Consider the following 1,153,433-nt stretch of genomic DNA (forward strand, 5'->3'; position numbering starts at 1 on the left):
GCCTATGTGGTCACCCCTGCCGAAGTCGTTGCTACCTCCAGAGGGCATCTCCTCGATGTTCCTGTCATCGTCACCACCCCCCTGCGGGATGGTGTGGACGGAAACTTTGTCCTCGTTGGAAGAAGAAATATCCATGCCCTGGAGCTCCATTCCCCCCTTCTTAGGGTCCCGAGGGGTCGGCTTCGGGCTAAGGTCCGACATCCTCTTTTCTGGAGTCTTCTCCACTGGCTTGGCCGAAGCCTCCCGCCTGGGAGGAAGAGCAACACTGACCACCACTGGGGTACCCTGGAACGTGTCAGCCCCTTTCACCTTTGAGAGGGCCGTAGCAACCATCTCGATCGAAGAGGATGACTTGGCCAGGATCACCTGGGCCATGTGGGATAGATTTGCCACTCAGCAGCACTTCCCCCACATCACCAAGCTGCACTTCAGCAGAACCAGCAAAATGGCTGCGCTGGCTCCTGTGAGCACCATTGCCTCACACCGAAACTGTGTTTTGCAATGACAAAAAGATGGCTGCACCACCTTGCCAAGCACATATTGGGCAGGATGGAACAAGAGGGCACACTGAAAAAGCTTGCCAGTGTGTTCTTAAATGTACAAAAGGGGAGTGAAAAATCAGCGCTGCTTTGCTGCAAAGACCAAAGTTCCCATTTGAAAAAGGGAATATTTCACATTGAAAAGGAGTCTGCTCTAACGCTATTTTCATCTGTGTTTCATCAAACTACTTTTATCAAAAAGACCATCATGCCCAGCCATATTCACATTGTGCTTCTTCAGAAAAGAGCATTATTCCTTAATGACAGGCTCTGTGCCAGCCAAATCTGAGAAAATCAACAAAAGCTTTACTCAGCTGCATGGAAAAATGCTTAAACTTTTGGTACAAAATGTCAAAAATCACCACTTGAAAAGATATTTTTGTTTGCTGTGCACATGTCAATTTCATGGAGACCTTTGCCTCTTACAGACTGCTGCCTACAAGAAACTAACTATGGCTGCAACACAATATTGGGAAGTCAGATGGAAAAACCAAACCGAATTTGAAAGGAAAATGCTAGCAGCTTGCACCACATGTGTCAAAATGGGCTTTTACAAACCAAAGGAGGAAATGCCTGTTTTAAAAGGACTATGTTGAACAAAAACTTTGTTGACTAGCAATGTGAAAGGGGATTGTGCTGTGGAATACATGTATGAGATGGTTTTATTCTGCAGGTTTTCTTCGAATTCAAAGCAAAAATAAATAAAATAAATTAAACTGCATTGGCAACCTGGGAGAAACCAGGTTTCTGCTTGGGGGGGGGATGCTAGCAACAGAAGGCCATTCATAGAAGATCCTAACACGCAGGTTATAGTGCTACCTTTACAGACTTTGGTCTGCGCTCCAGTCTCTTACAATGGAACTTCTGGGACACTAACCTGTGAAGTCTTAAACCTTCAATGAAACAGGTAAACCCCTTCCACAATGGGCTGAACTGACAGTTGGGGGCAGCTGAAGAGAAAATAAATGCTTCCAGTGAAGGACAAAGGATGCCCATTTGTTTCAAAGACTATTTTTTAAATAAAACTTAAGACTTATCTTTGCAACAGGACTTCGCAAAAATGTGAAAAGTTAACAGTTTAAATGTGATTTTATGGGTTTTAATTTAAGACGTCATAGACTTCACTGCCACATGGAGAATAGAAATGGCAGATAATTGGGTATTCCACGGAAAGTGTACAGGGTGCCACTGTAAAATTTAACACTGATATACCTAATAATAATCTATACACATGGTTAAAGTGATATAATTTTAAGTAACATAATTCTCACTGAAAAGCGCGAAAAACTAGTAGAAGGGCGAAACAAGTTCCCAAAAGCGTGAGGATTGGACTGCTATGCTCTACCTACAATATGTAATATGCCCATTCTAAGTGATTTCAACCCGGCACACACCCAAGCCAAGCCCGGCATATAGTGCACAATTGGAACCCTGATTTATTTTTGTCTTTAAGTTCAATATTCTGAACGATATACCACTCATATCACACCCTTCTCCTGAGACACCCCCCCGGTCACACTGAACCAGAAATCAGGCTGGTTTGCAAAGGTAAATATTTATGTATTTAAAATGTTATCACAATATATTTTCATAGGTGACCAACAATCACCAATGGGTTGATATTACACTGAATAGTATCTTTAATACACTAGGAATCAAAGAATGAGCATAAAACAAATGCAGCACAGAAAATACTTTTGTGTTGGTTGGGTATAGATGGCATTATGGTTAGAGGTTCCCCATGCAACACCCATCAACCCACCAATAGAAAATGTAAATATATGGGAGGAGAGAGCAGGTATTCAGGAATAGCACAAATCAAACAGAATATCAGTCCCATCTTGCCCCTTTAAACACAAGAAGAAAACGGAATTGACTTTTCAGCTATCAGTTTGCTTTAAAATTGTCTTTAGAATTGACAGAGCAAAAACACCAAATATGATCAAAAATGTTTAAATGATCATAAATTCCTATGGGAGACGCTTTGAACAGTTGCATACAAGCAATGATTTAGTCAGCAGAAAACATTTGAAATCTTAAAGTCCAAGTCGGAAACACAGTAGGAGTTGAAATTTCATTTCCATCATAAAAACTGAGGGAGTTATAGAGGTTTTAGTAATTTTTTTAAATAGGCACGAGGATGGAAAACAGAAATGCACTTTGAAAATTAAAGATGGGTTTGCTTACACTAGATCATGACTATGAAAAAGAGAATGTCACACGTGAATTTCCAAAGTTACGTGGCCAGCGTAACCCTTCACGTGTGATACTCTAGTTTCCGTTCTGGGATTTACTTTTCTTACTTAAAATCACCAATGACTTATAATTTTATAAAAACAAATGAGAAAAATCTGCGCAGGAAAGGTTCGGACAATACTACGATTCTGAATTATAGGATTGGTTGAATTTTGGGATAAGGCAATGCAATTATACTAGGTCACTTTTCTTCCTATTAATACTCACAAAATGAGTTATTAATTTGGACCGTCAGTTCTGGTCATGGATTGGATCTGGTCTAGGAAGAACAGCACAGGATTGGATCAGCTAGACCGGTCACCGGTTTTGCACAGGATATTTCCTTCTTGTTTGTGGATATTTCAATCAGCTGGATAGCAAGTTCCTCAGGCAAGCCTAGTGGTGGCAAGCCAGAGAATTATAGGATACTGGTTCAAAAGGCCTTCTCACACCACAGGGCTTCCTGGGTTGCAAGAATAAGTTTGAGGATTTGGGCTTTGCTGAAATCAATAGTTCTCTATTGCTGACAAGAATTTTAGCATCTGGATCTGGAAGGATGTGAAAGCTGGATGTAGAATGCTGGATCAGAGTGCTTCGCCGGAATCAGGAAAGTGAGAAGATCTGCGAGACCCTATGTGTTGTCAGCTGTCTCTATTTATGCCTTAAAATGACATCACAAAATGGGTGCATGGGCCGGCTTCACTAAGCCTGCTCCTATGAGCTGGGATTGAATCAAAACTTCATCTCCGCCTTGCATTTAAGTGATTGGATCAAGGCCGGATGATGTCACATTTTATGGTTTGCTTTACAGTCCTCAGAGACCTCCCTTTAGCTACTGGTCTCAAAATCGGATTTTATATTGAATACATATTTCTACATTGGTCACCTTTATACATATCACACAAAACATGCCATATTTTATGTAGCATCTGTTGCTCAAAATCCTGTAGCTGTGGGATCTTGTTTCAACTTTCTACAGAATTTTGTCCTTTTTGCTATGAACACAATTTCCAAACGTTATGCAACTTTCCACAAATGTGTGTGTTTAACATAGGGATGTGTGTGTACATTTTCACAATTCTAACATTAATACATTTCACATAAAATGACATATTGCCATTCCTGTCCAGAACATGTCACACGGTTTTGCCGCCTCTTTAGATTCACAACTCTGTCCTTGGTATATTTTTCACCCTTTTGGATGACATGAGTCTTTTAAGAATTGTTCTTTGTTCATGTTTAGCAACAGATGGTCCGCCCCTTTTTGTCTCCCTGCAGTCCTGGGGCATCCCCCTCCTTGTTTGTTCCTTCCAGGAGCCATTCCAGGAGCCATTTACGACCACCTTCCCACCTCCGTTTTCTGGGCTGAAGCTCTGTCATTGTTTCTTCTCTTTCTATAGACAAAAGTCTGGGCTTAAATCCGTGGGATAAAAAGCAACTGTGATCTATATTCCTTTTAGCAAAAATCCTTATGTTTGCTAATCCAGCAGACTTTTTAGTTTTAGATCACTTTTGAAGTTTCATCAGTAACTCATCTGACAGCTGTCATTCAGGTAGCCCAGGGTACTGCACCCAGATTTTGACAGAGGCTGTCAGTTTACAGACAATCCAGTTTGTCTGATGAATGTTTTACTCTTCACATTAGGACTTTGTATGTTCGCAATGCTTTATTTGATTACATGAATTTTAGCGCCAGGCAAGATTTTGAATGTCGAGAGTGTTGTGTTATAGGCATTTTGGAGTTTTAGCAACAAAGCAAATGTCATTTCTAGGTGCATTTTGGAGTTTCAATTGCAAAGTGCTGCTTCTCTCTCTGCACTCGGTTTGCTGGTCATGGAGCCCACTGGCACATTTTCTGCAGGGTGTGCTCCATTCCACCACACATGCACCATGGGTGGCTGGTTGGGCATCCACCTTTTTGTGGCCTTGAGAATGCAGTTTTTGTAGGTTTTTGGCGCACATAAGGGTTTTGCCACCATTGTTGCAGTTTCTTTATAACTGGCAGGGTGATGCCGCATAGCGGAGTGGCTCAATACATCCCACACCATGTGACTGGTTAAAGTGGCACAAATGTATAAATGTGTAAATTAAGGACTGTGTAAAAAGGACTGTGGGATGCCTTTTTACCTCATAAAATGCAACCTCATAAACTGGGACTCCTCTTCGAGGAGACAACCAACATTGATTGTCCTATGCACTTCTTGAAGGTAGGCGTAGCTCAGTCCTTCCCACCAATAATTCTGTGCTATCACCATGGTCTATAAATAAGAGTGGTTGACAGAGCTCCAGGACAGACTCTCTCCTGAATTTCCAGCACCTGCATTCCTGATCTTCCGCATTCATCCTGCCATACGCCAGATTCCACTACAAGGCCAAAGCAAAGGTGACCAGATTTCACTGCCAGGCCAAAGCATAGCTGACTCAGCAAAGGCCTAAATTAAGAAAATCCCACTAAAATCCCATTAAAAAGGGGAAAGGCTGTGGTACCTTAGCATCCTGAGACGAGACCGGCTTGTCCACTACCTGTGCCATCCAGTGACCCGAATTGCCCAGCTGCACTTGCCATCCAGTGACCAGACCTTTGCCCAGCTGTCTTGCCAGGAGAGTCTGCTACCTGGTGACCCGAACGGTGCAGTGACCAGAACCCCGTTGACTGTTCCAAAATTCCCAAAACCAAATGTGGACTGCGAGTATCCCACATCCCATAACACATAGTCTACCCCATCTTGACCCGTTTGTCTTTGTGCAACTCTCTTAAGCAATCCTATCCCTACGCTGGTAACTTGTTAAAACTGTTAGAATTCTCTGTGCACCCGGTCATTGAATTTCCCAATTTAGCGCCACTTTCCTATTTTGCTTTTGTTCTGCATAGATCATAAGTCATTAGTGATATTTTGATTAAATAAATTAATTTTCCCTAAAGAAAAGGGGTATACTGCTTTAAGGGATACAACTGCAGTGTAACTTTTATATTCACGGGCGGCGTTCTACTTTTCTTAGCCATTAAATCTAGTTTAAGTAAAATTTGTCTTTCATTTAAAAATCGATTCTCTTTTTCACTGCTATATTTTCCTAAAAACAAACCTCCCTCTACATTCCAAATCTCTCCCAATTCACCATTTCACCTCTATATTGTCCCTGTGATATATATCTATCCCCCAGCCCAAAAACCGCATTGAGAATTTAATGTTTTTCCACCTGTTTTTCCTCAAATTCCTTTGTGTCATTTTAAACAGGAATTGAGAAAATTGCAACTTTCCAACGTGTCATTCGGCTTCAGCATGTTGTAATCTTCCACTGTTTTTTGAATTGCATGCTTCTTGTTGATCCCTTGCCTTGTGATTGCTAGGATTTATGCATTACTGTTGTCGTGAGAAGTCATATTTGTCTCAAAGATTTAACTGCAGGGAAGGTCAGATTTTGATTCTGTTTGCTGCCTCTTTTCCGTGACTATCTGCTGCTTTTTTCTATCCACTCAGAATTTGGTTATTTGTGGGTTGAAGGAACATTGTATGGGGAAACCCTAACATGGGTGCTATCTATCCGAATTCAAAACGTGTTCCTATTAAATTGTGCTTTGGATATGTTCTACTAGAAGGTTAACCAAGTGCATTGCTTCCATTTGCATTGTAATTATCACCTCAATGGTGATTGCTGCCCAATATTAAAATGTGTGTGATTTTTGTGAATTCTAAGAATAAATAAATATTGTATTTCACCAACCGGCCTGGTTCATGGTCCATTGTGACCCGGGATATTTGTAAAAGGGGGTGTGAGACGGGTCGGGTATCGGCTCAATTTTAATTAATTGAAATTAAAGAAAAAGCATTCCTATTGAGCACTACATACCAGGCTAAAACCAAGTGTCCTGGTCCATTGTGTGATACCCGATTGGTAACTGGCAGGTTGGACACCTTGTCCTGCTTGGCCTTCGCCGGCGCCCCTCGCAGCTTCCCCAGGGTAGCTGACTCTCTTTGACGAACAACTGGAGCGATGGATGGAGAATGAGGCTGATGTAGACGAACGCGACCTGACCGTCACAGGACCTGCTTGCGCAGCGACCCCAACGGAAGCAGACTTGCGGTGCTTGGCCGCGTCTTGGGCCCCACAGATGGAACGCCCTCAAAGGACTTGGGTGCCCGCTCTGGCTGGCTGGATCCGGATGAGGCATGCCCCAGTGGACCACACGGGGTAGAGACCCTGGCTTTGAGCCACACCGCCAGACGGACGTGCTGATCCTTCATCGTGCGCTTGGAAAAGCCACGGCAGATCTTGCAATCTTCTTCCTTGTGTGTCAGGTGAAGACAATAAAGGTAGTGGGAATGCTTGTCAGTGAAAACATTCCGCAAAGCGCAGCTGGTGCAGCGCTTGAAGAGGGAAGCCCCATCATCATCCTCCTTCTCCGACATGATCCGGTGCGGTGTAGGCCTGATGGCCTTCTGGTAACTTCCAAGAAGAAACCACCCAGCGATTTTGCCCTTGAGGGGCGATGAGATGCCAAAAGAACTGATCCCCGTTAATCGGATGAATAAACGATGGAGCACACAGGCTCGATTGAACAAAAAGGGTTTTCCTAGCCAAAAAATTGCGAAAAATGCAGAAAGCTCTAAGAGCGAAACATAAGGACTCCCAACACTCGAACGTGCAGTAAAAATATGAAGATGGCTGCCGAAGGGGGGGGCTTCGGGAGATGGCAGTTATTGGCTAGGAGCAGTATGACCCAGAGCTCAGTGATTGGTTTATAGGAGAAAGACAGTTTATCAACAAAAGTAAAACTGTTTTTTGTTTTACCGGGGATTCCCAGCCAGACAGGGAATATTCATGAGCATGTGAATTAATGCCAGACCCCATGCTGGAGAAGCACTGTTAGACGATGGCAGCAAGATTTATTTTTTAGAGATCTATTTTATTGATTTTTACATGCCAACCAAACATTTGTTCTATAAAAACAGTCACAGAATATAGTCAAACTAATTTGTCTTGTTTCGCTCCCTCCTGCCGTCCTCCCTTCCCTCTCACAAGATCAATGTTTACAATTGTCGATTTTGCCATGCACCTTCAGGATTGGTCAGTTGCTAACCGCACATGCATACATTTCAGGGCAGATCTATGCGATTTAGCGTTCAGTCTAGCTTGGCAGGTCAGCTCATTAAAGTCTTTCCTCAGGCAGTCCAGGAAGGGGGACCAGATTGCTAGCCAAGCAAGTGTGTTATGTCTTATGTCGGGTGTTAATTACTCCATTGCCAGAATTGTCCAGGCTTTGTCCAGCCATTGTTCCAAAGTTGGACAGTCCAGCCGTTTCCTCAAAATACAGTTTGGCGGGGTAGAGCAAAAGCATCAGTAATTTGTAGCCTTTACCTTTACATTCCCCTCCAAGCTGGCTGTGCAGGTACAGTATACACACTTTGGCATCATCCGGCACCTCAAACCCCAGAATTGCCTTCAACCTCAATCGGATTTCCAACCAGAATCCCGGTTTCTTGGGGCATCCACATAGAATGTGTAATAAGTTACCTTCTTCCCCACATCCCTTCCAGCAGGCCTTGGATGCCCTGTGAATACTAGCATGCAGCCTGACTGGGTCTCATACCATATTGTCAGGACCTTGGTTTGGGTTTCAGCTGCCTGTATGCCCAGGGAGGATGTTAACGTATATATTTCTTCCAATGTTTCCAGAGATGGAGATTTGCCCCGCTCCCTGTCCCATCCGTCAGAATAGGATATGCGTTGTGGTGAGGTCACTAAATACTTTGTAAAGTTTGGAGATAAGACCCTTAGAATCCGCTGCTAGCTGGAAGGTGGTTTCCAACGCTGTTTAGTTGCAATGACTGTGCTCGGAGGGTACAAGACCCAATGTCTAGCTTGAAAATAGCAAAACCTTTCCCCTTCCCCAGGACCCATTTACACTCTTCAAAAGTGCAGATCTTGCCATTTGAAAACATCTCCCATCTTGCGTATCCCCTTTCATAACCAGCCTATGCACCCCATATCCTCATTCCCCAGCGAGAAGTCTATGTTGTGCACAATTGGTGTGAAGGGGGAGGGGAACGTGAAAGCGCACATTTTTGTTAGCCCATCCAAAAATTCTAGGGAAGCTTAGGTTTGGGGGTTGATGTAAAGGTTTGGGGCCCTTGCGTGGCGAGGTATCCATAGCAGCGTCCACAAGTGACGCCCTGCCTGCTCCATTTCAACCCATTTCTTATTAGAGTCTTCCTGTACCCAATCAATAAGCGGTTGTATCTGGGCAGCACTACAGTTATTCCAAAGCTCGGGAAATGCTAGCCTACACCGTGACCTTGGAGCATACAGTGTTCGTTGGTTTACTCTGGGAGTCCCACCCACCCACAGGAAGTTTATTATGAATATTGATTCCTATTTTTCTATGACCGGTTTGGGATTAGTAATATGCACTGTCTCAAAAATAGAAATCAGGGCAAAATATTAATTTTAATTACCGACATTTTCCCAAACCATGAGAGCCGAAACTGGTTACATTTGTGTAGGTCTTTCCTTATCTCCCGAACTAATGGGGGGATAATTGGCACTGAAAAGGTTGACTAATTGGGATGTGATATTTACTCCCAGATACTTTATCGTTTTAGTGCCCCAGCTGAGCTGTATGGGTATGTGTGCTCCAACTCATCTGAGTCTGGAGGGGGGATGGGGACATTGAGGCCAAGGATCTCTGACTTACCCTCGTTGATTTTAAAGCCAGATAGCCGGCCGAATGAGGCCAGCTCTCTCTATGGCAGGTAAGGATGACTGGGGGTCAGACACTGACAGAACTATATAATCTGAAAAGGTTTATTTTGTAAAGCGAGCCCCCAAACCCGATGCCGGAGATGTCAGACTTGTTACGTATGCGAGCGGCCACCGGCTCCATGGTCAGGGCAAAAGAAAACAGGGATAGCAGCCATCCTTGCCTCGTGCCCCTCGATAACTGAACTTAGTCTGTGAGGGCTCTGTTCAACATTATTCGCACAGATGGTACCACATAGTTTGCCAATATCATCTGTTGCACTTTGGGATCGAAATTAAACTTGCCAAGGACAGCCTTCAGAAATTGCCATCTCACCCTGTCAAAGGGCTTCTCCACATCCAAGGCCAATAGCAGGGACTGAGCTGGATTCCTATTCAATTTATTCACTAGATGCAGGACTCCCCGTATATTATGTACTGTTTACCCGTCCCAAAATAAAACGCGACAGGGTTGAGTCGGCCAGCAACAGCATACATTTCTCCATTCTGTGTGTCAAGATTTTTGTGAAGATCTTGGCATTGAGGTTCAGGAGAGCAATGGGCCAGTAGGACGCACATAGACTGTGAAACTTCCCCGGTTTGGGAATGAAGATCACTCGTGCCTCACACATCGAGGCTGGAAGAAAACCCACCTCCCTGATTGCATTGAAGACCCCTGCAAGTGGTTTCACCAGCAGTTGATCCAGTGCTATGTAGAAAGAAGCTGTCAAGCCACCCGGGCCTGGTGCCTTGTTCAATTTAAGGGTCTTGATGGCCCCATTTATTTGGCTCCAAGTATACTCTGTTTTCCGTGGAGAGGCTGGGCAATTGTATAGACTCTAGGTATGTCTTTAGGTTGCCTGGCTCAGGGGCTACATCCAAGTATAGAGGAGTAAAATTACAAAAACAGCTCCCACTTAAAGCCCTCGTCCCAGGACTCCCTACCTTGGTCGTCCAGCCAAGTGTGGAGAGAGGATTTATTCTCTTGCTCCCTCAACATTCTGGCCAACATCTTCCCTGGGATGTTCTGCGTATAGTAGTTTCTTTTCAGCCTTAGCAGCGTTCGTTCATTCGCCTGGCTTCAGAGTATTCTCAATTGACTATGGGCCATGGTCAGCTGTCTTAATGTACGCAGTGAAGGCTCGTTGTTGTACAATTTTACTTTCTCCTTCACCTTTTCCAGTAGCAGGGGCTTTGCTAGTCCTCTAGTACGCTGTTGCCCCAGCTACAAGACTCACCCCTAGCTACTGCTTTTAATGCGTCCCAATGGATGCCCACTGAGGTGTCGCCCACGGAGTAGGTCACCAAGTAATCTGGTCTGCTTGAGATCGTTCAGGGCAATCGTGTCTCAAAGGACCTCTGGAGTTATGCGCCCGAATCCTGGGCCCTCTCGCCTCCCCCATCCACCAAATGTCACGGTCACCATGCTATGGTAGGGGTGTCATTTGCTTTATTGCCGCTGATCTGGCCTGTTTCATGCAGGTGGAGGAGGCAAAAATGTAGTCAATTCGAGAAGAGGAATTATGAACATGAGAAGTGTGTGTAAAGCCGAAGTCTGTCGGATGCAGAGTTTTTAACAAGCTTTATACCGCAGACCAGTTTCTAAGCGCAAGACCGAGATTCAAATATGTTTTGCTATGTGTGGTCTTGCTTCCTACCCTTTTCACTGGCCATAACTAAGTATATGTACCCCATCACTATTGGGTCCTCTTCCGCCCATCTTCCGAGTAGGCGGAGCAAATTTAGTATAAAATTATTCTGGGCCGTTTTAGGAGCATAGAAGGAGACCAACGCAGTCTCCCTACCCTGTATCTGCCCTTTCAGCAAAATGCATCTCCCGGGATCCCTTTTATTAAGAACTTTAGTCAGTGTCCCATCATTCCTGATCAAAAGTGCTACCCCTGCCCTTTTGGTGGCTGCTGAGGAGAGAAACTGACAGGGGAACCCTTTATTGCGAAGCCAGCCTTGGTCTTTGCTAATTAAATGTGTCTCTTGCAGAGCCAATATATGTCGTGCTCAGTCGTGTGAGCTCTTCATATAGCGGACAGCGCTTGTTCAGGGAATTTAGGCCTCGGGCATTTAAAGACCCTTATGGCATTGCCATTTTAAGTCTGTTCACTATTACTCTCTGCCTGCTCCCTTCCAACCTCAGAAGGCTGAGCCGCCTGTCTAATAAGGTGGTTGATAACCCATGAAAACTCTTCTGCCACTTTAATGTTTGCGCTGTGCGTGTGCATAACCATGCTGATCCGTAAATTCTCTACGTCCCCAGTTGTGTCTTCCGCCTGGTCTAATCCCTTGGCTTGGAAGCATTTCCTGCTCCTTCCACTCAGCGTTGAAAACTATCAGGAGGCTTCCCTCTCCGTAACAACTGTCCCCCGGTAATACTACCCCAATTTAAGTTAAGTGAACAGCACCCCCCCCCTAAACACATTAAGAATGCAATAACTTTTCAGCCCTCTTGCTCTCATTACCACAACTGCTGCTATAGGTGCCAATTTTCCTGCGGCCAGGCAGCCACCTCTAACCTAGTCAGCAGTCCAGTCTTCTTTCCCGAGGGGACCGTGCACCATGACTCCCGTCCTGGGCCTTTCCCCCTTGCGGTCGGCTCACCTGCTGGGTTTCCCCAACTCCTCTGGAATGTTCAGCAGCTTACTTCTGGCTTTGAACGTGAAGAGTGTGCAAAGTACACCCTCCATTTGAAACTGAAGCCCAAACGGGTATGTCCATTTGTATTTAATGTTCCTTTTCCTCCGCTCCTCCACCACTGGCCTCATCATTCACTTCTTCGCTAGGGTGGGTTGGGAGATATCTTGATATATTTGGACCGCTAGTTGTGTAAGTCGATAAGCCCTGCCTTCCTCACCTCTCCTAAAATTAGCTTATTTACCTTATATTCATACATTAATGGTGTCCTGAGAATGATGCACCACCAGTCCTCCAAAGAGCTGCTGGATATAGGCGTCCTTCCGCCCCACTTCTCTTAAAAATATCGAACACAGAGATGGTCTCTTAGGGCCCTAGTTGTTACGCTCACCTGTATTCCACAGGGGTGTCGAACGAAGCTGGAGTGCTGCGGTCTCCACCAGTGTGACTCGTAGCGAAGTGATGATCGACTGCACTTGCCCACTCAGTTTCGTCTGCCTGGCCCGCAGGAATATTTTCCTAAAAGCAGTAAAGGGAATCAGCCACCCGTGGTAGAGAGGTTACAATAACACTATTTTCCCTGAAAACTTCCAGTATTCCCCTTCATAAAGTCTCACCTTATTGTTTGGAAGGATGAACTCTCCATCCTGCGTGGAGTGCAGGGGCGCGTAGAAGTTCAGTTACTTCACTGATCCGAAGGTATTTGGCAGAATTCCAGACACCAATGACTCCGAGGTAAGTAGTGTGTAAACTGAATGTATAGTTCTTTTAGAGTTCAAATGTCTGTTAATTCACTCTTGCTCCTTTCATACCTTTTCCCTTGCAGCGTGATCCAAGGAGCGAGTTCGCCTCGATGGATGAAGGTAGCGCTTAGGTAAGAGTAAGTTTGTACCAAGCACTGTCTAGCAAGTAATATTGTTCCAAATGTAATTAACCAATAGTTCTCCATCTTCTTTGCAGGTGCGGCGCCTTGCCAAAAATGTCTCACGTAGGATGGTGACCAGCGCTGCCTCGAGCGGTAAAATTCCAAGTAAGTATCTTGCGGTAAATAAAAGAATGTCTTTGGCAGAACCCCGCTCACCTTTTTTTTTGTTCTTGTATTTTCCGACGCTGATTTATCGGGCGGCGATTCAACAGGAGCTGCGCCGGGTCGTGGAGATGCTCCGAAGACAGGCGAGTATGGCGCTGCAGCTGGCAATACGATGCTGTTTATTTTTATGTCTTTTTCCTTTATCCACAGGTGCGGCTGCTCCAGGAAAATATGACCAAATGGAAATCTCCTTGTTCTAACCTTCTCTTCTTCTTTCCTTTTCTCTAGGATCGGCTCCGGACACAAGACGGGTGTGGCTGTAGACTGGATGCTGGACTGCAGACACTGAGCGTTCCGCTGCTAAGATGCAGAATAACGCGAAGCGTGTGCTGCTCTTCGGGCGTGGTTTAAATAGCATCAAAAAAGTAGTTCCCAGGCTTACCTGACCTAGTAGACCATGAAGGGACTACTTTCCTTTAGGAACTATTTTGCTTTAAATAGTTCCAGTACCACACCCAAGCAGCAAAATAGTTCCTAAAGGAAAGTAGTCCCTTCATGGCCTCATGATGGCCTGTACATGAGTTCTTTGCAGGATGACCTGCATAGTTTAAAGTTGGCAATATGAGCCTGGCGCCTACGGCGCCAGAACTGAACCCATTTAGCCCCTAGGCGGGGTTTTGGGAATTCCTGTGTCTTCTTGGGTGCCTGTTCCTTGGATAGATGGACCTGTTCTGGATGTCTGGGGGCAGGCATCGTGACACTAGTCAAGATCGTTGCACTTGGACTGCAGGTACTCAATGACCTCCCCTCAGCTCTGCTACCTTGTCCCCTGCTTCCACCATGCGCAACTCGAGCGCTGCCAGCGCTCTTTCGTTGTGGTACACTCGCTCGCACAATGATGCAATCTTTCTTATTTTTGCAGATGGCCGTCAGCAATTCTCTTAGCAGGTCTGCTATCGCCGAGTGGAGCGAGCTTAATATCCTGCTTTAGCCTATCAACGGATCTCAAAGAAGTGTGCTGTGAGTAGGGGAGCTTCAGGTGGTTCAGTCGATTCTCTCTTTAACTAGTCCCATGGCATGGCGGCAGCATTCATCAAGGTTTTTGAGGAACACCTGGATGCCCGCATCGTTTGGTTTACGTACGATTTTGTCTTTTGGTGTGCGTGGGGGTCTTGGCAGGACACATAACCCCTGCATTTGTCCATTAAGCCATCATTTGCTCATTCCTCCGTTTCCTTTTATTTCTTTCAAGAAAATGAATTGGAATGAGACAGTAGTTTCAAAATGGCAAACTTGGCTGCAGTTTTATTTCCACAACAAAAGAATCACTGCACACATTTAGTGAAATCCAGTCTGTAAGTGTGGCGCTTGCTCCGTGTCCAAAATCGCCTGCTTCCCCCTATTCCTTTGCATAGAGTCCATAGTAGGCCCAACTCTCCAAACCCTTTGTGCTTGATCCTACCCTGCCCCTGCAGGTGTCCGTGGGCGGGGAGAGCGCTGTTTCTTTTGGGGGAAGCTGACGCCCCTGCCATTAGGCTCCCAAGAGGCGCTGGTCCGAGAAGAGCGAAGACCCTTCCGGCTTCCTCCTGGCTCATTCAGAGTGTCTTTTGTGCTTGGTCCCCCAAACATCGCCTTATTCCAGCCTGACCGTCCTGCGACAGCGAAGTCCAGGTGTTATCCCCCTTCCATTCCTTTGTGGGGTGGGTGAGTGGAAAGCGAAATCCCCCTCAGTGGCGGCGTGGCGGGCGTCCTACTGCAGGTGCTGGATGTTCCCTGCTGTAGGACACCCGCTCATTATAAAGGACTTACCCTGCCCACTTCCTTTGTTTGCCCTTCGCTGGCTTTTGGGTTGTTTTGGCGCCGTTCTGCGCCTGGACCCTTCCCTTACCCAGGGGCAAGGGTGAAAGGTTAGGGGAGGCCCCTGCAGAGGTTACCGGGCCGCCTCCTCCGTTTTCATTCGGTTTCCTCAGTCAGCAGCTTCACTGTCAGCGTGGGCGGCAGTGACTGGACACCTCATGCACGTGAGCGGGTGTCTCCGGCCCCTCCTGTGCCTACCCCATCCCGACACTGTAGACTTATTGCTGCTTGTAGACCGTCAGATGGGGACGAAGCCTAAATCTGTCCTCTTCGGGTTTTGTTACTGTTTGGCTTCACTGCCTGGGACACTTTGCTGGAGCATGTCGCCCTTGCTCACTACTCCGACTGAGTGTGTCTCCTCCTCCTTCTCCGAGCCAGCTCCACTTGCAATTGCACCAGGATGCTTCATGACCTGGTGCCCACACCTACAGAGTTGGTGCTGCTCAGGGCGTCCTCCTTCCCCCTTGTCTGGGGAGTTCTGTGGCGCCTTACCTGAAACGGGGGGCAGGGGGGAAGGTCAAACCCAACCCACTGCATTCACCAGCCCGCCACGACCACCCGCTCCCTTCACCACAGGACCGGCCCAGTCTCTTGCAGCTCTTCCTGCCCGCCTGGCTAACCGCTTGGCTAAGGGCAGCCCCTGCACAGACTACTCAGGTCGCTGGAACTCACTTGGTGGGCCACATGGTCGAGTCAGCGACCCCACCGCGATTCCACCAGCTGGCAGCTCCGTTATTGGTCTGCCGGATAAAAGCTCAGGGTCTCCGCAGGGCCTCTGCGGCCCACCACAGTTCTTTGACAGGCAGCCCTCACCAAGACTCCTGTCAGCAGATTTTGCTGTCCGGTCGCCTGTGGGCCCCAGCACCATCTGCACTCTGTGCCTTAGTTAGAGGGGTGATGCAACTAGCAGGTGTTTAGTAACGGACAGCATTTGCCTGCTTTCAGGAGGTGGTCACAATCAGGTTGCCATCTTGACCACACACCCAGCAGCAAGATTATTGCCTCAATCATCCTGCGAGAACACGAAAAATGGGCAAAAGAGTGACCGCCTGCCTAGATTTCAAATTGTTTTAGGCGAGAATATTCTGTCTTGTTTACCACAAGTCTGGGATCATAAATCACCGGCATCTTTGTTGCTAGCAAAGATTTATCTGCTGCCTTGGATTTAGTAAATCATTCTGGTTTCTGGTCCAAACTGGCCTCTTGCGGTCTTCCGACAGGCTTTTAAAATATTATTCCCCTTCATTTACATATTAATATACAAGTCAGATGAAAACATTTGTCCACCTCCATACCAACATAACGAGGATTAAGGCAGGGTTGCGTTATCGCATCTTGCCTTTTTAATCTCTGTATTTCCAATCTTGTAACAGCCTTCCCTTTTGCAGGCTGCTCTCTTAGATTGTCATCACTTCGATTGGTCTTCAAAGAGCCTGGTCACAGAAAAAGTTCTTTATGTACCAACAAGCTGCAGTAAAATGTTTGAAAATCAAATAATATGCACATTTTCAATAAGAAAAAGCTCTCATTTGCCAGGTCCATGGAGGGGCCACACATTGACCACATACAGCTGCTTACTTAGGCATTCAGATTTATGACAAAACCTGTCCTCACCTGTTATTTGCGCCCTTGAAGAAAGCCCTCCTTTTTGTAGTACAAATAAAACTAATTTGCGACACGTACTGCCAATTTTCATTTATGCCATTAATTAAATGTTATACTGGTAAAGTCACCCCAAGTTTAATACATGCCTTAGACCTATGGCATGTATTTGGATTGTCATTTTCGAGTAAATTAGAAGGCTTAATATGGAGGTCAGTCCTTTGTTTTCCCAATGGTGTTCCTGTAATACTGTTTGAAGTTGGTCTAAACCCCTTAGCATCCCACGGCCAATGGAACTTGCTGATATTATACTCCAAAGTCTTGGTTCCATCTGAGAATACACTATGCTGATTTACACTCTTGTTGGAGGTCGAGAAAAAGTATGTAGCTGAATGCTCAAAGTGTTTCTAGCGAGGTTCTCTTAGCTGATCTAAATGTCGACTCCACAATACTTATAATTTACGTTTACCTTTGTTCGGGCGTTCAATGTTAGCAAAACTGGATGAATATACACAAGGCGCTTGCTAAATATAAGCTTTATGAACTTTTATAGGAATATAAAATACTGGGCTCCCTTCCACAATACTCGCACACATTTCCTAGTTTTCACCATAATAAAATGTTAAGATTACGCATGAATATTTCATTGTGTGGGTTAATTATACATTACTCACCGTAGTGACTAACGTATAAATCCATAGTTCCCTTTCCTCCATACTGTATGGGCGTTCCTCGCTAGGAACGGGAGACGGAACCTTTTTCACCAGAAAAAAAAAATCTTTACATTTAGAGGCACGCATAGCTGCATGTACTCCCCTGACTCCGCCCACCGGCGCCACTCCTCAGTCCCCTTTGACGCGTCGACAATAATACCATTGCCTAATGACACCAGTTTTATTAGGGGGAGGATGGTGGGACGTATGGAGGAAAGGGTACTATGGACTAGGAGTAAGTTAGTCACTTCGGTGAGTCACTTATTACTCTTATTGTTTGTCCCCTTTCCTCCATTCTGTACAGGTGATTACAACCGAATGCCACCCCAGGTTGGAGAGGTGAACCGCCTAGGAAAACAAGTTCCTTAACACTGCCTGCCCAAATGCTGCTTCTGATCTGGAACTGGTATCCAAACAGTAGTGCTTGCAGAAGGCCGAAGGCATAGCCCACGTAGCGAGCCTGCTGATGACCTGCCACAGAATATTTGCTCCTCATATGCCTCCCGGATAGCTGCTACCATCCATCTTGCTATGGAGGCTTGATAGCCTGGCCTTGACCCACCGAAGGAGACAAAGTGGGCCTCCGATTTGCAGAAGCTTTTAGTCCTGTCCAGGTAGAGTTTTAGAGCGGGCCCGATGTCTAGAAAGTGCAGAACCCTCTGAGCATCGTCCTTATGGTCCACGAAGAAGGTGGGTAACACTATCTCCTCATTCAGGTGAAAGGCGTATACCACCTTTGGTAAGAATGCGCGATGTGCTCTAAGCACCACCTGGTCTCTGTGAAAAGTAGTATAAGGCTCTGAAGCCACTAGTGTCTGGAATTCACTGACCCTGCATGCAAACGTTAGTCCCACCAGTTGGGCGGTCTTAGAAGTGACTAGCTTGAGGTCCGCGGATGCCATGGGCTTGAATGGTTTATGAGCCAGTGCGCCCAAGACCAGATTAAGGTCCCACACAAGGTGTGGTTTCTTGAGGGGCGGATAGAGCCTAGTGAGGCCTGCCAGATGTCTTAACCGGATTAGAGGAAAATACCCCCCCATCTCCGAGTTCCGGTAGGCTCTGATTGCCTCCAAATAGGTGTGACATGTGTCCACCTGTACGCCTGAGTGTGCATGGTGTGCCGAGAAGGATAGGACATGATCCAGTGTGCCGGTCAATGGATCAACCTCCTTTGATGAAGCCCAGTGGCAGAACCTAATGCACTAGCTATTGTACTGGCTCCTGGTAGCATTGCTCCTGGCGCCCTGTATAATGTCTAGGTTATGATTTGAGGTATGCTGTGGTAGAGGCGCTGGGAAAACAACTCTAGGGTGTAATAACTGAATAGTAGATCAAACAATAAAACAGAAAAACAACAGGGTTGCTGCACGTTTGGGTGAACTAGTGGTTACCTCAAAGCCACTGGATTGAAACACAAAGAAAAAGGTGAATGTCACCCCAACTTCGTTGCGCAAGTCTGACATATAGTTGAGGAAAACACCAATTAGCTGCCTCAATGCAGTTTAAGATAAAGAATGAATTTATGACAAATGAGTCATCTTGCAAATGCAATGTCCAAATGGTTTATAATGTGCAAAGACAACAGAAACTGCCGACATGTGTTTCGACCCGGAATAAAGGGTCCTTTTCAAGGCAAAACTTAATTTGAGAGAGCAGTAAATTGCCTTATGGCTGATACGAGATCACCGATCCGGCAATGCAGTAGGAGTAGTCGGGATAAGTTGCCTGCTTGGGAAGGATATCAATTAACTGCCGTATTGACATAGTACAATCTGATCGTGAAGGCACGATAATTAATTCATAGATTCGGCGTGGGTAATGTACCCCATCAGAGTCACAAGATATAGGGCGACACGTGTTTCGACCCGGAATAAAGGGTCCTTTTCAAGGCAAAACTGTTCATAGGTACATAGCAATCATAGGTTGCATGAAACAAAGTGTGTATCCAGGGTATAGAAACAAACATAATATTGATAACACAGCAACATTTAAAAATGAGTGAGGACAAATGCCACACAGGAAAAACGGAACCACAAGGGCAAACACCAATTAAACATAAAGGATACATAGAGCAATATGACGTTGTCATGTATGTAATGTTAGCATTGGTGTCATACCGTTTGGTTGCATTTGTCCATATGGGCATGATCCCAGGTTTTGAAGCATATAGAAAAAACAGAAAAACAACGAGGAATAAGCCCACAATGTGGTTAACAGATAGTGTACAAGCCAATTACATGATGTAGGTGACTGGGAGATGCTTTGGCAAATTACTAGTATCAAGGTGCTGACCAGAAAATATATGTATGGCAAATGTATATTGGGGAAAGATTAGAAAATGTGCCATGACCACCCATGTGATTGTCCACTAACCGAAATCCACCAAACATGCAGTGGTTAGAGGGTGAGGGAATAGAGGCAATTACCGTAATTTGAGAGAGCAGTAAATTGCCTTATGGCTGATACGAGATCACTGATCCGGCAATGCAGTAGGAGTAGTCGGGATAAGTTGCCTGCTTGGCAAGGATAGCAATTAACTGCCGTATTGGCATAGTACGATCTGTAGTAAATGACAAGGTATAATAGACACATGTCACGTCTGTTATGCAGACTAAGAAGATTATCACCTTCCATTATTAATAAAGTGCAAAGTGCCATACCTGATCGTGAAGGGATGATAATAAATTCATAGATTTGGCGTGGGTAATGTACACCGTCAGAGTCACAAGATATACGGCATCTAGGTAATAAAGATATAAATCATCTTTTTGATTAAGCTTTAACGTCCTTCTGCATCAGAATCCCCGTTCTAGCCGCAGGCGTAGAGTGAGGACCTCGGCCAGGACCCACGCCTCTGGTTGTTCAACCTTGGGTTGTGGTAGCCGCAAAAGGGGGGTGGTGTCAGACAAGCAGCCATTTTATCTGGCGGAGCGGCCATTTTGTCAGGCTGCAACCCACGTGTCTGCGACGTGGTGCTTGCTGCTGGGCCCGGCCACCTCCAGGACTCTCTGCGTTGGAGCTTGAGGCCTACCCGGCACCTCAGGAAGGGGCCTGGTAGGCATTGTGCCCTCGGCTGTGTTTCTGGTAGTGCTGCGCATAGGCACCCAGTCAGATGTTTTTCCGCTAGTACGGCGTAGTCCCTCTGGTGGACACCCGGTAAAAAAACCTTGTGCTCCCCTTAGCAACGTCACCGGCAGGATCTAGCGACCCCTTGGCCTGGCAGCCGGTAGCCGAAGCAGCTTTGGTACCAGCGCTGGTGTTAGAACCTGAATGGCCCCTCCCACTCTGACGTTTCCTCAGGAAGGAGTCGCCCTTGCGGGGTGCGGATGAAAAAAGTGGCCCTACCTTGGGCCTGGACTTGTGCTTGACAAAGTTCTTCAAGTCCCCTGGAGGCGATCGTTCGAAGAGCTCTCTCCATCGAGCTAACCTGTTCTTCAGAGCGCGCTGTGTAAGCGGTCACACGCGGTACAACCCTTGCAGCCATGATCGGGGCCAAGGCAGCAGAGGCAAAGCGCATGGGGGTTAGACGTAGGGAAGAGCCCTTCGCAAGCTTGACACCTGCTGAAGCCCAATGACATCAACATGCGCCGGGGAGGAGCGTGGCGTCAGAGGACCGAGCACCTGATTAAAGACCAAAAGACAGTATCTGCGGAGTGGAATTACAAAGCCGAAGAGTGCTGGTGAAAGCAGTCTGCTCCCGTAGACGCGGAAAAGAGGACTGAGGAGTGGCGCCGGTGGGCAGAGTCACGGGAGCGCATGCTTCCAGGGCCGCACCTCTAAATTTAAAGGGGAAGACTTTTTTCTGGTGAAAAAGGTTCAGTCTCCCGTCCCTAGCAAGGGACACCCATACAGTATGGGGGAACAGGAAGTAAGAGCCTCAACCGGAGCCGGTTTAAGTAATAGATGAATAATGTACATTTTGTAGGAATCCAGGCCTCTCGGAATCACAGACATCTTACATGCCATTGCACTGGCACTTTCAATAGTGGCTTGCTTTTATTTAGCCCTTTTATCAATTTTGCAGACTGAGTAGCGATGTTTAATACTGATATGCGATACATTTTACCCTTTTTTCTCTTGATGTACTGCTATATGACATTTTTAATTCTTGATATTCATTTTAATTGTGAAAGGTTTTTTTCTTTTTTAAACCAGAACACAATAAATAAGGTTTAAGTTACTTACCTGTAACTACTGTTCTCCAGCATGGGTCTGGCATGGATTCACATGCTCATGACTAGTCCCCTTCGACAGGCTGGGAATCCTTGGCAAAAGAAAAACAGTTTCACTTTCCCTTACAAACTGTATTTCTGCTCTAAACCAATCACTGTCCTCTGGGTCATACTGCCCCCATCCAATGATGATCCTCTCCCTAAGCCCCACCCCTGGTGGCCATCTTCAGATTTGTTAAGCATGTAAAGTGGCAGTATGAAACAAGAAGAGCTACAGAGGGGAAGGAGGGAGGGTTCACATGTGAATCCATGCCAGACCCATGATGGCGAAGTTACAGGTAAGCAACTTAAATCTTATCCAGCATGGATTCACTTGCTCAAGAATAACGATTACACAGCAGTACATATACACAACCACAGGAGGTGGCAAGGCTCAACAGAAGCAATAAACACTCACCCCTAGAACAGACTCAACTCAAACAGGTTGTGTAGCACTGCCTAGCTGACTCAGGACTACTCTGTAATCCCTGTCGACGCAGTAGAACTTCATGAAGGTGTGCGTGGACCTTCCACGTAGCAGCACTGCATATGTCGAGCAGGGGCACACCAGAGAGACATGCCATTGTGGCTGCAATGGCTCTGGTGGAATGGGCTCTCAGGTGTCCTGGCAGCGGCCTGCTAGCCAGTCGACCATGAAAGGTGCAGCCGGAGAGCTACCTGGAGATGGAAGCCTTCGACAAGGCCTTCCCCCGATTTACAGGTCCAAAGTTGACAAACAACTGAGAAGTCTTCAGAAAATCCTTCGTACGCGCCGCATAGAATTTCAGGGCACGAACACCATCCAGCGAATGCATAACCTCTGGGCTGTAGGAGCCATGCCCTCGGGTTCAGGGTCTCCGGGTCGTGATGCAGAATCACCCCCCCTTCTCTGGTGAGAAGGTCCGGAGACAGCGGTAGCTTGATGGACAGGGTCACTGACCGGCGTAGTAAGTCCAGATACCAGATCTGCCTCAGCCACTCCAGGGTGACTAGTATCATCCTGCAGTGGCACTGTCAGAGTGTGTTAATCACACGTAGGGGGAGTGGAAACAGGGGAAAGCGTATAGGAACTGTCCCTCCCATGGGAAAGAGAACGCAATCTGAAACAGAGCTCCCTGGATGAGGTTCCCACCGCACCCCCAACCACCATATCGCCCGTCAGAATTCTTTGTTGAGGGAGATCTGGGCAGTAAAGTTCCCAGACACTTGCATCCACCTCGCATATAGGTAGGAACTCCCAGAGAGGCCTAATGCGCAATCTGCAGAGGCAAACGAGGTTGATGCAGGACGACATGCCCAGAAGGGACTTGATTAATCGTACCGTTGCTGCATGGGTCGATGACAAGCATTGCAGCTTGCCCCGTATGGCTTCCACCCTCTCCTCTGAGGGGGACGCCATGCATGACACCATGCTGAGTCGTGCGCCCAGAAATGGAGCATTCCAAGATGGCTTCAAGCAAGACTTTGGATATTTTATAGAGAAACGCACCTGCATCAGCAGACGTACTGTCTTGGCCGTGTGCTTGATTGCCAGAGTGTGTGAGCAGGAACGCAACATCCAGTCGTCCAGGTAGGGGTATATGTGGATGCCTTGTAGACAAAGATGTGCCGCCACCGGGGTCAGACACTTGAGCCTGAAGTCAGCCCCAGGTTTTTTTTATGAAGGGCAGAGACTTGAACTGGTAACGCTGACCTTGAACTACGAATCATAGGAACTTGCAGTGTTTCTTGTGAATGGGGATGTGGAAGTAGGCGTCCTCCAGATCCAACGTCGTCAGAAAATCTCCTTGCTCTAGTTGGCCAAGCACAGGTTGCAACGTGTCCATCCAGGGACAGGTTCTCTTGCCCCTTTGTAACATGGTCAGCACCTCTTGCAGAAGCTGTGGTCCGTGTTGTCCTGACGCTGAATCAGCGGATACGAAGACACCTGCTTTGGAACTCCAAGGTGTGCCCGTGTCCGAGATCTCCCAGCACCCATCTGCCATGGTCATCTTTTCCCTTCGCCAGCCGGCCTCCCACTGGGGTGTGCAAATGGAGGACTGGAGCCACGGATGGATGAGGCATGCTTGTGGGGGGGGCGGTGTTCTGTCTTGCGGACTGCGCCACCAATGCCTTGAGAGTGCCCCCTGTATGCTTTGAGTGGAAGAGTGCAAGGGCGAGAGAACGTGCTGTCTCCATGTCGGTCTTTATCATCACCAAAGATTCGTTGGACACCTTTCCGAAGAGGTTTTCCCCGTTGAAGAGCATATCCAGCACCTTTGCCTGAACATCCTGGCAGAAGTTTGTAGCCTTCAACCAGCCTTGACGGCGCAGACACACCCAGTTTCCCATCTGGTGAAAACCAGTATCTGCGAGGTCTAGTGCTACTGTGATGGCATGATGCGAGGACACTTCCACTTCCTGAAAGAGTTCCAGTGCTTCGACCTTCTCGTCTTTGGGCAGGGGAAAACCAGGATAAAGCCCAGCTTGTACCAGAGTTCCTGATCATAATGGGACAAAATGGCTAGGGCGTTCACTTCCTTGATGGCAGAGGCTGCTGTGCAAATTATCCTCTTGCCTATCGCATCCAGCTTAGCTCTTTCCTCTCCTGGTCTGGAAGTACCATGGCTGCCGATGACTCGTTTGCCGAGAGTTTCTCAGCTGCGACCGAGACCACCGAATCCGGCGATAAAATAGTTGACCTCGTTGGTACCAGAAGCCATGGTAGCTGTGTCCGTATTAGGGAGAATTCTCTTTCTAGGGCTAATTTCCCTCACCTAGTGAATCCCCCAGCAGCTTTGCTGGATTTCTGGAGTTTATTTTTTCCACCTGGTAAGAGTGTACATCTTTTTCCACTCTTACCTGTGTTTTGGCTTATGTGTTTTACTAATTGTGTGATCTTGGGCACTGGAGCACACCACTTCAGGTGCCCCTGTTCTTGTGCGGGTTACACAGCACCTTTAGTGTAGTAACCCAGGGTCGTCTTTTAGACTTCCCTCTGACTCCATTTCGCTGGGGCTGACTACTGTCCCCCAGAGAAAGGTAAAGTTGCCATTTACTTTACATAGTCATTTTTACCACAGACCCAGTACACCCTATTTTACATGGAGTACTGGAAAGGGCTAATCGGTACCCCTTTTCTGTCTGTACCGCCCTCAGCATTGTTTTGCTCTTTTAACATTTAGACTTGGCTGGTGGCAGTGGTATCTACCCTAACTTTTCTAGGGTTCATTCGCCATTTCTTTTTGTTAAAGTCCTTCTTGTGTTTTACTTTGCGCGGCAAACTAGGTTAGCCTTTTTTGTTCACCGTCTTTTTGGCAGGCTTCTGCAGAGAAGACCTCCTCAAAGCACCTGGGTGTCTAGGTGGGTTGAATATGAGGGAGGGGTGTAGTCACCCGCTGCACAGGGTATCCTAGGAAACCCAAGTCGCACTTTGTCATGATTGGCTGAGGTGGTTGTCCCGGCTGGGCAACCCCCTGCTGCGTGATTGACAGCCAGGCTTTGTGAATGGGGGTTTGGCACATAAAAGGCAGGTCTCTTGGGCTAGAAGCAAGAGTCGACTCTGGAACTACAAGGAACCGAAGAGAAGCGGAGAGAACGACGGCTGCTGCAACTACCCCGTCCCGGTGAAGCCCTGCTGCAGTCCTGAGCTATCTACCCTTCGACGACTAAGAGGAGATCCAGTCTGGAGTCTTCTTCCCTTGAGCCTGGTGGGGATAACCAGCTCATCATCTTCAGCCAGAGATCTCCGCCATGGTCGAAATCGCTGCACACTGCTGTAGTGGTCCGGATATCCACCTGCTGAGCCTCCCTTGTTTTTAAGGAGCACACCTTTTCGTTGTCGCTGCTGCCGGCTTCATCCCTGTGTGGTGCAGACCCCCTTCAGACGTCCTCCTTCACAACGAAGCTCCAGGAATCGTGGGTCTGCAGGAAACCAACAGGAACAACTGCCAGGGCTCCAGCTGCATCGTGGAAATAAGGTATTGTGTTCTATTCGAGGAAACTGGGTAAACCCCTTTGCTTCATCTCCAAGGCTCGTCCTCGTCTTCCCTCCTTCTTATAACTTGCTTCTGAACATTGACAATATTCATGTACTCTTGGGCTATACGGAATCGAACTGTCTAACGGTGTGATCTTCAGCACAGGCCTCTGGTGTCATCTAAACCTGGCTCCGACCCTTTGACTTTTGAACTCCTGTTTCTGAGTTTTTCCCGATACTGTCTACCTAACCTAAATATTGCCTGTGATTTTTGCCTCCAACTCCCTCTGGGTATCTCAGGTGCTAAGTGTGTTTTTGCCCCGGTAGCATTTCATGTCATGGATATGCGTTTATTTAGTAGACCGAACTGTCAAAAAGTGATTGCGCCCGTATCCACGGCATCGTGTTTTGTTCATAACACCGGTTCATTCAAACACAGGGTACTTACCTTGAGACTTACTGTACAAAGTGAGTTGGTTAGTTGTAGTATATTTAACGTTTGGTTTTTGTTTACAGTTTAATAGAGGTGTTGTGTTTATAACTGATGGTTTAAAAATAAATGTACTTCTATTTTTTACCTGAAACCTTGAGTCAGTGTTTGCTCGAGTCACAGTAATTGTGGTCCCTTTGTGTAATCTCTGCTACTGCTCATATACTCTTGATAAGCCTGGCTGCTCTGCTAGCACTATAACTTAGTAGTACAGGCTTGTACCAAAGGTAAAACTTGTATTGCCACCTGTAGTCTTAATTGTGTGTAGTGGTCCCTAAGGACACTGCACAGGATTCTGCCTAAGAGTCCGTGCCCATGTGTGGACCCGGAGCTCTGGTAGGGGTCTTGTGGAGCTGAGGTGGCAGAGGGGTTAGTGATGCTGAGGACCCGTGCCGCCCTCTGACTCTCTTCCACGGGGCAGAGTTTATCCTCTGAAGTTCTGCAGGCGCCGGCCCCAATGGCGGCATCCTTTGCTGGATTATCAGTGACCAGTGTGTGCAGGGTGGATAGAATGTCCAGAGACATGTCCTTAGATCTAGGGGTAAACAGGGCCAACTGAGTAGGACCCGGACGAATGAGTCTCCTCTTCTGCACTAGGGATTAAAGTCCTCCCTCAGGACCACCCCGCCCGTGATCCGAGCAGCACTCCTTGTGAGGATCATTGTCCTCATTGGTACTAGAGTAGATCTGCTCCGGTCTATCCTCAGTAGCCTGCCGGTCCGCATACCTGGGAGGCGGCACAGGTGGAACTGCTTCCTTCTCAGGAGGCTGGTGGGCCCGAGCAGCCACCTGGTCTCTCCCTGGCACCGGTTCCTTCGCTGCTGCTTCCGCAGCTGTATCTCGCCTTGGGGGCAAGGACACTCACAGGGTGGCCACCACTTCCTTTCTGAACACGCTCTTTCAGAGCTGCGGTGGACGTCGTTGACTTAGACAAAGTGCTTGTGGCTGCCTTCATCGACGGGGCCGTCGACTCCGATGACTTGGCCTTGGTTGAAGCCTTAGCTGGCTTAGACGAGTAATCCCCAGACATTTCCCTCGTCGGACCATCCGCAGACAGTTTGGACCAGATGCAGGCATTACAAGCATTTATGGTGTTGATTTTCTATGAAGATGTTTCTTAAACCACACTTCTCGCAGAGTTTGAAGAGGCTGCGGCCTGCCTTCTTCTCAGCCATGCTGAAAGGGCGTGAAGTAGGTCCCAATGCGGGCCTTCCCGAAACTACGATGATCCGACGGTGGATGAAGAACTTCGCCGGTAGCGGAGCCCTGCTGCCGGTCTCTATCGCTATTGGATAGGGGCAGTAGGATCCAGAGGACAGTGATTGGTTTAGAGGACAAATACAGTTTTAAAGTGAAAGTGAACTGTTTTCTTTTACCGAGGATTCCCAGCCTGACGACTGGGAATATTCATAAGCATGTGAATCCATGCCAGACCCCATGCTCGAGAAAAATAAGTACATCTATCACATCCTAGAGGAGGCAACCAACATTGATTGTCCAATCCAGTTTAGAAGCATGCTTAGCTAAGCCTGCCCCACCATATAGTCTATGATGTCACTATGCATTATAAATAAGAGCCCCTAGCAGAACTCTACATACACTCTCTCCTGAATTCCTGCGCTGCGTTCCCGATATCCTACATTGATCTTCCCGATTCCAGATTTCACTGCAAAGCCAAAGCATAGCCAAGTCATACTCCAGCAAGGCCAAAGCATAGCTGATCTTCTCCCAGCAAGGCCATTGATCCAGAAAAACCCACTGAATCCCATAAAAAAAGGGGAAAGCTGTGGTACCTTAAGCATCCTGAAAACAGACCGGCTTCTTGCCACTACCTGCATGCCCGCTGACCCTTAGCATCTGGCGACCAGACCTTGCCCAGCTGTCTCTTGCCAGGAGAGTCTGCATCTAGTGACCAGAACCTGTTGACTGTCCAAAATCCCTAGACTTAAGCGTGGACTGGGAGTATAAATCCCCACCCCATAGAAAACACATAGCTTACCTTATCTTGACCCTTTTGTCTCTATCCTACTCTAAGCAATCCCATTTTACCCTGGTAACTTGTTAAAACTGTTAGAATTCTCTGTGCACCCTGTCCATAATTTCCAAGTGCAAGCGCCATCTCTTTATTAATTTTGTCTTGTGTAAATCCTAAGCCATTAGTCATATTTTGAGTGGTCAGGCTGGTTTCCGCATAAGGTTGAGCGCTGGAGTGACAAGGTTGATGTTGCGAATCAACCTTGGAGCTTACTGTGTCCCTCTTTGGTGGTCTAGTCTGAATACTCTAGTTTAAAAGTAAACCTGGTCTCGTCTCAACTGATTTTCTTTCCTATTTCACAGCTTCATTTTACTCCAATCAAACCTTTTTCTATCTTGCACATCTCATCCAATTTCATAGCTAGAGACGTCCTTTCACTTTGATATTGTCCCTGTGATATACACTTTTCCCCCAGACCAAAAACCGCATTGCGATTTTCAGTATTTCACCTGTTTTCATTAAAAGCCGTTTGGGTCATTTAAACGGAAATTGCAACTTTCCAACATGTCATTCGGCTGCAGCATATTTTAAGTTTCCACTTGGTTTCAAATTGTATGCTTCTTGTTGATCCCTTGCCTTGTGATTATTAGTGTTTATGCATTCATGCTAGTTTAAGAAATCAGACGTGCCTCAAGGATTTAAACGCACATTAATGATTTGTCAATTTTCGAATGTCATGTCATGCTATTGAAAAGGGTTTAAGATCCGCCTCTTATTTTGTGAGGGAAGGTCGGATTTTGAATATGTTTGCTGCCTATTATTCCTGACTACCTGCTGCTTCTTTCTATCCACTCAGAATTTGGTTATTTGTGGGTTGAAGGAGCCTTGCAGGAGGAAACCTTACCTTGGGTGCTATCTATCCTAATTCATAAAGTGCTCCTATTCAATTGTGCTTTGTATATGTTCTACTAGAAGGTTAACCAAGTGCATTGCTTACGTTTCCATTGTCATTATCACCCTATTGGTGATTGCTGCCCAATATTAAAATTTGTGTGATTTTTGTGAGCTTTAAAAATAAATATTGTATTTTCATCAACCGGCCTGGTTCATGGTGCATTGTGACCCGGGGTATTTGTAAAAGGGGGTGAGAGACGGGTCGGGTATCGGCTCAATTCGAATTCATTGAAATTAAAGAAAAAGCATTCCTATCGAGTGCCACATCACAGGATAAGACCAAGTGTCCTGGTCCGGTGTGTGACACCTGATTAGTATCCTTAACAGGCCAAAGGCTGTCCATGAGGATTGGACAGCCCCAGCCAGTTTGAATGTTGCAGATCCTTCCATTGGTGGAATACTGCATCTATTCAGACTGTTGGAGTCAAGACACCTACGAAGAAGCACAGATCACAGACTTCCCACGGACTATTGACTGCTGAAGCTGACCAGCATGGTCTCCAGCCAAGTCCAGGTGAAGCTGTACACCTATCTACAGGTCTCCGGAAGACCACTGTTGGTGCTTCGACCCAGTGACGGCTGGGAGCAAGCTGTCCCAACCACGGCTTGAAAGTCCAAGCCTGCTGTGCCTTCAGTGTCCCTGGACCATCTGGTGGACTGACCAGCAGTCTCCTGGGCTACCCAGCTGCAGCTGTTTCTGTTCTGAGTTCAGCCTTGGAACTCAGAGAAATTCATAGAACTTCATTTTGTGGAGCAAGAGCTATGTTTTTTGTGGGGGCCCCAGTTTACTTACCTGTCTCCAACCGGTTCTAAATTGCTATTTGTTCTGTTTCTCAGTCATTACCATACACAGGGGGTCATCAAAGGTTGGGCAGAGCTGCATAAATGCAGCGGTAACGCTATTACCACTCAATTAACGCTCCACCCAATGCAGAGTTTGGGTGGAAAGTGGGAGATTTACCTCCAGCTTTTTGCTGGAGGTAAATCTTAGCACTTCACGCCCATTTGTGGCGCTATTACCGCAGCGTTAACATCGCCCAGAATGTCCCATTGGAAACGGGGAATACCCCCTGCCCCTCTCAAGTCAGGATCCAGACTACTAGCGAGTTACAGTAACACAATTTGCATTGGGGTGGTATCCCAGTGGATTTGCCGCCGGGATACTGCCAAGGTCATGATAGACCCCCCAGTATGGTAAAGGGTTCATTCTGAAAATCCACCTCAACAGGTGTGTTCACTGATCTGTAGGCCAACTTACTCATTTTCTTCCTTGGTATGCTATGCTTGTGAGAAGTCTGCCTGACAGTGTATATGCTGTGTAGCACTAGACATGGCTCCCTTCAGGGAAAATTCAACTAACATTAGTTGGACATGACCTAGTCCGATCTGCTCTTCTTGCCATTTAGTGTTGCAAGGTGTTCAGTCTTCATTATTGGATTGTGTTTTCAAGTCTCATTGATAAAGTGGGTTGTGGCAGGGCAGAGGTTAAGTACACAATGGAGACATTTTTGTATTCTTGTGTGGCATCTTTGAGATGTTGCCCGTTTTCTTATACAAGTAAAAAATATGAATATTAAATCTTGTCAAACAGAGGAAGAAATTTCAACTCCGAGACAAGTGGCATTTAGCAAGCTTTAAGAAGACCAACACATTTTATTTTAGCAAACAGATTTTTTATTTGTTTACATCCCTAGATTAGCAACTGACACTTTCCACAGTTATAAAAGGCAAAAAAGGTGACAAACGGGGGTCTGTAAAACAACAGAATTTTGATAAATCACTTCAAATTAAAACCAGAGAATGTGTTCTCCGCAGCTATCCCTAACTTAACCACAGTTCTAGCAACACACTTATTGTCAACACATCTAAGCACTGTTCCAGAGCAGCTCTCCAGCAACTGTTCAGCACCAACGGGAAAAGGGGCAGTCATAGCTGGAAAAGCACCTTTGGAATTTGTCCAAACTCCAATTTTTTCCCAGCTTTGGTGTGGTTCAACTGGGTGGGAAGAGTGACTAGCATCTGACCTCATCTACTTACCAGAGGAGGAAAAAGATGGTGAAAAAGGAAGACCCTCAACAAATAGCACCTAGGAATTAAGGCTACTATTTCTGTTCCTTCTAAATATGGAAGTTCTGCAGGTGGCCACTCAAACAATACCTTAAAATAAACAATATAAAAACAATTCCGTATTTCTAAATTCCTCCAGTATTTTTGTATTGGTGTTTTGCAAGGCAATCCATGCTGCTTGACAACACCAAGAAAGTGGAAGGACATTACTTGTCATGTGTGGGTCCTTCACGGATAAAAAAAGGATAGGCTTAAAAGTCAAAAGAAGGTATACAGGATGACATGTGACTGAGGAACAAAGACAACCATACTAAAAATAGTCAATTCCTTGAACAGTTCTAGGTAAAACCAAAGCTTCCCTAAACTGTACAACACAGAACAAAGCTCATAAACTAGTATGCTCATCCAACAAGGAAGAAAAGACAATTCTTACCAGCAAGGGTTAAAAATGACAGTATAAAACTGAGACTGGCATACGTTTTTCTTAAAGAACTCCTCATAAGTTAAAATCCATGTAATTTCATCTGCTGCAGTATCAAATCGGGGCTAGAATATTTAAAAGCAAAATAATGTACAGAATACATATTCTAAGAAAGGGAACGAATAAGTCCCATCTTTTAGAGCTTTTGAGTACGCAAAGAACAAATTTTACGTCTAAACAAAATACCCATCATGTTTTACCCCTTTTCTTGCTTTAAAATTCATTTAAAAAAAAAAAAGAAAGGCAATGTAGGACGTCAAAACTAACAATTGACCTTTAAAAAACATTATTTCCTCCCTCACCCAACGCTTTTCTTTTTTCATGTACATAAACATTTGAATTTTACTTTCCCCTCTGGGATTTCCTCATATTGGATTTGCCCTTTGAAGGTGGTGTGGACTCTTTGTCCACATCAGTATGTTTCTTCTCAGAACTTCCCACAGGTTTCTTGGCAGGTGCTGGCCTTGCTTTTTTGGCAGGAGTACTGGTGGACTTTGTAATCTTTGCTGGTGAAGGTGCTGGCTTTGCTTTCTTTGTAGGTGTTGGTGGAGCTTTCGGTGGTGCTTTCTGTGGAACCTTTTTTGGGGCACTTTTAATATTTCCTCGTGGTTTTGGGGGGCCCCTTTTCGGTTTGGGTTTGGTCACCTGCCGTTTCAGTGGGGCAGTAGGGCGGCCTCGCGAGGAAATCTTTTTCTGCATCCTGTGATAGAGAACACAAAGTTAGAGTAATTGTGAATGCCACAATGCAGGTAGTGTTGATAGTATACCAAAAATAGTTGTAAAGCATTTGGATTGGTCTGGCAAGTTGTGTTAGGTTCCTGGGATTTAAAAATGCCCATTGCATGGGCTCCAGCCACTCTGGAGGTTCTGTAAGTGTGGTGAGAAGTAAAAGCAAGCTAACTTTGCTTTTGGGTTGATGCACACAGAAGGGAAATACTTGGGTACCATGTGCAAATCTGTCTCTAGGTTATCTGTATCTAGCACACACCAAAGGGTTACACAAAATTCTCTCACATGCAGAACATACGTATCAGGAACATCGCAAACTTTCATTGCAAAACTGGCACAGGATGGGCTGGACATTGCAAACGTGCTAACTTGCTTAACAGCTACAGTGCATGCAACCACAATGCAAGCATCTCTTCCAGGGCCATGTGCACAGCTCCTTTACCCCGTCAATCATTGTGGATAGGGTGGAATTAAGTTACATGGGGAATGTCACTGTTTACTTTGCTAGATAATAAAAAGGGTAGTGAAACGGTTTTCCTACCATTCTATAATGGCAGGGCACTCAATTTGTCCCATGTTGTGCGAGTAGATCTTCCAGGAAATAAATCCCACAAACCAGGAAACCGTACTCACCTTAGTGACAACTGTACCCCTAATTCTGAGTCATCTTTCCTTCATACAACCCTTTTTCTATCACCAATATATATAGTGCAGTTAGCAACATCAAGCAACCAATTTAAGGAATTCAATGTTCACCTCTGAAAAACAAGCACGCCCACTAGGCCCTGCCCTCTGGCATCTTACTTCAATCCCCTTTAGACACATCGGATGCGTGTAAACCAGGCTGTACTGATAACTTTTTAGCCCCTGGCCTAGTAGCGGAGGGAAGGTAGGTGGGACGGATGGAGGAAAGGGGACTAAGGACTATGAGTACTCTAGTCACTAGAGTGAGTAACGTATTACTCATACGTCCCGTCTCCTTTCCCCATCCTTATGGGCGATTCCACCGAAACAAATGAAGCGAGGTGGTGAACACGGGTCTAGCTAGAGGCAAAGAAGTTCTGGAGGACTGTCCAAACTCGGCGTCCTTCCTGGAGCTGTTGTCCAATGAGTAATGCTTGCAGAAAGCTGATGAGAAGCCCAAGAAGCCACCTTGCTAAAAAGTCTCCCAAGACACGTGCCCTTTCACACCACCGCTGTGGACTTGGCTCTTGCTGCAGGAGTGTGGATTTCCGCTGGCACCTTTCTACCAATGGCCATGCAAGATTCAGAAATGGCCATAGCCATCAAGCGGACAATGGATGCCTTCGGAGGCTCGAGTCCCAGGGACCGTGCCCCCAAACGTGACAGAGCTTCTGTCTTCCTTTGCTACTTTGTCCGTGAGAGAAAGAATTTCAGCACCCTCTGCAGATCCAGGGAATGCAGAGACCGTTTCACATTGAGCGCCATCAGCAGAGCAGTCATCAGTGTTACCCACCGAGGTCCACTGAAGCCAATGGTGCAAATGGCTTGCGCAGAGCGCCCCAATTCAGATCCCAAACAGGGTGCTGTCTATGGACCAGAGGGAACAGTTGCGACAAACCCACGAGGTGAGCATTGACATCCGAGTTTGCTGCTGAAAAAACACCATCATCCGAATTCTTGTAGGACCCCATTGCTGCCAAGTAGGTATGGCAGGTGTCAACCTGTACCCCAGAACGGTACAAGTGGGCTGAGAAGGAGATAATATCATACACTGAGCAAAGGAGAGGGTTCTACCCCATTCTCCCAGCCCAACGACAGAACCATGACCACATGCTTTTATGCTGTGCAAGGGTAGTGGGCTTTCTGACCTCCTGAATTATACCCCAATTGCCACCTGACAAGCGCGCCGGCGCGAGCCTCAGCTGAGCAGGAGGCAAGGTGCTAGGACCAGCCTGGCTGGATGTTTCACAGCCCCCCACCCCTCGTGTGCAAGGTGTTAGGCAGGATTGTATGCAGTAACGCTGTGGGAGACTACACCAGCCATGTCCTCTTGGTATTAGGTAATCCACCTATTGGTACTGGTCTGTACTACACAAGGTGGTAGAGTGACTGAGCAGCCAGATTTATAATGATGTGTTATTTATATAGGGCCTTAGTCCAAATCACTTTACAGAGTACATATTTACATACAATATCACCCAACCGAAATTGATACTCATTTACCGACCTCGGAAGGATGAAAGGCCGACTTGGCCGGGCCGGGATTCGAACCTGCGACCTGCAGATCACGCTCAGATCGCAGCGAGCGCTTAACCCGCTGAGCTATCTTACCGGCTTTATTTATCTCAAGAGGGGTAAATATGAGCTGTAGAGCATCGAAATCCACACATAAAAGTATCAAAATAACACTTAAATAATTATTTTACTAGAAAACCTTGTGTAACGGTCAGTTTTAAAGAAGCCTTCTTTAAAAAGGGCAATATGCAACCATTAAAATACACTTCATAACACTTTCTCAGATTTAGGATAAGCAAGTAGATACTCAGCGATGCTGGCAATACACTTCCAACACCCCGCGGTGAATTCAATTACTAGGTCAGTACTGACATTTAAATATCACTTTTCTATGCTTGGTAAAATTCTGAGGTTGTGGAAAAGGAAAAGGTTAGGAAAAAGGTTAACAGGTTCTCAGAGCATGTGAGCACTTTTCAATCTCCCAAATTAAGTCTAGATTAGATCTTTCCCAGCAATAAAAGTTAAACTTATGCACCACCTATGAGGGACAGTTAAGGTCAGAAGAGTCTGCAGCAAGCCAGGACAGCTAGAGTCAATGTGAACAAGGTCTATGGAGCTGAGGAACTTCTTTAGATAGCACAAAAGTCTCGCACAAAGTTAGAGAGTTTGTAGAAAATCACTGTTGGGCCAAAAGCGGTTAGTCTTGTTAAAGTCAGAGCTGAGATCAACTCTGCAAAAGCAGCCACTGAAAGTCTTAAGTGAGATAATGCAAGCTTCAGACAAAAGAGTTAAGTATCCCTTAGCACAGTATATTAGATTTGAAGAGGATCCGGCTGGCTTCTGTTCTGGTTGCAGATCCTGGGTTCCTGGGCTTCAGTGGTGGGGACCAGAGGAAGGACGTCTGGGGACTCCTGCACTGCAGTTTGAAGGTCGGCTGTGGCTACAGGCTCTTCAGTTCAGTGGCACTTTGCAATTTCAGCTACGAGCAAATAGCACCACTGCGGATGTTACGGCACTTGATGGGCTTCTCTTGCTTCTTGAGTCCAGCATTCTGGTGAGGTGGCTTGGGTAGTCCTGCTTCGGGAGGGTCCTCGGGATCTTCCTGGAGCTCTGGTCTGGCTTAAAGATGATGCACTAGACTATGGATTTATCGAACCCTGGCACTTGGTTCCAGAAGCAGTAAAGAAGTACAGCCAGTTAGGGGAAGGTCCTCCAGCAAAGATAATCTTGGGGTTAGTTGGTCCCAACAACCCAACGGAAGTCGTCCTTTCAGGGCCTTCGCTACTCGATTCAGAATTGGAGTTTCAGCACTGCAGCAGGGCTTCACCGGGAAGTTCAACGGTCCAGGAGGGTGCAGCAAGCTTCTCTTCAGGATTCCTTAGTCGGATGTTTCGTCCAGTGGTCAACTCAGCCTTCAGTCCAAGCAACCTCTTCTTTTATGCAGATTTCTCCCATTCATGCACAGCCTAGCTGTCAATCACACAGCAAAGTGGCTGTTCTGCAAAGACAGCCAGCCAGCCAGCCAATCAGCACTGGGTGCATTCAGATAACCAAGGAGACTAAGGACAGGGCGGGCACCTCCCTTGCTTCCTGTCCTGCCAGACACACTGCAGCCAGAGGTGGGTTTCAGTACTGAAGCCCACCAAAGGCAAAATGAACAAAAGAGTTAAACCTGGTTTGGCGCGCAGAGTATAAACCAAGAAAGACCTCACAAGCAAGAAATGGCGAAAAAATAAGACCGGGTTATTTTGACAAAATTGGCACACATAGGTGCACTACTGCAGCTGAGGATTCAGCCTGAGGTAGAAACGCACAATGGTAGGAAAATTAAACCACTGCCACCAGCCATAAAAAGTTGTGAGGCTAATTTAAGGGATACATTACTCACCGTAATCATATTTCTGATGCTTGTAGCTGCTTGGATTCACATGCTGTGCATAGCCCAACATCTAGTGGAAGCTGCAGAGTATTAAAATCACTGAGCTCCGGGTCATACTGCCCCCAGCCAATGACTGTCCTCTCTCTAAACCCCTCCTCTGGCAGCCATCTTCAGATTTGGTAGCACGTAAAGTGGCAATATGTGAATCCATGCCAGACCCATGCTGCAGAACAATTACAGGCAAGTAACTTGTTCCTTCGCCAGCATGGGTTCTGGCATGGATTCACAGGCTCATGAATAAAGAATACGGAGCAGAACATATATACACAACCACGGGAGGTGGCAAGGCTCAACAGAAAAGGACATATGTATACAGGACTAAGGCTACCCCTACCGTTTGACACTTGCAGGTGTTAGTTACCACACATTTAACGGGAAATAATGTTTGCGAAATGCAACTGTGGTGATCTGTTGTAATACATGTACAGATTAAATACCAATATCTGTTAAATGTGTGGTAACTAACACCTGGAAGTGTCAAAAGGGAGGGGTAGCCTTAGTCCTGTATACATATGTCCTGTTAAGTTCACCCTCATGACACTGGCCCCCTCTAACAAAAAAAAGAGGGTCCCAGTACACCCCAACATATACACAAAGCTCAACAGAAGCAATTACTCTCAACTCCTCACCAGGCTCACCTTCAAGCGAAAAGGTTGCGTAGCACTGCTTGGCCGACCCTGGAATCCCTGTCGACGCAGTAGAATTTCATGCAAGTGTGCCTAGACCTCCATGTAGCAGCCATGCTGATGTCCAGCAGGGGCACACCAGACAAGAGCGCAGTCGTTGCAGCAATCACTCTGGTAGAATGGGCTCTCGGACGGACAGGTAGAGTGTTAGGAGAATTCTCAGAAATGTGCTAATTCCCTCCACCTTAGAGACCCCCGGCAACTTTGCTGGATTTTGAGGACGTGACTTTTTTAACCTGGAGAGAGTGTGACCCTTTTTCCTACATTTTTAATGTGATTTTGTACACTTTTTCATTTGGTTACAGAGTCTGACAAACTCCATAGGCATCATCTTTAGATTGTGTCACACAGCACCTTCAGTGCAGTACAGGGAAGTCTTTCAGATTTCCTAAAGGTTTAACTACCTTCTCTGGGATAAACTACTGTTTCCCAGAGCAGTAAAGTGAAATTGACTTTACTTATTTTAACTTGCTAGACCCAGCACACATTATTTTAACATAGTGCTGGAGCGGTTACCTAGAATCCCCTTTGTCTAGCTTATCATGTAACATTTTTCATGTTACCCTTTCCTCACTGAATGGCTGGTGGCAGTGGCTTTATTTGAATTACCATAGTGTGCCTTTACCGCGAGCTGTGTTCACAGCTACAGTAAAGCGCACACGGGAGCCATCTTTGTCAAAATGGTGCACAGTCTTTTTTCGTCATTTCTTTGTGGAAAGGTCCTTCTAGACACGCCAAACCAGGTTTGGTCTCTTTGTTCATTTCGCCTTTGGTGGCGTTCAGGAGTGAAACCCGCCTCTGGCTACAGGGTGTCTGGGGTAGGCAGGAGGTGAGGGAGGTGCTCGAAACTCCCTGTGCTTAGTCTCATAGGATACCCAAATGCACTCTGTGGCGATTGGCCGGCTGACTGTCCGGCAAGGACAGCCACCCCGCTGGGTGACTGACAGCTAGGCTGGAATGAATGGGAGAGAACTGAATAAAAGGCGAGTCCACTGGTTTGGAAGGCAGAGTCGACCACTGGACGAAGGAACCGAAGAAGTACTTGAAGAGGACACCTGCTGCAACTCCTGGACCATTGGTTTGCCCGGTGAAGCCCTGCTGCAGTGCCGAAACGCCAAGTTCGCATCGACAGAGAAGTCCATGCAAGGACGACTTCTTCCCTTGAGTTGGTGTGACCAATCAACTCCAAAGTAAGCCCCCTGTACATCCATCTCAGAGATGGTTGAATTTCCACAGAGTTGCTGCTGGAAACAGTATAGCCAGGGAGAGGAACACCAGATTGTGTGCATTGCTTTTAAGCTGGCCTAGAACTTTTGGAAGATCCTCCGGACTCCCAGGAAGCAGGACTGACCAAGCCCGAGCCCCTCAACATAGTGCGGGACCACAGAAGCAAGGAAAGTCCATCTCGATAGCAAGGAATCGCAGTGTTGCTATTTGCGGTAGAGATGAGGAGCTGAAACACTGAACAGCCACTGAAAGTGAAGTTTGCCGGTTGCAAGTTTTGCCTGTCCCAGTGCATTGCAGGAGTCCCCCAACATCCTCCCTTTTGTCCCCACGACTGAGGCCCAGGACCAGTGAGAGCTGCAGAGCTGCACAGGAACAGAAGTCATCAGCTGCATCTTTTTCTTAATTTCTAAGGTACTGTAACAAAGTCTTAGAGTACTTACCTCTTACTTTAGAGAGCTTGTAACTACAACTCACAAGTCTAATCAGCTTGTGGCCCTACATTTGATTCTTCTTTTCAAAGACTCCTAAGAAGTGTTTAATCCTATCGAAGACTTTTGCCCATTAACTTTGGCTTGGCCTATTCAATTGTATGACTTCTTGAAGGATCCAAAAGTATTTTCCTGCTTAAGAATATTTGCGGTCTCTTGTGTTTTAATAAACTTGGCCTTTTACCAACCTCTAAAAGTACCCTAAATGCAAACAGTAAGATATTCATTTCTCCAGCACCCTTGTTATTGAAGTCACCTGTGGGTGTAGGTTGTGTCTGTGGGCCGTCCCAAAAGGGTATTTACTAATTTAGAAACTAAGACTGTACAGTATTGAAGTATATTTGTGTGTTACTATTATATTTGCTCCCTTGTAAATAATGCTTTATAACTGACTGACAAATTAATTATTGATATGCAAGAAACCTTAAGTATAAGAGTTAATTTGAATACCTGTAACTGTGAATCTTTGTCTAACTCCACTACAGCTCACATTTCCCCTTTTGAGATAAGCCTGGCTGCTCAAGATACCAAAACGGTGCCGTACAAGCTTATACCAAAGGTTGGTTTGCTTAGACCTGTAGGGAGAGTTGTTTGTAGTGTTCCCAGAGGGTACTGCATACAAACTTTGCCTAACACAGCAGTCGGTTTGTCACCAGTGACGATGAGTGATGCAGCCAGAGAGCCACCTGGAGATGGAAGTCTTGGACAAGGCCTTCCCATGGTTGACAGGACCAAATTTCACAAAAAGCTGAGAAATCTTATGGAAACTTTGTGCAGGCCACATAAAACGTCAGCACTCAAGCCACATCCAGCGAGAGCAAAGTCCCTACGACCAGCGACAAAGGCGTTGGAAAAAACACAGATTAACACCTGGAACCTTGGGCATGAAGGAGGGGTGCGTTTGCAGCACCACCCGCGCCGCGCTTGCAGGACAGGGCCTCGATCTCACCACCTCTTGCAGAGGTGATGTCCACGAGGAAAGCGGTTTTTCACGACAGAAACTTGAGCGGAGCTGAATGCATAGGTATGAATGGGACCCCCCCCCCCATGAGCCTAGTCCACACCACATTGAACTCCCACTTTGGGGACTGAGCCTTCACCAGCAGGAACGGACGAAACAGACCCTTGATGAACTCTTTGACTAGACGGTGCAACCACAAAGACCATCACAGAGACCTGGTATAGCAGGAAATGGCCGCCAGATGCATCTTGGAGGCATGCGCCAGCCCCAATTTAGCCAATGACAGTAAATACAGAAGTACTTGAGGGGCCGTGACCCTCAGAGGGTTGATCTTCAGTGACCAGCACCAAGTCTCCAAACGCTTCCATTTGTGTCCATAGCACTTCAAAGTCGACAACGCCCTGGCCTTGGCTAGTACCTCCCTGCAGTCCGCCGGAACTCGTAACCATCAAACTCCAATGCTGCAGGAGCCAGGCCTTCAAGTTCAGTGAACCTGGGTCGTGGTGCAGAATTTGCGTCCACTTCCCTGGCGAGGAGATCCGCAACCACCGGCAGCTTGACTGGAGAGGACATTGACATGCTGAAAAAGTCTGGGTGCCAGATCTGCTTCTTCCACGCCAGAGTAACAAGGATCATCCTGCACCAGAATGTCTGAGTTGACCGATGACTCGAAGTAGTAGTGGTAATGGAGGGAACGTGTACAGAAACAGGCCTTTCCAAGGGAAGGAGAACGTCCCCCATGCTCCCCGGCTGGGGGAACCTGCTGGTGAACCTCAGGCACTTGGTGTTCGTCGCAGTTGCAAACAGATCGATTTGGGGGCTACCCCACTTGAGGAAGAGGTTGTCCACTTGATTCTACCGAAGCTTCCACTCGTGGCAAGAGCGCAGCTCCCTGCTGAGAGAGTCGGTGATTGTGTGCTTTACTCCCGCCAGGTTGAATGGAATTAGGAACATCCCCTGGACGACGGCCCAGTGCCACAAGCCCTGTGCCTCCCTGGAGAGCGCTGGAGATCTGGTGCCCCCTTGATACTGGATGTGAAACATTGTGGTGGTATTGTCTATGAAGACCCTCACCACTTTGCCCTTGAGGGACGGCAGAAACAACTTGAGGGCCCAAAACACTGCCTGTAGTTCCAGTACGTTGATGTGTAGCGTCTTCTCTTCCGGCAGCCACAGGCCTCTGGCGTGAAGGCATCTGGTGTTGGCTCCCCATCCTTCCAGAGAAGTGTCCATCGGAATGGGGGCTCTGGAAGTCCGTGCATCCGGCGATGTTGGAGCACACGCCCCACCACCTTATCGCTCGATGGAGCTCCTCGTCGAGCGCGATCCTATCCTGAAGCCTCTGGACATCTGGACCCAACGGGCGTCGAACTCCTGGAGCGGACACATCCGCAACCTGCAGAGCCGAATCAGGTATATACAGAACGACATAAAGCCGAGCAGCGACTTGATGGTCTAGACTGTGGCGATCTTTAGTGCCAACAGCCTTTGCACCTTGCCCAAGATGGCCGCTATCCTCACCTCCGATGGAGACACCAGGCAGGACACCCTGTTGAGTCTGGATCCCAGGAATAGCGCGTACTGTGATGGAGTCAAGCAGGACTTTGCATAATTCACCGAGAACCCCAGGTCCAACAGCAGTCGGACGGTCCTCGCCGTGTGGTCGACAGATATCCTTTGACTTAGCCCGGATGAGCCAATCGTCCAGGTAAGGGTACACATGGATCCCATGTAGACGCAGATGGGCCGCCACTGGAGCCAGGCACTTGGTGAAGACTCTGGGCGCCGACTTCAGTCCAAAAGGAAGAGCCTTGAACTGGCAAAGCTACCCTTGGATGACGAAGCGCGTATGGGGACGTAGAAGAAAGCGTCTTCTACATCCAACGATGACAGAAAGTCTCCCTGCTCCAGCTGGCCAAGCATGTGCTGCAGCGTGACCATCCTGAACTTCTAGGACCTTATGTAGTTGAGTCGTCACAGGTCGAGAATTGGCCTCCAGGCCCGTTCGTCTTTCTTACGAGAAAGTATCATGACTAAATACGGGCGACCGGAGTCGCAGTGGAACCAGCTCTATCACCCTTTTTCTTAACATGGCCCGAACCTCCAGCAGTAGCTGAGGGATGTGATTTTCCTGTCTGGCCACCGGTGGTATTGGAAGACATTTTCATTGAAATTCTAAGGTGTGTCCGTGGGCGAGAGCATCCAGAACCCATCAATTGGTGGTGATGTCTTGCACACGCTGACGAAGATCTCCAGGCGGCCTCGCACCAGGTGTGCATCGGTAGGGGCCGACGTCCTGGCCGGTTGAATCTTGCTTGGCGGTAAATAAGTCCGCCTTGGGGCTCTTGACGACGACGGGCAGCACCGAAAGCCTTGGAGCGACCCCTGTTGGCTTCCTGGGTCAAAGAACGGGAGGGTTGGCAGTAAGAGGATGAGCCCCCGCCAAAACCCTTCAAAGACATGCTGGACTTCACTCCTGAGGAACGAAAGGACGGCCAGTGTTGCTGCAGGGTAGCCAAGGCATGGGCCATCTGTGTGTCGGTCTTGTTGGCCCGGAGGAATTCATTGACGGGCTTCCCGAACTGTCGAACAGCATATCCAGGACCCTCGTCTGGAGTTCTTGCCTGAAGTTGGTGGCCTTGAGCCAGCCGCAAAGGCAAATACTGGTGCCCATCTGGCAGAAACCCGTGTCCACGATGTCCAGTGCCACCATGATCTGGCGCCACCTCGCCGTTCGAGGATCTTCAAAGCCTCGAACAGTTTGTCATCGGGGAGAAATCCAGGCGAGGAGCCATTTTGTACCAAAGCTCCCGGTCGTACCTGGCCACGATCGCCAAGGCGTTGGCCGTATTGACGTGGTCACAGCTGACTAGATGACCTTTCTACCCATGGAATCCAATTTCATCCCCTCGTCCGAGGGGCTGTTAGGCAAAATTGCATGCAGTACCCTATGGGACCACCACATGCAAATAGGACTACAGGTTTAAGCCAAACCAACCTCTGGTATAAGTCACACACAGTTTTTGTAGCGATCTGAGTAGCCAGGCTTCTCTCAAGAGTGAATGTGAGCAGACAGGTTACAGGTTACACAGAGGTCTTTCAATCACAGTGGTTCAAGCAGACATTTATACTCAAGGTTTCTTGGTAAAACTTCTTATTAATTTATTACATAATAATTTAGAAAACATTTCACTAGAAGGAGGCAACTTAATATTATACACTAACACTTGAGTACTGAAACAATACGTTTCTGAACAAGTTAGGCTCCCCTGATATAGGAGCAAAATGGCACTTCAGTTACTTTCAATGGTAGTAAAAGGCACAAGTTAAGTATCACTTCTACTTTCTTAGGCAGTGTAAATAGTTTCAGTTCACTAGAGGACTCAATTCAGTTCAATAGGCATAGGCCAAAGTCAATGGACTAGTGTCTTGGATAGGAAAGAGCAGTTCTTGTAGTAAACGGTAAAGTCTTTGCAAAAGTTCTCAGAAGTAGTTTAGACGAAAAAGAATGATATGTTGGGTCATAAGCCGATCTAGGCCTGTAAGTTGGGAAAGTTCCACGAACTTTCACTGCGAGAGTGGCGTTCTCTCAATCGGGTTGGCACAGTATCTTAGTATGAAGCAAATGATGCAGCTGAAGACAAATTCCTGGCAGTTCCTGCAGATCTCACTGTTCCTGAGCCTCGGTCGTGGGGACAAGAGGGAGGACGTCGGGGGACTCCTGCACGGGATTGTCAGAAAACGCAGACAAAATGAAGTCACTTCAGTTCCAGTAGCTGTAATTCAAGCACACAAGCTGGTGTCCCTCTCCCTGGTTAATAATAACCAGCCTTGAGAATGATATCCAGGTGGTTAGAGTTGATTGGTCCCACCAACTCAAAGGAAGAAGTCGTCCTTGAAGGGGCTTCTCTGTCGAGATGAACTCGGCAATTCGGACCTGCAGCAGCCGTCCTCTTCCAGCTCTTCGGTTCTTTCGTTCCAGTGGTCGACTCTGCTTTCCAGTCCAAGAGACTCGCCTTTTCAACAGTTCTCGGCCTTTCATTCCAGCCTAGCTGTTACTCACCCAGCAGGGTGGCTGTCCTTGCCGGACAGTCAGACAGCCAATCACGCCAGAGTGCATTTGGGTCTCCTAGGAGACGAAGCACAGGGAGTTTCGGGCACCTCCCTCACTTCCTGCCCACACCAGACACTCAAGAGGTGGTCTTCAGTCCTGAAGCCCGCCAAAGTCACACGAACAAAGGGACCAAACCTGGTTTGGCATGCTGGGACAAACCCTAGAAGGACCTTTCTAAAAAGAAACGGTGAAAAAATACTACCGCAACCTGTTTAAACAAAGGGGCTTAAGGTGCCATCTTGAAAAACATGGCTCCCCTGATTTTTAGCTACTGGTGTTTGCGGTCGGGAAAAATCATGGTAGTTTGTTGTAAAACCACTGCCACCAGCCTTTTCAATGGGAAAGTGTAGCATTTGACCGCTACATGAGTATTTAGACACAGGGGAAACTATGTAACCCCTCCAGCACTCCATTGTAAGATGGTGTGCGCTGGGTCTAGGAATTTAGAAAGACTAGTAAAGACAATTTCACTTTTCATTCTGTGGGGAACAGTAGTTCATCCCACAGAAGGTATTTAAACCTTTGGGAATTCTAAAAGACATCCCTGTGTCACTGCACTGAAGGTGCTGTGTAACACACATGAAAAGTTGATGCCTATGCAGTTATCCAAAACTCCATAATCAAAGAACACAAGTGAAAAACACACATCAAAATACATGAAGGAGTTGGGGGGGGGGGGGGGGGGGGGGGGAGAGGGAGGCTCACGCTCATTCCGGTTTTCAAAATCCAGCAAAGTTGCTGGGGGTCTCTAAGGTGAAGGGAATTAGCACATTTATGAGAATTCTCCCTAATGGGGGCAGACTATGACACCAAACTCCAAACTCGACAATTTCTTCCTGTCGGCCACCGAGCCCACCCAGTCGGCGATGGTTGAGACCGCAGACACTTGGATGCAGACTCCGGCACCCTGTATTTATTTTCAAGCCGGTCTCTCTTCGCTGGGGCCGAGTTCTTCAGCAGTGCCAGCCCCTCATCCCAAACGTCATCCAGGAGCGGGACCAACAGAATGGCCTTCATCTTCGCCTCCCGCCGCTGATACAGGAAGCCCTCCTTCTCTTCCAGGGCGAGTTGGAAAAGCTCTGACGCACGGGCGATTGTGGAATGGAAGGATCCCACTTCTTCCGGTGGAGAAGCTCTCGGCTGTGGTGACGGAGGATCTCCCATCCCGCCGTCTGTTGTCAGCTTGTCCACCCCCCTCCTCCTAGGGGGAGGGAGGTTTTGAAGGGCAGCAACGGTCGGAATAGAGGTGTAGGATGCCTCGCCTTCTTCGCTGGTGGTTGCCCCGGTGTGAACAGGGTCACTGGTAATATCATCGGCATCCTCCTCTGAATCTCCAACACCAGCATGTGGAGGGTCGAGAGGATATCCTGCGAGACAGGGTCGCTGGGCCCAGCGCCCATTTAGTCACTCACGTCGATGGCGTTGCCGCCTCTGGGAGGCGTCGTCCCGGCGTTTCCATCGTCGTCGTCACCCTGAATGGTGTGGATGGAAAGTAGCTCCTTGTTGGACAAAGAAATGTCTGTTCCTTGCAGTTCTTCACTGCTCCCCTACCCCCCTTTCGGGTCTTGAGGTCTCAGGCAGTAGTCCATCCTTTTCTTCGGAGTCTTCTCAATCAGCTTGGCCGAAGCCTCCCTCCCTCCTGGGAGGAAGAGCCACTCTGATCGCCTTCGGGGCACCCTGGACCGGGTCCGCCACTTTCGCCTTCGAGAGGGAGGCCACCACCAACTCGATTGAGGACGACAATTTGGCCTGGAGCACCTGGGCCTTCCCGTGCAGGCCGGATCCCTTGTCCTGCTTGGCCTTCACGGGCAGGTCGGACACCGTACCCTACTTGGCCTTCTCCTGCATCACCCAAAGCTTTCCCTGGGTAGCGGACTTCCTTTTGGACGAAAAGCTTGAGCGGTGGCTGGCGATCGATGTTGATGGAGACTATGAACGTGCCCTAACCGTCACGGGACCGCAGGAGTGGCGACCCCAACGGAAGCAGACTCGCGGTGCTTGGCCTTGAGTTGGGGCCCCCACGGATGGCTGGATCCTGAAGAGGCATACCCCTGTGAATCACCAGGGGAGAGGCCCTGGTTTTGAGCCATGTCGCTAACAGGACATGCCGACCATTTATCGTGTGCTTAGTGAAGGCACGGCAGATCTCACAATCTACTTTATGCGTTGGGTGTAGGCAATACGGGCAATGGGAATGCTTGTCGTCCATGAACCCATTCCGCAAACCTCATCTGGAGCACAGCTTGAAGAGGCAAGCGCCATCCTTCTCGTCCGACATGATCTGAACGTGTAGGCCTGACAAACTTCTGGAAGCTTCCAAGAAGAACACACTAATATTTCTGCTTTTGAGGGGCGTGAAAGATGCCAAAATTGGGTCCCCATTAATTGAAAGCGTAATCGATAGAGTACTTGGGCTCGATTGACAGAAACATTTTATTTTCCTATCACAAACGCGAAAAACACAAAAGCTCAAAGAACGAACCACGAGGACTCCCAACACTTGAACGTGCAGTAAAAATCCAAAGATGGCTGCCTGATGAGGGGTTTAGGCAGAGGGCGGTATGACCCAGAGCTTAGTGACTGGTTTAAAGGACAAAGTTTAGAAATGAAACAGATTTTTCTTTTACCAAGGATTCCCAGCCTGACAGGGAATATTCATGAGCATGTGAATCCATGACAGACAATACTGGAGAACGTTGGATTCTGCGTAGGCTCCAGCTGTGACTTCTGGAGATTGATAGAAAATCTCAACTCGTGTAGCGTATGCATGGGGGTGGAAGAGGAGGTTTGGTGGAGTGCCTCCGGAGACCCTACCCTGACAAGCCAGCCGTCCAAGTATGGATAGATGTGGTGACCTTGGACCCTGTGAAAGGCTGCCACCACGTTCACCAGTCTTGTAAATACCCTGGGGGATGAATTGAGTCCAAAGGGTAGAACCTTGTGTTGGAAATGAAAGCCCATGATCCTGAACCTACGAAAGGACTGATGGGGCTGCCAGATCGGGACGTATAGGTACGCATTCTTCAGATCCAGGGAGCACATACAGTCTCCCATGCGCAGTTCTCCACTATAAGCGCTGGGCTAACCATCCGTAATTTTTGAAGAGGAAGGGAAAGATCCAACACTCTCAGGCCCACCTGGTTCTTGTGTATGGCGAAAATCCATCAATAGAAGCCCAGGCCGCGCTGGGAGGCTAGGACTTCCTCCACTGCCTGACTCTCTAAGAGCGAGCTAATTTCCGCCAACAGAGTTGCTGTCCCAATCTGTAGGGGCAGAGGGGAGGAGAGGGTCGAAGCAAAGATAGGTAGGCGGTAGCCCGTGGACACTACTGAGAGGATCCAGGGGTCCGCGAACCTCATGCGCCAGTATTGGCAGTGAAGGGCAAGCATGCCCCCCACCAGAGACAGGTCTACCCGGATGGACGTGTCCTGCCTTTTTTCCTTCTGAGGCTGAAGCGCGGTACTGAAAAAAGACCTTGTGCGCAGCCTTGTGTTTGCGCCGGTGTTGGCTTGGAGACTTGTCTGGTTGCCTGGACCGTCGTTCCCGGACACCCCGGAAACCACTGAAGGAACGACCCTTGTCTGATCGCTGGTGCGTCTGGCTGTATTAGGTGTGGCCTTCGTGAGGATGTATAAGAATTTGGCAGTCTTCGAACTGTTCTTTTTATCAAGTTCCTCGTCTATAGTGGAATGGAACAGGTCGCCACCCGCAAACGGAAGGTCCAGCATGCGTTCCTGGACATCCAGGTTGAACTTTGTCAACCGTAACCAGGCCGTCCCTCTTGTCCGTAGCGATGCTAATAGCACGGGCAGGAGGTGTCAATGTGCACCACCGTGGATTCCATAATGTCTTGCGCTACGATTTTGGCCTCCGCAAGCCCTGTCTTTAAGAGTACCTGGCCCTGTACCAGAAGGAAGTCAGCAATTTCCCACTAAAACCTCTGGTTGACAGAGGGAGCATAGTGTCTGCATTAATCTGACGAAGATGCAGGGAAGAATTGTAATACATTTTCTTCCCGGATCATCTCCTCCTTACCCAGGAGTGCAGAGATTGATTTAGCCGAAGACTATTTGGAGTAGAGTGAAGCAGCAGCGATCACCCAGGAGTGTGGCTGAAGGTGTGCCGACAGCAGGAGGGGGTCCCCCTCCATCTGCCTAAACTTGGCATCGAGGCGCCTGTTGGTAAGCCGCACCTAATGGGGTTTAAGTCATCCCTTTTCGGCAAGTCCCACCACGTGCTTTTGCATCGGGATTCCCGTTCTAGCCAAGGGGTGTAGAGTGAGGACCTCTGCTAGGACCGCCACCTCCGGGTGTTCCACCTCAGGCAGCCCCAAGTATTCGGCGAGCCGTTCATGGAAGGCCTTGGCTGACGATGGGTGTGTCTGGTTCCTCCTGCTCATCTGTGTCCACCAAGGTGTCTTGCTGGTCTGGTGCAGTTGGAGGAGTGCTGGGCGCCGGCGGCTATGGTGTACTGACAGGGGCCAGCAGCTGTTTCGGCAGCTGTGGGGCTACCAAGACGGTTGGAGGCGTCGGAGCCAGCGTGATGGGAACCGGCAAGGGCAGCTGGGGCTGCACCGTGGGCAGAGTCGCTGGAACCACTGGCGGAGTGGCCGTGGGTGCCGGAGGCAGAACTGGAGGGAGCATGTCCCTTATCACATCCTTGAGGATGACACCCATCTGCTGAGACCTCATGAGGTTCAGAAACGTTTTAAAAAAACCTGTCTTCACAGGCTGGTGGAGCGCTTGTAGGTGCGGGTATGGGCTGTGTGTTTGCCCACACAGTATAACATTGGTTCCTACCCCAAGATGATGACCATACCCAGTCTCACATCTATGGGGGATTTGACATTTTAGAACGGATTCGCTGCCACCTCCCTTCAGAACAATGATATGTTACACAATGCCTACTGCAATAGCTTATTTGTCCAAATACAGTGTTTGGCACAAGACTTATTAAATTGGGATTATGCATGTAATTTATCTTCATACCTTGCGTTTTCATTTGCAAGCCAACTTAAGCGACACACAGACGGGTTTGTCTTAGAATTATCTAGGCTTGCCTACAATAGAGGTATTTTACTAACTGGGTCAATATTTCCTTCAACTTTGCGCATACAACCACTTTAGAGTCCGCTATGCTGCCCTATTTACCCTTCAGCACTACTTTGACTGGCAAGTGGTGCACTCAGTGTCGCATTCGTGTTCGGCTATGGCGCTCAAACACTCAGCCCATTTCTGGAGCGTACTGTGGATTGGTGCTCCGGCACACACTCAACCACACGTCATATTAAAGCCAACACAGAATTGGCCGTCCCAGGCATTGATACCTGCGCCTGGAAACCGTGTAATAGTTTCGCCGACAAAAATCTCCATTCACCAAGGCTACGAACATTTTGTTTTCACTTTGAGAGGAGCAGCGTCCTTCTGCTCAACTGTGGAGCCCGCCCCATAACTTCAGCTGGTTTTACACAACGCCAACTGCATCGGCCTCATGTAAACGTGGAATTCAGCCTCCATACTCATAACGTCACAACAAGGTAATTCGAACGATGCTATTAATGTATGCATGTACACTCGCACGCACAGCACTGCATGCGACTCCAAGGATTCCTCTTTCTTCCCTCAGTTATTCCTTTGTGGCAATCAGCACAATCTGTGCAATACCGGTCCAGGGACCCCCACCAATGGGGCAGTGCACCCAGCACGACAGCTGATCACAAGTTTGGACTTCGAGCAAACCCAGTGATCGGCAATCGCCTTCTTCATTTTTGTAATCAATACTCAGGTTCATCACTGAACTAGTTGCGAGACCTGATTAGGTGAGCATTTCCTCTTATTAGTATTTCAATATCTCTACACAATAGGTTACATCCTATTCACATAAAACTTACCCATGTTCACCAATTGTTAAATTACAGCGCTCTCTCAACACCTTTAAACACGCAAAAAACAATACTGCCTTTCGCATTGGATATTTCTTGAATATCCAACTAAATGAGGACAGCTACAGCGGTCCCGGTGCTTTGTGGGACCCAGTAGTGAGGAAAAAGGGGATTCCACATTCTTGTGGTAAGCTTTTTTCTGTCTTCCGCTTTGAGCTATTTTTCTTGCCTTGAAACAATTGAACAAATAAACCATTTCGTCCCGATTTAGCAGACAGTTTCAGTTGCCAGAAAACACACACACAGACCCAAGATTTGTTCTCTGTCTACAGGGTCTACAATCCTGACGAAGGCGGCCATCATTAATTTTAACATCGCAGCCGAAAAGCAATATTGATATGGGGGTTCATGTGGCCTTTCCACCTGGCCCAATTCCAACAATTGGCACACAGACTTTGCTTTTCGTCACAACTGTTTGCCCCCCTCGGCAGATCCCCCCCCCACAGACTAGGAACTTGAAAAAATGTTGAGGACATAGAAATACAACAAAATGTATGTGTTGTATAGACTCACTTGATGAAAATGCTTCTTTATTGAATGTATCTACTTATGCTCGAGCGTAACCATTACTGTTTGCTGAACTTTAGGACATACAACGTCACCAAGGACAATAGTCGGGATCTTTGGCCACCCTGTTTCACATGTAATTTCATGCACCCGTTTTTATACATTTTCTCAGAAATTCTAAGACAAGCTTCTCTGAATAAGAATGAATGTCTACAGTCAGTCTCCTTCACAGAAATAGCGAATGCTTACGTGAAATACATACTTTGGATAAAATATTCTCTTTTCTTTTTTCTCTAACATTCTTTGGAGACCTATGTGGTCCTCACAGTCACTTTAATCACTGGGGTTTCTTCAAGTCTCTAAGTTTTATGACTAGTTTGGGTTTTACCAACATTTACTATGCTAATTTTGGGTTTTACCAACATTTCCCACGCTAATTGTGTTCCTTTGTGCGCTTCTGGCACAATGTTTTTGTAAAAAGTACAAATATATTTTTCTTGTTTAACCAAAATAATTGCTTGGTTGGTCTGTGCGTTTCTTCTGGCACCTAATACGAATGATTGGACTAATAGCCCTATGGTTGATCCAATTAGGCTTCAAACAATACAGGCTCCCTGGTGGTCAACCCTAAGGTAGCAGTAGACCCTTTCTTGTTCATATGGGCTGAGACCTGGACAAAGTCTGCCTTACTGTCTGTGGCGTGTATCTGCCCTGCGATAAAGGGTATGCCATATGCCACGTGCCCGGTGAAGACCAGCCCCACCAGTAAATTCGTTCCCCTACCTGTTCTCCAGAGGCGGATGGTGTCAGGCGAGCCGCCATTTTATATGGGCTGGCAGCCATCTTGTCGGGCTGCATGCCACGTGCCTTTTTCGTGGTGCTTGCTGTGCTGGGCCCGGCCTCTTCCAAGACTCATGGTGGTGGAGGTTGAGGCCTACCGTGCACCTGAAGACGAGGCCTGGTAGGCCGATTGCCCTTGGCTGTTAAAGATTTCTGAACTCTGACCTGGAGAAGCAGAGGTTCAGAAGGCCAACCTAGTTTCTTGGAACAGGGTAACCTCTGGACAAACCAGACCAATCAGGGTAGCTATGGCACGCGGTTAAGACTAAGTCTCAGGAGGGGTGAGGGTGACTGAAGGACCTCAATGAGCACGCAGAGCAAGAACACTTACAAATTACTCCAGACAGGTGTTATATCAATAATAGACACATTTATTACAAGGCCTTTGTAACATAGACCATATCAAAAGAATCACAATATCACTCAGTAAACCAATACATCACACTTAATACAATATATATACACAAGACCATTGCGGTCTAAAAGGGGTGCCTGCACGAAATATGTCGACAACCTGGAGGAGAAGGAAACAGGCAGTGCAGGTAATCTTTAGGCCCTGTTCAACATCAATAATACACTCTACTAAGAGGCAGTCCAAGCCCTACGAAGAGAGGACCATTGTGCTCAATAGTACATGCACGCGCTTGTGCCAATGAGCGGGATAGGGTCTCTTCAAGGGTCTCTAGTAGCTCAGGAAGGTGGATGAGGCGATGCAGGACAAGTTTATTCAAACTATTCCATTCAAAAAGGACCTCCACTTGAAGGCAGTGGCAGTTTGAGAGTACGGGATGGAGTTGCTATTTTGCAATAGCTGTGGAAAGGAGAGGGGCCCCCAGGGCCCACTCGTGTAAAAATGGGCTCTTGCGCTAGGGGCCACCGGTTGGTGTTAGGAGTACACACCGATCCCCGACGCAAGCAGACCCAAACTTCGCAAGTTCAGTCCACTTCGCTGGCAGGTTCAAATGCGGCAAAAAGGACGCCTCAGCACCTTTCGGTTCCTAAGATACAGCAATGATTCCCAAACAAGACAGTGGCGATTTCTCCGCTCTGGGTGTAGGAATCGGCCCAGTTTCACTGCAGCGGGCTTCAGGGGCAAGTGGGCCACAAATGCAGCGAACTTGCACAGGTCTTTGCCGCGGCAGGGCAACACGATAACCGCGTTTAGTCCAGTCCTGACGCACTCGTCTCACTTCAGACCTGGGAACGCCAAGTGTACGAAACTCGGTGTGAGGGTGCCGTGGACACAGAGCTAGCAGTTTACCAAGTTCCGAGGGCCTCCTCGAAACGGCGGTGGTGACAGAGCAAAGCAACTGGGTAAGCGGGTCAGTCCACTGGTTGGCCCAGGGACACTTCCGAAAAAGCTTACTTGCAGGGTTTGATGAAGGTGCTAAGTATAGTTGGTCCCACTATTCCAATGGGTCGAAGCGTCTTCGCAGACCTTCTAGGAAGACCAGATGCAGAGGGGTCCCACGGGACGACAGCGGGCTCAGGGTGCCAAACCTTCCAGCGGGTCACCAGCGGTTCCTCGACTCGGCTTCGTGTTGCAGGATACTTGGATCCTATCCTTTGTTCAGTAAGAACTCAGGAGATCGACCTGGCAGTGGTGTTTTCAGCCTCCTCTTATCCAAAGTTCCCTTCGCGCCAAAACAGAGAGGACCCAATGGGAGATCTGCTCACAAACACACACTCCATACGTGGACCAATCACGGACCACGGTGGTCCCAGGCATCCATGGCACCCAGGATGTGTATTGGAACCAGACGTTCCAGCCCACATCCTGGAGGCAGACACACAAGGCATGCAGAAGCCCACGATAGCATTGGGTTTCGCGGGAAAGTGCATGACTAAATAAGGACTGACCCGGGTCGACTCGACCTGGGGAAGGTGAAGGGGCAAGATGGCCAAAGACAGGACAAAGAACCTCGTGGCATGGTCATTTGAGCCAGGCCACCTATTTGTGCCAAACACGGTTAACATGGCAGGAAAGGGTTAAAAATAATGCGAAAAGATAGCTGCAACCAGTCCTGTCCATGACACATCTGCACAGTTCATAAAAAGTCCAGCGAGAGTATCTACGGCCTTTGGAAATGACTAGAAACCCAAGTGTGCTGTATGGTAAAATACAGTGCACACTTGTTACATGAGGAAAGGACTAAGGGAAACAAAGTCTCCCAGTACTGACTGTCTTAAGGGCATGTCAGTTGCCCCATAAAAAGTGAGCAAATGCCCAGAGGAGTGCAGCTGAAGGCTCTGCTTCTCTGGCAAAGTCAGTCAATGGTGTCTAAACAGCAGCAAAAAGTTTGGGGGTTGACACATGGAGGGATAAGTACACTCAACTATGAAATCTTTCCTAACAGCTGTGTCGCTGGTAGTGCTGCGTATAGGATCCCCCTCAGATATGTGTCTGGTATTAGGGCATAGCCCCGGTAATAGAACCTTACGGTTCCTCCATGTCGTCACCGGTAGGCTCTAGTGACCCCCTCCGCCTGGTGGCCGGCAGCTGTGGCAGCTTTTGTACCCACCCTGATACAATAACCTGAAAAGTCCCTCCCGCTTATGCGCTTCCTGGGAAAGGAGTCGCCTTAGCGGGGTGCGGATGAGAAAAGTGCCCCTACCTTGGGCCAGGACTTGTGCTTGACGAATTCCTTTTAAGTCCTCTGGAAGCAACCTTCCGAAGAGCTCCCTCCACCATGCTAGCCTGTTCGTCAGAGTGTGCAGTGTCAGCGTGTCGCATGCGGAGCAGCCTTCCCAGTCGTGGTAAGTGCCAAGGCAGCGGTTAGGCAGAATCCTGTGCAGTGGCCTTAGGGACCACTACACACAATTAAGACTACAAGTGGTAATACAAGTTCACCTTTGGTACAAGCCTGTACTACATTGTTAAAGTGGAAGCAGTAGCGGAGCAGCCAGACTTATCGCAAGAGTAAATGAGCAGTAGCAGAGACTACACAAAGGACCACAATTACTGCGACTCAAGCAAACACTGATTCAAGGTGTCAGGTAAAAAATATAAGTACATTTATTTTAAAACCATCTGTTATAAACACACTTCTATAAATTCGAAACCACATATAAAATACACTACACAACCAATTCCACTTGCTCCAGTAAATTCAAGGTAAGGACATTAGGATTTGACAGACCGGTGTTGCGATACTAACTCATACCCGCGGATAGAAATGCTCAAGAAGTTAAAAAAACACTTTGTACTTGAGAATTTCAAACAAGGGAAAAGTGAATAAAAATCATAGGCAATACTTTTTCAAGGCACGGCGACTCGAGGACTTATTCAAAGATACAGATTAAAGTCAATAGGCCTGCACCAGTGTCAATGGAGCAGATGCTCAGTTGCCGAGGATCACACGTTGAACAGTTCGAGATGCCAAGAGTTCGTAAAGATTGTCAAATGGAAGGAAAAGTTATAAGAAGGAGGGAAGAAAGAACAAATCTTTGTGGAGGAAAACGGTTCACCCCGATTCTGGTTGGTCAGACGGAGAGAATGACCAATTGTGTACAGTACCTTATTCCGTTGGAGAAAAGCTGGTGCCACGGCAGTTCCTGCAGACTCACGGTTCCTGCGGCTTCAGTCGTGGAGACAAGAAGGACGACGTCTGGAGCGATCTGCACTACTCAGGGATGAGGCCAGCAGCAGCGAAAAAGACAACGATGAATAAAAGGTGCGTTCCTTTAAATCAGGAGAGGGCTCTTATGGAATCTATCCGGACCACTACAGCACAGCAGTGATTTCGACCCAGGAGAGGATTCTGTCTGAAGAAAAGACGAGCTGGTTGATCCCACCAGGCTTAAGGGAAGAAGACTCCGGACTGGATCTTCTCTTAGTCGTTGAAGGGGTAGATAGCTCAGGACTGCAGCAGGGCTTCACCGGGACTCAGGGTTGCAGCAGTCGTCTTCTCCGCTTCTCTTCGGTTCCTTGTAGTTCCAGAGGCGACTGCCTTCTAGCTCAAGAGTCCTGCCTTTTATGCCAAAATCCCCCATTCACTCAGCAGGGGGGTTGTCCAGCCCAGACAACCACCTCAGCCAATCAACACCAAGTGCGACTTGGGTCTCCAAGGAGACCCTGTGCAGGGGGGGACTTCACCCCACCCTCACATTCAGCCCACCTAGACACCCAGATGCCAAAGGAGGGCTTCTGGTCAGAAGCCCGCCAAAGGTCAGCGAACAAAGGATGCAAACCTGGTTTGCCGCACAAAGAAAGTCCCAAGGTAGGATGTTAACAAAAAGAAATGGCGATTAAACCCACCGGAGCCGAATAAAAAGTATTTGGGCTAGGGGGTTTAAAATTCGAAGCTACTAAAATAGCCTAAAACAATACCACGTTATGTAATATAATGGCGGTAGGAAAATTAGGGTAGGTACCACTGCCACCAGCCAAGTCTTAATGTTAAGGGAGCGAAACAACGCTCCAAGAGGTACAGATAAAAAGGGCTAAGAATTAACCCTTTCCAATACTCCATGTAAGATGGGGTGTACTTGATCTGTGGTTAAATGACTATATAAAGTTAATGGCAACTTTACCTTTTTCTGGGGGACAGTAGTCGGCCCCAGAAATGCAGTCGGTGGGAAGTCTAAAAGACAACCCTGTGTCAATGCACTGAAGGTGCTGTGTAACACACAGAGTGGGGCTGCTGAAGTGGTGTACTCCAGCGTCCACAATCACAAAACAGATGAAATACACATGGCAAAACACAGGTAAGAGTGGGGGGAAAAGCTCACACTCTTACCCAGTGGAAAAAATAAACTCCAGAACTCCAGCAAAGCTGCTGAGGGACTCACTAGGTAAGGGAAATTAGCCATAGAATGAGAATTCTCCCTAACACTGGTCCCCCCAACCCCCAGACTAAGGGACAGGAGGATTTAATCCACTCCTGGATGGATCTCATACCTCTAGTCTGTTATAAACATCCTAGAGAGACCATCAGCATTTTGGTGGTGACTTCCTGCTCTGTGCTCAAAGGAAAAATCAAATCCTTGTAGGCAGATTGACCATCTGAGTAACTTTGGGTTTTCCCCTTTCATTTGAATCAGCCATCTCAAGGGTTGGTGGTCAGTCTGAATAAAGAAGGTAGAACCATACAAGTATGGCCTAAACCTCTTCAGTGACCACACAATAGCAAAACATTCACATTCTATTGTTGCCCACCTTGTCTCAGGATCCTTTAACTTCCTGCTGATGAAACAGATGGGGTGTTCCCTACCTTTCTCATCCAGTTGACTAAGAACTGCACCTATGCCTACATTAGAAGCATCAGTTTGTACAATGAAGGGTTGGTGATAGTCAGGAGCTCTTAGGACTGGATCTTGACAAAGGGCTTTCTTGAGACCTTCAAAGGCTTGATTGCACTCCTCATTCCACCTGACCTTTTTAGGAAATTTGGGAAAGGAGATGACATTCAAGGTAGAAGCTATGGTCCCTTCGTTCTCGAAGTTCCTGTACTACCCAGTGAGAGCTAGGAAAGCTCTCACTTGGGTTTGAGTAGTAGGGGTGGCCCAGTTTTGTACAGCTTGTACTTTGCTAGGCAATGGCCTTATTTAACCTCCTCCAACCTCATGTCCAAGGTAGACCACTGTACTCTGACCAATTTGACATTTACTTGCCTTTATGGTCAGATGGGCCTGTTCCACAGCCTGCAATACATAGTTTTTTTTTTCTTTATTGTATATTGGTTTAAAAAAACGTTTACAAATATTTCAATTTCAAAACATATAAAAATACTTTATCATTTTACACAAAAACAATCACAATTATATCCATAGATAAAAGATCATTTCAAACATTAAAAAAAACAATGACATTAAAATCTCAGACAATTCTTGAATTCCTCTAATTCAATTAAGATTCGTTAGAATTCAATTTCAATTACTGATATGCACTTGCCACAACCCTAAGTTTTCCTTCCTAGATGTAATTATTTCATATCACAACTATCATAACTCTTTTTAAGTCACTTTACAGACATTTGTCAAAAACGCTATGACCCTTAACTTCAGTTTGATATTATGTCCATGAAGCATTTCATACCATACTTGATCTCTAAATAGATAGGAAGTGTCATGTACAAAATCCAAAAAGTAAGCAAGTCTTTCTTTCATCAACATCGCGCAGCCCAATAACAAATGCGACAGTGTTTCTGGAAAATCCTTGTTCCTACAAAATCTACAGACCTTCATGGTCGCGGGAATCAACTTCCTTATCACTCTAATCTCATTAGTATTCATCACATTAAAGCGGAATCTCATAATACTCTGACATAGTTTCCGTGAAGGACATTTAACGAGATATAGTTCCGGCACAGGGAACCATTTCCATGCTGAAAAGACTTGAGCATACAATTTTGAATTCATTATTGCCGCATTATTCGCCACCCAATCGAATGCTTTAATCAATGTTTTAGTTTTGGTCGGTCTCTCCAAAAGGCATTTCAAAGTGACACCAATATTGCTTAGAGTGTTTTCCACCTCCGTTTTCAGGTTCAACATGCATTTCCCTGTGTCATTACAGCATACTTGATACAGAGAGTTATGCTTAGATAAGACACACTTTCGATATAGTATCGCTTTTTTACAATCCATACAGCATTTTAAGGAGTTCATGCCAAACTCATATCTTATTAATTCAAACGGTACACATTTTGGCAGAAAAAATAATAGCTTTTGCCAGATTTTGGATTCAATAGTTTTTAACTGCAATACTTCTTTCTCAGGATAGAATTCTAGACCATATGTCAATCTTGGAATCACCTTCATCAGGTAGAAGTCCCTGCACGCACTCATTGAAAATTTACCATACTTACTTTCGATTACTCTTATTTGTTTCGCAGCATCCATGGCTTTGAGTTCCAGACATTTCTTTACAAAACTATAGGACATATTGCTTGCAGAAGAATAGCCTAAATACTTAAATACTTTCTGTGATCGAATTGCTGTGCCTTCTACAAACCATACAGGATTAACACAGTTCTCATTAGTATCACCCAGATTAATCATAACTGTTTTCTGAGGATTAATTTTCAATTTCAAATCTCTGATAAAGCTGACAAAAGCGTCTAAGCCTTTGTAGCCCAATTTTAGTTTTATCAAAGAGCATAAAGTCATCCACATAGGCCACCCACTTGATCGCAATTCCTCCCACCTTGGGAGCTAACAAGCCTGAGGAATCCAATCTAGCATTTGCTCCCGAAACATACAGGTTAAATAAAATTGCTGCCAGGGCACATCCCTGTTTCAACCCATTCCTGGAAAAAATGTCCTTAGACATCAAGCTTTCTGAGTTAAGTCGAACCTTTAAAATGAGCAAAGAAAGCAGCCCCCCCATCTATGTTTAGTGTTACCAGTCTTTGCCATAAAAGCGGCCTGTCCACCATATTAAAAGCTGCCGAGAGATCCATTGACATAGCATAAATAGGTATATTCCCTGTTTTCGATGTTTGATTCTGAAGAATATTAACTAGTAAAGTCCCGGCATCAGTACCCAGTCCTTTCCGAAATCCGATCTGACGGAAATCAAGAATATCTTTGTCCTCTATCCATTTAAGCACATTTTCTAGAATTATGCCAGAAAATATTTTTGTCTCAATATTTATGAGAGATATAGGTCTATAAGTTTTTGGATTCTGGCAATTTCCTTTTTTATATATTACTACATATGATACTTTCCACGATTCTGGCATGGATTTTAGCTCAATTACATCTTTAAAAACCATATGTAGTAATTTTGCCCACAGCAGTTCGTTGTCTTTAATCAGAGCCATTGATAAATTATTGGGTCCCGGAGTACAGGAGGCTTTCATTTTCTTAATTATTGATAGTATTTTTCCCACAGATACATCAAGAATCCAATTGTATTGCACCTGTCCTATCGCAAAGTCATCACTATTAGAACGTGCATATAATTTCTCGAAGTGTTCGCACCAGACCTTTTCACTAATAGGATTTGCATTTAATTGAATTTGTGCACTCTCCGTACTATTAATCAGAGCCCAATAATTTCTCAAGTTAGATTCCCTCATAGGTTTAAGCATGGTTTCGCCATCCTTCTGTAATAAACAGGTATAATGATGGATCCTCCAATTCCTGTACGCCTGTCGCCAAACTCTAAACAGATTCTTGAGTTCCGCTTCAGGCATCATCTGTTTTTTTAAGGTACGCAGGTCCCCATTTAGCCTAGTTCTTTGCAGCTTAGTTTCAAGATCAAATGTGTGTTTATGACTTTTTTTCTGAGAGGCTCCCCCTCAATCGTGGATACTCAAGCTTAGCTAGCGTTGACCCCAATAGCTCACCAAATTTATCAACCGAGTACAACTTCTTTTTCTACTCTAAAGCAGTATTCTCGAAATCAAGCAACATTAGCATGTTGAATGGGGATGTTTTTTTTCTATTCCACTTTTTTCTGGATCCTCTAGTATTTACCACCATTTGAGCACAATATTCATTGTTGGAATTGGTTTGTTTCCTTACATTCATGTTCATGGATAACACAGCATGATCGCTTGCAGGATTTGTTTCCACAAGCATATTTGCCTCATTTCCAAATAGGTGCTCACTTGCTAAAATATAATCAATAGTAGAAGATATGCCTCGAGCTTTCCATGTGGGTTTATCATTATATAACCGTATCAAGCCCCAAGATTTTGCAAAATTACACCATAAAGCCCCTCTGTACAGTTTGTTATCTATACGCGTACCTTTATTACTAGGTCCAGATAGACTCCATGCATTCTCACTACTTGTTAGGGTACAGTCCGCATTCATATCGCCTGCCAAGATTGTTAAACCCTCTGGGGTAGATATCATGCATTCTTCTAATGCTAAATTCAGATCGCAAATCCATTTTTCAAGCACCGTAACATCATTGTCTGCATCATTCCAATAAACATTGATAATCATCAAATGGACAATATCCTTCACGGTTACGATTCTGAAAGTAGCAACAATACAGGACGCATGCAAGTGTAACTCGTTTACCAGTGAAATATCTTTGTTTTTGCGATATGCAAGGGCCAAGCCACCCTTGGGCCGCCCTCTTGGTCCTTTCGTACCAAACAGACCAAGGACAACAAAGCCGTTCCATAACAGCGGTCCACAAGCCCAAGTTTCCTGTATTAAAACAAAATCAAATTTCTCTAAGGACTTACAAACAATTTTGTTTTGGACCAAATGCGTATGTCCTCTGGAATTCCAGGACACCAATTTATAGGAATTATCGGAGGTAAAGGGATTTACGCATACATTTTAGTTGTTCCAAAGATTCCTTAAGTGAAACCGCCATTGATCTCCACTCTTTCATTTCACTCAGTGAAAAGTTATCCCCACCTACTTGATTCATGTCCTGTTGATTGTCTCTTAAGCTATTGTTTCGAGATAAGTGATCCTCATTTCTCATTGAAACATTATCACTATGATCCACAAACTCCTACGTATCGAAACCCCTCTTCTGCAGAGCCCCAGCTTCCTTCAGAATCATAGCACGCACAATTGGGGAGGTAATCACCAATCGTACAAAATCCATCCTAAATGGGTGGATATAGTCCACTAGTTGGATGTCACAGGATGATATGAGGGCTAGCTCTTGTATGTCACGAAATAGACTCAGAATGTATGGTCTGTTTAGGATTGGGGAATAACCATCCTCAAACACATAGTATAAAATCAAGCTTGGTTCATTAGGCCAGTGCGGCCTCCTGAGTTTTTCATTAGGGTTGCTAAACTGTTTATTCCCTTTCACATAACTCTCGTATGAAAGCTCTTGAGATCTGTGGGCATACGAGGTATCCTGAGGTGCCTCGCGATCTCTCACAACATCACCGAATTGAATGTTATCACTCGCCTGGACTCTAGGTTCGTATTTTGCATTTAGGCCAGAGCTTTTGCCGGGATCGCAGTGACTATTATCATTCGGCATGATGTTTCGAATAGTTGTGGTTTCTGTAAGAGGCGTCCTCCCTACATTATTCATCAATATTTCCTTTATTAATGCTCTTACATGTTCATCAGTCAAAGGACGGTCTCCCATCACGAGAATCATCCTATACATAGTTTAGGTGATCAATATGTTCTTTCCATGTAGGGCTGAACACTGCAATGTCATCCAGGTATGCCATGCAGAAGTCATCCATCCCATTCAGAACTTGATTGACCATCCTCTGAAATGTAGCAGGTGCATTCTTTAATCCAAAAGGCATTACCTTGAATTGGTAGAGGCCAGCTGGGGTGGAGAATGCAGTTTTATCCTTGGCATGGTCTGTCAGGGATATTTGCCAATAGCCTGACATTAGGTCAAATGTGCTGAGGTACTTGGCTGCACCAAGTTTGTCCACCAGATCATCGGTCCTGGGCAAAGGATGGGCATCAGTCTTTGTGACTGCATTTAGAGCTCTATAGTCCATGCTGAATCTCAACTCCTTGGATCCTGCCTTTGGTACAAGCACAGGTGGGCTAGACCATGGGCTAGTAGAGGGCTCAATAACCCCGCGATCAAGCATCTTGTTGACCTCATTCCTTATATGGGTTCTTACATTAAACAGATTTAACAGTAACTTGCACTCATCCTGCTGGTCAGATGTGAGACTGGAAGAGAGATTAACTCCTTCCACTTGCTCATCTAAAGGTAAGCCTCTGAGGAGGTCAGGCAGAGGTTCATTCTCCTCCTCCTCATGAGCTGCAGCTAGGAGCAAGGCCCCTATGTCAGGTTTAGAGACACAAGCCTTTAAACGGTTGGTGTGAAAGACTCTGGGAGCCTCCTTAGGATTGCCCAAGTCCACCAGATAGTTCACCTCTCCAAGTTTACTCACAACCTTGAAGGGTCCTATCCATTTGGGACCATAACAAGAACAAGCTGGTCTTGAGTAAACTCAACCAAGTTAGCCTTCTGGTCATGCCAATGTTTGACCAGAGCCTGACCAGCCTTCAAGTTATCACTTGCCTCTGCCATCATGTGTGACATTCTCCTCCGGAGATCTATCACATAGTCAATCACTCTGACTGGCTTGGGGGAAGGAGCACTCTCCAACCCCTCCTTAATCAGGGCCAATGGACCTCTTACTGGATGGCCACAGAGAAGTTCGAAGGGACTGTAACCTACTCCCTCCTGAGGGACTTCTCTATATGCAGAGAGAAGGCATGGCAGTAGAAGGTCCCACTTTCTTTTAAGGGGTTCTTCTAAAGCACCTCTCATGCTCTTCATAGTTCTGTTAAACCTCTCTACCAGTCCATTGGTTTGGGGGTGGTAGGCAGTAGAGAACGTGTAGGTGACTCCACAGGTTTTCCACATGGCTTGCATGTAGTGGGACTAAAATGTGATCCCCTGTCAGATATCACCTACTTAGGAAAACCTACTGTGGTAAAACTACCAAGTAGGGCCTTAGCCATAGCCGTAAAAGTCCTCATAGGTATTGCTTTAGGAAACCCAGTGGCATGATCCACTACAACCAGGATAAACCTGGTGCCTGAAGATGTGGGAGGGTCAAGAGGACCAACAATGTCAATCCGACCCTCTCAAAAGGAACTCCCACCACTGGGAGAGGCACCAAGGGTGCCACATTCTTGGCTCCACTCTGGCAAGTGTGGCAGCTCCTGCAGAATTTGTCTACTTCTGAACCCATCTTAGGCCAGTAGAAGTAAAGAGAGAGCCTTTCCTTGGTCTTCTTAGAACTTAAGTGACCAGCCAAAGGTATCTCGTGGGCTAACTGCAGAAACTGGAGTTGGTTCACTAGAGGTATTACAAGTCTTTTGCAGTCTCCAGGGGTTGACTCGGTTGGTTCACTGTAGAAGAGGCCATCTTCCCAGTGCAACCTATACTTTCCAGGCTCAGCCCCATTCAGCCGAGAAGCTGCCTGTAGGCAAAGACCTTCCAGAGTAGGACACTTTGTCCTCTGCTGAAATCTGCCCTGTTGGGTCCACCTTCTGCCAGTAAAGACTGCAGCTCAGGATGGTCAACAGGTTCAAGATCTCCAATCAGAGTTAGATCGCCTTCTAGATCCGATTCCTCAGTATCTAATTGAACCATACAGGGTTGAACCTCACACTCCGCCTCAGCTGGCGGAGGAGTCAATGATGTGACTTTGGACAGTCTTGGAGATGTCCTTCTGGGCACAAGAGTGCTTGCTGGTTTCTTGCCGGCAGACTTGGGTTTCCCCTTTGTCTCTTTCTGTCCTGCAATAGCAGTAAGTCAGTCCCGTGGAGGTTCTCTCCCTAGCAGACCTTGTGAGCTCCTGCTTCCTTTTACTGGGAGGCCTTGGGGTACTAGACGCAACGCCAAGAGTTTTAAGGTCATTACCCAACAGGACTCTCCCAGGTATGTTATTTTGCACACTTACAGGTATTCTGACAGTCATGTCATTGCACTGGATGAGAGCTGGTAACTGGGGAACCATTTGCACTGGGCCTCCAGCTAACTTGGTTAGGTGTTTGGGTGCCTTAGCAACATCCTCTACCTTGAAAAAACATGCATCAACCAGTTATGCTGGCTCCAGTGTCTCTGATGGCAGGGGTCTCCTGTCCATTCACAAGAACACTATCTTTGTAATACTCTTTAGTATTATCTGGGATTGAGTTATAGACATCTAAGCTCTGTTGTTCCCAAAGACCCAAGGACACTAAAGAAACACTAGCTGAGACTCATGGGTTCATTGTTAGGGAGAATTCTCTGTTAAGGCTAATTTCCCAAACCTAGTGAGTCCCCCAGCAGCTTTGCTGGATTTTTGGGGTTTATTTTTTTCTCCCACTCTTAGGCATGATTTGAGATATCTTTTGACTTTGGAATGTGTTTTATGGGCTATGGGATCTTTTACTACGTAGGGCTTCATGTGTTTTTGGTATGTGTTACACAGCACCCTCCGTGGCGTAACACAGGGGTGTCATAATGACCCCCAAACATAGACTCCGTACCCTGGGACGGACTACTGTCTCCCAGGGCATGTAAAGTCACCATTGGCTTTACTAGTCCTAAATGGTGAACAGAACCAGTACAAACCATCATATTGTGGGCGTACTGGTAGGGGCAATTCGATTGCCCATGGGTCTGTTCGAGGGGGCACTGTCCAGTCCCCCCTGAGCGGGAGCCCTGCTGAACCGACTCACCACTTCTTCCAACGACAGAGGAGATCTTCATCCCGAAGAGTCTTCTTCCTTTGACTGGTGGGGATAACCAGTTTGCCTGCCTCTTCGCCTTCCCGGATCATCTCGTGGCCGCCTTGCCTGTGCCAGGCACCCCGGCAACCGAGATACCACATTTTTCCACTACCGCAAATAAAAGGGTAGTACCTTTTTACCGGAGAACTCCGCGGCTGGTTTCTTCCCTGGCAGTGCAACGACCTTCAGCTTTCCTCCACGTCGAGATCATCTCTTCCTCTGGACGACGCCGCGACTGGCATCCACTGCTAGGAACAACTGCCTCCGCTGGAGGATTCTCTCCACTTTCAAGGTACTGTGTCCGCCTGGCCTCCCTTGCAACTGTCTGTGTGGGGTGTCTCGTAAATCCTCAATTTACCACTTGGGTCGGCCCTAGGCTGGCTAACTGAACTTTTCTGAGCTGAACAGATTCCTTTTTAAACTCTCTGCAAGACTTTCAAAGACTTTTAAACTGTGTGATCTTGGGCGCATTGGTGTTCTACTCTCTCCAAGAGGGAGCCTGGCCTCTGAACTTTTTGCTCACAAGTAGACTTTGACTTTCCTGCCTTGCTGAGTGCTTCTAAAGTATTGTGTTGTGTGCTGTTCCTAATTTCTGCCTTTTCCCTCCCTTTTTCTTAAACTTATTGGAGTGCCATCTTTAGTTAAGCGCTCCCCTCTGTCTGGAAATAAGTGGTATTAACTAAGACTTCTCTAATAAGGAATAAGGGATGTACATATATGAATAGTGACTGTTTTTGAACATGCTTATAATAATAGTGCTAGAGTGTTTCTAAGTGTGTCTTTAAATATATAAATATATACTTGATACCAAAGCTCTGGTCAGTGTTTGCTTGTGCTACTGTATTTTGGTACCCATCTTGTATACTCTATATACTGTCTAACTCTTCTTGAGAGAAATCTGACTGCTCAGCCACAGCTACCAGGTAAATCTGGGTGGTACAGACTGCTACCAATTGGGTTTACTGCCAACACCTGTAGTCTTAAGCCTTTTGCAGTGGTCCCTAAGGGAACTGCACAGGTTTCTGCCTAACATTCATCAGCCAGTAATTGAAATTTACCACTTGTCATAGGTACTTCTTCCACCTGGGATAAGGCTAAGGAGACAGTGTGGACCCCTGAAGGTTTACCCTTACATCTAGAATCCCCTTTCACATAGGCAATTGACCCACAAGTAAAACATTTTCCAAATGCTTTAATGAATGGGGGTTTGTTCTGACCTCCATCTGGTTTGGGACCAGATACACTAGCCTGATTTGGTTTCCCTTGTGGCTTACCCGGGTTCTGTTTGTGGCCCTTTTTTGGATGGGAATTATTGGAATTCTCCTTGTAATCTTTTTTTGGCTGCTTTCCCTCATCCTTCTTCTGAGTTGCCCCAGAATCTTTGTGAGTAGCCCTGTTGGCCACCCACAAGTCAGCAGCCGTAGCTAGCTTCTTAGGATCTATCCCCTTTGAATCAGCCAAGTGCTGTCTAAGCTCAGGAGAGCAGGCATCATAAATTGACTCCAACATAACACGATTCCTCAAACCTTCCTAAGTGTTCACTTTGTCATCCTTAACCCAACCATCTAAGTTTTTCAAACAGTCACACACCCAGGTAGCCCAAGGGGTACCATCATGCTTTTTGAGGGTCCAAAACCTCTTAAGGTACTGGGAAGGCGTCTTCCCAAATATAGCTATTAAAGCTAGGTTCACACACACAAATCCTGCTTATCCACCTCCCCCAATTCCATGACAGCATCACTTGCAACAGGGGGTAAGCCTAGAGAAAAGTCAAGGAATCAGCTGATTCCCCGACATACCCTGAATCCCATGATTGTATTCCAACATTGATAACCAATCCAAAACATCAAGTTTAGTCTCATACATACCAATAATTTCCTTTGGCATACTGGGTCTCTTAGGACTGGAAGACCTAGAAGATCCCGGGAGAGAAGCATTTTCTAAAGACAGTTTCTTCATCTCCAAAGCATGGGCCATCTCCATTTCTCTGAGCCTTAATTCTTGGTGTTTCATGGCAGTTTGTGCATCAATACGTTTCACTTCCAATTCAAGTCTCATTTTCTAAAGTGCAATAAATTTAGGAGTAAGTGTAGGACCTATTGGGGTCCCTGCGGACAGAGGTTGTGCTTTCTGAGCAGGTAAGGGAGTTGTAGGATTTCCTAACAAGGACTCATATACTTCTTCTAATCGAACCCTCTCATAATCAGAAAGATCAGTATCCACATTTGCTGGAGGGGTAGGCCCTTCTGACCCACTCCCCAGACTTTGTTTTCCCAATAATTTAGCAACCAGTTCACATTTTTTTCCTTTACCAGAGAGGTTCTCTTTTCTCTACACATGGTTCTCAAAACCTCAGCAGTATAGTTTAAGAGACTCTCTTCACTGTAGTTTTCCATATTTGACAATATTTTTCAGTTAATAGAATTCTGTGGTGTTTAGCCTTGTGGTTAGTTGACCCAAGGTAATAGCAGCACTCTCTAGGTGTAATCACTATACTTAAAAATCCCACCGCTGCCACCAGTGTTAGGCAGAATCCTGGGCAGTGCCCTTAGGGAACACTACACAAGATTAAGACTACAGGTGGTAGTACAATTTCACCTTTGGTACAAGCCCATACTACACAGAGTGGTAGCAGTAGCGGAGCAGCCAGAATTATCTCAAGAGAAAATGAGCAGTAGTATAGATTACACAAAGGACTACAATTACTGTGACTCTAGCAAACACTGACTCAAGGCTTTTGGTTAAAAAGTAAAAGTACATTTATTTTAAACCATCTGTTCACAAAACCCTTCACTTCTATTAAATTAAAACGACACGTAAAATACACTACACACAACCAATTCACTTTGTGCAGTACAATTCAAGGTAAGTACCTTTGGATTTGACAGACCGGTGTTGTGAAACAAAGACGTTACCGGGGTTATTACGCGAACACTTTTTGACAGTAATGACAGTTCACTCTTATGAAAGAGAAGCGTATCCCCGAGCAGAAATGTTACCGTAGTCAAACACACTTAGCACATGAATTTACACAAGAGCGTTGAGACAAAAATCATAGGCAATACTTTTGTCAAGGCAGATAGAATCAAGAGACACTTTCTAATACAAAGATAAAAGTCAATAGGCCTGCGTCAGTGTCAATGGGACAGGGGTCCTGTTGTCGAGGATCACAAGGTTAGCACAGTTCACGACTCGAGATTGCCAGGAGTACTTAGATATTGTCAAAAGGGAAGCAAAAGTTATAAGAGGGAAGGAAGATAAGGACAAGCCTTTGGTGAGGAGAAAAGGGGTTCACCCTAGTTCCTCCAAGTCGGACACATTACCTTATTCGTATGAAGAAAAGCTGGTGCCACAGCAGTTGTTCCTGGTAGTTTCCTGCAGACTCCCGGTTCCTGGAGCTTCAGTCGAGGGGACAAGGAGGACGCCTGGAGCGATCTGCAATACCCAGGGATGAAGCCAGCAGCAGCAAAGCAACGGTGAATAAAAGGTGCGCTCCTTTAAAACAGGAGAGGCTCTTCAGATTGCTATCCGGACCACTACAGCAGTGTGCAGTGATTGACCAAGAAAAGGATCCTCTGGCTGTAGAAGGTGAGCTGGTTGATCCCACCAGGCTCAAGGAAAGAAGACTCCGGACTGGATCTTCTCTTGTCGTTGAAGGGTAGATAGCTCAGAACTGCGGCAGGGCTTCACCGAGACTTGGTAGTTGCAGCAGCCGTCTTTTCCGCTTCTCTTCGGTTCTTGTAGTTCCAGTGGCGACTCTGACTTCCAGCTCAAGAGACCTGCCTTTTATGACAAAATGCCCCATTCACACAGCCTGGTTGTCAATCACTCAGGGAGGTTGTCCGGCCCGGACAACCACCTCAGCCAATCAAGACAAAGTGTGACCTGGGTCTCCAAGGAGACCCTGTGCAGGGGGTGCCAAAGCTCCTCCGTCACATTCAACCCACCTAGACACCCAAACGACAAAGGAGGGCTTCTGGACAGAAGCCTGCCAAAAGCCTGCGAACAAAGGAGGCAAACCTGGTTTGCCACGCAAAGTAAAACACAAGAAGGACTTTAACAAAAAGAAATGTCGACTAAACCCGACCGGAGCCAAAATAAAATATTTGGTCAAGCGGGTTTACGATCGAGGCTAATACAATAGCCTGGAACAGTACCACGTTTATATAGTATAATCGCGGTAGAAAAGTTAGGGTAGATACCACTGCAACCAGCCAAGTCTAAATGTTAAAAGAGCAAAACAAAGCTCAGAGAGGCACAGACGAAAAGGGGTAGGAATTAACCCTTCCCAGTACTCTTTGTAAGATGTGGTGTACTGGGTCTGCAGTTTGAAATGACTACATAAAGTAAATGGCAACTTTACCTGTTTCTGGGGGACAGTAGTCAGCCCCAGAAAAATTGAGTCAGGGGGAAGCCTCAAAGACAACCCTGTGTCACTGCACTGAAGGTGCTGTGTAACAGAGCCCAAGATCACACAAACAGTAGAAATACACATGGCAAAACACATGTAAGAGTGGGAAAAAGTGGGAAAAAGTCTCACAGGTGGAAAAAATAAACCCCCGAAATCCAGCATAGCTGCTGGGGAACTCACTAGGTGAGGGAGGTTAGCCATAAATGAGAATTCTCCCTAACAGGGACTCACCCAGAGCAGGGGCCTTGGCCTGCGCCACTCGCTGCATTGTCGTTCAGAGTGGGGGGAACCATGTCCTGACAAAACGCAGAGTCTTCCTCCATGTATGATGGGTCTGAGTGTAGGCAGTAGAGGCACAGGGAGTGCCCGTCATCCAAAAAGATGTTCCGCAGGCAACAACCCAGGGAAATCTGGAATAAAAGGCGCCACGTCCTATTTCTCCTCCGCCATGTCCACGTGGCATAGGGCTTGAGCCTCTGGAATCCTCCAAAAGCTGAACTCGACGAAATCCGCCCCTGAGGGGCGTTGAAGAATCCGAAAACAGGTCCCCGTAATTCGGAAGATGGATCGATGGTGCTTTAGGCTCAAAAGATAGAAAACATTTTTTTTTCCCTAAGAGTAAACTCTTAGAAAAAGCACAAAACGCAGCAAAAAGCTAAGAGCCAAGAACGAGGACTCCCACCACATGAACGTGCAGTAAAAATCTGAAGATGGATGCCAGGAGGAGGGGCTTGGGTAGAGGGCAGTCATTGGCTGGGGGCAGTATGACCCAGAGACCAGTGATTGGCTGTTAGGAGAAAGACAGTTCAGAAGTGAAACTGATTTTTTCTTTACAGAGGATTCCCAGCCTGACAACGGGTAATATTCATTAGCATGTGAATCCATGCCAGACCCCATGCTGGAAAACCTCACCTACACCAACAGAGTCGCTGCTAACATGTTGATTGTGATGTTGAGACTGGACTATGCCAACTCCTTATACCTGGGTGCACCAGCATTTCAACTTAAACTCCAAAGAGCCTAAAACGCTGCTGCAAGACTGCTCCTTGCTCTGGGACATAGGGACCACATCTGCCCCGCTCTCCGCACCCTTCACTGGCTCCCTGTTGGACAAAGGGCCACTTTCAAAATCCTGTGCATAACACTCCGAGCAGTGCACATGACCGGCCCAGCATACCTACAAGAGAAGATTACACCATACCACCCATCACACACCCCGATGTCAAGCAGTGCACCAACTAGTGATTTCAGGTTCCAATTCAGGCAGTATTGGAGGGTGAACCTTTGCAGACTTGGCTCCAAGTTTGTGGCACTTACTCCCTCCACACATTCGACACACCCAAGACTACATGACCTTCCGAAAAGCTGTAAAAACCTGGCTCTTTCCGTAAACCAGGATTAAAACCACTGAAACCCACCAACCCTATGGATGGATTACTTAAACGACATTACTCTGGAAAGTAATTACAGCCAGCCGACTAATGTCACAGCCTGCTGACAAATGTCCAGGCTGTCCCTTAGCATCACTATCTCCGTGTGACCACGTCAGTGCGAGATCTACTGTCCTATAGCCAAGTATCCTGCTTAGACCCACCCTACAACCCACCATAATCCAAAACATGAGACCTGGAAAATGGGCTCCAAAAAACAGTGCTGAGCCTAATGAATAATCATCCTATGACCGGGCAAAACATAACTTATAACGACTGACCCTGTGAATCCACCTCAGAATGACGCTACTACGATGCTAAACTGGAGGACGACCACTGCCAGATCGTCCAGATCCAGAATGTAATACAGGAACAGTGGGCTAAGAGTAAATCATCCACCCCAGACACTCCACTCTCCTATCGCTATGCTCACTCTCTGCTTTACACCAACACACAATAGAGCACAGCTATACTCCTCGACCAATCAATTTCGGCCTAGCTGCTCACATACAAACATTACTCCATGAACACCTCATCATCCTGCTAGAAGGCAGCTATACCTCATGCAAAAAAGTCTTGGTGCACACAAACATCCTACACAGGCCGAATGCCGCCGAAGGCTATCTCGGAGACCAACCACTTGACTGCACACATTCGACTGATCTATCACCATCACCACACCTAATGTTAGGTTGCAGCTTCCACCAGGCAATCACACTAGTGGCACACATATAGAAGCACCCTATTCTACTCTACTCTCTCGACTGAGCTGGACTACGGTCCCCAAGGGTGTTCAACCCACAAGCGCTTTGAGATCATACCAATGATATATAGGGCGCTATATAAATGCTTAATAACAATTTCAATTAAACACGCGGCATTTAAGCATATTCACTGCATCAATGATCATGCTGAACTGGTTAATGGTAACTAATCAGTATTGTGGGATTACCTTTTCTTACGAGGTGGTTCATCCTCCTCAGACTCTTCCTCGGACGAAGACTCTTCTTCCTCCGAAGACTCTGCTTCGGAATCTTCATCTTCCGATGATTCCTCTTCCTCCCTGCGCTTGTCTGGAAACAAGACATCTGGACTGCAAAGGGAAATTAAAATAAATAAGAATGGCAATTGTCTACTTTCAAGAAAGTGGCACCACTTAATGGTAGAATCAAATGTTATTTGCCTGTTATACAGGGGATATTTATTTTTTTACAGCTTTTGGTGAGGTCTGTGTAATCATCTAACCTAAAGGTGGAACAGCGTGCCGCCCAAAAGGAAAGGCTAGACTCACCCAATGGTAGGCATACTAGAGCAGCTGGCCTCCACTTGAGGAAGGCTGGCAGGGAGGTACAATTAAATCGCAACAGACTAACTAAATACACCATACTGGTAATACCGAACAATACAAATTATTTCTAAGGAAACAAAATATGTATGAGAAAATAAGAATGCAGTTTATACAGAGCAAACAGAAGATATGTGTAAATAAAAAAACAGTAACTGGCCATAAGGCTTAACTGACTGAACCCTAAGATCTAATCACCGTACACCTGGTGGCAGTCACAATACATACAGAGGTGAGGTTAAGGAAAAGACCCCTAGAAAATATTAAACAGTGTAATGATCATCAGTCAGGATCCAACAGTACCACACAGAACTTTTCAGTTTTCCTACTACATTCTAAATAGAGGGTTAAACATATTACAGAAGGTCTTTGTAGCAATTACATGTAGTGACCAGGGGAGCATAATGTCCATCACAGCAGGTAAGGCTACCATACTCCAGGATGCATTTTAGTTAGTCGTTAGGCACAGAAGGGCATATTACACACAGAGGGGAATGAGAAGCACCCCAGTAAAACAATTTATATCCCCATACAGGGGAACAACAGATTTGAAAAATACCCAACAAATTAAAGCAAGTGTCTAAAAATCCAGGGCTTGGAGAACTCCTCTCAGCGCCTAGAAAAATGGCACAGTACAGTACTTTCCAGCGTCACTTGCAGAAGTTCAAAGTTGAAGAAAGTGCCCTATAGGAAAAAGAACAAAGTCAGTAGGCTGGCCTGTGGGTATGCCGAAAAGCCATGAGTCCCAATTCTTTCCTACAGGTAGCCAGAAGAAAGCAGTCAGCCCTAAGGGGACCACAGTGGAGACACAGAATAAAAGATTCAGTGGAGGGTTTGAGACCCAGCAACATTAGCAGCAGAGCAGGATTTAGACCCCAATGTTACACAATGGATGGTGTGGGGAGGGCGAGTGGGGAGAAAAGATGCACAAGAGAATCAGTATTTTGAACAAGCTGTTCTAGGGCGGCTTTTTGGGGCACCTCAATTTTCTGCTCCTGCTCCAAATTTATTTTGGTTCCTTGGTCTATTTTCAGTGGCCAGGGGGAGTTCTCGTTAAGTCCCCAACGCCATTAGGTGCATGCGCTGCCCTGACTCCGCCCTCCGGCGCCACACCTCATTCCCCATTGACACATCGACAATAGATTTAACATTGCCTAAAAACACCAGTATTATTAGGGTGGAGGTTGGTGGGAGATATGGAGGAAAAGGGACTACGGACTAAGAGTACATTAGTCACTACAGTGAGTAACTTACAATTACTCTTACGTCCCATCCCCTTTCTTCCGTACTGCATGGGCGATTACAATCGAGTGTAGCCCCAGGGTGGAGAGGAAACCCTCCTTAATCAAATAGGTTCCCGAGAACCGCCTGTCCGAAAGCCGCATCCGATCTAGAGCCGGCATCCAAACAGTAATGCTTGCAGAAAGCTGAGGGAGTGGTCCACGTGGCCGCTCTGCTTATGACTTGCCAAGGGACATGGCGCTGGAATGCGATGGCCGTTGCCTTGGCCCTGAGAGCCTAGGCATGCATGTTGGCCGGGAGTGGCTTGTGCTGGCCCTCATACGCTTCGTGGGCAGAGACCATCCAGTGGGCTATGGAAACCTTAGAGGCCTGATAGCCTGGTCTTGATCCTCCGAAAGTGACAAACAGGGTGTCCGATTTCCGAAAGCCCTTGGTACTGTCCAAGTAAAATTTCAGGGCACGCCTGGCATCCAGGCAGTGCAGCACTCTGTGCTTCATCCTTGGGAATCGGTAAAACATTTAAGAAGGACTATTTCCTCGTTCAAGTGGAAAGCAGACGGCACCTTGCGTAGAAATCCTGGGTGTGTCCGCAGGACAACTTTGTCCCTGTGAAAGGTAGTATATGGTTTTGAGACGGCCAGCGCCTGGATTTCGCTGACTCTACGAGCCGAGGTGAGGCTGACTAGTAAGGCCGTCTTGATGGTGATCAGCCTGATGTCCACGGACGCCACTGTCTTGAACGGTTTCTGTGCCAGGGCGCCCAAGACTATGTTGAGGTCCCACACATGGTGCGGCCTCTTGACGGGTGGGTAGGGCCTTGCAAGCCCCGTCAGATGTTTGACTATGGGATTGGAGGAGAAGATATCTTCCTCCGAGTTCCTGTAAGCTCTGATGGTTGCAAGTTATGTACGGCAGGTGTCAACCTGTACGCCCGAGTGGGCAAAGTGTGCCGAGAAGGAGAGCACATTGTCCAAAGTGCATGCCACGGGATCGATTTCTTTGGAGTCTCCCCAGTGACAGAATCTGGTCCATTTGCTTTTGTACTGGGCCCTGGCAGCCTTGCTCCTAGCGCTGTGTAACATTTCCAGATTAGCCTGTGAGGATGAGGTTGCGCTGCATTTACCTGCTCCGGTACCACGCTGTGAGTGCTAGCTTCTGTGGCGTGGGTTGGATGACTGCCCCCCTGCTGTGCCAGAAGATGTGCTGGGCCCGTCGGGAGGTGAATCGGGGGCATCTCAGAGAGGCTGAGCTGCTCCGAAAAACATGGCCTGGCCGGCCACCATGGAGCTATTAGAATGAGGAGTTGGCGAGACTACTTGATTTTGCAAATTCCTCTGAATCAGCGGCATGGGCGGAAAGGCCATTCCACTGAAGGCAAACTGCATCAACCCGGTAGCCTGGGCCTTGTCCCTGCCAGGAGGCAAACTGAGGGCACTTCTTGTTGTGCCAGGTGGCAAAGATCTACCTGGGGATGACCCCACCTGTTGAAGATCTCCTGAATAACGAGGTCATTTAGCTGCCACTCGTAATTGTCTGCTCCCAGCCTGCTGAGCCTGTCCGCTTCCAGGTTGGATTCCCCCGGGAGGTGGACTGCCATGAGGTAGATGGCGTTGCCAGGGCCAACTTCCACATGTTGATTGCCAGTCTGCACAGAGGCGGGGATCTGGTGCCTCCCTGCTTGTTGAGCGAGTACATGCTGGTCTAGTTGCCCGCCTGGATGAGGACAACCTTGCCCCCAAGAAGTGGTAGGAATACCCTGAGCGCTAGCCAGATGGCGTTCAGCTCTAGCCAATTGATGTGGTATTCCTGCTCCTGTCGAGTCCAGGTGCCGTGGACAGAGATCGTCCAGGGTGGCTCCCCAGCCCTCAAGCAAGGATTCCGTCGTGATGGTGGACTGCGGAGTGGCGGCGGGAAGGGCTTGGCCGTCGGTAGGTTGCAGTCCCTGGACAACCATGTTATGTCTGGGTGGAGAGATGGAGGAACGTTGATCATCTCGGATTGAGAGCACCGCTCTTGGTTCCATGAGGCCGTGAAGGGTAGCCGAATCCTCCTCATCCTCGGTCTCACGTGCGGGACGGCCAATAGGACTGCTGCCAATAGACTAGAGATGTTGGTTCCACCATGCTGAGGTCACTTCTCTGCTGAGTAAGTGGGGGGTGGCCCTCTTGATGGCAGAGATTATGCCCTCCGACGGAAATACCTTCTCGGAGCACGTGTCCCAGATGAGGCCCAAGAAGGTCAGAGTCTGCGTGGGCAGCAGCTGCGACTTCTTGAGATTGAGCGAGAAGCCCAGATCGTGCAGTGTGTTTATAAGGGCATGGGAAGAGTGGTGAATTGCTTCCGGAGATGTAGCCCCGACGAGCCAGAAGTCGAGGTATGCGCTTTGAGGAGGACCGCCACCGCATTCATGAGCCTGGTAAAGACCCTGGGGGCCGAGTTTAGGCCAAAACGATGAACCTTGTATTGAAAATGGTAGCCCATGATCCTGAACCATAGGAAAGAACGATGTGGCTGCCAAATCGGGACATGTAGGTATGCGTCCTTCAGATTCAGGCAGAACATCCAGTCTCCCTTGCACAATGTCTCCGCTATAAAAGCTGGCATAACTATCTTGAATTTTTGCAGGGGTAATGAGAAGTTGAGGGTGGAAAGGACCAGCATACATCTCAGGTCCGCTTGGTTCTTCTGAATGGCGAAAATCCTGGAGTAAAAGCCTAAGCCTGGGAGGCTGGGACTTCCTCTACTGCCTGGCTCTCTACGAGCGACCGGATCTCCGCCAAAAGAGTTGCAGTCCCAACCTGTGGGAGTGAAGGGGAGGAGAGGCTGGGATAAGGAGGCGGTACTCCTTGGATACTACGGAGAGGATCCAGGGGTCCATGAAATTCTGGCGCCAGAAATGTGCGTGGAAAGCAAACCTGCCCCCCACCGGAGACACGTGCACCCAAAGGGGCGTGTCATGCCTTCTTGCTCTGAGGTGGTCGCGGAGGAGGGGGAATGGAAAAAGCCCTTGCCCCCCGCCCCCTTTTGTTGCTTGCGCCGTTTGAGACGGCGAGCTGTCTGGCTGCCTGGATCTCTGTTCCTGGAAGCCGCGGAACCCTCCGTACGTACGACCCCTGTCTGAGCGCTGCTGAGATTGGGTGTACGATTTGGGCGTGGTCTTTCTAAGAATGGCTAAAGACTTTGCTGTTTGTGAGCTGTTTTTTGTCCGCTCTTCGTCCATAGAGGAGTGGAAGAGGCCCCCCCCGACCCCCTCTAACGGTAGATCTAGAATGCATCCCTGGACATCCGGGTTGAATTTTCGTTGCCCGGAGCCAGGCGGTTTTCATGTCCGTGGCAATGCAGATGGTACGGCCTGAGGTATTGATATGTGCCACTGTGGATTCCATGAGGTTATGCGCCACGATCTTTGCTTCTGCTGGCCCACCTTGAGGCCTGATTGGCATTGGGTGGGGCGTTCCGGGAGGAAGTCCGCAATTTCCCGCCATAACCGTTGGTTGGCGGCAGCCAGCATGGCATCTGCGTTGGCCTGACGCAGGTGCAAGGAGGCGTTGGAGTAGATCTTCTTGCCATACGCCTCCCAGATTTTCTCCTCCTTCCCTAGCAGCACCGCAGAGGAGGCAGAGGACGACTGAGGCCTGGAGTATAGTAATGCTGCAGCGATCACTGAGGAATGTGGCTGAGGATGGGTCGAGAGCAAGAGTATCCCCTTCCATCTGCCTGTACTTGGCGTCCTGGCGTCGATTGACCGGCTGGACCGAGTGGGGCCTGAGCAGCCAACCCTTTTTGGCCAGGGAGACTACATCGGTTTGCAGTGGAATCCCCGTGTTGGCAGAGCGGCGTTTCGTGAGGACTTCAGCCAGAACCCTCTGCCGGCTGTTCGAACTCGGGCTGGGGGAGGCCAAGGAATCCCGCCAGGCCAGCTAGACGGTCATGGAAGGCTCTGGCTGAGGATGGCGTGTCTGGATCCTCCTCCTCGTTCGTATCCTGTGGCTCTTGTGGAGGAGGAGGGGTAGAAGGCGCCAGAGGCTGGGGAACCGGGACCAGAGACGGCAGAGGTTGCAGAGTTGGCTGTGGAGGCGGCTGCATCAGGGCCCCATGGAGGCATCTGTGGTGCCGTTAGCATGGAGGGAAGGACTTCCCTGACTGCGTCTTTGATGATAACCCCCATCTGAGGAGACCTCATGAGGCAGGGAAACTTCTCGAAGAGCACCTCCTCACTGGCCAAAGAGGTGGCAGGGGGGTACCGACAGTAGCGGGGGGCTGCTGGGGCCGCTGCATACCCAGACCATATGGACGCAAAGGAAAGTTGCCCCGTGCAAATGAGGGCTAGACTGCAGGCCACGTACCTGGTTGAAGCCAGTCACACCTTGACACTCGTTCTTTGCCGAATTCGTGGAATGGCGTCGGAAGGGTGGCCCTCTCTGGCGCGGCAGCCATTTTGTCGAGCTGCCTGCCACATGTGAGACGTGTTGCTCAGCCCGCTGGGCCCGGTCTCGTCCAAGACTCTTGCGTGTGGATCACGAGGCCTACCCTGCTCCTCGGGCCTGGGCCCGGTAGGTGCGACACCTTCGACCCCGGGGGTCAGTAGAGCTGCGTTTAGGTGCCCCCTCGGACGTATTGCTGGTATTAGGGCGCAGCCCCTTGGACGTATTGCCGGTGTTAGTGCGTAGCCCCTTGGCCATTGTGCCGGTAAAAGGACGTAATCCCTCGGGTGTAGAACCGGTACAAGAACCGTCCGGTCCCTCGACACTGCGCCCAGAAGGATCCGAGGACCCCTCGACCCGAAGGCCGGTAGCTGTAGCAGCCTAGGGGCACGTGCCGGTAGAAGGACCTGGCTGGTCCTTCCCGCGTGGGAGAGTCCCTGGGAAGCAGTCCCCTTGAGGGGTGCGCTGGAAAATATCGGCTGTACCTTGGGTCTGGTTCAATGCTTCACGAAGTTCTTGAGAACCTCTGGAGGCAACTCCCGGAAGAGCTCCTGCCACCTGGCGAGTCTGTTCTTCAGCGCCCTCAAGGACAGCAAGTCACACGCCGAACAGGATTGCCAACCGTGGTCTGAGCCAAGGCAATGTAGGCAGAGGGCATGGGGGTCTGAAGTTGGGAAGAGCCCGTTCGAGGCGTGTGCCAGTCCCGCCATGGCCAAGGATAGCAAGTATGGAAGAATCTGTGGGGCCACGGCCCTCAGAGGGGTAATCGGTGACAGACGCCACATAGCGAAACACTGACACTGTCAACCATGCCACCCTGCTCAACCGTCTACGTGAGAAACTGGGTATTATTGGTCAGGCTCTGGCGTGGCTGACTTCTTTCCTCTCCGACCGACCCTCCCAGGTCCAACTTAGGTCCTTCCTCTCTGCTATCTTTTTTCTGTGGTCTAACCTCTCTCCCTGGCCGTTCAACCAATACCTGGCACTCCTTGCCCACTGCATCGCCGCTCTCTGCCCCAACTTTCAGTGCTATGCGGATGACACCCAGCTCATTTCAGGCTACCCTCGGCCTCCTTCTCTACTTTCCTGATCTCGGACGGTCGGTTATCCAGGAGTGGTGTGCTGCCAATGACCTCTGCCTTAATGCCAGTAAGACTGAGATTCTCCTCATCGGCACACCCGCTCCCTCCTTTCCTGTAGCTCTCTGGCCGGCCTCTTGGCCCTCTGCCTGCTCATACCTGCAAGGCTAAAAACCTTGGGGTCATCTTCGACTCCACAGTCTCCTTCTCTCCTCAAATCTCTGACATCTCTAAGAAGTCACACTACCAGCTGCACCTCCTCAGAGGTATTCTTCGTTTCCTCTCCTTCCTCCAGAAGCTCACTGTCTCCAGAGCTCTGGTTCTCTCTAGGCTGGACTATTGCAACATCCTCTTTCTAAATCTGCCTGCTTCTACTCTCCGCCCACTGCAACTTATCCAGAACAGGACTGCGAGACTTGTCCTGGGCCTCAAGCCCAGGGATCATATCTCTCCAGGACTGAAATCTCTGCACTGGCTCTCAGTGGCTGCGAGGATTAAGTTCAAAACCCTCTGCAGCGCCCATAAGGCCTTCTGGAGCCTCAATACCTTCAACTCTCTCTTCCTAAATATCTTCCTTCTCAAGCTCTTCGCTCATCCGCCTCCAACTCCCTCAGGGTCAGTCGTTTCTCCAAGCAACGAGTTGGTGGTAGATCTCTTTCTTCGGCTGGTGCCTCCATCTGGAACAGCCTCCCTTAAACTTGAGAACCACCTCCGGTTCCGGAAGCACCTCAAAACCTTTCTCTTTGCCTTTGCTTTTTCTCCTCCTGTCCTCTGCTGACCTCCTAGCTGTAACCGGAACTGCACTGGCTACCTGGACACCCTCGGATCTAGGGCCCAGATCAGGCCCCCGCCAGCGTCACACACCTGCACTGCCTACCTGGCAACCCCTGCACTTGGGGACTGTTTATGTATCCCTACAGTCCCCTAGCAGCCCTTGACACCTGATGTCTGCACTTACCCATGCACTTGCCACATGCTGGGCGTTACTGATTATCTTTTCCCATGTACTGCACTGTCCCCGCCCCCTTCCCACGCACTTGCGCAATGTGAATGACACCTGGCCTAGTAGGATCGTTGTCTGTCCTCCCTTTGTGCACCTCCGTTGCCTCGTCGCGCCTTGAAACATGTATAGGCGCGTGATAAATGCCATACCGTATCATATTTCATATACAATCAGATCGGCATGAAGGAGTGTCACACGGTCAGAGGGGGGTGTCTCCACCACCATATGTGAGCAGGTTAAGGACATTGCCAGGTAGACGGCGATGCAGGAATATTACCGCTGCGGTAGACAGAAAAATGATGAGGAAAAAGAGTTTAATGTGTCGCAGTACCCTTTATTAGAAAAAAAAGTAGGAACAAGGCCACAATATATACCTTAGCCGCAGATGGACAGAAAACCTGTAAAATAAGCTCCCAACGTTGACATCTGGAGCCGGAAAATGGATACACGAGTTAGAAAAAGTGACGGGATCGCCATACTTGGTAATAGAGCTGACAATGTGTGGACACGTGCAGGTTACCCTGGGGTGGCTACAGTGTACTGTACACGACGGAGCGCTGTTTAACAATTGCAGAACCGCAGTATGGAAAGCGCTTTGAGTGCTATACCCAGACACTTCTGATATGGGAGCTATTAGGACAAGCAAGATGGAGGGAGATGATCCGTTGCTTTATATTCAGAATTTCCAAGACGCATGGGTATTGGAAACGCGGGAATCTTGGGGAAAACCATATATTATGCCAAGGGCTGCCAGAACAGGTACAAAAGCAACTCAAGAAATTGGTAGGGATTGAGGCTAAGCCATGGTCTGAAATACAGCTGACTATCACGCACTATTGCAGGCTGCTACAAGAAAAAAAAATAATATCGCAAAAAGGATGCTGCACGAAAGGGCGAAGAGGCTAAATTTGTGCAGAAAGAATTACCAAAATATGCCATTGAGGGGGAAATGATAACTAATACAGATGGATGAAACATGCAGCAGGCCAATAACCAAAGGCAGTTTGAGCAAAGCAATGATGGGTTTTACCCAAGAGGAAGAGGCTTTCGAGGAAAAGGATGGCATAGTAATCAGGGAGGTTTTCAAAGTAATCAGGATGGTTTTCAAAATAAGCAAAGCGGCAACCAGGATATGCAAAATGGGCAAGAATTCAGACCACTGCCAACATGTTGGACGTGTGGGATGACAGGACATCTAGCACACATGTGCATTAGTCAAGGAATGGTGCAAAAACCACCAATTCACAAGAGGAGGGTGTTGGGCAGAATTATATGCAGTACCCTTTGGGAACACTACACACAATTAAGACTACAAGTGACAGTACAATTTCACCTTTGATACAAGCCTGTACTACACAGTTATAGTGGTAGCAGTAGCGGAGCAGCCAGACTTATCTCAAGAGTAAGTGAGCAGTACAAATAGTTACACAAAGGACAGCAATTACTATGGTTCAGGCAAACACTGACTCAAGGTTTCTAAGTAAAAGAATATATATTTATTTACTCAACAGTTGTATAACATTTCACTATTATAAGCAAAAATAAGTTAAAAATCATATATATATATAAAATTCCAGACAAGTTAAGCTCACAAAATGAAGTGGGAGCAAAATGGCACTCCAGTAATTAAAAAGGGAGGGAAAGACAAAGTTATTAGAAATTAGGCAAAACCAACAGCTAAGTAATCAGGACAATGGAACGAGACAGTCTACAAGGTTAAAATCAGATCGAAAAGGCTTAGGGCCAAATTCAATGGTTCAAAAGTCTTTTGCTCAAGATAATATGGTTCAATGTAGTTCGCTGTAAAGTTTGTGGCACAGATTCCGGACGAGGTTGGTTGGTAGAAAAGTTAGTTCAAAGAGAAGGGAAGGACAAGCCCTCGGATTGGAGAAAGATTTCAAACACTTTCACTGCGGTTTAATGAAATGGACAACCGGATTTGCACAGTACCTTAAAACAGAGAGGGAGCTGTAGCTGAGGCAGACGTTCCTGGTGCTTCCTGCAGGCTCACGGTTCCTGAAGCGACTGTCGGACTGACACGAAATAGGAAGACTGGAGGGTCCTGCACCACCCAGGGGAGAAGCCAGCAGCAGAGCAAAACAACAAATGAAACGTGCGCTCTTTAAAACCCAAGCAGGGTCCGACCTTCCGCTCCTTAAAACCCAAGCAGGGTCCGACCTTCCTGGCTATCTGGCCCACTGTAGCTCTGTACAGTGAATTCGACCAGAGGAAGGGGTCCTGGCTTGTAGTTTGGCCGAACTGGTTGGTCCCACAAGCCCAAGGGAAGAAGTTTCCTGGAGGATCTTCTCTGTTGTCGGATTTGAGATTCAGACCTGTAGCAGGGCTTCACCAGGCGGTTCAGTCGTGGTAGGGGTCCACTTCTTCCAGTTCCTCGTTGGTTCTTTCGCTCCAGTGGCGACTCTGCCTTTCCAGTCCCAGAGACCTGCTTTTTATGCAGTTTTCCCCCAGTCATACAGCCTGGCTGCCAATCACACAGAAGGGTGGCTGGCCTGGCAAGGCCAGTCCCCTTAGCCAATCAGACAAGAGAGCGACTTGGGTTACTAAGGCAACCCATGGCAGGTGTCCGAAGATCCCTCCCTCACATCCTGCCTACCTAGACTATCAGGTGCCTTAAGGAGGGCTTCTGTGCAGAAGCCTGCGAAAAGACAGCGAACAAAGGAATCATCCCCGGTTTGGTGCGCAGAGAAAAAACACGAGAAAAACTAACAAAAGGAAATGGCGAATAAACCCAGCTGGAACCAAAATAAAATGTATTTGGTCAAGCGGGTTTATGTTCGAGGCTAATATAATAGCCTAAAACAATACCACATTTATAGAATATAAGTGCGGTAGAAAAGTTAGGGTAGATTACGGGATGGGGTGTACTGGGTCTGTAGTTTAAAGTGACTATATAAAGTTACTGGCAACTTTACCTGTTTCTTGGGGACAGTCAGCCCCAGAAAAATTGAGCCATTGGGAAGTCTCAAAGACAACCCTGTGTCACTGCACTGAAGGTGCTGTGTAACACAAAAAAGTGGTGCTCTGGAGTAGGTAATGCTCCAGTGCCCAAGATCACACAAACAGTGAAAATACACACAGCAAAACACATGTAAGAGTGGGAAAAAGGCTCACACTTACCAGGTGGAAAAATTAACCTTAGAAATCCAGCAAAGCTGCTGGGGGACTCTTTAGGTAAGGGAAATCAGCCATTTATGAGAATTCTCCCTAACAGAGGGATGGTGAATCCATCTGCATTCTCGCAGCAGGGTGGAAACGGATTTGTTTAGAATCAAACGGTGCAGCAGCAAGCGCCAAGAGCACAAGAGCACAGCAAAGCTTGCAACCACAGCAGAAGGTGATATTTTCGAGAGGGACAGTCTCAACAGTCTCCGATGCAATTGTCACAAACAGGTACAGCACAGGAACTGAATTCTGGAATAGGAGATGCCACTGGTGATGGAGGAAATCCATTCACTCAGTGTGGGACAAGCACTAGGACAGGTCACTGGGAGACCTGATGTGTTCTATTCTATCAGTGACACCGAACCCTCACGAGGAACCAAGGGTAGATGTCTTTATAGGGGCTATGGAATATTCTTTCTTAGTTGACACTCTTGTGTACATGTGAAGGCAAGTTTTCTTTGTCCGGCTACGCCATAAATACTCAGGGCTTTACAAGAGCAACAAGTCGTGTTCCATTTACAAAGAACTTCCAGTTTCCATAGGAGAATGTGACATGAAAGTGCCACTGTTATATTCGAGGCAGACTCCTGTAAATATATTGGGGCGAGATTTGATGACAAAGTTAAACATGACGATCTCGTTCACGGAGAAGGGCATAGTATGTTCAACTCCAGGAATGCATTATTTGAACGTATGCAAAATTATTAGAGGATACGCAGGACAAATGACTGAGAGCTATTCCATTGGAACCAGAAATATTTGCATATGGAGTGTGCATATTAATGTCATGGCTACTAGGCCTTGCAGACAAAACAATGAGAACCCCAGATGAGTTTCTGTTCAGACCAAGATTACCTATGCATGAGGAAAAGGGACGAGTGTTTCCCTAAACAATACAAGAAGCCATAGTGCGAGGAGAGATGGCTTTGCTTGATGGTTGTGATGATGAAGGCAGACAACGGTGCGTAGTAATCGCCATTGGGGAAGGTTACAGATTGACTGACGTCACTGATGACGACCTATTTGAAAAGCAAATAGGTGAAGATGAGATGACATTTGAAGTAAATCTCATTTATTGGGTGGAAATTATTAAAAGAGGTGCCTCAAACGATGTTGGCACAAAAACGTCCCGAATATTTTGATGACGACATGGCAAAGGTGCTTGTCTCAGTATGGAGAACAGGCTCCCATCACTGTTCATTAGAGAGCCGGAGACACCAGAGGATTTTGACAAATGATATTGATTTTTATAACACTTCAAGTTGTAAATAGGGAGGTTATGCAAAAAGTCTCAATTCGAAATTAAAGTGCCAACCAGGCTTCTCAGAATTCCTTTTTCAGAATGTGACCGTAATCATAGGTTCAGGTTTACCTCCAAGAAAAGTATATCATACCATCAAGAAATACAATGGATCGGTATGTTTAAACCAGCAGTTCGTCACGGCCATTCAACTATTTCCACTTCCCCCCCCCCCTCAGTTTATACCGTGACCTCACGGGTTAAAGACCTTCGTTAGTACCTTTGTTCGTGCCGTGCTGAGCGGTTTCCTTCACATGCTCATCTGAGCACCCGCGGTAGAGAGAGATCTAGCCTTTGATTGCGATCTGGCATGGAACAAGTTACTTACCTGTAACTGTTGTTCTCCAGCATGGGTCTGGCATGGATTCACATGCTCATGAATATAAGAATACATAGCAGTACACACATGCACAACCACGGGGGGTGGCAAAAGGCTCAACATTAAGCAATACAAAAACTCAACATTAAGCATCTCTTACCTCCTCACCAGGCTCACCTTAAGCGAACAGGTTGCGCAGCACTGCTTGGCCGACCCTGGACTCCTCCCTGGAATCCCGATTGACGCGGTAGAATCTCGTGAAGGTGTGCGTCGACCTCCACGTAGCAGCCCTGCAGATGTCCAGCAGGGGCACACCAGATAGGAACGCCGTAGTAGCACCGATCGCTCTGGTCGAATGGGCTCTCGGACGGCCTGGCAGCGGTCGGTTAGCCAACCGGTGGCAGTGCATATTGCAGCCGGAGAGCCATCTGGAAATAGAAGACTTCGAGAGAGCCTTCCCTTGATTCACAGGTCCAAAGTTCACGAATAGCTGTGACGTCTTCCGAAAACACTTTGTGCGGTCCACGTAGAACTTCAGCGCTCTAGCCACATCCAGCGAGTACAAAGTCCTCTCGGCCGAAGACGAAGGAGACGGGAAGAAAACAGGTAACACCAGGGGCTCGTTAAGATGGAAGTCTGACGGCACCTTGGGCATAAAGGAGGGGTGCGTCCTAAGCACCACCCTCGAGGCATGGAAAGTCAAGTACGGTGCTTTTCAGGATAGGGCCTGGATCTCTCCCACTCGTCGTGCGGAGGTAATGGCCACCAGGAATGCAGTCTTCCACGACACAAACCTCATCGGTGCGGAGTGCATCGGCTCGAATGGGGGCCCCCCCATGAGCCTGGTCAGCACCACGTTAAGTTCCCACGCCGGGGCCTTCACCGGCGAGAACGACCGGAACAGTCCTTTCATAAACTCTTACCAGTCGATGGGACCACAGGGACGTCCGCCCTGTGGTTCTGGTATATCGGGAGATCGCAGCAAGATGAATCTTGATGGACGCATGCGCCAGTCCAGCCTTGGCCAGCGTCAGTAGGTACGGCAGTACTTGGGGAGCCGTAATCCGTAGAGGGTCAATCTTCTGTGCGTGGCACCAGACAGAGAACCTCTTCCATTTGTGTCCGTAGCATTTAAGAGTTGAGGACGCCCGGGCCTTTGCAAGAACCTCTCTGCAGTCGGCCGGTATGTCGTATCCTCCAAAGTCTAACGCTGCAGGAGCCAGGCCTGCAAGTTCAGCGACTTCGGGTCGTGATGGAGGATGGCGCCTCCTTCCCTAGAGAGCAGATCTGCGTCCACTGGCAGCTTGATTGACGGGGACGCTGACAAGTCCAGAAGGTCCGGGAACCATATCTGCCTCGGCCACATAGGTGTGACGACGATCATCCTGCACCGGGACCTCTTGAGCTGGTTGATGAGCCGGATCAGCAATGTCAATGGAGGGAAAGCGTATAGGAACAGGCCCTCCCAGGGGAACGAGAAAGCATCGCCCATGCTCCTCGGCTGGGGAAACCTGCTGGCGAACCTCCGGCACTTGGAGTTCGTCGCTGTCGCGAACAGGTCGATCTGGGGAGTGCCCCACCGTCGGAAGAGGCGGTCCACTAGATCCTGACGTAGTTCCCACTCGTGGCACGAGTGCAGCTCCCTGCTGAGTGAGTCGGCGATGGTGTTTTTTATCCCTGCCAGATGAAACGGCACCAGAAACATCCTTTGGGCGACGGCCCAATGCCACAGATCCTGCGCCTCCCTGGACAGGGCTGGGGACCTGGTTCCGCCCTGTTTCCTGATGTAGAACATGGTGGTGGTGTTGTCGGTGAAGATCCTCACCACCTTGCCCTTGAGGGACGGAAGGACCCGAGAGCCCAAAACACAGCACGGAGCTCCAGGACGTTGATATGGAGGGCCTTCTCCGTCGGGAGCCAAAGGGCTCTCGCGTGCAGATTCTCGGTGTGCGCTCCCCACCTTTCCAGGGAGGCATCCGTGGTCACTGTCTCCTGGTGGCCGGGGGTCTGGAAGCCCATGCCCGCCGTCAGATGTGCGCGGAGGCCCCACCACCGGATCGCTCGTCGGAAACTCGTCGAGTGTGATCCTCTCCTCGAAGCTGCCCGTCTGGATCCAGCGCGCGTCCAGGAACTCCTGCAACGGGTGCATCCGGAGCCTGCACAAGGGGATGAGGTAGATGCAAGAAGACATCATTCCGAGGAGGGACTTGATGGACCTCACTCTGGCCGCGTCCGCAACCAGCATCCGCTGCACCTTTCCCAAAATGGCCCTCGTCCTTTCCTCCGACGGGGAGGCCAAAAGCGACACTGTGTCGAGCTTCGCTCCCAGAAACAGTGCGTCTTGCGCGGGCACCAGGTGGGACTTGGCGTAGTTTACGGAGAATCCCAGGTCCGTGAGAAGTTGGACGGTCCTTGCCGTGTGCTCCACGGCGAGCTCCCTCGTCTTGGCTCGGATGAGCCAGTCGTCCAGGTAGGGGCAGACGTGGATCCCCTCTCGGCGCAGCTGTGCCGCCACCGGTGCGAGGCACTTGGTGAACACCCTGGGTGCCGACCTTAGTCCGAAGGGAAGGGCTCTGAACTGATAGTGACGCCCTTGGACCACGAACCTGAGAAACCTTCGGTGTCCCTTTAGGATGGGAATATGGAAGTAGGCATCCTCCAAATCCAACGACGACAGGAAATCGCCCTCCTCCAGCTGACCCAGGACGTGTTGGAGGGTGACCATCCGGAACTTCTGAGCCTTGATGAATTTGTTCAGTCGTCGTAGGTCCAGGATGGGACGCCATCCTCCCGTCTTCTTCTCGAGGAAGTATCTTGAATAAACTCCGGAGCCCCAAAGCCCCTTTGGGACGAGCTCGATGGCGCCCTTCCTGAGCATCGCCTTTACCTCCAAGAGAAGTTGAGGGACGTGAAGTTCTTTCCTGGCCACAGGGGGGACGCGCGGGCACTTTCTTTGAAACTCGAGCGCGTGACCATGGGCTAGGGCGTCCAGCACCCAACGGTCGGTGGAGATGGACTCCCACACGCTGACAAAGCTTGCCAGCCGGCCTCCCACCGGGGTGCTTCGGTGGGGGCCCGACCCCACGGCCGGTTCAGTCCTGCTTCGACGAGGCTTTGCCGCCTTGACGACGACGGCGGGGTCCGCCTGACTTGCCTCGTCCCCTGTAAGCTTCCTGCTACGACGAACGGGCCGCTTGATGGTAGGTGGAAAATCCGCCGCCGGAACCTTTGGAGGCACCCTTGCCTCCGCCGCTCCGAAAGGGCGGACGCCGTTGCTGGAGAACCCCGAGAGCCTGGGCCGTCTCCGTGTCTGCTTTGATGGCTTGAAGGGAATCGTCCACTGTTTTCCCAAACAGGTTGTTTCCATCGAACGGCATGTCCAAGACTCTGGTCTGCACGTCTTGACGGAAGTCAGTAGCCTTGAGCCATCCACGCCGCCTAAGGCACACGCCGTTGCCCAACTGGCGAAATCCAGTGTCGGCGATGTCCGTCGCAATCGTAGTGGCGTGGTCCGACGCCACCTCACCTTCCTGCAAGATCTCTAGGGCACCCGCCCTCTTGTCGTCCGGTAGGAAGTCCAGCAGGGGGGCCAGTTTGTACCACAGCTCCCGGTCGTAGCGGGCTACGATAGCCAAGGCGTTGGCCGCCTTAATCGTCGTCGCTGCAGACGAGATGACCCTGTGTCCCATCGTATCCAATTTCTTTCCCTCGCCGTCCGGCGGGGAAGTCGATGTGGAGGCCGCACCCCCCCGCTTTCTTCCTGGCCGCCGCGGAGACGACAGAGTCCGGGGTCGGCAGTGCCCGGAGGCACAAGGGGGCCGCGTCCGGGACCCGGTACTTCTTCTCGTACCGATCCCTTCTAGCCGGCGTCGTGGATGGGTTCTTGAGGAGGGCGAGGCCCTCATCCCAAATATCGTCCAGTAGAGGTACGGAGAGGACCGTCTTCCTCTTGGCCTCGCGCCGTTGATAAAGGAAACCTTCCTTCTTCTCCTCCGGGCAGAGCTGGAAGAGCTCGGATGCCCTGGCGATCATGGAGTGAAATGATCCAATCTCGTCGGGCGGGGAAACCCGGGTGGGAGGTGACGACGGCAGATCCTCGTCGTAAACCTCGTCGTCCGTACCCATTGCAGCCGCGTCAGTCCCCGTATCATCCCCACGAGTCGTGGACGGGGAGGAGGGCTGGACAGGCGCGATGACTGAAAAGGAGGTGGAGGGTGAATCCTTCTTCTCTTAGGGGGAGGGCTCCCAGAAGGGCTTGGCTCCGGGTCCCCCATCGGGAGCGGTTCCTCCGCTGGTGGTAACGGCAGTCTCGTCCTTATCTCCGAGCATAAGGACTGTATAGCCAACAAAATGGCCGCCGAGTTGTCTTGCGTCGCAGGTTGAGGGGAGTCCGATGGGCGGTCAGGGGCCCCGTCGGCACCCTCGACGATATCGTCATCTCCTACGTCAGGATCCCTCCCGACGGGCTGGTCTTCTTCCACGCCAACGCTGTGGCTTAAGACCTCGATCAGCTCTTCCTCAGAGGTTGAGGCCGAATCCAAGACGACCTCCTGCCCCCCCTTTTTCTTCTCCGTCGGAGGTTTCACGGGGGTCCTGTCGATGGGCACAAAAGAGGACTCCCTCCGTGGTGGCAGGGAGACTCTGAGCCCCGAGGTCGCCACCACTGGTGTAGCCTCCACAGGCTGAGCCAGGGCTGCCGCGACTGTCTCGATAGAGGCCTTGGCCGGATGGATTAAGGCTTTCACCACCTTAGGTGCGCTCACCGCCTTCTCCTTGGGGGGGGGGGGGGGGGGGAACACTGCCTTGCTCTCCCTCCGATGGGGCCTTTGAGCTCGACCGGGGCCTCTCCAGGAGCTCCGCCGGGTGCTCGGCCTTCCTCTTACCCGAACCAGAGCGTTGGCTCGTGGTTGATGGTGCCGGGGAGGAGGCGCCCTGCCTGGCGCCCATAGAGCCCGACCGTTCGGCGCTCCCGGTGCCAGCGGACTCGCGGTGCTTGGCCTTGTGTTGGACCCCCGTTGCCAGGCGTCCTGAAAGGTCTTAGAAGACCGCTCGGATTTCTTCCTCTTCTTCTCGCCTGACGGGCTCTTCCCTTCCAGCCAGTTGGCGAGACGTTGATGGCGGTCCTTCATGGTCCGCTCCGACATATTGCCGCAAAACGCACAGTCCTTCTCCACGTGCGTCTTGTCCTCATGTAGGCAGTAAAGACAAGAGGCATCCAGGGCAGACCCTGAACAGCTTTCCGGGCGTCGAGCTTCCCTTCTCCTGGGCCATGTCCGAGATGGGCCTGAGAAACGTCTGGAGTCCTCCAAAAGCGTAGCTCGATGAAATCTTCACCCTTGAGGGGCGTAGACTAATCCGACACGGGTCCCCGTTGATCAGATGAAGAATCGGTGGAGCTTGAGGCTCTTTTTGACCGAAAAAAAAAATCGAAGTTTTTGAGAAAAAACGTGAAAAAATAGCATTAACGCTCGAGAGCAATATCACGAGGATCCCAACACTTGAACGTGCGGTAAAAATCTGAAGATGGCTGCCAGAGGCGGGGCTTAGGTAGAGGGCAGTCATTGGCTGTGGTCAGTATGACGCAGAGATCAGTGATTGGTTACTACTACGAAAGACAGATCAGAAATGAAACTGATACTGGTTTTTTCTTTACCGAGGATTCCCAGCCTGACGGGGAATATTCATGAGCATGTGAATTCATGCCAGACCCCATGCTGGAGAATCAAAGTGAATGCGTCAGAAGAATCTATAGGGAGCCAGGGCAGCCAAAGCCAATTTGAACAATGTCTATCCAGCTGAGGCACTTAGATAGCACAAACGTCTTGCACAAAGTTAGAGAGTTGTAGAAAATCACTGTTGGGCCACAGGCTATTACGCTTGTGAAAGGTCGAGCTGAGATCAACTCTGCAAAAAACACAGTTACTGCAAATCTCAAGTGAGACAATGCAAGCTACAGACAAGAGGTAAGTACCCCTTAGTCAGCACAGTACCTTAGGTTAGAAGAAGAGGATCCAGCTGGCTTCTATTCTGGTTGCAGTCTTGCAGATCCTTGGTTCCTGGGTCTCAGTCGTGGGGACAAGAGCGAGGACGTCTAGAGGACTCCTGCGCTGCAGTTTGAAGGTCGCAGCAGCTACAGGCTCTTTTCAGTTTAGCGGCACTTTGCGGTTTCAGCTATCGGTAAATAGCACCGCTGCAGATCTTTTCACACTTGGAATTTCTTCGCTCCTGGAGTCTAGCACTCTGGGGAGGTGACTAGCTTGGACCGTCCTGCTTCGGGAGGTTGCTCACGATCTTCCTGGAGCTTCGGTCCGGCTTAAAGACGATGCACTCGAATACCGATTACTTGACCCCTGGCACTCAGTTCCAGCAGCAGCAAAGTAGTACAGCCAGTTAGGGAAGGTCGTCCAGCAAAGTTTGTCTTGGGGTTATTTGGTCCCACTAACCCAAGGGAAGAAGTCGTCCTCGTCAAAGATTCTCTAGTCGATTCACAAAAGCAGTTTCAGCACAGCAGCAGGGCTTCACCGGGCAGTTCAATGGTCCATGAGAATGCAGCAAGCTTCTCTTCATGATTCCTTCGTCGGATGTTTTGTCTAGTGGTCCACTGTCTTCTGTTCAAGAAGCCTCGCCTTTAATGCAGGTTTCTCCCATTCATGCACAGCCTAGCTGCAATTCACACAGCAGGGTGGCTGTCCTAGGTAGCCCACAGCACTCCACATAAGATGGTGTGTGCTGGACCTACATAGGAAATCCAGGTAAGTAAAGTCAATTTCACTTTACTACTCTTGGAAACAGGAGTTCACCCAAGAAATGTTATTTAAACCTGATGAGAAATCCAAATAACTTCACTGTCACTGCACTGAGGTTGCTGTGTGTCACCATACAAAATGTAGATGCCTATAGAGGTTGTCAGATTCCAAAGACAAAAGAAATACAGAATCCATATTAGATCAAAATACATGGAGTGAGAAAAAGGCCACTCACTTCATGAAAAAATTAAAAAGTGCTTGTTAGGCAAGATTGTATGCAGTACCCTTTGGGCGCACTACAGTAACCTTGACCTCCTGGCAATAGGGGCCCAACCTTTGGTATAAGTCTGAACTACACAGGTTGGTAGTGTGGTCGAGCAGCCAGACTCATCTGAAGAGGGAGCAGTGAGGCTGTGACACAGTTTCACAATACAGTTATCCAAATAAACACTTACACGCAAGGTTCCTTGATAAAACAATTATCAATTTATTTCACAGTCCGTTATATAAGCCTTCTTCAGAAAGGAAGCAAAACATGTAACACTTAAATATACTTCAAAACACTAAATTTATCAAAATCAGATGACACCCATTGGGGATGGCACACAGACCCTTCCTGCACCCTCAGTTGACTTAAATAGCTAGGACGCTGTGCACATTTATTTTACCACTGGTACATTGAGAGCAACTATGAGTTAGGTGAAAAAGATAGAATAGAGGAATAAAACAAAGGTTAAACTCGAACAGGCAAGTACTTTTAAACACCTTCCAAAGCACAAAGTCAGGTAAAGAGTAGTCTCTCAGGTAGCCAGGACAGCCAATGTTAATTGCACAATGTCAAGGCGAGCAGATCTTCGCAGGTAGGTAAAAAGTCTTGCACAATGTTTGTAGAAAATAGAACACTTGAAGAGCCACAAGCTGGGAGGCTTGGGAAGGGCAAAGCATTAGCAACTCTGAGAGGTAACCAAGACAGGTCTCAACTTCTCAGTTTTGCAAGTAAGGCTACACAACAAGAGGTTAAGTACTTAGACTTTACAGTACCTCTGGTTAGAAGAAATTGTTCCAGCTGGCTTCTGTTCCTGTGCAGCTCTGCATATCCTGCTGTTCCTGGGCCTCAGCTGTGTGGATAAGAGGGAGGACATCTGGGGACTCCTACTCTGCAATGTAACCGTCAGCGGCAGCAATGGGCAAACTTCAATTCACTGGTCCTTCAGTGTTTCAGCTCCTTGCGTCTGACAGCAAATTGCAACACTGTGGTTCTCGGATACCACTTCAGACTTTCCTCGCATCTGGAGTCCAGCACTCTGTTGAGGTGGCTCCTGCTTCGTCTGTCCTGCATCAGGATAGTCCGGAGGATCTTCCTAGGGCTCCGGTCCGACTTAAAAGCAACGCACACAATCTGGTACTCCTCTCCCTGGCTCTTTGGTTCCAGCAACAACTGCTGTGGAAATGCAACCAGCTTCGAGAGGATGTCCAGACGGGCTTACTTCGTAGTTGATTGGTCCCACCAACTCAAGGGAGAAGTCGTCCTTGCGTGGCTTCTCTAGTCGAGGCGAGTTCACAGCTTCAGCACAGCAGCAGGGCTTCACCGGGCAAACCAACGGTCCGGTAGTTGCAGCAGTCGTCTCTTCCAAGTTGTTCTTAGGATTCCTTCGTCCAGTGGTTGACTGCTTTCAAAGACAAAAAGCCTTGCCTTTTATGCAGATTTCTCCCATTCATTCCAGCCTAGCTGTCAATCACACAGCAGGGTGACTGTCCTTAACGGACAGCCAGCCGGCCAATCAACTTTGGGTGCATTCCAATAACCAAGGGGATTAAGCACGGGGAGTTCCGGGGACCTCCCTCACTTCCTACCCTTGCCAGACATACTGGTGCCGTGAATCCCGCCAAAGACATAACGAACAAAGGGACCAAACCTGGTTTGGCACGCAGTGTAAATCTCAAGAAGGACCTCTCCAACAGAAAATGGGGCAGGATGGAAGACTGGTGCCATTTTGACGAAATGGGCACCCAAGGGGGCCTTACCATGGCTGCAAACGCAGCCCGCTGTAAAAACACACAATGGAAGTAAAGAGTAAACCACTGCCACCAGCCATTAACTGTAGAAAGGGTACTATAAAAAATGTTACATGAGAAACTAGACAAAGGCGATACTAAGTAACGCCTTGAGCACCCTATGGTAAGATACTGTGTGCTGGGTCGAGAAAGTTACACATTGTAAGTAAAGACAATTTCACTTCACTGCTCTTGGAAACAGCAGTTTCACCAAGAGAAGATATTTAAACCTTTGGGAAATCTAAGAGACTTCCCTGTGCCACTGCACTGAAAGTGCTGTGTGACAATGTAAAGATGATGCCTATGGAGTTTGTCTGACTCCAAAGTTAAAAAGAACACAGAAATTAAATCACATTAAAATTACGAGGGGATTCCAAGATGGCCGCTATCACTATCACTGAGGAGCGCGCTCCTCCCCGGCGGCTCTGTAAAGGAGCAATAAGCAGAACCGCAAATCGCCGTGACAGCGGGAAACTTCGTGTCATATAGCCATGACCCAAGCGGATCCGAAGAGATTTCTGGTCAGGGCTGGCAGAAGGGAGGGGCACGCCACGTAGGCACTGGCTAACTGAAAGCGGCTCCGGCCCGCCGATCGGAGCAGCATTGGTACACCTCCTGGCAGCAGACTCCACACTGAAGTGCCCAGGGTCCCTGCAGAGCTGTTCAAAGCCGTACGGGGCCGATAGCGTTGGGTCCCTCCCCCCCAGCACCAGACTCCCTAAACAGGAGAAATAAGGCGGGAGCGAGCGCCCAGTCGGGTGCCTACGGCTAAGGCAACAATGAGCTGCACTGGCAATCCTGCCGATCAAGTAAGGAGGGGCGGGCGGCTAAATCCAGACGGGATAGCCCCCGTAGTCAACTCTGCTCCAGGCGGGGGTGATCCCCGACCACCAGGGTACCCCCTCCGTGGACAAAAGGCTGCAGACACCACAAGGCGTGCATCATCAGGCAGCCGCCTCGCATAATCTGCCATTACCAGCACTGAGGGCTCAAAGACCCGGGGTATCGCAATGCGATTCTTGAAAACTCAGGTTGGGTGCACTAAGATCCAGAACTCTGCGGAGAGACTCAACCTCCACCCCCAGGAACAATCTCACAGCCCAGACATTTGAAGCTACTCACAATAGCGCCGGAGCACTCCACAGTGAGAAGGAAGCCTCCAGAGAGGCGCGGCTCCCAGTAGACAGTGCCCCAGCCCTTGGGGGATATGGGGGGGGGGGGGGAGGTCTCCTCCTGGAAGCTCATCCTCCAGCAGCAGGACCCTGCAGGGAAGCGACGCTGTGGGGACTACAGCCAACAGGCCATCCATTTTGTATTGAGGAAACGGCGGCCCTAACTCGGCAACAGCGCTGATTCAGGCGGGCACCACCTGGGCCTCAGTCACAGGAGGTGCGTGGGTGGAGCACCCCCCCCCCTTACCGAGGTGAGCCAACGACCTTGGCGCCAACAAGGACAGCCCCCATCTCTGCACCCGGAGGCGGGGGCACCGATCACCATTGCATGAGGGAGCCGCGCCCCCGTGGGAACAAGTGAGGCACATTAGCCCTGGAGCCGAAGGGCAGGTCCTGTAGCACAACAAGGGGCCTGGGCAACCCTGCAAGCTGGGCCAGTGAATCCTCGAACCAAACTGTGCCTTTACTGACTACATCAGCTTCCCAAGGGAGCATCTCTCCCGGCATCCAAAGGGCCCCGGAGCACTCCCGGATTCCCCCCCCCCACCCCCCCCACAGGTCAGCTGATTGGTGCCTGGGTTAGGGGGGGGGGGAGCACCCTCGAGGACGAAGGAACAGACCCATGCTAGTAGGATCAATCTAGAGTCCGGGCCCACCAGAAGATCTAGCACAATAGAACCAAGGAGCTTAAGGAAGGCACAGCAGGACCCAAAGGCACGAAAAAACAAGAAGGGACACTCCAAAACTTCTGGAGGAAAGAAGGGGCTAACCCAGAGGAAGAGGAAACGGCGGGGATGGAGAAGCAGGTGACTGAAGCATCCCCTACCACCAGGGCAGCAAGTTACTAGCGAGGTGCTGCAGCAGTGTTTCAAAGCTTTTTAGTGATCAGATGACCACCACTCTGCAGAATCAACTTGGTCTAATACGCACTGAATTCGCCCAGTCCTTGCAGGAGGTCAACAGTGACATCGCAGAATTGGGGGACAGAGTGGCCACGAACGAGAACACCATCCAGGAGCTATCCGAGGACACCCGGAAGATAGATGCCCTGGAGGAGCAACTGGTGGTAGCAACACATGATCTAGAACTCAAGGCCGAGGATTTGGAGAACCGCTCGAGGCAGTCGAATATCAGGGTGAAGGGGCTGCCCGAGTGTCCCTGACACCAAACTCAGGGAAACAATGCAGATGGTGTTCAAGGAACTCCTGGACATTGAGACTGGAGCGGATATCCTAATTGACAGAATCCATCGCTGGGCCCCGCACGAGAAGAGCTAGGGGCCAGGCCCAGGGAAGTGGTGATGGTCCTGCAGCGATACGATCAAAAGGAAAGGATATTACAAGCAGCAAGGAATGCCTCACCGATACAAGTGAATGGCGTTATCGAGCTGTTCCAAGACTTGCCCAAGGCTACACTCGTTAAAGGAGGCGTATGGGGCAGGTAACAAAGGCACAGAAGGAATCTCAGACAAGATACAGGTGGGCGTTCCCCTTCGGGTTGGTCTTCAAGTGGGAAGGGCGTCCATATTGAATCTTCAAGCTTGCTGGAGTAGGGTCTCAAGATCTTGAAAATCTAAGAGGAGGCGGATGCAGGGAAAGAGCAGGGCAGTGGCTCTGAGCGTGAGGGCCAGCGGGAGAGGTCATGGGAGTGGAGGAAGGTTGGGGACTCTAAATCAAGGCGTAAGCACCTGTGAGGCCCAAGGGGGCCCCGATCCAAGTCTACGGACTAAACCAGATATGCACCTTGAAAGGTCCTGCCGGCCCGCCGGCACAGCACCCAGGCAATGATGTGACGCACAAGCACAATCGGCTTGAGGGCCAGCCCGGGAGGTGGAGGGATGGTGTCGATTCTTGGAACCAGGGGAGGGCAAGTGGGGAGTCCTCCCTGCACAGTTAATCTCCGGAATTGGAATGAGATCCGGCAACCCGAGGCAGGGGGACGCCAAGGGGAGGAGATGCTGAGCCTAACCTGAGGGGGCAAGGGGAGATGGAGAGCGGGTCGGCGGGGGAGGGGTGGGAAATTGCAGCAACAGGCTAACTACAAGGGAAGGGAGGGGCATGGGTAATCCCAAAGGGGTCCACATTCTCTCACTTAATATAAGAGGACTAAATACACCTGCCAAAAGACAAACTGGAGAATCCTTCTCCAGCATGACAAACCCGAAGTGGTAACATTCCAGGGAACCCACATCCGCTTTCAGTACAGACACAGATTTAAGCTCGGAGGGTACCCACATGTCTTACAAGCCAACGACAAGAGTAAGGGCAGAGGGGTCCTGATAGCACTTCGACATTTACCGAACGCCTAAATCAAGGCCATTGAAGAGGACAAAGAGGGTAGGTTCCTATTTGTTCAGCTGCAATGGGGAGTCAAGCCCCTCCCAGTAGCCACAGTCTACACACCAAAAGCAGGTCAAGATTGATATCTGAGAGGAGTAATGGAGAAAGTAGATCAATTCACAAGGGGCCCTCTGATCCCGACTGGGGATTTTAATCTGGCGTGGTTTACGCACAGATAGAAGGAGGGATAGGACTCCATCACGGGGTACCCCATCCAATACGTTACAGGCTAGCATGGACAAGCGGACCATTATGGACACATGGCACAAATTAAAAGGGGAACCAGGGGGTTTACATACTATTCTCACGTTCACAGATCTTTTTCCAGGATCGATTACATCTGGGTGTCGGTGTCTCTACTCAGGCAGGTTTGGAATATAGAGGTGGGGCCGATTACACTGTCGGACCATGCCCCTCTGCAAATAGAAATAGATTAGATGAGGGAGTCGGGCTATGGCAGTTTCCCCGCCACTTCCTAAAGGACATGGTAATATGCAACGAGTGAAGCGATCCACAACTTCTTTGCGGAAAACAAGTCTACAGGGGTGCAAGAAGCGGTAGTATGGGATACCTTTAAGGCAATCATGCGCTGTGTTCCAATAGCAAAACAAGCAGCGTGGGACAAGCAGGAAAAGGCCCTCCAAACAGACCTAGAAGAGTGCCTGAAGAGGGTAATGGAGAGAATGGAAACTGACAAAGGGGCACAGATTAGGAAGGAATTCAGGCATATCAAGGGGCAGCTCAGCATACCACTCATGAAGCAAGTAGAAAAATCCCTTATACCTGAAGCATAAATATTATATCCAGGCCAACAAGACTGGCTGGCTTCTAGCCAGGCAGGTTAGGAAAAGGGAAGCGGCGGGTGTGATCCGACGCATCCAAAAGTCGGGCCGGCAGGAAGTCACTCAAAGTAGATTAAGGAGGCATTCACGCAGTTCTATTCCACACTGTACACTTCCGAACAACCAGATAGCGAACATCAAAGGGCCTTCTTAAAGTCCTGTCAGCTGAAATGCTTAAACCAGAGCCAGCAAGAAGCCCTGCCAAGGGCAATCACCGAGGATGAGGTACTAGTGGCGATCAAATCGCTACCCCCAAATAAAGCCCCGGGTCCGGATGGGTACCCTGCCATGTTTTACATGGCCTTCCAAACCACGCTGACCCCGCGGCTGACCTCTCTCGACGCTGGTTCCATCTTCCAAACTATGGAGGAAGCCAAGGTGGTCCTCTTCCCTAAACCCAATAAAAATCCAGCCCTTTGTAGCTCCAACCGCCCTATTGCACTAATAAAGTTGGATGCCAAAATCTTTACTGTTCCCTTAGGGACCACTACACACAATTAAGACTACAGGGGGTGATACAAGTTTTACCTTTGGTACAAGCCTGTACTACTATGTCATAGTGGTAGCAGTGGCGGAGCAGCTAGGCTTATCTCAAGAGTGTATGAGCAGTAGCAGAGATTACACAAAGGGACCCCAATTACTGTGACTCAAGCAAACACTGACTCAAGGTTTCAGGTAGAAAAATATAAGTACATTCATTTTTAAACCATTCGTTATAAACACAACACTTTTATTAAACTTCAATAAAAACCACATGTTAAATATACTACAACTAACCAATTCACTTTGTACAGTAGGTCTCAAGGTAAGTACCCTCTGTTGGCATGAACCGGTGTTAGGCACAAAAACACGTTACCGCGGATACGATTGCGATCACTTTTTGACAGTTCGGTCTACTAAACAAATGCGTATCCGTGACATGAAATGCTACCGGGGCAAAAACACACTTAGCACCTGAGATACCCAGAGGGAGTTGGAGGCAAAAATCACAGGCAATATTTTGGTTAGGCAGGCAGAATCAAGAAACACTCAGAGATAGGAGTTCAAAAGTCAAAGGGCCGGAGCCAGGGTCGAAAGACACAGGGGCCAGTTGCCGAAGATCACACGGTCTAATATTTCACGATTCAACTGAGCCAAAAGTACTTCGATATTGTCAATGTTCAGAAGCAAAAGTTATAAGAAGGAGTGAAGACAAGGGCAAGCCTTGGAAATGAAGAAAAAGGGATTCAGCCAGTTACCTCAACAGAACACAGTACCTTGCTCCAATGGTGCAGCTGGTTCACTGGCGGCAGTTCCTGTTGGTTTCCCGCAGACCCACGATTCCTGGAGCTTAGTCGAGAAGGGAGGACGGCTGAAGGGGGTATGCACCACACAAGGATGAGGCTGGCAGCAGCGACACAGAATAAAAGGTGCGCTCCTTAAAAACGGGAGAGGCTCTTCAGGTGGCTATCCGGACCACTACAGCAGTGTGCAGCGATTTTGACCACGGAAGAGGATCCTCTGGCTGTAGAAGATGAGCTGGTTATTCCCACCAAGCTCAAGTGAAGAAGACTCCGGACTGGATCTTCTCTGAGTTGTTGAAGGGCAGATAGCTCAGGACTGCAGAAGGGCTTCACCGGGACGGGGTAGTTGCAGCAGCCGTCGTTCTCTCCGCTTCTCTTCGGTTCCTTGTAGTTCCTGTGGCGACTCTCTGACTTCTAGCCCAAGAGACCTGCTTTTATGCGAAAACCCCCCATTCACGCAGCAGGGGGGGGGGTTGTTCAGCCCGGACAACTACCCTGGCCAATCATGACAAAGTGCGACTTGGGTTTCCTAGGATACCCTGTGCTCGGGGTGACTACACCCCCTCCCTCACATTCTGCCCACCTAGACACCCAGGCTCCTTGAGGAGAGCTTCTGGGTAGAAGCCCGCCAAAAGACAGTGAACAAATCAGGCCAACCTAGTTTGCCGCGCAAAGTAAAACACAAGAAGGACTTTAACAAAAAGAAATGGCGAATAAACCCAACCGGAGCCAAAAGAAAGACGATTTGGTCAAGCGGGTTTATGTTCGAGGCTAATATAATAGCCAAGAACAGTACCACGTTTATTTAATATAATTGTGGTAGAAAAGTTAGGGTAGATACCACTGCCACCAGCCAAGTCTAAATGTTAAAAGAGCAAAACAATGCTCTAGGAGGTACAGATAAAAAGGGATACAAGTTAACCCTTTCCAGTACTCCATGGAAGATGGTGTGTACTGGATCAGTGGTAGAGTAACTAAGTAAAGTTAATGGGAACTTTACCCTTTTCTGGGGGACAGTAGTCTCCTCAGAAATCGAGTCGAGGAATCCAACAAATTCTTTGAAATCAACACGGGTTCGGTAGAGGATCCGGTGACATTATGGGAAGCCCATAAGGCGGTTCTTAGAGGGGAAATAACGGCCTAGACGTGTAATAAAAGGAGGGAACACCATAGGAAAGATGTGGAAGCAGGGGAAGCCGTAAAGGAATGGGAGAACAGATATGTCGCTAACCCCACTCCTGACGCCCACCGCTCCCTCGTGAAGGCCAGAGCAACACTGCACAACACAGCATTAGACAACGCAAAGCAAGCGCACAGGGAGTCAAGGACCAGAATCTATGAACACGGCGATAAAGCCGGCAAACTACTGGCCTGGCTGGAACGTCTGGAGGAGGGCCACAGACATGTCAGGCAGATCATAGTAGACCCCAGTAGCCCAAACAAAAAAAAAAGCGGAGGCCTTCGCTAGTTTCTATGCCACACTTTACGCCGCCCCAACTTCACCGGTCGATCCGTCCCTTCTGGACAAGATCGTGCTCCCACACCTCTCGGAGCAGCAGACAACATATCTGGACAGGGAACTGGACGAGGCCGAAATCATGGAGGCCATGTCACAGCTACAATCCTGGAAGACACCAGGTCCAAACGGCTTCCCGGCCGAGACCTGGAGGAAACTGGGCAGCAACCAGATGGCAGCCCCCCTCCGGGACTTGTTCCTGGTGGCCAGAGGACAGGGCACCCTTCCACCGGACCTACGAAAGGCCAATATTGTGGTCACTCCCAAACAATGAAAGACCCCTGACCGGTGCACATCATACAGGCCTATATCGCTTATTAACAGCGAAGCAAAGATCTTGGCCAAGGTACTGGCCAACAGACTTCAACAGGTTATACCCTCACTGGTGCACCCGGACCAGTGCGGCTTTATGCCGCAAAGATCGACCAGAATGAACCTACGCAGGTTGCATTTACTCCTGGAAAAAGCCCCGAGCATCGACGCGCCACTTGCTCTCTTAGCAATTGATTTCGAGAAAGCGTTCGACTCGGTGGTGTGGGAAAGCCTGTGTGCAACAATAAGGCGCAAGGGCGAGAAACCTTCTCAGCTGGGTCCAACTGCTGTACGTGGCGCCAATGGCTGCGGTAATGGTAAACGGCTGGACCTCTAAGACCTTCCCACTGGGCAGAGGCACCCGACAGGGCTGTCCTCTATCCCCCCTTCTATTCGCCCTAGCGATTGAACCACTTGCCCAATGGCTCCGACAGGTCACCACATTCTCGGTCTTTTGCTGGCCAGACGGACGGGAGGACAGGGTATCCCTATATCCAGATGACCTGCTACCCTAGCTCAGCAACCCAGACCACGCATGCCCAATCATAACCCAAATGTTGACGACTTTTGGGGAATTCAGACAGAGTTAATTGGGGAAATCAGTCCTGTTCCCAGTGAAGGGTGACGACCTGGCAATCCCCCGGGGAATGCCATTTTGGGTGGAAAGAGGAGGCTTCCGTTATCTGGGCATATGGGTCTCAGGGACTCCATCGGAATACATAGCGCATAACCTGCACCCACTAATCGAGCGCTTTGCCGGGGATGTACAGCACTGGATGCTCCTTCCTCTCACTCTTATGGGCAGATCGGCTCTCTTCAAAATGATGGCGCTCCCACTCTTCCTTTATGTACTCCAGAATGCCCCACTAGCCATACCAAACGCGGAATTTAATCGGGAAGAACGCCTAGCCAGGAAACCGATATGGAAGGGCGGGCAGCCTCGAATAGCATTGACCACGTTGCAACGATTCATCTGGGAGGGGGGGCATAGGACTTCCACACCTCAGGTCCTACTACTGGGTCTGTCAACTAAACATAGTCAATGACCTCCATGGAGACCCCGAACGGCCACACATTAGAGCGGAGGAGCCCATAATCCAAGGCACCCCACCACTGGAAACGCCACACCAGACCCCCCCCCCCCCCGCACAAACGATGTCTACCCATATCGCAATGATCTGGAGGCAGGCACACACCCACATAGGCTGGGGGAACAGGAGCACTATGGCACAAACACTGGCATAACCATAGATTGAAGGAGGTACGGAAGCTGACTGCATGGACCCGGTGGGTGGAGGCTGGGATAACCACAATAGGAGACATTATTGCGGATGGTTCCATCCTTCCATTCGAAACCCTGCAGCAGAGGTTCGAATACCTGACACAGAACATTACCACTACCTGCAATTGACTCACGCCATTAATGCACATGGGCAAGAGCTCGACGACATACCAGATCACACCTCTGGAACGCAACTTACTACCACAACACATCCCCGAAAAAGTCACCACCATTCTATACAAGGCGATTAACGAGTTTGCCACTCCGGATCTGGTCAGTCTTAAAAATAAATGGGAGGGAGACGTGGGGCCCATTGAACCAGAGGATCCAAATATTGATGCACCCACGTGAAATCGCAATAAACTCCAGAATAAGACTGGTACAACTTAAAATTCTTCACAGGGTGTACTACCCCCGAGGGGCCCTTATCTGGCTGGGGGAGGGCGGAGGACCCTAATTGTCTGAAATGTCGGAGGGAGGAGGGCACTTTCGTCCACCTCCTTTGGGAATGTCCTAAAATCAAATCCTTCTGGGCGCAATGTTGCCAACTGTTAACGAGAACCCTGGGGCGCACAATAATCCCACAACCTGCTATAATGTTACTAGGTGCCCCAGACGATGATATTTCGGATAAATGGGAGGGTATCTTTCTCTCCAATGCAATGGGCCTGATAAAACGCGATATAGCACAGAAATGGGGGGCCCCGGAATGCCCATCTGTGTCCAAATGAAATGGACATATGTGCAGCGACAGAGCATAGAATTTATACAGCACGGGATGCCTGGCAAAAGCCAGCAAGATCTGGCGAAAGTGGGAAAATCAAGTGGTATAGACCTTGCCGGTAAAATATGAAAAGAAACGGACATAACTATATGGGACATGGTCAGGAATGCAGATTCCGAAAGTAAAGTGCAAAGCGGCAAGACAGGAATGGAGTGATGAACCAACCCGGGAGTTGAGGTAGGGGGGGATTTGTTGATATTCTGTATGTATGTTTAAAAAACCAATAAAATGTGTTATAAAAAAAAAAGAAATGGAGTCGAGGGAAGTCTCAAAGACAACCCTGTGCCAGAAGGGGGCTACTGAAGTGGTGTACTTCAGAGTTCACAATCACAAAAACAGATGGAAACATAGCAAAACACAGGTAAGAGTGGAGGAAAAGCTCTCACTCTTACCAGGTGGAAAAAAATAAACTCCAGAAGTCCAGCAAAGCTGCTGGGGGACTCACTAGGTGAGGGAAATTAGCCATAAATGAGAATTCTCCCTAACAGTTCCAAGCTGGACTTCTCGTTGATTGAGAATCCCAGACTGAAGCGGAGGTCTACTGTCTTCTGGGTAATTGATATGAATGTTCCGTACAAATCCCCTGTTATTAGCCAGTCGACGAGGTATGGGTAGAATGGGATGGATTGCCTGCGCAGGTGAGCTGCTACTACAGCCAGCACCTTTATAAATACCAAAGGCAAGAACCTTGAACTGATAGTACTTGTCCTCTATCATGAACCTTAGTTTCTGTGCGCTGGCAGCATTGAAATATGAAAGTATGCATCTTTTATGTCCTATGTTGCCATGTAATCCCCCTGTGTTAGCAGAGGGATTACTTCCTACAATGTTGTCATTCTGAACTTTTGAGGCTTGACAAACTTGTTCACTGGGCACAAGTCTAACACAGGGTGCATGGTGAGATCCATTTTGGGTACACAGAAGTACACTGAAAAAAATACCCTGTTACCTGTGGAAATTAATAGTTCCTCACCGTAGTGACTAATGTACTCTTAGTCCATAGTCCTCTTTTCTCCTTACTGTATGGGCGTGCCTCGCAATGGACGGGAGACAGAACCTTTTTCATCAGAAAAAATCTTCTTCCCCTTTAAATTTAGAGGGGAGCAGCCCTGGGAGCATGTGCTCGCCTGACTTCGCCCACCGGCGCCACTCCTCAGTCCCCGTTGACGTGTCAACAATGATCAGCATTGCTTAATGACACCAGTATTATTAAGGGTCGGGAGGGGGGTCGGGAGGATGGTGGGATGTATTGAGGAAACGGGACTATGGACTAAGTATGTTAGTCACTACTGTGAGTAACTATAAATTACTCTTACGTCCCGTCCCCTTTCCTCCATACTGTATGGGCGATTACAACTGAATGTAGCCTCAGGGTGGAGAGGAGCCCCTCCTTAAGAAAACAGGTTTCTTAGAACCCCCTGCCCGAACGCCTCGTCCAACCTAGAGGCGGCGTCCAAACAGTAGTGTTTACAGAAAGCCAAAGGGGTGGGCCAGGTAACCGCCCTGCTGATGACCTGCCCGGCACATGCCGTTGGAACGCGATGGCCGTGGCCTTGGCTCTGACCGCATGGGCATGTAAGTTAGCTGGCACTCATAGGCTTCCTTGATGGCCGAGACCATCCACCTTGCTATGGAGGCCTGATAACCGGCGCTGACCCCACCGAAAGTGACAAACAAGGTGTCCGACTTGCAGAAGTCCTCGGTCCTGTCCAGGTAGTATTTCAGCGCGCATCTAACATACAGACAGTGCAAGACCCTTTGAGGGTCGTCGAAGAAAGTGGTTAAGACTATTTCCTCATTCAGATGGAAGGAGGAGGTCGCCGTGGGTAGAAAAGCAGGGTGCGTCTGCAGGACAACCTTGTCCTTGTGAAAAGTGGTGTGGGGTTACAATGACACTAGAGCCTGGATCTCGATGACTCTGCGAGCTGAGGCCCACGAGCAGAGCTGTCTTCATGGTGATCAGCCCGATGTCGGTGGACGCCATAGGCTCAAAAGGTATGTGGCGCCAAGACGCCCAACACAACATTAAAGTCCCACACAGTGTGGCTTCTTCATAGGCAGTTAAAGCCTGTGGAGGCCCGCCAGATGTCGCTTGACCTCCGGGTTGGAAGAGAAGAGGACCTCCTCCAAATTCATGTAAGCCCCTATGGCTGCCAGATAGGTGCGGCATGTATCCACCTGCACAACGGAGTGGGCGAGGTGTGCTGAAAAGGAGAGTACGTCGTCCGAGGTGCACTTAAGAGGGTCGATCTCCCTAGTCTAGAGTCGGCCCAATGACAGAATGTGGACCATTTACTCTTATATTGGCTCCTAGTAGCCTTGCTTCTAGCGCCCTGGATGATCTCTAGGTTAGCCTGAGATAGGCTCAAGTGTTTAAGCGGGACCTGCTGAGGAACCACACTGCGAGGGCTAGTTTGCGAGGAGCAGGGTGGAGTACCCTGCCCCACTGTTGGGCTAGGAGGGGAGCTGGGCCCAGCGGTAGGTGAACGGGTGGTCTGAAAGGCTGAGAAGCTCGGAGAACCACAGTCTGGCCGGCCACCAGGGAGCTATTCAAATGATGCGGAGGTGCCGAGATTCCTTTTTTTGCAGATCACCCTGTGGACCAGGGGTGTGGACGGGAAGGCATATGCCGTCATGTCGTTCCATTGCATCTGGAATGTGCTGCCCGGGGAGCCAGAGCCCTGCTGCTGCCAGGAGGCAAACTGTTGGCATTTCCTGTTGTCCCGGGAGGCAAAAAGATCCACCTGTGGCTGGCTGTCGGTAGGGCTTGCCCTGCTGCAAGTTGAAGTCTGCGGACCACAATTGGAGGTCTGAGAAGAGCAAGGGATGAATGTTGACTGGCTCCTCTTGGGAGCCCTTCTCCTGATTCTATGAGGCTGCGAAGTCCAGCTGTAATCTCTGCATCCTGAGTCTTGTGTGGGGCACGGCCAAAAGGACTGTGTGCAGCTTTGTTTCAACTTGGGAGGGCTGGAGCCCATCCCTCTCCCCTACCGTCACGTCGGCTTCAGGAGAAGCAGGACAAACTTCCAGCAGGACTGAGCCGTATGAATTGAAAAGAGCATCAGCCCCTGCTAAAACAGTTGATTTGTGCATCTTTTTACATGCTAGATCCACAGTCGTGCCGTGAATTTTGCATGCGCTGAGAGAACATGGCCACTGCACCGTTGTCGGGTTGCTAAGCAACAGAATCAGACGAGCAGCCTGCGTATTTGGCTTCCACATTTCATTTGTTTAGGCTAGCCCCACCAGAAGGCGTGAGGCGGCCTCTATCCGAAGGGCCTCCTCAAAAGGACCAGGCCTGTCTGTGCCTGTCCGTGGCGGGCCGCATGAACCAGCCATGCTGCCTCTCATACCCCCGTCCGGCACCGCAAGTCCCCTTTGCGTTATTCCTTCTCACTATACCCATCTTTGCAGGGCGAGCTCTGCCTTCCCGCTCCCCTCTACATCATCTAACACAACGTATAACCGCTAGTCCCCCTAGACATGTACAATTGTCACATTCTACGTCTCGGCAGAAGACTCACTGGAGTCTGCCACCTAAGAAGCAGATCTCATCCTTCCTGTTCAGTGCACAGCCTGAGACCGGACTATCTACTAGGACTACCTTGAGTGCCCTCTCTAATTGTGCTGCCCCCCACGCACCATCGCTCCACATCATAGCATCGCTACACTGCTCCCAAGTGCTTTGTGAGCCCCAAACTGCCTTCTGTTCCCCACCGAACTGCATTTCGTGCCCCATATGATCTTGTGTGCCATCAATTGCATTTCGTGCCCCATATCATCTTGTGCCATCAATTGCATTTCGTGCCCCATATCATCTTGTGCCATCAACTGCATTTCGTGCCCCATATCATCTTGTGCCATCAATTGCATTTCGTGCCCTATATGATCTTGTGTGCTCCCAATTGCATTTAGTGCCCCATATGATCTTGTGTGCCCTAAATTGCATTTCGTGCCCCATATGATCTTGTGTGCTCCCAATTGCATTTAGTGCCCCATATGATCTTGTGTGCCCTAAATCGCATGTCGTGCCCCATATGATCTTGTGTGCCGCCTACGGCGCTGTCTGCCCCACCTAACATTTGTGTGCCTGCATTCATCGGCACTGTATGTTCTCGCCAGCCTCTTCGCATTGCATGCTTTTGATTCCAGGCTTTGACCCAAGCTCCTGGACTTGTTGCCCTGACCCTCTAGTACTCACCCAGTTCTCTGCCACAGTCCTTCCAATGTATTCCTCTATGGACCCGCTAGCTCCTCTTGCACAACAGAACGCACACCATACCACCCTCACTGAATACCTCCTGCTTGGGTTAGTGCTCACCACCTCCTCCCTCCTGAATCTCACCCATCTATCATGGTTACTACTCATTCAACCTCCCCATCTATCACCCCACCTCATCTCATCCCCAGATGACAGGTCCTCCCAATGGAGCGCCCCACCACACTCAGCCTCCAGGTTCCCTTAGCATCCAGATTCACCAGGCTCAGGCCTCACACTGCACTGTCTCTACCTCCATGCCTTCCCAGTCTCACGACCAGAAGGAACCTCAAGTTGGACTCTCGCACCCACCACGCGTATGCTACCAAGTACTCCTCAACAATCAAAGACCCTCACATCCCACCAAAAATATCATCACCGGCACCTCTCCAATGATCTCCCGCTCTCGCCCACAAGACTTCTCAATTATACGCAGCTCAACTCAACAAGCCCCCACTCCTGATAACCTCCCACACTCCATCCACTAATCTACCACCCTTTAAGACCAGCACCAAAAAGAACTGTCTCTCATCTGCCCTCAAATGTGCGCTTATATATGCACGCTCTTCCCGCTCATGCGCTGGAAATCAACGACCTTATCACTACTCATGACCTAGATCTACTCGCCATCACGGAGACATGGCTCCACGAGGCGTCCGGTACAGCCATTTCCCTAGCCCTCCCGGCCGTATACTGCATTCTCCGCCAAGAAAGACTTCTGTCTAAAGGAGGAGGAGTACCCCTCATTACCAAAGATGCACTGTATATCGGACTTTGCAACCACCCTCAAACTCAAAAAACTAGGACATGAATATTCCTCCTTCAGAATCGATGGCAACCTCATCAAAGTGCCCAACAAGGTAAAACCCCAAGGTTTTTACCTCGACTCAACCCTCTCCTTTACTAAACCAGTGAATGCCCTGGCCTCTGCGACCGCTTACACTTGTAAACTTATCAGAACCGACAAACCATTTCTGTCCAACAACAGTTGCATCACACTGGTCAGAGCCCTCATTCTGTCCAGGTTAGATTACCCAATTCCCTTTACATTGGCTCCAATAAAGGAATCATCATGAGAATCAAAACCCTCCAAAATAATGCCCTTATAGCGGCCCTCGGTGTAGCTCGGAGAGACCATATATCTGAGATTAGGCAACAAAACAACTGGCTCTCGACTAACGACAAAATCCAGTGAAAAACTGCGCCACTCATTCATAAATCGTTGAATAACGCTGCTCCTAGCTATCTCTCCGAGAGATTCCACAGAAGGACATCTACTAGACCCTCGACACTAGTCAACACTAATTGCCTCGCCATTCCTGGATTAAACTATCTAAGGTGGGAGGCAGCAGCTTTCCTGTCAAAGCGGCCCAGCTATGGAACTCCCTGCTACCCTCACTCCGAGAAGATCAATCATACCAGAACATCAGATCTAATTGAATTAACTGGCTTAAGTCAACAGATCGCCAAGTCCTGACTTCCCGCACCACTTTGTACTCAGTCTGCTATGTTGTTGCCACTATGTTCTAACGTAGCACATCCTGCTCGTGTGCCCATTTCTGCTTGGAAAGATTAGTCGTTTTTACCTATGCCTGACCTGTTCCTTGTTTATTTGCCATGTGTATCTGTGTGTAATTTATTTCTGTAACCTAAGCTGTGAATTTCCTTGTAACCTATGCGCCTGGATCCCCTTGGGTCTGGTGCGCAATACAAATAAATAAACCCATGGGAAGGCAATACTGACCTACTCTCAGTCAAACTATCCCTGTCCCCCAACTGCACCATCAATATCCACCTATTGTACTGGCCCCCTGCTCAGCACCAGAGTTCCAAGGACATCTCCTCCACGTACTTGGCAACAACCTTTAAAGCTCCACTAAATCCATCTTACTCGCCAACCTTAATCTAGGCTTCAATGATCCCAACGACAAAGCAGCCACAGCCCTAGCCAAAGAACTAAGATTTAGGGCGCTTATAAAAAAAATCACCTGCGCAACCCACTGCAAAGTTTGCACCATAGACTGGATAGCAGACCACAATTGCTCAACTTCCCTCATCTCCAACTCTGCCTACCCATGGACAGACAATAACTGTATCCAATTCAGCATTCCCACCACTAAAGCACTCACCTATGCCCCCCCCCCCAGCACAGGTCAGAAGTTCAAAAAACTATCCAAAGATAACCTTACTTTCCTGGAAGTCTCAGAATTTAAGCCCCCGCTCAAGTGACCCTAGCACACACAGACATCTACGCCAACACCCTCACCAGAGCTGTCAACACTACAGCCCCAATCAAATCCAAAAAAGAGAAAAAAAATCCATGCACACAAACTCATGGTTCACGGATTAACTACAACCCCTACGCACCTGTAAGCATAACGCTCCAACTAAATGGCAATCTAAGCCCAGCGACTCTACCAAAGAAGAATTAAAAAAAAATATCTTCACAATATAAAGAAGCCATATTCAAAGCAAAGTCAAAATCCCTCAACCTTAGGATTGCCAAGGCCAACACAATCCAAGGAAATGTTCTCCATCTTTTAAGACCTCATCACCCCTCCCGCTAGCCCCGATGAAATCATTAGGATGAAGCATGGTGCGGCAGCATACAGGCAGCTCTGCTCAACAATATTGAATTACTCTTAAGAAAAAATACAAGCTCAATTCAAAGCCCTACCCAAGATCGACCACTCTCCCCTGCCTAGCCTCCCTTCCCAAATTCCCCCCAACCCTCTTCTAATTTCGTGACGACTCAGAAATTGAAGTTCCTGAACTCCTCCAGCACCTCAGACCCTCGACATGCAAAGGAGACATTTGTCCCCCCCCCCAATTTCATCAAAGAATTTGCCGATTCCCTGGCTCCTCATCACAGCATTCATTAATGCTTCTTTCAAAACTTGTACTATGCCCTCCAGCCTCAAAGAAGCCTGGGAACGCCCTCTTCTAAAAGAATGTCCCTAGATCCCTCCTCCCTTAACAATTACCGCCCATTACCACTCTCCCATTTCTCCTCATAACACTTGACAAAGCAGCCCACAACCAGATCCAACATTTCTTAGAAACCAACACCATCCTCGGTATATACCGCAGTCCGGTTTCCGTAAAGGCCACGGCACAGAAACTGCCCTTCTGGACCTTAAAAATGAAATCACCACAATCATGGACAAAGGCAACCCTGCCCTCCTCCTACTCCTGGGCATAGTTTACACCAACTATGCTGATGATACGCGGTCCTCCTACCACTCTCAGCCATATATGACCAGGACGCCGCAGCCCTCCTCCAGATCTACACTACCATCCAAGCATGGATGGCAGCAAATAGGCTATCTCTCAACGGCAATAAAACCGAGATCATCATCATGGGCCCCAAAGAAACACTAGCCAAACTTATTCAACAATAACACAACTTTACTATCGATCCCTACATCATCCCAGTCTAATCAGCTGTCAAGACACTAGGGGTCTTCCTAAATTCCACGTTGTTCATGACTCGCCAGGTCAGTGCCATCGCTTCTGCATCTGCCCACATCACCAAGCTTATAAACACAGTCAAACCATTCACCTCCAACCAGAACTGCCTATAAATAGCGAGAGCTACCATTGAAGCTAAATTAGATTATTGCAATGCTCTCCTAGCTGGCACTTCCGCATAAAATCTGAATAGACTCCGAATAGTACAAAATAATGCTCTCGGAGCAGCCCTCAGGATCCCGAAAAGAGACCACATCACACGGGCGAGCTGCCCACTGGCTTCCCGTAAAGGAGAGAATCCCCTTCAAGACTCTCACCCCAAGAAACAAATGTTTAAGCCTCTCTGCCCCTCCCTACCTATCGGATACGTTATCCAGAGACACCTCATCACGTCCCAAAATAACCTGCCACGCCAATAAACTACACATCCCACCCATCAAAAGAGCTAAAGAAGGTTAGGTTGGATTGGCTTCCCACACTTGGCACCCAAACTTTGAAACCCCTTACCCAACTCACTCAGAGCCGAGACTTCCCTCACAGACTTCTGGAAAAATCTCAAAACACTTTAACACAGCTTCTCCTGACCCCCCCCCCCCCTCACTCTGCTTGCAACTAAGTATATACTGTTCCTTAATTTCTGTAACATGTGATTTTCCACGCTCTTGAGTGATGTCTAACAGCGCTACAATGCCCCCTGGCTGCTGCATGCTTTAAAAATGTTAATAAATGAATAAGACCCAGCAGGTGTTTGTACCACCAGGCCAAGGTCACAGGCCTGGAGAGGAAGTGCGCTGTAGCTCTCTTGATGGCCGCAATCTTGTCCTCCGAGGGAAAGGCTCTCACGGAGCTTGTGTCCCAGATAAGGCCCAATAGGGCGAGGCTATGCGCGAGATTGATAGTGAACCCCAGGTCGCGCAGAGGCAGAATGCTGAACCGCTTCCGGAGAGGTGGCCCGGACGAGCCAGTCCAGGTATGGATAGACGTGGTGGCCCTTGGCCCTGAGGAGGGCTGCCACTGCATTCATTAACCTGGTAAATACCTTGGACACAAGTTCAGGCCGAAGGGTAGCACATTGTATTGGAAATGGAAGCCCATGATCCTAAAGCGCAGTAAAGAACGATGTGGCTGCCAAATCGCGGCATGTAGACAGGCGTCCTTCAGATCCAGGGAGCGCATCCAGTCTCCCCTGTCCAGTGGTTCCACAATAAGGGCTGGCATAACCAGCTTTAATTTTTGCAGCAGGAGGAAGAGCTTGAGGGTGGTAATGTCCAACACAACTCAGACCAGCCTGGTTCTTCTGTATGGCGGAAATCCTGGAATAGAAGCCCAAGCTTCGCTGGGAGGCTGGGACTTCTTCCACTGCTGGCTCGCGACAAGCGACCGGATCTCCGACAGAGTTGTTGTCCCAATCTGTGGGAGAGGAGGGGAAGGTACCGGTAAGGCAGTACTCCGTGGAGACTACGGAGAGGATCCAGGGGTCCGAAAAATTCTGGTGCCAAAATTGCATGTGAAAGGCAAACCTGCCCCCCACCGGAGACACATGGACCCGAAGAGGCGTTTTATGCCTTCTTTCCCTCTGAGGCTGTTGCGGAGGAGGGGGATTGGAAGAAACCATTGGCCCCCCTTTTGTTGTTTCCTCAGAGGCTGACACAGAGAACAGACAGGTTGTCTGGACCTCCGTTCTTGGAAGCCTCAGAACCACCAAACGCCTGCCCCTGGTTGGAGCGTTGCTGCGACTGGGTGCAGGCCTTGGGCGTGGCCTTCGTAAGAATAGATAAGACTTTGCGGTTTGCGAGCTGAAGGGGCGTACCATGCCTTCTTTCCCTCAGAGGCTGCTGCGGAGAAGGGGGATTGGAAAAAACCCTTGCCCCCACCCCCCTTTGTTGTTTTGTCCGATGTTAACCCGGAGAACGGTCAGGTTGTCTGGACCTCCGTTCTTAGAAGCCTTGGAACCCGCCAAACTGGGTGTAGGCCTTGGGCACGGCCTTCGTGATAATAGATCGACTTCGCTGTTTGCGAGCTGTTCTATTTATCTAATTCTTCATCCATGGTGGAGTGGATGGAACAAGTTACTTACCTGTAAATGTTGTTCTCCAGCATGGGTCTGGCATGGATTCACATGCTCATGAATATTCCCCGTCGTCAGGCTGGGAATCCTCGGTAAAGAAAAAACCAGTATCAGTTTCGTTTCTGATCTGTCTTTCGTAGTAACAACCAATCACTGGTCTCTGCGTCATACTGACCACAGCCAATGACTGCCCTCTACCTAAGCACCACCTCTGGCAGCCATCTTCAGATTTGGAAGCACGTGAAGTGGCAGTATGACCAAGTGAAGAGCCGCAGAGGGGTAGGCGGGAGGGTTCGCATGTGAATCCATGCCAGACCCATGCTGGAAAACAACAGTTACAGGTAAGTAACTTGTTCCTTCTCCAGCATGGGGTCTGGCATGGATTCACATGCTCATGAATAAAGAATACCTAGCAGTACACACATGCACAACCACGGGAGGTGGCAAAGGCTCAACATTAAGCATTACATCAAACTCAACATCAAGCAATCTTACCTCCTCACCAGGCTCACCTCAGGCGAACAGGTTGCGCAGCACTGCTTGGCCGACCCTGGACTCCTCCCTGGAATCCCGATCGACGCAGTAGAATTTCGTGAAGGTGTGCCCTTGAGGGACGGAAGGACCTGAGGGCCCAGAACACTGCACGGAGCTCCAGGACGTTGATATGGAGGCACTTCTCCGTCGGGAGCCAAAGGCCTCTCGCGTGCAGTTTTTCGGTGTGCGCTCCCCACCCTTCCAGGGAGGCATCCGTGGTCACTGTCTCCTGGTGGTCTGCGGTCTGGAAGTCCATGCCCGCCGTCAGATGCGCGCGGTTGCCCCACCACCGGACCGCTCGGCGGAAACTCTCGTCGAGTGTGATCCTCTCCTCGAAGCCGCCCGTCGTTTGGATCCAGCGCGCGTCCAGGAACTCCTGCAACGGCGCATCCGGAGCATGCACATGGGAATGAGGTAGATGCAAGAAGACATCATTCCGAGGAGGGACTTGATGGACCTCACCTTGGCCGCGTCGGAAACCAACATCTGCTGTACCTTGCCCAGGATGGACCTGGTCCTTTCCTCCGACAGGGAGGCCAGAAGGGACACTGTGTCGAGCTTCGCTCCCAGAAACAGTGCGTTTTGCGCGGGTACCAGGTGGGACTTGGCGTAGTTCACGGAGAATCCCAGGTCCGAGAGAAGTTGGACGGTCCTTGCCGTGTGCTCCACGGCGAGCTCCCTCGTCTTGGCTCGGATGAGCCAGTCGTCCAGGTAGGGGTAGACGTGGATCCCCTCGCGGCGCAGCTGGGCCGCCACCGGTGCAAGGCACTTGGTGAATACCCTGGGTGCCGACCGTAGTCCGAAGGGGAGGGCTTTGAACTGGTAGTGACGCCCTTGGACCACAAACCTGAGGAATTTTCGGTGCCCCTTTAGGATGGGAATATGGAAGTAGGCATCCTCCAAATCCAACGACGACAGGAAGTCTCCTTCCTCCAGCTGCCCCAGGACGTGCTGGAGGGTGACCATCCGGAACTTCTGCGCCTTGATGAACTTGTTCAGCCGTCGCAGATCTAGGATGGGGCGCCATCCTCCCGTCTTCTTCTTCACGAGGAAGTATCTCGAGTAAACTCCGGAGCCCCGAAGCCTCTTTGGGACGAGTTCGATGACGCCCTTCCTGAGCATCGCCTTTACCTCCAGGAGAAGCTGAGGGACGTGAAGCTCTTTCCTGGCCACGGGGGGGGACGCGCGGGCACCTTCTTTGAAACTCGAGCGCGTGGCCCCGGGCTAAGGCGTCCAGCACCCAACGGTCGGTGGAGATGGACTCCCACACGCTGACGAAGCTCGCCAGCCGGCCTCCCACCGGGGTGCTTCGGTGGGGGCCCGACCCCGCGGCCGGTTCAATCCTGTTTCGACGAGGCTTTGCCGCCTTGACCTCCTTGGCGACGACGGCGGGGTCCGCCAGACTTGCCTCGTCCTCTGTAGGCCTCCTGAGACGACGAGCGGGCCGCTTGACGGTAGGTGGAGAAACCGCCGCCGGAACCTTTGGAGGCGCCCTTGCCTCCGCTGCTCCGAAAGGGCTTCCGTCGTTGCAGAACCCCAAGGGCCCGGGCCGTCTCAGTGTCCGCTTTAATGGCCTGGAGGGAATTGTCCACTGTTTTCCCAAACAGGTTGTTCCCATCGAACGGCATGTCCAGGACTCTGGTCTGTACGTCTTGACGGAAGTCCGTAGCCTTGAGCCATCCACGCCGCCTAAGGCATACGCCGTTGCCCAACTGGCGAAACCCAGTGTCGGCGATGTCCGTCGCAATAGTGATGGTGTGGTCCGACGCCACCTCGCCTTCCTGTAGGATCTCCAGGGCATCCGCCCCCTTGTCGTCCGGTAGGAAGTCCAGCAGGAAGTCGATGTGGAGGCCGCACCCCCCCCGCTTTCTTCCTGGCCGCCGCGGAGACGACGGAGTCCGGGGTAGGCTGCGCCCGGAGGCACAGGGGGGCCGCGTCCGGGACCCGGTACTTCTTATCGTACCGGTCTCTTCTAGCTGGCGTCGTGGAAGGGTTCTTGAGGAGGGCGAGGCCCTCATCCCAAATGTCGTCCAGTAAAGGCACCGCGAGGACCGTCTTCCTCTTGGCCTCGCGCCGTTGATAAAGGAATCCTTCCTTTTTCTTCTCCTCAGGGCAGAGTTGGAAAAGCTCGGATGCCCTGGCGATCATGGAGTGGAACGATCCAATCGCGTCGGGCGGAGAAGCCCTGGTGGGAGGTGACGACGGTAGATCCTCGTCGTATACCTCGTCGTCCGTACCTGTCGCTGCCGTGTCAGTCCCCGTATCATCTCCTCCGGTGGACGGGGAGGAGGGCTGGACGGGGCGCGACGGCTGAAAAGGAGGTGGAGGGTGAATCCTTCTTTTCTTGGGCGGGGGAGCACCCGAAGGTCCCGGTTCAGGATCCCCCGACGGGAGAGGTTCCTCCGTCGGCAACGGTAGTCTCGTCCTTATCTCTGAACATAAGGACTGTATAGCCAACAAAATGGCCGCCGAGTTGTCTTGCGGCACTGGCAGAGGGGAATCCGACGGGCGATCAGGGGCCCCGTCGGCACCCTCGACAATGTCGTCGTCGCCTGCGTCGGGATCCATCCCGACGGGCCGGTCTTCTTCCACGCCAAGGCCATGGCTCAAGACCTCAATCAGCTCTTCCTCTGAGGTTGAGGCCGAATCTACGACGACGCCCTGCCCCCCCTTTTTCTTCCCCGCCGGGGGTTTCACGGGGGTCCTATCGATGGGCACAAAAGAGGACTCCCTCCAAGGTGGCAGGGAGACTCTGAGCCCCGAGGTCGCCACCACTGGTGTAGCCTCCACAGGCTGAGCCAGGGCCGCCGCGACAGAATCGATAGAGGGCTTGGCCGGATGGATTAAGGCCTTCACCACCTTAGGTGCACTCACCGCCTTATCCTTGAGGGGGGGGGGACACTGCCTCGCTCCCCCTCCGATGGGGCCTTCGAGCTCGACCGGGGCCTCTCCAGGAGCTTCGCCGGGTGCTTGCCCTTCCTCTTACCCGACCCAGAGCGTTGGCTCGTGGCTGAAGGTGCCTGGGAGGGTGCGCACTGCCTGGTGACCGTAGAGCCCGACCGTTCGGCGCTCCCGGTGCCAGCGGACTCGCGGTGCTTGGCCTTGTGTTTGTAACGCTCACCAGATTCTCGCAGAGGTGCCGGTCTTGACTGGGCGACTACCGTATCTTCAAAGGTGATGTGTAGCACCGGGTTGGCTCTTTGGGCTGGACCTCTGTGCACTGTATGCCTGACGTGTAGAGTAAGATGTCAGCAGATAGAAAATATGGGGTTAATGAACTGGGGTTATTGGGGTGTCCCTATCTCTTTCCTCTTCTCCTCTCCTGTAGACCCCCAAAGGTTAACGCTCTCACCTTAGGTAAGTGAATGCCGAGCTCTCCATCTGCCTCGGGGCAGGGTGCTGTAACCAGTTTCTTCACTGGATAGGTAGCGCAGGCCTTTTGACTTCAGAGGACTGCTGTCCGTCGTTTACTGCACGAACGGTAAGTTTCGAGTCATTCAAATGTCTTTAAAGTCTTTAGTAATGATGTCTCTTGTTTTGCAGGGTTCCGGCGATGGCGGAAAGGAGTAATGGCACGTGAGTATTAAAGTTCCCCAATGTCTTTAAACGCACCTTGTTTTGTCTTTCAGATGCGGGATGCAGCGCCGAAGGCCTCCGGAGCGTGCAAAGAGTTGGTAAACATTTGTCTTTCAGATGCCGGAATGCAGTATGAAGACCTCCGGAGCGCACGAAGAGTAGGTAAGCCTTTGCCTTTCAGATGCCGGAATGCTAACCTGTTCTTTCTTGTCTTTATAGGTGTTGCTGAAGACTGGATTCAGGATGGTAAGCCTTTTTCCTTAGGCCCAGGACTGGATGCAGAAGACACGATGAGCGTTCTGCTGCAGAGGTTGCAGAATAACGCAAAGCAAGATTCATCCACCGGGTGTGGTTTAAATAGCCTCCTGTAGTGCTTAGGTGTCTCCTTCCACAGCCACGCCTAAGTAAGAAAAGAGTTCCTGGTAAGAAAAGAGTTCCTGCCTTCCAGAAGAGTTCCAGTTTTCTGAATCTAGGGAGTGGCTCCAGCCCCACCCAACAGGAAAAGTAGTTCCAAACAGAAGAGGATCAGAGGCTCAACTGGCAGGCAAGTAAGCAGCATGGTCTGCTGAAGGTAAGTCCACCCAAGCATTATGAGCCCGGCGCTTCCAGCGCTGGGACTGGGCAGATTTATGAGCCAGGTGCCACTGGCGCCAGGACTGGGTCCAAAAGGCCCCAATTGGGACTGGTTGGCACTCGGAACCTGGGTTATGGATCTGCTTCCAAGGGAGTTGGGAAAACCCTGACCTTTTGGAAGCAGAGATCATGACAGTGTTGGATCCCCGTCGCCGGGGCGTCCTCAAAGGTCTTAGAAGACCGCTCGGATTTCTTCCTCTTCTTCTCGCCTGACGGGCTCTTCCCTTCCAGCCAGTTGGCGAGACGTTGATGGCGGTCCTTCATGGTCCGCTCCGACATGTTGCCGCAAAACGCACAGTCCTTCTCCACGTGCGTCTTGTCCTCATGCAAGCAGTAGAGACAAAAGGAGTGTTCGTCCTCCTTAAAGACGTTCTGCAGCTAGCATCCAGGGCAGATCCTGAACAGCTTTCCGGGCGTCGAGCTTCCCTTCTCCTGGGCCATGTCCGGGCCTGAGAAACTTCTGGAGTCCTCCAAAAGCGTAGCTCGACGAAATCTTCACCCTTGAGGGGCGCAGACGAATCTGACACGGGTCCCCGTTGATCGGATGGAGAGTCGGTGGAGCTTGAGGCTCTTTTGACCGAAAAAAACTAAGTTTTTGAGAAAAAAAACGTGAACAAATAGCACTAAAGCTCGAGAGCAATAGTACGAGGATCCCAACACATGAACGTGCAGTAAAAATCTGAAGATGGCTGCCAGAGGCGGTGCTTAGGTAGAGGGCAGTCATTGGCTGTGGTCAGTATGACGCAGAGACCAGTGATTGGTTGTTACTACGAAAGACAGATCAGAAACGAAACTGATACTGGTTTTTTCTTTACCGAGGATTCCCAGCCTGACGACGGGGAATATTCATGAGCATGTGAATCCATGCCAGACCCCATGCTGGAGAAGAGGTCACTACCCTCGAAGGGAAGGTCCAATATGCTTTCCTGGACATCGGGATTAAATTTAGCATCATGGAGCCAGGCCGTCCTCATGTCCGTGGCAATGCAGATGGCTCAGGCAGAGGTACCGATGTGGGCCACGGTGGACTCCATTACGTCCTGCGCTACCAGCCTGGATTCTTAGTCCTTCCTTGAAGCGCGCTTGGCTCTGTGCCGGAAGTTCTGGGAGGAAGTCTGCAATTTCCGACCATAGCCTTTGGTTAGCGGCTGCCAGGATAGCATCTGCGTTGGCCTGACGCAGGTGCAAGGAGGCGTTTGAGTACAGCTTTTCTTGTATGCCTCCAAGAGCCTCTCCCCCTTGCCAAGCAGCATCGAGGACGAGGTGGCAGAGGACGGCTGAGGCTTCAAATAGAGTGATGCTGCAGCAAAGAATGCGGTTGAGGATGCGCCGAAAGCAAGAGTGACCCCTCCATCTGCCTGTACTTGATGTCTAGGCGCCCATTGACAGGCTGGGCCGAGTGCGGCTTGAGCCACCCCTTTCTGGCCAGTGCAACTCGTCTTTTTGCATCGGGATCCCCATTTTGGTAGGGGGTCTTAGGGTGAGGAGTTCTGCCAAGACCCCCTCCTCGGGCTGTTCTACCTCGGGCTGAGGAACGCAGAAATAATCTGGGGGTGGGGGTCTGGAGCTGGTGGAGGAGTGCTGGGCGCCGTGAGCTGCGGTTTGGAGACCGGATCCGTGGCTGCGGAGGAGGCTTGTGTGGAACCGCCTGTACTGTGGGAGGCAGGGGAGCCGGAATCGGAGGAGCCGGCAGGGTCAGCTGCGCTGGGGCCTTTGGCACTGGAGACATAGGAGGAATGACTACGGGTGCCGGTGGGTGACCTGGGGGAGCATGTCCCTGATGGCATCCCGGAGGATGGCCCTCAACTGGGGAGTACGCATCAGCCCTAGGAAGCTTTCGAAGAACCTGTCTTCAGAGGCTGTAAAAGTGGCAGGTGATATTGACGGAGTGGCTAAGGGCAACAGGGGCTGGGGCACACACTACCTGGAGTGCACAGGAAACCTGCCCTGTGCTGCTGATGGATAAACTGCAGGCCACGCCCCTGGTTGACACCAGTCCCACCTTGTGACTTTCCTCCACCTGCTCTGCAAGAGGGGGCATCAGACGAGCTGCCATCTCATCTGGCGCGGTGGCCATTTTGTCGTGCTACGCGTTGAAGTCGTGGTGCATGGCTCGCTGGAACCAGCCCCGTCCAAGACGCTTGGTGTTGGAACAAAAGGCCTATTCTGCACCTCAGGCCGTGACCTGGAAGGCGTATTGCCCTCGGCAGAGCTGCCGGTAGTGCTGCGTGAAGGTGCCCCCTCTGACATGATGCCGGTACCAGGGCGTTGCCCCTCGGGATTAACCCCAGTAAAAGAACCTTGCGTTCCCTCTGCACTGAACCTGGAAGGATCCGGAAACCCCTCAGCCGTGAGTCCGGTAGCTGGACTAGCCTCATTACGTGTGCTAGAAACCAACAGGTTCCTCCCGGTCAGGCGCTTCCTTGGGAAGGAGTCACCTTTACGGGGTGCGATGGTGAATAGAGGCCTTTCCTTCGGCCTCGAGCGATGTTTCACGAAGTCCTTTAGGTCCTCCGTAGGAGACTTTGGGATGAGCTACCTCCCCCCAGCTAGCATATTCTTCAGTGCCCATGGAGTCAGTGCGTCGCACGCGGAACAACCTTCCCAGCCGTGGTCAGGGCCAAGTCAGCGGAGGCAAAGGGCATGGGGGTCGGATGTAGGGAAGAGCCCCTCGCAGGCTTGGCACTCGCTGAAGTCAACATGCGCCGGGGAGGAGCGTGGCGTCGGAGGACTAAGTACCTAATTGAAAAGAAAAAGATAGAATATCCGGGGAAGAGCGCATGGTATTACATGGCCGGAGAAAAACCCAGGAGCGCTGGTGTATTCGGCTCGTTCCTGTCGACACGGAAAAGGGGACTGAGGAGTGGCCCACCGGTGGGCAGAGTCAGGCGAGCGCATGCTCCCAGGGCTGCGTACCTCTACATTTAAAGTGGAAGAAGATTTCTTCTGGTGAAAAAGGTTCCGTCTCTCGTGAGGGACGCTCATACAGTATGGAGGAAAGGGGACGGGATGTAAGAGTAAAGGTAACTAAAGTCAATTTCACTTTACTATTCTTGGGAACAGTAGTACTCAAAAGAAATGGTATTTAAACCATATGAGAAATGTAAAGGATTTCTCCGTGATACTGCACTGAAGCTGCTGTGCGTCACCATTCAAAAAGTATATGCCTATGATATGATTGGTTATAAAGCATGTTATAAATAACCTGAGGTTTCTAAGAGAGGACCCGGTGATCGAACCTGTAGTGTTCCGTGCCGTCTTGCTTCCAAGGCATGCCCGATGCCCCTGAGCTATCCTCCCGAGCTGAGTTTGCGACTACAAAAACAGAGGAAACACATAATCCAAATCAGGTCCAAACACATGAGAGCGTGAGCAAAAGTTCTCACTCCAGGGTGAACATTAAAAAAGTCCTAAAGTCCAGCAAAAGAGCTGGAGGTCTCGAAGGTTGAAGGGAATTAGCACAGAAATTCGAATTCTACTGAACACTAGTGTACAAATAAAAAAGCACAAACATCTTTTGGTGCTACAAAAAAGTGCTCCTGTCCTGTAGGAGTAGCTCATATTTTATGGACTCCCTTGCTTTTCATCCAATTTGTGCTGTAAAAATAACAGATTCACACCAGCCTGTCCTCTACACTGAATCCTAGATTGTTTCAGCCTTGCTCTCGTAAATTTGGGAAAATATTTACATCCCACCAGTTCATTAATTCACACACTGACAATGTGTATTAATAGATCAACTGTCAAAGTTGAAACTGTATGGCATGCTAGCAGTGAATTTTATGTTAAAATCATCTCTGTCCGATTGAGTTAGCCCCCTCCTGCTTTTCAACAGACTGATGTGATTCATGCACAATCCACAAGAGAAAGGCAGTGTCCTTCATTTGACACGCATGTGCGATCACCACATTCCTCATGTGGGCTGTGTTTTCCAGGGTATGGCTTCAAAGTGATGCAGTTTGACCTTGAATTTTATGAATTCACATAAACCCTGGCTGCTCTGCTATTCCTTCGGCCAAATGCATTCATCATGTTTAGTTCCACATCATACGACCAGGGCAAATGCACAATAATCAATTAGAACATGCTACATTAACCACGCTTACTTGGGGTAATAAGGAAAGCTGAGCATGTAGGTGCCACTGAAGCCTTTTCCAGAAATATGATCCAGCCAGCCATTCTTCTCACACTTCTGTAACGTCCTCTTTAGTAGGTGCACTGTGAGGAAAAATTTTGAAAAATTAAATAAAGCAATACCACAATTGCTATTCAACATTTCTGTACAGCAGTTACTGATCTGTAATTTGTGATTCAACTTCTTTATCCTTCATATAGTTTGACTTGCATTAAATATTTCCCAGTAGACAGGCAGGCTGTGAATGCCCGTTGCTTTAATACCACATCAATGTAAACAGAAAGTCAACTGAGCAGCCTATCCAACTCACTTTGGGTCATTTACTCTTGGGCCCTTAGTTATGGGTTGACTCGTTCTAAAGAGTTCCTAAAGTAATTGAATAGCTTTTTGTCACGCTTAGCCCCCTCACCACAACAGCCTGCCTTGGAGAAGAGCAGGTCATATGACATGTGAATCTATGAATGATACAAACTCTGGAGAACAGCAGTTACAAGTATGCTTTTCTAAGTAGGTTTTTCATTTCTATGCCAAATCTCCTTCACCTGCGAGACCCCCAGCACTTTTTGCTGGACTCGTGGATTTTTTTTTATCAGTCTGAGTGGGAGCCTTTTTCCCCCACTCACTCTTTAATTCTGTATATGGGAACCCTGGTTTATTACTTTCGTACTTTATTTTAGGGAGTCATGTTTTCTTCCATATTTTCTAAGGCATCAGTAATTTACTTTTGTAGCACAGCACCTTTTATGCAGTGCTGCTGAGAGCCCTTTGGGCTTACCTTTGTGTTTTCTTTTGTTCTCCTTGTGAGGATACTTGTTTTCAAGGGTAGAGGGATACTTTTTATCCTTTCTACATTTTATATTGTGAGATCAGCACACACCACCTTATGTGGAGTGCTAAGAGCTTACACTGTATCCCCTTTCTCACTGCTTCTGTTACAGTGACGAGCATACCTGAACAGCTGGTGGCAGTGGATGTGTTCTACCAAGTTGTGGGATTCGGGATCACAGCCCAGGTAACGCAGAAGGATCACCATTGACCCAAAATGGTGGCTGCATTCTTTAACCATTCCTTAAGTGCTTGTCCTTTCTTGGTCCTTCAACTGCATCAGTAGGCAGAGGTGGTCTTGGTTTGATTTTCGTCTTTGGCGGGAATCCATTGGGAAGTCCACCAATACTCCAGAGTCTGACGATAGGAAATTAGGGCGGAGTCAGAAACTCTGCAGTCGTTGGTCTTCTGGCATGCCTGTCTTGAACCAGTTCCAACTGGGAGGCTGGCTGTCCTGCACGGACTGCCACGCCCAAAGTTTGAATGTAGCATGAGTTTGGATTGGCTGGGTTTCTGGATAAATGGCCTGAAGACAAGTCGACAACTGGAACAGCAGAACCAGTGAAGCCTGCGGACGTGACTGCTGCTGTCCTGACCCTTTTCTCGAATCAACAGGGAACGTCCGAAGAGGAAAACTGAGTGGTGGGCATAATCAACCCTAAAACAACCTGCAATTTGAGCCATCCCACGATGACCAGTGACCTTCATTGGCTACAAACCACCAATACCTTGGGACCTGCGACCATCGTGCTGTGCATTGTCTTATGAAGGAACAAAACTTCCTGAAACTTTGGTGGTCCTCCTGAAGCAAGATTCCACTCCTCAAAGTCCCCTAACCAGAGTGCAGATTCGAGCATGCGAGGCGGATAGATCAGATGAGAACCGTTCTGCACTGGTGCCTCTGAAAAAGCGCCAAAACCACAGATATACGTTGGCACATGAAGAATACTTTGCTGGTGGTCCCCTCACTCGATTGTTGCTGCGAAATTCCATCCAGAGTCCCTCCTTTTGTACCAAGGAACAGTCGAACGGGTCTGCAGCTGCTATATGGTGAAGGCCTCCAGCCTCTTCTCCATCACTCCTAAGGTACAGTGAAATTCCAGGTAATACTTACCTAAAGCCATTCTGCCACTCCTATGTTGCTCAGGTGGTTATTTGTGCGTTTGGGAGTTCACCCATACACGTTCGCCCAGGCCGAACGCTGGTACACATTCAGGTAGCATTCTCTGAAGTCCCTGAAACCTTACACCCAGAACTCTCACTTTTCTACAGCTTGTGCCTGCATTTCTAACCTCCATTCTGACCCTGAAAGAGACTCAGAGCTAGATATGGAAGGACTCAAAGTCTAGGCTTTGTGAAAAGAGTGCCAACTGACTTAGCTTGTGCTGGTGTTTGTTTCCATCATAAGGATATGAAACAAAGTGTTACAAAGTTATAACTTAAATTCAAAGTGTGTCACTATTCTAAAAAGTAACTGCACAGTACTTACTTGCTACTGTTGGTAGGGTCACTGTATTATTCCTCACACTTGGTGCCAAGTACTTACTTTGATGTTCGTAGTATAACTATAATATTTCTGAAACAGAACAAATTACATAGCTTACTACACAGTTAATACTTAACTTTGAATTACATACTGTCATTCTGAAAAGTATTACAAAGTTATTACTTCGCTTTGAATTGTTCCCACTAGTCTAAAAATAACTACAAGCTTTGTAAAAGGTTTACCTGCTTGTGTTGATCTTTTACCTTTAGCTTATTCCTGAAACTGAATAACTGACAACGTTATCTATAACAGTGGATTTACTTACCTTGAGTTGCATACTGCTCAGAAGTCTTTTTAGACTGTGGTTTACTTACCAGGAGTATTGCATTGGTTTTATATTGTGTTTGCATATTGTGATAGTACTTACCTTTCTGTAGACTTTATCTGTATGTATGGGATACATTAATCACCGTAATCGTATTTCTGATGCTTGTATCTGCTTAGGTTCACATGTTGTGAATAGGCCGACATCTAGTGGAAGCTGCCGAGTATTGCACTTGTTTTCGAAAATCAAAGAGGGACGTTGACAGGGCGTGCCACTAATGCTATCCCCAGTGTGACGTCCACTGTACTCATGGTCCTTCATGCGTCGAGGTCCCTCAGATTATTTTTCGGACATGAGGTAGCATGAAGTGTAGGGTGAATACAGTTGTATCCAAGCGGATACCCATCAGGCAAGCTCATAAGCATCCATGCGCCTTCTCTCCGAGGGGAGGAAGGGTGGGCGCATGTGAATCTAAGCAGATACAAGCATCAGAAATGCGATTACGGTGAGTAATGTATCCCTTATGAAGCTTGTGGAATCTGCTTAGATCACATGCTGTGCCTAGATTAGCGAGCAGTGTTAGGAGAAGGTGGTGGGATGTGAGAAGGTTCATGGGCAAACAGATGTCTTGGAACCGCTTGCCCCACTTGAGTATCTGTCTTGGAATGAGTGTCAATGCAGTAATGCTGAGTGAAAATGTGTATAGAGCTACATGTAGCTAATTTGCAAATGCTGTCTAGAGGGACATTTGCAATGAATGAGTGGCTCGTGTGCTCCTTGTGGAGCTCTAGGCGTGAAAGGCAGTGTTTTGTTTGATAAATGAATAGCACAATTCTATACATCTCACTATCCATCTGGAGATGGCATTCTTGGAAATGCAGTCTCCTCTGCCTGCTGCTATAGAGATGAACAGTTGGTCTGTTTTTCTTGGCAAACTGGTCTGGTTTACATAGTAAAGGACCGCTCTCCTCACATCTAGTGTGCAGAGTTTTACCTCAGCTGAGCTGGTGGGGTTCTGAAAGAAAGCCAGTAGCTCAACCGACTGGTTTATGCGAAATTTAGAGATTAACTTAGACGAGAACCTAGGGGGAGTACGTAAAACCAGCTTGTCTTTATTTATGATAAAGAAGGGATCCTGCACTGACAGAGCTTGCCTTTCACTAACTCTTCTTATGGAAGTAATAGCCACTAAGAAGGCAGTCTTGCAAGTCAGGTGTTTAGGACTTTACTTGTGCATAGGCTCGAAAGGGGGTCCCATGAGCTTAACGAGTAAAACATTGAGATCCCAACCTGGCGGCGGGTTTGAAATGGGAGGGTGGAGTTGCTTTACTCCCTCCATAAAAGCCTTGATAGTGGGAGGTGGTGTATGCTGACAAGGCCACCAGATGGACCTTTAAAGAGTTGAATACTAACCCAGAGTCTAGCAAGTTGAGCAAATAATTTAAAATGTGGGATGGAGAACATTCTATGGGGTTAATTTGTTTAAACTGGCACCAAATCACACACTTTGCGTATGCTTAACTGGCGACCGACTTGATAATGGGGTATATGCAGTAACATGTTTTGGACTCCTCTGACAGAAAGACCAACACCTCTTCTGTGTTTATAACAGCTCCTAAGAACTGTTTGGTTGTGCTTGGCACTAGGCTGGATTATTTCTCGATGGAGAACCCCAACTGAAAGAGAAGGCTGATAGTTCTTTGGATGTTTAGCCTGCAAATTAGGCGAGACTCCCCTGTAATCAGTCATCCAGGGAAGGGTATACTGGGATTGCTTCCCTGGGCAGGTGTGCAGCCACCACCGCCAGTTCCTTCGTGAATACTGTGATGAGGCGGGTGACAAGGTGGAGAAAGATGAGGTACATCAGAGTCAATTGATCAGTAAACAGTCAATTCCTCAAATCCCTTTGTTTCCAGGAAGTGTGGCCTAATAGTATGATGTCATAAAGGGACTGGAGGGAGGGCCTTCCTGTTTGAAAGGCAGCTAAGAGGACAAATGAGAAACAGAGTGGTATGGTAGAGAAGGTGCTCTTCTTTAATACTGGACTTTTTGTTTGTTATTCTTCTTTGATAGTCCTTGGAGAAGAGGGAGGAAGAAAGATGTCCTTCCGAAGAGGAGACGCTGTATGAATGGGCCTATTAAGCAAGCGGCCCAGAGTTAAGATGAGATGTGCTCCCGTTGAGCGGCTCGTGAAGTTTTTCTGAAATTAGCATAAGAAGTGAAGAAGAGAGAGAGCTGGAGATTCGAAGAGAGGCTGGGACAGAAAACCGTTGGTTGTCCAGCCATCATCTGAAGAGCGGAGAGCGAAGAGGTGAGGAGTGCAGTATTAGCCCTGTGAGCCCTGAAGTCGCCTTACCCCTGCGCCAGGTAGGAGAAATTCTGCACGTCCGCTGAGTCGGGCCGATCAGCTGTGCCAGGCGGAGAAGAGTGATTCAAGCGCCCACCCTTGCGGAGGCGGGGCCTCGCAACCCTTGATGCTAGCTGTCATCGCAGCTACAGCTGAAGGCGGAAGATCAGCTGTGAGCTGCCGAGCGCTGCTCTGGCCCCACCGTTGTAGGGGCGGGACCTCGAGCGGAGCAAATAGCTCGGTCCCTTCGGAAGCCACGGCAGAGAGGAAACGAAGCTCTGTGTAATGCATGGACGCTGTGCATAGTGAAGGAGACGGCGCGGGAAGACGGAACCGCTGTCTCATGGACCACAAGGTGAGAAGCCTGTTCTAGTAGTGATTCAAAGAAACGTACGAACTATAAGGGAGAGGAGCGCCTGAACTGGGGAAAACGGAACAGAGGCTGTACCTCTATATGTTTACAGGGGATGTCCCCGTTCTATGTTATCTGGGGCAATTAAGTGACAAGAAGAGATGCCAGCTACCCATGAACTAGTAATCCGTTAAGGGAGAGACTTTTATTAAACCACATCTAAAGTCATCAGAACAAGGCAAAGAGAAAGTTCAGCTACTTAGTTGCCTATTCGTTATATAAAGCATGTAGTCTGCCCTGCCAAGTCAATAACACTGTCCGCGGCCTAAAAATATCCATAGCCAGACTTTACAAAGAAAAGGAGGCCTGCACATCCAAAGTTCTGATCCTGTGCAGACAGCATATTGTTTTATTCTGTATTATTCAAGTTAAAGAAGCACTTATTGAACACTGTTTAATCAAACCGACTTCTGTCTAATCTATCTCCATCTGCTCTATCACAAATACCCTTGGAGTAGATGCTATTCCGAAGGTCAGCACCTTGAATTGGTAGTGTTGGTTCGCTATCTTGAAACGCAAGAATCTTCTGTGCGCTGGGAACATTGAAATATGTAAATAGGCATCTTTCATATCCAGTGTTGCCATGTAATCCCCTTTTTTAGCAGAGGGATTACCCCTTGTAGCGTAGTCATGCAGAACTTTTGTGGCTTGACATACATGTTTGCAGGACGATGTTCTGGTCTTCTTTGGAGTGGGTGTTCTGGCATGGGGTGGGGCGATTCCGGGATCGCTCGACTAGCTCTATACAATATCCACCCGCTACGGTGGACAGCACCCATCTGTCTGAGGTGATTCTTTCCCATGACTGGGTGACGTTGGAAATGTGCCCTCCTACTGGAGAGGCATGGGAGGGCACCTGAAGCGGGATGTCACTGTTTCTGAGGTGGGGTATCACCTTTGGAGGAGGGACCCCTTCCCCGACCACGTGATCTGCGCGGTCCTCACTGGTAATTTTGAGAGGCTTGGCCTCGATTGTCCCCCCAGGACGTTGCCCGATTTTGATTATAGCTGGAACCCCTCTGGGAAAATTGACTGCGTGAGTGACGAAAATTGCTGTTTCCCTGTCTGGCCAGGAGGATTTTTGGTCAATTGGCCAAAAGATTTTAGTGCATCATATTCTTCCTTGACTGTCTTCAAGGCGTCCTCGACAGCCTTGCCAAAGAGTACATTGGGCTCGACTAGCATGTTAATGAAAGTGGCCTGCGTCTCTGGCTTAAACCCGGATGGGCGTAACCAAGCATGACACTTAATAATGGTTCCCTCAGCTATGATTCTGCCGGCATGGTCTGCGGCTTCAAGAATGCTTTTTAGCAAGCAGCTTGAAACTGCCCTAACTTCTGCAGTCACCAGTGATAGAGTCTTGAGTGGTTCCGGGGCTGAGGAGGGTAAAGCTGAGACCTCATCCCATTTATGGCAGTTATAACTAGCTAATAAAGTAGAGTTATTAGCTAGCCTGGTCTGGAATGCAGCGGAAGAGGCAACCTTCCTGCCCACTTTGTACAGCCTCTTACTTTCTTTGTCTGGAGGCGCCTCAGGAGGTGGCTATGGTAGTACCTGCTCTTTTCCTTGTAGTAACAACGAGCGAGTCAGCCTTTAGTTACACCCTGATGTACAGCGGGGTCTGATGGTGCAGGTCTGAAAAGTTTTTCTATGCAGGGGTTCACCGCTCACGCCCGATTGGGTCTCCCTAGCGAGGGTTGTACCTTTCGCTGGACAGACTTCAGTAGGGGAATAAACTGAGTTACAGCCTTTTTATCTGCCAAGATTTTGTCAACAAAATCCTTGTCCCGTGGATCCTCTTGGGTAGATATTTGGAAATGTTCAGCTGCTTTGATGAGTACCTCGTTCAGAAGAGGCTGATCATCTATGGGGGTGTCTAAAACAGGGGGGTCCTTATCAATTGGGGAGTCGATGTTGTACATGTTTGTATCTAGATCACCCTCATCGTCCTCATTATCCCCATAATAAGGGTCTGCAGCATCTTGGCTATAGAGGTCTTCATGATCAGTGGCCGGGTCATACAGGTCGATGACAGAGGGATCTTGTTCTAGCTTACCGGAGTGAGACCTCTTAGCAGGGGTTTGAACAGGGTTCTGAGACCCCGGAGGCTGCTGTTGTGGAGGGGGGGGGGGGGCGGGGGAATGGTGTAGTGAAATCTTGTGAAGTAAAAATTGGCCATGAAGGACGTTCTTGTCATTACCCTATCTATATCTTCAGCTGACCATTCGGCAGAACTAGGAATGACCATTGGGTGAGGTGTGAGACCCAAATCCTCTGGAGTAGGAGAAACTACAGTAGAAGGCGTAACCTTTTTCTTTAAGGTTGAAGACAGGGAATCCTGTACCTGAGGTTCCTTACTCTTGTGAGGGGACCTATCCTTCTGTGATTTATCTCTAGGGGGTCTATGAAGAACTCTTCTTAGACTCCCTTGATTTAATAAGGCCTTCTGGGACGTGCTTTTTACCTAAATGGGCTAGTCCCGCCAGAATATTTTTTTTTACCGATATCAACGCAGAACGTCGAATCTCGGCTACAGTCAGATCCGAAGTCTGGTCAGCCGACTCACAACCTTAGGGAATGTTTTTATCCATGACATCCGTTCTGTCTCGACAGTCGGGGCCTGTCATGTGGCGATCTGGAGTGCCCATACGAGAGATTCAACTGACCTCTCCCGAGACGTTGTGCACTGCCGTTTGCTGAGTGCGTGGCGTCTCAGCCGTGGGTTGTGCGTTTGGTAAGGGGGTAGTGAGAGCGCTTCCGCCGCCGAGTGCCGTCCCCATAACAAGACAGCCGGCCTGTCTGTTGGGGTCAGGTGTCTGTGCTTGGGAAACCGTAGTAACCCCGTCGCCTTCGGATCCTGCAGCGTTGCTGCAGTTGCAGAAGGTACCCTCCACTTACATGGCCTGGAGGTGCCTGGCGTGTTGGGCCTAGGGCTTAGTTAAGCGGTCTTTCAATGTCTTGGGTTTGAGGATTCTACATGCTCGAAAGGTACCCTTGACATGGTCCCGAGGGAGACAAATGTTACACACAAGGGGCCTCATAACAAGGTGGGCGGTAAGGGATTAACGGCACCGGTAAGGGCACCCGTGCTGGTAATCCCTTACCACCCTACTACGAGTTCCCTTTGCAGGTCCTTCCTTAACGGTTTTACCAGGCGTTAAGGACGGGACCCGCAAAGGGATACCGGGGTCAATAACGGTACCGCAATTTGAGGTACCGTTATTGCCGCCCTCCCCCTACCCATTGAGCCCTATGGGGGCTCAAATGGGAATGGCGAATGGCTCGGGTGAATGGGGAATTACCGGTCCCGCCGACCTCGGAATGGACTGTTAATTGCTCCATCCATCAGACCGGAGTCGGAATGATTTTGGAGGCAGCCATGGTGCTAATAACGCCATGGTTACCTCCAACCTCGTAATGAGGCCCAAGGTGTTTGATGACCCACAGGAACTTTTATTGCACTTAGCACACAATTTAAAAGGGGTCCTATCCATAACGGAAATACACGGCAGCTAGGCAAGTGTAGTATATGAAAAGGGGTCTAAGCATTCAAAAATGCCCCCCCCCCCCTACTGTGAGGGCCGAAGTCTGAAGAGGCCTTCCAAGGCCGGAACAGATCCGTTGATGGGAGTCTTCAACGTTAGTTTCTTTTCTTCACCGCTGTCGGATCGTCTTGATAGTTGGTGAATATAAAGGATAGTATTACTGGCACACCCTGTCGACGTCCCTTTTCGAACCCAGCTTCCACTAGATGCCGGCCTATGCACAGCATGTGAATCTAAGCAGATACAAGCATCAGATATATATGGGATACATTACTCACCGTAATCGTATTTCTGATGCTTGTATCTGCTTAGATTCACATGCTGTGCATAGGCCGACATCTAGTGGAAGCTGCGGAGTATTACAGTTTGTTTTTCGAAAGTCGAAAATGGGCGTCGACACAGGCGTGCCAGTAATACTATCCCTAGTGTGACGTCCACTGTACCCAAGATCCCTCACGCGTGTAGGATCCTCAGATTGTATTTTTTCTGACATGAGGAAGCATGAGGAGTAGCGTGAGTACAGATAATCCAAGCAGATAGACAGAAAAGGTAAGACTACAAGCAATCATGCGCCTTCTCTCGGAGGGGAGGAAGGGTGGGTCGCATGTGAATCTAAGCAGATACAAGCATCAGAAATACGATTACGGTGAGTAATGTATCCCTTCTGAGGCTTGTGGAATCTGCTTAGATCACATGCTGTGCATAGATTAGCGAGCAGTACCAGAAGAAGGAGGTGGGATGTGAGAAGGGTCATGAGCAAACAGGTGTCTTAGAACCGCTTGTCCCACTTGTGTATCTGTCTTGGAATGAGTGTCAATGCAGTAATGCTGAGTAAAAGTGTGAATAGAGCTCCAAGTAGCCGCTTTGCAAATGGTGTCGAGGGGAACATTTGCAATGAAAGCCAGAGTGGCACCAATGCCTCTAGTAGAGTGGGCCCTTGGCGTAAAAGGCAGAGTCTTGTCAGAAAGAGAGTAACACAGCTGTATACAGTTGATAATCCACTTCGAGATAGCGCCCTTAGAGACGCGATCCCCCTCTCTGCCTGTAGCTACGGAGACAAACAGTTGATCTGTTTTCCTTAGCGGTCTGGTTTTATTTACATAGTATAGGACCGCCCTACGCACATCTAGGGTGTGTAGTTTCACCTCAGCCGAGCTTTGCGGGTTCTGGAAGAAAGCCGGAAGCTCGATGGACTGGTTTACATGGAACTTGGATATGAATTTAGGTGAGAACCTAGGGTGTGTGCGTAAAACCAATTTGTCCTTGTGGATAGTAAAGAAAGGATCCTGCACTGACAGAGCCTGAATTTCACTGACCCTTCTTATGGAGGTAATGGCTACTAAGAAGGCCGTTTTATAAGTCAGGTGTTTGAGACTACTTTTATGCATGGGTTCGAATGGGGGTCCCATGAGCTTAGCTAGCACCACGTTGAGGTCCCATCCTGGCGGTGGGTTCGAAATAGGAGGGTGAAGTCTCTTTACTCCTTCCATGAAGGCTTTAACCACTGGTACTTTCCACCACGAGACCTTGTTATGGGATGTGGTGTAAGCCGAGAGGGCTGCCAGGTGTACTTTCAGCGAGTTAAAAACCAACCCTGCATCCAGCAGGTGGAGCATGTATAACAGTGCCTTGTATTTGGTTTCCTGGACTCCTTTAGAATGTCCATACACCTCTGTGGTAATTTGAGATGTCCAAACTCTATGACTTCAGGAGCCATGCTGCTAGGTTCATAGAGTTGGGTTCCTGATGCACTGTTTGACCCTGTTGCTGGGACAGTAGGTTGTACCAGGCTGGGAGTCTGATGGGTTCGCACACCGCCATCCTGCGTAGGTGTGGAAACCATGGTTGTCTCGCCCACATGGGAGCAACTAGGATGAGCGTCATAGATTCCTTGTTCATCTTGTACACCACCTTCCTGATGAGAGGAGTTGGTGGAAAAGCGTACGCAAACATCCCTGACCAGTTCATCCACAGGGCATTCCCTTGGGAGTCCGGCTGGGGGAACCTGGATGCAAATCCTGGGCATTGTTTGTTTTCGCTTGTGGCGAATAGGTCTATAGTGGGGAAACCCCACTGAGAGAAGAGATCTTCTACTACGTCTCTGTGAAGGACCCATTCGTGTTCTTCTGGGAGGGAGTTTCTGCTTAGAGCATCCGCTAGGGAATTGAGCTCCCCTGGAACATGTTGCGATGACAGGAAGATGTTCCGTCTGAGTGCCCATATCCATATTTTCTGGGCAAGCTTGGACAGATTTGGCGAACGAGTCCCCCCTTGCTTGTTCAGATAGAACATGGCTGTCGTGCTGTCCGTCCTGATCTGCACCGACAAGTTCAGTAGATGGGGCTCGAACGCCCTTAGCGCTCGGAATACTGCCAGAAGCTCTAGCAGATTGATGTGGTTCTTGGCTACTGAGTGAGACCAGAGACCCTGAGCTGTGTGGTGGAGATGGTGAGCTCCCCACCCAGTCAGGCATGCATCTGTAGTCACCACGGTTTGTACTTCGGGATCGTAAAAGGGTTTCCCCTTTGCGAGATTCTCTCTTGTCCACCAGTGTAGGCTCTGTACGAGTGTTGGCGAAACGACCACTAGATCGTCCCAATGACCACTTGCCTGAGACCACTGTTTCGCCAACCATTCCTGCATGGGACGCATGCGCAGACGCGCGTGGGGGACCAGGTAAATGCATGACGCCATCATGCCCAGTAACCGCATAGCTTTGCGTACTGTTATCTGTTGACCTGACTGATAATGCGGAATTTGCAGAAGTATATTCCGAATTCTCTCTTCCGAAGGGAAGGTCAATCCTTTCTGAGTATCTAGGATAGCTCCTAGAAACTGTTTTGAGGTGCCTGGCACCAGACTTGACTTTTTCTCGTTGATGGAGAAGCCTAATTCGTGGAGGAGGTCGATAGTCCTCTGAATGTTTGACCTGCAAATTCCTGGGGTTTCCCCCGTTATGAGCCAGTCGTCCAGATAAGGGTACACCGGGATTGCTTCCCTGCGTAGGTGTGCAGCCGCCACCGCCAGTACCTTGGTGAATACCCTTGGTGCTGAAGCTATCCCGAAGGGTAGTACCTTGAATTGGTAGTGGCGACTGTCCACCTTGAAGCGCAAGTACTTTTTGTGCGCTGGGAGCATGGAAATATGAAAATAAGCATCTTTCATATCCAAGGTTGCCATGTAATCCCCCTTTTTTAGGAGGGGGATTACCTTTGGTCATACGGAATTTTTGGGGCTTGACATATTTGTTGGCAGGCCGTAAGTCCAATACTGGGCGCATTGTCAAATCTTTCTTTGGCACAAGGAAGTAAGTTGAATAGATACCCTTGTTTACCTGGTGTCCTGGGACGAGTTCTATCGCGTCCTTTTCTAGCAGAATGGCGATCTCCTCGAGAAGGATCCTTTGATGCTCTAGGGAGTGCACTCTTTGTCGTGGAGGATGATTCCGGGGACGCTGCAGTAGTTCTATACAATATCCTGCGGATACTGTTGACAGCACCCATCTGTCTGAGGTGATCCCTTCCCAAGCCTGGGTGAAGGTGGAAATGCGTCCCCCTACTGGGGTTGCGTGGCAAGGGACCCTGAACTGAGCGTCACTGTTTTGGTGGAGGCGTGCCACCGCCCTTGTTGGGGCTGCCTCTGCCTCTTCCACGACCTCTCTTGTTACCCCTGCCGTAACTCTGGGTAGACTGCTGGTTGTTATTCCATTGTGTACCTTGTCCCTGGGCATAGTTGCCTCTTTGTGAATTTTGGCCGCGTGGGCGACGAAAATTATTGTTCCCCCTCTGGTTAGGGGGTTTGTTGGTAAGCTGGCCAAGGGATTTGAGAGTCTCATATTCATCTTTGGCATTTTTAAGTGCGTCTTCGACCGCTTTCCCAAACAATAGGTCGGGTTCCACTGGCTTGTCTATTAAAGAAGCCTGGGTTTCTGTCTTGAATCCCGACTGCCGTAACCACGCATGTCTCTTGATAACAGTACCTTCTGCTATCAATCTCCCTGCGTTGTCAGCGGCGTCGAAAGTTGCTTTTAAAATGCAACCAGACACGGCTCTCCCCTCTGCCGAGATCCGAGCCAGCTGGCCCTTTAACGGTTCTGGAGCAGAGGCAATGAGCGCCGCGACTTCTTCCCATTGATGGCAATTGTAACTAGCCAACAGGGTGGTGGAATTCGCAATCCTTGCTTGGTAGGCGGACGTTGAGGCTACCTTTCTGCCAAACCCGTAAAGTTTTTTGCTCTCCTTGTCGGGAGGAGCTTCTGATGAAGATAAGGGCGTGCCAGCCCTCTTTCTAGTGTTGGTCACCACTAGGGAATCTGGTTTAAGATGTCCCTTTATATACAGAGGGTCAGACTGGGCTGCCCGGAAAATCTTTTCAATTCTGGGGTTGACAGCTCTGGTGAGGTTAGGATTCACCAGGGAAGGATCTATTCTTCGTTGGATGGATTTGAGGATAGGGATGGTCTGAGCGACCGGTCTTCTCTCTCCTACAAACTCCTCCGCGAAGTCCCTTTCCTCCTGTACACCGTGGGTGTCGATGTGGAAGTGTTCCGCTGCTCGAGCGAGAACCTCGTTAAGGAGGGGCTGGTTATCAACTGGAGAGTCAGTAACTGGGGCTTCGCTTTGTACTGGGGAATCTACTCTGTAAATTTCCTGCTCATCTTCTCCCTCCTCCAGGTCCTCATCCTCTGCATAGTAATCTGTCCCGGTTTGTTCTTCCATAATTGCAAACTCCTGGTCCTCTTCAGGGAAAACTTGTCCCTGATAACTGGGGAGTGGAGTAGAATATGGAGTGGAGTAAGGCTGAACCTCGAAGGGTTCAGGTCTTTCGACCCGGGGCTTTTTACTTAGCGGGATAGGATCGGAGGAGCCTGAGGGTGTGGCCCCTTGAGGGTTATATGAAAGAAAGTGTTCTGGGTTCTTATCATAAAAATCAGCCAAGGAAGACATCCTAGACATAACCCTGTCTATGTCTTCACTGGACCATTCCCTGGAACAGGGTATTACTTTAGCAGGTGATTTATTTTCAAGGGTAGACTTGTGTTTGCTTGTCTGCTTAGGCTTTACAGGGGTGGAAGGCTGTGCTTTCCGCTGTTTCCCCCCTTCTCCGTGCGTGGAAAAATGTTTTCCCTGTCCCTTGGGGGCCCCAGAGACTTTCGACGCCTGGCGTCGAGGGTCTGGAAAGGTATCTGTGTGCTTCGGGCGTGGGGCCTCACTGGTGTTAACCGCGGTCTCGGTATCTTGGAGCGCGGCCTGGGGGTGGAAGTCGTCTTCGTCTCCCGACGATCGAACTTCCGTTAGTGTGTGTAGCGAGGCACTCTTGGCAAGAGTGGATGATTGCCTTGCGTCGTGAGGCGATCTCGATCGAGAGCGCCCAGAGGACACCGAGTCGGACCGTTCTTTTTGTGCCTCTTTCCGGGAAGTCGACGTCGTCGAGGTCCGGTTGGTCTTAGTGTGTTTAGTGTGTGTTAGGTGTGTAGCGCTTGCGTCGCCGGGGGTCTTCCCCATAGCCGCCTTGCCGGACGACCTTCCGAGGTCGGGGACCTGCGCTCGTCGGCTGTCTTTCGACGCCGTAATGCCCTCGCCGTCCGAAAGTACGGCGTCGCTGCCATCGCTGAAGGCGCCCTCCGCTGCCATGGCCTCCTGCCTGGCGTGGTGGGCCCAACGCTTTGTCGAACGGTCCTTAAGTGTCTTAGGTTTAAACCTACTACACGCTCTGCAGTTCGCTTCGGGGTGATCCCTCGGCAAGCAGAGATTGCACGTGGCGTGCCTGTCGACCCAAGGGTATTTGCGATTGCACTTGGGGCAGAATTGAAAAGGGGTACCCTCCATACGCACCTTAAGGCAGCGGGCTGCTAAGTGTAGGAATATATATAAATGTAACTATATATCAAGAGTGAAGAGTATGTACCACCCCCCACTCTCCCTACTTGTAAGGGCCGAGGCCAGCGGCCTACTAGGCCCGGGCCGAGGCCAGCGGCCTACCGAGGCCCAGATCCGTCGTGCAGCAGTCGACGGTTGATGACTTCTCCAGCCGTCGTCGAGGTTGAGGGTCGACGTTGGGGTGGGGAAGGGAATGAATAAGAATTAAAATTATAATAACAGCAAAAGTATGGCTAAGGCCAGGGAACTCCGCAAGATGCTTCCGACCAGTATGGCGGAAAAAAACAATCTGAGGATCCTACACGCGTGAGGGATCTTGGGTACAGTGGACGTCACACTAGGGATAGTATTACTGGCACGCCTGTGTCGACGCCCATTTTCGACTTTCGAAAAACAAACTGTAATACTCCGCAGCTTCCACTAGATGTCGGCCTATGCACAGCATGTGATCTAAGCAGATTCCACAAGCCTCAGAAATATATATATATATATATATATATATATATATATGATACATTACTCACCGTAATCGTATTTCTGATGCTTGTATCTGCTTAGATTCACATGGTGTGCATAGGCCGACATCTAGTGGAAGCTGGGGAGTATTACAGTTTGTTTTTCGAAACTCGAAAATGGGCGTCGACACAGGGCGTGCCAGTAATACTATCCCTAGTGTGACGTCCACTGTACCCAAGATCCCTCACGCATCTAGGATCCTCCGATTGAATTTTTTCGGACATGAGGTAGCATGAGGAGTAGCGCGAGTACAGATAATCCAAGCAGATAGACAGAAAGGTAAGACTACAAGCAATCATGCGCCTTCTCTCAGAGGGGAGGAAGGGTGGGTCGCATGTGAATCTAAGCAGATACAAGCATCAGAAATACGATTACGGTGAGTAATGCATCCCTTCTGAGGCTTGTGGAATCTGCTTAGATCACATGCTGTGCATAGATTAGCAAGCAGTACCTGAAGGAGGTGGGATGTGAGAAGGGTCATGAGCAAATAAGTATCTTAGAACAGCTTGTCCCACTTATGTATCTGCCTTGGAATGGGTGTCAATGCAGTAATGCCGAGTAAAAGTGTGAATAGAGCTCCAAGTAGCTGCTTTGCAAATAGTGTCAAGGGGTACATTTGCAATGAAAGCCAGAGTGGCCCCAATGCCTCTAGTAGAGTAGGCTCTTGGTGTGAAAGGCAGAGTTCTTTCAGAGAGTGAGTAACACAGCTGGATACAGTTAATAATCCACTTCGAGATGGCACCTTTGGAGACACGATCCCCCTCTCTGCCTGTAGCTACGGAGACAAACAGTTGATCTGTTTTCCTTAGCGGTCTGGTTTTATTTACATAGTAGAGGACCGCCCTACGCACATCTAGGGTGTGTAGTTTCACCTCAGCCGAGCTTTGTGGGTCCTGGAAGAAAGCCGGAAGCCCGATGGACTGGTTTACATGGAATTTAGATATAAACTTAGGTGAGAACCTAGGGTGTGTGCGTAAAACCAGTTTGTCTTTATGGACAGTAAAGAAGGGATCCTGCACTGACAGAGCCTGAATTTCACTGCCCCCTCTTATAGAAGTAATAGCTACTAAGAAGGCCGTTTTATAAGTCAGGTGTTTGAGACTGCTTTTATGCATGGGTTCGAAAGGGGGGCCCATGAGCTTGGCTAGCACCACATTAAGGTCCCACCCTGGTGGTGGGTTTGAAATAGGAGGGTGAAGTCTCTTTACTCCTTCCATGAAGGCTTTAACTACTGGTACTTTCCACCACGAAACCTTGCTATGGGAAGTGGTGTAAGCCGACAGGGCTGCCAGGTGTACTTTCAGTGAGTTAAAAAACAATCCTGCAACTAGCAGGTGGAGCATGTATGTAACAATAGTGGAAGGAGTGCAATCAACCGGGTTGATGTGTCTACTCTGGCACCAGATAACGAACCTCTTCCACTTGTCAAAGTAACAGTGTCTTGGTGTTTGGTTTTCTAGATTCCTTTAGGATGTCCATACACCTCTGTGGCAAATTGAGATGTCCAAACTCTATGACCTCAGGAGCCATGCTGCCAGGTTCATTGAGTTGGGTTGCTGGTGCACTGTTTGACCTTGGTGCTGGGACAGTAGGTTGTACCAGGCTGGAAGCTTGATGGGCTCGCACACCGCCATCCTGCGTAGGTGTGGGAACCACGGTTGTCTTGCCCACATGGGAGAAACTAGGACGAGCGTCATCGACTCTCTGTTCATCTTGTTCACCACTTTCCTGATGAGGAGTTGGTGGAAAAGCGTACGCAAACATCCCTGACCAGTTCATCCACAGGGCGTTCCCCTGGGAGTCTGGTTGGGGGAACCTGGATGCAAATCTTGGGCATTGTCTGTTTTCGCGTCTATAGTCTATAGTGGGGGAACCCCACTGAGAGAAGATATCTTCTACGACCTCTCTGTGTAGAACCCATTCGTGTTCCTCTGGGAGGGAGTCTCTGCTCAGAGCATCCGCTAGGGAATGGAGCTCCCCTGGAACATGTTGTGATGACAGGAAGATGTTCCGTCTGAGTGCCCATCTCCAGATTTTCCGGGCAAGCTTGGACAGATCTGGCAAGCGAGTCCCCCCTTGCTTGTTCAGGTAGAACATGGCTGTCGTGCTGTCCGTCCGGATTTGCACTGACAGGTTTAGTAGGTGGGGCTCGAACGCCTGAAGCGCTCTGAATACTGCCAGAAGCTCTAGCAGGTTGATGTGGTTCTTGGCCACTGGGTGAGACCAGAGACCCTGAGCTGTGTGGTGGAGATGGTGAGCTTCCCACCCAGTCAGACATGCATCTGTAGTGACTACTGCCTGTACTTCGGGATCGTAAAAGGGTTTCCCCTGTGCGAGATTCTCTCTTGTCCACCAGTGAAGGACTTGTACCAGTGTTGGCGAAACGACCACTAGATCGTCCCACTGACCACTTGCCTGAGACCACTGTTTAGCCAACCATTCCTGCATGGGACGCATGCGCAAGCGCGCGTGGGGGACCAGGTAAATACATGACGCCATCATGCCCAGTAAACGCATTGCTTTGCGTACCGTTATTTGTTGAATGGACTGATGATGCAGAATTTGCAGTAGTATATTCCGAATTCTTTCTTCTGAAGGGAAAGGTCAACCCCTCTTGAGTATCTAGGATTGCTCCTAGGAATTGTTTGGAGGTGCTTGGCACCAGGCTTGACTTTTTCTCGTTGATTGAGAAGCCTAACTCGTGGAGGAGGTCGATAGTCCTTTGAATGTTTATCCTGCAAATTCCTGGGGTTTCCCCCGTTATGAGGCAGTCGTCCAGATAAGGGTACACTGGGATTGCCTCCCTGCGTAGGTGTGCAGCCGCCACCGCCAGTACCTTGGTGAATACCCTTGGTGCCGAAGCTATCCCGAAGGGCAGTACCTTGAATTGGTAGTGTTGACTGTCCACCTTGAAGCGCAAATACTTTCTGTGCGCTGGGAACCTGGAAATATGAAAATAAGCATCTTTCATATCCAAGGTTGCCATGTAATCCCCCTTTTTTAGGAGGGGGATTTCCTCTTGTAGCGTGGTCATACAAAACTTTTGGGGCTTGACATACTTGTTGGCAGGCCGTAAGTCCAATACTGGGCGCATTGTCAAATCTTTCTTTGGCACAAGGAAGTAAGTTGAATAAATACCCTTGTTTACCTGGTGTCCCGGGACGAGTTCTATCGCGTCCTTTTCTAGCAGAATGGCGATCTCCTCGAGGAGAATCTTCTGATGTTCTAAAGAGTGTACGCTTTGTCGTGGAGGATGGTTCCGGGGACGCTGCAGTAGTTCTATACAATATCCTGTGGATACTGTTGACAGCACCCATCTGTCTGATGTGATCCCTTCCCAAGCATGGGTGAAGTTGGAAATGCGTCCCCCTACTGGGGTTGCGTGAGAAGGGACCCTGAACTGAGCATCACTGCTTTGGTGGAGGCGTGCCGCCTCCCTTGTTGGGGCTGCCTCTGCCTTTACCACGACCTCTCCTATTACCCCTGCCGTAACCCTGGGTAGACTGTTGGTTGTTCCACTGTGTACCCTGCCCCTGGGAATAGGTAGATCCTCTCTGGGAATTTTGGCTACGTGGGCGACGAAAATTACTATTCGCTCTCTGGTTAGGGGGTTTATTGGTTAATTGGCCAAGGGACTTGAGTGTTTCGTATTCGTCCTTGGCATTCTTCAGTGCGTCTTCGACCGCCTTACCAAACAGATCGGTTTCCACCGGTTTGTCCAACAATGATGCCCGGTTTTCTGCCTTAAAACCAGACTGCCGTAACCACACATGTCTTTTGATAACAGTGCCTTCCGCTATCAATCTGCCTGCGTTGTCCGCGGCGTCGAAGGTTGCTTTCAAAATGCAACCAGACACGGCTCTACCCTCTGCAGAAATCCGAGCTAACTGGCCCTTTAAAGGTTCAGGAGCAGAGGCTATGAGTGCCGCGACTTCTTCCCACTGATGGCAGTTGTAGCTGGCCAACAGGGCGGTGGAGTTTGCGATCCTTGCTTGATAGGCGGACGTTGAGGCTACTTTCCTGCCGAAACCGTATAGTTTTTTACTCTCCTTGTCGGGAGGAGCTTTGGATGATGACAAGGCTGTTCCAGCCCTCTTACGAGTGTTGGTGACAACTAGGGAGTCTGGCTTCAGATGTCCTCTTATATAGAGAGGGTCAGACTGGGCCGTCCTGAAAAGTTTTTCAACCCTGGGATTGACTGCTCTGGTGAGGTTCGGGTTCACCAGGGACGGATCTATTCTCCGCTGAATGGACTTAAGGATAGGGATGGTCTGGGCAACAGGCCTCCTTTCTCCCACCAACTCTTCTGCGAAGTCCGTTTCCTCCTGGACACCGTGGGTGTCAATGTGGAAATGTTCTGCTGCGCGTGCGAGAACCTCGTTTAGGAGGGGTTGGTTATCGACCGGTGAGTCGGTAACCGGGGCTTCGTTCTCTACGGGGGAATCTACTCTGTATGTTTCCGGGTCCTCCTCTTCCTCATCATCCCCATAGTAGCCCGTCCCGGTTTGCTCTTCTATCATACCAAATTCTTGGTCCTCACAAAAGGAAGCCTCTCCTTGATACAGTGAGTATGGTCTTGCGTACGGTTGTACCTCGAAAGGTTCTGACCTCATCGTAGTTTCAAACCGGGGCTTCTTACCCGGGGGGATAGGATCAGTAGAGCCTGAGGGAGTTGCCCCTTGTGGATCATACGAGAGGAAATGTTCTGGATTTTTATCATAAAAATCTGCCAAAGACGACATTCTTGACATGACCCTATCTATGTCTTCACTGGACCATTTTTTGGAACTGGGGATGACTCTCTCAGCAAGTCTATGGGATTTATCTTGAGTAGCTTTGCTGGTTTTAGCCAGATCAGCAGACCTGGTCTTGTCTGTTTGTTTAGGGGGAGTGGTGTGTTTCACAGGCGTGGAAGAGTGCAAAGGTTGTTTCTTTTGCCGTTTTCCCCCCTCCCCGTGAGTGGAACAATGTTTTCCCTGTCCTTTAGTGGCTCCGGAGGTTTTCGACGCCTGGCGTCGAGGATCGGGGGTGGTGTCCCTGTCTTTCGAGCGTGGGGCCTCGCTGGTTTTAACTGCGGGCTCCGACTCTTGGAGCGCGGCCTGGGGGTGGAAGTTGTCTTCGTCTTCCGACGATAGAACTTCTTTTAGCCTAGGGAGCGAGGCACTTTTGGCAAGAGTGGATGATTGCCTGGAGTCATGCGGCGATCTTGATCGAGAGCGCCCAGAGGATACCGAATCGGACCGTTCTGTTTGTGCCTCTTTCAGAGAACTCGACGTCGTCGAGTCTCGGTTGGACTTAGTGTGTTTAGTGTGTGTAGTATGTGAAGCGCTTGTGTCGCCGGGGGTCCTCCCCATAGCCGCCCTGTCGGACGACCTTCCGAGGTCGGGGACCTGCGCTCGGCTGTCTTTCGACGCCGTAATGCCCTCGCCGTCCGATAGTACGGCGTCGCTGAAGGCGCACTCCGCTGCCATGGCCGCCTGCCTGGCGTGGTGGGCCCAACGCTTCGTCGAACGGTCCTCAAGTGTCTTAGGTTTAAACCTACTACACGCTCTGCAGTTCGCTTCGGGTTGGTCCCTCGGCAAGCAGAGATTGCACGTGGCGTGCCTGTCGACCCAAGGGTATTTGCGATTGCACTTGGGGCAGAATTGAAAAGGGGTACCCTCCATACGCACCTTTGAGGCAGCGGGCTGTTAGGTGTAGGAAATGTATAAGGTGTACCTATATACCAAGAGTGTAGAGTATGTTCCACCCCCCACTCTCCCTACTTGCAGGGCCGAGGCCAGAGGCCTTCCAAGGCCCGGGCCGAGGCCAGCAGCCTTCCGAGGCACAAGTCCGTCGTGCACCAGCCGACGGTCGATTTCTTCTCCAGCCGGCGTCGAGTGTCGAAGTTCGACGTTGGGGTGGGGAAGGATGTCCATAGATTATTAGATTACATTTTTAGCAAAAGTATGGCTAAGGCCAGGGGACTCCGCAAAATGCTTCCGACCAGTATGGCGGAAAAAAACAATCTGAGGATCCTAGACGCGTGAGGGATCTTGGGTACAGTGGACGTCACACTAAGGATAGTATTACTGGCACGCCCTGTTTTGACGCCCATTTTCGAGTTTCGAAAAACAAACTGTAATACTCTGCAGCTTCCACTAGATGTCGACCTATGCACAGCATGTGATCTAAGCAGATTCCACAAGCCTCAGAAATATATATATATCCCCATTACATTTACATAATACTAGGGGTACAAGTGTTTATTTGGATCATATGTATGCTACAAGTTCTTTGTACCTTCCTACAGCCCTCTCTCTCTCTCTCTCTCTCTCTCTCTCTCCTGTGAAATGCCTGGCGGCTCTGCCATTGCTACCTTACCTTGAGTAGTACAGACTTATACTAAGAAGTGGAGCTCTGTATTTGCCCTGGGAATAGTTGTATACAGTCCTTTGGGTGGACTTCAGAAAAAAGGTCCCAACAGCCTTGTCCAGCACTAAGGACTTCTTAGAAACACAGGATTTAAAGGGATTCTTAAGTACTACATAATATAAAACAAACTGGCCGATATGAGAGGCAATAGCATAAAACAAAACCACACCTTGCGTAAAGAGATGCTGCTGCACCACTCCCTCCTGACTCAGTCTTTGCCACAGTGTATACAATATAAAATATTGCTCCCAAGTGGAAAGTTAACTTCAATCCGTTACCTTTAATGTGATCTGGTTGGTGATTCATTTTTATCTCGGACCAAATCTGTTGTACAATAACGGACATGAATCTAAAGATGAAGATATGTTAATACTAAAAGCATGTATAATGTATCATTACATATTGGTACAAGCAATTAAAGTAAAAGATTAAAATATCCATTATTTAATTCCTAACTCAATCAAATCTATTTACAATCACGCCATTATTAATTCCTTTATCGTACAGTCAAATGACATTTATGACCAGGTAGGAGTCCCACATAAAAGGTGTAACAAATGATTTATGAATCTACACTTCGATATTGCCCTTTTTATTGAAAGCACGTTCCAGACTTTCCCTTCAACTCAAATAGTCTGTTGCATTCTCTAATATGTTAGGTAGATGGTTAGGTTAAGTTTCAGGTTTTAGGATCACCTTTAACTGAATTCAGATCCGTTTTTTGGCATGTTTTCGAGTGCCATTTGGAGGGATTTAGGTTTATTTTGCAATTGTTTTCTGAGCTAGTACCTGGTTTTGTGAGGGATTTATTTGCTGTTCTCCTTTGACTCCCAACCCAATTTTTTTATCTGTTCGAACTTTGGAGTGGCTTGCCTTTCTGCTGTAGTCCTTCGTTTCTGGCTTTCTTTCCTTTCCCCATCAAACCCATCTTGGATCCAGCTCAGGGCCCGCCAGTGCTTTCGCCCATCGAATGGGCTTTGCAGGATGATCCCAGCCCCCTTCCCCTGGAAGCAGCAGCAGATCCTACGATGCAGGTTTTTGGTCCCCCCTCAGGGCTACATCTACCCATCACAGCCATCCGGCTACATGCACCAGGCACCTCAGTGATTTGACCAGGAGTAAAGGCCCAGCGTCAGAGGGCCGTGGCCCTAGGGACCCGGCGGCTTGTGAGGACCACTTGAGCGCTTCCATTTCCTCATGCGTTCCCCAGAGATGGAGGGGCCCCCGAGGGTCACTGCGAAGGAGTTCATCCCGCAGGTGGCGCCGCCTCTGCCCCTTCCTCTGGATACTACTACGGTTCCTCCTGCGCTCCCAGTGCCGCCCCTCCACCAGTTCAGGCCCTCCTGCGTACCAAGTGCCGGTTGCTCCACCGGTTCAGACCATACCAGTCGTTCGGACTGCTCCACCTCCTCCTGCATCACCAAAGCCTCTCCCTAAACAGCCGCTGGACCTATCAGGGAGTAGGGGCCCACCAGCACAAGTGTCCCAGGGCCCCCGGATTCCCCTTGGTCTATGAAAAAGGAGGAAGGGGATGGACGATGAGCCCTCAGCATTTGTTAAGGCCCTTCTTGACCGCCTTCAGGACCTAGTGGAATTCTTGGGGGTCCCTCTTCCCAAAGAAGAGGGCCCGCAGGAGTCGGGTGTGTTGGCGGAGGTCTTAAATGCACCACAATCTGATCTGGCATCCCCCTCCAGAAGGATGTCCTGAAAGAGCCGGGAAAGGTCTGGGAGAAGCCCAACGCCAACGCCCAGATGAACAAGAAGTTGGACAGCAGGTTTGGGCTGACAGACGTGGAGCCAATCCTTCTTGCCTCCCACCCGCAGCCCCATTCCTCTCTGGTGGCTGCGGCCTTCTTGTATTCTAAATCATCGCCTTCATCCAAAGGAGCCACCTCCAGTTGCCTCTCCAAGAGGACAAAATCCTGGAGTCCTTGGGAAAGTGCTGCTACTCATCACAGGACTGCATTTAGAGCAAGCCAAAGCAGACACCCTTTTGGCTGCGGCTAACCAGAAGCTTTGGCGGGAGCTCTGGGAATTTCTGCCTTCAAGGCCTGTCTGTCAGATGCCTGGGCCAATGCTCAGGACCTCATGGAGTCTACGGTCCCCCACATTGATACAGCCCGAAGAGGGCTGTGCCTCCTTAGGGTCAAGATGAGAAGGAAAACATGGATGTACACCCCAAATTTTTTATCCGACGTGCAGGATCGGATTCTGAATCTGCACTTTGAGGGTTTGTACCTTTTTTCATTCGTCGAACAATGATGAGTTGACAAAGAAGAAAACCTCCAATCAAACCGCCAAGTCCTTGGTCAGAAATCCACCCCTCAGTCCCAAGGCACGACCGAGTTCAAGCCCCGCTGTTTCTCCAGCTTCAAGGGGCTCTGGGGCCACAGTACACAGAGGCCTGAAAGGTCACCCAATGACAACAGGAGGAAGTGGCAGACGTTAAGGTTGGAGAACACCACTGCCCTGTGGGGGGGGGGGCGTATGACTCTGTTCCAGGACACCTGGAAGAGTCTTTTCAGCAACCGGTGCATCCTATCTGTAGTCTACACAGGCTTCAGTCCTTTCACTCTTGGAGATGCAGGCGATGGAACAGATTACTATTCCAGGATTCTTGCGGTACCCAAGTACAGGCTGGCCTGAGGGTAGTTCTGGACCTGTCATTTCTAAATCTGTCTTTATCACTTGAAGGCTTCAAGATGATTACTCCCTCGCACGTAGCCAAGTCTCTGTGTGCAGGGGACTGGATGTGCTTCCTGGACCTCAAGGATGCATACCTGCATGTACCCATCTATCAACCGCATCGGAAGTTCCAGCGGTTCACGTTTAGGTCGTACCACTTTCAGTACAGGCTGCTGCCCTTTAGCCTGAACTCAGCTGCTCAGTCTTCCAATAAGGGAATAGATGATGGGCCTCCAAGCAGAGAAGGCCTGCAACTGTGTTAATCAACTTTTTGGACGGCTGGCTAGTGAAGGCGGGGTCACCCGAAGGGGTGGTGCGGTCCTGCCAGAGACTGACAGATATCCTGCCCCCAGTTGAGGGAAACACCAGCTGTTGAATTCACAGTTATGCCCATATCAGGAACTGGTCATCGTAGGGGTGCGTTGGAACACTACCATTCAGCACGTGTTTCCGATGCCCAAGAGGCTTTTGACCCTCCGCAAGGCAGTGGGGCCCTTTCTGGCCAACACGACCACCTCAGCATTGTGGTTCCAGCATATTCTGGGCCAGATAGCCTCTGGAGTGCTCACTGCACAGCATGCCCGCCTCAAGATGAGGCACCTCCAGCTCCACCTGGCGGTCAATTGGGATCAGGGGAAAGGGTGTCGGACAGGATCCCTATTCTGCCCGATGTTCGCTGGTGGCTGATGGATGGCAATGTTTCAGTGAGAGTACCCTTCACTCTACTCAAGACTTCCCTGGTGGTGACGACTAACTACTCTTTTGGGCTGGGGGCTACGCAATTCATTGAGCATGGTCCAGGACAGAAGCCCTCCTACATATTCTGCTCGAGCTCAGGGCATTGGGCCTGGCCCTCAGTTTTTATTTTTACTCTCATCAGGGACACGTCGGATCTAGTCAGGACAGAATTTTACTACAATGTTTTACCTGAACAAGCAGGGTGGCACCCGTTCTCCCCCCTGCCCCCCTCTCCCTTGTCTGTATGGAGGCGGTTTTGAACTGGGAGTGGGCAATGGAGGGGATTGGGCAATGGAGGGGATTTGGATTATGGCTGTCCACCTCCCCATGGCACAGCAATGCAGAAGCGGATCAGCGGAGTCGCTTGGGGTTCAACACCTATGAGTGGGAGTTGCACGACGACTCCTTGTGGCCCCTGTTCCAGCGTTGGAGGGTTTGCGGACCTGGATTTTTTTGCATCTCCCCTGAATCCCAAGTGACCCCAGTTTGCCTCATGGGCAGGTTGGGGGTCAATGGGAGACGCCTTTCAGAGCTATTGGCATGGCCGCAGGTGTTATGCGTTCCCGCCCACCCCCGGTGCTCCAACGGACCCTTCACAAGTTCCAGGCCTACGTTGGCTGCAGCCTCTTCCTGGTTGCCCCCCACTGGCCTTCGAGACACTGGCTTTAGGATCGGCTGAAGTTAAGCTCCCGGGGTCCTGTCCATCTCCCGATCCCCAGCAGGGGTTTCCGGACATAGCAGGGTGGGGCAGTGGCGCATCAAGTGTGTATAAGTGTAGGTGTTGAGGTGACACGCTACACGGCTGGACTTTCTTTTCCTGAACGCAACGTTTTGCCAGCTGAACTCATAAGGACAAGAAGTTGTTCAAGCTTGCCAGTGTGGCAAAACGCTGCACAACGGACTGCAACAACCAAAGTAAATACTTGGACTTAGTCACGTAGCCTTTTTCTTGCATATGATATTGTGGGCTGGCTCTAATAGGTGGGCTGACTAGAGTGGTGTGGGCTGGATCCAATTCAACCGTCTGACCCTCGTCACTACGCTCACTTCATACGTCCTAGACAAGTCCTAATTGTCTTTTTTAAATTTAGATCCTATGCAAGCGAATGCCCTGCCCACAAACTCCCAGAAAGCAACATAACCCCTAGTGCACGCGCATCAAATGTGTACAAGTGTAGTCGTTAAAGTGTTTGGGGATGTGCGACTAGAGGAGTTACTTTCAAAACGCTTATTTATGGTATTCTATCGCTTTTCATGCATGTGTCGGTAGCAAATACTCATTGTTAGATTTTCATTGCATATTCACTTCAATGGCAAGTGGGCTAAGAAGTGGGAAGGGCGTATCCATAGAAGTTACGTCCAAGGTAGCCTCTAGCTCTAGTCCCATGTACAAAGCGCACAATGATGAGGTATCCGATGATAAGGTAGTAACTTTCCCTCCTGTTCAAGACAACAGTATGCCTACATTCAATGAAATCTTAACCTCAGAGTATTCACATTGATATGGACCAGATTATTCCATCTAGCCCGCCTTTTGACCATAATGGGGGTCAGAATGATAATAGTGAGCCGATTTCGAATAGCACAACTAATTCCGATTCCATGCTAAATGGTGATTTCGTACTCAATCACATGAAGGAATTAAATAAGCGTGTCCGACAATCAATCGGTCTGCTGACCCCGTTGGTTCCTAGGAATAGTAGTAATGCTATTTCGACACAGGTGGATGCAACATTGAAATTAAGTATACCAACAACGATGAATATTGACATTTCCGGGTCCGTCTCTCCATTACCACATGCAAATGAAGTAAGTAAAGAGCAGTTTGGTGAGAGTGGAGATCATAGATTGCATATTAGCAATAGAAATCATATGCCTAGGTCTACTCTGGACAATCAGGATCCATATATTTTCCCTGTAATAATTAGGATACTAGACCTACTCGATAAAGGCCATGATGTCACTCATTTAGAGCTATGCGACATCAAACATTCCATTATAGAAATCAAAACTAAATTGTTTAAATTCGAAGGATTTACAATTGCTAGGGAATCATGTATGAACTCTGCCTCTGTGCACCAAGAACTAAAATCTATAATCCGGCATGAGCAGGGTACACAGTTTAATGACGACTTCGGTGACAACCCTGGTGGTGACGAAAGAACAAGTTACTCTCTTACCTGGTAACATTCTTTCGATGAGATGGTCCGACGACGTATTCCATATCTATGACATGTAATCACCACAGCTGTGCTTCTTCGGAAAATCTTCAGCGTCTATGACGTCGATACGCTGCCCTCGAGGACCTCCTCAGATGGCCGACGTCACTGGATGTTATAAGTAGGACGCACGACGCCTGTAGCCTTAGTTATAGTTTTTTCCCCAGAACGTGTGGCACCAGTCTGCCAGTCTGACACACAAAGCCTTGCGGAAACGTAAGCTGCAATCGCATAAGAAATTCTGTAGCTGAGAAGGGAGGGAGCGATATGGAATACGTTGTTGGTCCATCCCATCGAAAGAACGTTACCAGGTAAGAGTAACTTGTTCTTCGAGGGGATTGGGTCCTCCGACGTATTCCATATCTATGACAGACTCCGAAAGCAGTACCAATGCAAGGGGGCGGGAAAAGAATTTAGAAAACAAAACTTTAGAATGCCCAATCAAATTTCAGAGTAAAGGACCGCCTTGCCAAAGGCCAGATCCTGCCCACGGATGGAATCGAGGGAGTAGCGACATACAAAAGTATGTACCGAAGCCCGGGTGGCTGCATCACAGATGTTATGAATAGGAACACCCCTCTGTAGGGCAGTAGAGGCAGCCATAACCCTGGTAGAATGGGCCCGCAAGCCGACCGGTGGGTCCTTACCCGCCAAGCGGTAACACTCAGATAGCCAAAATAATCCAGCGAGACAAAGTCTGTTTCGTCACAGCTTGTCCCAAACGCTTTCCAGCGTAACCAATGAAGAGTTGATCGTCCACTCTGACCCGGGACATGTGTGAAATATAAAAGTTTAACGCTCTCCTAGATCAAGCCTATAGAGCCTTTCCTCTTCCTTACCAGGATGTGGAGGAGGATAAAACGCCGGAAGGACAACCTTCTGGCCTAAATGAAATTCCGACACCACCTTCGGAAGAAAGGAAGGACGAACACCAAGGACAACCCTGTCCTTGTGAAACAGTGAAGGGTGGCTTACCTGAAAGTGCCTGCAACTCACTCACTCTGTGAGCGGAAGTGACTGCAACCAAAAATACAGTTTTAAGAGTTAACAGTCTCAACGGGCATGAATGCAAAGGCTCAAACGGAGCACCCATCAGAAACTTGAGAACAAGGTACAAATTTCAATCAGGCACCTGGAAGGTGACGGAGGGAACACAGTGAGCCCTTTCAGAAACTGAGAAATTAAAGGAATTTTAAAATAGGAACATTCTTCAGACGAGCGCTTAAATATGGACAGCGCCGCCAGGTAACCTTTAACGGTACCCAATTGCAAGCCCCTGTGGGCCAAAGAAAGCAAAAAAGACACAAACATGGGGACGTCACATGCAAAAGGATCCACATTCTTAAACCTGCACCAGTCGCAGAACTTACGGCAACGGTACAAGGACTTTGTTGCGGGCCGACTGGCCGAGATCAACATCTCCATCACGTCTCTGCAGGGAGGTCCCAATCCTTATACTTCAACCTTTCAGAAACCAAGCGTGAAGGTTGAGGGATCTGACCTCTGGATGAAGAACCTGACCCCCCCCTCCCGTGAGAGCAGACGACGTGGAGGGCAGATGGACAAGTCGAGAAGGTCCGGGTACCACGTCCTCTGGGCCCACGCCAGAGCAATGAGGATCATCCGGAAACTGAACCTCCGTAACCTCCGCAGTACTTGCGGGATGACGGGGACTGGAGGAAATGCGTACAGCAGTGGGAATGACCACTCTACCACGAACGCGTCTCCTAAGGCTCCTTTTGGAGCAAATTCCCACGAGCAGAACCTCGCACTTCCGGTTGACACTGGAGGCGAAGAGATCCACTTGAGGGGTCCCCCAAAGGGCTAAGATCTCTAGGAGAATCTCCTGAGCCAGCTCCCACTCGTGAGAGATCACGCTCTGCCTGCTCCGATCGTCCGCCTTCTCATGTTTGTCTCTGGCCAGATGAACTGCCGAGATCAAAACTTCCTGCTGGATTGCTCAGAACCAGAGCTGCATCGCCTCCCTGCACAGAGGAAGTGACCCTGCCCCCCCCTTTTTGTTGAGGTAGTGCATGGCCACTGTGTTGTGAAACAGGATCAGGACATTCTTCCCTTGCACAGTCGGCAGAAAAGCCTTCAAGGCTAGCCTGACGGCCCTCAGCTTCAACAGATTGATATGGAGTTTGGACTCCAGCGGAGACAAACGACTGTCAACTCATTGGCATGAGCTCCCCATCCCGTGAGGGATGCGTCCGTCACGATCGTCACCTCCAGCCAGGGTAGCCAAAATGGAGCTCCCTTCATCAGATTGTCTTGGACGGCCCACCACAGAAGGCCCTGGGCGACCGAGGACGGCACCTGAACAGGGTCCGACAACCTGCCAGAGGACTGCGACCACTGAAGCTTGAGTGCCCATTGCAAAGATCTCATCCGCAACCTGCCTCTGGCACCAGAAGAATGCAGGATGCCATGAGGCCGAGCAATCTCAAGAACTCAAACGCTAGGAGACTCTGGGCAAGCTGAAACATGTGCACCATCTGCTGAATGTGATGAGCCCTCACCTGGGGAGGAAAACACTGTCCCAGGGACGTGTCGAGCACAGCTCCGATGTACTGGAGCCTCTCAGTCGGTGTCAAATGGGACTTCTTTTGAGGGAGAAGCCCAGCTTGTGGAGGGAGTGGCAGGTGACTGAAGATGATCCAGGACTTGCTTGGGAGAGCGCGCCCTGATCAACCAATCGTCCAGGTAGGGGTAGACGTGAATCCCCACTTTACTGAGGTGCGCTGCCACCACTACCATGAGCTTGGTGAAGACCATCAGGGCGGAGGTCAATCCGAACGGCAGGCCCCGAAACTGAAAGTGCAAGCCGCCAACCGCGAACCTCAGGTACTTCTTGTGCTTGGGATGAATCGGCACATGAAAGTAATCGTCCTTGAGGTCGAGAGACACCAACCAGTCCTGAAGTTGAAGGGCCTGGAGGACTTGAGAGAGAGTAACCATCTTGAACTTGTCCTTCCTGAGGAGTTTGTTCAAACCGCGCAAGTCCATGATGGGTCTCAAACCCCCGTCTTTCTTGGAAATCAAAAAAATAAGGGGAATACCATCCCTTGTTCCTCTCCGCTACAGGCACCAGTTCTATGGCGCCTTTCTCCAGCAGGGACTGAATTTCCTGTGCAAGGAGTGGATCCGGACTCTTCAAAGAGATTCCCCGGTGGATTGTCTTGAGGCCTCTGCCGGAAAGGAAGACAGTAGCCGTGGGTTATGATCTCCAGAACCCATACATCTGAAGTAATGGTGCACCACTCTGTAAGATTCTGCGCCAACCTTCCCCCAACCGGCGAACCATGGGGCATGGCCTCATGACTGAGCTGAAGCGGCTGCAGCGTTGCCTGAGGGCAAAGAGGCAACAGCCCGAGCAGCCTTGGTACCTCGAGTATCTTGTTTTCCACCCCTGGCACTCCTACGGTGGCCCCTTTGACTGACAGCTCCTCTTGCTTTACCAAAGGATGAGTAATAACGAAAGGAACCTCCCCTCCATTGCTGTCCCCTAGGAAGAAAAGGCGGAGGTTGGCGAACTGCAGCACCCAATGACTTCGCTGCAGCTTTGGAGGTCTGCAACCTATCAAGGCTCTCGTCAGCCTTGCTGCCAAAAAGATGTTCCCCGTCAAAGGGCATGTTGAGGAGCCGGGCCTGCACATCAGAAGCAAACCTCGACTTCCGCAACCACGCAAACCTGCGTATCACGGTGCTCGCCGCCATGGACCGGCTGACGCAATCTGCCATGTCCAAACCCGACTGAACGGCCTCACACATGGCATCCTTGCCATCCTGGACCATAGCAAGTAAACCATCCCGTTCGTCCCCTTCGGGAATATGTTCAGCCGCTAAGGAAACAGTTCCACAGAGTGTGCGTGAAACGTGACAAGGCACATACGGAGTTGGCCGCCTGAAGCGCCAACCCCCCGAAGAAAACACCTTCGCCCAGCCGTCAAAACGCTTGTCGTCCCTATCAGGAGGGATGGTAGGATACGACGCCTGCTATGCCGGGGCCGTAGCCGCCTGCACCACCAAACTCTCCGGAGTGGGGTGCTTGGTAAAGTAGCATGGGTCGCTACTGGCTGGGCGGTATTTTTGCAGCAAAGACTTGCCCACTGCCGGGAGACTCTCCGGAGCAGTCCAAGCCGCTGCCACCCTCCTCTGTAGAGCCATATGGAACGGCAGCACCGGGTCAGTTGGTGGACCTTGGTCGAGGATATCCGTAAGGTCATCCTGAAGACCATCCCCTAGACATAAGGTGCCGGTACGAGGAGTCGGCATGAGTGCCAGGCTCAGGCCTGCAAAACTCCACCTGCGGAGAGGTGTCCAGCCCACTGGCATCGTGCAGGGACTGCCGCAAGTCCTCAATCTGGCTATGGCCCGAGAGAATCTCGTCTGGCACCGTATCAGGAACCATGCCATCATCAGAGCCCTCATCCACCTCTGAAATGAACTCAAGATGGCGGTAAGAAGGCACAGAATGTGGAACAAAGCCATGCTTGACCTTGGCTAGAGCCTTTCTAGGGGGTTCCACCGAGCCCTGGGGTAACCCCCGTCGAAACAGCCTCGAGCGAATCGGTGTCGATGCCGAATGCAGCGCCAACAGCATCGATGGCGTCAACACAGGCCTCGAGTCCGGAGCCCTGAGCGTGTCCCTCGACAGCCTGGACGCCGATGGCTTCGACTACTTCGGAGGCGGGGCCTCGAAAGAGTCCGTCGACGACCTCGGCGCCACTGTCTTCCTCGAAGACACCACAGGTGCACACGTTCTTGAGCGTGTCGAGGACCGGGACATGGATCGGGCATGACAAGAACGATTCCCCTTGTCCGAGCGGGACCTCTCCCGCGAATCGTGCCGACCACCCGAGTCCGAAGGCGTGCGAGTAGTGTCCCTCGACCGATCACGACCGACCCCACTCGGAGGCGCGGACGGACCAGTGCCTGCGATTCGAGAATCGCTAATATTTTCTTCCCGAAGGAAGCCCATTCCTCCGGCGTCGCATGCTTGGTGGGCTAAGCGACCCGCCGATGGGCGGAGTCCCCGGATGAAGACAGGGAAGGCGACCCATGCCGGCGCTTCTGGGAGTGCCTCGAAGAGGCAGAGGAGTGGCGGGACCGACTCTGGGACCGAGACCCACTGGACTTCCGACGATGCGGAGAGTCGCCCCTCGAAAGCCCCACAGACCTCGACTTCCCTGGCTTCGACACCTTACCTACCGACAACAACATCTTGCGCTCCCGCAAGGCTTTGGACGTGAGCGACTGGCAGTCAACACAGTCATCCGTGTCATGGGCCTCCCCGAGGCACCAGAGGCAGGCGTCGTGCGAGTCAGTCACCGACATCTTGGACCCACAGTCCCCGCACTTCTTAAAGCCCGGACGCGGGGTGGAAGACGAGGTAGACATCTTCACGAAGAATATACTTCACAATACCAACAGGTTCGAAGAACCGAGAAAGAACAGAAACTCCAAAGAGTCGAGGCGTGCCGAGAGCTCCGAAGCGAACACGTTTGCGGAAAAAACGGAACTGAGGCTACGGGTGTTGTGCGTCCTACTTATAACATCCAGTGACGTCGGCCGTCGGAGAAGGTCCTCGAGAGCGGCGTATCGACGTAGGACGCAGAAGATTTTCCGAAGCAGCACAGCTGTGGTGATTACATGTCATAGATATGGACTACGTCGGAGGACCCAATCCCCTCGAAATGTAATTAATCCAAACACGAATGGCATTCTTATCGAACTTATGAACAAGAAGGTTGTTATGGATCAGTCCAATAATAATGAATCATTACTCCAATGCTTTCTTTAAGCCCTTATCCTTTTAATATCAGTCCAACTGACTACCTTTACATTCCCCACATTCTAGATTACCCACAACCCGCTTCCCGTTCCACCAGCAACATTCTTTATACATCTACATGAGGCCTAACAATAACATCTAACATATAACAATCCCCCCTTACTTATCATATAACAGGATACTTACATATCATTAACTTTTCCATTACAGGTGTTCAAATATTATATAAATCAGTACTTACAATTTGATGAATTCATGACTACATTTGTTCTATTAATCGATCTGGCTTACGAACCACCCGGCAAGGGCGATTTATCAGGATCATGGCATTGGGATCAGGATTATCATGACCAGCTAAAACAACTGGATTTCAATTAACTAAAGTAGAACCTCCACCCTCAAGTTCAGTTTGTCCACCATGAATTTGAACTTCACTTGAATCCATAAAAACATTGTCCAAAACAGAATGACTCATTAGTTCTCTACTACCTCTTTCTTCATCTTCACAGTCACTAATGGAATCCTCTTGAAACATTCTCCTAAAAAATGAAGCATTTCTAGTGACCTCATGTTCATCTTCTCCAACAGCGGTGATCATTGGTCCTTTTACAGTTTTTACTTTCAGAACCATAGGTTTATATCTAGAATCCAACTTAGTACAACATCTTTGCCGCACCAATACAGATTCACCCATTCCAAATTGATCATCTTTGGCTTTCCTCTTTTGATCAGTCCATTCTTTAATCTTCATCCTTTTTATTCTGTCACGCTCTCCAATTTCATCATCTTCCTCTAGAGTATAATCCTCAAGTTGAGGAATGGCACAAGGTTTATATCGGATCATTAATTCTGATGGTGAATGTCCAGTTATCTCCAGTAATCTCATGCAGGGTATTCCGATAGCTCCGTAGCATTTGTGACACTGCTTGTGGCAGTGACATATTGTCCACAATTGCTCTTTGCCGAGCTCTTTTTCAGATTGAGCCTAAACCTTTCAACCATTCCATTTGCGTGAGGCCATAAAGGTGTAATTTCTTGATGTTTAAAACCCAGATGAGCTGCATACCTCCCAAACTGATGCCCTTAAAAAGGTGGCCCATTATCAGTTTTAACCACTCTGGGAACTCCAGATTCACTGAATAGTTCATCTAAAACTACAACCAGATGATGAAATGCAGTTGACAGTACATGTTTCACAAGCGGGAATCGCGAGTATTCATCCAGGGCCACTAACAGATATCCTCCCTCCTCCAGCAGCCAGTAGAAATCCAAAGCCACTCGATTACATGGACCATCAGGCAATGGCACAACCTGAAGAGGAGTTACTCGACTATTTTCAGCAGTTACTTGGCATGCAACACAGTTTTTAAGAATATCTTCAATAATCACATCCATGCATGGAAACCAGACTTGATTTCTTAACATTTCTTGGTATTTACTATACCCCGGTGACCTTAATGGGCCAACATCACAAGAGCTTTCCTTAAACGTTTGGGTGATACAAGTTAATTTACCCTCAAAATAATTCCATCATCCATTGCTGTCAATTCTTTACTTATTCTGGTTAATCTTTGCATGTCCTTCATGTCCATATCCACCCCTTCTTCTATACTTTTCCTTCCACCCAGCCATCTCCACTTGCCAATCTTGGTAAGGCGAACTGCTGCTTGAATTGTTGGATCATTCCTGCTCTTCTCTACTAACATCACCTTTGATAATGCAAGTGGCAAGGCATTGGTAATCCACAGGATTAGATTATTTTCCAGGTTTATGTACAATGACGTAATCATACTCCTGCAACCGCATTCCCTGTCTTTCAATGTGTGGAGGCATCTTGATTCTTGGATTTCCAAAAAGTGTTGTCAACGCTTGATGATCTGTAACCAGCGTGAATGGCCTACCAACCACAAAGTGATGGAATTTTTCACAAGCCCAGACAGCCGCTAAACTCTCCCTTTCCGCTTGTGAATAAGCCTGTTCAATCTTACTCAGGGCAAGACTAGCATGTCACAATATGCCTTGCCCATTCCATCTTTGGCTCTACTTGTGCTAGAATCGCCCCCAATCCTACAGGGCTGGCATCCACTAGGATTTCAGTTTCCCACTCTGGGTTAAAATAAGCCAACCGTCGACAAGTTCCCTTTTCATTGCTTCAAAACTTTCATTGCATCCTCTATCCCAAGTAAATGCCACTTCCTTTTTCAATAATTTTCTGAGAGAATCCGTCAGTGTTGCAAAATCAGGCACATATCGCGCGCAATACCCAGTCATTCCCAGAAATTATCTCAATTCAGTCACATCTTTTGGTGGCTTCAATCCAAGAATAATATTCACCTTTTCTGGGTCTGCTTTTATGCCTTGTTCTGAGAATATGTGTCCAAAGAACTTCAGACTTCGCTTGTTTATATCGCATTTCAAGCCATTCAAATTTAATCCACTACTTTGCAAACATTCACATACCTGCATTAAAGCGTCATGTTGTTTCTGATCAGTTCCATAGAAGAGTATGTTATCACTAGAATTGAATGCATTTCTCACCGGAGCTAACACTTTTCTTATTGATTCTTTAAATATTTCAGCGGCCGATGAAATGCCAAAACTGCTTACACCTATATAGACCATCATGAGTGGTAAATGTTATGGGTCTGGATTCCAGGACAATCTCTAATTGATATCCTTGATTCAAATCAAGTTTTGTAAATCTTGTTGCCTGATTTAATCTAATAATCAGGTCTTCAATGTTGGGACCTGGATGTGTCACCCTCTGTATCGCTCTGTTAGGAATTCTCATGTCTGCACATAAACAAAGACGTCCATGAGCTTTTGGAACCACCACCAACGGAGATACCCAAGGTTTGGGACCTCCTTACACTCTTTCAATGATGTAATTTTCGACAAGTTGTTTCAGCTCATGTGACACCTTTGCCTGAAGATGGAACCCTATTCTTCTTGGATGTTGAGGGACTGGGTTAACTTTAGGATCAATGTGCAGATGTATTGCATCTCCTTTTAATTTAACCACACCATCAAATAATTTAGGGAATTTCTCCTTCAACTTTTCCAAGTTTAATGTCTCCTCTGTCATGGCTTGTATATCATGACCCTGCAACGGCATTACTTTTATCATTTCAGACTGATCATATTTGACATCAACGATTCTTAGTCTTGTGGCAGTTTTGAAACTCGGGAGACATCTCCCTTCCACTGGACTGCTTATAACATTTACTTCCACTGGTATACAAATATCTTTATGAGCCAAATCACAATTGAATTTTCCTTTCGGGGTCAGAGGTTGATTTGCTCCCCATTGGAAAATATTCACTTTTGATGGTCTCAATGAATATAGGTCAGCTATTCCCTCATATGCTTTTTCGCTCATTACATTCATTGTAGCCCCAGCATCAACCAGAATGGTATTTCATGTTCACCAAGGTTCACTTTGACCTTTATGGCTATATTTCCTTTCGACGTCTCGTATATTAGTCCTACATATTCTTTGCTATATCTGTCATATTCCGGGTATTCTTTATTTACATGTAAGTTTAGGTCCTCTCCTACTGGTGGATTCTCAGATGGATCCCCGCCTGACATTCTTTCTGGATCCTGATTTTGGTATAACAATGAAGTTTGAGTTTGATCCAGATCCATTTGGTGTCTTATTTCTTCCATATTCATGCTATCCAGAGCTCTAACCAGACCCGGTTGTTGACTCTGCTGAATTGAATTCGGCCTTGGATTTGATTTATCCACTTCTTTCCCGGAATATGCTCTCTCATTGAAGCTCTCTTTTGGATATCATATCTTCGACTTGGGAATGATGATGTGTTTGGTTTATATGGAGGTGCTGATGTTGATATTCTCTCTCTGCACATTGTTCGAAAATGATTGTCTTGCCCACACCGTAGACATGTTTGACCTAAAGCAGGACACTGACATTTACGCGGAAACTCAAACCCGCATCTGTAGCACTGTCTCTCCATCGGGCTTCTGCGATTATTGTTCCATCCTTCTGAACGAGGTACAAATCCAGTTGACACATTATATATTCTTTGCCACTGTGCATTTGTACCTTGATTCATTGTAGCAATGCTGTCTAATCTTTTTGGACTTGCCATGTTAGCTGCTTGCGTGTCGACTCTCAAATCCTTGCCAATTCCAATACTTCTTTTAGTGGAAGAGATTTCTTTAGCAAATGTTTTCTAAACCGATGATATACAACCTTCAATAATTCTTAATCGGATTGCTTAATCATTGTTAAATTGTGTAAAGTCACAATATGTTGCCTTTCACTGAAGGCGCATTGCAAATTGCGCAATAGTCTCATGTGGGCTTTGTGTGCACTGGTTAAAAATACATCGGTCAAAGTCCCAATTTGGGGGAACTATGACCCGACTAATCATTGCTGTCACTAAGAGTTGATATGTTCCTTTTTGTTCTATAGGAATTGTTTTGATAATGGTTTTCAAAGTACAAAGATGCAATAATAATATTACAATTATAAGGCTGACATAACAAGGTTAACTAATGTAGCAGTGCAACATCTCAGTAATGATTTTTATTAATGCTAAAGATCAAATCTCAACTAATTCAACGCCATAATAGGTGAGCCACTTGATAGCCCCACTGCGTTGACTATTATTATTGAGAGGGATGCGCAAATGGAATCATCTGTTGAATTACTGTCAAACAAACCAGTGTTTTTGTCACGCCGACATCGTAAGCAACAGCAAAGATCCAATAAATGTGCGGAAAAGAAGAGGCGTTCTGCCAATGAAAAAAATAAAAAATGAAAATTACTACTCCAGAGCTAGAAAATGTAAATTCTGTTGAACTCCATTCGTGTATATGTGTTGAAGATGACAACATAGACCTAAAGCAATTATCCAAAGAGTCAATTACATCTGAACCCTATGTGAATAACGCAAAATTTGTGTTACTACCTCTGATAAACTCATGTAGATAAAGAATTAGGTATGGTAAATTGTAAACAGGTGCCTTTGAAGGATAGCGTGGAAACAATAGATTCCAAAATTTTATTAAAAAAAATATGAATGAATGTTGATGCAAAATCTCAAAGAACTCTTGTAACCCATTTCCCTAGTGATGGTAGAAAATGCACTACTAACTCCAACCAGTCCGATATGACTAATGTTCCAAGTGGGAGAGATAATAAGCCAATTTCATCTCAACCAGGTATTGTTCCAAATCAAATGGAACATAAAGTGTTGTACTCAGATATGTGCGCCAAGACTATGAAAGATGAAATTTGTGTAAATATTCCTTCTAACCACTCTGCTGTGGTTCGAATTGGGGTTGGTAAATTCTGGGAAATAAGTTTACCTGTGCAATCTGCTATAAACAACGAAAAATCTAAAGATATGGGTTCCACCATGCAGAGTATGAGCGAGATACCGTCCCCACTCATTGCTAATGACAATATCCATTCTATTGGGTACGATTTGGCCGATTTGGAGAAAGCTATTAAAAATGGCCATCTGTCATTAGAAACTGTTTACAAACTGGTAAATCCTACATCAAGTAACCTGAATGCTGAAACCCCGCAATTGCTTAATAGCGCGGGTAGTAGCCGTTTGGGATTGACAACTAATGGTACTTATATGGTTGGGAATTTAGCGGAGAGTGATGTCTACTAATGTTCACAAACTGAAAAGAATTTAGATATGCTATCTCATTCGAATAATGATAACAACCATGATGCACAAGGTGTTAATATGATGGAATTGGAGGGGAGAGCGGATATAGTGGGAAAATCTAGAATCAATCGTACCTACCTATTAAGCCTACTATGTTCAATACCTTCATTGAGAATACTCACTTCGAATGACATCAATAGGATTTCCCTTGCATTTCATAATAACTACCAAATTACTTGTCATTTATATTCTCAGCAAGTTTTACAACTGATATGGTCATTCAGACAAGAATGATCTGAATTAGGATTCACCTTGCATACATTTAACAATGTAAATATGGCAGAGGAATTTTTCTATTATGAAGCAGTGGCACAGAGGGCCATGACGTGCCCAGGTGCGACTATAACCAGTGAACCACAAGATGAAAAATCATGCATCTCACAATTACTTGCCATAGCAAGGAGTAATAGTGAGTTGGCGTGGATTGAACCCTTTTTAAAAACTGTTCTCGCTTCAAAATCACGATCATCTAACTCATAGAACTTATGTAAACTTGTTCTTTATTCATGGAATTCCTGTGGTTATCGTAACATTATGTTGGTTGTCCTCATTTACTTCTAATTCCTTACCAGATATTTTATTTATCCAAGAAACCATGAAACAGGATGACTTAGATCTTCCATATTATTGCACATTCTGTTTGTGTGCTGGAAAAGGTATTGAAGGTCGTCCGTTTGGGGGCCTTACTATTGGAATTAAAAATTCCCTTGATTATGTTGCTAAAATGGTCCATTCGTCCAATCACTTACTAGCTGTATTACTAACTTTAAAGTCCAGTCCTACTAAACCCATATTGCTGATATGTTTATACTGGAATCCGCTTAAATATAATATTTCTGAAATATTGGATGCTATGGACATGTGTTTGGAAAACATTTATGTAAAATACTCTGATGTAGAAGTTATTGGAGGAGACTTTAATTCAATGTGTAACATAGGTTTTATTGATAGCAAGTACCCTTGAAAAAAAGGTGGCAAAAGGTCCTTGTAGCAGAAGAAAAATGTGAAATTCCTATTGTAAAGACTGGGATATGTCATTTGTAAATTATGATGTAAATTCACCAGAATTCACTTTGAGACGTGGTGCATCATGCTCCTCGATTGATTATTTCTGTGTTTCCAACTCTGTTATCCTTTATTGAACCAGTTACTATAGATCAAATTGTTTACAGTGACCACGCACCAATCCATACGTGTCTATCTGTTATGTGTAATACTTTAAAAATGGATGAGTTCTTATCAGTGCTTGAGCCAAAACGGGATGTCTGTCATCTTAGATGGAACTACAGTTTATGTAAAATCCTTGCTGCAAGAGTTTCCCATGACTTAGTCTGTCAAGGCTATAATGCCCTTATGACATTTAGTCCCGCCTACCTGGACCAAATCATTTCAACGTTGGTTGCCAATGCTCTAGCATATTTTATGAAAATTCAGAAACCTCTTGTTCGTATAGACATCTTTTCAATTATGAAATTAAAAAGCTGAAACGACAAAAAAAGACATTCGTATGCTATACAATGCACACAAGTGTCGTTATCACAAAGGTTTTATCTTAAAAAATGTATTGTACAACGATGCACATTTCAAGTAAAGGGTATCCACCCATCTGTATATTCCAGAATTAACAGCGATACGATTAGATCTATCTGCTGCCATAACACAAGAGTCATCTGGTCCATTATTAAAAATGGTCAAACTGGGAGTGAACCAGTAGCAGCAAGTAGCATCCAAGCAGAAACTTGGAGATCGTTTATTAGCTCAAAATACCAACTACTTGCGAGATTTGCTCACATTGGTTATAATCCTTCTACAAACCAATTTAATTGGTCTATCGCTGATATAGAATGGGCCATAGCCAAACTCAAATTCTCGTGCTCCCGGTCCTGATCAGTTTCCTTCATGTGTATATAAAGCAGACAGATGCTTTTGGGCAGGAATTTAAAAAAATTTAATTTGATTATATACTGAACTCAGGAACTCTTCCAGAGACAAGGCTGACTTTGATTCTCATTCCAATTTTTAAGAAAGGCGACCCTGCAAAACTGGAAAATTACAGACCCATTTCTCTAACAGACACAGCAGCCAAAATATTTTCCATTCTTGTAATTGCCAACCTTGATGTATTCCTTGGTAAAAACGAATCTATTCCAAATATCAATTAGGATTCAGAAAATGCATGTCCACCACTCTTAACGCTACAATAATGGCTCCCCTACTAGACGGCACCAAGGCCAATGAACTCATAACTATATATTTAGCATCTATAGACATGACCTCTGGTTTTGTAAATAGGGCCTGCTAACAAACATACTAAGGAAGCTAAAACGGGAGACTGCAATACTTACATTCTAAGCTGCCTTTCCACTGCATTTTAAGAGGTTATTTTCCATGAGCCTAAGCAGGTTATGGTAATTTCGAAGTTTCTCTACCAACACTTTTCCTCATCTCCCAACTCAGAGATGTTTGTTTTGTTGCTTATGGGGTAAAATCTATCTTCTTGGCTCAGTGGGAGAAAGTGATTATTCTATGGTGTTGGTGCTTTAAATACAAAGGTACAGCCACTCAATCAAATGACTTTTTGATTAATATGTAGCCAATGCAGTGCACGCAAGCCAGGAGAGAAGTGATCATATTTCATAAGCCCAAGGAGAAGCCAAACAGTCAACTTTTGCACTCACTGAAATCTAGACGTGTTTGAAGATAGTCGTCGCATCTAGACAGGATTATGAATGTTAGCATGTGCTACACTTAAATGAAACTGTGATAACAAGTGCCACACTTGGATGGAATAGTGTATGATAGCAAGCATCACGCCTAAACAAAATTGCAAGGACAGCAATGGAGCTAACCAATCCACCAACAACTTCAGCACTCTGCATACACCTCTCAAACTCTAACCAAACACAACCACAAGCCTAAACACCGCAATCAGCACAAACTTCACTACACTGCAACAACAAAACAAACCATACAGACTTGCACAACCGCACACGACTACCGGCTGTAAAACACCCAAGCCCAGCCAACAGATTCACCGGGCTGAGGCTGCCAACAGCACATCACTGCTCTCTTGCACTTTTCCAGCTTATTCCCACCAACTAACCACCCCCTTCTCCCATTTTCAGAGCCACCAGGGGACCACTCCGGTGGGGATAGTGCGCAGTACAAATATCCTTTAACATTAACATCTTTTATGGACTAAAATGGTGCATTTGGGAATTCCAGACCATTTTATATACTGGATTGAGAAATTCCACTCTTAACACATCCGATAGAATTAGAATTACAAAAGGGGGAGCAGTTACTTAACCTATACACTTTGACCTCAAACAAGGGTGTAATTTTGCAGCAATATTATTTGATATTTACCTCTGTGATATGGATGAGATCTGGAAAAATAGAAAATACATATGCAGCAAGGCTGTGTTCATGAAGGCTTCATTCGATCGCATTCGCGGACGACATTTTGTTTGATCCTACTCCAACCGGCTTACAAATGAAATTACAGTTTTCGAAGTTTGCTTATAATCACAATCTAATGCCAAACTTCAAAACGAATATTATGATATTTGATGCAGGGAAGAAGCCAAGAAAGTATGTGTGGAATATAGACGGTGAGATAATATCCCAAGTCCATGAATTGATATACTTGGGATATCGTCTTGGTAATGTGTCCTCTATTAAATCTTGAATTGAATATATACATTTAAAAGTTAGACCTTTGTCTAGTCAGATGAAAATCATTTATTCCAAATATTGCACATTTTCTCTGTTAGCCTTATTAGACTTTATGACTTTAAAGGTTGAAACTGTGATGTTATATTCACTTGATTTTTGCATAATTAACTTGAATACTCAGCTTGATGTGAAACAAAGGCGCCTGTTCAAATCCGCACTTAAATTAGCTCTTTCCATTCCGAACTGTATCATACAGCATGAACTAGTTATCTCTCTATCATGTCGAAAGGATTGGAGAGACCTCACCAACTACTCCAGACTTCTTTCTCCATTGGAGAACTCGCTCTACTGTGATCTTAATGCCATGACAAAGGGGTGTAGTTCCAGTTCATTTATGATCTACAATAGAAGGATGATTGCAATTTTAGAGGACTTGGGAGTAGAACAATGGGACATGATAGCACGTCCTGGTTATGTAAAAAAAAATTAATTTCTTTTTTAAAAAAATGTACGTGATTGAATTAAAACCATTAGTAAATTGTCAAAATTCCGTACTTACAGTGAATATTCTAAATTTTCGAGAAAGCGAGTTGGTTGTTGTCCCTATTTGGCAAACTTTCCATGTAGGAATGCACATATGTATTTCATGAGGTTTAAATTGAATCAAATGTATACCATTGATCTTGGAATGTGAATATTTTAAAGAGGCTAGGTCAAAGTTTTTAATGAAGTTTGTTAATATTCGTTTTTGTGGATTGCATTGAATTATTATGGAATCGTTTAATGCTAGGCCAACGTAATGCATTCATCTTTGCATTAGTCTCACTTAAAATTGATTGAAAAAGAAATTGGCCTTTTATAAACTTGACAGAATTTGTTTTAGTACAAGTATAGTATGATCTTAATTTTTTAAAATTATGTATTAGTAACAATTATCGAAGCAAAATGAAATAGTGGGAAAGCTTTGAATATACTATGAGATATCAAGCCGACCATTGACAGGGTTTATATGTGTGTATTTAATTACAGAAAAGTTCTTTTTTTAGGTATACAGTAATTTTGCACATTGCGGATTTAGCACATTGCGGATTTAGCACATTGTCAATCTTGCACATTGCGGATATTGCACATTGCTGACTTTGTACATTTGCTGATTTTGCACATTTGTTAATTTTGTGCAATACCTTTGTCATGGTGGCTCTTTTATGATGCTGACATTATGTGATATTTTTTGTTGTAATACTGTGAGAATATATATTTGTAAAGGTTTTGTAAACCATAAATAAAAAATAAAATTAAAAAGAAGTGGCATTTCGGATTCGGCCAAACTGGCCCTGGCAGCCTGGTTCCTGATCTGCTGAGGCTTCAGCATGCTCAATTTTCAGGTGACAACTTGGATATTATTCAGCAGGCCCTCGACTCGGTCCCAGTATAAGAGAAGGTCAGGCAGTTCTGAACCTTTCTTCGTTTCATTCTAGATATGAGGCAGGTTGCCACAGATCCACCCTATGTCCTTGTTCAGTGGAATCACCCACAAGGATGGAAGAAAGGGGACCGGACATGAGTAATTAAAGTTACTCACTGTACTGACTAGAGCATGCATAGTCCATAATCCCCTTTCCTCCATACGTCCCAGCCACCTTCTCACGCTACTATGCCAAGGGTTATTATATACTAAGAGTAGCCAGGTATCTAAGCGTCCATTAAGTTCGAAGGGGACTGAGTTGAGGTGCCGGAGGGCGGGGCATTGGCAGGACGTTCCCATGCCCGAGGCCACACCCCCCACAGGCTATATTAACATTTAAAGGGGATGCTCCATTTTTCACTGCCAAAGGTTCTGGTACCGTCCCCATATTGGGGGACACCACACAAGGATGCAGCAAAGGGGACTACTAGTACTCTAGTCACTACGGTGAGCAACTTTAATTTTGAATTGTCATTGATTGCCTTTATGAGTTTGTGTGCATAGGTGTAAGGGACATATTCCTTTTTATTTAGTGTTTCCTTTGGTTATTTTGAGTGGCAGGTGGGTCCTTGATGGGGAGGTGTTTGTCGCACCCTTTGGGTTCGTGAAATGGCATCTTGTTGGGGGGCCTTTAGCAGGTTGTCCACCTCACATTTCTGACACCTCACATATGGTGTTCAGTAGTGGGATCCCAATCAGTTCATAAAATCTGGGGATCCATACTAGAACTACTGAGTAAGAAGATTGGGATGGACATACGACTCCCTTGTTTCGGTCATATGCCCCATAATTGGAAGCTAACTCTATAACCTCTACTACTGGGAAATACATGAATTTAGATCCCATAGTCATCAAGTGATCAGGAGTATTAAAAGAAATATAATGATCAATTCCCTCTACAAATTAATATAGGTCTAAAATGTCATAAAATATCAGGACAAGCCTGTAGAAGTTAACATTTACCATCTGTTCTTCCCTCATAAATACAGGATTACAAGGAAGGATAAACTTGTAGTTTCTCTATTGTTACAAATAGTGTCCCGTTTATACATCTTCCTACATTATGCCTCAGCAAGACAGGGTTAAAAATATATCCCTTGGTTTCAGGTGGTAAGGCGTTGAAGTTTATGGTTCTCAATACTCCAACCCATCCACAAGAGGAACACAGAGATGATAGAGTAGCGAGGTTGATATATGATGTTGCTTGAGAAACTTGGAATAAGAACAATCCTCAAAATAATATTTTTGACGGTACATCTTTTCCTTCTTGTTTGATGAATGAGGCTAAATGCGAGTTTAGTGCTCAAAAGATAGGAGAATCATAACATGATAACTTGTTTTGAGCCCGAATACATCTAGAATTTTTTTTCACTCCATTAGTAGAATACCAAAATGTGAGCAGATAAAATATTCATGGAGTTCAGTTGAGAATGATATCGCAGACAAAATATAAAACACCATGAACATACTCAAGAAAATGAGACCGAAGTTCAAAGAAATCTGAACACCTCATTTTAGAGATTTAGATTTTCGCAGAAAAGAATTCTCAGGAGTTGGGATGTTTTAGATGTGGGAGTTTTGAAAATCCTGTATATCAAAATGATTCGTAAAGTCTATCCATTTTAAAAAGAAGGAAGACAAATTTTCCTAGCCAAAGTACAATTTCTTAACTTTCTCCAAAAGTCCTGTCTAATGAAAAACCCAATGTGATGTTTTGTACAGTGGAGAAAAACAGTTTTAGAATCCCAGTGGTAACTCAGGGAGACGCAGTCTGGGCCCAATTTGACAGTAGTAAAAGATCTTCGGTGAAAACTGACATTCTTCCCACAAATTGGGCCCACTAGGACTTATACCCCGCTTTAGAAATGGACTAACAATTGCAGAATCATTAAGACACAGGGACGACCATAGACCTCCAAACCACTGAACCCAATAAAGAATAAGAACAGAGCAACTCAACAGCGATTACACTGCCCAGCAGGGCAAGACATCCCCAAGCCTGTTAATCAGAACAAACTCCACACTATACAGAATTTCTCTCAGAGATCCAATGCTCCGAACCTCTAGAATGGATACAGTTAGCTCAGCAGGCACTGGAATATAATCAGTAATAGGGGACGCCTGTTAGGGAGAATTCTCATTCTATGGCTAATTTCCCTCACCCAGTGAGTCCCCCAGCAGCTTTGCTGGACTATTGGAGTTTATTTTTTCCACTTTGTAACAGTGTGATCCTTTTTCCCACTCTTGCATGTGTTTTGCCATGTGTATTTTTACTTACTGTTTGTGTGATCTTGGGCTCTGGAGCACACCACTCCATGAGACCCACTTTTATGTTGTATGTTACACAGCACCATCAGTGCAGTAACACAGGGTTGTCTTTAAGACTTCCCTATGACGCCATTTTTCTGGGGCTGACTACTGTCCCCCAGAAATAGGTAAAGTTGCCATTTAGTTTATGTAGTCATTTAAAACTGCAGACCCAGTACACCCCATCTTCCATGGAGTACAGGAAAGGGTTAATTCCTATCCTTTTTGTCTGTACCTCTCTGAGCTTTGTTTTGCTATTTTAACATTTAAACTTGGCTGGTGGCAGTGGTATCTACCCTAACATTTCTACTGCGATTATACTATATAAACGTGGTATTGTTCCAGGCTATTATATTAGCCTCGAACATAAACCCGCTTGACCAAACACTCTTTCTTTTGGCTCCGGTTGGGTTTATTCGCCATTTCTTTTTGTTTTGTTAAAGTCCTTCTTGTGTTTCATTTTGCGCAGCAAACCAGGTTTGACTTCTTTGTTCACCGTCTTTTGGCGGGCTTCTGCAAAGAAGCCCTCCTCTTGGTGTCTAGGTAGGCTGAATGTGAAGGAGGGGTGTAGTCGACCCCAGCACAGGGTATCCTAGGAAACCCAAGTCGCACTTTGCTATGATTGGCTGAGGTGGTTGTCCGGGCCGGACAACCCTCTTGCTGTGTGATTGACAGCCAGGCTGTGTGAATGGGGGATTTTTGCATAAAAGGCAGGACTCTTGGGCTGGAAGTCAGAGTCGCCACTGGAACTGCAAGGAACCGAAGAGAAACGGAGAAGACGACAGCTGCTGCAGCCCCGAGCCACGGTGAAGCCCTGCTGCAGTCCTGAGCTATCTACCCTTCAACAACCAGAGAAGATCCAGTCTGGAGTCTTCTTCCCTTGAGCCTGGTGGCGTCAACCAGCTCATCTTCCACAGCCAGAGGATCCCCTTCGTGGTCGAAATCGCTGCATACTGCTGTAGTGGTCCGGATAGCCACCTGAAGAGCCTCTCCTGTTTTAAAGGAGCAAACCTTTTATTCACTGTCACTGGCCTCATCCCTGGATAGTGCAGATCACTCCAGACGTCATCCTTCTTGTCTCCACGATTGAAGCACCAGAAACCGTGAGTCTGTGGGAAACTGCCAGGAACAACTGCTGTGGCACCAGCTTCTTTAAAGAATAAGGTGCTGTGTCCATTTTCGAGGAACTAGGGTGAACCCCTTTTCTCCTCATCCAAGGCTTGCCCTCGTCTTCTTTCCTCTTATAACTTTGGCTTCCTCTGTTGACAATATCCCAGTACTCCTGGCAACCTTGAATCGTGAACTATCTGCCTGTGTGATCCTCGACAACAGGAACCCTGTTCCACTTGACACTGGCGCAGGCCTACTGACTTATCTTCTGGTTAGAACGTGCTCTCTGATTCTGTCTGCCTTGACAAAAGTATTGCCCATGATTTTTGTCCCCAACTCCCTCTGGGTACCTCAGGTGCTAAGTGTGGTTTTACTCCGGTAAAATCACTACCCGCGTGTACGCGTATCTTTAGTAAGACGGAACTGTCATTAATGTCAAAAGTGATTGCATATATATTCCCGGTAACGTCGTTTCAGAAAACCGGTCCGTCAAAACCAAAGGTACTTACCTTGAGTTGTGCTGCACAAAGTGAATTGGTTGTGTGTAGCATATTTTTCGTGTGGTTTTAATTTAATAGAAGTGAAGTGTTTTGTGAACAGATGGTTTACAATAAATGTCCTTTTACTTTTTCACCAAAAACCTTGAGTCAGTGTTTGCTTGAGTCACAGTAATTGTAGTCCTTTGTGTAATCTCTACTACTGCTCATTTGCTCTTGAGATAAGTCTGGCTGCTCCGCTACTGCTACCACATTAACAGTGAAGTACAGACTTGTACCAAAGGTGAACTTGTATTACCAATTGTGGTCTTAATTGTGTGTAGTGGTCCCGAAGGGCACTGCACAGGATTCTGCCTAACAACACCCACCAATCCGCACAGACACTCGCACATACTGATATGCTCACTTTCCCCCCTACACCAACCAACAATAGAATGCAGCTATACCCCTTGATAAATTTCAGCCTAGCTGCACACATACCTACACACCACCATGAACACCCCAACAGTCTTTAGAACGCAGCTATACCCCATGAAAATAATCGGCCTAGCTGCACACAATCTCTCACACACAGCTCCACCACTGCCAGAATGCAGACTCCGAGGTCAACAGCCTTGCTGCACGCATTCCACTGACCTCACACAGCCCACTGCACCACGCCCAGGATTAGAATGCATCTACACACCACGTAAAACGCACATATACTGGGTGCACTCAAGCACTATTTACTACCCTACTCTCACCACTTACCTGGACTACGGTCCCAGAAGGTTTTCAAACCATATCGCTTTGAGATCAGACCAATGGTATACAAGATGAAATACAAATGCACAATAACAAACAATTTGGCATCATCACGTTCTGATCCAATGACTCTGGAGGACGGTTGGAAAGGTGGTGGTGGTGACCCTGGGGTTTCATGGATTAAACATACAAATGTTGGAGGGGCATGGCTTGGTGGCCATGTAGAGGGATGTGGGTCTGCCGTGCCTCCTGCAATTCTACAATGATCCGGATAATAATAACTAAATGCAGCCATAGAGAGGAAAACCGCACACATGTGCTTATGAAACAAGTAGGCACAGGCAGAAGCTATCAAAACGGGCCCTGAAAGGTAACGCAGCGTGGGATCCCCAGGAGAAGAGAATATGAAAAATGAATCGGGCAATCCCAAAATGGCAACGTCTTGAACAAAGGGATCTGAAGCTTCAGCAACAAAAGACCGGAGAACGCGTTCGGCAGATGGCACAGAGAGCTGGTAGCACAAGAAAAAATGGTGCTGCACACTCGAGCAAGGGGCATGGGGTTGGGACACTACACTGTATACATGCCAGTACATGCAGCGAGAGGCAGGAGCTTTGATGTGCGCGGCTGCGGCACGGCCCACGGGGCAAGCACAATACCCGCATTGGATTGCCCTGAACCCATGAGACTGGCACTGTGGAGCTGCACCGCGCTGCAAGCGGAGGTTGCCTTCCCTCAGACACCAACGCCGCTGTACAGATACAATGTAGCAGGGCCACTGCTGCTTTGAAATTGATGCGGAACCCGCCGCAGCAGCTTGCCTCGAGCAGAGTTTCGTTTTTCATTAAAAACACTGACGAACAGCCAGGACCACGATAAGCGCACCGACACACAGGGCACTCCGTCTAACACACTGCCGAGCCAACTGGAGAGGATAAAGCAGCCCGCATAAAGACATGACGGACTAGTGCCCGACTGGAGGTGCTGCTGGAATCATTAAGTGCGGGCAACACAAAAGACTCACGGAGACTGCAAGATATTGACTGAGAACGCCCGCACTGGGATATGAAAACATCGCCTGAGGGCCAACACCCCACCCTACCCAGCGAAAGACCTGGGAGCCTGCCCTTGAGGGACATGCCCACAGCCACGGGATCCTGCGACCACTAGTGACAAGCAAATGCGCCATTTGCGAGATGCACGTGCCCTGCAGGGCGTGGAGAACTGCATAATCAAAGTGCCCTGCGAGCTTAGAAGCCAGGCCACGGCACACTGTCACACTGGGGTGTACCGGGTAAAGAACTTCTGCAGCCTGGACTGCCAGGGCGAAGAACTTAACATTGCGCTTAGAAGGGTGAGGCTGTCCCAAAACAACAGCAATGCATTGCCTGTAATCTTGTAAGAAGATACCTCCGTAGGACGTGGGGCGGAACACAACCTTTGCGGAACAGACAACCCGGGCATACATAAGCAGGCATTCGCTACGGGGGCAGTGACAGTACGGAGTACTGCAGCAGTGGCTCACGCACCACGCCCTGCATAAGCAGTGAATATAAAACACTTCAACCTTCCAGCACGGCCCCAATGCCAAGTAAACTGTCTATGCACAAATCCTCATGAGACACTATTAAGCACATAACAGATCTGGAGTGTTGCAGACAAGACCCGTGCCACCTGCAACTGGAGCACACGATAACACTGTGATGGCGTCCAAACAGGGCAAGACTAAAGGGAAGCAACCCACACTGGAGGAATTCACAAGGACGCTGCAACCAATGGAGGGAGCCAGAAGCAAGGAAAAGACCCCACAACCTGACAATACCCCAGCACGCAATGACCAGCAGATCCTGGAGGCGAATGCAGACCTGAAATTAGCATGGGAAACCAACAAACTGGAGTCAACCATGGTCGAACTTAAGGCAGCACTGGAACTCAAAGTTGGCGTAGTCCAAGAGGAAGTGAATCTACTTAGACAAGACATAAGAGCAATAGCGGAACGCACGGGCGAACTAGAAAAAGAAGCGACCCCCGAATACAGCTGCATGTGCGACTCACGCATCAGAGATTCACATACTGAAACATGCGAGTAACCTGAAAAATAGAGCGGAGGAGGCTGAAGGGCATGCTCGGAGAAATAATATAGGTATTGTGGGACTTCCGGAAGGCCAAGATGGATCTAACCCAACTGACTATGTTGAGACGCTGTTGCTACAAGAAATAGGGGGTGGGGTGCTCACCCAGGGGTTTGCAGTGGAGAGGGCACACAGAGCCCTGACGAGGAAACCACCGCTGGGAGCCCCTCCAAGACCAATAATAGCCAAAATCCTGAACTACTGTGACAGGGAGAAAATCCTGAACACTTCCGAAAAGGTGGGACAATACAAAGAGTGTCTGCAACCATCACAGCGTATCCAGACTACACGCTACTGGTATAGAGACGGCGACTGAATTATGGAACGGTTAAGAAAAGATTGCGGGAGGTGGGATACAAATACATGCTGATGTACCCGGCAAAACTGAAAGTGCTTCACAAGAACAGAGCTCTGTTCTTCGACACCCCTGAGGACGCAACAGAGTGGTTAGATGCCCAGAATTGCCCGCTTGGAACGGAAAATCAGAAGGAGGATGGAACGGACAAGTGAGACTGCGATCACAATACCTGAGGTGCTGTATAAATTGTGACATTGGGACTTGAATATAAGACAGGGCAACGATGAAGTAGATAAGTTAGGTATTGAATAAGTACATGTGAACCAATATGGCGCAACAATGATGGATGCGCCCTTATACCCCTTTAGGTAGTATAGTTAGGTTGCCGATAGAGCGGCAACCGCCTGCTGTGTTCCTAGTATCGGCACAGCCAAGAAAGGACTAAATGTGGGATAGCCTGAGATCAAGGGATGGAGCTGGGCAACAGTTGGGAACGGGAAGGGAGGGTGGCAAGAAGGGAGTTGGGGAGGGTGTGCAGTGAACTTAGTTAGGGGACGAGCCTATGTCCACGCGCCATGGCGCAAGATACAGAAAACAAAGGAGGACAGTGGTGGGTTTGGATATGGATAAATGATGGGAGACCTTAAAATAGCTACTTGGAATGTCAGAGGGCTGAATAGCTACCTGAAGAGAAATAAGGTCATGATGTACCTGAGAAGGCAGAAGGTGGACATCGCTCTGTTACAAGAAACCCATCTCACCAAAGAAAAACGAGGTGCTGAAAAAATAACTGAAAAAAAAAATGGAAGGGAACCACAGTGGGGGCAACATACTCAGCATATGCCAGAGGGGCAATTACCTGGGTAGCACCGCATGTCCCCTTTCAGCTACTGCAATCTACGGTGGAGTCGGATGGGAGGTTAGTAACGATACGGCGCCTGATAGAAAACAGAGAAGTGTGAATCAATAATACATGCGCCCCAAACCAAGACACGGTGACCTACTTTAAGACCCTATATAGCAAAATAAGCCCATTCCTCGGAGGTGCAGTCATATGCGGAGGCGATATCAACTGCACCCTGGATCCCAAGATAGACAGGTTAGATGCAAAACTAAATAAACCCGCCCCAGCAGCCAAAACCCTGAAGATCTTGTTGAGACCTTAAACTAGAAGACATGTGGAGATTACAACACCCGCATGAGAGACAGTACTCACATTACTCAGCCCCACACAACTTATACACACAGCTGGACTATCCGTTCGTCTCCCCGGAGATAGTGGGAGAAGTAGTGCGGACGGAATACAGAGCGAGAGTCCTCTCAGACTACTCACCGCTAATCTTAACATGGCAGTGCCAGCCCCCCAGGGCTAGAATCCCAACGTGGCGGCTGCGAGCCGAAGCACTAAAAGATACAGTGTTTAAAGAAGACCTAAGAGAAGCTATAGTAGAATATTTTGAGAATAATACGGGGAGTGTAAAATCGGCCGGCACCCTTCGGGAGGGGTTTAAAGTGGTGGGAAGGGGATCAGCAATAGCAAAATCCAAAGGGCTGCAAGGAGGCATAATGCAAAGGCTGCAGGAAGCAGAGGTGGAACTCGAAAAGGCCATGCTAAGAGGGGATAGCACTTTAGAGAAGGCGGACACCATAAACAAACTGAAACAGATATGTGAAGAGCACTGGGAGAGGCTATGTAACCTAAACTATAAAAGATGTGTAGAGCGACGACATGCTGGCGGAGACAAACCAGGGAGACTGCTGGCATGGTTATACAAAAGCGAGACACCTAGATCAATGATTAGAGCAATATACGGGGAGAAAGCACAGATACTCGACACCGAAGAGGGAGTGAATGAGGGATTCCTTGAATTCTACAAACATTTGTATGAAGACACAGAAGGAAACGACTGGGACGTGATAGTGGAAACACTTGAGACATTGGCCTGCCCAAATTAAATGTTGAGGAGAGAGGAAACCTAGACACCTCAGTCACACTGGAAGAACTAGAAGCAGTGATCAGGGCACTACCCATCTGCAAAGCCACGGGGGCGGACAGACTTCCTAGCGAGTTTTTTAAAACATAAAACGAAGTGCTACCCCCGTTGCTGGCTATGCTAAACGAAGCTCTTGAAATAGTAATGTTGCCAGAATCCCTATGGGAGGTGATAATCGTCCCGATCCTCAAACCAAATAAGCCGAGCATGGATCGCAGATCGTATAGACCACTGTGCATGCTGAACCAGGATAGCAAGATTCTCACAGCTGTGATGACGGGGAGATTGAGACAGGTCATAACCAAACTCATTCATCCCGACCAGACTGCATATGTCCCACACAGGAACATATCCGACAACCTTAGGAGACTTCATCAGGTCATGGAACAAACTTAAGGGGAAGGGCAAGAAGTTGCAATTGTTTCCCTCGATGCAGTGAAGTCCTTCGATTCTGTAAAATGGCTGTGGCTAATTGCAGCTTTACAGGAATATGGAATAGGGCCCGAATATCTGAAATGGGTTAAACGACTGTACAGCGCACCACTGGCCAGAATTAAGACAGGAGCGGTGATCTCAGAAAGATGGCAACTTAGTAGAGCCACCAGACAAGGATGCCCCTGGTCCCTGATACTATACAGTGTCACATTAGAACCCATAGCTATATACTTAAGACAACAGCATGAAGAGGTTGGGATATTCACTAAAGGAAGGCCACATCTAATATCTTTGTATGCGGACGATATATTGCTATATTTGAGATACCCGGAAAAAAACCTGCAATACATCCTGGAAGTAATGGAGCGATTCGCTTCGCTCTCGGGTATTGCAATCAATCCTAAAAAATCATGTATATTCCTCATAGGGAGATATAATGGGATTCCGCGAGATCATCTACCCACTTTACAAATACCCTGGGAGACTGATACCTTCAAATACCTGGGAATAGACATCTACCATGATGTTGAGAATGAACACAAATATAATACAGAGAAGGCAGTGACAAACAGAGCAGCATGGGGTTCTGGGTTAAGCTCCCACTGGCTATGGTGGGGAGGGCGGCTTTGCTGAAAATGGTGATATTACCTAGGCTGATGCACTTCTTCGGCAACATACCATATTTGATACCTAAGCGGTTCTTTATCAAATTCCAGAGCACATGCAGAAGTTTCATCTGGCACAACACTAGGAATAGAATAGCCCTGTGGAAACTACAGAATACATACGATAAGGGTGGCAAAAAACTCCCCAACTTCGAAATCTACTATTGGGCCAGCCAGCTACAATATGAGTGCAGATGGCTATCCGAGGAACCAACAGCTGAGTCTAGATTGCTGAGATCAGACTGTGCTCCATTTTTTCTGAAAGAATGGATATGGCTGCCCAAAGCTGAACTAAAAGTGTGCCCGAGAATGCTAGAACTTGGATGCAATATGCGGCGGGAGGCTTGTCAGCCCATGGAAAGCCCAACCCTGTGCTCCCCGCAGGTCACGCTAGTGGCACTGATCAATGGGGACGCAAAACTAAGACAGATGATACGCAGATATTGGGAACCGGTGGGGATAGCAACACTGGGAGATATATGGCAAAACGGGAACATGCTGGAATTTAACGTACTGGTAGAAGATACGGGCCTACACCCTGGGCAATATATCACATATACTAGACTGGTGCAACGGGTTAGAAAAACATGGTCTGAGATAATACTAGAAGACCAACCGGACATAGCCATAGATACAATATATGACATTGCAGAAGGAAAGCACAAGGTCTCCCGGATTATGAACTGCTGATGTCCAAGGTGGGGAAGGAGGTGTTCCAGTTACGACAGGATTGGGAGGAAGAAGTGGGAGAAAGTATGAATGATGGGCAGTGAGAGAGAGCTCAAAGATACAATAAAAAGCATCTAGAAACAAGGCCGCAACAAATCGAGCTATATGTAACTCAGAGCATATAGACCCCCCCAAAGGATAGCCAAAGTCAAAAACGCAGGAATACAAACATGTCCCAAGTGCGCAGAAGTAAATGCTGATATGACACATATGTTCTGGGCGTGCCCAGAAATTGGTGTATTCTGGAAAGAAGTAGCTCACCGCCTTGCACAGAAAGGCATTATGCTAGGGGTGGAAAAGGTATGGGCATGCATGCTGGGAGGGTTCCCTAGACCACGTAAACTAAAGCATGTGAGTAAACTCAAGGACCTTGGCTTACATACTAGCTAAGCGTAGAATTCCCATGGGCTGGAAAGCATGCAACAGACCCAAGATAGAGGTCTGGTGGAACAATCTTAAAAAATGGGCAGAAACCGAAACAGCAGTATGGCTTGAGGCAGCTAATAGAGGTGGGGAGGAAGAGGCAGACACATTGACAGCCTGGAGGCACTTAGTGGCCACATTATCAGGGTCTACCCAGGAAAATCCAAGCAGAGCCGACACCTCCCGAGACATGGAGGATGGTACATCCCTAGAGAATATGGCGGATGGTGAAACGGAATAGGCTCATGTTGTTGTGAGGGGAGGGCAAAGGTTTTTTTTGCCGGCTATGACTTAAACATGACACGTGCTCTGTAAAATGTACAACATATACTGCTAAGTTTGTAAATAAACATAAAAATGTTAAATACATTGCATCGTATCCTTGTCGCCAAAATTTAGCAATCAATCACCAGGCATCCAGCATATTGAAGGGTTGGGATGGCCAGAGAGGGGGTACCACACAATAGAGTTTGTGTCAAGGGTTTTGACAGATCCAGAGAAAAGGTAGGCAATCATTGAATGCAAAGCATTAGCAGAGTGGTGGGCCTCAAAGTATTTCAGCACTATCGTGTGGGATATACTATAACTGATCGTAAGCGCCTCACACATGTTTTCACTAAGAGTTTGGGGTCAGTGCTGCCTCGCATTGTTAAGGATTTCAATCAAGCGATACACACACCTTGGTCTCGGCCTAGTATGTAGCTCACAATTGAGATGCTTTTCTCCTTATTTTATGCAGATTACATTTTGAGATGGTACACCACTCATGTCACACCCCCCTTTTCAAATACCCCGGGTCACAATGGACCATGAACCAGGCTGGTTGGTAAAATGCAATATTTATGTATTTTAAAATTCAAAAGAAATCATACACTTTTTTTAATGGGGAAGCAATCACCAATGGGGTGATAATTACACTGAGAATGTGAACAATGCACTGGGCTTAACCTTCTAGTGGAACATATGCACAGTACAGCGGAATAGGAGCAGTTTTTGGTTTAGGAAAACTAGCACCCAAGTTAGGATTTCGCCCTGCAATGTTCCCTCAACCCACAAATAATTGAAAGCTGAATGGATAGAAAGACAGCAGGTGATCAGGAGTAAGTGACAGGAAACTGAATCCAAATTTGACCTCCCCCCTGCCCCCCAAATAAGAGAAAAACGGATTTTAAACCCCTTGCAATGTTATTTAATGACACTCAGAAATGGACAAATAAATAATTAATACGTCTTAAAAACCTTGAAGCAAATATAATTCCTCACTAAAGCAACAATGCAAAGACACTACCAATCACAAAGAATTGTTTAACAAAAGCATACAGTTCGAAAATGAGTGGGAAGTTTAAAATAGATTGCAGCAAAATGACACGTGTAAAAGTTGCATTTTTTCAATTCCTGCCTTAAATTACCCAAACGGTTTCTAATAAAACTGATTTGGATTGCAGATTGGGCTGGGGGATAGAGTTATATCACAGGGATATTCTGGAAGTGAAAGTAAGTCTCTAGCTGGTAAATTGGAGCAGTTATGCAAGATATAAAAAGGTGAGCTTTGAGTAAAGTGAAGCCGTGAAATAAGAAAGGAAATCGGTTGTGACAAGAACAGTTTTGCTTTACACTAAAGTATTCAGGATAGACCACCAAAGATGGACACAGTAAGATCCATGGTTGATTTGCGACTTCAACCCCGTCACCCTAGCACACAACCCTGGCGGAAATCAGTCTGATCACTCAAAATAGGACTAATGGCATAGGATTACACAAGAAAGAAATTGAAAAGAGAAATGGCACTAGCGCTAGAAATCAAGGGCAGGGTTCCACAGATAATTCTGACAGTTTAAACAAGTTATCAGGATAAGGATAGGATGACTTAGAGTTTGAGATAAGGACCAAGGCAAGACAAGGTATACTATGGGGTGGTGATTTATACTTACAGTCCACTTTTAGTTTTGGGATTTTTGGACCTTCAATGGTTCTGGTCACTACACGGCAGCGCGCCTGGCAAACAGCTGGGCAGTTCTGGTTACCGGATGGCAAGGACTGGAATGGCAATTCTGGTCACTGGATACTAAAGGTCAGCTGGATGGCAGCGGTCATGCAGTTAGTGGGCAGCAAGCCAGGCTGCTTCAGGATGCAAAAGGTATCACAGCTTTCCCCTTTTTTAATGGGAGATTAGTGGGTTTTCAGAATTGAGGCCTTGCTGGGAATGGGTTCAGCACTGCTTGGGTTATGCAGTGGGCCCTGGAGTAGGGTCAGCAATGCTTTGGCCTTGCAGTGGAGTCTGGTATCTGGATGAATGAAACAGGAACGCAGCGCAGGAACTTCAGGAAGTGTGTCTCCAGACTCTTGTCAGGGACTCTTATTTATAATGCATAGTGACATCATCGAAGTATATGGCTGGGCAGGGTCTGCTAAACACTCCTCTGCCAACTGGACTGGGCAATCAATGTTGGCTGTCTCCCCTAGGATGGGACTCAGTTTAGGGGTTGTACTTTTATGATGTGAAAAGACTTCCCACAGACCTTTTTACCAAAAATCTGTCATAACAGAATGTACACATTTGTACAGTTGTGGCATATTACCCAATGACATGAGCAGATTACATATTTTATGCAGACCATTCCACTCCAAATCTGAACTCTTGTTTCGCCCCTCTGATACATTTTGGTAATTTTGAGTATGAAAGATTTGGCCTAAAATTCCATAGCTTTATACACGTGTGGTTTAACATAAGGGAAGTATAAACATTTGAATTGGCAACATAGATGCTTTTCTTGTAATCCGCAATACTTTGCCATTTCTATTTCAAGGGTGTCAGTGACTTCTACAATGTCTCAAACTATAAAACACACTTTTAAACTGCGAGATGTTTACATTTTTACAAAGTTTTGCTGCAGAGATAAAAGTCTTTAAAGTTAATTTATAAAATAGTCTTTGGAAGCAAATGGCAGTCCTTTGTCCTGCACTGGACCATTTTTTTCTTTTTCAGCTACCACCAACTGTCACTTCCCCCAAAGGGAGGATGGGTTTTTCCAGCTGGATTGAAGGTTTATTGCCCATTATCCACTTCGCACTTTGATGTCCCAGAATTTCTATTGAAAGAGGCCCCTGCCCATACTGAAGTCTGATTAGTATGTGAAGTTTCTTTGTCCTGGTCAGTCACAGTTTTCCAACCTAGCAATTGTCACTTTCGTGTCCTGGAAGTTTATGGTGGCTCCCTTCCTTGGGGGAAGCTTTAGCTCTGCCAACTAGAATAACTTGCTTTGGAAGCTTGCAACATCTAGCCATGTCAGTTTAAAACATTTATTTTCTTTTATTTGGTCCCGAATAAAAAAAAAAACAAGCCTGTAGAATAAAAATAGCCCATATGTGTCTCCCAGCAGCCAACCCCTTCTCATTGCTAGGCACAGACAAGCTTTCATTCAACATATCACTTTTCCTTTAAATCGGGCATTTATTTTTCTTTGGTTTGTAAAGCCCATGTGGTGAAAACTGCTAGCATTTCCTTTCAAATTCGATTTTTGACATCTTACTTTCCAATACTGTCTTGCAGCCATAGTTAGTAAGGCAAAGGTCTCCTGGAATTGACATATGCACAAAGCTATGATTTGCTTTGCAGGGTTCATTCCTTTGACACTTTGTAGCACAAAATAAAGCGTTTCCCGTGCACGGCAGAAAGCAAAGTTTCTTGGGCCTTTTCTTTTCAGATTTGAAAAGAAATCATTCAGAAATCATGCCTGGTTTTGCTGAGGCACAGTGAGATATACTGGGCATGGCAGGGCCTTATTGATCACAGTGGTTTAAAAAAGAACCGATGGAATTCGTGTCAAAGCAGGATTTTTTAAAGGTTAAAGTTTCCTTTTCAATGGGGATTTTGGTGTTTGCAGCAAAGCAACGCTGCTTTTTCACTTTCTTCCTTTTGTATATGTCGGAACACACTGGCACGCTCTCCCAGTGTGTCCCCCGGTGTCATCCTGCCTGATGTGTGCTTGGTAGGACGGTGCAGCCATTCTTTTTGTTGCTGCAAAGCACAGTTTTGAGGCCATGGCGCTCACAGGAGCCAGCGCCGCCATTTTGCTGTATCTGCACAAATGCAGCTTGGTGATGTGGAGAAATACGGTTGAGTGGGTCAATGTATCCTAAGGCATGGCCAGGCAGATGGGTGATCTGCAGAATTTATTTGGACCGATATTCTATACACTGGCCTGGCGGACAGATATATAGCAGGCCAACCTATATTGTGACAGGAACAACTCTGGGAAGCTGTAGCCAAACCAGTTTAGGTAGCAGTGACAGGCGGTCTAGGCCAAGTTTTCCAGATGTAGCGAGCTTGTAAAGGGTCCACAATGAGGTCACACAGTGGAAATCACAGATTACACTTAGACAGGATGTATACAAATAGTTATTTATAACCAAACACACTATAGAAAAAGAACTACAAGCAGGTAGACTTACACACGACACTAACTAAATACATATATACATTCACTTTGGTTTAGGGCATAATACACATCAGAAACTCATGCAAAGGAAAGGTTAGACAGGTATTATGCACTTATGATCCACAGTGATGATTCCCAACTAAAATTGTCCAGCCCTAAACTGCCTGGGGCCTTTTGCCCAATAGTTTAGGTTACAGTACCACATAAGTTAACATGCAGGGAAAAAATGCAGGTAGTGTCTCTGGGGTCCCCAGTGAAGGGTTCAAGTTAGACTAATGCCCAAAAGTAGCCCCAACAGTCGGATGTCTTGCGCAAGCAAGCAACGGCAAAGCCAATATTGTTCTAAATAAGCTTTATCATAAGGCAATTGACTTATAATGGGAGTATAGGGGTAGGTTATAAACTCTAACTTACCGCCCCCCGTACGCTGATTCTTCCCCAGACCTGTCAGAACAAAGGAAGGATGACTGATGTTGCTTTTCCCGGTGAAAGCCGCAGTCCTCGATTCACAGGTGTTGCAGGATTGAGCTGATATCAGGTTGGTGTCAAACTGTTACAAGGACTCTTGATCGAACAATGCAGAAAAACTCAATGTAGCACCCCTCGCAGGACTGGACTCTGGTCAGGTAAGCAATTTTGGGACGGTGGTCAAAGTACACAGCGACGCACAAGGACTCGGCAGCTGCGGTCAGACTTTCCTTCTCATCTCACGCCTGCTCGATGCTAGGATGCTGAAATTTCCTAAAACCAAGTCTCGTAGGGTCAGCTGAGGTACGGTGACGCAGGCAGCATGGTAGCCCAAAGACAAAGCTGGCCAGCGACAGGACGATTCAAGGGCACTTGTGAAGGCTTCCTCTGGCAGCACACCAAGCAGACGTCTGGAATGGATGGTCCCTCCACGCCAAGGGTCGTAGCTACTTCGCAGGACTAAAGATCACAAGCAAGAAAGGGCTCCTCCAGGACAGCAGAAGAAGTTGGTTGCCAGGCCTCCTTCAGTCAGGTCTCAGGTTTCTTCGCGCGTCTCACAGCTGGACATGATACTTGGCTCCTTCAGGTTTCTCCAGGATATCTGAAGAATGGGTGCAGGGGTCCTCTCACTCTACAAGCCAGGTAAGAGCCGTTTCACTCACTTGCCAATAGTAGGATTAGCCCAGACACACCCCAGCAGTGGTCCAATCAGGACCACTAGTGGGAACATTCATGCATACCACTCAGACACACTGAAATCAGTTTGTGGACTGGGGTCAGACAGACCCAGCCCACATCCTGCCAGCAAACACACACAGCCCTCCAGTAGCCCGCCAAAAGATTCTGTTATTCCGGGCACTGGAAGTCCTTAGAAGCATTTTCCTGGTCTCAGGCAAGGAAGAAGGCTAAAGAACAAGCGGGCTAAAGAACAGGCAAAATATCTCGTGGCACAGCCATGTTTGATCAGTACCCACAGTTGGTAGCCAAATGTGGTAAACGCAGTAAAGCTAAAACAAAAATCCCCAAAAAGTGGGGAAAAGTCACTGCTGCCAACAGCCTATCCTTTTAGCACACCTAGAGTAAACAATCCACTGTGTTAGTCTAGGGCAAAACAAAAATGCACCCCATTGTACTGTAGTGTAGCATAAGCTGCTGTGCACAATGATAACAAGTTAACATAAGTGATACAATGGTAACCATAAGTAGTAACACAACTAATGGAAACAATGATTCGCAGTACTGACAGCCTGAAGGACATATCAGTTTCCCCATAACATATGATCAAAGTTCAGTGTAGTGAAGCTTAAGGCTTCACTGCACTTTTGAAAAGTACAGGTTAGATTATAAAATAAAGCAAAACGTTTGGGGGTTCCATAAAGATGGAAGGAAAGTTGCAGTAAAGAAAAATCTTTCCCAACACAGAATCATAGATTTTGTGGTAGAGAATATTCAAGGACACAAATGCTATGGCCGATTGCTCATCAAGGTGCCCTGACCAGTGCACGCCATGCTACATGTTAAGGGAGTTTTCCAAACGTCTACCAGCAGGTGAGACTCTATGAAACTATCCCTTGGCCTACAGGACCCAACTCTTAATAGAAGGCTGTACTACCCAAAGGTTTGGTAAAATGGCAGAGCGGCCAGGCTCATTTTATGAAGACAATGTGAGCTGTAGGTAGGTACAATTAATCCAGTCACTACATTAGCCCAGAGAAACGCACACTTGAAGTTCTAGTAAAAATTATAAGTTACTCACCATAATGACTAACGTACTCTTAGTCCATAGTCCCCTTTCCTCCATACTGTATGGGCGTCTCTGCCAAGGGACGGGAGACGGAACCTTTTTCGCCAGAAAAACCTTCTTCCCCTTTAAATTTAGAGGCGCTTGGGGGTGCAGCCCAGGGAGCATGTGCTGCCGTGACTCCGCCCTCCAGCGCCACACCTCAGTCCCCCTTGACGCGTCGACAATAGATTTAACATTGCCTAATGACATCAGTATTATTAGGGGGGAGGTTGGTGGGACGTAAGGAGGAAAGGTGACTATGGACTAAGAGTACGTTAGTCACTACAGTGAGTAACCTATAATTACTCTTACGTCCCGTCCCCTTTCCTCCATACTGTATGGGCGATTACAACGGATTGTAGCCCCAGGGTGGAGAGGAGACCGTCCTTAAGTAAATAGGTTCCTGAGACCCGCCTGTCCGAAAGCCGCATCAGATCTAGAGCCAGCATCCAAACAGTAATGCTTGCAGAAAGCCTAGGGAGAGGCCCAAGTGGCCGCCCTGCTTATGACTTGCCAAGGGACATGGCGCTAGAATGCGATGGCCGTTGCCTTGGCCCTGACTGCGTGGGCATGGATGTTGGCTGGGAGTGGCTTGTGCTGGCCCTCATACGCTTCCTTGAATGCAGAGACCATCCAGTGCGATATGGAAGCCTTAGAGGCCTGGTAGCCTGGCCTCGAGCCTCCGAATGTGACAAACAGGGCGTCCGACTTGCAGAAGCCCATGGTCCTGTCCAAGTAGAATTTTAGGGCACGCCTGACATCCAGGCAGTGCAGCACTCTGTGCTTCGTCCTTGGGAAAGAACGCAAGAAGGACTATTTTCCTTGTTCAAGTGAAATGCCGATGGAACCTTGGGCAGAAATGCCAGGTGTGTCCGCATGACTACCTTGTCCTTGTGAAAAGTGGTATATGGTTCAGAGGCGACCAGCGCCTGGATCTCGCTGACTGCCAGCCGGGGTAAGACCGACTAGTAAGGCTGTCTTGATGGTGACCAGCCTGATGTCCACGGACGCCATTGGGTCGAATGGTTTGTGCACCAGGCCCCCCAAGACTATGTTAAGGTCCCACACAGGGTGCGGTCTCCTGATGGGCGGGAAGAGCCTAGCAAGACCCGTCAGATGTTTGACGATAGGGTTGGAGGAGGAAAAAAATGCCTTCCTCCGAGTTACTGTAAGCACCAATGGCTTCAAAGTATGTGCAGCAGGTGTCCACCTGTACGCCCGAATGAGCGAGGTGTGCTGAAAGAGAGCACATCATCCAAATTGCAGGCCAGGGCGTCAATTCCCTTGGGTCTGCCCAGTGGCAGAATCTGGTCCATTTGCTTTTCTACTGGGCCCTGGCGGCTTTGCTCTTGGAGCCCGGTATGATATCCAGATTGGCCTGCGAGAGGCTAAGGTGCTGAGGCGTTAAATTCTCAGGTACCACGCTGTGAGGGCTAGTTTCCCTGGCACAGGGTGGATGATTCTGCCCCCCTGCTGCACCAGAAGATGTGCTGGGCCCGTCAGAAGGTATATAGGGGGCACCTGCGAGAGGCTGAGGAGCTCCGAAAACCATGGCCTGGCCGGCCACCATGGAGCCATCACAAAGATGAGTCGGTGAGACGCCATGATCTTGCAAATTACTCAGAGGAGTGGGTGGAAAGGCATAGGATTTCATGCCGGTCCACTGGAGGTGAAATGCGTCGCCCAGAGACACGGGTCCCTGACCTTGCTAGGATGCGAACTGGGGACACTTCTTGTTGTGCCAGGTGGCAAAGATATCCATGTGGGGGTGACCCCCACCACCCGTTGAAGATCTCCTGAATAATGAGGTTGTTTAGCTGCCACTCGTAATGGCCCACTCCCAGGTGGTATTCCCCCGGTAGGTGGACTGCCGAGAGGTAAATGTCGTTTTCCAGGGCCCATTCCCACATGCTGATCGCCAGTCTGCACAGAGGAGGGGATGGTGCCTCCCTGATTGTTGACGTAGTACATGGAGGTCGAGTTGTCTGTCTGGAGGACAACCTTCCCCTCGAGAAGTGGTAGGAATGCTATTCCCGTCGAGTCCATGTGCCGTGGACAGAGATCGTCCAGGGTGGCTCCCAGCCCTCGAGAAAGGTGTCTGTGGTGATGCGGGGAGGGCGGCCGAAAGGGCTTTCCCTTCCGTAGGTTGCAGTCCATGGACCACCAAGTTAGGTCCCGTTGGAGAGATGGAGTAACGTTGATTATCTCGGATTGCGAGGCACGCTCCTGATTCCATGAGGCCGCGAAGTGCAGCTGAACCCTTCTCATCCTTAGTCTTGTGTGCGGCACGGCTAACAGGACCGCTGTCAGTAGACCCAGGAGATGTTGGTACCACCATGCCGAGGTCGCCTCTCTGCTGAGGAAGTGGGCGGTGGCCCTCTTGATGGCCGAGATTTTGTCCTCCGATGGGAAGACCGTCTCGGAGAACATGTCCCAAATGAGTCCAGGAATTATCAGTCTGCGTAGGCTGCAGTTGCGACTTCTTGAGGTTGAGCGAAAAGCCCAGATTGTGCAGTGTGTTCATAAGGGCATGGGAAGAGTGGCGAACCGCTTCCGGAGAGGTAGCCCCAATGAGCCAGTCGTCGAGGTATGGGTAGATGTGGAGGCCCTGCGCTCTGAGGAGGGCCGCCACAGCGTTCATGAGTCTGGTAAAGACCCTGGGGGCCGAGTTGAGGGCAAATGGAAGGACCTTCTATTGAAAATGGTAGCCCATGATCCTGAACCGTAGGAAAGAACGATGGGGCTGCCAAATGGGGACGTGTAGATACGCGTCCTTCAGGTCCTGGGAACACATCCAGTCTCCCTTGTCCAATGTCTTCTCTATAAAAGCTGGCGTAACCATCTTGAAATTTTGCAGGGGTAGGGAGAGGTTGAGGATGGAAAGGTCCAGCACAACTCTCAGGCCCGCCTGGTTCTTCCTTCTGAATGGCGAAAATCCTGGAGTAAAAGCCAAAGCCTCGCTGGGAGGCTGGAACTTCCTACGCTGCCTGGCTCTCTACGAGTGACCGGATCTCCAAAAGAGTTGCTGTCCCAACCTGTGGGAGTGGAGGGGAAAAGGGAGGAGAGGCTGGGATCAGAAGGCAGTACCCCGTGGATACTACGGAGAGGATCCAGGGGTCCGCGAAATTCTGGTGCCAGAATTATGCATTGAGTGCAAGCCTGCCCCCAACCGGAGACACGTGGACCCAAAGGGGCGTACCATGGTTTCTTTCCCTCGGAGGCTGACGGGGAGGAGGGGCACTGGAAAAAGCCCTTACCTCCTCCCCTTTTACTGTTTGCGCCGGTTCTGAGACGGCGAGCGGTCCGGCTGCCTGGATCTGCGTACCTGGAAGCTGTGGAACCCTCCATAAGCACAACCTTTTTCCGAGCGCTGCTGAGAATAGGCGCACGATTTGGGTGTGGTCTTTAAGAATGGACAGAGACTTTGCCGTTTGTGAGCTGTTCTTTTTGTCCAGCTCTTCGTCCGCAGAGGAGTGGAAGAGGCCCCCGCCCTCCCTCGAACGGTAAATCTAGAATGCGCTCCTGGACATCCAGGTTGAATTTCGTTGCCCGGAGCCTGGCTGTTCTTCACTTGTCCATGGCAATGCAGATGGCACTGCCTGAGGTATCGATATGAGCCACTGTGGATTCCATGAGGTCATGGCGCCACGAGCTTGGCTTCAGCTAGCCCTGCCTTAAAGCGTGATTGGCACTGGGGAGTTGCTGGAGGAAGTCTGCAATTTCCCGCCATAACCTTTGGTTGGCAGCGGCCAGCATGGCATCTGCATTGGCCTGACAGAGATGCATGGATGCGTTGGAGTTGGTTTTCTTGCTGTACGCCTCCAAGATCTTCTTGCCAAGCAGCGCCGCAGAGGAGGAGGCTGAGGACGACCGAGGCTTGGAGTATAGTGATGCCGCAGCGATCACCGAGGAGTGCGGCCGAGGATGGGTTGAGAGCAAGAGTATCCCCCACCATCTGCCTGTTCTTGGCATCCAGGTGTCGATTGATCGGCTGGACCGAGTGGGGCTTGAGCCAACCCTTCTTGGCCAGCGAGACTACATCGGTTTGCAGTGGAAACCCTGTGTGGGAAAAGGGGCGTTGCGTGAGGACTTCTGCCAGAACCCCCTCTGCCAGCTGTTCGACCTCGGGTTGGGGGAGGCCTAGGTAGTCTGCCAGGCAAGCAAGACGTTCGTGGAAGGATCCTGCTCCTCATCCGTATCCTGTGGAGGAGTAGATGGCGCCGGAAGCTAGGGGACAGGGACCACAGCCGGAGGCTGAGGACGCGGTGGAGGTTGCAGAGTTGGCTGGGGAGGCGGCTGCACCAGGGCCTGGGGGCCCGATGGCGGCATCTGTAGTGCCGCTAGCATGGCAGGGAGAACTTCCCGGGTGGCGTCTTGGTAAACCCCATCTGAGGAGACCTCATGAGGCCGAGGAACTTCTCACTGGCCACAGAGGTGGCAGGGGGTACCGACTGGGTAGCGAGAGGCTGCTGGAGCTGCTCAGTACCCTGTCCATATGGATTCAAAGGAAAGCTGCCATGTGCAAATGAAGGGTAGACTGTAGGCCATGTACCTGGTTGAGGCCAGTCCCACTTTGACACTCGTTCTTCGCAAAATACCTGGAATGGCGTTGGACGGGTGCCTTTTTTTGGCGTGGTGGCCATTTTGTCGAGCTGCCTGCCACATGGTGCTCGGCCCTCTAGGCCCGGCCTCGTCCAAGACTCTTGCGTGTGGATCACGAGGACTACCATGCTCTTCGGACCGGTAGGTGTGACACCCTCGACCCCGGGGTCCGTAGAGCTGTGTTTAGGCATCCCCTCGAACGTATTGCCGGCATTTGGGCAAAGCCCCTCGGGCGTATTGCCAGTATTAGGGCGTAGCCCCTCGGGCATGATGCTGGTAAAAGGGCTGAGCCCCTCGGGTGAAGATCCGGTACAAGAACCTTCTGGTCCCTCGACTGTGTCCGGGAGGATCCGGCTGCAGCAGCCACGGTGCACGGGCCGGTAGAAGGACCTGACCGGTCCCTCCCTCGCGGGAGTGTCCCTGGGAAGGAGTCTCCCTTGCAGAGTGCGCTGGAAAATATCGGCCCTATCTTGGGCCTGGCTTGATGCTTGAAGTTCTTGAGATCCTCTGGAGGAGACCTCTGGAAGAGCTCCCTTCACCTGGCTAGTCTGTTCAGCTCCTTCGAGGACAGCGAGTTACACACAGAACAGGATTGCCAACCGTGGTCTAGGCCAAGGCAACGTAGGCAGAGGGCGTGGGGGTCTGAAGTTGGGAAGAGCCCTTTACAGGATGGACACCTGCTGAACCCTGTAGAAGTCGACATGTGCCGGGGAGGAGCATGACGCCTGAGGACAGAGTACCTGAATGATAGATAAGACAAAAAAGAAGAGAAATATTTGCACATGGAATTACATGGCTGAAGCCAAACCCAGGAGGGCTGGTGAATTCGGCCCGTTCCCGGTGACGCGGAAAAGGGGACTGAGGTGTGGTGCTGGAGGGCAGAGTCAGGGCAGCGCATGCTCCCAGGGCCACACCCCTGCACGCCTCTAAATTTAAAGGGGAATAAGGTTTTTTCTGGTGAAAAAGCTCACATCCATTGGAAGGGGTGCCCATGCAGCATGGAGGAAAGGGGACGGGACCGAAGAGTATGAGGATTGCCAAACAGGTAAGACAAAAAGTCCAAAATGTAATGGGCGGCCACCCGAAGAAGGGGGAGGCTAACAAAAAGAACCCAAGGCAAATGAACACAGCACAGACAAGTAGGCTCTTGGGAGAGCAGCCCCTGGCAGAGGACACTGGGAAACAAGGAGGGGGAGTCAAGGCGAGACCCGATAGCAGGGCGAGTACAAATGGAAAGCAGAGTGGTAAAGCTGCAGAGAGAAGGAGAGCAAAGGAGAAAGCAAGCTGGTACACAAAGAGCACAACCGCAACCGGGAAGGTGCTGCGGACAGCGAAATAGGGAGAGAGACCACGGGTGGGAGAGAGCCGCCGCGGAAGGCAGAGAGCAGCAAAAGTTGAGAAGCAAGGTCAGAGGACCAAATAAAGTAGCGCAGCACCACAATAGAGGACAAACTAGCGTGGCAACCTCAAAGGAAGATCAGAGTTGCAATGTGCCGGCCACCGGGAGGAGGTGGAACAAGAACCTCCCGGCAGTGGCCATATTGCAAACAACTAGACCGCATGAAGAAACGCGGCGAGAGACGTTACGGCAAGGTCAATGGATTTGACGCCTCCACCAATTCCATATGCGCCAGCCCCTGGGATTATGACACCTGCCCAGATGAAGGTCACCTCCCTATATGGAGCAAGACGGGGTGCAAGTTCCTTGAAGAACGTGGTCGCGTCGTGGTTCGGGCATAGGTGTTTATCAGACACTTCTTTATTTTCCAACATTCCATGCACTCTCACTATTCTACCCTCCGTGGCTTGTTCCTGCATTATCAACTGAAATGGGACATTGGGGGCAACCCACGTCAGCACTCCCCTGGCGTAGTTGGAATAGGTCGAACCAAACATTTGCCCGACCCATTTTCTAGCTATCCTGGACTGCTTTTCTTTCATCAAGTGGGTTTCTTGCAGCATTGCTATTTTCACTTTTGATCTGTTGAGTCAGGCGTATACTTTCAACCTCTTAACATAGTAATTCAGCCATAGGACATTCCAGGTGGCTACTGTTACTTCTTCTGGGCCCATTTTACAAACTTCAGTTACGGCCAGTCCATACCCATGAGCCTGCTTGTACTCCTGTACTGGTCTTCTGTCTTCTTGGCACCATGTTGTACAGTCTATCATCCTTTTTGGTGTGCTGCACCCAATAGTCTATACGGCCAGTTCTCAGCGCAGGTTCTGCCATGGTCCTTTGTCTTGAGGGTATGTCATGGAGTTCCTTTATCTCCTTGCCGTTTGCGCCTTCATGTCCTTTGCATGTAAAGTGTTCTCGCCTTCTTGTGCTACCTTCCAAACAACAAACATTAACTATTAACCAACGCCCAGACACCTTTCCCCCTACTCGGGCTCTGCCACTTCCCTAGCTCTGCTCCCGTTGCTTGGGGCAGGCTAGCGGCAGTGTGATGCTTTAGAACTGGCATCTTTAACTTGTCTGAATCCGTGGGGTTCCTGGTTGCGGCGTCCATCGGAGAAGCCCTCGCACTGCCTTAACTCCCATTTTGTACTTCATCTGGTCCATGTCACATCAGTGGTGTCTTCCGTTTTATTGTCCATTTAGTACTCTCTCGATATCTTACTGAGGTGCATCCCCATCATTGTTCTCATTCCTGGCTGTCAAATGGGGGATTCCTTGATGGGCCTCCTCCATAGCTTCAAAGAAGTATGATCTGCCATTGCGCAGCACCTTTAGTTTGGTGGGATACAGTAGCATGTACCTCACATTTGCTGTGCTGAGGAGTTCCTTGGTTGGTCAAAATCACGCTCTTTGTTTTTGCACCAGTGCTGTATAGTCCAGGTAAATTGCTATCTTGGAGGCATTTCTGGGGATCACCCCTCCTTCCCTTGAGACTGTTAGTATCTTCTTGCGGACTTTAAAGTTCATGATTTTAGTAATCGTGGGCCACAGAGGCGCTCCCAGCGGGGGTTTCCTGGTCAGGGCTCTGTGGGCCCTTTCCACTGTGAAGCCCTGAGAGAGCACCCCGGGCCCCACCTCTTGGAGCACTTTTTCCACATAATTCATGGGATCTCTGCCTTCCTCTCCCTCTGGCAGTCCGACAATCCGCACGTTGCTTTGTCAAGCTCTCGCTTCTGCATCTTCTGGCCTGTGTTCAAGGGTTCGTATTCGCTCAAGCACTTCCAACATCACGACTGCCCAATCTCAAATGTCGGTAGTATTGTTTAGTACCTGTTGCTCTGCCGTTCTCACTCGGTCAGCCAGGGACCGTATGTCTTGCCTTAGGAGGCCCACAGCGACTATGGCTGCATCCAATTTGTGCTCCAATGACGCTTTCAAAGCTGCTATGGCTAGAATATGGGGCCATCTTCCCGCCTTCCCTCTTATTGCTAGGGACTTGTGCTTGTGCCGGCCTCTGTTGAGGTGGACTGGTTTGTGTCATTTTTGCAGGCAAACGTGTCTATGCTGATCTGCTTGCCCTTCCCTCCTTTTTGTTTGGTATCTCTCCGCCTCTTGCTTATGGTGCGCGTGTTGCGTTTGTCTGACCCTCCCGTGCTCGGTTTGCTTTTTGTTGTTTCCATTACTACGCTTCTGATTGATATTCTGTGAGGTCTACAGGAGTTTATCTCTTGTTCTCGCCCCTCTTACGCAGGCCTTGCGCCCTGCTGTCTGCAGGGCGATGTGTGCCTGAGGACCGTGGCGGTTCACGCTTCGCTTACCTCGGTGGGCCCCGGGCCGACTTCTGCCTTGTTTTGTGCCATTGCGCTGACAGGCCTGTTTAATGGACTGTGCTCTCCCACATTATTTGACTGATCGTGGTTGCCGTCTGGGTCCAACTCCCCTCTTCGCGTGGACAATTTGCTGGCAGCTCTTCTGTCCCCCCCCCCCCCCAGGGCATATGTAACTCCAGTCGATGTGATCTCTGTTCTGACAATAGTGTAGGCTTCTCCCTTCTCAGCCTCCGGAGTTGTGCCCCCCTGGCCCAGCTTCCTGCGTCTATTATACGCCAGGGAATGGTACTGTTTCACCTCTGCGTATAAGCTGCGTCTCCAGTGACTGGTGCGTTCAGTGCTCCGGAGGCTACCCACTTTGGGTGCCTACAGCTTCCTCCCCTGCTCTGTTGCTTCTTGGTAGCGGGTAGTCGTATGTTCGCAGGGTGGCCCATAATGTTACCGGCCTGCGGTCTTGCCTGAGCTCCCTCCACTTCTGTCCAGGGGCCGTGATCAGGCTGCCATTCAGTTTCCTGTCTTCTCATCCACCGGCCGGTCTTGGATCGTCGCGCACGAGTGCCGAGACCCCACTTGCTAGTGCGCAGCTTGCTGGGTCTTGCCCGTCTCTGGCCTGCTCGCTTCGCCCAATCGCTGTGTCTCGGGCTGTACGGGTGGGCTCTTTGCCTGTTAGGAAGAATTGCATGCAGTACCCTCTGGGACCACCACACACAATTAGGACTACAGGTGTTAGCCAAACCAACCTTTGGTATATGTCTGTACCACACAGTTTTTGGTAGCGAACTGAACAGCCAGGCTTATCTCAAGAGTGAATGTGAGCAGTACAGGTTACACAGAGGTCTTTCAATCACAGTGGTTCAAGTAGACACTTATACTCAAGGTTTCCTGGTAAAAACACATAGTAATTTATTACATAATTATTTAGAAAACATTTCACTAGAAGGAGACAACTTAATATTATGTACCAATACGACATGCATTATTCACCTTACAGCATTTGATGATTGTATCTGGTTAGATTCACATGCTGTGCATAGGGTCCGACATCCATTGGTAACCGCGGAGTATTGCATCTTGTCTTTCGGGGACCAAAGGGGACATCGGCATAGGTGTGTCTGTAACACTAACCCTATTGTAACGTGTAGTGTATCTAAAATGCTGCACGCGTCGAGGTCCCTCCGATTGTATTTTTTCTGTCATGAGGTAGCCCAAGGCTATTGTGAGCGAGTACATAAAGAGAGAAAGTAGTAAGACTTCCATGTTCCTTACACCCGAGCAGGGAGGCAGGGTGGGCGAATGTGAATCTAAGCAGATACAATCATCAGAAATGCTATTACGGTGAGTAATGTACGTCTTCTGATGATTGATAATCTGCTTAGAATCACATGCTGTGCATAGACTAGCGAGCAGTACCCGGAGTTGGAGGTGGGGTATGAGAAGGAGCAGTAGAGAAAAGATGTCTTAATACTGCTTGTCCCACCTGAGAATCAGATCTAGAATGAGTGTCTAGGCAATAGTATTTTGTGAAGGTGTGTACAGAACTCCAGGTTCCCGCTTTGCAAATGGACTCAAGAGGAACATTTGCAATGAATGCTATGGAAGCCCCAGTGCCCGGAGTAGAGTGTGCTCTAGGCTTGAAGGGCAGTTCTCTCTTAGCAAGAGTATAACAGTGTGATGCATTTGACAATCCACCTTGAGGTAGCCGATTTAGAGACAGGATCACCTTCTCGACCAGCTGCCACTGAAACGAAAAACTGGGTTGTCTTCCTCAGTGGTTTTGTTTCTTTTTTTTATTTTATTAGTTTTTTTTACAAACTTTTAAAAAGAAAGCAAAGTCCCAAGAGAGAAAGAAATTGAGCAGATCAAAACACTGAAGTTAAGTCTGTTACTTCCTCTTCCTCTGTTCCTATTCTATCTCTCTTCTTTGTCCACTGTTTAGTCTTTTATATGCTCGACAACATCATACTTTAGATTCTTTCTCGTCCAGTTTTTTTGCTAACTCCCCTAAATATTTAGTTAACGCGACCATTATTTGTCGGTTTGATCCTTCATGCATTAGAACCTACACATCGCCCGTGTTTTGGCATGAGTTCGCTATTTTCGCTTTTTTTTTATGGATTTCTCTTAGCGGTTGCAAATGTGTGCAATTTAGGACCAAGTGTTTTAGGGTTTCTTTTTGTTGTCCACAGAATCGGCAGAGATAGTCTTTTATGTCTCCTCTTTTCCAGAGATGTATTACTTCTTTGGTCTTAAAGAGATTCAGACGAAACATAATGAAGCTTTTCCTTCTGATAGGGCATGGGAATCGATCGAGATATTTTGGCAATTTATTAAGCATCCTTCCCTCAGGAAGAGGGACTTTCATGCACCTGTAGGTCGTTCTCAAGTCTGCAGTTTCGCACCAATCGAATTCCCATAACTACTTCTTTACTTTGTTTGGGTTTGGGTTTTGTATTAAGGTTTCGGCATCTGTTCCAATTTGGCTTAGCATTTTTTCACAGTTTGCTTTCCACTGTGTGAAAATAGAGTCTGTTGTTCTCTTGTTTGGAGTACTTAATATTTTAAATTGTGGTAGATAGTCAGCCCCCAAGATTTTTCTGTACAGAGTTAGAGTGTTCCACTGGACCCTAGCCTTGATTGATAATATGCCCAGTTCGTAACGCAAACAAACAACTGGGGCTCCTTTCGGCAGTTGGAGGGTCCTAGACCAAAAGATGTTCTTCCACCACGTCCAGGTACTGAATGAACAACCTAGCATAGCTTCTGCACCAAATATCAATGCTGGAATTGTTTTGGCTCTATAAAATTCCATTGCTAGCTTTAAACTGAATTTTCCATATTTTCAGTTTATTACTGCCGCCTGTGTCCCCAACATCCTGCATTTTCTCTGCATTTTCAGTACCATTGGTTCGTCGGTTATATCGGAATTTATTGTTACTCCTAGCGCTTGGGTTACACATGCAATTTGGGCATCTCCAATTGACCATGTGTGCTTGTGCGCCTTTTTCTTTTTTGCTCCTCTGAGGTTTTGTAACACCAAAATCTTAGTTTTGTTGGTGTTCATCACCAAGCCATTTTTGTCTGTATATTTTTTCAGAGCAGTCAATTTCCTTTGCAACCCGATTGGTGTTTGGTCCAATATAGTACCATGCCCTCAGCATACGCCATGTGCCCCAGTTTTTGGCCATTTATCTTCAGAGGGAAATATCTCACCTCATTTAGGTCATATCTGACGTCAGCTGTTAACAGGTTGAATATAGTTGCTCCCAATGGGCAGCCCTGCTTTACACATCTTTCCATTTTTATTGGAGCGGATAAAGTGCCTGCAGCATTCAGCCTAATTTTGATAGTCGTTTCAGAATATAGTTCTTGTATTGGCCTCAATAAGTGAGGCGAGCAATTCATTTGTGCCATCTTAGTCCATAATAAATAATAAATGACGATCAACACTGTCAAAGGCATAAGCCAAATACACAAATGCCACATACGCTTCTGTTCTTTAAGGTTTCCATCTTTAACAGGTTGATCATTAGTAAATTCAAAGAGCACCCTACCCCGTTGACGAAACCGGTTTGTCGGATATCAAATTGTTCGGTTTCTTTGATCCATGCTCTTAGTTGTGCAAGTATTTGAGTGACAAAAACCTTCCCAATGACATCGAGCAATCCGATGGGTCTGAAGTTTTTCGGTTCAGCTCGGTCTCCTTTTTTGAACACTGGCACAATCACTGCCGTCTTCCAAGACTTAGCACTCTCTTCTCCACTTGGATGTTCGCAAAAAGAGTGACAGAAACTAGCCCAAGCTTTTGGGTGGTGCTTGAGTTGTACGTTTGTCAGGCCATCAGGGCCCGGGGCTCTTGAGGAGCTCAGATTTGTAAGGTTTATCAAAATGTCCTCCTTGGTGATGTTAAGGGGCCATTCGGTTAGGTCGTCAGCTGGAACATCTGGTGTTTTGTTATGTTTCTTGAACAGTTCTGTGAAGTGTTCGATCCACTTGTTCGGTAACATAACTCAAGAGGAGTGCTCTTTGTGGTGCTTCCATGTTATTTATTGCGGCCCAAAATCAGCTCACATCTCTTGATGATATCAAACTTAGCATTTCTTCAGCGTCTCGCGGTGTAGATTTTCTTGTATTTTGGGATTTTTAGCCGGCTGTCAAGTGCATCGGTTTTCTTTAGAGCACTGATCTTTTTACGTAGCTCTCGTTTTTTTTTTTTTTAAAACTAGTTTGACGTTATAGACATGCTGATGCTTGAATATCGGTTTTTGGTTTACACTTTGATTTTCATTGTACTTTTCAAGCAAAACACTATAGTCAATTTGCTGATGGATTGCATAATTTCTTACGTCAGAGACTAAGTCTTGTCATGTTGTACATTTTTTGCTTGTCAAGGCGAACCTTGCATCTCCCTGGGACGACTATTATCGGATTTTTCCAAGCGTCCAGTTTCTCTCTTTGGGCCATCTTTAGTGACACGGTCACTAGATTGTGGTCACTTTGTATCATCAATATGACTTTTAGTGTAGTTACTGCACTCAGTGTGTTCTCAGATGTATAAGTAGTCTAGTATGGATCTACTTTCACCTCTCCCAATTATGGTTTGCAGGAATATCGCCAAAAACGTTTCCATTCAGTAGCATGTTTTGTGCCTCCATCTCCTCGCACCAAGCCGAATTAATTTGAAATGGATTGTTTTTTCCTCTTGCCGATTTGTTTTTCTTCTTGTGATCTTTAGGAACACAAGCCATGTTCAGGTCTCCACATAAAATAATTGCAGCATTTTTTCTCTTTCATTGATTTTAATCGATTGTTTCACATACCAGATCTAAGAAGTCAGATTCATCCGAGGCTTTATGCTGCCAGTAAATATTGATTATGTATAGGCTGTTTGCTCTTTTTTTCCAGGGGATTCTATTGTTACCGGTGACACCTGGACATAAGGAGACGGATTTGTCGACAAAATTAGCTTTATGTTTCTCCCTGCTTTTATTAGTGTTATTAATCCTGCCTTTGGTCTTCGTTTACGTTGTTTAATTGCTGGGTTAAGCGCTAATTCGTAGTTTAGGGCCCCAGGTAGAGTTTGGACCCATGTCTCTTGTAAACAAATGTCCAGATCTAGGCGTTCCTTCGGTTTTGGGTTATATACATAAAAGAACCCTCAAGTGTTCCAAGATCCCAGTGTTGGATCTCCCATCGCTTGGTCGTTTCGGCAATAGCTTTTTCCATTGCAAGTTAAAGTTTCAGCCAGCCAGTTCCATCTGGCCAGCTCCGAATCTGTTTTCTCCAGTATGGTCGCCAGCCGTCTCATCTCCTAGTTTCCTAGATTGAATTATTTTAATTTAATCTTTTGTGGAACATTCAGGAAAGTTTTGCTCAGTCGCTTGGGCATTTATGTTATTTGTTCTTGCGTAGAGTCCCACGCTTGATCTTCTCTCATCTGTCCGTTCCTCATTTGAGTTGCTAGTCCGCTGTTTGCTTTCTGTCAGTTCTTTAGGTTTTAGTAGCTGTTTCTCATTCACTCTTAGTGGTGATTTGTCAGTTTTTTCACGGACGTCAAAACCTAGTGAATTTAGATCGATTTGCTGTTCAAAATCAGATCCCTCACTATCCTTGAGTGTATGTGCAGTAACACGATCAATTATACCTTCATTTAGGAATTCGACTGTTTTGATGTCTTCTGTGTCGATTGATCGAAGTTGCGGCATGTGTTTAAATAGCTGCATAAGATTGCGCCTGTTTAGTATCAATGTATCCTTCCCGCAGAATACTCTTTCTATCATCAAGCAATAGTTTGTGTTTATGTTCTTTTAGGTGGAGTCCTCGTTCTTGGTAATTGTAGTTGGTTTTGATCCCGTCTTTTTTCTCCTCCCAACACGTGTCAGCTATAATCTTGTTTCGGTTCATTCGGTCCTCCTCCTCTGTTTTGTTGTTCACAGTCTCTTCTTGTTGTATACATTTCATCCTCGCTTTTTTTGGGATTAAAACCGGAGTTGGAAATAGGTGGTTGTATTGTTTTCATGTGCTGTGCCCATCGTTCACCGAGCGTTGTAAATCTTCTCAGCGTTGTTTGCGGCGGGTCCGGCCTTGGTGCATCAGTAGGGCTCCTCTTTTCATGTTGAATTATCTTACAGATTCTCTTTGGTTGTTCTCCAATTGGGTGTTCGGCCCTTGGATCATTTGCTGGTGAATTGGGACTTTTTGATTCTTCGTCCTCAGATTCCTCATCTTCTGTGTAATCTAGATTGAGGTCTTCATTGACCACATCTAGATCGTGTGTTGATAAATTTACCAGCAGTTCAATCATAGCTGCGTCTTCTTTTTCTTGCTGCTCGGGGCTTATCGTTTCTTTCGCATTTTCTTTTGGTGACTCGCCCTCGGGTTTGTCAGCAGCACTTGTTCTTTCCTTAGGATTAAATCTCTTATTTTTCTGTGTTTGTAAGAGAGCATTTAGGTTTTTAACATTTCTGAAAAATGTATACAAACTCCTATGGTTATTTTTCCATTTAAGCATGTTTTTATGTCTTCTGTACCTGTTTTTATGGCTTTGTCCTCTCGTCTACAAATTCCTCTGGCCTTACTTCACTGTTTTTACTGAAGATTGGGAAATTCACAGTTGGTAGTTCTTTAATATGGTTTCCTAAGATGGCATCAGTTGAGGGCATTTTCGCCACACCCTCTACGATGGCTGAGGTTGAAGGTTCACTTTCAGGCTCTACTGCATGTTCGAAGTGTGTAACTTCAGGGGGCCTCTGCAAGGTTTCGGTTTTCTTGTTTCCGTGCGTCTTTGTGGTCTCAAGATATATTATTTCTTCAGGGATATTTTTCTCTCCTGTTTTCTTTCGGGTACGTTTCTTTATGTGTGATGCACCTTTGTTGGTCCCATCGGGCTCCTCTTGGTCAGGCAGTGAGCACATTCTTTCCTGATGGTTGTTTTCACTATGATTTATTGCAACTTCATTTCCGTCGCCAACGGTAACATGTTTCATAGACATTTGTGTCTGTTTTCTCTACGTTTCAACCACTTCTTTGGCCTATTCGGCTAGCAGTCTTTTGTCCTTGGCATTTGTTTTCATTTGTTCTTTAATCATCATGGTCATTAACTCGTAAGATTTGACATTGTATTTTGCTTGTTGCTTCATATCAACAATTTCCATTTCTAAATTCACTGTTTTTGAGTTCAGCAGTGCTATAAGTGTATTTTGGTCTTTGCTTGTTTCATTTAATTGCTCATATAATTTGATCAGCCGAGCCACTGTAATAGCCAAGGCAGAAGTTAAGTTTGGTCGTAGCTCGTTAATGATTTGTCCTATTAAATTCGCACACCACTTGCGTTCTTCTTCATGGTTAGGTGTTTTTCAATTGTTCACCGGGCTCTCCTCGTATCTTTGGGTAGTGTATTTCCATGATTGAGGAGTCCATAGATGACTCCGTGTCCGAGTTGGAGGAGTCAACTGGTTCTGCCAGAGCTTGCGAATTTTGCAAGTTTGGTAAGGCTTGCGCTTGCTGGTTCATTTGTTTTACTTTTCCACAGGTCGAGTTATAATTACTTTTTTGTGAGCACGAAAGTGTCTCTGTAGAGCTTTGGTCCATTTTTCGTCTCTAATGGTTGCACCTGGTTTCCTTGTGACATCGTATAGACCGGAAGCTGATAGATTGATCTATCGTTTCTTTGTATACTTTGTACTTTCATTATATTCAATGGATCATAGCAACTCAGTTTACTTTTAGTTGCTTGATTTGCTGTGAAGTTTTGATTTATGCCCATCAGATCTTTCAAAAGTTTGTCCGCCACTGCAATTGAATCTTGTCTATGTGGTGGTAGGTTGTGTTTGTTTGCAGAATCTGATGAGCTGTTGTATTCCTCATCCGTCCTGTTCAATAGGATTTGCTTGCCTGCATTCTCTGTTGTAAATACTTAATCGTTTATGGTGTTTAGAGTGTCCGTTTGGAATGCTTGAGTGGCAAGTAGTGCGACCTGTGTTTGTGGGCAACGGTAGATGCTTTTTGCTCCACATGACGGTAGGTCCGCGTTACTTAAGTACAATTGTATAATTGTGCTTAAGGTCGGTACTTGTTCACTGTTTCTCTGATTTGAATCACTATTTCCAAACCTCTCAGGCGAGGCTGCAGCAGGATTGACCTTCTTAAACAAGGATTCCTCAGTTGTGTTCTCTGCGCACTCATTGGTACTAATTTTCTCAGAGTCTCTGCTTCTGTCCGGATTACATCGATCACTCATTATTAGTTTTTGTGCCGGTGCAGAGGGTGCAATTTTAGCTGTGGTTGTTGACTGCCGATTGTTTACAAATTCGACTAGTTTTTCTGTTGGGGGAGACAGCTTAGATTCATGGTCACGTACGTTATTGTGTGTGTCTCGTCGCTCATGCTCGAGTTGATCACAATCTGGTGGGGTTCTCTGATAAACAACATGCTCGAAGTTCTTGATACTTCAGGGTAGCTCTTTCGCCTAGCACTATATAGCTCAGTTTCTAGTTGCTTTTCATTTTTCACAGGCATTTTTTTTTAAAAGTTCGGCACCGTTAAGAAAATTCATCGTGTTTGTGACATTCTTGGCACTTACTTGTGGTGTCCTGTAACCTTCCGCGACCTCCCTTAGCCCTGACTCCGATCGTCGTCACTGCAGCCTGCTTGGCCGCAACGAATAATTTCACTGTTGGCTGGGTCAGGCGTCTCTCACAAGTGTTAACTTTTCAGCTACCTGTGCTGCCGTGATGGCATGAAGCGTGAAGCCGCAAGCAGAAAACAGTGATTTCAACACCAATAATTTGCCCTTTGCGCGCACAGGTTTAGTGCCGAAAGGGTCTCTGGGGACTCCCTTTATCCTCACACTTCTGGGTCTGGGCGGAGCAAAAAGGGCGGAGCTACGGCGCACATCGGGCCGGAGCTGCGGCTGTCTTTTCTGCTGCTTGCAGCTATAGCCAAACAGCAGTGATTTCAACACCAATAATTCACCCTTTGAGGCACTGTTCTTTCCAGGTAAAACATGAAGGCCCTGCGCACATCTTGTGTGTATAGGCCTCTTTCGGCCATGCTAGTGGAATTCTGAAAGAAAGTGGATAGTTCAATTGATTGGTTCACATGGAACTTCAAAATGAATTTAGGTGCAAATCTGGTGCAAATCTAGGATGAGTGCGCAGAACCACCTTATCCCTGTGGACTAACAAACGGGTCTAGAACGTTTTCTAAGTAAGGTCTTTTAGACTTGCTTTATGCATTGGCTCAAAGGGAGACCCCATGAGTCTGGTTAAAACCACATTTAGATCCTTCTGGTGTGATGTAGTGTAGGCTGATAGAGCAGCTAGATGAACCTTAAGGGAATTAAAAACCAACCCTGAGTCTAACAAATGAGTTTGGTAGAACACAATGTGGGTAGGCGAGCAGTCAATGGGATTGACACCCTTGGTTTTACACCAGATGACAAAGCGTTTCCACTTACTGGAATAGCAATAACAAGTGTTAGGTTTTCTAGCCTCTTTGAGTATGTCCATGCATCTGAGGGAGTTGAAGGTGTCCAAACTATGACCTCAGGTGCCAGGCCACTAAGTTCAGAGTTTGTGGGCATGGGTGTAGTGTCTTCCCTCCGTCCTGAGACAACATGTTGTACGGGCAGAGTATTTTCACAGAGTGGGGGACATTTCCATTAGATGAGTGAACCAGGGTTGGCAGGCCCACATGGGGGCCACCAAGATCATTGTAACTGGTTCATGGTGCATCTTGTACACCATCTTGTTGAGTAGGGGAGTCGGGAGGGGGGCGAGGGGGAGCGTAGACATTTCCCTGACTGTTATCCAGAGTCTGTTCCCCTTGGAGCGGTTCTGGGGGTACCTGGAGGCATAGTCTTGGTATTGGGTGTTCTGAGTTGAGAACATGTCGATCTCTGGCAAGCCCCATTCTGCAAAGACGTTGGAGACGATGTCTTCGTGCAGATGCCATTCCTATTCTATGGGCAGTGGGAAATCTCTCCTGAGCACGTCCGCTAGAAGATTGAGTTCTCCTGGAACGTGTTTGGACAGTAGGAGCATCTTGTGTTTGAGAGCCCACATCCAAATGTTTTGGGGCAGCTTGGATAGCCCTGGAGAGTGTGTGCCCCCGTTCGTTTAGGTAATACATGGCTGTGGTGCTGTCTGCCAGGACCAGGACCGTTTTCCCCAGTAGCTGTGTTTCCCCAGTAGATGTGTTTGAAAGGCCTTCAGTGCTTTGAATACCGCTAGCAGCTCTAAAAGATTTATAAGGTTGGATGCTACTTATGGGGACCACACTCCATGCGCTGTCTGCTGAAGCAGGTGAGCCCCCCCCCACCCCATGAGAGTGGCTTCTACTGCAGGGTTGGTGAAGATGTTTCCCTTCAAGAGGTTTTCCCTCGACCACCACTGCAGAAAGAGAACGAGGGCTGGCACAACAACTACCAGATCTTCCCATTGTCTGTTGGCCTGGCACCACAGGCTGTTGAGCCACTCTTGCATGGGACACATGCGCAGCCGCACGAGGGGAACTAAGTAAATGCATGTCGCCATCATACCTAGCAAGCGCATGGCCTTGCATACAGTCACTTCCCGACTGGCTACATATTGAGGGATCCAAGAAAGCATGTTCTGAACCCTCCCGTTGGAAGGGACGACAAGGCCGTCTTTTGTCAGAATTAGAGCCCCTAGGAATTGCTCGACTTGACTGGGGTCCAAGCTGGATTTGTTCTTGATGGAGAATCCCAGATTGAACAGGAGGTCTATTGTCTTCTGAGTATTCAATAGGCATGTTTTGTAAGAGTCCCCCGTTATGAGCCAGTCGTCGAGGTAAGGTTAAACCGGGACGGATAGTCTGCGCAGGTGTGCTGCCGCTACTACTAGGACCTTTGTAAACACCATTGGCGCTGAGGCAATGCCAAAGGGGAGGGCTTTGAATTGATAGTCCTTGTCCTCTATCACAAACCTTCGATATTTTCTGTGCCCTGGCAACATTGAAATATGAAAGTATGCATCTTTCATGTCCGGTGTTCCCATGTAATCCCCGTTTCAACAGTGGGATTACTTCCTGCAGAGTTACCATACACAACTTTTGAGGTTTGACAAATGTGTTCGCTGGGCGCAAGTCTAGTACAGGGCGCATGTTGAGGTCCTTTTTGGGTACAAGGAAGTACACTGAATAAATACCCTTGTATACCTGAAAAATAGAGGCGGCTTCTATGGCGTCCTTTTCCAACAGTGCTTCCACCTCTTGTTTCAGGATTCGCAGATGGTCTGACGTAAGGCGTCTTGTCTTGGGCGGTCTGAATTGTGGGGGTTCGGGCAAATTCCACACAGTATCCATGGGTGACCATTTTTAGAACCCACTGGTCTGATGTAACTCCCTCCCATGACGAAAGGAAAGATGTTAAGCGCCCCCAAACTGGGGAGACATGGGAGGGGACCTGAATCCGTATGTCATTTCTGACCAGATGCTGTGGCTCCCCTGGAGTTGGGGCCTCTGCCTCTACCCTTCCTGCGCCGCTTACCCCTAGGTGGATATTTGGCGGGTTGCTGGATGCCTGCCCCAAGTTCCATTGTTTCCCGTATTGTACATGTTCTGTGAGGAACAGGATTGGCCTCGAAAGGACTGGCGGGAACCGCTTCCCCTCTGGGGCAGAGGGCTTCTGAGTGATTTGTTGAAGAGACTCAAGAGTCTCATGCTCTTTTTTGGCAGTCTCTAGAGCATCGTCGACTGCTTACCAAAGAGGTTTGATTCCACGATAGGTCTATTTAAGGGCTGCTTGGGTTTCCGGGTTGAAGCCTGAGTTTCGGAGCTAAGCGTGTCGTTTGAGCAGGGTGCCCTGAGCTAGGGACCTTCCTGCCGTCTCTGCAGTATCCAGGGTGTTTTCTAATAACTTTTGGTTGACCTGCCTGCCCTTGGCCACAATAGCGAGTTATTTGGTTCTTGCGGTTTCAGGCACTTCCTGGAGAACTTCTTGCATCAGGTTCCACTGTACATCGGCATAACTAGAGAGCAACATAGTGTTTGCTATGCGCGTGGTAAAAGCAGCTGCCATAGTAATTTGCTTACCCAAGGCGTACAGTCTTTTCGACTCCTTATCGGGAGGTGCCTCTCCTATAGCAAGGGGTACTCCTGCCCGTTTCCGAGTGATGGTAACCACCAGGGAATCGGGGGTGGCGTGGCTTTTAATATATTGAGGGTCGGTAGGCGATGGCCGAAATAATTTCTCAACCCTTGGATTCACTGCCCTGTTCTGAAGCTGGTGTGAACAGGGAAGGAGCCAATCTCCTTTTAATGGAATTTAGGAGAGGAATGGCTTGGCTCGAGGGGGGGGGGGGGTTTCTCTTTAAGAATGTCCTTGGCAATATCTTGTTCCAGAACAGAATGGCCTCTTGTTGGGTGGCGATCTGAAAATGATTGGCTGCCTTCCTTAAGATGGCATTGAAAGCCATCCGATCGTCTACTGGTGAAGCTTGGTGGGCCGGAGTGGAATCCAAAGATAGGACATCTGTGTCCTAATCGTGAGCCCATAGCTCCCTCTCAACCTGATGAGTGTCCTCCCAGTTTTCCATGGCGTCCGCCTGGTCATACGCAGTGTAGTCCTGTAGGAAGGTAGTATCCTCTTCCTCATCGGAAAAGTCTTGACGTGTCCATCTAGATTTCATCTTCAGGGTGGAAGGAAGTGAAATGTTCTTGAGAAGGTTCTAAATTTCCAGAAAACCTCAAAGTTGACACACAAGGGGGGTCCTCCAAAGGTCTCTTGGGGGTAGCCTGCTCAAAGCGAGAAAACCTTTCCAAACGGTACATGCACCCTTCAAATTTCCCCCTGGTCCATTTAGACGAACCACAAGGGTCAGTGGGTAGATAATCTTAATATCCCTCCCTATGGTGTCGAAATGTGTTACTAATAGCGCTAGACAAAGCCTCATGTCTGTCTTCATAGTCCTCGTGAGCATCAGGGTACTGTGGTGCATCTTTCGACGTGTCCGCGGCACGCTCTTGGCGCTTAGTCGACTCTTTAGGCATCAGCCCCACTGCCGAAGTAATTCTTGCAATACTTTTGGCGATGTCTGGCGAAGTGGGGCGTGCCGTACGACTAGGAGGCCTATCGGTAGATGTTTCGCCTACCGAGCAACTAGGAGGCCTAGCGGTAGATTTTTCTCCTACCGGGGCCTTAGAGGGCGTCGGACAGTCAGCTGAGCACGCACTGCTGGCCAAATAGGTTTTTGAGGTAGCGCCCTTAATTTCTGAAGGCCCAGTCGCAAGACGCTGCTGCGGATGCAGGGAAGGCTGTTGATCTCCAAGATCAGAGGATTCCGCTGAAATTTTCAGCGGTCCTGTTGGCGCATTCGTCCGTTTCGGCGGAACCGTCGAAATCGGGGTTGGGGTTGTGCGTTTAGTGTGGGTTTTTGTACACCCCCGTCGCCCGGTGTTGTCCCCTTAGCCTGACTCGCGTCAGGCCTAGTGGGGTCGGGGACGGGCATGGCAGACCTAGAGGTTTCCTTCGTAAGGTCGATGGCATCCGATACGGATGCTTGGTCATCACTAGTGCCCCCGTCACTTTCGGCGGTGGGGGGGGAAGAAGATCCAGCCTTCGACATGCCGTTGTCGCCCCACTGCTTAACGCAGCGCTCAGTGTTTTAGATCGAAGGAGTTTACAAGCCACGCACCATGCTTCGTCGTGGTCAAGGGGCAGACAGTTATTGCACTTATCGTACTCATCCTTCCACGAGTATCTGACCCTGCAAGAGGGGCAAAACCTGAATGGTGTCCTTTCCATAGCGAAAGGTAATGAAGGTGATGACCAGACCTAGAGGGTAAAGAGGGGGAAAGAAGAGACATAGCGGAAGATATGACCACCCCAACCCCACTCTCCCTACTGTGTAGGCCGGCTAGAGGGTCCGCCAACGTGGATGGCTCTGCCGCCGGCTCTTAGGCATCTAAGTCCACCGCCTTCGAAAGTTCCCGCAGTCTTCGTCGTAGTATCTGGATACCGTTGAATTGACTTTAGGGGAATTACCGACAAAGGTCTCTTATTAAGAGCTGCGCAATAGGGCGACCAGTTATCTGGGCGGAAAAAAACAATCTGTGGGACCTCGGTGTGTGAGGGATTTTGGGTACACAACACGTCACGATAGGGATAGTGTTACAGACACACCTATGCGATGTCCCCTTTCGGTCCCTGAAAGGCAGGATGTAATACTCCTCGGTTACCACTGGATGTCAGACCACATGCACAGAATGTGATTGTAAGCAGATTAACAAGCATCAGAAACTTCAATACAAAACTCTAAGGGCCTCATTACGAGTTTGGAGGCAGCCATGGTGCTAATGGCACCATGGCTGCCTCCAAACCGGGTTCCTGCAATGGGCACTTAACGGGTCATTCTGACATAGGAGGACCCGGTAATTCCTCCTTGCAGGAACCATTCCCCATTCCCATTTGAGCCCCTATAGGGCTCAATGGGAATGGGGAGGGAGGTAATAACGGGCAGATTACAACTGGCCCGTTATTACCTCCCTCTTCCCCTCGCAGGACCCAGAAAGGACGCCTGGTTTTACCAGGCGTCTGATCCGGGTCCCGCAAAGGGAACCTCGTAATCGGCGCTCCCGGAATGAAGGGGGCCGGTCCAGTACCGGCCCCCTTCATTACGAGAGCGCCAGTGTCATAATGCGGCCCTTAGACTTTGAGACAGTTTGAGCTCCCCTGAAATAGGAGCCAAATGGCAGTTCAGTTACTTAGAATTGAGCAAAAGGGACAAGGTAAGTAAAATAGATCACATATACTTGTTAGACAGTCCAAATAGTTTCAGTTAACCAGAAGAGTTCAATTCAAGTCAATAGGCCAGGCCAAAGTCAATTGGCTAGTGTTCTGGATAGGAAATATCAGTTCTGGTATCAAACGGTAAAGTCTGTGCAAAAGTTCTCCGAAGTAGTTTAGGCGAAAAAGAATCATGTTGGGTCACAAGCCGATTAGGCCTGCAAGTTGGGAAAGTTTTATGAACTTTCACCGCGAGAGTGGCGTTCTCTCAATCGGGTTGGCACAGTACCTTAGTATGAAGAAACACTTGCAGCTGAAGTCAGTTGTTCCTGGCAGTTCGTGCAGATCTCGCCGTTTCTGAGCCTCAGTCTTGGGGACAAGAGGGAGGACGTCGGGGGGACTCCTGCACTGCACGGAATCTTCGGAAAAAGCAAGCAAAATGGAGTCACCTTAGTAGCTGCAGATTCAAGCACACAAACTGGTGTCCCTCTCCCTGGTTAATCCTAACCATTCTTGAGAATGGTATCCAGGTGGCTTAGGAGTTGATTGGACCCACCAACTCAAAGGAACGAGCCGCCCGTGAAGGGGCTTCTCTGTCGAGATGACCTTGGCAATTTGGACCTGCAGCAGGGCTTCACCGGGCAAACCGACGGTCCAGGAGTTGCAGCAGCCTCTTCGGTTGTTTCGTTCCAGTGGTCGACTGCTTTCCAGTCCAAGAGACTCGCCTTTTAAACAGTTCCCTCCCTTTCATTCCAGCCTAGCTGTCACTCACCCAGCAGGGTGGCTGTCCTTGACGGACAGTCAGCCAGCCAATCACGCCAGAGTGCATTTGGGTCTCCTAGCAGACCAAGCACAGGGAGTTTCGGGCACCTCCCTCACTTCCTGCCCACCCTAGACACTCTGACGCCAGAGGAGGTCTTCAGTCCTGAAGCCTGACAAAGGCATACGAACAAAGGGATCAAACCTGGTTTGGCGCGCAGAGACTAACACTAGAAGGACCTTTCCAAAAAGAAATGGCGAAAGAAGACCGGGACCTGACTGCTACATGAGTATTTAGACACAGGGGATACTATGTAATCCCTCCAGCACTCCATTGCAAGATGGTGTGTGCTGGGTCTAGGAATTTGGAAAGTCTAGTAAAGTCAATTTCACTTTACTTTATCTGGGAAACAGTAGTTTATCCTAGAGAAGATATTTAAATCTTTGGGAAGTCTAAAAGACATCCCTGTGTCACTGAGGGTGCTGTGTAACACATGAAAAGATGATGCCTATGGAGTTATCTAAAACTCCATAATCAAAGAACACAAGTGTAAAACACACATCAAAATACATGAGTGGGGAAAAAAAGGCTCACTTTTTCCAGGTAAAAAAAATCAAGTCCTCAAAATCCAGCAAAGTTGCAGGGGATCTCTAAGGGGAAGGGAATTCACACATTTATGAGAATTCTCCCTAACACCTGTTAGCTTCCAGCTCGGTCGCGGGCTGGCTGAAGGTGTTCCCGGGCCTGAGGCGTTCTGACGCACCCCCCTTCCAATCCCCCTGGTTCGTGTGCCAACCTCTCTGCTGCACTGCTGTTTCCCCTTTCCCCCCTGCTGTTTCAAGTAGGTTATGTACTCCCTCGTATTCCGCGAGGGGCGGTTTGACTCCGGTGCTGTCTGGTCTGTATTGCGTTCTGCCGGACTCCCCGCTATGCCTGCATTGTCAGCTCTGAGTTTAGAGGGATCTGTGACCCTCCCTGTGCCGACTGGCTGGGGTTTCGGCGTGGGGAGGTCTCGCTTTTGTTGTGCGGTCTCACCTCCTTTGCCTTCGCCTCGGCCACCACATTCTTCGCCTGCTTGAAGGCTGGAGTTCAGTTTCTTTCCACGCCTCCACTCTCAGCGACGCTCCAGATTTGTTGCTTCCATACGCTGTATAGCGGTTTCTCTGCACTTCTCCGAAATTGGGCAGCCCTTCTCAACGGATGTTATCGGCTGGGCTTCGCCTGTCGTGCACTCTCCGGTTCTCTCCTCTGCCACACGTTACTGTCTTGGACTGCTGTGGGCATTCGCCCACTCACCCTCCACTTGTCTTCTCTTCAGCGGGTCCGTTGATTTGCATCCGCCATTTTAGTTGCGGCTTCGCGGATTTCTCAGCACTTTCATGCGTCTTCAACTCGCTTTGTTTCTGGACACAGCTCTTCCCGGTCGTTCCCGATTGCATCAGACACCTTTCTCTTGGGTTTTCAGCAGCTTTTATTTTAAAAATTGGCCAGTTAGATGCATATATCTTCAGGATCTCTCAGCAGCTCCACGGAGTTGCTGCTTATCGCATGGCCCCCAAGCCAGACCCCTCCGTCTCCACAGGTTGTTGTCCGTACCCCACCAGACGAGATTCTGGTGGAGCTGTTGTGGCATGCTGACCTGCTCCGCCTGCAAACCCTTCTCCTGGTTCCAGGAGGCTGAGAAATGTAGTTGCAGCCACCTCATTTTGAGCCTCATATGTGGCACTGCAAGAAGACATGAGGCCATAACTCTCAGCAGGTGTTGGTACCGCCACGCCGGTGCTCTGCTGAGAAAATGCCCTATGGCCCTCTTGATGGCCATGATCTTGTCCTCCGAGGAGAAGATCCTCTCAGAGCCTGTGCCCCAGATAAGTCCCAGGAAGGTCCAGCTCTGCGTGTGTTAGGGAGAATTCTCATTTATGGCTAATTTCCCTCACCTAGTGAGTCCCCCAGCAGCTTTGCTGGATCTCTGGAGTTTATTTTTTTCCACTTGGTAAGAGTGAGAGCTTTTCCCCCACTCTTCCCTATGTTTTGCTATGTGTTTCTGCCTGTTTTTGTGATTGTGGACTCTGAAGTACACCACATCAGTAGCCCCCTTCTTTTTGTGTGTCGCACAGCACCTTCAGTGCCGTGGCACAGAGTTGTCTTTGAGACTTCCCTCAACTCCATTTCTGAGGCGACTACGGTCTCCCAGAAAAGGGTAAAGTTACCATTAACTTTACTTAGTCATTCTACCACAGATCCAGTACACCCCATCTTCCATGGAGTACTGAAAAGGGTTAACACGTATCCCTTTTTTATCTGTACCTCCTAGAGCATCGTTTCGCTCTTTTAACATTTAGACTTGGCTGGTGGCAGTGGTATCTGCCCTAACTTTTCTACCGCGATTATATTAGATAAACGTGGTACTGTTCTTGCCTATTATATTAGCCTCGAATATAAACCCGCTTGACCAAATCGTCTTTCTTTTGGCTCCGGTTGGGTTTATTCATCATTTCTTTTTATTTAAGTCCTTCTTGTGTTTTACTTTGCGCGGCAAACTAGGTTTGCCTTCTTTGTTCACTGTCTTTTGGCGGGCTTCTTCCAAGAAGCCCTCCTCAAGGCGACTGGGGGTCTAAGTGGGCTGAATGTGAGGGAGCTTTGTAGTCACCCCCTGCACATGGTATCCTAGGAAACCCAAGTCACACTTTGCCATGATTGGCCAGGGTAATTGTCCGGGCTGGACAACCCCCCTGCTGGGTGATTGACAGCCAGGCAGTGTGAATGGTAGTTTTTCACATAAAAGGCAGGTCTCTTGGGGTAGAAGTCAGAGTTGCTACTGGAACTACAAGGAACAGAAGAGAAGTGGAGAGAACAACGGCTGCTGCAACCACCCCGTCCCGGTGAAGCCCTGCTGCAGTCCTGAGCCATCTGCCCTTCAACGACTCAGAAGATCCAGTCCCGAGTCTTCTTCCCTTGAGCTTGGTGGGGATAACCAGCTCATCTTCTACAGCCAGAGGATCCTCTTCCGGGGTTGAAATCGCTGCACACTGCTGTAGTGGTCCGGATAGCCACCTGAAGAGCCTCTCCTGTTTAAGGAGCGCACCTTTTATTCCGTGACGCTGCTGCCAGCTTCATCCATATGTGGTGCAGACCCCATTCAGACGTCCTTCTCGACGACGCTCCAGGAATCGTGGGTCTGCGGGAAACCAACAGGAACAACTGCCAGGGCACCAGCTGCACCATTGGAACAAGGTACTGTGTTCTGTTGAGGAAACTGGGTTAATCCCTTTTTTCTTCATTTCCAATGCTTGATCTTGTCTTCCCTCCTTCTTATAACTTTTGCTTCCGAACATTGACAATATCCAAGTACTTTTGGCTCTGTTGAATCGTGAACTGTTAGACCGTGTGATCTTCGGCAACTGGCCCCGGTGTCTTCGACCCTGACTCCGGCCCTTTGACTTTTGAACCCCTGTCTGAGTGTTTCTTGATTATGCCTGTCTAACCAAAATATTGCCTGTGATTTTTTGCCTCCAACTCCCTCTGGGTATCTCAGGTGCTAAGTGTGTTTTTGCCCCGGTAGCATTTCATGTCACGGATACGCGTTTGTTTAGTAGACCGAACTGTCAAAAAGTGATCGCATTCGTATTCGCGTTATCGTGTTTTTGTGCCTAAAACCGGTTCATTCCAACACAGGGAGACTTACTGTACAAAGTGAATTGGTTAGCTGTAGTATATTTAACGTGTGTTTTTTATTGAAGTTTAATAGAAGTGTTGTGTTTATAATGAATGGTTTAAAAATAAATGTACTTATATTTTTCTACCTGAAACCTTGAGTCAGTGTTTGCTTGAGTCACAGTAATTGTGGTCCCTTTGTGTAATCTCTGCTACTGCTCATATACTCTTGAGATAAGCCTGGCTGCTCCGCCACTGCTACCACTATGACATAGTAGGACAGGCTTGTACCAAAGGTAAAACTTGTATCACCACCTGTAGTCTTAATTGTGAGTAGTGGTCCCTAAGGGCACTGCACAGGATTCTGTCTAACAAAGTGGTCACCAACTGTGACTGAGATTGATCGAAAATCCCAGGTCGAATTGTCTATCCATGAGGGCGGAAGCTGTGTGCCGGACCCCCTCCGGAGATCTGGCTCCCCTCCGGAGATCTGGCTCCGACTAGCCAGTCTAGCTATGGGTAAATATGATGGCCTTGCGCCCAGAGTAGAGCTGTACTGTATTCATTAGCCTTGTAAAGACCATGGGGGCCCAATTGAGACTGAAGGGTAGAACCCTGTATTGAAAGTGAAAACACATGATCCTGAACCTCAGGAAGGACTGATGGGGTTCCCAAATCGGGACGTGCAAGTAGGCATCCTTACAATCCAGGGAGCACATCCAGTCTCCTGCACACAAGGTCTCTGCTATGAAGGCTGGGGTAACCATCTTGAACTTTGAGGGAAATTACAAGTTATTCACCGTTGTGACTTAGTTCCCTTACCTTCATACTGTATGAGCGTCCCTTCCTATGGAAGGAGACAGAGAACCTTTTTCACCAGAAAAACCTTCTGCCCCCTTTAAATTTAGAGGTGTGCAGGGGTGCGGCCCTGGGTGCATGCACTCCCTGACTCTGCCCACCGGCGCCACTCCTCAGTCCCCATTGACGTGTCGACAGTAGATCAATATTGCCTAATGACACCTGTATTATTAGGAAAGAGGACTCGTTAGTCACTACGGTGAGTAACTTGTAATTACTCTTACGTCCCGTCCCTTTTCCTCCATACTGTATGGGCGATTACAACTGAATGTAATACTAATAAATAATAATAACAATAATAATAGGGTGGAGAGGAGACCCTCCTTAAGCAAACAAGTTTCTTAGAACCTCCTGTCCGAAGGCCGTGTCTGACTTGGAGCCAGCGTCCAAACAGTAATGCTTACAGAAATGTGAAGGGGGTTGCCCAGGTAGTTGCCCTGCTTATGACCTGCCATGGAACCTGGCGATGTCCGTGGCCTTGGCTCCAACCTCATGAGCGTGCATGTTGGCTGGCAGCGGCTTGTGCTGCCCCTCATAGGCCTCCTTGATGGCCACAACCATCCACCTTGCGATGGACACCTTGGATGCCTGATAACTGGGTCTAGAGGCTGAATACGTCCGACTTGCGGAAGCCCCTGGTCCTATCCAGAAAGAATTTCAGAGCACGTCTGATATCCAGACAGTGTAAGACTCTGAGCCTCCTCCTTGGGGTCTACAAAGAAATTATATGTGACTCACCATAGTAACTAACGTACTCTTAGTCCATAGTCCCCTTTCCTCCATACTGTTTGGGCATCCCTTCCAAGGGACGGGAGACAGAACCATTTTCACCAGAAAAAACTTCCCTTTTAAATTTAGAGGAGCATGGGGGTGCGGCCCAGGGAGCATGCTCTGCCCTCCGGCGCCACACCTCAGCCCCCATTGACGCGTCGACAATAGATTAACATTGCCTAATGACAGCATTATTGTTAGGGGGGAGGTTGGTGGGATGTATGGAGGAAAGGGGACTATGGACTAAGAGTACATTAGTCACTACGCTGAGTAACTTATAATTACTCTTGCATCTCGTCCCCTTTCCTCCATACTGTATGGGTAATTACAACTGATTGTATCCCAGAGTGGAGCGGAGACCCTCCTTAAGCAGATAGGTTCGTGAGAACCGCCTGGCTGCATCAGATCTAAGATCTAGAGCCGGCATCCAAACAGTAATGCTTGCAGAAAGCAGAGGGAGAAGCCTAAGTGGCCGCCCTGCTTATGACTTGCCAAGGGACATGGCGCTGGAATGCGATGGCCGTTGCCTTGGCTCTAACTGCATGGGCATGCATGTTGGCCGGGAGCTGCTTGTGCTAGCCCTCATACGCTTCTTTGATGGCGGAGACCATCCAGCGGGATATGAAGCCTTAGAGGCCGGATAGCCTGGTCTTGGGCCTCCGAAAGTGACAAACAGGGCGCCCGATATGCGGAAGCCCTTGGTCCTGTCCAAGTAGAATTTCAGGGCACGCCTCACATCCAGGCAGTGCAGCACTTTGTGCTTCGTCCTAGGGGAAAAAACATAGGAAGGATTATGTCCTCGTTCAAGCGGAAAGCAGACAGAACCTTGGGCAGAAATGCCGGGTGTGTCCGCAGGACTACCATGTCTTTATGAAAGGTAGTTTATGGTTCCGAGGTGACCAGCGCCTGGATTTTGATGGCTCTAGGAGTCGCGGTGAGGCCGACTAGTAAGGCCGTCTTGATGGTGACCAGCAGGATGTCCACGGACGCCATTGGCTCGAATGGTTTGTGCGCGAGGACGCCCAAGACTATGTTAAGGTCCCACACCGGGTGCGGTCTCTTGACGGGCGGGTAGAGCCTTGCGAGTCCCGTCAGATGTTTGACGACAGAGGTGGAGGAGAAAATGCTTTCCTCCGAGTTCCTGAAAGCCCAAAACGCTGCGAGGTATGTGCGGCAGGTGTCCACCTGCACACCTGAGTGGACGAGGTGTGCCGAAAAGGAGAGCACATCGTCCAAGGTGCACACTAAGGGGTTGATTCCCTTGGATTCTGCCCAGAGGCTGAATCTGGTCCGTTTGCTTTTGTAATGGGACCTAGTAGCCTTGCTCCTTGCGCCCCCTGTATGATCTCCAGATTGGCCTGTGAGAGGCTGAGGTGCCAAAGCGGTACCTGCGGGGGTACCCCGCTGTGAGGGCTAGTTTCCCTGGCACAGGGTAGATGACTCTGCCCCCCTGCTGTGCCAGAAGATGTGCTAGGCCCATCGGGAGGTGAATCGGGGGCACTTCGAGACTGAGCAGCTCCGAAAACCATGGCCTGGCCGATTTTGTAAATTACCCTGTGAATCAGGGGAGTGGGCGGAAAGGCGTAGGCTTTCATGCCGGTCCACTGGAGGTGAAATGCGTCGCCCAGAGACGGGACCCTGGCCTTGCCAGGATGCAAACTGGGGGCACTTCTTGTTGTGCCAGGTGGCAAAGAGATCCACCTGGGGGTGACCCTACCTGTTGAAAATCTGTGACAGGGTCGTTCAGCTGCCACTTGTAATTGTCTCCTCCCAACCTGCTGAGCCTGTCTGCTTCCAGTTTGGATCCCCCCGTGAGGTGGACTGCCGTGAGGTAAATGTCGTTTTCCAGGGCCCACTTCCACATGCTGTTCGCCAGTCTGCACAGAGGAGGGGATATGGTGCCTCCCTGCTTGTTGACGTAGTACATGCTGGTCGAGTTGTCCGTCTGGATGAGGACAACCTTGCCCCTGAGAAGTGGTAGGAATGCCCTGAGCGCCAGCCAGATGGCGTTCAGCTCTAGCCAACTGATGTGGTATTCATGCTCCTGTCGAGTCCAGGTGTCGTGGACCATGCAATCATCCTGGGCAGCTCCCCAGCCCTCGAGCGAGGAATCTGTGGTGATGGTGGCCTGGGGAGTGGGCGGCCGGAAGGGCTGGTAGGGAGAATTCTCTTATAAGGCTAATTTTCTAAAACCTAGTGAGTTCCCCAGCAGCTTTGCTGGATTTATGAGGTTTGTTTTTTTCTCCTACTAAGAGTGAGACACTTTTACTCCCACTCTTAGGCATGATTTGAGGTATGTCTCTATGGGCTATGGGGTTTTTACTCCATAGGGTATCATCTATTTTTCATGTGTGTTACACAGCACACTCAGTGCAGTAACACAGGGGTGTCAGTGACCCCCAAACATAGACTCCATACCCTGGGACTGACTACTGTCTCCCAGGGCATGTAAATTCACCATTGACTTTACTAGTCCTAAATTGTGAACGGAACCAGTACAAACCATCATATTCTGAAAGTACTGGAAGGGGTTAATTATAGTGCCCCTGGGTCTGTTTTCAAGGGGGCACTGTCCAGTCCCCCCTTGTCGAGTTTCTGGCTGGTGGCAGTGGTTACCACGCAAAATATTCCACCAGAATATTTCCTATGGGATTTTCCCATTGATTTTAAACACACCACTTTTTGGTGCAATGTTATAGAAGTAGTACTCCCCTAAATGGATTTGAGATTATAGAGGATATCTTTGTCCTCTATAACAAGTGTGAGACATGTCCTCACTGACCGAGAGGAGGAGACTCTCGTTCCAGCCCAGACAGACGTAGCGAATAATACCCGGTCTAGGAAGTACATTAATAAGACAAAAAAAAGCAGTGGTGAAGAGTATTACAGTATGTAACACTACGATCTATATTGCCTAGATAGTTAAAAGCACACAGTGATCAATCTGACATCCATTTTTGTTTGTGCTTTTTCCAAAACTGCAGTGCCCAGTTATTGTAGTTGGGTGAGCGACAATTGGGACATATGAAGCCACCAACTTAAAGGAGGAATGACAACCCACAACCCGGTGATATGTAGAGAACATCATCAGCCCTGGGAATGTTTCCAAAGAAGGTAAGGCTAAATTTGTCCATAAGGTGACTGGTAATATCTAGAAGGCGAGTAAAAGTGAAAGACTGTTTTTAATGTATGGGGATGTAACTATTACTAGACTCTTAGCCTAAGTATTTTGATATTTGTCCTCTTTAGCCCCAAGAAGGCTGAAAAAGTGTAATAACTACAAGACGACGAGAACTCGTGAGAACTAAGATTTTCAAAAGTAGCCAAGCAGAAACCAATGAATGGAATATTGGTGATCTGGGTAAGAATTCTTGTGGGGTGATGAGGAAGAATGACTTCTTTGAAACTGAGCAGAAATTAATGAATGACTGCTTTTAATGTATAGGGATGTAACTATTCCTAGATTCTGAGCCCAAGTATTTTGATATTTGTCCTCTCTAGCCCCAAGAAGGCTTAAAAAGTGTAATAAGGCCGAACACTGGAATTGTATAGCCTCAAGGTGTTCACCTCGTAGCAACTGGGAGGAGGCCTAAGTAGAGAAAACGAAGTTGAATAACTATTAAAAAGAGAAAGGAATTGTAATGAGACTGAACCATGTGAAACCTGTTCCATGTACCAAGGGTGGATACGTCACTGATAGATATAGAGGAGGAGTATTATAGCTAGTAACTTCCTCCTGCTGTGATATTAGACACAGCTAGTTGTATGTAATAAAATATATAACATGGCTGTATCGAACATTAATAGTCGATTGTCCTCTACTTGTTTCCCACAGACATCCATTCGGTGTATTCACTTGATAAGAGGAACAAAGGAAGGGACTAAGTGTGGATCCCCCATTTGTCCCAAGAAGAAAACAGACTACTGTATATGACAATTTAATGTGGTTCTTTTACCCCTGATGAATTTCCGATGAAATTATTATCAATGCTAAAGGAAAGAAACATGTTGGGAGCATGGTTGAATGTAGTGTGAATGAGTGGAATGAGTGGAGTAAGCACTGATAGGTGAAAGTGGTATGGATTTAGGTGGACCGTCTCAATTGGAGAGGGTTACAAATTATTGATCCATGGTGTGAATTCATTGAATATGAAAATCATAAATATTGAGATATGAAGTGATCACAGAATATTGTTATAATAGTGTTATGATGTGAAAATGTATTGTCTGTTTTAGACTGATGTATGCAGTCTAGATAGAATAAGAGTGTATACATTGTTTAAGATTCTATGTTTTAGAGCAAAACTAATAAAAAGATATTTTTGATATATAACAAAGAGTATGTGATGATTCTATGTAAAATAAATATATACAAGTGAATAGACACGAATGGCACAAGGCAAACAGGTGACCCTGTGAATATATTGTATAGTACCATAGTGTAGAGGGCTGTTCACACGTGGTCTAGAGAAATATTTCCTCTAGTCTTTCGATTGTCAAAAGGGATGTTAAAGATTCCGCCAGTTTATTTATTTAATATTGAATCCACGGTTGGGTCTTTTTGCTAGAACTCTTTTCTAAAATGGCGTTCTTGTCAGTCTCTGTAACTCTAACCAAGGTCGAGCTCTTTGTTCCACTTTTTGGCGGGCTTCTCCACAGAAGCCTTCCAAATGGTGCCACTCTGTCTGGGTTCCACAGGATGTGTGGGGAGGGGAATTGGCACCCTGGACTGCATTGCCTTAGCAACTCAAGTCGCACTCTGTTCTGATTGGCCCAGTGGTGAGCCACCCGGCTCAACACTTAGCACGTGTGAGTGACAGCTAGGCTGTTGAATGGGGGTTTTTCTGCATAAAAGCAGGGCTTTTGGGACTGGAACTTCAGAAGTCGCCACAGGACCCAAGAAATCCGAAGAGGGAAGAAGCTGAGCCATCTGCAACAACGACACCACCGGTGGAGCCCTGCTGCAATGACCTCACCACTTTCCCGACAACAAGAGGAGATCTTCTGCTGGAGGAGTCTTCTCCCTCTGAGCTGGTGGGATCAACCAGTTCGCCACTTCGCCTTCCAAAGACGTCTCTTGGTCGGCTTGCCCGTGCCAAGCACCCCGGCGACCGGATAGCCAAGCTTCACCACTTTGACCACGAATAAAAGGAACGCCCCTTTAACGACTAACTCCGCGGCTGGTCTCTTCCCTGGGCAGTGCAACGACTACAAGGTTCCTCCTCGACGAGATCTTCTCTTCCCCTGGTCGTATCCACGACTTGCATCCACTGCCAGGAACTGCCGCCGCTGGAGCTTCCGCTCTCTTTAAAGGTACTGTGTTCCACCTGGCCTCCCTTTCTTCGGATTGCTAAAGGTGACCCTTAAATCCTTGGCTTTCCAACTGGGTTGACTCCAGACCTACCTTTACTTCTCAAATCACCCCATCCTCTTTTGAACACTCTGCAAAGACTTTTAGTGCATTTTAAACCGTGTGATCCTGGGCACATTTCGCTTTGCTCCATTTAAAGTGGGCCTGGCCTATGAACTTTGGCTCTACAGTGTATACTGCCTTCACTGACTTTCTTTGGACTTAGAAAAGCGTTGGGAACGGTTTTATTTTTATGCTCTGCCTTTTTCTCCCCCTTCAACCTAATTATTGGAGTGCTATCTAAGTTACACGCTCACCTCTGTTTTGACAAAAAGTGGTGTTTTAACTTAGACTTGTCTTGTAATTGCTAGGGGAGGTGTGAATACTTTTCTGATTGTGTTTTGAACTTGTTTTGACTTATAGCGCTAGTATGTTTCTAAAGTGTGTGTTAAATAATTATATACTTTTGATACAAAGCTCTGGTCAGTGTTTGCTTGTTCCACTGTGTTTTTAGCCCTATTGTGTATACTCTATATACTGCTTTACTCGTCTTGAGAGAAGTCTGACTGCTCAGCCACAGCTACCAGGTAAATCTGGGTGGTACAGACTGCTACCAATTGGGTTTACTGTTTACTCCTGTAGTCTTAATCTTTTTGCAGTGTTCCCCAAGGGAACTGCACAGGATTCTGCCTAACAAGGGCTTTCCCGTCCGTAGGTTGCAGTCTCTGCACCACCACCTCAGGTCCAGGCGGAGAGATGGAGGAACGTTGATGATCTCGGATTGAGAGCCCCGCTCCTGGTTCCATGAGGCCGCAAAGTGCAGCTGAATCCTCCTCATCCTTAGTCTTGTGCAGGGGTGTTGCTAGGTCTGGAATAGGTCCGGGCTATGCTAATGTTGAGACTGTCGGGACTCTGGGCTAGCTAGCCTTTTGATTGTAGCTCCTGGGCTTCTATCTGGGGCTACAACCAAAAGACCCAGGGCTATAGCTCCCTCTGCCCCACCACCACCTAGCAACGTCTCTGGTCTCGTGTGCGGAACGGCTAACAGGACCACTGTCAGTAGACCCAGGAGATGTTGGTACCACCATGCCGAGGTCACTTCTCTCCAAGTGGGTGGTGGCCTTCTTGATGGCCGAGATTTTGTCCTCCGACGGAAATACCGTTTCGATGCACGTGTCCCAGATGCCCAAAAATGTAAGAGTCTGCGTAGGCTGCAGCTCTGACTTCTTGAGATGGAGTGAGAAGCCCAGATCGTGCAGTGTGTTCATAAGGGCATGGGAAGAGTGGTGAATCGCTTCCAGAGATGTAGCCCTGACGAGCCAGTCGTGGCAGTATGGGTAGATGTGGAGGCCCTGCACTCTGAGGAGGGCCGCCACCACATTCATGAGTCTGGTGAAGGCCCTGGGGGCCGAGTTGAGGCCAAAACTAAGGACCTTGTATTGAAAATGGTAGCCCATGATCCTGAACCAGAGGAAATAATGATGGGGCTGCCAAATCGGGAACGTAGGTACGCATCCTTCAGATCCAGGGATAACATCCAGTCTCCTTTGTCCGATGTCTCTGCTATAAAAGCTGAATTTTGTTGCCCGGAACCAGGCTGTCGTCCTCATGTCCGTGGCGAAACAGATGGCACGGCCTGAGGTGTCAACATGGGCCACTGTGGAAACCATGAGGTAATGTGCCACCAGCTTGGCCTCAGCTAGCCCCGCCCTAAGGAGCGATTGGCTCTGGGTGGTAAGTTCCGGGAGGTAGTCCACAATTTTCCGCCATAATCTTGGGTTGGCGGCAGCTAGCATGGCATCGGCGTTGGCCTGACGCAGATGTAAAGAAGCGTTGGAATAGAGTTTCTTGCCATACGCCTCCAAGATCTTCTCCTCGTCTAGCAGCGCCACAGAGGAGGAGGCTGAGGACGACTAAGGCTTGGAGTATAGTGATGCCCAGCGATCACAGAGGCGTGTGGCTGAGGATGGGCCGAAGGCAAGAGCGTATCCCCCTCCATCTGCCTGTACTTGGCATCCAGGCGTTGATGACCGCCTGGGCTGAGTGGGGTTTGAGCCTGTGGATCTGGGGTATCCTGTGGAGGAGGAGTAGTTGGCGGCCGAGCCTGGGGTACAGGGACCGCGGCCGCAGGGTGGGGAGTTGGAGGAGGCGGCGGCGGCTGCGGCTGAGCCGGGGCCTGGGTCACCAATGGTGGGAGTCGGTGGTGCCGGTAGAATTGCGGGAATGACTTCCTTGATGGCATCTTTGAGGATAACAGCCATCCAAGGTGACTTCATGAGGCCGAGGAACCTCTCGAAGAAAACATCCTCACTGATTGAAGAGGTGGCAGGGGGTGCTGACAGGGTAGCGGGAGGCTGCTGGAGCCGCTGCTTATCCTGTCCATACCGACGCACAGGAAAGCTGCCCAGCGCAAATGAGGGGTAGACTATAGGCCACGTAGCTGGTTGAGGCCAGTCCCGCCTTGACACTCGCTCTTCGCCGAATTCCTGGAATGGCGTCGGACGGGTGCTTCTTTCTGGCGCGGCGGCCTGCCATGTGCCTGTGATGTGTTGCTCGGCCCGGCCTCCTCCAAGACTCTTGCGTGTGGACCATAACGCCTACCCTGCTCCTCGGCTTAGGCCCGGTAGGTGTAAACCCCTCGACCCGGGGGATCGGTGAGCTGCGTTTAGGCACCCCCTCAGACGTATTGCCGGTATTAGGGCGTAGCACCCTGGCCATGGTGCCGGTATAAGGGCAGAGCCCATTGGTTGAAGACCCAGTAAAATAACCTTTTGGTCCCTCAACATTGGCACCGGGAGGATCCAAGCATCCCTCGGCGCGGGGGCTGGAAGCTGCAGAAGCCTCGGTGCACGTGCCGGTAGAAGGCCTTGGGCCTGTTTCGATGTTTCACCAAGTTCTTGAAGTCCTATGGAGGAGACTTCTAGAAGAGCTCCCTCCACCTGGCTAGTCTGTTCTTCAGCGCTTTCGAGGACAGCGAGTCGCACGGTGAGCAAGATTGCCAACCGAGGTCTGGGCCAAGGCAACGTAGAGCGAGGGCGTCTGAAGTTGGGAAGAGCCTGTTGAAGGATAGGTACTTGCTGAACCCTGTAGAAGTCGACATGCGCCGGGGAGGAGCGTGATGCCTTAGGACCGAGTACCTGAATGATAAAAAGAAAAAAAAGAAAAGGAGAAGTATCCGCACGTGGAATTATATGGCCGGAGCCAAACCTAGGCGCATTGGTGAATTCGGCCCATTCCTGTCAATGTGGAAAAGGGGACTGGGTAGATCGCTAGTGGGCGGATTCAGGGGAGCGCATGCTCCCAGGGCCGCACCACTGCACGCCTTAAAATGTAAAGGGGAAGAATGTTTTTCTGGTGAAAAAGGTTCTGTCTCCCGTTCCTAGGAAGGGATGCCTATACAGTATGGAGGAAAGGGGACGGGACGTAAGAGTAGGAAAAGATTCAAGGTGGAAAGGTATACCAACTCTCAGGGCAGCCTGGTTCTTTTTGTGTGGTGGCGAAAATGTGTGAATAGAAGCCCATACCCTGCTGTGAGGCTCTGATTTCCTCCACGCAGCAAGCATATTTCCACCAAAGGAGTTGCTGTACCAATCTGCAGGAGCGGAGGAAGGAGGAAGAATAGGGAGCCGGAAGCCCCTTGATACTACCGAGAGGATCCATTGGTCCGTGACCCTTGCCTGCCAGCCGTGTGTGTGAAGGGCAAGCCCCCCCCCCCACCACCTGTAACGCTCACCTGATTCCCGCAGAGGCGCCGGTCTTGACTGGGTGAATGCCGTATCTTCAAAGGTGATGTGTAACACACGGTTGGCTCTTTGGGCTGGACCTCTGTGCACTGTATGTCTGACTCGAAGAGTAAGATGTCTGCAGATAGAAAATATGGGATTAATGAACTGGGGTTATTGGGTGCCTCTCTCCTCTTCCCTTTCTCTTCTCCTGTAGAACCCCAAAGGTTAACACCCTCACCTTAGGTAAGTGAACGCCGAGCTCTCCATCTGCCTCGGGGCAGGGTGCCGTAACCAGTTTCTTCACTGGATAAGGGTGCAGGCCTCTTGACCTCAGAGGACTGCTGTCCGTCGTTAACTGCACGAACGGTAAGTTCTGGGCACTTCAAATGTCTTAAAAGTCTTTTGTAATGATATCTCTTGTTTTGCAGGGTTCCGGCGATGGCGGGCTGATGAGAGTTGAGGATCGAACCTGCGTGAGGAATAGAAGCGCCTGGAAGCACGTAAGTAAGCGCTTGTAGCCTGCTTCACGATGCGCACTAAGGAACAAGTTACTCATGAATATTCCCCGTCGTCAGGCTGGGAATCCTCGGTAAAGAAAAAAAGAACCAGTATCAGTTTCTGATCTGTCTTTCGTAGTAATAACCAATCACTGGTCTCTGCGTCATACTGACCACAGCCAATGACTGCCCTCTATCTAAGCACCGCCTCTGGCAGCCATCTTCAGATTTGGAAGCACGTGAAGTGGCAGTATGACCAAGTGAAGAGCCGCAGAGGGGTAGGCGGGAGGGTTCGCATGTGAATCCATGCCAGACCCATGCTGGAGAACAACAGTTACAGGTAAGTAACGTGTTCCTTCTCCAGCATGGGGTCTGGCATGGATTCACATGCTCATGAATAAAGAATACTTAGCAGTACACACATGCACAACCACGGGAGGTGGTAAAGGCTCAACATTAAGCATTACATCAAACTCAACATCAAGCAATCTTACCTCCTCACCAGACTCACCTCAGGCGAACAGGTTGCGCAGCACTGCTTGGCCGACCCTGGACTCCTCCCTGGAATCCCGATCAACGCAGTAGAATTTCGTGAAGGTGTGCGTCGACCTCCACGTAGCAGCCCTGCATATGTCCAGCAGGGGCACACCAGAAAGGAACGCCGTGGTAGCTGCGATCGCTCTGGTGGAATGGGCTCTCGGACGGCCAGACAGCGGTCGGTTTGCCAACCGATGACAGTACATGATACAGCCGGAGAGCCATCTGGAAATGGAAGCCTTCGAGAGAGCCTTCCCCTGATTGACAGGTCCAAAGTTCAAAAAGAGTTGTGACGTCTTCCGAAAACACTTCGTGCGGTCCACGTAGAACTTCAGCGCTCTAGCCACATCCAGTGAGTGCAAAGTCCTCTCAGCCGGCGACGAAGGCGACGGGAAGAACACAGGCAACACCAAGGGTTCGTTGAGATGGAAGTCCGACGGAACCTTGGGCATGAAGGAGGGGTGCGTCCTGAGCACTACCCTTGTGTCGTGAAAAGTCAAGTACGGGGCCTTGCAGGAAAGGGCCTGGATCTCTCCCACCCGTCGTGCGGAGGTGATGGCCACAAGAAACGCTGTTTTCCACGACAGAAATTTCAACGGGGCCGAGTGCAGAGGCTCGAACGGAGGTCCCATGAGCTTGGTCAGCACCACGTTGAGCTCCCACGCCGGGGCCGGCGCCTTCACCGGCGGGAACGATCTGAACAGTCCCTTCATGAACTCTTTCACCAGACGATGAGACCACAAGGACGTCCGGCCGATGGTTCTGGTGTATCGGGAGATCGCAGCAAGATGAATCTTGATGGACGCGTGTGCCAGTCCAGCTTTGGCCAGCGTCAGCAGGTACGGCAGTACCTGGGGAGCCGTAATCCGTAGAGGGTTAAACTTCTGTGCGCGGCACCAGACAGAGAACCCCTTCCATTTGTGTCCGTAGCATTTAAGAGTCGAGGACGCCCTGGCCTTTGCAAGAACCTCTCTGCAGTCGGCCGGTATGTCGTATCCTCCAAACTCTAGCGCTGCAGGAGCCAGGCCTGCAAGTTCAGCGATTTCGGGTCGTGGTGGAGGATGGCGCCTCCTTCCCTGGAGAGTAGATCCGCGTCCACCGGCAGCTTGATTGGCGGGGACGCTGACAAGTCCAGAAGGTCCGGGAACCATATCTGCCTCGGCCACGCAGGTGCGACGAGGATCATCCTGCACCGTGACCTCTTGAGCTGGTTGACGAGCCGGATTAGCAGTGGCAAAGGAGGGAACGCGTAGAGGAACAGGCCCTCCCAGGGGAACGAGAAGGCATCGCCCATGCTCCTCGCCTGGGGAAACCTGCTGGCGAACCTCCGACACTTGGGAGTTCGTCGCCGTCGCGAACAGGTCGATCTGGGGTGTGCCCCACCGTCGGAAGAGGCGATCCACTAGATCCTGCTGTAGTTCCCACTCGTGGCACGAGCGCAGCTCCCTGCTGAGTGAGTCGGCGATGGTGTTTTTTATCCCTGTCAGATGAAACGACACCAGAAACATCCTTTGGGCGACGGCCCAATGCCACAGGTCCTGCGCCTCCTTGGACAGCGCTGGAGACCTGGTTCCGCCCTGTTTCCTGATGTAAAACATGGTGGTGGTGTGGTCGGTGAAGATCCTCACCACCTTGCCCTTGAGGGATGGAAGGAAGGACCTGAGGGCCCAGAACACTGCACGGAGCTCCAGGACGTTGATATGGAGGAACTTCTCCGTCGGGAGCCAAAGGCCTCTCGCGTGCAGATTTTCAGTGTGCGCTCCCCACCCTTCCAGGGAGGCATCCGTCGTCACTGTCTCCTGGTGGTCTGGGGTCTGGAAGTCCATGCCCGCCATCAGATGCGCGTGGTTGCCCCACCACCGGACCGCTCGGCGGAAACTCTCGTCGAGTGTGATCCTCTCCTCGAAGCCGCCCGTCGTTAGGATCCAGCGCGCGTCCAGGAACTCCTGCAACGCGCGCATCCGGAGCCTGCACATGGGAATGAGGTAGATGCAAGAAGACATCATTCCGAGGAGGGACTAGATGGACCTCACCTTGGCCGCGTCGGAAACCAACATCCGCTGTACCTTGCCCAGGATGGACCTGGTCCTTTCCTCCGACGGGGAGGCCAGAAGGGACACTGTGTCGAGCTTCGCTCCCAGAAACAGTGCGTTTTGCGCGGGTACCAGGTGGGACTTGGCATAGTTCACGGAGAATCCCAGGTCCGTGAGAAGTTGGACGGTCCTTGCCGTGTGCTCCACGGCGAGCTCCCTCGTCTTGGCTCGGATGAGCCAGTCGTCCAGGTAGGGGTAGACGTGGATCCCCTCGCGGCGCAGCTGCGCCGCCACCGGTGCAAGGCACTTGGTGAATACCCTGGGTGCCGACCGTAGTCCGAAGGGGAGGGCTTTGAACTGGTAGTGACGCCCTTGGACCACAAACCTGAGGAATTTTCGGTGCCCCTTTAGGATGGGAATATGGAAGTAGGCATTCTCCAAATCCAACGACGACAGGAAGTCTCCTTCCTCCAGCTGCCCCAGGACGTGCTGGAGGGTGACCATCCGGAACTTCTGCGCCTTGATGAACTTGTTCAGACGTCGCAGGTCTAGGATGGGGCGCCATCCTCCCGTCTTCTTCTTCACGAGGAAGTATCTCGAGTAAACTCCGGAGCCCCGAAGCCTCTTTGGGACGAGTTCGATGACGCCCTTCCTGAGCATCGCCTTTACCTCCAGGAGAAGCTGAGGGACGTGAAGCTCTTTCCTGGCCACGGGGGGGACGCGCGGGCACCTTCTTTGAAACTCGAGCGCGTGGCCCCGGGCTAAGGCGTCCAGCACCCAACGGTCGGTGGAGATGGACTCCCACGCGCTGACGAAGCTCGCCAGCCGGCCTCCCACTGGGGTGCTTCGGTGGGGGCCCGACCCCACGCCGGTTCAATCCTGTTTCAACGAGGCTTTGCCGCCTTGACCTCCTTGGCGACGACGGCAGGGTCCGCCAGACTTGCCTCGTCCTCTGTAGGCCTCCTGAGACGACGAGCGGGCCGCTTGACGGTAGGTGGAGAAACCGCCGCCGGAACCTTTGGAGGCGCCCTTGCCTCCGCTGCTCCGAAAGGGCGTCCGTCGTTGCTGCAGAACCCCAAGGGCCCGGGCCGTCTGTGTCCGCTTTAATGGCCGGGAGGGAATCGTCCACTGTTTTCCCAAACAGGTTGTTCCCATCGAACGGCATGTCCAGGACTCTGGTCTGCACCTCTTGACGGATGTCCGTAGCCTTGAGCCATCCACGCCGCCTAAGGCACACGCCGTTGCCCAACTGGCGAAACCCACTGTCGGCGATGTCCGTCGCAATAGTGATGGCGTGGTCCGACGCCACCTCGCCTTCCTGTAGGATCTCCAGGGCATCCGCCCTCTTGTCGTCCGGTAGGAAGTCCAGCAGGGGAGCCAGTTTGTACCATAGCTCCCTGTCGTAGCGGGCCACGATAGCCAAGGCGTTGGCCGCTTTAATCGTCGTCGCTGCCGACGAGATGACCCTGCGTCCCATAGCGTCCAATTTCTTTCCCTCGCCGTCCGGTGGGGAAGTCGATGTGGAGGCCGCACCCCCCCCGCTTTCTTCCTGGCCGCCGCGGAGACGACGGAGTCCGGGATAGGCTGCGCCCGGAGGCACAGGGGGGCCGCGTCCGGGACCCGGTACTTCTTCTCGTACCGGTCTCTTCTAGCTGGCGTCGTGGAAGGGTTCTTGAGGAGGGCGAGGCCCTCATCCCAAATGTCGTCCAGTAGAGGCACCGCGAGGACCGTCTTCCTCTTGGCCTCGCGCCGCTGATAAAGGAATCCTTCCTTTTTCTTTTCCTCAGGGCAGAGTTGGAAAAGCTCGGATGCCCTGGCGATCATGGAGTGGAACGATCCAATCTCGTCAGGCGGAGAAGCCCTGGTGGGAGGTGACGACGGTAGATCCTCTTCGTCCGTACCCGTCGCTGCCGTGTCAGTCCCCGTATCATCCCCTCGGGTGGACGGGGAGGAGGGCTGGACGGGGAGCGACGGCTGAAAAGGAGGTGGAGGGTGAATCCTTCTTTTCTTGGGCGGGGGAGCACCAGAAGGTCCCGGTTCAGGATCCCCCGACGGGAGAGGTTCCTCCGTCGGCAACGGTAGTCTCGTCCTTATCTCTGAACATAAGGACTGTATAGCCAACAAAATGCCGAGTTGTCTTGCGGCACTGGCAGAGGGGAATCCGACGGGCGATCAGGGGCCCCGTCGGCACCCTCGACGTTGTCGTTGTCACCTGCGTCGGGATCCATCCCGACGGGCCGGTCTTCTTCCACGCCAAGGCCGTGGCTTAAGACCTCAATCAGCTCTGCCTCTGAGGTTGAGGCCGAATCTACGACGACGCCCTGCCCCCCCTTTTTCTTCCCCGCCGGGGGTTTCACGGGGGTCCTATCGATGGGCACAAAAGAGGACTCCCTCCGAGGTGGCAGGGAGACTGAGCCCCGAGGTCGCCACCACTGGTGTAGCCTCCACAGGCTGAGCCAGGGCCGCCGCGACAGTATCGATACAGGGCTTGGCCGGATGGATTAAGGCCTTCACCACCTTAGGTGCACTCACCGCCTTATCCTTGAGGGGGGGGGGGACACTGCCTCGCTCCCCCTCCGATGGGGCCTTCGAGCTCGACCGGTGCCTCTCCAGGAGCTTCGCCGGGTGCTCGCCCTTCCTCTTACCCGACCCAGAGCGTTGGCTCGTGGCTGAAGGTGCCGGGGAGGGTGCACCCTGCCTGGCGCCCGTAGAGCCCGACCGTTCGGCGCTCCCGGTGCCAGCTGACTCGCGGTGCTTGGCCTTGTGTTGGACCCCCGTCGCCGGGGCGTCCTCAAAGGTCTTAGAAGACCGCTCGGATTTCTTCCTCTTCTTCTCGCCTGACGGGCTCTTCCCTTCCAGCCAGTTGGCGAGACGTTGATGGCGGTCCTTCATGGTCCGCTCCGACATGTTGCCGCAAAACGCACAGTCCTTCTCCACGTGCGTCTTGTCCTCATGTAAGCAGTAGAGACAAAAGATGTGTTCGTCCTCCTTAAAGACGTTCTGCAGCTGGCATCCAGGGCAGACCCTGAACAGCTTTCCGGGCGTCGAGCTTCCCTTCTCCTGGGCCATGTCCGGGCCTGAGAAACTTCTGGAGTCCTCCAAAAGCGTAGCTCGACGAAATCTTCACCCTTGAGGGGCGCAGACGAATCCGACACGGGTCCCCGTTGATCGGATGGAGAGTCGGTGGAGCTTGAGGCTCTTTTGACCGAAAAAAACAAAGTTTTTGAGAAAAAACGTGAAAAAATAGCACTAACGCTCGAGAGCAATAGCACGAGGATCCCAACACATGAACGTGCAGTAAAAATCTGAAGATGGCTGCCAGAGGCGGTGCTTAGGTAGAGGGCAGTCATTGGCTGTGGTCAGTATGACGCAGAGACCAGTGATTGGTTATTACTACGAAAGACAGATCAGAAACGAAACTGATACTGGTTCTTTTTTCTTTACCGAGGATTCCCAGCCTGACGACGGGGAATATTCATGAGCATGTGAATCCATGCCAGACCCCATGCTGGAGAACTGTCCCTTTTATCTTGCAGGTACAAGTTCGGAGCTTTAGAGAAGCTGAAGGGTGCTGGAATACCCACTGGATTCGGCGTGGGAAGGAGTAATGGCACGTGAGTAATAAAGTTGCCCAAGGTCTTTAAACGCACCTTCTTTTGTCTTTCAGATGCCGGAATGCAGCGCGAGACGTTGGTGACAGCCGATAGACCAGGTAAGAGATGCGCTGCCACTGAAGACCGTAGTGCTAACCTGTTCTTTCTTTGTCTTTACAGGTGCTGCTGAAGACTGGATTCCAGGATGGTAAGCCTTTGTTCCCTTAGGTCCAGGATCAGAAGCAGAAGACCCGATGAGCGTTCTGCTGCAGAGAATGCAGAATAACGCAAAGCAAGATTCATCCATCGGGTGTGGTTTAAATAGCCTCCTGTAGTGCTTAGGTGTCTCCTTCCACAGCCACGCCTAGGTAAGAAAAGAGTTCCTGCTTTCCAGAAGAGTTCCAGTGTGCTGAACCTAGGGAGTGGCTCCTGCCCCACCCAACAGGAAAAGTAGTCCCAAACAGAAGAGGATCAGGGGTTCAACTGGCAGGTAAGTAAGCAGCATGGTCTGCTGCAGGTAAGTCCACCCAAGCATTATGAGCCCGGCTCTTCCAGCGCTGGGACTGGGCATCTTTATGAGCCTGGTGCCACTGGCGCCAGGACAGGGTCCAAAAGGTCCCAATTGGGACTGGCTGGCACTCGGAACCGGGGTTATGGGTCTGCTTCCAAGGGAGTCGGGCAAGTCCTGATCTTTTGGAAGCAGAGATCATGACACCACCAGAGAATCATGGATCCGGAGGGGCCTGTTAGCATTTCTTCCCCTCCGAGGCTGGGGCAGAGGAGGGGGACTGGAAAAAACCCTTGTTAGCCGCCTTGTGCTGTTTGCACCTGTGCTGTAATAGGGGATCTGTCCGGTTCCCTGGACCGTCTCTCATGAAAACCTCTGAAGCCTTCGAAGGACTGACCCTTGTCAGAGGCTGGTGTGTTTGGCTGTAGGTCTTAGGAGCTGACTTGGTGAGGATCGATAAAGACATCGCTGTCTGCAAGCTATTCTTTTTCTTATCGGGTTTCTCGCGTCGTCAAATGGAACAGGCCATCGCCTCTCAAAAGGCAGGTCTAGTACGTGTTCCTGCACAGCTGGGTTGAATTTTGGCAGCCTTAGCCAAGCCATCCTTCTCATGTCGGTGGCAATGCAAATAGCCCGACCAGAAGTGTCAATGTGGGCCACCGTGGACTCCATTATGTCTTGTGTCACAATTTTGGGCTCAGCCAGGCCAGCCTTGAAGCAAGCCTGACTGTGGGTAGGGAGTGCAGGGAGGAATGGCATCTGCGTTGGGCTGGCGCAGGTGGAGTGAGGGTTGGAATTATTTTGTTCCCGAACACCTCAAATATCTTGTCCTCCTTGCCCAGGAGTGCTGAGGCCAAAGTCGCTGAAGAAGATTTCTCGGTGGTCGCGGCAGCATCACTGTAATCCAATCCACAATGTGGTTGGGGTTGCGCCGACAATCAAAGGGGGTTCCATTCCGTTTGCATGTATTTAGCGTCAAAACGCCTCTTGATAGGCTGCGTAGAGTGTGGCTTGAGCCACCCTTTTTTGGCAAGTACTACCACATCATTCTGAAGTGGGATTCCCATTCTAGCAGTAGGGCGTAGGGTAAGAACTTCAGCCAGTACCCCAGTCTCCGGTTGTTCCACCTGTGGCTGCAGGATTCTTAGGTAATCAGCGAGGCATGCGAGCCGCTCGCGAAAAGTCCAAGTCCTCCTCCTCAACTGTGTCCACTGTTGTGCCCTGCGGGTCCGGGGGAGACGGAGGAGTGCTGGGCGCAGGCAGCTGCGGTGTGCTGAGTATCAGTGCCAGAGGCTGCTGAGGTGGGAGAGCAAGGGCTGTTGTGACTATTACCGGCATGGGAGCTGGGGGTTGAGCTGGACACAGGGGCGGTGTGGCTGTGGGTGCTTGTGGCTATACGGGAGGGAGCATATCCCAGAGGATGGTACCCATCTGAGGAGAGCTCATGAGTGTGAGGAACTTCTCGAAGAACCTGTCTTCACAGGTCGTAGGGGTACCTGATGGTACAGGCATAGGGGCAGGGCCCTGAGGCTGCTGTGTCCTGGGTGTGCCCTATCTCGCTGTATAGTGTGAAGTATACCTCCCCGAGAAGTGGATGGATAGAATGTGGACCAAGTGACAGGAGTTGACCAATCCCACCTGGAATCTCTTTCCCCTGCCTGGTCTCCAAAGCGGTTATGCAAGATTGTGTGCAGTATCCTTTGGAAGACTACAGCAACCTTGACCTCCTGGCAATAGTTACCCACCCTTTGGCATAAGTCTGAACTACACAGGTTGGTAGTGTGGCTGAGCAGCCAGGCTCATCTCAAGAGGAGTCAATGTGAGCAGTAGGGTTGTAACAGTTTCACAATGACAGTTATTCAAATAAACACTTACACTCAAGGTTTCTTGATTAAACAATTATTAATTTATTTAACAGTCAGTTCTAGAAGCCTTCTTCAGAAGGGAGCAAGATATGACATGCATTACTTACCCGTAAAAGCATTTCAGATAATTGTATCTGCTTAGATTCACATGCTGTGCATATAGTCCGACATCCAGTGGTCACTGCAGAGTATTGCATCTTGTCTTTTGAGAATCGAAAGGGGGCGTCGACATTTGCGTGCCTGTAACACTATCCTTATGACGTGTAGTGTACCCAAAATCCCTCATGCGTCGAGGTCCCTCCGATTGTATTTTTTCTGCCGTGAGGGAGCCTTATGACCATTGTGAGCGAGTACAGAAAGAGAGAAGTAGCAAGACGTCTATGTTTCTTCCATCCGAGTGGGGAGGAAGGGTAGGCGCATGGGAATCTAAGCATATACAACCATCAGAAATGCTTTTACGGTAAGTAATGCATGTCTTCTGAAGCTTGTTAATCTGCTTAGAATCGCATGATGTGCATAGACTAGCGTGCAGTACCCGGAATTGGAGGTGGGTTGTGAGAAGGCACAGTAGTGAAAAGAAGTCTTAGTACTGCTTGTCCCAGCTGAGAATCAGACCTAGAATGATTGTCTAGGCAATAAGGTTTTGTAAAGGTGTGTACAGAACTCCAGGTTGCCGCTTTGCAAATGGACTCTAGGGGAACATTTGCAATGAATGCTATGTAAGCCCCAGTGCCTCGAGTAGAATGTGCTCTAGGCTTGAAGGGCAGTTCTCTCTTAACAAGAGAGAAACAGAGTGTGATGCATTTGACAATCCACCTAGAGATAGTGGATTTTGAGTCCGGGTCTCCTCTACCTGCTGCCACTGAAACGAAAAACTGATTGGTCTTTCTTAGTGGTCGAGTTCGTTCCATGTAAAACAGGACTGCTCTGCGTACATCAAGTGTGTCCAGGCTTCTTTCTCCCATGTTTGAAGGGTTTTGAAAGAACGTTGGTATTTTTATGGATTGGTTGACATGGAACTTTGAAATGAATTTAGGCGCAAACCTACGGGGAGTGCACAGAACCACCTCATCTCTGAACTGTTACAAAGGGATCTAAAACTGAGAGTGCTTGTAGTTCACTTACTCTCCTAATGGAAGTAATAGCTATTAAAAAGGCAGTCTTGTAAGCGAGATCTTTAAAGGGATGGTCTAGTAAAAAAATGTATTTAAAAAATAGATAGGCAACATAAAAAAAAGACTAGCATTCTCCGTTTTAAAACTTCCTATGTAAAATTCTGAGCTATTCAAGCTCAAAATTCGCAAAAGCAAGCACATGGGCGCATCCATTTTGTGAAATGGAGGCCCTCCTGTGCTGGCTTTTGCTTTTGCGGCACTAATGAAGGAAAAGCCAGCTAGCTGTAGTAAACAAAGGCTACCGCTGGATGGCTTTCCCTTCATTAGTGCTGTAGGCGGAGGACGGGGACCGGAGACCAGAGCAGGAAAGCTGCAGCTGAATCTCGGTAAGTGCTATTTATTTTTTTTAAAAAAAATAAGCACTAGCTGCGTTTTTTTCCCTAAGTTTTCCGGGCTGGAGGAGCCCTGAGAAACTTGGAAAGAAAAACCGCAGCGTTTTCCAACACAACCGCGTGTGTTTCTGCCTGCTGTGGCTATCACTTTCGGTCTCCGGTGCTCCCAGGGGAGCACCGGAGACCCAAAGTGAAAGCCCCAGCAGGCAGAAACACACGCGGTTATGTTTACATGCCGCGTAGTGTTTCTACCTGCAGCTGATTTCCCATTTGGGGCTCTCGGGCTCCCCGTGGGGAGCCCGAGAGCCCCAAATGGGAAAGCAGATTCAGGCAGAAACAACGCGGTTGTTTTCCGCAATGCTGCGTTGTTTCTGCCTGAATCTGCTTTACTATTTGGGGCTCTCGGGCTCCGAGGAGCCCGAGAGCCCCAAATCGTAAAGCAGATTCAGGCAGAAACAACGCGGTGGTGTTGGAAAACACTGCAGTTTTTCTTTCCGAGTTTCTCAGGCTCCTCAGAGCCGGAGGAGCCTGAGAAACTTGGAAAGAAAAAGGCCCACTGAGCATCCGCGTAGCTGGCTAACAAGGTGGTATTGTTAATGATGCGTGTAGAAAACTGCTGTGGCCGTGACCCTCTTTCCTAGGGCATAGAGCCTTTCACACTCTTTGTCAGGGGGTGCCACGCAGGTTGACAAGGGGAACCCCTGCCCTTTTCCTTGTAGTGGTCACCACCAGAGAATCTGGGGTGGAGTGACCTCTGATATAAGGGGGATCAGAAGGTCAAAAAAGCTTTTCTATCCTCGGATTAACTACTCTTGTGAGTGCAGGTGTTGCTAACGAGGGAGCCAGACGCTAATCAAGGAGAGGAATAGCCTGGCTGGCCGGTGGCTTCTCTCGAAGAATATCCCCCCACAAAGTCAGCTTCAGGAACAGCTTCATCAGTGGCGTTTTTGAAATGTTCTGCTGCTTTGCGCAACATGGCGTTAAACGTCATTTGATCGTCCACTGTAGAGGGCTGTCTAGTGGGATTAGTCTGGGGGTAATCCAAACACAGGGCATCAGGATCTGGTGAAGGGTTTGGAGACTGCCACGGCTGATGGACACCCATATCCAGGTTTTCCCCACACCCCTCTATGGGGTCATGCATATCCTCAGGATCGATGGAATTATCTTCATCCTGAGTGTCTGCAGGAACTTCCTCCTCAGTGAGGTCGTAAGTGTACACACCCTCCTCCCGAGAGGGGTCAAAGAGTCTTGAAAATTTAGCCACAGGGTCTAAAAGGCTTTCTTCCCGTGGTATTTTGGGGGCGGATTGCTCTGAGAAGGTAACGAACCTGTCAAGCCTCTTCATACAATTCTCAAATTTTTCCCTAGTCCAAACAGAAGACCCAGAGGGGTCGAGAGGTGGAAATGGCTTCTGTAAACTATCCTCTGCAGCCAAATGTCGAGATTTTTGTCTCAACACCGAAGAAATACCTTCTTCGCCTTCCGGTGGAAGGCGATGGAGGTGGCGTGTCCCTGTGCTTCTCCTTAGGCTTGGCGGAGGGTTCCGGTATTCCCCATAGGCCATCGTTGGATTTCGACGGATCCTTGGCCTTGTCCGTAGGCCTCCGCGAATCCTTTGACTGCAGCCTATGAGCGTCTGTCGAAACAATCCTTGCAATGCTTTCCGCAACGTCATCCGCAGACAGGAGAAGCGTAGCCTCGGCCTGCAGTTGTGTAGTTTTCAGCGGAGCCGGGGGCTCGTCTCTGGCTGACGCCTTCTTCGGCGGAGCCGGGGCAATGTCGTCGGCAGACGCCTTCTTACGATGCGTCTCGGCAAAACTTTGAATATTAGGAGTAGCGCCCTTTGTTTTCAAGTGCCCGGTCGCTAAGCGCATATGCGGCTGTGGGGAGGACTGCCGATCTTGACGGTCGGTGGGTACGGCCGGAACCTCTGTGGTGCCTGTTGGCGCTGTGGTGTTCCTTGACTTCATCGAAGACTGCCCGGGGATTGGGTGCCTAGTGATTTGCAAATGTTCATCTTTGTTGCCGGAGTGCATATTCCACATAGCCGTACCTGGCAGGGCCGGCGACAGACGGCACGGAGCGGGAGCACTTCGTCGAAAGGTCAACAACCTCCTGGTTGGAGGTGTGCTCATCACTATTGCCCTCGCCGTACTCGGCTGTCGCAGCAGCGGGAGATGACTCGGCCTTCGACATCCCTTAGACCGCCCACCGCGCTCCTTCAATGTTTTAGGACGGATGAGCTTGCAAGCCGTACAACCTTCTTCGTTGTGATCGAGGGGCAAGCAATGGTTAAACAGTCGATGCTTATCTCTCCAAGGAAATTTGCCCTCGCAAATGGGGCAAAACCTAAACTGAGCCCTCTCCATAGCGGAGGATAGGGAAAGTGACGAAGACCAAAGAGGAAAGAGGGAGGAAAGGAAAAGGCATTCTCAGATAGTACAAAAATGTCCACACCTACTGTGTAGGCCGGCTGGAAGGTCCAGCCACGTGGTCGGCAGCGCCGACTGGATCACCGTCCGTCGAAGGTCCGTTGGAGGTTTCAGCGGAGATCCGGAACAGCTGTCGAAGGAAGGTCGGTTAGGGTGATTTCAAATATTATAATTTATTCGACGAAAGGTCGATGGGACAATTCGCAATGTCTCTGAACGAGCTCCGCTTAAGGCGACCAGTATGCTGGGTGGAAAAAAGAAATCTGAGGGACTTCGAAGCGTGAGGGATTTTGGGTACACTACATGCCACAATAGGGATAGCGTTACAGGCACCCATGCCGACGTCCCCTTTCGATTCTTGAAAGACAAGATGGTATACTCTGCGGTGACCACTGGATGTCGGACTATATGAACAGCATGTGATTCTAAGGAGATTAACAAGCATCAGAAGTAACAATTATAATACACTTCAACACACACTCTTAGTTCCTCTAAATCAGATGATACCCATTGGGGATGGCACACAGTCACTTCCTACACCCTCAGGTGACTTAAATAGCTAGGGCACTGTGGACATTGACTTATCACTGGTACATCTAGAGCAATACAGAGTTTGGGTGAAAAGGGTTAGATAGGGTAATAGGACAAAGGTTAACAAATACTTCATGAACTGGTAAGTGCTTTTAAAACCCTCCAATGCAAAATAAATTAACCCTTTGCTGGGGGAAACGGAAAAGCACAAAGTCAGTGGTAGAAGAGTTTCTCAGGGAGCCAAGACAGCCAATGTTAGTTGAACAACGTCTAGGGGAGCTGAATATCTTCTTGGCACGTAAATAAAAGTCTTGCACAATGTTTTTAGAAAGGTTTGTAGAAATAAGATTCATTTGAAGGGCCACAAGCTGGGAGGATTGTGCGGGGCAAAGATGCAAGCAACTCTGCAAGATTAACCAAGACAAGTCTCAACTGAGAAGTAAGGCTACACCACATCAGTAAAGTTTTTAAACGTTACAGTACCTTAGTTTAGAAGACATGGTTCCAACTGGCTTCTGTTCCTGTACTTCTGTGCAGATCTTGTGCCTCAGTCGTGGGGACAAGAGGCAGAGGAGGTAGGGCTCCTTTTCGATGCATGAAAGTCCCTGGTAAACACTGCTCTCCACCGTTCTGATAAACCACCTTGAACTCCCACAAGTTAAAACAAATCTTATATTGTGCTGCACTATCAGTCCAGCTATCCCCTTGTGCAGTCCTGACGTTTATGGACTGCTCCCCTACTCTCGTTGCCAGGTCGTAGGAATAATTGCATTGTGCACTTTGTCAATATGCTAACGTAATTGGTTGTTTCTAGTTTAGTTCAGTTATTCTTTTGTTTGTAGTCCTCCGTATTATTTTAACTTACTGTCTTCAGGAAATGCACTACTCAACATGTCAATTTACCTTGTATTTGCAAATGCCAATAAAGAAAAGAGGGAGGACGTCTGGGGACTCCTGCACTGCAATGGGAAGGTCAGTGGCTGCAATGGCCAAACTTCAATTCAGTGGCACGTCAGTGTTTCAGCTCCTTGCGACTGACAGCAAATAGCACCACTGCGGTTCTCAGATCACACTTCTGACTTTCCTCCCCTCTGGGGTCCAGAAATAGCTCAGGCTTGGTCAGTCCTGCTTCAGGGAAGTCCGGAAGATCTTCCTGGCGCACGGGACAGACTTAAAATCCACTTGATTTGGTGTTCCTCTCCCTGGCACTTCGGTTCCAGCAGCAGCAGAAGTACAGCCAGCTTTGAGAGCATGTTCAAATGAGTTCACTTTGGAGTCGATAGATCCCACCAACTCAAGGGGAGAAGTTGTCCTTGCAGGGCTTCTCTAGACAAAACCAATTCGGAGCTTCAGCACAGCAGCAGGGCTTCACCGGGCAAACCAACAGACCAGGAGTTGCAGCAGGAGTCTCTTCCAACTTCTTCGGATTCCTTCGCCCAGTGGTCGACTCTACCTTCCAAGCCAAAAATCCTTGCATTTTATGCAGGTTTCTCCCATTCATTCCAGCCTAGCTGTCAATCACACAGCAGTGTGGCTGTCTTTGCCGCACAGCCAGCCGGCCAACCGCCTTTGGGTGCATTCCTGTAACCAAGGGGTTTAAGCACAGGGAGTTTCGGGCACCACCCTCACTTCCTGCCCCTGCCAGGCATACTGGAGCCTGAGGCGGCCTTCACTTGTGAATTCTGCCAAAGACCAAACTAACAAAGGCACCAAACCTGGTTTGGCGTGCAGAGTAAATCTCAAGAAGGACCTTTCCAGCAAGAAATGGCAAAAAAACAAGACCGGGTCCATTTTTACTGCAGCTGGAAACGTAGCCCGCAGTAGAAACAGACAAAGGTAGTAAAAAGTAAACCACTGACACCAGCCATTAATTGTAGAAAGTTTAACATACAATTGTTATATGAGAAACTAGACAAAGGGGATACTAAGTAACCCTTCTAGCACCCTATTGTAAGATAGTGTGTGCTAGGTCTAGAAAGTTACAACATTTAAGTAAAGTCAATTTCATTACACGGCTCTTGGAAACAGTAGTTTGACCAAGACAAGGTATTTAAACCTTGGGGAAATCTAAGACTTCCCTGTGTCACTGCACTGAAGGTGCTTTGTGTCGCACTGCAAAGATGCCTATGGAGTTTGTCAGACTCCAAAGTCAAAAAGAAACAGCCCAAATCACAGAAAAATACATGAGTGGGAAAAAGGTCCTCACTCTCTCCAGGTTAGAAATTAACAGTCCTAGCAAAAGAGCTGGGGGTCCCAAGGGTATAAGTACATTTCTGAGAATTCTCGTTGACAAAAGATAAAAGGCGTTGGGTGAGCTACCATTTTTTCGGGGCCGGTGGTCATTTTGATTTGCTCCGTGCCACATGCCTGCGTTATGGAACCTGCTGAGCTGGGACCAGCTTCCACCAGTACGCTGATCGGCGGTGGTTGTGGCCTACTCTGCACCTCGGGACGAGGCCTGGTAGGTGGAGTGCCCACGGCAGTGGTGCCCGTAGTGCTGCGTGCAGGCGCACCCTCAGACATGGGTCCGCTGTTAGGGCATAGCTCGTCGGGTTGGGACCCGGCAATAGAGCATTGCAACCTCTCAGCGGTAGCACCGCTAGGATCTTACAACCCCTCGGGCAGTAGCTGGGGCAGCCTAACTGTTATTGCTTGTCTTAAAACCGGTCTGGTCCCTCCAGCTTGGGTGCTTCCTTGGGAAGGAGTCACCCTTGCAGGGTGTGCCGGAGAACAAGGTAACTACCTTGGGCCTGGTCTTCTGCTTCAAAGGCTTTGAGGTCATCTGGAGGCGATCTTCTGATGAGCTCCCTCCACCTCACTTGTCGGTTCTTGAGCATGCGCGTGGTCTGGGCCAAGGCGGCCCAATACGTGGAAGGAACATCCAATCGAATAACGTTACCAGGGGTAAGGAACTTGTTCTTCGCATGGATTGTGTCATCCCATGTAGTCCTCATCTGGTGATCGACTACCAAAGCAGTAACAATTTGGAGGTGGGAGTAACAATCAAATCATGGACCTAATGTCTTCCGTGACTGGAGGAAAAAGTCCTCCTTGACTGGAGGAAGATCCCAGGTAGTGTTTGACAAATGTATGAATGGCCAACCAAGTGGCCGCTGAACACATGTCGTTTATTGGGACAGCCCTTTGAAGAGCCGCAGAGGTTGCCATGCCACTTATGGAATGAGCCCTTAGGGCTTCCAGCGGGTCCTTACCTGCAAGTCTATAACATTTGCCAATGGCCAGTATAATCCACCTAGATATGGTTTGTTTGGTGACTACAAGGCACAATTTGGGGCCAGTATATCCAATAAAAAGTTCATCAGCCTGTCAGAATTTAGCCATTCATGAAATGTAAAAGTTTAGAGCCCTTTTCTGGTCTAATCTATGTAATCTCTCCTCTTCTTTACCTGAATGAGGAGGAGGATATCTTTTGCGGCAAATGGAAGTCGTAGACGACCTTCGGTAGAAAAGATAGTTTTACCCAGAGGATGACTTATCTTTATAGAAAGTAGTATGAGGAGGCTTGCATGAAAGAGCCTGCAACTCACTTAACCTGCGGGCTGATGTTATTGCGATAAGTATTACGGTTTTCAATGTTAGGAGCCTTAAAGGACACGAATGTAAAGGCTCTAATGGGATACATGTCAAGAAATTTAATATAAGGTTTTGGTCCCAAAAAGGTAGATTAAATGTCACTGAAGGGTATACATTAGTAAATCCCTTTAGAAATTGTACAATGAAGGGTATTTTAAAATAGGAATACTCTTATGAGTAGCGGTTAAAAATGGAAACCACTCACTGGAATCCCTTTATGGTTTATGGAGCCCCAGATTGGCTAAATGCAATAGTAACGAAAGAACCGCAGGTGTGCCACATTGGAATGGATCCACATTCTTATCCCTGCACCAGTTGCTGAATTTATTCCAACGGCACTGGTAAAGGAACTTGGTTGCTGGCCTTCTGGCTGAAAGCAACATCTCCATTACGTCATCAGGGAGTTCCCAATCCTTGTATCTCAGCCTCTCAGAAGCCATGCGTGAAGGCCAAGTGTTTTGGCCTCTGGATGGAGAACCAGACCTTCCTCTTGCGAGAGAAGATCCTCTCTTTGTGGAAGACGTACTGGAGGGCAGATGAACATGTTAAGGGACTTCAATTCCACACTCCAACTAAGTCAATACCTGGTCTGGGATGCCCAAGGGAAGCCCTTATTTATATATTCTTATGATAAGTTATAATCTGGATGATAAACCCTTATATAACGCCCCTCTCTTTGAATCTCCCTGACCTCACCGAGCCAAGAAGTAGGTTTGTTTTGGAATTTACAAATTTATTGGAAAATTAAACAAGATATATATATATATATCACACTTTTATAAATAAATTAATATTTGATAACACACTTATGAAGATGACAGTGATCAACAATGGATAATATTACACTAGCACACTTTTGTAATCACTTAGGAGTTGGGATAGAAAGGATAAGGTAGCGGAGAATACTTTTATGGTTTCAAGGGAAAAACAATGATGGAAAGAATGCAGCACAGAAATAAACTGATATGGTTTCAACAAGAGAGAATCTAATCACTTTTCCCCCTGTGGCAATTCACTCCCCCTCTATGCAGTATAAAGAGATGGAAGGAGAGCACACAATTTTCAGGAATACCATCAAATGCAATACCAATTCAGTTCCCCCCTAGCACGCTTAGAGCACAGGGATGATTTTAAAACACAGGCAAAAATACTTTAAATGTGATTTGCAAAGAAGTGAAAATACGCTAAAAATGATTTCAATTCCCTATAGGCGATTCAGGGTAGGTGGCAGCTACTTTGAATTAGTTCAGGTCAACACTATCAGTGATTCATGAGGGATTATTAGGTTGAAAACGGATTTCAGCAATGCAAAGCAAAAGACAGCGATTTTTGAGAGGTGGTGAAATGAGCTAGTTGCAATTCGCTGCACTTTTTCCGAGTGTGTCGAGCGCGATTACAGAAAAACTATTAGTAGAAAGTCGGTTCTGGGTTCGTTGGAAAGCTCAGGATCTTAGTTTTTAAAATGAAAATGCAATTTTGTGGAGGTAGACTTTCAGAAATAAAGTGATTCAGAATAGCAAATGACACTTTCACAGGTTTAAAGTCAGAGAATGGACACGATTTCTATGATGCAGTTCTGGACAGGTTAAAAATGGTTTGAATCAGATTATTTTAGACTAAGATTGGTTCTGGCACAGTTTTCAGGATACTCACTCCGAGTCTTGGAAGGAATGGGCCTCGGTCACGGATCTGGTCAACAGGTTTAGCTGCGGTCCTCACGCCATGGACGGTCTCTGGTACCGGTTCCGCTCACAGCGATCTGGGTCAGCTCTGCTCTGCTGGTCTGGATCTCTGGTTCTGGTAAAAGTTCTTAGCACTGCACAGCGGTCTGGTCTGGATACAGTACAGCTTTCTGGGTTCTGCCACAGGGTTCTAGCCAGAATCAAACAGCTGAGCCCGGCTGTTGAGGTTGCAAAAGATTTTGAGGCCTGCTGAAAAAGGATTCAGCTGGTGGTTCAGGCCCCTCTGCTTAAAGTTATGGAGTCTAAGTTCTGGATCTGAAGTCTTCTGGATATGGTCTGGTCCGGCAAAATCCTTTGCAAGAAATCAGTTTGAAATGGAAAAGTGAATGTCCCTTCCTGGGTTTTAGTGGCTCTTTGGAAAGTGGGTGGGAAGGCTGACTTTCTATGCCCAACCCTCAGAGGATCCCGATAGGTGAGAGAAACTACCGTCCTCCGATTGGGGAAGAAATGAAGTGTCATCGTGATAAGAGCTTTATGGGTCAGAGGATCCTCCCCTTGTCAATTTGCACACAAATCTATTTTTGATCCAAATACATATTTATCTATGTACAACTTTTCTATTATATGTCCAGTTAACATTTTCTGCAGCACCAAACTATCCGATCCTTGTCTTAACACAACCTCTAAACTTTTCCAGAATTTACACAAACATGCGCAAGGAATATGGCCATCAGATGATAAAGTGTCAGATTTTTAACACAGACATCTGGAGTAATACCTTATTTTCCGCTACTACCCCCAGAACATACCACAGAGTCCTAACACCTCTTAAAATGTGAATAGAAAAATCACAAGAATAAATGATATTATATAATTTTGACAATTTTGTACTATGAATTATCCATCTTTTTAAAATTATGCTCTGGCCCAGATGGTGTGGTTTAGGTTCTAAAGCACATGGGGGGATTTCTGTCTGTCCACGCCTCCAGCTCAGGTGGCTCCCAGAAGCACTGCTACTCCCAGTTTCTTCCAAGAGGAAGCCGTTTACGACCCCCCTAATTTAACATTTGCCTGAGCCAAGGAAAGCTCATTGTTCTGTTTCCTGCAGCCCCAGGTACCCCACCCCTAATTCAATCAGAGAGGTGTAATCTCCTTTTGGTGGGAACAGCAGAAGGCAGCCAGGCCTGTGAATGCAGTTGCTGGGCAGAATTCAATCTCTTCAAGCCAGGCTTCAGCCAAATGTCACTTTTGTTCGAGTTTTTTTCATGCAAATCAAACTTATAATTTTGGCACATGCAGCTAGAACGCTGATTCGAAGTTCAAAACCATGACATTTAAACAGTTGCAACCTATGTGACACTCCAAAGTAAATCACTCATTTATTTTAAACATTTCGATTTTAGTGGCTTTAAGTCCAATTTCACTTGAGCTGCTGACATCCACAGATCAGCCAGTTTTGTTATCAACATTATTTTAGGCTCTTCATCTTTTCAGATTTTGTATGCCCACAAGACTACATTCTGCCAAATGTCTGCTGGTGTTCAGTGAGATTTTTGAAAATCTTGCAATGTTTGGAATAGGCATTTTGAGCTTGCATTACAGAGAAACAAAAGGTGATTTCAAAGCGCTTTTTGAGCTAACCGGCACTGCTGTTTTTCCTTTGGCACCACGTTTCACTCATGGCGCTTCTGGCCCATCACGCTCGCACTGGTGGGTGGCAGGTTAGGTGACCATTTTGGTGTGCGCCAAACTGCGCGGTTTTCCTGGATTCTGGCGCAAATGTTGGCTTTTCGGCCATCTTGAATTTCCTAAGCCCACAGCACCAAATGTTGTAGCATAATGATTCAAACGTGGGTCAAAACACCTGACAATGTTCAGAAGGTCCAGGTACCAGGACCTCCTGGCCCAATCCGGATTCCTGAACTTTCTCAACCTCCCGATCACGTGAGGAATGACAGGGACTGGAGGAAACAAATAAAGGAGTGGAAATTCCCAGCCCACTATGAACGAGTCTCCTAAAGCTCCCCTTGGTGGAAATTCCCTGGAGCAGAACAGTTTGTACTTCTGGTTGACACTGGTCACAAAACAGATCCACTTGATGGATTCCCCAAATGGTGAAGATCTTTTGAAGGACTTCCTGAGCTAGGTTCCATTTGTGGAAGACTGCTCTGCCTGCTCAGAGAATCCGCCGCCATGTTCTGCTCGCTGGCTAGATGAACTGCAGAGAGAGAGATTCCTTCTTGTACTGCCCAGAACCAGAGCTGCTGTTAGGCAGAAACCTGTGCAGTTCCCTTAGGGACCACTGCAAAAGGCTTAAGACTACAGGTGTTGGCAGTAAACCCAATTAGCAGTCTGTACCACCCAGATTTACCTGGTAGCTGTGGCTGAGCAGCCAGACTTCTCTCAAGAAGAGAGAGACAGTATATAGAGTATACAAGATAGGTAACAAAATACAGTAGCACAAGCAAACACTGACCAGAGCTTTGGTATCAAAGTATAAAATTATTTAAAGACACACTTATAGAAACACTCCAGCACTATTATTGTAAACAAGTTAAAAAAACAGTCACTATTAATATATATACATCCCTTATTCCTTATCAGACAAGTCTTAGTTAACACCACTTATTTTCAGACAGAGGTGAGCGCTTAACTGAAGATGGCACTCCAATAAGTTATCAAAGAAGGGAGGGAAAAGGCAGAAAATAGAAAAGCACACAACACTAATACTTTAGAAGCACCCAGCAAGGCAGGAAAGTCAAAGTCTACTTGTGAACAAAAAGTTCAGAGGCCAGGCTCCCTCTTAGAGAGAGCAGAGCACCAATGCGCCCAAGATCACACAATTTAAGAGGCTCGAAAAAGCCTTGCAGGGAGTTCAAAAAGGAATTAGTTCAGCTCAGAAAAGATCAGTTAGCCAGCCTAGGGTCAGCCCAGGTAGTAAGTCAAGGATTTAATAGACACCTTGTACAGACAGCTGCAAGGGAGGCTAGGCGGACACAGTACTTTTAAAGGGAGAGGATCCTCCAGCAGGGGCAGTTGTTCCTGGCAGCGGATGCAAGTCGCGGCGTCGTCCAGAGGAAGAGAAGAGCTCGACGTGGAGGAAAGCTGAAGGTCGTTGCACGGCAAGGGAAGAAACCAGCCGTGGAGTTCTCTGATTAAAAGTAACTACCCTTTTATTCGCGGTAGTGGTAAATCGTAGTATCCCGGTTGCCGGGGTGCTTGGCACAGGCAAGGCGGCCACGAGATGATCCGGGAAGACGAAAAGACGGGCAAACTGGTTATCCCCACCAGTCAAAGGAAGAAGACTCTTCGGATGAAGATCTTCTCTGTCGTCGGGAAAAGTGGTGAGACGGTTCAGTAGGGCTCCACCGGTGGTGTCGTCGTTGCAAGCCGGCTCAGCTTCTCCCTCCTTGGATTCTTTAGGTCCTGTGGCGACGTCTGAAGTTCCAGTCCCCAAAGCCCTGCTTTTATGCAGAAAACCCCCATTCATCAGTCCTAGCTGTCACTCAAACATGCTAAGTGGTGAGCCGGGCGGCTCACCACTGGGCCAATCATACAAGAGTGCGACTTGAGTTGCAGAGGCAACTCAATCCAGGGTGCCTAAACCCCCCCTCCCACACATCCTGTAGACCCAGACAGAGTGGCACCACTTTTGGAGGCTTCTGTGTAGAAGCCTGCCAAAAAGTGGAACAAAGGGCTCGACTTGGGTTGGAGTTACAGAGGTGAACACAAACGCCATTTTAAAACCGAGTACTGGCAAAAAGACCCAACCGGGGAATAAATAGTGGTGCATTTAAAATGAATGGGAAAATCCCATAGAAAATATTCCAGTGGAATATTTCGCGTGGTAACCACTGCCACCAGCCAGAAACGCAACGAGGGGGGACTGTACAGTGCCCCCTCGAAAAACAGACCCAGGGGCAATCTAATTACCCCTACCAGCACTTCCACAATATGATGTTTTGTACTGGTTATGTTCCCAATTTAAGACTAGTAAAGTCAATGGTGACTTTACATGCCCTGGGAGATGGTAGTCAGTCCCAGGGTATGGAGTCTATGTTTGGGGGTCACTGTGACACCCCTGTGTTACTGCACTGAGGGTGCTGTGTAACACTTACCAAAAACCACATGAAACCCTATGGAGTAAAAGACCCCATAGCCCATAAAACACATTACAAAGTCGGAGGATATCTCAAATCATGTCTAAGAGTGGGAGAAAAAGAGTCTCACTCTTAGCAGGAGAAAAAAATAAACCCCAAAAATCCAGCAAAGCTTCTGGGGGACTCACTAGGTTTGGGAAATTAGCCTTAACAGAGAATTCTCCCTAACAGCTGCCTTGCCTCTCTGCACAGTGGTAGTGACCCTACACCACCTCTCCTGTTGAGGTAGTACATGGCCACTATGTTGTCCGTCATTATCAGGACATCCTTTCCCTGTACAGAGGGCAGAAATGGCTTTAGCGCTAGTCCGATTGCCCTCATCTCCAAAAGGTTGATGTTTAGTTTGGACTCTGATGGAGACCAACGACCGCTGACTGTCAGAACCTTGGCGTAGGCTCCCCCACCCCCTATGAGTGAGGCGTCCGTCACTACTGTCATTTCTGGCCATGGCTGCCAAAAAGCTTCTATCAGAATGTTGTCCTTGCATGCCCACCACAGAAGATCTTGTGGGACTCTGCTCGGAACCTGAAGGTCTGACATCCTGCCTGAGAATTGGGACCATGGAGTTCTGAGGGCAGACTGAAGGGATCTCATTGTCAGGCGAGCCTCTGGCACCAGAAACATGCAGGATGCCATGGGGCTGAGCAACCTCAAAAAGTCAAAGGCCGGAACACGCTGGGCACTCAAACTTGGTGGCCATCTGCAAAATGTGTTCTGCCTTCACCTCGGGTGGCAAGGCTTTTCCCAAGGATGCATCCAGGACCGCTCCAATTAACTGGAATCTCTGAGACAGTATCATATGGGATATCTTGCAACTGAGGGAGAAGCCCAGTCTGTGGAGGGAGTGGCAAGTGACGAGATGTTCATGGGCCTGTTTGGGTGAACGTGATCTGATCAGCCGATCATCCAGGTAGGGGTAGACGTGAATCCCCTTGTCCTGAAACTCCCTGCCACCGCCGCTATCAAATTGGTGAAAATGCTCAGGTGGAATTTGAAACCGATAAGAACCGCTAACGACAAACCTTATGTACTTCCTATGCTTGTGATGGATAGGCACATGAAAGCAAGCATCCTGAAGGTCCATTTTAGCACTGCGAACTAGGCAATTTTTGAAGCCAGTCTTCGGAGTAGTCCGAGTTGAAGATGAGGCCATCTCGAAACAGTTTTCACAGAAAACTGAAGTGCGCGTAATTCTCAAAGCAATCGCATTAGCGGAAAAAACAAACTGAAGCCAACAGGCGCTGCGTGTGGTATATGCACGCGACGATGACGCCAGCCAAGATCGAAGCCCTCAAGGGACATCGAGTGAACCATCTCTATTCACAGTGCCCTCTGCCAAAAAAAAAGAAAAATCTGAAGCAGCTGAAGCTTGAAACAAAGATCATAAGATGAGGAATAAGTGGGACGACGGAATCCATTTGAAACAAAGTTTCTCAGTACTGAGAGTTTTGGGGACTAGCCAGTTTCCAAAAAACAATGAGCAAAAGGCTTTTTTTCCCTTCAAAAAGTCGCGACAGGTTAAAAAAACTAGCAAAAAGTAGGGTGTCCCATTGCAGTCAATGGAGGGAAGAGTCTTTTCGAGCACTCACGAGCGCTGTGGTGCCCTGCTGGTGGCCAAACAAAGGACATCAACTGATGCACAGACAGGACACTTTAATGAGCAGAGCATAAACCCATTAATCAGAGCGTGGCAAGATACATTGTAGCGTGGTGACCCTACTTGGGTAGGCGGGGCCTCGTTGGGGACACAAACATGCATCTTAGCAAGGTCTGCAAGAAGCAGGAAGACCTGATAAAGGAGAAACTGAGGCAGGAGAAGCCTCAAGCACAGAGGATTGCACCAGTCACGACAAAGGACCACTGAAACTTGGAATGCAAATATTTTTATGCAGAACGACTTGGAGTAAGGTGGGCATACCAATGCCCATGTGCGAACAATTATTGCAAAATGTAATGTTTGGAATTTTTTGGACTGTCAGTTTTGCACGAAGTAAGTGGCCAGACTTTAGCTATCTTCTAGTGGAGGTCGATATTGAAGCAGGGAGCCTGTGTCCTGCATACCCGTCCCAGTTGATTTATGCTTAATGTTCTGGACTTTTTTACTGGGAAAGGGTCTATGCCTTTTGAAGCAGGGATTAAGGGAGCATTCCTCACCCAGGTTCACCCTGTGCTCTCCCCAGAGTATGGCTATGGGCCAGAGTGGGGAAAGCATATTAGACAGGTACCCCCTGAGGATTGCGCCATTCGTTTGATAAACTGAGGCAAATGTAGGTGGTCCACGCTTCAGGATGTCAGCTTTGTAACCCAACAGAGATCCCCACTCAGGGTTTAAAAAGATAGTCAATGGTGATGTGTTTTATTTCCATATGTTTACTATATGCCAACCTTCCCGAGGGAGTTACGCAATCACAAACTTCTAAAACTCAGGAGTGTACATGTCTATTAACAGATTTCACTGCAGGTTGCCCTAATATAAATTTTCTCCTATTCAGCTGATCTGAGGGAGACTCTCTAGACCAGCTGTCTGGTTAATACTGAACAAGCCCTCAAAGCATTCAATCCAAAGAAGAAAAAAAACACAAAACATGTTAAGGACCAGTTTCAAATCGGAGGTCACAGGAATAAAGCAAGCAAACATCCCTCACATTAAATAAAACTATTGCTGCCTCAGAAGACTCACCCTGAAAGCTTGAGTTTGTACCGGGGTGGTTTTCCAAAACATACTTCTTTATAGCAGTGGTGGAGCACGTCTTAGGCTCATTCATGGCAGTGATTGCAGACAATATTGCATCTTCCAATAAACTTCCACCCAGCAATGGTTTGTCTCCAGACCGCTTCAGCTGTTATCAAGAAAGAGGGTTAAGACATGTAGCTCCAGAACGGACTTCTCCAAGAGAAATTAAAGTTACTCACTGTAGTGACTATAATACTCAGTCCATAGTTCCCTTTCCTCCATCCTTGTGGGTGTCCACCAATGTGGGGAAGGTACCAGAACCATTGGCAGTAAAAAATGTAGCTTCCCATTTAAATTTAGTACAGCATGTGGCCTCTGCGTGGAACGCCCTGCCGGGGCCCCACCCTGGGTGCCTCACCTCAGTCCCCTTTGAACACATCGGACGCTTAGATACCTGGCTAGATTTATTACATATTAGCTCCTGGCATACAAAAGGGGGGGAAGGTGGATGGGACATATCGAGGAAAGGAGACTATGGACTAGGAGTACTAAAGTAAGTAACTTTAATTACTCGTATGTCCCGTCCCCTTGCCTCCATCCTTGTGGGTGATTCTACTGGACAAGACTATAGGGTGGAGCCGTGACAGACTGCCACATATCTAGGAAGAAGCAAAAAGGTACGGCAGAACCGCCAGATAAAACTCAGCAGTGCGCTTGAAGCTGGTGCACAAGGAATAGTGCTTGCAGAAAGCCGAATGACTGGCCCAAGTAGCTGCCCTGCTGATGACATCCCAAGAAGCAGGTTTTTGAAACGCGGCTGCCGTGGCCTTCGCCCTAACCGCATGGGCATGAATCCCCTCCGGCACCAGCTTGCCCACGGCCGTATGAGCCCCTGAAATGGCCTGAACCAACCAACAGGCTTTCAAGGAAAGCCTTGAAAGCCTGAGAGCCGGGGGAAGCGCCCTCAAGCATGACAAAGCCTCAGACTGACCGAAGGATTACATCAGAGAAAGGTAAAACTTGAGGACTCTCTTGAGGTCCAATGAATTTAGGGCCATCTCTGCAGATTCGGGAAGAAAACTGGCAGGCAGATCTCTTGATTCAGATGAAATGGAGAGACCACATTGGGCAAGAAGTTGGGGTGGGTGCGCAAGATGACCAGGTCGTTACAAAACGTGGTGAAGGACTTGCACAAAGACGATGCTTGCAGCTGGCCAACACTGTGCACAGAGGTGAGAACAACCAGCAAAACTGTTTTTAGCATGTCCCCAGAGGCCATCAGCTTGAAAGGTTTGTGCTGCAGAGAAACAGGGACCACACTGAGGTCCCAGACCTTATGCGGCCTATGCACTGGGGGAAAACACCTCGACAACGTCTTGAGGTGGGCCTTAACCACCGGGTTGGCCGCCGAAAAAGCATGCCCAGGTGAATTCTTGTATGCCCCAATGTCTGCTAAATAAGTACAGCAAGTACTTCCTCAACTCCCAAACAAGCCAGGTGCGCTGAAAAAGCCAGTTGTCTTCCAGAGGACAGGTGAAACTATCCAGACCCCTGTCAAGAGCCCAATGGCAGAATCTAGTCCATTTGCTCTTATTCTGGGACCGAGTAGAGGGCATCGTGGCCTGCTGACTGATGCTGCAGTCGTCATCAGAAAAATGAGCATGCTGTAGCCTTAGCTGGTCAGGAACCAGGTCCTCCGTCTGGGCCCATTCCTGTATCACTACCACCGACATGCAGAAAAGGGGGTTGGAGTGAGAAATTCTGATGACAGTCCGTTTCTTCAGGTAAAACATTGAGGTAGAATGGTCTGTCATAACCAGAACAGACCTGTCACTGATGAGGGACAGAAATGCCTTGTGGGCCAGGCCCACTGCCCTGAGCTCAAGCAAATTGATATGCAGGCGGGCTTTCGCCCTGGACCATGCGCCAATAATCGCGTAGCCCTCCAGAGTACACCCCAAACACAAAAGAGCAGTCAGTCATTACCACCAGGGTAGGCTCTGGTCAAGTGAAGGGGGCTCCAACAGAAACATTGCCATTCGCCAACCACCAGCGAAGATCATGCAGGAGGAACGGGGGTATTGGAATCCTGTCCGACAGACCAGTTGGCAGTCAGGTGCAGCTGGAGGCAGCGCATCTTGAGGCGAGCGTGCTGCACAGTGAGCACGCCGGAGGCCATCAGGAGGTGCTGGATCCACCATGCTGAAGGGGTCTAGTTGGGCAGAAAGGAACAAGTTATTTACTTGTAACTATTGTCTTCCAGCATGGATTCACATGCTTGTGAATATTCGCTGTCAGGCCGGGAATCCTCAGTAAAAGAAAAAAACGGTTTCACTTTCACTTACAAACTGTATTTCTGTTTGCGAGGGATGTGGTCGGAATGGGGGTTGGATTGACCAGCAGAGTTTACATGGCGATTGTGTCACATTACAGAGGTAATGAAGTACTGAGGGCGGAATGGAGTAGACAAATTGGTTTGGATATCAGCAGATTTGTGGCATCGAATGTGTATGAAGGAACAAGTTACTTACCTGTAACTGTTGTTCTCCAGCATGGGTCTGGCATGGATTCACATGCTCATGAATATTCCCCGTCGTCAGGCTGGGAATCCTCGGTAAAGAAAAAATCAGTATCAGTTTAGTTTCTGATCGGTCTTTCTTAGTAGTAACCAATCACTGATCTCTGGGTCAAACTGCCCCCAGCCAATGACTGCCCTCTCCCTAAGCCCCCCCTCTGGCAGCCATCCTCAGATTTGGTAGCACGTCAAGTGGCAGTATGACCAAGAGAAGAGCCGCAGAGGGGTAGGCGGGAGGGTTCGCATGTGAATCCATGGCAGACCCATACTGGAGAGCAACAGTTACAGGTAAGTAACTTGTTCCTTCTCCAGCATGGGGTCTGGCATGGATTCACATGCTCATGAATAAAAGAATACATAGCAGTATACACATGCACAACCACGGGAGGTGGCAACAGGCTCAACATTAAGCAATACAACAACAACATTAAGCATCTCTTACCTCCTCACCAGGCTCACCTTAAGCGAACAGGTTGCGCAGCACTGCTTGGCCGACCCTGAACTCCTCCCTGGAGTCCCGATCGACCCAGTAGAATCTTGTGAAGGTGTGCGTCGACCTCCACATAGCAGCCCTGCAGATGTCCAGCAGAGGCACACCAGACAGGAACGCCGTAGTAGCAGCGATCGCTCTGGTCGAATGGGCTCTCGGACGGCCGGGCAGCGGTCGGTTTGCCAACCGGTGACCATGCATGATGCAGCCGGAGAGCCATCTGGAAATGGAAGTCTTCGAGAGAGCCTTCCCTTGATTCGCAGACCCAAAGTTCACAAACAGTTGTGACGTCTTCCGAAAACTCTTTGGGCCTCATTACACGGATGGCGGTAAGGATTTACCGGTAAAATACCGGTAAATCCTTATCGCCTTACTACGAGGTCCCTTTGCGGGTTGGGGGATTTAACACCTGCTTTTTGCAGGTGTTAAAATCCAACCCGCAAAGGGACCTCGCAGCTAATTACGGCACCACAAAATTGCGGTGCCGTAATTAGCACCTTCCCCATTCCCATAGAGCACCATGGGGCAGAAATGGGAATGGGGAAGGGCAATGGTGGAAGGGGTGTTTACCGCCCCTCCAACCTTGGAATGGGGCAGTAAATCCCCTTTCCACCAAGGCGGTGCCGGTATTTTACCGGCATGAGCCATGGCGCCAATAGCGCCATGGCTCACCGCCTACCGTGTAATGAGGCCCTTTGTGCGGTCCACATAGACCTTCAGCACTCTAGCTACATCCAGCGAGTGCAAAGTCCTCTCGGCCGGCGTCGAAGGCGACGGGAAGAAAACTGGTAACACCAAGGGCTCGTTGAGGTGGAAGTCAGACGGCGCCTTGGGCATGAAGGAGGGGTGCGTCCTCAGCACCAACCTCATGTCATGAAAAGTCAAGTATGGAGGCTTGCAAGATAGGGCCTGAATCTCTCCCAGTCGTCGTGCAGAGGTGATGGCCACGAGGAACGCAGTCTTCCCTGACGGGAACTTCAAAGGCGCCGAATGCATAGGCTCGAATGGGGCTCCCATGAGCCTGGTCAGCACTACATTAAGCTCCCACGCCGGGGCAGGAGCCTTCACCGGCGGGAATGATCGGAATAGTCCCTTCATGAATTCCTTTACCAGGCAATGAGACCACAAGGACACCCGTCCCGTAGTCCTGGTATATCGGGAGATGGCAGCCAGATGTTTTTTTATGGAGGCGTGAGCCAGTCCAGCTTTGGCCAGCGACAGTAGGTACGGCAGCACTTGAGGGGCCGTAATCCGCAGAGGGTTAATCTTTTGTGCACGGCACCAGACAGAGAACCTCTTCCATTTATGACATAACACTTGAGAGTTGACGACGCCCTGGCCTTTGCAAGAACCTCTCTGCAATCAACCGGGATATCGTACCCTCCAAACTCTAGTGCTGCAGGAGCCAGGCCTGCAAGTTCAGCGACTGTGGGTCATGATGGAGAATGGCGCCTCCTTCTCTGGAGAGAAGATCTGCGTCTGCCGGCAGCCTGACTGGCGGGGACATTGACAAGTCCAGAAGGTCCGGGAACCAGATCTGCCTCGGCCACGCCGGTGCGACGAGGATCATCCTGCACCTGGACCTCTTGAGCTGGTTGATGAGGCAGAGCAGCAACGGCAATGGAGGCAACGCGTATAGAAACAGGCCGTCCCAAGGGAACGAGAAAGCATCGCCCATGCTCCTCGGCTGTGGGAACCTGCTGGCGAACCTCTGGCACTTGGAGTTCGTCGCTGTCGCGAACAGGTCGATCTGGGGATTGCCCCATCGTTGGAAGAGTCGATCCACTTGACCCTGGCGCAGTTCCCACTCGTGGCACGAGCGCAGCTCCCTGCTGAGTGAGCCGGCGATGGTGTTTTTTATTCCTGCCAGATGGAAGGGAACCAGAAATATCCCCTGGGCGACAGCCCAGTGCCACAGATCCTGGGCCTCCTTGGATAGGGCTGGGGATCTGGTGCCTCCTTGCTTCCGTACACAGAACATCGTGGTGGTGTTGTCGGTGAAGATCCTCACCACTTTGCCCTTGAGGGACGGAAGGAAAGACTTGAGAGCCCAGAACACTGCTCGGAGCTCCAGAATGTTGATGTAGAGACCTCTCCTCCGGGAGCCAAAGGCCTCTTGCGTGGAGGTCTCCGGTGTGGGCCCCCCAACCCTCCAGAGAGGCGTCCGTCGTCACCGTCTCCTGAAACAGCGGGATTTGGAATTCCGTGCCTGTCGTGAGGTGAGCATGGATGCCCCACCATAAGATCGCCGGACGGAACTCCTCTTTGAGAGGGATCCTGTCCTCGAAACAGCCCCTCGCCTGAAGCCAGCGGGCGTCGAACTCCTGTAGCGGACGCATCCGAAGTCTGCAAAGGGGTACAAGATAGATAGATGAGGACATCATCCCGAGGAGGGACTTGATGGACCTCACCCTGGCCACGTCCGTGGCTAGCAGGCGCCGCACCTTGCCCAGGATGGTCTTGGTCCTCTCCTCTGAAGGGGAGGCCAATTGCCCAACTGCATCGAGCTTCGCTCCCAGAAACAGTGCTATCTGCGATGGCACTAGGTGGGATTTGGGGTAGTTGATGGCGAACCCCAGCTCCGTGAGCAACCGGAAGGTCCTCGCCATGTGTTCGACGGTGAGTTCCCTTGTCTTTGCCCAGATTAGCCAGTCGTTCAGGAAGGGGTAAACGTGTATCCCCTGCAGGCGCAGCCGTGCCGCCACTGGTGCCAGGCACTTGGTGAAAACCCTGGGTGCCGACTTTAATCCGAACGGTAGGGCTCTGAATTGGTAGTGGCGTCCCTGAACCACGAACCTGAGGAACTTCCTGTGCCTTTTTAGAATAGGGATGTGGAAGTAAGCATCCTCCAGGTCCAGAGACGACAGGAAGTCGCCTTCCTCCAGCTGTCCCAGCACGTGCTGGAGGGTTACCATCTTGAATTTCTGCGCCTTGATGTACTTTTTTTAAGCGACACAGGTCCAGGATGGGGCGCCAACCGCCCGTCTTCTTCCTGACGAGGAAGTACCTTGAGTACACTCCGGAGCCCCGGAGCCTTCTGGGGACGAGCTCGATGGCACCTTTGAGCATTGCCCTTACCTCCAACAGCAGTTGAGGGACGTGATTTTCCTTCCTGGCCATGGGAGGAATGCGAGTGCACTTCTTTTGGAATTCCAGCGAGTGCCCGTTGGCCAGGGTGTCCAGCACCCAAAGTTTGGTGGAGATGGACTCCCACATGCTGACAAACTTTGTCAGCCGGCCTCCCACCGGGGTGCTTCGGTGGGGGCCCGACAACACGGCCGGGTCATTCTTGCTTGGAGGCGGCCTTGACTCCGACGGCGGGATCCCCCTTGCTTGCCGCGACCTCTGAAGGCCTCCTGGGAAGAGGAGCGGGCCGCAGGCGGTAAGTGTTAGAGCCACCGCTGGAACCTTTGGAGGCACCCTCTCTGCCTCCGGAGCTCCGAAAGGGCAGTCGCTGTTGAAGCACCCCTAAGGCCCGGGCCGTCTCCGAGTCGGTCTTGATGGCCTGTAGAGACTCGTCCACCGCCTTACCAGGAAGTTGTTGCCGTCGAACGGCATATCCAACACCCTGGTCTGGACGTCCTGGCGAAAGTCTGTCGCCTAGTGCCATCCCCGTCGTCGGAGGCAAACTCCGTTGCCCAGTTGGCGAAATTATGTCCGTCGCCACCATTATGGTGTGATCCGACGCCACCTCGTCCTCCTGCAGAATTTCTAGGGCCTCCGCCCTTTTGTCATCAGGCAGGAAATCTAGCAGGGGAGCTATTTCGAACCAGAGCTCCCTGTCGCAGCGGGCCACGATCGCTAAGGCATTGGCCGTCTTAATCATCGTCGCTGCCGACGAGATGACTCGTCGTCCCATAGAGTCCAACTTCTTGCCCTCGCTGTCCGGCGGGGAAGTGGAAGTTGAAGCCGCCGTGCCCGCTGCCTTCTTCTTAGACACTGCCGAGACGACCGAGTCCGGCGCGGGCTGGTCCCTGAGGCACAAGGGAGAGGCATCGGGGACTCGGTACTTCTTCTCGTACCTGTCCCTCTTGACGGGTGTCGTGGCAGGGTTCTTGAGGACCGTCTTCCTCTTAGCCTCTCGTCATTGGTACAGAAACCCCTCCTTTTTCTGTTCTTCAGGGCAGAGCTGGAAGAGCTCAGATGCCCTGCTTATCATGGCGTGGAAAGAGCCAACCTCGTCGGCTGGGGACGCCCACTTTAGATGAAGACAGGATTTCTGCAGTGTCATCGCTGCCGTCATTGTCCGTCCCCGTCCCCATATCCTCTCCCGGCGAGGGGGATGAGGGGTCCACCGTTCTCGCCGGCACGAAGGGCGGAGCGGGGTGGACTCTCCTCCGCTTGTTTGGAGGGCTTCCTGACGGGCCTGGTTCTGGCTCCTCCGTCGGGGTGCGTGGTAGTCTCGTCCTTATCTCGGTACATAAGGATTGGATTGCCAACAAAATGGCCGCCAAGCTATACTGGGGCTCTGGCAATGGCTGCGACGGACGGGATGGCCGCTCCATTGGGCCCTGTTCGTCGTCGCTATCTTCGAGCACGTCAGCAGGGACCGTCCCCTGGGATCGAACCTCTCATTGATGTTTCTCGAACCTCTCATTGATGTTTCTCAACCTCTCGATGAGGCCTATGGACCTTTCGTTGAGGCCCTTCTCGGTCTCCACCAGTTCCTCCTCGGAGGCGGATTCCGAGTCTGTAATGGCCACCGCCCCCCCCTTTCAGCCGGGGGCTTCACGGGGGTTTTAGCGATGGGCTGGAAAGAGGATTCCCTCCGAGGTGGCAGGGATACTCTGGGCCCAGAGGCCGCTTCCATTGGCGTAGTCTCAGCCGGCTCCGCCAGGGTCGCAGCGACCACTTCGGTAGAGGCCTTAGCCAGGTGGATCAAAGCCCTCACCACCTTAGTTGTGTCCTGGGCCTTCGCCTTGGGGGGAGGGTCAGAGCCTCGCTCCCCCTTCGAGATCGACCGGGTCTGCTCCAGCGGCCTACCCGGGTTCTTGGACTTCCTCCTCCCCGAACCGGAGCGCTGGCTCGTGGTCGAACGTGCCAGGGAAGTAGCGCCCTGCTTGGCAACCGAAGAGCCCGACCTTTCGGCGCTCCCGGAGCCCGTGGACTTGCGGTGCTTGGCCTTCTGTTGGGCCCCCGTCGCCGGGGCACCCTCAAAGGACTTAAACCCGCTCAGACCTCTTCTTCGCCTTCCCACTTGCTGTGCCTTTCTCCAGCCAGGTGGTGAGGCAGGAACGACGATCTTGTTTGGTCCCTTCCGAAAGGTTCTTGCAGAACGCACAGTCCTTCTCCACGTGCGTCTTGTCGCCATGGAGGCAGTAGAGGCATCGCGAATGCTCGTCCTCCTTGAAAATGTTATATAATCCGCATCCAGGGGAGTTCCTGAACAGCTTGGATCCGGGCGTCAAGCTCCCCTTGTCCTGGGCCATGTCCGTTGAGGTAGGCCGCAGATCTTCCGGAATCCTCCAGGAAGTGTAAACTCGACGAAAACTTCACCCTTGAGGGGCGTAGAAGAATTCCGAAACGGGTCCCCGTTATCGGAAGTAGAAACGGTGGAGCTTGAGGCTCGATAAATGAGAAATCTCCTGAAAAAAGCGTGAAAACGCAGCAAAAAACTCGAGAGCTAAACACGAGGACTCCCAACACTTGAGCGTGCAGTAAAAATCTGAGGATGGCTGCCAGAGGCGGGGCTTAGGGAGAGGGCAGTCATTGGCTCGAGGCAGTATGACCCAGAGATCAGCGATTGGTTACTACTAAGAAAGACAGATCAGAAACGAAACCGATACTGATTTTTTCTTTACCGAGCATTCCCAGCCTGACGACGGGGAATATTCATGAGCATGTGAATCCGTGCCAGACCCCATATTGGAGAATATTAAGCTTTGTACTTTGAGTCTTGCGGAGAGATCGAGACAAATTAAAATCCTTAACAGGATTTATTGGTCACCAGAAAAAATTTGTAGAAGAGGGATGTTGGGAAGTTCAGATTGTTGGAGATGTGTGCACGAAGTGGGTACGTTGGAACATTTGTTGTGCGATTGTAGGTCTGTGAGACTGTTTTGGAATGAGGTTGGTCAAGTGTGTGACAAGATGATTGAAGGACTGCCAAACCTGGATTTCAGTATGGTGATTTTGGGAAGTCATGAATATCCAGATGATTTAACACAATCTCGGAAGAAGTGGTTGTTCAGGGGGACGATGATGGGAAAGAAGTTGATCTTGCGAAATTGGAAAACTACGTTGACATTGAATATTGAGTCATGGTTCAGTGAAATGAAGGACTTGGCAGAACTGGAAAGAGTACTGTACTGGAAGGAGGGGAAGAGGGGTTTGTTTGACAGAATATGGGGTAAATTCCTTTCACTTTTTGGTTGATGGGATTTGTTTAGGTGTGGGAATGGGGGTGTACATAGTTTCATGATTGTTGATTTTTGGTTATTATGTCTTATAGTTTGTATAATATGGTATATTGTGTATTAATATGTTAACTGAAAATAAAGATTAAAAAAACAAACAAAAAAACGATCTCATCTAACCAATCACTGAACTCTATCCTACTGCCCCCAAGCCCCTCCTCTGGCAGCCATCTTAAGATCTGGCAGCACGTAAAGTGGCAGTATGACCAAGAAGAGCTGTAGAGGGAGAGGAAGAAGGGTTCACATGGGAATTCATGCCAGACCCATGATGGATAACAATAGTTATAGGTAAGTAACTTGTTCCTTCTCCAGCATGGGGTCTGGCATGGATTCCCATGCTCATGAATAAAGAATACATAACAGTACAACATTACACAACCACGGGAGGTGGCAAGGCTCAGAAGCAATACTCTGATCTCTGGAACAGGCTCATCTTCAAGCGAACAGGTTGCGTAGCACTGCGTGACCGACCCTCGACTCCTCCCTGGAAGGCCCGTTGACGCAGAAGAATCATGCAAACGTGTGCGTAGACCTCCACGTAGCAGCCCTGCAGATGTCCAGAGGGGGAAACCAGACAGGAACGCTGTTGTCGCAGCGATTGCTCTGGTGGAATGGGCAGCGGTCGGTTTGACAACAGGTGGCAGTGCGTGACACAGCCAGAGAGCCACCTGGAGAAGAACGTCAAGGAAAAGGCCTTCCCATGATTCACAGGACCAAAGTACACGAATAGTTGAGACATCTTCCCGAAACTCTTTGTGCGTGCCACATAGAACTTCAGAGCACGAGCCACATCCAGCAAGTGCAAAGTCCTTTCAGCTGGCGACGAAGGGTTCGGGAAGAACACAGGAAACATCAAAGGCTTGTTGAGGTGGAATTCCGACTGAACCTTTGGTATGAAGGAGGGGTGTGTCCGCAGCACCACAAGGAATGCAGTCTTCCATGATAGAAACTTGAGAGGGAACTGTGTCATGGCCATTGGCCCGGAACCACAGACCCCGCACCATCAGGGGATGAAAGCAAGGGGTAACAACCTTTTATTGTCCCTTGGGGACACGTGTGCTTAGACCTCCACGTAGCAGCCCTGGGGGACAATACAGCATAGAGGGCCTAGCTGGACTCAGTCCTGGCGCCTTTGGCACCAGGCTCATGAATAAGTGCGCACTGGCACACTAATTTGGTGCAAGGTACTCATTTTCCCTGCAGGTGCCGCCACATGCATTTGTTCGGGCGTGGCTTATTGAGAGGGTTGGACTGCACGTGCAGCATCCTTTAGGAGTGGCAGGGTGGGGCAGGTGAGCCAAAACTAATGGGCGTGGCCAGGGGTAGACTATATAAGCCCGCCCAGTCTGCATGCAAGCGCTTCGCGTAATTCTGCTGATGGCAGCGTAACGCTCACCGCCACCTAAGCGCATCTTACTTTGTTTCCAGCTAGCAGCCTGAGCGCATCTTACCTTGTTTCCAGCTACCAGCCGCAGCACTTACCTTGGAATCTGTTTTCGGCAAACATAATCGTTGACTCTGGCATTCATCATCCATCTCCAGACCTCCGGAAAGCAGCGCTCCAGGCCGACATCGTGACACTACGAGCAATCCATCGGAAGACGGTGCCTGCAAGAGAGAAAGATAAAGACAAGGTTAGAATTCGTTAAGACATTACGTTCAAGTTCGTGCTTTTACAAATCCTCACGCTTAACCTTAAACCAACACACCTTTTGTCGGAGCATCACAGACTCCCCTCTCTTCCCATTTGGCCTCGCTCCATGCACCGCAACTACCGCTGGGTCACATTTCATCTGTTGGGAGAAGCAGAGGAAAGACATTAAAAGATACGGACAGTAATCAGGAATCAACATGACAATATTTTAAAGCCATAAAACACTCACCTTCAGGAGTGGTTAAGCCACAGCTGGTCTGGGCTGCCACGCACAATGGCGAAGTGAAGGATCTTCGTCCATCAAGAAGCGCCCCTGCAGTGACAAACAGGACGGAGAGCTTGTCATTATTAATCAACAGGTGAGACTATATGGGTCGGTGCATGCTCTTGCCCACCACATTTTGGGAAGAAGGGTTCGAGAGAGACAGCCGTCACATAGCAGCATTCTCACGATCTCCCGTATCCACGCAGGAGCAGTGTCAACAATTGTCGCAGCCCACAGCATATGAGCAGGGGAAGAAGCCTGACAAGGGGGATCCACTTCCAGGGAGAGCTGCAACTGTGCCCCTACGTCCCCGCAGATAACAGGTGAGTGCAACAGCCTGATGCATAGGCTTGAAGCCCACCCCCCCCCCCCCCAAGAGCCTTGTCAGTACCACGTTGAGTTCCCACGCCAGGGCAGGTGCCTTCACCGGTGGGAACGATCGAAACAGTACCTTGAGGAACTCATTGATGAGATGGTGGGACCAAAAAGAACACTGTCCTGAAGACCTGTGATAGTTGGAGATGGCCGCCAGATGCACCTTGATCGAGGCAGAATAATCTGCGGGGCTGTGACCCTCAGAGGATTGATCATCTGTGCCCGGCACCAAGTAGCGAAGTGCTTCCAATTATACCTTATCATTTAAGAGTCCATGACACTCTGGCCCTGGCAAGGACCTCCCTGCAGTCCACTGGCAGCTCGTACCCGCCAAACTCTAAGGCTGCAGGAGCCAAGCCTTCAGGTTCAGCGAACCTTGGTCTTGATGAAGGATTACGCCTCCTCCACCGGTGAGAAGATCCGTGACCACTGGCAGCTTGACTGGAGGTGTCGTTGCTGAGAAGGTCCGGGTACCAAATCTGCCTCGGCCACGCCAGGGCGACGACAATCATCCTGCATCAGCACCGTTTAAGTTGATTGATGACTCGCAGCAGTAGAGGGAATGGAGGGAACGCGTATGGGAACAGACCTTCCCACAGGAAGGAGAACGCATCCCTCATGCTCTTCGGCTAGTGGAACCAGCTGGCGAACTTCTGGCATGTGGAGGCTGCCGCAAACGGATCGATCTGGGGTCTGCCCCACTTGCGGTAGAGGCGGTCCACTTGGTCCTGTCGAAGTTCCCACTAGTGGCAGGAGCGCAGTTCCCTGCTGAAGGAGTTAGCGATTGTTTTCTTGACTCCGGCCAGGTGAAAGGGGATGAGGAACATCTCATGGGCGAGGGCCCAGTGCCACAAAACCTGCGACTCTAGACCGCTGGGGATCTGGTGCCCCCATGCTTCCCAATGTAGAACATTGTGGTGGTGTTGTCCGTGAAGACCATCACTGCTTTGCCCTTGAGGGATGGAAGGAACGACTTGAGGGCCCAAAACACTGCCCACAGCTCCAGGATATTGATGTGGGGATCCCTCTCGTCCAGCAGCCACAGGCCTCTGGCGTAGAGACATCCGGTGTGGGCTCCCCAGCTGTCCGGGGAAGCGTCCGTGTTGACAGTCTCCTGGTACGGGGGGCCTGAAAACCTGTGCCCCCGCGACATTGGAGCATACACCCCACCACCTTATTTTTCGACGGAACTCCTCGTAGAGAGCAATCTTGTCTGCAAAGATTCCAGACACCTGGAACCAGCCAGTGTCCCGGAACTCCTAGAGGTCGCATCTGCAACCTGCAGTGCCGATCAGGTAGATGCAAGATGATATCACGCCAAGCTGCGACTTGATGGTCCGCACCGCTATTATCTGCTGCACCTTTCCCAACAGGGCTGCTATCCCCTCCTCCGAGAGAGCCACAAAGCAGGAGACCATGCGCGTTTTGAGACGGTATAAAACCAGATTTTTGGATAGTTGACGGAGAACCCCAAATCCATCAGCAGCCCGACGGTCCTCTGCGTGTGTTTGACGGGCAGTTCCCTTGACTCGGCCCAGATGAGCCAGTCATCGAGGTACGGGTTCCAGTGTATCCTCTGCAAACTCAGATTTTCCACCACTGGTGCCATGCACTTCGTAAAGAACTTGGGCGCCGACTTCAGTCCGAAAGGGAGGGCCTTGAATTGATAGTGCTTTCCCTGCACTACGAAGCACAGGAACTTCTGATGCTTCTTGTGAATGGGGATGTGGAAGGAACAAGTTACTTACCTGTAACTGTTGTTCTCCAGCATGTGTCTGGCATGGATTCACATGCTCATGAATATTCCCTGTCAGGCTGGGAATCCTCGGTAAAGAAAAAATCAGTATCAGTTTCGTTTCTGATCTGTCTTTCTCAGTAGTAACCAATCACTGGTCTCTGGGTCATACTGCCCCCAGCCAATGACTGCCCTCTCCCTAAGCCCCGCCCCTGGCAGCCATCCTCAGATTTGGTAGCACGTAAAGTGGCAGTATGACCAAGTGAAGAGCCGCAGAGGGGTAGGCGGGAGGTTTCGCATGTGAATCCATGCCAGACCCATGCTGGAGAAAAACAGTTACAGGTAAGTAACTTGTTCCTTCTCCAGCATGGTGTCTGGCATGGATTCACATGCTCATGAATATAAGAATACATAGCAGTACACACATGCACAACCACGGGAGGTGGCAAAGGCTCTATATTAAGCATCACATAAACTCAACATTAAGCAAACCTCCTCACCAGGCCCACCTTCAGGCGAACAGGTTGCGCAGCATTACTTGGCCGACTCTGGACTCCTCCCTGTAATCCCGGTCGACGCAGTAGAATCTTGTGAAGGTGTGCGTCGACCTCCACGTAGCAGCCCTGCAGCTGTCCAGCAGGGGCATACCAGACAAGAACGCCGTGGTAGCAGCGATCGCTCTGGTCGAATGGGCTATCGGACGGCCGGGCAACGGTCTGTTTGCCAACCGGTGACAGTGCATGATGCAGCCGGAGAGCCATCTTGAAATGGAAGCCTTCGAGAGGGCCTTCCCTTGGTTCACAGGTCTAAAGTTCACAAACAGCTGTGACGTCTTCCGAAAACTCTTTGTGCAGTCCACGTAGAACTTCAGCGCTCTAGCTACATCCAGAGAGTGCAAAGTCCTCTCGGCCTGCGACGAAGGCGACGGGAAGAAAACTGTTAACACCAAGGGCTCGTTGAGATGGAAGTCCGACGGCACCTTGGGCATAAAGGAGGGGTGCGTCCTCAACACCACCCTCGTCTCGTGAAAAGTCTAGTATGGAGGCTTGCAGGATAGGGCCTGGATCTCTCCCACTCGGCGTGCGGAGGCGATTGCCACAAGAAATGCTGTCTTCCACGACAGGAACTTCAACTGTGCCGAATGCAGAGGCTCGAATGGCGCCCCCCATGAACCTGGTCAGCACCACGTTGAGCTCCCACTCCGGGGCTGGAGCCTTCACCGGCGGGAACGATCTGAACAGTCCTTTCATAAATTCCTTCACCAGGCGATGAGACCACAGGGATGGCCGTCCTGTAGTTCTGGTGTATCGGGAAATCGCTGCCAGGTGTATCTTGATGGAAGCGTGCGCTAGTCCCGCCTTGGCCAGCGACAGTAGGTACGGTAGCACTTGAGGGGCCGGGATCCATAGAGGGTTGATCTCCTGTGCACGGCACCAGACAGAGAACCTCTTCCACTTATGTCAGTAGCACTTGAGAGTTGAGGACGCCCTGGCCTTTGCAAGTACCCCTTTGCAGTCCGCTGGGATATTGTACCCTCCAAACTCTAGTGCTGCAGGAGCCAGGCCTGCAAGTTCAGCGACTCCGGGTCATGATAAAGAATGGTGCCTCCGTCTCTGGAGAGGAGATCTGCGTCCGTCGACAGTTTGACTGGTGGGGACGCTGACAAGTCCAGAAGGTCTGGGAAACAGATCTGTCTCGGCCACGCCGGTGCGACGAGGATCATCCTGCATCGGGACCTCTTGAGTTGGTTGATGAGTCGGAGCAGCAACGGAGGGAACGCATACAGGAACAGGCCGTCCCAGGGGAACGAGAAAGCATCGCCCATGCTCCTCGGCTGGGGAAACCCGCTGGCGAAGCTCTGGCACTTGGAGTTTGTCGCAGTCACGAACCGGTCGATCTGGGGGTTTGCCCCATCGCTGGAAGAGCTGATCCACTTGATCCTGGCGTAGTTCCCACTCGTGGCACGAGCGCAGCTCCCTGCTGAGTGAGTCGGCATTGTTTTTATCCCTGCTAGATTAAAGGGTACCAGAAACATCCCCTGGGCAACGGCCCAATGCCACAGCACCTGGGCTTCCTTGGATAGGGCTGGGGATCTGGTTCCTCCCTGCTTCCGGATGTAGAACATCGTGGTGGTGTTGTCGGTGAAGATCCTCACCACCTTGCCCTTGAGGGATGGGAGGAACGACCTGAGGGGCCAGAACACTGCTCGGAACTCCAGTATATTGATGTGGAGTGGCCTCTCCTCCGGGAGCCAAAGGCCTCTCGCGTGAAGATCTCCAGTGTGCGCTCCCCACCCCTCTAGGGAGGCATCAGTCATTGTCAGCTGGTGTGCTGGGGTATGAAAGTCCGTTCCCGCCACGAGATGCGCGCGGGTGCCACAGCACCGAATTAGTTGGCGGAAGACCTTGTTGAGCGAGATCTTGTCCTCGAAACTGCCCTCCGCTTGTATCCAACGGGGGCCGAGGAACTCCTGTAGAGGACGCATCCGAAACCTGCATAGGCGCACCAGATCGATGCACGAGGACATCATCCCGAGAAGGGACTTGATGGACCCCGTCCGTGGCCAGCAAACGCTGCACCTTGCCCAGGATGGCCTTCGTCCTTTCCTCCGACGGCGAGGACAATCGCGCTACTGTGTCGAGCTTGGCTCGCCGAAACAGTGCGACGGAACCAGGTGGGATTTGGGGAAGTTGATGGAGAATCCCAGGTCCGTGAGCAGCCGGACGGTCTTCGCTGTGTGTTTGACGGCGAGTTCCCATGTTCTTGCTCGGATGAGCCAATCGTCCAGGTAGGGGTAGACGTGGATCCCCTGTAGGCGCAGCGGCGCCACCACTGGTGCTAGGCACTTGGTGAATACCCTGGGTGCCAACTTCAATCCGAATGGGAGGGCCTTCAATTGGTAGTGCCGTCCCTGGACTACGAATCTGAGGAACTTTTGGTGTCCTTTTAGAATGGGGATGTGGAAGTAAGCATCCTCCAAGTCCAGCGACAATAGGAAGTCGCCCTCCTCCAGCTATCCCAGCACGTGCTGGAGGGTGACCATTCTGAACTTTTGCGCCTTGATGTATTCGTTTAACCGCCGCAGGTCCAGGATGGGGCGCCAACCGCCTGTCTTCTTTTTGATGAGCAAGTACCTTGAGTATACTCCAGAGCCTCTTCGGGACGAGCTTGATGGCACCTTTGAGCATCGCCCTTACTTCTAACAGCAGCTGAGTGACGTGATTTTCCTTCCTGGCCATTGGAGGAATGCAGGGGCACTTGCCGGCCCTCCCACTGGGGTGCTCAGGTGGGGGCCTGACGCTACAGCCGGTTCAGTCCTGCTTGGAGGCGGCCTTGCCACCCTGGTGACGACGACGAGACCCCCCCCTGACTTGCCGTGTCCTCTGTAGGCCTCCTGCGACGAGAAGCGTGCTGCCTGGCGGTACGTCGAGGAGCCGCCGCCAGATCCCTTGGAGGCACGCTGTCTGCCTCTGACGTTCCGAAAGGGCGGCCGTTGTTGCTGCAACACTCCCAAGGCCCGAGCCGTCTCCGTGTCGGTATTGATGGCCTGAAGTGATTCATCCACTATTTTCCCCAAACAGGTTGTTCCCGTCGAAGGGCATGCCCAAAATTCTGGTTTGAACATCCTGGTGGAAATCAGTTGCCTCGAGCCATCCCCGCCGACGAAGGCAAACCCTGTTGCCCAACTGGCGGAATCCGGTGTCAGCGATATCTGTGGCCACCGTTATGGCGTGTTCCGACACAAAACTCACCTTCCTGTAGGATCCCCAGGGCCTCCGACCTCTTGTTGTCCGGTAGGAAGTCCAGCAGGGGAGCGATCTTGTACCACAGCTCCCTGTCGTAGCAGACCACAATCGCTAGGGCGTTGGCCGCCTTAATTGTCGTCGCCGCAGACGAGATGACAAGTCGTCCATGGCGTCCAGCTTTTCCCTCGCCGTCCGTTGGGGAGGTCGAAGTTGAAGATGACGCTCCAGCCGCTTTCTTCTTTGCCGCCGCCGAGACGACCGAATCCGGGGTCGGCTGTGCCCTAAGGCACAAAGGGGCGGAATCGGGGACCCGGTACTACTTCTCGTACCGGTCCCTCTTGGCAGGCGTCGTGGACAGGTTCTTCAGGAGAGCAAGTCCCTCCTCCCAGATGTCAATCAGTGGCACCGCGAGGACAGTCTTCCTCTTGGCCTCACGCTGCTGATGGAGGAAACCTTCCTTCTGTCCCTCCGGGCAGAGCTGAAAAAGCTTGGATGCCCTAGCAATCATGGCGTGGAAGGAGCCAATTGCTTCGGACGGGGCGGCTCGAGGAAGTGGTGATGGAAGGTCCATCCCGTCGTCACCACCGGCGTCATCCGTCCCTGTCGTGGCCGTATCCGTTCCCGTGTCATCCCTAGGCTCAGGGGAAGGAGATTAAGGCTGAGCGGGCCGCGAGGGCTGGAACGGCAGGGGGGTGGGGGGGGGGGGGGAGGGATGAACAATCCTCCGCTTATTCGGAGGATTTCCCGACGGGCCCGGTTCTGCCGGGTCATCCGTTGGGGTGAGGGGCAATCTCGTCCTTATCTCCGTGCATAAGGTTTGGATTGCCATCAAAACGGCCACTGAGCTGTCCTGAGGCTCGGGCACTGGCTGCGACGGTCGCTCCTCCTCCACGGGTGTCTCGTCGGCGCCACCTTCGCTCTCTTTGTCCGCCTCCTCGGGGTTCCCCCTGTGGGACCGGACCTCCTCGAACCTCTTGAGGACCTTCACGACTTCTACCAGCTCCTCCTTAGAGGCAGAGTCTGTATCCGTGTCCGTGATGGCCACCACCCCCCTTCTTTTTCCACCAGGGTCTTCACAGGGGTCTTATCGATGGGCTGAAAAGAGTAGGCACTGTAGCAGCTCAGGAAGACGGGTGAAGTGATGCAGAATAGGTTCCCACTATTTGTGGGTGGTCTCCCCTGGAGGGGAGAGCAGGTTACAAGAGTTAGGAATAGTTTGTTAGTTCGCACTAGCAGTGGAAATGAGAGGGGACCTCAGGGGCCACTCGTGCATAGAAAATGGATGGGTGCCCTAGGGGCCACCGGTTAGGGTTGCAATTAATCACTGACCCTCAGCGCACTCCAGACCAAACTTCAGCAGTCGAGTCCACTTGGGTTGCTGGTTCAAATGCAGAAATCTCACGGCTCTGCAGCCTTCAGCAACAAAATTACAGTGTTGATTCCCAAACGGGACAGTGGCAATTTCTACGCTCCTGGTGGATGGATCAGGCCAGTTCCGCTGTAGCAAGCTTCAGGGCACAGAGGAGCACAGCTGCAATGAGTTTGTCACCATGGCTGGGCGACACAGTAAACGCGTACTCTCCGGTTCGGTCGCTCTCTCTTTACTCCAGACCTGGGAACGTCAAGTGTATGAAATTCGGAGGAATTCGGAGGGAGTGCTGTGAACACGTAGCTTGCAATGTACCAAGTTTCAAGGGCCTCCTCGAAACAGCGGCGGTATCAGGGCAAAGGTCCGGCGACGGCTGGTTAGCCCACTGGTTGGCCCAGGGACACTTGCAAGTTTTGATGAAGGTGCCGAGAATAGTTGGTCCCACTATTCCTATGGGTCGAAGCGTCTTCGCAGACCTTCTAGAATGACCAGATGCAGTGGGGCTCAGCGGGATGACAGTGGGCTCAGGGTGCCAAACATTCCAGCGGGTCACCAGCGGTTCCTCCACTCAGCTTCTTAGTTCCACGATACTTGGACCCTATCCTTTGTTCAGTGAGAACTCCAGAGATGGACTTGTTATGAGTGTTTGGAGCCCTCCCTTATCCAAAATCTCCTTCGCGCCAAAACAAAGAGGACCCAATGGGAGGTCTGCCCACATACAGGCATATCATATGTGGACCAATCATGGACCACAGTGGTCCCAGGCATTCACAGCACACCAGACTCTGGCACCCAGGATGTGTATTGGAACCAGACAGTCCAGCCCACATCCTGGAAGCACACACACAAGGCATGCAGAAGCCCGAGAAAGCTTAGCGTTCCGTGGAAGATTGCATGCCCAAATAAGGACTGACTCATGTCAGCTCGACCTGGGGAAGGTCAGGGGCAAGATGCACAAAAGACAGGACAAAGAAGCTCGTGGCATGGCCATTTTGGAGCCAGGCCACCTATTCGTGCCAAACGCGGTAACCGTGGTTTACCTGGCAGGAAAGGGTTCAAAATACAAGAAAAGATAAGCTGCCACCAGCCCTGACCAAGGCACATCTGCACTTCTCCTAAAAAATCCTTCAAGAGTATCTAGGGCCTATAGAAATGACAGGAAGAAACAAGTGCACCGTACTGTAAGGTACATTGTGCACTTGCTACATGTTGCAGAAAAGTTGCAACATTGACAAGGCAAGGACTAAGGGAAACAGTCTGCCAGTACTGACTATCTTTAAGGGCATGTCAGTTTCACCATAACAAAGTGAGCGAAAAACCCAAGGGAGTGCAGCAGAAGGTTGTTGCCCTTTGGTAAAGTCAGACTATGGTGTTAAAACAAAGCAAAAAGTTGGGTGGTACAACTGGAGGGAAAAATACACATAAAATGGAAATCATTAACAGCGACCCCAACGGAAACAGATTTGCGGTGCTTGGCCTTGTCTTGTAACCCCACGGATGGAGCACGCGCAAAGGACTTAGAAGCCTGCTGCTCAGACCGGCCGGTCCTGGGTGAGGTATGCCCCTGCTTGCCACACGGGGCAGAGGCCTTGGCATTGAGCCACACCGCCAGTCTACTGTGACGATCCTTGACGGTTCTTTTAAAGCACACAAGGCAGATTTCACAATCCGCTTCCCTGTGATCCAGACGGAGACAGTAGAGGCACTAGAGGTGTTTGTCCTCTACAAACACAGTTTGCAGTCCGCAGCTGGAGCAGTGCTTAATGAAGGAGCTTCCCTGCTTGTCGGTCAAAGGAGCGTAAGAGCACACAGGCTCTGGCAAAAATCGAACCTTTTAATCGAAAAAGTGCAAAAATGTAGAAAAGCTCACAGAGCAAAGCCTGAGGACTCCCAACAATTGAACTTGTGGTAAAAATCTGAAGATTGCTGCCAGAGGAGGGGCTTAGGGAGAGGACAGTCATTGGCTGGGGGCAGCATGACCCAGAGTTCAGTGATTGGTTAGAGGAGAAATACAGTTTGACACGGTTTCTTTTGCCGAGGATTCCCAGCCAGACTGGGAATATTCATGAGCAAGTGAATCCATGCTGGAGAAGTGCCCTATCACCGTGAATTGGGAGAGGAGCCTCTCGGGCATAGGAAACCCCAGCTGAAAGACTGTGGTCCAACGCATGCACCGCTAGGAAGACCAGACCCTGGGAGGGGCCCAACTGTGACTTCTTGTTGAGGGAGAACCGCAGCTGATGAACAATATCTGCCAATCTCAGCCAGGACTGTACCATCCCGTCGAGTGAACCGACCCTCACCAACCAATCATCCAGATAAGGGTATAGGTGATGGCCTTCCAAGTGGAGGAGACCCGCCACTGTGTTCATCAACTTCGTGAAGACACGAGGGTCAGAGTTCAGGCCGAAAGGCAGCACCCTGTACTGGAAGTGGTACGACAATCGTGAACCACAGAAACTTCTGATGCAGCTGGTAGATGGGGACACGCAGGTAAACATTCTTGAGGTCTAGGAAACACATCTAGTCCCCTGCACACAGACACTAATCTTAAAGCGTTTGAGCAGTAAAGAGATTGAGAAATGGTCCAGAGCTGCCCTCAGGCCGGCCTGTCTGTTCTTGGGAGTAGAAACCAGAGCCCGTATCTGACAGAGGAACCGGTTCGAGCACCTGCATCTCCAAGAGCAAAAGGACTTCCTGTAAAACAACTGGGGATCCGATTTGACGAAGAGGAGGATAGGATGATAGAGGAAAAGGAAGTGGAGGACAATCCCGTGGAGACTATGGATAGGATCGAAGGGTTCTTGAAAAGATGCTTCCAGCTGTTCTGGAAAAAAGCCAGTCAGCCCCCTACTGGGCAGCTGCGTTCCCAGACTGACGTCACTGTTTCTTGGGAGCAGAGGAGGGGGAGCAGAAAAACCTACAAAGTCCTCTGCTGCTTCCTCCTGTTGTTGCTGTGTGACCAGTCAGGCCTCTGCGTACCGTAGTCCCAAACCCCCTTGAAGCCAGAGATGCAGGGTTTGAATTCGGTCCTGCCCTGAGACTGAGGGAATGACTTCTGCCCTGGCTTTATCAGGATGGGCAAGGAATTGGCCATTTGAGTGGAGGTTCTCTTTGTCAACTCGTCATCAGTTGACTAATGAAAGAGGTCCACGCCCACAAACGGCAGCTCTAGGATCCGCTTGTGCACGTCGGACGACAACTTAGTGGCATGCATCCACACCCTTGTTATCGACAACCAGGCAGGATAGGCCTCTGTTGGCTGCGTCGATGTGGGAGACCGAAGACTCCAAGAGGTTCTGCGCAACGGCCCGGGCATCCGCCAGACCTGCCCTGAAGGCGGTTTGCCTCTCCAAAGGGAGGTCAGGCAGAAAGTCTGAGAGCTCCTGCCACAGCATCTGGTTAGCCGCGGATGCACTCCTGATATGGCATAGCAACGTTTGCCCAAAGAATCTTCCTTGGAAAGACAACTGGAGCTGGCCCCCAATGAGGAAGACAACAAAGACTATTGTTTAGAATAAAAGGGGGCCACAGACACCACAGAAGAAGCAGCTGAGGATGGGAGGCTAGGAGGATTGGCTCCCCATCTGTCAGCCTGAACCTGCTGTGCAACTTCTTGTTTATCTGGGCGTTTGGCCCCGGGCTTCTTCCAGACCCTTCTCGCCACCTGCGGGACATCCTTCTGGAGAGGGATGCCAGACCGAATCAAGGTGCGCTTGCCCCAAACCTCTACTAGAGCTCCCGACTCCTGGGAGACTCCCTCAGTGTGAGGGACCCCCAAAATCTCGCTAGGTCCTGAAGGCAGTCATGAAAGGCCTTAACCGATGCAGAGGGTTCACGGTCCTGGGCGTCATCCTCATCCCCACCCCCCTTTTTACAGCCAGAGAGGACTCTGGGTCCTGGGAGACAAGTGCCCGCAGGGTCCCCCTTAGGTCCGGGGCTGAAGATGGGTCCAACGGCTGTTGAGGGGGAAGCATTGGTGGTACAGGAGGATGTGGAGGGGTCAGAACCCCCACGGATGAACAGGCGAAGGACTCAGGAGGCCGCCACAGAGGCACCACCTGCAGGATCACCTCTACACTATCCTTCAGGATCCCCGTCTTCTGAGGGGAGCGCATGAGGAGGAAGCACTCTAAGAGATCCTCGCTAGATGCTGGATCCCTAGGGGCCACCACTCCTGGTCAAAGCACTGAGCCGCTTGAGGCGTGTAGCCGTAAGGCTGCGATTGGTAGATTTACACCGCCCCACCCCCCCACAAGACCACCAGGACTTTCTTGCAGTGCCCATTCAATAGGTAACAGCATTGGCATGCCCAGATTTCAATGCAAAATGGTCGCCGGCCTAACCGTCTCCTCCGCGTGCCTATCCAACATTTTGGGGCCACACCACGCCCTGGGCAGAAGGGAGCGAACGCCCTGAACCACGTGTACCGGAAACAGCAGTGTTGACCTCAGAGACCACTCAGGTAGGCGCTGAGCCCTCAGACAATTGGCCACTAGTTTAAATGCCCCGACACATGATGTTGGCGCAAACAACGGTCAGCTGTGCGCCATTGGCACCTGCGCCGGTAGTCGTGCCGAGGACTGACACTTGGCAGTAGCACCCGACGATCCTTTAACCCTTGGGGTCTAAGAAGAGGACGAACTTGATCGCCCTCGACATGGGAGCCGGTAGCCTTGACAGCCTCAGGTTGTCTCGGGAGGATAGCTCAGGGGCTACGTGCTTGCCTTGGAAACAAGATGGCACACAGCAACACAGGTTTGATTCCCGGGTCGAAGAGAAACCTTGGGGTATTAAGGGTGTTATAAATACCCAATCATATCAGGTCTGCACACAGAACGCCCGGAAGAGCCCCCCACGCCCCTCCGCTTGGGAGCCGGTACCCTTAGAGGACTCGGGCCTGCCAGAACCCAAATCAAGGAATCCCTTTGCTGTGGGAACCCCCGGCAAGGAGTCGTGCTGAACAGGGAGCCTACCTTGTCTTGATGAGTGGTCCTAGAGACAAGGTCCTTCAGGTACACCGAGAAGTGTGGAATATCTCCCTCCAACGCGAAAACAGATTCTTCAATGCCCAATGACAGAGCGCTGCAAGCAATGCATGCGTTCCAGCGATGGTCGGGCCCCAGGCATTCAATACAGAGTGCATGAGGGTCCGAGGACGGGACCGAGCAGTTGCATGAAACCCATTGCGTGAATCCTCCTGCAGCTGACATGCGCCGGGGAAGGCGAGGCACAGAAGGGAGCTTAAATAAGATTGAAAAACAAAGAATGCGGAGCAAGCGGAAAGTTAAAGTCCCTGCACTGGCTGCCAGACACATCACCGTTCGTGTGGAAAATGCGACTGTGGTGAGGTACCAGAGTGCTGTGCCTCGGCAGGAATTTCCCACGTTGAGGTCACGACCCACGCACGCTGTACTAAAATTTATTTAAGGAGGGGTGGGGGGAGAGCTCAAATTTTCACTGCCAAAGGTTCCGGCACCATCCCCATTTTAGGGGACACCCACAAGGAAGGAGGAAAGTGGCAGGGACGTACGAGTATACAACATCAAAGCAGAAAATGTTCCAACTCTGTACTAGCACAGTAAACATAAAACACAAATCAATCTCTATGTTAGGGACATAGAGATTGATCAGATTTCTAGGGCCCAGATGTATCAACCAACTTAGCTTTCAGTGCGTTCCTGAGGTATCACAACTTTCCAAGTAGTAGCATAGCTGAGCAGTGAAGAATCTCTTTTGAAGGGTCTGGATAACTCAACAGTAAACACTTCCATTAGGCATAAAAAGGGTAAATCCACACACTATAATTCTAAATATATATTCTAAATAATAAAAGAAGTTGTGCTAAGAAGGTACCTGTAAATGCAACTTATCAAATAAATCAGAGATGGCAGAAAGGGTGTCCCAACAAACAGTTTTCAAAAGTTTGATTAACTAGGAGGACCTTCACAGAGACTCACAGGACTCTTTAGTATTAAACCCTTCAACCAGGATATAGGTTTATTCACATAATCAAGCACAATTGCGAACCACTCAGCAGTTTGAAATATAGTACCTCCTCATGGAACTGCCTACACACTGGAGGAGCTTTAATGAGAATATCAAGAGGAGAAGACCGCACTGAAGAAGTCCTGTTACTGTAGAAGGGTAACAACCATGCCCACTCAAAGATAGAGTGGAGCTCTGATGTCAGCAGCCCAATGTATGTGCCATTCAAGGCTAGATGAGTCGTAAACATAGAAGGGGTTTGCACACCCCAAACATATACAATACTAATGGAACCAATAACCTATGTGGAGTCCAGGGATGGATCAAGATGAAGTGAAGAAGAAACTGTTAAGTCCGGTAGATCCACCAGCATGGTGTCTCAAATTCGCAGATAAAAGGGGGAGACAGGTTTAATTGTTGGAAGGGAAGGGGTCAGCAACAGAAGATCCCACACACAGAACAGAGCAAAGACCGTGGATGCAGTCAGGAGCCCTCACTAAAGCAGAAATTAAGAAATATGCCAGTCATTTCACTGGAGAGCTTGCATTGTAATGCTCCAACTTGACAGCTGGAAAGATAGCGCCAGATTTAAAGCGTCAGTCACATAAATGTTTTGCTTTTTCCACTGTCTTATTTGTTCCTTGGTTATTTTCTGGTGGGAAGAGGTCGTTAGTAAAGATTCCTCTTCACTGCACCTTTCCTTTCATTTCAATGGCCCCCGAAACGTTTTGCTTTTATTTTTGGATCTTTTCTTTTGCAGTGAAGCCTTAAGCTTCACTACACCAGCTTTGTGTTCATCTGTTATGAGGAAACTGACATGTCCGTCAGGCTCTCAGTACAAGGAAAATTATAAGTTACTCACTGTAGTGACGAACATACTCTTAGTCCCCTTTCCTCCATACTGCATGGGCGTCCCTTCCAAGGGATGGGAGACAGAACCTTTTTCGCCAGAAAAAACCTTCTTCCCCTTTAAATTTAGATGTGTTCGGCCCTGGGAGCATGCGCTGCCGTGAGTGCGCCCTCCGGCACCACACTATAGTCCACAGACGCATCGACAATAAATTAACATTGCCTAATGACACCAGTATAATTAGGGGGCGGGGGGAGATGGTGGGACATATGGTAGAAAGGGGACTAAGAGTATGTTAATCACTACGGTGAGTAATTTATAACTTTCACATCCTGTCCCCTTTCCTCCATACTGCATGGGCGATTACAACTGAATGTAGCCCCAGGGTGGAGAGGAGAACCTCCTTAAGCAAATAGGTTCCTGAGAACCGCTGGCCCGAAAGCCGCATCAGATCTAGAGCCGGCATCCAAACAATGTTTGCAGAAAGTCGAGGGAGAGGCCCATGTGGCCGCCCTGCTTATGACTTGCCAAGGGACATGGCGCTGGAATGTGATGGCCGTTGCCTTGGCCCTGACTGCGTGGGCATGCATGTTTGCCGGAAGAGGTTGGTGCTGACCCTCGTATGCTTCTTTGATGTCCGAGACCATCCAGCAGAATATGGAGGCCTTGGAGGCCTGATAGCCTAGTCTTGCACCTCCGAAAGTGACAAATAGGGCGTCTAATCTGCCGAATCCCCATGTCCTGTCCAGGTAGAATTTCAGGGCACGCCAGACATCCAGGCAATGCATAACTCTGTGACACATCCTTAGTATCGGCAAAAAACATAGGACTATTTCCTCGTTTAAATGGAAAGCAGACGGCACCTTAGGCAGAAATGCTGGGTGTGTCCGCAGGACTACTTTGTCCCTGTGATAGGTAGTATATAGTTTTGAGGCGACCAGCGCCTGGATTTCGCTGACTCTGCGAGCCGAGGTGAGGCCGACTAGTAAGGCAATCTTGATGGTGACCAGCCTGAAGTCTACATACGCCACTGGCTCGAATGGTTTGTGCGCCAGGGCGGCCAACACTATGGGCATCATTACAAGGAAGGAGGTAACCATGCCGTTTTTTGCGGCATGGCTACCTCCATTCCGGGTACCGGGTTCCCTGAATGGGGAAGTACCGGGCCATTCCAACCTTGGAGGGCCGGTAATTACCCATTCAGGGAACCCGGACCAGGTACATCCCCATTCCAGCCCCCATAGCAGACCTCGTAATGGGGTGGTAAGGGGTTAACGGCTCTGGCACCTATACCGGCGCCGTTAACCCCTTACCGCCCTCCTCGTAATGAGGCCCCATGTTCAGATCCCACACGGGGTGTGGCCTCTTGATGGGCGGGTAGAGTCTTGTGAGCCCCGTCAAATGTTAGAGAAGACCCCCTCCTCCGAGTTCCTGTACGCCCCAATGGCTGCGAGGTAAGTGCGACAGGTGTCCATCTGAAGGCCTGACTGGGCGAGGTGCGCCGTTAAGGAGAGAACGTCGTCCAGAATACATGCCAGGGGGTCGATTTCCTTGGAGGCTGCCAGTGGCAGAACCTGGTCCATTTACTTTTATACTGGACCCTGGTAGCCTTGCTCTTTGCACCCTGTATGATCTTCAGATTAGCCTGGGAGAGGCTGAAGCGTCACCTGTTCAGGTGCTAGCTTCGGTGGGGGGGTGTGGGGGTGACCCTACCCCCCTGCTGCACCAGAAGATGTGCTGGGTCCGTCAGAAGGTGAATCAGTGGCATTTCAGAGAGGCTGAGCAGCTCCGAAAACCATGGCCTGGCTGGCCAACATGGAGCCAATAGAATCATGTTGAGCTGGCGAGGCTCCTTGATCTTGCAAATCACTCTGTGAATCAGCAGAGTGGGCGGAAAGGCGTAAACTGTCACGCCGTTCGACTGAATTAGAAATGCTTCACCCAGGGAGTCGGGCCCTCTCCCTGCCAGGAGGCAAACTGAGGGCATATCTTGTTTTGCCAGGTGGTTAAAAAAAAATCCACCTGGGGACGACCCCATCTGCTGAAGATCTCCCGAGTAACTATCTTGTTTAGCTGCCACTCGTAGTTGTTCACTCCCAACCTGCTGAGCCTGTCCGCCTTCAGGTTTGATTCCGCTGGAAAGTGGACTGCCTTGAGGTAGATGTTTTCGAGGGCCCACTCCCACATACCGATTGCCAGTCTGCACAGTGGAGGGGATCTGGTGCCTCCCTGCTTGTTGACATAGCACATACTGGTCGAGTTGTCTGGATGAGGACAGCTTTGCCCCTGATAAGTGGGAGGAATGCTCTGAGCGCTAGCCAGATGGCATTCAGCTCCAGCCAGTTGACGTGGCACTCCTGCCGGGTCCAGGTGTGTGCCGTGGACCGAGAAATCGTCCAGCATGGCTCCCCATCCCTCGAGCGAGGAGTCTGTGGTGATGGTGACCTGCGGGGGTGGGAGGCCGAAAGGGCTTGACCATCCGTAGGTGGCAGTCCATGGACCACCATGTGAGGTCCTGGTGGAGAGATGGATGAACGTTGATCATCTTGGATTGAGAGCCCCGCTCTTAGTTCCATAAATCAGCGAAGTGCAGATGTATCCTCCTCATCCAGAGTCTCATGTGAGGGGACGGCTAATAGGAGTGCTGCCAAGAGACCCAGGAGGTGCTGTACCACCAGGCCGAGGTCATCTCTCTGCTGAGGAAGTGAGTACTGGCTCTCTTGATGGCTGTGATCTTGTCCTCCGACGGAAACACCTTCTCGGAGCAGGTGTCCCAGATGAGGCCCAAGAATGTCAGAGTCTGCGTCGGTTGCAGTTGCGACTTCTTGAGATCGAGCGAAAAGCCCTGATTGTGCACTGTGCTCATATGAGCCTTGGAAGTGTGGTGAACTGCTTCTGGCGATGTAGCCCTGATGAGCCAGTCGTCGAGGTATGGGTAGATGTGGAGGCCCTGAGGAGGGCAGCCACAATAGTCTGGTAAAGACCCTGGGGGCCGAGTTGAGGCCAAAAAGAAGGACCTTGTATTGGAAACGGTAGCCCATGATCCTGAACCGTAGGAAGGAACGATGGGGCTGCCAAATCGGGACGTGTAGATACGCGTCCTTCAGATCCAGGGAGCAAATCCAGTCTCTCTTGCACAATGTCTCTGCTATAAAAGCTAGCATAACCATCTTGAATTTGTTTTTAGAGGTAAAGAGAGGTTGAGGGTGGAAAGGTTCAGCACAACTCTCAGGCCCGCCTGGTTCTTTTTCTGAATGGCGAAAATCCTGGAGTAGAAGCCCAGGCCTCGCTGGGAGGCTGAGACTTCCTCCACGGCCTTTATTTTCACATATTTATTAACATTTATAAAGCGCGCTTCAGCCAGGGGGCATCGTGGCGCTGTTACAGACATCGTTATCACATGAGATACAGAGAAGTCACTGTACATACTTAGTTGCATACATAGTGCGTCAATGTTTTATGGACCATTTGTATTACAGTTTAATTTGAACTGAATCTACAGCCCTCACTCCCTCCTAAAATAAGCCTGGCTGCTCAATCTACGCTACCATGTACTCAGGTGGTACAGCCTTGTACGAAGAGTGGAGTCTTTTACTGCCTTGGTTGAATGGTTTTACTAAGCCCTTATTTGGATTTCAGAAAAACTTGTGAATACACAAGGGGCCAAGTTCAGGCGGAAGGGGAGCACTTCGTACATGAAGTGGTACGACAATCATGAACTGCAGAATCTTCCAATGCAGTTGATATATGGGTACTGTCAGGGATGGCACTCTATTAAGAGTGGCACAGGACGCCCAGAAAGGGTTTGGGTGGTTGTGCCAAATAAAGTGGACAGATAAGAACACACACAGCGGAAAGGAAAGAGAACGAAGAGTAGGCAAGAGTAGCAAGGGAAAAGATACAGAATGAATACCCTCTTGGGGTGTATGCAGATATAGGAAAAGAGTATTCCACGAACCTTGGAAATACTCTAGCCTTCTGCACAGTTTGCTATAACAGAGGCCCACGCTGTTTGCTCATGACTTGGAACAGCAGCTATGGGTGTCTGTAATGTAGAAACGAGACCAGGGAAGGGGCAGAGGTTGACTGATGGGAACCAACAGACAAGCTCTGTACAAAAGGGTCTACAAACAGTACAAGAGAATATACTACAGACAAATCCAGGAAAGGAGGTGATAGCAAACTAGCAGAAGGAAATGAAGGGAAAGTCGTGTAACAGGATAGGATAGCAGAGGACAGTAAGGAACAAGGTTGAGAGCTCAGAGGAGCAGGAAAGCAATGAGTAAGCCCACAGGAGTAGGAATGTAAGGTAGAAAGCCCAGAGGAAAAGGGCTTAGGGCAGCAGAGTAAAGCAGACTGCACGTCAAGGATCCCATAAGGGCCGGGCAGTAAGGAGTGAACCCTGAGGGACAGGGCCGCTGAACGTAGAAGGTAGCAGAGGACTGTAGAGGGCTGCTAGGCCGAGAACCCAGCGGAAAAGGTAGGTAGTAGGCAGCGGAGCGTGATAAGCTGCAAAGTAGGAAGGCCCAGAGGACAAGGGCTGTAGGTAGCCAGAGTGAGGTAGGCTGCAGAGCAGGGAGCCCAGAGGACAAGGGCTAAGGCAGCCGGAGTGAGGCAGGCTGCAGAGCAGGGAGCCCAGAGAACAAGGGCTGAGGCTGGAAAGCAGCAGAGCGTGATCGGCTGCAATGTGGAGAGCCCGGCAGGGCAAGGGCGGAGGCTGGAAGGCAGCAGAGCGTGATCGGCTGCAATGTGGAGAGCCCGGCAGGGCAAGGGCGGAGGCTGGAAGGCAGCAGAGCGTGATCGGCTGCAATGTGGAGAGCCCGGCAGGGCAAGGGCGGAGGCTGGAAGGCAGCAGAGCGTGATCGGCTGCAATGTGGAGAGCCCGGCAGGGCAAGGGCGGAGGCTGGAAGGCAGCAGAGCGTGATCGGCTGCAATGTGGAGAGCCCGGCAGGGAAAGGGCGGAGGCTGGAAGGCAGCAGAGCGTGATCAGCTGAAGTGTGGAGAGCCCAGAGGAGCAGGGCTGTGAGGCAGGGAGCCTGGAAGGCTATGGCTGGAGGCAGCAGGGTGGAGCAAGCAACAAGGCAGGGTCCCAGCAGGAGTGAAGGTAAACAGCATACAAGATCCGTAGGAAGACGCAAAAGTTGGAGGAAGGACTCTCAGATGCAAGAGGCTGAGCCACTGCAGGCAGCAGCCTTTATACTGCCTAGCCCAGCACAGAGGCAGGCTAATTGGTTGCACCTGGCAAATCACACCTGCAGGCAATCGGCCACCTCCCTTTCTGCTCCTGGGCTGGTGGAAGCAGGGCAAGTCCCTAGGGCTTCTGGGGGGTGTAGTTCCTTTGATAACCAATAGGAACAGCCAGGAATCGATGCTTGTAGCCAGGTGCATTGTGGTATACGTAGTTTGTTGGAAAAAATAATAAAGCACCAAAGTCTCGCAAATGGGAAATAAAGTTCCCAAAGTAAATATAGATGGATCCAAGAGTCTGTTGTAAATAAATGATAAACAAATAGTCCATATTGAGCGTAAATGGATGCGCCCGTGGCGCAGGCATGACAGGTACATGCAGAAATGAACGGTCCAGGACTACCCTCAGGCCAGCCTGGTTGTTCTTGGGTACCGCAAGAATCCTGGAATAGTAACCGGTTCTATCGCCTGCATCTCCAAGAGCGAAAGGACCTCCGGTAAAAAAGAGCCGGGGTCCGGAAGAGGCCAGAGGATGGTAGAGGCAGACTGAAGCTTGTGAATCCGCAGGTTGCTGAAAAGATGCTTCTAGATGTCCTGGAACATAGCCAAACAGCCCCCCCCCCCACAGGAGAGCCGTATTCCCAGACCCTGAAATCACTGCTTCTTGGCTTCAGTGGCGGGGGCAGAGGAGGTGGGGCGGGGGGGAGCAGAAAAACCTGTGCAACCTCCTCTGCTGCTTCCTTCTTCATCAGGCCTCAGAGTACCACAGTCTCTGAACCACTTGAAACTAGAAATGATAAGTTACTCACCGTAGTGACCAACGTACTCCTAGTCCATCGTCCCTTTTCCTCCATACTCGCTAGGGACAGGAGACAACCTTTTTCACGAAAAAAAAAATAATCTTCCCCTTTAAATTTACAGGCATGCAGGGGCACGGTTACGGGAGCATGCACCTCTACTCCGCCCACCAGCGCCACTCCTCAGTCCCTGTTGACGCGACAAGATTAGCATTGCCTAATGTCAACAGTTTTATTAGGGGGGAGGATGGTGGGACGCATGGATGAATGGGGACTATGGACTAGGATTATGTTAGTCACTACGGTGAGTAACTTATTACTCCTACGTCCCAGCCCCTTTCCTCCATACTGTATGGGTGATTACAACTGAATGTAGTCCCAAGGTGGAAAGGTGACCCTCCTAGGAAAACAAGTTCCTTAATATTGCCTGCCCAAATGCTGCATCTGACCTGGAGCCGGCATCCAAGCACTAGTGCTTGCAGAAGGCCGAAGGCATGGCCCACGTAGCCGCCTTGCTGATGACCTGCCATGGAACGTGCGCCTGGAACGCGACGGCCTTGGCCCGGATAGCCTGGGCATGCGTATTTGCCGGGAGTGCTTTGATGTGCCCCTTCTTGCTATGGAGGCCTTAGAAGCCCGATAGCCTGGCCTTGACCCAACGACAGTGACAAAGAGCCTCTGATTTGTGGAAGCTGTCTAGGTAGAAATTTAGAGCCCGCCTCACATCTAGACAGTGCAGTACCCTCCGAGCTTCATCCTTATGGTCTGCGAAGAAAGTAGATAGCACTACCTCTTAATTGAGGTGAAATGAGGAGACTACCTCAGGTAAATAAAGACTGGGTGAGTTCCAAGCACCACCTTTTCATCAAGAAGTGGTGTAAGGCTCTGAAGCCACCAATGCCTGGATTTCACTGACCCTGCGTGCAGAAGACAGACCCACCAAGAGGGCTGTCTTAACAGGGACTAACCGGATGTCTGCGGATGCCATTGGCTCAAATGGTTTATGAGCCAAAACGTCTAAGACTACGCTGAGGGCCCACACCGGGTGTGGCTTCTCGATAGGCGGGTAGAGCCTTGAGGCCCGCCAGATGTCTTAATAGGTTGGAGGATAAAAAGGCCTCTTCCTCCCGAGTTCTGTTATGCTCTTATGTCCGCATTATGGGTGCAGCATGTGTCTACTTGCACCCCAGAGTGCGCAAGGTGTGCTGAGAAGGATAGCACGTCGTCCAACCTGCAGGTCAGTGGATCAACCTCCTTTGATTCAGCCCAGTGACAAAAACCTAGTGCATTTGCTTTTGTATTGGCTCTTAGTAGCATCGCTCTGTAGGATGTCTAGGTTAGCATGTGACAGACACAGATGCTTTAGTGTGACCTGTTCAGGAACCACACTGCGAGGGCTAACTTCTAGGGGTCGGGTGGATGACTGTGCCTCCCTGCTGTGAGAGTAGGTGGGCTGGGCCCAGCAGAAGGGGCCACAGGGCCTGCCCCAACAGGCTGAGGGGTTCTGAGAACCATGGCCTTGCGGGCCACCACGGATCTATCGGGATGATACAGAGGTACCAGGACTCCCTGATCTTGCAGAGTACCCTGTGAACAAGGGGCGTGGGAGGAAAGGCATACGCGTTCATGTTGTTCCATTGTGTCTGATGGTGTCGCCCAGAGAGCCTCTGTCACTGCCAGGATGCAAATTGGGGGAACCTTGTTAGGCAGAATTATATGCGGTACCCTTTGGGAACACCACAAACAATTAAGACTACAAGTGACAATACAATTTCACCTTTGGTACAAGCCTGTACTACACAGTTAAGGTGGTAGCAGTAGCGGAGCAGCCAGACTTATCTCAAGAGTAAGTGAGCAGTATCAAATAGTTACCCAAAGGACAGCAATTACTATGATTCAGGCAAACACTGGCTCAAGGTTTTCAAGTAAAAGAATATGCATTTCACTCTTCAGTTGTGTAACATTACACTATAAGCAAATCAAAAATCACAACCTTAATAGCCCACACCACTTCCCTTAAATTCCAGACAAGTTAAGCTCACAAAATGAAGTGGAGGCAATAACTCAAACAATTTAAAAAGGGGGGGAGGGTAACAAAGGTTATTAGCAATTTGATCAAACCAACAGTTAAGTACTAAGGGCAGTTGAAGAGGAACTTCAATGAGGAGATCAGATAGAAAAGGCTTAGGGCCAAAGTCAATGGGTCAAAAGTCTTTTGCACAAGATCACACAGTTCAGTGTAGTTCGCGGTAAAGTTTGTGGCACAGATTCCGGACGAGGTTGGTTGATAGAAAAGTTAGTTCAAAGAGAAGAGAAGGACAAGCCCTCGGATTGGAGAAAGATTTCAAATACTTTCACCGCGGTTGAACGAAACGGCCAACCGGATTTGCACAGTACCTTAAAATGGAGAGGGAGCTGTAGCTGAGGCAGACGTTCCTGGTGGTTCCGGCGCCACCCAGGGAAGAAACCAGCAGCAGAGCAAAGCAACGAATAAAAGGTGCGCTCCTTAAATCCCAAGCTTGGTCCGACCTTCCTGGCTATCCAGCCCACTGTAGCGGTGTACAGCGAATTCGACCAGAGGAGGGGTCCTGGCTTGCAGTTTGGGCAAACTGGTTGGTCCCACCAACTCAAGGGAAGAAGTTTCCTGGAGGATCTTCTCTGTCATCGGATTCTGAAGATTCGGATCTGGAGCAGGGTTTCACCGGGCGGTTCAGTCGTTGTAGGGGTCCTCTTCTGTCAGCTCCTCGTTGGTTCTTGCGTTCCAGTGGCGACTCTGCCTTTCCAGTCCCAGAGACCTGCTTTTTATGCAGTTTTCCCCATTCATACAGCCTGGCTGTAAATCACACAGCAGGGTGGCTGTCCTTTCAAGGACAGTCTCCTCAGCCAATCAAACAGGAGTGCGACTTGGGTTACCAAGGGAACCCATGGCAGGGGTCCGAAGACCCCTCCCTCAGATCCTGCCTACCTACACTTTCAGGTGCCTTAAGGAGGGCTTCTGTGCAGTAGCCCGCAAAAAGACAGCGAACAAAGGAATCATCCCTGGTTTGGCGCGCAGAGAAAAACACGAGAAAGACTTTAACAAAAAGAAATGGCGAATAAACCCAGCCGTAGCCAAAATAAAATGTATTTGGTCAAGCGGGTTTATGTTTGAGGCTAATATAATAGCCTTCAACAATACCATGTTTATATAAGATAATCGCGGTAGAAAAGTAAGGGTAGATACCACTGCCACCAGCCAAGTCCTGATGTAAAGGGAGCAAAACAAGGCTCCAAGAGGCACAGCCAAAAAGGGATAAGAATTAACCCTTTGCAGTACTCCATGTAAAATGGGGTATACTGGGTCTGTGGTTTAAAGTGACTAACGTAAAGTTAATGGCAACTTTACCTTTTCTGGGGGACAGTAGTCATCCCCAGAAAAATAAGCCAGTGGGAAGTCTAAAAGACAACCCTGTGTCACTGCACTGAAGGTGCTGTGTAACACACATGAAAAATATGAGGCAATGGAGTAGCTGAGGTTCCAGTGCTCAAGATCACACAAAAGGAACAAGTTACTTACCTGTAACTGTTGTTCTCCAGCATGGGTCTGGCATGGATTCACATGCTCATGAATATTCCCCGTCGTCAGGCTTGGTATCCTCGATAAAGAAAAATCAGTATCAGTTTTGTTTCTGATCTGTCTTTCGTAGTAGTAACCAATCACTGATCTCTGCGTCATACTGACCACAGCCAATGACTGCCATCTCCCTAAGACCCGCCTCTGGCAGCCATCTTCAGATTTGGTAGCACGTGAAGTGGCAGTATGACCAAGTGAAGAGCCGCAGAGGGGTAGGCGGGAGGGATCGCATGTGAATCCATGCCAGAACCATGATGGAGAACAACAGTTAAAGGTAAGTAACTTGTTCCTTCTCCAGCATGGGGTCTGGCATGGATTCACATGCTCATGAATATAAGAATACATAGCAGTACACACATGCACAACCACGGGGGGTGGCAAAAGGCTCAAAATTAAGCAATACAAAAAACTCAACATTAAGCATCTCTTACCTCCTCACCAGGCTCACCTTAAGCGAACATGGTGCGCAGCACTGCTTGGCCGACCCTGGACTCCTCCTTGGAATCCCGATCGACGCAGTAGAATCTCGTGAAGGTGTGCGTCGACCTCCATGTAGCAGCGCTGCAGATGTCCAGCAGGGGCACACCAGATAGGAACGCCGTAGTAGCAGCGATCGCTCTGGTCGAATGGGCTCTCGGACGGCCTGGCAGCGGTCGGTTAGCCAACCGGTGGCAGTGCATGATGCAGCCGGAGAGCCATCTGGAAATAGAAGACTTCGAGAGAGCCTTCCCTTGATTCACAGGTCCAAAGTTCACAAATAGCTGTGATGTCCTCCGAAAACTCTTCGTGCGGTCCACGTAGAACTTCAGCGCTCTAGCCACATCCAGCGAGTGCAAAGTCCTCTCGGCCGGCGACGAAGGAGACGGGAAGAAAACAGGTAACACCAGGGGCTCGTTAAAATGGAAGTCCGACGGCACCTTGGGCATAAAGGAGGGGTGCGTCCTAAGCACCACCCTCGAGGCATGGACAGTCAAGTACGGTGCTTTGCAGGATAGGGCCTGGATCTCTCCCACTTGTCGTGCAGAGGTAATGGCCACCAGGAATGCAGTCTTCCACGACACAAACTTCATCAGTCCGGAGTGCATCGGCTCGAATGGGGGCCCCCATGAGCCTGGTCAGCACCACGTTAAGTTCCCACGCCGGGGCCTTCACCGGCGGGAACGACCGGAACAGTCCTTTCATAAACTCTTACCAGTCGATGGGACCACAGGGACGTCCGTCCTGTGGTTCTGGTATATCTGGAGATCGCCGCCAGATGACTCTTAATGGAGGCATGGGCTAGCCCAGCCTTTGCCAGCGATAGCAGGTACGGCAGCACTTGAGGGGCCGTAATCCGTAGGGGGTTGATCTTCTGTGCTCGGCACCAGATATAGAACCTCTTCCACTTGTGACCGTAGCATTGGAGAGTCGAGGACGCCGTGGCCTTTGCAAGAACCTCTCTGCAGTCGGCCGGTATATCGTACCCTCCAAACTCTAGCGCTGCAGGAGCCAAGCCTGCAGGTTCAGCGACGCCGGGTCGTGGAGGAAGATGGCGCCTCCTTCTCTGGAGAGAAGATCCGCGTCCGCCGACAGCTTGAAAGGAGGGGACGTTGACATGTGCAGAAGGTCCGGGAACCAGATCTGCCTCGGCCACGTCGGTGCGACGAGGATCATCCTGCACTGGGACCTCTTGAGCTGGTTGAGGAGTCGAAGCAGCAACGGCAACGGAGGGAACGCATACAGGTATAGGCCGTCCCAGGGGAACAAGAACGCATCGCCCATGCTTCTCGGCTGGGGAAACCTGCTGGCGAACCTCTGGCACTTCGAGTTCGTCGCTGTTGCGAACAGGTCGATTTGGGGTTTGCCCCATCGTCGGAAGAGTTGATCCACCTGATCCTGGCCAGTTCCCAATCGTGACACGCGCGCAGCTCCCTGCTGAGCGAGTCGGCGATGGTGTTTTTCTCCTGCCAGGTGGAAGGAAACCAGGAACATCCCCTGGGCGACCGCCCAGTGCCACAGATCCTGAGCCTCCTTGGATAGGTCTGGGGAACTGGTGCCTCCCTGCTTCCGTATGTAAAACATTGTCGTGGTGTTGTCCGTGAAGATCCGCACCACCTTGCCCTTGAGCGACGGGAGGAACGATTTGAGAGCCCAGAACACGGCTCGGAGTTCCAGGATGTTGATGTGCAGGAGCCTCTCCTCCGGGAGCCAGAGGCCTCTTGCGTGGAGATCTCCGGTGTGGGCGCCCCAACCTTCCAGGGAGGCGTCCGTCGTCACCGTCTCCTGGTACGCCGGCGTCTGAAAGTCCTTGCCCGCCGTGAGTTGCGCTCGAACCCCCCACCACTGAATCGCCCGCCGGAACACCTTGTTGAGGGGGACCCTGTCTTCGAAGGTGCCCGTCGCCTGCATCCAACGGGTGTCGAGAAATTCTTGAAGAGGGCGCATCCGTAGTCTGCAGAGGCGCACCAGGTAGATGCAAGAGGACATCATCCCCAGTAGGGACTTGATGGACCTCACCCTGGCCACGTCCGTGGCTAGCAGGCGCTGCACTTTGCCCAGAATGGTCTTCGTCCGTTCTTCCGATGGTGACGCCAGCCGCCTCACTGTATCGAGCTTCGCTCCCAGAAACAGGGTCACCTGCGACGGCACCAGGTGGGACTTTGGGTAATTTATGGCGAATCCCAGGTCTGTGAGTAGCTGGACGGTCCTCGCAGTGTGTTCGACGGCGAGCTCCCTCGTCCTTGAGCGGATGAGCCAGTCGTCCAGGTAGGGGGAGACGTGAATCCCCTGCAGGTGCCGCCACAGGTGCTAGGCACTTGGTAAAGACCCTGGGGGCCGATTTCTATCCGAACGGCAGTGCTCTGAATTGGTTGTGGCGTCCCTGGACGACGAACCTGAGGAACTTTCGGTGACTTTTGAGGATGGGAACGTGGAAGTATGCATCCTCCAGGTCCAACGACGATAGAAAGTCACCTTCCTCCAGCTGTCCCAGCACGTGCTGGAGGGTGACCATCCTGAACTTTTGTGACCTGATGTATTTGTTCAAACGACGAAAGTCCAGGATGGGGCGCCAGCCGCCAGTCTTCTTCCTGATGAGGAAATACCTTGAGTACACCCCGGAGCCTCTTCGGGACGATCTCGATGGCGCCTTTCCTGAGCATCGCCCGTACTTCCAACAGCAGTTGCGGGACGTGATTTTTCTTCCTGGCCGCATGTCCAACGTGAGGGCACTTCTTCAGGAATTCGATAGAGTGTCCTCTTGCCAGGGTATCCAGCACCCAACGGTCGGTGGAGATGGACTTCCACACGCCGACGAAATTAGTCAACCGGCCTCCCACCGGGGTGCTTCGGTGGGGGCCCGAGGCCACGGCCGGTTCAGTCCTGCTTGGAGGTGGTGGCCTTGCCGCCCTGGCCACCTTGCCGACGGCGGCGAGGCGCTCCCTGCTTGCCGCGACCCCTGTAGGCCTCCTGAGATGAGGAGCGTGCCGCCTGGCGGTAGGACGACGAGCCACCGCTGGATCCCTTGGAGGCCCCCTGTCTGCCTCCGGAGCTCCGAAAGGGCTGTCGTTGCTGAAGGGCTCCTAGGGCGCGGGCCGTCTCCGTCTTTATGGCTTGGAGGGATTCGTCCACCGCCTTCCCGAACAAGTTGTTGCCGTCGAAGGGCATGTCCAACACCCTGGTCTGGACGTCCTGACGGAAGTCGGTCGCCCGGAGCCAACCCGGTCGTCGTAGGCAAACTCCGTTGCCCACCTGGCGGAACCCGGTATCGGCAATATCAGTTGCCACCGTTATGGCGTGGTCCGACGCCACCTCGCCTTCTTGAAGTATTTCCAGGGCCTCGGACCTCTTGTCTTCCGGTAGGAAGTCCAATATGGGGGCCAGTTTAAACCAGAGCTCCCTGTCGTAACAGGCCACGATCGCCAGGGCGTTGGCCGCTTTGATCGTCGTCGCCACCGACGAGATGACCCGTCGCCCCATAGCGTTCAACTTCCTACCCTCGCCGTCCGGAGGGGAATTCGACGTTGAGGCTCCTGACCCCGCCGCTTTCTTCTTTGCCGCCGCTGAGACGACCGAGTCTGGCGTTGGCTGGGCCCTGAGGCACAGGGGAGGGGTCTCGGGGACCCGGTACTTCTTCTTGTACCGGTCCCGTTTGGCTGGTGCCGTGGAGGAGTTCTTGAGTACCGACAGGTCCTTCTCCCAGATGTCATCGATTAGAGGCACCGCAATGACAGTCTTCCTCTTGGCCTCCCGGCGCTGATAGAGGAAACCTTCCTTTTTCTGCTCCTCCGGGCAGAGCTGGAACAATTTGGACACCCTGGTGATCATGGCGTGGAATGAGCCAATCTTGTCGGGCGGAGAGGCCCGTGCGACGGGAGATGAGACCCGTTCCATCGTCGTCACCCTCAGAACCTGTCGTCGAGCCCACCGCACCGTCATCCCCCGTCAGTTCCCTAACTGTAGGCTTTACGGGGGCGAGTGGAGGAGAGGGTTGGGTCCTCCGTCGTTTGTTCTGAGGGCTTCCCGACGGGCCAGGTTGCGGGTCCTCCGGCCTGGGCCGTGGTAATCTCGTCCTTATCTCAGAGCATAAGGATTGGATGGCAGACAAAATGGCCGCCGAGCTATCCTGAGGCCTAGGTTCCGGCTGCACCGGAAGGGAAGGCTGCTCTTCCTCGCCATCGTCGTCTTCCTCGGTTATCTCCCGAGGATCTTCCTTACGGGATCGAACCTTCTCGAATTGGACTTCGAGATTCCTCACGGCCTCGGTCAGTTCCTCCTCCGAGGCTGACTCCGAGCTCGAGGAGGCTACCGTGCCCCCCCCTCGCTTCTTCCATCATGGTGGCCAGGACGATGGGCTGAAAAGAGGATTCCCTCCTTGGCGGCAGGGAAACTCTAGTCCCGGAGGCAGTCTCCGCTGGCGGGGTCTCTGCCGGCTTGGCCAGAGTCGCCGCGATCGCCTCGATAGAGGCCTTTGCCTGCTGGGTAGGGGCCTTCACCACCTTAGGTGCGTCCTGGGCCTTCTCCGTAGGGGGAGGGGAGACGCCTCGCTCCCCTCTCCCGAGATCGGACGGGGCTTCTCCCGAAGCTTAACCGGGGTCTCGGACTTCCTCTTCCCCGAACCGGAGCGTTGGCTCGTGGTTGACGGTGCCGGGGAAGGTGCGCCCTGCCTGGCGACCGAAGAGCCCGACCTTTCGGCGCTCCCGGAGCCCGCGGCGCTTGGCCTGGTGTTGGGCCCCCGTCGCCGGGGCGCCCGCACAGGACTTAAAAGCCCGCTCGGACCCTTTCTTCTTCTCACCCGTTGAGCCCTTCCCCAACCAGCTGGTGAGACGGGATCGACGGTCCCTCATGGTCCGCTCCGACAAGTTCTTGCAGAACTGGCAGTCCTTCTCTACATGAGTCTTGTCCCCATGAAGACAGTAGAGGCATCGCAAATGTTCGTCCTCCTTAAACACATTCTGCAGCCCGCATCCAGGGCAGCTGCGAAACAGCTTGGGCCCGGGTGACGAACTCGCGTCCTGGGCCATCTCCAAGTAGGCCGCAAATCTTCTGGAATCCTCCAAAAGGTTGATTCGACGAAATCTTCACCCTTGAGGGGTGTAGGAAAATCCTGCAACGGGTACCCGTTAACGGGAGTAGAAACGGTGGAGCTTGAGGCTCGATTAACAGGAAAAAATGTGAAAAATCACCGGAAAAAGTGCGAAAACGCAGCAAAAGCTCGAAAGCTAAGCACGAGGACTCCCAACACTTGAACGTGCGGTAAAAATCTGAAGATGGCTGCCAGAGGCGGGGCTGAGGGAGATGGCAGTCATTGGCTGTGGTCAGTATGACGCAGAGATCAGTGATTGGTTACTACTACAAAAGACAGATCAGAAACGAAACTGATACTGATTTTTCTTTACCAAGGATTCCCAGCCTGACGACGGGGAATATTCATGAGCCTGTGAATCCATGCCAGACCCCATGCTGGAGAAGCTGAAGACATCTGCAACGACAGAACCACTGGTGAAGCCCTTCTGCAGATCCTCACCACTTTTCTCCAATGACAAGCGAAGATATTCACCTGCAAGAGCCTTCTTCCCTTGAGCTGGTGGGGCCAACTAGTTTGCCAATCACCTTCCAGGACCTGCCTTGGTCGAATCGCCAGTGCCAAGCACTCGGAGACCGGATATCCAGGCACCCGTCCACCACGACCGTGATTTAAAGGAGCGTACCTTATATTCCGTTTTGGCATCACCGTACCTGGCTTCCTTCCCCGGGTAGTGCAGTGACTCGAACCTTCCTCCACCAGAGCCTCTCTTCCTCTGCTGGATCTCCTGGACTGCAGGAACTACCAGAAACTACTGCCAATGCAGGAGCCTCTTCCACTTTTTAAGGTACATTGTTCTGCCAGGCCTCCCGTTTCACTAGGTACTGCTAAAGGTGTTATAAAACCTTTACTTATCTTCTGGGTTGGCCTCTCCTATCGTCCAATATGGTCTTTTTACCTTCTGCAACCGTCTTTTCAATCGTTAAACAAAGACTTGACTGCAGCTACTAGAACAGTTTGATCCTGGGCACAGTGCCCTGTACCATTGACTCTGGCACAGGCCTATTGACTCTGGCTATTTCAGTTACAACTGCCTTCTCTGGATTGCTTTTCATAAAGAAATGTGTTGGTGCACCTAAACTCTTATAACCACATTTCCTTCTTTATATATTGTTGAAGTGCCATTTTCCTCGGGTTTCACCCAAGTATTGCTTATGCTAAAGTACTGTCTTGCCTAACTTGTTCACAATCCAATTGGTAAGTGTTGCTGGTGGGTTTAGGAGTCTAACCCTGTATAACTTGTCATTTCCCTCCATCTTAAAAAATTGTTTGAATGCTATTTCTACTTGGTTTACACTGTGCCATTTTGCTCAGTTTTCACTCTTGCTCAAACTGGTCTACAATTTAAATAGGGAGTTTTATATACTTTTCTTGACTGTTTTAACTTGCTTTAATGATAGTGATTTGTGTGTTGACTTAAGAGTGTGTAAAATAAATATATGGGATACATTACCGTAATCGTATTTCTGTTGCATCTGCTTAGATTCACATGCTGTGCATAGGCCGACATCTAGTGGAAGCTGCGGTGTATCAGTTTGTTTTTCGAAACTCGAAAATGGGCGTCGACATAGGGTGTGCCAGTAATACCATCCCTAGTGTGACGTCCACTGTACCCATGATCCCACACACGTGTAGGATCCTCAGATTGTATTTTTTCTGACATGAGGTAGCATGAGGAGTAGCGCGAGTACAGATTATCCAAGCAGATAGAAAGATAAGACTACAAGCATCCATGCGCCTTCTCTCAGAGGGGAGGAAGGGCGGGCGCATGTGAATCTAAGCAGATACAAGCATCAGAAATACGATTACGGACCATTCGGACACAGGGATCGCTGAGGCCTTCGCAGAGTTTTACGCGGACCTGTACCGAGCCCCGACCTCACCACTAAATCCCTCCCTCCTAGATGCGGTAACATTACCGACTCTCTCGGGACAACAGAGAGACCAGTTGGACTCTGCCTTGTCGGAGACTGAGATCTCGGAGGCGCTGTCTCAGCTCCAATCAGGGAAGGCCCCGGGCCCGAATGGATTCCCTGTCGAAACTTGGCAAAAGTTGGGAGCAGATAAAATGGCGCTCCTCTACGCAGACTGTTCCTTACTGCCCGGGATCAGGGGACCCTTCCACCAGATCTTTGTAAGGCGACTATCGTTGTCATTCCCAAACCTGGCAAACCTCCACATGATTGTGCCTCCTATAGGCCTATATCACTGATCAACGGGGAAGCTAAGATCCTCGCTAAGCTACTAGCGAACCGTTTGCAGTTAGTTGCACCCACCCTGATACACCCGGACCAATGTGGATTTATGCCGTGCAAATCGACTCGGATGAATCTACGCCGCCTCCATCTAGCGTTGGAGAGATCCCCGATCATAAACGAACCCTTGGCCCTGTTGGCAGTCGATTTTGAAAAGGCGTTTGATTCCATTCGATGGGACTGCCTCTGGGAGGTCATGCGCCGTATGGGGTTCGGAGAGGCCTTTCTGGGATGGGTACAGCTACTTTATACTAATATCAAAGCTGAAGTGAAGGTAAACGGCTGGTCCTCCAGGCCCTTCCCCCTGGGTCGGGGTACACGACAGGGATGCCCACTGTCCCCTCTTTTATTCGCCCTTGCTATTCAACCACTGGCTCTTTGGCTTTGCCAAAACACCACCTGGAAAGGATTCAGATGGCCGGAGGGTCACAAGGATCGTACGTCCCTGTACGCAGACGACCTCCTCGTATATCTGGGTGACCCACCAAGATCTTCCCCCATTGTAACAACTGCTCATCCGCTTTGGGGAACTTAGCGGACTTAGAATCAACTGGGAGAAATCAGTCTTCTTTCCGGTAAAGGGTGGAGACCAAGCAGTTCCCCAGGGGTGCCCGTATCGGGTGGAACGACAGGGCTTTCGATACCTAGGAATATGGATATCCGGGGACTTATCAAGTTATATACAACACAATCTCCGACCGATCACAGACCGCTTCATTATTGATGTCCGACACTGGAAACTCCTCCCCCTGACACTTATGGGAAGAGCGGCACTCTTTAAAATGATATCCCTCCCCAGATTCCTTTATGTTCTCCAGAATGCCCCACTTGGGATTCCCGATCTGGAGTTTCACCAGGTAGAGACACTCCTTAGAGATCTCATATGGGGGGGAGGCCAACCACGAATTGCGTTAACCACACTTCAGAGGTCGATCTGGGAGGGAGGAATAGGAGTCCCCCCATCTACAAACATACTACTGGGCATCACAACTGGTAGTGGTTAATGATCTTCTCCACGGAAACCGAGACTTGCCCCACATATGTGCAGAGATAGCTACTATGCAGAACACCGACCCGCTGTCCCTCCTTTATCAACCCCTCCCGAGAACCCCCCCACTCACAACTAAAACACACTTGATTACGGTGTGGAGACAAGCACACCGATTCATTGGGTGGGGAAACAAAATTACTACTGCACAACCCCTCTGGCAAAACTATAATCTAGCTGCGACTCAGAAGTTTAAGCCGTGGCCCAAATGGGTTAAGGCGGGGATTATTAGGGTTGAGAATGTGCTCACACAGGGTAGATTGACCTTGTTTGATGACCTACAATTGCAATTCCAGATTTCACATACGGAACGATACCATTATATACGCCTGGCCCATGCCCTAAGTCCCTACCTAACAGATGATACACAACTGCCAGACTATACCCCTATAGAGCGCAACATTCTCCCGGCGTACATCCCCACCAAATGCACTTCCATCCTCTATAATGCCATGTCCTCCTTTGCCACCCCTGACCTGAACGAGCTGAAGGCGAAATGGGAGGCGGATGTGGGAGAGATAGATCCAGAGGACTGGATACAAGTCCTCATGCACCCCCGAGAAATCGCCATTTCCTCTAGGCTTCGACTTGTGCAGTTGAAGATACTGCTTCGGGTTTATTACCCTAGAACGCGCTTATATGGCTGGAATCGGGCCCCAAACCCGAACTGTTTGCGATGCGGGGAGGAGGAGGCAACTTTCATTCATATTCTGTGGACATGTCCCCGGATACAAACTTTTTGGAACGCATGCTGTAGGGAACTCTCTCAAGTTCTGAACCGGACCCTGCCACAGGACCCAAAGACTCTGCTTCTGGGTGTGCCTGGCGAGTTGGAGGCTAATAAATGGGAGACATTACTCCTACACACGGCGATGGGACTGATCAAGCGCAACATAGCGCAGAAATGGGGAGCCCCTGACTCCCCAACACTGGACCAATGGAAATTAGATATGGACAGATGCGCAATGATGGAGCATAGGATCTACCTAGCGCGGGGCTGTCCCAACAAAGCCTTGAAAATATGGGGCAGATGGGAAGAAGGAGCGACCTGAGAACCCCCCACCCCTCGCCCCCCACAGCCTGAGGAATGTGTACTGGGTGTTTTGTTTTGTTTTGTATTGGACATGTATTTGTATTACATACTGCTGCACGTTCTGTGGAAGCCGTTCGACCTCTGATGCTAGGGTACTATCTCCATTGATTCTGAATGACCATGACAGTCTTTAAGTTGATTTGTTTGCTTGTTGCTTTATTGTGATTGTTTTATTATGTCTAAAACAATAAAATACTTTATAAAAAAAAAAGAAATACGATTACGGAGAGTAATGTATCCCTTCTGATGCTTGTGGAATCTGCTTAGATCACATGCTGTGCATATATTAGCAAGCAGTGTTAGAAAAAGGAGGTGGGATGTGAGAAGGGTCATGAGCGAACAGATGTCCTAGAACAAGATGTCTTAGAACTGCTTGCCCCTCTTGAGTATCTGTCTTGGAATGAGTGTCAATGCAGTAGTGCTGAGTAAAAGTGTGAATAGAGATCCATGTAGCTACTTTGCAAATGGTGTCTAGGGGGACATTTGCAATGAAAGCCAGAGTGGCTCCAGTGCCTCTTGTAGAGTGGGCTCTTGGCGTAAACGGCAGAGTTTTTTCAGAAAAGGAGTAGCACAACTGGATAAAGTTTACTATCCATTTTGAGATGGCACCTTTAGAAATGCAATCTCCCTCTCTGCCTGTAGCTACGGAGACGAACAGTTGGTCTGTCTTTCTCAGCGGTCTGGTCTGGTCTACATAGTAGAGGAATACTCTTCGCAAATCTAGCGTGTGTAGTTTCACCTCAGCAGAGCTTTTGGGTTCTTGGAAGAAGGCCGGTAGCTCAATGGACTGGTTAACGTGGAATTTTGAAATGAACTTAGGTGAGAACCTAGGATGAGTTCATAGAACCAGTTTATCCTTATGAACAGTAAAGAAAGGATCCTGCACTGACAGCCTGAATTTCACTGACCCTTCTAATGGATGTAATGGCTACTAAGAAGGCAGTTTTATAGGTCAGGTGTTTGAGACTAGCTTTATGCATGGTTATAAGGGGGGGGGGTTAGGGGGGCATGAGTTTAGCAAGCACCACATCAAGGTCCCATCCTGGTGGTGGGTTCGAAATTGGAGGGTGGAGTCTCTTTACCCCTTCCATGAATGCTTTAACCACTGGTACTTTCCACCACGACACCTTGTTATGGGAGGTGGTGTAGGCTGATAACGCGTCCAGCAGGTGGAGCATGTAGGTGACAATATTGGAAGGAGTACAATCAACTGGGTTGATGTGTCTATTCTGGCACCAAATAACAAATCTCTTCCATTTATCAAAGTAACAGTCTTGTGTTTGGTTTCCTGGATTCCTTTAGGATATCCATGCATCTCTGTGGTAGATTGAGATGGCCAAACACTGGGACTTCATGAGCCATGCAGCCAAGTTCATTGAACTTGGTTAAGGGTGCACCGTTTGTCCTTGGTGCTGGGATAGTAGGTTGTGCCAGCACGGGAGTTTGATGGGTTCGCACACTGCCAGTCTGCGCAAGTGCGGGAACCACGGTTGTCTCGTCCATATGGGAGCAACTAGGATGAGCGTTGTCGAATCCCTGTGCATCTTTTTGACCAACTTCCTCATCAGAGGAGTGGGTGGAAAAGCATAGGCAAACATCCCTGACCAGTTCATCCACAGGGCGTTCCCCTTGGAGCCTGGCTGGGGGAACCTGGATGCGAAGTCTGGGCATTGTCTGTTTTCGCTTGTGGCAAATAGTTCTATAGTGGGGAAACCCCATTGTGAGAAGAGGTCTCCTACGACTTCTTCGTGTAGACACCATTCGTGTTCTTCTGGGAGGAGATCTCTGCTCAAGGCGTTCGCTAGTGAATTGAGATCCCGTGGAACATGATGAGATAACAGGTAAATGTTCGGAGTGCCCACTTCCAAATTTTCTGGGCAAGCTTGGACAGATTTGGCGAACGAGTCCCTCCCTGTTTGTTTATGTAAAACATAGCTGTCGTGCTGTCTGTTAAGATCTGCACTGACAGTTTCAACAGGTGGGGTTCGAACGCTTGAAGCGCTCTGAAGACTGCTAGAAGCTCTAGCAGATTTATGTGATTCTTGGCCATTGTGTGAGACTAGAGATCCTGAGCTGTATGGTGAAGGAGGTGTGCTTCCCACCCCGACAGGGACACGTCTGTAGTGACTACGGCCTGTATCTCCGGGTCGTAAAAGGGTTTCCCTTTGACAGGTTCTCTCTTGTCCACCAGTGAAGACTCTGTACTAGTGTTGGCGAAACGACCACTAGATCGTCCCACTGACCACTTGCCTGAGACCACTGTTTCGAAGACCATTCCTGCATGGGTCGCAGGCGCGCGTGGGGAACAAGGTAAATACATGACGCCATCATGCCTAGCCACCATCGCTTTGCGCACCCTTATCTGGCGACCGGACTGATGGAGGAATTTGCAGTAGTAAATTACGAATTCTTTCCTCTGATGGAAAGGCCAACCCCTCTTGGGTGTTTCAGATAGCTCCTAGGAACTGTTTGGAGGTGCTTGGCACCAGACTAGATTTTTTCTTGTTGACTGAGAAACCCAATTCGAAGAGGAGGTCGATCGTTCTCTGGATGTTGGATCTGCAAATGACTGGTGTCTCCCCCGTGATGAGCCAGTCATCCAGGTAATGGTACACTGGGATTGCCGCCCTGCGTAGGTGTGCCGCCACCACCGCCAGTACCTTGGTGAATACCCTTGGAGCCGAGGCTATACTGAATGGCAGCTCCTTGAACTGGTAGTGCTGACTGTCCACCTTGAAGCGCAAGAATCTTCTGTGAGCTGGGAACATGGAAATATGAAAATAGGCATCTTTGATGTCCAATGTTGCCATGTAATCTCCCTCTTTTAGGAGGGGGATTACCTTATGGAGCGTAGTCATGTGACATTTTTGGGGCTTGACATACTTGTTTGCAGGGCGTAAATGTAATACTGGGCGCATTGTCAAATCTTTTTTTGGTACAAGGAAGTAAGTTGAATACCCTTGTTTACCTGGTTTCCAGGGACGAGTTATATCGCGTCCTTTGCTAGAAGATTGACGATTTCCTCGAGGAGGATCTTCTGGTGGTCCAGGGAGTGAATTTTTTGTCATGGAGGGTGGTTGTGGGGGCGCTCCAGAAGTTCGATGCAGTATCCTGCGGACACTGTGGACAGCACCCATCTGTCCGATGTGATCCCTTCCGATGCTTGGGTGAAGGAGGAAATGCACCCCCCTACTGGGGATGCATGGGAAGGTACCCTGACCGGAGCATCACTGTTTTCCAGCAGGCGTCCCGCCTCTGGCTGGGCTGCCTCTACCTCGGCTCCTTTCATTACCTCTGCGGTAACGCTGGGTAGTCTGTTGGTTGCCACCCCACAATGTACCCTGCCCCTGTGCGTAATTGGAGCCCCTCTGGGAATTTTGGCCGCGTGAGCGACGAAAATTACTATTGCCTCTTTGGTTCGTGGGCTTATTAGTCAATTGTCCCAGGGATTTAAGGCTATCGTACTCGTCTTTGGCAGTCTTGAGTGCTCCTCAACTGCTTTGCCAAACAAGACATTCGGTTCCACCGGCATGTCGATAAGGGTAGCTTGGGTCTCGGGCTTAAACCCAGATTGTCTAAGTCGAGCGTGCCTCTTAATGACGGTGCTCTCTGCTATGAGCCGGCCTGCATTATCTGCAGCATCAAAGGTCAGCTTTAGAATGCATCTGGACACGGCTCTACCCCCTGACGTGATCTGGGCTAATTGGCCCTTTAGTGGTTCCGGTGCGGAGTCAATGAGAGGAGCTACCTGCTCCCACTGGTGGCAATTATAGCTTGCCAGCAGAGTGGTGGTATTGGCGATTCTTGATTGGTAAGCGAAGTGGAGGCCACTTTTCTTCCTAACCCATACATTCTTTTGCTCTCCTTGCCTGGGGGAGCTTCAGATGCTGATAGAGGTGTACCCGCCCTTTTTCTGGGGTTAGTGACTACTAGCGAGTCGGGCTTAAGTTGACCCCTTATGTAAAGTGGGTCTGACTGGGCGCTTCTGAACATTTTCTCAATTCTGGGGTTGAGGAGGGAAGGATCAATTCTGCGTTGGATGGACTTCAGAATGGAATGGCTTGGGCAATGGGTTTCTTGTCCCCCATGGTCTCCTCTGCAAAGTCACTCTCTTCTTGTGCCCCTTGAGTATCTATGTGGAAGTGCTCTGCAGCTCTAGCGAAGACCTCATTTAGAAGGGGCTGGTTATCTACTGGGGAGTCAGTAACCTTTGGTTCTTTGCGAACAGGAGAGTCTATATTGTAGACTTCTGCCTCATCTTCCTCCTCCTCACCTTGGCCCTCGTATTCTCCATAATAATCGGCTCCTCTTTGGTCGTCCAATATTTCTATGTCTGGGTCCTCACCATACTGCTGGTAAGGATGGATGTAGTAAGGGTCTGAAATCAGGCCCCGAGTTGGAGTCTCAAACCAAGGTCTCTTATTAGGAGGCTGGGGGTCCCTGGATCCTGAAGGACTAGAGTTGTCAGGGGCACTTTGATAACTAAGAAAATGATCAGGGTTTTTTTTGTAGAAATCAGCCATTAAAGACATTCTTCTCATCACCCTGTCAATGTCCTCAGAACAACATTCCTTGGCGCTGGGGATGACCACCTCCTGCTGAGGTTTCTCTCCTATTCCCCTATCCGTTAGAGAGGGAGGGGTAACTTTAGCTTTAGTGACAGGAACAGGGGTCTTGGATGTATCCTTATCTGAAGACTTGTGAATGTCCTTGTGTACCTGGGGTGCAGAAGTAGAGTGTGATGACTTTCTGCTGTTTGTCCCCTTCCCCTAGAGTAGAAGAGCATTTCCCTGATGTTTTCACCTTCTCTGCACTTTGACGCCTGGGGTCGAGATTCAGGGGTGTGTAGGGTACTTTCTGAATCTTTCGAGTGTGCACATCAACTTTCGGAGGCAGGCGCCGAACGGGCTGCCGGAGCCGACTAAGCGTGCAGCTTCGGGGTGGAGGTCGGATTCGTCATCTGACGACCATACCTCTGTAACTTTGGGGAGCGAGGCACTTTTCGCAACTGTGGACGGTTGCCTTGTGTTTTGAGGCGATCTCGACCTGGAACGCCCAGAGGACACTGATTCCATGGACCGCTCTCTACGTGCCTTTTTTTTCCGAGAACTCTATACGCATTTGAGTCCCGGTTGGGATTAGTGTGTTTAGGTGTAGTAGTTAGGGTAGCGCTCGTGTCGCCGGGTGTGGTCCCCATAACTGCCCTGCCGGATAATCCTCCGAGGTCGGGGACTAGCGCTTGGGTGCCTTTCGATGCCCCTGTGCCCTCGCGGTCCGAAAGGGCGGCGTCGCTGCCATCATTGAAGGCACCCACCGCTTCCATGGCCTCCAGCCTCCTGGCGTGGTGGGCCCAACGTTTAGTGGAGCGGTCCTTTGGTGTTTTAGCCTTAAAAAGGCTACACGCTTAGCTTCGGGGTGGTCCCTAGACAAACAGATTACAGGTGGCGTGTTGGTCAACCCAAGGGTACATGCGGTTGCACTTGGGGTAAAATTTAAATGGAGTACTCTCCATATGTCACCTTATGGCAGCGGGCTAATGTATGTAGGAAATAATAGTGACTGCGAGTATATTTCCACCCCCCACTCTCCCTACTTGCAGGGCTGAGGCTAGAGGCCTTCCAAGGCCCAAAGTCCGTTGTGCAATCTCAACGGTTGTTTGTTCTACGGACCAGCGTCAATCTTCGTATCTCAACGTGGGAGTGAAAGAACGGGGAAATATATGTGATTTTTTGCAAAATGGCTGAAAGCCAGGGAACTCCGCACAATGCTTCCGACAAATATGGCGGAAAAAAACAATCTGAGGATCGTACACGCGTGAGGGATCATGGGTATAGTGGATGTCACACTAGGGATAGTATTACTGGCACGCTTTATGTCGACGCCCATTAAGTTCCGAAAAACAAACTAATACTCCGCAGCTTCCACTAGATGTCGGCCTATGCACAGCATGTGATCTACGCCGATTCCACAAGCCTCAGAAATATTCTTTTTGATACAAAGCTTTGGTCAATGTTTCCTTGCACCATAGTACTGTAGTCCTATTGTGTAAACCCTGAATACTGCTCATCTCCCTCTTGAGATAGGTCTGACTGCTCAGCCACAGCTACCAACTAAATCTTTGTGGTACAGACTGATACCAAAGAACAAGTTACTCTCTTACCTGGTAACTTTCTTTCGATGGGATGGTCAGACGACGTATTCCATATCTATGACATGTAATCACCACAGCTGTGCTGCTTCGGAAACTTTTTTCGGCGTCTGCGTCGATGACGTCGCCGAGGACCTCCTCTGACGTCATCCGATGTGATAAGTAGGACGCATAACGCCCGTAGCCTCAGTTGTAGTTTTTTCCCCCAGAACGTGTGACATTAGTCTACTGCCAGTCAGACACAAAGCCTTGCAGAACGTAAGCTGCAATCGCATAAGAAATTCTGCAGCGGGGAAGGTAGGGAGGGAGCGATATGGAATACGTCGTCGGACCATCCCGACGAAAGAACGTTACCAGGTAAGAGAGTAACTTGTTCTTCGAGGGGATTGGGTCCGCCGACGTATTCCATATCTATGACAGACTCCCAAAGCAGTACCAGAGCAAGGAAGAGGGAAAGAATTTAGAATTAAAATTTAGAATTGCCAATCAAATAGCAGAGCAAAGGACCGCCTTGCCAAAGGCCAGATCCTGTCCTCGGATGGAATCGAGGGAATAGTGACATACAAATGTATGTACTGAAGCCCAGGTGGCTGCATCACAGATGTTGCGAATATGAACACCCCTCTGCAGGGCAGTAGATGCAGCCATACCCCTGGTAGAATGGGCCCGCAAGCCAGCTGGTGGGTCCTTACCCGCCAAGCGGTAACACTCCGAGATGGCCAAAATAATCCAGCGAGACAAAGTCTGTTTCCTCACACCTGTCCCAAACGCTTTCCAGCGTAACCAATAAAGAGTTGATCGTCCACTCTGACCCGGGACATGCGTGAAACATAAAAGCTTAAAGCTCTCCTAGGATCAAACCTATGGAGCCTCTCCTCTTCCTTACCAGGATGCGGAGGAGGATAAAATGCCGGAAGAACAACCTTCTGGGCAAAATGAAATTCCGTCACTACCTTCGGAAGAAAAGAAGGGCGGACTCTAAGGACAACCCTGTCCTTATGGAAAACAGTGAAGGGTGGCTTAACTGAAAGTGCCTGTAACTCACTCACTCTGCGAGCGGAAGTGACCGCAACTAAAAATACAGTTTTAAGAGTCAACTGTCTCAAAGGACAAGAGTGCAAAGGCTCAAAGGGAGCACCCGTTAGAAACATGAGAACAAGGTTCAAATCCCAACCGGGCACCAGGAAAGGTGACGGAGGGAACACATTAGTGAGCCCTTTCAGAAACTGTGAAATTAAAGGGATTTTAAAGTAGGAACACTCTTCAGACGAGCGCTTAAAGATGGACAGCGCCGCAGGGTAACCTTTAATGGTACCCACTTGCAAGCCCCTGTGGGCCAAAGAAAGTAAAAAGGACAGAAGCATGGGGATGTCACATGCAAAAGGATCCACATTCTGAACTCTGCACCAGTTGCAGAACTTACGCCAACGGCAACGGTACAGAGACTTTGTTGCTGGCCGTCGGGCCGAGAGCAACACCTCCATCACGTCTTCAGGGAGGTCCCAATCCTTATACCTCAACCTTTCAGAAGCCAAGCGTGAAGGTTGAGGGATCTGACCTCTGGATGGAGAACCTGACCCCCCGTCCCGTGAGAGCAGATCGTCTCGGTAGGGAAGACGACGTGGAAGGCAGATGGACAAGTCGAGAAGGTCCGGGTACCACGTCCTCCGAGCCCACGCCAGAGCAATGAGGATCATCCTGGAACCGAACTTCCGTAACCTCCGCAGTACTTGCGGGATGACGGTGACTGAAGGAAACGCGTACAGCAGTGGGAATGACCACTCCACCACGAACGCGTCTCCTAAGCCTCCTTTTGGAGGAAATTCCGGCGAGCAAAACCTTTCGCACTTCCGGTTGACACTGGAGGCGAAGAGATCCACTTGAGGGGTCCCCCAAAGGGCGAAGATCTCCAGGAGAATCTCCTGAGCCAACTCCCACTCGTGGGAGATCGTGCTCTGCCTGCTCAGAGCGTCCGCCATCACGTTTTCGTCTCCGGCCAGATGAACTGCCGAGATTGAAACCTCCTGCTGGATGGCCCAGAAATCGAGCTGCATCGCCTCCCTGCACAGAGGAAGTGACCCTGCCCCCCCCTTTTTGTTGAGGTAGTGCATGGCCACTGTGTTGTCCGTCAGGATCAGGACATTCTTTCCTCGCACAGTCGGCAGAAAAGCCTTCAGGGCTAGCCTGACGGCCCTCAGCTCCAACAGATTGATATGGCGTCTGGACTCCGACGGAGACGAACGACCGCTGACTGTCAGCTCGTTGGCATGAGCTCCCCATCCCGTGAGGGATGCATCCGTCACGATCGTCACCTCCGGCCATGGAAGCCAAAACGGAGCCCCCTTCATCAAGTTGCCTTCGACGGCCCACCACAAAAGGTCCTGGGAGACCGAGGGCGGCACCTGAACCGGGTCCGACACCCTGCCGGAGGACTGCGACCACTGCATCTTGAGTGCCCACCGCAAAGATCTCATCTGCAGGCGAGCCTCTGGCACCAGAAGAATGCAGGATGCCATGAGGCCGAGCAACCTCAAGAACTCGAAATCTGGGAGCGTCTGGGCATGCTGAAACTTGTGCACCATCTGCTGAATGTGAAGAGCCCTCACCTGGGGAGGAAAACACTGCCCCAGGGAAGTGTCGAGCACTGCTCCGATGTACTGGAGCCGCTGTGTTGGCATCAAATGGGACTTCTTTAAATTGAGGGAGAAGCCCAGCCTGTGAAGAGAGTGGCAGGTGACTGACAGATGATCCAGGACCTGCTTGGGAGAGTGCGCCCTGATCAACCAATCGTCCAGGTAGGGGTAGACGTGAATCCCCCCTTGCCTGAGATGCGCTGCCACCACCACCATGAGCTTGGTGAAAACCCTCGGGGCGGAGGTCAATCCGAACGGCAGGACCCGAAACTGAAAGTGCAAGTCGCCAACTTCGAACCTCAGGTACTTCTTGTGCTTGGGATGGATCGGCGCATGGAAGTAAGCATCCTTGAGGTCGAGAGACACCAACCAGTCCTGAAGATGAAGGGCCTGGAGGACTTGAGAGAGAGTAACCATCTTGAACTTGTCCTTCCTGAGGAGTTTGTTCAAACTGCGCAAGTCCATGATGGGTCTCAATCCCCCGTCTTTCTTCGAAATCAAAACCTAAGGGGAATACCATCCCTTGTTCCTCTCCGCTACAGGCACCAGTTCTATGGCGCATTTCTCCAGCAGGGCTTGAATTTAATGCGCAAGGAGCGGATCCGGACTCTTCAAAGAGAGGTTCCCTGGTGGATTGTTGTGAGGCCTCTGCCGAAAGGGAAGACAGTAGCCGCGGGTTCTGATCTCCCGAACCCACACATCTGAAGTAATGGCACGACACTCTACAAGATGCTGCGCCAGCCTTCCCCCAACCGGCGAACCATGGGACATGACCTCATGACTTGGTGGTAGCGGCGTTACCTGAGGGCAAAGAGCCAATTGCCCGAGCGGCCTTGGCACCACGGGTACCCTGTCGTCCACCTCTGGTACCCCTGCGTTGGCCTCTGACTGCTAGCAACTTGCGCTTTACTGAAGGACGAGTAATAGCGAAAGGAACCACCCCTCCATTGCTGTCCCCTAGGACGAAAAGGCGGAGGTTGGCGAACTGCAGCTCCCAACGACTTCGCTGCAGCTTTGGAGGTCTGCAACCTCTCAAGGCTCTTGTCAGCCTTGCTGCCAAAAAGGTGTTCACCGTCAAAGGGCATATTGAGGAGCCGGGATTGCACATCAGGAGCAAACCCTGACTTCTGCAACCACGCAAACCTGCGTATCACGGTGCTCGCCGCAATGGACCTGCTGACGCATTCAGCCATGTCCAAACCCGACTGAACGGACTCACACATGGCATCCTTACCATCCTGGACCATAGTAAGGAAACCATCCCGTTTGTCCCCTTCGGGAATATGTTCAGCCGCTAACGCAACACAGTTCCACAGAGTGTGTGTGAAACGAGACAAGGCACATATGGAGTTGGCCGCCTCGAAGGGGATTTATTGCACATACATGTAGTCCTAATCTTCTGTGGTGCTCCCTAAGAGAACGGCATAGGATTCTGCCTAACAACGGCCATACAGTCTGAAGGAAAGGGGACGTAGGAGTAAAAGCACATGGATTGAACTCAATCCTACCATGGGATTGAGGGAAGGATTTCTGACCGGGTTGCGTCAGGATGGCCAAGGATTTGGCAGTTTGTGCGGATGTTCTCTTCTTTGTTAACTCGTCATCAGTGGACGAATTAAAGGTCCACGCCTTCAAAGGGTTTATCCAGGATTCGCACCTTCACATCAGATGACAACTTTGCAGCGTGCATCCACACCAGCCTCACAATATTGACACCTGGGCCCAAACCTCTGCTGGCTGTATGGATGCGACCGAAGATTCCATGAGATCCTGCACAATGGCCCGCCCATCCGCCAGACCGGCCTTGGAGGAGGCTTGCTTGTCCGAAACAAAGTCGGGCAGAAATTCCCTCAACTCCCACCAACCACTGGTTAGCTGCAGCCAAGAGGGCATCTGCGTTGTTCTGCCACAGATTCAGCCCTGAGGGGACCTTGAGGAGGCTACTAGAGGCTTCTGCAGAGGAAGCTTAAGATCCCCCACCCTCCCAAAAGAACTCTGCAAGGCCCTGAAGGGGGTCATGAAAGGCCTTGACAGACAGATGCAGAGGGTTCCTCACCCTGGCGTCAGTCATCAGCCCCCACCCCTTTTTGACAGACAGGGGAACACAGGTGCTGGCGGGGTGCCGCCCTCTCCCAGGTCTGGAATTGCAGACAGGTCCAATGGCTGTGGAGGGGAAGGTGTTGGCGGTACAGGAGGTTGGGGATCAGGGGCTCAGAACAACTGGTGGGGCCTGAACCGGAGGAGGGACCGGGAGCACAGGGGGAACAGGCAGAGTACCTAAAGGGGGGCAGAGGAGGCACTGCCTGCTGGATGACCTTTTTCACAATGTCCTTCAGGAGCCCCTTCATCTGAGAGGAATGCATGAGGAGGAGGAAGCGCTCAAAGAAGCGGTCCTCAAGCCGGCAGATCCCTAGTGGCCCGGCCCTCTGAGGCACTGGGCGCCTGCTCCTAGTCAAAGCACTGAGGCGGCTGGAGCCTTTAGCCATATGGCTGTGATGGGTAGATGTAGCCCTGAGGGGACCAACAATGTGCACCGTAGGATCCGCTGCCGTTTCCAGAGGGAAGGGGACTGGGATCATCCTGCAAAGCCCATTCGATGGGCGAAAACACTGGCAAGACTTGAGCTGGATCCAAGATGGTTGCCTACCTGGCAATGTCCGTCATGTGCCACTCAGCCATTTTTTAAAGGTATTTATTCACATGAATATTCCCAGTCGCCAGGCTGGGAATCCTCGGTAAAGAAAGAAATCAGTTTCACTTCTGAACTGTCTTTCTCCTAACAACCAATCACTGGTCTCTGGGACATACTGCCCCCAGCCAATGACTGCCCTCTACCTAAGCCCCTCCTCTGACAGCCATCTTCAGATTTGGTAGCATGTAAAGTGGCAGAAGGACCAAGAGAAGAGTCGTAGAGGGGTAGGCGGGAGAGTTTGCATGTGAATCCATGCCAGACCCATGCTGGAGAACAGTTATAGTTAAGTAACTTGTTCCTTCTCCAGCATGGTGTCTGACATGGAGCCACATGCTCATGAATAAAGAATACATAGCAGTACGCACATGCACAACCACAGGAGGTACCAAGGCTCAACATTAAGCATCTCTTATTTCCTCACCAGGCTCACCTTCAAGCAAACAGGTTGTGCAGCACAGCTTGGCCAACTCTTGACTCTTCCCTGGAATCCCTCTCGATGCAGTAGATCTTTGTGAAAGTGCGTCGACCTCCACGTAGCAGCCCTGCAGATGTCAAGCAGGGGCACACCAGACAGGAACGCCGCAGTTGCAGCAATAGCTCTGGTCGAATGAGATCTCGGACGGCCAGGAGTCGGTCAATTTGCCAACCGGTGACAATGGGTGATGCAGCCGGAGAGCCACCTTGAAATGGAAGCCTTGGAGAGAGCCTTCCAATGGTTCACAGGGCCAAAGTTCGCAAAAAGTTGCGACGTCTTCCGAAAACCCTCCGTGCGGTCCACATAGAACTTCAGCGCTCTAGCCACAGCCATCAAGTGCAGAGTCCTCTCAGTCGGCGACAAAGGCGTCGGGAAGAATACAGTTATCAAGGGCTCGTTTAGATTAAAGTCCAACGGCATCTTGGCCATGAAGGAGGGGTGTGTCCGTAGCACTATCCTCGTCTTGTGGAATGTCAAATAAGGTGGCTTACAAGAGAGGGCCTGGATCACTCCCACTCGTCGTGCGGAGTTGGCCACAAGAAAAGCGGTTTTCCACGACAAAAATATGTCCGTGACGCCGAATGCATAGGGTCGAACGGAGGACCCATGAGCCTAGTCAGCACCACATTGAGCTCCCACACCGGCGCCAGAGCCTTCACCGGCGGGAACAAGCAAAATAGTCCTTTCGCAAACTCCTTGACCAATCGATGCGACCACAAGGATGATTAGCCAGGAGATCTGGTGCAGCAGTAGATCACCACCAGATGGACTTTGATGGAAGAATGGGCCACTCCTGTCTTGGCCAACGACAACAAATACGAAAGTACCTGCAGAGCAGTGACTCGTAGAGGGTCGATATTCCAATTACAGCACCAAACGGCGAACCTCTTCCACTTGTGTCAGTAGCATTTGAGAGTAGACGGAGTACTGGCCCTGGCCAGCACCTCCTTACAATCCACTGGAAGATGGTAGCCCCCAAACTCTAGTGCTGCAGGAGCCAGGCCTTCAGGTACAGCGATACTGGGTCGTGGTGCAGAATTGCGCCTCCTTCCCTTGCAGGAAGAACTGCCACTGCCGGCAGCTTGATCAGGGGGGACGCCGACATGTCCAGAAGGTCCGGGTACCTTATCTGCCTCGGCCATGCCGGTTCGACGATGATCATCCTGCACCGGGACCGTCTGAGTTGATTGACTAATCAAAGAAGCAGCAGCAACGGAGGGAATGCATACAGAGACAGGCCATCCCAGGGGAAAGATATTGCATTCCACCATGCTCCGCGGCTGGGGAAACCTGCTGGCGAACCTCCGGCACTTGATGTTCATCGCCGTCGCAAACAGATCGATCTGGGGATTTCCCCCCATCATCGGAACAGGAGATCCACTTGATCCTGCCGAAGCTCCCACTCGTGGCAAGAGCACAGCTCCTGCCGAGTGAGTCAGCGATGGTGTTCTTTATTCCTGCTAGGTGGAAGGGTAACAGGAACATCCCGTGGGCAACGGCCCAGTGCCACAGATCATGCGCTTCCTTGGATAGGGCTGGGGATCTGGTGCCCCTCCCTGTTTCAGGATGTAGAACATCGTGGTGGTGTTGTCGGTGAAGTCCCTCACCACCTTGCCCTTGAGGGACGCTAGGCACGACCTGAGGGCCCAGAACACGGCTCGGTGCTCCAGGACGTTGGTGTAGTGACCTCTCCTCCGGGAGCCAAAGGCCTCTTGCGTGGAGATCTGAATGTGTGCGCTCCCCATCCCTCCATGGAGGCGTCCGCCGTCACCGGTTCCTTATGTGCCTGGATCTCGAAGTCCATACCTGCCGCCAGATGCGCGCGGTTGCCCCACCACCGGATCGCTTGGCGGAAAGTCTTGAGGGAGATCTTGTCTTCGAAGCTGCCCGCTGCTTGCATCCAACGGGTGTCGAGGAACTCCTGCAGTGGCTGCATCCACAACCTGCACAGATGCACGAGGTAGATGCACAATGACATCATGCCGAGCCGGGACTTGATGGACCTCACCCTGGCCACTTCCATGGTCAACAGCCGTTGCACCTTGCCCAGGATGGCTTTCGTCCTTTCCTCCAGTGAGGCCAACCTCGCCACTGTGTCGAGTCTGGCTCCCAGGAACAGGGCGTCCTGCAACGGTACCAAGTGGGACTTTGCAAAGTTGATCGAGAATCCCAGATCCGAGAGCAGGTGGACTGTCTTCGCTGTGTGATCGACAGGGAGTTCTTGACTTTGCTCAGATGAGCCAATCGTCCAGATAGGAGTATACGCGGATCCCCTGCAGGCGCAGCCGGGCCGCCACCAGTGCCAGGCACTTGGTGAAGACCCTTGGTGCTAGCTTCAACCTGAAGGGCAGGGCCTTGAACTGGTAGTGCCGCACTTGGACCACGAACCGTAGGAACTTTCGGTGTCCTTTTCGTATGGGGATGAGGAAGTAAGCGTCCTCCAAGTCCAGCGACGACAGGAAGTCTCCTTCCTCCAATTGTCCCAGCACGCCCTGAAGGGTGACCATCCGGAACTTCTGGGACTTGATGTATTTGTTGAGGTGGCGCAGGTCTAAGATGGGCCGCCGGTCTTCTTTCGGACAAGGAAGTACCGCGAGTATACTCGGAGCCCCGGATCCTCTTTGGGACGAGTTCTATCGTGACCTTTCTCAGCATTGCTCGTACCTCCAGAAGCAGCTGTGGCACGTGGTTTTCTTTCCTGGCCACAGGTAGGAAAAGGGGACACTTTCTTTGGAACTCCAGGGAGTGCCCGTTGGCCAGGGCGTCCAGCATCCAACGGTCGGTGGAGATGGACTCCCACACGCTGACGAATTTCGCCAGCCGGCCTCCCACCGTGATGCTCGGGTGGGGGCAAGACGTCACCGCCGGTTCAGTCTTGTTTCGCTGAGGCCTTGCCACCTTGGCCTCCTTGGCTACGACGATGTCCTCCTGCCTTGTTGGGGCCTCTGTAGGCTTCCTGCGACGAGGAGCAGGTTGCCTGGCGGTACGACGAGGCACTGCAGCCGAATCCTTTGGAGGCACCATGAGACTTGCCTCCGGTGGTCCGAAAGGACGGCCGTCGCTGATGGAGAACCCAGGGCCCGGGCCACCTCAGAGTCCGCCTTGATGGTCTGCAGTGACTCGTCCACTGACTTGCCGAAGAGGTTGTTCCTGTCAAAGGGCATGTCCAGTTCCCTGGTCTGCACGGCCTGACGGAAATCAGTGGCCCTGAGCCAACCGCACCGGCAAAGGCAAACGCCTTTGCCTATCTGGCGAAAGCCGGTTCAGCGATGTCCATGGCCACCGTGATGGCGTGGTCCAAAGCCACCTCACCTTCCTGCAGGATTTCAAGGGCTTCTACCCTCTTGTCATCTGGGAGGAAGTCCAGGATGGGAGCGATCTTTAACCACAGCTCCCTGTCGTAGCACGCCATGATCGTGAGGGCGTTGGCCGCCTTGATGGTGGTCGCTGCCGACGAGATTACCCGTCGTCCCATGGCATCCAGCTTCTTCCCGTCGGCGTCCTGCGGGGGAAGTGGAAATTGATGCAGTCCCCCCTGCCGATTTCTTCTTGGCCGCCGCAGAGACCACTGAATCCGGGGACGGCTGTGCCCTGCGGCACATAGGAGCAGAGTCCGGGACCCAGTACTTCTCGTACCAGTCCCTCTTCGCCGGGGCCGTGGACGGGTTCTTCAGAAGGGACAGTCCTTCGTCCGAGATGTCATCCAGTAAGCGGACTGAGAGGACGGTCTTCCTCTTGGCCTCCCGTCGTTGGTAGAGGAATCCTTCCTTCCTTCTGCTCTTTGAGGCATAGCTGGTAAAGCTCTGATGCCCTGGCGATCATGGTGTGAAAAGAGCCAATTTCGTCACGGGGGAGGAGTGATGAGGGGTGGGGGGTGGGGGACTAGGCAGGGGGTGATGGGAGATCCGTCCCATCATCACCACTGTCCCCGTCTCGTCCCTAGTAGGAGGAGATGGGGTGAAGGCTGGAAGGAAGGTGGAGGATGGACTCGCTGGTTCAGTGGGCTCTCCGACGGTCCAGGCGCTGCTGGATCGTCCGCTGGTGGTAAGGGCCACCATGTCTATCTCCGTACAGGGTCTGCAAAGCCATCAAGATTGCTCCTCAATTGTCTTGTGGCGTTGGTTGTGATACGGGAGTGAACGCTGGGGCACGGGTTCCTCCGCGTCGACGGTCCGCGGTTCCTCATCGGCCCCACCGTTGCTCTCTATGTCCACCTCGTTGTGATCCCTCCCGTAGGCTCTGGCCTCCTCAAACTTCTTGTCCAGGATCTTTTTGACAGCAGCTAGTTCATCCTTGGAGGTGGTATCTGTGTCAGTTAGGGCTACTGTGCCCCCTCCTCTTTCTCATCCTTGGGTTTCACCACCATCTTCTCGATAGGCTGGAAAGAGGTTTCCCTCCTGGGTGGCAGGGAAACTCTAGGCCCGGAGGTCATCACCACTGGGGTAGCCTCCGCAGGCTGTGCCAGGGCCGCCACGACTCCTTCAATCGAGGCCTTCACCGGGTGAATCTGGGCCTTCCCAACCTTCGAGGCCTTCACCGTGGGGGGAGGGTCATCGCCTCACTCCACCTTGGCTGTCTCAGTCGGGATCGACCGGGGCTTCTCCCGAAGCTTACCTGGGTTCTCCGACTCGTGGATGATGGCATTGGTGACGTTGCGCCCTGACTGGCAGCCGAGGAGCCCGAACCAACGGCGCTTCCGGTGCCTGCGGACTCGCGGTGCTTTGCCTTTTGTTGGGCCCCTGTCGCCGGAGCGCCCTCAAAGGTCTTAGAAGACCGCTGAGACTACTACTTCTCACCTGCTGCTGGGCTCTTCCCCTCTAGGCAGTTAGTGAGTCGAGTCAGATGGTCCTTCAATGTCAGGCCGGACATGTTATTACAGAACGGGCAGTCCTCTTCCACGTGACACTTGTCGTAGAGGCACCGGGAGTGACACTTGTCATAGAGGCAGCGGGAGTGCTCATCCTCCTTGAAGCTATTCTGTAATCCACATCCTGGGCAGATCCTAAATAGCTTGAATCCAACGGGCGTCGTGTCTCCTTTTGTCCTGTGCCATGTCCATGCGGGGTAGGCCTCAAAGATCTTTTGAAATCCTCCAAGAAGAGAAACTTGAAAAAAAAATCGCTTGAGGGCACAGAAAAATTCCGAAACGGGTCCCCGTTGATCGGAAGAGGAATTGGTGGAGATTGAGGCTCAAATTGACCGAAAAATAAGAGTAAACTCTTAGGAAAAAAGAGAAACGCAGTAAAAGCTCGAAAGCTATAGCACGAGGACTCCCAACACTTGAACGTGCAGTAAATATCTGAAGATGACTGCCAAGGGAGGGGCTTAGGTAGTGGGCAGTCATTGGCTGGGGTCAGTATGACCCAGAGACCAGTGATTGGTTACTAGTAGAAAGACCGTTCAGAAATGAAACTGATTTTTTTCTTTACCGAGGATTCCCAGCCTGTCGACAGGGAATATTCATGAGCATGTGAATCCATGCCAGACCCCATGCTGGAGAAACAGATTTGCAGTGTTTGGCCTGGTCTTGGGCCCCCACGGATGGGGCGCCCTCAAAGGACTTAGAAGGCCACACTTCGGACCGGCCGGTCCTGGGTGAGGCATGCCCCTGCTTGGGGCACAGGGCAGAGGGCTTGCTGCCAGCCTACTGTGACGATCCATCATGGTTCTCTTGGTGAACTCGAGGCAAATTTTGCAAACTCCTTCTCTGTGTTCTGGATGGGAACAGAGGCAGTGAAGGTGTTTCTCCTCCATAAATACCCTCTGCAGTCTACAGCTAGAGCAGAGCTTGAAAAGGGAGCTTCCCTCCTTCTCTTAAGACATGCTCCGGAGTGCAGAGTAGGCCTGATGGCCTTCAGGAACTTTGGCGAAAACTTGACGATCCTTGCCATTGAAGGGCATCGTAATTCACCGGCAAACAGATTCCCGCTTGTCGGGTGATGTAGAGAGAACACATGTTTTGTGACAGAAATTGGACTTTTTCTTCGAAAAAAGTGCAAATAACCATAGAAGAGCTCACAGAGCAAAAATCAGACTCCCAACACTTGAACTTGCAGAATAAATCTGAAGATTGCCGTCAGTCGGGGGTGGAGGCTCAGGGAGAGGGCAGTCATGGCTGGGGGCAGTATGGCCCAGAGTACAGTGATTTGTTTAAGGGAGATATACAGTTTGTAAGAGAAAGTAAAACATTCCAGGCCTGACAATGGGGAATATTCATGAGCATGTGAATCCATGCCAGACCCCATGCTGGAGAATAGATAATACTTTTTTTATACATATACTTGGAATCTTTTTAACACTGCATTAATGTTTAAAGTACATTTTTGAACTGAGTGTTGTGTGACTGTAATAAAGTATATATTATTCAGTACATCAGTGTGGTGTATTTGCTGGATGTGTGTGTGGACTACATTGTACCTCTGTGTTGAACTACTACCCCAACCAGAGAGTTAAGCCTGGTCCCTCTGCCCATGTGCAAGAGGTTTGGATTCCCAGGTGTTTTAGCCCCCCCCCCCTGTGTGTTAATTGTTGTAGCATCCTCAAACAGAACAGACCGACACCGCTATGTCAACCCAACACCTGACTCAAGATTGCTCGAGACCACTGCTGGTCTTGCAGAATACAGTGAGGACACGCTTTGTGCTTGGTCCCGCCTGGGAATGCCCAAGATTTGCAGGTGCAGAGGTCACTTTCGGTCGCAGAATTTAGTTTACTGGTCGCAGTGCTTAGGAATCTGTTGCGGGCGGTTTCTATTAGAGCTCACAAAGAAGAGAAGATTAAGATTTCTGCGGCTCAGACAACCTCGGAACACCTCCATGGATCGAAGAAGTTTAGCAAAAAGAATCACCACGGCAAGATTTTGATAGGCGATCTTCAATGGACTAACCAAGGAATAGGCCTAGCACCGCTTTCATTAATTCATGAAGGAAGATGTAAAGGCAGCTGAAAAATTAGGAGTTACCCACCGTAGTGACTAATGTACTCTTAGTCCATAGTCCCCTTTCCTCCATACTCCGACTTGCGGAAGCCCTTGTTAGGGAGAATTCTCATAAATGGCTGATTTCCCTTACCTAAGGAGTGCCTCAACAGCTTTGCTGGATTTCTAGGATTTATTTTTTCCCCTGGTTAGAGTGCGAGACGTTTTCCCACTTTTACATGTGTTCTGCTGTGTGTGTTTTCACTTTTTGTGAAATCTTGAGCACTGGAGCCTCACCTACTCCATGGCTTCAATAGTTTCATGCGCGTTACACAGCACCTTCAGTGCAGTGACACAGGGTTGTCTTTGAGACTTCCCACCGACTCATTTTTCTGGGGCTGACTACTGTCCCCCCCCCCCCCCGAAAAGGTAAAGTTGCAATTAACTTTAGTCATTTTAAACCACAGACCCAGTAAACCCCATCTTACATGGAGTATTGGGAAGGGTTAACTCTTATCCCTTTTTGTTTGTGTCTCTTGGAGCATTGTTTCTCTCCCTTTACAACAAGACTTGGCTGGTGGCAGTGGTAACTATCCTAACTTTTCTACCGCGGTTATCTTATATAACCATGGTATTGTTTCAGGTTATTATATTCGCCTCGAACATAAACCCGCTTCAAATACATTTTATTTTGGCACCGGCTTGGTTTATTCGCCATTTCTTTTTGTTGAAGTATTTCTCGTCTTTTTCTTTTTGCAGGCTTCTACACAGAAGCCCTCCTTAAGGCGCCTGAAAGTCTAGGTAGGCAGGATGTGAGGGTGGCATCTTCGGACCCCTGACATGGGTTCCCTTGGTAACCCAAGTCGCAATCCTGTTTGATTGGCAGAGGGGACTGTCCTTGCCAGGACAGCCACCTCGCTATGTGATTGACAGCCACCCTGCCGTGTGATTGACAGCCAGGCTGTATGAATGGGGGAAAACTGCATAAAAAGCAGGTCTCTGGGACTGGAAAGGCAAAGTCGCCACTAGAACGAAAGAACCAACGAGGAGGTGATGGAAGAGGACCCCCTACAACGACTGAACCGCCCGGTGAAGCCCTGCTGCCGGTCCGAATCTTCAGAATCCGACGACAGAGAAGATCCTCCAGGAAACTACTTCCCTTGAGCTGGTGGGACCAACCAGTTTACCCAAACTGCAAGCCAGGACCCCACCTCTGGTCGAATTCACTGTACAGAGCTACAGTGGGCCGGATAGCCAGGAAGGTCGGACCCTGCTTGGGTTTTAAGGAGCGCACCTTTCATTCGTTGCTTTGCTCTGCTGCTGGTTTCTTCCCTGGGTAGTGCAGGACCCTCCAGTCTTCCTACTTCTTGTAAGTCCGACAGTCGCTTAAGGAACCGTGAGCCTGCAGGAACTACCAGGAACGTCCGCCTCAGCTACAGCTTCCTCTCCATTTTTAAGGTACTGTACAAATCCGGTTGATCGTTTCGTTCAACCATGGTGAAAGTCTTCGAAATCTTTCTCCAATCCGAGGGCTTGTCCTTCTCTATGAACTAACTTTTCTATCAACCAACCTCGTCCGGAAACCGTGCCACAAACTTAAAAGCGAACTACCCTTAACTGTGTGATCTTGAGCAAAAGACTTTTGACCCATTGACTTTGGCCTTAAGCCTGTTCGACCTGATTCGATCACTGTAGTTCATCTTGTTCAATTGCACTGAGTACTTACCTGTTGGTTTGAAAAGGAGAGCACGTAGTCCAAATTGCAGGCCAAGGGGTCAATTTGCTTGGAGTCTGCCGAGCGGCAAAACCTGGTCCATTTGCTCTTGGCGCCGTGTATGAGGGTTAGTTTCCCTGGCGCGCAGTGGATGATCCTGCCCCCCTCCTGTGCCAGAAGATGTGCTGGGCCTGTCCGGAGGGGTATCGGAGGCACTTCCAAGAGGCAGGAGGATCTCCGAAAACCATGGCCTGGCCGGCCACCATGGAGCAGTCAGAATAATGAGGAGTCGGTGCGACTCCTCGATCTTGCAAATTACCCTATGGATCAAGGGAGTGGGTGGAAAAGCGTAGGACTTCATGCCGGTCCACTGGGGGTGAAATGCGTCGCCCAAAGAGCCGGGGCCCTGGCCCTGCCAGGATGTGAACTGTGGGCACTTCTCGCAGTGCCAGATGGCAAAGAGATCCACTTGGGGGAGACCCCACTTTTTGAAAATCTCCTGAATAACGAGGTTGTTTAGCTGCCACTCGTAATTTTCCGCTCCCAGCCTGCGTAGCCTGTCTGCCTCCTCGTTAGATTCCCCCGGCAGGTGGACTGGCGAGAGGAAAATGTCATTTTCCAAGGCCCATTCCCACATGCTGATCGCCAGTCTGCGCAGAGGAGGGGATCTGGTGCCTCCCTGCTTGATGACGTAGTACATGCTGGTCGAGTTGTCTGCCTAGATGAGGACATCCTTGCCCTTGAGAAGTGGTAGGAATGCTCCGAGCGCTAGCCAGAGGGCATTCAGCTCCAACCAATTAATGTGGTATTCCTGCTCCTGTCGAGTCCAGGTGCGTCTTTGATGATAACCCCCATCTGAGGAGACCTCATGAGGCCGAGAAACTTCTCGAAGAGCACCTCCTCACTGGTCAAAGAGGTGGTAGGGGGTACAGACTTGGTAGCGGGGGGCTGCTGGTGCCGCTGTGAACTCTGTCCATATGGATGCAAAGGAAAGTTGCCCTGCGCAATTGAAGGATAGACTGTAGGCCACGTACCTGGTTGAGGCCAGTCCCACCTTGACACTCGTTCTTCGCCGAATTTGTGGAATGTGTCGGACGGGTGCCCCTTTCTGACTTGGTGGCCATTTTGTCGAGCTGCCTGCCATGTGCCTGCGACATGTTGCTCGGCCCGCTGGGCCCAGCCTCGTTCAAGACTCTTGCGTGTGGATCACAAGGCCTAACCTGCTCCTCGGGCCTCAGCCCGGTAGGTGTAATACCCTCGACCCAGAGGTTGGTAGAGCTGCGTTTGGGCGCCCCCTCGGACGTATTGCCGGTATTAGGGCTTAGCCCCCTCAGTCATGGTGCCGGTAAACGGACGTAGCCGTTCGGGTGTAGACCCGGTACAAGAACCTTCCAGTCCCTCGACATGGCGCCCCGGGAGGATCCGAGGACCCCTCGACCCAAAGGCTGATGGCTGTGGCACTCTCTTGGTGTGTGCCGGTAGAAGGACCTGGCCGGTCCCTCCCGCGTGGGAGAGTCCCTGGGAAGAAGTCTCCCTGGGAAGAAGTCTCCCTTGTGTGGTGCGCTGGAAAATATTGGCCCCAACTTGGGCCTGGTTCGATGCTTCAGATCCTCTGGAGGCAACCTCTGAAAGAGCTCCTTCCACCTGGCTAGTCTGTTCTTCAGCACCTTACAGGACAGCGAGTCACACGCCGAACACGACTGTCAACCGTGGTCTGGGCCAAGCCAACCTAGGCAGAGGGCATGGGGGTCTGAAGTTGGGAAGAGCTTGTTGCAGGATGGACACCTGCTGAACCCTACAGAAGTCGCCATGTGCTGGGGGAGGAGTGAGACACCCGAGGACCGAGTACCTGAATGACAGAAAAGCCAAAGAAGAAGTATCCACGCGTGGAATTACATGGCTGAAGCCAAACCCAGGAACGCTGGTGAATTCGGCCCATTCCTGTCGACGCAGAAAAGGGGACTGGGGTGTGGCACCGGAGGGTGGAGTCAGGGCAGCGCATGCTCCTTAGGCCGCGCCACCGGACGCCTCTAAATTTAAAGGGGGAAGAAGGTTTTTCTTGTGAAAAAGGTTCCGTCTCCTGTCCCTTGGAGGGGACGTCCATACAGTATGGAGGAAAGGGGACGGGACGTAAGATTATGCAGGAGTCTAGCTCCAAAAGTTGAAGATCTTCCTCAAGTTCCAAGAATGCACTCGGAACGGAGATGGCTACAGTGAGGGAGCCCAGGAGAGAGCTTGTCTGTACACCAGTTGATCCAAGGAGTCTCACAAAGGCCCCAAAGACACGGATCCTCGAGTAGGGTCAATAGTGTTTTTTCCCCACCAATCCAGGGGTGGAAGCACTGATGAGGAACTTCTTGAGATCAGGCCAGAGGAGCAGGGTGTCTTTGCCGGTCAGCTTAGGTGTAGCCAGCAGGCTGCACTTTTACATGGAAGTCTTGGTGCCAACAATGATCTGCCGAAAGATGCAGAAGCCCTTTTGTCCAAGAGTTCGGCTGGGGATATATCCAAGCCTACCAGTAGTAAAGGATCTGTACCATTCAAAAAGGCAGTGGCTATCCAATCAATGATAGCCACTGGCCACAACATCTGCTCTGCAACCGACATCCGGCACCAGGGATGTGGATTGGGATTAAAGGCATTCAGATGAGGCATTTTCAGGACCCGAGAATGGAGGAACGGGGCTAAAGAACAATCTGTCCAAAGAATAAGGGCAAGCATTTGTGGTAGCCACCTTTAAAAGCTATTTGAGATAAATGCAAAAGTGCACATGTGGTTTTTCAAAAGCTAAGATTACCACTGCTGCCACTAGTTTGTTTTAGGTACATTGTCAAAGTAACCAACAATCCACTACATAAAAAATAGGATACACAGTATCCTAACTTCACAACACTGTAAGGCGATTTGTGTAATTATAACAATACAAGCAAATCACAAAGACAGTCTGTCAGTAATGGTAGTCTTAGGGACTAAACAGTTTGTGCATAAGAAGGAACCAACAGGCAAGGGAAGCAAAGCCGAAGGCTTTACTGAACTTCCAAAAAGGTAGGACAGGGTTAAACATAAGCAAAAAGAAAGGGTGCCCCATAGAAGTCTAGGGATAAAAGTAGCAAAAAGAAAATCTTTAGCAACAGTGACAATAACCCAATTGTTGAAAGCAAATTATGGTGGGCCAAGAGGAAATGACAACCTGCACTGAGGGTGTCAATGCTCACCTGGAAGGTTCCAGAAGCTCCTTTGCCGGTGATCTGCTCTAGTTGACCCTTTTCTACAGCTCGCTGAATGGCATTCTTCAACATATGGGGCCTGAAAGAAGCAACAACTGAATTATGACAAAAATGTAATAAAAAGGCAGTACATTACAATATAAAGTTAGTCACTTGGTGTTAGGAATACACTTTGGTTTCAAGGGGACAGAAAACATTTATGATGCAACAATTATGTACTATGGTTACACAGTATACAGAGCATATTGTGAGGAAAAAAATAGCAACTGGCCTGTTAGCGACCAACTCCCACTCTACCTTAAAATGTGGTTGGTCAGGGGGTAGGGAGGTGCGTTCTCTAGGGATAGGTGTGTGGACTAAGTGCACCTTTGTGTCAGCCTACTTCACCAACCTAGAAAAAAGCCTGACTGCACACCACTCTCATTTTCAGAGATGATGGCCTTCCAATTTGAGCCAAGTGCTCCACCCACCTGAGGGATAATGGGTGTGCTGTGTACAAGAATCGCCTTGAATAAGGTCATAAATGAGAGTTTATGAAGTTCTTCCCTACTTAACCATTACAGTAAAGAGTTGAAATGGTAATCATTGAGAGTCATGTACCTGAAAAGGGGATAAAAACAGTCATATTACCCAACCCTTTTGAAGGAATAAGTGGGCAAAGCCAGCAGTTATGTTCTTTACCAAATGTTAAACAAGTTAGTTAATATGGTTGATCCAAAAGGGATGGTGCAACGTCTAGTTCCAAATCATTGTGGGGTCCCAAGTGAGGATATCTACGCCAGAACTCTTTTAGGACTGTTTTTCTAAAGTCCACCCAAAGGGGCTTTATAAAACTATACCTTGGGGAATACAGTAACCCCAACTCTTGGTATAAGGCTGTAAAACCTTTAACGCAGGCATGATATCAAACAGTAAGACAGACACAAGTGATCACAGTTCAAGGTTGTTTATTGAACTTCAATTGGGTTTGAAAAATGCCTATCTAATTCTAAATCTAAAAATGGGAGAAAGCTACGACCCATTAAATAACGCAGTCCTAGTTGAGTCAAACAAAATAAAAAAGGCCTATACTTATAAACCTATTGTCAATCCTCATTTCTAAATACAAGTAAGGTGGGAAACTATGTTGAGCAAAAGAAAAGTTCACAAAAGGATATGTCAGAATCTTTGAACCGTTGGTTTCCCTTCCCCACGGGACAAGGGAGCACACTGAAGCTTAGCACACTCTCTGGCTTCTCTAGCATGAGGATGCAGTGCAACACTTCAACATCAGGGCCTTCTGTGCCCACGTCTCTTTGCCATTCAAAGTCTCTTATTTCAGGTAGGGCTGAGGCAGCAAGCCAAAACATTAAAGTTCCTTTCCTCTCAGGATTTTTACTTACACAACTTCTCTGGCGATATACTGTTCACCCCAGGTCCCCCACTGCCAGGCTCAGACCCACTTTAACACAAAACCTTCAATTGGTCTCCCTATACCAGGCTTGGACCAAATTCATGTATTTTTCAAAAAATTCTCTACTTCATCAAAATCAAAGACTTTCGATTGTGCGCAGTATTTAGCTTGACACGTCACAGGCCCACTTCGATTTACATGTATTAGTTCCCTTTCAATTGGTCTCCCTCTGCAGGTCTCAGAACAAATGTATCTACTTTTGGCATTTCTCAGATGGATACCTAACAGAGACCTTCGAATGAGCAGCCACACGGTGCTGGACCACTTTTTCAAGGGTATTTTAGCATGCTTTAAAGTTCAATCACTCAGAAGTTCAACTTCACTTGTGTCTCTTATCACAAATTATTAGAAAGTTTGTTCTTACGCTTGCCATACAATGTTGCTGCTTGGAAACTTGGCTTCAACACAGACCAGTCTTTTATCGGTCTCTCCAACTCACTGGCTGTTTTGATTTCACTGAAGCAGCTTTGTTCTTGCAACCAAGGACGTTATCCCAGTGGCTGGCGACTCTACCTGCCTTGATTGACACAGGAGTGCCCAGGGTATCTGACAATGGAGGATTCATTAGCCTGGTTCGCTGGTCTTACTTTCCAGAGACCTCAAGAAGAGAAAGCGTAACTGTTCCTTGTTGAAAAGGTCAAGGGAATTTCCCTCCTTCCTTTTTCCTTCGGTTTTGCATTCTTTCCTCTTGTTCAGTTGCCGTCTCGAAACTGCTGTTTCCTCGTGGGCTTTGCCTCGCTTTGAGTGTGCACTCGTGCTGCTTCTTTTATCCATGTGGGCAAGTGTAACGGAAGTCCGGTGTGTGTGATGAGTCAGTAAGTGCCCGACCTCGTCTGACCGTTGTATTGGGACACGTTAGGTCTACTGCTAGGGTGTTTGTCTGTTTTCCCTCATAAAGGCCGTGCATGAGAAAGTGTTTGTGTTGTAAAGGTGGGGGGGGGCAGAGTTCCTAAATATCCTACCTGGTAGGATGGGGTAAAGGTGGTTCAAGGAAAGGGATACCACGTCTCACCAACCAGTGTCCCACTCCCAGAAGACCCCTCACCCAAGGGATCCTCCTGCACTGGTCCACCCCCAGGAACTGGATACAAAAGTGATGGCCGTGTCCCGGCTACCTGAATGACAGATCCCCTGGGACTAGTGAGCGAGACTCCTGGTTTCTCACACACCTGAGATTATATTTGGTAGTAATGACAGCAGCCAGGCTTATCTAGGAGGGACCGAGGGCTGTAAATGGGTACAAATAACTTGAGCATACATATGGGCCAAAGAAACACTGATGTATCGTACAAATTACAATTTACTCACTGTAGTGACCAACGTACTCCTAGCCCATAGTCCCCTTTCACTATACTGTACGGCCATCTCTGGCTAGGGACAGGGGAGGGAACATTTTTCACCAGAAAAAATATTCCCCTTTAAACTGAGAGGTGTGCGGGGGCACAGCCCTGGGAGCATGTGCTAGCCCGACTCTGCCCACTGGAGCCACTCCTCAGCCATCTTTGACAAGTTAACAATATTACCATTGCCTAATGACACCAGTTTTATTAGGGGGGGGATGGTGGGACGTATGGAGGAAAGGGGACTATGGACTAGGTGTACTTTAGTCACAATGGTGAGTAACTTATAATTACTCCTACGTCCCTTCCCCTTTCCTCCATACTGTATTGGCGATAACAACTGAATGCAGGCCCAGAGTGGAGAGGTGAACCACCTAAGAAAACAAACAAGTTCTTTAATAGTGCCTGCCCAAATGCAGCGGACCTGGAGCTGGCATCCAAGCAGTAGTGCTTGCAGAAAGCCGAAGGCATAGCCCATGTAGCCACCTTGCTGATAACCTGCCATGTAACGTGCCTCTGGAAAGCATCCGCTGTGGCCTTGGCTTCGATAGCATGGGCATGCATATTTGCAGGGAGCGGTTTGTGCTGCCCCTCATAGGCCTCCTTTATGGCCGTAACCATCCATCTTGCTATGGAGGCCTTGGAAGCCAGATAGCCTGGCTTTTACCCACCGAAGGTGACAAAGAGACTTTGATTTACGGATGCTCTTGGTTCTGTCTAGGTAGAATTTTAGAGCGCGCCTTACGTCTAGACAGTGCAGTACCCTCTGAGCTTTGTCTGTAGGGTCTGCGAAGAAAGTAGGTAGCACAATCTCCACATTCAGGTACAACGAGGAGACTACCTTAGGTAAGAATGCGGGATTAGTTCTAAGCACCACCTTGTCCTTATGAAAAGGAGTGCCAGGCTCTGAAGCCACCAGTGCCTTGATTTCATTGACCCTGCATGCAAACGCGAGACCCACCAAGAGGGCTGTCTTAATGGTGACTAGCATGGTGTACGTGGACGCCATTGGCTCAAATGGTTTATGCACCAAGGCGCCCAAGACTACGTTGAGGACCCACACCGGGTGTGGCTTCTTGTTAGGCAGGTAGAGCCTGGTGAGGCCCGCCAGATGTATGAACCACCGGGTTGGAGGATGAGTAGACCTCCTCTGAGTTCCGGTAGGCTCCAATGGCCGCCAGATAGGGGCAGCATGTGTCTACTTGCAACCTTGAGTGTGCGAGGTGTGCTGTGAAGGATAGCACGTAATCCAACGTGCAGGTCAGCGGCTCAACCTCCTTCGATTCGCCCAGTAACAAAACCTAGTCCATTTGCTTTTGTACTAACTCCTAGTAGCATTGCTCCAGGCGCTCTGTGTGATGTCTAGGTTAGCCTGTGAGACGCAGATGCTTTAGTGTGACCTGTTCAGGAACCACACTGCGAGGACCAACTTCTGGGGGGCGGGGTGGATGACTGTGCCTCCCTGCTGTGAGAGTAGGTGATCTTGGCCCAGCGGAAGGTGCACCGGGGCCTGCTCTGACAGGCTGAGTAGTTCAGAGAAACATGGGTTCGAAGGAAGGTTCCATGAAGGCTGTCAAGACTGTGTTCAGGCTCCAGTTCGGGACTGGCGTGGGCGTAGGAGGATAAGTACGCATCAGCCCTTTCAGAAAGACTTTAACCGCCGGCAAAGAGAGCAAGGATTGCATCTCCGGAGTTGTTGTGTACGCCGCTATGGGCTGACGGATGGACCTTGATGGAGGACAATGAAAGCCCTGTTTTAGCTAAGCACAATAAGTAGGGTAGAACTTGGTCAACCGAAACAGTGAGAGGGTCGATAGCCGATCTCTCTCACCACTTGGAAAATCAAGTCTACTTCCTGGTGTAGGTGACTTGCGTCGACAGGGCTATCGCGGCCCTGATGGTATCGCAACATTCTGATGGTAGCTTAAGATTCATCAGTTTACGCTGCTCAGGAACCATGCCTCGAGAGATGGGCTCCTCTGGTCGTGGTGGAGGACCTTGCGGTTCTGTTGCTTCAACAGATATTGATGTGCCTTGAGGCGAATCGGGGGCCGTCGGGATAGATGCTTCAGAGTAGAGTACCAGACTTGTTGTGCCCAATCCGGTGCAATTAGGATCATTGGACAATTCTGTTCCTTCAGTCTGCGTAGTACCCTCGCAATGAGGGGAATGGGTGGGGGGGGGGGAATGCATAGAGGAACTTTCCCGTCCAAGCCACTGAGACTCCCATTGATTGATACTCCGGGTACCTCGAGGCGAACCATCGGCACTTCTTGTTGTCCTTGGTGGCAAAAAGGTTGATCTGCAGATGGCCCCATAAGGCAAAAAATCCTTTGGGTTTACTTTTCGTCCAGCTCCCACTCATGAGACGACGTGTATTCTCTGCTTAGTTTGTCCGCTAGGACATTGTCCACTCCCGGAAGATGCTCTGCTTTGATCTGCACTCCGTGGTGCAAAGCCCATGCCCATAGCTAATGGGCTTCTTGTGACAGGATCTCTGACCTTGTGCCTCCCTGCTTGTTTGTGTAGTGCATGGAGGTCGTGTTGTCTGTCTGGACTGTAAGTACCTGTCCAGCTACCACAGGCAGGAAAGCCTTCAGCGCCCACCTTATGGCCCTGAGCTCTAACACATTGATGTGGAGTTGGGACTCTTGTGCCAACCAAGTGACCTTAGTTTGGAGGTCCGCAAGGTAAGCGCCCCAGCCTGATAATGATACGTCCGTCCTCAGCAGAAGGGTCGATGTCGGTGCTTGAAATGGCATCCCTTGTAGAAGATTCCACGGAACATTCCACCATCGGAGAGCCTTGTGTAACATCAATGGAATCTGGACAATGTCCTCCCATCTTGTTTCCATTGGTGGTCCAGGGCCTCCTGAACCAGTCTCATGCAAAGCCTGCAATTTGGTATGAGGAATATGCACGAGGACATCATGCCCAGAAGGGATTCATAAGAGCGTACAAATGTCCCTCTCTCCAGGAAGCACGAGGTTGCGCGTAGAGTCGCTGCTACCCTTTCTGCCGATGGTCTCACCCTGGGAATGCTGGCATGGAACTCGGCTCCCAGGAACAGAGCAGTCTTACTGGGAACCGGGCAGGACTGTGTGTTGTTTATGGGAGAAACCTAACTCTTTTAGGAGGTTGATAGTCCTTAACACTGCTGAGCGAGCCCTCGCGGCGGAACATGATTTTATCAACCAGTCGTCCAAGTATGGGAAGACTTCCGTTCCTGTCCTGAGTCTTGCAGATACTGGTGCCAAGCATTTTGTGAACACTCTCGGTGCCAATTTCAGCCCGACCGGGAGCACTCGAAACTGAAAATGAAGCTCTCCCACCGTGAACCTGAGGAACTGTGCGAGCTGGATGGATCGGTACATGGAAGTATGTGTCCTCCAAGTCTAAAGTGGCCAAGAAGCCGTGCTTGTTTAACCAAGGAAGTGCTCCTTGTAATGCTACCCTCTTGAATGTTATGCGTTTGATATATTTGTTGAGTGCCCTCAGGTCCAAGATGGATCTCCATTGACCATTTTTTCTTTTTGATGAGGAAGAAGCGGGAGAAGAAACCCTTTCCCCTCAGGGGGTACGTCACCGGCTCTACCACTGCTTTCTGGAGTAGTTGTTGCACTTCAGACATAACCTGCCTTGACATATGCACCCTGCGTGAGGTTGGAGGCAGGGAAGGAGGTTGGTCTAGAAATTCTAAGGTGTGACCCTCTCGGATGACCTGCAACACCCATTTGTGTGATGTAATTGTTTGCCAGCATTGGAAGAACTGGCTTACACTTTTGTTTGCTTTGAGACTTCCCTTGGGAAGAGCCACGACTGCCTTTATGGGCGTATCTGTTGGAGGTCTGATACTGGTTCTCTTGGTACGTGCCACCTTGCGCCTTCTGACCATAAGGGGCTCGGCGGCCCTACCCTCTGTATTTCGAAGATGAGCCTCTAAAGGGGCGAGAAAAGATAGACGGTCCTTATCCTTGTCCTTGAGCGAACTGATGGCTCGGGCTGTGTCCGTGTCTGATTTGATTCCCTTCAGGTGTTCGTCTATTTTCTTTCCGAAGAGGTCGTGTCCATCAAAGGGCATGCCCAATATCTGTGCTTGGACTTCAGGCCTGAAATTAGTAGCCTTCAACCAGGCCTGTCTTCTGAGTACTGTGCCATGTGCCATTTGTCTGAAGCCTGATTCGGCCACATCAACCGCTGCCTCGATCATATGATCCAAGATTGCCTCACCATCGGCGATTATCGATCTAGCCTCATCCTGGAGCTCTGGTGGTAACTCTTTAGCCAATTTGGACATGCGGAGCCAAAGCTCGCGATCAAACCTTGCGGTCATGGCCAGCGCATTACCCGCTCTGATGGTAAGCAACGTCGAAGCCGATACCTTCCTGCCCATGGCTTCTAGCTTACGCCCGTCCTTGTCCGGTGGTGCCGACAGAGACGAAGCGGGATTGGCAAGCTTCTTCCTAGCTGCAACTGTGATAAGAGTCCGGTTTTGTATGACCTCTCAAACAAAGCGGTGCAGACTCGGGTGCTTTATATTTCTTCTCTGGTCTGGACGCCGGAGTAGACAAGGGCGTAGACAGGATCTTGGTTCCGGACTCCCAGGTGTCAAGGAGAGGAATGGTGGTCAGAGTTCTCCTGCGTTTGTCCCTGTGCTCATAAAGCCCCGATTTCTTTTCCTCTGATGTAACCTGAATTTTGAACAATTCAGCAGCCTTGCCTATTATCGTGTGGAAAGAAACCAGATTATGCTGAGGTGAGGCATTGCCCGAGGAATCGCTCTTCCTGGGTTTCTCGACTATGTAGTCATCCCACTCACTGGCTACGTCAGGCTCCTGTGTAATCTCGCCTTCTTCTGGATCAGAGAATTCTCTAAAAGGATCCTCCTGCCAATGTGAGACTGAAACGGTGGATGGCACCATTGTTGGATGCCTATCCGGAGAGCGAGGTCTATGAGATGACGGTGGTGATGGGACCCTTGTCAGTGAAGCACTGAGTCCTGCTCCTAGGCCTTCGAGCAGGCTCAGGTGTTTGTGCGCTCTTTTGAGGTCTACTCCTGTGATGTGAACTTCTTGACGTGCCTGGAATTGGAGATTTGTCTCTCCGATGGTTTTCCGGTTGTATGGGATCAGCAGGCAAGCTCTTCTCCCTTTGACGCCAGTAAAACTCATCCATGATCCTCTGTACGGATAACATCAGTATCGTGTCAGGAGGATAGTCGGCCTCCTCCATAGACGGCTGCCAAGGGGGACTGTGTTGCTTAGGGGAAGGACAAGGTCATTCTTCCACCACTTCTGCATCTGAATGTTTTTTCTGGAGAATCACATCAGGAAGCTCTGCCATGTCCCCCAAAGGAGAAACTCGTGGTACCATTGGTTCAGCAGCTTCAAGGAAACGGTCCTCAATGACAGGTGACACCCCGGCGTGAGCAGAAAGCGGCTTAGACTCCAATTCCTCCTTAGATGCAGGAACTCGCGGCATCGCCGACGGTGTTGTGGCCGATAATACCTTCGTCGACGAGCGTCCCGCCGACGGTAGTTCCGTCGACGAATGTGGTGTGGATGGTCGCTCTCCCGTTGACGAGTGCCTCGTTGACAAATGGTGTGTTGCCTTTGTCGACGACTGCTTCGTGGACGATAAATCTGATTAGAATCTTGCCGTAGAGACTGTTTTATGTGTAATCGTCGATGAGGGTTTCATCGACGGTCTGGCCGACGACGGGTCTTTATCTTTCCCTTCACTCGTGGACGGTTGCCCCGTTGACGACTACCCACCCCCCCTGGTTTTTTGCAAACTCCTCCTTACCTTTAGAGGTAGATTTTGCTGACAAATGTGACTTCTTCTGGCTGGAGGAGTCCAGTGGAGGCAGAAAGGGTATTAACTCCAGCTTCCTCTTGCTTTTGGCAATGGAGAGGAACTCCTTTCCACTGAAGAGGACCTTCTCTTCGAAGTTTGCCTCTCAGATGGAATGCTTGAGTGGACAGGAGCTGTTCTGACAGACTCCTTGTCCGAAGATTGATCCCTGGCTTCCAGGTATTAAAGTCTTCTGTGCCTGTCCTGAAGGGTCTTGTTAGAAAAAGTCTTGCAAATATCGCATTTCTGAACGTTGTGCGGATACAAGCAGTAAATTCAATGCTCATGGGGGTCCTTCATGTAAACTAACTTCTTGCACCTCGTGCAGTCCCTAAACAGGGAAGGCTTCTTGACAGCCCAAGATGCAGCCATTCTGAAGAGAAGGTTTACATGACGATTTTGTGTCAAAAACCACAAATATATATCCCCAAAATTCTCTGAGACTAAAGCCCTTGAGCAGGAAAACAAAGTTAAATATATTTGAAAAATATATTCCACACAAAAAGTAGAAAAAGAATTGAAGAGCTCAGAGAGTTTGAGGATTCCCTACATCTGTTAAACTGCGGTGAAAAATCTGAAGATGGCTGCCTGGGGCAGAGCTTAAGCCCTGCCACCTCATCGGTTGGGGCCATAAAGGTCCAAAGTGAGGTGGAGGGACTACACAATAGAATGGCTCATAGGGCATAATGTGCTATGTACATGCATTGCTAGTAGCAGTGTGTATATTAAAACATTTTGTAATAATTTTATCATGAGGATTCCCAGTCTGACGACGGGGAATATTCAAGCATCTGAATCTATGAAAGATCCAATGCTGGAGAAGCAGGGAGCACATCCAGTCTCCCATGCATAGGGTCTCTGCTATAAGTGCTGGGGTAACCATCTTGAACATTCGAAGAGGAATGGAAGAACTGGCTCTTCTTGTGTATGGCGAAAATCCGTGAATAGAAGCCCAGTCACCGCTGGCAGGCTGGGACTTCTTCCACTGCCCGACTCTAAGAACTAGTGAAATTCCGCCAACAGAGTTGCTGTCCCAATCTGTGGGAGTGGAGGGGAGGCGAGAGGGGAAGGAGAGATAGGTAGGTGGTAGCCCGTGGACACTACTGAGAGGATACAGGGGTCCGCAAATCTTGTGCGCCAACATTGGGAGTGTAGGGCAAGCCTGCCCCCCACCGGAGACATGTGAACACGGATGGGCGTGTCATGCCTTTTTTTCCGGCTGAGGCTCAGAACGGGGACTGGAAAAAGCCCTTGTGCCATGCCTTGTGTATGCGCCGTTGTTGGCTCGGAGACCTGACTGGACCGTTGTTCCTGGAAACCCCAGAAACCACTCAAGGACTGACCTTTGTCTGACCGCTGGTGCATCTGGATTTGGCAGTCTGAACTATTCTTATCCAGTTCCTCGTCCGTAGTGGAATCGAACAGGCCACCACCCTCAAAGGGAAGGTCCAGTGTGCGCTCCTGGACATTCGGGATGAACTTGGTCGCCTGTAGCCAGGCCGTCCTTCTCATGTCAATAGCGATGCAAATGGCACGGTCCGGGATGTCAATGTGCTCCACTGTGGACTCCATAACATCTTGCGCTACAATTTTAGGCCTCCGCAAGGCCTGCCTTGAAGCGTGCTTGGCTCTGTACCGACGACCAAAGCCTCTGGTTGACAGCGGCGAGCATAGCGTCCGCATTAGACTGATGAAGATTAGGGAACGCGTTGGCATAAACTTCCTTCCCGTATGCTTCCAGGATCGTCTCCATACACCGGAGTGCAGAGGCTGAAGACTATTGTGGCTTCGAGCAGAGCGAAGCTGCAGCCATCACTGAGGAGTGTGGCTGAGGCTGTGCCGACAGCAAGAAAGGGTCCCCCTCCATCTGCCTAAACTTGGCATTGAGGCGCCTGTTGGTAAGCTGCACTAGATGGGGTTGAAGCCATCCTTTTTGGCAAGTGCCACCAAGTCTTTTTGCATCGGAATCCCCGTTTTAACCACAGGGCATAGAGTGAGGACCTCTGCTGTGAGCCCCACCTGAGACTGAGGAAGACCCAAGTATTCGGCCAATCTGGGAAGCTGCTCATGGAAGGTCTTGACCGATGATGGTGTCAGGGTCCTCCTCGTCATCCGTGTCCACCAAGGTGTTCTGCTGGTCCGGTGCAGCTGGGGGAGTGCTGGGTACCAGTGGCTGTGGCGTACTGACCGGGGGCGGTGGCTGATGAGGCGGCTGTGGGGCTGCCAAGACGGTTGGAGGCATGGGAGCCGGCATGGTGGGAACTAGCAAGGGCAGCTGGGGCTGCACCATGGGCTGAGTCGCTGGAACCAAGGACAAAGCGGTCGTGAGTGCCAGCGGCAGGACTGGAGGAGCATGCCCCTAATCACATCCGTGGGGATGATGCCCATCTGTGAAGACCTCATGAGGGTGAGAAACAACCTGTCTTGACAGGCCGGTTGAGCGCTTAGAGGCGTGGACATGTGCTGAGAACTGGACACAATTTGCCTGTCTGTCGGTTATATCTGCCCTGTGATGAAGGGTATGCCTTAGGCCACGTGCCCGGTGAAGACCAGTCCCCACCTCGAAACTTGTTCCCAAAGGAGGATTGTGTCTGGCAAGCTGGCTGCCATCTTGTCGGGCTGCATGCCACGTGCCTGTGTCGAGGCCTACCCTGCACCTCAGACGGGGCCTGGTAGGCGGATTGCCCTCAGCTGTGTCACCGGTAGTGCTGCATAGAAGCACCCCCTCAGACATCTGTCCAGTACTAGGGCGTAGCTCCTGGGGTGTAGACCCGGTAATAGAACCTTGCGGTCCCTCAGTGACCGCACCAGTAGATCTAGCGATTCCTCAGCCTGGTGGCCGGTAGCTGTAGCAGTCTCGGTACCCGCCCTGGTACAAGAACGTGAAAAGTCCCTCCCGCTAGTGTGCTTCCTGGGAAAGGAGTCGCCTTTGCAGGGTGCAGATGAAAAACGTGCCCCTACCTTGGCACTGGAATTGTGCTTGATGAATTCCTTTAAGTCCTCCCAAGGCGACCTTTTCGAAGCGTTTCCTCCACCGAGCTAGCCTGTTCTTCAGAGCGCACTGTGTCAGCGTGTCACAAGCGGTGCATCCTCCCAGCACTGGTCGGGCCGAGGCAGAGAGAGTGGGGGTGGGACCTAGGGAAGAGCCCCTTGTAGGCTGGACACCTGCTGAAGCCGCTGATGTCCACATGCGCATGGGAAGGAGCATGGCATGGAAGGTCAGAGGTATCTGATTAAAGACAAAAAACACGACTAAAAACTTCTGTGGAAGAGCGTGTGGAATTACTAGGCTGGATGACTAACCCAGGAGTGCTGGTGAAAGTGGTCCGTTCGCGTCAACGCGGAAAAGAGGACTGGGGAGTGGCGCTGGTGAGCAGAGTGAGGGGAGCGAACGCTTACAGGGCTGCATCCCAGCGCGCCTCTAAAGTTGTAGGGGAAAAAGATTTCTTTCTGGCGAAAAAGGTTCCGTCTCCCGTCCCTAGCGCACACACACAATTACAATACTTATGGTATGTAAACCAAAGTATACACCTTATTTAGGATCGCCCTATGCTATTCAAGGGGATTAAAACCACATTAGTAGACTTTTGGAATGACAGTATGTAATTCAAGGTAAGCAGGCCCAATTGGTAGTAAACTAGGTTACTTATTCAGTTTCAATAATAATATAGTTATACCAACAATGTTACAAATAAGCACCTTTCAACTTGTGTAACTTATTGTTCTTTCAGGAATGATAGTTACACCCACATTACTTTTTAGAATAGTGAACACAATTCAAAGGTAAGCAATAACTTATTAATTACTTTTCATAATGGGAGTATGCACTTCAAAGATAAGTAAGAACTAAGTATTACACATTTAAAATGGCAGTATACTACGCAAGGCGAGTAAAACCCTATGGGTAATAAACTCTTACACTTATTCTATTTCAGGACTACGTAGTTATACCAATGTTACTTTTCAAAATAGTGGAAAACAATTATAAGGTAAGCAAGAACTCAAAGGGCCTCATTACGACCTTCGTGGAACGGGTTAACAGGCTCCCCTAATGTACTAATCTGTGTGGAATAAGCCTCTATTTTAGATGTTAAAACGGCATCTTGAAATCGAGGCCTAGCGACACAGCTATGCCAGTACGCTGAATTCCATCCGAAGTTTAGAAGGATGTGCAGAAGGAACAAGTTACTTACCTGTAACTGTTGTTCTCCAGCATGGGTCTGGCATGGATTCACATGCTCATGAATATTCCCCGTCGTCAGGCTGGGAATCCTCGGTAAAGAAAAAACCAGTATCAGTTTCGTTTCCGATCTGTCTTTCGTAGTAATAACCAATCACTGGTCTCTGCGTCATACTGACCACAGCAATGACTGCCCTCTACCTAAGCACCGCCTCTGGCAGCCATCTTCAGATTTGGAAGCACGTGAAGTGGCAGTATGACCAAGTGAAGAGCCGCAGAGGGGTAGGCGGGAGGGTTCGCATGTGAATCCATGCCAGACCCATGCTGGAGAACAACAGTTACAGGTAAGTAACTTGTTCCTTCTCCAGCATGGGGTCTGGCATGGATTCACATGCTCATGAATAAAGAATACATAGCAGTACACACATGCACAACCACGGGAGGTGGCAAAGGCTCAACATTAAGCATTACATCAAACTCAACATTAAGCATCTTACCTCCTCACCAGGCTCACCTCAGGCGAACAGGTTGCGCAGCACTGCTTGGCCGACCCTGGACTCCTCCCTGTAATCCCGGTCGACGCAGTAGAATTTCGTGAAGGTGTGCGTCGACCTCCACGTAGCAGCCCTGCATATGTCCAGCAGGGGCACACCAGATAGGAACGCCGTGGTAGCTGCGATCGCTCTGGTGGAATGGGCTCTCGGACGGCCAGGCAGCGGTCGGTTTGCCAACCGGTGACAGTACATGATACAGCCGGAGAGCCATCTGGAAATGGAAGCCTTCGAGAGAGCCTTCCCCTGATTGACAGGTCCAAAGTTCACAAAGAGTTGTGACGTCTTCCGAAAACACTTTGTGCGGTCTACGTAGAACTTCAGCGCTCTAGCCACATCCAGCGAGTGCAAAGTCCTCTCAGCCGGCGACGAAGGCGACGGGAAGAACACAGGCAACACCAAGGGTTCGTTGAGATGGAAGTCCGACAGTAACTTGGGCATGAAGGAGGGGTGCGTCCTGAGCACTACCCTCGTGTCGTGAAAAGTCAAGTACGGGGCCTTGCAGGAAAGGGCCTGGATCTCCCCCACTCGTCGTGCGGAGGTGATGGCCACAAGAAACGCTGTTTTCCACGACAGAAATTTCAACGGAGCCGAGTGCAGAGGCTCGAACGGAGGTCCCATGAGCTTGGTCAGCACCACGTTGAGCGCCCACGCCGGGGCCGGAGCCTTCACCGGCGGGAACGATCTGAACAGTCCCTTCATGAACTCTTTCACCAGACGATGAGACCACAAGGACGTTCACCCCGTGGTTCTGGTGTTTCGTGAGATCGCAGCAAGATGAATCTTGATGGACGCGTGTGCCAGTCCAGCTTTGGCCAGCGTCAGCAGGTACGGCAGTACTTGGGGAGCCGTAATCCGTAGAGGGTTAATCTTCTGTGCGTGGCACCAGACAGAGAACCTCTTCCATTTGTGTCCGTAGCATTTAAGAGTTGAGGACGCCCTGGCCTTTGCAAGAACCTCTCTGCAGTCAGCCGGTATGTCGTATCCTCCAAACTCTAGCGCTGCAGGAGCCAGGCCTGCAAGTTCAGCGATTTCGGGTCGTGGTGGAGGATGGCGCCTCCTTCCCTGGAGAGTAGATCCGCGTCCACCGGCAGCTTGATTGGCGGGGACGCTGACAAGTCCAGAAGGTCCGGGAACCATATCTGCCTCGGCCACGCAGGTGCGACGAGGATCATCCTGCACCGTGACCTCTTGAGCTGGTTGACGAGCCGGATTAGCAGCGGCAAAGGAGGGAACGCGTAGAGGAACAGGCCCTCCCAGGGGAACGAGAAAGCATCGCCCATGCTCCTCGCCTGGGGAAACCTGCTGGCGAACCTCAGGCACTTGGAGTTTGTCGCCGTCGCGAACAGGTCTATCTGGGGTGTGCCCCACCGTGGGAAGAGGCGATCCACTAGATCCTGCCGTAGCTCCCACTCGTGGCACGAGCGCAGCTCCCTGCTGAGCGAGTCGGCGATGGTGTTTTTTATCCCTGCCAGATGAAACGGCACCAGAAATATCCTTTGGGCGACAGCCCAATGCCACAGGTCCTGCGCCTCCTTGGACAGTGCTGGGGACCTGGTTCCGCCCTGTTTCCTGATGTAAAACATGGTGGTGGTGTTGTCGGTGAAGATCCTCACCACCTTGCCCTTGAGGGACGGAAGGAAGGACCTGAGGGCCCAAAACACTGCACGGAGCTCCAGGACGTTGATATGTAGGGATTTCTCCGTCGGGAGCCAAAGGCCTCTTGCGTGCAGATTTTCGGTGTGCGCTCCCCACCCTTCCAGGGAGGCATCCGTGGTCACTGTCTCCTGGTGGGCTGGGGCCTGGAAGTCCATGCCCGCCGTCAGATGCGCGCGGGTGCCCCACCACCGGATCGCTGGTCGGAAACTCTCGTCGAGTGTGATCCTTTCCTCGAAGCTGCCCGTCGTTTGGATCCAGCGCGCGTCCAGGAACTCCTGCAACGGGCGCATCCGGAGCCTGTACATGGGAATGAGGTAGATGCAGGAAGACATCATTCCGAGGAGGGACTTGATGGACCTCACCTTGGCCGCGTCGGCCACCAACATCCGCTGCACCTTGCCCAGGATGGTCCTGGACCTCTCCTCCGACGGGGAGGCCAGAAGGGACACTGTGTTGAGCCTCGCTCCCAGAAACAGAGCGTCTTGCGCGGGTACCGGGTGGGATTTGGTGTAGTTCACGGAGAATCCCAAGTCCGTGAGAAGTTGGACGGTCCTTGCCGTGTGAACCACGGCGAGCTCCCACGTCTTGGCTCGGATGAGCCAGTCGTCCAGGTAGGGGTAGACGTGGATCCCTTCGCGGCGCAGCTGCGCCGCCACCGGTGCGAGGTACTTGGTGAACACCCTGGGTGCCGACCGTAGTCCGAAGGGGAGGGCTTTGAACTGTTAATGACGCCCTTGGACCACAAACCTGAGGAATTTTCAGTGCCCCTTTAGGATGGGAATTTGGAAGTAGGCATCCTCCAAATCCAACGACGACAGGAAGTCTCCTTCCTCCAGCTGAAGTTGAGGGACGTGAAGTTCTTTCCTGGCCACGGGGGGGGGAGGGGACGCGCGGACACCTTCTTTGAAACTCGAGCGCGTGGCCCCGGGCCAAGGCGTCCAGCACCCAACAGTCGGTGGAGATGGACTCCCACACGCTGACGAAGCTCGCCAGCCGGCCTCCCACCGGGGTGCTTTGGTGGGGGCCCGACCCCACGGCCGGTTCAATCCTGCTTCGACGAGGCTTTGCCGCCTTGACCTCCTTGACGACGACGGCGGGGTCCGCCAGACTTGCCTCGTCCTCTGTAGGCCTCCTGAGACGACGAGCGGGCCGCTTGACGGTAGGTGGAGAAACCGCCGCCGGAACCTTTGGAGGCGCCCTTGCCTCCGCTGCTCCGAAAGGGCAGCCGTCGTCGTTGCAGAACTCCAAGGGCCCGGCCCGTCTCGGTGTCCGCTTTAATGGCCTGAAGGGAATCGTCCACTGTTTTCCCAAACAGGTTGTTCCCATCGAAGGGCATGTCCAGGACTCTGGTCTGAACGTCTTGACGGAAGTCCGTAGCCTTGAGCCATCAACGCCGCCTAAGGCAAACGCCGTTGCCCAACTGGCAGAACCCAGTGTCGGCGATGTCCGTCGCAACGGTAATGGCGTGGTCCGAAGCCACCTCACCTTCCTGCAGGATCTCCAGGGCCTCTGCCCTCTTGTCGTCCGGCAAGAAGTCCAGCAGGGGAGCCAGTTTGTACCAGAGCTCCCTGTCGTAGCGGGCCACGATAGCCAAGGCGTTGGCCGCTTTAATCGTCGTCGCTGCAGACGAGATGACTCTGCGTCCCATAGCGTCCAATTTCTTTTCCTCGCCGTCCGGTGGGGAAGTCGATGTGGAGGCCGCACCCCCCCGCCCCCTGCTTTTTTCCTGGCCGCCGCGGAGACGACGGAGTCCGGGGTAGGCTGCGCCCGGAGGCACCGGGGGGCCTTGTCCGGGACCCGGTACTTTTTCTCGTACCGGTCTCTTCCAGCTGGCGTCGTGGAAGGGTTCTTGAGGAGGGTGAGGCCCTCATCCCAAATGTCGTCCAATAGAGGCACTGCGAGGACCGTCTTCCTCTTGGCCTCGCGCCGCTGATAAAGGAAACCTTCCTCCTTCTTCTCCTCAGGGCAGAGTTGGAAAAGCTCGGATGCCCTGGTGATCATGGAGTGGAACGATCCAATCTCGTTGGGCGGAGAAGCCCTGGTGGGAGGCGACGACGGTACATCCTCGTCGTATACCTCGTCGTCCGTACCCGTCGCTGCCGTGTCAGTCCCCGTATCATCCCCTCGGGTGGACGGGGAGGAGGGCTGGAAGGGGCGCGACGGCTGAAAAGGAGGCGGAGGGTGGATCCTTCTTTTCTTGGTAGGGGGAACACCAGAAGGTCCCGGTTCTGGGTCCCCCGACGGGAGAGGTTCTGTCGGCAACGGTAGTCTTGTCCTTATCTCTGAGCATAAGGACTGTATAGCCAACAAAATGGCCGCCGAGTTGTCTCGCGGCGCTGGCAGAGGGGAATCCGACGCGCGATCAGGGGCCCCGTCGGTACCCTCGACGATGTCGTCGTCACCTGCGTCGGGATCCATCCCGACGGGCCGGTCTTCTTCCACGCCGAGGCCGTGGCTTAAGACCTCGACCAGCTCCTCCTCCGAGGTTGAGGCCGAATCTACGACGACGCCCTGCCCCCCCTTTTTCTTCCCCACGGGGGATTTCACGGGGGTCCTATCGATGGGCACAAAAGAGGACTCCCTCCGAGGTGGCAGGGAGACTCTGAGCCCCGAGGTCGCCACCACTGGTGTAGCCTCCACAGGCTAAGCCAGGGCCGCCGCGACAGTTTCGATAGAGGGCTTGGCCGGATGGATTTAGGCCTTCACCACCTTAGGTGCGCTCACCGCCTTATCCTTGAGGGGGGGACACTGCCTCGCTCACCCTCCGCCTTCGAGCTCGTCCGGGGCCTCTCCAGGAGCCTCGCCGGGTGCTCGGCCTTCCTCTTACCCGACCCAGAGCGTTGGCTCGTGGTTGATGGTGCCGGGGAGGGTGCGCCCAGCCTGGCGCCCGTAGAGCCCGACCGTTCGGCGCTCCCGGTGCCAGCGGACTCGCGGTGCTTGGCCTTATGTTGGACCCCCGTCGCCGGGGCGTGCTCAAAGGTCTTAGAAGACCGCTCGGATTTCTTCCTCTTCTTCTCGCCGGACGGGCTCTTCCCTTCCAGCCAGTTGGCGAGACGGTGATGGCGGTCCTTCATGGTCCGCTCCGACATGTTGCCGCAAAATGCACAGTCCTTCTCCACGTGCGTCTTGTCCTCATGTAGGCAGTAAAGACAAAAAGAGTGTTCGTCCTCCTTGAAGATGTTCTGCAGCTGGCATCCAGGGCAGACCCTGAACAGCTTTCCGGGCGTCGAGCTTCCCTTCTCCTGGGCCATGACGGGGCCTGAGAAACTTCTGGAGTCCTCCAAAAGCGTAGCTCGACGAAATCTTCACCCTTGAGGGACGCAGACGAATCCGACACGGGTCCCCGTTGATCGGATGGAGAGTCGGTGGAGCTTGAGGCTCTTTTGACCGGAAAAAACGAAGTTTTTGAGAAAAAAACGTGAAAAAAATAGCACTAACGCTCGAGAGCAATAGCACGAGGATCCCAACACATGAACGTGCGGTAAAAATCTGAAGATGGCTGCCAGAGGCGGTGCTTAGGTAGAGGGCAGTCATTGGCTGTGGTCAGTATGACGCAGAGACCAGTGATTGGTTATTACTACGAAAGACAGATCAGAAACGAAACTGATACTGGTTTTTTCTTTACCGAGGATTCCCAGCCTGACGACGGGGAATATTCATGAGCATGTGAATCCATGCCAGACCCCATGCTGGAGAAGGTCAATTAATTGAAACAGTTCTCCATTGTGTCTTATTTGTGCACGTAACCCAGAAGGAATGTGCCCTACAAGGCCAAGAGACCTGGAGTTGATCTTTGAAGAGTTATCCCATGAGAAGGGGGGGTTTAGGCCTTAACCAGTTCAGATCTTCAAGTTATAGCGGGCAGGAACCCCCTACACACAGGACAAGCATTTGAGTGCACTGACCAGCCTAAGACCCCTGGCCATAAAACTGTACATTGGCCAACCGATCAAGAAGATCAGAGAGCAGTGACGGGCTGCCCTACCATCGGTTCATGCGATGTTGTTAGGGAGAATTCTCATAAATGTGCCAATTTCCTACAATTTAGCGACCCCCAGCAACGTTGCTGGATTTTGAAGACTTGATTTTCTTTCCTGGAGAGAGTGTGAGCCTTTTTTCCCCCACTCATGTATTTTTATGTGTGTTTTACTCTTGTGTTCTTTGATTATTGTGTTTTAAGATAACGCCATAGGCATCATCTTTTCATGTGTCACACAGCTCCCTCAGTGCAGTGACACAGGGAAGCGTTTTAAGCTGTTGCAAGGTTTAAATACCTTCTCTGGGATAAACTACTGTTCACAGAGAATGTAAAGTTAAATTGACTTTACTAGTCTTTAAATTCCTAGACACAGCACACACTATCTTACAATAGAGTGCTGGAGGGGTTACCTAGTATCCCCTATGTCTAGAAACTCATGCAGCAGTCAAATGCTACCCTTTCCCATCGAAAGGGCTGGTGGCAGTGGTTTTACAACGAACTACCATGATTTTTCCCGACCGCGAACACTGGTAGGTAAAAATCGCGGGAGCCATGTTTTTCAAGATGGCGCCTGAGGCCCCTTTGTTTAAACAGGCCCCGGTCTTTTTTCTTTTTGGAAAGGTCTTTCTAGAGTTTGTCTCTGCACGCCAAACTAGGTTTGGTCCCTTTGCATCTATGCCCTTGGCGGGCATCAGTACTGAAGACGGCCTTTGGCGCCTGAGTGTCTGGGGTGGGCAGGAAGTGTGGGAGGTGCCGAAACTCCATGTGCTTAGTCTCCTAGGAGAACCAAATGCACTCTTGCGTGATTGGCTGGCTGACTGTCCGGCAAGGACAGCCACCCTGCTGGGTGAGCGGCAGCTAGGCTAGAATGAATGGGAGAAAACTGTTTAAAAGGTGAGTCTCTTGGCTTGGAAGGCAGAGTCGACCACTGGAACGAAAGAACCGAAGACGAGCTGGAAGAGGACGGCTGCTGCAACTACTGGACCGTTGGTTTACCCGGTGGAGCCGTGCTGCAGGTCTGAATCGCCAAGTTCACCTCGACAGAAAAGGAGGACTTCTTCCTTTGAGTTGGTGTGACCAATCAACTCGTAAGCCACCTGGATACCATTCTCGGAGCTGGTTAGGATTAACCAGTGTTAGGGAGAATTCCCATTTTATAGCTAAATTCCCTCACCTAGTGAGCCCCCCAAAAGTTTTGCTGGATTTCTGGAGTTTATTTTTCCACCTGATGAGCGTTTGAGCCTTTTTCCCCACTCTTACATGTGTTTTTCCATGTGTATTTCTACTGTTTGTGTGATCTTGGGCTCTGGAGTACACCACTCCATGGGCCCCACTTTTGTGTGCATTACATAGCACCTTCAGTGCAGTGACACAGGGTTGTCTGAGACTTCCCATTGACTCCATTTTTCTGGGGCTGACTACTGTCCCCCAGAAACAGGTAAAGTTACCATTTACTTTATGTAGTCATTTAAAATTGCAGACCCAGTACACCCCATCTTACATGGAGAACTGAAAAGGGTTAATTCCTACCCCTTTTTGTCTGTGCCTCTGAGCTTTGTTTTGCTCTTTTAACATTTAGACTTGGCTGGTGGCAGTGGTATCTACCCTAACTTTTCTACCGCGATTATACTATATATGCGTGGTACTCGAACAAAAACCCGTTTGACCAAATACACTTTCTTTTGGCTCTGGTCGGGTTTATTCGCCATTTCTTTTTGTTAAAGTCCTTCTTGTGTTTTACTTTGTGCGGCAAACCAGGTTTGCCTTCTTTGTTCACCGTATTTTGGAGGGCTTCTCTGAAGAAGCCCTCCTTTTGGTGCCTGGGTGTCTAGGTGGGCTGAATGTGAGGGAGGGGTGTAGTCACCCCTGCAAAGGGTCACCTTGGAAACCCAAGTTGTACTTTGCGTCCATTGGCTGGAGGGCTTGCCGGGCCGGACAACCCCCCTGCTGTGTGATTGACAGCCAGGATGTGTGAACGGGGGATTTTCGCATTAAAAGGCAGGACTCTTGGGCTGGAAGTCAGAGTCACCACTGGAACTGCAAGGAAGAGAAGCAGAGAAGACCGCTGCTGCAACTACCCTGTCCCGGTGAAGCCCTGCTGCAGTCCTGAGCTATCTACCCTTCAACGACAAGAGAAGATCCAGTCCAGAGTCTTCTTCCCTTGAGCATGGAGGGATCAACCAGCTCACCTTCCACAGTCAGAGGATCCTCTTCTTGGTCGAAATCGCTGCACACTGCTGTAGTGGTCCGGATAGCCATCTGAAGAGCCTCTCCTGTTTTAAAGGAGCGCACCTTTTATTCACTTCTGCTGTTGGCTTCATCCCTGGGTAGTGCAGATCGCTCAGATGTCCTTCTTGCCTCCACGACTGAAGCTCCAGGAACCGGGAGTCTGCAGAAACTACCAGGAACAACTGCCATGGCACCAGCCCTTCTTCACTTTGAATAAGGTACTGTGTCCAGCTCCGAGGAATTGGGGTGAACCCTTTTTCCTCACCCAAGGCTTGCCCTTGTCTTCCTTCCCTCTTATAACTTTTGATTCCTCTGTTGACAATATCTAAGTACTCTTGGCAATCTCGAATCGTGAACTATACTAACCGTGTGATCTTCGGCAAAAGGAACCCTGTTCCACTTGACACTGGCGCAGGCCTATTGACTTTTATTCACTTGTAGGGAAGTGTCCTTTGATTCTATCTGCCTTTACAAAAGTATTGCCTACGATTTTTATCCCCAACTCTCTTGTGTTGATTCATGTGCCAAGTGTGTTTTAACGCCGGTAACATTTCTTCCCGCGGGTACACTTATCTTTAGTAAGACCGAACTGTCATTACTGTCAAAAAGTGATTGCATCTGTACCCCCGGTAACGTCTATATTTCACAACACCGGTCTGTCAAAACCAAAGGTACTTACCTTGAAGTGTTCTGCACAAGGGGAATTGGTTGTGTGTAGTGCATTTGAAGTGTGGTTTTAATTTAATAGAATGGAAGTGTTTTGCGAACAGATGGTTTAAAATAAATGTACTTTTCAACCAAAAACCTTGAGTCAGTGTTAGCTTGAGTCACAGTAATTGTAGTCCTTTGTGTAATCTCTACTACTGCTCATTTGCTCTTGAGATAAGTCTGGCTGCTCCGCTACTGCTACCACTGTGTATTACAGGCTTGTACCAAAGGTGAACTTGTATTACCACTTGTAGTCTTAATTATGTGTAGTGGTTCCTAAGGGCACTGCACAGGATTCTGCCTAACAACCAGGGAGGGGAAGGACACCAGCTTGTGTGCTTGAAGAACAGCAACCGGAATCGAAGATTTGCCAATTTGCCAGCTTTGCGACCAGTCCCTGTGCAGTGCAGGAGTCCCCCGACGTCCTCCTTCTTGTCCCCACGACTGAGGCTCAGGAACAGTGAGATCTGCAGGAACAGAGTCTTCAGCTGCATCTTTTTCTTCAATATAAGGTACTGTGAAAACCCGAATGAGAGAACTTGCCTCTCACTTCGAAAGTTGGTGGAACTTTGGCAACTTGCAGGCCTAGTCAACTTGTGACCCGACATACAAACCTTTCTTCCGTTAACTACTTCTAAGAACCGTGGCAAAGACTTTTCCGTTTTAAATACCAGAACGGTTTTTATTTAAACAAGACACTAGCCCATTGACTTTGGCCTACCTATTGCATTGAATCACCCCCTCTGGTGTACTCAAACTATTTTAAAGTAACTAATATTCGTTTTATTAACCTATGCCTTTTTGCTCCTACTTCAATGCTATTTGGCACCTATTTCAAGGGAGCTCAACTGATTAGTAATCAGTATTGTAGTGTAATTTCTGTGCGATATTGATTGCCCTATTTAGTGAATGCTTTATAAATGATTGTGTAAGTAGTGGTGCAAGAGGGTACTGCATGCAAACTTTGCCTCACAGATTTGTGCTTTGAGGTGCCAGGAAAGAAGGTGCGGGTGGGAAAGTTGTGGAGGCGCCGGTATGTCTTAGATAGGAAAGGGGATTCACTTAGTTCTGAGAAGTTATCACGACTTCGAAATTATCTGCCTTGCTCATGTCCTTGGTACTAGCGGCACTGTAGAGTCATGGAATTAGAGTCTTTGTACTCGATGACGGAAACAGATCCCCACATGGAAGGTGATGAACAGAAGATGCTGGGACCAAATGCATGGAATCCCTGATGGAGCAGGCTATATGTGTATTGGGTCGCACCAACACGCTACATGTATTTATAACCTATGTGATGTGCCTCACTTCTGACGTTGTGCATCTTTAAATCCAATTGCTTATGCGTTTTTTGTCAGCGCGTTCCATGGCAGCAGAGGTTATCGTTGGCACGTACATGTCCTTTGTGCGATTAAACATAGTTCTCCTTGCAATAGGTGTGCTGGGCATTTCTTCCCTAGGGGGTTTTCTGGTGTGTGCGTTGAAGGGTTGCTCTACACATTTTGTGATTCCAGATTTTCCTCAGAGACGGAGGATTCCTGCCTGCACCTCTGGAGGGGCCCCACACACCTGCAGCGTCCAGTTCCATAAGTGCAACCAGTAGCGGTGTACAGGAGCAGTTTTTACAGAATTCCTGTCTGCTCTTTGGAGCGGGTGCAGGCCATTAATGGACGCCGTGACTGAGAAGCTCGGGTCAACATGCAGATGTAAGTACACCTCTTGTGGGTGAAAAAAACGGGGGAGGATGCGGAGGAAAGTAGGGGAATTTGGGAAATGTGTGTGGTTTCATGCGTATTGGAGAAGAGGGGGTGAGTGTTTGGTGGAATGGTGTGTGACTGAGTTGAGAAATGTGTAGAGACCACGCAGTGATTATATGGAGGTGATATATCGCACAGCCTCTGCATTTTTGTAATTTTTATCCATTTGTAGTGAACATTAAATGAATTTTTGAGTTTTTATATGAATTGTATGGCTTTTATGACTCTGGTTGAAATAAAGTTGTAACAAACAAGATGGGATACATTACTCACCATAATCGTATTTCTTGTGCTTGTATCTGCTTGCATCTGTCCGACATTTAGGAGAAGTCGCAGAGTATCACAAGATTTGTTTTCGAAACTCGAAAACTGGGGTTGACACAGTGTGATTAGTAATACTAACCCTAGTGTGACGTGTACTGTAAGCATGGTCCTTCACGCGTCGAGGTCCCTCACATTGTTGGTTTCTGACAGAGGTTGCATGAGTGTAGCTTGAGTATAGATATGATAAATCAGAATCAGTGATAACTCAGAAAACATCTATGCGCCTTCTACTCCAGTAGGAGAAGAAGGGTGGGCACATGTGAATCTAAGCAGATTCAAGCGCCAGAAATACGATTCTGATGAGTAATGTATTCCTTCTGGAGCTTGTGGATCTGCTTGGATCACATGCTCTGCATAGATTAGCAAGCACTATCTGGAGAAGGAGGTGGGAAGTCAAAGGTACAGCACAAAGATGTTTTAGGACCGCCTGTCCCACCTGTGAATCTGCTTTAGAATGGGTCAATGCAGTAATGTTGGGTGAACATATGGAAGGAACTCCATGTAGCAGCTTTGCAGATGGTGTCCACAGGGACGTTTGCAATGAAGCTAAAGTAGCTCCTGTACTTCTGGTAGAGTGTGCCCTTGGGGTGAAAGGTAGAACGTTCTTAGATAGGGAATAGCAGAGTTGAAAGCATTTGACTATCCATCTGGTTTTTGATATGCCATCGCCTTTTCTACAAGATGCTATGGAAACAAAGAGTTGGTCTGTTTTCCTTGGGGTTGTCTTGTGTACATAGTACAAGACCGCTGTTGGGGAGGATTCTCATTTTGGTGCCAATTCCCTTCAACCCTTTAGAGACCCCCCCAGGTCTTTTGCTGGACTTTAAGACTTTTTAAATTTAACCCTGGATTGAGTGAGCCTTTTACTCACGCTCATGTGTTTTGACATGATTTGGATTATGTGTTTTTAGATTTTGACAAACTCCATAGGCATCAACTTTTTGTACGGGGACACACAGCAACCTCAGTGCAGTGTCAGAAAAATCCTTTAGATTTCTCATAAGGTTTAGATACCCTTTCTTGAATGAACTACTGTTCCTAAGAATAGTAAAGTGAAATTGACTTTACCTCCTCTCTTTGTAGGTCCAGCAAACCCCATCTGTTGCGGCGGGGGGTGGGGAGAGGCTTGGATTTAGCTTGTAGCTCCTTATCCTACAGTCTCATGTAAAATACATTTTTAAACATCTTTTTACTGATTTTACAACAAGTTAAACAGACCCCCTCTACCGCTTCCCCCCATGGCAGCTTGCAGTCTTTTCTCGCTATAGTACCCTCCCCTACATTCAATGGCTGGTGGCAGTCGTTTAATGTTCCTACCATTGCGCTTTTCTACCGCAGGCTGAATCCTCAGCTGCAGTATATCTCCCATGGGTGACCATTTTGTTAAAAATGGCCCTGGTTTTCTTTTTTTTGCCCATTTGCTGTTTGCAAGGTCTTTCTTTGGTTTCACTCTGCTCGTTGAATCCGGTTTGGGCTCTTTGTTCATTTTGCCTTTGGCAGGCTTTTGCCTTTAAGCCCACCTCTGGCTCCAGTCTGTCTGGAAAGGCTTGATGTGAGGGAGGTTCCCGAAACTCCCCTGTACTTTGTCTCTAGGAATGCCTGAATGCAACCAGTCCGGATTGTCTTGCTGTCCTTTCAGGACAGTCACCCTGCTGTGTGATTGGCAGCCTATGTTGTGCATGAATGGGAGAAAACTGCTTAAAAAGCGAGGTTTTTGGGACTAGAGAGTCGACCACTGGGAGAAACACCCAACGAAGAAACCATGAACGAAGCTTGCTACATCCCCCTCCCCTGGACCTGTGAATTGCCCGCTGAAACCCTGCTGCTGTGCTGAAACTCCTTTTTCTCATCAAGAGAAGCTCCAGAAGGGACGACTTCTTTCCTTGGGTTAGTGGGAACAACTAACCCTGAGACGAACTTCACTGGACCATCTTGCCTGATTGGCTGTACTTCTTCGCTGCTGTAAGAAGTACCGAGTGCCAGGGGGTCGAGACATCCGTAGTAGAGTGCAACATCTGGAATCCGGCCAGAAGCTCTAAGATTCTCCTAAGGACCCCCCAAAAGCAGGACGACCAGAGCTCGAGTCCCCTCACCAGAGTGCAGGACCCAAGGAGTGAAGGAAGCCCAACTGGTATCCAGGACGGTTCGGTTTACTGAGCGCTGAAACCGTGACGTGCGCTGAACCAAAAAGAGACCCGTAGCTGGCAACAACTCCCCAAAGTGCTGCTGTAGGAGCCCTCCAGACGACCTCCCTCTTGTCCCCAGAACTGAGGCTCAGGAACCCATGGTCTGGATCGCTGCAGCAAGCCAGAATCCAGCTGGACCACACTTCTTCAAACCAGAGGTACTGTTTAGGCTTGGGGTACTTAACTCAGGGTCTTTGAGCAATGCTTTTTTCAGTTGAGACTTGGTGGTTTACCTTTAGAGTTGACTCCAACTCTGCTTTTCATAACAGTTTATGACCCTACAAGTGATTTTTCTACAAACTCTCTAACTTTGTGCAAGACAATCTACAAGCGTCTCGGCTCCATATACTGTGCTCCAATTGACTTTGGCTGTCCAGGTTCCCTGCAGACTCTTCTAGTCCATGGACTGATATTTCTGTCCCTTATAGGTGGTAACTTGTTTTACACTTATTGCTGGGAAAGGCTAGATTTCATTGGCCTATTTAGTTGTCCTCGCATGCACTGAGAACCTGTTTTAACATTTTCCTTCCTTAAACCTGTCCTTTCTGCAACCTCAGAATCTAAAACGTATAAGTAGTGGGATATATGAATGCCATTAATGTCCTTGGGAATAAAGTCACCTCAGGGTGTAGGAACTGTGTAAGAAGCATATCCAAAGAGTATCCACCAACTTGTTTAAAATAAAACTTTTCAAAATCAAAGTATATTTACAGTGGTACATATCTTGCCGTTTTTAATGAATGCTTATTTAAAAATTGATGTTATAAAAAAAAAATAACTATATAACTGAAACTTTGAGTTTGAGTGTTAGTTGGTTACTTATATTTACAAATGTCATTACTACCGCACTACAGCTCACAATTACCCCTCTTGAGCTAGGCCTGGCTGCTCAGTCACACTGCCAACATGTGTAGTACAGACCTATACCAAAGAACAAGTTACTTACCAACCAACGTTCTTTCGATTGGATGTTCCTCCCACGTATTACTCATCTTATGGTAATCGTATCCCAGCTTCCGCTGCTTCAGAAAAAATGTTCACCAGCGGGCGCTGTGTTCGAGACTGCAGAGTCGAAGTCCCTTGAGGGCCGCCGTCGGACGTCATCCGCTTTATAAAGGGCTCGAGCAGCGCCCGTTACCTCAGTTCTGTTTTTACGGTGTTCATGGTCGCATCAGTTGATCAGGCTTCAAGTCTTCAGGCTCTTAAGGAAGTCAGAGGGCAACTGGTGTAAACTGTATGGAGAGGTAGGATGGGAGGGTCGATGAGGAATACGTGGGAGTAACATCCAATCGAAAGAACGTTACAGTTAGTAAGTAACTTGTTCTTCAAATGGATTGTGTCCTCCCACGTATTCCTCATCTTATGATCCCATAGCAGTTGTAATTTTGGAGGTGGGAGTACTAGAAATGACTGAATGAAGGACAGCTTTTGCAAATAGTCCTTCTTGGTATGAAGTAGAGTCCAAGCGGTAATGCCGCAGCACAAATATCCTGCACCGGGACACCCCTCTGAAGGGCCGCGGAAGTTGCCATGCCTCTGGTTGAATGAGCCCTTAATCCATCTGGAGGCTCTTTCCAAGCTAGTTTATAGCATTCCGGGATTGCTAGAATTATCCATCTGGATAGAGTTAGTTTAGATACTGCAAGGCCCAATTTGTGCCCAGTATATCCAACTAATAGTTGGTCACATTGTCGGAGATTTGCCAATCTGGAACTATAGAAACTGAGAGCCCTTTTTGGGTCCAGTCTATGTAACCTTTCCTCTTCCTGTCTAGCGTGAGGTGGAGAATAAAAGGAAGGTAAGACTATCTTTTGTGACAGATGAAAATCAGACACTATTTTAGGCAAGAAAGATGGCTTGACTTTTAAAATAACCTTGTCCCTATGGAAAACAGTGTGAGGAGGCTTACAAGACAGTGCCTGCAACTCACTTACCCTGTGGGCTGATGTTATAGCCACTAATAAAATTGTTTTAAGAGTGACCAGTCTTAATGGACAAGAATGTAAAGGTTTGAAAAGAGCAAACATGAGAAAGTTTAAGACTAGATTTAAATCCCAGATGGGCACCTCAAAAGGTGTCAGAGGTTATACATTTGACAACCCTTTCAAGAACTGAATCACTAAAGGCATTTTAAAATAGAACACCTCTTCCAAGGAGCGCTGAAAGATAGTGCTGCCAATTAACCTTTTATCGTTCCAACTTGGAGCCCCAAATTGGCTAAGTGTAAGAGAAAAGAAAGTATTGTTGGAGTATTACAAAGAAATGGATCCACATTCTTATCCCTGCACCAGTTATTGAATTTGTTCCAACAACACCAACACAGGGATTTTATTGCTGGCCTTCTGGCCGAAGTCAAAATCTCCATTACATCATCCGAGAGGTCCTAATCCTTATATTTTAGCCTCTCAGAAACCATGCGTGAAGGCCGAGTATCTTGACCTCTGGATGGAGAACTTGACCTTCCCCTTGCTAGAGAAGATCCTCTCTTTGTGGAAGAATTATTGGAGGGCAGATGGGCATGTCCAGAAGGTCTGGGTACCACGTCCTCCTGGCCCAATCTGGGGCAATTAGGATCATGGGTTTCTTGAACTTTCTCAACCGCCTGATTACTTGAGGAATAACGGGGACTGGAGGAAAAGCGTAAAGAAGTGGAAATACCCAGTCCACTACGAACACGTCCCCTAGAGCTCCTCTTGGGGGAAATTCCCTTGAGCAATACAGTTCGCACTTCCGGTTGGCCTGGTCGTGAACAGGTTCACTTGAGGGGTTCCCCAAAGGATGAAGATCTCTTGAAGAACTTCCTGAGCCAATTCCCATTAGTGGGATACTGTGCTCTGCATGCACAGAGCGTCAGCCGCAATGTTTAGCTTTCAGGCTAGGTGAACTGCTGATGGAGAGATTCCTTCTTGCATTGCCCAGAACCAGAGCTGCATTGCCTCTCTGCACAGTGAAAGTGATCCTACATCTCTTTTGTTGAGGTAGTACATGGCCACTGTGTTGTCTGTCATTATCAGGACATTCTTTCCCTGTACAGAGGGCAGAAAAGCCTTCAGCGCTAGTCTGATTGCTCTCGGCTCCAAAACGTTGTGTAGTTTGGACTCCGGTGGAGACCAGCGACCGCAGATTGTCAGATCGTTGGTATGGGCTCCCCACCCCGTGAGTGAGGCATCCATCACTACCGTTATCCCCGGCCATGGTTGCCAAAAAGGTTCCCCCTTGAGGATATTCTCTTTGCAAGCCCACCATATGAGATCTTGAGCCACTTTGGTTGGGACTTATAGAAGATCTGACATCTTCCCTGAAAACTGGGACCATTGAGTCCTGAGATCCCACTGAAGGGATCTCATACTCAATCTGGCACCAGAAAAATGCACAATGCCATGAGGCCTAGCAACCTTAGGAAGTCGAATGCCGGTAGATGTTGGGCAGTTTGAAATGTCATTACCATCTGCAGAATGTGGTGAGCTCTCTCCTCGGGAGGCGAGGCTTTCCCTGAGCAAGTGTCCAGGATCGCTCCGATGAATTGGAGTTTTTAGCTTCGAATCATTTGTGACTTCTTGTAATTGAGAGAGAAGCCCACACTCTGTAAGAAGTGGCAGGTCAAGGCCAGATGTTACTAGGCTCGATCGGATGAACTCTCCCTGATTAACCAATCGTCCAGATAAGGGTAGACGTGAATCCCCCTTCTGATACTCGCTGCCACTACCGCCATCAGTTTGGTGAAAACCCTCGGGACGGAGGTTAGCCCAAATGGTAGAACCCAAAACTGATAATGAGAACCACCAATAGCGAACCTCTGGTACTTTGTGCTTGAGATGGATTGGCACATGAACGTAAGCATCCTGAAGGTCCAAAGAAACCAGCCAGTCCTAAAGCTGAAGAGCCTGAAGGATCTGAGAAAGGGTCACCATCTTGAACTTGTCCTTCCCAAGGAACTTGTTCAAGCTTCTCAAGTCCAAGATGGGTCTCAACCCTCCGTCCTTTTTGGGGATGAGAAAATAGGGGGCGTACCAGCCCTCGTTTCTCTCCGATACATTTACATGTTCTATTGCACCTTTCTCTGGCAGGGTGCAAATCTCCTGCACAAGGAGCGGGTCTGGAATTTTTACAGAGTTGGCTCCTGGGGGATGATCTTGAGGTCTTTGATGAAAAGGAAGACAGTAACCATGGGTCACTATCTCTAGTGCCCAGGCATCTGATGTAATACCCTGCCATTCGTCCAGATACTGAGTGATTCTGCCTCCCAGCAGGGTTTTGTGGGTTAAGACCTCAAAGTGGCTTTGCAGAGGCTGCAGCAGTGGCTGAGGAGTTAGTAGCCGCTGCTGTGGCTGATCTAGCACCTCTCCCTTTTCCAACACGAAAAGGTTTTCTTTGTTGGCCTCTGTGACTGACCTGCCCCCTCCCTTTTCCAAAAGAGGAATAAAAGCGAAAGGGGGGGAAGAAGGAAGTGTTGTTGAGGTTGCCTTATAGCAGCGCCGAGTGATTTTGCTGCCGCTTTCGAGGTCTGTAGCTTCTCCAGGCTTTCGTTTGCCTTGCTGCCAAACAACCTCAAGCCGTCAAAGGGCATATTAAGTAATCTAGACGGCACATGAGGTGCAAAACCAGATTTCCTTAGCCATGCGAATCTGCGCAAGAGCGTGCTAGATGCCATGGACCTGCTTATACTATCTGCAGTGTCCAATCCTGACTGAAGGCATTCCTCCATAGCCTCTACCATCCTTCACTATAGCCAGGAAACCATCCCGTTTGTCACCTTGCAGGATGCGTTCAGCCGCTGATAACATGCAGTCCCACAGGGTACAAGTAAACTTTGCTAATGTGCAAGTGACAGTCGATTTCAGGGCCATGCTGCCCGAAGTAAAAGCTTTGCGGGCCAAAGCATCACCTGTCTGGTGGTATTGATGGGTAAGCTGATTGCAGCTTGAACCACAAAACTTTCAGGAGATGGATGTTTGGATAAATATTCTGGATCTGATAAAGCTGGCCTATATTTTGGTACCAGTTTCTTATTTACTGCTGCAGTTGAATCAGGAGTATTCCAATCTATCATTACCCTTTTTTGCAGTGCTTTGTGAAATGGAAGAACAGGATCTTTTAAGGAACCCTCACTCAGGATGTCAGTCATGTCATCCTGGTCAAAATCCGGGGAAGCTGCTTTCCAACCCATAAAATAAATGACCCTTCCCATAATATTCATATAACTGGGATCAGCATGAGCTGTAGGAACTGGGCTTTCAAAAACTACTTCAGTTGAAGTGTCTAAGCCACTGGCAGTTTGTAGACAGTCATAAAGGTCTGTTATCTTAGACTGTGTGTCCACTAGTTCATCAGGAACCTCTCTGGTTCCAAATCTAACTCCAGTTTGAGTGACATCCTCTTCAGAGGAATATTCCTCATATAGATGACATGGATCTAAAAAATTCCCGTCTAGGTTGAGGGTGGAAAGTCTTTTCAGGCATAAAAGGTGGAATTTGCCTAGGCATAGACAATGGTGTCGACTTGGGTCTTGGTATCAAAGAAGGCCTCGATAAAGGCGTTGAAGGCTTCGATAGGGTAGACGCTGGCTTCGACGGTGTCGAAGGAGGCTTCGATACCGCTAAATGTGTCAACGTCATTTTCGTCAGTGGTCTCGACGCTATGGTCGTCGACGGTGTCGAGTCTTGGTTTCGACGTCGATGTCCATTCCACTAGCCCCGATTTATGCAGCGGGGGCTTAGACGTAGTGCAAGGCATCGAGGAACTTTCCCTTGAAGACAATCTTGACTCTTTCAACCCTTGCGTGTTTGGATCTTGATTTTCCTCTGTCACTTTTAGAGTGAGTAGAGGCATGATCAACACGCGGCAACTTCGAGGGGGTCTGGGCCACTTTCTCGAATATCTTAAGCACCGAAGCGCTGAAGGCCTCCCATTTTGTGGGGGAATTGTGCTTAGACGGGTAAGTTACTCTCCTCTCAGAAGAGGACAAGGAGGAAGAAGATCTATGATGTCGCTTTTTTTGACTTTTTAGACGAGGAAGATTTCCTCAAGCGACTTTCCGATCTCGACCTCCTCGACTCGTGATTAGATTTTCTACTGGATTCATCCGAATCCTTTCGTTTTTTTTGAAGACTTATATTTCTCCTCCCCCAACACCAGCTTACCCTGCGTTCCCTAAGAGCCTCATTTGGCATGGCCTGACAGGACCCGCACTCACCAACCCGATGGTCTGGGCTGAGGAACCAGAGGCAATTCCGATGGGGTCGGTTATAGACATATTCCTGCCACACTTCAGATTTTTTTTTTAACCCTGTCTTGGGTGTAGAGGGAGTTGAAGACTAGGACAGTCGAAGAAATTCTTGATGCGCCGTTCGTTACACGAAGCAGTTGCGTCGTAAAAACGGAAATGAGGTAACGGCGCTGCTCGAGCCCTTTATACAGCGGATGACGTTGATGTCCGATGGCGGCGCCCAATGGACTTTGACTCTGCGGTCTCGAACACAGCACCCACTGGTGACATTTTTTTCCGAAGCAGCTGAAGCTGGGATACGATTATCATAAGATAAGGAATACATGGAAGGACAATCCATTCGAAAGGTGGGTTACTTAATACCAAGCAAATAAGTTTTATTGTCTCACACAGTGTTACTACATCAATTCTTACCAAACAACCACCCTCCGTAGATCAATGTATGGAGGCTTCTTTATGCCGAGTTTGATGGATTCTGAAAGAAGGTGGGCAATTCTATGGATTGGTTTACATGGAACTTTGAAAAGAACTTAGGTGAGAACCTAGAATGTGTTCGGAGGACAACCTTGTACTTGTGTATAATGAAAAAGGGGTCTTGTACAGACAAAGCCTGTTGCTCACTAACTCATCTTATGGAGGGGATAGCTACCAGAAATGCAGTTTTAGGAACAAGTTACTTACCTGTAACTGTTGTTCTCCAGCATGGGTCTGGCATGGATTCACATGCTCATGAATATTCCCCGTCGTCAGGCTGGGAATCCTTGGTAAAGAAAAATCAGTATCAGTTTCGTTTCTGATCTGTCTTTCGTAGTAGTAACCAATCACGGATATCTGCGTCATACTGACCACAGCCGATGACTGCCCTCTACCTAAGCCCCGCCTCTGGCAGCCATCTTCAGATTTGGTAGCATGTGAAGTGGCAGTATGACCAAGTGAAGAGCCGCAGAGGGGTAGGCGGGAGGGTTCGCATGTGAATCCATGCCAGACCCATGCTGGAGAACAACAGTTACAGGTAAGTAACTTGTTCCTTCTCCAGCATGGGGTCTGGCATGGATTCACATGCTCATGAATAAAAGAATACATAGCAGTACACACATGCACAACCAGGGGAGGTGGCAAAGGCTCAACATTAAGCATTACATCCAAATCTCAACATTAAGCAAATCTTACCTCCTCACCAGGCTCACCTTAGGCGAACAGGTTGCGCAGCACTGCTTGGCCGACCCTGGACTCCTCCCTGGAATCCCGATTGACGCAGTAGAATTTCGTGAAGGTGTGCATAGACCTCCACGTAGCAGCCCTGCAGATGTCCAGCAAGGGCACACCAGATCGGAACGCCGTGGTAGCTGCGATCGCTGTGGTGGAATGTGCTCTCGGACGGCCAGGCAGCGGTCGGTTTGCCAACCGATGACAGTACATGATACAGCCAGAGAGCCATCTGGAAATGGAAGCCTTCGAGAGAGCCTTCCCCTGATTGACAGGTCCAAAGTTCACAAAAAGTTGTGACGTCTTCCGAAAACTCTTCGTGCGGTCCACGTAGAACTTCAGCGCTCTAGCCACATCCAGCGCGTGCAAAGTCCTTTCAGCCGGCGACGAAGGCGACGGGAAGAAAACAGGCAACACCAAGGGTTCGTTGAGGTGGAAGTCCGACGGCACCTTGGGCATGAAGGAGGGGTGCGTCCTGAGCACTACCCATGTGTCGTGAAAAGTCAAGTACGGGGGCTTGCAGGAAAGGGCCGGGGTGTCTCCCACCCGTCGTGCGGAGGTGATGGCCACAAGAAACGCTGTTTTCCACGACAAGAACTTCAACGGAGCCGAGTGCAGAGGCTCGAACGGAGGTCCCATGAGCTTGGTCAGCACCACGTTGAGCTCCAACGCTGGGGCCGGGGCCTTCACCGGCGGGAACGATCTGAACAGTCCCTTCATGAATTCTTTCACCAGACGATGAGACCACAAAGACGTCCGTCCCGTGGTTCTGGTGTATCGGGAGATCACAGCAAGATGAATCTTGATGGAAGCGTGCCCAAGTCCAGCCTTGGCCAGCGTCAGTAGGTACGGCAGTACTTGAGGAGCCGTAATCCGTAGAGGGTTAATCTTCTGTGCGTGGCACCAGACAGAGAACCTCTTCCATTTGTGTCCGTAGCATTTAAGCGTTGAGGACGCCCTGGCCTTTGCAGGAACCTCTCTGCAGTCGGCCGGTATGTCGTAACCTCCAAACTCTAACGCTGCAGGAGCCAGGCCTGCAAGTTCAGCGACTTCGGGTTGTGATGGAGGATGGCGCCTCCTTCCCTGGAGAGAAGATCTGCGTCCACTGTCAGTTTGAATGACGGGGACGCTGACAAGTCCAGAAGGTCCGGGAACCATATCTGCCTCGGCCACGCAGGTGCGATGAGGATCATCCTGCACCGTGACCTCTTGAGCTGGTTGATGAGCCGGATCAGCAGCGGCAATGGAGGGAACGCATATAGGAACAGGCTCTCCCAGGGGAACAAGAAAGCATCGCCCATGCTCCTCGGCTGGGGAAACCTGCTGGCGAACCTCCGGCACTTGGCGATGGTTTTTATTCCTGCCAGATGAAACGGCACCAGAAACATCCCTTGGGCGACGGCCCAATGCCACAGATCCTGCGCCTTCATGGACAGGGCTGGGGATCTGGTACCGCCCTGCTTCCTGATGTAGAACATGGTGGTGGTGTTGTCGGTGAAGACCCTCACCACCTTGCCCTTGAGGGACAGAAGAAAGGACCTGAGGGCCCAAAACACTGCACGGAGTTCCAGGACGTCGATATGGAGGGACTTCTCCGCCGGCAGCCAAAGACCCCTCGCATGCAGGTTTTCGGTGTGCGCTCCCCACCCTTCCAGGGAGGCATCCGTGGTCACAGTCTTCTGGTGGCCCGGGGTCTGGAAGTCCATGCCCACCGTCAGATGCGTGCGGGTGCCCCACCACCAGATCGCTCGTCGGAAGCTCTCGTCGAGTGTGATCCTGTCCTCGAAGCTGCCCGTCGTCTGGATCCAGCGAGCGTCCAGGAACTCCTTTAACGGGCGCATCCGAAGCCTGCACAGGCGGATGAGATAAATGCAAGACGACATCATTCCGAGGAGGGACTTGATGGACCTCACCCTGGCCGCGTCCGCAACCAGCATCCGCTGCACCTTGCCCAAGATGGCCCTCGTCCTTTCCTCCGACGGAGAGGCCAGAATCGACACTGTGTCGAGCTTCGCTCCCAGAAACAGTGAGTCTTGCGCAGGCACCAGGTGGGACTTGGCGTAGTTTATGGAGAACCCCAGGTCCGTGAGTAGTTGGACGGTCCTTGCCGTGTGCTCCGCGGCGAGCTCCTTCGTCTTTGCTCGGATGAGCCAGTCGTCCAGGTCTGGGTAGACGTGGATCCCCTCCAGGCGCAGCCGCGCCGGCATCGGTGTGAGGCACTTGGTGAATACCCTGGGTGCCGACCTCAATCCGAAGGGAAGGGCTCTGAACTGATAGTGACGCCCTTGGACCACAAATCTGAGAAACTTTCGGTGTCCCTTTAGGATGGGGATATGGAAGTAGGCATCCTCCAAATCCAACGACGACAGAAAATCGCCCTCCTCCAGTTGACCCAGGACGTGCTGGAGGGTGACCATCCGGAACTTCTGTGCCTTGATGAATTTGTTCAGTCATCGTAGATCCAGGATGGGACGCCATCCTCCCGTCTTCTTCACGAGGAAGTATCTTGAGTAAACTCTGGAGCCCCGAAGCCTCTTTGGGACAAGCTCGATGGCGCCTTTCTTGAGCATCGCCTTTACCTCCAAGAGAAGTTGAGGGACGTGATGTTCCTTCCTGGCCACGGGGTGGACGCGCGGGCACTTCTTTAGAAACTCGAGCGCGTGACCCTGGGCCAGGCCGTCCAGCACCCAACGGTCGGTGGAGATGGACTCCCACACGCTGATGAAGCTCGCCAGCCGGCCTCCCAACGGGGTGCTTCGGTGGGGGCCCGACCCCACGGCCGGTTCAGTCCTGCTTCGACGAGGTTTTGCCGCCTTGTCCTCCTTGGCGACGACGGCGGGGTCCGCCCGACTTGCCTCGTCCCCTGTAGGCTTCCTGCGACGAACGATAGGTGGAAAATCCGCCGCCGGAACCTTTGGAGGCACCCTGCTTGCCACCGCCGCTCCGAAAGGGCGGCTGTCGTTGCTGGAGAACACCAAGAGCCCGAGCCGTCTTGATGGCTTGTAGGGAATCGTCCACTGTTTTCCCAAACAGGTTGCTCCCGTCGAACAGCATGTCCAAGACTCTGGTCTGCACGTCCGGACGGAAGTCAGTTGCCTTGAGCCATCCACGCCGCCGAAGGCACACGCCGTTGCCCAACTGGCAAAATCCCGTGTCAGCGATGTCCGTCGCTATCATAATGGCATGGTCCAACGCCACTTCTCCTTCCTGCAGGATCTCTAGGGCCTCCGCCCTCTTGTCTGGTAGGAAGTCCAGCAGGGGGGCGATTTTGTACCACAACTCCCTGTCGTAGCGGGCTACGATAGCCAAGGCGTTGGCAGCCTTAATCGTCGTTGCTGCCGATGAGATGACTCTGCGTCCCATCGTGTCCAATTTCTTTCCCTCGCCGTCCAGCGGGGAGGTTGACGTAGAGGCCGAGGCCCCCACGCTTTCTTCCTGGCCGCCGCGGAGACGACCGAGTCCGGGGTCGGCTGTGCCCGAAGGCACAAGGGGGCCGCGTCCGGGACCCGGTACTTCTTCTCGTACCGATCCCTTCTCGCAGGCGTTGTGGATGGGTTCTTGAGGAGGGCGAGACCCTCATCCCAGATATCGTCCAGTAGAGGTACAGCGAGGACCGTCTTCCTCTTGGTCTCGCGCCGTTGATAAAGGAAACCTTCCTTCTTCTCTTCCGGGCAGAGCTGGAAAAGCTCGGATGCCCTGGCGATCATGGCGTGAAACGATCCAATCTCGTCGGGCGGGGAAGCCCGGGGAGGGGGTGACGACGGGAGATCCTCGTCGTAAACCTCGTCGTCTGTACCCGTCGCGGCCGTGTCAGTCCCTGTATCATCCCCACAGGTCGTCGGATAAAGAAACGGTGGAGCTTGAGGCTCTTTTGACCGAAAAAGAGCAATTTTTCCTAGGAAAAAGTGTGAAAAAAAAGCACTACAGCTCGAGAGCAATAGCACGAGGATCCCAACACTTGAACGTGCAGTAAAAATCTGAAGATGGCTGCCAGAGGCGGGGCTTAGGGAGATGGCAGTCATTGGCTGTGGTCAGTATGACGCAGAGATCAGTGATTGGTTACTACTACGAAAGATAGATCAGAAACGAAACTGATACTGATTTTTCTTTACCAAGGATTCCCAGCCTGATGGGGAATATTAATGAGCATGTGAATCCATGCCAGACCCCATGCTGGAGAATAGGTAAGATGTGTTAGGCTGGCCTTGTGCTTAGGCTCAAAGGGTGGCCCCATGAGCTTGGAGAGCACAACATTAAGATCCCAACCCAGGGGAGGGTTGGACATTGTACCCTTTCCATGAATGCCTTAATGTCCACCAGGATACCTTGTTTTGTGAAGTGGTGTAATCCGACAGGCCCGCCAGATGCACCTTTAAGGAATTAAAGACTAGGCCAGAGTCTAGTAAGTAAAAAGGGGGGAGGGGGGTAGGTGGGACGTATTGAGTAAAGGGGACTGTAGACTAAGAGTAGGTTAGTCACTATGGTGAGTAACTTATAATTACTCTTACGTCCCGTCCCTCCATACTGTATGGGCGATTACAACTGATTGAAGCCCCAGGGTGGAGAAGAGACCCTCCTTAAGCAAATAGGTTCCTGAGAACCATCTGTCCGAAAGCCGCATCGGATCTAGAGCCGCCATCCAAACAGTAATGCTTGCAGAAAGCCGAGGCAGAGGCCCAAGTGGCTGCCCTGCTTATGACTTGCCAAGGGACATGGCGCTGGAATGCGATGGCCGTTGCCTTGGCCCTGAGTGCATGGGCATGCATGTTGGCCGGGAGCGGCTTGTGCTGCCCTTGTACACTTCTTTGATGGCAGAGACCATCCAGCAGAATATATGGAGGCCTGATGGCCTGGCCTCGAGCCTCCGAAAGTGACAACAGAGCGTCGACTTGCGGAAGTCCTTGGTCCTGTCCAAGTAGAATTTTAGGGCACGCGTGACATCCAGGCAGTGCAGCACTCTGTGCTTCATCCTTGGGATCGGGAAAGAATGTAGGGCGGACTATTTATTAGTTCAAGTGAAATGCAAATGGAAACTTGGGCAGAAATGCCGGGTGCGTCCGCATGACTACCTTGTTTTTGTGAAAGGTGGTATATGATTCAGAGGCGACAAGCGCCTGGATCTCGCTGACTCTGCGAGCCGAGTTAAGACGGACTAGTAATGCCGTCTTGATGGTGACCAGCCTAATGTCAATGGACGCCACTGGCTCAAATGGTTTGTGCGCCTGGGCGCCCAAGACTATGCTAAGGTCCCACACAGGGTACGGTCTCTTGACGGGCGGGTAAAGCCTAGCAAGACCAGTCAGATTCTTGACTACAGGGTTGGAGGAGGAAAAGATACCTTCCTCAGAGTTCCTGTAAGCCCTGATGGCTGCAAGGTATGTGCGGCAGGTGTCCACCTGTACGCCCGAATAATCGAGGTGCACCGAAAAGGAGAGCACGTTGTCCAAACTGCAGGCCAAGGGGGCGATTCCCTTTGAGTCTGCCCAGTGGCAGAATCAGGTCCATTTGCTTTTGTACTGGGCCCTGGTGGCTTTGCTCCTGGCGCCCTGTATGATCTCCAGATTGGCCTGTGAAAGGCTAAGGTGCCGAAGCTTTACCTGCTCAGGTACCACGCTGTGAGGGCTAGTTTCCCTGGCGCGGGGTGGATGATTCTGCCCCCCTGCTGTGCCAGAAGAGGTGCTGCGCCCATCAGAAGGTGTTTAGGGGGTATCCCCGAGAGGCTGAGTAGTTTCGAAAACCATGGTCTGGCCGGCCACCATGGAGCAATCAGAATGAGGAGTCAGTGAGACTCCTTGATCTTGCAAATTACCCTGTGGATCAGGGGGGTAGGCGGAAAGGCGTAGGCTTTCATGCCGGTCCACTGGAGGTGAAATGCGTCACCCAGAGAGCCGGGGCCCTGACCCTGCCAGGGTCACTTCATGTTGTGCCAGGTGGCAAACAGATTCACTTGGGGGTGACCCCAAGTGTTGAAGATCTCCTGAACAACGAGGTGGTTTAGCTGCTTCTCGCAATTGTCCGCTCCCAGCCTGCTGAGCCTGTCCGCCTCCAGGTTGGATTCCCCCGGGAGGTGGACTGCCGAGAGATACCTTTTGTTTTCCAAGGCCCATTCCCACATGCTGATCGCCAGTCTGCTCAGAGGAGGAGATCTGGTGCCTCCCTGCTTGTTGACGTAGTACATGTTGGTCGAGTTATCTGTCTGGATGAGGACAACCTTGCCCTTGATAAGTGGTAGGAATGCCCTGCACGCTAGCCAGATGGCTAGCGTCTCCAACCAATTGATGTGGTATTCCTGCTCCTGTCGAGCCCAGGTGCTGTGCACCGAGAGATTGTCCAGGGTGGCTCCCCAGCCCTCGAGCGAGGAGTCTGTTGTGATGGTGGCCTGCAGAGAGGGCGGCCGAAAGGGCTTGCAAGTCCGTAGGTTGCAGTCCATGGACCACCAAGTTAGGTCCGGGTGGAGAGATGAAGGAACGCTGATCATCTCGGATTGCGAGCCCCGCTCCTGATTCCATGAGGCCGCAAAGTGCAGCTGAATCCTTCTCATCCTTAGTCTTGTGTGCGGCACGGCTAACAGAACCGCCGCTAGTAGACCCAGTAGATGTTGGTACCACCATGCCAAGGTCACCTCTCTGCTGAGGAAGTAGGCAGTGGCCCTCTTGATGGCCAAGATCATGTCTTCCGACGGGAAAACCCTCTCGGAGAACGTGTCCCAAATGAGTCCCAGGAATGTCAAGAGTCTGCGTAGGCTGCAGGATGGGTTGAGAGCAAGAGTGTATCTCACTCCATCTGCCTGTACTTGGCATCCAGGCGTCGACTGACCAGCTGGACCGAGTGGAGCTTAAGCCAAACCTTTTTGGCCGGGAAGATTACATCGGATTGCAGTGGAATCCCTGTGTTGGCAGAGGGGCATTTCGTAAGGACATCAGTCAGAACACCATCTGCCGGCTGCAAGACCGCGGGCTGGCGGAGGCCAAGGTATTCCGCCAGGCCAGTAAGACCTTCATGGAAGGCTCTGGCTGAGGATGGCATGTCTGGATCCTCCTCCTCGTCCGCATCCTGCGGATCTGGAGGATCTTGTGGAGGAGGGGTAGAAGGCGCCGGAGGCTGGGGTAAAGGGACCGCCGCCGAAAGCAGCAGAGTTGGCTGTGGAGGAGGAGGAGGCGGCTGCAGTGGGGCCTGGGGACCCGATGGAGGAGTCTGGTGTCGTTAGCATGGCGGGGAGGACTTCCCCGACTGCGTCTTTGATGATAACTCCCCCCCCCCCCGCCAACTGAGGAGAACTCCTGAGACTGAGAAACTTCTCGAAGAGCACCTCCTCACTGGCCACAGAGGTGGCAGGGGGTACCGACAGGGTAGCGGGGGCTGCTGGGGCCGCTGCATACCCTGTCCATATGGACGCAAAGGAAAGTTGCCCTGCGCACATGAAGCATAGACTGTAGGCCACATACCTGGTTGAAGCCAGTCCCACCTTGACACTCGCTCTGTGCCAAATTCGTGGAATGGCGTGGGACGGGTGCCTCTTTCTGGCACGGTGGTCATTTTGTCGAGCTGCCTGCCACGTGTCTGCGACGTGTTGCTCAGCCCGCTGGGCCCGGCCTCGTCCAAGACTTTGTGTTTGGATCACAAGGCCTACCTTGCTCCTCAGCCCGTTAGGTGTGACACCCTCGACCCGGGGGCCGTTGAGCTGGGTTTAGGCTCCACCTCTGACGTATTGCCGGTATTAGGGTGTAGCCTCCTCGGCCATTGTGCTGGTAAAATGACAGTCCCTCAGGAGTAGCCCCGCTATAAGAACCTTCCGGTCCCTCGACACTGCACCCGGGGGGATCCGAGGACCCCTCGACCCGAAGGCCGGTATCTGTAGCAGCCTCGGGGCATGTGTCGGTAGAAGGACCTGGCCGGTCCCTCCCAAGTAGGGGAGTTCCTGGGAAGGAGTCTCCCTTGCGGGGTGCGCTGGAAAATATCGGCCCTACCTTGGGCCTGGTTCGATGCTTCACCAAGTTCTTGAGATCCTCTGGAGGAGACTTCTGGAAGAGCTTCCTCCACCTGGCAAGTCTGTTCTTCAGTGCCTTCGAGGACAGCGAGTCACACGACGAACATGATTGCCAACCGTGGTCTGAGCCAAGGCAACGTAGGCAGAGGGCATGGGGGTCTGAAGTTGGGAAGAGCCCATTGCAGGATGGGCACCTGCTGAACCCTGTGAAAGTCTACATGCTTGGGGGAGGAGCGTGACGCCTGAGGACCGAGTAAATGAATGATAGATGAGACAAAAAGAAAAGACAAAGAAGAAGTATCCGCGCATGGAATTACATGGCCGAAGCCAAACCGAGGAGCGCTAGTAAATTCGGTCTGTTCCCGTCGAAGAGGAAAAGGGTACTGAGGTGTGCCGCTGGAGGGCGGAGTCAGGGCAATACATGCTCCGTGGGCTGCGCCCCCCGCACGCCTCTAAATTTAAAGGCGAAGGTTTTTTCTGGTGAAAAAGGTTCCGTCTCCCGGCCCTTGGAAGGGATGACCATACAGTATGGAGGAAAGGGGACGGGACGTAAGAGTACCTTTGTTTACCTGGTTTGCCGGGATGCTTTCTATTACGTCCTTCTCAAGCAGCGCCTTTATTTCCTCCATAAGTATGGACTTTTCTTCTGCTGTCAGTTTCTTTTGCCTTTGCGGGTGGTATGGTGGTTTCTGAAGCAACTCGATGCAGCACTAGCCCGTCACAGTGCACAACACCCACTTGTCCGATGTTATCCCTTTCCATAAGTGGGTGAATTGAGGGATTTCTCCTCCTACCGTAGTAGCATGGGTGGGGCCTTGAAACGGCGTGTCATTGTTTGTGAGGGGCTGGTCCTTTCCCAGGTGATGTTCTGCCTCTACCTCTTATTTCCTCTTTGAAAGCTGGACAAGGAACCTTGGCCTTGTGATTGGCCCCATGACGAGGACCATCTTCCTTAAGAGTTGCCCGAGGAACGTTGTGCACCCTGCCCTGAAATTGCTTAGAGTTTGGGGGAACCCTGTTAGGAATAAAGCCTGTATGTTAACTGCCCAACGGATTTGAGAGTGTCATACTCGTCCTTGGAACTCTTGACGGCGTCCTCTACAGCCTTCCAAAATAAAACTTTTAGCTCTATTGGCACGTTTAAGAGGGTTACTTGAATCTCTAGCTTAAACCCCGACTGCTTATAAGCTAAGCATGCAGCTTAATCAGCGTCCCCTCCACTACGATGCGTCCTGCATTATCTGCTGCATCACGATTGTTTTTCGGAATGCAGTTGGCAAATTTGTTTGCATTCTTAGACGTCGTTTAACCTTTAGTGGCTGTGGGACGGTTTCTATTTGTTGTTCCAGCTCATCCCATTTATGACAGCCATAACTAGCTAACAGTGTTGTTTTATTAGCTCTTGCCTGGTATGCTGCAGAGGAAGCAACCTTTCTCCCAAAAGTATACATCTTTTTTCTCTGCTTGTCTGGCGGGGCTTTGGCCGACACCAGGGGGGGGGTGCCTGCCCTTTTCTAGTGGTGGTGAATACTAGAGAATATAGTCCGAGCTGGCCCCAGTGGGTGGAGGTCTGAATAGCTTTTCTACCCTTGGATTGACCGCCCTTGTAAGATTAGGCTTTAGTAGGGACGGTTGGATATGCCACTGGACTGACTGCAGGAGAGGTATGAATTGGGTAGCAGACTTCTTGACCCCCAGGATATCCTCCACAAAGTCCTTGTCGACCTGTGTTTCCCCGAGTGTCGATATTGAAATGTTGGGCTGCCTTTATTAGCAGTTCGTAGTACTGGAGTTTGTCAACTGTAAATCTGATACCAGATGGTTCGGATGGTCTGGCGATTGCACCAAGTAAATGACGTCATCGTCGTAGAACTGGTCTTGGCCATAGAGGTCCCCCTGAGACCCTGCTTGGTCATCCTATTAGGAGTTTTGAGATGGGTGTTGATATTGATTGGGGTCTTGGAATGCCGGGCCCGAGTGTCTAGAGCAGATGTGCTTGGGTGTGGCTCAAGATGAGAATTGTTGGTGGGGGGGGGGGGGGTGGCTCTGCTGATGGCCTTTGCTGTGAGGCGTCTCTAAGAACAGTCAATTGGTCGGGGTGTTTGTCCATGAAGTCCACGAAATGAACAAGTTACTAACCTGCAACTGTTCTTCAGCATGGGTCTGGCATGGAATCCCATGCTCATGAACATTCCCTGTCAGGCTGGGAATCCTCGGTAAAGAAAAAATCTGTTTGTTTCAATTCTGAATGGTCTTTAATCTAACAACCAATCACTGGTCTCTGGGTCATACTGCCCCCAGCCAATGACTGCCCTCTACCTAAGCCCCTCCTCTGGTCGCCATGTTCAGATTTATACCGCACGTTCAAATGTTGGGCGTCCTCGTGCTATAGCTCTGGAGATTTTACTGCGTTTTGCGATTTTTCTAACAGTTTTGCTCTATTTTTTCGGTCCATCGATCCAAATTCTAATTAACGGGTACCCGTTTTTGGATTCTTCAGCGCCCCTCAAGGGCGAATTTCATCGAGTTTCTTTCTGGGAAGATTACAGAAGCTTCTTCAAGGCCTACGCCGCGTGGACATGGCAGATGAGAATGACTTGGCGCCAAGGTTTTGCCCTAGCTGTGACCTACACAATGTCTTTTCCGATGACGGACATTCCCTGTGCCTTTACTGCCTGCACTCGGACCCAACGCACGTGGAGGATGACTGCGTCTTGTCAGGCGATGGTACCACGCACGGTGAACGACCGACGCAGGTGTCTCAATGAGTGGCTGCAGGCCAAGGCCCCTGCTCTCGGCGAGTCCCGGCTGCATGCCTCCCCTGCCCAGAAGAAGAAAGTTGAGCAGTCTTCAATGACCTTTGAGGGCGCCCCTCCCGCGGGGGGTCCAACATAAGACTAAGCACCATGATCCACTGCCACCGGGAGTGATTGTTGCTACGGGCTCTGCGGCGGCCAGGGCGAATACAGCCTCTCCAGCACCTTCGACAACGAGCCAACGCTCAAGTTCTTCTAAGAGGAAGTCAGACCATTCGGGCAAGCTCTTGGAGAAGACCCAGACAGGCCCTACAGAGAAGGTCAAGGGGGAACGGGGCTCAGACTCCCCCCCCCCCAAGGTGAAGGCCTCATACCAGACCAAGGTAGTGAAGGCCCAGGTACATATGACAGAGGCCCAGCCTTCCATCGAAGCAGTCGGGGTGTCCCTCGCGGATCCACAGGGCACGACCCCGAAGGCAAGAGTATCCCTGCCTGCTAGGAGGGAGTCCTTTTCAGCCCATCGAAAAAAAGACACCAGAGAAGAAGCCTATCATTTCACCAAAGCTGCCTCCCTTGATCGCAGAGAAAGGGGGGGGGCATGATAGCCCACCAGGGCACGGATATCTCCTGAGAGGAGGAGCTTACCAACTGCCAGGAACGACGATGCGTCAAGAGCAGGCCCTACGGGAAGGATCCAGACGAAGGTGACAGGGGAGCTACAGGGCGTTGAGGGCTTGGAAGACAAGCCTAAGCCGCAAAAACCCTTGCCTCCGTCGCCGCAGCCACCTCAGTAACCACCTGGTGATATCTTGGTGGTCATTCTCACTGCTCTGCATACCCTATGCTCGGAGATCCTGACGAGGATGCCTCTTGTGCCGGTGGCCCCACCAGCAGCGTCGGGACCATCGGAGGAACTACCATCCAAGAAGAGGAGAGTTCACCCTCTGCCTCCTTTCCACCCTTTGCCTCCCTCTTCCCCCCCCCCTCCCCACGACGTGGAGAGAGGGGGGTTATGTACCACATGTGGTGGTCATGTCCTAAAGCAACTACCCACTGGAAAGAAGTACTAGGGCATATCAAAGACATAACTGTCAGGGAATTACCGCTATCGCCCAAAATAAACCTACTAGGAGCGGTGGCAGAGGGGTCTTATGCAGCATCAGGTCCCACTGCCTCCCTAATTACACACCTACTGTCAGCTGCAAGAATGATGCTGGCACACCGTTGGAAGACGAAAGAGGGGCCAACGACGCCATGGTGGTGGGTCAAAATTTGGGGGGTCATGGAAATGGCGAAAGTAAACGCCATAAAAACAGGGAAATACCAGAAATTCTTGTCCATTTGGTCCCCCTTCCAGGATTTTGTTGGGGAAAGAAGCCCATTTCGATAAACCACAGAACCTTAAGAACATTCATGTCTGTTGACAGCCAGGAATACAAAAGGAAGCAAGACTCCCATAAAGGGAAGGATTAGAGGAAGCAATAAAAGACTCTGGGGCTTAAGGGAAAGGGGTTGGGGGTGGGAGTAAAAGACCTAGCCTTCAATCCCGATACGAAGAAAGCCAAGCAGTTCATCACAGCCGGTGAGTCGAGGGGAGAATCGACCAAGAACCCGAACTGTATTGAATGAAAGTCGCAAAGTGGCATATTGAGGAAAGTTCAAAGAACTATAAATTGGTTTGGGAAGACCAGCTGCAGTGTGCTGGCACCACATGGGTGCTCACTCAAGAGACATTGGTCGATCCCAAGTTTGAAGGAAACTACTGATGCCAGAAGGCCACAGGAGAGCCACCAGTAAAGGTCAAAGTGGTCATACAGGGCTCTAGCAAAATTCCCATACAGTCTAAAGTCTTTGGCCGAAAAACCATTGAGAAACGCAAGGGAAGTGAATCCCCCAGCAAGAGAAAGAAATTGTGAAATGGCAGGAGTGAACCAGAGGGAGGGATGCCAATAAAGAAGGGCGAAGTCTCAAGTCCCAAGAAACATTTTGTTGACAAAAGTGAACCCGACAGAGGGATGTCCACAGAATTGTTTAAAAACACATTAAGATTTGTGAATGCCAAAGAGAAAAATATCTTTGCAAAAGCAAAAGTGAACCCCACAAAGGGAGGCCAATATTCAAGAAGGGTCTGAGCCCGGCAGAGGGAGATCCAGGGGATAGAAAACAATTTCCCCATCAACGCATGAAGGCAAGAATAATGGACCTTTAGGCTGATATTCAAGAGCGGTCTGCGCACAAAAGAGGGGGACCGAAGGGTGAAAAATCATCACCCCAAGTGCTATTCGAAATAACTTTTGGTTTGTTGTTTGAACCCATTAGATCCTCAGAAGCATGAGAAAACCTCTGAAGAACCTAATCTTGATAAGAACTGCTTGAGAGGTCTGCTCCCGGAAGAAGGGGACCCAGAGGTGAAGCCATCACCCAATGAACATTTGGAACAGAACTTTTGTTTATTTGTTTGCATTAGGTCCTTGAAGGAAAGGCTTTTAGGATAAAAGAGACTGGACCCTCAACAGTCCTGATAGCTGAGAACGGAGCTGCTGTCTCGTGCTAGGAAAGCTCGAGAGTGTGCTATGCTCAGAAGTCTCACCTTATCCTGTGCTCAAAACGTGGGGGAAGGGAGACCCCGGCTACTCATCCTGACTAATCATTTCTGAACACTTTTCTTTCTTCTGAATCTTATCCCACACTTCTTTTTGTATGTAGCGTACACACTGGCAAGATTTTTTTTTCATTTTCTTTTTAGTATAGCCACTTTGACAAGATGCAACAAGGACTGCCTTATTTTTCATTTGATGGTCGTAGCTTGCTCCCATCTTAGCTTTAGATTTAGATTAGGCATTATTCCAACCTGCATTTTCAGTTCAATGAACACCCTTGAACTGCGATCACTTGCGTCTGTCGTTATTATTGCCAACATGAGTTCCTTACAAGGTCCTCAGGGAGAAGGAACAAGTTACTTACCTGTAACTGTTGTTCTCCAGCATGGGTCTGGCATGGATTCACATGCTCATGAATATTCCCCGTCGTCAGGCTGGGAATCCTCGGTAAAGAAAAAAACCAGTATCAGTTTCGTTTCTGATCTGTCTTTCGTAGTAATAACCAATCACTGGTCTCTGCGTCATACTGACCACAGCCAATGACTGCCCTCTACCTAAGCACCTCCTCCGGCAGCCATCTTCAGATTTTTACCGCACGTTCATGTGTTGGGATCCTCGTGCTATTGCTCTCGAGCGTTAGTGCTATTTTTTCGCGCTTTTTCACAAAAACTTCGATTCTTCGGTCAAAAGAGCCTCAAGCTCCACCGATCCTACATCCGATCAACGGGGACCCGTGTCGGATTCGTCTGTGCCCCTCAAGGGTGAAGATTTCGTCGAGCTACACTTCGGAGGACTCCAGAAGCTTCTCAGGCCCGATCTCGGAGATGGCCCAGGAGAAGGGAAGCTCGACGCCCGGAAAGCTGTTCAGGGTCTGCCCTGGATGCCAGCTGCAGAACGTCTTTAAGGAGGACGAACACTCTTTCTGCCTTTATTGCCTTCATGAGGACAAAACGCACGTGGAGAAGGACTGTGCGTTTTGCGGCAACATGTCGGAACGGACCATGAAGGACCGTCATCAACGTCTCGCCAACTGGCTGGAGGGTAAGAGCCCGTCTGGCGAGAAGAAGAAGAAATCCGAGCGGTCTTCTAAGACCTTTGAGGGCGCCCCGGCGACGGGGGCCCAACATAAGGCCAAGCACCGCGAGTCCGCTAGCACCGGGAGCGCCGAACGGTCGGGCTCTACGGGCGCCAGGCAGGGCGCACCCTCCCCGGCACCATCATCCACGAGCCAACGCTATGGGTCAGGTAAGAGGAAGGCCGAGCACCCGGCGAAGCTCCTGGAAAGGCCCCGGTCGAGCTCTAAGGCAGAGGAGGAGCGTGGCAGTGCCCCCTCCCTCAAGGATAAGGCGGTGAGCGCACCTAAGGTGGTGAAGGCCTTGATCCATCCGACCAAGCCCTCTATCGAAACGGTCGCGGCGGCCCTGGCTCAGCCTGTGGAGGCTACACCAGTGGTGGCGACCTCAGGGCCCAGAATCTCCCTGCCTCCTCGGAGGGAGTCTTCTGGTTTTTTCTTTACCGAGGATTCCCAGCCTGACGACGGGGAATATTCATGAGCATGTGAATCCATGCCAGACCCCATGCTGGAGAAAGGAAGCAAATCAGGGTGTGGACTAGATAAATGGATGGCAGGAGACATTTTGTTTCGGTTGGATAGCAATGCGATAAAAGGATGTTCACATTGAGAAGGGGAAGGGTGATGACCGAGCGGCGGGAAGTGTAGACTATGGGACAGTGAGGTCAGATGGAGATACAAATAGGGAGTTGCGAGAGGAAGAGTGGACACACTGGATGAACTAGTGGCCAAAAATGAGACGGCAGCAATTACCCAGTGCTTGTGGGGTCTGCAGTTGAGCAACAGATTTGGGCGAGCAGGAGTGACAAGGAAAAAGGCAAATGACAGCAAGAAGGGGAGTGGGCACACAGTTGGCATTGTTACATAAAGGCCCCGGGAGGGCGCAGTATATACCCTGGGCTCAGATGGACATAACTGATTTTCCCGCCCCTTCACTGCAGGGGTTGGGAAATTGACATATGCCTTTGAGAAACAAATGGCCAGTGTCCCTTTAGCAGTGAGGCATAAACAGTTTGCTTGTAGCAATTGTGGGGGAATCATGCAGGAGATGTTTGCGTTAAGGCTGGTTACCCAGGAATAAAGTTAAGAGACGTACATGATGGGGCGCACTTCACACATCAGGGCACAGGTGTGGGCCGGACTTCAGCAGACGTCGCCAGACACATCGAATTTACAGTCCATAATACAGTGTACAATGGGGGATGAAGACCCAGCATAATATATTCTGAAGTTTACAGGAGATGTGGAGGGCAGAGATTTGGAGGGTTGGGAGGGAGGGGGGGTGCGTGGGACTGCTCCGCTTATTAAAAGAGGACTGCCAAAGGAAGTACAGAAAGCCCTCGATAAGACAGTGGGTATAGCAGCGAAGAGGGGGCCGAAATAAAAACCTTTAATTGTACATCATTGTAAGCGAATCAAAGAAAGAAGGAAATGACAGATGTTGCAGGCGGAGGAACATAACTAGTACAGAAGTTAGCAAAAATAGCAGTTAAGAGGCAGTCTCGGCAGTGAGTCAAAAGGACTCAGTGCAGCAGGGAGTGTGGCGTGAGCGGATGCAAGAATAGCAGCGTTTTGGCCGGGCAGAGGGCAATGGAACAGTGGGTCTCAGTCACAGTACCCAGAGTGGTACCAAATGGGTCAGCAAAGAAGGAGGGTTTCAAGGAGGCAGGGGGCAGAGGTGGATTCGGAGGAATGGGGCCGAGAGAGAGAGCAGGGCCAGTTCGGTGTTGGGGATGCAGAAAAATGGGTAATTTTGCAAGGGCGTGTAGGAGCAGGATAGGGGCGGGATGACATGAGTATTGCATCTCGTATTTTGGGGACCGAAGGGGGATGTCGGCAAAGGCTTGTCTGTAACACTATCCCCATCGTGACATGTAGTGTAGCCAAAATCCCTCACACACTGAGGTCCCTTCGATTGTATTTTTTCTGCCATGAGGGAGCCCAAGGCTACTGTGAGTGAGTACATGGAGAGAAAGTAGCAAGATGTCTATGTTCCTTCCACCACGAGCGGAGAGGTAGGGAGGGCGCATGTGAATCCAAGCAGATACAATCAGAAGAACAAGTTACTTACCAACTGGTAACGTTCTTTCGATTGGATGTTGCTCCAATGTATTCCTCATCTTAGATATATGCCATCCAGCTGTAGGTGCTTTGGAAATTTCTCGCAAGAGGGCGTTGTGTCGATGGTCCCTCGAAGGCCTCCGTTGAGGGTATCGTCATCGGGTATACAAGTAGCACGCGTGGTGTCCGTTGGCCTCAGTTCTGTTTTTCCCCCTTCTTGCTTTACTGTGTAGATTGTGCCGGTAGTCAGGTATCAGCCTTGCGAGAGTTGTAGTGGCAATAACCTGGAAAATCTACAGAGGGGTAGGATGGGAGGGCGATGAGGAATACGTTGGAGGAACATCCAGTCGAAAGAATGTTACCAGTTGGTAAGTAACTTGTTCTTAGAATGGATTGTGTCCTCCAATGTATCCCTCATCTTAGATAGACTCCCAAAGCAGTACAGAAAGTTCTCTGAGGAGGGAGTAGATTTTTGATACCATTATATGGCGGAATAGAGCACTGCTTTACCAAAAGCCAGTTCCTTAGACTGGGAAGCATTCAGACTATAGAATTTTGAAAAAGTGTGCAGCGATGACCAAGTTGCTGCTTCAGAAATGGATTTGATGGGAACACCTCTTTGAAGGGCTGTCGAAAAGGCAATGCCTCGGGTGGAATGGGCCCTTAAGCCTTCTGGTGGGTGTTTTCCCACCAATCTGTAGCATTCTGAAATGCAAAGAACAATCCAACGTGATATGGATTGTTTTGATACCGATTGACCCAATTTCCTTCCGGTGTAGCCAATGAAAAGTTGATTATCCACTCTAAGCTTGGAAAGCCTAGAAATGTAAAAGCTTAGAGCTCTTCTCGGGTCCAACCTGTGCAATCTTTCCTCCTCCTTACTAGGAGGAGGTGGAGGGTAGAATGCGGGTAGAACAATTTTCTGATTTAAATGAAAATCGGACACAACTTTAGGCAAAAATGAGGGTTTAACCCTTAATACCACTCTGTCCCTATGGAACACAGTATAGGATGGCCCATAAAACAGTGCCTGCAATTCGCTCACTCTTCTTGCAGATGTTAAAGAAACTAGGAAAGCAATTTTCAATGTTAGTAATCTTAATGGACAAGTGTTCAAAAGAGGCACACTAAGAATTTTCGAACAGATTAAGATCCCAAATTGGTACTTGGAATGAGTAAGGAGGAAACACATTGGTGCGTCCTTTTAAGAATTGTACTATTAAAGGAATTCTGAAATAAGAGCATTCTTCCGAAGAGCGCTTGAAAATGGAAAGCGCTGCAAGATAACCGTTAATGGTCCCAATATTTAGACCTCTATGTGCTAGGGACAAGAGGAAGGAAAATACTTCCAGAATGGAACTTAGAAAAGGCTCAACATTCTTTTCTCTGCACCAGTTGCAAAATTATTTCCAACGGCATAGAGATTTTGTTGCTGGCCTTCTTGCCGAAAGCAACACCTCCATGACGTCATCTGGAAGGTCCCAATCCTTGTATCTCAGCCTTTCAGATACCAAGCATGAAGGTTGAGAATCTTGACCTCTGGATGGAGAACCTTGCCCTTCATTTGTGAGAGAAGGTCCTCTCTCTGAGGAAGACATAACAGAGGACAGATGGACTGGTCTAGAAGGTCCAGGTACCACGTTCTCCTGGCCCAATCCGGGGCAATTAGGATCATGCGGTTTTCGAACCGTCTCAATCTCCTGATGACCTGAGGAATGACGGGAATCTGAGGGAACGCGTATAATAGTGGGAAGTTCCACTCCACCACGAACGTGTCCCCTAGGGCTTCTCTCGGGGGAAATTCCCTTGGGCAATACCTTTCGCACTTCCGGTTGCAAACAGGTCTACTTGAGGGGTTCCTCAAAGGGTGAAGATCCCTTGAATGACTTCCTGAGCCAGTTCCCACTCGTGGGACACTGTGCCCTGCCTGCTCAGAGCGTCTGCCGTCATATCCTCCTCCCCGGCTAGATGAACTGCCGTTAAGGAGATTCCTTCTTGAATTGCCCAATACCAGAGCCGCATTGCCTCTCTGCACAGAGGTAGTGACCCTACACCACCTCTTTTGTTTAGATAATGCATGGCCACTGTGTTCTCCATCATTATCAGGACATTTATTCCTCTGACAGATGGCAGAAAAGCTTTCAGCACTATTCCGATTGCTCTCAGCTCTAAAAGATTGATGTGTAGTTTGGACTACGATGGAGACCAACGACCGCTGATTGTCAGATCGTTGGCATGAGCCCCCCGAGTGAGACATCTGTCACCACTGTAATCTCCGGTCATGGTTGCCAAAACTGTTCCTTTTAGGATATTGTCTGTGCAAAAGTCCACCACAGAAGATCCTGCCGAACCTTGTTCGGAATTTGAATAAGATCCGTCATTTGACCTGAGAACTGGGACCATAGCGTCTTTAGAGCCATTGAAAGGATCTCATCCTCAGGCATGCCTCTGACACTAGGAAGATGCAGGATGCCATGAGACCGAGCAACCTTAAGAAGTCGTAGGCCTGGAGATTTTGGGTATTTTGGAATCCAGAAACCATCTGAAGAATGTTTCGAGCCCGCGACTTGGGAGGTGAGCTCTTTCCCAAGGCTGTGTCTAATATAGCCCCTATGTACTGGAGCTGTTGGGAAGGTGTCATTTGTGACTTCTTGAAATTAAGGGAAAAGCCCAGTCTGTGGAGGATGTGGTAGGTGACTTTCAGATCCGGTGATTGTTCGGCAAAACGTGCCCTTATCAACCAATCGTCCAGGTAGGGGTAGACGTGAATCCCCCTCTCCCGAGGTGCGCTGCCACCACTACCATTAACTTGGTGAAGATACTTGGGGCGGAGGTCAATCAGAAAAAAAGGACTCAAAATTGATATTGTGAGTCGCCAACTACGAACCTCAAGTATTTTCTGTGCTTGAGATGAATTGGCACATGAAAATAAGCATCCTGGAGGTCCAATGACACCAGCCAATCATGAAGTGTCAGGGCCTGAAGGATCTGAGAAAGAGTAACCATCTTAAACTTGTCCTTCCTGAGGAGCTTGTTCAAGCCTCTTAAGTCCAAGAGGGGTCTCAGTCCTCCATCCTTTTTGGGGATCAAAAAATAAGGGGAGTACCATCCCTTGTTCCTCTCCACTACAGGTACTGGCTCTATAGCATCTTTCTCCAGCAGGGTTAGAACTTCCTGCTGTATGAGCAGGTGTGAAAACTTCAAACGGTGGATTGCTTTGAGGTTGCGTTAGAAAAGGAAGGCAGTAACCTTGGGCTATTATTTCTAGAGCCCAAATATCTGACGTAATGTCTCGCCATTCTTGCAGATGCTGCGACAGCCTGCCTTCCCCACAGGTGTCTTGTGATGCAAGTCCTCAAAGGAGTTTTGTGGCGGTTGCTGCAGCCGCTGATGGCAAAGAGGCTGCAGCTGGCTTCGCACGTTTTCCTCGTCCACCACAAGTGGCCTTTCTCTGGCCCCTTTGACTGGCCATTCCTCTCGCGTTTCCATATGAGGAGTAGTAACGAAAGGATTGCCCTGATGCACGAAAAGGCTGAGGTTGTCTAGTAGCAGCTCCTAAAGACTTGGCAGCTGCTTTTGAGGTCTGCAACCTCAAGACTCTCGTCAGCCTTGTTGCCAAAAAAGTGAGACCTGTCAAAGGGCATGTTTAGAAGACTGTTTTGTACGGCTGGTGGGAAACCAGACTTCCGTAACCACGCAAATCTGCACATTACCGTTCTAGTGCCCATGGACCTGCTCACATTATCTGCAGTGTCCAATCCAGACTGAAGGGATTCCTGCATGGCCTCCTTTCCATCTTTAACAATGGCTAGGAATCCTTCCCTTTCATCCCCTTCTGGTATGTGCTCCGCTGCCATTGCGATGCACTCCCACAGAGTGTACGAAAATGTTGCCACGGCACATGTGGAATTGGCCGATTTTAACGCCATAGTCCCAGCTGAAAATACCTTGCGTGCCCAACCATCCACACGCTTGTCGTCCCTATCCAGAGGGATCGAAGGGTACGCCACCTTACTTGAAGCTGTGGCTGCCTGGACAACAAGACTCTCGGGAGTACGATGTTTAGACAGATAGCCGGGGTCGCTACTAGAAGGGCGGTATTCTGAAGTAAGGGATTTATTCACCGGAGGAATAGAATCCGGAGTCTCCCAATTTTTGGCCACCCTATTTTGCAAGGCTACATACATGGAAGGGTAACATCGAATATTCGGTGGGACCATGATCCAATATATCGGTCAGATCATCCTGGATGAATTGAGTTGGTGGTCTAGCCCATCCTAAATATTCAACCTCCTTTGTCATTAGTTGACGGTATGAGGAAATGGCATGTTCCCCTGGTTCTGGCCTGCCAAAATCTATTTCAGTGGAAGTATCAATAACACTTGCATTATGCAAGGTCCTGCTTCCCTCAAATCAGGCATTCTGGGACATTTGGGGTGCCATATTCCAGTCCAAAAGGAACATTCTCCTCATCAGACCTCTCCTGTTTCTCAAATATTGAAGTTAAGGATTTGAAAAATTCTTTCCTTGGAAGAGATTTAAAAACCTTTTCTGGGAAAGGTGGGAGAGGTGCACCGGTGGAGCCTGAAGGCATTACAGCCTTTGCAGCCTTCTCTTTTGCTGTTATTTTGACAGCTTCTGGCTGAGATGGAGCCTTTGGAATATTTGTCACCGAGGGCTTCGAGTCGACAAAGGAGCCGATGGCGTCGACGGAGCTGGCTTCGAGGGCGTTGAGGCGCTCTTCGAAGGCTTACCCTTTGAGGTGTGTCGGGTTTCAGATGGCATCAGTGACCTCGAACAGTCGACTCGACTGAAACGGTCTTTTTCGCTCGGCATCCTGGAGGGTTCCCGATCCTTACTCCTTCGATCACTCAGGCTTGAGAGCGCGCGAGCGTCGAAACGATAATGCTCCCGGCCGGCTTCCGAAGAAGGCGCGGACCGAGGCTTAGCTTTTTCAAACACCTCCATGATTTTTACCCTGAATGCTTCCCACTCTTCGGAGGAAGAATGTTTTGTGGGGCATTTCATTCGTTTTGGGGATTCGAAGACGAGTTGGAAGGGGACCAGTGGCGTCTTTTTTTGGACTTTTTCGTCGAAGATGAAGAGCAATGAGAATCGTTTCGGGACCTAGACCGATGCCTTTCGCATTGAGATTTCTCCTCACGGGACCTCGACTCGACGCTAGAGGCTTTTCGGTCGAATTTATGACCTACCTGCAGTTTTCCCTTCCTCTCTCGCAAGGCCTTTCCCGTCATCGCCGGACACCTTACAGGCCTCCATGTCGTGGCCTTTCCCGAGACACCAGACACATTCCCGGTGCGGGTCCATGATGGACATTTTCGAACCGCAGTATTTGTACTTTTTGAATCCCGATCACGGGGTCATAGTCGGGTTCGACGATGAGGACATATTCAAATATTTCTCCAGTTACTGCGTCATAGAACTACTCGAGGTGCACCGAGTCTCCGAAGCAACACGTACTGTGGAAAAACGGAACTGAGGCCAACGGGCGCCACGTGTGCTACTTTTATACTCGATGACGTCACCCTCGACAGAGGCCTTCGAGGAACCATCGACTCGACGACACCGATGCACGGCGTCCCCTGCTGAGAAAAGATTTCCGTAGAAGCTAAAGCTGGATGGAATACATCTAAGAGGAGGAATACGTTGGAGGACACAATCCATTCAAAATGCTATAATGGCGAGTTTTGTTTTTTTTATTCGTATTTATATAGCGCACAACAGCCCGAGGACATCGTGGCACTTGTTACAGTACAAAGCTTAGTTACTTAGGTACATGGTCATTAGCAATATATATATACAGGTTGCAATATAGTTACATAGTCAATAGCAGTATATATACAGGTTACATTATAGTTATATTAAATGTGTGTTATATTACAATATACATGGCAGAAGTGGAGGAGGCAGTCCTCCACTTGCTAGTCGAGGAGCGTGGCCTTGAAGTTGTTGCGGAAGATAGAGATGGAAGTTTCAGCTCTAAGGGTGGCAGGGAGTGAGTTCCAGAGTTTCAGTGCAATATAGGAGAAGCCTAGACCTCCCGCTGTTGCTCTCTTTATGCGTGGTATGTGTAGCTGGTTGGTGTACTGAGCTCTGGTGGGGCGAGTGGATGTGGTCCTTGATATTGCTTCAGATAGGTATGCTGGAGCGGTTTTGTTGATGCACCTGTGAGTGATGGTGAGGATTTTCAGAGTAATACAGTCTTTGACCTGGAGCCACCGTGCTTCACGTCTGGCGTGGGATATATGGTCTCTTCTAGGGATGCTCATGACGGCTCTGAGGGCATTGTTTTGTGTGGTTTGCAGTCTGTGAATGTTTTTGGCGGAGGTACCAGCTAGAAGGGCGTTGCAATAATCGAGTTTGGCTCCTATAGTTGCTCTAGCTATGGCCAAGCAGTTGGGGGTGGATAAGTAGGGTTTAATGGCATTGATGAGTTTGGTGCTGAACGCTGATGCAGAGGCTATGGCGCTGACTTGTTTGTTCACCGATAAATTTGCATCAATGTGAACACCTAGAGTCTTGACAGAGGATGATACGCTGATGGTTGAGTTGTCTATGTTGAAGTTGTTGTATTGGGGGCTTAGTTTCGATAATGTGTTTGACAGAGGCCATTGATTGCCATCCAAGCTTGGATAGTGGCATAGATGTTGTGAAGGGCCGTGGCGTCTTGGTGATAGAGTCCAGATAGGGGTAAAAGTACTTGAGTGTCGTCTGCATAGTTTGTATATGCAACACTCATGGAGTCAAGTAGGTCGAAGAGGGGTTTTGGATGGAATATATGGGAGGGCTATTTGTTTGAAGAGGCTCTTATTTAGATCACTCGGATCCATTTGCCAGTTTTTAAGCGACTGGCGCTTTTGAGCTCGGAGGGTTTGGAGTTCTTCTGAGAACCAAGAGTTGCAATGAAAGGATTTGTTTTCCTTCTTGCTTTCCAGTGGGGCTATAGAGTTTATGGCATTGGTGAGAATATCATTGAAGATAGCTGATAGTATATTTGGTTCCTGAGAGAAAGGTGGTGCTAGGCAGGGGCTTTTAAGGTGGGGACGCAAGTTGTCTGCGTTGAGTTTTTTTAGATCTTATTGTAGCAGGTGGTGCGTGGGTGAGAGTCTTAGGTTTAGGGTTGGTGGGGATGAGGAATTCGATGCATGTGTGGTCCGTCCAAGGAAGGGCAGTGTTTGAGGTTATGTTGGATGCACAGTTGTGATCCATGACCCCGTCAAGGGTGCAGCCTTTGGAGTGAGTAGGGGTGAGGACTCTTTGGGAGAAACCTAAGTCTGAGAGTTCTTTAGCTAGGGTTGCGGCGGATTTATCCTTAGGATCATTGTATCCTAAATTTAAGTCTCCCAATGGAAGGATTTTGGAGGACTTTTTTAATGTTGTTGCTGAGTCGATGGGAGAGGTGCTCTTGAAGTCAGCTGGGAGTCCGGGAGGTCTGTATAGGATGTGGATGTTGATTAGATTATTGGGGGAGAGCGTAAGCTTGGTTGATAGGATCTCATCAGTACCACCCCATGTACTATGGTCTGCTAATCTGATGGATAGTGAGTCTTTGTGGATAAGGGCGACTCCCCCTCCAATCTTATCACATCTATCTTGCCTAAGGATGGTGTAGCCTGTGGGTAGAGCTAGTGCGATGGCTGGGCAGGAGGCATCATTGAGCCAGGATTTGGTGATGCAAAGTAAGTCCAGATTAAGTGTGGATAGTAGGTCATTTATCTTGAGGGCATGTGCAGGTAGGGAGCGTCCGTTCAGTAGTGCACATTTAAGAGGTGGGTGTTGTGTGCCTTTGATGTTTTTGTTTGTACTAGTATGGGGTGAAGTGTGCTTGTTGTGGTGTGTGGTAGTGAGGAGCTTAATGTGAAGTAGTGTAGAGGCATGTTGGGGTGGTGGGGGGTGAGGGGCACTGCCTATGCTCATTTTAGAATGGGGTAGTGGTGTAGTGCGGGTGCCTAATCTGGTGTTTCTAGTTGTGATGGGTGTGGGTGAGCAGAGTAAATACCTAGGATTGCGGAGTCTGGTGGCTAGGCTAGGTGGCCGAGACTGATGTTGTAGTCTGGTGTTGCGGCATGTGAATTTAGTGCCGGGCGCTGGGTGAGGTGTGCTGGGAATATGTGGGGAGGCGTAGAGGCCATTATAGTGAGGGCTATAAGGCTGGCTGAGCAGAGTGTGGCAGGGAGAGTGCGGTAGAGTGAAACTATGCTATGATTGGAGAAAGAGAGAAAGAGAGAAAGAGAGAGTGTGTGTTGCTGCTGCTGGTATGTGACAGAAATGACAGGGGGATTGTGCGACTAGTGCTAGGTAGTTCAGAGGCAGGGCATAATAGGTGGCAGTTCAACAAAATACAATGCCTAAATTCGATTTTCTAAGTGGGCCAGGCAGAGGCTAAATGGTGGCAGGGCATAATAGGTAGCAGTTGGATGCACAAAAGGATACAGTACAAGCGGATAAGCAATACTGGTAAATGCGCTAAATAGTATAGTGAGATATTATATAACAATAAACGAGGTGACAGCAAGCAATTGTCCAAAGTCAGCGAAAAGCAGAGGCACCCATGAGGTGTACTGCATGAAGGGATTAGGTGGAAAGGTTAGGTTCTGGGGAGGTGTGGGCAAGCTGCAGGGTCAGGGCAGGCTTACCAGAAAATGGGCAGAGTCCTTAGCCCAGGCATCAGGTACCTCCTGACAGGCTCCAGACAGGAAAAGTTCCTTGCGATGAGGATCCTTTGGATGAGGGGGCTGGCGTTTGCCTGCCGGCGCCTGATTGGGCCTCTGTAGTTGCTGTTGGCCAATGGGGGGGGGGGGCGCTCTCCTGGATGTCATGTGGTCGCCTTCTTGGCAAGGAGGAAGTTGGCAGCCATGTTGAAGCAGGAACACCTCATGTGTTCCAATGGAGGCACCGAAAAAACACGCTCGAAATGCACTTTTTAGGTCGTTTTTTCAATAAAAATAATTTACACTGCTCATGTGTAATTATGGGGCTAGGAGGAGCACTTTTTAGTGGGTGGGATTTTCGAGCCCAGGGGGCTAAAAATAGGCAGGGAGCCTACCTTAGGGTGGATGCACTCTGGTGGAGGGCTAGCCCACTGCTCCTGCAGTGTTGAGGGCTCCTGCACCTCGGTGGTCCTCTGAAATAATGCTGGTACAGGCCAGGTCTTCTGATGCTTATTAATCTGCTTAGAATCACATGCTGTGCATAGATTAGAAAGCAGTACCAGGAGTTGGAGGTGGGTTGTGAGAAGGAACAGTAGAGAAAAGATGTCTTAGTACGTCTTGTCCCACCTAAGAATCAGATCTAGAATGAGTGTATAGGCAATAGTGTTTTGCAAAGGTGTGTACAGAACTCCAGGTTGCCACTTTGCAAATGGACTCTAGGGGAACATTTGCAATGATTTCTATGGAAGCCTCAGTGCCCCGAGTAGTGTGCTCTAGGCTTGAAGGGCAGTTTTCTCTTAGCAAGAGTAACACAGTGTGATGCATTTGACAATCCACCTTGAGATAGCTGATTTAGAGACAGGATCTCCTCCTCAACCAGCTGCCACTGAAACGAAAAATTGGTTCGTTTTTCTCAGTGGTTTCGTTTTTCCAGGTAAAACATGACTGCTCTGCGCACATCTAGTGTGTGTAGGCTTCTTTCGGCCATGCTAGTGGGATTCTGGAAAAAGGTAGGTAGTTCGATCCATTGGTTCACATGGAACGTCGAGATGAATTTAGGTGCAAATCTGGGATGAGTGCGTAGAACTAACTTATCCCTGTGGACTGTAACAAAAGGGTCTAGAACAGAAAGGGCCTGTAGCTCGCTAACCCTTCCAATAGAAGTGATAGCCACTAAGAAGGCCGTCTTGTAAGTAAGGTATTTTAGACTTGCTTTATGCATTGGCTCAAAGGGAGGTCCCATGAGTCTGGCTAAAACCACATTTAGCTCCCATCCAGGAGCTGGGTGAGAAATGGGAGGATGAATCCTCTTAACCCCTGCCATAAAAGCTTTATTCACTGGTATTTTCCACCACAACACCTTCTGTTGTGACGTGGTGTAGGCTGAAAGAGCAGCAAGATTAACTTTTAGGGAATTGAAGACCAACCCTGAGTCTAACAAATGGGTTGGTACAGCACAATATGTGTGGGTGAGCAATCGATGCGATTGACGCCCTTGGTATTACACCAGATGACAAACTGTTTCCATTTGCATTGGCAGGTGTTCGGTTTCCTAGCTTCCCTGAGAATGTCCGTGCCTCTCTGAGGGAGCTGAAGGTGTCCAAACTATGACCTCAGGAGCCAGGCTGCTAAGTTCAGAGTTTGTAGGCATGGGTGTAGGGTCTCCCCCCCACCTCCTCCTGTCCTGAGACAACATGATGTACGGGCAGGGTAGGGTAGTTTTGCTGGTGGGTAGAGGACCATTTCCATTAGATGAGCGAACCAAGGTTGGCGGGCCCACATGGGGGCTACCAATATCATGGTGACTGGTTCCTGGTGCAACTTGTGCACTATCTTGTTGATTAGGGGAGTCGGGGGGGGGGAGGGGGGGGTCGGGTCGATGGGGGGTGTTAGAGCATACACAAATTTCACTGACCATGTTATCCAGAGACCGTTTCCCTTGGAGCAGTTCTGGGGGTACCTGGAGGTGTAGTTTTGGCATTGGGCGTTCTCCTGAGTTGCGAACAGGTCGATCTCTGGGAAGCCTCATTCTGCGAAGAAGTTGGACACAAAGTCTTCGTGCAGACGCCATTCGTATTCTGTGGGAAATCTCTGCTGAGCACGTCTGCCAGAAGACTGAGTTCACCGGGAATGTGTTGGGACAACAGGAACATCCTGTGTTTGAGAGCCCACATCCAAATGTTTTCAGACAGCTTTGATAGCCCTGGAGTGTGTGTGCCCCCTTGTTTATTCAGGTAATTCATGGCTGTGGTGCTGTCTGTCAGGACCAGGACTGTCTTCCCCTGTAGTTGTGTTTGAAAGGCTTTCAGTGCTTTGAACACCACTAATGGCTCCAGTAGATTTATATGGCTGTATGCTACTTGTGGGGACCACACGCTGTCTGCTGAAGCAGGTGAGCCCCCTCACCCCGTGAGAGATGCGTCTGTCCTGAGAGTGGCTTCCACTGCAGGATTGGTGAAGGTTTTCCCCTTCAAGAGGTTTTCACTCAACCACCACTGAGAGAACGAGGGCTGGCGAGACAACTACCAGATCTTGCCATTGTCTGCTGGCCCGACACCACTGGCTGTTGAGCCAATCTTGCATGGGAAGCATTCGCAGCCGCGCGTGGGGAACCAAGTATATGCATAACGCCATCATAGCTAGGAAGCGCATGGCTTTGCGTACCATCAGCTCTCGACTGGCTACATATTGAGGGATCTGAAAAAGCACGTACTGAACCCTCTCTGAGAGGAAGATGAGGCAGTCCTTCGTCTGGATTAGAACCCCCAGTAATTGTTTTACTTGACTAAGGACTAGTCTCATTATAGGACTAATTTCTCTCTCCTAGTGAGTACCACAGCAGCTTTGCTGTATTTCTGGAGTTTATTTATTCACTTGGTAAGAGTGTGAGCTTTTCCCCCACTCTTACCCATCTTTTGCCATGTGTCTTTCACCTGTTTTTGTGATTCTGGACTCTGGAGTACACCACATCAGTAGCCCCCTTCTTTTGTGCGTTACACAGCACCTTCCGTGCAGTGACACAGGGTTGTCCTTTTAGACTTCGCCCCAACTCCATTTCTGAGGCTGACTACAGTCCCCGAGAAAAGGGTAAAGTTGTCATTAACTTTACTTAGTCATTTAACCACAGATCCAGTACACCCCATCTTACATGGAGTACTGGAAAGGGTTACTTTGTATCCCTTTTTATCTGTAGCTCCTACAGCATTGTTTCGCTCTTTTAACATTTAGACTTGGCTGGTGGCAGTGGTATCTACCCTATCTTTTCTACCGCGATTATAATATATAAACGTGGTATTTATATTAGCCTTGAACTTAAACACGCTTGACCAAATACTTTTTCTTTTGGCTCTGGTTCGGTTTATTAGCCATTTCCTTTTGTTAAAGTCCTTCTTGTGTTTTAATTTGCGCGGCAAACCAGGTTTGCCTTCTTTGTTCACCGCCATTTGGCGGCCTTCTGCTAAGAAGCCCTCTTCCAGGCGCCTGGGTGTCTAGGTGGGCTGAATGTGAGGGAGGGGTGTAGTCACCCCCTGCACAGGGTATCCTAGGAAACCCAAGTCACACTTCTCCATGATTTTCTGAGGTGGTTGTCCGGGCTGGACAACACCCCTGCTGCGTGATTGACAGCCAGGCTGTGTGAATGGGGGATGTTAGGGAGAATTCTCTCTTTAGGCTGAATTTCCTAACCTAGTGAGTCCCCCAGCAGCTTTGCTGGATTTCTGGAGTTTGTTTTTTTTCCTCCTGCCAAGAGTGAGACTCTTTCTCCCACTTTTGGACATGATTCATGGTATTCCTTTGATTGGTAATGTGTTTTATGGGCAATGGGGTCCTTTACTCCATAGGGTCTCACATGTTTTTCCTATGTCTGTTCCACAGCACCCTCCGTGCAGTAACACAGGGGTGTCATAGTGACACCCTACCATAGACTCCATACCCTGGGACTGACTACTGTCTCCCAGGGCATGTAAAGTCACCATTGGCTTTACTAGTCCCAAATTATTAACAGAAACCAGTACAAACCATCATATTGTGGACATACTGGTCGGGGCAATTCGATTGCCCCGGGGTCTGTTATTCGAGGGGGCACGTCTCCGTCCCCCCTGATCGAGTTTTGGCTGGTGGCAGTGGAAACTACTTTTTATATTCGACCGTGAATATTTTCCTATGGGATTTTCCCATTGTTCGAGGCTACCAACTTTCATTATTTAATTCTCATAGCCTCGAACATACCGCCGGTTTATTTAATTAATATTAATTCTCCGGTTGGTATTTTTTGCCAAAACTCGATTCTAAAATGGTGTTTGTGTTCTCTTCTGTGACTCCAACCCAAGTAGAGCCCTTTGTTCCACTTTTTGGCGGGCTTCTCCACAGACGCCTCCAAAAGTGGTGCCACTCTGGGTACACAGGGCTGTGGGAGGGGGTTTAGGCACCCTGGACCGAGTTACCTTGGTAACTCAGGTCGCACTGTTGCGCGAATGGCCAAAGTGGTGAGCCGGTAGGCTCACCACTTAGCATGTTTGAGTGACAGCTAGGCTGAGTGAATGGGGGTTTTCTATATAAAAGCAGGGCTTTGGGGACTGGAACTTCAGAAGTCGCCACAGGACCTGAGAATCCGACGAGGGAGAAGCTGAGCCGACCTACCACGACGACGCCACCGGTAGAGCCCTGCAGAACCGACTCACCACTTCCCGACGACAGAGAAGATCTCCTGGCTGGAGAGGCTTCTTCCCCTGACTGGTGGGCACAACCAGTTTTCTTTCTTCGCACCCCAGCCCGGTTTGTGGTCGAACTGCCCGTGCCAAGCACCCCGGCAGCCAGATAGCCACTCACCACTGAACCGCGAATCACCAGACCGCTCCTTGTACCTGAGAAACTCAGCGGCTGGTTTCTTCCCTGGCAGTGCAACGGACTCCTGTCTTCCTCCACGATGAGATCCTCTCTTCCCCCGGACGAAGCACCGACTTGCACCCGCTGCCAGGAACAACTGCCCCCGCTGGAGCGTTCTCACCACTTTAAGGAACCGTGTCCGCCAGGCCTCCCTTTCTAAAGATTGCTACAAGGTAATAATAACTCCTTAACCTTATGGACCGGGTTGGCTGCCTTGACCCTCTAACTGGTCCCTTTCTGTGGTCCAACTCCTTTTTGAACCTTTACAAGACCTTTGTGCACTGCAACCGTGTGACCTTGGACACATTTCGCTTGGATCCTCTAAAGGTGGATCCGACCTCTTGAACTCTAACTTCACGGTTTTACTTTGCCTTCCTTCCTTGTTGTGTTCTTGAAAAAGTGTTGGGGTCTGTTTCAATTTGTTCTCTGCTTTTCTCTCCCTTTTTAAAACGAACTATTAGAGTGCCATGTACGTTAAGCGCTCGCCCCTGTCTGAAAATAAGTGGGGCTTTACTTAAGACTGGTCTAATATTCTTTTAAGGGAGTGTACATCTTTTAGTGACCGTGTTTTTGAATTGCTTATTATTAGTGCCTGTGTTTTTCTAGATGTGGTTTTAAATAAATAATTATATCTCTTTTACACCAAGCCCTGCTCAGTGTTTACTTGTTGTATTGTGTGCTCTTGACCTATTGTGAATACTCTGTATATTGCTTAACTCTTCTTGAGGGAAGTCTGACTGCTCAGCCACAGCTACCAAGTGAATCTGTGGTGTACAGACTGCTACCAAGTGGGTTTACTGCCAAACACCTGTAGTCCTAAATCTTTTGCAGTGGTCCCAGAGGGAACTGCACAGGTTTCTGCCTAACAGGGGATTTTCGCATAAAAGGCAGGTCTCTTGGGCTAGAAGTCAGAGTCACCACTGGAACTACAAGGACCGAAGAGAAGCGGAGAAGAAGACGGCTGCTGCAACTACCCCGTCCCGGTCAAGCCCTGCTGCAGTCCTGAGCTATCTACCCTTCGATGACCAGAGAAGAGCCAGTCCGGAGTCTTCTTCCCTTGAGCCTGGTGGGGATAACCAGCTCATCTTCCACAACCAGAGGATCCTCTTGGTCAAAATCGCTGCACACTGCTGTAGTGGTCCAGATAGCCATCTGAAAAGCCTCTCCTGTTTTTAAGGAGCGCACCTTTTATTCACCGTCGCTGCTGCCGGCTTTATCCCTGTGTGGTGCAGACCCCTCCAGACGTCGTCCTTCACATCGAAGCTCCAGGAACCGAGGGTCTGCAGGAAACCAACAGGACCAGGTAAATACATGACGCCATCAAGCCCAGCAAATGCATTGCTTTGCGTACCGTTATCTGGTGACTGGTCTGATATTGCGGAATTTGCAGCAGTATATTCCAAATTCTTTCCTCTGATGGAAAGGTCAACCCCTCTTGCGTGTCTAGGATAGCTCCTAGGAACTGTTTGGAGGTGCTTGGCACCAGACTTGACTTTTTCGCATTTATTGAGAAACCTAATTCGAAGGAAGTCGATCGTTCTTTGAATGTTTGTTCTGCAAATTACTGGGGTCTCCCCCGTGATGAGCCAGTCGCCCACGTAAGGGTACACCGGGATTGCCTCCCTGCGTAGGTGTGCCGCCGCCACCGCCAGTACCTTGGTGAATACCCTTGGAGCCGAAGCTATCCCGAAGGGCAGTACCTTGAAATGGTAGAGCCGACTGTCCACCTTGAAGCGCAAGTACTTTTTGTGCGCTGGGAACATGGAAATATGAAAATAGACATCTTTCATGTCCAATGTTGCCATGTAATCCCCTTTTTTAGGAGGGGGATTACCTCTTGGAGAGTAGTCATGCAAAATTTTTGGGACTTAACATACTTGTTTGCAGGGCGCAAGTCCAATACTGGGCGCATTGTCAAATCTTTTTTTGGCACAAAGTAGTAAGTTGAATAGATACCCTTGTTTACCTGGTGTCCCGGGACGAGTTCCATCACGTCCTTTTCTAGAAGATTGACAATCTCCTCGAGGAGGATCTTCTGGTGGTCCAAAGTAAGTATTTTATGTTGTGAAGGGTGGTTTCGGGGACGCTTTAACAGTTCGATGCAGTATCCTGCGGACACTGTGGACAGCACCCATCTGTCTGATGTGATCCCTTCCCAAGCTTGGGTGAAGTTGGAAATGCGTCCCCCTACTGGGGATGCGTGAGAAGGGACCCTGAACGGAGCGTCACTGTTTCGGTGGAGGCGTGCCGCTGCCTCTACCTTTACCACGTCCTCTCTTATTACCCCTGCCATAACCCTGGGTAGACTGCTGGTTGTTATTGTTCCATGGTGTACCCTGCTCCTGGGAATAGTTTGATCCTCTGGGAATTTTGTCCGTGTGGGCGACGAAAATTGCCATTCCCCTTTGGTTTGGGGGTTTATTGGTTACTTGGCCTAGGGATTTGAGTGTCTCATACTCGTCCTTGGCATTTTTCAGCGCGTCCTCGACCGCCTTTCCAAACAATAGATCTGGCTCCACCGGTTTATCTATTAATGATCCTTGAGTTTCGGGTTTGAACCCAGATTGCAGCAACCAAGCATGCCTTTTGATAACAGTACTTTCTGCTATCAATCTGCCGGCGATATCCGCGGTATCAAAGGTTGCTTTTACAATGCAACCGGAAATGGCTCTTCCCTCCGCCGAAACTCGTGGCAATTGGCTTTTTAAGGGTTCTGGGGCGGAATCTAAGAGTGCCGCGACTTCTTCCCACTGGTGGCAGTTGTAACTCGCCTGCAGGGTGGTGGCGTTGGCAATCCTTGCCTGGTAGGCGGAAGTGGAGGCTACCTTCCTGCCCAAGCCATAAATCTTCTTGCTCTCCTTGTCGGGAGGAGCTTCGGACTATGACAAGGGTGTTCCCGCCCTCTTACGGGTGTAACTACCAGGGATTCCGTTTTCAGATGCCCCCTTATGTACAGTGGGTCCGATTGGGCTGCCCTGAAAAGCTTCTCAATTCTGGGGTTTACTGCCCTAGTGAGATTATGGTTAACAAGGGAAGGGTCTATTCTTTGGATTGATTTAAGGATAGGGATGGCCTATGCAACAGGTCTCCTTTCTCCCACTAACTCCTCAGCAAAGACTCTCTCTTTTTGAGCACCTTGGGTGTCAATGTGGAAGTGTTCTGCCGCTCTGGACAGAACTTCATTCAAGAGAGGCTGGTTGTCAACAGGGGAGTCGGTAACCAGGGGTTCTTTATCTACCAGGGAATCTACCCTGTAGGTTTCGGGGTCGTCGTCGTCCTCCTCCTCCTCCTCCTCCTCATCCCTATAGTAGCCCGTCCCAGTTTGTTCTTCCAACATGCCCAAATCTGGATCCTCGCCACAAAAGGATGGATCTCCCTGGTATTGAGAATAGGGCTGTATACAGAAAGGGTCTGAAGACTGGGTTGGTGCTTAAACCCGGGACTTTTTACTTGGGGGTATTGGCTCCTTAGAGCCTGAGGGTGCTGACCCGTCGGGGGTATAAGAGAGAAAGTGTTCAGGGTTCTTGGCGTAGAAATCTGCCAATGATGACATCCTTGACATGACTATGTCATCACTAGACCATTCTCTTGAACTGGGAATGACTCTTTCTTGGAGGGCTTTCCATGTTTTATCTTGACTAGACCTCCTGGTTTGAGCAGGGGTCTTTGGGATAACAGAAGACTGAGACTTGTCCGTCTGTGTATGCGGAGTAGAATGAGGCTGGGACTGCTTCCTGTTTTTCCCCTTCCCTGTGGGTGGAAGTGTTTACCCTGTTTTATCGCCCCTTCGGAGCCTTTCGACGCCTGGCGCCGAGGTTCGGGGGTAGAGTCCCTATTTCTAGAGCGTGGAGGTTGGGACTCGGGGACAGCCGTTGCGCGGTCTGCTGATGCCGACTCCTGGAGTGCGGTCTGGGGATAGAGGTTGGCTTCGTCTTCCGACGATCGAACCTCTGTTATCTTAGGGAGAGAGGCACTCTTGGCAACAGTGGATGGTTGCCTGGAGTCATGCGGCGATCTAGATCGAGAACGCCCAGAGGACACCGATTCGGACCGTTCTCTATGTGCCTCTTTCCGAGTACTCGACGTGTGCGTTTAGTCTCGGTTGGACTTCATGTGTTTTGTGGAAGTGCTGTGGGTAACGCTTGTGTCGCCGGGGGTTTTCCACATAGCCGCCTTGCCGGACGACCTTCCGAGGTCGGGGACTTGTGCTTGGCTGTCTCTTGACACCACGTTGCCCTCGCCGTCCGAAAGCACGGCGTCGCTGCCATCACTGAAGGCGCCCTCCGCTGCCAAGGCCTCTTGACGCCTGGCGTGGTGGGCCCAACGCTTGATCGAACGGTCCGTTAGTGTTTTCGGTTTGAACCTACTACACGCTCTGCAGTTCGCCTCGGGGTGGTCCCTCGGCAAGCAGAGATTGCACGTGGCGTGTCTGTCAACCCAAGGGTACTTGCGGTCGCACTTGGGGCAAAATTGGAAAGGGGTAACCTCCATACGCACCTTGTGGCAGCGGGCTAATAAGTGTAGGAATATATAAGAATGTACCTATATACCAAGTGTAGAGTATGTCCACCCCCCACTCTCCCTACTTGCAAGGCCAAGGCCAGAGGCCTTCCAAGGCCCGGGCCAAGGCTAGAGGCCTTCCGAGGCCCAAATCCGTCATGCAGCTCTCGATGGTCAATTCTTTCTCCGGTCCGGCATCAAGTGTGAAAGTTCGGTGACTCGACGTTGGGGTGGAGAAATGGGGAAATATAACAATATTTTTCCAAAAGTATGGCTAAGGCAGGGGAACTCCGCAGAATGCTTCCGACCAGTATGGCAGAAAAAAACAACCTGAGGGTCCTAGACGCGTGAGGGATCATGGGTACAGTGGACGTCACACTAGGGATAGTATTACTGGCACGCCCTGTGTCGAAGCCCATTTTCGAGTTTCGAAAAACAAACTAATACTCCGCAGCTTCCACTAGATGTCGGCCTATGCACAGCATGTGATCTAAGCAGATTCCACAAGCCTCAGAAATATATATATATGTACTAATAAATATAAGAGTTTAACCCCTCAGTTGCCCTGTGTTCATATATATTCCCTGGCCTATACACTACAAATTGGCAACGAGGACTGTACCCACCTGTGACGGTTCCGGGTGCCTTGCTGTCTGCCCTTAAGGCCGCTCCGCTCATGCCAGAGCGTTGCAGCGGCCCCATGCGTGGTGAAGCCTTTGAAGGTAATGTACTTTCTACTCCGGTCATTATCGCCGCTCCGCTCAATCAGAGCGTTGTAGCGGCCCTGGGTGTTATCGTTCCGAGAGTAGCAACGCTCCTACTGCCGCGGAGCTGCTACACACAGGTGGTGTTTCCTTCCGCCCCTTCAATCTTACATACGTGCATGCGCGTTTCGTTTTCTATATTTTGCAACCTAGTCCATGAACGCGACGAAGCACTGCTGTTAAAGCGGTACACACGTATTTATACTGCATATTGGTTGCGTGATTTAGCAACACACTATTGAATGTGAATGCTTCATGTCAAACAAGTACATTCATCTCCTCAAATCTCTTTTCAACTATAATAAAGCCAATGCATTATATGTTAGGAAGGAATCACATAAAAAGAATTACAGTGCCACATTATATTTGCACTGGAAGAATATCAAGAGGAAATAAATCAAACAAAGAGATAATACATTACAGTAATGATGGCATTCAGCAGTGTTCCTCCTCCCATGTTCTTCATGCATGATACTAATGAACCCAACATTCCATGGAAGAGGTAGATCATGTCTTTTGAACATTACGCAGGGGTGGTTTGTGGCCCGAACGGCAGTGCAGAGAAGAGGAATCATTGCTACTACACTGTTTGGGTCCAGCTGGCCAAGAAAAGTACGAAACCTTACCAAAACTCCCAGCTGATGAGGATGTAGATATTAATGAATATGCACGCACGGTCAAAAAGATTGATAAACATTACGAGAAGAAATTAAGTATCATATTGGAGGGATACAAGTTTGGCAAGAGAACACAAGAGGAGGGAGAAAGTGTCGCGAAATCTATTACTGCATTAAGGAAACTTGCCAAGACGTGCAATTTTAACCAACAACTGGATGAAAGACTGAGAGACCAGTTTATGTTGGAGTGCAGGAGTGCAAAAGTAAGAGAAAAACTTTGGTCAGAAAATGATCCTTCGTTGGATAAGGTGCTGCGAGTAGCAAAAGAAGTAAAACACACTGAAGAGTGTGTAAAAGAACTAGAGAACAAAATGAAATCTATTCAAGTTGAAACCAATAACATGATACCTGCAAAGATATCTTGCAATGTTGAGGAAAGGGAGTCGATATCCATTGTTAACAATACCTCTGTCAGACGGAAAACATTTGGTAGACCATATAAACCACCACAGATTGACAGGGGAAAGTACAGAATTAATCAGAAAGGAATTTCCAACAACTGTACCAGCAGAGACAGTCCAGATAGGCAAGCCGTAAATTCAAGAAAGAAATGTCAAGGAAAGTGTTATAGGTGTGATAGCACTTATTGGGCTGACAACCCAGATTGCCCGGCATTAAAAATGATATGCAGCAGATGCAAAGGGAAGGGCCATTATTCCAAGTGCTGCAGATTTCGCAATACGTCTACTAATTGGATAGGGGGCAACTCCGACAGTTGCCACAGCGATGGAGAGGAAGGTGAAAAATGTTTTAAAATGGACGATGATGAAGTCGTAGAGAGTCCCAAAGCCGCAGTTTCTGTTGGAGTAGAGATGAAGATGATGAGATTCTGGTGCGAAATACACATTGATACCGCAACAGCTGTGGAATAAAGAGAAACATGAATACCTACACGAAACAGATAAACCCCAGAGCATATAAGATTGATACAATAGGATGGTTTTGGGGCAAGTTGAAATTCAAAAATCGGAAAGCTAAAGGAAAAGTATACATTACCAGTGTAGGCAAAACGCCCCAATTAAGTTGGACTCAAAGTAAATTACAAGTAAAATTAGACTCTGCTGCGGAAGAATCTGTTTTTGCAATCAACAATGATATGAGCAAGTCCGAGGTTGCCTCTGATACAGTAAGGCGCGACACAAGTGATGTCATGGAAGCAGTGTTTCGTGAAGGTATCAGTTGTCTTTGTGGTTACGTGCATGAAATACAATTAAAATCTGATCATACTCCAATAGCCCAGAAGTTAACGAATATACCATTGTCCATGCGAGACGAAGTCAGGAAGGAAATCAAAATACTGGAAGATCAAGGAATTATTGAAAGTATTTATGCCAGCGAGTGGGTTTTGCTGTTAGTGGTTCTCAGGAAGAAGTCAGGCTAACTCTGGATATGTGTGGATATGCAGGAGCAAATCAAGTGTGTTTTCCCAGACAGACATCCACTCCCCAATATTCAAGAGTTGATTTCTACAATTGGGCCATCAAGCTTCTTTTCTACACTGGATTTAACATCGGCGTACCACCAAGTGAAATTACACAGGCACTCTGGGCATCTCACTGCTTTCATTACACCAGATGGCCTATGTCAATTCAAGAGGATGCCATTTGGACTGGTGTCTGCGGCATCAGTGTTTCAGAAGATAATGCACAAACTCTTTGAGAGTGTGCCTGGAGTGACATGTTTTCAAGATGATATCTTGATATATGCTGACAATCAAAAGTCCCCCGATGAGAAATTGAAATATGTTTGTGAGAAATTATATAAAGCAGGGATTACTCTGAGCAAGGACAAGTGCAAAATAATTGCTCAGAAATTGAATACCTAGGACACAAGATTTCTGCAGATATCACCTAAAGCACAATTAGTGGACACCATAAAAAGAATGCCTAAGCCATGTAATAAAGAAGAGGTGCGCATATTCATCGGAATGGCGGAATATTATTCTAAGTTTGTTTGTGACCTTGCTGTACACACCGTCCCTATGCGAGAATTGCTCAAGAAGAAAAATGTTGAATGGAATGATGAATGTGAAGAAGAAGAAGTTACTTTCTTACTTGCTAACGTTCTTTCGATGGGATGGTCCAATGACGTATTCCATATCTAGGACATGTAATCACCACAGCTGTGCCGCTTCGGAAACTTTTTTCGGCGTCTGCGTCGATGACGTCGATGCGCCGTCGAGGACCTCCTCCGACGTCATCCGATGTGATAAGTAGGACGCACGAAGCCCGTAGCCTCACTTGTAGTTTTTTCCCCCAGAACGTGTGACATTAGTCAACTGCCAGTCAGACACAAAGCCTTGCGGAACGTAAGCTGCATTCGCAAAAGAAATTCTGCAGCGGGGAAGGCAGGGAGGGAGCGATATGGAATACGTCGTCGGACCATCCCATCCAAAGAACGTTACCAGGTAAGAAAGTAACTTGTTCTTCGAGGGGATTGGGTCCTCCGACGTATTCCATATCTATGACAGACTCCCAAAGCAGTACCAGAGCAAGGAGGAGGGAAAGAATTTAGAAACAAAATTTAGAATTGCCAATCAAATAGCAGAGCAAAGGACCGCCTTGACAAAGGCCAGATCCTGCCCTCGGATGGAATCGAGGGAATAGTGACGTACAAATGTATGTACTGAAGCCCAGGTGGCTGCATCACAGATGTTGCGAATGGGAACACCCCTCTGCAGGGCAGTAGATGCAGCCATTCCCCTGGTAGAATGGGCCCGCAAGCCAGGCGGTGGGTCCTTACCCGCCAAGCGGTAACACTCCGAGATGGCCAAAATAATCCAGCGAGACAAAGTCTGTTTCGTCAGAGCCTGTCCCAAACGCTTTCCAGCGTAACCAATAAAGAGTTGATCGTCCACTCTGACCCGGGACATGCGTGAAACATAAAAGCTTAAAGCTCTCCTAGGATCAAGCCTATGGAGCCTCTCCTCTTCCTTACCAGGATGCGGAGGAGGATCGAATGCCGGAAGAACAACCTTCTGGGCCAAATGAAATTCCGAAACCACCTTCGGAAGAAAAGAAGGACGAACTCTAAGGACAACCCTGTCCTTGTGAAATACAGTGAAGGGTGGCTTAACTGAAAGTGCCTGCAACTCACTCACTCTGCGAGCGGAAGTAAGTGCAACTAAAAACACAGTTTTCAGAGTTAACAGCCTCAAAGGGCAAGAATGTAAAGGCTCAAACGGAGCACCCATAAGAAACTTAAGAACAAGGTTTAAATTCCAACCGGGCACCAGAAAAGGTGACGGAGGGAACACATTAGTGAGCCCTTTCAGAAACTGTGAAATTAAAGGGATTTTAAAGTCGGAACGCTCTTCAGACCAGCGCTTAAAGATGGACAGCGCCGCCAGGTAACCTTTAATGGTACCCACATGCAAGCCCCTGTGGGCCAAAGAAAGTAAAAAGGACAGAACCAAGGGGATGTCACATGCAAAAGGATCCACATTCTGAATTCTGCACCAGTCGCAGAACTTACGTCAACGGTACAGAGACTTTGTTGCTGGCCGTCGGGCCGAGAGCAACACCTCCATCACGTCTTCAGGGAGGTCCCAATCCTTATACCTCAACCTTTCAGAAGCCAAGCGTGAAGGTTGAGAGATCTGACCTCGGGATGGAGAACCTGACCCCCCCCCCCCTCCCGTGAGAGCAGATCGTCTCGGTAGGGAAGACGACGTGGAGGGCAGATGGACAAGTCGAGAAGGTCCGGGTACCACGTCCTGCAAGCCCACGCCGGAGCAATGAGGATCATCCGGGAACCGAACTTCCGTAACCTCCGCAGCACTTGCGGGATGATGGGGACTGGAGGAAACACGTACAGCAGCGGGAACGACCACTCCACCACGAACGCGTCTCCTAAGGCTCCTTTTGGAGGAAATTCCCGTGAGCAGAACCTCTTGCACTTCCAGTTGACACTAGAGGCGAAGAGATCCACTTGAGGGGTCCCCCCAAAGGGGTGAGGATCTCCAGGAGAATCTCCCGAGCCAACTCCCACTCGTGAGAGATCGAGCTCTGCCTGCTCAGAGCGTCCGTCACGTTTTCTTCTCCGGCCAGATAAACTGCCGAGATCGAAACTTCCTGCTGGATGGCCCAGAACTCGAGCTGCATCGCCTCCCTGCACAGAGGAAGTGACCCTTCGCCCCACCCCCTTTTTGTTGAGGTAGTGCATGGCCACTGTGTTGTCCGTCAGGATCAGGACATTCTTTCCCCGCACAGTCGGCAGAAAAGTCTCCAGGGCTAGCCTGACGGCCCTCAGCTCCAACAGATTGATATGGAGTCTGGACTCCGATGGAGACCAACGACCGCTGACTGTAAGCTCGTTGGCATGAGCTCCCCATCCCGTGAGGGATGCATCCGTCACGATCGTCACCTCCGGCCAGGGAAGCCAAATTGGAGCCCCCTTCATCAAGTTGCCTTCGACTGCCAACCACAGAAGGTCCTGGGCGACCAAGGGCGGCACCTGAACCGGGTCCTACATCCTGCCGGAGGACTGCAACCATTGCATCTTGAGTGCCCACTGCAAAGATCTCATCCGCAGGCGAGCCTCTGGCACCAGAAGAATGCAGGATGCCATGAGACCGAGCAACCTCAAGAACTCGAACGCTGGGAGCGTCTGGGCATGCTGAAACTTGTGCACCATCTGCTGAATGTGAAGAGCTCTCACCTGGGGAGGAAAACACTGCCCCAGGGAAGTGTCGAGCACTGCTCCGATGTACTGGAGCCGCTGTGTTGGCGTCAAATGGGACTTCTTTAAATTGAGGGAGAAGCCCAGCCTGTGAAGGGAGTGGCAGGTGACGGACAGATGATCCAGGACTTGCTCGGGAGAGCTCCCCCTGATCAACCAATCGTCCAGGTAGAGGTAGACGTGAATCCCCCCTTGCCTGAAATGCGCTGCCACCACCACCATGAGCTTGGTGAAAACCCTCGGGGCGGAGGTCAATCCGAACAGCAGGACCTGAAATTGAAAGTGCGAGTCGCCAACCGCGAACCTCAGGTACTTCTTTTGCTTGGGATGGATCGGCACATGGAAGTAAGCATCCTTGAGGTCGAGAGACACCAACCAGTCCTGAAGCTGAAGGGCCTGGAGGACTTGAGAGAGTAACCATCTTGAACTTGTCCTTCCTGAGGAGTTTGTTCAAACCGCGCAAGTCCACAATGGGTCTCAATCCCCCGTCTTTCTTCGAAATCAAAAAATAAGGGGAATACCATCCGCTACAGGCACCAGTTTTATGGCGCCCTTCTCCAGCAGGGCTTGAATTTCCTGCGCAAGGAGCGGATCCGGACTCTTCAAAGAGAGGTTCCCTGGTGGATTGTCGTGAGGCCTCTGCCGAAAGGGAAGTCAGTAGCCATGGGTTATGATCTCCAGAACCCACACATCTGAAGTAATGGCACGCCACTCTACAAGATGCTGCGCCAGCCTTCCCCCAACCGGCGAACCATGGGACATGGCCTCATGACTGAGTGGAAGCGGCTGCGGCGTTACCTGAGGGCAAAGAGGCAACTGCCCGAGCGGCTTTGGCACCACGGGTACCCTGTCGTCCACCTCTGGTACCCTTGCGTTGGCCTCTTTGACTGCCAGCCCCTCTCGCTTTACTGAAGGAGTAATAGCGAAAGGAACCACCCCTCCATTGCTGTCCCCTAGGACGAAAAGGCAGAGGTTGGCGAACTGCAGCGCCCAACGACTTCGCTGCAGCTTTGGAGGTCTGCAACCTCTCAATGTTCTCGTCAGCCTTGCTGCCAAAAAAGGTGTTCACCGTCAAAGGGCATGTTGAGGAGCCGGGACTGCACATCAGGAGCAAACCCCGACTTCTGCAACCACGCAAACCTGCGTATCACGGTGCTCGCCGCCATGGACCTGCTGACGCATTCAGCCATGTCCAAACCCGACTGAACGGACTCACACATGGCATCCTTACCATCCTGGACCATAGCAAGGAAACCATCCCGTTCGTCCCCTTCGGGAAGATGTTCAGCCGCTAACGCAACACAGTTCCACAGAGTGTGTGTAAACCGAGACAAGGCACAAATGGAGTTGGCCGCCTGAAGCGCCATACCACCAGAAGAAAACACTTTCTTCGCCCAGCCATCAAAACGTTTGTCCCTATTAGGAGGGATGGTACGGTACGACGCCTGCTTTGCCGGGGCCGTGGCCGCCTGCACCACCAAACTCTCCGGAGTGGGGTGCCTGGTCAAGTAGCAGGGGTCGCTACTGGCTGGAGGGTATTTTCGCAACAAGGACCTGCCCACCGCCGGGAGACTCTCCGGAGCAGTCCAAGCCACTGCCACCCTTCTCTGTAGAGCGATATGAAACAGCAGTACCAGGTCAGTTGGGGGACCAACATCAAGGATGTCCGTGAGATCATCCTGCACAAACTCCCCTGGGGGAGCAGACCATCCCAAGTACTCGGAAACCCTAGCCATAAGGCGCCGGTACAAGGGATCGGCATGAGAGCCAGGCTCAGGCCTACAAAACTACCTCCGGAGAGGTGTCCAGTCCACTGGCATCATGCAGTGACTGCCTCAAATCGTCAAATTGGCTATGGCCCGAGACCATCTCATCTGGAACCTGACTAGGAACCAGGCCATCAGAATCCGCATCCACCTCTGAAATATATTCCAGGTGGTGAAAAGAAGGCACCCGAGAGTGCTTGCTGTTAACCAGAGCCTTTCTAGGGGGTTCCCCTGTTCCACGGGGTACCTCCGACACCCCAGCCCCGAAAGGCGTTGTGTGAATCGGCGTCGAGAGAACAGGCATCGGTGCCGAGAGGATCGGCGTCGAGTAAATCATCGACGGCGTAGACATAGTCCTCGAAGCCGAAGCTCCGAGCGTGTCCTTCGACGACCTGAGCGTCGACGGCTTCGACGACTTCCTCAGAGCCGGAGCCTCAAGAAAGCCTGTCGACGCCCTCGACGCCTCAGGCGTCGATGTCTTCCTCGAAGACACCACAGGTGCACACGTTCTGGAACGCGTCGAGGACCGGGACCTGGAACGGGTACGTCGAGAACGAATCCCCTTGTCCGAACGGGACCTCTCCCGTGACTCGTGCCGACCACTCTTGCGAGCGGTGTCTCTTGACCCCTCACGGACGACCCCACTCGGGGGTGCGGACGGCTTAGTACCCTGCGACTCGAGAGTCGCCAGCATTTTCTTCCCGAAGGAAGCCCATTCCTCCGGCGTCGCATGGCTGGTGGGGTAAGCGACGTGACAGGCAGAGTCCTCAGAAGAGGACCTGGAAGACGACCGCTGTCGGCAATTCCGAGAATGCCTCGAAGAGGCCGAGGAGTGGCGAGACAGACACCTAGAAGGAGACCCACAAGACTTCTGACGAGTCCGTCACCGACATCTTGGACCCACACTCCCCGCAGTTCTTGAAGCCCGGACGCGGGGTCGAAGACGAAGTAGAAGACATCTTCTTACGAAGGATTTTCTCACAAAAACGAACAGGTTCAAAGAACAGAACTCCAAAGAGTCGAGGCGTAACCGAGATTCACGAAGCAACACGTTCGCGGAAAAAACGGAACTGAGGCTACGTGCGTCGTGCGTCCTACTTATCACATCGGATGACGTCGGAGGTGGTCCTCGACGACGGCGCATCGACGCAGAAAAAAGTTTCCGAAGCAGCACAGCTGTGGCGATTACATGTCATAGATATGGAATACGTCGGAGGACCCAATCCCATCGAATTTGAATTTATTAAATCTGCAATAGACAAGGCTCCAGCATTGAGAAATTTCAGATGTGACAAGAAAACCATCATTACTACTGATGCTTGTAATATAGGTCTAGGAGCTGTCATCACGCAAGAAAATGAAGGCCGAGAAGTATTAATTGCATTTGCATCAAGGTTACTTAAGTGGGCTGAAAGATTGTATGCCGCCATTGAGAAGGAGGCATTAGCGATAAAGTGGGCGGCGGAAAAGTTCAGGAGCTTCATCTGGGGTGGTGAAGGAACAAGTTACTTACCTGTAACTGTTGTTCTCCAGCATGGGTCTGGCATGGATTCACATGCTCATGAATATTCCCCGTCGTCAGGCTGGGAATCCTCGGTAAAGAAAAAACCAGTATCAGTTTCGTTTCTGATCTGTCTTTCGTAGTAATAACCAATCACTGGTCTCTGCGTCATACTGACCACAGCCAATGACTGCCCTCTACCTAAGCACCGCCTCTGGCAGCCATCTTCAGATTTGGAAGCACGTGAAGTGGCAGTATGACCAAGTGAAGAGCCGCAGAGGGGTAGGCGGGAGGGTTCGCATGTGAATCCATGCCAGACCCATGCTGGAGAACAACAGTTACAGGTAAGTAACTTGTTCCTTCTCCAGCATGGGGTCTGGCATGGATTCACATGCTCATGAATAAAGAATACATAGCAGTACACACATGCACAACCACGGGAGGTGGCAAAGGCTCAACATTAAGCATCACATCAACTCAACATTAAGCATCTTACCTCCTCACCAGGCTCACCTCAGGCGAACAGGTTGCGCAGCACTGCTTGGCTGACCCTGGACTCCTCCCTGGAATCCCGGTCGACGCAGTAGAATTTCGTGAAGGTGTGCGTCGACCTCCACGTAGCAGCCCTGCATATGTCCAGCAGGGGCACACCAGATAGGAACGCCGTGGTAGCTGCGATCGCTCTGGTGGAATGGGCTCTCGGACGGCCAGGCAGCGGTCGGTTTGCCAACCGGTGACAGTACATGATACAGCCGGAGAGCCATCTGGAGATGGAAGCCTTCGAGAGAGCCTTCCCCTGATTGACAGGTCCAAAGTTCACAAAGAGTTGTGACGTCTTCCGAAAACCCTTCGTGCGGTCCACGTAGAACTTCAGCGCTCTAGCTACATCCAGCGAGTGCAAAGTCCTCTCAGCCGGCGACGAAGGCGACGGGAAGAACACAGGTAACACCAAGGGTTCGTTGAGATGGAAGTCCGACGGTACCTTGGGCATGAAGGAGGGGTGCGTCCTGAGCACTACCCTCGTGTCGTGGAAAGTCAAGTACGGGGCCTTGCAGGAAAGGGCCTGGATCTCTCCCACTCGTCGTGCGGAGGTGATGGCCACAAGAAAAGCTGTTTTCCACGATAGAAACTTCAACGGGGCCGAGTGCAGAGGCTCGAACGGAGGTCCCATGAGCTTGGTCAGCACCACGTTGAGCTCCCACGCCGGGGCCGGAGCCTTCACCGGCGGGAACGATCTGAACAGTCCCTTCATGAACTCTTTCACCAGACGATGAGACCACAAGGACGTCCGCCCCGTGGTTCTGGTGTATCGGGAGATCGCAGCAAGATGAATCTTGATGGACGCGTGTGCCAGACCAGCCTTGGCTAGCGTCAGCAGGTACGGCAGTACTTGGGGAGCCGTAATCCGTAGAGGGTTAATCTTCTGTGCGTGGCACCAGACAGAGAACCTCTTCCATTTGTGTCCGTAGCATTTAAGAGTCGAGGACGCCCTGGCCTTTGCAAGAACCTCTCTGCAATCGGCCGGTATGTCGTATCCTCCAAACTCTAGCGCTGCAGGAGCCAGGCCTGCAAGTTCAGCGACTTCGGGTCGTGGTGGAGGACGGCGCCTCCTACCCTGGAGAGTAGATCCGCGTCCGCCGGCAGCTTGATCGGCGGGGACGCTGACAAGTCCAGAAGGTCCGGGAACCATATCTGCCTCGGCCACGCAGGTGCGACGAGGATCATCCTGCACCGTGACCTCTTGAGCTGGTTGACGAGCCGGATTAGCAGAGGCAATGGAGGGAACGCGTAGAGGAACAGGCCCTCCCAGGGGAACGAGAAAGCATCGCCCATGCTCCTCGTCTGGGGAAACCTGCTGGCGAACCTGCGGCACTTGGTGTTCGTCGCCGTCGCGAACAGGTCGATCTGGGGTGTGCCCCACCGTCGGAAGAGGCGATCCACCAGATCCTGCCGTAGTTCCCACTCGTGGCACGAGCGTAGCTCCCTGCTGAGTGAGTCGGCGATGGTGTTTTTTTATCCCTGCCAGATGAAACGGCACCAGAAAAATCCCTTGGGCGACGGCCCAATGCCACAGGTCCTGAGCCTCCTTGGACAGCGCTGGGGACCTGGTTCCGCCCTGTTTCCTGATGTAAAACATGGTGGTGGTGTTGTCGGTGAAGATCCTCACCACCTTGCCCTTGAGGGACGGAAGGAAGGACCTGAGGGCCCAAAACACTGCACGGAGCTCCAGGACGTTGATATGCAGGGACTTCTCCGTCGGGAGCCATAGTCCCCTTGCGTGCAAATTTTCGGTGTGCGCTCCCCACCCTTCCAGGGAGGCATCCGTGGTCACAGTCTCCTGGTGGGCTGGGGTCTGGAAGTCCATGCCCGCCGTCAGATGCGCGCGGGTGCCCCACCACCGTATCGCTCGTCGGAAACTCTCGTCGAGCTTGATCCTTTCCTCGAAGCTGCCCGTCGTCTGGATCCAGCGCGCATCCAGGAATTCTTGCAACGGGCGCATCCGGAGCCTGCACATGGGAATGAGGTAGATGCAGGAGGACATCATCCCGAGGAGGGACTTGATGGACCTCACTTTGGCCGCGTCGGCCACCAACATCCGTTGCACCTTGCCCAAGATGGTCCTGGTCCTCTCCTCCGACGGGGAGGCCAGAAGAGACACTGTGTCGAGCCTCGCTCCCAGAAACAGTGCGACTTGCGCGGGCACCAGGTGGGATTTGGCGTAGTTCACGGAGAATCCCAGGTCCGTGAGGAGTTGGACGGTCCTTGCCGTGTGGACCACGGCGAGCTCCCTCGTCTCGGCGCGGATGAGCCAGTCGTCCAGGTAGGGGTAGACGTGAATCCCCTCGCGGCGCAGCTGCGCCGCCACCGGTGCGAGGCACTTGGTGAATACCCTGGGTGCCGACCGTAGTCCGAAGGGAAGGGCTTTGAACTGGTAATGACGCCCTTGGACCACGAATCTGAGGAATTTTCGGTGCCCCTTTAGGATGGGAATGTGGAAGTAGGCATCCTCCAAATCCAACGACGATAGGAAGTCTCCTTCCTCCAGCTGACCCAGGACGTGCTGGAGGGTGACCATCCGGAACTTCTGCGCCTTGATGAACTTGTTCAGACGTCGCAGGTCTAGAATGGGGCGCCATCCTCCCGCCTTCTTCTTCACGAGGAAGTATCTCGAGTAGACTCCGGAGCCCCGAAGCCTCTTTGGGACGAGTTCGATGGCGCCCTTTCTGAGCATCGCCTTTACCTCCAGGAGAAGTTGAGGGACGTGAAGTTCTTTCCTGGCCACGGGGGGGACGCGCGGGCACCTTCTTTGAAACTCGAGCGCGTGGCCCCGGGCCAGGGCGTCCAGCACCCAACGGTCGGTGGAGATGGACTCCCACACGCTGACGAAGCCCGCCAGCCGGCCTCCCACCGGGGTGCTTCGGTGGGGGCCCGACCCCACGGCCGGTTCAATCCTGCTTGGACGCGGCCTTGCCGCCTTGACCTCCTTGGCGACGACGGCGGGGTCCGCCAGACTTGCCTCGTCCTCTGTAGGCCTCTTGCGACGACGAGCGGGCCGCTTGACGGTAGGAAGCGAAACCGCCGCCGGAACCTTTGGAGGCGCCCTTGCCTCCGCCGCTCCGAAAGGGCGTCCGTCGTTGCTGCAGGACTCCAAGGGCCCGGGCCGTCTCAGTATCCGCCTTGATGGCCTGAAGGGAATCGTCCACTGTCTTGCCAAACAGGTTGTTCCCGTCGAAGGGCATGTCCAGGACTCTGGTCTGGACGTCCTGCCGGAAGTCCGTAGCTTTGAGCCATCCACGACGTCGAAGGCAAACGCCGTTGCCCAGCTGGCGGAACCCAGTGTCGGCGATGTCCGTCGCCACGGTGATGGCGTGGTCCGAGGCCACCTCACCTTCCTGCAGGATCTCCAGGGCCTCCGCCCTCTTGTCGTCCGGCAGAAAATCCAGCAGGGGAGCTATCTTGTACCAGAGCTCCCTGTCGTAGCGGGCCACGATAGCCAAGGCGTTGGCCGCTTTAATCGTCGTCGCTGCCGACGAGATGACTACGCCCCATAGCATCCAATTTCTTTCCCTCGCCGTCCGGCGGGGAAGTCGATGTGGAGGCCGCACCCCCCCCGCTTTCTTCCTGGCTGCCGCGGAGACGACGGAATCCGGGGTAGGCTGCGCCCGGAGGCATAGGGGGGCCGTGTCAGGGACCCGGTACTTCTTCTCGTACCGGTCTCTTCTAGCTGGCGTCGTGGAAGGGTTCTTGAGGAGGGAAAGGCCCTCATCCCAAATGTCGTCCAACAGAGGCACTGCGAGGACCGTCTTCCTCTTGGCCTTGCGCCGCTGATAAAGGAAGCCTTCCTTTTTCTTCTCCTCAGGGCAGAGTTGGAAAAGCTCGGAAGCCCTAGAGATCATGGAGTGGAAAGATCCGATCTCGTCGGGCGGAGAAGCCCTGGTGGGAGGCGACGACGGAATATCCTCGTCGTATGCCTCGTCGTCCGTACCCGTCGCTGCCGTGTCAGTCCCCGTATCATCCCCTCGGGTGGACGGGGAGGAGGGCTGGACGGGGCGCGACGGTTGAAAAGGAGGTGGTGGATGGATCCTTCTTTTCTTGGTAGGGGGAACACCAGAAGGTCCCGGTTCTGGATCCCCCGACGGGAGAGGTTCCTCCGTCGGTAACGGTAGCCTCGTCCTTATCTCGGAGCATAAGGACTGTATGGCCAACAAAATGGCCGCCGAGTTGTCTTGCGGCGCTGGCAGAGGGGAATCCGACGGGCGAGCAGGGGCCCCGTCGGTATCCTCGACGATGTCGTCGTCGTCACCTGCGTCGGGGTCCATTCCGACGGGCTGGCCTTGTTCCACGCCTAGGCCGTGGCTTAAGACCTCGATCAGCTCCTCTTCTGAGGTTGAGGCCGAATCTACGACGACGCCCTGCCCCCCCCTTCTTCTTCCCCACGGAGGGTTTCATGGGGGTCCTATCGATGGGCACAAAAGAAGACTCCCTCCGAGGAGGCAGGGAGATTCTGGGCCCTGAGGACGCCACCACTGGTGCAGCCTCCACAGGCTGAGCCAGGGCCGCCGCGACCGTTTCGATAGAGGGCTTGGTCGGATGGATCAAGGCCTTCACCACCTTAGGTGCGCTCACCGCCTTATCCTTGAGGGAGGGGGCACTGCCACGCTCCTCCTCTGCCTTAGAGCTCGACCGGGGCCTCTCCAGGAGCTTCGCCGGGTGCTCGGCCTTCCTCTTACCCGACCCAGAGCGTTGGCTCGTGGTTGATGGTGCCGGGGAGGGTGCGCCCTGCCTGGCGCCCGTAGAGCCCGACCGTTCGGCGCTCCCGGTGCCAGCGGACTCGCGGTGCTTGGCCTTATGTTGGGCCCCCGTCGCCGGGGCGCCCTCAAAGGTCTTAGAAGACCGCTCGGATTTCTTCTTCTTCTCGCCAGACTCTTACCCTCCAGCCAGTTGGCGAGACGTTGATGACGGTCCTTCATGGTCCGTTCCGACATGTTGCCGCAAAACGCACAGTCCTTCTCCACGTGCGTTTTGTCCTCATGAAGGCAGTAAAGGCAGAAAGAGTGTTCGTCCTCCTTAAAGACGTTCTGCAGCTGGCATCCAGGGCAGACCCTGAACAGCTTTCCGGGCGTCGAGCTTCCCTTCTCCTGGGCCATCTCCGAGACCGGGCCTGAGAAGCTTCTGGAGTCCTCCGAAGCGTAGCTCGACGAAATCTTCACCCTTGAGGGGCACAGACGAATCCGACACGGGTCCCCGTTGATCGGATGTAGGATCGGTGGAGCTTGAGGCTCTTTTGACCGAAAGAATCGAAGTTTTTGTGAAAAAGCGCGAAAAAATAGCACTAACGCTCGAGAGCAATAGCACGAGGATCCCAACACATGAACGTGCGGTAAAAATCTGAAGATGGCTGCCAGAGGCGGTGCTTAGGTAGAGGGCAGTCATTGGCTGTGGTCAGTATGACGCAGAGACCAGTGATTGGTTATTACTACGAAAGACAGATCAGAAACGAAACTGATACTGGTTTTTTCTTTACCGAGGATTCCCAGCCTGACGACGGGGAATATTCATGAGCATGTGAATCTATGCCAGACCCCATGCTGGAGAAGTGGAATTCCGCACAGATCAGAAGCCTCTCGTTCATGTCATGTCTAAAGGGTTAGACAAAGTATCCAATCGAATTAAGAGGTGGGTGATGGTTCTTCAAGAATAAAATTGCACTGTACGTTATGTACCTGGAGTTAAAAACATCACTGCTGACTGTCTGTCTCGCCTTACCAATGTTTCTGAAGTCGTAGATGAGGACGATGATATGGAAGTCGTTCTGAACATAGAAACAGCATCCATCTCAAGGAAGGAATGGAACGATGCCGAAAAGGAAAACAAAGTTCTAGAACATTTGAAAGAACTAGTCAACAGTCAAGGCCCATGGAGTAAAGCGAGATTTGAAGAAGCAGATCTTATGGATTATTGGTTCATTGCTGATGAATTACATGTACACAACAATATCATCATGAGAGGAGATAAAATAATTCCATCTTCAAGTTTACGCCGAAGAGTGATTGAGCTTGGTCATGAAGGCCACCAGGGAATAGTAAAAACTAAAACAGAGGATAAGGAATGACTTCTGGTGGCCTGGATGCAATCTGCAAGTAGAACGTTATATTCGAGATTGTACAAGTGCAAAGAGTTGTGTGGGCGTGAAACAACCTATGGTGGTTACTAAAATTCCAAGTAAAGTATGGAAGGATCTGGGCATGGATGTTTTAGGCCCTGTGAATAGCAATAAGTACAAAAAGTTGGTCTGGTTGTAATTGATCTCCTTGCTAGATGGGTAGAAGTGTTAATTGCACCAAGTATCGCTGAGAAAACTGTGGTTGAATTTCTGGCTGACATCTGTGAGAGAGGGGTATCCGGGGAGTATCATGACCGACAATGGTACACAATTCAGATCTAAAGAGATGGTGGATTTCTGAAGTAGGTATTCTATAGTACACAAAAAAGTGCCATTTACCACCCTGAGACAAATGGAACAGTAGAACGCTTTAACTAAGTATTGACAGAGACCATTAGGTGGGCATTGTCCAATGGGATAAACTGGGAGGTAGCTGTTAAGGAGAGGATTGTAGCACATCGTTTCACACCGCATTCCACTACAGGTCCTTCTCCTTTCGAGTTAAGCAGAGGGAGGAAGGCAAGCACAAAATTGGCACCGTTGTGGTTGGACAATAAAGGTAATGGAGTGGAGAAAGATTTTGGGACTGTACGTGGCAAGATCAGAAATGTTCAATGGAAAAACAAGTCTGCTTATGATGAGAAGGCCTGTGAATAAGTATGACAGGGAAATTGTAGTGGGAAATATGGTAAGAATCAATCCCCCCCCGCTCTTAGAGAAGGCCCGTGTAAATGGTCTAGGCCAATCAGAGTTGTGGAGGCATTCAAACATGCCGTCAGAACGGAGGATGGAAGGATATGGAATGTAGAGAGTATGGGTCTTCAGTGACAGCAAATATTCAAATGTCAGTAGAGGTGAGAATGTGGTGGATGTTTGAGTGAGGCCAATGAGAGAACAAGTCATCGGAGGAAAGTATTATGAATCGGGAGTGTGCAAAAAGACTGTTCAAACAAATCTGAGGAGTTTTCCTTGCCAGCCTTCATCAGAGACACTTCCTGCAAGTCCAGATGGGGAAGAGTTTATCGTAAACCAAGACGTATGGAGGACTACGTGTGAACTCTTATTCATTTCCACAATTAGCAGTTTTAGTTTTTTTGTGTTGCGACATTATAAAGGAAGGGAGATGTGTAGCATACATGCTCCACTGGAAAATAGGCACGGCCAGATAGATCTCTTGTCTGCCTACCTTCTGTGCCTGGGGAGCGAGCCATGGATTCCACTGCATCATATGGAATCTGAACGGGAGTAAAGCAATAACAGCTGGTGAGCTGCGGCGGCTGGACGACACTTGCTCCCTCCTGTTCCCGTGTAACATATATAAATGTACTAATAAATAAGAGTTTAACCCCTCATAGTTGCCCTGTGTTCATATATATTCCCGGGATGTACACTACACTCATATAATCTTGAGATAAGCCTGGCTGCTCCGCTACTGCTACCACTTTAACAAAGTAGTACAGGCTTGTACCAAAAGGTACAACTTGCCACCTGTAGTCTTAATTGTGTGTAGTGGTCCCTAAGGGCACTGCACATGATTCTGCCTAACATCATCGAGGTAAGGGTAAACCGGGGCGGACAGTATGCAGAGGTGTGCTGACGCTACTGCCAGGACTTTTATTTTTAATTTTTTTTAACTTTTATTTTTTCGGGTTGGCAGCACAGGTACAGGTGAGTTACACACAGAGCACATGCAATTAAAACAAAAAAAGACCCAGTAGAACGAATGAAACGATCAGTTTGTACACATGGGGGATACATTCAAGGCAGATGCGGGGCTAAGGGGGAGGCATTTAGGAAGTATAAGTGGACTGGCGAGGGGAGAGGGCTGGGGATGAAGGGCCAGAGTCCGTATCCGCAGTGGACATGTATGAACGGAATTTTAACCAGATATCTCTAGGCCTGGAGTGGGCGGGCCGTTGTAGCGCCCAGGATTCCTCGGTGTCCGAAGCCCATGTCACCGCTCTGAGCCACTGTGCATCTGTAGGTGTGGTAGGCCGGAGCCAGCAGAGTAGGATAGAGCACACCGCACGTAGCATACAGAGGCCAGCCAGTTTTCTAGAATCACAGTGAAGTTCTGAGAAGTTGTGAAAAAAACACCTCATTGGGGATGGGGTGATGGGATGTTCGAGGATAGCTGATGTAGTAGTGCACACTGCATCCCAGAATTGAGTGAGTCGGGGCAGGACCAGATCATATGAATATAGCCAGCGTCGTCACAGCCGCATGTAGGGCACCTCGGGGAGAGATCATTCGAGATGCGATGAAGTCTGATCGGGGTTTAATGGTACCTGTGGAGTAATTTCAATTGAATCATTTTAAAGCGGGCATTAAAGGAAATCCCATGGGTGCGTGCGCATATGTGGGCCCATCGTTCGTCGGTCATTTCCAGTCCGAGGTCAGCCTCCCAGGTGTTTTTTAGTTTGGCAAGTATGGGGAGTGATCTGGTCTGCACCAATGTGTAAAGTCTGGAGATTTTGCCCCTAATGGGAGAGGGTGAAGACAATTCCATTATTGCAGGCTCATCAGGTGGTAACGCAGGGCAGGTCGGGTATTTGTGCTTAAGGATTTTTCGGAGGGATGAGTATTGGAGCCAGGCGGACGGTCTCTGCCTCAAGAGACAGTGGAAGGTCAGGCCACTATGAAATTGCCCTGTTCAAAGATGTCCCGGAGCTATTCGTATCCCGCCTCTGCCCACCGGCGAAAGATGGAGGGAGGTACTTGTGGAACCTCTGGTAGGAAATTCCAAAGTGGTAAGCTACCGTGAAAGTGATAGGTGGTGCCCAACAGTTGCCACATTTTGGATAAAGCCAGCGATGTACAGGTCACTGGGTCAAGTGAGTTTAGTACCTGTGGCATGGGCACGATCACCAGGGAACGAATGTCACGGTCGCTCACTGATAACTTTTCAAGCCTGACGTGGGGGGATCTGCTGTGTTAAACCAGTATGCGATATGTTGGAGGTGAGCCACCAGCCAGTACTTGATGAAATCCGGAGCCCCGAAGCCACCAGACTCCATCGGGGCAGTCAGAGTCTTAGGTTTAAGCCAGACCATGCCTGAATGCCAGAGGAAGGTGTTAACGCCTGGAAGAACCCGTCACCCGGCCACTGCGGGATATTGGCAAATTTGTATAGAAGTTGGGGTAGTACTACCATCTTCAGTATACCTATCCTGCCAGCTAGTGAGAGCGGTAGCTTGCTCCAGCCCATTACCCTTACTGTGAGATATTTTTGGTAATTCTCTTCGAAGACCCGTTCAGTTTGACGTGACACCACTATACCCAAGTAGGTCAAGACAGATTGGGGCCATGCGAATCCCAGGGTGTTTGGAGGGGGGAGTGTGCTAGCCGCGAGCGGGAACAGGGTGGATTTAGAACAATTCACTTTGAGCCCGGAGATACGACCAAAGAGGGCAACATCTTCTAAAATTGGGGCCAGATTAATGTCAGGGGAGCAGATGAAAAGAAGGGAGTCATCTGCATATAGGCAAACTATGTCCGAGGTACCAGAGGTACGCAGACCCCTGTGCGCATGAAAATGGCGAAGCAGGTCCGCAAATCGCTCTATTGCCACCGCAAAGATTAAGGGAGGAAAGGGACAGCCCGGTCTTGGACCCTAGCTATTTGAAAAGGAGGGGAGCACCGATCCTCAGTGCAAACTCTGGCCACAGGGTTGGAGTAAAGCAACCTGATCCAGGAGAGAAAGGTGGGGCAGAATCTACATTTATCAAGTACTCGCCAAAGATACTTCCACGAGACAGAGTCAAAAGCCTTTTGCATATCAAGTGTTGCAGCTACCGCATGGACATTCGGGCTCACTCTGCTTATGATGTTGAAGAGGCGCCTCAATTTCAAGGAAGTGGAGCGTCCCGGGATAAAACCCACTTGATCAGGATGAACAATGTGTGGCATATAAGGCACAAGGCGCAAGGCTAGTAGTTTGGCAAAAATCTTCATATCACAATTGATAAGGGCTATTTCCCTTCGGATAGTTTTGAGGATACCGTTTTCCTTGGAGAGGGCAATACCTCTGATATAGGCTTTGAAGGACTCCCAAAGGGTGGCCTAAGAGGACACCGTGTTGGTGTTGATCTCGAAGAACTCCTCGATTGCCGACTCCAGCTCGGAGCTGAAAACCGGGTCGCGGAGGGAGAGCGGCTTCATTCTCCAAAACCTATTCCGACCACGGTCTGGGCCCCAACCCAAGGTGATAGTCACCGGTGAGTGGTCAGAGAGAGTTCTGGGTAAAATCGTTAGAGAAGATTTGTTCCTTATAAGTATGTCAGACACTAGCCATCTATCGATTCGGGAGTAGGAGTCGTATACCGAAGAGTAAAAGGAGTAAGAGCGTGAGTCGGGATAGAGAAGTCTCCATGCATCAACAAGGGCCAGGCGGGGGAGAGAGTGTAGTGTAAGCAGCCTTGGTGAGTTGACGGGGGGTCTAGAGCCAGATCTGTCAAGGTCTACATCAAATATGGTGTTAAAGTCACATCCCCAAAGGATTGGTAACAACGGGAAGCTATAGAGGAGAGCAGTGAGGTGTATATAGAATTCAGGATCATCAATGTTCAGGCCGTAAATGTTTAACAGGACCACCTCTTTGTTTTGCAGGGTACCATGGAGTACCACTTATCTGCCCTGAGGGTCGATTATTGTAGATGTGGGGATAAACTTAAGGCTCCTGTGGATTAGGGTCTCAACCCCCAAGCTCTGGGGGGAGTAGTCGGTATAATACCTCTGAGAACCCCATGTTTTAGCAAACTTTTCGCAGTACTCAGTGCGGGCATGCGTTTCCTGCAAAAACAGGATCTTTACCCCATGACTTTAGGCCTGGAGCTGTAGTAGTCTCATTTTCTTGGGGTTTCCCAGGCCCCGAACATTCCAGCTCATGAATGTCAAGGTGTCCTCACCCAACAGCCCAAGGGTGGTCATCAGGGATTACGGGTAAATGGTGCAGTGCCCCCCCCATGATCAATATATAGCGCAGATAGATCTGCAATACCAGTGACTCCATAGTACCCTGCACTCAACCTCCTCCGTCGCTACAAAGCCTTTAACATAGAACCCAATTTCCCCCCCACCCCCTCCCACATCCTTCCCCCCAAACAGAGGAATGATAACCCTGTTAGGGAGAATTCTCTGTTTAGGCTGAATTTCCTAACCTAGTGAGTCCCCCAGCAGCTTTGCTGGATTTCTGGAGTTTGTTTTTATCTCCTGCCAAGAGTGAGACTCTTTCTCCCACTCTTGGACATGATTTATGGTGTTCCTTTGACGGTGAATGTGTTTTATGGGCTATTGGGTCCTTTACTCCATAGGGTCTCATATGTTTTTACGATTTGTGTTACACAGCACCCTCCGTGCAGTAACACAGGGGTGTCATAGTGACACCCCACCATAGACTCCATACCCTGGGACTGACTACTGTCTCCCAGGGCATGTAAAGTCACCATTGGCTTTGCTAGTCCCAAATTATTAACAGAAACCAGTACAAACCATCATATTGTGGACGTACTGGTCGGGGCAATTCGATTGCCCCGGGGTTGGGGCACCTCTCCATCCCCCTGATAGAGTTTTGGCTGGTGGCAGTGGAAACTACTTTTTATATTCGACTGCAAATATTTTCCTATGGGATTTTCCCATTGTTCGAGGCTACCAAGTTTAATTATTTAATTCTCATAGCCTCGAACATACCCCCGGTTTATTTAATTAATATTAATTCTCCGGTTGTTATTTTTTTGCCAAGACTCGATTCTACAATGGCGTTTGTGTTCTCTTCTGTGACTCCAAATCAAGTCGAGTCCTTTGTACCACTTTTTGGCGGGCTTCTCCACAGAAGCCTCCAAAAGTGGTGCCACTCTGTCTGGGTACCACAGGGGGACTGAGTTACCTTGGTAACTCAAGTCGCACTCTTGTGATTGGCCCAAGTGGTGAGCCGGCCGGCTCACCACTTAGCATGTTTGAGTGACAGCTAGGCTGAGTGAATGGGGGATTTCTGTATAAAAGCAAGGCTTTGGGGACTGGAACTTCAGAAGTCGCCACAGGACCTGAGAATCCGACAAGTGAGAAGCTGAGCCGACCTACCACGACGACACCACCGGTGGAGCCCTGCAGAACCGACTCACCACTTCCCGACGACAGAGAAGATCTCCCGGCTGGAGAGGCTTCTTCCCCTGACTGGTGGGCACAACCAGTTTACCTTTCTTTCTTCGCACCCCAGCCCGGTTTGTGGTCGAACTGCCCGTGCCAAGCACCCCGGCGGCCAGATAGCCACTCACCACTGAACGGCGAATCAACGGACCACTCCTTGTACCTGAGAAGCTTTGCGGCAGGTCTCTTCCCTTGCAGTGCAACGGACTCCTGTCTTCCTCCACAACGAGATCCTCTCTTCCCCCGGACGAAGCACCGACTTGCATCCGCTGCCAGGAACAACTGCCCCCGCTGGAGTGTTCTCACCACTTTAAGGTACCGTGTCCGCCAGGCCTCCCTTTCTAAAGATTGCAACAAGGTAATAACTCCTTAACCTTCTGGACTGGGCTGGCCGCCTTGACGCTCTAACTGGTCCCTTTCTTTGGTCCAACTCCTTTTTTAACCTTTACAAGACTTTTGTGCACTGCAACCGTGTGACCTTGGACACATCCTCTGAAAGTGGATCCGGCCTCTTGAACTCCAACTTCACGGTTTTACTTAGCCTTCCTCTCTTGTTATGTTCTGGTAAAAGTGTTGGGATCCGTTTCAACTTGTTCTCTGCTTTTCTCTCCCTTTGTAAAACAAACTATTAGAGTGCCATCTACGTTAAGCGCTCACCGCTGTCTGAAAGTAAGTGGGGCTTTACTTAAGACTTGTCCAATATTCATTTAAGGGAGTGTATATCTTTTAGTGACAGTGTTTTTGAATTGCTTACTATTAGTGACTGTGTGTTTTTCTAGATGTGGTTTTAAATAAATAATTATATCTCTTTTACACCAAGCCCTGGTCAGTGTTTACTTGTTCTATTGTGTCCTCTTGACCTATTGTGAATACTCTGTATACTGCCTAACTCTTCTTGAGGGAAGTCTGACTGCTCAGCCACAGCTACCAAGTGAATCTGTGTGGTACAGACTGCTACCAAGTGGGTTTACTGCCAAACACCTGTAGTCCTAAATCTTTTGCAGTGGTCCCAGAGGGAACTGCACAGGTTTCTGCCTAACAGACACTACGAATTGGGAGGCAATATTAGGATAAACTTGGTGCCAGAATAATTTCAAGTACCCCCCGGGCAGGGTTCTTTCCGGGTAGCCAAGGCAGAGTCGCGTGATCGAGAAACAGATCGCACAGAAAATTGAGTTAATCCGTTTCTTAAGCAATCAGATCATGACAGTATGTGGGTCCCTCAACACATATGAAATAGATGTTATGATAATAGGTGAAGAGAGCGGTGTCCACCTACATCCTTTCAGCAGGTAGACCATGCTGTACTAAATCAGTGTCAGTTCGTAGGCATTAAATCAAGGAGCTAAACATTAACAATATATGTTTTGGGTGTGACTTTGCTGTAATAAGACAAGGACCCAACCATTATCAATCAGACAATAGCATGGTGAAAAACAGTATGTGTTGCAGGGGGGTTCAGCCCGGGAAATGTTCGAGGAATCTGGGGGCCTCCTCCGGGATTGTAAAGAAGTACACACGGTTAGAGTGCTCGATCCTCAGTTTAGCAGGGTATAGCATGGCATATTTGACCTGCAGATCTCAAAGCCTCCTCTTCACTGCCGCAAATGTTTTGCGTTCCCGCTGAACCGCCACCAAAAAGTCCCGATACAGGTGGATCCTTGCTGCGCCCAGAAGGAGTTCCCCCTTAATCCTCGCTGCCCTGAGAAGGGTGTCACGATCACGGAAATTTAGGACTCTAGCTATAATGGGGCGTGGTGATGCACCCAGTCTAGGTTTTGCCGTGAGGGCACGGTCTGCACGCTCGATTGCAAACTGAGCAGAGAGCTTTGGAGAGTCTAGTAGTTGCATTAGCATGTGTTCGACGTAGTCCTCCATAGGTTCCTGTATGCCATCTTCGGGTACCCCGAAAATGCGGAGGTTGTTGCACCTCGATCGGGATTCAAGATCCTCATTTTTCTTCTCCACCTCGGTGACCCGGCCAGAGAATGCCGAGACCTCAGCCCTGAGTGAGTTTAAGCTATCCTCGGTAGTGCTCACTCGTGTCTCAATCTCAGTAACCCAGCCATCAGTCTTTTCTATATGGGCCTTAATGGAGGAAATAGTGCCGTTCATGTCGTCCAGCTTGCTATGGAGCGTGGTGAAACCCTCCCGAATGTACTCCATTATTCTGTGTGACCCAGGGGGGCAGTAGAGGTGCCGGAAGGTATAGATGCCAAAGGGGAGGCCAACAGCCGTTTAAATTATTCTGGATGAAGAGAGATCCTTTCAGGTAGGATATGGTGCTGAGCTGAAGCTGGGTGCGGTTGCTATTTCGCCGTCGCCTGCTGGGCCTAGGATCCAGAGGGTTGTAGGGCGGTCGAAGAGAGGGACCCCCAGGCGGATCACACAGGGGGCCCCGGTTAAGGAGTGAAGTTGAAGGAGCAACAGAGAGCGGTAGCAGATAAGGGCGTAGCGACCGTGGACTCCGCCGTAGTGAAGCAGATTGGGGAGTGCGCTTCCCAGATTGAGTGGTCAGGCGGAAAGGGCCCCCTGCGTAGTGAGAACAGGCCTCAAGGGGCTGGCAAGGTGTCCGGAGCCTGGCCGCGCTGAGAAGGGCTGTGCTGGAGTCCGCAATTATCAGGGCGCACAGATAGTGCCGACTGTCAAGTAGGCGCCCAACAATGGGGAGGGTGCAGACTTGTGCCCCCCCCTACCACAATTTATTGCGGCCCAGGAGCTCAAATGGTCATTGTGGGCAAATGAACTAGGGGCGCAGCGCCTCCATGAAGACCCCCTGCTAGTGTGGGGAGCAGCAGGGGCCGTGCCCGAAGGGGGGCCACACCAGGGGCCAATGCGTGGCACCACGCGCCAGTGCCAGAGGATCAAGAGAGGTCCAGCAACCACCAGCCGTGGCCCCCCCGTAATGTCAGTTTGTGCCAGGGGCCAGGACTCAGTATGACTTGCGTGGGAGTCTGTAATAAGTGGCAGCAGGCTCCACTGGTGCCGTAGATAAAGGCTCACAATCAGAGAGGAGGCAGTGCAAGGCGGCGCTGGAGCACACACTAAGCTGGTGGGCTGGATGCCCCGTGGGTCTGCATGACTCACCGGTGTTCGGGATGTGATGGCGTCCCGCCAGTCAGCCCCCGGATGAAGGGCCCACGATAGGAACCAGCACGCCGCCGAGAAGGGGCGGCAGAGCAGCCTGCTCTAAATGTGGGGGGTGTCCCCCGGGTTTAACAGGGGGCTGATGCCTCTGGCCGGGCCACCCACGTATCCCACAGAGCGGGGGAAGAGGTCGGGTCGGAGCACAACGTGCCCTTCCCCCACAGCAGGCCTCAAAGCCGCGGCGCAGCAGGCTCACTGCTCCGGCGCCGGGAGGCAGGGCAGAGCGGCGCCGGCTCACGGCAAGGTTCACAGTCGCTGTAGCTGAGCCGCCAGGCGATCCCAGAGGGTGGCGTTCGGAGAGCACTCTCCCCAGGTTCAGGTGCAGTGGGTCCGATAGCAGGGTCCAAGTTCAGCCGGGCACCAACGCAGTATTTGTGTTAGAATAGTGCCTCACGATCCAGACCACACGATTAGGTGGCCATTTTCTTCACCCTGCCAGGACTTTTGTAAACACCCTTGGCACTGAGGCGATGCCGAAGGGGAGCACTTTGAATTGGTAATGCCCGTCCTATATCATGAAACTTAGATATTTCCTGTGCACCGGCAACATTGAAATATGAAAGTATCTTTCATGTCCAATGTTGCCATGTGGGCCCCCAAGTTTCAACAGTGGGATTACCTCCTGTAGCGTTACCATACGAAACCTTTGAGGTTTTATAAATTTGTTTGCTTGGCGCAGGTCTAGAACAGGGCGCAAGGTTAGGTCCTTTTTGGGTACAAGGAAGTACACTGAATAAATACCCTTGTTTACCTGAAGAATAGGGACGGCTTATGGTGTCCTTTCCCAGCAGCGCTTCCACCTCTTGATTCAGGTTCTGCTGATGTTCCGGTGAGAGACTGAGCGTGGCGGTCTGAACTGTGGTTGTCCGGCGAATGCCACACAGTACCGTGGGCGACCGTCTTTATAACCCACTGATCTGAAGTTATCCCCTCCCATGAAGAAAGATGTTAACGCCCCCCGATCGGGGTGATATGGGAGGGGTCCTAGATCTGTTGGTCATTTCTGACCAGAGGCTGCGGCTCCTCTGGGGTGGGGCCTCTGCCTCTACCGTGTCGCTGACCCCTAGGTGGGTAGTAGGCGGGGCTTCCTGATGTTTGTCCAGAGTTGTAGTTTCCCGGGCTGTAGTTCTGACTTGCACGGGACTGCCCTCGAAAGGACCGAAGAAACCCACCTCCCCTTTGGGGGGTAGGGGGGGGGGGCGGTTTCTGAGTTATTTGTTACAAGGACTTAAGAGTCTCATGCTCTTTCTTTGCTGTCTCCAGGGCATCGTCGACCGCTTTCCCGAAGAGCTTGGTCTCTTCTATGGGTATGTGGATCAGAGTGGCTTGTGTTTTTGAGGCTTGAACCCCAAGTTGCTAAGCCAAGAGTGCCACATGAGTAGAGTGCCCTGGGCCACAGACCTCCCTGCTGCTGTCCAAGCAGTGTCCATAGTGTTTTTGATTATATTCTAATTTACCTGCCTGCCCTCGGCCACGATGGTGAGTAGTCTGGACCTAATGGGTTCAGGAACCTCCTGGAGACGACCTTGTACAAGGTTCCATTGTGCGTATGCATAACTGGCCAGCAGCGTGGTGTTATTCGCTGTGTGTGTGGTGTATGCAGCTGCCGAGGTAACACGCTTACCTAGGGCGTAAAACCTCTTAGATTCATTATCCTGAGGTGCCTCCCACGTAGTAAGGGGTACTCCTGCCCGTTTCTGGGTGGTAGTGACTATCAAGGAGTCGGGGGTGGTGTGGCCTTTAACATACTGAGGGTCTGAGGGAGCTGGTCGAAATAATGTTTCCACTCTTGGGTTCACTGCCCGGTCTGAGCTGGCATGACCAGGGAGGGGCCAATCTTCTTTTAACCGAATTTAGGAGGTGAATGGCTTCGTTTGAGGGGGGTTTCTCCTCGAGAATGTCCTCCACAAAGTCTTGATCAGGTACCGCCTCCTGTGTAGTGATCTGAAAGTGATCTGCTGCCTTCCTTAAAATGGCGTTGAAGGCCATTTGGTAGTCTCCAGGCTAGGCCTGGCAAGCCGGGGTGGATGTAGGAGAATCCAGGCATAGAACATCCGTATCCTGATCTTGGGTGGGGAGCATCCATGGCGCCGTTTCCACTTGCTGGGTTTCCTCCCAGTTGTCCATGGCATCCACCTGGTCCCCAGTGTTGTCCTGCAGGAAGGAAGGGTCTTCTTCACTGTAGATGTCCTGGTGAGTGTCCATCTGAGCCACATCTTCATGGTGGACAGAACCCGAGAGCCGAGAGTCAAGATGTTCTTGGAAACGTGAAGCTGATCTTAAAATAGGTTCACCATGAGGGGGGGGGGGGGGGGGGGGGGGAAGGAGGCTCAGAAAATGAGAATTTTTTCCAAGACGATCCATGCACCCTTCAAATCTCTCCCTTGTCCACTTAGAGGAACCAGAAGGGCCTAAAGGTGGATAAACGTCGTTTTCAACCCTTTGGCGTCAAAATTTGTCTCCAAGAGTGTTGGACAGAGGCTCTTGACTGTCCTCATAGGTTTCGCGAGTATCGGGGCACAATGGCGTTTCAATGGTGTAGATACCAGCCCAATTGCCGACAGTAATTCTCGCAATACTGTCTTCAATTTCCACCGAATCGGTGTGAGTTAACGGGTTCGAAGGCTTATCAGAAGATTTGCTGCCTACTGAGGCATTAGAGGGCCTAGCGGTAGATTTTTCGCCTTGAAGCCTAGTAGTACATTTTGAACCTAGTGGGCCTTTAGGGACCGTCGGAGCGTCGAATGACCGCGCTTCGATGTATAAACCCGATTTAGGGGTAGCGCCCTTGTTTTAGGAGTGCCCAGTCGCAAGACACTGCTGCGGATGCGGGGAAGGCTGCTGATCTATCCAATCAGAGGAATCCGCTGAAATTTTCGACTGCCCTGTTGGCGCTTTCACCTTTTTCAACAGAACTGCCAAAATTGGTGGTGGGGTTGTGTGCTTAGTGTGTTGCGGTTTTTGTACGCCTGTCGCCGGGTGTTGTCCCTGAAGCGTGACTTGTGTCAGGCCTTGAAGGGTCGGGGATGGGCGTGGCGGACCTAGAAGCGTCCGCCTCAAGGTCTTTAACATCCGATACGGATGTTTGGTCATCGGAGGGACCTTGGCACGTGAGGGATTTTGGGTACACTACACATCACGATAGGGATAGTGTTACAGACACGCCTATGTCGATGTCCCCTTTCGGTCCCCGAAAGACAATATGCAATACTCTGGGGTTAACACTGGATATCGGACCATATGCACAGCATGCGATTCTAAGCAGATTAACAAGCATCAGAAATAATTCATACGCTTGCGGGTTCCCAACACCACAGCGCCCCCGTCAATACCATATGAGAAAAATGCGTATATACAGGTTATCCCTGGCCCAGTCAGGGACAGGTGCTGCCCAGTGTGCCAACAAAATCTGTGCCTGATAGCAACGCTGTTCCTAATGGGACAGGGATGCATTACCGAGGAGCAAGTCATGGGAGGCAACCCTTTCACGTCTCCAGGCACAAATACATATCCGTATTAGGACAGCCAACTGAAAGCTCTTTCATGCCCAGGCCTGTCTGATTGCTCACCAAGGCAAAGAACACTTGGGCGGGCGCTGAGACAGGAAATAATCTTCATGGTTGATACAGGCGACACTAAATCATGCATTAGTGAAGGAGACTTCCTGTTAACAGCTGAAACGCTCGACACGCAAGGGTTCTCTGGGGCTATAGCAACGGTTCCTTTTACACAAGAGGTACCCATCAAAATAGAAGAATAAGTGGTGTGTGCACCATTACTATACTCAAACCTCCCGAGTAAATTTGTTAAGGTGTGACATCCTGAGCAAGCTTAATATGACCATCTCCTTTAAAGATCAAGGAATAGTGTGTGCTACAGAGGAATGTGTGCTGAGACAGCCATGATGATAATACATGCCACGGGAGAGGTGGCGGTTAGTGGCATTCCTGTTCACACCGACATGTTTGTGTATGGAATTAGTTTTGCTTAATGCGGTGCCCCAAATTGGCAAAATTATATATGTTACTCACTGTAGTGACTAATGTACTCCTAGTCCATAGTCCCCTTTCCTCCATACTGTAGGGACATCCCTCACTAAGGAAGGGAAACAACCTTTTCAACAGAAAAATGATCTTCCATTTAAATTTAGATGAGCGCAGGGGCGCGGTGCCAGGAGCATGCTCTTCCTTGTCTCTGCCCATTGGTGCCATCAGTCCCGCATCAGCTATATTATAAATGCCTCATGACAGGTATTTTTAAGGGAGGGGGGAGGGAGGATGGTGGGTCATATGGAGGAAAAACTATGGACTAGGAGTACGTTTGTCACTATGGTGAGTAACAATTACTCGTACACCCTGTCCCCTTTCCTCCATACTGTATGGGTGATTGCAACAGAATGAAGTCCTGGTGAGGAAGGAACAAGTTACTTACCTGTAAGTGTTGTTCTCCAGCATGGGTCTGGCATGGATTCACATGCTCATGAATATTCCCCGTCGTCAGGCTGGGAATCCTCGGTAAAGAAAAAATCAGCATCAGTTTCGTTTCTGATCTGACTTTCTTAGTAGTAACCAATCACTGATCTCTGGGTCATACTGCCCCCAGCCAATGACTGCCCTCTCCCTAAACCCCGCCTCTGGCAGCCATCCTCAGATTTGGTAGCACGCCAAGTGGCAGTATGACCAAGTGAAGAGCCGCAGAGGGGTAGGTGGGAGGGTTTGCATGTGAATCCATGCCAGACCCATGCTGGAGAACAACAGTTACAGTTAAGTAACTTGTTCCTTCTCCAGCATGGGGTCTGACATGGATTCACATGCTCATGAATAAAAGAATAAATAGCAGTATACACATGCACAACCACGGGAGGTGGCAACAGGCTCAACATTAAGTAATACAACAACTCAACATTAAGCAACTCTTACCTCCTCACCAGGCTCACCTTAGGCGAACAGGTTGCGCAGCACTGCTTGGCCGACCCTGGACTCCTCCCTGGAGTTCCGATCGACGCAGTAGAATCTTGTGAAGGTGTGCGTCGACCTCCACGTAGCAGCCCTGCAGATGTCCAGCAGGGGCACACCAGACAGGAACGCCGTGGTAGCAGCGATCGCTCTGGTCGAATGGGCTCTTGGACGGCCGGGCAGCAGTCGGTTTGCCAACCGGTGACAATGCATGATGCAGCCGGAGAGCCATCTGGAGATGGAAGTCTTCGAGAGAGCCTTCCCTTGATTCACAGACCCGAAGTTCACAAACAGTTGTGACGTCTTCCGTAATCTCTTCATGCGGTCCACGTAGAATTTCAGCGCTCTAGCTACATCTAGCGAGTGCAAAGTCCTCTCGGGCAGCGTCGAAGGCAACGGAAAGAAAGCTGGTAACACCAAGGGCTCGTTTAGGTGGAAGTCCGACAGCACCTTGGCCATGAAGGAGGGGTGCGTCCTCAGCACCACCCTCGTGTCATGAAAAGTCAAGTATGGAGGCTTGCAAGATAGGGCTTGAATCTCTCCCACTCGTCGTGCAGAGGTGATGGCCACGAGGAACGCTGTCTTCCATGACAGGAACCTCAAAGGCGCCGAATGCATAGGCTCGAATGGGGCCCCCATGAGCCTGGTCAGCACCACATTAAGCTCCCACGCCGGGGCAGGAGGCTTCACCGGCGGAAATGATAGGAATAGTCCCTTCATAAATTCCTTCACCAGGCGATGGGACCACAAGGACGCCCGTCCCGTCGTCCTGGTATATCGGGAGATGGCAGCCAGATGGATTTTTATGGAGGTGTAAGCCAGTCCAGTCTTGGCCAGCGACAGCAGGTACGGCAGCACTTGAGGGGCCGTAATTCGCAGAGGGTTGATCTGTGCATGGCACCAGACAGAACCAATTCCATTTATGACCGTAACAGGAGAGTTGAGGACACCCGGGCCTTTGCAAGAACGTCTCTGCAATCAGCCGGGATTTCGTACCCTCCAAACTCTAGTGCTGCAGGAGCCAGGCCTGCAAGTTCAGCGACTCTGGGTCGTGATGGAGAATGGCGCCTCCTTCCCTGGAGAGAAGATCCGCGTCTGCCGGCAGCCTGACTGGCGGGGACGTTGACGAGTCCAGAAGGTCCGGGAACCAGACCTGCCTCGGCCACACCGGTGCGACTAGGATCATCCTGCATCTGGACTTCTTGAGCTGGTTGATGAGGCGTAGCAGCAACGGCAATGGGGGGGGAACGCGTATAGAAACAGGCCGTCCCAAGGGAACGACAAGGCATCGCCCATGCTCCTCGGCTGTGGGAACCTACTGGCGAACCTCTGGCACTTGGAGTTCGTCGCTGTCGCGAACAGGTCGATCTGGGGTTTGCCCCATCGTTGGAAGAGTCGATCCACTTGATCCTGGCGCAGTTCCCACTCGTGGCACGAGTGCAGCTCCCTGCTGAGTGAGTCGGCGATGGCGTTTTTTATTCCTGCCAGGTGGAAAGGAACCAGAAACATCCCCTGGGCGACGGGCAAGTGCCACAGATCTGTAACGCTCACCTGGTTCCCACGGAGGCGCGCCGTCGAAGGCGCAGAACTCTGAAGATGGACAGGAAGATCCCCTCTATTTTGGCTTCCCTGGCTCGCTGGATACCCTCCTGTGCGTGAAAAGGGAGTATTACCAACTGTGGCCGAACAGGAGTCCCAGCGGTGGTCGGGCCCCAAGCACACAAGACAGAGTGCAAAGCAGTCTGGGGCTAGGAACGCATGAGGCACATCTTGTGAAGCCTCCTGCTGTCGACATGCGCCAGGGAGGCGAGGCACAGAAGGGATGTGAAATAAGAATTGAAAAAAAAAAAACACAAAAGGGAGCAAGCGGAAAGCTAAAAAAACTCCAGGTTGGCTGCCAGGTCCGACAACGTCCGTACAGAAAAGGGGACTGAGGGGAGGTGCCAGACTGTGGGTCCTCAGCGGGACGTTCACACACCCGAGGCCGAACCTTGCACACTATCCTATATTTAAAGGGGGGGGAGAGATCTATTTTTTTTGTTGCCAAAGGTTCCGATTTCGTCCCCATGTTGGGGGACGCCCACAGGATGGAGGGAAGGGGACAGGATGTACGAGTATGAATAGCTTTGGTTTGTAGATTACTCAAATCATTACAATCAAAACTAAACTTGCTTAAAATCATTAAATAGGACGAGGGTTTTAACACAGTCCAAACAATCTGCCTCATCTTAGTTTTAGGTAGCCCTTGAGAATCAGGGACTGTTAGGAATAATTCTCATGAATGTGCCAATTCCCCCCACCTTAGAGGGTTCTATGGGTTAATATCACCGCAAAAATATTGCGATACAAATATATCGCCATATTTTTGCAGCAATATTGAGGCATGGACCCTGTGCGGAACACCCCTGCAACACCTGCATAATTTTAAAATGTCCGGGGGACCCCTGCAACCCCTGCTCCCACAAATTATCCCCCCAAAAATATTGCCTATGGCGTTCCAGACGACCATATATATATGGCGATATTTTTGGTGGGGGTAATATTACCCGATACCCCTTAGAGCACTCCAGCTCCTTTGCTAAAATTTGGGAATTAGAACTTTTTATTTCTATTTGTTTTCTGTGTTTGTTCGTTTTGATTATGGAGTTTTAGACAACTCCATAGGCATCTTTTCATGTGTGTCACACAGCACCTTCAGTGCAGTGACACAGGGAAGCCTTCCAGGCTGTCCCAAGCTTAAAATACCTTCTCTGGAATAAACTACTGTTTCCCAGAGAATGTAACGTGAAACTGACTTTACTAATCTTTTCAAATTCCTAGACCCAGCACACCCCATCTTACAATAGACTGCTGGAGGGGTTATTTAGTATCCCCTATGTCTAGATACTCATGTAGCGGTCAAATCCTACACTTAGCTCTCGAAATGGCTGGTGGCAGTGGCTTAACAACGAACTACCATGATTTTTCCCGACCGCGAACACCAGTAGCGTTAAATCGCAGGAGCCATGTTTTTCAAGATCACGACTGAGCTCCCTTTGTTTAAACAGGTCCCGGTCTTCTTTTTTCACCATTTCTTTTTAGAAAGGTCCTTCTAGAGTTGGTCTCTGCGCGGCAAACCATATTTGGTCCCTTTGTTTTATCGCCTTTGTCGGGCTTCATGACTGAAAACCGCCTCTGGCGCCTGAGTGTCTGGGGTGGGCAGGAAGTGAGGGAGGTGCCTGAAACTCCCTGTGCTAAGTCTCCTAGGACACCCAAATGCACTCTGGCGTGATTGGCTGGCTGACTGTCCGGCAAGGACAGCCAAGATGCTGGGTGAGTGGCAGCTAGGCTGGAATGAATGGGAGGAAACTAGACAAAAGGCAAGTCTCTTGGCTTGGAAGGCAGAGTCGATCACTGGAACGAAAGAACTGAAGACAAGCTTGAAGAGCACAGCTGCTGCAACTCCTGGACCGTTGGTTTGCCCGGTGAAGCCCTGTTGCAGGTCTGAATCGCCAAGTTCATCTTGATAGAGAAGCCCTGCAAGGACAACTACTCCCTTTGAGTTGGTGGGACCAATCAACCCGTAAGCCACTTGGACACCGTTCTCGGAGCTGGTTGTATTTTCCTCAGAGTGCTGCAGGAAACCAAATAACAAGGGAGAGGGACACCAGTGTGTGTGCTTTACTACAGCTACCAGAATTGAAGATTTGCCAAGTGCCAGCTTTTTGACCAGTCCCAGTGCAGGAGTCCCCCGACGTTCTCACTCTTGTCCCCACGACTGAGGCTCGGAGCTGCCAGGAACGTAAGTCTTCGGCTGCATCTTTTTCTTCATTGTAAAGTACTGTGAAAACCCGACCGAGAGAACCGAACTCTCACTGCGAAAGTGCTTGGAACTTTGCCAACTTGCAGGCTCAGCTTGTGACCCAACATATGAATCTTTCTTTTAGGAACTACTTCTGAGAACTTTGGCAAAGACTTTTCCGTTTCAAGACTTTAGCCCATTGATTTTGGCCTAAGCTATTGCATTGAATTGACTCCTCTGGTGAACTCAAACTATTTGCACTGTCTAAGAGTAACTATCTTCTTTTTATTAACCTATGCCTTTTTGCTCCTACTTCAAAGTACTCTGAATGCCATTTTGCTCCTCCTGCAAAGTATTTTAAATGTAGTATATATACATTTTTGTGTGATATAGATTGCCTCCTTCTAGTGAATGTTTTAGAACTGACTGTTGAATAAATTAATAAGTGTTTAACCAAGAAACCTTGTGTGGAAGAGTTTATTTGAATACTTGTGATTGTAAACCTCTGTGTAACATCCCTACAGCTCACATTCCCTCTTGAGATAAGCCGGGATGCTCAGCTCTGCTACCAAAAACTGTAGTACAGACTTCTAACAAAGGTTGGTTTTGCTTACACCTGCAGTCATAGTTGTGTGTAGTGGTCCCAAAGGGTACTGCATACAAACACTGCCAACAGGGACTAAGTGTCACAGTCCTCAGCATACCCGTGTTTATAAGCAGAATTAACAAGGCCAGGGGGCATGGAGATATAATAAGTTACTCACCGTAGACACTACTTAGTCCCCTTTCCTCCATACTGCATGGGCGATTACAACTGAATGCAGCCCCAGGGTGGAGAGGAGACCCTCAAGCAAACCGCCTGTCCGAAAGCAGCTTCAGATATGGAGCTGGCATCCAAACAGTAATGCTTGCAGAAAGCAGAGGGAGTGGCCCAAGTGGCCGTCCTGCTTATGACTTGCCAAGGGAAATAGCGCCGGAATGCGATGGCCACTGTCTTGGCCCCGACTGTGTGGGCGTGCATGTTGGCCGGAAGCGGCTTATGCTGGCCCTCGTACGCTTCTTTGATGGCAGCGACCATCCAGCGGGACATGGAAGCCTTAGAGGCCCGATAGCCTGGTCTTGAGCCTTCGAAAGTGACAAACATGGCGTCCGATTTGCAGAAGCCCTTGGTCCTGTCCAAGTAAAATTTCAGAACAGGGGGGTGGTCCTGACCTTAAACATTTAAGCTACAATGATTTGCTGTAGACACAATTTTCATACATCTCCATATACAATACTGCTCACTTAACAGATTATGCATTTTGGGAGGAAAAACATACAAATCCAAATTCTGAAAGGGCTGGAAAACCAGTTTTTTGACCTTTATTACTTTAGGTCACATATTACAGCGTAGAAGCCCCACTGTCTTATAAACTTCCAGATAAATAGTAGACAGAAAAATCTACAACTTAGTCATCAGCATACTCTATTTTGTACAGCGAGGACTTGAGTATTTAAACAGGGGGTAAAATTTCAGGGCACGCCTGACATCCGAGCAGTGCAGCACTCTTTGTGCTTCGTCCTTGGGATCGTCAAAAAAACATAGGAAGGACTATTTCCTCGTTCAAGTGGAAAGCAGACGACACCTTGGGCAGAAATGCTGGGTGTGTCTGCAGGACTACTTTGTCCTCATGAAAGGTAGTATATGGTTCCTGTGAGTCCAGAAATGACCCTACCAAAGCATAGATGGTATATTATGTTGGCCGAAAGCCAATCGCATCATATGCCCTACATCGCCAGCACAGAATCGTCTGCATAACCATAGAGCGTCCATCTTGTGCCCCAAATCCGCCATTTGCTTTCTTTGCCTTTCTGTTCAAACGCGTTGCAAAATGTATTTTATTTCATTCTGCTCATGCACAGAGCAAGGCCACAAGTTACATGTTGAGAGACTGGCCCAGACAGAAATGCCAAACAGGACAGGAATACATTGTTCCCTTCCCTCACCAGTCCTTGAAGGCGAGCAGAGGGGGATTTAATCACCAAGCCAGGTGCCAGCCGGTCTCGCTGAAACTGTAGAAACAGGCTGTTAAGCCATGAATTATACTTTCCTAGCGGCCCCCCTTACGGGGCCATCTTTAGATCAGGCTGACCGCTAGTTCACGAATAGAAACCAGAAGATAACATGCTTTGGAATGTGTCTCCACTACGAACACAGCTTCCTCGCTAAATAAGTGCTTTGTGTTCCTCATAACAAAGAACCATGTCTGCATACTGCAAATTGCAATGGTTGCTAAACCAAGTGATATAGATTAAGAAGGAACAGTGTCATGAGGTGTATTTGTCAATTATCGAACCCTAGCTCAAGAAGATACATTAAGGGCGGTTTTGATGTGTCATAAAGAGATTGTAGGATTGTCCTTTTGTATATATGATACTGTTGGAGAATGTTCGCTCTCTTGCGTCTCACGAGGTCTGGGTGACACATGTTGCGAGACCCGGTCGGCTGACTGAGAAAATTTGCTTTGCAATAAACCCTAGTACTTGGGAATTGAACCTTGTGTCTGTCGTACCACTTAGTGTATGGTGATTGTGCCTTGTTTCCATACGCAAGGGTCTTTAGGGCCTGGATTTCGCTGACTCTACGAGCTGAGGCTGACTAGTAAGGCCGCCTTGATAGTGACCAGCCTGATGTCAGCGGACGAAATTAGCTCGAACGGTTTGTGGTTGAGGTCCCACACTGGGTCCGGCCTCTTGACGGGCGGGTAGAGCCTTGCGAGACCCGTCAAATGTTTGATGATCGGATTGGAGAAGACCCCTACTTCCAGTTCTTGTAAACTCTGATGTCTGCGAGGCATGTACGGTGAGTGTCAACCAGCACGCCAGAGTGGGCGAGGTGTGCCGAGCAGGAGGGGATCGATTTCTTTGGAGTCTGCCCAGTGGCAGAATCCGGTCCATTTGCTTTTATACTAGGCCCTGGCAGCCTTGCTCCTTGCACCCTGTACGATTTCCAGATTAGCCTGTGAGAGGCTGAGGTGCCGAAACGTTACCTGCTCAGGTACAATGCTGTGAGGGCTAGTTTCTGTTGCACGGCGTGGATGACTCTGCCCCCCTGCTGTGCCAGAAGATGTGCTGGGCCCGTGGGGAGGTGAATCGGGGGCATCTCTGAGAGGCTGAGCACCTCCGAAAACCATGGCCTGGCCAGCCACCATGGAGCTATTAGAATGATGTTGAGTTGGTGAGACTCCTTGATCTTGAAAATTACTCTGAATCAGCGGCGTGGGCGGGAAGGCGCAAGCCTTCATGCCGTTCCACTGAAGCCGAAATGCGTCGCCCAGGGAGCCGGGGCCCTGTCCCGGCCAGGAGGCAAATAGGCCCACCTGGGGATTACCCCACTTGTTGAAGATCTCCTGAATAACAAGGTTGTTTAGCTGCCACTCGCAATTGTCCGCTCCCAGCCTGCTGAGCCTGTCCGCCTCCAGGTTGGATTCCCCCGCGAGGCAAATGTCGTTTTCCAGGGCCCACTCCCACATGCTGATTGCCAGTCTGCACAGAGTAGGGGATCTGGTACCTCCCTGCTTGTTGACATAGTACATGCTGGTCGAGTGGTCTGTCTGGATGAGGACAACCTTGCCCCTGAGAAGTGGTAGGAATGCCCTGAGTGCTAGCCAGATGGCATTCAGCTCTAGCCAATTGATGTGGTATTAGGTATCCGGTGATTCCATCGAATACATTGCATCGAACGCAAAAGCATCGAATACAAAAGCCTTGAAAAAAATGCATTCTTCTTGTAAAGTTTTTTTTGATTAAAATGGGGTTTAAGAGGTAAAAAACAGGGGTTGGGGGAACCCGCCCCCTCATTAAAAAACTGCAAAAAACCCAAAACATTTTCGATGCATTCTCCCCCCCCCCCCCAAGGCTTTTGCAGTCGATGCTTTCACTATAAACCGTGGTATTCCTGCTCCTGTCGAGTCCAGGTGCCGTGGACCGAGAGATCGTCCAGGGTGCCTCACCAGCCCTCGAGCGAGGAATCCGTGGTGACAGTGGCCTTCGGGGTGGGTGGCCGAAATGGCTTGCCCATCCATAGGTTGCAGACCCTGGACCACTTTATTCGGTCCGTGTGGAGAGATGGAGGAACGTTGATCATCTCGGATTGAGAGCCTCGCTCCGGGTTCCAGGAGGACGCGAAGTGCAGCTGAATCCTCCTCCTCCTCGTGTCCGGGACAGCCAATAGGACCACTGCGAATAGACCCAGGAGATGCTAATTGCACAATGCAGAGGTCATCTCTCTGCCGAGGAAGTGGGTGGTGGCCCTCTCGATGGCCGAGATCTTGTCCTCCGACGGAAATACCTTCTCGGAGCACGTGTCCTAGATGAGGCCCAAGAATGTCAGTCTGCGTGGGCTACAGCTCTGACTTCTTAAGATTGAGCGAGAAGCCCAGATCGTGCAGTGTGTTCATAAGGGCATGGGAAGAGTGGTGAACCACTTCCAGAGATGTATCCCTGACGAGCCAGTCGTCGAGGTATGGGTAGATGTGGAGGCCCTGCGCTGTGAGGAGGGCAGCCACAGTATTCATGAGCCTGGTAAAGACCCTGGGGGCCAAGTTGAGGTCAAAGGGAAGGACCTTGTATTGAATATGGAAGGCCATGATCCTGAACCGTAGGAAAGAACTATTGGGCTGCCAAATCGAGATTGTAGGTACGCATCCTTCAGATCCACGGAGCACATCCAGTCACCCTTGCACAATGTCTCCGCTACAAAAGCTGCCGTAACCATCTTGAATTTTTGCAGGGGTAACGAGAGGTTGAGGGTGGAAAGGTGCAGCACAACTCTCAGGCCCACCTTGTTACTCTTCTGAATGGCGAAAATCCTGGAGTAAAATCCCAATGCCTTCGCTGGGAGGCTGGGACTTCTCCACTGCCTGGCTCTCTACAAGCGACTGTCTTCGCCAAACGATTGCTGTCCCAACCTGTGGGAGTGGAGGGGAGGAGGGAGGAGAGGCGGGGGTGGGGGGGGGCGGTACCCTGTGGATACTACGGAGAGGATCCAGGGGTCTGTGAAATTCTGGCACCAGAAACGTGCGTGGAGAGCAAGCCTGCCCCCCCACTGGAGACACGTGGACCCGGAGGGGAGTGTCCTGCCTTCTTTCCCTCGGAGGCTGTTGCAGAGGAGGGGGGACTGGAAAAAGCCCTCATTCCCCCACCCCTTTTGTTGTTTGCGCCGGTTCTGAGACGGTGAGCGGTCTGGCTGCCTGGATCTCCGTTCCTGGAAGCCGTGGAACCCTCCATACGTACGTCCCCTGTCAGAGCGCTGCTGTGACTGGGTGTAGAACTTGGGCGTGATCTTTGTCAAGATGGTTAACGATTTGGCAATGTGGGAGCTGTTTTTCTTCTTGTCCAGCTCCTTGTCCGTGGTGGCGTGGAAGATGCACCCCCCCTTCGAACAGTAGATCTAATATGCGTTCCTGGACATCAGGGTTGAATTTCGTCACCCGGAGTCAGGCTGTCCTTCTCATGTCTGTGGCGCTACAGATGGCACAGGCAGAGGTGTCAATATGGGCCACAGTGGATTCCATGAGATCCTGTTCCACTAGCTTGGCCTCAGCGAGCGCCGCCTTAAAAAAGGATTGGCTCTGCGTAGGGAGTTCTGGGAGGAAGTCCCCGATTTCCCGCCATAACCTTTGGTTAGCAGCCGCCAGCATGGCGTCTGCATTGGCCTGACGAAGATGCAAGGACGCGTTGGAATAGAGTTTCTTGCCGTACGTCTCCAAGATCTTCACCTCCTTGCCTAGCAGCGTCACAGAGGAGGCAGCCGAGGACGACTGAGGCTTGGAGTATAGTGATGCTGCAGCGATCACTGAGGATTGTGGCCGAGGATGGGCCGAGAGCAAGAGTATATCCTCCTCCATCTGCCTGTACTTGGCGTCCAGGCATTGATCGACAGGCTGGGCCGAGTGGGGCTTGAACCAACCCTTCTTGGCCAGGGAGACTACATCGGTTTGCAGTGGAATCCCCGTTTTGGCAGAGGGGCGTCGCGTGAGGCCTTCAGCCAGAAAAGAACCCCCTCTGCCGGCTACTCAACCTCTGGTTGAGGTAGGCCCAGATACTCTGCCAGTCCTGCAGGACGTTCGTGGAAGGCCCTTGCTGAGGATGGAGTATCGGAATCCTCCTCCTCATTTGTATCCTGTGGTTCAGGAGGATCCTGTGGGTCAGGTGTAGTTGGCGCCGTAGTACAGGGACCCGCGCAGCGGCGGTGTAGGCTGGTACGGACCGGCCCGAGTAATCGGCTGGGAGGCCGGAGGCAGCAGCTGCGCCGGGGTCTGGTCAGGGCTGCTGGCGGAGGCACTTGTGGTGCCGCTAGCATGGTAGGGAGGACTTCCCAGATGGCGTAGTTGAGAATAACCCCCATGTGAGGTGACTTCATGAAGCCAAGGAACCTCTCGAAGAACCCCTCCTCACTGGCCGTAGAGGTGGCAGGGGGTACTGACGGGGTAGATGGGAGCTGCTGGAGCTGCTGCATGCCCTGCCCATATGGACGCAGTGAGAAGCTGCCCTGTGCATAAGAGGGATAGGCTGTAGGCCACGTACCTGGTTGAGGCAAGTCCCCACCTTGACACTCGTTCTTTGCTGAATTCCTGGAATGGCGTCGGACGGGTGCCTCTGTCTGGCGAGGACGACCATCTTGTCGAGCTGCCTACCACATGTTGCTCGGCTCGCTGGGCCCAACCTCCTCCAAGACTCTTGCGTGTGGATCTCGAGGCCTACTCTGCTCCTCAGGCTGAGGCCCAGTAGGTGTGACACCCTCGACCCGGGGGTCGGTAGAGCTGCGTTTAGGCGTCCCATTGGAGGTATTGCCGGTACTAGGGCGTAGCCCCTCTACCATATTGCTGGTACAAGGGCAGAGCCCCTCGAATGACAATCCGGTACGAGACCTTCTGGTCCCTCAACACTACCACCGGGATGATCCAAGGTTCCCTCGTCCCTCGGCCGGTAGCTGAAGCAGCCTTGGTGCACGTGCAGGTATAAGGACCTGACCAGTCCTCCCGCGCAGGAGAGTCCTTGGGAAGGAGTCTCCTTTGCGGGGTGCGATGGAGAATAGCGGCCCTACCTTGGGCTTGGCTCGATGTTTCATGAAGTTCTTGAGGTCCTCTGGTGGCGACTTCTGAAAGAGCTCCCTCCACCTGGCTAGTCTGTTCTTCAGTGCTTTTGAAGACAGCGAGCCACAAGCTGTACAAGCTTGCCAACCGTGGTCTGGGCCAAGGCAACGTAGCAGAGGGCGTGGTGGTCTGAAGTTGGGAAGAGCCCGTTGCAGGATGGCCACCTGCTGAACCCTGTGGAAGTCGACATGCACCGGGGAGGAGCGTGACGCTCGAGGACTGAGTACCTGAATGATAAAAAGACAAAAAAAGAAGACAAAGAAGTATCCTCGCGTGGAATTACATGGCCGAAGCCAAACCCAGGAGCGCTGGTGAATTCGGCCAGTTCCCATGGACGCGGAAAAACGGACTGGGGTGTGGCCCTGGAGGGCAGAGTCAGGGCATTGCATGCTCCCTGGGCCGCACCCCTGCACGCCTCTAAATTTAAAGGGGAAGAAGGATTTTTTTCTGGTGAAAAAGGTTCAATCTCCCATCCCTCGGAAGGGACGCCCATGCAGTATGGAGGGAAGGGGACGGGACTTAAGAGTACGTATAGTAAAAGGGGCACATATCCGGGGAGTTCAAAGTAGAGGGTGGAAAACAATCTTATAAATCCAGCTGGCAAAGACCCAAGTGTTTATCTACAATCTTTCTAAAATAAAGACATTTGTGTCCAATAACCCAATGCAAGGGTAAAAAGAAAATACGAGGCACCAATTATGAATGAAATGTGGGAGGGATCCTACAGATAACAAAACATATATAGTTGGGGGTGCCAACAGGCACCAAGAGCACCCCGGACGTCAGATCCCAGCAAAAACTGCTGTAGGACAAATAGGCAACATAGCATGCACCAGGCAAAACAGGCTTGACGCTAGTCTATTAAGCCTGTCCATCTCTATGACATGTTGGATTCTGCAACCCAAAAGGAGAGTCTGGAAGTGAAGTCCTGCCGTGCCTAGCACAGGTGAGTGCAGGAAAGGAAGTAAAGCCTGGGCGCCAGAAACCCCACTACAGCACAGAGCAATTAGTAAAATACAACGTAATTTATAACCAACAGGATAAAAGCACTCCTAAAGAGTAAAAGCAGTAAAAAGAAGAACGCTAATATGAACATGCAGTACGAAGTAACCATAAGTTATGTGTGGTCAATAGACCCCCCACGCCTCCAACCCCATCCTCCAGGCACTGGTACCCTCAGGGCTGCCCAGTGCCCCTAAAAAAATGCGAGTTGAGCAAGAGGAATATACCAAAAAGGCTTTCCTTACTTACAAAATTCAGGATGGGAATCAAAACAAAACAGGTAAGTGGAGGGGGTCCATTGAGGTTAATTGAAAAATTAAAAATCTAACCCAACAAGTATGTATAAATACTATGTGATAGAACAGGAATGTTGCTCGTTACATATGTACTTATATTGACACATTCAAAGTCCTTTCAGAGGGGATATGTGAACATGGAAGCAAATTTGAGTGGGCACCACAGGAGTATCGAATCCTTCTGGCGTTATCAAAAGTTTCTAGTGTGATAAGTCTTTGTTAGGAAGTTAGATCCTCTATGCAGGAGCTGGCTGAAAAAGGCCTGGAGACACCCAAACCCAAAAAATACAGCAAGAAACAAAGATTAGGTGAAAACCCAATCATACAGCCGCTCTCTGGAATCCCATACTGGGTTCTATATTAGTTGTAATTTCACTATGTATAGTTCCTTCGATCCAATTCTTGAAAAAATACAAAAGTCAAATATATAGTGATTTTTCAATGTTGAAAATTATTTTATAGAAAGAAGTGACTAGTAGCCACCAAAATTGTTCTTCGTGAGGAAGAGATTGCCATAAATCACTCTATCTGAAGACTTTGCCATAAGACTGGCACAAAAATAAGTCTTCAGATAGAGTGATTTATGGCAATCTCTTCCTCACGAAAAATCACTATATATTTGACTTTTGTATTTTTTCAAGAATTGGATCGAAGGAACTATACATAGTGAAATTACAACTAATATAGAACCCAGTATGGGATTCCAGAGAGCGGCTGTATGATTGGGTTTTCACCTAATCTTTGTTTCTTGCTGGGATATGTGAACATGCCAATTTACAAAAGATGCTTCTTTACAAAAAGACTTGGTGAACAAGATTTTAGTATCAGACACCTGTAATTTCAGAAGGGATGGGTAGGAAATATATTTTAAGACCGACTCACCTGGCATCAACATTAAGTTTAGGATAATACTGAGTTATGTATTTCTTGATCAAGCCGTAGGAGGCTTCCTTGGGCTCACAGATGCGGGTGAAAGCCAGAGGGAGGATATCTTCCAATTTAACATTTTGCTGCTCTGGTGTGGCTGATGTACCGCTCTTCTGAAGAATAAAACCAGTGTTAATATCAAACACACAGAATCATCAACAACAAACTAAAATGTGTGTGGATTGATGGGAGTGTTCACAGTTTGCTGACTAAAGACCACCACCCTACTTATTCTCCCAAGTTCAAGAAGGACAACATGCATTCATTTCAGCAAGTGTTGTTTTGCAGGTTTATATTTTAAGGAATCAGAGCTTTGTTTTTTTTATTACATCCTATGATTTACAAAGCCTTCCACATTGGGTACAAAATTGCAAAACTCATACTCAAATTCATCCTCAATATAAAGTAATTCCTGGCAAAGCAAGAAAAATAAGATTGCAGTCAAGACCTCAACTATCAAGCAGTATAAATCCTAATCAAATAGTAAGACATCCATTAACTTAGTCTTGGCTAACGTGTTATAAATCTCCTTAATTAAATGTACATGATAGATGTGGTGGGTAGGATGTTTGGAGGAAAGGGGATTAAGGACGGAGTACTTTAGTCACTACAGTGAGTAACTAATTACTCATACATCGCGTCCCCTTTCCTCCATCCTTGGGAGTGATTCCACGGAACAAGACCATTGGGTGGAGCTGTGACAACCTGCCTCATACTTGCGAAGCAAAAAGGTTCTTCAGAACCGCTTGACCGTATTCTGCATCCCTTCTGGAGCTGGTATCCAGGGAATAGTGTGCGAACGCAGACTGAGTAGCCCAAGTAGCCGCCCTGCTGATGACATCCCAACAATCATGTCTCTGAAAGGTGCTGCAGCGGCCTTTGCTCTGACTGCATGGGCATGGCTCCCCGCGGGTACCCGCTTACACATGGCCATATACGACTCCAAAATGGCCTGGACCAGCCAACGGACAATTGCAGCTTGGGAAGTCCTGGTGCAGGGAGACAAACCCAAACATGATGAACAAAGCCTCAGACTTGAGGGTTTCGTCCGGGGAGAGAGATCTTGAAGGCTCTTTGGGTCCAAGGAATGCAACAGTCTTGCAGCCTCCAACTGAGGGTTTAGAAAGAACACCAGCAGGAAAAACGTCCCGATTCAAATGAAATGGAGAGACCACCTTCGCTAAGAGGTTTAGATGAGCATGCAAGATGACCTTGTCATTATGATAAGTGGTAAAGGGCTCACTTGACGAGAAAGCCTGCAGCTCACTGGCCCTGCATGCAGAGGTGACTGCCACCAACAGCACTGCCTTGAGTGTCACCAGCCTGATGTCCACTGACGCCATCAGCTCAAAGGGTTTATGCTTCAAAGCTGCCAGAACCACACTGAGTTCCCAGACTGGGTGCAGCCACAGACCGGAGTAAAGAGCCTGGACAACCTCTGGAGGTGAGCTTTTACCACTGGTTTGGCCGCTGTAAAAACATGCTCTCGGGAACTCTTGTAAGCCCCAATGTACGTCTATGGAGCAGGTGAGGGGGTGCAGCACCTTGTCATTAACCCAGTGGCAGAACCTAGTCCACTTGCTCTTGTGCTGAGATCTCGTAGGCCTCCTCCTGTATGATGTCCCAGTTTTCCGAGAACTGGGCTTGGTGCAGTCTCTGCTGGTCAGGAACCAGGCCGAGAGGGCCAGCCTGGATGGGTCCGAGGTGCTCCACTGCTCCTCCCTACAGTGTCAGGAAGCATCTGCTGGGGAACGGGAGATGGAGCGGCCCCTGGGAGCAGAACTGCAGCAGACCAGAGAACCAAGCACTCAACCAGTGGGGGCCAATCTGTATGAGGCTGCAGCACACTCAGGCTCAGAATTTGCAGAGGGTCTGCTGGAGGTGGAAGCACATCGCACCTGCGCCTGGGCCAGCACAGCCGATATGCGCCCCCCCCCCAGAGAACCCTGTCCTGCCCATGAAGAAAACCAGGGGCACTTGGAATTCAGAGGAGATGCAAATAAGTCCATGTTCAGGAGAATTCTCAGAAATGTGCCAATTCCATTCTACCTTGGAGACCCCAGGTCTTTTTGCTGGACTTTAGGACTTTTCATTTCTAAACCTGAAGCGAGTGAGGGCTATGCCACTTTCTCATGTATTTTTCTGTGATTTGGCCTGTGTTTCGTTTTGACTTTGGAGTCTGACAAACTCCATAGGCATCATTTTTACATTGGGACACATCACTTAGGTATCTTCCTGACCTGTGTCAACCCCAGAACATTTTGCTTTACTAGTGGGATATGTTTCCTTAATACCTCTGTGAGTGGGAACCTTTTTCCACACTCACAGAATCGTTTACTCTTCATGGGTGTCATTTTTTCTACTCTCCATAGTGCCTTTTTAAAGTTATCTTGTTTAACAACTTATTGCCAATCAGTGCCTGTTTCTGGGTTGCCCTAGGGGCTCCCCTTTTAACTTTCATTTGCTAAGCTTGAGAAAACTACAGTTCCCAAGGGTAGAAAGGATCTTTGGAACCGTTCTACATTTTATTCTGCGAAGCAGGTGATTGGACAACCAGACCGCCCCTTGTAAAATGTAGGGAGAGAATGCAGAAGTTGCGTTTTAATTCCTGATAAATACTGCGAACCTAGAAGCTGAAGACAAGTCGACCACTGGAACCGAAACCAAAGAGGATGAAGGAAAAGCGGCTGAAACAATTTCCAGTGACCGGAGAGCATGCTGTGTAACCTGAGCCTGCTGTAGCCCTCCCTTCCAATCGACTTGGGGACTCAAACAGACGACCTTGACCCAAAGGCTGGTGAGATCCACTTAACTCAGGAAGACCTGCATTTTGAGCCATCCCATGCGTTGCTGCGACCTCACGTTGCTTCAATACCCCTATACCATGGGACCTGAAGCCATGATGCAGTGCACGGTCTTCCGAATTCCAAATCTTGCTGAAACTTCGTGGTGATCCTGGTGGATCTCCAGACACGAATCGAGTCTGAAAAGTCCCCTCAAGAGAGCTGGCCCTTTGTAAGGACGAGAAATCAACTGTGATTTTAGGTCTTCTTCTGTGCTCCTTGAAAAGGTGCCAAATCCGCAGTACCGCATTCAGCCGCGAAGAAAATCTTTCCTAGAGCCTTCTTCATCGATCCTTGCTGGAAATTCCCTTCCAAGGTCCTGTTTTGAGTCACCACGACAAGAAATCCACTGACTGGGTTTTTGGCTGTAGATCCTGAATTAATCCTGCTGCAAAATCTTCAATGCTGAGGTACTGTGTTGACTTGGGTATACACCTTCCTTTAGTCTCTTAGGATTTCTGTATAGCTGTGGGTTGTTTTCTGTGATGGGGATGCCGCTCATCCAGTGCAGCCAGTCCCACTGCTAGAATCCTGCAATGGTGTCTTCTGTGAAGTCTCTGGACGCTCTTCTAAATCAGAAGTAAGGTACTCGCCTGTTTGCCCAGTCTTCCTAAGGTACTGATTTTTCCAACTTAAGAACCTATCCTGACACTGCCTGTTGGACACTGGATCCTAGTGATACCCCTTCTGCCACTGAGAACACTCATGCTCCAAGAATAAGGGAAAGACTTTTGGGATTGGGCTTTTTGCCTAGAAAGGATAATTGTTTAAAAGTTATTTACTTGTAAAGAGTTGGTTGGTAACTAACTCTAAGAGTGAACAGTACAAAAGTTCTTACTTATCTCGGATGCTTGATGCACTATTCTTAAAAGTATGGTTAACATCTTTTTCTTCCTTAGAAACTGTTTTGCCATTATAATAGAAAGTAGATGTGAAGGTATACTACTCTCCTGTGATTAGGTTGTGCCTCTTCCCAATAGTAAAGTGTTGGTTTCACCAGATTATTCCTGCAGGATAATTGTACGAGTGTCCTCCAACTGTTGGCATCACAGGTTTAGTCAGGTTAGGATAATTGTATGAGTGTCCCCCAACTGGGTCTTGCTTCCCCTGACGTGCTGCTAGCCTGTCCAGAATAAGTCTGCATTAGGTTGTTGCCTACCTAGAATAACTGAGTCATTCAGTAAAGTGTAACATTAGGGTTTACTTTCCCTGTGCTATCTAACCCAGAGTCTGTAGTTTTAACTGTCCCTTATAAGTCATACATCAGTTACTTGTATAGCTGGGAAAGGTCTAACCTGGACTCCTTGTGAGATTCAAAAAGTATATGGGTTTTAATTACCTTGAGTTAGCTGTGTGCCACCCCAAAAATAAGTTACCAGAGTTATTGCTTATCTCAATCTGTTTCACTGATCTCAAAAGCACCTGTAACTAAATATTACATCCTTCGGTTTGACTCACCTAGTATAACAGTTACAACAAAAGTAGTTACAGGTTTTTACTGAACCTGCAATGAGGGTTCCACTATTCACAAAAAAGTATATTGTCCAGTTGGCTGATTATGTGACTAGTACTGAGAGTCACTGTACAACTGGTAGTGTCTACTGCCCTTGCATTACTGACTAATTTTGAAAGTAAACATTGTTTTTTACTCCTCATGAATAGGTGTAACCTATACTGGGTGTGTATGAAAAGGTTTTGACTTCCCTAGAACTACTGTCAGGTATTCCAAATAAGGTTTATACTTTGATGTGTGTACCTTCAAGTATAGTGTTGTGTTTTTATAATTGTGATGTCATATAATGTGTTAGGACTTATGTACCCCTAGATTTATCTGGGCCTACCTGTATTTAAATAAATCATTTATTTTTACATACATAGTGCTTCTTTGGACCATTTGTATTACAATTTCATTTGTACTGATTCTACAGCCCTCTCTCCCTCCTAAGATAAGCCTGGCTGCTGGATCTATGCCACCATGTACTTAGGTGGTAAAGCCTTATACTCAGAGTGGAGTCTTGTACTGCCTCAGTTGAATGGTTTTACTATTGGGCTTAAGAAAAACTGGCCTAACAAGCACCTTCAGTGCAGTGGCACAGCAAAGTCTCAGATTTCCCAAAGATTTAAATACCTTCTTTTGGTAAAACTACTGTTTCCAAGAGCAGTGAAGTGAAATTGACTAACTTACATTTTGTAACTTTCTAGACCCAGCACACACCATCTCACAATAGGGTGCTGGAGGGGTTACTTTGTATCCCTTTTGTCTAGATTATAATATAACATTTTTATGTTACCCTTTCTACAATTAATGGCTGGTGGCAGTGGTTTAATTTTTACTACCATTGTGCATTTCTACAGCGGGCTGCAATTGCTGATGCAGTAAAGCACCCATGGGTGCCCATTTTGTCAAAATGGCCCACATCTTTTTTCAGCATTTCTTGTTGGAAAGGTCCTTCTTGAGATTTACTCTGCACGCCAAACCAGGTGTGGTCCCTTTGTTCGTTTTGTCTTTGGTGGGATTCACTGGTGAAGTCCGCCTCTGGCTCCAGTTTGTCTGGCAGGGCAGATAGCAAGGGAGGTGCATGAAACTCCTTGTGCTTAGTCGCCTTGGTTACAGGAATGCTCACAAAAAGGTGACTGGCTGAGGGCTGTCCTCGGAGGTCAGCCACCCTCCTGTGGGATTGACAACTAGGCTGCGAATGAATGAGCGAAACCTGCATAAAAGGTGAGGCTTTTTGCTTGGAAGGCAGAATCTACCACTTTGCGAAGGAATCCGAAGAACTTGGAAAAGACACCTGCTGCAACTCCTGGACCGTTGGTTTACCCGGTGAAGCCCTGCTGCAGTGCTGAAGCTCCAAATTCGCCTCAACTAGAGAAGACCTGCAAAGGACGACTTCTTCCCTTGGGTTTGTGGGACCAATCGACCCCAAGACTATCTCATCTGGAAATGCTTGCGGAGCTGGATGTACTTCCATTGCTGCTGCAGGAACATATTACCAGCGAGAGAAACACCAGAACCGAGTGAGTGTCTAAGTCAGACCCGAGCTCCAGGCAGATCCTCCGGACTCCCATGAAGCAGGACTGACCAAGCCTGAGCCACCGCAGAGTGCTGCACCCTAGATGCAAGGAAAGTCCATTAAGGTATCCGAGAACAGCAGTGGTGCCATTTGCGAGGGTCACGGGAAGCTGAAACCGCGAAGTGCCACTGATCTCGCTTGCCCACTGCTGCTGCCGATCTTCAATTCGTAGTGCAGGAGTCTCCAGACATTCTCCCACTTGTCCCCATGACTGAGGCCCACGAACAAGAGGATCTGCAGACCTACACCGGAACAGAAGCCAGCTGGAACCAATTTCTTCTAATCAAAAGGTACTGTAAATCTAAGGGGACTTGCCTCTTGTCATGTAGCCTTGTTGAGACTTGTCTTGGTTGCTTTTGCAGAGTTGCTTGCAGCTTTGCCCCTCACAAGCCTCCCAGCTTATGGCCCTAAAGTGATTTCATTTTTTTACAAAAACTTCTAAAACTTTGTGCAAGACTTTTTATCTACCGGCAAGAAGGGCTTCAGCTCACCTAGACTTTTGCTCAACTAAAATTGGCTGTCCTGGCTCCCTGAAAGACTCTACTTGTCTCTGACTTTGGGCTTTGCCTTTGCCCAGGAAAGGGTTAATTTACTTTGCCTTGAAGGGTTCGAAACGTACTCACCCGCTTAAGAATTTGTTAACCATTCTTTTATTCCCTCATCTGGGTATTTACTGATTTAAAGAAACTGTGTGTATTTTGAAGTATATTTTTGTGTTAGATATTATTTCTCCCTTCTGAAGAAGGCTTATTCAACTGACTGTTAAATAAGTGCAAGTGTTTATTTGGATACTTGTCACTGTGAATCTCTGTGTAATAGCCCAACAGCTCACATTGACCCCTCTTGAGATAAGGTTGTAGTTGGATGAAGTTGTCTGGGTCGGGACTCACAGTCTACTGCGCACTTTATGAAGTAATTCTAAGTTAGCCCGCAGCCTGATTCCTGGTTTGTCTGGGGACCAACTCCGGGGTTCTCAATAGGCTGAATGAGTAGGTTGGATGGCAAACCTGTGGATGATGTTGGGCGCTGGGAGGATTCAATAGTCCAAGGATTTAGCTGGTTAGCTGATGGTTGTAGTTTAGCATCAGGTCAGACATATCATGTTGGTGTTAAAAATTGTTGCTTTATTATTGTTTTTGAAATACACCAGAGCATCTAAAAACATTCATGTGGCAGATAATGCCAGTTGTTCAACTGAGGTGAGTGCACACAGTCGACTCGCGTTTCGACCCAAGTCTTTTTCAGGGCTGTGAGTAGTGCATGTGATTAAGTGGTTTAAAGTTCAGTGAATGACGCAGTGACATTGTTGTGGACCACAGTTTGATTGAAAAATTGAACATAGAAGCACGATCATGAAAAAGTCACATGATAATTGTATGGTATGCAGAAAGAATTTATGACAGGGCAAGCAAAGGAGCAGAGTTGGTTAAGTTTTAAAGCGGTGATAGTGAGTGAAGGTGAGGTGATTTGTGGAAGGCATGTAGGGTGTTACAGTAGTTCGTAATCATATTCAATTTATTGCATATTAATAATCAAGGCAGTGAGCAATCATACACAGGACACAAACAAGCAAAGTACCAAGGGAGAGAAGGAGAGAGGGTTAAGTCAGTCGGTAGGGGGAGCCATTTAAGAATGTTAGGGCAATGGGTTAGAGTGAATGGGTGGTGTCGCTTACCCAATTGAGTCAAGATTAGGCGCTTGATAGAGCTGGTGGCTGGTCCTCCTGGGTCAGGGTGCCAGTAGGGCTGGATAGCCAATTCTGAGGAGAATAGGTAGAATAACTTGAGCATGAGGACAGAGATGTGAGAGCACCTAAGTAGGTGGCACAGGCGCCTGGGGGGTGGGAGGAGTAGGCTTGAGTGGAGCGGTAGGCTGCCAGGAGGAAGGAAAGTGGGGCTGAAGAGCCACGAAAAAGGATGGACGGCCATGATCAGCCAATGAATATAGAAAGCGTAAATGGCCAGGTGTGCAACCCATGGAGGGGGCTGTTGCGTGAGTGGCGGGTGGGAAGGGAGGCCTGAGAGGCGGAGTGACCCCGGGTCCAGGTAAGGGACCATGTGCAGGCATCGGGGGTGCCCGCAAGCGATGCGGTGCAGTGTTCCGATGCGAATCGGAAAGGAAGAAGGGCAGGACGTGGCGGATCCGGATCTTGGTGGAATGGGAGGAGTGTGGAAGTGGTTGGCCCGTATGGGCAGGGGGGGCATTCTGCCAGAGTGGCACTGCTAGAAGGAGCGGGTGGTGCGAGAGGGAGCACAGGTCCAGTGGACACGAGCGGGTGGACTCTGTAAGAGGGTAGTGGCACCGCGCTAAAGCGGCAACCAAGAGTCAAAGCCCGGACTTACCTAATGCCGCATCGGCAGGAGAGCGCCGTGGATCCCGTGTCACTTGGCGGTGTGTGAGGAAGGCTGGGAGGACTTCATGGTAAAAATAATAAGAGGCTCGTTACGATTGGTCGTCGCGACGAGCCTGCTGATTGGAAGCTGCAAAGTTGAGCCTGATTGGGCGACCTGCAGTTGCATGCTTGCAGGGGAACCCAATGGTTTCTGTAGCATGACGGTGTAAGGGTGATTCCCTGGTTTGGAACGGGGCAGAGATGGATGTGTGGGTTCAGGTGCAGAGCAGCTGCAACGAACCTGGTAGCAATAAAATAGGGACAATGCCACAGGGGTATCAGAAACAGGGGCCGGTAATGCGGTAGAATACCCGAAATGGAGTGAGGTGGGATGGGGATGTGTTGTAACACGGCGGTAGTACGATCGCTGGATCAGGGGAATCCCAGCCCCATGGAGTGTGTATGTATAGCTCCGCCGGTGAGGTTGTGTGGTGAAAGAGCCCCCAGCCCCCTGGGGAGGGTTGAGAGGGGAATTAATAGGGACCCTGAGGTTAGCTGGTACGAAGGTGATCTGGTCTAGGAGAGGGGAGGGGCAAGTGACCCAAGTTGAATTGGCTACGTGGTGGATGTGTAAAGTCCGAGTGGTTGTTGAAAAGAATTCCAAGGGCAAAATGAAAAGCTAATGTGGTGATGCGAAGGGCCCAGTCCCATGAGCTGAATTAGGGGGCACAATTAATGTCATTTATCATGAACTGGAACAGCCCTAAAATTAGGGAGGGTTGCGGGCAAATTGTGAGGAAGAAAAAGGGGTTGGAGAGAGAAGGTCATATGGTATGCAGCATCCCGCAGGGGATGATCATGTGTAGGGGGCCCGGGTGGACATGTTTAGAAAGCCCAGTTACATTCACAAGAAAACATGGAAGTCATGATCACTGTTTAGACCGATGGTGATGGTTCTGTATTTGAATATTAGGCAAGCCTCTTTTTGTCGAAGCAGCAGTTCCCTGTCGCCTCCCTTTGCGTGCGGTGGTATTGATTCCAATCCCACGAAGGTGATGTTTCCCTTGTTGTCCAGCTGGTGTTCTTCTTGCCAGTGGACGGCCAGTGGGTATTTGCTTTGAGAGTGCAGGGAGCTGAGGTGTTCCCCGATTCTGGTTCTAAGTTCTCGCTTTGTACTTCCGATGCATTTTCGATTGCATACACATAATAGTATAGATTACATATTTGGATTTGCAATTGATATATTGTTTGATTACATGTGTATTGGTTTCACTAAATTTGACATTCTTAGTAGTTGTGGCAAATTTACACATGGAGCACATTCCACATTTGTAAAAACCTACTGGTTTATTGCTCTTGAGCCAGTTGTCGTTAGTATTAGGGATCAGTTCCATAAAGGATGGGCTTAGCATGGTTTTAAGGGTTCTGGCCTTGGTGTAAGTCAAACAAGGTTTCTCAGGTATCCATGCTCTGATGTCTTCATCAATTGATAGGGTATGCCAATGTTTCTTCAAGATCCTCTGTACTTTGTTGCTTTCATTGCAGTATTGAGTGAAGTATCTTGGTTGGTTGTCATTCAAAGTTAGACCTCTGGTATGTTCCTTGGGAGTCAGTAAGGTGCAGCATTCCCTTTTGTTCGCCATTGCTTCAGCTGCTTTTATTGCTTGTTCAAGGTAGCCCCTCTCTGAGAAACATTTGGTGAGGACCGTGCATTCTTCTCCGTATGCAGGCAGAGTTCTACAGTTCCTGTTAGCACGTAGGAATTCTCCTTTTGGGATATTGTTAATGACTGATTTTTTGTGGCAACTGGATGCGTGTAATACTGAATTTACTTCTGTAGGTTGTTGTTGTGAGTTCAGTTCCTACTGGCCTGATGGTAATGTCCAAAAAATCAATGGAGGTGTTACTTGAAGTTCCTGTTAGTTCGATGCCGAAGTTGTTTTTGTTCAGGTATTGTTTGAATGATTCCAGTTGTCTATAGTTCCGCACCAAATCATCAGGATGTCATCTATATAGCGCATCCAGGTGTGAATCTGTTTGTAGAAATCGTTAGCAAAGGCGTGCACCTGTTCATAGTGATGCATAAATAGGTTGGCCATTGATGGCGCATAGGTGGCCCCCATGGCAATGCCTTTGGTTTGTCTGTAGTATCTCTGGTTGAATAGAAAGACCGTGTTGGTGAGTGAAAATTCCAAAAGTTCTTTGGTAAGTTCCAAGTGTGACCAAAAAGAGGCTGATGCTTTTGAAAAAGCAAATTCTATGGCTTTGAGTGCTAGTTTGTGGTCTATGGAAGTATAAAGAGCTTTAACGTCCAGGGTTACTAAAAAGAAGTCTGTGTTCCACTTGATATTTTGTAAGACCAAGAGAGTGTGCATGGTGTCACGCAAGAAGGTAGGTATCTTGGGTACTTCTGGAGCTAGGACGTAATTGATGCATTTGTAGAGCGGTTCTGTTATCCATCCAATTCCACTCAATATGGGTCGACCTTCTGGTATGGTGTCGAATTCTTTGTGCATCTTTGGAAGAAAATAAATTGTCGGCATCCTGGGATGTCCTGGGTGAAGGTATTTCCTTTCCTCGTCAGATAGGAGTCCACGTTTGTGCCATTTAGTCAGGATTGTTGACTTGTATTAGGATTTCATTGGTAGGGTTGATATTGATAACATCATAGCATCCCGGTGTGGTGAGATGGTTGAGGGCCATTTGTATGTAATCTCCTCTGTCCATGATGACAACATTGCCACCTTTGTCAGCTTCTTTGATTATGATTTGGTGATTCTTCTGTAGTTCTTTCAATGCCAGTCTCTCGTGATTGGTAATGTTGTCAGTTCCTCCTAGGTGTTTGCATTGCCTCTTGTCTTCCAATGCCTGGAGGTCGCGTGTGACTGCCTGGCTAAAGATTTCAATTGCATTCTCACCTTGTAGGTTTGGAGTAAATTTGGATTTGGGCTTCATTTCCGGTATTTTCAAGTTTCTTTCTTCAATGTCCAATTCTTGCAAGGTCTGGTGCATGGTCTGTGTTTCCATGGTAGGTGATTGTTCAAGAGTAGTTAGAAGGTGAGTGTGTTCCAAGTCTTCCATGTCTATGGTACTCAATGGTACTGTTATGGTCCTGGTAGGCTTCCATTTAATTTGTTTAGCAAAATATTTTTTGAGTTTGATTTTCCTGGTATATTTGAAAAGGTCTATCTGTGCATTCACATAGTTGGTGTTATTGGCTGATGCTAAACTACAACCATCAGCTAACCAGCTAGATCCTTGGACTATTGAATCCTCCCAGCGCCCAACATCATCCACAGGTTTGCCATCCAACCCCCTCTTGAGATAAGCCTGGCTGCTCAGTCACTCTACCAAAGGTTGGTTTAACTATTACCAGAGGTCAAGGCTGGTGCAGTCTCCCACAGGGTACTGCATACAAATCTTGCCTAACAGTCCAGAACCGGCAATACCCATCTCTGGAACAGGGGCAACAAACAACTGACGTGTAACTCACGTGTAACTCCCATTTGTAGGTGTTGAACCCAAGTCGGCTGAGTTGTTCCACCGACGCACTGATGTACCCCAGGAGATGGACCAATGAAATCCATTCCCAAATTGACACCGTCTCCATGAACAGGAGGTGAAAATGAGTGCCACCCTGCTTGTTCAAGTAGAACATTGTTGAGGAATTGTCAGACCAGAACCACCTTGCCCATGACGAGTGGTAGAAAGGCCCAGAGTGCCAAGTCGACCGCCCTCAGCTTGAGTAGAATGATATGCAGGAGTGACTCCATCATGTACCACACGCCATGAATCGAGTAGCCATCCAGAGTAGGCCTGCAGCCCGCGAGGGGTGAATCTGTTGTCACCATCAGATTGGGCTCGGGCAGGGTGAAGGGGACGTCCACTGCAACATTGTAGTCCAACAGCCACTAGTGAAGATACTGAAGGAGGGACTGTTTGGGAGATTTATCATTTTTAGGCTTCATCACTCTCCTAGTGAGACGAAAACAATGTTCCTTTGCACACTGGTGCAGAAGAGGACGACTAACTGGCGTGTCCCTCCGTGGACCGCCCCGCCAGAGCCACTGGGTTACCGTAGATGGGAGGCGGTAGCTTAACAGACTCTGGTTTGCCAGAACCCAAGGTCCCCTTCACAGTGGAAACCCCAAGAAAGTCTCTGTGCTGAGGGGCCTTGGTAAACAAAGGACCTACCTTGTCTTGACGTGGGGTCCTGGCGACTAACTGTTTAAGACAACCTGGAGGGAAGATCTGCCTCCAGCGGGAAAGCCACACGTTCCAGCGGTGGTCGGGCACCAGGCAATCAAGACAGAGCACATGGGGGTCCAAAGCCGGGAACCAGCAAGGTGCTCTGGGAGGCAAGGCACCGAAGAGCGGTTAAGATAAAAAAAATACAAAGAACAGGGAGCACGTGGAAAGCCAAAAAGTTTCCTGTGCCCAGCTGCCAAGTCTGACACAGTCCGTGCGGAAAAAGGGACTGATGTGATTAACAGCTAGGCTGGAATGAATGGGAGAGAACTGAATAAAAGGCAAGTCTTTTAGCTTGTAAGGCAGAGTCGACCACTGGACGAAGGCACCGTAGTAGAACTTAGAAGAGGACGCCTGCTGCAACTCCTGGACCGTTGGTTTGCCTGGTGAAGCCCTGCTGCAGTGCCGAAATGCCAAGATCGCATCGACAGAGCAGCCCCTGCAAGGACGACTTTTCCCTTTGAGTTGGTGGGACCAATCGACTTCAAAGTAAGGCACCTTGACATCCATCTTGGAGCTGGTTGAATTTCTAAGAATTGCTGCTGGAAACCGTATAGCCAGATTGTGTGCGTTGCTTTTAAGCTGGCTTGTTGAGGTGGAATTCAGACAGACCCTTTGGCATGAAGCAGTAGGTGCATCCGCAGCACCGCCCTCGTGTTGTGTAAAGTCAGATAAGGCTGTTTGCAGGATAGGGCCTGGATCTCGCACACCCTCCTGGCAGAGGTGATGGCCACAAGCAAAGCAGTTTTCCACGAGAGGGGCCCAATGCATAGGCTCAAAGGGGGCCCCCAATGAGCCAAGTCAGTACCACGTCGAGTTCCCACGCAAGGGGAAGGAGCCTTCACCAAAGGGAACGATCGAAACAGTCCTTTGAGGAACTCCTTGACGAGACAGTGGATATTGTATTGTATATTAATCCTTAAAGCCCGACAAAGACCTATTGGCATTAAGGCACTAAAACCAGAGAGGGTAAGCGAGCAGCTGACATTAAAACAGCAGCGATTTGAGCAGTTTACGAAAGATGGCTTGAACATGGATGGCCCGTATGTGATGACGTAGGGCATTCCACATGGAAGGAGCCAGCACAGAGAAAGATCTGCCCCGCGCAAGCACGTTCAAAGAGAGCACCGTCCTGGAAACCTGGTGTAGCGCGAGATAGTTGTTAGGGAAAGCTCTCATTTCTGTGCTACTTCCATTCAACCTTAGAGACCCCCAGCTCTTTTTAATGTCAAACCTGGAAAGAGTGAGCCCTTTTTCCTCACTCTCTGATGTATTTTGATCTAATTTGGATTATGTGTTTTCTTTGTTTTTGGAGTTTGACAAACTCCATACTTTTTGTACGGTGACACACAGCACCTCCAGTGCAGTGTCACAGGAAAATCATTTACATTTTGCTTAAGGTTTAAATACCTTTTCTTGGGTGAACTACACTTTCCAAGAATAGTAAAATGAAATTGACTTTACTTACCTTTTCTCTTTGTAGATCCAGCACACCACCATCTTATGTGGAGTGCTAGGGGTTACCTCGTAGCGCCTTTTCCGACTTACGCTAACATTTTTTTTATGTTACCCTCACTAATTTAAATGGCTGGTGGCAGTGGTTTAATTTTCCTATTGTTGTGCTTTTCACCCGTATGCTGAATCATCAGCTGCAGTACAGCACCCATGGGGGACCATTTTGTCAAAATAGCCAGGATCTTTTTTCGCCATTTCTTGTTTGCGAGGTCTTTCTTGGGGTTTACTCTGTGCTGCAAACCAGGTTTGATCCCTTTGTCCGTTTTGTCTTGGGCGGGTTTCAGAACTGAAACCCTGCCTCTGGCTCCATCGTGCCTGCCAGGGCAGGAAGTGAGGGATGTGCTGAATCTCCACTGTCCTTAGTCTCCAGGGCAACCTGAATGCATCCAGTCCCGATTGGCTGGCTAGCTGTCCTTGTAGGACAGCCACCCTGCTGTGTGAGTGGCTGCTAGGCTGTGCATGAATGGAAGATACCTGCTTAAAAGTGAGGCTTCTTGGACTGAAGACCACTGGTAAGAACACTGCGATGAATAAACGGTGAACGAAGCTTGCTGCATCCTCCTGGACCGGTTTTCTGATCGACAAGAGAACCTCCGAAAAGAACGACTTCTTCCCTTGGGTTAGTGGTACCAATTAACCCAGAGACAAACTTTGCTGGAAGACCTTCCCCAACCGGCTGTACTTCTTTGCTGCTGCTGGAACAGAGTGCTAGGGGAATCGAGAAATACATAGTCGAGTGCAACATCTGTAAGCTGGCTAAAATCTCCAGGAGTCTGAGAACTCTCCTGAAGCAGGACGAACCAAGCTCGAGTCCCTTCATCAGAGAGCTGGACTCAGAGTGAAGGAAGCCCAACCAGTGTCCAAGATCCGAGGTGGTGCTTTTTACAGAGCGCTGAAACTGCGAAGACTGCATGACTTTTTTATATCTAAGAAGTGCCTCAGCTCCATATACGTTGCTCTGATTGACTCTGGCTGTCCTAGCTCCCTGCAGACTCTTCTATTGACTTTGATCCTTACTGTCCCTCATAGGTGATACATTGGTTTTTAACTAATATTTCTGGGAAAGGTTATCTAGACTTCATTGGGAGATTTAAAAGTGCTCACATGCTCCGAGAACCTGTTTAACCTTTTTTCCTTCCATTAACCTTGCCTTTCTGCCAACCTCAGAATTTACAAAGTGCAAAAGTGATATATAAAGGTTATAGGTGAAAGGGTAGAATGCAATTGGCTCGAATGCAATAGTTCCGAGTCAAAAAGACCGGAAAAAAAAGTCGAATGCATGTTTAAAACACTGTTAAATAAATAATACTTTAACTAGAAAACCTTGAGTGCAAGTGTTATTTGGACACTTGTATTGGTAAATTTCGATGCTACAGCTCACATTTACCCCTCTTGAGAGAAGTGTGGCTGCTCAGTCACACTACCAACTTGCGTAGTACAGACCTATACCAATAGGTGGGTTACCCAATACCAATCTGCAGGGTTGATCTTCTGCGACCGGCACCATGTAGAAAAACAGTTCCACTTGTGTCTGTAGCATTTAAGAGTCAATGACGCTCTGGCCTGGCAACGACCTCCCTGCAGTCCGCCAGTAACTAGTACCCTCCGAACTCTAAGGCTGCAGGAGCCAATCCTTCCTGGGTCGTGATGCAGGATTGAGCCTCCTTCTCTGGTGAGCAGATCCGTGACCTCTGGCAGCTTGACGGTAGTTGACGTTGAAAAGCTAAAAAGATCTGGATACCACATCTGCCTCAGCCACGCTGGGGGGACGAGGATCATCCTGCATCTGCGCAGTTTAAGTTGATTAATGACTAGCAGCATGAGAGGTAACGCGTACATGAAGCTTTCCCACAGGAAGGAAAACGCGTCCCCCATGCTCATCGGCAGGTGGAACCTGCTTGCGAATTTCTGGCATTTGGAATTCGTCGCTGTCGCAAACAGATCCATCTGGGGTCTGCCCCACCTGTAGAAGAGGCTGTCAACTTGATCCTGTCGAAGCTCCCACTTGTGGCAAGGGCGCAGTTCCCTGCTGAGCGAGTCAGTGATGGTGTTCGACTCCTGCCAGGTGGAAAGGCATGAGGAACATTTCCGGGGTGACTGCCCAGTGCCACAAGTCCTGCACCTCTCAGAGCGGTGGGGATCTGGTTCGACACGGCTTCCTGATATAGAACATCATGGTGGTATTGTCTGTGAAGACTCATCACCTTGCCCTTGAGGGACGGAAGGAACAACTAGAGAGCCCAGAACCCTGCCCGCAGCTCAAGGACGTTGATGTGGAGATCCCTCTCCTCTGGCAGCCACAGGCCTCTGGCGGGGAGAAGTCCAGTGTGGGCTTCTCAGCCCTGCAGTGGTGACTGTCTCCTGGTATGGGGGGGCTCTGGAAATCCATGCCCCTGGAGATGTTGGAGCCCACGCCCCACCACCTTATTGCTGGACGCAACTCCTTGTCGAGAGTAATCTAGTCTGCAAAGCTTCCGGATAGCCGAATCCGAGAGAGTCCAGGAATTCCTGAAGGGATCACATCCGCAACCTGCAGAGCCTGATCAAATAAATGCACAACATCATGCCAGGTAGAGACTTGATGGTACACTTGATGGTACACACACAGATGTTGCACCTTGCATAGCAGGGCTGCCATTCGCTCGTCAGAGGGAGCCGCCAGGCAAGAGACAGTGTTGAGTCTGGCCACCAGGAGCAGTGCGTTCTGCGATGGTTTCAAGCAGGACTTTGGACAGTTGACGGAAAACCTCAGATCCGTCAGCAGCCGGACAGTCCTCGCCGTGTGTTCAACGGCCAGTTCCCTTGACCTGGCCCGGATGAGCCAGTCGTCAAGGTACGGGTACAAGTTTATCCCCTGTAGACACGGGTGGGCAGTCACCGGTGCCAGGCACTTCATAAACACCCTGGGTGCCGACTTCAGACCCAAGGGGAGAGCCTGGAATTAATAGTGCTTTCCCTGCACTACAAAGCGCAGGCATCTGATGTTTCTCGTGGCTGGGGACATGGAAGTAAGTGCCCTCCAGATCCAGCGACACCAAGAAGTCTCCTTCCTCCAGTTGGCAGAGCAAGTGCTGGAACGTGACCATCCTGAATTTAGGAGACTTGAGGCATTTGTTGAGGCGCTGCAGATCTAGAATGGGCCTCCAGCCCCACGGTCTTTTCCAAGAAGTATCTGAAGACTCGGGAGCCCCGGAGTCGCTTTGGAAACAGCTCTGTCACCCCATTTCTTATGGCCTGTATGTCCTGCAGGAGCAGAGGGATGTACTGCTCCTGCCTAGCCACCGGAAGCATCGGCAGACACTTTCGTTGGAATTCCAGGGTGTCCCCATGGGCGAGCGCGTCCAGCACCCATCTGTCGGTAAAGATCTTTTCCCACTCGCTAACAAAGCCTGCCAGTCTGCCTCCCACTGGGGTGCAAGGGTTGGGGTCCGAAGTCCTGGCCAGTTCAATCTTGCTTTAGGGCCTGTGTGTCGCCTTGGGAACAACAAGGCCACCTCCTCTGAAAAGCCTTGCAACGGGCCCCTGTAGGCCTTCTGGGTCGTGGATCAGGAGGGCTGGCAGTGGTTGTAAGAAATCAGTAGACTGAGCAGCAAGGAAGGTGGTCTCAGTCTGCATTCTGGCGGCCAATGGCCTGTGTAAGAGGGTCATGTGTGTAGCTAGGCCAATTTTTTTTGTGGGGTGTAGCTGCGTTCTACCAGGCTTTTGAGCTGTTCATTGAATACTGTAGGTATGTGTGCACTAAGGCGAAACTGTATTGAGGGTTATAGCTGTGTTCTGTTTGTTGGTGTAAAGTGGAGATAGAGCATATTGGTAGGAGTGATGAGTGATGGTGCTTACTGGTAGGAGGCCTTCGATTCCGATTACTTTCGAAGCCCAATGTGCATGCAGTGTTAGTCCTGGATGTTCGTGGTAGAGTATGTCCAGCACCCTCGTCTAGACCTCCTGGCGGAAGTTGGCGGCTTTCAACCAGCCACGATGGAGGCAGACACGGTTACCCATCTGTAGGAACCACCTGTCTGCGATGTCCAGGGCCACAATGATGGCATTGTACGATGCCACCTCGCCCTCCTGGAGGTTCTCCAGTGGCTCGATCCGCCCGTCAGGCAGAATCTTATACAACAGCTCCCCGTCGTATCTGGTCAGGATTGCAAGCGTATTAGCTGCCTTGACTGTCGCCGCCGAGTAGATCACTTTCCTACCCATGGCATCTAGCTCCCTCCCTTGGCTGCTGGGGGGACAGAGGCTGAAGACAAGGGGTTAGGTTAGTTATTTTTTGCTTCCACCGAGACCGGAGAAGGCTGCAAACGTAGGCACTTGGGTGCAGACTCCGGCACCCAGTACTTTTTCTCCAGCCTATACCTCTTCAACAGGGCAGAGGCCAGATTACGCAACGCCAGGCCCTCGTCCCAAACGTCGTCCAGGAGAGGCACCGCCAGAATGGTCTTCCTCTTGGCTTTACACGGTTGATAAAGGAAACCTTCAGTCTTGGTCTCGTCTGGCGTCAGCTGGAAGAGCTCTGACACTCTGGCTACCATGGCATAGACTGCACCAGCCTTGTCCTCTTAGCAATAGTTAAACTTTGATATAAGCATGTACTACACAAGTTGTTAGAGTGAGCAGCCAGGCATCTCAAGAGGGGTCAATGTGAGCTGTAGGGTTGCATTTTGTATTTATTTTAATTTATATAGCGCTTTAATCCAAAGCGCTTTACAAGAGGAACAAGTGAATACAACAAGCAATACATGACAATGAATCTAAACCAGAAAACAGTACAACAAACAATTTACATTTATGATGAGGCTAAGTACTAATAGAGGGACAGAAGGTAGGAGGAGAGGGTGGAGGTGGGTTAGGTGGTGGGAGAGTATACAATAGGTGCTAGGGGGAGAGTGGAAGAGATAGGATTTTAGAGAAGTGCGAAAAAAGTGGTAGGAGGTGATGTAGCGGATGGGAAGAGGAAGGCGGTTACAGTGGAAAGGAGCGAGAAGTTGGAAGAAGCGGAAACGGGAGGGGGCACATGGGGGAGGTGGAGTAGAGAGAAGGAAGAGATCTGCAAAATGGAGAGAACGAGAAGTGTAGAAAGTGAGAAGGGAGGAGAGGTAAAGAGGGGCAAGACCATAGAGGGCTTTGAAGACTAGGCAGAGGAAGTTAAATTTGAGCTGGGAGTGAAATGGGAGCCAGGCTAGTGAGTTAAGAGAAGAGGAGATGGAGTTGTGAGGTGAGAGGAGGCAGAGGGAGCGAATGGCAGAGTGGTAGACCGATTTGAGGGGGGAAGAGATGAGGAGGGGAGGGGAGTCCAAAGAGAAGAGTAAAGCAGTAGAAAAGTCTGGAGAAGAGGAGGGAGGAGATGAGGAATTTGGTAGCATGTAAGGTTAAGAAAGGACACATATTGCAGATGTTGTAGAGGTGGAAATGGCAAGATCTGGCAGTGAAGAAAATGTGATGCGAGAGGTGGGTGTCAATGGGCAGATCAAGGTTGCGGGCATGAGGAAAGAAGGGGAGTTGGGATGGAGGAAAAAGAATGAAAGGAGGGGAGGGAAGAGGAAGAGTGTTGGCAGGGAAGAAAAGGAGTTCAGTTTTATCTGTATTAAGAGCAAAGAAGTGAGAGGACATCCAAGATTTAATAGCAGAGAGGCAAGAAGAAAGTTTATGGTGGATGTCGGTAGAGAAGGAGGAGAAAGAGGAAGAGCTGGGTATCATCAGCATAGAAATGATGTGAGACATCAAAGGAGGAGATTATAGGAGACATGAGGGAAGTATACAGTGAAAAGAGAAAGGGGCCAAAGACAGAACCTTGGGAAACGCTGTGGTTGAGCGGAGAGATTGGGGAGTTGGAGCCACCCCCAAGAGACTGAGAAGGTGCAGTTGGATAGATAGGAGGAGAACCAATTAAGTACTGAGTCTTTAAGGCCAAATGAAGAGAGAGTGGTAAGGAGTAGAGGATGGTCGACAGTGTCAAAGGCAGCAGAGAGGTCCAGTAGGATCAGAATAGAAGAGTGCTTAGAGTAGCGAGGACAGAGTTGAGAACAGAGCTAAGAGCAGTTTCAGTAGAGAGAAGAGGGCGTAAACCAGATTAGGTAGGGGGAGGAGAGAATGTTTAGAGATGAAGGTAGAGAGTTGAGAGTAGACAATGCGTTCAAGGAGTTTAGAAAGGAAAGGTAGTAGAGAGGGGACGATAGTTAGAAGCGAGATGGGGATTAGCAGTAGGTTTTTTGAGAATGGGGATGATAGTCGCATGCTTAAAAGGAGTGTGGAAGGTGGAAGTGGAAAGAGGTGTTGAAAAGGGAGGTGATATAGGGAATGGCGAGTGGGTAGATTTTGGGGGGGAGGTAGGTAGGTATGGGGTTAGGGGGAGAGGCAGTGGGGTGGGTTTTAGGTAGGAGGAGGGAAACTTCAGATTGAGTGATAGGGGTGAATGAGGACATGGAAGAGGGGGGAGAGGTTAGTATGTCGGAGATTGAGGACTGTTGGAAAAGAAGGTGGCAAGATCAGAAGCAGAGAGGGGAGGCAATGGAATGATCAGGGGTAGGTGGAGAGAGAAGTCGAGTTAAGGTTTGGAAGATACAGCGAGGGTGAGAGGACTGAGTGGAGAAGGTCAGAGAAGTGCGCTTGGAGGAGTCAAGACAAGAGTCAGAGGGAGTGATAGTAGAAGTAAGCAGTTTGGTTGGGGGTGATAGGGTGTTTGATTCAGGAACTTTCATCCAAATAAATACTTACTCTCAAGGTTTCTTGAATAAACACTTATTTATTTAACAGTCAGTTTGAACAAACCTTCTTTAGAAGTCAGCAAATATGGGGAACACAAAAATATACTTCAAAATACACTGTTTATGTAAATCAGTAGATAGCCATTTGGGATGGCAGATAGACACTTCCTACACCCTGAAGTGACTTAAATAACTAGGACACTGAGGACATTGATATATCACTGGCATATTTAGAGCAATACTGAGTTTGGTGTTAAAAGTAAAAGGTTAGGGATTAAACCAATGGTCAACAAATATTCTGAAGCAGGCAAGTACTTTTGAACCAGCAATGCAAAGTAAACTAACTCTTTCCCAGCTACACAAGTTATAGAATGTGTGACTTTTGTTGGGAGATAGTTAAAGCACAAAATCAGAGGATAGAAGAGTCTTTCAGGGAGCCAGGACAGCCAATGTTAATTGAGCAAAAGTCTAGGTGAGATGAAGCGCTTCTTGCAAGTAAGTAAAAAGTTTTGCACAATGTTTTAGAAGTCTTCGTAGAAAATGAAATCACTGTAGGGCCACAAGCTGAGAGGCTTGTGAAGAGCAAAGCTGCAAGCAACTCTCCAAAAGCAACCAAGACAAGTCTCAACTGAGAACTAGCAAGGCTACACAACAAGATGCAAGTCCCCTTAGATTTACAGTACCCTTAGTTTGAAGAAATTGGTCCCAGCTGGCTTCTGTTCCTGTGTAGGTCTGCAGACCCTGTTGTTCCTGGGCCTCAGTCGGGGGGTACAAGAGGGAGGACATCTGGGGACTCCTGCTCTATGAATTGAAGGTCGCCAGCAGCAATGGGCAAGCTTCGAATCAGCAGCACTTCGCAGTTTCAGCTTCTCATGGCTCTCGCAAATAGCACCACCGCAGTGCTCAGATACCTTATGAACTTTCCTTGCATCTGGGGTCCAGCACTCTTGAGGTGCCTCAGGCTTGGTCAGTCCTGCTTCATGGGAATCCAGAGGATCTTCCTGGAGCTCGGGTCTGACTTAAAGACAACACACTCAATTCTCGTGTTCCTCTCCCTGGCAATCGGTTCCTGCAGCAGCAATGGAAGTACAGCCAACTGAGAGGATTTCCAGATGAGTTAGTCTTTGGGTCGATTGTTCCCACCAACCCAAGGGGAGCAGTCGTCCTTTGCAGGGCTTCTCTAGTCGAGTCGAATTCATAGCTTCAGCACTACACCAGGGCTGCTTCATAGGGCAAACCAACGGTGCAGGATTTGCAGCAGGCGTCTCTTCCAAGTTCTTATTCGGATTCCTTCGCCCAGTGGTCGACTGCCTTCCAAGCAAAAAGCCTTGCTTTTTATGCAGGTTTCTCCCATTCATTCGCAGCTTAGCTGTCACTCTCATAGCAGAGTGGCCGTCCTCCAAGGACAGCCAGCCAATCACCTTTGGATGCATTCCTGTAACCAAGGGGATTAAGCACAGGGAGTTTCGGGCACCTGCCTCACTTGCTGCCCCTACCAGACAGGTTGGAACCAGAGGTGGGATTCACCAGTGAATCCTGCCAAAGACAAAAAGAACAAACGGACCAAACCTGGTTTGGGGTGCAGAGTAAATCTCAATTAGGATCTTTCCAACAAGAAATGGAGGATAACAGAAGACCGGGGCCATTTTGACAAAATGGGCACCGATGGGTGCATTACTGCAGCTGCAATTGCAGCCTGCAGTAAAAATACACAAAAGTAGGAAAAAGTAAACCAAGGCCACCAGCCATTAATTGTAGAAAGGGTAGGAACAAGTTACTTACCTGTAACTTTTGTTCTCCAGCATGGGTCTGGCATGGATTCACATGCTCATGAATATTCCCCGTCAGGCTGGGAATCCTCGGTAAAGAAAAATCAGTATCAGTTTTGTTTCTGATCGGTCTTTCATAGTAGTAACCAATCACGGATCTCTGGGTCATACTGCCCCAGCCAATGACTGCCCTCTCCCTAAGCCCCGCCTCTGGCAGCCATCCTCAGATTTGGTAGCACGCCAAGTGGCAGTATGACCAAGTGATGAGCCGCAGAGGGGGAGGAGGGAGGGTTCGCATGTGAATCCATGCCAGACCAATGCTAGGGAACAACAGTTACAGGTAAGTAACTTGTTGCTTTTCCAGCATGGGGTCTGGCATGGATTCACATGCTCATGAATATAAGAAAAAAAATATTTTTATTAAATTTCTCTGTCCACAGGGTGTTAAAAAGAAATACATGTAACCGTATTCCTATTGGATACCTATGTTCTTTTATCTCAGAAGGTAGTATCCTGTTATTTGTATGTTTTCAAATTGTTTTCTTCAAGAGTTCAAATCGCCCATGTTTTACTTCTGATCTTTATTACAATTTGCAGAATCCGGTTCAGAAATCTTGATGATTCCCATCTGTTTTTAGGGGAGTCAAGGATCATGAAGTCCGGCGATTCTTAATTATCTATTCGTCTAGGACTCATCCTGCTATGGAAGCCACAAAAAAGCCTACCGGTTTCAGTGGCAAGAGCGCCACATTCATCAGGGCTGGGCGGACACTTTGGTTTGGTGTGTCTATGTATCGGTAACTGGTTGGCTGGTACCGGGAAATCCCACCTAGTTGTAGAGATCCCCACTTGTATCCATGTGGATGGGAACATTATGTGCTGAACTTCCCAGGGAGGCATGAGAAAATGGTCATGCTTTTGGGTCGTTGAGGGTGGCACAAGCTCCCCATGGGTCCGTCCGTTGTTCAGACGGCGAGCACCTCCTGCGCTCAACCGCCGCGGCCCCCACGCCGACCCGCTTTGTTTTGTGTGTACAACGACCCAAAAGCATGACCATTTTCTGCCTCGACCTACACTATTGGAAACCGCGGAATCCTCCGTACGTACACTCCTTCTTAGAGCGCTGCTGTGACTGGGTGCATGGTTTGGGCGTGGTCTTTGTAAGGATGGATAAAGACATGGCAGTTTGAGGGCAGTTTCTCTTTTTTATCCAGCTCTTTGTCCGTTGTGGAGTGGAAGAGGTCACCCCCTTCAAACAGAAGATCTAGTATGCGTTCCTGGACATCCGGGTTGAATTTCTTAGCATTGAGCCAGGCCATTCTCATGTCCGTGGCAATACAGATGGCACGGCCAGAGGTGTCAATGTGGGCCACGGAGGAGTCCATGATGTCCTTTGCCACAATCCCAGACTTCGCCAATCCCGCCTTGAATCATGATTGGCTCTGCAAGCAATTTCCTGCCAGAGCCTCTGGTTAACGGCTGCCAGCATGGCATCCGCATTGGTTTCATGCAGGTGCAAGGACGCGTTGGAATACAGCTTCTTCCCTACGCCTCCAAGATCTTCGCCTCCTTGCCTAGCAAGGACGACTGGAGCTTGGAGTACAGTGATGCCGCAGCGATCACCGAGGAGTGTAGCTAAGGATGGGCCGATAGCAAGAGTATATCCCCCTCCATCTGCCTGTACTTGGCGCCCATATGTTTATTTACCGACTGGGCCGAGTGGGGCTTGAGCCAACCCTTTTTGGCCAAGGCAACTACATCCTTCTGCATCAGGATCCCAGTTCTGGCCATGGGACGTAGCGCGAGGACCTCTGCGAGAACCCCCTCTGCTGGTTGCTCGACGTAGGGTTGAGGAAGGCCCAAGAACTCTGCCAGCCCTACCAGACGTTCGTGGAAGGCCTTGGCTGAAGATGGCATGTCAGGGTCGTCCTCATCTGTGTCCACTGGAGGATCCAGAGGGGGGGTTGGAGGGGGAGGGTGCTAGGAGCTGCGGGCTAAGGTGCAGGGACTGGAGACGGAGGCTGCAGCGGGGGCTGGTATGGAACCACCTAGGGGGCCGGAGCAGGCTTCCAAGGCTGAACAGGGACCAGAGTGGCCTGTACCGGGGCCTGCGGCGCCGGAGCCATTGGAGGGAGCAAGTCCCTGAGGATGACCCCCATCTGAGGAGACTTCATGAGCCCAAGGAACTTTTCAAAGAACCTGTCCTAGCAGGTGTGGTAGGGGGTATTGACGGGGTAGCAGGGGGCTGCTGGAGCCGTTGCATGGCCTGCCCGTATGGACGCAGCGGGAATCTGCCTTGTGCGAAGGAAGGGTAAGCTGTAGGCCACATACCTGGTTGACACTAGTCCCACCTCCACACATGGTCCTCCACCTTCCTTCCCTGGAGGGGCGTCGACCAGATGTCCGGATTTTCTGGCGCGGCAGCCATTTTGTTGAGCAGTCTTCCACGTGCCTGTGTCGTGTTGCTCGGCTCACTGGTCCCCGCCCTGTCCAGGACTCTTGTGTGGATCATTGGGCATACCCTGTTCCTCAGGCCGAGGCCTGGTAGGCGGTTCGCCCTCGGCGGATCTGCCTGTAGAACTGCGTAAAGACCTCCCTCGGAAATTATGCCGGTACTAGGATGTAGCCCCTCAGGTGAAGACCTGGTAAAAGAGCCTTTCCGGTCCCTCAGCAGTGTCACCGGTAGGATCTACTGACCCCTCACCCTGGCTGCCGGTAGCTGATTCAGCCTCGGTACTTGTGCTGGTAACAGGACCAAGGCGGTCCCTCCCACACGGGCAAGTCCTTGGGAAGGAGTCTCCCTTGCGGGGTGCACTGGAAAAGAGCAGCCCTACCTTGGCCTTAGATCGATGATAGACTAAGTCCTTTAGGTCCTCCGGAGGCGATCTGTGGAAGAGCTCCCTCCACCTAGCCAGTCTGTTCTTCAGAGACCGCAAGAAAATGCATTGCACGCAGTACAAGCTTGCCAGCCGCGGTCGGGGCCAAGCAAAGAAGTATCCGCACGTGGAATTACATGGCTGAAGCCAAACCCAGGAGCTCTGGTGAATTTGGCCCGTTCCTGTCGACGCGGAAAAGGGGACTGAGGTGTGGCGCCAGAGTCAGGGCAGCGCATGCATCCAGCGCCACACCCCTCTGCGCCTCTAAAATTAAAGGGGAATAAGGATTTTTCTGGTGAAAAAGGTTCCATCTCCTGTCCCTTGGAAGGGACGCCCATACAGTATGGAGGAAAGGGGCTGGGACGCAAGAGTAGATGTTTAAACCTTTGGGACATCTAAGACTTCCCTGTGCCATTGCACTGAAGGTGCAGTGTGTCACAATGTAAAGATGATGCATATGGAGTTTGTCAGACTCCAAAGCCAAAAAGAGAAAGCCCTAATAACAGAAAAAAACAAGCTAGTGGGAAAAAGGTCTCACTCGCTCCAGTTTTCTAAATTAAAAGTCCCAAAGTCTAGCAAAGAGCTGGGGGTCTCTAAGGTAGAAGGTAATTAGGCCATTTCTGAGAATTCTCCCTAACATGCTACAATACTAAGTGGTGAGGAAGGGAAGGTGCATTTGGATCCAAGCAGATCCAAACACCAAAAATAGGATTGCAGTAAGTAATGTATTTCTTCCGATGGTTGTGAACCTGCTTAGAATCACATGCTGTGCATAGATTAGCAAGCAGTACCAGGAGATGGTGGTGGGATGTTGGAAGGAACTGCAGAAAAAATATGTCTTAACACTGCTTGATCCACCTGAGAATCAGTATTAGAAAGTGTATCTAAGCAGTAATGTTGTAGTACTGTTGTGTAAAGCTGCTTTGCACTTCACATCTAGAGGAATATTTGCAATGAAGACTAAAGTAGTACCTGTGCCTAGAGTAGAATGTGCTCTAGGCGTAAAGGGTAAAACTCTTTGAAACAGAGTATTACATTTGGATACAAGATCCCCTTCTCTACCAGTGGCAATGGAGAGAAACAATGGATCGGTCATCTGAAGTGGTGTTGTTTTTATTGAGGTAGTACATCACCGCTCTCCTAATATCTACTGCATGGAGACTTCTTTCAACAGAATTAGATGAATTTTAAAAGTAAGATGGCAGTTATATGGATTGATTTAAATGGTATTTGGAGATGAATTTGGGCGCAAAGCATGGATGTGTGCGTAAAACCACTTTGTCCTTAGGAATTGTAATAAATGGGTCTTGAACTGAGAGCTTGCAGTTCACTCAAACTCCTAATGGAGTAATCGCTACCAGGAAAGGAGTCTTCTAGGTGACTGCTTTCCCAAGACTAGCTTGGTGCATTGGCTCAAAAGTAGGGAGTTAATAAGGAGGACATTCAAGTCCAACCCGTGAGTTGGATTACAAACAGACCTCTTCCATAGCAGAATTTAATACAAGTTTGGTGCTTAATGATAGCAAGTTCTACACAACTCTGAAGTAATCCTTATTGTATATGAAGAAATTGAAATCTTAATCCATCTAAGAAAAGCAAGTTGCTTTAAGGATGTATTCATTCAAGAGTCTCTCAGTAAAGATAGAGACTGTCAGGTAACAAAGGAATTTGGGAAGGTACATATTGGAAAAAGTTAGTGAAGTTAAATTCAGAACTTCATTGTTACCATGTCATTCACAGGTATCCTGATTTCCGAGGTGTCAAGAAGTTAAAGACTCCAGTGTTATCCTGACCGTTTCTTGTTTTCTCCAATTCCCCTTTTCCCCCACTCTGGTCAATCCAATAATTGTTTAATTGATTGTTGGGTGTAATAGTTTGAGGGACTAGGTGGGCTATTCATCTGCTCCTGCAGGAGCTCTGCGCTGGGACCCGATAGACGCGGCCTTCGGACAGGTGGTTCTAAGGAACTTGTTTGCTTAAGGAGCGTCTACTACCCACCCTGTCGCTGCATTAAGTTGTAATCGCACATGCAGTATGTAGGAAAGGCGACGGGACGTAAGAGTAATTATAACTACTCGCCATAGTGACTAACATACTCTTAGTCTTTAGTCCCCTTTCCTCCATATGTCCCACCATCCTACACAACTCCAAATTTAAAGGGGAAGAAGGTTTTTCTGGCGAAAAAGGTTCCGTCTCCTATCCCAGGGATGGGACGCCCATGCAGTATGGAGGTAAGGGGACTAAGTAAGTCACTACGGTAAGAAACTTATAATTTATGTTACCCTTACTACAATTAATGGCTTGTGGCACTAGTTTAAATTTTCCTACCATTGTGCGTTTTTACCGCAGGCTAAATCCTCAGCTGCAGTATTGCACCCATGGCTGCCCATTTTCTCAAAATGGCCCAGATTTTTTTTTTGACATTTCTTGTTGGTAAGGTCCTTCTTGAGATTTACTCTGCGCGCCAAACCAGGTTTGGCCCCTTTGTTAGTTTAGTCTTTGGCGGGATGCACCGGTGAAGCCCGCCTCTGGCTCCAGCGTGTCTGGCAGGGTAGGAAGCCAGGGAGGTTCCCAAAACTCCCTGTGCTTAGTCTACTTGGTTATAGGAATGCACCCAAAAGGTGATTGGCTGGCTGTCCTTGGAGAACAGCCATCCCCTGCTGTGAGAGTGACAGCTAGGCTGTGAATGAAAGCTATGCTGCAAATGAATGGGAGAAACTTGAATAAAAGGCAAGGACTTTTGCAAGGAAGGCAGAGTTGACCAATGGATGAAGGAACCGAATAAGAAATTGGAAGGGAAGCTTGCTGCACCCCCCTGGACCGTTGGTTTGCCCGGTCAAGCACTAATGCAGTGCTGAAGCTCCAATTTTCTTATTGAACAGAGAAGCCCGGAACTGAATTCTTCCCTTCGGTTGGTGGGACCAACTGACCCCAAGATGAACTTGACTGGAACACCTCTCCCTGTTGGCTGTACTTTGCTGCGGTTTGAAGCAAGTTCCAGGGGACAGGAACACCAGGAACAAGTGCAACGCCTTTAAGCCGGACCCGTGCTCCAGGAAGATCGAAGGACTCCCTCAAAGCAGGACAACCCAAGCCTGAGCCACAACAGAGTGCTGGACCAAAGATGCAAGGGGAGCCCACAAGGTGTCCAAGAACTGCGTTGGTGCCATTTGCTTGTAGCTGAAACCGCAAAGTGCAGCCGATCTGGAATAAGTCCATTGCTGCCGCCGACATGCAAACCATAGTGCAGGAGTCCCCAAATGTCCTCCCTCTTGGCACCACGACTGAGGACAAGGAACACCAGAATCTGCAGGACTACAACGGGAACAGAAGCCAGCTGGATCCCTTTCTTCAGACTCAAGGTACTGTTTAACTGGGGGTACTTACCTCTAGTGTGTAGCTTGCTTACTCTCAGTGGAGACTTGCATTTCCTGCCCTTTGCATAGTTGCTTGCAGCTTTTTCACAAGCCTCCCAGCTTGTGGCCCAACTGCGGTTCTTTCTACAACAAAACTCTAACATTGTGCAAGACCTTTGTGCTATCTTCAAGAGGTGCCTCAGCTTCCCTAGACTTTGCTCAATTAACATTGGCTGCCCTGGCTCCCTGAAGACTGCTTACCCTCAGACTTTGTTCATCTGTCCCTCAAAAGGTCATACATAAGTTACTTGTATAGCTGGGAAAGGGATAACCTATATTTCATTGGGGATTGTGAAGTGCTTACCTGTTGGAGAAACTTGTTAACCTTTGTTTCCTTCCAACATTTCCCTTTTTCTACAACCTCAGATTTGCACTTAAGTGTAAAAGTGATATATCAATGTCCACAGTGTCCTAGCAATTGAAGTCAGCTCAGGCTGTAGGAAGTTGTGTGAGTGACCTCCCAAAAGGGTATCTACGTAACTAAAACTGAAGGAGTGCTTTTTTGTAGTGTATTTAATTGCTGACAATTGCCCTTTCCAAAGAAGGCTTATTTTAAAACTGACGGTTAAAATAATAATTAATTTATGTGAATGCCTGTCACTGTGAATCTGTTACACAGTGAATCAGACAATGAGAAGTGTCAAAGAAAGGTGGACGGAACATAAATCAAACATAAGATGTAAAAATATTCGATCACTGTTAGCGAGATACTTCTCAGAGCAACAACACAGCATTGCCTAATTAGAATTTCAAATATTGAGGTTTTAAAACGTCCACTCGGGAGGTAGGTGGTGGGGGGTAGGGGGGGTCTATTGTGCAACTACCATTTCTGTAGTATCACATTTATGCTATAAGCTGCTGCCAAGATAATCACTCCATTTCTCGTGAACAAGCATCTACATCATTGTCCAGCGTGATGCCTCGTGAGATGCGTGGAGACTATGGAATGCAGGTTGAAGGAACACACGGGAGTGGAGCTCAACCTGGCGGCGCTCACACTCGCTCCCTCCTACTTCCCCAATATCCTTGTTGTAATATTAATAAGTAATTTATAGTAATCTAACCGTTATATATATATATATGATACATTACTCACCGTAATCGTATTTCTGATGCTTGTATCTGCTTAGATTCACATGCTGTGCATAGGCCGACATCTAGTGGAAGCTGCAGAGTATTACAGTTTGTTTTTCGAAACTCGAAAATTGGGCGTCGACACAGGGCGTGCAGTAATACTATCCCTAGTGTGACGTCCACTGTACCCATGATCCCTCACGCGTCTAGGACCCTCAGATTGTATTTTTTCTGACATGAGGTAGCATGAAGAGTAGCGCGAGTACAGATGATCCAAGCAGATATAAGATATATCAGATAAGACTACAAGCATCCATGCGCCTTCTCTCAGAGGGGAGGAAGGGTGGGTCGCATGTGAATCTAAGCAGATACAAGCATCAGAAATACCATTACGGTAAGTAATGTATCCCTTCTGAGGCTTGTGGAATCTGCTTAGATCACATGCTGTGCATAGATTAGCGAGCAGTGTTAGAAGGAGGTGGGATTTGAGAAGGGTCATGAGCAAATAAATGTCTTGGAACCGCTTGTCCCACTTGAGTATGTGTCTTGGAATTTGTGTCAATGCAGTAGTGCTGAGTAAAAGTGTGAATAGAGCTTCAAGTAGATGCTTTGCAAATGGTGTCAAGGGGAACATTTGCAATGAAAGCCAGAGTGGCCCCAATGCCTCTTGTCGAGTGGGCTCTGGGCGTAAAAGGCAAAGTTTTGTCAGAAAGAGTAACAACTGGATACAGTTGACAATCCACTTGGAGATGGCACCCTTAGAGACAGGATCTCCCTCTTTGCCTGTGGCTACGGAGACAAACAGTTGATCTGTTTTCCTAAGCGGTATGGTCTTGTTTACGTAGTAAAGGACCGCCCTACGCACATCTAGGGTGTGTAGTTTAACCTCAGCCGAGCTTTGTGGGTTTTGGAAGAAAGCCAGAAGCTCGATGGACTGGTTTACATGGAATTTAGAAATAAACTTAGGTGAGAACCTAGGGTGTGTGTCCGTAAAAGCAGTTTATCCTTATGAATAGTAAAGAAAGGATCCTGCACTGACAGAGCCTGAAATTCACTGACCCTTCTTATGGATGTAATGGCTACTAAGAAGGCAGTCTTATAGGTCAGGTGTTTGAGACTTGTCTTATGCATGGGCTCGAATGGGGGGCCCATGAGTTTAGATAGCACCACGTTCAGGTCCCATCCTGGTGGTGGGTTAGATATAGAAGGATGAAGTCTCTTTACTCACTCCATGAAGGCTTTAACCACAGGTACCTTCCACCACGACAACTTGCTATGTGAGGTGGTGTACGCTGACAGGTGTACCTTTAGTGAGTTGAAAACCAACCCGGCGTCCAGCAGGTGCAGCATGTATGTCACGATTGTGGAAGGAGTGCAATCAACTGGGTTGATTTGTTTATACTGGCACCAGATAACGAATCTCTTCCATTTGTCGAAGTAGCAATGCCTCGTGTTCGGTTTCCTAGACTGTTTTAGGATGTCCATAAACCTTTGTGGTAAATTGAGATGTCCAAACTCTATGACCTCAGGAGCCAGGCTGCTAGGTTCATGGAGTTGGGTTGAGGATGCACCTTCTGACCTTGGTGCTGGGACAAAAGGTTGTACCAGCCCGGGAGTTTGATGGGATCGCACACAGAGTCTGCGTAGGTGTGGCAACCACGGAGGAGTTGGTGGAAAAGCGTACGCAAACATCCCTGACCAGTTCATCCAGAGGGCGTTCCCCAGGGAGTCTGGTTGAGTTTGATGGGATCGCACACTGAGAGTCTGCGTAGGTGTGGCAACCACGGAGGAGTTGGTGGAAAAGCGTACGCAAACATCCCTGACCAGTTCATCCAGAGGGTGTTCCCCAGGGAGTCTGGTTGGGGAAACCTGGATGCGAATCCTGGGCACTGTCTGTTTTCGCTTGTGGCGAATAGGTCTACAGTGGGGAAACCCCACTGAGAGAAGATATCTTCTACGATATCTCTGTGTAGACACCATTCGTGTTCCTCCGGAAGGGGATCTCTGCTCAAAGCGTCCGCTAGAGAATTGAGATCCCCTGGAACATATTGAGATGACAGAAAGATGTTCCGTCTGAGTGCCCATATCCAAATTTTCGGGGCAAGTCTGGACAGATTTGGCGAACGAGTCTCTCCTTGCTTGTTCAGGTAGAACATGGCTGTCGTGCTGTCCGTCCGGATCGGCACCAACAGGTTCAGTAGGTGGGGCTCGAACGCTTGAAGTGCTCTGAAAACTGCCAGAAGCTCTAGCAGGTTGATGTGATTCTTGGCCACTGTGTGAGACCAGAGACCCTGAGCTGAGTGGTGGAGATGGTGAGCTCCCCATCCTGTCAGGCATGCGTCGGTCCTGGCTACCGCCTGTATCTCGGGATCGTAAAAGGGTTTGCCCTTGGATAGATTGCCTCTTGTCCACCAGTGGAGGCTTTGTACAAGTGTTGGCGAAACGACCACAAGATCGTCCCACTGACCACTTGCCTGAGACCAGTTTCGCCAACCATTCTTGCATGGGACGCATGCGGAGGCGCGCGTGGGGGACCAGGTAAATACAGGACGCCATCATGTCCAGCAAACGCATTGCTTTGCGTACTGTTATCTGGCGACCAGTTTGATATTGCGGAATTTGCAATATATTCCGAATTCTTTCTTCTGAAGGAAAAGCCAACCCCTCTTGAGTATTGAGAACAGCTCCTAGGAACTGCTTGGAGGTGCTGGGCACCAGACTTGATTTTTTTCTTGTTATTGGAGAAGCCCAATTTGAAGAGGAGGTTGATAGTTCTTTGAATGTTTGTCCTGCAAATTACTGGGGTCTCCCCCGTGATGAGCCAGTTGTCCAGATAAGGGTATACTGGGATTGCCTCCCTGCGTAGGTGTGCCGCCGCCACCTCCAGTACCTTGGTGAATACCCTTGGAGCGGAGGCTATTCCCAAGGGCAGTACCTTGAACTGGTAGTGCTGACTGTCCATCTTGAAGCGCAGATATTTTCTGTGCGCTGGGAACATGGAAATATGAAAATAGGCATCTTTCATATCCAATGTTGCCATGTAATCCCCTTTTTTAGGAGGGGAATTACCTCTTGGAGAGTAGTCATGCGAAATTTTTGGGGCTTGACATACTTGTTTGCAGGCCGTAAGTCCAAAACTGGGCGCATTGTCAAATCTTTTTTTGGCACAAGGAAGTAGGTTGAATAAATGCCCTGGTTTACCTGGTGTCCCGGGACGAGTTCTATCGCGTCCTTTGCTAGCAGATTGACGATCTCCTCGAGGAGGATCTTCTGGTGGTCTAAGGAGTGTATTCTTTGTCTTGGAGGGTGGTTTCGGGGACGCTCTAGGAGTTCTATGCATTATCCTGCGGACACTGTGGACAGCACCCATCTGTCTGATGTGATCCCTTCCCAAGCTTGGGTGAAGATGGAAATGCGTCCCCCTACTGGGGATGCGTGAGAAGGGACCCTGAACGGAGCTTCACTGTTTTGGTGGAGGCGTGCCCCCTCCTTTATTGGGACTGCCTCTATCCCTACCACAACCTCTTTTGTTACCCCTGCCATAACTCTGGGTAGACTGCTGGTTAGTGTTCCATGTAGTACCCTGGCCTTGGGAATAGTTTGAGCCTCTTTGGGAGTTTTGTCCGCAAGGCCGACTAAAATTGCCATTCCCTCTCTGGTTAGGGGGTTTGTTGGTTAGTTGCCCTAGGGACTTGAGTGTCTCGTACTCGTCCTTGGCATTCTTTAGCGCATCCTCGACTGCCTTTCCAAACAATAGATCTGGCTCCACCGGCTTAGCTATCAATGATGCTTGCGTCTCGGCCTTGAAACCAGACTGCCGTAGCCAAGCATGCCTCTTGATGACCGTGCTTTCAGCAATTAATCTGCCGGCGTTATACGCGGCATCAAAGGTTGATTTTAAAATGCAACCTGATACGGCTCTCCCCTCTGCCGAAACTCGTGCCAATTGGCTTTTTAAGGGTTCTGGGGCGGAGTCTATGAGAGCCGCGACTTCTTCCCACTAGTGGCAGTTGTAACTTGCCAGCAGGGTGGTCGAGTTGGCAATCCTTTCCTGGTAGGCGGAAGTGGAGGCTACCTTCCTGCCCAAGCCATAAATCTTCTTGCTCTCCTTGTCGGGGGGAGCTTCGGACGATGACAAGGGTGTTCCCACCCTCTTACGGGTGTTTGTAACAACCAGGGAGTCCGGTTTGAGATGTCCCCTTATGTATAGTGGGTCAGATTGGGCTGCCCTGAAAAGCTTTTCAATTCTGGGGTTTACTGCCCTAGTGAGATTAGGGTTAACAAGGAAAGGGTCTATCCTCCGTTGTATTGACTTAAGGATAGGGATGGCCTGGGCAACAGGTCTCCTTTCTCCCACCAGTTCCTCTGCAAAGTCCCTCTCTTCCTGAGCACTTTGGGTGTCAATGTGGAAGTGCTGTGCCGCTCTGGACAGGACCTCATTCAGGAGAGGCTGGTTGTCGACAGGGGAGTCGGTAACTGTGGGCTCTTTCTCTACCGGGGAATCTACCCTGTATGTATCTGGGTCGTCGTCCTCCTCCTCCTCCTTCTCCTTCTCCTCTTGGTCCTCATCATCCCCATAATAGCCTGTCCCAGTTTGTTCTTTGAACATGCCCACGTCTGGATCCTCAACAAAGGATGGATCTTCCTGATATTGAGAATAGGGCTGTATATAGAAGGGGTTTGAAGACTGAGTTGGTGCTTCACCCCGGGACTTCCTACTTGGGGGTATTGGATCCTTCGAGCCTGAGGGAGTTGACCCTTATGGGGTATAAGAGAGAAAGTGTTCCGGGTTCTTGGCGTAGAAATCTGCCAATGATGACATCCTTGACATTACTCTGTCTATGTCATCACTGGAGTATTCCCTTGAACTGGGAATAACTCTTTCCTGGAGTGCTTTCCCTGTTTTATCCTGACTAAACCTAATAGCCTGAACAGGGGCCTTAGGGACAGGAGACTGAGACTTGTCCCTCTTTTTAGGTGGAGTAGAATGTAGTTTAGGAGTGGAAGTAGGCTGGGACTGCTTACTTCGTTGTTTTCCCCGCTCCCCGTGGGTGGAAGAGTGCTTCCCCGATTTTTGGGCCCCATCAGAGCTTTTCGATGCCTGGCGTCGAAATTCGGGGGTAGAGTCCCTGTCTCTGGAGAGTGTAAGGGATTCGGTAGCAGCCTTACCGCTGCCTGCGGACGCCGACTCCTGTAGTGCGGCTTGGGGGTAGAGGTCGGCGTCGTCCTCCGACGACCGAACCTCAGCCACTAAGGGGAGCGAGGCACTTTAGCAACAGTGGAGGGTTGCTTGGTGTCATGAGGCGATCTCGAAGGACACTGACTCAGTGGACCGTTCTGTACGTGCCTCTTTCCGAGAACTCGACGTGCGCATCGAGTCTCGGTTGGACCTTTGTTTGTTGGAAGTGGTGTGGGTAACGCTCGTGTCGCTGGGGGTCTTCCCCATAGCTGCCCCGCCGGACAACATTCCGAGGTCGGGGACTTGCGCTTGGCTGTCCATCGACGCCACATGGCCCTCGCCGTCCGAAAGTACGGCGTCGCTGCCATCGCTGAAGGAACCCTCCGCGGCCATGGCCTCTTGTCGCCTGGCGTGGTGGGCCCAACGCTTTGTCGAACGGGCCTTAAAGGTTTTCGGTTTAAACCGACTACACGCTCTGCTATTCGCCTCGGGGTGGTCCCTCGGCAAGCAGAGGTTACACGTGGAATGTCTGTCAACCCAAGGATACTTGCGGTTGCACTTGGGGCAAAATTGAAAGGGGGTACCCTCCATACGCACCCTGTGGCAGCAGGATGGGAGTGTAGGAATATAAGTAATGTACCTATATTAATCAGAGTGTAGGATATGTGCCACCCCCCACTCTCCCTACTTGCAGGGCTGGGTCCCAAGGACTTCCGAGGCCCGGGCCGAGGCCAGAGGCCTTCGAAGGCCCAAATCTGTCGCTGTAGTCCGACGGTTGAATTTTTTCCGATCCTGCGTCGAGTGTCGATGTTCGGAGACTCGACGTATAGGTGGAATAAATGGGGAAATATATAACAATATTAGCAAAATCTGACCAAGTCGGGGAACTCCGCTCGGTGCTTCCGACCAGCAGGGCGGAAAAAAACAATCTGAGGGTCCTAGACGCATGAGGGATCATGGGTACAGTGGACGTCACACTAGGGACAGTATTACTGGCACGCCCTGTGTCGACGCCCAATTTTCGAGTTACGAAAAACAAACTGTAATACTCCACAGCTTCCACTAGATGTCGGCCTATGCACAGCATGTGATCTAAGCAGATTCCACAAGCCTCAGAAATATATATGATGCATTACTCACCGTAATCATATTTGATGCTTGTATCTGCTTAGATTCACTACCTCTAAGCAGAGGTCGGGATCGTAAATGGGTTTCCCCTTTGACAGGTTCTCTCTTGTCCACCAGTGAAGACTTTGTACGAGTGTTGGTGAAACGACCACTAGATCGTCCCACTGACCACTTGCCCGAGACCACTGTTTCGCCAACCATTCTTGCATGGGACGCATGCGCAGGCGTGCGTGGGGGACCAGGTGAATACATGACGCCATCATGCCTAGCAAACTCATCGCTTTGCGCACCGTTATCTGGCGACCGGCCCAACAGAGGAATTTGCAGCAGTAGATTCTTCTGATGGAAAGGCAAACTCCTCTTGTGTGTTTAGAACAGCTCCTAGGAACTGTTTGGTGGTGCTTGGCACCAGACTTGATTTTTTCTCGTTTATGGAGAAACCCAATTCGAAGAGGAGGTTGCTCGTTCTTTGAATGTTTGCACTGCAAATTGCTGGGTTCTCCCCCGTGATGAACCAGTCGTCCAGGTAAGGGTTCACTGGGATTGCCTACATGCGTAGGTGTGCCACCACCACTGGCAGAACCTTGGTGAATACCCTTGGAGCCGAGGCTATACCGAAGGGCAGCACCTTCAACTGGTAGTGCGGACTGTCCACCTTGAAGCGCAAGAATTTTCTGTGCACTGGGAACATGGAAATATGAAAATAGGCATCTTTCATGTCCAATGCTGCCATGTAATCCCCTTTTTTTTTTAGGAGGGGGGGGATTACCTCTTGGAGAGTAGTCATGCGAAATTTTTGGGGCTTGACATACTTGGTTGCAGGGCGTAAGTCTAACACTGGGTGCATTGTCAGATTTTTTTTTGGCACAAGGAAGTAAGTTGAATAAATACCCTTGTTTACCTGTTTGCCTGGTGGTCTAAGGAATTTACCTTTTGTCGTGGAGGGTGGTTTCGGGGTCGCTCAAGTAGCTCTATGCAGTATCCTACGGACACTGTGGACAGCAACCATCTGTCTGATGTGATCCCTTCACAAGCTTGGGTGAAGTTGGTAAAGTGTCCCCCTACTGGAGATGCGTGGGAAGGGACCCTCATCTCGGCGTTACTGTTTTGCGGGAGGCGTGCCACCTCTGCTGGTGCTGCCTCTACCCTTACCACGACCCCCCCTTGTTTCCCCTTTTGTAATTTTGGGTAGACTGCTGGTTGGTACCCCATGGTGTACCCTGCCCCTGAGAGAATAGTTGGAGCATCTGAATTTTGGCTGCGTGGGTGACGGAAATTGCCATTCCCTTTTGATTAGGGGGCTTGTTGGTCAACTGTCCCAGGGATGTCGGGCGTCTCGTACTCATCCTTGGCATTTTTTAATGCGTCCTCTACCGCCTTGCCAAACAGTAGCTCAGGCTCCACCGGCTTGTTTATTAAGGATGCTTGTGTCTCGGGTTTAAACCCCGATTGTCTTAGCCAGGCATGCCTCTTAATAACAGTGCTCTTTGAAATCAGCCTGCCGGCGTGCTCTGCGACATCAAAGGTTGCCTTTAGAATGCAACCGGAAACTGCTCTCCCCTCCGACGCAACCTGTGCCAACTGGCTTTTTAAAGGTTTCGGTGCAGAGTCGATGAGTGCAGCAACTTGTTCCCACTGGTGGCCGTTGTAACTAGCCAGCAGAGTGTTGGAGTTGCCAATCATTGCCTGGTAGGCGGAAGTGGAGGCTACTTTCCTTCCCAACCCGTAGATCTTTTTGCTCTCCTTGTTGGGGGGAGCCTCAGAAGATAAGGGCATTCTTGCCCTCTTTCGGGTATTAGTCACTACCAGGGAGTCCGGTTTCAGTTGCCCCCTTATGTACAGCGGCTCTGACTGGGCTGCCCTGAACAACTTTTTGATCCTGGGGTTTACTGCCCTGGTGAGGTTCGGATTGAGAAGGGAAGGATCAATTCTCCTTTGTATAGACTTGAGAATGGGGATGACCTGGGCAATGGGTCTCTTTTCTCACACTAGATCCTCGGCAAAGTCCCTCTCCTGAGCTCCCCGAGTATCTATGCGGAAGTGTTCTGCCGCTCTAGACAAAACCTCATTTAGGAGAGGTTGGTTATCGACTGGAGAGTCGGTAACCAAAGATTGCTTGCTTACTGAGGAGTCTACTCGGTAGACTTCTGGGTCATCTTGGTCCTCCTCTTGGTCCTCGTCATCCCTGTAGTAGTCCACCCCAGTTTGGTCGTCCAACGTTGCCAAATCTGGATCCTCATCTAGTAGTGGATCCTCATTATACTGGGAGTATGGCTGTACGTAGAAAGGGTCAGAAGACAGACTTTGCGTTGGTAGCTCAACTCAAGGTTTCTTACCAGGGGGTTGCGGGTCCCTTGACCCTGAGGGAGTAGCCCCGTCAGGGGTATAGGAGAGGAAGTGATCTGGATTCTTGGCATAGAAGTCTGCTAGGGATGACATTCTAGACATAACAGTCTATATCCTCACTGGACCATTCTTTAGAGCTGGGGATTACTCTTTCTTGGGCGGGTTTCCCTGCAATATCTTTACTGGACCTATGGGCTTGTGCAGGGGTCTTGGGTATTTAAACAGAAGACTGAACTGTCCTTATGTTTCTGTGGTGCAGAAGAAGGCTGAGAAAGTTTCTTCTGCTGTTTCCCCCCCTCCCCGTGAGTGGAAGAGTGCTTCCCTGGTTTTTTCACCTTCTCGGGGATTTTCGACATCTGGCATCGAGATTCGGGTTGGGACCTGGGAGCAGCAGTTGCGCGGTCTGCTGACGCCGACTCCTGGAGTGCGGCCTGGGGATGGTGGTCGGCTTAAGTCTTCGGACGATCGTACCTCCATTACTTTGGTGAGTGAGGCACTCTTGGCAACAGTGGATGGTTACCTGGTGTCATGCGGCTAGAACGCCCAGAGGACACTGATTCGGTGGGCCGTTCTTTGTGCCTCTTTCCGAGAACTCGACACGTGCATCGAGTTTCGGTTGGACTTGAGTGTTTAGTGGAAGTGGTGTGGGTAGCGCTCGTGTCACCGGGTGTCTTCCCCGTAGCTGCCCAGCCGGACAACCTTCCGAGTTCGGGGACTTGCGCTTGGCTGTCTTTCGACGCCACGTTGCCCTCGCCGTCCGATAGTATGGCGTCGCTCCCATCACTGAAGGTGCCCTCCGCTTCCATGGCCTCTCGTTGCCTGGCGTGGTGGGCCCAACGTTTGGTCGAACGGTCCTTTTAGAATCTTAGCCTTGAACCGGCTACACGCTCTGTAGTTCGCCTCTGGGTGGTCCCTCGGCAAGCAGAGGTTACAGGTGACGTGTCCGTCAACCCAAGGGTACTTGCGGTTGCACTTGGGACAAAATTGGAAAGGGGTACCCGCCATACGCAGCCTGTGGCAGCGGGCTAGTGTGTAGGAATATATATATATATATATATATATATATATATGAATATAAGTGAGTGAAGAGTATGTACCACCCCCCACTCTCCCTACTTGTACAGGGCCGTGGCCAGAGGCCTTCCAAGGCTCGGGCCGAGGCCAGAGGCCTTCCGAGGCCCAAAGTCCGTTGTGCAGCTCTCGACGGTCATTTTCTTCTCCGGGCTGGCGTCGAGATTTGAACTTTGATGATTCGACGTGGGTATGGAAGAAACGGGGAAATTATAACTTAGCAAAATTATGGCTAAAGCCAGGGAACTCCACGGAATGCTTCCGACCAGTATGGCGGAAAAAAAACAATCTGAGGGTCCTACACGCGTGAGGGATCATGCGTACAATGGACGTCACAGATCTGTTCGTCTCCGTAGCTACAGGCAGAGAAGGAGATTGCGTCTTTAAAGTTGCCATCTCAAGATGGATAGTCAAATGTATCCAACTGTGCTACTCCCTTTCAAGTAAGAGGTCTTAGTTACTTACCTGTAACTGTATTTCTCCAGCATTGGTATCTTTCATAGATTCACATGCTTGAATATTCCCCGTCGTCAGACTGGGAATCCTCGGTGATAAATTAAATAATAATCTTTTTTTTTTTAATATATATATATATACACACACACTGCCACCTAGCAGTGCATGTACATAGCCCATTATAGCCTATGAGCCACTTCATTGTGTAGTCCCTTCACCTCACTTTGGTCCTTTATGGCCCCAGCCAATGAGGTGGCAGGGCTTAAGCTCCGCCCCCGGCAGCCATCTTCAGATTTTGAACCGTAGAGATTACAGTATGATGGATGCCGAGCATAGGAGCAGCCTCTCAGGGGAGGCGGGCGGGCGCATGTGAATCTATGAAAGATACCAATGCTGGAGAAATACAGTTACAGGTAAGTAACTAAGACTTCTCCAGCATTGGATCTTTCATAGATTCAGATGCCTGAATAGAATACCAAGCAGTTAAAACATGCCACCATTATAAACAGATATGCATAATTACAGAAAAAACATATTTCTGATCAAACCTTTACCATGCAGCAACACAAAGGTTACATATTTCGGGAAAGGTGGGAAAGGAGGCTGGTCCTACCTTACACAAAGAGATGGCGGAGCACTGCCTGTCCAACTGCAGTTTCTTTGTTGGTATCTTCAGTCAGGCAGTAGTGTTTCGCGAAAGTATGCAGAGTGCTCCACGTGGCAGCTCTGCATATGTCTTTCAAGGCCACCCCTGCGTGGAATGCTGTTGACGCCGCCCTTCCTCTGGTGGAGTGCGCAGACGGCGGTCTAGTTAAAGGGTCGCCTTTCAACTGATGACAGTGGGTGATGCAGGACGATACCCAGCGTGCCAGGCTTTGTTTGGATATATGTTGGCCCTTGGTACGGCCAGAGAAGGAAATGAATAGCCGGTTTGAGGAGGGGAACTCCTTGGTTCTTTGCAAGTAAAACTTCAACACCCTAGAAACGTCTAGAGAGTGTAATGTCCTTTCCGCTTCCGAAGCGTGATTCTGGAAGAAGGTTGGTAAAACAATGCCCTCATTGAACGACATCTCCGAAAGTACCTTGGGGAGGAACTTCGGGTGAGGCCTTAAAATGACGCGGTCCTTCTGGAACAAGGTAAATGGAGGTTCCGAAGACAAAGCTTGCAACTCACTGATCCTTCTGGCCGATGTGATGGCTACCAGGAAGGATGTCTTCCAGGACAAGAATTTCATATCACATCTATGTATGGGCTCGAAGGGAGGTTGCATGAGGGCTGTTAAGACGGTGTTGAGGCTCCAGTCCGGAACTGGTGTAGGTGTAGGCGGATAAGTACGCATTAGCCCTTTCAGGAAGATCTTGATCGCTGGTAAGGAGAGTAAGGCTTGCGTCTCCGCGGTTACCGTGTAGGCCGCTATGGCTGACAGATGGACCTTGATAGAGGACAGTGAGAGCCCTGATTTAGCCAGGTGCAACAAGTAAGGCAGAATTTGATCAACCGAGGCCGTGAGGGGATCGATCGCAGAGGTCTCGCACCATTTGGAAAACCTGGTCCATTTTTTGGTGTAGGTGAGTTGCGTGGACGGGGCTCTAGCGGCCCTGATGATATCCCAGCATTCTGATGGTAACTTTAGATGCATCAGTTTACGCTGCTCAGGAACCATGCTTTGAGGGACAGGCTCCTCGGGTCGTGGTGGAGGACCTTGCGGTTCTGTTGTGTCAGTAGATATTGATGTGATTTGAGACGAATCAGGTTTTGCAGGATAGATGTCTCAGCGTCGGGTACCAGACTTGCCGTGCCCAATCGGGTGCAATAAGAATCAAGGAACAATCCTGTTCTTTCACCCTGCGAAGTACCCTCGACATGAGGGGAATGGGTGGGAAGGCGTAGAGGAGCTTCCCCGACCAAACCACTGAGAACGCGTCTCCCAGCGATTGGTGCTCGGGGTATCTTGACGCAAATCTCTTGCATTTTTTGTTGTTCCTGGTGGCGAAAAGGTCAATCTGCGGATGGCCCCATAAGGCAAATATCCGTCGGGTTTCTCTGTCGTCCAACTCCCACTCGTGTAACGCTGTGTATTCTCTGCTTAATCTGTCCGCTAGTACATTGTCTACTCCTGGAAGGTGCTCTGCCCTGATCTGTATCCCGTAGCGCAAGGCCCATGCCCATAGCTGTTGGGCTTCGTGCGACAGGATCTGAGACCTCGTGCCTCCCTGCTTGTTTGTATAGTGCATGGAGGTCGTGTTGTCTGTCTGGACCGTAAGAACTTGACCAGCTATAACCGGTAGGAAGGCTTTCAGCGCCAACCTTACAGCCCTGAGCTCCAACACGTTGATGTGGAGCTGGGACTCTTGTGCCGACCAAGATCCCTTGGTTTGGAGGTCCGCAAGATGAGCGCCCCCGCCTGATAAGGAAGCGTCCGTCTGCAGCAGGAGGGTCGATGTCGGTGCTTGAAACGGCATTCCCTGTAGAAGATTCCTCGGAGCGTTCCACCATCGAAGGGCCTTGTGCAACGTCGATGGAATCTGGACAATGTCTTCCCAGCATCCGAAAGCTTGTTTCCATTGGTGGTCCAGAGCTTCCTGAATCGGCCTCATGAGAAGCCTGCAGTTCGGTATGAGGAATATGCATGATGACATCATGCCCAATAGGGATTTGTAAGAGCGTACAGATGTTGTCTCTTTCTGTAGGAAGTTCGAAGTTGAGCGTAGAATCGCTGCTATTCTCTCTGTGGATGGTCACACTCTATGCTGGAGTCGAGCTCGGCTCCTAGGAAGAGAGCTACTTTGCTGGGAACGAGGCAGGACTTCGTCTGGTTGATGGAGAAACCTAATTCTTTTAGGAGGTTGACCGTCCTCGACACTGCTGAACGAGCCTTTGCAGATGAACTTGCCTTTATCAGCCAATCGTCCAGGTATGGAAAAACGTCCGTTCCTGCTCTCCTGAGACTTGCCGCTACCGGTGCCAGGCATTTTGTGAAAACTCTTGGCGCCGATTTTAGACCGAACGGAAGTACTTGAAACTGAAAGTGGAGCCCTCCCACTGTGAACCTGAGGAACTGCCTGTGTGCTGGATGGATCGGAATGTGGAAGTATGCATCCTCCAAGTCTAAAGTGGCCAAGAAGTCGTGCTTGTTTAACCAAGGTAGCACCCCTTGTAGAGCTACCATCTTGAAAGTTATGCGCTTGATGAACTTGTTGAGAGCCCTCAGGTCCAAGATGGGCCTCCATTGACCGTTTTTCTTTCTGACGAGGAAAAATCGGGAGTAGAAACCTTTTCCCCTCTGAGAATAGGGTACTGGTTCTACTGCTGCCTTCTGGAGCAGTTTTTGCACTTCGGACATGACCTGTCTTAGCATATGCACTCTGCGGGGAGTTGGAGGCAGGGAAGGAGGTTGGTCCAGAAATTCCAAGGTGTGACCTTTTCGGATCACCTGTAACACCCATTTGTCCGATGTAATTGACCGCCAGCGCTGGAAAAACTGGCTCACCCTTCCCCCCCATCGGGGCGTGGCGAAGGGGGGGGGGGGGGGGGGGAGATTGGTCGTCAGTTCTGCTTGCCTTGCGACTTCCCTTGGGCGGAGCCACATCTGCCTCTATGGGCGTATCTGTTGGATGACTGATATTTATTGGCTTGGTACGTGCCGCCTTGTGCTTTTTGACTATAGGAGGAACGACTGTATCCCCTGAACTTGGAAGATGAACCTCTAAAGGGACGAAAAGACCGATGGTCCTTACTTTTGTCCTTTAAAGAACTGATGGCTCTGGCTGTGTCAGTGTCTGTCTTGATTGCCTTCAAATGGTCGTCTATCTTTTTCCCAAAGAGATCTTGGCCGTCAAATGGCATGTCTAGTATCTGCGCCTGAACTTCAGGTCTAAAGTTAGTAGCCTTCATCCAGGCCTGCCTTCTGAGCACTGTGCCGTGCGCCATCTGTCTGAAGCCTGATTCGGCCACATCAACTGCTGCGTCGATCATGTGATCCGATGTTGCTTCACCATCAGCGATTATGGATTTTGCCTCCTCCTGGAGCTCCGGTGGTAATTGTTTCGCCAAGTTAGACATGCGGAGCCAAAGCTCGCGATCGAATCTTGCGGTCATGGCCAGTGCATTACCCCCTCTGATTGTAAGTGATGCAGAAGATGATACTTTCCTGCCCATGGCTTCCAATTTACGTCCGTCCTTATCCGGTGGGGCCGACAACGGTGAGGAGGGGTTGGCGAGTTTCTTTCTGGCCGCCACTGTAATAACTGAGTCCGGTTTCGTATGACCCCTTAAACAAAGCGGTGCCGAATCCGGAGCTTTATATTTCTTTTCTGGCCTGGACACCAACGCCGGAGTCGATAAGGGCGTAGATAGGATCTTGGATCCGGAATCCCAGATGGTATCGAGGAGGGGAATTGTGGTCACTGTCCTCCTTCGTTTGTCCCTGTGCTCGTAGAGCACTGATTGCCTTTCCTCCGAAGAAACCTGCATTTTAAACAGTTCTGCGGCTTTACCTATTATGGTGTGGAAAGAGACGAGATCATCCGGTGGTGAGGCCTTGCCCGGCGAGTCTCTCCTCCTGGGCTTCTCGACGACGTAGTCATCCCAATCGTCTGGCTCCTGAGTAATTTCTCCTTCTTCTGGTTCCAAAAATTCACCAAAAGGATCCTCCTGCCAGTCTGATACCGAGATGGTGGACGGTACCATGGTGGGATCTACGTCCAGAGATCGCGGTCTGTGCGATGACTGTGGTGACGGGACTCTTGTAGGGGAAGCACTGTGGGTGCTGCTCCTCGGTCTTCGAGCAGGTGATCTCATCCGTTTTTGCGGTCAACTCCTGTAGGGAGAGCAACCCGATGTGCCTGGAATCGGGGATGACTCTCTAGGAATGGGATTAATCGGAATTTGCTTCTCCCTTTGCCGTTTGTAAAATTCTTCTACAATTCTCTGCACGGATAACATGAGCACCGGGTCATGAGGATATTCGGATTCTCCCGTGGACGGGTGCCAAGGAGGGCTGTATTGTTTCGGTAAGGGACCGATGGACTCTTCCACCACTTCCGCATCGGAGAATTCTTCCTGAAGAATTATATCCGGAAGTTTTGCCATGTGCCCCAAAGGTGAAAATTGCTGTACCAGAGTTTCAGTTACAGTATTCTTCTCAATGATGTTGCTTGTAATGACAGGAGCTTCAAGAGTGATAGGCAGTAATTCCTCTGTAACTGCCGAAATTTGCGGTGCCTCTGAAGGCGTTATGGATGATGTATTCCTCGTCGACGACTGAGATTTTCCCGTCGACGAGGCCTTCGCCGCCGACCGAGATTTTCCCGTCGACGACTGAGATTGTCCCGTCGACGAGGGCTTCGCTGTCGACTGAGATTTTTCCGTCGCCGAGGGCTTCGTTGACGAATGTGGTTCCGTGGACGACTGCGTCATGGACGAATGCTTCGTGGACGAGTGGTGTTTCTTGCTCATCGACGATTGCTTCGCGGTCGACATGTCCGATGACGATGATCTAACTGTCGACGATGTCTTAAGCGTCGTCGTCGATGCTGGTTTCGTCGACGGTATGGCCAATGACGGGCCTTTACCTTTCCCTTCATTCGTGGGCGGTTTACCAGCCGACGACTGCCCCCCCCCCCACCCGTTTTTTGCAAACTCCTCCTTACCTCTGGAGGCAGATTTTGCTGACTTTTTCTGGCTTGACAGGTCAACGGGAGGCAGAAAGGGTATCAATTCCAGCTTCCTCTTTTTGGATTTGGGAGAGGAACTCCTTTCCACTGAAGAGGCCCTTCTCTTTGAAGTTTGCCTCTCAGATGGAATGCTGGATTGGACAGGAGCTGTTCTGACAGACTCTTCGTCCGAAGATTGATCCCTGGATTCCAGGTATGAAAGGAGTCTTCTATGCCTGTCATGAAGGGTCTTGGTGGAAAAAGTTTTACAAATCTCACATTTTTTAATGTCATGTGGGTACAGACAATAAATGCAATGCTCGTGGGGGTCCTTGTAGTAAACCAATTTCTTCTTGCACCTCGTGCAGTGCCTGAACAGGGAAGGCTTCCTGACAGCCTGAGGTGCCTCCATTCCTGAAGAGAAGTTCAGTCGACGGTTTTGAGAGGAAAACAACAAGTTTTACCACCAAGGTTAATTGGAAAGAAAGCCCCTAAGAAGGGGAACAAGATGGAATATATTTTACAAATATATACCACACAAAAGTAGAAAGAATTTGAAAAAGCTCAGAGAGCTTGAGGATTCCCTGTGTCTGATAGACTGCGGTGAAAAATCTGAAGATGGCTGCCGGGGGCGGAGCTTAAGCCCTGCCACCTCATTGGCTGGGGCCATAAAGGACCAAAGTGAGGTGAAGGGACTACACAATGAAGTGGCTCATAGGCTATAATGGGCTATGTACATGCACTGCTAGGTGGCAGTGTGTATATATATATATATATATTTTTTAAAAAAAATTATTGTTATTATTATTATTTAATTTATCACCGAGGATTCCCAGTCTGACGACGGGGAATATTCAAGCATCTGAATCTATGAAAGATCCAATGCTGGAGAAACTGCCTTTTTTACACCAAGGGCCCACTCTACAAGAGGCACCAGGGCCACTCTGGCTTTCATTGCAAATGTACCCCTTGACACCATTATTTATTATTATTATTATTATTATCTGTTTTCCTTAGCGGCCTGGTCTTGTCTACGTAGTAGAGGACCGCTCTTCGCACATCTAAAGTGTGTAGTTTTACCTCAGCAGAGCTCTTGGGTTCTTGGAAGAAGGCCGGTAGCTCAATGGACTGGTTTGTTTGTTTTATTCACTTTTTATGCGCACCAGACCCAAGGGTAACAGGGCGCAGCAGTAAGAAAATCGAAAGCTTACATGGTTACAACAAAGAATGATATGCAATGTACAATAAAGGTCTCTAGATCACAGATAATGACAAAATAAACAATATTCAGGTAAGGTCAATCAGAATTATAGACATATACAGTCTGGTTTGACGCAAATGATTACAGTTGGAGGTAGGTGACACAGGTCAGTTAAGGTCTGTGTGAGGAGTTGAATGACATTTTTTCTGAAGCGAAGGTAGGGCAGGTCCCCTCTCAGGTCTTGTGGCAGTGGATTCCAAGTTTTTTCAGCCTTTACAGGGAACCCATTTCCACCGATCGTGGTGAGTCTGAAGTTAGGTTTTGTCAAACAGTTAGAATTGACAGCTCTGGTCGGTCTGAGAGAGGTTCTCCTGTGAAATTTGTCTATCAAGTATCTAGGGGAGTTATTGAGGCCTTTATGGGTTAGAGATAGCATCTTGAGTTGCATTTTGTTGTCCGTGGTCAGCCATTTGTGATGGCGTCTGGCAGAGATGTGGGTTCTTTTGTTTATGCCTAGTGCAGCTCTCAAGGCATTATTTTGTAATGTTTGTAGTCTTTGAATTATGGTTTTATTGGCTCCAGAATAGAGTGCATTACAGTAATCAAATCTGGAGAGTAATAAAGCTCTGCCCAGGATTAAGCAACTGTTAGAAAGGAACGGTTTACCAGCTCTTATCAATTTGCAGGTGTAAGCCGTAGATGAGGCAAGGGATTTTACCTGTTTATCAAGTGATAGGGTGAAGACAAGAGAGAATCCAAGGGTTTGTACATCCTTGGACACTTGGGTGATAATCCCATCAATGTTGAAGGAGAATTCCTGGCCTAGTTTTTTTTTAATATTGGCTTGGATGCCCAGGATTATCAACTCAGAGTCTTATAAATCGCTCAGACAGAGGCCATGAGTGGCCATCCATACCTGGATTTAAGATATACCCTGTTCACCAATTCCGTGTCCTTCACGTGATCCCCAGAAAGCGGGAGGAGGATCTGTGCATCATCTGCATAGTTAGTGTAGGTAATACCTAGATGGTCCCTTCCTTTGTCTCTCAGCTCATCAATTTGGGATTTCAAGTCAATTAGAGCAGTTTCTGTCCATGTAAAGGACGGAAGCCCGATTGTGTCTCTAAGAGGTTATGTAGTTCTAGATGCTTTTGAATCTGGCTGTATGCAGCTTTGTCCAATATCTTAAGAAGAAACGGTACCGTGGTGATGGGGCGGTAATTAGTAGGGATGAGGGGGTCTAAGGTCTGCTTTTTAAGGAGGGGGAGCACCCAGGGCTGTTTAAGGTTGGCCGGGATGGTGCCTGAGGCAAAGGATGCGTTAATCAGTTTAGTAATAAAGGGCGATAATTCTCTAGCAGCATCTTTTATTAGTTGTGCTGGGCATAGGTCACCTTTACAATTGGAAAGTTTGAGCGAAAGGATGATTTTTTCTACTTCCAGGGTAGTCATTTTGGAAAAGTGTAAAGTATTACTGTGCTCCAATAAATTATTGGTGTGGGGCATTTTAGGCAGGTCCTGAATTTTCAGTGTTTCTTTTTTTTGCTGAATTTCATTTTGGAGTGTGATAATTTTATTTGCTAGGGCTTGTTGGATATTTGCACACCAGGATTTGTCCTTGGTGCAGGTGTCCTCTATGGCAATTGGAGACTCAAGTTATTTTAGTATGGAAAAGAGCTCTTTCATACTAGAGTTGGATTTGGCTATACGATCGTCGTACGGGTTGCGTTTTGCCTGGCAAACGTCTTTTTGTATATCGCAGAGAAAGAGGTTAAATTAGCTTTGTAATCAATTGAAGGGCAAAGCCTCCAAATGGTTTCGCTTTTTCTTTTCAGGATACGTAGGTCTCTTAGCTGTGGTGTAAACCATTTATTTAGATGAGCTTTTGGTTTGCTTGATCTAAGTTTGAGAGGTGCCAGTTTATCAAGAGTAGAGAGCATAATGTTATTAGATTCCTGCACTAAGGTGCTAGGATTGAGATTTTCTGATAGTGCTTTGAGGGTGAGTAATATGGCTGGGATAACTTTCTCTGCAGTAATGCATTTTTTATTTCTGGTTAAACAGAGTGGCGCCAGTAAAGGGGCCATATGGTTGGGTCTGGAAGTGGCTAAAAGGGCACCAGTGAGTGGTCTGTCCAGGGTAAGGACATTACGGAAGAGATAGTGGCTGCACAATTGCAGTCTGCTATCCAATCTAGCGTTCTCCACTTCAAGTGCGTGGGCTTGTCAACTTATTGGGTTAGGCTTAGTGCGTGAATTGTGTTGGCTACCACTGAAGCATTAGTATCCATAATGTCTTGGAAGCCTAGGTTAGAGTTCCCAAGAAGAATTAGTTGAGAACATGGTTTAAGGTTGTTAGTGAGTAAGTTATGGAGATCCTCTTCAAAGGTACCTAGAGGGCCTGGAGGTCTATATAATAGGTGAATAGTGAGTGATTATTATTTATCTGGAATTTGGCAGATAAAGTTTCGCATGATTGAAACAATTGGGTGGGGACTAGTCTGAGGGAGAGGCTCATTTTGGAAATAATGGCGATACCACCACCTCTTGCACCTTCACGGTCTTATCTGACTATCGTGTAACCGTCAGGGATGGCTAGCATAAGCGAAGGTCCTGCGGCATTAGGTAGCCATATCTCAGTAACAGCAAGAAAATCGAGGTTGCCTTCTGTAATAAGGTCAGCTATGTCAAGGGCATGGGCGACGAGCAATCTCACATTCAGGAGTGCTCCTGCGATGGATGGGGTCTTAGTGACATCTGCATCTTAGAGGGATTTAGTAGTAGATGTATTAGGTAGCTTAGGCTTATTATTAAGAGTTGGGTAGTCATGGTTAACATGGAATTTAGAGATGAACTTAGGTGAGAACCTAGAGTGAGTTCGTAAAACCAGTTTATCCTTATGAAAAGTAAAGAAAGGATCCTGCACCGACAGAGCCTGAATTTCGCTGACCCTTCTTAAGGATGTAATGGCTACTAAGAAGGCAGTTTTATAGGTCAGGTGTTTGAGACTAGCTTTCTTCATAGGTTCAAATGGGGGCTCCATGAGTTTAGCAAGCACTACATTGAGGTCCCATCCTGGTGGAGGGTTTGAAATTGGAGGGTGGAGTCTCTTTACCCCTTCCATAAAAGCCTTAACCACTGGTACTTTCCACCACAACACTTTGTTATGGGAGGTGGTGTAGACAGACAATGCACTCCTTCCAATATTGTCACCTACATGCTCCACCTGCTGGACGCACGGTTGGTATTTAATTCACTCAAGGTACACCTGGCGGCAATCAACTGGCCTGATCTGTTATTTCTGACACCAAATAATCAATCTTTTCCATTTATCAAAGTAACAGTGTCTTGTGTTGGGATTTCTTGATTCTTTAAGGATATCCATGCATCTCTGTAGTAGATTGGGATGCCCAAACTCTAGGACTTCAGGAACCATGCTGCCAAGTTCATTGAGTTGGGTTGAGGATGCACTGTTTGACCTTGGTGCTGGGACAGAAGGTTGTGCCAGCACTGGAGTGTGATGGGTTCGCACACCGCCAGTCTGTGCAGGTGCGGGAACCATGGTTGTTTCACCCACATGGGAGCAACTAGGATGAGCGTCATCGACTCTCTGTGCATCTTGTTGACCACCTTCCTCATTAGGGGAGTTGGTGGAAAAGCATAGGCAAACATCCCTGAACAGTTCATCCATAGAGCATTCCCCTTGGAGCCTGGCTGGGGGAACCTGGACGCGAAGTTTGGGCATTGTCTGTTGTCGCTTGTGGCGAAACCCCACCGTGAGAAGAACAAGTTACTTTCTTACCTGGTAACGTTCTTTCGATGGGATGGTCCGACGACGTATTCCATATCTATGACAGGTAATGTCCGCAGCACAGCTGTGGACATTACCTGTCATAGATATGGAATACGTCGGAGGACCCAATCCCCTCAAAGAGGTCTTTTAGGACCTCCAAGTGTAGACATCATTCGTGTTCTTCCAGGAGTTGGTCTCTGCTTAAAGCATCTGCTAGTGAATAGAGATCCCCTGGAACAAGTTGAGATGACGGGTAAATGTTCCATCTAAGTGCCCATATCCACATTTTTTGGGCAAGCTTGGACAGATTTAGCGACCGAGTGCCCCCCTGTTTGTTTATGTAAAACATTGCTGTCGTGCTGTCCGTTAGGATCTGCACTGACAGGTTCGATAGGTGGGGTTCGAACGCTCGAAGCGCTCTGAAGACTGCCAGTAGTTCTAGCAGGTTGATGTGATTCTTGGCCACTGTGTGAGACCAGAGGCCCTGCGCTGTGTGGTGAAGGAGGTGTGCTCCCCTTCCTGAAAGGGACACGTCTGTAGTGACTACAGCCTGTATCTCCGGATCGTAAAAGGGTTTCCCCCTTAAGAGATTTTCACTTGTCCACCAGTGAAGACTTTGTACCAGTGTTGGCGAAACAAACACTAGATCGTCCCACTGACCACTTGCCTGAGACCATTGTTTCGCCAACCATCCCTGCATGGGTCGCATGCGCAGACGCGCGTGGGGAACCAGGTAAATACATGACGCCATCATGCCTAGCAAACATCACTTTGCGCACCCTTATTTGGCGAACCGGGCTGATATTGAGGAGTTTGCAGTAGTAGATTCCAAATTCTTTCCTCTGATGGAAAGGCCAACCCTTCTTAAGTGTTTAGGACAGCTCCTAGGAACTGTTTGGAGGTGTTTGGCACCAGGTTTTACTTTTTCCCGATTGAGACACCCAATTCGAAGAGGTTGATCGTTCTTTGGATGTTGGATCTGAAAATGACTGGAGTCTCCCCCGTGATCAGCCAGTCGTCCAGGTAAGGGTACACTGGGATTGCCTCCCTGCGTAGATGTGCAGCCACCACCGCCAGTGCCTTGGTGAATACCCTTGGAGCCGAGGCTATACCGAAGGGCAGCTCCTTGAAATGGTAGTGCTGACCGTCCACCATGAAGCACAAGAATCTTCTGTGCGCATCTTTCATGTCCAATGTTGCCATGTAATCTCTTTTTAGAAGGGGGATAACCTCTTGGAGTGTAGTCATGCAAAACTTTTGGGGCTTGACATACTTTGCAGGGCGCAAGTCTAATACTGGCGTATTGTCTGATTTTTTTTGGCACAAGGAAGTACGTTGAATAAATACCCTTGTTTACCTGGTTGCCCGGGACGAGTGCCATTGCGTCAGTTGCGAGAAGATTGACGATTTCCTCGAGGAGGATCTTCTGGTGGTCCAGGGAGTGTATCTTTTGTCTTGGTGGTTGCGGGGACGCTTTAACAGTTCGATGCAGTATCCTGCGGACACTGTGGACAGCACCCATCTGTCCGAGGTGATCCCTTCCCATGCTTGGGTGAAAGTGGAAATGCGGCCCCCTACTGGAGATGCATGGGAAGGGACCCTGAGCGGAGCGTCACTTTTCCGGAAGGCGTACCGCCTCTACCTGGGGTGCCTCTCCCTCTACCACGGCCCCTCTGGTTACCCCTGGCATAACCTTGGGAAATTAGTTGGTTGCCACCCCACGAACTACCGTGGCCCTGTGAGTAATTAGAACCTCTCTGGGAATTCTGGCCATGTGGGCGACGAAAATTATTATTCCCTCTTTGGTTTGTGGGTTTGTTAGTCAATTGTCCCAAGGACCTTAGGGTATCGTATTCCTCCTTGGCAGTTTTGAGTGCCTCCTCTACCGCTTTCCCAAACAAAACATTTGGTTCCACTGGCATGTCGATAAGAGTAGCCTGGGTCTCGGGTTTGAACCCTAACTGTCTCTGCCAAGCGTGTCTTTTTAAGAGGGTGCTCTCTGCAATGAACCGGCCTACGTTGTATGCTGCGTCAAAAGTCGCTTTCAGAATGCATCCGGACACTGACCTACCATCCGACGCAATCTGGGCTAATTGGCCCTTTAGTGGTTCTGGTGCGGAGGCAATGAGGGCGGCTACTTGCTCCCATTGGTGGCAATTATAACTTACCAGCAGAGTGGTGGAATTTGCAATTCTTGCCGGGTAAGCGGAAGTGGAAGCCATCTTCCTTCCTAGACCATTTATTTTCTTGCTCTCCTTGTCTGGGGGAGCTTCAGATGATGCTAAAGGAGTCCCTGCTCCTTTTCTGGTGGTAGTAACTCCCAAAGAGTCGGGCTTAAGCTGACCTCTTATGTAAAGTGGGTTGGAGGGGGCGCCCTGAATAGATTTTCAATTCTGGGGTTGACAGCCTGGGTGAGATTAGGAGTGAGTAGGGAGGGGTCATTTCTGCGTTGGATTGACTTCAGAATTGGGATGGTTTGTACAACGGATTTCTTGTCCCCCATGATCTCGTCTGCAAAGTCCCTCTCTTCCTGAGCCCCTTGAGTGTCTATGTGAAAGTGCTCTGCTGCCCTCGCTAAGACCTCGTTCAGAAGTGGCCGATTATCCACAGGAGAGTCATTGACATGTGGATCCTTGGGGATAGGCGTCTCTAGGCTATAGGCCTCTGCCTCATCTTCCTCTTCCTGTTCCTTGACTCCGTAATAATCGACCCCTGTTTGGTCGTCCAGTACTTGTATGTCTGGATCTTCAGCATACTGATGTTAGGGTAGCACCGAGAGTGGGTCTGAAATCAGACCTTGAGCTGGCGTTTCCTTCCGAGGTCTCTTTCTAGGAGGCTGAGGGTCTTTGGCTCCTGAAGAGGTAGAGGTGACAGGGGTATTCTGATAACTCCGAAAATAGTCGGTTTTTCTTTTCATAGCAGATTAGCCATAAATGACATTCTACGCATCACCCTGTCGATGTCCTCAGATCTCCACTGAGATATATCTCACCGTAATCGTATTTCTGATGCTTGTATCTGCTTAGATTCACATGCTGTGCATAGGCCGACATCTAGTGGAAGCTGCAGAGTATTACAGTTTGTTTTTCGAAACTTGAAAATGGGCGTCGACACAGGGCGTGCCAGTAATCTTATCCCTAGTGTGTCGTCCACTGTACCCATGATCCCTTACGCGTGTAGGACCCTCAGATTGTATTTTTTCTGGCATGAGGAGTAGCGCGAGTACAGATTATCCAAGCAGATAGGTAGATAAGACAACACGCATCCATGCGCCTTCTGTCAGAGGGGAGGAAGGGCGGGTCGCATGTGAATCTAAGCAGATGCAAGCATCAGAAATACGATTACGGTGAGTAATGTATCCCTTCTGAGGCTTGTGGAATCTGCTTAGATCACATGCTGTGCATAGATTAGCGAGCAGTGTTAGAAGAAGGAGGCGGGATGTGAGAAGGGTCCTGAGCAAACAGATGTCTTAGAACCGCTTGTCCCACTTGAGTATCTGTCTTGGAATAAGTGTCAATGCAGTAATGCTGAGTAAAAGTGTGAATAGAGCTCCAAGTAGCTGCTTTGCAAATGGTGTCAAGGGGTACATTTGCAATGAAAGCCAGGGTGGCCCCAATGCCTCCTGTATAGTGGGCTCGGAGTAAAAGTGTAACGCTCACCTGGTATCCACGGGGACGTCACTCAGCCTGTTCTGACCTCTTACGACCTCAAACCCTTCCCTGGAGTCTACTCGACTGGAGAATGGGCCTGAAACACAGGATTGGTAGAGTTTAACTCCCTATTGTCTCTGTGTGCTTGAATCCTTTCTTCCCTGGGGTCCAACCCTTCCCTTTGATCCACAGCTCACCTTGTTTTCTTGGAAAGTGTGTTCTCCGTCCTGCTTTCAGCGCAGGGGCGCGTCGATTGATGCAGGCTCGTTGTTGCCTAGTTACTTCACTGGCAAAGGTCCGACAGGTAAGTATAATGAGTCTTTTGAACAGTTCTCGAACTTTGTTCCTTTCCTTCCTTAGATGATGGCTGGCGTCCGGGGATGGTAACGTGCTGCTGAGATGAGTAGCGCTGAAGGCGAGTGAGCGTGATGCGCAATGCGACCCTTTCGTATTTGTATTGAACTGAGTTATTTTTCTGTGTCTTTTAGGTGCTGCGACGCTTTCAGCGTGGATGGCGGTTATGAAGAAGAAATGCGGTGAGTAAGCGCAGTATGCTGCGCCTCTAGATGTTTCCACGCTAACCTGGAGTGTCTTTTCCCTCTTGCAGATGGATGAGAAGTTCCGGAGACAGTTCCCCCAGAGCGGCTGGGATTCAGGTAAGCGTTTGAAGCTCGTACAGTCTTTGAAAATAAGCAAAGATTTGCTGAATGCTTACTAATGCCTTTTTTCTGTTCTTTTCCCTAGGAAGCGGCGTGCCGGGATGGGAATGACACTGCCGAAGATGGCCGCAGAAGAGAAGGAGCGATGAATGATGGGCAGAAGCGCCGCAAGGTAAGGCTGTTCCTGTGTTCTTGCAGGAGCTGAGCGCAGAAGATGCAGGCCTACTGGAGACCGATCCGAACACGTAAGTGTCACGCTGCAGGTGCAGAAAACACAGCATGTTTCTCAGCCTGGGCGTGGCTTAAATAGTCTCTGGGTATCCCAGGTGTCTCTGGGCTGAACCACACCCAAAAGACTAGACTGCACATGCAGTTCTGGGAACCGAAGTATGTGGGGGCATCCATCTTGTCCCCATCAATGCACTACAAGTCCAATCCCCAATGTTATTCTATGGGAGTGAGTGAGTCTGGTGCCACAAGCGCAAAGTCTGACTCCAAGTGGGTCTTTGGAGGGATGGAGAGGCCCTTGAGGGCCATGTAGGTGATCATGGCCTGGCTCCAGCCTGACATCTTGAAGGGCTGGGGACATGAGGGGCAGGAATCCTGTCAAAAAGGCAGAGTCTTTTCTGAAAGGGAGTAACACAGTTGGATACAATGGACTATCCATTTGGAGATGGCACCTTTAGAGACACAATCTCCTTCTCTGCCTGTAGCTACGGAGACAAACGGTTTGTTTTCCATAGTGGTCTGGTCTTGTCTACATAGTAGAGGACCACTCTTCGCACATCTAGAGTGTGTAGTTTCACCTCAGCAGAGCTTTTGGGTTCTTGGAAGAAGGCCGGAAGCTCGATGGACTGGTTAACGTGGAATTTAGAAATAAACTTAGGTGAGAACCTAGGGTGTGTTCTTAGAACCAGTTTATCCTTATGAACAGTAAAGAAAGGATCCTGCACTGACAGAGCCTGAATTTCACTGACCCTTCTTATGGATTTAATGGCTAGTAAGAAGGCAGTTTTATAGGTCAGGTGTTTGAGACTGGCTTTATGCATGGGTTCAAACAGTGGGCCCATGAGCTTGGCCAGCACCACATTAAGGTCCCAACCAGGTGGTGGGTTTGAAATTGGAGGGTGGAGTCTCTTTACCCCTTCCATGAAGGCTTTGATCACTGGTACTTTCCACCACGAAACCTTGTTGTGGGAAGTGGTGTAGGACGAAAGCGCTGCCAGATGTACCTTTAGTGAGTTAAATACCAGGCCTGCATCCAGCAGGTGGAGCATGTAAGTGACAACATTGCAAGTGCAATCAACTGGGTTGATATGCTTATTCTGGCACCAGATAATGCATCTTTTCCATTTATCAAAATAACAGTGCCTCGTGTTAGGTTTCCTAGATTCCTAGATTCCTTTAGGATGTCCATACATCTCTGTGGTAAGCCGAGATGTCCAAACTATGACTTCAAGAGCATTGCTGCCAGGTTCATTGAGCTGGGCTGAGGATGCACTGTTTGACCTTGGTGCTGGGACAGTAGGTTGTACCAGCACGGGAGTCTGATGGGTTTGCACACTGCTAGTCTTGAGTAGATGTGGGAACCACGGTTGCCTCGCCCACATGGGAGCAACTAGGATGAGCGTCATCGATTCCCTGGGCATCTTGTTGACCACCTTCCTCATGAGAGGGGTTGGTGGAAAAGCGTAGGCAAACATCCCTGACCAGTTCATCCACAGGGAGTTCCCCTTGAGTCTGGCTGGGGCAACCTGGATGCGAATCCTGGGCATTGCCTGTTTTCGCTTGTGGCGAATAGGTCTGCAGTGGGGAAACCCCACTGTGAGAAGATGTCTTCTACGACTTCTCCGAGTAGACACCATTCGTGTTCTCTTGGGAGGGGATCTCTGCTCAAAGCGTCCGCTCGCGAATTGAGATCCCCTGGAACATGTTGACAGGTAAATGTTCCGTCTGAGTGCCCATTTCCAGGTTTTCTAGGCAAGCTTGGACAGATTTGGCGAACAAGTCCCTTCCTGTTTGTTTAGGTAAAACATCGCTGTTGTGCTGTCTGTCGGGATCTGCACGGACTGGTTCAACAGGTGGCGCTCGAATGCTTGAAGCGCTCTGAATACTGCCAGAAGCTCTAGCAGATTGATATGATTCTTGGCCATTGTGTGAGACCAGAGACCCTGAGATGTGTGGTGAATGAGGTGTGCTCCCCACCCTGACAGGGATGCGGCCGTAGTGACTACAGCATGTACCTCTGGATCTTAAAAGCGTTTCCCCTTTGACAGGTTCTTTTGTCCACTAGTGAAGACTTTGTACAAGTGTTGGCGAAACGACCACTAGATCGTCCCACTGACCACTTGCCTGAGACCACTGTTTCGCCAACCATTCTTGCATGGGACGCATGCGCCCGTGGGGCACCAGGTAAATACATGACGCCATCATGCCTAGCAAACGCATCGCTTTGCACACACTTATCTGGCGACCGGGCTGATATAGAGGAATTTGCAGTAGTAGATTCCGAATTCTTCCCTCTGATGGAAAGGCCAACCCCTCTTGAGTGTTTAGGACAGCTCCTAGGAACTGTGTGGAGGTGCTTGGCACCAGGCTTGATTTTTTCTCGTTTATGGAGAAACCCAATTTGAAGAGGAGGTCGATCGTTCTTTGAATGTTTGATCTGAAAATTGCTGGGGTCTCCTCCGTGATGAGCCAGTCGTCCAGGTAAGGGTACACTGGGATTGCCTCCCTGTGTAGGTGTGCCGCCACCACCGCCAGTACCTTGGTGAATACGCTTGGAGCCGAGGCTCTACCGAAGGGCAGCACCTTGAACTGGTAGTGCTGACTGTCCACCTTGAAGCGCAAGAATCTTCTGTGCACTGGGAACATGGAAATATGAAAATAGGCATCTTTCATGTCCAATTTTGCCATGTAATCCCCTTTTTTAGGAGGGGGATTACCTCTTGGAGAGTAGTCTTGCAAAACTTTTGGGGCTTCAAATACTTGTCTAATACTGGGCGCATTGTTAGATCTTTTTTTGGCACAAGGAAGTAAGTTGAATAAATACCCTTGTTTACCTGGTTGCCCGGGACGAGTTCTATCACATCCTTTGCTAGAAGATTGACAATCTCCTCGAGGAGGATCTTCTGGTGGTCTGAGGAATGTATATTTTGACGTGGAGGGTGGTTTCGGGGACGCTCGAGTAGTTCTATGCAGTATTCTGCTGACACTGTGGACAGCACCCATCTGTCTGATGTGATCCCTTCCCAAGCTTGTGTGAAGTTGGTAATGCGTCCCCGGACTGGGGATGGGTGAGAAGGGACCCTGAACGCGGCGTCACTGTTTTAAGGGAGGCGTGCCGCCTCTGCTGGGGCTGCCTCTACCCTTACCACAGCCCCTCTTATTTCCTCTGCTGTAACTCTGGGTAGACTGCTGGTTGTTACACCATAAAGTACCCTGCCCCTGTGAATAATTGGAGCCCCTTTGTGAATTTTGGCCGCGTGGGCAACAGAAATTACTATTGCCTCTTTGATTAGGGGAGCTTGGTCAACTGTCCCAGGGTCTCATACTCATCTTTGGCATTCTTTAATGCGTCCTCTACCGCTTTGCCAAACAGTAGATTAGGCTCCACCGGCATGTCGATTAGGGATGCTTGTGTCTCGGATTTAAACCCTGACTGTCTTAACCAAGCATGCCTCTTAATGACTGTGCTCTCTGCTATTAGCCTGCCGGCGTTATCTGCGGCATCAAAGGTTGCCTTAAGGATGCAACCGGCACGGCTCTCCCCTCCGACGCAACCTGGCCAACTGGCCCTTGAAGGGTTCCGGTTGCGTAGTCGATGAGGGCAGCTACTTGCTCCCACTGATGGCAGTTGTAACTAGCCAGCAGAGTGGTGGAGTTGGCAATCCTTGCCTGGTGAGCGGAAGTGGAGGCTACCTTCCTTCCCAACCCGTACATTTTCTTGCTCTCCTTGTCAGGGAGAGCCTCAGATGATGATAGTGTCCCCGCCACCTTCCGGGTGTTGGCAACTACCAAGGAGTCAGGCCTCAGTTGACCCTTTATGTAAAGCGGGTCTGATTGGGCTGCCCTGAACAATTTCTCGATTCTGGGGTTTATTGCCCTGGCGAGGTTAGGAGTGAGAAGGGAAGGGTCAATTCTCCGTTGGATGGACTTGAGAATTGGAATGGCTTGGGCAATGGGTTTCTTTTCTCCCACTAGTTCCTCAGCAAAGTCCCTCTCCTCCGGTGCTCCGTGAATGTCTATGCGGAATTGCTCTGCTGCTCTAGTCAAGACCTCATTTAGGAGGGGCTGGTTGTCGACTGGAGAGTCCGTAACTTGAGGTTCTTTGCTTACAGGGGAGTCTATTCTGTAGACTTCTGGGTAATCTTCCTCCTCATCTTGGTCCTCGTCGTCCCCAGAATAGTCCCCCCCAGTTTGGTTGTCCAATGTTACCAAGTCTGGATCCTCATCCTGTAGTGGATCCTCACTATACTGGTGTAAGGCTGGATGTAAAAAGGGCCTGAAGACAGACATTGCGTTGGAGTCTCAAACCAAGGTTTCTTACCAGGGGGCTGCGGGTCCCTAGATCCTGAGGGAGTAGCACCGTCAGGGGTATAGGTGAGGAAGTGTTCTGGGTTCTTGGAGTAGCAGTCAGCCAGGGAAGGCATTCTCGTCATTACCCTGTCTATATCTTCACTGCTCCGTTTTCTGGAGTTGGGAATGACAATTCCATGAGAGGGTTCCCCTTCTATTCCCATATCGTGAGGAGTAGGAGGAACAAGTTTGGACTTAGGGGCAGGGACAGATCTTGGATTTTTGCTTATCTGAAGACTTTTTGTTGTCCTTAAGTGTTTGTGGTGCGGAAGAGGTGAGAGATGGCTTCTTCTTCTGTTTACCCTCTTCCCCCTGTGTAGAAGAGTGTTTCCATGGTGTTTTCACCTTCTTTGAGCTATCCGACACCTGGCGTCGACATTCGGGGGTACTGTATTACTTTAGAGTGTGCACGTCGAGACTCGGAGGCAGACGCCGAATGGGCTGCCGGAGCCGATGTCTGGTGTGCGGGCTGGGGGTGGAGGTCGGATTAGTCTGACAAGCGTACCTCCATGACTTTGGTGAGTGAGGCACCTTTGGCAACTGTGGACGGTTGCCTGGTGACGTGCGGCGATCTTGACTGAGAACGCCCAGAGGACACCGAATCTGTGGACTGCTCTCTGCATGCCTGTTTCTGAGAACTCGACACGCGCGTCGAGTCTCGGTTGAACTTTGAGTTTTTAGATGTAGAAGTGGTGTGGGTAGCGCTCGTGTCACCGGGTGTGCTCCCCATAACTGCCCTGCCGGACAATCTTCCGAGGTCGGGGACTTGCGCTTGGGCGTCTTCCGACACCTCTTTGCCCTTGCCGTCCAAAAGTACGGCGTCGCTGCCATCACTGAAGGCGCCCTCCGCTTCCATGGCCTCGCGTTGCCTGGCGTAGTGGGCCCAGCGTTTGGTCAAGCGCTCCTTTAGTGTTTTAGCCTTGAAACAGTTACACGCTCTGCAGATCACCTCGGGGTGATCCCTCGGCAAGCAGAGGTTACAGGTGGCGCGTTTGTCAACCCAAGGATACTTGCGGTTGCACTTGGGGCAGAATTTGAAAGGGGTACCCTCCATACACACCCTGTGGCAGCGGGCTAGTGTGTTGGAAAATATATACGAATGTAGAGTATGTTACCACCCCCCACTCTCCCGACTTGCAGGGCCCGAGGCCAGAGGCCTTCCAAAGCCAGGCCGGGGCCAGCAGCCTTCCGAGGCCCAAAGTCCGTCGTGCAGCTCTCGCCGTTTGTTTCTTTTCCGGGCCGGCATCGAACTTCGAACCTCGATGATTCGACGTGGGAGTGGAGAAAAGGGGAATAATTATTGATTTTTAGAAAAATATGGCTGAAAGCCAGGGAACTCCGCGGAATGCTTCCGTCAAGTACGGCGGGAAAAAAAACAATCTGAGGGTCCTACACGCGCGATGGATAATGCGTACAGTGGACGTCACACTAGGGATAGTATTACTAGCACGCCCTGTGTCGACGCCCATTTTCGAGTTTCGAAAAAACAAACTAATACTCTGCAGCTTCCACTAGATGTCAGCCCATGCACAGCATGTGATCCAAGTAGATTCCACAAGCCTCAGTAATACACACACACACTTCGCCATCACTTACATGCCCCATTTAATCCTTACCATATTCCCCACTACGGGTACTTACTGGATACTGTCCAGTTGAAGGGTCTGAATGAAGAATGTTACCTGAATTGATTCATATAATACAAAAACATGCGGTTATTGTTTATGGGCTTTGGATGTTTTATAGAATGGCTCCATTATGGTGTTGTCATTTGTGTACAACTACCTGGACTACAACTGCCTGAATGACGTCCAGTAATCAGGCATCTTTGGTTTTTAGCAGGAAGTAACGGTCTCCTCAATTAGATGGTGTAGAGACACGGGGAACATGGTTCAGATACACATGTGTGTAAAAGGGTACAATTGTATTAAACATAATCTATGTATTTACAACATTGTGAATTGGCAATTAATCTCCAGATATGTACAAACGAATACAGGCGGATGGTTACCCTTTTGTTTATTTAAATAAACGTGAGACACTTTGGCTGGACACATGTGTGCCAACTGGATGTTGACCCCTTATACAAACTACTATTATACAAAAAGGAAGGATTGTGGTACTCATTATCCCCATATAATCCGACTTGGTGGAAATATGCCACTGAACCAGCATTGACAATGGGAGCACAGAAACTAGGGATTTACCGGCATTTGGTCAAGTATAGAACCTGTTTCTGAGAATTGGCCATCGAATGCTACTGGGCATAGCCATCACTATAACATACCAATATCCTTGTCTAGTACGGACCAACACTGGGTGATCGTATCACACGGCTGGTCTGGTTACCAGGGACACAGACGCCATTTACTACACTGCGAGCTGCATCAGCGGCATCTAACAAAAGAGGGTGAGTGAGATTATTGAATTGATGGTACCGCATGTGTTTTGAGAATCGTTAGCAATTAGGTTGACTGACTAATATGACACCATACTACTTTCAGCATTACCTGTAGTTGGATGACCCGTACCGTGATTCTCACTGAACAAGGTTGGTTAGGAGAACGATATTCCCCTTTATCCAACATCAGCAGAACACACAAAGTTAGTGAGATCAATAACAGGGGCGAGTGGGCAAATATTTTCCTGCTATTTTAATTAATGGTTCCTGTTATTTTTGTCACAGCATCCATGTAGCTCATGGACAATAAGCTGCTTGTGGAGCGGATTGTGATATTACACCATACATCCTACAATCTCTTACGGGGCAGAGGATTGGGACCAGACAGTACCAGCCCACATCCAGCCAGCAAATGCACACAGCCCTCCAGTAGCCCACCAAATGCCTCTGCTTTCCCGGGCACTAGAAGTCCATTAGGACAAGCGAAAAATCTTGCGGCATGGTGGTCATATTTGACCACTAACCACAGATAGTAGACAAATGCGGTAAACACAGTAAGGCTAAAACGAAATGCACCAAAAATAGTAAAACGTCACTGCTGCCACCATCTTGTCCATTTAGCACAAGCAGGTTTATCACAAATCCTCTAAACATTAGTCTATGGCAAAACAAAAAGTGTACCCCATTGTACTGCATTGTACAATGATAAAAAAAATGACCATAAGTGATAAGTTACTAAAAGTAGTAACAAAGTAACATGACTAAGGGAAACAATGTTTCGCAGTACTGACAGCCTGAATGACATGTCAGTTTACGCATAACAGATTAGCAAAGGTCAGTGCAGTGAAGCTGAGCCTACACTGCACAGTAAAAAGCACAAGTCAGATTAAAAAATAAAAGCAAAACGTTTGGGGGTCCACAGAAATGGAAGGAAAGGTGCAGTAAAATAGAATAATTCCCAACAGATTATAAAAAAGTAAACACTATAAAAGTATCTGCGGCCACCAGCCCCATCCTGGCTACAGCATGCAAATAACCACAAAATTGCTAAAAGCAAGGTTATAGGTGCATAAACCAAAGAACTTTAATATGGAAGAAAGTCAAACTCACTAATACCCGTAGGGCATGGGTCTGCAGCCTTTGGCCTTCCAGATGTTTTGGATAAACTCCCTTCAGCCCTAATCAGCATATTCAATGGTGAGTCATCATGTGGGTTGTAGTCCAAGACAAATCGAGAGCCACAGGTAACAGACCCCTGCCAGAGGGACTGGTCAGTGCACAAGAACAGTTTAGCTTTGCAAGTAAGTGGAACGAAAACAGTTCACTCACTGGCAAAAGTCCACACAGGTTCAGAAAAACAAAAAAAAGGAGTGCCTGGTGTATATTAGAGTAACAGTGGCAAAAAAGTAAACATTTCAATGTAGATCAAACATGCCAAGTAAACCATCTGCCAGAGATCAAATCATTACTACTGTTCTGCAAAATCTAGCTAGGTAAAAGGCTAAAACAAACATTTGTGAGGTTTGTGGACAAGGTAGTGTCAAGTCCATTGTGCACAAACCTTCCTCAAAGTCCCGTTGATTCCAAATGGTAATTAAAAACTTCATTCAGAAAGCACAGACTGTTGATCAATGGGCACAAAACTCACTGTATTACCAAACCCAAAACTCCCTACAACTTCATCATATACATCTAACAATTTGGCTACAGCCAATCATAATTCATTTCCAAACAAACATCAAGTAATGCTTTACCTTTCGTCCTTTGGATTTCTTGGCTGTTTTTCCAGCATTTGCCACAACAACAAAGCTCCCAGAAGCCCCCTTTCCTTTGACCTAAGTAGTAATTAAAATATAGTTAATGGTGGACCAGATCACCCTTTAAAACAAACATTTAGATGCAGTTTTGAACAGTTTTCTAATGGATTACCAAAAAGGCTCATTTACATTTTGAGATTCTCTGAAAAGGAAACCTCTAGAAAAGTTTATTACTCAAATTGCGTTCATGAATTGCACTACAGAACGACTATCCTGAACCATTGAAAATAGGTTTGTTCTTGCCCAAGTACAGTTGAGATGGGTTTTCAGAACCAACCCTATGGGAGGATTCCGAGAAGCCATCCTACTTGGTGAACAGGATAACTGACACTTCCTTGTCAAACTAAGCATTTTAAGGAACAAGTGACTTACCTGTAACTCTTGTTTATTTATATTTACATTTACATTTACATTTATTACACGCCCAGACCCTGGGGTATCACGGCGTGGTTACAGACAGCTTTGGAATTGGTTTTACATAGTATGTTAATGCTAAAGGACATTTGTACCGCGCACTATCACCACCGGAGTGGTCCCCTGGCGCTCTGGCGGTTCTGGAAGAGGAGGGGAGGTTGAGTTAGTGGGAGTAAGCAGGAAAAGTGCAAGAGAGCAGTGATGTGCTGTTGGCGGCCTCAGCCCGGTGGGTCCGTTGGCTGGGCCTGGGGTGTTTGCGGCCAGTAGTTGTCATGTACTGTTCTGCAAGACTGTTTTTGTTTTGTTGTTGCAGTGTAGTGAAGTTTGTTGTGCTGTAGGTTTGGAGTTTGAGAGGTGTATGCAGAATGGGAAATTGTTAGTAGGGTTGGTTAGTTTGCGTCTCTATCTCGAATTGAGGTGCTCGGCTTGCGTGTCTCCCCTGATGCGGCTCTGTCCAGATCTGGGTCCGACTGGCATATAAGGTTCCTTACTCTTCTGGCCCCCACCTCTGACATGCTCTCTCACAGCTCCCCTTATTCTCCCTTCATACTCCTGTGGCCAGTGCACCTGCCAATGTCAACCTCTCATGTAGTGTGTTGATTGCCAATATCTCGACAATTCCATACCACTGTGGTACCTGGCGGTAACTAAGGGCGGGCATACTGTTGGTTGGATTGTCTGGTGTAGTTGACGTCTCCAAGCGTGCCGCCTGTGTTCCAGTATGTCCGGTGTCAGCCGTCCAGGTGCCGTGTGAGTTACCCTCTCGGGTTGGGGATGTCCGTCTCCTTTCCGGTTTAGTCATCCTTTTTCGGTTCTGGTTTCCAGATTTAGTCTGTGGTGTTGAAGAGCCAGGTTTTTAGTGATTTCCTGAATTTTAGGTGATCTTCAGTGTTTATTTCTTTTGGGATGTTGTTCCAGGTTTTTGCGGCTAAGTGGTAGAAGGAGGTGCCTCCAAGTTTTTTCTTAAGGTATGGTTTGAGTTCCAGACGGATTTCATTGCTTGATCGGAGGTGTCTCAATGGTTTGTAGACTTATTTTCTTTTGTAGGAATTCTGCTCCTTGTCCGCTGATTGCCCTGTGCGTTATGCACATTGTTTTGAAGGTGATGCAATGTTTTATTGGGAGCCAGTCTAGTGTTTTTAGGGCTGGAGTGATGTGGTCTCTTCTGGATAGTTTGAGGAGTAGTCTTGCTGCTGCATTTTGGATCCATTGCAGTTTCTTCAGGAGGTATTCTGGTATTCCGAGGTAGAGGCTGTTTGCGTAGTCGATTTTTGACATGATTAGGGCGACGATAGGGAGTGTTTTGTGCGTGAAGGAGAGGAAAGGTAGAATTCTTCTTTTGTGGAGGAGGAAAAAGCATTTCTTCACGGTTGCATTTATTTGTGGTTCCAGGGTTAGGGTGTTGTCCATCAGGACTCTCAGATTTTTTACTACCTTCGATGGTGTTGGTGCGTTTCCCATTTCCGTGGGCCATGGGATGGTGGTTTCGTTCTCTTGGTCTTTGGATACGATCATGATTTCTGTCTTTCCTGGGTTGATTTTCAGGTTGTTAGCAACCATCCAGTTGAAGACTTTTAGAAAGTCAGTTAGGGTTGAGTGGTCAGCATCGGTGTCTTTGATTTTGTAGATGACCCGAGTGTCATCTGCGTAATTGTAGCATGCAATGTATTTTTTGAAGATTCTGATGACTGGAGTCCGATATATGTTGAAATATAGTGGAGATAGTGAGGATCCTTGCGGCACTCCACAGTCGTTAACTCGTGGAGTTGATTTGAAAGGTTTTATCCATACGGTTTCGGTTTTGTCTGCTAGGAATGATTTGGTCCAGCGTAGTGCTGTGTCTGTAATGCCTATGCCTAGTACATGGAACAGAATACATAGATTATTTACAAACAAGGATCATACATTATACTTGTGAGCAATATTTACAAGTTCAGCAGAAAAACATAATGCAAATATTGGTTAAATAACTAGGTTTTTAGCAGTTTTTTAAATCCTGTGAAGGATGCTAGTGGGGAGGGAGTTCCAGTGTCTAGGGGCAAGGACGTGGAAGCCACTGCCCCCCGCTCTAGTGTTTTTGTAACGGAGGGGGGGATCACTACGAGTCGATTGTCATTGGATCCGAGTGATCGAGTAGGTTCTTTTTTCTGTACGGCGTTGTTAAGGTAGATGGGGGCTTTTTTGGCGAGAGATTTGTGCATAATGCAAAGTGTTTTAAAGATAATTCTGGCTTTGATGGGTAACAAGTGAGCATCCTTTCTAATCTTGGAGATGTGCTCGAATTTTTTATATTCCTAATGCTGCTCGTAAAACTTTATTTTGCATAAGTTGCAATTTGCTGAAATTGGTGTTGGAGGTGCCTAGTAGGAGTACATTATAATAATCCAACTTAGATAAAACCAGAGCACTAGCCAGGGTGAGGCAATTGGAGGGTGTCAGGAATTGTCTGCTTAGTGAGATTAGTTTAGAAGTATATGCAGTGGATGATGAAAGGGTGCTAATGTGTTTGGTCATGGTGAGGTTGGCGTCTTGATACACGCCTAAGGTTTTTAATTGCTTTAGTACTTGAATCAGTGTGCCGTCAATATTGATAGAAGAGTAGTCGGCATGGAGGGCAGCTATTTTAGATTGTGATCACACGATGAGAAGTTCTGTCTTCTCATCATTGAGACAGACTATTCAAAGCCATCCAATTTTGGATGATGGCGTATATTTTATTTATGGTCAATGTGTCCTGATCATAGTTACCTGATAGAGGTATAAGGATCTGGGTGTCAGCTGCAAAATTAGTGTAGATGACACCCAGGTTGTCTAATGCAGAGAAGGGTAGCTTTGTGTAGGCATTATAGAGAGTTGGAGAGTGGCATGATCCTTGGGGAACCCCAATGGGGACAGGGATGGGGTCAGCAGCGGCTTTGTTTATAGAGACTCTAGAGGTACGTTAGGCTAGGAAGGATTTCACCCACATAGTGGCATCTTTAGAGAAGTTGAAGTAATTAGCTAGTGAGTTGCAGTTTATCGTGATCCACGAGGTCAAATGCTGCAGATAGGTCTAACAGCAAGAGCATACAGAGTTTACCTGAATCTGATAGTGTCCATCTGGATTTTAAGATCCAGAAGGGCTGTTTCCGTGCTATGATTTGGCTTGGAACCAGACAATCTGGTTTCAAAGGAGCTGGTTTTGCTTGAGGCAAGTTTGGATTTGTGTGTATGCTATTTTATCGATTTTGATTAAGAAGGGGACCATTGTAATTTGGCGATAACTGTGGGATCCAAAGTTTTTTTAATTTATTTTTTATATTTAAGAAGTGGGGTAACCCAAGCTTCTTTGATGCTGGCTGGGACTGTGTTAGTGTTGAAGGAAGCTTTGACAAAATTGGTGATGGTGGGGTGAGGGTGGAGGCACATGCTTTAATTATTTTTGCTGGGACGTTATCCCCTTTGCAATTGGAGGCTTTTAGCTTGGAGATGGTATCAAGTACTAGTTCTTGGGTGACGGCATAAAGTGGAATAGGGTGTTAGAATGGTTTCCAATCTTTATTAGATTTAGCCAGGGTCGTGGCTGGGGTGGGATTTTCTAACTCTGAGGATAGAGAAGCGTTATTTAGAATCCAAAGAGGCATTGCCTGTCAGATAGCACAGCGAGTAGAGCGTTCGCTTTGACATCAGTGCAGGGCCTGCTGATGCAGTTTCGAGTCCCGGCAGGGCCAAACTCAGCCTTTCATCCTTCCGACGTCGATAAATGAGCACCACACATGTGGGTAATAATAAGCAGCGGTTTCATACGTTTTGTTAGTCTCTTTGTAGGCATTGACAGAGTCAGGTGTAGAGTGTTTATTATGGGCGTGTTCAAGGGAGCGTTTGAATTTTCTAAGCAAGCCTAATTCTTGATCGAACCAGAAATGCGTCTTTTTATCAGCTCAACGCGTTTTGGTTGTTATTGTCGCTACTTCGTCGATGGTGAGGGTGAGGCATTTATGGTAGTAGTCGTCAGCGAAAGTGTTCGGGTCCTTGCTGGTGATCAGATTGGTTTCTAGTGTTTTGTTAAGAATGGGGTCAAAGTCTCTACAGTGAGCTTTCGGGGGTTTCTAGCTTCGTAGGTGTCCAATGCTTTGGTTTTAGGAGGGCTAGGTTCATCACTCAAGAGGGTGAATTCTATGCAGTGGTGGTCCGTCCAGCCGAGGTGAGTAATTGTATCGATAGATAGTCTGGTATTGAGTGAGAGGATCCAATCAAGTGTTCTACCCTGACATGCGTGGGAGCATTCACCAGTTAGGAGAATTTCACGTCTGAGTGCCGACTGTAGGGCTTCACCTTTATGGTCTTGGTCGTCACTGAAGACTAGATTGAGGTCTCCAAGGATAATCCATTCAGTATGGGGTTTAATTAGTGGGGCTAGAAGTAGCGGGTTGTCTATTTCAGGGTGACTGTTGGAGCTAGGTGTTCTGTAAATCACAACAATGTTGATCGTAGTTTTTCCATCCAGCAAGGGTCTTGCATGGATTCGCATACTCGTATTCCCTGTTGTCAAGCTGGAAATCCTCTGTAAAAATAAAGCAGTTTAGCTTCAAACGTAAAATCTGCTCATCTCCTCTATAGCCCATCAGTGTGCTTTGGGACATACTGCCACCAGCTACTGCCACTCGTCCTCCTAAGCTCCATCCCCGGTGGCAATTTTCAGATTTGGGAGCGCACACAAAGTGGTACTATGAACCAAGAAGAGCCAGAGAGGGGAAAGGAGGGAGGTTTGTGAATCCAAGCAAGACCCTGCTAGGCAAGATTGTATGCAGTGCCCTGTGGGAGACTGCACCAGCATGGTCCTCTTGGCAATAGTTAACCGAACCTTTGATACAAGCATGTACTACACAAGTTGGTAGAGTGACTGAGCAGCCAGACTTATCTCAAGAGGGGTCAATGTGAGCTGTAGGGTTGGTATATACGTTTCACAGTGACAAGTATCCAACTAACACTTATTTCAAGGTTTCATGATTAAATTATTATTAATTTAACAGTCAGTTTGAATAAGCCTTTTTTAGAAGGGAGCAAATATGTAACACTTAAATATTCTTCAAAATACACTTTGCGTCAATAAATCAGTAGATACCCTTTGGGGATGGCACACAGACTTCCTATACCCTGAGGTGACCTCCATTCTTTAGGACACGATATAACACTGGTATATTTAAAGCAATACTGAGTTTGGTGGCAAAAGGAAAATGTTAGGGAAGGAAACAATGGTTAACAAGTTTCTCAAACAGGTAAGCACTTTTGAACCCACCAATGCAATGTAGATTAACCCTTTCCCAGCTATACAAGTAAAGAATATATGATGTTTTGGAGGGACAGATCAAAACACAAAGTCAGGGGTTAGAATTGTCTTCAGAGAGCCAGGACAGCCAATGCAAATTGAGCAAAGTCTAGGGGAGCTGAGGCACTACTTGAAGGTAAGCAAAACGTCTTGCAATGTTAGAGAGCTTTGTAGAAAATGAAATCACGGTTGGGCCACAAACTGGGAGGCTTGTGATGGGTAAAGCTGCAAGCAACTCTGCAAAAAGCAGCCAAGTCAAGCCTCAAGTGAGAGCTAGCAATGCAGCACAGGAGGCAAGTACCCCTTAGTTCACAGTACCTTAGGTCTGAAGAAAAGCTTCCAGCTGGCTTATGTTCCTGTTGTAGGTCCTTTTGAAAAAAAACTGAGACTAGAGGGAATATTTGTCTGGACCTCTTTAAGACAACCCTCAAAACGTCAAAACCACTAAACATACCACACTAATGCTTAAAGGGTCCCTTATTTCTCCAGTACCTTCTTCTTAATCAGTCCTGCATGCTGTTTAACTCATTAGATTACAACATATTTATTCCAAACAGTTTTTTTTAATCAAAAATATCAATTTATTTACGCTCAATAAAAACACCACTAAAAAATACATTCACAATTATCTCAACAAGGACAACATCTTGCACTTTTGTCTAAGTTCAATTCTTGCACATTTGCCATTATTTTTGGTATCATTGACCACAGACAACTTCTACATAACGTTCTATTTTCTAATACCTATCTCTGCTGTTAAATAGTTCATCGGTAGAAGACAAGTTTTTCAGTTTTTCATTTACTTTTTATGTCTTCTCCTGTCTTAACTCGGTACTCTAACTTCCCCAAAATATAGTGCTCTACTCATTCACACTTATGTCATTCATACATCCTTTCATTCTACAATCCACACTACCCAACATGTTTCTTTCCTTTATCAGTTCTCATAATTCCAGGAAATTCTAGAGGATTTAATTTTTGTATAGCAACAGTCTGTTATGTAGTGACCATTCAGTCTTCTTGTGTTCTTTACACTTCTTGGTCAAGGCTCATGTGTTCGGTTCACATCTGTTTCATTTCTGGGCCAGAGTTCCACAACAAGGCATCACACATTCCTTCGGCCATATGCATGTACGTGTTGAGGATGTTTTCAAAGAATTTCTACATATCCATGAGTGATAAAGGAGTTGATCGACACTTGTTCTTGTGTTCAGTAAAACAGATGTTGAGGTAGGACCATGTTTCCCATTTAGTTAATAGGTTGCTGGCCGAGTGGTCAAATAGGAAAAAATTCCATGAAATACGTTCGCAGTTGACAATATTATTTCAAGTTAACAGATCGCTGCTTCAATGCATTCCTGAAACTAAGTAAACGCTGTGTGGGAGATCGTATGCTGTTGTAGGTCCTGCATATCCTGTTCCTGGGCCTCAGTCGTGGGGACAAGAGGGAGGACGTCTGGGGACTCCTGCACTACAATTCGAAAGTCGGCAGCAGCAATGGGCAAACTTCAGATCAGCGACACTTCGCGGTTTCAGCTTCTCAGGAATAGCACCGCTGCGGTTCTCCGATACCTTGTGGTCTTTCCTTGCTTCTGGGGTCCAGCACTCTGTTGAGAGGCTGAGGCTTGGTTAGTCCTGTTACAAGGGAGTCCAGAGGATCTTCCTAGAGCTCAGGTCTGACTTAAAAACGATCAGTTCCTGCCGCAGCAATGGAAGTACAACCAGGAGAGTTCATCTTGGGGGTCGATTGGTCCCACCAAACCAAGGGGAGAAGTCGTCCTTTGCAGGGGTTGTAGAGGCAAATGCTGAGATTTGGCACTTCAACAGGGCTTGAACGGGCAAACCAACGATCCAGGAGTTGCTGCAAGCTTCTCTTCCAAGTTCTTCTTGGGGTTCATTCGTCCAGTGGTCGAATGCCTTAATTGCAAAAGATCTCGGCTTTTATGCAAGTCCCTCCAATTCATTCGCAGCCTAGCTGTCAATCACACAGCAGGGTGACAGGGTGACAGCCAATCACCTTTCGAAGCACTCCTGTAACCAAGGAGGCCAAGTACAAGGAGTTTGGGCACCTCCCTGTTAGGCAGAAACCTGTGCAGTCCCCTCTGCGACCACTGCAAAAGATTTAAGACTACAGGTGTTTGGCAGTAAACCCACTTGGTAGCAGTCTGTACCACACAGATTCACTTGGTAGCTGTGGCTGAGCAGTCAGACTTCCCTCAAGAAGAGTTAAGCAGCATACAGAGTATTCACAATGGTTGTATACTAATTGACCTTTTCACAATTGACCTTGGGAGAATTGACCTAATTTAGAAGGTCAATTAGGACAGAAATGCGGGGGGAACCCCCCTGCAACCCCCCACCCAATCCCCTTATATTATTTATAATCCAAAACCAGCCCAATACATATATAAAATAACTAAAATAATATAAAGGTCAATTGTGCAGAAGGTCAATTAGGACCACTATAATTAGGTCAATTCTGCAAAAGGTCAATTGTAAAAGGTCAATTTGGGTAATACCTTCACAATAGGTCAAGAGCACACGATAGAACAAGTAAACACTGACCAGGGCTTGGTGTAAAAGAGATAATTATTTATTTAAAACCACATCTAGAAAAACACAGGCACTAATAGTAAGCAATTCAAAAACACGGTCACTAAAAGATATATACTCCCTTAAAAGAATATTAGACAAGTCTTAAGTAAAGCCCCACTTATTTTCAGACAGCGGTGAGCGCTTAACGTAGATGGCACTCTAATAGATCGTTTTAAAAAGGGAGAGAAAAGCAGAGAACAAGTTGAAACAGATCCCAACACTTACCAGAACATAACAAGAGAGGAAGGCAAAGTAAAACCGTGAAGTTGAAGTTCAAGAGGCCGGATCCACTTTCAGGGGATGTGTCCAAGGTCACACGGTTGCAGTGCACAAAAGTCTTGTAAAGGTTAAAAAGGGAGTTGGACCAAAGAAAGGGACCAGTTAGAGGGTCAAGGCGGCCAGCCCAGTCCAGAAGGCTAAGGAGTTATTACCTTGTTGCAATCTTTAGAAAGGGAGGCCTGGCGGACACGGTACCTTAAAGTGGTGAGAACACTCCAGCGGGGGCAGTTGTTCCTGGCAGCGGATGCAAGTCGGTGCTTCGTCCTGGGGGAAGAGAGGATCTCGTCGTGGAGGAAGACAGGAGTCCGTTGCACTACAAGGGAAGAAACCAGCCGCGGAGCTTCTCAGGTACAAGGAGCGGTCCATTGATTCGCGGTTCAGTGGTCAGTGGCTATCCGGCCGCCGGGGTGCTTGGCACGGGCAGTTTGACCACAAACCGGGCTGGGGTGCGAAGAAAGAAAGGTAAACTGGTTGTGCCCACCAGTCAGGGGAAGAAGCCTCTCCAGCCGGGAGATCTTCTCTGTCGTCGGGAAGTGGTGAGTCGGTTCTGCTGGGCTCCACCGGTGGTGTCGTCGTGGTAGGTCGGCTCAGCTTCTCCCTCGTCGGATTCTCAGGTCCTGTGGCGACTTCTGAAGTTCCTGTCCCCAAAGCCCTGTTTTTATACAGAAAGGAACAAGTTACTTACCTGTAACTGTTGTTCTCCAGCATGGGTCTGGCATGGATTCACATGCTCATGAATATTCCCCGTCGTCAGGCTGGAAATCCTCGGTAAAGAAAAAAAACAGTATCAGTTTCGTTTCTGATCTGTCTTTCGTAGTAATAACCAATCGCTGGTCTCTGCGTCATACTGACCACAGCCAATGACTGCCCTCTACCTAAGCACCGCCTCTGGCAGCCATCTTCAGATTTGGAAGCACGTGAAGTGGCAGTATGACCAAGTGAAGAGCCGCAGAGGGGTAGGCGGGAGGGTTCGCATGTGAATCCATGCCAGACCCATGCTGGAGAACAACAGTTACAGGTAAGTAACTTGTTCCTTCTCCAGCATGGGGTCTGTCATGGATTCACATGCTCATGAATAAAGAATACATAGCAGTACACACATGCACAACCACGGGAGGTGGCAAAGGCTCAACATTAAGCATTGCATCAAACTCAACATTAAGCATCTTACCTCCTCACCAGGCTCACCTCAGGCGAACAGGTTGCGCAGCACTGCTTGGCCGACCCTGGACTCCTCCCTGGAATCCCGATCGACGCAGTAGAACTTCGTGAAGGTGTGCGTCGACCTCCACGTAGCAGCCCTGCATATGTCCAGCAGGAGCACACCAGAAAGGAACGCCGTGGTAGCTGCGATCGCTCTGGTGGAATGGGCTCTCGGACGGCCGGGCAGCAGTCGGTTTGCCAACCGATGACAGTACATGATACAGCCGGAGAGCCATCTGGAAATGGAAGCCTTCGAGAGAGCCTTCCCCTGATTGACGGGTCCAAAGTTCACAAAGAGTTGTGACGTCTTCCGAAAACACTTTGTGCGGTCCACGTAGAACTTCAGCGCTCTAGCCACATCCAGCGAGTGCAAAGTCCACTCAGCCGGCGACAAAGGCGACGGGAAGAATACAGGCAACACCAAGGGTTCGTTGAGATGGAAGTCCGACGGTACCTTGGGCATGAAGGAGGGGTGCGTCCCGAGCACTACCCTCGTGTCGTGAAAAGTCAAGTACGGGGCCTTGCAGGAAAGGGCCTGGATCTCTCCCACCCGTCGTGCGGAGGTGATGGCCACAAGAAACGCTGTTTTCCACGACAGAAACTTCAACGGGGCCGAGTGCAGAGGCTCGAACGGAGGTCCCATGAGCTTGGTCAGCACCACGTTGAGCTCCCACGCCGGGGCCGGAGCCTTCACCGGCGGGAACGATCTGAACAGTCCCTTCATGAACTCTTTCACCAGACGATGAGACCACAAGGACGTCCGTCCCGTGGTTCTGGTGTATCGGGAGATCGCAGCAAGATGAATCTTGATGGACGCGTGTGCCAGTCCAGCTTTGGCCAGCGTCAGCAGGTACGGCAGAACTTGGGGAGCCGTAATCCGTAGAGGGTTAATCTTCTGTGCGTGGCACCAGACAGAGAACCTCTTCCATTTGTGTCCGTAGCATTTAAGAGTCGAGGACGCCCTGGCCTTTGCAAGAACCTCTCTGCAGTCGGCCGGTATGTCGTATCCTCCAAACTCTAGCGCTGCAGGAGCCAGGCCTGTAAGTTCAGCGATTTCGGGTCGCGGTGGAGGATGGCGCCTCCTTCCCTGGAGAGCAGATCCGCGTCCACTGGCAGCTTGATTGGCGGGGACGCTGACAAGTCCAGAAGGTCCGGGAACCATATCTGCCTCGGCCACGCAGGTGCGACGAGGATCATCCTGCACCGTGACCTCTTGAGCTGGTTGACGAGCCGGATTAGCAGTGGCAAAGGAGGGAACGCGTAGAGGAACAGGCCCTCCCAGGGGAATGAGAAAGCATCGCCCATGCTCCTCGCCTGGGGAAACCTGCTGGCGAACCTCCGGCACTTGGAGTTCGTCGCCGTCGCGAACAGGTCGATCTGGGGTGTGCCCCACCGTCGGAAGAGGCGATCCACCAGATCCTGCCGTAGTTCCCACTCGTGGCACGAGCGCAGCTCCCTGCTGAGTGAGTCGGCGATGGTGTTTTTTTATCCCTGCCAGATGAAACGGCACCAGAAACATCCCTTGGGCGACTGCCCAATGCCACAGGTCCTGCGCCTCCTTGGATAGTGCTGGGGACCTGGTTCCGCCCTGTTTTCTGATGTAAAACATGGTGGTGATGTTGTCGGTGAAGATCCTCACCACCTTGCCCTTGAGGGACGGAAGGAAGGACCTGAGGGCCCAAAACACTGCACGGAGCTCCAGGACGTTGATATGTAAGGATTTCTCCGTCGGGAGCCAAAGGCCCCTTGCGTGCAGATTTTCGGTGTGCGCTCCCCACCCTTCCAGGGAGGCATCCGTGGTCACCGTCTCCTGGTGGGCTGGGGTCTCGAAGTCCATGCCCGCCGTCAGATGCACGCGGGTGCCCCACCACCGGATCGCTCGTCGGAAACTCTCGTCGAGTGTGATCCTTTCCTCGAAGCTGCCCGTCGTTTGGATCCAGCGCGCGTCCAGGAACTCCTGCAACGGGCGCATCCGGAGCCTGCACATGGGAATGAGGTAGATGCAGGAAGACATCATTCCGAGGAGGGACTTGATGGACCTCACCTTGGCCGCGTCGGCCACCAACATCCGCTGCACGTTGCCCAGGATGGTCCTGGTCCTCTCCTCCGACGGGGAGGCCAGAAGGGACACTGTGTTGAGCCTCGCTCCCAGAAACAGAGTGTCTTGCGCGGGACCAGGTGGGATTTGGCGTAGTTCACGGAGAATCCCAGGTCCGTGAGAAGTTGGACGGTCCTTGCCGTGTGAACCACGGCGAGCTCCCTTGTCTTGGCTCAGATGAGCCAGTCGTCCAGGTAGGGGTAGACGTGGATCCCTTCGCGGCGCAGCTGAGCCGCCACCGGTGCGAGGCACTTGGTGAACACCCTGGGTGCCGACCGTAGACCGAAGGGGTGGGCTTTGAACTGGTAATGCCGCCCTTGGACCACAAACCTGAGGAATTTTCGGTGCCCCTTCAAGATGGGAATATGGAAGTAGGCATCCTCCAAATCCAACGACGACAGGAAGTCTCCTTCCTCCAGCTGACCCAGGACGTGCTGGAGGGTGACCATCCGGAACTTTTGCGCCTTGATGAACTTGTTCAGACGTCGCAGGTCCAGGATGGGGCGCCATCCCCCCCGTCTTCTTCTTCACGAGGAAGTATCTCGAGTAGACTCCGGAGCCCCGAAGCCTCTTTGGGACGAGTTCGATGGCGCCCTTCTTGAGCATCGCCTTCACCTCCAGGAGAAGTTGAGGGACGTGAAGTTCTTTCCTGGCCACGGGGGGGGACGCGCGGGCACTTTCTTTGAAACTCGAGCGCGTGGCCCCGGGCCAAGGCGTCCAGCACCCAACGGTCGGTGGAGATGGACTCCCACACGCTGACGAAGCTCGCCAGCCGGCCTCCCACCGGGGTGCTTCGGTGGGGGCCCGACCCCCCGGCCGGTTCAATCCTGCTTCGACGAGGCTTTAGCGCCTTGTCCTTGGCGACGACGGCGGGGTCCGCCAGGCTTGCCTCGTCCTCTGTAGGCCTCCTGAGATGACGAGCTGGCCGCTTGACGGTAGGAGGAGAAACCGCCGCCGGAACCTTTGGAGGCGCCCTTGCCTCCGCTGCTCCGAAAGGGCGTCCGTCGTTGTTGCAGAACTCCAAGGGCCCGGGCCGTCTCGGTGTCCGCTTTAATGGCCTGAAGGGAATCGTCCACCGTTTTCCCAAACAGGTTGTTCCCATCGAAGGGCATGTCCAGGACTCTGGTCTGAACGTCTTGACGGAAGTCCGTAGCCTTGAGCCATCCACGCCGCCTAAGGCAAACGCTGTTGCCCAACTGGCGGAACCCAGTGTCGGCGATGTCCGTCGCAACGGTAATGGCGTGGTCCGAAGCCACCTCACCTTCCTGCAGGATCTCCAGGGCCTCTGCCCTCTTGTCGTCCGGCAAGAAGTCCAGCAGGGGAGCCAGTTTGTACCAGAGCTCCCTGTCGTATCAGGCCACGATAGCCAAGGCGTTGGCAGCTTTAATCGTCGTCGCTGCAGACGAGATGACTCTGCGTCCCATAGCGTCCAATTTCTTTCCCTCGCCGTCCGGTGGGGAAGTCGATGTGGAGGCCGCACCCCCCCCCGCTTTTTTCCTGGCCGCCGCGGAGACAACGGAGTCCGGGGTAGGCTGCGCCCGGAGGCACAGGGGGGCCGTGTCCGGGACCCGGTACTTTTTCTCGTACCGATCTCTTCTAGCTGGCGTCGTGGACGGGTTCTTGAGGAGGGTGAGGCCCTCATCCCAAATGTCGTCCAATAGAGGCACCGCGAGGACCGTCTTCCTCTTGGCCTCGCGCCGCTGATAAAGGAAACCTTCCTTTTTCTTCTCCTCAGGGCAGAGTTGGAAAAGCTCGGAAGCCCTGGAGATCATGGAGTGGAAAGATCCGATCTCGTCGGGCGGAGAGGCCCTGGTGGGAGGCGACGACGGTACATCCTCGTCGTATACCTCGTCGTCCGTACCCGTCGCTGCCGTGTCAGTCCCCGTATCATCCCCTCGGGTGGACGGGGAGGAGGGCTGGAAGGGGCGCGACGGCTGAAAAGGAGGTGGAGGGTGGATCCTTCTTTTCTTGGTAGGGGGAACACCAGAAGGTCCCGGTTCTGGGTCCCCCGACGGGAGAGGTTCCGTCGGCAACGGTAGTCTCGTCCTTATCTCAGAGCATAAGGACTGTATAGCCAACAAAATGGCCGCCGAGTTGTCTCGCGGCGCTGGCAGAGGGGAATCCGACGGGCGATCAGGGGCCCCGTCGGTACCCTCGTCGTCACCTGCGTCGGGATCCATCCCGACGGGCCGGTCTTCTTCCACGCCGAGGCCGTGGCTTAAGACCTCGACCAGCTCCTCCTCCGAGGTTGAGGCCGAATCTACGACGACGACACCCTGCCCCCCCTTTTTCTTCCCCACGGGGTATTTCACGGGGGTCCTATCGATGGGCACAAAAGAGGACTCCCTCCGAGGTGGCAGGGAGACTCTGAGCCCCCGAGGTTGCCACCACTGGTGTAGCCTCCACAGGCTGAGCCAGGGCCGCCGCGACAGTTTCGATAGAGGGCTTGGCCGGATGGATTAAGGCCTTCACCACCTTAGGTGCGCTCACCGCCTTATCCTTGAGGGGGGGGACACAGCCTCGCTCCCCCTCCGCCTTTGAGCTCGAACGGGGCCTCTCCAGGAGCGTCGCCGGGTGCTCGGCCTTCCTCTTACCCGACCCAGAGCGTTGGCTCGTGGTTGATGGTGCCGGGGAGGGTGCGCCCTGCCTGGCGCCCGTAGAGCCCGACCGTTCGGCGCTCCCGGTGCCAGCGGACTCGCGGTGCTTGGCCTGATTTTGGACCCCCGTCGCCGGGACGTCCTCAAAGGTCTTAGAAGACCGCTCGGATTTCTTCCTCTTCTTCTCGCCGGACGGGCTCTTCCCTTCTAGCCATTTGGCGAGACGTTGATGGCGGTCCTTCATGGTCCGCTCCGACATGTTGCCGCAAAACGCACAGTTCTTCTCCACGTGCGTCTTGTCCTCATGTAGGCAGTAAAGACAAAAAGAGTGTTCGTCCTCCTTGAAGACATTCTGCAGCTGGCATCCAGGGCAGACCCTGAACAGCTTTCCGGGCGTCGAGCTTCCCTTCTCCTGGGCCATGCCGGGCCTGAGAAACTTCTGGAGTCCTCCAAAAGCGTAGCTCGACGAAATCTTCACCCTTGAGGGGCGCAGACGAATCCGAAACGGGTCCCCGTTGATCGGATGGAGAGTCGGTGGAGCTTGAGGCTCTTTTGACCGAAAAAACGAAGTTTTTGAGAAAAAACGTGAAAAAATAGCACTAACGCTCGAGAGCAATAGCACGAGGATCCCAACACATGAACGTGCGGTAAAAATCTGAAGATGGCTGCCAGAGGCGGTGCTTAGGTAGAGGGCAGTCATTGGCTGTGGTCAGTATGACGCAGAGACCAGTGATTGGTTATTACTACGAAAGACAGATCAGAAACGAAACTGATACTGGTTTTTTTCTTTACCGAGGATTCCCAGCCTGACGACGGGGAATATTCATGAGCATGTGAATCCATGCCAAACCCCATGCTGGAGAAACCCCCATTCACTCAGCCTATCTGTCACTCAAACATGCTAAGTGGGGAGCCAGCCGGCTCACCACTTGGGCCAATCACAAGAGTGCGACTTGAGTTACCAAGGTAACTCAGTCCCCCTGTGGTACCCAGACAGAGTGGCACCACTTTTTTAGGCTTCTGTGGAGAAGCCCGCCAAAAAGTGGAACAAAGGGCTCGACTTCGGTTGGAGTCACAGAAGAGAACACAAACGCCATTTTAGAATAGTGTCTTGGCAAAAAATACCAACCGGAGAATTAATATTAATTAAATAAACCGGCGGTATGTTCGAGGCTATGAGAATTAAATAATTAAAGTTGGTAGCCTCGAACAATGGGAAAATCCCATAGGAAAATATTTGCGGTCGAATATAAAAAGTAGTTTCCACTGCCACCAGCCAAACCTCGATCAGGGGGGACGGAGACGTGCCCCCTCAACAAACAGACCCCGGGGCAATCGAATTGCCCCGACCAGTATGTCCACAATATGATGGTTTGTACTGGTTTCTGTTAATAATTTGGGACTAGCAAAGCCAATGGTGACTTTACATGCCCTGGGAGACAGTAGTCAGTCCCAGGGTATGGAGTCTATGGTGGGGTGTCACTATGACACCCATGTGCTATTGCACAGAGGGTGCTGTGTAACACACATAGTAAAAACACATGAGACCCTATGGAGTAAAGGACCCCATAGCCCATAAAACACATTACCAGTCAAAGGAACACCATAAATCATGTCCAAGAGTGGGAGAAAAAGAGTCTCACTCTTGGCAGAAGAAAAAAACAAACTCTAGGAATCCAGCAAAGCTGCTTGGGGACTCACTAGGTTAGGAAATTCAGCCTAAAGAGAGAATTCTCCCTAACACTCCCTCTCTTCCTGCCCTGCTAGATACGCTGGAGCCCGAGGCGGGCTTCACTGGTGAATCCCGCCAAAGAAAAAACGAACAAAGGGACCAAACTTGGTTTGGTGTGCAGAGTAAATCTCAAGAAGGACCTTTCCAACAAGAAATGGCGAAAAAAGAACACTGGGGCCATTTTGACAAATAAAACCACTCAATGGTAGGAACACGTAAATCACTGCCACCAGCCATTAATTGTAGAAAGGCCAACATGAAAAAGTTACATGAGAATATAGTCAAAAGGGGATACTATTGTAAGTTAGTGTTTGCTGGGTCTAGAAAGAGGAAAATGTGCTGGGTCTAGGAAGAGGAAAATAGAAGTAAAGTAATATTTCACATTACTACTCTTGGAAACCGTATTTATCCAAGAGAAGGTATTTAAACCTTACCAGAAAGCCAAAGGATTTCTATGTGACAGTGCACGGAAGGTGCTGTGTGTCACAATGTAAAAAGATGCCTATGGAGTTTGTCAGACTCCAAAACCAAAAGCAACAGTTTGAATCAAAATAAAATGCATGAGAGTGGGAAAAAGGTCTGACTCTTCAGGATAAAAATGAAAAGTCTTAAATCCAGCAAAAGAGTTGGGGGTCTCTAAGGTAGAAGAGAATTACCATTTCTGACCGATGCTGGTGAACAAGTTACAGGGAAGTAACTTGTTCCTTCTCCAGCATGGGATCTTGCATGGATTCACATCCTCATGAATGCGATTATACAGCAGTACTTATTCACAACCACAGGAGGTGGCAATAATCACAGAAATAATACACTAAACACCAACAGGTTGTGTAGCACCGCTTGGGTGACAAGGGACTCCTCCCTACAATCCCTGTCAACAGTAGAATTTTGTGAAGATGTGGGTGGACCTCCACGTAGCAGCCCTACAGATGTCGAGCAGGGGAGCACCAGTGAAAAGTGAGGTCGTTGCTGCAATGGCTCTGGTGGAATTAGCTTACTGCTGGCCCGTGAGAGGCTGGTTGCCCAGACGACAGTGCATGATACAACCGGAAAGACGCCTGCATATGGAAGCCTAGACCGGGCCTTCGCATGTCCCACAGGTCCAAAATAAATAAACAGCGGGGACGTTTTCTGAAATTCTTTAGTACGTGCCAGGTAGAACTTGAGGGCACAAGCAAAGTCCAGCCAATTCAACACCCTTTCAGTTGGCGTAGAAGGGTTCGGAAAGAAGACGTAGAACCAAAGGCTGGAGGTCAAAATCCGATGGAACCTTTGGCATGAAGGTGGGGTGACTCTGCAGCACCACCTTAGTAGTGTGGAAGGACAACAGCTGCTTGCAGTAGAGTGCCCGGTTCTCCCCCGACTAGCCTGGCCGAGGTGATCGCCACTAGGAAAGCAGTCTTCCATAATAGAATCTTTAGGAGGGGGCCCGATGCATCAGTTCAACTGGAGGGAACGTTCAGTTCCCAAGCCGGAGCAGGAGCCTTAACCGACAGAAAAGTTCTCAAGAGGACCTCTTTGACTAGACTTTACGACCACAGGGAGAGCTTGCCTGGAGCCCATGAGTACTTAGATATTGCAGCCAGATGCACCTTGGGGAGCGAGCTAGGACTGGCTTAGCCAGCGAGAGAAGATAAGGGAGGAGCAGCAACACAGTTACCCGCAGCACTGATCATTGGCGCTGTGCACAATACTGTGGAGGGCTTCCATTTGTGCTTGTAGCAGGACGGAGGGCGTTCTGGCCTCTTCTTGCATTCCAGCAGCAAGGAACACTGCCCGAATTCTCGGCTACAGGAGCCAGGCCGGGAGGGCCAGCGGGGGGTGGAATGTGGCTGGGGGTTCAGCGACACTGGGTCATGGTGCAAGATTGTTCCATTTTCTCTTGAGAGGAGGCTGCTGGTATGCCCGTAAATTAGGTTACTCACTGTTGCGACCCTCCATAATGCAAGGGCGTCCCTCAGAGACGAAACCTTTCTCACCAGAAAAAAAAACCTTCCCCTTTAAATTTAGAGGCACGCGGAGGTGCATCCCTGGGAGCATAGGCTGCCCTTCGGCGCAACACCTCAGTTTCCATAGACGCATCGACAATAGGTTTAACATTGCCCAATGACACCAGTTTTATCAGGGGGCAGGATGGTGAGTAGGAACAAGTTACTTACCTGTAACTGTTGTTCTCCAGCATGGGTCTGGCATGGATTCACATGCTCATGAATATTCCCCGTCAGTCTAGGAATCCTCGGTAAAGAAAAAAAATCAGCATCAGTTTCGTTTCTGATCTATCTTTCTTAGTAGTAACGAATCACTGATCTCTGGGTCATACTGCCCGCAGCCAATGACTGCCCTCTCCCTAAGCCCCGCCTCTGGCCGCCATCCTCAGATTTGGTAGCACGCCAAGTGGCAGTATGACCAAGTGAAGAGCCGCAGAGGGATAGGTGGGAGGGTTTGAATGTGAATCCATGCCAGACCCATGCTGGAGAACAACAGTTGCAGCTAAGTAACTTGTTCCTTCTCCAGCATGGGGTCTGGCATGGATTCACATGCTCATGAATAAAAGAATACATAGCAGTATACACATGCACAACCACGGGAGGTGGCAACAGGAAGAACATTAAGCAATACAACAACTCAACATTAAGCATCTCTTACCTCCTCACCAGGCTCACCTTAAGCGAACAGGTTGCGCGGCACTGCTTGGCCGACCCTGGACTCCTCCCTGGAGTCCCGATCGACGCAGTAGAATCTTGTGAAGGTGTGCGTCGACCTCCAAGTAGCAGCCCTGCAGATGTCCAGCAGGGACACACCAGACAGGAACGGCGTGGTAGCAGCGATCGCTCTGGTCGAATGGGCTCTCGGACGGCCGGGCAGCGGTCGGTTCGCCAACCGGTGACAATGCATGATGCAGCCGGAGAGTCATCTGGAAATGGAAGTCTTCGAGAGAGCCTTCCCTTGATTCACAGACCCAAAGTTCACAAACAGTTGACGTCTTCCGAAAACTCTTCGTGCGGCCCACGTAGAACTTCAGCGCTCTAGCTACATCCAACGAGTGCAAAGTCCTCTCGGCCGGCGTCGAAGGCGACAGAAAGAAAACAGGTAACACCAAGGGCTCGTTGAAGTGGAAGTCCGACGGCACCTTGGGCATGAAGGATGGGCGCGTCCTCAGCACCACCCTCGTGTCATGAAAAGACAAGTATGGAGGCTTGCAAGATAGGGCCTGAATCTCTTCCACTCGTCGTGCAAAGGTGATGGCCACGAGGAACGCTGTCTTCCATGACAGGAACTTCAAAGGCGCTGAATGCATAGGCTCGAATGGGTCCCCCCCCCCACCCCCTCCTCCTCCTCCTCCTCCTCCTCCCCCCATGAGCCTGGTCAGCACCACATTAAGCTCCCACGCCGGGGCAGGAGCCTTCACCGGCGGGAATGATCGGAATAGTCCCTTCATAAAATCCTTCACCAGGCGATGAGACCACAAGAACGTCCGTCCCGTCGTCCTGGTATATCGGGAGATGGCAGCCAGATGTATTGTTATGAGGCGTGAGCCAGTCCAGCCTTGGCCAGCGATAGCAGGTACTGCAGCACTTGAGGGGCCGTAATTCGCAGAGGGTTAATCTTCTGTGCACGGCACCAGACAGAGAACCTCTTCCATTTATGTCCGTAGCACGAGAGTTGAGGACGCCCTAGCCTTTGCAAGAACCTCTCTGCAATCAGCCGGGATATAGTACCCTCCAAACTCTAGTGCTGCAGGAGCCAGGCCTGCAAGTTCAGCGACTGTGGGTCGTGGTGGAGAATGGCGCCTCCTTCTCTGGAGAGAAGATCCGCGTCCGCCGGCAGCCTGACTGGCGGGGACGTTGACAAGTCCAGAAGGTCCGGGAACCAGATCTGCCTCGGCCACGCCGGTGCGACGAGGATCATCCTGCACCTGGACTTCTTGAGCTGGTTGATCAGGCGGAGCAGCAACGGCAATGGAGGGAACGCATATAGAAACAGGCCGTCCCAAGGGAACGAGAAAGCATCGCCCATGCTCCTCGGCTGTGGAAACCTGCTGGCGAACCTTTGGCACTTGGAGTTCGTCGCCGTCACGAACAGGTCGATCTGGGGTATGCCCCATCGTTGGAAGAGTCGATCCACTTGATCCTGGCGCAGTTCCCACTCGTGGCACGAGCGCAGCTCCCTGCTGAGTGAGTCGGCGATGGTGTTTTTTATTCCTGCCAGGTGGAAGGGAACCAGAAACATCCCCTGGGCGACGGCCCAGTGCCACAGATCCTGGGCCTCTTTGGATAGGGCTGGGGATCTGGTGCCCCCCTGCTTCCGTATGTAGAACATCGTGGTGGTGTTGTCAGTGAAGATCCTCACCACTTTGTCCTTGAGGGACGGGAGGAACGACTTGAGCGCCCAGAACACTGCTTGGAGCTCCAAGATGTTGATGTTAAGAGACATCTCGTCTGGGAGCCAAAGGCTTCTTGCGTGGAGATCTCCAGTGTGGGCCCCCCAACCCTCCAGAGAGGCGTCCGTTGTCACCATCTCCTGAAATGCCGGGGTTTGAAAGTCTGCCTGTAGTGAGGTGAGCCCGGGAGCCCCACCATAGGATCGCCTGATGGAACTCCTCGTCGAGAGGGATCCTGCCTCGAAGCAGCCCCTCGCCTTAAACCAGCAGGTGTCGAGAAACTCCTTTAGTGGACGCATCCGAAGTCTGCAAAGGGGCACAAGGTAGATGCATGAGGACATCATCCCGAGAAGGGACTTGATGGACCTCACCCTGGCCACGTCCGTGGCTAACAGGATCCACACCTTGCCCAGGATGGTCTTGGTCCTCTCCTCTGAAGGGGAGGCCAATTGCTCCACTGTATTGAGCTTTGCTCCCAAAAACAGTGCTACTTGCGATGGAACCAGGTGGGATTTGGGGTAGTTGATGGCAAACCCCAGCTCCGTGAGCAACCGGACGGTTCTCGCCGTATGATCGACGGCGAGTTCCCTTGACCTTGCCCGGATTAGCCAGTCGTCCAGGTAGGGGTAGACGTGGATCCCCTGTAGGCGCAGCCACTGGTGCCAGGCACTCGGTGAAAACCCTGGGTGCCCACTTTAATCCGAACGGTAGGGCTCTGAATTGGTAGCGGCGTCCCTGAACCACCAACCTGAGGAACTTTGTGCCTTTTTAGAATGGGAATGTGGAAGTAAGCATCCGCCAGGTCCAACGACGATAGGAAATTGCCTTCCTCCAGCTGTCCCAGCACGTGCTGGAGGGTGACCATCCTGAATTTCTGCACCTTGATGTATTTGTTTAACCGACGCAGGTCCAGGATGGGGCGCCAACCGCCTGTCTTCTTTCTGACGAGGAAGTACCTTGAGTGCACTCCGGAGCCCCGGAGCCTCCTGGGGACGAGCTTGATGGCACCTTTCTTGAGCATCGCCTTTACTTCCAACAGCAGTTGAGGGACGTGATTCTCCTTCCTGGCCACGGGAGGAATGTGAGGGCACTTCTTTAGGAAATCCGGCGAGTCCCCGTTGGCCAGGGTGTCCAACACCCAACTATCGGTGGAGATGGACTCCCACACTCTGACGAACTTCGTCAGCCGGCCTCCCACCGGGGTGTTACGGTGGGGGCCCCGACAACCCGGCCGGGTCAGTCTTGCTTGGAAGCGGCCTTGCCGCTTTGGCCTCCTTGGCGATGACGGCGGGAACCCCTATTGCTTGCCGCGACCTCTGTAGGCCTCCTGGGAAGAGGAGCGGGCCGCCTGGCGGTAAGTGGAGGAGCCACCGCTGGATCCTTTGGAGGCACCCTGTCTGCCTCCGAGGCTCCGAAAGGGCCGTCGCTGCTGAAGCACCCCAAGGGCCCGGGTTGTCTCCGAGTCGGTCTTGATGGCCTGTAGAGACTCATCCACCGCCTTACCAAAGAGGTTGCTGCCGTCGAACGGCATGTCCAACACTCTGGTCTGGACGTCCTGGCGAAAGTCTGTCGCCTTGAGCCATCCTCATCGTTGGAGGCAAACTCTGTTGCCCAGTTGGCGAAATCTGGTACCGGCAATGTCCGTTGCCACCGTTATGGCGTGATCCGACGCCACCTCGCCATCCTGCAGAATTTTTAGGGCCCCTGCCCTTTTGTCATCAGGCAGGAAATCTAGCAGGGGAGCTTTCTTGACCAGAGCTCCATGTCGTAGCGGGCCACGATCGCTAAGGCATTAGCCGCCTTAATCGCTGTCGCCGCCGACATGACTCGTCCCATAGAGTCCAACTTCTTGCCCTCGCTGTCCGGGGGGGGAAGTGGAAGTTGAAGCCGCCATGCCCGCTGCCTTCTTCTTAGGCGCTGCCGAGACGACCAAGTCCGGCGTGGGCTGGGCCCTGAGGCACAAGCGGGCGGCATCGGGGACTCTGTACTTCTTCTCGTACCTGTCCCTCTTGGCGGGAGTCGTGGCAGGGTTCTTGAGGAGAGCAAGCCCCTCGTCCCAGATGTCGTCGAGTAAAGGCACCGCGAGGACCGTCTTCCTCTTAGCCTCTCGTCATTGGTACAGAAACCCCTCCTTTTTCTGTTCTTCAGGGCAGAGCTGGAAGAGCTCGGATGCCCTGGTTATCATGGCGTGGAAAGAGCCAACCTCATCGGCTGGAGACGCCCGCGTGGGGGGGGGCGGGGGGTGACGACGGGATGTCCGCTGTGTCATCGCCACTGTCATCGTCCGTCCCCGTATCCTCTCTAGGGTCCGGCGAGGGGGGGTGAGGGGTCCACCGGTCTCGCAGGCACGAAGGGCGGAGCGGGGTGGACTCTCCTCCGCTTGTTCAGAGGGCTTCCCGACGGGCCTGGTTCTGGCTCCTCCGTCGGAGTGCGTGGTAATCTCTTCCTTATATCGGTACATAAGGATTGGATTGCCAACAAAATGGCCACCGAGCTATCCTGGGGCTCGGGCAATGGCTGCGACGGACGGGATGGCCGCTCCACTGGGCCCTGTGCGTCGTCGCCATCTTCGATCACGTCAGCAGGGAACGTCCCCTGGGATCGAACCTTCTCGAACCTCTCGTTGAGGTTTATGAACCTCTCGTTGAGGCCTATGGACCTTTCGTTGAGGCCCTTCTCGGTCTCCACCAGTTCCTTCACAGAGTCTGTAATGGCCACCAACCCCCCCCCCTCTCTTTTTCAGCCAGGGGCTTCACGGGGGTCTTAGCGATGGGCTGGAAAGAGGATTCCCTCCGCGGCGGCAGGGATACTCTGGGCCCAGAGGCAGTTTCCATTGGCGTAGTCACAGCCGGCTCCGCCAGGGTCGCAGCGACCACTTCGGTAGAGGCCTTAGCAGGGTGGATCAAAGCCCTCACCACCTTAGGTGCGTCCTGGGCCCTCGCCTTGGGGGGTGAGGGTCAGCACCTAGCTCCCCCTTCGAGATCGACCGGATCCGCTCCAGCGGCCTACCCGGGTTCTCGGACTTCCTCTTCCCCGAAGCAGAGCGCTGGCTCGTTGTCGAACGTGCCGGGGAAGTAGCGCCCTGCTTGGCAACCGAAGAGCCCGACCGTAGCGCCCTGCTTGGCAACCGAAGAGCCCGACCTTTCGGCGCTCCTGGAGCCCGCAGACTCGCGGTGCTTGGCCTTCTGTTGGGCCCCCGTCGCTGGGGCACCCTCAAAGGACTTAGAAGCCCGCTCAGACTTCTTCTTCGCCTTCTCCCCTGCTGTGCCCTTCTCCAGCCAGGTGCAGAGGAGGAAACTACGATCTGGTTTGGTCCGTTCCGAAAGGTTCTTGCAGAACGCACAGTCCTTCTCCATGTGCGTCTTGTCCCCACTGAGGCAGTAGAGACATCGCGAATGCTCGTCCTCCTTGATAACGTTTTATAATCTGCATCCAGGGCAGTTCCTGAACAGCTTGGATCCGGGCGTCGAGCTCCCCTTGTCCTGGGCCATGTCCGTTGAGGTAGGCCGCAGATCTTCCGGAATCCTCCACGAAGCGTAACCCGACGAAAACTTCACCCTTGAGGGGCGTAGAAGAATTCCGAAACGGGTCCCCGTTATTGGAGTAGAAACGGTGGAGCTTGAGGCTCGGTTAAACCGAAAAAATGAGAACATCTCCTGAAAAAGCACGAAAACCCAGCAAAAACTCGAGAACCAAAGCACGAGGACTCCCAACACTTGAGCGTGCAGTAAAAATCTGAGGATGGCTGCCAGGGGCAGGGCTTAGGGAGAGGGCAGTCATTGGCAGGGGCAGTATGACCCAGAGATCAGCGATTGGTTACTACTAAGAAAGACAGATCAGAAACAAAACTGATACTGATTTGTTCTTTACCGAGGATTCCCAGCCTGACGACAGGGAATATTCATGAGAATGTGAATCCATGCCAGACCCCATGCTGGAGAACTGCTGGAACTGCCAGTAACAGAAGTCTTCATCTGCATCTTTTTCTTCATTTGTAAGGTACTGTGATATGAGACTGAGGGTACTTACCTCTCGTGGTGAAAGTGCTTGAAACTTTCGCAACTAGCAGGCCTAATCAGCTTGTGACCCAACATATAACTCTTCTTCTTACAAACTACTTCTGAGAACTGCTACAGAGACTTTACCGTTTAGTTACCAGAAGCACTTTTACCTATCCAATACTTTAGCCCATTAACTTTGGCCTAACCTATTGAATTGTATTGACTCCTCTGGTGAACAAAGTATCTGCACAGTCTAAGAATATTGTAATTCTTTGATGTTCAGTAGTTTGAATGCCTCAGAAACCTAACGAATATAGTACTGAAGTGTATTTTTGTGTGATATTTAACGGTCTCCTTCTAGTGAAAGTTTTATAACTGACTGTTGAATAAAGTAATAAGTGTTTAACAAAGAAACCTTGAGGGAGTTTATTTGAATACCTGAGATTGTAGACCTGTGTGTAGGAACAAGTTACTTACCTGTAACTGTTGTTCTCCAGCATGGGTCTGGCATGGATTCACATGCTCATGAATATTCCCCGTCGTCAGGCTGGGAATCCTCGGTAAAGAAAAAACCAGTATCAGTTTCGTTTCTGATCTGTCTTTCGTAGTAATAACCAATCACTGGTCTCTGCGTCATACTGACCACAGCCAATGACTGCCCTCTACCTAAGCACCGCCTCTGGCAGCCATCTTCAGATTTGGAAGCACGTGAAGTGGCAGTATGACCAAGTGAAGAGCCGCAGAGGGGTAGGCGGGAGGGTTCGCATGTGAATCCATGCCAGACCCATGCTGGAGAACAACAGTTACAGGTAAGTAACGTGTTCCTTCTCCAGCATGGGGTCTGGCATGGATTCACATGCTCATGAATAAAGAATACATAGCAGTACACACATGCACAACCACGGGAGGTGGCAAAGGCTCAACATTAAGCATTACATCAAACTCAACATTAAGCATCTTACCTCCTCACCAGGCTCACCTCAGGCGAACAGGTTGCGCAGCACTGCTTGGCCGACCCTGGAATCCCGATCGACGCAGTAGAATTTCGTGAAGGTGTGCGTCGACCTCCAAGTAGCAGCCCTACATATGTCCAGCAGGGGCACACCAGAAAGGAACGCCGTGGTAGCTGCGATCGCTCTGGTGGAATGGGCTCTCGGACGGCCAGGCAGCGGTCGGTTTGCCAACCGATGACAGTACATGATACAGCCGGAGAGCCATCTGGAAATGGAAGCTTTCGAGAGAGCCTTCCCCTGATTGACAGGTCCAAAGTTCACAAAGAGTTGTGACGTCTTCCGAAAACACTTCGTGCGGTCCACGTAGAACTTCAGCGCTCTAGCCACATCCAGCGAGTACAAAGTCCTCTCAGCCGGCGACGAAGGCGACGGGAAGAACACAGGCAACACCAAGGGTTCGTTGAGATGGAAGTCCGACGGTACCTTGGGCATGAAGGAGGGGTGCGTCCTGAGCACTACCCTCGTGTCGTGAAAAGTCAAGTAAGGAGCCTTGCAGGAAAGGGCCTGGATCTCTCCCACCCCTCGTGCGGAGGTGATGGCCACAAGAAACGCTGTTTTCCACGACAGAAACTTCAACAGGGCCGAGTGCAGAGGCTCGAACAGAGGTCCCATGAGCTTGGTCAGCACCACGTTGAGCTCCCACGCCGGGGCCGGAGCCTTCACCGGCGGGAACGATCTGAACAGTCCCTTCATGAACTCTTTCACCAGACGATGAGACCACAAGGACGTCCGCCCCGTGGTTCAGGTGTATCGGGAGATCGCAGCAAGATGAATCTTGATGGACGCGTGTGCCAGACCAGCTTTGGGCAGCGTCAGCAGGTACGGCAGTACCTGGGGAGCCGTAATCCATAGAGGGTTAATCTTCTGTGCGTGGCACCAGACAGAGAACTTCTTCCATTTGTGTCCGTAGCATTTAAGAGTCGAGGACGCCCTGGCCTTTGCAAGAACCTCTCTGCAGTGGGCCGGTACGTCCGGTAGGAAGTCCAGCAGGGGAGCCAGTTTGTACCATAGCTCCCTGTCGTAGCGGGCCACGATAGCCAAGGCGTTGGCCGCTTTAATCGTCGTCGCTGCAGACGAGATGACCCTGCGTCCCATAGCGTCCAATTTCTTTCCCTCGCCGTCCGGTGGGGAAGTCGATGTGGAGGCCGCACCCCCCCCCCCACTTTCTGTAACGCTCACCTGATTCCCATAGAGGTGCCGGTCTTGACTGGGCGGATACCGTATCTTCAAAGGTGATGTGCAACACACGGCTGGCTCTTTGGGCTGGACCTCTGTGCACTGTATGTCTGACTTGAAGGGTAAGATGTCTGCAGATAGAAAATATGGGATTAAGGAACTGGGTTATTGAATGTCTCTCTTCTTCCCTTTCTCTTCTCCTGTAGAACCCCAAAGGTTAACGCTCTCACCTTAGGTAAGTGAACGCCGTGCTCTCCATCTGCCTCGGGGCAGGGTGCTGTAACCAGTTTCTTCACTGGATAAGGGGAGCAGGCCTCTTGACTTCAGAGGACTGCTGTCCGTCGTTTACTGCATGAACGGTAAGTTTCGAGTAAATCTAATGTCTTTAGTAATGATGTCTCTTGTTTTGCAGGGTTCCGGCGATGGCGGATGACGGGCTGAAACGAGTTGAAGATGGAGCCCGTGTGATGAATAGAAGCGCCTGGAAGTACGTAAGTAAGCGCTTGTTGCCTGCTTCACGATGCGCTCTAACTGTCTTTTTATTTTGCAGGTACAAGTTCGGAGCGGCTGCAGGGTGCCGGAATACCCACGGGGTTAGATGTGGAAAGGAGTAATGACACGTGAGTATTAAAGTTCCCCAATGTCTTTAAACGCACCTTGTTTTGTCTTTCAGATGCGGGATGCAGCGCCGAAGGCCTCCGGAGCGTGCGAAGAGTTGGTAAGCTTTTGTCTTTCAGATGCCGGAATGCAGTGTGAAGACCTCCGGAGCGCACGAAGAGTAGGTAAGCCTTGGTCTTTCAGATGCCGGAATGCACCGCGAGGCGTTGGTGACAGCCGATGGACCAGGTAAGTGAAGAGCTGTCACTGAAGACCGTAATGCTAACCTGTTCTTTCTTGTCTTTATAGGTGTTGCTGAAGACTGGATTCAGGATGGTAAGCCTTTTTCCTTAGGCCCAGGATCAGATGCAGAAGACACGATGAGCGTTCTGCTGCAGAGGATGCAGAATAACGCAAAGCAAGATTCATCCATCGGGTGTGGTTTAAATAGCCTCCTGTAGTGCTTAGGTGTCTCCTTCCACAGCCACGCCTAGGTAAGAAAAGAGTTCCTGCTTTCCAGAAGAGTTCGTGTTCTGAATCTAGGGAGTGGCTCCTGCCCCACCCAACAGGAAAAGTAGTTCCAAACAGAAGAGGATCAGAGGCTGAACTGGCAGGCAAGTAAGCAGCATGGTCTGCTGCAGGTAAGTCCACCCAAGCATTATGAGCCCGGCGCTTCCAGCGCTGGGACTGGGCATATTCATGAGCCTGGTTTCACTGGCGCCAGGACTGGGTCCAAAAGGTCCCAATTGGGACTGGTTGGCACTCGGAACCTAGGTTATGGATCTGCTTCCAAGGGAGTTGGGAAAACCCTGACCTTTTGGAAGCAGAGATCATGACACTTTCTTCCTGGCCGCCGCGGAGACGACGGAGTCCGGGGTAGGCTGCGCCCGGAGGCACAGGGGGGCCGCGTCCAGGACCCGGTACTTCTTCTCGTACCGGTCTCTTCTAGCTGGCGTCGTGGAAGGGTTCTTGAGGAGGGCGATGCCCTCATCCCAAATGTCATCCAGTAGAGGCACCGCGAAGACCGTCTTCCTCTTGGCCTTGCGCCGTTGATAAAGGAATCCTTCCTTTTTCTTCTCCTCAGGGCAGAGTTGGAAAAGCTCGGATGCCCTGGCGATCATGGAGTGGAACGATCCAATCTCGTCGGGCGGAGAAGCCCTGGTGGGAGGTGACGACGGTAGATCCTCGTCGTATACCTCGTCGTCCGTGCCCGTCGCTGTCGTGTCAGTCCCCGTATCATCCCCTCGGGTGGACGGGGAGGAGGGCTGGACGGGGCGCGACGGCTGAAAAGGAGGTGTAGGGTGAATCCTTCTTTTCTTGGGCGGGGGAACACCAGAAGGTCCCGGTTCAGGATCCCCCGACGGGAGAGGTTCCTCCGTCGGCAACGGTAGTCTCGTCCTTATCTCTGAGCATAAGGACTGTATAGGCAACAAAATGGCCGCCGAGTTGTCTTGCGGCGCTGGCAGAGGGGAATCCGACGGGCGATCAGGGGCCCCGTCGGCACCCTCGACGATGTCGTCGTCACCTGCGTCGGGATCCATCCCGACGGGCCGGTCTTCTTCCACGCCAAGGCCCTGGCTTAAGACCTCGATCAGCTCTTCCTCCGAGGTTGAAGCCGAATCTACGACGATGCCCTGCCCCTCCTTTTTCTTCCCCGCCGGGGATTTCACGGGGGTCCTATCGATGGGTACAAAGGAGGACTCCCTCCGAGGTGGCAGGGAGACTCTGAGCCCCTAGGTCGCCACCACTGGTGTAGCCTCCACAGGCTGAGCGAGGGCCGCCGTGACAGCTTCGATAGAGGGCTTGGCCGGATGGATTAAGGCCTTCACCACCTTAGGTGCGCTCACCGCCTTATCCTTGAGGGGGGGGGGGGGGGGACACTGCCTCGCTCCCCCTCCGATGGGGCCTTCGAGCTCGACCGGGGCCTCTCCAGGAGCTTCGCCCGGTGCTCGTCCTTCCTCTTACCCGACCCAGAGCGTTGGCTCGTGGCTGAAGGTGCCGGGGAGGGTGCGGCCAGCCTGGCGCCCGTAGAGCCCGACCGTTCGGCGCTCCCGGTGCCAGCGGACTCGCGGTGCTTGGCCTTGTGTTGGACCCCCGTCGCCGGGGCGTCCTCAAAGGTCTTAGAAAACCGCTCGGATTTCTTCCTCTCCTTCTTGCCTGACGGGCTCTTCCCTTCCAGCCAGTTGGCGAGACATTAATGGCGGTCCTTCATGGTCCGCTCCGACATATTGCCGCAAAACGCACAGTCCTTCTCCACGTGCGTCTTGTCCTCATGTAAGCAGTAGAGACAAAAGGAGTGTTCGTCCTCAAAGACGTTCTGCAGCTGGCATCCAGGGCAGACCCTGAACAGCTTTCCGGGCGTCGAGCTTCCCTTCTCCTGGGCCATGTCCGGGCCTGAGAAGCTTCTGGAGTCCTCCAAAAGCATAGCTCGACTAATTCTTCACCCTTGAGGGGCGCAGACGAATCCGACACGGGTCCCCGTTGATCGGATGGAGAGTCGGTGGAGCTTGAGGCTCTTTTGACCGAAAAAAACTAAGTTTTTGAGAAAAACGTGAAAAAAATAGCACTAACGCTCGAGAGCAATAGCACGAGGATCCCAACACATGAACGTGCGGTAAAAATCTGAAGATGGCTGCCAGAGGCGGTGCTTAGGTATAGGGCAGTCATTGGCTGTGGTCAGTATGACGCAGAGACCAGTGATTGGTTATTACTACGAAAGACAGATCAGAAACGAAACTGATACTGGTTTTTTCTTTACCGAGGATTCCCAGCCTGACGACGGGGAATATTCATGAGCATGTGAATCCATGCCAGACCCCATGCTGGAGAAATATCTTTACAGTTCACATTCTATCTTGAGATAAGCCAAGCTGCTCAGCTCCACTACCAAAGCCTGTGCAGTACAGACTTATACCAAAGGTTGGTTTTGCTTACACCTGTAGTCATAGTTGTGTGTAGTGGTCCCAAGGGTACTGCATACAAACTACAGGCGGTACCCCGTGGATACTACCGCGAGGATCCAGGGGTCCGTGAAATGCTGGCGCCATAAATGCATATGGAGAGCAAGCCTAGCCCCGACTGGCGACATGTGGACCCGAAGGGGCTTGTCATGCCTTCTTTCCCTCGGAGGATGTTGCGGAGGAGGGGGGGACTGGAAAAAGCCCTTAACAAAGAGGATGGGGGGGGGGGGTTGTTTGTGCCGGTTCTGAGACGGCGAGCGGTCCGACTGCCTGGATCTCCGTTCCTGGAACCCGTGGAACCCACCATATGTACGCCCCTGTCAGAGCGCTGCTGTGACTGGGTGTATGACTTGGGCATGGTATTTGTCAAGATGGACAAATATTTGGTCGTTTGTGAGCTGTTTTTCTTCCTGTCCAGCTCCTCGTCTATGGTGGAGTGGAAGAGGTGAGGGTCCACCCCACCCCCGAACAGTAGATCTAATATGCGTTCTGGGACATCAGTGTTGAATTTCGTCATCCGGATACCAGGCTGTCCTTCTCATGTCTGGCGATACAGATAGCACGGCCAGAGATGTCAATACGGGCCACGGTGCATTAAATTATGTCCTGTGCCACCAGCTTGGCCTCAGCGAGCCCCGCCTTGAACCGTGATTGGCTCTCTGTAGGGAGTTCCGGGAGGAAGTCCGCGATTTCCCTCCATAAACTTTGCTGTACGCCTCCAAAATCTTCTCCTTGCCTAAAAGTGCTGCAGAGGAGGAGGCTGAGGACGACTGAGGCTTGGAGTATAGTGATGCCGCAGCGATCACCGAGGAGTGTGGCTTAGGATGGGTCAAGAACAAGAGTGTATCCACCTCCATCTGCCTGTACTTGGCGTCCAGGCAACGATTGACCGGCTGGGCTGAGTGGGGCTTGAACCAACCCTTCTTGGCCAGGGAGACTACATCTGTTTGCAGTGGAATCCCCGTTTTGGCAGAGGGTTGTCACGTGCCTGCCACGTGTTGCTAGGCTCGCTGGGCCCAGCCTCCTCCAAGACTCTTGCATGTGGATCACAAGGCCTGCCCTGCTCCTAGGTCCAGTAGGTGTGACACCCTCAACCCGGGGGTCGGTAGAGCTGCGTTTAGGCACCCCATCGGACATATTGCCGGTACTAGGGCATAGCCCCTCGGCCATATTGCCGGTACAAGGGCGGAGCATCTCAGATGACAATCGGGTACGAGAACCTTCTGGTCCCTCAACACTACCACCGGGAGGATCAAAGGATCCATCGGGACAAAGGCCGGTAGCTGCAGCAGCCTTGATGCACATGCTGGTATAATTACCTGACTGGTCCCTCCTGCGCGGGAGTGTCCTTGGGAAGGAGTCTCCTTTGCGGGGTGCGATTGAGAATAGCGGCGCTACCTTGGGCTTGGCTCGATGTTTCACGAATTTCTCGAGGTCCTCTGGAGGTGACTTCTGGAAGATCTCCCTCCACATGGCTAGTCTGTTCTTCGAGGACAGCGAGCCAAACGCTGTACAAGCTTGCCAACCGTGGCCAAGGCAACGTAGGCAGAGGGCGTCTGAAGTTGGGAAAAGCGCGTTGCAGGATGGACACCTGCTGAACACTGGAAGTCGACATGCGCCGGGCAAGAGCGTGACGCCTGATGACCGAGTACTTGAATGATAAAAAGATAAAAAAAGACAAAGAAGTAGTATCTGCGCATGGAATTACATGGCCTAAGACAAATCCAGGTGCACTGGTAAATTAGGCCTGTTCCCGTCGATGAGGAAAAGGGGACTGAGGTGGGACTGAGGTGTAGCGCCGGAAGGCTGAGTGTCAGGGCAGCACATGCTCCCTGGGCGCCTTTAAATTTAAAGGGGAAGATGTTTTTTTCTGATGAAAAAGGTTCCGTCTCCCGTCCCTTGGAAGAGATGCCCATGCAGGAAAGGGGACGGGACATAAGAGTAAGGTTAGAGGTGTATTCCCAGCGTGGGTGCGCTGCCACCAGGACCAAGCATTTTGATAACACCCTCAGAGCTGTTTTCTGACAGAACGGCAGGGACTTCAACTGATAGTGCCGCACCTGGAAGTAAGGCAATGCAGGAAATGTCAGTGCTTGCGATTAACAGGGATGTGAAAGTATGCGTCCTCAAGGTCAAGAGTTGGAAGTTAATTACCTGTAAATGCTGTTCTCCAGCATGGGTCTGGCATGGATTCACATGCTCATGAATATTGCCCGTCAGACTGGAATCCTCTAATAGAAAAACTGTTTGTTTGGTTTCCAAACTTTCTTTCTCTCATAAACCAATCGCTGAGCTTTGGGTCATAGCGCCCCCAGCTAATGACTGCCCTCTACCTAAGCCCCTTATCTGGCAGCCATCTTCAGATTTGATAGCAAGTAAACTGGCAGTAGGACCAAGAGAAGAGCCGCAGAGGGGCAGGAGGGATTGTTTGCATGTGAATCCATGCCAGACCCCTGCTGGATAACAGATACAGGTAAGTAACTTGTTCCTTCTCCAGCATAGGGGTCTGGCATGGATTCACATGCTCATGAATAAAGAATATATAGCAGTGCACACATGCACAACCATGGTAGGTGGCAAGGCTCAACAGAAGCAATCTCTTACCTCCTCACCAGGCTCACCTTCAAGCGAACAGGTTGCACAGCACTGCTTAGCCGACTCTTGCCTCCTCCCTGGTATCCCTGTCGATGCAGTAGATTCTCGTGAAGGTGTGCGTCCACATAGACATAGCAGCCCTGCAGATGTCCAGTAGGAGCACACCAGACAGGAACGCTGTAGTAGCGATTGCTCTGGTAGAATGGGCTCTCGGATGGCCAGGCAGCGGTCGGTTTACCAACCAGTGACAGTGAGTGATGCAGCCGGAGAGTCACAGAACCAAAGTTCACAAAAAGATGAGGTTTTCGGGAAACTTCAGCATTCTAGCCACATCCAGCGAGTGCAAAGTCCTTTCAGCCGCCGACGAAGGAGTCAGAAAAAACACAGATAACACCAAGGGCTTGTTTAGATTGAAGTCTGACGGCACCTTGGGCATGAAGGGGGCCAGGGCGTGCATCCATGTTAGGCAAGATTGTATGCAGTACCCTTTGGGTGCACTACAACAACCCTGACCTCCTGGCAATAGGAATCCCACCTTTGGTAAAAGTCTGTACTATACAGGTTGGTAGTGTGGTTGAGTAGCCAGGCTTACCTCTAGAGGGGTCAATGTGAGCTGTAGGGGATTTACACAGCGATTCACAGTCACAAGTATCCAAATAAGGAACAAGTACCTTACCTGTAACTGTTGTTCTCCAGCATGGGTCTGGCATGGATTCACATGCTCATGAATGTTCCCCGTCGTCAGGCAGGGAATCCTCGGTAAAGAAAAAACCAGTATCAGTTTCGTTTCTGATCTGTCTTTCGTAGTAGTAACCAATCACTGATCTCTGCGTCATACTGACCACAGCCAATGACTGCCATCTCCCTAAGCCCCGCCTCTGGCAGCCATCTTCAGATTTGGAAGCACGTGAAGTGGCAGTATGACCAAGTGAAGAGCCGCAGAGGGGTAGGCAGGAGGGTTTGCATGTGAATCCATGCCAGACCATTGCTGGAGAACAACAGTTACAGGTAAGTAACTTGTTCGTTCTCCAGCATGGGGTCTGGCATGGATTCACATGCTCATGAATAAAAGAATACATAGCAGTACACACATGCACAACCACTGGAGGTGGCAACAGGCTCAACATTAAGCAATACAACAACTCAACATTAAGCATCTCTTACCTTCTCACCAGGCTCACCTTAGGAGAACAGGTTGCGCAGCACTGCTTGGCCGACCCTGGACTCCTCCCTGGAATCCCGGTTGACGCAGTAGAATTTCGTGAAGGTGTGCGTCGACCTCCATGTAGCAGCCCTGCAGATGTCCAGCAGGGGCACACCAGACAGGAACGCCGTGGTAGCTGCGATCGCTCTGGTGGAATGGGCTCTCGGACGGCCGGGCAGCGGTCGGTTTGCCAACCGATGACAGTACATGATACAGCCGGAGAGCCATCTGGAAATGGAAGCCTTTGAGAGAGCCTTCCCCTGATTGACAGGTCCAAAGTTCACAAAAAGTTGTGACGTCTTCCGAAAACTCTTTGTGTGGTCCACGTAGAACTTCAGCACTCTAGCCACATCCAGCGAGTGCAAAGTCCTTTCAGCCAGCGACAAAGGCGGCGTGAAGAAAACAGGCAACACTAAGCGTTCGTTGAGGTCGAAGTCCGACGGCACCTTGGGCATGAAGGAGGGGTGCGTCCTGAGCACTACCCTCGTGTCGTGAAAAGTCAAGTACGGGGGCTTGCAGGAAAGGGCCTGGATCTCTCCCACCCGTCGTGTGGAGGCGATGGCCACAAGAAACGCCGTTTTCCACGACAAGAACTTCAACGGCGCTGAGTGCAGAGGCTCGAACGGAGGTCCCATGAGCGTGGTCAGCACCACGTTGAGCTCCCACGCCGGGGCCGGAGCCTTCACCGGCGGGAACGATCTGAACAGTCCCTTCATGAATGCTTTCACCAGACGATGAGACCACAAAGACATCCGTCCCGTGGTTCTGGTGTATTGGGAGATCGCAGCAAGATGAATCTTGATGGAAGCGTGCACCAGTCCAGCCTTGGCCAGCGTCAGTAGGTACTGCAGTACCTGAGGTGCCGTAATCCGTAGAGGGTTAATCTTCTGTGTGTGGCACCAGACAGAGAACCTTTTCCATTTGTGTCCGTAGCATTTAAGAGTTGAGGACGCCCTGGCCTTTGCAAGAACCTCTCTGCAGTCGGCCGGTATGCCGTAACCTCCAAACTCTAACGCTGCAGGAGCCAGACCTGCAAGTTCAGCGACTTCGGGTCGTGATGGAGGATGGCGCCTCCTTCCCTGGAGAGAAGATCCGCGTCCACTGGCAGCTTGATTGACGGGGACGCTGACAAGTCCAGAAGGTCCGGGAACCATATCTGCCTCGGCCACGCAGGTTCGACGAGGATCATCCTGCACCGTGACCTCTTGAGCTGGTTGATGAGCCGGATCAACAACGGCAATGGAGGGAACGCATATAGAAATAGGCCTTCCCAGGGGAACGAGAAAGCATCGCCCATGCTCCTCGGCTGGGGAAACCTGCTGGCGAACCTCCGGCACTTGGAGTTCGTCGCCGTCGCGAACAGATCGATCTGGGGTTGTTCCCCACCATCGGAAGGGGCGGTCCACTAGATCCTGTCGTAGTTCCCACTCGTGGCACGAGCGCAGCTCTCTGCTGAGCGAGTCGGCAATGGTGTTTTTTATTCCTGTCAGAAGAAACGGCACCAGAAACATCCCTTGGGCGACGGCCCAATGCCACAGATCCTGCGCCTCCTTGGACAGGGCTGGGGATCTGGTACCGCCCTGCTTCCTGATGTAGAACATGGTGGTGGTGTTGTCGGTGAAGATCCTCACCACCTTGCCCTTGAGGGACGTTGATATGGAGGGACTTCTCCGTCGGAAGCCAAAGGCCTCTCGCGTGCAGATTTTCGGTGTGCGCTCCCCACCCTTCCAGGGAGGCATCCGTGGTCACAGTCTTCTGGTGGCCCGGGGTCTGGAAGTCCATGCCCGCCGTCAGATGCGCGCGGGTGCCCCACCACCGGATCGCTCGTCGGAAGCTCTCGAGTGTGATCCTGTCCTCGAAGCTGCCCGTCTGGATCCAGCAAGCGTCCAGGAACTCCTGTAACGGGCACATCCGAAGCCTGCACAGGCGGATGAGATAAATGCAAGAAGACATCATTCCAAGGAAGGATTTGATGAACCTCACCCTGGCCGTGTCCGCAACCAGCATCCGCTGCACCTTGCCCAAGATGGCCCTCGTCCTTTCCTCCGACGGAGAGGCCAGAAGCGCCACTGTGTCGAGTTTCGCTCCCAGAAACAGTGCGTCTTGCGCGGGCCCCAGGTGGGACTTGGCGTAGTTTATGGAGAATCCCAGGTCCGTGAGTAGTTGGACGGTCCTCGCCGTGTGCTCCGCGGCGAGCTCCTTCGTTTTTGCTCGGATGAGCCAGTCGTCCAGGTAGGGGTAGACGTGGATCCCCTCCAGGCGCAGCCGCGCCGCCACCGGTGCGAGGCACTTGGTGAACACCCTGGGTGCCGACCTCAATCCGAAGGGGAGGGCTCTAAACTGGTAGTGCCGCCCTTGGACCACGAATCAGAAACTTTCGGTGTCCCTTTAGGATGGGGATATCGAAGTAAGCATCCTCCAAATCCAACGACGACAGGAAATCGCCCTCCTCCAGCTGACCCAGGACGTGCTGGAGGGTGACCATCCGGAACTGATGAATTTGTTCAGTCGTCGTAGGTCCAGGATGGGACGCCATCTTCCTGTCTTCTTCTTCACGAGGAAGTATCTTGAGTCAACTCCGGAGCCCCGAAGCTTCTTTGGGACAAGCTCGATGGAGCCTTTCTTGAGCATCGCCTTTACCTCCAAGAGAAGTTGAGGGACGTGATGTTCCTTCCTGGCCACGGGGGGGAGGCGCGGGCAATTCTTTAGAAACTCGAGCGCGTGACCCTGGGCCAGGGCGTCCAGCACCCAACGGTCGGTGGAGATGGACTCCCACACGCTGACGAAGTTCGCCAGCCGCCACCCACCGGGATGCTTCGGTGGGGGCCCGACCCCACGGCCGGTTCAATCCTGCTTCGACGAGGCTTTGCCGCCTTGTCCTCCCTGGCGACGACGGCGGGGTCCGCCCGACTTGCCTCGTCCCCTGTAGGCTTCCTGTGACGACAAACGGGCAGCTTGACGGTAGGTGGAATATCCGCCGCCGGAACCGTTGGAGGCACCCTGCTTGCCTCCGGCGCTCCGAAAGGGTGGCTGCCGTTGCTGGAGAACACCAAGAGCCCGGGCCGTCTCTGTGTCCGTCTTGATGGCTTGTAGGGAATCGTCCACGGTTTTCCCCAAACAGGTTGCTCCCGTCGAAAAGCATGTCCAAAACTCTGGTTTGCACGTCCTGCCGGAAGTCCGTTGCCTTGAGCCATCCAAGCCGTCTAAGGCACATGCCGTTGCCCAACTGGCGAAACCCAGTGTTAGCGATGTCCGTCGCCATCGTAATGGCGTGGTCCGACGCCACTTCTCCTTCCTGCAAGATCTCTAGGGCCTCCGCCCTCTTGTCGTCCGGTAGGAAGTCCAGCAGGGGGGCGATCTTGTACCACAACTCTGTCGTAGCGGGCTACGATAGCCAAGGCGTTGGCAGCCTTAATCGTCGTCGCTGCCGATGAGATGACTGCGTCCCATCGTGTCCAATTTCTTTCCCTCGCTCTCCCGGGAGAAGGGGTTCGGGGGGGGTTTGACGTAGAGGCCAAAGCCCCCCCTGCTTTCTTCCTGGCCGCCGCGGAGACGACAGAGTCTGGGGTCGGCTGTGCCCGAAGGCACAAGGGGGCCGCGTCCGGGACCCGGTACTACTTCTCGTACCAATCCCTTCTCGCAGGCGTTGTGGATGGGTTCTTGAGAAGGGCGAGACCGTCATCCCAGATATCGTCCAGTAGAGGTACAGCAAGGACCGTCTTCCTCTTGGTCTCGCGCCGTTGATAAAAGAAACCTTCCTTCTCTTCCGGGCAGAGCTGGAAAAGCTCAGATGCCCTGGCGATCATGGCATGAAATGATCCAATCTCGTCGGGCGGGGAAGCCCGGGGAGGAGGTGACGACGTAAGATCCTCGTCGTAAGCTTCGTCGTCTGCACCCGTCGCGGCCGTGTCCGTCCCCGTATCATCCCCGCGGGTCGTGGACGGGGAGGAGGGCTGAGCAGGGCGCGATGGTTGAAAAGGAGGTGGAGGATGAATCCTTCTCTTAGGAGGAGGGCTCCCCAAAGGGCCTGGCTCCTGGTCCCCCGTCGGGAGCGGTTCCTCCCTTGGTGGTAACGGCAATCTCGTCCTGATCTCCGAGCATAAGGACTGTATAGCCAACAAAATGGCCGCCGAGTTGTCTTGCGGCACTGGTTGAGGGGATTCCGACGGGCGGTCAGGAACCTCGTCGGCACCCTCGACTTTCTCGTCGTCTCCCTCGTCGGGGTCCCTCCCAACGGGCTGGTCTTCCTCCACGCCAATGCCGTGGCTTAAGACTTCGATCAGTTGCTCTTCAGAGGTTGAGGCCGAATCCACGATGGCCTCCTGCCCCCCCCTTTTTCTTCTCCGTCGGAGGTTTCACAGGGGTCCTGTCGATGGGCTTGAAAGAGGACTCCCCACGCGGTGGCAGGAAGACTCTGGGCCCCGAGGTGGCCTCCACTGGTGTAGCCTCCACAGGCTGAGGCAGGACCGCCGCGACTGTCTCGATAGAGGCCTTGGCAGGGTGGATCAAGGCTTTCACCACCTTAGGTGCGCTCACCGCCTTCTCCTTGGGGGGAGGGTCACTGCCTCGCTCCCCCTCCGATGGGGCCTTCGAGCTTGACCAGGGCCTCTCCAGAAGCTTCGCCGGGTGCTCGGACTTCCTCTTACCCGAGCCAGAGCGTTTGCTCGTGGTTGATGGCGCCGGGGAGGTTGCGCCCTGCCTGGCAACCCGAAAAGCCCGACCGTTCGGCGCTCCCGGTGCCACCGGACTCGCAGTGCTTGGCCTTCTGCTGGGCCCCTGTCGCCGGGGCACCCTCAAAGGTCTTAGCAGACCGCTCAGACTTCTTTTTCTCGCCTGTCGGGCTCTTTCCTTCCAGCCAGTTGGCGAGACGCAGATGGCGGTCCTTCATGGTCCGCTCCGACATGTTGCCGCAAAACGCACAGTCCTTCTCCACGTGCGTCTTGTCCTCATGCAGGCAGTAGAGGCAAAGGGAGTGTTCGTCGTCCTTGAAGACACTCTGAAGCTGGCATCCAGGGCAGACCCTGAACAGCTTTCCGGGCGTCGAGCTTCCCTTCTCCTGGGCCATGTCCGAGATGGGCCTGAGAAACTTCTGGAGTCCTCCAAAAGCGTGGCTCGACGAAATCTTCACCCTTGAGGGGCGTAGAAGAATCCGACACGGGTCCCCGTTGATCGGATGAAGAAACGGTGGAGCTTGAGGCTCTTTTGACCAAAAAAAGAGATAATTTTCCTATGAAAAAGCGCGAAAACGCACTACAGCTCGAGAGCAATAGCACGAGGATCCCAACACTTGAACGTGCGGTAAAAATCTGAAGATGGCTGCCAGAGGCGGGGCTTAGGGAGATGCCAGTCATTGGCTGTGGTCAGTATGCCGCAGAGATCAGTGATTGGTTACTACTACGAAAGACAGATCAGAAACGAAACCGATACTGATACTGATTTTTCTTTACCGAGGATTCCCAGCCTGACGACGGGGAATATTCATGAGCATGTGAATCCACGCCAGACCCCATGCTGGAGAATATGTAAACTTTGCACGATTAAGATGGAATCTGCTAGACATAACGCAGTGTACCGAGCAATATCAAAGGATACAATTTGCTTGTACATGATATGCAGAATATCAAAGGAGACAAATTCTGGAGTCTACTGATGGGAGCCAGTTCATTGGTAGTGTCCAATGCTACCAATGCAGCTTCTGATGTATGGAAAAGGGCACAAAATAAGAGAGAATGGTTCTTAATTGTTAAAACTATGTACTATTCAATTGACCACTTGCATGACAAAGAAAACTGTACATTTTGGAAAAGGTTATAATTTGAGATTATGGCATTGCAAAATCTGTTCTCAATTTGAACGCTTCTTCCTTTTTTTATATGAATGGTGATTTCATTATGGATAAAACGATTATATATTGCAATGCATTTTATCCTTTTATCTGTTGAAAGTGCTGAAGGTTGTAGTGTATAACCAAATGCATAATAAAACAAACTAAAAAAGAACTCTTAAGAGCTCCGCAACCAACTAGGTTGGCGGAAAAAAACAATTTGAGGGACCTTGACGCGTGAGGGATTTGGTGTACACTACACGTCAGGGATAGTGTTGCAGTCACGCCCATGTCCACGTCCCTTTCGATCATGGAAAAGAAAGATGCAATACTCTGCGATTTCCACTAGATGTCGGATTATATGCACAGCATTTAAGCATATCCACAAGCATCAGAAAACGGTTATCCTGAATCAGTGTTCTAGATGTATACTGCTCCTAGAATCTGTTTCACTAGATCAGTAAAGTATATAGTCCTGTTACGCTCACCTGGACCCCACAGGGGTGTCGATCGGACTCGGACAGCTGCGGTCTCCTTCAACGTGATGCGTAGTGCAAAGATGACTGTCTGGACTGGCCCGCCTAGTCTTGTCTGCTAGACCCGAAGAAGTATTTTCCTGCAAGTGGAGACAGGGATTAACCACCTGTGGGTTTTAGTGATGGCCTCCCAACTGTTCTCGCTCTCACCCACTAATCACCTCCCATATACCTTTAGTAACCTCACCTTATGTTCGTAAAAGATGAGCTCTCCATCCTGCGTGTCTTGCAGGGGCGCATAGATACCAGTTACTTCACTGGTTTGAAGGCGTTGGGAGAGTTCCGGTAAGTATTGACTCTTTAGTCCCTGGCGGGATTGGTAAGTATCAAGTTCAAAGAGTTGAATGTGCCCGATGTTCACTCTTGTCACCTTCATACCTTAAATTGCAACTGAGTTTGTGAGAAGGTCTCGTAGCTGCTGCTGGCGTTCAGGTAAGAGTCTGTGTTACCCAACGCTGTCCGTAACTATTGCATGCGTTAACGTGTTGTTTTTCTCCCTCTTTACAGATGCGGCATATGAACATGTGGAGAGTTATGGAATAATACCGCCGGTGGTAAATCAGGTAAGTCTATGGTTGTAAGAGGTTGTATTTGTTGATCCCCTTGGCTCACCTTGTTTTTTCTTGTGTCCCCCTAGGTGCCGGTTTATGGCAAAGAAATGATGGAGACAGTGCTGTGAGAACTGGTGAGTATGAGGCTGTGCTGAAGCTGGCGAAGCGACGCGTGCAGGACTGATGTACTTTCCAGGTCCGGAGATGAAATGGTTCCGGAATTAGGTGGGGAATTTGAAATAAGTTTGTTTTCTAACCTTGTCCTTTTCTTTATTCTAGAAGCTCCGGATTCGAGGCGGGCGTGGCAGAAGACTGGATGCTGGCTGCAGGCACGCAGGCGTGGCAGAAGACTGGATGCTGGCTGCAGGCACGGTGAGCGTCACGCTGCTGGATGCAGAATAACGCGAAGCATGTGCTGCTGTTCGGGTGTGGTTTAAATAGCCTCCAAAGTAGTTCCAGGTAAGAAGTTCCCTAGAGCCACGCCCGAGTAAAAAATAGGCCCTGTAACAAAATAGTCCCATCCAGGCCTCATGTAGGCTTGGACTTGTAGAATGGTCTGCATCAGGTAAGTAAAGTCTATGAGCCTGGCGCCTATGGCGCCAGGACTGAACCCAGACAGCCCGTAAACGGGGCTGCTGAGGTTTAAACAAATGTCTTGATGCCTGCTCCCGGAGCTGAGGGCCTTGGTCCTGATGCCGGGGGTAGGCATGACAGTCCAGTTGACATTACTATGTGATTTACTGCTAAGTGTCACGGTACAACGGATAGGGTCTACTGCCCTGGTATTACTGAAAGTTATCTAAAAGTAACTATTGGTTTTGACTTCCCTATAACTACTGTTAGGTGTTTCAAATAAGGTTATCTGCTTTGGTCTGTGTAACTTCAAGCATAGCGTTGTGTTTTTATAATGGATGGACATATATATGATACATTACTCACCGTAATCGTATTTCTGATGCTTGTATCTGCTTAGATTCACATGCTGTGCATAGGCCAACATCTAGTGGAAGCTGCAGAGTATTACAGTTTGTTTTTCGAAACTCGAAAATGGGTGTCGACACAGGGCGTGCCAGTAATACTATCCCTAGTGTGACGTCCACTGTACCCATGATCCCTCACGCATGTAGGACCCTCAGATTGTATTTTTTCTGACATGAGGTAGCATGAGGAGAAGCGCGAGTACAGATGATCCAAGCAGATATAAAGAAAGGTAAGACTATAAGCATCCATGTGCCTTCTCTCAGAGGGGAGGAAGGGTGGGTTGCATGTGAATCTAAGCAGATACAAGCATCAAAAATCCGATTACGGTGAGTAATGTATCCCTTCTGAGGCTTGTGGAATCTGCTTAGATCACATGCTGTGCATAGATTAGCGAGCAGTACCTGAAGAAGGAGATGGGATGTGAGAACTGTCATGAGCAAATAAACGTCTTAGAACCGCTTGTCCCACTTGGGTATCTGTCTTGGAATGGGTGTCAATGCAGCAGTGCTGAGTAAAAGTGTGAATAGAGCTCCAAGTAGCTGCTTTGCAAATGGTGTCAAGGGGGACATTTGCAATGAAAGCCAGAGTGGCCCCAATGCCTCTTGTAGAGTGGGCTCTTGGCGTGAAAGGCAGAGTTTTTTCAGAAAGGGAGTAACAGCTGGATACAGTTAATAATCCACTTAGAGATGGCACCTTTAGAGACGCGATCCCCCTCTCTGCCTGTAGCTACGGAGACAAACAGATGGTCTGTTTTCCTTGGGGGTCTGGTCTGATTTACATAGTAAAGGACCGTCCTACGCCTAGGGTGTGTAGTTTCACCTCAGCCGAGCTCTGTGGGTCTTGGCAGAGTCTGGAAGAAAGCCGGAAGCTGGATGGACTGGTTCACGTGGAATTTAGAAATAAACTTAAGTGAGAGCCTAGGGTGTGTGCGTAAAACCAGTTAATCTTTATGGACAGTAAAGAAAGGATCTTGCACTGAGAGCCTGAATTTGACTGACCCTTCTTATAGATGTAATAGCTACTAAGAAGGCCATCTTATAAGTCAGGTGTTTGAGACTGCTTTTATGCATGGGCTCGAATGGGGGGCCCATGAGTTTAGATAGCACCACGTTAAGGTCCCATCCTGGTGGTGGATTAGAAATAGGAGGGTGAAGTCTCTTTACTCCTTCCATGTAGGCTTTAACTACCGGTACTTTCCACCATGACACCTTGTTATGGGAAGTGGTGATTGCCGACAGGGCTGCCAGGTGTACCTTCAGTGAGTTAAACACCAGTCCTGCATCCAGCAGTTGGAGCATGTATGTGACAATAGTGGAAGGAGTGCAATCAACTGGGTGGATTTGTTTATTCTGGCACCAGATAACGAATCTCTTCCATTTGTCAAAGTAGCAGTGCCTCGTGTTTGGCTTCCTAGATTCTTTTAGGATGTCCATACACCTCTGAGGTAAATTGAGATGTCCGAACTCTATGACCTCAGGAGCCATGCTGCCAGGTTCATTGAGTTGGGTTGAGGATGCACTGTTTGACCTTGGTGCTGGGACAGTAGGTTGTACCAGGCCGGAAGTTTGATCGGTTCGCACACGGCTAATCTGCGTATGTGTGGGAACCACGGTTGTCTCGCCCACATGGGAGCAACCAGGACGAGCGTCATTGACTCTGTTCATCTTGTTGACCACCTTCCTGATGAGGAATTGGTGGAAAAGCGTACGCAAACATTCCTGACCAGTTCATCCACAGGGCGTTCCGCTGGGAGTTTGGTTGGGGGAACCTGGATGCAAATCCTGGGCAGTGTCTGTTTTCGCTTGTGGCGAATAGGTCTACAGTGGGGAAACCCCACTGAGAGAAGATATCTTCTACGACTTCTCTGTGTAGACACCATTCGTGTTCCTCTGGGAGGGGGTCTCTGCTTAGAGCATCCGCTAGAGAATTGAGATCCCCTGGAACATGTTGCGATGACAGGAAGATGTTCCGTCTGAGTGCCCATATCCAAAATTTCTGGGCAAGCTTGGACAGATTTTGCGAACGAGTCCCTCCTTGCTTGTTCAGGTAAAACATGGCTGTAGTGCTGTCCGTCCGGATTTGCACTGACAGATTCAGCAGGTAGGGCTCGAACCCTTGAAGCGCTCTGAATACTGCCAGAAGCTCTAGCAGGCTGATGTGATTCTTGGCCACTGAGTGAGACCCTAGACCCTGAGCTGTGTGGTGGAGATGGTGAGCTCCCCACCCTGTCAGGCATGCATCGGTTGTGACTACCGCCTGTATTTCGGGATCGTAAAAGGTTTCCCCTTGGACAGATTTTCTCTTGTCCACCAGTTTAGGCTTTGTACAAGTGTTGGCGAAACGACCACTAGATCGTCCCACTGACCACTTGCCTGAGACCACTGTTTCGCCAACCATTCCTGCATGGGACGCAGGCGCGCGTGGGAGACCAGGTAAATACATGACGCCATCATGCCCAGCAACCGCATTGCTTTGCGTACCATTATCTGGCGACCGGACTGATATTGCGGAATTTGCAGCAGCATATTCCGAATTCTTTCCTCGGAAGGAAACGTCAACCCCTCGAGTGTCTAGGATAGCTCCTAGGAACTGTTTGGAGGTGCTTGGCACCAGACTTGACTTTTTCTCGTTTATTGAGAAGCCCAATTCGAAGAAGAGGTCGATTGTCCTTTGAATGTTTGTTCTGGAAATTACTGGGGTCTCCCCCGTGATGAGCCAGTCGTCCAGGTAAGGGTACACCGGGATTGCCTCCCTGCGTAGCTGTGCTGCCGCCACCGCCAGTACTTTGGTGAATACCATTGGAGCTGAAGCTATCCCCAAGGGCAGTACCTTAAACTGGTAGTGCCGACTGTCCACCTTGAAGCGCAAGTACTTTGTGCGCTGGGAACATGGAAATATGAAAATAGGCATCTTTCATGTCCAATGTTGCCATGTAATCCCCCTTTTTAGGAGGGGGATTACCTCTTGGAGAGTAGTCATGTCAAATTTTTGGGGCTTGACATACTTGTTTGCAGGCCATAAATCCAATACTGGGCGCATTGTCAAATCTTTTTTTGGCACAAGGAAGTAAGTTGAATAAATACCCTGGTTTACCTGGTGTCCCGGGACGAGTTCCATCGCGTCCTTTGCTAGCAGATTGACGATCTCCTCGAGGAGGATCTTCTGGTGTTCCAAAGAATGTCTTCTTTGTCGTGGAGGATGGTTCCGGGGACGCTCTAACAGTTCTATGCAGTACCCAGCGGATACTGTGGACAGCACCCATCTGTCTGATGTGATCCCTTTCCCAAACTTGGCTGAAGTTGGAAATGCGTCCCCCTACTGGGGATGCGTGAGAAGGGACCCTAAACTGAGCGTCAGTGTTTTGGTGGAGGCGTGCCGCCTCCTTTACTGGGACTGCTTCTACCTTTACCACGTACTCTTATTAGCCCTGCCGTAACCCTGGGTAGACTGTTGGTTATTATTGTTCCACGGTGTACCCTGCCCCTGGGAATAGTTAGATCCTCTCTGGGAATTTTGGCCGTGTGGGCGATGAAAATTGTCATTCCCTCTCTGATTAGGGGGTTTGTTGGTTAGCTGGCCTAGGGATTTGAGTGTCTCATACTCGTCCTTGCCATTTTTCAGCGCGTCCTCGACCGCCTTACCAAACAGACCCGGCTCCACCTATTTATCTAACAAAGATGCTTGAGTTTCAGATTTCAATCCAGACTGCCGTAACCAAGCGTGTCTCTCGATAACAGTTCCTTCTGCTATCAATCTGCCGGCGTTATCCCCCGGCATCAAAGGTTGCTTTCAAAATGCAACCGGACACGGCTCTTCCCTCCGCCGCAACTCGTGCCAACTGGCTCTTTAAGGGTTCTGGGGCAGAGTCTATGAGTGCCGCGACTTCTTCCCACCGATGGCAGTTGTAGCTGGCCAACAGGGTGGTGGAGTTGGCAATCCTTGCCTGGTAGGCGGAAGTGGAGGCTACTTTCCTGCCCAAACCATACAGTTTCTTGTTCTCCTTGTCTTGAGGAGCTTCGGACAATAACAAGGGTGTTCCAGCCCTCTTACGGGTGTTAGTAACAACCAGGGAGTCCGGTTTCAGATGCCCCCTTATATACAGTGGGTCCGATTAGGCTGCCCTGAAAAGTTTCTCAATCCTGGGGTTCACTGCCCTTGTGAGGTTAGGATTTAAAAGTGAAGGGTCTATTCTTCTCTGAATAGACTTAAGGATAGGGATAGCCTGAGCAACAGGCCTCCTTTCTCCCACTAACTCGTCTGCGAAGTCCCTCTCCTCTTGAGGACCCTGGGTGTCAATGTGGAAATGTTCTGCCGCTCGGGACAGAACTTCATTCAGGAGAGGATTGCCGACAGGAGTCGGTAATCGGGGGTTCTTTCTCTACCGGGGAATCTACTCTGTAGGCTCAGGGTCTTCCTCTTCCTCTTCTTGGTCCGCATCATCCCCATAGTAGCCCGTACCAGTTTGCTCTTCCAACATGCCCAAAGGGTCCGAAGACCGCATTGGGGCTTCAAACCGGGACTTCTTACTTGGAGGTATTGGATCCTTAGAAACTGAGAGTGCTGACCAGTCGGGAGTATAGGAGAGAAAAAGTGTTCAGGGATTTTTGTGTAAAAATATGCCAATGAAGACATCCTTGACATAACCCTGTCTATGTCATCACTAGACCATTCTCTAGAACTGGGAAGGAACAAGTTACTTACCTGTAACTGTTGTTCTCCAGCATGGGTCTGGCATGGATTCAGATGCTCATGAATATTCCCCGTCGTCAGGCTGGGAATCCTCGGTAAAGAAAAAACCAGTATCAGTTTCGTTTCTGATCTGTCTTTCGTAGTAATAACCAATCACTGGTCTCTGCGTCATACTGACCACAGCCAATGACTGCCCTCTACCTAAGCACCGCCTCTGGCAGCCATCTTCAGATTTGGAAGCACGTGAAGTGGCAGTATGACCAAGTGAAGAGCCGCAGAGGGGTAGACGGGAGGGTTCGCATGTGAATCCATGCCAGACCCATGCTGGAGAACAACAGTTACAGGTAAGTAACTTGTTCCTTCTCCAGCATGGGGTCTGGCATGGATTCACATGCTCATGAATAAAGAATACATAGCAGTACACACATGCACAACCACGGGAGGTGGCAAAGGCTCAACATTAAGCATCACATCAACTCAACATTAAGCATCTTACCTCCTCACCAGGCTCACCTCAGGCGAACAGGTTGCGCAGCACTGCTTGGCCGACCCTGGACTCCTCCCTGGAATCCCGGTCGACGCAGTAGAATTTCGTGAAGGTGTGCGTCGACCTCCACGTAGCAGCCCTGCATATGTCCAGCAGGGGCACACCAGATAGGAACGCCGTGGTAGCCGCGATCGCTCTGGTGGAATGGGCTCTCGGACGGCCAGGCAGCGGTCGGTTTGCCAACCGGTGACAGCACATGATACAGCCGGAGAGCCATCTGGAGATGGAAGCCTTCGAGAGAGCCTTCCCCTGATTGACAGGTCCAAAGTTCACAAAGAGTTGTGACGTCTTCCGAAAACCCTTCGTGCGGTCCACGTAGAACTTCAGCGCTCTAGCTACATCCAGCGAGTGCAAAGTCCTCTCAGCCGGCGACGAAGGCGACGGGAAGAACACAGGTAACACCAAGGGTTCGTTGAGATGGAAGTCCGACGGTACCTTGGGCATGAAGGAGGGGTGCGTCCTGAGCACTACCCTCGTGTCGTGGAAAGTCAAGTACGGGGCCTTGCAGGAAAGGGCCTGGATCTCTCCCACTCGTCGTGCGGAGGTGATGGCCACAAGAAAAGCTGTTTTCCACGATAGAAACTTCAACGGGGCCGAGTGCAGAGGCTCGAACGGAGGTCCCATGAGCTTGGTCAGCACCACGTTGAGCTCCCACGCCGGGGCCGGAGCCTTCACCGGCGGGAACGATCTGAACAGTCCCTTCATGAACTCTTTCACCAGACGATGAGACCACAAGGACGTCCGGCCCGTGGTTCTGGTGTATCGGGAGATCGCAGCAAGATGAATCTTGATGGACGCATGTGCCAGACCAGCTTTGGCCAGCGTCAGCAGGTACGGCAGTACTTGGGGAGCCGTAATCCGTAGAGGGTTAATCTTCTGTGCGTGGCACCAGACAGAGAACCTCTTCCATTTGTGTCCGTAGCATTTAAGAGTCGAGGACGCCCTGGCCTTTGCAAGAACCTCTCTGCAATCGGCCGGTATGTCGTATCCTCCAAACTCTAGTGCTGCAGGAGCCAGGCCTGCAAGTTCAGCGACTTCGGGTCGTGGTGGAGGATGGCGCCTCCTTCCCTGGAGAGTAGATCCGCGTCCGCCGGCAGCTTGATCGGCGGGGACGCTGACAAGTCCAGAAGGTCCGGGAACCATATCTGCCTCGGCCACGCAGGTGCGACGAGGATCATCCTGCACCGTGACCTCTTGAGCTGGTTGACGAGCCGGATTAGCAGAGGCAAGGGAGGGAACGCGTAGAGGAACAGGCCCTCCCAGGGGAACGAGAAAGCATCGCCCATGCTCCTCGTCTGGGGAAACCTGCTGGCGAACCTCCGGCACTTGGTGTTCGTCGCCGTCGCGAACAGGTCGATCTGGGGTGTGCCCCACCGTCGGAAGAGGCGATCCACCAGATCCTGCCGTAGTTCCCACTCGTGGCACGAGCGCAGCTCCCTGCTGAGTGAGTCGGCGATGGTGTTTTTTATCCCTGCCAGATGAAACGGCACCAGAAAAATCCCTTGGGCGACGGCCCAATGCCACAGGTCCTGCGCCTCCTTGGACAGCGCTGGGGACCTGGTTCCGCCCTGTTTCCTGATGTAAAACATGGTGGTGGTGTTGTCGGTGAAGATCCTCACCACCTTGCCCTTGAGGGACGGAAGGAAGGACCTGAGGGCCCAAAACACTGCACGGAGCTCCAGGACGTTGATATGTAGGGACTTCTCCGTCGGGAGCCAGAGTCCCCTTGCGTGCAGATTTTCGGTGTGCGCTCCCCACCCTTCCAGGGAGGCATCCGTGGTCACAGTCTCCTGGTGGGCTGGGGTCTGGAAGTCCATGCCCGCCGTCAGATGCGCGCGGGTGCCCCACCACCGTATCGCTCGTCGGAAACTCTCGTCGAGCTTGATCCTTTCCTCGAAGCTGCCCGTCGTCTGGATCCAGCGCGCATCCAGGAATTCTTGCAACGGGCGCATCCGGAGCCTGCACATGGGAATGAGGTAGATGCAGGAAGACATCATCCCGAGGAGGGACTTGATGGACCTCACTTTGGCCGCGTCGGCCACCAACATCCGTTGCACCTTGCCCAAGATGGTCCTGGTCCTCTCCTCCGACGGGGAGGCCAGAAGGGACACTGTGTCGAGCCTCGCTCCCAGAAACAGTGCGACTTGCGCGGGCACCAGGTGGGATTTGGCGTAGTTCACGGAGAATCCCAGGTCCGTGAGGAGTTGGACGGTCCTTGCCGTGTGGACCACGGCGAGCTCCCTCGTCTTGGCGCGGATGAGCCAGTCGTCCAGGTAGGGGTAGACGTGGATCCCCTCGCGGCGCAGCTGCGCCGCCACCGGTGCAAGGCACTTGGTGAATACCCTGGGTGCCGACCGTAGTCCGAAGGGAAGGGCTTTGAACTGGTAATGACGCCCTTGGACCACGAATCTGAGGAATTTGCGGTGCCCCTTTAGGATGGGAATGTGGAAGTAGGCATCCTCCAAATCCAATGACGATAGGAAGTCTCCTTCCTCCAGCTGACCCAGGACGTGCTGGAGGGTGACCATCCGGAACTTCTGCGCCTTGATGAACTTGTTCAGACGTCGCAGGTCCAGGATGGGGCGCCATCCTCCCGTCTTCTTCTTCACGAGGAAGTATCTCGAGTAGACTCCGGAGCCCCGAAGCCTCTTTGGGACGAGTTCGATGGCGCCCTTTCTGAGCATCGCCTTTACCTCCAGGAGAAGTTGAGGGACGTGAAGTTCTTTCCTGGCCACGGGGGGGACGCGCGGGCACCTTCTTTGAAACTCGAGCGCGTGGCCCCGGGCCAGGGCGTCCAGCACCCAACGGTCGGTGGAGATGGACTCCCACACGCTGACGAAGCCCGCCAGCCGGCCTCCCACCGGGGTGCTTCGGTGGGGGCCCGACCCCAAGGCCGGTTCAATCCTGCTTGGACGTGGCCTTGCCGCCTTGACCTCCTTGGCGACGACGGCGGGGTCCGCTAGACTTGCCTCGTCCTCTGTAGGCCTCTTGCGACGACGAGCGGGCCGCTTGACGGTAGGAAGCGAAACCGCCGCCGGAACCTTTGGAGGCGCCCTTGCCTCCGCCGCTCCGAAAGGGCGTCCGTCGTTGCAGGACTCCAAGGGCCCGGGCCGTCTCAGTATCCGCCTTGATGGCCTGAAGGGAATCGTCCACTGTCTTCCCAAACAGGTTGTTCCCGTCGAAGGGCATGTCCAGGACTCTGGTCTGGACGTCCTGCCGGAAGTCCGTAGCTTTGAGCCATCCACGACGTCGAAGGCAAACACCGTTGCCCAGCTGGCGGAATCCAGTGTCGGCGATGTCCGTCGCCACGGTGATGGCGTGGTCCGAGGCCACCTCACCTTCCTGCAGGATCTCAAGGGCCTCCGCCCTCTTGTCGTCCGGCAGAAAATCCAGCAGGGGAGCCATCTTGTACCAGAGCTCCCTGTCGTAGCGGGCCACGATAGCCAAGGCGTTGGCCGCTTTAATCGTCGTCGCTGCCGACGAGATGACTCTACGCCCCATAGTATCCAATTTCTTTCCCTCGCCGTCCGGCGGGGAAGTCGATGTGGAGGCCGCACCCCCCCCCGCTTTCTTCCTGGCTGCCGCGGAGACGACGGAGTCCGGGGTAGGCTGCGCCCGGAGGCATAGGGGGGCCGTGTCCGGGACCCGGTACTTTTTCTCGTACCGGTCTCTTCTAGCTGGCGTCGTGGAAGGGTTCTTGAGGAGGGAAAGGCCCTCATCCCAAATGTCGTCCAACAGAGGCACTGCGAGGACCGTCTTCCTCTTGGCCTCGCGCCGCTGATAAAGGAAGCCTTCCTTTTTCTTCTCCTCAGGGCAGAGTTGGAAAAGCTCGGAAGCCCTGGAGATCATGGAGTGGAAAGATCCGATCTCGTCGGGCGGAGAGGCCCTGGTGGGAGGCGACGACGGAAAATCCTCGTCGTATGCCTCGTCGTCCGTACCCGTCGCTGCCGTGTCAGTCCCCGTATCATCCCCTCGGGTGGACGGGGAGGAGGGCTGGAAGGGGCGCGACGGTTGAAAAGGAGGTGGTGGATGGATCCTTCTTTTCTTGGTAGGGGGAACACCAGAAGGTCCCGGTTCTGGATCCCCCGACGGGAGAGGTTCCTCCGTCGGTAACGGTAGCCTCGTCCTTATCTCGGAGCATAAGGACTGTATGGCCAACAAAATGGCCGCCGAGTTGTCTTGCGGCGCTGGCAGAGGGGAATCCGACGGGCGAGCAGGGGCCCCGTCGGTATCCTCGACGATGTCGTCGTCGTCACCTGCGTCGGGGTCCATTCCGACGGGCTGGCCTTCTTCCACGCCTAGGCCGTGGCTTAAGACCTCGATCAGCTCCTCTTCTGAGGTTGAGGCCGACTCTACGACGACGCCCTGCCCCCCCCTTCTTCTTCCCCACGGAGGGTTTCACGGGGGTCCTATCGATGGGCACAAAGGAAGACTCCCTCCGAGGAGGCAGGGAGATTCTGGGCCCTGAGGTCGCCACCACTGGTGCAGCCACCACTGGCTGAGCCAGGGCCGCCGCGACCGTTTCGATAGAGGGCTTGGCCGGATGGATCAAGGCCTTCACCACCTTAGGTGCGCTCACCGCCTTATCCTTGAGGGAGGGGGCACTGCCACGCTCCTCCTCTGCCTTAGAGCTCGACCGGGGCCTCTCCAGGAGCTTCGCCGGGTGCTCGGCCTTCCTCTTACCCGACCCAGAGCGTTGGCTCGTGGTTGATGGTGCCGGGGAGGGTGCGCCCTGCCTGGCGCCCGCAGAGCCCGACCGTTCGGCGCTCCCGGTGCCAGCGGACTCGCGGTGCTTGGCCTTATGTTGGGCCCCCGTCGCCGGGGCGCCCTCAAAGGTCTTAGAAGACCGCTCGGATTTCTTCTTCTTCTCGCCAGACGGGCTCTTACCCTCCAGCCAGTTGGCGAGACGTTGATGGCGGTCCTTCATGGTCCGTTCCGACATGTTGCCGCAAAGCGCACAGTCCTTCTCCACGTGCGTCTTGTCCTCATGAAGGCAGTAAAGGCAGAAAGAGTGTTCGTCCTCCTTGAAGACGTTCTGCAGCTGGCATCCAGGGCAGACCCTGAACAGCTTTCCGGGCGTCGAGCTTCCCTTCTCCTGGGCCATCTCCGAGACAGGGCCTGAAGCTTCTGGAGTCCTCCGAAGTGTAGCTCGACGAAATCTTCACCCTTGAGGGGCACAGATGAATCCGACACGGGTCCCCGTTGATCGGATGTAGGATCGGTGGAGCTTGAGGCTCTTTTGACCGAAAGAATCGAAGTTTTTTGTAAAAAGCGCGAAAAAATAGCACTAACGCTCGAGAGCAATAGCACGAGGATCCCAACACATGAACGTGCGGTAAAAATCTGAAGATGGCTGCCAGAGGCGGTGCTTAGGTAGAGGGCAGTCATTGGCTGTGGTCAGTATGACGCAGAGACCAGTGATTGGTTATTACTACGAAAGACAGATCAGAAACGAAACTGATACTGGTTTTTTCTTTACCGAGGATTCCCAGCCTGACGACGGGAAATATTCATGAGCATGTGAATCCATGCCAGACCCCATGCTGGAGAATTATACTTTCTGGGGCTTTCTCTGCCCCATCCTGGCTAGACTTACTGCTTTTAGCTGGTGTCCTTGGGATAACAGAGGACTGGGACTGGTCGGTTTATGTGGAGTGGGAAGTTTGAGGTGTGTGAGGAAGCTGAGACTGCTTCCTCCGTTTTCCCCCCTCCCCGTGGGCGGAAGAGTGTTTCCCCTGTTTTTTTGCCTCTCCGGAGCCTTCCAACACCTGGCATCGAGGTTCGGGGGTAGTGTCCCCATCTTTAGAACGTGGAGGTAGGGACCCGGGAGCCGCCGTTACGCTATCTGCAGGCACTGACTCCTGGAGTGCGGTCTGGGGATGGAAGTCAGCTTAGTCTTCAGACAATCGAACTTCCGTTACCTTGGGGAGCGAGGCACTCTTGGCAACAGTGGATGATTGCCTGGAGTCATGCGGCGATCTAGAATGCCCAGAGGACACCGATTCGGACCTTTCTCTATATGCCTCTTTCCGAGAACTCCGCGTCGAGTCTCGGTTGGACTTCATGTGCTTTGTGGAAGTGCTGTGGGTAGCGCTTGTGTCGCCGGGGGACTTCCCCATAGCTGCCCTGCCGGACGACCTTCCGAGGTCGGGGACTTGCGCTCGGCTGTTTCTTGACGCCACGTTGCCCTCCGCGTCTGAAAGTACGGCGTCGCTGCAATCGCTGAAGGTGTCCTCCGATGCCATGGCCACTTGACGCCTGGCGTGGTGGGCCCAACGCTTGATCGAACGGTCCTTAAGTGTTTTCGGTTTAAACCTACTACACGCTCTGCAGTTTGCCTCGGGGTGGTCCCTCGGCAAGCAGAGATTGCACGTGGCGTGCCCGTCGACCCAAGGGTACTTGCGGTTGCACTTAATTGGAAAGGGGTACCCTCCATACGCACCTTGTGGCAGCGGGCTAGTAAGTGTAGGAATATATAAGAATGTACCTATATACCAAAAGAGTGTAGAGTATGTCCACCCCCCACTCTCCCTACTTGCAGGGCCGAGGCCAGAGGCCTTCCAAGGCCCGGGCCGAGGCTGGAGGCCTTCCGAGGCCCAAATCCGCCGTGCAGCTGTCAACGGTCGAATTCTTCTCCGGACCGGCGTCAAGTGTGGAAGTTCGGTGACTCGACGTTGGGGTGGAGAAATGGGTAAATATAACAATATTTGGCAAAAGTATGGCTAAGGCCAGGGAACTCCGCGAAATGCTTCTGACCAGTATGGCGGAAAAAAACAATCTGAGGGTCCTACATGCGTGAGGGATCATGGGTACAGTGGACGTCACACTAGGGATAGTATTATTGGCACGCCCTGTATCGACGCCCATTTTCGAGTTTCGAAAAAAACAAACTAATACTCCGCAGCTTTCACTAGATTTCGGCCTATGCACAAGCATGTGAATCTAAGCAGATACAAGCATCAGAAATACGATTACGGTGAGTAATGTATCATATCGAATATGATAAGTTACTGTACCCATGACTAACGTGAGTGAGTACAGAAAAGAGAAAGAAATAAGACGTCTATGTTCCTTCTATCCGAGCGGGGAGGAAGGGTGGGCGCATGTGAATCTAAGCATATACAACCATCAGAAATGCTTTTACGTTAAGTAATGCATGTCTTCTGATGTTTGTTAATCTGCTTAAATTCGCATGCTGTGCATAGACTAGCGAGCAGTACCCAGAGTTGAAGGTGGGTAGTGAGAAGGAACAGAAGGGAAAAGATTTTAGTACTGCGTGTCGCACCTGAGAATCAGACCTAGAATGATGGCAATAGTGGTTTGTAAAGGTGTGTACAGAACTCCAGGTTGCCGCTTTGCATATGGACTCTAGGGGAACATTTGCAATGAACACTATGGATGCCCCAGTGCCTCAAGTAGAGTGTGCTCTAGGCTTGAAGGGCAGTTCTCTCTTGGCAAGAGTGTAACAGAGTGATGCACTGGACAATCCATCTAGACATAGTGGATTTGGAGACTGCATCTCCTTCTCTTCCTGCCGCCACTGAGACAAAGAACTGATTAGTCTTTCTCAGTGGTCTAGTTCTTTCCATACAAAACATGAACGCTCTGCGCACATCAGGTGTGTGCAGGCTCTTTTCTCCCAAGTTTGATGGGTTTTGAAAGAATAGACTGGTTGATATGGAATTTTAAAATGAACTTCAGTGCAAACCTAGGCTGTGTGCGTAGAACCACCTTATCTTTGTGAATTGTTACAAAGGGATCTAGTATAGAGAGCGCTTGTAGTTCACTCACTCTCCTAATGGAGGTGATAGCTATCAAGAAAGCAGTCTTAAGAGTGATATCTTTAAGGGTTGCTTTATGCATGGGCTCGAAGGGGGAGCCCATTAGCCTGGTTAGTACAACATTCAGGTCCCATCCGGGAGCTGGGTTAGATATAGCAGGGTGAATTCTTTTCACTCCCTCCATGAAGGCTTTAATAACTGGAACTTTCCACCATGTCACCTTATGTTGCAACGTAGTGTAGGCAGAGAGTGCAGCTAGGTTAACTTTAATATAATTAAAGACTAAACCTGAGTCCAACAAGTGAGTTAGGTATAGAACAATCTGTGTGGGAGAGCAGTCAATGGGGTTGATGCTCTTTGGCTTGCACCAGATGACAAACCGTTTCCACTTGCTAGAGTAGCAGCAATTAGTGTTCGGTTTCCTTGCTTCTCTGAGAATGTCCATGCATCTCTGTGGGAGCTGCAAATGTCCAAATTCTATGACCTCAGGAGCCAGGCGGCCAAGTTCAGGGTCTGTGGGCATGGGTGCAGCGTTTGGCCCCTGTCCTGTGACAGTATGTTGTATGGGCAGGGTAGTCTCACTGCAGGAGACAGTGACATCTCCATCAGATGAGCGAACCTTGGTTGGCGGGCCCACATGGGGGCCACCAGTATCATAGTAACTGGTTCCTGGTGTATCTTGTGCACCATCTTGTTGACAAGGGGAGTTGGGGGGGGGGGGTCGGAGGGGAGAGTAGACAAATTTCCATGATCATGTTATCCAGAGACCGTTCCCCTTGGCGGAGCAGTTCTGGAGGTACCTGGAGGAGTAATCTTGGCATTGGGTGTTCTCCAGAGTTGCAGACAGGTCGATCTATGGGAAGCCCCATTCTGCGAAAAACGTTGGAGACCATGTTTTCGTGTAGTTGCCATTCGTACTCTGCGGGCAGAGGAAAGTCTCTGCGGAGTTCGTCTGCTAGAAGATTGAGTTGCCCTGGTGCATGATGAGATAACAGGAACATGTGTTTGGGAGCCCACTTCCAGATGTTCTGGGACAGCTTGGACAGTCCTGGAGAGTCAGTGCCCCCTTGCTTGATCAGGTAGTACATGGCCGTGGTGCTGTCTGTGAGGATCAGCACTGTTTTCCTTTGTAGGTCTGTCTGGAAAGCCTTCAGTGCTTTAAAGACCGCCAGCAGTTCCAGCAAGCTTATGTGTTTGGATGCCAGACTCTGAGTCCGAACTCTGTATGCAGTCTGATGGGATAGGTGAGCCCCCACATCCTGTGAGGGATGAGTCTGTGGTTAGAGTGGCTTCCACTGCGGGGGTGGCAAAAGGTTTCCCCAACCCAAGGTTTTCCTTTGACCACCATTGCAGCGAGAAAATGAAGGCCTGCAAGACCACCACTAGATCGTCCCATTGTCTGCTGGCCTGACACCACTGGCTGTTGAGCCACTCTTGCATTGGGCGCATGCAAAGGCGCGCGTGAGGTACCAAATAAATACAGGACGCCATCATCCCTAGCAATCGCATGGCCTTGCGTACCGTCACCTCTCGACCGGCTACATATTGAGGGCTCTGAAACAGCATGTTTTGGACCCTCTCATTGGACTGTCCTTTGTTCGAATTAGAGCCCTAGGAATTGCTTGACATGGCAGGTGTCTAGACTGGACTTCTCGTTGATGGAGAATCCCAGGTGGAACAATAGGTCTACAGTATTTTGGGTATTTGAGAAGCATGCTTTGAAAGAATCCCCCGTTATGAGCCAGTCATCGAGGTAAGGGTAGACAGGAATTGACAACCTGCGCAGGTGTGCCGCAGCCACTGCCAGCACCTTCGTGAATACCCTTGGCGCTGAGGCTATGCCGAAGGGTAGCACTTTGAACTGATACGGTTTACCTTCTATCATGAAACTGAGGAATTTTCTGTGCGCTGGCAACATTGAAATATGAAAGTATGCATCTTTCATGTCCAGTGTTGCCATGTAATCCCCTTTGTGAACAGTGGGATTACCACCTGCAAAGTCACCATACAAAATTTGAGGTTTCACGAATTTGTTCGCTGGGTGCAGATCTAATACAGGGCGCATGGTTAAATCCTTTTTGGGTACAAGGAAGTACACCAAATAAATACCCTCCTTTACCTGTGATAGAGGCACAACCTCTATTGCTCCTTTTTCCACCACCAGTTTGACTTCCTGAAGAAGGATGGAGAGGTATTCTGGTGATGGGCGTCTTCCCCTTGGGGGTTTGAAAGTTGGGGATAGACTGAATTTGATGCAGTAACGTGGGCTATTGTTGACAGTACCCAGCGGTCTGTGGTAATTCCCTCCCATGCTTAAAGGAATGATGTTAACCGGCCCCCGACCGGGGATGCATGGGAGGGGACCCGAACTTTAGGATCATTTGGTGTTGGGTGCCGGGGAGCCTCTGGGAGTGGATCCCCGACCTCTTCCCTTGCCACGACCTTGTCCTCTTTGAGCATACTGTCCACTGGTTCCCTGAGGGGAGGACCAGTTGAAGGCTGAGGTGTATTGTTGTTGATTTTGTCGTTGGCCATGAAAAACAGTGCCTGTTGCCATAACCTCGCTTATTAGGAGGTCTTGTGATTTGGTCCAGGGTTTTTAGAGTTTCGTGTTACTTCTTAGCTGTTTCCAGTGTGTCATCAACTGCCTTGCCAAACAAGTTTGAGTCTTCAAGGGGTTTGTTGATGAGGGACGAGGCGTTTCGACTGACGTTTTGGTGGTAGCGCCCTTAGTTGAAGACAGCCCAGTCGCTACGCGCGAATGCGGTTCCAAGGAGGGCTGGCGACCCATACGGTCAGCAGAGCCTGCCGGTTGGTTCGGGGTCTCCGTTGGCGCGGAGGCCTTCGATTTACTCGACGAATAGCCGTGGGTTGTGCGTTTAGTGACTGTTTCGTGTGAGTCAGCGTCGCCGGGTGTACATCCCCATAAGTAGGGCCAGAGCCAAGCTTTTCGGGGCCGGGGACAGACGCGATGGAGCGGGAGCGCTCCATTGAGAGGTCAACAACCTCCGTTACAGAGGTAGCGTTATCACTATTCCCCTCTTCACACTTTGCAGGGGCGGCCGCGGGTGAGGAATCAAACTTCGAGATGCCATAGGCTGCCACCTTTTGACCCTGCGTTCCTTCAAAGTTTTTGGATGAAGGAGTTTACAGGCCGCACATCGGCCTCGTTGTGGTCGAGGGGTAAGCAGCGGTTACACCGCTTATGCTTGTCCTTCCACGGAAATTTGCTGAAACGAGGGCAAAATCTAAAAAGGAGTCCTCTCCATAGCGGAGGACGAAATCAGTGATAACGACCCGGAAGGAAAGGGGGACGGGGGAGAGGGAAATTAATTCTAGAAGAAACAGAAATGTCCACAACAACCCCCACTCTCCCTACTGTTTAGGGCTGGCGAGGCCGGGCCACGTGTTCGGTAGCGCCGATAGGATAGCCTCCGTCGAAACCACCGTTGTCGAAGATTTTGACTCAGTGGAGAAGTTGAATGGCCGTCGAAAGAGAGCTGGAGGCGGTTGAATTAAACAAGAACTCTCAAACAGACCAAGGGTCGAATAAATGGTAAATGGCAATGTCTCTTACGAGCTCCGCATAAGGAGACCAGTATTCTGGGTGGAAAAAAACAATCTGAGGGACCTCGACACGTGAGGGATTTTGGGTACACTACACATCAATATAGATATAGTATTACAGACACACCTATGTCGACGTCCCCTTTTCGACTTTCGAAAAACAGGATGCAGTACTCCGCACTGACCACTGGATGTCAGAAAATGCACAACATGTGATTCTAAGCAGATTAACAAACATCAGAAATATATATATGGTGATAGTACTCATTTCTCCCAAAATGTATCTGGGCCTACTTGTATTTAAACCATTTATTTTTACATGGAAAGTGTTGTGTTTCTTTGGACCATTTGCATTACAATTTCATTTGTACTGATTATACAGCCTCTCTTCCCCCCCTAAGATAAACCCTGCTGCTTGATCTACGCTACTGTGAACTCAGGTGGTACAGCCTTATACTAAGAGTGGAGTCTTGTACTACCTCAGGTGAATGGTTTTACTAAGCTCTTAGTTGGACTTCAGAAAAACTGCCGTAACACCCCTGCAATAGGAAACGGATAAGCAATGGGAAGATTAGGCTAGCCATAAAGGAAGCACAGATTAAAAAATGTAAACCACAATATGAAAGAGAAAGTGCGCGCATATGATCAGAAAGATAAAAGATTGGGATGAGGGAGCCGGCGAAAATTTGAGGATTAAGGTTGTGTATGTAGCCAAGGATTACCCCTCAGCTGACACCCGAATCAAAAAAGACCTTTGAGGATGAAGCAGATCCAGTGTTAAAATGATTAATGGTAAAAAGGCCTCCTCCACCCCCCCTTATCCAGGTACCTAGTGATAAGGTGGTCTTCTTGCCACGTCATACGCATAGGACTACAGCTCACGACACGGACACTACAAAAAAGGTAGTGTTGATATGGAGCAAAAATGGGGCAGAGGGAGTAGAACAGGCTAAAGTGTGTGTGCCCCAGCAACGAGATATTTGCAATACTATGTAAAGAAATGTGGTTGTTACATAAAAATGTAAACGAAAACAATGGAGTGTAGCCTCTGCCAGGTGACTGAGAACATAGACCAAGAAATCCAAGAGTGTAAGCTGGATTCATACTTTTGTTCAGCAATAGTGTCAAATTTTTTATTGTGGGTCATACATTCCACATCAAAGTCTATGGTAACTCAAGCATTTCCAATGAGGGCAGTGCTTTGGTTTGATATCGATAATCTGACACAAGGTTCATGTCCCTGGGAACCGGATGGAATTACTGTTTTTTTACTAAAGATTATCCAGATATTAGACAAAATCCCCAACGGTGGTACAGAGACCGGATACAGGTCTGCTTACATTGGGTGATATAGATCAGTTTTCATGCATTCGGCCAGCAGATACATGGCGTCAATGCAGAATGCAAAACAGTTTAGATCCGGTCATAAAGTGGGAAGAACTGACGGAGGTCTCGAATCAAAGGGGGGAGGCTGGGGAATGGTCCAAAGAAACAAAAACTCTTCCAGCACTGCCAATAACAAGTATGCAGCAAGAGGTTCCCCGCAAGAAAATGAATTGGGATAAATTGACTGCTTGCAGACAGTGCGAGTTGAAAAATATTCTGCACAATAAGAAGCCTTTACCTCGTTTAGTGGAATGGACAAGGCTATGCCAGAGGGACAGAACACTTTTTGTTCACATTTTGTAGGAGTTGCCTCACCTAAAAAATGACATACAAACCTACGAGACTACATGGCGACTCAAACTGCTGCCCAGATTTTGACTATGGCTAGGTATTATGCCTTTTACCATGCCAAAGATAAAGGGGAGAAGGAAATGAAAACTTAAGGAATTAAAAACCAGAGCAGTAATGCAACAGCCTAAGTATTTTCTCCCTAGCCAAGGCAGTAATATTCAGCTAGGAATCATTACGATAACTATAGCAAAAAATCCTGCACAGCCAAGAGCCAGTTCAAAGTCCCAACGGCCAATATCTGATCCTGTACTGTTCATTATAGATCCAATATCGTGCATGGCTCACCTTGTCACGGATACATGTGCTTTAAATCTGTTGGGAATGGATTTGCTGAAACTTGCATTCAACTCACCTCAGTTCCCTTGCCCTGGAATACTGCTCAGTTTTGAAGTTTTAAAAAATCTGCTTTATGTAGTTCACCTGCTTTAGGCAAGTCTGAAGTTTGTGCATGAAAATCAAGGCGATGTCTCATCTGTACACCTCAATAAAGAAAAACAGACAGTCTGCATATTTTTTTTCACATTGGACTCAGTGGGGATTTTATTGGATACAACTGAAAAGCAGCACCTGGCAAATGCCAGGATGACTAGATATGAACTGACATTATTGGTTTCAGATATTGTTAAACAACGTTGAAAACCATTGTTGAGGCTTCTAGGATCTCATAATTTAGCACAAGTATATTGCACACGTGATGCAGTCAGAAAAGATCATATTTGATAATAACCTTGAAACAGTGTAAACTGTTAAAGCCGCTGAGCAAGAGTTTCAGGAATGAACAGACTTAAATATGTAGGTGGTTTTTAGCTACATATGCAAGAGGAGGGAAAATGGAAATTACACATATGGAATACATTACTCATCGTAATATTATTTCTGATGCTTTTATCTTCTTAGATTCACATGCTGTGCATAGGCCGACATCTAGTGAAAGCTGCAGAGTATTACAGTGGTTGTTTTCGAAACTCGAAAAGGGACGTCGACAGGACGTGCCAGTAATACTATCCCTAGTGTGATGTCCATTGGACCCATGATCCTTCACGCGTCGAGGTCCCTCAGATTGTTATTTTCTGACATGAGGTAGCATGAAGTGTAGCGCGAGTACAGCTGTATTCAAGAAGATATGCATCAGACAAGCTCAAAAGCATCCATGCGCCTTCTCTCTGAGGGGAGGGAAGGGTGGGCGCATGTGAATCCAAGCAGATACAAGCATGAAATAAGATTACAGTGAGTAATGTATCCCTTCTGAGGCTTGTGGAATCAGCTTAGATCACATGCTGTGCATAGATTAGCGAGCAGCGTTAGGAGAAGGTGGTGGGATGTGAGAAGGTTCCTGGGCGAACAGATGTCTTAGAACCGCTTGTCCCACCTGTGCATCTGTCTTGGAATGTGCGTCAATGCAGTAGTGCTGAGTGAAAGTGTGTACTGAGCTCCATGTAGCTGCTTTGCAAATGCTGTCTAGGGGGACATTTGCAATAAATGCCAGAGTAGCTCCTGTGCTTCTTGTGGAGTGAGCTCTTGGCGTGAAAGGCAGTGTCTTGTCTGACAGGGAATAGCACAGTTGTATGTACCAGACTATCCATCAGGAGATGGCATTCTTGGAAATGCAATCCCCTTTACTGCCTGGGGCTACAGAGACAAACAGTTGGTCTGTTTCCTTAGCAGTCTGATATTGTTTACATAGTAAAGGACCGCCCTCCTTACATCTAGTGTATGGAGTTTTACATCAGCTGAGCCTTTTGGATTCTGGAAGAAAGCCGGAAGCTCAACGGACTGATTCACATGAAATTTTGAGATGAATTGGGAGAGAATCTAGGATGAGTACGTAAAACCAGTTTGTCCTTGTGTATGACAAAGGATCGTGCACTGACAATGCTTGCAATTCACTAACTCTTCTTATGGAGGTAATAGCCACTAAGAAGGCAGTCTTGTATGTCAGGTGTTTAAGACTGTGCATCGGCTAGAAAGAGGATCCCATGAGCTTAGCGAGTACTACATTAAGATCCCATCCAGGCGGCGGGTTTGAAATTGGCGGGTGGAGTCTCTTTACTCTCTCCATGAATGCCTTGATGACCGGCACCTTCCACCAAGATGGCTTATTGTGGGAGGTGGTGTAGGCTGACAAGGCCAACAGGCGGACCTTCAAAGAGTTAAATACTAACCCAGAGTCTGACAAGTTGACCATATCATTTAGAATGTGGGATGGGGTACATTCTATGGGGTTCATTTGTTTAGACTGGCACCAAATTACAAATCTCCTCCACTTGTCGAAATAACAGTGTGTAGCATTAGGCTTTCGTGCTTCCTTCGGGATATCCATATACCTCTGAGGTAGGGTAAGAGGTCCAAACTATGACTTCAGGAGCCATGCTGTCAAGTTAAATGAGTGAGGTTGAGGGTGCACCGTTAATCCCCCGTGCTGAGCGAGTAGGTTGGTATGGGATGGGAGCTTGATGGGATTGCACATCGCGCAGATGTGGATACCAAGGTTGTCTTACCCACACAGGAGCAACTAGGATGAGAGTCACTTGTTCCTTGTGGATCTTGTTCACCACCCTGTTCATGAGAGGAGCCGGAGGAAAAGAGTAAGCAAATTACCCTTACCATTTCATTCATAGGGCCTTCCCCTTGAAGCCTGGCTGGGGAACTTGGACGCGAAGTCCGGGCATTGACTGTTGTCGCTTGTACCGAACAAGTCTATTGTGGAGAAACCCCATTGAGAGAAGAGGCGCTAACCACCCCCCCACCCACCCCGAGTCTAGTTACCATTTGTTTTCCTCTGGTAGGGGATCTCTGCTCAGTGAGTCTGCCAGAGATTTGAGTTACACTGGAAAGTGACGTGATGATAGGAATATTTTTCGTCTGAGTGCGCTTTTTCAAATTTGTTGCGCTAGCTTGGACAGATTTGGAGAACTTGTGCCCTGCTGTTTGTTGATGTAAAACATTGCTGTAGTGCTGTCTGAGGACTTGCACTGACTGGTTCGCTCGGTAAATGTCAAACGCCTGAAGAGCTTTGAACAGATTGATGTGTTTCAGACCTTGTGCTGTGTGATTAAGGTAATGAGCCCCCTGACCCGGCGAGTGAGGAGTCTGCTGTGACAATTGAACTTCCGGATTGTGGAAGGGTTTTCCCTTCAAAAGATTCTCTTGTCCACCAGCGAAGGTTTTGTACTAGTGTTGGCGAAACGACCACTAGATTGTCCCACGGACCGCTTGCCTGAGACCACTGTGTCGCCAACCACTCCTGCATGCATTGCAGGCGCGCGTGTGGTACCAGGTAAATGCAAGTTGCCATCATGCTTAGCAAACGCAAAGCTTTGCGTACGATTAGCTGGTGGCCGGCTCGATAAAGAGGAATCCGCAGTAACATGTTTTGGACCCTTTCTATTGATGGAAAGACCAACCCCTCTTCTGAGATTATTACAGCTCCTAGAAACTGTTTGGTTGTGCTCAGCACTAGGCTTGATTTTTTTCTCATTTATTCAGAAACCCAATTGAAAGAGAAGGTTGATAGTTCTTTGAATGTTTTGTCTGCAAACTTGGGGTGTCTCCCCCATAATCAGCCAGACGTCCAGGTAACGGTACACTGGGATTGCTTCCCTGCGCAGATGCGCTGCCAGTACCTTTGTGAATACCCTTGGTGCGGATGCTATACCGAAGAACTGGTAGTGTTGGTTTGCTATCTTGAACCGCAAGAATCTTCTTTACGCTGGGAACATTGAAATGTAAAAATAAGCATCTTTCATGTCCAATGTTGCCATGTAATCACCCCGCTTTAGCAGAGGGATTACTTCTTGTAGCGTAGTCATGCAGAATTTTTGTGGCTTGACATATTTGTTTGCAGGGCGTAAGTCTAATACTGGTAGCATTGTTAGATCTTTCTTTGGCACAAGGAAGTAGGTTAAATAAATACCCTTGTTTACCTGGTTGGCCAGGACGATTTCTATGGCGTCCTTTTGGAGCAGCGTTGCGATTGCCTCGGGTAGGATGTGTTGGTCTTCCCTCGAGAGTTTTCTGGCGCGGGGGATGCAGGGGGTCACTGGATGAGCTTCACACAATAACCGCCCGCCACGGTGGATAGCACTCATTTGTCTGAGACGATTCCCTCCCATGCTTGGGTGAAGTTTGAAATATGCCCTCCTACTGGAGAGATATGGGAGGGCACCTGAAGCGGGTAGTCAATGTTTTGGAGGTATAGTACCACCTCTAGACGAAGAGAAACACCTCCCCGGCCGCAGGCTCTGCGCTGCCCCCTTTGGTAACCTTGTAAGGCCTGGCCTTGAATGTTACCCCAGGATGCTCCCTCATTCGGATTGTAGCCTGAACCCCTCTGAATTTTGTCCACATGACCAACGAAAATTACTATTGCCTCTATGGCCAGGCCCAACGACGAGTATCTTATTCCTCCTTACGATTTTTCAAGGCATCTTCAACGGCCTTTCCAAGAGTACATTGGTCTCAATTGACATATTAAGAAGCGTGGCTTGCGGCTCTTGTTTGAAGCCAGATTGGCATAGCCAAGCAGGACGCTTAATAGTTATCTCTGCAATAATCCAGCCCGCGTGGTCAGCAGTGTCCAGATTACTAATTAACATGCAGCTTGAAACTGCCCTGCCTTCTGCCGCCACAAGGGCCAATTGTGTCTTAATGGGTTCAGGGTCTGAATATAAAGCTGACACTTCATGCCATTTAAGGCAGTTAAAAACGCGCCAGAAGAGTGGCGTTATTAGATATCCTCATCTGAAAGGCAGCCGACGAGGCCAATTTCCTCCCCATCGTGTACAGCTTCTTGCTCTCCTTGTCCGGAAGCGATTCTGAAAAGGCTAGGGTTGTGCCCGCTCTCTTCCTGATTGTTGTAACTACCAGAGAGACAGGTTTGAGCTGTACCCTGATATCGAGAGGGTATGATGGAGCAGGTCGGAAGAGCTCCTCAATGCAGGGATTAACTGCCAGTGTCTGGTCAGGAGTCTCCAGCGAGGGTTGCATATTCCGCTGAATAGACTGCAGACAGGGAATGAACTGAGTGACAGCCTTCTTATCCGCCAAAATGTCAAAGTCTTTGGAGTTTCCTGCGTTTTTATCTGGTGGTGCTCAGCTACCTTGACGAGCATGTTGTTCAGTAGAAGTTGATTATCTATAGGTGAATCCGCCCCAGGGGGATCCTAGTTGATGGGAGAGTCCATGATGTACATATCCGTCTCTTCATCATCACCGTAATAAGGATCTGCGGCCTCTTGGGTTACATAGAGTCCTCTGTGTCGGTCATACAGGTCAATGACTAGGGGGGTCTTGCTGCGATGGAATAGTATCAGGGCAAGACCTCTTTGATGCGGGGTTGAGAAGCAGTGGCCGATACAGGGACATGAGAACTAGAGGGCGCTGTTGTGGGTGGGGTGGACTGAAAACTCTGCTAGTAATTAGGATCTTTTTCAAGTTTGCCATGAAGGTCATCCTTCTCATGACCCCGTCAATATCCTCACGTGTCCATTGGGCGGAGCTAGGAATGTACATAGGGTCCAATGTAAACCCCTGATCCTGAGGAGTGACTGCGACTTGTGGCGAGGGCCGACCCCTTTTCTTTAGGGCTGTAGATAAGGAATCCTGTTCCTGCAAGTCTCTACCCTTGTGTGGGGACCTATCCTTAAGGGACATTTCCCTGTGAGGGGTCTTAGAAGTCGTCTTCTTGGATGCCCTCCCCTTTATTAGGCCTTCTGGGATGTTTTAAACGAAATGGGCTAGTCCTGCCTGTATAGTTTTTTTTTTACAGATTTCAACGAGGAACGTCAAAATTCGGCTACAGAATGATCCAAAGTCTTGTCTACAGATGTGCAACGTTAGGGAAAGTATTTAGTCACGTCGTCTGTTCGGTCTTTCGACAGTCAGGGCCGGTCATGTGGCGATCGGTACCACGAGTGCCCAGCGGACAGTGATTCTACGGACCTCTCCCCATGTCAGTCTAGAAATACGGATACCTCTACTTTGAGACCGCAAACGCATTTTGGTGGCCGTGAGCCAACCATCTCATGCATGATATGACAAAATATGGGTTTTCAAGTTTGCCAATGAACGGCCATTTTGATGTAACAAGAAACGCCATTTTGTTTTCTAACCATTGCTCATTGCTTTCTGTTCCTATTGCTTCGCAGTATATTTTCCGCTTGCACTGCTCGACTGTGAAACATTGTTGTCTGTATGTGAAAAGGACAAGGCTGCAGGGCCGTGAGGATAGCAAGAGTTCGCTGAAACACAAAAAGGTAGGCAGCGCCAGGAAGAATGCCCGGCTCCCTCCCGAATGTTGCCTTGAAGCAGAGCTGCAGGGCATTTAATCATTTCACAGCTGCCAGCCAGTCTCGTTATATGGTAGAATATGTTAGAATAATACCGCTAAAGGCTTGAATTATGCTTTTCTTACGGGCCCCCTTTGCTGAGCCCGCTAGAGCATGTCGGCTCCCAGGACGCAAATAGCACCTGATAGATAGCAAGGTCTGGAATGCAACTCCCCCCCCCCCATATGTAGTTCGCTTCCAAGAACAGAAGCGCCGTGTTCTAGTCAATAACCGAAAGATGCCTTCGCACTCACAAAATTGCAAATTGTTACTAGAATAGATGTTTGAAGGTGTCATAGTGTCGGAGATGTCCATCATCACACCAAGTTCAAAGAAACCCAATAAAGGGGGAGGGGTGTTAAACATGTCATAGCTGATTGTTTGATATGCATTTTGTATACATGTAACGGATGTACGTAATTCACTCTGAGTCCCTCGAGGTATAGAGATACACGTCGCGGGGCGTGAGACCGAGTTGGCCAACTGAGACTTTTGCTTTGCAATAAAACCCTAGCTTTTGGAATACAACCTCGTGTCTGGCATCTCTATCGTGTGTGGTGACTCGCCTTGTTTCTATAGACGTCAAGGTCCCCTAGGGGCCCCTTTCACCTAAACGTGTGTGGGTGTTAGGGAGAATTCTCTGTAAAGGCTAATTTCCCAACCTAGTGAGTCCCCCAGCAGCTTTGCTGGATTTCTGGGGTTTATTTTTTTTTCTCCTGCTAAGAGTGAGACTCTCTTGCTCCCACTAGACATGATTTGAGGTGTTCCTTTAACTTTCCATGTGTTTTATGGGCTATGGGGTCTTTTACTCCATAGGGTCTCATGTGTTTTTTTTTTATGTGGGTTACACATCACCCTCCGTGCCGTAACCCAGGGGTGTCGTAGCGACCCCTTTCCCCCAACATAGACTCCATACCCTGGGACTGACTACTGTCTCCCAGGGCATGCAAAGTCACCATTGACGTTACTAGTCTCAAATTGTGAACAGAACCAGTATAAACCATATTGTGGACGTACTGGTCGGTGCAATTCGATTGCCCCAGGGCCTGTTGTTCGAGGGGGCACTGTCCAGTCCCCCCCGACTGAGTTTTGGCTGGTGGCAGTGGATACCTTTTTATATTCGACCGCGAATATATCTCTATGGGATTTTCCCATTGTTCGAGGCTACCAACTTTAATCATTTAATTCTTATAGCCTCGAACATACTGCTGGTTTATTTATTTAATATTAATTCGCCGGTTTGGTATTTTTTGCCAGAACTCTATTCTAAAATGGCGTTTGTGTTCTCTTCTGTGACTCCAACCCAAGTCAAGCCGTTTGTTCCACTTTTTGGCGGGCTTCTCCACAGAAGCCTCCAAAAGTGGTGCCACTCTGTCTGGGTACCACAGGGGGTGTGGGAGGGGGTTTAGGCACCCTGGACTGAGTTACCTTGGTAACTCAAGTCGCACTCTTGTGTGATTGGCCCAAGTGGTGAGCCGGCCGGCTCACCACTTAGCATGTTTGATTGACAGCTAGGTTGAGTGAATGGGGGTGTGCTGCATAAAAGCAGGGCTTTGGGGACTGGGACTTCAGATGTCGCCACTGGACCTAAAGAATCTGAGGAGGGAGAAGCTGAGCCGACCTGCAACGACGACACCACCGGTGGAGCCCTGCTGAACCGTCTCACCACTTTTCCCAACGACAGAGGAGATCTCCAGCCCGGAGAGTCTTCTTCCTTCGACTGGTGTGGATAACCAGTCTACCTTCATTTCGCCTTCCTGGAGCATCTTGTGGCCGCCTTGCCTGTGCCAAGCACCCCGGCAACCGGGATACCACGTTTTCACCACTACCGCGAACCGAAAGGGTAGTACCTTTGTACCGGAGAACTCTGCGGCTGCGGACCTTCTCTTCCTCTGGAAGACGCTGCGACTTGCACCCGCTGCCAGGAACAACTGCCCCCGCTGGAGGATCCTCTCCATTTAAGGTACCGTGTTCCGCCTGGCTTCCCTTGCAACCGATTGAACGGGTTGTATTAAATCCTCGTCTCTCGAACCTGGGACACCTTAGCTAACTTTTCTGAACGGAACTAAACCTTTTTCGAACTACCTCCACCAACTTCTAAGACTCTGTGTAACTGTCTGATTTTGGGCATCTTCCGCCTGGTTCCCTTGAAAGTGGGCCTGGCACCTAAACTTCCTTGCTCACCAGTAGACTGTGCCTGCCTAACTTGCTGTGGTTCTTTAAAAGTGTTTCATGTGTGTGCTTCCATAATTCTGCTTTTCCCTCCCTTTTTATTTAACTTGTTGGAGTGCCATCGAACGTTAAGCGCTCACCTCTGTCTGGAAATAAGTGGTGTAAACTAAGACTTGTCCAACAAGTAATCAGGGATGTACATATGATAAATAGTGATTTTGAACTTATCTTACCAATTTAGTGATAGTGTGTTTTAGAAGTGTGTGTTAAATAAATTATTATATACTTTTACACCCAAGCTCTGGTCGGTGTTTGCTTGTGCTACTGTATTTCTGTACCTATTTTGTATGCTCTGTATACTGCCTAACTCTTCTTGAGGGAAGTCCAACTGCTCAGCCACAGCTACCAAGTGAATCTGTGTGGTACAGACTGCTACCAAGTGGGTTTACTGCCAAACACCTGTAGTCTTAAATCTTTTGCAGTGGTCCGTAAGGGAACTGCACAGGTTTCTGCCTAACAGTGGGCCTTGGTTCGGCGAACGTGTCGAGTCTCGGCAATGGGTTGTGTGCTTAGTGGAAGGGGCTGCGAGAGCACCACTGAAACTGGGTGTCTTCCTCGTAACATAGCCGCTGGCCTGTCTGATGGGGTTGGGGGCCGGCGCTTGGAAAACTGAAGTAGCCCCCATCGCCGTCTGATACCGCAGTGTTGCTGCCGTCGCTGAAAATCCCTGCCACGCCCATGGTGGCATCGACTTGCATGGCGTGGTGAGCCCAGTGCTTGGTTGAACGGTCCTTTAATGTCTTGAGATTAAAGAGCTTACAGGCTTGGCAGGTACCTTCAACATGGTCCTGAGGGAGACAACGTTGCAGACCAGGTGCTTGTCGACTTAAGGGAATTTTTTGTTGCAATTAGGGCAAGATTTGAAAGGAGTTCTATCCATAATGGAAAGACACAGCAACTAAGCTAGAATAATATACGAAAAATTATAAGTTACTCACCGTAGTGACTAACGTACTCTTAGTCCATAGTCTCCTTTCCTCCATACTGTATGGGCGTCCCAAGGGACGGGAGACGGAACCTTTTTCACCAGAAAAAAATGTCTTCCCCTTTAAATTTAGAGGCCCGCAGGGAGCATGCGCTGCCCCGACTCCGCCCTCTGGCGCCACACCTCGGTCCCAATTGACGCGTCGACTAACATTGCCTAATGGAACCATTATTATTGGGGGGCGGAGGGGTAGGTGGGACGTATGGAGGGGTAGGTGGGACGTATAGAGGAAAGGGGACTATGGACTAACAGTACGTTAGTCACTATGGTAATTAACTTATAATTACTCTTATGTGATGTCCCCTTTCCTCCATTACTGTATGGGCGATTACAACTGAATGTAGCCGCAGGGTGGATAGGAGGCCCTCGTTAAGCAAACAGGTTCCTGAGAACTGCCTGTCCGAAGGCCGCATCAGTCCTAGAGCCGGCATCCAAACAGTAATGCGTACAGAAAGCAAGAAAGAGGGAGAAGCCCAAGTGGTCGCTCTGCTTATGACCTGCCAAGGGACATGTGGCTGGACTGCAATGGCCTTTGCCTTGGCCCTGATTGTGTGGGCATGCATGTTAACCGGGAGTGGCTTGTGCCGACCCTCGTACGCTTCCTTGATGGCAGAGACCATCCAGCAGCCTGATAGCCTGGCCTCGAGCCTCCGAAAGTGACAAAACCGGTAGTCCGACTTGCGGAAGCCTGTGGTCCTGTCCAAGTAGAATTTTAGAGCACGCCCGACATCCAGGCAGTGCAGCACTCTGTGCCTCGTCCTTGGGAATCGGGAAAGAAGGTGGCAAGGACCATTTCCGTGTTCAAGTGAAACACAGATGGAACCTTGGCCAGAAATGCCAGGTGTCTCTGCATGACCACCTTGTCCTTGTGAAAGGTAGTATATGGTTCAGAAGCGACCAGCCCCTGTATCTCGCTGACTCTGCGAGTTGAGGTAAGACCGACTAGTAAAGCCATCTTGATGGTGACCAGCCTGATGTCCACGGACGCCATTGGCTCGAATTGTTTGTGCACCAGGGCGCCCAAGACTATGTTACTGTCCCACACAGGGTGCGGTCTCTTGACTGGTGGGTAGAGCCTAGCGAGACCCCTCAGATGTTTTACGATCTGGTTGGAGGAGGAAATAATGCCTTCCTGTAAGCCCCAATGGCTGCAAAGTATGTGCGGCAGGGGTCCACCTGCACACCCGAATGAGCTTGGTGGCCAAAAAAGAAAGAACGTCGTCCAAAGTGCAGGCCAGGGGGTCAATTCCCTTGGAGTCTGCCCAGTGAGAGAATCTGGTCCATATGCTTTTGTACTGGACCCTGGTGGCTTGCTCCCGGCGCCCCTTATGATCTCCAGATTGGCCTGTGAGAGGCTAAGGTGCCGAAGCGTTACCTGCTCAGGTACCACGCTGTGAGGGCTAGTTTCCTTGGCGCAAGGTGGATGATTCTGCCCCCCTGCTGCGCCAGAAGATGTGCTGGGCCCATCGGAAGGTGTATAGGGGGCACCTCCGAGAGGCTGAGTATATCCGAAAACCATGGCATGGCACCATGGAGCTATCAGAATTATGAGGAGTCAGTGAGACTCCTTGATCTTGAAAATTACTCTGGGGATCAGAGGAGTGGGCGGAAAGGCGTAGGCTTTCATGCCGGTCCACTGAAGGTAAAATGCGTCGCCCAGAGTGCCGGGGCCCTGACCTTGCCAGGATGCGAACTGGAGACACTTCTTGTTGTGCCAGGTGGCAAAGAGATCCAAGTGGGGGTGACCCCACCTGTTGAAGATCTCCTGAATAACGAGGTTGTTTAGCTGCCACTCGCAATTGTCAGCTCCCAGTCTGCTGAGCCGGTCTGCTTCTAGGTTTGATTCCCCCGGGATGTGCACTGCCGAGAGGTACATGTCGTTTTCCAGGGCCCATTCCCATATGCTGATCGCCAGTCTGCACAGAGGAGGGGGATCTGGTGCCTCCCTGCTTGTTGACGTAGTACATGCAGGTCAAGTTGTCTGTCTGGAGGAGGACAACCTTGCCCTTGAGAAGTGGTAGGAATGCTCCGAGTGCTTGCCAGATGGCGTTCAGCTCCAACCAATTGATGTGGTATTCCTGCTCCTGTCGAGTTCAGGTGCCGTGGACCGAGAGATTGTCCAGGGTGGCTCCCCAGCCCTCGAGCGAGGAGTCTGTGGTAATGGTGGCCTAAAGGGCTTGCCCGTTCGTAGGTTGCAGGCCATGGACCATCATGTTAGGTTCGGGTGGAGAGATGGAGGAACGTGAATGATCTCGGATTGCGAGCCCCGTGCCCGAGTCCATGAGGCCGCGAAGTGCAGCTGAATCCTTCTCATCCTTAGTTTTGTGGGCGGCACAGCTAACAGGACCGCTGCCAGTAGACCCAGGAGATGTTGGTACCACCGTGTCAAGGTCACCTCTCTGATGAGAAGTGGGCGGTGGCCCTCTAGATGATTGAGATTTTGTCCTCTGACGAGAAGACCCTCAGAGCACGTGTCCCAAAAGAGACCCAGGAATGTCAGTCTGCGTAGGCTGCAGCTGTGACTTCGAGGTTGAGCGAGAAGCCCTGCTTGTGCAGTGTGTTCATAAGGGCATGGGAAGAGTGGCGAACCGCTTCCAGAGATGTAGCCCTGAAGAGCCAGTCGTCGAGGTATGGGTAGATGTTGAGGCCCTGCCCTCTGAGGGGGGCCGCCACAGCATTGAGTCTGGTAAAGACCCTGGGGGCCGAGTTGAGGCCAAATGGAAGAACTTTGTATTGAAAATGGTAGCCCATGATCCTGAACCGCAGGAAAGAATGGTGGGGCTGCCAAATCGGGACATCTAGGTACACGTCCTTCAGGTCCAGGGAGCACATCCCATCTTCCTTGTCCAGTGTCTGTGCTATAAAAGCTGGCGTAGCCATCTTGAATTTTTGCAGGGGTAGGGAGAGGTTGAGGGTTGAAAGGACCAGCATAACTCTCAGGCCCGCCTAGCTCTTCTTCGGAATGGCAGAAAATCCTGGAGTAGAAGCCAAAGCTTCGCTGGGAGGCTGGAACTCCCTCCACTGCCTGGCTCTCTGCGAGCGACCGGATCTCTGCCAAAAGAGTTGCTGTCCCAACCTGTGGGAGTGGATGGGAGGAGGGAGGAGAGGCTGGGATAGGAAGGCGGTACCCTGTGGATACTACGGAAAGGATAATTGCCACTTTTATTGGTGTCCAAGAGGTAAGTCAAGGTTAGTTGTGAAATTATTAGTGAGTAGAAAGAAAGAGAAAGATCTCCACTAAAAATACTTATTCAGTGTATTAGTTGTCCAGGGCTTTCTACTGTGGCTGCCTAGTCAACTGTGAAAGGGATAGAAAAAGAGTGCACTTATTCTATCCAAATATTCCCATTTCCCGGTGCTCAAAACGCCGCATCACCCCACCTGCCGTTCACCACGTTGCCATTGTGGGTGTAAGAAGGAGACTGCAAAGAGTGGGGTCTATGTACCTTAGGATTGAATGGTGTCCGTGGTAAAACTAAGTTGAATAGCCTTGAGCAGCCTGCCCCTTCTTTGTATGCTGATGTGGTGGAGGGAGGATGGCTGGCAAGGGCACATGCCGTGAGCTCCACTATCCACTTGAGTGGGCGGCTGTGAACGTAAGCTGGCAAGATACAAGATGGATAAGTGTGTCAGGGTTCATTATTATGAATACGGGGGGCCCCCAACATGGGCAGGTGTACTGCCCGAAGCATGCGTGTGTAATGCTTACCTGCGCTCATGGGTAGCCTGTCTCGGATGCTGCTGGACAGGATAGATTGGGTCCGGAGAATGTCCGGGAGTGTTGCGATATGCACAAAGTCCCCAGCCGTGGGGTTTCTGTCATTCGGGCTTGCTTGGGGGAGATGTGTGGTCGGCGACAGCTCGGACGTGGCCGTATGAAGGAATGGATCCTGGTCATCATGGAAAAAAGAAAGGGAGGGGATGGTGAAGGGAGACAGGGGAGACTACATTAATGGAGAATGCGGGGTGCATCAGAGGCATATCCTTCCATTGGGAATATGGAACTAACCTGTACGCGGGCTTGGCTGCTCACGTATAGAGGTGCTCCGCTGACTGTTCACGGGGCCAGGAGTCGACTGTCTGGGGAGAAAGCAGCCACCAGCTCGAGTGTCAAAGCGCAACTGGAGGCGGGGCCCAATGTTTGCTGTGCGTCTATTGGATACTGGCGCCATAACAGCGTCACCTCGACCTGCCAAACCCGCTAGCTCTGCCAGATCATCCCGTGGCGGGGGCATGGTCTGGTTCCTAAGGGAGGGGGGCATGGCCGAACTCTACTGCAGGGACTGGGGAGTCGACGGCTCACGGGTGGAAGGGGGGGCGGGGGGAATTGAGCACTGGCTTGTGTCCAAGTGCAGGTGCGGCGGCATGGTCAGGCTGCGCCAAAAGTGAGTATACATTTCTCAAACCTGGCAGGCAAAACAAACTTGCGCTCAATCGAGAAAAGTGGGCGGGTGACGTAGCCCACGCACTGAAAGGTGCTCCCGACATCGGGGGCGCTGTGTCAGGCGGAACCTGTCAGGAGGTGGCCTCCTTATTGCGGCTAGAAGTCTGCGGGTCCTAGCCTACCGTGGGGGCAATGTGAGCCAGCCCTGACTGCCATCTAAGGGAAGGGGGATATGTATCAGATCTGCCCATAGGCAAGGTGTGCTCATCTGGAGAGGTGAAACTGTGCGTGGAGAACAGGGTAACGTGGTGCTCAGATGGTGACCGGCGGTGCAGATAGTTGAATGGATTCAAATGGCGCATGGAGCCCCAGAGGAGTGTTAAAACTGGGGGTTATGCAACTCTTTAAAGGCCATGTTCAAAGGTATCTAGTCTGTGAATCCATCTACTTTCTAGACTGAGGAGCCTGGTCTGGACATTCGGGCCAGATTCAACTTTCTCTAACACCCACCATAAAAGGTCATCAGGAGTGTGGTGATTCTCTGCGTAGTGCGCTACCATCGGCGACGTCAAGTGTTTGTAGCGGATCCTGGATCTGTGTTCGGAGATTCGGGTTCCCACCTTGCGCATTGTCTGGCCTACATACCGTTAGACGCATGGGCACTGGATACAATAGATCACCCGACTGCTTTTGCAGTTCGTATGATGTTTCAGAGTCCATAGTCTTTCATCAATGTGGAAAGACTTAAATTTTCTTGGTAAGTTTGCATACTGAACATGACCCGCAGGGGTAATATCCAGTTTTACCTAAGTTCCATAGTCCAGTGGAGGGAGTATCTCGTACGTACATAGAGTGCTAAATGTTCTCTGATGTTCCTGCCTCTCTTGAAAGCAAATCTCGGAGGTTGTAGCCTTACTATCGGCCAGTACTTTTGGATCATCTTCTGGACTTGGAATGAGTTGGGGCCTTATGTGGTGACACATGAGATCCGGTCTTTTGCCTCCTGGTCCTGTGATGGTTCAGGGTTCCAGGAGGTTATCCCGGTTGGTGAATCTTGCCCTTTTCTGGGCAATAGAGACACGTTTCTTGGGATAGCCTCTCCACTTGAGTCTATCTGCCAGGAGATCAGAGTTAGCCTAGAAGTCTGACAATGATGTGCAATTCCTTCTGAGTTGCAGGAATTGCCCGTATGGAAGATTCTGTTGAACATGATTCGGGCGATCACTCAGTGCAGGAGGGTATTACGATCTGTGCGTTTTCTGTATAAAATTACATGAAAGCTTGTCTTCTGTACAGGATATTTGTAAATCTAGGAAATGGATAGTCTTGTGGTCATACTCCATCGTGAATTGGATGTTATCACAGGCATTGAGCCAGACTAGGACATTTTCAAGAGATGTTTCATTCCCCGACCACAGAAAGAATGTCGTCGATATACCTACCCCATTCCTGTATATGCGCTAGCCATGGATTGGCTTGGTTGTACACATTTGTCTTCGAAGGTAGCCATGAACAGGCTGGCCAGACTCGGGGCGAAAGTAGCCTCCATCGCAGTCCCTTTGATTTGTAAAAAGAACTGTTAAAGGTGAAGAAGTTCTTGCATAGGGCCAGTGTAGTGAGTTCTATGATGAATTCTGGTGGAACTCGAGATTGTGTGCTATTGCAAGTAAGGTGTTCATAAACAGTTTATGGCTGCTTCTTGGGGGATGGATGTATAGAGAGATTTAATGTCTATAGTTATTAAGTATTGAGATGCATGATCAAAAGGGAGGCCTTCAAAGATCTGGAATGTGCGAGTTGGGTCTCGTAAATATGCTTTAGTCTTGGTGCTTATGGGTTTGAGAAACCAATCGATGAATCTACAGATTGGTTCCAATATCGACCCGCATCCCGACACTATGGGTCGTCCCGGTGGGTTCTGGGCATTTTTGGGAGGGCATACAAACACGGAGTAAGTTCTTGAGAAGTTGTCAGGAAGGACGCTTCTTTTGCTGAAATCCAATCTCGGTCAGAGGCAAATGCCACCATTTCTGCAATCTCTGCTTTGATTTCTCTGGTGGGATCTAAGTGGACGATAGCTGGTCTGGTCCCTTAGTAAGTCCATAACCATTGAGGAGTATTGTTCATTGGTCATCAGGACAATTCCGCCCCCCCCCTTATCCGCCGGTTTGATCACAAGGTCTCGATTGTCGGCCAGTTGTTTCAAGGAAGTTCTTTCTTTCTTAGTCAGATTCTGACATATAGAGTTGTTCTTCTTTCTCATTCTCTTAATGTCCCTTAGGACACATTTCTCGAAGGTGATCAAGTCCTGTGGTGTCTGGCTCTCGGTAGGCGTGAAGGTGGAGGGTAGGTGAAGAAATGTGTCAATGTCTTCTTCCATGTCATCGTGCTCTTTGAAGAAGACACAGAGTCTCAGGGTTCAAAAGAAGTGCCTCATTTCCACTTCCGTCTTGTACAAATCAGTGTTAGCAGTCGATTCAAAAGATAGGCTCTTGGATAAAACTGAGCTTTGTACAGGTGTTAGATCAATTTCTGCCAGGTTAAAAACGGGTAGCAACTTGTCATGCAGAGCTACCATGTTCGAAAGTCAGCAATGTAGAATATAAATGAGAGGCAGAGAAACTAATTCGTATAAATCAATGGTGGTATATCGAAAAGGAGAACTCCGTGAAATAGCGTCCGTCTAAGATAGCAGAAAAACACATCCGAGGGACCTCGAAGTCATGTCTCAAACACCTGACTTACAAGACTTCCTTCTTAGTAGCCATCACCTTCATAAGAGGGGTTAGTGAAATACAAGCATTGTCAGTGCAGGATCCTTGTCATACACAAAGATAAGCTGGTTTTACGGACACATCCTTGGTTCATCTCAAAATTTCATGTAAACCAGTCTATTGAGCTTGCAGATTTCTTCCAGAACCCGCAAAGCTTAGTTGAGTTAAAACTCCACACACTAGATGTAAAGAGGGCAGTCCTTTACTATGTAAACAAAACCTGACCGCTAAGGAAAACAGACCAACTGTTTGTCTCCGTAGACCCAGGCAGAGAAGGGGATCACATTTCCAAGAATACCATCTCCAGATAGTCTGGTGCATACAACTGTGCTATTCCCCGTCAGACAAGACACTGCCTTTCACGCCAAGAGCTCACTCCGCACAGGAGCTACTCTGGCATTTATTGCAAATGTCCCCCTAGACCGCATTTGCAAAACAGCCACATGGAGCTCAGTACACACCTTCACCCAGCACTACTGCATTGACTCACATTCCAAGACAGATACACAGGTGAGACAAGTGGTCTAAGACATCTGTTCACCCATGAACCTTCTCACAACCCACCACCTTCTCCTAACACGTCTTGCTAATCTATGGACAGCATTTGATCTAAGCAGATTCCACAAGCCTCAGAAGGGATACATTACTCACCGTAATCATATTTCTGATGCTTGTATCTGCTTAGATTCACATGCGCCCACCCTTCTTCCCCTCGGAGAGAAGGTGCATGGATGCTTATGAGCTGGTCTATACATATCTGCTTGGTTACATCTGTACTCACGATACACTTCATGCCACCTCATGTCACAAAAATAACAATCTGAGGGATTTTGATGCGTGACGGACCATGGGTACAGCAGACGTCAGACTAGTGATCGTATTACTGGCACGCCCCGTCGACGTCCCTTTTTGAAAATACTCACGCAGCTTCCACTAGATGTCAGCCTATACCCACATGTGATCTAAGCAGATTCCACAAGCCTCAGACATATATACACCTTTAAAGGTGTCCTGTGCTTATGTCCTGTCTCATATTAGGTGCGAAAAGGTATGTGTACAATTGCTTATTACAGTGTGGAGTAACACAAAACGGTTTAGTATGTGGCTCCTAAAACATTGGGAAGAGTCAGGTAGCCCCAAAAAGACAATTTTCGCCACCCAAGTTTCTTTTGAAGCAGTACAGCAAGAGTTTATTAAAGTTGCCGCCCTGACAAGAAAAATGATACGTTAGTGATGAGAATGTATGTTTAGCAAATGGATAGAAGTATTTCCCCTGGGAAGACAGTACTGCATTAAGATTTACCCTGACGTGGACCGCATTCCATTGTTTGGAGCAACAGCAATGTATTTTCTGTCAATGTTGCCACAGAATTTGTGCATTCGGGTGTCGGATTGCCTCCTTACAAAGTAGTTCTGGGCCGCCTAGCAAATGAATGGGGTGCACCATATTTCAAAATATGTCTATATCTGCTGTTAACCAACTACTGTAAGAGTTCGCTAAACTCCAGTCTATTCTCTGCAGACAGGTTGCCGATTGGGGTATTGTCTAAAGACAATTGGGGAGATCAGGACAGCATCCAGGCAGATGACTGGGTATTTATTGAGCATTAGGACTGCACCCCAGGTCAATAAGGGCATTGCACACATTGCTCACCACTCAGACGGCAGCAAAAATATTGTGGCTGCTAGTTTTGGGTCCATGCTTTTTGATTGCCCACACCATTGCATGCCGTGTTTTACACTAAAAGCACCCCCTTCTGATGAGCAGACATTTCTGGAGTGGGCAATAGAACTTGAAGCCCAGGAAACTGACTCAAAGGCAACTGGACTGCAAAAAGGAATCCCTTGCCCTAGGGAACAGCTACCAGGGGGGCAAGCCCACCATCTCCAATGAACTACCTAAAGGGATGAGGTAATAAGAGACACTGCAATGGGCAAAATGAGCTCCATAAAACATTTGCTGGTGGAATTTCTTTTGGCTGCACTTTATGTTCCATACACAAGTTCAAGTGTATGGCTATTTCATCCCAAAGAGAATTTGTGTATCGTTATGCTCCTAACAGCAAAAAAGTAGGGTTTTGGAGCAAGGGGTTTATGCAGTACTGTCAGGAGTAAATGTTTGTGTTCAGTTATCACTTGAATGTTATATGGCGCTATCCTCGTTTAGTAAAGTAAAAAGTGCCCCCAATGCAACTATGTCACAATACACAGGCATCTTCAAAATCCACCACACGTTTTTATGCAGAAGAAAGTTATTAGGGAAATATTGGTCATAGATGTAGCAGATTTATGTACTTACTGAAATGAGAACAGTTCAGAGAACTATGTTAAAAAAAGGATCGATTGTGAAGGGAACCGATTTTAAAAAGCCTACAACTTTAATACATATTACTAACAGACAACTGTGAACATGTTCTTTTTAAAGAAGCCCTTAACCTACAAAAACACAGTATGTCCTTTTTAGGATTCAGCTGTTGACACATGCTCTCGCTGCGCAGACACCGTGTTTGAAGCTAAAACCACAGCAGGAGTTCAATTTGAACTCTGAGTCAATGGCCTGTTGTAATACTATGGAGTTGTAAATGCATAAAGCAGTGTCTCTTGTCAATGGGGAGGTGGGGGGGGGGGGAGGTTGAGAGAAGACTCAGATGGGCGTTTGGTTTATTCCTCTGCAGCATGGTTTACAGTCTCCCAGTTTTAAATCAACATACTGTTCATTTTACCTTTAACACAGGTGGAAATACTAGAAGTATTGTCTCACAGGTGGTTTGTTCCACTGATTTATATGCCATGGGTAATGCAGGTCATGTTCCTCTCCCCCTTGATACTTCTTAAAAAGGTAGGCTTCTCTCCTACCACCCTTTATTTCTCACGGTCACAAACAACTTCTGACAATGTCTCCATTACATTTGCCTTTCTTTGATTTAGGCAATGCCTTCTGGTGGGTGGCCTAACGACTGCTTCTTCCTCACTTTGGGAACATTTGTTACAATCGCTCTGCAATGTCGCTCCCTTGTTACAATGCCAATGCAGGCAACATATTTGCCAAAGTATTACCTCCTCTTTGCTTGGGCAATGCAAGTACATATCTCGAAACAATATTGCCCCTTTTTCTTTGTGGTATTAATAGTTGTACCCTGTGAGGAACCTAAGGGTATTCTCATTTCTGGGTCCCCTGGATACTCTTCGAGTGGCCAAGGAAAGGCAATCGCTTTTGAATCCCGATCCTGGTGTTGCAGAAGCGAGGATCACCTGGGTGGAGGGTCCTTTGGACCTAGGAGTGATACCCTTAGGAGAGACATGGTATCCCCATTATCCTGTTAAGTATCCACCAAACCCTTCCCCAGCCTTTATGGGTTATTATACAGCTTTTCCCCCCATAGGGCACTTGACCGTACTGGGACAAAGAGGCAAGTAATTGTAATGCACACCACACTCTTTCACCACTTTAGTATTGGGACGAGGAAGATGCCTACAAGGGGCCATGAGTATCAGGCATGTCCCTTTAATTATGGTCAGGCAACCCTCTAGAGATCCACACCTGCAGCCTGTTCAAGGGGCTCTAGGTGTATGAAAAGAGACCACTGGAGCAGAACACGGAACAGGGAGACCTGTGTGGTAGAAACCATCAGGGGACCATGCTTCAGAGGAGTCTGCCATGATGGGACCGGACCAGGAGCCAGGATGGCGGCAAACTTCCCAGAAGACTTGTACAGCCCGTAGCCACTGAGCCGTGTAAATGTAGCCAGTCTGGGAGCCTCCGTTACAGAGGATCGCCAGCAGCAGGAGTTGCGAGACAGCATCAAGAAACAAGGACGCTGACCGCATCCGAAAAAAGCATTCCTTTCGCCGGCGTCTAAAGAGGCACGCAGCAGGCAAGCAGATCTTCAGTGGTGAAGGAGAAGCAGAGGGAACCGCCGGAAGGAGAGGCCACAAGCCAGTGAGTGGAGGGGAGGACGCTTGCATACCGGGTCGCTCTTGTGAATGTTTTGAATACCGAAAAGAAAAATGTAGGGAAACCAATGCATATTAAATACCGAACTGAATTAAACTTTACAATTAAGCGGCATGAATGCTCATCAAATACTGAATTGAATGAAACCCTGAAATTAAGCATTCAAAGTTTTGAATGAAATAAAAACCTTCATGAGCCAAGCTAAGTGAATAACCCAAATGCCCAGGTGAAAATGAATTACAGAAAAGGGCACAAGTGTGACAGTCATAAGAAGCTGGGTGTGAGCAAAACACCCTTAAAACTGAACTTTTAGGAATGCATGCAGTGAGAAGACCAATTGGAAAGGATGTGTGACAAGTGATGGCAGAACCAAGAAGCTGATAAGAAAAAAACCAGAAGATTGTAAATCTACACATCAAAGCCAAGAAACCAAGAGTCGGGGATCACGGTTGTGTGACCTGTAATGTGTGGACCGCCTAGACCAGTGAGCAGTAAATGCTGACAACCCAGATACATTGTGATGATCAAGTTAAAACCTTGGGGAGGGGAACCCTGAGACTTGAGGAGTTACATGTATGGTGTTGAGAAAGAAGCCTCAAAGACCCTTTTGTTTCCTGTGAACTGTGGTACTTGGAACTTGGGGAAGGCAAACCAGAGGATTGGTTTTAAACTGCATCACCTTGATCTCGTGAAAAGTAATCTTGAGACACTTTTGTGAAACTTTTATACTTGGGGAAGGGAAACAGTAAGCAAAGAGCTGGAAGAAGCTCAGAACTTTGAGTTGAACACAGTTTATTTTGGTTTTAACATCCCTACACATTGGTTAGCTTTAGTTGTGATGGCAAGTATAGGTTTTGGACATAGACAGGCTTAAGTTGAACTCTGACTCAGACTTTCCTTAGTTTCGTTCAGGTAGGGAAAAAGCCCACCTTAGCATAGGGCTAGTTGGGCCTTCTAACATCCTGAGATTTGATTAAATAACGTATTTTACTTTGAACTTTAAGTCTGTTGTCTGTGTCTTGCTTCATGATGCCTTCACAAACCTTGCTTTCCTTTTATGGGAGTATCTTCCACAAAACCTTCTTGAATTAGTTTGGTATTCATTCTAAATAGTCGCTTGCGGTCAGCATTCGACTATGGAGCATTAGGGAGGTACCCAATACAGGAAAACTCATTGGTCTAAACACCCGCGTCCGCTCGAACCACTACCTCTTCTGTGGACTGCTGAACGTCCAACAGCCTCACTCGCTTTCTCAGGCTCAGGACACTTGGAACAGAAGCCTAGCTTGCTCCTCCTGCACTTCGGTGCTCTCCAGCCACTAGTACTAGCTGCATGATAGGGAGAGCTCCTCTCTCCCTTGGGACAGCCAGGCAGAATACTGCTCGCCGATGCACAACCTCTGCAGTTCAGGGTTTGCACTCTTAGACTCCGAGTACCAAACTCCACTTCCACAACAGCAGCGGCTCTGGCGACATCAGTTTTCTGCTTCTGGAACTGCAGCTGACACTTTTGCTACTCCACCTTCTAGTTCTTATGGATTTCACCTGAGGGGACCTACTATTTTCAAAGGTTCCGCTCAGGTGTGGGTCATTAGAACCACTAGACTGTACCTTGCAGTTTGGTACCTCCTGAGTCCCTCTCCCTCGTTCCAGTACATAGGGCATTATGGGACCCCAATGTTCTGATGTCCATTTGTATCACAAATGCAATCTTCAATTTAATTTTATTAAATCTGTTTAGTAAACACCCCTTTAGGGAAGGATTTAGCAGAGGTTAATGGTTGGTTTAGACATATATATTATTCCCATATTGATCACAACATTTTTCACTACCAGCAAGGCGGATAGGTTTGAGAAGGGAAGCCTTACTCGGACAGCAAGCCATTAAATATTCAGGCATCATGGAAATCTCACCTTCTCAAGAAGATAAATAGAGCACCCATCCCAATAGAGCCCTCCTGTTCCCTTGGGAACCTTCTAAGATGATCCACCCACCGAATACCACCCCCAGCATTAGGATCAGGTAGAGGCTGCCTTCCCCCATGCCACATGGGAGGAGACTTCAGACAGGGTTTTTGTGACGACTCCACAGGATTCACCACACAGAGCACTATAGTCCTACTCTGCTGGTAGCTAGTACAGATTAACATAAAACACACCCAACGCTCCAGAGTAGGTATTTTCCAGATTCCAAACATTCGCTCAGTTAGGCGGAGCTAAAGAGGTATTCATTTGTTGGCTAAGAAAAAAAATGAACACTGCATGTGCTATAAATGATTGTTAAAACAATACTTCATGCAACAAGGATTCCAGTCCAGTGAAGGTGACTAATCTAATTCAGTGATCAATCTATAAAAGTTGCAATGCTAGAGAAAAGGTTTGTCCTGTTTAATCCCAAAATAGGCATCAATTTTTTTTAATTTGCAGAGAATTAATTAGGTACATGCAACAGTTACCTGCCGGATCATTCCCCTTTGCAATTCTCTCTTCAGAGCTTGCTTCAATAGAAATCCCCTCCTCTCAAGGTCAAGTGAGGGATATTTCTTGATAATATACTTTCGTATAGCCACCACAGAAGCACCGCTTTTATGGAAGCATGCCTAAAAGGAAAAAAAGGAAACTTTTACATTTAACTAAATCTCCTAAAGTCTGTAAATAAATATTTTATGACAGATTCAAGCTGAAAAACAATGACAAATCACAACAAACAAAAACAGACTGGATATGAACCGGGCCCCTCCCCTGCACACAGAGGTTAACTGCTCTACGGCTTTTTCCCCCCCACCAGTATTCAGCGTCTATTCAAAAACCTGATTCAGAAAGGATCCCATTAGGTTTGTGTTCAAGCCTGCAGATGACCATGATCTAGCTAGGCATAGGGTAATCTCATACATACCCAGTCTAGTTAGGGATTTTTAAAACCATATATGGTATGGGGACCAGCCTAGTGGAAATTCTCAGGCAGAATAAGCCGAGCATTAAAGCTTAGACTTCCATCTACATGCCAACCACCTGACCCAACACACACAAAGATTAAGTATTAGTGCTCCCCTGAAATAAGTTCTAATTTTTTTAAAGCAAACATGCACTTAAAAATCCTCAGTACTACACACCATTAAATACCCCCATATATTTACACAACGTACACTATAGGTAATGCCAAACCTGGGATTACACAACACTGCACTGTTTCAAAGAGTATGGGTTAGGTAGATTTGTCCACAGCCTGCTGGTGAGGTAAGTAAAACCATCTAAAAGGCAGCATACACGTGGCTGCTTTGTCCACATGACTAGCTTTGGATTCTAGACTTGGAGGGTTTCTATGAGATTTTCTATTTGTAAATTGTACCCACTCTGTCTTGAGCCTCCCAGCACTACTGCTGGACTGGATTTTTTTCATCGACTTTGTAGTCAAGTGAGAATTTTCTCACTCGCCTTCTGCATTTACCTTTGGTCTGGGAGCACTTATACATTTCCAGTGTAGGCAGACCCCTCCCCTTCGTTTAGGCTCTCATGCTTTCCTATGGCAGCACCACCTTCTGTGGCGTGTTGCCAAGGATCCCTAGGCTCTTTTGGTTCACTGCTTAGCCCCTAGACACACCAGTGCAGGAATGGTCCCCTTACTTTTATGGCCATTTTATTTGACCGTTTCAAGCACAAGTCTACTTCCATATAGTGCTGTGGGTGGACACACTGTGGACCCTTATCTTTGTTGTAAGTAGCATTTTTGCTACTTTTCAGTCATCCAGTGAACAGGCTGGTGGCAGTCGTTACATTTTGACCTATGTTTTGGGTGCATTGTCCTGGGCCAAATTCACAGCCATGATAATGCACGAAAGGGGACCATATATTCAAAATGTCCTCAGCCGTCCTTCCTTGCCAGGAGGAAGGACTCCATGCAAGAAGACCACAAAGGCTTTCCTTTATGTGTGTTGCCCCTATCCACACTCCCCAGGACATTGTAAGCTGCTCTACATCTTAGAGGTGCCTGCCCACCTACAAATGGACAACCACTTAAGTCTGAATGTTGCAAAGCGTCCTTATTAGAGGGCTGGGGTTGCACCTGGCCTGAGGGAACAAAGTCAACAAATGGGAACAAAGTCAACAAATGGAGCAGTAGGACTGCTGCAGAAACTAGCAGTGGCTCAGATAATACCACTGCATGACACATCTGAACATTTTGACAGGGAAGACCTCAGAGGTGGATTTCTCCTACAGACTTCTAGGAACAACAAGTCACTTGTCCTGCTTGAGGTACCTTGAGAGTTTTCGGTCATATGAGCATACATCTTTGAATTTCCTCCGCAAGGCGGCAAATCAGCTGTTCATCATTGCAAGAACTATTGACAGGACAAAGACAAATGGATGATAATCTTTGTGGGTGTGGTCAAGATGAATATTCAGAAACAGCTGTGGACAGATTCTGAGAGGCCGCCCAACACCGATGAGCAGGAACAAACACCAGTGTCTAGCCAAGCCACCTGCGCACTGTGACTGAAAAGCAAGACTTAAACTTGGAAGCAGGGCATGAGAGTGGTAAAGGGTTCAGTTATGCACACACTGAGCGCTCTCAATTTAAGTTGGGCCTAAACAAATCCCAGCATTTTTTTTATACATTCTGCCTAAGACAAACTCGTATCAATGAAAAACGGGTCACACTAAAATTGCAATGCCAATATAGGATCTACGAGATAACATTGCATCCATTACTGTAAATAAAGTTTTGCCAATATTTATTTGCGCATTTCATTGCAAATTACAAGATAATGAGGGGGGGGCTGACCCCTGCAGCCCCCCTACCCCACGTTATTAATAGCCCCTCTATATGGCAGTGAAATGCCCATAAAAAGATACCACTAAATCTACCACAATAATGGCTGCAATTGTTTGGTACCACACCCTACTATATACGCATCCACCTTTGTCTGGTCTGCAGAGTACCAACAATTCCCTTTGAACAATTAGAATCAATTTGCAATATACTGCAAGTGTAGTAAAGCTATTGAATAAACATAACAAGATAAAACAAAAATCAATACTTTGAGAATAGGTTAAAAATAAAGACGTTATCAAACACCATACAAGACCTTTGAAAGAAGGTACTTTCCATAAAAATACATTCCCTAGCTAGAAAAGTGGGCTATTGCCTTTTGAGTCAAATGTCATTAAGCAGGCAAGGAGTCTCTTTAGGAAGATTTTCAAAGTGTGCCTAGAACCAACAGGTAAGTTTGAAAGTTTTCTAAAGTTAAGTAAATACAAGACCCTCTCCCAATCCCTTCAGTTTAGGGGAGACCCTGGGGAAGATACCAGACCACCACCATTCAAGGTTAGGCAAGGGAAAGAGGGCCAGGACTTCATGCCCATACAACCCGGCGGGGACAATGAGGGGCATAGGGGAGAAACCGGTATGTTTACTCATCCGCTGTACTGAGATTCTCTCAGGGACCACTGCAGGAGAGCTGGGCTTTCTGGATTTGTGCCGTGGTTCCATTGGAAGATGACCAGCGGTTGCAGATGCAGACTTCACTTCAGGGATCAGGTTGTTGGGTCTGGCTAACATGCGGCTCAGACAGACCAAGCCTTCATTCTGGACAGCTGGACACCCAAGTCACAGATATCCGTTTCACAACTCTGGCGGCAACCTGGGAGGACTCCCAGGTTGCATTGCAGGCGCGTACAGCAATGCCCAGTTGGAAACCGGCAGAAAGCGACTCATGGCGGAAACAAAGAAACTGGTCCTGCCAGAACCCTCTTCATGGTGGAGTCCTGCAAATGCGTCTTGTAACATAAGCTGAGAATCTCAAGAGTGACATGGCTCAACACGGGATGGCAAACCTTGCAGCCAAGTAGCCCACGGAATGATTCTCAGACTGTTCCAAACACTTCCAGCGGCTAGTTCTTCAGGCAGGGGTCGTGACTGGTATTACCTGCCCAGGCGCCAGAGTTTGAGAAGGCAGGAAGAGAGGGAGGAGTCCAAAACTCTGCAGCCCTTGTCTTCCACCTTGCCTGTGTGAGACCCCTGAAGGTGTCTCACCTGCTAGTTCCCAGGGATCTGTCATCCAGGTGGGCAGGACAGTGTCAGTGCATTTGGCTCCAGGTCCTGGGGTGGACATGTGCGGAAGGATCACCTGGGTGAGGGGTCTTTGGAGAGTGGAAGTGGGACACCGAATGGCGAGATGCAGTATCCCCATCAGGAACCCAACCCCCTGTCCTTTTCCAACACAAACACTTTCTCACGGACAGCTGAGAAAACGGACGAACAACCGAGCCAGATACCAGACATGTCCCAATACAATGATCAGGCAATTACTGACCAATACACACACCTGACTTCCATCACACTTTCCCGCACGGATAAAAGGCAGAGCACGAAAGCAAACCCGAGTAAGGCAAAGCACACGAGGAAGCACCGGTTCCAAGATGGCAGTTTAAAACAAGGCGAAAGACAGTGTCATGGTCACAACACAGGGACCACTACCTCAATCATCTCAAGGGTCCCAATGGACCCAGTCCTGGCGCCAGGCTATGAGAAAGTGTGCTCTGCACACTATTACTAGGGCACGTGTTACTTCCTCCTAAGCCGGCTCCCCACGTGCATCCCGACCGGGCGTGGCCATAAGGAAACTTTGGGGTGCACGGGCAGCAGTCTCTGGGAGTGGCAAGGTGAAGTCACATGGCAGAGGCAAGGGGGTGTGGCTGGGACCAGGCTATTTAAGCCTGCCCCACCCACATGCAAGCGCTTCACGTTAATCTGCTTCTTGCAGCGTAATGCTCACCGCTGCCTGAAGCGCTCTTACCAGATTCCAGGACATCTTCAGCACGAATCTTACCTGATTCGAGAACATCGTCTTCAGTGCTCATCTTACCTGACTCCAGCAATACCATCGCTTGAAGCGCAGCTTACCCGATTCCTGCAATTCCATCGCCTGCAGCACGTTTTACCTGATTCCATCAGTCATCGCAGTCGAGGCGCATCCTCACCTGTTCCAGGCATCTAACTATGCGGGAGCTCTTCTCGTCCAGCATCCTCACTGAGCCATCCATCCAGTAACCGCGGCAGGTCTTCGGATAGCAGTCTCCCGTCCTACTTCGCCAGGCCACCCCTGCAGGAAGAAAAGGACACAAGGTTAGAAACTGCATAAAGATCTTACGCAAGGTCGCGCACCACATATTCCTTGCGCTCAACCTTATGGACCAATTTACCTTCTAATGGGAACCTCGTAAACTCCTCTGGCACCAACTTGGACTCGCTCCAAACACTGACTCCGCTGGGCCTTCTTCACACCTATCGGAGAGAGGACAGACCTTACAAGGTTTACGGACAATAATCACGGAAAAGAGACATTGCAAAAGGATACACACAATAATCATTGTTAAGAAAACTTACCTTTAAGGTGGTTCAGCCACAGCCAGTCTGGGCTGCCACGCACACAGACCAGTGAAGTAACTAGGTCCATCAAAGCGCCCCTGCAGTGAGAAGCAGGACGGAGAAAACACCTTCATAAATAAACAGGTGAGAACATAAGGATAAACGCATGCTCACCTCTTTCTGGGACGAAGGGATCGAGGGAGATTGCAGCCCAACTACAGCATTCTCACTGCCTCTCGTATTCTCTCAGGGGCAGTGTCAGCAGCCAGAGCAGTCCACACTACAGAAGCTGGGGAAGAAGTCTGATCCAGGGGAGCCAAGTCCAGGGAGGGCTACAAACGTGCCCCAACGCCCCCGCAGAGACCAGGTGAGCATAACAGACAGCAAGACCCAAGAGGACTGCAAGGAGGGAGGTGCCCTGGACCTTTTCAACACAAAACAATTTTTATGAACCTTCGAGAATAAGAAACTTAAGACCTGGAATCAAGGCTGAAAAATCCTGCATTGTGTGTTGGAGGTACCGGGGGTCTCCTGCGTCGATAGTCAAGGCGGGGAGAATAGTTTGCTGCAGTGGTACGGTCCTTGGATCCTACAACAAAGCGGCACCTGTGAAGCTATCACAGTCGGTGAGTTGGGGGGAGACGGATACCAAACCGGTCTCTGTTGAAGACAAGGTTGCAAGTGGCACCATTGTATGGTGATAACCGAAGAGAACAGTGTATGAAGCGTATGTGGCAAGTAATTCGAACATATTTAACCAGCAGATGAGTGAACTTTGAAGCCAAGATACGATACCGTAGACCGAGTGGTCCGGCACCACATGGGTGCTCAGTCCGAAGTCTGTTGGGTATCCAACTGAAAGGTGACAAATACATGGGAGAAAGTTGTGAAATCAAAGTGTTCCTTCAATGGGTCAAGCCAAACCCTGTGCCCATTCGAAAGTCTTCGATAGTAAAAATATAAAGAAGGAACAAGTTACTTAACTGTAACTGTTGTTCTCCAGCGTGGGTCTGGCATGGATTCACATGCTCATGAATATTCCCCGTCGTCAGGCTGGGAATCCTCGGTAAAGAAAAAACCAGTATCAGTTTCGTTTCTGATCTGTCTTTCGTAGTAATAACCAATCACTGGTCTCTGCGTCATACTCACCACAGCCAATGACTGCCCTCTACCTAAGCACCGCCTCTGGCAGCCATCTTCAGATTTGGAAGCACGTGAAGTGGCAGTATGACCAAGTGAAGAGCCGCAGAGGGGTAGGCGGGAGGGTTCGCATGTGAATCCATGCCAGACCCACGCTGGAGAACAACAGTTACAGGTAAGTAACTTGTTCCTTCTCCAGCATGGGGTCTGGCATGGATTCACATGCTCATGAATAAAGAATACATAGCAGTACACACATGCACAACCACGGGAGGTGGCAAAGGCTCAACATTAAGCATTACATCAAACTCAACATTAAGCATCTTACCTCCTCACCAGGCTCACCTCAGTCGAACAGGTTGCGCAGCACTGCTTGGCCGACCCTGGACTCCTCCCTGGAATCCCGATCGAAGCAGTAGAATTTCGTGAAGGTGTGCGTCGACCTCCACGTAGCAGCCCTGCATATGTCCAGCAGGGGCACACCAGATAGGAACGCCGTGGTAGCTGCGATCGCTCTGGTGGAATGGGCTCTCGGATGGCCAGGCAGCGGTCGGTTTGCCAACCGGTGACAGTACATGATACAGCCGGAGAGCCATCTGGAAATGGAAGCCTTCGAGAGAGCCTTCCCCTGATTGACAGGTCCAAAGTTCACAAAGAGTTGTGACGTCTTCCGAAAACACTTTGTGCGGTCTACGTAGAACTTCAGCGCTCTAGCCACATCCAGCGAGTGCAAAGTCCTCTCAGCCGGCGACGAAGGCGACGGGAAGAACACAGGCAACACCAAGGGTTCGTTGAGATGGAAGTCTGACGGTACCTTGGGCATGAAGGAGGGGTGCGTCCTGAGCACTACCCTCGTGTCGTGAAAAGTCAAGTACGGGGCCTTGCAGGAAAGGGCCTGGATCTCTCCCACTCGTCGTGCGGAGGTGATGGCCACAAGAAACGCTGTTTTCCACGACAGAAATTTCAACGGAGCCGAGTGCAGAGGCTCGAACGGAGGTCCCATGAGCTTGGTCAGCACCACGTTGAGCTCCCACGCCGGGGCCGGAGCCTTCACCGGCGGGAACGATCTGAACAGTCCCTTCATGAACTCTTTCACCAGACGATGAGACCACAAGGACGTCCGCCCCGTGGTTCTGGTGTATCGGGAGATCGCAGCAAGATGAATCTTGATGGACGCGTGTGCCAGTCCAGCTTTGGCCAGCGTCAGCAGGTACGGCAGTACTTGGGGAGCCGTAATCCGTAGAGGGTTAATCTTCTGTGCGTGGCACCAGACAGAGAACCTCTTCCATTTGTGTCCGTAGCATTTAAGAGTCGAGGATGCCCTGGCCTTTGCAAGAATCTCTCTGCAGTCGGCCGGTATGTCGTATCCTCCAAACTCTAGCGCTGCAGGAGCCAGGCCTGCAAGTTCAGCGATTTCGGGTCGTGGTGGAGGATGGCGCCTCCTTCCCTGGAGAGTAGATCCGCGTCCACCGGCAGCTTGATTGGCGGGGACGCTGACAAGTCCAGAAGGTCCGGGAACCATATCTGCCTCGGCCACGCAGGTGCGACGAGGATCATCCTGCACCGTGACCTCTTGAGCTGGTTGACGAGCCGGATTAGCAGCGGCAAAGGAGGGAACGCGTAGAGGAACAGGCCCTCCCAGGGGAACGAGAAAGCATCGCCCATGCTCCTCGCCTGGGGAAACCTGCTGGCGAACCTCAGGCACTTGGAGTTCGTCGCGAACAGGTCGATCTGGGGTGTGCCCCACCGTCGGAAGAGGCGATCCACCAGATCCTGCCGTAGTTCCCACTCGTGGCACGAGCGCAGCTCCCTGCTGAGTGAGTCGGCGATGGTGTTTTTTATCCCTGCCAGATGAAACGGCACCAGAAAAATCCCTTGGGCGACGGCCCAATGCCACAGGTCCTGCGCCTCCTTGGACAGCGCTGGGGACCTGGTTCCGCCCTGTTTCCTGATGTAAAACATGGTGGTGGTGTTGTCGGTGAAGATCCTCACCACCTTGCCCTTGAGGGACGGAAGGAAGGACCTGAGGGCCCAAAACACTGCACGGAGCTCCAGGACGTTGATATGTAGGGACTTCTCCGTCGGGAGCCAGAGTCCCCTTGCGTGCAGATTTTCGGTGTGCGCTCCCCACCCTTCCAGGGAGGCATCCGTGGTCACAGTCTCCTGGTGGGCTGGGGTCTGGAAGTCCATGCCCGCCGTCAGATGCGCGCGGGTGCCCCACCACCGTATCGCTCGTCGGAAACTCTCGTCGAGCTTGATCCTTTCCTCGAAGCTGCCCGTCGTCTGGATCCAGCGCGCATCCAGGAATTCTTGCAACGGGCGCATCCGGAGCCTGCACATGGGAATGAGGTAGATGCAGGAAGACATCATCCCGAGGAGGGACTTGATGGACCTCACTTTGGCCGCGTCGGCCACCAACATCCGTTGCACCTTGCCCAAAATGGTCCTGGTCCTCTCCTCCGACGGGGAGGCCAGAAGGGACACTGTGTCGAGCCTCGCTCCCAGAAACAGTGCGACTTGCGAGGGCACCAGGTGGGATTTGGCGTAGTTCACGGAGAATCCCAGGTCCGTGAGGAGTTGGACGGTCCTTGCCGTGTGGACCACGGCGAGCTCCCTCGTCTTGGCGCGGATGAGCCAGTCGTCCAGGTAGGGGTAGACGTGGATCCCCTCGCGGCGCAGCTGCGCCGCCACCGGTGCAAGGCACTTGGTGAATACCCTGGGTGCCGACCGTAGTCCGAAGGGAAGGGCTTTGAACTGGTAATGACGCCCTTGGACCACGAATCTGAGGAATTTGCGGTGCCCCTTTAGGATGGGAATGTGGAAGTAGGCATCCTCCAAATCCAATGACGATAGGAAGTCTCCTTCCTCCAGCTGACCCAGGACGTGCTGGAGGGTGACCATCCGGAACTTCTGCGCCTTGATGAACTTGTTCAGACGTCGCAGGTCCAGGATGGGGCGCCATCCTCCCGTCTTCTTCTTCACGAGGAAGTATCTCGAGTAGACTCCGGAGCCCCGAAGCCTCTTTGGGACGAGTTCGATGGCGCCCTTTCTGAGCATCGCCTTTACCTCCAGGAGAAGTTGAGGGACGTGAAGTTCTTTCCTGGCCACGGGGGGGACGCGCGGGCACCTTCTTTGAAACTCGAGCGCGTGGCCCCGGGCCAGGGCGTCCAGCACCCAACAGTCGGTGGAGATGGACTCCCACACGCTGACGAAGCCCGCCAGCCGGCCTCCCACCGGGGTGCTTCGGTGGGGGCCCGACCCCAAGGCCGGTTCAATCCTGCTTGGACGCGGCCTTGCCGCCTTGACCTCCTTGGCGACGACGGCGGGGTCCGCTAGACTTGCCTCGTCCTCTGTAGGCCTCTTGCGACGACGAGCGGGCCGCTTGACGGTAGGAAGCGAAACCGCCGCCGGAACCTTTGGAGGCGCCCTTGCCTCCGCCGCTCCGAAAGGGCGTCCGTCGTTGCAGGACTCCAAGGGCCCGGGCCGTCTCAGTATCCGCCTTGATGGCCTGAAGGGAATCGTCCACTGTCTTCCCAAACAGGTTGTTCCCGTCGAAGGGCATGTCCAGGACTCTGGTCTGGACGTCCTGCCGGAAGTCCGTAGCTTTGAGCCATCCACGACGTCGAAGGCAAACACCGTTGCCCAGCTGGCGGAATCCAGTGTCGGCGATGTCCGTCGCCACGGTGATGGCGTGGTCCGAGGCCACCTCACCTTCCTGCAGGATCTCAAGGGCCTCCGCCCTCTTGTCGTCCGGCAGAAAATCCAGCAGGGGAGCCATCTTGTACCAGAGCTCCCTGTCGTAGCGGGCCACGATAGCCAAGGCGTTGGCCGCTTTAATCGTCGTCGCTGCCGACGAGATGACTCTACGCCCCATAGTATCCAATTTCTTTCCCTCGCCGTCCGGCGGGGAAGTCGATGTGGAGGCCGCACCCCCCCCCGCTTTCTTCCTGGCTGCCGCGGAGACGACGGAGTCCGGGGTAGGCTGCGCCCGGAGGCATAGGGGGGCCGTGTCCGGGACCCGGTACTTTTTCTCGTACCGGTCTCTTCTAGCTGGCGTCGTGGAAGGGTTCTTGAGGAGGGAAAGGCCCTCATCCCAAATGTCGTCCAACAGAGGCACTGCGAGGACCGTCTTCCTCTTGGCCTCGCGCCGCTGATAAAGGAAGCCTTCCTTTTTCTTCTCCTCAGGGCAGAGTTGGAAAAGCTCGGAAGCCCTGGAGATCATGGAGTGGAAAGATCCGATCTCGTCGGGCGGAGAGGCCCTGGTGGGAGGCGACGACGGAAAATCCTCGTCGTATGCCTCGTCGTCCGTACCCGTCGCTGCCGTGTCAGTCCCCGTATCATCCCCTCGGGTGGACGGGGAGGAGGGCTGGAAGGGGCGCGACGGTTGAAAAGGAGGTGGTGGATGGATCCTTCTTTTCTTGGTAGGGGGAACACCAGAAGGTCCCGGTTCTGGATCCCCCGACGGGAGAGGTTCCTCCGTCGGTAACGGTAGCCTCGTCCTTATCTCGGAGCATAAGGACTGTATGGCCAACAAAATGGCCGCCGAGTTGTCTTGCGGCGCTGGCAGAGGGGAATCCGACGGGCGAGCAGGGGCCCCGTCGGTATCCTCGACGATGTTGTCGTCGTCACCTGCGTCGGGGTCCATTCCGACGGGCTGGCCTTCTTCCACGCCTAGGCCGTGGCTTAAGACCTCGATCAGTTCCTCTTCTGAGGTTGAGGCCGACTCTACGACGACGCCCTGCCCCCCCTTCTTCTTCCCCACGGAGGGTTTCACGGGGGTCCTATCGATGGGCACAAAGGAAGACTCCCTCCGAGGAGGCAGGGAGATTCTGGGCCCTGAGGTCGCCACCACTGGTGCAGCCACCACTGGCTGAGCCAGGGCCGCCGCGACCGTTTCGATAGAGGGCTTGGCCGGATGGATCAAGGCCTTCACCACCTTAGGTGCGCTCACCGCCTTATCCTTGAGGGAGGGGGCACTGCCACGCTCCTCCTCTGCCTTAGAGCTCGACCGGGGCCTCTCCAGGAGCTTCGCCGGGTGCTCGGCCTTCCTCTTACCCGACCCAGAGCGTTGGCTCGTGGTTGATGGTGCCGGGGAGGGTGCGCCCTGCCTGGCGCCCGCAGAGCCCGACCGTTCGGCGCTCCCGGTGCCAGCGGACTCGCGGTGCTTGGCCTTATGTTGGGCCCCCGTCGCCGGGGCGCCCTCAAAGGTCTTAGAAGACCGCTCGGATTTCTTCTTCTTCTCGCCAGACGGGCTCTTACCCTCCAGCCAGTTGGCGAGACGTTGATGGCGGTCCTTCATGGTCCGTTCCGACATGTTGCCGCAAAACGCACAGTCCTTCTCCACGTGCGTCTTGTCCTCATGAAGGCAGTAAAGGCAGAAAGAGTGTTCGTCCTCCTTGAAGACGTTCTGCAGCTGGCATCCAGGGCAGACCCTGAACAGCTTTCCGGGCGTCGAGCTTCCCTTCTCCTGGGCCATCTCCGAGACAGGGCCTGAGAAGCTTCTGGAGTCCTCCGAAGCGTAGCTCGACGAAATCTTCACCCTTGAGGGGCACAGATGAATCCGACACGGGTCCCCGTTGATCGGATGTAGGATCGGTGGAGCTTGAGGCTCTTTTGACCGAAAGAATCGAAGTTTTTTTGTGAAAAAAAGCGCGAAAAAAAGCACTAACGCTCGAGAGCAATAGCACGAGGATCCCAACACATGAACGTGCGGTAAAAATCTGAAGATGGCTGCCAGAGGCGGTGCTTAGGTAGAGGGCAGTCATTGGCTGTGGTCAGTATGACGCAGAGACCAGTGATTGGTTATTACTACGAAAGACAGATCAGAAACGAAACTGATACTGGTTTTTTCTTTACCGAGGATTCCCAGCCTGACGACGGGGAATATTCATAAGCATGTGAATCCATGCCAGACCCCATGCTGGAGAAAGTAGATTAACTTGGACGAAGCCCAGTGGAGGGAGATCGGCTAAAAGCTTTGGCTAAAGCAAACTTGGGTTAACATCTGCATTTGGAATTGAAATTGGTCAGAACCGGGCAGAGGGAGGCTAATTATGTTAAAAGCAATCCGAGCTGGGGGGGCGCTGTTGAGCAGCCTAGAAAATGGCCGCTTAGCCCGTGAGCTCCATGTTCGCCTGCCTTCATCTGCAAACAATCGGCAGACATCCGTGGAATTCCCGATCACTAATTTGCGGATCGATTGCCAACACCTTCCTCTACGTGTGCCCGTGATTCTGGGCATAATCGGCATCAGGGGCCAGAGTTAAGGCCACCTGAAGTTTGTCCTGCTGCGTGGCCTGCCCCGCGTGGAATTGCGGGTGAAATTGCCCACTAACCTGCTCTTCATCGCCGCGGGAACTCGCCCGCCTCTGCACTCCCTCTTGTTTTCCTTGCCCCCGCGGAGGGCTGCGGGGCGTGCCCTGGAGCTGGACCACTGTTGGGCCCGCTTGCCTGCCCCTGCGTGACCGCCGTGACAGGGCTGGCAGGAACACCCACCTCTGATCGGGCTATCTACAACACCTCGACAGGAGCGCTGGTGCCTCCCTGCAGCTCTCTGCATACACCGCCTCTGCGACTTCCCCTGGGGATCTGGCTTGCTGGTTGCCTTGGTCCTCGCCGCCGCGTAAACGGGCGGCCGCAGCCTGGACGAAGGGCCACTGCGGGGGCTGGCTGCCGCCTAGCATTACCCAGTCCTTGAAACTAGTGCTGTGGGATCGAGTAGACGCGGCTCTCCTGCAACTTCGCCGGATGCCGGGAGTGACACAGGCACAGCCACCCTTATGGCTGCAAGGTGGGTGCTGGAGTCCGAGTCCCAACACACTGCGTGCAATCCATCTCAATTGCGCCCATACACCCAGGAGCCCTGCCGCTTCCATATGCAATTCCACTGAGCAGGGGGTGTCTCATCCTCATCTGACTTTTTGAGGGGTCGCCTGTGTTGAGCTCCGGCTCCCCCACTGTGGTAGACCCTGAACCCTGCGGAACTGAACCCCATCCCATTACTGGCACGCGGGACTCCCCCATTGTGACTCCATCAATTGTGGGGCGACCAACTAAGCGGATGGTGGTGCCCATACCTCTTCTCCTCCCCCCCCCCCCCCATCTACACCACCACCGCCTGAGCGCTGGGCCTCTGCCTGCAACCATGGAAGGGACTTACGCTTCACTGCCCAGGGCACCGCACCCTGCTCCTACACACGTGCTTCCCTACTGAGACTTCAATTACCAAGGGATACCCTGCTGTGTGGAAGTGGGCCTGAGACCGCCTGCGCCTCTCCCCCTATAGCTCTCACTTTTCCTGCGACCATTAAGGACCACAATCTAATTGGCAAGTCTCATCTTGAATAATCCCTTCTCTCGCCAGTGCAGAACCAGCGCATAAACTAAACTATCAACACGATACATCTACACCCATACGGCGTTGCGAGCTCCACTATCATCGCTGTCCGGTAATATTCCTGAACTCGATTAGTGTGGCCGACCCGCTTCACCACTTGATATATTGTCCAGTGGCAAACACCTCACGCCTAAACTACACTGCCATGTCAAGCAGATTACAGGGCGCCAACAAAGTGGGAGCCATGGACAAATTCGCCAAAGCTACGCCTAAATCAGACCAGGGCCATGTATCCACTGATCAAGATGATCCCACCTCATCCCTACCGACCATAGCCCCTGAACTGGCGATGATACTAGACTCCATGACCAAGAACTTTACCTCCTTTCATGAAAAACTTGATGATATCAATGCTAACGTCGCGTCACTTAAGTCCCAAGTAGACCACGCTAGCACCAGGATCATTGAGGCGGAAACGCGTATCAGTACCAATGAAGACAATCTACACATCCTTCAAGACACCGTTAGCTCCCTTAGTCGCGACATGAAAATGGTTAAGGCCAAGTGTGATGACCTGGAATCGAGATCGTGCAGTAACAATGTACGCATAATTGGAGTTCCCGAAAATGCACTCAAGGGCCGCATGGAGCTAGCGGTAGAGGACCTCCTAAAAGAGCTCCTAGATAACCCCGATGTGTCCCCCTTCACTGTGGAGCGCGCTCACCGTGCCCTGGCATCACACCCCGCACCCGGTGATTTCCCCAGGCCTATCATTGCCAAAATTCTCAATTACAGAGACAGGGACCTCATCCTTCGCCTGTCCCGTGAAAAGGGGGAACTACGGCTGTGCTCCCAGATAATTAGGATCTTCCCGAACTTCTCCGTGGCGGTACAGCAGGAGACACGCCAGTTCTTAGGGGTCAAGAAGATGCTGCGTGAACAAAGCATTCCCTACGCGATACTATTTCCTGCACGGTTGAAGTTCACATGTAAGGGGAAACTGTACTTTTTCATGGTTCCCGAAGAGGCAGTGTAGTTTATAGAAGCTCACATACCACTCAACGATCCTCAGGTGGACCAAATGGACATGGACAACTACTGATCCGGCTCCTATCTACCTCCTAAGACTCAAACAAGCTAATAGTTTGCACTTTCGTCACTTGATCTATTACTCTGCACGCCCCAACTATGAAGCCGCTCTACGGCACCCAGCTCACCCGCAAAGAGACACTGGCTCACACTACTACATACCTCCTTATTCTCCAGCTGAGCTGATCAGAATTAATGGCTTAATTTACTCATGTTTGAATATCATTCACTGGCCCATATGTTCTCTAAGGTAACACTACGTTCTGAGGCCCTACAAAGCCGAACTCACGAACCCTTGTGGTACCCCAATACTTCTTGCTGTTTCTTGTGGCACTGCCAACATGGCAACGGCGCACCACACTGCAGTTGCAACCTTATGTTGGTATTTTTGGTTGAAGTGGGCCCCTGTTGGGCCGAAAGGTCCATGTTGGGATAGGTCTGTTGACACCCCTATTTTGAGGGGAGTCAAGGATGGGCGGATGTGGGAGGGAATGGGTGCCGCTGGCCGTTGCTGTGAGGCAAGGGAGGGGGGGGGGGGGGGGTGGAGTGGGTTTGGGAACTTAAATTGGAAAAGGCAGAGGCAGACCAGCGGAACGCTATGTTGAGGCGCTTTAGCGATGACCAAGCAAACTACAAATGCATGCCACGGCAGCTGTGTTAGGATGTGCCCTAAATAACTGAAATGCCCACTACCATAATGTCCTTTAATGTCCGGTGATTCAGCAACCACACTATGGCTTATGCTAATAGACATGGCTGCAGAATACTGCTCCTACAAGAAACACTCCAATGGCCGCCTGGCGGGGAACATGGCACCATCCTGGGGTCCCAACAGATACTTTACTTCCTACTCCACCCAAGCCAGGGGCGCGATGACTATGAAATTTGTGTTACACAAGCGCTACATAGACCCCGATGGCCGATACGTCAGATTACACTGCACCATAATAAACAGGGAGTATCTTCTCATGAACTCCTACTGCCCCAATGTGGACTCACCTGACTTTGTGGATACTGTGGCATCCATACTGCTGGGCTACGTGGGAATTCAAATTATAAGGGGGGTGGAGGAGGTGGTCGAGGGCGGAGACCTGAACCTCATTTTGGATACTGACCTGGACAGGACCGGGACTACCACCCGATCCCTGTCCGGAGCTGCACGTAGGCTACACGGCCACATCACAACACTCAACATCCATGATGTCTGGAGGACACTATACCCCCAACGCCGCAAATCTACTTATTACTCATCGGTCCATGATAGCTCCTCCAGAATAGACATGTTCCTAGTGTCAGGTGAAGTCATGGGCAGGGTAGAGGGAGCACAGATTTTGACTCGTACATTGTCGGACCACGCCCCAATTACCAGATCGTTGGAACTAGGGGCGCCTGTCCCAACATTCAGCACATGGCGCTTTAAATCTGAGGCCCTAAAGGACATTGTGTTCAAAGCGGACATACTGGCTGATGTTGAGTCTTTCTTCGAGCATAACACCCCCCCAGGCCACATCAATTGGAGTCAGGTGGGACACCTTCAAAGCATATATCAGGGGGGGATGTCCATATCCAGGGAAGCTGGAGTCCTAAAAGCGATAAGAGCCACCCTCAGTCGCTCTGAAACCAAGTTAGGACAGTTGGAACTGGAAGGCTCAACTAATGCCGACCCTGCTAAACTCGCCCAAATTAGCGAAGAACTCAGGCATACGAGGAGATGGAATCTGCAATGTCTCTCGAGGAGCTCTGCGTAAAGGCGACCAGTAGCTGGGCGGAAAAAAACAATCTGAGGGACCTCGACCCGTGAGGGATGGAACAAGTTACTTACCTGTAACTGTTGTACTCCAGCATGGGTCTGGCATGGATTCACATGCTCATGAATATTCCCCGTCGTCAGGCTGGGAATCCTCGGTAAAGAAAAAACCAGTATCAGTTTCGTTTCTGATCCGTCTTTCGTAGTAATAACCAATCACTGGTCTCTGCGTCATACTGACCACAGCCAATGGCTGCCGTCTACCTAAGCACCGCCTCTGGCAGCCATCTTCAGATTTGGAAGCACGTGAAGTGGCAGTATGACCAAGTGAAGAGCCGCAGAGGGGTAGGCGGGAGGGTTCGCATGTGAATCCATGCCAGACCCATGCTGGAGAACAACAGTTACAGGTAAGTAACTTGTTCCTTCTCCAGCATGGGGTCTGGCATGGATTCACATGCTCATGAATAAAGAATACATAGCAGTACACACATGCACAACCACGGGAGGTGGCAAAGGCTCAACATTAAGCATTACATCAAACCCAACATTAAGCACCTTACCTCCTCACCAGGCTCACCTCAGGCGAACAGGTTGCGCAGCACTGCTTGGCCGACCCTGGACTCCTCCCTGGAATCCCGATCGACGCAGTAGAATTTCGTTAGGGTGTGCGTCGACCTCCACGTAGCAGCCCTGCATATGTCCAGCAGGGGCACACCAGAAAGGAACGCCGTGGTGGCTGCGATCGCTCTGGTGGAATGGGCTCTCGGACGGCCAGGCAGCGGTCGGTTTGCCAACCGATGACAGTACATGATACAGCCGGAGAGCCATCTGGAAATGGAGGCCTTCGAGAGAGCCTTCCCCTGATTGACAGGTCCAAAATTCACAAAGAGTTGTGACGTCTTCCGAAAACACTTCGTGCGGTCCAAGTAGAACTTCAGCGCTCTAGCCACATGCAGCGAGTGCAAAGTCCTCTCAGCCGGCGACGAAGGCGACGGGAAGAACACAGGCAACACCAAGGGTTCGTTGAGATGGAAGTCCGACGGTACCTTGGGCATGAAGGAGGGGTGCGTCCTCAGCACTACCCTCGTGTCGTGAAAAGTCAAGTACGGGGCCTTGCAGGAAAGGGCCTGGATCTCTCCCACCCGTCGTGCGGAGGTGATGGCCACAAGAAACGCTGTTTTCCACGACAGAAACTTCAACGGGTTCGAGTGCAGAGGCTCGAACGGAGGTCCCATGAGCTTGTTCAGCACCACGTTGAGCTCCCACGCCGGGGCCGGAGCCTTCACCGGCGGGAACGATCTGAACAGTCCCTTCATGAACTCTTTCACCAGACGATGAGACCACAAGGACGTCCGGCCCGTGGTTCTGGTGTATCGGGAGATAGCAGCAAGATGAATCTTGATGGACGCGTGTGCCAGTCCAGCTTTGGCCAGCGTCAGCAGGTACGGCAGTACCTGGGGAGCCGTAATCCATAGAGGGTTAATCTTCTGTGCGTGGCACCAGACAGAGAACCTCTTCCATTTGTGTCCGTAGCATTTAAGAGTCGAGGACGCCCTGGCCTTGCAAGAACCTCTCTGCAGTCGGCCGGTATGTCGTATCCTCCAAAATCTAGCGCTGCAGGAGCCAGGCCTGCAAGTTCAGCGATTTCGGGTCGTGGTGGAGGATGGCGCCTCCTTCCCTGGAGAGTAGATCCGCGTCCACCGGCAGCTTGATTGGCGGGGACGCTGACAAGTCCAGAAGGTCCGGGAACCATATCTGCCTCGGCCACGCAGGTGCGACGAGGATCATCCTGCACCGAGACCTCTTGAGCTGGTTGACGAGCCAGATTAGCAGTGGCAAAGGAGGGAACGCGTAGAGGAACAGGCCCTCCCAGAGGAACGAGAAAGCATCGCCCATGCTCCTCGCCTGGGGAAACCTGCTGGTGAACCTCCGGCACTTGGAGTTCGTCGCCGTCGCGAACAGGTCGATCTGGGGTGTGCCCCACCGTCGGAAGAGGCGATCCACTAGATCCTGCCGTAGTTCCCACTCGTGGCACGAGCGCAGCTCCCTGCTGAGTGAGTCAGCGATGGTGTTTTTTATCCCTGCCAGATGAAACGGCACCAGAAACATCCTTTGGGCGACGGCCCAATGCCACAGGTCCTGCGCCTCCTTGGACAGTGCTGGGGACCTGGTTCCACCCTGCTTCCTGATGTAAAACATGGTGGTAGTGTTGTCGGTGAAGATCCTCACCACCTTGCCCTTGAGGGACGGAAGGAAGGACCTGAGGGCCCAGAACACTGCACGGAGCTCCAGGACGTTGATATGGAGGGACTTCTCCGTCGGGAGCCAAAGGCCTCTCGCGTGCAGACCTTCGGTGTGCGCTCCCCACCCTTCCAGGGAGGCATCCGTGGTCACTGTCTCCTGGTGGTCTGGGGTGTGGAAGTCCATGCCCGCCGTCAGATGTGCGCGGGTGCCCCACCACCGGACCGCTCTGCGGAAACTCTCGTCGAGTGTGATGCTCTCCTCGAAGCCGCCCGTCGTTTGGATCCAGCGCGCGTCCAGGAACTCCTGTAACGGGCGCATCCGGAGCCTGCACATGGGAATGAGGTAGATGCAAGAAGACATCATTCCGAGGAGGGAATTGATGGACCTCACCTTGGCCGCGTCGGAAACCAACATCCGCTGTACCTTGCCCAGGATGGACCTGGTCCTTTCCTCAGACGGGGAGGCCAGAAGGGACACTGTCGAGCTTCGCTCCCAGAAACAGTGCGTCTTGCGCGGGTACCAGGTGGGACTTGGCGTAGTTCACGGAGAATCCCAGGTCTGTGAGAAGTTGGACGGTCCTTGCCGTGTGCTCCACGGCGAGCTCCCTCGTCTTGGCTCGGATGAGCCAGTCGTCCAGGTAGGGGTAGACGTGGATCCCCTCGCGGCGCAGCTGCGCCGCCACCGGTGCAAGGCACTTGGTAAATACCCTGGGTGCCGACCGTAGTCCGAAGGGGAGGGCTTTGAACTGGTAGTGACGCCCTTGGACCACAAACCTGAGGAATTTTCGGTGCCCCTTTAGGATGGGAATATGGAAGTAGGCATCCTCCAAATCCAACGACGACAGGAAGTCTCCTTCCTCCAGCTGACCCAGGACGTGCTGGAGGGTGACCATCCGGAACTTCTGCGCCTTGATGAACTTGTTCAGACGTCGAAGGTCTAGGATGGGGCGCCATCCTCCCGTCTTCTTCACGAGGAAGTATCTTGAGTAAACTCCGGAGCCCCGAAGCCTCTTTGGGACGAGTTCGATGGCGCCCTTCCTGAGCATTGCCTTTACCTCCTGGAGAAGCTGAGGGACGTGAAGCTCTTTCCTGGCCACGGGGGGGACGCGCGGGCACCTTCTTTGAAACTCGAGCGCGTGGCCCCGGGCTAAGGCATCCAGCACCCAACGGTCGGTGGAGATGGACTCCCACACGCTGGCGAAGCTCGCCAGCCGGCCTCCCACCGGGGTGCTTCCGTGGGGGCCCGACCCCACGGCCGGTTCAATCCTGTTTCGACGAGGCTTTGCCGCCTTGACCTCCTTGGCGACAACGGCGGGGTCCGCCAGACTTGCCTCGTCCTCTGTAGGCCTCCTGAGACGACGAGCGGGTCGCTTGACGGTAGGTGGAGAAACCGCCGCCGGAACCTTTGGAGGCGCCCTTGCCTCCGCCGCTCCGAAAGGGCGGCCGTCGTTGCTGTAGAACCCCAAGGGCCCGGGCCGTCTCAGTGTCCGCTTTAATGGCCTGAAGGGAATCGTCCACTGTTTTCCCAAACAGGTTGTTCCCATCGAACGGCATGTCCAGGACTCTGGTCTGTACGTCTTGACGGAAGTCTGTAGCCTTGAGCCATCCACGCCGCCTAAGGCACACGCCGTTGCCCAACTGGCGAAACCCAGTGTCGGCGATGTCCGTCGCAATAGTGATGGCATGGTCCGACGCCACCTCACCTTCCTGTAGGATCTCCAGGGCATCCGTCCTCTTGTCGTCCGGTAGGAAGTCCAGCAGGGGAGCCAGTTTGTACCATAGCTCCCTGTCGTAGCGGGCCACGATAGCCAAGGCGTTGGCCGCTTTAATCGTCGTCGCTGCAGACGAGATGACCCTGCGTCCCATAGCGTCCAATTTCTTTCCCTCGCAGTCCGGTGGGGAAGTCGATGTGGAGGCCCCCCCCCCCCGCTTTCTTCCTGGCCGCCGCAGAGACGACGGAGTCCGGGGTAGGCTGCGCCCGGAGGCACAGGGGGGCCGCGTCCGGGACCCGGTACTTCTTCTCGTACCGGTCTCTTCTAGCTGGCGTCGTGGAAGGGTTCTTGAGGAGGGCAAGGCCCTCATCCCAAATGTCGTCCAGTAGAGGCACCGCAAGGACCGTCTTCCTCTTGGCCTCGCGCCGTTGATAAAGGAATCCTTCCTTTTTCTTCTCCTCAGGGCAGAGTTGGAAAAGCTCGGATGCCCTGGCGATCATGGAGTGGAACGATCCAATCTCGTCGGGCGGAGAAGCCCTGATGGGAGGGGACGACGGTAGATCCTCATCGTATACCTCGTCGTCCGTACCCGTTGCTGCCGTGTCAGTCCCCGTATCATCCCCTCGGGTGGACGGGGAGGAGGGCTGGACAGGTCGCGACGGCTGAAAAGGAGGTGGAGGGTGAATCCTTTTCTTGGGCGGGGGGGAACACCAGAAGGTCCCGGTTCAGGATCCCCCGACGGGAGAGGTTCCTCCGTCGGCAACGGTAGTCTCGTCCTTATCTCTGAGCATAAGGACTGTATAGCCAACAAAATGGCCGCCGAGTTGTCTTGCGCCGCTGGTAGAGGGGAATCCGACGGGCGATCAGGGGCCCCGTCGGCACCCTCGACGATGTCGTCGTCACCTGCGTCGGGATCCATCCCGACGGGCCGGTCTTCATCCACGCCAAGGCCGTGGCTTAAGACCTCGATCAGCTCTTCCTCCGAGGTTGAAGCCAAATCTACGACGACGCCCTGCCCCCCCCTTTTTCATCCCCACCGGGGATTTCACGGGGGTCCTATCGATGGGCACAAAAGAGGACTCCCTCCGAGGTGGCAGGGAGACTCTGAGCCCCGAGGTCGCCACCACTGGTGTAGCCTCCACAGGCTGAGCCAGGGCCGCCGCGACAGTATCGATAGAGGGCTTGGCCGGATGGATTAAGGCCTTCACCACCTTAGGTGCGCTCACCGCCTTATCCTTGAGGGGGGGGGACACTGCCTCGCTCCCCCTCCGATGGGGCCTTCGAGCTCGACCGGGGCCTCTCCAGGAGCTTTGCCGGGTGCTCGCCCTTCCTCTTACCCGACCCAGAGCGTTGGCTCGTGGCTGAAGGTGCCGGGGAGGGTGCGCCCTGCCTGGCGCCCGTAGAGCCCGACCGTTCGGCGCTCCAGGTGCCAGCGGACTCGCAGTGCTTGGCCTTGTGTTGGACCCCCGTCGCCGGGGCGTCCTCAAAGGTCTTAGAAGACCGCTCCGATTTCTTCCTCTTCTTCTCGCCGGACGGGCTCTTCCCTTCCAGCCAGTTGGCGAGGCGTTGATGGCGGTCCTTCATGGTCCGCTTCGACATATTGCCGCAAAACGCACAGTCCTTCTCCACGTGCGTCTTGTCCTCATGCAGGCAGTAGAGACAAAAGGAGTGTTCGTCCTCCTTAAAGACGTTCTGCAGCTGGCATCCAGGGCAGACCCTGAACAGCTTTCCGGGCGTCGAGCTTCCCTTCTCCTGGGCCATGTCCGGGCCTGAGAAGCTTCTGGAGTCCTCCAAAACGTAGCACGACGAAATCTTCACCCTTGAGGGGCACAGACGAATCCGACACGAGTCCCCGTTGATCGGATGGAGAGTCGGTGGAGCTTGAGGCTCTTTTGACCGGAAAAAACGAAGTTTTGAGAAAAAACGTGAAAAAAATAGCACTAACGCTCGAGAGCAATAGCACGAGGATCCCAACACATGAACGTGCGGTAAAAATCTGAAGATGGCTGCCAGAGGCGGTGCTTAGGTAGAGGGCAGTCATTGGCTGTGGTCAGTATGACGCAGAGACCAGTGATTGGTTATTACTACGAAAGACAGATCAGAAACGAAACTGATACTGGTTTTTTCTTTACCGAGGATTCCCAGCCTGACGACGGGGAATATTCATGAGCATGTGAATCCATGCCAGACCCCATGCTGGAGAATGTGGGTACAACGCACGTCACTATAGGGATAGTATTTCAGACACGCCTTGTCGACGTCCCTTTTCGACTACGAAAAACAAAATGCAATAATCCGCAGTGACTAATGGATGTCGGACCTATGCACAGCATGTGATTCTAAGCAGATTAACAAACATCAGAAATATATATATATATTTAGCCGCCCGCAAGCCGCTCGGAAATATATTGAGGGCGACAGACCTGGGAAAACATTAGCGACTCTTATTAGAAGGGAATTTGGCCATGCCCAGATTGCCTCCATTAAGGATAAACAAGGCATTCCACAGTGGGCGGACCAACAGATTTTAGACATCTTCACCGACTTTTACATGTCCCTATATTCCCAACCCGCTGAACATCGTATGCGAGAGTTGCTTGACCAAACACCCACCACATGCATCTCCCCCTCCTCCAGGGACCAACTGGACTCCCCGATCACCTTGGATGAGATAGTCGGAGCTATCTCAGACTTGCCCAAGGGTAAAGCGCCTGGCCCGGACGGTCTCACTGCAGAATTCTATCAAGAACACATTGCTATACTGGCTCCTAAGTTGCTGGAGGTCTGAGATGAGTCGCTCCGATTGTCCGTTCTCCCTCCCTCCCTGCGTGAGGCATTATAACGGTATTGCTTAAGCCCAGCAAGCCCAATGACGAATGTGGGTCATACAGATCGCTCTCTTATGAATCTCGATACAAAGATTTTTGCCAAAGTCATAGCGAACCTTTTCCTCCCGATCATGACATACCTGGTCCATGAAGATCAAGCTGGTTTCGTACCAGGGAGGTCCGCTTCCCATAACATCAGGCGTCTATTAAATGTAATGTCCCATGTTGACCAGGGTGCGCATGCTGTAGCGGTCACACTCGACGCCCAGAAGGTGTTTGATATGGTCTCATGGAGGTACATGTGGCTGGTGCTTGAGACAATGGGCATTGGCTCGAATATGACAATGCATTACTTACCGTAAAAGCATTTCTGATGATTGTATCTGCTTAGATTCACATGCTGTGCATAGGTCCGACATCCAGTGGTCACTGCGGAGTATTGCATTTTGTTTTTCGTAGTCGAAAAGGGGACGTCGACAAGGCGTGTCTGAAACACTATCCCTATAGTGACGTGCGTTGTACCCACAATCCCTCACGCGTCGAGGTCCCTCTGTTTGTATTTTTCTGCCCTGAGGGAGCCTTCTAGACGTGAGTACAGAAAAGAGAGAGATATATAAAGGAAGTCTATGTTCCTTCCATCCGAGCGGGGAGGAAGGGCGGGCGCATGTGAATCTAAGCAGATACAATCATCAGAAATGCTTTTACGGTAAGTAATGCATTGTCTTCTGATGTTTGTTAATCTGCTTAGAATCACATGCTGTGCATAGACTAGCGAGCAGTACCCGGAGTTGGCGGTGGGTTATGAGAAGGAACAGTAGAGAAAAGGTGTCTTAATACTGCCTGTCCCACCTGGGAGTCAGATCTAGAGTGTGTATCTAGACAGTAGTGTTTTGTAAAGGTGTGCACAGAACTCCAGGTAGCCGCTTTGCAGATGGACTCAAGGGGAACATTTGCAATGAATGCTATGGATGCCCCCGTGCCTCGAGTAGAGTGTGCTCTTGGCCTAAAGGGCAGTTCTCTCTTAGCAAGAGTATAGCAGAGAGTGATGCATTGAACAATCCATCTAGAAATAGTGGATTTTGAAACTGCATCTCCTTCTCTTCCTGCTGCCACCGAGACGAAGAACTGATTAGTCTTCCTCAGTGGTCTGGTTCTTTCCATGTAGAACATGACCGCTCTGCGTACATCTAGTGTGTGCAGAGTCCTTTCTCCTAAATTGGAAGGATTTTGAAAGAACGTTGGTAGTTCTATAGACTGGTTTACGTGGAATTTAGAAATAAATTTCGGAGCAAACCTAGGGTGAGTGCGTAGAACCACTTTATCTCTGTGAACTGTAACGAAGGGGTCTAGAATAGAAAGAGCCTGAAGTTCACTTACTCTCCTGATGGAGGTGATAGCTATTAAAAAAGCAGTCTTAAGTGTGAGGTGTTTAAGAGATGCTTTGTGCATGGGTTCGAATGGAGAGCCCATGAGTCTGGTGAGTACCACATTAAGGTCCCATCCGGGAGCTGGGTCAGCTATCGGGGGGTGTATTCTCTTTACTCCTTCCATGAAGGCCTTTATAACAGGGATCCTCCACCACGATACTTTGAGTTGGGAAGTGGTGTATGCAGAAAGTGCAGCTAGGTGGACTTTAATGGAGTTAAACACTAGACCTGAATCCAATAGGTGGGTGAGGTATAGGACCACATGTGTGGGAGAGCAGTCAGTGATAGTAGGAACATGTTCTGTTTGAGAGCCCACTTCCATATATTCTGGGCCAGCTTGGACAGGCCTGGAGAGTGGGTGCCCCCTTGCTTGTTGATGTAGTACATGGCCGTGGTGCTGTCTGTAAGGACCATTACTGTTTTGCCTTGTAGGTGTTCCTGGAAGGCTTTTAGCGCCTTGAATACAGCTAGTAGCTCCAGTAGATTTATGTGTTTGGATGCTACGTTCGGAGTCCACACTCCGTGAGCAGTCTGATGGGATAGGTGCGCCCCCCATCCTGTGAGGGATGCGTCTGTGGTTAGAGTGGCTTCCGCCGCGGGTGTGGCAAAGGGTTTCCCTTTTTCCATGTTTTCCTTTGTCCACCACCGTAGCGAGAGAACTAAGGCCTGCGAGACCACCACTAGATCGTCCCATAGTCCGCTGGCCTGACACCACTGGCTGTTGAGCCACTCTTGCATTGGGCGCATGCGCAGGCGCGCGTGAGGTACCAAATAAATACACGACGCCATCATTCCTAGCAAGCGCATTGCTTTGCGTACCGTCACCTCTCGACCGGTTACATATTGAGGGATTTGAAACAGCATGTTTTGGACCCTCTCTTTGGAGGGGAAGACGAGGCCGTCCTTTGTTTGAATTAGAGCCCCTAGGAATTGCTTGATTTGACTGGGGTCTAAACTGGACTTCTTTTCGTTGATGGAGAAGCCCAACTGGAACAAAAGGTCTACTGTCTTTTGGGTATTGGAGAAGCATGTTTCGTAAGAATCCCCTGTTATGAGCCAGTCGTCGAGGTAAGGGTAAACTGGGATGGACAACCTGCGGAGGTGGGCCGCTGCCACTGCCAGCACCTTCGTGAATACCCTTGGTGCTGATGCTATGCCGAAGGGTAGCACTTTGAACTGGTAGTGTTTGCCCTCTATCATGAACCTGAGGTATTTTCTGTGCGCTGGCAACATTAAAATATGAAAGTATGCATCTTTCATGTCCAATGTTGTCATGTAATCTCCCTGAGAAAGCAGTGGGATTACTTCCTGTAATGTTACCATACGAAACTTTTGGGGTTTGATAAAGTTGTTCGCTGGGCGCAGATCTAATACAGGGCGCATGGTTAGATCCTTTTTGGGTACAAGGAAGTACACTGAATAAATACCTTCTGTTACCTGAGATAGAGGCACGACCTCTATGGCTCCTTTTTCCAGCAGTTGTTGTACTTCTTGGAGAAGGATGGCAAGATGTTCCGGTGTCATGCGACGTCCCCTCGGGGGTCTGTAGGATGGGGAACTGTTGAATTCGATACAGTATCCGTGGGCTACGGTGGACAGTACCCAACGGTCTGACGTTATCTCCTCCCATGCAGGAAGAAAGGATGTTATCCGGCCCCCGACCGGTGTTGCATGGGAGGGGACGCGAATCTTCGCGTCACTTGGAGTTGTTGGGGGCCTGGGAGCCTCTGGGGGTGGATCCCCGACCTCTCCCTTTGCCCCGGCGTTGGCCTCTTTGGCTGTACTGCCCACTATTGGTTTGGTAATTGGTGGCAGGGTATTGCTGATGTTGATTTTGTTGTTGGTGTTGGCGTTGGCCACGAAAAAAGCGTTTGTTGCCATAGCCGCGCCTGGTAGTGGGCTTAGAGATTTGGTCGAGAGTCTTGATAGTGTCGAACTCTTTTTTAGCCATCTCTAGGGCTTCATCTACCGCTTTTCCGAAGAGGTTAGCGTCCTCGACAGGTTTATTTATCAAAGACGCCTGTGTCTCTGGTTTAAAGCCTGAGTTGCGCAGCCATACATGGCGCTTTAGGAGTATTCCTTGAACCAAGGAACGTCCTGCTGTTTCTGCCGCGTCCAGAGAGTTTTTAACAATGCTCTGGTTCACTTGGGTTCCTTCGCCAATAGTTGACAGTAGGCGCGTACGTAAGGGCTCCGGTGCTTCCTCGGCGTCTTTTCGCAGTTTGGCCCACTGCGCGTCTGCGTAGCTTGCAAGCAAGGAATTGTTGTTGGCAATTCTTGCTGAGAAAGCAGCCGAGGAAGTAACTCTCTTTGCAAGGGCATATAGCCTTTTGCCCTCTTTGTCAGGGGGTGCCTCACTGGTGGAAAGTGGTACCCCTGCCCTCTTTCTAGTATTAGAAACCACTAGGGAATCAGGAATGGAATGTCCCCTAATGTAGAGGGGGTCTGAGGGTGAAGGAGTGAAAAGTTTTTCAATCCGTGGATTGACCCCTCTGATCATAGCGGGAGTGGACAGCGAGGGTATGATCCATCTCTTCACTGAAGCGAGGAGTGGAATGGTCTGGCTGACCGGGGGTTTTTCCTTAATCACTCTTTCTACAAAGTCCAATTCTGGAGAAAGTTCCCCGGTGTCGAGTTCGAAATGCGCTGCTGCTCTGCGCAACAGTGCATTGAACGTCGGCTGATCGTCAATTGGAGACGTGTTCCTAACTGGAGAATTGTCCGGAGGAGTTAGGTTTAGGACATCAGTGTCGGAATACACTGATGGTGATTGCCAGGGGTGTGAAGGTCCCTCTTCTGGGTTAACCCCAAAGCCTTCTTCTATAATGTCTGTTCTGTCTTCCAGACATTCCTCCTGGTTCTGTTCTTCATTGTCCATGAAATCATCTTCTTCCTCGAAGTCTTGCTCCTCCCCAGTGAGGTCATATACATCTTGGAAGTCTGAGGCTGTGTCCTGCTGGGGATCGACTAGCCTCGGATTTTTGGCCCTGGGGTCCTCCCGAGGCCCTTCTCTGGTCCTCTTGTGTGTTAGAGAGGCCTGGGTGCTCATGAACTTTTCCATCCTCTCCATACAGAGGTGGAGTCTTTCCATAGTTTCATGGGGTACCCCAGAGCGGTCTGGCGGGGGAAACATAGGGTTATCTAACTCGAAATGGCTCGACCTCTCCCAAAGCGTCGAGGAAAGTGTCGCGTCGCCCTCCGAAAAACCTTCCGGTGTGTCGGGAGACTCCCTGTCTGAAGGGGGTAGTCCCTGCTTCCCTTCGGGCTTTTTCGGCGTATCCTTTAACTTATGCGTAACGCTCGACGAAATCTTCGGCGTACGCTTTTGGGCGTCGGCTACAGCGATCCTTGCTAAGCTATCGGTGACTCGTTTGTCGACGGAAGCTTGAGTTTTCAACGCTATGGGTATCGAACGCTCTACGGCGGTCTGCGCTTTCTGTTGATGCGCACCGGCCGATGGTTTGGTGGCAGCGCCCTTGTTTGCCGAGAGCCCAGTCGCAGGTCGCGGCTGCGGTTGCGAGAGGGGCTTCGAACCCGAACGGTCCGAGGAGGCCGCCGGTGGAACCTGCGTCTCCTTGGGCGCCGAAGGTCTTTTCGACTTTGTCGAAGAAGAGCCGTGGGTTGTGTGCTTATGTGGATTTTTGTGTGCGTCTGTGTCGCCGGGGTGTTCATCCCCATAAGCAGGGCGTGAGCCGAGCCCGTCGGGGCCGGGGACAGACGACGAAGCGCGTAAGCGCTCCTTAGAGGGGGTTTCGACTTCCGTAGCGGAGGTCGTGTTATCGCGTTCCTCGTCACTGTCGGTGGTAGCAGCGGCGGGTGAACCTTCGGCCTTCGACATTGCGTAGGCCGCCCACCTTTTAACCCTTCGGTCTTTTAGAGTTTTAGGCTTAAGAAGCCGACAAGCCGCGCACCCTTCCTCCTTGTGATCGAGGGGCAAGCAGCGGTTACACCGTGAGTGCTTGTCCTTCCAAGTGAATTTGCCTTTACAAAGTGGGCAAAACCTAAACGGTGTCCTCTCCATAGCCGAGGCAATAAATCGCGATAAACACCCCAAGGGAAAGGAAGGGGAAAAGGAAAGGCATTCTCAGAAAAGACCCAGAGATGTCCCACGACCCCACTCTCCCTACTGTATATGGCCTGCGAGGCCAGGCCACGTGTTCGGCAGCGCCGAAGAATTTCTTCCGCTCGACCCTCCGTCGAAGATTCTTTTCGGCGGAGAACAGCTTACAACTGCGTCGAGGGATGGGTTATAAATATTAGTTATAAATATTAGATAAAACACGACCAGAGGTCGATGAGTTGCAATGTCTCTCGAGGAGCTCCGCGTGAAGGCGACCAGAAGCTGGGCGGAAAAAAACAATCTGTCGGACCTATGCACAGCATGTGATTCTAAGCAGATTAACAAACATCAGAAATTAAATTATTATACAGCTCCCCTGTGGCAAGAGTGTGGGCTAACTCCTTGACATCCAGTCTGTTCACCCTCTCCAGGGGCACCCGACAGGGCTGCCCCTTCTCCCTGATCCTCTTTGTTCTAGCAATAGAGAAAATGGCGGATCACATCCGAGCACGCCATGCCCACAGGGGAATAAGGCTAAAAGACACTCCCGAAATCATATCCCTTTATGCAGATGTATTACTATACATCAGGGACCCCACCACTCATCTCAACCCCATACTGCGAGACATCACGCGAGTAGGCACCCACTCAGGGTCCACAATTAATTATTCGAAATCTGAGGTGTTTCCGCTCACCAACTCCACCCAACAACCAGCCACCGAATATCCTCTCCCTTGGTCCCCCGACGGAATTAGATATTTGGGAGTCCAGATATCTTTAACTAAGTCCACCCTGCTCGCAGATAATTACCTGTCCGCATCACAACTAGTTGAGACGAAAATCCTGCGGTGGCGATCTCTACCACCGTCAATGGCCGGGAGACTCTCCCTCATCAAAATGGTTCTACTACCCAAGTTGCTCTACACCTTCAGCAACATACCTATATGGCCTGGGGGGGAAATATTTCACTAAACTACATACACTATGTGCACAGTTCCTGTGGCACTCGGGGCGGTGCGCAAGAAATGGGCCGATATGTCAATCCCATACAAACAATGGGGGTTTACTGCTCCCAATCTAACACTTTATTGGATAGCGGCTCAAGCCCAACACGCCCCTCACTGGTACCATGGCTCCCGAAACCAGGCCACATGCTAAACTGGAAAGCTTGGCAGCGGCAGAATCCACATAATGTCCCTCAAACTACACCAGCACTATGTACCCGACTCTCCCATCGACCCGACTGGTGCCACCCTGCGTGCCTGGGCTCGTCTGCTGCACTCAACAGCAGAATCCCTCCCATACTACAAATGGCTACCAGTGTGGGCCTTCGCCGGTCGGGAACCAACACACGACATCGCTCTAGCTTGACATTGGGGGGCTCTAGGCTACCAGACATTGACTGACTTCTACCCCGATGGCAGGTTCCATTGACCCCCAGACATGGAAGCCAGGACATACTGGGTCCGCTTTGGAGACCCTCCAATATTATAGGCTCCGGGCTGCATTCCGAGCTACATGGCCCTCCTTCCCCAATGTACTCCCCGACACCCTGACGATCGCCTACATTGCCAACTCGGGCGGCGCCTGTGGCGTCGTCTCCGCTCTGTATAAGTTATCATAGGAGACCATCCCGATTCAGACTCGCGGGGCGCGCGATGAGTGGGCGAAGGAACTATGCCTGGAGATCTCTGACCAGGTATGGGAGAAAATGTGCCTACATACTCAAAAGTTTTCCCTCAACTTCCGCTACCGTGCAATGCAGCATAAGCTACTGAACAGACTATTATACCACATGCAGGACCTCTAAATTTGCCCATACCACTACACACTCCTGCCCCCGCTGCAAGACCGAGAAAGCGGATCATCTACAAATGTTCTGGACTTGCAATAAACTGGGAGCATTTTGGGGAAAAATCTTAGAAACTCTCGCTGAAGTAATTGACGCTACAATTGACCGTGACCGCTTGGGGATCCTGTTTGGGGTGTAGGAAACAGATGACATCAGACGCATGGATAAATTTCTCAATATAAGCTGCATGGTAGCTAAGAAATGCGTTCTTAAAAGTTGGAAAAGCCCCTCCCCCCAGTATTCCAGAAATGGTTGCGTTTGCTCACATGGTCTCGGAACCGTGAGGAAGAATACCTCACCATGCTCCCTGCTCATTCCTGCCCCCAGAATATTTGGGCCGAATTCAATATCTACCTCAACAATCAAGAGGAGAGGAGAGGACATCTGAGAGGGGCTTGTCCCCTACCCCTTCAGGAAATGTTTGCACGTTATGATGCATTGTACTCGGCTCTTTCCCATGTGCCATAAGTCTATTGCTGTGGTTAATGCATTGCTTGTATTGTACTTGATGTATACATAATGCGCTTTAACATGTGTGTCTGTTGTAAACCTCTGCCAATAAAAAAAAGGGATCCGAGCCCAGCTGAGGGGAATCTGGGGTGAATAGTGAACCACCCTAAAGATGAAGTACTTGTGAAGTTCTGAAATAGGAAAAGAACAACATTTATTTTTCGTATCAGGGCCTCTGAATGAAGAGACTTTGAAAAGCAGAGATACTTGGGCACAGAAGGCCCCAATGCTAATGATTTGACTGCATGCTCATGCTAGAGAAGACAGAAACTGTGCTAAAATTGAGTGAACCGCCTCATCCTGTGCTGAAAACGTGGGGAAGGGAGGCCAACGGCCTAAACATCCCGACATCATTTTGTGAACACTTTTTTTTTCATAACATTGTTACCCACACTATTTATATTTAAAGGTAATGATTGGCATTAGGTTTATTAGTATAGGCCCATTTTATTTTGACAAGAAACCACTAGGACTGCGTTATTAGAGTCGTAGCTTGTTCCCATCTGTCGATTTAGGATTAGATAGGCGTTTATCAAACCTTTTTTGAAGTTCAAAAAAACATCCTTGAACTGTGGTCACTTGTGTGTCTTACTGTTGATACCATCCTTTCCTTACACATGAAAGGAACCAACTCGCAGTGGGGGGACTGGCTGTCCTGATTGGACAGCCAGCCCACACTCCTGTAAAATGCAGGAGTGAGATTGCTGATGTGCTGTCGTTCCTGATAAATACTCCAAACCTAGAAGATGCTGACAAGTCGACCACTGGAGCTGAAACTGAAGAGGAAGATTAATAAAGGACGGCTGTAGCAATTTCCAGCGACAAGAGAGGTGTAACCAGAGCCTCCGGTAACCCTTTCTTCCAATTGACCAAGGGGTCCCGAATGCGACTACTCCTACCCAGGGGCTGGTGAAATGCACTGTCATGCAGACCTGCATTTTGAGCCATCCCACAACGTACTGCAACCTTGCTGGGCTGAAATACCCCAATACCCTGGGACCTCGAGCCATTGTGCGGTGCATGATCTTCTGAATCCGTCCGAAACTCCAGAGACATGATTCGAATCGCTGAAGTCCCCTCACCAGAGTGCAGGACCAAGAGAATGACGAGAATCTGATCAGCGATATCTGGCTGCTGTACAAAAAGCGCCAAATCGACAGACGCGAGAATCTGAAGAAATCTTTTCCGGAAGCCTCCTCTGAAAACTGCTGCTGCAAGTTCCCATCCAGTGTCCAGTTCTTTCATCACAAGACCAAGAATCCAGAGACTAAGTCCTCTGCAGCTGCATCCTGAAGGCATCCGCTTTAAACAAGTAAGTATTCATTTTCAAAATTAGTTCAAAAAGATCTCCTATGGAACTGACTTTCCTGCAACAGAACCCCATCTCAACCTGCCTAAAGCTGGCACCTAGACCACTAAAGTTACTCTTCTGCCTCAGAGAACTCATGCAATACACTAGGGAAGGACTGGATAAGAAAAGGATTCGGTCAGTATAACATGTTGGAAAGTACTTACTTGCTGAAAGAATTAGTGTGGTAACCATCTCTATGAAAGAAAAAGCTCCAGAGTGTCCTTAAGTTATACTTACCTTTGAGTTGCCGTCTAAAAAGTATGTTGAATGGCGTCTTCCCCCTTCTAAAAATTAATGTTGGTACCATTTTATCATTGCCTAACTGAATGCGTGTAAGAGGGTTTACCTATTTTGAATAACATTGTGTTATTCTTAAAGTGTAACTGGGTTTTGCTCGCCCTGATCCACTTTTTACAGTACAGTCTAGAAGTTAATAATTTTTTTACGAGTTGCTTGAAGCCCCTCCTAAAAGTATATGGCTACTTAACTTGAATAGCTGCTGCTCTTCTCAAATTGAAAGACTGGGTTGCGCTCCCTTGATACAGCCTCAAGCATTTCCATAATAGTCATACAGTCAATTACTTACCTTGAATAACATTGTGCTCTTAAAGTGGAATAGGGTTTTACTGTCCCCGGTTTGCTAAGTGCATTCGAAAATAGTAACTGTTTGATACGATATATGATGGGTTATTTATAACGCGCTAAATAACCAGTGGTTTCTAAGCGCGGACCTCGGGATCGAATATGTGGTGCTCCGTGTCGCCTTGCTTCCAAGGCGAGCATGTTGTCCCCGAGCTATCCTCCCGAGACTCCCGTGTTCATACTTGTAATTGAGTAACTTAAGGTCGCTCCAGGAAGAATAAGTTGTTTTACTGAATTCCAAAGTAATGGTGCCAGGAACAAGTTACTTACCTGTAACTGTTGTTCTCCAGCATGGGTCTGGCATGGATTCACATGCTCATGAATATTCCCCGTCGTCAGGCTGGGAATCCTCGGGAAAGAAAAAACCAGTATCAGTTTCGTTTCTGATCTGTCTTTCGTAGTAGTAACCAATCACTGATCTCTGCGTCATACTGACCACAGCCAATGACTGCCCTCTACCTAAGCCCCGCCTCTGGCAGCCATCTTCAGATTTGGTAGCACGTGAAGTGGCAGTATGACCAAGTGAAGAGCCGCAGAGGGGTAGGCGGGAGGGTTCGCATGTGAATCCATGCCAGACCCATGCTGGAGAACAACAGTTACAGGTAAGTAACTTGTTCCTTCTCCAGCATGGGGTCTGGCATGGATTCACATGCTCATGAATAAAGAATACATAGCAGTACACACATGCACAACCACGGGAGGTGGCAAATGCTCAACATTAAGCATTACACAAAACTCAACATTAAGCATCTTACCTCCTCACCAGGCTCACCTTAGGCGAACAGATTGCGCAGCACTGCTTGGCCGACCCTGGACTCCTCCCTGGAATCCCGATCGACGCAGTAGAATTTCGTGAAGGTGTGCGTCGACCTCCACGTAGCAGCCCTGCAGATGTCCAGCAAAGGCACACCAGATAGGAACGCCGTGGTAGCTGCGATCGCTCTGGTCAAATGGGCTCTCGGATGGCCGGGCAGCGGTCGGTTTGCCAACCGGTGACAGTGCATGATGCAGCCGGAGAGCCATCTGGAAATGGAAGTCTTGAGAGAGAGCCTTCCCTTGATTCACAGTCCCAAAGTTCACAAACAGCTGTGACGTCTTCCGAAAACTCTTTGTGCGGTCCACGTAGAACTTCAGCGCTCTAGCTACATCCAGCGAGTGCAAAGTCCTCTCGGCCGGCGACGAAGGCGACGGGAAGAAAACTGGCAACACCAAGGGCTCCTTGAGGTGGAAGTCTGACAGCACCTTGGGCATAAAGGAGGGGTGGCACCACCCTCGTGTCATGAAAAGTCAAGTATGGAGGCTTACAAGATAGGGCCTGGATCTCTCCCACTCGTCGTGCGGAGGTGATGGCCACGAGGAGAAATGTCATGGAAGACAGGAACTTCCGAGGCGCCACATGCATAGGCTCGAATGAGGCCCCTCCATGAGCCTAATCAGCACCACATTAAGCTCCCACGCCGGGGAAGAAGCCTTCACCGGCGGGAATGATCGGAATAGTCCCTTCATGAATTCTTTCACCAGGCGATGAGACCACAAGGACACCTGTCCCGTAGTCCTGGTATATCGGGAGATTGCAGCCAGATGTATTTTGATGGAGGCGTGAGCCAGTCCAGCTTTGGCCAGCGACAGTAGATACAGCAGTACTTGAGGGGCCGTAATCCGCAGAGGGTTAATCTTCCGTGCACGGCACCAGACAGAGAACCTCTTCCAGTTATGTCTGTAGCACATGAGAGTTGAGGACGCCCTGGCCTTTGCAAGAACCTCTCTGCAGGCGGCCGGGATGTCGTACCCTCCAAACTCTAGTGCTGCAGGAGCCAGGCCTGCAAGTTCAGCGACTCCGGGTTGTGGTGAAGAATGGCGCCTCCTTCTCTGGAGAGAAGGTCTGCGTCCGTCGGCAGCTTGACTGGTGTGGACGTTGACAAGTCCAGAAGGTCTGGGAACCAAATCTGTCTCGGCCACGCCGGTACGACGAGGATCATCCTGCACCGGGACCTCTTGAGCTGGTTGATGAGCCGGAGCAGCAACGGCAGCGGAGGGAATGCATAAAGAAATAGGCCGTCCCAGGGGAACGAGAAGGCATCGCCCATGCTCCTCGGCTGGGGGAACCTGCTGGCGAACCCCCGGCACTTGGAATTCGTTGCCGTCACGTAGAGATCGATTTGGGGTTCGCCCCATCGTCGGAAGAGTCGATCCACTTGATCCTGGCGTAGTTCCCACTCGTGGCACGAGCGCAGCTCCCTGCTGAGTGAGTCGGCGATCGTGTTTTTTATTCCTGCCAGATGAAGAGGCACCAGAAACATCCTTTGGGCGACGGCCCAATGCCACAGATTCTGGGCTTCCTTGGATAGGGCCGGGGACCCGGTTCCGCCCTGCTTCCGGATGTAGAACATCGTGGTGGTGTTGTCGGTGAAGATCCTCACCACCTTGCCCTTGAGGGACGGAAGGAAGGACCTGAGGGCCCAGAACACTGCGCGGAGCTCCAAAATGTTGATGTGGAGTGACTTCTCCTCCGGGAGCTAAAGGCCTCTCGCGTGAAGATCTCCGGAGTGCGCTCCCCAACCTTCCAGGGAGGCGTCAGTCGTCACCGTCACCTGGTGAGCTGGGATCTGAAAGTCCGTGCCCGCCGGCAGATGGGAGCGGCTACCCCACCACCGGATCGCCTGACGGAACGTCTCGTTGAGGGATCCGGTCCTCGAAGCTGCCCGTCGACTGGACCCGGCGGGTGTCTAGGAACTTTTGTAAGGAGCGCATCCGAAGCCTGCAAAGGTGCACCAGATAAATGCAGGAGGACATCATCCCGAGGAGGGACTTGATAGATCTTGCCATGTCCGTGGCCAGCAGACGCTGCACCATGCCCAGAATGGTCCTGGTCCTTTCCTCCGAAGGCGAGGCCAGAAGCGCCACTGTGTCGAGCTTCGCTCCCAGAAACAGGGCGACTTGCGACGGAACCAGGTGGGATTTTGGAAAGTTGGAGAATCCCAGGTCCGTGAGCAGCTGGACGGTCTTTGCAGTGTGCTCCACGGCGAGCTCCCTCGTCCTTGCCCGGATGAGCCAGTCGTCCAGGTAGGGGTGGACGTGGATCCCCTGTAGGCGCAGCCGCACCACCATCGGTGCGAGGCACTTGGTGAACACCCTGGTTGCCGACTTCAATCCGAACGGGAGGGCCTTGAACTGGTAGTGCCGCCCTTGGACCACGAACCGGACGAACTTTCGGTGTCTTTTTAGACTGGGGATGTGGAAGTACGAATCCTCCAAGTCCAACGACGACAGGAAATCACCCTCCTCCAGCTGTCCCAGACCATGCTTTTTTACGAGGAAGTACCTTGAGTAAACTCCGGAGCCCCGAAGCCTCTTTGGGACGAGCTCGATGGCACCCTTCTTGAGCATCGCCCTTCCAACAGTAGTTGAGGGACGTGATTTTCCTTCCTGGCCACGGGTGGAACGCGAGGGCACTTCTTCTGAAACTCGAGGGCGTGCCCTTGGGCCAGGGCGTCCAGCACCCAACTGTCGGTGGAGATGGACTCCCACACACTGACGAACCTCGCCAGCCGGCCTCCTACCGGGGTGCTTCGGCGGGGGCCCGACCCCACGGTCGGTTCAATCTTGTTTGGAGGCCACCTTGCCTCCTTGACCTCCCTGTCGACAAGGACGGGCACCACCTGACTTGCCGCGTCCCCTGTAGGCTTCCTGGGACGAAGATCTTGCCGCTTGGCGGTACGTGGAAGAGCCACTGCCGGATCCCTTGGAGGCACCTTGTCTGCCTCTGGAGCTCCGAAAGGACGGCCGTCGTTGTTGGAGCACTCCCAGTGCCCGAGCAGTCTGTCTGTCTTGATGGCCTGAAGGGACTCAACCGCCTTCCCAAACAGGTTGTTCCCGTCGAAGGGCATGTCCAAAACCTTGGTTTCTACGTCCTGGTGGAAATCCGTGGCCTTGAGCCAACCTCGGCGTCTCAAGCAAACGCTGTTGCCCAACTGATGGAAACCGGTGTCGGCGATGTCCGTTGCCACCGTGAAGGCGTGGTCCGAAGCAATCTCACCCTCCTGTAGGATTTCAAGGGCCTCAGCCCTTTCGGCGTCCGGAAGGAAGTCTAACAGAGGGGCGATTTTGAACCACAACTCCCTGTCGTAGCGGGCTACAATAGCCAGGGCGTTGGCCGCCTCGATAGTCGTCGCTGCGGATGAGATGATCCGTCGTCCCATCGTGTCCAACTTCCTGCCCTTGCCGTCCAGCGGGGAAGTTGATGCCGAGGCCGATGCTCCCCCAGCATTCTTCTTTGCCGCCGCCGAGACGACCGAATCCGGGGTGGGTTGTGCCAAAGGCACAAGGGGGAAGCGTCGGGGACCCGGTACTTCTTCTGGTACCGGTCCCTCTTTGCCAGCGCCGTGGCAGGGTTCTTGAGGAGGGCGAGCCCCTCATCCCAGATGTCATCAAGAAGCGGTACGGCGAGGACCGTCTTCCTTTTAGCCTCGCGCCGTTGGTAAAGGAACCCTTCCTTCTCCTCTTCTGGGCAGAGCTGGAAAACCTCAGATGCCCTGGAAATCATAGCATGAAAGGATCCAATCTCGTCGGGCGGTGACGCCCGAGCAGGGGGGTGACGGGGGACACGTCCCATCGTCACCTCCGTCATCTGTACCTGTCGTAGCCGTGTCCGTGCCTGTATCATCCCCATGGGTAGTAGACCGGGGGGAAGGCAGAGCAGGCCGCAGAGGTGGGAGAGATGACGTAGGATCCGTCGTCCTCTTATGCGGCGGACTTTCCGAAGGTCCTGGCTCCGGTTCCCCCGTCGGGTCTGGCTCAGGTACCTCCGTCGGGGGAAGGGGCAACCTTATCCTTATCGCCGAGCATAAGGACTGAATCGCTGACAAAATGGCCGCCGAAGTGTCATGCTGCGCTGGAAACGATGGGCGTGAGGGCTCTGGAGGAGCCTCGTCGGCGACACAGTCGCTCTTCAGGAACCCTCGTCGGGATCCCTCCCGATGGGCTGAGCCTCTTCCATGACTTCAATGAGCTCTTCAGAGGTTGTGTCCATATACACGATGGCCACCAGCCCCTCCCCCACCATTTCCAACGAGGACTTTGCAGGGGTCTTCTCAATGGGCCTGAAAGACGACTCCCTCCGCGGTGGCAGGGAGACTCTGGGTCCTGAGGGCGCCTCCACTGGTGTAGCCTCCACAGGCTGAGCCAGGGCCGCAGCGACATCCTCAATCGAGGTCTTAGCAGGGTGAATTAAGGCCATCGTGACCTTCTGGGCGCCTGGGGCCTTCACCTTGGGGGGAGGCTCCGAGCCTCACTCGCCCTCTGCCGGAATCTTCGAGATCGACCGGGGCCTATCCAGAAGCTTTGCCGGGTTCTCGGACTTCCTCTTACCCGAGCCAGAGCGTTGGCTGGTGGTTGATGGCACCGGGGAGGATACGCCCTGCCTGGCAGCCAAGGAGCCCGACCGTTCGGCGCTCCCGCTGCCCGCGTACTCGCGGTGCTTAGCCTTTTGTTCGGCCCCCGTCGCCGGGGCGCCCTCACAGGACTTAGAAGACCGCTCTGACTTCTTTTTCTTCTTCTCGCCCGACGGGCTCTTCCCTTCCAGCCAGTTGGCGAGACGAAAGTGGCGATCCTTCATGGTCCGCTCCGACATGTTCCCACAAAACGCACAGTCCTTCTCCGTGTGCGTCTTGTCCTCATGGAGACACTAGAGGCATAACGAATGCTCGTCCTCCTTGAAAACATTCTGAAGCTGGCATCCAGGGCAGGTCCTGAACAGCTTCCCGGGAGTCGAGCTTCCTTTCTCCTGGGCCATGTCCGGGGTAGGCCTCGGAACCTCTGGAATCCTCCAAAAGCGTAACTCGACGAAAACTTCACCCTTGAGGGGCGTAGAAAACTCTGAAACAGATCCCCGTTGATCGGATGTAGAAACGGTGGAGCTTGAGGCTCTATTTAACCGAAAAATGAGAAATCTCCTGAAAAAGCGTGAAAACGCAGCAAAAGCTCGAGAGCTACAGCACGAGGACTCCCAACACTTGAATGTGCGGTAAAAATCTGAGGATGGCTGCCAGAGGCGGGGCTTAGGGAGAAGACAGTCATTGACTGGGGGCAGTATGACCCAGAGACCAGAGATTGGTTACTACTAAGAAAGACAGATCAGAAACGAAACTGATACTGATTTTTTTCTATACCGAGGATTCCCGGCCTGACGACGGGGAATATTCATGAGCATGTGAATCCATGCCAGACCCCATGCTGGAGAACAAAGGTTTGTTGAGGTGGAATTCCGACAGAACCTTCGGCATGAAGGAGGGGTGCATCCGCAGCCGCACCCTAGATTCATAGGAAGTTGGGTATGGCCGTTTCAGGACAGGGCCTGCATCTCACCCAACTTCTTGACAGAGGCGACAGCCACAAGGAAAGCCATTTTCCACAGGAGTAAAGAGGGGCCTGATGCAAAGGCTCAAAAGGTGGTCCCCATGAGCCCTGTCAGAACAGCTCCATGTCATTTCATCGTGGGAAGGTTTTCGCAGGTTTTTTTCTAATGAAAAAACCATTGACATTTTTAAAAAAAATGTGGGGGTTCCCCCCCACCCAACCACCCCCATTTTCTTTAATTTATATTTATTCCCAAACACCCACACCCCATATATGACAATGCATTACTTACCGTAAAAGCATTTCTGATGGTTGTATCTGCTTAGATTCACATGCTGTGCATAGGTCCGACATCCAGTGGTCACTGCGGAGTATTGCATTTTGTTTTTCGTAGTCGAAAAGGGACGTCGACAAGGCGTGTCTGAAATACTATCCCTATAGTGACGTGCGTTGTACCCACAATCCCTCACACGTCGAGGTCCCTCTGTTTGTATTTTTCTGCCCTGAGGGAGCCTTCTAGACTTGAGTGAGTACAGAAAAGAGATATAAAAAGGAAGTCCATGTTCCTTCCATCCGAGCGTGGAGGAAGGGTGGGCGCATGTGAATCTAAGCAGATAGAACCATCAGAAATGCTTTTACGGTAAGTAATGCATTGTCTTCTGATGTTTGTTAATCTGCTTAGAATCACATGCTGTGCATAGACTAGAGAGCAGTACCCGGAGTTGGCGGTGGGTTATGAGAAGGAACAGTAGAGAAAAGATGTCTTAATACTGCCTGTCCCACCTGAGAGTCAGATCTCGAGTGTGCATCTAGACAGTAGTGTTTTGTAAAGGTGTGCACAGAACTCCAGGTAGCCGCTTTGCAGATGGACTCAAAGGGAACATTTGCAATGAATGCTATGGACGCCCCCGTGCCTCGAGTAGAGTGTGCTCTTGGCTTAAAGAGCAATTCTCTCTTAGCAAGAGTATAGCAGAGAGTGATGCATTGAACAATCCATCTAGAAATAGTGGACTTTGAAACTGCATCCCCTTCTCTTCCTGCTGCCACCGAGACGAAGAACTGATTAGTCTTCCTCAGTGGTCTGGTTCTTTCCATGTAGAACATGACCGCTCTGCGCACATCTAGTGTGTGCAGAGTTTTTTTCTCCCAAGTTGGAAGGATTTTGAAAGAACGTTGGCAGTTCTATAGACTGGTTTACGTGGAATTTCGAGATGAATTTCGGAGCAAACCTTGGGTGCGTGCGTAGAACCACCTTATCTCTGAACTGTAACGAAGGGGTCTAGAACAGAAAGAGCCTGTAGTTCACTTACTCTCCTGATGGAGGTAATAGCTATTAAAAAAGCAGTCTTAAGAGTGAGGTCTTTAAGAGATGCTTTGTGCATGGGTTCGAATGGTGAGCCCATGAGTCTGGTAAGTACCACGTTAAGGTCCCATCCGGGAGCTGGGTCAGCTATCGGGGGGTGTATTCCCTTTACTCCCTCCATGAAGGCCTTTATAACAGGGATCTTCCAATACGACACCTTGAGTTGGGAAGTGGTGTATGCAGAAAGTGCCGCTAGGTGGACTTTAATGGAACTGAACACTAGACCTGAATCCAATAAGTGGGTCAGGTATAGAACAATATGTGTGGGAGAGCAGTCAATCGGGTTGATGCTTTTTCCTCTGCACCAGATGACAAATCTCTTCCACTTGCTAGAATAGCAGTGGCGAGTGTTAGGTTTTCTGGCTTCCCTGAGGATGTCCATGCATCTCTGCGGGAGCTGTAGGTGTCCTAATTCTATGATCTCGGGAGCCAAGCTGCTAAATTCATGTTCTGGGGGCATGGATGCAGAGTCCTGCCCTTGTCTTGTGACAGCATGTTGTACGGGCAGGGGAGTTTCACTGGGGGAGATGGAGACATCTCCATCAAGTGAGCGAACCATGGCTGTCGGGCCCACATTGGGGCCACCAGTATCATGGTCACTTGTTCCCGGTGCATCTTGTGCACCACCTTGTTGAGAAGGGGAGTCGGGGGGAAAAGCGTAAACAAATTTCCCTGACCATTGCATCGACAGACCGTTCCCCTTGGATTGGTTCTGGGGGTACCTGGAGGCGTAACTTAGGCATTGTGTGTTCTCCAGGGTTGCGAATAGATCTATTTCTGGGAATCCCCATTGTGTGAAGACTTCGAAGACGATGTCTTCGTGCAGTCGCCATTCGTACTCTTCGGGCAGGGAGAAATCTCTGCTGAGTTTGTCTGCCAGCAGATTGAGTTCCCCTGGTACATGTGGTGACAGTAGGAACATGTTTTGTTTGAGAGCCCACTTCCATATATTTTGGGCCAGTTTGGACAGTCCTGGAGAGTGGGTGCCCCCCTGCTTGTTGATGTAGTACATGGCTGTGGTGCTGTCTGTAAGGACCAACACAGTCTTGCCTTGTAGGTGTTCCTGGAAGGCTTTTAGAGCCTTGAACACAGCTAGTAGCTCCAGTAGATTTGTGTGTTTGGATGCTACGTTCGGAGTCCACACTCCGTGAGCAGTCTGATGGGATAGGTGAGCCCCCCATCCTGTGAGGGATTCGTCTGTGGTTAGAGTGGCTTCCGCCGCGGGTGTGGCAAAGGGTTTCCCTCTTTCCAGGTTTTCCTTTATCCACCACCGTAGCGAGAGAACCAAGGCCTGCGAGACCACCACTAGATCGTCCCATAGTCCGCTGGCCTGACACCACTGGCTGTTGAGCCACTCTTGCACAGGACGCATGCGCAGGCGCGCGTGAGGTACCAAATAAATACACAACGCCATCATGCCTAGCAAGCGCATTGCTTTGCGTACCGTCACCTCTCTACCGGTCACATATTGAGGGATCTGAAACAGCATGTTTTGGTCCCTCTCGTTGGAGGGGAAGACGAGGCCGTCCTTTGTTTGAATTAGAGCCCCTAGGAATTGTTTGATTTGGCTGGGGTCTAGGCTGGACTTCTTTTCGTTGATGGAGAAGCCCAACTGGAACAAAAGGTCTACAGTCTTTTGGGTATTGGAGAAGCATGTTTCATAAGAATCCCCTGTTATGAGCCAGTCGTCGAGGTAAGGGTAAACTGGGATGGACAACCTGCGCAGGTGGGCCGCTGCCACTGCCAGTACCTTCATGAATACCCTTGGTGCTGATGCTATGCCGAAGGGTAGCACTCTGAACTGGTAGTGTTTGCCCTCTATCATGAGCCTGAGGTATCTTCTGTGCGCTGGCAACATTAAAATATGAAAGTATCCATCTTTCATGTCCAATGTTGTCATGTAATCTCCCTGTGATAGCAGTGGGATCACTTCCTGTAAGGTCACCATACGAAACTTCTGGGGTTTGATAAACGTATTCGCTGGGCGCATATCTAATACAGGGCGCATGGTTAGATCCTTTGTGGGTACAAGGAAGTACACTGAATAAATACCTTCCGTTACCTGAGAGAGGCACGACCTCTATGGCTCCTTTTTCCAGCAGTTGTACTTCTTGGATAAGGATGGCAAGGTGTTCCGGTGTCATGCGTCGTCCCCTCGGGGGTCTGTATGTTGGGGAACTGTTGAATTCGATGCAGTATCCGTGGGCTACGGTGGAAAGTACCCAGCGGTCTGACGTTATTCCCTCCCATGCTGGAAGAAAGGATGTTATCCGGCCCCCGACCGGTGTTGCATGGGAGGGGACGCGAATCTTCGCGTCACTTGGTGTTGTTGGGGGCTTGGGAGCCTCTGGGGGTGGACCCCCGACCTCTCCCTTTGCCCCGGTGCTGGCCTCTTTGGCTGTACTGCCCACTATTGGTCTGATAATTGGTGGCAGGGTACTGTTGCTGCCGATTCTGCTGTTGGCGTTGGCCACGAAAAAAGCGTTTGTTGCCATAGCCGCGTCTGGTAGTGGACTTAGAGATCTGGTCAAGAGTTTTGATAGTATCAAACTCTTTTTTAGCCATCTCCAGAGCCTCATCCACCGCTTTCCCGAAGAGGTTTGAGTCTTCAACAGGTTTATTTATTAAAGACGCCCGTGTCTCCGGTTTGAACCCTGAGTTGTGCAGCCATACATGGCGTTTTAGGAGTATTCCCTGAACCAGGGAACGTCCCGCTGTCTCTGCAGCATCCAGAGAGTTCTTTACAATACTCTGGTTGACCTGGGTTCCTTCGCCAATAGTTGATAGCAGGCGTGTACGTAGTGGTTCCGGCGCTTCTTCGGCGTCTTTGCGCAGTTTGGCCCATTGCGCGTCCGCGTAGCTAGCTAGCAAAGAATTGTTGTTCGCAATTCTTGCCGAAAAGGCAGCCGAGGATGTGACTCTCTTTGCAAGGGCATATAACCTCTTGCCCTCCTTGTCAGGTGGTGCCTCGCTGGTGGACAGCGGCACCCCTGCCCTCTTCCTTGTATTAGTTACTACAAGGGAATCCGGAATGGAATGTCCCCTGATGTACAGCAGGTCTGAGGGTGAAGGAGTGAAAAGTTTTTCAATTCTTGGATTAACTCCTCTGATTAGTGCGGGTGTGGATAGCGAAGGGATGATTCTTCTCTTCACTGAAGCGAGGAGGGGAATGGTCTGGCTGACTGGGGGTTTCTCCTTAATTACTCTTTCCACAAAGTCTATTTTAGGAGAGATCTCCCCAGTGTCCAGTTCGAAATGTGCTGCTGCTCTGCGCAACAGGGCATTGAATGTGGGCTGATCGTCAATGGGAGACGTGTTTCTAACAGGTGAATTGTCAGGAGGATTTAGGTTCAGGACATCAGTGTCCGAATATACTGATGGGGATTACCAGGGATGAGAAGGTCCTTCTTCTGGATTTTCTCCGAAGCCTTCTCCTACCATGTCTGGGCTGTCTTCCAGACCTTCCTCCTGGTTCTGTCCCTCTTCATCGTCCACAAATTCATCCTCCTACTCCAAGTATTGTTCCTCACCAGTGAGGTCATACACATTATGGAAGCCTGAGGCTGTGTCCTGCTGGGGATTGACTAGTCTCGGATATTTGGCCCTGGGGTCCTCCTGAGGCCCTTCTCTTGTTCTGTTGGGAGTGGGAGGGTTCTGGGTCTTCATAAACCTCTCCATGCAGAGATGGAGCCTTTCCATGGTTTCATGGGGTACCCCTGAGCGGTCTAGCGGGGGAAAATTAGTGTCATCTAGCTGAAAACAGCTCAACCTCTCCCATAACGTCGAGGAAAGTGTCCCGTCGCCTTCTGAAAAGCCTTCCGGTGTGCTGGGGGTCCCCCGACTGAAGGGGTAGTCCCTGTCTTTCTTCGGGCTTTTTCGGCGTGTCTTTCGACCTCTGCGTAGCGCTCGACGTGTCTTTCGGCGTACGCTTCTGGGCGTCGGCTACAACAATCCTCGCCAAGCTCTCTGCGACTCGTTTGTCAGCGGAGGGCTGTGGTTTCGACGTTACAGGTGTCGATCGTTCTACGGCGGCGTGCGCTCTCTACTGGTGTGCGCCGGCCGATGGTTTGGGGGCGGCGCCCTTATTTGCCGAAAGCCCAGTCGCTGGTCGCGGCTGCGAGAGGGGCTTCGAACCTGAACGGTCCGAGGAGGCCGCCGGTGGAACCTGCGTCTCCTTGGGCGCTGATGCTTTCTTCGTCTTCGACGAAGAGCTATGGGTTGTGTGCTTATGTGTGGTATCGTGTACGTCAGTGTCGCCGGGGTGTTCATCCCCAGATGCAGGGCGTGAGCCGAGCCCGTCGGTGCCGGGGACAGACGACGAAGAGCGCGAGCGCTCTTTAGAGGGGTGTACGACTTCCGTAGCAGAGGTCGTGTTATCACGTTCCTCGTCACTGTCGGTGGTAGCAGCGGCGGGGGAAGAATCGGCCTTCGACATAGCGTAGGCCGCCAACCTCTTGACCCTACCGTCTTTTAGAGTCTTTGGCTTCAGAAGCCGACAAGCCGTGCAACCCTCTTCTTTGTGATCGAGGGGCAAGCAGCGGTTACACCGTGAATGCTTGTCCTTCCAAGTAAACTTGCCCTTGCAAAGTGGGCAAAACCTAAAGGGTGTCCTCTCCATAGCCGAGGCAATAAATCGTGATAACGACCCCAAGGGAAAGGAAGGGGAAAAGGAAAGGCATTCTCAGAAAAGAACCAGAGATGTCCCACGACCCACTCTCCCTACTGTATTTGGCCTGCGAGGCCAGGCCACGTGTTCGGCAATGCCGAAGGATCTCCTCCGCTCGTCCCCTCCGTCGAAGATCTTGCTCGGCGGAGACAGCTTCACAACTGCGTCGAGGGAGGGATCGATATGTTATATATTAAATAGGTTAATGTCATGATCTCTGCTTCCAAAAGGTCAGGGTTTTCCCAACTCCCTTGGAAGCAGATCCATAACCTAGGTTCCGAGTGCCAACCAGTCCCAATTGGGACCTTTTGGACCCAGTCCTGGCGCCAGTGGCACCAGGCTCATAAATATGCCTAGTCCCAGCGCTGGAAGCGCCGGGCTCATAATGCTTGGGTGGACTTACCTGCAGCAGACCATGCTGCTTACTTGCCTGCCAGTTGAGCTTCTGATCCTCTTCTGTTTGGAACTACTTTTCCTGTTGGGTGGGGCAGGAGCCACTCCCTAGATTCAGAACACTGGAACTCTTCTGGAAAGCAGGAACTCTTTTCTTACCTAGGCGTGGCTGTGGAAGGAGACACCTAAGCACTACAGGAGGCTATTCAAACCACACCCGATGGATGAATCTTGCTTTGCGTTATTCTGCATCCACTGCAGCAGAACGCTCATCGTGTCTTCTGCATCTGATCCTGGGCCTAAGGAAAAAGGCTTACCATCCTGAATCCAGTCTTCAGCAACACCTATAAAGTCAAGAAAGAACAGGTTAGCATTACGGTCTTCAGTGACAGCTCTTCACTTACCTGGTCCATCGGCTGTCACCAACGCCTCGCGCTGCATTCCGGCATCTGAAAGACCAAGGCTTACCTACTCTTCGTGCGCTCCGGAGGTCTTCACACTGCATTCCGGCATCTGAAAGACAAAAGCTTACCAACACTTCGCACGCTCCGGAGGCCTTCGGCGCTGCATCCCACATCTGAAAGACAAAACAAGGTGCGTTTAAAGACATTGGGGAACTTTAATACTCACGTGCCATTACTCCTTTCCACATCTAACCCAGTGGGTATTCCGGCACCCTGCAGCCGCTCCGAACTTATACCTGCAAAATAAAAAGACAGTTAGAGCGCATCGTGAAGCAGGCAACTAGCACTTACTTACGTGCTTCCAGGCGCTTCTATTCATCACACGGGCTCCATCTTCAACTCACTTCAGCCCGTCATCCGCCATCGCCGGAACCTTGCAAAACAAGAAACATCATTACTAAAGACTTTAAAGACATTAGAATTACTCGAAACTTACCGTTCGTGCAGTAAACGACGGACAGCAGTCCTCTGAAGTCAAGAGGCCTGCTCCCCTTATCCAGTGAAGAAACTGGTTACAGCACCCTGCCCCGAGGCAGATGGAGAGCACGGCGTTCACTTACCTAAGGTGAGAGCGTTAACCTTTGGGGTTCTACAGGAGAAGAGAAAGGGAAGAAGAGAGAGACATTCAATAACCCAGTTCCTTAATCCCATATTTTCTATCTGCAGACATCTTACCCTTCGAGTCAAACATACAGTGCACAGAGGTCCAGCCCAAAGAGCCAGCCGTGTGTTACACATCACCTTTGAAGATACGGTATACGCCCAGTCAAGACCGGCGCCTCTACGGGAATCAGGTGAGCGTTACAGTTAACGACCAAAGGTCGAGGAGATGGAATCTGCAATGTCTCTCGAGGAGCTCCGCGTAAAGGCGACCAGTAGCTGGGCGGAAAAAAACAATCAGAGGGACCTCGACGCGCGAGGGATTGTGGGTACAACGCACATCACTAAACGGATAGTATTTCAGACACGCCTTGTTGACGTCCCTTTTTGACTTTGTTGCGAAAAACATCCTACGAAAAAACATCTCGCGATGAAAGGACATCGTACCGTCAGAACCACGTTCAGTTCCCACATGGTGCAGGCGCCTGCACCGGCGTGAAAGATCTAAAAAGTTCTTGGAGGAACTCCTTGAGACAATGGGACGAAAGTGAAGACCTGCCTGGAGACATGGTATAGCGGGAGATCACCGCCAGATGTACTTTGATCGAGGCGTGCGCCAGTTCAGCTTAGGCCAAGTATAGCAAGCACAGAATAATCAGTGGGCCGTCAGCCTCAGAGGGGCAATCTTCTGCGACCAGCACGACATAGCAAAATACTTCCACTTGTGGCTGTAGCACTTCAGAGCTGACAATGCCCTGAACATGGTCAAGGACCTGCCTGCAGTCCGCCAGCAACTCACAACCTTCAAACAGTAGGGCTCAGGTTGAGCGATCCTGTGTCGTGATGCAGGATATACCCTCTTCTGGTTCTCTTGTGAGAAGATTCGGGGCCAGTGGCGACACCGACTTGCTGAGAAGGTTCAGGTACCAAATTTGCCTCAGCCACGCCGGGACGATGAGCATCATCCTGCACTGACACTGCCTGAGCGCGTTGACCCGTAGCAGGAGAGGCAACGCGTACAGAAACATCCCTTCCCACAGTACAGATAACACATCCCCCAGGCTTCTCGGCTGATGGAATCTTCTGGCATTTGGAGTTTGCCACTGTCGCAAACAGGTCGATCTGCGGTCTACCCCACTTCGCTTAAAATGTGGTCCACCTGGTCCTGCCAAAGCTCCGACTCACGGCAGGAGAGCGACTCCCTGCTAACGGAGCCCACAATGGTGTTCTTGACTCCCACTAGGTGACGGGGGATGAGGAACATTTCTTGTCTGATGGCCCAGTGACAGTTCCCGAGCTTCCTTGAAGAGAGCCGTGGAACATCGGGGTGTTGTCCGTCACGATCCTCACCATCTTGCCCTTCAGAGACAGAAGTAACTACTTGAGGGCCCAGAACACTGCCTGCAGCTCCAGGGAAGCATCCGTCCTTACCGTCTCCTGGAATGGACGGTTCCAATACCCTGTGCTACAGGCGATGTTGGAGCGGTCCCCCCACCACCTTATCGCCTGCCGGAAATCATCGTCCAGAGCGATCTAGTCCGAGAAGTTTCCGGACACCTGCACAAAGCGAGCATCCAAGAACTCCTAAAGAGGTTGCATCTGTAACCTGCACAGCTGAGTGATGTAGATGGTAGTCATGATGTCGTCCTGCAACGAATTGATGGTCCACATCGTGGCCGTCCTCATCGGAAACAGCTGCTGCACCTTCCCCTGAATGGCCGCTACCCTCTCCTCCGGGGTTGATGCTAAGCATGACACTGTATCGAGCCTGGCTCCCAGGAACAGTGCGTTCTGTGATGGTGTCAAGCAGGACTTTTGGTAATTGATGGAGAATCCCAGCTTGACGGCAACTCTCGCGAGTGAGCCCAGAGGATCCAGTAGTCGAAGTGTGGGTATACGTGAAACCTCCGTAGACGCAGCTGGGCCGCCACCGGTGCCAGGCATTTCGTGAACACTCTTGGGGGCAATTGTAAGCCGAAGGACAGCGCCTTAAACTGGTACTCCTGTCCCTGCACTACAAAGCGTAGAAACGTGGTATTTCCTGTCAATGGTGATGTGGGAGTAAAAGTCTTCTGGGTCCAGCAACGTCAAGAAATCCCCTCTTGCCAGTTGACTGAGCACATGCTGCAACGTGACCATCTTGAATTTGAGAACTGAGGTACTTTGTAGATCGAGGATGGGCCTACAGCCCCCGGTCTTCTTTCTCACCAAGAAGTATCTGGAGCAGACTCCAGAGCCCCAGAGTCGCTGGGGAACCAACTCTATCGCCCCTACTGCCCCTTTTCGCAGGGACGTGTTGCTCCCGACAAGCCACCGGTGGGATCCGTGGACATCTGTGTTGAAATTGCAGGGTATGTCCTTGGGTGAGAGTGTCTAGAAGATACAATCATCAGAAATGCTATTACGGTGAATAATGCATGTCTTCTGATGCTTGTTAATCTGCTTAGAATCACATGCTGTGCAGAGACTAGCCAGCAGTAACTAGAGTTGGAGGTGGGTTATGAGAAGGAACAGTAGAGAAAAGATGTCTTAATACTGCTTGTCCCACCTGAGAGCCAGATCTAGAATATGTGTCTAGGCAATAGTGTTTTGTAAATGTGTGTACAGAACTCCAGGTTGCCCTTTGCAAATGTACTCTACGGTAACATTTGCCATGAATGCTATGGAAGCCCCAGTGCCCTAAGTAGAGTGTGCTCTAGGCTTGAAGAGCAGTTCTCTCTTAGCAAGAGTGTAATACAGTGTGATGCATTTGACAATCCACCTTGAGATAGCTGATTTAGAGACAGCATCCACTTCTATGCCCGCTGCCACTGAAACGAAAAACTGGTTGGTTTTCCTCAGTGGTTTTGTTCTTTCCAGGTAGAACATGACTGCCCTGCGCACATCTAGTGTGTGTAGGCTTCTTTCGGCCATGCTAGTGGGATTCTGGAAGAAAGTGGGTAGTTCGATTGATTGGTTCACATGGAACTTCCAGATGAATTTAGGCGCAAATCTGGAATGAGTGCACAGAACCACCATATCCCTGTGAACTGTTACAAAACAAAAGGGTCTAGAACAGAAAGGGCCCGTAGTTCTCTAACCCTTGTAATGGAAGTGATAGCCACTAGGAAGGCCGTCTTGTAAGTAAGGTCATTTAGACTTGCTTTATGCATTGACTCAAAGGGAGATCCCATGAGTCTGGTTAAAACTACATTTAAATCCCATCCAGGAGCTGGGTGAGAAATGGTGGTGGTGGTGGTGGTGGGGGGGGGGGGGGGGGTGGGGCGGTGGGGGCAGGGGGGGGGGGGGGGGATCAGGGGGAATTCTCTTAACCCCTTCCATAAAAGCCTTAATAACCGGTATTTTCCACCATTACACTTTCTGTTGTGACATGGTGTAAGCTGAGAGAGCAGCTAGATGAACCTTTAGGGAATTGAAGGCCAATCCTGAGTCTAACAAATGGGTTACACCAGATGACAACGCATATCCATTTACTGGAATAGCAATAGCACGTGTTTGGTTTACTAGTTTCTCTGAGTATGTCCATGCATCTCTGAGGGAGCTGAAGCCAAACTCTATGACTTCAGGAGCCAGGCTGCTAAGTTCAGAGTTTGTGGGCATGGGTGTAGGGCCCCCCCCCCTGTCCCCAGACAACATGTTGTACGGGCAGGGTAGTTTTACGGGGGGGAGGGGGCGGGTCATTTCCATCAGATGAGCAAACAAGGATTGGCGGGCCCACATTGGGGCCACCAGTACCATGGTAACTGGTTCCTGGTGCATCTTGTGCACCATATTGTCGAGAAAGGGAGTCTTTGAAGGGGGAAGAGGGGGGGGTGTGGGGGTATGAAGCGTAGACAAATTTCCCTGACCATGCTATCCAGAGTCCATTACGCTTGAACGGTTCTGGGGATACCTGGAGGCGTAGTCTTGGCATTGGGCGTTCTCTTGAGTAGCGAACAGATCTATATCTGGGAAGCCCCGTTCTGCCAAGACGTTGAAGATGATTTCTTCGTGTAGACACCATTCGCATTCTAAGGGCAGTGGGAAATCTCTGCTGAGCACGTCTGCCAGAAGATTGAGTACCCCTGGAATGTGTTGGGACAACAGAAACAGCTTGTGTTTGAGAGCCCACACCCAAATGTTTTGGGACAGCTTGGATAGCCCTGGAGTGTGTGCCCCTTGTTTGTTTAGGTAGTACATGGCTGTGGTGCTGTCTGTCAAGACCAGAACTGTCTTCCCTTGTAGTTTAGTCCGAAAGGCTTTTAGTGCCTTGAACACTGCTAATCGCTCTAACAGGTTTATATGGTTGGATGCTACTTGTGGGGACCACACTCCCTGCGCTGTCTGCTGAAGTAGGTGAGCCACCCCACCCAGTGAGAGACGAGTCTGTCGTGAGAGTGGCTTCGACTGCGGGGGTGGTGAAGGTCTTCCCCTTCAAGAGGTTTTCCCTCGACCACCACTGCAGAGAGAGTATGAGGGCTGGTGAGACAACTACCAGATCTTCACATTGTCCGCTGGCTTGACACCACTGGCTGTTGAGCCACTCTTGCATGGGACGCATGCACAGCCGCGCGTGGGGAACTAAAATGCATAACGCTATCATACCTAGCAAGCACGTTGCCTTGTGTACCGTCACTTCCCGATGGGCTACATATTGAGGGATCTGAGAAGGCATGTTCTGAACCCTCTCGGAGGGGAAGACAAGACCCTCCTTTGTCTGAATCGGAGCACCTAGGAATGGTTTGGCTTGACTGGGGTCCAAGCTGGCTTTCTTCTCGTTGATGGAGAATCCTATACTGAAGAGGTCTATTGTCTTCTGTGTATTTTTTAGGCATGTCTGAAAAGAGTCCCCTGTTATGAGCCAGCCATCGAGGTTAGGGTAGACAGGGACGGATAGTCTGCGCAGGTGTGCAGCTGCCATGACATTTGTAAACACCCTTGGCACCGAGGCAATGCCGAAGGGGAGTACTGTGAACTGATAGTGCTTGTCCTCTATCATAAACCTTCAGTATTTTCTGTGGACGGGCAACATTGAATATGAAAGTATGCATCTTTCAGGTCCAATGTTGTCATGCAATCCCCCCGTTTCAGCAGTGGAATTACTTCCTGCAAAGTTACCACACAAAACTTTTTGAGGTTTGACAAATTTGTTCGCTGGGTTAAAATCTAGTACAGGGAGCATGGTGAGGTCCTTTTGTGGGTACAAAGAAGTACACTGAATAAATACCCTTGTTCAACTGAATATTAGGAACGGCTTCTATGGCGTCCTTTTCCAGAAGTGCTTCCACCTCTTGCTTCAGGATTCTCATATGATCTGGTGACTGTCTTTAGAACACACTGGTCTGAAGTAATCCCCTCCCATGCCAAAAGAAAATATGTTAAGCGCCCCCCCCCCCCGACCGGGGTGACATGGGAGGGGACCTAGAACCATGGGTAATTTCTGACCGGAGGCTGCAGTACCCCTGGAGTTAGGGCCTCTGCCTTTCCCGCGTCGCTGAACCCTAGGTGGATAGTTGGCTGCGGTGCTGGATGCTTGGTCTGAGTTCCAGTTCTTTCCCGTGTTGTAGATGTTTTGGGCGGAACAGGATTGGCCTCGAAAGGACCGGCGGGAACCGCTTCCCCTCTGGGAGTTGTGTGATCTGTTGGAGGGACTTAAGATTTTCATGCTTTTTTTCGGCAGTCTCCAAGGCATCGTCGACTGCTTTACCAAAGAGATTTGATTCTTTGATAGGCTTGTTTATAAGAGCAGCTTGGGTTTCCGGCTTAAAGCCCCAGTTTCGGAGCCAAGCATGGCGTTTGAGCAGAGCGCCCTGCACCATGGATCTTCCTGCAGTCTCTGCAGTATCCAGAGTGTTCTTTAAAACGTTTTGATTGACTTGCCTGCCCTCAGCCACGATGGTGAGTAATTTGGATCTTGCGGGTTCAGGCACCTCCTGGAGACCTTCTTGTATAAAGGTTCCATTGCGCATCAGCATAACTGGCAAACAAATTTGGCGTTTGCGATGCGCGTGCTAAAGGCAGCTGCCGTGGTAACACGTTTACCCAAGGCATATAACCTTTTAGACTCCTTATCGGGAGGTGCTTCTCCCGTAGCAAGGGGTACTCCCGCCCATTTCCGGGTGGTGGTGACCACTAGGGAATCGGGGGTGGCGTGGCCTTTAATATACGGAGGGTCCATAGGCGATGGCTGAAATAATTTCTGCACCCTTAAATTGACTGCCCTGGTCTGGTGTGACGGGGCCAGTCTACTTTCAGTGGCTTGGCTGGAGGGGGGGGGGGGGGGTTCTTTAAGAATGTCCTCCACAAAATCTTTTTCAGGTACTGCTTCTTGGGTGGCGATCTGAAAGTGATTGGCTGCCTTCCTTAAGATTGCATTAAAGGCCATCTGATCGTCTACTGGTGATGCTTGGCGGGCCGGGGTGGGAGGAGGGGAGTCCACACATAGGACATCTGTGTCCTGATTGTGAATGGAGAGTGCCCATGGCTCCGTATCAACTTGAGGATTGTCCTCCCAGTTGCCCATGGCATCCGCCGGGTCATCTGCAGAATAGTCTTGTAGGAAGGTATTGTCTTCTTCCTCATCATAGATATCTTGGCATGTGTCCATTTGAATTTCGTCCTCAGGGTGGTTAGAAATTAAATGGTCCCGAGAAGATTCAAAATTTCCAGGGAATTCTTAAGGTTAACATAGAAAGAGGATCCTCACAAGGTCCCTTGGGTGTAGGGTGCTCAGAGACAAAATCCTTTCCAGGTGGTCCATGCACCCCTCACATTTTTTCCCTGGTCCAGTTAGATGAACCAGAATGTGTAAAGGTGAAAAATATTCATTTTCTTGCCTTTGGCGTCGAAATTTATTAGCAATAGCACTAGATAAAGGCTCCTGACTATCCTCAGTCTTCGCAAGCATCGGGGTGCTGTGGTGCGTCTTTAGACGTTTTTGTGGCATGCTCAATGCGTTTCGACGTCTCCTTAGGCATCAACCTCACTGCCGAAGTGATCCTCGCGATACTTTTGGCGAGGTCCTGTGAATCGGGGCGTGCCGTAGGCCTAGAGGTAGAAGGAGGCGTAGCGGTAGGGTTTTCACCCATCGATTGACTAGAAGACATAATGGTACATTTTTGTGCTGCCGGGGCCTTTGGGGGCGTCGGATGAGCGCCCTTCGCCGGCCAAATGTGATTTTGAAGTAGCACCCTTAATTTGAGGGCTCAGTCGCAATACGCTGCTGCGGATGCAGGCTGCTGATCTGCAAGATCAGAGGAAACAGTCAACATTTTCGTCAGTCCTGTTGGCGCTTTCACCCGTCGGAATTGGGTGAGGGGTTGTGTGTTTAGTGAGGGTTTTATGTACGCCCCTGTAGCTTGACTTGCGTCAGGCCTGGAAGGGTCGGGACGGGCGTGGCGGACCTAGGAGGGTCTGCCGTAAGGTCAATGGCATCCATGACGGATGCTTGGTCATCACTGGTGCCCCCGTCACTTTCGGCGGGTGCGGCAGTGGGGCAAGAAGATCCAGCCCGCGACATGCCGTAGGCAGCCCACCGCTTAACGCGGCCTTCCTTAAGAGTTTTGGGTCGAAGGAGACTAGAAGCCGCGCACTGCGCTTCGTCATGGTCAAGGGGTAGACAATTATTGTACTTATCGTGCTCGTCCTTCCACAGGTATCTGACCCTGCAAGAGGGGCAAAACCTAAATGGTGTCCTTTCCATAGCGAAAGGTAATAAAAGAGATGACCAGAACTAGAGGGTAAAGAGGGAGAAATGAGGAGAGAGACATAGCGAAAAATATGACTACCCTGACCCCACTCTCCCTACTGTGTTGGCCGGCCAGAGGGCCCGGCCACGTGGATGACTCTGCCGCCAGATCTTAGGCGTTGAGGTCCACTACCATCGAAAGTTCCTGCAGTCTTCGACGTAGTATCTTGAAGCACCGCCGAAGTGACTTTATGGAAATAAAGCGACAAAGTCGGTAAACAAGTATAAACAATGTCTCTTATGAAGAGCTCCACAATGGGGCGACCAGTTATCAGGGCAGGAAAAAAACAATCTGAGGGACCTCTGCGCGTGAGGGATTTTGGGTACACTACACATCACGATAAGGATAGCATTACAGACACGCCCATGCCGACGTCCCCTTCCGGTCCCCGAAAGACGAGCTGCAATACTCTGCGTTTACCACTGGATGTCAGACCATATGCACAGCATGTGATTCTAAGCAGATTAACAAGCATCAGAAACAATCTTTCCTCAATAATAGAACCACCATAGTCTTTGCCCCCACAGCGGCGGCTGAGCCAATTCTGGAGTCCCTCAAGGATCTTGTACTTCAACGCTTTATAACATATTTACAAAGTTCTTATTTCGACCATCTTGGTAGCCTGTGTCACCTACACCAACTACGCAGATGACACTCGGGTTCTCATCACACTCACTGGCTACTATGAAAAAGATTCTGAGAAACAGAATGAAATCTATCTTGAAATTCAGGCATGGATGGCAACTCATAGCCTCTGCCTGAATGACAAGACAGAACTTCTGATAGTCGGTACACAAGGCCGGCGAAATAAACTTGACCCTGGGTACAACTTTCAACATCGACAGCAACATCATTAAGGTTGCCAAAGCGGTGAAAACACTGGGAGTGGACTCCAAACTCTCTCTCAAAAAACAAGTGTATTTCACAGCCTACACTAATCAACGCCTGCAAACCTTTTTTGTCCACTAACGGCCACCTCACATTAGCCAGGGCTCTGGTCTTGTCCAACTGGACTATTGTAATACCGCATTTCTAGGCTCCTCAGAGCACAACCTGAATAGATTACAAGTTCTACAGAACGCCCTTCGCTGTGCTCTGAACATACCACGCTCCAGTCACATTTCATTCTTTAGACAAAGATTATGGTGTTTTAAGACAACTCCATAGGCATCATCTTTTCATGTGTGTTACACAGCACCCTCAGTGCAGAGAGACAGGGAAGCCTTTTAGGCTGTCCCAAGGTTTGAATACCTTCTCTGGGATAAACTACTGTTTCCCAGAGAATGTAAATTTAAATTGACTTTGCTAGTCTTTTAAAATTCCTAGACCCAGCACACACTATCTTACAACAGAGTGCTGGAGGGGTTACCTAGTATCCCCTATGTCTAGAAATTCATGTAGCAGTCAAATGCTACCCTTTCCTATCGCAATGGCTGGTGGCAGTGGTTTTACATCAAGCTACCATGATCTTTCTCGATCGCGAACACCGGTAGCGTTAAATCGCGGGAGCCATGATTTTCAAGATGGCGTCTGTGCCCCCCATCTTTAAACAGGTCCCGGTCTTCTTTTTTCGCCATTTCTCTTTGGAAAGGCCCTTCTAGAGTTTGTTTCTGCGCGCCAAAGCAGGTTTGGTCCCAAACCTAGTGAGTACCCCAGCAGCTTTGCTGGATTTTTGGGGTTTATTTTTTTTTTCTCGTGCTAAGAGGGAGACTTTCTCCCACTCTTAGACATGATTTGAGATATCCTTTGACTTTAGAATGTGTTTTATGGGCTATGGGGTCTTTTACCCCATAGGGCTTCATTTTTTTTGGTATGTGTGTTACACAGCACCTTCCTTTGACTGGTGGGGATAACCAGTTTGCCCGCCTTTTCGGAGCACCCCGGCAACCGGGATACCATGTTTTTCCACTACCGCGAATAAAAGGGTAGTACCTTTTTACCGGAGAACTCAGCGGCTGGTTTCTTCCCTGGCAGTGCAACGACCTTCAGCTGTCCTCCACGTCTAGATCATCTCTTCCTCTGGACGACGCCGCGGCTTGCATCCACTGCCAGGAACAACTGCCCCCACTGGAGGATTCTCTCCACTTTCAAGGTACTGTGTCCGCCTGGCCTCCCTCGCAACGGTCTGTGTGGGGTGTCTCGTAAATCCTCAACTCACCACTTTGGTTCGGCCCTAGGCTGACTAACTGAACTTTTCTGAGCTGAACGGATTCCTTTTTAAACTGTCTGCAAGACTTTCCAAGCCTTTTAAACTGTGTGATCCTGGGCGCATTGGTGTTCTACTCTCTCCAAGAGGGAGCCTGGCCTCTAAACCTATTGCTCACAAGTAGACTTTGACTTTCCTGCCTTGCTGAGTGCTTCTAAAGTATGGTGTTGTGTGCTGTTCCTAATTTCTGCCTTTTCCCTCCTTTTCTTAACTTATTGGAGTGCCATCTTTAGTTAAGCGCTCACCTCTGTCTGGAAATAAGTGGTGATAACTAAGACTTGTCTAATAAGGAATAAGGCATGTACATACATTAATGGTGACTGTTTTTGAACTTGCTTATAATCATAGTGCTAGAGTGTTTCTAAGTGTGTCTTTAAATAAATAATTATATACTTGATACCAAAGCTCTGGTCAGTGTTTGCTTGTGCTACTGTATTTTGGTACCTATCTTGTATACTCTATATACGGTCTAACTCTTCTTGAGAGAAGTCTGGCTGCTCAGCCACAGCTACCAGGTAAATCTGGGTGGTATAGACTGCTACCAATTGGGTTTACTGCCAACACCTGTAGTCTTAAGCCTTTTGCAGTGGTCCCTAAGGGAACTGCACAGGTTTCTGACTAACAGGCAGAAAGTGAGATAGGTGCCCGAAACTCCCTGTGCTTAGTCTCCTAGGAGACTCAAATGCACTCTGGCGTGATTGGCTGGCTGACTGTCCGGCAAGGACAGCCACCATGAAGGGTGAGTGGCAGCTAGACTGGAATGAATGGGAAGAAACTGGATAAAAGGAAAGTCTCTTGGCTTGGAAGGCAGAGCAGACCATTGGAACGAAAGAACCAAAGACGTACTTGAAAAGGACGGCTGCTGCAACTCCTGGACCGTTGGTTTGCACAGTGAAGCCAAGTTCATCCCAACAGAGAAACCCTGCAAGGACTTCTCCCGTTGAGTTGGTGGGACCAATCAACTCGACACTAAGTCACCTAGATACCATTCTCGGAGCTGGTTGTATTTTACAGAGTGCTGCAGGAAACCGAATAAACAGGTATAGGGACACCAGTTTGTGTGCTTGACTACAGCTACAGGAATTGAAGATTTGCCAGTGCCAGCTTTTTGACCAGTCTCCGTGCAGTGCAGGAGTCCCCCGACGTCCTCCCTCTTGTCCTCACGACTGAGGTTCAGGAACAACGAGATCTGCAGGAACTGCCAGGAACAGAAGTCTTCAGCTGCATCTTTTTCTTCATTTGAAAGTTACTGTGAAACGAGACAGAGTACTTACCTCTCGCAGTGAAAGTGCTTGAAATTTTCCCAACTTGAAGGCCTAATCAGCTTGTGACCCAACATATAAATCTTTCTTTTACAAACTACTTCTGAGAACTTTGGCAAAGACTTTTCCGTTTAACTACCAGAACTGCTTTATCCTATACAAGACTTTAGCCCATTGTAATCTTATTAACCTATGCCTTTTTGCTCCTATTTCAAAGTACTCTGAATGCCATTTTGCTCCTCCTTCAAAGTTGTTTAAATGCCTCAGAATCTTCAAGCGTAAAGTACTTAAGTATATTTGTGTGTGATCTATATTGCCTCCTTCCAGTGAATGTTTTAGAACTGACGGTTGAATACATTAGTAAGTGTTTAAGCAAGAAACCTTGAGTGTAAGAGTCTCTTTGAATACCTGTGATTGTAGAACTCTAACACCTTTACAGCTCACATTCCCTCTTGAGATGAGCCTGGCTGCTCAGCTCCGCTACCAAAAACTGTAGTACAGACTTATACGAAAGGTTGGTTTTGCTTACACCTGTAGTCATAGTTGTGTCTAGTGGTCCCAAATGGTACTGCATACAAACTGTGCTTAACAGGAAGGCTTTGAGGGCAAGCCAGATAGCCATCATCTCGAGCCAGATGATGTGCACCAGCTGCTCCTGACGTGACCATACGCCATGGACAGTGGCTGTCCAGGGTACCCCCTCCCCACCATCCCTCTGGAGATTAGTCTGTGGCAAAGGCTACCTAAGGTGCTGGCTGCTGTAAAGGCCTGCCTATCCACAGATTGATGTCTGTACCCCACCAGACTAGATCCTAGTGGAGATGTGGTATGCTGACCTGCTCCGCCCAAGATCCCTTCTCCTAATTCCAGGACGCTGAGAAGTGCAGCTGCAGTCTCCTCTTTTTGAGCCTCGTGTGTGGCACTGAGGAGACATGCAGCCATGACTCAACAGGTGTTGGTACCACCACGCCACGGTCATTGCTCTGCTGAGAAAGTGTCCAGTGGCCCTCTTGATAGCTGTGATCTTGTCTGCTGAGGGGAAGATCCTCTCGGACCTTGTGTCCCATATCTGGCCCAGGAAGGTCAAACTGTGCGTGGCCAATGACCATCTTTGAGATGGATAGAAAATCCCAGGTCGTATAGTGCATCCATGAGGGCAGAGGCCATGTGCTGGACCGCCTCTGGAGATCTCGCCCTGAATAGCCAGTCATCTCGATATGGATAAATGTGATGGCCATGTGCACCAAGAAGGGCTGCCACTGCGTTCATTAGATTTGTAAAGACACTTGGGGCCAAACTGAGTTCAAAGGGTACAACCCTGTATTGAAAGTGAAAACCCATGATCCTGAACCTCAGGAAGGACCGATGGGATTCCCAGATCGGGACATGTAGTTAGGCATCCTTTAGATGCAAGGAGCACATCCAGTCTCCCACACAATGTCTGTGCTATGAAGGCTGGGGTAACCATCTTGAACTTTTGGAGAGGAAGGGAAAGGTTGGAGGAAAGGGCCAACACTACTCGGGCCAGCCGGTTTCTTTTTGTGTACGGCAAAAATCTGAATAGAAGCAGAAGCCCAGACCCCGCTGCGAGACTAGGACTTCCGCCACTGCCCTGCTCGAGCGAGTGGATTTCCACCAGCAGATTTACTGTACCAATCTGCGGGTAGAGGAGGAAGGAGGAGAAGGAGGAGGGGGAGGAGGAATCGGGAGCCGGAAGCCTGTGGATACCACAGAGGATGCATGGGTCCGTAAACTTTGTCCGCCAGCAGTGTACATGAAGGGCAAGCCTGCACCCCCACCGGGTGTTAGGGAGAATTCTCATTCTATGGCCAATTTCCCTTACCTATAGAGTCCCCCAGCAGCTTTGCTGGATTTGAAGGGTTTGTTTTTTTCTCCTGCTAAGCGCGAGACTCTTTTTCCCACTCTTAGGCATTTTTGCTACGTGTGTTCTAGGCTATTTTGGTGTTTAATGTCTATGGGGGTTTTCTCACCTCCATAGGAACCATCTTCATTCACATGTGTTACACAGCACCCTCCGTGCAGTGACACATGGGTGTTGTAGTGACCCCCAAACAGACTCCATACCCTGGGACTGACTACTACTGTCTCCTAGGGCTTGTAAAGTCCCAATTGACTTTACTAGTCAATTTTCCCTAATGTTCATTTTCGAGAGGGTACCGTACAGTCCCTCTCAAAAGTTTCTGGCTGGTGGCACGATTTTGGCCTCCGCCAGCCCAGCCTTGAAACAAGCCTGGTTGTGGGTGGGGAGCTCAGGAAGGAAATTTGCAATTTGCCACCACAGTTTCTGGTTGGCAGCCGCTTTGGCCTGGCACAGGGGGGAGAGTGGTGTTTGAGTACATTTTCTTCAAGAATGCCTCCAAGAGCATTTCCTCCTTGCCCAGGAGTGCCTAAGCCGCCGAGGATTGTGGCTTAGAGCATAGTGATGCTGCCGCCCATCACAGAGGAGTGCGGTTGGGGGTGCGCGGACAACAGGAGGGTGTCCCCCTTCCATTTGCCTGTACTTAGCGTCGATACGCCTGGGTAAAGTAAGTGTGGCTTGAGCCAACCTTTTTCGGCTAATACTTAAGACATCCTTTTGAAGTGGAATTCCAGTTCTATGAGGACGTAGCTAAGAACTTAAGCCAGTACCCCCGCCTGCGGTTGTTCCATCTGTGGCTGCAGGATTCCTAGGTACTCAGCCTGGCCCGCCAGTTGCTCATAAAAAGTTTTGGCTGACGATGGGTTGTCCGGGTCTTCCTCCTCGTCTGTGTCCACTGTTGTGTCCTGCAAATCCGGGGAAGCCGGAGGAGTGCTGGGCGCAGACAGCTGTGGTGTGCGGATTATCAGTGCCGGAGGCTGCTGATGGGGGCAGAGCCGGAGCTGGGGTGATTGGTACAGGCATGGGAGCCAGGGGCTGAGCTGGACCCAGGGGTGGTACAGCCATGTGTTCTTGCGGCTGTACAGCAGGGAGCATGTCCCCGATTACGTCCCTGAGGATGGTACCCATCTGTGGCAATCTCATGAGGGCGAGTAACTTCTCGAAGACCCTGTCTTCACAAGCCAGAGGTGTGCCTGATGGGATAGGGACAGAGGGTAGGACCTTGAGGCTGCTGTGTCCTGGGCGTGCCCCGTCTCGCTAAATTGGGCGATGTGTATCTGCCCTGCGAAGTGGAGGGATATGATGTGGCCCAGGTGACAGGCGTTGTCCAATCCACCTGTAAGCACGCTCCCCTGCCTGATCTCCGAAGAGAAAGGACACCGGGTGAGTCGTCATTTTGTCTAGCCCAGCAGCCATTTTGTTTTGCTCCATGCCAGAGTCGTGGTACTTGCTGAGCTGGTACCGGCCTCCACCAGTATGCTGAGCGGTGGTGGATGTGGTGGTGGTTGCGACCTTCCCCTACACCTCCAGTAGAGTACGTCCTGTCCCCTTTCCTTCATACTTATGGGAGATTCCCAAGCACTCCTTACAGGAACTATGGGTGGATGGAAAACCCATTACTGAAAAAGGTTCTTCAGCACAGCCTGACCAAACTGAGCATCAGATCTGGAGCTCAGGTCTAGACAATAATGCTTAGTAGCCGCCTTTGCGATGGTCTCCCAGGGGACATATTTCTGAAAGGCAACTGCGGCTGCCTTGCCCCGCACCAGGTGTGCATGAATACCTTTAGGAGGCTTCAGTCCTTGGACGGTGTAAGACTCCGTAATGCAGGAAGCAATCCATCTGGAGATAGTCGCCTTAGAGGCATGCTTACCTTGTGGATTACCAAAGGTCACCAACAGTTGAGAAGAGTTCCTAAATTCGGATGTTCTGTCCAGATAGAACTTAAGAGCCCTTCTAACATCCAGGCAATGCAGAACCCTTTCCGCCTCTGAAGCTGGGTTCGGAAGAAAGACCGGCAGGGAGATTGACTGGTTCAGATGGAAATCAGAATCCACCTTTGGCAGGAAAGCAGGGTTTGTCCGTAGGACCACCTTATCCTTGTGAAAAGCCAAAAAGGGATGCTCCACCGACAAAGCCTGGAGCTCACTCACAGGCCTTGCTGAAGTAACGGCAACCAAAAAGGACACCTTCCACGCCAGGTGCTCAAGGTCCACCGTGGCCATTGATTCGAAATGTTTATGGCACAACGCCGTCAGGACCACATTTAGATCCCACGACGAGTGCGGACTACGAATGAGAGGAAAAAGGCACGTCAAGCCTGCAAAATGTCTCTTAACCACTGGATTTGACAGAGAGTAAGAGCATTGGTCCATAGATAGGTAGGCGGATACCGCCCAAAGATAAGTTCTGTATAACAGAACGTGAATTCACAACTCTGCTAGGTGGGAAACAAAGGACAGTACCGTGTCAATCGTAGCCACCCTTGGGTCCAGTTGTTTGCTTAAACACCAATGACATAACCTGAGCCATTTGCTACTGTACTGGGACCTAGGTGAGGATTTCCTGGCTGCCTGAATAATACGCATGTTAGCCGAAGACAGGCTAAGATGTTCTAAAGACCTGAACTCAGGCACCGTGCCGCCAAGCTGAGCGATTGTGGGGAGGGGTGCCACAGGTGTTGCTCCCCCTGGTGAAGAAGATCGGGGATCACCGGTAACCTGATCAGCGGATATACCGACAGGTGTTGAAGTTCTGAGAACCAAAACCTGGCCAGCCACCACGGGGCTATAGTAGAAGGGAACAGTTCAGTGTTCTTCAGTTTGCAAATCGTCCGATGAACCAGAGGCGGGAAAGCATAAGCCCTCATGTTGGTCCAGAGTGCCCCAGCGCAGGAAAAGCCATGAGAGGATCTCGCCTTCAATTCCCACTTGTAGCTGATCATCAACCGCCGACTGAGGGCATCTGCCGTGACATTCAGCTGGCCCAGAATGTGTACTGCAAGTAGCCAGACACCATGACGAACCGCCCACTCCCAAATCTGGATGGACAGGTCCACGAGAGGGGGAGACTTGGTGCCCCCTCGCTTGATGTAATACAGCAACACCACACTGTCCGTGCGGTTACAGACCACTTTGTTGGCAATGATCGGTCTGAACGCCTTGAGAACTAGGAAAATCGCCAGAAGCTCCAGATTTATGCGGAGGAGCTTGTCCTGAGGCGACCAAAGATCTGACCAGGAAGGACAAGGACTTTGCTGTCTGGGTGCTGTCCTTTGTTTTGGTCAGCTCCACATCCGTTGTGGAATGGAAAAGATACTTATCGTTAAACGGCAGGTCCAACACCTTGTCCTGCACCTCTGAGAATTTGGTGGCATGCAACGACTCCTGTCGAGAGGCATCAACTCCCAGCATCAGGCGCCGAGCCGAAGTGTCGACGTGACGAGCCGCGGCCTCCAGCAGATCCTGGGCCAAGACCCAGGCATCGGATAATCCTGCCTAAAGTCTTCAAGCTTCTCGACCGGAATTAACTCCTCGAACTCCGACAGACCTTGCCACATCTTCATATTCGCCCCGCTAACACCAGTTCTGCATTGGCCTGCCGGCGCTGCAGGGCTGAGTTACCAAAAATCTTCCTTCCAAGGGAGTCAGAGCTTGTCCTCTTTCCCCAGGACCTGAGTATCCATCGTAGAAAAGGATGCTGCAGGCCTCGACTTTAAGGTGGCCGCAGCCACCACCGTGGAGGAGGGGGACGGACAAGATTATAGGGCCACCTCTTCCAAAGAAAGTAGCCTGTATGGCGCATCAATTTTCTTATTGACGAAAAGTCCAGAGTGTGGCTTTTCCCAGACCCTACGGACCTCGGCCAAAATGTCCTTCTGCAAGAACAGCCTGGTAGGCTCCAAAGGAGACAGGGTGAACGCCACCAAGAGCAAACCCTCCTGCAGAGCGGGTGCCTCGGGCACTGGAACATCCAATAGGCAGATCATGTTCAGTACCCGGTCATGAAAAGCTCTAATAGAGCGGGGCTGCTCTTCGCTCATCATCCAGGTCAGGATCCTGCTGAACCTTGTCAGGCACCGCCTTGTCCACAGGGGACAATGGAGGCAAGGGCGGAAGGGTCGGGAGGACGCACCGTAGGCAAGGGCGGCAACCACCAGGGGAGCGGGTGGAGCCGGAGGCGCCTGCTGGCATATCTCCCTAAAAAGACCTTTGAAATACTCTCTCACGGGGTCGGTACGCATGAGCGTCTGCAATTTGGTGAAAAAGGCGTCCTCCTGAGACGGTTTTGGAACTGCTGGAGGAGGCCTCTCATGAGGAGGATAATTCCAGGAACGCAGAGGGGAGGGTTGCCACACAGGCCCATCCCCTGAAGTGCCCACAAAAATCAAGGGTGCCGAACCTACAGGCAACAAGACATTGTGCGGAAGGGGCATCCGAGCGTTCCAATCGTGAACTGGACGAAACAGATGAGCACAAGGAATTTTATGTTCACCCGCGGAACCAACTCCTACACCTGAGGCCGATGGCGTAGTTGTAGGGGAAGCGCCCAAAATGGCCACCGTGGTCATGGCGGGAACGGCCGCCATTTTGACATCACCTGAGGGGAACTGCGGCACGTGTGGAAGTGATGCAGTGGTCCCTGTCGGTGGGTCAGGGGTATTAATTTTAGCCTTTACATAAGGAACCTCGGCCGAGCCGGTACTACGAGGCCTGAAATGTTTCTGCGACATACCAATAGCCAAACTAGCGTTCGCAGGAAGGACCTCAGCACTGCCGGTAAAGGAGGAACTTTCACTCCTTGCTCCCTCAACAGTTCTGGCGTCGCTACAAGAGCAGGAACAGTGAGAAACAACTTTCACCGATAAGGCCTTCCCAGGCCTCTCAGAAATGTTTTCTTTAGCCTCTGTCCGAGGGACCTCAGACCCAGGTCCGGTAACAGCCTTACTAGTGCAGGCCTCGAACATCCGTTCGGTAACATCAAGCCCAACCAAGGCCTCGGGGCGCACCCTGGTACTTTTGAGGTCACGCGCGGGGAGGACAAGAGTGCATAGCGCATGCATGTGGAATCCATAAGAGCACACGCAGCGGCACACTGGAGAATGAGTGATAGACCATTACACGCAAGGCGCACTTGAGAGTGCAAGTATGTCAAGCAGACAGATGTGTGGAATGCAGGGAACATTTGAATGAGCATATATCATACCACACCCCACGCTTACTCTCTTCTTTACACCATCACTCAAATAGAAAACAGGGATACTATAACACCATTCGGTATAACTGTTCTCATAACATCTCCCGCTCACCCCATCAATCTAAGTAAACACTGCTGGCCCCTCACCCCCAGCTAGGCGTTCTCCTCAGGCATAACGCAACCACACTCGGTCGGGATAATTCCTGTCAGAGCAAACACATACTCATGATCTCTCCACCACCACACCTACCGCTAAGAAGCAGCTACCACACGAACTCCGCACCAGCTGCACACATACCGGGTGCGCACACGCACCATTGGACTCTCTCCAATCTCTCTACTGACTCGAACTTCGGTTCCCAAGGGCGTTCAACCTACCAGCGCCTTCAGACCATACCAATGGTATATAAGGCGCTATATAAATGCAAAATAACAATAACAAACTGGATTCTCCTCCGAATCAGCAGAAACTGAGGGAACACATACCCGAAGAGGCCCGTCCCACAGGAACGTGTCTCCTTTTGACTCTGGATGCACCACTCTGCTGGCAAACGATGGACAATGCTTGTTCTCTGGCATGGCAAATCAGTCGAGAGGGGGGGGGAACCCCCACATCTGGAAGATCCTTGTCACCTGCTCCTCCTTCAGCTTCCACTCGTGCAACTGTGCCCAGTCTCTGCTGAGAGCGTCTGCCTGCACATTCTGGACCCCCGGCAGAGGGTAAGCTGTAATGTGAAATCCCTGAGCAATGGTCCAATGGCACACCTCCTGAGCCTCTCTGGACAGGAACCAAGAATGTGTGCCTCCCTGCTTCCTCAAATAGAACATTGTGGTGTTATTGTCTGTCAACACTCGAACCACTGCGCCTTGGATGTAAGGTAGAAAGGATTTCAGGGCCCAGTACACAGACCCTCAACTCCAGTACGTGGATGTGCAATAGCGCCTCCTCCTGAGACTAGAGGCCCTGGACCTGCGACTGGTCGAGGTGCGCCCCCCAACCCACCTGGGAAGCGTCCGTCACTATCATGAACTGAAAGTCTGGCTCCAGCAGAGGCATGCCCCGTACAAGATTGTCCGTGCATGCCCACCATCTCACGGCTTCCATGAGCCCCTGAGAGATGACCACTTCGTCCGAACATAAGTCCCGACTCTGCGACCACCTGTCTGAGAAATCCCTGCACTGGCCGCATAAACAGGTGACAATTCGGGATAAGCGGAACGCAGGAACCCATGGAACCCAGCAGCAACATGTAACTGCGGGCCGAGACCACAGTTCCTTAGCCCCATTCGGGCGCCCCTGGACTGCAACTTCACCACCCTTTCGTCCGAAGGCTTCACCAGATTCTCCTGTGTGAGAAACTGAGCACCGATTAAAACCAACTCCCTGGATGGGGTCAGATAGGATTTTGCGAAGTAGATGGTGAACCCCAGCCGTTGCTACAGGCTCATGGATGCCTGGAGAGACTCCAACACTCTTTCTGGCGACAGCCCCCGTACCAACCAGTCATCGAGATACGGGTACACATGAAGCCCCCCCCCACCCCCCTGTGGAGGAAGGGAGACACTGGAGCAAGGCAGCGTCCTGGAAGCCGACTTCAACCCAAACGGGAGGACACGGAACTGGTAATGATCATCCCCAGAAAGTGCAGGAACTTGCAATTGTTTAGCCGCATCGGGATTTGGAAGTAAGCATCCTCCAAATCTAACGTCGTCAGGAATTCTCCCAGCTGCACCGCCAAGATTACATCCTGCAGCATAAGCATCTTGAACTTCAGGTGTTGCAGATTCTTGTTCAACGGCCGAAGTTCTAGAATAGGCCTCCACTTTCCATTGAGCTTTTTGATGACAAAATATCAAAAGTACACCCCCTGGCCCAGTTCCGACACCGGGACTGGTTCGATCGCCCCTTTCGCCAACATGAGTTTTACGGCCTGCCGCAAGACTTGAAGGTGCGGCTGCACCACCTGCACCAGTGGAATTGGGAGTTGAGGATGCCGAAACTCACTAGACGACGTGTCGTGACACTCGGCCCCCAAGTTTACTGCCCGCATGGCAGTCATTGCTGAGAGGACTGCCGTCTCTTTGCAGCTGAGGCGGCAGGATCCTTCTTAGGTTGCGCCCGATAGACCCTGCTTTTCTGCACCCGATAGTCCCTGTTTTTCTGCACCGTCTGGAACAAGGGCCTGAAGCCTTGGGAAGAGTAACTGGAGCGACTGTAACCCCTGTCACAGGAAGCAGCAAATCTGGCATTACCAGAGCCTCCTCGAAACGCCCGAAAGGGGTGAAAGAACAGCCCATTTGAAGAGCCCGCAGGGCCTTCGCCGTCTCAGAGTCTTTATTCCCTTTAGCGCCTCATCGATCTTGTCACCAAAGAGCTGCTCCCCCTCACAGGGCATATCCACTACTTTATGCTGGACCTCTGGACGAAAGTCAGTGCAGCGCAGCCACGTCTGCCTCGTGATCGAAGAGTAAACCGTCATTTTATTCTTCCTCAGGAGCCAGGCCAAATTCTTGGCACACCTTTGCCATCATAGCGTGAAATGCCCCAACATCATCTGGCGGAGACGGCTGAGCCGGGCTACTAGGCGGTTCCACCTCTGGGTCTGTATCCCGGTATCGTCTTTCCTGGTCGACAAAGACACCGTCGACAGTGTCACAAGGCACACTCTGAGTCCGAATCGACAAGCTCCCCTTCCTCTGGATGACATGGGGGGGGGGGCCCAACCCCCCCCACCCGCGACGGCAATGGCAGTTGCACCAGAGGCAAATTCCTGGGGAGACTCAGTCGAGGGGCATCTACAAGCACACTACGCACCACTAGAGCCACCAGGCTCGGAGCCGCTGGAAGTCTTGCATCCAATTGACCGACCAACCAACAACTGGAGCGTACTTCACACCTGCATCTACGGCAGAGAATGCAGGTTCACCAACAGGTACAGGGGTGCCCCAGCCCCACTAGACGTAGATGAACCTGCCTCCCGCAGACTTGGCGCCAATGGATCGAAACCTGGTTCTTGCTCCTCCTCCAGACCCGAGGGGCACAGAATATGGGTCCGGATCCTGTTGAAGAATGTCCACCGGGAGCACCGGCCCGAAGCCTGCCCCAGACTGCCACGGATCCCCATCGGCAACAAACTACCATCTGTCTCTAGCTGAGCCATCGACAGCAATTGCGGCCCACTGACAGTCACAGCCGTAGACGGAGCCAATGACACCGCCCTCGACGATGGAAGTGAGGACTGTACCAGAACCGTCAGCGATGGAACCTCCATCAACGACCTCGTCTGTGTTGAGGCCTCCACAGGCCTGGCCTTCTACGGCAAAGCGGACCGATTGGATGAAGCACCGGAACAGTGTTTTGACGAGTCCCGGCTGGAAGAGGACCTATGACGGTCCTTAGACGATTGCTTCGAGGAGGACTCCAGTGCGCTTTTTTGCGGTTTTATGAATTGATGGGAATAAGCTCCTATGGGGCTAGTGTCATTATTGTAATGGTGGATGGTAAGATACTGTTAATGTCACGTGTTTAAATGTACACATTGAATGATACGTTTTATCCTTATGTATTTTCTCATTTTATATTATTGTATTATTTTATTATGTTTATATGTTGACTATACAAGGCATTATTGATATAAGTATATTAAATAAAAGGGGAAGATTATTTTTCTGGTGAAAAGGGTTCCGTCTCTCATCCCTAGCGAGGGACACCCATACATTATGGAGGCAAGGCGACGGGACATAGGCGTATGAGTATTGTAAAGGCAGTACTTGTAAATGGAAAGGACACGTCTGCCATTAGAGACACTGTACCAGTATAACTGTGGTAGATTCACGTTTTTCAACCCGAGGAAGTTGCTAATGCTCCCAGAAGGCTTAGCAAGTTAGGAAGATGTCCAGTGTGTCCCATACTGACAGCCATCATTAAATGGAATGACATGACTGTTAAGATCACTGTGAATGTTGAGTTTTAAGTGCCGGGTAGGGTACTCTTGGGCAATTACCTGAAGGCCCTGGGTGTAGTTACCAGCACCCCAAAGCCCTCTACGAAGAGAGGTAATCAGGAAATCAAGGGAGGCAACCTTAAGAGACCTCCCATCTGAGACCAAGAGGAAAACTAGAGTCTCCAAAAGAAAGAAGGGCCCCCATGCCCAAAACTTCAAGGAAAAAGGTTCCTGTAGAAAATCTTGGTCTTACCTGGTGACCCTCCACCTTCCCCCACCACCAACTGAGGCTGAGTTGGTGCCAGAAAAACCATCTTCTGATGATTCAGAGTTGGAGGAGATTCAACCCTGTCTGGAAAATCTGGACCCAAGAGACCACCCTGAGCTGCAGATTTTGCTTGCAGAGGGGGGGGGGGGGTGGACCCTCAAAGACGGACTTCAGTAGGGGACAGAGGATTCCTCTCTAGAAGGTCTGCACCAGCAGGCAGCTTCCCAGAGTGAAGAGCAAGACCATGAGAAGCATAGGCTATTCTGGGAGAATGAACTCCTCTACAGGGAGCCTATGGAGTCCATTACAGGGGACCTCAGGAGACTGGTGGTACCACAAGAATTTAGATCCAAATTTCTACAGTGGCACATGAAGTCCTCCTGGCTGGTCACTTGTTTTAAGAGGACCAAGGAGAGGCTATCATTGTACTTTCACTGGCCCAAGATGGGCGCAGAAGGAACAAGTTACTTACCTGTAACTGTTGTTCTCTAGCATGGGTCTGGCATGGATTCACATGCTCATGAATATTCCCCGTCGTCAGGCTGGGAATCCTCGGTAAAGAAAAAACCAGTATCAGTTTCGTTTCTGATCTGTCTTTCGTAGTAATAACCAATCACTGGTCTCTGCGTCATACTGACCACAGCCAATGACTGCCCTCTACCTAAGCACCGCCTCTGGCAGCCATCTTCAGATTTGGAAGCACGTGAAGTGGCAGTATGACCAAGTGAAGAGCCGCAGAGGGGTAGGCGGGAGGGTTCGCATGTGAATCCATGCCAGACCCATGCTAGAGAACAACAGTTACAGGAAAGTAACTTGTTCCTTCTCCAGCATGGGGTCTGGCATGGATTCACATGCTCATGAATAAAGAATACATAGCAGTACACACATGCACAACCACGGGAGGTGGCAAAGGCTCAACATTAAGCATTACATCAAACCCAACATTAAGCACCTTACCTCCTCACCAGGCTCACCTCAGGCGAACAGGTTGCGCAGCACTGCTTGGCCGACCCTGGACTCCTCCCTGGAATCCCGATCGACGCAGTAGAATTTCGTGAAGGTGTGCGTTGACCTCCACGTAGCAGCCCTGCATATGTCCAGCAGGGGCACACCAGAAAGGAATGCCGTGGTGGCTGCGATCGCTCTGGTGGAATGGGCTCTCGGACGGCCAGGCAGCGGTCGGTTTGCCAACCGATGACAGTACATGATACAGCCGGAGAGCCATCTGGAAATGGAAGCCTTCGAGAGAGCCTTCCCCTGATTTACAGGTCCAAAATTCACAAAGAGTTGTGACGTCTTCCGAAAACACTTCGTGCGGTCCACGTAGAACTTCAGCGCTCTAGCTACATCCAGCGAGTGCAAAGTCCTCTCAGCCGGCGACGAAGGCGACGGGAAGAACACAGGCAACACCAAGGGTTCGTTGAGATGGAAGTCCGACGGTACCTTGGGCATGAAGGGGGGGGGTGCGTCCTGAGCACTACCCTCGTGTCGTGAAAAGTCAAGTACGGGGCCTTGCAGGAAAGGGCCTGGATCTCTCCCACCCGTCGTGCGGAGGTGATGGCCACAAGAAACGCTGTTTTCCACGACAGAAACTTCAACGGGGCCGAGTGCAGAGGCTCGAACGGAGGTCCCATGAACTTGGTCAGCACCACGTTGAGCTCCCACGCCGGGGCCGGAGCCTTCACCGGCGGGAACGATCTGAACAGTCCCTTCATGAACTCTTTCACCAGACGATGAGACCACAAGGACGTCCGGCCCGTGGTTCTGGTGTATCGGGAGATCGCAGCAAGATGAATCTTGATGGACGCCTGTGCCAGTCCAGCTTTGGCCAGCGTCAGCAGGTACGGCAGTACCTGGGGAGCCGTAATCCGTAGAGGGTTAATCTTCTGTGCGTGGCACCAGACAGAGAACCTCTTCCATTTGTGTCCGTAGCATTTAAGAGTCGAGGATGGCCTTTGCAAGAACCTCTCTGCAGTCGGCCGGTATGTGGTATCCTCCAAACTCTAGCGCTGCAGGAGCCAGGCCTGCAAGTTCAGCGATTTCGGGTCGTGGTGGAGGATGGCGCCTCCTTCCCTGGAGAGTAGATCCGCGTCCACCGGCAGCTTGATTGGCGGGGACGCTGATAAGTCCAGAAGGTCCGGGAACCATATCTGCCTCGGCCACGCAGGTGCGACGAGGATCATCCTGCACCGTGACCTCTTGAGCTGGTTGACGAGCCGGATTAGCAGTGGCAAAGGAGGGAACGCGTAGAGGAACAGGTCCTCCCAGGGGAACGAGAAAGCATCGCCCATGCTCCTCGCCTGGGGAAACCTGCTGGCGAACCTCCGGCACTTGGAGGTCGTCGCCGTCGCGAACAGGTCGATCTGGGGTGTGCCCCACCGTCGGAAGAGGCGATCCACTAGATCCTGCCGTAGTTCCCACTCGTGGCACGAGCGCAGCTCCCGTCTTCTTCTTCACGAGGAAGTATCTCGAGTAAACTCCGGAGCCCCGAAGCCTCTTTGGGACGAGTTCGATGGCGCCCTTCCTGAGCATCGCCTTTACCTCCTGGAGAAGCTGAGGGACGTGAAGCTCTTTCCTGGCCACGGGGGGACGCGCGGGTACCTTCTTTGAAACTCGAGCGCGTGGCCCCGGGCCAAGGCGTCCAGCACCCAACGGTCGGTGGAGATGGACTCCGACACGCTGATGAAGCTCGCCAGCCGGCCACCCACCGGGGTGCTTCAGTGGGGGCCCGACCCCACGGCCGGTTCAATCCTGTTTCGACGAGGCTTTGCCGCCTTGACCTCCTTGGCGACGATGGCGGGGTCCGCCAGACTTGCCTCGTCCTCTGTAGGCCTCCTGAGACGACGAGCGGGCCGCTTGACGGTAGGTGGAGAAACCGCCGCCGGAACCTTTGGAGGCGCCCTTGCCTCCGCCGCTCCGAAAGGGCGGCCGTCGTTGCTGTAGAACCCCAAGGGCCCGGGCCGTCTCAGTGTCCGCTTTAATGGCCTGAAGGGAATCGTCCACGGTTTTCCCAAACAGGTTGTTCCCATCGAACGGCATGTCCAGGACTCTGGTCTGTACGTCTTGACGGAAGTCTGTAGCCTTGAGCCATCCACGCCGCCTAAGGCACACGCCGTTGCCCAACTGGCGAAACCCAGTGTCGGCGATGTCCGTCGCAATAGTGATAGCGTGGTCCGATGCCACCTCACCTTCCTGTAGGATCTCCAGGGCATCCGCCCTCTTGTCGTCCGGTAGGAAGTCCAGCAGGGGAGCCAGTTTGTACCATAGCTCCCTGTCGTAGCGGGCCACGATAGCCAAGGCGTTGGCCGCTTTAATCGTCGTCGCTGCAGACGAGATGACCCTGCGTCCCATAGCGTCCAATTTCTTTCCCTCGCCGTCCGGTGAGGAAGTCGATGTGGAGGCCGCACCCCCCCGCTTTCTTCCTGGCCGCCGCGGAGACGACGGAGTCCGGGGTAGGCTGCGCCCGGAGGCACAGGGGGGCCGCGTCCGGGACCCGGTACTTCTTCTCGTACCGGTCTCTTCTAGCTGGCGTCGTGGAAGGGTTGAGGAGGGCGAGGCCCTCACCCCAAATGTCGTCCAGTAGAGGCACCGCGAGGACCGTCTTCCTCTTGGCCTCGCGCCGTTGATAAAGGAATCCTTCCTTTTTCTTCTCCTCAGGGCAGAGTTGGAAAAGCTCGGATGCCCTGGCGATCATGGAGTGGAACGATCCAATCTCGTCGGGCGGAGAAGCCCTGATGGGAGGTGACGACGGTAGATCCTCGTCGTATACCTCGTCGTCCGTACCCGTTGCTGCCGTGTCAGTCCCCGTATCATCCCCTCGGGTGGACGGGGGGGGAGGGCTGGACGGGTCGCGACGGCTGAAAAGGAGGTGGAGGGTGAATCCTTTTCTTGGGCGGGGGAACACCAGAAGGTCCCGGTTCAGGATCCCCCGACGGGAGAGGTTCCTCCGTCGGCAACGGTAGTCTCGTCCTTATCTCTGAGCATAAGGACCATATAGCCAACAAAATGGCCGCCGAGTTGTCTTGCGGCGCTGGCAGAGGGGAATCCGACGGGCGATCAGGGGCCCCGTCGGCACCCTCGACGATGTTGTCGTCACCTGCGTCGGGATCCATCCCGACGGGCCGGTCTTCATCCACGCCAAGGCCGTGGCTTAAGACCTCGATCAGCTCTTCCTCCGAGGTTGAAGCCGAATCTACGACGACGCCCTGCCCCCCCTTTTTCTTCCCCACCGGGGATTTCACGGGGGTCCTATCGATGGGCACAAAAGAGGTCTCCCTCCGAGGTGGCAGGGAGACTCTGAGCCCCGAGGTCGCCACCACTGGTGTAGCCTCCACAGGCTGAGCCAGGGCCGCCGCGACAGTTATCGATAGAGGGCTTGGCCGGATGGATTAAGGCCTTCACCACCTTAGGTGCGCTCACCGCCTTATCCTTGAGGGGGGGGGGACACTGCCTCGTTCCCCCTCCGATGGGGCCTTCGAGCTCGACCGGGGCCTCTCCAGGAGCTTCGCCGGGTGCTCGCCCTTCCTCTTACCCGACCCAGAGCATTGGCTCGTGGCAGAAGGTGCCAGGGAGGGTGCGCCATGCCTGGCGCCCGTCCGGAAAAAACGAAGTTTTTGAGAAAAAACGTGAAAAAAATAGCACTAACGCTCGAGAACAATAGCACGAGGATCCCAACACATGAACGTGCGGTAAAAATCTGAAGATGGCTGCCAGAGGCGGTGCTTAGGTAGAGGGCAGTCATTGGCTGTGGTCAGTATGACGCAGAGACCAGTGATTGGTTATTACTACGAAAGACAGATCAGAAACGAAACTGATACTGGTTTTTTCTTTACCGAGGATTCCCAGCCTGACGACGGGGAATATTCATGAGCATGTGAATCCATGCCAGACCCCATGCTGGAGAAATTGAGAAACATTGCAGGAGTTGCCACAGTTGGCAGTTATCTGGTAAAAGAGGAGCCAAGAATGTGGCACCTTTGTGGTGACTCTCCCAGTTGTGGGAGTTCCGTTTGAGAGGGTGTGGATTGAAAGGTTTGGTCCCCTGGACCCTCCAAATTCATCAGGCAACCGATTTATATTGGTTTTAGTGGACCATGCCAATAGGTACCATGATGCTACCCAATGAGAAATGTTACTGCAGAGGCAGTGGCCAAGGCCCTACTTAGCAAGGTAGGGTTTCCTAAGGAGGTTGTATCTGACAGGGCGTCACATGTTATGTCCCACTACATGCAAGCCTGTGGGTTCACGTTCTTAACTGCCTACCACCCTCAAACAAACTGGTTAATGGAGAGGTATAATAGAACAATGAAAAGCATGATTGGAGCTTTGAAAGAATCACTTATAAGAAAGTGGGAACTTCTTCTGCCACGCCTTCTTTTTGCCTATGGAGAAGTTCAAGCTGGAGTTGGCTTTAGTCCCTTTGAGTTACTTTATGGTCATCCTGTCAGAGGCCCTTTGGCCCTGATTAAGGAGGGTCCGGAGATTCCTTGTTCCGTCAAGCTAGTACGAATTACTGACCATGAGCTAGGCCTCAGACAGAAGATAGCACATATGATTACAGAGGCTTCTGAGAATTTGAAATCTGGTCATGCATTGGCATGACCAGAAGGCAAACATGGTCAAGTTTACGCCGACCAACACGTTCTCATCATGGTTCCAGTAAGAAAGTGCCTTGGAAGACAAATGGACAGGAACCTTCAAAGTTTTGGAACAACCTGAAGGTCAATTATTCGCTAGACTTGGGCAACCCCAAGGAGGCCCGAGGGTCTTTCATGCCAACTGTCTGAAAGTTTATGTTTCCAGACCAGAGATAGAAGCTTTGCTATGAGCTTCTCATCAAGAAGAGGAGAGTGAACTTCTCCCAAATCCTCTAAGGGAACACCCTTCAGATGGATCAGTAGACAGGGTAAAACTCTACAAATCTGACAATGCAGCAACAGCAGGAGTGCAAAGATTTGTTAAATCACTTTGCCCCTCTGTCCTCACTTACATCAGGCTTGAACCCTTGAAAAACATGACTGACACTGGTGATGGTGTACCTGTTAAAAGCAGGGGCTACATGTCAGATGTGAGGAATCACAAAGGAAGAGATTAACAAGCTGCTTGACCTTGTAGTTTTTGAACATTCCACAAGTCTATGGGCTAGCCCAGTTGTGTTAGTACTAAAGGCAGGAACTAAGGAAACAAGATTGTGTGGACTATAGGGCACTAAATGCAGTTACCAAGACTGATGCCCATCCCTTGCCAAGGACAGATGAACTAGTGGATAAGCTGAAAAATTGAATGTGGGATTTACTCTAAATTGTATTTGAGTTGATTTACAGGAACTCTTTGGTTTAAGCAGGAGATACCTTCCCACATTCAATTTTTCTATATATACTGATATCAAACTTCGTGGGAAGTTTGAGGGAAGAGATTATTAGCTGCCACCTTGTGAAATCAAGAATACGAGAGTGGAACTAGCGCACATTATTCAATACGATCCCACAACCTCAATTTAGACTAGTGGATAAGATGGGCTCAACAAAATTCCTCAGTACTTTTGACCTGACAAATGATTACTGGCAGGTTGCTCCGACTGACCAGTCCAAGGAGAAGACCGCATTCTCAACCCCAGAAGGCTTGTACCAGCTCAAGGTCATGCCCTATGGATTAAAGAATGCACCTGCCATATTCCAGAGAATGGTTAACCATGTTCTGAATGGGTTAGATAACTTCTGCATGGCATGCTTGGATGACATTGAGGTGTTCAGTCCTACCTGGGAAGAACATCTTGACCACCTTGGACATGTGTTGCAGGCCCTTCAACAAGCCAATCGGACCATCAAAGAAAGCAAATGACAAATTGGTCAGAGTAAAGTGGTCTACCTTGGTCATGCGATACGATAAAATGCGATTAAGCCCTTACCAAACAAAGCACAGGCTGTACAAGACTGGCCCCTCCAACTACTCAAACTCAATTAAGAGCTTTCTTAGGACCTACTGGTTACTACAGGTACTTCATTGTGAAGGCTAAGAGCAGCTTGGTCCTCACGAAGGTGTCTAGACTGGTTAGTCGACAAGCCCAAGGGTTGGAAAGCCAGAGAGGGCCTTCTTAGATCAGGTAGTCCAGCAGGGCTTCACCAAGCCAAACACAGGAAGGGATGCCAAGCCTCTTTATGAGTCCTCAACGCATCTTCAGTCAGCTGCTCTTCTACATAGGATACTTTGCTCCAATGCGGATCTGAAGAAATGGCTGCAGGAGTCCTCTCATCCTACACCCTGGCTGGAAAGTTAAGCCCACCAATGGTAAGAATCTGCATCTTTCAAACAGCAAGCAGTGGTCCAATCAGGTACCACTGTGGGGTTCACAAATACCCCACACTTAACTTTCAGGGGCCACAGATGTATAGTGGGACCAGACTGTCTCCCCCACCCACTGCATGGGTCAACACACCAGGCCAGCAGTAGCACGCAAAAAAGCAGCAGCTTTCCCTGGCAAAGGCAGGAAGAAGGCCAAAGCAACGCCATTTTAGGGCACTAGGTACTTTTAATAGCCAGTTGCAGTAAACGTGAATGTGTACACTATAAATACTGCACAAATGTTACTATTTATCTGCTGCCACAAACTTGTCTTTAGGCACATAAAAGTATCCAAAAACCCCAAATGTAAAAAGACTAGGGTGATACAAAAGTATCCCCACTGTGTGCACTGTTCCATTTTTCCAAACAAAAGGTAAAAAGACAAAAAGGGAGACAGTTTCCCGGTACTGAAAGTCTGAATCACTGCTTCCCCATGACAAAATGAGCAAAATGCCAGGGGAGTGATGCAAAGGTCTTAACTTACCTGTACAAAGTCAGGACAGGTTCAAAAGCAAAAGATTTGGGGGTCCATAGAAAGTGGAGGAAAAGTTGCATAGAGAGAAATCTTTCCTAACACAAACCTAACAATATCGCTGTACACGCCCCCTAACTCTCACCCCATAACCATCAAGGTTTGCGAGGCAGAAGCCTCTAAACCAGTGATCCCCCAACGTGTAGCTCGCGAGCAACATGTTGCTCTCCTGGCCCTAAAATGTTGCTCGCCCGTTGCTCTGGGTCATTGTGTGAAGGCTAAGAAGAAGGACATTCAGAAATGAGACAACAATGGCAGTGTACCCTGAGCCAGAACTGTGCAGGAAGGCTAGCCAATCAGCCTAATCTATTTGACAGGCATGACGTACTGTTAGGTATTGACGCTTTAGCTGTGGAAGCAACAGTAGAGTGGTCCGAGTGGTGGGGCAGGCCAGGTGCGTACAGGGAGCAAGGGGGGTGGTTACAGTAATCTCTTGGGGCTTCAGATGACAGTCCCCAGTGATTGAAGAGAACCTGAAGCACAGAAACTAAGCTGGCCTGGCCACCCATGTGAATACCCATGGTACTGCTCTGTAATCAGAAGTAAAAAGGACTCCCCACTGAATCCACCCTTATTCAGACAATTTCTGTCTTAGCACTCTAAAATTTCTATGCCACTTAAAACTCTGGTACACTATGAGGTGCATCGCTGGCTGGATCAAGAATACAATCTACGAAGATAATGTTGCCGCCAACTGAGCCTACCCCCGCTGCACTCAGGTAGACAGCAAAGGGGTTAGTCGTTGAATAGTACGAAAAGAAGTAGGAAAATAAGTGACTTGAATGCCCAACTGTCAAGGAAGTTCCAATAAGATTCTTTTGTACATGTATGATTTGCGTTTGTTGCCAAAATGTAATTTTTTGGTCCAAAATGTTCCACAATAATTGCATAATCTTACATTTTCATCTTCTGATTCTTCTTTCTAGTACGGAAGTGCATTAATGGGGAAAAATAATTGAACCAAATGCCTGTGTTTGTGTTCTGGTGAGAATTGCCAGCTTATGTGCCTTTATACAGCTGGTGCCCACATATTGGGCAAATAAGTGGCATGCATGCTCAAACTTTCCTTCTTAAACAATTTGCTTATGCCAGTTTCTATACATGTGAAGTTTGTGTTTGAGGGCCCTATGTGTCATAATTGGCACAAATGTTACATACTACTTGTATTGCAGTGCCTGGTGGGAACATTCACATTGTATGATGCTTTGCTTATCTGGCATTTGACTAATGGATTTCCAAGAGGAATGAGCTCCAAATTGTGCACACTCAATTAGTGTAGCTACCAATTACAATTCACTTATGTTACTGAAAATAATTTCTTAGTGACATAGAAATTATTTTTACTTTAGTATAGTGTTTCTTGCTAGATTCTTCCTGCTTCTAAATTCTTTAAGAACAGATATTACCCAATGTAATGTAATGAATTAATCAACCTCGAGCAATGAATGGCTAAGTCGACCCTGCCACTGGTATGAACATGCGAAGTGCAGGCTGACCCCATGTCATGGGAGTGCACTTAACAAGTGAGGTATACAACCATAAACATATAATGTGTATAATATGAAGGAAGAATGCCACCCCTTCTGTAAAGTGGTCTTCAAAAGTTCCAGTTTGTGTACAATGTTACTGGCCCACTAGCATGTCTTAGAATGCACCACTTACAACTATATTTCCCAGGGGATTGCTTGGGGAAAGAGTACCCAAGTCCATCAGGAATAGTTTTTTAAAAATTCCTAATCACTTGTCTTCAATGTAACAGACCTTGAGTGCTTTAAAAAGCACTGTTTTCTGCTAGATTTCGTAGGTGGATAACCCTCCCCTCACACAAAGCCTGGTTGAAATTATCTTTAAATTCTACCATATTCTGTCTAGTTTTACTCATCCTGTTCTCCTAAAAATGCCCAATTTGCCCCTAAAGATCCTGACAATCCCTTTGGAGGGATAGATGGGGCAGCACCAAAATAAGCCTTTATATTTAGGAGTAAATGCTACTGTTAAAACGTGCTTAAAAAACATTTACCATTAAATCTCTTGAACATTTCCTGGGAGAGAACTCCAAGCACTCAAATATTTTCATACACCCTGCAATGTTTTTGAATAATTTTGCTGGCCCAGTGCCTAGAAATGCACTGTTTGCCACTTAATTTACTAAAAATTGTATTCCTATACCAATTTAATGTCAAATGATGTTATGATTTGTTCCAATCATTTTACCACTGAATGCCGATAAATTGCATCAAATTGCTGAAGTTGCTCACCATTTCATCTGACGCTCAAATGTTGCTCATTGCTAATAAAAGGTTGGGGATCCCTGCTCTAAACAGAGCATTCAACGTCCCAGCTGGGTGTCTTATGGGAGAATTCTCAGAAATGTGCTAATTCCTCTCTACCTTAGAGACCCCCAGCAACTTTGTTGGATTTTAGGACTTTTCATTTTTAACCTGGAAAGATTGAGACCCCCCATACCCCCCCCCCCACTCATGTATTTTTAATGTGATTTGAACCCTGTGTTTCTTTTGGTTGTGGAGTCTGACAAACTCAATAGGCATAATCTTTAACATTCTAGCACACAACACCTTCAGTGCAGAGGGAAGTCTTTGATTTCCCAAAGGTTTAAATACCTTCTCTTGGATAAACTGATTCCAAGAGCAGTAAAGTGAAAATGACTACTTACAAATGTAACTTTCTAGACCCAGAATACACTAACTTACATTAGTGTGCTGGAGGGGTTCCTTAGTATCCCCTTTGTCCAGTTTCTCATGTAACATTTTTAGGTTACCTTTTCCTCAATGAATGTTTGGTGGCAGTGGTTTACTGTTAACTACTGTGGTGTGCTTTTACCGCGAGCTGCGTTTGCAGCTGCAGTAAAACACCCAAGGGTGCCATTTTTGTCAAAATGGCCTGGGTGGTCTTTTTTCGGCATTTCTTTGTGGAAAGGTTATTGAGATTTGATTTACTCTGCGTGCCAAACCAGGTTTGGTTCCTTTGTTCGTTTTGTCTTTGGCGGGATTCACCAGTGAAGCCCGCCTCTGGCTCCAGGGTGTCCGGCGGGGGCAGGAAGCGAGGGAGGAACCCGAAACTCCTTGTGCTTAGTCTCCTAGGAGACAGAAACGCACACTTAAGTGATTGGCCCGGCTAGCTGTCCGGCAAGGAGAGCCACTCTGCTGGGTGACCGACAGCTAGGTTAGAATGAATGGGAGAAACCTGCATAAAAGGCAAGGCTTTTTGGCTTGGAAGGCAGAGCCGAGCACTGGACGAAGGATCCGAAAAAGAACTTGGTTGAGATGCCTGCTGCAACTCCTGAACCGTTGGTTTGCCCGGTGAAGCCCTGCTGCTGTGCTGAAGCTCTGAATTTGTTTGGACTAGAGAAGCGGACATCCTCTGGAAGCTGGTTGAATTTCCACTGCAGTTACTGCTGGAAACCCAAGAGCCAGGAGAGGAACACCAGTTTGTATGCATTGCTTTTAAGTTGGCCAAGAGCTCCAGGAACATCCTCTTGACTCCCAGGAAGCAGGACTGACCGAGCATGAGCCATCTCAGAGTGCTGGACCCCAGATGCAAGGAAATCCCATCTCAACAGCCAAGAGTCCACAGTGGTGCTATTTGCTGAGACGTGAGGAGCTGAAACCGCAAAGTGCCACTGAATAGAAGTTAGTACCTTTCTGTCGCCGACCGTCCGGTTGCAGTGCAAGTCATCCAGACATCCTCCTCTTGTCCCAATGACTGAGGCCCAGGAACACCGGATTTGCACAGGAAAGGAAGCCAGACAAAGCCCTTTTCTTCTAACCAAAGGTACTGTAAAAGTCTAACAGAACTTACCTCTTGTTGTGTAACCTCACTTGTTCTTAGTGAAGACGTGTCGTGGTTGCCTCTGTAGAATTGCTAACAGCTTCTTTACCTCACAAGCCCTACTTTGATTTCTTTTCTACAAAAACTTAAAACATTGCGCAAGACTTTTACCTACCTGCAAGAATGGCTTCCGCTCACCTTGACTTGCCTGGCCTGGCTCCCTGAATATCTGTTCTTCCCTCCGACTCTGCGTTTAGCCCTCCTTCCAGGAAGGAGTTAACTTACTTTGCATTGGGGGTTACCAAAAGTACTTACCTGCTTCAGAATATTTGTGAGATCTCTTGTTTTATTGAGAAAGCTGGGGATGCGAGCGGGCACTGCTGGTTATTTGTTATGCGTGAGTTTATCCAAAAATAATGCTGCTTGGGGTGCAGCCCACTAACTTGTGCTACCGTGTGCCAGCACAGAAGAAGTGAATTGAAAAATGACCTCGACAATCTTGTCTGCGGTGTGGGCCGCACACCCTTTAATCCCAACGGGATTTATCTAATATTTCAATTTTCCATTAATCCACGTTGAACAAATAATTAATTCTTCAGTGGTGTATTTTATTCTCAAAGTATAGCATGCTGAGGTTGTTTATAAGTCAACATCATAAAGTGGCCAATGCATTTCCAGATTTTCTGGGCAGGCTTGGACAGATTTGACGAGAGAGTCCCTCCTTGCTTGTTCAGGTGGAACATGGCTGTAGTGTTGTCCGTCCGGATTTGCACCGACAGGTTTATTAGATGGGGCTCGAATGCCTGAAGCGCTCTGAATACTGCCAGAAGCTCTAGCATGTTGATGTGGTTCTTGGCCACTGAGTGAGACCAGAGACCCTGAGCTGTGTGGTGGAGAAGGTGAGCTCCCCACCCCGTCAGACATGCATCTGTAGTGACTACTGCCTGTACTGTTGCACAGCATGTGATTCTAAGCAGATTAACAAACATCAGAAATATTATAATGTGCATCCTTGTAGCGTTCGTTCAAGTACGCCCATGTACCTCTGTGTAACAGAACGCTGTATCGAGAAGCTGTCTGGCGCTGACTCATAGTAATATATATATACAGAGCATACTCGGAAAGGCCTTGATGAAGGACTACATAGTCCGAAATGCATTGGCCACTTTATGATGTTGACTTATAAACAACATCAGCACGCTATACTTTGAGAATAAAATACACTACTGAAGAATTAATTATTTGTTCAACTTGGATTAATGGACAATTGAAATATTCGATAAATCCCGTTGGGATTAAAGGGTGTGCGGCCCACACCGCAGACAAGATTGTCGAAGTCATCTCTTGTTTTATTCTAATAATCTGTTTCTTTGACATACTCCTAAGTGTTGCCCTAAATGCAACAGTGATATATTAATGTCAGTGTCCTTGCTATTGAAGTCACCTGAGGGTGTAGGAAGTTTGTGTGCCATCCCAAATGAGTGTTTACCGATTTAAGGAAACTCTGTGTGTATTTTGGAGTATAGTTGTGTGTTACTATTATATTGTCCCTTCTGAAGAAGGCTTACTCAAACTGGCTTAAATAAATTAATAATTGTTTAATCAAGAAACCTTGTGTGCAAGAGTGTATTTGAATACTTGTCACTGTGAATCTCTGTGAAACTCCCCTACAGCTCACATTGACCCCTCTTGCGATAAGCCTGGCTACTCAACACGCTACCAACCTGTGTAGTAAAGACTTCTACCAATGTTTGGGTCCCTATTTCCGAGAGGGCAGGGTTGTGGTAGGCAAGATTGTATGCAGTATCCTTTGGGTGCACTAACAACCAGTTACACATTACTTGCCTTCAGAGCCTCTGTGAGGATGGCGTCCATCTTTGGGCGCGAAGTTGAACTTATGCTCGTCACCTTTTGTGCTCTTGCCAGCTGATTAGCAGTGAGGGTAGCCCAAATTGGAATAGACTTCTTAACCTTCTTCTCTTTCTCTTTAGAAGAATCTTTCGCACTGAAAAGAAAAAAATACATACATGTACACTATGTTTTTACAGCAAAACTGACTGCTTCCTACAGCTAGAGAAAGTGCACTATATCAAATTAGCAAAACAGGACTCGCCGCACCCACTCCTCCAGCCCAAATCAATGTAATGTCGCCTCAAACTGTAAGCACTTTATCTCCATCTCATTGGATATGACACTCCATAAATGAAGTTGTCCATGATATATGATATATGACATGGCATTTATAACGCGCCTATAAACAAGTGTTTTAAGGCGCGACGAGGCAAGGGAGGGGGAACAGGGGAAGACAAACAACAATCTTACTGGGCCCAATGTGATTTAGATCGCACAAGTGAATGGGAAGGGGGAAAGGGAAAAGGGCGAGGGGGAAAGGGAGAGGAGAAAGTGCGGTACATGGCATTGTAGAAAATTAAGATCGTAAACGGCCCAATGCTGCCAAGTGCAAGGTAAGTGTTGGTAAAGGACTGTAGGGATACGAAAAACAGTCCCCAGGTGCAAGGGTTGCCAGGGAGGCAGTGCAGGTGTGCAACTGGCCAGGGCCCGAGATCAGAAGGGTGGCCAGGTAACCAGTGCAGAATCAGCCAGGAATTCAGCAGGGGTGAGAGGGAGAGAAAGCAGAAGCAAAGAGGAAGGTTTTGAGGTGCTTGCGGAACCGGAGATGGTTCTCCTCAAGTCTGGTATCGGATTCCACTAGCCGTCCCTAGCTCATTATTTACTTTATCAATTGTGTTATAATGAATTTTCAACTGCTTCTGTAACTTTTGAAAACCCCAAAAAAGATTTAAAAAAATAAAAAACAAAATAGCAATACAATGAGGAGATATCAAATGCCATGGTTGCTAAAAAGTCTCATGCACTCTTATTTAGGCATACATATGGTCAGCAGGCATCCCCAAAAGCACTAGCATAGTGCACAAGTGATTGCCGTTTATGGAAGACCAACCAGTACTAGGCTGGCATGGCAGAAGTAAATTTTTAGGAGCCAAAATAGGATGTTTAAAAAGCACCGGTCACAGGAGCCATATTGGCTACCATGGGGTCATACAGTGTGAAAAGAGCTGCAGTGGCAGGGGGACTTCTAAAGTCCTTCCACCCGCAAAAAAGGCCAGAGATCCTAAAAACAGAGGGGAAAAAGCAAAAATTGTAGGGGTCCTTAAAAACACAGAACCCTCTAAAAATTGTATTCTGCCCCAACATTACCCTATAACCGCAGCTTGCTCATGTGCATTAGCCAATAGTTGCTATGGGGAAAGCTTCTACAAATGTGAAGTTCCCACAACTCAAAACAGGTACCCAGCATTCCTTGACTTGGATGTTTTTTTGAGTCCTCCTTGGGTCCTGGCGTTCTCTAATAAAGCCCGACATTTTAGGAGACCCGAGTCACTTAAGGGACTTTAAGGTGATGCATTGCTGCAATTCCCCCTACACCCCCCCCATTCAAAGGGGAAGCAATTTTGTTACAGTAACGTATTAGATTGCATGGTTTCTGCCCATTTTCTAGGGGTTGAACTGGGACAAACCTGGTCAAGTTTGAGGTTTCTAACTGCATCTGAAATATGGAAGCTTGCTCCTGGTTTCAAATTGTTTAGCCACTTTATGTAAAGCATTCAAGTGTCCTATAGGTATTCCCTTTTAGGTATTTGTTTCCAATAATATATTTAGAGGTGGTGGAGCACAATGCCTCACAAATATACTGTCAAGAGCATTGTAAGTGTGCAGAAGTAGGAGTGACAGTGGTGGCATTTTTCTTGGAAAATATTTGTAAAAGGAAATCCCATCTTGCCCTACCTAAAGCAAAAATACTAAGGATTCCGTCAAGATGTCGTGTAAAATAAAGTGTCTACCATCCTGTGTTGAAACCCATTTCCGTCCATTACGCTCTAGACTAACTATGGAAAACTAGGTGTCTTCTTGAATCACATGGAGGCTGCTATGACTCTGGACATGGGATCCATTGTTCAGTTCTTTATGAGGAAACACTTGGGGTGATTCTTCAACTTAAAAAGGTCTTGCTGTAACTTTTACCAAAATTAAACAAAACACAGTTCTCAAATGTCAGAGGGGCGTCCCTTCCGTGCTCTCTCCAACTTACAAATTGTAGAGCCAAGACTGGTTTACTAACCTGCCAGACCAGACTGTAGTACACAAAACAGTTTCCAGGTATCAATCAGGGGAGAGGATTCTATTCCTCTGGTCTTCAATTCACAAAGAGGATTCTATTCCTCTGGTCTTCAATTCACAAACTTAGTGTTAAGAGCAGTTTACTATCCTGCCAAGCTTAACTGGAGTGCAGAACTTTATATAAGCTTCCTTGAACTCTGATGCACTATCCTGCCAAACGACTAAAAAACTCAGAAATCCAGAAAGTGTCTTTTTTTGGCAAGGGGACCACAACCACATGTTCAGCTCCTTGCACTCCTCCATCTTTCACATGGGTCCCAGATACCTCTGGGTTGCCTCAGGATCTTCCTGATTTGTTCCACAACTCCTTTCTCCCCATACACCCATGTATTCTCCCAGGTTCTCCTCCTCGACTTGCGTTGGGCCTCGACCCCTGGATTACTTGTTTCTTCGCTCTTGTAAGGGTCCCTGATCCAGGGATTTTGCTTTTGTGGGCCTTGCACAACTTCATATGGGTCCCGGACCTTTGTGTGGTTTTGTGGGTTCTCTACCCCTGCTTCATTCAAAATCCAACTGAACAGACCTGGTGCACTCTCCGGCCAGGTACTGTTCCAGAGAGGATACTTTGTAAAGTTAGATCCAGCTTTTATAGTGCCTTTGTTATCCCCTTCGGACTAGGGATATTAGCTCCTGCTGCCAAGCATAGCCTTGACACACACTCTCCTTTTGGTATTCACAGGGTCCCAGACCATTTTATGTTGGCTCTGTCCTTATATTTCTTTCGGTCTACGACCTGTTTATTTTGGCATATTGTCTGTGGTGCGCTTGGGTCCCAGACCCCTTTGTACTGGACTTCCAGGACACACTGTTTACTCTCCTGCCAAGTGTCCACTAATGCAGCATATGCCTGTGTCCCATTTCTCTTAGGGTCCTTGACCCAAATATTAGCTTCAATGTGCATCGGGTCCCACAACCCTCTCTAGGCTCCCCTCGTTCAGTTCAGAGACCCTCTTATGGACCCATGCAGCACCCGTACCTGGTTTCTGGGTTCCCGCTGCATGGACTCCTGCTCGGGTACCTCAGACTCTCTGAACAAACTTCCGATCCTCTACTCTCCAATCCCACAGTCGTCCCGCTTCGGCTTCAGTGAGTTGGGCTGTGCGACTTCACTCCAGGAGGCGTTCCAAGACTTCCACGAACTTGTTTTCTCTTGGCCTGCCAGTTCTTAGCAGCACCCTCAGAGACTGCGTTCCACCATCTTCCCAGTCTAGAGTTTTGTGTCTTTGCGTCTACTGTATTCGAACTTTGCTCTCGGTTCCTCCGGGGTAGGCTTGACAAATGGTCTAGTACTTCTAATGTATACTTTGGGTAACCAATAGGCAGTCTCCAGCAACTAGACTGTATTCTGCTTCCTATAGGTATTCCTCATTGCTTCACCCTTCCTACTCCTCACAGTACTGATCTGATGATTATCAGAGTTCAGTAGCACTGTACTTCATCTCAGTATTATCTTGGTATTATCTTGGTACTTGATTTCCTCTACTCTACACAGATCGAGGTGTGGGGGACCACAGGATACTGAGTGGAGTGAGAGGAAGGCGGGGATAGAAATGAAGGCAGAGAATACAGAGTTCTCCTAAGGAGATAGTTACTGGACCCATGGAGTGTGTCGTACCCCATGAGATCTACGCGCTGAGTACTACCCCAAGGGGTACTATCGGGTAGCCGCCTCACCTCCCTGGGCTCATGGGAAAGGCCTACCCCCCCCCACCCCCATGGAAGCAATGACAACACCCCGTGATTCGTCACAGTATGTATTGGTTCGCTTGGGAATCCCCTTCTCTCCATCTGATGGCTTTGTTAGGAAAGTTTTTTCCAACTTTTCACCATTCACTTCAAAAGATTCTGCCCAGCAATGATGCTTTCCATCTCTATCCAGACAGATGATAGGGATGAAGGAGCCCCTATTGCCTCACTCACCTTCTCATTTCATTTGGGTGCACTGGTCCATCCCTGTGGCTACCAGGTGAAGAACGGTGTTTAGCTATGTGTTTCCCCTTTAAGTTTGCAGTGTAGCACACACCTTCAGTGGAATGATGCAGGGCTATCTCGGATACTTTTGTGATGTGTACTGGACGGTATGGTGGCAAACAGTTAAAACCTTACTGGTCTACAACCAAACACCTTCAATTCTTCAACCGCAATTTGCCATGGAGTACCATACAGTTAAAATAGCCATGCCTTATTGTAGAGGAGGTTTAGTGTGCCCAGGGGATTTGGGACAGTCTTCTCCCGATGCACACCTCAGCCAGGGAATTCTCTTGTTGCTGGGCCGAATAGGAAGTGGCAGACTGTCCAAGATTAGACAGCCTCGACCTGTTTGAATGTTACAGCTCCCTTCTTCATTCTGCTTTTACAACAACCTCTTCAGTTTCCACCCCACCCCAACTATCTCTCTTCCATCTCTGTCTTCTCTCCTCTTTCTGACTTGGACACTTCTCACTTCCACTCGTGCCCACCCTACTGACTCTCCTTCCAACCATATTCCCTCTGGAGTCATTCTGTCTACCCTCAGATTCGACCCCATCTTACAATGCTCAACCTCTCGCTTGGTCTACTTTCCCCTCCACTTTTAAAGGACACCACGATCATTCCCAGTCTAAAAGAAAAACCTCTCAATCCCCTTTCCTCCAACTTCCACCCTCTCCGATCTAAACTACTGGAGCGCATTGTTTACTCACATGCATCTTCCTACTTACACCTACACTCTTCTCTCCCCTATCCAGTCCAGTTTCTGTTTACAAATTCACGGTCTCCCATCACTCCCAAGTCTCTGCGTGTCTTTCTGCCATCCAATCCTAGAGGTCACCACATGTCCTCCACCATAACCCATCTAAATCTGAGAATCTTTTCCTCCATCTCCCCTCTTTTCCTTCCACCCAGCTTTTGCTCAGCCTGTAATCTAGGTGTCTTATTTGATTCTTCTCCCTTTCTCCTTTCACATTTCTCTTACTGCACCAACTGCAGTTTTCTTCGCTTTAACCTCATCAAGCTCTTCCCCTGTCATTTCATGCCTCCAAACACCTTATTTCTGCCTTAATTTTCTCCAGGCTTGATTGCTGCTCGTCCTGCCCAATAAGCCTCCCTACGTTCCAACTTACCCCTCTTCACTCCATTACCAACTCCACTATTCTCCTTTTCTGCCTTCCTCCTTGTGAGTTAAATACCTCCTCACTACTTTCTGCTTCCATCTTATTTGAATCTTTAGACTACCCTTTCATTTTCTGTCCATCGTCTGCATGGCCTAGCTCCATCTCATCTTTAGACTCATTTACTCCCCAGCTCCCTCTCAAAAAACCCTTCATCTCGTTATCCCCAAACCGCTCTGTGCTTCATCCCGTACTCACTCTGTTACCGATCAATAGAATTCTCTCCGTCTTGCTATTCGCTCATCTTTTAACTGCCACATTTTCTGGGCATGTATCAAAGCTCATTTTCTATCCCGTCTGTCTGATTCCTAAACAGTTACTTTAATTATTGTATGGCCATTTTATGTATACCATATTCTTTTGCATGTTCAGCACTGTGGCAGGTCACAAGGAGTCAGACACATTGAGGACATTACTTTTTCTTTTTCTATCTATTGCTAAACGAATCGCCCATCCTTTCTAAGTAACTAAAAGGTGTTTGTTGTCAGGAATTCAAAAGTTATAGGTTGCCCCAAGTCCCAAACCCAACTACCTGACCCAACCACTAATGCGAATAACTCAAAAAAGCCAAAGAAAAGGAATGTCACTCTTCTCCTGGCAGTCTTTCGTCTTGTCTCCTTTCCCAGCAGCTTTCTCTTTAAGGCTGCATCTGTTATGGTTGATACACAAATGTCTCATCCAGAATATAGGATTCTTCAAGTTATCTTCCATGATATTCTTTTGACGTTTCCATCATAAACATGTAGATTTCCCCATATACGTGTGGTCTTGCACTATTTAGTGCCCGATAGTCTCTAGACATTTCCTGCAGGAGCTCTTCCCATACACTTGTGGGCTCCTTATAGTTTTGTGGATTCACAAACCCAAGGTTTTGTATAGCCTTATCCAATCTACTAGTCTCCCTCTACTGGGTTCTTGGTATTGGATTATCTCTTTTATAATTCAGTTCCATTTACAGTCTGACTTCACAACACTTGTTATTCTTGTGTGCGTTGGGCTCTCTTTGCAAGCCTCGATACCTGGGGGCTTCCCCCTTCCTCCAGGGGTATTAGTTTCCACTTCTTATCCGTTTCCCATACAGCGTTCTTCGTTATGCTCTGTATCACTTTCATATATCTCCATTTCTTTTTATTTAATGTCCAACTTTCATACTTGGGATTTCAAGACGTTTCTCTCTTCATTACTTTTCACCAGCGGCCTCCCACTTTTGCTGCTCTCCCTGGTAGCTTTGCCGCCGCAGGCGGGGCTCGACACGTACTTGACATCGCACTCTTCTCTGTGCCTACCTTCACCGGCAGAGCATTCTCAGCGCCTCCGACTTCGGGTGCAGTCTATGGACGCAGGTTAACAGGATTTCCTTCTCTGGTGGTCTCGGCATAGTTCGTTGAAGCAGCAGTGGTCACATCACCACCTTGTACAGGTCTGGATTTCCTGTTCGGGATACGGTTCTGCCGATTCATCGGCTCTCCAGCGTTCCTCACCTTTCCAGAAGTCGCAGGTTGTAGCAGTGGGACACCCTTAGGAGAGACATGGTATGCCCGTCATCTTGATGAGAATCAACCAAACCCTTCCGACATTTATGGATTATAAAGCTACGCCCCTCATTTCCCCAAATATGACACTTGACAGTACTGGGACGAAGAAGAGGCAACTAAGAGTAATGAACACCAAACTATCACCACTGGGACGAGGAAGATGCCTACACGGAGCCATGAGGGTCAGGCATGTCCCTTTAATTATGGTGAGGCAAGTCCCATTAGAGATCCACGCCTGCAGCCTGTCAAGGGGCTGCAGGTGTATGAAAAGACTACTGGAGCAGAACCGAGAGCAACAGGGAGGACTGTGTGGGAGAGACCAGCAGAGGACCTTGCTTTAGTGGAGGCAGTTGTGGTGGGACTCGACGAGGACCCAGGACGCCAGCAAACTTCCCAGACGACTTGCACAGCCTGTAGTCAGTGAGCTGTAAGGGTTGCCAGTCTGGCAGCCTTCGTTTGAGGATAGGCAGCAGGAGCTGCAAGAGAGCACCAAGCAGAAAGGACGCTGTCCACGTCCGAAAAGGAGCATGCCGCTTGACTGTTTGTAAAGAAGTACGTGGCAGGTGAGCAGAGTACCAGAGGGTGAGTTTCCGAAGGAGAAGCAGAGGGAATGCCAGAAGGAGACGCCACAAGCCGGCGAGGACTCTTGCACACCGGGGTGCTCTTGCAAATATATATTCAATACCAAATTGAATGGAAGTTGAACATTCAGTGGAACGAATGCATAGTAAGTAGCGAAATTAATGGAACTACGGCATGAATGCTTTTGGAATACTCAATTGAATGAAAGCCTGAAATTAAGCAAAGTGTGGAAGGAAATAAAAACCTTCATGGGCCAAGCAAATAAAGTGAATAACCCAAATGTCCAGGTCAAAACTAAATTACAGAAAAGTGCATAAGTGTGACAGAATCAATAGAAGGTGGGCATGAGGAAAACCACCTTAAACCCAAACTTTTATGAATGCATGCAGTGTGATCAGGCCAAAGACCAGCAAGGATGTGTGACAAGTGATGGCAGAGGAAAGAGGCTGATCAAGAAAAGCCAGAAGATTGTAAATCTACACATCAAAGCCAAGAGGCCAAGAGTCGGGGATCTTGGTTGCGTGACCTGTAATTGGTGGACCATTTGGTCTGACACCTGCATCTAGACCAGTAAGCCCTAAATGTTGAGACATTGTGAGGAAGTTAAAAGTCTTGGAGAAAGGAACCCCAAGACTCGACCTCGAGAAAGGTAATCCTGAGACTTTTCATGGAACTTTTATACTTGGGGTTTTGGGGGGGGGGGGGGGAGGACTGCGAGCTAGAAGAATCTCAGAACTTTGAGTTGAACACTATTTCTTTTGGGTGTGCGCTGTGCGTTACTCGTGTTGCTAAGAGCTGAGGACTTGCTCCGAGCCCTTCATTTCGCCAGTGCACTTTCTATTGCCACTATTGGATCTGCAGGAAGCAGAGCTTAAATGGCCTAACACGCGGAGGGCGCCGTGTGCGCTGTGCGTTACTCGTGTTCCTCGTTGGATCAGAGGATTGGAGGTCCCACGCTCTACCATATCAGCTGGACGCCTACCACTTGCAGGTACTTTTGACTATCAGGGACGAGACTTCAGGGCGAACTCACACCCAAGAGGGAGCTCCCTCCTCCAAATCCCTGTCCTCCTTCCTTGCCCTTGCCCTCCCCCCCCACCCTTCCATTTGCTAGGGGTGGAGGTATAATATAAGCCTAAAGGGCTCATCCACCTGCCCGTAAAGTGCAATCAAATTACAGCAACTCCCCAGGCACGTCCCAGTGTGGGGAAGCGGACAGAAAATGCCTGGGAAAGCCACAAGCAGAAACAAAACGGCAAGTACACGGGCAAGAAACCCTACGGTCTGCGCTCAAACAAGCTGCCCCCACTCAATGACAACACAGGGACAAAGGAGCCCGGGGAAAGGCCCCAAGCAGTGCAAAAAGGCCCCCTGGAAAACCCTGAACCCGAAATTGCGGCTGCAAAACAGGATTGCACCATTCCACAACTGGAGGGAGAGGGCAGTTACGCCCCTCTGAACTTGGATAATGGCTCGCTCCTGCAATTATGCTATACCCTGCAGTACCGAGTGACCATACAGGCTGTAGTATATGCAGAGGAAGTTCTAATCAATCTATCTGCTTCAGAATGCCTCCTGTGAAAACGGGGGAGAGTGCAAAAAGCCTGGAAGATAAGACGCCTGGAGAAGCCCAACCTACAGCGACAAATGGAAGGCAGGACATACCTACCGAGGTGCCATTGGACCAGCACAATGAACTACCCCAGACACTGTCCCCGTCTAGGGACCCCAGACTCTCTGCAAGCCCTAATATGCTATTCGAATCAACGCAAACTGAGTTTAGCACACACAACAACTCCCACACAAGCCAGGCGGTGCTCAGCTTTGCGGTAAAAATTCTACTGAAACTATGCGGTACTATCCACAAAGACTTAAAAGACCAGGGGAAAATGATTGCCGCACTCCACTCGCATCTACACAAGGTAAATAGGAGCACAGGCCCGCCCATCATTGATTTGAGGGGTGACGCACTCCCTATTAAACCAAAGTGCAACAACAGAGGTGAGACAACCTCGCCAGCTTCGGACAAAGTGTGCGACCCGCATCTGGATGCGAGGAAAACGGCCGCGGGAGATAAGGGAGTCAAACCGCCGAATCTGGAAGACAGTATACAAGAAGTGGCTACACCCCTGCCGCAAAACTCTATGCCACGGCCTACGGGCCGCAACATCTCTAAAAAGCAACGCAAGCGGGCAGCCAGGCACAAGAGAAGGTCTGCGCAGACGGTCGGAACTCTATCTAGCTGGCTGCTTGATAACCAGCCACACACAGATGGCCCGGCGCCCACGGGTACGCAACAGGGGGACAAGAGGCCCAAGCATACATCGCTTACTGTCCCAAAGCCCTGCCCCCCATTCCAACTTGATATAACGCAACCGCTGGATGCCGAGGACCTTTCAGGCTCATCCCTCACATCCGCCGAGGAAGAGTGAGGAGCAGGGATTATCAGCCAACAAGGTCGATTTAAGAAAGGTGACAATCATGCCGACATCCAGCACCAAGGCCCTAAACTGTTCGCCCGTTTGCTAAAATACCCTCGCTGCGCATACTCAATTCAAGTAATGTGGATTTTGTGGTCCCCCTGCAGACATCTGAGTAAAACTCGACACAATTCATTGCTGCCTGCCGGAAACTGCAGCCATGATAAGGGCACACCAGGCGTCCTTGGGCTTCATAGGATATACCCTGCACCCTCTACCCCCTTCCAAAAGCTCCAGTCACAGACGAATGCAGAAAATGTAATTGTACTGCCGCTACTACCTCTGCAAAACCTGGAAAAGGAAGAGCGGCAACCAAACTCACAGACGAATAAGGCTGGGAGTGGCTCCAAGAAATGTTTGCCCAAAGGAAAGGAGAGAACTTCCACTGTAATAATCTGGAACAGTCGGGGCTTCAGCCATTGGACAAACGCTGGGGGCTCCCGTGAATGGCTACTTGGATCTGATCTTTTCCTTTTGCAAGAATCTTGGGTCACTTCGGAAGTGGAATTTGATGGCTATGTCACTTTCCTGTCGTTGGCCACTAAGGGCAAATTGGGTAGACCTAGTGGCGGCTGATTGATCAGTACTAAATCCACTCACAATCCTAGGCTGATATATGGGGGCTCCCCGAGTGGTAAACTTTAGCTATACAGATATCCTCTCCTGGGGCGGTCACAATGACATAATGGTAATCAATGTATACGATCCACTGGACTCAATACTACATGGTCCATGGGAAAAGCCTATGCCCCTGCACTACTGTGCGGAGATCTAAACGTTAAATGTTTGGACCTGGAAGAGTGTGGGAATTATGCCCATGTTCCCGATAGATGTATTCTCCCCGTAGCCAGGAGTACTCTGAAAGGAAAAATGTGGCTGGATATCCTCAGTGAATGGAACCTGACTCTGCTTAATGGACGCACTCTGGGCGATTCCCCGGGCAACTGTACATGGGCTGCTGGGGCAAAGTGCTCAGTGCTCGACTATATAGCAGTGTCAAAATGCCTCCTTGGGCACGTCCTGCAATTAAATATCTCCCTGAATAGCTTCAGCGACCATGCAACCTTAAAACTGAGCATGGAGGGAAGATGCAGGCCCACTCTCAGGGGAGCATGCCAAGGGGTCACATCTAACCATGCTGGAACAAGAATCTGATAGACCGAGCGGAAAATTGACAAAATGAAATCCATCTCCTTCCCGAGCCACATCGAAATTAAACCCTTGCTCTGTGGTAAAAACCCAGAGGCAAATGAACAGTGGATAACCCGAACTTCCCAGGCTTTGCTTAAGGGTTTCCCTGCTTCCAAGATAGGATGGAAGTCAGGTGGTCAGGTTGCCTTTGATGTTAACATACGCGATAAGAAACGGGAGATGAGACGCTCCATCCGAGTACCAAGGAGGCCTCTGGTGACCGCGGCTGCCGGCAGCCCGATGAAGGATCAAATAAAGGAGATAAAACACTGATTCCGCTCTTGGCTACGTGGCCACCGCCAAACCCGGTGGAGAGAGCAGTGGCAAAAATGTACTGAAATACTTTGCAACAGAAACACTCGCGGCATATGGCACTGCTTGGAGAAGTTGAGAGGGGAACAGAAGTTAAAAGTCCTGAACCCCATCTCAGGAGAAAATTGGTCCAGCTGTATCGCTAATAAATTCCACCAGGAGGGGGAAGATTATAACACGATTGCCTGTGAGCGAAAAACCATGGCCTCTCCATCTTAGCCACAACGTTATAAAACAATCTATCTTGAAATTAAAGTCTTCTAATGCAGTGCTGAAAAAAGACCCTAGCAGTTGGGCCCAGGTGCCGCTTACCCTATTCTCCCGCATCTGCAGGGCACGTCTTGTCCCATCATCTTGGAAAAATTCTCTTGATCCCTGTACACAAAAAGGGCGATAGGGGATCCCCTGCTAATTATAGACAACTGTCCATGCTAGACGTCACAAGTAAAATCTTTATGACTCTGGTGCTGAAAGAAGTCGAAGCCTGGGTAACTGAAAATCAGATTCTCCATTATGCACAAACTGGATTCAGACCTGTGGCCAGCACCACCCATAACATCCGGGGTCTGTACCAACTGATCAATAACACCTCTAGCAGCCAGGAGAGCACCCTATATATCGCTTTCATAGACTTCAGTAGTGATTTTGATCTAGTGGTCCACGATACCCTCTGGCGCAAACTTCGAAGCATGAATTGTCCACCTTGGATTCTCCATATTTTAATTGAATTACACAGTGGCACCTCGACCAAAGTCCGCCTCAATGACAATGGTGAATTATCCACTTCCATTCCTATCAATTTAGGAGTGAAACAGGGCTGTGTGACGTCGCCTATGCTCTACAATCTATATATTGCAGATCTACTAGAACACATGGCTGCTAAATCAAACTGCTCCCCCAAGTTGGGTGGCACTCCTATTACTGGCATGCTCTATGCCGACCATCTAATTATATTCGATGAACGCTATCCGGCATAAAGGTCATGTTAAATGAGCTGGCAGAGTATGCGTCTCAACTGGGTTTGATCATCAATCTGGACAAGTCTAAAGTTATGGTCATTGCCTGCAAAGGCCCCCCCCCGCAGTGGCATTGACACCAAGCTGGGAACCATAGCAGTGGTAGAATCCTACCCCTAACTGGGTAGGGACTTTAAAGCACCTGCCAAATATAAAGGAATTATTTCCAACAAAAAACGGTGCGCCAAATTGATAACTCTAGGTATGCAAATTCGCCAGGGGCACGGCAGGCTTTAGAATGGCAGGAATACTAAAACTTTATCAACAGTGTTTTGTACCTGCCATTCTCTATGGCCTAGAGGCACTGGCTATGCAAGACCTGAAGTGGCTGAACATCCTGGAGGGCCATTTTTGGCGCGCAGTACTACGACTGGGCCAGTCTTGCTCAGTACAGTACCGTCGCCTCAAACTGGGTCTCATATCCCAGAGAGGCATGGCACTGCGCGCAAGAGGAGTCTTCTACCTTAAAGCACAATCTGATCACTCCTGCAGACTCTTGCGACTGGCTGGGGAAAACTATGAAGCCGAAAAGCATCCCCCGAGATGTAATTATAAAGCTTTAAACAAAGCCCTTTTCAGGGAGATCGACTGGTCGCAGGAGAACAAGTCCCATCTATCTTATATCCATCTGAAATGCTCATTTGAAGAAAAAAACTGAACAGATGGGACTGGTCCATGAACTCCGTCCACCTGGCCAAACTGCGAGGGTACGAGGCTGTAGCCCACGTAATTCACAGATATCGGAAACCCCAGCCTCATTTGCGCTTGTGCCCGACGTGAGGCATTTCATACTAAGCCTCAGGACAAATCAGCTCCCTGTACTTGCTATTACTGGGGGTTGCACGAGGATACAGCTGGAAGCAAGAAATTGCCAGATATGCCAGAACGCAGGAGTGCTGGAAACTAGCCGGCATGTTCTAATTCTTTGCCCTAAACTTGGCCCAGTATATATGTGCTCCTTTTCCAAATGGGTCCACAATTACGAGACCATAATGAGTAAACTTCTGGATCAGTTGTCTAAATACTGAGGCACTGGGACTCAGCTGGCTTTTTAGGACATGGTCTCAAGTAAAACCTTTTCTGGCAGTCCAACCTGGATAGTGATATGCTTATTCCCATTCCTCCTCTGCCCCTGATTGAACGATTGATCTATGTTGTGGCTCATATCTTGATCTCTTATTTTTATTTCATTTTCCTCTCCTTCCTTCTACATTTTATATTTTGATATAATAAGTTATGGTATTCGTGGTTATGCCTATGTTTACGTTCATGTTTATGTATATGTTCAAGTGTTTAGTTGTGCAAAATCCTAATAATTTGGATTATATCACAATAAAGTATTTATTGTTATTTCTTTTGGTTTTGACATTCCTACACATTGTTTAGCATTTAGTTGTGAGGGCAAGAATAGGATTTGGACAAAGACAAACTTAAGTTGGGACTCTGACACACGACTATCTTTAGTTTCATTTAGGTAGGGAAATCTCAATTTAGCAAATGGCAAGTTAGGCCTTCAACCATCCTGACATTTAAGTTAATAAATATATTTTATTTGAACTTTAAGTCTGTGTCTTGTTCTGTATCCTACAGTTAAGGACTTCAGGATGGGAGAGTTTACTGACTGGATGTATCTTGCCTAGCTCCTATCTCAAGTAATAAAGCTTACCCTGTAACTATCAATAAAGCCCATCTACTTTTACAATAATCAATCTCCAGCATCTTACTTGATCTCCAGCAATGCAGATTCTACAACTAGCAAGCAGTACCCAGAGATGGTGGTGGGATGTGTGAAGGAACAGTAGCAAAGAGATGTCTTAGCACCGCTTGTCCCACCTGAGGATCAGACCTAGAGTGTATCTAGGCAGAAGTTTTGTGCAACGGTGTGTACAGAACTCCAAGTTGCTGAACTGCAAATGGAATCTAGAGTAACATTTGCAATTAACGCTTTGGTAGCACCTGTGCCATCAGTAGAGTGCGCTCTAGGCGTGAAGGGTAGATCTCTATTGGCAAGAGAGAAACAGTGTGATGCAGTTTACGATCCACTTGGAAATAGCTAACTTAGAGACAGGGTCCCTCTTCTCTACCAGCTGCCACTGATAAGGAGGCTCCTTTCTGCCAGGTTAGTGGGGTTGGAACAAGTTACTTACCTGTAACTGTTGTTCTCCAGCATGGATTCACATGCTCATGAATATTCCCCGTCGTCAGGCTGGGAATCCTCGGTAAACAAAAAATCAGTATCAGTTTCGTTTCTGATCGGTCTTTCTTAGTAGTAACCAATCACTGATCTCTGGGTCATACTGCCCCCAGCCAATGACTGCCCTCTCCCTATGCCCCTCCCCTGGCAGCCATCCTCAGATTTGATACAACGTAAAGTGGCAGTATGACCAAGTGAAGAGCCGCAGAGGGGAAGGAGGGAGGGTTCGCATGTGAATCCATGCTGGAGAACAACAGTTACAGGTAAGTAACTTGTTCCTTCTCCAGCATGGGGTCTGGCATGGATTCACATGCTCATGAATGACAATGCATTACTTACCGTAAAACCATTTCTGATGGTTGTATCTGCTTAGATTCACATGCTGTGCATAGGTCCGACATCCAGTGGTCACTGCGGAGTATTGCATTTTGTTTTTCGTAGTCGAAAAGGGGACGTCGACAAGGCGTGTCCGTAACACTATCCCTATAGTGACGAGCGTTGTACCCACAATCCCTCACGCGTCAAGGTCCCTCTGTTTGTATTTTTTCTTCCCTGAGGGAGCTTCTATACGTGAGTACAGAAAAGAGAGAGCGATGTAGAAAGGTGTCCATGTTCCTTCCATCCGAGCGTGGAGGAAGGGTGGGCGCATGTGAATCTAAGCAGATAGAACCATCAGAAATGCTTTTACGGTAAGTAATGCATTGTCTTCTGAGGTTTGTTAATCTGCTTAGAATCACATGCTGTGCATAGAGTAGCAAGCAGTACCCGGAGTTGGTGGTGGGTTATGAGAAGGAACAGTAGAGAAAAGATGTCTTAATACTGCCTGTCCCACCTGGGAGTCAGATCTAGAGTGTGCATCTAGACAGTAGTGTTTTGTAAAGGTGTGCACAGAACTCCAGGTAGCCGCTTTGCAGATGGACTCAAGGGGAACATATGCAATGAACGCTATGGAAGCCCCAGTGCCTCGAGTAGAATGTGCTCTTGGCTTGAAGGGTAGTTCTCTCTTAGCAAGAGAGAAACAGAGTGATGCATTGAACAATCCATCTAGATATAGTGGACTTTGAGACTGCATCTCCTTCTCTTCCTGCTGCCACCGAGACAAAGAACTGATTAGTCTTTCTCAGTGGCCTGGTTCTTTCCATGTAGAACATGACAGCTCTGCGTACATCCAGTGTATGCAGACTTTTTTTCTCCCAAGTTGGAAGGATTTTGAAAGAACGTTGGTAGTTCTATTGACTGGTTTACATGGAATTTAGATATGAATTTCGGTGCAAACCTTGGGTGTGTGCGTAGAACCACCTTATCTTTGTGAACTGTTACGAAGAGGTCTAGAACAGAAAGAGCCTGTAATTCACTTACTCTCCTAATGGAGGTGATGGCTATTAGGAAAGCAGTCTTAAGAGTGAGGTCTTTAAGAGTTGCCTTGTGCATGGGTTCAAATGGCGAGCCCATGAGTCTGGAAAGTACCACATTTAAGTCCCATCCGGGAGCTGGGTTAGCTATCGGAGGGTGTATTTTCTTTACCCCCTCCATGAAGGCCTTGATAACTGGTATCTTCCACCACGACACTAAGTTGGGAAGTGGTGTATGCAGAAAGTGCCGCCAGGTGGACTTTAATGGAATTGAACACTAGACCTGAATCCAGTAAATGGGTCAAGTACAGAACAATGTGTGTGGGAGAGCAGTCAACCGGATTGATGCTCTTACCCCTACACCAGATGACAAATCTTCTCCACTTGCTAGAATAGCAGTGGCGAGTATTAGGTTTTCTGGCTTCCCTGAGGATGTCCATACATCTCTGCGGAAGTTGTAGATGTCCAAATTCTATGATCTCAGGAGCCAGGCTGCTAAGTTCATGGTCTGAGGGCATGGATGCAGTGTCCTGCCCTTGTCCTGTGACAGCATGTTGTACGGGCAGGGAAGTTTCACTGGTGGAGATAGGGACATCTCCATCAAGTGAGCGAACCATGGCTGCCGGGCCCACATTGGGGCCACTAATATCATGGTAACTTGTTCCTGGTGCATCTTGTGCACCACTTTGTTGAGAAGGGGAGTCTGGGGGGAAAGGCGTAAACAAATTTCCCTGACCATTGAATCGACAGACCGTTCCCCTTGGACTGGTTCTGGGGGTACCTGTAGGCGTAACTTTGGCATTGTGAGTTCTCCAGAGTTGCGAACAGGTCTATTTCCGGGAATCCCCATTGCGTGAAGACGTCTAAGACGGTGTCTTCGTGCAATCGCCATTCGTACTCTTTGGGCAGGGGGAAGTCTCTGCTGAGTTCGTCTGCTAGCAGATTGAGTTCCCCTGGTACTTGTTGCGACAGCAGGAACATGTTGTGTTTGAGAGCCCACTTCCATATATTCTGGGACAGCTTGGACAGTCCTGGAGAGTGGGTGCCCCCCTGCTTGTTGATGTAGAACATGGCTGTGGTGCTCTCTGTAAGGACCATCACTGTCTTCCCTTGTAGGTGTTCCTGGAAGGCTTTTAGTGCTTTGAACACGACCAGTAGCTCCTGTAGGTTTATGTGCTTGGATGCTACGCTCAGAGTCCACACTCCGTGAGCAGTCTGATGGGATAGGTGAGCCCCCCATCCTGTGAGGGATGAGTCCGCAGTTAGAGTGGCCTCCACCGCGGGTGTGGCAAAGGGTTTTCCTATTATCAGGTTTTCCTTTGTCCACCACCGTAGCGAGAGAACCAAGGCCTGCAAGATCACCACTAGATCGTCCCATTGTCCGCTGGCCTGACACCACTGGCTGTTGAGCCACTCTTGCATTGGGCGCAGGCGCGTGTGAGGTACCAAATAAATACACAACGCCATCATTCCTATCAAGCGCATTGCTTTGCGCACCGTCACCTCTCGACCTGCCACATATTGGGGGATTTGAAACAGCATGTTTTGGACCTTCTCGTTGGAGGGGAAGACGAGGCCGTCCTTTGTTTGAATTAGAGCCCCTAGGAATTGTTCGACTTGGCTGGGGTCTAAGCTGCACTTCTTCTCGTTGATGGAGAAGCCCAGTTGGAACAAAAGGTCTACAGTCTTTTGGGTGTTTGAGAAGCATGTCTCGTAAGAAACCCCTGTTATGAGCCAGTCGTCGATGTAAGGGTATACTGGGATGGATAACCTGCGCAGTTGGGCCGCTGCCACTGCCAGTACTTTCGTGAATACCCTTGGTGCAGATGCTATGCCGAAGGGTAGCACTCTGAACTGGTAGCGTTTGCCCTCTATCATGAACCTGAGGTATTTTCTGTGCGCTGGCAACATTAAAATATGAAAGTATGCATCGTTCATGTCCAGTGTTGTCATGTAATCTCCCTGTGATAGCAGTGGGATCACTTCCTGTAAGGTCACCATACGAAACTTTTGGGGTTTGACAAACTTGTTCGCTGGGCGCAGATCTAATACAGGGCGCATGGTTAGATCCTTTTTGGGTACAAGGAAGTACACTGAATAAATACCTTCCATTACCTGAGATAGAGGCACAACCTCTATGGCTCCTTTTTCCAGCAGTTGGTCTACTTCTTGGAGAAGGATGGCGAGGTGTTCTGGTGTCATGCGGCGTCCCCTCGGGGGTCTGTATGTTGGGGAACTGTTGAACTCTATACAGTAGCTGCGGGCTACGGTGGAAAGTACCCAGCGGTTTGATGTTATTCCCTCCCATGCTGGAAGAAAGGATGTTAACCGGCCCCCGACTGGCGTAGCATGGGAGGGGACGCGAATCTTCACGTCACTTGGTGGTGTTGGCTTAGGAGCCTCTGGGGGTGGAACCCCGGCCTCTTCCCTTGCCACAGCGTTGACCCCTCTGATTGTACTGGCCGCTATTACCCTGGTAGTTGCTGGCAGAATACTGTTGGTTTTGTTGCTGGCGTTGTCCACGAAAAAAGCGCTCATTACCAAATCCCCGCCCGTTAGGGGGTTTTGAAATTTGGTCTAAGGTCTTTATTGTATCAAATTCTTTCTTCGCGTTCTCCAGCGCGTCATCCACTGCTCTCCCAAAGAGGTTGGACTTCTCTATGGGTTTATTAATAAGAGACGCTTGTGTTTCCGCCTTAAATCCGGAATTGCGAAGCCAGACGTGACGCTTCAGTAAAATTCCATGTACCAAAGTGCGGCCAGCCGTCTCTGCTGCATCGAGAGTTTTCTTGGCGATGCTTTGATTGACCAGAGAGCCCTCGTTAACTGTAGCCAGTAAACGGGCCTTTAGGGGTTCGGGAACTTCCTCGATGTCCTGTTTGAGCTTAGCCCATTGAGCATCGGCGTAGCTTGCCAATAGGGTATTATTATTGGCGATTCTGGTAGAGAATGCTGCAGAGGTGGTGATTCTCTTGGCTAGGGCATACAGCTTCTTCCCCTCTATCTGGGGGTGCCTCGCTAGTAGATAGTGGGACTCCTGCCCTTTTCCTGGTGTTGGTCACGACCAGGGAGTCCGGGATAGAGTGACCCTTAATATATAATGGGTCTGATTGAGAGGGAGAGAACAATTTCTCAATCCTCGGATTGACCCCTCTCACCAATGCAGGAGTGGAAAGAGAAGGTGTAATACGTCTCTTAACTGAGGCGAGGATGGGTATAATCTGGCTAGTGGCGGATTTTTCTTTGATAATCCTCTCCACAAAATCGGTGTCTGGGGTGACCTCCCCAGTTTCGATTTCGAAATGTGCTGCTGCTTTCTTCAGCAGTGCATTGAAGGTGGGTTGATCATCGACAGGCGAAGGGTTCCTGACTGGTGTAGTTTCAGTAGACCTGATGACTATACTGCTACTGCCTGTGTCAGTCGACCTAGCCGGTGACTGCCAGGGATTTGGGTCGCCCTCGCCTGTCTTCCTGGAATCCCTCCTCACATGGGTTAGTTTCCTCGTGAAAACCTTCCTCTTCTTGTTGGACTTCAACATAGGTGAACTCATCTTCCTCCTGGAAGAAGGTGTCTTCCTCAGTGGGATTGTAAGAGTATATGTCCTCCTGAATGGGGTTATAAAACTTCTGGTATTTAGCCCTTGGACTCTCCAAGGGTGCCTCCCTTGGTCTCTTGGGTGCCCTGTCTTCTGGGATGGACATGAATCTAGTTTGTCCATACAGGTTTGGAACCTTTCAAAGGTCCACTGAGGTCGGCCAGGACGGTCTGGGAAAGAAAAAGGAGTTTCTTCCTCCTGTATTTGTCTGGTTCTGTCCCATAACGTCGAAGAAAGTGAGCCTTCGCCTTCTGAGTAGCCTTCTTGCTGGCTAGGGCCTTCTGTCGGCGTCGGGAACTGGCCCGATTTGTTTTCCGGCGCATCTTTGGCCTTGTGCGCGGTTTTCGGCGTCCCACTCGCCGTACGTCTCTGGCCGTCCTTAGATGCTATGCGCGCGAGGCTTTCGGCGATCATTCTCTCTTCCGAGGGATCGGTCGACGTCGAGTCCTTGCCCGTCGAGTCCTTGCCGGCAACGTGAGCGCTCTTGCGATGCGCGTCGCCGGAGGTTTTGGTGTTAGCGCCCTTATTTTTAGAATGCCCAGTCGCCTGTCACGGAAGCGGTGGCGGGGAGGGCTGACGACCCTTACGGTCGGCGGAAGGCGCCGGTGGGCCCGGCGTCCCCGTTGGCACTATGGCTGCCTTCGTCTTTGACGAATGCGTGCCGGGGGGTATATGCTTTGGTGTTTTTCAGTGTGCGTCCTTGTCGCCGGGGTGTTCATCCCCATAAGATGGGCGTGAGCCGGGCTTGTCGGGGACGGACGAGGAGCGTGAACGCTCCTTTGAGAGGTCTACACCCTCGGTTACGGGGGCCGTGTAGTCACTGTCCTCGTCACACTCGGCGGCGAGGAGTCAGGCCTAGACATGGCTAGGCCGCAAACCTTTTGACCCTACGGTCTTTTAGAGTTTTGGGCTTTAGTAATTTACAGGCCGCACAGCCGTCCTCCTGGTGATCGAGGGGTAAGCAACGGTTGCTTATCCTTCCAGGTATATTTACCGTTGCAAAGCGGGCAAAACCTAAATGGCGTCCTCTCCATAGCTGAGGGCGATAAGTGTGACTACGACCTCGAAAGAGAGGAAGGGGAAAGAGAAAGGCATTCTTAAAGAGAAGAAAGAAAGACCACAAAACCCCACCCTCCCTACTGTGTATGGCCAGCGAGGCCAGACCACGTGTTCGGCAGCGCCGAAGGATCCCCTCCGCTCGTTCTTCCGTCGAAGATCTTGCTCGGCGGAGAAACAGCTCTGTGTCGAGGGAGGGATCTACGTTATTGATAATAATAAACGACCAAAGGTCGAAGAAACTATTTGGCAATGTCTCTCGAGGAGCTACACATAAAGGCGACCAGTAGCTGGGCGGAAAAAAACAATCTGAGGGACCTCGACGCGTGAGGGATTGTGGGTACAACGCACGTCGCTATAGGGATAGTGTTACAGACACGCCTTATCGACGTCCTCTTTTCGACTACAAAAACAAAATGCAATACTACGCAGTGACCACTGGATGTCGGACCTATGCACAGCATGTGATTCTAAGCAGATTAACAAACATCAGAAAAAAGAATACATAGCAGTATACACATGCACAACCACGGGAGGTGGCAACAGGCTCAACATTAAGTATCTCTTACCTCCTCACCAGCCACACCTTAGGCGAACAGGTTGCGCAGCACTGCTTGGCCGACCCTGGAGTCCCGATCGACACAGTAGAATCTTGTGAAGGTGTGCGTCGACCTCCACGTATCAGCCCTGCAGATGTCCAGCAAGGGCACACCAGATAAGAACGCCGTGGTAGCTGCGATCGCTCTGGTGGAATGGGCTCTCGGACGGCCAGGCAGCGGTCGGTTTGCCAACCGATGACAGTACATGATACAGCCGGAGAGCCATCTGGAAATGGAAGCCTTCGAGAGAGCCTTCCCCTGATTGACAAGTCCAAAGTTCACAAAAAGTTGTGACGTCTTCCGAAAACTCTTCGTGCGGTCCACGTAGAACTTCAGCGCTCTAGCCACATCCAGTGAGTGCAAAGTCCTTTCAGCCGGCGACAAAGGCGACGGGAAGAAAACAGGCAACACCAAGGGTTTGTTGAGGTGGAAGTCCGACGGCACCTTGGGCATGAAGGAGGGGTGCGTCCTGAGCACTACCCTCGTGTCGTGAAAAGTCAAGTACGGGGGCTTGCAGGAAAGGGCCTGGATCTCTCCCACCCGTCATGCGCAGGTGATGGCCACAAGAAACGCTGTTTTCCACGACAAGAACTTCAACAGAGCCGAGTGCAGAGGCTCGAACGGAGGTCCCATGAGCTTGGTCAGCACCACGTTGAGCTCCCACGCCGGGGCCGGGGCCTTCACCGGCGGGAACGATCTGAACAGTCCCTTCATGAATTCTTTCACCAGACGATGAGACCACAAAGACGTCCGTCCCATGGTTCTGGTGTATCGGGAGATCGCAGCAAGATGAATCTTGATGTAAGCATGCGCCAGTCCAGCCTTGGCCAGCGTCAGTAGGTACGGCAGTACTTGAGGAGCCGTAATCCGTAGAGGGTTAATCTTCTGTGCGTGGCACTAGACAGAGAACCTCTTCCATTTGTGTCCGTAGCATTTAAGAGTTGAGGACGCCCTGGCCTTTGCAAGAACCTCTCTGCAGTCGGCCGGTATGCCGCATCCTCCAAACTCTAACGCTGCAGGAGCCAGGCCTGCAAGTTCAGCGACTTCGGGTCGTGATGGAGGATGGTGCCTCCTTCCCTGGAGAGGAGATCCGCGTCCACTGGCAGTTTGAATGACGGGGACGCTGACAAGTCCAGAAGGTCCGGGAACCATATCTGCCTCGGCCACGCAGGTGCGACGAGGATCATCCTGCACCGTGACCTCTTGAGCTGGTTGATGAGCCGGATCAGCAGCGGCAATGGAGGGAACGCATATAGGAACAGGCCCTCCCAGGGGAACGAGAAAGCATCGCCCATGCTCCTCGGCTGGGGAAACCTGCTGGCGAACCTCCGGCACTTGGAGTACGTCGACGTTGCGAACAGATCGATCTGGGGTGTGCCCCACCGTCGGAAGAGGCGGTCAACTAGATCCTGTCGTAGTTCCTACTCGTGGCACGAGCGCAGCCCTCTGCTGAGCAAGTCGGTGATGGTGTTTTTTATTCCTGCCAGATGAAACGGCACCAGAAACATCCCTTGGGTGACGGCCCAATGCCACAGATCCTGCGCCTCCTTGGACAGGGCTGGGTATCTGGTACCGCCCTGCTTCCTGATGTAGAACATGGTGGTGGTGTTGTCGGTGAAGACCCTCACCACCTTGCCCTTGAGGGACGGAAGAAAGGACCTGAGGGCCCAAAACACTGCACAGAGTTCCAGGACGTTGATATGGAGGGACTTCTCCGCTGGCAGCCAAAGACCCCTCGCGTGCAGGTTTTCGGTCTGCGCTCCCCACCCTTCCAGGGAGGCATCCGTGGTCAGTGTCTTCTGGTGGCCCGGGGTCTGGAAGTCCATGCCCGCCGTCAGATGCGCGCGGGTGCCCCACCACCGGATCGCTCGTCGGAAGCTCTCGTCGAGTGTGATCCTGTCCTCGAAGCTGCCCGTCGTCTGGATCCAGCGAGCGTCCAGGAACTCCTGTAACGGGCGCATCCGAAACCTGCACAGGCGGATGAGATAAATGCAAGAAGACATCATTCCGAGGAGGGACTTGATGGACCTCACCCTGGCCGCGTCCACAACCAGTATCCGCTGCACCTTGCCCAAGATGGCCCTCGTCCTTTCCTCCGACGGAGAGGCCAGAAGCGACACTGTGTCGAGCTTCGCTCCCAGAAACAGTGCGTCTTGCGCGGGCACTAGGTGGGACTTGGCGTAGTTTATGGAGAATCCCAGGTCCGTGAGTAGTTGGACGGTCCTTGCCGTGTACTCCGCGGCGAGCTCCTTCGTCTTTGCTCGGATGAGCCAGTCGTCCAGGTAGGGGTAGACGTGGATCCCCTCCAGGCGCAGCCGCACCGCCACCGGTGCGAGGCACTTGGTGAACACCCTGGGTGCCGACCACAATCCGAAGGGAAGGGCTCTGAACTGATAGTGACGCCCTTGGACCACGAACCTGAGAAACCTTTGCTGTCCCTTTAGCCCCGAAGCCTCTTTGGGACAAGCTCGATGGCGCCTTTCTTGAGCATCGCCTTTACCTCCAAGAGAAATTGAGGAACGTGATGTTCCTTCCTGGCCACGGGGGGGGACCCACGGACACGTCTTTAGAAACTCGATCGCGTGACCCTGGGCCAGGGCATCCAGCACCCAACGGTCGGTGGAGATGGACTCCCACACGCTGACAAAGCCCGCCAGCCGGCCTCCCACTGGGGTGCTTCGGTGGGGGCCCGACCCCACGGCCGGTTCAGTACTGCTTCGACGACGCTTTGCCGCCTTGTCCTCCTTGGCGACGACGGCGGGTTTTGCCCGACTTGCCTCGTCCCCTGTAGGCTTCCTGCGACGACGAACGGGCCGCTTGACGGTAGGTGGAAAATCCACCGCCAGAACCTTTGGAGGCACCCTGCTTGCCTCCGCTGCTCCGAAAGGGCTGCCGTCGTTGCTGGAGAATACCAAGAGCCCGGGCCGTCTCAGTGTCCGTCTTGATGGCTTGTAGGGAATCGTCCACTGTTTTCCAAAACAGGTTGCTCCCGTCGAACAGCATGTCCAAGACTCTGGTCTGCACGTCCTGACGGAAGTCAGTTGCCTTGAGCCATCCATGCCGCCTAAGGCACACGCCGTTGCCCAACTGGCAAAATCCAGTGTCAGCGATGTCCGTCGTTATCGTAATGGCGTGGTCCAACGCCACTTCTCCTTCCTGCAGGATCTCTAGGGTCTCCGGCCTCTTGTCGTCTGGTAGGAAGTCGAGCAGGGGGACGATTTTGTACCACAACTCCCTGTCGTAGCGGGCTACGATAGCCAAGGCGTTGGCAGCCATAATGGTCGTCGCTGCCGATGAGATGAGACTGCGTCCCATCGTGTCCAATTTCTTTCCCTCGCCGTCCGGCGGGGAGGTTGACGTAGAGGCCGAGGCCCCCCCCGCTTTCTTCCTGGCCGCCGCAGAGACGACCGAGTCTGGGGTCAGCTGTGCCCGAAGGCACAAGGGGGCCGCGTCCGGGACCCGGTACTTCTCGTACCAATCCCTTCTCGCAGGCATTGTGGATGGGTTCTTGAGGAGGGCGAGACCCTCATCCCAGATATCGTCCAGTAGAGGTACAGCAAGGACCGTCTTCCTCTTGGTCTCGCACCGTTGATAAAGGAAACCTTCCTTCTTCTCTTCCGGGCAGAGCTGGAAAAGCTCGGATGCCCTGGCGATCATGGCGTGAAACGATCCAATCTCGTCGGGCGGGGAAGCCCGGGGAGGGGGTGACGACTGGAGATCCTCGTCGTAAACCTCGTCGTCTGTACCCGTCGCGGCCGTGTCAGTCCCCGTATCATCCCCACGGGTCGTGGACGGGGAGGAGGGTTGAGCAGGGCGCGATGGTTGAAAAGGAGGTGGAGGATGAATCCTTCTCTTAGGAGGAGGGCTCCAAGAAGGGCCTGGTTCCGGGTCCCCCGTCGGGAGCGGTTCCTCCGTTGGTCGAAACGGAAATCTCGTCCTTATCTCCGAGCATAAGGACTGTATAGCCAACAAAATGGCCGCCGAGTTGTCTTGCGGCACTGGTTGAGGGGGTTCCGACGGGCGGTCAGGAGCCCCGTCGACACCCTCGACGTTCTCGTAGTCTCCTACGTCGGGGTCCGTCCCGACGGGCTGGTGGTCTTCCACGCCAACGCCGTGGCCTAAGACTTCGATCAGCTCCTCCTCAGAGGTTGAGGCCGAATCCACGACGACCTCTTGCCCCCCCTTCTTCTCCGTCAGAGGTTTCACGGGGGTTCTGTCGATGGGCATGAAAGAGGACTCCCTCCGCGGTGGCAGTGAGACTCTGGGCCCCGAGGTCGCCACCACTGGTGTAGCCTCCACAGGCTGAGCCAGGGCCGCCGCGACTGTCTCAATAGAGGCCTTGGCCGGGTGGATCAAGGCTTTCACCACCTTAGGTGCGCTCCCCGCCTTCTCCTTGGGGGGAGGGTCACCGCCTCGCTCCCCCTCCGATGGGGCCTTCGAGCTCGACCGGGTTCTCTCCAGGAGCTTCGCCGGGTGCTCGGACTTCCTCTTACCCGAGCCAGAGCATTGGCTCGTGGTTGATGGCGTCGGGGAGGATGCGGCCTGCCTGGCGCCCGTAGAGCCCGACCGTTCGACGCTCCTGGTGCCAGCGGACTCGCGGTGCTTCGCCTTCTGTTGGACCCCCGTCGCCGGGGCGCCCTCAAAGGTCTCAGAAGACCGCTCGGACTACTTTTTCTTCTCGCCTGACAGGCTCTTCGCTTCCAGCCAGTTGGCGAGACGCAGATGGCGGTCCTTCATGGTCCGCTCCGACATATTGCCGCAAAACGCACAGTCCTTCTCCACGTGCGTCTTGTCCTCATGCAGGCAGTAGAGGCAAAGGGAGTGTTCGTCCTCCTTAAAGACATTCTGAAGCTGGCATCCAGGGCAGACCCTGAACAGATTTCCGGGCGTCGAGCTTCCCTTCTCCTGGGCCATGATCGAGATGGGCCTGAGAAACTTCTGGAGTCCTCCAAAAGCGTGGCTCGACGAAATCTTCACCCTTGAGGGGCGTAGAAGAATCCGACACGGGTCCCCGTTGATCAGATAAAGAAACGGTGGAGCTTGAGGCTCTTTTGACCGAAAGAGATTTTTCCTAGGAAAAAGTGTGAAAAAAAAGCACTACAGCTCGAGAGCAATAGCACGAGGATCCCAACAATTGAACGTGCGGTAAAAATCTGAAGATGGCTGCCAGAGGCGGGTCTTAGGGAGATGGCAGTCATTGACTGTGGTCAGTATCACGCAGAGATCAGTGATTGTTTACTACTACGAAAGACCGATCAGAAACGAAACGGATACTGATTTTTCTTTACCGAGGATTCCCAGTCTCACGACGGGGTATATTCATGAGCATTTGAATCCATGCCAGACCCCATGCTGGAGAACTTCTGGAACCTCCAAGAAGCGTAACTCGACGAAAACTTCTACACCCCTCAAGGGTGAAGAATTCCGAAACGGGTCCCCGTTATCGGAAGTGGAAACAGTGTAGCTTGAGGCTCGATTAAACCGAAAAAATTAGAAAATCTCCTGAAAAAGCGCAAAAACGCAGTAAAAGCTCGAGAGCTAAGCACAAGGACTCCCAACACTTGAACGTGCGGTAAAAATATGAGGATGGCTGCCAGGGGAGGAACTTAGGGTGAGGGCAGTCATTGGCTGGGGGCAGTATGACCCAGAGATCAGTGATTGTTTACTACTACGAAAGACCGATCGGAAACGAAACTGATACCGATTTCTTCTTTACAGAGGATTCCCAGCCCGACGGGGAATATTCATGAGCACGTGAATCCATGCCAGACCCCATGCTGGAGAAAGCGGCAATATGTCATCCAGACTACAGGTGACAGGGTCCAGACCCTTGCCTCGAGCCCAATGGCAGAACCTAGTCCATTTACTCTTATACTGGAACCAAGTCGAATGCCTCCTGGCCTGCTGAATGATGTCCCAGGTGTCATCCGAAAATTGAGCATTGTGAAGCCTCAGTTGGTCATGAACTAGGATGCCAGTGCCAGCTTGGCTGGGTCCGAATGGTCGACCAACCTGACCTGCTGCATCAGAAATCCTCTGCTGGAGATCGGAAGGTGGACGGGACCCTGGGAGCACAACTGCAGCAGATCTGAAAACCAGGTACTCAAAGGCCAGTGGTGGGGCAATCGGGATGAGGCTGCAACCCACCGAACCCCGAAACATGCAGAGGGTTCATTGGTGCATAGGGGTGGGTGGGAAACGCATAACACCTGTGGCAGTGCCAACAGATCTGGTAGGCATCTCCCAGAGACCCCGGACCCTGTCCTGCCCATGGAGCAAACTGAGGGCACTTGGCATTTAAAGGGGACGCAAACAAATCCAGGTCTGCAAAATCCTCCATCCCCCCCCCCCCCAAACGCTGGAATAGGGGCAACAAGGAGTCTGTGTGCAACTCCCACTCATCAGTGTTGAACCGCAGGCAGCTCAGCTGGTCCGCTTCTGCATTGCTGTTCCCTGGAAGGGACTGCTGAAATCCAAACTCCCTCCATCAGGGCCCATTCACAGATCAATAACACCACCAAGCGGGAAGAGGGTGGGGGGGGGGGGGGGGAATTTACCTGAACAGTCAGGTAAAACATTGTCAGTAAAAAAAATCTGTCCTGACCAGAACAGACTGTCCCTGATAAGGGTCAAAAACGCCTTCAGTGCCAGGCCCACTGCTCTGAGCTCTAGCAGATTCATATAGCATGGTCCAGGACAGAAGACCTCCTGCATATCAATCACGTAGTGTAGCCCTCCAGCCCAAGAGGAGTCTGTCACCACCAGGATAGGCTCTGGTCGGGTGAAGGCAGCTCACACTGACACATTGTCATCCATCCGCCAACAGCGAAGATCTGGCAATAGGAGCAGTGGTATTGGGATCCTGTTCGACTGAGACCCAGTCTCTTGATCCCAATTGCCCGCCAGGTGGAGCTGGAGGCACCGCATCTTGAGGCAAGCGTGCTGTACTGTGCACATAGGAGGCCATCAGGCCCAGAATATGCTAGAACCACCATGCTGAGGAGGTGGTGTTGGCCAGAACATGCCCCACCGTCTTGCAGAGGGACGGAAGCCTCTAGCGGCGTAGGAAACACACGCTGAATGGTAGTGTCCCAAGGCACTCCTAGGAAGACCTTTTCCTGAGAGGTGCACAACTGTGATTTCCTTTGGTTGAGGGATAACTCCAGCGGATGAAGGCATTCCACCAATCACTGATAGTGTAACACCCCTATGGGTGACCCTGCCCTCACCAGCTAGTCTTCAAAATAAGGATCCAGATGATGGCAGCCCAAGCGTAGATGACACGAGGAGCAGAGTTCGGACCGAAGGGCAGCACCTTGTACTGAAAGTGGTAAGACATAACCGTAAACCGCAGAAACTTCTGATGCAGTTGGTAGATGAGAACATGCAGGTACGCACCCAGTCCCCAGCACACGGACTCAGCTATATGCACAGGAGTAATGATCTTGAATCGTTCAAGCGGTGAAGACAGATTTAGAAAGGACAGGTCCAGTACAACCCTCAGACCAGCCTGGTTTTTCTTTGGTACTGCAGAAATCCTGGAATAGTACCCAGGGCTCCTAGGAACCGGTTCTATCGCCTGCATCTCCAAGAGCGAAAGGACCTCATGTAAAAGAGGTGGGGACCCGATCTGACAAAGACGGGGAGAACATGGTAGAGACAGAGGAAGATGAAGACTGAAGACCGTGGAGACATGGGATCCACGGGTAGCTGAAATGTCGCTTCCAGGTGCCCTGGAACAGAGCCAAACGGCCGCCCATAGGCGAGCTGTGAACCTCGACCTTGACATCACTGCTTCTTGCCGTCAAACGCGGGTCAGAGGAGGGCGGGTGAAAAAACCAATGCAGCGTCCTCTGCCGCCTCCTGTTGTTGCTGGGCAACCTGTTAGGCCTCTGTGTATAGCGGTACCGGAACCCCTTGAAGCCAGAGAAGGCGAGGGGCTTGAAATCTGTCCTGATCTGGAACAGAGGGAAGGATTTCTGACCTGGTTTTGACAGGATGGCCAAGGACTTGGTGGTTTGAGAGAATGTTTTCTTCTTGGTCAACTAGTCACTGGTTGACAAATGAAAAAGGTCCACACCCTCAAAGGGCAGATCCAGGATCCTGCATGACAGATGAAAACTTATATGCGGTCCTTCTTATCTCAGTCCCAAGGCACAGCCCTCCGCTGGCTGTGTCGATTTGGGAGACAGAAGACTCCATGCGGTCGTGCGCAATGGCCCGGGCATCTGCCAGCCCAGCCTTGAAGGACATTTGCTTCTACAAAGGGAGGTCACACAGAAAAACAAGTTACTTCTTACCTTGTAAAGTTCTTTCGATGGGATGTTCCTCCGACGTATTCCTTATCTATATTTGTATCTCCAGCTTGCTGGCCTCGGAAATTTGCTTTCCCTGTAGAGGGCGCTGTGCGTCGACGTCCGTCGAGTAGGTGCTCCTCGACGGCCACTGTATCGACGCCGACGTCATCATGCCTATAAATGGCCACACGCAGCGTCCGTTGCTCAGTTCCGTTTTGTAGATTAAAGTAGTTATTGTATGAATGGTTACTACCCTTGAAGGAGCGTAAGCTGCAACCACAAGGGAAATGTTACTGCGGGGGTGGATGAGAGGGCGATAAGGGATACGTCGGAGGAACATCCCATTGAAAGAACGTTACAAGGTAAGAAGTAACTTGTTCTTCGAAGGGATTGGGTCCTCCTACGTATTCCTCATCTATGATAGACTCCCTTAGCAGTGCTATGTGATTGGAGGCGGGAGTAAGAGATGCCATATTACCCTTTAAGAATGAACAGCGTGTAACACAGCTTTGCCAAATCTAGTCTCTTGACTAGAGGAGGAATCCAGGCTATAAAATTTGGTAAAGGTATGTGCGGACGACCATGTGGCAGCGGCACATATGTCTCTAATTGGTACCCCTCTTTGAAGAGCTGAGGATGTTGCGATACCTCTGGTGGAATGAGCCCTTAGATTTTGAGGGGGCTCTTTCCCTGCCAATTTGTAGCATTCCAGAATGGCTAAAATAATCCATCTGGAGATGGTTTGTTTGGTTATTGGTAATCCCAATTTATGTCCTGTGTAACCTACAAAGAGTTGGTCTGCTTGTCTAATTTTAGCAAGTCTACTGATGTAAAAACTCAAGGCTCGCTTAGGGTCCAGCCTGTGTAGTCTCTCTTCCTCTTTCCCCGGATGGGGAGGAGGATAGAATGAAGGTAGAGTAATCTTCTGAGTAATGTGAAATTCCGAAACTACCTTTGGGAGGAAGTTAGGCTTCACCTGTAGCACTACTTTGTCCTTGTGAAAAGTTGTATGAGGAGGTTTACAAGACATGGCTTGTATCTCGCTAACCCTTCTAGCAGATGTTAATGCTACCAATAAAACAGTTTTGAGGGTGAGAAACTTCAATGAACAAGAGTGGAGTGGTTCAAAAGGAGCACCTTTTAGGAAGTTTAAAACTAGATTTAAGTCCCATAAGGGAACTTGGAATGGTCTTGGAGGGTAAACATTAGTTAGACCTTTCAGGTATTGTATTACCAATGGAATTTTGAAATACGATGGCTCCTCTGCAGTGCGCTTAAAGATTGATAGCGCTGCGAGATAGCCCTTAATAGTGCCAATTTGAAGGCCCGAATTTGCCAAATAAAGTAAGGATAACACCGCAGGTGTACCACATGAAAAGGGTTCGATATTCTTCTCTCTGCACCAGCTGCAAAATGTATTCCAACGGCAGCGGTATAGAGTCTTAGTTGCTGGTCTTCTGGCCGAAAGCAACATCTCCATGACGTCATCTCGAAGGTCCCAATCCTTGTACCTCAACCTTTCAGAAGCCAAGCGTGAAGGTTGAGGGTCTTGATGGCTGGGTGGAGAACCTGACCTCCCTTCTGCGAGAGAAGATCCTCTCTGTACGGTAGACGAATTGGAGGACAGATGGACATGTCCAGAAGGTCCTGGTACCACGTTCTCCTGGCCCAATCCAGGGCAATTAGGATCATGGTCTTCCGAAACCTTCTCAACCTCCTGATCATTTGAGGAATGACAGGGACCGGAGGAAACGCGTACAGAAGTGGGAACTCCCAGTCCACTACGAACGCTTCTCCTAGAGCTCCTCTCGGGGGAAATTCCCTTGAGCAAAATCTGTCACACTTCCTGTTGATACTGGTGGCGAACAGATCCACTTGAGGGGTTCCCCAAAGGGCGAAGATCTCTTGAAGGACTTCCTGAGCTATCTCCCATTCGTGGGAGACTGTTCTGCCTGCTCAGAGCGGCCGCTGTCAAGTTCTTCTCTCCAGCTAGGTGAATTGCAGATAGAGAGATTCCTTCCTGAATTGCCCAAAACCAGAGCTGCATCGCCTCTCTGCACAGTGGCAGTGACCCTACGCCTCCTCTTTTGTTGAGGTAGTGCATGGTCACTGTATTGTCCGTCATTATCAGGACGTTTCTCCCCCGTACAGACGGCAGAAAAGCCTTCAGTGCCAGTCTGATGGCTCTCAGCTCCAACAGGTTGATGTGTACTCTGGACTCCGATGGAGACCAACGACCGCTGATGGTTAAGTCGTTGGCATGGGCTCCCCACCCCGTGAGTGAGGCGTCTGACTACTGTTATCTCCGGCCATGGTTGCCAAAACAGTTCTCCTTTCAAGATGTTCTCTGGAGAGGCCCACCATATAAGGTCGTATGCTACCTTGCCCGGAGGAGATCTGTCATCCTCCCTGAGAATTGTGACCACTGCGTCCTCAGTGCCCACTGAAGGGATCTCATTCTCAGGCGGGCCTCTGGCACAAGGAATATGCAGGATGCCATGAGGCCTAGCAACCTCAAAAAGTCGTAGGCTGGGAGACGTTGGCCATTTTGAAACCTGGTGACCATCTGCAGAATATCTTGAGCCCTCACCTCTGGTGGCGAGGCTTTTCCCAGGGACGTGTCCAGGACTGCTCCAATGAATTGGAGTCTCTGATGGTATCATCTGCGACTTCTTTAAATTGAGGGAGAAGCCCAGCCTGTGAAGGGAGTGGCAGACATAATCTAGTTGGATCCGAGCTGGTTCCGAAGAAACTGCTCTGATCAACCAATCGTCCAGGTAGGGGTAGACGTGAATCCCTTCCCTCCTTAGACTTGCAGCCACAACCAACATTAGCTTGGTGAAGACCCTCGGGTCGGAGGTCAGCCCAAATGGCAGAACTCGAAATTGATAATGAGAGTTGCCAATTGCGAACCTCAGGTACTTCCTGGGCTTGGGATGGATAGGCACATGGAAATAAGCATCCTAAAGGTCCAGAGATACCAACCAGTCCTGAAGCTGGAGGGCCTGAAGGATCTGAGAGAGGGTTACCATCTTGAACTTGTCATTCCTGAGGAACTTGTTCAATTCTCGTAAGTCCAGGATGAGTCTCAGTCCTCCGTCTTTCTTTGGTATGACAAAGTAGGGGGGAGTACCAGCCCTTGTTCCTGTCTGCTACAGGTACCAGTTCTATGGCCCCTTTCTCTAGCAGGTCTACAACTTCATGCAAGAGGAGCGGATCCGGCACTTTCAGAGGGCTGTTCCCCGGTGGATGTCTCTGAGGGATGCATAGAAAAGGCAGGCAGTAACCTTGGGCAACTGTCTCCAATGCCCAAGCATCTGACGTAATAGCCTGCCATTCCGTCAGATGGTGAGTTAACCTGCCCCCTACAGGTGTCTTGTGATGGGAGACCTCAGAGTGGTTTGGGAGCGGCTGATGCAGTTGCCGAAGGTAAAGCGGCTCCTGCGGCTTTCTTTCCTTTACCCAGTCCACCACGGGTACATTTTCCTTGGCCTCTTTGAGTCGGTCGTCCTCTGCCTCTTCCATATGAGGAATAATAGCGAAAGGACCTTCCTCTCCAAGAGGATCCTGAGGGACGAAAATTAGTTTGTCGGATAGCAGCTCCTAGTGACTTAGCTGCTGCTTTAGATGTTTGTAGTTTTCCCAAACTGTCATCCGCCTTTTTACCAAATAGGGAAGAACCGTCAAAGGGCATATTTAAGAGACTTTCTCAACCACGCATGCCTGCGGATTGTGGTACTTGCCGCCATGGCCCTGCTGATACTGTCAGCAGAATCAATGGCAGTTTGAAGGGACTCACACATTACATCTTGACCATCTCTGATGATATTTAAAAATGCGTCCCTTTCTTCTCCTTCCGTAATGCAGTCAGCCGCCGATGGGTGTCCAGTCATTTGGTCGAGGAAAAACTGGTCGAATGACATTTGGTCGACGCAATTTGGTCGAAAACCAAATGGTCGAATTTTTTTTTTTATTATATATTTATTTTTCGGGGTTTCGTTTTTAAAAAAAAGGGTTTTTTTTAGAAAAAAAGGGGGTTGGGGGGGGACCCCCCCAAAAAAAAAAAAAAAAAAAAAAGAGTGAAAAAAAAAAAAAAAAAATTCGACCATTTGGTTTTCGACCAAATTGGTTCGACCATTTGTCTGGTCGACCAAATGTCTGGCAACCCGCCGATGAAGCACACTCCCAAAGGGACGGATGCGTCGAAGAACCCTTCGATAACGACATCGATGGCGCTGATCTATGCTTCGAAGGGGCTTTTAACGATGGCGTCGAAGACGCTTTACTCCCCGATGGCTCATGGCTCTTTCGGGTCGACTCTTCGCCGGGTGCTTCGACTCGCAGCGTTTAGATTTTTTGGGCTTTTCACCCGGGGCATCACCCTCAGCTGACTTCGAGGGGGACGAGGCCGCTTTCTCGAAGACGCTTAGGCTGAGTGGGAGGAATTCAGAAAAAAGATGCTGAGAGCTGTGCTTAGTGGGGCAATTTACTCTTTCAGGGGAACTAGAAGACGACGATAAAGGGGATCTTCTTCGTCTTTTTTCGAGTGTCTAGACCTCGACGAGTGGTGGGAGCCACTTTGAGACCTAGACCAAGAATGCTTTCGACGGTGAGGAGACGAATGTCGCGACTCTACCGTGGAAACTTTCGAGGAAGTTAAAATTGACTTACCTCTCTCGAGCTTCCCCTTACACTCCTTCAAGGCTTTCGCCGTCATGGATGGGCATTCCTCACACTCCGAACACTGGTGTTCCATTCCCAGACACCACAAACAGATCCTGTGAGGATCCGTCAACGACATTTTCTTCCCACAGTCTCGGCATTTCTTTGAAACCGGACCGAGGAGTCGTCGGGTCGGAGGAGGAAGCCATCGAGTACGAGTCTGTTTTCTCGAGGAAATATGAATATATATATCGACTGAAGAACTGAGCAACGGAATTCCGAGGCACACGAAGCGTGGAAAACCGGAACTGAGTAACGGACGCTGCGCGTGGCCATTTATAGTGATGATGAAGTCGGCGTCGATACGGTGGCCGTCGAGGAGCAACTACTCGACGGATGTCGACGCACAGCGCCCTCTACTGGGAAAAAATGGTTCCGAGGCCAGCAAGCTGGAGATACAAATATCATAGATAAGGAATACGTCGGAGGACACAATCCCTTCAAAACTCCCTGAGCTCCCGCCACAGTTTCCGCCACAGCTTCCGATTAGCCGCAGCCAAGAGCATGTCTGCATTGGCCTGCCGCAGATTCAGTCCCGAGATGGAATAACAACGCTAAAGACTCGAGGCTTTGTCCACCTTGGAAAGGCAACTGGAGGTGGCTCCTGTGGAGGAAGACCAAGGCTACGATGGTTTAGAATACAAGGAGGCTGCAGCCACCAATGAGGAATGCGGCTGTGGGTTGGTGACAAGGAGGATCGACTCTACGTCCGTCAACCTAAACCTGGTGTCGACCTTTTTGTTCATCTGGGCGTTGTCCCCGGGCTGCTCCCAGAACTTTCATGCCACCTGTAGAACATTCTTCTGGAGAGGGATGCCAGACCGGATCGTGGTGCGCTTCCCCAATACCTCTGCTAGCACCCCTGACTACTGGGGGGCTTCCTTGGGCAGAGGGACCCCAAAGAACCATCAGGCCTCTAAGGCTGTCATGAAAGGCCTTAAAGGATGCCGAGTGTTCATCATCCTGGGGGTCATCTCCCCCCGCCACCTCCCCTTTTTCACAGAAAGGGGAATCTGGGCCCAGGTCCAGCAGCTGTTGAGGGGGCATGGGGAGCAGGGGGAGGGGTCAGAACAACCAATAGGGCCTGGAACGGGGAGGAACCGGCAGTGCTGGAGGAACGGGAGGAGTACCCAGAGGAGGCAGCCAGGGCCGCGCCACCGGCAAGATGACCTCCTTCACAATGTCCTGCAGGAGTGCCTTCATCTGAGGGGAACGCATGAGGAAGAGGAATGGCCGAAGAAGCGGTCCTCGCAAGCCCCCGTGGTCCATCTCGCGTGGTGCTGTGCCTCTGCTCCTAGTCAAGGCATTGAGGCGCCTGGTGCATGTAGCCGTAAGGCTATAGTCTGAACCGTAGGATCCATTGCCACTTCCAGAGGGGAAAGGGGCTGGGATCATCTCGCAAAGCCCATCCGATGCCACATGCCTCTCTGCCATTTTGAATCCTTGCGCCACACCCTGGGCGGGAGGGCGCAGAGGACCCGAGCGGAGAGAGAAGCGCCTCAGACACAGGAGGATACAGCTTGGGTCTTGCATGCAAAGCCGAGGCGTCGACCTCAGAGCCTTATGGTAGGCAATAACCCCTCAGCTGGATGGCCGGTAGTCATAACGCCCTTACCCACGACCTCCGAGTAAGCTCTGGTAGGTTGGATGCCCTTGGCACCAGAGCCGGTACCCGCGTTGGATCCTGCCGAAGACAGACTCTTGGAGGTGGTACTAGACGATCCCTTAACCACTGGGATACAAGAGGACTAACTTGATCGACCTTCCGAGGACAGCCTGGTAGGGGCCCGAGCACCTCAGCTTGGGAGCCGGTACTCAGGGCAGCATCAGGTCTGTCCCGGAAGAGCCCCAAGGCCCCTCTGCCTGGGAGCCAGTAGCCTTAAAGGCCTCAGGCCTGCCAGAACCTGAATTTGTGGAACACCCCCACAACCACATCTCTGGCAACCCTGAGGAAGGAGTTGATGTGTTGCGCAGCCATGCCAAACAGAAGGCCTACCTTGTCTTGACGAGAGGTCCTGAGACAAAGTCCCTAATGTGGGGAGGAGGAGAAGTATAGAAGATCTCCCTCCACTGCGACAACCTATTCTTTAATGCCAAGCGAGCCCCAAACACAAGACGGAGTGCATGGGGGTCCGAAGCCATGAACAAGCAGTCGCATGAGGAACATCTTGTCAATACTCAGGCGGCACACATGCGCCGGAGGAGGCGAGGCACCAAAAGAAAGTTAAATAAGATTGAAAACAAAACGGAGCAAGCGGAAAGCTCAAAAAGTCTCTGCGCGGTATTCCAAGATGGCGCCGGGGTGACGAGCCGCGTCAGAGCCGCGCTCTCCCCGGGCTGCCGAAATAAACACATTGAAGCAGCGTTTCCAGCATGATCTGCGAGTGTTTTGCTCCCCCCACGCCCACAGAAATCTCTGGTCAGGCACCTTGACTACAGGGAACGCTGAAAAGCGAGCGAGGCAGCGACCGCCCCTCCCCCACCGGAAGCTCCCGGCCGCTGAACCGGTAACGACTTCGGAGAACTGCAGGAAGGCTCGCCGCACTCCGAAACTAGGAAAGGGGGGCCCGAGTGACGGGAGCGGGCTCCCTCCTGCCCAGCGCTCCGCCGTGGCATCTGCCGTCGTGGGATTGGGCTGGGAAGCGGCAGCTTCTGAGGTTGGAGCAGCGGGACCTCTGGCCCTCCCCCTCCATCGGCGAAAACACCCGGCACCGGACACAAGCGGCGCAGCGGCTAAGAAGCCCAAGGAGGGCGGGGCAGCAGGCATACGCTCCCACTGAGGGAAGCACGCACACAGCGCTGGAAGATGGCGAGTGCCCCTCGCTCAGCGTGGGCATCTGGGGTCAAGTGAAGGGAACCCCGGATAGATATAGCCCCAGGCGGGGAGGGGGGCCAAGAGGTGGAGGAGAAACAGGCCCAGGAGCACGGGATCACCCCGGGGACCCCCGCATCCCACAGCCGGAACACAGCATTAATTACCCCATAAAACAGGGGCGCAGAGACGGTACCCCGCTGAGGGGCAAAGAGGAACGCGACCACCGGCAGCACAGAGGGCGTCCCCGCGGACACGGCCCGGAAGCAGAGGGGACACGGCAACAGGGAGCAGGAAGATCCCGCTGAAACGACGAATCCTGCGGGCAGTCCATTAGTTGACCGGATTGGCAACCCTGACCGGGGAAGAATATACATCCCAGTGTGAAAGGGGCCCACTTAAGTGACCCTAACCGGGAGCTCCTCAGCGGGGACATCGCGCAACTCACAGGGGCAACACAAGAGCCCACGCACACCCCAAGGAAATGTCAAGGGCAAAAAACAAGAACACTCCCCAACAGACCACACAAGCCACAAGGCAAGAGGCAAACATACTACAACTGTGGTCAACGGACAATACAGCGCAAGCAAAAGGGAATCCTCAGGACAACCAACAAGGCAAAGACATGTCGCAGACGAACCCTCAGCACCCACCCTCAAGGGATAACATGCATGCATGGTTTCAGGAGCTGCAAGAAAAATTCCTGTCTTCCGTTCAGGAACAGTTCACAACGATGAAATATGACATGAAACAGGCGGTTCAGGACCTCAGGGTGGACGTGGCCAAACTGGAGGAGAGAACAGACATATTGGAAAGAACGATGCAGGGGGTCGAGGAGATAACGCGAGAGACGAGCGAAACTCAGGAACACCGGAACACCTGGTGAGACTCACCCATAACCTGGAGATACAATGTGAGGATTTGGAGAACCGCTCCAGGCGCTCTAACATACGCATCAAAAACATGGCAGAAACAATAGTGGACAAAGACCTTAAGACTGCTGTTAAAGAGGTGTTCAGAGACATTCTGGATAAGTCAGAGTCAGATGCAATCGGAGTGGACAGGGTCCACAGGGTCGGACCAAAAAGATCCGGAGCACCTATGGAGAGACCACGAGATGTTCTGGTGGCGCTATCCTCATATCCACAAAAAGAGCAGATTCTGAGGAAAGCCAGAGAAATGGATCACATCAGGATGAACGGACAAGAAATCCAACTATACCAGGACCTGGCCCTGGTCACATTGCAAAAACGAAGAGCGATGGGCCCACTAGTTAGGGCTTTGGCGGCAAAAGAAATCCGGTACAAGTGGACCTTCCCGTTTGGATTGACTTTCACATGGGAAGGAAAACAGAGAAGAGCGACCATCTGGGAAGAGGGCTTTAACATATTGGGGCTCCAGGACGATGGGGAGGAAAGGGATCAAGCAATGCCCAGTGGGGAGCAAAGGAGAAAACCGAAAGGATGGGATACGATCAAACAAAAAAGGCCAAACACGGGAAGAGAAGGCCACAGGAAGATGCCATGATCGGAGAAAGAGAAATGGAACGTCGTGGGCCCCTTGTGGCAACCACACAAGGCACCAGCGAGTGAGAAGTTGAGAATAAGAAACGCTACATGAGAGGCAGACTCGTCGGCCCGGAGGGCCCCATCGGCTTGGAATCCGGTAAGGATGAATGGTAATGTGGGGTTTAGAATCCCCCACAAAAATGTCCCCCGAGAGGATCAAGGGCAGGAAGCTGCGGGTGCAACCCCCTGGCAACAGTAGGAACCCTCGCCCTGCTCGGGGGCAACTTGTTTGGTTTAAGGTTAATGGTTGGGGGTGGGGGGGGGAGTTTAGAGGAAGGGACATGAGAATGGGGACACGAAAATAATGGTGGCGGCAAAGCAAGGGATTCCAAATACAATGAACCTGTGCCTTACTAAATGGGGAAGGTCCGCATTGTAACCTATAACATAAGGGGGATGAATCATCCCACGAAAAGGGTGAAGCTGGAGAGACTACTCAAAATGGAAGGGACGGATCTCCTGCTCCTCCAGGAAACCCATATCGGAGCAAAGGACAAACAGAAAACCCGTCTATGGGGTTTTAAAATCTGGGCCCAGGCGAACTCCACAGAAATAAGATCGGGGGTCCTTATAGCAGTGAGGGATGGATGGGACGCAAAACTGGAGGACGCCATCACAGACAGGGAGGGAAGGTATGTGCTCGCTAACGTGGTATTGCAAGGGCAGCGGTTCACTCTCACGTCCGTATATGCGCCCAATGTGGGACAGGATGGCTTTTTGAGAGATACACTGGTAAAAGTCAAATCCTTCGCAAGAGGGGAGGTGATTTGGGGGGGGGGGGACCTGAATATGGCATGGGACCCAAAACTGGACAGAAGCACGGGTAACGTACAAGGTCATGGGGCACCATCGAAACGCCTCAAGCAACAAATGGACCAACTAGCCCTATATGATGTGTGGAGGGAATTGAAAGGGGAGCAAAGAGGGTATACATACTTTTCGCATGTGCCTAACTCCAGGTCAAGAATTGACTACTTCTGGGCCTCAGTTGGGTTTATGGGTGAGATCCATGGGCTGGAAAAGGGGACAATCGCACTCTCAGACCACGCACCACTGTGGCTAGATTTGAAACTCCCGGGGAAATCTAATGGTCTATGGAGGTGGAGGTTGCCGGAGAACATAATCCAAGACCCGGTTACGGGGGAATCAATAAGGGAAATGATAGAAGAATATTTCACACAAAATGACACTGGGGAAATTTCTATGTGCACGGTCTGGGAGGCATTTAAAGCTGTGATCCGCGGGAAGATAATGGAACTGAAAATCAAGGAGAAACAGAGGTATATGTGGGAAAAGGAACTGGAAAGATCAATTGCAGAACTACAAGGGAAAATCGTGGCACAGCCTTCTAGAGATCTGAAGAGGGCGCTGAGACCTACACAAGGCCAACTAGAGATGTTACGCACTAAACGGGCAGAAAGGAGTCCGATATACCCAAGACAAAGATAATATATAAAAGCAAACAAAGCAGATAGGCTTCTAGCGAGACAACTCCGCGCAAAACAAAAAGACATTACGATCAAAAGCACCACAGACACGACAGGAGAACATCTCACGCGCACACAAGACATAGGGGAAGTGCTCAGAGAATACTACCAAAAACTATATTCCACAGACCACCCGGATGCAGACGCACAGGACACATCTGAAAACCCTCACCCTCCCACAAATCTCAGAAGCAGACAGGCAGGGCTTAGAGGACTCTTTAAAGAAGAGGAAGTTAAAAAAGCAATAAATAACCTCCCAATAAATAAAGCTCCAGGCCCAGATGGCTTCACGGCCCAAACATATGCAGATATGTTAATCCCTCTCCTAACCAGGCTCCTAAACTCATTTAAAGACCGTGGTAACGTGACCCCCACAATGAACGAAGCGAAGGTCCTAGTATTTCACAAACCAGGCAAAGACCCTTCAGTCCCGGCTTCATATAGACCGATCTCCCTAATAAACATCGATGCAAAAATATACACTAAGATTATAGCCGCCAGACTTTCCCCTCTTCTCCCGAAGCTAATACATCTAGACCAATCGGGCTTCATCCCGGGACGACAAACCAATGACAACCTTAGAAAGATAAAGCATAAAGCAAACCCCGGCTATCCTACTTGCAGTAGATGCAGAGAAAGCGTTCGACTGGGTGGAATGGTCCATGCTGTTTAAGACCCTGCACTCCATGGGATTCGGGGAGAATTTCATAGCAAGAATAAGAGCGAACTATAATGCCCCAACCTGCAGAGTGGCCATCAATGGGGAGGTTACGGAAAAGATGCGCATATCCCGCGGAACAAAACAGGGATGCCCTCTTTCCCAACTATTATACGCTATCTTTCTAGAACCCCTGCTACTGAAATTAAGGGAAGCTGGCACACATAAAAGGGATAGACATGGCAGGCATACAGCACAAGGTAACCGCATATGCAGATGATCTGTTCCTAGCATTAGAAGAGCCGGGTCAAACATTGGCGGCAGCGGTAGGGGAGCTAGAAGAATATGGGGCCATCTCAGGCCTAAAAATGAATAGGAACAAAATCGGAAATCCTAATACTGGCGGGCGACAGGGGGGAGATAGCGAGAGTAGCCAAGTCACTGGCCCTCAAGTTAGCAGAGGGTGGCATTAAATACCTGGGTAGAACGCTTACACAAAGGGTGGATCTGCTCTATGGGAATAACTATCCGCAACTAATAACGAAGCTCCGTAGAGACCTGGAGAGATGGAACCCCCTCATGATCTCTTGGTGGGGCAGGATCCAAGCGGTAAAGATGACCATTCTTCCAAAAATACTATACTATTTCCAGGCCCTCCCGATAGGGGTACCCAGATCATTCTTTAAAACACTGTCGAAGGCAATCACAACGTTTGTGTGGAAAGGGAAAACGCCAAGACTTGCTAGGGCCGTCATGTGTTCCCCAATCAGGGAAGAGGGGGCTGGCGCTACCGCACTTCCAGAAATACTACCAAGCGGCACAGTTAAAAGTACTACGGGAGTGGCTAGGCGACGACCCACAACCGATCTGGGCAGCGCAGGACAGAGCAGTGGCTAGAACCCCACTAGTGGAACTCCTCTGGAAACAGAAACAGCATAGACACCCCAACACAGGGATCAATGAAATAATGAAAACAACGCTGGAGGCGTGGAACATACAAACACGAAGGGGCATAATGATCACAACGCTAGGCCCATTCACCCCTATTTGTAGGAACCCACAATTCCCACCGGGGATGGAGCAGGGGGCGTATGAATGTTGGGAGGAGGCAGCAATAACAAAAATAGGGGAAATGTTCTGCAGCAATGAAATTAGATCATATGAAGCATGCCTCCCACTCTCAGCACGCAACACACGGGAGAAATTTAGACACAAACAACTCAAACACTGGCTAAAATCCCCGGACATAGCGCAGGCAGCAACGAGAACTCACCCCATTTGAGACATTTGTCACAACTAACTCTGGGGCAAAGAAGGAACAAGTTACTTACCTGTAACTGTTGTTCTCCAGCATGGGTCTGGCATGGATTCACATGCTCATGAATATTCCCCGTCGTCAGGCTGGGAATCCTCGGTAAAGAAAAAACCAGCATCAGTTTTGTTTCTGATCTGTCTTTCGTAGTAGTAACCAATCACTGTTCTCTGTGTCATACTGACCACAGCCAATGACTGCCCTCTACCTAAGCCCCGCCTCTGGCAGCCATCTTCAGATTTGGAAGCACGTGAAGTGGCAGTATGACCAAGTGAAGAGCCGCAGAGGGGTAGGCGGGAGGGTTCGCATGTGAATCCATGCCAGACCCATGCTGGAGAACAACAGTTACAGGTAAGTAACTTGTTCCTTCTCCAGCATGGGGTCTGGCATGGATTCACATGCTCATGAATAAAGAATACATAGCAGTACACACATGCACAACCACGGGAGGTGGCAAAGGCTCAACATTAAGCATTACATCAAACTCAACATTAAGCAAATCTTACCTCCTCACCAGGCTCACCTTAGGCGAACAGGTAGCGCAGCACTGCTTGGCCGACCCTGGACTCCTCCCTGGAATCCCGATCGACGCAGTAGAATTTCGTGAAGGTGTGCGTCGACCTCCGCGTAGCAGCCCTACAGATGTCCAGCAAGGGCACACCAGATAGGAACGCCGTGGTAGCTGCGATCGCTCTGGTGGAATGGGCTCTCGGACGGCCAGGCAGCGGTCGGTTTGCCAACCGATGACAGTACATGATACAGCCGGAGAGCCATCTGGAAATGGAAGCCTTCGAGAGAGCCTTCCCCTGATTGACAGGTCCAAAATTCACAAAGAGTTGTGACGTCTTCCGAAAACACTTCGTGCGGTCCACGTAGAACTTCAGCGCTCTAGCCACATCCAGCGAGTGCAAAGTCCTTTCAGCCGGCGACGAAGGCGACGGGAAGAAAACAGGCAACACCAAGGGTTTGTTGAGGTGGAAGTCCGACGGCACCTTGGGCATGAAGGAGGGGTGCTTCCTGAGCACTACCCTCGTGTCGTGAAAAGTCAAGTACGGGGCCTTGCAGGAAAGGGCCTGGATCTCTCCCACCCGTCGTGCGCAGGTGATGGCCACAAGAAACGCTGTTTTCCACGACAAGAACTTCAACAGAGCCGAGAGCAGAGGCTCGATCGGAGGTCCCATGGGCTTGGTCAGCACCACGTTGAGCTCCCACGCGGGGCCGGAGCCTTCACCGGCGGAAACGATCTGAACAGTCCCTTCATGAACTCTTTCACCAGACGATGAGACCACAAAGACGTCCGCCCCGTGGTTCTGGTGTATCGGGAAATCGCAGCAAGATGAATCTTGATGTACGCGTGCGCCAGACCAGCTTTGGCCAGCGTCAGTAGGTACGGCAGTACTTGGGGGGCCGTAATCCGTAGAGGGTTAATCTTCTGTGCGTGGCACCAGACAGAGAACCTCTTCCATTTGTGTCCGTAGCATTTAAGAGTTGTCGACGCCCTGGCCTTTGCAAGAACCTCTCTGCAGTCGGCCGGTATGTCGTATCCTCCAAACTCTAACGCTGCAGGAGCCAGGCCTGCAAGTTCAGCGACTTCGGGACGTGATGGAGGATGGCGCCTCCTTCCCTGGAGAGAAGATCCGCGTCCACTGGCAGCTTGATTGACGGGGACGCTGACAAGTCCAGAAGGTCTGGGAACCATATCTGCCTCGGCCACGCAGGTGCGACGAGGATCATCCTGCACCGTGACCTCTTGAGCTGGTTGATGAGCTGGATCAGCAATGGCAATGGAGGGAACGCGTATAGAAACAGGCCCTCCCAGGGGAACGAGAAAGCATCGCCCATGCTCCTCGGCTGGGGAAACCTCCTGGCGAACCTCCGGCACTTGGAGTTCGTCGCCGTCGCGAACAGATCGATCTGGGGTGTGCCCCACCATCGGAAGAGGCGGTCCACTAGATCCTGCCGTAGTTCCCACTCGTGGCACGAACACAGCTCCCTGCTGAGTGAGTCGGCGATGGTGTTTTTTATTCCTGCCAGATGAAACGGCACCAGAAACATCCCTTGGGCGACGGCCCAATGCCACAGATCCTGCGCCTCCTTGGACAGGGCTGGGGATCTAGTACCGCCCTGCTTCCTGATGTAGAACATGGTGGTGGTGTTGTCGGTGAAGATCCTCACCACCTTGCCCTTGAGGGACGGAAGGAAGGACCTGAAGGCCCAAAACACTGCACGGAGCTCCAGGACGTTGATTTGGAGGGACTTCTCCGTCGGAAGCCAAAGGCCTCTCGCGTGCAGATTTTCAGTGTGCGCTCCCCACCCTTCCAGGGAGGCATTCATGGTCACTGTCTTCTGGTGGCCCGGGGTCTGGAAGCCCATGCCTGCCGTCAGATGCGTGCGTGTGCCCCACCACCGGATCGCTCGTCGGAAACTCTCGTCGAGTGTGATCCTGTCCTCGAAGCTGCCCGTCTGGACCCAGCGAGCGTCCAGGAACTCCTGCAACGGGCGCATCCAAAGCCTGCACAGGCGGATGGGATAAATGCAAGACGACATCATTCCGAGGAGGGATTTGAAGGACTTCACCTTGGCCGCGTCAGCAAACAGCATCCGCTGCACCTTGCCCAAGATGGCCCTCGTCCTTTCATCCGACGGCGATGCCAGAAGTGCCACTGTGTCGAGTTTCGCTCCCAGAAACAGTGCGTCTTGCGCGGGCACCAGGTGGGACTTGGCGTAGTTTATGGAGAACCCCAGGTCCGTGAGTAGTTGGACGGTCCTCGCCGTGTGTTCCGCGGCGAGCTCCCTTGTCTTTGCTCGGATGAGCCAGTCGTCCAGGTAGGGGTAGACGTGGATCCCCTCCAGGCGCAGCCGCGCCACCACCGGTGCGAGGCTCTTGGTGAACACCCTGGGTGCCAACCTCAATCCAAAGGGAAGGGCTCTGAACTGGTAGTGCCGCCCTTGGACCACGAATCTGAGGAACTTTCGGTGTCCCTTTAGGATGGGGATATGGAAGTAAGCATCCTCCAAATCCAACGACAGGAAATCACCCTCCTCCAGCTGACCCAGGACGTGCTAGAGGGTGACCATCTGGAACTTCTGGCCCTTGATGAATTTTTTCAGTCGTCGTAGATCCAGGATGGGACGCCATCCTCCTGTCTTCTTCACGAGGAAGTATCTTGAGTAAACTCTGGAGCCCCCGAAGCCTCTTTGGGACGAGCTTGATGGCGCCTTTCTTGAGCATCGCCTTTACCTCCAAGAAAAGTTGAGGGACGTGATGTTCCTTCCTGGCCACGGGGGGACGCGTGGGCACTTCTTTAGAAACAAGAGCGCGTGATCCTGGGCCAGGGCGTCCAGCACCCAACGGTCGGTGGAGATGGACTCCCACACGCCGATGAAGTTCGCCAGCCGGCCTCCCACTGGGGTGCTTCAGTGGGGGCCCGACCCCACGGCCGGTTCAGTCCTGCCTTGACGAGGCTTTGCCGCCTTGTCCTCCCTGGCGACGACGGCGGGGTCTGCCCGATTTGCCGCGTCCCCTGTAGGCTTCCTGTGACGACGAACGGGCCGCTTGACGGTAGGTGGAATATCCGCCGCCGGAACCTTTGGAGGCACCCTGCTTGCCTCCGGTGCTCCGAAAGGGCGGCCGTCGTTGCTGGAGAACACCAAGAGCCCGGGCCGTCTCCGTGTCCGCCTTGATGGCTTGCAGGGAAACGTCCACTGTTTTCCCAAACAGGTTGTTCCCGTCGAACGGCATGTCCAAAACTCTGGTCTGCACGTCCTCCCGGAAGTCCGTTGCCTTGAGCCATCCACGCCGTCTAAGGCACACGCTGTTGCCCAACTGGCGAAAACCAGCAACAGCGATGTCCGTCGCTACCGTAATGGCGTGGTCCGACGCCACTTCTCCTTCCTGCAAGATCTCTAGGGCCTCAGCCCTCTGGTCGTCCTGTAGGAAGTCCAGCAGGGGGGGGGGGGCGATCTTGTACCACAACTCCCTGTCGTAGCGTGCTACGATAGCCAAGGCGTTGGCAGCCTTAATCGTCGTCGCTGCCGATGAGATGACTCTGCGTCCCATTGTGTCCAATTTCTTTCCCTCGCCGTCTGGGGAGGTGGGAGGGTCGATGCCCCCCCCCGCGTTCTTCCTGGCCGCCGCGGAGACGACCGAGTCCGGGGTCGGCTGTGCCGAAGGCACAAGGGATCCGCGTTCGGGACCCGGTACTTCTTCTCGTACCGATCCCTTCTCGCAGGCGTTGTGGATGGGTTCTTGAGGAGGGAGAGGCCCTCATCCCAGATATCGTCTAGTAGAGGTACAGCGAGGACTGTCTTCCTCTTGGTCTCGGGCCGTTGATCAAGGAAGCCTTCCTTCTTCTCTTCCGGGCAGAGCTGGAAAAGCTCAGATGCCCTGGAAATCATGGCATGAAACGATCCAATCCATCGTGCGGGGAAGCCCGAGGAGGAGGTGACGACGGAGGATCCTCGCCGTAAACTTAATCGTCTGTACCCGTCGCGGCCGTGTCCGTCCCAGTGTCATCCCCCTGGGTCGTGGACGGGGAGGAGGGCTGAGACGGGCGCGATGGTTGAAAAGGAGGTGGAGGATGAATCCTTCTCTTAGGAGGAGGGCTCCCAGAAGGGCCCGGCTCCGGGTCCCCCCGTCGGGAGCGGTTCCTTCGTCGGTGGTAACGGCAATCTCGTCCTTTTCTCCGAGCATAAGGACTGTATAGCCAACAAAATGGCCGCCGATTTGTCCTGCGGCACTGGTTGAGGGGGTTCCGACGGGCGGACAGGAACCTCGTCGGTACCCTCGACGTTCTCGTCGACCCCCTCGTCGGGTTCCCTCCCGACGGGCTGGTCTTCCTCCACGCCAATGCCGTGGCTTAAGACTTCGATCAGCTCTTCCTCAGAGGTTGAGGCCGAATCCACGATGGCCTCCTGCCCCCCCCCCTTTTTCTTCTCCGTCGACGGTTTCACGGGGGTCCTGTCGATGGGCTTGAACGAGGACTCCCTCCGCGGTGGCAGGGAGACTCTGGGCCCTGAGGTCGCCTCCACTGGTATAGCCTCCACAGGCTGAACCAGGGCCGCCGCGACTGTCTCGATAGAGGCCTTGGCCGGGTGGATCAAGACTTTCGCCACCTTAGGTGCGCTCACCGCCTTCTCCTTAGGGGAGGGGTCACCGCCTCGCTCCCCCTCCGAATTGGCCTTCGAGCTCGACCGTGGCCTCTTCAGAAGCTTCGCCGGGTGCTCAGACTTCCTCTTACCCGAACCAGAGCGTTGGCTCGTGGTTGATGGCGCCGGGGAGGTTGCGCCCGGCCTGGCAACCGAAGAGCCCGACCGTTCGGCGCTCCCGGTGCCCGCAGACTCGCGGTGCTTGGCCTTCTGTTGGGCCCCCGTCGCCTGGGCGCCCTCAAAGGTCTTAGAAGACCGCTCAGACTTTTTTCCTCGCCTGACGGGCTCTTCCTATCCAGCCAGTTGGCGAGACGTAGATGGCGGTCCTTCATGGTCCGCTCCGACATGTTCCCGCAAAACGCACAGTCCTTCTCCACGTGAGTCTTGTCCTCATGCAGGCAGTAGAGGCAAAGGGAGTGTTCGTCCTCCTTGAAGACATTCTGAAGGTGGTATGCAGGGCAGACCCTGAACAGCTTTCCGGGCGTCGAGCTTCTCTTCTCCTGGGCCATGTCCGAGATGGGCCTGAGAAAGTTCTTGAGTCCTCCAACAGCTTGCTCGATGAAATCTTCACCCTTGAGGGGCGTAGAAGAATCCGACACGGGTCCCCGTTGATCGGATATAGAACAGTGGAGCTTGAGGCTCTTTTGACCGAAAAAAGAGAATTTTCCTATGAAAAAAAGCGCTAAAACGCACTAAAGCTCGAGAGCAATAGCACGAGGATCCCAACACTTGAACGTGCGGTAAAAATCTGAAGATGGCTGCCAGAGGCGGGGCTTAGGGAGAGGGCAGTCATTGGCTGTGGTCAGTATGACGCAGAGATCAGTGATTGGTTACTACTACGAAAGTCAGATCAGAAACGAAACTGATTTTTTCTTTACCGAGGATTCCCAGCCTGACGACGGGGAATATGAGCATGTGAATCCATGCCAGACCCCATGCTGGAGAATTCTTATTTCCCAAACCATGTCATACCAGCATACAAACAAACACTCACAGCCTGTATAATCCTCCACAGGGATCCCTTGTTAATATGGGGCAGGGATTTTAATTTTGTGAGCGACATAACACAAGACAGGTCCATTCCGCTTAGGTCCCAAACCTCCCCAGCAACAACGGCCCTCAATACTGCACTGACGGAACTAGCCCTACAGATGTATGGCGAGAGATTCACCCGGACCTGAGAGAGTACTCAGATTACTCTTCCCCCACACGACCTTCACACAAGACTAGATTACATCTTTGTGAGTGCTGACCACCTACAAAACTTTGCCAGTGCACAGTACATGGCCCACGTAACATCAGACCACTCTCCCCTTATATGGAATTTTGAGGCACCACATGCTCTGGTCCCGACATAGTGCATGCCTACTGATGCATTGTTAGACCTGGCCTTTAGAGAACAACTTAGAGAAACACTGACACTTTTCCTCGAGGAAAACATTGGTAGAGTAGAAAGATGGGGAACAGTCTGGGAAATCCTAAAAGGGGTCACTAGATGACAAGTAATTGCTGGAGGTGTTCAGAGACAACTGAAAGTGGCGCTTGAGGCTCTAGAAAGTAAAGTAAGAGAACTGGAAACAATACAACTATGGGAGGAGTCGCTGAGCGAACCCTTCGGGAAGCCCGACAGGATCTCCAAACTACTTGGGAGCGATTATCCAAGTTTGACTATACAGCCAGCACTGCGCACACATACTGAAGGGGACAAATCAGGGAGGCTCCTTGCCTGGCTGTGCCGCAGGGACCATCCCAAAACACTGATCATTCTACTGAAAGATGAATGTGGGGAACCACGGAGATCGCAATCACCAATAAATGACATATTTGCCACTTACTACGCCATACTATATAGTCACAATACCTACGGTCTTGCAGATGACGGAGGAACCCTTCACAGAAATGAAGTGCTCCTCACTCACTACCAGCCAACGCGACCTCTTAGACCAGCCCTTCGCCCTACAAGAACTAGAAGGCGCAATTACTGCATCTGCCTCAAGGAAGACGCCAGGTAGCAATGGACTACCCGCAGAATTTTACAAAGCATACCGAAGTATAGTAGCCCCGACACTACCGAAGGTCTTTGAGGAAACCTTTGAGACAGGCAAACTTCCGGACACAATAAAATATACATGGATAGTTCCTATTCTTAAACCCGGGAAGCCTGCAGACGTGTGTGATTCATGCAAACCATTAGCTATGCTTAATTGCAATGTAAAACTGCTAATGACAATGCTGGCATCCCGACTGCAGCAATGCATAGCGACACTAATACATCCAGACCAAACCGGTTAAGTCCAAGATTGTAACACTACCTTGAACTTGCGCAGACAACAACACATAATCGAACAGACAAATGGGTGCCAGTAACACTACGTAGTAATATCACTGGATGCAGTTAAAGCTTTTGATTCAGTTAATTGGGAACAGAGGCTGCATTAAAAAGTGTTGGATTTGGAGCACATTTCAGAAGATGGGTCAAGATACTTTACACTTCTCCCATTGCCAGAGTCAGAACGGGGCATTAGGTTTCCAAGCTATGGTGCATTCAGAGGGGGACTCGCCAAGGGTGCCCTCTCTATCCAAAGCTCTATATACTAGCGCTGGAACCTATTGCTGTATACCCCTTAGGCAGGAATACCTTGAGGCTGGGTTACGTATAGGAAATACCACACACCTACTTTCATTGTACGCCGATGATGTGCTACTTCATTTAAGCCAACCGCAACACAACGTTCCCCTTGTACTTGAAATATTGACAACTTTGCAAGGTTCTCTGGGATCACATTTAATAAACAAAAATCATGTCTTTTCCCCCTAGCAAGACTAAATGACACCAGCCTGACCCCAAAATTGGATTGGGGATTGAAGGGGAACACAAGTCATTCAGGTACCTGGGCATAAGAGTAGCACATGCCCTGGAACAAACATGCACTAAACACAGAGCGGTGGGAGTCATAAATAATCAATGGTGTTTTGGTCCAGACTACCTCTCGCTCATGGGCAGGGTGGCCACTACAATGTTGATCATACTACCACGATTGTTATATGGATTCACAAACGTTGCCCATTATATTATGGCTTCCTTCTTTCAGGAATTTGAAACCACACTAAGAACCTTCTTGTGGGGCCTACCTCATTACAAGTCAGCCAGTCCGGAAACCACGGTGGTGGTAAATCCACCGCCACCGTTGATTCCGGACCGGCTGATTCCGAGTCCTGCAGGCGGGAGGTGTCACTCCCACCATGTCTGACCTGGCAGGAGTAACACCACCCGCCTGCAGGCGGACATGGAAACACTGGCTCGGTCATAGACGGAGCCAGTGTTTCCATGGTCCCCATACCCATGGAGTCCAATTGGACTCCTGAAAATTCCCATTCCCATGAATTCCGCCTCCAGAATTACCGGGTCACCGGGGTTGAAATGACACAGTGATTCCGGCAATTACGGAGGGGGAATGTTATTACCGGTCCAGCGGCGGCCTGCCAGTTTTTCTGGCACGGCTACCGCCTGACTCGTAATGAGGCCCAGACTGTCTACAACAATCCTGACACTCCCCTTTGAACAAGGCGGACTACAACTACCAAAATTAGAATACTATCTGGTGGCACAACTTAGCTTCACTGCCACATGGTTAGCAGACGAACCCAACATAGAACACACTTTCCTAGAGGCCCTGATCCGACCTGTGCGATTACGAGGCGCTCTTTGGCCTCCCCCGAGCAAGACGGTACTCCACCCGCTAATGCGGACATTAGGCAGACATATCTGGCAACGAACCAGGAGTATTCTGAAGCTTACAAAACCATATTTCCCCCATAGATCTCTACTGGTCTACACACAGTGGGACCCTCAGGAGTCGAAGGTAGCACTGTACTGGGAAGACGTTGGCATGGCAACTTGGGGCGACAAATGTATGAGAGTGGCGTTTATAGACCGTTCTCAGGCCTCACTGAAAAAGAAGGTTTCCCGAAAGGGCAGTTTCTAAGGTGCACGCTGATAACTAAATTTGCTAAACACGTTTGGCCTGACTGGCCAGCGGAACCACAACCAAACACGCTCCTCACACTTCTGCACGAATTAGAAGACGGATGAGACCGGTGTCCCGAGTATACAAGGCCCTAGATGACAACACGATCACAGAGAAAGCAAAGATGGGAGGCAGATCTGGGAGAAGATGTCACAGATAAACAGTGGCTGTGGGCGCTCAGTCATGGTAAACATGCCTCACGCAATGTAAGGTTCCGACTCCTACAGGTCAATGTCCTTCATCGCACATATTTTACCACAGCTAGCGTTGCTAAATTTAATAAGGATGCGGCTTCCACCCATCCTAGATGCAGGCAGGCTGATGCACATGTTCTGGGAATGTGACTCTGTACACAAGTTTTGTTCCAGATTTAAACGCACCTGCAAAAGCATAGGGATCACTAGATACAAATACTGCGTATGTACACTAGAAATAGTCAACACAAACATCTCCAGGTTTATGGACTTAGCCTGTATACTAGGCAAGAGGTGCATAGACATGACTTGGAAATCGAGCAGGGGCCCACAGTATGAAATATGGCTAAAAGAAATGCAGCGCAGAAGCACAGCTGAGACAACAACCTGGGGACATGCTATTAAATGTACACGGAGGGTAGGTGGGGCTCCTTTTTGAAGCATGGAAGGCATTTGTTAACACTGCTCTCTACCCTTCGGATGACTAAGCACTGAACTGCCTCAGAGGAGAATGAAACTTGTGTTAGCCCTTAATGTAAAGCTGGCTACCTGTAAAGCATACTATACACCCTCCCTTCTCATGCAGACTGCAAGTTTTAAATATGAATGCCTCACATGTAATGAGAAGCAGAATGGACAGAACAGCAGAAATATGCACCATACTAACGAAATTGGTGTTTGGTTAGTTTACTTTCTTTAGTTACCTTTCTCCCCTTCCCCAATATTGGTTACCCCTCCTTCCTTGTTCTGTTCCTTTCTACTCTTTGTTTTATACTGTTGAAGCTTATTGGCCTGCTGTACTGCACAATATGAACATACAATAGGATGTATGAATACCATTTAATCTCCGTTTGAAAAAAAGTCAATAAACAAGAAAGAAAATAAATAAAATAAAACCGGTTGTGCAGGACACTTTCAGCATCAGAGACCGGGTTCTGAAAGACTAACGGTAAATATAGACTGATTAAAATTAATTTCAAAGCACTTTAGGAAGGAAGGGTGGGAGCGAAGCACCACCTTATCCTTATGAAAGGTCAGGAACAAATGTTCCACAGAAATGGCCTGAAGCTCACTTATCAGTCTTGCCAATGTCACCACAATAAAAAAAAAAAAGCCACCTTCCAAGAAAGGACACTGCCACACATGCTCCTTTGCACCCATTGCTGCACGGCCCGTTAAGGCTTCTATCCACCATCTCGCACCTACTGGCTATAGATATTAACATATACACTAGGTTAACATCAAATGCCGCATTACGTCTGCTCCGTTATTAGGCTATGCAGTATACACCTTTTCAACAGTGCACTCTGAATAACTGTATGCCCATATAGTATGCGAAAACTGAATGCTGCATCCTGTAATTTTTGCCCCCATTGACAAACCTCACCTAGCCCAACCTCTGCCTACATTGAATGTTGAATCTTACCTGACCTAACCGCAAAAACTTGCTCCCTACTCTGTGCCAATAATGAATGTTGTATCCTGCTAATTTTTCCTCGATTGGGAAACCTCACCTGGCCCAACCATGTGCCATATTAAATGTTGCATCCTATTTTGCCTCAATTGAATAACTGCATCCTGCAGAACGCTATCGGTATACTGTGTGCATCTCACCTCATCCTGCGCCTATCTGCCCTACTACCTAGGTCCCCACTCTAACCCCCAGGGATCAAAACCCTGCTCATGCTCCACTTTACCACCGCCTACCTTCATATTGTACAGAGTTCCCTAGTCCAATCCATCATGACCACAAGTGTTACTAGCCACCACCTCCTGCTGCCTTCCCACTACAAGAGCACCACGCTTAGTGTCCGAAATACCATCCTAGGTAGGCACTTGAGACAACCTGCTTCAGATGGTATACTACCTACCCCATTCCTGCCTCAATGCCTCCTAGCAGCCACCAAACCTTTTAATTAACATTTAGACAACCTAAACAACCCATTCCTTAACTCACCGGACCTATAGAACAATTCACTAAAAAACCCACACCAAATCAAATATATATATATATATATATATATATATATATATATATATATATATATATATATATATAGGCTAGGCAATAGATTTGCACCTGTACAGACTGTACCCAGAATCTCCATGCCTTTGTTAGACCCCCCTTCTAGAACTAAGGACACCCCTAATAATTCCACCACCACAATCAAGAGCGTGTTGATCAATGTCAGATCCCTACCAGCACATGCCCTTGATATGCCAACGTTCTAACCTCCCACAACCTTGACTTCCTTGCGGTCACTGAGACGTGGCTCCATGCTGCAGCAGGACCCTTTCTCTCACTTGCCATCCCCGACAAGTACTCCATCATCAGACTTGATAGAGATCCTAACCGAGCCAAGGTTGGGGGCATTGCCATCATCTCTAAAACTATGTTAGGCCTTAGGCCCATATCAAACTAGTCACTCCGATCAGCCGAACTACTATCTGTCAAGCTACCCAGCTCTCCTTCACAAAGGATTACTATACACCTTGTATACAGACCACCTGGGCCTGCTTCCACATTCAAAGAAGACATTACTCTTCTCCTCTCAAACAATACCAAGCCTGGCTCACAAATCATCTTACTTGGGGACCTCAACCTTGGGTTCCAAGATGCAAAGGAGACTAAGGCTTCAACCCTCGCTACCTCGCTAGCTCCATCACGGAACTAGGCCTCATGCACCGCATCTCAGAACCTACCTACCACAAAAGGTAGGATCATAGACTAGCTAGTCGACCTCAATTGCAATATGAATATCCTCTCCAACACTCATTGCACCTGGACAGACCATCACTTGATATCATTCACGATAAACTATGAATGCAACCAAAACTATTCCCACAACCTTGCCCCGCCCACTGAAACCAGGAACACTCCCAACATAACAGTGGAAAAACTACTTCCACTACTGCAACCGATCATCAATGCCACCAATACTAAACACACGGACCCCACGATCCTAGTGGACTTGTTCAACCACACAGTTCTCAATGCCATAAATACCATTGCCCCCCCTCAAACTGCGCCAAGCCAAACCACTTGCGCATCTGAATTCATGGTTCACACCACACCTCAGCACAAACCTAAAAGAAATGCAGAAGCACTTTGGAAGAATCTCCCAACAGCCCTAAACACGGATAACTTTCTAACAGCCTCCACTCTTTGCAAAGAGGCAATCCTATAATCTAAAAAAAGATACCCAACATAACCATCACTCAGGCTAAATCACATACCAAAGAACTCTTTAATGTTCTCAGAGAGTTGAAATCCCCAGCGCCAGTCACCTGCACTAAAGATACCACATGGTGCAAACATTCAGGCAGCATTACTGAACAAAATAACAATGCTACAAAATAAAATTCAATCTAAAAAACGTCCGATCCCAGATACTAATTCCAAACCTATGACCTCTACTCCCCACCTAAACACAAGAAACCATTCAACTTCTCTCCTCTCACTACTAAGGAAGTAGAGGACATAATTACCAAACCAAAACCCTCAAGAGGCCAGGGGGACATTTGACCCACACCTATCATTGAAGAGGCAGCCAAGGAACTAGCAGCCTTCATCACCTCCCTAACACACACTTCGGTCGAATCAGGCATAGTGGCCAATAACCTTAAAAGATGCCTAGGTGTTCCCGCAACTCAAAAAGCCAACCCTAGACCCCAATATCTCTACAAATTATAGACCCATCACCACAGTCCCATTTCTATCGAAAATTATTGATAGAGCAGCTTATCTGCAGATTCAAGATCACCTAGAAACAAAAAACCTGCTTGGCCTTCGACAATCAGGCTTTAGACCAAATGGCACAGTACAGAAACCACCTTAATTGACCTATAAATCAAAAGAACAAGTTACTTCTTACCTTGTAACGTTCTTTCGATGGGATGTTCCTCCGATGTATTCCTTATCTTAGATATCTCTTTCCAGCTTTGCTGGCCTCGGAAATTTTCTCTCTCTAGAGGGCGCTGCGTGTCGACGTCCGCCGAGTCGATGTCCCTCGACAGCCGCCGTATCGACGTCATCCTGCCTATAAAGGCCGCGCGCAGCATCCGTTGCTCAGTTCCATTTTGTAGCCCACAATAATTCTTTCTGGACTAGACTAATCACCCTGAAGGAGCATAAGCTGCAACAACAAGGGAAGTAGTACTGCGGGGATGGATGGGAGGGTCGATAAGGAATATGTCAGAGGAACATCCCATCGAAAGAACATTACAAGGTAAGAAGTAACTTGTTCTTCGAAGGGATTGTGTCCTCCGACGTATTCCTTATCTTAGATAGGCTTCCATAGCAGTATTCTGTTATTGGAGGTGGGAGTACTGACTTCATTCTTCCTCTTATTGATCAATAGAGTGCAATACTGCCCTTCCAAACCTAGTTTCCTTACTGGAGTAGGAATCCAAGTTGTAAAACCGTGTAAAGGTATGGACGGACGACCATATGGCAGCCGCACATATGTCTCGAACCGGCACTCCTCTTTTGAGGGCCGATGAAGCTGCGATACCTCTGGTCGAATGAGCCCTAAGATTTTGAGGGGGCTCTTTTCCTGCCAGTTTATAACATTCCAAAATGGCTAAAATGATCCATCTGGAAATGGTGTTCTTGGTTATCGGTAGCCCCAGCTTGTGACCTGCGTAGCCTACAAACGGCTGGTCTGCTTGTCTTATCCTAGCCAGTCTACTAATGTAAAAACTTAAAGCCCTTCTTTGGTCCAGCCTGTGTAACCTCTCTTCCTCTTTCCCCGGATGGGGAGGAGGATAGAAAGATGGAAGGGTAATCTTCTGTGGGATATGAAATTCAGAAACCACCTTTGGGAGGAAATTAGGCTTCACTTGCAGAACAACTTTGTCTTTGTGAAAGATTGTATGAGGGGGTTTACAAGAAAGAGCTTGTAACTCGCTCACCCTTCTAGCAGATGTAAGTGCTACGTCTTACAGTTCTTACAGTATGTAAGTGCTAACAGTCTTAAGGGTAAGAAACCTTAACGAACAAGAGTGGAGTGGTTCGAAAGGTGTGCCCATCAGGAAAGTTAGCACTAAATTTAAATCCCATAGGGGAACCTGGAATGGTCTTGGGGGATAAACGTTAGTTAACCCCTTTAGAAACTGTATTACCAAGGGTAACTTGAAATAGGATGGTTCTTCCGCAGTGCGCTTAAAGATGGATAGCGCTGCGAGATAGCCCTTGATAATGCCAACTTGAAGGCCTTAATTTGCCAAGTAGATCAGAAAGGATAAGACCGTTGGTGTAACACATGAAAAGGGGTCGATATTCTCTTCTCTACACCAGCTGCAAAATCTGTTCCAACGGCAGCGGTATAAAGATTTTGTTGCTGTCCTTCTTGCCGAAAGCAACACCTCCATAACGTCATCAGGGAGGTCCCAATCCTTATACCCCAGCTTTTCAGAAGCCAAGCGTGAAGGTTGAGGGTTTTGATGTCTGGATGGAGAACCTGACCTCCCTTCTGTGAGAGCAGATTCTCTCTGAGTGGAAGTCGAATTGGAGGGCAGATGAACAAGTCTAGAAGGTCCGGGTACCACGTTCTCCTGGCCCAATCCGGGGCAATTAGGATCATGGTTTTCCGGAATCTTCTCAACCTCCTGATCATTTGAGGAAGGACAGGGACTGATGGAAACGCGTACAAGAGTGGAAACTCCTAGTCCACTATGAACGCATCTCCCTGAGCTCCTCTCGGGGGGAAATTCCCTTGAACAGAACAGATCTCACTTCCTGTTGACACTGGTGGCGAACAGATCCACCTGAGGGGTTCCCCAAAGGGCGAAGATCTCTTGAAGTCTTCCTGAGCTAGTTCCCACTCGTGGGAGACTGTGCTCTGCCTGCTCAGAGCGTCCGCTGTAAAGTTCTTCTCTCCAGCTAGGTGAACTGCCGATAGAGAGATTCCTTCGATTGCCCAAAACCAGAGCTGCACCCCCTCTCTGCACAGTGGTAGTGATCCTACTCCTCCTCTTTTGTTGAGGTAATGCATGGCCACTGTGTTCTCCGTCATTATCAGGACATTCTTTCCTTGTACAGATGGCAGAAAAGCCTTCAGCGCAAGTCTGATGGCCCTCAGCTCTAACAGGTTGATATGTAGTCTGGACTCCGATGGAGACCAATGACCTCTGATCGTCAAGTCGTTGGCGTGTGCTCCCCACCCCGTAAGTGACTACTGTTATCTCCGGCCAAGGTTGCCAAAACTGCTCTCCTTTCATAATGTTCTCCCGACAGGCCCACCACTGAAGGTCTCGAGCCACGCTGTCGGGAACCTGCAGAAGATCTATCATTCTCCCTGAGAATTGTGACCACTGAGTTCTCAGTGCCCACTGGAGAGATCTCATTCTCAGGCGAGCCTCTGGCACTAGGAAAATGCAGGATGCCATGAGGCCTAGCAACCTCAAAAAGTCGAAGGCTGGGAGACGTTGGGCATTTTGAAACTTGGTGACCATCTGTAGAATATCTTGAGCCCTCACCTCTGGTGGCGAGGCTTTTCCCAGGGAAGTGTCCAGGATCGCTCCAATGAACTGGAGTCTCTGCGATGGTATCATTTGTGACTTCTTTAAACTGAGGGAGAAGCCCAGTCTGTGAAGGGAGTGGCAAACAATCTAGCTGGATCTGAGCTTGTTCCGAAGATACAGCTCGGATCAACCAATCGTCCAAGTAGGGGAAGACGTGAATCCATTCCCTCCTTAGACTTGCAGCCACTACCGACATTAACTTGGTGAAGACCCTCGGGCGGAGGTCAGCCCAAAAGGCAGAACTCGAAATTGATAATGAGAGTTGCCAATTGCGAACTTCAGGCATTTCCTGTGTTTGAGATTTATTGGCACATGGAAATAAGCGTCCTGAAGGTCCAGAGATCCCAACCAGTCCTGGAACTGAAGGGCCTGAAGGATCTGAGAAAGAGTTACCGTCTTGAATTTGTCTTTCCTGAGGAATTTGTTCAATTGCCGCAAGTCCAAACGAAAAGGTGTCTGACGGATTGTGATGCTGGAAATGCATCTGAGGGACAGGGCCTCTGAATCCTTGTCCTTTCTCTTTTTTACCGTGTGTTCTGTTATGTTTTCTGCCCAGGAGTCCATGAGGGACTCCTGGCAGTGCAGCTCTCTCTTTTGGTTTGGTGAACAGACCCATGGGATACCCTTATGGCACCCATGGGTAGGGGTACAACCCTGTGCCCCTAGTGTATGTTTGTGGGCACCTGTGGGTGGCCCACAGAGCAGGGTATGGGCTGGTGGCAGCTCCATGCTGAATCTGCCAGGTGCTCTGAGTGTCCTCCATTTTGGGACACCCAGGCCCTGCCATTAGGATCAGTTGATTCCTGATGGAAACAAGATGGCCCCTGTGGCCTCTTGCTTTCTATTGCCTGTTGTCTTGTTTTTCCCAAAGTCCTGGGAAGCCCTGACTCTGTCCCTTCCCCCTGACTGGCTGTTGGGTGGAAGTTCCATATATGGTGTTGTTGTGAAGGCCCAGCTAGACTGACTGGAGCCTTCCCATTGACTGTATGTTGTGGGTACCTCATGTGGGTGGGACCTGGGTGAATGGAGTGGGTGACCAATATCCACTCCTTGTTGTGGTTGTCTGGTTTCTGGCATGTGAGACAAAGACTGAGACAGCCCTGCCCGAAACTGGCCTGAATGCAGTGTGTAGTGTTGAATGGCTGGGTACTTGTCCCAATCCACATTCCTTGTTGTGAGTGTCTGAAAGGGAGGAGTGTGGCCTGAATGCACTGTGTACCTGATTGGCTGACTGACTGCATGAATGCCCTTCTGTGTGATTGGCTGCTGTGTGTGTGCCAGCAGTGTGGATGAGAGACAATAGTATATCTGGGGACCTCTCACCACTGAAAATGGTTCAGAAGCGTTCAGAAGCGTTCAGAAGCTGAGTCTCCACTCAAGAGTAACTGGAACTGCTGACCCTCGACGCCCAGCTGGAAGAAGAAGACTTGCTGCTGCATTTGCTTCGACCGATCCGAAGGCTGCCGTGTTCGTCGAGGACTGACCCGAGAGAGGACCTGGTAAGGCGCCCTCTTCCCGTGCTCCGAGGGACCATCGAGCACCGCTCCATCTTCGCCAAAGCGCCCTGGAAGACAGATCCTCGAAAGGCTGTCGACCCGAGACGGGACCGCCGAGGAGATCGAAGTGAAGCACCCGGACATCGACGCCGTCGAAGTCCATTGCCGTCGACCAGGGTTCGATGGTTTGTGGAAGCGCTGGAGGCCCGTCGAAGTTGTGTTGCCCAGCCGTGGGAACCACTTGACGCTGTGCCGCCGAAGACCGGAGCCGTCCGCTCCTTTGCCTAAGAACATTCAATCGAAGGACTCTCTCGACCGCTTCGTCGACCTCTTATCCTGCCGGAGAAAGTCGAGGACGACCAACGCGCCGAGGAGAAACCTGCCGGTGGGTTTCCCGCCACCCGACGACCTCAAAGACTCGGACGACTCGACGCCCTTGCTGGGCTCCCGTCTCTACAATCTTTGCGGTCCAGAACTATTGTCATCGAGGTGCCCCGCACACCTCCGCCTTGCAGGACGCCGACGCCCCGACGCCGACGAGCACCGCTCGGACGAAGCTGCCGCCTCTTCGACATCGTTCTACCTCGTTTGTCGACGGACGTTCGACGCCCCGTGCATCCCGCTTGAAAGGGAAGGCATTCAAGAAGGGCCGTCGATTCCCCGTCGCCGAACAGCGAGTCCCTCGACGTTTGTCGACGCCTTTTCGAGGAACTCGACTCCACCAGGTACATTGGGGGGGTAAAAACATTATAGGGGAAAATAAGACTTGCAGAGCAATATATGGACTGGGCTTGTGCTATATCTTTCTTTACAGGTTGCCCAGGTGGGGGGATCTCCACACAGAACTGTGCCTAGTGGTAGGGGTCAGTATTCTGCCTATTGCTCAACCATCTTATTTCCTCTCCTCTCTCTATTGCTGGTTTCACTCTATTGGTCTGTGTGACATTGTACAGTACTGTTCATGCACTTCAATGAGATCTAGGGTGGTACCACTTTAGGATTGTAAATATTTGTCATTGTAGATTTTGCCGGAGTACAAAGTGAGTTATCATGATGAATGTACATAACCTTAACTATTGATTATATAAAGACTGTGTTCTAACCAATACAGAGTGTGGATATTCCTTTGTGGGGGCTTGGGGTTACACTGTACTTAAGAACCAGCCTGCATCACCTCCTGAGAAGCTAAGCCTTGATTGCTCGACCATTGCTACCGAATAGAGAATCTTGGCTGGGGTCTCCTGTGCCTCCCCTCCACCATATAGGGAGCGGAAGTACAGACACCCCCCACCGGTCGTTGAGATCCGTTCTCTCACACGGATTGCAGCGCCTAGGGATTTTGCTGCTGCCTTTGATGTTTGCAGTTTTTCTAAACTGTCATCCGCCTTTTTCCCAAACAAAGAAGAGCCATCAAATGGCATGTTCAAGAGCCTGGCTTGCACATCTGGGGCAAAACCAGACTCTCAACCAAGCAAATCTCCTGGTTGTTGTACTTGCCGCCATTGCTCTGCTGATACTGTCAGCCGAGTCAATGCCCGTCTGGAGGTATTCGCACATAGCATCTTTACCGTCCGTTATGATATTTAGGAACACCTCCCTTTCTTCTACAGCTGCTGACTGCATCCCGGAGGAAGCACACTCCAAAAGTGTATGGCTAAATCTAGCAAGGGTGCAAGTAGCATGAATAGATTTTAACGCCATGCTACATGCCGAAAAGACTTTCTTAGCCATAGCATCGTATTTCTTATCGTCCCTGTCCTGTGGGACGGTAGGGTAAGCAGTCTTGATGTCAGTAGAAGATGCTGCCTGTACCACCAGACTTTCTGGGGATGGGTGTTTGCTAAATACAGGGTATCTTCTGCAGACCCAGAGTTTTTGTCCAGACAGTTTTTTATTTAATGCCGGGACGACATCTGGGGTTTCCCAGTTCGTCATTATTTTTCTTTGAAGAGCTTTATGAAAAAGCTACTACAGGATCCTCCTGTGGACCTTTATCAAGAATATCCGTGAGGTCATCCTGTTGGAAAGCCGGTGAAGGTGTTAACCACCCCATAAATTCTGTAATCCTGGCCATTAAGGCTCTATAAGGGATTTCAGCATGCTCCCCCGGGTCTGGCCTAGCGAACTCCACCTCTGGGGAAGTGTCTAAACCACTTGCCTCATGTAAGGAATCATGGAGTTCCTTTAATCTGCGTTCCTCTGAGGATAACTCCTCTTGAACTGGGGTTGCAGATCCCTGCAACTCAAATGGCTCTTCTTGATCAGACAGTTCTCCCTCTTCCATAATTGAAGACATTGTTCTCAATTGGTCTGAGCTCATAAAGGGTGTGAAACCCCATCTCCAAGGCAGAGGGTGCCAAACTTGTCGTAATCGGCCTCGAAAACGTCGATGTCGTCAACGCCAAAGGCTTCGAAAGTGGCGTCGAAAATAAAGGTAGAGGCCTCGAGGTCTTCGATAGCATCGGAATTCTGCTCAAGGATATCGACAATCTCGACGACAACGAAGACCTGGGAATAGCCACTGGGTGCGCCGCAACCGTGACTTTCCTTGGCGTCGACGCCGGTGTTGAGGATGGCGTTGAGTCGACAGACCCGTGTGTCGAAGGTCCCTTTGACAACGGCGTCGAAGACACCGACCTCGGCACCTTCGAAGAAGGATTCAAGGTCTTTGCTTTACTCAAGGGATCGCAACGCGCTCAAGAAGCTTCCGTCGCCGGGTGCTGCGACTCGCAGCGTTTTGGACCTTCGGGTCTTTCGACCAGAGCATCGCTCTCGGCAGTCTTCGAGGGGGTCGAGGCCGCTTTCTCGAAGACGATCATATTTTTTCAGAATTCCTCCCATTCAGCCCGGGAACTATGCTTCGTGGGGCAAGGGATTCTCTTAGGTGAAACAGAGGAAGAGGAGGACGAAGAAGAAGGGGATCTTCGGCGTCTCCTTTTCGAGTGCTTCGATCTCGAAGAGTGATGGGACCCGCTTCGAGACGAATGGTGACGAGGAGACGAATGTCTCGACTTCGTCGAGGAAGAAGCTTTAGAAGTCTTACCTTTTTCCAGCTTCCCCCTACGCTCCTTCAGGGCTTTAGCTGTCATGGACATACAGTCCTCACACTCCGAACAATGGTGTTCAGCTCCCAAACACCACAGACAGACCCTGTGAGGGTCCGTTAGCAACATCTTTTTTCCACAGTCTCGGCATTTTTTAAAGCCGGACCGAGGGGTCGTCGGTTCAGACGAGGAAGCCATAGAGTATGGATTGAATATTTCGAGGAAAATGGAATATTATATCTACGAAACTGAGCAACGATATTCCGAGGCACTGAGTAAGCGCAGAAAAACGGAACTGAGCAACGGACGCTGCGCGCGGCCTTTATAGGCAGGATGACGTCGACGTGCATACGGCGGCTGTCGAGGGACATCGACTCGGCGGACGTCGACGCACAGCGCCCTCTAGAGAGAAAAAACATTTCCGAGGCCAGCAAAGCTGGAAAGAGATATCTAAGATAAGGAATACGTCGGAGGACACAGTCCCTTCGAATTGAGGATTTAAAGGACAAAGGCAAACTTGCCCTGCTCCTACTTGTCTGTCGGCCTCATTCGACTTAGTAGACCATAAAGTCCTCTGCACGCTCCTTAACTCAGCAGCCCTCTTCTCCGACAAAGCCACTATTTGGATCCAGTCATTTCTTGATAATCGATTAGAGTCTTCTTACCATCAGTCTCTGCTGAACCGGCACCAGCTACATGAGGTGACCCAAGGTTACTGCGTGTCCCCTACTCTATACAACGTATTTACTAAGCCTCCGTTTGACTCTCTGGGTGTCACATGACATGCATTATTCACCGTAATAGAATTTCTGATGATTGTATCTACTTAGATTCACATAATGTGCATCTGGTCCGACATCCAGTGGTGACCGCTGAGTATTGCAGGTCATCTTTCGGGGACCGAAAGGGGACGTCGGCATAGGCGTGTCTGTAACACTATCCGTATCGTGACGTGTAGTGTACCCAAAATCCCTCATGCGCAGATGTCGCTCCGATTGCATTTCTTCTGGTATGAGGGAACCCCAGGCTATTGCGAGTAAGTACATTAAGAGAGAAAGTAGTAAGACGTCTATGTTCCTTCCGAGCGAGGAGGCAGGGAGTGCGCATGTGAATCTAAGCAGGTACAATCATCAGAAATACTATTACGGTGAGTAATGCATGTCTTCTGATGCTTGTTAATCTGCTTAGAATCACATGCTGTGCATAGACTAGCGAGCAGTATCTGTAGTTGGAGGTGGGTTCTGAGAAGGAACAGTAGAGAAAATATGTCTTAATACTGCTTGTGCCACCCGAGAGTCAGATCTAGAATGAGTGTCTAGGCAATAGTGTTTTGTAAAGGTGTGTACAAAACTCTAGGTGGCCGCTTTGCAAATGGACTCGAGGGGAACATTTGCAATGGATGCTATGGAAGCCCCAGAGTAGAGTGTGCTCTAGGCTTGAAGGGCAGTTCTCTCTTAGAAAGAGAGAAACAGTGTGATGCATTTGACAATCCACCTTGAGATAGCGGATTTAGAGACAGTATCCTCTTCTCCGCCAGCTACCACTGAAACAAAAAAACTGGTTTGTTTTCCTCAGTGGTTTCGTTCTTTCCAGGTAGAACATGACTGCCCTGCACACATCTAGTGTGTGTAGGCTTCTTTCGGCCATGCTAGTGGGATTCTGGAAGAAAGTGGATAGTTCGATCGATTGGTTCACATGGAACTTCAATATGAATTTAGGCGCAAATCTGGGATGAGTGCGCAGAACCACTTTATCCCTGTAACAATAGGGGCTAGAACGGAAAGGGCCTGTAGTTTGGTAACCCTTCTAATAGAAGGGATAGCCACTAGGAAGTCCGTCTTGTAAGTAAGGTCTTTTAGACTTGTTTTATGCATACACTGAAAGTGAGATCCCATGAGCCTAGATAAAACCACATTTAGATCCCATCCAGGAGCTGGGTGAGAAATGGGGGGATGGATTCTCTTAACCCCTTCCATAAAAGCCTTAATAACCAGTATTTTCCACCATAACACTTTCTGTTGTGACGTGGTGTAGGCTGAGAGAGCAGCAAGATGAACCTTTAGGGAATTGAAGACCTGTCCTGAGTCTAACAAATGGGTGAGCAATCGATGGGATTCAGGCCCTTGGTATTACAGATGGCAAAGTGTTTCCATTTACTGGAATAGCAATAGCGCATGTTAGGTTTCCTAGCTTCCTCGAGTAGATCCATGAATCTCTGAGGGAGCTGTAAGTGTCCAAACTCTATGACTTCAGGAACCAGGCTGCCAAGTTCAGAGTTTGTGGGGATGGGTTTAGGGTCTCCCCCCCTGTCCTCCGACAACATTTTGTACGGACAGGGTAGTTTTACTGCGGGGGTGGGAGAAAGACATTTCCATCAGATGAGCGAACCAGGGTTGGAGGGCCCACATGGGGGCCATCAGTATCATTGTAACTGGTTCCTGGTGCATCTTGTGCACTATCATGTTGAGAAGGGGAGTCGGGGGCGGGGAAGCATAGACATTTCAATGACCATGCTATCCAGAGACTGTTCCCCTTGGAGCGGTTCTGGGGATACCTGTAAGTGTAGTCTTGGCATTGGGTGTTCTCTTGAGTAGCGAACAGATCCATCTCTGGGAAGCCCCATTCTGCGAAGCCGTTGAAGACGAGGTCTTCGTGTAGATGCCATTCGTATTCCAAGGGCAGTGGGAAATCTCTGCTGAGCATGCCTGCCAGAAGATTGAGTTCCCCTGGAACGTGTTTGAGAGTCCACATTCAAATGTTTTGGGACAGCTTGGATAGCCCTGGAGAGTGTGTGCCCCCTCGTTTGTTTAGGCAGTACATGGCTGTGGTGCTGTCTTTCAGGCCCAGAACTGTTTTCCCTTGTAGTCTAGTCTGAAAGGGTTTTAGTGCATTGAACACTGCTAATAGCTCCAACAGGTTTATATGGTTGGATGCTACTTGTGGGGACCACACTCCAAGCACTGTCTGCTGAAGTAGGTGAGCCCTCCACCCCGTGAGAGATCAGTCTATCGTGAGAGTGGCTTCCACTGCGGGGGTGGTGAAGGTCTTCCCCTTCAAGAGGTTTTCCCTCGACCACCACTGCAGAGAGAACAAGGGCTGGTGAGACAACTACTAGATCTTCCCATTGTACGCTGGCCTGACACCACTGGATGTTGAGCCACTCTTGGATGGGACGCATGCGCAGCCGCGTGTGGGGAACTAAATAAATGCATGACCCCATTATACGTAGCAAGCGCCTAGCCTTGCGTACCGTCACTTCCCAATTGGATACATATTGAGGGATATGAGAGAGCATGTTCTGAACCCTCTCGTTGGAGGGGAAGAAGAGACTCCTTTGTCTGAATCAGAGCACCTAAGAATTGTTTGGCTTGACTGGTGTCTAAGCTGGATTTCGTCTCGTTGATGAAGAATCCTAGACTGAATAGGTCTATTGTCTTCTGTGTATTTTTTAGGCATGCCTCGCAAGAGTCCCCTGTTATGAGCCAGTCGTCGAGGTAAGGGTAGACAGGGACGTATAGTCTGCGCAGGTGTGCTGCTGCCACTGCCAGGACTTTCATAAACACCCTTGGCACTGAGGCAATGCCGAAGGGGAGTACTTTGAACTGATAGTGCTTGTCCTCTATCATGAACCATCAGTATTTTCTGTGCGCCGGCAACATTGAAATATGAAAGTATGCATCTTTCATGTCCAATGTTGCCATGTAATCCCCCTGTTTAAACAGTGGAATTCGTTCCTGCAGAGTTACCATACAAAACTTTTGAGGTTTGACAAATTTGATTGCTGGGTGCAAGCCTAGAGCAGGGCGCATGGCGAGGTCCTTTTTGGGTACAAGTAAGTACACTGAATAAATACCCTTGTTTACCTGAAGAATAGGGACGGCTTCTATGGTGTCCTTTTCCAGAAGTGTTTCCACCTCTTGGTTCAGGATTCTCAGATCTGGCGTCAGGCGTCTTCTCTTGGGCAGTCTGAACTGTGGAGGCGGGCAAATTCCATCCAGTACACGTGGGCGACCATCTTTAGAACCCACTGGTCTGATGTAATCCCCTCCCATGCCGAAAGGAAAGATTAAGTGCCATCCGACCGGGGTAAGATTAAGTGCCATCCGACCGGGGTAACATGGGAGGGGACCTAGATCCGTAGGTCATTTCTGACCAGAGGTAGCCACACCCCAGGAATTTGGGCCTCTGCCTCAGCCCTTCATGCGTCGGTGACCCCTAGGTGGATAATTGGCGGGGGTGCTGGATGCTTGGCTTGAGTTCCAGTTGTTTCCCGTGTTGTAGATTTTTTTGGGCGGAACAGGATTGGCCTTGAAAGGACCAGCAGCAAGCACTTCCCCTCTGGGGGAGGGTTTTTGTGTGATCTGTTGCAGGGACTTAAGAGTCATGCTCTTTTTTGGCAATCTCCAGAGCATCGTCGACTGCTTTACCAAAGAGATTTGACTCTTCGATAGGCTTGTTAATAAGAGCAGCTTGGGTTTCCGGCTTGAAACCAGAGTTTCGGAGCCAAGCGTGCTGTTTAAGCAGAGTGCCCTGTGCCAGGGATCTTCCTGCCGTCTCTGCAGTATCTAAAGTGTTTAAAACATTTTGATGGACTTGCCTGCCCTCAGCCACGATGGCGAGTAATTTGGATTTTGCTGGTTCAGGTACCTCCTGGAGACCTTCTTGTATAAGGTGCCATTGCGCACCAGCCTAGCTAGCAAGCAAAGTGGTGTTTGCTATGCGCGTGGTAAAGGCTGTTACCGTGGTAATACGTTTACCCAAGGCATATAATCTTTTAGACTCCTTATCGAGAGGTGCCTCTCCCCTAGCAAGGACTACTCCCACCCGTTTCCAGGTAGTGGTAACCCCTAGGGAATCGGGGGTGGCGTGGCTTTTAATATATCCGAGGGTCTATAGGCGATGGCCGAAATAATTTCTCCACCCTTGGATTGACTACCCTGGTCTGGGCTGGTGTGACAAGAGAAGGAGCCAGTCTCCTCTTAATGGAATTTAGGAGAGGTATGGCTTAACTGGAGGGTTTTTTTTCTCTAAGAATGTCCTCCACGAAATCTTGTTCAGGTATGGCTTCCTGGGTGACGATCTGAAAGTGATCGGCTGCCTTCCTTAAGATTGCATTAAAGGCCATCTGATAGTCTATTGGTGAAGCCTGGCGGGGCGGGGTCGAAGGAGGGGAGTCCAGACATAGGACATCTCGTACTCTCCAAACTAGACTACTGTAATGCACTACCCTGGAACCAGTCAACAGAATTTTAAAAAGTTTCAAGTCCTCCAAAACAAAGCCATTAGGGCTGCCCTGAATATCCCTAAATCACAACATGTATCCGGGGTAAGATAACTTGAACGGGCTATCGGTTAAGCAAAGTATTGCCTTCAAAACCTTCCCACTTACCCAGAAATGCCTTTTAAATCTAGCTCCAAGATACCTCATCAAGAACTTCGCTCGCAACACCTCAGATCGACCGACGAGATTGGCGCAGGCACATTGCCTTAAAATCCTGAGCTTCAAACAACAAAAAGGTAGGAGGTAGTAGCTAACCGGTTCTAGCAGCCAAATTATGGACCACGCTACCCCTACCTTTAAGATCTGAACATGTTTACCACCCTTTCAGGTGGAATGCAAAAGTGTGGCTCCTTGCTCAAGAGCCTTAAACACCCATTTGTCTCCGGACTCCACTTTTGGCTGCCACATAAATGTATGATATGTAAAAAATCTGTAAATTGTGCAAACTTTAACTCTGCCTCTGTACTGTCTGTAACCTTTCTATGTAAGAAATGCGCCCAGATGCCTCTGGGCTTGGAACGCCATACAAATAAAAAAACTAAACTGAAACCAAAGTTAAGGTTGGAACTATAGGCAAAAGGGGTCGAACATCTTTAAACATCCCACTTAAGGAGGAACCAGTTGAGTTGTGTGGTTAAAAATCCCTTGCTCCCAAATGTACAGTGAAAGGAAACCTATGCATGGTGGCATAAAGGAACTGCCTTTCCCTTCTCAAATAAAACAGATAGATTTTAAAAGCTATAACCAAAAGAATTAAGTTAAAAGTAACAAATTACAATGTTAAAATAATTTTGCTACTTGGGACTTCAAGTCCCATAATGCCAAAGGTACTGGGACAAAGAAGAGGGCTGAAGAGCAGTGCAAGCCTGAAGGTCAGGCAATTAAGGCCAACAGTCCACACGCGAGAGCCTTAAAAAGGTTGCTCAGGTGCAGACCATTAGCTGTGGTCATGGCGGGAGGTGCAGTAGCAGTTGTAGCACCAGCAGAAGCAGCTGAGGCAGGAGAAAGTGGCAGAAGAAAGCACATTGCTGGCAGAATCCATAGAAGTGGGAGAAAGGAAAGGAAGCCAACATTTACAATCAGCTTATTCCAGTTACCCGATCCGAATTGGTACTTTCCCCCCCCCCCAAAGTCTGTATTGCAGAGGTTGCACAGCAGAAAGCGTAATATTTACAAGCTTTCCCCATGTGAACCTGATTGCAGAGATTGCGCAGCGAGAAGCGTGCAGCGGACTGTGCCTCGAGGCTGGCCTGCTCCAGGGGCTTAGGGGGGGGGGTCGTGGTGAGCCGAACTTTGTGCCTGTGAAGTGGGACCAAAGGCAGCTTGCTGAGAGAAGTGTGCCCAGTCGAGAAATCGGCGAGTAATTGAGCGTTCTCAGCACTCCGGCATTGACAGGCTGGCAACTATCCAGTTGTTCACTCGTGAAATTGACAGGAGCTGACCAGAGCGTGTCAAGTTCAACAAATGTAACACCCGCGTATAGCTGAATACCCTGTAGAAGTTATATTTGAATATTGAACTCTTTAAAAAAGCTATAACAACTTTTATAATAGTCGCATGTTCCTTGAAGTGATTCTAAAACAAAGTCAAAGCCTGATAAAAGCCACAATAACTTTGTATCCTGTGAAACCAAGTATTAAACCTCAATATTATCAAACGAAGAGAACAAACAAGGATTACCCCTTCAGCCAAAACCCGCCAACATAACTGTTCCTTTGGGAATAATTGTTGCCATCAGAAGAAAAGTGGCTGGTAGTACATCCTTAAAGGTAACGCTTGTAGATGAGTGATTATGGTGTAAGAGGAACGGCAATTAATCACCAACTCCCATTGGTAAAGTGAATAGAGGTTGAATTTCAAGCACTTGGTTGGTGGTTGAAAATCAGCCCTAGAAGAAAATTGGTTTTAAGAAGAGAAAGAGGCATTACTTGTCTAGAAAGAGTTAAAAGGGCATTGGTATAAATATATCTGGTGCAAAGTTGTAGACAGTTGTTTAAAGCTGAAGTGAAACTTTGCAAGGGTCAGTGGAACCGAAAATTCAGAAGCAGTACTAGATATAAAACACTGAACCAGGACATTGAAATCAAATGATGCATCTTTGAAGGAGTGGAGTCTGGTAAAAGAGGGCCAGACAGAACTAGACGGCTTTGTAGTAGAGTGTACGGAACAAGTTACTTACACGTAACTGTTGCTCTCCAGCATCGGTCTGGCATGGATTCACAAGCTCATGAATATTCCCAGTCAGGCTGGGAATCCTCGGTAAAGAAAAAAATCATTTTCGTTTCTGAACTGTCTTTCTCCTAATAACCAATCACTGGTCTCTGGGTCGTACTGCCCCCAGCCAATGACTGCCCTCTATCCAAACCCCTCCTCTGGCAGCCATCTTCAGATTTGATATCACGTAAAGTGGCAGTAGGACCAAGTGAAGAGCCGCAGAGGGGTAGGAGGGAGGGTTCGCATGCAAATCCATGCCAGACCCATGCTGGAGAACAGTTACAGGTAAGTAACTTGTTCCTTCTCCAGCATGGGGTCTGGCATGGATTCACATGCTCCTGAATACAAGAATACATAGCAGTACACACATGCACAACCACGGGAGGTGGCAAGGCTCAATATTAAGCATTTCATCACTCAAAATTAAGCATCTCTTAACTCCTCACCAGGTCTACCTTCAGGCGAACAGGTTGCGCAGCACTGCCTGGCCAACTCTGGACTCGTCCCTGGAATCCCGGTCGATGCAGTACAATCTCATTAAGGTGTGCATCGACCTCCACGTAGCAGCCCTGCAGATGTCCAGCAGGGGCACACCAGTTAGAATCTCCATGATAGCAGCGATCGCTCTGGTCGAATGGGCTCTCTGACGGCCGGGCAACGGTCAGTTTGGCAACTGGTGACAGTGCATGGTGCAGCCGGACAGCCATCTGGAAATGGAAGCCTTTGAGCGGGCCTTCCCTTGGTTCACAGGTCCAAAGTTCACAAACAGCTGTGATGACTTCCGAAAACTTTGTGCGGTCCACGTAGAACTTCAGCGCTCTAGCTACATCCAGCGAGTGCAAAGTCCTCTCGGCCGGTGACGAAAAGAAAACGGGTAACACCAAGGGCTCGTTGAAGTGGAAGTCTGACGCTCAAGATCCTCAGCACCTTGCCCTTGAGGGACGGAAGGAACGACCTGAGGGCCCAGAACACGGCTCGGAGCTCCAGGACATTGATGTGTAGCGACTTCTCCGGGAGCCAAGGCCTCTTGCGTGGAGATCTCTGGTGTGCACTCCCCAGCCCTCCAGGGAGGCATCCGTCGTCACCGTCTCCTGGTGTGCGGGGGTCTGGAAGTTCATCCCCGCAGCGAGATGCGCGCGCCCCCAACAGATCGCTTGGCGGAAGGTCTAGTTGAGCGGGATACTGTCTTGCATCCAACGGGCGTTGAGGAACTCTTGCAGTGGACGCATCCGCAGCCTGCACAGGCGCACGAGGTAGATGCACGAGGACATAATGCCGAGAAGGGACTTGGTGGACCTCACCCTGGCCACGTCCATAGCCGACAGTCGTTGCACCTTGCCCAGGATGGCTTTCGTCCTTTCCTCCAACGGAGAGGCCAATCACGCCACTGTGTCAAGCCTGGCTCCCAGAAACAGTGCCACTTGTGATGAGACAAAGTGGGATTTCGCATAGTTGATGGAAAATCCCAGATCCGTGCACAGCTGGACGGTCTTCGCTGTGTGTCCGTCAGCGAGTTCTCTTGTCCTTGCTCGGATGAGCCAATCGTCCAGGTAGGGGTAGACGTGGATCCCCTGCAGGCGCAGCCGCACCGCTATTGGTGCTAGGCACTTGGCGAATACCCTGGGTGCCGACTTCAATCCGAAGGGGAGGCCCTTGAACTGGTTGTGCCGTCCTCGGACTAGGAATCTGAGGAACTTTCGATGTCCTCTTAGAATGGGGATGTGGAAGTAAGCATCCGCCAAGTCCAGCGACGATAGGAAGTCGCCCTCCTCCAGCTGTCCCAGCACGTGCTGGAGAGTGACCATCCGGAACCTTTGGGACTTGATCTACTTGTTTAAGCGACAAAGGTTCAGAATGGGTCACCAGCCGCCGGTCTTCTTCCTTACGAGGAAGTATCGCGAGTACACTCCGAAGCCTCTTTGGGAGCAGCTCGATGGCTCCTTTCTTCAGCATCGCCCTTACTTCCAGCAGCAGTTGAGGGACGTGGTTTTCCTTCCTGGCCACGGGAGGAATACGGGGGCACTTTTTTTAGAAACTCAAGAGTGTGCCCGCGGGCCAGGCTATCCAGCACCTACCTGTCGGTGGAGATGGACTCCCCCACGCTGACAAACTTCGCCAACCGGCCTCCTACCGGGGTGCTCAGGTGGGGGGGCCCAACGCTACGGCCGGTTCAGTCCTGCTCAGTAGTGGCCTTGCCGCCTTGGCCACTTGGACGACGAGATCCTCCCGACTTGCTGCGTCCTCTGTAGGCCTCCCGCGACGAGGAGCAGGCTGCCTGGCGGTACGTCGAGGAACCGCCGCCGAATCCTTTGGAGGCACCTTGCTTGCTTCCGGAATTCCGAAAGCGCGGCTGTCGTTGCAAAACTCCCAAGGCCTGCACTGTTTCCGTGTCGGCCTTGATGGCCTGAAGTGACTCGTGCACTGTCTTGCCAAACAGGTTGTTTCCGTCGAAAGGCATGTCCAAAACTCTGGTTTGCACGTCCTGGCGGAAATCGGTTGCCTTGAGCCAACCATGCCGGCGGAAGCAAACACCATTACCCATCTGGCGGAAGCCGGGGTCAGCAATGTCCGTGGCCACCGTTATGGCGTGGTCCGACGCCACCTCGCCTTTCTGCAGTATCTCCAAGGCCTCAGCCCTCTTGGAGGAAGTCCAGCAGAGGAGCGATCTTAAACCACAGCTCCCTGTCGTAGCGCGCCACAATCGCGAGGGTGTTGGCCACTTTAATCGTAGTCGACGAGTTGACACGTCGTCCCATGGCATCCAATTTCTTCCCTTCGCCGTCCGGCGGGGAGGACGAAGTTGAAGCCGTCGCCCCCGCCGCTTTCTTCTTGGCCGCCGCCGAGACGACCGAATCCGGGTTCGGCTGCACCCCAAGGCACATGGGGGCGGAATCCGGGACTTCTTCTCGTACCGGTCTCTCGGCAGGGGTCGTGGACGGGTTCTTCACGAGCTCCAGCCCTCGTCCCAGATGTCGTCAAGCAACAGGACTGAGAGGACCGTCTTCCTCTTGGCCTTGCGCCGTTGATAGAGGAAACCTTCCTTCTGTTCCACCGGGCAGAGCTGAAAGAGCTCGGATGCCCTGGCGATCATGGCGTGGAAGGAGCCAATTGGAAGGCCCATCCCGTCGTCACCACCTTCGTCATCCATCCCCGTCGTAGCCGTCTGTGTTCCCGTGTCATCCCTCGGATCCGGGGAAGGAGATGAAGGCCTTGAGGGCCGCATAGGCTGGAAGGGTGGTGGGGGACAAGTTCTTCTCCGCTTGCTTGGAGGGCATCCCGACGGTCCAGGCTCCGCTGTGTTGTCCGTTAGGGGTAAGGGTAATCCTGTCCATCTCTGTGCACAAGGCCTGGATGGCCATCAAGATTGCCCCTGAGCTGTCATGTGGCCCAGGCACCGGCTGCGACGGTTGGGGAGTGGAATCCTCTGCCTCCACCGGAACCTCGTCGGCGTCACCGTCGCTTTCTTCGTCCGCCTCGTCGGGATCCATAACATGGGACCAGACTTCCTCAGACCTCTTTCCAGGGTCTTCACGACTTCAGCCAGCTCCTCTTCAGAGGCTGTATCCGTGTCCGTGATGGCCACCTCCCACCCCCCTCTTTTTCCACCAGGGTTTTCACGGGGGTCTTATCGATGGGCTGAAAAGAGGATTCCCTCCGCGGCGGGAAACTCTGGGCCCCGTGGTCGCCTCCACTGGGGTAGCCTCCATAGGCTTCGCCAGGGCCGCCACGACTCCCTCGATAGAGGCCTTAGCCAGGTGAATTAAAAGCCTGGACTACGTTGGACGGGCATGAGGCCTTCACCTGGGGGGCGGGGGGGGTCGGAGTGTCGCAGCCTCGCTCCCCCTCGGCGTTCTGTCGGGATCGACCAGGGCTTCTCCCGAAGCTTACCCGGGTTCTCGGACTTCCTTTTCCCCCCCGAGCCAGAGCGCTGGCTCGTGGTTGATGGCGTCGGTGAAAGTGTGCCCTGCCTGGCAGCCGAGGAGCCCGAACGTTTGGCGCTCCCGGTGCCCGCGGACTCGTGGTGCTTTGCCTTTTGTTGGGCCCCAGTCGCCGGAGCGCCCTCAAAAGTCTTAGAGGACCGTTCGGACCTCTTCTCATCTGCTGCTGGGCTCTTCCCCTCCAGCCAGTTGTTGAGGCAGATCCGCCGATCCTTCATGGTCCGTTCCAACATGTTCTTGCAAAACGCACAGTCCTTCTCCACGTGCGTTTCGTCTTCGTGAAGACAGAGGCATCTAGAATGCTCATCCTCTTTGAGGACATTCTGTAATCCGCATCCAGGGCAGCCCCGGAACAGCTTCGATCCGGGTGTCGTGCCCCCTTTTTCCTGGGCCATGTCCACACGGGGTATGCGTCAAAGAATCTTCTGGAATCCTCCAAGAAGCGGGACTCGACGAAAACTTCGACCTTGAGGGGCGTAGAAAATTCCAAAACGGGTCCCCGTTGATCGGAAGTAGAAACGGTGGAGCTTAAGGCTCGATTGACCAAATAAAATGAGGTTTAACTCTTTGAAAAATCGCAAAACGCAGTAAAAGCTCGAGCGCTATAGCACGAGGACTCCCAACACTTGAACATGCAGTAAAAATCTGAAGATGGCTGCCAGGAGGAGGGGCTTACGTAGAGACCAGAGATTGGTTATTAGGAGAAAGACAGTTTAGAAACGAAACTGAAACAGATTTTTTCTTTACCGAGGACTCCCAGCCTGACGACGGGGAATATTCATGTGCATGTCAATCCATGCCAGACACCATGCTGGAGAATGTGAAGTTGTTCTCAAACAGAAAACGTTGTGTTCATGGTACAAAGATGGGAGCACTGAAGAGAGTTGAGGTTTACTGTGTTAAGAGAAACACTGTGGCCTTTTCCAGACAAAGAAGTTCTTGTGTTTCGTGGACCTGAGAGAGAAGAATTACGAACAGAAGACTATTTCAAACCATTTGTGTCTTGTGAATCATAAACTGCAACAAAAATCATCCTGACCAAGACTACCATTGGTGCAGTTTAAGGAATTTTGAACTGTACATTTCCAGGAGAAGGATCTTTTTTGTGTTGGACTGTGGAGTATTAACAAAGTTACTCACTTTAGTGACTACCTTACTCCTACTCCATAGTCCCATTTCCTCCATACTTGTGCGAGATTCCCAAGCACTGACCATAGGTATTATGGGTGGAAGGACATTTCCCTTATTGGAACCAATTCTTAAAACTGCCTGGCCAAATTGCGCATCAGCGCGGGAGCTCGGGTCAAGACAGTAATGTGTGCAAAAAGTCGATGGGCAGGCCCACGTAGCCGCCTTGCAATGGACTCCCAAAGGACGTATTTTTGGAAGGCAACACCAGCCGCTTTGCCACGGGCCAGATATGCATAAATGCCCTTTGGGAGTTGAAGGCCTTGAATATTGTAGGCCTCGAAAATACATGAAGCTATCCAACGAGATATGGACGCTTATAAGGCTAGTTTCCCTGTTGGCTCACCTAACGTAACTAAAGAGTTGTGATGATCTTCCGCGTTGGCTTCTTCTGTCGAGGTAAAACTTCAGAGCTCGTCTGACATCTAGGTTGTCTAGAACCCTCTCAGCATCAGGCACAGAGTTCGGAAAGAAGACCGGTAAAGCTATGGACTGGTTTAAATGGAATTCAGAAACAACCTCTGGAAGGAAGGTTGAGTGTGAAGAACAACCTTATCCTTGTGGAAAGTTAGTAACGGATGTTAGACAGAGCTTGAAGCTCACTTATTTGTCTTGCAGATGTTACCGCAATAAAGAGGGCCAAGTTCCAAAAAAGGTACTAGTGTTCGGTAGTGGCCATAGGTTCAAAAGGCTTAAGACAAAGTGGTGAGGACCGCATCAGATACCATTTGGGAGGAGGGGACCAAACCAGCGGAAAAAGATGAAGACCTGCAAAGGGTCTCTTGATGCAACGCTCACCTGGTATCCACGGGGACGTCACTCAGCGTGTTCTGACCTCTTACGACCTCGAACCCTTCCCTGGAGGCTATTCGACTGGAGACAGGGCCTGAAACACAGGATTGGTAGAGTTTAACTCGCTATTGTCCGTGTGCTTGAACCCCTTCTTCCCCAGGGTCCAACCCTTCCCTTTGATCCACAGCTCACCTTGTTTTCTTGGATAGTGTGCTCCCCGTCCTGCCTTCAGCGCAGGGGTGCGTCGATTGATGCAGGCTTGTTGCTGCTTAGTTACTTCACTGGCAAGAGTCCTACAGAGAACTGTTCAAAAGACTAATTATACTTACCTAACTTCGTTCCTTTCCTTGCTTAGATGATGGCCGGCGCCCGGGGATGGCGGCATGCTGCTGAGATGAGTAGCGCTGAAGGAGAGCGCGATGCACCCCTTTCGTATTTGCACTGAACCGAGTTCTTTTTCTGTGTCTTTTAGGTGCCGCAACGTTTTCAGCGTGGATGCTGGTTATGAAGAACAAGTGCACTGGGTAAGCGCGGTATGCAGCGCCTCTAGATGTTTCCACACTAACCTGGAGTGACTTTTCCCTCTTGCAGATGGATGAGAAGTTCCGGATACAGAGTTCCCCCAGAGTGGCTGGGATTCAGGTAGGCGTTTGAGGCTCGTACAGTATTTTAAAATAAGCGACTGCAGAATGCTTACTAATGCCTTTTTTCTGTTCTTTTCCCTTAGGAAGCGGCGTGCCGGGATGGGAATGACACCGCCGAAGATGCCCGCAGAACAGAAGGAGCGATGACCGATGGGCAGAAGCGCCGCAAGGTAAGGCTGTTCCTAACAGTGTTCTTGCAGGAGCTGAGCGCAGAAGAAAGATGCAGGCCTACTGGAGACTGATCCGAACACGGTGAGTGTCACGCTGCAGGTGCAGAAAACGCAAAGCAGGTTTCTCAGCCTGGGTGTGGCTTGAATAGTCTCTGGGTATCCCAGGTGCCTCTGGGCTGAACCACACCCAAAAGACTAGACCGCACATGCAGTTCTGGGAACCGAAATATGTGGGGGCATCCATCTTGTCCCCATCAATGCACTACAAGTCCAATCCCCAATGTTATTCTATGGGGGTGAGTGAGTCTGGTGCCACAAGCGCCAAGTCTGACTCCAAGTGGGTCTTTGGAGGGATGGAGAGGCCCTTGAGGGCCATGAAGGTGATCGTGGCCTGGCTCCAGCCGGACATCTTGGAGGGCTGGGGACATGGGGGACAGGAATCATGACACTTGATGACTGAATTGCCCAGTGAAAGAGCAACTGTCTAGATAGGTAAGCCGTAATGGCTGATGAATATGTCCTGCATGATAAGACCTGGATGCCAGAGGCTGCAAGGTCAGATACAAAAGACAAGACACTGTCAATAGAAGCGTGAGTGGGGTCAAGCTCTTTGGTTCCGACATTGGAGTCTAGCCAGAGTTACTTGCTCCTGTATTTTCTTTTTTTAAACTCTATTGGTTTTTACAACATACTGAATACCCCAGCTGGGCCCCCCACCCCTGCCCTCTCCTACCCCCCACTAAGGCGGGTTCCAAGTATTCCTCGACACATTCCTTTCATGTACGGGTTGCCGTTCAGTACAGGTCCAAGAGCTTTAAACGCTGAGGGCACCATACTTCTCGGAAATCATCTTTGAGAAACAATAGCTTTGCTGGAGACTGCGGGGAATCCCTATGAATGTTATCGTTCATGGCGTACGTGGCCCATTCCAGGGCTATTTCCCATATTTTTCGCACCCAATCCTGTAGCTTGGGTATCTCTGTACTTTTACACCTCTGCGCTATTATCGTCATAGCTGCCAATGTCAGGACTACCCGCGCCTTTTCTCAGGCTTTAGGTTCTCTCCCTGCCTCGCCCCCTTTTTGATTCCCAGTAGCACCTGCTCCGGTGGTCTGCCCCCTTCTGGCCCGTAGGCTTGTTCCAGTGCCCCCTGTACTTCTTTCCAGAACGGTTCTATTTTAGGGCATCTCCACCAAATATGTTAAGCTGTGCCCCCATCCCACATCCCCTCCAGCAGTCCCCTGAGGTTTCCCGGTATATCTCGTGGAGGCGAGCTGGGGTATAATGCCAAACAGAATCTTATACCACATTTCATGTAGCTGGGATGCCCTTGCCAGCTTGCGAATCTTTCTCCATAGCCTCTCCCATTCTTCCCTTTCCATATCTCTCCCCCAAGATCTGCTCCCATCTCCGCATATATGGCCATTGTTGCCTAGGGGTAGCCTCGTCTAGCACCTTATACAGATTGGATACTAACCCCTTGGACCAGTCGTTGGACATGAGGAATTTTTCAAAATGCGTAGTTTTCCTAACCGCTGCCTCTTCAATACCTGGCTGGAGTACCCAATGTCGTATTTGCGCTGATCGGAGCCCCTCTCCTTCCTTTACTGCAAATGCCCTCTTGCAGTGCTCAAATGAGAGAATTCCCTCCCCTTGAAACATATCCCTCAGCTTTCTGCATCCTCCTTCCTGACAAAGTTTAAAGGCGCCCTTCTCCAGGCCGGGTGAGAACTCCCTAGTGCCCACCAATTTATCCCAGTTATCTGCCACTAATTTGGTTATGGTGCTTTCATACAAGTGCTTTGGCCTATGATGCTTCGGGAGCCACAGCACCTCTGCCAATGCGTGGTGCACAACTGCCCTATCCATTTTCACACACTGTTTATGGTGCGTATTCTCCCCCTCCTGGAGCCATTCTCTAATTACTCTCAACTGGGTAGCCTCATAGTACTGCTGAAAGTTTGGTAGTGCCATTCCCCCCCAACCCCCTCTAGTCTGGGTGCCATCAGGAGAGGTCTGCTGATCCTCGCTCTCTTACCCTCTCACTTACCCCTGTATTGAGCTCTCGTAGAGGGTTTATGTGCCGCTTGAATTATACGCATGTTATCCTCAGTGGTTGAACTGCGCTAACTATCGGAACTCGGGCACCAGTCCGCCAAGCTGAAGGATTGTGGGGAGGGGTGGCACAACTGGCGATTGTGGCAACCTGATCAGGGAGCACACCGAGAGGTGCTGCAGTTCCAAAAACCAGAACATCGCTGGCCACCAAGGAGATGTGAAGAGGAGAGTGCAGTTGGAGGCACTCCCTAGTTTCCAGAGCGACTGATGAATCAGCGGCAAAGGAGGAAAAGCGTAAGCCTTCATGTTGTCCCACAGGATTGTGCGAGCGACCCTCCCTGCCCCCCCAAACCCAAGGAAGACACTCCGAACCCATCCCTGGGAGCATAAAGAACAAGTTACTTACCTGTAACTGTTGTTCTCCAGCATGGGTCTGGCATGGATTCACATGAAAATTCCCAGTCAGGCTGGGAATCCTCTGTAAAGAAAGAAAATCAGTTTCATACTGCCCCCAGCCAATGACTGCCCTCTACCTAAGCACCTCCTCTGGCAGCCATCTTCAGATTTGGTAGCACGTAATGGCAGTAGGACCAAGAGAAGAGCCGCAGAGGGGTTGGGAGGGATGGTTTGCATGTGAATCCATGCTGGAGAATAGGGATGTAACGGTATTATGGTATACCGTTAAAGATACTGTGAACCACTTAATTGAAATATAATAACCGTCACATTGTTTATACCGGTATATCGTTCATACCGTTAAGTGTGCTTTTCAATCTGATTTGGAAAGGCTGCAGTAAGCAAGTGCCGCGCAGTCTTGGTAAGGCACTGTTGGATGTGCCGTCTGCCAAGTAGTTTCAGTGGTTTTTAATGCCATTCCATAAACCACACGTGCCTGACACAAAATCAGTATGTTAGCAATAGGAAGAATAAATACAGTGCCAAGAAGGAAAAGGGTTTACTTTTTTTTTTTAATTTACATTTTTCTTTTAAAGCGCTCACACAGCCCGCGGGCATCGAGGCACTGTTAAAGAATTTGTTTTTGTCTTAGTTGCGTATTTATAACGCGCTTAAACACCCAGAGGTTTCTAAGCGTGGACCCGGGGATCGAACCTGTGTTGCTTCGTGTCGTCTTGCTTCCAATGCACGCACGTTGCTGAGCGATCCTCCCGGGACTTTGGTTTGGCGGCTTTGGGGTTTATATATTTATAATGGATAATGTTTTCTAAACATATGACAATGGGGAATTTCCCTGGTTCTATCATTGAATTTACATATAATAAGTCACACTACGAAATGTACTCATCTCGGTGGGTATTCCCTGCTGCCATACCAAAGGGTAACATGTCCATGATTACCTTTTGGCCCGGAAGTAAACTAAAGGCTGCAACGTAAAGAGAGTGCGTGTGCATGTGTATGTGTGTGTGTGTGTGTATGTATGTGTGTGTCTATGTGCACAAACATATACTACCATCAGACTCCATTGATCTGTGGCATGCAGGTTATCAAGATGGCACCATGTTCATCTTCACCAGTAGCCAGTGGGGGAGCTAAAAGACTAAAAATGATAACCTAAGAAAAGCTATTCAGTTCGCTTTGCCAGTCGCAGCAGGGTTCTGCTCCCCGCCCCCCCCCCTCCCCTCCTCTCCTCTCCACACGTGTGTTTGTTTGGTGGAAGCAAGGGGTGGCATTTCAGTGGAAAGTATGTTGAAACGCCCAATTCTGGCCCTGGGTGCCTGGTTTTGTTTGTGATGATAAATCTGACAATTTATTTGTTAAGATTAGTTAACTGCACTTGCTATACCACGATAACCATGATATACCGTCATTTGGCAAGAAGGTTATTGTACCGTCATAAAACTAATACCGCAACACCCCTACTGGAGAACAGTTACAGGTAAGTAACCTGTTCCTTCTCCATCGTGAAGTCTGGCATGGATTCACATGCTCATGAATACAAGAATACATAGCAGTACACACGCACAACCACGAGAGGTGTCAAGGCTCAACATTAAGCATTTCAACAACTCAACATTAAGCATCTCTTACCTCCTCACCAGGCTCACCTTCAAGCGAACAGGTTGCACAGCACTGCCTGGCCGACTCTGGACTCCTCCCTGGAATCCCAGTCGATGCAGTAGAATCTCGTGAAGGTGTGCATCAACCTCGACATAGCAGCCCTGCAGATGTCCAGAAGGGGCACACCAGACAGGAACGGTGTAGTAGCAGCGATCGCTCTAGTTGAATGGGCTCTCGGCCGGACGGGCAACGGTTGGTTTGCCAACTGGTGATAGTGCATGATGCAGCCCGAGAGCCATCTGGAAATGGAAGCCTTCGAGAGGTCCTTCCCTTGGTTCACAGGGCCAAAGTTCACCAACAGCTGTGATGTCTTCCGAAAACTCTTCATGCGGTCCACGTAGAACTTCAGCGCTCTAGCCACATCCAGCGAGTGCCAGGTCCTCTCAGCCGGCGACAGGAAGAAAATAAGTAACACCAAGGGCTCGTTGAGATGGAAGTCCGACGGCACCTTGGGTATGAAGGAGGGGTGCGTCCTCAGTACTACTGTCAGATATGGAGGTCTACAGGAGAGGGCCTGATCTCTCCCACTCACCGTGCGGAGGTGATGGCCACAAGAAACACTGTCTTCCACAATAGGAACTTCAGCAGTGCCGAATGCAAGGGCTGGAATGGGGGACCCATGAGCTTGGTCAGAACCACGTTGAGCTCCCACGCCGGGGCCGGAGCCTTCACCGGCGGGAACAAGCAGAACAGTCCTTTCATGAGCTCATTCACCAGGCGGTGAGACCACAGCGGCAACCACCCCGGAGTTCTGGTTTAGCAGGAGATAGTCACCAGGTGTATCTTGGAGGTATGTGCCAGCCCCGTCTTGGCCAGCGACAGCAAGTACGGAAGCACTTGAGGGGCCGTAATCCTTAGAGGGTTGATCTTCTGTGCAGGGCACCAGACAGAGAACCATTTTCACTTATGTCCATAGCACGAGAGTCGAGGACGCCCTGGCCTTTGCAAGTACCTCCTTGCTGTCCCCCGTGATATCGTAGCCTCCGAACTCTATTGCTGCACGAGCCAGGCCTGCAGGGTCAGCGATCCCGGGTCGTGATGTAGGATGGCGCCTCCTTCCCTGGCGAGAAGATCCGCATCTATCGGCTGTTTGACTGGCGGGCCGCTGACAAGTCCCGAAGGTCCGGGAACCATATCGGCCACGCCGGTACAACGAGGATCATTCTGCAACGGGAACATCTGAGTTGACTGATGAGTCGCAGAAGCAACGGCAATGGTGGGAACGTGTACAGAACAGGCTGTCCCAGGGAGAGGGAGAATGCATCACCCATGCTACCCGGCTGTGGAAACCTGTTGGCGAACCTCCGGCACTTGGTGTTCTCTGCCGTCGGCGAACAGGTCGATCTGGGGACTGCCCATCATTGGAATAGGAGATCCACTTGATCCTGTCGAAGCTCCCACTCGTGACAAGAGCGCAGCTCCCTGCTGAGTGAGTAAGCGACAGTGTTTTTCACTCCTGCCAGATGAAAAGGTGCCATGAACATCCCCTGGCCGACGGCCCAGTGCCACAGATCCTGCACTTCCTTGGATAGGGCTGGGGATCTGGTGCCCCCTCTGCTTCTGGATGTAGAACATCGTGGTGGCGTTGTCGGTGAAGATCCGTACCACTTTGCCCTTGAGGGACGGAAGGAAAGACCAGAGGACCCAGAGAACGCCCAGAGCTCCACGACGTCCATGTGCAGGGACCTCTCCTCCGGGAGCCAAAGGCTTCCTGCGTGGAGATCTCTGGTGTGCACTCCCCAACCCTCCATGGAGGAGCCCGTCGTCACAGTTTCTTGGTGCGTTGGGTTCTGGAAGTCCATGCCCGTCACGAGATGCGTGCGGGTGCTCCACCATCGGATCGCATGACGGAAAGTCGAGTTGAGGGAGATCTGGTCTTCGAAGCTCCCCGTCACTTGCCTCCAACGGACGTCGAGGAACTCCTGCAGTGATCCCATCCGCAGCCTGCACAGGCGCACGAGGTAGATGCACAATGACATCATGCCGAACAGGGACTTGAGGGACCTCATTCTGGCCACTTCCATGGTCGACAGCCGTTGGACTTTGCGCATATGGCCTTCGTCCTCTCCTCCGAGGGTGAGCCAACTGCGCCACAGTGTTGAGTCCGGCGCCCAGGAACAGAGCGTCCTGCTACGGTACCAAGTGGAACTTCGCAAAGTTGATAGAAAATCCCAACTCTGTGAGCAAGCAGACAGTCTGCGCTGTGTGGTCGACGAAGAGTTCTCTTGACTTTGCTCGGATGAGCCAATCATCCAGGTAGGGGTAGAGGTGGACCCCCTGCAGGCGCAGCCGCGCCGCTGTTGGTGCCAGGCACTCTGAAGACCATTGGGGCTGACTTCAACCCGAAAAGCAGGGCCTTGAACTGATAGTGCCGCCCTTGGACCATGAAACGTAGGAACTTTTGATGTCCTTTGTGTATGGGGATGTGAAAGTAGGTATCCTCCAAGTCCAGCGACGATAGGAAGTCGCCTTCCTCCAGCTGTCCCAGCACATGCTGAAGGGTAACCATCCGGAACTTCTGGGCTTTGATGCATTTGTTGAGGCGCAAAAGGTCCAGGATGGGCCGCCAGCCGCCGGGCTTCTTTCGGACGAGTTCTATTGCGCCCTCTCAACATGGCTCGTACCTCCAGAAGCAGCTGTAGAACGTAGTTTTCTTTCCTGGCCACAGGAGGGAAATGGGGGGCACCTTCTTTGAAACTCCAAAGTGTGCCTGCATGCCGACGAAATTTGCCAGCCGGCCTCCCACTGGGTTGCTTAGGTGGGGGCCCCGACATCACGGCCGGTTCAATCCTGTTTCGCCAAGGCCTTGCCACCCTGGGCTCCTTGGCGATGACAACAGTATCCACCGGGCTTGCTGCGACCTCCAAGCTACCTGCCACGAGGAACGGGCAGCTTGGCGGTACGACGAACTGCCGCAGAATCCTTTGGAGGCGCCTTGAGATTTGCCTCCGGAGATCTGAAAGGACGGCAGTCGTTGATGAAGTGCCTAGGGCACGGGCCGTTTCAGATGTCCGCTTTGATGGCCTGTAGGGACTCGGCCACAGCTTTCCTGAATAGGTTGTTTCCGTCGAAGGGCATGTCTAGCACCCTGGTCTGCATGCCCTGATGGAAAGCGATGGCCTTGAGCCAACCGCGCCAGCGTAGGCAAACGCTGTTGCCCATCTGGCGAAAGCCAGTGTCTGCGATGTCCATGGCCACCATGATGGCATGGTCCGACGCCACCTCGCCCTCCTACAGGATTACAAGGGCGTCAGTCCTCTTGTTGTCTGGGAGAAAGTCCAGGAGGGGGAGATCTCGAACCACAGCTCCCTGTCGTAGTGTGCCACGATCGTAAGTGCGTTGGCCGCCTTGATGGCCGTCACTGCCGACGAGATGACCCGTCGCCCCATGGCGTCCAGCTTCTTCCCCTCGCCATCCTGTGGGGAAGTGGAAGTTGATGCCGTCGTCCCTGCCGATTTCCTCTTGGCTGCCGTGGAGACAACCGGATCCAGGGACGGCTGTGCTCTGAGGCACAATGGAGCAGAGTCTGGGACCCGGTACTACTTCTCGTACCGGTCCCTCTTCACAGGGGCCGTGGACGGGTTTTTCAGCAGGGACAGTCCTTTGTGTAACGCTCACCTGATTCTCGCAGAGGCGCCGGTCTTGACTGGGCGACTACCGTATCTTCAAAGGTGATGTGCAGCACCCGGTTGGCTCTTTGGGCTGGACCTCTGTGCCCTGTATGCCTGACGTGCAGAGTAAGATGTCTGCAGATAGAAAATACGGGGTTAATGAACTGGGGTTATTGGAGTGTCCCTATCTCTTTCCTCTTCTCCTCTCCCGTAGACCCCCACAGGTTAACGCTCTCACCTTAGGTAAGTGAATGCCGAGCTCTCCATCTGCCTCGGGGCAGGGTGCTGTAACCAGTTTCTTCACCGGATAGGTAGCGCAGGCCTCTTGACTTCAGAGGACTGCTGTCCGTCGTTTACTGCACGAACGGTAAGTGCCGAGTAACTCAAATGTCTTTAAAGTCTTTAATAATGATGTCTCTTGTTTTGCAGGGTTCCGGCGATGGCGGATGACGGGCTGAAGTGCCTTGAAGATGGAGCCCGTGTGATGAATAGAAGCGCCTGGAAGCACGTAAGTAAGCGCTTGTTGCCAGCTTCACAATGCGCTCTAACTGTCTTTTTATTTTGCAGGTACAGTACAAGTTCGGAGCGGCTGCAGGGTGCCGGGATACCCACTGGGTTAGATGTGGAAAGGAGTAATGGCACGTGAGTATTAAAGTTCCCCAATGTCTTTAAACGCACCTTGTTTTGTCTTTCAGATGCGGGATGCAGCGCCGACGGCCTCCGGAGCGTGCGAAGAGTTGGTAAGCTTTTGTTTTTCAAATGCCGGAATGCAGTGTGAAGACCTCCGGAGCGCACGAAGAGTAGGTAAGCCTTTGCCTTTCAGATGCCGGAATGCTAACCTGTTCTTTCTTGTCTTTATAGGTGTTGCTGAAGACTGGATTCAGGATGGTAAGCCTTTTTCCTTAGGCCCAGGATCAGATGCAGAAGACACGATGAGCGTTCTGCTGCAGAGGATGCAGAATAACGCAAAGCAAGATTCATCCACCGGGTGTGGTTTAAATAGCCTCCTGTAGTGCTTAGGTGTCTCCTTCCACAGCCACGCCTAAGTAAGAAAAGAGTTCCTGGTAAGAAAAGAGTTCCTGCCTTCCAGAAGAGTTCCAGTGTTCAGAATCTAGGGAGTGGCTCCAGCCCCACCCAACAGGAAAAGTAGTTCCAAACAGAAGAGGATGAGAGGCTCAACTGGCAGGCAAGTAAGCAGCATGGTCTGCTGCAGGTAAGTCCACCCAAGCATTATGAGCCCGGCGCTTCCAGCGCTGGGACTGGGCATATTTATGAGCCTGGTGCCACTGGCGCCAGGACTGGGTCCAAAAGGTCCCCATTGGGACTGGTTGGCACTCGGAACCTGGGTTATGGATCTGCTTCCAAGGGAGTTGGGAAACCCTGACCTTTTGGAAGCAGAGATCATGACACTTTGTCGCAGATGTCATCCAGTAACGGGACTGAGAGGACAGTCTTCCTCTTGGCCTCCCGTCGTTGGTAGAGGAAATTTTCCTTCTTCTGCTCTTCGGGGCATAGCTGGAAAAGTTCCGATGCCCTGGCGATCATGGCGTGAAAGGAGCCAATTTTGTCAGGGGTGGGGGTGGGACAGGCAGGGGATAGATGGGAGATCTGTCCCGTGGTCACCACCGTCGTTGTCGTCTGTCCCCATCGTCGCCGTTTTATCCCTCGGTGGAGGGATTGGAAGGTGAAGGATGGAAGGGAGGCGGGAGGATTGATTTGCCTCCGCTTGTTCGGTGGGCTCCCCAACAGTCCAGGCGCCACTGGATAGTCTGCTGGGGGTAAGGGCAACCGTGTCCTTATCTCAGTACACAGGTTCTGCAAAGCCATCAAGATTGCTCCTGAATTGTCCTGTGGCGTAGGCATCGTTTGCGGCAGGAGCAACGGCTGGGGCGCGGGGTCCTCCGCTTCATCCAAGGCCCACGGCTCCACCGTTGCTCTCCACGTCTGCCTCGTCGGGATCCCTCCCGTAGGCCTCAAACTTCTTGTCCAGGATAGCTTTGACGCCAGTCAGCTCATCCTCGGAGGTGGTATCTGTGTCTGTTATGGCTACCGTGGCCCCCCCCCGCTTTCTCATCCCGGGGTTTCACAGGGGTCTTCTCTATAGGCTGGAAAGATGATTCCTGCCGGGGTGGCAGGGAAACTGTAGGCCCAGAATTAGTCTCCACTGGGGTAGCCTCCACAGGCTTCGCCAGGGCTGCCACGACTCCTTCAATCGAGGCCTTCGCCGGGTGAAACAGGGCCTTCACCTTAGGGGGGGAAGGAGGGGGGGGGGGGGTCACCACCTCGCCCCCCCCCTGGCTTTCTCTGTCAGGATCGACCAGGGCTTCTCTCAAAGCTTACCTGGGTTCTCAGACTTCCTTTTCCCCCCCGAGCCCGAGCGTTGGCTCGTGGATGATGGTGGTGGTGGTGGTGACATTGCGCCCTGCCTGGCAGCCGGGGAGCCCGAAACAACAGCGCTCCCGGTGCCTGTGGACTCGCAGTGCTTTGCCTTTTGTTGGGCCCCCGTCGCCGGAGCACCCTCAAAGGTCTTAGAAGACCGCTCGGACCTCTTCTCACCTGCTGCTGTGCTCTTCACCTCCTCCCCGTCACCCAGTCGTTTAGGACGGTCCTTCATGGTACGGACGGACATGTTCTTGCAGAGCGCACAGTCCTCCTCCACATGCGACTTGTCAGCGTGTAGGCAGTAGAGGCACAGAGAGTGCTCATCCTCAAAGACGTTCTGCAGTCCACATCCTGGGCAGTTCCTGAACCGTTTAGATCCAGTAGGCGTTGAATCTCTATTGTCCTGGGCCATGTCCGAATCAGGGTAGGCCTCAAAGGTCTACCGGAATCCTCTAAGAAGTGTAATTTCACGAAAATCTGCCCTTGAGGGGCGCAGAAAATTTCGAAATGGGTCCCCGTTGATGAGAAGAAGAATCGGTGGAGCCCGAGGCTCGAATCGACCAAAAAAAATAAGGGTAAACTTCGAAAAAAACGCAAGACGCAGTAAAAGCTTGAGAGCTACTGCACGAGGACTCCTAACACTTGAACGTGCGGTAAAAATCTGAAGATGGCTGCCAGAGGAGGGGCTTAGGTAGAGGGCAGTCATTGGCTGGGGGCAGTATGACCCCCAGAGACCAGTGATTCGTTACTAGTAGAAAGACAGTTCAGAAACGAAACAGATTTTTCTGTACCAAGGATTCCTAGCCTGACGACAGGGAATATTCATGAGCATGTGAATCCATACCAGACCCCATGATGGAGAAAGAGGAAGTTTCTGGTTTGATGAGGTCGCAGAGGTCCACCGCTGGAGAACCCCACTGCTGGAAGATCTAGAACATCAGTGTTCCTCTCCCACTCGTAACTCGCTGCAGATTGGGGGCTGAGGGAGCCTGCAGCCACATTGATGTGACCTGGAATGTGCACAGCTTGAAGCCAGACATTGCGTTGGATAGCCCAATTCCAAATTTGGATAGCTAGGTCCACCACAAGAGACTTGGTGCCCCCGTTTGTTGATCTAGATCATCACTACAGAATTGTGCAAATTCGAACCATATGTTGGTGATAGGGGGTTGAAAGGCCTGGAGCGCTAGAAAAATAGCCAGGAGCTCTAGGTAAATGATATGGGACCGCCTGTCTTTGGGCGTCAACAAATCGCACACCTTGAGGTGACGCACTGTTACTCCCCACCCCAGAAGGGAGGAGTCTATCTTAACCGTTGCTTGTGGGCAGGGCTCCTGGAAGAAGGTCCCCACTGAAAGTTTGTTGGCGGAAGACCGCAATTGAAGATCTGCCATCATGCAGGTTGGGACTGGAATCTGAGTCTGGATCTGTGAACTGGACCAGCAGCTCCAAAGAACAAGCTGAGTGCGCCTCATTTTGAGGTGTGCAAGAGGTAGAGCTAACGCACCAGAGGCCCAGGAGTCTCTGGAACTACCAGGCCGACAGGGGGGGAGGACTGCAGTAAGAGCTGGCACGTGGTCGAAAGGTCCGCAATCCTGTCTTCCATCAGGAACATTCTGGTATTGACGGTATCCCAACGTTGCCGCTTCAAATTGTTCTCATTGGTACGCCCCTCTGAAGGACCGTAGATGTAGCCATGCCCCTGGTGGAACTAGCTCTTACACCTTCAGGAGGGTCTTTTCCTGCGAGCCTGTAACATTCTTATAGTGTCAGAATGATCCATCTAGACAAGGTCTGTTTGGAAACAGCCAGACCTAGTTTGTGTCCTGTATATCAAATGAAGAGTTGGTCATCAATTCACAACTTAGACATTCAGGAGATGTAAAAGCTTAATGCTCTCCAAGGGTCTAACCTTTTAAGTCTTTCCTCTTCCTTACCAGGATAAGGTGAAGGATGGAAGGAAAGTAGAAATATTTTCTGACTCAAGTGAAAGTCTGAAATGATTTTGGGCAAAAAGGAAAGTTTGAGCCTTAAAACAATCCTGTCCTTGTGGAAGATGGTAAAGGGTGGCTTGGATGAAAATACCCGCAACTCGCTCACTCTACAGGCTGATATCAGAGCTACCTATAGGATTGCTTTGAAGGTTAATACCCTTAACAGACATGTGTGGAGACGTTCAAATGGAGCACACATCAGTCATTTAAAAAATCAAATTAAAGTTCCCAAACCGGAACCTGGAAATGAGATGGAGGGAGCACATTAGTGTGCCCCTTTAGGAATTGAATCCCAGTGGAATTTTGAAATAGGAACATTCCTCCGACTAGCGCCGCCAAGTAGCCTTTAATGGTACCAATCCGGAGGCCAAGATTAGCTGAGGATAGAAGAAAGTATAAAACATCCAGAGTTTTACATTGAAAAGGATCAACATTCTTTTCCTTGCACCAGTCGCAAAACATTGTTGCTGGCCTTCTGGCTGAAAGCAACGCCTCCATTACATCATCAGGGAGGTCCCAATACTTATGTCTTAGCCTTTCAGATTGTGTCTCTTGACCTTGGGATGGAGACCCTGACCTCCCTCTCGCGAGAGAAGGTCCTCCCTTTGTGGAAGACGCATCGGAGGACAGATGGAAATGTCCAGAATGTCTGTGTACCACATCCTCCTGGCCCAATCTGGGGCAATTAGGATGATGCATTTCCCGAACTTTCTCAACCCCCTGATCACATAAGAAATTACGGGGACTGGAGGAAAGACCTACAGTAGTGGAAACTCCCAGTCCACTACGAACGCGTCTCCTAGAGCTCATCTCAGAGGAAAGTCCCTGGAGCGGTACAGATCGCACTTACGGTTGACCTCAGTCACGAACAGATCCCCTTGAGTGTTCCCCAAAGGGCGACAATCTCTTTAAGATCTTCCTGAGCTAGTTCCCACTCGTGGAAATGCTCTGCCTGCTCAGAGCGTCCAATGCATTTTCTCCTCCCAATCCTGGAGTTGGAGGGCCTGAAAAATCTGAGAAAGTGTGACCATCTTGAACCAGTCCTTCGTGAGGAACTTGTTCAAACATCTCAAGTTTGAAGATGGGTCTCAGTCCTCCGTCCTTGGGTATCAAAAAATATGGCGAGTCCCATCCCTTGTTCCTCTCCACTACAGGCACTGGTTCTATAGCACTTTTCTCTAGCAGGGTTACAATCTCCTGCACAAGAAGTGGATCCGGAATCCTCAAAGAGCGGCTCCCCGGTGGATTGTTCCGAGGTCTCTATAAAAGGAAGGCAGTATTCGTGGGATACAGTTCCCAGAGCCCAAGCATCTGAGGTAATGGCTCGCCATTCTTCTAGATGCTGAGACAGCGGACCCCCCCCCCCCAAAGGTGAGCTGTGACTGAAGACCTCCGAGTGGCTTTGCGGCGGCTGATGCCAAAGCCAAGGGTAAGGAAGCTGCTGCTTGAGCTGGCTTGACATCTATACCACATCGACGACGAGGAACTCTTCTCTGGCCTCTGACTGGCCATTCCTCTCGCCCTTCTAACTGAAGAGTAGTAGCGAAGAGATCTACCGCTCCAAGGTTGCCCACTAGGACGAAAAAGGTTGAGGTTGCCTAAGATGTGGCTGCTGTCTTTGAGGTCTACAATGCTCTGGTCAGCCTTGTTGCCAAAAACATGAGACCCGTCAAAAGGGATGTTGAGAAGCCTAGATTGCACATGTGCAAAACCAGACTTCCTCAACCACGCAAATCTGTGCATAACGGTGCTGGTAGCCATGGATCTGCTGATGCTATCCGCAAAATCTAATCCAGATTGAAAGGACTCGCACATGGCCGCTTTGCTGTCTTTAACAAAAGACAAGAAGCCGTCCCTTTCGGGAATGTGCTCTGCCACCATGGAGATAGTCACAGAGTATACGAAAACTTTGCGAAGGAAAAAGAGAAGGTGGCAGATTAGTGCCATGCTCCCTGCAGAAAATGCCTTCCTCGTCCATCCATCTATGCGCTTGTCCCCATCGGAGGGATGGTAGGGTATGCTGCCTGTTTAGAAGTAGTCGTACCTGCCTGCACCACCAGATTCTCCGGTGTGGGGTGTTTCGACAGGAAGTCTGGGTCGCTACCGGAGGGGTGGTTATTTTTGTCAAGTTCTTGTCGACTGCAATTCTGGAGTCTCCCAGTTCCTAGCCACCCTTTTTTGCAGCGCCATATGAAAAGGCAAAATAGGCTTAGTCTGTGGACCCTTGTCCAGAATGTCTGAGGTCATCTAGGTCATAGGGCAATGGGGCCCTACTCCAACCCAGGTTTTCAACAACTTTGACATGAGTTGTGCAAGATGCATCCGCATGCTCCCAAGCCTCCGGTTTTCCAAACTCAAGTTCGGGCAAGGCATCTACCCCACTTGCTGTCTGTAAGTTGTCATAAAAAGGTCCTTCATTCTGGACTCTTCAGAGATCGAACTCTGGCACATTGGGTGTACTGTACTACAAGCCAAATGGGGCTTCCTCATCTCTTCCTCTTCAAAAATAGAAGCAATTTAAAGAACACTTTATTTGGGAGTGGAGCATATATTTTGTCAGGTTGTGTACTAACAGGCGGTAAAGTAGTCGATATTTTCTTCATCAGCGCCGATTTAGGAGGGGCGCTTGGTACTGACGGCGTAGCTGGCAAATGTGGCGCATCTAGCATCGAAGGCGTGGATGTCGATGGCTTGGCGTGCGTCTATGCCGGCATAGACAACTGACTAATGGTTTTTTGGATCAAGGCCAACCAATGCGGATAAGGTCTTTTCCCCGTGCTCGAGGGGGGTGCAGATTTTCGGACTAGACCTCTCCGGCTTCTTTCAAAGGCTCAGTACATGCATGGCTTTGTTTTTCAAAAATCATTAACATTGAACCCTGAAAGCCTCCCACTCGGCCAGAGTGGACTTTTTAGTTGGGCAAAGAAGAAGAGTTGTGTGAGCCACACCTTGACCTGGATCGCTTTGCCTTCTTGCTCCAAGGAGAGTCGCCTCTCCACTCGTCAGTCCAAGGTTTTGCAGATCGGGTAGGAGATTTCATGGGGATTTTTCCTACCTTTAGTTTCGCCTTTCCGTTCTCACAGCTTTTCCCGTCATGGACTGGCATTTCGAACAGTTGGCAGTGTCGTGGTCCACTCCGAGGCACCACGAGCAGATACAGTGCGGGTCAGTGAGTGACATTTTTGACCCGCAATCCCGACACTTCTTGAAGCCGGACTTTGGAGTCGACGGCATCGATGAGGAAGACATTCTACTAGAGAGGATTTTGTAACCACGTCACAAGAGGAGGAGGCGTGCCACATTTCCCTCGAAACTGTCGCAGAAAAATATAACGAAGCCAACGGGCGCTGCGTGTGCTATATATGCCTTCGATTACATCATTCTCGGCAGAGGCCTTCGAGGGACATCCACTCAACACCACTGACGCACAGCGCACTCTGCCGAAACATTTTTTTTCCAAAGCAGCTGAAGCTGGACAACAATTGTCAAAGGAGAGAAATGGGACTATGCGAAAGATCAGTTTGCGTAATTGACGATTTCCGCTGATTCACCAACGGCCCAAGGAGGAACAGGAGCTGAAGGACTGGAGTTTGGCCCTAGCAGCCTGTGGGCAGGACTTCGCAGGAGGCAATCATCCAAGTAAGGAAATACATGAACTCCTTGCAGTCTGAGGAATGCTGCAATGAAGACATCTTCTTAAAGATAAGCAGTGCCGAGCTGAGACCAAACAGAAGCACACGATACTGGAAGTGTTTAGTTCCCACGGCGAACCGCCGATATTTTCGATGCTAGCTCCAGATCGAATATTCATGCAGGCATCATGAAGGTCCACCTATTTGGCAGGGCGTAATCATCTTGAATTTCTCTTAGGGTAGAACTTGGAGGTTGAGGATAGTGCGCAGGCCAGCCTGGTTGGGTTTGGGCTCTGTAAACAGACAGGAGTAGTAGCTCCACAAGGGAACAGGTGCCACTGCTCTGAGGTCTATATGTTTCTGTACCTCGGCTCTGCAGGAGTGTGACCCAGTCTGCTGGAGAGGAGGATGAGAGGGAGGAGTAAGAGGGGGTTGTGGCGGCGGGGGGCAAGTAGAAGCCCGCTCGGGCGACAGACAGAACCAAAAAAAAAAAAAAAAAAATATCTGTCTTCTGTGATGGTCTGCCACGCCTCCAGATGAGACGAAATTAGTCCCCCCCACTGGAGCATCTTGTGACCGATGAAAAGCATCTTTTAGATGGTTTATCGGCAGGGAGACCACCTGTTGCCAAAGAGGAGGCCGTTGACCAACAGAAAAACCGGCCACCTTGCCTTTGTATTTACAGCGAGGGCCACCAGTGGGAGCCTCTGCCTGGCGGTCCTGAAAGCCTCTGAAACCAGAGAAGGACCTCGTTTGAGACGGCAACCTCCGAGTATAAGAGGCATTTGCTGGGGTTTTGGCCAGGACCGACAATGACTTGGCAGTTTCGGTACTTGCCTTGGTAGGTTCCTCGTCAGTGGAGGAGTGGAACTGTTACTTACCCTCGATGAGGAGATCAAGCACCTGGTCCTGAACTTCCTTTGAAATCTTCGTAGCATGCAGCCACGCTTGGCGGGAAAAGTCTATTCCGACCACAAGGCCCAGAGCGGAGGAGTCTACATGATGGCCCGTGACAGCCAGTAGATCCTGCGCCAGGGCTCTGGCATCAGATACGCCGCCCTTAAAGTCTTCGAGCCTATCTGGAAAAATACAATCCTGAAACTCAGCGAGCTCCTTCCACAGCCTGACATTAGCTGCCGCCAGGATACGCTTGGTATTAGCCTGACGCAGCTGAAGAGCCGAACTGGAAAAGACCTTTTCCCAATGGAGTCAAGAAGCTTGTCCTCCTTGAAAAAGATCTGAGATGCTGCAGTGGAGAACGTAGAGGCCAGCTTCGACTGGAGCGTAGGTGTTGCCCAGAATTAGGTTTTTCCCAGACCTTACAGGCCTCGGCCAGGACATCCTTCTGAAGCAACAGGCCGGTGCGCTCCTGTGTCGACAGAGGGACCTGCACAGATATTGCCAGAGCAGGTGCCGGTTCAGGCGGCTTAGGGCAAGTTTCCTTAAATAAATCCTTAAAGTACGCCTTCATGGGATCAGAATGCATAAGCGTCTGAAAACTTGTCAAAAAATGCATCCTCAGGCGAAGGTCTAGGCTCTGGAGTGGATAGAGGCCGCTCGGAAGTGGCATACCCAAAGGATCACCAGAGGATGGTTGCCAGGATGGTCCTCCACCAACTGGATCCACGTAAATCAAAGGAGCAGACGTAGGAGGGAGCGAGACTGTGTGCAGCAGAAAAGTCCGAACACGCCAATCCATTGGAGGGCAAGACAATCCATTGGAGGGCATAACGGATTCTTGTTATCCACAAAAAAGTGGAAAAGGCTGCTCTACCCCAAAACGGGCCCCTCAGTACCAGCCATGGTGAACGTTGGTGTAAGAGGTAGTCAAAATGGCCACGGGGGTTGGACTGCCACTTTGTTAATGCCCTAGGTGAACTGTGTCACAGGTGTAAGTGAGCCACAGGGGAGTCAAGGGACTTTTTAGCCTTGTGACAAGGAACCTCGGCACAGCCAGTGCTAGCAGATCTAGAGAGTTTCTGAGACACCTTAGAGACTGCTGATGAATTAGCCCCAAGTGAGGGAACCTCAGCAGAGCCAGTACTCGAAGACTTAAGGTGTTCAGAAATACTTTTTCCAAAAACAAACAGTGGAGGTATGCTTGGTTTTTCTACAGCTTTTTTTCGAGATCAATGCTCTTTCTAGGGCTTTTTCTACTTTATGGCTTATCATGATTGCCAATTTCTACAAATTGTGTACAGCAAATAACATTCATGAGAAAAAACGGTTGGTATATATACCCGAACTGGTGATATTTAATTTATGTAAAGGCTTCTGAACATCAGCCAATAAGCGTAAACCTGAAATGACAAGGACCACCCAAACACTTTTTTGTACTACAAGTTTTGAAAAGGGATTGTTTGGTGGGGTCCATATATACAAATTCCCAACAGTATCCAAGATAGTCTTTTTAGTACAAATACAGGTACTGCCATTATGGGGATTAACATAGTTTCTTGTTTTTGCTTATCTATAGGTGTGAGGGCCATCTTCTGCCAAAGCATTTCCCTTACTTTATTTAGGCATGAAATCCCTGTAAGCGTAGAGGAAGAGGGGTTTGGTTGAGACTTTGGATTTAATAAAATGGCCTTGTTTGACAAATCATCTGACAGTTGTCCGCCTCACATTTCGGACCCCCACAGCAGAACCCTCTCCAAACCTCAGCACAAAAGGATGAACAGAACCAGTCTAAAATCTGCAACTTCAGGTTGCATACAACAAACAAGCTTTTGAATTGTTGAGCTGCCTTTCTAGCTGTAATAGTAATATTTTCCTGGTGAAGACATTTGAATATGATATACATGAGATTTTGCTTTTTTCTTTTTAGAGTTAAAGGACATCTTTCACACAGGTAAGATTATTTTAAAGGCCCCTAAATCCTCACAATTAAAAATGCAATGTAGAGTGCTTCCACCAAACATTCAACTACAACACAGGTTGTATTCCTGGCCTCAACATTATATAGGGCAAGGCAACAGAACAGAACAGACATGAGCAAATTATAATGCTACATTATGATAAAACAGTGAATTTCAGGCATATTTAGAAAGGGGAGATTTAATAAATTAGGATGCAGCCCCCTACTCTTTTTTGGTGTCCTCGGAGGGCTTGCTTTCCTCCTTCTCCTCCGCTGCATCAGCTTCAGGGTCCTTGGGCTGTTCTGTCTCGCTAGACGTTGCAGGAGGTGTCTCAGTCTCCTGCTCCTCTCCCGTAGAAGCAGATTCCTCCGAACTTACTTCAGCATCTGTAAAACAGTGTGACGGATAAGCCACCGAGGGGATCACATCATTGTATGCAGGCTTACAGAGCATAATGAAAAGAAGCACATACACCTAAATCACCAAATGTGCACTCCCAATCAGGACCTCAGACTCACACTCCAGTTAAGAAAACACGTTGCTTACTGTATGGACACATTAACTCCTAGGCCATTATCCATCATCTACTTTCCTCCATTCAGACTAAACATTCATGCCCCAAGACCAGGAGCGTGTGTCAATCAATTGTCATAAGCACAAGCACAGCAAGAGCTATGCCTGGCTCCGGTATTATCGCACATCAATAAGATTTAATACATGCTATTAATTAATACAATTTAACTTACTTCATGGGGATAGTAGGGATTAATGGACTATAGTAGTCACTACAGCAAATTGCTGTTACAACTATAAATACATCAATGTCTACCATGCTGAGACTACATAGACACACAGAATAGAGAAGAAGAATAATGGCAATGGTTTTAAGATCAAGATATATTAGAAATTAAGGAGGCAGAATGAATATTCAATGGGGCAGTTGGTCCACAGTTTAAAAATAACCAATATTTCGCATGCTCTAAATCAGGCTTCTCAAATCTTGAACACAAACCCGAATGTAAGTGACCATATATAACAAGAAAATGGCATTGGCATTCCAACAAAAAAATTAAAAAAATAACGACCGATACTTCAGTCCTTTTTGAAGGGTACGAATTTGCTTCACATGAAATCAAACTCAATTTAGAAAAGTGGTACCTATTTTAAGCTTAGAATTATGTCTAATTTCATAGCTGACCCCTCACAGTCTAAGGATATTCATACAAGAAAGTCCCACATGTCAAAGAAAGCGGATCCAATCATAAGTGGGTTTATTATGGGCCCTAGGAATATAATACACAACGTTAAGAAGCCTAAGGAGCCAGAGTCAAATACAGTCTCGGCCTGGTTACATCAAAGAGTGGGCAAAAGTTGCATTACAACGCAGGAACGGAGAGTCCTCTGGAGGGTGCATATTAACAGGTGTTCTACGGGCAAAACAGATTGCATTGTTATATAGTATGCGGTTGAAGTGACTTACCATTGTTTTGAGCCAATGTAAAAATCGGTGGAACAGGACTTCCATACCAAGTTGAAAATTATTTTGTCCTGATATTTTGTGTAATTTGTAGGAATTAGGCATCTTTATAGGGGCTTTAATGCTGGCAGATTATGGTGTTCATTCTTTTTAGGTTATATATGCGTTTTATGTTCGGTCAATGCACTGAGGCCTATGGGCGTGTTGCTCTTATATAAGAAATACACTAATCTAAATTATGATAAGGCATCCAAGTGCCTCTTGATCGAGACAAAAGTCTGTGATAGAACATACAATTTGTCACGGTCACAGCAATATCTAATATATTGAAGCCCTATATTAACCGTTTAACAAGGTACTCTTCCACTAGGTTTTGCAACAGACCTACGATTGAACACAAAATGCAATGCTGCCAACCATTGCGCATGCATAGGAATTAATCCTGTGTGTTGGCGGTAATACAATTTCGATGCCCAGATTCCTACTTAAAATGTCAATAACATACTACAAAAAAAATCTAAAATAGTAAACATATGCCCGATCATACAGCGCCCACAAGTATGGGAAACTTAAGGATAATAATTATGCAGACTAGCATCTAAATAACGTAGCTGAAGAAATGTAAAACATGTAAAGTGGTTATTAAAGGCAGAACCCAGCCTGTGCTAAAATACTTGCTGTGCTGGTCTGCATGTACAGTTTGAAGTGATTTTCCGCATTTCCTACATCGACAACCTATGCACTAAGAATTTTAGCGTAAAGGACAGAAAGCAGTTTCCCTTTGCCTTGAGTAACTATCATTGCGAAATCGGGCAAAGGTTTATAGTTGCACTGGTAAGAAATGGAACAGAAATGTTAAGTATAAAAAAGGTCTACAAGAGATCTACTTAAAATACCTCCTAAATTGCTTCAAAAGTAAAACCGGTCCTCTGCGAAGAGATTACCCAGGGTATGAATCTGTAGTTTGTAAAAGGTTTCATCCTAAACTTTCAAAAGGTAATAGTGAGGATTGCGGCTATATGAAAATCACGGGAAATCAGGATCATGTAGGCCGGTTCTCCCCAACTTGGTGTCCAATCTGGATCGGGTTTGACAGGTTCAGGTTCCTACAATCTTTTCACAACCACGAATCTATGAGTTTAAAAAATACCATCAGTTGGTTGTTGTAGATTTTATTATTTGGCTTGATTTAGGGAAAAACGTACAGAGGCCTGGCAACTTTATTCTCATAACATACCTCGCTATTTTCAGACATGATTTTTGTTAAAAACCACAACTAGAAAGTAGCACTGTAGAATAAAATGCTTGAGGCTCATCTTCCCCCCCCCCCCCCCCCCCGAGACTATTCCGATTTAAAAGTGAAAAAGGAATCGAAGGCCTAGGATTTATGGTAAAGAAATACCCAATTAACCCATTCTATTTAGGGAAAACATTGGAGTAGCACTTAGTAAGCTCGAGATTGTTGCCTTATCCATTCGGCAGAATGTCTTTAATTAAAATGATAATGCCCACATTACTCTGTTTACCAATGATATTTATCAATACTTGGACACTATGCTACTGGAAGTCATTTGGGCTGAAAGTGTTAGGATTCGCTGGAAAACCTTACTGATCCCTTGGAGTTTGGTGGACTAGCTCTGCCAGATTTAGAAATGGCATATAGTGGCCAAAAAACAGCTGTCATGGTTTTTCTTCTCGTCCAGATCGACCCCATTTTGGCGATTAGCCACTGCAGCACCTGCACAGTTTAAAAAAGTTATTCTCCAGGGTATGGCATGTAGTCGTAGTTATGCCGTGGTTAAATATATAGATCTAAATCGCCATATGTCTGCCGGTCTACTATTTTCGCCCTCTCAGTACGTCTCTCTGCATATATGTATAGCACAATGCATTAAAATTCCCTGACATAAGGTCCTGGTCATAAGAGACCTGTACAATAGGCCAACCATGGAAATAAAATGGGATCCCATACTACAAAGTACTGGAAAGAAACATTCAATAGAATCAAACGCCTTTCCAGCATCCCAAAGAACAATTTGTCGAAAGTTTTAGTTTGAGAAGATGAGGAAAAAGTCATTTTGTATTATAAAAAAAAAAGGTAGATTGATGCCCTCCTGTTCCTCAGTGGATCAAATTGTATTTATTCCAGGTCAGAGGAGCAGGTGGTACTAGCAGTAGCAGGCATTTGCATAGCACCTTTATCCCATTATTATTGCCTCAACACACTTGTGGTGGGAACACCCTCAGTGGACCGAAGTCCAAGGTGTGGGAAATTGTGTGAAGGCTAGAATAACTCTGTATATTTGGCCAAGAAAAGAAGGGGGGCTGGCCGGGCATGATAAAGATATCCATGAAGTCAGGCAAGTTGGTGGGTGCTGGATGGAGAGGATTATGAGCGATAGCAAGAAAAATTCATGAAGTGTCCAGCTAGACCGAATTTTGTCATAGGTGGTCTCTTCATTGTGATGGCATATATGTTGTGCACTGTGTTTACGAACCTGGAGGAGCCTAATGTGTCCAGCTAGACCAAATTTGTGTTATGGTCGTCATTGCATTCTAAATGCGTGCGTGTAGGTGGCTACGGCCAAAGTTCACATGTACCTTGATGCTCAGATGGAACCTTGTCTCTGAAGTAGAGTGATAGGTCATCTGTAGAAGGCCATGTTATGTGTAGGTGCAATGGGCATGCTGGCCTGATGCATATAGCACAATAGCCCGGTTGTCCTGAAAACACAGGATTCCAATTTCAAGTAACTAGTAAGTGCATTTATCAGCAATCCCCATACATCTTTCGACAGTAGCCAGGCTAACAGCATGGATCTTATAAATGTGCAGTCAAATGTGCAATAGGCAAGAAAAACCCAGTACGTTTTACGTGCAGTGGGCAGGCTATCCTAGTACATTCCATGTGGAATATAATGGTTAAGAGCTATTCTACTACATCTTCAAAGTACAATAATCTACATCAGGAATCTTCCAAGTGCAATATCTAGGCTACCTGTATACATCTTTGTTCAATTCATTGGCTATCCTCACAGCTTTCTAAGCATAGAGACGGGCCAACATCAATCTTCCAGGTGCTATACCAGGTCAATTGCAATAGACAGGCTATCCGAATACATCTTCTCAGCAGAATGAAACCCATCCCAATGCATCTTCCAAGTGCAGTAAACAGTCTATTCTCAAATCTTCTAGGATAAATAGTTTGTCCTCATACCTTCAGGGGGCATTAGACCGGTTCTCTCTATAATCTTCTTACTGCTATGGACAGGATACCATAATAAATCTTCAAAGCGTAATAGAAAAGCAGTCGTTGAGTGCAAACCATTGCCCACTCTCCAAATACATCAAGTGCAATCCAATGCCCTATGTGAGGAACTTGAGGGCATCCTCACTTCCACTCCCTGAATATTCCTCTCAGGTGGCCAGGGCAAGGCCATTGATCTTGGATCATGATCCTGGGTGTGGATGTGTGAGGGAGAATCACCTGGATGGAGGGACCTTGGGGAGGGAGGAGAGGCTGTGTTTGGGTGAGACCTAGGATCTCCTTTGCCTTGTAAAAAGGAACTCTATATGCCCAGTCATTGTAGGCTATATTCAGTCTTTGCCCCTTTATTCTACTCAAAGGCTCCCACAGTCATTTCACCTTAAGACGGTGACGAGGAGGAAACTGGGAGTTATGCACACTTCCATTCATTCACACCACTGTGGTATCAAAACAAGGAAGAGGGCTTTGGAGGAGTTCCATTGTAGCAGCCAGGTATGTCCAGATAATCGGCCCAACCATAGTCAGGCAATTGAAGTTAAGGACTTACACCTGCAACCCTTTAACAAATCACCGGTGTATACAATGGGTGACCGCCCAGCAGTGACGGAGGAGGCTCGGAGAGAAACAGCATGGAGAAAGACGCAGCTTGCAGAAGTGGAGCAGGCTGGAGAGGAACCAGCTAGAAGGAAGATGTGCTGAGCAGGAGTGCGAGAGAGACGCCAGGGTCAAAGCTGGCCCCGACAGGGTCGAGAAGCCTGCTGTCCTCCCTGCCTGCTGTCCACAGCAGGAACTGTGGGGCACCAAAGCCTCCCGACTGCTGCCGCATGCAGAGAGAGTGCAAGAGGTGCTCTCCGTAGCTTCTATTGAGGGAATGAATAGCTACACGATTCCTGGTAAGCGAGAGATGCTCACTGAGGCTTCCGTAAGGAAAAGGCAGAGCTTAAAGAAGCCAGGATGCAGAACAGAGATGCCCGCAGGAGCAGTCGCATACCGGTGAGTGCAAAGAAGGGAGCACTCATACCAGGGCACTGCATTGGCTGGAAAACAAGCACATTTGAATCACAGCAATTGTAATAAGTTTCAGTTCGCTCAGCAAAGTTCAACCAAGCATTTTAGAATACTGAATAAGATGCAAAGTGTTAGATAGTTTTGAGAAGTGAAACAAGCATTATTGAATACTGAACTAAATGAAAGATATAATAAGCATATGTGAAGGCAGTAGGAGACAAAAGAACGTGAAAGCAAGGTGGTGGAAAATAGTTACCACCATGGATACAATTGTATGGAGATAGAGGTTGTGGCAAAGCCAAGAGACTGCAAAAGAGAATCTGAAATTTGTTGGCCAAGAACACAGGTTCAGAGAGAGAAAACCTGTGCTGTCGAAACACTATATAATAAGAGAAACATAAAGTGCCTAGGGTTATCGGTTGCGTGACCTGTGATGGGTAGACCCGTGTGGTACGACAACTGCAACCTAGACCGAGTGACCCCTACTTGGAAGGGATCAAGGAAAGCAAACGTAAAGAAGCTTGTATCGTGCAACGGTTGCTAAAGTGCATGAGAAAGGCATGAACTATTGAAAAACCTGGATGACTAAGGAGTTGAATTGGAACGGATTTGAAAGCCAGGATATTTAAACTGATGATTATTTTGAAGCTGGAAGAGCAAACTTCTTGGGGAAGGGAAGCCCAAAACCTTTTTGAACTGTGTTGAACTCCTGGGGAAGAGGAAACTGAATAGAAGGAGGAGCTGGAAGAAGGTCAGAATGTTTGTTTTGAACACCATTTCATTTGCTGCTTACATCCCTACACATTATGTATTTATATTTGAGAGCAAGTATAGGTTTTGGACACAGACTTGCGTTGAACATATTGACACAGACTAGCCTTAGTTTTCTTTAGGTAGGGAAATCCCACCTTAGCATAGGGCAAGTTATGCCTTACTCCATCCTGAAAAGAAAAGAAAACCTTTTATTTGAAAACTGGGAGAGAATGGGAGCCTGCAACTCTGCCACCAAAAACCTGCTTTTGTGAAAGATACAGACTGTTGCAGTAGAGGACTTGAGGCTTACGGATCAACTGGCCAAAGTAATTGCCATCTGTTGAGGAAGTGCTCCCACAACCCTCTGGAGAAGGGTTAAAGAGATCTGTCGTATTGCGGAAAGATTGTTCACCAAATTGGACCAAAACTCTCTCGATGGGTAACGTAGCATAGCAGTCAGGTTTCAGGAGAATATGGGTGGCAGCTAGGTACAGTTAAGCCCAATAGATTAGTGTATTTTGTATAAACAGATGCAATAAAAATATATACAATTTTCAGTGTAGTATTCCACATAAGATCTTTAATAAAAACAAATACCACCAAGGGTTATACTGTTGCAGTATATAAACAGAAGGGGCCCTTGGCAAGACCATACCCACTCATTAAACCAGTTTCAGGATAGGCTCCCGACGGCAGAACACCCTACACCAAAATGTTTAAGGAGGGAGGAAAGTGGATTCCAAGACATGTAAATTCACATACATATATTCATAGAACCAAAATACCAGGGCATAACAGTATTTACCGGCTACCTCCAATACAGGGAAACAAATCGTTCCAACATAAGAGTACTGCAAACACAGTACTACATGGAGAAGGAAAAGGGTTACAACATGGGCAGAATAGTCACTTATAAATGGTATATCAACATAGGCAACAGGTCCCGAGAGCATACAGGCCACAGGAGTCAACAGAGACACAGTAGCAAAAAGAGTCACACTATCCAATGCTAGCCTATGGCGGATGTTTGGAAAATACAAGGGGGCTACCAGAGGTGGTAGAAATGGGTTCTGAGTGGTGTGGCATAGTTAAGCGCTATGTAGAACACATCGCCAGTTCGCTTCGCTGGGCCCAGGGGCCAATCCTCCTCAGTATAATATAGAAGGCAAGAAAACCGAGAACAAGGGTGCAAGCATGGTCATCCCCTACAATCAAAGCCCAAAACTAGTTGGTGACCCAAACACCACCAAACCGCGATTCCCAATAGTGACAAGATGGTGCAAACCAGCAAATCCCATAGGACGCAGAGGCGCGAGACCCCGCCGACTGAAGTGACGTATCAGCACTGGGGGCACTGAGGCTTCAGTCTTGATCGAACCCGAAACAAGCAGCATCTGAACTGAATGGGTAAGCACAACCCGAACAGAACGATGCAATAGACTCAGACAACCCTTCCCGGCCTCACCAGCACACATGGGAAGAGCTCAATGGAATGAATCGGAGGAAGGGTAAAAGCAAAACAGTACGAGAGGTGCAAGTCTTGGAAAAAGGGCAATCCTGAGGGGGATTACATTACGGAAAAACCCAAAAGGTTAATTTACAGAATTAACGTAAAAGATGAAGGAAAAACCCATAGGGGCATGTCAACTATGAGGGAGGAGGAAGACGACCATAGGCTGCACTAATGGATACCCGAACATAAAGAAGCTGTGGAAAATAGCAAACTAATAATAACTTTAGTCTAGAAAAGCACAGACTTTAAATAAAAAAAAAAAAACTGCAATAATATCAACCTGGTTCTTTAGGGAACGAGGGCACTCGCCTCACTCGACAGGTTGCAGGAACAACCCCCTCCCCAGTGAAAATTTGCCACATGCCCTGAAGAGACCGGTCCCACTAATTAGTGAACAAACAAAGGTCCTTCATTATCTCCCTGCCAAAACTCATGAACTTGCCGAAAAAGTCAATGCGCTACATGCCCAACATGCAACTTTGCATCAAGGGCAGGCGGGTCAAAAAACAAGAGCCTGACTAAATAACTTCAGGATGTGCGGAAGCCCCAAACTTCAACTTGCATACATTCGTAGAAGACCTATTTTGTACTATACTTCAAGTTCCGGACAAAACAAGGGTGGCATTGAATAGGACTCCAAGAACAAATTACTTTCCTCTCAACAATGTTCTTTCTGATGGACGTTCGTCCCACGGATTCCTCATCTGTGAAATCCATCTCGCAGGACCAGCTTCTCTTCTGAATCATTTCCGCAGCCAGGGGGCACTGCGGTTCGTGTCGGAAAGGACATCTAGGCCAGTATATGAGGCGCTGCACCCTGTGACTTCAGTTCCACCCTCTTTCTCTTAACACTACTACAGTGAGTGACTGCAGAACTAAGGTGTACTAGCTACCCCAAGAGGGGCAGGTAGGTCGATGAGGCATCAGTTGGTGAAACATCCATCAGAAAGAATATACATGAGAGGCAAGTCATTTGTTCTTCTAATTGACTCCTTCTTCGCATAGATGGTTTTACGAATGATACCAAGTCAGTACAACCGCCTGGGAGGAGGGAGGTTAGCAAGGACACCATCTAAACCAGAAAACTCTGAAGGAGATTACTGCCAAAACGAGTGTCCGGACCAAACAGAATCCAAGCAGTAATGCTTAGTAAATATATATGCAAGGAGGCCCACATGGCTGCTTGGCAAATATCCAGAACACTCATTCCGCGTTGCAGAGCCAACGTGACAGCCAAACCTCTGGTAGAGTGAGCACCGAGACCTTCAGGGACCCACTTGGCAGCCAGGTCAGAGCATTCTGAGATACAGAGAAAGATCCAACAAGACAAGGTCCGTTTCATAACAGCCTTCCGTGCTCGGGTACCAGCGTAACCAATAAAGTGTTTTTCTCCCAAGTCATAGAGACTTAGATGGCAACCAGAGAAATCACCTTATGTGTAATCGGTCTTAAGGAAAAAGAATAAAGAGGGCCAAACTGAGCGCCCATTAAAAACACTAAATTTAAATCTCACGCCGGAACAATAAACTGGCATGGGGGAAACCTATTGGAAAGGCACCTCAGGAATTGAATAACTACAGGTATCGTGAAAAAGAAGCCCTGCTTCGGGGTGTCCTCTTGCAGAACGAAATGGCTGCAAACACAAAGTTACCGTAGTGACTACCTTACTCTTAGTCTATAGTCCCCTTCCCCCCATACTTGTGGCACATTCTCTCCTTCGGGATGGGACCGGGTCTTTTAAAAAAAAAACAAAAAAAAAAAACGCAAACTATTACATTTTGTGTCCTTCCAGTTTTACGCAGAGCCATCGCACGCGACCTCCGCTCATCGCCCTCCAGTCCTTTTCTATGGCCTGGTCGAAGACCATTTAAGCAATAATAGAGGATACTTATTAGAGGGTAAGGAACAAGTTACTTACCTGTAACTGTTGTTCTCCAGCATGGGTCTGGCATGGATTCACATGCTCATGAATATTCCCCGTCGTCAGGCTGGGAATCCTCGGTAAAGAAAAAACCAGTATCAGTTTCGTTTCTGATCTGTCTTTCGTAGTAATAACCAATCACTGGTCTCTGCGTCATACTGACCACAGCCAATGACTGCCCTCTACCTAATCACCGCCTCTGGCAGCCATCTTCAGATTTGGAAGCACGTGAAGTGGCAGTATGACCAAGTGAAGAGCCGCAGAGGGGTAGGCGGGAGGGTTCGCATGTGAATCCATGCCAGACCCATGCTGGAGAACAACAGTTACAGGTAAGTAACTTGTTCCTTCTCCAGCATGGGGTCTGGCATGGATTCACATGCTCATGAATAAAGAATACATAGCAGTACACACATGCACAACCACGGGAGGTGGCAAAGGCTCAACATTAAGCATTGCATCAAACTCAACATTAAGCATCTTACCTCCTCACCAGGCTCACCTCAGGCGAACAGGTTGCGCAGCACTGCTTGGCCGACCCTGGACTCCTCCCTGGAATTCCGATCGACGCAGTAGAACTTCGTGAAGGTGTGCGTCGACCTCCACGTAGCAGCCCTGCATATGTCCAGCAGGGGCACACCAGAAAGGAACGCCGTGGTAGCTGCGATCGCTCTGGTGGAATGGGCTCTCGGACGGCCGGGCAGCGGTCGGTTTGCCAACCGATGACAGTACATGATACAGCCGGAGAGCCATCTGGAAATGGAAGCCTTCGAGAGAGCCTTCCCCTGATTGACAGGTCCAAAGTTCACAAAGAGTTGTGACGTCTTCCAAAAACACTACGTGCGGTCCACGTAGAACTTCAGCGCTCTAGCCACATCCAGCGAGTGCAAAGTCCTCTCAGCCGGCGACGAAGGCGACGGGAAGAACACAGGCAACACCAAGGGTTCGTTGAGATGGAAGTCCGACGGTACCTTGGGCATGAAGGAGGGGTGCGTCCTGAGCACTACCCTCGTGTCGTGAAAAGTCAAGCACGGGGCCTTGCAGGAAAGGGCCTGGATCTCTCCCACCCGTCGTGCGGAGGTGATGGCCACAAGAAACGCTGTTTTCCACGACAGAAACTTCAACGGGGCCGAGTGCAGAGGCTCGAACGGAGGTCCCATGAGCTTGGTCAGCACCACGTTGAGCTCCCACGCCGGGGCCGGAGCCTTCACCGGCGGGAACGATCTGAACAGTCCCTTCATGAACTCTTTCACCAGACGATGAGACCACAAGGACGTCTGTCCCGTGGTTCTGGTGTATCGGGAGATCGCAGCAAGATGAATCTTGATGGACGCGTGCGCCAGTCCAGCTTTGGCCAGCGTCAGCAGGTACGGCAGAACTTGGGGAGCCGTAATCCGTAGAGGGTTAATCTTCTGTGCGTGGCACCAGACAGAGAACCTCTTCCATTTGTGACCGTAGCATTTAAGAGTCGAGGACGCCCTGGCCTTTGCAAGAACCTCTCTGCAGTCGGCCGGTATGTCGTATCCTCCAAACTCTAGCGCTGCAGGAGCCAGGCCTGCAAGTTCAGCAATTTCGGGTCGTGGTGGAGGATGGCGCCTCCTTCCCTGGAGAGCAGATCCGCGTCCACCGGCAGCTTGATTGGCGGGGACGCTGACAAGTCCAGAAGGTCCGGGAACCATATCTGCCTCGGCCACGCAGGTGCGACGAGGATCATCCTGCACCGTGACCTCTTGAGCTGGTTGACGAGCCGGATTAGCAGTGGCAAAGGAGGGAACGCGTAGAGGAACAGGCCCTCCCAGGGGAACGAGAAAGCATCGCCCATGCTCCTCGCCTGGGGAAACCTGCTGGCGAACCTCCGGCACTTGGAGTTCGTCGCCGTCGCGAACAGGTCGATCTGGGGTGTGCCCCACCGTCGGAAGAGGCGATCCACTAGATCCTGCCGTAGTTCCCACTCGTGGAACGAGCGCAGCTCCCTGCTGAGTGAGTCGGCAATGGTGTTTTTTATCCCTGCCAGATGAAACGGCACCAGAAACATCCCCTGGGCGACTGCCCAATGCCACAGGTCCTGCGCCTCCTTGGACAGTGCTGGGGACCTGGTTCCGCCCTGTTTTCTGATGTAAAACATGGTGGTGGTGTTGTCGGTGAAGATCCTCACCACCTTGCCCTTGAGGGACGGAAGGAAGGACCTGAGGGCCCAAAACACTGCACGGAGCTCCAGGACGTTGATATGTAAGGATTTCTCCGTCGGGAGCCAAAGGCCCCTTGCGTGCAGATTTTCGGTGTGCGCTCCCCACCCTTCCAGGGAGGCATCCGTGGTCACTGTCTCCTGGTGGGCTGGGGTCTGGAAGTCCATGCCCGCCATCAGATGCGCGCGGGTGCCCCACCACCGGATCGCTCGTCGGAAACTCTCGTCGAGTGTGATCCTTTCCTCGAAGTTGCCAGTCGTTTGGATCCAGCGCGCGTCCAGGAACTCCTGCAACGGGCGCATCCGGAGCCTGCACATGGGAATGAGGTAGATGCAGGAAGACATCATTCCGAGGAGGGACTTGATGGACCTCACCTTGGCCGCGTCGGCCACCAACATCCGCTGCACCTTGCCCAGGATGGTCCTGGTCCTCTCCTCCGACGGGGAGGCCCGAAGGGACACTGTGTTGAGCCTCGCTCCCACAAACAGAGTGTCTTGCGCGGGTACCAGGAGGGATTTGGCGTAGTTCACGGAGAATCCCAGGTCCGTGAGAAGTTGGACGGTCCTTGCCGTGTGGACCACGGCGAGCTCCCTTGTCTTGGCTCGGATGAGCCAGTCGTCCAGGTAGGGGTAGACGTGGAACCCTTCGCGGCGCAGCTGAGCCGCCACCGGTGCGAGGCACTTGGTGAACACCCTGGGTGCCGACCGTAGACCGAAGGGGAGGGCTTTGAACTGGTAATGCCGCCCTTGGACCACAAACCTGAGGAATTTTCGGTGCCCCTTCAAGATGGGAATATGGAAGTAGGCATCCTCCAAATCCAACGACGACAGGAAGTCTCCTTCCTCCAGCTGACCCAGGACGTGCTGGAGGGTGACCATCCGGAACTTTTGTGCCTTGATGAACTTGTTCAGACGTCGCAGGTCCAGGATGGGGCGCCATCCCCCCGTCTTCTTCTTCACGAGGAAGTATCTCGAGTAGACTCCGGAGCCCCGAAGCCTCTTTGGGACGAGTTCGATGGCGCCCTTCTTGAGCATCGCCTTCACCTCCCGGAGAAGTTGAGGGACGTGAAGTTCTTTCCTGGCCACGGGGGGGACGCGCGGACACTTTCTTTGAAACTCGAGGCGTCCAGCACCCAACGGTCGGTGGAGATGGACTCCCACACGCTGACAAAGCTCACCAGCCGGCCTCCCACCGGGGTGCTTCGGTGGGGGCCCGACCCCCCCGGCCGGTTCAATCCTGCTTCGACGAGGCTTTAGCGCCTTGTCCTTGGCGACGACGGCGGGGTCCGCCAGGCTTGCCTCGTCCTCTGTAGGCCTCCTGAGATGACGAGCGGGCCGCTTGACGGTAGGAGGAGAAACCGCCGCCGGAACCTTTGGAGGCGCCCTTGCCTCCGCTGCTCCGAAAAGGGCGTCCGCCGTTGTTGCAGAACTCCAAGGGCCCGGGCCTCCACGTGCGTCTTGTCCTCATGTAGGCAGTAAAGACAAAAAGAGTGTTCGTCCTCCTTGAAGACGTTCTGCAGCTGGCATCCAGGGCAGACCCTGAACAGCTTTCCGGGCATCGAGCTTCCCTTCTCCTGGGCCATGGCCGGGCCTGAGAAACTTCTGGAGTCCTCCAAAAGCGTAGCTCGACGAAATCCTCACCCTTGAGGGGCGCAGGCGAATCCGAAACGGGTCCCCGTTGATCGGATGGAGAGTCGGTGGAGCTTGAGGCTCTTTTGACCGAAAAAACGAAGTTTTTGAGAAAAAAACGTGAAAAAAATAGCACTAACGCTCGAGAGCAATAGCACGAGGATCCCAACACATGAACGTGCGGTAAAAATCTGAAGATGGCGGTGCTTAGGTAGAGGGCAGTCATTGGCTGTGGTCAGTATGACGCAGAGACCAGTGATTGGTTATTACTACGAAAGACAGATCAGAAACGAAACTGATACTGGTTTTTTCTTTACCGAGGATTCCCAGCCTGACGACGGGGAATATTCATGAGCATGTGAATCCATGCCAGACCCCATGCTGGAGAACGGTGAGAAAGCATATGGAGGAAAGGGGTCTATGGACTAGGAGTGAGGTAGTCACTACGGTGAATAACTGTCATACTCCTACATACTGTCCCCTTTCCTCCATGCTTGTGGGAGACTCCCAAGAACCAACCATAGGTATTACAGGTGGATGGATATTTCCCCTCTTGGAATACATTCTTGAGAAATGCCTGGCCAAATTGGGCACCAGCCCGGGAGCTCAGGTCGAGATAGTAATGTTTGCAAAAAGCCGATGGAGAGGCCCACGTAGCCCCTTTGGCAATGGACCCCCAAGGGACTTACTTTTGGAAGGCAACAGCAGCCGCTTTACACCAGACCAAACGTGCATGAATGCCTTTAGGTGGTTGAAAGGCTTGAATCTTGTAGGCCTCGGAAACACCTGAAGCAACCCAGCTGGAGATGGATGCTTTTGAGGCTTCTTTCCCTTTTGGGTCACCAAATGTAACGAATAGTTGAGAAGAGCTTCTAAGTTTGTGCGTCCTGTAGAGGTAGAACTTCAGAGCCCGTCTGACGTCTAGGTTGTGCAGGACCCTTTCGGCATCAGAGAACGGGGTACGGGAAGAAGACAGGTAAAAATATGGACTGGTTCCAATAAAATTCTGAAACCACTTTAGGAAGGAAGGGTGGGTGTGAAGCACCACCTTATCCTTATGAAAAGCCAGGAATGGATGTTCCACAGAAAGCCAGAAGCTCACTTAGCCATCTTGCAGATGTCACTGCAATCAAAAATGCCACCTTCCAAGACAGGAACTTGAGTTCTGGAGTGGCCACGGGTTCAAAAGGCTTATGACATAACGCTGTGAAGACCACATTCAGATCCCATTTGGGATGAGGGACCCGAACCGGTGGAAAAAGATGGAAGACCTGCAGTATATTTTGATGACTGGATTAGCCAGTGAAAAAGAGCAGCTGTCTGTAGACAGGTAAGTTGCAATGGCAGACAAATATGTCCTGCATGTTAAGACATGTATGCCAAAAGCTGGAAGGTCAGATACAAAGGACAAACCAGTGTCAATAGAAGCATGCCTGGGATCAAGCTCTTTGGCTAGACACAATGACAAAAACCGAGGCACTTGCTCCTGTATTGAGCTCTCGTAGACGGCTTCCTTGCCACTTGAATTATACGCATGTTGTCCTCAGACACGTTGAACTGAACTCCGGCACCAGGCCGGCAAGCGGAACAATTGTGGGGATGGATGCCACAACTGGTGATTGCACTGGTGATGAAGGTCGGGACTCAGCGGAAACCTGATCGAACAAGACACCGACAGGTGCTGCAGTTCCAAAAACCAGAACCTGGTTAGCCACAAAGGCGCTATGGAGGAGAGTGCATTTCAATGCACTCCGGAGTTTCCAAAGTGACAGATGAATCAGTGGCAAAGGAGGAAAGGCGTAAGCTTTTATGATGTCCCACGGGATCCAGACGGCATCCCCAAATGAAGACACCAGCAAGTCCCTGGAAGCATAAAGAAGAATTTCTCTGTTAAATGATGTCAAAAGGTCTATCTCTGGAGTACCCCATTGCTGAAAAATCTTGGCGAGAACATCAGTGTTCATCTCCAACTCGCATCTCGCTGCAGATGTTGGCTGAGGGATTTTGCAGCCACATTGATGTGACCTGGAATGTGCACAGCTTGGAGCTAAACATTTTGTTGGATAGCCCAATTCCATATTTGGATGGCAATTGTCCGTGCAAATTCGAACCACACTGTTGATGATCGAGGGTTGAAAAGCTTTGAGCGCCAGAAAAACTGCCAGGAGCTCCAGGTAATTGATATGGAAGGGCGCTTCCTTGAGGCATCCAAAAATCGTACAAATCGCGGTGTCGCTCCCCACCCCAGAAGGGAGGAGTCTGTAGGGAGTAGTTTCCTACCTGTAACTCCATTTCTCCAGCTTTGGCATCTTTCATGGATTCACGTGCTGTGACTATTTCCCGTCAGGCTGGGAAACCTAGTACCTTTAATGTAGCAGTTTTCCCATGGAAAACATCGACACCAAGTGTCCTAGCGACGTCTTTTTGGGTGCTTTAGGTTGCACCAATAGGACGTCCCCGTATAAACAGCCCCGCCCCCGCAGCTTCCCTTCAGATTTTAACCTCATCAAAATGGAGGAACTCAAAGCATTTGTTTGCCTGAAGGGGGAGGTCAGAGGGTGCATGTGAATCCATGAAAGATACCAACGCTGGAGAAAGGAGTTCCAGGTAAGAAACTACTCCCTTCGCCAGCATTGGATCTTTCATGGCTTCACATGCTGCGAATAGACTACATAGCAGTAAGAGAACCTGGAGGTGCATAACAGGAAAACAAGACCCCTGCACCAGGCAATCATACAATCGCAATTACTTAGCCTGGGACAGCAAAGTCGAAAAACATCAGTAAAAAAAACAAATCAAACAAAACCCAGAAGCTCTGGGTCCTACCCTATTGGAACAGGCGTTGGAGGACTGCACGCCCCACTTGCATATCCTCTGCATGCTTTTGGCCCAGAGAGGGTCTGGTGAAGGTGTGTGGCACCACCCAAGTCGCTGCAAGTCCCTGAGCATTATGCCTGCCCACAGAGCCGTCGATGATGCCATGGACCTCGTAGAATGGGCTCTGGGAGTCGACTGCAATGGTTTGCCAGCCTTGTCGTGGCAAAAGGAAATCGTAGAGGATACCCAACGGGAAAGTCCCTGCTTCGAAATAGGCTTTCCCCTTGTTGGCGTAGCCGAAAGCCACAAACAGCTGCCTCGACATCCTGAAGGACCGAGTTCTGTCCAGGTAAAATATCAATGCCGTCTTGACGTCCAAGGAATGTAGTGCCCTCTCCGCCAGAGTAGACGCCTTCAGAAAAAAGCCGGGCTAGGCAAACGTAGCGTTATGAAACTCCAATGTCATTTTCAGAATATAGTGAGGATTAGAAGATAGGAGAACCCTGTCCCTCATGAAACGCAGATACGGCGTACATACTGCAACGTGACCATCCCGAACCTTTGTCATCTCACTTTTGTTGGGCGGCAGCAGGTCCAGAATGGGGCACCACTTTCCATTCGGTTTCTTGATGACGAAACACTGGGAATAGATACCTTGTCCTCTTTCTGACTCCGGAACCCTTTCTATAACCCTTTTCTCTAACATCAGATGCACCTCCAGCCGCAAGCTCTGTAGAAGCGGCTGCGATCCAGTCACCGGTGGAATAGAGAGCGAGGACGCCGGAACTCTGAGTGGCCGTATTGGATGCATCGAGCACCCATTGGTCCGGCGTAATGCAACGCCACTTGTTGAAATGCCACGCTATTCTCCCTCCAAGTCTGCTGCCCTTGTGGCAGTCATTGTTGGGGCTTGGACTGGCGGCCGCTACCAGAGGCCGAGGTGAAACCTCTTCCGCTGCCCTTGTAGATTGCCAAAATCCTTGCAAGGAATAGCTGGAGCGACTGAAGCCCTTGTCGTGAGATCCCGCAAACCTGGCATTCCCCACCACTCCCCAGATTGAGCGGGACGAAACGCCGACCTGGCAGGGTCGCTAGGGACCTCGCCGTGTCTAAATCCTCCTTCATATTCTTCAGAGCCTCGTCGATTTTCTCACCAAACAGCTGCCCCCCCCCCTCGCATGGCATGTCCACCACTTTGTGCCTGAGTTCAGGGCGAAAGTCGGTACATCGCAACCACGCCTGCCACCGGCGAAGCACTCCATTATTTATCTGCTTAAATCTAGCCTCCTCCTGGACCACCGCAATATTAATACTGTGATGGAGGCTTCTTCACCCTCCCGAACCTGCAGCATCACCTCCTTTTCGTTGCTCCAGCAGATGGCCCAGCAGCGGCACTAACCTGTGCCACATCTCCCTGTTGTAGCGAGCCATAATGGCCAACGAATTGGCCGCCCTGACCTCCGTTGCCCCCACCGTCAGCACCTTCTTGACAAAACATCCTGCTTACGGCCCTCATTGTCTGGGGGCCGGTGGGTGCAGACTTCTGCTGGCTATTTGCCTTCCGACTGGCCGTCGCGGACACCGACTCCGGCGTGGGCTGCAACATGAAACACTTCAGCGTGGACTCGGTGCTTTAAACATTTCGTCCAAGTGGCCCTTGACCGCAGGTTCTGTGAAAGGATGGCGCATCGTGTGCAGGCCTTCCTGCCACACGTGGTCCAAGATGGGTATAGAGAAGATTGCCTTCCGTCTCTTCCCCATATGATCGAATAGAAAACAGTATTTTCTCTCCTCCTCTGGCTTAAGGCCAAACTCCTGGCACGCCTTGGCCATCATGGCGTGAAAAGCGGCCACATCGTCCGGGGGAGAGGGCTGTGCAGGACTACTAGGGGGTAGGGAGGGTCCACCTCTGGGTCCGTATCCCACATATCCGCCCTCCTGGGCGAGGATGACACCGTCGAGTGTGTGCCTGGAGGGACGCTGTCGTGGTCAGACTCGAGGGGCGGCAGGAGGGGGGGAGGGGGGAGGGGGGAGGGGGGAACGGCTGCAATTGCATCTATGCGATGGAACAGGCGGCCTAAACCTCGTTGCTCCAAGGGATCCACCGGGGTGTGGGGCACCAGAAGCTATGCATCCAACTGACCGAGTTCATTAAGAGAAACAGAAGCTCCCACATCTGAGATTTAGCATTAAGTGACCAAATTCATTTTTTCCAAAATCTTTAGTTATACCTTGCAGGAGCGCATTCAAAGCCACGATTAGGAATATATTTAGCCCCCAGCTGCATCTACTCCAGAAAAGATTCACTGACTGCTCTGAGTCTTTCTCAAAACTATCTTTGAAAGTGAAAGCATCTATAGACTCAAAATAAGAGCAACTAAGTGCTTAAGTGTCTCTTCAGAGTGGTTATCTCCACAAAAACGACACCGAAGGTCAAGGGAATCGGGTCCTGGTGCATCATTATTACCCCAGTGCCTTGTCCTCTCGAGCGTCGGTAACTGGTTGAGTTTAAAGCGCATATAGCTGGTTCTTCCCCTCTCTCACGGGAACCTCTGCAGGTAAAGGGGCAAACATTCCCTAGCGTGGCCAAAATTGGAATATTATTTATAGCTAGAATACGAATTGACACAGTTGGCCGTTTCCACCCAGTCTGCCCTGAAGAGGAACCTCTTCACCAGTCCTGGCCATTACACAAGATCTTCTACAGTCAAGCCAAGGGAAAGTGGTATTAAGTTCATCCTAGCACAAAACTTTGCCATTGATGAAACTGATTCTGATCTAGCAACCTCTCCTAAAGTTTTGTATAGAGTATTTATCAGAAGGTCGCTCATTTTTCTATACAGGGAAAGTTGTTTCCAAAAGGTACCTAGCTTTAAGAGATATTAGGCAGAGCTCATGGCGGATAACCGCATTGGGCACTGCCATAGATAAGACCAGTAGCTCTTTCCACAACTTTCCCTGTATGCTATTAAGAATCAGACTCATATCGTGGGTACAGATATCCAGGCCATGGAGTAGAATGGGCTCACATTTGGCAAGATAGCATCACCTTATCGGTATCAGAGAAAATCTGCAAACCTTCACTCTCAAAAATTTCATTTGGGATTTAAGTTTACAGGCCTTCTCCTCAAGGCTCCGTTTCCATAGTTTGGCACTAACCCCATTTGTGCGATTGTACCCCAAATATGTGATGGCCTGGATCTGGACCACCGATTCGTCACCCATGATCCACTTATAAGTCTGAATCTTTCCTCTTTTCGAAAAGGCCTAAATCCGAGATTTGGATGCGTTGGGCAAAAGATTGTAAGCAACTGCGTGGATTTAAAAATGATAAATTTTTCTCCCAAGACCACAAGGGTTACGGTCCAAAAGAATAAAGTCATCTGCAAAAGCCATCCACTAGATCGCCATCCTCCCCAACCTGGCCGGTGCGATTGAAGGTCCCTGCCGCACTCCCTCCACATAGCACACGTACAGGTTGAAGAGAATAGGTGCCAGTGAACAGCCCTGCTCAACACCCCCCCCCCACATATGTAGCAATTTCCCTTGACAAAGCACCCTCCTTAGTCAAACAAACCCTAATTGATGTGTTCGTGTGAAGTAATGCAAGGAGCTGAACAATCTTACGCTGAATCTCCATAGCTAGCGACTTGGACCACAATCTCGATCTTATTACTCAATCAAATGCGTTTGAGAGGTCCAATGATGCTATAAAACACATCTCCTGTATTAGCTTGATGTACCGAATCTCTTAAGTGATCCAAAACCATTGCGTTTAGGTCGGTTCCCAGCTTTTCCCGGAAACCGACTTGAAATTTGCTGAAATGCGAATTATGCCTGACCACTTTATTAAGGTCTCTTAAGAGCGGGATGGCAAAGGCGTTACTAGCCGCTTCAATGAGCGCTAGGGGTCTATAATTACTCAGGTTTAAGACATCGCCCTTTTTATATATGGGCACGGTGATGGATTGAACCCAAGATTCTATGACAGCGTGGGTTTCAAAGATGTAGTCAAATACTGGTTTCAAAAGATTGGCCCACAACTCAGGGGCAGCCTTGATAACAAAAGGCGGAATACCGTCTGGGCCAGGGGCTCGGGACGGCTTAAATTTGTGTATAGCCCATACAATATCCTCGTGGTCCCATGTACAGCCTCCAATGACACTACATCCCAAATCCATGCCTGGCCCTTTAACAAATTTCGAGGGGAGGGCAAATTTGTTGGTGTAATAAGTGATCAAAGCCGAGGCTTGGATTGGACAGTCCAAACTGCCCTTTGAGGGGACAAGAGTCCTATTAACAGTGGCCCAGAATTTGCCACCCATGCCCTTGCAGACTTTTTCCATCATAGACTGGTGGGAATTCAGATGGTGATCCATCCGAAGTGAGTTAACCAAGTTTTTATGTCTCAGACTTATCTTTTTCTTTAGAACCAAAAACTCACTCAACAATAAGGACTGTTTTTTTAAGAGCCACCTGATCCCTTCCTTTATTAATTTTATAGTTATACATTCTAAAGTCCCATCTAAAGCACTCAGATTTATTGCTGATATTGCTTCCCACTTTGCTAATTTTATAGGCACAAGTCAGCATAATGTTGTTACATAAATTACCCGCTCGTAAGTGGGAGCTCTCCCCCAAATCAGGATGAGCAGTGTTCTGTGAGGAGGGTATTGGATCTCCTAATGGTGTTAGAATTCCAATTAACCGATCTACCTTGTTTTACCACTGAAATGCCCATAAATTCAGGTCTTACTTGGATTCCCGGAGGGCCAAAGTCAGAGTGAAAGCTAAAAGGTGTGTGATCCCCCAAGTCAGTGTCTATGTGAGCCAAGTTCCCACAGGCTTGTTTACTGAATGCTGAATACTAGCACAAAAGTATGTGGCTTTACTCATGCTTGTTAACTCTCAGAATACTGCTTTGAAAAACACACTGGCAGGCAGGTCGAGTGCAAAGTTTGGGGCAAGTCTTGAATAAATTGAGCTCCAAGAGTTCCCATAAGGCGGTGATTTGAGTAGGGAGGGGCAATCATTTGGGTGAGAATGGCCATCGGGATTAGCATGGCCATTGGCAGTCAATGGATGGACAAATAACCAAACTCCTACAAGCTGTGTCACTCCAGATGTGACATTTCTCCCCATCTGTACTCTAATGCAATAGCTTCTGCTTAAAGGCGTTGCAAGAGACAACAAATGGCCCAAACTAAAAAAAATGCACCAGAAAGGCACAGGAACCCGACAAGGCTGATCCATACAACTCAAACAGGACACATTTATTTATACTAGATTTTATTTTCAAACCAAGGTTAGGCCAAACAGTATAGTTGTAGGGTGGCAAACGTGTAAAAATGTGGCCAATATATAAAGTAGTCCCCTACAATGTGTATCCGGTACCCCTCCATTCATTCCTCCTGCCCCTCCATTCATTCCTCAGTGACTTTCCATTCACACAAAACACCATGCAGAGAAGGCGAGTAGGGGTGCATACCCAAGCCCAGGGCCTCCAAATCCCCTTTTGTGCCTGATAATCTTTTTTAAAATGCTAATTCAGCACGCTCGGCGCTTAAGACCACCATTTCCCCATGATGCCTCCTTCCCAAGCCCCAAGCCCACACGACCCTATTGGCCCCTCCTCCCCATATCAAGAGCACTCCAATGGCAGCCCCCTCCGCCCGGCAGCCCCTTCGGCTAAGGGCCCCAAGGCAAAGGGTGGCTCCAACAGAGGTGGCTTCCGAAAGTGTCAGCAGGTGTCCACAGGAGACGCCAGGGGAAGCCAGTGGCCAGCCATCAACCAGCACCAACCACCAAAGTAAGTGTGGCATGGGTGGGGAGTAGAGCAATTACTCTAATGCAAAAAAAACTGCCACTTTACATTACCCTACCTCTGACCTATTAACATTAGCCTGCATCACATCTAGATAGAACTGTGAATGTTAGCATGTGCCACACCTAGATGGAATTTTTTGAACGCTAGTTTGTGCCTCACTTAGATGGAGTCATGAACATTGGCCTGAGTCACATCTAGATATGATTATGAAGGTTAGCAAATGCCACACTCCGATGGAATAGTGAATGTTGGCAAGTGCCACACTAAGATAAGACTGAACTATAGCCTGCGTCACAATTAGATAGGATTGTGAATGCCAGCCAGTGCATGCCACATCTAGATAGAAAAATGATTGTTAGCCAGTGCCTCATCTAGATTGCATCGGGAATACTACCAAATTCTGATAGAATTGTGACCACTAGCTCGCTTCACACAGACAGGCTTTCTAAGGTGAACCAGTGCCACATTTGGATACAGCTGGTAAATTTTGGTGGGCCTCACATATAGAAAGGATTGTGAATATTAGCCAGTACTGATCTAGATAGAAATACAGAAATATTCACGCACCACATCTAGTAAGAATGTGGAAATCTAACAAATCACTTCTAAACAGCGATGCAAATAACCAACCCAGTAACAATTTCACCCCTCTGCATACACCTCTCAAACTGAACACAAACAACCCTACACCACAACAAACTTCACTACACTGCAACAACAAAAACTGCACATAGACTTGCACAACGTCTAGCGATCGGAAAATACCCGAAAGCCCAGCGAACGCTGTTAACCGTGTTAGACTGCCAATGGCACAGCACTGCTCTCTTGCACTTTTCCCGCGTACTCCCACTAACTCACCCCCTTCCCTTTTCAGAGCAGCCAAGGGACCACTCTGGTGGTGATAGTGCGCAGTACAAATATCCTTTAACATTAACAATAACAGAACATTCAAAGACACGACCGAAACATAAAGGGGGGGGTGGACTAACATTCCATACATAAGAAAAAAAAGGTCAAATGGTAACATGTAGGCATAGTTGCATTTCTGACCCAAAAGATCATTAAAAGCAATTTCATTCACCCCTAGCCAAACAGTGATGCTGTCCCATATTGGTACGTATTTTTTCCTACATCCCACTTGCTCTTGCAGCCACAAGTAGTTCATTTCCACTACCCAGTCTTCACTTTTTAGTGGCGAGATTTCCACTACCCAGTCTTCACTTTTTAGTGGCGAGGTTCCCTTCTATTCTAAAAAGGCCAAATCTGAGCAGCCATCACAAAATGGCCCTACTGTGGGGTATGAGGAACCCTCCGGAGTCATCACTAAACCCCAGCCTGAAGTCTCCTCCCATGTGGCCAGGGGAAGGCAGCCGCTACCTGATCCTAACCCTGGGCTGGTAACATGAGGGAGGATCACATGGGAGGAGATGGTTCTCAGGGGGGAAGTGGTGACTCCGGTGAAGTCTGCTAAACTGAAAAGGGATGATCCGCTGGGGGTTCAGGAAGTAAATAGGACCGCCTCAAATTGTTAGAATTCTACCTTGGATAGTGGTCCTGAACCAAAGGGTAAATCAAACTTTTTTTTCCAACCTCTCAAACTTGACAACTCTCAGTTCACAACATATAAAAAGACCCAAATCACTATAGACTTCAGAACCCATAATGCCAGTGATACTGGCAAGAGGGACTCTGAGTTGATGAAGATTAAAAAGGTATTAAACATAATGAGCGGTCTAGTGGTTGTAGTTTGAAGCACCTTAGCGGGACATTTAAATTGAGTTTCAGCTGGGAAGGAAAGGAGACGCTGGCGGAATAGTAGAGGCAGCAGCAGGTCTGAGTGAGGACCAGTTAAGGAAGCAGAAGAAACGGCAGCTGAGGCCGACGTGGTGAAAAGTATGTGGCTGTGCAGAGAGAGCAGCTGGAAGCAGCATTGGGGAAAGCTATGCCATGTGGGACACTAGCTCCGACACGCTGTGAAGGAAGCAAGAACTGTAGACGCATGGAGTTGTCAAAGCTCCACCAAAGGACTGTGCTTACCATGACAGTCATTCAGGAGCTGGCAGCAGAGTAGACAGACTCTGAAAGATCTACAGCAGTGCCAGGTATTGAAACGGAGATGCAAGAGAATACCGGCGAATTGGCCTGAGACGCCAGGTGACCCCCGGCGTGCTCAGAATAAGACAATTAGCTAAAATTGATATTGAAGCAAAGCAAGACAAAGGCAGCCAGGGTGCAACTCTTTATATTGGACGCCACCAATTGGGGGATAATTGTAAACTGCATTGTCAGAAGCCAAGAGGCCACAGAAGAGTAATACAGAGGCGACAAGAGCGCAACTCCCCTTTTATGGGATACCAAATTGCTGAGATATGTAACCCATATTGTCAAGAGACCATACAGAGAAGCTAACATTGTTCAAACCTCATCGCATTTCTGAAACAGTGTCTGAACAGAACATCCTATCAAGACAGTGAGGACCACGAGGAAAAGCAGCGACAGCCAGGCAGGGCTTCCAATAGCCAAAAGATGAAACTGGAGCTAGATACAAAAATGTCTCAGCCAGTATAGACAAACCTTCTACTAAAATTCAGTATCCCAGCTTTCTGACAAATGCCGCAGTGATGGTTTAATTGGTTTCGGTGGCAAGCCTGACCTTAGAAAACACAATGCAGGTCGACCCATGCAGTTTGTGTATTGGGCCTTGGGTCAAAGGACCAGTGTAAACTAGTCCAAACCACTACAGAGCGAGCTGAACTGGGCTCACAACTGCTGCAGTCCGATAATTCTACAGCAGAGATTTCAATAAGCAAGGAAGCATAGTAACTATGAACACATGTACCGTACCTTTTTTCTCCACTTCAGGTTCCACTTCTGGTTCTGGTTCAGCATGGCGATTTTTGGGAGCAGTCTCCTTTTTGGAGTTGACAGCTCTGCGAATCGGCATGGTGCTGTCTCTAAAAGCTAGAGGAAAATAAAAATAAAATGCAATTAGAATTGTGTGCGTATGCATACACACATGTAAAGAGGTTTAATTTCCGAGGCACACACAATGTTCAGATATGACATGGACCATTGATCCTGCCTCCAAAACGAAGCTCCCTAGGCTTACAACACCCAGGACTCTGCATTCAAGTGTGGAAGTCACCTTGAGCACCGAATGGCTCCCAAAGGAACACGTGACACCATACCCATCTTATTCAGTCTCCCTTTGACGTAAAGTCTGAGCATAAGCAGCAAAGGGCCACTCTACATTTGGGTCTGTTTGGGTTGCAAAGGGCCTAGAAAGACAAGGCCTTATAAGATCGTTATTTTGTTCCCCCTCCTTGTCCTTGTCTTGTCACGCCTAGAACCTCTTGTGTACAGGCGTGTTATACATGCCACATCATATCTGAAAACCCAACCTTGTTGAACCACTGAACGAAGCAATGGAAGCAAATAGTCTCCCACACAACGCACAAACCAAACGCAGAATCAAAAGGAAAGGCATATCCATGGCAATGCAATACCAAAGGAAACAAAGATTCACTGCAACCTAATCAACCAGATCGATGCCAAAACACAGCACTCGGCGATGGTGGAACAGACATACTATTTTGCAACGAAACCAGGCTAACTGATTAATTCAAGGTAGTCCGACCCAAATGCCTAACCAACAAATTAAAACAAGCAAAGGGAGGGGAAGATTATATATATATATATATATATATATATATATATATACATACATACACACACACACACACACACACCCCCATTACTCACCGTAATCATATTTCTGGTGCTTGTATCTGCTTTGCTTCAGATGCTATGTATAGGCCAACATCTAGTAGAAGCTGCATTCGTCGTTTTTTTGAAACTCGAAAATAGGTGTCGAAATAGGGCATGCCAGTTATACTATCCCCATTGTGATGTCCCCTGTATCCATGATCCCTCACGCGTGTAGGTCCCTCAGATTGCATTTTTTCCTGACATGAGGTAGTGCGAGTACAGAGTTCCCAAACAGATATATATATATATGACAATGCATTACTTACCGTAAAAGCATTTCTGATGGTTGTATCTGCTTAGATTCACATGTTGTGCATAGGTCTGACATCCAGTGGTCACTGCGGAGTATTGCATTTTGTTTTTCGTAGTCGAAAAGGGGACGTCGACAAGGCGTGTCTTTAACACTATCCCTATAGTGACGTGCGTTGTACCCACAATCCCTCACGCGTCGAGGTCCCTCTGTTTGTATTTTTTCTGCCCTGAGGGAGCCTTCTATACGTGAGTGAGTACAGAAAAGAGAGAGATGTAGAAAGGTGTCTATGTTCCTTCCATCCGAGCGGGGAGGAAGGGTGGGCGCATGTGAATCTAAGCAGATACAACCATCAGAAATGCTTTTACGGTAAGTAATGCATTGTCTTCTGATGCTTGTTAATCTGCTTAGAATCACATGCTGTGCATAGACTAGCGAGCAGTACCCTAGTTGGCGGTGGGTTATGAGAAGGAACAGTAGAGAAAAGATGTCTTAATACTGCCTGTCCCACCTGGGAGTCAGATCTAGAGTGTGCATCTAGACAGTAGTGTTTTGTAAAGGTGTGCACAGAACTCCAGGTAGCCGCTTTGCAGATGGACTCAAGAGGAACATTTGCAATGAACGCTATGGAAGCCCCAGTGCCTCGAGTAGAATGTGCTCTTGGCTTGAAGGGTAGTTCTCTCTTAGCAAGAGTGTATCAGAGTGATGCATTGAACAATCCATCTAGATATAGTGGACGTTGAGACTGTCTCTGTGGCAGCAGGAAGAGAGGGAGATGCAAAGAAGTGATTAGTCTTTCTCAGAGGCCTGGTTCTTTCCATGTAGAACATGACAGCTCTGCGTACATCTAGTGTATGCAGACTTTTTTCTCCCAAGCTGGAAGGGTTTTGAAAGAACGTTGGTAGTTCTATTGACTGGTTTACATGGAATTTCGAGATGAATTTTGGTGCAAACCTTGGGTGTGTGCGTAGAACCACCTTATCCTTGTGAACTGTTACGAAGGGGTCTAGAACAGAAAGAGCCTGTAGTTCACTTACTCTCCTAATGGAGGTGATAGCTATTAGGAAAGCAGTCTTAAGAGTGAGGTCTTTAAGAGTTGCCTTGTGCATGGGTTCAAAAGGTGAGCCCATGAGTCTAGAAAGTACCACATCTAAGTCCCATCCGGGAGCTGGGTTAGCTATCAGAGGGTGTATTCTCTTTACCCCCTCCATGAAGGCCTTGATAACTGGTATCTTCCACCACAACACTAAGTTGGGAAGTGGTGTATGCAGAAAGTGCCGCCAGGTGGACTTTAATGGAATTGAACACTAGACCTGAATCCAGTAAATGGGTGAAGTACAGAACAATGTGTGTGGGAGAGCAGTCAACCGGGTTGATGCTCTTACCTCTATGCCAGATGACAAATCTTTTCCACTTGCTAGAATAGCAGTGGCGAGTATTAGGTTTTCTGGCTTCCCTGAGGATGTCCATACATCTCTGCGGAAGTTGTAGATGTCCAAATTCTATGATCTCAGGAGCCGGGCTGCTAAGTTCATGGTCTGAGGGCATGGGTGCAGTGTCCTGCCCTTGTCCTGTGACAGCATGTTGTACGGGCAGGGAAGTTTCACTGGGGGAGATAGGGACATCTCCATCAAGTGAGCGAACCATGGCTGCCTTGCCCACATTGGGGCCACTAGTATCATGGTAACTTGCTCCTGGTGCATCTTGTGCACCACTTTGTTGAGAAGGGGAGTCGGGGGAAAGGCGTAAACAAATTTCCCTGACCATTGAATCGACAGACCATTCCCCTTGGACTGGTTCTGGGGGTACCTGGAGGAGTAACTTTGGCATTGTGAGTCCTCCAGAGTTGCGAACAGGTCTATTTCCGGGAATCCCCATTGCGTGAAGACGTCTAAAACGGTGTCTTCGTGCAATCGCTATTCGTACTCTTCGGGCAGGGGAAGTCTCTGCTGAGTTCGTCTGCTAGCAGATTGAGTTCCCGTGGTACGTGTTGTGACAGTAGGAACATGTTGTGTTTGAGAGCCCACTTCCATATATTCTGGGACAGCTTGGACAGTCCTGGAGAGTGGGTGCCCCCCTGCTTGTTGATGTAGTACATGGCTGTGGTGCTGTCTGTAAGGACCATCATCGTCTTCCCTTGTAGGTGTTCCTGGAAGGCTTTTAGTGCTTTGAACACCACCAGTAGCTCCAGTAGGTTTATGTGCTTGGATGCTACGTTCGGAGTCCACACTCCGTGAGCAGTCTGATGGGATAGGTGAGCCCCCCATCCTGTGAGGGATGCGCCCGTGGTTAGAGTGGCCTCCACCACGGGTGTGGCAAAGGGTTTCCCTATTATCAGGTTATCCTTTGTCCACCACCGTAGCGAGAGAACCAAGGCTTGCGAGACCACCACTAAATCGTCCCATTGTCCGCTGGCCTGACACCACTGGCTGTTGAGCCACTCTTGCATTGGGCGCATGCACAGGCGCGCGTGAGGTACCAAATAAATACACAATGCCATCATTCCTAGCAATCGCATCGCTTTGCGCACCGTCACCTCTCGACCCGCCACATATTGGGGGATCTGAAACAGCAGGTTTTGGACCCTCTCGTTGGAGGGGAAGACGAGGCCGTCCTTTGTTCGAATTAGAGCCCCTAGGAATTGTTTGACTTGGCTGGGGTCTAAGCTGGACTTCCTCTTGTTGATGGAGAAGCCCAGTTGGAACAAAAGGTCTACAGTCTTTTGGGTGTTTGAGAAGCATGTCTCGTAAGAATCCCCTGATATGAGCCAGTCGTCGAGGTAAGGGTATACTGGGTTGGATAACCTGCGCAGGTGGGCCGCTGCCACTGCCAGTACTTTCGTGAATACCCTTGGTGCAGATGCTATGCCGAAGGGTAGCACTCTGAACTGGTAGTGTTTGTTTGCCCTCCATCATGAACCTGAGGTATTTTCTGTGCGCTGGCAACATTAAAATATGAAAGTATGCATCTTTCATGTCTAGTGTTGTCATGTAATCTCCCTGTGATAGCACTGGGATCACTTCCTGTAAGGTCATCATACGAAACTTTTGGGGTTTGACAAACTTGTTCGCTGGGCGCAGATCTAATACAGGGCGCATGGTTAGATCCTTTTTGGGTACAAGGAAGTACACTGAATAAATACCTTCCATTACCTGAGATAGAGGCACTACCTCAATGGCTCCTTTTTCCAGCAGTTGGTCCATTTCATGGAGAATGATGGCGAGGTGTTCTGGTGTCATGCGGCGTCCCCTCGGGGGTCTGTATGTTGGGGAACTGTTGAACTCTATACAGTAGCCGCGGGCTATGGTGGAAAGTACCCAGCGGTCTGATGTTATTCCCTCCCATGCTGGAAGAAAGGATGTCAACAGGCCCCCGGCCGGCGTTGCATGGGAGGGGACGCGAATCTTCGCGTCACTTGGTGGCGTTGTTGGCTTGGGAGCCTCTGGGGGTGGAACCCCGGCCTCTTCCCTTGCCACGGCGTTGACCCCTCCGATTGTACTGGCTGCTATTACCCTGGTAGTTGCTGGCAGAATACTGTTGGTTTTGTTGCTGGCGTTGTCCACGAAAAAAGCGCTCATTACCAAATCCCCACCCGTTAGGGGGTTTTGAAATTTGGTCTAAGGTCTTTATTGTATCAAATTCTTTCTTCGCGTTCTCCAGCGCGTCATCCACTGCTCTCCCAAAGAGGTTGGACTTCTCTATGGGTTTATTAATAAGAGACGCTTGTGTTTCCGCCTTAAATCCGGAATTGCGAAGCCAGACGTGACGCTTCAGTAAAATTCCTTGTACCAAAGTGCGGCCAGCCGTCTCTGCTGCATCGAGAGTTTTCTTGACGATGCTTTGATTGACCAGAGAGCCCTCTTTAACTGTAGCCAGTAAACGGGTCTTTAGGGGTTCGGGAACTTCCTCGATGTCCTGTTTGAGCTTAGCCCATTGAGCATCGGCGTAGCTTGCCAATAGGGTATTTTTATTGGCGATTCTGGTAGAGAATGCTGCAGAGGTGGTGATTCTCTTGGCTAGGGCATACAGCTTCTTCCCCTCTATCTGGGGGTGCCTCGCTAGTAGATAGTGGGACTCCTGCCCTTTTCCTGGTGTTGGTCACGACCAGGGAGTCCGGGATAGAGTGACCCTTAATATATAATGGGTCTGATTGAGAGGGAGAGAACAATTTCTCAATCCTCGGATTGACCCCTCTCACCAATGCAGGAGTGGAAAGAGAAGGTGTAATATGTCTCTTAACTGAGGCGAGGATGGGTATAATCTGGCTAGTGGCGGGTTTTTCTTTGATAATCCTCTCCACAAAATCGGTGTCTGGGGTGACCTCCCCAGTTTCGATTTCGAAATGTGCTGCTGCTTTCTTCAGCAGTGCATTGAAGGTGGGTTGATCGACAGACGAAGGGTTCCTGACTGGTGTAGTTTCAGTAGACCTGATGACTATACTGCTACTGCCTGTGTCAGTAGACCTAGCCGGTGACTGCCAGGGATTTGGGTCGCCCTCGCCTGTGTCTTCCTGGAATCCCTCCTCACATGGGTTAGTTTCCTCGTGAAAACCTTCCTCTTCTTGTTGGTCCTCAACATAGGTGAACTCATCTTTCTCCTGGAAGAAGGTGTCTTCCTCAGTGGGATTGTAAGAGTATATGTCCTCCTGTATGGGGTTATAAAGCTTCTGGTATTTAGCCCTTGGACTCTCCAGGGGTGCCTCCCTTGGTCTCTTGGGTGCCCTGTCTTCTGGGATGGACATGAACCTGTCTAGTTTGTCCATACAGGTCTGGAACCTTTCAAAGGTCCACTGAGGTCAGCCAGGACAGTCTGGGAAAGAAAAAGGAGTTTCTTCCTCCTGTAATTGTCTAGTTCTGTCCCATAACGAAGAAAGAGAGCCTTCGCCTTCTGAGTAGCCTTCTTGCTGGCTAGGGCCCTCTGTCGGCGTCGGGAACTGGCCTGATCTGTTTTCCGGCGTATCTTGTGCGCGGTCTTCGGCGTTTCACTCGCTGTACGTCTCTGGCCATCCTTCGATGCTATGCGCACGAGGCTTTCGGCGATCATTCTCTCTTCCGAGGGATCGGTCGCCGTCGCGCTATATAACGTCGAGCCTTTGCTCGTCGAGTCCTTGGTGGCAACGTGAGCGCTCTTGCGATGCGCGTCGCTGGAGGTTTTGGTGTTAGCGCCTCCATTCTTACAGTGCCCAGTCGCCTGTCGCGGAAGCGGGGAGGGCTGACAACCCTTGCGGTCGGCGGAAGACGCCGGTGGGCCCAGCGTCCCCGTTGGCTCTATGGCTGCCTTCGTCTTTGACGAATGTGTGCCGGGGGTATGTGCTTTGGTGTTTTTCCGTGTGCGACTTGTCGCCGGGGTGTTCATCCCCATAACTTGGGCGTGAGCCGGGCTTGTCGGGGCCGGGGGACGGACGACGAGGAGCGTGAACGCTCCTTTGAGAGGTCTACAGCCTCCGTTACGGGGGCCGTGTAGTCACTGTCCTCGTCACACTCGGCTGCGGCGGCAGCGGGCGAGGAGTCAGGACTAGACATGGCGTAGGCCGCCCACCTTTTGACCCTGCGGTCTTTTAAAGTTTTGGGCTTTAGTAATTTACAGGCCGCACAGCCGTCCTCCTGGTGATCGAGGGGTAAGCAACGGTTGCACCGTTTGTGCTTATCTTTCCAGGTATATTTACCCTTGCAAAGCGGGCAAAACCTAAATGGCGTCCTCTCCATAGCTGAGGGTAATAAGTGTGACTACGACCTCGAAAGAGAGGGAGGGGAAAGAGAAAGGCATTCTTAAAGAGAAGAAAGACCACAAAACCCCACTCTCCCTACTGTTTATGGCCGGCGAGGCCAGGCCACGTGTTCGGCAGCGCCGAAGGATCCCCTCAGCTCGTCCTTCCGTCGAAGATCTTGCTCGGCGGAGAAACGGCTCTGCGTCAAGGGAGGGATTTACATTATTGATATTAATAACAAACGACCAAAGGTCGAAGAAACTATTTGGCAATGTCTCTCGAGGAGCTCCGCATAAAGGCGACCAGTAGCTGGGCGGAAAAAAAGCAATCTGAGGGACCTCGACGCGTGAGGTATTGTGGGTACAACACGTCACTATAGGGATAGTGTTACAGACACGCCTTGTCGACGTCCCCTTTTCGACTACGAAAAACAAAATGCAATACTCCGCAGTGACCACTGGATGTCGGACCTATGCACAGCATGTAATTCTAAGCAGATTAACAAACATCAGAAATATATATATGGAAAGGTCATGTAAACACCCGTGCACTTTCTCTCAGGGGAGGAAGGGTGGGCGCATGTGAATCTAAGCAGATACAAGCACCAGGAAGGAATACAATTACACAAGCAACAGAAGGAATACATTACTCACCGTAATCTGCTTAGATCACATGCCTATGCATAGAGTTTTAGAACCGGTTGTCCCACCTGTGTATCTGTCCTGGAATGTGTGTCAATGCAGTAGTTCTGAGTGAAGGTGTGAACAGAGCCTCATGCAGCTGCTCTGAAAATGTTGTCTAATGGTACGTTTGCAAGAAAAGCTAAAGTAGCCCCAGTGCCCCGTGTGGAGTGGGCTCTAGGTGTAGAAGGCAGTGCTTTGTTTGATAATAAATAGCATAACTGTATACATTTGACTATCCATTTGGATATTGCTCTCTTTGAAACGCTCTCTCCTTGTCTGCCAGTAGCCATGGAGACAAACAGTTGATCAGTTTTCCTAAGCGATTTGGTCTTACCTACGTAGTAGAGAACAGCTCTCCTCACATCTAGTGTGTGGAGTTTGACCTCAGCTGAGCTAGCTGGCTTTTGAAAGAAGGCCGGGAGCTCAATAGACTGGTTTACGTGAAACTTGGAAATAATTTTTAGGTGAAAACCTAGGGCGAGTCCATAAAACCAATTTGTCTTCATGGATGACAAAGAAGGGGCCCTGCACTGACAAAGCTTGGATCTCGCTGACTCTTCTTATGGAAGGGATAGCCCTTAAGAAGGCAGTTTTATAGGAAATGTCTCCAAGGGTAGCCTGTTGCAGAGGCTCGAAGAGGGGGCGGGGGGGCATGAGTTTTTCTAGTACTAGGTTTAGATCCCAACCAGGCGGGGGTTCGAGACCGTAGGATGTATGCTTTTGACTGCCTCCATGAAAGCTTTAAAGACTGGCACTTTCCACCACAAGATTGTACTTTAAGAGTTTGAGAGGTGGTGTAAGCTGATAAAGCTGCTAGGTGGACTTTAAGAGAGGTAAACACCAATCCGGATTCCAATAGGTGGAGGGTGTAAGTAAGAATGTGTGATGGAGTACACTCTATGAGGTTGATCTGTTTAGATTGGCACCAAATGACGAATCTCTTCCACTTGTGGAAATAGCAGTGTCTGGTGTTTGGTTTCCATGCTTCTTTTAGGGTGTCCATACACCGTTGTGGAAGATTAAGGTGTCCGAACTCTATGACTTCAGGAGCCATGCTGCCAAGTTCAAAGAGTGAGGTTGTGGGTGTAACGTTGATCCGCCATGTTGGGTCAACAGGTTCACCTGGTATGGGAGCTGGATGGGCTCGCACATCACCAGCTTCCGCAGATGTGGATACCACGGTTGTCTCGCCCAAATAGGAGCAATTAGGATGAGTGTCATCTGTTCCCTGTGTATTTTTTTCACTATCCTGCCGATTAATGAGTCGGCGGAAAAGCGTAAGCAAATATCCCTGACCATATCATGCATAAGACGTTCCCCTTGGAGTGTGGCTGGGGGAACCTGGACACGAAGTCTGGGTATTGCTTGTTTTCTTTTGTAGCGAACAAGTCTAGAGAGGGGTATCCCCAAAGAGAAGATGTGGTCTACGACGTCTGTGTAGTTGCCACTTTTGCTCTTCTTGTTGTAGAGGGTCTGATGAGAGTCCGCTAGTGTGTTCAGTACCCCTGGAACATGTTGGGAGGATAGAGACACCCCTCGTCTGAGTGCCTACTTCCATATGTTCTGTGCCAGCTTGGACAGATTTGGAGAGGGTGTACCTCCCTGCTTGTTGACATAGAACATTGCGGTGGTGTTGTCTGTTAGGACTTGTACCGACAGGTTCGTCAGGTGTTCTTCGAAGGCTTGTAGGGCCTTGAGGACTGCCAATCCTCCAGCACGTGTACGTGTTTCTGTGCAGTCACTTGTGACCACCGGCCGTGTTCTGTGTGGTGAAGGTAGTGGGCCCCACCACCCAGAAAGGGACGCATCCGCCGTGAAGACCGCCCGTGCTTCCGGTTTGTGGAAGGGTTTCCCTCCCTTTAGTAGATTTTCCCTTGACCACCAGCGTAAGTTCTGAACCAGTGTTGGCGAAACAACCACTAGATCGTCCCACTGACCACTTGCCGGAGACCATTGTTTCGCCAACCATTCCTGCATTGGTCACATGCGCAGGAGCGCGTGGGGGACCAGGTAAATGCACAATGCGATCATACCTAGCAGAAGCATTGCTTTGCGTACACTTATCCGGAGAGCGGCTTGATACTGGGGCATTTGCCAAAACATATTTTGTACTCTTTCCATGGATGGGTAGGCTGAGCCTGTCCTTGTATATAATACAGCTCCAAGGAACTGTTTTGAGGTGTTTGGTATCAGACTTGACTTTTTCTCTATTGAGAAGCCCAATTGAAAGAGAAGGTCTATTGTCCTTTGCGTGCTTAGTTTGCAAAGATGGTAGTTTTCTCCCGTGATCAACCAGGTAAGGGTACACTGGGATTGACTCTCTGCATAGGTGCGCTGTCACCGCCAGTACCTTGGTGAACACTCTTGGAGCCGAGCCTATCCTGAAGGGCAGCACCTTGAACTGATAGTGTTGGTCTGCTACTTTGAACTGCAAGAATCTTCTGTGCGCTGGGAACATTGAGATATGAAAATAAGCATCTTTCATTTCCAATGTTGCCATGTAATCTCCCCGTTTTAAACAGAGGGATTACTTCTTGTAGCGTTGTCATGCGAAATTTTTGTGGTTTTACAAATTTGTTTGCAGGGCGCAGGTCAGATTTCTTTTTTTGGAACAAGGAAGTACGTTGAATAAATACCCTTCTTTACCTCCTTGTGCGGCACAACCTCGATGGCGTCCTTGAGGAGTAGAGCTTTCACTTCTAGCAGTATAAATTGTTCCTCCTGTGATGGTTTCTTTTGGCGCGGGGGAGGTTTGATGGTCTTCCTTGAAGCTCTATACAATAACCCCCTGTCACCGTTGACAACACCCATTTGTCCGATGTTATCCCCTCCCATGCGTAGGTGAAAAATGATATTCATGCCCTGACTGGGGAGGGGACCCGTAGCAGGGTGTCATTGCTTAGAGGGTGTCCTTCCGCCTCGCATGGGGACGCCTCTCCCTTTTCCGCAGCCTCTGCGCTGACCTCTGGGGTAACCATGGGTCGCTTGCTGATTGGTAATCCAAGAGGAACCTTTCTTTTGGCTGTATAGGGTTCCTCTCTGCGCGTTCTGCCCCGAAAATGGTGAACATTACCACCACCTCTTTGGCCTGGTTGTTTAGTCAGTTGGCCAAGGGATTTAAGAGTCGCATACTCATCCTTGGCAGACTTGAGAGCGTCTTCAACTGCTTTACCAAACACGTTTGGCTCAACTGGCATATTTAGTAGGGTAGCTTGAGTCTCAAGTTTAAAGCCTGACTGTCTAAGCCAGGCGTGGCGTTTTAATATGGTGGCTATAACACGTCCAGCGTAGTCGGCTGCGTCAAAGTTATTTTTCAGGAGGACGCCTGCTGTAGCTCTGCCTTTGGCAGCCAAAAGGGAGAGTTTGTCCTTTAGTGGTTCTGACGCTGACTCTGCCAGGGCCTTCACCTCATCCCACTCTGCAGTCATAGCTGGATAGCAAGGTGGAATTATTTGCTATCCGCGCCTGGTATGCTGCAGTGGACGCTATCTTTCTAACCATGGCATATCATTTTTTGCTCCTTGTCCGGAGCGGCTTCGGAGGAGGCCAAGGGGGTACCAGCTCTCTTGTGGGTGGTGGTAACAACTAGAGAGTCAGGTCGAAGTTGGCCCCTTATACATAAGGGGTGGGAAGGTGCTGGTTTGAAAAGTTTCTCGATCCTAGGGTTCACCGCCCTGGTATTGTTTGGCAGTTCTAGGGAAGGCTGAATCCTTCTTTGGACTGACTTTGGCAGGGGGATAAATTGGGTTGCAGGCGTTTTATCGCCCAACATATTTTCTGCAAAATCCTTGTCCAGTTGGACCTCCTGCGTTTCTTTTTTTTAAAACTTTTCTTTATTGGCAAGAAGCAGTGACTGGCGCTTTACACATTACAACAACAGCTCATGTTACACATTCAAAGCATAGCTAACAATGCAAAGTCTCTACAGCAGACCACGTACATTCATAGGAGCAGAGTAGATACGGCAAGGCCATTTACAGTTAACAGCCCAGCCCGCCCAGTCGGCTGCTCAGGTGATGGGGGACCTAGAGCTTCTGTCTTCTCCCGACTGTTCAGATAGCTGCAAAACTCTGTCCACACATTTTTTGGGGCGAGCCTTCACAGGCAGCTTGTTAATATAATCCTCTTCACACATCTGTGTCCAGGTAAGAGCCTTTAACCACATCTCCAGTGAAGGGAGAATGCATTTCTTAGCCACCATCGCCCCCACATTCAGGAATTTAGCAACACGCCTTGCCTCAGTCCCCTCCCACATCCCAAACAATAGTGCCAGGGGGTCAGGTACGATCCGGAACCCCACCATCTCTGAGAGAGTACCCACCCGACCCCCCCACCGCCCCCCCGCAGCTTGTAAGTAACTCTCTTGAGTTGAGGGAGACCTTGCGTGTGTGTATGCACATTTTTGCCCACATACCAACAGTGATGTCCAATCCCAGCTCCCAGCTCCATGCGCCCCGGATCGAATGGGGAGGTTCTACAGCTTGTGCCATTAGCATTTTATACAGGGTAGACACTATGCCCCTGCCACCAGCGGAGTTAGCGATGTAGGAGATCTCGGGGGACTTAGGGGGTTCGTCTGGGTATGAGGGCCACATGTCCTGGACTGCCGCTCTAAGTCTAAAGTATTGCAGCAACTCAAGAGAGGACTTGGAGTGCCCTGGCCTCCATGTCTGCGGGGTGATGAATTTCCCCTCGGGGAACAAGTTGGATAGTGAGTGATATCCCAGGTCCAGCCAGTGACGCATAAGGAGCTTAACATGCGTGGGGGCAAGGCCCGGAAATGACCATAAGGTTAGCCATTTGAAGTCCGGAGGAGCTTCAGAGCAGGCTAGTAGACCCAGTTTCCACGCCCTGATAGTGGCGGCCACTGGGTCGGCCGAGGCATCCGAGTGGTACGAATGGAAGAGGATCAGGGACATGACATTCACCTCCTTAGTCGCGAGGATCTCAAGCTTAACGTGCGGGGGGAGGGTCCTGGTATCGGTACCAGTATGTAGCGTGCTGAGCTTGTGCGGCTATCCAATACTGGGTTAGGTCCGGTGCATTGAAGCCCCCTCTCTCATAAGGTAATGTCATATGTTGCCACTTCCTGCGCACGGCACCAGAGTGCCATAGAAAGCAGGCACACCCCACATGCAGGTCCGCAAAATATTGTTTCCCGGGCCAGAGTGAAACGTTAGCAATTATGTATAGGAGTTTTGGAACTATGACCATTTTGATTAGCGATAGTCTCCCCGATAGTGAGGTTACACCATCTCTTCATTCTGGCCTCAGCATATTGCGCGGCAGCCACATAGTTATCAGCCAGCAAAGACGATTTCGAGAGGGATACCTGTACCCCCAGGTACAGGATGCCCCCGGGGGACCACTTGAGCGGGTATTCTCATGTCGGTTGGGGGGTTGTGGGCGTGAGGGGGAAGATTTCTGATTAGGCGTAATTTATGGTGAAGCCCGAGAATGTATCAATTTTAATTATTTCGCGGATGATTGGGTTTAGATGGACCGAGGGGTCCCTGATGTACAGAAGTAAATCGTCTGCGTATAGTGATATAATTTCGGGGGTATCCCATAGGCGTATCCCTTTGCGAGTATGATTGTCCCGTACCCTATCCGCCATGGGCTCGATAGCCATCACAAACAGTAGGGGGGGGGGAGAATTGGCATCCCCGACGTGTCCCTCTGTGGAGGGTGAATGACGCCGACAGATGAGTTAACCAGGACCTTGGCCACGGGGTTGGTGTATAGCAGTTTAATGTAGGACAACAGGCGTGGGCCGAGCCTCATCTTCACAAGCACCGCCCATAGGTATTGCCATGAAACCATGTCGAACGCCTTCTGGGCATCTAGTGTCACAGCAACCGCGTTGGCCTTGGGGTCAATCCTTGAGATGACATTAAACAGTCGCCGAATGTTTAAGGCAGTGGAGCGGGCGGGGACAAAACCACTTTGGTCCGGGTGGATCAGGTATTTCATGATGGGGAGGAACCCATTTGCTATGATCTTGTCGAAAATGTGTCGGTGTTCATGAGGGACAGAGGTCTATCATCGAGAGGCTTACCTGGTTTGGGGAGCACGGTGATGACAGCCTCACGCAGGGACTGGGGGAGTATAGCGAGGCAGACCTCCTGCGTTTCGATTCAGAAATGTTCTGCAGCCCTTATGAGGATATCGTTGAATGGGGGCTGGTTGTCCACCGGGGAATCTGGTAAGGGAGGGTCTTGCAGGACTGGAGAGTCCATCGCAAAAACCACAGACTGTCATTTTGGTTTTGATAGTCTTCCACCCCCCGGCGTCGTAACCCTCGATGTCGTCATAACAGGGGTCACCCTCGTCCCAAGTATTCATCCTCCTCTGCATCCTGGTCATAAAGGTTGTAGGAGAGGCGAGGAGTTTTGGCTGCTGAACCAGCACATAAGTCTACTGGGGGACGAGATCTCTTTTTATACGGTAAAGCCATTGCCTGGGACTGAGAGGCTGTAAGTGTTGTATTGGAACCAGACGCCTGTGTAGTGGGAGGCGTGGAGGCCAGGTTGTCCAGAACATGTGGATGTTCTTCAAAGAAGTTCGATAAGCAGGTCATGCGACTCATGTCCGTCAATATCTTGGCCAGTCCATTTGGCTAAACTGGGTAGAACCCCCGGGTATGAGGCAGCTGTGGGGTTATGGGGCTGATGTGCATGATCAGGCTCTACTATAGTGTCCTGTAGGGGCATATTCTTATGTTGGCTAGAGGGTTATTCCCTAGCCTTATCCTTCCTAAGTGAGTCCCTCACCCTAGAGTAACTGGACCTGGGTGTTTCCTTATGGTCCTTGCTCTTAGATAACGACTTCTTGGAGCTATGGGTCTAAGAGGGGGCTTCGCAGGACTCCCTGGGTTTGTCCACGGATGTAGGCAAAACTTCGACCACAGGGATGGCTTGCGCGGCATCTTTCGCCGTCGCGGGGCCAGACGCGGAGTTTTGAGTCGGGCGTCCTTCGTCTTGATGGGCTTGTCGTGTGGCGGCCGCTCAGGGGACTTCTGATCGGAAGATTTGACCTTCGCCGCCGACTCTCAGCGTGCGACTTCACTCACATCGCCGTGGGGCGTGTGGTGCCCTTGCCGCCGGGTGTCTTCCCCATTACAGGGGCTGGCACTGGGGAACACAGAGGTTCCCCGTCACCCTCGCTGTCTGAAGGGACGGCATCACTGCCTTTGCTGGACGCCCCTTCGACGTCAATGGAGGCCTCAGCCTGCATGGTGTGACGGGCCCAACGTTTAGTTCGCCTGTCTTGGAGGGTTTTAGGTTGCAGTAGCTTACAAGCCCAACAATGAACCTTGCTGTGGTCTCTATTCAAGCAGAGGTTACAGACCCTATGCTGGTCGACCCACGTTAACTTCCTATTGCAGGAGGGGCAGAACTTAAAGGCAGTACGCTCCATAATATTGGTAGGCAGCTGGGCGACTATGGGAAAGGGTGGGAATATACATGTTTCTGACCACCCCCACTCTCCCTACTGTAAGGCCGAGGCTGAAAGGGCCTTCCAAGGCCGGGTGGCACCGTCGAAGTCTCCATCCGACGGTCAGCTTCGTAGTCTTCTTCAGTCTTCACTGCATCGAGTCACGGCGTCGGCAAAGGACAGGAAGAAATACTAACTTAAAGTTCAACGGCATACGCTGAAAACGGACTCTGCTTATATTTCTGCGACCGCTCACGATGGCGGAAAAAAACAATCTGAGGGACCTACAAGCGTGAGGGATCATGGGTACAGGAGACATCGCAATAGGGATAGTATTATTGGCACGCCCTATTTCGACGCCCATTTTTGAGTTTCGAAAAACTAATACTCTGCAGCTTCCGCTAGATGTCGGCCTATCCACAGCATGTGATCTAAGCAGATTACACAAGCAACAGAAATAGATACATTACTCACCGTAATACTATTTCTGATGCTTATATCTGCTTAGATTCACATGCTCTGCATAGGCAGACATCTAGTGGAAGCTGCAGAGTATTACAGTTGTTTTTCGAAACTTGAAAAGGGACGCTGACAGGGGGTGCAAGTAATACTATCACTAGTTAACTTCCCCTGTACCTATGGTCCTTATGTATTTTTAAACAAGTGATCTCGCTGTTGCATACAAAGACCACAACAGCACCACCACGAACACCAAACTGTGCATTGGTCGTCCTCCACCTAGTCATGAACCATGAAACCCATCTCCCATTCCTACTCATGTACAGACTGTCCACATACAACCCATCCTTCACAGACATTTGTAGAAGCCATATCCAAGATCACCATAAGAGATATTCACATGATCATATTAGGAGGTGTCAATATATGGCTTGAAGAACAAAATGTTAACTCAGCTAAATTGCTAACCTCAACTATCAACAATGCATCTTCAGCAAATGGTGAGGAGAGCAACATGCTCCGCAGAGTACATCCTACATGCAATTTTCTACAAAAGAAAACTCATCACAACTGCACCCCCAATACACGAGCGGCCACCTTATAATACTTGCGATTCGTACGCCAACATGAATATAATCAGGTTCAGAAAATAATCTGGAAACCCCGTGAACACCATAGACATAAACAAAGGCCTGAATACACAAAAACACCAAGCTCTGTCCTAGAGACACTAAGAACTGAGCCACTCCAAAAATGTAAGCACTAGATGCTATTACACCAGAAAAGCCGTTCACCCCTCCACAAAAGATACCTCGTACCGCCGATGAAAACAAACAGCAAACAAAGAAGCGTGGAGAAAGAAACCAACCAACCAGAAAAACTAATAAGAGACTATCAAAATGCTCAAAGCAAAAAAAAAAAAAAAAAAAAAAAAAAAAAAGATACTCAAAGAACACATCGCTAAAGCAAGCAAGAGATGTTTAGCATCATTAATTAGTAACGCGACAGCCTGCAAATCCCCCCCTCAAACTGTGTTATGAACTTACAAACCACTTAAACTAAATCCTAAACGTCCAGCAAGTCATCAAAAGCATACTCAAGAATACAAACAACTACTTCACCAACCACCTAACTCCAAAACAAACTACAAGACTAAACTACTTCTCAGCAATCTAGTGAATCAAAGCAGGATTGCCAGCAGACCCTTGCCCACCAGACATCACACAATCATCCTCAAAGAGACGCCTGTAGAATACTTCCAGAGCTCATGTACCATTCCCTGGAAACCGGAGTTGTACCGTAAACTTCAAAGTGGCATACATTAGACCACTCCTCAAAGACCCCTTGGGAAACACAGAAGACCTACACAACTACCGGCCCATCTCAAACATCCACTAACTGGCGGAACTCCTAGAAACCCACGTATATGAACAAATCCTGGAACATGTAGAAAGCAATCATCTGCTGGACGAAGCACAAGTCGGTTTCAGACCCATGAGACAAACAAACAGCATTACTATCCAGCTGGGACAATTAAAAAAAATGCAAACTCCAATACCACTTTAGCGCCAATACTACCAGACGTCTCAGCAGCCATTAACGCAGTCAACCACAAAACCCTCAAAGGACTCCATGAAACAGGGGTCGATGACATGGCCTTGCTCAGAGTAAACTCAGTTCCAACAGAAAGAACAGCAACAACTTGGCCAACGCCCTTCCAGTCAGCACCATGCACACCCATATGTGGAGTCCCACAAGGTTCATCCCTTTCGCAAGTCACTATTCAACATCTATCTACATGATCCCACTCCAAAGACATGGACTAACCTGCTACAACTATACGAACGACAGACCGATCATCTTTAAAATCAACACCACTTGAGAATGTGACCAACCCCTCATCAACTGTCTCACACAAATCAACGTATGGATGAGCACAAACAGCCTTAAACTCCACCTGGACAAAACAAATCATGATCACGCCCAACAACCCATCGAATCAACTTCGCATTCCATGGCCTAGCGAAATGGAAAACCAGCTGGAACCTTCAAAGGTAGTTCGAGATCTCGGAACAGACAACAAACCAACACTGGAACAACAAGTCAATGCAGTCATAAAGAAATGGTTCTTCCACCTACGCAAAAACAAACTGATATCTTTCCTCGCCTTGTCGCACAGAACACTCAACACCTTGTCAAGAATAGATTACACCAACAGTATATACCTTGGAATGCCGTGCTGCCGAACAAAAAAACGAAACAAGAGACCACATCACACCAGCACTGATTACCCCTACACAAACTATCATTCAAAAAAAGGATTTAAACTCAAAACACTTTGCATAGCTCACAGATAACTATACGGTCAATGAGCGTACTTCAAATAGGAAACCATCTCCATCTACAAACCAAAATGATCCTCGAATCAAGCGAGGAGATGCACCTCGAACCAATACAATACTAAAAGGCAAAATATGGTGGATCACTGTACTCTTGTATCTCACCAAAACTTGCGAACTTACCCCAAGGAACTATGAACAGAAGAGCACAGCTGAACCACCAAATGCAGAACACATACCACCATAGCAAAAACCTGAAATCACACACCAAACTGCCAACCACCACCAGAACCTCACTCCAATACTAAAATCTCCAGCACTATGCCAGACGCACAAAGCAATGCCATACAGATCCCACACCAAAAGAACACCAACACCATAGCACTGAGAACCAAACTTAACACACCGTGACAGTTTCTTTTCTTAACTGAAGCTACCAACAGCACAGCAAAAAGTATCTTGCGCTATCCCTCTCCGTCCCAGTAACCCTCCCCAATCCTCCTTCCTTTTCAGATCCCTGGAGTACCTTGAGACAATGCAAATGGAAACAGTGTGCAGTATAAATCTCGATAACCATCTCTCAAATTTGTGACTCGCAGCACTCTCCCTCTCCCTTCCCAACCCTCTGTAAACCACCTCTTCCCCTACCTACCTCTTTAATTGGCACCCATCCTTAGAGTGCCAACCCAGCTTGCCCTCCCATCAACCTTTTTTTGCTCTGCAAATTGTCAAAATCTTATTCTCAACCACTTGCCTTCATCTCTGAGCTCTTTAACACCTCTCCCGACTGGACTGTTCCCTGCCCCTTTCAAATCTGCAACTGTCTTACCCCCGATTGAAGAAACCCTCCGTTAACTCTAACGTCCCAGAAAACTATTGTCCAGTTTATCTCCTTCCCCATTATTCAAATCCTTAAGCAGGAGGGTATTTGACTAGATATCCAAGTACCTTGACGATAATAGCTTTGGAGATCCACTTCATTCAGCCTTCCTTAGTAAACACTACACGAGACTGCACTCATGCATGTCTCCAACTTTCTCTAAAGCTCAAGGCAAACTCCTTTCTGCTGCTTTGGAAACAGTCGACCACTCTGCTCTCCTTCACTCCTCACGTATCTTGGGTTTTACAAATTTGCTCTTGCCTGGATCACCATCTGAAAGGTTGATCCTTGAAAGTCTTAGATGTCACAAACCTCTGAACCCACACCTCCTCAGCTGGCATTACCAAGGATCAGTCATTGGACTTCTGTTAGTCATCCTCTATCCCTCTGCCCTACAAAGACTTTGCATCCTTTGGCTTTCACCATCACCTTTTTACTGATGACTCATTTTTCTCATTTCCTTCCTTCACTCCAGTCATCTCAGAACGGATTACGAACTGTCTCATTGCAATTCGTTAGTCAATGGCTCTCTAATAGCTTATATTGAACTCTTGAAAAACTTCAGTCCTCCTTCCCTCAGCTTCAAAGAGCATCCCACTGCTGCCCTCTCCCATAGCCTTCCAGCCTGACCTTGCTCCTTCCCCTATCATTGGCAATCTTGGGGTCCACTTGGATAGCGACCTATGAAAGCAAACATTCATCACTAACACTGCTGCTCTCATTACCCATAATATTTGGAAAAGGTGTCCTTTTCTTACTGTGAGGAAGGCATGTATCAAGCAGTAGACAGACAATGGGTACAAGTTTTGAAAATAAAGTTGAGTTTAGATGGTAGAATTCCTAACTGGCCCAAACTCTAAAACCGGAGTAATCTATAGGGTCGACGTCTGTCTGGTCAAAATAAACTATACTAAGTATACTTTGGTCTATAGGCCTATAATAAGAAAACCGAACCTTGCCCACCTTCTCAAAATGACAAATGTTTTAAGGTAATAAAAAAAAATGTCTCCAAAAAGAAATGTCAGAAAGGCTTCACCATTAAATCCCTTCCCCAGGTTCAACCCCAGGGGGCCTATAGAGTCTCTTAAAAAACAAATAGGTGGATGGCACAATTCTAAAACCCCGATTCATGGAATTATTTGCGTGAAAAACGCAGATTTGCGTGCCTTTCTACCTGAAAATCCATGATTGAAGTATGGGGATTTTTGGGCAGAAAGGCATACAAATCGGCGTTTTTCACGCAAATAATTCCATGAATCAGGCAGTAAGTCTCGCACACTTTGGCTTGCTGGTAAAATTCAACAGTTCAATCTTAAAGTTCCATCCTCTGTCAGTTCAATCACTTCCTTAAGGCTTCACCCGCCTTGCCATCAATATTCAGTTTTCATTCACTTTCTCACAGTACTACACAGGCTTCCCTCTGCCGGGCTAGATGGGGTTTCCCTCCCCCCCCCCCCCCATGTTTTATATAAAAGTATCTTTTTCACTGTCGAAGACTTTCGAAACTGCAAAGACCTCACATAGACCTCTGCATGACCACTTCGACCTCATCAATTCTTCAATTCACAACCAATACTCCTTTTATGGCACCAATACTTCTTGGTACTTGTGGTTCTTACTCCTTTTAGACTGCTCTTGACCTTGTTTCTTTTCCACCAATGCCTTTTGGTACGTGTAGTTCTTATTCTCTTTAATTTGCCCTCTTGACCTTTTCCATAGTTCTTATATGTTGCCCTCTTGGTGTAATCAAAGTTCATATATTTCACTTTCCACTTATTCAATATTCTTTATCAGTAGCCTCTAGCATGTGGATGCAATTCAAAACATCCACATCATGGCCTTCTGTGCCAAAGTCTCGTTGCCATTCAAAGTCTTATTTCAGAAGACCTGATGCAACATGAAAAACATCCAAGTTCTTTTCTTCTTAGGATTTTACATGTACAAATTCTCAGCTGATTTTCTGTTCACCCCCGGATCCCCCTCCACCGGGCTCACACCCACTTTAACACAAAGCCTTCAATTGATCTCCCTCTGGCGGGCTCAGACCAACTTGATCTACTTTGCCACAAACTTTTACTGTATCAATATCGAAGACCAACTGTGCGCAGAATTTTGCTTGACCAGTCGCAGGACCACTTCGATTCAGAATTCTTTACAACTATTTCACTTTTGCCACTTCTCAGATGGATACCTTACAGAGACCTGCGACTGAGCACACAGGTGGTGCTGGACCACTGTCAAAGGTAGAGTATCTTGGTTTCAAAGTTCAAATCACTCCTTAGCAGTTCAACTTTACTTGCGTCTTTTATCACACGTGTTGCAAACAATGTTCGTTCCAGCGCACGCCATACAAGGTTGCTGCTTGCAACCTTGGCAGTCTTGCATCTGTCTCCCCAACTCACCGGCTGTGTTGATTTCACCGACGTTGCTTTGTTCTTGGAGCCAAGGACAGTACCACGGCAGCTGGCGTTTCTCCCAGTCGATTGTGTGTCGGAGTTACCCAGGGCCCTCGCGCATCAATGAATGCTCTTCAGCCTGGTTTCCGGGTCTTGCACTTTCTATTCTCAAGGTCAGGAAGGTAACAGGTCCTTCTCGAAAAGTTCAAGGAAACTTCCCTCCTGATAGGATATGGCATCTATAACGCGCCTGTATACAAGTTTTTATTGGCGCAACAAGACAGGGAGGAGGGGAACAGAGGGTGGACAAAGAATGATCTTACTAGGCCTTGTAGCATTCAGATCACGCAAGTGCAGGGAAGTGGAGAAGTGCCAAGGGGATGGATAAGTGCAAGTAATCTAAAGTGCAGACAGCAGGTAGCTCAGTGCAGGTAATCAGAAAGTGCATCCTTGAGGCTCAAAAGTGAAGAGAGGAGGGACTGTAGGGTTACAGAAAAAGACCACCAAGTGCTGGGGGAGCCAAGAGGCAGTGCGAGGTGCAACTGGACAGGCAGGGACCTGGAACCAAGTTCAGAGGGTGACCAGGTGACCAGTGCGTGGAAGGGTCATCAGCAGGGGAGCGGAAGAAAGAAAGCAGAAGCGAAGAGGAAGGTCTTGAATTGCTTTCGGAACCAGAGGTGGTTCTGCTCATGTATGAGAGAGGCCCCAGCCGAAGAAAGGTCTGCCGCCAACTCTCTGCTTGGAAAAGCGACTGACCCTCAGAGAGTTAGAGGATGATGAGCTAGAACTTGAGAAGGGAGAGGAGAGTTGAAGATGGTGCAGTCCCAGGCCCCAGAAAGCCTTGTGGACAATGCAGAGGGTCTTAAACTTGATCCTTGCTTCAACTGCGAGCCAATGAAGAGATTTGAGCTGGAGATACGATCCCTGGGCTTGAGGCCAAAGACAAGTCCTGCAGTCCTGTTCTTTATACGCTGTAGAGGACGGAGTGTAGAGGCAGGAAGAATTAGAAAGAGGCTGTTGCTGCAGTAGTCCAGTAGTCCAGCCTAGAGAGGACCAGAGCTCTGGAGACAGTGAGCTTCTGGGGGGAAAAGTGACGAAAGGAAGAATACCTCTGAGGTGCAGCTGATAGTTAGACTTCTTAGAGACCGACCAAGGTTTTTAGGCTCACAGGTAGGAGCAGGAAGAGGGCGCAGAGTGGATGGCCAAAGAGAGGAAAGGACGTAGCTTGTGTTTCAATGAGAAGGATCTCTGTCTTACTGGCATGAGGCAGAGATCGTTGGCGGCACACCACTCCTGAATTGCGGACAGTCTAACCCACGTGTTGATGTCCCTGTAGATTGCCACCAGCAGTATCCAGATGGTTACATGGAGATAAAAGGAATGTTGACACCAATTTCAGAGTGGCAGTGCCTGGAGAAACCCTTTTTATATTATATATATATATAAAGACACCAGGGGGCAGGTTTGAAACCCAAACGTTAGGCGGGGCCTAGACCAAATGCAGTATGCACCTTATAGGTATCCAGAGTTAGTTTTGCAGCAGGTAGAAAACTACAACTAGCTTCAAGAGGATTTGACATATCCCAATACCAGGCCTAGGGGTGATCCTTTTTGCTATTTCAGGGTTAACCTTATAAAACATCCTTTGGTAGAGGGGTTATTTGCCTCCCTACGTGAGAACACTATGAAATTCTGAGGAGACATTTTGAAACTGTTCATGCTCAAACTGTAGAATTGAGAGCTTTGGGGCTGCACCAGTAGCACCTAGACTGGTATTAGGTGGGGAGGAAGGAGCACTTTAATTCCAGACTTGGCACCTGCCCCCAGCCCTACAGGTAGAGTGTGTATTGGCCACTTTTACTACCTAAAATTAGGCAAATAATTCCAAAAATAAAAATGGGGAGTAAAAATACTCCCAACAAATAATAGGAAACAGACACGTAGAACCATGTGCCCCTACATTCACCCACACACCTCCATGTCTGTTTGAACCAGTAGTGCATGTAATAACACAGGATGAAAATACTGTTCTTGCTGCCCATCGGAAGTAGTAAATGTGTCTTGTAATGTGCATGGATAATCGGTGCAAAGAAAGACTAAAATAAATATTTAAAGAAAAATATCCAGTAAAATTTGTATTCGCAAAACAAAAAACAAAATAAAAAGGGAAAAATACTCCCAATGGGCATGGGACATACATTATTTTGTAACGAGTAAAAATGTAACTCCCAACTTGAAAAAATAATGGAGTAAAATACTTCAAAATTTTATCTAGAGCACTGCCTGCTCCACAAAGCAAGAGGAAATCTCTGAATGGTATTCCACTAAATTCGGCCATCTTGAGGCTGCCTACCCTCAAGCTCTTCCTCAGCAGAAGCAGAGGGCTTTAGCAATCATAACGCCAGAAAGTTGTAATCTACCTGTGGAATACGGACAGCTGGGGTTCAGTGTATAGTTGGCTATAAATTCATCTAATACGGACTCTCGTCAATTACAGCATTAACCTCCATTCTCTGTGAGATACGGAGCACCCGGGGAGTAGGAGCCGCAATGGGCTTAGGGCTAGCAATGGCCGAGGGTAAATATACCATCATACAGAAAGTAATCATGCCACTAATAAAAAGGCGAGTCAGTCAAACTACAAGTCTTCAGGCGCGCCTTGCCATGTTGCCTGGTGAACAAGAAAACAAACTCCAATTTGGGCAAATTGTGACAGCTACCTATAGGACCCTAGGTAAAGATCACCTGGGTAGGCGCCCCGGGGATGGGACAAAGAAGGAATGAAGTGAGTAAGCAGGGCACCACATACTGGCACTACTGGTACCAGGAAGAAACACCTTCTCAGCTAGAGGCAAAGAAAAGACCACATGCATCCCGCTAGCCCCACATAGGAGAGGAAGAGCGAGACCTTTCATAGCAGAGCCGTATCTGTAGAGAGGGATAGTACCGGCCCCAGGCAGGAAGCTGGTTGGGGTAGAAAATCCTGTGAGGGCAGAAGTGGTGTGCGAAGTAGCCATCACCTCAAGCAACCAGAAAGATAAAACTATACTTCTCCACAGAAAGAAGAAATAGGGCTCAGCACCCAAGGGAAAGCAGAAGTCTGCCAAGTAGGGGGAGATGAAAGGAAGCAAACTACATCTTTAGGAGTGGACAATGGCAAAAGCATAAAACCAGACTCGCAGGATAATACAGTGACCAAAGAACCAAAATGTTGGCTAGTAGTACTACTGTATTCTGACACACATTTCCATATTAAGAGAAAGACCCGAAGCTCTTACATCACATTCCTACTGATCAGACAGTAGATGTTTTACTCCCACCGGAGAAGCGGTGGAGGTCAATTAAGTATACAAGGTTACAATACAACCTGAAGGAGAACCCACAAAAGAGAGAGGCACCATTTTGGTTTAAGTTGCACATAACACAAGAAGGCCTTTTAGCAGAACAAGACTGGTTATGTTGTGTAAAGCCCTAGGGAGAAGAGGTTAGGTCAGCCTTTTCAGAAGAGGTTGAAGAACACATGCAGCATCATGGGCTGTTCTAGGTGCAGCACAATTATTCAAGAACCTTGTAGGCCGTGATGTAGATGGTCCTCCACATGGCAGGGTTTGCATCACCCGGGCTCATACAGTACCTAATCAAAGCACAGGCTATTCCACAGCTGAAGAGAATAGTGGATCGGTTAGTAGAACAAGGGGTTCTGGCACCACAAGCAAGCCCACACAACACAGCACTAATTCCAGTGTCCAAGCCAGACGGTTTATAGACTGGTAATTGACTTTAGAATATTCTTACTGCAAACACGCAAAGAGGCTGTTAAGAACATGCATTGTTCAGGCCGTTTGAGTAACATACACAGACTTAAGTATACGACAGTGTTGAATCTGGGTAATGGATTTATTGCACAACCTCTGTACCTAGAGAGCTATAAATACAAAGCTAAAAAGCTTTGTTTCACAAGGCTCCCACAAGGGTACAGAAATAGTCCAGTTTTTTTTCCAAGCAGAATAGAATCCTTGTTAGAGGGCATTCAGAATTGCTGGACATACGTAGATGACATTTAGTATACAGATGACTTAAACACCCAAGAAAGGTGAATTTGATCAGAAGGACATAGCAGCTAAAGGCTACCTTTTCAATTTTAAGAAATCTAAATTAGCCCATAGAGAAATCGGATTTCTGCAGTTTTCATTATCGGATGAAGGGGAAGTGGATTTGTATCTACTTGCAACGGCCATGCACACAGTTAGCATGTCTCGCTTGGCCATCTGAATGTTGGTCGTTCATCCGTTGACGAATATGCAGCTTTACTGAAACCACTATACGACCCCTTAAAACACAACTTTTGTCCATCAGACTGAAGGGGAGGGAGCACACGCATTTTGTGCCACAAACACCAACAAATGACTCGGGTCCTCTTCAGGACAGGAACAGAAAAAGTTTTAGAAATGACATTGTTTCCTGGTCTGAATACATTTACATACGCCATATGTAATCATGGCGAGACAAAGCCCATAGCATACCATTCACATTTCTATACAATTCCAGAGCAGAAGTTTTCTCAAGAGGAGAAGATTCTAGCTGCAAATCAAAGGATAGTGCACAAGGAACGCACAATAGCTGTAAACCGATTCATCCACATAAACAGAGTTAGTACAGTTGGAAGCAGCTACATGCTCTAATATCTTAAAAGCAAAAGTACTACATTGAAGGTGGGTCCAATGGGCATCCACCCGAGCAGCACAACATACAAAAAATCATTACAACCCAAACTACGTCAGATGTACGAACTGGAATGGTCTTTAAAACCAGAAGCAGATGCAGCAGCATAGGACATAATGGGGTATCCGGTTAAATTCTCAAAAACATTTTAGAAATACCATTTTGTCGAAAACAATTTGGCGAACATTTTTTTTCAAATGTATTTTTTCATTTTATTTTTTTTTGTTTTGTAAGTAAAAAAAAGTGTCAATTAAAAGAAAAATGGGTGTTAAGGGGCAGAACCCCATTTAAAAAAATATAACATTCGAAATGTCTTTTTTCGGCAATTTTGTGTCGACAAAATGGCATTTCGAAAATATGACATTCGAAAATGTCACTATAAACCACATAATGGATGTTTGCAAATACTGTAATGGGACTGCTGCTCCAGCAGTTGGAAAAAGCCTAAATATTCTCCTGCCTGTGCTGCTGTAAAAGGTGGTTTCAATCATAAGGAGTTTGAACAACAGGATACACAAACAAAGCATTTAATTTAGGGATACATCAGCTGAGGTTGGCGAGTGACATGGCCTCCTCCTTGCACTGCGACAAGCTGGCTCAAATTAATTGTGTCCGATTCAGACTATGTAGTAAGAGGTTACAATTTTGACCTACAATGGTGACAAGCAAACTCAGATTCCAAGACAAACAAATATTGCCAGAGCAACTTTGGCAAGATGCATGGGACATTAAAGAGACCAGACCTAATTTCTGTTGTGCATACAACAGCAAACAGAAATAATTCTGTGTACGATGCAAGCAATGTGCTTTCTGATCAGTCAGCAAAACAGCGGAAAATAAAGATTGAGGTGGCAGCATTGACACGCTCCGCTACATATACAGATGACAAAAGCATGTTTGGATGCACATTGTCCTACCCAACAAGGGTTCCTCACTACTTATACCTACACTATAAATGAGTATATAGTGGTCACTATCCATAGGTCAAAGGGAGGCCCGGTTTACCAAATAAGCAGGAAAGATTTAAATGAATCTCAGCAGCACAAGCAGGTGTAACCACAACCCACTTTGGAGTGTTGGCTACTAGACAGCTCTTGCGCTACTAGACAGCTCTTGCGAGAAATGTATTGGTGGCCAGGGCTTATTAAAGAAGTACTGCAGTGCATGTTTGCAAACAGTGGAAAATTCCCGAAAACCACAAGAGAGCACACTACAGGGTTCAACATGGAGGGCAGCTGGGAGCTATTAATTCCTACTTGTAGCCTAGATGCCAACAGCTACCAGGATCTGCGTGTGGCTCCCTGAGGCAAAAGGGTGTTAAACAGACCTGTAAGCGTTTGACAATTTATAAATAAACAAGAATGACATTTAGAGCATTAAGAGTCATAAATAATGGGCAAAATGTAACCTGTGTGTAAGTTAGATTTGTGGAATGCCATTTACTAGCTCCTCGTTCCCTAGTGGCAGCTCCTGGTCACTGGTTAATGCTGAATGCCCAGGGTGCAGCTTTTAGCCCCTGCTTATCCAATCTCAATGTTCCTGCACTAATAAGGGTGACAGTGCCATTTGAATACATGTATATAGAACACATAGTTCCTCCGACACCCGTCAACAAGCACAAATATTGGTTAGTTGTGGTGGGATCAGGCACCTGATTTGCCTGGTTAATGCTCCAGAGGAAACGAAAGCGAATTAAATTCATAAAAGGATTGCTGACAGAAACAATGACCGGACCAACATTACTCCAAGCTGACAATGGCCCAGCCTTTTCTGGCAAAAACTTGAGGCCCTGTCAAGCGGAGGTTGCACTCTGCATTTCTAAAACTCGTTTCAATGCCACACAAATGGGGTGGATGAGCGACAAAATGGGATAAAGCAAGCCTTGACTAAATGCATCCCATCTTCTGGAGGCAATGGGGTAAATCATGTACCTTTAGCGTAGCATAAATACTTTATCCAGCCTCTCAATGTGAGGGTAAAACCTCTTACTTTTTATTATTGCAAGATTGAATTGCAAACCTTTTTTTGCTTTAAAAAAAAAAAAAGAAAAAGTCCATCACATCATATCACTCCATTAAAACACCATCATGCTGTCTAAAAGAGGACTGTTCCCCTAATCCTAAAACATTTCACCTAACCCCAACTCCTTAGTCATTAATCATCTTGGTTTAAAAATGGCTTCAAAGGGGGGAGGGGAAGGCGTGGCTTGGCACTAACGGGCGGTCTGGCCCAGTAAGAGCTCCTGGCCGAGACCAAGCGTGTATTCCGTGCTAAACTCTTAGGCGTCCTGAAAAGCCAAAAGGCTGCTGCAGCTTCCGACCAAATTCCAGCTCTCCTCGCCCATTCAGAAGGCTACCTGCCGAAGCGCGCTGGAGTGTTCACGGAGCCCACAAGATGGCGGACGGCGTGGCGTCTGGAAGCAGCCAGTGAGGCTGACCGCCCGAGCAGTCCACACATTGTGATGAGGGGAAACCACTGAAGCTGCACCACCAGCGGCTTCGTGTCAGCCCTCCACGTGGTCTCCGCTGAAGCGTCTGCCCCACAGCAACAGACCGCACAGGCATACATGGCTGCCGATCCAGTCAGCCCAGGCACAACGGACCAGGCCACTTCCAGCAGCTGTGAAACGCCAGTGGCCAACCCAACGCCACAGCTCACCCGTGGCTAAACTGGTGGGCCGACAACAGGATCCCGGGAGCCTCTACTCCAGCTGACCTAACACAGAGTGCGGAGGTGGAAGAGTCAACCTGTCAAGGCCCCTCAGCCTGCTCACCTCGCCTCCCGACATCAACCTGTACCAGAACGCCAGCAAAGGGAGCTGCCCTGCCCCTGACCCCCACACAAACTGGGAGCCTCCACTGAGGCGGAGGGGACCCGGGCTAGCCGGCCCAAACCCAGTGAATTGCACCACCATGCTCATCGGCTCTCTGCTCACATCGCCCGCAGCCCATACAGCCGGAACAAAGAGATTCCCAACATCAGCAAGGCGAGAGGAATGCCCAGGGCTGTTCCGGAGAGGCCATCCCCCCACCAGTGGTCCAGTTCCTATAGTTATTTTCATCGCTGCCGCAGTCCTGCTCCAGCCCGCTGTACAGCCTCCCCTCCTAGGCCTCAGCAGGCCCGGTGCGCAGACTGTGAGGAGCGAGGGTGGACTTCTGGCTTCTGGACCCACCCCCCCCCAACGGCACAGACATTGCACCCCGACTAAGGTAGGGCGGCACCTGCCGCACCTTTGAGCGCACCCCCGGGTCGAGCCCAGCCTCGGCAGCCCTGAAGCAAACGCAATAGAATGTCCAGGAACCTCAAGCTCACCAGAATGACATTGCTACCCTGCCCTCTACAACCATGGCGGAGAAACCAAAAAAAGGGGAGCGCGAAAAAAAACGAAAACGCACACCGAGGTCCACACCCAGAACCGGGTCCCAAGCAGCCGGCCCAATCAGTCACAAAAGCTGATCTCCAGGATATCCTCTATCACCAAGGAATACCAAAAAAGTACAGAAGAACTAAAAAGCAAAATCTCAAGACAAGCGAATTGGGGAATAGAAACCAGAACCGAAGAAATTGAAACGACTCTCTATGAACAAAACTTCAAAATCAGAGAGGGGAGTGGACAGGTTTACCGCGCTCGAGGCCAGGTGCGACACCCGAGAATAAACAGGAAGACGCAGAAAATAGATCTAGGCAGAACATCCGCCTGAGGGGAATCCCAATAGCCATCCCCAAAGAAGAACTTGGGGCCTATGTCAACAATCTATTCCGCTTCATCTAAACACTCCCGGACGCAGCTCCCCTAGAACTCAGAGTGCACAGGGTCAGGGCTAAGCTAAACTCGGCCTCCCCTCCGGATGTCCTTGCAAGGGTCCACTTCTACAGAATCAAGGAAGAAATCATGTGCGTGGCCAGAAGCTCGGCCCACATTCACTTCTGAGATGCCGCAATATCTCTTTAGCAATACCTTGCAGCTGTCACCCTAGCAAAGAGGAAGGCCTTTAAACCAATGACTGAATGGCCCCGGGAGAGTAAAATTACCTATCGTGGGAGCTTTCCCACAGCTCTCTCGTTCATGTGGTAGGGCAAGCCTCGGCTCATCTCTTCCCTTAAAGAAGCAGAGGGCTTCATGAACCCCGAAAGCAAGACTGACGACCCCAATAAATCCACACAACACGGAGGGAACTCAACGGGAACCCCTCAAATCCTGGACCTGGGTAGAAGGACGTTGCAGACTGCGTGGCCCCTTGACCAAATGCAAGAAGAGTAACAACCGTTGAGAGGCGTCCTCTTCTCCAGCGGCTAAGGCCCGAACGAACCCCCAGCTCCCACTCCTCCCAAAATCCACCTGGTAGGGCGTAAGTCAGAGACAACCTGCACTTGACGAAAGTCATGGACCCTTCAACCCCGCTGATCCCCCCCCCCCCGGGCCAGATCACCCAGACGGGCTGGGGGGGGCTCGAACACCCACAGAAGCCCTCGCAGCTACAATACCCAAGAAATGAACGCCGAAAATTCTCCCATTTCACGGTTTAGTCAAGAGGCACAGTTGCCTCCAGTCACGTTAGCGCATCAGTCCGGTCAACTGCCCAACAGCCCGGTTGGTCGAAGGCTGGTCCGGAAAACCTGTTTGTTTGGGGGGTGGGGGGGAGGGGGGGGGACCCTGCAAAAGGGAGGGGAACCGTGGAAAAGGGAACCGACAAGGTGAGAACAAATCACCACCAGGGAAGACAATAAACCAAACCATCACTGGCTCAACAGATGGGTTCTCAAGATAAAACACTCACAATAACTACCTGGAATGTGCAAGGCCTGAACGCCCCAAGAAAGCGGAAATCGGTGGAGCACAGACTGGACCAACTAGCGGCTGACATCTTATGCATACAAGAAACCCACCTCGCTGCTGACCAAAAACGGATAAGTTTCAGGCGCTACCCAAAATGCTACTTCGCCTCTGCGAGCCAGAAAAAAAAAAAGTGGAGTTGCGATCCTGCTAAGCCAAAACCTACCGCTAACCCAGATTACTACCAAAAGAGACCAGGAGGGCAGATGCCTACTACTAAAAGGCCTCCTAGTCGAACTTCCGATCACCCTAATGGCAATCTATAGCTCAAACAAGGAGCAGGGCCATTTCCTCCAGAACCTCCTTCGTCATCGCAGCCTTCTCCGAAAGTCACTTGTTAATCGGGGGAGACTTCAACCTCCCCCGAGACCCAAGCGCTGACAAGACGCTCCCCTCCTCAAGGGTAGATTCATCAAAGCCCTTGCCATGGCCATGCCCGAATTCCTAAAGGAAACAGACGATCGACATATGGAGACTTCTCAATTGTGAGGAGAGGGACTACACATTCCTCTCCAAGGGTTAGGCAAGGATCGACCTGCTGCTGGTCGCGAGCACGCTGGCCCCCTATGTGGAGGCGGTCCAAATCAGGCACATTGCAACCTCAGACCATGCCCCGGTCACTATGAACCTACTAATGCAGGGCTTCCCGAAACCCACCCAAAGGCAATGGAAAATTCAAGACCAAATCCTGTCGGACATAACCCCACATCAGACTTAACTGAAGCGCTCCAAGACTACAAGGAAAACACGACCCCAGACTCCCGGTGGCAACTGTATGGGACGCCATGAAACCAATTATCCGTGGGGTGGCGATGGACGCAGCAGCAAGGCTAATGCGACAAAACCAACTGCAGCAACTCAGGCCGAGGAGAAAGTAGTAGAATTGGAAAACAAGCTCAAAAAGCACCACACCAAAGCAACAAACCGAGAACTTAAAAGAGAGAAAGTGGCGCTGGAAATGCATTTTGCAGACCAAGCGGCCAGATTTCTAAACTAGACTAAGCAATTTTACTACCTCAACAGAAACAAAGCAAACCGCCTGCTGGTGCACAAACTAAAGAAACTACAAACAAGGAATAACATCCAATGCCTGGCTGATAAAAACAGCAACCTACCTCACACAGAGGCAGAAAAGCTCGAGATAATGGTACAACACCACGAAGAGATTGTGACCGGGATACCAACCCCCCCCCCACACCGAGCTCGGCCCTGGCACAGTTTCTGGCCTCGGTCCCAAAGAAACCACTGCACCACCTGCTGGCAGATCTAGAACGGCCAATCACAGTGGAAGAAGTAGGAGAGACGATCGGCCTCCTGAAAAACACGACCCCAGGACCAGACGGGCGGACAGCTAAATTCTACAAGAAAGTCGCCATCCTACTAGCACATCAACTGGCAAGTCCATTCAACTCATTCCTGTACACGGACCCACCACCGCCTCCATGGAAGAATAGTTAACGGTACTTATCCCAAAACTTGGGAAAGACCGGGCGCAATGCACGTCATACAGACCCATAGCACTGCTAAACAATGGCGCCAAAATATTCACAAAAATCCTGCCGAACAGACTGGCCCCGCTCCTCCCAGACATTCACTCAGACCAGGGCTTTGTACCAGGGCCAAGCACCCAGTACAACATCCGTAGAACTATCAACATATTTGAGTCAGCAAACAGGATGGGCCCGGAACCGACGGTTCTCTCCCTGGACACACAAGGCGTTCGACATGCTTGACTGGGGCTACATAAGTGAAACTACTTCACTTCGGCCCCGAACCTCGTAAAGTGGGTACTAGCCAACTAACACTGCCCTACCACGAGACTGCACCTAAACGGTGCCAGATCGGACAAAATCAGTATAACCAGAGGCACCAGGCAAGGAGGCCCCCTGTCCCCACTCATATTTGCCTTGTCGACAGAGCCATTCACCAGCAGAATCCAACTCAACCCAGCAATACAAGGCCTTACAGTCAAGGGAGAGTCCTACAAAGAGGCCCTATACACGGACCACGTGGTACTAACGGTTACCCAAACAAAGGAATCCATGGAGGCCCTGGCAAATACTAGAAGAATTCAGAGCAACCTCGGGCTTCACAGTAAACATCGCGAAATCCATAGTGATGGGCATTAATGTGCCGAAAAAGCTCAAGACGCTGGAGGCAGAATACCTGAACCCATGGGCAAAGTCAAGCATCAGCTACCTAGGAGTCCAAATAACCAACAAAACGGAGAAAATATATAAGGCGAACTTCCCCCCATTGCTTAAAGAGTTGAAAAACGATCTGGTACACTGGCGGAAAAAGAAATCTCATGGTTCGGCCGGATCACAGCGCTGAAGATGAACCTAATCCCCGATGTTGCTGTAGTTCGGACTTGCCCTCCCAGTAACCATCCGGAAAAAAGCCCTCCAAAAGCTTCAGGCGGACATCCTACACTACGTCTGGGAAGGAAAGAAGTCATGCATTCCGAAGCGCATCATGCTCCGGAGCGCTGCAATGGGCTGCCTACGAGTCCCGGACTTCGCCAGGTATACCCTTGCAGCTCAGTTCTCCCCAGCCTTCGCATGGAAACTAACCACCAATCGCCCCCGATGGTTGCAATTGGAAAAAGATGGAGCAAGACCCTGATCGAAGCTCTACCTCACACGAAAGAGCCCAATGGCACCCAGGACCCGGGACCACTTCCAGCAACGAGAAACACAGTGACTAGCTCGAAAAGGGCGGCCCGCCTATAGAAATATAGGAGCACAACGGGATCACTCTTTCCAATCTGAGACAACCCGGACTTCTGCCCAGGAATCTCACCAAACAATATCACCAAGTGGAGAGACGGCGGCCCGAGAACTATTTCCTTATTTTAAAGACCCAAAGCCTCTTTGTCTTATACACCCCCACTTTTCTGTGAGACCACGCGGATTTGGCGATCGTCTCTTGTCCTGAAGAAGGTTGAATATAATACACAAAGGGAATTCATTGCCCACGTTAAGAACTCAACAGAAACATGTCGACAAACAGTTTTACTATCCTCTGAATGTTGACAGATGGACACATTGTAAATCAATCAAGTGTTGAACTAAGAAATGCTTTAACTGCCATTGTTATTGTGATATAAACAAAATATCATTTTCTATCGTTTGTGAATGTGATGAATGCATGAAGAAGTTGTGAATGAAGTTTGTTTGGAGGGATGTGTCTGTTCTAAGTTCAAAGAGCCATATTTTATATGAATATATTTGTCATTGTGTAATTTGATATATGGATTGTTGCAAAATAAACAGCCAACGATTACAAATTGAAAGAGTAATCAGTTATCTCTGGTCTGGATGGTCTAATTCTCATTAGCTTTATTGTATTGCCTGATAGACCACAGACTTAAAAGCAGGCGCCCCTTATATTTTCTCTACTTAAATACAGCCCATGGCTGAAAGGGCTAATTAGTTTTTAGAAGGTTTCACAAAGAAATGGATAATGTGCACCTTTTTTCTTTCCCAGATGATCACTATAAAAAACTCCTAGAGACACCCGCATGGCTAACCAAAGAAAAGATAGCTGAAACAACAAAAGGTGGTGAACAAAACAAAAGTGAAATAATTTTGCAAAAAAAGAAAAAGATCACCCGTACTGAACTACACGCAAACTGATGCTTGAATATCTCAGGGCTGGAATTATTCCGGAAGGTCTTCAAGTCAGAAACGTACCGTGTATCTTCACTGATAACCCTAAATTTCAAAAAAACTTTAGTGGTGTTGGGAATCGTTGCTCTCGGGACTGGATTATATTAATAATCGAGACTGCAGAGGAGGAAACAAAAAAACAGGGAGATGAGCTAGCAATTCTGGAAAAAGAATTTCTGGATAATAAAAGTATACAAGACGCAAAAAAGATACTGGAAAATCTAGAAATAGAGATTAAGACATTTAAACAACTGAATCTAGATCGCCAAGTATTTAAACTGCAAAAAGATATTGCTGGCTACAAGGAAGATAAAACTTATCCATATCTCAAAGAAGGATTCTTCACTAATCCACCTCAGAATCCGAATCAGAATCCGAGACGTAATAGGAAAGTGACGTTCTCCAATTCATCTGGTTCATCTAGTGGATCTGATCCCCCCTTTAGCAGGCCCATCTGGGACACCACAAAGAGGACGGGGCTTTTTCCCACAACAACAAGGGGTTTTTTTCAGAGGGGGCCCCAAAGGAAGACCACGACAACGACCTCAACAACAGGGGGTACGTACCCGGCAATGGTACTCGAATCAGTGAACTCAGATACTTTGCCGATCTTTAATCTCTCTTCATATATTTTGAGTCCTGCAGAAAAAAGCCTTCTGGAGACAGGATTATCATATGTCCCTGTGACCAAAGCTGATCCTTTCAGCATCGAGCTAGAATTACAGAGGTTTTTCCGTAATTAGACTTAAACACTTTTTTGAAATATATATACCCTATCAAAATCAAACCAATATGGGTGATAAAGATCAAGACCCAGCAGATATTAACATTACTGGTCTCAAGATGAAGTCAAACTTTAATCCACCGGCACAAACTTGCCCGCCGGAAATTATCACGCTCGAGAACCGAGTGACGCAACAAGTGCTCTCGAGTCTAAAGAAGAAAAATTATTGCACAGATAATTTGACAAAAGATGAAAGAGTGAGCCTCAGAAATCTAAGCAGCCAAGAAAATTTAACTATCAAATCGGCCGACAAAAGGCGGGGGGATAGTCCTTATGGACAGCCTGAATTACGATAAAGAATGCCTGAGATTGCTCAATGATACGAGCTCATATAAAAAATTGGACCAAGATCCCACTGCTCGACTACAGGAAGAGATTAAAAAACTAACACATGCCCTGACAGAAGAATGGATCTGTTCAGACGAGGCAAAATTTCTGAACAAAAAAATTCCCCAAAAAAGCAGCCTTTTAATTCTCCCCAAGGTGCACAAGAGCCTTGAGAATCCGCCAGGGAGGCCAATCGTGTCAGCGATAGACTCTTTATTGGAACCGCTGTCCATTTACAGTGAATTTTTCCTGAAACCCTTTGTCCTGGCAATGCCTTCATACATTAAGGACACTACGGATATGATTCTAATTCTTCAAGATGTCGCAATAGAAACAGGAGATCTGCTAGTCACCATGGACGTGGAAGCATTATACAAGTCTATTCCTCAAATGGCATGTCTAGAAGTACTAGCCGAAGTACTCGACACACGTAGTAAACCACATAAACCACCAACAGGGTTTATACTAGAGTGTTCGAGACTAGCAATGACGGAGAACTTCTTTCTCTTCAAAAAACAGCTTTTTGGACAACAAAAAGGGGTAAGTATGGGTGCCACCTTTGCCCCACACATGGCCAATTTATACATGGCCAATTTTGAATCAAGAAACATCGACGACATCATACAAACACAACCGCATGGACAGCTAAAGATGTGGCGCCGCTATATAGATGACGTGTTCATCATATGGCGGGGTGACAATACATCTCTACTCACCTTCCACAAGCGGCTCAACACGTGCGATTCTAATATAAAATTCACCATTGAATGGAACAAGGATCAAGTCAGTTTCCTAGATCTACTGATTTAAAAACAAGGGAATGGGTTGGTCACTTCACTCTATAGGAAACCCACAGATAAGAATACCTTACTCCATTATTCAAGTTTTCATCCGGAGAGTTTGAAATTTAATCTGCCATATGGGCAATTCCTGAGGATTCAACGCAATTGCACAGATAAGGTCGATTATCAAACATACGCTACACAACTTAAAGAAAGACTGGATACACGGGGCTACCCTAAGCAACTGGTAAAAAGGAATATGAAGAGAGCAGTCAACACCAACAGGGCTCTCATTCTACAGAGTCAAGAAAAAAAGACCCACGAGAGATTGGTCTGTGTTACAACGTACAATCCTATCAGCAATGCTATCAAGAAAATCATCAATAAGAATTGGGATTTAATCAAGAACCCGGGTACATTATCAAAGAAACCCATGTTTGCATTCAAACGAAATTGCAATTTGCGACAAAAGTTGGTGCATACTTACTATGAAAAACCCAAAGAGAACTCGATTTTGAACCAATGGGGACTTCCACCCATTATTGGACATTACAAATGCGGGAACTGCAGTGTATGTCCCTTTACTGAGACCAAACATACTTTTCAATATGGGAATAACACATGGACGATGAAGAATCACACTAATTGCCATACAAAAAATGCAATCTAGGTCATCTCATGTCCGTGTAAGTTACTATACGTTGGAAAAACCACAAGAGAGGTTAAAATACGTATTGGGGAACACCGCTCGTGCATTAGAAACCATACGGCTGACAAACCTCTAGTGGACCACTTTGACAGACTTCATCATAAAGATACAGACATCAAGTGGTTTGTATTACAAACCCTATGCACCAAGTCAAGAGGCGGGGATATGGCTAGTGCCCTACACCGCCTGGAACAGAAATGGATCTATTCTTTAGATATGGTCTGTCATGGGTTAAATATTTCGGTGGAATGGAATGTCCTGAATAGTACATAACACTATGGCGGCCTAAGATGATTATCAGACTATTTAATTCATCTGTAGCCTTTTTTCACAGCCCTGTGACATGGGAGGTTAGGTTTTACGATTTAGGTGACTAAATACCAACAATTGAGGCCTTTGGATATTTGAGGCCTTTGGGACCACATATCCCACAATGCCCAGCTCTATCAACCAGGCACCAGCAATTGGGACTTAATTTCCCATTACGCTCAGTGAGCATGTACAGTGGCCGGTTGCAACAGACAGCACATTTACTGCTGTCGTCATCCGGGACCTGTCCGGTAATTGTGTGTATACCTCACAAGACGAACATCCCTGTGGAGACAGTTATCGTTTCCGCCCGAGTTCGGGAACTACGTTGTCCATAATGCCGAGCAGCCCCATACCACACAGACCAGAATTCCGAGCGACCGCGCGTCCAATGGTGCTATTTGGTACGTACGCCAGGTCGCCGCGAGTACTAGCGGAGAAGCGCCAACAGATTCATACATTGACGTACCTAGCCGAGGAAAACACAGTACGTAAACAATAGCAGATATAGCCTATGCCAGTCCATGCTCAGTTGGCTCCATATCTGAAACCATGCACCGTGGTTGTTGTTACAGCTTCGTGACATTTTTATCTGCGACTGACCAGCAACGGTTACTCTTTCCCAAGGGATTCATTACAGGGAACCAAAGAAGTAAGCACCATTTCTCCATTTTTTTGAGTGTGAGTTAGAGTTCACCGTAGACACTCAGACATTCTGAGGCTTAGACGTGTAGACTTACGGGTCTACTACATTTTTTCTATTCTATGGAGCTGACACTTACAAGAACTCTTAAAGCAAGTTTTTTATATTGTGATAATAGTAATGCGATATATGGGTGTATAAATGGGAGCACTTGGATTTATGAGCCCTGTCCATTCTGTTTCCTCCCCTGCAGTCTGATTGAACCCACAGCTCGGGGACTCTTTCGAGCCCCACTACTCTGACTGAGTGAGTACCGGTTTACTAATGTTCATTTCTAATAGTATGCTATACTCCTTCTATAAACTTACGAATTTATATGTCCCTTACTTTGTAGGACTTACGACGTGAAGCTCATTAGTAGAGATTTTTCATGCCGGGATTTATTCCACTGAACCGACACGCCAGCCACTGAAAAAAATCAGAGGAGGTGAGCCGGTTCGCACACAGGTCTATTAGCTAGCTGTTACTCAATATATGGGTTTTTATGAAACAGAGATGACATCTTTTTTGTATTTTCCTTATTTTATAGACCCAAGGCCTCTTTGTTTTATACACCCCCACTTTTCTGTGAGACCACGCGGATTTGGCGATCGTCTCTTGTCCTGAAGAAGGTTGAATATAATACACAAAGGGAATTCATTGCCCACGTTAAGAACTCAACCGAAACATGTCGACAAACAGTTTTACTATCCTCTGAATGTTGACAGATGGACACATTGTAAATCAATCAAGTGTTGAACTAAGAAATGCTTTAACTGCCATTGTTATTGTGATATGAACAAAATATCATTTTCTATCGTTTGTGAATGTGATGAATGTATGAAGAAGTTGTGAATGAAGTTTGTTTGGAGGGATGTGTTTGTTCTAAGTTCAAAGAGCCATATTTTATATGAATATATTTGTCATTGTGTTATTTGATACATGGATTGTTGCAAAATAAATAGCTAACGATTACAAATTGAAAGAGTAATCAGTTGTTATCTCTGGTCTGGATGGTCTAATTTTCATTGGCCTGAGAACTATGGCAGACTTCTTCGTGAACGGACACCCACTGAACTTCGAGGAGTGTAAAGCCAAATTCCAGATCCCAGAGACAGAGGTTCCAGTATACGCAACTGAGACACTGGCTATCGAGTGAGTCCGCTAGGAAGCAGGGCAGCAGAGAACTAACAGCGCTAGAACGCACACTCACAGCTAACCCTCCGAGGGGGAAAATCTATACCCTATACAAACTCCTGTACAGAACGGACCCAACCAATAAAGAACCATACACGCACTCCAAGCCGCAAAGAACCTCGGAACCCAAACCTAAAAACCATCCCTGTGCCCAAGCACCATGGCGACCGAAGTCCCTACACCAAGCCAACTGCAAAAGACTCACTTTCCCACTCCTCCTCCCCCCCCTGGACTATTACTGTTTGCTATCATTTATTTGTTTTGGTTCTGTTTACTACTACTTGCAAGATCTAAGAACGTTTAACATATGACCTTACTCAAAGCTTGTACTCTTGAACACCAATAAAAACAATTGGAGAAAAAAAAAAATAGCTTCAAAAGAACCGTACCATGGCCAACACGAGAAGTATTTTCCCCACTCTGGAGAAGCTCCCACCATTCTTCTGGGGATAAGGCTCTTATAGTATCCAAAAACAATTTAAAGTCCTTATTTCGCAAAGCGGACCAAGCTGTGCAAAAACAACAATGAGTGTTTCAAGGATCCAACCACTCCTTGTTCTTTACAATACTGACAATTATCAGTTGGATCCAAACTGTGACTACTCAAGGCTAAGACCTCTTTTGTAGGCATTACATTTAGACGTATCCTCATGAACTGAGCTCTCACATAGCTATTTGGGAATGTCATCAAATATTTTGCTAAGGTCCCGAGGGCCCTTGATTCACGTTTCAAAATGATAGAATAATTTGAATTTGTTTGCATACTCGGAAGCAAGGATCTAGTCAGATCTCCATAACTTCGTTTTTATCTTATTTGGGTTACTTCTAAGTTACTCTTCCGAGGAGCAAACTATCAAGCAGAGACCTACATTTTTGGGCCCATTTGTAGAGAAATTTTCCTTGGCCCCCTTATATGTATTTCTTTAGTATACCAAAAATCGGGGTCTGACATCCAGGATACATGTTCTAAATGAGCCCAATGAGGACCACGCTGCGACCTTCAATGATATTAGCCCCAATTCTCTCTGAATGACTTGAATAGGGATCACCCTAGGGAGGTTTAGCACCCTCTTCCAGAAAAGGCGCTCCACTACTGTCCACCACAATTAGTCTGGAATGTGGTATAAAGCCTCTGCACCGTAAATCACTGCGGCAGTGAATAGGATCATAGAATGCAACTGTCCGGATTATCAGCCTTGCTTGATATGCAAGACTCTTTACTCTCGCTCTTATTACCTTTACTGTATGTTCTTGTGTGGCTAGTGTTGATCAGAACAGCTAGATATTTAAATTCCATCACCTGTCCAATACAGGATAAACCTAGCCACCACTTTGGGCTGGCTCTTTCTTACATTGCGGCTTTTGAAGGACAAGGATTTCAGTATTTCCATTGTTTATTTTCAGCTCATTTACCTCCACATATTCTAATTTTGCTAACAATCTTTGAAGACCGATCACTGTTTGATCTATCAAAATAAGATCATCTGTGTAGAGAAGTAACTGATTCTACTATCTCCTATTTTTGGAGCAAGGTTTCTTGCTTTAGCTAGACTGAGTCCGATGTTCGAGATAAAAAGCTTGAACAGGGTGGGTGATAAAAGAGAAGCCCTGCTTTAACCCGCTCTTAGCTGGAATTTCTTCAGAGAGGTGACCTTGTCTGTTCAGTATAACCCTCATAGTAGTCCCTGCATGAAGAGCTTGGAGCTGCTCCCGTAAATCAAAGGGGCAGTTCCAATTTGTAAGTTTGTCCCATAGGCTGGATCTACTTACATGGTCAAATGCGGCTACTAGGTCAACAAATGAAATACAGAATTTCCCCTTACCTTCGAGCACATCCCTTTAAAATAGAGAGCATGGCAATATTACGGCTAGTACCTAGACCTTGGATGAAACCTGTTGAAATTAGTCAATGTGGTTTTCTGAGATAATCCACCCATTCAGTTGAGTCAGAAGCAGAGACCCAAAGATCTTACCGATAACGTCAAGAAAGGCAATAGATCTTCCCTATTGCCCCTCTTGAAGATCGTAATCACCGTGGCCTTCCTCCACGAGTCCGGATAGTTCTGGTCTTCTCCATCTGTTTGATTAGAATGCTCATGAAGGCTGCCCAAACCTCTGGGTCCTGTTTGAGGATTGCATTTGTTGGCCCGTCCGGCCAGGGACCCTAGATGCGCTGGCTCGGTTTATTTAAATCTCACCCTCTAGATCATAGGGGACCAGCCATTTTCCCGGGAAAGTAAGATCCTTATTTATCCCTTGTTCTACACCGGCCCCATACAGATTTTTTAAGTGATCGACCCAGTCGGCCGCTGACACGCTGTTTGACTGGAGAGAGGACTGTGGCGAGTTCTCATTTTTTTAGAAAACTGCACATTTGTCATCTTTTGTCTCTTTTACACAACATTTTACTTTATTTCTGCATTATGGTGAATCATTGTTGCTTTATGCCAACAAATCCAGGCCTTATACTAATTATTGCAGTTTCCAAGCGGTTTCATTTTGCCCCCCGCACCTCTATTCCTTCTGGCAGTTTCCCTCAAGACTCTCCTTAGCCCCCTTCCTTTCTCCACCATTCCCTTTTCAAAAGAATTCTGGTGGGTAGATCAGTGGCCACCGAAGGTAGAAATGGTGTATAATCAACACACTTGCTTGACATCTCTGAAGAGCGTAGGTTTAGTTTCTCTACAAATTGAGCTACAAAAAGCTTTGATTGCTAGTCATTTTCAGCCTATTCCCCCTGTTGGCTGCCACAACCAATCATTTTCCCCACACCATGATAAGGAACAAGTTACTTACCTGTAACTGTTGTTCTCCAGCATGGGTCTGGCATGGATTCACATGCTCATGAATATTCCCCGTCGTCAGGCTGGGAATCCTCGGTAAAGAAAAAACCAGTATCAGTTTCGTTTCTGATCTGTCTTTCGTAGTAATAACCAATCACTGGTCTCTGCGTCATACTGACCACAGCCAATGACTGCCCTCTACCTAAGCACCGCCTCTGGCAGCCATCTTCAGATTTGGAAGCACGTGAAGTGGCAGTATGACCAAGTGAAGAGCCGCAGAGGGGTAGGCGGGAGGGTTCGCATGTGAATCCATGCCAGACCCATGCTGGAGAACAACAGTTACAGGTAAGTAACTTGTTCCTTCTCCAGCATGGGGTCTGGCATGGATTCACATGCTCATGAATAAAGAATACATAGCAGTACACACATGCACAACCACGGGAGGTGGCAAAGGCTCAACATTAAGCATCACATCAACTCAACATTAAGCATCTTACCTCCTCACCAGGCTCACCTCAGGCGAACAGGTTGCGCAGCACTGCTTGGCCGACCCTGGACTCCTCCCTGGAATCCCGGTCGACGCAGTAGAATTTCGTGAAGGTGTGCGTCGACCTCCACGTAGCAGCCCTGCATATGTCCAGCAGGGGCACACCAGATAGGAACGCCGTGGTAGCTGCGATCGCTCTGGTGGAATGGGCTCTCGGACGGCCAGGCAGCGGTCGGTTTGCCAACCGGTGACAGTACATGATACAGCCGGAGAGCCATCTGGAGATGGAAGCCTTCGAGAGAGCCTTCCCCTGATTGACAGGTCCAAAGTTCACAAAGAGTTGTGACGTCTTCCGAAAACCTTTCGTGCGGTCCACGTAGAACTTCAGCGCTCTAGCTACATCCAGCGAGTGCAAAGTCCTCTCAGCCGGCGACGAAGGCGACGGGAAGAACACAGGTAACACCAAGGGTTCGTTGAGATGAAAGTCCGACGGTACCTTGGGCATGAAGGAGGGGTGCGTCCTGAGCACTACCCTCGTGTCGTGGAAAGTCAAGTACGGGGCCTTGCAGGAAAGGGCCTGGATCTCTCCCACTCGTCGTGCGGAGGTGATGGCCACGAGAAAAGCTGTTTTCCACGATAGAAACTTCAACGGGGCCGAGTGCAGAGGCTCGAACGGAGGTCCCATGAGTTTGGTCAGCACCACGTTGAGCTCCCACGCCGGGGCCGGAGCCTTCACCGGCGGGAACAATCTGAACAGTCCCTTCATGAACTCTTTCACCAGACGATGAGACCACAAGGACGTCCGGCCCGTGGTTCTGGTGTATCGGGAGATCGCAGCAAGATGAATCTTGATGGACGCGTGTGCCAGACCAGCTTTGGCCAGCGTCAGCAGGTACGGCAGCACTTGGGGAGCCGTAATCCGTAGAGGGTTAATCTTCTGTGCGTGGCACCAGACAGAAAACCTCTTCCATTTGTGTCCGTAGCATTTAAGAGTCGAGGACGCCCTGGCCTTTGCAAGAACCTCTCTGCAATCGGCCGGTATGTCGTATCCTCCAAACTCTAGCGCTGCAGGAGCCAGGCCTGCAAGCTCAGCGACTTCGGGTCGTGGTGGAGGATGGCGCCTCCTTCCCTGGAGAGTAGATCCGCGTCCGCCGGCAGCTTGATTGGCGGGGACGCCGACAAGTCCAGAAGGTCCGGGAACCATATCTGCCTCGGCCACGCAGGTGCGACGAGGATCATCCTGCACCGTGACCTCTTGAGCTGGTTGACGAGCCGGATTAGCAGAGGCAAGGGAGGGAACGCGTAGAGGAACAGGCCCTCCCAGGGGAACGAGAAAGCATCGCCCATGCTCCTCGTCTGGGGAAACCTGCTGGCGAACCTCCGGCACTTGGTGTTCGTCGCCGTCGCGAACAGGTCGATCTGGGGTGTGCCCCACCGTCGGAAGAGGCGATCCACCAGATCCTGCCGTAGTTCCCACTCGTGGCACGAGCGCAGCTCCCTGCTGAGTGAGTCGGCGATGGTGTTTTTTATCCCTGCCAGATGAAACGGCACCAGAAGAATCCCTTGGGCGACGGCCCAATGCCACAGGTCCTGCGCCTCCTTGGACAGCGCTGGGGACCTGGTTCCGCCCTGTTTCCTGATGTAAAACATGGTGGTGGTGTTGTCGGTGAAGATCCTCACCACCTTGCCCTTGAGGGACGGAAGGAAGGACCTGAGGGCCCAAAACACTGCACGGAGCTCCAGGACGTTGATATGCAGGGACTTCTCCGTCGGGAGCCAGAGTCCCCTTGCGTGCAGATTTTCGGTGTGCGCTCCCCACCCTTCTAGGGAGGCATCCGTGGTCACAGTCACCTGGTGGGCTGGGGTCTGGAAGTCCATGCCCGCCGTCAGATGCGCGCGGGTGCCCCACCACCGTATCGCTCGTCGGAAACTCTCGTCGAGCTTGATCCTTTCCTCGAAGCTGCCCGTCGTCTGGATCCAGCGCGCATCCAGGAACTCTTGCAACGGGCGCATCCGGAGCCTGCACATGGGAATGAGGTAGATGCAGGAAGACATCATCCCGAGGAGGGACTTGATGGACCTCACCTTGGCCGCGTCGGCCACCAACATCCGTTGCACCTTGCCCAGGATGGTCCTGGTCCTCTCCTCCGACGGGGAGGCCAGAAGGGACACTGTGTCGAGCCTCGCTCCCAGAAACAGTGCGACTTGCGCGGGCACCAGGTGGGATTTGGCGTAGTTCACGGAGAATCCCAGGTCCGTGAGGAGTTGGACGGTCCTTGCCGTGTGGACCACGGCGAGCTCCCTCGTCTTGGCGCGGATGAGCCAGTCGTCCAGGTAGGGGTAGACGTGAATCCCCTCGCGGCGCAGCTGCGCCGCCACCGGTGCGAGGCACTTGGTGAAAACCCTGGGTGCCGACCGCAGTCCGAAGGGAAGGGCTTTGAACTGGTAATGACGCCCTTGGACCACGAATCTGAGGAATTTTCGGTGCCCCTTTAGGATGGGAATGTGGAAGTAGGCATCCTCCAAATCCAACGACGATAGGAAGTCTCCTTCCTCCAGCTGACCCAGGACGTGCTGGAGGGTGACCATCCGGAACTTCTGCGCCTTGATGAACTTGTTCAGGCGTCGCAGGTCCAGGATGGGGCGCCATCCTCCCGTCTTCTTCTTCACGAGGAAGTAACGCGAGTAGACTCCGGAGCCCCGAAGCCTCTTTGGGACGAGTTCGATGGCGCCCTTTCTGAGCATCGCCTTTACCTCCAGGAGAAGTTGAGGGACGTGAAGTTCTTTCCTGGCCACGGGGGGGACGCGCGGGCACCTTCTTTGAAACTCGAGCGCGTGGCCCCGGGCCAGGGCGTCCAGCACCCAACGGTCGGTGGAGATGGACTCCCACACGCTGACGAAGCCCGCCAGCCGGCCTCCCACCGGGGTGCTTCGGTGGGGGCCCGACCCCACGGCCGGTTCAATCCTGCTTGGACGCGGCCTTGCCGCCTTGGCCTCCTTGGCGACGACGGCGGGGTCCGCCAGACTTGCCTCGTCCTCTGTAGGCCTCTTGCGACGACGAGCGGGCCGCTTGACGGTAGGAAGCGAAACCGCCGCCGGAACCTTTGGAGGCGCCCTTGCCTCCGCCGCTCCGAAAGGGCGTCCGCCGTTGCTGCAGTACTCCAAGGGCCCGGGCCGTCTCAGTATCCGCCTTGATGGCCTGAAGGGAATCGTCCACTGTCTTCCCAAACAGGTTGTTCCCGTCGAAGGGCATGTCCAGGACCCTGGTCTGGACGTCCTGCCGAAAGTCCGTAGCCTTGAGCCATCCGCGACGTCGAAGGCAAACGCCGTTGCCCATCTGGCGGAACCCAGTGTCGGCGATGTCCGTCGCCACGGTGATGGCGTGGTCCGAGGCCACCTCACCTTCCTGCAGGATCTCAAGGGCCTCCGCCCTCTTGTCGTCCGGCAGAAAATCCAGCAGGGGAGCTATCTTGTACCAGAGTTCCCTGTCGTAGCGGGCCACGATAGCCAAGGCGTTGGCCGCTTTAATCGTCGTCGCCGCCGACGAGATGACTCTGCGTCCCATGGCATCCAATTTCTTTCCCTCGCCGTCCGGCGGGGAAGTCGACGTGGAGGCCGCACCCCCCCCCGCTTTCTTCCTGGCTGCCGCGGAGACGACGGAGTCCGGGGTAGGCTGCGCCCGGAGGCATAGGGGGGCCGAGTCCGGGACCCGGTACTTTTTCTCGTACCGGTCTCTTTTCGCTGGCGTCGTGGAAGGGTTCTTGAGGAGGGAAAGGCCCTCATCCCAAATGTCGTCCAACAGGGGCACTGCGAGGACCGTCTTCCTCTTGGTCTCGCGCCGTTGGTAAAGGAAGCCTTCCTTTTTCTTCTCCTCAGGGCAGAGTTGGAAAAGCTCGGATGCCCTGGCGATCATTGAGTGGAACGATCCAATCTCGTCGGGCGGAGAAGCCCTGGTGGGAGGCGACGACGGAAAATCCTCGTCGTATGCCTCGTCGTCCGTACCCGTCGCTGCCGTGTCAGTCCCCGTATCATCCCCTCGGGTGGACGGGGAGGAGGGCTGGACGGGGCGCGACGGTTGAAAAGGAGGCGGTGGATGAATCCTTCTTTTCTTGGTAGGGGGAACACCAGAAGGCCCCGGTTCTGGATCCCCCGACGGGAGAGGTTCCTCCGTCGGTAACGGTAGTCTCGTCCTTATCTCGGAGCATAAGGACTGTATAGCCAACAAAATGGCCGCTGAGTTGTCTTGTGGCGCTGGCAGAGGGGAATCCGACGGGCGAGCAGGGGCCCCGTCGGTATCCTCGACGATGTCGTCGTCGTCACCTGCGTCGGGGCCCATTCCGACGGGCTGGTCTTGTTCCACGCCTAGGCCGTGGCTTAAGACCTCGATCAGTTCCTCTTCTGAGGTTGAGGCCGAATCTACGACGACGCCCTGCCCCCCCTTCTTCCCCACGGAGGGTTTCACGGGGGTCCTATCGATGGGCACGAAAGAAGACTCCCTCCGAGGAGGCAGGGAGATTCTGGGCCCCGAGGCCGCCACCACTGGTGCAGCCTCCACAGGCTGGGCCAGGGCCGCCGCGACCGTTTCGATAGAGGGCTTGGTCGAATGGATCAAGGCCTTCACCACCTTAGGTGCGCTCACCGCCTTATCCTTGAGGGAGGGGGCACTGCCACGCTCCTCCTCTGCCTTAGAGCTCGACCGGGGTCTCTCCAGGAGCTTCGCCGGGTGCTCGGCCTTCCTCTTACCCGACCCAGAGCGTTGGCTCGTGGTTGATGGTGCCGGGGAGGGTGCGCCCTGCCTGGCGCCCGTAGAGCCCGACCGTTCGGCGCTCCCGGTGCCAGCGGACTCGCGGTGCTTGGCCTTATGTTGGGCCCCCGTCGCCGGGGCGCCCTCAAAGGTCTTAGAAGACCGCTCAGATTTCTTCTTCTTCTCGCCAGACGGGCTCTTACCCTCCAGCCAGCTGGCGAGACGTTGATGGCGGTCCTTCATGGTCCGTTCCGACATGTTGCCGCAAAACGCACAGTCCTTCTCCACGTGCGTCTTGTCCCCATGAAGGCAGTAAAGGCAGAAAGAGTGTTCGTCCTCCTTGAAGACGTTCTGCAGCTGGCATCCAGGGCAGGCCCTGAACAGCTTTCCGGGCGTCGAGCTTCCCTTCTCCTGGGCCATCTCCGAGACCGGGCCTGAGAAGCTTCTGGAGTCCTCCGAAGTGTAGCTCGACGAAATCTTCACCCTTGAGGGGCACAGATGAATCCGACACGGGTCCCCGTTGATCGGATGTAGGATCGGTGGAGCTTGAGGCTCTTTTGACCGAAAGAATCGAAGTTTTTGTGAAAAAGCGCGAAAAAATAGCACTAACGCTCGAGAGCAATAGCACGAGGATCCCAACACATGAACGTGCGGTAAAAATCTGAAGATGGCTGCCAGAGGCGGTGCTTAGGTAGAGGGCAGTCATTGGCTGTGGTCAGTATGACGCAGAGACCAGTGATTGGTTATTACTACGAAAGACAGATCAGAAACGAAACTGATACTGGTTTTTTCTTTACCGAGGATTCCCAGCCTGACGACGGGGAATATTCATGAGCATGTGAATCCATGCCAGACCCCATGCTGGAGAAATGTAAGATTTTATGGTCGCTGGGCTTAGTGTCTCAACACTAAAGACTGGGTAAGCAGTAGAAAGTTCCGAGAGACAAACATGTTGTCTAATGTAGCAACGTGTTTTCCCTGTGACCATGTATAGGACGGCAGCATGTCACCCATTATATGGCCATTGAATAAATGAAAATCCCTTGATACCATAGCAGTGCTCCAGTCCAAACCTCTCGTCTCATATGAAGTAAGGCTCGGGCTCCTCTTTTTTAACATTTGCCCCAACCCTTTCAAGCATGTACAAATAAAATAACCACAAATTAGAACAAATGTTCTACGTTTTACCCTCGCCACTCACAGTCTCAACAACTAACTCAAACAGTGTATTAGAGTCACATTTTGTTCAGATGCTGGGTTCCAGTAGAGATTTAAGATAGTCTAATATTCAGCTTCTCTCTTGGGACTTAGGGGATTTGGAAGGAACCGTCTCAGCTCAACCATTTGTATATAAGGGGTGGCGTTAACTGGAGAATTTGCCCAACCTAAACCATGGCGCACCGCCACCAGTAAACCTGATTTTGATCTTCCAGTACTTCCCTTGGTTGCGGGGCTCAAGAGGACCGAGTAACCATCCACGCTTAGTTTATCACATAGCCATGTTTCCTGGAGACATAGCACGTTGCAAGTATGAAATTAGAAAGACTGGTGGACAAAGATAAACCATTAAATAGAAACCATGTCCTGGCCTTACTATATACTGTGTCCATGTCCCCTTATGTTCCAAGAGGCCAGGAGAGGCAGGTGCCTCTCCCCTTTATCCACATGTTAATGTAGGTTGCTACTCGTCAAAATGGACAGCAACCATGCCCAAGATTGCACTAGGTCAGGATGCTTCCTCCCATAAGCTCCACCTTCGTTGTTGAATCTTTAGGCCTTATAGTTACGCAAAGTGGGGGAGCGGGGGAGGGTAACCCTCTCACCAGACCGATTGTTCCACTTCAACCCATAAACCATTGTGGCAATTGGTACAGAGAGTCTTTAGTGGATAGCCCGAGAGATTTTGATGGGATGTCTTGGTCATTTTCACTAAAATGGACCTTCGTATAGTCCCCCATATCATGGTGGTCATTTTCCTATAGTAAGTGTGCTGCCACTAGAGTTAAATCGAATCCTTAGGCCCGTGCTTGCTTCCATTAAAGCGCATTTCGCTGTAGGCGAGTGGAGGTACGCAGCATCCAACCTTACTTCATCGACCAATTCAATTATTTCCAGGTCAACCGATCGCATTTGTCTTAGGGCAGGGACACCGTTATCGGCTTCCGATATCTGCTAGGGTCTGGAAAATCGTTCTAGTCGCCGCTGCATTCTTTTCCACAGGTACTGCCTGAAATGTTGAATTGGCCTTACACAAAATAAGACCAATAGTCTTGGGATTTGTAGCACATGCCACTGTCTTTTGTATATTACGCTGATTAGGGTTTGGACTATTGTCTTCAACTTCTTTTTTCTACCAGTCTGATTCATCTTCTAATCTCAATCGGGCCTCTTCTTGATCCGGTTGTGCCCGCTGGGCAGATTACCCACTGGCATGGAATCTGCAGCAAGATCTTGTTCGGCAATGGAGTATTCCGACAGGTCCAGTAGCGATGTTAGGACGTTTGAGGCTCCACCAGCACCCCCTGATGGATAGTCTTCTGAGCAGCCTGCTTTCCTTTTTTATATCTGTACTCCTGCTCTCTATATGGCAGAGGAGAAGCACAGAGCACCCGAGCCAAGGTTCTCTATATTGGTATCGTGATCAAGCAACCAAGACTTAAGCTCTCAGGAGATGATGCGGGCTGGTTCAGAACAAGGTAGTCCCCAACCACCCACAAAGGAATGTCCACACACTAGCTTAGTGAAAACACAGTCTTTGTGTATATAACGTGAACCTTATTTATATAATCACAATAACACACTTTGTATTCTGGCAATACTATAATGGCAAATATATACAGGTCTACGTGGTACCACTCAACTATCGATTCCTTTGAAATGCATCAACTGCTGACAGTTCAAATGGCATTCGAATCAGATTATAAGCTGAATCAACGATAGACAAAGAAAGAAAGCAAGTTCGATCAAGCAATGGCAGAACAGTCCCCGTCTACCTAGAGACAGTTCTGTACGAGGATCTCCCCCCACCCCCAACCTGGGAAACCTGTAAACAAAGCGTATTGACAGGCCCAGTCCAATTATACTCAATATAATCTTGATTCCTTCTAAAGGTTCTATGACCCCCAAAGTACCTGGTTTCGTAGAGTTCTTCGGTGAGTCGTTGACAGGCCTTTCTTCAGTGCACTCCCTTTAAAGGCAGGAGCCACGGGTCGTCGAGAGTCGGTGAGGAAAAAGGAGAACACTTGTTGCGGCAGCAGCTTCGGTTCTTGCGGTGCTCGTTGACGATTGGTCGAAAACATCCTGCAAGCCGAGGTGTGCAGTGCACCTCGACAACGAGTGTTTGTTGCCGCAAAGAGTTGATGAAGAACTTTTGCCCAGCAAAGGCGTCAGGTCGTCAGCATCTCTGCGGTCTTTGGGTGGCGGGAAACCCACCGGCAGATTCTCCTCAGTCGTCGGCGTCCTGGACTTTCTCCAGCAGGACTAAAGCGGTCTACGGCGATGAGCAAGGTAGTCTTCGGATCAAATGTCTTTAGGTAAAGGAGCACTGCAGCTCCGGTTGACCACGGCGGTGATGGACTTCAATGTCCGGGCGCTTTGCAATTCTGCTGCGGTCCCAGTCTCCAGTCGGCATCCTTTCGAGGGTCTGACGTCCAGGGAGCTTTGGCAAAGATCCGCTGGTGCACGGTGGTCCCTCGTAGCTCGGGAAGAGGTCTCCTAGCCAGGTCCTCTCTTTGACCAGTTCCTTGACAGTCAAGCAGCTTTCAGATTAGCAAAGGACAGCAGCAGCAATTCTTCTTCCAGCGGGCTTCAAGGTTAAGCATAAAGTATCAACTTACGCTTGTGAACGATTTCCATCAGTGAGAGGCCCCCATATATACTGTTTATCTGCCATTCACTCTGCTGGGTCACACTCAGGCAACCAATCATTCAGAAAGGCATTCATGCAGTGAGGCAGCCACGCCGGCTCACAGTGCATTCAAGCCGTTCTTCTCCATCCAAACACTCAAAACACGGAATGTGGTTTCGGACAAGCAAGGCTGTGTCAGTCATTGTGTCAAACACCAGATACTAGACACACAATTTGAAATGCATATTCGTCACACACTCCACTCACCTAGGTCCCACCCATGGGCGTACCCACAACATACAGTCATTGGGAAGGCTCCAGCCAGTCTGGCCTGGACTTGCCCACACTACCATATGGAACTTCCACAAAACAACCAGTTAGGGGGAAGCGACAGAGTCAGGGCTTCCCGGGACTTTACGAAAATAAGGTAACAGGCGATAGAAAGCAAGAGCCTACAGAGGCCATCTTTTTTCCTATTAGGAATCAACTGATTCCAATGACAGGGCCTGGGTATGCCCAAAATGGAGGACGCGCAGAGCACCCGTCAAAAATTCAGGATGGAGCTGCCACCAGCCCATACCCTGCTCTTTGGGCCACACACAGGTGCCCAAAAACATACACTAGGAGTAGAGGGTCGTACTCCTACCCAGGGGTGCCATAAGGGTATCCCAAGGGTCTGTTCACCAAACCAAAAAGAGGAAGAGCCGCACCGCCAGGATTCCCACCTGAACTCCTGCGTGGCTAAACAAGACAGAACACACATGATAAAGCAATAAAGGACAAGGATATGGAGTCCCTGTACTGCCAAAGCATTTCCAGCATCAGTTAGTTCGACAGTTTTTCACCCCAGGGAGTGGTAATATTTACGTGAATTATTTGATCTCACAGTCGAGCACTTTTTGATTTGTTTTTTGTTAGGTGAGTCTTCCCACTCTGTTCTTCCTTTTCCCAACAAAAATAGGATACAATTCTAGGCCATCAATACCCTTGCTCTAATCCAAACCCCACCGCACCGGGAGGCTCCGCTACATTAAAGATTGTGTCTGGTAGCTCAATTTCAGATGTGGGCAATACAATCACGCTGAAGGATCTAGGCAGTGTAACTCTTATAGGCTCATGTGACGGTTAGCACCTCTCGCCTCCCCACCCCAACAATGTCTGACCACTCCATACAATGTCCTAGTGGATATTGCTTTAGACCTGGTGTGAAGCTGCTCCTCCTGGGTTAATGGATTAAGGACTCATTTCTTGCATTGAATTTCTTGTGTTTCCTTTTGATTCATCGCCCTGTGGTCGGCTGATTTTATAGTGGTTATATAACCCTCAAACAACACTTTAGAATGTAGCATTGCTAAGAGGGTAGCTTCATCCTTCATTGATTCATATATTTTCAAAAGGGGGGGGGGGGTTAGTGCGATAGTTAGCATAGACAGATTTCGTGACTGCACCATCGTGTCAAGATTAGAGGCCTTCTCCCCTTCCTCCTCACCTGAATCTTCAGAGGCGGATTCCTTAGGATTAGTCTTCTTACGGTCCTTCTTCCTTGTAGGAGTCTTGTCCTTTGGTGTTTTGACTTTCGTGTAGATAGGGTCTGGCCCCTCCGGAGGCCACCCTGGCAGAGACGGAACCCTGTCCGCGGGGACCCCCGGGGGGCCAGTCCTAGTTCCAGGGAAAAAGCACAAAGGCAGAAAAAACCCCGTTTCCAGATGGGTTCAATTTGGGAGCAGTCTGTTCCCTTCACAATGCAATTGAGGTCTATTTTCAGTTTAAACCGAAGGAAGTCGGTTTCCAACTCCGATGATGAAAGTCTGTTAAGCTCGACAGTTACAATAGAGCTAGTGCAGGCTTCCGGAGCAAGAAGTATGGAGGTTCCTTTTCAAAATGCTATTCACAATAGTGACCGACAGAGGAATGAATCAGGAAACTAAAATAACAAATAAGTTCAAGGAAAGGAATGAAAGAACATACAGGAATGCCCGTAAATAACAGTGAAAGGATGACTGGAAAAGAGGAAGTATAGAAATTAATGCGCAAGAAAATACCCAGGCTACAAGAAGAAAGGAAAAGGAAGAATGCTACGGCAGAAAACAAAGACAGAGGAGGCAGTCGCTCAGGCAAGGCGGAGCCGTCAGAACGGGCGAGGAGGAAAAAGTATAAACAAGGTAGAAGCTGCAAAGCCCAGAAAACAGGTGCAACGGGAAAATACTGGAAGCGAGGACAGAAGGTAGACACAGGGAAGGCAAAGGCAGCAGAAGAGGAGGATTGGTAAGGAGGAAATCACGAACGAAGTTTCCACACGAACCAGAGCATAGTGTAACAGATACAACGCATCGGTTTGTGGGAGGAGCCAGCATTTAAAGGCACGGCCACCATATTGGGCGAGGACTAGAGCACGCGCAAGTCAACTCTTCCAGCGCTTCCAAAGCTTCTATTCACAGTTCCTGACACATCGTGAGACCAGGGATCGAAATTGAGATTGGATAAGCAGAAGCTAAAAGCAGCTCCTGGGTATCCAGCATTAGTCAGTGACCAGGAGCTACAGCTGGGGAGGAGCGAGTAGATAGCGTTCCGCAAATATAAGTTCCACCTAAGATGCAAACATAATTTTCTTCTTCATTTAGGAACCGTTATGCTTTCTATGTTGCATAGAGGTGTCCTAGTGTTTATTTGTAGATTGTCCCCAACAGGCAGAGTTAAATTAGCATAGATGTGGATTTTTTAACATCAGTTGGCCTGGTTAGCCAAAAGTAGCTCCTGGTAGATGTCAGTATCCAGCTAATTGGGCACTTTTAAGCCACAAGCAGGAGCTAAATAATTCCCAGCTCCCCTCAATTTCGAACCCTGGGAGACCTTTACGATTCTGCATATGGTTCCTAGCAGTTCTGCCCACTCCATCTCCTCTACTGGGCTGAGAGTCATAGGAAATATCAGGTTTATTTTGATGAATCCAGTGGGGCAAATCTTCCTCCACCAGCCACCCCTCTCACTATACCCTCCAGACCCTTGGTTGCAAAGTTCTTATCCAAGATGTTTAACAAGATTGCACTCCGATGTCTGCTCGTTTCAGAGGGAGGTAGAGTACTAGTCACACCAGAGTGCCCCCTTCAAACTTATGTTAGTGTGGTCTCCTACCACCTGGCTCCATAGGTTTAATAATTCCCTTGATTTTAGCAAGGTCGTGTTTCAAAGATGTCTCCAGGGAGCCAATATTGTTTTTAGCCCTCACTAAAATGTCATTGCTTATAGTTGGGGTATTTGGGGTGCTAGTGCAGTGTGGCAGCTGCCTTCCTCTATCCCCCCAATATGACCATGGCTGATTGGTAGTTTGTATTTGGGATGGGGCTTCTGATTTTGGTGGAAAAATATAAAAACTTCAAAGGGAGCCCCCTCCATCTCTGCCAGCCCTTTTACCCCTTCAATCAGTTCAGCATCGGTAATCAGCTGGTTGGTATTGGTGGTGAAGACCAAGGCAATCTGTATTTGTCAAATTTAGGCGACTGGGGACACTTCTTTTTAGCTGATAAGCCTAACTCTAGGCAATTTATTCCTCCAATTGGTTATTCCAGGGTAGTTCCGTCTGGCGCCACTTCCAAGCCCACAGCAGTGTCTGTAGAAGATCCATAAAATGAGGCAGGGTCCCCAGGTATTCTAATAAGGGCCTGGTTCTCTGCCCTACACACCCCCCCTGCTTCCATCTCAGCAGAGAGGACCAGGTTGGACCGTAAATCAGCGGTCAAATTAAGCACCAACACCGGGCACAGCCCGCGGTCAAGAGCACTCCTAACGTTTTCCAAGTCCTTGTTCATAGCTCAGGACTGTTAAGCCAGATGAAAGCAACCCCCCACACCTCCGCTTGGGTTACAAGGAAGGGGCAAAAGGCCCCAGTTTTGGGCCATTGTCATCCCCTCTAAATTATTAACTTTGCTAGTCTCACTAGTTTCACTGAGTCTCTCTCAGAGCATGAATCAGCCAAAGCCAGTGAAGGAGCAGGCTGGCCTTTATTTTTCTGCAGCTCACTCGTCTCCTCCATAGTTCCAGGCCTTGTCGTTGACTCAGTCATCAGGGATACATTTAGGCATCCGTCTTCCACTGCACGCCTCACGTGACCGTTTCGCAGGTTGCCACCTTCCCCCATCTTTCTCTCGCTGGAAGAGCTGACTCAAGTTCAGGCAGGGTAGGCCAACAATTATCCAGCAACTTTCAAGCTGCTGACTGGCGAGTGCTCCCAGAGGGCTAATATGGAAATAACAGCAGTGTTCCAACTACGTTTCCAAACGTAATCTCAGGGCCGGCACACATTGGATACCCTTTGCACTCGCCATACTGTCAAAGAAGGTATTTGTGTCTTTGGGTCTGGGGAGTTTAAGGGGGGCAGAGTCACCAGAGGCCCTCCTCCCCTTAGCAGTGGGCTCGCCAGCCTATTGGCACAGCGTTCCCCCTCTGCTTACTACCCATGCTTACCGATTGCTTGAGAGTTTTCCTCCTCACCTGCTCCAATTCCTGGCGGCAGGCAACTCGGATTAGTAAGCATGACGCTCATCTGTCAGACCATTTTAACCTCCTACAGAGCACCGACCAGTCTCAGACAAACTTTCAGACCGGCTTCCTCCTGCCTTGTGAGGCCACACTGTGTAGAGCTTGCTCAGTGCTCACAAGTTGCTATTTTGCACTTCCATGTGCATATCCAATTCATACAATCCATGTAGTTCTCTCACCAAGCCAGACCAGCTGCTATTATAAATCTCCTGAGGGACATCTATGGTGAAGTAGTCTTCCCACAGCACCAAGATAGACATGTCACACCGAACCTTGATGTCTGGGGCACGTGTTGCAGAAAATCCTTGAAAGAGGCACTACAGACATCCTGTGAAGTTAATGGAACAGCCGTCCTGCCAGTTCTGTCGCCTAAAAAAAAATAATAAGATATGCATCAAGTGTCAGTAGACCACCTTAAGCCAGCTCCAGATGGCTACTGCCCTGTTCCCAAGGGTGAAGACCATCTTGAACAATGTGACGAGCAAGCAAGAGTAGATTAACAATATAAACCCATCATGTTAAGAGAAAACTCCTCAACCTTTGAGAAAAGGTTTCCCTTTTTCCCCTCAAAACATCAACCTTTGAGAAAATGTTTTTTTCTAGGAACAGATGAGCCAAAAAAATAAAATAAAAAAGTCCAAGAAATGTAACATGTTTAATGAACCAGTAATCCTGTTCTTCACTTTGCTGCAGATGGGTCTACTCACTTTTTTGACCTATTGACCATGGGACACTGTTTAACTCCAGGATATCTCAACAACCAGCAGACAGTTGAACATGTCAACTTTAGCCTTAGCGCATACTCTAAGCAAGAGGTAGCTGCATCCTGCCAATGGGGGGTCTCAACACTAGTTGGCATATACCCACTTGGGTTAGGTCCGTTTTGGAATCGCCAGCATAAAACCTACAGTGGGCCTAGTACGCAATTCCAGGTAATTACAATTATATATGAACCTAGGATAATGTCCCCTAAATGCATGTTAGCATATGCCACACTTCGATGGAATTTCTCAAGCCTAGTCTGCGCCAGATATAGGACAGAAATGTGATTGTTAGCATATGCCACACTCTCATGGAATTTCAGAAATGTGACTGTTAGCATATATGATTCTCAGCATGCACCACACTTAGAATTCTGAACCTAGTTTGCGTCGCATCTAGATAGAAATGTGACTGTTAGCATGTGCCGCACTTAGATGGAATCCCACAATTGCAAGGAAAGCAATGCCAACTAACCAACCAACAATTCCATCCCTCTGCATACACCTCTCAAACACAACCACAACCCTAAAACGCAGCAATCCACAAAAACTTCATAACAATGAAACAACAAAACAAACCACACAGACTTGAACAACAGCACACGACTACGGACCACAAAACACCCCAAGCCCAGCCAACTGACCCACCGGACTGAGGCTGTCAACAGCACATCACTGCTCTCTTGCACTTTTCCAGCTTATTCCCACTAACCCACCCTCTCCTCCCGTTTTTCAGAGCCGCCAGAGTGCCAGGGGACCACTTTGGTGGTTATAGTGCACGGTACAAATGTCCTTTAACATTAACATGACTCTTGACACTGATGGGAAGGTTGAGTTCCAGGATATAGGAAGTTTCTCAAGGAGCACCGTTAGATCCTGAAGATGATCTGTCATGTCCTCTAAATTCTCCAGATCAAGTTTTTTTTTTGTATAGTATTTTTGACAAATGCACGCAAAGGCCAGTGTTAGATTTCCAGTAGGCCTTGCACCCGTAGTATAGCCGAGGAAATCCTCAAGGTAATACAGCTCTTGGGTGAGAAAAACCAAAACACACCAAGGAAGGTATTAACCAGAAGATGGAGACCAGAAGATGCCCTGGATCGCCCTTGAATGATTGCAGAGTACTCCGAAGTAGTTGGTAACAAGGCGGTTCGTGAAGATAACTGTAGAAAAGGTAGTTACCACCAATCACAACGAACCCGTATTCCTATATTACAATATACAAAAACAGACTAACCTGCGTCAGTGGAATAACAGACTTAGGAATAATCAGGTCTTAGAAACAGTAAGTCTATCCGTCCTGGAATAACAGAAACAATGTAAGCCAGAAATCAGGATAGCATAGAAATAGAATCCACAGAAGACAGGATTAGATGATGACTTACCACTGGAGAGATTCTAGATATCAAGTACCTCTGGTAACCAGGGGAAATCTACCCCGACGAACAAGAATGCCTAATACTGAAGTGGCAGGTCTCTAGTCCCAATTGCCACCAGACCCGACGGCACAAGGACGCCTAAAGAAGTTAAGTGCCCCTGGGACCAGAGGATAGAGGGGGTCCAATGAAGCGTGGGTTGGAGAAGGAGACTTCCTGTAGCGTCAGTAGACAAGTTGGGTGCTTCCAGAGGAGTACTGATCAGAAGGTTGTAGATTCTTGGTCCAGACGTGCAGCAGAGAATTCCAGGTAGAGTCAAGGAAGGAATCACATGGATTGGTTGATCATAATGTGAAGGACAGATGCAGGAGACAGGCAATAGATAGTAAATAGTTCATAAAAAGAAGCTCTGATTCCAATACGCCAAAACAGACAAGGAACTGGCAAAGACTAATCCGATGAACAGAAAAGAAGTCAGCAACGAGCGAGTCAATAACACGAGCCGTGGAAGTAGAGTGTAAGCAGTCCAAAAAACATAGCCAAAAGTCTGATAACAAAACAAGGATTAACCAGACAAGAAGGAGTGCAGCGGAATCCGTGGGTCAAAGCAGCGGTCAATATTACCATAAAATATTAATCGAGCAAAACATGGGACAGCTCAAGTCAGGAGCGCCGCGGCACTGTTTTGCGGATCCTTAAGAAGGCTGGGTCACATGATTCTGCATGCCGTCGCACGTGACGCCGAAAATGCCAACCCAGTTGCCATGGCAACCTGCAATGCTCCGCGAAACAGGTCCTGGGCGCCCTGAACACACACCTTGCTAGAAATGGCGACGAACGCCGGAAAGGAAATCGCGCTGAAGATCCATGCGAGGAACAGATGGAAAAAAACACTGCGGAGGGTAAGACAGAGCGCCATGGTGTTTCCTAACACAGTGTGGGTGTAGAGATGCCTCTGCAGGATACCCTGGCCCCCCTACTTCCCATATGTTGGCAACCTGAGATTGTGCCGTTGTGCCAATACTGTAGTGTGCGTTTGAAAGAAGATGCCCATTGAGACAACCCTGCCGAATGCATCCTCGAAGTGATGAAAACTTGAGGAAGGAACTCCATGAAGGAATACGAGAAGGGGCAGAGCAAAGAAGTCATTGATTTCACAATAAGAATGTACAACGTCTCGGAATGCTGACTGAAGAGAATGTATGAATCCTAAATAAAAAAATGACTAAGTAAACAGCAGAATGGAAGAAGATTACACGTGCACGATGTGCTGCAGAAAATCAACCATTCATTAAATGTACAGATGCTGAAAACGCAAGGTAGACCAAGTCATCATAGATGATGGCTATATGTAGTGAAAAGAATGCAAACTAAGCCACCATTGTACAGAATCTGGATATCGGAATCATGAATTTAGTAAGCCAGGAGCCATGAAGCAGGAAGGGAAAGCTGTGTCGCAGCAAGAACAAGAAGAATCCTGGAGCAGCAAGACTAGGTTGTCTGGCCTGGAGTCAAGACAGATAGCTGACCTTGGCTGCTTCAATTCTGGAAATGGGTGAACGTGCAAAGAATGAATCATGCCTTCTTAAGGTGCAAAGAAAGAGTGCCAAGTTTAGTTCATTTAGAGCATTTTAAAGCTGCAAAATAGACCAGATTGTGGTCTGTCACGTGAGCTAAGGATGAAATAAAGTTCGAACTTGAATTCCCAGAACAAGGTAGCGAGTGCTCTCACTCCCATGTATTCTAAAAGACAAGGATACTTTGCAAGGCCGAAAAGACAATCTTCATGGCAGAAGGCATGGGCGATGAGAAACGCTTGGTTAATTTGGTCGGGAGGTAGTGTCATGACCCATCTCCTTGCACCTGGGTCTGAGCCTGCGTGCTAAGTGAACCGAATGTTCCAGACATGGCACAAGCGTGCCAACCAATGGGAGTAGTCCATATAAACGAAGGACCTTATAGTTTGAAAACCAATGAGAAACTGCATCTAATGTTTCTGAAGACGATATATGTTTTAGAGGTAGGCATATGTGGTCCACACGATAGTGGACAGCCGATCACAATCCTAGTTCCTATACAAGGTATAATTAGAAGTTCCCCTTAGCCAATCCCACGCTTGATAGGTTGCTCTTTAATGCCACGTAGTAAGATGCCACCCGACGTGTTTTTTAGTATAAAGTCTATGTTTTGTGAAAATATCACAGAGAAATCGAGAGGAGGTCCGTTGATGTTAATTTTAACTCCCCGTTTTAGATAATTGTTAAACAAATGAATTCTGGGTCCCAATAACCAAACCAACTCAGGAAATGGCGAAGTACTGTGTGATCCCATCCATTACATATGGACATTCCTAAAGGGCCCTAAGCACACGTGGTAGCGGTGCAGATGGATTAAAGATCCTAACTAGTTCTGCTCCAGAATTCCGGACGATCGGGCATCCTCTGCCATTAGCTGAAAGGTCGCAGAGTTTCCTGTGGAGAGTGGCCGAATAGAAATAAACATGCAAAAAGAACTGAGACGGTGGGCAGGTACTTCTTTGAAGAAATCCCTGCCCTGTTTCGAGGGGCGCTCTGCAGACGGAAGGCGAAGTGGTTGGACTGAAGGAGGAGTCGATACCGAAGGCCTCAAGTCGATTAACAAATGGTGAGTAGACTAAGGGGAATGGCAACTAAAGGGACGGGATAGTGATCATTTTGAGTAACAGGGTAATATTGTGAAGATAGAGACTGCCTTGGAGCCCTAATTCAAGGGAACTAGAAGGGAGACATTTCAAACTCAGAGTTGAGAAATAAAATGCACATGTCAAGACCGTGTAAGGTGAGGTTTCAAACGCTGTACAGGGTAAAAGTAAAGGCGAGGGAAGTACCATGTTTTAATGAATAAGACATAAATCATTGGTAAGGTGATCATGGTGTTTAGATGCGTACATTTAAGTGTTTGTTGAATAAATTGAGGAGCAATAGAATTGTGAAGTAGTAACAGCGACTAAAGATAAGTGTAGCAAAACAATTGGCGCCAATCAAAAGAATAGATAGGTTGATAGAAGAGGATTGAGCAGCGATTATGGTGCTTGCTCAGATTTGCAGTTTTAAAATGTTAAAAGCGATGATTCAAAATAAAATGTTTATTTAAAGGATCTGCTAAGTACCGACAGTTAATTGAGACTGTCATTATGGGGGATACTCCTCTCATGCACCTATGCAAGACACTACCAAAACACATGCCCAAGGTCAAACAATACAGCATGTTTAAAGGGCACAGCAGATAAAATGTTCATGACATGGCAACAAGGGAGACGAGGGGGGGCATTGTCAAAAGTGTTATTACAACACATGGACCACATACTTGCATTCCACATACACAGAGAAGAGATTAGCAATTTTATAACTTTGGACAATGCATCAAGAGTAAAGAGAAGACTCGCCACCCGAGGAGTGGATGCTTAATCAGCCTAAGGGGAAAGGTGTTGAGCCCCCAGCTGCCCTTTCTATGCCTGAAGTAAAGAGTGTTGCTATGGAAGATATAGGAGTATATCCTATTAAAGGAATCGAAAGCAAGGACTGGGTACAGTAATCAGATACATGAACCAGACGCTTAATTTTGAATTTTTTTACTTGGTTAAAAGAACTCCAACCTTTACAAAACACATCAACATTTCAGATTCATTACAACAATAAAATCAGTTATAAAAACAGATTAGATTTTGTAAAGTACATCAAAAGAAAAACGAATATAGTAAAAAAGCAGAAGAAAAAGGGAGGGAAAATATAAGGCTTAAAATGCCAAAGCTGTGATTCAAACCAGGTTTTTGCATGTTTGATTAATAGGTCTGTCGCTTTAGATGCATCTGCCATGAATATTGGCAAACTATAAACAGTTAAGTGCCTAGCAGTACCTTGGCATTACCAGTCAAATAAGTGATAATTCATCATGGATTGGTCGATTGTGACCTGCGTTCAGGTATGCAGTCAAGGCTAGTGTCATTTTGGTATTTTCACCTCTGTACATGTATTCCCACCAGTCTTCCATACTGCTTGTCTTTAGCGCCCAGAAATGTTGATCTGTTGTAAAAGCTCAGGACAGGCCAGTATTAAATGTTTAAAGGTTTCTACTGGTGCTCTACACAATCTACATTCACTGGTACCATCTAGACTTTTTCCTTTCGCATACAGCATCTGATTGGTAGTAGGTTTAGCCTGACGCGTAGGAAAAGCTTTCATTGTTCTGAGCAGAGGAATTTGTTCAGATATCTCAGAAGAGTATTTACGGCTCTTATATCTTGATTTAGCTCGTCATGGAGCGTATATTGGGATTTCTCCAGTTCAGTCTCTATACAGTCACAGTCTTGCAAGTTCCGTTTAGCTGCAAACGGATTTGCTATTAATGTTTCCAATTCTATGTTTGTGCTGGTCAGAATCGTTTGACAATGTTGGAGCCATTGTGTGTATACCTCATAGTTTTCATTGGGCTACATGTTAGTAAACATAAAATTGGATAGCCTAATCACTGGTGATACATTTCCAATAGAGCAGCAATGTTTTCCAAGTGACAATGGAGTAGATTGAGGGTAATCCCAGCTCATATCTGATTAGGCTAATGGACTTACAAACCGGTAGACTTTCCGCCAGAATATACCTTCTACGATTTCCCATTAAAATGTTGGTATTACAGAAAATGTACCATATTTTCTGTGCATCACGATCCTTGGGATGGTAGATGCTTCAGACAGGATCCTAGTTCTTCGGTACGTGGTTTGTCACATGCACCAAGGTTCATGCTTACTCCTAAATTTCGCATGATATGCAGACTTGCAATCAGTATTTTTCCCCCCAAATGCCCAGTCAATCATTTGCTCCTTTTTTGCCCACAATCTTTCAAGGACCATTATTCCTGATTTTGGGATGTTATTTTTAATACGTTCTATTCAGTGTACGCATTAAGGGCGTTCAATTTCCTCTGCATGCCAATCGGTGTCTGATCTATAATGTCAATGCATCCAACTTATACTATTACAATTTATTTTAGGTGGGAAAGCGTTGAATTCATTTAAGGTGTCTTCCATGTCGGATATGAATACATTTAAACATTCGGCTGCGAGTGGGCATACTTGCTTCAAGCCACGAGAGATGGATTTTTTTTGCTCAGTAACCCTTCTTTGTTTGATCTTATTTGAATCAAAGTGTTTGAATAGAGAGCTTTTAAAGGGCTCAGGATGTTGGACAATTCCATCGGCTCCATTTTTTCCACTAGAGACCACAATCTACACAGTCAAATGCTTGGGCCAAACAGTTTGAGGCTGCGTAGATCTTTGAGCTGGTTTTAATTGATCTAGTCTTAAAAAGGTTCAGTATAAACAGAATTAGACTACATCCAACACCTTTGACAAATCCGGTCTGTCTTTTGTCAAAGTGCCCTGATCTAAGTACCCAATCCTTGAGTCTTAATAGAATTATCGAAGAAAATATTTTAGCCAAATCATTCAGTAACGCAATGGGTCAGTAGTTCTTAGGGGCCGATCTTAGACCTTTTTTGAAAATGGTCATTACTATATTCCCGTATTCTGGGATTTTCTTCTTCCGGGAGATGTCATCAAATAACACCATTTAGAATTCAGCCCACTCCTCAATAGCTTGTTTGAGGGTAAAGTTGGATAGGCCAGCTGGACCTGGGGCTTGTGAATTGCTCGCTTTGTTCATTAGCATGATGATCTCTTGCCTGTCCAGGTCTAATTCCCATCTATTTCCTATCGAAGTTCCACCACAATATCAGTTATCGATTATCCAAATCGTGTCCTGAAGAATTGTATCCAAGCTTCTTCTTCCACTGCACAACATTGGAGTGCTATTTGGTTCCCGTCTAAATCATTTAACAGACTACAGAGATCTAGAGTTTTTTGATACAATGATTTTTAGCATATGTTCTGCATCATTTTGGCTGATGCTCCATTTGTGATTCCGCAGCCAGTTTTTATATCTGTTTGCGCTGTCTGATCCAATTTTACACTTTGGTTCCTTGCTGTAGTTTTAGGTGTCTTAGGCATTTATTCAGTTCTCGTTTCTTCACTGCAATCAACATTATATTTCAGTTTCGGTGTAAATTGTAATTTTAGGTTTGGGGCAGTTGTAGTTTGTAACTACCTGCCCTGCCACTCGTTAGTGATTTCCAATCTACTTCCACCTGTTGCATTTTGATGCATCTTGGTCACCTGCCGGTTGTTATCTGCTTTCATTTGTAGCCTGGATCTACCTGGCTCTACTTCAATTGAGGTTCTCCAAATTGCAATTCTTTTGTAGTGGGCCAGTGCAGGCTCAATTTATTCAAATCATGATCATCAGCTGCAGTTCTAACTGCTCTTATTGATTTTATCAGCTGGTGCACATTACTAGACAGAACAGTAGTCTATAGTTGACATTTGGGATTCTCTGCATCATGTTAGAGCAGCTGGGATGTCTCCTACAGTTTGGCCGTTTAGAAGCAAGTCACGCTTTTACATCCATTTATCCATTCTGGGTGGTCTTTACTGTGCGACACTTGAGACCGCCTCAATGTTCAAGACAATTCATGTTCAAGTCACCACACAGGATCAACATGGCATTGTTACATCAGATTCTATAGTAATCTATATGTAGCATCACTTCATTGACGAAGCATTCTTTTTCCCACCATGCCACAGGATTCCAATAAAGGTTTAGAATTCTGATCGTTAAGACGGAATGATCTTTCGGCACTTCTACCTCCAATACCACCAATTGCACAGTGATTCGGGTTTCGATGATTTTAAACCCCAGTCCTGCTTTCATCATTGTTAGGCCGGATGACGGTATTCCTTGTGCAGGATTCATCAAAAGAGAGTATCCACCTACAAGCGGTGCTGAGGTCAACCATGTTTCTTGGAAGAAGAGAATGTCAAGTGGCTTTAGATTTGCATATTCACTGTTATAGCAGTGTTTAAAGCCTTGCATGTCCCAACTTTTGTAAGATATTTTTTAGCTATTGAATCCGAGCGCTATTGGTTGGGGCTACAATGTAGTAGGTCCCAATTCTCCTCAACTGTTTTGCGTATTCCTCTGATAGTATGCATATTTCTCTTTTTCTTGTGTACAGATTGTCGGAGTGGTTTGCTAGTTTGCTCTTTTAAACTTTGATGAATAAGGATTTTGATTTTTTTTATATTGAAGCCCAATGGCCTTAGCGTTTCAGCTTCTTCCCAAAGTAGAGCTCTTATGATTTTTGATTCATGCACAGACAAACGCAGTCAAATTGGCCAGGAATTGGAAACTTCACAGGTGCAAATCTTGAGATTCTAGACTGTGTAGACACGACATAAGGTTGAACGGTTCAGCATCAGGCCATCATTTAGTGGGAGCGACCATTCCAGATACACATGATTTTTTACTTGTGTACAGGGTTCGTGTAATTTTTGCTTTTGTATATTCTCAATTTCTAAAGTAGAGTATAGATTAGTAACTCGTTGTTTGCATTGTGTAGGTTTGGGAATAGATTGAGAGGCCACCATATTTTTTGGCGACGAAGACTCTCGAAGGGTTTCAATGAGACGTGTATTCTGAAGAGTTTGTTAGTCTTCAAATTGGATTTTTTCCTCTTTCTTGGTTACACAGTATCTTCTTCCACCGTTCGAAGGTTAAAAAGCCAATGGTCTCGATCAATTTAACAGATGTATCCAATTTTCTTTTTTTTCTGCCACTTGGCTGTTTTGCATAACGACAGGAGGTGGAATGATTGTTGCGACTGCAGGAAGCAGCAAACATATAATTTCACTGACATAGGAGATGTCTTCTGTATCATTAATTGGATAGGCGATTTTCTCAATGTGGTCTCTTTCTATAGTTCTGGCTGTAGGTCGGCTGGTCTCTGTAGGTTTTTTTTTTAGGGTTAATCTGTATGGTTTTTATTGCTTCTCGAGACTTGCTTATCGGTATAGTGATTTCATGCTTTTCGAATGAAACCTCTAGCTCCACTTGTTTTATTCGCTTGCTTGATTGTCATTTTTTTGTTGCTGGTGAGCGCTATTTTTTGCCATTTTTCTTTTTCCACAAGTATAAAATGTTGCAATTAGGCTCGCTATTCTCCCATTCATTTGTGAACCTTTCAGAATTTTGTTCAGTTTTCGTTATAGAACATGTAGTTACTGGGGTTGTGTCAGTTGCGCCATCTGGTGCTTCTTGTTGGTGATTTTCTGCCATAGCGGAAACAGGATCCATAGAGATGGTTATGAAGGCTCGATCATTGGGCTGATCTTTACGATCAGGCGAGTATTAGAGGGATCATGGGATGTACTACAATCCATGATGCTGAATATTCCGGTATTCTCACCGAAATAGATATTTGGATTAGATGTAGACAGATTTGCCGATTCGTGTTTGTTTGAATGGTTACTTCGGGGTCAAGATGGACTCTTTTACATGATTCTTTGCCCCAGTTTATATTGTTCGCCACATCAAGCTGTATTTTTTAATTAGCCCTGATATCTCTCAGATGATCAATTAATAGCTTTATTAGCAGATTTCAGATTAAAGTTTCGCCTTTAAGTCTTTGCTCTAGGGAGTTTTTGAATGCTTCTATGTAGATCATCTTTGTATTGGTCATGTGTTGCCTGGCCTTTGAAGCTTTCGTGAATTGATTAATATAACAATGAACGGGGATCACGCAATTGTTAAAGCAGACATTAAGTTGAATTGCGTTTGTAGTAACTCAGATTTTTCCTGATACTCTTGAGCTTTGGCAATAATGCATCAGATAATGTGACTGCATAGTAATGTTCAGTGACTTTTTTCTGTGGCTTGTGAATTCCACAAAGAGGTCATCAGAAGAGTCAAATCACTTGTATACCTATTTGTATTAGTGGACGTTGCACGCAGTTTGGTCTGGGCTGGCTCAACGTTTGAGCATTCTGATGTTCTTGCAGTCAGGATCTTTTTGGTCATTAATGAAATGGAGTTAATCTTTTTTACTGGTGATTACAGTTGAACATTTATACATCCAAAGGATGGGAGGTAAGGTTTGGCAGCATAATGCGTAATGCTTGGGTAGTTGGTCATGTGAATCAATATCAAAAGGCATGCATCGTAGTTGAATGCAGATTTCCATGTGGACTATTCCAAATCTGGTATTTGGTTGTTAGATGTTTCTCGGGTATATAACTCTTGATCTGGGGAGTTATTCTAGTGTCCACAGTGGTTGCTCGCGAGTTATGGATTGTCTTTGCAGCTATGATTGAGCTCTGTATCCTTTTTGATTACAGCTACCTTCACTTGTATTGCCTGCATTGCCTTGCGGTAGATATGGCCTGTAACCTGCCTGTTAGGCCGAGTATCCTTGTTATTCAGGCAGACCACATTATCAGGCAGGAATTCTACCCGCATTTCGCTTCACGCATGGTTTTCTTTGCCTTTTCGAATTTCCAGTAGAGTTGGGGTTAAGTGTACATTTCCTGTGGGTGCACGACTACCTGATCAGCCCGAAGCAGCTGAATATCATTCGGGAAAGCCACATTATCGGGCAGATGCTCTGCCCATATTTCGGCTCACGCTTGGTTCCTTTTACTTTCTCCCTTTTTCAATGCAGTCATGATTAAACACAGATTTGCGGAAAATGTGACTGCCAGGCCGGCTGCCTCGGCGGCACAGGCCGGCTGCCTTGGCGGCTCAAACCGCCATGCAACCACCTGCCCCTGCAGCACCAAAGACCATAGACGCCGCCAGAAGATCCACTCATGTCCCTCCCCTCTAGCCGGCCTAATGATGAGGCAGCTTAGCAGATCGACGCTCTGTCCCCCGTGGCCAGCGCAGAACATCAACCCGCGAGCCGATCCCTCTCCCACTCGGCTCCACAGTGGAAGGAAGCGGTAAAAGGTGAACATGACAAGAGGTGGCAATTCGGTGATGGGGGAGGAGGGGGCGCATGACTTATGAAAGAGGCTGCATGTTTGATTCAACAATTTCAACAGAAGCAATGAACAAGTTACTTTCTTACCTGGTAACGTTCTTTCGATGGGATGATCAAACGACGTATCCCATATCTATGACAGTAATCACCCCAGCTGTGCTGCTTCAGAATATCTTTCGATGTCTGCGTCCTGCGTCGATGACGTTGATACGCTGTCCTCGAGGGCCTCCGTCGAGCCGACGTCACCAGATGTTATAAGTAGGACGCATGACGCCCGTAGCCTCAGTTTTAGTTTTGTCGCCAGAACGTGTGGCACCACTCTTCTGCCAGTATGACCATAGAAAGCCTTGCGGAAATTTAAGCTGCAATCGCATAAGAAATTCTGTAGCAGGGCAGGAAGGGTGGGAGCGATATGGAATAAGTCGTCGGACCATCCCATCGAAAGAACGTTACCAGGTAAGAAAGTAACTTGTTCTCCTAGGGGATTGGGTCCTCCGACGTATTCCATATTTATGACAGACTCCCAAAGCAGTACCAACGTATGGAGGAGGGAAAAGAATTTAGAATATAGAAATTTAGAATGCCCAATCAAATTGCAGAGTAAAGGACCGCCTTGCCAAAGGCCGGATCCTGCCCATGGATAGAATCTAGGGAGTAGTGTCTTACAAAAGTATCGACCGAGGCCCATGTGGCTGCTTCACAGATGTTACGAATAGGAACACCCCTCTGCAGGGCAGTAGAGGCAGCCATACCCCTAGTAGAATGGGCCCGTAAGCCTACTGGAGGGTCCTTACCCGCCAAGCGGTAACATTCAGAAATTGCCAAGATAATCCATCTGGGACAAGCTGTTACTAAGCAGACTTTGTTTAAACGCCTTCCAGCATAACCTATAAAGAGCTGATCATCCACTCTGACCCGGGACATGCGTGAAATGTAGAAACTTAAAGCTCTCCTAGGATCCAACCTATGGAGCCTCTCCTCTTCCTTACCAGGATGCGGAGGAGGATAAAATGCCAGAAGAATGACCTTCTGGCTTAAATGAAATTCCGAAACAACCTTCGGAAGAAAGGAAGGACGAACTCGAAGGACAACCCTGTCCTTATAAAACACTGAAGGGTGGCTTAACAGAAAGTGCCTGCAACTCACTCACTCTGCGAGCGGAAGTGACCGCAACCAAAATTACAGTTTTAAGAGTTAACAGTCTCAAAAGGACAACAATGTAAAGGCTCAAATGGAGCACCAATTAGGAATTTTAGAACAAGGTTCAAATCTAACCGGGCACCTGGAAAGGTGACGGCGGAAACACATTAATGAGCCCTTTGAGAAATTAAAGGAATCTTGAAATAAGAACACTCCTCAGACAAGCGCTTAAATATGGACAGCGCCGCCAGGTAACCTTTAATGGTACCCACTTGCAGGCCCTTGTGGGCTAAAAAAAGTAAAACAAGACAGAACCACAGGTATGTCACATGAAAAGGGATCCACATTCTTAACCCTGCACCAGTCGCAGAACTCTCTCCAACGGTACAGGGACTTAGTTGCAGGCCGTCTGGCCGAAAGCAACACTTCCATCACGTCTTCAGGGAGGTCCCAATTCTTAAACCTCAACCTTTCAGAAGCCAAGCGTGAAGGTTGAGGGATCTGACCTCTGGATGGAGAACGTGACCACCCCCCTTCCCGTGAGAGCAGATCGTCTCGGTAGGGAAGACGACGTGGAGGGCAGATGGACAAGTCGAGAAGGTCCGGGTACCACGTTCTCCGGGCCCATGCCAGAGCAATGAGGATCATCCGGGAACCGAACATCCGCAGCACTTGCGGGATGACGGGGACTGGAGGAAACACATACAGCAGTGGGAAGGACCACTCCACCACGAACGCGACCCCTAAGGCTCCTCTTGGAGGAAAGTCCCGCAAGCAGAAGTTTTCACACTTCCGATTGACACTGGAGGCTAAGAGATCCACTTGTGGGGTCCCCCAAAGGGCGAAGATCTCCAAGAGAATCTCCCGAGCCAGCTCCCACTCGTGAGAGATCGCGCTCTGCCTGCTCAGAGCGTCTGCCGTCTCGTTTGTCTCCGGCCAGATGAACTGCCGAGATCGGAATTTCTTGCTGGATGGCCCAGAACCAGAGCTGCATCGCCTCGCTGCACAGAGGAAGTGACCCTGCCCCCCCTCTTTTTTTGTTGTGGTAGTGCATGGCCACTGTGTTGTCCGTCAGAATCGGGACATTCTTCCCTCGCACAGTCGGCAGAAAAGCCTTCATGGCAAGCCTGACGGCCCTCAGCTCCAACAGATTGATATGGAGTCTGGAGTCCGACGGAGACCAACGACCGCTGACTGTCAACTCGTTGGCATGAGCTCCCCATCCCGTTAGGGACGCCTCCGTGACGATCGATCGTCACCTCCGTCCAGGGCAGCCAAAAATGGAGCCCCACTCATCAGATTGCCTTCGATGGCCCACCACAGGAGGTCCTGGGCGACCGAGGGCGGCACCTGAACGGGGTCCAACATCCTGCCGGAGGACTGTGACCACTGCATCTTGAAGGCCCATTGCAGAGATCTCATCCGCAACCTGGCCTCTGCCACCAGAAGAATGCAGGATGCCATGAGGCAGAGCAATCTTAAGAACTCGAACGCCGGGAGACTCTGGGCAAGTTGAAACTTGTGCACCATCTGCAGAATGTGATGAGCCCTCACCTGGGGAGGGAAACACTGCCCCAGGGACGTGTCGAGCACTGCTCCTATGTACTGGAGCCGCTGAGTTGGCGTGGACTTCTTTAAGTTGAGGGAGAAGCCCAACCTGTGAAGGGTGTGGCAGGTGACGGTCAGATCTAGGACTTGCTCAGGAGAGCGCGCCCTGATTAACCAGTGGTCCAGTTAGGGGTAGACGTGAATCCCCCTTTCCTGAGATATGCTGCCACCACCACCATGAGCTTGGTGAAAACCCTCGGGGCGGAGGTCAATCCGAACGGCAGGACCCGAAACTGAAAATGCGAGTCGCCAACCGCGAACCTCAGGTACTTCTTGTGCTTGGGATGGATCGGCACATGAAAGAAAGCATCCTTGAGGTCGAGAGACCAACCAGTCCTGGAGTTGAAGTGCCTGGAGGACTTGAGAAAGAGTAACCATCTTGAACTTGCCCTTCCTGAGGAGCTTGTTCAAACCGCGCAAGTCCATGATGGGTCTCAATCCCCAATCTTTCGTCGAAATCAAAAAATAAGGGGAATACCATCCCTTGTTCCTCTCCGCTACAGGCACCAGTTCTATGGCGCAAGGGGCGGATCCGGACTCTTCAAAGAGATTCCCTGGTGGATTGTCATGAGGCCTCTGCCGGAAAGGAAGACATTAGCCATGGGCTATGATCTCCAGAACCCACACATTTGAAGTAATGGCACGCCACACTACAAGACGCTGCGCCAGCCTTCCCCCAACCGGCGGACCATGGGACATGGCCTCATGACTGAACTGAAGCGGCAGTGCCTGAGGACAAAGAGGCAACTGCCCGAGCGGCTTTGGCACCTTGAGTACCCCGTTTCCCACCTCTGGTACTCCTACAGTGGCCCCTTTGACTTGCAGCTCCTCTCAATTTACCAAAAGATGAGTAATATCGAAAGGAACAACCCGTTCCTACCCTTTGTGGAACTTTATTTCGTTAGCGGGTGATCATATTCCCAGAGTGTGCATGAAACGTGACAAGATACATACGGAGTTGGCTGTCTGTAAAGCCATAACCCCTGAAGAAAACACTTTCTTCGCCCAGCCATCGAAACGCTGGTCGTCCCCATCAGTAGGGATGGTAGGGTACGACGCCTGCTTTGCTGGGGCCGTAGCCACCTGCACCACCAAACTCTCCGGAGTGGGGTGCGTGGTCAAGTAGCAGGGGTCGCTACTGGCTGGGTGGTATTTTCGCGGCAAAGACTTGCTCACTGCCGGGAGACTCTCTGGAGCAGTCCAAGCTGCTGCCACCCTTCTCTGCAAGGTCATATGCAATGCCTGTACCGGGTCAGTTGGTGGACCTTGGTCGAGGATATCCGTCAGGTCATCCTGCAGAAAATATAAAGTATTCCGTGACGCTCGACATAAGGCGCAGGTACCAGGACTCGGCATGGGTGCCAGGCTCAGGCCTACAGAACTCCACCTCCGTAGAGGAGTCCATACCACTTGCATCATGCAACGACTGCCGCAGGTCTTCAATCTGGCTATGCCCAGACAAAATCTCGTCAGGTACCTCCACGGGAACCATACCTTCCTCAGACCCTTCATCCACCTCAGAAATATAATCCAGAGGCTGGAATGAGGGCACAGAAAAAGGGACAAAGACATTTTTAACCTTGGCCAGCGCCTTTCTAGGGGGTTCCACCTCCGACAAAGCAGCCTCGAAAGGCGTCGATGGAATCAGCACAGAGTGTGGCGCTGACAGCTTCGACACAGTCCTCAAGGACAGAGCCCAGAGCGTGTCCTTCGACAGCCTGGGCCCCGAAGGTGTCAACGGCTTCCTCAGAGGCAGAGCCTCGAGAGAGTCACTCGACGACCTTGGCGCCTATGTCTTCTTCGAAGAGCTCACAGGCTCCGCCGGTCTCGAGGGTGTCGAGGACCAAGACCTGGAGCGGGCATGTCTAGAGCGACCATCCTTGTCCAACCGGGACCTCGAAGGTGCACGGTGACCGCGACGACTGCTCGAGCCGAAGGCGTGCGAGTGGTGTCTCTAGCACGGTCACGGCCGGCGTCTTACGACGGCGCGGACGGAAATGAGCCCTGCGAATGAAAAATCCCCAACATCTCCTGCCGGAATGAATCCCATTCTACAGAGTGGAGGGCTTGCTGGGACAAGCCACCCGCCGACGGACAGAGGACGACGAGACAGGGAACAGGGAAGGTGACCAATGCCGGCGCTTCCGTGAGTGCCTCGAAGAGGCAGAGGAATGGCAGGACCTACTACTGGACCGAGACCCCCCCCCCTGGACTTACGCCGATGATGCGGAGAGTCGCCCCTCAAATCGTCAGTCGAAAGCCCGGTGGATCATGACTTTCGGGGCTTGGCCAACTTACCTACAGAAAGCTTCTTACGCTCCCACAAGGCCTTCGATGTAAGCGTCTGGCAGTCTACACAGTCATCCGTGTCGTGGTCCTCATCGAGGCACCAGAGGCAGGCGTTGTGTGAATCCGTCAATGCCATCTTGGACCCTTAGTCCCGACACTTCTTAAAACCCGGCCGCGAGCTGGAAGACGAAGACATCATGGAAATCTTCACAACAAACAGGTTCGAGGAACAGAAAGAACAGAACTCAGAAGAACCGAGGCGCGCCGAGATCTCCGAAGCGAACACGTTGGTGGAAAAGACGGAACTGAGGCTACAGGCGTTGTGCGTCCTACTTATAACATCCGGTGACGTCGTCTCAACGGAGGCCCTCGAGGACAGTATCGACGTCATCGATGCAGAACGCCGAAAGATTGTCCAAAGCAGCACAGCTGTGGTGATTACTCTTAGATATGGAATACGTCGGACGACCGAATCCCCTCGAAATAGTGTTTTTCCTTACAGTATGAAGCAAATGGATTAGGATTTCATTTTCTGTGACAGACATAATTCTGCTGTGCGGCACAGTGTTTAAAGTTCCGTGCTTGGCTACGGGTCCATTGTTGGCCTGCCAAGTTCTGTGTCTCATACAATTTGTTAAGTTTGGCCATGCTTTATGCGCCACAAACAGCACAAACAGCGACTCCCTCGCAGCTCCATGGGATGGAAGTGGTTTTAAGAATGCTGCTCCTCCAATAGTATGTAGTGTAAACAGGCTGCCCAGCGTCTCCAGCTCAAACAGCCCCTCCGCTTATAGTAGTGAAGATAGTCCAGATAAGAGAAAAGGCGATTTTTTAATTCATACAAAAAAAGAAAGCAGCGAACAGTCGAAATTGTCAACAGATTTGGACCGAGAAATCAAGAGACGGAAAGGAGAAAAAGATAAGGCTGACAATGTAGCGCTCATACAAAACGAACAGATGGCAGGACAGATATTACTTAAGATGGATGGAAAAAGTATTGAGAAAGTTAGGCAAGGAGAAGATAAGGATGAACAAGAGAGGAAGGACAAGGAAAGAAGATTAACGGAAGATGAGCAAAGAAGGAAAAGCAGGGAGCAACAAGAATATTATGAGGAACAGGAGAAAGACGAAAAATAGGAAGAGGAACAAAGAAAGTATGACACTAGACCGATTGATAGAAGAGGGACAGGAAGGAAAGAAGAGCAAGTACAAAGATTAAGGGACAAAAGATTAGAGATGAAGGGAAGAAGAGGAACGAAGAGGAACGAAGAGAAGGAGTAAGGGAAGAACGAAGGCAGGAGGAAGAGTGAATAGAGATGCAAGGAAGCAAAGGGAAGTAGAAGAAATTAAACAAAAGAGGAGACAGAGGGTTCGATGCTAGTCTCATTCGTAAAGAACAAATGAGGCCAAGCCCAGAAATATGATGGGACAGAGTGGAAGAGATTCTTCCAATAAAGGAAGTAATGCCAGCAGTATCTAGAGTAGCGCAGGATTGATAAGGTTTTATCAGCAATTGAGACGGGACAGCGAGTACGGAACTCGATGGATCGATCCCCAGTATCTCAAATCACGAAGTGAGGAAGGAACCCTGTTGGTGATGAATGTCGAGCATTGTCTTTAAGCAGATTGAATTTGGACAGAGGGGATAGTCATAATAGTTGGAGCTTATGTTACGCTCACCTGATATCCCCGGGGGCGTCTGGAAGGCTGAGATCTGGAACCCCGGATGTGTAGTTGCCCAGTGCTGAATAATTAATCTGCAATTACAGAAGGGAGGATTTGTGATAAATGTCTCTAATGGGTGTATCTCCCTCTGACCGATCCCCCTTCCCACAGGGTCTCTCATCTTAGTTAATTGTAGGGTGAGCTATCCGTCCGGTGTTTCTTGTGCAGGGGCGCTTGATGTTTGTTGGCGGGCTGCCCGAGTTGCTTCAGTGGTGCAGTGCGCCTTCGTTGGGCCCAGGCCTGCTGTGACCCTGAATCTGCTGCTTGGCAGGTAGTTTCGTTAATTGTAAGTCTTTGTTCTGTTTGTGGTGGGACTCCGTTAATGTCTTTATCTCCTTTTCAGGTACAACGGTCTTGATGCTGGCTTGCCGGGTGGAGAGGCACGTCCCTAGGTAAGAGAAAGCGTGCAGTGCCTTTATTGTCTTTTAAAGCTAACCTGCGTTTTCTTCTTCTCCTCACAGGCCGCTGTGGTGCTGCGAGTGGATGAGAGCGCGAGGAAAAACAAGCCCCCAGAATCCGTTAAGGCAAGCACAGCGCTGTGCGGTTGTTTAATATTGAAAGCAAACCTGAATATGTCACTTTCCTTTACAGATGTTGCTGTGGTGCTCCGGATGGAAACGCGGCGTAGTGCGATGGAATTCGATGTTTTGGAAGCGCGCGCGTTCTAATATTGTTTTTTCCATTTCTCGCTATTGCAGGTCACGAAGTTCGAGTGGCAGCTGTGGTAGCAGTTCGCCGGGAGTCCTTAAGCTAGTACTCACAGGTGAGTGATGTTCTTCTCTCCACAGAATGCAGCCCGGTTGCGATGCTGAGTGCCAGATGGCTTTTCCTCAGGTAAATAAAAAAAAAAAATCTTGTTCTTGCAGGATTACAGGAAGATGCTGAAGACCAGGAGCTGGACATGGTGAGAGTCACGCTGCTTGTTGCAGAATAACGAAGCGTGTTCTGCAGTGAGGGTGTGGTTTATATAGCCCAGGGAAAGTAGTTCCTGCCACACCCCAAACACTAGACCGCATGGCTTGGTTCTTGCAACTAGGCTATGTGGGTGCTTCCATGTTGGATTTAAAGGCCCATGTACATAAATGGGACCTAGTTTGAATAGCCCTTCCTTCCTACATATGAGCCTGGTGCCAAAAGGCGCCAGGACTGGCTCCAGGAGCCCTTTTGCAGTGGTTTTAAAGCCCTCAGGGTGCTGGTGGGAGCCTGCTTGTGGCACAACTTGTGCCCTCCCCCTCCCCAACTGTGGTCATTTTAAGGATAACTTAAAATGTAAGCTCCCTAGTTTGACTTCGGAAGCTGGGAAACGGATATACGAATTAGAGAAAATGACAGGAGGAAACACGCTGGCCATAGGGGACAGAAAGGTCTCCTGGCAGCCATTCTTGGAGAGAGGGCCGACAATATACAGAGGAAAGCAGGATATTAAAGTGTGACTGCACAAAGCAGCGCATGATGGAGTGCCATTCAATAATTGCAGGGCCGATATTTGGAGGGCTCTCAGGGTACAGTATCCTGAAACCTCAGATATGGGTGCAATGATGACATGTAAAATTAAAGAAATGAAGACCCTATTGCTTATATTCAAGATATTCAGGAGAAATGGCAGCTTGAAACTCGCGAGACGTGGAAAAGACAGTCGCAATGTTTTACTATATTTTATGCCATGGGTTGCCCAAGCCAGTACAGAAGCAGATAAAAAACAAGTGGAGATGTAGCAAAGCCATGGGCTGAGATACAGTTGACAAGAGTACCTATTGGTGATTACAAGAGAACAAAAAGAAAGATGAAAATAGAAAAATTGAGGTAGCCAAGTTGGTTCAGAAAAAGTTGTCAAAATTTGCCATAAAAGGGCAGTATTAACAAGCGGAGAAGGAATGAGAATGCAAGAAGCAATGGGTACATCACAGGCAAATAATCTGCACCCGATGGACTAAAGTGGGAGCGGGTTTACACCATGAGGCAGAAGTATGGGTTATAGGGGAAGAGGAAGTGGATTTTAGAATAAAACACAGAACGAGAAAGAGAGTGCTCAGGGAGGACATGACCAAAGAGATTGTCAGACGGTTCCCCAAGTATGTTGGAATTGTAGAACGATAGGACACATTGCGCGCATATGGGAGAGTCGAGGGAATGTAGAAAATAACCAGTTTTTCAGAATGTGGGTAACAGCTTATCCTCCACCATACAGCACAGAGACCTGAGAGGGCTTTGCCCAAGATCACACATCTTATCAGACACAAGTACCGCAGGTTCAGCAGGTGCCACAGCAGGGACAAGCACAAATTAACCCATCACAGGGGCAGTCGCAATAAGCTCCTATGCAGACAGCAGTATGCAAATACAGGACAAGTATTGACACCTAGAACAGGAGGCGTCACTGTGGTGGGAGGGAATACTTTTACAGGGAGGGGGATGAGTTTGTACCCACAATAGGACAGCTCACAGGGTGACTTGATGTGTTCAGTACTATCCATGACACCAGACCCCCAGGAGGAACCAAGGTTCGATGAGACAATAGGAAGCAAATCCTTCCTTTCTTGTCAACACTGGAGCAACTCGTTCGTGTATACAAGAGGCAACATATGCAATGTCAGGTATTGCCATGAATGCTCAAGGGTTCTCTGGAGCTACGAGTCGTGTTCCTTTTACTGAAACTACGAGTCTCCATAGGAGACCGACATGTCCGTTCCTTTGTTATACTCAAGACAGGCACCAGTTAATATTTTAGGAAGAGAAATAATAACACTAAATATGACCATTTCAATTACCGATCAAGGCATAGTGTGCCCCACTCCAGGAATAGACTATTTGAATGCGAGAGAGTTCATACTTGTGTTCACAGGGCAAGTGGCTCTGGGAAGCGTTCCAGTAGATCGGGATTTTTCCTTTATGGAGTAACCATCTTGTTGACACGGCTACCTGGTTTGGTGGGGAAGATTGTAAGGATACCCAATGTGTTTTTATTTAGACCACAAATAACTATGGATGAGGAAGGTGGACAGACTATTCCTATAGAGATGGAAGCAGCTACAGTACGAAGAGAGATGGCAATGCTCGAAGGGATAGCCGATGAGGGTAGACCATGGAGAACAGGGATAGCTGTTGAGGGGAATACAGACTGACTGATGATATTTTCAGGGAAGACCGAAGCATTGACCAAGTGGTGTTCTTCATGATCATTACATACTGGATAAGGATAGCAAAAAGGGAGGTCCCACAAAGAATGGCATGTACAGAGCGCCCAATGGACCACAGGCCAATATAATTTAGGTTTATTAAAGCAGATAGGGGAGGTTGAAATAAAGCTTAAACCAAGAGCAATTTTACCCCAAGCAAAACAGTACCCTATGCCTTGAGAAGCTGAAGAAGGTATATTTCAGAATATTTCACCACTGATTAATCAGGGGATTCTGGTGCCATCGGAATCATTGTGTAATACTGCAGTGCATCAGATTAAAACATCTAAGGGAGGGTCGTGGAGATTTATCCAGGAGTTGAGACTTCTTAACCAGATTGTAGATGCGGAGTTTCCTTTAGTTCCTAATCCTGCAACAATATTGTGCGCATTATCCCAGTAGAAGCTCAGTATTTCTCGGTGATCTATTTGAAAAATGTGTTTCTCGATCCCGTTGCATAAGGACTCCAAGATGTGACTTAATTTACGTTTTGCCAAAAAAGACATAACACACCCAGCTGCCTTAAGGGTACTGCGATTCCCCATCGATCTTGAACAGATAGATTTAGGCAATATCGATCTCAAAAGTGCAGTGATACAATACATAGATGATCTATTGATTTGCAGTAAAATGGAGGGTGAGTGTAGACAGGACTCTATCCAACTAATAACTATTTTAGCAGATAAAGGATAAGTTGGACAAGGAAAAGTTACAATATTGTCAAGAAGAGTTGTTATACACAGGTCATTAAATTTTGCATGAAGGAAAGAAGGTGAGAGCCGAGGCAATCAAAACCGAACACAATCAGACAGATATGATTGGTTATTTATAACGCGTTTAATACGCAGGAGGTTTCTAAGCGCGGACCCGGTGATCGAACCCGTTTTGCTCCACATCGTCTTACTTCCAAGGCAAGCACATTGCTGCTGAGCTATCCTCCAGAGATGCATCAGTTTCTGGGTTTGTGCTATTACGTTAGAGCTTGGGTGTTGGATTACAGCACCACATGCAACCATTAAAGAAAGCGCAAGTTCGTAAAACAAAACTAGAACGGACCTAAGAAATGGAGGAAAGACTTGAGGAATTAAAAAGGGAAATTTGTACAGCTTCAGTTTTAGGGTTTCCCAATTATTTGTTCTCACAAATAAAAGGGTCAGTAATGACAGCAGTGCTTACCCAATGGCCAACATTGGGGTACAAACCTTTAGCATATAACAGTGGGATTCTAGACCCAGTTTTCAGAGGACACTTCCGCTTGCAATCAATCTTTGCCAGCTGCTGTGTTTGCAATTGAGACGTTCATAAGTATTGTACGGGGCTGCTCCATGACCCTTTTACATAGAGCATGCTCTGTTTTCCATACTAAAGACATCCCAAAGAGCCTCAACCTATGAGGTAATGAATAACCAAAAGATTAAAATTGTAATATGTAAAATAGTGAACCCAGCCACATTCAACGCTGAACCCGTAGAAGGTGATCATGTGCATGACTGCGCCAATTGTGTTGAATTTTATGATGCACTACCCAGTGTGAAAGACCGCTTTGGCATGAGGGGAGATATTTTTTATTGATGGTTTTTCGAAATTTGATCAGCCTAGTGGGGAAATGCATTCAGGCTTTGCAGTAATGGGACACATATTAAATGGAGTAGTGGCGATTGCAAGACTACCATCTCACTTTTCAACGCACGCAGCAGAATTAGTAGCGCTTATTGTCGAGCTTGTTAAACATGAAGGAAAGAAGTGACGATTTACAGAGACTCTGCCTATGTGACATCAACGCTTCGCGCAGGGTTGGCATGTTGGAAAAGGAGGGGCTATATCCGTGCAGACGGCTCTCCAGTGCAGCATGCATCCTTACGGGATAGGCTTATTAAGGCTCTACAATTCCCAGTGGCCATAGCGGTCCTAAAATGCGTAGCGCATACTAAACTAACAGATTTTTTTCTCTTGCTGGAACTAAGCCGCAGACATAGAAGCCAAAAGGGTTGTATATTCTCCAGAAATAGAGTTATGACACTGAGGAAATTAAGGAAAAGTCAGGTACAACTATGTTAGTGGAGGAGGGGTTTAATATGTTGTCAATAACCCAATTAATAGAGATTCAGGAAAGCACACCACAGGAAGAGCAAGAACTATAGAAACAAATGGGGGTGTTCTTCATCCCCCTTGGAAGCTTTATGGCGACAGGGCAGCACTGGAAAGCCAGTGATGCTGGTAAATGTATTAAAAGTCGCAACTAGGGAAAGTCTTGCTGCCAATATTACAGAAGGCTGATTAATTCCTAATTTGTTAGAACACCTTGCACAGGTTAAGAATACAGAGCATAATTTGGCAACCAATCCAAGTAAACTATTACCACCACCTAAGTTATATGTTGGGGACCTAGTACTAATCAAACATTTCACTCAGAAGTGGCATGACCCTCGCTTCAAAGGCCCATTCTGTGTTGAAATGTCCCTTCAGCTGTCAAGGTACAGGGAAGAAGAGCTTGGTTGCATCTAAATGAATTGAAGAGTTAAAGACCAGACCCTCCCACCGTTGCTGATCCAGAAGCAAGACAAGAATTTCTGCTTGTGCAGACCCCATCGATGACTAAGACAGGACGATAAAGCGCCAAGTGATTAATACGTACTTTATTTGGACTGGACAAATATATATATATATCAGCAGTGAGGGCAAGGACTTGTAGAGAATTCCAAAATTAACTTTTAGAAATATATTGAAGCAGTGAATAATGCATCCAAATTATGCCTAAACATCAGTTTTTTATTAGAAATTGGAAAATAGACCAATATCCAGACTTGTATTTCATGGAGAATTCTTGTTTTAGGTGATAGAAAACATGATAGCTGCAGACGGGGACGTTCCTATGCTTGTGGTCGCGGTCTTTGTGTTCATACTTCAATTTTGCCCTGCTCAGACTAGACGTTAATATTCATACTTTTTACAGAATCCTAAAAACGGTCCAGTGATAAGACTAATTGCTAGACTTTAACAAATTGTACAGTTCCATATATAAAAGAAGTTCAATGATTGTATTATAAATGATTAATGAAGACAATACGATTATAGAAAGAACACGAGTTCAGCAAGCAATAGGATGGCATTAAAAAATGACTGTCCAGATTGTTATGCATAATCTATGGTTGCATGATTGCTCTGGTTGTCTTTTTGTTCCTTATCTTTCACAGTCTTATCATCTTAATGGTTCTGCTGAAGAAAGTTCCTACGATTCTCCCCACTATGTAAACAAATAATGATAAGTTCCTTGATCTTTAGAAGTATATTAGGAGACATAAAGACGCACAGGATGATAATGAAGGGATAAATACTTATCTAGATAATTCCGCTAACCTGGGGAATAATATGAGTCATCAACACATGAAAAGGGTAGGGGGAAAAGCATCTGAGGATAGTTGATATGTTTGCTCGCTCATCCCCTACGCCATGAATACAGCAAGGACTTTCATTTCGAAGGAAGTATCAGCACACAATGCGAAGTGCCTCAGCCATCTTGCAGCATGTATTACTAGAGGACAGTTTCAAGGAAGTTGTGAGACTGTGATGGAGATCAGAATGGTTGTTTCCATACCAGGATGACTATATCAAGACCATATAAATGGAGAAGGAGCCTGTATGGAAAAGCAAAATGCTTGTTTATCCTGCTGCAGGACAGGATGAGGTGATCATTGAAGTAATGGAGAATGAATTGTCCCGCTGTGACAGAAATAGCAGGATCATCTGGATGTTGGGCACAAACTCAAATGCTGATCTATGGCTGAGGGCATACCAAAAAGGGATGGGAAGAAGGAATGGTGTCCTGTGCAGCTCATCTGCCCGAAAACTGACTACATACAAGAAGTGCAGAAAGTGAATGATGGATGCTTAAAGTCACAGGCCAAGCACTCCAAGCTACTGACATGGGTAGATGACGAATCAGGCCCAGTAGTTTTAGTCCCATTGGTTAATGTGATACCGTTTCCAAAATCATGGAAAGAACCATGTGTGATATAACAAAGAATGCAAAGCCACCATTGACGTTCCTGGGATGAGAGAAGGGACAGCCATCCTTATGGAGCGATATAGGGCTTGTGGATCCAGAGCCTAGGTGAAGTTGCCCAAGGATTGGGGCCAAATGTGTTCCCTGGTGCTCACCTATGTTCCAGCATTAGCAAATGCTCAGAGTGATCTAAACATTGGTGAATTGCCAAAAGTGGATGACCATTTGATAAAAGGAAGGTCGCGTGAACTCCTCCGATGGACCAAAAAAAAGAGAACATTTCTCAGCCAAGTTGATAACAGCGTATAATACCATTCCTGAAGAGCACAAGTTGTTCAGTAAGGCTGCTAAGATAATGACAGCTATATTCATGCCTGGAATCTAAACAGTGGCGAATGCCAAGTGGTTACAAATGACCAGATGGGAGCTTTTGCAGACAATCAATGCTACCATAAACGGATTCAACGCCATCAAAGAAGAGCGGAGGGCCATCCGACTGATGGTGCTGCAAAATAGATGTGTCCTTGATATGATCACAACGATGGAAGGAGGCGTTTATGCCAAAATCGGGCCCTCATGTGGCACATTTATACCTTCTCATGATAACCAGAATGGAACCTTGATAGAGGCCATAACGTTGTTGACAGACCTACATGCCAAGATGGAAGACAAGACCGATGACATTGAAGACGACAGTTGGTTTACCTCATTGTTTTCATGGATTCCACAGTGGTTGACAAATATGTTCAAGGTCCTTTGAGTAATACTGGTGCTAGTAATATTTGGATTCTGTGTAGTCAAGAAAGTGATTGTACAATGCAAGAAAATAAAGAAGGTGGTAGGGATGAAGATGATCGATGTCAAACCTGAGCCAAACGTCAAGGAGCCGACTGATGACAGTTAGAAAATAGAGGCTAGCATTGAAGCATCCTGAAGGAATCAAGTTTCTGTATCCAAAGAATCAGAAGTATGTGGGACGATGGGTCTATTGTACCCTGAATGGACAATGTAACTACATGACTTGGAGTATAGATGAACATGTTAAATCAGCAAGCACCCTGAGGGGGGGTAATTAAGTGTTTCTTTGGTGTCCATATCGTCAAGAGAAAATACTAGGATGTGGAAATGATTGAAGTGGTCGAGGACTCGACCAGGGGGCGGGGAATGAAGTGGAGCAGCTACATGCCTCTGCAGGAAACCCTGCCCCCCTACCTCCCATATGTTGGAGACCTGAGATTGTGCCGTGTTTGACACAAGCAGTTGTGCCAATACCGCAGCATGTGCTCGAAAGAAGATATGTATTTAAACAACCCTACCAAATGCATCTCCTAAGGGCTGACTACTTGAAGGAGGAACTCCCAGAAGGAATATGAGAAGGAGCAGATGGAAGCAATGGACATCACAAAAAGCATGTACGTCGTCTTAGTATGCGGACTGAAGAGTATATGGATCCTAAAGAAACTAATGAGGAAGCAAAGAATCGAGTGAACTCTCAAATATAAAGTAAGTAGATTACATGTTCATAAACTGGGGGGCAAGTGAATCTTAGCAGGTCCACAGAACTGATACTCTAGACTTAGCCTGTATACATCCACATTTGATGTACTTCCTAAATTACAGTAATGTGTAGTTTCTACAATAACCAATGAGAGTAAATTCAGGTGGACAACTGATCAGCTTAACAAAGCAATACAGGGAAACAAAAGTGACCATATTACAAATGCCTCAAGCATTGCAGTGGACTGGAATCTCCTTATCAATGAGATTTTCAAAAAGGCACAAAGGTATAGGTCCTTATAACGCTAAAGCTACACTAGTCACTTCACAAACCTATTCCATTGCCATAGGCAAAGAATTATATGGTTTACTTTCAATTTGTACTCAGATTGCATTTGCGTCAGTCACTGGGACTTCTTGAGCACGGAATTGGATTCCTCAGGAGCACAGATATTAACGCATTCAAAGAACACAGGAGCTGAACTACTGGTAAGGCGACTACCAGAGAGCATACCTCCCTAAAGGCAGGAGTGCTACTTGACACACCATTCCGTAATGTAATAAGAAATCAGTACTCTGGAACTGTAAAAAGGGTGAAACGTATGTGGAGTGAGTAACATAAGATAGGCACAGAATAGAAAAAGAACAGTCAGTATCACACACTCTGTAGCAAGGCTTACCTGGGCGCTGAAAGTGTCCAGCCTTTGACCTTGAGTCTAAAGTTTAGGGACACTAACACAAATAACAACTTAACTCTAATTACCCAAATACTAAATGGGGAATTAGAGTGAAATTAAGTAAACGGTTCTGCTTAAAAATTGAAGCCTTGCGGCATGCTCTACAAAACACAGCCGTTGCAAGACAGGCATGTCCTGCATTTGGCAGGTCTTAAATACAAAACCTTGCTCAAGAGCTTTCCGCCCATAGGGCAGTGTGCGTCCCTGTGGCTAAAAGAAAAGAACCCAACAGCGTGGCTATGCACCAAGCCAGGAGCCGAATAAGGGAGGACGAGACGGTCAGGGAAGCTGCGAGTGAACCCTGCAGAGGTCCCCGAGCCTCCACAGCAGTCTGTGCAGTAACAGAGGCCACTGTGCTCTCCCCACCCAGGTGTGCATAAGGAACAAGTTACTTACCTGTAACTGTTGTTCTCCAGCATGGGTCTGGCATGGATTCACATGCTCATGAATATTCCCCGTCGTCAGGCCGGGAATCCTCGGTAAAGAAAAAATCAGTATCAGTTTTGTTTCTGATCTGTCTTTCTTAGTAGTAACCAATCACTGATCTCTGGGTCATACTGCCCCCAGCCAATGACTGCTCTCTACCTAAGCCCCTCCCCTGGCAGCCATCCTCAAATTTGGTAGCACGTAAAGTGGCAGTATGACCAAGTGAAGAGCCGCAGAGGGGAAGGAGGCAGGGTTCGCATGTGAATCCATGCCAGACCCATGCTGGAGAACAACAGTTACAGGTAAGTAACTTGTTCCTTCTCCAGCATGGGGTCTGGCATGGATTCACATGCTCGTGAATAAAAGAATACATAGCAGTATACACATGCACAACCACGGGAGGTGGCAACAGGCTCAACATTAAGCAATACAACAACTCAACATTAAGCATCTCTTACCTCCTCACCAGGCTCACCTTAAGCGAACAGGTTGCGCAGTACTGCTTGGCCGACCCTGGACTCCTCCCTGGTGTCCCGATCGACGCAGTAGAATCTTGTGAAGGTGTGCGTCGACCTCCACGTAGCAGTCCTGCAGATGTCCAGCAGGGGCACACCAGACAGGAACGCCGTGGTAGCAGCGATCGCTCTGGTCGAATGAGCTCTCGGACGGCCGGTCAGCGGTCGGTTTGCCAACCGGTGACAGTGCATGATGCAGCCGGAGAGCTATCTGGAAATGGAAGCCTTTGAGAGAGCCTTCCCTTGATTCACAGGTCCTAAGTTCACAAACAGCTGTGATGTCTTCCGAAACTCTTCATGCGGTCCACGTAGAACTTCAGCGCTCTAGCCACATCCAGCGAGTGCAAAGTCCTCTCGGACGGAGACGAAGGGAAGAAAACTGGCAACACCAAGGGCTCGTTGAAGTGGAAGTCCGACGGCACCTTGGGCATAAAGGAGGGGTGCGTCCTCAGCACCACCCTTGTGTCGTGAAAAGTCAAGTATGGAGGCTTGCAAGATAGGGCCTGGATCTCTCCCACTCGTCATGCAGAGGTGATGGCCACAAGAAATGCTGTCTTCCACGACAGGAACTTCAACGGCGCATAATGCATAGGCTCGAATGGGCGCCCATCCTGCAGTTCTGGTGTATCGGGAAGTGGCAGCCAGATGTATCTTGATGGAGGCGTGAGCCAGTCCAGCTTTGGCCAGCGACAGTAGGTACGGCAATACTTGATGGGCCGTAATCCGCAGAGGGTTAATCTTCTGTGCACGGCACCAGACAGAGAACCTCTTCCACTTCTGTCCATGGCATTTGAGAGTTGAGGACGCCCTGGCTTTTGCAAGAACCTCTCTGCAGTCAGCCGGGATATCGTATCCTCCAAACTCTAGTGCTGCAGGAGCCAAGCCTGCAAGTTCAGAGACTCAGGTCGTGATGGAGAATGGCACCTCCTTCTCTGGAGAGAAGATCCACGTCCGTCGCCAGCTTGTCCGGGAACAAGATCTGTCTCGGCCAAGCCGGTGCGACGAGGATCATCCTGCACCTGGACCTCTTGAGCTGGTTGATGAGCCGGAGCAGCACCAGCAAGAAGGCGTACAGGAACAGGCCGTCCCAAGGGAACGAGAAAGCATCGCCCATGCTCCTCGGTTGTGCGAACCTGCTGGCGAACCTCTGGCACTTGGAGTTCGTCGCCGTCGCGAACAGGTCAATCTGTGGTTTGCCCCACCGTTGATAGAGCTGATCCACCTGGTCCTGGCGTAGTTCCCACTCATGGCACGAGCGCAGCTCCCTGCTGAGTGAGTCGGCGAGGGTGTTTTTTATTCCTGCGACGTGGAAGGGAACCAGAAACATCCCCTCGGCGACGGCCCAGTGCCACAGATCTTGGGCCTCCTTAAAAAGGGCTGGGGATCTGGTGCCTCCCTGCTTCCGGATGTAGAACATCGTGGTGGTGTTGTCGGTGAAGATCCTCACCACTTTGTCCTTGAGGGACGGAAGGAACGATTTGAGCGCCTAGAACACGGCTCGTAGCTCCAGAATGTTGATGTGAAGAGACCTCTCCTCCGGGAGCCAGAGGCCTCTTGCGTGGAGATCTCCGGTGTGGGGCCCCCCCATCCCTCCAGGGAGGCGTCCGTCGTTACTGTCTCCCGATACGCCGGGGCCTGAAAGTTCATGCCTGCCGGGAGGTGCACACGGGCACGCCACCATAGAATCGCCCGACGGAACGCCTCGTCGAGCGGGATCCTGTCTTTGAAGCTGCCCGCTGCTTGAATCCAGCGGGCGTCGAGGAACTCTTGTAGCGGACACATCCGAAGTCTGCAAAGGGGCACAAGGTAGATGCATGAGGACATCATCCCGAGGAGGGACTTGATGGACCTCACTCTGGCCACATCCGTGGCTAACAGGCGCTGCACCTTGCCCAAAATGGCCTTCGTCTTTTCTTCCGACGGAGATGCCAGTCGCTTCACTGTATCGAGCTTCGCTCCCAGAAACAGTGCCACCTGCGACAGGACCAGATGGGATTTGGGGTAGTTGATGGCGAATCCCAGCTCCGTGAGCAGGCGGACGGTCCTCGCTGTGTGTTCGATGGTGAGTTCTCTTGACCTTGCACGGATTAGCCAGTCGTCCAGGTAGGGGTAGACGTGGATTCCTTGCAGGCGCAGCCGCGCCGCCACAGGTGTGAGGCACTTGGTGAACACCCTGGGTGCCGACTTTAATCCGAACGGCAGGGCTCTGAATTGGTAGCGACGCCCCTGGACTACGAATCTGAGGAACTTTGTGTCCTTTTAGAATGGGGAAGTGGAAGTAAGCATCCTCCTGGTCCAGTGACGATAGGAAGTCGCCCTCCTCCAGCTGTCCCAGCACGTGCTGAGGGTGACCATCCAGAATTTCTGTGCCTTGATGTACCTGTTCAACCGACGCAGGTCCAGGATGGGGCGCCAACCGCCTGTCTTCTTTCTGACGAGGAAGTATCTGGAGTCTACCCCGGAGCCTCTTGGGGACGAGCTCGATGGCACCCTTCTTGAGCATCCCCCTTACCTCCAACAGCAGTTGAGGGACGCGATTCTCCTTTGTGGTCACGGGAGGAATGTAAGGACACTTGAAATTCCAGCGAGTGTCCGCGTCCCAGGGTGTACAGCAACCAACGGTCGGTGGAGATGGACTCCCACACGCTGACAAACTTTGTCAGCCAGCCTCCCACCGGGATGCTTCGGTGGGGGCCCGACGCCACGGCCGGTTCAGTCCTGCTTGGAAGAGGCCTTGCCGCCTTGGCCTCCTTGCCGACGGCGGCGAGACCCTCCTTGTTTGCCGCGGCCTGGGACGAGGAGCGGGCCGCCTGGCGGTAAGTAGAAGAGCCGCCGGTGGATCCCTTGGAGGCTCCCTGTCTGCCTCCAGAGTTCCGAAAGGGCCGCCGTTGCTGAAGGACTCCTAGGGCACGGGCTGTTTCCGTGTCGGTCTTGATGGCCTGGAGGGACTCATCCACCGTCTTTCCAAACAGGTTGTTGCCGTCGAACGGCATGTCCAACACTCTGGTCTGGACGTCCTGGCGAAAGTCTGTCGCCTTGAGCCATCCTCGGAGGCAAACTCCGTTGCCCAGTTGGCGAAATCTGGTATCGGCAATGTCCGTTGCCACCGTTATGTTGTGATCCAACGCCACCTCCTTCCTGCAGAATCTGTAGGGCCTCCGCCCTCTTGTCGTCCTGTAGGAAGTCTAGCAGAGGAGCTATCTTGAACCAAAGCTCCCTGTCTTAACGGGCCACTACCGCTAAGGCATTGGCCGCCTTAATCGTCGTCGTCGCCGACGAGATGACTCGTCGTCCCATGGAGTCCAACTTCTTGCCCTCGCTGTCCGGCGGGGAAGTGGAAGTTGAAGCCGCCGCACCCGCTGCTTTCTTCTTGGCTGCTGCCGAGACGACAGTCTGGCGTGGGCTGGGCCCTGAGGCACAAGGGGGCGGCATCAGGGGCACGGTACTTCTTCTCGTACCTGTCCCTCTTGGCGGGTGTCGTGGTGTCATGGAAGGGTTCTTGAGGATAGCCAGCCCCTCGTCCCAGATGTCGTCGAGCAACGGCACCGCGAGAACCGTCTTTCTCTTGGCCTCTCGTCATTGGTAAAGAAAACCTTCCTTTTTCTGTTCCTCAGGGCAGAGCTCGGATGCCCTGGCTATCATGGTGTGAAAAGAGCCAATTTCGACGGGCGGAGAAGCCCGAGGTGGGGGGTGATGACGGGATGTCTGTTGTGTCATCGCTGCCGTCGTCCGTGTCGCTGTATCTGTCGCCGTATCCTCCCGAGGGTCCGGCGAGGGGGATGAGGGGTCCACAGGCCTCGCGGGCACAAAGGGCGGAGCGGGGTGGACTCTCCTCCGCTTGTTCGCAGGGCTTCCCGACGGGCCTGGTTCTGGATCCTCCGTCGGGGTCCGTGGTAACCTCGTTCTTCTCAGTACATAAGGATTGGATCGCCAACAAAATGGCCGCCGAGCTATCCTGGGGCTCGGGTAATGGCTGCGACGGACGGGATGGCGGCTCCACTCGGCCCTCGTCGTCGATCACATCAGCGGGAACCTTCCCCTGGGATAGAACCTTCTCGAACCTCTCATTGAGGCCTATGAACCTCTCGTTGAGGCCTTTCACTGTTTCCACCGGATCCTCCTCGGAGGCTGAATCCGAGTCCGTAATGGCCACCGGCTTCCCCCCCTCTTTTTCCACCGGGGTCTTCACGGGGGTCTTAACGATGGTCTGGAAAGAGGATTCCCTCCACGGCGGCAGGGAAACTCTGGGCCCTGAGGCCGCCTCCGCTGGCGTAGCCTCTGCCGGCTTCGCCAGGGCCGCTGCGACAACCTCGATAGAGGCCTTTGCCGGGTGGATCGAGGCCCTCACCACCTTAGGTGCTTCCTGGGCCTTCGCTTTGGGAGGGGGGGGGTAATCGCCTCGCTCCCCCTCGGCTCGCTTCGAGATCGACCGGGGCCTCTCCAGAAGCTTACCTGGGTTCTCAGACTTCCTCTTCCCCGAACCAGAGCTCTGGCTCATGGTTGATCGTGCCGGGGAAGTCGCGCCCTGCCTGGCAGCCGAGGAGCCTAACCAACCTTTCGGCGCTCCCGGTGCCCACGGACTCGCGGTGCTTTGCCTTCTGATGGGGGCCCCCCCCTCCAATCGCCGGGGCGCCCTCACAGGACTTAGAAGATCGCTGAGACTTTTTCTCCGCCTTCTCACCTGCTGTGCCCTTCTCCAGCTAGGCGGCAACAACGATCTTGCTTGGTCAGTTCCGACAGGTTCTTGCAGAACGTACAGTCCTTCTCCACGTGCGTCTTGTCCTCATGAAGGCAGCAGAGACATCTCGAATGCTCGTCCACCTTGAAAATATTTTGCAATCAGCATCCTGGGCGGCTCCTGAACAGCTTGGATCCGGGCGTCAAGCTTCGCTTGTCCTGGGCCATGTCCGTTGAGGTAGGCCACAGATCTTCTGGAATCCTCCAAGAAGCGTAACTCGATGAAAACTTACACCCTTGAGGGGCATAGAAGAATTCCGAAACGGGTCCCCGTTATCGGAAGTAGAAACGGTGGAGCTTGAGGCTCGATTAACTGAAAAAAATGAGAAAAATCTCCTGAAAAAGCGTGAAAACGCAGTAAAAGCTCCAGAGCTAAAACACGAGGACTCCCAACACTTGAACGTGCGGTAAAAATCTGTAGATGGCTGCCAGGGGAGGGGCTTAGGTCAGTCATTGGCTGGGGGCAGTATGACCCAGAGATCAGTGATTGGTTACTACTAAGAAAGAGATCAGAAACGAATAGGATACAGATTTTTTTTTTCTTTACCGAGGATTCCCGGCCTGATGACGGGAAATATTCATGAGCATTTGAATCCATGCCAGACCCCATGCTGGAGAAGTGAGTTCTGACAAATTGCTTGACATGTTTGAGCTAATGTATTCTTTAAAAGTGGTTTGATTTTCTTCAGACTGGGGCTTCTGCCCAGCATGTTGCAGTGTTACATACTAAAATGTTATGGATGTATATATGGGTGCATTACTCACCGTAATCATATTTCTGATGCTTGTATCTGCTTAGATATAATGTATCCCTTCCGAGGCTTTTGGAATCTGCTTAGATCACATGCTCTGCATAGATTAGCAAGCAGAGTTAGGAGAAGGTGGTGGGATGTGAGAAGGTTCAAGGGCAAACAGAAGTCTTAGGACCGCTTGTCCCACCTGTGTATCGGTCTTGGAATGAGTGTAAATGCAGTAATGCCGAGTGAAAGTGTGTATTGAGCTCCATGTAGCTGCTTTGCAAATGCGGTCTAGAGGGACATTTGCAATGAAAGCCAAAGTGGCTCCTCTGTTCCTTGTGGAGAGAGCTCTCGGCATAAAAGGCAGTGTTTTGTTTGATAGGGAACAACAATTGTATACATCCGACTATCCACCTGTAGGTGGCATTCTTTGAAATGCGGTCTCCTTCTCTGCCTGGTGCTATGGAGATAAACAGTTGATCTGTTTTTCTTAGCGGTCTGGTCTTGTCTACATAGTAGAGGACCGCCCTCCTCACATCTAGTTTGTGGAGTTTTACCTCAGCTGAGCTGAAAGAAAGCCAGTAGCTCAATAGACTGGTTTACATGAAATTTAGAGATGAACTTGGGGGAGAACTTAGGATGCGTCCGTAAAACCAGTTCATCCAAGTGTAAAACAAAGAAAGGATCCTGCACTGACAATGCTTGTATTTCACTCACTTCTTATGGAAGTGATAGCCACTAGGAAGGCCGTTTTGCAAGTTAGGTGTTTAAGGCTACACTTCTGCATCGGCTTAAAAGGATGTCCCATGAGCTTAGCTAGTACAACCTTGAGATCCCATCCTGGTGGTGAATTAGAAACTGGAGGGTGAAGTTTCTTTAACCCCTCCAAGAATGCTTTGATGACAGGCAGCTTCCTTCCACCGTGAGACTTTACTGTGGGAGGTGGTCTAGGCGGACCTTTAAGGAGTTGAATATTAACCCTGAGTCTAGCAAGTGGAGCATTTAAGTTAGAATGGGGGATGGAGTACATTCTATGGGGTTACTTTGTTTAAACTGGCACACAAATTACGAATCTTCTCCACTGGTCAAAATAACAGTGCTTAGTGTTAGGTTTTCTTGCTTCCTTCAAGATATCCATACATCTTTGTGGTAGGTTAAGATGTCCGAGCTCTATGACTTCAGGAGCCATGCTGCCAAGTTCATTGAGTGAGGTTGAGGTTGTACCGTTAGTTCGCCGTGCTGATTTAGCAGATTGTACTGGCACGGGAGCTGGATGGTATCGCACATAGCCAGTTTATGCAGATGTGGATACCAGGGTTGTCTTGCCCACATGAGCAACTAGGATGAGCATCATCCGCTCCTTGTGGATCTTGTTGACCACCTTCATGAGGTGTCGGTCTGGGAAAAGCGTAAGCAAATTTCCCTGTCCAGTTCATCCATAGGGTGTTCCCTTGGAGCCTGGCTCGGGGAACCTGGACGCTTAGTTTGGGAATTGACCGTTTCCGCTTGTAGCAAACAAGTCTATTGTGGGGTAACCCCATTGAGAGAAGAGGTGTTCTACGACCCCTTTGTGTAATCGCCATTCGTGTTCCTCTGGTAGGGGGATCTCTGCTCAGTGAGTCTGCGAGTAACCTCTTGCCCTTGCTTTTCAACCAATACCTGGCAGCTCTCGCCTACTGCATTTCCATCTTCTGCTCAAACTTCCAGTGCTATGCTGATGACACCCAACTGCTTTTCAGGCTTCCCTCAGCCACCTCCTCTCCTTCGCTCATCTCCGATTTCCTAATCACCATTCAAAATTGGTGTGCCGCCAACGATCTCCGTCTAAAATGCCAACAAGACCGAGATCCTCCTCATTGGTACACCTTCACCATCTTTTCCCCTCACTCTGGCCGGCCTCCCTTGGCCCTCCTCTTACCCCTAGCTGCGAGGCTAAGACTCTTGGGGTCATCTTGGGCATCTCTAAAAAGTAAAACTTCTTACTGCACCTCCATAGAGGTACTCGGCCTTCCCTCAGAGGCTCACCGTCTCCAAAGCGCTGGTTCTCTCTAGGTTGGACTACTGTAACAGCCTCTTTCAAAATCTACCTTACTCCACTCTCAGCCCTCTACAATTAATCCAGAACATGACTGTGAGACTTGTCCTTGGCCTCAAGCCCTGGGATCGTATCTCTCCAGCTCTGAATTTCCTTCATTGGCTCCCAGTGGATGCAAGGATTAAATTTAAAACCCTCTGCATTGTCCAAAAGGCTTTCTGGGGCCTGGGTCCAAAATACCTTCCACTATCCTTCCGCAAATACCTCCCCTCTCGAGCCCTTCGCTCCTCTACTTCTAACTCCCTCAGGCTCAGTAGTTTCTCAAAGAAACGAGCTGCTGGCAGATCTGTCTTCGGCCGGGGCCTCCCGTTGGAACAGCCTTCCGGCCACCCACAAACAGGAGAACCATCTCCGGTTCCGGAAGCACCTCAAGACCTTCCTCTTTGCTTCTGCCTTTGCCCCTCTTCTCCCCTGCTGATCTGTTTTCTCTCTCGGCACCGTGCACCTAGACACTGTTCTTTGGGCCCAGATACCTGCTCTACCTACAGCACTGCCTCAAGGCCACCCCTTGCACTGGGATTTCTGTATCTGTACCCATAAAGTTTCCCACTTATCTTCTGCACTTAACACATACACCAACCAATAGTGGACTTGCTGGCTGCACTATTACTTTTCACTGCCTTTATTTATTTACTGCACTCATCATTTATTCTCTCTCCTCTGGTCCGCACATTCCACTTCTCCCCCTTCCACGCACTTTTCCCCCTATTTCTATGCACTTGCGCGTTCTTAATGTCACTGGGCCTAGTAAGATATATCTTATCAGAGTCAAGTTCCCCTGGAACGTGCTGTGATGATAGGAATATCTTCCATTTGAGTCCCCATCTCCAAATGTGTTGCACAAGCCTGCACAGATTTGGAGAACGTGTGCCCTAGTTTGTTGATGTACAACATCACTGTAGTGCGGTCTGTCAGGACTTGCACAGATTGGTTCGCTAGGTGAAACTCGAACGCCTGAAGGGCTTTGAATACTGCCAGTAGTTCTAGTAGATTGATATGGGTCTGAGCAGCCCCCTGAGACCACAGACCCTGTGCTGTGTCGTTAAGGTAATGAGCCCCACCCAGCGAGTGAGGTGTGTCATGACAATTGCTTGTACTTCCGGATCGTGGAGGATTTCCCCTTCAGCAGATTCTCTCGTCCACCAGTGTAGATTTTGTACTAGTGTTGGCGAAACAACCACTAGATTGTCCCACTGACTACTTGCCTGAGACCACTGTTTCACCAACCACTCCCGATTGGTTTGCACCGCAGGCGCATGTGCGGTACCAGGTAAAGGCAAGATGCCCTCATGCCTAGCAAACGCAAAGCTTTGCGCAGCTTTATCTTGCGGCCGGCCTGATAATGAGGTATTTGCAGTAACATGTTTTGGAATCTTTCCTCTGACGGAAAGACCAACCCCTCTTCTGTGTTTAAGACAGCTCATAGCAACCGTTTGGTTGTGCTTGGCACTAGGCTTGATTTTTTTCTCAATGGAGAAGCCCAATTGAAAGAGACGGTTAATAGTTCTTTTAATGTTTTGCCTTCAAATTAGGGCAGACTCCCCTGTAATCAGTCAATTGTCCAGGTAAGGGTACTCTGGGATTACCTCCCTGTGCAGGTGTGCTGCCATCACCGCCAGTACCTTTGAATACCCTTGGAGCAGATGCTATTCCAATTGGTAGCGTTGGTTCGCCATCTTGAAACGCAAGAATCTTGTGTGCGCTGGGAACATTGAAATATGAAAACAGGCACCTTTCATATCCAGTGTTGCCATGTAATCCCCATTTTTACTAGAGGGAATACCTCTTGTAGCGTAGTCATGCAGAACTTTTGTGGCTTGACATATTTGTTTGCAGGGCGCAAATCTAATAGGCGCATTGTTAGATCTATCTTTGGCACAAGGAAGTAAGTTGAATAAATACCCTGTTTGGCCGGGACGATTTCGATGGCGTCCTTTAGGAGAAGCGTGGTGATTTCCTCGAGGAGGATGCGCTGGTTTTTGGTGTGGGTCTTTTGGCGTGGGGGGGTGGTTCGTTGCTCGACGAGCTCTATACAATATCCGCCCGCTACGGTGGACAGCACCCATCTGTCTGAGGCGATTCCCTCCCATGCTTGGGTGAAGTTGGAAATGTGCCCTTCAACTAGAGATGCATGAGAGGGCACCTGGAGCAGGAGGTCACGGCTTCTGAGGTGGGGTACCACCTCTGGAGGAGGAACCCTCTTCCTCCGCCGTGAGATCTGCGCAGTCTTCTCTGGTGATTGAGAGGTTTTGCCTGGATTGTTCCCCCAGGCTGTACCTTGACCTGGATTATAGGAACCCTTCTGGTGAAACTGTTGTGTGCAACGTGAATTGCTGTTTCCCCTTTGGCCAGGAAGTTTAGTCAATTGTCCCAAAGATTTCAAAGTAACATACTCTGCGTTGGTTGTCTTCAAGGCGTCTGGGACGGCCTTGCCAAAGAGTACGTTGGGCTCGACGGGCATGTTAATGAGCATAGCCTGTGTTTCTGGTTTAAATCCGGATTGGCATAACCAGGCATGACGCTTAAGAATGGTACCTTCAGCTATTATTATGCCAGTGTTGTCCGCGGCGTCAATACCGCTCTTTAGCAGACAGCTTGACACTGCCCTGCCTTCTGCAGCCACCAGTGCTAACTGAGACTTGAGGGGTTCTGGTGCTGACGAAATCAACGCTGAGACTTCGCCCCATTTATGGCAGTTATAACTAGCTGATAGAGTTTTTTTTCTTATTAAAATAATTTGTATTAATTCCAACATGAAAACCATACAGTGAAACAGCAGTTATACAGTCCAATTCTCATGTACAGTTCCATGCTTCTCCCGTCCGCCCACCCTATCCCGAGCCTACTCCACATCACCATCATCCACCATTTCTGAGAGCGCCCATCTTTCTATAATTATTGTAGGTTCTCTTTAGGGTATCTCAGGTACAGCAACAGGTTTTGTACAAAAAGACTAGCTGTCACATGTACAAAAGGCTCTACAAATGCTAGCACCTAAAGTTCGAACTTTCGGTGCTAGCATTGCAGGCAAGTTTAAAAACGCAGAGGCTGCGGGGGTCTCCCCCACAACACCCCGCTCACTATACTTAACACTATAGTGAGTGGGGGTAACCCCTGCAGCCCCCCGTAAGGGAAGTGAAAGGGAACTGAGGGAACTGGCGCCATAGGGACCCAGCGTGAAGTGAAGGTAAGTGGGGTTTGCTTATGTTGGCGGTGTGGGTGGGAGTGTGTGGAGGGTGTGGGGGGGGTGTGTTGTGGGTGTGGGTATGTACGTATGTTCGCATTAGAAAGACGCAAACTTTTGGTAGTTCGCACCTTTCTCATGTGAACATTCCAGCTGCGGTAAATTCCAGCAACATATCATCAGCATACATGATATCAAATGTGACCCTCCTTTTTTGTCAATTCCCACCTCTCGATATGCCTGCCTCAAGTATATCGCCAGGGGTTCAAGTGCTAGAATAAAAAGCATCAGGGACCATGGGCATCCTCGTCTAGTACCCCTGCCGAGTTGCCATTGCTCCGAGATGGTCGCCAACGTCTTGACTCGAGTAGTTTAATGTACAACAGTTGGAGCCACTTCAAGTAGGTGGGCCCGACGCCATATTCCATAAAGGCTGCCATCAACCAAGGCCATTTGACCGAGTCGCAGGCCTTCACTGCAACTAATGAAATTATTGCTACCTCCTGGTGTCCCCTTCCGTATGTTCTATACCGTGATGGAGCCTTCTAAGATTGTCGGCTATACTTCTGTGCGGAACATACCTAGTCTGGTCAGGGTGTACGAGTGTACCGATAGCCAATCTCAGCCTATTTGCTAGCACTGATGCAAGCATCTTACTGTCTTGATTGAGCATGGATAGTGATCTAGATAACCCACAATAGGTGCTCGGTTTGTCAGGTCTAAGGAGTGGAATGATAATTGCCTCCCTAAGGGACTCCGGTAGCATGCCCTTATCCAACGCTTCATTTAACATTGATAACATTAGGGGGAAGCAAATCTGCCTTATATGTTTTGTAGAACTTGCTAGGGAGTCCATCCACCCCCAAGGCTTTACTAGTGGGAAGTAGCTTAATCATTTCTTCTAATTCTTCTAGCGGAATCGGAGCTTCTACGCGTTTTCTCCGCTGCCTCTAGTTTGGGAAGGTTACTATCTGTCAGGTTTCCATCACATCGATCTCCTGTCCTTCAGTTACGCCCATATACAATCACTGGTAGTACTCTAAAAAGAATATGTTCACATCTTCCTGGGTATCTAGTGTCTGTCCATCGCTCTCCTCCACCGCTCCAATTGCCTGCCTGGGGGTCTCACTCTTATATAACAATCTACATGGCTGGTCACCGTCCGCATGCTGCCTTTCTATGTATTTTTTGTAGTTCAGGTTGCATAATCCACCCCAGCGATTCCTGCATTCTCGTTGTAGTTGTCGTATAGTCCCAAACTCTTCTAGGGAATGCCCACCCTCCCGCATTAATGTCTCCAATTTGTTTTCTGCCTCATGCAACTCGTGTTATTCCACCATGTAGACCTTTGGATTTAGATATTGCTGCCCCCCTCAATACCACCTTAAATGCCTCCCATAATGTGCCAGCCGAATCCACACTGCCGGTATTATGTTCAAAATATTCTCTTATGTCCGACCAACATATCCTCGAGGTCTTCACAGGCTTCTACTCTGAACTGTACTCTCAGCCCCCCGAACACAGTGAATCCCAGATGCGTGAGCTCCTAGAACAGATTCCCACCACTATCGTCTCCCCAGCGACAAGAGACCAATTGGACTCCCCCATTACATTAGATGAAATAGTAGAGGCCATATCTAGTCTCCCAAAAGGAAAGGCGCCGGGCCCCGACGGGCTAACAGCGGAATTCTACCAGGAGCATGTGGCCATAATGGCTCCGGAACTGCTCGGGGTGTGGAATGAGTCTCTCCAGCTAGGATCCCTCACACCTCCCCCGCCCCCATCACTACGCGAGGCCGTTATTACGGTCCTGCTCAAGCCTGGTAAACCTGCGATGACTGCGGTTCGTATCGGCCACCATCACTCATGAACTTCGATACGAAAATCTTTGCCAAGGTGATCACTAATCGCTTCCTACCTATTATGCCATACATGGTGCACGATGACCAATCTGGCTTTGTGCCCGGGAGATCCACATCACACAATATTAGGAGGCTCCTTAACGTCATGGCTCGTATCAATCATGATGTGACTGCAGTTGCAGTCACCCTAGATGCCCAGAAGGCCTTTGATATGGTGTCCTGGAAGTACATGTGGCTGGCCCTGGAGACCATGGGCATCGGACCCAGGATGATTGCATACATCAGACTGCTGTACACCTCCCCAGTTGCCAGGGTTCGTGTCAATTCCCAAACGTCTGCTTTGTTCCCTCTCTTTAGAGGAACCCACCAGGGCTGCCCGTTTTCCCCAATCCCGTTCGCTCTGGCCATTGAGCCTATGTCGGACTTTGTCAGGGAGCACCACTCACGCAAAGGGATAGGACTTCAGGGCACCCCCGAAATTATCTCACTCTACGCTGATGACGTACTGCTGTTCATCAGAAACCCAGACCTTCACCTTGACCCTATTTTGCGTGACATCACTCGTATTGGAACATACTCAGGCTTCACCATCAACTACACCAAATCCGAACTCCCCCTCACGTGCTCCACGCTCCAGCCGGCCACGGAATACCCCGCTCCGCTGGTCCCCTGATGGGATTAAATATCTGGGAATTCAGGTGTCTGACCAAAGAGGCTCTCCTAACTAACAATTACTTGGCCGCAGCTGAACTGGCAGAGACCAAGATAGCGCGCTGGCGCCCTCTCCCGTTGTCACTGGCTGGGAGGTGATCACTGGTTAAAATGATACTGCTCCCCAAATTATTGTACACATTCACAAAATGTTCCCATATGGCCTGGCAAGAAGTACTTCGCAGACCTGCACAAGTTGTGCGCACAGTTCTTGTGGCACGGTGCAGTGCGAAAAAATGGATTGCTATGACTCTTCCCTAAGAGAGAGGCGGGTTCACGGCTCCTGACCGGCAGCGCAGGCACAGTTTGCCACCTATTGGTACCCTGGGTCCCCCCCTCCCCCTCCCCCTCGCCCCTCCGCATGTTAAGCTAGAAACCCTTGCTGACTCTGGCACCAATAAAATGACCTTAATTTTACACCGACGGTATGAGCCAGACTCACCCATAGACCCAGTCCGAACCATTTTATTGGCCTGGAGGCGGATATTTGCTGCAGGCACCGAGGAACACCCATACTACAAGTGGCTCCCCGCCTGGCAGTTCCCCGGGTTGGAACCCACGAACGACAGCCCTGGCACGACACTGGCGGACCCTGGGATACCTAGCCCTAACCGACTTATACCCGATGGGGTATTCATAACACCACAGACTTGGAAGCCGGGCCACTCGGGATCACCGATGGAACTGCTGCAATACTACAGACTCCGGGCTGCATTCCGCGACGCTTGGCCCCAGTTCCTCAACAAACCCACCCCCCCCCCCCCCCCACACCAACTCTCTCGCGATTTCCTACATCGCCAACTCCAGTGGGGCCCACGGGGTGGTATCGTCATTATACAAACTCCTTCTCACAACCGCCACACCACCGCCCTCTAGGGCGCGGGACAACTGGTCTTCTGAACTAGAAGTTGACTACAGACCAATTATGGGGGAAAATATAGTATAATACAGTATAAACTACTGAATAGGCTATACTACACCCCGCGCAGACTCTAGGTTCGCCCACTCTGACATACGGCTCTGCCCTTGTTGCGGTGCGGAGGAAGCAGGCCATCTCCACATGTTCTGGGACTGCCCTCGGCTAGCCCCATTCTGGGATGAGATCCTAAAAACGCTGTCTGAAATCTGCGATACTGTAATTGAACCTGACCCGTTGGGCGTGTTGTTTGGGGTGTGGGGGGGTTGAGGGGGCCAGAGGGGCGGCTAAACTCTTGAATGTGTGCTATATAATGGCCAAAAAGTGTGTCCTTCAAAATTGGAAGTGCGCTGCTTCTCCTTCCAGAAAAGGCTGAATCTATTGACCCGGTCCCGAAACTGTGAGGAAGATTACATTAGTACCCTCCCCGCCCGATCCCGGCTAAAAACATCTGGGCTGCCTTTAACAGTTACCTTAACAGCCTTGATGCCGACTCCTCGGTGGACAGTTCACTTTAATTGTTACTGCCATGTGCTTCGACACCTGAAACTCTGAAATGCTGCACTCACCATGTGACTATCTCTCACTGTTCATATGTGTCACTGTATACTGTAGATTACTCAAATTGTCATTTCATACCTGATCTGCTGTGTGTGTATGTCATCTGCCTCTGCCAACAAAAATAAGTAAAAAAAATATTCTCTTTCCTTTCTCAGGTACTCCCTGAACAATGCCTTTCAGAGCTTCGGCCCCAAGTCTCCACGTCGGGATTCTCGCTCTCTGAGCAGAGTACTGCCATGTTACAAGCAACGACGCATGGTCTGACAGGAGCACTGCTTTGTATTCCGACTTCACTAGTTCTACCATCATCTCCAGTGCAGCAAATAAGTAATCCAACTGCATGTGCAGATTTTGTGGGGCAGAGTGGTGCGAGTATTCCCCGTTCTGTGGGTGGTGTATTCTCCATACGTCCGCCAATCGATAATCACTCAATAGGTTCCTCAAAGCCTTAGCTACCGGGTGGGCCTCTCAATCTGCTCATCCGATCTATCCAGCTTGGGATACAGCGTGCAGTTAAAGTCCCCTCCCATATAACGTTCCTTTGATATACGGCTGATCCTACCATATAGATTTTTTAAATAGCTAGCGGCATCTTGGTTCAGAGCATAAGTGTGATAACACTCAGCTCTCCATTTTCTAACCCTCTTATTAACACCATCCGCCAGTCAGGCTCTATAGTGGACTGTATTAGCTTAAAGGGAACATGTGGTCTTACCCACGTGATAACCCTTCTAGCTTATGCTGAATATGTTGCACCTATGGTGGTCCCCTTCCATTTCCTCCTCACCACCTCCTGTCTATCTTTAGATAAGTGAGTTTCTTGCAACAAGGCAATGTCAATTGCCTGTCTTTTCAGATACATCATGGCTTTATTCCGCTTCAAATAGGTAATGAGACCCCTCACATTCCAGGTCACTATATTTAGTTCTCCCATGTTAGCCATACCCCAATACTTCCATCCCCCTCATCGCTTCGCCCACCCTCCTCCACCTACTCCTTGGTTTGTGTTTGTAGGCTCGCTCCTTAACTTCGCGAACTCCCACCCCTCCTTCCCCATCACACACCCGAACTTCCCCTCCCCAACTGTCGCCCTGCTCCATCCCTGGATCTCAGATTACCCCTGCATCTAGTCCCTTTCTCGGTCGTACCAATACTCGGGGTTCCGCAGGAGGATACCATTCTACTTGAATCCTAACTATCAGGGGTGTTAGCGTGTTCCCTAGTGCTGTCCACTCAGGAGCAGCACTTGTGTCTCCTGTTTTCGGGCTATTTAACCCACTTGTGCATATTATGCTCCATTATCAGCCTGGCTAGGCTATTATGAACATCTAGGACGTCATATTGCTGCAGGTCTTTCACTCAGACGTTACCCATCAATATTCCTTTCCATCAGTGGCTACACGGTCGCAGTTCCAGCTCCGCAGAAACTCCCACTCACTGCTCTTGACTCTTATCCTCTTGGTCATGTCCAACCATGTAGTTACCTCCTCCGGGGTGTAAAAAAGTGCTTCATCCTTATGTAGCACTTCCAGCTAATCAGGATACAGCAAAATATACTTAAATCCAGACTTATGCAGCCTCCTTTTCACCGACACGCAGTGCAGATGTTGCTTCTGTAGAATCTTGTCTGAAGAGGTTGACGTCTACACTGACAGCATCCATCTTAGATTCTTGCGCCGTCTTCAATCCCCACGGTGCCTTCAGGTCCACAATAGCTGCCAGGATTGTTGGCCATCCCGTACTGGAGTTGCACCTCTTTATGTGCCCTGCTCTGGAGTTTTCTCACCCTCTGTTGCCCAAGATGATTTGACAAAGATGTCCATCCATGGCTGTATCACCTTTGATTTAGACGCCATTGCCCCTCCTTCGCGTTACCCTGACCAGTTGGCTTAACCGGCAATGTCACACCCCGGCTTCTGAGTCCACTCGTAGAGTTCTGTGGCCTTCACGTCGGTGTGGCCCTCTGCAGCCTTCCGTCAAAGCTGTCCCATGGGTAGAGGCCTCTTATAATAGCATAGAACCGTGCCTGCTCAGTGTTCCATGACAATCTGCTGCTATATTTATACTCCATCCATATCGCCAATGTTGTCCACGTCCTTTATACCTGGGTTCCGGTCTTGCGGCTTGCCTTACGTCGTCATTTCTTAGTGGAACCGCAAGCATCTCAAAGGGGCAACACTGCTGCAGTTGTCTTGTGGGAATTACTGTGTGGACGCTCCAACCAGTAATTGGTGCCTGTGCAAGGATCCTCCCCTAGTCCACTTTCTTCTTAGCGCACTGCACTTTAAGGCCCCATTGTCCAGACGTCAGCCAGTTACTATTGTGACACCATTTATCTTCCCACTGCTCAAGCGTCTGGTGGGCTGGTCTTCCTTGCACCTCTGGTGAGGGCACACCTGGCACCTGTTTTATAGTAACTAATCTCGCTCCTGTTCCTCCCCCACCATCTCTGGAATGCACAGTTCTGGTGTAGTGCGCAGGTGTTGATGCTGAATGCGAGGTTCATTGTATTCACCGAGGAGCTGCCAGTGTCTGCTGCCTTGCATTGGTCACTATATTATGGGTACACCTGTCATTATCAGTTACTTTGAAGAGAGCTTGAGTTCTATGCACACATGTGCACTGTGTTCCCCCAGCCCACCTTTCACACTGTGCATCTGTTTTCTCCCAGTGTCCCGTCCGCTGTTATCACCGGACCGAGTGTCCCCTTGAAAAAACAAACACACCTCCATTAATTCATCTCTTGCAGTGCAGCCGGGGGCTGCAGCGTCAGTTATATGCCACCCGACTGCTACTTTGTGTCTGTGTCTCGTCTCCTCCTCCGCACCCTGCAGAGACCTAAAGCTTGGTGTCACTGGGCTTCAGTCGGGGAGCAGGCTGCGCTCGGCTGTGTCTAGGTGCCCCAATGGTGCCTTCAGGCAGTCCTCATAGTCCCACTCAGGTCGAGCCGCCTCCTGTGCTGGCCTGCTATTGGCATCCGTATCCCATTTTATACTTCAGAGCTTCCGCCACTATACCGGAGGCTCCCGCCCCCTCTGCTTTACACTTGCCGCACCAGAGCAACTGCTGGTCTCCTTGCCCGCAGCATCAAAGTTTTGGGCGGTCAGCTTCTAAACTTCATTCTGTGGCTCAGGTGGTTCCAGCCTCAGTCTCCTTGTCTCGTGTGATGTGCTTCTCACGCGATCTGCCTTCCTGATATATGCAGAGGTCTGCACTTTCTCTGCTCATTCAGCCGCATGGCGGTCAGCTGGGCATATGTTTATGTCTCCGACATCCATGCCTGCCCTGGTCTCTGCTGGTGCTACAATGTGTTCACCCAGCAATCGTATACTGCAGTGCTGCAGCTGACTCCGTCACTTCTGTTACGAGTGTTACCTTGCCATCACCGCTCCCTCAAGGCTAAATTGTGCACCAGGTTGCTTCTCTCAGCGAATGGTGTTCTTCTTAGTTTGTCTGCGCTTCTATGGCGAGCCTTTGTTACGGGTGGGTGCCATTTTGCTTCCTTTGTCTCCGGGTCTCTGCACATTTCCTTGACTTCAAAGTCTGCTTTTCGCCACTGTTTATCGGATTCGTGCTGCTGCTGCTCGTGCTACTCATAATGCATGCAGTAAATTGCTGTGAACTTCTTGCAGCCAATTCCAAACACCTATCCGATGTCGGATCAACAGGAGCACTCAGACCACACGTCTTAAACCGTGGCCATCTAGCCACACCCCCCAGCTAACAAGGTAGAGTTATTAGCAATTCTGGTTTGGTAAGCAGCAGAAGAGGCCACCTTCCTGCCCTTTGTGTAAAGCCTCTTGCCTTCTTTGTCCGGGGAAGCCTCAGAGGAGCCTCCTTTTGAAATATCTGCAAAGACTTTTAAAGTGTACTCCAACTGTGATCTTGAGCACATTCCACCTTGCTCTCCAAGAGTGGGCCTGGCCTATGAACTTTCTTGCTCTACAGTAGGCTCTGCCTTTCTTGACTTGCTGTGGTTCTTTTAAAAGTGTTGGTATTAGGTGCTTTTCTAATTCTGCCTTTTCCATCTTGGTTAAGCGCTCACCTCTGTATTTGATAATAAGTGGTGTTCTTTTCCTAAGACTTGTCGAATAATTAATCAGGGAGGTGTATATATTTCTAGGACTTGTTTGAACTTGCTTGACATATTAGTGTCAGTGTATTTTTACAAGTGTGTTTTTAAATAAATAATTATATACTTTTATACCAAAGCTCTGGTCAGTGTTTGCTTGTGCATTTATGTAGCTAATGTGTATACTCTATATACTGCCTAACTCTTCTTGAGAGAAGTCTGACTGCTCAGCCACAGCTACCAGGTAAATCTGGGTGGTACAGACTGCTACCAATTGGGTTTACTGCCAACACCTGTAATCTTCTTGCAGTGGTCCCTAAGGGAAATGCACAGGTTTCTGCCTAACACCCATAACATGGCCACCGGAGTGTCTGTTGGGGTCAGGGGCCTGCGCTTGGAAACTTCAGTAACCCGGTCGACGTCATTACTGCCGTTGCTGAAAGCACCCTTGACTTCCATGGCCTCGAGTTGCCTGGCGTGATGGGCTTAATTAGGCGGTCCTCAAGTGTCTTGGGTTTGAAGAGTCTACACGCTCGACAGGAACGCTCGACGTGGTCCCGAGGGAGACAGAGGTTACAAACAAAGTGTTTGTCCACCCAAAGGAACTTTTGGTTGTACTTCCCGCACAATTTAAAGGGGGTCCTTTCCATAACTGAATGACACGGCAGTTAGGGAAAAGTAGAAGGCGTTTATGTGTTAGCTCCACATGAAAATGCCTGACAAAATGCAGTGAAAAGTCCCATGTGAGTCAAAAGCTCTCCGATTTTTGTTTACATTTGAAAAGTATAGTTTCAGGGACATCTCCTTTTTATATGCATCCGTTTTCGTAAGTGCTGCACAGATGTAGATTCAACCTATTCTCCGGCTCTGACATTGCTCCAACACTACGACCCTTTAGAATGAGGAGAAACCAATGGACGGAGTTCATTCAGCGTTTTGGGGTCTTCACATGGAATTCTCCTTGTAATCCCCCCTCTCTTCCTATTGTCTGGTTCGAAGCACGTAGCAGCCTTCCAAGGCCAGAAAGGATACGTCAACGGGAGTCTTTCGACGGTCGTTTGTTGTTCTTCTCCGGCATTGGGTAGTATCGGTACTAGAGTATAAAAGGATAACAAGAAAAAAATATTGTTGATTATAATAAATGACGATAAGCCGAAAGAGGAACTCCTCTATAAGCCTCAGTCTATGATGGCGGGAAAAAACACAATCTGAGGGACCTCGACGCGTGAAGGATCATGGGTACAGTGGACGTTACACTAGGGATAGTATTACTGGCACGCCCCGTCAACGTCCCTCTTAGAGTTTCGAATACAACAACTGTAATACCGCAGCTTCCACTAGATATCGGCCTATGCACAGCATGTGAATCTAAGCAGATTCCACAAGCCTCAAATATATGACATGCATTACTTACCGTAAAAGCATTTCTGATGGTTCCATCTGCTTAGATTCACATGCTGTGCATAGTCCCGACATCCAGTGAGAATCGAAAGGGGACGTCGACATGGGCGTGCCTGTAACACTATCCCTATGTGACGTGTAGTGTACCCAAGATCCCTCACGCATGGTCCCTCCGATTGCATTTTTTCTGTGAAGAGGGAGCCTTATGACTATCGTGAGTGCGAACAGAAGAGAGAGAAAGTAGTAAGACGTCCATGTTCCTTCCATCCGAGTGGGGAGGAAGGGTGGGCGCATGTGAATCTAAGCAGATACAACCATCAGAAATGTTTTTACGGTAAGTAATGCATGTCATATATTTGAGGCTTGTGGAATCTGCTTAGAATCACATGCTGTGCAAAGACAAGCGAGCAGCACATGGAGTTGGAGGTGGGCTGTGAGAAGGAACAGTAGTGAAAAGATGTCTTAGTACTGCCTGTCCCACCTGAGAATCAGACCTAGAATGTGTGTCTAGGCAATAGTGTTTGGTAAAGGTGTGTACAGAACTCCAGGTTGCCCCTTTGCAAATGGACTCAAGGGGAACATTTGCAATGAAAGCCAAAGTGCCTCGAGTGGAATGTCCTTAGGCTTGAAGGGCAGTTCTCTCTTAGCAAGATAGTAGCAGAGTGTAATGCAACTGACAATCCCATCTAGAAATAGTGGATTTGGAGACTGGATCTCCTTTTTTTTTTCTGGGCACAGACACGAAAAACTGATTAGTCTTCCTTAGTGGACGAGTTATTTCCATATAGAACATGACAGCTCTGTGTGCAGGGTTCTTCCCCCCCCACGCTTGAGGGATTTTGAAAGAACGTTGGTAGCTCTACTGACTGGTTCACATGGAACTTGGAAATAAATTTAGGTGCAAATCTAGGGTGAATGCGCAAAACCACCTTGTCTTTGTGAACTGTTACAAAGGGATCTAGAATAGAGTGCCTGCAGTTCACTTACACTCTTAATAGAGGGGGATTGCTATTATAAAAGCAGTCCCGAGGGTTAGGTTCTCAAGGCTTGCTTTGTGCATGGGCTCGAAAGGAGCTCCCATAAGCCTAGTTAACACCACATTTAGGTCACATCTGGGAGCCGGGTTAGAAATGGGAGGGTGAATTCTTTTTTACCCCTTCCAGGAAGGCCTTAATCACTGGCATCTTCCACCACGACAACTTCTGTTGTGATGTTCTATATGTTGAAAGTGCCACTACGTGCACCTTCATGGAGTTGAAGACTAGGCCTGAATCAAGTAAGTGAGTTAGGTATAGGACAATGTGAGTGGGAGAGCAGTCGATTGGGTTGATGCTCTTTGAGTTACACCAGATGACAAACCGTTTCTATTTACTAGAATAGCAATATCTAGCGTTAGGTTTCCTTGCCTCCCTGAGGATGTCCATACATCTTGGAGGAAGCTGCAGGTGTCCGAATTCTATGACTCAGGAGCCAGGCTGCTAAGTTCAATGTCTGCGGGCATGGGTGAAAAGTCTCCCCTTTGTCTTGCGACATGTTGTACGGGCAAGGCAGTTTGACTGGAGGAGATAGGGACATCTCCATCAGATGAGCGAACCAGGGTTGGCGGGCCCACATGACCGTAGATACATTTCCCTGACCATGTAATCTAGAGTCCGTTCCCCTTGGATCGGTTCTGGGGGTACCTGGTGGCGTAATCTTGGCAGTGGGCGTTTTCCAGGGTCGCGAACAGATCAATCTCTGGTAAACCCCATTGTGCGAAAACGTTGGCGACAAGGTCTCTGTGTAATCGCCACTCGTACTCCCTGGGCAACGGAAAGTCTCTGCCGAGTACGTCTGCCAGAAGATGGTGTTCATCTGGAACATATTTTGATAACAAGAACATGTTGCGTTTGAGAGCCCACTTCCAAATGTTCTGAGACAGTTTAGACAGCTCTGGAGAATGAGTGCCTCCCCGTTTGTTCAGATAGTACATGGCCGTGGTGCTGTCTGTGAGGATTAAGATAGTCTTTCCCTGTAGTTGTGTTTCAACGCTTTCAGTGCTTTGAACACTGCCAGCAGGTTTATGTGGTTGGACGCTATGTCTGGTGACCAAACTACGTTTGCTGTCTGCTGGAGCAGGTGGGCTCCCCACCCTGTAATAAGGGAGGCATCCACTGCGGGGGTGGTGAAGGGTTTCCCTTGCAAGAGGTTCTCCCCCCAACCACCACCGCAGCGAGAGACCTAGGGCTGGCGAGACTGCTACTAATCCGGCCCGCTATCCGTTGGCCTGAGACCACTGGTTGCTTAGCCACTCTTGCATTGGGCATATGCGCTCGTGAGGAACTAAGTAGATACATGACGCCATCATTCCTAGCAGATGCACAGCCTTGCGTACTGTTACCTCTCAACTGGCTACATAGTGAGGGATTTGAAATAACATTTTGAACCCTCTAGCTGGAGGAGAAGACGAGGCCGTCCTTTGTTCGAATTAGGGCCCCTAGAAATTGTTCGACTTGGCTGGGGTCTAAGCTGGATTTTTTCTAGTCGATACAGAAACCCAGCATGAATAAAAGATCTATTGTCTTTTGGGTATTTGACAGACATGTTTCGTAGGAGTCCCCTGTTATGAGCCAGTCGTCGAGGTAAGGCTAAACTGGAATGGATTGCCTGAGCAGGTGTGCTGCCACTACTGCCAGTACCTTCATAAATATCCTTGGTGAGATGCTATGCCGAAGGGTAGTACCTTGAACTGATAATGTTCGTTTTCTATCATAAACCTGAGGTACTCTGTGCGCTGGCAACTTCGAAATATGAAAGTATGCATCTTTCATATCCAGAGTTGCCATGTAATATCCCTGTGTGAGCAGAGGAATTACTTCCTGCAGGGTGACCATGCAAAGTTTCTGTGGTTTTACAAACTTGTTCGCTGGGCGCAGATCTAGAACAGGATGCATGATTAGATCCTTTTTGGGTACAAACAAGTACACTGAATAAATACCTTCCTTTACCTGTGATACAGGTACAATCTCTATGGCTCCTTTTTGTTCTAGTATCTCGACTTCTTGAAGAAGTATGCAAAGATGTTCTGGTCTTAGTGTTCATTGACGTGGAGGTCTGTATTTTGGGGGTTGGTTGAACTCTACACAGTACCCGTGTGCTATGGTTTTTAGCACCCACTGGTCCGTGGTTATTCCCTCCCATGCTTTCGGGAATGTCAGTCGGTCCCCGACCGGAGAGACATGGGAGGGGACCCGAATCTTCAAGTCATTTGGAGCTTGAGGAAGGAGAACTTCTGGGGGTCGGGTTCCTGCCTCTTCCCTTACAATACCCTCTACCCCCAAAGGGGACAGCGGCACGGTAAGTATTGGTTCCTTGTGGAAAGTTCCAGTTGTTTCCTGAAGGGTATTGTTGGTGAGTGGAGCGTTGGCCACGAAAAAAAACCTTCTCTTTACAAATCCTCGCCTTGTGGAATGTTGGAGTAATTTAGTCCAAACTCTTTAGGGTTTCATGTTCTTTTTTCGCGGTCTCCAAGGACTCATTGACCGCTTTTCCAAACAAGTTGGATTCTTCCACAGGTTCATTTAGAAGAGACGCTTGAGTTTCAGGTTTAAACCCTGAATTTCGAAGCCACGCATGTCTTTTGAGGAGAATGCCCTGAGCAAGGGCTTGACTGGCTGACTCAGCAGAATCCAAAGTGTTTTTTTAAAACACTTGGTTAACTTGCCTACCTTCAGAGACTGTGGTATGTAGGCGGGTCCGTAGAGGTTCTGGAGCCTCTTGTAGGCCTACTTGTATTAAAGCCCATCGCGCATCTGCGTAACTGGCCAATAGAATGGCGTTATTGGCGAAATGCGTGGAGTACGCTGCCGCTGTGGTAACCCTCTTAACCAGGGCATGAAGCCTTTTCCCTTCTTTGTCAGGGAGAGCCTCGCCTGTTGATAAAAAGGAACCCCTGCCCTTTTCCTTGTGGTAGTGACTACCAAAGAATCTGGGGTGGAATGACCTAATATATAGAGGGTCTGATGGAGAAGGGCTAAAGAGTTTTAATTCTTGGGTTTACACCTCTCGTAAGAGCCGGTGTAGACAAAGATGGAGAAAAGACGTTTAATCGAATTGAGTAGATGGATGGCTTGGCTGGTTGGCGGCTTCTCTGAGTATATCCTCAACGAAGTCGGCTTCAGGTGCTGCCTCTTCAGTGGCAATTTTAAAGTGATCAGCTGCTTTACGTAATATTACATTAAATGCTAGTTGATCATCAATAGGAGAAGGATTTCTTGTAGGGGTGTTCTGAGGAGAGTCCAAGGCCAGAATATCTGTGTCTGGGTCTTGTGGCTCTGGGGACTGCCATGGTTGAGGGTCACCCACATCTGGGTCCTCTCCCCAGCCTTCCATAGATTCATCTTCAATGGGCTCATGCTCCTCCTAGTTATACAAAGGATTCTCCTGTACCTTAACTGGTAGAATGTCTTCTTCATTAAAGCTCATAATTCTAGATGTCCTCGAGGGGTCAGAAAGCCTTGGGAATTTAGATCTAGGGTTTGCAGGGCTTTCCTCCCTTGGCCTTCTTGGTGTAGGTTCTGCATGTGAAACAAACTTGTCCAGCCTTTCCATGCAGTCCTCAAACTTTTCCCCTAGTCCAGACTGACGATCTAGAATGGAAGAGGGGGGGAGGAAAGTTGTCCCTCTCATAGTCTTCCGTCGAAAAAGTGTCCCTAGCACTCTGTCGAAAAACGTAGAGCTCTGTGCCTTCACGTCGAAGAAAGTCCTTCCTCTCCCTCAAAGAAGTCCTCTGGCGGGACCGGTGAAGGTGGGGTATCCCTGTGCCCTTCCCTCGACTTCTGAACGCCATCCTTAGATCTCGGCGAATCTTTAGGTCTTTCAGAGAGTCCCTAGCCTGCTGTTTATGGGAATTGTCGGCCACAATTCTTACCAGACTGACCTCGACGTCCTCACCAGTCGGGAGGCGCGCAAGTACATCTGACGGTTGAAACTGAGTATGTTTCGGCCACCTTTTCCGGCAGTGCCGTAACTTTCAGTGGTGGTAAGGCATTGTCTCAAGTCCTTGGTTTGTCATCGCCGTACGCTTTCCTGTGATGTGTGTCGACGGAACTATGTGTTTTGGGAGTAGCGCCCTTTGTCTTGGATTGCCCAGTCGCTAGGCGCAGGGAGGGCTGCCGATCTCGATCAGTGGGTATCACCGGAATTACTGGTGCACCCGTTAGTCTTTTTCGACATAGTCAAAGTAAGGGTAGGGGTTGTGTGCTTAGTGTCATGCACGTGTCCGAATTTGTCGCTGGGGTGCGACTTCCCCACAGCAGAGCTTACGCCGTGCTTATCGGGGCCGGGGCAGACGATGCGGAACGCGAGCGTTCCACCGAAAGGTCAACAACCTCCGGTTCTGAGGCTTGAGAGTCACTCTCGCCGTCGTCACATTCGGTGGTAGCGGCAGTGGGAGAAGTCCCAGCCTTGGACATACCGTAGACCGCCCACCGTTTTACTCTACGCTCCTTCAAAATCTTGGGGCGGAGGAGTTTACAGGCTGCACACCCTTCCTCTTTATGATCGAGTGGCAAGCACTGGTTCCACTGTCTGTGCTTATCCTTCCATGGGAATTTGCTCTTACAAATAGGGCAAAATCTAAATGGAGTCCTCTCCATAGCGGAGGTTACACAGTGCCTAAGACGAACTGGGAAAGGAGGGAAGAAAGTGAAAGGCATTTTCAGTTTGAAAAGAAAAGTCCACCCGACCCCACTCTCCCTAGTGTATAGGCCGGCGGAAGGCCCGGCCACGTAGTCAGCAACACCGACAGGATCACCTTCCGTCAAATCTCGTAGGTCTTAGGCGGAAACTGGAACAGCCGTCGAGACAAGGGACGGAAGGGGTGTTATTAAATGTCTTTATAGAATAATGCGACCAAAAGTCGTTGGACAATAGCAATGTTCTTTACGAACTCTGCATAAGGGCGACCAGTTATCTGGGCGGAATAAAACAATCTGAGGGTCCTCGACGCGCGAGGGATCTTGGGTACACTACACGTCACGTAGGGATAGTGTTACAGGCACGCCCATGTCAACGTCCTCTTTCGATTCTCGAAAGAAATATGCAATACTCTGCGGTTACAACTGGATGTCGGACTATGCACAGCATACGATTCTAAGCAGATTGACAAACATGAGAAATATATATTCTACTTGATGACGCTCAGGCAGTTGCAGCCTGCGAGTGGAGGGGAGCATATGAATGAACTCATAAGTATTGGTGTACGCCCACTCCTCCCTTTCCCCCACCAACCACACTTGGCGACAAGCTGGAACTTGCCTCTCTCCCTGCGTGTTCCTGTAGTGCTTCCTAGGTCCTGCTTGTACTGCCTGCTCACGGATTGCCTAATTTGCCGCCTCTGCGAGGTTCTGCTGGCGAGTCCTCACAGGCTACTCTGTTTCTACGATGAGCCCAGATGATCATCCTGCGCTCCCGATTAGCTTGTGCTCACCCTGGAGTCCCTTGGACGGCTTTGTGGTCTGCACCCATCATGCATGGCATAGTGCCCACAGTTCACAACAATCTACCAGGGAACCACCACACCCTGCTTGATCGGCTGATAGTGGTGGGGAAGAGTTTGAGCATGCAATCAAGTGACAAATCGTTCCAGACTGACTGACAACAGGTCAAACTGAGGGGGCGGGACACCTCAGGTCCTACCATGATGGGATGTGGAGTACTGCAAGGGTCCTCACTGTAGCCATTATTTTTTAATCTGTACTTACGACCTTGGTGGGTGCTTAAATGAATGCCCAGTCTATTGATGGGCATCGCAGCTAAACAATTGTACAGGCTCCAAAAAGCTCATAATGCAGCCATTAGAATGGTCTGCCGGCTGAGCAAATTGGTCAATGTATCTCCGTCCCATCGAGCATTGCACTGGTTGGCAGGGGAGGAACGCATTACATTTAAGGTGGCGTGCCTCATTTTAAAATGCTTAAAAAGGTACAGGCGGCAGCTTATTTGAGGGACAAGATCGGTTGCTACCAACCATCTAAGTGTTTACAGTCAAGAGATTTGTAGCCCATGACTGTTCTTCCATCAGTGTGTGTATCTGTGTGCGGGGGTGGGGGCTTTGGCTGCTAAAATAGTTCAGTCACAACCAATCCTTCTTGGAGACTTCAACATCCACCTGGATGCTTCCTGTCCTTCCTCTGGAGTGTTTCACAACCTTTGCGACCCTCTCTCACTCTCTATTCTCCCCTCCAGCCCGACTCACTCTGGATGTTCTGATCTCCTCAGACCTTCCTCTTTCGATCCCTCGCACCACTCCTCTCTCCTGGAGTGATCACTTTCCCCCTTTCCTTCCAGCTCCCCCTATCTACTCCGCAGGCCAAGCCAACTCCATCACTGCCACCCACCTTCTCAGTCATCCGACCCATGAAGTGTGTGTCAGTTGAGGCTTTCGCCGCCACTTTCTCACCCCCCTCCCCCTTTGCCTGACTCACACCCTGACACTGCCCTTTCCATGCTCAACTCTGCTTTATCCGATGCTCTCGATGTTCTTGCCCGTGCCACAAGGATCCGCCTGAAGCCCAAAGCCAAGTGCAACTCCTGGTATGACTCAGACCTCGTCACCCTTAAACCCAAGTGCAAGGTGGCTGAGCGGAAATTGCGTGCTTCATGTACATCCTCTGACAAACTGGCCTACTGCCTGCTCCAAAGGCAATACCGGCTCCCTGTCCTCAGCAAGAAGAGAGCACTCATCCAAGCCTGCGTCTCTGCGGCATCTAACAACTCGGATGAACTCTAGAAACTGCAAGGAACTGGCCAATCCTGCCGTAGTCTACCTGTGTTCCTTTCCAGGCCTTCTGCACGGAATGGCTTCTCATTTCATCTAAAAAACTCAGGACATCCTGTCATCTCTCTCTTCCCCTTCCTCCCTGCTTTTCCACTGGCCCTTCTTCAGCCACCTTTCCTCCCTCCTCCTGCTCTGCCTTTCCCCTGTTCTCCCCAGGCAGGGTTTCTAGACAAGTCCGATCTATGAAGGTCTCGTCATAACAGGTTCATCCAAAACCATCAAGGACCACATTGACTCCCTGGCTCCTGCTCTGGCCAACTTCTGCAACCACTGGAGTCTTCCCTTCACACCACCCCCCCCATAAGCACTCCCTGGTGCACCCTCTTCTTAAACCCTCTGCTGACCCGTCCTGCCCGGCTAACTATCGCCCAAGCTCCATCAGTCCTTTCCTGGGCAAACTCTTGGAAAAGCTGGCCATCTCCCAGCTCAATCTTCACACTGAATCTGTTGATGGTCTCCATGATCATCAGTCTGGCTTCAGAGCTGCCAGAAGCACGGACACTGCTCTCCTGAACATACGTGAAGACCTGCTCTTCAACCTTGAATCCAACAGCCCCTGTGTCCTCATCTTACTTGATCTCTCCTCTGCCTTTGACACAGTCAACCATGCCATCCTGCTCAACAGTCTGATAACCTGGGTATCACCGGTCAGGCCCTGGCGTGGCAGACTTCTTTCCTCTCTGATCGATGCTCCCAGGTTCAACTTGGGTCCTTTCTCTCCTCTAGCTCCATCTGTGGTGTTCCCAGGGGTCTAACCTCTCTCCCCGGCTGTTCAACCAATACCTGGCACTTCTTCCCAGGTGCATTGCAGCGCTCTGCTCCAACTTCCAGTGCTATGTGGATGACAATCAGCTCATTTTTAGGCTACCCTCAGCCACCTCTTCTCCCTCTCTCATCTCTGTCTACTATCCAGGAGTGGTGTGTCACCAATGATCTCTGCCTTAATGCCAGTAAGACCGAGATTCTCCACATCAGAACACCTGCCACCTCCTTTCCTGTCACTCTGGCCGGCCTCTCTTGGCCCGCTTCCTGCTCCCACCTGTGAGGCTAAAAACCTCTGGGGTCATTTTCAACTCCACACTCTCCTTCTCTCCTCACATCTCAGACGTCTCTAAGAAGTCACCCTACCAGCTGCACCTCCTTAGAGGTATTCTTCCTTTTCTCCCTTCCCCCAGAAGCTCTGGTTCGCTCTAGGCTGGGCTATTGCAACAGCCTCTTTCTAAATCTGCCTGATTCTACTCTCTGCTGTCTGCAACTCATCCATAACAGGACTGTGAAACTTGTTCTTGGCCTCAAGCCCAGGGATCGCATCTCTCCAGGACTGAAATCTCTGCACTGGCTCCCAGTGGCTGCGAGGATTAAGTTCAAAACCCTCTGCATTGTCCACAACACCTTGAACTCTCACTCCCCAAATATATTCCTTCTTGAGCTCTTCGCTCATCTGCTTCCAACTCCCTCAGGGTCAGTCGCTTCTCCAAGTAACAAGTTGGTGGTAGATCTCCTTCAGCTGGGGCCTCCCTCTGGAACAGCCTCCCTGCAACTTGAGGAGAATCCTCTCCGGTTCCAGAAGCACCTCAAAACCCTTCTCTTTGCTTCTGCCTTTTCTCCTCCTCTCCCCTGCCGACTTCCTGGCTGAAACTGAAACGTTACCTGGCTACCGTCCAATCTCGGGCCCAGGTCCCCACCCCCGCCAGTTGCACCCCTGCACTTGGGGACTGTTTTTCTGTATCCCTACAGTCCCACTACCAGAACTTGACACCTGATGTCTGCACTTACCCTTGCACTTTCCCCCTCCCATGCACTTGCGCGATCCGAATGACCAACTGGCCTAGTAGGACCGTTGTCCGTCTTCCCTCCCTTGCCTTGTCGCAACTTGAAACACTGGTGCATAGGCACGTTATAAATGCTGTATCATATACACTGCTTTGGTGTTTATTATCAGCTGCTCCGCTCGATGGCTAAGTCCGTCATGAGCGCATTATAAAATGCCCAAAATCAAATCTGTGCTTGTGAATAATTTGTGCAAAGACACTATAGCAGCAGTCTGCAGTTTTACATATGGCGTTAGGTAAAATGCATGTAGCCCATCATACTGATGAATTCGTCAAATTCACAATGGGAAAAAAAAAAAACATGAAAAGCTGATAAAAAGATAAGACTTGGCCAACATGCTTGAATCCGTTCATGGGATGAGAAGATAATTGAGACTGGCATGTTGATATTTGCTCCCATACATTTCTTTAGTTAAGAGGGCCCCAGTCTTGATTTAGGGACATGAGAGCCCAACTTGGTGTTGTAAGGCTATGATTTACCAGAGTGTGTTGGTACCATTGGGCAGCACAATTCCCAGTTATGAACCAGTCTTATACTTTTGGAAAGACATCATCCCATCCAGCACAAAAGGGTAGTACGTTTGTGAATACACCTAGTGCCGATGTTAACACAAATGGAAGAACTTTGAAACAATAGGTCATCCTAGACCTTGAAACTTATTTTGCTGTGTTTGTGGAAAACTGAAATATGAAAGTATGCATCTCTTATGCCCAGAGTGGCCATGTAAAGGTTCTATTATGATTCCCTGAAGGCAGGTTTCACTAAATCCCGGTTCCCCAGGCATGGTTGTGGCGCTGCAGGGAACCATCATTACCCTGGGAACACCCTTTCCCCCTTTATGAATCCAACGCACCAAACACCCACACAGACCTAGTCCCTCTACCCTCATCCAGTTTGTTTGGTGGGTAGGTGACTGGAACAAGCAGCCCGTAACAAACCAGGCTTCCCAGGCTCACCAGTGCAGCGGCCACATGCAAGTCATGGCATACACTCCAACATGGGATGCAGTGCCTCCGGTAAATCGACTGGGGTGGAACACCGCTGTACACCTTATAAGACCTGATCCCACACACTCACAGTTGTGTTTCTTCCTGCCATGACACTTAGATCTGGATTGCTTTCTTGTTTCCTATGCCCACCCTTTGATTCCTTGCCTTGACCCTCATTCTGGATTGTTATTTGGCTATGTCGCGTTTGGCGTTTGTAGTTTACCTGGATATTCTACCCCAGACTTCCTTCCAACCATTCCTTGGACTGTGATTTTGTTGGTTTTTTGGACACTACAACTGTACTCTTTCTGGATTGCCATGGATTTCTGCTACAAAACTGGAACTGGACCTTTGTTGGATATTTTCCTTTCCTTCATTACAAAAACTGCTCTGGCCTCTAGGCGTCCCTCGTGCCACTTGGGATGGCCATTCTGCTAGTTTCTTCCCAATTTTTGCTTAAATGGCCTGTCTTAGTCCTTCGGTTGGCCTTGAGCCTCAGTTTTGTTTTATTCTCGGATCCATCAAACAAGTAATTGTACACAGAGTTGTGGTTGGTGGGTTCTGGCTTTTATTTACATTAATCCCGCCCCCTTGTTTCTTTACAAATCCTGATCCCGGGTTTTCTTGCACCTTTCTGGCCTTTGGCCCAATCATCCTGTTGGAGGGTCCATTAACAGGAGTTTGGACTGCTGCAATGCAACCCTTCTAGCTCAGCCGAAGTGATTAGTCGACTGCAGAACTAGCAGTTTGCTTGGCCAAGGGCATTCCCATGGCTTTCTGCAGCTTGGTAGGACCTTCACTGGTTGCCAGTGGCAGCAGACATTCAAGTCTCTGCCCGATTCACCAGCCAATCACAGAAGGGGCTGCTTATCCTTGCAGGAGAAATGTCTGCCCCATCTATCCAAACGTCTCATGCATCTTCCTTTCTGTTAGCAGTGCCTTAGCATGCTCAATTTTGAGCGTTTCAAAGACACTCTTAAAACAAACCCGTTTGCCTAGATCGATCAAATCTTTTGCGGTCACTTCATACGTTAGCGCCTTGATGCAGTGGTTAGCTATGCTATACAAGTGAAATTTGATTGAGGCGGGAAGGAAACACTCTGAAGACACGATTCAATTTCTTTTAATGAAAATTAAAAATAGAAGGCCTAACCATCACTAAAGGGAGTACCCCAACCATCTAATGATAGTAAAGGTGCTCATCCATTGTCAAAGTCCAAAAGGAAAATATGTTCTCCATCCAAACTATCCCATATGGCCCTGACACTAATGTTGACCAACTTAAATAGACCAAGGAAATGATTGGTCTTTGCCTGGTCGATCCTCCAATTCATTGAATAGCGCCTGAATTATACGCCCTCTTGGTAGAACAGATTGTCTCTGCGATCGCTCTTTATTCATCAAGAACACTTTCTTCGTGCTTGCTGTGGTCTCTTTTTCAGAGTAACCTCTCTTAATACTCATCGTCATCTGTAGTTTTTGCTCTGGCCTTCCCTCTGGAAGTACTTGATCAAGGTTTTCCTCTATCCATTTCTAAGCTTCCATGATCAGTAATAATCAAGTCTTATAATGCCTCTAATCTAATTGGGTATATCCCAGCCATATTGATTCAGAGACTCTTTGCACCTCCTGGTTGAGTATCTCTTTGCTTACTGGTTATAAAAACACATGTGGATTCAGCCCTTCTCTTCTAGGCTTTTCACTTCTTGCTTGGACTGGGAACGAGATCACCACTTGTAATAACTCTTCCCTTTCTCAGAAACTAGTAATTGGACTCCAACTTCCATCACAAAACTTTAGCCCAAATTTCTCCTTCATGTGACCGGGACATATCCTGTGGGCCTCCCAGTGCCCCAGGTACCCTTCACTTGGTAGGGGCCGGTGGTTTTGGTCTGCCACTCTGCGCCCATCCAACCCTCCTATGGGTGCTGGATTTCAGACCATGGCACTAGTTTTCGGCCCACACTCCCTTGTGTCCACCGGAGAGGTTCATTGGAGATCCCCAAAAGTGCAGTTTTATGAACCAGTGAAAACTGCATTTCTTATGCAGAGCAGACTTTTGATACTACCACCAAAGCCACCTTTACGCCTGCGCCTAGGTGCTACTGCTACTATTTGGTCAAACCCACTAATGGAAGCAACCAGTCCCAATTTGTATTTTTTATTACAAGAAATGAACAAAGTTTTTGACATGCACTTTACGGCTCAAGCTCTGGGAAATCAAACTTCTAGAATTAACACAAGGAAAAGTGGGATTACATGACTAGATTTAACCTATTGGTGGCCTCAACCACCTGGCCACAAGAAATGAAAGTGGTTTTCAACAAAGAACTCAGACGCCCCTTCTGTTGGGTTCCATGTGATTTCATCGCCTGCTTTTACAATCGCCAGGCTTTTAAACGTGCACATTCCTTCGTATGTGCTCATTGTTTTTTTGGGGGAGGCTCCCCCCCAAATCCCCCACCCACACTTCCCGCCCAAACCCTTATTTGCCCTTTCCCACCCCCTCCTAAAAAATTCGATGAGCACCATACAATGTAATGTGCACATTTAAAAGCCTGCCGATGTGACAGCAGGCGATGAAACAACGTCGTACCTTCTGTTGTCCCAGCAATGCCTACAGAGTTTCCCGAATTAACTTCTCGTCCTACAGGTTGATGCCTGAAGCATATATATATATATATATATATATATATATATATATATATATATATAAAAGAAAATAGAGTGCTCTTCAACAACTCTTCTCCCAGCAGTCCCCCAGGCTCACTCCTCGTCCTAGTCCTAGTCTAGAGCCAGTCCCAAATCAATACAGATCAGGGGTATACAAGGACCATCATCACCAGCTAAGCTTGAGAGGAGGCAGACCACAAACTCTTGTCTGTACTGCGGACAAGCGGGTCACTTAAAGTGTCCCAAAAAGCCAGTGATTTTTTTTTTAAGGCTCCTCCCTAAAAAGTGGTACATGTATGAGAAAAAACAGTTGCAAGACCCCAGAAATAAGCCCTTTGTATTTTTCTTCCTCACCACTCAATGAACACTCCCTGGTAGATCCCCGGAACAGACGTTCAATGTTGCTGCACTCTATAGCCACTGGGTACTAAAAGGGCATCGAGTTAACAAAGAGGATGAGGATACCCAGGGTGCTAAAGAACAAGCCCGAACCATCAGGGCAGTCAGAGGGGACAGACTTGTCTTCTGGACCTGTTGTGCATCAAACAAAAAAACGACTGTCCTTGTTTATGGACCTACCAAGAGGGCTTGTCTTTTGATCGTGTTGCACCCTAATTTGGCATCATATTGTTCATACCTTGCCTCCAACTTCATAATCCGATAGACGGGTAATAGGGCAATTTAAACTCTACGTTCCTAGCAGCCAAACAATTGCCTCTGGTCTTCAACTTGTCCTCGTTAGGGACTCGTTGCAGCTAGGTGCCGTCTGTCCTGGTATACCAAAGGACTACATGGACATCTATGGTAAGAAACAAGCCAAACACCTGCCTCCACACAACTGTTCCATAGATTGGTTTCAATGCCCAAATCAGCAGGGTGCAGTCCCTAACTAAACATGACAAGAACTATCTAGAAACCGCCCTAAAGAACAGTTTTAATCGTTCCTAGTCTTCACCGAGAACAAGTCCTTTGTTATTTGTGCCTAAACAGGAAGACTATCTCTGGACGTGCATAGGCTACCACCAGATTAACCAGATCCCCATAAAGGACTGGTCCACGCTCATCTCAGTCTTGCTTGATCAACTACACCAGGTTGTGCCATTTTCCAAGCTAGACTGCAGAGGGACATATAATCTGATATGCATGAGAGAAGGGGATGAGTGGATGACAGCGTTCTGTACTCAATATGGCTCATTCAAATATTTAGCTATGCCTTTTGGGTTATGTACCGCTCCGGCCACATTACCGCGTTTATGAAAGGTGTTCCATGACAAAGGACACCTATGCAATCGATACATCTTGGGGGTTCTCACCTTCGTATCAGGAACATGTCAAAGAAGTTGTACTTCGACTCCACCAGTACCCCCTCGACGCAGAATTGGAAAAAATGTATGTTTCATGCACAAGAGGTCGAGTTTTTGGGAGTCCTATATTCACAAGGTGTCCATACAAGTACCTTAAAAGTCAAGGCTATTTAAAGGCCCACTCCCACTACTCTAAAGAAACTGCAAACTTGTTGCACCCGTGACATGACTAACCAGACCATCCATTCCATATGTCCTGCCTAGCCGAGCAGGGGAAACCTTTGATTTCCTTAAGGACAATTTTACCTCTGCCCCAGTACTGCAACACCCAAACCTTGAACTCAGTTTTTTGTAGAAGCAGGTGCTTCTTTTGCCTTAGGGGTGGTGCTCTCTGAAGAGTGTCCTGCAGCAAACAGGATACATTCATCCATAGCCTCTAGAGAATCCGATGGCATTTCTCCACCCCTCCCCCCTCCCCAAGAAGGACCTGGCCGGGAACCCTCTCATGAGGCATAGGGAAGGAAGGCGCTCCGATCACGACCCTGGGTGTAGTGTACGGCGGGAGGAACAAATGGGGTGGAGGGAGGAGGGGGTGGGTGTCAATCAGGCTGACTGGGCAAATCCCCTTTTTCCCCTGTAACCATAGCCTTTTGACGTTCTAGAGGTGGAATGGAAATTTTCCAAAATAAAAGTACAAGTCCAAGAAACCCTCAGACTCTGAAGAAGAGTGCTACAGAGGCAGGTAGGAGTCCAGGTCAGGCAAGCAGGACTAATGACTTGAGACAAGGTCAGGCAAATCAGAAGGGCCTAAACCTGAATCTAATCAACCCACATAAGCGGCATAAAGGGCTGCCTGAGAGAAGCAGTGTAAAGAAGCTGGGGCAGGCACTGAGAGGTCAGTGGTAGTAGACTGAGGTGAGGCGTCTGTATCAAGGATCGATTGGGCTGGTGGAGCGCAAAAAGATTTTTATTTTAACAGGTTGTCCTTGGACCACCAGTGAAGAGCCTGAACGAGCACGTCCCACTGTCCACTTGCCGGAGATCACTGTTTCGATAATCATTTCTGCATTGGACACAGGCCCGCATGAGGAACTAAAATGCAAGAGGCCATCATCCCTAGCAAGCGCATTGCTCAGCGCACCGTTATCTGGCAACAGACCTTGTATTGAGGTACCTGTAAGAGCTTATTCCATACTCTATCGCTTGAAAGGAATGCCAGCTCCTTGAGTGTAGGCTAGCCCCTACAAATAGTTTTGTTGGGTACTCTTGTTGATGGAGAAACTCAGATTGATAAGAAGGTCTATGTTTTTTGCATATTTAACCTGCAAATTTGAGGCGATTGCATGGTGATCAGCTAGTCGCCCAGATAAGCAGAAAGTCCATCCTGGTATGCCCTTGGTGTGCTACCACTACTGCAAGCACCTTGGTGAACACTGCTGAGGCGATGCCGAATCAGAGTACCTTGAACTGGTAGTGTACTCCTGCCATCTTGATGCGCAGGTATTTTCTTTGCACAGGGTGGATTGAAATAGTATGCATCTTTCATGTCTAATGTCGCCATGTAGGCTCGCCGTTTCAGGAGTGGAATCACCTTCTGAAGCAGTGTCATGCGAAGCTTGTGGATTGACAATTGTTCACGGGCGCAGATCTACTACTGGGCGCATGGTAAGGTGCTTCTATGGCACATGGAAGTATATTGGCTACCCTGGTTCGCCAGGACGATTTCAATTGCGTCCTTTGAGCAGCACCTTTATTTCCTCCAGCAGTATGGCTGTTTCTTCTGCGGTTAGTTTCTTTTGTCTTGGCGGGCAGTAAGGTGGTTTCTAAAGCAACTCGATGCAGTATCCGCCTGCCACATTGGACAACACCCATTTGTCCAATGTTATCCCCTCCCATGCATGGGTGAATTGAGTGTCGGCCTCCTAATGGAGGGGGATCTGAAGCAGCGGGTCATTGTTTGGGAAGGGCTCAGCCTCTCCCAGGTGAGGGGCTGCCTCTTTAATTCCCCCTTTGAAATCTATACAAGGAACCTTGGCCTTGAGACTGGTTCCAGGACGAAGACTGTCTTCCCCGAGACTAGACCGAGGAACGTTGACCTCTCCGGCCCCGAAATCTTCCAAATTTGGGGAACCCTGTTGGGAATAATGTCTGTTAGCCAGCTGCCCAAGGGAGTTAGCGTCTGGTCCTTGGCACTCTTTAGGGCGTCCTCTACGGCCTTGCCGAATAGGACGTTTGGTTCTACTGGCACATCCAGGAGAGTTGCTTGAAAGCAGACTGAGCCAGGCATGCCACTTAATGCGCATCCCTTCAGCTATACCGCTTTCTGCGTGGTCTGCTGTATCAAGGTTGTTTTTCCAAGATGCAGCTTGAGATGGGTTTGGCTTCTGAAACAGTCTTAAGCAGTTAGGCTTTTAGTGTTTCTGGGACAGCCTGTAGTGGTTGTTCCAGCTCGTCCCACTTGTGGCAGCTGTAACTAGCCAACAGGGTTGTATTGTTTGCAATTCTTGTTTGGTACGCTGCAGAGGAAGCTACCCTTCTCCAAAACGTGTAAAACTTTGTACTCTCCTTGTCTGGAAGGGATTCTTCCAACACCAGGGAAGTGCCTGCCCTTTCTGGTGGTGGCAATTATCAGAGATTCCGGTTTGAGCTGGCCCCCAATATACTGGTGGGGAGGGGGGGGCTGGCGGATGCAGGCCTTAACAGCTTTTCTATCCTGGGGTTGACTGGCCTTTTAAGACTAGGAGTTGAGAGGAATGGTTGAATAAGTATCTGGACTGACTGCAGGAGAGATGAATTGCATGGCTGGCTTTTTGTCCCCCAGGTGGTTTTCCACAAAGTCCTTATCGACTTCTGTCTCTTCAGTGTCAACTAGCAAGTCTGCAACCAGCTGGTCCTGTTGGGCTGGTAACTGTACTATATAAAATCATCGTAGTACTGGTCTTGATCCTGGCCATAGAGATCCCCCAACACCCTGCTTGGTGATCAGCATAGGAGTCTTGAGATGGGTCTTTGTACTCCATGATGTTTTGGGATGCTGAGGCCAGAATTCCTAGAGCAGAGGTGCTGGGATGTGGCTCAAGGAGAGACTTTTTTGGCAGAGGGTGGCTCTGCTGACGCCCCTGGCTGCGAGGCATCAGAGTACTGTTAGACAGGACATTCTCCCTAACATTGTTAGCTTGTACTGGAGTAAAACAACATTCTGGTGGGAAGCCTGAAATGACAGGGCCCTGGGAAGGGTTGACATCTTTAATAGGAGTGGATTTTGCAGGAATGCCATCTTTATGGTGCATAGCCACAGAGAGGGCATCCAAGGGAGTGGAAGACTGTTGACTTTGGGTGTCGAAAGGCAACCTTGCATTTAATAGAGAGACACCAATGTGTTTTTTTAATTAGTGCTCGTCATTTCTGCGCTTTTCTTAGGAGACGCCGAGATGCCTGGACGCATGTTGTTGGCGCGTGAAAGGAGAGCCTTTTATATGCAGCATCCGAACCGACCTAAGGTTTTTGGGAACTGCCCTTAGGTGAAAGCGTGCCGATGACCCAGAGGATAGTGAGGAACCTGCAGCTTTATCGGCGGTTACTGCATGGGCCTCGATGGTGTCAGAGTCAGCCGTGGGGTATGTCTTCGCATGTTTGTGCTGGAGTGTGCCATGGCCGCCGGGAGACTTCTCCATCACAGGACTACCGGCCTGCTTCTCGGAGTAAGGGGCCTGCACTTGGGGTGCAGATGGATCCTGATCGCCCGCAGCATCACTCATGACTCCGTTACTGCCCCAGCTGGAGTCTTCCATCACGTCTATGGAAGTCTCAGCCTTCATAGTGAGCGGCCCAGTGTTTCGTCGCCAATCTTTCAGGGTTTTCGACCAGAAGATTTACAGTGCTTTTCGGCGTGATCCCTCGGGAGACTGGCTGCACACTTGGTGCGTGTCTTTCCACAGAAATGTACACTGACAGGAGGGACAACATTTAAATGGGTTTTTCCATTATGTTCAGACAGGGCAGAAAAAAAAAGACGGCAGAGGATAATGGAATAAATATTCTCTAAAAAAGGAGTCAGTATAGAGAACCTCCCTGCATACTTTAATGAACCGAGGCCCACAAGGCTGCATCGGTCAACTGATCAGTCGTTGACACTGGTTGTTCATCATGAGCCGTCAAGTGGATGAGCAGTCGTGCGGCAAGGCGAAGGACAGCAATAAATTCTACCAATATAACTTTAGTAAATCAAATGCCTCAGCCTAGAAGAGAACTTGCATTTGCAAACTACTTTGATGGCGGGTTAAAAAAAACAATCTGAGGGACCTCGATGCGTGAAGGACCATGGGTACAGTGCACGTCACACTAGGGATAGCATTAATCACAGTGTCAGCGTTTGTTTGTGATTCGAAAATCTTAATACTCTGCGACTTCCACTAGATGTCAGACTATGCAGCGCGTGTGATCCAAGCAGATTCACAAGCTCCAGATAAAATTATATATAAAAAAAAATACAAAAACCTAGCCAATTGCATAGTAAAGCAAACATGAATATTGTATTGTGCGTTTTGACGTTTAATGAAAGTCCTCATTTCCTGGAGCTATTACTACCTAATGGTATGCCAATGTTATGATACAACAGTGCAGAGAGGCAAGGACTCAGGCTAAAATCTATACCTAATCTCATAGTCAACTGATTTATATAGCGCTTTTAGCAAAGCGCTGTCCATAGAACTTATTCATCACAAGTCACCAAACCGATGTTGGTACTCCTTATCCACCACACAAGGATGAAAGGCTCAGTTGGCCTACAGATCGCAGCAACGAGCACTCAACCGGCTGAGCTATCTTATTGGCCAACATCCTTCAGGGGTCAGTAAACTGAGTATTAACTGAGGTATAATAATCAGTGCCTAGATGTAGAACGAATCATGTATGAAGCACTATATAAAGTTAAATCCCTGTCTATATTATCAAAGGTACATGTTTTGCAGAGTTTAATTCAATTACAAACATATCTTTCATTTGTTTGTTTTTGAACAGCACTTGCACATTCTGTAGAGTCAGGGGGGGTTAATTATAGTTATGAAGACATGAGCAGCTATAACACCTGTGATTGGTGCAATGGCACTCACTCTTGAGCAAAGACTTTGCTGCTACTGACCATTTATAGTAATGTACCCCATTGACTGACTGCAAGGTTGAAACTAGACTGTGCATATTCATTAAGTTAGTTTTTAATAGGAGTGAAAATATGTGTAAAAATGATCTGCCTTAGTGTGATTATGCACACAGCACAGGAACTCTGGAAAATTGTGCAACACAGATTTGCTTTCACAGGGTGAGGGGTGTTGGTGCATAATTCATTACAGATTTAATTCTCAATTGCAACTTAGTTTTCCATTAATTTTACAATAAAAATACTAGGAAAATAAATATGCACAGTGCTTCGGTTTGCCCCATGAGCAGCTACACACAACAGCAGAGACTAAAAGGAGAGAAACCATTCCGTTTTCCCTCTCAGACCAGGTACCTGCTCACCTTGCCACCCTCCTGCACTGCCCCCAGGCCACCCCTTCCACTGGCGTTTGTATCTGTACCCAGTCTACCACCCACTTTTCTTCTGCACTTATCAGAAATACCCTATCTGTTTAACCCAACACTTGCTGGCTGCACTGCCTATTGCCTTATTTAAATTATATATTCTGTCTCTCCTCTGTTCCGCACTTTGCACTCCCCCGTCCGCCCCCCTTTTCCATGCACTTGCATGTTCTCAATGTCACTGGACCTAGTAAGTTTGTGCTCTCCCTGGTTACCCTCCCTTTGCCTGGTCAAGCTCTGGAACACTTATGTACGAGCGCTATATAAATAAAAGATCATTTCATTCCTTATAAGTGTGCAATTTATTCTTTTAAAGGCTTCAGAGAAATACATTGTTTGAGGCTTTTCTCCATGGCATGCAATTACATCCATGTAGATGAAAGCTACATGGATGTAAATTCTGTCAAGTGACCTGCCCCCTGCTCTAAACTATTAATAAAATAATAAAGCTGTCGTATTTACAAGATTTTCATGCGTAAAAAGGACTGTTACAAACCTTACCTGGAGACCTGACTGGAGTAAAAACAAAGTATCAAGCAGTCTTTCAAGGTGCGCCTCATTGCTGCGATTGCAGAGCTGAAGTTGCAGTTGTTCCTAAGGCCTATGTGTAGAGGGAAAATGGAGAGTAGGACTCCCTCTCCCTTATTGAGGTCGGATCAGAGACAGACTCATGCAGCAGAGGGGTGTGGATCCCAAGAGTGCCTCTAATAGTAGCAGGAGAAGAAACAAAGTCAGGCAGCCGCAGCAGCCGGCAGTCAAAATTGGGAGTCGGAAAAGGAAGCTCTGTACTCCGGAGAAGCATAGGTTCCTTGCCAGTAACTGTAACCATCTTTTAATTGCACTCACGCTGAAGTATGATAGAGTAAATTATTCACTGCAGAAGTGGAAAGTCTATCAATGTCAAAGTAACACGCGCTTAACTGAAACGCTTGTGTGTGATGAAAAGCCATTCTTTCCCCAACATCACCAATAGTTTGTTGCTGAGCGGTCGCATGGCTCCGGTTAACAGAGAACGCTACCGGTGGCATAATTGAAGTTAAACTGACTTTCCTGAAGAGTTGCAAGTGTTATTCAAAAAGGTACGACAAGCATCAGAAGGTTTCCAGATAGCTTGGAGGCTGAGTTTTGACTGAAAGGTGGAGTTTTGACTGAAAGGTGGGAACGCATCTCTTTGAATAGGCGGTTTAATACTGAAAAGCTATTGCGTATGACCAATTTTGTTTTCAATAGAAGATTGACATCTTGCAACATATCAAAAGCTGAAGCAGGAGATTGCAGACCTAACAGAAGCCGAAGCCAGAACAAGCATTACCCAAGCCCATAGAGGATCCTCTATGAAAGTAAAATCACATGCACATAAGAATCATGCACCATTCTTTTGAAGTTGATTAATGTATGGTTACCCAAGAGACATCATCCCAAGTTGAGAGGGTGTCATAACTGCTTTGGGGTAACCATTGAAGGCAAGGTATATATAAAGCTTGGCAAGGGAGCTAGGTATGTGTTCAGCAAAGTTGTTTCTATATCTGCATGGCAAACATGGTTTGGAAGAATAGCGTTCTAGAAGGCCAAAGTAGATTCCATGTTAACCACAAGACAGGCAAAGAGGCTGCCCTTTCTTATGGTATAGATCAGTGCCTTGCCAACCTGTGAAGGTACAAGATGTCTTGTAGAACGGACCATCCTTAAAGTTGCCATAGTAGCAGGACTATGGCTGTCAATGTTTGTCAGAACTGTTAAAGCTAACTGTAGGCAAAGGAACCTGCTCAGTTATATCGCAGAAGGACATTGCTGAGAGAGGAAAAAATCTCAAGCAGGAACATCCTGACAGTGTATAAGGCACTAGAGAAGCTGACAGCCAAGAAGTTGGAGTTAGTGTGAGATGGCATTGTCAACTTCATCCATTTTTTCCTGGAAGTCAGTCATCTAGGAAATTTCATTGGTGCTTTTCTTTTCTTTGTGCAATTGTAATCAAACGAAGAAAAGACTTTGGCCAGTGGATTTTGTGTGTGATCGTTTTGTTTCTTTGGAACTTTTGCTCCTTGGAGGAAATGGACTGCAAACCATTCCTGTAGGGCACCACCCACATTTGTGACAGACATCCGTTCCTGGTTCCTTACCCATGATGTGGACCTCAGAATCAAACGCAGAACTTCATGAAGGGCTATCATATGTACAAGGGTGTTTATTTCTTCCCACTACCGCTCTATCAGGGTACAGGTCTTACATGGTGTCAAGCTACTCGGGCATCAAGGACATACGATTTCTCCCTTTAGCAACAATGGGATTTGTGGCCCAAGGAGCCAGGGGCATGGTAGATTATGTAGCGACCTGCACCATATGCACCCAGAGCAAGAATGACAAGGACCCTCCTGTGGGACTCTTGCAACCCTTACCAGTACCACAGAAACCATGGTATATGGATGTTATCAAATACTTACCACCAGAACAGCACTGACACCATATGGGTGGTGGCTGACAATTTCACTAAGATGGCTCAATTCTTTCCCTGTACCGGAATACAGTCTGCTTCATAGCTATGTTTTTGGTTTCGTCAGATTGCCCCCAGTGATCTTTTCGGACAAGGATCAATTTACTGCTCGCTTTGGGCGAGGCCTAAAGACCTATGGGGTTAGACACCAGTTTATCTTCTGCTTATTATCCAGAAACAGATGGTCAACCCAAGAGGCTAAACCAAACACTGGACAGTATCTCATGTTTCTTGTTCATCAACACCAAAACACCTGAATGGCTATGCGCTCTGCATCGCCGAATTCGCATACAACAATGCCCCTCACACTTCTACAGTGTTTTCCCCCAATTTATGTAATGCATTGCCCACACACCCTGTCACTGTTCAGTTTGATATCCCTGCTGCCAATTACAGTGTTAAGTGCGTCAAAAAGATTCAAGCAGCAGCTAAACACTTATGACAGAGGTGTGAAGCAATGCTCTATGCAGTAGGTGACCAGGTCTGGATGGCCACCCGTTATTTGCAAACATATGGGTCAAGGAAATTGGAAAAGGCCTACATAACTGGGAACCAATCACTTTAGTCATCAATCCTGTTACCTTTCAGCTAGACGTTGCTTCAGGACACTAAAGGTTGGAGAGTCCCGATAGTGGGAGATGCCTCCAGATCCACATACATACATATCCCCCTGCCAGTCTCCAAACCCTCCCCTCCCCACTTACACTGCTTGGTGTGAGCCGTTCCTCACCTGCTTCCATGTCGTGCAGTAAGCACCTGTGCTGTTGACAGACAGGACGTTAAGCAGCCAATCAGGGAAATTTGTATGAACAAAGTGGGCAGTTTAATGTACTCTTCCTAACCCATCAATGTAATTATCTTTTGTAAAGGAGTTAACCAGAACTTAAGCACTTTGCCAAACTTGTTGGTAGGCCACAATTCGGGGACTGGCCACATCCCAGTGTGTGGCGTGATGACCTAAAGTTCACCTTTTGAAAATGCATTGCTTCTGCAGACACTACTGCAATCAAACAATTGATTACAAAAAAGGGCACATATTACAAACAGAAGAAGCAAATATGCAACATTAATTGTTTGCATTGAAGTGGAGAAAACGAAAGAGAATAACTTGGCAACCCTATAGGCAAGGCATACTTGCAGTTCATGGAGATTGGCCATGTGGGATTTATGATGTGTGTAAATTCACTATGAAAACCACAGCCTTCAAAAACAAATGGCACCTTGACAAGCATACCAATTGTAAATTCACAAGTGTCATCTATGTGACTACATGGGAAGGTACCCTGGTAAAACTACATGCCAAGATAACAAAAGGATAACTACATCGATCAAGAAATCGCACATGTAAGAGCAGTACAACATTTAGACCAGCAACACAGCAGATGATATGAAGTGGTGTGTTAAAAAGTAACAGACCCGAGGCGGTAACACTGATTTTAAGCTAGCAAGGAGGGAACATTTATGGAATTACGGTTTACAATCATATGTGAAGGGCCTTAATCAGGAGACAGCAAAATACCGGTTCTGTATAATATACTATTTTTATTACAATGACACGTTCCATTTATCAATACTCCTTAAAATACTAATGTTAACACACTACAAGATGGCCCCTGATTTCTAGTTCTACAGGTAATTGTGCCGCTCCCTGTCTTCTTTCTAGAGCAGTGCAAATTGAACTTCCGGCATGGATGTTGCACTTGTAGTCAGTCGATCATGGATTCCGGACACAAGCCGCGAAGCTAAATTGTCGCAGCTGTGTCATACAATTCATGCATCAGTGAACTTTGCAGTGTAAGGAAAGGAACACTTAAACACTAGTCATGCAGCACAGCTGCTGCCGAATCATGAAGCAAGCAAATTCTGCATCTGAATCACAATGCGCATTTTGTCGCATCTCACATATTGCCGATTCTGCCTACAATGAATTGCAAAGTAATGCGCATACGAGTAGTGGCATATGATTCAAATGTCCTTATCCCATACAATGTTATGAGAGGGGAAAGACCGTTGAGACGAGTGCGAGTTCTCTCTCACTAGGCTTTTCCTAAAGAAAGTATTTGATTAATGGAGATATGGTGATGGCCAGATTCATTCATACACTGTACTGAATAGTTTGAGCCAGATCAAATGAGGTTTCCCTTTAGTTGATATGCCCTAATGAACAGTTATCCAAGCATAATCAGAGTCGTAACTAGTTTGCTGCGGTCCACACTTGGCCAATAATAAGGCTGTAGCCTCAAGAAAGTATTGCAGTTGCCAGAAGCAGCCAATTCACCATATCCATTTATTGTACTTTGAATGTGTGGTTGCTGGTTTAATGTTCATGACAAAAAAAATGTACATTTTTTATTGGAATGTACCCATTTACATAATGATTTCATAGAAAAAATGATCTGATAAGTTTGGTCTAATTGTGTATGTAATGTTTTCACATAAATTTAGAGGTTTAAACATTACAAATATTAGTATTTTTCAGAGTGCATAAAATGTTCTGGATTAATTCCATGTGTAGAATGCAATATGAGCGATTCCATGTGTTAAACCCAGTTTTTTCTTTTCCTCTGCTTCTAATGGCAAATATTACCCCCATTCTTAGTGGGAGCGTGTGACATCCCATACAATATATCTATTGTTGACAGCGTCTAAGAGACTTGCTGGCTGTTATGCTCTCATACGCATGGCATAAATTGATATGTTCCTCAGACCATGGAAAGTGGGAGGGAACCTAGTGTGGATAACAGATGGGTTCTGTCCTACAGCCATTAGGGGGATGCACTGAATGCAAGCTAGTCTCCAGTGCCCTGAACTTGTTTCCTCTTGCTGGTGCCGTCCCCAAATTACTGGACAAGTTGAATCTCCTAGTTGGCAGTAGCAGCCTTTAGAAATGTATGGTTCTATATTTAAAAAAAAAACGCTGGACGTATATCCAGAGACTTGTCCTAACACTGCTAAGAGTGTTGCATCATTTTTAGCTCTCTAGTGGTGCCTCCACTTCTTTGAGACTGTCCCTCATTAAGAGGCCTATTGATGGCACAAGTCTGATCTCACGCCAGAGACAAGAACAGGGCTTGGGCACAACAGCACTGTCTGGCGAGTAGAGGCCTCTGAAGGGATGTGCCCATCGATTAACACAAATTCTGGATTGTACAATTCTCTGCAAGGCAGGCAACCACTCATCACCCCAGAGGTGAATTGGCCACAGGAAGTTCTACCACACCACATAAGGAAGCGCTGAGAGCAGAAATCTAACTCTGTCCAGAACAAATCTGAGCGTACATCTCATGTCCAGTCCCAAATGCAAAGGTGATTTAAGAAGAAAATTAGGAGATTTCCTGGTGCAGGTGAAAGTCAAACAACCTTTAGGAGAAAGGAGGAGAGTCTGCAGGAAACCCCTGTCCTAAGGGAACCGGGTGAACATTTTAGAAGAGGGTGTAGTGCTCAAACGACATGCAGAATTGATCACAACTAACAGTCATCCAAGGCAATGGAAGCAGATGCCATTGACTCAAAGGGCTTCCTCAGAGATGCAAAAACTATTAACACAAACAACTTTAGGTGCAGAGCTGTAACTGGAGGAAACAACCGAGTGAAGCAGGGTTTGAAATTGCCACGAGCTGGGAGCCTTTTAGCTCCTGGTTATAGCCAAGGGGAGCCTGGTTAGCTTGAAGCCAATAGCTACCAGGAGTTACTTGTGGCTGCCAGGCAAGTGGTGCCATACAGACATAGCCATGTGGTATTAACTGTGTAGGTTTGGGAATGTGTATAAAGAATAAAGGATGCACCCAAGGTAAACAAAGTATATCAGATCATATAATGCACCGAATGTTAGTACATCTTGCACACAAATAGGATTTACTGTGTAAGCCCCTGGCTCCCCAAGATGTAGCTCCTGCCCAACGGGCGATGCCCCATACCCAGGAGCTTCTTTTTGCTCCTTGTCAACAAATGCCAATTTCTAACCCTATCAAAATATTTATTAACCAGGGCATTCAAGAGAAAAAGTCTCGACATCCATACTCCTCTAGGCACCCAATGCTAAAGTGTTCACCATATGTACAGAGTCCTGTAGACACAATAAACAAGAGCATATGGTTCTTACCACAGGACAAAGTCGATATGCCCTTCTACACACCAAACAGATCAGGCACATTTAGATTTATACTGAGCTCTTATGCGACCAGGAGACCATTCATTTGCATGCATTCAGTGACTGGAGGTGCATTCTTCGCCCTATGCTGTATCAGAGCATATATATTTTTTTTATTATTATTATTTATTTGTGTATGTTCAAAAAGAAATTTACAAAGAAGTTGAACGTCAAAGCGCAGTAGCTACGCAAGGGTGGGACCCTCATCCTGTTATCCTCCTCATCATGGTGTGTTGGAAGTATTTTGGTGGTAGCTAGGAGCCAGGTAGTTCTGTCTCCTCCGATCAGTCTTGGCCACCAGGTTTCTTCGTCCCACCCTTAATCGTCTACGCTTAGGTGCTTTAGGTATGCCGATCTCAGGTCTAAAGTTGGAGCATGACAGCAGTAGATGTCGGATTGTTTCCGTCTTGGCTTTGCACAAGCGGCACGTGCTAGAGTCTGATAAGCCTCTAATGTTGCGGATTTCGTTAGTTTCGAGCAAGTTCAGCCTTATCCTTTTGGGGGGGTGGGGGGGCGGTACACATCGGCTCGTTGAGTTTACAGAACGATGGGGGCAGATGAAGAAGAAGTTTGTTATCGTTTGCTAAATCTTGTGTTTTGTTCCAGTCTAAGTCTTTCGTTTTCTTGTAGACCGACGGATTTAGTAAGGCCAGGTTTTTTTCTTTCCAAGTTGTCAACATTTTCACCTTGCCAGATTGGAGTTCTTTATTTAGCAGACCATATATTTAGTCACTGTCATCCGTGATACATATTATCAGAGCATTGTACATCAGAGGAATCCTGGGGAGAGCTGGGTGGACACGATGGAGGGCTGTGAACCAAAACCTTGCCAGCCAGAAGGGGTTCACTGGGATGATGGACTCCCCCCTTGGAGTCTCCTCACTTCTTCAAAACCTTGCAAATAAGGAGAAAAGGAACACTTTTAGCCAGTCCTCCAAATATCCTGAAAGGGCATCTCTGAGGTCGTTAGTCTGCACTCCCTGTATCAAAGCATGCAAAGAACATTTCTTATTCTGGTCTGCTACACCCATTTGCAGCAGACCAGAATAGGAAATGTCCTTTGCATGCTCCTAAAGGTGGAGCTCCCCATCCTGACTGTGGAAGGTCCTCCTGCTAAAGGAATCTGCGCCTGGAGTGTAATACTGTTCAACAGCACCCACTCATCTCGATTGCCAGAAGGGCAAAGGGCAATCTGGTGCCCCTCCTATGTTAGTTTGGGAAAAAGGCAGTTCTGCTCTCTGAAGACTTTTACAACCTGTCCCACGTTGTTGGGGAAGAAAATGTTCAATGTGTAGAATATCGCCTGGTGTTTCAGACCACCGATATGCCACAAAGTCTGCACCCAAGAGGAGACGTCCATGAACCTCTATTCCCCCTCCGCCCCCAACCCGTATGGGTCCTTCTGCAAGCTCCCTGGAATGGCAAAGACTGTACCCTGGAAAGAACTGCCTCTGCACTGAAATCAGAGCGATCTGGATGCATCTCATCCTGGCATAAGGCTCCGAAAACAAACACAAAGCTAGGAGGCATAGAAGCCTCTTGAACCACAGTGCCGTTGCTGGCTCGTGGCGGAGGAAGAAAGTACAGGAATATAGTGGATTTCCTCTTGTGTCTAGAAAACCGGAACCCTTTCCATATCCCAATGAAAGCAACAAAAAGGACAAGCTGCATGAAGCCATATGCCAATGAAAGCCAACAAAAAAGACAAGCTGTGTGAAGCCATCAAGGAAGATAAGTGGTTAACCAAGACCAAACTTGTAAAGCAGCTGTTTTGCAGGGAGGCAGATGCCTACTCCTGAATGGTGGCCCTTACCGACCAATCAGGGAAGGGATAAAACCACATACGAGGAAGGTAGGAGGTTAATGCCGCTATGCAGTTCCTGAAAAATCTTGAAGCCAAGCTCAGCCCAAACACCAGCACCGATATTGGAAATACCTTGCTCCTATCTCTGCCCCATGCCCCCCCCCCAACCTATTCTACAGCTTAGTGGACTCAAGGGTCCCATATATGGCCCTCCAAGGACTGCAGATGGAGATCTCCCTGGAGTGACATGTGAGCAAAACCAGCGCTTCACTGCTTAGCCTTTGGCTGGCAAATATGAGGTCTTGGTTGAATTCCCCCTAGGGGTGCAGCACAGTAGTTCCTGCAATGGCCTGAAGGGGACCCATCCCATCCACATGCTCTGGCCACTCCAAAAACCCTGGGAAGGAACAAGCTTGGCTTCTTTTGGAAAAGGCAAAGCGCTTCTGTTAGGGCTTAATGTTGGAATGTGCTTCTCCCACTCCCCCCCCATCCCCCGCCGCCGTCCTTCAGCACAAGTCAATTTGGAATTGAAGAGATAGGTCACATTGAATGGGAGGTGCCAATTCACATCCGAAACATAGGGATACAATGTTACTTATTGTTTGTTATGTCTGGTGCCTCACAAAGTGCGGACACAAACCTGGCAGCTGTACCAACGTGATCCATGGTGGGTCTCACAAGATATCATGCAGTCCGATGCTCAGGCGCTAGCTTGGCTGAGACAAATCCCTGTAGAAGAGGAGCACCAACTGCTTTAATTCAGCAAGCACCCTCCCAAAACTTTGGTTTGTGGTCCCTAGCAGGGTGCCCGCATTAGCCCTTCACCAGGCAGTTTCAATTAACCCAACAACCCTCCCTCACACCCCAAAAATGCATCATCAAGTAGCTTAGCCTTCCTCAAAGCTACAAAGAGGCTGCAGAGACCAGAGTAGTCTGGAGACTGGCCAGTCAGGACTTGTCAGGTGAGAATGGTCCCATCTTATAGCCACCCTTCTTCTGACCACCTGAGTGGTATGGGTTTCTATCACCGTTTCAGTGCTTCTACCAGCCCGTACCTTTACATAGAAACCTTAGTGTGCTCCTGGCCCCTAGAGATCATCAATGTGAACAGGCTTCCCTTCCCCCCCACCCGCCGTTAGTAGAAGAAGGTTGCAGGTGGGAGGACACCACCCCCCCATCCCCCTCCATGCCACCCACTTGCAAGGGGAGCAGCCCATTTCCCTGTGTACTGTGGCAGCTGGGCTCCAGCAAAGTTACACAACAAGTGTCAGTTTAGGATTATTTCTCACAGAAATAGGCAAGAAGCAGTCCTCTGCAAGAGGTTGAAGCAGATGTACGGGCTGTGGGAGTACTCAAGCCCATAATGGATCCACAAAGGACCTCAAGTGAGCCATGGTCAGAGTAGACCATAGGAGAGGAAACCTGGTGCAGCAGCCGCATCCTCATTTGTGTAAACCATTGCATGGCAGGTAGGTGGCTGGGGTGGATTATCTGCTGGGAGTGAGCTATAGCCACTGACTGCACTGTAGCAGAGCTTTCCAGTTCTTTCACCAGCCTATGCACCATTGTGGTGCCTTACAAGGCAGAGGAAATGCAGACTACTCCACGCTCTTCTGGCACCTTCTTTGCCATCTTGTGACCTTCTTCTCTTGAGGCCCTTACTGGTGAATCATTGGACAACCACCCAGCTGTAGCCACTGCACTGGGTCTTCAGGCCCATTTCTGAATATACTGGATTCATCTCCTGCAAAGAAGGCGGGAAATAATCCCCAACGCGAGCCCATCTTTAGCCCCAGGACTGAGAACCTCTGATCCCTGACAGCTGAGGGACTACTAGGTTACCGCTGAGACTGAGCACCCATCACGAAAGTCCTCTGAATTAAGTAGCACCTTTTCTACAATAGTAGAAATGTGTGCTCCTAACGAAGGGCAACTACATTACTTACAGGTCTATTGAAAGGTTAAGACATTTCCTGAAATCAACAAGTCAGTTAAAAGTTCTTATTACAGGTGAGAATGAGTCGATTGTCTCATTCAGATTACACTAAATGTCTGAATTTAGGAAGTACTATGCCAGACTCTAAGTGGAGGCCCAGGAGGCGTGTGGGGGGCATCGTACAGAAGGAGATCAGGACTGCCCATTATGTATATAATGGGGATGCTAAAATGCTTGCAAACAAACTGGATTCTGTACACCTTGACATTATTGGTATTGAGCTAGCAGGATTTGTAGGAGTGAGGCCTGCCTCACTCAATTGGAAGATTATCGATTTGTTAGATCTAGCTCCTAAAACATGAATCCCTGTGGCTTTCTTGGCACGCACCACCGAAAAAGCTCTTTATCGCATTGAGTGGCCTCTGAGAGTAGGAATTAAAACTGTCAGGCTGGAGGAGCAATTTATAATGGCGGACCTTTGCATTTTATGCTTTTCCCTTAGCAAGTCTTGCTGAATGGCTTCCTCACAGAAGGACTACGAGCGAAGTCGACAGGGGTGCCTTTGTTCTTAGGGTTGTAAAATTGACTGATTAAAAAGGGAGTCATTGAGATTGGGCCTACCCGTCAGTTACAAGCCCATTTGGAAACCTACACCCTTCTGCTGCAGGGGGGGGGGGGGGGAGGGTTTGGGGTGGTAGTAGTTATGATAAAACTGCCTCTTTATGGCCATTTATTAACCCACCCCCTCCCCCAAAAAGTGATATGTCTTGATCCCAGTCAGTGAGCATAGCCCTTATAATCAGTGAGATCTCCCCAACGTAGGAATTAATCCAAGCCCTAAAGATTACAGCATGTTCTCCTGCTACTTACCCCAGGTCTCATTCTTAAAGACATTTTGTGACAAGACTATAGAACACTTCAGCTACGCCAGTTACCATAGTTTTTCTTCATCTCAATACACCCCTGTAGAATAGCAGGATGGAGAGCTCCACACAAAAAAAATACCTGAGAAGGGAGGGATTAAAAGAGTACACATTTGGATTCCAAGATGGCAGACAGTAGGGAGTAGACGTAATGTCCGAGGCTCCCGACTTCAGAGCTGTCACAGAGCAGTCCACCACCCGCCAGCTGTGAGAGACTCCCGAGCAGAGTGGCAAAGCTCCCGGCACCTACAGGGGTGCACTGCGAGGCGCGGAGAGGAGGGGGCTCTTGGAAGTAGTGCCTAGTTGTGTAGCGGCCCCGGGCCGGTTCAGCAGACCAGCGCAGGGAGAAGTCAGTGCGCTCGCCTTGCCGCTGACGCGTGAGGCCGGAGTGGAGGAGGGGGGTGCCGGACGGCCCTCGGTGGAAGGTGCTTGCCTGCGGGGACCGCTGGAGGCGGGCGCCCGGCAGCCTGTGGAGGCTCGCTGGCAGTGGGCCAAGAGCGGTGTGGCCCTGCGGCTCCGGCCGAATACTCGCCCCGCTAGAGGAGGCAGAGGGGGTGGTGTCGCCGCGGGGGGTGGTGTTGCTGTGGGAGGTGACCACCAGCGGCTTCGGGCGTGTCCCTCTCCCCCTTCCCCCCTCCCTCCCCCCCCCCCCCCGACAGTCAGAAGAGCGACGGGAGCAGTCCAGGACGACGGCGGGCAGCGGCCCGAGTGTGGGCAGGAGCGAGGCTGCCTGGAGCTCCGGGATGCAGCGGGGGCTGCAGCGGGCAAGGGGCAAGCGGGCCCCTAGACCGTCAGAAGCAGGGAAGGAGGAGTGGAGGTGGGGGTTGCTTTGGCTGCTCCTTTGGATGTGGTGGCCCGTGAAGAGGCGGTAGTGACAGCCCTGGAGAACCCGGCTCCCCCCCACACCCCACCGTGGGTCTTGAGGGCTGGGAACACCCCTGTGCCTCTGACTGCATTAGTATAGGTGCCTGCAGACGGTGGCCTTCTGTGTACAAGAGCCATATATTGTTGCAAGTCCTGCTGCATGCCTACACCCGGAAGGGGTGGCACCTGGGGCTACTTCACGGATTCCTGTATCTGGAGAACACTGGCGCCGAGCCCCTCCTGTAGTCTCTTGGCCCCCTTGGCGTGGACACCCAACTAAGATATACTTTTGGAGCGCGGCAGCTTGGTGGCACGGCGGGAGGCAGGAAGGGAAGGAGGCCCGTGTCGGGGGTACTGAGCTGCAGGAGGCGTGGTGCTGGAGGGCCGCCCTACGTGGACATACCTGGTGAAGGTATTACCCCAGAGGGAGACAGGGGAGTCAAGTAGAAGGAGGAGCCAGCCCCCACACGGCGGGCCACATGACAGATGGCTACACGCCACAAAAGGGAAAAGTGGGAAGTCTTTGCAGCACCTGCTGGAGTCTCAAGGCAACCTCCGCTCGCTGTGGTTGGTGCAGGATATGGGTGAGGGCTCGGAAGAAAAAACAGCGACGGAGGAGGCACAGCAGGAGCTGCCCCCGGCGGTAAGACAGGTCACCCTGGGCGAGATCCAGGTGCTACATGCCAATCTGGCTAAGACATTCCAAGATCAGTTTCAGCTGATGAGGGCAGATCTCAATGAGGCTCTCGGAGAGATCAAGCGGGACCTGCGGCAACTGGGAGAAAGGACTGATCTTCTGGAAAGGGGTCTCGGGGAAACAGAAAAGGACACAACCGCCAATAGTGAAGCCATACAGCGCCTTGATGTAGCGACCCAGAACCTTGAGATTCTGATGGAGGACATCGAAAACAGGTCGCGAAGAATCAATATAAGGGTGAAGCAATTACCGGAGTCAGTCTCGGACAAGGATCTGAAACGGGAAATCCAGGGCATCTTCGCAGACATTCTAGGAGAAGCGGGCCCGGACGCCATTGAATTAGATCGCGTCCATAGAGTCGGTAGGCCTGTCAAGGGGCCCACCCCGAGACCGAGAGATGTACTCGCCGCGTTTGCTAGATACGCACAAAGGCGGTTCTCCAGGCCGCGCAGAAACAGGAACCAATAGTGTACCAAGGTCAACAGATAGCTTTATATCAAGACTTGGCAAATACCACCACAGTCAAGAGGAGACAGATGGCGCCGGTACTGCAGGTGTTGAAAGAACGCGGTGTTCGCTACAAGTGGACATTTCGATTTGGCCTTGTATTTGATTGGGAAGGCTCACAGAAACAGATAGAGGGGTCTACTTTACTGCGGATTGACCTCGACGAGGACCCCTCGAGTGGTGCAAGGCGAGCCGGAGACAACAGGCCAAGGAAAAAGCCGTTGGAGTGGTCCACGGTGGGAGACAAGAGGAGGAAGGGCCCAAGAGAGAACAGCAGCTACCCGCGGGAAGGGGGAGGGAGTGGGGCGGAGGGTGGAGATGGCAGTAAGGGGAGCACCTGATTTGGATCTTGATGCGTAAGGGGTGGTGGACCCTTAAGGGCGGCAGAGGAGCTCGGTGGAAGGGGGGGCGCAACATTTTGGGATCAGTAAGGGCGATGTGGCCTGGTAAGGGGGGGGGGGCAGAGGGGGCATTTGCTCTGGTTGAATGGGGTGGGGGGGGTGGGGTGGGGGAGTCCTAGCCCTAGGTTGGGGAGGGAGGGACAGACCGAGGGGAAGGGGGGGGACCAACAGTTGGGGTTTATGGGTGGAGGGTGGGATGGGGGGGGGGGGGTCGCCATTGTTGCCAATGGAGAAGGATGGAGCTCTGGGCTGGGCAGAATGGAAAGGAAAGGGGCAGAAGGAAGGGGAGGAGGTGGGTACTTTCCCCAGGAGGAGAAGGGGAGGTGCAGTAAGGATACAATGGGGTGCGACTGGCGAGCTGCTCTTCAACGCAGTATTCAGGTGGCTAACGCATAATGTGAGGGGACTGAACCCCCCCCCCCCCCACCCCAAACGCACAAAGCTGGAGCTGTTCACTAAGTCTCAAAAGCCAGACGTGCTGGCGCTGGGAGACCTTTATTAAAGCGGGACCAGGGCCGCCTGCGCGGCTTCCCATTGATATTGTTTGCATCGGGCCCCACGAAAAGAGGGGGTAGGGAAGGGGGGGGGGGGGGGGGGGAGTCACCCTGGCTTTTGGGAAGGGTGTTAACTTTAGACCCCATGATATCCTCCAGGGACAGCAATGGGAGATACATTATGGTGAGGGGGGGGGGGGGGGGGGGAGATATTAGGGTCTCTCGGTATACTATTGCCTCAGTGTCTGCCCCCAATGTGGGCCAAGACCAATCCTTGCGGGATACTTTAGAGAATTTTGCTAGGGGACAGGTGATCGTGAGGGGGGATTTTAATCTTGCCTGGGATAGGAAGGGGGACCGGTCCCGGCACGAAAGGGAACAAGGCGGCACCGCTGCATCTCCTCAGCTGCGGGTGAAATGGGAGGAGGCCGGGTTGCGTGATGTATGGCATGCAATACGGGACGAGGAAGAGGGATTTACTTTTCTATCAGATGTCCATAGAACACAGTCCCGAATTGATTACATCTGGATCTCTCTGCCAGTCTGGTGGGGCAGGTGGAGGATGTGGAGGTGGGCCCCCTAGGGATAGCAGACCACAAGGTTGTGCAAATGAATATGCGGCTTGGGAGGCGTAGGCCGGGGGTATGAGTTGGAGGTTCCAGGGGGAGCTCCTGAGGGATCAGGCATTGCGAGAGGCGCTAGGAGACAGAATCCGGGACTTCGAGAGGAACAACAGTTGGGACACAAGCCAGAGTGAGGTGGGATGCCTCTAAAGCGACCTTGAGGGGGGGAAATCGTCGCTATGAAAGTGGAGAGAAGTAGATTACTGAGAGGCCTGGAAACTCAGCTGGCAAATGGGGTTGAAGAGGCCAGGGTGCATGCACGTACAGGAGACCCCAACTAGGAAGACATAGGAAATATAGGCTGGCGGAGGGACAGCTGGGGATCTTGCGCACTAAAAAAGCGGAAGAGGCTATGCTCAAGCAAAAATTTTACGCCAAGGCCAATAAGGCAGACTCACTGCTAGCTCACCTCCTGAGGGGACAAAGGGAGCAGAAGGTCAGAACAGCAATTAAAGATGTGGGGGGAAAGAGGCTTACCCAGGCCAAAGAGATAAAGGGGAGGTTGGTAGAATTTTACGGGGTGTTGTATTCTTCACAGAGCCCGCATACTCAGCCGCAGAGAGAGTTCCTGGAGGGCCTCCCTCTCCCGAGATTATCCGGAGAGGAAGGCGAGGATTTGGGCCGCCCAATTACAGAGGATGAGGTTAGGGCCACAATAGTGACGCTTCCCCTCGGCAAGGCTCCTGGGCCTGATGGCTACCCAGCCTCCTTCTACAGGGCTTTCTCCCACCTCTTGGTTCCGCACTTAACGCAATTGTTAAACACATTTGGTGAGGGAGGGTGGTATCACTCCCTCGATGGAGGAGGCAAACATTTCTCTCATCCACAAAGTGTGTGGGGGGGGGGGGGGGGGGAGACCCGGAGGAATGTACCTCATACCGTCCAATTGCCCTTATAAACACGGAGACAAAAATCTTCACCAAAATCCTGGCGAAGCACCTGGAAAGGCACCTACCTCTTTTGATCGACCAGGACCAGGCAGGCTTTGTCGTGGGGAGGCAAACCGCTGATAATATCAGTAGGGTGGCCCACCTAGTGGAGAAATCGAGCAAGACGTCCACTCCAGCATTACTTTCGGCGCTTCGAAAAGGCGTTTGATCGGGTGGAGTGGTCGTTCTCATTTCAGGTGATGGAAAAGATGGGCCTGGGTATGGGATTTATACAAATGGTTTCAGCTAACTATAGGAACCCCACTTCGCGGATCCTGGTAAATGGAGAGATGTCCCAGCCGTTCAGATTGGGGTGGGGGACGAAGCAGGGATGCCCCCTCTCCCCTTTACTTTACGCAATCTATCTGGAGCCACTGCTTTTGGCTATTCATGAGACGGAGGAGATTCAGGGAATACCATTTGGGGGCGGGGGGAGGCTGCATAAATTAGCAGCTTTCGCCGAGGACATGTTGCTCACAAACCCTAAGGTTTCCATTAGAGCAAGCATAGAACTACTAACCAGATTTGGTGAACTATCGGGTCTGCGAGTCAATTTTCTGAAATCTGAGCTTATGAATCTGTCCCTAGGGAAGCAGGAGGCGGAAGGGACGCAGGCGACCTACCCATTTAAGTGGAGCCCTACTGGGCTGCGTTACCTGGGAGACAGGATTACACCTTCTCTGGCGGGTTGGTGCGGGGCCAACTATGAGCCCTTGTTGTCAACTATCAAGAAAGATTTAAGAAGATGGGGCGCTCTACGACTGTCCTGGTTGGGAAGGGGTGCCGTCCTCAAAATGGTGGCGCTTCCCCGAGTATTGTATCTTTTCCAAGCTATCCCCCTTCTAGTCCTGGAAAGTTTTTTCAAGAGACTAGATAAGGCAGCCAAAGAGTTCATTTGGATGGGGAAGAGGAAGTGTTTATCCAGGCCGCTGTTAGCGGCTTCTAGAGAGGGGGAGGGGGGGGCTGGCATTCCCTGACTTTCGCTGCTATCTTGAAGCAGCTCAACTAAGGGTGATCAGAGAATGGTTTTCGGATACCCATCTTAAGCACTGGGTAAAAATTGATAGGGCTGCATCATTCGGGGGGAGGGGCGGCGGGTATTGTGGCTCCCGCAAAGACTGAGGCCATCACATTTATATTTAAGTGCGATTACGAAGGGAGTGGTGGACAACTGGGACAGGGCAGTGGAGAAGCGGGGGGGGGGGGGAATCACGACCTTTCCATCTCCGTTCACCCCAATCTTCAATATGGGGACTTCACACCTGGGTTGGAGCAAGGGGCGTTCGTACAGTAGGAGAGAGGGGGCTGTAGAGCACTGAGGGATATGTTTAGTGGTGAAAGAGTGAAAACGTTTGAGGAATGCAAACAGGAATTTGGGGTGGGGGGAACGGGAGAGATATCTTTACTTCCAGATCAGACATTGGGTAAGGTCTGGGAAATAAGGAAGGCAGCGACGCGGGGCCTCGCGCTCGCGCATTTACTAGAGCTTGCAGGCCCAGTAACCACATGGGAGTATATGAGGAGCTGGCAGCAGCAACCGGGGTTCAGCATGGTACAGGAGGACTGGGAGAGGCTTAGGAAGATGATCCCAAGGGTAGCAAGGGCGACTCAGCTGCAGGAGGCCTGGTATAAATATTTGTATGGCTGGCATTATACTCCGGCCGCCTGCATGCAATGTACCCAGCGACTGAGGCGAAATGTTGGAGGGGATGTGGGGAAAGGGGCTCAGCGGCCCACATATGGTGGGACTGTCCCCGTCATCAGGGATTTCTAGAGCGGGGTTGCACAGGCCCTCTCTCAGACACTGGGTGAGGGGGCCAATCAGGACCCACGGGAGATTCTGCTGGGGAAGAGAGGATTGGGGGGGTGAGGGCGAGGAAGAGGGGAAGGGTAAAACCAAGGCAATCTTCACGTTGGCTGCGATGGCCCTCATCGCTCAGAGGTGAAAGAGCCCCACGATCCTGATGGCGCAAGATTGATTAAGGAAAACATTTGGGATATAGTTTCGATGGAATGGGCATCTTATGCAGTAAATAACAGGCTGGAGAATTTCCTGGCAGATTGGGGAGAGACACTGGCATACTTGAAAGGGGACTTTAGGGAGCATTGGTGCCCCCAGAGACTTAAGCTCTTGGACATTTATGGTTAATCTGTGGTGGGGGAATACGACTGGGCGGGGGGGATCCATTGGCGATATGGTGGCAGAGGGGGGTTTAGTTTGATGCTGCTCTTGATTTGTGTTAGTTTGTGTCTTTCTCCCGTTTTTGATTACAATGATGAAAACAAAAAACTAAAAAAAAATAAACAAAGTACACATCTCATGCAGATAGTCCGTAGATGTTAGTGTTCCATTATTTAAACAGAAAGAAAATCCAAAAAGTATCAAAAGCAAACAGGTCCACCAGCTGAGAAAGCATTACGCTCCCGAGGAGTCCAGGTAAGCATTACAATAGAATGCAGTCAAAAATAAAAGTAGATTCGATGGAATACTTCACCGTTGGCACAGTTGCAAGCACGTCATCTGGCAGAGAGAATCTTCACACAACGGGAACGGAAGGAAAACATGCATCCACCCTTTCCCCCAGCACAGAAGCTTTTCTCCGTCAGCCGTATAGTTGCAAAGTTATCAGGCAAAATAGTCCTTAAAACACTGACTAATTTAAGCAATGAGCCTTGCTGAAAAACAGGTTTGCCATTAAATGCAGATCTCACCAAGGAAGAAAAATGTCCATTGCTGTTCTGAGCGCACCCAGAAAGCATCAGACTGCATGATGTTTTAGTAAAAGCTATCCCGTCAGAAAAAGTTTTGTTGAACCTGTTCAATTTTTTTTGGGGGGGGGGGGGGGGGGGGGTGGGAGGGGCAATTTTGTGTTGGTTCATTGTGTTACCCCCAAGGTCTCCTCTCGGTGAGAGGTTATCAGGGAGAAAAAAACAAACAAAAAAAATAAAACGAGAAAGCGGGGTATGAAATTGGCTGACCATCGCATATTGGCCTTAAAGAACAGGCAGCATCTCCAGCTGCCACCCAGTTGGCGAGGAGAGTAGTAATGCCAACATTATCATGTGCCCCGGGTCTGGACCATGTCACCTCCCCACCCCTAGGCTGAAGATGGGGTGGGAGCGGTTCAGTAAGTTTTTGTTAAGATAGCTAGTCCAACCAGATTGATTAAAGGTCGCATCCTGGAACACACGCGGCAATAGCTACTTCATGGGTACCAAGGGATCACTCCTGCAGGAATGAGATATACATCCCCAAAAGAACGAAGGAAACGAGCAAACTTATTAGCATAACTACCAATAGGCTTCCAGCTTGTTCTAAGCTAGTTTGTTCACAAAAATGCTGTCACAAGCATCCTACGCAATGACGTCAGCACAACGTAATCACGTCGCTACTAAGAGCGGTCATGTTTTCAGCACAGTTGGCGCTGCGTACCGGGACAAAGGACAACACTAACTTATTACTAAGGATAGAAACTGAGTAAATAGAATCAGCTGGAAGAGGGCTTTATAAGCTCCCAGTAGTGTATATAGATAAAGGGGCAACGTAAACTATCACTTTAACTACAGATCCAGATAAGACGTGTCCATTTGTGGAATTCCTCTCATCATAGTATCGCTCATCAGCGCATACTTCTTAGGTGAGCACATTTTCATTAACCACTTCTTACCCTCACATTAAAAACGTACTGACACATTTGCACACTATTCCTTTCACCATAGAAAAGGATGCTTGATTCTTTTGATACCGAAGAGGAAGACTTACACCATGACCGGCAACTCTGATGCTGTGTTTTTCTACTTAAAGGTTAGCAATATCTTATTCCCATGATTGCTACAATGTTGTATTAGGATGAATACCAACATTTCAATAATACATATTTAAAATTAAGTATTATCACAGTGATTTTTATAGTCGAGAGACTATGGACATGTCATATCAGAATGCATTATCACTAATCAATTACTGAAATTAATTGAAAGACTAACCAAAGATAGATTTCTAAACATGGATTGGAATATAATACAAAATTAGATCATTCTGAACAGAGAATTACTGGATTTACTAATATTTTTGCAGAAATTGTTTGAAATATGCCCCCGATGAAGAGAAAAAAATCTCAAAACGCATTGGGCTTAAAGAATAAATACAACTTGTTTTTAAATGAAAAACTAAATGTGTCAAGTAAATATTGATGAGCAACAATTGAAGTGTACAATAATATTAGATCAACCGACTAAATCATTCTGTGGCTTTATTACTGAGCCCAAAGATAGTCTTGGTACTGGAGTTCCCCTACGAGAACTGTTGGTTCTGTATCAGTTTTTCAACCCATATGCCAGGGTTGACTTTCTCCTCCTGTGCACCTCAAATTAGACTATTTCCTAAAATATTTAGACCCACTACAAATGTCTAAGTTAGTACATTGCAAAGGTGTGCAGGGTAGAACTCTCCGGGTTTAACCTGTTCTTATCAGACGTCCAACAAGCAGTAACCTCTGCGAGGAGCTGTTCAAGATTGGATATGCACCTCCAGCATCTTGTATGCTGATGATCTGGTCCTGATGGACTGCACAACAGCAGGCATCACGGGTAAACTTAAGGCCCTGATCAAATATGCTTTGCAATCAACATGAAAGACCCAAATGATGGTAATCTCCAGAGGGGAGGGGGGAAATAAATATAATCGCACTAGGTAAAACTAGAGACAGATCTGGCTCCCATTGAGTATGTGCAGACCATCTGCGAAGGGAGCCGTCAGCCACAGGTCGTTACGATAACATTGAACAAAAAAAGGGCAAGGCCCAGTTCAATCATACAGCAGGGTTCTCAATTGAAGGCACTATTAGTGAAGCTCTAGTTCAGGAATAGCAGCAAACAGAGTACAGAGTATATATGGTCGATTTAGTACTATTTGATTTCTTTCTTTCCCCAAACAGAGTCGTGAGAATCAAGCAGGGTAGGTTGGGCAACGCTGGTTTCTTTAGAAAGTCAGAATCGTTTTTGTATCCAGGGTATTGAATATTTTTTTAGCAAATCATCCAAAATCAGAGTCATCCTGTAGCCTACAGTCTTCACTTTGCATCTTATTGATGGCAGGCGGATAGTTGTCTTGTAGAATCTTTCTTACAATGCTAGAAATGTCATCTTCCTTACAAGTCACGAGCTCAGGTACGTCGGTTTTATTGACATACGGTACCGTTAATTCATTAGTAGTCTTCTCATGGGGAGCAGGAGCCAATCCCTCTTGCGGTTGAATACCACCATTGTTTGTAGGATTTTCATGCACCGGCGATTTGCTGCCATGCCAAACGTGAATGTTAGTCTGATGGAATCGCAGCAAAGTAACCATCATTAGAAGAAGACGTCTTATTATCGTTGTGTGCCTTATCTTTGGGGCCTATGCCAGCATTTACAATGGCTACTATTGGTCTTTTTAGAACATACAATATCATCTTCTGGTGACACATCATTCGCTATTTTCCCTTTCGTGTCTTTGTCCTTAGACTTAGAGTAACTAAAGTTTCCGTAGGTGTAGAAGACTTAGATACAGAGGTATCTTTCAATGTAGCCAGCGAATTCGCCTTAAAAATTTCAAAAACGTCCACCAGCCCTGATTTCAGAGATAATTGTGAAGCAATATCTGCTGATTCATTTACCCCTCCCCTCCCCCCAAAATCACATCTGAGATTAGGTCATCGGCGTCACAATAATTATCTTGTATGGAAGGGGTCATTGAACTCCGACCAGGAGCTAACTTCTTATCGGTTCCTACTTTTTTGACCTGTCCCATGTCATTTTTTTCATTACAAATAACCATGTCATTCTGGGCTTCAAGAATGGCATTTTTAAATGTTTGGTCTCTTAGATATTTTCGTGAAGATTTGCATGTATTATTTGTATGGCTTTTTTTTTGCATCTTTTTATTTTATCAGAGCCCTCAAATGTTTTAATAGTGGTTAACAAATCGTTCCTAGTTGTAATAGTTTTGTTTACAATAGTGTCGACCGTCACAGCGGCTTTTTCAATAATTCTACCATGAGTTTTCTTCCATGTTTGCTTTAAATTCTATGATGGTAATTATTTCGTCTTTTCCCATGGATTCTAATCCTAGTGGAGAATAAACTGAACCAAGGTTAATTTTGTCCGTTTCATGCATCTTGGGAATCATACCAAGCTTTAGTAATGAGTCAGCCAGCAGGCAGGGAATCTGCAAAATAGCTGTGCTAATTAGTATGAGGGTTTCTGTTTGTTTTCGTAACTCGTAAAGAATAAGTCTGTTGACAGTTCCTATCATAAAGAGTCTCATTTATTTCTTTTGGCTCATTATTCACAATGTCATCATTGATCTCAATATCCATATGGCCCATATTTTCCAAGTCAACAGTTCGAAAACTAGGCGTACCACAAAAAGATAAGTTTAGATTCTGAATATCACTCATTGGCCACAATATCTTTCCACCGTTGTTTCAGTTCCTCTTTACACTGTTGAGGAAAAGGCTTGTCAGGAAACAGATTGAGAGGATTCGTTAGTTTCTTTTTGATACAGGGTACTGTCTTGGTTTGTTCGTATTGCGTTAGAGCAGAACTGTGCGCATTGCAACATCTCTTCAGTGCATGGGGGAGGCAGCAGTAATGCAGCAGCACGGGCCAGACTTGCTCTGCGTGTGGTTACCGCAGAAAAAGTCTGCCCGTGGATCCTTCATCATATTAGTTGGTTTACTGAATTTACGCATGTTAGTGGTATGTTTATCCGCCGCTTATTCAAAAAGCTTTAAAAACAGAAATAGCAATGAACAAAAGATCCAAGCAATTACTCGGTACACTTACTTTCAGGTATCTCATGCATCATCCTGGACCATGCACAGCCCAATAAATATGGCCTTAGCCCAAATACCAAAACACCCTAACAGCCCAACAGCCTATACACTTGTGAAGAGACTTTGCGATGCGCATTTCAAACAAGTTCCAGGAAGCAGGTGGCCGTGTCCAAGTGTAAGAGTTGGTGATTGGCGTGGAGGCGGGCCAGTACAAACAATGAGGTTGAAAGCGAGTTTGCGTGTAGCATCCGTGTTTCACAGCAAAGCCAGCTTCCTCTTGCCGACTGAAGCAGCAGCGTAGGCGAGCAAAGTAGAAGGTTTACAGGTGAGCAGCACTCCAGCCCAACAGCTTATATACTTGTGATGACACTTTGTGAAGCAAAATTATATAAAATTTGGGTATGGAGCAGACTCAATTGTACCATTATAACAAACCAGATCTTCCTAAAGAGATCTCCAGTACAGAAGAAGAACTAATGAATAACCCAAACAAGGTCAAAAAGGAAACTGGAGGAATGAGACTGGATAAACACATTGGATAAGGCACTCTACAATAAATTGACATGGAACATTCCAGCAAATCACAAAAAGGTGAACGACATGCCAGATTATATAAGAAAGTTACCAAATAAGGTCTTACAAAATACCTTCCCGAGGGCTTATTTAAACCTCTTTGCATCAACTGAAGTTCTGGCTATTAGGGGGGCAATCGCCCTCAAACAAGTGTCGACAATGTGGCGATGAAGAAGAGCTACAAACAGTAAGACATTTGTTGCTATCCTGTTCAGGCACAAAATCTTTGAGATTAATTTATCTCAGACCATTTCCTAGCCATACAAACAGTGGATGAAGAAGACTGGTGGAAACACTTAATGAGTGGAGAGAAGACTTCATGGGTGATAGCTGTGACACTAAAGACATTGGCATGCAAGGGAAATAGGAAAATATATTGACAGTCAAGTGAAACATCGGAAACCACAGTTCAAGCCAGTCAGAAAAGAAAAACACTGACATAGTTAAAGTGAACATGGAAATGAGCAATTAAAGTTTTTGTAAAAATTGTTTCTCAATGAAATCAATAATGACATCATGCAAGAATCAGGAGGTAATTCGTCAGGGTTGCAGGAGTAATGCAAGAGAAACACGAAGATCGCCGGATGCTAAGAAACCAATCCATGTTCATTGCTTTGACCAACAGGTGTGTGACTAAGAAAATCTACGAAGCAGCTTTGAAACAAATTGGTCGCGCTTCTGGAATATTGTGAATAATGATAGAGTTGGTCAGGTAGAAATGCAAAGTAAAGGAATGGGTGAAACTGGGTGGCTTCTATAATGGACTAAAATGTTCCACATAGAACTACGGAATAAAAATGGAAACAGTAAGACCACGAGATATCAAACATCTTATTATGAAATTATCATTGTTGAATGCTACTGGATTAAATTGGGTTACAAATATAATCTTCAAACAGAAAGTAGATGTGGTCATTTGTGTTAACATGGAAGATATTTGTAAAACATGTACTATGCCTAGATCCTGGAAAGAATCCATCATCATTCCGATCTTTAAAATGGGCAACTGGTCCAACTTACATACTAATTGCCCCTTTTGTATTGCGACAGCAAAATCTTTGCAGCAACGATATTGGAAAAAAAGTGAGATCTGCATTGCAGACAATGATATACCTCCATGGTTCCAATGTGGATTCAGAAAGGGGCAATCAACCACCCTGAATGGAATGATACAGTCTGCAATTAAAGATGGAACAGGACACGTAGTGAAGGATGTACCATCTGATGTTCACATCCATATAATACATTTCTCCAGACATTCCACTTAGTTGGTTGCTTAGGAGTAAATGGAGTATACCTCCTCCCCTGCTGGTAATACTCCAATACATCCATGGGGATATGTCTGAGAATTAGATGCCAAGGGATCCCTCACAGATACCTTCCCCGAATTCGAAACGGTTGCAGCATGGATGCATATTTGCCCCGTCTGTCTTCAAAGTTTATTTAGCAGATTTTAATGAAGCTCTGGGGCCAGCTGTTTATAGCACCAAAAACAACAAAAAAAAAGTGGGACATAAAATAAGTTGGTTATCCTATGCGGATGATGTGGCACTCAGATGGATCATCGATGGGCCTACAGGGTCTAATAGTAGCCTTGAGCAGCTATGCTAAAACCAGTGAGCTGATTAAATCAAAAATGTCACATTACTACATTTCATAATAGCAGAAAGAGGAAGTAGGCTGAAGTGGTCCATCGATATCTGCATAGAGACAAGGAAGGAGGTGGTCCATTTCGGCTTTAATATCTGTAAACAGTACCTGTGCAATTGAAAAAAGATCAATTATAGTTTCAGATCAAACAAACCCTTGCTGCATTTTTATGTGGGCAAAGTCATCCCAAAGCAGATATAGATACAACAGCCTATGACATTCAGTGTGAGAGACTGGAGGGCAGACTGCGGAAGAGAGTCCTGGGCTCATCTACCCATGGAGTCATAGGGCTTTGAATTGGACCTTCTGCCATTTAGATATAGGTTTGTCTAGTATTATGGATAGTGGGAAAAACCCTGTTGCCAAAACAAAATTCTTTGTTAGTAAACCTGTATAATTGCATGATGAGAAAAACAGCTCCATTCTTAAATGCCATAGTGTTGTATTCTGATAATTTGCTCTATGTGATGAACAAAGATCGATCGGATTTATTGGAAAATCCTATTGGTGTAAAGAAAGCTCTAAAACAAAAAGGGATTGCATTAACACATCACTCAACAAGAGGATAAACTCCACTCGACATTTCAGTTAACTGATAAAGCACTTGGGTCTCTGCCAAAATATTTGCTCCAATGCCCTTCTTCGGCTACAAGACAACAGTTTCTACGATTTCGTCGGGGTGGGGAGGAGTACAGTATGTGCGCGCCAAAAAGGAAGATAGTGTCGCAACAATTGCTCACATTGTGAGGTGCCGGGAACATTGGAATCACTGCAACATTTAGTAGTTGGGTGCACTAAATTGGCAGGATTAAGATCAACATTTTTGGGTTGCTTCTTCACAAACCATTACGAAACTTAATGATCTATGGTACATGATGTCGGCAGGATCTGAACTATTTTTAATCTATCCAGCTGTTCAAATGTAGGAGGAATTGGGTTTGTTGAAATAGTCGTTTTCTTCTACTTTTTGCATTTTAATTTTATGTCAACTCCACAAACGCTTTGAATCAAAATGGCACTCGAGACTAGAGTCCTTTCAGGCTGCAAGCACAAATAAAGACCCAGGATCTGCACAAGTCTTTCCACACCAACATCTCCCACTCAATAAGCCACCAAAACAGCCATATGTGATACGCAGACCTTATATGCAACAATGATATCACACGTTCTCAGAAAACCATAGTGCAATGTGCCTTCAAATTTAAAATGTTCAACTCTAAAAATTCAAACGCCTTAAAAAGTTAACTGACATCTCTCGACTTTGCAACCTTTGGATACTCAATGTGCCCTCCTTAGCTTCCCAACACTACCCCCCCAATCTTCCCTTCAATATTTGACCAATTATGAATATCAATTGTGCCTAGGTTAATACACCTTTTATGTTGTGCAAAGCTCGATTTGAATTCGAACACTCGTTTTGAAAGGCTTTCGACAACCAACTAGCGTTATAGGTTACATTTTCTAGAAGTTAAAATGTAAAAAAGGAAAGGAAAAAGCTATGGCAGCGAGTTAAATAGACACCCTCACTAAATAAATAATCCTTGACAAAGCTTCGAGGGAAGCATGCAGAGTGTTGATGCCACTGAATACAACACAGTTCAAGATGCACTTATTTAATTCAATATATAAAATGGTACAAATTAAAGACCAACCATATATTAAACACATCAAGCCACACTGCACGGCCCCAATACCAAAAACTCTTTTTGGGTTTCTTGTTTGGGGAGGGTGGATAAAAAGGGAAAATGAGGGATCCCTTTTATAAAAATCGTAGGAGTACAGCCCGAGTCTACACAAATCAACGCAAGCCTTAAACATGTTCATAATTAATAGTGTTCTAGCGTTTGTGTTAAACCGTTCTTTTCTGTTTAGATGAAACGGGAAAAAAGTGCATTATGCATAAAATAAAGAATGAAAATACAAATATCGCCATGTAAGAACACCTCTAAACTTTTGCGATGCTCCCCCTTCAACATAAACAAACAATGACCTTAAGGTATGCGCCTCAAATTTCAAAAACAATTTGCCTAATTGAGAAGAATGTGGCCAGCGAAACACGATATTCGGTTTAAATACACCAGGCAGATCAGTAACCTTTTACACGACGTGTACAGCGAAAACACACGTAACCAATTAAGAAGAGCGCATCATTTAGACGAGCGACACATTTTCTCAGAGCATCCTTCTCGACGTCGTATCCACATCCCTTCAATGCCAAGGTAAACTGTTTATTGATTATACCATATCCAAGTCTGAGGAACCCCAGGGGGATTCAATGCATTTGCATGATACATTGCAGACGGTAACGTAATCCAAGCGCAACATCCATGTGCAGGTAGGCACATTAAAGTCAGACCAAAAATATTTAAACAAAAAGTACGGTATCGAAACTTAAGTCTGTCATACCAATGTTCGATATTAAAGCAATTAAACCTGGCCCTCAATAGGCATTTCCTCAATTAGTGAATAGAGGTGTCACCGAGCAGTAGAAAAAAAAAACGTCAGGGTAGCCGAAAGGTTGCGCGTCCAGAAAAACAGGGGTGCAAGGTTTGCATCAACTAAGACATAGTCGCGGAAAAAAAGATCATAAACGGTGGCTGCAATACTACACAAACAGGTTCACTGCATACGCACGTTAAATTCACAAATAACGTGCTCTATTTCCGTGCATCCATTAATCCACGATAATGTCCGTAAAACGTGATAGCTACTCGTTGCCATATGGCTTGTCCCTTTCACTTTACTGTAGAAAAAAAAAGTAATGAGCGTTTCGACACTGCTTACACATGAACATGGCCTAGATGTATGCAGGGGAAACCGCCAGCTACAATGGCTGCTTCCAACTCCCCTCCAACGAGAAAACACGTTCGGAATGTCATGCCCTTAACACGCACATTAAATACCCCCACAGGACTGCATAAAAACGAGAAAGGTCGAAGATGGAAATCTGCATCACGTTTGTTTTACGTGGGAGGAAGAAAAGAAAAAAAAGCAAGATGGTGGTTGTACCCGGAAAAGCAAATGCAGGTTCTAACGGTGCCTTAGGATTTATGGACGCTGGACAGACTAAACGTCAGGGAAGAAAAACATTGCAATTCAGGACAGAACACTACGTCTTCAAAACAAAAGACTAAAAGGGGGAAAGAATTTATATACATTTTCGCGCTGATCACAACGGGTTGACTGATTCTGGCTTACTTAAACCAGAAAATAAATACACATTTCGAAAAATGGCGATGCTAGAAAGGTGCAGCCTCAAGCCGCGCTTATTTCAGTCAATATGCACCACTGCTGCCTGCAGCATCTAGCAAATACTTTTAAAAAGAAAATCTCATTTAAATTCAAGGACGATTAAGATTTACGAGGATATAACGAACAGCTTTACTGTTTCGGTCTGTTGAGCGATAACGCAAAAAAAAAAAATACAAAACCAGCACACGCTACGTGCATACCCAAATTAACGTAAAATTGCATATTTGGCAGCCAGCCACAGTGTACGCTACACAAACTAGGGCTTCTACGCAGATGCGCATGTTGAACACATTGGAAGGAAGTGCGTCGGTGATGCGCATCAGTGATTAATACACGGTCAGGTTCGGTGGTATGTAAGAGAAAGGCAAAAGAAACGGATTCCTTTCAGTATCCCATTCCAAACACCGCATCGCCTAGAACAAGAAAACGAAGCAACAGCTCAGCCTATAAACGCAGATCAGCAAGGGAAAGCAAACAAAGAGGGAAGGCGGGGTCACATTGAGCTTGCACACCGCAGCCAATCTACGCCTTCCCGCGTGTTCCAGGTACACATCTCAGCCAATCACGGACATTTAACAACTCCATTTCACCCAATCAACATCACCATACAGCTTTTGAAACATTGGGGAAAACAAAACCATCCCACAAAATGCTAAACCTAGCAGATAGGAAACTGCGCATGCGCCACAGTAACACAAACACAACGGACTGTCAAGCGGGCGGGTTGGGGGGGTGATCGCTGTGCAGGAGAGACAACTGAATCCTAAACCTTGTCAACAGCAGCGGGCGTAACTAAAAATACGGGCCTAATGCAATCCCGCTCATGACCGATTCACCGTAACAAAGCATTCGCTTTCACCTCACCTTTCTAATTGATTTCGAATCCCAATCGGTGATCTTCTTATCCCGCTTCTCATAAGGAGCAAGCGCAGTGCTTCTCTGTAATACCTCAGCTATCTGTACCAAACGCGCGCCTACAACAAACGGGACACGCCCCCTTTAATTTTGCGCGCTCGCACTATTAACCCGCCTCCTAAAGCGCGTTCTCGAACGCAATCACACCCCTCTGCCTCCTCTAGCAGCTATTCCCCCGGCTTTCGTTCTTTCGTATTATAAATTATTTGTTATTGATATTAGAAAAACAACCACACCGTTCTGATACAATTGGCTTTTACGTTTTTTCGCCAGTATATCGGTAGTATAGAACGATAACACAGCAAACTGGGATCCGGGCGGTTACTTATGCCCCTTTTTATTTTAGACCGAGCAGAAGATACTGATATCTTAAGGATGCACCAACCTTAATGTTATGAACTAAAGCCATTTTGAAATATATATTTTACCAAGGTGATTAATTAAATTGATATTGTTATTTTTTTTGTCATGTGGTTTTTATTAATAACTAAACCTTTTACAAACAAAACAAAATATCCATTTCAAATCAACTTAACATAATTCTTTAAAAAGCGAAACATCCACATAAACCATTGCACTCATTCATCCCAAACTATCAGCATAAAAAAATAAAAATTCATTAATTTTTAAGACTGCATCCAATACATTTATTTTTATTTTGCTTTAATCAAAAGAAAAAGATTTTTACAAAAGAAGAAAAAGGCTGCAGTCTAATCCAATCTCAGCGCAACTCTCCGTTGCCTTATGCATTAAGTCTTTCAAGTCTCATGAGTGTTTCCCCCATATCGTATTGAGTCGAGGTAGGCAGGTTCATCATAGTTGTCATGATGTGTTGCAGGATTTGAAACGTAGCAGTTGTTAACCAGGTGGTCCTGTCATCACCAATCATCCTGAGCCACCATGTTTTTTCATCCATTAGTAATGGGTTTGTGAAGAAGTGCTTCAGGTATTGGGTTCTCACCTGCAAGGTAGCTGGACATGACAGAAGCAGATGGCGTATGGTCTCTTTTTCAACTTTGCTGTTACATAGCCGGCAGTTACTTGTTGGAGAAAGGCCTCTAAGGGCCAACATTTCGTTGGTTTCTAAGATGTTGAGTCTGGCTCTCAAGAGAAGGCTATGCACTGGTCTGCTGGGAAATTTCTTGATGAATCCTTGTAACTCGTTCAACTTTGTCTTGTTGTGTGGCAGGTGGATCGTAAGTTTGTTGGTTGCAGCTACATCTAAAGTTGTAGTCCAATCTAGTTCTTTGAACTTCTTTATAACTTTTACCGGGTTCTTAATCAATTCATCTTCATCACTGAATTGAGTTCAAAGGGACTAGGTGGTCGTTTCTCCAGATTTTGAGCATTTTGCAATTTGTTCCCAACATTTCTCTATTTATCAGGTTGTATATTAGGGTAATGTTTGGCATCAGGCATTTCCTGAATAGCATCAACGAGTTGCAGGAAGGAAAGAAGGCTAAGCTCGCATCTAATTGAAGCCACAGGGGTGGATTTTGGAAGTCCCAGGACCGTCCTCCAAAAGTATGCCTCTAGTTTCGGCCATATTGCTCTGGGTGTTGTCGGCATTGCCTTGGCCCCGCAGATGATCGTTGGCACAACTTTCATTTTGTAAAAGTTTATTGCCGGAATAGTGGAAAAACAGGCAAATTTCCTATTAATAGCTCTTCCCTGCGTTGCCAATTTTCTGATTTTTTCATGGAGAATACGTTGTATTGTTGTTTCTTGTTTCGAGCTATCCAGAGATACTCCAAGATATTTTAAGTCTTTGACTTTTTCTATTTCAGGGTTTTGAAGAGACCACTTTAGTTTTTCTGACTTCCTGGCTGATTTTTCTAGAACCATAACTTTAGTTTTTCCTTTGTTAATTTCCAGGTTGTTTTTGGTTATGTATTGTAGGCTGTGGTTGTCGCTGGAGACCTATTGGTGTATTATCGAATAGAATTAAATCGTCAGCGTACAGTAATCGACTGATTTTTGTCTGGGCTAGTTTAGGGGGAAAAGATCTGATGTTGTCTTCTGTGAACTTCTAATCCCCTAAGTAGGCCAAGAAGGGGGCCAGGGCCAGGGGGCATCTTTGCTTTAGTCCTCTTAGCTTTGGAATTTCCGCTGATAGGATTCCCTGTTGGCTTAGGTGTACTCTCATTGTCGTATTGGCGTAAAGTGCTTTTATGGATTCAGGGGTTTCTTTAGGGCAGTGCCATCCAGAGAGTTTGTCCCAGAGTCTAGCTCTATCAACCTGGTTGAACGCCTGTGTTAGGTCGATAAATGTGACGAACAGTCTCAGGCCTCCTTCCATCACCTTACTTTTTAGGGTACTTAATGTTAAGATGTTCGTTGTGGTTCCAGTGTTTTTTTTAAAGCCCGATTGAAAATGATCACCACAAGGAGCGTTGTTTGCCCATGTTTGGAATTTCCTCAGCAATAGTGTAATAAACTGTAACAAACCTTGTTATCTAAACATTGCAAACACCAATAGAGTAAAAACCACCGACCTTTCCTGTTGTTCAAGATGAGACGACTATGAGAAGCCCACCTGTAACACCCCCTTCTCTTCCACAACTTAAATGGCCAGAAGAAAAGGGATGCTCCAGGGAAACCCTCTGGAGAAAAAAACCCTGTCAGCTCCAGGGTGTAGTGCTGTTCTTTTAGTCGTGAAGAGCTGGGCGTGAGTCCAATTGGATTTCAAGAATACGAGGTCTAACACAGAGTGTGAAAAAACAAGGGAATCCGGTTACTTTAAGGAGGAGAGATAGAACAAGGTAAGGATTGAAGTAGAGTGATAAAGCATCAGTACCCTCATAGAAGTGGTGTAGAAGGCGAGAAGCCTAATCCCTTGAATGCCGTGTTCTGAACCTGCAGAGCTGTTGCTATCTTAATGAAAAGGAAACGTTTTATAGAAGAAAGACCTATGGACATAGTAAGCATCTCAATATAGTCTTGGTGTAACTGAATTTGTGTCTTTGGTTTTGGCGAGAGGGGAATGGCGGTGTTGTTGACTCGCAGGAGATTTTGGTAACAGCTGGAGGCTGCGAGAGTCAGTATATCGAGAGTTATGTAAAAAGGGCAAAGATGGTTACGTGATTAGAAGCCACCACCCTTGGATCCCAAAATGGCAGCGGCTACAAATGTACGTACCCAAACAATGTCTATTCCTTCGTTTAGTGAAGTCGGAGGGCAGAACTCGAGGGAATACACGAGCCGGGCTGGGAGGAGCAGCGCCGTCCAGCACAGCTCGAAAAGTGTTGCGTGTTGTGGTGTAGCTATGGCGGGAATGAAAGCGTTGGTTCTCAGGAGTAGCAACGCATCTGCGCATTGTCCAGGAGAGTTGATAAACAGGTTCCTGCAGAGGGGGCGGAACCCTGGCGTGTGAGACGTTTTGCAGAGCTGGAATGCTGCAGCCACTAACCCCTGCCATCTTGGATGGGGAAATGGAAGCAATGCGGACACGGGACCAACGGTGCCCAAGAGACCACTGCCTCCTGAGGGATACAACAAATAGTGAGCCGAAGACTTTCCCGATGGGGTCCAGCAACGCGATCGGGTGATAATTTGATGGAACGCCGTTGTTTCCATTCTTGAAAATTGGTACTACTATTGCAGGCGTCCATGATGTCGGGATGGATTTTGTCTCTGCGCATCTGGTGAAGACTTTACTTATAAAGTCTGCCCATTCCTCTGGGTGAGCCTTGAGGTCCAAGTTGGTTATGCCGTCCGGCCCCGGGGCTCTAGAGTTCTTTAATTTCTTAATTAGGGCGGCAATCTCTTCTTGGTCATTGGGTTTCACCCAAGAGGTAACGGACGCTTCTGGTCTTTCTGTAGTTGGACTAGAAGGAAGCTGAAAGAGAGTCTTAAAATGATTAGTCCAAATGGGTTCTCCTATGCTGTTCAAAAGGGAGTCCTCACCAATAGGAGGAGTTGTTCTCATGAGTGACCAGAATTCTCTAGCATTCTTCCCACACATTGCTTTTAGCATTGCTTCGGAATCTTGCTGGTATAGCTTCAGGCGATGTGATGCTACCCATGATTGGTAATTTCTGGTTGCTGCATGGATTAATGCTTTAGCCTGCTGATGTTCAAGACTAGTGGCCCTCCTTTTGATTTTGCGGAACTCGCATAGTTTATCCACCAATAGAACGTCATAACTGTGGATTCTGATTAGGAAGGCAGGGCATGTTGCTTCAGTTGGTGCTCATTGGAGACTACGATACTATGATTCTTTGCAGTACCTAAAGGATTGCTTACCGACACTAAGAGACGGTGTGGCCTGGATCTACTTTCTTGTATTTACACCAAGATAATATGGGCATATATCTCCATGAATTGTCCATTAAGAATTATTGACTTAGACTCCACACTATCTGAGACAACCTCTGTTTTTTCAAGCTCTGACAGCTACCATCTCAACTTGGGCTGGGAGCAATTCTTGACCTGACCCCCATACATCTATCCCTGAAGAAGTTCCTATTACTAACCTAAAGGATGACATGAATGAAACATGTTGGGCTTTTTTACAGATACTATTATGAAGTGTTTGTTGTAGCAACAGTACTCTTTTGATGCACTTTAGGTACTCTTTGACTAGGGCATCATGATTTAGAGACACCTAACAAAAAAGGTCTCAATTTATGTACTATGTGTGGTTTTTGTTTATTCGAAGCTGAAGATTGTATGTGTTGAAAACTGTATAACTATGTTCATATGTATTTATGCATTTGGAGTTCTCAACATACTCAAGAGATACAGTTTTATTATGCACTTTGCGCTTTATTAGCCATTTGGCAATTAGCACTTAGCACTTTACTTTGGAAGCATCAGTCACCTTGTTAGTTTTTATACGTTAGATTTTAGATGTTAGTTTATATGTAATAGGTTTTAATATTGAATGTCTTTTTATTAAAATTAGATTACTAACTGTATTGAACTGTGAAGTCAGGTTGTATTTTCCTTTGACTTTTATTCTCCACTGTCTCAGAATCACCGTGTAGTGCGAAGTGTTGAATGATCCAGAGAATAGTGTGCCCACATCCACCCCAAGTGCGCGAGCCCTATTTTCGTTGTGCTTTTAATATAAAATGTCAGGTTTTCTCCCCCGCAGCCTACAGTCATACCTGATTTCCCTCCAGTTTTCTTTAGAAGTCATAAGAAGCCACAGGGTACAGTGACAGGATGTCTCAAATGTGTACCTTGTCTCAAATGTGTGAAATCTTGGTCTCAGCCTAGTATGTAGCGCACAACTGAGATGCCTTTCTCTTTATTTTATGTGGATTCAATTTGAGATGGTACACAACTCGTATCAAACCCCCTTTTTCAAATACCCCAGGTCACAATGGACCATGAACCAGGCTGGTTGGTGAAAATACAATATTTATTTATTTTTAAAAATTCAAAGAAATCATGCAGTTTTTATATGGGGCAGCAATCACCAATGGGGTGATAATTACAATGAAAATAGAAGCAATCCACTTAATTAGCCTTCTCCTAGAACATATACAAAGCACAAGTGAATAGGAGCACTTTTTGAATTAGGATAGATAGCACCCAAGTTAAGGTTCCCCCCTGCAATGTTCTCTCAAACCACAAGTAATCGAATTCTGAGGATAGAAAGAAGCAGCAGGTAGTCAGGAAAAAGAGGCACTAAAAAGAATCAAAATCCAAACTTCCCTCATAAAATAACAGGCAAAGGCCTAAAATAACTCGAGTTATACAGATAATTACTTAATGTGTGGTCAAATTATGATATCCATATGTTTTATCACAATAGCATTTACGTTGTATCACTGGTAACCACAAGGCAATGGATCAGCAAAAGGTATACAATTCTAAAACAAGTGGAAAGTTTAGAGCGAAATGACACGTTGGAAAACTTGCAATTTACCTAATTCCCGTTTAGAATGACACAAACAAATTTGGGGGAAAACGGGTGAAATACTTGAATTCTCAATGCGGTTTTTGGGGCAGAGGGGATAGATATACCATTGGGACAATATAGAGGTGAAAATAGGTCTCTAGATGGTGAATTGAGAGAGATTTGGAAGGTATAGTGATGTTTGCTAAGGTACCACAGCCTGCCCTCTCTTCTTTTTAATGGGATTTATTTAGTGGGATTTTCTTAATCCAGGCCCACCAAGCTCGATCAAAACTGCCGGAATTAGAACTAGTCAACGACATGACCAAACATCGTATAAAACAACATCACATGGCAGGCTTGTTAAAAAAAATGTGATCACTCGGAAAAAGCAGATAACGGCAAATTAAACTATCCATGGATACTACAAAAATACCAACAGCGAAGGACAAACCGCGCAAAACCAGAGAAACCGCCCAAACATCAATTCAATCACGAGATCAACAAGATGAAAAAGAAATTACACAAAAATATACGTACCTAAAAAACTCAACACATCTACTGCAAGACAAGAAATTAAAAAAAAAACACTCAAACAGAATAAAAGAGGTAAAAGCCCTACTACACCAAAATGATGCCAAAGCAATCTTGGTAGCCTTGAATCAAAGAAACACAAGACAATTTTGGGCACTCCTAAAGCAGAACAACAAAACGTCGGACCGGATGACCCAAGAAGTCGAAGAACAAGATTGGACCCATTACTTCATAAACATGTACAAGAAGAGAATTGGTACGAAACAGACAGAGCACCACCAGTCAAAGCATGGAACCTTAAATGGGAGATCGAAGACACTGAAAGAACAATTAAAACCCTAAAAACATCACAAGCACCTGGGCCAGATGGCCTGTCGAACGCAGACCTACAAGCCGCCCTGTAAGAATGGATAATATTATTTACAGAGCTGCTCACATTGATCAGATGTACACAGCAAATACCAACCAGCTGGAAAACAGCAACTCTTATCCAAATCTACAAACAAGGTGACCGAAAAAAAAAACAGAAAATTAAAGGCCGATAGCTCTCTTGGACCCGCTGTGAAAACGATTTGCATCCTTCCTTCTCAAACAGCTGAACCAATGGGCAACCGATAACAAAAGAATGCTCAAACGACAAACCGGATTCATCCGCAAGATTGGAACCAACATCAACCTCCTCATCCTAAAGATGATCAAACAAGAAGCCAGAATAAAACAACAACAGGTATATGCTGTCTTTATAGACCTAAAATTAGCATTTTACACAGTCAACTGACAAAAACTGTGGACGAAATTGACAACATGGAAATGTCCTGATGCAATCCTAAATCCAATCAAACAGCTATACTCGAACACCACAATACGAGGTAGATTAACAAAAGAAGGAATGATGCCGAACCAAATGCAGACCTAGAATGGTCTAAAACAAGAATGCCCATTGGCAACAACATTATACAACCTATATACTTCGGATTTTGTCAACGAAATTCAAGATATAGCAACAAACCCACCGAAGATAAACGACAAAGCTGTTCAAATACTGATCTACGCAGATGACATTATAATACTAGACAAAACGCTGTCTGGACTTCAAATCAGTCTTGCAAAACTAGATCAATACATGATCAACAATGAACTACAAATCAACACGGCAAAAACAAAACTGATAACGCTATCAAAGCTTAAAGGAAAGTATCAGGAATGGCACTCTGTCAGGAGTGGCACAGGGCACCCCGGTAGGGTTTGGGTGGCTGTGCTGAAGTAAGGTAGCAGATAAGCACACACAGCAGGAAGTTCAACAAGAAAGAAGAGTAGGAAACTGTAGCTGGGAGCCAAAAGGGGCAAAAGATACAAAGGTACAAACAAACTGGATTCCCTCTTGGGGTGTATGCTGAAATGGGAAAGAGTGTTCCACGAACCTTAGGAAACTCCAGCCTTCTGCACAGATTGCTATAACAGAGGCCCGCGCTGTATGCTCATGGCTGGGAACAACAGCAGTGGGTGTCTGTAACACTGAAAACGTGACAAGGGAATGGGCAGAGGTTGCCTGCCGGAAACCAACGGGCAAGCTCTGTACAAAAGGGATTACATAAGACACATGAGAAGACAAGAACAGAAATATCCAGTGAAAAGGAAGTCAATGAGCAATCTAGCAGAAGGAAATGAAGGAAAGGCAGTTAGACAGAAGTAGATAACATAAGGTGGAGTACAGAGGACTCAAGGAAGAGAACAAGGGAGCAGCAGTCAGGAAAACAGAAGGGCTGCAAAGTAGGAAGCAGGTCTGCAGTCAAGAGTGGCACTAGGTGCAGGCAAACTGTAGTGGACTGCGGAGGACTGTAGTAGGTTGCAAGGCAGGGAGTCCAGAAGAACAGGACAGAGAGAGATTAGTAGTAGGCGACAGACAGAGAGCCCAAAAGAATAGGGCCGTGAGGTAGGGAGCCCAGAGGAGCAGGGCTGTAGGCAGCCAAGTGTAAAACAGGCTGTAAGGCAGAGGAGTGTAGCAAGCCTCAAAGCAGGGAGCCATAGGACAAGGGCTGTAGGGAGCGGAGGGAGCAGGCAGCAAGGAAAGGAGCCCAGAAGAGCAGGGCAGCAGGGAGTGAGCCCAGAGGAGCAGGACCGCTGACTGTAGAGGGCTGCAGAGGACTGTAGTAGGCTGCAAGGCAGGAAGCCCAGAGGACAAGGGCTGTAGGTAGAAGACAGCAGAGCGTGATCTGCTGCAAGGCAGGGAGCCCCGAAGAGCAGGGCAGCAGGGGTGAGCCCAGAGGAGCAGGGCCACAGACTGTAGAGGGCTGCAGAGGACTGTAGTAGGCTGCAAGGCAGGAAGACCAGAGGACAAGGGCTGTAGGTAGAAGGCAGCGGAGCGTGATCGGCTGCAAGGCAGGAAGCCCAGAGGACAAGGGCTGTAGATAGAAGGCAGCGGAGCGTGATCGGCTGCAAGGCAGCGAGCCCTGAAGAGCAGGGCCACAGGGGGTGAGCCCAGAGGAGCAGGGTCACTGACTGTAGAGGGCTGCAGAGGGCTGTAGTAGGCTGCCAGGCTGAGAACCCAGCGGAAAAAGGTAGGTAGCAAGCAGCGGAGCGTGATCGGCTGCAAGGTAGGAAACCCCGAAGGGCGGGCAGGGGCTGGAAAACAGCAGAGCGTGATCAGCTGCAATGTAGAGAGCCCGGCAGGGCAAGGGCGGAGGCTGGAAGGCAGCAGAGCGTGATCAGCTGCAAAGTAGAGAGCCCGGCAGGGCACTGGATCCAAAACAGGGAAAAGCAGCAACAGGAACAGCAAACAAAGTAAAGGGTCAAAGCAAACAGGAGCCGGGAGATCTCAAGATGCAAGACCCTGTGCTCCTGCAGGCAGCTGCTTATATAAAGCTCTGCCCTGTTCTGAGGCAGGCTAATTGACAGCACCTGTAGCAGCACACCTGAAGACAATCTGCCTCCTCCCTCTCTGGTCCTGAGCAGGTGGAAGCAGCACTGGCCGCTAGGGCTTCTGGGGATTGTGGTCCCAATAACGATGAATAAGAATAGCCAGGAATTGAGGACTGCAGCCAGGTGCATTATGGTAAATGTAGTTAATTGAATAAAATAAGAAAGAACCAAAGTTGAGCAAATGGAAATAAAAGACCAAGGCGTGAAAAGGAGTTGTTCAAGGAGTATAAATGAGTACCAAGTAGTCCATGATGGTTGCCAATGCGGGTGCCAGTGGCACGGGCATGACAGGAAGAGGCAAATAACACCATTAGTCATTCTTAGAGGCGAGCCCATCAAAATAGTGAACCACATCAAATATCTAGGCACTATGATCAACGCATCTCACAACGAGCAGGAATGGAAAGACCATCTAGAAACAAAATCTTAATCATTAGCACGCCAAGGTTGTTTCTTCCACTGCAAATTTGGCAAATTCTCACTTAGACCGGCAATAGCTCTATTCAAACAAACGGTAGTTCCAATCCTCACCTATACCTTTGAAACTCTAATTAATCAACAACATATCGAGTGGCAGAAATACGAAGCAATTTTCTGGAGAAAAACACTAGCATTACCACCCAGCTTCCCGATACCGAGAATTCGCCACGAACTTGCATTGCAATCACTAGATTCAATAATCGTGTGGAAACAAATTGACCTATACAGAAAAATCATAACAAATGAAAAAATTCCTGCAATAGAGATCCTACAAAAAAAATGGACGCATTACACGTCACTGCATTATCGCACTTGTCAACACAGATTGAGAAACTGATGCAACGTGAAGAGCTCTCCAACGAGATGCTGATCCATACCCCACAATACGCCAAACGTAAATTGCAACACAATGACTGGATCAAAACACAAGCACAACAACTGCTCTACAAAAGATTTCTAAGATGTGAAATAGAATCTAGAGCACTAAACAAACTTCCTGATTATCTAATACAATTTCCTGACCAGAAGATTTGTGATCTCTATCTGCTTCTCCGCCTGAACATCCTCCCAACGCGAGACTACCTAGTCCAAACAAAACAAATGGACCCAAAGAATGTGCATTGTAGATTCTGTAACCAACAAAACACCACCAAATCGCTTTTTCATCTAATAATGACTTGTCCCGCATTGACAGAGAAACAAAACCTGTTCAGAGACTTTTTTGGCATCTCACAGAAGCAACTAGACACACAAGAGAGATGGTCACAAATTTTGAGGGGCACGGACAAACCCCCAATTTTCACAATCATCAAATTCTGGATAGAAATAATGAGATAAAAAAATAAAAAAGAAAAACATTCTAAGATAACAGCAACAGCATACTATTAACATTTCTTTTTTTAAATGTATCCGGGCCTGTGTTGGAGTAGAGTCAGCTATGCTTTGGCCTGGCAGTGAAATCTGGTCAGCTTTGTTGTAGCTGTAGTCAGCTTATTTTAGGCAACAGTCTGTACAAGGCAAAAGTCTTCATGAGATTGACATGTGCACAGAGGGCAGTGATTTTCTTTTCAAGCAGTGATTTTTGACATTTTGTAGCAAAATGTAAGCATTTCCCGTGTGGTTGAAGGAAAGCCTTTTTTTTTATCTTCTCAGGTTTGGCTGGCACAGCCTGTCTTTCAGGAATAAGGCTCTTTTCTGATGGAGCACAGTGTGAATGTGGCTGGGCATGACAGGGTCTTTTTGATAAAAGTGGTGTGATGAAGGACAGGGACAAATGGCATCAGAACAGCATTATTTTTACAGTGAAATATTCCACTTTTTTCCTATGGGAATTTTGGGCTTACAGCGGAGCGGTGCCGCTTTTTCGCTCCAATTCTTTTGTACATGTAAGAACACCATGGCAAGCTCTTTCAGTGTGCCCATTGTTCCATCCTGCCCAATGTGTGCTTGGCTGGTGCAGCCATCTTTTTGTTGTTGCAAAATGCTGTTTTGGGGTGAGGCAATGGTGCTCACAGGAGCCAGCACAGCCATTTGCTGGTTCTGCTGAAGTGCAACTTGGTGATGTGGGGAAGTACTGCTGAGTGGGTAAAAGCTACCAACTGGGACATCCTTGGTCCAGTACGTAGATGATATATTAATAAGTGCCAATACAGAGGAAGGTTGCAGGGAAGCAACTGTTATGTTACTGTTTCACCTGGCAAAACATAATCACAAAGTGTCTTTAGCAAAAATGAAATATGTACAGCGACGAGTTGACTATTTCAGCTATGTTTTGTCAAAGGAAGGGTGATCATTGTCAACAGACCGAGTAGCGTTGATTCAGGCTATGCCGATTCCCAGAACATATAAAGATTTGCAAAAGGTGTTGGGAATGTTGTCATATTGTAGGCACTCGGTACCAGAGTTCTCAGTAATAACTAAGCCCCTGTTAAAAACATTGAAGGATGAGAAACACCACGTACCCTTCGGATGGAACAAAAAGATGGAAGAGGGGTACGTGGCGTTGAAGAGTGTCTTGTGTAACGCACCACCCGATTATGGGAACATGTTTTGTTTATTTGTGGATGAGGTGGATGGGTGTTCTGTGTCTGTATTAACCCAAGAACAAGGTGGGAGGCAAAGGCCTTGTGCCCACTTCTAAACTGGATTGGATGCAGTTGCCCGAGGATTGCCACCATGTATGGGGGCGGTGGCAGCGGCACCCTAGCTCTGAAGCAAAGCGCAGGAATAATTCTAGGAAATGATGTAACAGTAAGAGTACCACATGCCGTGGAGGTGCTATTAAACAGAACCCAGGCCCAGCACCTCACGGCAGCCAGATTGACACAATATGAAATGCACCTATTCAGTAGAAATGTTAAAATTGAACGATGCAATGTGTTGAATCCCGCTTCTTTGCTACCGGTGCAAACAAATGACAATGTAGTGATACATGACTGTGTGATTAGAACGGAAGAAAGCACCAAGGGAAGAATTGATTTACAGGACAGGCCTTTAGAGGAAGGGGACGGTGTGTTATTCTGTGATGGGTCTTGCTATAAATTGGATTCATGGTTGCAAAATATGCTGCATAAAATTGTACAAACAATGAACTAGGACAATATATGTGTAAAACAGGGGGTTGTATGTGGGAGAACAGGTGGCGAGGATCCAAGAGGATGCAACAGAAGAATAAAGGAAAAAATGGCATTCAGATGAGAACATAAGACAATTGGGGAGTGGGGCATGGGCAAATGAGATCACAAAGAAATGGATGTTACCAGATGCATGTCTCCCTATTGTTGTAAGCCTGGCACATGGGCCAACACACGTGAATGCGAGAACAATGGTGAGTGTGTTAAGGACTGTTTGGGAAAATAAGGAAATTGCTCCATATTGCAGGCAATGGGCAAAGCAGTGTGAGATTTGCGTGATGTACAATGTTGGAAAGGGCGTGCCGGCCCCAGCAGGGCACTGCAAGCTTCCCACACAGCCCTTTGAAGTGGTGTACATGGATCTTATACAATTAGAACCTGTAAACAATTTTGCTTACTGTTTGGTGATGAAATGCGGTTACTTGGGGTGGGTGGAAGCCTTCCCCCTCCGAGATAGCAGCGCTACCTCAACTGCAAAGTGCCTACTGAAACATTGGGTACCCCTGTACACGGTCCCTACCTATCTGTGGTCAGATAATGGGTCATATTTCACAGGTGAAGTAGTGGAAAGGTATGCAAAGCATTGGGCATCGATCAAATGTTCCATGCTGTATTTCACCCCCAGTCGGAAGGAATAATTGAAGGCACTGAAAAGCAAACTGGCAAAAGCCTGTGCAGAGACAGGTCTGAAGTGGCCCGACGCCTTGCAATTGGCATTACTGAGCATGAGAATTGTTCCCAAACGCACCCATGGACTATCCCCATTTGAGATTGTAAAGGCCCGGCCGCCCAGCATTGGTTCCCCTGCAGACCCCAAGAAAGTGTCTGAACAAGCATGGCCAGCATTGCAACAATATTGTATTGCATTGACTAACAAGCTCCTTTCTATACATGCACAGGTAAAGGATGCTGCTCTAGTACCACAAATTGGGCCAGGGCACGATCTGAAACCCAGGGAATGGGTGGTCATCAAGGCATTCGATCAAACCAGTGGACTACAGCCTCGCTGGAAAGGACCCTATCAACTGTTGTTGACAACGCAAACAGCACTGAAGGTGGATGGCAAACCACAAAGGTATCATGAAAACCATGTGAAGAGAGCTGCTAATGTTGTTACGCTCACCTGGTATCCACGGGTGTGCCACACGATACTGGATGGAGGTATAAGCGCTATCCCGGACCCCTCTCTGCTTGGTTATATGCCAGACGTTGGGTAGCGCCGATAACAGGAGAATGGAGGGTTAAGATACTGGTTCTGTGATGGGTGGACTCCCACCTCCCTCTGGTCCAAATCCCCTCCATTGGGGTTATTGCTCACCTGAGGTTTTTGTGCGTTGAACTCTCCATCCTGCGTCTCTGTGCAGGGGCATGTGGTTGGTGCAGGCGTTCCGTGGACCTAGTTGCTTCACTGGTCCGTGTGCCCTTATGTCGGGTCCAGACCGGTTGTGAGTCTGACTCTGCTTGCTGTCTTCCAGGTGAGTTATAATGTCTTTTTCGTCTTTATTCTGTCTCTTTCTTTCCCTCCGTTTTCTCTGTCTTCTCTGCGCCTTGCTCCACTACGCTGTTCCCTAACAATGTCTCTTTTTGTTTTCCCAGGGATCGCGGAGTTGCCGCGCCGATGGAGAAGACCACGGTGAGTTATTGATGCGCAGAGTGCAGCGCTGTTTATTGGTGTTAATTGCTAACCTATGTTCTCTTCCCTTCTTTGTACAGGTTGCAGTGATGTTCCAGAGGGATGAGCAATCGAAGCGCTGCTTGCCCAGGTAAGTGCTTTGTTAATGCTGACCTTGTTCCTTCTCCCTTGCAGGTTGCGGTGAAACCCGGAGATGGGCGGGGTAAGAGAAGCGCAGGGTGCTGCCAGGACTCACTGCTTGCCTAGGCAAGAATTGTTATTAATGCTGTCCTTGTTTCTTTACATTTGCAGGTTGGTTACAGCGAACTCCGGAGATGGGCAAGGTAAGCAAAGCGCAGGATGGATTCAAGATCGGTTACTTCACAGGTAAGTGTTCTTGCTCGGTAATGATGTTCTTGTTCTTCCAGGTTATTAATTGACTCCAGATCTAGGGCTTCAGGATCGGGCCGCTGGAGAAGCAGATGAGCAGGAGCTGGATGTGGTGAGCGTTACGCTGCAGGAGTGCAGAATAACGCGAAGAGTGTGTGATGCTGGAAAGGCATCAGGGGACAGGGACTCCGTATCCTTATCCTTTACTGCTTTTTATCGTGTGTTCTGTCGTGTTTTCCGCGCAGGAGTTCATGTGGGATTCCTGGCGGTGCAGCTCTCTTTCTTTTGGTTTGGTGAACGGACCCGTGGGATACCCTTATGGCACCCATGGGTGGGGGTACAACCCTGTGCCCCTAGTGTATGTTTTTGGGCACCTGTGGGTGGCCCACAGAGCAGGGTATGGGCTGGTGCCAGCTCCATGCTGAATTTGACAGGTGCGCGGAGTATCCTCCATTTTGGGATACCCCGGCCCTGCCATTGGGATCAGTTGATCCCTGATGGAAAACAAGATGGCCCCGGTGGCTCTTGCTTTCTATCACCCATTACCTTGTTTTCCCAAAGTCCTGGGAAGCCCTGACTCTGTCCCTTCCCCCTGACTGGCTGTTGGATGGAAGTGCCATATATGGTGTTGTTGTGAAGGCCCAGTCAGACTAGCTGGAGCCTTCCCGGTGATGTATGTGGTGGGTACTTCCTGTGGGTGGGACCTGGGTGAATAGAGTGTGTGACGAATATGCATTCTGTGTTGTGGGTGTCTAGTATCTGGTGGTTGACACAATGACCGAGACAACCCTGCCCGAAACGGGTATGAATGCAGCTTGGAGTGTTGAATGGCTCGGTACTTGTCCCAATACACATAACTTGTTGTGAGTGTCTGGAGAGAAGTGAATGGCCTGAATACCTCGTGTGCCTGATTGGATGCCTGCCTGCATGAATGCCCGTAGTCGTGATTGGATGCTTGAGTGTGACCCAGCGGAATGAATGTGAGATCAACAGTATATCTGGGGACCTCTCACTGCTAGGAATCGTGGTCAGAAGCTGAAGTCCACTACGACGAGTAACTGGATTAACTGACGCTTGACCTTGAAGCCCTGCTGGACGAGAAGAATTGCTGTTGCTCTCCTTCACAATCTGAAAGCTGCTGTGCCTCCAAGGACTGACCCAGAGAGGACCTGCTAAGGCGCCCTCTTCCCGAGCTACGAGGGACCATCGTGCACAGCTGATCTTTGCCAATGCTCCCTGGTAGACAGACCTCCGACAGGCTGCCGACCCGATACGGGGACTGCTGCGGAACTCCAAGGAGAAGCACTCAGACTGTTGTCCGCCACTGTCGACGACCGCCGTCGCCAACCGGAGCCGCCGTGCTCCCGCTTGCCTAAGAACTTCATTGATCATCGGACGCTCTTGTCTGCATCGTCATCCGCTGGTCTCCCGCTGGAGAAGGCTAGACAGTCGACGCGCCGAGGAGCATCCACTGGTGGGTTTCCCGCCACCTACAGACCGCAGAGACGCCAACGACTCGACGCCCTTGCTGGGCCACAGTTCTTCATCATCTCTTTGCGGTCCAGAACTATTGTCACCGAGGTGCCCCGCATGCCTCTTCCTTGCAGGACGCCAACGCTCTGTCGTCGACGAGCACTGCTAGGAGCGAAGCTGCCACTTCCCTGCCATAGTTCACCCTGTTCACCGTCGGACGTTCGACGACCCGTGACTCCTGCCTTAAAGGGAGGGCACTCAAGAAGGGCCGTCGATTCTCCGATACCGAACGCCAAGTTCCCCGACACCTCTCGACGATCCGTGGCTTCCCGCCTGAAAGGGAAGCACTCAAGAAGGATCGGTCGGTGCATCGTCGGAGAACTCTACTCCACCAGGTACATTGGGGGGGGTAAAACCTTAATAGGAAGAAGTAAGACTATTGAACATTATATGGACTGGGCTTGTGCTATATATATTTATTTACAGGTTGCGCAGGTGGGGGGATCTCCACACAGAACTGTGCCTAGTGGTAGGGGTCAGCATTCTGCCTCTTGGTTCAACCATTTTACGTTCCTGCCTATCTCTATTGCTGGTTTACTCGTTATTGATCTGTGTGGCATTTTAACCGTACAGTTGATGTACTTTAATGAGATTTGATAACATTAGTGGTACCACTCTAGACGTGTATATATTTATCATTATTGACTTCCGAGTACAAAGTGCGTTATTGTGATTGTGTACATACCTTTGAATATTAATTATATAAAGACTGTGTTTTCAGTAATACAGTGTGTGGACATTCCTTTGTGGGGTTTCGGGGACTACACTGTACTTAAGAACCAGCCCGCATCACCTCCTGAGAAGATAGGCCTTGATTGCTCGTCCATTGCTACCTTATAGAGAATCTTGGCTGGGGTCCGCTGTGCCTCTCCTCTAACATATAGAGAGCGGAAGTACAGACACCCTCTACCGGTCTTTACAGCATGTTCTGCTGTTTGGGTGTGGTTTAAACAGCCAAGGTAAAGTAGTTCCAGGCCAAGTAGTTCCAGGCCCAGCCACACCCAATACACTAGACCGCATGGCTTGGTTCTAAAGAACTGAGCTGTGTAATAGGCCTCCATGTTGGATTAAGGTCCAAAACTGGTATTGCTTTATTCCTGACAATGAGTCTGGTGCCAAAGGCGCCAGGACTGACTCCATGTATGTTTCTGATGGAGTTTTAAGGCCCTTGGGGCCAGTGTGAAGGGCTTTAGCCCCACTGGCGCTAGAGTTAGTTATACCTGAGGGGGTCAGGGGCATGGATCGTGACAATGTGGGGCCATTGCAACCTCCCAGGTTACAAACGGATCTGCTGGAATCATCCCAAACCCCTCTCCCACAGATATCCCCTGGTATAATCTAAGGTTGCGAGAATTATATGTGCCAGGCAACGAGTAAGGACTGTGAATTGAACTTTGATTGTTAGACAGACACAAACTCTTTTGTCAGTTAGAGCAGTACACAGCCTTGCCGAAGACGGTGAGCAATTAGCTCGAAGGGTCTCCAGCGTCCCTCCTGGACAAGGCACAACGAGACGCGGGACAAATCGATGAAAGGGCCGCTGGTGCCCTGGTGCGCCCTCTACGTTTAGGGTACAAAGACAATGGAGCTTTAAATAGGGTTGGGAACCTAAGCTCTAAGAGTGAGAGGCTGCTCACTAGGGTAGAACGCTAGGCGCTAGGACCCAGCCAAGCCACAGAACATAACCGGCAGGTATCAGCGTAAACTCAGGTAAGGTGGCAGAAGCAATGGCAATTGAGATGGAAATGCAGGATTGTGTTTTTGTGTGCAGTGTTTACCGATGTTTGTAGGGTGTTGTGTAGATTGCTGCAGTAGAACAGTGAATAAAATAATCCACACAAGGTCAGCCCATGTGGCTGCTAACGAAGAATATAAGCGGGTAATGTGGCTGAAAGAAATGGAAGACTTAAATAAGATTGATCTATATTGATCTTGCTCAAAAATGAGCAAAAGGGCTGCTTTGTGGATTCTGATTAGGAGGGCTTGGTATGTCGCTTCAGTTGGTTCTCATGTTTTCAGCAAGATAAACCCTTCTCGGAAACCTTTGACACTTTCGGAGGAAGGGCTGATAGCTTGTGACTAAGACCTTTGGTATTCCAAGAAGAAGAGCAGAGCAGGGGTGGGATGTATGTCTGTCGCAGAAGATATGCATTAGTTATGCAACCACACAAGCAATTTCCCCGAACTGTGTGATAACTGTTAAGCCAGAGAAAGAGTTTGCAAGAAATCCTTTGCACGAACGAAGACACGTGAGACAGGGCGTGCAACCAGCTGCAAATAACTATGCAGATTTTTGTCTTGACTACGTGCCAGCTATTGGGCCTCATCATGAGTCTGGCGGTAACCCTTAAATGCGGCAGTAGCGCTATTACCGCTGCATTTAAGGGTCTGCCAGATCATGGCCCCCCCAGCTCACAGCGGGGGGAAATCTGCGGCAAAATTGCCGATTTTCGGCGCGATTACGGCCGGCGGGAAATCTGCCGGCGGTAATTGCGGGAATTTTCCCCATTGGGCCCAGTGGGGAATGAGGAATTCCCCCTTCCGCCAAACCCGTGATCTGGCGCTAATAGCGCCTGGGGGTTTGGCGGTAGGGCTATTAGCGCCGGCGCTTATAGCGCGGGCGTCACCGCCCAACTCGTGATGAGGCCCATTGAATGCAATGTTAACCAAAATGTATATACGCTGTTATGACTTTGAATGCTCACTCCTGTACAATCCTTCTGAATGCGCAGGAAGTCACGCCCTTTCACGAATACTTAAATTGAATAAATGGATGACTTGACTTATTTGGTCTGAGTCTTATTTGTGGGGTCCCTTATCCCAGGTTGGGGTGAGCAATAGGTGTATCCTCATATTTGTGCTTCTTCTGGATTGGAGGGTGGTGGTTTCTGGAACAGATTTTCTTGTAGGCCATGAGCAGGGGCCTGTAATCGATCTGTTTTTGATTACCTTGGACTTCCTGACTATTATATTTGCTAGTCAACTCTCTAATGCAGCTCCCCGTTAATTTTACTCTATTGCCTTGGTTGTTAGTTTCGAACCGGGTCTTCATTATTACTTTGTTTAGATTTGAGTTCTTCCAGGCAGTTGACAGGAGGTTATGATCACTTGCCCTCGTGTGTACGTCTTCGAAGGACGTGGTCACTTCCAATAACGGTCTTGAGACAAATATGTGGTCAATGGTGGATCGAAGTTCGCCGCATTCCCACGTCGGGAGACAGTCTTGCTTTTCAAATACTGTGTCCAAGCTGAATAATTTCCTTGAGTCCATCAGGTTTAGCCAGAGGGTTCCTCTTTGTTCCGCTGCAGATGGTTTCGTTTTTTTAAGCTGTTGGTTTCTGTGGGGATGACAGGATATGTTCAGGTTGCCGCAGACAAGTATGTGTGATACCTGATGGATGGCCATTACGTCATCAACCGCTCTCTCAACCATTTCCAAGTACTGCGTGGAGTCTGTTGATTCAGGGAGGATCCAATTAACTGCCTGGGCTCATTTTTTGCATCTTTTCTCCGACGTGTGGAATGGCAGCGGAAAGTCTTCTTGTTCCTTGTTTGGTCTAGCTTTTTGACCTGATATCAGTGTCGTAGAATCCGCTCTTCTCTGGATTGGTGCAGCCAGTGTAAGGTTTGGTAATGACGAAGAAGAGTCATCATTTAGATGATGGCTGATGTTCATCAAGGATTCATTAGCTAGGAAGTCGTCGGCTGTTTTGGGTGATTCTGAACAACTTTGTTGGCTTCCTGTATGGTTTTGTGTCATACTTTTAGGCACTTTGAAGGATGAGAAACACCACGTACCCTTCGGATGGAACAAAAAGATGGAAGAGGGGTACGTGGCGTTGAAGAGTGTCTTGTGTAACGCACCACCCGATTATGGGAACATGTTTTGTTTATTTGTGGATGAGGTGGATGGGTGTTCTGTGTCTGTATTAACCCAAGAACAAGGTGGGAGGCAAAGGCCTTGTGCCCACTTCTAAACTGGATTGGATGCAGTTGCCCGAGGATTGCCACCATGTATGGGGGCGGTGGCAGCGGCACCCTAGCTCTGAAGCAAAGCGCAGGAATAATTCTAGGAAATGATGTAACAGTAAGAGTACCACATGCCGTGGAGGTGCTATTAAACAGAACCCAGACCCAGCACCTCACGGCAGCCAGATTGACACAATATGAAATGCACCTATTCAGTAGAAATGTTAAAATCGAACGATGCAATGTGTTGAATCCCGCTTCTTTGCTACCGGTGCAAACAAATGACAATGTAGTGATACATGACTGTGTGATTAGAACGGAAGAAAGCACCAAGGGAAGAATTGATTTACAGGACAGGCCTTTAGAGGAAGGGGACGGTGTGTTATTCTGTGATGGGTCCTGCTATAAATTGGATTCATGGTTGCAAAATATGCTGCATAAAATTGTACAAACAATGAACTAGGACAATATATGTGTAAAACAGGGGGTTGTATGTGGGAGAACAGGTGGCGAGGATCCAAGAGGATGCAACAGAAGAATAAAGGAAAAACTGGCATTCAGATGAGAACATAAGACAATTGGGGAGTGGGGCATGGGCAAATGAGATCACAAAGAAATGGATGTTACCAGATGCATGTCTCCCTATTGTTGTAAGCCTGGCACATGGGCCAACACACGTGAATGCGAGAACAATGGTGAGTGTGTTAAGGACTGTTTGGGAAAATAAGGAAATTGCTCCATATTGCAGGCAATGGGCAAAGCAGTGTGAGATTTGCGTGATGTACAATGTTGGAAAGGGCGTGCCGGCCACAGCAGGGCACTGCAAGCTTCCCACACAGCCCTTTGAAGTGGTGTACATGGATTTTATACAATTAGAACCTGTAAACAATTTTGCTTACTGTTTGGTGATGAAATGCGGTTACTTGGGGTGGGTGGAAGCCTTCCCCCTCCGAGATAGCAGCGCTACCTCAACTGCAAAGTGCCTACTGAAACATTGGGTACCCCTGTACACGGTCCCTACCTATCTGTGGTCAGATAATGGGTCATATTTCACAGGTGAAGTAGTGGAAAGGTATGCAAAGCATTGGGCATCGATCAAAGGTTCCATGCTGTATTTCACCCCCAGTCGGAAGGAATAATTGAAGGCACTGAAAAGCAAACTGGCAAAAGCCTGTGCAGAGACAGGTCTGAAGTGGCCCGACGCCTTGCAATTGGCATTACTGAGCATGAGAATTGTTCCCAAACGCACCCATGGACTATCCCCATTTGAGATTGTAAAGGCCCGGCCGCCCAGCATTGGTTCCCCTGCAGACCCCAAGAAAGTGTCTGAACAAGCATGGCCAGCATTGCAACAATATTGTATTGCATTGACTAACAAGCTCCTTTCTATACATGCACAGATAAAGGATGCTGCTCTAGTACCACAAATTGGGCCAGGGCACGATCTGAAACCCAGGGAATGGGTGGTCATCAAGGCATTCGATCAAACCAGTGGACTACAGCCTCGCTGGAAAGGACCCTATCAACTGTTGTTGACAACGCAAACAGCACTGAAGGTGGACGGCAAACCACAAAGGTATCATGAAAACCATGTGAAGAGAGCTGCTAATGTTGTTACGCTCACCTGGTATCCACGGGCGTGCCACACGATACTGGATGGAGGTATAAGCGCTATCCCGGACCCCTCTCTGCTTGGTTATATGCCAGACGTTGGGTAGCGCCGATAACAGGAGAATGGAGGGTTAAGATACTGGTTCTGTGATGGGTGGACTCCCACCTCCCTCTGGTCCAAATCCCCTCCATTGGGGTTATTGCTCACCTAAGGTTTTTGTGCGTTGAACTCTCCATCCTGCGTCTCTGTGCAGGGGCATGTGGTTGGTGCAGGCGTTCCGTGGACCTAGTTGCTTCACTGGTCCGTGTGCCCTTATGTCGGGTCCAGACCGGTTGTGAGTCTGACTCTGCTTGCTGTCTTCCAGGTGAGTTATAATGTCTTTTTCGTCTTTATTCTGTCTCTTTCTTTCCCTCCGTTTTCTCTGTCTTCTCTGCGCCTTGCTCCACTACGCTGTTCCCTAACAATGTCTCTTTTTGTTTTCCCAGGGATCGCGGAGTTGCCGCGCCGATGGAGAAGACCACGGTGAGTTATTGATGCGCAGAGTGCAGCGCTGTTTATTGGTGTTAATTGCTAACCTATGTTCTCTTCCCTTCTTTGTACAGGTTGCAGTGATGTTCCAGAGGGATGAGCAATCGAAGCGCTGCTTGCCCAGGTAAGTGCTTTGTTAATGCTGACCTTGTTCCTTCTCCCTTGCAGGTTGCGGTGAAACCCGGAGATGGGCGGGGTAAGAGAAGCGCAGGGTGCTGCCAGGACTCACTGCTTGCCCAGGCAAGAATTGTTATTAATGCTGTCCTTGTTTCTTTACATTTGCAGGTTGCAGCGAACTCCGGAGATGGGCAAGGTAAGCAAAGCGCAGGATGGATTCAAGATCGGTTACTTCACAGGTAAGTGTTCTTGCTCGGTAATGATGTTCTTGTTCTTCCAGGTTATTAATTGACTCCAGATCTAGGGCTTCAGGATCGGGCCGCTGGAGAAGCAGATGAGCAGGAGCTGGATGTGGTGAGCGTTACGCTGCAGGAGTGCAGAATAACGCGAAGAGTGTGTGATGCTGGAAAGGCATCAGGGGGACAGGGACTCCGTATCCTTGTCCTTTACTGCTTTTTATCGTGTGTTCTGTCGTGTATTCCGCGCAGGAGTTCATGTGGGATTCCTGGCGGTGCAGCTCTCTTTCTTTTGGTTTGGTGAACGGACCCGTGGGATACCCTTATGGCACCCATGGGTGGGGGTACAACCCTGTGCCCCTAGTGTATGTTTTGGGCACCTGTGGGTGGCCCACAGAGCAGGGTATGGGCTGGTGCCAGCTCCATGCTGAATTTGACAGGTGCGCGGAGTATCCTCCATTTTGGGATACCCCGGCCCTGCCATTGGGATCAGTTGATCCCTGATGGAAAACAAGATGGCCCCGGTGGCTCTTGCTTTCTATCACCCATTACCTTGTTTTCCCAAAGTCCTGGGAAGCCCTGACTCTGTCCCTTCCCCCTGACTGGCTGTTGGATGGAAGTGCCATATATGGTGTTGTTGTGAAGGCCCAGTCAGACTAGCTGGAGCCTTCCCGGTGATGTATGTGGTGGGTACTTCCTGTGGGTGGGACCTGGGTGAATAGAGTGTGTGACAAATATGCATTCTGTGTTGTGGGTGTCTAGTATCTGGTGGTTGACACAATGACCGAGACAACCCTGCCCGAAACGGGTATGAATGCAGCTTGGAGTGTTGAATGGCTCGGTACTTGTCCCAATACACATAACTTGTTGTGAGTGTCTGGAGAGAAGTGAATGGCCTGAATACCTCGTGTGCCTGATTGGATGCCTGCCTGCATGAATGCCCGTAGTCGTGATTGGATGCTTGAGTGTGACCCAGCGGAATGAATGTGAGATCAACAGTATATCTGGGGACCTCTCACTGCTAGGAATCGTGTTCAGAAGCTGAAGTCCACTACGACGAGTAACTGGATTAACTGACGCTTGACCTTGAAGCCCTGCTGGACGAGAAGAATTGCTGTTGCTCTCCTTCACAATCAGAAAGCTGCTGTGCCTCCAAGGACTGACCCAGAGAGGACCTGCTAAGGCGCCCTCTTCCCGAGCTACGAGGGACCATCGTGCACAGCTGATCTTTGCCAATGCTCCCTGGTAGACAGACCTCCGACAGGCTGCCGACCCGATACGGGGACTGCTGCGGAATTCCAAGGAGAAGCACTCAGACTGTTGTCCGCCACTGTCGACGACCGCCGTCGCCAACCGGAGCCGCCGTGCTCCCGCTTGCCTAAGAACTTCATTGATCATCGGACGCTCTCGTCTGCATCGTCATCCGCTGGTCTCCCAGTTGGAGAAGGCTCGACCGTCGACGCGCCGAGGAGCATCCACTGGTGGGTTTCCCGCCACCTACAGACCACAGAGACGCCAACGACTCGACGCCCTTGCTGGGCCACAGTTCTTCATCATCTCTTTGCGGTCCAGAACTATTGTCACCGAGGTGCCCCGCATGCCTCTTCCTTGCAGGACGCCAACGCTCTGTCGTCGACGAGCACTGCTAGGAGCGAAGCTGCCACTTCCCTGCCATAGTTCACCCTGTTCACCGTCGGACGTTCGACGACCCGTGACTCCTGCCTTAAAGGGAGGGCACTCAAGAAGGGCCGTCGATTCCCCGATACCGAACGCCAAGTTCCCCGACACCTCTCGATGATCCGTGGCTTCCCGCCTGAAAGGGAAGCACTCAAGAAGGATCGGTCGGTGCATCGTCGGAGAACTCTACTCCACCAGGTACATTGGGGGGGGGGTAAAACCTTAATAGGAAGAAGTAAGACTATTGAACATTATATGGACTGGGCTTGTGCTATATATATTTATTTACAGGTTGCGCAGGTGGGGGGATCTCCACACAGAACTGTGCCTAGTGGTAGGGGTCAGCATTCTGCCTATTGGTTCAACCATTTTACGTTCCTGCCTATCTCTATTGCTGGTTTACTCGTTATTGATCTGTGTGGCATTTTAACCGTACAGTTGATGTACTTTAATGAGATTTGATAACATTAGTGGTACCACTCTAGACGTGTATATATTTATCATTATTGACTTCCGAGTACAAAGTGCGTTATTGTGATCGTGTACATACCTTTGAATATTAATTATATAAAGACTGTGTTTTCAGTAATACAGTGTGTGGACATTCCTTTGTGGGGTTTCGGGGACTACACTGTATTTAAGAACCAGCCCGCATCATCTCCTGAGAAGATAGGCCTTGATTGCTCGTCCATTGCTACCTTATAGAGAATCTTGGCTGCGGTCCGCTGTGCCTCTCCTCTAACATATAGAGAGCGGAAGTACAGACACCCTCTACCGGTCTTTACAGCGTGTTCTGCTGTTTGGGTGTGGTTTAAATAGCCAAGGTAAAGTAGTTCCAGGCCAAGCAGTTCCAGGCCCAGCCACACCCAATACACTAGACCGCATGGCTTGGTTCTAAAGAACTGAGCTGTGTAATAGGCCTCCATGTTGGATTAAGGTCCAAAACTGGTATTGCTTTATTCCTGACAATGAGTCTGGTGCCAAAGGCGCCAGGACTGACTCCATGTATGTTTCTGATGGAGTTTTAAGGCCCTTGGGGCCAGTGTGAAGGGCTTTAGCCCCACTGGCGCTAGAGTTAGTTATACCTGAGGGGGTCAGGGGCATGGATCGTGACAATGTGGGGCCATTGCAACCTCCCAGGTTACAAACGGATCTGCTGGAATCATCCCAAACCCCTCTCCCACAGATATCCCCTGGTATAATCTAAGGTTGCGAGAAGTATATGTGCCAGGCAACGAGTAAGGACTGTGAATTGAACTTTGATTGTTAGACAGACACAAACTCTTTTGTCAGTTAGAGCAGTACACAGCCTTGCCGAAGACGGTGAGCAATTAGCTCGAAGGGTCTCCAGCGTCCCTCCTGGACAAGGCACAACGAGACGCGGGACAAATCGATGAAAGGGCCGCTGGTGCGCCCTCTACGTTTAGGGTACAAAGACAATGGAGCTTTAAATAGGGTTGGGAACGTAAGCTCTAAGAGTGAGAGGCTGCTCACTAGGGTAGAACGCTAGGCGCTAGGACCCAGCCAAGCCACAGAACATAACCGGCAGGTATCAGCGTAAACTCAGGTAAGGTGGCAGAAGCAATGGCAATTGAGATGGAAATGCAGGATTGTGTTTTTGTGTGCAGTGTTTACCAATGTTTGTATGGTGTTGTGTAGATTGCTGCAGTAGAACAGTGAATAAAATAATCCACACAAGGTCAGCCCATGTGGCTGCTAACGAAGAATATAAGCGGGTAATGTGGCTGAAAGAAATGGAAGACTTAAATAAGATTGATCTATATTGATCTTGCTCAAAAATGAGCAAAAGGGCTGCTTTGTGGATTCTGATTAGGAGGGCTTGGTATGTCGCTTCAGTTGGTTCTCATGTTTTCAGCAAGATAAACCCTTCTCGGAAACCTTTGACACTTTCGGAGGAAGGGCTGATAGCTTGTGACTAAGACCTTTGGTATTCCAAGAAGAAGAGCAGAGCAGGGGTGGGATGTATGTCTGTCGCAGAAGATATGCATTAGTTATGCAACCACACAAGCAATTTCCCCGAACTGTGTGATAACTGTTAAGCCAGAGAAAGAGTTTGCAAGAAATCCTTTGTACGAACGAAGACACGTGAGACAGGGCGTGCAACCAGCTGCAAATAACTATGCAGATTTTTGTCTTGACTACGTGCCAGCTATTGGGCCTCATCATGAGTCTGGCGGTAACCCTTAAATGCGGCAGTAGCGCTATTACCGCTGCATTTAAGGGTCTGCCAGATCATGGCCCCCCCAGCTCTCAGCGGGGGGAAATCTGCGGCAAAATTGCTGATTTTCGGCGCGATTACGGCCGGCGGGAAATCTGCCGGCGGTAATTGCGGGAATTTTCCCCATTGGGCCCAGTGGGGAATGAGGAATTCCCCCTTCCGCCAAACCCGTGATCTGGCGCTAATAGCGCCTGGGGGTTTGGCGGTAGGGCTATTAGCGCCGGCGCTTATAGCGCGGGCGTCACCGCCCAACTCGTGATGAGGCCCATTGAATGCAATGTTAACCAAAATGTATATAAGCTGTTATGACTTTGAATGCTTAGCTCACTCCTGTACAATCCTTCTGAATGCGCAGGAAGTCACGCCCTTTCACGAATACTTAAATTAAATAAATGGATGACTTGACTTATTTGGTCTGAGTCTTATTTGTGGGGTCCCTTATCCCAGGTTGGGGTGAGCAATAGGTGTATCCTCATATTTGTGCTTCTTCTGGATTGGAGGGTGGTGGTTTCTGGAACCGATTTTCTTGTAGGCCATGAGCAGGGGCCTGTAATCGATCTGTTTTTGATTACCTTGGACTTCCTGACTATTATATTTGCTAGTCAACTCTCTAATGCAGCTCCCCGTTAATTTTACTCTATTGCCTTGGTTGTTAGTTTCGAACCGGGTCTTCATTATTACTTTGTTTAGATTTGAGTTCTTCCAGGCAGTTGACAGGAGGTTATGATCACTTGCCCTCGTGTGTACGTCTTCGAAGGACGTGGTCACTTCCAATAACGGTCTTGAGACAAATATGTGGTCAATGGTGGATCGAAGTTCGCCGCATTCCCACGTCGGGAGACGGTCTTGCTTTTCAAATACTGTGTCCAAGCTGAATAATTTCCTTGAGTCCATCAGGTTTAGCCAGAGGGTTCCTCTTTGTTCCGCTGCAGATGGTTTCGCTTTTTTAAGCTGTTGGTTTCTGTGGGGATGACAGGATGTGTCCAGGTCGCCGCAGACAAGTATGTGTGATACCTGATGGATGGCCATTACGTCATCAACCGCTCTCTCAACCATTTCCAAGTACTGCGTGGAGTCTGTTGATTAAGGGAGGATCCAATTAACTGCCTGGGCTCATTTTTGGCATCTTTTCTCCGACGTGTGGAATGGCAGCGGAAAGTCTTCTTGTTCCTTGTTTGGTCTAGTTTTTTGACCTGATATCAGTGTCGTAGAATCCGCTCTTCTCTGGATTGGTGCAGCCAGTGTAAGGTCTGGTAATGACGCAGAAGAGTCATCATTTAGATGATGGCTGATGTTCATCAAGGATTCATTAGCTAGGAAGTCATCGGCTGTTTTGGGTGATTCTGAACAACTTTGTTGGCTTCCTGTATGGTTTTGTGTCATACTTTTAGGCACTTTGAAGGATGAGAAACACCACGTACCCTTCGGATGGAACAAAAAGATGGAAGAGGGGTATGTGGCGTTGAAGAGTGTCTTGTGTAACGCACCACCCGATTATGGGAACATGTTTTGTTTATTTGTGGATGAGGTGGATGGGTGTTCTGTGTCTGTATTAACCCAAGAACAAGGTGGGAGGCAAAGGCCTTGTGCCCACTTCTAAACTGGATTGGATGCAGTTGCCCGAGGATTGCCACCATGTATGGGGGCGGTGGCAGCGGCACCCTAGCTCTGAAGCAAAGCGCAGGAATAATTCTAGGAAATGATGTAACAGTAAGAGTACCACATGCCGTGGAGGTGCTATTAAACAGAACCCAGACCCAGCACCTCACGGCAGCCAGATTGACACAATATGAAATGCACCTATTCAGTAGAAATGTTAAAATCGAACGATGCAATGTGTTGAATCCCGCTTCTTTGCTACCGGTGCAAACAAATGACAATGTAGTGATACATGACTGTGTGATTAGAACGGAAGAAAGCACCAAGGGAAGAATTGATTTAAAGGACAGGCCTTTAGAGGAAGGGGATGGTGTGTTATTCTGTGATGGGTCTTGCTATAAATTGGATTCATGGTTGCAAAATATGCTGCATAAAATTGTACAAACAATGAACTAGGACAATATATGTGTAAAACAGGGGGTTGTATGTGGGAGAACAGGTGGCGAGGATCCAAGAGGATGCAACAGAAGAATAAAGGAAAAACTGGCATTCAGATGAGAACATAAGACAATTGGGGAGTGGGGCATGGGCAAATGAGATCACAAAGAAATTGATGTTACCAGATGCATGTCTCCCTATTGTTGTAAGCCTGGCACATGGGCCAACACACGTGAATGCGAGAACAATGGTGAGTGTGTTAAGGACTGTTTGGGAAAATAAGGAAATTGCTCCATATTGCAGGCAATGGGCAAAGCAGTGTGAGATTTGCGTGATGTACAATGTTGGAAAGGGCGTGCCGGCCCCAGCAGGGCACTGCAAGCTTCCCACACAGCCCTTTGAAGTGGTGTACATGGATCTTATACAATTAGAACCTGTAAACAATTTTGCTTACTGTTTGGTGATGAAATGCGGTTACTTGGGGTGGGTGGAAGCCTTCCCCCTCCGAGATAGCAGCGCTACCTCAACTGCAAAGTGCCTACTGAAACATTGGGTACCCCTGTACACGGTCCCTACCTATCTGTGGTCAGATAATGGGTCATATTTCACAGGTGAAGTAGTGGAAAGGTATGCAAAGCATTGGGCATCGATCAAAGGTTCCATGCTGTATTTCACCCCCAGTCGGAAGGAATAATTGAAGGCACTGAAAAGCAAACTGGCAAAAGCCTGTGCAGAGACAGGTCTGAAGTGGCCCGACGCCTTGCAATTGGCATTACTGAGCATGAGAATTGTTCCCAAACGCACCCATGGACTATCCCCATTTGAGATTGTAAAGGCCCGGCCGCCCAGCATTGGTTCCCCTGCAGACCCCAAGAAAGTGTCTGAACAAGCATGGCCAGCATTGCAACAATATTGTATTGCATTGACTAACAAGCTCCTTTCTATACATGCACAGGTAAAGGATGCTGCTCTAGTACCACAAATTGGGCCAGGGCACGATCTGAAACCCAGGGAATGGGTGGTCATCAAGGCATTCGATCAAACCAGTGGACTACAGCCTCGCTGGAAAGGACCCAATCAACTGTTGTTGACAACGCAAACATTACTGAAGGTGGACGGCAAACCACAAAGGTATCATGAAAACCATGTGAAGAGAGCTGCTAATGTTGTTACGCTCACCTGGTATCCACGGGCGTGCCACACGATACTGGATGGAGGTATAAGCGCTATCCCGGACCCCTCTCTGCTTGGTTATATGCCAGACGTTGGGTAGCGCCGATAACAGGAGAATGGAGGGTTAAGATACTGGTTCTGTGATGGGTGGACTCCCAAATCCCTCTGGTCCAAATCCCCTCCATTGGGGTTATTGCTCACCTGAGGTTTTTGTGCGTTGAACTCTCCATCCTGCGTCTCTGTGCAGGGGCATGTGGTTGGTGCAGGCGTTCCGTGGACCTAGTTGCTTCACTGGTCCGTGTGCCCTTATGTCGGGTCCAGACCGGTTGTGAGTCTGACTCTGCTTGCTGTCTTCCAGGTGAGTTATAATGTCTTTTTCGTCTTTATTCTGTCTCTTTCTTTCCCTCCGTTTTCTCTGTCTTCTCTGCGCCTTGCTCCACTACGCTGTTCCCTAACAATGTCTCTTTTTGTTTTCCCAGGGATCGCGGAGTTGCCGCGCCGATGGAGAAGACCACGGTGAGTTATTGATGCGCAGAGTGCAGCGCTGTTTATTGGTGTTAATTGCTAACCTATGTTCTCTTCCCTTCTTTGTACAGGTTGCAGTGATGTTCCAGAGGGATGAGCAATCGAAGCGCTGCTTGCCCAGGTAAGTGCTTTGTTAATGCTGACCTTGTTCCTTCTCCCTTGCAGGTTGCAGTGAAACCCGGAGATGGGCGGGGTAAGAGAAGCGCAGGGTGCTGCCAGGACTCACTGCTTGCCCAGGCAAGAATTGTTATTAATGCTGTCCTTGTTTCTTTACATTTGCAGGTTGCAGCGAACTCCGGAGATGGGCAAGGTAAGCAAAGCGCAGGATGGATTCAAGATCGGTTACTTCACAGGTAAGTGTTCTTGCTCGGTAATGATGTTCTTGTTCTTCCAGGTTATTAATTGACTCCAGATCTAGGGCTTCAGGATCGGGCCGCTGGAGAAGCAGATGAGCAGGAGCTGGATGTGGTGAGCGTTACGCTGCAGGAGTGCAGAATAACGCGAAGAGTGTGTGATGCTGGAAAGGCATCAGGGGGACAGGGACTCCGTATCCTTGTCCTTTACTGCTTTTTATCGTGTGTTCTGTCGTGTTTTCCGCGCAGGAGTTCATGTGGGATTCCTGGCGGTGCAGCTCTCTTTCTTTTGGTTTGGTGAACGGACCCGTGGGATACCCTTATGGCACCCATGGGTGGGGGTACAACCCTGTGCCCCTAGTGTATGTTTTTGGGCACCTGTGGGTGGCCCACAGAGCAGGGTATGGGCTGGTGCCAGCTCCATGCTGAATTTGACAGGTGCGCGGAGTATCCTCCATTTTGGGATACCCCGGCCCTGCCATTGGGATCAGTTGATCCCTGATGGAAAACAAGATGGCCCCGGTGGCTCTTGCTTTCTATCACCCATTACCTTGTTTTCCCAAAGTCCTGGGAAGCCCTGACTCTGTCCCTTCCCCCTGACTGGCTGTTGGATGGAAGTGCCATATATGGTGTTGTTGTGAAGGCCCAGTCAGACTAGCTGGAGCCTTCCCGGTGATGTATGTGGTGGGTACTTCCTGTGGGTGGGACCTGGGTGAATAGAGTGTGTGACGAATATGCATTCTGTGTTGTGGGTGTCTAGTATCTGGTGGTTGACACAATGACCGAGACAACCCTGCCCGAAACGGGTATGAATGCAGCTTGGAGTGTTGAATGGCTCGGTACTTGTCCCAATACACATAACTTGTTGTGAGTGTCTGGAGAGAAGTGAATGGCCTGAATACCTCGTGTGCCTGATTGTATGCCTGCCTGCATGAATGCCCGTAGTCGTGATTGGATGCTTGAGTGTGACCCAGCGGAATGAATGTGAGATCAACAGTATATCTGGGGACCTCTCACTGCTAGGAATCGTGTTCAGAAGCTGAAGTCCACTACGACGAGTAACTGGATTAACTGACGCTTGACCTTGAAGCCCTGCTGGACGAGAAGAATTGCTGTTGCTCTCCTTCACAATCAGAAAGCTGCTGTGCCTCCAAGGACTGACCCAGAGAGGACCTGCTAAGGCGCCCTCTTCCCGAGCTACGAGGGACCATCGTGCACAGCTGATCTTTGCCAATGCTCCCTGGTAGACAGACCTCCGACAGGCTGCCGACCCGATACGGGGACTGCTGCGGAACTCCAAGGAGAAGCACTCAGACTGTTGTCCGCCACTGTCGACGACCGCCGTCGGCAACCGGAGCCGCCGTGCTCCCGCTTGCCTAAGAACTTCATTGATCATCGGACGCTCTCGTCTGCATCGTCATCCGCTAGTCTCCCGCTGGAGAAGGCTCGACCGTCGACGCGCCGAGGAGCATCCACTGGTGGGTTTCCCGCCACCTACAGACCGCAGAGACGCCAACGACTTGACGCCCTTGCTGGGCCACAGTACTTCATCATCTCTTTGCGGTCCAGAACTATTGTCACCGAGGTGCCCCGCATGCCTCTTCCTTGCAGGACGCCAACGCTCTGTCGTCGACGAGCACTGTTAGGAGCGAAGCTGCCACTTCCCTGCCATAGTTCACCCTGTTCACCGTCGGACGTTCGACGACCCGTGACTCCTGCCTTAAAGGGAGGGCACTCAAGAAGGGCCGTCGATTCCCCGATACCGAACGCCAAGTTCCCCGACACCTCTCGACGATCCGTGGCTTCCCGCCTGAAAGGGAAGCACTCAAGAAGGATTGGTCGGTGCATCGTCTGAGAACTCTACTCCACCAGGTACATTGGGGGGGGTAAAACCTTAATAGGAAGAAGTAAGACTATTGAACATTATATGGACTGGGCTTGTGCTATATATATTTATTTACAGGTTGCGCAGGTGGGGGGATCTCCACACAGAACTGTGCCTAGTGGTAGGGGTCAGCATTCTGCCTATTGGTTCAACCATTTTACATTCCTGCCTATCTCTATTGCTGGTTTACTCGTTATTGATCTGTGTGGCATTTTAACCGTACAGTTGATGTACTTTAATGAGATTTGATAACATTAGTGGTACCACTCTAGACGTGTATATATTTATCATTATTGACTTCCGAGTACAAAGTGCGTTATTGTGATCGTGTACATACCTTTGAATATTAATTATATAAAGACTGTGTTTTCAGTAATACAGTGTGTGGACATTCCTTTGTGGGGTTTCGGGGACTACACTGTACTTAAGAACCAGCCCGCATCACCTCCTGAGAAGATAGGCCTTGATTGCTCGTCCATTGCTACCTTATAGAGAATCTTGGCTGGGGTCCGCTGTGCCTCTCCTCTAACATATAGAGAGCGGAAGTACAGACACCCTCTACCGGTCTTTACAGCGTGTTCTGCTGTTTGGGTGTGGTTTAAATAGCCAAGGTAAAGTAGTTCCAGGCCAAGTAGTTCCAGGCCCAGCCACACCCAATACATTAGACCGCATGGCTTGGTTCTAAAGAACTGAGCTGTGTAATAGGCCTCCATGTTGGATTAAGGTCCAAAACTGGTATTGCTTTATTCCTGACAATGAGTCTGGTGCCAAAGGCGCCAGGACTGACTCCATGTATGTTTCTGATGGAGTTTTAAGGCCCTTGGGGCCAGTGTGAAGGGCTTTAGCCCCACTGGCGCTAGAGTTAGTTATACCTGAGGGGGTCAGGGGCATGGATCGTGACAATGTGGGGCCATTGCAACCTCCCAGGTTACAAACGGATCTGCTGGAATCATCCCAAACCCCTCTCCCACAGATATCCCCTGGTATAATCTAAGGTTGCGAGAATTATATGTGCCAGGCAACGAGTAAGGACTGTGAATTGAACTTTGATTGTTAGACAGACACAAACTCTTTTGTCAGTTAGAGCAGTACACAGCCTTGCCGAAGACAGTGAGCAATTAGCTCGAAGGGTCTCCAGCGTCCCTCCTGGACAAGGCACAACGAGACGCGGGACAAATCGATGAAAGGGCCGCTGGTGCCCTGGTGCGCCCTCTACGTTTAGGGTACAAAGACAATGGAGCTTTAAATAGGGTTGGGAACCTAAGCTCTAAGAGTGAGAGGCTGCTCACTAGGGTAGAACGCTAGGCGCTAGGACCCAGCCAAGCCACAGAACATAACCGGCAGGTATCAGCGTAAACTCAGGTAAGGTGGCAGAAGCAATGGCAATTGAGATGGAAATGCAGGATTGTGTTTTTGTGTGCAGTGTTTACCGATGTTTGTAGGGTGTTGTGTAGATTGCTGCAGTAGAACAGTGAATAAAATAATCCACACAAGGTCAGCCCATGTGGCTGCTAACGAAGAATATAAGCGGGTAATGTGGCTGAAAGAAATGGAAGACTTAAATAAGATTGATCTATATTGATCTTGCTCAAAAATGAGCAAAAGGGCTGCTTTGTGGATTCTGATTAGGAGGGCTTGGTATGTCGCTTCAGTTGGTTCTCATGTTTTCAGCAAGATAAACCCTTCTCGGAAACCTTTGACACTTTCGGAGGAAGGGCTGATAGCTTGTGACTAAGACCTTTGGTATTCCAAGAAGAAGAGCAGAGCAGGGGTGGGATGTATGTCTGTCGCAGAAGATATGCATTAGTTATGCAACCACACAAGCAATTTCCCCGAACTGTGTGATAACTGTTAAGCCAGAGAAAGAGTTTGCAAGAAATCCTTTGCACGAACGAAGACACGTGAGACAGGGCGTGCAACCAGCTGCAAATAACTATGCAGATTTTTGTCTTGACTACGTGCCAGCTATTGGGCCTCATCATGAGTCTGGCGGTAACCCTTAAATGCGGCAGTAGCGCTATTACCGCTGCATTTAAGGGTCTGCCAGATCATGGCCCCCCCAGCTCTCAGCGGGGGGAAATCTGCGGCAAAATTGCCGATTTTCGGCGCGATTACGGCCGGCGGGAAATCTGCCGGCGGTAATTGCGGGAATTTTCCCCATTGGGCCCAGTGGGGAATGAGGAATTCCCCCTTCCGCCAAACCCGTGATCTGGCGCTAATAGCGCCTGGGGGTTTGGCGGTAGGGCTATTAGCGCCGGCGCTTATAGCGCGGGCGTCACCGCCCAACTCGTGATGAGGCCCATTGAATGCAATGTTAACCAAAATGTATATAAGCTGTTATGACTTTGAATGCTTAGCTCACTCCTGTACAATCCTTCTGAATGCGCAGGAAGTCACGCCCTTTCACGAATACTTAAATTAAATAAATGGATGACTTGACTTATTTGGTCTGAGTCTTATTTGTGGGGTCCCTTATCCCAGGTTGGGGTGAGCAATAGGTGTATCCTCATATTTGTGCTTCTTCTGGATTGGAGGGTGGTGGTTTCTGGAACCGATTTTCTTGTAGGCCATGAGCAGGGGCCTGTAATCGATCTGTTTTTGATTACCTTGGACTTCCTGACTATTATATTTGCTAGTCAACTCTCTAATGCAGCTCCCCGTTAATTTTACTCTATTGCCTTGGTTGTTAGTTTCGAACCGGGTCTTCATTATTACTTTGTTTAGATTTGAGTTCTTCCAGGCAGTTGACAGGAGGTTATGATCACTTGCCCTCGTGTGTACGTCTTCGAAGGACGTGGTCACTTCCAATAACGGTCTTGAGACAAATATGTGGTCAATGGTGGATCGAAGTTCGCCGCATTCCCACGTCGGGAGACGGTCTTGCTTTTCAAATACTGTGTCCAAGCTGAATAATTTCCTTGAGTCCATCAGGTTTAGCCAGAGGGTTCCTCTTTGTTCCGCTGCAGATGGTTTCGCTTTTTTAAGCTGTTGGTTTCTGTGGGGATGACAGGATGTGTCCAGGTCGCCGCAGACAAGTATGTGTGATACCTGATGGATGGCCATTACGTCATCAACCGCTCTCTCAACCATTTCCAAGTACTGCGTGGAGTCTGTTGATTAAGGGAGGATCCAATTAACTGCCTGGGCTCATTTTTTGCATCTTTTCTCCGACGTGTGGAATGGCAGCGGAAAGTCTTCTTGTTCCTTGTTTGGTCTAGTTTTTTGACCTGATATCAGTGTCGTAGAATCCGCTCTTCTCTGGATTGGTGCAGCCAGTGTAAGGTTTGGTAATGACGCAGAAGAGTCATCATTTAGATGATGGCTGATGTTCATCAAGGATTCATTAGCTAGGAAGTCGTCGGCTGTTTTGGGTGATTCTGAACAACTTTGTTGGCTTCCTGTATGGTTTTGTGTCATACTTTTAGGCACTTTGAAGGATGAGAAACACCACGTACCCTTCGGATGGAACAAAAAGATGGAAGAGGGGTATGTGGCGTTGAAGAGTGTCTTGTGTAACGCACCACCCGATTATGGGAACATGTTTTGTTTATTTGTGGATGAGGTGGATGGGTGTTCTGTGTCTGTATTAACCCAAGAACAAGGTGGGAGGCAAAGGCCTTGTGCCCACTTCTAAACTGGATTGGATGCAGTTGCCCGAGGATTGCCACCATGTATGGGGGCGGTGGCAGCGGCACCCTAGCTCTGAAGCAAAGCGCAGGAATAATTCTAGGAAATGATGTAACAGTAAGAGTACCACATGCCGTGGAGGTGCTATTAAACAGAACCCAGACCCAGCACCTCACGGCAGCCAGATTGACACAATATGAAATGCACCTATTCAGTAGAAATGTTAAAATCGAACGATGCAATGTGTTGAATCCCGCTTCTTTGCTACCGGTGCAAACAAATGACAATGTAGTGATACATGACTGTGTGATTAGAACGGAAGAAAGCACCAAGGGAAGAATTGATTTAAAGGACAGGCCTTTAGAGGAAGGGGATGGTGTGTTATTCTGTGATGGGTCTTGCTATAAATTGGATTCATGGTTGCAAAATATGCTGCATAAAATTGTACAAACAATGAACTAGGACAATATATGTGTAAAACAGGGGGTTGTATGTGGGAGAACAGGTGGCGAGGATCCAAGAGGATGCAACAGAAGAATAAAGGAAAAACTGGCATTCAGATGAGAACATAAGACAATTGGGGAGTGGGGCATGGGCAAATGAGATCACAAAGAAATTGATGTTACCAGATGCATGTCTCCCTATTGTTGTAAGCCTGGCACATGGGCCAACACACGTGAATGCGAGGACAATGGTGAGTGTGTTAAGGACTGTTTGGGAAAATAAGGAAATTGCTCCATATTGCAGGCAATGGGCAAAGCAGTGTGAGATTTGCGTGATGTACAATGTTGGAAAGGGCGTGCCGGCCCCAGCAGGGCACTGCAAGCTTCCCACACAGCCCTTTGAAGTGGTGTACATGGATCTTATACAATTAGAACCTGTAAACAATTTTGCTTACTGTTTGGTGATGAAATGCGGTTACTTGGGGTGGGTGGAAGCCTTCCCCCTCCGAGATAGCAGCGCTACCTCAACTGCAAAGTGCCTACTGAAACATTGGGTACCCCTGTACACGGTCCCTACCTATCTGTGGTCAGATAATGGGTCATATTTCACAGGTGAAGTAGTGGAAAGGTATGCAAAGCATTGGGCATCGATCAAAGGTTCCATGCTGTATTTCACCCCCAGTCGGAAGGAATAATTGAAGGCACTGAAAAGCAAACTGGCAAAAGCCTGTGCAGAGACAGGTCTGAAGTGGCCCGACGCCTTGCAATTGGCATTACTGAGCATGAGAATTGTTCCCAAACGCACCCATGGACTATCCCCATTTGAGATTGTAAAGGCCCGGCCGCCCAGCATTGGTTCCCCTGCAGACCCCAAGAAAGTGTCTGAACAAGCATGGCCAGCATTGCAACAATATTGTATTGCATTGACTAACAAGCTCCTTTCTATACATGCACAGGTAAAGGATGCTGCTCTAGTACCACAAATTGGGCCAGGGCACGATCTGAAACCCAGGGAATGGGTGGTCATCAAGGCATACGATCAAACCAGTGGACTACAGCCTCGCTGGAAAGGACCCAATCAACTGTTGTTGACAACGCAAACATTACTGAAGGTGGACGGCAAACCACAAAGGTATCATGAAAACCATGTGAAGAGAGCTGCTAATGTTGTTACGCTCACCTGGTATCCACGGGCGTGCCACACGATACTGGATGGAGGTATAAGCGCTATCCCGGACCCCTCTCTGCTTGGTTATATGCCAGACGTTGGGTAGCGCCGATAACAGGAGAATGGAGGGTTAAGATACTGGTTCTGTGATGGGTGGACTCCCAAATCCCTCTGGTCCAAATCCCCTCCATTGGGGTTATTGCTCACCTGAGGTTTTTGTGCGTTGAACTCTCCATCCTGCATCTCTGTGCAGGGGCATGTGGTTGGTGCAGGCGTTCCGTGGACCTAGTTGCTTCACTGGTCCGTGTGCCCTTATGTCGGGTCCAGACCGGTTGTGAGTCTGACTCTGCTTGCTGTCTTCCAGGTGAGTTATAATGTCTTTTTCGTCTTTATTCTGTCTCTTTCTTTCCCTCCGTTTTCTCTGTCTTCTCTGCGCCTTGCTCCACTACGCTGTTCCCTAACAATGTCTCTTTTTGTTTTCCCAGGGATCGCGGAGTTGCCGCGCCGATGGAGAAGACCACGGTGAGTTATTGATGCGCAGAGTGCAGCGCTGTTTATTGGTGTTAATTGCTAACCTATGTTCTCTTCCCTTCTTTGTACAGGTTGCAGTGATGTTCCAGAGGGATGAGCAATCGAAGCGCTGCTTGCCCAGGTAAGTGCTTTGTTAATGCTGACCTTGTTCCTTCTCCCTTGCAGGTTGCAGTGAAACCCGGAGATGGGCGGGGTAAGAGAAGCGCAGGGTGCTGCCAGGACTCACTGCTTGCCCAGGCAAGAATTGTTATTAATGCTGTCCTTGTTTCTTTACATTTGCAGGCTGCAGCGAACTCCGGAGATGGGCAAGGTAAGCAAAGCGCAGGATGGATTCAAGATCGGTTACTTCACAGGTAAGTGTTCTTGCTCGGTAATGATGTTCTTGTTCTTCCAGGTTATTAATTGACTCCAGATCTAGGGCTTCAGGATCGGGCCGCTGGAGAAGCAGATGAGCAGGAGCTGGATGTGGTGAGCGTTACGCTGCAGGAGTGCAGAATAACGCGAAGAGTGTGTGATGCTGGAAAGGCATCAGGGGGACAGGGACTCCGTATCCTTGTCCTTTACTGCTTTTTATCGTGTGTTCTGTCGTGTTTTCCGCGCAGGAGTTCATGTGGGATTCCTGGCGGTGCAGCTCTCTTTCTTTTGGTTTGGTGAACGGACCCGTGGGATACCCTTATGGCACCCATGGGTGGGGGTACAACCCTGTGCCCCTAGTGTATGTTTTTGGGCACCTGTGGGTGGCCCACAGAGCAGGGTATGGGCTGGTGCCAGCTCCATGCTGAATTTGACAGGTGCGCGGAGTATCCTCCATTTTGGGATACCCCGGCCCTGCCATTGGGATCAGTTGATCCCTGATGGAAAACAAGATGGCCCCGGTGGCTCTTGCTTTCTATCACCCATTACCTTGTTTTCCCAAAGTCCTGGGAAGCCCTGACTCTGTCCCTTCCCCCTGACTGGCTTATGGATGGAAGTGCCATATATGGTGTTGTTGTGAAGGCCCAGTCAGACTAGCTGGAGCCTTCCCGGTGATGTATGTGGTGGGTACTTCCTGTGGGTGGGACCTGGGTGAATAGAGTGTGTGACGAATATGCATTCTGTGTTGTGGGTGTCTAGTATCTGGTGGTTGACACAATGACCGAGACAACCCTGCCCGAAACGGGTATGAATGCAGCTTGGAGTGTTGAATGGCTCGGTACTTGTCCCAATACACATAACTTGTTGTGAGTGTCTGGAGAGAAGTGAATGGCCTGAATACCTCGTGTGCCTGATTGGATGCCTGCCTGCATGAATGCCCGTAGTCGTGATTGGATGCTTGAGTGTGACCCAGCGGAATGAATGTGAGATCAACATTATATCTGGGGACCTCTCACTGCTAGGAATCATGTTCAGAAGCTGAAGTCCACTACGACGAGTAACTGGATTAACTGACGCTTGACCTTGAAGCCCTGCTGGACGAGAAGAATTGCTGTTGCTCTCCTTCACAATCTGAAAGCTGCTGTGCTAAGGCGCCCTCTTCCCGAGCTACGAGGGACCATCGTGCACAGCTGATCTTTGCCAATGCTCCCTGGTAGACAGACCTCCGACAGGCTGCCGACCCGATACGGGGACTGCTGCGGAACTCCAAGGAGAAGCACTCAGACTGTTGTCCGCCACTGTCGACGACCGCCGTCGCCAACCGGAGCCGCCGTGCTCCCGCTTGCCTAAGAACTTCATTGATCATCGGACGCTCTCGTCTGCATCGTCATCCGCTGGTCTCCCGCTGGAGAAGGCTCGACCGTCGACGCGCCGAGGAGCATCCACTGGTGGGTTTCCCGCCACCTACAGACCGCAGAGACGCCAACGACTCGACACCCTTGCTGGGCCACAGTTCTTCATCATCTCTTTGCGGTCCAGAACTATTGTCACCGAGGCGCCCCGCATGCCTCTTCCTTGCAGGACGCCAACGCTCTGTCGTCGACGAGCACTGTTAGGAGCGAAGCTGCCACTTCCCTGCCATAGTTCACCCTGTTCACCGTCGGACGTTCGACGACCCGTGACTCCTGCCTTAAAGGGAGGGCACTCAAGAAGGGCAGTCGATTCCCCGATACCGAACGCCAAGTTCCCCGACACCTCTCGACGATCCGTGGCTTCCCGCCTGAAAGGGAAGCACTCAAGAAGGATCGGTCGGTGCATCGTCGGAGAACTCTACTCCACCAGGTACATTGGGGGGGGTAAAACCTTAATAGGAAGAAGTAAGACTATTGAACATTATATGGACTGGGCTTGTGCTATATATATTTATTTACAGGTTGCGCAGGTGGGGGATCTCCACACAGAACTGTGCCTAGTGGTAGGGGTCAGCATTCTGCCTATTGGTTCAACCATTTTACGTTCCTGCCTATCTCTATTGCTGGTTTACTCGTTATTGATCTGTGTGGCATTTTAACCGTACAGTTGATGTACTTTAATGAGATTTGATAACATTAGTGGTACCACTCTAGACGTGTATATATTTATCATTATTGACTTCCGAGTACAAAGTGCGTTATTGTGATCGTGTACATACCTTTGAATATTAATTATATAAAGACTGTGTTTTCAGTAATACAGTGTGTGGACATTCCTTTGTGGGGTTTCGGGGACTACACTGTACTTAAGAACCAGCCCGCATCACCTCCTGAGAAGATAGGCCTTGATTGCTCGTCCATTGCTACCTTATAGAGAATCTTGGCTGGGGTCCGCTGTGCCTCTCCTCTAACATATAGAGAGCGGAAGTACAGACACCCTCTACCGGTCTTTACAGCGTGTTCTGCTGTTTGGGTGTGGTTTAAATAGCCAAGGTAAAGTAGTTCCAGGCCAAGTAGTTCCAGGCCCAGCCACACCCAATACACTAGACCGCATGGCTTGGTTCTAAAGAACTGAGCTGTGTAATAGGCCTCCATGTTGGATTAAGGTCCAAAACTGGTATTGCTTTATTCCTGACAATGAGTCTGGTGCCAAAGGCGCCAGGACTGACTCCATGTATGTTTCTGATGGAGTTTTAAGGCCCTTGGGGCCAGTGTGAAGGGCTTTAGCCCCACTGGCGCTAGAGTTAGTTATACCTGAGGGGGTCAGGGGCATGGATCGTGACAATGTGGGGCCATTGCAACCTCCCAGGTTACAAACGGATCTGCTGGAATCATCCCAAACCCCTCTCCCACAGATATCCCCTGGTATAATCTAAGGTTGCGAGAATTATATGTGCCAGGCAACGAGTAAGGACTGTGAATTGAACTTTGATTGTTAGACAGACACAAACTCTTTTGTCAGTTAGAGCAGTACACAGCCTTGCCGAAGACGGTGAGCAATTAGCTCGAAGGGTCTCCAGCGTCCCTCCTGGACAAGGCACAACGAGACGCGGGACAAATCGATGAAAGGGCCGCTGGTGCGCCCTCTACGTTTAGGGTACAAAGACAATGGAGCTTTAAATAGGGTTGGGAACGTAAGCTCTAAGACTGAGAGGCTGCTCACTAGGGTAGAACGCTAGGCGCTAGGACCCAACCAAGCCACAGAACATAACCGGCAGGTATCAGCGTAAACTCAGGTAAGGTGGCAGAAGCAATGGCAATTGAGATGGAAATGCAGGATTGTGTTTTTGTGTGCAGTGTTTACCGATGTTTGTAGGGTGTTGTGTAGATTGCTGCAGTAGAACAGTGAATAAAATAATCCACACAAGGTCAGCCCATGTGGCTGCTAACGAAGAATATAAGCGGGTAATGTGGCTGAAAGAAATGGAAGACTTAAATAAGATTGATCTATATTGATCTTGCTCAAAAATGAGCAAAAGGGCTGCTTTGTGGATTCTGATTAGGAGGGCTTGGTATGTCGCTTCAGTTGGTTCTCATGTTTTCAGCAAGATAAACCCTTCTCGGAAACCTTTGACACTTTCGGAGGAAGGGCTGATAGCTTGTGACTAAGACCTTTGGTATTCCAAGAAGAAGAGCAGAGCAGGGGTGGGATGTATGTCTGTCGCAGAAGATATGCATTAGTTATGCAACCACACAAGCAATTTCCCCGAACTGTGTGATAACTGTTAAGCCAGAGAAAGAGTTTGCAAGAAATCCTTTGCACGAACGAAGACACGTGAGACAGGGCGTGCAACCAGCTGCAAATAACTATGCAGATTTTTGTCTTGACTACGTGCCAGCTATTGGGCCTCATCATGAGTCTGGCGATAACCCTTAATTGCGGCAGTAGCGCTATTACCGCTGCATTTAAGGGTCTGCCAGATCATGGCCCCCCCAGCTCTCAGCGGGGGGAAATCTGCGGCAAAATTGCCGATTTTCGGCGCGATTATGGCCGGCGGGAAATCTGCCGGCGGTAATTGCGGGAATTTTCCCCATTGGGCCCAGTGGGGAATGAGGAATTCCCCCTTCCGCCAAACCCGTGATCTGGCGCTAATAGCGCCTGGGGGTTTGGCGGTAGGGCTATTAGCGCCGGCGCTTATAGCGCGGGCGTCACCGCCCAACTCGTGATGAGGCCCATTGAATGCAATGTTAACCAAAATGTATATAAGCTGTTATGACTTTGAATGCTTAGCTCACTCCTGTACAATCCTTCTGAATGCGCAGGAAGTCACGCCCTTTCACGAATACTTAAATTGAATAAATGGATGACTTGACTTATTTGGTCTGAGTCTTATTTATGGGGTCCCTTATCCCAGGTTGGGGTGAGCAATAGGTGTATCCTCATATTTGTGCTTCTTCTGGATTGGAGGGTGGTGGTTTCTGGAACCGATTTTCTTGTAGGCCATGAGCAGGGGCCTGTAATCGATCTGTTTTTGATTACCTTGGACTTCCTGACTATTATATTTGCTAGTCAACTCTCTAATGCAGCTCCCCGTTAATTTTACTCTATTGCCTTGGTTGTTAGTTTCGAACCAGGTCTTCATTATTACTTTGTTTAGATTTGAGTTCTTCCAGGCAGTTGACAGGAGGTTATGATCACTTGCCTTCGTGTGTACGTGGTCACTTCCAATAACGGTCTTGAGACAAATATGTGGTCAATGGTGGATCGAAGTTCGCCGCATTCCCACGTCGGGAGACGGTCTTGCTTTTCAAATACTGTGTCCAAGCTGAATAATTTCCTTGAGTCCATCAGGTTTAGCCAGAGGGTTCCTCTTTGTTCCGCTGCAGATGGTTTCGTTTTTTTAAGCTGTTGGTTTCTGTGGGGATGACAGGATGTGTTCAGGTCGCCGCAGACAAGTATGTGTGATACCTGATGGATGGCCATTACGTCATCAACCGCTCTCTCAACCATTTCCAAGTACTGCGTGGAGTCTGTTGATTCAGGGAGGATCCAATTAACTGCCTGGGCTCATTTTTTGCATCTTTTCTCCGACGTGTGGAATGGCAGCGGAAAGTCTTCTTGTTCCTTATTTGGTCTAGTTTTTTGACCTGATATCAGTGTCGTAGAATCCGCTCTTCTCTGGATTGGTGCAGCCAGTGTAAGGTTTGGTAATGACGCAGAAGAGTCATCATTTAGATGATGGCTGATGTTCATCAAGGATTCATTAGCTAGGAAGTCGTCGGCTGTTTTGGGTGATTCTGAACAACTTTGTTGGCTTCCTGTATGGTTTTGTGTCATACTTTTAGGCACTTTGAAGGATGAGAAACACCACGTACCCTTCGGATGGAACAAAAAGATGGAAGAGGGGTACGTGGCGTTGAAGAGTGTCTTGTGTAACGCACCACCCGATTATGGGAACATGTTTTGTTTATTTGTGGATGAGGTGGATGGGTGTTCTGTGTCTGTATTAACCCAAGAACAAGGTGGGAGGCAAAGGCCTTGTGCCCACTTCTAAACTGGATTGGATGCAGTTGCCCGAGGATTGCCACCATGTATGGGGGCGGTGGCAGCGGCACCCTAGCTCTGAAGCAAAGCGCAGGAATAATTCTAGGAAATGATGTAACAGTAAGAGTACCACATGCCGTGGAGGTGCTATTAAACAGAACCCAGACCCAGCACCTCACGGCAGCCAGATTGACACAATATGAAATGCACCTATTCAGTAGAAATGTTAAAATCGAACGATGCAATGTGTTGAATCCCGCTTCTTTGCTACCGGTGCAAACAAATGACAATGTAGTGATACATGACTGTGTGATTAGAACGGAAGAAAGCACCAAGGGAAGAATTGATTTACAGGACAGGCCTTTAGAGGAAGGGGACGGTGTGTTATTCTGTGATGGGTCTTGCTATAAATTGGATTCATGGTTGCAAAATATGCTGCATAAAATTGTACAAACAATGAACTAGGACAATATATATGTAAAACAGGGGGTTGTATGTGGGAGAACAGGTGGCGAGGATCCAAGAGGATGCAACAGAAGAATAAAGGAAAAACTGTCATTCAGATGAGAACATAAGACAATTGGGGAGTGGGGCATGGGCAAATGAGATCACAAAGAAATGGATGTTACCAGATGCATGTCTCCCTATTGTTGTAAGCCTGGCACATGGGCCAACACACGTGAATGCAAGAACAATGGTGAGTGTGTTAAGGACTGTTTGGGAAAATAAGGAAATTGCTCCATATTGCAGGCAATGGGCAAAGCAGTGTGAGATTTGCGTGATGTACAATGTTGGAAAGGGCGTGCCGGCCCCAGCAGGGCACTGCAAGCTTCCCACACAGCCCTTTGAAGTGGTGTACATGGATTTTATACAATTAGAACCTGTAAACAATTTTGCTTATTGTTTGGTGATGAAATGCGGTTACTTGGGGTGGGTGGAAGCCTTCCCCCTCCGAGATAGCAGCGCTACCTCAACTGCAAAGTGCCTACTGAAACATTGGGTACCCCTGTACACGGTCCCTACCTATCTGTGGTCAGATAATGGGTCATATTTCACAGGTGAAGTAGTGGAAAGGTATGCAAAGCATTGGGCATCGATCAAAGGTTCCATGCTGTATTTCACCCCCAGTCGGAAGGAATAATTGAAGGCACTGAAAAGCAAACTGGCAAAAGCCTGTGCAGAGACAGGTCTGAAGTGGTCCGACGCCTTGCAATTGGCATTACTGAGCATGAGAATTGTTCCCAAACACACCCATGGACTATCCCCATTTGAGATTGTAAAGGCCCGGCCGCCCAGCATTGGTTCCCCTGCAGACCCCAAGAAAGTGTCTGAACAAGCATGGCCAGCATTGCAACAATATTGTATTGCATTGACTAACAAGCTCCTTTCTATACATGCACAGGTAAATGATGCTGCTCTAGTACCACAAATTGGGCCAGGGCACGATCTGAAACCCAGGGAATGGGTGGTCATCAAGGCATTCGATCAAACCAGTGGACTACAGCCTCGCTGGAAAGGACCCTATCAACTGTTGTTGACAACGCAAACAGCACTGAAGGTGGACGGCAAACCACAAAGGTATCATGAAAACCATGTGAAGAGAGCTGCTAATGTTGTTACGCTCACCTGGTATCCACGGGCGTGCCACACGATACTGGATGGAGGTATAAGCGCTATCCCGGACCCCTCTCTGCTTGGTTATATGCCAGACGTTGGGTAGCGCCGATAACAGGAGAATGGAGGGTTAAGATACTGGTTCTGTGATGGGTGGACTCCCACCTCCCTCTGGTCCAAATCCCCTCCATTGGGGTTATTGCTCACCTGAGGTTTTTGTGCGTTGAACTCTCCATCCTGCGTCTCTGTGCAGGGGCATGTGGTTGGTGCAGGCGTTCCGTGGACCTAGTTGCTTCACTGGTCCGTGTGCCCTTATGTTGGGTCCAGACCGGTTGTGAGTCTGACTCTGCTTGCTGTCTTCCAGGTGAGTTATAATGTCTTTTTCGTCTTTATTCTGTCTCTTTCTTTCCCTCCGTTTTCTCTGTCTTCTCTGCGCCTTGCTCCACTACGCTGTTCCCTAACAATGTCTCTTTTTGTTTTCCCAGGGATCGCGGAGTTGCCGCGCCGATGGAGAAGACCACGGTGAGTTATTGATGCGCAGAGTGCAGCGCTGTTTATTGGTGTTAATTGCTAACCTATGTTCTCTTCCCTTCTTTGTACAGGTTGCAGTGATGTTGCAGAGGAATGAGCAATCGAAGCGCTGCTTGCCCAGGTAAGTGCTTTGTTAATGCTGACCTTGTTCCTTCTCCCTTGCAGGTTGCGGTGAAACCCGGAGATGGGCGGGGTAAGAGAAGCGCAGGGTGCTGCCAGGACTCACTGCTTGCCCAGGCAAGAATTGTTATTAATGCTGTCCTTGTTTCTTTACATTTGCAGGTTGCAGCGAACTCCGGAGATGGGCAAGGTAAGCAAAGCGCAGGATGGATTCAAGATCGGTTACTTCACAGGTAAGTGTTCTTGCTCGGAAATGATGTTCTTGTTCTTCCAGGTTATTAATTGACTCCAGATCTAGGGCTTCAGGATCGGGCCGCTGGAGAAGCAGATGAGCAGGAGCTGGATGTGGTGAGCGTTACGCTGCAGGAGTGCAGAATAACGCGAAGAGTGTGTGATGCTGGAAAGGCATCATGGGGACAGGGACTCCGTATCCTTGTCCTTTACTGCTTTTTATCGTGTGTTCTGTCGTGTTTTCCGCGCAGGAGTTCATGTGGGATTCCTGGCGGTGCAGCTCTCTTTCTTTTGGTTTGGTGAACGGACCCGTGGGATACCCTTATGGCACCCATAGGTGGGGGTACAACCCTGTGCCCCTAGTGTATGTTTTTGGGCACCTGTGGGTGGCCCACAGAGCAGGGTATGGGCTGGTGCCAGCTCCATGCTGAATTTGACAGGTGCGCGGAGTATCCTCCATTTTGGGATACCCCGGCCCTGCCATTGGGATCAGTTGATCCCTGATGGAAAACAAGATGGCCCCGGTGGCTCTTGCTTTCTATCACCCATTACCTTGTTTTCCCAAAGTCCTGGGAAGCCCTGACTCTGTCCCTTCCCCCTGACTGGCTGTTGGATGGAAGTGCCATATATGGTGTTGTTGTGAAGGCCCAGTCAGACTAGCTGGAGCCTTCCCGGTGATGTATGTGGTGGGTACTTCCTGTGGGTGGGACCTGGGTGAATAGAGTGTGTGACGAATATGCATTCTGTGTTGTGGGTGTCTAGTATCTGGTGGTTGACACAATGACCGAGACAACCCTGCCCGAAACGGGTATGAATGCAGCTTGGAGTGTTGAATGGCTCGGTACTTGTCCCAATACACATAACTTGTTGTGAGTGTCTGGAGAGAAGTGAATGGCCTGAATACCTCGTGTGCCTGATTGTATGCCTGCCTGCATGAATGCCCGTAGTCGTGATTGGATGCTTGAGTGTGACCCAGCGGAATGAATGTGAGATCAACAGTATATCTGGGGACCTCTCACTGCTAGGAATCGTGTTCAGAAGCTGAAGTCCACTACGACGAGTAACTGGATTAACTGACGCTTGACCTTGAAGCCCTGCTGGACGAGAAGAATTGCTGTTGCTCTCCTTCACAATCAGAAAGCTGCTGTGCCTCCAAGGACTGACCCAGAGAGGACCTGCTAAGGCGCCCTCTTCCCGAGCTACGAGGGACCATCGTGCACAGCTGATCTTTGCCAATGCTCCCTGGTAGACAGACCTCCGACAGGCTGCCGACCCGATACGGGGACTGCTGCGGAACTCCAAGGAGAAGCACTCAGACTGTTGTCCGCCACTGTCGACGACCGCCGTCGGCAACCGGAGCCGCCGTGCTCCCGCTTGCCTAAGAACTTCATTGATCATCGGACGCTCTCGTCTGCATCGTCATCCGCTGGTCTCCCGCTGGAGAAGGCTCGACCGTCGACGCACCGAGGAGCATCCACTGGTGGGTTTCCCGCCACCTACAGACCGCAGAGACGCCAACGACTTGACGCCCTTGCTGGGCCACAGTACTTCATCATCTCTTTGCGGTCCAGAACTATTGTCACCGAGGTGCCCCGCATGCCTCTTCCTTGCAGGACGCCAACGCTCTGTCGTCGACGAGCACTGCTAGGAGCGAAGCTGCCACTTCCCTGCCATAGTTCACCCTGTTCACCGTCGGACGTTCGACGACCCGTGACTCCTGCCTTAAAGGGAGGGCACTCAAGAAGGGCCGTCGATTCCCCGATACCGAACGCCAAGTTCCCCGACACCTCTCGACGATCCGTGGCTTCCCGCCTGAAAGGGAAGCACTCAAGAAGGATTGGTCGGTGCATCGTCTGAGAACTCTACTCCACCAGGTACATTGGGGGGGGTAAAACCTTAATAGGAAGAAGTAAGACTATTGAACATTATATGGACTGGGCTTGTGCTATATATATTTATTTACAGGTTGCGCAGGTGGGGGGATCTCCACACAGAACTGTGCCTAGTGGTAGGGGTCAGCATTCTGCCTATTGGTTCAACCATTTTACATTCCTGCCTATCTCTATTGCTGGTTTACTCGTTATTGATCTGTGTGGCATTTTAACCGTACAGTTGATGTACTTTAATGAGATTTGATAACATTAGTGGTACCACTCTAGACGTGTATATATTTATCATTATTGACTTCCGAGTACAAAGTGCGTTATTGTGATCGTGTACATACCTTTGAATATTAATTATATAAAGACTGTGTTTTCAGTAATACAGTGTGTGGACATTCCTTTGTGGGGTTTCGGGGACTACACTGTACTTAAGAACCAGCCCGCATCACCTCCTGAGAAGATAGGCCTTGATTGCTCGTCCATTGCTACCTTATAGAGAATCTTGGCTGGGGTCCGCTGTGCCTCTCCTCTAACATATAGAGAGCGGAAGTACAGACACCCTCTACCGGTCTTTACAGCGTGTTCTGCTGTTTGGGTGTGGTTTAAATAGCCAAGGTAAAGTAGTTCCAGGCCAAGTAGTTCCAGGCCCAGCCACACCCAATACATTAGACCGCATGGCTTGGTTCTAAAGAACTGAGCTGTGTAATAGGCCTCCATGTTGGATTAAGGTCCAAAACTGGTATTGCTTTATTCCTGACAATGAGTCTGGTGCCAAAGGCGCCAGGACTGACTCCATGTATGTTTCTGATGGAGTTTTAAGGCCCTTGGGGCCAGTGTGAAGGGCTTTAGCCCCACTGGCGCTAGAGTTAGTTATACCTGAGGGGGTCAGGGGCATGGATCGTGACAATGTGGGGCCATTGCAACCTCCCAGGTTACAAACGGATCTGCTGGAATCATCCCAAACCCCTCTCCCACAGATATCCCCTGGTATAATCTAAGGTTGCGAGAATTATATGTGCCAGGCAACGAGTAAGGACTGTGAATTGAACTTTGATTGTTAGACAGACACAAACTCTTTTGTCAGTTAGAGCAGTACACAGCCTTGCCGAAGACGGTGAGCAATTAGCTCGAAGGGTCTCCAGCGTCCCTCCTGGACAAGGCACAACGAGACGCGGGACAAATCGATGAAAGGGCCGCTGGTGCCCTGGTGCGCCCTCTACGTTTAGGGTACAAAGACAATGGAGCTTTAAATAGGGTTGGGAACCTAAGCTCTAAGAGTGAGAGGCTGCTCACTAGGGTAGAACGCTAGGCGCTAGGACCCAGCCAAGCCACAGAACATAACCGGCAGGTATCAGCGTAAACTCAGGTAAGGTGGCAGAAGCAATGGCAATTGAGATGGAAATGCAGGATTGTGTTTTTGTGTGCAGTGTTTACCGATGTTTGTAGGGTGTTGTGTAGATTGCTGCAGTAGAACAGTGAATAAAATAATCCACACAAGGTCAGCCCATGTGGCTGCTAACGAAGAATATAAGCGGGTAATGTGGCTGAAAGAAATGGAAGACTTAAATAAGATTGATCTATATTGATCTTGCTCAAAAATGAGCAAAAGGGCTGCTTTGTGGATTCTGATTAGGAGGGCTTGGTATGTCGCTTCAGTTGGTTCTCATGTTTTCAGCAAGATAAACCCTTCTCGGAAACCTTTGACACTTTCGGAGGAAGGGCTGATAGCTTGTGACTAAGACCTTTGGTATTCCAAGAAGAAGAGCAGAGCAGGGGTGGGATGTATGTCTGTCGCAGAAGATATGCATTAGTTATGCAACCACACAAGCAATTTCCCCGAACTGTGTGATAACTGTTAAGCCAGAGAAAGAGTTTGCAAGAAATCCTTTGCACGAACGAAGACACGTGAGACAGGGCGTGCAACCAGCTGCAAATAACTATGCAGATTTTTGTCTTGACTACGTGCCAGCTATTGGGCCTCATCATGAGTCTGGCGGTAACCCTTAAATGCGGCAGTAGCGCTATTACCGCTGCATTTAAGGGTCTGCCAGATCATGGCCCCCCCAGCTCTCAGCGGGGGGAAATCTGCGGCAAAATTGCCGATTTTCGGCGCGATTACGGCCGGCGGGAAATCTGCCGGCGGTAATTGCGGGAATTTTCCCCATTGGGCCCAGTGGGGAATGAGGAATTCCCCCTTCCGCCAAACCCGTGATCTGGCGCTAATAGCGCCTGGGGGTTTGGCGGTAGGGCTATTAGCGCCGGCGCTTATAGCGCGGGCGTCACCGCCCAACTCGTGATGAGGCCCATTGAATGCAATGTTAACCAAAATGTATATAAGCTGTTATGACTTTGAATGCTTAGCTCACTCCTGTACAATCCTTCTGAATGCGCAGGAAGTCACGCCCTTTCACGAATACTTAAATTGAATAAATGGATGACTTGACTTATTTGGTCTGAGTCTTATTTATGGGGTCCCTTATCCCAGGTTGGGGTGAGCAATAGGTGTATCCTCATATTTGTGCTTCTTCTGGATTGGAGGGTGGTGGTTTCTGGAACCGATTTTCTTGTAGGCCATGAGCAGGGGCCTGTAATCGATCTGTTTTTGATTACCTTGGACTTCCTGACTATTATATTTGCTAGTCAACTCTCTAATGCTGCTCCCCGTTAATTTTACTCTATTGCCTTGGTTGTTAGTTTCGAACCGGGTCTTCATTATTACTTTGTTTAGATTTGAGTTCTTCCAGGCAGTTGACAGGAGGTTATGATCACTTGCCCTCGTGTGTACGTCTTCGAAGGACGTGGTCACTTCCAATAACGGTCTTGAGACAAATATGTGGTCAATGGTGGATCGAAGTTCGCCGCATTCCCACGTCGGGAGACGGTCTTGCTTTTCAAATACTGTGTCCAAGCTGAATAATTTCCTTGAGTCCATCAGGTTTAGCCAGAGGGTTCCTCTTTGTTCCGCTGCAGATGGTTTCGTTTTTTTAAGCTGTTGGTTTCTGTGGGGATGACAGGATGTGTTCAGGTCGCCGCAGACAAGTATGTGTGATACATGATGGATGGCCATTACGTCATCAACCGCTCTCTCAACCATTTCCAAGTACTGCGTGGAGTCTGTTGATTCAGGGAGGATCCAATTAACTGCCTGGGCTCATTTTTTGCATCTTTTCTCCGACGTGTGGAATGGCAGCGGAAAGTCTTCTTGTTCCTTGTTTGGTCTAGCTTTTTGACCTGATATCAGTGTCGTAGAATCCGCTCTTCTCTGGATTGGTGCAGCCAGTGTAAGGTTTGGTAATGACGCAGAAGAGTCATCATTTAGATGATGGCTGATGTTCATCAAGGATTCATTAGCTAGGAAGTCGTCGGCTGTTTTGGGTGATTCTGAACAACTTTGTTGGCTTCCTGTATGGTTTTGTGTCATACTTTTAGGCACTTTGTTGTCAGATGGTTGATTTATAGTACTTGTGAGTCTTGAGGCAGCTCCTTCCGAATTGAGATTTATGGATCTGTTTGGATGGAGGTAAGCTCTGGAGGTTGACTCTAAAGAAGCGCTACCCGGCTTGTTAGGGTTTATTCCATGTCTTGGTCTGGTTTTTCCAAAGATCGAGTAAGGTTGATCCTGGCCGTAATAAGGGACGGGTTTATCAGCCACTTCTTGCGCCCAATCATCGAAAATAAGAAGTACTTCTTCTGTGTTTACTTGGTCACCTTGGATGGAAGCCGTTAGTTTTATAGAGAGTATGTCATTTAATCCTGTCGGCGGTGTCAAGAAGGGTGCTGGCAGGTTGTTAGATGTATAATTGTGGATGTTAGCGAACCTGTATCCATCCAGAATGTTTCAGCGTTAGGTTCTCCTGCTGGTGGGGCTAAGTCTTTTTCCACAACAGCCGCCCGTAGTGTGGAATGGTTTAGGTCCAGTTTTGGGCTTTTTGATCTTTCCTCTAGCCCCGTAACATAGCCTTCCAGGTATATGAGTTTGGTGTGGATCATAGCCTGGATTGTTGTATGGTCTTTTAATGTGTCATTGATTGATTTGTAGAGCTTAGTGAAAAGAGCTAAGGCGATTGTAATTGCCGACATAATTGAAAACCTTTCAATTTTTTTTACAGGGTATCCTTGCATATCGGAGGAGCCTGGATGTGATTTTTGTTAGGGGGGGATAGGAGCGAAGGGGGCAAGGACTAAGGTCTTTGTAGGGTCTGACTGTTGTAAGAGTCCAGGGAACTTCCACAGTGGGTGCCTAAATGCAGAAAACTGGTATTTGTGTGCCGAGAGTGACCTGCGTGTTGTTTTTCTCGAACTAATGGTGTTTTTGTTTCTGAAGGCATCGTGTCAACATTGGAGACATGACTGTTTTTGGAAGGAGATTCATACATTTCGAACCCTCTAACTTCCAGGTGCTCTGCCTGATTGCGAGGTTCTATTCCGGTGTCTGGTTTTCTTGCCCGGGTATCCTTTGAAGATGTAACTGGACTAGGAGTTGGGGACTGACTAAGGGGGGGGGCGAAGCACTCCGGTATTAATGGAAGCGATGGGAGAATTGAGCCTCGAGAGTGAGTTTTGGCCTGTGAGTCGGTTAAGGTAGATTGCGTTGGCCGTTGTGTTGTGGGTAGTACAGTTTCTTGTAAGGACGTGGGAACAGGGAGGGCTCTGGCTATATGTGGTATTTTGGTCACCGTAAGTGACAAAGGTTCGGGAGTCCCCAGCTTCCAAAAATGCCACTTTATTTGAGTGATTAAGTCTAAAGCTTTGGTAGTTATTGGTGTAGTTTTTTTCTGACCAAATCGCCAAGCCTCCTTTGCTTGAGTAACTGCTGGCAGTCTGTTACTGCCTCTAGTATCTCAGCGTCTGAGAGTTCGGTCTTGTTTCCTGCTGATGAGTTAGGGTGGGAGTTGAAGAAGTCCGTCGGAAGACTTAACAGAGTAAGTTTTTAAATTCCATTCCTCCTAGTAGTGGCCTTTTTTCCTGGAAGGCTTCTTTTAACTAGTGCTGTTTTATTCGTTAAACCACTTCGCTGGCAGTTGTTTCTGTTAAGTGCTTTAGTCGTGGTTGGTTTCTTTATCTCCAAAAGGGGAGTGTCCATCTGATTTTGAGGTTGTTTTTTAACGTTCGTTTTTAAGAACGTATTATTGCAAAGTGCTTTGGTTGTTGGTACTGACAATGTGTCGTGTAGTGTGCATTTCTGTGTTCTGCTGCCTCTTAAACACCCATTTTTGCATTTGTGTAAATTTTAAAAAGTACGAGTGGAAGCAGAGGCTGCTTGCCTTCAGCACGTACTATTAGGCACCCCAGACTACAATCCCCATCAGGATTGTAGTCTGGAAGTAAATTTCATAGGAAACCTGGCGCGGACGGGCTTAGCCAGTCTGTGTCAGTCCGTGTCAGACGACGGACCAGGCAGACATCCCTCCACGATTCTCCTCCAAATAAGTGCAGCACCTCCACGTAGTGCACCCTGGGCCTGCAAGAAGCCCTCAAGCTAATTGAGGCAGAAAGACAGAAAATCCTGGCGCATGAACGCCTTGGTACGCCACTCACAAGGAATGCTGGTAAGTGTACCGAGTCAGCTATCACTACGGGTGCTAGTCACCTGGTGATTCCTCGTTCCCATGAGACCACAGAGGGCTCGAGCCAGGGGACCCAGGTATCATACACAGGGGATTGTGAAGCAGCGCAGGAACCTTGCAAAAACACTCATGGTAACACGCTGCATGTGGTCGAGGGTGATTCCCACACCACATTGCCGGACGGTCCCAATGCTACTATGTATAATGATCTCGGAACAGGCCAGTTAGTAAGCAGTGGTGACCACGGGGATCAAGAGGGGAGACGTATGGTTTTTAGTCCTGCTTCATCCCGTAGCCACCTGTCCCTCTCCTTCTCAATACAAGATCTATGATTAAACACTCCACAGAACTAGCAGCGCATATCGAAGAGCAAGACATCGATATTTGCGCCCTCACAGAAACTTGGGCACATTGTGCCGTGGGCCCCTCTCTCAACCTGGCGATACCAGTTGGCTACTCTATGTTGAGAGCAGACAGGGCCTCTGGGAGGGGGGGTGGTGCTGATATTCAAAACACACATCACCATCTGGGGGAACTCAATTAACATATTGGAAGGTATAGAATCCCTGCAGGTGAAGAAAGGCATCAATGCAGAGACCACCATCAATCTATTACTTTTATATAGACCTCCCTCTCATTCCGAGGACATTGTCTCTGCTCTATCTAACCATTTTATGGCTTGTCTCAAACCCCATACTAGCTTCATTATATTGGGTGATCTTAACTACTGGCTTGGCCACCAAGATGATCCCAAGGGAGCAGATCTGGAAGCCACCTTGGGCTCCCCCGGTTTTGTTCAATTCAATCGTCATCCCTCTCATCAACTGGGACACACTTTGGACTGGCTTGCAGCAATTAATGTACCTATTACTGACTTAACCACCTCACCTTGCCCATGGTCAGATCATTATTTTGTTAAATTTGCAATTCAGTCGATCGTTCACGTCAAACCTAAAAGCAAAATCTGTCCTCCAACAAAGGGGCGTAATTCCAAATTGCTCACTTTGAAACACATCTCCCCATTGGTGAGACACCTGACCAATGACCTACTCCCAGAATCAGCTCAGGGACTCTCCACAATACTTACGGACACCTTTGATGATATCACCAATCGTCTAGCTCCGGAGAAAGTGAGAAAACACAAGCTAGTCACCCACAATAAATCCTGGTTTACCCCCACGCCACGCACTTTAAAAATGGCTGTGCGTAAACAGTATTTTAAATGGAAAACTAACTACTCAGCTGACCTGCGCCTGGCCTACAAAGAGGCAGCCAGAATGTATAATGTGGCTATCCTAGATGCAAAGAAGAATTTCTTTAACAATAGGATTACCGAAGCACGGTCAGAGGCCAAGGAACTGTTCAAAATTCTCAAGGAGCAAGAATCGACACCTGTCCTTGAGTTTTAGGAAGTCGCTAAAGACAAAAAATTGTGCCAGGCTATCCAAGACGCTATGGCCGCTAAACTACAGGGAATCAAAGCTAATATTAGCCTAAAAAAAGGCGAGTGCCCTGAACGAAGGTAACACTCCGGAATGCCAGGAGCACATTAGGTGCCCCTCGATCCCGGAATTGTCTGTTTCGGCAATTACGCTGGAAGAACTGATTGAGGCGGTCAAACACCTGAAAACTACTAGTTGCAGGGGTGATCCTTTCTCAGCCATTATAATTAAAACATGTGCCCCCTTACTGCTAGAGGCTATTCTGCAATTTGTCAATGCCTCCTTCAAAGAGAGTGTTGTGCCGGACGGACTTAAACGCTCCTGGGTCACACCCTTACTAAAAAAATGGGCTTCCCCAATGAGGACCCCCTGAATTATAGGCCCATCACGAACGCAGCCTTCCTGATGAAGATCCTGGACCAAATTGCCTATAAACAAATAGCCAAACATATAGAAAGCCACCCTATTCTTAACTGTCGGCAATCAGGCTTCAGAGCAGGGCATAGCACTGAAACAGCCCTTCTGGAACTAAAATCTAGGCTCCTCTCCAACATAGATAAGGGAGAAACTACCATGCTCATGCTACTGGACCTTTCAGCCGCGTTCGACCTGGATGACCACACGTTGTTGGTCACCAGGCTTGAACAAGTGGCAGCTTTTTCCATTGAAGCCTCGCAGTGACTGCAAGACTGCCACTCGCCGCCCCTCTGTGTCTGCTCCGCGGATGTAAGCAGTCTATGTAGAGGTGAACAGGTGCTCCTCCTTCTGGTTGTGATAGGCAGGGAAGACAGATCAAGGCAACAGAGTTCTGCCAAGACTGCCACTCGCCGCCACTCCAAATCCGCTCTGCGGACGTAAGCAGTCTATGTAGAGGTGAACAGGTGCTCCTCCTTCTGGTTGTGATAGGCAGGGAAGACAGACCAAGGCAACAGAGTTCTGCCAAGACTGCCACTCGCCGCCACTCCTCAATACATTTAATTCCTGCTAAAATCAAGCTTAATTTTTCCCCAATTAAAAACATATGCCACCATTTCGTGGCCGTTAGGGAGCTAGCCTGCTTTACATACACTTCCAAATATTAGATCCTTATTTCCACTAAGGCTCTACAGACCACCATCAAATATAATAGTGATTCTTTGCTCTAGTTACAGTTTCATGGAGGTTCGCTCATAAGTTACAGAGACCAGAACCTGGGCAAAGAGACAGGTACATCTGTACAAGATAACACACTGTGAATCATACATCGAAAGGTTTTAGTACATGTGTGCTGGATCAGCAGGAAGGTGGCCATACAAAACCATGCAGCCTGTTATACAAAAAGCCAGGTTTTGATGCCTTCCTGAAAGCTGTGTGTGACTCAATGCTCCTTATGTGTGTAGGTAGGGAGTTCCATTGAGACGCAGCGTTAAGGTTTTTATTGATTGTGGTTCCCAAGTAGGTAATGGATTCAACAATTTTTAGACGCTCCCCCCCGATCCTCCAAGAAAAAAGACCCTTGTGTTTTCTGTGGACTGTTGACATAACTTAAACATTTGATTTTTTAACATTTACTTGCAGGCCCTTAGTCTTGAGATATAGCAAAAAAGCATTTAGTCGGCACTGCTGTCCTATCAGCGTTTGATCTATAAAGACTAAATCATTGGCATACAGGACCCACAGGAGGTTCACGTCATTCATTCTGGGAGGGAACACCCTAATCAATTGCTGGAACTCTCCCAGATCAGAAATGTACAAATTGAACAAAATAGGTGCTAAGGCGCAGCCCTGCTTCAGTCCTCGAAACGTATAGATTTTCTTTGAGAGGGCACCCTTTGCCGACAGTCGTACTTGTATGTATGTATGTATGTATGTATTTAAACTTATATAGCGCCGGAAGCCCGCAGGCATCAGGGCGCTTGGACAAGACAAACACTTACTAAATAGCTCAGGATAGGAACACCAGAGATAACTGAGCTGCGCAAGATGACAGAGAACTCCTTTCCTATCTGAATAGTTGAGTCTTGAGCCATTTTCTAAACACAGAGTGGCTGCTTTCCATTCTCAGTGAATCTGGTAAATTGTTCCACAGCTGAGCTGCCAATACCACAAAAGATATTACCAAACCAGACTTAAGTTTGTATTTGGGAATAGTGAGAAGGCTCTTACCTTCAGACCGAAGCTGTCTATGTGGTGCATATAGAACCAAGTTATTCTTTAAATAGCTGGGGGCATTTCCGTGAAGACATTTATGGACCAGTGACAGAGATTTAATCTTTATTCTCTCCTCTACTCTGAGCCAGTGGAGAGATATTCTGTCCTTGGTTACGTGGTCTCTTTTCTTTAGACTTTTAACCAGCCTGACTGCGTCATTCTGTATGACTTGGCATCTGGCCATGTCCTTGACAGAGGCCCCAATCAGTAGGGCATTTCCATACTCGAGCCTTGACAACACAATGGCTCTAGTAATAGTGGCCATGTTACCTTCACTCAGAAAAGGTCTGATGGCCTTCATGAGCCGTAGGTAGTAGGCTGTATTTTTTGCAGATAGTTGGTCTGCGCTTCGGAATCGACAGCCGAGTTCACCATCATACCGAGGGTTTTAACCTGGGACGATACTAGAATTCTGGCTTCCTTAATCTGAAAGGATTTGTATTCCTCCCCCAGTTTAGTAAGCAGGCGACTGGAACCGAAAAGCATCAGTTCGGTTTTAGTGTCATTGAGACACATCCAGTTGGACTGCATCCATTCATCGATCACACTATAGAATTTGCCGATCTTGATGCTGTCTGCAATGTGACTGCCCTCAAGCTCCAAAATGAGCTGCGTATCATCTGCGTAGTTAGTGAAAAACACTCCAGTTTCCACCAGGATACTACACAGAGTACGCATGTAGATGTTGAAGAGCATGGGTGACAGACTAGCACCCTGTGGTACACCAAACATGATGGAACAAGGGTCGGAGAAGCTACTTCCCCAGTGTACTCTGGCATGGCGGTCAGATAGAAATGATACCAGCCACTTAATTGCCATTTCGGAGCAGCCAACATTGTCTCTCAGTGCTTTGATTAATAGTTGATGATCGACCAAGTCGAAAGCCGCGCTTAAGTCTAACAGCATTAAAATCCCTACTTTACCCTTATCCACCAGACTCAGCATGTGATTATGGAGGTCCAACATGGCCGTCTCCGTGCTGTGAGATGCTCTAAAACCAGACTGTTGTTGATGTAGGGTCAAATATTTTTCAACATAATTTTGCAGTTGCTGTGTGGCTATTCTATCCAGGATTTTGAGAACACAATTGGAATTAGTAATAGGGGGAAGATTGGCCGGGTCCTTAGGGTCCAATCCTGCCTTTTTGACCAACGGAGTGATGGTAACCTTTTTGAGCTCCTTAGGGACTAAGCCCTCCTTAAAGGAGGTGTTGACTATTTTCAATAGAATGGGAGCAAAAAGTTCCTTATATTGGAGAATGATGTTGGAGGATAACACATTTTCTGCACAGAATGTTGGTTTCATGTGACCCAACACCTCCAACAACTCAACTTCAGTAATGGGGTGGAACGTGAAGATCTCTTCTCCTAGACAGAGGTTGTCCCCTTCGGGTACCATTATCTGCTTCAATGTAAGTCTGGCTTTAATAATATTTTGTCTAGCTTTCTCAATTTTGGCTGTGAAAGCCTTCTGTACATTATCGCAATCTACCTTTGTGGGCAAAAACGGTGGTGTGAGATTGGTAGGTTTCTCTATACTCTTTAAGATGTCGAAGAGTTTGCTGGTCTTATTAGCAGTATTTTCTATTTCAGTGTTGAAAAAGTTAGCTTTCACTGTTTTTATCATATCTTTGTACTTCTTGTTTTCATGCTTCCATTTTGCCTTGTTTTCTGCTGACTTATCTTGCCTTCACTTCCTTTCACTGGCCCTTTTTTCAACTTTGATAGTCTGAACTGAGGTTCCCGTATATAGAGCCCTAATTGCTTCCACTAAATCCGGGGGGCAGTTCCAGCTTGTCAGTTTAGACCAGAGCCACTCCCTGCTCACTCCGTCGAAAGCCTGTTCGAGGTCCATAAAGGCCAAATAGATGTTTGTTTTTGTCTCAATGTCTCTCAGCTTCAGAAGATTGAGCAGGAACAGGTTTAGAGGGGTACATGCCCCCTTTACGGAACCCGTCTGAGGAGGGTCTAGATGGCCCTAGTGGAATGCCCAAGCATTCAAGTCTCTCAATAGGATAGATGCAAACAGTTTGCCCAGAGAGTCCAGAAGGGTGATCGGCACGATAGCTTTTAGGGTCATCACGATCACCCTTCTTAAAAATCGGCACTATTATAGCCTCTCTCCAAGAGACCAGAATCCGTTTGGTCTCCAAAACCTGGGCAAAGATCATTACTATGAAATCAGCCCAGAGGTCGCCATTTTCTTTAAGAATGTAATTTGTGTTGGCTTGAAGTGTCAGTGACATGGACGCTTCCATGTTAGCCTCTGTGTGAAGCCCTGAGGGTTGGCATGTAATCTACCGGCTGCAGACAGCGCTTTCACCTCAAATTACTGGTAGCAGAAGGGGAGACAGAGCTGCAGTGGAGGGGAAAACGACAAAACGCTGAGTGACCCAGGGGCAGAGAAATTCCCAGCGAAGTGCTCCCGTCGGACCCGCATCAGGGGTTACCCAAAATGGCCGCCGTGACAAAAGCCGGTGCAGGGCCCAAGACCCGCTGCCCTGTCCATGCTGGAACAAGGAAACAGCGCATAGTGTAGAGTTGCGGGCGGCAAGCCTGGTGACTGGGGCACCCGAGCTGGAGAAAAGCAACCTGAGGGATGGGGAGACCCTGACACTCTTGGCTGCCTCGATGCCTGGACCGTTCCGGATCCATGAAGCGGGGAAGCAGGCTCTCCCCTTCGCAGCAGCAGACTGTGGTGGAGCTGCCTACCAGGAGCGAGGGCGAAGTGCAGCGCTCTGGCGCTGGGGAGAGGGAGGCAGAGGTACATCCCTCAGAGGAGGAGCTGCGGGAGACTCAGTGTCCCGACTGGCACTGCAGCGCGGGGTCAGGGACTCCCAGCAAGTCCCACCCCCTGTAAAACCAGCATTACACTCTCGGAGGACCAGAGCCCCAAGGAACCGCTAAGAGCTCCCTCACTGATTCGCGAACCTCCAGGAGCGAAGATGGGACCACGCTTCTCGGAGGGCTCATAAATACAGGGATTCCACCCATCTGTCTCCAGGTGAAAAGAGGCCACGGAGTGACACCAATGGATCCCGCCAAAGCACGGACACCCCCAGCTATCTACAGACAGTGGTTTACGCTCCTACCCTGTGCAAGGTGAGCTGCCGGCCCGGGCTGGGAGGCGGTGAAAGGAACCCAGCCCGAGGGAGAAACCTGTGGGTGGTGGAACCATTGAGGGACAGTCTTGCTCCAGGGGAGGGTTGAGGCCACGAGGGGAGACTCTCCCACTGGGCCACTAGCCTCCCCTCCTTCCTAGGACCTAGCACACCTTCACCTGCACCAGAGTGGCATCATCAGCACCAGTTACCCTCCAGGCAGCCCCGGCCTCTCCCTGTCAGGGTTCCGCCCCGATTTAGACACTGTGTCTTCAGATCACCTTTCCCACGTGATGGGCAATCTGTACACAGAAGTAAATACCCTCTTATCTCCAAGAAGTCTGCTTTTCTGACACGACCCTTTAGGGTTAAAAAACGCAGGATGATGCCTCACACTCGTTCTTTCAGGGAACGCTATGGGTTGTCATGGAAACACTGGCTTCCAATGCACAGATGTTTACTCCTTGGTGTACGGCGAGGTGCCGTGCGTGCAATCAGCTGTTCATGATTTAAGCTCTGCCGAACCCGCACAGCGCTGCTTCTGAATTTGTTTCTGAAAGCTGCATTACGTTACGAACTCTTGTCTCTTGGTGTTTTGACTCTTTGGCCTCTCTATTGGACTCCCTCTTCTGTCTCCTGTCTGGTTCTACTTTTTTGCTGGTTTTGACTCAGAACATTATCTGGACTCCCGTGGTTCTTCTTTATGCTTCTGCTCTCGCCTGCTGCTGACTTCGGACTGCTATTTCAGACTGCCTCGGATTTCCCTTTACTGTTTCATTGTTATTACTCACACGCGCCACCAGCACCTGAAAGATCTGGTCTCTTCAATTCTGCATTTCTTAGGATTTCATGCATCGGCATACGGATTGCAGCAGACATTTTCCTCTGGACATTGGCGCACGGATTAAGTACTTGGTTTTTAGGCGTCCTCATTTCGGCGGTGTTAGGTATAATCCCTTGGACTTCCTTTAAAGGCGTCCTCGTGCCGGCGGGAACAGGGGTGCTACAATACTTCTGGAACCTTGTCCTTCTTCAACTGCTGCTGATTCAACGTGGGTAATTCCGCAGGTCTTTTCACATTTCTTCATTGGTAAGCAGAGTAATCATCCTCGCTCATATCTACTTTGTTATACATTATGCCTGAGTAACAGTCTGTTCTGTTTCCCAAGGTTACACCTTATGTCCTTGTCTGAGACACTAGACAGATATAAACAGCACCCTAGTGTGCACTTTTCCGTATTCATGTTTAGTCTTTCATCTGTTTAGTTCTAATCATTTGTTTTCCTTTGCAGCCAGCGGTGTACTAGGGTGTAACTCATATTTCGGGCAATACTCACCTCAAACTGTCATTTTGTACTCTTGAGGGGTATATTGTCAGGAAGACTATATTGCTTCACAAAGTGTAAAGCCAGCACTTCTGACTTAGCCCTTGGGTCTAACATATTCAGAAGCCTTATGAACATTGACGCAGCTACTGATCCATTGGCTGCCTTAGTCCAATTGGTGGCTGACCTCAGGGCTGATATGACGGTCGCTCATGACGCCACTCAACATCATATCACTGAGTTACAAGCTGGCTTGCAGCCCGGAGCAGAGGCCTCGGCCTCTACCTCAGATTCTGCCTCATGCGGGGTCCAGCCTAGACAAGACACGGGCCCTGTTTATATGGCAGCACAGTTTCCTTTGGCCCCCCCGGAACCATTCTTAGGGGATCCTAAGACATTTCAGACATTTATAAATCAATGCAGGTTACACTTTTTGTGTAGACCTACATCATTCCCTGATGCAACCACTAAAGCAGCATTTGTACTATCGAATTTGGAAGGCACAGCTGCAGTATGGGCCAACCCTTTGTTGGAACAAGGCAGTCATCTGCTCTACGACTGCGATGAATTGATCACCGCAATGACACGCGTCTTCGACACAAGGTATAAATCACAGGCCACGGATCTGGAATGACTTTCTTTACAACAAGGGGAGACGTCTCTTTTGGCGTATCTGGCGAAGTTCAATCAGCTAGTTGCAGAAACCGACTGGCCAGATATAAAGAAGGGCCCTTGTTTTACAAAGGCCTTTCTGATACCTTAAAGGATGTCTTGGCTACAGTACCTGTTGTACCTATGGGTTTTCCAGAACTAGTTGACCTCGTGTTGCAAATAGACGCTCGCAAAGCAGAATGTAAAGGAGAGAAAAGAACAACTCCCTCAATCCCTCCTCTAATAACCCCTGATTTAACTGCTGAACCTATGCAAATCGGAGCTTTGAGTAGTCCACTTTCCACCACAGAAAGAGAACATCGCAGAAAAAACAATCTGTGTTTCTATTGTGGTTCATCTGAGCACTTCTTACAACTCTGCCCAAAGAAACCCAAGAAGGCGGGAAACGCCAAAGCCCGACAATGAAGGGGTCCCTTTGTCGAGCCATGCTGCTATGGATCCCAGAAAATTGGTTCCCTTCTCTGTCTCTGTTAGCTTGTCTTACCCTTCGAGGGAGCCTTGGCCAGTTGAAGCCATTCTTGATTCAGGAGCTACTGGTAACTATGTGGACACCCAGTATATTCGAGAGGACTCCATACCAGTGGTTTCCAAAGAAGTTCCAGAGCTGGTAAATGCAGTGGATGGCACCACCCTGCTCTCCGGTTTAGTTACGGAGAAAACTGTTGATCTCACTATGACTTTTGGTTCCTCGCATTCTGAGATTATCACTTTTGATATCATTGCGGCCCTGCAGTTCAAGTTTATATTAGGCCTACACTGGTTAATTAAGCACAATCATGCAATTGATTGGTGTATGGGGTTAGTGGATTTCGTCTCCGATTACTGTAGGGAACCCTGTCTGTCCACTAAGTTTAACCTTTGTAGCCCCGGTTCCATGATCCTGGATTCAGCCTCAGTAATCGGGGCTGTCACTACAGTTATTCTATCCAAGAAATATGAGTCTTACAGGGACGTCTTTGACAAGAAGGTAGCGGAAGCATTATCTCTGCATCGTCCCTATGTATGTCCCATCGATTTAATTCCAGACGCTATCATACCTTCTGGTAGAATATACTCACTTACGCAAAAGGAGGATTCAGTACTTAAAGATTACCTGGATCAGGCATTAAGTTCAGGTTTCATACGTCCCTCTCGCTCGCCTGCTGATTCCCCTCTTTTTTTTGTTTCCAAGAAGGAGGGGGACCTACGTCCCTGTATTGATTACATGGAGTTCAACACAAATACAATCCGGAACCAGTATGCGATTCCACTTATCTCAGTACTGTTGGATCAACTTGGCTCTTCCAAATTCTTTACCAAACTGGACCTAAGAGGTGCTTACAACCTGGTTAGAATAAGAAAAGGCGATGAATGGAAAATGGCCATAAGACCAAATACGGTCTTTTTGAGTATTTGGTCATGCCATTTGGCTTGTGCAATGCTCCTGCCACGTTCCAGTGCTTCATAAGCAATGTTTTCAAGGATTTACTGGATCGCTTTATGGTTGTCTATCTCGACGACATTCTCATATATTCGCCTTCCTATGACATGCACGTTCAACACGTATCCACAGTGTTACAGAGATTGCGTGATAAATGCCTCTACGCCAAATTCGAAAAGTGCGTGTTCCATGTTACCCAAGTGGAATTCCTGGGTTACGACATTACCAGCAATGGTGTGAAAATGAGCAATACCAAGGTTCGGGCTACTCTGGACTGACCTGTCCCTATGTCTGTTAAGTCCCTCCAATCCTTTTTAGGGTTTGCACATTTTTATCCGTTCTTTTTCAGCTACCGCAGCTCCATTGATGTCTCTTACCAGCTCTAAAAGTCATTTCATCTGGACTGATCAGGCCCAACATGCCTTTGACACCCTAAAGTCTGCTTTTACGTCAGCCATGGTGCCCCAACATCCAGATGCAGCTTGTCCATTCATTGTTGAAGCAGATGCATCTGACCAAGCAATCGGGGCAGTGTTATCCCAGTTATGTGCGGATACAGGTTTTCTACATCCGGTGGCCTATCACTCCAGAAAGCTCACGAAATACAACATGAATTATACCATTACCGAACGTGAGTTACTAGCAGTACGTGATGTTTTCATGGTTTGGAGACATCATCTTCTTGGAACCATGGTTCCTGTACAAATCTATACAGATCATCGTAACCTCCTTGCCCTCAAATCTGTTTGCTGTACTGCAGCTCGTCATGCACGTTGGCATGAGTTTTTTCCATGTACAATTTCCGGATTACCTATCGTCCAGGTGTTCTGCACTCCAAAGCAAACACTTTGCACAGACTGAATGGGGGAAGTTCCTCACATTCCTGGGAAGGGTCTGTATTACAGCCCTCTCAGGTTGTTTGTTCTTGTACTTAAGATTCGTCTTTGAAGACCAAGATTCAAGAATGGTTGGCTACCAATCCACCTGAACTTTCTGATTATGACATGGATGTAGTTCAGTCGCTGCATTATGTACAAGGGGAGCTTTATCTCCCTACCACCGAGACTCGTTTAACCACCCTTCAGTGGTGTCATGATGCCTTAATGGCGGCACATCCTGGCAGGCGCAAAACCCTTGAACAACTAAAGCGCTGGTCTTTTTGGCCTTCTATGAGTAAGGATGTGGCAGACTACGTCAGCAAATGTTCCATTTGTGCCCAATGTAAGGGTACCACCTCAAGACCTATGGGATTGATGCAACCCTTACCTATCCCAAAAAAGCCTTGGGCAATGGTTTCTATGGATTTGATAGTGGAATGGCCTCTTGTCCGGGGTTTTGATACTATTTGGGTCACTATTGATTATTTCTCCAAAATGGCCTTGTTCATTCTCTGTTAAGGTCTTCCTCCTGCACCCATCCTGATGGACCTGTTCCTGCATAATGTATTTTGTTTTTTTGGGTTACCAGAAATCATTGTCTCTGATCGGGGCACGCAATTTACCTCACATTTCTGGCACCATTTTACCACTGCTTTGGGTATTGATGGGCACTATTCAACTGCTTACCATCCTGAAACTGATGGGCAGGCGGAGAGAGCCAATGCAACTATGGAGCACTTCTTACGTTGTCTAATCACTCAACATCAAGAATCCTGGTTGTAAGTATTGGGAGCGGCAGAGTTCGCATATAATAACTCAATCCACGCCATTCTTTTCTATTTATGGCCAATACCATAGGACGCTTCCTTTGGATTTGGTACCTGCAGTGGATAATCCAGCCGTCCAGGGGTATGATATGATATGATATGATATGGTATTTGTAACGCGCCTATACACAGGTGTTTCAAGGCGCGACGAGGCAGGGAGGGGAGGAACAAGGGGAGCTTACGTGATTTCGCTGCTTTGAGGGAGCAGGTTGGAGAGCACCTGGAGACGGCTCAAAATCAAGCTAAACTCAACGCTGATCGACGTCGTACCCCAGCACCTGATTATCAGCCTGGGATGTTGGTATGGCTGACGTCAAAAAACCTTCGCGTTCCGGGGTGCAGGTGTTTGTTGCCTTGTTTTTTGGGGCCGTTTCCTGTTAAAGAGGTACTCAATCCTCTAGTGGTTCATTTAGAATTGCCATCTCATTTGAAGATTCATCCGGTCTTTCATGTTTCTCTTCTGAAACCATGCCCTACTGGGGACCCGTCTTTCTTCCCACCGGGCTCCTGTTCTGGTCCAAGGGGTTGAGGAGTATGAGGTCAATGCCACCTTGGATACCAAAATCCTGCATGGGGTTTGCCATTATCTTGCGGAGTCTGGCAGAGTCTGAGGAATTGCCAGTAACTCTACTGTGTCTACTGTGGGAGTGCCTTGCTGCTACCGGAGTGCCTTCATAAACTGCACATTCCCGCAGAGCGGGCGCGCAGTCTGGCAGAGTCTGAGGAATTGCCAGTAACTCTACTGTGTCTACTGTGGGAGTGCCTTGCTGCTACCAGAGTGCCTTCATAAACTGTATTTCCCCGCGGAGCGGGCGCGGAGTCTGGCAGATTCTGGCGGAATCCTGGACTCCTCTTTGGACACCTCCCTCTCCCAACCCAGCTCACCGCGGCTTGCTGCCGCTGACTGTGCGATGCATGTATCCGTCGCCGCTGCCGCCAAAGGAAAGACATAGAGTGCTTCGATGAAGACCGGTGCCCAAAGGAAGAGGACGCGGGACTCGCGATGCCCTGAGTCGGAACTTTCCTGGCTCTCGGCGGAGTCTCCTGAGGCTCCCCGGCGGGCAGTGCCCGGGGAGTCACGAGAGCCCGCTTCGGTTCTGGCACCGGCCTCGGTTGACCCAGCTTCGAAGGTGGAACGACTGACACAGCCGGCATTAAAACCGATACTAACGAACGCCACCCAAGTAAGTGCTTGTGTGTCTAGATCTACAATATCCTCCGCAACTTCTGACTGTATTGTGCCGACGGGGGGCTCGAGTCAAGATCTTGCTTCTGCATGCGTCCCGTCTGTCCGAACGCCTCTTTCTGAAAGTTGTGCTGTGAGCGAGCTGTGAGCGAGGTTATGTCTGCCTTTTCGCTGAACGAGAATGTCATCAATAACGAAGCCCCTGAAGGCATTGCGAACATGGCCATGACTGTGGCGACAGGCAATGGCCCCACTCAGCCTCTTGCCCGCATCTCACTAAGCGGTCAGAGTGGACTGCGACCTTTTAACGGCCTGACACCAGTGCCTACTTGTCTGGGCATTAGCAACCAAGCGCCCAACGTGGGTACATGTCTTCTGGACACCACACACACTATACCACAAGAAGAAACAAGCAGCGGGTCGCCCCAACCGAGATTCTACAGTGCGCATGACAAACTGATACCATCGCCTGTGATGTCCTCTAACATGTCTCATGCTGTAGACACCCATAGTTCTGTTTTTACGTATAAGGATGTTGCAGAGCCTGGTCTTGAACCTTGCCCAGAAACTTTCAACCGTTCTCTTTCTGCGAGAGTAGCATGGGAAACATCAAAGAAACTGGAAAACAAAGGTGATAACAACCGCAGAAACTCCCTGGATGTTGTCAACAAGCTGCTAATAGATCTTAAACAGATTAATAAAGGCAAACCTAACAACTCGACAAGAAAAGACACTCTAATGGGAGCTTCGGAAACAACGGAGGACGTACTTGAATCCCTGGCCAGCGTGAATCTAAATGCGCTGGCAAGTCAAGGTCAACTGCAGAGTTTTCACCAAAGTGGCTTGGTGAAAAGAAGAAGAGACTAATTGAGTATTTCACCGAGCGTTCAATGCTCACAGAGGAAGATCCCCAAAACAGGTGTGGCTGTCCCAAATCAACCACAAAACTGCTCAGTGAATGTACCATACCCGGACGAGGCTGGGCTCTCTGTTGATTACGTGCGCCCTGAATCCACGTCTGACTCTTCATCTTCGGATTCATCTCTAATGGAGCGCCCATTTCCAAAAATTAGAAGCTTTCCCTTGGGCAGAAAGCGCCAAACAGGACATGAAATAGAGGCCAATGTTAATGCGCGCCAAACTCCAAACATGAAAGACCTTCAGACTATTGTTATATCCTCAACAACGCTGTCGTTGGCGCCTTTTCTTAAAATGTATGAGCATTTAAACGAGAGCCTAAAAGACTTGACAGCTGTCGTCTCCGGCATGAATTCAAAGATCGTGGCTCTTAAAAACACTCATATGCTCCACATGGATGCAGTGCTGAACACAAACAATAAGGCCGAGCTGGCGATGGGGTCTTTATTGGACGTTAACAAAAATGCCAACTTGGATAGGAAATTATTAGCAGAAGTGGCGAAACAAACGCTTAACCTCTTTCAACAAAAGTCAGAGAACAGCCCCCGTAATGGTGTACTGGACGCCAGAGGAACTGGGGTCTCTTGTGGCTTAAACCTTTCAACACCTGGTTCTTCAAATTGCTTGCCTGAGGCCTCTTGCGCCTTGCCCTTGGCGGCCATTGCAAACATCAACAGAAACAATGACGTTTTGCTGGTCACAACTGAAAAAGCCTCTTCTAATTGCAGTCATGATCTGCCCACCTCAGCGACTGACAACGTTGTTAGTAAATCAGGAGCCCAAAAACCAGTGGAAACTCCAACTCTGGCTGGAACGGACAAAAGAATCTCCACCCACTTCCACGACATTCTCTTGGTAAGCCAGGCTTCAGGAAACCTGGCTCTTCTAGATCCCCAAACGGCTTCCTCGTCTGACCAAAATCAAGGCTTTGTCTTGGTAGGTGTGGAGCCTGAACCTGCACACAAAGAGGTGAATGTTGCTGCCTCAGAAGTCTTTGACATATTCAAGCCCTCTAAGAACATTCCAACAATTGGAACCAGAGCAAAGAATTGTAGAGGCAATGCGACCAAAAAATCTAAAAACTTGCCCTTGAAAAAAACGAAACGAGGCAATGACTCTAGAAAATTTTTGAGAAACCTAAAAACAGTTAATGTAACCGTTAACAGAACTATCATGAAAGAAACAAGTGGAGAACCGGATCCACAGACTAACGAAGCAGTCATCCAGTTGGATCAGTCTACCGGACCTAAAATCAACTCATGCAACATATCTGAAGAACTGTTGAACATGTCAGTATATGAGGATGCAGTGGTTGAGGACTTGGGCGGGACAGATGAAGTAAATCCTTTGCACGGTGGCCCCACTAAAGCGGCCAAGTCTGTTGGCAATGTCTCTGATCCCCTGGCGTCAGCCTGTCCACAACTGGATGTCAACACTGCTCCTGTCGTAAAACCCTCATGTCCAGACAAGATTCCCGCATGTGTACCATCTCAGCAATCTAACAGAGTCGTAAGACTGTGCGAAGTTAGCCAGCCGACTATAGCCTCATCAAACGGCCCAGACTCCCAAAAGAAGATGTTCATGACGCTGGATGAAAAACGTTGCAAGATGTCAACTTTACCAAACAACTTGGCCTGTCAGCTTAAAGACTCCGGGGCTCCTACAGCGCCGGACTGCTGTGGAAAGCCGCCGATGTCTGGGTCTGCCATATCGGACTCCATAAACGAACACATAAGGGGCTCCAAAGTTGTCATGTCCTTGCAGCCCAAAACTAATGGGAGTCTACCAACAAGATCCACAACCAGAAAAAATCCATCAAATGACCCCAACAAGGTCAGTCATTCAAGAAATGAATCGTTGCTCCATCAAGTGCTTTTGGAACGTATTGACTCCGCAGATGATTTCATTCTGAATCGTCATAACGTCTTGTGGCTATGTCATCTTGTACCGAGCCTTAGAGCAATTGAATCTGGAGACTTAAAAATTGTGGAATTCTTTAATGACACAAAAACGACGCAGTTATACTTCACGTTCAGTCTAAACTCATAGTTGATATACTTCTTCAAGCTGGCCCGGTACTACTGTCGTTGGGGTTCGACATCTCCCTAGCACCGACTCGTGACACTACTAGTGCAACGAAAGAAGTGCATAACATGCCAGATGTTGGTGAAAGTAACCAATTGTACATGTCGGGGACGAGTGAATTTGCCAAATCAACATCCTTTCCAAACCCCCAATGCCCCGCTTCTATTAACCTGAAAGCACCGTTTGAGCTAACCAACAACAACCGCATAAAGATAACAATCCAAGGAACGAATCCAGCACCTTCCAATGCGGACTCGATCGAACATTGTTCGCCGAAATTAGCGAACGGAAATGACTGGTCCTGGGTTGCTGAATCTCTAAACAATAAACGGTCATGTTAACGCCAGGCCTTCGAACTATGTAAAAACTGCACACTAGGATCTTGGAACACTAGGGGTTTTAGCCACCTGTTCAACATTGCTTGGACTGCTGAACTGGATCTCATTTGTCAACAGGAGACGTGGTTGTGTGAAAGACCAATCTTGGAGGGCTTTGAAATTGCCCATAACCCAGCCATCAAAGAGACCAAGGGTAGACCTATGGCTGGTCTCCTGGTGGCAGTTAGGATTGCCTCAGGTCTCCGGATTTTGAACTGTGTCAACATTTCCCCCTTTATCCAGGTGGTAACGGTTGGTATTGTAGGGGCAGTCGATGATTTGGTTCCTAATCTTTGCATCATCAACCTCTATTGGAACCATGGGGCCACCGAAGCTAAACTCTTCATTGATGACGTTACAACGGCGCTTGATGACCTCATGGAAACAGGTATTCAACATGACCTGATCATCTGTGGTGATCTCAATATTGACTGCATTAGCCAGCTAAATTTACCTGGTAACAAGAAGAGAGATAATAAGTTGGAACAACAACTGACAACTCAGTGGTGCCTGGAAATGGAGCTATGCGAGCTGACGATGCTTAATGGTAAAACTCCAGGGGATATTCCGGCGGCTCCTACCTGGAGAAGAGGGGAACAATGCTCCACACTTGATTACATTCTGGTATCTGGAAAGATCCACACGAGAACCAACAGTCTCGTAGTCACAAAAATGAATCACAGCGATCACGACACGGTGATCCTAAAATTTGCCTCAAATGTACGACCGTCTCATGATCGATGGGCATATTCAGTTAGAACAGGAACTGGCCGTATTCGCTTAAACCTCGACTCCAGTGAGGTAGGCCACATCTTGACGGGTTTTCAATCCTCCGGAACTCTGGAGTATGATCATCTTCTGACGCAATATCAAGAACAGAGGAACAAAATACTCAATTTACATCTAAACACAAATTTGATCTTGAGGTTTTACAACGAAAGCGCCTTCTTCGCTGGCAGCTGAGAACTGCACGAAAACATCTTCCCATAGATGACAGCAACCAAGCACGAAAGTTTAAACAGGGCTATAAGAACTGGCTCAAGTCTCATAAGGCCATCATGGTGCAAAATAACGCAGAGCTTATGCTGTCAAAAATGGTGAGCTCCAACTCAGCTGATTACTGGAGACTTATAAACGACAACCTTGCTCCACAACACCCCTACAGGTCAATCTGGTCCTAGAGTCTGAGTGGACAGCCTTCTACGCTGATCTCTTTCATAAGGGCAAACACACTAATGAATGGGAACCTCCAAATCTAATACACTGGGACCTTGCATTCGACTACGATGACATCTTGAGAGTCATTAAGAACGTGCATGATTCCAGCGCACCAGGTCCAGATGGGCTCACGAACTTTACGATCAAGCATCAGCCAGAAGAATGGGCAGTCTTTTGTGAGATGTTGTTCAACAGGATTACTAAATGCTGCAAGACCCCCAACTCATGGAAATCTGCAGTGATTATACCAATCTTTAAAAAAGGAGACCGCAGAAACCCTAAGAATTACAGACCAATTGCACTACTTGATGTGCTGGGAAAGGTGTATGCCACCCTCCTCCAACAACAACTTCTGGAGTGGTCCACCAATTGTAACCAGGTGGATCCGAGACAGATAGGTTTTGTCAAGGGTGTGGGCTGCTGCGTTAATCTCCTTCTGCTAAACCTAGTAAAGATGGAAGCCCTTCAATCAAACTCTAAGATCTATCTTGCTCTGGTAGACCTATCGCAGGCGTTTGACAGTATAAACAGAGATCTATTATGGGAAAAAATGAACAAATGGAACTGTCCACCTAGCCTGTGGGCTGCCATTCGTGAACTCCACACTAACACCTCGATCAGAGTCAGATTGGATCTTAAGGGCACCTTATCAGCTCCTATCGACACCTCTAGAGGTGTCAAACAAGGCTGCCCTCTAGCAGCAATTATATTTAACCTGTTAATATCAGACATCAAAGACGTCTTTAACGGATTACACACATTCCCACCCAAAATTCATGGTTCACACGTTGATTATCTAGTTTACGCGGATGACATCATTCTGCTAGACTCAACACCTATAGGTCTACAACGTAAACTTACTGCCGTTGAAAAATATCTAACAGGTAATAGCCTGAATATCAACAAGGGGAAATGTGAAATCATTGTCTTTGAAAAACTGCAAGGGTCGAACACTAACAGGCAGAAATTCAAATGGTACCTGGACAAAGAACCCATTAGGCTTGTGCAAAACACCACCTATCTAGGAATGCGAATAAGTGCGAGTAGAAACGACGCACCATGGGTGGAATCAGTAAAGAGAAAATGCCGACAACTGGCATGTCAGGCGTCCCTAATCAACAAAAAATTTGGAAAATTTTCCCTAAAACCAACGATAAACTTTTTTCAGCAAAAGGTGGTTCCTTTTTTGATCTATGCTGGTGAAAATGCATTTGGCTGCGGGAATGAAGTATGGAACTCGCTCGAAAACATCTTTTGGTCCAAAGTTTTACACCTCCCCAAGGGCACCTCCACAGCCTGAGTAAGATATGAGCTTGGGTATATCTCTATGCAAGCGAGGGTTGCCTGGAACCTATTAAGTCTCTTTAGGAAATCGAAATTAACGAATCCAACGCCCCAAATTGCAATTCTTCACAAACTAGAGACCGAGAAAGCTCCTACAATCCTGTACCAATGGAACGAGTTATGCCACAAGGTTCTTAACTCATACGACATCACGATACAAGTGCTGCTTGAAAATCCTGATGCAGCCAAATTGAAGCTGTGGAGAACCGACTGGATCAACACCTGTAACCTAAGAGCAACATCAAGGACAATGCAAGAAGCCCCTGAAGAGGCGAGAGCTTACGGCTGCACTCCGGCATACCTGTCCTGCTTCCCGGACCACTGGTTGAGATCCCTATACTTGCAGTTTAGGCTTAATGTCCTGCCGACTAAGGAGCGACTCTGTTTTTGGTCCCAGTCATCTGACTCGGACCTTATGTGTCGCTTCTGTAAAACCTCAAACGAAACGCTCAAACATCTGACGATGACATGTTCCGGATTAGAGCAAGAAAAAAACAGCATCTTTGGCACAGTTACAAAGAACTTTCACTTTCTATCCCGGGACGATTGGTGGAAAGCCCTGTTTGATGGGTCAAACAGACCTGTGCTATATGTTTGGTCTCCTTTCTTCAGGCCGTAAAGGATCGTTTACATGCCATTTCAGCCGATCAGATGGAGAAGACGGCTCTATTTCTAACCCACTGTCGTATGTGGTGACTAAAAACACTTAATAAGATCCAAAGAGATGTGGTTTTGTTGTTTGTTTCATGCTTTGATGAATTTTGTATATTTTTAAAGGTTTGAAAAAAACGAAATAAATAAATAAATAAATAAATAAATAAATAAAAATGATCTTGTTAATTGGAAAGGTTATGGGCCGGAAGATCTTACTTGGGCGCCTGAATCTAACCTGCATGCCCTGGTTCCTTTGTCTCAATTTCTTGCTTCCTGGAGGTATCTTTGGGGGAGGAAACTGTCAGAGTTCCGCCCCGATTGAGACACCGTGCCTTCAGATCACCTTTCCCACGTGATGGCCAATCTGTGCACAGAAGTAAACACCCTCTTGTCTCCAAGAAGTCTGCTTTTCTGACCCGACCCTTTAGGGTTAAAAAACTCATGATGACGCCTCACATAATGGCTTTGTCTGCGCGCACTCGTTCTTTCAGGTAACACTATGGGTTTTCATGGAAACGCTGGCTACCAATGCACAGATGTTTACTCCTTGGTGTACGGAGAGGCGCCGTGCATGCAATCAGCTGTTCATGATTTAAGCCCGCACGGCGCTGCTTCTGAAAGCTGCATTATGTTACGAACTCTTGTCTCTTGGTGTTTTGACTCTTTGGCCTGTCTATTGGACTCGTCGTTCTGTTTCTTGTCTGGTTCTACGTTTTTGCTGGTTTTGACTCGGAACGTTACCTGGACTCCCGTGGTTCTTCTTTGTGCTTCTGCTCCCGCCTGCTGCTGACTTTGGACCGCTATTTCGGACTGCCTCGGATTTCCCTTTACTGCTTCATTGTTATTACTAACGCACGCCACTAGCACCTGAAAGATCTGGTCTCTTCAATTCTGCATTTCTTAGGATTTCACGCATCGGCGTGCGGATTGCAACATACATTTTCCTCTGGACATTGGCGCATCGGCGCACGGATTAAGGACTTGGTTTTTAGGCGTCCTCATTTCGGCGATGTTAGGTATAATCGCTTGGACATCCTTTATAGGCGTCCTCGTGCCGGCGAGAATAGGGGTGCTACAATACTTCTGGAATCTTGTCCTTCTTCAACTGCTGCTGATTCAACGTGGGTCATTCCGCAGGTCTTTTCAAATTTCTTCATTGGTAAGCAGAGTAATCATCCTCGCTCATATCTACTTTGTTATACATTATGCTTGAGTAACAGTCTTTTCTGTTTCCCAGGGTTACACCTTATGCCCTTGTCTGAAACACTAGACAGATATAAACAGCACCCTAGTCTTTCATCTGTTTAGTTCTAATCATTTGTTTTCCTTTGCAGCCAGCGGTGTACCAGGGTGTAACTTATATTTCGGGCAATACTCACCTCAAACTGTCATTTTGTACTCTTGAGGGGTATATTGTCAGGAAGACTATATTGCTTCACAACGTGTCAAGCCACCACTTCTGACTTAGCCCTTGGGTCTAACTCTCCCCCACCCATGGCTAAACCACAAAAAGCCCATAAAAACGCTGACATTGTCTCACGATTTCTGTCACACGCACACACACACCTGTAACGGCCTGGAATCATGTTGTCCCCAGGGCACGCCCCCACCCACCGTTCCGTTCATCCCTTTCTCCCTCCTCTCTCCGGGACTCACGTGGATTCCCTAGCGGCTCGCACGCACGGGCGCACCGTGTCCGCAACAGAGCTTCTGTCAGGCTACGGCCGTTTCTACACTGGCAGCTGCCTTGGCGCCTGGGATCGCGAAGGACTAACATCGGGCTTCCGCGTCGGGAGGCTATACGGTTGTGTGACGCGCTCGCCCATTCACGTGACCCAGCAGCGCACCACGTGACCCATTCACGTGACCCAGCAGCGCACCCCGTGACCAGAAGCGCGAGTACTTGAACACAGGAAGCCCGGGTGCTCGCTTTGCATCCTGTTTGGCGTTACGTACCTTTTGGACTACTGGCTACTCACGGAATCGACCTGGCTTGTTCTACTGGACTCTTCTTGGATCAAGCCTTTGGCTTTGTTACCCGGATATAACTGGCTTCGATCACGTACTGTTATTTGGATTACCTCACGGATTCTCCTTCTTGCACTTGGCTCTTTGGGCTTCCTGTACCATAGCTCATAGTTGGCTACTACGCTAACAGGCGGAAAGCGGACTACTACTTCCTCTGGAATACACCAGTCCATGTGGGTCCCGGATCCGTCCCTTAGGTTCCTCACCTCTTCCTTGACCTCCTTTGGTAAGAACTTTTTGCCTTATTCTTAATACTGTGGTTGCTGTTTGTTGCTTGGTACTTAACCTGCATTTTCTTGCAGCAGCTTGGGGTCCCAGAGGTTCGCAGTCCCGGACTGGAACATCTCCGCCTGTGGCCTCAATGGCTGCACAGAGAGTGACTTTGGGTTCTCTGTGTGCGGCATTTGGGGACGGAGGCCTCTTCTGCCTACACGACACTCAAGTCTCAACACATTGTGGCTTTCCTCCAGCCTCAAGATAAACACAAGATGGAGACCTTGACCCCCCTGCAGTACCACTCTACGGGGCAATTAGCCACAAAAGAGGACCTGCAGGCTTTCATGTCAGAAATTAAAGCGGAGTTCAGGAGCTGTGTGGCGGGGATCTTGGCAAGGGTGGACCAACTAGATCTGCAGGTACAGGAGGCGGAACAAAGACTCAGAGAGGTAGAGGAGCACGCAACGGATCAATCGGCGGTGGTGACGGATCTCCAAGGAAGAATTCAGGCACTAGATGTGAAAAGTGACGAAATGGCTGGGAAACAGGAGCACCTGGAAAACAGGGCCTGCAGGAACAACCTCTGGATCAAAGGAGCGCCCAGCTCGATCTCAGATCAAGCCCTTCCAGCCTATATCATTGAGCTCTTTCAGACTCTCCTCCCTCACCTGGACAAATCGTTCATACTCCTGGACCGCACCCATAGGATACACGTCAGAGAAGATGTTAGGCAGAAACCTGTGCAGTTCCCTTAGGGACCACTGCAAAAGATTTAGGACTACAGGTGGTTGGCAGTAAACCCAATTGGTAGCAGTCTGCACCACCCAGATTTACCTGGTAGCTGTGGCTGAGCAGTCAGACTTCTCTCAAGATGAGTTAGGCAGTATATAGAGTATACACAATAGGTACAGAGACACAGTAGCACAAGCAAACACTGACCAGAGCTTTGGTGTAAAAGTATATAATTATTTATTTAAAGACACACTTGTACATTACACTAGCACAAAGAGGTAAGTAAATTCAACACACAGTCACTTTTATATATATACAACCCTAATTACTTATTAGACAAGTCTTACTGAGAAACATCACTTATTTTCAGACAGAGGTGAGCGCTTAACATAACATGGCACTCTAATAAGTTATTAAAAAGGGAGGGAAAAGGGCAGAGTTATGAGAGCACACAAATTTCAATACTTTTCAAGGAACCACAGTGAGGCAGGTTAGGCAAAGTCTACTGGAGAGCAAGGAAGTTCAAATGCCAGGCCCACTCTTTGTCAATAAGTGATGTATGTCACAATGATCTTACAATTTAAACTACTGGCAGGTTACCCCAAGGACTCACCGTTAGCTCTCTTCTTGTCCTGTGACTGACACCTTCTAGCAGGGGAAGACTCTCCTTGTTCCAGGCGGGGAGATGAAAGTGAAAGCCTCCCAAGTACCTCTTCCCCCTCCCGGATAACCAGGTAAGAGAAGAAGTCCCCGGGAAACCCTCTGGGGAAGAAAACCCTGTGCCGATGGTAGCGGTAAGATGTCTTCAAGTTTCAGGTGGAGATTCCGGTGAAGTCCGGAGGACGCTTGTCTTGAAAGAGAAAGAGACTGGTAAGTACAGGCAGGTAAGTGGAAAAATGGATATATGAGTTATATAGGTATGGTGATTACCCTTAAACAGGAACGAAATGTGGGAAAAGGTGCCAGCCAGAGACTTCAGAGGACTTCTGAGAGTAAGGAAGGTTTTGATGAGAACAAGTAAGATAACTAAAACTGAATTGTGGAAAGCCACTGGGAAATCTTTACCTGAGAGGAATGGAGGGCGGAGCTAGGAGTTGTTTCGATACAGAGTTTTGCACGGGCGGTCTCAATACCGGGGTAACATAAGCCTGTAGCTATACGAAGGAAAAGAGATCAGTAAGTCGGGAAAGGAAGAGAAAACGGGCATTTGATATGTCGGAGAATTCCGAAATAAGCTTACCGCCCTCCGAAACGAGACCGGTAGGCAAACTTTGGTGAGAAGGAGATGGAGTCCGTGGAATCGGGAGACAGAGAGGCAGTGGAAAATGCACTGAAATTCAGACAGAGCAGAACAGTTTAGAATGCTGAAAGGTAGTGTTTAGCAAGCCGTATCAGGATTCCTAGATGCGAACTTACGTAGCGTTGTTGAAGCAGTGTAGCAACGCAATTGTGTGCTGATCACAGGAACAGATATACCTACACTCGGGTAGGGAGACAGCACTTCCTGGAAACCGAGTCGTGCAGAATCTAGACCCGCAACTCCAGTTACGGCGGCCATCTTACTAGGAAAAATGGCCGCCACCTGTCGTCCAACGGTCCATCGATGCCACAAGGACCACCGCCTTCGAAGGGGCGTGACAGTATGCCCCCTCAAATGCCCCGGGCCACCCGGTTTATTCGGATGGGACCGAAAAAACCGGCGGACCAGAGCCGGAGCATGTACAGCCGATGCAGGTTCCCAAGAACGATCAGCCGGAGAATACCCCTTCCAGTCAATCAAGAACTGCAGACGGCCCCGAAAGAGACGAGAATCACAAATACCAGCCACTTCGTATTCGGGACCCATCGGGGTGATGACAGGAGGGGATGCACCCATCCGTACACGGGAAAAACGATCCACTACGTCCTTCTTCAATTGCGACACATGGAAAACAGGATGAATCCTGGACCAAGACGGAGGGAGCTTGAGCTTGTACGCAGACGACCCCATTCGTTGCAAAACAGGAAAGGGACCGAAGTATCTCGGGGACAATTTGGACGGCACCAGATGACGAGGCAAAAATCGGGAAGCCAACCAAACCAAATCTCCTGGCACCATTTGTGGAGCTGGAGTGCGATGTTTATCAGCAGAGCGTTTGACACGGGCCTGGGCATCCAGAAGAGAGGATCTGGCTGTTCGATGTCCCCGCTGAATAGTATTGATGAGATTGTCTACATCGGGAAATCTAGATGCGGAGACTGGACCGCTGGGAAAGCACTGAGGGTGGTATCCGTAGGAACAAAAGAAAGGGCTGAACCCCAAGGCTGAGTGTCGAGAGTTATTATATGCAAATTCTGCCAAAGGTAACAAAGAACACCAGTTGTCTTGCGATGAAGAGATGTAACAACGCAGATAACCTTCAAGGGTCTGATTTAGACGTTCCGTCTGACCATTTGTCTGCGGATGGAATCCTGAACTCAATGCTCGGGAAATATGCAAACTCTTGCATACCTGCTGCCAATAACGAGATGTGTATTGGGAACCTCGATCAGAAACAATGGTCTCAGGAAGTCCGTGAAAAGAGAAAATCCGTGAAAGAAAGACTTTTGCCATCTGGGATGCGGTAGGAATCCGCGGAAGTGGAACAAAATGTGCCAATTTCGTGAAGTAATCTATCGTGACCATGATTACTGTGCAACCGTCTGAGAGTGGCAGATCGACAATAAAATCTGTTGAGATCATTTGCCACGGACGGTTAGGAACTGGCATTACTGAAAGGAGGCCCGAAGGGGCAGATTGCGGGCATTTAGATTGCAAGCAGATGGCACAAGCGGAAACATAATCTAGGATGTCTCGATTCATTTCCGGCCACCAGAAATTACGCCGGATCAATTCTTTAGTATTATCCACACCTCTGTGACCAGCTAGGTAGGAGTCATGACAAAGATTTAGAACCGTTCTTCGTAGTTCACTCGAAGGGAGGAAAAGCCTTTTGTTATTATAAGCACATCCTTGGACCAAAATGAGTTTCCAGGTTGTCAGAAAATATGGATTCAACTGGATAAATTGCAAAGTTGAGTTAGCCACGTTTTGCAGAAATGTGGTAACTACGTGCACGAATGTGGCTCTGGGAAACAGAGGCTCTGTTCGGAAAGGCGTAGGGGAGTTATAATCCTTTCTATACAAAGCATCTGCCTTGAGATTGGCTCTTCCGGGAATAAAGGTAAAAACAATCTCATACGGTGAAAAGAAGTGTGCCCAACGTGCCTGTCGGCTATTTCGGGTCTGAGCATATTGTAGAACACGTAAATTACTGTGATCAGTTCTGACCTCAACTGGGTGTCTTGCCCCCAACAGCAGGTGTCTCCATTCTTCAAATGCCCTCTTTATGGCTAGTAGTTCTTTTTCAAGCACTGAATAATTTATTTCAGAGGGAGACAGAGTCTTAGAAAGATAGGCTACAGGACATTCCATTCCTTGATCATTTTCTTGGAGCAGAACTGCACCAAGGGCCTGATGAGACGCGTCAGATTCAACAATGAATCTCTTGGTTTGATCTGGAGTAATCAGAATGGGTCCTGTGAGGAAATGCTCCGTCAGTCTCTCAAATGCCAGTTGAGCCTCCTCTGACCAAAAAAATCTTACATTCTTTTTAAGAAGAGCTGTCAGTGGGAGAATTTCTTGCGAATAATGTGGGATGAAACGTCTATAAAAATTTGTAAATCCCAGAAATCTCTGTAGATCTTTGATGCACGTCGGTACAGGCCAATCAGTAATAGCTGAAACTTTCCTAGGGTCCATGGCTATCCCATTTGCAGAAATTATGTATCCTAGGTAGGCAACCTGGTTCCTGTGAAACTCACATTTCTCTAGTTTGCAATAGAGATGATTGTTAAACAGTCTCCGTAGGACTTCCTTTACATGCTGACAGTGATCCGATGGGGATGTAGAGAACACCAGAATATCATCTAAGTAGACAATTACTGAATGAAGAAGAATGTCTGAAAATAGGTGGTCCATAAAGCGTTGGAAGACAGCGGGGGCATTGGACAAGCCGAACGGCATTACTTTATATTCATAATGTCCCAAAGGAGTACGGAAAGCCGTCTTCCACTCATCGCCAGCTCGTATACGGATGAGATGGTAAGCCCCACGGAGATCTAGTTTTGTGAAAATGGTAGCTCCTTTAACGGCTTCGAGTATATCGGGTATGAGAGGCATAGGATAGCGATCAGGGATTGTGATCTTATTCAATCCCCGATAATCTATACACGGTCTGAGTTCCGTAGATTCTTTCTTGGGGATGAAGAATAAGGAAGCACCAGCTGGTGAGGTGGATTCTTGAATAAGTCCATTGTGAAGATTCTTTTGAAGATATTCCTTAAGAATTTCACGTTCTCGTCCTGATAGGACGTACATGCGACCGAAAGGAATCGGTGCATCAGGAACTAGTTCCAAGGCACAGTCATCTCTCCGATGTGGGGGTAGTTCGGCATATTCTGAATCAGAAAATACTGTCTGAAATTGCTTGTATTCGAGGGGTAATTCATGAATATGGTTCAACATAGAGATGGAACCCGTATTTTCCAACAAGGAAACAGTAGGACGAAACCCAACAGCTCCGTCCAAGAGACAGTGCGTCAAACAATGTTCAGAACCCAGAAAAACAGTGCCCGCCTTCCAATTGATATAAGGATTATGGGTACGAAGCCAAGGTAACCCTAAAATGACTGGATAGTGTGCTGTACGGATTACATCAAAGACAACAGATTCTTGATGGGAGGAAATATTCATCCGCAAAGGTATTGTTTGTTCCTTTATGGGTCCTGAAGTTAACGGACTACCATCCACCGACTCAACTGGTATTGCCAAGGTCTTAACTGAACACGGTATATTATGAGCGGTCTTCCAGAGGGTATCAACAAAATTCCCTGCGGCCCCACAATCTATTAAGGCCGTGACCAGAATGGGAACAGAATCTCCCCATTTGATTTGGACTTGCAAAGCCAACATAGTAAGATCGGGGATCTCTGTTACTTGAGATGGTATCATAGAGGATGAGGAACCTGTTACTGATTCCCTAGCCGCGGTTCCCCTTGCGGTTGGGAAATGGCGTTTCCCTGTCTTTTGACTGGGATTAGAAGACAATCTTGAATAGTGTGTTCCTTGGAACCACAATACATACATAGCCCCTTGACTCGACGTCTATTGCGCTCTTCTGGAGTAAGACGACCTCTGGTAGTTCCTATCTGCATAGGTTCTTCCGTCTGAGGTTTTCCTAAATTAGGGTAGTATGTAACAGGTTGTCTCACGGGACGGCCGCGACGTCGTTCCTTTATTCTTTCTTGCAATCTGTAGTCCATCTGCATGACCATGGTGATTAATTCTGCCAGATTTGGAGGTCTGGGTACTCGGGAGATCTCATCTTTTAACTCCTCATTTAACCCCCTGCGGAATATAGTGATCAGAGCATCGTCAGCCCAAGACGTGCCAGCTGCTAACTGCTTAAAATTGGTGATGTAGGACAACAGATCTTGAGATCTTTGTTTGAAATCCAATAACTGTTCTTGGGCTGAAACCGTGATTTCTTGACGGCTAAACATGGCTCTTAGACTATTCAAAAAGGCAGGGTAAGAATCTAGCAAGGCATTATTTGTAGTAACAAGAGGCGTGGCCCATGCTAAAGCAGGACCTGTTAAATTTGCAATCATGTGTCCTACTTTATCACGGTCACTATGAAAAAAGGCGGTCTTGAATGAGAACTGAACGGTACAAGCTTCAATAAAGGCCTTGAGTTTATGAGGATTACCGTCGTATAAGCCACCCGGAATTGGGCCAGGAGGTATCTCAGAACAACTAGGGACTCTGCCTACCTGTTGTCGGAGATAGGCATTCTCCTGTTTTAGAGCCTGCACTTCGGCCGTCAACGCTTGTACAGCGGTGATTATTTGTTGTTGTTGGGATGCGTCCATATTTCCTTGTAACCCTGAACCCCTGAGATAACCTGCTCAGAATTTCTGAAAGCTCAGTTTAAATTTCGAATCTCAATAATATCTTCTTTAAAGTAGGCGTTGCTAACTGTCAATAAGTGATGTATGTCACAATGATCTTACAATTTAAACTACTGGCAGGTTACCCCAAGGACTCACCGTTAGCTCTCTTCTTGTCCTGTGACTGACACCTTCTAGCAGGGGAAGACTCTCCTTGTTCCAGGGGGGGAGATGAAAGTGAAAGCCTCCCAAGTACCTCTTCCCCCTCCCGGATAACCAGGTAAGAGAAGAAGTCCCCGGGAAACCCTCTGGGGAAGAAAACCCTGTGCCGATGGTAGCGGTAAGATGTCTTCAAGTTTCAGGTGGAGATTCCGGTGAAGTCCGGAGGACGCTTGTCTTGAAAGAGAAAGAGACTGGTAAGTACAGGCAGGTAAGTGGAAAAATGGATATATGAGTTATATAGGTATGGTGATTACCCTTAAACAGGAACGAAATGTGGGAAAAGGTGCCAGCCAGAGACTTCAGAGGACTTCTGAGAGTAAGGAAGGTTTTGATGAGAACAAGTAAGATAACTAAAACTGAATTGTGGAAAGCCACTGGGAAGTCTTTACCTGATAGGAATGGAGGGCGGAGCTAGGAGTTGTTTCGATACAGAGTTTTGCACGGGCGGTCTCAATACCGGGGTAACATAAGCCTGTAGCTATACGAAGGAAAAGAGATCAGTAAGTTGGGAAAGGAAGAGAAAACGGGCATTTGATATGTCGGAGAATTCCGAAATAAGCTTACCGCCCTCCGAAACGAGACCGGTAGGCAAACTTTGGTGAGAAGGAGATGGAGTCCGTGGAATCGGGAGACAGAGAGGCAGTGGAAAATGCACTGAAATTCAGACAGAGCAGAACAGTTTAGAATGCTGAAAGGTAGTGTTTAACAAGCCGTATCAGGATTCCTAGATGCGAACTTACGTAGCGTTGTTGAAGCAGAGTAGCAACGCAATTGTGTGCTCATCACAGGAACAGATATACCTACACTCGGGTAGGGAGACAGCACTTCCTGGAAACCGAGTCGTGCAGAATCTAGACCCGCAACTCCAGTTACGGCGGCCATCTTACTAGGAAAAATGGCCGCCACCTGTCGTCCAACGGTCCATCGATGCCACAAGGACCACTGCCTTCGAAGGGGCGTGACACTCTTAGAGAGAGCAAGCGAAATGTGTCCAGGATCACACAGTGGGGTTATGCCCAAAAAGTCTTTGTGGAAAGTTCACAAAAGATTGAGATCAAGTCAGGAAAAGTTAGTTAACAGGTCCCAGGCTAGCCCAGGTTAGAAAGTCGAGGATTTGCTCGACGATCTGTCGCAAGGGAAGCCAGGCGGGGCACAGTACCTGATAGTGGGAAGAACGCTCCAGCGGGGGCAGTTGTTCCTGGCAGCGGGTGCAAGTCGGTGTTTTGTCCAGAGGAAGAGGAGATCTCGACGTGGAGGAAAGCTGAAGGTCGTTGCGCTGCCAGGGAAGAAACCAGCCGTGGAGTTTGCCGGTTACAAGGTACTACCCTTTTCTTCGCGGTAGTGGTAAACCATGGTATTCCGTTTGCCGGGGTGCTTGCCACGGGCAAGGCGGCCACGAGATGGTCCAGGAAGGCGAAAAGACGGGCAAACTGGTTATCCCCACCAGTCAAAGGAAGAAGACTCTCCGGGCTGGAGATCTGCTCTGTCGCCGGGAAAAGTGGTGAGACGGTTCCGCAGGGCTCCACCAGTGGTGTCGTCGTTGCAGGTCACCTCGGCTTCTCCCTCCTCGGATTATTTAGGTCCTGTGGCGACTTCTGAAGTTCCAGTCCCCAAAGCCCTGCTTTTATGCAGAAAACCCCCATTCATTCAGCCTAGCTGTCAATCAAACATGCTAAGTGGTGAGCCGGGCGGCTCACCACTTGGGCCAATCACACAAGAGTGCGACTTGAGTTGCCGAGGCAACTCAGTACAGGGTGCATAAACCCCCTCCAACACCCCCTGTGGTACTCAGACAGAGAATCCCACCAGAAAGTGGAACAAAGGGCTCGACTTGGGTTGGAGTCACAGAAGCGAACACAAACGCCATTTCGGATTCAAGTTTCGGCAAAAATTACCAACCAGTGAATTAATATTAATTTAATAAACCGGCGGTATGTTCGAGGCTATATTAAAAAGTGGTAGCCTCGAACAATGGGAAAATCCCATAGGAATATATTTGCGGTCAAATATAAAAAGTAGTATCCACTGCCACCAGCCAAAACTCGGTCGGGGGGGACTGGACAGTGCACCCTCGAACAACAGACTCCGGGGCAATCGAATTGCCCCGACCAGTACGTCCACAATAGGATGGTTTGTACTGGTTCTGTTCACAATTTGAGACTAGTAAAGCCAATGGTGACTTTAAATGCCCTGGGAGACAGTAGTCAGTCCCAGGGTATGGAGTCTATGTTTGGGGGTCACTACGAAACCCCTGGGTTACGGCACGGAGGGTGCTGTGTAACCCACATACCAAAAACACATGAAGCCCTATGGGGTACCTCATAGCCCATAAAACACATACAAAGTCAAAGCAACACCTCAAATCATGTCTAAGAGTGGGAGGAAAAGAGTCTCACTCTTAACAGGAGGAAAAAATAAACCCCAAAAATCTAGCAAAGCTGCTGGGGGACTCACTAGGTTTGGGAAATTAGCCTTTACAGAGAATTCTCCCTAACAGAAGCCCGAACGCAAGACAAACCACCAAACGTAATTACCTGAGTCCACTTCTTTACTACAAAACAAGATATCCTAGCAGGCAGTCAGACACAAGGCAACCTCACATTCCAAGGAGCCCCACTTAAATCTTCCAAGACCTCGCAGTGGCAACCATGCAACAACGAAGAGAGCTCAGGCCCTTGACGTAGCTCTTGCAAGACCAGAAGGTGCGGTAACGCTGGCTTTTTTCCTGCTACAATTCAATTCATTTGGTTCAACACTTCCCGCATTGTTAGCTCACTGGAAGAAGCAGAGGCCATCCTAAAAGAATCATCCCCAGAGGCAGAAATAGGCTCCTCATCGAAACCCTAATCACCAGCCAGAAAGGAGTCAGACAGACCAAGACGGAACACCTGGGCGAGATTATCAAATGGCGGAAGACTGGAACTCTCCTGCAGCAGATTTGAGGGCCCCTCACCTCCCCCACACACCTACCTGGAGCACCTCCCTCTGGCGGCCCGTCTGTCTTCTTGAATTCACCCGGACTAGAAAATATCACTGGATCGCTATAAGCTTCTAATGGTGGGCTTCACACGGCCTATGCCCGGCTGTAAAGCACAAAAGCACCTAAAGGCCCACGGGGTAAACACCCTATTCTCCGTTTTTCAGCATGGTTACCTGCAGTGAGTTGGTTATTAACTGCTGCAGTTTCGTTACAGCTTCAAAGATGGTTGCACAGTGGTCCTGCAAGGGCACAGGACATAGATGGTGGCTAAGATGGACAGGGTCTTCCCCCCTGTCCCAGCGGGATCAGACTCCCCCAGGGAACTGCCACCCCATTAGAAACTGAATTTCATTTCGCTTAATGTGAAGGATTTGGGGGGGGATCTGTGATCTTCCTGCAGGAAACCCATCTGCTGCCACTGGACTCCTCGCGCCTCAGAAGCAGACACTTTCCACTCCAGATCACCAGAGTGGCTCTAAGAGAGGAGGCATGGCAATCCTCCTGGCAAAAGGCATCCTGTGCAAGGCCCTAGAGACGATATACTACCCAGAAGGTCGTTACACAGGAAATAAAGGCTCGATATTTAGGCAACTATACTCGCTGATTTCCGTCTACGCTCCCAAAGAGGGACAGGAATCCTTTTATAATGCTCTGGATGCCAAGCTGCTACTTCTTCTCGTATGTGCATCGAGCTTCCTCCTGCATAGACTTGCTCCTTACATCCTCACAAATCCTTGTCTTCGTTGATGAAGTGGCCATAAAGCAGAGACTGAGTGTTATCCGACCACACTCCAATCATGTTGACAGCCCGAGCCTACAACCCAGATCCCATCCTAGACCTTGCTGGAGCCTACACGACCCGATCTTGAACAACATGGCGCTGAGGGACGCTATTGCTAAGGCAATTCTGAACTATTTTCAGGAGAATCCCACAGAACACACCTCTCCAGCTAACACCTGGGACGCCATGAAGGCAGTGATCAGAGGGGAGCTAATAGCCCACAGGGCGGCATACAGAAAACTGAGACTGGAGTCCCGCTGGAAGCTGGAAGATGTTCGGACGGCTGAAGATAAACACTAGAAGGGCTGGTCATCAAGGGCAGATAGCTCGGAACACGTTTGAAGCCCACTCTGCAGAGGAAACGGCCCACACGTTGGCCAATTCTAAGCAGAGCTACTATGCCAAGAACAATAAAGCGAACAAATTCCTGGTAGAAAAGCTAGCCAAGATAAAGCGATGAAACACCATAACGGGTCTCCAGGACCCACAGGGAAAGATCCACTACACAGAGAATGCCCAGCTACAGCTGGCAGAGGTCCATCTCACCAAGACAATCACTGCGGCTCCCCGTAATAAGACAGCCCAGAAAGGACCCTAGAGAAAGCGCCTCATATAGACCCATTTCCCTATTAAATAAAGACGCCAACATATACTCTAAAATCTTAGCAAACCGCTTGGCGGCAGTCCTCCCTAACTTAATCGACTCGGATCAAACAGGCTTTATAGAAGGTAGGTCAACCGGGGACAATATCCAGTGGGCTTTTAAGTTGAAATAGCAGCCCTGGACTCTCATAAAATGGCGTTGTTGGCCTTAGACATGTCCAAAGATTTTGATAAAGTGGACTGGTCCTTTCTACAACTGTCATGATCCCAGTAAGTAAGCACAGTTCCCATTCAGTCATGCAGGAGAAACAAGGTACATCACATCAGTCAGAAGGTCAAAAGTGGGTACAGACATGGCCAATATGGCATTGATACCATTCATAGCATATGCTGCCATAGTCTCTCATACTGCTTACAGTGGTCTCATACACTCAACATTGCCGCCGCCAGATTCATTGATAACTTACACACGCTCTATACTTATTGCAGAGGGAGCTACTTAAGCCCTGCTTCTGCCGAAGCGCTCGCTTTACGTCTTCTCCGCTGACAGCGGGTAACGCTACCGGCGTCTCTCCTCACATAACCTGTCAAAGGAAAAATCAGAGACATTAGTTTTCACAGAAATAACAACAGAATTCCATAGTTATTGAAAAGATTTACCGAACCAGAGTTATCTCCGAAGTAGTTTTTCAGTCAGCTGTGTTCGTTCGTAACCGCAGCATCTTCTGTCAGAAGTTCTCTCACAGCCGCAGCATCTTCAAGCAGCATTCATCGTTTGCAGTCGCAGTACCTTCATTCAGAAGTTTCCTCAGCAGCCACTGCATCTTCAAAAGGTATTTTTCTTCAGCTTTATGAAAACCTGCAGACAAATAAGGTATTTAATTAATGAACAAACTTAATAGAAAATAAGAAAGAAGAAGTTTAAATAAGTTTACGTACCTGAAGTTTCTTCAAGTATTTGCTGTGCTCTTCCCCAAAAGGCTGCAGTTACTCCGCATAGACAAACTTACGCTAGATGAACGTTTCTCCATTCCGAATAAAGTCACAGTCATCCCGCAGCCATTAGACTCTCTGAATTTAAGAACGTGCAAGAAAAAGGGAAAATATTAGAAAGAGAGCTCTCGCCAACGTAGGAACTATTCCAAATCTAAAAGACTATAGCATTTTCTCCAGATACTTACCCAAGACAAATTCTGGAAAAGCAAAGCCATTATAAAGGCAAGAGTCTATTGAACACCTCAGCCTTCCAAGTTAAAGTTTCTTCTTTCCATCGTGCCCCTGTAGAATAACAGGATGGAGAGCTCCACAAAACATAAACACAGGTGAGAAGGGAGGGATTACCAAAAGCACACAGTTATACAGTAACTTCTCAGAAATCAGGTATTATGGCAGTTCTATTGTTATTACTGTTGTTTATACAGGAAAGGAATCCTAAAAGTGCCCAAGTAACAGGTCCACAGGCTGAGAAGGCATTATGCCCCTGAAGAGTCAGGGTAAGCGGTACAACAGCTTACTCTTCAGACCTTTCAGTTTGGCCCAAGTTTCCGTAAAATGGTCCTGGCCAACTAATGTTTCCCGAAAATCTCTCTGCGAGTAAACCAAAATCTAACGACACCTATCCCTCAAACGTGTGGAACCAGGCAGGGGTGCCTTCTATCCCCCTCCTGTTTGCTTTGATAATGGAACCATTGGCTCAGCGGATTTGCAAGGAGCCCAATATTAAGTGGATGCAAATTGGCACCTTACATCCTAAAATCTCGCTCCACACCGATGACGTTATGTTGTCTATAACAGGCATACCGCCCTCACTAACTCACTCCCTCCAGGAATTACACAAATTTGGAGAAGTTGCAGGGTTCACTATGACCTACGATAAATCCTCAGCCCTGGGGGTGGGTGTTAGGCAGAATCCTGTGCAGTGCCCTTAGGGACCACTACACACAATTAAGACTACAGTTGGTGATACAAGTTTTACCTTTGGTACAAGCCTGTACTACTATGTCATAGTGGTAGCACTGGCGGAGCAGCCAGGCCTATCCCAAGAGTATAGGAGCAGTAGCAGAGATTACACAAAGAGACCACAATTACTGAGTCAAGCAAACATTGACTCAAGGTTTCAGGTAGAAAAATATAAGTACATTTATTTTTAAACCATTAGTTATAAACACAACACTTCTATTAAACTTCAATAAAAACCACGCGTTAAATATACTACAACTAACCAATTCACTTTGTACAGTAAGTCTCAAGGTAAGTACCCTGTGTTGGAATGAACCGGTGTTAGGCACAAAAACATGTTACCGCGGATATGAATGCAATCACTTTTTGACAGTTCGGTCTACTAAACAAACATGTATCCGTGACAAGAAATGCTACCGGGGCAAAAACACACTTAGCACCTGAGATACCCAGAGGGAGTTGGAGGCAAAAATCACAGGCAATATTTTGGTTAGGCAGGCAGAATCAAGAAACGCTCAGAGACAGGAGTTCAAAAGTCAAAGGAGACACCGGGGCCAGTTGCCGAAGATCACACAGTCTAACAGTTCACGATTCAACGGAGCCAAAAGTACTTCGATATTGTCAATGTTCGGAAGCAAAAGTTATAAGAAGGAGGGAGGACAAGGTCAAGCCTTGGAAATGAAGAAAAAGGGATTCACCCAGTTTCCTCAACAGAACACAGTATCTTGTTCCAATGGTGTAGCTGGTGCCCTGGCAGTTGTTCCTGTTGGTTTCCCACAGACCCAAGATTCCTGGAGCTTCGTCGAGAAGGAGGATGTCTGAAGGGGGTCTGCACCACACAGGGATGAGGCCGGCAGCAGCGACACAGAATAAAAGGTGCGCTCCTTAAAAACAGGAGAGGCTCTTCAGGTGGCTATCCGGACAACTACAGCAGTGTGCAGCGATTTCGACCATGGAAGAGGATCCTCTGGCTGTAGAAGATGAGCTGGTTATCCCCACCAAGCTCAAGGGAAGAAGACTTCGGACTGGATCTTCTCTGAGTCGTTGAAGGGCAGATGGCTCAGGACTGCAGCAAGGCTTCACCGGGACGGGGTAGTTGCAGCAGCCGTCGTTCTCTCCGCTTCTCTTCGGTTCCTTGTAGTTCCAGTGGCGACTCTCTGACTTCTAGTCCAAGAGGCTTGATTTTTATGCGAAAAACCCCCATTCACGCAGCCTGGCTGTCAATCACCAAGCAGGGGGGTTGTCCAGCCCGGACAACTACCCTGGCCAATCATGACAAAGTGCGACTTGGGTTTCCTAGGATACCCTGTGAAGGGGGTGACTACACCCCTCCCTGACATTCAGCCCACCTAGACACCCAGGTGCCTTGAGGAGGGCTTCTGGGCAGAAGCCCGCCAAAAGGCAGTGAACAAAGAAGGCGAACCTAGTTTGCCGCGCAAAGTAAAACACAAGAAGGACTTTAACAAAAAGAAATGGCGAATAAACCCAACCGGAGCCAAAAGAAAGACGATTTGGTCAAGCGGGTTTATGTTCGAGGCTAATATAATAGCCAAGAACAGTACCACGTTTATCTAATATAATCGCGGTAGAAAAGTTAGGGTAGATACCACTGCCACCAGTCAAGTCTAAATGTTAAAAGTGCGAAACAATGCTCAAGGAGGTACAGATAAAAAGGGATACAAATTAACCCTTTCCAGTACTCCATAGACGATGGGGTGTACTGGATCTGTGGTATTGTCTAAGTAAAGTTAATGGTAACTTTACCCTTTTCTGGGGGACAGTAGTCGCCTCAGAAATGGAGTTGAGAGAAGTCTCAGACAACCTGGTGCCACGGCACTGAAGGTGCTGTGTGACACACACAAAGAAGGGGGCTACTGAAGTGGGGTAGTGGGGAAAAGCTCTCACTCTTACCAGGTGGAAGAAATAAACTCCAGAAGTCCAGCAAAGCTTCCGTGGGAATCACTAGGTGAGGGAAATTAGCCATAAATGAGAATTCTCCCTAACCCTGGGTCTGACGTCGGAGGAGAGGGAGGGCTGAAACCACTTTGCCCCATCCAATGGAATGGGAAATCCATAAATTATGTGGGTGTCCAGATCCCGGCCCGCCCGAAAGACGTTTACTCTCATCCACAAAAAGCACCCTACATAAGTGGGACTGGGCACTGAAATCCAAAGGTATTTTCATGATCCCAGTCAGTGGACATAATCCTCATTCAGACTTTCAGGCAAGGCAGGGAACATTACATAAATCAGCAGGCCAAAGGTGGGCGTTAGCCTGCCACTCATGGCATTTACATCATTCTCAGCATACACTTCCATAGACTTTTGTGATGTTTTACAGTACATTTCATACACTTAATATGGCTGCTGCACGATCCATTCATAAGTTGAAGCACGTTCTATTCATATTGCAGAGGGAGCTATTTAAGCCCCGCCTCTGCTGGAACGCGCGCTTCGTGTCTTATCGGCTGACAGCAGGTAACGCTACCAGCGTTTCTGCTCACAGAACCTGTAAAAGGAGATAATAGAGACATTAGCTTTACAGCAATTTACAGAGTTAGATAGTTAATAGAAAAGACTTACCTAACCAAGGTTATCTCCGAAGCGATTATCTTCCGTCAAAAGTTTTACTCTCAGCCGCAGCATCTTCTGACAGCAGTCTCTGCTTGTAGTCGCAGCATCTTTCATCAGAAGGTTCACTCACTGCTGCAGCATCTTCAGTCAGCAGTTTTCGTTCGTAGTCGCAGCATCTTCAGTCAGAAGTTTCTTCCGCAGCCACCGCATCTTCCGAAGGTATTTTTCCCCAGCTTTCCGAAAACCTGCAGACAAGAGGCATTTAATTAACAATAAACAAACTTAATAGTTAAAAGAAGAAGATGTTTAATAAACATTACGTACCTGAAGGTTCTTCAAGTTCTCACTTCACAGTTGTTTCCACGCTCATCCCTGAAGGCTGCAGTTACTCCATATAGGCGAACCCATATTTTAAAAACGTTATCTCATTCTGGCTAACTCCACAACCCTTCTCAGCCATTAGCCCTTTTCCTAAATTCCGACAAACTGCAAAAGAAAGAGAAAAAGAGCAAGTTATTAGAAAGAAAGATCTGTCTAATGTAGGAATCTAATTCAAGCAATAATTGATTACATTATTTTCACCAGCTACTTACCCCAAGACTCATTCTTAAAAGTAAAGATATTTTCTGACGAGAAGCTATAGAGTACAACAGCTACCTACGTTAGCATTGTTTCTTCACCTCAACGTGCCCCTGTAGAAAAGCAGGATGGAGAGCTCCACAAAAAGTAAACACAGGTGAGAAGGGAGGGATTAAAGGAGCACACATGTCATGCAGTAGTATTTTAGTTAAAAGATGTTATAGTGTTCGATTGTTGTTATTGTTGTTTAAACAGAAAGAGAATCCAAATGGTGTCAAGTACCAGGTCCACCAGGTTGAGGAGGCATTACGCTCCCGAGGAGTCCAGGTAAGCGTTACAGAACGTGAAGCCAGAACATAAAATACTCCACCTGAGCGTAATGGAAAACACAGAAATAGACAATTTATCCCAGATTGTGAGAGAGTTAAGGGAAGAAGTCCATGCTGCTAGGTCAGAAACCAATTCTCTCAGGAGAGAGTTGGTAGTTAAAAAAGAACGCACTGATAAATTGGGTCGCCAATTACTACAGTCCCAAGCAGGACAAGCACCACTTCCAGGTGGTGCTCCACAGGGTAAAGTTTCCACTCCCAGTCCTCCTCTACAAGTGGTTTTACCAGGGAACATTCCACTAGCAGCCCCAGAAAGTTTTCCGGGGGATCCAAGGCGTTTTGCAGCTTTTATGAACCAATGTAATTTATACTTTCTGTTTAGACCATTGGTATTTCCTTCAGATAAGGCTAAGGTGGCATTTGTGTTATCATATCTGGGTGGACATGCTGCTGACTGGTCCATACCTTTAGTCAATCGAGATGACCCATTATTGAGAAACTACCCTGGTTTTCGGCAGGAGTTGGAGAAACTCTTTGCCCATCATGCTCAGGGACAGGCTTTAGATAATGAGCTGCTCTCTTTACGCCAAGGTAACTAAGTACTATTAGCTTACATAGCTTCCTTTAATCAACTAGTAGCAGAGACTAATTGGCCTGAGGAGAAGAGAACAAAACTCTTTTATCGAGGATTACGAGGGGAACTCAAAGACATATTGGCGCACGTAATGAACCCTCCTACAGGTTGTGCCGAATTCATTGATCTAACTATACTATTGGATCATCGACTGCAGGACCGGCGCTCTGATGAAGACAGATCAGAGACTAGATCAATCTATGTTCGTTCAAAAGACAGTGGAACTCGTCAAGTTACTGAAAGTCACTCTAAGCCAATGCAGATAGGAGGTGTTCGGGGTCCCATTTCTTTTTTTTTCCAAAACTCTTTTTATTGGCATTTATAGAAAACAAAAGCTTCAGTATTCTCAATAACATATTACCATATTATTCCATTAATCAAACAAAAGAACTTAGCCTCCTCTGAGGCGAACAAGGGCGGGAGGGATTGAGGGGGGAGGATCAAGAGGGGGGTTGGCAGTCTCAGATTGATATTACAGGGGCAGTGTTCCAGGAAGACAGAGGGTTGGGGAGCAAGTGATATCAGTTGAGGGGGGGCTAGTCCGTCTTCAGCAACCAACGGAGGGCCGGTGGATGTCTTGCCACACCGGGGAATTTCTCCACATAATCTATGAATGGGGACCAGATGTTGTAGAACTTGTTACTGTTTCCAAAGCGGAGGGCTGTGATTTTCTCCGTGGCTGCAATGTCCCAACATTTCATCCACCACACCGGGATTGCCTGACCCTCCGGGAGTGTCCACAGCCTGGAGATGGAGATTTTGGCTGCGGTAAGTAAGTGCGTGCATAGGCCTGCCAGGTTCCCTGACATCGGAAGTTGGCCCTCCCCTGTGTCGCCTAGTAGGACGATTCCCGGATCCCACGGGATCGTCAGGCCTGTGATGAGCCTGATCTGTTCCAGGACTTCTCTCCAGAACCTCTCGGCCTTTGGGCAGGTCCAGAGCAGATGGAACAGCGTGCCGGTGTCTCCGCAGCCTCTCCAGCACTGTGGCGGGATGGTGGGGTCACACTTGTGCAGGGTTTCTGGTGTGAGGTACCACTCTTTATTCGTGACGCATTTAGAGGATTTATGGGTTCTCGTCCAGATGCGGCTCCAACTAGCCCCATCTAGTTCCTTGCCAATGTCTCTCTCCCACCTTTGCATGTAGGGCTCCTTCGAGTCCGGGTTTACCGTGTCTAGTAGCCTTTATAGGGATGAGATCTTTCCTTTGGGCGGGTTGGTTGTTAGCGTTTGTTTCAAAGCCGTGAGTTCTCTGTGCTTCCGTGTTCTAATTGGGTTTTGCGAGAGCCAGTGGCGCAGTTGGGTGTATCGAAATCTCTCGACTTCCGTGACCTGGAATTTCCTTTTGCAGTCCTCAAAAGTGAGCAGGACATCCCCGTCAAAAAAGTCTGCGACCTGCAGCAAGCCTCCTGTTTTCCAACTGGCGAAGGCACCCTGCCCCATCCCCGAGGTGAATTCCGGGTTGTCCCAGATCGGGGAGAGAGGGCCCGCTGAGCCCCTGCAATTCCACCTCTTGGCCGCCTGCCTCCAGCTGTTAACTGTGTTCCAGGTTGAAGTGAGCGGGCCGGTGTTCGGCGGGCTTCTAGGCTTCATGATGTGTGGCAGGGAGTCCAGCGGACAGCAGCTTCAGTCCTCCTCCAATTTGAGCCAGCGGGGTTTGTTCATTGTCGCTTGCCACGTGAATGCTGCAGAGAGCTGGGCGGCCAGGCAATATCTCTCAACATCCGGTGCCCCCAAGCCGCCTGAGCCGGGGCTCCTTAGCATGATTTTCCTGGCTACTCGCGGCTTCTTGCTCGCCCAAATGAATTTCATCATGCTGGCTTGGAGTTTCTGCTTGGCCTTTTTGGGGATCGCTACTGGGAGAGCTTGACAGTGATAGAGCAGTCTGGGGATCAAGTTCCTTTTTAGTGCTGTGATCCTCCCCACCCATGATATCTCTTGTTTTTGCCAGTGGGACATGTCCTCTTGAAGGTCCTTGAGCAGGGACGGGAAGTTGAGCTTGTATGTGTGTTGAGCTAACTTGGGAAGTTGAACGCCCAGGTAGCTCAGGTGTGCTTTGGCCCACGGGATTGGGAGGCCAGCTGGTAACGGGTCTGGCTTTGATTTTGGCATATTGATGCCCAAGGCCACGGACTTCTTGGGGTTAATTGAGAACCCGGAAGCAGCTTTGAAGTCCTCCAACTCCTCCTCTAGTGTCACGAGTGATGAACTTGGGTGGGTCAGCGTCAGTAAGACGTTGTCCGCATACAGGGCCGCTTTATACGTCTCCTGCTTGTGTTTTAAGGCCGTGGATGGTGGGGCTTTGGCGGATCCTGGCAGCGAACGGTTCCATTGATAACGCGAATATGAGGGGCGACAATGGGCATACTTGAAGGGTTCCTCTGGTGATAGCTATTTTGGGGGACCGTGCCCCGTTGATTCTGAGGGTTGTGGTGGGATGTTGATAATTTGCCAATATCCATTTCCGGAACTTCGGGCCTACCCCATAGTGTTGAAGTGTTGCTCTCATAAAGCCCCAGTCCAGCCTGTCAAAGGCCTTATGTGCGTCGAGCGGCACCACCGCTAGTTCCTCTCCAGTTCTATTGGCTGTCTCGATAATGTTAATGTTCCATCTAATGTTGTCCTTTGTGTTACGAACCGGAATGAAGCCCGTCTGGTCTGGGTGTATGAGATCAGGGAGGAGAGCAGCGAGTCTACGTGCCAAGAGCTTCGAGAAAATCTTAGCGTCTACGTTTAGTAGGGCGATGGGGCGGTACGATAAGCAGAGCTCCCGGTTTGTTGCAGGTTTTGGGATTAGGACAGTGACAGATTCCTCCATGAACGGGGTGACCGAGCCCGTCTCCAGGAAGGAGTTGAACAGAGAGGCCAGTTGCGGGGCCAATATGTGGCAATATTTCTTATAAAATGGTGCGCGGAAGCCATCTGGGCCTGGAGCTGTGTTTTTCATAGATTTGATCACCTCAGCCACCTCCTCCGAAGAGATGGGATCCTCCAGGGCGCCCATCTGTGGGTGGCGGGGCGACTTCGGGTCGACTGCAGGAACCCCGCGATCAGATCTGCCTCTGCTGGATTCCCGGACATCACCTCCCTATGGTGTTCGGTCATAATGGCTAGTTTTTCGGAGTCTAGGCAGCGGGGTATCCCCTCTCGATCCCGGAGGACTGTGATGGTATTCCTGGTGTACAGTTTCTTGTGTTTATGCACCAGCAGACGGTTGGCCTTGTTGCTATTCAGGTAATATTGCTTCGTGAATGTTAAGGCTTGGGCCGTCCGGTCCGCCAGGTGCATTTCGAGGGCTACTTTTGCTTTGCGGAGTTCACTCCATGTTTTGGTCGACTGTCTCTTCTTATGAGTTGCTTCTTTCTCTGCCACTGACCTTTCTAATTCCTCAAGTCTCCGCTGGTGTCTGCTTTTGTGTGCTGCAGCGCAGTTCATGGCCACCCCCTGATGACCGGCTTCATGGCGTCCCACACAATTGTTTCCTTGGAACCTTTGCCCGCATTTTCCGTGAAATAGTTTGCCAGGGCCTGCGAGAGCTCCTGACTGTCTGCCATGTCCGTCAGGAGGTAGTCCTGCAGCTTCCAGGCCCTTTGTGGGGGATCCGGCAAACCCTCTGTTTGTAGTTGTGCCATTACTGGGGCATGATCCGAGATGATCCTCAGTCCTATATGGATGTCTGTGATGCAGGGCAACAGGGCGCTCGAGAACAAGAGGAGGTCTATCCTCGAAAGGCCTCTGTGGACATGTGAGAAAAAAGTATAGTCCCTTGCTTTGTCGTTTGCTAATCTCCATGCGTCGACCGTCCCTGTTTCCCTCAGGAATTCTGCCAGTCCCAGCGCTTTTGAAAAGTCTGATCTGGTAGGCGGCAGGGACTTATCGATCGCAGGGTCCGGGGTAAGATTAAAGTCCCCCCCCCAATTAACAATTTCCCTTCGGCAAAGGTGGTTATCACTGGGAGCACCTTGTGTAAGAAACGCTCCTGGGCTTCATTCGGGCAGTAGATGGCTGCGATGGTAATGGGAAGTTCGACCAAGAGTCCCTTAATCAGCAGGAATCTGCCTTCGGGGTTGCATTTGACTGTGACCTTGGAGAGCGCCACCGCTTGGAACTCCTCTCTTTTTCTTGCCGTAGGAAGCAAAGTATCTCTTGGGGAATCTGTGGAGCCTGATTCGCTGCTCATCTGCAGCCAGGAGATGAGTTTCTTGCAGGCATACTATGTCCGCCTCAAGATGGGCCAGGCGGTGTTCCACGGACTTCCTTTTCCTAGGGGAGTTCAGGCCCTGTACGTTCCATGTGATCATGGTTAGGTTAGTGTTAGGTGGCCCCATTTCAGAGGATATGATTGCTGATACTTATTGCTTTCTCCCTCCCTTCTCTGCCACTCTGTGTGAGTAGATGTCATTATGACTGACCCCGTATTGCTGGTGTTGGACCCCCTTCCGCTCTCCCACCCACCTCAAAAAACAACAAAACTTGGTTCTCTGGACCAGCCTTCAACCAAAAAGGGGGGGCTCCGGCTGGGCCAACGGTGACCAATAGGTGACGCTTTCCGGCCACAGGGCCTTGGGGGACGCCTTAGTCATCTTTGCTGGGCCATTTGCTTTTTTGTGGGGGGCCTCTGATCCTCCGGCGCCTCCTCTCGCGACGTGACCAGGCCTGGTGGGAGTCCTTTCATTCTTCCTGTTCGGGGGGTGGGCCTTCATTGTTGTCCCCTCCCCCCCCACACCTGGGAACAATAACTTTTCTGCCTCTTAAGTGTTGCTTATGTGGCGGGAGCTCCCATTCCAGTTGAAGACTAGTGCAGTGTGGAACCCCCAGTGGTATGAGACTCCTTTCTCCCTTAGCCATTCTGTGACTGGCTTCATCCCCTTCCTCTTTGCCAACGTTGACGCCGCAAGGTCCTGATATAGGGAAATAGAGGTGTCTCTGAACAGGATACGGGGGGAGTTTCTAGCTTCCTGCATGATTTCCTCCTTTACCTTGTAGTAGTGCAGTCTCGCTAGGACATCAGGTGAGACCGAGGAGTAGGGTCTGGCTCTGGTTCTGTGGACCCTATCGATCACCAGGGGGTCTTCGTCCAGTAGAGTTAGGATGAAATGGAACAGGTCTCGCACATAGCTCTCCAGGTCGGCGTCTGAGACCGATGTGGGTATGCCCCTCAGGCATATGTTATTGCGGTGGGAGCGTTTCTCTGCGTCCTCTTGCTTCAGCTCGAGGGCCTCACATCTGGCCTCCAATGCAGCCACTCTGTCTGACCCCTTTTCAATTTTGTAGCTGTGTTCACATAGGGTGTTCTCCGCTTCCGCCGTCCTAGTTTCTAGTTCCCCCACTCTTAAGTCCAGCGCAGTGATTGTGCCTTTGACCTTGTTTGTTTGGAGGTTTTTTAGACATTGTGGTTACCAGGGGACCAACTGGACCTCAAATTGGAGATTGGCTTGCTGCTGACCTGCGATCGCTGGGAAACCAGGGTGGGAGGAAGACCCGCAGAACCCCAGCCTCTGGACGGTCACCAAGTAGATCTGCTGCTGAACTGGGGTCTGATGGCGGGGCAATTCAGTATGGGCTGCCACGCCCGTTGAGTATTTTGGGCTGCTCCCACGCTTGAATATTTCGCCAGATCCTCTATGGGGGGGTCCCCCTCCCTGTGCTGGGTACTGTGGTGAGATGGTGGTTTGGCGACCACCATCAATCCGGGCACACCGGAGTCCGCCCTCTGCCGTGCATCTTACCGCCTTGGTCTGCCTTGGTCTGGGTGAGGGGGCGTGGGTTCCTCCCCGATGCGTGTGTCTCGGCTCCGGAGACTGCATTCCCCTCAGGGGCCGGGCCCCACCGGCGCCCAACTCTCCGTTCTCTGACGTCTGTCAATTGGAGTGGGGTGGGCCATGAGTGATGGCGGACTCCTCCGCCGCGCAGGCCCCGGTCGCCAGCTAAGGTGAAGATTCCTGGGGAGACATGGCTTGTGCCCGCTGTCGCCTTGGTCTGTGTCCTGTGGCCCAGATGAAAGTGGGGAGTTGCCGAGTGTCGATGGGCTAAGTGGGTCCCCAGCGGCCGGTGACCGCGGCGGTAGCCTGGGTGCTGGAAGCCTCGGTTCCCGGATCTCCCCGCCTCCGCTGGCCTCCCCGCCGTGAGAGTCGAGGTGTTCACAGGGGCCGTGGGGTACCGGGTAGACCCAGTGCAGCAGTCTCTCCACCCAGTCGTCCTGCGATGCGGGTGCGCTGCTCAGCTGTGCCACATGTCATGACCCACAGGACGCACCCCTTTTGATCTTCCTGGTCCTTATCGCAACGGGCCTTGCATTCCCTGACACTCCCAACATGGCCGTCCAGCGTGACACGCCTTCCGCGGTCTATACTTTGGACGTAACGTATTCTACTAATAGACCGCACCCCCGCGGCTCTGCGCGTCTCAATGCTATTGCCAAGTAGCGATCAGACGTGTGCTCCGTAGTTTGCTGTATTGCTTTCCTGGTTCCTAGATTTTCTACTTCCATTCCTTGCCCCTTTCCTCTTGCTTCCTGGACTCATGCGCCATCAGCACGTCTTCTTCGTTTCCCGGATCCCCGAATTGCTGCATCCCGGAATCTTAAACGCACGCTGGAGTCGGAAGAGACTCGCTCAGCCTTATTCAAGTCCAGGTCTATCCGCAAGAAGACACCGCCCACGGAGTCCAGTAAGGATCGGTCTCAGGTGAGAAGGGGGGAACTCCGTGACAGTTTGAGACGCCTACCGACCGCACTCGAAGTCGACATGGAAGCGGCCGTCCAGGACCTGATGCGAGGTATGCAAGAATAAACCATCGAGGTGCAGAATTTAAAGGCGGAAAACGCTGCTCTCAAGCAATTAGTTCTATCCCGTGATTCCGCCGCAAAAGAAAGTGTGTTACTGGGCGGCATTGTTGACAAATACAATGGGTCGGCAAAAACCCTTCGTGGATTCCTGGACTCATATTTGGTTCACTTTACATTTAAGCCCTAATACTTTTCCACTCCCAGTGCTAAGGTGGGTTTCATAATCTCTCACCTTTCCGGAAATGCTTTAACCTGGGCTACACCCCTAGTTAACTTCGGCGACGCTCTCCTAGATGACTACGATGGTTTCATACGGGCCCTAAAGACCATGTTTGACCGCCCAGAGCAGGTCTTTAGTGCCCAGGAACGCCTCTTAGACTTTCAGCAGGGATCCCAGGATGTGCTCACGTAAGTAACCCGATTCAAGCAATTGGTCAAGGAAGCTGATTGGTCTCCGGAGGCAAGTTTTACCCTTTTCAGGAGAGGACTAAATGAGGAGATTAAAGATGAGTTAGCCAGAATGGCCCGACTGAACTCATTCCAGGCTCTTATGGACCTTGCCATGCAAATAGACTTTCGCATCCAGGAAAGGAAGGCAGAGAAGAAAAAATCTAGAGGAAACCCTCCGAAGGTGTCCTTTGAGAGTACCTCCAAATCTGACACAAACCCAGGATCAGTCACTGAACCAGAACCCATGCAGATAGGAGCCTTCCGTGGACCCATATCCCCGCAAGAAAGGATGAGAAGGATTAATACGGGGTTGTGCATGTGTTGTGCCTCAGACAAACACTTGGTTAGAGAATGCCCTCTGGCCCCTCCTCGGCGTTCGGGAAACGGCAACTCCTGATCCTAGATGAAGCAGGGCTTCGGGAGAGAGATGTTTGCTCCACATCAATTCCATCCTTGAACTCTCCTGGACAAAACAATCTAGTGATACTACAGGCCTTCTTATCAACCTCCGGGAATAAGACCTATCCTGTTTTGGCCTTGGTAGACTGCGGGGCTATGGGAATATTCATTGATCAAGATTGGGTTTTTAGTCACCACATCCCATACGAAACACGAAGCATCATGCAGCTGGTGGAAGCGATCGATGGAAGACACCTCACTTCGGGGCCCATAAGCCTGCAGACCAAAGAGATCCAGCTTTCAATTAACCACCACCAAGAGCGGATTCAATTCGACATTATTAAGTCAGCTCATTACCCCATGGTACTGGGCATGCCCTGGTTACAGAAACACAATCCGTATATCAATTGGACAGCAGGATCACTAATCCTCGGCTCATAGTTTTGTATGTCTCACTGTCTAATCCTGGATCCCTCCTTGACCCCTTCCAAAGAACCACCAATAGACCATCAAGCACCTCTCATGGTTTCCAATATTGTGCAGGTTCCTAAGGCCTATCAGGGATTTGTTGATGTGTTCTCAACTGCCATAGTCCAGGCCTTACCCCCTCACAGGCCTGAAGACTGCGCCATAGACGCAGATCCCTCAGCAGTGATTCCCTTTGGCAGGATGTTCATCCTTTCCGAACCTGAGAAAAAGGCCCTCCGAGAATACTTGGATACCAACCTTGAGAATGGCACCATAAGACCTTCAAAATCTCCAGCCGGAGCTTCATTGTTCTTTGTTCCTAAAAGGACACTAAGGAACTCAGACCCTGCCTCGATTATCGTGGATGAAATCAATGCACCCTCAAGGACCGGTACCCTTTACCCTTAATCTCGGATATCCTGGAAGCGGTCAGAGGCGCTGTGATTTTCACGAAACTGGACCTCCTGGGTGCCTATCATTTGATTCGTATCCGGGAAGGAGACGAATGGAAAACAGCATTCAGAACACCCTTTGGTCACTTTGAATATCTGGTCATGCCCTTTGGATTAGCTAATGCCCCAGCAGGTATTCAACTTTTTATGGACAGGGTGTTCTCTGACATGCTATTCCTCTTCGTCATCGTCTACCTGGATGACATTTTGATCTACTCCAAGGACCTTCTAAAGCATGAAGAGCATGTAAAGGCAGTACTACAACGACTCCGTGAACATAAACTTTTGGCCAAACCCGAGAAATGTCTGTTTCACGTTGCTTCTGTTCATTACCTAGGATTTATCCTTACTCCAGAGGCAATTGGCATGGACCCTTCAAAGGTAAAGGCTATATTATCCTGGTCTGCTCCCACGTCCGTGAAACAAGTGCAATCCTTCCTGGGGCTTGCCAATTTCTACCGGAAGTTTATACCCACCTTCTCTGAGATTGTTCAACCGATTGTTGCTCTCCTGAAGAAAGACACCCCCTTTGTCTGGTCTATTCTGCAAGATAAGGCATCCCAACTCTTGAAGACAAGATTTACTCAAGCCCCAATTCTGGCCCAATCCGATATTGATCGGCCATTCCTTGTGGAAACGGATGCCTCTAACTACGCTATTGGAGCGGTGTTGAAGCAAGAATTTGAGGATAAACTAGAACACCCCATTGCTTACCTTTCACGAACCCTGACTCCCAGTGAGACACACTACTCCGTCCTGGAAAAAGAACTTTTAGCCATCCGCCAAGCCTTCACTGAGTGGCGACATCTACTCCTGGGAGCTAGATATCCAGTCCAGGTCCGCACAGACCACCAAAATCTTCAAATTCTACAGTCATTAGAGTGTCGGAACAGTCGTCAGGCTCGTTGGGCCTTCATCTTTGCCCAGTACCAGTTCCACATCACTCATGTTCCTGGATCACAAAACTTGATTGCTGACGCCTTATCTCGACGGCCTGACTATGAAACTACCGAAGATAAGGCCTCGCCTAAGATGTTTCCCCCACATGATTTTTGTAGCTCAAGCAGTCAATCTCCTGGAAGAAATCCGAGTACAAACCCAATCCTCTGAACTCTGGAAGACTATTTCAAGAAAGAATCAATGGAACCTGAGAGTCAAGAAAGGATATTTGTTCAAGGACAACGCTCTGCTCATTCCTACACAAAAATTACAACAAAGAATAATAAACCTCTGTCATGATACCCTTCACTCCGGACTTCGTGGCATCACCAACACCCTCCACCTCATACAAAGACAATTTTGGTTGCCTAAAATGAAGACTGACGTACAACTATACGTCCAAGCCTGTGCAATCTGTAGTCAGAATAAACATGACAACAAGAGACCGGCAGGTCTTCTGCTACAACCCGCACTGCCAACAAGGCCATGGGAATTTATCGCTACAGACTTCATAGTGGAATTACCGCCTTCCAGAGGGTACATCACCATCTTGTTCACCATTGACTTGTTCACTCATATGGCTCATTTCACACCCCTCTGTAAACTACCATCCTCATCTGAACTGGCTGGAATCTTCCTGGAGCACATATTCCGCCTTCATGGACTTCCTTCCAAGATAATTTCTGATCGAGGACCTCAATATTTCTCACAATTCTGGAAACACCTCTGTCAAATATTAGGAATCCAACGCGCTCTTTCGTCAGGTTATCACCCTCAAACCAACGGGCCACAGAACGTGCTAATCAGACTCTGCAACAATATCTTTGATGTTTTGCCACTAGGGTTCAGAATGACTGGTTGCTCCTGATACCCGTGGCTGAATTCGCCTATAACAATTCTGATCATTCAGCAGTTAAGACCAGTCCCTTTTATTGCAGCCAAGGATTCCATCCATCAGTTCTGCCCTCTGTTCTTCCACAACCCACAACGGTACCTACTGTCGACTCCTGGATTGAAACACTCATCAACATACATAAGGAGACCAAAGAGCACTTAGAGAAGGCCAGAACACAGACCAAGAGATATGCGGATTCCAAAAGAAGACCCGGGCCTTCTTATTCAGTTGGAGATCAAGTCTGGTTGTCCTCGAAATTACTCCTCCGACATCTATGGCCAAACAAATTGGCCCCCCGGTATTATGGTCCGTTTTCCATCAAAGAAATTATAAACCCAGTCTCATACCGGCTCAAGCTACCAGAATCCTGGAAAAAGATTCACCCAGTTTTTTACACCTCCTTATTAAAACCTTACATTCAATCCTCCCGGAAATCCTGCAGACCCACTCCTGTGGTGGTGGACAATCAACTGGAATATGAAGTGTCCCGGATATGCGACTCCAGGTATAAACGGGGTCAGCTTCAAAACCTGGTTGAATGGAAAGGATATCCCCCCAGGAACAGGTTTTCGGAGGAGGCATGCTGTCATGACCCACAGGATGCGCCCCCTTTGGTCTTCCTGGTCCTTATCGCAACGGGCCTTGCATTCCCTGACACTCCCAACATGGCCGCCCAGCGTGACACACCTTCCACGGTCTATACGTTGGACGTAACGTATTCTACTAATAGACCGCACCCCCGCGTCTCCGCGCGTCTCAATGCTATTGCCAAGTAGCGATCAGACGTGTTCCCCGTAGTTCGCTGTATTGCTTTTCTGGTTCCTAGCTTTTCTACTTCCATTCCTTGCCCCTTTCCCTTTCCTCTTGCTTCCTGGACTCGTGCGCCATCAGCACGTCTTCTTCGTTTCCCGGATCCCCGGATTGCTGCATCCCGGAATCTTAAACGCATGCTGGAGTCTGAAGAGACTCGCTCAGCCTTATTCAAGTCCAGGTCTAGCAAGGATCGGCCTCAGGTGAGAAGGGGGGAACTCAGTGACACCACGGCCCGGGCGCCGGCGCTCCACCACGGATCAGGACCCTCCGGGAATCAGACGTCGTGTCACCAGGTGGCCTCACCAAGGCGCTGCTTTCAGGGTGCGGGGGTCCCACTTCCCAGCCCGTGTATGGCCTGCTGACTTTGCGGGGGGGCCGGAGGTTCGTTGCAGCCCCACAAGGCGACCGGACACCCACAGTCAATCGTAGCGGCGGCGCCCACTTCTGGCCTCGGAGGGGGCCGCCATCTTGCCGATCACCACCTCTCCAACTCGCCACTCGGCTCGGTCTCCAGGGCGCAAACCCAGCAGCCCCGAGGGCTGAGAATTAACCGGGGGAAGCCCTGTGCTGTCGGCTGCTTAATCCGCTGCAGATCACTGCTTTAAATGAACTCTCAATGGAGCATCATTAAATGGCGCGTGGCAACCAGCCGGGAGCTCTCACAGAGCCGCTCCGACGGCCATGGCTCCAAGCCACGCCCCTCAGGGTCCCATTTCTAAAGAAGCAAGAGACAAAAGAAGACAACAGAATGTATGCCTCTATTGTGGTCCAGCCGGGCATCACTTGCGTAACTGTCCAGTGAAACTGCTGTGGAAACCAGTGGGAGCCGTAGACAAAGCGGACAAGAATATAATAAAGAATGAACTGATGCAAAACTCCAAGGACCGACAAGTGTAGAGGCCGACTTGTCGAGCCAGAAGAAGGAAATTCAGATCTCTTATTTCATTGTTCCCGCTATCTTAAGCAGTGACCTTCAACCTTCCAAGATATATGCTATGGAAGCATACGTGGACCGTGGTGCGAATGGCAAATACATGGATTACGAACTAGCAGGCAAGATGGGTATTGGTATGCACCCAAAGGCTGTGGTGAAAAATGTCACCGCAGTGGATGGTACTCAACTGATATCTGTACCAGTGACAAAGTGTACTGAAGTTTGCACTGTGCTTTGCCAAGAGGACATCGTTTTACCTAATTAGTGCTCCACAATTTAAAGTAATCTTAGGAATTCCATGGCTAGAGAAACATAATCCACAGATTGACTGGCGTGCCAGAACCTTAGTATTTGCTGAAGAATGCAAGACATCCTGCTATGTGCAAGGCAGAACCTTTTGAAAAGAAGTTTAAGCGATTTCAGAAGAAAAACCCACTTTAGGATTAGTAGAAACCATTCCACAAGAGTATCGAGATTTTCAAGAAGTATTTGAAGAAGAACAGGCCAAGGTGTTGCCTCCACATTGGCCATATGATGGTCAAAATGATTTAATCCCTGGTTCAAAAACCCCATGCAGTAGAATTTACGCCTTAACCGAACAAGAAAATATTAATTTGTAGACATATTTGGATAACTATCTTGCCAATTGTTTTATTCGGCCCTCTAAGTCCCCCATGGCGTCTTCTCTGTTCTTCGTGCCCAAGAAGGAAGGGGACCTTCGTACTTGCATAGGCTATTGTGCCCTAAACTAGATCACAGTTTTTTTTTTTTAAACTCCTTTTTATTACATTTTCAACAAGAAAAACAGCAGAGGTACACATTATAATCACAATAGAATGACTTAACAGCGAGAGCATAATACGTGACATTACTGTTGGTGGTAAGTCCCTCAGAGGGGGGAGAAGGGTTGGCACGATGCGCCTTAAGGCATTTCGGAATGCATCCAGGCTCTCCCCGGTTCCTGGTATTGTTCCTATTCCTCCCACTTCCCCCATATTTTCTTGAACTTTCGGGGCACCCCCTTGCCGTGTAGATTCGCCTTTCCAGGGAGGCACACCTGTCCATTTCATTGGTCCACCGGTCAATACATATCTTGTCCGCAGAGCCCCAGGTGCTGGCCGTTAGTCTCTTCCCCACCCCCGGTGCCACGCTTAGAAGTGACTTTTCGTGTTTGGTAAGATCCGTTTCTCCCCCTATTCTCGATAGGATGAGTTTGGGGTCCTTTGGAATTGGGGCTCCCAGCACTCTGGAGAGGCGCGACAGGCACGCTGTCCAAAAGTCCTGCAATACCCCACATTCCCAGATCATGTGGTAAAAGGTGCCCTCTGCCCTCTTGCAGCGGAGGCAGGTTGAATCGATGCCCCCCCCCATCTAGATGTTTGTGTTCTAGAGTAGTATGATCTGTGTAGGATCCGGAGTTGTTTTAATCTGATTTTTGCATCTATTCCAATCTCACGTGGGGACATCAGTGCCTCTACCCATTCTTCTGTTTCCAATGACCCCAGGTCCTGCTCCCATTTTCCTCTGAGGTGTGTGAGTTCCCCAGAGCCAAAGGAGTAGATCACCTGGTAGAGGGTGGAAGTAACCTTGGAGGAAATTCGATGTGGAAATGTGTTTGTCTCTACGGGGGAGCATGCAGGTATATTGTGAGGTCCTGGAATTGGGTGTTGATAGCGTGTGTGAGTTGGAGATATCTAAAGCGGTCCATAGGCCTTAGTCCGTGTGTTGCATTCAGCGCATCAAAGTCTCTCAGCCGACCCTCGTGGATAACCTCTATCAGTGTAGATATCCCTCTCATCTCCCAGGTGTCAAAGTGGCCCATTCGCAGGATTTCGGGAAGATGTGCATTGTGCCATAGGGGCTGGATCAGGGTTGGTTTGCCCTCCCAGCCGATGTGTCTATGTATCTCCTTCCAGATTTGACGGGTGTGCAGGGACCTCCTGGGGACCCCTTTCAGGTTTGTTTTGTCATCGTAGAGTATTTTTAGAGGCGGCGGGGGGGGGCCAGTGTCCATTATTTCGACCCGGATGTGTGGGAGCGTTGGGTCTCCGTGTAGCCAGTCGTTTGCCACCCCTGCTTGTGCAGCCCAGTAGTATATGCGAATACCAGATCACAGTTAAGAACAAATACCCCCTTCTACTCATCCCAGTGTTAATGGACCAAGTTAAGGGTGCCAACGTTTTTACCAAACTGGACCTTCGAGGAGCTTACCACTTAGTGAGAATCAAAGAAGGGGATGAATAGAAAACTGCCTTCCACACAAAATACGGCTTATATGACCACCAAGTTATGCCTTTCAGTTTATGCAATGCTCCAGCAGCTTTTCAGAACTTTATGAATGATGTCCTCTGCAAATTGCTAGATGTCTGTGCCATAGTGTACCTCGATGACCAGGGGAGTTGCTAGGTCTGGAAAAGACCCGGGGCTAAACTGATGTCAGTACTGTTGGGATTGGGGGCTAGCTAGTCTTTTGGCTGTAGCTCCTAAGATTCTATCCGGGGCTACAACCAAAAGATCAGGGGCTATAGCCCCCTTAGCCCCCCCCCAGCAACGCCCCTGTCGATGACATTCTAATTTATTCTAACTCGGTCCAAGAGCACATAACACATGTAAGGGCGGTACTTATGAAACTACGGCAACATGATATGATATGATATATTTTATTTGTATCGTGCTCATACACAAGTGTTAACAAGTTATTTGTCAAGTTGGAGAAATGCTCCTTTCATGCGACCTCAGTGGAATTTCTGGGATTCATCCTGTCACCAATGGGAATTCAAATGGATAATCGAAAAGTTGAAGCCGTTTTGAATTGGCCTTCCCCTACGCCAGTGAAAGGAGTCTAAAGTTCTTTAGGATTTAAACATTTTTATAGACGCTTTGTTGCAGGATTTCCCCAACTAGTCCATCGAATAACTTCCTTATTGCGAAAGCACAAGACATTCTCCTGGACCAAAGAAGCAGAAAAGGCTTTCCAAAACTTAAAAAAACATTTTACCACCACTCCCATTTTGAGACACCCACAACCTGAGCTACCATTCGTAGTAGAAACTGACGTGTCCAATGCAGCAAAAGGCGCTGTGTTATCTCAGATACCAAAACCGGACAACTGCATCCAGTGGCCTTCTGGTCTAAGAGGTTTTCACCCACAGACCTAAATGGCAGTATCAAAGATAAGGAATTACTAGCAATAGAACATGCTTTCAAAGAATGGAGACACCATTTATTGGGGGCCCGGCATACCATCACAGTTTTCACAGACCACCGAAACCTGCAATATTTACGCAATGCAAAGGCTTAATCATCCTTACAATTCTGCTGGGCATTGTTGTTTGTGGAATAGGATTTTGTTATAACAGGAGTAAGGAATGGTAAAGCTGATGCCTTGTCACGGATTGGAGATGAAGAAGAGCTCCAAAGTACTTCAGATCCAGTAAACATCATTCCAGAAGAGAAGGTGCTGGGAGTCACTGGATCATCAGAAGAAGACCTGAAGCCACGGATTCAATTCAGCATGACCACTTCAGAATTAGAGGGCTAGAAGTCAAAAGGCCCACATTTGAGCATTCAAGAAGGCTTACCTTATTTCCAGAGTCATCTTTATCTACCAAATCAGGAGCTATAAAGGAAGGTCATGGCAGATTATCATGGAGCCCCACTAGAAGGCCACCCTGGAATCGCTAAGACCACAGCCAAGATCAAAAGACATTTCTGGTAGCCAACATGGCGCAAGGATATCATAAATTCCATCCAAACTTGTGGAATTTGTGCCCAAAACAAAAGCTCAAAGCAGAGACCAGCAGGACTTCTTCAACCATTACCTGTCCCACCAGCGCCATGGAATACCATTTCTATGGACTTTACTACTGAGTTACCCCCTTGTTCGGGTTATAACACAATCCTTGTAGTGGTGGACTTGTTTTCCAAAATGGCTCATTTCATTGCCCTCAAGGGGCTCCCCACGCCATCAGTTTTAGCAAAAGTGTTCCTAGAACAAATTGTGCGTCTTCATGGATTTCCATCTGCAGTGATCTCTGATAGAGGGAGTCAGTTTGTCTCTCAATTCTCGTGGAAATGTTGTGAGTTGGCTAAAGTTGAAGTACGTCTATCTACTAGCTACCACCCACAAATGGTCAGACTGAGAGAACCAATCAAACTTAAGAACAATACCTTCGATGTCTTCTCCATCAGATAGATTGTTCTTCGGTGGATGTCTTTTGGGTAGCAGAGTATGCTTATAATAACTATGAACACACTTCCACAGGTTATACCCCTTTTTACGTCTTTAACAGTTCACATCCTCGAACCTCTACCTTAGATCCAACTGAATCCTTAGAAATGCCAGCAGTACGGAATCTTCATGAGAACATTACCCAGGTACAAAAAGAGGCCCAGAGACATTTGACTACAGCAAACGAAAGCCAAAAGAAAATTGCAGATAAACTTCAAAGAAAATCCCCAGAGTATAAAGTAGGAGGCAAGGTATGGTTGTCTTCTAAACACATTGCACTTAAGGGCTTGCGTAAATTCCTGCCTAGATTTCTGGGCCCATTCTCTGTGGAAGCCATTGTTAACCCTGTAGCAGTAAGATTGAAGCTACCAGCTCCCATGCGAAATCATCCTGTATTCCATGTATCCTGGTAAAACCATTGAATCCGCGGACCAGACTACAATCATCCCCAAAACCCCTGATCATAGAAGGTGAACCAGAATTCTTAGTGAAAGAAATCTCAGATTCCTAGATTGTCAAAAGGAAATGATTCTACCTTGTGGATTGGAAAGAGTTTGGTCCGCAGCACAGGACCTAGGAGCCTGGGAACCCAGTTCAAATATTCATGCTCCCAAATTGCTTCAGAAGTTTAATCAGAATCACCCCACTAAGCCAGAGGGTCCATCTTTGGGAGGGGTCTTGGGAGGGGAAAACTGTCATGATCCCAGTCAGTGGACATAATGCTCATTTGGGCTTTCAGGCTAGGTAGGGGACATTACATAAACCAGCAGGTCAAAGGTGGGTGTTCGCCTGGCACAAATGGCAGTTACATCATTCTCAGCATACACTTCCATAGACTTTTGTGATGTTTTACAGTAAATTCCATACACTTAACATGGCCACCGCACAATCCATCCATAAGTTGCAGCACGTTCTATTCATATTGTAGAGGGAGCTATTTAAGCCCCACCTCCACTGGAACACGCATTTCGCGTCTGATTTGCTGACAGCGGGTAACGCTACCAGCGCTTCTCCTCACATAACCTGTAAAAGGAGACAGAGACATTAGCTTTACAGCAATTTACAGAGTTAAATAGTTAATAGAAAAGACTTACCTAACCAAGGTTATCTCCGAAGCAATTATCTTCCATCAGAAGTTTTACTTTCAGCCGTAGCATCTTCTGTCAGCAGTCTCCGCTCGTAATCGCAGCATCTTTCGTAAGAAGTTTCACTCACCGCCACAGCATCTTCAGTCAGTAGTTTTCGCTCGTAGTCGAGCATCTTCAGTCCAAAGTTTCTTCCGCAGCCACCGCATCTTCCAAAGGTATTTTTCCTCAGCTTTCCGAAAACATACAGACAAAACAAAAGGGATTTAATTAACAATAAACAAACTTAATAGTTAAAAGAAGAAGACGTTTAATAAGCATTACGTACCTGAAGGTTCTTCAAGGTTTCACCTCACAGTTGTTTCCGCACTCATTCCTGAAGGCGGCAGTTACTCTGTATAGGCAAACTCACGTTTTAAAAACGCTATCGCATTCTAGGTAACTCCGCAGCCCTTCTGAGCCATAAACCCTTTTCCTAAATTCCGAGAACCTGCAAAAAAAAGAGAAAAAGAGCAAGTTATCAAAAAGAGAGATCTCTTCAACGAAGGAATCTAATTCAAGCCCTAATTGATTAAAGTATTTTCACCAGCTACTTACCCCAAGACTCATTCTTAAAAGTAAAGACATTGGGCCTCATTACGAGGTGGGCGGTAAGGGATTACCGGCATCGGTAAGGGCACCGGTGCCGGTAATCCCTTACCGCCCTAGTACGAGTTCCCTCTGCAGGTCCTTCCTTAACGTCTGTTTTTTTCAGGCGTTAAGGATGGGACCCGCAAAGGGACTCTAGAGCCAATAATGGTAACGCAATTTGCGGTACCGTTATTAGCGCCTTCCCCATTCCCATTTGAGCCCTATGGGGGCTCAAATGGGAATGGGGAATGGCCCTGGTGAATGGGGAATTACCGGTCCCGCCAACCTTGGAATGGACCGGTAATTGCTCCATTCAACAGCGAGGAGTCGGAACGAGTTTGGAGGAAGCCATGGCGCTATAGCACCTTGGCTGCATCCAACCTCGTAATGAGGCCCATTTTCTGACTATAAGCTATAGACTACAACAGCTACCCAAGTTACCATTGTTTCTTCACCTCAAAGTGCCCCTGTAGAAAACCAGGATGGAGAGTTCCACAAAAAATAAACACAGGTGAGAAGGGAGGTATTAAAGGAGCACACATGTCATGCAGTAGTATTTTAGTTAAAACATGTTATAGTGTTCTATTGTTATTGTTGTTTAAACAGAAAGAGAATCCAAAAGGTGTCAAGTACCAGGTCCACCAGGTTGAGAAGGCATTACGCTCCTGAGGAGTTCAGGTAAGCGTTACAGGTATCACCCATAATTTGGGCCCAAATACTCTGATCTGCCATAACCCAGCCTTCACCCAGGAACCCACCCCATGAATTTTAGGAACTAGGCAAGAGGGGGACTGAAATCCCTGCCGCAGCTGTTTGAGAATGGCCAACCTCATTTGTTTGAAAACTGCAAAACTGAAACAGATAATTTCTGCTACTCCCAACTCTGCCATTGGTGCACTCACCCTCAGGTCCGACAAGAGGCCACTCAAAATCTTAGGCCTATTGAACTTACCTTGCAGAGGGCGCCAGCAAGAGGAAAGATTTCCAGCCTCTATAAATTATTGCAAGAGGACATGCTAACCCTCAGGCCCACATACATGACACAATGGGAAACGGATCTGGGACACCCGATTGAGGATCATTCCGTGATGTATATATGGACAAGAAGCTACTCTTCCTCGTTTTGCATAACAAATAGAGAGTGTGCTCTTAAAATGCTCCTCTGCTGGTACTACCCCCCAGTACGCCTTCACCAGTTTCAAAACTCCCTTGACCCACTATGCTGGAGTAAATGTGGGCAACTCGGCTCGTACCTACATATGTGGTAGGACTGGCCCACCCCCAAATCCTTCTGGGACCAGTGCATCTCTGCCATTGAATCCATCACCCAGGTTGCGATTCCCAGGGATTCGGAGGTGGTCCTTTTGGGCTCCCCAGTTCAAGGGACATACCAAAGAAAAGGGAGGTCAGCTCGACTCATCACGCAATTGCTACTAGCAGGAAGAATCACGATTGCCCGCACATGGAAGACCACGGATGGCCCATCAATGACCCGATGGTGGATCAAAATATGGGACAGCTTGGTGGCAGAAAAGGTCACTGCGGCCAAAGAAGGCCTACTGCATAGGTGTACAGATGTTTTGGCCCCAATACTAGAGTATGAACAAAATTTGCCATCGCAAACACATAAACCCTACCTCGCACTGCTGGCCCTGCGGGACAACGGCGAACTATGGACTCCCGGCATCTCATCATCAGGCCATAGAACAATATATGGGATGGGAGGAGGGGGCAATGTGCGGGGAAGGGAAGACTAGCAGCGGCTGGCCCATCCAAAAATCATTTAATGTAACCCTTGTGAAGTTGTATTGTTTCCCATATGTGCAACCAAACCAAATAAAAGTGTACAAAAAAGAAAAAAGAATGTCATTGGTCAGGCCGTCGGGCCAGGCGGCCCTCGATGTACTTATCTTACCCATCATTGTGCTTTCTTTTTTGTTGTTGTAAATTCTTTTTATTAAACAGTTTTAATATCAACCAGAAATAACAGTTTACACCATGAAAAGGAGGCATTCATCCACATTCGCAAGAATCGTCTCTGCCGTGCCAGTCCCCTTCCCCCTATATTCATGGGGAAAGGTCATTACCGTGGGTCAACTTTGGTTCATGTGCCCTATGCGGGTTTTGGCTGGTTTAACATCCCATTCCCTCTACCTAGAGCCCTCTTTCCTCAGTCCTTCCTCCCCCACTCCCCACCTCCCCCCTCCTCCCCAACTTTAACTAAACTGGTGAAAAACAACAACCTCAAGATCCGGGGTAGTAGATTGCATGGTTTGCATTCGGATGTGGTCTGGTGAATGCAGGGTGGGGTTCTTGGTGTGTTGCTGTGAGCTGTCGGGCCTCATGCCGGGTGGCTATACGTGAGTAATGAAGGTATGTGGGTGTACGTCCACCTGTGGGGATGGAGCGGGCACTGGAGGCTCTATAGTCCCTGGGAGCCAGATTCTTCTGAGGTGGTAATGAATAGGGCCCAGAACTTAAGAGCCATAGCAGCTTTGGCCGGATTTGTTCTACTTTGAGCGCTATACTCCAGGAAGCAGATCTTGGATATGATGGCAGTAAGTTGCGTTCTTGTGGGCGGGGTTACAGCTTTCCAATTGATAATCAAGAGCTTGCACGCTGTGAACAGGACCGTGTTTAGGTTTCTACAATGAAAGTGTTGGTGTGCCATTCTTTGTAATTGGTCCCAAATAACAGGTCTTCGGGGGTCCGCATAATGGTTGCCTCTGGGATGCACATGCTCAACAGGCTAAGCACCATGATCCAGAAGGGCCATATCTTGGGGCATGACCACAGCATATGGCCCATGATGCCTGGTATTGCACAGCCTTGCCAGCATCCGGGAGAAGGGATAAGGCCCATTTTGTACATTTTAGACGGTGTATAATATATGTGTTGAATTATTTTAAATTGTATTTCCCTATGTTTGAGGTTTTGGAACATTCCAGGAATGACTGAGAAAAATTGGTACACATCCCCTGACTCTATTGGGGTGTTTAGGTCTTGTGTCCAGGTTGCAGCTAGGGTGGAAATCCTTCCCACATTGTTTGGAATGGCCATGGAGTAAAAGTCTCAGAGTCGTGGATGCTTGGTTGGCTGGTGCTCTAGTTCTAATTCACATGGAGCCGGGGGTGCCTGTCTTGATGCTGATGTGGTGTGTTGCGTTAGCTCGGCCTTTATCGTACCAAACTGCAGCCAATGGCCTACATGAAGGGCGAGTGCCCCAGCAGCCTCGTTAAAGGTGTCTATTTTGGGGCCATCATACAGGTCTAGGATCCTGACCTGTGCCCACTGGGTATCCTGTACCGGGTGGATAAAAGGTATGTGGTCGAGTGCCAGCAGGCCTTTAACTGACATCCATTTGGGTGCAGCGTTTGTTTCAAATCCTTACTGGACTCTGAGCTTATGCCACTGGGCTATTGTCAGTCCCACTACGGGATGTGATCTAGGTTTTTGCGGCAGCTTCATTGGGGGCATGTCCAGAGCGTCTATAGGGGACAGGGGGCCAGAAACCCAGCTCCATCGCCCTCCAGCTGGAGCCGTCTTCTGGATTTAGCCAGCGTTTGGCCCAGCATATCTGGGCCGCCATGTAGTGGCTCCGCCCAGATGGCAGGGCGAGGCCACCATCTTGCTTGGACGTGGTGAGGATGCTCGCGCGGATGCATGCCCTTTTGTTCCGCCTCAACCGATTTATACATCTTCTGGCTGGGAACACTCGGTAGTAGCATCGCCAGGTAAATGAGTTTGGGCATTGTGTTAATTTTGACCGCATTGATTCTCCTGGTCATTGATAGCGGCAGAGCATCCCATTTGGTGAGGTCGGCCTGGATCTGATCCACCAGGCGCAGATAATTGAGATCTCTGAGGTCCTCAATATAAGCACTAACATTGACCCCCAGTTACTTGATATGGCCTGTTTGCAGCCTAAAGGGCGCTTCTCCCCCCCGGGTCCCAGGGAATGTCCGTCCGGAGCGGCAAGATCTCGGATTTGGCCCAGTTGACCTGGTACTCTGCCATAGGACCATATTGTTGCAGCAGGTATCTAACTCTGGGGAGGGATGTGTGGGTGTTGCCTATGTATATGAGAAGGTCGTCAGCATCTAGGGAAACCCTGTGTTTCGTCCCGCCCCTCCACAGTCCACTCCACTGGGGATCCATCCGCAGGATCTCTGCAACCGGCTCGATGTATAGGGCATATAGGAGGGGTGATAGGGGGCACCCTTGGCGCGTGCCAGAGTGTAGGGCAAAAGGGGCTGAAGTGTGGCCATTAGTAGTTACTGTCGCCTCAGGTTCAGTATAGAGTAGGCAAATCAGGGTGATTAGAGAAGGAGGAAGGCCATATTCCTCGAGGGCTAGGAATACAAAGTCCCATTGGACCTTATCAAAAGCCTTCTCTGCGTCAATTGCTAGGATCGAGCCCTCCAGCCCGGCTCCTCGGCAATGACGTGCAGAAGGCGACTGACATTATCCCCTGAGTACCGTTTTCTTATAAAAACCTGTCTGGTCTTCCCCGATTAAGTTTGGCAATACAGTCTCCAGCTTTTGGGCCAGGCATTTCATGAGGACCTTGGTGTTGGAGTTTATTAGGGAAATGGGCCTGTACGACCCGCAATCGTCGTTGGGCCTCTCTTTTTTGTGAAACACTACGATGTTGGCAGTCATCATTGACCTAGGCAGGCGGCCGATTCCCTTCGCATCCGCAAACACCTCTTGAAGTCTTGGGCTGACTTCCTCTACCATGGCCTTGTAGAGATCTATAGGATCCCATCTGGGCCTGAGCCTTTACCCGGATTCAGAGCATGGATTGCCGGTCTGACATCAGCCTCTGCTAGGTGGGTGTCTAGTGCGTCATATTGATCCTGCGTGATTTTGGGTAGTTTAATGGCCCTCAAGAAGCCCTGCATCGCTTGCGGTGGGAGTGTTTCTGGCGGTGCGTATAATTGACCCTAGAACTCTGCAAATCTACGATTGATGGCCTCATCCCCTTCCAGTAGGTTCCCCTCCCTGTCTTTTATGGCGGTAATGGACGTATCTGTCTGCCTCTGTTTTAGAGCAAGTGCCATAAGGCACAGGGGTTTGTCATTTTCCAGATAGAATTTTTGAGACCAGATGGAGTATGATTTTTGCACTTTGGTGGTCTCTATCTCTCTAATTTCTGCCTGTAGCTTGCAGAGCTTTACGGGGGTCAGCAGCTAGGTTGCTTCTTATGTTGTTTTTCTAAGGCTAGCAGGGTATGGGTCAGGGTGTCTACTTATGCGCACCACCGTTTAAGTTTGTGTGCCCACCTGGAAATGCACTGGCCTCTCATGAAAGCCTTACATGCGTCCTAGCAGGAGTGTGCAGTATAAGGGGGAGTAAGATTGGTGTCCCAGAACAAGCCCATGTCCCCCTTAATGTGTTCAACAAAACTGGGGTACACCAGGGCCCTCATGGTGAGACGCCACCTCGAGGGTCTGTGTGGGATGTCCGGCAGTGACAGCTTCACTTTGACGGGTGCGTGGTCAGAAAGAGTGGTTGGTAGAATGGAACATTCATCTAGGGAGTGCATTGCTGTGCGCAGGGCTAGCCAGTAATCGATTCTGGAGTAGCTCTGGTGTCTACATGAATCGAAAGTATAGTCTCTATCCAGGCCGTGTTTGGTTCTCCATACATCAACCAGTCCAAGATCAGTGAGGAGGGATGTAAGAACCGCTACCTTTTTTGGCCTGCCACTGGAAGGCTGCGTCGTGGTAAGTCTATTGAGGTCCGGGTCTAGTGTTTGTTTGTTTGTTTATTTATTTGATAATGCGCTCCGAACCCTTAGGTAACTGGGGGCAGCAGAGATAAGTAGACTTCAAACTTGGTTACAACAGATACAAAATCATAATATGGACACAAAATCACAATATGGACAACAGACCTTAGTCACCTAGTGCCGGTTACAGGTGCAGTAGTGCTAAGGTTGTAAAAATAGTGGAAACAAGGGCATGGTGGCTTCATACTTAGGTCACCATGGATACAGTAGATACAGGGGTAAGGGTCAAGAGCAGATGAGCCAAGTGAAGGAGTCTTCAGTACCTGGTTTGTAGTGGGAGCAGAGTGGCCTCGTATTAGTGGTCATTTAGTCGTAGCCAGTTAATCATGTTGTGTCTGAATTTTCGATAGGGTTGTGCAATTCTCAGGTCTCGGGGCAGTGCATTCCAGGAGTTGGCCACTTTGACTGGGAAGCTAGAGCCGCCCGCTTTCATTTGTTTGAACCTCGGAATCTCCAGGAGGTGTGCATTGGTTGATCTGGTGAGTCGTGTTGAGGTTTTCCTGTCTATTTATTTATTTTTCATGTAAGTCACCGCCCATCAGTGTGAGGTGTCTCATATGTGGTGCGCATGCAACGAAGGAATGTGTGAAAAAAGCGGGAGTGTCTGTCGTTGGGGCATATAGGCTAATGAGTGCGATAGGGTCCTGGTGCAGTAGTCCCTGCACTAGGACATACCTGCCTTCCCTGTCCGCAATCTTGGTTTGAATTATGAGGGGGACTCGCCTATGGACCAGGATGAACATTCCTCTTTTCCCCCGGCAGTGGGCACGTGCCGCCACACCCACCAACCCCCGTTCGAGTTTCCCCGATTCCGCCTCATTCAAGTGTGTTTCCTAGAGGAATATTATGTCCCCAGTTAGGTCCCTGAGGTGGTTCAGGATGCGCCAGCGCTTAACAGGGTGACCCAGCCCCTGCACATTTAGAGTGATTAGTGTGAGCCTGGCCATCTCATGGTCGAATTGGGCGCTCATCGGTCATCTCAGTTGTAGGGGGTGGGTTTATCAATCTCCCTCCCCCACATAACGTGTTGAGATAGTTTGGCATGGATGTAGTGTATCTAAGTCTGTGTACTGGAACTGAGGTGTGAAGTGAGTATTGAAAACCATTAACTATAAATGGGAGAAACGTCCCCCGTGAAACATTGGATGGATGGTTTCCCCGTCCAATACTAGGCTGTGAAGCTCATACATGCTGTCCGTGGGGGTGAACAGGTGTGTCCGCGCCCATTGCCATGCATAACGAATAGCCCTCTGCTTGGGGCCAATAAATTAGCAAGGCGGTCGGTTTGCTTAGATCTGGCGCCAAGAGCCACATCTCTGTTGTCAGCGGTGGTGGTCTGGTCGACTGGTATCCGCCGTCCTTGCCGCTCGCCAGTTTGGGGGAGAGGTACCTGTCAAAGTCGTGTATATGGGGGGATGATAGCCAGGGGGCCGCTGCGGCCGGGCTGGCCCGCCACCATTCCAGACCTTGTGATTCGATGCGAGACCCTTCGGGTTCTGCAGAGCGGCTGAAAGTGTTGGGTTGATGAGTAAAGCCGTAGATGTGTTTGTGGTTCATAGGCACATGTGCTTGGTAGTGATCACACGTGCAAGCTCTCTGGGCGTTCGAGTTGGTGATCGTTTCCTCTGAGCTCCGGATAGCCCTTTGCCGTTGGTTCACGAGTCTGGTTCCCCCTGTCTCTGATTCGGCCCCTTTAGGCCCGGCCCTTTTTATTCCATCTGTCCCTGTTCTGCTGTGGGCGGGATTCGGGTGGTGGTGCCACTTGAGATGCTTGGGCTCTTGGTTCTACTTCTCGTGAAAAGTCTGCAGAGACCAGGTTTTGGTGCTGCAGAAATCGCCAGGTGTTCTCTGGGTCGTCATATGAATGACATTGGCTGTCTATTTGAACGCAGCATACCGCTGGGAATTTCAGATAATATCTTAACTCCCGGACCGTACGTGCCTCAAACAGGAGGTTGAAACCCTTCCACCGGCGAGACACCTCCACTGAGTAGTCATTGAAAAGTCTGATGGGGGCCCCTTCGATGTTAATTTGGCACACAGTCCGGTATGCCCTGAGTATCCCCATCTTGTGTTGAAAATTCAAAAGCCTGAGTGTTAAGGGTCTCGGGCGCTCGCCTGCCACTGGTTTCGGGATTGGAGCGTGGTGAATTCTCTCGATTGTCAGCTCCCTAGGATTATCATTGTGAAGAATATTGTGCATAAAGTTGTACATAAAGGACTCTAGGTCCGGTCTTTCTGCATTCTCAGGAAGGCCAATTGTCCTCAGGTTATTTTGTCTGCGCCTATTTCCTTGGTCCTCCATCTTTACTCTGAGGCGTTGGACCTCCCTGATGACTCTGCCGAGTTCTGTAGTTGTCGATTCTAGGTTGTCCTCGAGGGAGCTGATACGCTGCTCGTTATCAGTCGTTCTTTCAGCTTGAATTGTGAGCCGTGCCTGGACATCTTGGAGATCTCGCTTTATGTCCTGGACCGTGGTGTTGGTCTCTTGGATGCGCTGGCCGATAAGCTTCATTTCAGCAAGGATCACTTGAAGTTGCGCTGGGACATCCATATTGGGCTTGTGTCTGGCAGAGCGCCTGGGCGTAGGTGTTACGGTTGTTGACTCTACCTGGGAATCAGGCTGATTGTGTATATTCCCTTTTAGCATAGTACTCTCGGCCTCTCGTATTTCAGTTGGCGAGCCATGGCGGGTGCAGGTCCGACAGGGTTGTATGGCCGCACTCTCCCAGGCATACGCCAGTCCCTGGTCCTTTTGTGGCTGGCAAGCTCTTCTTCAGGGTTCCCAGTCCAGTGGATCGCCTCTGTGAGCTCCCCAGGAGTTGTTTTCTTTCCAGCGGTGGTCAGGTGAGGGGCAAGGGTTCTGGTACATGGTGGCCGTTGGGTCTGCTCCTTAGTGGGCTACGATGCGGAACGGGGCACCGCACTCTCCTGGGCGCAGCACAGTCCCTGGTCCGCTTGTGATTGGCAAGCTCTTCTTCGGGGTTCCCAGCCCAGTGGACCGCCTCTGTGCTCTCCCCAGGAGTTGTCTTCTTTCCAGCGGTGGTCAGGTGGGGGGGCTGGGGTTTTGGTAGATGGTGGCGGTTGGGTCTGCCACTTAGTGGGCTGCGACGTGGAGCAGGACACCCTGTGGGGTGCCATCTCTGTTGGATCTGTTGTAATTGCCCCCGCTGTGGGATCTCTCAGACTATAATCACCAGTGGCGGGGTGGGGGCATGCCCCAGATCCACTATCTGTGCCCCTCCTGGGTGCCAGGTTTCCTGGGGTCCCAGAGACCTAGTGCATCATCCCTGTGTTGCTATCCGAACAGAGGTTTCCCGGGGGGGTGCAGGCAGGCGATGCAGGTGTCTACCCGCCTCAGACCCAGGCCTGGGGGGCTGTCTGCTGTCTGTGCTGTGGGCTGTTTCTGTGACTGGGTAGCTCAGGCACAATGTCCTCCGTTGGTGGCCCAGCTATTTTGGCCGTGCAATGGCAGGTTGGAGCATCCACTGTAGTGCTCTGATCATATTTTTGCGGCCGCTGAGCCCCAGACTGTGCTACAAATGTCTTCTGAGGGTTGGGGCCGGCACTGGCACTGTGTCGGGGATCAGGCTGGCCCACTGCGTTGTCTCGTGGCCGAAGGGAGAGGCTGCCGACAGCAGGAGTTGGAGAGGGCTGAGAAGACAATGTTCAGTACTGTGGGCTCCCCGGGTGGTCGCGGCTATCAGTTAGTCGTTCCCTTGGCCGCTGGAGGCTTCTCAATGTCTCCCAGGGGAGCCCCCCTCATGGGGGGTTGCCGCCATGTTGATTTTGCTGTGGCAGGTTGGCGGTTGGTCGCCCTAGTGGTTGCAGTACTCCGAGTGATAGGACTGGTCTGGGCGCGTCACCTCCCGGGCAGGGGATGCGTATGGGTTTGCGGTCCCCGCTCTCTTCTGCACAGGGGGAGAGGGGGACACGTCTCCGCCAGCGCACGGGCCGACCTCCCGCAAGGTGTCAGGCCTCCCCTCTGCTCACCTGCAGTGGAGATCGCTCTGCCTCTTCTTCTTCCCTCGTGTCCCCGCTGGCGTGCTTTTTGTGACGCCCTGCCTGAGAAGCCATCCCCGGTCCGTGTCAGCACTCCGTCAGCGGCTCTTGGATGTGGGGAGGCCGCCTCCGGCTGACGGCACGGGACAGGCAGTGCGTCCCTCTGTCCCCCAGGGGTCCGGCAAGTGGGACAGCGGTCTAAAGCCTCTCTCCTCTCTTTCGGGGCCAGATGGCCCACCGGCTGGCACCCCAGCCCCCGCTGCCAAAGTGAGGGTCGGCGACGTCTGGGAGCGGACGGAGCACTTCGTCGTCGGTCCGTATCATACTGGCCTTGGCAGTCCTTGGCGTGGGGGTGGGAGTGATCCCGCACCGGTCCTAGGCCCGGGGTCTCGGGCGTTGGAGGCCTCACTCATCAGTGGCTTCGGAAGACGTCGTTAGGGCCATGGAATCAGCCGAAATTTCACACACTTATTGTCTGGTTGATCACGATTCACTTGGGTGTATTTTCTGGCTTCTCCCGAGGGTTAAAGAAGGGTGAAAACTTGATGCGATGGCGGGCCCACACGGAGCCTCATGGTCCCGCGGCCATCTTGCTCGGGCTCTCGAGCACCCTCCACCTATCATTGTTCTAATCTCATCTCTGTCAAATTCAATGTCCTAGGTTCCCCCGGTATTCATATTCACTTCTTCCACTTCACCCTCAAATAGTTTGGTGTAAAACTCTACCCATCTATACTTGGGCACCTGACTAAAAGGGGGAGCCGGTTGGAAATGTCCTGCATTATTAAGTAAGCCCCACAGATTTCTGGTATTATTTTTACACGCCACTCGCAGCATGTGCTCAGTGTCATATTGAAATCTTGATGCTCTAGATGCCAGTAGCCAGTTCCAATATTTTTGTTTCCTTTTTTTAATAAGGATTTCAGATGCAAAGCTCTTTGCTTGTCTTAATTTCCTATGATCAGACCTTAATACCTTTTTAGCTGCCCTTACCTTGCTATTATAGACATGGAGGGGGGCAAAATTCGTCTTTCCTGAAGAGCCCTGTTTTTCCATATAGTCCCTAAGAATCCAATCATATTATGTTCCGTTCAGATTGTTAAACAGAAATTGGGCAAAACAGTCTGCCATCTGCAGAACTTCTGAGGGTCTAATTCTTAGTCTATTTCTGCCCCATGTCACCTCAACCATGTTTACCATGGCGGTATGGTGTTGCCGTTGTTCAACCACCCAGCTAGTTGCTATCAAGTTATGATATGATATGATAGTTTATTTATATAGCGCCTATACACAATGGCCCTCATTCCGAGTTAGGACTACACCATGGAGTAAATAGCTCCATGGTTGGCAACCATGGAGCTATTTACTCCATGGAATACCGGCATGGTGAATGGAGTAATTTCCGGTCCATTCCAAGGTTGGATGGACCGGTAATTCCCCATTCACCATAGCCCTTCCCCATCCCCATTTCTCCCCCCATAGGGCTCAATGGGAATGAGGAAGGAGGTAATTACGGCACCGTAAATTACGGTGCCGTAATTTACTCCAAGGTCACTTTGCGGGTCCCATAATTTACTCCTGCTGAAAGCAGGAGGTAAAGAGGGACCCGCAAAGGGAACTCGGAATACGGAGGTAAGGGATTACCGCCATCGGTGCCCTTACAGGCACCGGTAATCCCTTACCTCCAACCTCGGAATGACCCCCAATGTGTTTCAAAGCGCTTCAAGGCAAGGGAGGGAACAAGGGAAAATACGACAACATTTTTGCAGGCCATGAACAGTAAAGATGTGAAATTAACTATCATACTCGGCCTGACGACATTTCAGATAGAGCAAGAGCTAAGACATAGACAAGGAAGGGAGGGGGAGAGTGGGAAGGAAATGGAAACAGACAGCCGACTACTGTACTAGGCGTGGTGACATTTCTTGTAGAGCCGGAGATAAACAAAAGGTGAGGCACAGAGGTGCAGAAAGGGAGAGAAGGAACAAAACAAGCGACTATCGTACTAGGCCTGATGACATTTCAGATAGTGCTGGGGGGGAATAAGTAAGGGGCGGGGGCGGAGACAGACAAGGTTGCTATCATACTAGGTCCAGGGACAATTTTGATAGAGTAAGTGCATAGAAGAAACTAAGTGGAGGAGGGGAGGAGTTATTAAAAGGGAGAAAGGGAGAGGAGGAGAGAACAGAGAGTAAGCAGTCAAAAAGAGTGGAGAAGCAAGTGGGGAGAGCGAATACAATTGCAGAAGTCAGTAGTAAGACATAATGTTGCAAACCAGGATACAAGATGAAGATGGGAACAGCATGATTCAGGGCCACCATGAGTACAACATGCAAAGGAAGTCCAGCATGAGAGTTGAGAAAGGGTGACACACTATAAATCAATGAAGTCCATAAAAGTCAAATCAAGCATTGGCCACAAGGCGGTGATGGTGAAACCAGAATGTATCAGGACAGACTCCTGCAGAAGTAGGCTGGAGGGGGGCGAGGGGGAGCAGGGTAGAAGAATCAAGCAAAACAGGCGACACCTGTGTGCGAGAAGGGGGAGCACAAGGGAACATGAGGGGGGGATAGAGGGGGTAGGGATGGCCTGCGCCTTTATGATCACTTACCGGCATCCCCAACACTTCAAAATGCCCTATTGTCACTGCCACAGTTGAGGAGACAAAACAATGGTCCAGGCAAGCCTGTTGCACCATCCTGGTCCAAGTCCCCCTCCCCGGTATGCCCCCCTTGGTCTGCGCGTTCAGCATAACTAAATCCCAGGCTCTTGACACATTTACACACAGCAGCTCTCTGTTCCCCAACATTGAGTCACTCATCACATTACCTTGTGTATCCAGGTAATGCAAATTAAAATCCCCACACACGATTATATAAGGATTCCTCATTGTTATGAGTACTTCATGCAGCACTGCCACAATAGAGTCAACAAAGTCATGCTCTGAGCACATATTTACGCTCCAGTACAGATTTATGAGGACAATAGTGATCTTCTTATTGTCCTCCTTACTTTGTCATTCTATCCTTAGCATGTGGACATAAGGGGATTACTGGCAGAACTCTTTAACTATTAGGGTACTACCCATTTTTACCAAGGTCAAGAGTCCTGAATTGCGCCTCCCCAGCCGGCCCTTCGGAGCTACATTTAGGTACACTGCAAATAGGCTTAGATCGAAGCTTGGTTAAGAGATCAGATGAAGAAAGGAATATTTTTAAACGATACAAAGGAGAAGACCGCATACTAGGGCGACTGTGGCGGGGTTTTAAGGACCTATGATTTTCCCATCAGGGGGAGGGGCATCACCAATTGTGGAGTTCATTGGCAAGTTGGTTGTTTATTCTGCCCATTGGTCTGTATCATATTTGTACATAAAAAGACAACATGATGCATCTACATAGCAGTTATTGATTTATTTTGTTCTTGGGGATATCCCAGTCAGAGGCAGATAGATTACATACACATTTATTTCTATGTTGGAATGTACAAGGTATTCTAGATTTATCTATATATTTTATTTATATGCAGGGAAGAACAATGCTCTTTTAATAGCAAAATAACATACAATAGATATTTATTTGATGGAATCCGTGAGCTTGTTACAATGGGATAAGTTTGAGTGACATTCTGAGCAGGTTGTGTTAGGGAGTAAATGGAACAGTCACAGGGGATGTAACAAAATTACTTCCTGATGCTCTGCAGCAGTATAAGGATGAGTAGAGGCTAAAGCGCTCACTTCTACAAATCAATAGCCAACACAATCATAAAGGTAAACCAGGCACAGTTAAGAGCTACATATTCTTCATTTTTTTGTGGTAACATGGGCATAGGGAAGGCTAGACTCTCAAGAGGGGTGTGAATGGGGTTCTGTAGCAACCCAAACAGCAAAGTATTACAGTCCAAATTAAAGAAATTTCCAATCAACTTTCTATAAAAATAGATATCCTTTAATTAAACACACTGTCTACAAAAATAACTACACAAAATTCACACAAATGGGGAAAACACAGAATAAGCAAATATGGCAAGATGAAGCACTCTGAGGAATGAATCAGGTGTAAGGCAAGTTGTAACCACAGTACGTTAACACACGCTACAAATGCACGGCAGGCTGTATTTGTCATCTCTTCAAGCCGGCATAAGAAGCTGCCCAGACACGATTTTGGTGCTCCTAAACCAATAGGGTGAGCAAGTTTGCTGTTTGTATTCTCTTGATGATTTTGATCTCAGCTATGTTTCTACAGAGTGCTTTTGCCTGACACTCATATTGCTATTTACTCGAACTTGTGTGGGCAATAAATCTCATAATGCCCATCCGTAACCATAAACAAAAGAATGAGACACCGGCACAGAACCTTGCAAAGGCAGACAGTCACAGTTTATTCATACAAAGCGCTCAAGTGGAGAGCGAACAATGGTAAAGGCTTCATCCGGACCTCTGAGGTTATTCTGCTAACAAGCAGCTTTTATACACTTGGTGTTACATCTCTTTGTGACGGGCGTTAAATCACAAGCATAATACGAACACAGAGTCAGGGTCTCGCGCAATTGTTAGTGCAGCTAATATCTGGGTTATTTCCACTCATGGATTCTGTTCCAAAAATAAATGCGTACGTCCAGAGCAAGGGGGTTTTACTGCAAGGCAAGCATATTATGGTAGTGTGCACAGAATTACCCGAATAGAGAACTGTGGTTGTTTGCCGGTGTGCAGACTCACCAGGGGGTGCTATGCAACCCGTAGTTCTTGAGGGTGGGGCAGGTAAAAGGGAAATCTGACTACCAGTCAAATTCTGAGCCTGCTGATCAAGTTTGAGCCGCTCCACAAATGACAAATGCAGGAGTGAATGCAGGAGTAGGAGCGGAAGGCGACACTAGGTCTATGGTAGGAGCCTGCCATCCTGCTCCCATGAACAAAAACATCAACAAAGGCTCAAGGGGACTATGTAATAGCAGAGAGGAGGTTGAGACACCGCCTGCTAGTTTGGTAAAATATGTGGACCGTAAGCAGAGAAGCAACACGTCGAAGTTCCTGTTTAAAAAGATTGATGTATCCGGACAAGGTCTAATTGACTGCTGTAACCAGGAGTACAACATTTTGGTTGCTGATCTCCTAAAAGAGGTAGAAGTGTTGGGTGAGAGAGGGACGTGTGGTGAAGGGGGGACTGGTGGCCTCACCTCAGACCTTCCACAGGGGTCAGCCAATAGATGCCCTCTTTGCCTATTTAATACCACTGCCCAGGTACATCAGAGGACACCAGCTTTTTTTGGCCCCCCGTAATCCACCCAACATCCCCAACTAAACAAGGATGGAAGCAGAGGATAAAGGATAATGATAAAGATGCGTTATTTATATAGCGCCTTAGTCCAAAGCACTTTACAGAGCACATATTTACATACAATATCACCTAACTGAAATTGGTACTCATTTATCGACCTCAGAAGGATGAAAGGCTGAGTTGGCCTTGCCGGGATTCGAACCTGCGATCTGCAGATCACACTCCGATCACAGCAGCGAGCACTCAACACGCTGAGCTATTTTACTGGCAGAGGAAGTTGGCCATCCTCACTACACTGTACCAGCACCCCGACCCCAAAGATCGGACTGAACCTCATAAGTCCACTAGATACCTAGAGACATCGCTGAGATCAGATATAGCGAGGATTGAACAAATTATTAAGTCTATGGAGCTCAAAGGGTCAAGAACACCTGACCTGGATTTGGAGAAAAAAGCTAAACTGAGTCTTATAAATTCAATGCCTATACCTTCTAAGCAAGCACTCACAGGATCAACTGCGAAAAATTTGAGTCCCCAGATCCAACATTGCATGGGAGCGAAAGATACCAGGAAGAGGAGCAGACGGAGGATCTAATGGCTTACCTCTTTGACTCCACGGAGACCTGGTCAACTTCCTCCTGTCTGTACTCGGATAGAAGAAGGGGCGAGGATCATAGACCACCTCTACAAAAAACGTCCAGTTTGACGATGGTGGACGATGGCGGACGCTCAAAGTATAATGTCCATGTTAATGATGCCTTGGCACCCTGTGTGAAATTGTACGAATTAGTTAATGATACAATGAAGCATCCCCAACACTTCAAAATGCCCTATTGTCACTGCCACAGTTGAGGAGACAAAACAATGGTCCAGGCAAGCCTGTTGCACCATCCTGGTCCAAGTCCCCCTCCCCGGTATGCCCCCCTTGGTCTGCGCGTTCAGCATAACTAAATCCCAGGCTCTTGACACATTTACACACAGCAGCTCTCTGTTCCCCAACATTGAGTCACTCATCACATTACCTTGTGTATCCAGGTAATGCAAATTAAAATCCCCACACACGATTATATAAGGATTCCTCATTGTTATGAGTACTTCATGCAGCACTGCCACAATAGAGTCAACAAAGTCATGCTCTGAGCACATATTTACGCTCCAGTACAGATTTATGAGGACAATAGTGATCTTCTTATTGTCCTCCTTACTTTGTCATTCTATCCTTAGCATGTGGACATAAGGGGATTACTGGCAGAACTCTTTAACTATTAGGGTACTACCCATTTTTACCAAGGTCAAGAGTCCTGAATTGCGCCTCCCCAGCCGGCCCTTCGGAGCTACATTTAGGTACACTGCAAATAGGCTTAGATCGAAGCTTGGTTAAGAGATCAGATGAAGAAAGGAATATTTTTAAACGATACAAAGGAGAAGACCGCATACTAGGGCGACTGTGGCGGGGTTTTAAGGACCTATGATTTTCCCATCAGGGGGAGGGGCATCACCAATTGTGGAGTTCATTGGCAAGTTGGTTGTTTATTCTGCCCATTGGTCTGTATCATATTTGTACATAAAAAGACAACATGATGCATCTACATAGCAGTTATTGATTTATTTTGTTCTTGGGGATATCCCAGTCAGAGGCAGATAGATTACATACACATTTATTTCTATGTTGGAATGTACAAGGTATTCTAGATTTATCTATATATTTTATTTATATGCAGGGAAGAACAATGCTCTTTTAATAGCAAAATAACATACAATAGATATTTATTTGATGGAATCCGTGAGCTTGTTACAATGGGATAAGTTTGAGTGACATTCTGAGCAGGTTGTGTTAGGGAGTAAATGGAACAGTCACAGGGGATGTAACAAAATTACTTCCTGATGCTCTGCAGCAGTATAAGGATGAGTAGAGGCTAAAGCGCTCACTTCTACAAATCAATAGCCAACACAATCATAAAGGTAAACCAGGCACAGTTAAGAGCTACATATTCTTCATTTTTTTGTGGTAACATGGGCATAGGGAAGGCTAGACTCTCAAGAGGGGTGTGAATGGGGTTCTGTAGCAACCCAAACAGCAAAGTATTACAGTCCAAATTAAAGAAATTTCCAATCAACTTTCTATAAAAATAGATATCCTTTAATTAAACACACTGTCTACAAAAATAACTACACAAAATTCACACAAATGGGGAAAACACAGAATAAGCAAATATGGCAAGATGAAGCACTCTGAGGAATGAATCAGGTGTAAGGCAAGTTGTAACCACAGTACGTTAACACACGCTACAAATGCACGGCAGGCTGTATTTGTCATCTCTTCAAGCCGGCATAAGAAGCTGCCCAGACACGATTTTGGTGCTCCTAAACCAATAGGGTGAGCAAGTTTGCTGTTTGTATTCTCTTGATGATTTTGATCTCAGCTATGTTTCTACAGAGTGCTTTTGCCTGACACTCATATTGCTATTTACTCGAACTTGTGTGGGCAATAAATCTCATAATGCCCATCCGTAACCATAAACAAAAGAATGAGACACCGGCACAGAACCTTGCAAAGGCAGACAGTCACAGTTTATTCATACAAAGCGCTCAAGTGGAGAGCGAACAATGGTAAAGGCTTCATCCGGACCTCTGAGGTTATTCTGCTAACAAGCAGCTTTTATACACTTGGTGTTACATCTCTTTGTGACGGGCGTTAAATCACAAGCATAATACGAACACAGAGTCAGGGTCTCGCGCAATTGTTAGTGCAGCTAATATCTGGGTTATTTCCACTCATGGATTCTGTTCCAAAAATAAATGCGTACGTCCAGAGCAAGGGGGTTTTACTGCAAGGCAAGCATATTATGGTAGTGTGCACAGAATTACCCGAATAGAGAACTGTGGTTGTTTGCCGGTGTGCAGACTCACCAGGGGGTGCTATGCAACCCGTAGTTCTTGAGGGTGGGGCAGGTAAAAGGGAAATCTGACTACCAGTCAAATTCTGAGCCTGCTGATCAAGTTTGAGCCGCTCCACAAATGACAAATGCAGGAGTGAATGCAGGAGTAGGAGCGGAAGGCGACACTAGGTCTATGGTAGGAGCCTGCCATCCTGCTCCCATGAACAAAAACATCAACAAAGGCTCAAGGGGACTATGTAATAGCAGAGAGGAGGTTGAGACACCGCCTGCTAGTTTGGTAAAATATGTGGACCGTAAGCAGAGAAGCAACACGTCGAAGTTCCTGTTTAAAAAGATTGATGTATCCGGACAAGGTCTAATTGACTGCTGTAACCAGGAGTACAACATTTTGGTTGCTGATCTCCTAAAAGAGGTAGAAGTGTTGGGTGAGAGAGGGACGTGTGGTGAAGGGGGGACTGGTGGCCTCACCTCAGACCTTCCACAGGGGTCAGCCAATAGATGCCCTCTTTGCCTATTTAATACCACTGCCCAGGTACATCAGAGGACACCAGCTTTTTTTGGCCCCCCGTAATCCACCCAACATCCCCAACTAAACAAGGATGGAAGCAGAGGATAAAGGATAATGATAAAGATGCGTTATTTATATAGCGCCTTAGTCCAAAGCACTTTACAGAGCACATATTTACATACAATATCACCTAACTGAAATTGGTACTCATTTATCGACCTCAGAAGGATGAAAGGCTGAGTTGGCCTTGCCGGGATTCGAACCTGCGATCTGCAGATCACACTCCGATCACAGCAGCGAGCACTCAACACGCTGAGCTATTTTACTGGCAGAGGAAGTTGGCCATCCTCACTACACTGTACCAGCACCCCGACCCCAAAGATCGGACTGAACCTCATAAGTCCACTAGATACCTAGAGACATCGCTGAGATCAGATATAGCGAGGATTGAACAAATTATTAAGTCTATGGAGCTCAAAGGGTCAAGAACACCTGACCTGGATTTGGAGAAAAAAGCTAAACTGAGTCTTATAAATTCAATGCCTATACCTTCTAAGCAAGCACTCACAGGATCAACTGCGAAAAATTTGAGTCCCCAGATCCAACATTGCATGGGAGCGAAAGATACCAGGAAGAGGAGCAGACGGAGGATCTAATGGCTTACCTCTTTGACTCCACGGAGACCTGGTCAACTTCCTCCTGTCTGTACTCGGATAGAAGAAGGGGCGAGGATCATAGACCACCTCTACAAAAAACGTCCAGTTTGACGATGGTGGACGATGGCGGACGCTCAAAGTATAATGTCCATGTTAATGATGCCTTGGCACCCTGTGTGAAATTGTACGAATTAGTTAATGATACAATGAAGGATCAATCAACTCTTTTAGCCATGTTGCATTCCAAAATGTTATTTAGTGAAAGGATTTATAACAGCAATTAAGGCTTGGGACCAACAACCTTCTAGGGGAAATATCTGTTACAGGGAGGAGCAGAGCGGCCGTGGCCCTGGCCCTTCAACTCTGGGGAAGATTTGGTCGCCTTGGTGCTAAGCAGCCCTAAAATGAGGTTGGGCTTGGAGAGTGTCGACCAACTGCCCATTGAGATTCTGCAAGGTGATAACATTGCAACCGCAATCAAAAAGGGTGACCTGACTAAGGACAGTGGCCATGATGGTGCAGGAGAATCCCAGAATGTGAACCCTATGGCATCAGACTCACTGTGTGCCTACCCAATATTCTACGGGAGAAAAGGGCAAAAGCCGGGAAAAGGTTTGCAAACCCTAAAAACAAAGAATGACAAAAATCAGTCATTGGTCCGATCTAATGACGCAAGAAGCTTCTTGTGGAATTTGCTAGCGGTTGAGGTAAAAAAATGTCAAACACTCGTACAACAAATTAAACCCAACAAGAAGTCTAAAAGAAATGAGGAAGCTACTTTTACAATTTTTTTAAAATAGTTTTTATTTATTAAGTGTCATTTGGTTAACTATAACCTTTAACACTGTAAAATGATACAGTAAATACAATAGTTTAAAAAAGTACAATCATTAATATAAGACACACAAATATATTAGACATGACTACAAATTCGATGTAAAAAAGATTTCAGTCTTGTAATATATCAAAAATGGCATAGCTTTCTAAAAGGAACCGTGTCTAATAACCTGTGCAAAATTTCCTTCAATATACTTTTGTGCGAAAATGCATTTAGAGCAATACATTCATAATCTCTTCCCATATGTAATATACAGTAAAGTTTAACACAGTATTTCTGCCTTCATAAATCGCAGACCAAAATTGATTTTTATGAAAAAAATTCATATCCTCAACCCAGATTTAGTATCCTTTCTCGTATATGGGGGTTAGATCAGAGCATTCTGTCAACAGGTGTTGTGCAGTCTTCTGTTGTTCTCCACATATTCTGCATGTTTGTTCTTACATAGTGATCTCCCCCCCCCCCAACCCAGCTCCTATTTGTCAACACAGGAAGCTACTTTTGCAATAAATTAAAGGACACTTGAGTGCGATACCGTCGACAATGCAGATGTCGGCTTAGAGTCTTTGTTAAACTTGTCGGTATACACAGTCGAAGACGCTGACGACTTAGAGTAGAGTGTGAGTTGGCCCCAGTGGATGCTGCCTGAGGTCCCACTTTGCCTGCCTCTCTGCCCTGATCTAGTACTGAGATTTCGGTGGAGGCCACTGTGCATAATACCTCAACCCGAGTATTGAAAAAAGAGCGATATTGAATTACAATGCTACTGATTTTAAGACAATGGGCAGGAAGAGAGCGTGGGTGGATGCGAGATACAAGGCAAATGATCATGGGGACAACAGGGCTTTGGAGGAAAGGTCCAGGGTAAAAAGACCAATAACCATGAGTGATGGTATCACTTCTTTGAACTCGGGGGGCCAACGTCTGATAAAAAAGGGCAGAGATGGGCCAAGGAAAGGGGTAAAGAACTAGAACCCTTTTCCAAAAAGACAGATACCAGGAGACTAAAACTAGAAAGATTAATTGATATAGAAGATCCCTTGATTCTGAACAGACAATTTCCTGGCCCTTCTGCACTGTGTCCCAAATTTAAGGCAGATTTGCTCCGAACATTGTATGGTCATAGAGTTTGCTGATGAAGTGCGCATGGATGCAGTATATTTGCACATTCAAACACCTATTGTTAGACTATCTCTCTTGGAGGCCAGTTTTAGTTTGAGGCTCATGGGTTGCGATATTACATTAGCTGAAACACAGCAAAGGGTGGGTTCCGTCGATGTGACTTCAGTGGCCTGTCAGGTTCTTGACCGCTTAGAAACCTCAGAATAAACAAGAGGAAAGGGTGCCATGCAAGACCCGGACAGCCCTCCTCCCAAAGGGGTCCTGCCAAAAGCACACCAACAAAGATCAGAGGGGAAGAGTTTTATAAGTGTCCAACAACCACTAAGGATAATGGTGGGAGTTGGAGTACCCAGTAGGAGGTTGGACTGTCTGGAGCAGAGTGATTCTAAGTCGAAAGGAGGGGATGTTGTGGGATTGGCTGTCAGCTGTTCTATCTGGTGACCCCTCAAATTAACAGAAAGTTGAGATGGGATTAAGTACCTCAGCCCTGATATCCTGGAACACCAGGGGACACCATCTCTTTAACAAGGGAGACATCCTTTGGGAAGACCTTGATCTGATTTGTCTCCAAGAAACTTGGCTGTGCCACAAAGCAGACTTGGATGGGTTCTCTGTGTTCTTAAACTCTGCTGTGGGCGGGAACCAGGGAAGACCAAAATCTGGCCTTCTCACGGCAGTATGACATGGCATCGGGTTTGAGCTCAGAGAGCTTCGAAATCCCAGCCCTTATATACAAATGGTGGTGTTGCAATACTGTCGAGAGAATGGGAAGACTTCGAAACATACATCAGAAAAACTGGTGATATTGAATTTATATTAGAATCCAGCTGCAGATGACAATGGGAAGTTTATTTCGACTGTCCTCAACTCACTAGATGAGGTTATTAGTGAGGATGTCAACGCATCGATTGTAGTTTGCAGAGACTTTAACTGTTCTTGTCTGGGAGCAAATGGAGAGGTTCCGAGGGGGTATTCAAATTCTTTGAATCGGTCAGAAAAGAGAGGGTGGGCCTGGAATCAGGCCATGTACTCAAGGGCCCTACAATTGCTTAATGGTCACACTACCGTGAATATTACACTCAGAGCGACGTGGTCAAGGGGCACTCAAACAGCCACTTTGGACTATGTGTTTGTTTCCCTCTATCTTTTACCTAAAATTAGAAGCCTTGAGGTAAAGAATAGTGATTCCATGGTCCACTCAGCCTTTTTTGGCAGGCTTCCAATCGTAAACCTAACGTGAGAATGGAGGTTGACTTAGTGGTAGCAAAGGGTGTGGGGGCACAGGGTCAACATGTCAAAGAACAAGAAAAGAGCTTTTATTGTGAAGTTCATAAAGCAGTTGTCAGGGAACCCAGATAAAGAACCTCAAAATCAGGTTGTTTAAGTCCCGCTTTTGCGACAGATTGATAAACCTAAGCCCACAACCCTCAAACCGGGTACAATCCATGCGCACAGTTATGACAGAATGTTGGTCAAAAAAGGAGAGAACTAAGAAGAGCATTCAGAAGGATGGTCAAAAGGAACAGTGGAAGGTAGACTCAGCCGATCCATTAATAACAAAACTAAAGATGGAATACCGTGCATGGGTACATTGACACAGGGCCAAATTGATTCAGCAAAATGCAGAGCACATGCTGAGTGTGGTTTGTGGCAAAAACACCAGAGAGTTGTGGACCCTGCTTAAATATGAGACTTCCAGCATTACAGTCCAATGGTGTTCCAGAGGCAGGCTTAATAGCCCATTTAAAAAGGTTATATTCAGTAACAGGCCCCCTTGGTAATGACAATAAAAATCCCCTGGTGGGCGGGTGGACAGTCCCCTTGGATCCTGAGGATATTAGACTCCAGATTGTGAGATCAAGTTTATCAAGAGCTCCAGGCCAAGAGGGGCAGACAAATGCTATTCTTAAATTAGATCCAGCTCTGTGGGCTGACTTTATGCGTTTCTTGTTCAAGCAAATTGAGGGACTAAGAGTCATTCCGGACTCTTGGAAAAAAGCAACAGTGATTGTGATATTGAAGCGGGGCAATAGGGAGGACCCAAAAAAACGATTGCCCTCCTGGATGTTTTTGGCAAGATCTTTGGCAAACTGTTGCTAAATCGGCTGTCCAGGTGGGCTCGTGAGGGGTGTCCGGTCAAAGGTTCGACACCAAAAGGATCGAATGACCAAAGGGTCGAGGTAATGGGACCGAAACCAAAGGGTCGAATTTTTTTTTTAAAATATATATATTTTTTTGGTTTTCGTATAGTAAAATAAAAGTGGTTTTTGCACCAAAAACAGGGGTTTGGGGGGACCCCCCACACAAAATAAAAATAAAATAAAAAAAATGCAACCCTTTGGTTTTCGGTCCTTTTGATTCGACCCTTTGGACATTCGATCCTTTGCATTCGAACATTTGACCTAGAACCCTCGTGAGGAAAACCAAATGGACCAGTTTCAGACAGGGTTTGTTAGGGGACTGGGGACTACGCCTAATAATGCGGTTTTGTCAATACTAAAAGGGCGTGCCCTGGAAGGCAAGGGAAAGTTCTACATTGCATCCGTAGATCTAGTGGCAGCCTTTGATAGTGTTGACAGATCTAAACTATGGGGGAAATTGGCCCAATGGAACTGTCCATTGGATTTAATAGACCGACTCCAATGTCCTCACACAGGAACATCAATGAGGGTAAGGCTGAATAGGGAGGGACTGCTGTTGCAGGAAATTCCAACACAGAGGTTTGAAGCAAGGCTGTCCTCTTGCCCCAGCCCTGTTCAACCTCTTTGTCACTGACATTGGGATTGGGATAGCTAGAGGAAAGACCTTCCCACCGTCTATCGGAAATGTGAAAATGGCATAACTTATGTATGCAGACGACTTAATAATGATCGGCCAGACAGCTGTCGGCTTACAGCGATTGATCAATCAGTTAGAGGCTTACTTAAGAGATAACGATCTGGAGATTAACAACATGAAAACAAATATCTTGGTATTGGAGAAACCACGGTGTAGGACACGTGTAAGGCACTCGTGGTGGTTGGGTTCATCCAGGATCCAAGTGTTGATGTTTAAATACCTGGGCGTCTGTCTCAACACAAGTGTGGTAGAAGCTCCTGTGGTTAAACTCCTAAAAGTCACAACCAAGATGATGGCAAACAAGGCGAGATTAATTTGTACAGGATATTGCTGGTTTTCATTGGTTACACTGTTGGAATTCTATAAAATGAAAGTGACCACAGCTGTGATATATGGTGCAGATGCCTCTTTCTCCATGCCTGGCAAATTGTGCAAAGTTCTGGAAGGTCTTTTTTGGAAGAGGGTATTATCTTTACCAAAGGCAACACCCATCCATATTATCCGAAAAGAACTGGGCTTAATTTCTCTGAAGGCTAAGGTGGACTGGGCGTCCTTGATGCTATATCGAAAATGTATATTGCAAGAAACACCTCTGGTTTTCGCTGCTTTAAAGACTGAAATCATTGGGAACAAGGGGCATGGGCTCCAACAGTGGGTGAGAATATGTAAGTTTATGTTGGATGAAGTTGGCTCCTCTGAGCAGGAACTAAAGGGAAATCTGAATAAGGTCAAATTAAAAATGTGGAGGCCTGATTGGATCCTGACCTCAGAGGAAGCCAACAAGTTCAAACTGTTTGACCACTTAAAGCACGAAGTGAGGCCCTTTGGCCTGTTGCCAAAATATCTTTCATAATTCCCTAACAGTTACTTTAGATCACAACTCATGAGAATTAGATTAAATCTGATGCCAACGGCAGAGATTCTGTCAGTGAGAAAGAAACCAACACCAACAAAAGTTAGCTGTGATCACTGTACGAATCCACAGGCAGCCAGAACCTTGAAACATCTGGCAGTATACCGTCTGAAATCGACGGTTCTGAGAACTGCCTTTTTAAAATATTTTGTGGAGGCACAAAGCACTTTATCATTGGAAGACCGGTGAATGTTTTTAATTACTGGGGAAAACACGTCACTAGCGCTAGCAATGGTATGAGTTTTAGATGTTATTTTTAATTCGGTTCTGTTCTAAAAGATGTTAGGGGGGATAAGGGTAGCCGACCTAAGGCCATAGGATGTTTTACTAATGTTTTGTAAATGTTGATATTAAATTTTAAAGGGACAGCATTTTTCCATGATGGATTGCTTTGTGTGATGGATTGTTTGGTAATTGCACAAAGGTTTGTAATAAGCCAAATGTTTCAAATAAAAAAAAAAAAGATTAGAGAACTAATGTTCACTAATTTTGCAGACTGCCTACAGTTACTTTGTTCACAATTTTCCACAATCGGCCCTTTGAATATAAGTTCTATTATCCTGATGTAGTATTTGTGTAAATAGGTTGGTCTGTTACATCTATGGCCATCATACTTCTAATAGCATTCTCTTGCATAATAAAATTGTGTGTGGTGGATACTGAAGTTGCCTGCAGTCTGAGGCATGAGGTGAAAGTCTGGCACAAGGCAGGTATGCAGTTGATAACAGGACATATGAAAATAAAAATGGCCAACAGAACAAAGATAATGGACAATACCCAAATGTTGTCATAAGGGACCACAAGGATCCACCAATATCTAATGTACCTGTAGGGATGTGTGCTTGGTCCGCAATACTCTGGAGGTTATTAATAGCAAGCCACACTGAGGGTGAGGTGTCAGGTATGAATGAACAACAATGTGCTCAATACCACCTGCTCCATCCTACCAGGAACTGTGTAACCCCAATGATGAAATTCACTCGCTTTATGATGACTCGAAATGTCGATGGTAGCTGTTGCACCCATCTGCTCACTGCTTCTTGTTTGATTAACCTACTGCTCTACTCAGTTTCATTCAATGGTTGTTTTTTTGAGGGATGAGAATGCCCGTCCAGTTTGTTGTAAATTAATAAAAATAATTTATAAAAAGAAATTAAACAATGTTTTCAATAATCTGGCAAACCCCACCTTTCTCTGCCAGGATCATATCAAGTACTACTCTGTTTTGTAATGCTACAAGGCACTCAGCTTTCAACTCAACAGTGAGATTAGAAAGGGCATCTGATGTTTCACTTATAGTGACTTCTAGCAGTTGTGAAAGTCTGCATGTATCTCTGGAGTTAAAAGAAGGGCCATACCAGGGATTGATTGCTTTAAGGATATCTCCCATTACCTGAGGTCCAGTATCATCCTGTATTACATGGCACTTTTGTCTTGAGAGAGGAGACCAATGGCTTTCACAGGCAGCACAAACCCGAACAGACTGCCTACAGTTACTTTGTTCACAATTTTCCACAATCGGCCCTTTGAACATAAGTTCTATTATCCTGGTATAGTATTTGTGTAAATAGGTTGGTCTGTTACATCTATGGCCATCATACTTCTAATAGCATTTTCTTGCATAATAAAATTGTTTGTGGTGGATGCTGAAGTTGCCTGCGGTCTGAGGCATGAGGCGAATGTCTGGCACAAGGCAGGTATGCAGTTGACAACAAGACATATGAAAAAATAAATGGCCAACCAAACAAAGATAATGGACAATAGTTTCTACCCAAATGTTGTCATAAGGGACCACAAGGATCCACCAATATCTAATGTGCCCTTAGGGACGTGTGCTTGGTCCGCAATACTCTGGAGGTTATTAATAGCATGCCACACTGAGGTTGAGTTGTCAGGTATGAATGAGCAACAATGTGCTCAATACCCCCTGCTCCATCCTACCAGGAACTGTGTACCCCAATGATGGAACTCACTCACTTTATGATGACTCAAACTGTCGATGGTAGCTGTTGCACCCTTCTGCTCACCACTTCTTGTTTGATTAACCTACTGCTCTACTCAGTTTCATTCAATGGTTGTTTGTTTGAGGGATGGGAATGCCCGTCCAGCTTGTTGTAAATTAATAAAACTAATTTATAAAAAGAAAAAAAACAATGTGTTCAATAATCTGGCAAACCCCACCTTTCTCTGCCAGTATCATAACAAGTACTACTCTGTTTTGTAATGCTACAAGGCGCTCAGCTTTCAACTCAACAGTGATATTAGCAAGGGCATCTGATGTTTCACCTATAGTGACTTCTAGCAGTTGTGACAGTCTGCGTATATTTCTGGAGTTAAAAGAAGGGCCATACCAGGGATTGATTGCTTTAAGGATATCTCCCATTACCTGAGGTCCAGTATCATCCTGTATTACATGGCGCTTTTGTCATGAAAGAGGAGACCAATGGCTTTCTTTTACTATGATAGCAGGCAGCACAAACCCCAGCAGACTGCCTACAGTTACTTTGTTCAAAGTTTTCCACAATCGGCCCTTTGAACATAAGTTCTATTATCCTGATATAGTACTTGTACAAATAGGTTGGTCTGTTACATCTATGGTCATCATACTTCTAATAGCATTCTCTTGCATAATAAAATTGTTTTGGTGGATACTGAAGTTGCCTGCGGTCTGAGGCATGAGGCCGATGTCTGGCACAAGGCAGGTATGCAGTGATAACAAGACATATGAAAAAATAAATGGCCAACCAAACAAAGATAATGGACAATAGTTTCTACCCAAATGTTGTCATAAGGGACCACAAGGATCCACCAATATCTAATGTGCCCGTAGGGACGTGTACTTGGTCTGTAATACTCTGGAGGTTATTAATAGCATGCCACACTGAGGGTGAGGTGTCAGGTATGAATGAGCAACAATGTGCTCAACCCCCCCTGCTCCATCCTACCAGGAACTATGTACCCCATTGATGGAACTCACTCACTTTATGATGACTCAAACTGTCGATGGTAGCTGTTGCACCCTTCTGCTCACCGCTTCTTGTTTGATTAACCTACTGCTCTACTCAGTTTCATTCAATGGTTGTTTGTTTGAGGGATGTGAATGCCCGTCCAGCTTGTTGTAAATTAATAAAACTAATTTATAAAAAGAAAAAAAAACAATGTGTTCAATAATCTGGCAAACCCCACCTTTCTCTGCCAGTATCATAACAAGTACTACTCTGTTTTGTAATGCTACAAGGCGCTCAGCTTTCAACTCAACAGTGATATTAGCAAGGGCATCTGATGTTTCACTTATAGTGACTTCTAGTAGTTGTGACAGTCTGCGCATATCTCTGGAGTTAACAGAAGGGCTATAGCAGGGATTGATTGCTTTAAGGATATCTCCCATTACCTGAGGTCCGTTATCATCCTGTATTACATGACGCTTTTGTCATGAGAGAGGAAACCAATGGCTTTCTTTTACCATGATAGCAGGCAGCACAAACCCCATGTGGCACCACCCTGCCCAGTTAGAAGGTAACCAAGACTATGCATTGGTGGCACAAATACAGTATATTGATTCTCCTACGTAGAAAGGGCCTTTCAATATCTTGGCCGGTAGGTGCAGTGTATAGTTGCAGTTCAAGGTAAAGCCCATATCCTTTGCACCATTGCTGGAGATGTGCACAAACTACCTAAAACAGTGTTGTTCCTTATATGGAGAGTAGGTACATGGGAAGGCAATTGAGAAGCTTGATTTCTGTACAATGATAAGGTAATAAGGATGGACCATTTCTGTCATTCCCTAGGGAACAGGACAATTAGCGAGAAAGCTCCATTAGGCATAGTGACGCCCTCACAACCTTCCTTTTTAAGACGATTGTCATAGAAATACTGATACAGGGTCCCAGGTGGCTGCTGCTTGGTGCTACCTATTCCAGAGTATATGCTAGCAAAAGGGGGCCTTCCCTTGGCAACAGCTATGTGTAGCACATAACATGAGGTGGAGAATGGTAAAGAGAGCTGCTAAAACAGGAGACCTTCGTCAACATAGGCTTGGTAACACAGACAGATATAACAGTTGCTTCTATTGATGATTCCATGTGTGTTATGTAACAGAGAAACAAAGGTATTCTTCTCTATGAATTTCTCCCTGTGGTATTGCTGTACATGGGATAAAGTAGGCACAGCAATAGTTGTATTGTAGACGGATGGATACGCAACATATTTTACCAATAACTACCCTACAATAACACACAATATGATAAGAATCAGCATAGTATACATTCAAATCTTTGTCGTATACCACTCAGTCTTTTTGCCATTAATGGATGAACCTCTTTGGGGCGATATAACAGTATACTCTTGTCCTGGCATGTTCTATTTGTTAACTAATAGGTAAGGCAAAGGCACAGTTTGTAATCACACTGTAAGTTTTATGGAGTGTCTCTCATGTTTACCTCACCCCTAAGTAGTCCATGAAAGCTGGCAGTCTTGACCACCTGGTAGCTCTCCCTACAAAAAGGTATTCCTCCTCACTGTTTGCAGTTCAGTAGGTCCCAGTTCACAGTTTCCTGGTTCTCAAGTTGCATTGCGGCCCCTCTGTTGCTCCAGCAATGTCTGTGGGACTGGCAATATTAGCGCAAGGGTCAATAGTCTTACCACCAGGAGGGGGCTTTTGGGTCTTCCTACCGGGCAGCGCACTAACCGCAGGGGCAGGCAACAAAGAGGGTGGTGCACGCTTCACGTGGCTGAAGTGTATCCAATGTTTGTGGCCTTCACAGTTCAAATCCGTCTGTGTGGTTAGTAGTACCTGCACCGGCCCTTTCCACCTGGGTTGCAACCTGGATGTTCGCTAAAAGTTCTACGTGAAGACCCCATCCCCTGGTTCAATATCATATCCTGGCCCCATCAGTGGTTTTGGCAAGTTATCAGCAACCTGTTTGCGGAGAACAGACAATGTTTTAGTCAACTCCTTTCAGTAGTCTAGCAACACAGGGTACGGTACATAATGCAATTTCTCCGGATCGTGCACACCCCACACATTTTTTGGGTGGCTAATGACAATCTCATAAGGCGATAGTCCAATACCTGAATGTGCTACAGTCCTTATGAAAAAATTGTGCTAGTGTTAATGGGAACACCTCCAGCCATTTGCTGAACACACATACTATTACTAATACATATTTCTTACCTTGACAAGGAGGCAATTCAATAAAGTCCATTTGTAGGGCTTGAAAGAGTAACTCTGGAGGTCTAAAATGTCCTTTTGGTGCACCTTCACCCTTTCCAGTATTGTACACAGCACACATTAAACAGTTGTTGCAAAATGCGATGGCGGCGCGTTTCAATTTCACATTTCTCCATACTGTTGTCAACAGGTTAAACATGCTTTCTGAGCCTAAATGATGGGGCCATGAGCTTGGGATGCCATCAAGGTAATGTACTTATTGGGCAATCTATGGTCACCGCTTAGTGTGTCAACCCAGCACCCGGGTGAGTGCAACTATCTCAGCTGCTTGTGCAGAACGCTGAGGTATCCTGCAAGTCTCAATGATGGTTTTCAATGTTGTAATAGCATATGCTGCCGTGGAGGTACCATCTGGTAGCGTGAAACATGATCCATCCACATACAATGTACCATCAGGTTTGTCAATCGGGGAATCCACTAATTCCACCCGTCCCTTCATTTCATTATCTATAGTTAGTACACTCTCATGCATTACTTCTGAATCATCCTACGCAAGGGGTAGCAAGGTGGCAGGATTTAGAGTGTTACGTCGTTGTATGGTTACATTAGGAGCTATTGAAATAGATATGGGGAGACCCAAAGCTGTCCCTATAAAGTGACTTCCCTACGTTTTTTGGGGGGAAATAATTGTACTGTATAGACAGGAAAGGTAATAGGGTATTATCAACAGTTAACCCAAAAAGAAGGCATATAAGTTCATTCAAGTTCATTCAAAATATGATTTAAAAAAACACATAAATGGCATTTCACACAGAAATAAAGTGCATACAATATTAAAAAAACTATTATAAAACTATTATAAAACAGAACAATAGTCTTTGTGACGGGAAACCTTGTTAGTAGGAAACTGAGTGTAAAATTCACTCCTTTCGTTGTGCAACAGCATACATATTCATTGTGTTCTTTACTGTTGTCAAACAAACTTCATTTCTATTGATGATTCGTTCTAGATATATTATTACTAGACTTTCAAACTCAACATGTAACATGTTGGTGTTACATCTCTTTGTGACGGGCGTTAAATCACAAGCATAATACGAACACAGAGTCAGGGTTTCGCGCAATTGTTAATGCAGCTAATATCTGGGTTATTTCCACTCATGGATTCTGTTACAAAAATAAATGCGTATATCCAGATCAAGGGGGTTTTACTGCAAGGCAAGCATATTATGCTAGTGTGCACAGAATTACCCAAATAGAGAACTGTGGTTGTTTGCCGGTGTACAGACCCACCAGGGGGTGCTATGCAACCCGTAGTTCTGAGGGTGGGGCAGGGAAAAGGAAAGAATATCTAATGACTACCAGCCAAATTCTGATTTGGGACATTCTTCAGGAGGTATCACTTCGGCTAGAGTTTTTTTTTTTTTTAAATATTTTATTGATTTTATATTTTAGAAAACCAAACAACACACAACACAATACAACTGTTAATTATTTACAGAAACACAAAAGAAAATACGAAAAAACTCCCCCCAGCCCCCATCAAGCCAGAGCCGGCTCCCTTGTATCCTCTGTCGGGGCACTGTCAGGTGGAACATTGTCCGTAGGCCCATCTTCCGAATTCTCAGATTCGTCCAAACCCTGTTGTGGGTTGGTCATAGAGGCCACCAATTGTCGCCAGGCCAGCAAGGGCCCTATCTCCTCCTCGCCCCCTCTAGTGACCGCTTCAAACCATACCACGGATTCAGCCTCCGCCCACCTCATAAGGTCCGCCCACCATAGTTCCACTCTCGGCCTGCAAGCCGATTTCCAGTTCATGGCAATCCTGCGTTTGGCCAGAACATATGCCAGGTCCCTCAGCTTGCTCAGGTGCCTAAAGTGTCTGGGCCTGGGGAAGATCCCAAGCATACACGACCAGGCAGATCCCACGTCCAACACCACTCCCCCACCTGCGAGCTTCATCTTAACCTCCTCCCAAAATCTATACACTTCCGGGCAGGCCCAAAACATGTGTAGCAACCCAGCGTCCACCTCCCCACTCCTGGGGCATTTTTGAGTGATCGAGCCTCCGAACCGTGCAATCTTCTGGGGAGTCAGGTAGGCCCTGTGAGTAATGTAGAACTGGAGTTGTTGGAGCCGTGCATTTCGGGACACCTTTTTATGATACCCCAGGACCCTCTTCCACTGACCCTCCGTCATGAGTCCACCCATCTCCTCCTCCCATTCATGCCTCAGTTGGGGCAACTCTTTCCCAGCCTTCGTTCTGAGGAGTTCGTATATCCATGATATTTCATGCCCGCCCTCTGAGACATCATACATAGTTTCAAGGGTGGCATCGGGATCATCTGCCAGTGCCGCCACCGGCCATCTCTCTCTTACTCGTTGCACTAGCCTGGCATAGGTGATGTACTGGCCTCTGAGCACCCCCGTCTCATCCTGCAACTTTTGGAAGTCCAACGCCTCCCCCTCCCGCCATATGTCCCCGAGCGTGGCCAGGCCCACCGGCTCCCAGTGCCTACGGACAGACTGAAACAGTTGGGAGTCGTTTTCGCACAGGGCCACCAGCGGGACCTGCCAAGATAGCGGTTCTGGCTCCCCCATCAGTTTCCACGTTCTGTGCCAGACCTCCCATCCCAACCTCAATAGCCGCCCTCTTCCCGTCAGTTTATTCCTTTGTAGCCACACCACCTCTTTCAGGAAGTATGGGGCCGCATCCTCCCGCAGCAACTTAGATTCCGTCGAATCTTCATCAGACAACCACCTGGCCACATACAACAGCTGCCCCGCCAGATAATATAGTTCGAAGTTGGGCAAGCCTATACCCCCCTTCTCGTACGGGTTCTGGAGCTTCCACAGGGCCACCCTATTTCTGGAGTTACCCCACACGAAGCCCCTACACATACTATGAAGTCGTACAAATAGGCTCTTGGGGATCAAATGCGGGAGGTTCAGCAAGAAATGCAGGAGTCTGGGAAGGACCACCATTTTTAGCAAATCCTCCCTCCCCATCATGGACAGGGGCAATCTGGACCAGAATGTCATGCTATTCCTGACCCCCTCTATGGCTCTCTCTGTGTTATGCTTGTGTACCGCTTCAATCCGGTGGTAAATATTTACCCCCAGGTACCTAAACGTGTCGGTCCGCCATGGTATTGGCAACACAGGCAGCCTCTCCAGCGGGACCTCCCTGTACCCGCCCAGAGGGAACAGGCTAGATTTCCTGGGGTTCACAGATATGCCCCAGAGGACAGCATAATGATCCAGTACTTCCAGTACGTACTGCAAGTTCTCCTCCGGGTAGCGTAAGTAAAGCAGCATATCGTCCGCATAGAGAGATATTAAGTGGCTGCTGCTGGCGGTATTAATGCCCACCTCTCCGTATTGTTGCCGCAGGCATATCGCCAGCGGCTCCAGCGCGAGTATATATAACATGGGTGACCAAGGGCATCCCTGCCTGGTCCCCTACTGAGTTTCCAGGCATCCGAGACTGTGGCCCCAGTCTTGACCCTTGCCACCGGGCTGCTATATAACAACTGGACCCATCTGATATACCTAGGGCCCACGCCGTATCCCTGCAGGGCCGCTTTCAGCCAAGGCCATCTCACTGAATCAAAGGCCTTGACCGCATCCAGCGACACTACCGCCATCTCGCCCGTGTCCTCCTTAGTATGGTCGATAACATGGTGCAGCCTCCTATGGTTATCGCTGATATTCCTGCCTGGGACATATCCCGTTTGATCCGGGTGGATCAGCTTGCCAATCACCTTCTTCAACCTGTTGGCCAGCACCGTCGTGAGTATTTTGCTGTCCTGGTTTAGCATGGACAGAGGTCTATAAGATCCACACTCAACAGCCGGCTTGCCTGGTTTCAGTAATGGGACAATCATGGCCTCACGGAGGGACAGCGGGAGTTCTCCTTGTTCGTATGCCTCGTTAAACAAGGCCAGCAGTGGCTGGAGCAGCTCCTGCATGTACACCTTGTAAAACTCACTAGGCAGTCCATCCGCTCCAGGTGCCTTACACGTGGGGAGGCCCCGGATCACCACCTCCAGCTCATCCGAAGTGATAGGGGCGTCCAGTTCCTCCCGCTCCAGGTCGTCTAGGGTGGGCAAGCCAATGTCTTCCAGTGTGTTCAGGATGTCCTGGCTCCTGTCCTCCCCAGTGTCCTCATACAAACGTTTGTAGAACCTGAGGAATTCCTCGTTCACCCCATCCTGAGTGCTGCGAAGACAACCGTTTTCACCACGGATCTCATGAATAACCACTCGGGGGGACTCGCTCTTGTACAGCCAGGCCAGCAGTCTGCCTGGCTTGTCGCCCCCCGCGTGCAGCCGCTCGGTGTATTTCCTATGGTTCAATCTACATAGTCGATCCCAAAGAGCGCTGCACGCCACCTGAATGTCCCTCATCCTAGTCTTGTCTTCCTGAGTGGCGTTCTCGAGACGAGCCAGGCTCTCCAGTTCCCTTTCGGTGTCCTGAAGCTCCCTCCCTATACCCCCTTGAAGTCCCTTGGATTTAGAGATGGCCACTCCACGCACCACTACCTTAAAGGCCTCCCACAGAGTTCCCGCAGAGCGCACGCTACCCGTGTTTATCTCAAAATATTCCCCGATGGCAACCCTCAGGTCTTCCCGGAATCCCTCATCCTGCAGTGCCTCCGACCGGAGCCTCCATGTGGGGACCCGAGGCCTAGGGGGTTGGTGTCGCCACTCTACCACCAGGGGCGAATGGTCCGACAATATCTATCCGCATCCTCTTCAGGTATAGCATTACCTTGTTCCGCTTGAGGTAACTATTGAGGCCTCGGACATTCCAGGTAGCTATGCGAAGACTATCCGATGCCATCAGTCTCGTCTGTATTCAGCCCCGCCCTCCCCACAATACCCCCTTGGTCTAACACTCCGCCGGCTCTTCCGCCCTTGATCCCCGTCCCCCCCCCGTTTCCCAACTACACACCACAGCAAACAACCCCTCCCATCCCAACAAAAGCCCAGCTCCATCCCTGGATCTCAGGCCCACCCGCGTCTGGTCTTATCCCGTATTCAAGGAGTAGGACCCCGCGGGGCGTCGCCGATCTAACAGCGACCTAACTAACTAGATATGTTACTACTGGGGACAAAGGAAGCCTCTTGGAGCTCCCAACCAAGTAACCACGGGTAGGCACGCCCAATGGGCCAGCCAGTCAGCACCACATCATACGCATCATATACCGTATAAATGACTATATTCAAGTCCCAATGTCTCGGCCCCATTGCCCTAGGCGACCCAGCCGTAAGCTACTTATCTTCCATAGTCTCTGCCTGGATGCCCGGTTCTTGAGGACTGCCCAGCGCGTCTAGCTCGTCCATCGCTTCAGTCGGTGTTTCAAAGAACAGGGATCTGCTTCTGTAGAAAACTTTCAATTTGGCCGGGTAGAGTAGCATGTAGCGATGGCCAGCTTCACGAAGTCTCCTTTTCATCGCCCCACTTCGGCTAGAGTTATACTAAAAAACACTTTTTTATAGTCATTGAAGTATGTTTCGTGCTTTAGTTGGGGTAACTGTTGATAAACAATGTGGAACACAGGATCAGCTATGATTGCAAAAATTCCTAATGACAAGAATGTCTGTGCTAGAAGACTGGTATTTAAATTACCTGCTTCTGCGTGTGGATCTAGTCCTTTTGGAGGTGTCCTTCTTTAGTCAGGATACCGTCAATGGATGTGAATTAAAGATGCAATCTGTAAAAAGCATGTTGATTGAGTTAGGGGACTAGGTATTCTCACATTTGATAATCCCTAATCGGTTCTCTCTCCTAACCAGATTCCCTCTGGTTTACCTCGTATATTAAATATGGTCTTTAGTCTGTGGGTATCTGGGAACGTTGCCCCTCATAAGGCGGCACTTTAGATGATGATATTCGCAAAAGGCCAGCTTTTATCAGGACTTATTAAATCGGTGCAAATGCAAGGCTATATCAGTCTCTATTAATGGGAGGGATATGTTCCCTGGTTTGGGTAGAGTGGTTATTCTTACCTTAAATGTGGTGGGGTGTACAGATTGTACAAAAAAAAGGTAGCAGGCGCCCCTCTCTCGAAAGAACAAGGCATGATAACCTGTTCAGTGGTTATTAACCACATTGAGAGTTCGCAGCCATTGCTTTTTGCTCACTGTACCTTCACAGATGGGAAATATCCATTTGCATATCAGTCTTTGTCCCGCCCACAAGGGCAGTCCAGCACCGAAATGCTATGGCAATTCCTCTCTGAACAAGAGTACCACCAGCAACCCCATACACGTGTTTCAGCCTTGTTGGGCATCATCAGTGAGGTGAAGCTGAGCCTCTCTAAGCACAGTGAGCAGGGAGTCCACGTCTGGTTGCCCCCAGGTAACCTAGGGTGACCAACCCCAAGTTCCTTTTCAAAAATACAAAAAAAGGTAGCAGGCGCCCCTCTCTCGAAAGAACAAGGCATGATAACCTGTTCAGTGGTTATTAACCACATTGAGAGTTCGCAGCCATTGCTTTTTGCTCACTGTACCTTCACAGATGGGAAATATCCATTTGCATATCAGTCTTTGTCCCGCCCACAAGGGCAGTCCAGCACCGAAATGCTATGGCAATTCCTCTCTGAACAAGAGTACCACCAGCAACCCCATACACGTGTTTCAGCCTTGTTGGGCATCATCAGTGAGGTGAAGCTGAGCCTCTCTAAGCACAGTGAGCAGGGAGTCCACGTCTGGTTGCCCCCAGGTAACCTAGGGTGACCAACCCCAAGTTCCTTTTCAAAAATACAAAAAAAGGTAGCAGGCGCCCCTCTCTCGAAAGAACAAGGCATGATAACCTGTTCAGTGGTTATTAACCACATTGAGAGTTCGCAGCCATTGCTTTTTGCTCACTGTACCTTCACAGATGGGAAATATCCATTTGCATATCAGTCTTTGTCCCGCCCACAAGGGCAGTCCAGCACCGAAATGCTATGGCAATTCCTCTCTGAACAAGAGTACCACCAGCAACCCCATACACGTGTTTCAGCCTTGTTGGGCATCATCAGTGAGGTGAAGCTGAGCCTCTCTAAGCACAGTGAGCAGGGAGTCCACGTCTGGTTGCCCCCAGGTAACCTAGGGTGACCAACCCCAAGTTCCTTTTCAAAAATACAAAAAAAGGTAGCAGGCGCCCCTCTCTCGAAAGAACAAGGCATGATAACCTGTTCAGTGGTTATTAACCAAATTGAGAGTTCGCAGCCATTGCTTTTTGCTCACTGTACCTTCACAGATGGGAAATATCCATTTGCATATCAGTCTTTGTCCCGCCCACAAGGGCAGTCCAGCACCGAAATGCTATGGCAATTCCTCTCTGAACAAGAGTACCACCAGCAACCCCATACACGTGTTTCAGCCTTGTTGGGCATCATCAGTGAGGTGAAGCTGAGCCTCTCTAAGCACAGTGAGCAGGGAGTCCACGTCTGGTTGCCCCCAGGTAACCTAGGGTGACCAACCCCAAGTTCCTTTTCAAAAATACAAAAAAGGTAGCAGGCGCCCCTCTCTCGAAAGAACAAGGCATGATAACCTGTTCAGTGGTTATTAACCACATTGAGAGTTCGCAGCCATTGCTTTTTGCTCACTGTACCTTCACAGATGGGAAATATCCATTTGCATATCAGTCTTTGTCCCGCCCACAAGGGCAGTCCAGCACCGAAATGCTATGGCAATTCCTCTCTGAACAAGAGTACCACCAGCAACCCCATACACGTGTTTCAGCCTTGTTGGGCATCATCAGTGAGGTGAAGCTGAGCCTCTCTAAGCACAGTGAGCAGGGAGTCCACGTCTGGTTGCCCCCAGGTAACCTAGGGTGACCAACCCCAAGTTCCTTTTCAAAAATACAAAAAAAGGTAGCAGGCGCCCCTCTCTCGAAAGAACAAGGCATGATAACCTGTTCAGTGGTTATTAACCACATTGAGAGTTCGCAGCCATTGCTTTTTGCTCACTGTACCTTCACAGATGGGAAATATCCATTTGCATATCAGTCTTTGTCCCGCCCACAAGGGCAGTCCAGCACCGAAATGCTATGGCAATTCCTCTCTGAACAAGAGTACCACCAGCAACCCCATACACGTGTTTCAGCCTTGTTGGGCATCATCAGTGAGGTGAAGCTGAGCCTCTCTAAGCACAGTGAGCAGGGAGTCCACGTCTGGTTGCCCCCAGGTAACCTAGGGTGACCAACCCCAAGTTCCTTTTCAAAAATACAAAAAAAGGTAGCAGGCGCCCCTCTCTCGAAAGAACAAGGCATGATAACCTGTTCAGTGGTTATTAACCACATTGAGAGTTCGCAGCCATTGCTTTTTGCTCACTGTACCTTCACAGATGGGAAATATCCATTTGCATATCAGTCTTTGTCCCGCCCACAAGGGCAGTCCAGCACCGAAATGCTATGGCAATTCCTCTCTGAACAAGAGTACCACCAGCAACCCCATACACGTGTTTCAGCCTTGTTGGGCATCATCAGTGAGGTGAAGCTGAGCCTCTCTAAGCACAGTGAGCAGGGAGTCCACGTCTGGTTGCCCCCAGGTAACCTAGGGTGACCAACCCCAAGTTCCTTTTCAAAAATACAAAAAAAGGTAGCAGGCGCCCCTCTCTCGAAAGAACAAGGCATGATAACCTGTTCAGTGGTTATTAACCACATTGAGAGTTCACAGCCATTGCTTTTTGCTCACTGTACCTTCACAGATGGGAAATATCCATTTGCATATCAGTCTTTGTCCCGCCCACAAGGGCAGTCCAGCACCGAAATGCTATGGCAATTCCTCTCTGAACAAGAGTACCACCAGCAACCCCATACACGTGTTTCAGCCTTGTTGGGCATCATCAGTGAGGTGAAGCTGAGCCTCTCTAAGCACAGTGAGCAGGGAGTCCACGTCTGGTTGCCCCCAGGTAACCTAGGGTGACCAACCCCAAGTTCCTTTTCAAAAATACAAAAAAAGGTAGCAGGCGCCCCTCTCTCGAAAGAACAAGGCATGATAACCTGTTCAGTGGTTATTAACCACATTGAGAGTTCGCAGCCATTGCTTTTTGCTATTGGTACACGCTGTGGTCTTTGAAAAGCTAAGGAGAAAGCTTTTTCTGGAGTTTGGCGACGACACTGTTAATCTTCAGGGCTGGGTCAGATTCTTAATGCTGCATCTAAAGAATAGTGCATACATCACGCGTCATTAGTGGGTAGTTCTGGTGTTTACAATCCAGAGTGTCTAATATTTAGAGTATTCACTCGTGGAAAAAGGATTGAAACATTTATGCTTACTTGTTCATCCTGTGTAGAGTTCCAAACTTTAAGGGACTCTCGAATTGAAGCACGTCCGAATGGAATCAAGTAGCATACTTCAAAAAGGCCTGTGGCTAGTCGGACTCACTAACAGCAGTACAGTGTTTGAGGTAGGTGTAAACATGTCCAACTGCGTCTTGAGTGCTTGGCTATAGATACTGGGGCTCTCGGTATATTCCTGTGGAGCCCTTCGGAATGAATATAATCTTTCCTCCACATTAAATGCAAAGATGTACTGACTGTCTTCATGGATCGAAAGCTAAAGAAAGCGTTTTTGAGGTCTATGACAGTAAATAGTGGGCTGAAGGCGGTATGATGTCTGGCATGTTTGGCACTACCGGATACTGTGGTTCTACAATTTAATTTATTACTCAGAGATCGATAATCAGTCTCCATTGTGCTGGAGAACAATCAACCCAACCATCAATCCGTTTTTGTACAGGAAGAATCGGGCTGTTACAGGGACTCTCCACAATTTCTTTTAGAATCCCTTTAACTAGAAGATCCTGTATTACGAGTTTAATTCCTTGCAACCCTTCCTTGGGCATTTTATACTGAGGAATTTGTGGTATTACCGCACCGGGCTTAACCCGAATTTTCATTTGGTCAACTACCATACATCCTACATCATTAGATCCCGTGGACCATATCACAGGGTCAACTCCTTTAAGTTCAGATGACACATCATTAGTAGTAGCGACAAAACATTTTGAAAAAGACTCAGTATTACGTGTTAGGTATAGAATGAGAGACTGGGTTCTAGATAGTGAACACTCCTGTGCTGAGCTCCATGTATAATTCTCTTGGTATTGGTCTGTTTGTGCAAGATCACAGATTTGTAAGAGGCAAACCCAATGCCTTTTGAAAGGGAAAGTGATAGGGAAAAGTGTCCTGGTTATCTTGCAGGGCGAGTATATGGATCCTTGTTTCAGGAAGGATCTCAAGCGTTTCCACTGTAGTTGTTGCTTGTGAGTTTTAATTAGGTTGAAATAAAGTTCTAGACAAATATTAGCCAGTGGCTACCACAGGGATTACACCCTCGGATTTACCAATTTTGCCTTGAGAAAGACCCTCAGGGGTTGAAACACGTGTCGGCTGACCATCACCCACAAGTCAATGTGTCTAGAACTTTATTTCAGACCCGGACGCGATTTCGGCGGCAGCCATGCCACCAATACCGGCATGGCTACCGCCAAACTCGTAATGAGGGCCAATGCCTAGTATGGGATGCCCAATGGAAACCCTTTTTTTTATATATTTTTATGTCAAAGTTCTTTTAATTCTGGATGATGTACCCTTATATAACGCCCCTCTCTTTGAATCTCCCAGACCTCACTGAGCCAAGAAGTAGGAAACTTGATATGACTTCAATCAAAAGACAATATGATCACTCTTTCCCCCTGTTATTACTCACTCCCCCCAGTATGCAATATGATGAGGTGGAATGAGGGCACACAGGTTTCAGGAATATCACTCAACAATGCAGTTCAATCCCAGTTCCCCCCAGTAAGCTTAGAGAGAACAGGTATTATTTTAAAACAGGTCAATTGCTTTTAAACGTGGTTTGAATTGAATGGGAAAAATGCTAAAATGACTTTAATTCGCTAAAGGAGATTCAGAACTAGTGAGAGTTGCTTTGGATTGGTTCAGGTCAATACTAGCAATAATTATAGAATGATTAGCTGATGGAAAACGAAATTCAGAAGTTGAAAACAAGAAACAGCTATTTTACATGAAGTGAAATTGAGCCAAATACGAAATCGCAGCAACTTTTTTTAGAATGTTAGAAAGCTGATGATGTTAGCTTCGCAATGACATTTAAATTTCATTTCTAGGACGTACGGTTCAAAAGGTACAGAGGTTTTTGTTAAGGTTTCTCAGAAAAGAATCAAGATTTCAAAAATGAAAGATTGCGCTTTAAAGATTCGGAACCAATATGGATTTATACTAAGGGTCTATGAAAGTACAAGAGACCCAACGGGACAACCACCATAACAGGGCGCCTTCCACTCTGGTTGTTATGCGCCAGGACACTTGACTTTCTTCAAAAATATCAAGCGCACAGATGATTATCGCTGCAATTCTCAGAGACTATATAATGAGAAGAGTTCAGGATGGACACAAGATTCTGTAATGCAGTTCTGGATTGAATAGTATTACTTTGAACTAAGAGATGACTATGGACAGTTCTATACTAAATACTCACTCCTATGGCTTTGGAATGGAATGTGCCCATCAAAGATCTGTTCAAGGGTTTGGACTTCACTCGCCACCAGACAGGTCTCAGGCACTGGGTTCTGCTCTCAGCAAGGCCCTCTGGTCTGCGCAGCCTCTTGGACTGGATCTGACGGGTTGGTTCTGGGTACAGCTCTATTCTATGGGTCTGGATCTTGGTTCTAGCATGAGGTTCTTCGCTAGAACAGAAAAACAGCTAGGCCAGGCTGTTGGATTTTGTGGTGCCCCTTGGAAGTTTAGGGGTTAGAATCAGGTTGCTAAAGATTCGGAAGGCCAGCTGAGAAGAGTTCAGCTTTTTGGATTAGGCCTCTCTGCTTCAAAGTTCTAGAGTCTGGTTTCTGGATCTATTTCTGGAGCCTGGATCTTCCTGCAGGGTGCTTCACCAAGAAATCAGTTGATGAGTGGAAAGGTCTCCTGTTTGTCCTCAGCAGTCCCTATTTATCCATTTCCGAAGGGGGTGGGGAGGCTGATTATCTATGCCCAACCCTCTAAGGATATTATAGGTCAGAGAATTTCCTATCCCCTGATTTGACAAAGGAGCAGTGTGTCATCATGAGTCAGAGTGATGCTATGTTTATGGTTCAAATGAAATCCCTCCCCTTTGCTTTTACATGGAAAATATATTTTCCCCAAAAAAACATATTTCCCAGATACACAAGTTGTTCATAATACATAATTACATGACAGATTGCTTAAGGTACATTGCTGTTCAACCCTCATTTTCCTACGAGCTATGGTTTCAAAAATGACAAATTTTTCACGCTTTTGGTGGGTTTCTTAATGTTAGTTCTGCACCAATTTTTATACATGCATGCACATCCTATCTGGGCATATTTCTGTAATTCCTAACATAAACACCATGGCTACAATATGAATAATTTCTGGGGTTCAGTCTCAGAACATCACACAGATTCCAGCTTAGTCTTAAACTGTGAGTGAATTTTCCATTTTAACAATCTCTACGTTTCATAGTTTTGTCAGTTCAGTACACTTTGCTATAAGCATTTTTATAAAACATACATTTACTTCCACTCCAATCCACATTTTCAGTCTGGCCCGCCTCCAAAGCTGTGCTGAGTCAGAGGGTCACATTGCTTGCCTTCCTGCCAGAGCAGTTGTGGTCATTCACACCCGAATTAGCATTCCTATTCAGTCCAAGGAACCCATTGTTTCTTGATCAGGGCAGCAGAGGAAATCTCCTCCCCTTCTGATTAACATGCCAATGCGAAATGCTCTCCTTTTGGTGGGAAGGAACCTGGTGTGAGTTTCTCAGGGGATCAAGGCCTCTTGGAAGTTTTAACTGAATCAGGTTACCTTCTGGTCAATTGTAACATAGTTCCTTGTGAAAAAATACATTTATAAATTTAAAATAAGCAAATCCATCCTTACTGCCAGTCCTTTTTCAACATGAAAATCAATGTGTGGCACTCTTATATGGCATTTTGATGGACATCTCTTCTTTGGCATAGTTTGAGTTCAATGTTCAACTTTACACACTTTAAATCGCCGGCTTCTGACAGAGGTGAGTAACGGTACTACACCCATTTTTGACAGATTTCTTTCAGCAAGCAATCTTCAATGTGGATTTTCCTCTGATAAGTGTACTTCTGTGGACATTGTATTTATGTGGATTCTTGGAGTAGAATGATGTTCAACACCCAACAGGGAGGTTGGATCTTTTTGGGTGGTTTGTGAGCCATGATTTTTGCAATTTTGACAACCAATGAAAACAGATTTTTAAAACAGCTATGTGTTTCTCTTGCAATGATTTTGCTCTGTGGGTAGCCAAGTGATGGGTTTTGGCTGTGGTCTCCTGTGTTACCACTGACATAGGCAAAAGTGGATGGCGGCCCATTTTTCCGATTTTTACTGCACACTTTCTGGTGATTTTTAGCGAGCAGCATGCTTTCCGGCGGCCATTATGATGTTTCTGCTGCAAGCAATGCACAGTAATGTTGCAGGGCTTGGACTAGTAGGTTGAGACATCCCACAAAACGTGGGCTGTTTTATCCTCTAAATCGCGATATGAGGGTCGAGGTGGCCTTTTTTACTAATAAACATTCTATCATCGGATCATTCTCCTCTTCAGGACTTGTAGCTGTTTTGGAGGTTGGGGCAGGGGGTGTCCCCCTTTATCCTCATCACATACTCCTGATCCCCTTGGTCTCATTCTTCCTTAATTTGCTTATGCTCATATGCACCAGTCTTGTCTCTTTCTGATTGGGTCTTCCTTTCCTCCAGTTGTGCTTCCCTCATACATTTCTGTCTGGAGTAGCCCTCCCATTTTCTATACGTTTTCCATTGCAGGGGTCTAATGGCCTTGTTACCCTTGGCGGCGAACGATTGTCATGAACTGGCGTTTACAAAAAACAGAAAACCACTAACCTATTAGATGAGCAGTCCTTGAATACAGGAGAAAACCCCCTGAGGAACTTCTGTGCCTGATAGGGTACAGGGTGCGGAGAAAGACAAACCCCTCCAGAGAAACCCCTGGGAAATAAAACCCTGTGATGGTTTGAGAGCGCTGGTCTGTCGGCTGGATCTCACATGATGATTCTAAGGTTCACACTCCGAAGTCCCTCTGGTGTGGAGCATGCAAAGAGTCCTAATGATAGAGATGACACTGGTCAGTAATAAGGTACAGGGAAGATTCAGAGAAGAGAATAAATATATAGAAGAGCTGCACCTGTAGTAATGACGAAGGGTGCTTGTGATAAGATTGGGACTGCTTAGGGAGCGTTCGGCTAAGTTCGCGGGAACCCAGACCAAAGCCATAGAAAGATAAGAACAGAAGAATATGAAGCGCTAGGAAAGAGCAGGGTGAGCAATTATGGCATTCTCCCAAACAAACTACTTGATGAGGTTTGAGTGTCGGGAGCCAAGTTTCTGCGATCCGTACAAGTGGTTCCAGTATTCAAGGAAGTCTGAGCCGTGACCACGGGATACTCGGGTAAGCTTAGAAGGAACGAACACTGTTAACTTTCTCGTAGTGGGGATATGTAAGTTACTGCTAGATCGGGAATCAAAGAGTTGTATGTACCGTGCTTTCCTGAGATCGAAGCTATGAGAGAGAAGCTTGCGGCGGTACAGAGAAGGGTTGCGGTCGGGTACAGATCGTAGCCGCGGATTGCCGCGATCGAACATTCAGTCCGTAATGTTTAAGACCTGGGAAAGTATAAAGGGGTTAGTGAGAGTGGCTAGATAGAGCAAGAATTAACTTCCCTAGAATGCGCACTTACGAAGCGTCAATGCTGAGAGAAGCGCCGCAGTGGAGCACTGGAGAGATGCAACTATATCCCGTCACTTGACCACAGAGCCGCAGATAGACAGGAGAAGCTGGAATGGGCAGAACAGCTCCACCCGAGTGGGCCCTCCCAGCGGCCATTACAGAGTGAGAAAATGCTACTGTATACCGGCGCCTGCCACGGCACCACCAGGACCACTGCCCATATCGGGATGTGACAGCATGCCCCCCCCTCGCAGAGGCGGACAACCCATCTTACCGGATGGAGCCGATAAAAGCACCTAGCCAAACTAGGGGCATGACCCCGCAGGCCAGATCCCATGAACTATCTGCAGAGGTGTAAACCTTCCAATCGACCAGAAACTGCAGCCAACCCCTTAAGTATCTAGAATCGCAGATGCCGGAGTCCTCATATTCTGCTCCCGCAGGAGTAGCCACAGGGGGAGGACGAACAGAAGAAGATTACGAAACCGGTCAGAGACATCCACCTTGATGTGGGACAGGTGAAACACCGGATGGATCCTGGACCAAGAAGGGGGAAGGTGCAGACCAACAGCCGCCGCACCCACCTGCTGAACAATGCGGAAGGGTCCAAAGAAATGGGGGGACAACTTGGAAGGAACCAGGTGACGCAGTAGGAAGCTAGATGCCAACCACACCGAGTCCCCAACAGCCAACACAGGAGCGGGCGTCCTCCTTCTGTTGGCATAACGCTTGGCACGGTCTTGTGCTTCCTAGAGTGCCCGCCTGGCCACCTGTTGACCCCGCTGGATATCCGCCACCAATGCATCAAGGCCAGGAAACCGAGTGGCCGAAGGGACTGCCGACGGGTGAAAGGAAGGGTGAAAACCATATGAGCAGTAGAAGGAGCTGGAACGCAGTGCACTGTGGGGCGCATTGTTATATGCAAATTCTGCAAGATGCAGCAATTCCACCCAGTCATCCTGAGCTGCCGACACAAAACCGCATAGGTAACCCTCCAGCGTCTGATTCAGTCTCTCAGTCTGCCCGTTGGTTTGGGGGTGAAATCCCAAGCTTAAGGCCCGTTGGATTTGTAGAAGAGAGCACAGCCTTTGCCAAAATCTGGACGTGTACTGCGTATCACGGTCGGAAACTATAGTGTCAGGCAAACCGTGGTGAGTAAATATATCAGAGATGAAGATCCTAGCCATTTTTGTAGCGGTGGGAACCCCAGGCAGAGGAGAAAAATGTGCCATTTTGGTAAAATAATCAATAGTGACCATGATGGCTGTGTGGTTATTTGAAACAGGAAGGTCCACGATAAAGTCTGTAGAAATGACCTGCCAGGGTTTTACAGGTATGGGCATCCGAGATAGAAGCCCCATGGGAAAAGGACGTGGAGATGTAGACTGAAGACAAGTGGGGCAGGCGAGTACATAGCCTCTTACATCGTTTCTCACAGAGGGCCACCAAAAATGTCTCTAGACTAAGTCCAGCATAGTGGAGATCCCTCGATGGCCAGCGGCACAAGAGTCATGGCACATTTGGAGCACTTCAAGCTGTAAGTCTGTGGTTGGAACTAAGACCTGTTGTACATGAAAGAAGAGTCCACTGTCTTGAATGAGACTGTGGGTACTAAGCAATTCCATACATGGATTGTGTAGACAGAAAGTGGATTGCTTTATCTTCTGTAAGAAATCAGTAAGTGCATAGACAAATGTAGAATGGGGGAAGATCCTTTTGGAATGAAATCTGGCCATTGGCTGGTCTTTACGAGAAAGAGCATCAGCTCAGAGGTTCAAACGACCAGGTAAGAAGGTGAAACGGATGTTGTATGGTGAAAAGAAGTGAGCCCAACAAGCCAGTCGACTGTTCGTAGTTTGAGCATATTGGAGTACCTTCAGGTTCTGGTTGTCCGTGCGATCTTCGATGGGATGAGATGAACCTAATAACAAATGTTTCCACCCCTCGAAGGATCATTTAATTGACAAAAGTTCTTTTTCCAAGATCGAGTAATTTACTTCTGAGGAGGTAAAGGTCTTGCAGAGATATGACACAGGCAGTTCCCTACCTTCTACTGTTTCTTGAAGCAGTACTGCGCCTAAGGTATAGTGAGATGCATCAGTTTCCAAGATTAATCTTTTGGTTTGGTCGGGAGTTATCAGGATCGGAGCGGTGGTGAAGTATTCTTTGAGTACATCAAACGACTTCTGGATCTGTGAATCCCATAAGAATGGTATCCCTTTTTTGAATAGTGTGGTGAGAGGTAGGATAAGTTTAGAAAAACAAGGGATGAACTTCCTATAAAAGTTAGCGAACCCTACAAATCTTTGGATCTCTTTAACATTGACGGGAGGAGACCAATCTGTAACAGCTGCGATCTTTTACGGATCCATGGATAACCCAAGAGTAGATAACACAAATCCTAAGTAAGGGACCTGGGGTCAATGAAATTCACATTTTTCGATTTTGCAATATAACCGGTCGGTTTGAAGCCGATCCAACACAATCTTGACGTGTGGACGTGTTCTTGTACATTAGGGGAGAAGATCAAAATATCATCTAGATATACTACTACGAAGTGTGGTCGCACATCTGCGAATAGATGGTCCATGAACCGCTGGAATATTGCTGGAGCATCTGAAAGACCAAACGGCAAGACATGATATTCAAAATGTCCTAAAGGTGTTTTGAATGCCATCTTCCATTCATCCCTGGGGGCAATACGAATAAGGTGATAAGCCTCTCGGAGGTCCAGTTTGGTGTATATCGTGGCTCCTGTTACTGCTTCGAGGATGTCTGGTATTAAGGGCATTGGATATTTATCTGCTACCGTGATTCTATTTAGTCCCCTATAATCAATTCATGGCCACAATTAGTCTGTATTCTTTTTAGAGATGAAAAACAGGGTGGCTCCTGCGGGTGAAGTGGATTCGGATATCAGACCATTCTGCAGATTGGTCTGAAGATATTCTTTGAGGACAGCCTTTTCCTTCTGAGACAACATGTACATACGTCCGAAGGGAATAGGCTGTTCCGGAATCAAATCGATATGATAGTCATCATGTCGATGTGGAGGTAACGTGGAGAACTGAGGTGTGGAAAACACCTGGGTAAAGGAGGCGTACTCCTCAGGAAGACCTCCTAAATGATTAACAATCGTGATGGTTCCGGCTTGAGGAATTGGAGGAGTGATATGAATGCCAACTGCATTACTGGGCAAACAATGTGTAACACAGTGTTCTGACCCTAGAAAAAGTGTACCTGCTCACCAGTTGATAAATGAGTTGTGTAGGTGAAGCCAGTGGAGGCCTAGGATAATCGGGAAATGGGCAGCTTTTATCAAGTCGAAGCTAATTTCTTCTGTGTAAGAAGAAACAAGGTAAGTGATGGGTAACGTCTGTTCTCCGATTGGTCCAGACACCAAAGGGCTGCCGTCGACCCCTTGTGTGGGGATGGAGACAGGTTTTGGTAGGCGTCTGATCCCTTGTGTCTCAGCCTACTTATCAATGAAGTTGCCTGCCGCCCCACATTCCACAAGAGCGAGAATGTTGAGTACTTCATGCCCTTCAAAGGCGAGCTTTAATGCAATTATAACCATGGTATTCTCCGTGATATGAGTGTTTTGTGTTAGGACATGGACGTTAAGGAACCATCTTGACCCACCCTAACCGCGGTTCCTCTTACGGCTAGGCAGGAGCATTTCCTGACTTCCTAGCATCCTGTCGTCTTGGTGGGGCTACGGGTCATTCTCTTACCAGATGGCAGGAAGAGCTGCAGTACATTCATAGACCTTGGGTGCATCTGCGATCACGTTCCTCAGGAAAGAGAGGTCCTCGAGCTGATCCGATTTGCATTGGTGCTTCGGCGGGCAACTGGGATATTCAAATTGAGGTCTTGGCGGGCGCCCCTTTCTTCTCTCATTTTGCCGTTCTTGGATCCTGTAGTCTATTTGCATGGTGAGAGTAATCATGTCCGCTAAATTGGCAGGTTGGGGAACCCGGGACACTTCGTCCTTCAGTTCTTCGGTTAAGCCCCTCCGGAACAACTTAAGTAAGGCGTCATCTGGCCATGTGGTTTCAGAAGACAGTTGTTTGAACTGTGTGATATATGACATTAAGTCCTGTGTTCCCTGCCGGAGGTCTAGAAGCCTTTGTTGTGAGGTTACGGAAATCTCCTGTCGGCTAAACATAGGGGGTCATTCCGAGGTTGGTGCTAAGGGAAAAACGATGCTGGTAAAGGATTACCGGCATCGATTACCACTACGGGCTATTCTGACCAGCCTGACCGCAATTAGCGGCTTCTTAAATTACGGCATCTCTAATAGCGACATGTGTGTGGGCATGCGGCCCACCATGCCGGCATTAGTGGCATGCCTTAAACTGGAGGAGATCACAAGTGATGCAGACATGCAAATACCGGCTTCTTGAAGGCGTTAAAAGTGCTTACTGGCATGCCGTAAATACTGCCATCGCAGACCTACCGTGCCATGTCCAGTGATCCCAACTGCCACAGGTGCACACAATCAGCACAGGTGGAGGCAATGGAGTCTGGCCCAATACAAAAGGAGCACACCCACACACCATACTCCCTCCCACACCAAGATAATTCCAATAATAGTAGCATTACTGGAGCTGGAAGACATGCTTGCATTGCCACAACAGCAGCAACAACAACAACAGCCGGCACCACGGAGGAGACACAGGAGGAGGAGGGTGAGACAGGCCCAGCATGCCCCACCAGTGCAGCCACCGTTACCACACAGGTAGCCCCCAATCCCTCGCATCAGAGCCAGTCCATTCAACCTAAACCCTGAGCAGATCCACACCCTGTACCGTCTTGACCGGGATATCATCACCACCATTGTGGACCTGATACACAACGACGTTGTCAGCCTCATTGAAATACGCACTGCCATCCCCCCTCTACTGAAGGTAGTGTCTGTGCTCCAGTTCCTTGCCACAGGCACCTACCAGCACACAGAGGGGCACATGCATGGCATATCACAACCCTTATTTTCTCGGATTCTGAACCAAGTGCTGGATGCCCTCCTCAAGCACACAAGGGACTACATATCCCTACCACAGACTCCCCAGGAGATATTTGATACAAAAGTTGCCTTCCGTGCACTGGCAGGCATGCCAAATTGTGTAGGTGCCCTCGACTGCACCCACATGGAGTTGGTGGTCCCGCATGCCATGGAGGTGGTGTACCACAACCGCAAGCAATACCACTCCATCAATGTGCAGATGGTATGTGACGCCAGCAAGATCATCACAGATTGTTGTGCCCAATATCCCGGATGAACTCATGACTCAATGGTCCTGCGGAACTCCACGCTACCACGCTTTATGGAGCGACATGCTGGACGACATGCCTGGCTGCTTGGTAAGTTGCAGGACTGACACATGGCATTGAAATGGGGGAAGAGATGCACACACCACCATGCTGCTAATGTAGAAGTGACTGCACAATGTGCTTGGTAAATTTCAGGACTGGCACATGGCATTGAAATGGGGGGAGAGATGCACACACCACCATGCTGCTAATGTAGATGTGACTGCACGATGTGCACATCACCGAACACTGTGCCCCAAATCATCACAAACAGTACATGACACCCAAATCCCATAGGAATGAAGTAGGTTGACACCTATCACCACATGACTAACAGGAAACCACCCCACATCCCACAACACGTGTACCACTCATCAGTGGCCCTCAACCTCCGTAACGCCATCCAGCACCATGCAGTGCATATGCACTATGTTTCTGTCTCCAGCATATCATCACACAGGACAAGCATCCCTGGGAGTGCATCAAACTGAACCAACTAGGGAATCCACTGTCTATCACAGGCTCGCCACAACCACAGGAGTGCTGCATTTCACCATGGGAATGATCAGTGCTGATTGCCCAATATTGCACAGACTATTGCCAACGCTCCCTCTAAGTAGATCTCACAGTACACAACACCTCACAAATTTGACACTAACACAGCTGTATGCTTACACGATGCATGTGAAACAAGACGTCAGTGCACACCATGTATCATCTTGAAGATGCAACCCACACCATTAGTCCATGGCACAGGACACATTGAGGGACTATAATGGCGTAAATATATCCAGGGACATGTGCATGTGGGCAACGATAATCTGCAGGCATGTGTGACTAGTACAGCTGTCCATCATGAATCGACTAACATTTACCTTTTATTGAATCTCATGCAGGTGATAGTGGCTATCCCTTGAAGCCGTGGCTCCTCACCCCTGTCCAAAACCCACAGAACAGGCACGAGGAGGACTACAATCGTTCCCATACCTGTACCCGTATGGTCATCGAGCAGACATTTGGCCTGTTGAAGGCACGATTTCGCTGCCTCAGCCGGTCATTGGGGTACTCCTCTACAGGCATGAGAAGGTGGCCAAGATCATCATGGCATGTGGCATGCTGCACAATATGTGTTTCCGCCGGAACGTGCCCCTGCCCCCTGACATTGAACTGCCACCACCTGGTGATGATGAAGGGGATGAAGAAGATGCGGCTGGACATCATGGCGGTGCCGATGCACAGGAGGGACGTGGTCTGCGCCAGTCAGTGATTTCACAATATTTCTGACACACATGGCAGCAGAGGGTGACATGATAGTTGGACAGAGGGCACTGGGTGTGGAGGTACATGTACACTATGCACTGTATATGAATAAATGACACATGCGCAATGATGAATGTCCACTCAGGCCTTGCTTTTCACACAACGGGTGTATTAAATGTAACAATTTTAACGAAAGTGCAAACACCCTCCACCACCCTCACCCCCCTCCCTCACCCTCCTCCCATTGCCCCGACAACTCCCCCACACACCCTCACCCCGCTCCCCCCACAACTCCCCCACACATGTCCCATCGAGTCTCCAATGCCTACATGAGGCTGCCCTGACTACCTGGTCAAGGTGGTGGCATGTCTTGCCGGCGCAGGTTACGTGCCGACCTACGGAGCAGGCTTGTCTGGGTCGAACTGGATGATGACGGTGTGGCTGCCTGCTGGGATTGGGTAGCTGGATGCCCTGCCTCCATGGCATCTGCTATGCGGCATAAGACCTGGCGGAGGGCTGAGACCTCCTCGCAGAGGCGGCTGGTGTTGTCTGCAAAGGATTTGGCCATGGAGGCGGTGTTCTTCGTGAGGGACCTGCCTAGAGAGGCGAGGTTCTCACGCCACTCCTGTCTGGCCAGTCTGTTGTCCTCCACAAACTGCTGCACAAGGGCAGTCAGCTCTTCTGACTGCTGCGGCCCTGCGGGTGCACCTGTGGGGGTTGATGGTCCCTGACTGTCCTGCTCAGCTTGCTCAGCCTCCCTATTTGTCAAAATGGGACTGAAGTGCCCTTCCATCTGCTCCTGACCAGACTGCTTCGGGGATGGTGGCGTGGTCAGTATCTAGGGACGATATTTGGGGGGATGCCGGTGGACTTAGCGTACAGGCCACCTTCGAAGCATCGTCCTCAACGGGCACCCATATGTCTTCCTGTGGGTCCTCCACAGCCAGGGGTGCTGTGGCTGCCACCTCCCTAGCCAAACTGGACTCCTCTGAATGTGGTGCCTCGCCTGATCCCTCAGGATGGCAAATGGGTGGTAGTGCTTCGCCCTCTACGAGCCTTGGCAGCACCGGTGCAATGTCAACCTGGGGTGTCTTGCCTGTTGGTACACAGCAGCCCCTGGGTTGTCCCCTCGAGGTCGTAGGGCGGTTGGTGTCATCCCGTACATCTTCCGGGGTGTTGTCTTTGCAGGGGTTGCATCCTGCCCATCGCTGTTATGGTCAGAGCCTGTGGGGGTCAAAGAGAGGGATGGCATGAGTGATGTTTTGATAGGCATCATATATACATTTGGACAATTGATCATCCACACAATTGGGGGCAATAGGCATTTGTGTTTGGATGAGCATGTTGTTTGAAACATGGGTGGGTTATGCAGGCATACGTCGGCATCACTCATGTTGGCCAAGAGTAATGCTATCTGATATGCATATTATTTTGGGCCAGCACGCTGTGTGACTCATAGCATTTACATATTTGTGTGGTATGTGTCAGGTACGGCATTGCCTTGCAGTAGGCATCTGCATGTGTCTGTGATGCGTCCGCCTACTTTGCTGGGAGTGTGTGTGTGTTGGACCATGGCTTGGCTCTTTGGACTGACATATTGGTTGACTTTCATCAGACTTGGCATTACAATGTTTTCTTAGGACACTCACCTCCATCGCCCGATGTTGTGGCGCCACACTCCATCTCGCCAACACCTTCTACCCCCCCAGTCCTATCATGCTGGCGCAGATGACCTCCCATGGGGTGAGCTTGATTGGTGAGCTGGGACCTCCTCCTGTTCCCATTGCCTGGCTCCTGTTCACTGATAGAATATTTAGAACTCTAAATCGCAGGTCATCCCAGCACTTACGGCAGTCTTTGATTGTGCGTGGGGTGTTCCCAACAGCTCTGACCTTCTGAGCAACCAGTGCCCAGATCTCCTTTTTTTCAGTATTTCCTCCCTCTTCATGTTGTTTGAGAACACTATCACAACATGCTCCTGCAGTGTGTCAACCAGCATCTGCAGCTCATCCTCATTAAATCTCTCCTTCCGCAGGCGGGCAGCTCCCTTCTTCAGGGCCTTGGGCATAGTGGTTTGATAGAAGGATGTTTTCACAACAACAGCAGAGTCCAACGGGTCCTGTTTGGTGAGGGTGGCAATGGATTGTGTTTTTAAAGATGGCCGCCGCGCTCCTTCCCGTTCCTGTGCAATGACACTACTTCCGGTTCCGCTTATTAGCGGTGACCGTTATTAGCGGTGACCGTTATTAATGGTCATCGCTAATAACGGTCACCGCTAATGCCGCATTGGACCTTGTCGGTAGTGCTAGCTGCGCTATGCTTGATGCCGCTAAGGGCATTTGAGGTGCCTTTAACGGCATGGCGGTAATGACCTTACCGGCATGGTGCAAAGCTTGTGCCCACAATGTCGTAATAGTCCTCTATTAGCGGACTGATGACTGCCCAGACACGCTATTTCTGCCATGCCGGTAAGGACTGTTACTTATCTCCAAACTCGGAATGAGGCCATAGTCTTTAGGCCTTTTACGAAGTCTGCATAAGAATGCAGTATCGGGTTTCCCGAGGTTACCAGAGGGGTTGCCCAAGCAAGAGCTGCCCTCAACAAGTGTGAAATCAGAAACCCTCCCTTATCTTTCTCTGTGGGAAAATAATTAGCCTTAAATGTGTATAGTACAACGCAACTGTCCAGAAATTCTTTTAGCTTATACAGGCTACCGTCCTATTTACCGGTAGGCAGCGAGGAAGGGGGAAGCTATGGATTGACTCTAGAAACTTGCTTGCGAAGATGGGCGTTCTCCTGTTTGAGGTTTTGCACCTCATGCGACAAGGACTGCATTGCAGCCATAAGCTGCTGCATCTGTTGCTCCATGGTTTCTGTGTTGTGGGCGTCGCTATCTGTCATGAACTGGCGTTTACAAAAAAACTGAAAACCACTAACCTATTAGATGAGAAGTCCTTGAAAACAGAAGAAACCCCCCTGAGGAACTTTGCCCGTCTCCACCTGATAGGGTACAGGGTGTGGAGAAAGACAAACCCCCCTGGAGAAACCCTCTGGGGAATAAAACCCTGTGATTGTTTGAGAGCGCTGGTCTGTCGGCTGGATTTCACCTGATGGTTCTAAGGTTCACACTCTGAAGTCCCTCCATTTCCCATACCCATGATCCCTCCTATTTTATAGGATTCTCCGGTGTCCCAACCCCCAACCCCAGTTCCACACAAAGACTGGGCTGAGGAAGAGGGCGACAGAGAGTTATCATGCTAAATCTTACACATCACATTGGACATGTCCCACTAATTGGGTCAAGCAAAGTTAGGCACTTGACTCTAAGTGCATATATCGGCTCTCCTCGCACGGATAAAAGGCAGAACATAGAGACATGCTCTGAGCAACGTGGAATACAAGTAAGAGCAGAAATTTCGGGGCGAAGGTGAACCTACTGGAGCAGAGCCACGGACCTAGGGATGAAAGCCATGGGTGGAGAACCCCAGGAGTTCCCTGCAGGGGGTTGTTGCCTCCAAAAGGCTGAAAAAGAAACATGGAGAAGGCCGAATCCCAAACGAGAAGGCTGCATTGTGTTTCAAGGGCACCAGCGACCCTCCTGGGTGAACGTCAGAGTTGGGGAGGTGTCATGATCTCTGCTTCCAAAAGATCAGGACTTGCCCGACTCCCTTGGAAGCAGACCCATAACCCCGGTTCCGAGTGCTAGCCAGTCCCAATTGGGACCTTTTGGACCCTGTCCTGGCGCCAGTGGCACCAGGCTCATAAAGATGCCCAGTCCCAGCGCTGGAAGCGCCGGGCTCATAATGCTTGGGTGGACTTACCTGCAGCAGACCATGCTGCTTACTTACCTGCCAGTTGAACCCCTGATCCTCTTCTGTTTGGGACTACTTTTCCTGTTGGGTGGGGCAGGAGCCATTCCCTAGGTTCAGAACACTGGAACTCTTCTGGAAAGCAGGAACTCTTTTCTTACCTAGGCGTGGCTGTGGTAGGAGACACCTAAGCACCACAGGAGGCTATTTAAACCACACCCGATGGATGAATCTTGCTTTGCGTTATTCTGCATTCTCTGCAGCAGAACGCTCATCGTGTCTTCTGCTTCTGATCCTGTGCCTAAGGGAACAAAGGCTTACCATCCTGGAATCCAGTCTTCAGCAGCACCTGTAAAGACAAAGAAAGAACAGGTTAGCACTACGGTCTTCAGTGGCAGCGCATCTCTTACCTGGTCCATCGGCTGTCACCAACGCCTCGCGCTGCATTCCGGCATCTGAAAGCTAAGGCTTACCTACTCTTCGCATGCTCCGGAGGTCTTCGCACTGCATTCCGGCATCTGAAAGACAAAAGCTTACCAGCTCTTCGCACGCTCCGGAGGCCTTCGGCGCTGCATCCCGTATCTGAAAGACAAAAGAAGGTGTGTTTAAAGACATTGGGCAACTTTATTACTCACGTGCCATTACTCCTTCCCACGCCGAATCCAGTGGGTATTCCAGCACCCTTAAGCTTCTCTAAAGCTCCGAACTTGTACCTGCAAGATAAAAGGGACAGTTAGTGCGCATCGTGAAGCAGGCTACAAGCGCTTACTTACGTGCTTCCAGGCGCTTCTATTCCTCACACGGGTTTGATCCTCAACTCTCATCAGCCCGCCATCCGCCATCGCCGGAACCCTGAAAAACAAGAGATATCATTACAAAATACTTTTAAGACATTTGAAGTGGCCAGAACTTACCGTTCGTGCAGTTAACGACGGACAGCAGTCCTCTGAGGTCAAGAGGCCTGCACCCTTATCCAGTGAAGAAACTGGTTACGGCACCCTGCCCCGAGGCAGATGGAGAGCCCGGCGTTCACTTACCTAAGGTGAGGGTGTTAACCTTTGGGGTTCTACAGGAGAAGAGAAAGGGAAGAGGAGAGAGGCACCCAATAACCCCAGTTCATTAATCCCATATTTTCTATCTGCAGACATCTTACTCTTCGAGTCAGACATACAGTGCACAGAGGTCCAGCCCAAAGAGCCAACCGTGTGTTACACATCACCTTTGAAGATACGGCATTCACCCAGTCAAGACCGGCGCCTCTGCGGGAATCAGGTGAGCATTACAGAACGCAAAGCCTATCGCAAAACTCCCACCCAGGCGCTATGGAAACCTCGGATACCGACCAGCTAGCCCAGTTACTTGGGGAACTAAGAGCAGAAGTGCATGCAGCCTGTCAGGAAACGAATGCTCTAAGAAGGGAACTGATTATTTCCAAGGTGCGAACAGACGATCTCGCTAGACAATTGCTACAGTCACAAGCTGGACAAACTCCGTTACCCGCATCAGGGGCAAATCTTCCTTCAACATCCTCTACGAACCCAGTGCAGATCAACCTACCTGGGAATGTACCTCTGGCTCCGCCCGAATGATTTTCTGGTGACCCAAAGAGGTTTGCAGTATTTATTAATCAGTGCCGGTTGCACTTCTTATGCCGGCCAGCAGCCTTTCCAACTGATCAAGCTAAGGTAGCTTTTGTGCTTTCGTACCTTAGTGGCAATGCGGCAGACTGGTCGATCCCTCTAGTTAATCAAGATGATCCGGTTCTCCATGATTTTCAAGCTTTTCAGCTCAGTATGGAAAAACTGTTTGCAAGACATTCACAGGGGCAGGCCTTGGACAATGAGCTCCTTTCATTGCGACAGGGTAATCAAGACCTTTTGGCTTATATTGCGTCTTTCAACAGACGGATAGTGGAAACTCGATGGCCTGAGGACAAAAGGATTACGCTGTTTTATAGAGGTCTACGTGGAGAGCTCAAAGATGTGTTAGCCCAAGTATTGAATCCCCCGCAAGACTGTTCGGACTATATTGACTTAGTCGTTCAAATTGACCACAGACTGCAGAACAGGAAGGCCGATCGTTCCAAGTTTGATGCTCGAGTATTTTCCAAACCACCAACTCCTACCAAAGGAGTAGACTCCGGGGAACCCATGCAAATAGGGGGCCTGAAAGGACCACTAACACAAAAGGAGCGGGAAAGGAGAAAACAGCTGCAATTATGCCTCTATTGCGGAAACTCGGGGCAATTTCTTCGAGACTGTCCGGTGAAACCAGCCAAGAAGGCAGTAGGAGCTGTAGTTACCAGGGTCACAAACTCTGAGCAGGGAAACGACCTCGCCCGACAAGAATAGAGGTCCTCTTGCCGAGCGTTAAAACCAGTTCCGTGACCTCGCATTTCGTGATACCTATGGTCCTCATTAGCCCTGAACATCCGGATCGATTACATGCGATTGAAGCTTACGTCGACAGCGGTGCCATCGGCAATTATGTGGATCATGAAATGGTTTTGAGGATGAATCTGACTCTTTGTCCAAAGGCTGTAAAGGACGTCATTACTACGGTGGATGGTACGGAGATAGCCTCCGGACCAGTAACGCATACCACCCAAGAAGTGACGCTAGTAAGTCAAGATGGACACCATGAGAAGATCGTGTTCGTTGTGATCAAGGCCCCCCAGTTCCAGATTATTCTAGGAATTCCTTGGCTAGAGAAGCACAATCCTCAGATCGATTGGCGAGCAAGAACGGTTCAGTTTCCAGAATTTGTCTCTACTTGTCACCCTCGACCTGGTGTTGCACTGGCAGCAATTTCCTCGGAGGCTCCTCAGTTACCTCCTAGAATTCCAAGATGTTTTCCGGAAGGATCAGGCTAACTCTCTACCTCCTCATAGGTCTTATGACTGCCAGATAGACCTGATACCTGGATCTACTCCTCCTTGTAGTAGAATTTATGCCCTCACCGAGCCTGAGAATCTTCACCTCCGACAAAACCTGGATCAATACCTAGCGAATGGGTTTATTCGTCCTTCCAAGTCCCCTGCTTCCTCAGCTTTGTTCTTCGTTCCAAAAAAAGAAGGGGACCTTAGAACTTGTATAGATTATCGCGCCCTGAACCAGATCACCGTTAAGAATAGATATCCGTTACCTTTGATCCCTGAACTCCTGGACCAAGTCAGAAAAGCATGCATATATACAAAGCTGGATCTTAGAGGAGCCTACCACTTGGTACGAGTAAAAGAGGGCGATGAATGGAAGACGGCCTTCCGCACCAAGTATCGGCTATTTGAATATCAGGTCATGCCCTTCGGACTTTGCAATGCCCCGGCCGCCTTTCAATATTTTATGAACGATGTCCTCAGAGAGCTCATAGATGTGTGTGTTGTTGTTTACATTGACGACATCCTCGTTTATTCTTCATCAGAAACTGAACATCGGAAACACGTGAAAATGGTCCTCGAGAGATTGCGTCAACACAAACTTTTCGCTAAGTTGGAAAAATGTGTTTTCAACGTGACTGAAGTTGAATTCTTGGGATTCATATTATCACCTAGCGGAGTGCGTATGGATTCAAAGAAGGTCGATGCAATTCTCAAATGGCCATCGCCATCCTCCGTAAAAGGTGTTCAAAGCATGTTAGGCTTCGCTAACTTTTACCGCAGGTTTATCCCCGAATTCTCTCGAATAGTCCAGCCCATCACCGCTTTGTTAAAGAAAAACAAACGTTTTGAATGGTCTACCGAGGCGGAACAAGCTTTCCAGAATTTGAAGACTAGATTTATCTCTGCACCGATCTTAAAACATCCTCGCCCAGAACTCCCCTACATCGTTGAAACTGATGCTTCGAGCCTTGCCATGGGGGCAGTTCTATCACAAAAGGACCCAGTAACCAATCAGTTGCATCCCGTGGCATTTTGGTCCCGCAAATTCTCGCCTCCTGAAATCAATTACACTATTACTAATAAGAAACTTCTAGCTATCAAGTCCGCCTTTAAGGCTTGGCGGCATTATCTTCTGGGGGCCCGACACACCGTTACTGTGATTACAGATCACCGAAACCTGCAATATTTGAAAACCGCAAAAGCTCAATCCTCTAGGCAACTCCGTTGGGCACTATTCTTTGCCGAGTTTGACTTCATAATTACCTATCGACCTGGTACAAAAAACGGTAAAGCTGATGCCCTTTCTCGGATGGGAGTGGAAGAACATTTGATCAATCCTAAACCTGTACCTATCATTCCCGACCAAAGAATTCTAGGTGTTATCGCCACACAATCCATAGAGGAAGTTAAGGATAAAGCCAGGCTACTAGTAACTCCAGCAGACATACAGAATTGGCATCTGCAGGGAAAGGACTTTACGGTGAAGGACAACCTATTATATTTCCAAGAACGGTTATACCTGCCCAGCACAGATTTACAGAAAAAGGTAATCTCTTGTTATCACGATTCTTTAATGGAAGGACATCCCGGTATGACCAAGACCTCGGAAAAGATCAAGCGCTACTTCTGGTGGCCGTCTTGGAAAAAAGATATCAGAGACTTTATAATGTCCTGTGGAGTATGCGCCCAAAACAAGAGTCAAAAGGAAAAACCAGCCGGCCTCTTACGCCCTATTGACATCCCGCCTCACCCTTGGCATACGCTTTCTATGGACTTCATCACCGATCTACCTCCATGCTCCGGATACAATACGATCCTAGTAATCGTGGACCTATTCTCCAAGATGGCGCATTTCATTCCACTCAAAGGCTTACCAACAGCAGCAACTCTGGCCCGAGAATTTCTCGAAAACATCGTCCGACTGCACGGTTTTCCTTCAGTTCTAATTTCGGATCGAGGTAGTCAATTTATTTCTCATTTTTGGCGAAGTTGCTGTCGGTCGGCTCAAATTGATGTGAGACTTTCGACCAGCCACCACCCTCAAACTGACGGACAAACCGAGAGGACCAATCAAACTCTGGAACAGTATTTGCGCTGCATGCTACAACAAACTGAAAAAACTTGGAAAGATATCCTTTGGATAGCCGAATATGCCTACAATAACTCTGTCCACTCGGGAACTGGGAAGACCCCGTTTTTTCTTTTATACGGTAGTCACCCTCGAACCTCGGAGTTGGATCCACTCCAAGATCTTGGAACACCAGCAGTAGACCACCTGCATTCTACAATCACCCAAGTCTTTAAGGAAGCCGTTTCTCACCTTCAAAGGGCTAAAGAACAATACAAGAAAGGAGCAGACCAACATTGGAAGGAAGCCCCCCAATATCAAGTAGGAGATCAAGTCTGGTTATCCACCAAATATCTACCTCTAAAAGGACCACGCACATTCAACCCAAGATACCTTGGTCCCTATTCCATCACTACCATAGTAAATCCAGTAGCGGTCAAGTTGGACTTGCCCCCTCACATGAAGATACATCCGGTCTTCCACGTCTCTCTATTAAAACCCGTGCAACCTCAAACCCGACTAACTACATCTCCAAAACCTATTCTAGTTGATGGAGAACTCGAGTTTGAAGTCAAAAGCATCCTGGATTCCAAGATCTCCAAATCTAAACTATTTTACCTGATTGACTGGAAAGGCTACGGTCCCCAAGAAAGATCCTGGGAACCTGCAGAATATGTCCACGCGCCTCGTCTAATCAAAAAATTTCATTGAACATTTCCTAACAAGCCCAAACCCCCGGAGAAGCCCGGTTTGGGAGGGGCCTTGAGGGGGGGTGCTGTCATGATCTCTGCTTCCAAAAGATCAGGACTTGCCCGACTCCCTTGGAAGCAGACCCATAACCCCGGTTCCGAGTGCCAGCCAGTCCCAATTGGTACCTTTTGGACCCTGTCCTGGCGCCAGTGGCACCAGGCTCATAAAGATGCCCAGTCCCAGCGCTGGAAGCGCCGGGCTCATAATGCTTGGGTGGACTTACCTGCAGCAGACCATGCTGCTTACTTACCTGCCAGTTGAACCCCTGATCCTCTTCTGTTTGGGACTACTTTTCCTGTTGGCTGGGGCAGGAGCCATTCCCTAGGTTCAGAACACTGGAACTCTTCTGGAAAGCAGGAACTCTTTTCTTACCTAGGCGTGGCTGTGGAAGGAGACACCTAAGCACTACAGGAGGCTATTTAAACCACACCCGATGGATGAATCTTGCTTTGCGTTATTCTGCATTCTCTGCAGCAGAACGCTCATCGTGTCTTCTGCTTCTGATCCTGGGCCTAAGGGAACAAAGGCTTACCATCCTGGAATCCAGTCTTCAGCAGCACCTGTAAAGACAAAGAAAGAACAGGTTAGCACTACGGTCTTAGTGGCAGCGCATCTCTTACCTGGTCCATCGGCTGTCACCAACGCCTCGCGCTGCATTCCGGCATCTGAAAGACAAAGGCTTACCTACTCTTCGCATGCTCCGGAGGTCTTCGCACTGCATTCCGGCATCTGAAAGACAAAAGCTTACCAGCTCTTTGCACGCTCCAGAGGCCTTCGGCGCTGCATCCCGCACCTTAAAGACATTGGGCAACTTTATTACTCACGTGCCATTACTCCTTCCCACGCCGAATCCAGTGGGTATTCCAGCACCCTTAAGCTTCTCTAAAGCTCCGAACTTTACCTGCAAGATAAAAGGGACAGTTAGTGCGCATCGTGAAGCAGGCTACAAGCGCTTACTTACGTGCTTCCAGGCGCTTCTATTCCTCACACGGGTTCGATCCTCAACTCTCATCAGCCCGCCATCCGCCATCGTCGGAACCCTGCAAAACAAGAGATATCATTACAAAAGACTTTTAAGACATTTGAAGTGCCCAGAACTTACCATTTGTGCAGTTAACGACAGACAGCAGTCCTCTGAGTTCAAGAGGCCTGCACCCTTATCCAGTGAAGAAACTGGTTACGGCACCCTGCCCCGAGGCAGATGGAGAGCCCGGCGTTCACTTACCTAAGGTGAGGGTGTTAACCTTTGGGGTTCTACAGGAGAAGAGAAAGGGAAGAGGAGAGAGGCACCCAATAACCCCAGTTCATTAATCCCATATTTTCTATCTGCAGACATCTTACTCTTCGAGTCAGACATACAGTGCACAGAGGTCCAGCCCAAAGAGCCAACCGTGTGTTACACATCACCTTTGAAGATACGGCTTTCACCCAGTCAAGACCGGCGCCTCTGCGGGAATCAGGTGAGCGTTACAGGAGGTGAGGCCAAGCCTGTGGTACTAACATTGACTCGTAAACTGGAAGACAGTAAAAAAAAGAAAGAAACACACACATCTGGTGAGTTGGCAAGCGATGTGAGAGACCGGTGTGTGCTAAAGAAAGAATAAAGTGGCAACATTATATTGCATAATTGAAGGCTGTACGCGTGTGGATGTGATGCGAAGAAAGGCAGACCTGCAAATGAACCTTGAACTAACGACAGCTGTAAAGTCAGCAATACAGAGTAACGGAGTGGTCCAGCGAAAGGAAGTATCCCATTCGAAAGCTTCTGTGAAAGGTGAAAAGTTTGTAGCGATAAAGTGAATAAACTGTAAAAGCAAGGTGATTGAAATTGACCCAGAGAAAAGGGGAGAGAAAAAATGTGTACACTGAACTTTGGTGCATAATACAGTGAACTACCCAGATCAGGAAACACTTGGGCAAATAAGATAGGAGTTTGAGTTGAAAGCTGGAAAGTCAAAGTGGTCCTGCAGAGGTCTGTAGAAAAAAAAGCCATGCACATTTGAAAGTCTTCGACATTAGGAAATGGTCTGAGACTGACTGAGGGAGACCGAAGGTCTAATAAGTTAGGGGAAGGGAACACCTAAAGGAGGTGAATTAAGCTTGGGGAAGGGAAGCCCTGCAAGTGTTTTGTTTTGCTTTGAGGGGTCTGAGCGAGTTCGACGTGAACCATTGCTGTGAAAGGTCTCAGTCCGACTGAGGGAGACCGATGTGATCCTTTGATTTAAGAGGGCTGAGCCCAACAGAGGGGGACTGACATGAACTTTTTAGTGAACTGTGTTTTGGAAATTGAAAAGTAAGACTTTAAGGTGGAAGGCCAGGCGGCAGGCCTCGATCTACGTCTTGAACTGCCTTTGTGTTAAGAGCCTGAGCCAGAATGTGTCATCTTGCCTACAGGGACTGCCTTACTCCGTGCTGTCCAATGTGGGGAGGAGAGCTGACTCATCCATATTTATTCTTTATATTTGTACACTGACTTCCTTTGCATACATATTCTCCTTTTCACACTTTTTGTAAAAGATATAGGGCAGGCATTGGGTTTTTGTTAGTATATGCCATTTTGATTTGATGGACTCAAATAGGTCTGTTTTATTTATTATTTGATGGTCGAGACAACTCCCATCTTAGCTATAGGGCAAAGTAGGAGTTTCTCCAACCGCATTGAAACTTCAATAAAGGTTTTACAAATGTTACCTTTTGTGTCAGTGTCATATTTGTGATACCATGCCTCCCTTATAGTCACCCTGTACCGCCTCAATAGGGAGACCATAACAGAGCTGCTCCCCACAATACAGGACATATTGAGCAGGAGCAACATCTGGACAGCTGTGTCCCCACTGCTGAAGCTAGTGTCTGACCTACAATTTCTTAGAACCGGCACCTTCCAGCATTCAGTGGCCATGATGCACGACATGGCACAGCCCACATTCTGTGCAATGTTGGGCCAGGTGCTTGACGCCTTCCTGCGGCAAGTGCAATGCCACACCTCACTGCCTACCACCCCAGCCCAGGTCATGAAGGCACAATTCTATGCTGTTGGTCAAATGCCAAATGTGATTGCTGCCCTGGACTGTACCCATGTTCGCACAGGTGCCCCCCAGGCCCACGAAACAGTGTACCGTAACCGCAAGCACAACCACTCCCTGAATGGGCAGGTGACCTGCAACCCCAACAGCACATCACCCACTGCTGTGTCCGCTACCTTGGCTCCACCCATGATGCCATGGTCCTACGGACCAGAACACTGCCAGGATACATGGAGTGGCACAGAGGACAACAGACCTGGATAGTGGGTGAGTAGAAAAGCCAGCACACACACGCTGTGAAGCAACTGCCCAAATGGGGGGTGGGTGAAAAAACCTACACAAAGGATGGCATGAAAAGCAATTGCAAATTCCTTACTTGACCACCTGCCGCACCAACGTCACAGTACAGGCCAGGAAGCATGCACATGTCAGACTTACCTGCATGGAGAAGCTGATGTACACATACAATAGCAACTATAAACACCAACATGACTACAGGTACCACAATGCAACATGCACTTACCAAAGCAAAGGTGACAAATGGCCACATCGCCTCGCACAAGAACTCTGTCAGTACCACAGCCATACATGCCTGTGCACCAGCCCACAATGGTGACCCAGCAGAACCAGACGCTCAGGGAGGGCCCATGGGAAACCCAGCATGCCACATGCACAGTCGAAATACACTGCCACATGACAGCCACCATGTCAGCTGCACATGTCACCGACATACACCTCACCTAACATATGCTGCAAGGTAACAAGGTGCATGTGAAGCAGAAACAATACATGACATGAGTGACACAGCACGCACAGACATAGAATCCACACATTACATGAAAAGAAGGAACATATACATTTACAAGTTGTCCATTGCCCTGATGTTGTGTAAACCCAGCCCCACACCTTACACTGTGACTAATGCCTGTGCCTCCCCCCATGCAGGTGACTCTGGGTACCCACAGCTGCACTGGCTAATGGCCCCTGTGCGTGATCCACAAACACTGCATGATAATGTCTACAACCACAGTAGGACCTGTGTGTGCATCAAGCATACCTTTGGCCTCCTGAAGGCATGTTTCTGCTGCCTCGAAATTACTGGTGGAGCCCTGATGTATGCTCCAGAGAAAGTGGGTAAAACTGTGGTTGTGTGTGGCATACTGCACAATATCTGCCTGAAGAGGAATGTCTCGCTACCCCCTGACATGGACATGCCACCCCCAGAGGATGAGGATGCAGTGCCTGTGGCAGAGGCAAATGCATGCATTGCCAGAGATAATGTGAGGGATGGGAGATTGGCCCGCCAGGGACTGATAGCCAATTTCTTCTGTCACTTTAACATTGCACAAAGCATACACGACTGTGTTGCACTCACTACCATCAATAAACACGACAATGACACAATCAGGACTGTCCTTGCATTGATAAAGCTGAAAGGCTTAATGTAATCAAGTGCCCCAACCATCCTGCCTCTCCCACCAACTCCCCAGGACAATAACCCCCCACCCCTCTCCCACCACCAACTCCCCAGCATGGACACTCATGGCAATCACTGTCTCAGAGTCCTTCACAACCGTGGCCTCTTTCCCCTCCTGCCAGCCCCTGATTATTTTGGGTGCAGAACGCGCTGTGACTGACACCTTGGGGTGGCCTGCTGTGACCCATCTGTGGGTGTCGTTGAAGTGGAAGTGAAGTGGAAGGGACAGAGCTGTGGCCTCTGGCAGTGCAGAGACTCCTTCATTCATCTCCCTAACCCGCTGGGCGTACTGTGTCAGGACGGCTGTGCTGGCAGTTGTCTCGGACCTGTTCCGCACGATGCCTGCACAATCCTGCAGGTGGCCCCTTGAATGCTGTCCCTAATGGCCTGCAGGTGTTCGGAGTGCGTGTGGCCAATTGCGTCCTTCTCCCACTGTCTTCGCTCCATGTCCTCAAGCCTCTGCAACAGCATGCTGCGTGTTGGTGTTTGCTGTGTGGGAGAGGGGCTCTGCACTGGCCTTGGGCTGTATTCAGGGGAGCCATATGAGGGAGTGTCATCGTCCGGCTCAGGTGACTGTGCAGGCCGGCGGCGACTAGAACTGCCATGGGCCTGTGGACGTTGGCAGCGTGGAGGGCTATCTGGGTGCGAGGATGCTGGCGGCGTGGAGGGCTATCAGGGGAGTGTGGACGTTGGAGGCATTTAGGGCTATCCAGGGAGTCTGGTCGCTGGCAGTGTGGAGTGCTCTCTGGGGTCTGTGGCCCTTCGGCAGGCGGCGATACCAGGCTGGCGTCCCGTGAGACTCCTCAGTAGCCTTGCCAGCACGTTTGGCCTTGGTGTGTATGCCTCCAGCTGCGGGTGTGGGTAGGCTTTGGGTCGAGCCATTGGTGAGCTGAGGGATCAGCGGGTTGGATTGGGTTGTGGAGTAAAATGGGATGATGTACGTTTCTTGCACGAAGTGGAAATAAAGGCCCTGCTTGTTCATCCTTTGAAAATAATCATCCAAGCACCTTCTGCCACGTTTGAGATACAGATAGACTTCCCTCAACCATATTGTTCCTTTCATCTGTTTTGTTTTCTTCTTACTCTCCAAAGTATGTCTTTGTTGCCTAGGGATCTAGGCCCAAATGGAAGACGCACACACGGAGAGATAGGAGGAACTTCTTTATTCTTTCACAACCAAAAGGAAACTGGCATTCCCAACGCACGTGCCCCATAACCCCCTTGCCCAGTCAAACTCCGCCTTTCCAACGGAGGGGGCTCATGAGCGTTAACCCCTTGAGTCCCGGGTAACACTACCCCTGGACAATATGTCCAAACATCAACTTGACACACTGTGTCTCAAACAACTAACTTCAACACTCCTCAACAAGTCTCATCGGCTTCTTTATGAGCCGTCTCGGCCTCTCACCTCGAGTCCCCGGATCGGGCTCTTCTTCCATCACTTCACTCTGGACCATGCCCCGGGGGTCCCCTTCCGGGGGAAACCACTCATCGTCCCTCTGCATCCGTGGTTCCGGTGAGAGTGCCCTTTGGGTTCCTTCCGCGGGCTCTCTCCTTGCATATGGCCTGAACTGCTGACAGTTTCTGGTGACGGTCCTGTTCTCATCTTCCGCCGTCACCATCGTGCCTTTCATGGCAACAATCCTCATGGGGCTCGGAGCAAACCGCGGATCTGTCTTCCTGCTTGCCGGCTGCTGTACCAGGACTTCGTCTCCCACCTGGAGCTCCGGCAGCACCGCTCCTCTTCGTGCATCGGTGCGACGCCTCGCATTCTCTTTTGCCACTGCATCTCTCTGGAGCAGATCTTGGTCGGCCGGCTCAGCCTGCACCGTACTCCTCGGGATGCGAGTTCGCACCTCATATCTGAGCATGAGCTCTGCAGGCGTCTTATTCGTGACCTCATGGGGAGTGTTCCTGTAGTCTCTTAACAGGCGGCATAACGCTTGGTGTGTATCGACGGCGTCCAGCCGTGCCCTCTGGATGGCCTTCTTAATCGATGCCATAAATCGCTCCGCCATTCCGTTAGCCTGGGGGTGGCGTGGTGTGATCTTCATGTGCCTGAACCCCAGGTGCTCTGCCAATGTCCCAAACTCGTGTCCACAGAACGGTGGTCCGTTGTCGGATTTGACCCACTTGGGGATCCCCCACTCACTGAAAACCTCCTCTACCGTTGCCGCAACTTGAGAGAACGCTGTGGAACTAACTCTCTTGGCAATCGGGAATCTTGAGTGTTCATCCACGAAGAGCAGAATGTAGTCGCCCGCTTCAGTGGGCCCGTAAAAGTCCATGGCTACTCGTTCCCATGGGTGCTCAGGTATTTGGGTGTGTTGGAGCGGGGGCGGACGTTCTGCCGGGGCTGTGCACTGACAAGCGTGGCAGTTCTTCACCCACTCGTCTACAGCTGCGTCCAGGAGGGGGAACCACACATGGCATCTGAGCTGCTTCTTTGTGTTCTCGGCTCCCCTGTGACCTTCATGAGCAATGCTGACCACCTCGCTCCTGAGTGTGGCAGGGATGACGATCCTGCACCCTCTGAGCAGAATGTTATCGTCCTTTACCGCCAGTTCACCATGGACCCTGGCTAGCCGTTCGATTTCTTGCTTGTTCACCCCCGGGTGAGCTAGAGTGGCCCTGTGGTGATCTTTCCACTTGTTGGCCGTCGTGAGGCTGATCGCCAGGGCTGTCGTCGGATCGGCTGCCGATGCGGCCGCTACCCTTTCGAGTGACAGAGCCGGGGGCAGCGCCTGAGCCGCCACATATTGCACATACGCAACGTCGCCCTTCCGTGCCAGCGGGGCCCCTACTGGGTGTCGGGAGAGGTAGTCAGCGGGGTTAAGGTCGCCCCCCGGGCGGTGTACGATATCATAATCGTATTCCTGGAGGCGGATGCCCCACCTCTCAATCCTCGGCGGCATCTTGGTATGCGGGTTCCCAAACAATGAGAGGAGTGCCTGATGATCGGTGATCAGCGTGAACTTCTTTCCGATAATAAAGTTATGAAAGTGCTCACACGCCCAGACCGCTGCCAAGCTCTCCTTCTCGGCTTGGGAGTAGGCTAGTTCAGGTGTTGATAGCGCTCGGCTCGCATATGCAATCACGTGTCTGGGGTTAATATCCGCGCCACTGGTTTGGGCCAGGATGGCGCCGAGGCCCACGGGGCTGGCATCGACTACCACCTCGGTGTGCCACTGTGGGTTGAAATATGCGAGGCGATGGGCCTCGGCGAGGGCTTGCTTGATGTCCGCAAAAGCCTGTTGGCAGTCTTGTGTCCATTCAAACGGCGAGTCCTTCTGCAGCAGTTTCCTCAGCGGGTCTGTGATGGAGGCATAGTGGGGAATGTACCTCGCACAGTATCCTGCCATGCCAAGGAACGAGCGGACGTCCGCCACTTGTCGGGGCTCAGCGAGGTTGGTGATCGTCTCAACCTTCTCGGGGTCAGGCAGCATGCCGTCCTTGGAGAAGATATGTCCAAAGAACTTGAGTTTTGTTTTACTGAACCGGCATTTTGATATGTTGAGCGTGAGGCCGGCGCTCTGAAGGGCTTCGCATGTGTCGTGTAGAGCCCTGTCATGGGATTCCTTGGACGATCCAAAGACGAGAATGTCGTCGCTGTAATTGAGAGCCCCCTTGATAGGTCGGATGATCTGGCGTATAGCTTCCTGGAAGATCTCAGCGGCAGAAGAGATTCCAAAGTTCAGCCTCCGGTATCTGAAGAGCCCATCGTGTGTCGCAAACGTGGTTATGGGCCGGGAGTCAGGGTGGAGCTCCAGCTGATGGTATCCCTGATTTAAGTCCAGTTTGGAGAACATTTGGGCACTGTTCAGCAGCACAATCATGTCCTCAATACACGGTCCCGGGTGTTGCTCCCGTTGGATCGCCGTGTTGGCCACCCGCATGTCCACACACAAGCGGATCTTACCCCCTTCTTTGGGTACCACCACAAGGGGGGACACCCACGGCGTCGGTCCCGTCGCCGGTTCAATGATGTCGTCACGGAGCAGTTGCTGGAGCGCCTCCGAAACTGTCTCCTGAAGGTGGAATCCGACCCTTCTGGGATGTTGCGGCACTGGACGCACGTTGGGGTCAATGTGGAGCCGGATGGGGGGTCCCCGTAGTTTTCCTAGCCCCACGCAGAGTTTGGGGAAGGCCCCCGCGACGTCTTCTTGTGAGACGAGCGATTGAGTTTGATGATAGGCAATCGCATCTGCCGTGTTCCCCTGGCCGGGTTTGGCCGCTGCGGCAGTGATCACATCTCCCGCATTCACGTGAATTTCGATCAGTCCGAGGTGCGACGCCGTGTGGTAGCTAAGGAGGCATCGGCTCTTGGCGAGGGACCGTATCACGTGAATGGTCGCATCGACTTGCCGCCCGTTCAGGAGAAAGCATTGGGTGAATTGACCCACCGTTTGGAGCGGGGTGGCGGCACCCCACTGGAAGATTCTGGAGCGAGACGGACTGAGCTGTGGCGGGCATGGTATCCTTACGTAGTCTTGTTCGCCCATGATGTTCACTGTGGCCCCAGAGTCGATCATAAATTGAAATTGGCAATTCGCCATCTTGAGCGGGATCTGCGGGGCCTCCCTGGCCTCTTTGTTGTCGAGGATAAGGTTCACGAACTCATCCTGGTCGTAGTGGTCCTGCGGCACGTAGTAGGCCGCCGCCTGGTCGTCTTGGCAGAGGGTTTCCGGCCTGTATTCTGCAGGCGGGTTGTCGTATTCATCTGTGAAGTGTCTGGGCTGTTCGGCCTGGTCATACGGAGGGGCATATCCTGCTGCTAGGTATTCGTCCATCGCACGAACGTAACGCCTCTGGCCAAGGCCCTGTTGATATGGTCTCGGCTGGCTGTATTGCAGGGGTTGCGGGCGGAACGGCATTCTGGGGGCCGCCTGGGGCCGCATCGGTGGAAATGGTACGCCCTCCCTGCAGACGGAGTGAAAATGTCCTTCTCTCCCGCAGTTGGTGCATCGCTGGGACAGGGCTGGGCAGGACCCTGCATGGGGGAAGGACATCCCGCAGCGGTAGCACTGTCTTTGCAGCCGCGGGGTCGACATCGACGGGGCAGTCGGTGGTCTATATGGCTGAGGGCCCCTGTCGCCTTGACGGGGGGGCAGTATGGCGGCCACGAATTCCCCTGAGTCCACTTTCGCGGTGTTGGAGTGGCCCATGGCCGAGGCCTGCGCATCCACCCTCTCGTGGATGCGGGCGAGTTCACTGACCTCGGGCATGGTGAGCGGTTTCTTGAGGAGCTGTTTCTTGAGTGCGGGGGAGAGGCATCCCTCGATCACTCTCAGCCGGATAGCTTCCTCTAACGAAAATGCATCAAATTGGCAGTTCGCCCCTTTCACCCGTAGACGTGTGATGAATTCGTCGACGGTCTCCTGCGGGAGTTGGGTGCATTGATTGAACAGGTATCTTTCATAGTCCCGATTGACTTCGATGATAAGCAGTTTGTCCAACGCGCCGATCAGCTTGGGAAAAGTGTCCTGGTCTGCGGGCGGAATGGCTTTAACGACCGTTTTGATCTCACCCCCTACCAGGTTAAGGAAAATGTCTCTCATGTTTGGGGAGTCCCCGTCGCCGGAACCTCTCACAAAGTGTCGAAAATCGTCCATCCAGTCGGTCCATCTGGGGCCTTTGGTGGCCTGAGGAGTCATAGTGAACGGCGGGGGCAGTCGTAGTTGGATCGACTTCGCCACCCGCGGTAGTTGAGGCGAGCCCTGGCTGGACCCCGGGTTGGACCCAGGGTTGGATGTGCTCATGGCGCTTGGGAGAGAAGGCCCGCACGTGCGCGGGCGGGGTCGCTTCCGCGGAGGTTCGATGGAGGAGGTCCGGCAAGGTGGATTCGGCGGAGTGCCGTGTTGCGCGGAGGTGGAGCAGGAGGAGGAGGCTCGCTGGGTCGGTCACCATAGGCGGACTGCCGTAGGAGGAGGACTCCGGTGCGCGGGAGAGATCCTCGTCGCCAAATGTTGCCTAGGGATCTAGGCCCAAATGGAAGACGCACACACGGAGAGATAGGAGGAACTTCTTTATTCTTTCACAACCAAAAGGAAACTGGCATTCCCAACGCACGTGCCCCATAACCCCCTTGCCCAGTCAAACTCCGCCTTTCCAACGGAGGGGGCTCATGAGCGTTAACCCCTTGAGTCCCGGGTAACAGTCTTCAATCGAGTCATCAGTGCCCATCCTTACAGTTATGTTATTTTATATATTTATTTTATTGTGCATTTGTAAGGCGCTTATACATCAAGAAATTGTGTTTAAAAGCACCTATAGGGCAAGGGGAGGGAACATGGAACAAAATACAATAGAATACAATAACTAACAGGCTAGAGATGGCCCTACTAGGCCCTGAGAGCATTCGGATCGTGCAAGTGCAAAGAGAGAGAAGGCACAAGGGAAGGAGGTTAAGTGCTGGGAAATCCACTGAGGGGTAACTGCCAGGGAGTAGTTGCAGAGGAGCCACTAAGTGCTTGGCAGTGGTCACATAGTAATGGAGTGGTCACCAGCCGATACGATAAGTTCAGTCCTGTGAGGGAACACAGGCCAGTGGGTGCCAGGGACAAGTGCTGGCAGCGGGAGAGGCTGAAGGCAATTGGGAGGAGGGCTGGACCCAGAAGGACACATAAGGGCCCAGGGCACTAATCTCAGCGATGGAGGGGTTTAGCACAGTAGGGGAAAGGAGGAGGTGAAGAGGAAAGTCTTGATGTGCTTCCAGAATTTGAGGAGATCCGGCTCAAGACGAAGAGGGGGGGGTAGGCTGTACTAGAGGAGTGAGCAAGCAGAGGAAAGAGATCGGCCTCCAGCTCACTGCTTAGAGAAGCACTTGACACACAGAGAGTTCGAGCTTGGGGTATGTAAAAACCTGGAGGGAGAGTATTTGGTGAGACCAAGTTGTAGATAGTATAGTCCCAGGCCCCAACATTCTTATGGATGATGCAGAGGGATGTGAATTTGATACTTGCAGCAACCGGGAGGCAGTGGAGAGATTTTAGGGATGGAGAGATACAGTGCCTGGGCATGAGTCCAAGGATAAATCTCGCAGTCCTAATCTGCTTAAGCTGGAGGGGGCAGAGAGTAGAAGAGGGTAGATTAGGGAAAGGCTGTTGCAGTAGTCCAGGGTAGAGAGTACCAGGGCTCTAGAGACATTGAGCTTCTAGGGAAAGGTGAGGAAAGGAAGGATGCCTTTGAGGAGGTGGAGTTGGAAACTGGCCTTTTTGGCATGGTCCATGATGTGAGGGAGGAAAGAATGATAGCAGTCGAAGATGACTCCAAGGTTTCTGGCTTCAGATGAGGGAGGCAGGGAGCCCATAGAGAGTGGCCAGAGTGAAGGAAGGAAAGTGGGAGTAGGTGTCTCGATGGGATCTCAGTCTTGCTGGCATTGAGACAGAGATTGTTAGATGCACACCAGGACTGGATAGCAGATAGGCAGTCAGGAATGGTAGAGGAAGTAGCAAGAGGGTCAGAGGGAAGTTGGAAGAAGAGTTGGGTGTCATCTACATAACACTGGAAGTGGGGGGAAAGAGTGGAAATAAGGTGAGCAAGTGGAGCAAGATAGACGTTGAAGAGCCAGGGTGAGAGGTTAGAGCCCTGGGGGACACCACAAGTAGAGAGAGAGGTGGGAGAGGTGAAAGATCCCAAGATAATCTGGGAGGGGCGGTCAGTGAGGAAGGAGGTCAGCCAGTCAAATACCCGCTCCGAAATGGGTATCATGGAGCCATTTTATGAGGATGGAGTGGTTGACTGTATCAGATACAGAGGAGAGATCAAGTAGAATGAGAACAGCGGGAGAGCTAGAATCAAGCGAAGCAAGCAGTTCTTCACAGGTGTTCAGGAGAGCAGTTTTCCGTGCCTCTGGATGCTCGGAATCCAGATTGATGGTCGTGTAGGCAACCAAGCAGCTCAGTATGCTGAGTCATTTGTGGGAAGACCAGTTTCTGCAGGAGTTTCACAAGGAAGGGGGTGATAGAGATGGGGCAATACTTAGCTGGAAATGAGGGGTCGGCAGAAGGTTTTTTTAGGGGGGTCGCACAAGAGAGTGCTTCAGGGAAGAGGGGAAGATGCAGTAGTAAGAGAGTGATTGCAGAAATCAGCAAGTGCAGGGGCAAGGGAGCAGATGTTGTCCTGAATAGTTCCGGAGACCTTCAACCCTAGAGACCTCATCTGATGTGATAGGAGAGAAGGAAGAGAGGAAGGCTGAGAGAGGATGAAATGAAATGAAATGCTATTTTATTTATATCGCGCTCATACACAAGTGTTTCAGAGCGTGACCAGACAAAGGGAGGGGAACTAGGGAGAACAAAAACAACAATCTTACTAGGCCCAGTGACATTGAGAACGTGCAAGTGCATGGAAAAGGAAAAAGGTTGAAAGTGCATGTGGGGGGGAGAAGTGGAAAGTGCGGAACAGCAGAGAGAACAGAATAAATAATAAGTAAAATAAATAAATAAACAAACGCGATAAGCAGTGGTAGTGCAGCCAGCAAGTGGCAAGTGCTAGATTAGTCAGATAGGATATATCTGATAAGTGCAGAAGAAAAGTGGAGGGGGACTGTATGGGTACAGATACAGTCCCCATTGCAAGGGGTGGCCCGGAGGCAGTGCAGGAGGGTGTCAGAGTGAGCAGGTACCTGGGCCCGAATGACAGAGGGTGACCAGGTGCACAGTGCCTAGAGAGAAAACAGATCAGCAGGGGAGAAAAGAGGCAAAGGCCGAAGCAAAGAGGAAGGTCTAGAGGTGCTTCCGGAACCAGAGATGGTTCTCCTCAAGTTTCAAGTTGGCCGGGAGGCTGTTCCAAAGGGAGGCTCCAGCCGAAAAGACAGAGATCTACCCCCAGCTCGTGTCTTTGAAAAACGACTGACCCTGAGGGAGTTAGAAGTAGGGGAGCGAAGGGCTCGAGAGGGGAGGTATTTACAGAGTGATAGTTGAAGGTATTTTGGACCCAGGCCCCAGAAAGCCTTGTGGCAATGCAGAGGGTTTTAAATGTAATCCTGGACTGGGAGCCAGTGAAGGGATTTCATAGCTGGAGAGATATGATCCCAGGGCTTGAGGCCAAGGACAAGTCACGCAGTCCTGTTCTGGATTAGTTGTAAAGGGCGGAGAGTGGAGGTAGGTAGATTTAGAAAGAGGCTGTTACAGTAGTCCAACCTAGAGAGAACCAGAGCTTCGGAGACAGTGAGCTTCTGGGGGAAGAGAGGAAAGGCAGAGTACCTCTAAGGAGGTGAAGTTTGACTTTTTTGAGACGTCAGAGGTGTGTGCAGAGAAGGAATCCAGTCCTGGGATTTAGAAATAAAGTGAGAGGTAAGGGCATTGCAAAGAGCCTGGGAGGCGAGAGGCGGGGTGGAGACAGCAGCAGGGTAGACCAGCTCCTTGCAGATTTTAAAGAGTTCGGCTGAGTTGTTAGATGCCGCAGAGACGCGGGCTTCAATGTGGACTCTCTTCTTTGTGCGGATAGTGAGTCGGTATTGCCTTTGGAGCAGACAGCAGGCCAGTTTGTCAGAGGATGAGCAAGAAGTCCTCCATTTCCGCTCAGCCACCCTACACTTACGTTTAAGTGTAGCTAGGTCAGAGTCATACCAAGAATTGCACTTGGTTTTGGACATCAAACGGATCCTCATGACAGGGGCAAGAGCATCAAGAGTAGCAGAAATAGAGGAGTAGAGCAGGGACAGGGCTGTGTCAGGGTGTGAGTCAGCCAGGAGTGGAGGAGGGGGGGAAAGGTGGCAGCAAAAGCCTCAACTGACACGCTTCATGGGTCGGATGTCCGAGAAGGTGGGTGGCAATCTTGGGGTAGGCTTGGCTTGAGCGGAGAAGATGGAAAGATGAGAGGAGAGGAGGAAGTGATCACTCCAGGAGAGAGGAGTGGTGAGGGGAGTGAAGAGGGGGAGGCCGGAGCAGATCAAGACATCAAGTGTGTGACCAGCAGAGTGAGTTGGGCCAGAGGGGAGGATAGAGAGGGAGAGTGAATCGCAGAGGTCGCGAAAGAGCGCAGATGAGGAACAGGGAGAATCAAGATGGATGTTGAGGTCACCAAGGAGGAGGAGTTGAGTGGTTGTGGTCAGGAGGGAGGAAGAGTCAGAGATCTGCCCAGTCAGAGAAAAAAGAGGTGATTTGACCAGGGAGCTAGTAGAGAGTAGCAACAGTAAGAGAGTGGCTGGGCGAGAGAGAGAGCCTACAGACAAGACATTCAAAAGAGGAATAAGTCTGAGCGGGGATGATTGAGGAGGGAATCCACTCAGGGAAAATCAGATGGGAGGAAAGGGGTAACAGTGGAAAGGGAGGGGGACGAAAGGGGTGAAAGTGGAAAGGGAGGGGTGAAGGGGAGTAGAGAGAGTGTGCTCAGGATCTCCTGATATTTTGCAATGAAGTGGGTGGCCAATGCAGTGCAGAGGGCCTGAGAGGGAAGAGGCGTGGAGGAGATTGCGGGGTATTGGCTAGTTCCTTGCAAATTTTAAAGAGTTCAGCCGTGTTGTTGGATGCACCAGAGATGCAAGCCTGAATTTGGGCACTTTTCTTGGAGCGAATGGATAGAGGATATTGCCTTTGGAAAAGGTGAGAGGCCAGTTTGTCAGAGGATGAGCTTGAGGTCTGCCACTTGATATGATAGGTATGATATGATAGGTTATTTATAGCGCACTTAATACCCAGAGGTTTCTAAGTGTGGACCCGGGGATTGAACCTGTGGTGCTCCGGTTCGTCTTGCTTCCAGGGCGAGCACGTTGTCCCTGAGCTATCCTCCCGAGACGTCCGTTCCATGGTTCTGCACTTGCACTTCTAGATCAGAATTGGACCAAGTGCTATGCTTGGTGGCATGTTTCAGGCGAATCCTCATGACTGGGGCAAGGATATTGAGATTGTTGGTGATGGTGAGATGGAGGTTTCTAAGGGCAGCGTCAGATGTAGAGTGTGCAGTGGGAGGTGAGGGGGGGGTGAAGGTTGATCCGAAGGCAGCAGCTGACACATTTCATCTGGCAGATGTCTGAGAACTAGGTTGGCAGAGCTGGGGAAGTGAGGTCAGAGGGCCGAGAGGGTCCAGTTGAGAGGAGAGGAGGGAGTGGTCTGCCCAGGAGAGCTGGGGGCGGAGAGCAGAAGATCAGTGTGGATGAAGGCATCGAGAGTGTGTCCAGCCGAGGGTGTAGGACCAGAGGGGCGAATGGAGAGGGAGAGTGAGTTGCAAAGATCATGGAAGAGAGTGGTCGCCGTGATTGAGGAGTCTAGGTGGATGTTGGAGTCACCGAGGAGAAGGGGTTTAGAGGTAGATGCAAGGAGAGAGGAGGAGAAATCAGCCCATTTTGAGATGAACAGTGTGATAGAGTCAGGTGATTGATAGATAGTGGCAATGTTCAAGGAAAAATGACTAGCTTGCAGATAAGGCTCTCGAAGGAGGAGTATGGGTGGGTGGGGTGCGTATAAGGGAAAAGGACACCCACTGAGGGAAGATCAGGGCAATGCCACCACCACCATGGTTAGGGGTGGCTTAGAGATGATCTTGTAGCCATCAGGGAGAAGGAAGTCAAAAACAGTGACTGAGCTGGCCTTGAACCATGTCTCGGTAAGAGTGAGGATGCCGAGGTCAAGGCCTTCGAGGAGGAGGCAGATGTCAGCAGAGTGTTTGATGGCAGAGCGACATTTAGCGTGGCCAGGTCTCTGTCATTAAAGGTTTTCTGGTGAGGTGTACAGGGGCATGGTACCCCAAACGGAGGAGGAGGAGGGACAGGAAGGAAGTTGATGAGAGATCGCAAGCATCAGTCAAAGAGGAGGAGGTTGGGTTGAGGACCCTGTGCCATGATAATGCCGTTGCGATAGACATTAATGATACATCTGGATGATGAGAAGCCTGCCAAGAGTACTTCCCATCATTTATGGGTGAGGCTAAGACAGGAGAGAGGGTAAAGATAAGATGAGGAGTCCAGAGATCCAGAGAGGGGACAGAAAAGAGGATATCAGTGGCAATCTGTGTGAAAGTTGCACTGACGTAGGTGTTTGCGATGGGTAGACCAGGATTAGTGGTTAAGAAATCTGTTTTCAACTTTTTCCTTCCAGATTTCATGAGAGAAGGCAGATAAGTGATAGTATAGCGCTTTAGACTAGATGGGGATATGGTGAGTGCCTTAGGGGTGTCAGAGGGATACAGGATGGAGGAATAGAATAAGGGGCTGCATTGGATGGGCAGAAACTCACCAAGCAACCTAGTAGCCGAGAGAGAGCAGAAAGGTGTTGTAGGAGTACTTGAGCACAGGAGTGTAGAGTTTGTAAAAACACACCTAAATTCAAAATATTCAGAAAGGCATGCAATGCAAAATGGGGTTGTGGAGATGGAGAAACACTCCTACATTTGAAATATTCAGAAAGGCACTCAATGCAATGCAAAATGCAGGTGTGGAGGTGTAGAAACACAGCTAAATTCGAAATATTCAGAAAGGCACACAATGCAATGCAAAATGGGGGTGTGGAGAGGGAGAAACACACCTACATTCGAAATATTCAGAAAAGTACACAATGCTGTACAGTGGAAAGATGAGGAGTGAAGCATAGGAAGAAGGCAACTGTGGTTGACTTAAGGCTCAGCTAGGTACACATTTATGACTAAGTGGATAGGCATCAGATAGTTCCGAGCATAACTCACAGTTAGTCAGGGGGAAAAGGCTACAGAAGAGGCACAAGTTTGTGGAGTGGCTGGCTGCAAGCTGGCAAACAGTTCCATGATGGTGAGAGGGGGCATGCAGCAGGTGAAGTTGCAGGGCGAGGGGTCCTCCGAGCCCTCCCACGGCCCGGACAGGCACATACAGGGGCATTTTGTGTGGGCCTTCTTCGGTGGGACAGCTTTCGCCTGCCGGCTCACTGATTGGCTCTTTGTGGTGGTAGACAGCCAATCACTGCCGAAGGTGGAGCAGCTGACGAGGCACTCCTGTGCCTGGGCCAGAGAAAGTGGGGTGGCCATCTCAGCCATGATTCTTATGGCTTGTTCATATGGGCAGCGCAAATGGTGACAAATGTCCTGCTGGTAGCAGTGACGCTTCCTCGATGTAATAGGTACAAACACACAAGTAAAATGTAAAATGCCCAAGTAGGCAAATTATGCTCACAAGTGCAAGCGTTTAGATGGGAAGGTAAAGGATCCTGTAAATGATGTCCAGAACAGCAGGGGCTTACCAGCGATGCAGCGAGGTCCGCCTCGTGGACCAGGAGAGGGATGAATCAAGAGTGCCTGCAAGCCGGTTTGCTGACGATGGAGTGAAGAGGTAATTACATCAGGTAACATCATCTGCATGGTGGATGCTTTTCTCCCTCTCCTGATCTGGAAGGGTGACATTCCCAACAGGGAATGGGTGTGATCCGGTGAGCTGCTACTGTGGCAATAACATAGGGGCCTAGTCTGGATGCCATAGCTAACTTGAGACTGCCCTTAATGAATCGCTTGGCTCACTCAATTTGTCTCTTGGCTTGTGGGTGGTAAAGGGCTGCTTTGAGCTGAACTATGTTGAGGTTTAACAAGGCGCTCTGCATTTCTACAGAAACTAATTGTACTCCATTCTCGCTTTGGTATATCTTCTCTATCAAAAACTACTCCTAAAGGCTGTATAACTTTGGACATGATGATATGTGAAACAAAGTGCAGTTCTATTCATTTAGACAGGTAATCCACCATCACTAATCCAAATCTGGGCAGGCTCCAAATTATTTTACAGGCCCAATAAGTCAAGGCCTGCTTTTTCCCTAAGGCTTATCAGGACTGTCAATGTTTTGGTAATGGGGAATAACGAGTCTCTTGTCTCTGGATATCTGACAGTGCTCCACAGCATCCTCGATTTTGCTGTTCATTTGTGGCCACCAATACACCTCCGTTGATTATCTTTCAGTTAAGGTGGCTCCAAGTTGTCCTTTGTGTGCCTTGCCTATGAAAACGAGTCTGATCATGAATGGTGGAATAGCTTGGTCCCCTCCAAGGAGGAGGTTACCTGACAGTGATCATCTTTTAGCTATGTACACGAACGTTTTTTGAGCGGGCAACAGCAATCTTTCATGACAAAGTAGTTGCCGGTTAAGGTGGCATTTCTTTCACTGTCTGATCTCTACCACTTCCCTGATGGCCTGCAAGCCATCTCCACAGAAGTCAGCGAGGTTGCCCACTACACATTTAGCTCGTATAAACACATTTGCTGCAGTATCTTTCTTAGGTAACTGGGACAGCAAGATGGCATGGTTGTTTGTAAATCGTGCCCATGTTGAATTCGTAATGTGCATTCCTGTAATTTGACAATCAGCAATGTTCGTTCCATGCCGGATTGAGTAGGTGCACCAGTGGTTTGTGGTTCATAAGTAATTTGAACTTGTTTCCACATATGCATGTTCTGACATTTTCAGCAGTCCACATACATGCAAGCATCTCCTTTTAAATTACTTACCAGTTCCTTTAGACTTCAACAGTATCTTAGACGTGAAGACCACTATGTGCTCCATGTTCATGTCCTTTGGGTGAGCCTGGCCACAAGCCTATAATAGCTGGTCTTCATCATGTTGTAAATCTCCAGATTCGGATCAAATGGTTTATTCACAGTACATTTTAGTACACATGTACTAAACATCACTTCCTCAAATGCTTTGCGTTAGGGGCTTTGCCACTGGAATTCCTCTACTCATTTGATTAGAGAGTGAAGGGATTCTGTATTTTGAGAAAATGCAAGCATGAATATTCATCCAACCCCAAGTATGATTTGTTCTTCTTTGGTTGTGTGGGCGGGCACCTCAGTGTATGTATGTGTGTTTGTATGTACATCAATTTCTAAAGCACGGCCAAGGCCCGAAGGCGTCTTTTCGCTGCAGGAAAACCGGATGGAGGCAAGCAAAAATTATGCCCTAAACAAAAGGGTTTTAAGCAGTTTCCAATACCCAAGATGGTCAGAGATGTCACAAAGAGGCGGTGGAAGAGAATTCCACAACCTGGGCGTTAGTACAGAAAAGGAGGGTCTGCCAGATCTGGACTTATGATATCGTGCAACCATTAAGAGGTTTTTGTCAGTTGAACGCAGCCTGTGGAGGCTATAGAAGCCTTAATTTTTTACTGCAAAAACATAGGGCCGGCTGAGTGAATAGCACCATGAACAATGCAGAGGATCTTAAAGTCTATTCATCTGATGACTGGCAGCCAGTGAAGTTCATCAAGCAGTAGAGCAGAACTCGCCAGCCTAGGTGCACCAAGCGCGAGGCGGACAGCTGAATTTTGGAGCGTTTGTAATTTTGAATCAGGAAATCAGGCTGGCCTAGGTAGATAACATTACATTAATAAGCCCATAATAGAAGATGTTACAACTATAGTGCAGCAGGAGGATGGAAGGAAGGGTAGAACTTTCCTAAGTATTTTCAATCTGAGAAAGCCTGCACTACAAACTGAGTCAATCTGGGCCTCTCATGAAAATAAATGGAGCTGTTTGGAGCCCTAAACTTCTCACCACTGCGCAGGGGATCATAAATGTACCAAGCAACTCGGGCCAATAATTCGAGTTCCAGTCTATGAGGGGGACAGAGGTGCCGGACACCAAGACCTCAGTTTTTCCGCAGTTTAGTTTTAGCCAGTTTTCCGCCATCCAGGGCCCAATCTCTGAAAGATATTCCATACGTTTCCCTGCGGGGTCAGAGGATAAGGAGCCCAGGCATAAAACTAGTTGAGTATCATCAGCGTAAGTGTAAAAACAAACACCATGAGAAGCGATTAGATCTGCACGGGGTGGACATAAAGATTAAATAGAAGAGGAGACAAAGAGGAACTCTGGGGAACTCTACAGGGGACCGAGGTGGGAGATGAAGAAAAAGAAAACAGCAAGATTGTTTGTTGTCGTTCTGAAAGAAAAGAGGCAAACCATGCCAAAGGTGCTCCTGCTAATCCTACCTTTCTCAGCCGCTGAAGAAGCCTAGAATGATCTACTGTATCAAAAGTTGCGGAGAGGTCCAGTAGTATCAGAACTCCAACCTCTCCCTGGTCATGCATCAGTGCTAGGTCATCGAGGACCGACATCATCACTGATTTGGTTCCCATAAGAGGCCTAAAACCTGCTTGGAAAGGGTGCAGATGGCTGTTTGTCTCAGGAAATCTGGAAAACTGTGGCATAACAATGGCCTCCATATGTTACATGACAACAGGGAGTAACGAAATCAGACGATAACTGTCAGAAAGTGCTGGGTCCAGATGAGTTTCTTTTTTAGAAGGGGGGACACAAAGGAACGTTTAAGTGGGGCAGGAATGATACCATTCTAGGAGGAAAAAGTGAGAGCCGCTGTAAAAAGAGCCACACAATCAATAGTGATAGAGTGCAACAGATGCAATGGGATAGGGTCTGCAGGGGAGGCAGTTTTAAGATTATTTATAGCTTTAATTACATCATCATTAGTGACAGGATCAAAACGAAATGTTGAAATGGGTGTAGCCACAGGATAAATTGAAGAGAGAGATGTAATATCAACGCTCTTGGGGCTATCTTCCAAGATTGAGCTTCTGATCTTGTTAATCCTTTCCTGAAAAAAGCGCTAATTTGGTCACACACTGTTTGGGATTGAGAAGGGTCAACTGCAGGAGGGGCAGGGCGGACAGTTCTTTTACAATTTTAAACAATTCACGGGAGGAGCATTTAGCTGATGTAATACGGTGAGCAAAGTGATGTGGAATTGGCTAATTTTACCGCTTTCTGATATTTAAAGATAGCTTGTTTATAAAGTGCTTTGAATTCAAGGCCGTGGGTAAGAAGCCACTTGTGTTCCGCCCTCCGTGATGCTTGCTTAAGAAGCCGCAATAGGGGGAGAACCTAGGGGCTGAAGGTTTAGAACGAGCAGCACACAATTTCACAGGTGCTAAAGTGTCAGCGGTAGTGACCATAGCTGTTATAAGAGCTGTACAAGGATCCAACTGGTCCTTATTTAAGGCTAGATGTATTCTCTTTAAGGCGAGTTTGTGCCCAATACTGGATACCATCACTGACATGGTATATCCTAGATATTCAACCGACTCTTCATGCAATAGGCACCTCTATTTCTCAGTCTTATGCCAGCTGCTTGTAGTTTCTGGAAGACCATTTCTAATATGGAAGTATGGATGGCATCTGTCAGGCCACATGTCAGGATGTCATCATGAAAATATGCAACTTTTTGAACATTCTTGTGCAAAGTATCCCTTGTTCATTAAAAGACTGAAGTTGCAGATGACAGCCTGAATGGCATCCTGGTGTATCTGAATGTACCGAAAGGGGTTATGAAAGATGTGAGAGACTTGGTCTCTCCATGAAGTATTATTTAATGATGTTATCAGAGCTGACAGTATTTTATTTTATAGGGTCCTGAACACACATGAGCTATGCACAGAGTTAAGCCATAGCCATGTATTTGGACAGCACAAAGAGCTGCTGCCATGATTAGGGAGGTGGCGCGGATGGAATGACTGCTGATTGGGTGGCAGGCAAACATGAGCCCATAAGGCAGTGGTCTATTATGTCAGGCTTTGACCCAGGACTGGCAATGCCTAGTTACACCTGTTTAGGAAAGATTTACCTTGGAGCTACTTTTCCTCCATATTCTATGGACCCTGTGACGAATCTGAGGATGTCGTTCCTTTTCCCCTAAGGGGAGACCGTTTCCATTGGGCCAGGGCGGTGCGTCCTGTGATGAATCCAGTGGAGTCCTAACAGATTCTCTGGTGGGGATCTCCCCCCATGTGAACCTCCCTCATAAAGCTGCCCCCAGGGTCAGGATCAGGTAGCGGCTGCTTTCCCCATGCCACATCGATCCCCACTTGGGAATCTGTGAGGACTCCACTGGATTCATTAAAGGATGCACCGCCCTGGCCCCATGGGCAAATTCCTCTTGGAGTAGGGCCAGTTAGGGGTGGTGCACCGAGGGAGGATCACATGGAGGAGGAAACCCCTTTTGGGATTGGGGATGACTCTGAGAGAACACATAATACCCCTGCATCAATACATCTAAACCCTTGTCCAATGTTAAACCCTCCTTCCCCCTGTTTTAATAGGACCAATATGTTCTATTGTCAATTTAGTCAACCTAATCTACTTGACAAGAATAAAACATCAGAAAATGCAAAGTATGCTACATGTGGTTCTAGTTTGAGTAGTGTGAAGAAGAAGATGACCAGGAGTCCAAGGATCATTCTGGAGAAGCAGAGTGAGTGCTCTCGACTCTCACAGTGTCTGATTGGCCCAACTCAATTCAACTAATCCAGCTAGGTCGTTCAAAGTCTGCTCAGCTGAGATGCCTCGAAAGAGCTGTCCTCTGAGGAGGAAATCGATCAGCCGTGCACAGGCTGAGTGGACGAGAGCCAGAAGGGAGGCCGTGAAAGGAGGAGAGGGAGAACCCGAACGTGGTCCAGCATGGACTGCTCAGGGTATTGCCGAGTCCAACCTCGAGGCATCCCAGGCACCGGCAAAGCACCAGAGAGGGAGAACCTGCAGCTGGGGAGAAGCAGACATTCGCAGAGCCTATGCAGACCTCGTCCCACCCCCGAACGCTACCGGAGCATCAAGAAAGGAGGCAGCTGCTCGGGAAATGCCAGTACCTGCACGAAAGAGACATACGTGTCCATGGGTTTCCCGAGAGCTACTGGAGGTCTGGAGAAGCAAGGGGGTGAAGGCAGAAGCTGGAATAGGATGGTCCGAGACCCTGGAAATGAGGTGCAAGTCTGGGACCCGCAGCCTTATGAGAAACCAAGAATAATATGCTTGGCTGGGGAGCAGACCAAGTGGATACAATGGCACACTGGAAGTTTGTGACCCTCACCCAAGACCATAAGGGGACAATTGCTTGGCAGGAGAGTAAACCAAGGTGTTCTGAATACTGACAGTCTGGGACCCTCAACCAAGTACATAAGAGGACAATTACTTGGCAGGAGAGTAAACCAATCCACTCTGAACATTGCGAGTCTGGGACACACAACCCACGTCCATGAGAGGGCAATTGCTTGCTAGGAGAGTAAAGCAAGCCGTTCTGAATACTGCGAGTCTGGGACCCGCACCCCAAAGTGAGAGAAGAATAATTAATAAAAAGGAATCTTACTCTTGGCAAAGGGAGTGTGCTAAGTTGGTGGGATAAGGCAGTGTGGATTCAAGAAACCTGTTCTTGTGAATTATCCCGTGACATTTGCGTAAGAAAATATATGCCTGAGAGGCCCAAAAGGAAAGAAAGTAGAGCCAGAAGAATTATCCTTGCACAGTTAATTTAAGTTATTAGTGTTAGGGATAGAAGTAGGTTTTTGGGACACGGCAGGGATAGACTTTTTAGTTTTGGACATTCTGACAATTTCCTTAGTTTTCTTTGAGGCAGGTAAACCCCTCTTAGTATTATGGACAGAGAGGCATTTTCCCAACCCTTTCTTGAATGATAAGAGTTTCTGCCCAAAAACATATCACCATTGTGTCTGAGTCTTATTTGTACACCCTTACAACCCCAAACATTTTGCTTTTGTTTTTACACCTTGTCCTGACTTTTTACAGCAGACTTTATTTCAGGGTATTCCTTTGGCTATTGGCTGTTGCCAATGCTTGCCCCAAAATTTGGCAATGGAACATGTACTATAGGGCATGCTGGCCTCAGCACTTTTGGGACATTAAGGGGCACTGCACTGGTGCACTGGGTGAAGGACACCATGCCGCCATCTTTGGGTGTTGCTGGTTATATCCAATCCTAACCATGGAGCCTTCTTTTCAAGCGGATATGTCACAGGGTGGTTACCCTACATCCCTTGCCTGAGGGTGATGACGGGAAGTTGACAATGCAATCTAGGTGAACGGGATGATATTATCATGTGATGCATGGCGAGTAATAAAGGTCAGCGACGGACAAAAGTAAAATATGAAAAGAGTTCATTGCTTATGGGGGCAGAAGCGACGTAGGGATGCTTTGGGTCGAGCCATTGGGAGGTATATGGCGAGCTGAACTGGGGGCATCGGCGGACTGGCTTGGGTTGCAGAGTAGAATGGGATGCTCTCTGTTTCTTGCAAGAAGTGGAAATGAATGCCTTGCTTGTTCACCCTTTGAAACTAATCACCCAAACACCTTCTATCACTTCTGAGATACAGGTAGACTTCACTCAACTGTATTGTTCCTTCTATCTGTTTTGTTTTCTTCTTACTCTTCAAACTATGTCTTGAAACCAGTCATCTGCGCACATCCTAACATCAGGTAACAGGGATATCCGCAAGGTGTAAGCTCTTCTCCCACTCCTGATCTGGAAGGGCGACAATCCCAACGAGGAATGGGTGTGATCCGGCGAGCTGCTACTGTTTCTGTGGCAATGACATAGGGCTCTAGCATGGATGCCACAGCTAACTTGAGACTGGCCTTAATGAATCGTTGGGCTTTAACAACTTGTCTCTTGGCTTGCGTGTGGTATAGGGGTGTCTCTTGGCTTGCGTGTGGTATGGGGGTGCTTTGAGCTAGACTATGTTTATTTATAACTTTCTTTTTATTATTTCAAAAGAGAGGCCTATCTCGGTACGAAGACATGGTTCAATCAGCATGCGCTGCGGGAAAGTGATGAAATGACAGTCGATAGAAACACGTCTGAAATGTTCTCCTTGAACGAGGTGACTGATGCAATCACTGGACTGGGTAGGGGGAGGGCTTATTTATTCCAAGATTAAATAATTGTCTGGGCCCCTCTGTTAAAACATGTGTTTGATTATGTGGCAAAAACGGAAGATGTTACAATCTCTTGGCTTAATGCCACTATTGTGCCAATTTTTAAAAAGGGGGACTTTAGAAAGACAGGTAACTATAGACCCATCTCGTTATTGGATGCTCCCGGAATTTATTTTTAAAAAATGTTTACAAGAATGGGTTAATTGAGAAGAAGGTTCTGAACCATCTCCAGGCGGGGTTCCGCCCTGGTATAATTACTATAGAATGCCTCATATGAAATGCAATCCTGGCTAAATACATCACAATCCAGCACCCTAGGATTTATGCAGTCTTTGTGGACCTTTGTACGACCTTTGATAGTGTTTCCCGTGATAAACTCTGGGCAATATTGAGAGACAAGGGCTTTCCAGAATAACTTCTGCTTAATATTCACTCCTTACACTTGAACAATAGTGCTTCTGTGTGGTGGGAGTTGGATGGGGAGACCACAGAGTACTTTGCAGTAGAAAGGGGGTGAGGCAGAGGTGTGTGCAGGCCCCTCTTTTGTTCTGCTTGTATATAAATGCAATAATAGATGAGTTAATGGCTGCCAGTACTGATGCTCCAAAGTTCCTAGCACTCCTTCATGCCGATAACACTGTATTGCTATCTACCACACCAATGGGACTAAGACATAGTTTGAAAACGTTTAAAGAAAAATGTAAGTATCTTTCTATGTCATTACATTTTGAAAAGACAAAGGTTATGGTAGTTGGCAGAAAGAGCCAGAAAATGATTAAGTTAAAGGTGATGGGTGAGGGTGCTGTTGCGCGTGACAAAGATGGCCGGCTGATTCAGAGGCTCTGCAGCCTGGGACCCTCGCACGACATAAAACTCGACTTCTGGCGTGCATATTGTGGTGAACATTGTTTAATTAGTCAGCGGAACTCACATAGACCTGGCCGGTGAAGTTTGTGCCCTGTGGAGTGATCCTACCCGCTTCCGGGCCTCTACTACAACTGACGCTTCGACAGCTCGGTTGGAAGACCCGCTTTGCCCGTCCTCCACCTCCAACATTATTGGCAGGCCTGCGCTGGTCTACACAGTGGACTCCCATGTTTGCTGGCACTTGGAACCCCTACTTGCAGCTGTGCTGCCAACGGCTGACTCCCTGCCTGTGGTTCCCTATGGACCGAATTCGCTGCCTAACTGCTGCCGTTGACGCCCCTGCAGGTCCACTGCCGAGAACGGATTGCGGGCCATGCACTGGCTTAGAGTCGGGGGCTCTGCGGCCCAGGGTCCTCTTGTGTTACAACACTTAGCCTTAAAGGTGCGCATTGCAGTGGAGGTGGGCCCCCTGAGAGCGGAATGTCTTGAAACCTGCCTTGCCCGCCCTTCTTCCTTGACGTCAAGCTGCTGATTTGCAGGGATTGCACATTGGCTGCCAGTGGACGTGGTACCTGCCTTGACTACTGCTATGCTGTCAGTGGCTGGCCCCCTGCTCCTGGCTCTCCTACGGTCTGACCTGCTACCCGGCCCCTGGTGTCTCCGGTCCTACGATCCTGTTGCTGTGGGAGATACGCAGCGCCTGTGTGTGACCCCACATTCTATACCCAGCGGTGAGTGTATGCTGATGGTTAACGACCCCCTGACCTCCATGCTAACTATAAAGTGGTGAAGCGGACCCAATTAGGGTCTGCCTTGTCTCAGTCATTACTCTAGATTGCATGCACATTTGGAGGGGCCCCGTCGAGCGCCTGGGCACAATGCTTAATTTCATTGTCAAGCACTGGGGTGGGCACACACTGCTATTGCCCCGCTGGGTTGTCCCTGGCCTGTGGGGCTTGTGCAGCATTGAATTAACTGAGCGAGGGCTATTACGGTGCATGACTGTGTGTAGGCTTGCTGCACCCGACCTCCCTGAGCCTCATTTGAGTGATTGCTTTGCTTACGCGATATTCAAACCACTGTGGTCAGAGGCCCATCACATCCTTTTCATAGTCTCCGGTGCATGTTGGAGTGGGCTGGGTCCTTATATTGGGGCCCACTTCCGACAGAGCTTGATGGGATATGGGCTCTTGGTGATACACTCATCGACCCTCCTAGCGCCACCCACTGAAACCTAGATTTGGATAGTTGGTGCTGCGGTGAGTCGTACCAGCATGGTAGTGATAGACCCCGGCAGTCCCTCCAGCTGAGGGGCCTCACCGCATAGCCCTTGTTACTCCTCTGTTATACCATTGTATCATCATGGCCAAGGGTGGGGGAAAGAAACAGAGCTCAATAAATATTTACACCAAGGCTGCACCTAAGATCCAGGGGGGAGCCAAGGGAGATGGCAGAGAGCCGTTGGTGCCGGAGGAGCCCAGTGAACTCCAACGCATGATGGTCTATATGTGAGAGGGATTCACAGCCATACACTCCAAGTTCGATGACATGAGCGGCACAGTCAGTGCTATAAAGTCTTGTATGGAAAAAACTGACACCCCCGTCACTGAGGTGGAAACCAGAGTGGGGACAGCAGAAGATGACATCACGGCACTAAGGGTTGATGTAACCTCACTCTCAAAGCAAGTGCAGTCCATCAGTAAGAAAAGTGAAGATCTAGAGTCCCCTTCGAGGCGAATTATAGGTGTACCAGAAAACAATATGTAGGGCTCTATGGAAGATTTTGCTGAACATACTCTTTTAACCTTGCTGGATGGCCCGAAACTCTCACTGCAGTTTGCAATAGAACATGCCCACCGCTCACTGACTCCCAAACCTAAGCCTGGGGCTCCTCCCCACTGAATAATTGCCCGGGTCCTTAACTACTGAGACAGGGTTCCACTGTTGAGGCTGGCAGGCCCAAACGGGAGTTAATGTTGGACTCCAGCAGGATCCATCTGTATCCTGATTTTTTTAGATCACAGTACAACAGGAACGAACATCCTTTTTGGCCGCAAAGAAGAGGCTCTGAGACTTGGGGGTCAAATACGCTATGTTGTACCCGGCCAAGCTGAGGGCAGAACTGTTATAAATAGCGTCTCGAGAACGCTGCGTACCTGTTCGTCCGGCTGGATTCCTTGATGATGAGGCCAGGCTGTCAGATGATCCGCAGAGACGTGAATGATGGCGCGGGGAACCAGCCCAACACCAGCCCGAATAGAACCGGATTGGAGATGAACCAGCTCCCAACGCCACGAGTTGGCTCACCCCTGATTAGCGTGGCGTCAGGACAGTGCAAGCACTGGCAGGGGGAGCCACCGAGTAGAAGTTCAAGGTCCACAGGAGGCAGGTAGATCCCGACTGTAACTGATGAAGAGCTGGAGACCAGAAGGAACACAGAACCTCCAGGAGCAGTGACTAGGCAGCAAGTGAAGCAGGCTGATGGAACGGGATAAGAATAGGAACTGACAAAGCAAAGGGAACTTAGGGCCAGATGGAAACGGGAAGGACTGAGCCGGGCAGGCAGGAAGGAAAGACAGGGACCTGAACAAGGAGGGCCAGTGGGAATGTAGAACCAGGAAGGCAACAGGATGGAGGGAGCGGAAGGAATATTACAGGAGACAGGGGAGCCCCAGGCAGAACAAGGATAGGAGGAAGGTAACAGGAAACCAGAAGGCAACACAAGGGTAGCGAAAACACGATCCGTACAAACCGCGTTGAGACGCGGTGTGGAAAGGATCAGGGCCCCTTAAGTAGGCCCACCAGCACCTGAGAGGCTTGCAACGCAAGCTGTGCCGTCTCCCTGGCATTGGATAACCCATAACGAGGCTTGAGCCGCAGATCTCCCCGCATCGAGCATCCTACGCACTGCGCATGCGCGGAGAGTGGACGCCCGCGCATGCGCGAATCAGTGCGCACAGGAGACCCGGAAGCGCCCGAGACCCAGGACAGCCCCGTACCTCGAAGCCGAAAGCGGGGATACAACCTCCAGGACGGGGAACGCCGTAGCGGGTAAGGAGACCCCAGGACAGGCGGCGTGACAAGAACACTCTGGGAAGGTATACTTCTTCACAATACCTGAGGAGGCCATGACATTTCTGTATGACCATTTCCCGCGGTGATCCTTGCCTAACATGCTTGTTACCCACAAGTCCCAGGGGCTTGTCCCTTTTGTGAAATTGGTATTGTACTCATTGTGTTAAACTCACTGGTGGAAATTTACCATTTAGTTCCTGTGGACTTGCAATGTGCACTTAAAATTTGTTTTATACACGGAAGGTACTGTTGTGCTGTAGGCTGGGCTGCAGTCTGCGAGCATCCCCCCATGCAACGATTGTTGGGTTTTTGGGAGTGAGGCGTTCATTCCTCTGATTTGGAGAGGGGTGGGGGTTGGGGTATTGTGTGGAGTTAAAAAATTGTGCTTGACACATGGGTTAGGTTTGGGGGACAACAGCATCTCTTGTGGGTTAGTCTAGTGAAGTGCTTGCGTTTTGCCCACACTGGGCTCATGATCCACTTTGTGCACAGATCACTGATCCACTTGTGGTTGAGACACTGTGATATATGAGCTGGAATGGGCGGGATTGGGTATTCCTGTGAAAAGGTGAAAGCTCCAATTATACATTGAACGGCATAAGGCCCGTGCTTTATTCCTGCGGGAATCACATGTGTTGGCAATGGGCTGCAACAGATTTGCGAAGACCTGCGGTGCACAGCGTTATTACAAAGTATATTCCACTCAATGTCGGGGAGTCATGACCCTTATTCATAAAACAATACCCTATGTACACAAGCCTTCACACATAGATCCACTTGGGCGGTATGTTCTGACACATGGAGTACTGATGGGCCAGGAAATAGTGTTAATGAACATATATGGACCAAACTTTGATGACCCAAAATTTTACTCCCAGATTACAGACCTATTGCATTGTACCCCCTAGTTCCCATTCTGTGGGGTGGAGATTTCAACACCATTATGAATACTAACCTCAACAGATCTGGGTGTAAAGCCCGGCAACTGTATGGAGCTGCCCGTGTGATAATAGAAGGCCGACCAGACTGGGGATGGTAGACACCTGGAGACTGTTACACCCGTCAACCCCCATGTACTCCTTTTATTCTACAGTACACAAGTCTCACTCATGTATCAACATATGGCTGATATCCGACACACTGGCCGGTCGCACTGATGAGGTCAGTATACTGCCCAGGACCTTTTTTCCGGCCACTCCCCGGTCACACTAACACTTACATTTGGGGATGGTGTTTGAGACAAGACATCCGTGTCCGTGGAGACTCAAGCCACTGGCACTGGCTGACCCAGTGTTTGAAGCTGAAATGGGGAAGTGCGTTGAGGAGTACTTTGAGATCAACACTGGCTCGGTCAGCTCTCACGCAACCCTATGGGACGCCTTGAAGGCTTATATCTGTGGTATGGCCCTGGCTAAGGAGTCTGGGTTGGTTAGGGCGATATGCTGAGATATCCAGGAGAGTGAGGCCACCCTTAGTCGACTCGAATTGCAATACACAGCAGCTCCTGCTGTTGCTAAGCTTGGCCAAATTAAAAATGAGCTTGATAAATTCAGGCAACACGCTGACAGGGAGCGGAAATTCTTGGATAATCCCAGATTAGCAAGAAAATACGGTGAAGGGGAACGCCCTGGCAGATTGCTGGCCAGGGTCGTGTGGCAGGAGGGTGGTAGCCCCCACATTCCATTTGTGCAAGATATGTCTGGGACGCTGGTGCACTCAGTATTGGAGGTGAACCGTGTGTTCCACTCTTTTTACGCAGCGCTTTGTGCTAATAACGATGTAGCGACTGCCCCCCATATAGAGACGTTCCTCGACGGTCTGCCGCTCTCTGTGCTGTCTGACGAGGCTAGGGAAGCACTAGATTGTTCAATGTCAAGTGAGGAAATATCCTAGGCTATTGAGGCACTCCCCTCCAGCAAGGGTCTGGGCCCCAACGGTTTGATCATGGAATTTTTCAAACACTTCAGATCCCGCCTAGTCGTCCAACTGGTTGCCATATGGGATGAATCTTGTGCACTGCGGGTGCTCCCTCCTACATTAGGGGAAGCAGTAATTACAGTATTACTTAAACCTTATGAGCCTGCGGCGCAGTGCGGTTCCTATCATCCCCTTTCACTTATCAATTCAGATGGGAAAATATTCACTGAAGTACTGGCCCTCTGGCTTGCCCCGTACATGACACATATAGTCGACCCTGATCAATCGTGCTTCGTTCCCGGTCGATCCATAGCACTAAACTTGAGGCAGCTTTTCAATATCCTAGCTCAGGTAGACCCAGAGGTGCAGACGTTCGCAGGCAACACTTGATATCCAGAAGGCCTTTGACTCTGTGACCTGGCAATTTCTATAGGCGGTGCATAAAAATGTAACTACGGTGCTCGCTTCACCTCATGGGTACTTTTGCTATATACACTCCCTGTTGCCAGGGTCAGCACAAATGGGCTACTCTCGGCTCCCATTGCTATTTGTAGGGTGATTCAGCAGGGCTGCCCGTTTTCACCTAGATATTTGCGATTGTGATGGAACCCCTAGCTGACCTGATCTGTCACAGGCATGCACATAGAGGGATCACACTTTCGGGTACACCTCAGATGATCTTGCTATATGCAGATGATGCATTACTGTTTGTGCGTGACCCGTAGCTGCAGCTTGTTCCAATCTTGCAGGACATCCTCACCTTCGGCACCCTGTCTGGCCTTAAGGTAAACTGTGCTAAGTCTGAGCTATTCCCGTTGACAGATGTTACTGTGGCTCTGCGGAATCTTATGGGATTTGCTTGGTCGCCCCTGGGGATTAAATTCCTAGAAGTTACTGTGACACGGCAGAGCGGGCCTCGTTATACGAGCATAACTATGATGTGTACCTGCCCCAGCTCTCGCAAAAGTTGCATGACTGGGCGAAACTTCCCCCTCACTGTCACTCGGGGAGAGGCGCTACTGAAAATGGTCGTTCTACCTAAGTTACTATATTACTTTTTGAATGCTCCAATGTGGCCAAGCGCCGAACTGTTTAAGACACTGAAAGGCGTGATTAACAACTTCATGTGGCATGCAGGAGCGGTACGGCTAAAATGGGACATACTGACAAGATCTTACAACCAGGGCAGCATAGACGTCCCCGATTTTGAAAAATATTGGATAGCAGCCCAGGCACAATATGTAGCTTACTGGTTCGATGATGTTGCACCCTTCTGCATGTTAAGATCGAGCGACTTGCTTCTGACACTCAGGATGTGCGGTCGCTGATCCTGATCCTGCCACTGCGATGGAAAGACTCTGGGGTTGCCGATCCTACCGGTGCAACGGCACTTGCATGGGGCAAGGTATGGGAACTAGTAGATAACCCACGCCCATTTTATGGTAATCTTCCACTGTGGAACTGTCTTCCGACATTCCCCAGAATAAGTAAGAGAGCCCAGTATAAATGGGCACGAGATGGGTGTGCCACACTGGGAGATGCCTACGACATGGGATCATTTGTTGAGTGGCGCCACCTGCCATGGCCCCTGCGAATGCTACCCTCTTGTTGGCTGCATTATTCCGAGCTACATCGCTCGGTTCTGGATATGTGGATGGAATTTCCTGTACAAACCCCAGATGATCCTCTGCTTGGTTTGGCAATGGAGGGTACCTCGGCTCACAGCCGAGTGACCAGAACATATAACTTGTTGCAAAGCCGGGGTAATAAACCACTAGCTAAGCTCTGAGCGTCCTGGGGTAGAGACTTGGATATAGACATTAAAGACGAGATCTGGGAAACTATATGTCTGTAAACACGCACTGTGTCACTTAATTCCAGATTCCGACTGATACAATTCAAACTGCTACACAGGTTTAACTACACCCCAGCCAGGCTTAATCTCTTCTCACCGAGTCGCTCCCCCCTTTGTCCGAGGTGCCGCACAGACAGTGCAGGTTACTTCCACATGATATGGGACTGCTCGAAACTACAGGAGTTCTGGGGGTTGCAATGTCATATCAAAAATGTTTGACTGTGATGTTGAGCCTAGCCCCATGGCCTCTCTATTCCACAAGTTTGTGTTGCTCCACACCCATTTTCCTAAACTGGCTAGTCTCCTTGCTGTACAAAGTATATTATTGTTGTGGCTGCAGCCCACTTGCCCCTGTGTGGAGCAATGGTTGCAGGCTGTCACATGGCCTTCTGACCAAGAGTAGCAGTGGATTTCACTGCAACTGACCCAATGTAAGCCCGCTGACATATGGACTCCCTTCCGGAACTACTTGCAGCTGTTGCAGATAGATGAGCCTGATGATGCTCTTGATTCTTTCTATTAGCTGTTCAAAATAGTATTGTTTGGACTTGAATCATCGTCCGCACCTCTCGTGCCCAGGCCGCTGCCGTGAAGTGATGATTGATTGTAAAGTACTTAACTGTTCTGTAGTGCCAACTTTGCCCCTTGTTGTAATGACAAGCACTCAATAAACAAAGTTTTAAAAAAAGTTGAAGGTGATGGCTGACAATTACGAGTTAAAACATGTGCCCTATTAGGACTACTTGGGCATAAGATTCTCAGAGGATCTTTCATGGGCATCCCATCTTGTCAAAGCTACAACTCTAGAGAAACACATCAGGGTAATTCAATGCTTTTTTAATAGACTGGTAAGGGGTGCTATCGCCCAGGCTATCAAATTGTATCTAGAACAAGGTAGGGCAGCAGCAAGCTACGGGGCAGAATTGTGGGGCCACTGCCCCCTAGTCAAGTTGTGTGTAGCAAATAACAATTTTTTACAGAGTTTACTTATGCAGCCTAAGGGAGCCCAAATGGCAAGCTGGCGATGGGAAAGCAGCCTCAAACCGATAAATGAAGTAATTGCCACTAAGCCCCTACTCTATTGGGTTAGGCTCTGAAGTGTTCCTGAATTGGCAAAGTATTGGAAGTCGCTGAGTAGCCTTTTATTGAATATCTGGGGCTAGGTCGTTAGCCTGGCCCAAATTTGTTGAAAAGGGATTTGAAGAATTGTGTCTGTTGGACCACTGGGTAAGCCCAGAAGGCATGACGCTGAGAGCTAAAGCCAGCGTCAAGTCCATCTATCAAGAGGTAATTTGCGGTAAAATGAAAAGGGTCTGTGCTGTGTTGAAAACTGGAGCCCCCTATATAGTGCTAAAACCAGTTGCAGGATTTTAACCATATCTGGATTGTGAATCACCAGGGTTTATAGTCAATGCATCGAAATCGATGCATCGACATACCAACACATCGGAAAAGATGCATCAACTACAAAAGCGTTGACAGGCCATCTTTTACAAGTAAAAGTGCCGTTCCATCGAAACCAGTCCATCGAAAATAGAAATGGACTGGTTTCAATGGAAATGCACTTTTGCATTCTTTTGCATCTTTTTGTAACATTGGAACGTTACATGGAGCTGTCCAGTTCTGAAATTTCGGCACTGGCCAGCTCTGTGTAATGTTTTAATGTTTTTTTTGTATATTTTTTTATTTCTTTTTGTATATTGGGAGGGTGCCTGCCCCCCCACACTCCCAACCCCCACACCCCCTTACCCTAACCCAAACCCCAATCTAACCCTAGCACTAACCCTAACCCAAACCCTAACCCTAATGTAAACCTTAATCTAAGCCTAGCCCCAACCCTAACCCCTAACCCTAACCCCTAACCCTAACCCTAACCCAAATGTAACCCTTAATCTAACCCTAGCCCCAACCCTAATCTAACCCTAGCCCCAACCCTAACCTGCAACCCAAACCCTAACTCTAATGTAACCCTTAATCTAACCCTAGCCCCAACACTAACCCCTAACCCTAACCCAAACCCTAATCTAACCTACAGTTTTATATTACTAATTTCGATAGATCCATCAAATTATATTCAACGAAATTGACATTCAATGAAATGGCATTTCGTTGCTTATAATTCGATGGGATGGTGTTAGATGCATTAGTATTCGATGGATTGACCAGATACCTATCACCAGCATATGTCTGAATGCTGTTTGTCCAGCTGTGTACCAATACTTTGCGGGTAGCTGAGTTTACATCGAGCTGGACTGCAGCGTGGGAAAAGCACTATAGGGTCTGTGGCAATCCAGTGGAAACATTAAAGCATTTTCTTCTGTTTTGTCCACGGTATGATAGGCTGAGGAGGTATTACTTATTGCCAATTTTGTGATTAAAGGAGATCAGGACGACAGAATTGGCAGTTGCTATTTGCAAAAGTACTATAGTTGTGAACATGATTTAGTTTATTGCAAAATATATACACAGGGCATGGCTGTATAGGGGGCTAAATGTCTGTGATCTAATTGTATGGGAACCTTAGGAATTTTAAATGTATTTTAATGTGTTCTATTGGTTGAATTTTAATGAATAGCTATTGTGGTTGATTGTTTTATGTTCTGTGAAGATGCTTTTATGGTTTCTATTCCAAATAAAGCTATGTACAACATTTAGTATGTAATTATAACAACAATAATTTGGTTGGTTAGATGTTCCCCACCTTGTCTTGATCAATAGAGCAGTTTTTTTTACAGGATTGCAGTCGTTACATTCAATATATATAGGTGCCTACCATCCACTGTCAAAGCTTACATACTATGTCCACTTGGTCCCGCCGTTCTCCATTGAAATGTGTTGCTACCTCACATTCGAGTGCATGCTAAGACAAACAAGGCAGGAGCAAGACCCTCACTTGTTTTGCTGTTGGATCGGGGTACCTTCAAAGTGACGTTAGATTTGGTGGGGTCTGCAGTAAATCCCAAACTTCATGCCAAATCCAATAGTGACCATCAGTGTCAGTCTATCCGCTATGTTCAGTTCGGCACTGACATATCTTCAGAAAACACTATGCCAACCCTCCAGGGTTAGGCCACCCTGATGATTTCCAAGCCATAGCAATGCCCCTCTTAGCCAGGATCAGCCCTGAGGAGACCACTCTATGAAGCTGTTTATGCTTTGTGCCTTTCCGTAGTCATAATAGTCCTAGCAGGCAGATCCTAGAAGACGCCTGGAGTCACAACCCAGTAACCTTGTTTAGTTGATAAACTGCTCGGCCCCAGAATTCCGTAATGTTGTCACAACTCCACCACACATGTAAGTATGCTCAAGCCTCCTTTTTGCACCAACGGTCTAAGGTCGTCCTTGGGGTATTCTTACCCTGCACTACTGGAGTGATATACGCTCTCATGTATTGTATCCACTGAAGTCTAGAATTTCCCAAGACCGGTTTTGTATAAAGTAGAGTCTGTGCCCACTCCACATCCATAATGGGTACACCCAAGTCAGTCGGCCATTTATTCCTCACTATATCCATCTCATCATTGCTAGACCTAATCCCAGCAGCGGAAATCTTGGTCACACGTTTACCTACTTCCACAAATCTGTGCAACATAGCGTTAATAACATGTTGATTGGATCGGGCAGGAGATCGATCCCCCAACTTCCTTATGTTGGCCATCAGCTTAGCTTACGCAAGAAAATTAATTTGGCTGGCTGTATGCCAGATGCAAAACTCATGATATGGGAGGGCGATGTCCTCATCAAATATATCGCCCATCTATCTGCAGGGACCAATACGTAATACTGTGTAACTTCACCTACCACTGGGAACATACCTGAATCTTCCACTAGTTAAACACATCGCCAAAAGAAATGGTAACTTCTGGCCGGGAGTCTTGTCCGCCGCCACCATACCCATATGAGCATGGCCCTTCGGAGAAGTGAGGGATCTGAGCTCTCTCTCGCGTGCCCCCAGTAGCTCAAACATCACACGCAGTTTGCACATATTTAGTAGCAAATCGGTAATGGCCTCCCCATGTGGGGTTGCAAACCAATCCACCAAGTGCTGCAACGTGGCAGCCCAATAATACATGTAAACATTTGGGGCCCCTATACCCACATCTCTGGCAGGTAATTGCAATGTCTCCAGTGCTATCCTACAGTTCCCGCCTTTCTATGTTAGCTTCTGCAATGTTATATGGAGTTTAGGGAAGTACTCAGTCGAAATAAGCGCACCACCTGGAAGAAGTACAGTAGCCTTGGTAGCGCTATCATTTTCACCAGCGCCACTTGCCCCAATGGAGACAAAAGGCATTTCATCCAAAATTTCACAGATATATCGAATAGAATCAGTCTATGCTCAACATTTAGTTGGTACACCCAGTCCCAGTTTGCACCCACTTAAATCCCTATGTATTTAAAGAGCGCGACTGTAACCAGAAGAGATATTCTGGCGCAAGGGCTCTCAGTGGGAGAGTCCGACTACCGGTGAGCTAGGAAAAAGAAGAAGAAGAGGAAAGAAAGGAGCCAGACAAAAATACGAGAGCCATGAGACTGAGGTAGACAGTTAGGAAAGTACCCCAACTAAGAGTTAAACAATAAGGTTTTTTAGAGCTTTTAGAAAGTAGAGATGGTTGACAGTGGACTGAGTAGACAAAGGAATAGTATTCCATCGGGAGGAGCCAGCGATGGAAAAAGCTCTGCCACCCAGAGTGGATTTGCGAAACCGTGGGACTTGAAGCAAAAAAAGGTTTTCTGACCTAAGATTCAAAGAAGGACAGTACCTTTTAATTTTGCAACAAAGATAATGAACTCCAAGTGCATGAAAAGCCTTATGGACAAGGCAAATGGTTTTAAACTTGATACAGATGTGAATTGGGAGCCATTGAAGCTTTTGGAGGTAAACGCTAAAGAGGGGTTTTTGGTTGCGCAAACAATGTTGCATTGCAGTAATCCAAAATGCCCATCACTGTGGTGGCCACTACCGTCCCCTGCGATTTTGCATGTATAAAGGTGATGGTTTTTCTGAGAATCTTAGGTTTGAATTGGGCAGCAGTACATCTAACCCTAACCAGAGGTTAAACAGATAGGGAAGATACAATCCTAATGCCAAGATTTTTCCCAGTATGGACTTGTTTGGGTACAGGGCCCAATGAGGGAGGCCACAAAGCAGCTGACCAAGGGGAAGATACGAACTTATCAGCACCCAGGACCATGACCTCTGTTTTTTCTGTGCTAAGCTTGAGCCAGTTCATCTGCATCCATATCCCAATATCGACAGACAGCTCCGGAGACAACTAGCAATGTGTTCCCGATCATGTTCCACATGCAAGACCGGTGTAGGAATACAATCTACAACCATGTGCATGATGAGTTTAGTCAAGGGTAACAGATACATGTTGAACAGAAGGGGGAGATTACTGATCCCTGCTGGACCCTACAGGTGAGAGGGGCAGGTGCAGAGGGAAAAGGAGGCAGCGAAAGCGACTGTGTACTAGCTGAGAGATAAGACCGAAACCAGTCAAGGGCAGACCCATCAATGCCTATCTCGTTGACCAAGAATCCCATGGTCTATGGTGTCAAATGCTGTTGCGAGTTCTAGCAGGATAAGAATACCTATGCCACCTTGGTAAAATAATAGGGAGAGACCATGAATGACTGAGACCAATACTGATTCGGTGCCCAACATGGGGCAAAACCCTGATTGAAAATAGTCCAGAATAGTGTAAGACTCCAGGAAATCTTGCAACTGAGGGGATATAATGGCCTCAAGAATCTTCATCATGGCCTGTAAGTGTTTGATAGGCCAGATGTTACCTGGAACAGCTGGGTCCAGGCAGGGCTTTTTTTAACAGGGTGCGGTCACCACTGCATTCTTCAAAAAATCTGTAATAGCACCAGCATGCAAGGAGTGGTTAACAGCGTCTGAAAGGTTGGTCACCAACCCAGTGCCAATATTTTTCAGGACTCGTGATGGGATTGGGTCGAGAGGAGAGGCAGATTTAAGTGGATTAACAATCCGCAGCATCTGCTTCTTGTCAGCCAGCGCAAAACTAGAGAAGGTTGTTTCAGGGGCAAACCCTGGAAAAAAAGGTCCAGCTAAAGGGTGAGCCAGAGATGAGGCCATTTGCCCGGCCTGGGAGTCCACCATATCAGTACAAATCTTAGTGATCTTCTGGGTAAAGAAATCAGCTAGCGAGTCACAGAGGGCCTGAGACCCAGCCACTTTAGTTGACGCAGCAGGAGGTTCATATAGTTCCCGGATAACTGTAAAGAGTTCCCTGGGTTGATTCTGAGCATCCCCAATGTATTTGGAAAATTAGGAAACTTTGGCTTCCCTAATAGCCCCATGGTAAGTCCGGCGCTGGGTAAGCAGCCTTTGTTTGTCCAGCTCAGAATAAGCGGAACGCCACTAAAGTTCAACATGCTTATATTGAGTTTTTAACCGATGTAAGTGTTCCTGTGAACCAGGGGGGCGACAGTCTCTCTAAGGCCTCCTGTGATGTTCAAAGGAGTGTAAAGCTGACAGAGGATCAGCACATGGGGTGGTATTGGCAGCTTCCAGATGACTAATAATCAGAGAAGTAAGGGTGGCAGGATCCACCCAACTCCAAGAGCGGGAAGAAGAGCACATAGGCCTAGGGGAAATGCTAGGAACAGCAGTAAACAATGTGAAAGGAATAATATGATGGTCAGATCAGACCGCCGGATCCGCAGCATGAGTGATGACAGTATTATTTTCGGCAAAGATTAGGTCAAACGTGTGCTTGTGAACATGGGTAGTGCATGAAACCAGCTGAAAAAGCTGCAGATCAGAGAGAAAGGAAAGTATGTTAGCCGCATGAAAGTCTGGCGGGTCAATGGGCCACAGATTGAAATCCCCCAGGATTATTAAAGAAGGGTGTTTCTACTGAATACAGGCAACAAAATCAGCAAAGTCAACTACAAAGGAGGAGTCATAAGAGGGAGGGTGATAAATGATTAACCAAAATGTTTTAGTGCAGGGGAGAGAGGGCTACCTGAACAAGACTATGTTACATCTTAATTTCATGTACCACTGGTACAATGGTGCATTTAAGCTTTTGCTTAAAGATAAGTGCCACACACTCTCCCGGATGTTCTGGCTGGTGGTCAACATGTTGGATGGTGTTTTGTCCATGGAGGGCTTGGCACAAATCAGGAGCAGAAGCATCCGAAGGCCAAGTTTCAGTAATGCACAGTAGATCGGGAGTGTGCATCTTGAGCAGGTCCAAGATGTTGAGTTTATGCCTGACAAGAGATTGGGCATTACACAGAAAACCAAAGAGCACCGGGTGAGTGTTTTTTCATGTCAGCATGGCTCATGGCTGACTCAAAGGGGGACATGCCCAGGGCCCACCCAGGACCCGGACGGGCACAGACTGCTGTAATGTGAGTCAGTCTTGTTCTGTCTCATTGGCCAGGAATGCATGCTGATAGAATATTGGTGAATGTATGAAAGACAGCTCAGGAGAATGTTGAGTGAGTGTTGTGTGTGAGTGTTTTATGAATGTCTGTTGGGGGCCTAAGCTGGATGTGAGAGAATGGACGGTGAGTGTCTCTTGATATCTCTTGATATTTACTTGTCTACCTGCCTACTTATCTTGTATTCTACTAGCAAGTAATTGGATCTGTACAAATATAGATATGTACAATAAAGTTTTCTGGATTTATCTCTATGGCTCCACAGCTGGTCTGAGTGTGGACATTGAGCCTCTCTACATCTATTTACAACCCAGAGAGGCTTGCCCTAAGCGCACCTTTGACACAATGTTGGCGTGCCCGCTGCGCTTGTCCGCTATGCGGCCATTCACTCCTGCATATATGTGCAGTGGGTCACGTGGCAGGCTGTCAGAGTTAATGGAAACGGAAGAAAGACTTCCGCCAATGGCCTGCAAGTCCCAGAGGCTGTCAATATGGTAAAATGTGGAAAGGAAAGCCTTTCACAGCATTATAATGAGATGTATTCACTATAAGGATAGCCCCCATGGAGTCCTGACATAGCAGTGCACAGTAGAAATCAAATTACCCCAAGCACAGCAAGATAAGTATACAGCCGGTATTTAAATGGCCCGCTCCTGACAGGAGTGTAGCCTTACCGGGTCATTCACATATAACGAAATATCACCTACGTACAATGATATACAGTAAGTCCACCCCCCCATGCGCAGTGCAACTTATTTGTGTCTCCTGTGTACTACCCACGCCAGAGATTCCACTACCCGAGCAAATATCCCCAGGAAGAGCGGGCACTCCTTGCGGGGGCCTCTATTTACTTGCCACACTGCTGAGACAACTCTATTGACAGCCACTCTGGAAGTGGATCCCTCATACAGGAGACACACCCATTTAAGGATCCCAGTACCCAATCCTACCTTCTCCAACATCATCCATTGAAAATCTCAACCAACAGCTTTAGAAGAGTCAAGGCTTGCCACCGCGATCCCACCTCTTAAATTCCTATAGTTAACCAATATTAAGAAAAGCCTCCTCAAGTTGTGCATGGTGTTCCTGCCTGGCATAAATCCATTTGGATCTGAAGGGACCAAGTCCCCTATCACTGGCGTAAGCCGACTCACTAGTATTTTACAAAGTATTTTAATATCAACGTTAATCATGGACAGGGGTTTGTAAGACCCACAGTCCCTGGCGTCTCTGCCGGCTTTAGGGAGAGCCCCACCAGAGCCTTGTGCATGGAACCAGGTAATCCACCAACAGTGATCGCCTCAGTGAACACCTCCAAAGGTTTAGAGGCAAGCACCTCTTTATAGGCCTTATACACCTCTAATGTCAGTTCATCTACCCCTGGCGTTTTTCCCAGTGACAAGTAGTCGATTGCCCATTCAATTTCCTGTAGCTCAAAAGGTGCACCAAGCGCTGCCCCCTGTTCATCTGTTGCCCTATTCAAATCCGCCTCCTCAAGCCAGGCAGCCGCCTGGGTGCAATTAATCCCCTCCTGAGCGGCCAATAATTTATTATATATCCCTTGAAACACATCACAGATTTCGTCTAGGTCTGTCACCAAAACTCCTCCAGCATCTCGCACACCTGCACACTAATGTTTACTTCCATCCCTCTTCACTAACTAGGCAAGAAGCTTGCCTGCCTGTGACCCTCCAAGTGCGTTTGGGTCACATACCCATCGTAGTCGAACATAGACAAATTGGTACAGGCATGCTCCAGCTCCTTACTAACGTCCCTTTTAGAGGCTTTTACATTGTCCCCCCTACCTTTCCTTTGTTCAGGTTCTGCCTGCTCTCCTTCAAGGCGAAGGATGGAATCAATCATCGCAGCACGTCATATCCAGACTTTGGCTGATATACAAAATCCCTTAATGAAAATCTTTAGTGACTCCCATTCAGTGTGCCGATGTTCAGTGGAACCCCAATTACTTCATACAAACTGACCTATCTTATTTTTCATAGATGTCTTAAAAGGCAAATCAGCCAGCAGACGGCTATTTAATCTACACATAACGATCAGAGTGACCCGGTGGCATCGTTACACCTCCATCAACAGTGAAGTATGACTGGACAGGGTTCTGTCCAAGAATTCCACCCTCCCCACCAGTGCTGCCACCTCTTCCACTACAAATGCATTGTCAATCCTTGAGAAGGAACCATGAGCCCCGGAGTAAAAGGAGTAGGAGCATTCCAAGCCATGCTTCCTTCTCCACACATCACACAGATGTAAATCCGTAGTAACACTAGCTAGTGTTCTAGAGGCCCGACTCGAAGGCCTGACATTACAACTGCTAGTATACAGCTCCCTATCCATTACACAATTAAAGTCCCCCAGTCACAGCACCCAGTCTCTCTTATGTTGTTCAACTAAGTCACTTATTACCACAAAGAAATCAGTTTGTTCCGATTTTGGAGGTGGCATCCCCTCATCCCCCGCCCCCGAGCATATGATGAGAAGGAGGTGCCAATCACACTATCGTTCGATCTTGACCATAGCTTATCAAATTCATTTCCCACAAGGTGTGCCACTTGCAGTATGGCGATGTCCACCTTACGTTGAATCATATAAGAGTGTATTTTGCATCTTCTAACCACATTTCTGATTCCCTGTACATTCCAGCTAAGAATGTTTAAAGTTGCCATGAACAAATCCACTGCAAATCTGTCGCACCCCGGTTTTCCCAAATAGCCCTCCCATTCCAGACCAGGGAGCCAGAAAAGCCAACCACCCCAACCCCCGCAACCAGCTAACGTGAGTCCCCCATCCCTCCACCCTGCATCCATCACCTCCAACCACAGATGCAAAACCCTAAAAAGGTCAGCAACAGGCCTATATCCCATGCCAAATAGGTTCCCAACCACAACCAAGGCAGCTCAGCTGGGACAGACACCAAAGGTCAGGGAAGAGAGCACACCTAAGGACAGGGATTCAAAACCAAAGAAAAAGACGGACAAAGCCCCAATACCCCAAACAAGAAGCCTCCCTCAACCCGCCCCTCCAAAAAGCTCAAGCCGGCACACCACTGGTAACTCTCTCCCTACCTAGCCACATATGTGAGGAGTGCAGAACCAGGATAACTTCAACGGACCACTGAACAGTTGAATATCCTATAGTGTGACCACATGGTCACTACAGCCTGTCGGAGTCCCAGTAGTGCAGCATATAACCCCCACCCTACCCCCAAGCTTACTCTGCAGAGTCAACATGGTTGGTTCCTTGTGTGTCACCCATTCCTGCCCCAGCGTGCATTTCATCCAACGGCAAGGTGCCATCCGGGTTTATTTATTTTTTACTTGTATCGCGCCGGTGTCCCAGGCATCAGGTCGTCACATGAAGACACATCAGACAACAAGTAGACTAACATGGAGACGGGACAATATAAAGACAGTAGTGTAGTTTTGGGAGTTATTTGAAGAGGAGGGTTTTCAGCTTTTTCTTGAAGCACAAAAGGTTGGTTTCTAGTCTTAGATCTACAGGCAGACTATTCCATTTGACAGCTGCGGATATGGGAAAGGCTTTGCCCATTCCATTGGATCTTTTGTGGGCAGCTCCTGTGATTTGGCCTCTGTGTTCAGATCTTAATGAGGGGCCTGGAACATATCTGGAAATGTTTGATTTGTTTGGTATGCTGGGGCTTTCGAATAAAGGCATTTATGGACCAGCGTCATGGCCTTGAACAATACTCTGTCTTCCACTTTGAGCCAATGAAGTTCCCTTCTGTCATTACTAATGTGTTCGGTCTTGGGTTTCTGCTTGATAATCCTGATGGCATTGTTTTGTATGTGTTGGAGTTTTGTGGTGCACTGTTTATTTGCACTAAGCATTAGTGAGTTTCCGTAGTCCAGCCGCAGTAGTATAATTGCTCTGGCTATTGTCGTACAGTTCTCTTAACTAATGTAGGGCTTTATCGCTCTTAATAGTCTAAGATGATATAGGCAGTTTTTTGTGACATGCGCGACTTGAGCCTCAGACCTCATAGATGCCTCCATGATCATACCCAGTGTCTTGACCTTTCCTACAACCTATATTGGGAAGTCCTTGATGTGGAAAGATTTGTATTGAGGGGTTAGTTTGGCTCGCGCTTGATGGGAGCCAAAGATCATTAGCTCGGTTTTCTTGCTGTTAAGGCATAACCAGTTTTGACACATCCATGATTCAATGTGGTTGTATACGGATGTATAACTGAGTTGCTATCCTATGAGTAGTTTACACTTAGTTCCAATACTAGCTGGGTGTCATCTGCACCTTGATGTTGTCCAGGACTACACAGAGTAGTCTTAGGTAAAGGTTGAACAGTAGGGCTGATATGTTTTATATTTATATGATATGGGTTAACAAGTATTTTGCACATCTACGCTCTCTTTGCCGCTTCATGAACATTTGTCCGTTGTGGAGGATCAGAAGGAGGACATGGAGGCTGTGAAGACATTTTATGCATGATTTTTATACTAAGGTGAAATAAGACCCAACTCTCCCATATCTATGAGGTGCTCCCTACCTATTTTACTAACTAAGATGCTCGTCAGTCAAGGTGAAAGTCCAAAAACAAATCTGTCCACTGTCGAAATCTAACATATCTAACCCTACCACTAATGTAACTAACTAAGAACAGGAGAATGACTCCCTTCTCCTGGTTGCTGTGTTTTGTCACCAGGTTTTTTATGTTCTTTCATTCCACTCAGTAGACCATACGCAACTAGTCTCTTGTTATTTTCTGGATTAAGTTCTGTAACTCTTGTAGGGGACTGACAGTTTTCATCTCCCCTTTTATGCCAGCAATCTTACTTTTGTATGCACTTGCATTAGTAGAAATGCCCCAGGCCTAGTATGCTAGTTAATGTTGTTAGATCATTAAGAAATTTCAAGGCCTAAGAATGACTATTGTATAAGTATTCCCTTGTTCCCTCCCCGCCTTGAAGCGCTTTGAAGCACTTGACTTGTGTATAAGTGCTTTACAAATAAACAATTTCAATTACAATTCCTTCTCTCTTTCTTGTCAGGTCCTAGCCTCTCTTCCCAGAGTGCAGTTTCCCGTAAGAATTTTAACTTCCTGGTCTACTGGGCATGTTTTTTCCCAAATACCTTTGTTTACTTTATTCTCTTTCTCATCTTTGGGACCTGGGTTGACTTTTCCCTTCTCCCAAGGGAGGGAGTTTTCAACTCTACTCCTCTCCCATTTTGTTTTGTGTATTTCATGTAGCTCTGCCTTTCATGAACATGGTTCTCATTCCTCACCTTATCTACAATACTTTTCTCATTAGCACTGGGGTGAGTTTTGTTCGAGTTATAATGAGTACCTTTAACTGTCCGGTAATCCTGTTCCCTGTATTACTTTCTGTTCTGAGGGATAGCACCACTGGTAATGGTAAGGTCTTGGACTCTCTCTCTCTGCTTCTTCTTGGCTCTGTGGCTCACTGGTTCTGCCGCCATCTGATTCATGTGTGTTTCGTTCTAGTCTTCCGAATCAAACTTTCTCTGTCTCTTGGGTTGGCTGGGTAGGCGTGCTATGTGTTCGGCAAGAGCTCTGCATCATTCTGCTCCGTTATGCACAGGGGGGCATCTCCTGGTTCGCTCTGCTTTCCAGCTTGTCAATCTCTCATGCTGTCTCTCCCTCTCTCTTCTCATATCATCCCTTTTCAGCATCTTCGGCACAGTCCATTGGAGGGACTGAATTAAAGGATGGTCTTATTTTTATGTTGTTTATAGGATCTTTATGGAATTGGTAATTTTCCATTATGTTAGTCAAATCCATGTAGGCCATCACCTTGAGGGCATCAGGGAGATCCTCATGGGAACGTGAGTCCTTGTCCCCAAGAGGAAAGTCTCATCCGGGGAGGTTGCACTTGCCTTGACTCCTTGGGAGAGTGTTGCGGAACGGGCTCACTACCCTAGCCTCACATATGGGGGCTCCTCCTTGGGGAGAAGGGACGAATTACCCCAATTCATCGCAGCGTGAATTTCCATTAATGGTGAACGTCGGCTTATACTCCCTCGCCTGTGATCCACTGCAGCATGACCCGATTCCTCTAGCCAAACCCATGCCTCCATAGGGGTATTGAAGAAGGAGGATTTGTCCTGCACCAGAATCTTCAGTTTAGATGGGTAAATCATCTTGTACCACAGATTCAGTTCGCTTGGTCTCCTTTTCACGTTGTCGTATGACTTTCATTGCCATTGAACTTCCTGGGTCAAGTCTGGAAACATCAGTACTCAGTTTCGATGTTCACTTTTTCCCTAGGGGTTAAGCAACAACATCTGCGATCTCTCACTCCAATTGTACACATTCAGGTACTCATCTCTCTATCTGCTGCACTCGAGCGGATTTCCCCAGTCAGCGGCACAGAGTGTTCTCGCTCCTCACATCGGAACAAAGCCCATCCCGGATTCCAGTTCCCGCCGTAATTTCCTTCTTCATCTTCTGCTCTTTTCCCGGTCAACCAGCACCGTTTCTCTATGCGACTGGTCCGGAGCTCGCCTCTGCGCTTCTCTTCTCACCGGTAGTGCTCTACAGCCATGGCTCTCAGTCCTGTATACTTCCTGGTCCGCCTGACCAGTCAGGAGTGCTTGAGTCAGCTCCCTCTCTCACCGCCTCCACTCGCCTGCCTTCTGGACTCGCTCCCAGGTTGGGACACCATCTGCGTTGCTCTGCACCCCACATCTCTCTTCCGTCTCTGAGCCGATGCTTGGAAAAGGAACGTCTCTCCATTTTCTCACAGCAACTTATTTAAACTCCCACCTCCAAGCTGTAAAGTGTCTTGGACCAATCACATTCTTTGTAACACTAGTCTGCGGATGATGGTTCACACTGTTGCTCATCGCAGTCCTTTTCCTCGTATCAGTACATGTTGTTTCAAAAGGTGTAAAATGTTCATGAGTTTTGTTAGCAGCTTTCACAGGATGTTGAGAGGGGTTGTCATAATATGCCATTAAGGCATGGGAAATGGAGGGGATATCCCTAAAAGTAAAGTGGGGATACCATGTCTCATCTGATGATGCCTGTCCATCCCTCTGAGGGTCGCCTCCCCTCAGGTGATCCTCCCTCGCATAGTGACCCCCAGGGTCAGGATCAGTTAGCAGCTGCCGTCCGCTGACCACATGAGGAGAGGTTACCTCTGGGAAAGGAGTGATGACATCATCAGATTCATGACACTACCTGTTCCCCATTATCCACAGAAACTGTCAGAACGGTAGTAGGGATTTCTTATAACCCTGTTGCTTATCATGTTACAGTGCTAACCAATATCCCTTGTCCCAATCACGGAAAGGGATGTTTTCTTATTAAATCCCCTTTCCTTCAAAGAATTTATTGGGACAAGATCTGCTTTATAAATTAAAGTGCTCTAATTCCTGCAATTCAGATGCAGTATCCCAAGACATTCCCATTGAGCATGAAGCTAAAGTAATAGCATTTTTACAGACAGGGCGTATATTTGAGCAGAAAAAGGAACTCAATGAAGAATTCAGGCCTAGGGATTTTCAGCAGTTCCTAGTGAAAATGCCCCAAATATTATGATCACAGCATGCCAATTAGGTGGGACGGATATGTAATGTAGAGCATGCATGTATTAGATATGACACAAAAAAACGAAGATAAACAATATACCCATTAAAATCTGAGGCAGAAGTGGGAATTTACATGGCAATAAATTCATTATTATTACAGGATACTTGTGCCCAGCCCTACAGCTAAGCATCAGCTATTGGTACTCTCTAAAAATTAGCAAACACTCACCAAACAGAAAAAAATTGGGAGTTAAAATATAAAAAAAAAACAGGTGCATAAGGTTGCCTGTCCCCCCTGCTTTCAATCACACTGCTTCATGGATATGTTTGGACCAGTAGTACATGTAGTGCAACAGGAAGAAGCCTATTGCCAGATCTGAAGAAGTAAACCCCTGTCTTTCAATGTGCATGAATAACTAGGTTCAACAAAATATTTATTACAAAGCAATGTCTTTTTTACAGTTAAAACATAGTTTTACTAGCTTATAAAATACCCCTACTAGGAATCGAACTTTCTTTTTTACTACCTGAAAATGTATTTTACTCCCAAATAGGGAGTAATGTACTCCCACTACAAAATCGTATCTGGTGCACCGCTTGCTCCCATCCAATACTCCAATCCTACCCAAAAAGAAGCCCAGATGAGATTTGTACAAAATGTAAGGACAGTAAATGCTGTGGTTCTACCATCATTTCCTATGGTCCCTAACTGAGCAACTATTCTCTCATGCATACCACATACGGCAACACACTTTACAGTTGTTGACATATGCTCTGATTTCTTTTATGTCTCTATACACTCAGATATCCAATACTTTTTTGCCTTCATTCATGCTAAGCGGCAACTCACGCAGTCTTGTTTACCCCAGGGATACACTAAAAGTCCAACCCTATTTAGTCAAGCCCTGGAAAAAGACTTGGACAATATTAAGCACAGATCAGTGAAATTGCTTCAAAATCCCTGATGTTCTTTCTTTTTTATTGATGCCTGTCCGCCCCCTCCCCCGCCCTCCCTCAATTGCTTTTTGCTGTTGCCCCCAGATGCAGTTAGGGCTATCCGGTCCTTGCACCTTATCAATAAAACTTAAAATATCTATTTCTTCAGGTTGAGACACAACCTGGCTGACTGGTTTTGTAAACTTTGTAATCTATCAATGTTCTTCTTTTGATATGAATCACATTACAATAGTGTATCAGCACCATGACCAAGGCTCCTGCTAATTCCACTTGATGTTTTTTTATTGCAATGGAAGTTAGTTCCCATGACCACTCAGTTGACCTGGTGGGGGGAAAAAAAAGTCAGTGGCAATTATTATTTCCACATTTCTTTTTACTAAATGGGGCAGGAGGGGTGCCCAAGTCAGCCGTAAGAAGGAAGAACAAATTACTTACCCCTGGTAATGTTCT

At 49.4% G+C, this 1,153,433-nt stretch overlaps 1 protein-coding gene across 2 annotated transcripts; it reads right to left on the bottom strand.

Annotated features, from left to right (window-relative positions):
- Window positions 1-30,599: 30,599 nt before the first annotated feature.
- Window positions 30,600-932,307, bottom strand: HP1BP3 (heterochromatin protein 1 binding protein 3). Of its 2 annotated transcripts, none has more exons than XM_069610338.1 (12): window positions 932,163-932,307; window positions 778,068-778,184; window positions 753,055-753,214; window positions 657,283-657,442; window positions 574,604-574,747; window positions 491,063-491,143; window positions 427,295-427,452; window positions 315,705-315,795; window positions 246,899-247,058; window positions 120,984-121,095; window positions 71,064-71,204; window positions 30,600-32,196 (listed from the first exon to the last, which is right to left on the bottom strand). In XM_069610338.1, exons 2-12 carry the CDS (start codon window positions 778,165-778,167, stop codon window positions 31,839-31,841), a joined length of 1,665 nt encoding a protein of 554 aa, XP_069466439.1. In that variant the 5' UTR covers window positions 778,168-778,184; window positions 932,163-932,307; the 3' UTR covers window positions 30,600-31,838. The 2 variants fall into 2 exon arrangements, with proteins under 2 accessions (XP_069466439.1, XP_069466440.1); XM_069610339.1 differs by having other exon boundaries at window positions 427,295-427,449; window positions 932,163-932,296.
- Window positions 932,308-1,153,433: the final 221,126 nt, after the last annotated feature.

This window comes from Ambystoma mexicanum, chromosome 8, assembly GCF_040938575.1.
Source record: "Ambystoma mexicanum isolate Mex_15411 chromosome 8, UKY_AmexF1_1, whole genome shotgun sequence".
Taxonomy (NCBI): domain Eukaryota; kingdom Metazoa; phylum Chordata; class Amphibia; order Caudata; family Ambystomatidae; genus Ambystoma; species Ambystoma mexicanum.

Coding starts and splice junctions, on each gene's coding strand:
- HP1BP3 (XM_069610338.1), bottom strand. CDS start 778,167: ATGCCGATTCGCAGAGCTGTCAACTCCAAAAAGGAGACTGCTCCCAAA. Junction 491,144..574,603: donor AAAGGGGAATGATCCGGCAG/GTAACTGTTGCA, acceptor ATTACTACTTAG/GTCAAAGGAAAGGGGGCTTC. Junction 71,205..120,983: donor AGCTTTCCTTATTACCCCAA/GTAAGCGTGGTT, acceptor TTCCCTTTGCAG/TCCAGATGTCTTGTTTCCAG.